The sequence below is a fragment of the Thunnus maccoyii genome, chromosome 16, assembly GCF_910596095.1.
Source record: "Thunnus maccoyii chromosome 16, fThuMac1.1, whole genome shotgun sequence".
Taxonomy (NCBI): domain Eukaryota; kingdom Metazoa; phylum Chordata; class Actinopteri; order Scombriformes; family Scombridae; genus Thunnus; species Thunnus maccoyii.
In genome coordinates this window covers 19,118,463-20,214,385 of record NC_056548.1, presented here as the reverse complement: position 1 = coordinate 20,214,385, position 1,095,923 = coordinate 19,118,463, and the positions used below count along the sequence as shown (strand labels likewise).

Here is a 1,095,923-nt window from a genome sequence, read left to right as displayed (position 1 = left end):
AGTATATAATTTCCAAGGCAATTTAGACTAACAGGCTAACATCAATAAACAGAGAAACCACAAGACATGTAATGTCTACAGTGTGTTCGACAATAATGTCTGCTATGATGATAATTCAAAGTTGAGTCACTATTATTTTCTGGTATTTTGCTGGATCTTCTGTGGATGTTGTAACAAGTCCAATGGTGTTAACTGACCAAAAAGTGAAACCAGATATATACTATTATGAATATACTTGGTTCTAGTGTTTACTATGGCAATGTTGTATTCCACTGAACACATAATAATTGTAAAACTTTCTTGTCCTAATCAAATACAAGAACAGTTTGAGAAAGACTGCAGTATGGATGTTTAAACGTGATACATGTTATTATAGTATCATATTGTTTTGTAGGTTATCTCTGCAATTGATCTTGTTTTACATTCTGATACCTGAGAAGTTTTTTACAAGTCAGGTTTTAGTGGTTTAATAGAAATATTTTACATATTAATGTTTTTGCTGACACTCCAATAAATAGTTTTAAACATGTGGTCATTAGTTTACTGTATATATCTAAACCAGCAGTCAATACTAAAGTTTTAATGTATATAATCTCGGGAAAGTGGCTCAAGAAGTCTTGGATGAAGGATGAATATGGTGGAGCACTTGTTTTGAGTTGTTTGAGTAAAATTGTTGTTGTAATTTTGATTCTTTTTATAAACACAAAATTATGTACATTTATCATTTTGGACGGGACACTATTACAGTGTTCGGAAGTGGAAAATACAAACCCTAATTAGACATACTTGTCTGTCAACCTAAAAGAAAAAATCCTATAGTACAGCACCACATAAAAGAAGTTGTGGTATTTCAGCATTGGAATTCCTGTGGTAGTCATTGTGTTCCTGTGATACATGTATTGTGGTATTTTTGTGGTTAGGGCAATTTACCATGAGACGTTTGGTGTTCTGAGGCACTAGTGTGTTAACATGACTCCAAGTCTGACATTGTTGAACAAAAGAATCAGCAAATATGACTAACGTTTCTTGTGTTCTGTGTGTCTCGATAAATAATACCAAATGATAAGATCTGGTCAGTCATGACTCAAGGAAAGCAATCAACAATAGTTGGCTTGCAGAGACTTTGTGGTAGTTAGACAATAGTTTGGGAAATGCACTTATTTCTTGCCAGGAGCTAACATTAGAAGACTGATACCACATTCTTGTTTGTCTGTTAAATAAGAAGCTACAGCCAGAAACTAGTTAGCCTAGCTTAGCACAGAGACAAAGAACTGGAGGAAGTCACTGAAACCAACCAAGAAATAGTCCGGCACATATCCATGTAAAATGGCCACTCTGTATACCACTACAGATATACCGTTATAGATATAATACGTTAATTACCTTTAAAGGTGATGGTAGGCAAATTAGTTTTATTTTAAGACAGAATTAGGCTGGCTGTTGTTTGAAAGATGCAGTGTATAAGATTTAGGGCCCTATTTTAATGATCTAAAGCACATGGTCTGAAGTGCATGGTGCAAGTGCATTTAGGATGTGTCCAAATCCACTTTTGCTATTTTAACGGCGGAAAAAATGGTTGATGCGCCAGGCACATGGTTCAAAGGGGTTGTCCATAGTCTCTTAATTAATCATGGGTGTGTTTTTGGCATAACATGCAATAAACCAATCAGAGTGTCATCTCCCATTCCCTTTAAGAGCCAGGTGCACTTGCACCTTGGCGGATTGCTATTATAATGGCATATTTGCCAAGTAGTAATAAGGGCACTTCTCTGCAGAGGAAGCAGATCTGCTCATGTGCAAAGTGAAAGCGCATGATCCATAACAAGCACACTGGCCCCTGCTGCTCCTGGACCCTTCCGTGGCCCCAGACCACCAGTTTAAAGTCCTGCTCATCAATTTGTTGTGAATGTATTTTTGTTTGTTTTTTGAAAAGGTTTATTTTTTTATGACAGCTTTGGCCTCTTTAAAATTGTTTTGTTCAGTCACGGAGTAGCAGGTCAAATCAGCAAGGTTTTAATTGCTGAAAGTATGGAAACCTGATCACTGTACCCTCAAAAATGTTAAAGAATATTTGTTAAATATTAAAAAATTAAATCATTAATTTTAATCATGTTAATAATGATCAACACACTTATCAGGGCTTGATCAGCTCTCCAAGGTGCTTATCCTGCTGCTGGCAGCAGCTAGAAGCAGTCCAGAGTTCTTTCCTTCTTTAGTTTAATCATTGTTTTCACCTTATTTATTTCCTCACGTGTTCCTCATGTCTTCATGTATTGATGTAGCAAGAAAGACGATCTGTGTCTGATCAGTTGTTGTCCATCTGTTTAAATACCTACATGTGTTGCCATGATTTGGTCAAATAATTAGACAATTTTATCCGTCATTACTGTGATTAGTTTATTCTGCTAAATATTATGACTGAGCATTATGACATGTATTTTTTATAAAATATGTTAATGTACACAATAATAATCCTTCACATTGTAATCCTTTTATTTGTAATGTTTTGAATGTCCGTGTGCTGCCATGTGTCCATGTGTGTGTAACAAGCAGAGTGTATGTTGTGCACCCGCCTATGAAGCTGCATATTACTATCTTCATAATGCGCCCTTAAAATAACAGTGAAACACTGTGCCACTGACTTCAGACTAGGTTTTTGTTGGTCAATAGCGCAATCGCTTTCTGCTGCCTCAAGATAGCAATGCACCAACAATGCTCCTGACCACACCTCATTTTAAGACCAACATGCTCATGGGCGATCTGATGGGCGCAAGTGCATTTGCTATTTAAACAATGTGGGCGCTGGATGGGAAAATGACAACTGCGTTGGTCTTAAACTAACAAAGACACTTGCGTCGTGCTTGGCGCTGTTTTGCGCCGGGTGTAAGATAGGGCCCTTAAGTGGCATCTAGTATTGAGGTTGCAGATTGCAACCAAATGAATACATTTCCCCTCACCTTCCCCTTCCAAGCATGTGGAGAATCTACGGTGGCCATGAAACTTGCAAAAAACGCAAAATGCCCTCTCTAGAGCCAGTGTTTGGTCTGTCTGTTTTGGGCTACTGTAGAAACATGGCAGTGCAACATGGCAGGCTCCATGGAAGAGGACCTGGTGCCTGTGTACATATAAAGGGCAGGGGATCATACACTAATTAAAACATACTTATGAATATGATATTCCATTTCTGCCAAGTCCGTTCCACTAGATGCCACTAAATCTTACACACTGGGCCTTGGTTTCAGTTTTTATGCTAAGCTAGGCTAACTGCTGCTTCATATTTACCACACAAACATGAAAGTGGCATCAATCTTGTCATCTAACTCAACAACAGCAAATGGATACATTTGGCCAAAAGCATAAACATTGCTAAAAAGATCTATGTCCTGTCCTGTGTTTGAACATCCACGACTTTTTTAGTAATAATTTTTCTCATGCCGAAAACCTCTATGGTCCCTTCATGGCTTTAGGCCAGGAACACCATGTTCCCTGTTGTCCCAGGCCTAGTCTAATCTCACTCTGCTTGGACAGCTCATTAGCATCTGTCAGCGCGCCCAAAGCAAAAAAACGACCCGGGAGAACTGAGGTGATGTCTGAGCCGAAGAAGTGGAAGTGACCAGAGGGTTGCTAATGCTGCAGGAGTGTTTTGACGACAGACACGGTGGTTAGATGGGACCTCAGAGTTCACTCTTGTAGTTACTTTGCTGGGGGGGAGCTTACAACAACCGTGAGAGACCTCAGTGAAAAATGAAGGTATAACAGTATGTGTATGTGTTCTTGCATGCATGATCTGAGACCAGACAAACAGAGGGCAAAGGTGATGTGGGTTACAAAGATATGCACTGAAGCTGTCACCCATCTTGTATTAATTAAATGTGAGCACTATTCATTCTGATCACATAAGTGTGGGAATGGCGGCGTCTTCAACCAGCCCATATTTCTACTATGATTCATAACAACCGCAGCCCCGATGGGCCCAGACAGGACCACCGTCCTGTGGGCATTATATATACAGAGTGAAATCATAACAAACCTCTTCCTCACTGGATCCCACCACATGACTTCACTTTGGGTGTGGGAATTATGGCATTCAATCAAAATACACTTCTCATGACCTCAGTTTGGATAGATCTTCCTCTTCGATACCACATGTAGGGAGATGACATCATATGTGGGGAGGAAAGCGTCTGTCAAACAAATGTGCTTTGTTTTTTGAGTTTTTCTTTGCTCTGAATAACTTTGAGTGGCACATACAGGATAACAAAAAGGTAAAAATGTCTTCGCTCCAAAGCTGGTGAACCCTCCAGTGACCTTGTATCTCTAGGTATCCAGCAGTGCTTTGGAAAGTGAATAAACTGATAACTGAGAGTCAAGGAATGAAAGGAGTTAACCAGACGGTCTGTCCAGTGTGTGTCTATCTATGCATTTGTGTCTGCTCAAGGGTGTTTTCATTTGATTGAACAAAACATTACATCAGCCCCACACCCACCTAATTCGACAATGGCTACATGTGAATAAAACTGCTCTTGGGTCAGATCTGCATTGCAACACAGAAGAACTAACAAAGAGGGAGTGAATGTCCATCTGACATAATTCCTCAGTGAATTTATCTACTGGTTAGCTGCTGTATCTTTTGTTTGCTTTGGTTTCCACCTAGAGATAAGAGTGACATTATGCTCACCAGGCGTTTCCCTCCAGTGACAGACAAGACTTTTACTTTTTGTAGTAAAATGCAGACTGTGGCGTACTCCTATGGCTTTTCGTGCTTCATATATAACTATGGTTTCGATCAAATACCATTAAAAAATCATTCAATTGTCCAGGAGTGTAGAACTAAATAGTAAACAGTAAGAGATTCATGAGCCACAAACAAGCTAAACATTAACCAGTGACAGATACAAGGGTCAGCCTGGAAACAAAGAGGTTGGACAATTTGTATTTCTCTCTTTGTTCATCCCTTGTCAGTGTGGGCAATTATTAAAATAGTTGGTACACACCATCAACCAATCAAATAGTAGTGAAGCATCATGCAGTAAAACCTACATTTGGCAAAGATGAAAATGGTTGTATTGGGTCTTCTGTGTGTGTTTGTTAAGTAAAAGGGAGACATGTCACTCTGAGAATTTAATTTGAAATTGTCAATATACTGTATACTGTATTTCATATCTAAAGTCTGTAAAATTGTATTATTAAGTTATTTGACCTCACTGCTTACACTAAGATCATCTCCATGTAGCATTCAAGAAACAGCAACTTTCTACTCTCTTTTATAATAAGAAAATTTTCATTTTTCTTGGTATTAAATCTGAAGTCAAAGTCAGCTATTGGAAGTACAGTATATACTTGTTGAAGACCAGCACTGCAGGGAGAATTAATGAACTGATCATCTGTATACATAAAATGATTAAAGCTCCCAATAAATTGTCCTATTACTCTCTTGATATGATGTTGTGTGTTTGAGTCACACCAGTGGCACAGTGAAATTCATCCACACATCTTGGGGGAAATGTGGTTGTAGCTTGGTGACCAAGGGCTACTATTGCAGGATGAGGTCACCAGTGAAGATGCACTGTTTTCCGGGAAGCAGCAGTCCCCATTTAATGGGATCTATAATTATGAGTTAGACATCTAACCTGCCGGTCTTAATGCCCCTTTGTTATGGGTTAAAGGTCAATTTACCATAAAAGTTTACCTGGTGCTATAATACATATATATAAAGTACAGTATACCACAAATAATAAGGTTTGTGAACCAAGTTTAGGTGTGTTTACTTTCTACCGCATCCCTGGCAGGAGAGTTAACTATTCCCATTGATGCAGAGTACAATTACTGTACCTCAGATTTAGTTTGCTGGCCTAATTTAGATTGTTTTCAACAAGCAGGGCCAAAAAGGCGATGTAGCTGCCAAAATCCTGTGGAGTTTGGCCACACTCAGCCCTCCTAAGTCAGCAATTGGTGGTTCCTTGGACCACTGTTGGGGCTTGGGTGGCTGCTGCCACTGGACTTTCCCAGCATGGGAGAATGGCATGGTTCAGCTGTCACCAAGGGGTCAGTGGGAAGAGGTAGCTCTATAGCTGGCCAGCCAAAACATCTAGCATTCAGCTAGCCTCAGCTGCTAACAGTGCCCATGCTGGCAAGAGTGAAGGAGTTAAATATAGAGCTATACTTTTTTAGCCTGTGTGACTGTTGTCAAAAAAGAGTAGAGAGGGACAATGGAAGAAGTGGCCGAGTGAAAAGATCTGGCTCTGTGACAAAGGACATCACACTGCACCTCTGCCTTTCTCCTCCTGGGCAACGGCTTTCAACTGCTGAGAGGGAGTAGAATAGTCCCTGCCTACCTCCTTCACCCCCCTTTCTCCCTTTTATTCTGAGACTCACACACTCTTCAACTGACTTCTAGAAAGGAGAGGAGGGAGAGAAAATGAGAGGTGTGTTTTAGACTGCTACGCAGAGCAGAACTGGATAGGCTGTGGGAGGGAAAGAGGGAGGGAGGGTGAGAGAGAGGGAAGTTACAGTGCTCTGTTATTGCTTTCTACCATTCCCTGGCTGACCTGAAGAACTGAAAGGAGAGAGAACGAGAGCAGAGGATGGCTCTTTGTACCATTCAGTAGCCAGCGCAAGCAGACACCACAAGTGGACCACACGAGCCAGAGGATATTAGTGGATACTTTACTGCTAGGATTACCCTTGGTGTGACTACTAATTGCCCAAACCTGGGGACAACACAACAACAGGTAAGTCTCCTAAGATTCCTATAATGAACGCATTCCTGTTCTCCCTGCCCTTGTATGGGAAACAGCCAAAAAAAACCATGTACGTCTGGCTAAAGAAGAGTTTATCAGCTGTTCCACTTTAGTGCTGTCAGACTGAAATACATGAAGAGGCACAGGTACAGGTGCTGCCATTGAGCTGCCATCAATTTATGAAGCCAATAAAGAGCAGTGTTAGGAAGAAATCCACATTCTTGGCTTCACTTGAGCTGCGGTTAGAGCTAGTCAGCACTGTATGAATGAAAGAACTCTTCCCTTATGCGTAATTAATTCAGCTCACTTTTTATACATTCAAATAATATGGATTTCTACATTTTGCATTAGTTACTTGCCCATGAGAAGACATGTGACTCCTCTTAGTGTTGTTAACAGCAATACAGCTTTGGCACTGAGACAAGGGAGTCATGAATCAAACATTTCTCAATGAATTACATCTTATGTTGCTGTATGAATAAGACCATTTAGTGTGTAGTAGTTTTGTGCGTCACATGTGGGAGGAAAAGCCCACCATTTCACCAGACAACAAGGGATGATGCACTGAGACACTGAGAATGTGAGAGAAAGAGAGGCTAATCCAGATCATTTATCAGGTCATGTTTGGGAATGATATGCACACACACAACCTTTACCCTCAGCTTCTCCCACAGCTGCCAACGCTCATTACAGGTGCCACTGCAGCACCCTGTAGCTCTCACTATGCCACTCACTGTACACGCACCAAATACAGTACACAAGTGCAAAATACACACACCGCTGAAGAAGATCTGGGGGCCCTCACGAGCTGCAGCATGATGACATCTTTCATCCAGAGTATTTATGGATTGTAACGATGCCAGAATGAATTCCATTTCATCCACATGAAGTCATCGGCCTTTTTGGAGGAGACATGGCTCCTGCTAACTGTTGTCTATTTGTCAAGACGCACATCACTTCAGTAAACTGGAAAGAAAAATGTATCTCACTCTCAGCGTGGGATTCCAGTGCAGGTGTGGCTCACGCTGCTCTCAAAGATCCTTTCTGTCAGCGTCCAGGGGCTCCGTGCGACCTCACCCTTCCTCTTTCGCTGCCTCCCACCCTCTCCAGCTGATGCGGCCTCAGTGATATCACCACTGACACATGACAAAGAGAACTGGTGGCGAGATAGCGCTCATTAACATTTTTGTGCTTGCTCCAGCTTTATCTGAGCGCATCCTTTGCTGGCTTGGCACATGATCTCTGGAGCTAAATCAGCCAAATGTCCACTTGAAAAAGACAAATTTGTGAATGTAGACTGAACAGTTATCAGTTCCAGCTTGTAAATGAATCAGTCTGACTGTAAATCAATAATGTGTTTAAACTGAAACCTAGTTGGCTTAGTGTGGATGTTTGCCAAAGCAGCACTGATTTGAGATACACTAAATGTATCACTGGCTTACCTCATGACATTACTTTAGCCCTATGTCACGAGAGTTGTTTCTCATGCACAAGATGACATAGTTTAGCGGTTAGATGTACCGTAACATTAACCTCTTTAGCACAGTATGAATGGACGGTCAAGACTTCTAAAATTGGATTTTGACCCTGCACAAGATGAGAGGTAATGCTGTGCTCCTGCATGAACTGCTTGTGGCATGTGCAGCGGGTTTCTGAAGAATTGCTTACCACTTAACACACAGAAACTGCTTTTTACAAAAAGAATAAGAGGATATATAGCTAATGAAATCATTTGAATCAAATCTAAACATGTAAGAGTTGCAAGAACAAGACAAAATGCATTAAAGAGGAGAACATGTGCCTTAAAATGCTTCAAGTGCACTATTTTTATTATTCCTTGACACTTTTAAAGTCTCGTGTGCCTTATCAACTTAGTGACCCCATTCCTATCTTACTATGCATGTGTGTAAGCATGCATATGTGTGCATATAAGCTTTCATGTGTGGGAATGTGCATGAACCGAAACACAATATAGAAGGAGGTGGAGCTGGTGGTCACTGCCAGAAGTCGGTGTCTTCCCCATAGGTCTGGTGGGCCTCAACAACAGCTGTCACTGACACATGCACAGCTCCAGTTGTATAAGGGCCTCTGGTCTTGAATTCCAAAAATGCAGTTTAGACACATTTGGATATTTCGCAGAACAGTGGCACTTATAACTCATGTTCCCTTGGTTTAAAAATAAGTCCTGAAACTCCATAGCAACCCAAGATCTTCTGTAGATCATTTGATACTGTATGCTGTGCACAAGATGCCAAAGCATACTTAACAGTATAAACAGTGGATTGAACGATAATTGGTGCTTGACATGGAATAATATTAGAACTAGTAAGGTCATTCATTAAGTTCACATAAAAATACCCCTAGTGTTGCAAATGTTTCAGGTCCATCACAACTTAATAAACTAACTAGTGTTTTTCCAGCCATCTCTAGCCCAGCTCATTAATCATGTGTTGGACCATTGAATCTCGCTCAGCAGGAAAACTTATTTTGGTTTAATGAAAGATTAAGATCCACCCACTCCATTCCCTGTTTTTCTCATTGGAAGTTGGACGACACAATCATGACTTTCAATGGATTGGTGTGTGATGACAGCCAATCAAAGAGCTCATCTGTCAGTGATGTCACTGACTTTGAGAAAAAGCATTGAGATATGGATGACTGGTCTCTGTGGTTGATTGTTATTCTGCGCCGAAGATTAAACACCACACTGTAATTTCACACAACTGTTAGTGAGACAATGGGTTTTACAGTTCCCTGCTATTTCACTCTTTATTTTTGTTCCACCTGCAACAATTCATTTCATTGTTTTTATGATAGCTAGTTTTTGTCCTCTGAGAGAGATGGAAACAACAGACAAAAAAATCCAGTCACAATACCAAAACAAAACAATGCAAAACTTACCTATAAAACTTAAATGGGTGGTGGTGATGAAAACTTGGAACAGTGTGGTTAGTCAAATATTATATTATCATTCCAATCACTGCAGGGGATGATGACACTGCTCTTCTTTTTTGCTACTAGTGGTTGGGGAAACTCCAAAACAAGCTGACAAACATTCACACATACAGCTTAACATATTTTCACCTTGTTAAGTTATTCTGGCTAATAGAAAACAATTGCCTATTTAGACATCCAGCAGAAAATGAACACTGACTTGCTTTTTAACTCTGATTTGGTCTCCACCAACTCCCGAGAAATATATCTGGCTCTTTAAAAGTTAGATGTTTAACTTTCTTCACCTGCTAGTTGCTAACTTTGTCTGCTGTTCAGTTCTGGTTAGGTGTACAGTTGGCTTAGCAGAGTTTTTTTTTAATGAAATCAACTTGAATGGCTTACAAGAATACAACCATGAATGTCCTTTTCCTACAATGACATATCAAAGTATCTGCTGTGAAAAAGAGCTATATTGCCCACTGAAAGCAGCTTATTCAAAACATGTAATAATTTGACTAATTTTCAAAATGTTGATTAATGCAACTTGAAACTTGGGTTTGATCAAAATCCATTTTTAGGTCAAATATGGTCAACTGCAGAAAATTATTACACCAGAAAGTGAAAAATTGAAACCTGGGAAGGAAATGTTGAAAAGCTGATTATGTAGATGGTGGCCATACTTAATGCCAAAATATTTTATTACCATCTTTACCAGCTACTTGAAAGGCAGGATTGAGTGTCCATAAACTATATATAGAGATATTTATATACAGTCCGCCTTGTTAATGACATCAAGCTTCATTAGCTCATGACAACCTAACTTAAATAAAGTCATTCAACTCTTGGGGTTGTCATAGTGCAAAGGTGCCAGTGTGGCTACAGTGTGACAGCTTCTTCTAATCTACAAATGCAATCAAATGCCTCCACTATATGTGGGGAATGTTCTCTAAACCTACTCAGTAATAACTACAATATGAATAAAATGCCAGAGAACAATGTGCCATGGAGAGAGCAGGGCTTTCAACTCAAAACAATGCATTTAAATGAGGAAAACCTCAACACTGGTGAGCCAAATGGCCCAACTCATTACTGGGACCCCAAAAACTGGCAGTCAAAGAAACTGATTAGTTCTTCCTTTGAGGGAACACAGGATTTCTAGCCAAGTTCAGTCAGTGGAATTCTGATCTAGCAGGCGTTTAGACGAGACCTCAGACAAATGGCTGAGCCCATGACATTGTACAATATCTGAGTCTGCTTCATCCATATGTTGTCTCGCTGTTTCTATTCATAGAACAACCAGAACTTGATCTCCTCCTTGATCTCCATGCCGTAAAGATGATATCCAGTCATGCCATGTCTAGAAGAATCTTGTGCTTGATAAGGCGGTTTTGGTTTATAGATTCTCTCAACAGATTGAATAAATGCTGTTGCTACGGGAACTGCTGCAGATATTGAGGGAACAACTTAACATGGTTCGCTCCTAAGAATAATGGCTGCACTCTTGTTTCCTATTATGTACATTAATCAACTAATTATGACACATGGAGGTGAGTCATGGATTCCAGCTGCACTCATCCATATGCTTGTTGACAGTATGGCGCCTAAGAACATTGGGGTTGGCATGTTGTGAGACTGAACACAGTAGACATCAAAGTCTCTCACACACCAGTGTTCATAATGTATGATCCAAATTAGAGCCTGTTTCAACTTGTAAAAGATTTTTCTATCACTCTTGTGGATTTACAAAAGGATTATATGAGTTCATCAAATACTCAAAGGGAATATCTGACAAACTGCCAACCAGCACAACATCATAAATGTGTCATAATGTGTCAAATGTCATATTTTATAAGTGACTGATTCAGGAACTACCTGAGTTCCTGAGAACTGTTGTGTTTGTCCTCTCAGCAAGGAAGTCATTCATGTGGACAATAATATGCAGAGAACATGCTACATTCCTCTTCATTTGCTTATTAGTGAAGCCTTAACTGCTGAAGCTACCGTAGGCTCCAGTGAGAGGATCAGGTTAATGTGACATCAGGAGAATACTACAAGATGAAACCCATCACCTATGCTGACATTTTGCTCCGGTATGACATGCCAACGTTAGAATTATTGTCGCTATAAAGTATTTATAGCCATCACTACAGCAAAACAAGCTGTAAATGCTTGAGTTTTGTCCACTAAGGCTCTTTGACAGTTCAATTTAGTATTAAATGCTCCTGAAAAGTAGAATCTGTTCATGTCTGTAGTTGGTGTAGCTATCTGAACAGAGAATGCTTGTCATCCTTCTCTGCTTACAGTGTCTTTATTTTCCTAGAACATGGCTGTTATGTAAAATCTGACCCAAGAGGTTGCTGGCTGTCTAGGCTGGAACGCGCTGTCCATCAAAATCCTGGAACAGACTGCAGCTTTGTACCCTTGCGTGGGAAATACTGTAGGTGCTCACAAAACTTTCAATATCATACGGATTGACTTGTAGCTTCCAATCTCAGCCACAGCTACAGTTTTGATTGAAATTCCCATATCTTGGCGGGCTACTGTGTTTTTCTTGTCAGGACGGACGAGCTTCTCAAGCGTACCACATTTTATCAGTGTCCTCTGGCAGAACAAGTTGCCAAACGCTTGCATGCGAAGAACATTTCCCACTCCTTATTTAGTCACATTGGGTTTCTGCTGTGAATATATCAAACTCTTCGAATTAAACAATTCATTTTCCTATAGTGTGTTGTTACATTATTTGCAGCTGCTATCCTCATCCTTCATCTCTGGCAAATGAATTTGGCTACATGCCAGACTTTAATCTCTAGACCTTCTCCCCTTCTTCAATTTTTCTCACTTCATCACAGACAAGCACACTGTTCACTAGTATTGTGGCCTGATATTACTGAAGATAAAGTATGTAAACAGGAACAGAAATGATACTAACTGAAGAAATAACAGTCTAATGTTTTAGAGCTCTGTAACAGGAATGTCTGCACATGAACACACCCAGCAGGCGTCTAAATCCAGACTATGTGCACACTTTAACATTCACCCATCCTTTGTCCCTTAGTTTTCATTTTTGATTAATCTGACAATGATTGTTTTGTTGATGAATTAATTCATCAATTTGTTCATGAAATTATGACCCTCACAAGCTCTGAAAGCCCAACTTGACGTCCTCAAATTGCCTGACCAACAGTCCAAAACCCAAAGATTTTCAAATTAAAGTAATAAGAAACCCAGAAAAGTGCATCTTTCACATTTGATTAGCTGAAATCATTGAATAAATGCCATTTTTTCTTTCTTTTCACCTGAGTTAATCTCTTATATTATTAAAATATTGCCTACTAATATTCTGTTGATCAACTAATCGATTAAATTGACTAATTATTTTAACTGTTAAGCAGAGTGTCCATCACTGATGATCTCTGGCATATGTTACATTACCTATGTCCCAATGTAGAGGCTGTTGAAGTGCATTTAATTCTTGTGTGTAAATGGAATTTCAAACCAGAGATAAAAGTCATGTAGTGACCACCAGTGGTATCCTCTGACTTGCTGACCACTGACAAGATTTTATAGCCCCTTTTTTCACTTTGGAGTGAAGGCACGTGTTTTGGTGGGGCCTATAAATACTCATATATGTGACAGCTGGACTTGCCCAAAGCCATGGAATAGATTTGGGGTCCTGCTTTAAATTTAGGCTCAGGCCTTGACTTGGGCCTCGCTGGGTATTACACCGCTCTTTCAAACTAACATTGTGCTAGCAACATTGTGCTGATGGTGTGTGGGCATTGTGACAGTTGGCACAGACCTCAGAGTAAAGACTTATTGTCTGACAGCCCATATCCTTTATTTTCCATAAAGACAACTGGGAATGTTGCATGCCAGACTGGAATGCAGGTCACGTGACTTTGGAATTCCTATTTGCTGCTCTGGAGAATTCACTACAATCAAGACGGCAGTGACCCATCAAGGTGGATCAAACATCATATTGATGACAAATACTTGTCATCAGTAGCCTTTAAAGGCTTGTCAAACAAAATCCTGTCACCCGTAGACCCTGTGAAATTTTAATTATTGTTACTATGACCTACAGGTGTCCAGGAAATTTGTACGAATCATTAACCAATCCATGTAAATTTAGATGGAACTCAACGCTCCTGTAATCTATTTTTTATACTTAAAATGGATCACATAAATGTGTAATGTGAAAGGTGTTGCTCATAGTGATAAATCTACAGGGGATTATCACATTACTTCGCAGTTCCCTTCTTCAGCTCTACAGTGTTTCACCATCTTTCAGCTCATTGTTTTGGTTTTACTTTACTATTTTGATTCACTCTCACTTCTTTTATCAGCGTGGTTTCTGTGGCAAAAGCAGGGGGCTATTTTCAGCAAAAAAGCTCTAAAAATCAACTGAACATTACCTGCCCAGCACCAAACATCAAACAGACAGTGTTAGCAACTAGCTGCTGAATAAAATGGAGTATTTAGCAGTTTAAGAGCCAGATGTTTATGTCTCTGAAGAGTTGGTGGAGACCAAAACAGAGCTAAAAGGAGGTGAATATTGGACGTACATTCAGGTGGACACAAACATGACTCCAAATGAATGTTAACATTGCTCCATGTCTTTATGATATGTGAATAGGCTACTGTTTGCTAACATGTTCACCATATCAGTTTAATAAAATGGTAATTTGTCCGCATTGTGTTTACAACTTTAGTTACTTTATTAGTTAAGGCAAGTTCAAGTAAACTACTACATGTCATGGAGTTTCAAATAGAATAGTTCAGTCACCACAGGAGGCCCAACATAGAGAAAAATGTGTTGAGTCAAACAGAGAAGTTGAGGTTAACAGCTGAATTGTTTTTAGACCATTTTAGAGGAAATTCATTTGACAGTGTACAGGCTACTGTGGAAATGTATTTTTATAACTTTTTATAGTCATACAGTTCTCAGCTATAACTACAAACACCCCCACACTCTCCAGCTTGCTCTGTTGAGGAGGGAGAGATGCTGCAAAATGAGGTAAGCACATACAGTAGCTTCATTGGATTTTCATGGCATCAGCCCAGAAATTAAAAATAAACTGTTGAGTGCCTAACTCAGTGTCGACCATTTTGTCGCCAGTACTGAGGAGCTCTGCCCAAGTCATAGCACTACACATGTTTCATCACTCTCATGTGCCAGTTGTGCCAGTTTGAATGCCCTCCACCCCTGGGCATTTCTCATGTCTCATTCAAATTCGCTGGCACTGCTTGAATGGTGGCATGAACACTGTAAGCATTTGTCTACACCGCTGTACTACAACATTTGACCCTATGATAGTGAGCCCACAGCTGAAACTAATAGTTATGGACAGGAAAGAAGGCACTGCAATTAATCTCCAGTTGAGAACCAGCTCTCTCTGGAGCCAACGTGCACTCACTGAACTCCGAGACGTACTGTAAGATAAGGAATGTACTTAATGTGTTGGTTTGTCAGATTTTTTTTTCTTTTCTGTTTGAACCTCGAGATGCAGACGCTGCTATCTTGCGCTCTTCCCTCTCATTTGCTTGGGTCTTTTTTCCTGGAAACAGGTGGGATTTAAAAGAGGTTGGTTTCAAGCATCATTAGAATTCTTAACTTTGCTGACCACTCTTACAGAAAAAGATAAACATTCCTCTTTCAGATGAACCAAAACCTTTGTTAGACTCCCTGCCAAACCTTTCTACAGTGGATATAGTCTAATTCTAATTCCTCTTCTATAACAGTACGCTTTGAACATCTTATTTTAATCTAGTTACACAGACTCAAATGGGCCTTGATGTTACCATCCTGGACCTCCCAGATTGCATAAAGAGATTCCTTCCTAAATACAATATGTATGAATGCACAGTTTATTTGTTTTGTGTGCGCTGTTGCATCTGCTTAACAGAGAATTCATGACATTTTGGCGAGCTTGTACAGGATGTCTCAATGTATGATTCAGAGATCAGGGTGCTGTGACATCAACAGGGTGATACAAAGGGGATTTTAGGGGCCGGGGGCGTTTTCTGTTTGTAATTAAAAAGTGAGGGTGATGTCATATCTGAAATCAATCAAAAATAAGAGTGCACTTGCTCGCTATCCCAAGGCTGTTGTTAGAGAGCTTAGCCACACACTCTACATGTCTTGTAACTATGTAGACTTCTCTCTTGATGTACAGTGGGTGTTTGACCATTTAATGCAAAGTAAGAGTGAGCAACACATTCTTCCAGCCCCGTTCTGTCTGTGTTAAAGTAATCATGGTTACGATGCAAGCATGTTGCAGGTCACCTCCGCATGACTGGTGTCGTCGTAAGTGATTCATGTAGCAAAATTAAATTGAGAGCCTGTCATCAACTGATTTATTTTCAGGATCTGGATAAAAAGTTTTGACTCAGACTTTTAATGCCAGCAGAGAAGGTTAAAGCACTCAGGAGTGCCACAAATGCACTTCCAGACCGTCAACACTCAGAATGAGATACACAACCCGGGATGTGTCAGGAATGCACACAACCACATAATATGCAAACATACACACACAGTAGTGGGTAATTGTAGATCTTTATTCCAGATTAGGAATGTTACATACGAAAAATTTAGACAAAGATGTAGGATTTGGTGGATTTTTGAGCTTCCTAATAGCTAACCTTACACTTTGTGCTTAGGACTGCCATTTCTCCAAGAATTGTAATTCTGTGTATGTGTATCTGTAAGTGTGTTTTTGTGTGAGTGTACACATCAATAGGTAAAAGTGGGTCAGGAAGGCAGTGAATGGGGAGTTGTGAGATGAGGAAAGATACTCAAGGCCAAAGTCATAAAACTCACTGTAAGTTGCGACCATGCTCTATCACAATCTGAAGCATTGCAGTAGAAAGATAGAAGGCAATTTCAGAATTAGACTGAAATGGCTGAAATTGAATAATAAATTCTGGAAACAAAAAAAAGTGCCAAAGCTAAAAAAAACAAAACATGCACATGAATGGTACTATTTCTTCTAAAACTATCCTGTTTCTTCTGTCCTTGTTCCAGGTAGAAGATGAGGTCCAAGAGCAGTGGGGTGGAGAACCAAGCCAATGGGGTGCTTGGGGTTCCACAGGGTGACCATGACATCAGCCAAGACCAGGAAGTGGGTCTACCTGTGAAGAGCATGAAGGCCAAAGTTCAGCAGAAGGAAGGCGAGGATGAGCTAGAGGTGGAGTTGATCTCTGACAAAGAGAAGCTGCTGTTTGATTCCACCGAAGCTGGAGAAAAAAGAGGGGACATCATGGATCTGTCCAAAGGGGATCTGCTGAAACTGCTGGGAATCATGGAAGGAGAGGTTCAGGTGGGTTGGCCAGGATCTGCGGGAATTTTCCTTTATCACTTTTCACACAGAAGTTACAGAAACTGGATTAAAACAGTGTATATCTCAGTCAATTATATTTGGGATATAATATGTCTTTGACCTTTGACTTGCTTTTATCTGTACAATAATGCATGGTTCATGCCAGTGAAATGTATTGTGGATGAACGCAAAGTCAGATGGAATGGAAAGTGCCAATGCTTGTGCTGGAATGAGTTAGACTGTAATTTTTTGCACAATAGCTCTATCTTGTGGTTGAAAATGGCAGTTCAACATGCTAGAGAAAACAGGCAAATGTGCTATGTTTTTAGCAAATGACTATTGCTAAATAATGACAAAAATGCTACAGGGGTTCCAAAAAGCTAAAAAGGGGGGTTCTATCCAATGACATTTGAGAAAAATGGCACATTTACAACATGTATGAGGCTATTTTTAATGCATTTTTTTTTACTTCTACATTTTTGGGACAAAGCAACAGGTATGAAGCCCTGCTCAAGCCATAATGTGCTGTAACATTTTTCTCTTTGTATATCTGTGTGATTTCAGGCCAGAGAAGATGTTATCTGCATGCTAAAGTCCAAACAAGCTCTCCCAGAGACCCTTGAATCCCAGTATGGCTCTGCAGTCCCTGGCTCAGCCCTCCAAGCCCTGCAGAGGGACAGCTTCATCACTGGCACCAAGCCACACAATGACAGTGTCTACCAAAAGCCTATGGTTGAGGTCAGTCACAGCAATGTTTCTGTCGTTCGCAAAATGTCCAACAAGTCAAACTTTTAGGGATTATGAAGATTACATTTTTATTGACGGGTTTTCTAAACTCTTGATGGCCCTGACACCTTGTAAAACCACAAACAACAGCTAAACCTTAAAGCCAAGTGAAATCATATAGTTTTTGTATTGCTCTGTGTGTGTGTTTGCCTCTTGTAGCTGGATCGGCTGCAAGAGAAGCACAAGGAGACATACCGGCGGATGCTGGGGCAGTTGCTGCTCGCTGAAAAGTGCCACCGCCGCACCGTCCACGAGCTAGACACAGAGAAACGCAAACATGCTGACTACATGAACAAGAGTGACGACTTCACCAACCTCCTGGAGCAGGAGAGAGAAAGGTGAGGAGAGGAAGCTGTGGGGCATAAAATTTGACCCCACGATTAAGACAATAGGGCAACAGATATCAGTTAAAACATGGAAACCTATTCTTCAATGAAGTACTTACTGGTTGTTGAAAAGACAGGATCATTTGGTATCTATGGAAAATGATTTGAGAAGGTTGCCAAACTAACCCTTTTTCAGATGCACATTAGTCCTCGATGCTCTTCTGATGTAATGTTTCTTGCAGTTCCTGCTTGATCTTTACCCCTATTATTTCCAAATGTGGAAGAACAAATAATATCTATTAGCAGGAGAAATGAAAAACTGGAGCAAGCAAAATGAAGAAAATAGTGTTTCTGTAACAAAGATCAAAACACATTAAAATACATATAAGTCAAGCAAGTTTGATCAGTTACTAACATAATACATACAGTATATGTTTTGCATATGGAGACTTAGCTGGAAAGAGAGATGAATAGTGAAAAGGAAACAGGTTGGGGAGGGGAGGGGTGAAGAGAGGAAGAGAGGAGGGGGAGGAGGGTGTAACTGAAAACTTGAATTTGAGTGCCAACTTAGTTAAAACCAATGTGAAACACATTCAGTTTAAGAGGAGGGGGGAATCCAAGGGGGAAAGTGGAGCAAAGGAGCAACATCGGAGAATGTGTTAAAGATGGCCTCATCAACCCAGTGAAGCACAAGAGAGGTAAGAGGAGAGCAGGGAGTTGCTTACTAAAGTGATAACCTCACATACCTTGGTTTGACAGGGAAGAGGCACGGAGCTGAGTGGAGTGGAAATGAGAGGAGGGAGGGCGGAGTGGAAATCGTAGGTGAGCAAGGGGTCATGGCTCTTTGCTGTGGGAAAGAGGGAGGTCAGGAACAGAGAGGGGAGGAGACGAGGCCACTGGTGGAGGGACAGGAGGAAAAAGACAACTGAAGGAATAAAGGACATTTCAGAGGGACAAATCTCCCATGACATCATCTCTGAAGTGAAGTCATCGCTGAGGTTGCGACCTTGTGTTTTGGTCATGAGGAGACAGAGAAAGAGGGACGCGCACACTTTCCAACATCAGAGAGAGGATGGTTACATCACGTGTGTGTAGAGGGCCTCACAGAGATCAAACACGCTTGGTTGTGAGTGTGTTAATGTGCACTGAATGCGTATGAGAAAGGAGGCCCTACTAATTAAAGTACTCACAGATGAAAGAGTTTAATTGGCTGTTGATTGTTGAGGAATGAATTTAGTTGCAATTCCCATAACACATCACTGTCCCCTCTCACACAATAGATGATGGGGATATTGTATTAATATTTATTGTATAGTTAATATGTGGTCCACTATTTATGTTTGTAGTTTAACAAACAGGCATAATAGCATGTGTGAGATAGGCAGAGCAGGAGAGACAGCATCTGTTTTATACTGTATATAAAGCCGGTCATCTGCAGAACAGACCAGAAACCACTTATATGCTGCATTTCATGAACTGTCAAAACTTCAAACAGTTCATTTGCAGCAGTGACCCAGTGGAGGCACACACTACCTGTCTTCCTTAAGCTTTTACTGCAGGACCCAGGAAATAGACCATGGAAACTAAATCACAGTCATGACAGCAGAGCTGCTATCACACTCTGAAGAGAAGGTTGGGAAAAAAGGAGCATACTTCAGTTTAGTATTATATATACTCTTTTAGCTGGATTCAGGAGACAGGGACAGAAGGTAGCCGTGATTTAAAACATTTCAATAAAGAATTCACACTGAAGTATGTTACTGATTGTAAATCAATGTGCACGCTTACTTAAGTGAAACAACGTTTTGTGTACTTATCTAGAGTGAAGTTTATTATTGCAATCAAACAGGTTGAAAAAGGATTTCAAACCAGGGCATCAAAGAATTATGTGTGTTAAATACACCATTTAAGAATTGTAAGGCTGAACATGTTATGTTGAGGATTTTCTTTGACTGACTTCTGACTAAGCCTGACTCCCAAACACATCTAACCTGAAACAAAGTGCATGCATGAATGAGTACAGAGGTAAAGCAGAGATAGAATCATGAGATGAAAGTCAAGTTAAGCTTTTTACTTTTTTGTGCTGGTAAATTTGTGCATTTTGCCATATTAAGAAAAGTAGTTATGACAGCACAGGTGGACCTTTAGGAAGTGGTGAATTAAAGACAAACCACAATGCTAGCAGCCACTAAACACAAAGTACAGTTGAGGCTGAAAGGAATGTCATTAGTTTTACAGGAATTTGGTCATATTAATTACATATATAAGTATTGAACAAATTAAAATTTTGACCCGATGATGGTACTTGATGAAAAGTTAAGGGATCACCACGAATGTCTTTGCCAAATTTCATGTCAATCCATTCAATAGTAAAGACAATTCACTAAACCCCCAAAACTGTCAGGGGATCATCTTCTGTTGACCATGAACGTCTTTATAAAATTTCACTGTGATTCATCTGATAGTTGGGGTTTTTCAGCCTGGACCGAAGTGGTGGACAGGCAGACAGACTGACATTCCCATCTCTAGAGCCATATTGCTAGCATGGCTAGTAAAAATAGCATTGATTTTATCAGGATCAAAACCTTTAAACACTGGGAACATAGGGCCTACACTTTAGTTTTTAGCATGTGATACAAATCATAGCCAAACTGACCAGTGCTTTACTTTCATTTGATACTTGGTTTACATGCATATAAGAGGTGACCTCCTTCCTATGCCAGCAGTTTCCATGGCCAAGTTATCCTCTGTCACCTCATGAACAGGGTGAAGGAGTTGAGGTATGATAGGTCTCACTCTGTCAGCACCTGCAAAGCCCAGATTGTCCTAACTGTGCCGTATAAGGACACAACGAAGGATATATAAATAGAAAATGGCAGGAGAAGAAGTAAACCATGGCCGAATGGACAAGTTGACACCAATACATAAAATACAGACATGCATATGAATGTAAACATACTGTGGATAAATATATGCAAAAGGGCATGAACAGACCTTTGCACGAATATATGAGCGCCAACACCTAAACAGACACAAGCACAGACGTAAGAAAATTTGCCATGTCTGTTACCGCTCTGTTTTGACATTTTCTTTCTCGGGTCAGATGGAAATACAATATGTCATCATCTCATTCTTATCAATTTGATGTCCTCCAGAGTGATGAGAGCGAAGTCAAAGGTTTGGTGCCAAACATCTGCAGGAATGCAAAGGATGGGCACCAAATAAGCTGTTTCTCACTGATAGCCATGAGCCATTAGCACCCTCTGAGACAACATAGCAATTAATATGTCAAGAAGGTAAAATATTTAAGTGGCATGGTGGTATGTTCAATGATTAACGGAAGAAACAGTTAGGGAGTCTGAAAGGGTGTGAAGTCACGCACACAAAATGGAATGCTCACCTGCAGCAGATCTCAAGATGATTATATTGAAATTAAAGACTAAACTGACATTTTTCTTGTCATTTTAAGACCTTATGAGAAAATCTACAATATTCAACCATCTGTCAATGAATCATATACTGTATATACAGTATGTAGACTTATTGTGGTTGTCTTTAAAAAGTCCAATGTCCACTTTGCTTCTGATTTCTTTCTTTTAGCAGCACATCAGTCTAATGTACTGTACATTATCACTTTGACTCTCTTGCTTAACAGTCAATGCTTTTTCTCTGTCAAGAGAGGTCGTTACTGTACAACACAGGTGTTTTGACAGCTTTTTGGCAGGTCATGTCTGCTTCAATCCTCAGCCTCCTGACACAGAGGGGCTGCAGTGCCTCTGAGCAAATTCCCCAGGAAACATGGGATGAAATGTTGTTCCATGATGAAAAAAATGCTCTCTCATGGTTTTTGGCTTACGTACTGCACCTGTGTATTTGCTTAACAAATGTGTTTTTAGTTCATACACACACATTTGAGTTACCAAAGAAGTTAAAACTCATTTAAAAACTCTCTTAAACCTAAAATGCGCTTGAAAATGTTGAAACCAGGCAAATAACACTATAGCACCTTGTGCACATAATAATAGGAACATGTTTCTTAGGGAGTGTCTTTCTCTAGTTGATCTGCTTTTCTTTATGTATGTTGGAATATACATAAAGCATGTGGATTATCACTAAGCCTTTGTTTTTGCCACTTAGGACTGGATATACTGTACACAGCCAATGTGTCCATAGTTATTTCTTCTTGGATCTCCTCAGTAACAGTCTTGAAAGATTCAACTATAGTTCTTACATGACTTGAACATCGTTGCCAAATACCACTGACATCATGACTTTGACCTTTGTAATTTTAGAGTGCCAATTCCTAGAGTGTCAATGACATCTGACTGTGTAAGTATAAATTTTAAGAGCCACACTCTGAGATCTGGATGGCTCCTTAGTACAGTAGCCAGAACCATTAATCTCACTTGGCAATAAAGGCTGCTGCTAAAATGAATCAATGTAAATATTTACTGCCATTTACAAATTGAGAATTGGCATTTAGAATTTCAAACTGAGTGCATTTGCAGAGATGTTGTGAAAACGGTGGTTTGTTACATGATTACTGTAGCTGTAGCTATACAGTCCCATGCAACAGTCTCGGTATAGCACTTCATAAACCTATTGTCATGGCTACGTTCATCCTCCCAGATCTTCTTCCCCTCAAGAGACATCCAACTCATCCATATCTGGTTTCCTCATCACATGTAGACTTTGCAGGGAACCCAGTTCTAGTCCAGCTTCCCCCCAAATGGAACTACAGCAGACATTCTCTCCGGTGTCTTGTACCAGTGAGATTATGGCTTCTGGTCCGTGTACTTTCAAAAATGGAAATATAACTTGATTTGCATCGAAGATGCACTGAACCTAATTTTGTCTGAGAAAGCTTTTCTCTAAAAAGATGCTATATTGCTGTGAACATGCTTTAATAGTAAAATATACAGGATGTACAGTAGCAGCAGATCTTTGTAAGATATTTGAAAACCTGGTTATAATTGTTTTCCCTCAAAAATGCCCATGTTTTATGAAAGCATGAAAATTGGGTTGAGTTTTGCAAAACACTCCTCCCGTGGCAATGATCCCACCCCCTTCACATTGTCCAAAGTAGAGCAGCACACACACTCTCATACACACATTACTGACTTATATGGATGAGGTGCCATCATTCAGTAGAGGTCCGGTGGGGCTCCAGTGTATTTATTCACCTTTCATTGTCCTGATAACATGCTTGGAATGTGACTGTGGATACTTTGTGGAAAAGGAGGCCCCTGCCACTTCTCATGCATTCTAAGTGGATTTTGTATAATGGCAAACATGCTCATGAGCTGCCTGTAGAGCATCCATAAGTGGGTAAGTTCAGAATGGGGTTTGTTTCTGGGGTGTTGGGACTCCATCCACAATTGTGGATATGTTGTGACCGAGGCTCACTTTGAACCTTTAGATGTAATTTAAGCTGTACATGCACACACTTCCTTGTTTCCCTGGTGCCTATAATTTGTTTTCTTTTTTGCATTGCAAAAATGTTCAGGTTGAATTTTGTTTCAGTGTGTTCCTGGGAGTGGAGAGGAGAAAATACAACTTTGCATTCGATCTGCTTTGCATGCATTTTGTTGGAGGCTGAGATGAGAATGGGCATGAGCAGCATAGAAAGGAGCTAAGAGAAAAGAAGACCACTTGGTGAGGGGGTGTTAGTTAAACTTTCACTAGCAGTTTGTGCCCTTAGTATCTGTCCCATCAGTAGGGATGTAAATAGCAGAGTTGTTGTAGTGTAAAAGTTTCCCTCAGGAGACATGAGTCTCTTTATAAAAGTATTGTAAAGTATTGGATGTATAATCTTTCTTGTATTGCACAATATGATCAATTAAATATTGTGTTACACTAGATACTGTAGTTAGAACTGGTGTAAAGTGTTCCTGCAGCCAAATATAACATTTTGTTTGGTAAAATGTAGCTGAATTGCTGGATTTTTGTGAGTGAAAGTTTAAAAAGTTTGACTGAAAAATGTGTTTCTTGTGGTAGTTTATTTTGACATTATAATTTCCATGAATACAGAAAACTTTGACATGCAGAAAAACTTTAAATGTATGAAATGTCTGAATAGACTAAGGATAGTTACAGAAGATGACTGAAGATTAACTTGGACATTGCATCCTTAAATGAAAAAAGTAACTCATATTTCCAATTACACAATGGCAAGCAAGCACAGTGACAGTAGTGACTTTGGAATTAATAAAACACTAAACTAATGCCCTGCTATTTTTCCCACTCACACTTTTAGACTAAAGAGGTTGCTTGAGAACGAGAAAGCCTACCAGGTAAGAAAGGAGAAGGAGCACTCTAAACGTCTGGCCAAGGTGCGAGAGGAGCTGGTCAAGCTGAAGTCCTTTGCCCTGATGTTGGTTAATGAGCGCCAACAGCACCTAGAGCAAATGGACAAACAGAGCCAGCAGGTCCAGGAACTCAGCCAGCAGCTACAGCAGCGGGAGCAGGCACTGAGTGAAGCCAAGGAGCACGCTCAGGAGGATGGCCACAGGGTACTGAGCCTGGAAACTGAGCTTAAAGAAAAATCTGCCAAGCTCACCCAACAACATGAGGAGATGAGTGCCAAACTGGCCAGTCAGGAGCTCCACAACCGTCAACTCAATGCAAAACTTTTAGGGCTTACGCATAAAGTGGAGGAGCTGGAGGAGAGCAACAAGGTTTTGTGTAAATCTGAGGACGAACTGCAGGAGTTGAGGGAGAAGACTAGCAAAGGGGAGTGTGGGAACTCCAACTTAATTGCTGAGCTGGAGAATTTACGGAAGCGGGTTCTGGAGATGGAAGGAAAAGATGAGGAGATTACCAAGACTGAAAATCAGTGTAAGGACCTAAGGAAGAGGTTACAAGAAGAAGACAGTAAAAGTAAAGACCTCAGGCTGGAGGTGGAGAAACTCCAGAAAAGAATGATGGAGTTAGAGAAACTTGAGGATGCCTTCAGCATAAGCAAGACTGAGTGTGCACAGTTACACACTGCTTTGGAAAAAGAGAAGGGCCTGACCAAAGAGCTCTCTGACGAAGTTATAGCTCTCAGGATACGAATGAAAGAGCTAGAGTCTTCTGAACTCAAGTTAGAAAAATCTGAGCTGAGCCTTAAGGATGACTTGAGTAAGCTGAAGTCATTGACCGTGGCTTTGATGGATGAACGGAAGACCCTGATGGAAAGAATGAAATCAGATGAGAAGAAAAAGGAGGATTTGAGTAAGATGGTCAAAGTTGAGCAGAGTAAGGTTATGGAGGTCACTGAGAAATTGATAGAGGAAAGCAAAAAGCTCTTGAAGTTGAAATCAGAGATGGAAACCAAAGTAGAGACTCTAACAATAGAAAAGGGGGAGCTTGGCACTAAGCTAGCATACGAAATTGATAAAACTAAGGACCTTAATTCTAAGGTCAGTCAAATGAAAAAGAGATTGGATGGGTTTGAGCAAGCAGAAAAGCTGTCCATGAAGAATTCAGTGAAATGTGAGCTGGGACGAATGTCTGATTCCGTTAAAAGAGAAGACAACAAAGTTAAAGAGCTGACCTTTGAAATTGAGCGCCTGAAAAATCGTCTCAAACAACTTGAAGTGGTAGAGGGAGATTTGATCAAGACAGAGGATCAGTATGACATGTTGGAGAAAAGGTTCATAACTGAACAGGACAAAGCCAACATTCTTTCCCAGCAAGTGGAGGAAATGAGGAGTCAGATAGCACGGAACAAAGCAATTGAGAAAGGAGAGGAGGAAAGCCAGGAGGAAGACCTCCAACAGCGATGCAAAAGAGAAGAGACCAAAACCAGAGAACTGCAGGCTGATGTTGTAGCCCTCAAGGAGAAGATCCATGAGCTGATGAACAAGGAAGACCAACTTTCTCAACTGCAAGTGGATTACTCTGTCCTACAGCAGAGGTTCTTGGAAGAGGAGGAGAAAGCCAAGAACATGGGCACTGAGGTTTTCCATCTTACCAAAGAGCTGGAAGTAGCAAAACGTCACAGTCGAGCACTAAGGCCAAGTGTGAATGGGCGGAGAATGGTGGATGTTGCTGTGACATCCACTGGAGTACAGACAGAGGCATTGTCTGGGCCAGGAGAGGAGGATACCCCAGCTGTGTTTATCAGGAAGTCTGTTCAAGAAGAGAATCACATCATGAACAACATAAGACAGAAGTGCCTGAAGAAGCCAACAGAGAAGACTGGTGCCATTGAGCGGTGCCCTTCTTCTAGCAGTGATCTAGGTATGAAGAAATCCTGGATTCCCTGGATGAGGAAAAAGGACAATACCTCTCATGAGACCAGCCTGGGAAAACCTCTGCACATTAACGGAGATCCTTTGCCCTCTGAACTCACCATGTCCCAAAAGCAAGGGCAGCCTTTACACATTCGAGTAACACCAGACCACCAAAACAACATGGCCACCCTTGAGATCAGCAGCCCCACTTCTGAGGGTGTTTTCTCTAGCTCAGCTCCACTCAGCCCCAATGCATTTCATCCTAAATCCAGAATCACAATCATTCCCACCAACTCTGCTGCAAACCACAGGGGGAAGTCCACCACTGGACATCATGGCCCCGAAAGAGCCAAGTCTCCAGTCACCATCACAACTATATCCAGAGCCAAGTCTCCAGAAAGCAGCCGAGCTTCCTCCTGTGCTTCAGCAAGGCCCTTGTCCCCTGTCTCCATTATGACAGTCAGCACTGCCATCGTGCCTGATAAATCTGCCTCCCCAGAACCCCAGGAGATGACTATGGGCCGGGCTGTGTTCAAGGTTACCCCTGAGAAGCAGATGGTCCCAATGCCTATAAGGAAATGCCACAACAACACTAGCATGATCACCACCACTGACGATAACAAGATCCATATTCATCTAGGCAACAGCATCACCCCGAAGATGGTAGTCAGGCCAGTGACCGCTGTAACAGAGAACAAGGAAATGACCTTATCAACTGGGACAGTTTTACGCTCCCCCCGCCAAATCACCACCACCACTACCAGGAGCACCCAGAGCAAAGTGATGAGCAGTATTACCATTTCCCCTGTTACATCTACCACTACTAGACCCACACAAAGCATGGTAAGTTTTACTTAAAGATTCAGTTCATCTCTAATGCGAAAAACATATTTTTTCCTGATATGATTCTGGTAAAATCGTCCAGGTCTTGCTATATCTGCCTCTGAGACTTCATTTGTGGTGTGTACAGTACAAGAGTGTCCTTGTTAGTTTGGATAATCCACAGACCTTACTTTGCTTAGACGGACCTTACCTTTAACAGATGTAATTGTAAGATTGTTGTTACAAAGTGCTCTTGGCAGAGGGTATTTCCAATGAAAATTCTCATTCACCTCTATTGTATTGGGTGGGCGGCATCTTAAAGCCTGCACAAATAAAACTAAAACTATCTGCATGATCAGATACCACTGTTGGTAAATAGGGGAATATATTTTTTGTAATTTGGGGGAACAAATATTTTACTATTTGATACTTACATATTTAGTACACGTGATGTTTTATGAGGTGAAATAAGTTAACTCTCAGCTTTATCTTACACTACACACAAATCAATGATGATTGAGGAATCAACATTGTGTTGGTGTTTCAGTGGACCTTAAAATATGCTCTTTGTGGATCGGATGGATAGCGTGACAGAAATGGCCCTGTGGGCTGGCTCCAGAACAGCAAAGCTAATGATGTGGCATTTTGCCACCCTGCTACAGTCATGCTGTAATTTATAGTTGTTACACACTGTTTACATTCACAAACAGCCATGCAGGGCTCAGTGCCCTCTGGCTGACACAAAACAGCCTTGCACGAGTAACAGCACACTGAAACCTCACCAGGGTGACTGCTCACTCACTGGGTTTGAAGTGAAAGAATGAATAAACATTCACATTTTTCATTCACACAGTACCTATAGTGCATATGATCAGTTACATTGTTCAGGAATTTGGAATTCCTGTTATGGGTTTTTGCCCTTTTTCCATTATTCACTCTTTATGTCCCCCTGTCTGAGAAACTGTACTCTCTCCCTGTTGTCAAACAGACTGGGCATGATGCCCAGGCACCTCGCACAGGGCTGACCCGCATCCCAATGTCCAAGAGCCTGAAGACCGGGAAGGCTGTGCTTGGATCCCTGGGGATCTCAAGTGGAGTGAAGCTGGAGTCACGAGCTGAGAGTCAGTCTATGAGGATAGAAGTGAAGAAAACCACTGTGAATAGTAATAATTTTCAAAATGGAGGAAAAGGCTGATTGATGTCCAATGACAAAGTACTCATACATAACTAAAAATGGTGCTACAGAGACAATAAGACAACAGCCACAATAAGAAAGAAAATCTAAAGTGTCCCGATGCAATTCAGTAACTAGAAATGCTGTTTTATTAAAATCTGCAATTAATTTGTAATTTTTTGTAAACTCTTTTTGTAAAAGAACTCTTTTTTTGTTTTCTTTTGTACTTGTCTATGTCATATCCATTTCTGTCATTCAAATGGAAAAAATACTTTTATTTAGTGTGTATTGAGGTGGGGATTTGGGTTAAATATTATATCAGAATATGCTGCTACTAACTGCTTCTTGCTTTGTGTGATCAGCTCACATATAATGGGTTTGTTCATATATTTCATAAGGAATTTGACACAAGATAGGTAAAGCTATTTGTTTTAATGTAAATTATGTTTATTTTTTTCTGTAAAGGATTTGTAATGAAAAGTATTTTAAATAAAACTGATTTTAAAAGGGAGTGCTCATTTAAGTTGGAAAATAAGTAACACAAACATGCAGCAAAAGACAGAGAAAAAAGTGTGTTAATCTTTGCAAACAGGTCGAAGTCCAAGGGTGTAGTTTTTGGTTTTAACTTTGGTAGGGACATTTTTTGTTGGACGGCCAAAATATTTGTGTGTACTTGCTCTCTAACAATCTTTTCTCTTTCATAGGCACATGTGCGCACACACATACACACACAAAGAGCCTGACTGCAAAAATATTTACTTTACTGAATATGCATTTGCTGACTTGCCTGAAACCGGACTTGTATCAAGAGTTTTTCTCTGATTTTTACATTTTATTTTATCGATAGACTACTTAACTAAAATCTGCGACCAAAATTAATATTTAAAATTAACATATCATAGACTGTCACAATAAATGTTACAATAAAATAAATGTATAGAAACCTGTAGGTAATGTGCTGCTCTGTAACTAGCTGCTGTAAGGTTTTCAAACCTCACTGACTCTACTACTGCTGCTGCCGGGCTACTGCTGTCAGCAATGCGTACAGCTTGAAGTTGATGGTTGCCAGATCATCAGGTCGAGTATCCTCCATATCCTGCTCTTTCACTCTTTATCTTAATAGCGCACTTATTTTGCAGAAAACAAACAAACCTGTCAACTCGGCAGAGATCTTACCGTTAAAAACCTTCCTATTCAGGGAGGCTTTTTTGTTATTTTCTTTATGTTGTGTGTTGTATGTTTTTAAAACCGTAGCATGTAGCACCTTAAGATTCACTGCGAATGAAAAATACAGTATAAATGAATATGTATTTATTATTATGATTATTGTTATGATTATTGTTATTGTTATTGTTATTATTATTATTAACGATCGGATTATTAACTCTTATTATTTTCTTTATACTGTGTGTTCTATGTTATTAATACTGTAGCATTTTGAGTTTCACTATGAATGGCAGTACAAATTAAATGTTGATGTTTTTGCATGACGTCTGAAAGGGGCGTCTTCATTTTCAGTGATGATGTAACTACTACGTTTCAACATATTATTGGCTCAGAAGCTTCCGGCTTCTTCCTCTTGGGGGAGATTAACAGGACTGATAAAATCAATACTACGATGAGTAGTTTTTCGGATTAGGTTGAGGGAAAATTACATTCCTTACACAGTTTTGTCCTTTGGCTCAAAGTTTTCTCTCGTATTTGTCGTGTGGGATAAACGAGGAACAGTCGGCTGTCAACTAAAGTGGATTATTTTGCTCGAAGCGGATTGCAGCCATGATGGCGTCAAGCTACAACGCTAAGGAAGAGGACGGACACCACTCCGGTGCTTCGAGTCACGGCGGCCCGGGCGCTGTGAAAAGTAAAAAGCCGGACAACACGGCGTTCAAACAGCAGAGACTACCTGCCTGGCAGCCCATCTTGACAGCCGGAACCGTGCTACCTGCTTTCTTCGTTATCGGTCTCATCTTCATCCCCATCGGCATCGGCCTATATGTCACATCAAACAACATCAAAGAGTTCGAGGTAACGTACAGTTATGTCTGCCTGTTTTCAACTGGTGCTAAGACCACTGACTAGCTTTGTCTAGGTTTTTCCACACTGTGTATTTCAACCACGATTACTAGTCACTACAGAGGTGGCGGCAAGCTGTGGGAACCTGTTGAAATGTTTCTGAAAACCTTTTCAATATTTCCATATAAATTAAACCGAGTTGACCGTTCCTTGCATAACTTACAACAAGCTAAACTAAACTAATGCAGTCGTCAACAGCAACGCAATAAACCTTACCTTCTTGAAGATTATTTTAAGTTTTAGTTGAAACTGGCTCAAAATTGTGTTCACGGTAGAGAAAGGTGTAGCGACACCAGTTAGTATAGGCTAATACCTCATTTATATTGATCAGGGTAGACAAAATATTAGAAACACCTATCAGCAGTATAACACCTCATTTATATCAGTGAGTGTAGACATACTTATTGGAGACTCCCTTTAGTCAACCACCCCATTTGTATCAATAGGTTAGATCAAAACCTCTCAGTGTAAGGCAGTACAATTCAACATCACCACAAACTACAGCCCCTGAAATCAACTTAAAATTGAATTTGAATCAACACCTCTCAAAAACAGCCTCAACAAAAACTGAATATTGTAGAGCTGCAACGATTAGCCGATTAATTGATTAGTCGAGCAACAGAAAATTAATTGCCTATTATTGCCTATTTTGATAATCAATTAATTGTTTTGAATATTTTTTTAGGAGAAAATGGCCAAAATCTCTGATTCCAGCTTCTTAAATGTGAATATTTTCTGGTTTATTTAGTCTTCTAGGATAGTAAACTGAATATCTTGTGGACTGTTGGTTGGGACAAAACAAGACTTTTGAGGACTCCACCTTGGACTTTGGGAAACAAAGATTGACATTTTGCCCCATTTTTTGACATTTTATAGACCAAATGACAAATTGATTAATTGAGAAAGTAATCGACAGATTAATTGACAATGAGAATAAAGTCAAGTGGAGCCCTATCATATTGTTACCTAAAGTAGTTTATTCCAGGGCAGTTGTATCAGACAACATTAGTTTTAGCTAGGAGTACTTAATAAACTGGTTACTAAGTGTGTGTATATATATGTGTGTGTGTATATATATATATATATATATATATATGGGAAAGTATGCATTAGCTTTACCTTGGTGTATTTAATATATACAATTCTGCTGTTTGCTCACTAACTGTCTAATTTTCAGATTGATTACACTGGTGTGGACATATCCAGTCCATGCCACAGCTGTGCCAAAAACTACAGCTGGAACAGCACAAGTCCATGCGTCTGCTCTGTCACCTTCACATTGGAGCAGCCATTTGAGGTGAGCTGAGGTCCTGCACCAGTTTACATTGTGTGGACCCAATGAATAATATATGTGCTGAGCTCCGAAATTGATAAAGCATTGCTTGAAATGCAATTAAAGTAAGAAAAAAGGCTTCCTGGCACTGAATCTCCATTAAGATCTATTTTGAGTCCAAAGAAAGGGACACTCAAGGTTTGGCCTGAGCCTTCATCACCATTGATTATTCTAGTTTTAAAATATGCAGTCTGGTAACTTTTAGATGGGTATTATTGATCACTTATAAAAGCCCTCAGCCACTTACATTTTCAACAGTCAATAGTTTTCCGGATAAGACAAACCAGTGTCATTTACCACAACCTAGATTTGTTTTATAACCTAACCTAATTGCAATATTTAGGTGCGACTAAAATAAAACAGTGGTAAAATAACATCTATCTTATCTGAGAACACAGAGACCCATATTTTGTACACATCGACCTTTCATTAGAAGTAGGTTTCACATCACTGAGGTACTTTTTTAGCCTTTACTGATACGCTGTCTATATTAATATCCCCTTCCCTGCAGAGCAATGTCTTCATGTACTACGGCTTATCCAACTTCTATCAGAACCACAGACGCTATGTGAAGTCCAGGGATGACAGCCAACTGAATGGTGACCGGTCTGCTTTGACGGTATAATCATGGATATGTTGTACTTTTGCATCATGCAGAGATTTCAAGAAAACCCTCTTGCATCTGCTTAACATTTGCCGCTGTTTACAGAACCCCAGCAAAGAATGTGAGCCGTACCGTACGAGTGATAAAATGCCGATTGCTCCATGTGGGGCCATAGCTAACAGCCTTTTTAATGGTAAGTGGGACATGCTGAACAACTTCACTTATTGCTACTCGTGTTCAACTCAAGTCTTATCTGACCATTGAAATTCCTGCTATAAGCTCACTCCAGAACAAAAGTCGTCACTTATCAGTTCAGTGCATAGGTTCTGCTTGTTTGCTGCACTTAATGACCCTTTTATGACCTGAAGAAATGTTGTGAGTAATGTTTTTCTGTTCTAGACACTTTGGAACTGTATCATATCGATTCCAATGGCAACAAAAGTGCAATTCCTCTGGTAAAGAAGGGCATTGCGTGGTGGACGGACAAGCATGTGAAGTTCAGGAATCCCGGTGGAAACAACAACCTTACTGTAGCTTTCCAAGGTGATTTAAGCAAACTGCAGATGATCTTTAAGGCTTTTAAACACTTTAGCTGCAGTGGCTAACCTGCTCTTGTCTCATTCTATCTCAGACACAACCAAGCCAGTGAACTGGAGAAAGCCAGTGTATGAGCTGGACCCATCAGATCCTGACAACAATGGCTTTATCAATGAGGACTTCATCGTGTGGATGCGCACGGCTGCGTTGCCCACTTTTCGCAAGCTCTATCGCATCATCCAGAAGAAGCCTAACATAACCCCAACTCTACCCAGTGGCAAATATGTCCTGGATATCAATTACAGTATCCTTTTTACATTCCATCCAGAAACTATAGCTCAGTCAAAACTAGAGCTAGCCACTTATTTCCTGTATTTCCTTATGTAGCTTCTCAAGGGTAAGATTGTTATGTAAAAACACACTCATAGGCCTTTTTCACAGCAAATATTTGCACTTGTCTTAGTAGAAAAAGCACAGGTGCAAAAGCACACTTTAAGGAGGAACCCACTCTGTTAAAGGGTTTTAGTAATCCATGACTGTGTGAAAGCAAGCCTGCATGCACCAATACCAGGACCCTGAAACCTAAATGGTATTCAGCCTTCATTAATGTTATTATTTACACCTGTGCTTTTCCTACTGAGACATGTCTAAATGTCCTCTGTGTTAAACACATCTGTAAATTCACAAATAGAATGTGGTAGTCTGTGTGGCCCTGACAGGAAATTGTGTCCACAGAGAGTGTCAAACTTAAACCTACAAAACCTCTGAACAACATCAAGTGAACACCGTGTCTAAAGAAAATTGGACACACATTCTGCCTTTGCCTTCCTTGTTCTCTTCGGTCAGCTGTATACTTCAAAATAAACTAAATTTAGCTTGTTGTCAGCTTGCCATGAAATGCTGTGCTAAGAGCAAACACCAGTATACACACTTCAACTCCTTGTCTGTTTGTTTAACAGCGTCCATGCCAGGAGATGTTTCAAGAAACAAGTTTACCGAGTTATCTGGGTTACTGTGCATCAGCATATGTTCTGGGTTTTACTCAGCAAAGTTACCCAGATAACTCAGTAAACCAGCTTCTTGACCCAGACCTCAAATGTAGAAGCTTACAAGACCAAAGATGTGCAAAGACATTCCTGTAGTTCCTAAAAACAAGTAAACAGTTATAAGAAGACGTGTATAACTCTATAGAACTAAACTGAAAATGTGTGGCTTGCATTCAGTCATATGTACCTAAAATAGTGATAATTCAATTAATCATTTCATTACTTTCAGCAGAATTGTGCTGAGAAATGATCTTCAACCATATTGCCTTGTGCTAAATTTGGCTAGTGTAGCTATGTACTGCTGTATTTGAAGAATGCATAAGATTCACACTATTTTAGGTAAGCTGCTTAATATTGTTGGCCTGTTTTTAATGCTTTTTCAGTACATTAAGAGTATATGAAGAGTTGACGTGTAGACTATTGATAAGCCCTGTTGTAAAATGTAATTTTCTTTCAGTCCAGAAGCTCCAGTCTTTTTTCTTTAACCACATGTAATCAGATTACCCAGTGCTCAGCTTTGATGGTCGCAAGCGGATGATCCTGAGCACCATCTCCTGGATGGGAGGAAAGAACCCCTTCCTGGGCATCGCCTACATCACTGTGGGCTCCATCTGCTTCTTCCTGGGCGTTGTTCTGCTCATCATCCACCACAAATATGACACTCGCAGCAACAGTGCAGATATTCCCAACTAAACAGTTCTTGTATGGCGTTCTCCCGCCTCTGCATTCCTGGATGACCCTAAAGGGTCCTTTCTGGACTGCCTGTTGATTTTTAGTGTGAATACACTGTAAATGTCTGTTGTGTGTTTATGTAAGAGCAGTAGTGTCTCCTGTGTCTCTTCAAAAGTTGTTTTAATGTATAGGACAACTAAGGCAAAAGAGGAAGCTAGAGTCTGTGTCTCTGTGCATATAGCTTCAAGTTGGCTGCTGAGAATGTCATGTCCTGTCTTCATTTTTTTTCTATTTATCTATACATTATCAAAGTGTTTGTGTCTCATTGTAGCAGTGCTTTGCGAATGGCTTAATTATTGAAGGATGTATGTATTTTTAACGCACGTTCTTGTCCATATTATGCACTGCAATATGTCCTGCTGATGAATGTACCATTATATTTCATTGACATACCTCTGTGGTTTTTGAGATTACCTTGAATATAGGATGGGATGATCGTTGCTTGTGTGCCGTTACTTATGGTAAGCATTGACGTTCAATAAGAAGTATTTTACCCTTGCAAAGTCATAGAATATGTATGACAAATAGTACCACAAGTGTGATTACCCTCAGCTGTGACTGGTTTTAAAGGAAACTGAACCAGTCATGAGACATCCATTTTTTAAAAAATTATTTAAGATACTCTTACAATCTAAAGCTTATAAATGATGGGATCATTATGTGATATCCAGTATTCTTAATTATAAGTCTCTGGGCAATCTCCCTGGCTAATATGAGCATTTGGCCTGAGTGTTAAATTATTTTGCTTTCTTCAATGTTGACCAAATTATATGCACTTTAAAAGTGTCTCATTTGTTAAGTTGTCCCCTTTGTTTCACTCCATCCTCTGTTACATCATTGCATTATTGGTAAATTCAGTTAATTGTTTAAATTTGAAATTTATAGGTTTTATAAAGTTTGTAGGGTCCAATTAAAGAAGTTGGTCAATGTATTGGTATCATTTGTGATTTTATTATAGATCACTTGTAGACACACAAGTACTATTATACAAATACTAACGTTACTGCCACTTAACTGTCTGTGTATTGCTCTTGGCCGTCTTTTTAAATTATTTCGCTAATAATAATCATAGTCATAATCATAATGTCATGCGACCGGATATGACAGCTCCACCAAGGAATTGTGGGACGTCAGTCTGTCCGTGTCCGTCCTTGTGGAGTCCCCTGACTTTTCAACTTAACGAAACACACATTAGCCACCATGTACCGACAACTTATGGTAAGACAGCGGTTTGTTTGCCGTAAAGCGTTCCAGTTTTGTGATTAAAATGTTACTGTCGTGCTATTATGGTGTACTTAATACGTAAACGTTAGGTTTCATTAGGCTGCTGATTCTGTATAACGGTATAACGTATCAACTTTAAATTACCAACGCTAACGTTAGTCAGTTTACCCAATTGAGAGCAAACCATATGCAATTAAGGTAATTCATTTAATAAATAAATGTATTATTTTTGTCATATTACATTGTTATTGGCTATTTATAGTCTTTCTAACACAGTAGCTGTTTGACAGAACACCGGCTACCTGGAAGGAAAAGCAACGAGCTCAGCAACATTTAAGGAAACAGGTGTCGTGTCGAAGTCTGTCCCCCCCCCGTCGAATAATGTTCCCCTCCTGTTAAAATTGTGTTTCTCGTAGCACCACCTCCGCGGTTGGAGTTGGGACTTGCTTTATGGTTATAGTTGGGTGTAGCAGAGATAGTTGGTTGGGGTTGAGGTAAACTTGAGGTCAGGTTCAGCACCTCAGAAGACGACTGGTTGGGGTTAGGGAGAAGGGGGAACACATGTTGACGGGGGGACAGACTTCGACACAACACCAGCCAGGCACACAGTTAGACAGAAATTAAGATTATAAGAGCTATAATGTTATTCATGTACCTCTCGATGCATTGACCGCTATTGACCACTACGAATTGAATTTACGAAAGCGGTGTCGGTACGTCACGAACATTTAGGCGACGTGCATGTCCACCTGCCACAATATTTTGTATATTTTGTCAGAATCACGGAGATGTTGGCAGATTACAACGTTTTCAGTGAGAAAAAGGCAGGCAAAGTTTGAATCTGGTAAGATTCTAAATAAGTTAAGACAGGCAATAATAAGAAGAATTGTATAGTTGTAACAATATTAATATTGCCCAATTAAAAAATGTAATCATGTATTTTTTTGACATGTAGCCTATTAATTGACAGGTTTTGTAATGTAACCTTTATTGAATAAAATATCAAAGATAACAGCAATGAATTGATTGTGTTGCAAATGTAATATGAAGGGTTGGCCAGCAGACGTCACCATTTTGACTGCATCAAACGTTTTGAGATAAGGAACTATTTTTAGCACACTTGCTTCAAACTGGTTCAGTTGGCAAATATTAGTTTCTACCATCACAATTTGAAGTGAGCTTGCTAAACTATCGGAGCACCTTTGTACATATCAATTCCACTCTCACTCTGTTTCAGTCCACATCATTATCCACTGTTTGTTATGTTTAGATCATAACTGTCAAAACTATTAAATCCCCAGTTAAGCCTTTCTTCTTTTTTTTTTACCACCAGGGCCTTCGGCAGCTTTCCAGGAGGACCATCACCAGCAGTGCCCGCAGACAGATTGAAAACACTGTGAAGGAGAAACAGAAACTGTTTCAGGTACGGTTCATCTCAAAGAAGGATGACGGCATCTGTAAACGTATGATTACCTCCCATCAATATACCATCTCAGCTTTGTAACATTGTTCAAGAAGCTAAGATGGGACTCATATGAGCCACAGGAGTAGTAAAGTTTGTATGATAAATTAACTTCTTGTTAACAGTATACCAAATTACCTAATTGGCAAAGCATTGTTGTAAAACAGTTTTAGCAATGTGAGTTGAAATCATGATGCCAGTGTAACTTATTATATCCGTCTGTATAAATAGTCCAGTTTAGTTAGTTGTTAAAATACCAATAAGTACTATATGTGCCTGTTTGACTTGATATTTGAACTTTATTTTCATTTGTCAGTGTTTAAGTAAGACAAAGAATGACATCTTTTAATACTGATAATGATAATGTTAAAGCTTCTACTTTATTCCCAGGTTCTGGAGATAGAATCTGATTTTATCCTCTTTGTAGCCTGACAGATAAGTATGTGTTAGTGGGTTGTTTAAATGACCTTTGGCTGTAGCTGGGGCTGTAGTTACTGTATACTAATTGTGCATGCAAGTTGCTTATTAAAAATCCATCGCTAAATCAATGTTCCAATGAGGCAGGCTTTACTGATCCTTGCATAGTGCTAGAAATGACTGTAGCCACAGCTGACAAATGGCCTACCCTTGTTGCTAAGTCCTAGAGCAAATATTGCTTCATTGCATAGTGAAGTGTACGCCATCACTTAATTGCTATAGTTAACCAGACATGAGGTCTTTGCCAGCAAACTGTAGACATTGTGTTTTGGGAAAAAATGTTGATCATAATATTGTTAATATTAATATAATATTGTTTATTTGAAATGTAAGTTACATACATTCTATTAGTCAACACAACTTAAAATGCCATAGAAATAGAAACATATGAAGCTAAAAATCCTTCACATACCTTTGAAGCAGGGCTGTCTTTTTTAAATAACTATGTGCCTTCATTCTTTGAACAGGAGGATAATGGTATGCCTATCCATCTGAAGGGCGGGACAAAGGACGTTCTACTCTACAGAGCCACAATGTCTCTCACTGTGTTTGGTATGTCAGTATTCGTCTGAGATTTGATGAGTCAGGCTCACCTCAGATGTCTCAGTCTGTGTTTTTTGGACAAAACACATTTCATGCCAGTAATGTGACTCTGATGTTATTAATAAAACTGACTTTTTTAAGTAAAATTACTGCCAGCTGATGATACATCATCAAGGGTTGTTTGAAGTTGGGCTGAATTAGCCTGTGCTGTATCCCAGTCACATCTGTAATACTTCTCTGTTCTCTTCACAGGGGCTGGATTTGTTGTGTACGAGCTTTTTAGTGCTGCAATGCCCAAGAAGCCACAGTGAAACATGTTTGGCAAATGGTACTTTATTGTCTGATGAAGCAATCATGCGCATGCTGTATGTAATTCATCAACTCTCTGTTGTGCAGAGACCTATATCCTATCTAAAATATCAGTATATTTAACACATGAGATCAGTATTTATTGATTGTACAGAACATGAGCTGCATATGATAATATACTAAATAAACATCTCAATAAAATGTGTCGCTGTTTTAAACTTGATTTCTGCTGTAGATGTTTGGTAAATACAAGTTTTTCATATTCAGTCTATATGTTTTGGAAAATATGTCAAGACCCCTCTTTTATCATTCCACCAGAATTTGAGTTCACATGGTGTCAAATAGGAGAGTTTATAAGTGGTTTATTTTATTCAGACTACATTGGATTTCTTTCACCAACCCCAAATTGAGTATGTCTTTGTTTTGAGCACTAGAGGGCACCCTAAAACAATCAATCCGCAACTCTTTTTGTGGCAGTGAGAAGCAGTTTAGGCTGTAGTTGAAATACTTGGCCACTCCTAACTAAACTTAATTTTACACTGATACCCACATTATAGTAAACGGGTGAATTAAATGTACTAATATGATAATACATGCTTGTTTTACTTTAAGCATTTTGATCACATTAGAGAAAAGCCATGTTATGATACCAAGAGCCAATAGATTTCTTGTGAAAAGTGAAAATTTCAACTATTATTTCAGTTGACATAAGAATAAATAGATTGTATCAGGTTGCCTGTTTCACATATAAAACACTTCCCCCTCAAGTGTTGTCTGGCCAAATGTTACCCTACTGCGAAGTCACATTGGCATTGGAAACTCATTAGATCGCCAGACCAAAGGAATGCAGGGAAAAATGTAATTTCCTAAGAATGGATCGGTCTTACAAACATCAACTGGCAGGCTGGGGTTTCATAAAAAAAAGAAAAGCCCAAATGAGGGTAAATTGAGAGTTGGGAACTGCCCCCCTATTAAGTAGCCGATGGTGGAAAGATTCTTCCCACTTGGAAAGAGGCTCTTCCTTCTTGGACATCTGCTGGCGGAGCTTCCAGTAGCCAGAGAGAGGAGAGAGGGGTCCTGCCGCAGCTCCTGAAATTTCTCTGTTACTTTCCAGAGGGGGAGGCATCAAGCAGGCTGCTCTGATATTTGGTCGGTTCATCTTTTGGGGAGTTGAATAAGTGAGTAGACCGTGTAACAAATGAGTTATTTTGGCATAATTAACAATAAGTATAACTAATCTATAGGCTATTTCACACAATAGAGAATATTTTTGTCGCAGTTTTGTACTGTTTTGCAATAATTTGATCTCTCCGTGTTGCATGCATTTTAAGGTCAACGTTTTAAAGATAATTGACATAGCTTATAATAACTTTTTAACAAAGTTTTTAAGATGAAGTTTTCAAGTAAAAAAAAAAAAAAGCTCAACCACTTTATTGAAGTGAACTGAATGAAAATGCAGCGACAAGCCACTGCTTTGGATTGCAGTCTGGGGATAAAGCAGAGTCATTCTGTGTTTTGACCACTCAGTGTTTCAGCAGCAGGGCTGGCTGAGCTACTGTGGATTATGTCTAATTTTGATTTTTGATGAGATGAGCGCCTTGTGTCAAAGGGGCCAAGAGAGTCATTTCGGTTCCTGTAACTGCAGTTTAGCTGTTTGTGCACCAGGCGGGGCGCTCAGCCCGTGGTAAAACTTAAAGAAGTTGAATTTAGACTGTACTGCGTTGATGGGAGCCAGCACAAGTCCCCTTGCAGAGAGTAATCCTTCGCAAGAGAGACTTACTCCATCGCGTACGATTATTCTATTTAAGAGAAACTCATAAATGCAGAAAACTAACTTTCAGGGTCAGTTACAATGCGAGGTGAGTCCAAGTAAAAGGGATTTCCCTCATTTATCTATTGAATCTAACAGTCACAAGACAAGGAGAGAAGTTAAAGAAGCACTTAAAAGATATGAGGTATAAAAAGGTATGGTTTGTGCAATCAAGATGTCCCTATTTTATATTTGTTAGCTCACAATTAGTGAACTGTAGTAAAGTCTTAAGTCCCAAAGGAAAATGCTTTTTTTAATGACCTTAAAAGGTCACCCAGACCATGTCCTTGTAGGGCGAAAGTGAGTGAGGACTACATGGTAAGACTGTTTGTGGTGAGCTGGTTAGTCAGCCATCAAAATGAATGACGTTTTTCAGCTAGAAAATAATGTGTTTCTAGTTTATGAATATAAAAATCAAACCAGATTATAGTGTGGTAAAATGTTTTTTTTTTCTTTTCAGTCTGTCATTACTAAATACACACAGTGTTAAATATCCACCTCAGGGTGCGGGCGCCAGCTGCTAGGCAGCAAGGTGTGGCATGTCTTATGTAAGGGAGTCTAGATGAATCTTGCAGTTTTTGACAACATAAGTGGAAAGTAATGATTAAGTAATAGCTATCAATCTGGATTCCATGTAAAAACAAACAAGAACAACAATTCTGCTCAGACCACTGCGCATGTTGCACATATACATTATTTCCTTTCATTCTTGAGGCAAACCTTCAGTTTATATGCGGGATAAACTATCCTGACACAGCAGTAAGTTCAACCTTGCATGTAGTGAGTAGTCACACCACACAGAGAAACCTAGCTGAGTTATAGACTCGTCATCTGCAGCTTTAACACATTTCCTCCCTTTTTTTTCCTCAGACTGATTGATGCCCTGCTGATCCTTTAGGGGTAAACATGAAGATAGGGCTGTCACTAGCCACGGCTGCCTTGCTTGCAGCTCTGATATCCTCCATAGATGCTCAAGGTAAATGAAACCACCTGGCATCTGTCCTCTTACATACACTGTCCCACTGTCTCTTTATCTCCTCCTCTTCTCTTCTTTCACCTATTATCTCCATTGGTTGTTTATGTTACAGGGATTAGCCTTTTACTGGAATGTCAGAGAGTCGTCAGATGGAAACACTATATGTATTGATAAAGTGAATAAAGCTCTTCTTATTTCATGTGTATGCTCTTTGACTATGTGAATTTTGGAATACTAAATGATTCTTTGATGACTGTCATGCTTTTATTCCTCATTTGTAGCATATTTTGTCTGATTTATCTGTCAAGACTTATTACAGCCTTTGATGTCAAATCCAAATCCAGATCCCCATTTACTTGTATTTAAGCTGTAATTTACATGCTTTTAAACCAATACTCTAGGGGTCATTTTCTCATTTGGATTTGGCAAATGTAAGAAACTAAGTACAGTAAAGTTTATTTCATTTCCAATTTCTAATTTAATGTTATTGAACAACAGGGCACATACTAAGGCTTGAACAAAAGTAATTTCATGGCTTAACGTTTCCCCATAAATGTTTTAGCAGGTCTGTTGCTGTTTCAGTTTTATGATAGCAAGTCTCTGCACATTTTCCCAAGCACAATGTGGAAGTTTGCCAAGTCCTTGGTAATTAGGCATTGAAATGCTAGATCACATATTTCTAAGTTATTATGATTATGTTGACGTTGTTATGGTATTTTGTAAACCTGTGTAAATCTCACTGCAATGGTTTTAGTGGTTGCAGCAGTAAGGAAATGCAATGTTTTAAGTATTTACTTTAATTGTGGAAGAGTTGTAATAGTACACTAGTGTAAGTAGTGATTTAAAATACATAAAAAAAAGTTTAAATTGCATTCAGTATTTTACAAAAGTATGGAAGTTTTAGTCGGAAAATGCATTTATTGTAAGTATCAAAAGTACCTATGGATACATTCACTTCTAAGCAGTATTTATATTTTGTTGGTAGAATTTATTCTAGTAAATTATCCCAGAGGTGGTTGGGTGGTAGAGTATCCCACTATGATTCAAGTGCTTAAAACCGTACTGAAGTGCTGTATTTAAATAACTTTGTTACTTTGATTTTGTGCTGATACTGTATACTACTGTTTTTAAAGTAATTATATGCTTTTTTGCTGTACATGTCACACAAGCTAATTTGTAATAGACTGTTAACAATCTGTCAGTAGTTTTGACAGGATAATATTCAAAGTAATCTCATATGCAAACATTTAGTCCAAAATAATGGCAGATATGGAAATATAGTATGGAAACCTTTTGATTTTTTTCCCCTTGAAAGCTCTCTGGCAGGGTGAGAGGAGTCTAACGTCTACTCTCACATATCTCCACTAACGGAATGGAAAGATGAAATACGAGAATAGCAAATTAATCCTCAGACAGCACAAAGACAAAGAGCCTTTCTAGGGCTTCTTTGCGGGCATTCGCAAAAACGCTGAGTTGCAATACATATGGAAAGTTAATATGCAGTAATGTTTAATGTCAGCACATGTTGTGGAATTACTTTGGCATCTGTCCTGCCTCTTTGGGAGAGTCGGTGCTCTTTCCTCCTTTACTTGGTCTCTCCTCTTGGCTGTAGCACAAGCCAGGATGGCTGGCTGGTTGGCTGGCTGGTTGGAGACTGAGGTTAATAGCAGAACAGTAGCCAGACTCTGGCCCTTGGGAGCCAGAGGTGTCCTTTATTAGGAAGTGATGGGACAGACATCCATATAACAAGAATAACCACAAGGTCCAAATAACATACCAGAGATCGTTATTTTGACAAAACCACCTTTGTTCCTCCAGTAAATATTAAAACCAGAAGGACATATGGTCAAAGAAATTGTAACAAATTGAAATGACATGCTTGCACCATCTTGCCATGAACAAATGTATGACCGTCAGGTGTGTTGCTCATGCAAGTGAAAGTCCGCTTAAAACTTTTTTGCGAATTTTTCAATCCACCATCAAACACTTTGCTACTTGCTATCCAGCCCCCCCAACTCATACACACCTACACATCTACACAAACACACTGCACACCCCTTACCATTGTTGGAGATGAGTACTCGTGGAGAAATGAGGGGGAACACGGTCCATCGGGGCTCCTTGAGTTGATTTGCCAGGTTGGTGATCCTCCAATCATAGTTTTTAAGTATTTGGTGGGCTCCTGTTTGTCATCTGCCTGTGCATTCAGTGTGTCCCAAGCTATGGCTTCCTCCTCCAAAGTGTATTTTACAATGATATTCTTGCCTCCCATGGCACTCTTATTAACAGCTAGTACCTGCCTTACAGTCTTATGCATGCTCACTTACCTCACATTTTCCCCATCATGGTTTGCTGTGCATAAATTTAGGGCTTGGCCAAGTACTACAAGTCAGTGCAAATTTCAGTGTTAACCTCATTAATGTCTTGAATTTTTTCACTAAATTAATTTAATTCATCATGTCTTCTCTACTCTCTTTCAATTATTCATCATGTCACTATGAAGCACTTTCGTCACTCGCTCATTTTCTATGTAATAACTTTCTGAGCAGAGTTGCATGTAACATCAAGAATTTAGTTTAGTTATATAATGAATGAATGAAGAGATAAGGATATAAATTTAAAACTAACTGTATGACACTAAAAAATAAAAATGGATAACATGGTTAATAAAAAGAAAATTTAGCGCTTCTTACTCCTCAAATACTTTTATGTGACTTTTATGCATGTAAATGACACGTACTAAATGATAGCGCACTTCCTTTACTCAACATTTTCTGGGCTGATAGCCTAGAAGCTGCAAGAAAGAATATCATTTTAAAATATGTTTGTCATCTCTGTCTGTGTGGTCCCAACTGTACATGGAAACTACCGTCCAGTCAATCAAAGTTGTTGAGTCAAACAACTTTCTCATGTACATGATGCATGACGCTGTGATCAAGTCAGCTCGTTGTAAAGGCGCGTGTTCTTGTCACACTCTATATGTTTTCCTGTATTATTTTAATGACACACTTTCTCTATTATAGTACATCTGAACTGTCTTTTGAGTGTCTAAAGTAGTCTTGTTCTCCCATGCCTTCTTATGCATTATGCTGTCAATGAAAAAGTACACAAGAGTCTCCAGCGACAAATTGTGTATTCTTTTTAAAAGGTTTGCAATGGATGTGTGCCACTCACTTGTGTAAAGAGTCTTAACCAAATAAACAACAAACCTTTTCATTTTGAAATATGTTTATATACGATGTATATATAACATATGGTGTTCAATTTTGTCAAGTGTTACTTCAACAACTACATGGCAACCTTGATTCCATTGTATAATCAGTAACTTGAGAATGAAGTCACTGTTGTATTTTTGTAATGCTGAGATCAACTCCCATCATAAGAGGAGTTTAGTTTGTGGTCGGGGCATGCGTTGTAATGACTGCACTCAGCATGTGTTGGATGGTTCACTCAATGTTTGCACTTTGGTAAAGTTTGTGTGGAGTTGTGCACATGTTATGTATGCCAGTGCTTGAGTTGCTGGCCACCTTGGTTGGGCAACTCAAACAAATGCCATTTTGCTCCAAAATGGCTTCTCACACTTCTTCAATGTTGTCACGTGTTCTTTACTTGTCACCTTCACAAATGGACGTCAGTGCTATGTGTCTGTCCCCAACAATGAACAAGTTGACTTCAGTCATGAAGTGTTTGTCGTTGGGATCAATGTGAATGCTTGGTTTAAAAAATGCATCACTTAGATTTGATCAAATATATAACCATAATCATACATACCCTTATTTTTTGTGATTTAACAATGTTTCATCTCTTGTTTGCAGTGGAACCCCCCTCAGACTTGAAATTTAAAATTCTAAATGAGAACTCAGTGGAAATGTCATGGACAAGACCCTCATCAAGGATAGAGGGCTTCAGAATACAAATTGTATCAGATGCAGGTCAGTAAGGACTTAGCATTTTTGTCATTGATATGAACATGCCAAAATACAGTTTATACACACACTGCACCCCAGTGGCTGATTTATTGCTTGATTCTCTATCCTAGATGAAGCGGCCAGAGACTTAACCCTTGATGCATACGCCACCAAGACCTCAATCACTGACCTGACCCCTGACTTGGACTACTCAGTGTCCATAAACTCCTATTATGGATCAGAGGAGAGTATTCCCATCTTTGGACAACTGACCAGTAAGTTTAGAATGTTTGGAGAAATGAAACTGCACTAATATAATATTAAAGACCATCTTCTACAGCAAAGGGATAACATTTGAATGCTAGTGATATGCTAGGGAAAGTGATATTATTACAAGAGTAAAACTTATTCTTGATTGCATTTTCATCTTGCCACATGAGACGTAGGAAAGTAGGGAGAAATCACATCTGCTTACTGACTTTTGAATCACTCACTGTTTGTAGCTAATGCAGCATAAAGATACGTGTTTGTGTGCATGTGGTTTTGATTCTGTTGACCAACTTTTATGGCGTGTTGATTTTCTTGCCTTTTTCCGCTGTGAAAAAGCACACAGTGAGACAGGGGCGACAATGTGCGGTGCTAACTCTCCAAGTGTTTCCTGTGTTTCAGTCCAGTCCAGTAACACCAGCGGACGAGTCAGGAGGCCACAGTCAGATGCAATCAGTGAGTATGTTTACTGTAGTGTCAACCAAAATCCGAACAGGACATGTCCTCCATGCAGCTTTCCAAATTTTTTTTTTCAAATATATTTTTTCCCCTCATGTCATCATCATATTTTTTTCCCGTGGAATAATTTGGTCAGGCGTACATTTTACCTTCTGTCGGGTTTTCACCGGGTAAGCAGACAGGGATCCGACAGTGACTGGGAATGCGCACATTGATTCCTTTAATTGAAACCAGTCTGCACATCAAGAAAAAAGGAAAGGAAGGCTTGAAGCTAGGATACAAGGGTTCTGTTATGCGTCATGGAGTAGAGGAGAGCAGGAGGGGCCTTTCAAGCAATGACGTGTTCATTGTGCCACCTTGAAGCAAGTGCTGTCTCTTAAACTTTTTCCCCCACCTGTTGATTCTTCTGGAAACTGTACCCATACTTCCAGATTCTCCTAAACCCTTTTTATGGTTAAGCTCTCAGAAAATGAACCACCTAAATTGTTTGACTAAACCTCTGCTTTGATTCCATTCTTTTCAACATTAGGTCAGAAAATTTTAAATAAAAAAGATGTCATTTTAAGAAGGAGGTTTATGAGATAAAAGGAACAGAACTATGAGTCAATGAGAACTGGGGGAAGGGGGATTAAAGTCCATCCATATAAACCCTGCCAATTATTTCAATAGAGTCATCTTAAAAGTTCCAGAGAATTTCACATGATTTAAAGACCTGTAGGATTAGAAAGTATAAAAGTGAACATTGCTGGTGGAACCTCTGCTAAATGTTTAGTCTATAAAGCCACATTCTTGCCTCCGTCTGCTGGAATGACTATACCAGCCCACTGTTTGGCACTGGTTGATATTTCCTTTGATGTCAGCATGCATATCTCTGAGCCATCCAGCTAACTGTCAGGGATTTTATTTTATTTAGACAGACAGGAGAAGAAAGGGGCCAATGTAAAAATATTGTTCCAAGACCAAGCTGTTGCTGCCATACCTTTATTGGCTCAATTTTGACTTGGAAATTGGTTTAATTTTAGAAATAAATAAAGTGCTTTTTTGCATTTTAACTTTTTACACCCATCATTAACTAGTTGTAAAACCCCAAATGTTCCTAAAGTGGATCAATCAAAATCTGTTACATAAGTTTTTATTCCTGACTGTTTTATTTCTCCACCATCTGTCTCTAGAGTGTTCGGTCAGTGCAATAGCAGATTTGGTTTTTCTGGTGGACGGCTCATGGAGCGTGGGCAGAGAGAACTTTAAGCACATCCGTAGTTTTATCGGAGCCCTGGCAGGGGCCTTTGACATTGGCGAGGACAAGACCCGAGTGGCCGTGGTTCAGTACAGCACAGACACCCGCACAGAGTTCCCTCTCACCCGTTACAACAGAAGAGGAGACCTGCTCCAAGCCATCAACTCGCTGCCATACAAGGGGGGAAATACCATGACAGGTAAGGAGTTCACCAGAAGCAAGGACAGAGATGGAAAGGTAGAAATATGCAGATTTCAGTCTCAAAGTCCAAAGTCTGCTGTGATTGATTATGAGATGAAATGCTATTTTAGCTATTTTTTTTTAGCTATTTTCAGATCATTTTTAATGATGCTCCCTGATTTTGGAAGTAAGTTAAGGTAATAAGTTCAAAAGCCTACATTCTGAATAATACCATTAAGTTATTTTATAGCATGAATTTGAATATACGGTACAATGCAGGAATGCAAGACAAACATGCAAAAACACTCATATATATCCATTTCTGTCTTAAGGTGATGCCATAGATTACCTGCTGAGAAATATCTTTACGGAGGCAGCTGGATCCAGGAAAGCTTTTCCAAAGGTAGCCATGATCATCACTGATGGAAAATCCCAGGACCCAGTGGAAGAGTATGCTAGAAGACTTAGGAACATTGGAGTGGAAATATTTGTCCTAGGTATGGTTTATTATTCAGTGTTTTGTTGAATAGTGCTCTCCCGTGTGAAAGTCTGCCTGTTCTTGGAAACCACTTGATTTTCCATTTATTCTTCATTGTAAGATCTATATTTGACTTGGTCGAAGTCAACTACTGTTGTTTCCTCCATCATACGCAATACTCTGCAACCATCAATAGTTCACCACATCTGTGATGCAGCCACAGAGTCAAAAACATATGACTTAATATTGTTGTACTTCACATTTTCCCACTCAGGTATCAAAGGAGCAGATGAGGATGAGCTAAGGCAAATGGCCTCCACACCTCACAACAAACATGTGTACAATGTGCGTAACTTTGATATGATCCAAGATGTACAGAAAAAGATCATCACAGAGGTGTGCTCTGGTGTTGATGAGCAGCTCAGCTCTCTGGTCAGCGGAGAAGAAAGTGAGTCAAAAGATCTTCTATGAAATGTGTTACATTGTATGAAGTGCTATGGTTACTACATGGAACCTACCTACCACATAGCAAAGCAAAGATTTTGATACTGCATACATCTTGAAATCTAATTATCCAATCAAACACTTTCTCAATCCCTACCATTTTTCCTCAGTGGTGGAGCCAGCTGCTAACCTGCAGGTCACAGAAATAGCATCTAAGTCAATGAGGGTGACGTGGGATCCCTCTCTGGGCGATATCTCAGGCTATAAGCTCATCCTCATTCCCATGCTACCTGGAATGAAACGGCAGGAGCTGTACATGGGAGCCACCCAGACATCCATAAATGTCCGTGACCTTTCTCCTGAGACTGAGTATGAGATCAGTTTGTATGCCCTCAAAGGTCTGACTCCCAGTGAACCCATCATGGCTATGGAGAAGACCCAGCCTGTCAAGGTGTCAACAGGTAAAGTGATTTGTTGTGCATGACCTGTCATCTCTCCTGATCTATTTTTATGTTAGATATACTTAAAGTTAGATATACCTCACTTTTATTCATGTCACTACAACCTCATGTTAAATTTTGGCTACAAGGTCTTTAAGTAACCTATGATTTTCTGTCTTTTTTAGAGTGCTCCCTGGGAGTGGATGTGCAGGCTGATGTGGTCCTACTGGTTGACGGCTCATACAGTATTGGATTACAAAACTTTGCCAAAGTCCGTGCCTTCTTGGAGGTTCTGGTGAATTCCTTTGACATTGGACCCAACAAGGTCCAGATTAGCTTGGTCCAGTACAGTCGCGATCCACACACTGAGTTTGCCCTTAACACCCACCATGACATTAATGCTGTTGTCAAAGCTGTGCGCACCTTCCCCTACCGTGGAGGCTCCACTAACACTGGCAAGGCCATGACCTATGTCAGGGAGAAGATCTTTATCCCTGGCCGTGGAGCAAGACAAAACGTCCCCCGCGTCATGGTCCTGATCACAGACGGAAAGTCATCAGACTCTTTTAAGGACGCAGCAACCAACCTGAGGAATATTGATGTGGAGATCTTTGCCGTTGGTGTGAAGGATGCAGTGAGGTCAGAGCTGGAGGCCATTGCTAACCCCCCAGCAGACACTCATGTCTACGAGGTGGAGGACTTTGATGCTTTCCAGAGGATCTCCAAAGAGCTGACTCAGTCCATCTGTCTGAGGATTGAGCAGGAGCTGCTCAACATCAAAAAGAGGAGTAAGTAGGAGGACAGAATAAATAAACATGCTAGAGTTGAGGTGGAGTGTAGCCAAATAATACACCAGAAACTTCTTGGCATCAGTTTTGGTTTTACTCTTCTTTTGGATGATTACCATTTGCTGAGCACCGTCATGGTGGTCCCTACTATCCTGTATTAGACACTATACCATCTGTTGTCAGTTGGCCAGGTCTTTATGAGTGGGTATAATGGCAAGGAGCCAATGCAATCAAGAAAAGTTGAAACATAGCAGTATAATACTGTGTAAATTGCTGTCAGGCAAGGCACAGGCAAAATTTAATCAAGTCACTTAACCATACATACCACAAAACCACATCCGTGCTTCTTGAATGAGCTCTATCACACCATTTATTATCACTTACTGTTTAAAAACACTACAGCGATTGGAGGAACAGAGCTATTTTGACTTGATAGTAATTTTAATCCAAAAGGCCACCCCAACTCTGAGACAGAATAGAGCTGTAGCTGTTCCACACTGTGGTAGAATGATATCACACCACCCACTATGCTTATTGATACTGAAGCCTGCAGTCCCAAAGCAATTAGTAAGTGTTGCATTCCATACTTGGCAACTTTAATTTTTTAAAACCTTGTTAGCTCAACAAGGTTACAACAACGCATAGCTTTTCATTGTTGCCAGTAAATGAAGGGCAATGGACAGAGAGGAAAAAGGAGTAAAACAGAGCTACAGTTGCCCTATAAATCTCACAGACTTACAATTATTATGATCATGCTATTACTAATTTGCAACTTTAATGTGATTTGGGCCTGTGCACTGCCTTTTTAATAAAAGACATTTTTAACAAGCAAGTTTTTATTTTCAGGTCTGCTTCCACCCCAAAACTTGGAATTCTCTGAGATCACCTCCAGAAGCTTCCGTACCACCTGGACAGCTCCTGCAGCCAGAGTTATGTCTTACCTGGTACGTTTCCGCAAGGCTGAAGACATCACTGGAGACTACATTTCCTTGGCAGTGCCTGCCGATACTACCACAGCCGTTCTGCCCCACCTTTTCCCCATCACGGCCTATGAGGTCAACGTCTTTGCTCAGTACGAAAAAGGAGACAGTTTCCCGTTGACTGGTGAAGAGACAACTCTTGAAGGTAAGAGAGATTTACTTGGATCTGACCCATACTGTAATAGTTATCAAAATGAGAATATTTAGCATCTATGATATTTTTTCCTTTTCAGAGCAAGGGACTGTACGGAACCTACGAGTTACAGAGGAGACAACAAACAGTTTCAGGGTGTCTTGGCTAGCTGCTCCAGGTTCGGTGATCAGGTATCGACTGTCCTACGTACCACTTAGTGGTGCTGGGGAAGTACTAGAGGCACAAACTATTGGACCAGAGACTACCATAGTTCTCCAGGAGCTGTTCCCCATTACCACCTACCGTGTGTCTGTGTTTGCTGAGTATGCCACAGGCTCAGGGGCTGAGATGCAAGTAGATGGTACCACTAAGGAAGGTGAGTCAAGAAAATTACATTAAGAAGTTATTTTTTAACTGCAAATGGCAGAAAGGTATGTGAAGCTTGGGTTTCAGTTCAGTGAATATTAATCAGTGGCCTATACATTTGTATTTTCTTTCAGTCCGTGGCTCTCCTCGTGACCTTCGCGTCTTTGATGAGACCATATCTACAATGAAACTGGCATGGCAGGCAGCTCCAGGAAATGTTGTTCAGTACCGTATTGCCTTTAAACCTGCTGACGGAGGCGAGAGGAAGGAGATATCCGTCAAGGGAGATAACACCCAGGCTATGCTGAAGAACCTCAAACCAGCCACTGAATATGAGTTGTTTGTTAGTGCTCGCTATTCCTCTGGTTTGGGTGATCCTCTACTGGGCACAGGAACCACCTTAGAAGGTAAGGAAGAATGTGACATTGCTAATCTCTAATCTGAAACCTTTGAAGCATGGTACCATTATTTCTGTAGTTAATGTGTGACATATGAAGCATGCCCTGTGGCTGTGGGCTCAGCAAGTGGGTACTGCTGAGTAGACATGTATTATTATGTTCAGCTTTTCAAGAGGCAAGAAATATTGAGGCTTAGGCATGCATATTTAGGGAGATTTTGTTTTGTTTTTGTTTTTCATTTTATAGTTTTTCAAGGTTATGAGATCCTGCATGGTGTAAAACTGCTGAACTTAAGTAGTTTGTCTTCCTCCAAGTCCCTCCGAGAATGTAGCATCTGGTATTTCTCACAGGCAACAACATCAGAATTAAGGAAGTTGAGTTTTACTTTGCACGGTTGGTTGAGTATATAGCATGTGGTTGGAGAGGAAAAGACAGGAATGTGGCACTTGATGTAATTCTTTTGGCACAGACTGTAGGTTAGGGTGGCTTTGCCGCCCATGAAGGCAGTGAGGTGGAAATGGGTGGGGGATGCTTGTAAACCTAGAAATGTTATGGAATGGCTTGAAACAGACTTTGAGAGCCACATGCCTGTCTGGTAATACCTTTACATCTTGGCCTGTCTGGGACATATGATTTATTGTTTTACAGTGGTTTATAAGACATATGGGGAATATTTCATAATAAACCCCAGATACTACACTATTCTATTTGTAAACAATTGCTGCTGATTGCTGGCCATAGCTCTGTCAGTTTAGCTCATTTTATAAAAGTCATCATCACATTTTACTCATTGGTTTGCTGAAGGCAATGTCACAAGTCTGTGTTGGTGCATCTTTTTTCTGTAGTTTATAGACTGCATGAGACACAATAGGAGGCAGGTCCTCTGTTGATTTCACACAGAATGTAAGGAGAGATTGTGTTTAGAGTGTCACACCACAGGAAAGGAAGTCAAAGGGATCTGTTTTGAGAGAGAAGGGGGGTAGGAGGTCCTACTGCTGGGGGTGCAAATCAACAACAACCAAGGTATTGTGTCCCTCAGAGGAGAATGATTTTAGTCAGTTCAACTTTAAACTACATATAAAATCAGAAGACTTTACCTCGCTGGGCATTACATTACAGTGGAGAGTTAGCCTGACTGTGCTGTATTGGATAGAATGTAGTCTCTGAACTGGGCTATAGATTACAATGGGGATAATTTGATTTGATTAAAGATAATGCCACAGAAGCTGCATTGTTATTTTGGTTAAACTGACTATTAAAAGGCAGAAAGAAGTTGTTAGGCTTGGCTAGTTTCAGTCATGACCACTCCTCCTTTTTTGGATGCTTAAAGTTACTGTTTTAGTTACTGGTGCAGAAGTACTGAAAAACTGGGACTGTGTTTTATTCAACTTTTGTGTAAAACGGTGCAGAGGCAGTCTTTAATGGTGTCCAAGCTTAGCTCATCCTGAAAAGGACCTTTCTTTGAAAAGCAGTTTAAGCCCACGGACACATCAAAGGTATTCATTTCATCATAACGGCAAATGTAGAGTTATTGTTTCTTAATGTCACCTCCTTGTGCTCCTGGCAGTAGTGAGGTCCCCAGTGCTGGGTGTGGTACTGGACATTTATTGCAGACCACAGGGACCTGTGTACTAGATTGAATGTGAAGACTTCGGCTAATACTGTGTCCAATAGAAATAAAATTTCCACTTTGAATACACAACTGGAATAATAAATGTTGTAATGCAAGAATTTGAAGGACATTGTATTTTTGCTGTGTTTCTGTGTTTCCTTTTTTCGCCGTTCCCACATTGCACAAAGGGCTTAGTTTGATTATAGAGTTAGTTCCCACAAGTCGATTCTGTACTGTCATCAACCACACACCCCCACAGGAAAAAGCCCAATGACAAAGCACTTTGTTTAGCTAACTCTATTAGGCTGTCATGACGTCCGCATGCCTCAACACTGATCTCATTGTTTTGAGTGCCACTAGCTTTGAGTGACCCTCTCTGTCAAGTCAATGTAGGCGAGAACTGGAAGAGAGTGGCTCACACAAAGCCATCCCTTGTGGCTAACGGTGGATGGTAGCCAATACAGAAGCCTTGAGTAGGACAGAATTATAACATCCTGAAATGACTAAGGGGGACTATTGGGAAGATGTCATAGAAAATGCTTAGATGAACACCCTAAATATGGATATTTTTACACAAACACGGCTAAATTATTTACTTCAGAAGAGGGAGTTTTATTCATCATGTGGAAGTTGTTACCTAACAGCTCCTTGAAAGCTGTGTGAGCTGTCTGTCTCGTCTTGGGGAGAACTGTCTGTACATCATCCTCCAGGGTGGAGTGAAGGACAGGCAGAGGCAGAGAAAGAGGACAAGGATGAGTAGAAAAAAGGGTACTCACAAAATGTGAACTAGAATGCTTCAGGGTGGCCTGGTGGATAGAAGGCCCAGCCCATAACTTGAGAGGTCATATGTTCAGCCCCTGAAGCAGACATCTCTCAAATAATTAACTCCTTGCATGACACAGCAAACTGTGTGAGCTCTTGCATGTACCAGAGGGAATTGTCGCATCTTGTTTTGTCTTCCTCTCACACTGACGCCTTTGGCGTGTCAGGCTCTGTCAGTGGCACTACCAGGCTGTTTTTTTCCACCACTCTAAAGGTTCTTTGAGGTAAAAGGCCAAGAGACAGGCAACCTTGGCACATTAACAGTGGGCGCTTCATCTTTGTGGCTCAGATGTGTTCCTTAGTTAACCAAGAGCAATAAAGTAAAGGAAGTTTGAAGTGGGGTGCCAGTGCTGAGATGGCACTTTGAGGGAGTGGTTTTTGAGGGGCTTACAGAAAGAGCAAAGTCTGAGTAAGTCTGAACTTAGTTGAGTTGTTTAACCATCCAATACCAAGGCTGAAGATATACAGTGGTCTAATGGTGTGAGCTATGTAAAATAATTAAGATAATTTTCAGTGCTTCCTGGGTATTTTTGCTCACTTGCTGACTTGCTGGCATTTTGATGTTTTTTACAAGTGCAGTCAGTCATGTATTTAAACTTCAGACATCTTTGGCTGCAGATGTGAAGGTTATGTCAGCACATGCCCTATAGAAAATCTCTTAGTTGATCTTCAGATGTGTATGTGTATAACCCTATTTAACCAAATGTGAAATTGATAAACTATATATATATATATATACACACACACACACACACACACACACACACACACACACACACACATATATATATATATATATATAATATATATATATATACACAATGGGGTTCAAAATCTGAGACCACTTTCCCATTCACTTAAATGAATGGGAAATTAATATACATATGTATATATATATGTTTATGTCACATTCAAACTGACTACATTTCTATGCAGCTTTTGCTAAGTCTGTGGACCATGTGTTTCATGTATGCGTGCTTTACCTCTGCCTGCAGAAGTCATTATCTTGCAATCCTTTCGCTCTTGGTTAAAACACAGCCTGAAAAGTCAGTCAAGTTCATCCTTTCCTGTTTGCTTGGCAAAGACAAACCTTTTGATGTAATGATCCGGGTGTATATAAGTGGCCTTCACTGTTTTCATGGCCTTCCAAAATCTGTAACTCTTCATTAGTTTTGTGGTCGTGGTCATTATTCTTCATATTTGGCCTCAGCTCTCAAGGTGCAGATCGCTGTGCTTGGCAGGCACTGCCGTTGCTGTTACTTCTGTTCAGATCAGTTTCCAGTTCCTCCGTTATGGTTTGATACTGAGAAGGAGTCACAGGGTGACATATAGACACAGTGAATGCCTTTTCCGCTGTATGGTCGCTTAACATTTCCATAAGATTATGCATTGCACTTGTGGCAGATTTGTATTGCATCTCATTCTTTGCAGTTGGCTTTTTTATTAAACCTCGTTTGATGAGGTTTGATGAATGAGGTTTGAAAGACCACCCAGCTTCACTGCTCTGCCTGTGATTATATTGTCATTAGGCACTGGCATGTAGGGGCTTAGGGGCTTGAATCAGGATCAGGATCCCGGAGTTTGTGTGGGAGACTTTGTGTGGCAGCCTATTCTCCTTTGGTAGCTACAGCTCCTCTATGCTACAGCCAGACACAAGTGTTGATAGTCCATCTCATCATGGGCATCCCTCTCAGCCAGGCATGTGTTGGCTGCTCATCAGGAAACACCACCACAAAATTCCCTCCACTGTATTTCAGTGCCTCTCTCCTTTCATGATCATCTTTCAGGAAAAGTGAGTGAGGGAGAGAAAGGCAGAGCGCAACATCTGCAATTGTAGCAAACACACTTTTGTGGATCATGTTTCCTCTGTTTCAATGGAAAGTGCTGCCGAGAGAGGCGCTGGGGATATGCGATTTGTGATTAGTTTTGCAGAGATTTTTCCAGCAGTCTCTGATTATGAAGGGAGAAAATCGGGTTGTTCAAGCAGATCCTGAGGGGTTAAAGCGGAGACAGATGAGTGATTGTTGGTGATTTTATCGCCGGGGTTGTTCATTTTGTCCATTCTCTGTCTCACTCACTTCCTCAAACCTCCATATATCTGCATTAGATATCAACACCACCTGGACAAAACCATCAGTGGGTTGGTGCTCCCTGAGGCATTTTTGTACCTTTGCACTAACACCATCATCTTAGTCCTATTATTATGCACCTGACAGAATTAAAACAAAGAAAAAACAGAGAAATTTCTTTAGGTTAACAAAAGTAAATCTGAAGCACTACTTATTTTCAGTTTCCATTTAGTTATGCACAGGCCGATGTAATACGTCTACCTCTGTTTCTAATGCTGTTTCTTCTCATTTTTCCACAGAACTTGGTTCACCCAGAGACTTGGTGACCAAAGACGTCACTGACACCAGTTTTGCTGTGTCTTGGACTGCGGCCCCGGGAAATGTTCGTCAGTACCGGATCAGGTGGAAGTCTCTCTACACTGATGAGACTGGAGAAAAGACTATACCAGGAGACACCACAACCACAGTCCTGGAGAGTCTAACCCCAGAGACACGTTATCAGGTCTCAGTGTTTGCTGTTTATGGCCGTGGAGAGGGCCAGCCTTTGGTTGGAGAGGAAACCACAGATAGTAAGTTACTTTAGCTGCTTTATCTCTCCTACCGTAGACTTACTCCCTTATCCTTCACTTCTCTCCCTCTTTCAACATCTATTCCCTTCTTTCTTTTTTTCTTCGTTTTTTCTTAGGCTCCTCTCTTCTGGTTTCACACTTCTGTACTTTGTTTTTTGAGTTTTTGGATGTCTTGTCGTAGTTACCTAGAAAGTGTACAGCTAGGTAAGTGTGATGTAACTCTATAAAAGCACTATAACCACAAAGGGACAGCTGTTCTGTTTTCTGTTTTGTGTGGTGTGTAACTGTTAAGATGATCACGTTAAAAGCCAAGAATGCAGGTCTAGACTTTCTTGTCATAAACACATCTTAAGCCTTAAAATTTCATACGCTTGTTAAGTTAGAAATAGAATTTAGTAGATCATCACTGAGATATCTGGGTCAGTGACGCAGGTTTAAAAATGATCCAGGAAACACATTTTCATTGTGAGTCCCAATTGGTGTTATGTAGAAATGGATCTGTCAGCAACAATTACAGCCCATTATTTTGAGTTGAGTGATATCGTCATAGCATTCACTTGCACCATTTAGAGGGCCACAGAGACACTTTTGTAATCACATATAGTCTTTGCGTGCACATCTTAAAGAGTGTGCATGTGTGTTATATGTATGTACAGAGATAACGTAATGTACAGCACACCTGCACCTGGTTTCATGGGAGATACAAGACAGATAGATACCAGCCTTGTTAGACTACAGTCATGGTTGGATTAGAAAAGCATATTGAGCGGAAACTCGCATCAATTGGGAGGGAATTTGTCCACCAGTCAAATGGAATGTGCTAAAGGAAAAAAAAATATTTCCAACCATCATTAGTGTTTATTGATTCTGGCAAGCAGGGAAGGTGGTATATGCACCAAACACAACCACGAGGCAGCTTTGTAGACTTAAATGTTCACTTTGCTCATTCCTTCCTTTACTTTGCACCCACTATCTGTTGCTTTTCTTGTGCTCCACAGAAATCACAGGTCTCTTTGGGCTGAACCACACACGGCAAACTTGGATGCGCTGCTTTTTTCCGTTAATAAAAGTCCTTCTGAAGTAGAACGTTCTAAATATTTTCCTCAGCTCGTTTCGAAGCCTCTGACAATTCACACTTGCCCTTCCTGCTCTGAAAATAAGAAACACTCTGTGGACACACAATGGAAAAACGATGAAAGAGAAACTATGGGTTTGCTCAAATTCACGAGGCACCTAAGCCTGGCTCCCAAACCCACCAACTAAACACGATCAATCATGTAGATTCAGGCCTGTTTAATGTATACTTCTGAAAATCAGAAATATTTTGGTGGGTTTGTATTCGCATGTGGAAACTGAGCAGATATCCGGATGAAAGACTGCGAGGTAGCCAAGCGTGTTACTGTTTAGTTTACTTACCAGCAGGAAAGCCATGCTGCTTATATTTCCAAAGGTATATTGAAAACATAGGCAGTTAAACACACATTTAGCACAGATTCTCATCTGAACAAGGCCCAAAGTCTACATTTTCCACCAGACTATACATTCATCATTTTTCCTCTTTTAACCTTTATTCCTTTTTTTCTCTTTCTTGCAGTTTCAGCCGCTAGCAGAAAAATTGTTGTCTCTGACGAGACGGAGAAGACCATGAAGGTCACATGGAAACCGGCACCTGGAAATGTAGTCAACTACCGTGTTACTTATAAACCACAGTCAGGAGGGCGCCAGCTAGCAGCCAAGGTTCCTGGTGGGAATACTTCCACTGTGCTGAGACGTCTTTCTCACCTCACCACCTACGACATCACTGTTCTGCCAGTCTATCGTTCCGGAGAAGGGAAAGCAAGGCAAGGAGAAGGAACAACACGTACGTTGGTCTATCATTTACCACTCCACAATAGTACTTTTTTTATGTTTGACTATCCATTAAAAACTCAACCATAACCATCTCAAGAAATATAACAGTATATGTACATCATTCAGTATTGTCCCATTTAGTCCATCTTTGCATTTCTCTCCTTTCAAGTGTCACCATACAAAGGTCCAAGGAACCTCCAGACCTCAGAACCTACCAAGACGAGTTTCCGTGTAACCTGGGACCATGCTCCTGGTGATGTTAAGGGTTACAAAGTCACTTTCCACCCCGTAGAGAATGAAATTGACCTGGGAGAACTCCTGGTTGGCCCCTATGACAACACTGTAGTGCTAGAGGAGCTCAGGTGTGTCTTCAGGCTGATGTAGTATATATTTCTGGCTTTTTACTCTGTAATATATCATGTAGAAAAATTCTGAAAATCATTTGTTTTTGGTCTACAGAGCTGGTACCAAATACTCAGTGAATGTGTTTGGTATGTTTGATGGAGGAGAGAGTATGCCATTGGCTGGAGAGGAGAAAACCACACTCTCTGATGCACCTGAGCCTCCTCCTTTTGCGCCACCAGGTAAAGTTACCCAATATTCTACTATATTTTACAATAAAACCCACATATACTGTAGGAGAAAATATTGTAAGAATAGCAGAGGAACATTCTGGATGTTCAAACTAATTAGCATGTTTAATGAAAAGCATATACAAAGAGCTGACATGGTTTTAGTCATTCCATTATTCCACCTCTCATCACCAATAAGGCAGTGTTTCCAGTATGTTATGTCTCTGGGCAGCAACAGTCAAACATTGGAGTCTGTATCACACAGTAAATTTTTGCTTAGGAACATACACTCTAAACCCATGCCCCATAAAAGCTAAAAAGTTTCTCTAGATGACTTTCCTCAAAGCTAATTGTCTCACGAAATAACAGATATAATGGCAATTCCATCTGTCTGCTGCCCTTTCTTGCTTTCTTCATGGTGTCACACTGGGCTTCCGCTTTTTATTTTAAATCCAAGTACAGCCAGTGTAGATTTGAGCCATAAGCGTATAATCTGTTTGCAGTTATAAAATGTTTTACTACCTCGTGAGTCAGAGTGCAGCAGACAGCAAGTGTGAGAAGAGGAAAACTGTTGTGTTTGCTGGAAGGAACTTGAAAGGTCAGCTTGACCATTCAGCTGCAGGTCCGGTGCTATTAAGGAGGCAGACGCAAATACAGTGACAGCTCCCCACTCTTGTACCACTTTTACCTTTATCATTATATATTATAATTTATTTTTTTGACTACAGTATATACCTGTTTTAGTCCCTAGCTCTCTCCTTGTCTCTGTATCTCATTGTAAGCTTCACAACTGGTTGTCTGTCAAGGTGGTTGAGGTTTTTTTTTTTTTGGAGGGGGGGGGGCGGAATGACCAGTCTGTAAATCAAATATGTAACCTGTTTTCAGTTGCAGACAGCGGCAGTTAGTGCAACATCTGCCTATTCCAGTTGCACATCTGCAGCCCTCTTTTAGGTGCCGAGGATCAGATGCATTCCTCCTCATCACACAGGTGTTGGAAAACAAGATCTGAATATTACCCTGCTGCTATGAAGGGCACAGGAATCTCTCCCTTGAAGGCCTTTGATATGTCACGGGCCATTAAAGGCATATTCTACTGATTTGCCCCTGGGACTAGCACACGGATCCAACCAAGAGAAATACTGCCTCGACATGCCACAACACAAGAAGACGATAATTATAACACCTGGAAAATAAAAGTTCACCGATGAAACTTCCTCAAAAATGCAGAAATGGTGTAATACTGTACCACTTGCTCATGAAGATGTTGATTTTTAGGAAAATTGTTTGGATGTCATTTAATTTTGTTCAGTTTTATGTCATGAACCCTTCTCTCTTTCTTTCCTTCACCTCTCACACCTCTTTGAGCACCTCGGCTCTTACATCATTATAATTCACCCTACACACCATTTTTGTGTACATGACATTTGAACATGGAACTATATCTCATATTCGCTTTTGTCCAATCATGACATTACATTTTTTGTCCTCTCAGATGTGATGTGTAAGACCACAGCACAGGCTGACATTGTGCTGTTGGTTGATGGCTCCTGGAGTATTGGGCGTCTCAACTTCAAGACCATTCGTGCCTTCATCGCCCGTATGGTGGGAGTCTTTGACATTGGCCCCGAAAGGGTCCAAATTGGTGGGTCTAGCCAGAATAAGCACAATTAAAGTAACTGGTCATTGTTAATAAAAGCAAAAAATGTGTCTGTGCATTAGTCTAATAAAGGTTTTTGGTGTCTTCAGGTCTTGCTCAGTACAGTGGAGACCCTAAGACTGAATGGCACTTGGACGCACATAGAACTCGGGACTCTCTCCTGGATGCTGTGGCTAACCTGCCCTACAAAGGAGGAAACACCTTGACTGGTACTTAAATTTATATATTTATGTACAAACACAAAACACAGTAGGATGATTTATATTGTGTTTCTAAAATTTTACCCTTGTGTATTTTTCTGCCATTTCTTGCCGGAATCATTTCTTGCCCCAGAGAGTCATTTGAAAACTGGAGGTTGCATTTGGGATGAAAAATGAACATCCATGTCTTCATTGCAGGTCTGGCTTTGAACTACATCCTCCAGAACAATTTCAAAGAGAATGTTGGGATGCGGCCCAAGGCTCGCAAGATTGGTGTGTTGATCACTGACGGCAAGTCCCAGGATGATGTCATTGGCAACTCTCAGAACTTGCGTGATCAGGGCATTGAGCTCTATGCCATCGGTAAGCAGAGAGCAGTTCAAAAAAATATTGCTTTGCCAGACTCACTGTATGAAATAGAATTCTCAAACTACTAATGACCATTGACTTCATTCTTGCTCCTAAGGTGTCAAAAATGCTGATGAGTTTGAGTTGAGGTCCATTGCTACTGATCCGGATGATATTCACATGTACAACGTGGCTGACTTCTCCTTCCTGTTGGACATTGTGGACAATCTTACTGACAACCTCTGTAACAGTGTGAAGGGACCAGGTGTGTATGAGTTTACAGAGTATGTACTTCACTGAGTGATCAAAGTGAAGGAAGCAATGAAGAAGAGTGCTCTGGATTGCAAGGCAGATGTCTACTTTACAAATAAAAATGATAGTAATAACCATGTATAGTCTAAGCCGACTGCTCCATTACCAAAGTTAATAAGTAGTATAAACATAGTGTAGAGCATCGCAGGCAGTTACATGTCTGGCCCACCATGGAAGACAACACTAGAAGCAGAGAACCAGCCAACCCATTGGTAGTTATTGCAGATATGTTATTTTTTTTCTTCCCCTAATATTCTTACTACCTCCCTGGAATAGGAAATCATCTGCTCCTTAATCAAATTCCAGAGCTTTGATTGGATACTATAGGGGAAGTTCTTGGGGAAGTTGTGAGTTTACATTCTTAATATGTACTGTGCTGTGTACTTGGTTTTGTTAGGACTTGTTTCTACAGAGGCATGCTATGTTTTAATTTGTTCCCATGTGTTGTTTTTGTTCCACTCTTTCCAATAAAATATAACTTTTATCAAAAAAATGGTGAATATTAAACAGTAACAATGAAGTTTACTAGAATGCGCCAGTGGTGGGTTTTGAAAACCTTTGTTACTTCTTAATCAATGATTACCAGTCTAACATAAAGGAAGGAAACAACTAGGCATACTGTTGCACGATGATGTATAATGTTCACTGTGATGGACCATATTATACTCATTCTCTTTCTATGCTTATGCTTGAAAAGGAGGTGCACCCGATGCACCCACTAATCTGATAACATCAGAGGTGACTCACCAGTCATTCCGAGCCACATGGACAGCCCCTGAAGGCCCAGTTGAAAAGTACCGTGTTGAGTACATGACTGTGTCTGGGAGCCCACTACAGGTATACCTGCCATACACCAAAAACATCTCTACTGTCAATAATTCAATCACACTAACATCTTTAGTAAGTGTAACACATCTCCCTGTGTGGTTGTTGAGTGGATGTTGGCTTAAATGTATCCTGACCCACTGTTTCTGAGTCTAATGGGAATCTCCACTCAAACTTCTATTTCCAGCCTCCTGTTTGTGTTGGCCTCTTGCTGTATGGGTGTCTAATTATATTATGATCTGACATAGGGCAAGGAAACAAAAACACACAGCTCTCAGTTTAAAGGAGTAGAAAGCAAATATTGACTCCAGGAGTGATAGCTCTATTGGCCGGCAGGGTCTTGGCTCCACAATGTGTGGAATAGATGCATTTTGGTGTCTGAATCTAATTACATGTAGGATATGTTTGTTTTTGTCCAGCTCCCATGGTTTTGTTTGACAGTGAACATAGTGGACAAGGTTTTATTTTTGTTTATGGATCTGAAATTGAAGCACATGCTGACTTTTCCTCAAGTCAAGATTTGTCCGGAGGGTTTTCTGGTTTTAATTGGGAAGATTTACAAAATGCTCAAGTCAATTCTGTACTGTAAACACACTGAGCTTGATATATATATTGTTTTGACACTAAACTGATAATTGATGTATGGTAAAACAACCTTGGTACGTGTTTCAATAAAGGTTTTTGACTCACTAGTGAAATACTTCAGCAATGAAGGCTTTGCAAAAAACCCCCCCAAAAATCAAGAATCTGAGAGAAGATTCCTTTAGCTGCTTTCCTCTAACTATTCCTTCTGTTATTAGGTGTTGGTGGATGGTACTGAGAACACAGTGGTTCTCCAGAAGCTCAACCCTCTGACAGAGTACCTGGTCAATGTCTACTCAGTGGTGGGAGAGGACAGCAGCGAGCCCCTAAAAGGAACTGAGACCACACGTATGTCTTCTCTTTCTGTTTTTTTGGCTTACTTCTTGGCCCGAGGTCCACTTTTAAAGATCCATGTATGGTACAAATTGCCAGAGGGAATGTAAACCATCTAAGCACAAATTACAAACAGATTACACACAACACTATTGGCTGATTTAGCTTTGATCACTGGTCGTAAATTTGACCATATTATGTTTAATGAAAGAAGCATTCTCTGATACTTAGAAACTGTTCCACATTAGGTAACCAAGATGAATGCGGTTGTCAGAAGACAGCAGTCTCAACTTCAGCAGGCTCTCACGCACTAATGAACTTCTAGCCTTTAATTTTATGAAGAGCATTTCCTTTTGAGTCAGCCGTCATAAATGAATCTTTCTGGCTCAGTTGCATAAAGCATATTAACTGCTCTCAGTGACTGTGATTCCTGTGTGGTCTCCATTAATCAAACATTCAAAAGGTAATATATATGTCTTTGTCTTGTTTATAAAACCATATGTGGCTGCAGAGAGATAGCAAAAGTAAATCTTAATGGAATGCAAATTCAGTGGCAATTTAAATGATTACACTGGGGTTCAAGCACAATCTGGACTTCTTTGTTTGTTTCTTTTAAGTTGCTGTTAATTGCTGTTTTATTAGCGCTCTCTACAATAGCAGAGTTTTAATAGCATTATATTGTATCTATAAAAGCGCATATAAAACTGCACTGATCGTTGAGTGTTTGCAGTGTGAATGGCACACAAAAAGGCCTGAGAAGCTCTCTCTGCAATCAAAGAAACAGGCAAAGAGAAATGTGTGTGTCTACATATCCCTGTGAGCATGTATGTATATTTGGATGTTCTGTCTGTGTCACATGTGTGCCAGTATGTATATGCATTCACAAATGTAGGAAATCATTATAGCGTCACTTAATTACTGTTGCCTTTCACATCACTGCCTGGTTATCCAGTGCCCCTGAGTGCTGTGAGGAGGATGTACATTTATGATGAGCAGACCACTACCATGCGAGTGAGATGGGAGGAAGCGGATGGTGCTACAGGCTACATGCTGCTCTACAGTGCCATCAATGCCACCCAACCCACTGCTGAACAGGAGGTAGGAGTCATTCTGAGAATGCTGAGAACACAGCGTGAGTGAATGAAAGGGCATGCAGCCAGTCAGCTGTGGACATGACAGATGTGGACGAGGAATAAATTACCACATGCACATGTGTTTATGGGTGGACACAAATGCACATTCTTGCATGGACTCATATGGACCGAGCACACACACACACATTGCTTAACACTAGAAGTGACCAAATACTTCAACTTACCATCAGCAGTTTTTGACAAAATACAGATGTCACACAGTGAAATAACATTTTACAAAGCTACCAGTGTTTGCCTCATCATTCAGCAGACAAGGACAAAGGGAAAATACAGAGGAACATTGTTAGTCACAAAGGGGTGGGTGCACCATGAGCTCACTTGGCCAAGGGAACATCATCATTTGTTCATGAGGTGTCAAACCCAGTGGGTCAAAACCGGATTCGGCAGATGCGCTGCAACGGAATATATTTTCCATTGTTCTTATCCAAATGTCTCTATCTATGTCACTGAGGAGTCCCTTTCATCCGCTTCCCCTCTGACCGTATGTTGTTTGTTTGGTCTGGTCCCCCTGCAGATCAGAGTGGGAGGAGATACAACTGACGTCCAGCTGGTGAAATTACTCCCCAACACAGCCTACACACTTTCCCTCTTCGCCCTGCATGGAGAGTCAGCTAGTGAACCACTTACCCAGCAGGGAGTTACACGTATGTAGTAGCTGAATAACAATTTTATTTCAATATTGCAGCACCTATTTCATGAAACTGATCTAGCTTAGTGTTAGTGATGATATCAGACTAGAAGCTACATGCACGTTTGCCCCAAGGTGAGGTCAGTTAATAAACAACATGAACAACCATGTCTCTCAATATGCAGTGTGTCTACCTTATGGACAGAAAGTCTACTGGGGACTACTGTGGACTCAGCATCTTCTTATTTATGCCTAACTATAATCTTGTTCTGAAACTAACACTAACCTTTGGTCCCTTGTTCAGTCCCCCGGCCTCCCGCGGGCGAACTGAGGGTTGATGATGTCACCCACAGCACCATGAGGCTTATTTGGGATGCTGCTCCTGGTCCTGTTCGCAAGTACCTTGTCACCTACAAGCCTGAGGATGGAGAGGCTAGGGAGGTGAGTTCGGTTCCAATCTTTAGCTTTCTCTGGCATTACATACACCATGGAATACATGTATGCAAGATGTTAGCAACCAATACTTTCACCAATCCTATTCTTATGTGTTTCTCATGGACTTGCATTGAGTTTGTTGTCTGTTTGAGCCATTAGATTTGATGGTGACAAATTTATATTGATATTTTTAACTGATCCCTCAATATATTGGCTTAGACAACATAATGGAGACTGCAGCTGGTTGTGTGGACATTGGAGAACGTTCTGGAGTCCAATGAAAAGATTATGAAACTATACGAACATGGTTTTGCAGGGGTCAAGGGGTGGTCATGGTGGTGTGGATTGGATGGATACTTTATGGTTGCATGTCCCCTTTTGGGAGTTCTTGGCCTACAGCAGCGAACTCTGTGGTCGGCTGTTTTCTACTTCCTTAGCTATAAACCAGGTGGAGGTGATCCTAAAAGCTCTTCTGTTGGAAACACACATGTGAAAGTGACTCATGGGCTGAGGATTCGATTGTCAAAAATGTAGTGCGTGGGGAGGAAGAGCCTGCTGCCCAGAAAGTAGCAGAATATTTTACTGACCTTATGGATCATGTGATAGAACCCAATAAGTGACAGCATGCCACTCACAACATAGATGGCAAGACAAAGTCCCTTTATGGTTCAAATAAAGTGTCTGTTGAGACTTATAAATAAAATGAAAATGCAAAAGCTCAGGCAAACATAGAGCAACTGTGTTTTCAAGTTAATGGATATTCAGAATGAATTCCTCAAGTTCAGTTTCTTGAGGTTCAGCTAATAAAACTAAATGGAATAACGAGCAATAAAAACAGTATTGTATTTCCTATAACTATTCCAGATGTTTGGTCAAATTTTGTAGCTTTTTATGTTTGTTGAGTGTCTGTCTTGTTTGTTTCTGTATACCTCAGTTTTTTACCTTCAGGTCAAGTTTCCAACCAGTCTTACTAGGTGTGCAGATCTGCTGTTGCCAGTATTTCTGGAAACAGAATTGAAATTTTGCAAGATTTGGCAAAATGTGAAAATTCATTCAGAAAGCTCTTTATATTTGTGTTGATTTTGTGCAAAGATATTTAACAGTTGTGTTCAATTGTGTTCTACAGCTGGAAGTGGGAGAAAGTGTGACCAACAGACAACTGGACAACCTGATCTCACAGACTGAGTATGGCCTGGCAGTTACTCCGATCTATGATGAGGGTCCTGGACAGCCTATGTTGGGAACAGCAACCACTGGTAAGAATGAAAATCCATCATCATTATAATGACACTTGGGATAATGGCACTTGCCTCGTTTGCTTGATTCTTACTGAGATAGAGAACACACCGATCAAAGACATTAGTTTGGTTGTCTTAACTTCCTTCCTTCTACTCTGTAGGTGTGGTTCCTGCCCCGAAGAACCTGCGATTCTCAGAGGTTACCCAGACCAGCTTTAGAGCCACCTGGGAGCATGGAGCCCCTGACGTGGCTCTGTACCGCATTGGCTGGGCTAAGAGTGGAGACAGAAACTTCCAATACGTAAGAGAAAAACAGCTGTCCAAGATGTTTACATTTCTAATAAATCATGTATGTATTTCTTGATGACTCTTACAGAAATGCTTTGAAAAAGACTTACAGAACATCTAGAAAACAGATTTTTGCACCAATCCAATTATAATCACTCTAATATGGATCTTATGTTGCTTGTCTTTGGTTTGTATTGGCTAAATTTTTTGTCAAGCACCTTCCCATATGCTGTGTTTGTGTTTTCCTCATCAGGCCATTCTGAACAGTGATGAGACAACCCACGTCCTGGAGAACCTGGAGCCAGACACTCCCTATGATGTGTCTGTGACTGCAATCTATCCAGATGAATCAGAGAGCGAGGACCTGCTAGGCACTGAGAGGACATGTAAGATGAACACCCCCAGCAGCTCTGCGATGACAACTTAACTATCACTTCAGTTAACGCTGTTTTGCTTCAGTTGCTTGAAAGAATCTTGACCAAAGGCTAGACGAATTGTTAACCCTTTGATTTTACCTTCTGGAAATATGCTGAGTGAAACATTAAGTAAAGGGTGTGCCCATTATACCTTTCTATTTCTGCCTCTGTAGTGTCCATGAGAGGTGGTCCAAGTAAGTATATGTGTGGTAACGCAAGAGGATGCTTTTTCTTTCAAGTGGTGAAAGCATGTTTTGTATTTTTGCCCAATCATCAGCCCTGTTGTTCATTGGTCAACCATCATTACATCATCAAGCAAGGCACTTAACCTATCCACTGCTCCAGTGATGCTGTGTTGCAGCTGATACAGCCAGTTATATTGAGTGTTTGTCTGTCTTTGTCTGTGTTTGTCTCACTGTCTGTGCCATTCATCCCAATGCTGTTCATGAGTTTGTTCTTAGTCAAAATGGCTGAAGATGGATTTCAAATATGCATGCCCTGCAACAAAGGGATGTTTATCCCTATATTTGAAGGCCTTCCCATCCTCCATCCATCCATCATCCATCCATCCATCCATCCATTCATCTATCCATCCATTGCATTTATTGATGCATTTATCAGTTCATCCATTAATCACCTTCCCATCAATCCATTGCTGTTGATGAGAATCCATCCCTGCTTCAGAAAAGACAAAATCCCTGAGTTGGATTGTCTTTTCTTCTTTAAAGCTGCAATCCTTGATAAAAATCAGTGACAGAGTACAGTTGCTTTGTTCTACCATAAGCTGAAACAAGTACATCACAATTAGTGAATTAACCTATATTTTTTATAACAAATGCGTAACTCTCAGTCAAATATAAAAAATCTTTGACATACTTAGGTAGTCATCTTAACATGAGCTGACCAGTATATCAAGGACTGCATCTTTAAAAGATATTTTTGAGGAAATCCATGGAGCAACTTCTCTTACTACATGTAATGGATATACATATTGACATGGCTGTAATTTTCATATGCCTTTTCCAGCACCTAATGCACCTCCCACCAACTTGGTTGTGTTCAACGAAACAACCACCAGTCTGAACACCAGGTGGACTCCACCCCCAGGCCGTGTCCAGAACTACAAAATTACTTATGTCCCAACCTCTGGAGGCAGGAGCCAGAGTGTAAGTCACACAACAGACCAACCAACATATGCACCAATACACAGGGTGTACTTGATTGAAGACTGAAGGTTTAGTTAAGCTTTAAAATATTAGCTACTTACTCCTTACTCTTAATGCTAACATTACTTAGACAAACTGTGGTTCATGGCTCCTTGAGCTTTAACTCAATCAGTGGATTTATTTTTTCCTCCAGAACAGCTTTGCCTCCAAGAAATATATGTGCATAGCTAGAACTCTGCCACTGGTATTGCATTATTATAGTTCATACTAAGTCAAACCTCTTATTCTGTTGTTTGGAAATGGCATCATTGATATGGACAAAACCCTTCCTAGTTTTTCTCAACATTTCCCGACACTGCAGACTGTGTGTCACGGGTCATGCATTTTTGGCAGTCAAGCCTTTTTGGATGACATTTTAATTTTTGGTTTGAATTTACTGTCAGACATCTCTCATTGCTTCCACAAGCAAGACTTACAAGGGAGGCTAAATGGTGCTTATGCACAAGCTCATACACAAGGATGCAGACTGATACCCACACTGATAAGTTGCGAAACAACCCCTGAAATCATTATTAAGTGTTCCAACCAACTTTTGTAAAAATACTCCCTCCTCACTACTTGGCATTTATGGGATGTGAGGAGTTGTTTAAAGGTCCAGTGTGTAGAATTTAGTGGCATCTAGTGATACAGACTTGGCAGAAATGGAATATAATATTCATAAGTATGTTTTAATTAGAGTATAATCACATGAAAATAAGAATCGTTGTGTTTTTGTTACCTTAGAATGAATCCTTTATATCTACATAGGGAGGAGGTCCCCCTCTATGGAGGCCGCCATGTTGCACTGCCATGTTTCTACAGTAGCCCAGAACGAACAAACCAAACACTGGCTCTAGAGAGAGGCTTTTGTGTTTTTCGTGAGTTTTGCTGCCACCATAGGTTACACACCTACACGCTTGGAAGGGGAGGGTGAGGGGAAGGGTATTCAGTTGGTTGCAGCCTAACCGCTAGATGCCACTAAATTCTATACACTGCACCTTCAAGAGAGAACTATAAAATTTAAATACTGTAAAAAGTTCATGACACATTTTGAGGGCGGATAATTTAACAGCTCTATGGGGAGACTCTGAACAGATACTTGAGAGATTAAACATTCATCTGCACTATGATGTGATGGATTCACTTGCACTCTGTGCTATTTGGCCATCTGCAAGTTGCGTGTGTGTGTGTGTAAATGGAAAATAGAATGCACTTGCCCAGCCAGGTCAGTGTTTGTGTCATGAGAGAGTACTCTGCCACAGGAGTCATATATTATACAGTAGATGTGTTTAAAGTGCTGCACAAAACTATTTGTGCTCACAAACCCAACTATTAGTTCACTGTTTTTTACCTGTTTAAGTACGCCACAGATGGCATCCAACATTTGTCACTCTGAAGAAAATTATACTTTCCTTATAATTTACCCTGTCAGACGTTTTGTGAGAAATACAGCTTTAACTCAGCTGGTTTTACTTACATCACTTGTTGACCATAAGTTTCCCTTTTAACACAAGTTGGAATGTTTTCATCTTTAGCACTTGATGAAATTTAGTTGCGCTGATTGCCTGGGTGATATCACGTTGGGTTGATGGAAAACTGGAAGCTAACCAGCAAACATCGGCCAAGTGGTCTTGGTTCACTGTTAGGATAGCCCAGGGAGTGTTGCATTATTTTGTCTGGGGCAACAAGACTGTTTTTGGAAATATCTTATGCACATTCTGCACTTATGTACAAGAAAGCTATCACAGTGCCAAATGATTAAAAACCTATTTCGTTATGTTTTCTTTTTCTTTGCTGATAAAAGATTCAGCCGTTTAGTTGGGAAAGCTTCAGAGAGCTCTACAATGATTATAGAAATCCACAAAAGAGTAAAGCAGATGTAAACATACAGGCACATACAGTATCATAATTAAATCCATATACAAACACACTCTCATAGCTCCATGTCCTCTCTCCTTATAACTTAAGCCAAAAGAACTGTAGTAAATTCATCACCAGTCATGACTGTTATGATAAGACATCCGACTGCTTCAGTCATCAGAGTAGAAATTTACCTTGGCCAGTGGACTGTGTATTAATCATGTCCAAAAACACTCAAAACATTCCTCCTCTGATATATTGACAGTCTAATATTTTGTAGGTAGAATTCTTTCCATCGGGTTATTGACATCAATTTAAGGAACCCATTGAGAGTTGTTAAACTCTTTATCCCATCTTAGAAACAGATCAAATATCTTTTCCTTCAGCGGATACTAGAGTTGCAAATGGTTGTTTTTAAAGATATTGCAAGACAGATATATATTGTAGTCAATTATTGAAGAAAATGCAACAACTTTCCAAGTTAATATCTATCCTGCTGAACTAGTCAGCTATTGTTTGAGAAATTAAATCCATCATGTCAACATTAAATATGATCACCCTGGGTATGCAAACATTGGACAGCATCAGTGACTGATTTAACAGTCATATTTTTTATTTGTTGTAATAAAATATAAGCCAAGGTAGTTAACATTTACTTCTCCTCAATTAGACCCAGGTTGGAGGGAAGAAGTCTACTGTCCTGCTTCCCAAGCTGACCCCTGACACTGAATACTCCATCAGCGTGGTGGCGGTCTACGCCCGGGGAGTCAGCAGGGAGCTGAACGGCCTTGGAAAGACCAGTAAGTTGTCTTCCACTTTTGTTTCTCCCAAATGACACATATTAACAATGACATGTATATTAAATGTTGTATGTGTTGTACGTAGTTTACTCATGTACATTTTCTCAGACCATTAGAGCTTACAGACAAGTGTTAAGTGTATCATACCTTTATCTCCAGAGCCTTTGGGTGGTGTTAGGAACCTGCGAGTCATTGACCCTACTACCAGCTCCTTGAATGTCCTATGGGAAGCTGCTGAGGGCAACGTGCGTCAGTATAGGATCTTCTATGTCCCTGCAGCTGGAGGAGAGGAAGAGATGGTAAGCTGTAAAATCACCACAAAATGATTACTGAGTGAGATGTTCTCCTCATTGCAATCACAAGAAGGTCACCTCCACTGGCCAGAGCTCAACCTGATGTATGTCTTGCTATACCTCTCTCAGGTACAGGTGTCAGGCAACACATTTAACACTGTGCTGAAGAACCTGCAGTCTGATACTGTCTACACAGTGACTGTGGTTCCTGTCTACACTGCTGGAGAGGGACAACGCATGTCTGAGAACGGCAAAACATGTAAGCACTACTCTTATATGAACATGAAAGGTGAAAGGAATATACACCTTAGGTGAGCAAGTTACAATGGCGATCTGCAGGGAAGTTTAGATGCAGCTATTAAATCCTTGGAAGACAGCTTTCGGGGTTTAGAATAGGCCATGCAGACTGAGGAAGACTTCTGAGAATGACATACCACATGACAGCGATGGGATTTTTTTTTTTACTAGACCAGGAATCCATTCATGTCTGTCCAGAATGAACTTACTGGCCTTAGCTGCTGGCTTGCTGTTACTGTATGTCAGGGACCTTCAATTAGGCAGCCGGTTATAACTGATTTGTTTCATAGTATCTTCCAAAGCCTTTTAAAATCTATAAGCCAAGCCAAACTGATCAAATGTCATTCATTTCTCAAGAGCAGAATATATGCAATTCACACCTTACATATAAAATGTAACATAAAACATAACATAAAATGACAGTATACAGCTTAGTTTGAACTTTTTCGGATAACACAGATTTTCCAGTTTCTCCCACAGTTTTAAACCACCAACCTCTGCTGGGAATGAGTCAGCATTTTGTGGGGTGATTGCGTAGGAAGGAATTCCTCCGGGTTGGCAACATTATAATGGTGTCTCCTCTCTATTTACCGTAATATTGTCCATTTATAGGTTGGAATGAAGGGTAGTGGTCAGGATAATGGTGTGGCTGGGGAATGGGGGAAGGGATATACTGAGTAATTGGCTCTCCTTTGGGAAAAAGAAACAGAATGGGGTAGAAATGAATGGAGAGCATTATATGTTTTATGGCTCTCAACTTGGCTAAGGTCATCCTCCATGCCTGCTACTGTTACCCCCGTTTTCCTCTCTGTAGCAATGGTCCTTGATGATCAGTGGCTTTATCTTAGACATGTTAACCAAACTCCTTTACAGTTTGTACAGTATATCAGATCACACTGCTAAAAAACCTTGTAACTTGGTTAGCTTTGTAGACATATCATCATATCAGTGTCTAACATAAATCCAAACTGCAGTGCTTCAATCTACTCTCATCTTATTGAATTTAAAGAAGGAGCCGCTCTCACTCTTTGAGCTAACATTGTTCAACTGTTTATTGTGCCTTAAAATTCAAAGCAACTTTCTAGGCAACAGGCTTTGGTCTGTGAAACTTTAAAGTACGGAAGCTCTCTCACTGTGTTTTTCCCACTGTGTTTCCCCCCTGCGTTTATGAGGTTATAATGGAGAGCGGCACAAAGCCTCTAAACATCTGCTTTGCCTTTTAGAAGACAAGCTCCACACAGGGCTTCACATACATCTATCTTTTTCATTAACCTTTAGGGCACTAACAGGAAGCGTCCTGTTGACAGAAGTGTTGTTAAATGATGTCTTAAACTTGTCTCTGTTAGTTGCGGGGCAGTATTGTTCACATTTTATGAAATGTTCTCAGGTAGTCATTGGATTTTTCTGTCTAGTCTAGACCATGTTTTGTAAACTGAGACAAAGGCAGAATTACAGTACCACTATTTAGGAGATGTCATTTAGACACTAGTGAATCTACTCCATTATGCTGCTTAAGATAAAACCAAAGTATACTGTAACACAAATAAGAATAGGAATATACTTTCAAATATTAGTGCCTGCCTATTTGTGTAGCGGTACTATGGGTATTGTGTATGTGTAATGGTCTGTTTTATCATTGAATTTACTGTCCGTTCCCCACTTATAAGTACCTGACCTAAACAAGCTGTCTGTTTTTGTCTCCTCTGCCTTATCTCATCCTTTCTCTCCATCTATCCTTCCAATCTATACAAACCACTTATGCTGCTGCCTTCTAACCTCACCCTGTCATCATACTTTACTCTCTGTATAACCATCCTGTCATCACTCTTCTAACTACTCTGCACTCTCTTTTTATTTTACCTTACCCTGACCCTCACCTTTCACTTGCTTATCTGTCTTTCTGCCTTAAACTACCCTCTTAACACCCAACATTCCCGGCTCTGCAGTGGAGCGTAGCCCAGTCAGGAACATCCAGGTTTTCAACCCTACAACAAACACTCTGAATGTTCGCTGGGAACCTGCCACAGGCCCAGTCCAGCAGTACCGGGTGGTCTATGCTCCTCTGACTGGCACCAGACCCTCTGAATCGGTGAGTTTTCATCAGCAAGTGGGAAAAAGTGTAGCATGGCATTTATGCATACAAAAAGAAGACATTTACAGTCGGTGTACCATAGCACCCTTAAATAAAAATATTTTACTTTACTTTGCAAGCAAACATCTCAACACTAATTCCCTTAAAATCATACATCATACACACACATACAAACACTGAATTGACTAAGAACGAGGAGAATCAGAGCACATCTGGGTGGAGGTGTGAGTACATGTGGCCAAAGCAACAACCCATTTTTCACCCGCATTTACGGTATGCCATGTGTCATTAGGAATGAAACAGCCTCATCCTGAAATGTTTAAAGCAAACTATCAGTCTGGTCACCAAATGGTGTGTTTGTACTGCAGTTACTGCCTGTTGAATTCTGTTTAAGTCTTAAATCAAGACTGTGTTCATTAAAGCAGAAATCCGTTAATTGCAACTCCCATTCTCTGCACGGTATGTTGCATCTGGCACCAGTGTGCCCACATCTTCACGTGGAAAGGATTTCTGGGCTGCCTAAAGAATCCACAAACAACTTTGGAAATGTTACTTGACGCTGCATGGTTAGCTCTTTCCAGCATCTGCCAGAAAGCCTGCACCAACAAGACTTTGGTTTCTTCACTGCGACCCGAGTAACATGGTCTTTGAACAGTGAGGAATACTCCAGTTTATTGATAGAGAGGTGCACTTTGCCTTTATCCCTATTCATTAGCACATTTATGGCAGTCTCAAGCCTTTTCCGTGGCTGACGCCAATGATGTGCGTCAGCTGCGATGTGGCATTTTTCAGCCAGCACCATCAAATTTAAAGCCAGATGGAGATTTGTAGCACAAATTACCAGCTTTACCAGTCGTCGTCTGTAATATTATTTTATACTGAGACTCTCAAGCACTTCAGTACATTTTTGACCAGGAGAGATGGGAGCAGACTAAAAATGATGCAATCAGCGAAAACAGACAATGGGACATTTTTGTTGCATTTACATGTAAGCAGATTCACCCTCCCAATTGCTTGTCTAACACTCTTTTTCACGCAACATGCTTTCAATGTAGAGATTCTCGTACCCAAGCATTCATCCCTCCCCCTTCCTTGCTCACTCACAGAGGTTATCACCAGGCCAGAGCCCTCGAGGAGCACTGACCTTACTGTGTCCAGCTAACCCACAGACAAAGAGAGAGTGTGGAGGAGGTGGCCCCTGGGTTAAACAGTGGTGCCGGCTGTCAAACCCCCCTAGCACTACCACCTCTCCTCTGAACATCAAAGGAATATTTGGCTCTTCCTTTCACTGAGTGCTGACAGCAAGGGGCTGTTGAGTAAGAGGGAGGCGTTAGAGGGAATGTACAACACAAGCAGCTGTCAGAAGAGAGGGGAAAGGTCTTTGTGTGTGTGTTGGGCAGGGGCTCTGCGTCATGTCTACACACCCATGTTTAAAAAACAACATGTTGCACTGACACTCTCCAAAAAATTTTGACTCCTGAAATGTTTTGGTGTTTCTGTGCAGGTTGTGGTACCAGGGACCACCACCACAGCCCTGCTGCAGCAGCTGCTCCCAAACACCGACTACAATGTTGGAGTGGTTGCCTTGTACAGCGATGGCGAAGGACCCTCTATCAGTGACAGTGGCAAAACACGTAAGAACCTGGGCCAATGTGTTTAAAGACAATGCTTGAGTAGGAAAAATATCCCTATGACCATATCACACCTTTTAGAGTATGAGTGCAGGACTAGTATAAATATTTTAGCAATTAATAACTAGCCTCAGGTGTTGTCCATAGCACATACACGTTTTTCTCTACCTTTCCTCCCTCAGTTCCCCGTAGTGGTCCTAGGAACATGCGTGTATATGACCCCACCACCACAACTCTCTCTGTGAGCTGGGAGCATGCTGAAGGTCCTGTTATGCAGTACCGCATCACTTATGCCCAGACCACAGGAGACCCCATCGAGGAATATGTAAGTATATGTCCACATCATCAATTGTCTTTCTTCAGTCTTTTTAGAGTGACAAATATCCAGTTTTTGAATCACTGTCTTGAGGTCTTGATGAACTAAATCTCATCAATCCAAAATAAAATCACAAATGTATCTTTGTTACTACTAATATGCTCTTGATTTGCTCTGTTATTAATCCGGTTCTTAATGTGATATGCCTTATGTCTTGTAGACTACAGTACCAGGGAACAGAAACAATGTGATCCTGCAGAACCTGGATCCAGACACTCCTTACAATATAAAAGTAACTGCCATCTATGCTGATGGACCAGGAGGAGAGCTGGAGGGAGATGGACGCACAGGTATAAACTGTTAAATCCGTCCAACCACATGGGTGTGTGTGCCTCACTGTGCTGCACTGTATGTGTATCTATTAACCTGATGCAGGGAGCATTTGAGGACGTGAAATTAAGCATACGGTCACCACGTATTAAGGATATAATGCAGTACTCCACACACACATGCAATCTCTAGATTATGGAATACACGGCAGAAAATGTGAATAGACTGATCCATTGATTAGGATCCTGAATCATTGTAGCAAAAGTGGAATAAGTGAAATTCTTGACTTTTCACACAGGCCAAAAGCACCAAGAGTCTTTGCCAGGGAATTATGAACTGGCTGTACTCCAGTCAGGGAGATCTCATGCCTGCAGCGCCGGCCAGTGTCTTGCCTAATTTTGCCCTTCAAACAAAAGAAACCCTATTCCATTTTGTAATACCACTCCGCTCCTTGAGACGACTTTTATTTTTTTCCCAATTCTTCTGATGTGGTTGCATTTATCATGCACCTCACACAGTGAGATATTTAACTTAAATATCATGATGAGATATTGAGCATCTGCATCCCACTGCAATGAACCCAGCCTGTGTTGACTGTGCTTTACTGTCTTGTTTCCCACAGTGGGTATGCTTGGCCCCAGGAACCTCCGTGTTTCTGATGAGTGGTACACCCGCTTCAGGGTGTCCTGGGACCCCGCCCCCTCCAGGGTTAACGGATACAAGCTTATCTACCAGCCTGAGGGTACGGACATGTCTTTATGGAGATAGAGTGGTGTTAGTTGCGAGAAAAGAATGTGTGTTTCACATGGTATACTTAATCAAGGAACATTTACCAATACAGTTTCTTTTTAATGCACACACACATGGAGACTTTTTAAAATGTTTATGTGTCCTTTCAGGCTCTGATGAGTCAATGGAGGTGTTTGTTGGAGATGTGACCTCCCACCAACTGCATAACCTGAAACCTGGAACCACCTATGACCTGAAGGTGCTGGCACAGTACAACACAGGCTTCAGTGAACCCCTAGTTGGCCAAGGCACCACATGTAAGTTAATAATGCTATTATTTATTACAGACTTATGTGCACAATTCAAATGCATGATTGCAGTTTTGACTGGCAGATGTTACAACCCATTGTCTTGCAAGTACACTAAGAATGTTGCTTCCCTTTAGTGTACCTGAATGTGACAGACTTGACCACCTACAATGTTGGCTATGACTCCTTCTGCCTCCGATGGGCCCCTCACAGAGCAGCCACCTCCTACAGACTCAAAGTCAATCCTTTTGACAGTGAGTGCATTACTGTTATTTTTAAAGAAGCCTTGTTGAATTTGACTTGGAATTTGTTAGATTATTGCAACATGAATTTGTTTTCTCTCTTCTTCCTTCTCCCACTGTTTTTCTTCCCATCCAGCCTCCAAGAGTGGAGCTCAGGAGATCACTGTCAGAGGCTCAGAGAGCCATTACTGTTTTGATGGCTTGACCCCTGACACTCTCTACAATGCCACTGTGTTCACCCAAACCCCCAACCTAGAGGGACCTGGAGTCAGCATCAAGGAGAGGACATGTAAGATAACATCCTCTGTGTCAGTTTAAACCTAATGTATGACAGGACACAATGAGATTCTCTCACCAGCCACAGAATATTAAGTCACTTTCAATTGTGTGCTTATGTCTCTATTTTATCTCAGTGGTCAAACCCACTGAAGTGCCGACTGAACCTCCCACCCCTCCTCCTCCAGCAACAGTCCCCCCTGCGCTAGATGGTGAGGAGAACTTCAACATTTGTATCTGTCTGCTAAGATAGTAATTCCTGTAGTTTAGCTAAGAATAACATCATTGTACCTGCATCACAGTGTGCAAAGGTGCCAAGGCTGACCTGGTCTTCCTCATTGATGGTTCCTGGAGTATTGGAGATGAGAGCTTCAACAAGGTCATCCAGTTTGTCACAAGCATGACTGGAGCTTTTGATGTCATCAGCCCTAGCGGCATGCAGGTCAGCATAAACCTTGGTGCTGTCTTTAATATTTATTTCTCTGTATATTTGGTAAAGCAGTCATACTCACAGTCTTGACATGTTTGTTCTCTTCGAACAGGTTTCACTTGTGCAGTACAGTGATGATGCCAAGACTGAGTTCAAGCTGAACTCCTACCATGACAAGGGCATAGTGTTATCAGCTTTACAGACTGTCCGCTACAGAGGAGGAAACACCAAGACAGGTACAGCGTTGAAATCAGAGCTGCATCCCTAGCAAAGTGATTGCTCTGAAGAAGATGAATTGCTAAGGTTTGACATTTTCTGTCCTGTCCTCATCCTCTCCATCCTTCTCCTTCACTCAGGCATTGCTCTGAAGCATGTCTATGAGAAGGTATTCACCTCCGACAGTGGTATGAGGCGGAACGTCCCCAAGGTGCTGGTGGTGGTCACAGATGGACGCTCCCAGGATGAGGTCAAGAAGAGTGCTGAAAAACTGCAGCATTCTGGTATGTGTGGAACTTTTAATCATTGTCATGTGTGTTTTGGTTTACATTGTATGCACAATACATATGTACACTATAATAGTGGAACTGTTTTGAAGTATCTGAATTTGTGGCAGATTTAATAAACTCCTGTAATAATCCCTACAATCATGAAACTGCTTGTGGTTAATGGAAGCTTCCCAATGCTCTTTGTTTTTGTGTGTGTTTTGCCCCCACAGGATACAGTGTGTTTGTGGTTGGTGTGGCCGATGTGGACATGACAGAGCTGAGACTTATCGGCAGCAAGCCCAGTGAAAGACATGTGTTTGTGGTTGATGACTACGATGCTTTCGCCAAGATCCAAGACAACCTGATCACCTTCATCTGTGAAACGGCCACTTCCAGTAAGACAGAGATTAATGTATCATTAAAACATGATTATAGTTTAGTTTTTACTGTTTTTACTTCTTTTGAATATGATTTTGTAATCTCTATGGTTAGTGCACCTGCAGAGGTAGCAAGAAGTTCACTCATTCACGTAATCTGATCTGCCAGAGGAAATGTATAAACAGAGATCACATTCTTTAAACCTTAATCTGTTTTTCCAACCCCTTATAACATTTCGTCTTGTTTTAGCTTGCCCCCTGATCTACATCAATGGATTCACCACACCTGGTAAGCATACAGCATCACTGTGGAAACACTAATCCCTACAGAGCTTGTTGGCATAACTAAAATGCTATTATGCTGTAGTGTGAGATGGTTTCTCCATTTGTATTTTCATGCTCACAACTCTGTTGTTTATCCCTTCCAGGATTCAGGATGCTGGAGGCTTTCAACATCACAGACCGCACTTTCGCTGGCATGAATGGTGTGTCCATGGAGCCTGGCTCGTTCAACAGCTACATCGCCTACAGGCTGCACAAGGACTCCTTCCTAAACCAGCCCACCAAGTAAGAGCTGAGGCTTAATTGTATTTGTGTGTGTCAATTAGAGGGAGTGTGCATATTCCCAGCCTTATCTCCTGTGCACTATAATGCTGCACAGCCCACAGCCATTATTTAAGTCGACGTTCAATAGTCTCTGTAGTAAAAGGGATTTCCCTAGTGCCCTTTGGCAATAAGCCCACATGCTAGCCCTATATGTTGTTGCAGCTTGTGGAATATGAGGTGCTAGCAAAAAAAAAAAATCTATTGTAGAATTAAAAACTCCCTGGACCAGGTCCTCCTCCCACCTATTTCATACTGGAAGCAAACAAATCACCCCTTGGTCAAGGGCTTTGTCTCTTTATTATCTTTGTCTCTTTATTTGTTAGGCAACTGTTGAACTGCTCAAGTATCCAAACCTCTTCAGCATACTTTGTTAATATGTTTATAATGGAGCATATTTTGTGTGCGTGGATACAGCCACTGATTTAATGCGCGCAAATGGAAACACTTCGAACTGCAGCAAAGGAGAGGGGACAGAAAATACTTTCAATATGTGAGCAATTTCTTCAAGGCCAGAGGCAATACTGGCAATCATTTACAGGTTCTGCAGCGTATGTGACAGACTGGATGCTGTATCATTGTAGAAAGACTTGATGGTCTTGGTGCTGTGTTTCTATCATTGTTGAATTTCTAGCATGTTCTAACTGTAGTCGGGGCACAGTTCTGGCACATGACTCATGTCTGTATGATTTTCAACACCAACAGAGAGATCCATCCGGAGGGTCTTCCACCTTCGTACACTATCATCCTGCTCTTCCGCCTCCTGCCCGACACACCCACTGAACCTTTTGATATCTGGCAGGTTGCAGACAAAAACAACAACCCCGAGGTCGGGGTCACCCTCAACCGTAAGCCTCCCATCATGCTTTGGCCCTCAGCTGGAGGGGGAAGTTGCTGTAGTAGACCCAACGTATACACAGCTGTACAATCTGTATTTAACAATTTAAGCTGCTTTCTTCCTCTCTCTAACTCTAAACTTATTTACAGACAGGCAAAGTTAATTGATCTTTGTCAGATATTACAAGCAGCACAAAGAAGACAGTGGAAGCATGTTGAAATGAATATGACTCACTTCGGTCCACTACTCTGAATTTGATTTTGATTTTGGATTTGGCTTGACTTTGTTACTCTATGATTGAAAGCCTTTATTCTTAAGTAGGTGTCTTTTACAAATGTGCGCTTACACACGTGGTAAATGCATGCAAATAATTACGGGCATGGACGTAATCCCTCCTAGCCTTCTCTTTATCCCTCTCTTCTCTCTACAACCATGTGTTCTCTATAGTCCTGTCTGTGCCTTGCGTGCCATCACATTGTAACACACTGTCAGGGATTCATCAAAGGTTCTTCTCTTTTCAGCTTCCAGCAAAACAATCACGTTCTACAACAAGGACACCCGAGGAGAGACCCAGAGAGCCACGTTTAATGAGGAGCAAGTGAAGCGGATTTTCCATGGGAGCTTCCACAAGGTAAACACAATGCAAAATTCTTAAAGAGAGGAGCACTGTGTGTACCACATAGTGATATTATTACATTTTGGCTTTAATAGGACTGACTTTTAGTCTTCCTAAGAATCTTTTGTGGTCACCTGTGGGAAGATTATCCTTTTCATATCCTTTTACATGCAATGTATTGTTTTCATTCTTTTCAATTCCTTTCACGTATATTGTTTTTAAATCATTTTATATGTCTTTGTGGGACTTTTACGCCTCATTTAATTTGGCTGAATTACTTTTTAATGTGAAGATCTGACAAACAGCCAATGCTATGTAAGTGTATCATTTAACCTGTCAAAAAAGTTCCGTGCTATCAATCTTACAATGTAGGTCTAATGTCAAAGTGGTCTTCTGGCATTTTTTATGATTTGACATTAAGCTTAGTTTTTTTTTTTTGGACCAGGGGCAGTTAATTTGATAGATGAGCTGTGGAGGCTATAAATACATTCAAAGAGAGGTTGGAGAGAAATTCTGATACCTCAGTGACACAGAATAATGTGCAAACTGTTACAGTTAACCATGGAGGTCTGACCACATCAAGACTGGAGACTATCCGGGTAGTTGTTAAGTGAATTCCAAACCAGTCTGTTCCTAACTGAAGCACCAGTCAGGAGACTGGATCCATTTTTATTTGATTTAACTTAAGCTGGTTTCAGAAATGGCATGAGGCATTGAAAGAATACATCCTAAAGTCTGCATATTTAATTTACAAAATAAGCTAACTTCACAGTTTGTCTTTAACATTTTTGTTTGAGCTCTAGTAATTGAAGGAGTAAGAATGTAAGAATGGATTAAGGATACTTACTAACTGTGGGGGCATGCACATTATTGGCTGAAAAAAAGTCAAAAATGTCTTTAAATGTTGAATCATGATGTTTCCCACTATCTAGACGAGGGGTCAGCAGACTTTTGGATGTTCTGTGCCACTTTACAATGTTTAAAAAAAAATCACAGACCTGAGTGCCAGTTTATTTCATAATGCACATTTATCTATTTATTTATTTATTTACTGCTGCCACTTGTTGCCCCCATCTAGATTCTGCATGCCAAAAGATATGTGCTTTAGACACACAGACTTCATTATTTGTGCAAACAAGTATGAAAATTATCAGGGCACAAAAGAAAATTAATTCAGTCTTACCGATATAGTGCGACCCTTGTTCCTGCTTTTCTTTGCTGAGCTGTGTGATCTCTAGTCCGTATTTGAAGACTTTCAGTTCGACACTTGCCTCTGAATGGTCCGTTGTCGTTTGGCTGCATATGGGACGCAAAAATAACTTCATATGTGAGAATATTTGGTCAAACTTGATGGATGTCGGCAGCTTCCAGTGTTTTGTGCAGCTCTGTGCATTTAGATACCCACAGTGAGGATGCGTTGAGTTCTATCTGCTGCATTTCGAACTCCTCAATCCCTATCCACTGTTACAGGGAAATGCTGTTCTCCTTCAAGTGTTCTGAGTTTATCAAAAAAGAAAACAATGGGCCGTGTTACTGGAAGTCCTGAAATCTGGCACAGAACTCTGACTCCAATTCCAGGAGGGGTATGATAGACCACATCAAATGTGTGGGCTCCCTCGCTGTCAAAAACCATGGTGTATTTTGAGACTAATTAATGATTTCAGTATTATTTTAAACCAAATTGTTTGTTTAGGCCACCATTAGGCTATATTTTATATATACATATATAGTAAAAGAATATAATTACAGTATATTAAAAATATATATTTTTATTAAATTGCTCCGCGTGCCCGTGTTAATGGCCTCACATGCCACCGTGGGCACACATGCCATAGGTTGCCGACCCCTGATCTAGACTCTAATCTTGACTGAGGCAGAACTCTCACAGAATTCTGAAACAGATCTGTGCAATCATGCCCTGTTTTTTATGCAAGAAGTTAAGCTTGAACTACCGTAGGAAAGTGCTTATTAGAAGAGTCATTAACATGAACTGCTCATCATCAAACAATCTCACAAAACCTCTCATCTAACTTGAAATAACCCCCCACAGTGGTATTATTGTTGTGCAAACCCTTTGTTCCTCCTCAGGGATTTTACCACTACATCAGGCTCACATGCCAAGCTAACAACCGTGATAAACAGCATTTGTATAGAATGGAGTCTCTTGGGCCAACAGCAAGAGGTAGAAAGAGACATCAAATGCCTTCACATCCAACTCAAAGTAACCACGAATGTAAAACATCCTTTGTTATGTTCCACACAGTAGGATGCAGAGAATAAAACACCGAAGGACAGTATATTTTCATACCGACCTGGAATTACTTATGCTAGATTCATCACTGAGGAGAAACAACTGGTTCCAATGTACTCAAAGTCATGTCCAATTGCAATTGAGATTGTTTCCAAGGACAGTATGGCCCTTATTTAATATACAGGTCCCCTTTTTCCCAAGGTAATCAAAGTGAATGACCCTTTTCAATGTTCCAGGATCTTATCTGACATCAAAGTTCCTCCATTTCTTGATGTTACAGAAAGCAGTTTTTTGAACTGAGGAACTGATTGATGAAAGCAATAAATTGGCCCTGAGATCAGAGCGGTACTGTAAATGGCTCTTCAGTTTGACTATTTAGCATCTACACATCTAATTGTAGGGTAGCTTCATGAATGAATGGGACCCTGGAAAATGTTAGGTCAGGATAGGATGTAAATGACATCACCGCTGTTCTAGTTGGACAGCAGCCTGATCTGTGTGTGCGTGGATAGATTTGTGTATGTTCTCTCAGTCTGTGGCCGTGGTGGAGACTGTAGTCTGAATGTACACTGGGTGGCTAGTTTGTGGTACAGTAGTTGCCTTTCCATGAGCTGCAGCGGTCTACCTAGCTGCTTATTTACTGGTCTGCTGAGTAAGTGCCACTGCCTACTGCTGTGGTGGTGTGTGTTTACATGTTGTCAGTGGTTTCCCAACACTTTGTCCATGGCTGTTACAGAATGACCTCAGTGTGTGTGTTTGTGTGTTTGTGTATGTGTGTGTGCTGAAACCAGAGTGACCATTGATGAGGTGTGTCACAAATGGCAGTTGAGCTTATTGTCCAGATTGCAGATGTGTGAAGAAAAACAAAACAAAAACACAATAAAATCACAGGTTAAAGTCTAAGTTGTAAGTTAACCAACAGTAGCTGCGACCAACCATTACTTCTGTTGTCTATAGTAATATACAGAAATATACAGATTACTTTCTTGATTAATTGTTTTGTCTTTAAAATAGCAAATAGTAAAAAAGTTCTCTACAAATATTTTGTTTTTCTAAAGTGCAAAGACATTCAGTTTATTATAACAGAAGATCGAGAAAATCAGAAAAAAAACTGTCAAAATTATAGCCAATTATTTTTCTGTCAGTCGCATAATCAATTCATCTACTTGTACTTTCCTCTCTGTTACCAACCACACCGGTACATGATATCTTTATGGAGTACTAGTGTTTGATACTGATCATCTGTTTAAATCATGGCTCTTTTCTTTTTTCTTTTCTTTTCTTGTAGTTGAGTTTGACAGAATCTTGCACAAACCTCAACTCTAAGATTTGTACGTTGCTTCCTAGTCGTTAAATTGTAGGAGTTTCATTGAGGATTAGTGTCAAATGCTTCGTAAATCTACTTCCTTACAACCAATATATTCTCATTTGAACTGCCGTTTTTCGTTTTTTTAGATGCACTTCATGAGCCTTTATACCACAGCACTGGGTCAGAGATTGCTTGCAGATTTGGCTTTTCTCCTCAGGCTAGTTCATAAAGAGTAACCCAGGCTGGAGGGGTCGTGGTCTGCCACTAGTTGAACATGTGGGAAAGCTCACTTAGATGACTTCAGCAGATGCTAGCCACTCACTAGCTCACTAGGGAATCCCCTCCCACACTCGAAGGGTGGGAGTCCATAGAGGGAACTTTCCTGTCAACCCAAGTGAAAAAGACATTTTCCATAAGTCATAGTGACTACTCTTGTGTTCAGAGTTACATTGGTGGACGTTTGAGTGTGTAAGCCACAGAGCAGTGTACTGTAGTTTCTCTCCATTCTGAAAAATAGACAAAACGTATTGCCTTATAAGCCTTGAACTAAGTCCTTTGAATTTTCCTCTCAGAGACTTGGTTAGGAGGTTTGTGCCAATATCCGCATACAGTAATTAAGAAAGAGAGGGAGGCGAATGGAGATCTCCACAAAGCCAAAGCACTCTATGATGGTTGCTCTCTTGACTGCAGTCTTTGTGCTCTTCATTTTTGACTATTTTATTTCTCTGGCCTGGACAAACAGACTTAATGACCCAAGAAACCACTAGAAATACAGGAAATTATAATTATAATTAATTACCGTATTCTCTTACCAAATAAATCCACGGTGCCTTGTCCGTTCACATGTGACAGATCAGACAAAAGCGCTTCCCATCCAACCCAACTGGGGATTTTGTGATCATGTCTCGGCACTGTTTGCACTGACACACCAATCTAATGGAGACTTTATACTGATTATATTTTTCCTTTTACTCTCAATAAAAGCTAACTTAACCTTGGACACAATTTTATAAAGAAGACTCACACCTGCTCATTAGTACATGCTCAAAATGAAGGCCCTGTGGTCCTCAAGGCTAAAGATTGGACAAAGCCAAGAACAATAAAATTTAATCTGATAGAAATCATGGAAATATGTCAAGTGTGTTGGAGTGGACATGGATGTCAGACTGAAATCCTACCATATGTACTCAGACTGTTGAGTGTTGACACAGTGAAACCCTCTGTGTTAACAATTGATGAATGAAAATTGTTCGACTGTCAACACTTCCCTGCACTAGGACCAGATGACTTCAAGTACCATCAACTGAAGGAGCAGGGGTCAATAGAAAGCTAGTTTTCTCGAGACCTTATTTTCAAGTGACTTAAGTGTTTTTATTGTGTTTACTTATTGGTCAGTGAGGTAATATATACAGTACATGCTCATTATTTGCCATCCCACTATATTATCTAAAGTAGTTTTGGTAAGCCCTCAAGAGCATCATGGTATAGTATATCCATGCCAGGATCCTGGGATAAACGACACCCCTCTCTTTTTGCGGTCTACCAGATAGTTTGTTCTGTTGCCAAGGAAGTCAACTGTAATTTTGTGATTGGTTGCCAAGAACTATGGCCTAGTCTGTGGTTGGTATGGCTTTGTAGGAAGAAATGGTAGCTTGCCTTTTCTGACATAAAGAAAGCTTGTCTGACTGTTGGGGAAAATGTGCAGGCAAAAATGTGCATCTGTGAAGGAAAAGTATGGAAAGTGTAGTACTTTTGATGGCACACCGCAAATGATATTGTTTCAAGATGTGGAGCAGGGTTCTCTGGACAGGAAACTTCAAAATCTGGCACTTTGTCATTCTGTGTTGTTATACAATCTCTGTCTACAGCTTTAAGGCTGCATGGAAATGCTCACTGTTGTATATTTCCTTTTTTATGGTCCATTCGTCTGTAGAGGCATCAAACAGAAGCTGTATGCCAAATCAGTAACCACTCAGTAATATCAGAATCTATAATTAACACAATTCTGCAAAGACTAAACAATTTCTCAAATCTAGCAATTATGTGGAACAGAATATCAGCATCTTTATAAGTTTAAGACAACATGGTTTAGGAAGGTTCAGTGAGGTTGTTCCAATCCTTATGGTTGCATTTTCTTAAATAGTTTCTCTTCTCTTTTAAAGGGCAATCATGCCCCTTCCAGATAGAAATTAATGCCAAACCCAGCTTTTCAAAATCTCCAGTGTTCTTAGTACTCCTTGCCAAGTAATTGTGTTGCAACAAAGTTGGCAGCTGTTAAGTTTTAAGAAGACAAGAATGTTTTGTTAATGGTGCCCTCTCTCCGTCCTCTTTCTCATGCTCCAGCTCCACATCAGCATCTCTCCAGAGAAAGTCAAGCTCCACTTGGACTGCCAGGAGGTGGCAGAGAAGCCCATCAAGGAGGCCAACAACATCTCTCTGGATGGCTACGAAGTGCTTGGCAAGATGGCCAAGTCTGGAGGCGGAAATAGGCAGTCTGCAACAGTAAGCGAAAAAGAACTCAGACTTGTTAAAAGTGCAAAAGGCTTGGAAAAACACGTTTGGAAGAGCATCTCACAACTTTCCAAAGAATGAATACCCCAAACCTTCTTGTACATAGATGCACAATTAAATTTTAACTGCTCCTAGTGACTGCTAGAAGGATGAAAGCCTGTATCTTTCTTTTTCTGTGAGGGTTGTCTGTGTGTGTTGTCTGTTTTCAACAGTGTGCATTATCATCATGAATGGGAGCCATTTGTAACACCTCTCAATATTTTTCCCCTTTTCTGTTGTGTAGTTCCAGCTCCAGATGTTTGATATTATCTGCAGCTTGAGCTGGATCAGCCGAGACAGATGCTGCGATCTGCCAGCCACAGTAAGAACAAGTGTCATTTCAAAATCTTACGGGGGGTGCCATTTGATAACCAAAGCAAGTCAAAAGGCTGTTTATATGTGCACTATATAGGTGTACTATTTCACATGTTTTTATGTGCCTTATTGGTGATTTACAGTCTAGGTCATTTGTATGCTGACATGTAGTCATTTGGTGAAATGAAAGCTGATCACTAGACTGCTGTTTAAAAAGAAAGTGCCTCAGTTGAACTGAATAGAACCTTGTATCCTGTGTAATTGTGCAAATCGGACTGTTTCCACTATGACCTTCCAATTACATGAAAACAAGTGCTCCTTTAGATCATGGAGCAGACAATAAATCACATTTATTTTGATACAGTATGGAAAATGCCGGATGCATGCACATTTAGACAATTATAAGCATTTCATCTATAATTTGCAACAGTTATTAATACATCATCTCAATGATTGCACTGTTATATAATTCATTTTGTCAAACAGTCATTTCCAAAAATGTGGACAAGGTTTGCAGCTGTCACTGAGCATTTGGTCTTAAACCCCCACGCTAATTCTCCTGATTCCAGTCACATTTCAGCATGAGCCACTGTTCCATCATGACCTTTGCCAGGTCTCTAAACTGTCTCTTCTTCTTAAACTCCAACCTAAGTCAAAGACACAATTTGCCAGGATACTGTCACAAAATTAGTTCAAGGATTTTCTTTTCTAGCCCTTGTATTTTGTAGATTGCCAAGACATGTCCTCAATTATGAGTGGGTGTGAAATAACAATACTCCCCTGAGGTGAGTGTGTACACTTATTTCTCTTTCTAATTTATGTATCTAATTTTTTTCTTTTTCAGAGAGATGAGGCCAAGTGCCCGTCCCTTCCCCACTCCTGTACGTGCACACAGGACAGCATTGGCCCTCAGGGGCCTCCTGGACCTTCGGTAAAGACACTATACATCCCACCATCCCTCTTCCCACCCAGTCTATCTTCACCTACTCTATCTCTGTCTGTCCGATAAAATGGTTTCCTCAGAAGTGTTTTGGTGATGATAATAATAATACCATACATACTAATGACAGTACAGCAATAAAGAGCTACTTGAGCCTGCTTTACAGTCCCTCGCATCAGGAATGGTATTTTCTTTTCCTTTGGAGGGAGCAGTTGAGGCTGAGACCAGTGGCATACAATGAAATGTGGGCTTAGGGAGAGGTGTCAAAAGATAAATGCCTGTCGGAAAAACAACAGTCTGGAATATGAATGCTTGGTAACCTCACTAGGCCCCAGCGAGGATTTCATATGGCTCTGGGTTTTAGGGCTTTTGGAATCTGCTCCTGTTGTTACACTTGTCTTTCTGGCTCCTTGCTTTTCCAGGGCAGCCCAGGTTCTAAGGGACCACGAGGAGACAGAGGAGAACAAGGCAACGCTGTGAGTCAAACCTTACATCACTTTAAGCGTCATATAAATTATGTTTTTACAAGCTTTTTACATGCATAACTCTTTTTACTGTACATTAGACAAATAAACTGAACCAGTTGGTAGCCAATGAAGCTTGCTGACAATATCAATAATGCTAAAACCACAGATAATAAAGGTCAACTTCTCATTGCCATGGTATGCCAGGAGCAATTAGTGCTATCAGTTGCGCCATCAGACAAAGCACATTGCACACATCTGAATTCAGTTACTGAATACTGCTGTATATTTTTCCTCAACTTGATTTAAAGGAGGCCCTTCAAAAAGTAACTTAAAGGCCCCTTTCTCAACACTGTTAGGGTTCATCTTCTATATCTATGTAGTAAAAAGTCTTATTAAGATTGTCTTGAGGATTCTTTTTTTAAAGAGTGTGGCTATGAAACAGTTTTGTTGTGTGTCACTGTAATGCTGTAGGGTCCAATGGGTCCACGTGGTGAGCAAGGACTTGTAGGCCCAATGGGACCACCAGGTCCACAAGGCCCTAACGGACTGTCTCTACCTGGAGAACCTGTAAGTTCACCTACAATATAAAACTCAAGCACAAATCATAGGGAAGAAGGAGTTCATCATCAGTACAGTGGTAGATGGATTTTAACATATATGACAGACGCTATCGCTTATGATTAGTGCTCATGGTGATATGAAGTTGCAGTGTGTGAAAATTGTGGGATGGCTGGAATATTCTCTGCTCAATATCCACCAGTGAGTGGGATTGCAACTCAAGTCAAGATGCATTACACTCCTAAAAACCTTACTACTCCTAGCCAGGCTGCTAGACTGCTTCTTTATTTACTTTTACTTGATTTTACTCACCTACAGATGTTCATGTCAAAACATGAAATCAATAACAATCACACATTAAAACAATAAAACAAAGCAGTAAGGCAAACTAGAGTGTGGTTCTGCTCGGGGTTTCTTCCCGTTAAAGGGGAGTTTTTCCTTGCCACTGTTGCTAAGTGCTTGCTCATGGGGGGATGTTGGGTCTTTGTAAATTGAAGAGTATGGTCTAGACCAGCTCTATACGAAAAGTACCCTGAGATAACGTCTGTTGTGATTTGGCGCTATATAAATGAATTGACTTGACTTGTCTTTTCCTCCTCCGCCTTCAGGGTCGCCCCGGACCAAAGGGAGATGCTGGAGACACAGGCCTGGCTGGCCTACAAGTAAGTACTCCCCCCTTCATTTTGTGGTTCATGAACAGGAAACAGGAGACTATCCATAGAGAGTAGTGCTGCTACTAGAGCCTGGATTCAGTCCACACTGCACAATTGAAACCACACTCAGAGTGGGAGGTTTACCATGCCATCCTTAGGGAGACCCACACTCTCAAATCAGCACGATGACTGACAAACGGTAGAAGGCCAGTTTTGCAGTTAAATTATTATGAAACATAGACTCATGTTACCAAAGGGGAAATATGGAATGGAACATGTTCTTCCCCAGCCTTGTAATTGAGGATGATCCCAACTTGGTAAAGACTTCATGTCTATTAAAAGTTAGAACGTCTTTGACATACAGTAGATGTCATATTGGGGACCTTTTGGATAAAAGTGAAGTCAAATAAAACCAGTCTTCACCACTACTGCATCATAGCATTCAAATTTCTCTGAGGTTCTTCAAATTATTGGTATCACTGCTTTATCAAGTCTTAAGGTGATGGAAGTTTACAGATTTAAAGCTAAACACATTTGACATTACATGGAAACTCTATAGCTGAAGGGCATTTTTGAGCTGGCATTACGTAGCCATCTCTTGGACGAGGAACCGTTCATTCATCCAACTGAGGTCATTCAACCCACTCCCACCATTCAACCATATTCTGGCCTTTGAATAAGTGGATTCAGACATTGGAGAAAGTCCCTTTCTTGGATCTTTGTTGGAGTTTATTGGCAGCATTGTGTTGGTTACTTAGTACAATAAAGCTTATTGTAACAGAGCTGTCTATGCACATTTCTTCTTGAAATCATGTGTCAACAGACAGATATGAGATTTGGAGTAGCGAGATGATATATTATCTTTGGCTTCATAACTGGGAAACTGCAGGGTTTTTTTCTTCAGAGCCTAGTTCAACAGAGGCATTTGGGAGCTGTGTAAACGTGCTGTTCCTGATCATTAGCATTTGATTAAGTGTGTCTGTTTTTTTCCCAGGGTCCTCCAGGGCCACGTGGTCCTCTGGGCCCCGTTGGACCAAGCGGAGCACGGGTAAGATCTACCTCCAGGCCTGTTTAGTGTACACACAGTGTTCAAAGCCTACAAATGGATCCAACACTTACTTAAACACATGTTTTGCATGTGATCACCCACTCAACTCAGCACACTCAGAAATACTATCGTGCAGTGCATGTTCTCACTTGCGTCAGCCAGAATAACTGAGCCACTATTTAAAAATGTAATTTAAAATGACAGACTCAAGGCTGAAACCAATATAAAGTCATGACACTGATGTATTGCATGGACATGGTCCCCAGGGTGTTCTAACCCATGTGTGATTGTATGTTGTTTCTACATAGGGGCCACCAGGAAAGGAGGGACAATCTGGACCCAGAGGCCCACCAGGGCCCATGGTGAGTATGTGTGTGTTTGTCTTTATGTCTTTGTGTTGTGCAGAAAAGAGCCAAATACATATGCCTTGGAGCAAGCTTTACATCCCGATATATCTGCAACAATTACTCCTCTGGCTCCACAGTTGCACTCTGCTGGAACAGCACATAAAAAAGCAGACTGTAGTCTTTAGGCCCCTCCACTGTGATGATGATGGCATGATGCCAACAAGCATCATGCCAGTATAGAATTCACATGCACTATACCGTCATGACTGCTCCAAGAGCTATTAGCAGTGGCTGGTGTTTGTGTGTGTGTGTGTGTGTGTGTGTGTGTGTGTGTGTGTGTGTGTGTGTGTGCGTGCCCCCTATCCCTGTTGCTGTTGTGCATGTGTGTTTCCATCTCCTCTTTAGTGTTCTTGGCAGCATATGCCACATACCCCCACTGCAGATGTCAAAGCATAGATCCCAAATTAAAGCTTGTTACACAACAGTTAACAGGGAGCAGGAGTTAAACGTTGCAATTATGTTTACTGTGCCATAATTCAAGATAAACACTACTCCCTCTGTGTTTTTTCTTTTTTTCAGGGAAGCCCTGGAAATCCAGGTGTACCCGGAATTACTGGGAAACCAGGAAAACCAGGGGATCCAGGAAATCCAGTATGTATTGAATAACGAGCTTCACATTAATGGTTACATGACAGTATTTAGGGAAGATCAAGGTCATTGTTTCGTTTTGACATCTAGTCACTGTTAACTTTCTTTTTGTTAAACAGGGACCTGTTGGCCTTAAAGGAGAGAAAGGAGAGAGGGTATGTATTGTGTTAAAATTTATTTAATTATTATTTTTTTTAAATTTAATTAAATGAATCAAACACGAGTTATCATACATCATCAAGGAGAAAAGAAATGTCACCTCCTCATGAAACTCTTTGTTTTCCAGGGAGACTTTGCATCCCAAAACATGATGCGCTCCATTGCCAGACAAGTTTGTGAACAGCTTGTGAACAGTGAGTGAAACCTCTCATAATCCTTAAGGTATGTTATTGACCTTAAAATACAACCCCAATCCAACTGATTTTGTTCTTTTTGCAGGTCAGATGAGTAGAATTGACATGATGCTCAACCAGATTCCTTCTGGATATCGTAGCAACACTCCAGGGCCACCCGGCCCTCCTGGCCCACCTGGCAATCAGGGATCCCGTGGAGAGCCTGGACAATCAGGTCGACCTGGTTTCCCTGGAAGCCCAGGTTTACCTGGAAGTCAAGGAGAGAGAGGTACTTTAAATGCTTTCATCTTTTTAATGTTTGGAAGTGTTACATAGCAGCAAGCAGAGAATAATAAGCAAATGGTGAGCAATGAAATAATTAAGGCCATGCTAATACTGAAACTGTAGACTGCAGTGCTGAATGGAATAACTGAATGCTGAGTGCTGACTGACATAACTGCATTACCTTGTGTAGTCTACACATGATTCAAGTTAACCTTACAAAATATTATTCAATCAAAGTTTGCTCTTCCAGTGTGTCATACTGCTCTTTACTTTCCTACTCATTTCAGGATATGGGCAATTGGTGATTTTTCCAAAAACATGTTTTATTTTTGTGAGAGTGATTTCCTCTTTCTACTGTTTTATGTAGGTTTGCCAGGGGAGAAGGGAGAGAGAGGATCTCCAGGAAATGGTATCAGAGGACAAAGAGGTGCAAGTGGGCCACCAGGTAACAGAATTGCTTCTTTTCTCCATTTCTTGGGTGGAAAAGTCCATTATGGTTGAATCTCCCATCTCAATGAGGCAAGGAACATAAGCAATCAGTTTTTTTTTTGTTGAACATTGTTCTCCAGCAGCTGCAGACAGTCTGCTGGTCTCCCACTGTGTCCTACAACTTTATCTTTCACAGTTTTACATTGATAGTTTTTTCAACCTTTTTTTGAACCTTTTCAAGGACACAGAGTACTCCCGTTAGTCTAATTAAAATGACACATTCCAGCTAGAGGCCAGAATTTACCTATAGTATTTGTGTTTCAGGCACCTTCATTTGGTCAGCTGCACTGCATAAATTCTTTGGAGAGACCCCAAACATATTCCCAATTCTTCCCTGTAGAATTTATGTCCTGTGGATATTGAGCTTCTCCAAACATTGTGCACATTTGAAATATTATAAAGTAAATGGAATGTATTTGCATTCATCATTAAAGAGAGATTTCTCAGTGTGTGGAGTTTAGGCAATCTCCAGTCAGTCTGCAGTCAAGGTCATGATGCAAGTCTAGAAACAGTTAATAACAGTTGTTATTAGGCTGATTTGTCAGTTTGGAAAATGTTGTGGCCTTTCCTCAGTTGCAATTGATATCCAATATGTTTTTTGTAAAAAACTCACAACTTCAGAAGATTTCCTTTTCCCAAGGAAGTTATTTAAAAACAACAAGGACCTTCTATTGATGTCTAGCCCACAACACTAAACACTGATATGTCTGTTTCTGTGAATGAAGTGAGAAACAACTGAAGACCAGGAAGTCCACACTGATGACTCACTCCTGTGTGTGTGTGTGTGTGTGTGTGTGTATGTGTGTGTGTGTGTGTGTGTGAGTGTGAGAGAGAGAGAGAGAGAATCAGATTGTTGTACAATGAGTTTTCTTTGGTGGCTTCATTGACAACACATGGGCTCACTTAAGCAAGAGAAAAAGAGAGAGGGGGAAAATTCCATCCTGAGTTTTTACCGTCTAGACAGACGGGGCCGGGGGTGTAACTCCACGCAGCCCTAGACTACTTTTTTTTTGGTCAAGCTTTTTAATTGAGCCATTGAAAAATTTAAATTACAGTGCTGCAACCCCGTGTTACCCCCACCATTTCCACTGAAGATTTACGGGTGATGTCAGAGGGTTTTTGTGAGCTCCAAAGACCCTGTTTTCAAACTGGCCTCACCTTCTCTCTTCCCTCTTGCAGGGCCACCAGGCGAGTCGAGAACAGGATCACCAGGTCCTTCTGGCTCCGCTGGGCCTCGTGGCCCTCCAGGTCGTCAGGGTACTCCTGGGGTGAGGGGACCACCAGGACCTACTGGATACTGCGACTCCTCTCAGTGTGTTGGCATTCCTTACAATGGACAAGGATACACAGGTACACTCAACGCTGTCTAGGTCCTGCATGGTAGTGTACTACATTAGATAAGACTAAGTGTATGCAGACTAATTACATTTGCAACTCAGCACTACTTCTTTCTTTGATAATGTATTGAGGTATGAATATAAGTGTTACAAAGTATTGATTTTTTAATTGAAAACAAACTTATTTCTATAAGAAATTAGCTAAACCCCGTCCCCCTTAGTTTCTGCTGCTACGCCTGTCAAGCTTTTAGTTCTTGCATGGCATATATGCAGTCTTAGTAGACAGAGGTAGTAAAATTCAACTTCTCATTTCTATACAGAAGCTAATGTCAGCTCCATGAGTTGGTTGAAAACAATCAAGCTGACTTGTTTTAAAACAAGAATCTTGTAGGCAAAAAGTAACAGCTTCTTGTATTGCAGTACTGAGATAATAAGCTTAGTACAATACGTTGTAGTAGTATGACAGTTGGTAATAGGTATGATAAGGGAAAATGTAAGATCAGACTTTTTATTGTATAACCCTTTTTTCATGGAAGACTTGGACAAGCAAGACAGATTAAAATTTAGGTTTATTCCTTACTGTTTGTCTTTTCAAATAGTTATGTTTCACTTTTAGCGTACAAAAAGAAAAGGCTTATAGGATGGGGACTAACCAATGTATGAGACTTTTGTTTTCGACAATTGTGACAAAAGTAATAATAATTTTCAGGGATAATGACTTTGGCTGGAATTTCTGGAGTGTCTACATCTCCAAATCCAATAGAGCAGGACAGAACTGCTAACATTAGCCTAGCATCTAGAACCAGCTTCCACACAGTAGCTACAGTTGCTGTTAGCTGGGAATGTTAATGTTTGCATGTTACATTAGAGCACTGTTTAATCTATTCTGTACAATCTTGCTCTTGTATTATTGGTTTTGGAAAGGCTTAATAGACACCTTGCTCTTACTACAGCTTCATGTGCAATGCTTCAGCATGTAGAGAAATCCAAAGCTTCATTATGGTTGTTAAATGAGAATTAGACAATCACTGTTGGGGGGGCAGGGTTTAGAGACCAGTGAATTGGGAGCCACTATATTCCATTACCTCTATACATTTGATGTACAATTTTGAAACTGGCATGTAAAGCATTCTAGCTAGCAGTGTATGATGACATTGCATTAAATAAAAAAAGATGCTAATAACTTTGTTCCACAGAGAAAACTCACACCCTCTTTGAACTATTTTCAGGTTTGGCATAGTAAACGATCTAAAGTCACCTGTGCCACTTACACTTTGAGGTCCTGTTTCTGAGATGTTTTCCCATTTGCTATGGGGCATGTAAGGATAATCACCATGGACATAATTATTGAACATTAAAACAAACATTACGAAAGCCAAAAAAACAGAATGGAGTGGACTGGCACTAACATCATCTCACAGCTACAAGCTACAGTGATGGCAACCTGCTGGCCTGTTTGCATCTTGAACCACAATCCGCTGGGAAAAAAAATACAGAGACAGAGCATTTCTACGAAGGAAGGAGCATGTACAAATACCACCCAAAACAACTACTAACAAAGGGGATTTCATAACTGAAAGCAATGTTAATGTAGAGGTGATATGTGTAAATAAAACTAATTTTGTGCCTTGTAAATGATGTATGAACCAGGATGTTTCACTAAAAATCAAGTTAACACTGAGCTTGTGCCTCATAACCCTCTGCTTACTTACCACCAGCATAACCTCTGTTTACGACGCCTTAAAGTAACTTAAACTGCTCTGGTGCAGACTGAAGCATGTTCCATTTGTTTAATCATCATGTTCTTTGTGTATGTTGGCAAAATTGGTGCTAAATGTTGCGCTCCTGTCCTTTCCTTGTGTCCTTTGTAGTATCAGCTGGTTATTTTACTACGTCTTATTATCTGATAGCTTGATGGATTTTATTGTAAATGTCATGACAGCATTTTGAAAGTTCTCAATCAGTGTTTATACATGTTTCATTCATTCAGAGCAAGAAAGTCCTTCCTGCATAAAGTAGAAAGCAAATAGTTTGATACAGGACATTTTTGGAAGTCCATTTTGGAATATAATTTAAATTGTGCATGTGAAAAGTTGTAGAAAGAACACTTTTTTTGATTGGCCGTCCTAAATATTTCCTAGCAAACCGCTACGAGCCTGAACCTGAGGTAGTGTCTATACCTGTGGAGCCATCTGGAGAGTATGAGACAATACAATCACCCGGTTACTCACGAAACCAACGGGGAAAGAGATCACTACCGACAGACAATAAAGAAACACTAGCATCATAGCTACAATAAGGAGTTCTCAGAAAGTGTAATAATGAAATGATTTCCATGATCATTTAAGTGAGGTGATATTCAGAACAAAACTAGTACTTATATGGGTTTGATACCCGTGGCTATATTGAACATATATTTTTTTGACATGAGAAAGTTTAGCAAGATAAATACAAACCTACATGTTCGTTCATTACAAACCTGTGTGCTTGCTAAGTGTCTGCTTGTAATATAACTGCAAGTGTTTATCGGACTCCAATGTGTAATGCACTAATCATGTGAAAACCAGCAGAAAGTACAGTATGTATGTCTTTGAACATATTCAGCATTTTCAACAACCCATGTTGTTTTTGTCAAATTTCAGTATGTAAAGCTGTTTCAGGTACTGCATCGGGAAAAAAAACAGACGATTAATTTTACCCCCAAAGGTTTGTTCATTGTGATGGTTCTGTAAGGCCTGTAAACCAAATGATAATCTGACTTATTGTAACAAACCAAACTTTTTTAAATGTTTTTTTTTTGTTACCAAATGTGGAATTGCATGTTGTGTTGTATATTTACTGAGGATTTCTAAGTCAGAATATAGTTGTTTTCTATCAATGCAGTTGGATTGGTTGCAAGACTATGGACATAGAATTGCTTTTCTCATGTTTTAACTGCACATTTTGTGAATTCCACACAGCCTTATTTTCTTATTTATTTCTGAAACAGAAGAGGCATTTTTCAATAAAACTACTGAAAATGTAGCATTTGTTTCAGTTTTCCAGTTATTTTGGTCTTTTGCTGATGAAACTTGATAATGTATCTGTACATGGTGCATAGATCTAAAACTATATGGATTAGAAAGCTACTCTCAAAGCAGCTTCATAACTCTGTAGGTGGATACTGAGGACTGAGCCTAATGGTCAGGATTTTTTATACTAAATTCCCTTGAAGGAAACAGATTTGACTTTGAGTGACATGACCTGTTCTTCCCAACATTAGGCCTTGAGGGAAATGCTTTGAAGTTTGAACCTTTATTTATTTTGACAGCCAAAGATATTTTCAGCCATCCAGAATGTCAGTTCATGTCAGGGCAACAAGAAAGGAAAGCAGTGAGTGTGAAAACAAATAGTCCATGATACCTAACTTTTCCAACATGTGTGCTGCTTCACAGTCTCTTACATGCATCCACTTAGCTTTTATCTTATCAGGTTTGAATGACTATGGATAGATTTCCATGAGGCAACAATGCAGATGAGATTGGGCAGATATCAGTCCTGGAAAAACTCATAGATTTCCACTCATTGAACATATCTAAAATAAGCGAAATAAGCGATGTATGAGGTAACAACTGAAGCCATTTCTATTTATTGTGAGAAAAGTTTAATATATCTGAGGAGGAGTTCTGCTCAAATGCCAGAGAACCAGATCAAGTTAACCGGGGAGGCGAGGTATCAAGGTCGAGATCACCTCCACAAGCTGACATGGGAGAGCTCCTATTTGGAAACCCATTAATTTCTTACTCGTATTTCCTGATGAGCGCATGCTACACATCTCAGCCACCTTTGCAAAAGCCCTCCAATTAGTCTTGAAACCTCAAATAGATTTTTATTGAAGTTTATGTTTCATGAGGGCTGGGAATTCTTGCAGGCAAAGTAAAGTATGAGCGCCTAAGCAGCTGGTTCATGTTAGTCATAAAGGAGGAAAGTCTGTAAAAGTACTTCTACATGAGAACAAATGTAGAGAACATTCCCTCCAGCAGTGCATTGTCATATATGGGAGAAGATAACAAAACCATCAGCCATGGCTTTTGTCACACTTATCTTTCTTTAACTGTAAAGCCCCTTTTCATTTACAGACCAGCACTCTCTGAGACATGCTGCCCAGGTTGAAATACTGTATGTTCACACCTGTTATGAGATAAGCTTTTCATACTATGTCTCAACATAGAACTTTTGTCCAAGATGATCCTACAGCCTATTTGCCTTGAAGTCCCCTTTTTTCCCCCAACACAACCAATCATACAGTGCTTCTCTCTAACCTCACAAAAAAAAACTGACTTCAGTGTTGCCTGATACCTTCCTCACTGCTACCCTGTCTGGTTTCTGTATGCTGATTTTGTTGACAATCCAGCGTGCATCTGTGATCACTTTGTGGCATCATTTTAAAGTGGGCTATTCCAGAGTCTGCGGTTGTTACAGATTTTAACAAACTCCCTGTTTTATCTCCAGTTGCCCCCTCACAAACAGCAGACAAAATGTCTGTTACAAAGCAGCGGCGACTGTTGAGATTTGTGCAGCATTTAATTCCCAAAATAACGTTTCATGGAAAAGTTTGACATTTTGAGTAATATGCTTATTCTTGCCGAGAGTTACATGAGTTGATTGATACCATTCTCACATCTGTTCAATATAAAGCTACAGGCAATTACCTTAGCTTAGCACAAAGACCGGAAACGAAAGAAAAAAATCTGCTGACCAGCATCTCCAAAACTCACAAATTAAAACACTATGTCTGGTTTGTTTATCTGTACAAAACTCAAAGTGTAAAAATGACAATTTGTGGTTTTTGGTTATTTGCTGGACTATTTCCTGTTTCCAGTCTTTATGCTAAGCTAATGATAACTTGGTCCTGGCTGTAGCTTCATATTCACTGTAGAAACATCAATCATCTCATCTAACTCCCAGCAAGAAAGCAAATCTGCGCATTTACCAAAATGTCAAATAATTTGTTTAAACAATTATCTGGATATTTCCAAATCAAATAAAAGTTGCTTATGTGAAAGTGCAGACCAAATCAAGGACAACTGGAGGTTGAAGGCAGCCACCCGTCAAAAGGGTAAACCTGAGAACAATGTCAAACTCTTACCATATGGTCAATAAATGAAATAAATATGGAATAGGATGATGAAACATAAATATTAGAGGTGATATTTTGCTCAATTTCTTAAAATGCTTTGATGTACAGTTATAAAAGGTCAGAGATTGTCAAACTGTAGAAACTTCTCACAGTGTATGGCAGCAGCAAATTCATATCAGCCATGTGACGTGATATCAGCTTTGGCACGTCAAAACACAGACTGAGGTTCAAAGAAAGCAAAATTCACCACAGAAATTCATCAGTTTTTGATTCACAGCAGAGCTGCGTAACTGAGTAAAAGTTTAAAGAAATCTGCAAGACATTTCTCTTGAATCTTTGTTAAACAATTTATTATTCATATCATGCCATTGAACAAGCAGCCCGATTTATGGTGGATTCTTGCACAGCGTTTCTTAAGGAATTTAATGCCAGAACTGAACCTTGGATGGGCATTGGATGACATGAGAGGAATGAACCTGGTATTGAAAAGTAATCATGAATGATTGAAAAATAAAATTTTATTTGGATTTTTAGGGCCGCTATGAAAGCACTAGCATGAGAACTGGTGGGACAGCTTAATAATTGAGATCACATGCAGTGGAACATAGAAACCTGTGGAAAGTTTTCATATTTTCATAAAAACATGTTATAGCTCTGCTCATGTAACATGCTGCACAGTACATTAATCATTATGATCCAGGCCTTACATAGAGACTAGACAAGGGAAGGGCAAAATAAATATAAGTTAAATATGAAGCTACCGCCAGCAGCCAATTAGCTTGGGTTAGCACAAAGAGTGGCCTAGATCTGTCCAAAAGTGACAAAATCTGACTGCTACCACATTTAAAGTTCACTAATTAACATACATCTTGATTGTTTAATATGTTCATAAACAAAGTGTAAAAACTACTTTGGTTTTTGCTTTCAAAGTGTTGGTAGGTGGATTTGTGTAAAACTTTGGACAGACTCAGGCTAGCTATTTCTCCCTGTTTCCAGTCTCTGTACTAAGCTAAGCTACAGTATATATATATTTACATCTCATCTAACTCATGCCAATAAAGCAAATAACTGTATTTCCCAAAGTGTTGAAATAGATTGTAGGAATCCGAAGTTTTGGAAAGGACACTTCAACAAGGTGGACACATAACAGACCCTAACCCAGGTCCACTAAAGCATTTTACATTCAATGAAATATATCAAAAATAATATATCAGTAAAAATACTGCTTTCATACAGTTGAGTGGAGGTTTAAAACCTACAATGGGATAACAAGAGAGGTTGACCAATATGGGTTTTTGAAGACCAATAATAATAAAGCTTTTTATGTTTTTGATCCAAGCCAAGTTTTTTATTGCGAAAAAATCCCCCCCCCCTGAATTTTATTTTTGGCAGCATGGACAAGTCTTTGTGTGACACTCCAACTTTCCATGAAAATACAGTAGAATCATTTATTAATGGAAATCACATCAAACATTTAATAACATCAATTTATAGCAAGTTATAGCCTTCCTGTAAACAGTATTATCATATCACACTGTATCTAAGCTCAACTTGGCTTCAGTGTTTAGAAAGGGAATCACTGACTGCACAAAGGAAACCAGACACAAATGTACAGTATATGATCTGCATCCCCCGAAGCAGCCACTCATTAGAACAGAGTGGCTTTGATTCTTGGCTTGCCAACCAAAACCTAAGGAAGGAATGAAGAAGTCCGTTTGAACTTTAAGGGGGGTTGACTCCTCAAAGGGCAATATTCAATCAGTATGCAGCAGTGGGTTTCCACTGACTGAGAGGCCAAAAGCAACAGCGGAGCAGCACTCCCCTTTAAATGTGTGAGGAGGAGAGCCAATAGTTCTCGAGCTGACCTTGAAAAAAGGAACTTTGGTTGTGAATTACTCCTCTTTGAGAACTCATCCTCATTTGCACCTGTGTGCCCGCAGGCAGGGGGGAAAAAAGGAACTATGCAATGTTTTATACTGTAGATAAAATCACACTTGATTCCTTCCAATGAATCACATTACCAATGCTTATGGTATGTGAAATTGCTAATGAGAGACACCGGTTTCTGTAACTGTAATATATAACTCTCACAAGGAAACTTTGCAAACTTAGTGGCTGCTTGATCAGCCCATAATGCTTTTTATAGTGGTTAGCCAGGCTAAAGTGTCAGGTCAAAATTTACATTTAAGTAACTAAGTAATTAAGTTCTTAATTTAAAGGACCAGTGTTAAAGATTTAGGGGGATCTATTGGCAGACATGGAATATAATATTCATAAGTATGTTTTCATTAGTGTATAATCACCTGAAAGAATTGTTGTGTTTTCGTTATCTTAGAATGAGCCCTATCTGTCTATCTATATCTACATAGGGAGCAGGTCCTCTTCCACAGAGGTCACCATGTTTGACTGCCATGTTTCTACAGTAGCCCAGAACGGACAAACCAAATACTGGCTCTAGAGAGGGCCTTTCACATTCTTCGCGACCACCGTAGATTCTCCTACACGCTTTAAAGGGAGGGGTTCGAGGGGAGGTGTGTTCAGTTGGTTGCAATCTGCAACCTCACCACCACTAAATCCTACACATTGGTCCTTTAAGTAATTTAAGTTACAAATTAATTTTTAATTGTGTGACCATATACCTGCAAAAATGACATTCCTCAAATCCTCAGCTGGATTTTGTGCCAATTTGCAAATATTAGCATGCTAACAGGCTAAACTATAGGGTGGTAAATCACTAGGTACATTTCAAGTACTTTACTTGAGTGTAATTTTGAAGTACTTGTCCTTACTTGAGTATTTCCATTTTATGCTACTTTATACTTCAACCCTGCAACATGTATCTAACAGCTATATTTACTTGTTACTTAAAGTGTTACACAGGAAATCTAAGAGTTTAAAAATGATACATGACGCACTAAGATGCTGCTTACATATTAATACATCAGGAATAATAATATATGATAATATAATATACAATGAAAAATATGATACAGTAATATAACACTGACAGGAGCAATTCTTCTGCTTAATGAGTACTTTTAAACTTAAAAAAGTACAATTTATTGCTAATACTTCTGTATTTTTACTTAAGTAAAATGTTGAATGCATGATTCTTACTTGCAACAGAGTATTTCCACAGTGTGGTTTTGCTATTTTGAACTTAAGTAAACCACCACTGTGTTTAGCATAAATGCAACCTGAGCCGCTAGTGTGGCTGTAGGCTCTTTTTAGCCTAAGTTGTATATTTTGCAAGGCAGGAGCGTCACTGAAACTCCACCACACGGCTCACAGCCCTGCACCCTTTTGTAGGAAACATCACATGGAGAGCACAGCTGTGGAGATCACTAGTTGAAGGCCAACCAGTGTTTTGATTCCTCTGCCTATCCCACAAAAGACTTCACCGATGTTTGCAAAATGACTGACCTTGTCGGGGAGTGAGCTGTGATGGTGTATATTTACTGAGAGATGAGGGTGGTCTTGGATGTTTTGTTATTGTGACTGGAGGGCTAATGAGGTGAAACTCATCGGGGGATATTTGTGAACACAAGACAGTGGTCACAGACAGACAGTGTAACATCATTATTAGTAACATCCTTTTATATCCTCCATTCATCCAAGAGTGTAGGTGTGAATGAACCTTTTATCTGATTAATTTAACATTCTCCTCCTCCAAATGTTAACCAGTTTACATGTTTATTCTTCCCTTTTGGGGGCTGTTTAAAAGCTCCCTGGCAGTTGTGAAATATTTTATTGGAATAAGTCATCTCCAACTTTTGACATGGTCCATCTGCTTCTATTAGAGCTCACTTATTTCAGCCTTATTTTCCAGTACTTGAAGCCCAGTGAGGTTTTACAGTATTACAAGCCAAATGATGCAGAAATCAAACGTGGCAGCACACAGTGCCTCTAGTTAGCATTTCCCACTAAAGATATTGGACATCCCAGTGCAGCTGGGTGTGACAAACATGGAGGGAAGATGTCATCAGTGTCAGCTTGTATTGATTAAATTACCAACCACTCATAAGTACAGAAACACTGATTTCATGGGAGGACTGAGGACAGTTGTTTTTTAAAGTTTGTGCCATGCTGACATGTCCCTCCTCTGAAGTGGAACAGGACATGTGTAGTCATGCAATCAGTTGCATTTAGTTTAGTTTAGTTAAGTGCAATGAAGTGCAATGCAAAAGTCAGTTTTGGGGACAGGTAAAACCACATGACGTCATACTTTTTATACTCAGGACAGGATGCTCCTATAAACAAGCACTAAATGATAAACAGATATCATCCAGTAGGTGCTACACATCTCCCTACAGAGATAGGAAAACTGTTATTAAAGCATTTTGACACATCAGTTTTATCAGGAAAGAAGGTTTCTTTCAAAGTGAGTTTGATCCTGGTGGGCCAAAATCAAAAGTCTTGGGTGTGATATTGTCTAAATCAGTGGCTCCCAACTTTATAGGCTTCTGACCCCTTGAAATGAAGCAATGTCTTCTCATGACCCCTCATTGTAGGTTATGGCCTCTGTATGGTCATTGTTGAATTGTTTAATTTGTTTAAAGTATTTTCAGAGGCCTGAAGAAAGTGAAAGTGTCCGGTGTTTTACTTATTTTAGGGACTTTTAGAAGCCTTTGGAGAGACTGAGATTTTAAGGGGTTTAAAGTATCCAGTATTTCACAAGAAAAAGCAAAAAATGGAGAGAAGTAATTAGTAATTATTAGTTATTAGTATTAGTATTATTAGTATTAGAAGTAATTATTGAAACTGATTTTTTCTCTGTCCCTTCAATCATCTTGTGACCCCTCTGTGACATCCCGATACTGCTTGGGGGCCCCCAGGTTAGAGACAACTGATCTAAATACATCATGAAATATTATCAATAGACAATAGCTGACCAAATAAAAAAAATGAAATATTAGTTTGGATTATGTGAGAAAGGAAACCATGTGAGTCAAAGAGATTAGAGACTGAGTTCATTCAGACATTTGTGTGGGTGATGGTGTGTGGGCCTGGACAGCTAGTGCCTCGCTCCCCAGAGGGCAGTGAGGAAAAACGCTTACTTGGGGTCAATGTAGTGCTGTGTCACTCTTTTCTCGCAGAGCAACTTTGAGAAAATCCCCTCCAGTTTCCCGTCAAGGCCAAAGCAGCTGTCAGAGCAGCCGTCATGATGACCCGTGAACCCCCAATGGAGGAAGAGTCTCCGTGACTCAGCTCCCACAGGCGTCTGTGAATGTCAGTGAGAGGAGGAAAAAGGCCTGCTGTTCTGGGAAAAACAAGAGACAGAAAATATGTGTAAGAGTGGGTCATATTTTCATTCTGTCCTTTAAAAGAAAAAGCATAAACTAAACATTATTTTCAGGATTTACAGATAATGGTCTAAAGCTACTTGAAAGAGCGATTGATGTTAAAGCTCCACTCACAGAGAGATTATAATACCACAATTAAATTAGGATTTAAACATGTTTCAATATGACAACAAATACTCTGGGTTTATACTGTAGACATGAACTTATTCATTGATCTAGAATGGAATGAACACCAAATGTCACCATTTTGGTTAAGTTTTGCTTCAGTTGTGGATTTTTTTAAATTTTAGATTAGTGTTGGTTGATTACTTAACCAAAACAACTTCAACTCTCACAGTCTCACATGGAGATCTTATGGAAAATACTTTGGTTGATTGATTTACAAAAAACAATTCTTACTGTAATCCAGTGTCCACTTACTAGCTTTTTCTGGAGCTTCAATTGTGCAATCTGAGCTATCTCACCATGTCTCACAGTCGTCATCAGCTGATGAAGACCATGAGATTTAGTTAAAAGTGCTGAAAAAACTAATAAGCACTAGTTTGTTCAGTTAATTTTTTGTCAAAGTACTATTTCCAAGGTAAAGGTTTAATCTTACAGTAAGGTTTTCATCAATGATGTAAGATGTAAATGCAAATGTCTGTGTAAATAAAGTTTCCACATTGTATAAATTAACCACTGTCAGTCTGATTATTCTGACTATAATCATATTGTCCATGGCAACAGTTTTAATAGTTGAGTATTTGACACATCTACAATGTACTGAGAATGTTGCCATCTGTAAACCTTATTAATCATTAGCCTCAAAGTTTAAAGGGTTATTAAAATCTAATGGGTTGATTCCCTTATGAAAATGAATGTAGTCCTCAAACAGACAATCTGCCTATTAGATTATGATAAATCTTGTTAAGATATACAGTATACCATAAAGACATCTTGTGAAAATGGATTTTTCCGCATGATGTAGGTGCCAGAGGAAAGTCAGGCGATTATTGAAAACATTAGGATTAATCCTCTGGGGATAGTGAATATCCACAGCCAGTTTCATGGAAATCCAGCCATTATAGTAGTTTTTGATGTCTTGGGAACAAAGTTGACAATCTGACCACAAAGGGTGAAAAATGTCATCCTTCAGGGTTCATCTTCTGGAGACCATATATCTGCACAATAAATTTCATGGCAATCTGGTCAGGTTTTGTTATTTGGGCCTGATGGTGGTACTAGAGGAAAGGTCACCAAAACCAGGATTTCTCCTCTGGGGATCACAAAAGCCTGCAGCAGATTTCATGCAAATAGGGCTATTAAGTTTTGTTATGTGCCAAATTGGTTCGGGGGCATATAACCTGACAATGGTGCTTGAAGAAACATCAGGGGGTACCCAAAAACATTAGCATTCATCCACAGGGACCGTGAATTGTTCATACCAAATTTCATAATAATATTTACTTCAGATTTAAGTGTTGGATGGATAAAGTTACCATCAGCATCCTTACGCAATTCCAGCCATCATCCTGGCAAAAATTTACAATATACCTCACAATAGTGCATACTATTAAATTATCCTGTGCAAGTGTGTCTGTTTGGGAAGGATCAGCTGAAACATCGGTTTAATTTGAGCCTGAAGTCCACAGCTGAGTCTTAATTGAATTATCACTCATTTCCTATTCATTCATCTGGCTCATGGTGGGAAACCTTAACATACTGGACCAGAACACTTGAGTTAAGACTCCAAAATGTTTCTATAAGGCTGAGAAAACAGTCCTAATTCCATCCATAACGCTGCAGTTAACAAGTAGTAAGCAGCCAGTGGAACAAAAGAGCAGGGGCAGCAGCCATGTGTCCCTCGCTCGTCATTTGGAGGCATTTTACAGTTTCACACTGAAGTCATTGTCGAGCGTCTCGGTGGAACATGTTAGTTTAAGGTTACAGAACATACAGCTCATCATGACGCATCGCATTGGTGTTCCCATCACAGCTTTTAAAGTTGTAACCATAAAGAAATGCACCTAACAGCTTAAATGATGTATGTAAAATCATAAAAATGTCTTTGTAAGATTTGTATATGAGTGTTATTAGATAAAACACCTGAAATTGTTACATGAATCATTATCTTTTTTGTGTGTTCCTGCTTTTGAACTCTCCCGCAGGGTGACTATGAGTAATTTCTTCCTCAGACTATAAATGTAGGGAGGAGGGGGCAACATGATGGAGCTGCTGTGAAGCCTGATGGTCTTCATTCGTGTGGGAGGGACATTCCAAGTGGATGATAGCGGAGGTTTTATAATCCTGTTCCTATCAATGATGGTTTTCCCAGACAATCACTGTCTGCTCTGCTCTGTGTTCACTGCTGTGCTGTTACGGAGGAACCGGATGACAACTGGAGGAGTTGTGGTCTTCCCCTTTCCACCCCCTCCTTGGCTTCCCAAAAAACATACATCTTCACCAAATAATGTGTGGTGGCAGCAGTTGGTTCTGTTTTGAATTTAAAAGATTGACAATGTTTCAGTACATTTGTTTTAATGTAAAACAGAGATGCTGTATGTCTTGAAGAGGCAATACAACCAAATTGTACTCACACTGAAACAACATCTAATCATGTTCTAAATTACTATAGCTTATCATTTGTTTGTTTGCATTAGTGAAACACTTGATGCAACAAATAAAAAGTATGAATAGATTTTTGTGTAATTAAAAAATACCACTGATACTTTACTAATTACTTTAATTAGTTCACCCTATATTATCATGATCTTTGCTTCCTGTTTCAGTTTGAGGTGAACACTGATACCAAATCACAGCATAATGTCCCTGCAATTTACTCTAACCACTGCAATTAGGGGCAGGTCTTTTTGAAAGAAGATTAATTCTTTAATGGTCTTAATAAATCTTCATCTGAACAACAAGGGTCTTTTCTTCATATGGTTTTACAGTTCGGAGAGATGTCCCAGTTCTAGAGAAGCACACATCAGAGTCAATTCAGAATTATCTGCAGTTATGTTAATAACAAACTTAATCAAGATTAATCAGAATCAGTTTGACAAATAAGATGCAGATGTGGTTTAATATAAAGCTGGTAAAAATTCTGTGCTTTTGTGACTTATGAGAACAAAACCATTTGCTTGAAGTATAACCTGATGTTTCTCTTCACTTTGTCTCACAATGTTAGGGCACAGTGCTGTATTTTTGTTTTTAGCAAATCACATGCTGAGGTTTTTTACATGATTCTGGGAAAAACGCAGCCTAATGGAAACTCAATCACTGGTTTAAACTGATTAAGGCTGAGAGCACTACGTCATTTTTACTGGCAGTTTGTCCATTTTGCCAGAGTTAATCAAATTTTCTGTTGAAATTTTTAGCACTGCTGCTGAATAAAATAGTCGGGTCATTGTGTGATCTCATTATGGTTTTAGAATGAATCATGAATGGAGGGTTTTGAGACTGATGAAGTTTGCAATTTAGGTCTCATCCTCAGCCCTGGTTGTCAGCTGACTGGTGATTAAGAGGGTGTTTTGGTGGTTTGGCGGTTCTGGTTTTGCCCTCAAATGTATTCAAATGGCAAAACACAACAAAATATTGTACTGTAAAATGAATGACTTGGGGTATCTGCCAGATTAGAAAATCTGCTTTTAGAGTGGATCCATATTGCCATTAGTACTGGCGTGCTTTTAGTGAATTTTACTCTACTTTAATTTGTTTACAGGATGTCAGATGAAAGGAAATGATGATGTAGAACTTTTAAAAAACGATTAAAAACACATAAATGAGCCACACTGAGTGACATGCTCTTTTACTTTCATGAACACACACACACTAGTTTATTTTGAGTCAATCCCACATATACTGCTGCTGGAAATACATACTAGAGCACCAAAAGGGTATTAATCCGCAACTGAAAATAGTCCCTGTCAAATGCAATACTTACTCCTCTTTGAGTAATGTTTGCTAACTACAGTGCCCAGCTGTTTTATGAAAGTATTTATTTTCTAAAAGTAAAACCATGACCTGTTTTTAAAGATTTATGTCTTTGGTAGGAACAAAATGATCTGAGACTGAATGCCAAAGACATGGTAGGGAAGTCAGAAAGTACTGAGAGACAAAGACATTGTTGTCTTTGTTTTTTTCTCATGAGATTTATTGACAATAAGAAAAATACAGAATGGCATCAGCCTTATCCCTGAATATGTGACTATTTTCTCTCTCTCTCTGTATATTCTCTCATATGAAACATTTGCTCTACCTTTACATTTAAATCTATTTCCAGTGTATAGGTGACTATGATCTGGCAATAGGCATTTACTGTATAGACAATTCATCCAACTATCATTTGAAGCACAATCTAGTTTGAATTAAAAATGATTATCTTTAGTCTTTCTAGTAGATCTTCAATTACTGGTGCCAACTGACCGTTGAGATAACTTGATGGCCTTCCATTTCTCAATCCCTCTGGCTTTTCCATTAGTCAGTCAAAATTTATCCATTTCCACTTTGTATATCTATGATGAATTGAACATTGAGCCAAAGTGCACTGTAGTTTGGGGTTTGTTTAGGTTCATGGGGCTTATTACTAGCTTTTTGTATAGATATTGAGTTTTTTACTTGGAACTTATAGGTTCAAACTTTCCTCCACTCTGGCAGAATTTTGTTACAGCCGAGAGACACCGGAGACTCCCAACAGAGGAAGTGATTTCCTTGTCTGCAAACCTCCCACTCTTCTTTTGTTTAGCTTATAGATTTAACGCTTCACTAAAACGTCTTCACTGCAATTCCATCTCAGAGGCTTGTTACACAACTTGCCAACTGAAACTGATCCAAACTCATTCAACTTCTCTTGGTGACTTTGTGGTTTAAGGTATAAAATTTGGCTCAGGGCATCCAGTATATCATGTAACCTGCCAATCTTTCGTGTCTCTCTCTAAGTTGACCTGTCTAATAATCGTAATATGTTGAAAAAACATAACAACTGATTATTTTTGTAGATATCTTCATGTTCATGTAACAACAAGAGGCTGTGCTCTGTGGTTAGGTAACATGCTGCACAGTTTCATGGGTCTGACCTTCTTCCTCCACAAAGTTTATTTTGTGGTTTTGTAGGCTTGTTCAGCTGCTACTTGTAGGCAGTATGATATAAGCTGCAGCTACCCCTTTCTGCTGTATCGTTCTCATGAGCCAAAGAAGACAAAGATATGAAAAAGTGATCAAGTAGGTTGAAGCCACATGTTTACATTACTGTTAAATCCAATTTTCCAGCACCCATCTTAAGCCAAATTTGTATTCTACATATTCTGGTAACACTTTACAATAAGGGTACATTAATTAACATTAGTTAATGGAGTAATAAGCATTAACTAACAGTTAATTAACAGTTAACTAATGTGTCTAGTAATCATTTACTGATGGTGTTCATGCTAACTAAGGTATTAATTTATACATTATTTAATAATTTATAAAGATGCTATTAACATTAGTTAATACAGTAATAAGCATTAACTGACAGTTAATTAATACAGTAATAAACTTTAAGTAACTGTTAACTAATGCATCTTATTAACATTTATTAAATGTGTATGTAAATGGTTGATAAAGATGTTAATTAATATGTATGTCATAATGTTCACGGCTAGGCCATTTCATTAAGAGAAAAACTGTGTTTATAAATGTTTATTGTACCCTTATATGTATATATAAGGGTAATGATTGTCCATCCTCCAACTTATGACTTATTTCTGGTTGAGATCAGTGGACACACTCCATGGTCTTAATGTAGAGGTTTGCTTGTTCCATTATCTTCATGTACACATTCTTTAACTTATAGCCAAACCTATGACCCTTATTGTAAAGTTGAAAACATGTATCCCTCAAGTAACACTTCATATCAATACTCTTTGTGACCCTTGTAAATTTAAAACAAGCACACAGCTATTAAATATTAGTGAAACATTTCCAACTGGAAATCAATTCATCGTGAGAAACATCTGTTATCAACATGATTCATTCCAAAATTTTATTCAATTTATTTCAATTATATTTACATAGCGTCGAATCACAACAGAAGTTTTCTCACGGCACTTTTCACATAGAGCAGGTCTAGACCGTACTCTTTAATTTACAGACACACAACATTCCCCTATGAGTAAGCACTTGGCCACAGTGGCAAGGAAAAACTCCCCTTTAACGGGAAGAAACCTCAAGCAGAACCGACCTCTCGGTGGATGGCCATCTGCCTTGACCAGTTGAGTTGAGAGAGAAAGAGAGAGGGGAATGGTGGAGAGAGACACAGAGAAGCACAATAACAATAACAACAATGACAATAATAATAGAAATATGACTAATAATATTAATAATGATAATAATAATAATGATAATAATAATAATGATAATAATTATAGCAGGCGTGAGCACCAGGCAGGACTACAGAAGCACGGTGTTCCTGCAGCCACAGTCCATGGAAGCTGGAGAACCTGGAGATGAGAAAGCACAAAAACTCTGGGAAAGAAGCCAAGTTAGTAACATGCATTAATGGCACATGAATGTGTACAGATGGAGGGGGGAGGAGGAGAGAGAAGGTCAGTGCATCATGAGAAGTCCCCCGGCAGTCTAGGCCTATAGCAGCATAACTAGATGCTGGTCCAAGGCAAGCCTGGACTGGCCCTAACTATAAGCTTTATCAAAAAGGAAAGTTTTAAGCCTACTCTTAAATGTAGAGAGGGTGTCTATCCCCCCAGGCTGAAACTAGAAGATGATTCCACAGGAGAGGAGCCTGATAGCTTAAGGCTCTGCCTCCCATTCTACTTTTGGAGACTCTAGGAACCACAAATAAGCCTGCATTCTGGGAGCTTTAGTTTGTTTGTTTTAGTTGGGTAATAGGGTTCTATGAGCTCTTTAAGACATGATAGTGCCTGACCATTAAGGGCTTTGTAGGTGAGGAGAAGGATATCAAATTCTATTCTGGATTTTACAGGAAACCAATGCAAAGAAGCTAAAAGCAAAAGTACACATGCAGCAGCATTCTGGACCAGTTGGAGAGTCTTTAGAGAATTGTTGGGACAGCCTGATAATAAGGAATTGCAATAATCAAGCCTAGAAGTAACAAATGCATAGACTAATTTTTCTGCATCTTTTTGAGACAGGATGTGCAAAAAGACAATCCTTGAAATATGTCTTATGTGGGAGTTAAAGGGTATATCCTGATCAAAGATAACTCCCAGATTCTTTACAGTGGTGCTGGAGGCCAGGTTAATACTATCCAGAGTAGCTATATCATTAGAAAATGTGTTTCTAAGGTGTTTAGGGCCAAGCACAATTACTACAGTTTTGTCTGAGTTTAGTAGCTGAAAATTGCAGGACACCCAGGTCTTTATGTATTATGTATGTATGTATAATATAGACTAACTTGTACCATATGTTCCATAGTGTCACTAACTAAAACATGACATTTTATTCTTCAATTAGAAACAGGAGAACTGTCAAAGACAGAAACGCTTAATGACATGGTAGTTACATTGTACTCAAAAAAGTGTGCTTGCGATGTGTAAGGATCATAAATAAACATGTAATACAATGTAACAATATGTAATAACACAAAGCTTAAATTGTTACCTTGTAAATATATAACTATTATACACGTAATAGAGACTGGGTTCAGAGAGAATAATTGTGATACCACAGCTGGCTGCAGCATCACACGGCAGCTGAAATGATAAGTGCATGTCTAAACTGAGAAAGAGGCTGTGTGCATTTATGAAAGCAGCACAGCAGCAGTAACTTCATTAACACCAGATTGGTCAGGATCTGGTGGTAATTAATGTTCTGTGTTCTGCTACACATCTACACAGGTCAGCTGTTACACAGATTCCAGGTTTATATGGTGGAATTGTTTGTAATAAAGCAGCCTTTTACTGTATGGATGAATCCTGAGCTGTCAGGACATTTTTATTTTTAACTAGCTTAAGTACCTTTAATAAATGTTAAGAGAAATTTGTTGACAGTTACTTAATGCTTATTATTGTATTAATTAACTGTTAGTTAATGCTTATTTCCGTATTACTGAATGCTAATAGCATCTTTATTAACTATTAAATAATGTATAAATTCATACATAATTTTTTGATTGATTATTTTTTATTTTGAACTTGTTAAAATAACAAAATAAAATATATAGGCAGCGAAACAAAACAAATAAAAATAACAGCAAGCCTTCAGTAAACAACAAAAATAATAACCATTCAATGTTTGAAAAGGGCATAGGATGAAGTAAAGAACTTTTCTAGTTCAACGCAAGTCAAAAAGACACACTGTCCAGTCCACCTCTTTGTTCATCCATTCTGTATCTGTTCAATATGTTAATTTTAAAGATTTGTTTAACTTACTTAATGTTCTACATGTTTTCATTTCTTCACTACAGTTGTTCCATAGATTAACTCCCTTTATTGTGATACAAGTTTGTATCCCCAAATACCCACACTTAACCTTCAGTAGTTCTGATTTAACATGATTAATTTGCACATATTGGTTCCTATTCTCTAGGTAACTAGTTAGCCAAGAGAGTGCTACTCCTCTGATTCCATATTTTTTTGAAGTTTTAATAATAATAATAATAATAATAATAATTAGTCATGGTCAACCATATCAAATGCTTTTTTCAGATCTTGGAATACTCCTACAGCATATTCTTTATTGTCTATAGCAGTTGTTATCTTCTTCACAAATTCCATGACTACATATGAAGTAGTCCTAATGTTTTTAAATCCATATTGTTGATCACACAGTGTATTGTGTTTTGTGATAAAGTCATCCAGAAACACAGGGCATAAACGCAGATGACTCAACAGAGACTGAACTCAAAACCAGACCTTAAATACAAACCAAACCAATCAGTGAATGGGGAACAGGTGACTAGACACAAGGGCAGGCTGGGAGTGATTGGCTGAGGGAAAAACAGGGAGCAGGGCAGGTGTGGGGAAGACACAGAGCAGGGCAGGGCTAACGAGGGTAATGCAGGGCAGGTGAGAGGAGGAGCACATGAACACAGTAGGAGAAAACACAGGGAAACCAGAAAACACAATAGAACAAAAACACAAAGTCCAGGCAGGATGTGACAATATCAGTGTCATTCCAGTCTGTAGACTTCCCTTAACAATGTAAATAATTTCATTTTCATCTGTTCCCTTTAAAAACATTGATTCTTTCACATGTACATTTTTACTTTCCACTTCATCTCTACTGCTAATGTTTGCAATCTTTCCTGCCAAACCAGGACCAACACCAACAAAAAATTCATTAAATCAATTTGCAACTAAGGCCTTATCATTAATAGTTTTATTAGTTTCAGTTAGGAAGTGGTTTGGGTATTCTGTTTTCCAAGGTCTATTTTTAATAATGTCATTAAATACTTTCCATGTATTTTTATGTTATTTTTGTTGTCCTCCAGTAAATTACTATAGTAATCCCCTTTACTGCTTCTCATAATTCTTGTCAGTTTGTTTTTATATGTCTAATATTTGTTCCATTTCTTTTGTTCTCTTCTTTAAAAAGTCTTTATATAATATTTTTTTCTTCTTACATGCATTTAATATCCCTTTAGTTAGCCATGGCTTTTCAGCAGCTGTTTTACTACTTTCTTTACTAGAGGACATTTTTTTTCATAAAGAGCAGTTGTTATAGACAAAAATGTGTCATATGCTTTGTCTACATCTTTCAAATAGACTTTGTCCCCGTCTTGTGTCATCAGATCTTTTTTTAAAATAATTAATTGCCCCTTCTGTTTTTTGTCTAATTATTCTTTAAGTTGTAACATCTTTGTTTGTCCTTGTACAGCTCTGAATGACCGAAAACACCGGCAGATGGTCACTCACAAATATATTATCAATTAGTGTTGCACTGTGTGTTGTTATTCTGGTTGGGCGTGTAATTTAGGGGTATAGGCTCATACTGTACATTGAATTGATGAATTCTGTAATGGTGTTGTGTTCAAGTGGGTTTAACAAATCAATATCGAAGTCCCCACATGTTCTCATACATCCCAGACAGCTTATCCCTAAATGTATCAATACATGATCCTGGTGTTCTGTATACACAACTTATTAGTATGTTTTTTGATTTCTCTATTTCTATTTCCATGTGATGCATTCCATGATATTGTCTACTACTTGTGACATGCTTTTAATAGATTTACTTTTATAGTTTTTGTCGATGTATAAGGCAACTCCTCCACCCTTTTTTGATTTCTATTTGTAAAATACATCTCATATCCCTCTATCTCAACCATGGCAGTTTGTTCCTCATTAAGGATAGTCTCAGAGATTGCTATTGCAGTGAATTGCTTGTTCAGTTGTGTTAAAAAATGTTCGATCTGAATTCAGACTCCTACTATTCAAATGTATAATTGATATTACTCAATTTGTTTTTAAATTTCTGTTAAACTGTTCTTCAGTATAGTATTCACAGTGGCTCTGTGTGTTGATGTAGAAATTGTTCTCAGGGTCAATATCTTTTTCCATACCATGTCCTTTATGTTCAGTGAATTCAAAGGTTTTCAGTCCGAAGTGTGTCACTTCTTGTTGTTGATCAATATCTCCAGTTGGAGATAAATGACATTTGTCATAGCTTGTCATGGGTTGTGATTGTCATGGTTTGCAGATTTATTACCTGAATCCTGTTTTGTTTCTTTAAGATGCTTGATGTGTGCCTGTCTGGAAATGTCAGCGTTTTTCCTCATCAGGTGCTTGTTGAGATACACGTTGGTTCCCCTCTGTTTTCTCTATTGCTTGAGCAGTGCTGTTTTTGTTTTCTGCTCACAAATCGAATTATTATAACTGGTTTCACGCTTTAGTTTTTTGGGGGGAGATGATGACACGCCTTGATATCTCTGCTGTCCACTTTTATCCCCTTGCTAACTAGGAAGGCGATCACCTGCTGTTTAAGGGAGTCCAGATCAGGCTCAGTGGGCTCTCCATCCACCACCACAGCCCTGGCGTATGACCGGGACCTGGTTTCCAAGCTGCTGACAATTAAGTCGTTCATCCTGGAGTATTGTTCTAGGTCTGCCACATGGCCCTCCAATATGTTTTTTTTTTTTATCCTTTTCAACATTTTGTCTTTTCAGTTCCTTTATTTCTCCCATCAAGTCCATTATCAGTTTCTGTTGTTCTGAGATATTTGCAATCTCAACATAAAGTTTAGAGAATTCTTTATGTCTTCAACTTCCTCTTCTGTAATTGTGCTTACCCTCTTTGGTCCCATCCTGTTTGCCCGGTGCAATACATGCATGGAGGACCGGACAGTGTGTGCAGCAAGTCCAAAATAAAGTTTCAAGCGCTGCTAGGTTACCAGCACCAACAGGATCAAGCTGGCATATAGCAGGCTAGGCTAACTAGTCCAGGCTAGCTGGCAGGTTCACCAGCCTCTTTTGTTCAAAGACCAAGTTCAAGGTATAGGTATCAATCCGGCCAAAAGGAAGGAATCTGTACCAACGCAGACAGTCAGAAGTCCTGCTACACACAGGCGAAGATTGACGAAGTATGTTTGTCTGGTCACTTTGGTCCAGTGTACGACCATTCTAAGCTAACTTGCTGGCTTACTGTCTTTGGTCTTTCAAGTCTGTGGTCTTCAATCATTTTCTCAGTCCAGGCATTGGTCAGATCCAAGATATATCAATTAGCTAATCCAAGATCTGAAATCCAAAAGCAGTTGTCTTATGCGAAACAGTGTTTACTTGCTTTCTTGCAGAGAGTTAGAACCATTTACACTTCAAGGTGGATCCGATCTCTAAAAGCTAAGTGTACAGTTAATGCATCCAAGAGGCATTCAAGATTAATTGAAATCCAATAGAAACGCATTTCAAAAAAGAGTTGCAAATGCGTCTGTCTTTCAGAGATGCATATGTAACCTACTTGATCCCTGCTGAATTGCGTGAGAAAGCACTGATTTGTATGGGTGAGGGAGCGGCGAGAGTGAAGCCTGTGAAGAAACTTTAAATTTTTGTCTCACTGTTAACTGATAAATATGGTTTATCCATGTGTTGGTGTTAGGTTATGGATAGTTATTTACTAGCTAATACCAGCTAAACTGTTATTGTTGTAGCTAAACTGCTAAAATTGACGATTGTTGCCAACTAATATTCTGGGGAAGTTGCTATAGGTAGGTTGATTTGTTGCTGAATCACATTGTGTTGTCATTGCATGATGACATAGAATACATGATGACATTACTTGAATTGACTGGCCATCTTGGCAAAAAATATGATTTGAAATGTGTTAGTTTGTTTATTATCACATATTTTTATGTGTAAAAGTAATATAAACACACCATATTTTTTGGCTCTAGTTAGTGATGTTAATGAAAGCTTCTTAGCAGTAACGTATCTTTTACTTAACCATTTACTCACCATATACAGTAGGCTGGCTGGTCAACACACAGACAGGGAGAGACACTCACTTCAGCAATGTTTTTTTCCTAGGCTGGTGAAGTCATGACCCGCCCTACTCTGCCTCGGATTGGCTTACCCTAATATTCTTACCATAACCCTAACCAATCTCTCGCCTCATGCCTAAACCTAACCAACCCAACCAACTAAGGCAGTGAGTTCTAGACAATCAGAGGCAGAGTAGGGCAGGTCATGACTTTGCTGTCCTGGGAAAAAAAAATCCTGTATCCGTCATTTCAAATTAAAAGCCCTCTATGCAGTTTTGCAGCCAGGCAGACAGACCATGTGTTGTGACTGAATGTGTGACAGAGAAGCTGTCACTTCTCATCACTTTAATGTGCTTCTGAGTGTGCGACAGAGAAAATCCTTTTTGTGTCATTTCGAGGGAAAATGCGTCAGCCACTGAACTGCACAAAACGAGCAACGATTCATTTATTACTGATTACTTAAGTTTAGTTACTGTTTTTGTGCACCCTCAAGTGAAGTGGTGCATTATACTGAGAAGATACAAAGAAGTCATTACTATCTTACCGTTACTTATCTTTTTTGTACCCCCCCCCCCCCAAGTAAAGTGGTGCTTCATACTACAAAAACAACTAGCTACTAGAATCTACTGAGTTCATACTGGGAAATTCCTAAAAGGTTCCAAATGAATTTTAAAAGCAGCTAAATTTGTTGCTATATGCTTTTTGAAAAATGAGTTGCCAGGATAGTCTGAAAAGTTGCTAAATCTAGCACAAAATTGCTAAGTTGACATCAGTGAAGTTGTGTTATTCTGCCATTTTTGGCAGTTACCAAACAGATTCAGCTGCATTACCACCCTCTGGACTCGAGTAGGACCAACCCTTATTTGCGTGTAGCCCGGGAAAACCAAGATGGACTGCAATCAGATTTGTGATCTGGCCAACAGAGATGCATATATGTGGCCAAGTGTTAATGAAACTGTCCTAGATCTCATCTGGATATTATCCGGATATGAGACACTTGATCACAAGTGGAAATGGGCCTTAGAAGATTGATACTATTGTCATGTCTGTACAAACATGAAGCTACAGCCAGCTATGTTTGCTGGACATTGTAACATATAAAAATCCAGCGACCAGCACCTCTAAAGCTCACAAACTTTATCTAGTTCAATAGGCCAATTTTGGAGAGAGCCAAGCTAGCTGTTTCCCCCTGTTTCCAATCTTTGTGCTAAGTTAAGCTAACCAGCTATTGGCTGTAGCTTCATATTAAACGCACACATATGAGAGCATATGGGAATCTTCTTATCTAAGTCTCGGCAAGAAAGCGAGTAAGTGCATTTCCCAACTATTCCTTTAAAATATATGTTTTGTATATGTACTTTAGCCATGAAGTACAACTAGTATAAAACCCTTACATCTTATATCCAAAACACTGTACATAACAGATTTTTAATATAAAGGCTTGTTGATTGGATTCAGGAGTTAAGGGACCTGCCAGTGCAGTAACAGCAGTTGCATTGTTAAGGGTGTGTTTTAGAACCTTTCTGCTTTGGCAAAGATGACTCAGATTTGGGCTTAGTTTGTTTCGGTGACAGCCAGAACATTACAGATTGAGCCTTCAGTAAGAGCTGGTCACAGGCAGCACAGTGCTAAATACATGGCACCCAGCTTTCCTCCCATTCATCATTAATGTACTGGATCCACTGTCATATTTACTTCACCTATCTATGAAAACACACTACTGCCCATGTGTTCTCCATTACTGAAGGCTAGTTGTAGTATTTCAATGATGTGACTGAAGGTCCAGCCAGGTTTCAGCAGATGTCTTTGGTTTTGTTTCTTAGTTCCATCCACCCACAAGGGCTTACTGTGCACAACAGTTTGGATCAGATCAGAAAGAGTGCAGTGGAAATGTATAGCATTTCCCTCCACCTTCTGGCTTCACTTGGGTCTCTTTACAGTCAGATAATAATCACTTTTCTCCCAGACCGACAGGGGAAGTCAATAATAGTCTCTTGCGTGATTTGAAGGTGGTTCCAGTCTAATCCTGGGGATTCCTCCAAGGTAACCCGCTCCCCATATTATTTTACAAAGAACACCTGCACAGAGATCCTGCTTCAGGACAAGGTGATTTCAATTTTCCTGCTTGCAGATTAAAAAGTTATCATGATAAAAATGTTCCTAGCACTCCGTAACACTTTGTTTGTCTTCCTAGAAAGACATCATACCCTTATAAAAGTAGAAGAATGACGTGTGCCTTTGAAATCTTCTGTTGTCAGCTTTTCTCTGCTAAAGAAAGGATCCTCTTATTTGAATGATGACAGTCTTACGTTAGCAGACCATCAGCAGCATCTGCCCATAGTCTATTTTAAACAATGATGTGATGCTGTATGTGATATATTGTGCTCAAAGACATTTAATAACTGTAGTGATCTGTTGGCTGACTGTGACGCTGAAGAGACTGTATCTCTCTCATCTCAACCAAATGCCCTCTCTGTCTCAATGGGACGACCATGAACTTTTCAGATTAAAAAAGGGGCTTTTTAAAAAAGAAAAAAAAACAAACAAAACTTTCTGTAAAAGATCCAAAAGTGCCTGATCTACAACTATGGCGTCCTCAGATGAACTCCCCACCTCCATATAAACACACATAAACAAAAACATCTAGTTCTGAAGTTCATTAAGACTTAAAGACAGTATATCATGATAATTACAATACTGCTAATATTAATCTTTGATAGCAGGGAAATTGATAGCAAATGTTTGGATTTTACTGTAATTTACTGCAGTTACATGGCAATAATTTGACAGCAAATTATGGGCAATTTTCTCTTAAGAATTATTTTTGTAGGCCAGATTGATGTTAAACAGCCGCACGAAATCTAAAACAACAAAAAGTCCTCTGACTATGACTCACACTGATCTTTTAGGAGCATTTACGCCATGTGTACTGTAAGTTGGAAGTGACCTGAAGTCAGGTCCTTGGATACACTACGCTATCCAGACATCCTTAATCTCTGTAACAAATAGTTTATTATTATTAATTTTTGCAGCTGCTTTCTTTGGATTCTAACATGGATGGAGAGAGACCCCTTGGTTGGTTTGTCTCAGAGTCAAGACTGAGAATTTGCTCAGTGTCCTTCAGCAGTGAGTCAGCAGGCGGACTTCCACCAGAGCGTGTGATCCTTTGGCTGCCAGCCACACTATTTGGGCTACTAAGTCCAAGTTTACAATGACAGCCACTGATACACCGCTTGTTAGAGGAACAGTGCTGCCTCCAAGCGACATGGAAAGTCCAGTCAGCCAGTGTGTGTGTGTCTAAAAGAGAGAGAAAGAGAGAAAGAGAGAAAGAAAGATTGGTCACATACATGGTCTTGTCTTTCATCCAACACTATTGTCTCAAAAAACCCCACAGGGTCATAAAAGCCTCAGCTGTGACTTTTATTAAACAATCTATGAATGCATCAGTCTAAATAGGTACAGTATGTTCCCATCCACCTGTGTTTTGCAGATTTTCACTTAGCGCAATAGCAGAACAGCAGAAGAGTGAATGTTTCATGACGTAAAACCTGGCTGGGGTTCTTTTTCATTTTGAGTATGGTTTTGGTAAAACATGATATATTTGAATTGCTTGGAGAATGGTCCTCATTCATTCTGCTCTTCTGGTGTCTTTAATTATCACTCTCATGAAAATCAGATCGCAGAGGATTCATAGTTTTGGGTAAATTGAAGTTTGGTTTTAATTACACGATTTCTGTCAGAGACATATGTCAGAAAATACATTTCTTGTAGATGGGCTTATTATACTGTCGAGGGGATGTGTGTAACTGCAGTGTCCCTTGGTTTCATGAATAAAAACACCAAAGGATACATCAGATTTTCAGATCGATCAGAAAATACAAATTCATAAATCACTAAAAAAGAGAGAAAATGCAAATGCCATCTCAGGTGGGAAGCATGTCCTCTTGAATATATGCCCATAAAGGTAGATAATGGAAAACACTGATTCAAATATTATTTTGCAGAAATTTCAGAAATTCACTTAAACCTGCATTGGAGGTATTATGGGGATAAAGTGACAAGAGAGGAAGATGAAAGTTGTATAAAATTATCTTCAAAATGAGCCTACCCACAGCAGCTTTAGCTTTCCCTACTGCTCTCTTTATTAGTGTATGGGTCTAATGTGCTACATCTGTAATCATTCATCCCGAAAAAGTAGTGCTGTATAAATGTGTGACATACAAGTGTTGGCCTGGTTTGTTGATCAGTAGTTTTTGTTGGAAAAGTAAGTGTTTTTGGAAAGTATAAAGTAAGACTGAAATCTCTCCAGTGCACTGTTAATTCAGCTAAATCAAATAAAAATGATTTCCAACTGCAGATTGAGAATACTGAATTGTGCCTTTCTTCAACCTGCAGTGCAGAACTTTTCCATATAAATGAATGTCTGTTACATTCAAGCCCTTGCCAAACGAGTTCACACAAAGCTGATTAAGCCTATCACCGCCAGGTAAATCTCTTTGTATTTCACAGTATACCGGAGTTTTTAATCTGATGTCGGGTTTGACATTCCCTCGTTGGCTGGATGAATGCATACTGCACATGCTCTATGGGCAGAGCATGTTCACTAGAGACTTCCACCAGCTGAGCAGCTAACTTCCAGTTAGCCCTCTGCTAACTTGAATTGAGATAACATATTTTGATTGTGTGGCTCTTCCAGACTTTCCAAATGTTATCAGACTAAATGGATCTAATTATGATAGTGAAATGAGTCATTTCGTGGGAGGTTGTGTGACTCAAAACAATTTATCCACCATTTTACAGCCGCAACAGTAGCGATGGACTAGGCTACAGCCTATGACGTAAGCATGTGTCAACAGTGTTTTTGTAATTACTCTCACTACCCAAAGGGGGAGACAAAAGTCCTGTACCCCACCTTTAATATTAACCCAATTCATACTTAAGAAGATTAGGTTTTGTAGTTAAAATAAAGCAGAAAATATAGGCCTTAAATGACTCCCCACTTGGACACTCTTGATATTACAAGGTTTACACTGTTAAAGTGTACACAACTATAAATGATGGAAAGAATTGTTATGGGTTACACTTTGCAAAACAGTCCAAAAAATGGTGAGTAGTTACTAAGGAACAATAGAGGAGCAAATTTGTGAATCCTCTTGTCTCTGGTTTGTTATTAAGGATATAATTGTGAATTCCCCAGTATAAACTTAGTGGATTCTAGTCACTAGTTGTTGTTTTTTTTTGGTATGAAGCACCATTTTACTTGGGGGGGGGGGGGGGGGGGGGGGGGGGGGATACAAAAAGGGGAAGTAATAGTAAGATAATAATGACTTCTTTGTATCTTCTCAGTATAATGTACCACTTTACTCGAGGGTGCACAAAAACAATAACTAAACTTAAGTAATCAGTAATGAATGAGTTGTTGCTCGTGTTGTGCAGTTCAGTGGCTGATTCAGAGTTAATCAGGAATGACTCATGAAGAAAGTGGACAGTGTGTGGATTCACATGTATCTATGGGCAATTCATTACATAATGATGAATTAGTATAATATCTCCCAGTCTGTTCTTCACTTATTAATAATTATCTACTATATAGTCCTTGAGTCGGAGTTATTCAGGAACTACCTGTTACTTTTTTGTCAAATATCAAACCATTCCTGATTTCTTCCACACTCACTCCTTAGTTAATACTCACAATTTTGTATTGTTTGCACTGTTACTTTATTATATTTTTTAAAAAAAGTTCACCTGAGAGAAAGGAAAGTCCAAGCTAGGAAAAACAGTCACTTAGCCAATTAATTACCCATCATGCAGGCCACAGAAGTGGCACTAATGGTGCTTCTAGGAACCTATTCTCTTTACATTTAATAGGATGCTTTGTCAAATGTAATGTCTGCTCTGTATTAAACGAGGTGGCTGTGAAAAGTCTGCTTTGGCGCTCTGCAGAGGTTTTACACCTTAAAGTTGTTATTGATTTATTTATTCATGGGCTGAAAGTCTGCCATGCCTGCTGTGAAGTATGTACAGAAAATGAAATCCTTGTCTGTGCAGTCAGGCACTGTCTGCTTCAATTAGAAATGTTCAAACCATAGCCGGAACTTTTTCCACTGTTTGCTCTTCATCCACTCACATTTTCCATCTGCTATGAAAGTTTAAGTCCCAGAGAGCAGGGAGCAGGGAGTTCTTTCTTTTGCTCTTTATTTAGGTAGAAGGAAAAAAGGCTAGGCAATCTGTCAGTTGATATAATGATGCTGTATTCATTTTTGAATCCTACATATCAACCTGAATGTTAGAACTCATTAATATCAAAACTCTGAAATGGCCCGACGCTTGATTAGCTTTTGACACTATTCTAGGTTGTGAGTTCTTGCTGGAATTCATCATAAAGTTAGGAAGTTTGAAGGTCTTTCTGTTACTTACAGAAAACTGTGATTTTTCTTGGCCCAAATTTGCATATATCCTTACAAAGCACAGCTGTGCAGCTCACGTTTTTATAGCATTTGTCCCCTCTTTCCACCCTCTTATAACATCTCCTTAGTGCTCATTTATAGATGCCTTGTAATTACCATCTATCACATTATGCATCAGAAGAAATCATGAATCACTGGAAACTGTTAAGACTTGTGTCATTTTCCAAAACCATTTTTGGGAAACCAGAAATAGCAGAAGAGTGAATTTTTCTTTGGCTTCGATCTTACATCATGATGTCAAACCGGGCCGGGAAACTTGTATCATATTGGGTCTGGTTTCGGTAAAGCATGGTACCAAATGAACCATGGGGAGAATGGCCATTATTTATTCTGCTCTTTTGGTTCCTTTAACTATCACTCTCATATGGATCACACACATTGCAGACAGATTTTTATATATCCCGTGCTTGGTTTAGTTGTGTTTAGGGCTAATTTAAGTTTGGGTTTAATTACATGATATTTGTCAGAGACATTATGCCAAAGGATACTGGATCATTTGTTGCATAAATAGTCATATACTTTAATTGACAGAATAAAGATACGACCACACAGGTAAAAGAAGCATGTAGAAGGTAGGGGCAAAAGAGAAGTGTGGTTTTGTGTAGCCTTCATGCTGTTACAGATTTTATTGGTAAGGGTTCGATGTACTGTTTGACCCGTGCAGTAGATGATTAATGCTGTACTTAGAGGTCTGGGAACATAGCAGTGATGCAAAAGAAGAGAGACTGTGAACTTTCCTGTGGGTATTTACATGGAAACCAATTCCTGTTGCATGCAATGGCCCTGGACATTTGGGGTTTGTCTTTGATGGAAAATTAAAAGGCTCACCCCAGCATTACACCATAAACTATGGGGGTACAATACCCACACTCCCAGAATCACTGCCAGGAATCAGGATTATGTTTTTTTTTGTTTCAGACCATAATGCTCTGCTATTCTCCTTCCCAAATTAGTTGAAGCAACATTGAACAGAGGGTGAAAGATCACATTGTTCCAAGCCAATACCATTCAATGGTTTCACACAGAAGCAAGAGACAACCAGAATTTTTTCCTAATTACGCTAAACTCCTTTTTGAGGGATGACGCAGGCGGGGGATTGAGGTTGCTCTCTGAGCAGATCTGGCACTCCAATAACCTTTCACAGGAAACAGGAAAAGGAAAAAGAAACAGGAAAAAAGGACCGCCTCCATGATAGTAATAGATCCAAGGCTCAACTCAACTGCTTGCATGCATTATATTTCCTAAATGAAACAGATAGCACCTGTATAATTGGTCCTTTTATACAATTAGTCTTGTTTAAGTTCGTTCTGATATCACTCAACACAAAGACTTGGCAATAGGTTATCTGAGTCCATGACAGGCTGAGTTCATGAGATTAGAATTGGTTAAACGATCTTGCTGTAGCTAATATTTTGGACGTAATATGAAGCCACAAACCTTTATTAACACAAAACTGTAAATGTCTTTAAAGTCAAACTGAAATTTGAATATAAAATACTTTTTGAGTAAGGAAATATAAACTAAAATGATGCAGCTATTGTGCACATTTTTCAGCATTTGCTAGAAGATGCACTGTCAACTTTCGTGGTTTGGAGCACCTAATAGTCATATATAGCCTATGAATGTTGATACAAGATATCTTTTTTCCCTTTTTTAACAGGAACACATATTCATGGTTATGTTCCATTAGGGATACAAGGCGTCTGTCCCTTTACAGTGTTCAACATTTGGAAGGACCCTTCATGCTGGCAAGTTTGTATTCCACTTGGAATACAAACATACAATACTTAGAAAGCTGGCTAACTAGCTAACTAGCTTCCATTCAGAAAGTTGAAACTAGTTAGTTTAGCTTGCTAACATTGTCACTGATTCCCACTGACTATACTTTTCGTTCATGTTATTTCAACGCCTGCTGAGCTCAGCTGTTCACTCAGTGCTGTGTTCTTCCCAAATTATATAAATTATATATTCTCTCTTTCATGGGTCCAGCTTGGTCGTGATGGCAAATGATATTATATATAATTAAAATATAATTATTATTATATAATATAAAAGTGCATTTTAACAATTCAGGTCACAGAGTTCCTTTCAACATGACATATCAACCACTTGGGGCAGCAAACATACCTTGAATAGCTACTCTGTCAGAAATGCAACAGAGGAAGAGTGAGGCAAATATTTATTTGTTGCATGCATCTTGCATCCCATTATTTTAGTAAAGAAGACTTAAGAAGATCAGCAGAAGTCAACAATGTCATCCAGCACCATAATACTGAACTCATGCTTGAATTACACCATCACGGGGCTTTTGTTTTCCATATCACGTCCAGTACTGGTATGTGCTATTTTCTGTGAATCCCATGTGTGTCGGTACTGCAATTTAACCACAACAGGAAAGGCGGACTCCACCAATAACAGTTAAAACAATGTCATAGAGAAGCAATTACAGGATGCGAGTACATTGAATGGCTATTGCTAAAAAATGCCAGCCGTAAACACTATCAGAATAAGAATTTGATTTTATTTTTAAAAATCCTTAAGGAACAGTACAAATGGATATTAATATCAACCAACCATCAAATCTACTTAGTCCCTATAATTTGAGAGTGGGAACTGGATTAAATTGGTCTTCAACATCTTATCAACTTAGCATAAACATTATTACTGCCACTACTTTATAACCTCAATAATAATGGGAAACCGACACAGGAGTAAGATGATTTGTAGCTGGAGAGGAGTCCGTTAAGTGAACTGTTTTATTTTATGTGACTAGGAATACGTGCATGGCTGCCTTGTATTTTTCGAAGAATTAGTAAATTTTTGCCCTAGGTTACATTTGTGTTGAGTTATTCAAGTCATTTCGGCAGGCTGCACTTTTAAACAATAGGAAAATCTGTCACGAATGCAATTACAGGCCATTTTGGCTGTAGTTAACAATGAGAGCCATTACACCTAGGACAGAGGAATCCCTGGTGTTCTGGCTCCAACACAGTGAATGAGAAGCATGACCAATCCTCTTTTCTCTCTAAACACTGTCTGCCCATTAACCACAACCACAAAAGTGCCACTCAGCAATATGTGAGCCTCAGGGCAGTTGTAGCTCGTATTCAGGGTTTAATGGTTATGGTGGCCACAGAAGTTACCCAACTCAACAAAGAACACCCCTTGCTGTGTTGGTGGTCTGAGCCCAATTCTTCATTGACCTTTTCACACTCTTACCTTGTTACATACACAGTTTGAAGTCATCATCTTACATTACTAAAACTAAAAGAATTTCCAAAAGACTTGGAAATCTGAGGTCCTGTAATAACAAAGAAACTTGGATGAAACACAGCAGGCTCAACAGCATGACAACCATGATATTATAGGTTTTGCAGAAGTGTCGGCACCTCATTGCGCTTGCATTTTGTGACACAGATAAGGAGTTTGCACTCACTGTCATGAGCTCTGGTATCAGAGTTATCTCCTCAGTGTGTACATGGCCTAAACGTAACAGGCAGTAAACTCTAATACCATCTCCTGTTATCGCAATTTGGAGGAGTGCTGTAATTGTAATTGTGGTTTACATGCTTGAACAGCCTAAATGACCAAATGTTTCATCTGCTCAGAGGCTGCAGGAGCAGTGTTAAAGCATCAGAGGCTGATTATTGTATCCGTCCCTTCATGACATCATGTGTACGTTCAGAGTGTGGTTAGTAGTCTGCTGGCTCTCAGTCAGCTACAGTGTCGGGGAATGCTTCTCATTATCCCGCGTAAATAGCACATCCTGACTCACTCTTTAATTTAACATTAGGAAGGAGCTTGTAATGCTGAAAATAGCACAGACTGGTCTAATTTCTGTTTAAGTCAAGGGCAAACACTACCAGCTTCCTTGCCCTGAGTTGTGGTTAGAGGAATGTCTAGTCTTGATTTCTTAATTGAGTTTTACACAGTGTGGTCTTTGAAGGTTATCTTAGCATCTGTTGTGCTGAATCTGTGCTAAATGTTTTATTGTGAGCTCAATGGGAAATAGATGTCGAAGTCAAAATACACTCCCGGAACAGTTACTGTGTTTGCCTTACGGGAAATAGCTTTGGGATTAAGTATTGTCATATTTTTGGTTAACCCTCTTACTCCACTGTCTCCACTGCTTTTACTTAAAATTTGTGCTTCCCTACATTTCCCAGAACTTACTTCTGACAAAAGTGAAACAAGTAACAATGCTTGTTTTCATTTATTTTCTTACTAGGGGATATGCCCCCTACTCATTTCAGTGTTGGGATTTCTCCCTTTCTCCTTAGCTAATTCTTGGTGCTTTTTTAGAGGAGGCTTGATTCTGAAACACTGGCACCAGAAAACTCAACATTTACAATATTAATTAATTAATTCATACATTCATTGCCTTATCTATGACATGGTGTGTCCTTGATGGCTGTTGTCAGCCACAAAGTAGAAACAGGTCTAGGCTCACGATGGAGACACCGCAGTTTCCGGTACAGCACAGTGTCCAATAGTGGTGTTAAGTGATTATTATTGATGTTAAATGCTGTACAAATACTAATTATGGTCCATTTACTACTTAATGTACAATAGTAAACTATCAGCAACAGTCTGACAGCACTGTGGAAAGACAGAAACTGGCCTAAATCCCTAGAGCTCCAGGAAAAATGAACAGGATATGGCTTCTAAACTCGATCTTTAAAATGAAAAGACTAAATAAATACAGTAGTAACATGAAGAAGATGATTAATGAGACCTGTCATAGTTTGTGTTAAAGCTAAAGGATGATTTCAATTAGTGCAGGTGACAGCTTTCTCTGGTGACCTAATATCAGGGTTTAAGGACTCATGGGAATATGTCTCATAACATACAGTACTTTGCTTTATGTGAAAAACAAATGCAGCTTGCACTAGGAAGATGATTAATATGCACTCTAACTGTACTGAAAATTCCTTTGTAAACATAGCAAAATGCCTGTCATATATTATATGACATGTAAATACTTTAACACATGGATGTTTAAAGGAATACATTTCATGGGTCATCATTGTGTATTAACATTTACTCCACTTTGGTCAGCTTTCTGTGTTATGGTGCACAGCCTTGTAAAGCTTCATATTCCACTGATTCATTGACTCCAAACAATGCTTTTGTTTCCTGGAACTTGGTTTTATGGATGGAAATTGTTTCATAAAAAAAAGAAATGAGAACTTGTAAGCAGTGAGTTATTTCTGTGTTGTCTGGTGTTAACTTTATGATTGCAACCATGACTGAAATTATATAAACATTTTCCTTCATGTATTTGATTGAAAACCGCACAGCTGTAAAAAGCAACTTAATTTCAATTGTGGTGCAACATTGTGTAAAATTTGTTACTTTGTGGGCATAGTTTGGCACAACTTTAGAAATTAAATTAAAATTGTTAAGTTAAATTTAATTAATTAAATTAAATTAAATTGTTGGCGCTTTTGTATATTTGCCATGTATGTGATTTGTAATATATGTGATATCTATCTTTTGAGCTATATTTTACTACTGTGGACCATGATGTGAAAAATACATTGGCTGATTCATTGATTAAAAACAATAAATACATAACAATATCATGTCATGTCATGAATCAAAACCTATGAATAAAATCTATCAGACGTTCATACAGTAACAAAGAAGGGTTTCCAGGATAAAGATGCTCAGACTTCTTATAAGTGTTCTGTAAGCAAAGCAGCAGTAAAACTAAAGGTGTCTTTTGTTGGCCTTGCACTGTTGTCCTTTTAAATGAACCACAAAACCACACTTTCCATGGTGTCGAACTCCCAGACAGCCATTTCTGCCACTACTGGGCCCCACTACCTGTAGAGGAAGGATCTGAGGGCCGTCTGGGATCGTGACTCATAATGTCCACAGCTGAGATGCCTTCCACACACATTCATAGCTGGGCTGTTAAATCATTATGCACATGCTTTACAGCACCTACAGTAGTGCATGACTTCAAAGCTGAATTTAGTTTATTCAGTTTATACATGCATAATATATAGATATGAAGACATCATCATGTACAGCAACATCAATATTCTGCAAGCTTCTTGAAGCTACTATAAATTTCAAAAGCAATCTTTGTTGGCATATAACAATGTCCTAAAATTTAAACTGTATTTGTACTTTTGTCTTTTTACTAGAGGAAACACAAACTACAGTTTTTATGATACTTATCTCCCACACAGTCAATACACTGCTGATACCAGGAGTGGAAATTTGGAAATACTTATCCATTGAATCCATCCTGAATGTTAGATGAGAAGATTGATACATTTCTCATAATTGTTTGCTAAATATAACACTATAGCCTGCAGCCTATTAGCTTAGTATAAAGACTGGAAAGAAGGGGAAGCTAGCCTGGCTCTGACTGAAGGTAACAAAATCTGCCTACCAGCACCTCTAAAGCTCACCAATTAACACATTATGGTTTGCTTAATCCATATAAAAAATGTGAACAAGAAACTAAACTAGCGTAGTTCCCAAAATGTTAAACTAGTCATTTAAAATTCTGTTAGCTCAGGAAAATTACTAACTCCTAGATGACGTGGTATTAGTTTGAAGTCCAACTGAGATTTTTTACTGTCTACTACAGCATACATACTGTATCTGCTCTGTAAATTGCTTGTGCTGTGAACTCAGAAAGAGAAATGTGTATTTTTGAATTCTTTGGTCTCATGATGGTGCCCCCTGTTTGCATTAATTTGATGAAATACCGTTTTGTAATCCTCTTACGTAGATTTAGACTTTATTTCGATACAGCAAATCAAATCTAGCATGAAGCAAAAACATGGTGTTCTATCATAGGCAGAGCAGACGGTCACACTGAGCCTGATAGCATCTGGCTACACAACGCAAAAGCCACAGACCCTGAACAACAACCCACGTTAGCTTTCCTGCTAAAGTCTCTTATCTAACTTACAAACATGAATACATGTCTTGTCCTGCATCTTAGCTTGTTGAACAAGCCTCCAAACAAAACATTCACCAGGGAAAAGTGCACAGCTAATGTCAGTTAGCATGCTAGATAACTAATTAGCTGCTCAGGTGCAGCACATTAAACAGCATGTAAACATACCTGCAAATGTCCCTTTGCTCAAGTTAGATGTTCGTTTGGTCATTGCTTTCAAAATCTATACACTGTCTATCCATGACTTCCTTACTTTCCTAAGGTAACACCGGTAGCATGTCAGCTAATGTCAATCAAACAAGACACAGAGACGCTCCTCCAGCCAGCTGAGACAAAACGGAGCATTTCTGATATTTCCAAAAATACCTTTTTTCGTAATTCGAATAATACAAAACAATCACCAATATATTTTAAAAAAACATGTTGACATTATTTTTGACTGCAAAGAGTGATGAATAAATGTGATTTCAGTAGGACTTTAACCATTGCCTGATATCAGACAGAATTGTCAACTCGTTACACTCTGTTTCCATCTTTGGTCTGACATTGCCTCCACTCTAACCGATTTCCGTAGGGGAAGGGGATGCGATTTGATCATCACTAAACGCTCTGGCTGGTAGTGATGTGATGGGCGAGGTACTGCAAGTTGGGTGGTTTTGGCTCATCTGTTTTCAACATGGCAGCTGGGTCACAAACTTTCTCATATTACAGCTGAACAGTACACTGACAACACTTGACAACAGCTTGACAACAGCATTTGCCCCACCCATGGTACTGATTGGCTTATCGTTAACCCCCTCCCCCTCCATGGTGTTCATTGGATTGATCACTTTTTGAACCGAGAAACCACTGTTTCTAAGTTTATTATGATGCCAAACCAACAGAATCAGTCAGTTCGACTGAGTGGAGTGGGTGAATTCAAAAGTCTGGATGCAGGCAACTTTAACCAAACAAATGCTTTAAAATGAATGTGTATTTGAATATAATGATATTGGCAGGCAGAACACCACACTGAGTTTAAATAAACAGCTCCAGCTGTGAATCACTTTTGTTCACCATAATATTTGCAGCATAGTTAATAATGTATGTTATTGCTGTTTATGTGTATTAAGAGAGTCCTTCAAAGTGCCAGTCAAAACTCGCTCAAGTCATGCAGACACACTTCAAATGTGAGATAGTTCTCTTTGCATTAACTTGCTTTCAGTGTATCTAAACTTACAATGTCTCACAGCGTCTGCTTTCTCTAATATCAAGCATTGTTCTGTGATTTTTACTGAAAGAACAATGGATATTCAGTCCAGTCATTAAGTGGCATTTGGTGATACACTTTATCATGAGATGCTTTTATGAAAAACAATATTGGGGAAGAAGTTGTGAGGGCTTTTTCACAGTTAAGCGTTCTTCTGGTAGTTCACTGTTGCAGCTGTTACAGTATGAGCAATGGGTGTTTCTCTTATTTTTCAATAAATAATGCAGAGAAGGCAAGAAAAGTGGGACAATGTAAGAAGCAAGAGCCATCAAATACAGCTGCTGGGAGGTTACAGAATGATCACATGAGCCAATAAACTTTTTCTACAGTGCCGGCAAGAGATTTGACACAGATCTGCTTTTAGTCAGGATTTTCAGAGCATATCACTAAGAAAAAAGGGCAAAAAAAGAGTTCGTACATAGTTTATCTTTCAGATTCTTCTCACTTTTGGCCAGCTGTGATAGTCGTAAAGTAAGAAATCAACTTTTGGATTAAAAAGTGGATAAACCATGGCACCCAAACACTTTAGGGAGGGGGGACAGTAGAGGAGTAAATGAAAATCAAATGGAAGAGGGCAGTAGAGGAGCAGCCATCTTGTGAGAGGAAGCTTAGATCTCATTGATGTGACTTCAAGAGACATAACATAACTTCATCCATCACTGAACTGTCTGGGGTTCCTGCAGGGACACTATGTCTGCTTGACTCTAAAGTCATGCTGCAATTACTGCATCTTTGTAAACAACGCATATTCAAAATACACAGGTTTACATTTCCATAATGTTTGGTAAACCTGGGGGCCTTGAACTCCATAGAAGTGGAAAGAAAAAAAAAAACACATGACAGATCTCGCACCAGTGGAAAAAGATCTCTAAGTGTTGCCACATGTCCATGTAGACATCAAGCAACCATCATGTAACAGGAGAATTGCAGACAAGCATAGACAGTTTCTGCTTTGTGGTTTGCCATAAGATTCAGAAATGAAATTACCATTCTGCTTGCAGTGATTGCCAGGCTGGATATTCTGTGTTACAGCCACCGAGGAAACCAGTGAGGGAGACATCAATTCTGACATGATCGTGCACACTGTGTAATGTACCTTCTGCTGTCTCGACACGTGAGCTGTTTGAGGTCTACTTTTTCATTTAATGTTTGGTTCTCTCTTTGAATTGGGATAGATTCAAATACCACTCTGTTACTGAGCACATGTACGTATGTAAAGTGTGATTGTAATACACTAAAAAGCCAGATATGCTTGAAATATGCAAGATGCACAGTATGTCATATCTCACTTTGAAAGTTTGCTTACATAAATAAAGCTATGTTTATGTGTTTTGCTGAGAGCAATACAGTCTTTCTCAGGAGGACCCCACTCACATCCACACAACTAAACACATTCACGCCTGCTCAGTACAACCACAGTCTGATCTGTTAGCTCTTTTCCCCTAGAGCAAGGTCCTTTACCCCCATCAGCATCAGTGGGGGGTAAAGGGCCTTGCATTCCTTAACATTTCAGCTGCCACTGTTTTCAGACTTTCAAACATGCAGTGATTGGGCCAAGGGGGCTCGTACAATTTCATTTCAAAAGAAGGTGACATATTCGTCATTAATTGGCCCAAAGGACAGCAAGTAATTTGCGAGAGACAAAATAATCCTTGTTGCAAGATCACAATTGCATTTGATTACTGATCCTTTTCTTTCCAGTGATCATCGCCTAAATATACAGTATAATTCTTTACTCATTTGACTGGTTATAGTCACCATTTATCTTCTCTGTGTGCAAATTAGATGGACTTAGATGGCAAGCAGCACTTTCAAAAACGCTGAATCAGCAGCAGCAGGTGTCAGGAGAGGCCATAATCTTCTGGAGGCTGCAAAGGGGATGTGCGCTTGAACATACTTGTCATTACTCTAACAGTCGCTCACCAACTCATTTGCACATCTCACAACGTGGTCATAAAGCTGTCACTGAATTTTCAAAGACACCCCATCATGCACCTCAGTGGCTTCCAGATTAATGGTATAATTGAAAACATATGCCTCAAGGAGCTCTTATTAATGAGGCGCTTTGACATTTAGATCAGGCAAAAGTTGTGATAGCTAACAAGGGAATAATCTAGCTTTCACTAGTGTTGATAACAAGCTAGTGATTAGAAAAATGGGCATCAGATTTAGAGTGTGTGAGAAGATGCAGTTTAACTCGAGTGAAATGATTCAATGTACGTCATAAAGACGAAGGGCTGTCAGAGTTGATTTGGACAGCTCTCTTTCCCTCAGGCACTGATGTACAATAACAGTGCTAATACTCGTATACTGATGTCATGATGGTATCATTGCTACTGACCCGTTTTCTCTCTCTGATCACCTCTGGTCAGGTTTGGACTTTGAGTGTTTTTACAGCATAACTGGACACAGACTCTCCACTAAGATCTATCAGCGGGGGATGAATAAAAGTCTGCCTGGGCCACATCCATCGGAGGAAGACTCCAGATTACGGCTGTTGCCAGCAGGCTAATTCACAACACATGTGTTTGAGAGTTGAGAGGAGGAAGCCTGCGAGCTGGAGAGACATAGACTAATGTGGCTACTGCATTTAATCCTGCTTTATTAAGTGAAGATTAAACGTTCTTTAAAATGTTACCACAAGTCAAGCATCCTGATTGAATGGCATGTGTGACACCGCGAGTTCACGCGAAGCTGGCTTCCATCACCACACACTCATCCTTCCTTTTGTCTTCATTACTTGTCATTTATCTTTCCAGTGTATTCACATAAAGCAGAAATATCCAAAAATGTCTGTATTTTTTATCCCCTCTTGAGACCTGTTTAAAGTTACAACTATTCTCATTATTAAAACCATAACTCCACTATGTGTTGTCTGAAGTCAGCTTCTTTTCAACAATGACATCATCCTGCAGACACTATACACCATGTTACCAACAGCTGTCGCTATTAGCGATAGTCATCGCAGCTATAACAATTACAGATGAATTATGTAGCTGCAGAGGCAATTATGATTTCATTTACCTCTGTTTGTCCATAAGTCACTGATAATCCTTCAGCATTAGAAGAGAGATGTGCCCTGGCCGCAGCTGACAGTCTGTATTACCGCCTGACTGCTGCTGACTGTAAGTATGCTAATCTGTCCAACAGGGTGGTCACGACGAAGGGCTTCATGCAGCACTCTTCCTTCACAGATTAACTGAAGTTGCACAGCTTATCCAGTGGAGTGAATGGAATAATAAGGTACTGTTGTTTATTTTACATTGTTACAGTAGTGTTAGTGGCTCTTTTCTTCTCTTGTTCTGGATGAACAAGGGGTGGACGAAATAAAAAAACAACAACACACAAATATACATATAGTCCTGCAATTAATACCAGTTTGGTGAAGTTTATTATGTTCAGATTTTGTTGTGACTTGCACCCATACTAAAAGCAGAAACTACCTTAAACCACACAAAGTGAATGAGCTTTGTTAGACAGTCACCATGTTTGAGTTTTGAGGCAATGTGAGGCAATTTACAGTAAAAGAGGTTAAGTACAGTAAAAGAAGGCAGATAGTTGCTGCCTGAATTGATGTGGCTCAAACTGCAAAATGGAAAAGTCTCATGACTACATATGCCAAACACATGCACAAGTACACCCTTGCTTACAATGACACTAAACAGACACTAAACCAACTATAGCTGCAAAAAACATCAAGCTGAATCAACATCTAAACAAAAACCAGCATCACAAGCTTCACCAAACTGGTATTTACTGCATAGCTGGTGTATTAAACTTAAGGTATATTTCTTTTTATGTTCAACTCCTATATTTTGTGAATAGTGAAGTTATTTAGCCAAGGTTTCTCTTGATATATAATGAAGTGACAAGAGGAAATACTACATGATTTTATTAAGGTTTTTGTTTGTTGAAAAGTAAAGCAATCTTGGTGAAGGGTGGTTCAATCTATGTTTTGCTTTCACCAAATTCAGTCTCAGGGTCCCCAGGTCAAATCTGTGGCAGCAAGTTGCAAGGGTGTAATTCCTTTCATTGCTGTTTTCCAGTTTTTCATATTTCTATTGGGGGCACTCAAGTTGGAAAATTTCAACTTCTTTTGCCCATAAGACAGATTTTCCATGAGGAAGGTAGATTTCTCCTGGAGAACACCATGTATTGCCATGTATACGGGTAACTGGGTTTCTAATCAGTCTGCATGTGCACAACAAGCACTGCAGAGAGGGAAAGTGGAGCGGCTGGTTGAAAGGAGAGATATAAGAACAATGTGTCCTTGTATTTCAATTGATTCCATCCAAAGTCTGTCTGAAACTGAAACTAACACAAAGTAGCCTACTGTGGAAGTCTAAATGAGTGGGTTTCCGCTGCTGAACATTTGACTATTTGTTAAATTTAATACAAAACATCAGACTTGAACATGGGAGATTGCTATTTGTTTCCCATTTCCAGCCACAAATCAATATTGTTTTTGTTTTTAAAACAATGACAAATGAGTATTTGCTCGATCTATTGTTACATCAAACTGCAGCCACCATATAACTCTAATGGTTCTCAAAATAAAACGTTCAACATACTGGATTTGAAATGAAAAATCTGATTTGAATTTCTCAGACGAAACAATGAAGGGATTTTAAGGCTATCAGCAAACCAGCTACACCTATCTTTGATCGTCAGAAATCACCAGCTGTGGTTTGCAGTAATTCTGTGTGCAGTTTTGAAACTATGCTGCAGTTTGATCATTGCAGGATCAGAGCGCTAACATCCTCACACAAAACCGCAGGCTCAAACACATATTAAGTTTTAATTTTTGGCATTTACCTGCCTTTCTTTTCCATCCATCCATCCATTTTCATTTACTGCATATCCTCTAGAGGTTCGTGGGGGAGCTGGAGCCGATCTCAGCTAACATTGGGCGAGAGGCTGGGTACACTCTGGACAGGTCACCAGTCAATCACAGGGCTGACATACAGAGACAGACAACCATTTGCACTCACATTTGGGCTTTTTTTCATAATTTTCTGCACCACAGAGGATTGAATTTTGTTATTTAGGGAAAGGTTGTCTGGGAATATCTGTAGCAGAAAACCATAGTCCACCACAGTGTGGTAGATTTAATAATATTGTCCTCTTATACTCTGTTTTTTGTTCCTGGCCCATTGTTGTAAGCAAAAAAAATACACACAAACAATCTTTGATGTTGGGCCTGACATTACACTGACCGTGAAATACTGAGCTAACCACTATACCCCTTTGGAGAATCAATTCCTTCACTTTTAATCATCTTTGAGAAAGAGGAATGTAAGACACTGGATATTTTTAATGACATTTCTGTGCAACACTCTTTGGTTATGCTATTTGAAGGCTGTCAGCTCATGGAGCATAATGTTAAAATCAAAGTTCATTAGCTGCTTGGCTCAGGTTGTTTTGTGCCAGTTATGAGGTCATGTACAAAGAATTATGCAGATGATAAACAGACTGGAAACAAAATATACTCAAGGAACAAATCAACACAGCAACCACATTAGCAGCAAATGAGCTGCAGATTTTTGGAGAAGTTATGCAGGTATTTGATAAGATTGATCTGCTGTTTCACTACAAAAATGCTTAATGTGTGTGAATGGAAACTGCATGATTGTTCTGTTCTTGTTAAAGGGATGGAAGAAAAAAGTGGGGTGCCATAATGAACAATTAGGTAATTACTTTGCCTGGACTGTTGTTTTGGGTAATTTGTAATAGATGCACTTTGCACATTTCCATTTGATTTCAGACATTAAAATTATAGAGTAAATACACCCAGGATAATAATCTTGCTTGTGCTGCCAACTGGTGGAGGCTACATGCTCTTTGCACGCTCTGTGCAGTACAGTGGACTATTAGCAGTGTTGCTAGATGTATGATAATTATCTTATTTGTATGATAATTTTGCTCTCTGTATGATGTACAATCACAATAATGCCAAAAGTCCCATAATGTACAATAATTTGACCATTGTGTGATATGTAGTATTACTACAGCAACCTGTATGTGCTACATCCCGCAAGTTGCGTCAATTGCTGCCTTCCATTGCTGTGGGAAATTAAAAACTCACATCTAGAGCTCAGAAGAAAGACGCAACGAATTGCACAGTAGACTAGATGTCTAGAGCAACATCTAAACATCACACCGTCTAAATAGCTTCTAACCAGTGGAGGCTGGTCCATAGAGGCAGAGGAGGTTGCTCCTCCTCTTTTTATTGAGAGACAAGAGGAAGATCAAAATATAAAAAAGAATATTTGGTTGAATTAAAGCATTATCAAATCTCAGTATTATTTATAAAATATTTTTTCTCTCTTCTTTGGAAAAAATCCATTATTGAAATTCTGGTTAAAATGCTTCAACAGTCACACCTGCAGGGCAGGAGGAGAAAGGGCAGCGTGTGTAAAGTGGTGGTGGGGGGCAGTGAGGGTGAGTGGGGGACAGAGGAGGACGGGCTCCTCCTGTCCTCCTCAAGGCGGGATCTCTTACATCGATTTAATGTACTTCATTTTTTTTCATGCTAATCTATGATTGGCAAAGACACGTAAAATGACACTCCAAGTGAGGACGTCTTCCCTAACCAATCAACAACCAGAATGCAATATTGACATCATGTTGGTCCAATGATAGTTTCCAGATTTCATCTTCAATTCTCCACTGTAAGGCAAAGTAGCAACAGTGGATAAGAGCAGTAGATAGCTCCTTGTGTTAGCCAATGCAACAGTTAGCTTCTTGTAGCAGCCTGAAGGACTCTTTATACATCCATGGATGGACTGTTAAAAACTGTTGTTAAGCTAACGGGAGAATGGATCTGGACTGTGCAGCGCAGCAGCGGCAAGACGCTGCCAGGGAGGCCAGAGAGAGAAGCAACCAGAGAATCAACCAGGAGAGTTAGCTTGTTTGTCATTGTTGCTAATGATATCAGACTGGTTAACCAGCAGCCACAAAGTTCTGTTAACTAACAAACAAGATGACCAACAGCCACAAATGGACATTATGACTTGAATACTTAATCTCCATGATAGAAAGAAGAAGACGTCAGATAACGTGAGTCAGATACAGCTTCTCTCTCTGCCTGTCTCTTTGGTTGCTAATTTCATCTCTGATGGTTAAATGTCTCTGTGGTTGTTGTGTGAATTTATCTCCTTAACCAAAATGCAGCAGAGATCATATGATGTGCTGTGGTAGTTTGCTTGTTGAAGTTACAGTGAGCTGTCTGGACTCACTCATTCATTTGGAATTAGTCTAGTTTTTAATTGAGTGGTTGTTCAGTCACCTGTTGATGTTGTGTGATTAGTGAATGAGTGTGCAGGAGGTCTGGCTGCTTGCTTGTGACAATTTCTTCAGTTGGTTTTTAAACCAAGCCATATATTGAGTAATAAGCTTAAAGTAATAAGAATAACAAGTGTTAACATGTCAGCTTTGTAGACTATATTTTGTATGTCATGCATATAGATAAGAGTGTGTAAGTCATGTATTTGATACATGCATTAATACTTTTTGTGAACCTACACTTTTAGATCTGTGAATGTTTTTAGTGTTCAATAAAGTGTTATTGAGGAAATCTCTCTTAGTCAGTGACGGTACAGTAAGTTCAATTCAAAAGGCATATTTGTACCATCTAATCCTGTCTGCAAACCTCCACTTTGGAATCTCTGGCGGTCTGTTCCTCAAAAGGTCTGCCCTGCCAAGATGTCTTGCTATTGTGAAGTGAAACATTTGTACTTATTTACTTCACCTTGTGAGCGAATCCACTGATCACGGTGATTCCATAGGATTTGTGCCATTTTAAAGACTGATGTGTATTCCGTTACACCTTTTAACCCATTGAAGTCAGTGTGCATCAAGAAAGGTTACTATTCAAAATCAATTAAATTTCAAAAGTAAGTTTGTTTTACTTGATTTTGGTGATTCTCTTGTTTATAGGAAGCCATTGCTTTGGTATTATACTATGACGCGTAGACCAGTATAACAACTCACCACTCAAAATAATGCCTTCCAAAAGTTTAAGAGTCACATCTGCAAGGCTCCTCCTCAACCCTTCTTATCTTTGAGTTCTTTCATCTTTGTAATTATAAAGTTCACTTCAGTTGTAGCTTGCTCAGAGATGGTCACTTTCCTTTTTAAAACAATTAGCATTCCCTGAGCAGTAATTTGTCCATTGTTTTTCTTTCTTTTGTCCTCTTCTTGCTCACTACTCAGTAAAAGAGTAAAAGTTTTCCTTCCAAAAACATAAAACATATAGTATAAGGTACTGCCAGAGGATTTTTTCCATGAGAGTTCTATCCAACAATGAAGTTTTGGAAGTTAGCAGATGCCAAAGCTTTGAACATGTGATTACTAGCAGAGCTCATCACTCTATCAGCTTAGATATTCTGTATGTAGTTCAGACACTGGTACAGTAAATGTGTTTAATATTAAATTCCTGTCTATTTGACTTTATCTTTTTACAAGGCTTATCATCTGACAGCTCAGCCCAACTAACAATCAATCAAATCAAATATACAGTATTTCCCCCTGTGGTATGGCAAGGACTTTGTGCTGATCTCCCAACCACCACTTTGACCAAAACTGTTAATCAAAAACTGATATCTGTTCTGACAGAGGAGAGTAAGGAGTCTGGGGATTGGATGTGGTGATGTGACGCCAGCCAAGTGGAGATCAAGGTACGAGAAAGTGGAACATCACAGCCTCTTCTGTGCATACATTTTGCTAAATAAGCAGAGGCAGAAAAATGTCTAGGCAATAGATAGCAGATATACCAGCACACACACACACACACACACACACACACACACACACACACACACACACACACACACACACACACACACAGTACATGTGCAGTCATGCTCATACAAATGCACTTAACATGGCCAGACCTGTGTGATCTCTCTGAACTGGTAGTGGGCCCTGGACCAGAATCCCTGCTCACTAACTCCCACTCAGTCCTTCATCTGGCCATATCATTACACCCCATGCACCAAATGAATATTAATGATGATAATCGAGCCAAGTAGAATTACCTTATTCCACTGGGATGTTGTAACCAGGAAGATTACATACTCAATTTAGATTTAGGAGACTGGATTGGACGGAAAATGTTTTTGTTGACCTTGATTCAATGGCGATCCTTCAGGCATGTTCAGGCATAACATCTGGAAATTGTATTAGCTGTTGTTCATAGCAGACATGTGTTTGTTTTTTGTTTATTTTGTACTGTCTTTTTGCATTTTAAAGATGCACAGGGAAGGGCATGGATGTTTCTGGCTGCTCCATGTTGGTGATAACTATATCAGCCTACCTCATAATGATGTCACACAAAAATCAGTTGTCCTATTAAATTTAAATAGGCAATATCAATACTCTTCCAAAAGGAAAGACAATGGGTGATGCAAAATATACTGTAGTGCTTTGAAACATTAGTGGTTTTGTGCTTTTCACAAATAGCAAGTTAGTTATATTTGTGGCTAATAGCTAGCAAGCCAGCTGATGAAACCTCTTAATTCACAAGTATACCTTAAAAATATCATAATCCTGTCAACTACAGTAAAACACATGATTAACTCATTAGGTAGCTATATCATAGTGACACATAAGTACAAAAAGACAAATGTGTTACAACCATGACCTCAAACAGTGTAGCTAGCATTAGCATTTTTACCTTTGATCGACTTCTTTATCTAATTATACAGCAGGGCTTCCAATGCTTGAATGTGAAACTCATGTCTCACTCACTTGACACTTTTCAGATGCTCTTACATCCATTTCTTACGTAGTGAAAAACAAATTCATAACTGATAACATCACAGTGCAAAAAGAGGACACTGACAGCGCACCGACAGACAAGACAGAGCAGCACAGCACAACAGCAGCAAGTTATACAGACCATCAGCATAAAAGCAAGAAATATACACAACTCTATTATAGTGTAATTTATTCCCATGCATTCTCAGTCAGCGGCTCTTCTGGCAGCAGCACAGCGTCTCTCCCTCTCTTCTTGCGCCATAAATTTGAAATAGCCATTCTTCATAATCATTTCCTGCCCTGATCCACCCCATTATATATTGTTCTTGATGCATTCTTGGTTTTCATAGAACTCTCAATCTAACTAATCTAAACTAGTGCAGGTGGCTGTTTCTTGACCTAATCCAAGAGGTTAGGTGGTGTAGAAATGCAGGAATTTTATTTTAAATTACAAGGCACCCATGCTTGCAAGTGTTGTCTTTTTTCATGTGTGAGTGGTGGGGGTTGCTCACGGATTTCAATCACTGACCTCACAGATTTCAGTCATGTTAACTTGACAGGTACGCAATGGTCATTTGTCTAATTTTATGAATTCATCAGGTGTTACTCAGGATCTGTTGGTGTAACACTGTACAGCCGACCTACATAGGAGTAAAGTTATTTCAGCACTAAACAAGGCCAGAGTGACATCCATTAACCACATATCATGCTCATTTTATTATGAACAAAAATAAGTACTTCTAAAATACCTCCCTCTCCCACACACACACCCACACAGACACACAGGAACAAATCTCACTCTAAGCTTAAGTCAAAAGTTGGCAGCCCTATCATACAGTAGGCTATATCCAAGAAAAGCTTTTCCCATGTAACGCATCTGACAGTCCCAACAAAGATAATTTCAGTTGGTTTTTAGTAAGTGTAGTTTGAATCAACTCATCCTAAGTGGTATTAATGAATGGTAATATTTAACCATGAAAAAAACAGATAACCACACTGTCCGTCAGAAATCCCACCTGTGACAGTAAAGCACTACATTTTAGAGCATAGGTGCTTTTGTATATAGTCCCCATACACCTTCAGTCACATTTTAACTGCAGTGAAACAATTTTACTGTTATATCACAAACAGACTCATTACAGCAACCACAACCGTAGGTACAAAAAGATGTGTACAAGGACGGTCAGCCAGTAGTCTTACATAATATAAATTTTTTGTTGTTCAGTGGTTTCTGGCAGTATCACCCAAACAGAGTATATATTACTGTCTGAGTCTCTCCCCATCTCAATCCAGCCATGTGCTGAAACATTTTCCTCCTTTTTCTGTCTTGCGGTTCATGGGAAAGCTTGTATTTCCAGGAGATTTGTTTGAGGCTTCGAACAAACACTGGAAACACCTCAACTGGATTTGAAATTAAGCTGGAGCCTAATCAGAGACCGGTGGGCGAATGCACACAATCAGCAGAAAGTCCCACGAACCAGAGGCAAAAATGGCTGGGAAGGAAGGAGGAGATGTTTAGGCGCCATAAAGAATGCCAGATACTATCACAATTTTACAGAGTGATCCATTAAAATTTTTGGTTTGCGGATTTTATCCACACCAATAAAAACAGAACATCACAAATTCTTGGCCTTTGTAAACCTGTTTTGTTCTTAGACCTTCACACAAAACTAGCAAGCACTGGAAAGGGAACAGTAAACTACACTTTGTCCGTGTTGTCATCACAGTTCAGACTTTCTGCTGCCACCAGTCTGTAAGTCCCTCTGATAATACCAACAGAAGGTTTCCTGTGCTATTGCAGCCTCTGGCGCTTTTTATTATTTATATCCCCCCCAAATTTATTGACCATCTCTTAATTTCAACCCCGCTGCCACTGTAAACAAATTGGATGAAGTATGATAATATTATTTGACGGATTTGCTGCTATGGAAGTCCCTGTTTATGTCTCCTGCCAGAATGGTAGGAAAGATTTTCTCTGAGTCATCCAAGGTAAACAAGACAATTTAATGATTTTCCCAGGTAATTTCTTTTGGAGTGTGTTGTGAGGAGTAGCCAGGTTTAAAAGCAAAGTAATGTCAATGCATTGTTGGCTCGAAGCCTCATGTACTGAATGGTCAGTTCTTACCTGTTTGAGCACAAGACGAGAGTTTCAGTCAAGTTATTTCCTTCTGCATTATTCTAATTTGTGCCAATATTGTACATTTTAGAAATGATGAGAAACTTGTGTTTTTATCTATTTACAGAAAAAGTACAAAATTAAAATGTATAATAACATAATCGTATAATGGTTGTATTTTTATTTCTATGGCTCAATCATTCTCCTCACCTTTGGTGTCAATTTACTGCTAAAATAATTGCAGCTGGCGAATTTTTTTTTATAAAACTGACTCAACTGGTCATTCTTTCTTCCTGTTTTAACACTTTTTAACAAAACAATACTTATTTTATTATATTTTAGAACCATGCTGACATAGAAATGAGAGCTGTTTAGTGAATATTAAACTGGAGTCCTACATAGTTCTGCCTAGAGTGAAGAAAATTAAGAAGAAAAAAAATTAAATCAGCATCACTGGCTCTAATATCTTAACTGGACATCATGGATATACATCAGATCGCTATCACAAATACCCACGTTTCAGCCTCCAGGGCCCATCGCATGTCTGCACTTTTTATTGCACTTCGTGCTTGTGGTGCCTGTTTTTTGGTTTGGCATTCTCCATTTTTTCCAGCTATTTTCTCCAGCACAGGAGCATAAACTTAATATTAGCTAATGGCTGCATCTTCCTCTTTTACAGGGTATTGAGGAAAATATTCTGTGATTTAAAGCTTGAAATTTCCACCACACAGATACAGCACCTTTGGTCTAGTAATTTCTGCTTTTATCTCAGGATGTAGTTGTAAAACTGACTGCAATTTAATATGTTTGCTTGGTATTTTTATATCATCATTTTTAAGGAATCCTCCTCAGTGGCAGAGTTTAAAATGCATGCAATGATCATATCGGACATAATATTCACAGTGAGGGGTGTAGAACACAACTAGATGGCTTAGTTTGGCCTCAGTGCTTGGGAACTCTCGGGATTTCCAAAATGCTTGGTGCGTGAGTCTCTTTAAGAGTTTCTACAGATGTGTGAGATATATAATCCACTGTTGGCTTTGGGCATCATGTCACTTACCTCCTATCAAAACACCCCGTGCACCTCAGCACCGTTCAGCCAACAGTCAGACCTGATCCTGACCAGAACAGAGTGCACCAATCTCCCCTGACCATTTTCACACATTTTCATCCGGGCTCAGATCACTCGATCTGCATCGCTTTGCAGATGCTCAAAAGACTGTGGGCAAAAAGAATCCCTGTTGATTTGTCTCATTGCTGCCAAGATTCTGGTGAATGGAGGATGAAGGCAGCCGTCTTCATTCTTAAAGGAAACGTGTTAGAAGAAATCCTACACTTCTACCGTACAAAAGACTAATAAAGTGCATATAAATTCACTTTTTATAAATAAAAGCTTTGTCAATAACGCAACTCTGTCATTAAATTTTCCATGTTTCAAAGAAGTGAGGAGTCACTGGTTGCAAGAACAAATAAAAGGAAAAAATAATGTTTTCAACAGATTTTCATGTGGACAGTTAAGAGTTGCAGATGTGTTCAGTCCCTCTCTTTTTCCCTTTTTTTCCTCCTGTTTGGCTATCAGTCCTTAGCAATGACACGTGTGTGTTTGTGTTTGTGTGTGTGTGTGTGTGTGTGTGTGTGTGTTTCTGCGGCTGTGAACAGGGACCAGTGGGAGGATGATGGGAAATGAAGCAACTATTTGTCAGCTTTCCTCTTCAGTTTTAAAAGGTAACACTTGAGAAAACTTTCCCTATTTGTTGAACATGCTTCTGATGATTTAGATGGCAAGAAGTTATGTTGTTCACCTCATCGCTTCAGGCAGAACTGTATCAGTGATGAGCAGAAAGTTTGGCGGCTGTTGCTAATTACCCCTGAGGCCTCTGGAGCGCCTGGTATCTGCTGCTCCTCAGGTCTGTATTTTGTAGGTCAACGTTCTGAAGGGATGGAATATATTTCTATTTCATACCAAAGACAGCTTGAAGTATTTTCAGAATTCATGAAATCCAGACTCAATTTTTATTTGAAATAAATCATCACCAACTTTAGTGTTTTTCCTTTGGAATTCAATTATGTGAAACACACATCTGACCTGAGCATGCCATTAAGGGTGGATTGCACCATACAAGTAACAAGAATTCTTTGTAGCTTTTCCTGTAATATTATAAGGACACATCATAGTTGTCATGTGATACTTCCTAACTCCAGGGCTGGAGAAACTGTTAGGGGGGTGCTGGGGCAAAAATGAACTGTTGGCCTCTATTGACCCCTTACAGAAACATTCCTCCAATCCAGTCCAGTCCCAGACAGCAAACCAGTATTTCTAAACTGGAGTACTATTCTGCCCCAGGTAAGTTAGTTTGTTTCTTGAAGGAAATGTACCATTTAAGCATAATATCAACTGAAAGACAATATTTTAACACAGGGGCCCCCTCTTTAAGAAAGAACCCCAAGATCGAGTAAAAATGCAAGAGCCGACTCAGGATCCTTACTATGAATGGCAATGCCAGCATGTGGGTCAGTCAGTCGGTCAGTTGATCCAGACTGAAATATCTCAACAACAATTAGATGGATTGCCATGAAATTTTGTACAGATATTCATGATCCCCAGAAGATGAATCCTACTGACTTTTCCTCAAGTGCCACTATGAGGTTGACATTTGTGGTTTAGAGTGAAATGTCTCAACAACCATTATGGATATCCATGGAGATCCATGACATTTGGTACAGATTATCTCTCGACTTTTTTATCTAGCGCCCCCATCAGGACAATTTTTTTTTCCAATACTTTGGTTGTCTAGTTGCATACTTTGAACAGCTGGTAATCCAGCCTTGTCTACCTTCAATGTTACTTCCAGTCATCAGTGATTTTAACATAAACTGGATGATCACATGTGACTTTATGGAGTTAAAAATCCTAAAAGTTTATTTAACCTTTTTTCATTTCCTGAAAAGTCATCAAATGTCATTGCAGCAGTAGCTTTTCATAATAAACTCTAACAGCTACCATAACGAGGAAATCTGTCATTAAAATCATGGAGGCATTTAAGCAATAACTCTGACATGCAGCACTTGTAAATATACCTGTAATAACACAGTTAAAAGGAAGAGGTTTTCATTTCCTCACTTCTCAGATGTAACCAGTATAAAACTCCCATCAAGTTATCTTCTTTCAAGTTCAAACATGTTCTGTAAGAGATGCTGTGTTCTTCCACAGCCTCTGCAGGAAATAAAAAGTAGTACATCCATACCGAGCAAGAGAAACAGATAAAGAAGACCAGGGAAGGTGTTTCCAAAGGAGGGATTCCCTTCATCATAATGCTGACATGTGTTACTGTTTCACAACCTCTGGGAGTCCTGGCAGAGATGCCATGCACAGGTCATAGACGGTCAAATCCAAGATGGAGGAATGTGATGACAGCCGTTTTTATTGCTCATTTCTTTGGATGCATGATGGGGATTTTAGAGCCTCTTCTAAAAGGAATAAAGCCTGAAAAAAATCTGTTGGCAGGCTTTAAGTATAGACATTTTGCGTCAAGAAAGGAGTTCATTGGTGAAAGGTGCAAAGTAGGACACGTATAGTGATGTCATGAAGGGGACTGTGGCGGTCTGCTCTCTGGCAGGTGCAAGCGGTGGATGCTTGTGAAACTAAACAGAACATCAAATTAAAGCCTAAATGTAATTATTGGTTTCCTTCCTTTTTATTTTCAGATGGTTATCGTGTGGTGAGCTTTCCTGCACAACTTTCCATTTGTTGTTCTTTCAGCTATGCTTGACGCATTTATTTTTGGCATCAGTTACAGAGACGGGCCCCCTGGCTTTCTCTGATTGCTGGCTGTCAGTCATCTAGTGACTTTAACGGGCTGTCTGCATGGGGATGAAGAGCCCCCACAACAAACACTGCTCTGCCTCTGCAGCTGAAACGCATGAGTAAACGAGCTGGGAGTCAACCTGAAATATAACTACTGTGATGTTTGTTGATTACAGTGTACAGAGCTTACAACAGGGCCCACACATTTGTACATGTTTAACTACATTTCCTCTTCTTTATGGTTTCCCATCTCAGACTTTGAATTTCACTTTCAATTGCAAGTGTGTAAAAAAACTGACACGTTCTAAAAATTCCAAAAACATATTTAACTGAAATCTTACCAACTTTGTCATCAAAGTAGGACTTATAGTTTTGGAAAAGATACTCTCTTGTTTTCCTACAGAGAGTGTGATGAGACGTTTGATACCACTTTGATACATGCACAATAAATATACACCTACATTACCTTTGGACAGAGCTAAGCAAGCTGTTCCCCTCCATTTCCAGTGTTAATGCTTAGCTAACCTATTTTGTCTAACACTTGGCAAGTAAGCAAACAAGTGTCTTTCCCAAAAATGTCGAACTGTTCTGTTAAGACAAGGTCTAACCTCTGCTAACATGCAAACAGGACTGTTTAAAATATTTTAATGAAGTAATATTTTGGCATGTGGTTACATTCACATCATTGACAATATATGATCTGACTTCTTAAGAAAAAAAAAAAAAATCTAATCTTCACAGGGTTTGGACACTGGGGTGAAGTTATCCTCTCTGGCATCAGATCATCTGTCTCTCTGCTGCCAGTGAAGCAAAGCATGAAGGAAATGGACCTTTTCCAAAAAGGAAAATATAAAAATATATTAATTCAACCCACATGCCATACAGCACATTCATTGCAGGCCTACAATTCTTTAATAAATGTGAGCAGCTCCGATTCGAGCTTAAATGAAACCTTGTGAAATTCATGGGGTTAATAAATTAATGTTGAAACATTTGTCAGTGAACCCCTCATCTGACTCTTTAGTGTATTTCTGGTAGATAAAATAAGGCTGCATTACAAATGAAGCAGTTGCGAATACTTCACTTGCAATTTATGTTGAGCCATGTGACAGTTTTTGTGTTTCGTGAGAAGGGGAGGACAAAAATACTTTTTCAACAAGGCCACCTATCTACTTCTGAACTGCAAAAGAAGTCAACTCTAATTTATTGTTCCAGAGAGGATCCTGGAAATGGCGTAACAACAGCAACAGACAGAACCAGACAGATCATAGTTTGGTCCCTTTACTAGAATTTTGTAGAAGCTGTTGAAGCTGGAAAATTCTTTAGAGATGCGTAGAGACACAGACAGACAGAGTATGATAGCAGCTGTTAATGAGGTTAACTGTTGCTTCATCTATGAAATGTTGGTTACTACACTAGTCTTTGAGTATGGGCACTTCCCATAATCTATCCCCCAGACTGATCGGAGGTGAGAAGTCTTATTTTAAATAGCCGTGAGGGCCCACATTCTTTCTGAGAAACAAAAATGATTTTCCCCTCCATGACAGGTTCATTACTATCCAAATGACTCTCGCATAATATTTGTCCAACACAAACCATCATAAATAACTTTAGATGGCACTGTCATCAAAAACTCCCTTATTCTCAGTCTGGTCTGGAATAACTCAACTTGTTATGCAATGGCATTAAGAAAACGGCTCCAAATTTCTGGCTGTATAAACCTTTCAGCAGCACACTTGGTACCCTCTCTCCCCTTCAGGCCACACTGATCTCTGTTTAAGATAATGTGTATTCTTCTTTACAGCTCAGCCAAGACATTTTCCCATTTAATACACATCACACGTCGAGTAATGGCAGATTGGGGGGAAAATAAAGACTTGATATGTTTTCTTAGCTGTCACAGAGAATTAGAAAATACATCTTTACTTGAACTTTTTCCAGTGGTGAATTATCAGTTACATTTAATGGACACTAAACTTTCTTCTTCAAAGGATAAGTTTAGGGTTGTTCTATATTTTTCTTACTGTCCACAAATCACTTTAAAAGACCAAAACCAACAATGTGTTAGTCCGTCTCTCAAAACTTGCTGATTTCATTACCCTGTCTGTGGCCTATTTAGTCTAATTGAAGACAGGAATCTTTCAAACAGACCACAAACATGTACTATCATTTTTAATAAGGGCTCAGTAATTTCCTAACATAGCTGGGCATTGTAGTTTTCAGCAAAGATTACTCATACTGGAGTACACAGTGTACTTGTTGTGGACTATTTTCAGCAGCAGATTAATACCTATTTGGTGTTCTGGTGAGTATTTTCAGCAGCAGGAGGGGAAATATGGGATTGACTCAAAATAAATGAATGTTACTGTAATAAAGAAACATATCGACCAGTGCAACAGCATGGCTCATTCGTGTGTTTTTAATAGTTTTTGGACCGCAATGGATTCCTATGACACAGAGGAAAAAGCTTTATAGGGCTTTGGTCACACAGGCAATACTTCTTAGAAGGATAATTTTATTGTTTGCTTTGGTCTTTTTCTTGGGAATTGTTTACACTAAGAAAAATGTAGATTGTTGGCAGCCTTATACTTTAAAGCCACCAACTGCTGTGGATAATAACAAATGGTAAATGCTTATATAGCACAGTCCAGTACCTTAACGGACAAAGCGTTTTACAATTTTTCCCTCTCATTCACCCATTCACACACAGCTGCCATGCAAGGCGCTGGTCTGATCATCAGGAACAACTTGGGGTTCAGTGTCTTGCTCAAGGACACTTCGACACATTGACAGGAAGAGCCGGGATCGACCCACTAACCCTGTGGTTAGTGGACGACCAGCTGTACCTCCTGAATCACAGCCGCCCCAATAAAAAGGAAGCACTCCTCTCTGGTCAAGGGCGTGAATTCAAACTTGATGCAAAGAGCACAGCAGCACACTTTGTGTACTTACATTTGGAGAAATTCTCCAGGCATTAATTACTCCATAAATCTGCACTGTGTAGTCAGTGTGGCTACTCTGCCATGATGATTCATGGCTGGACTTAGCGTTTATTTTTCTTAGGCATAGTTATGGATTGATTAATAGCTTACCCACAGGCTTTAAAGGGAAATACTGCTGAATCTCAACTTTCAAATTACAACCAGTGACAGGAAGTAACAGGACAGAGTTTTTCCATCATTGTGATATCACACAAGCACGTAACTGTAAACCAGTCAATATCAGAATAAATGAAAACTCAGAGAGTGTTTGTGATTGGTTTTAGGTGGTAGCTACAGGTTTCATTATCTAAATAGGACTAAATGTTACATTTTCATTCAATAAAATTGCCCTGCACTTGGCCACAAAAAAGGACGTGATGTCACGACACATGGCGGTTAATAAATATAGATCAGAGCCATCACAAACTGTAAACGGTGTGTGAGATTGATGCTACAGTTTGTAGTCTGGTAATGTGATAATGCTCTAAATATGGTGATGAAAGATGCCAGAATAATAACCATCTCCATTTCCAAAAAGAGTGCATCAGTGTTTCCATCAGGAAACACATGAATTACAAGTGATGGAGAAATTCATGGTTTGTCATTTGAGCTTTAATAGATTTGAATGAGAGACGGAGTGAATATTTGGAGGGTGAAAATATAATATGATGCTAACCTTAAAGTGATGCTCATTCAGTCTCAATTTAACTGTCAACGGCTTGCACTTGCAGTTCTGCTTCTCTGCTATATCTATGGACTCAATTCTATCTTTTTTAAGAATAGTCAATTAAAGGAAACTACAATACGATTTGTTATTTCATACAAATAGCCATGCTCTATATCAACCCCTAAAAACGTGTAAGCTCACCATCAACCTCATCCAGTTTCATAATTTTTTTTTATTTGATCTCGTTTAAGAAGGACAAAACCATCTGAGGACAGGGAGCTAATTACATCTGGTTCAATGTGGAAATAATAACGAATGATTAATTCATTATTGCAAGATTTGCATGTGGAGAGCATTTAGCGGTTCCCAAATATGAATTCTCCAGGGACAGAATTAAAATACTGACAAAGTTGCTTCACACATGATCAGGGTCAGAGTATCCAAGTTCACAGCCAGTTAACGCCACAGTCACGGCTTAGTTTATAATTTTGTTATAAAAATATTGAGCTATTTTTGTTGAATATTCTGGGAAGTCAGTTTCTAAGTGTGTTTCTAGTTAGATGAGCGCAACCACAACTCAGTGATCTTTGAACACTATGCAACCAGCAACAGATTGTCACAGCTGAGTATGGTATTGTATAGTCTGTATGGTCTTCATAGACAAAGATATAATTCAATGGCTCAAAATCAAAGCACATGTAGTGCAATGCTTGCGTGAACATTCGTCATATAGCCAACGCTCCAAATGGTGGACTTGCTAAATGTCCCTGTGCTTTGTTCAAGTTATCCAGCTAGCTTCAGATTTCAAAAGCCCACTAATTCAATAAAGTGCTTCATGCCATGTTGTGTTACATGGATTGTTCTGCATCTGTTCCCATGTTCCCCAGACATCCATGGGAATTATTTCAGCACGACAATGGACAGACTAATGTGAAGAGCTGTGTACCTGCACTTCCTGAGCGGTATTTACTGAATGGACAAGCTGATGTGGACTTCAGTCCAGATGGTTGTTAAACAGTCACATCTGGATGGTTAAAAATACTGCATACATCCTTACAGCTGTAGCAGAGGAAGGGGGACATGCAACATCAATTACTGTAGCATTTGTACAGTAGATACATGGAACTGATTACATACATTTACAGTTACAATATTGCATTGCCAGTTACTAAATTAAAGGCCGATGGTGTTATGAAACTGTGGAATAATGAACACATTTCTCTTGCACTGGTGTCTAAATACAGTCTCTCAAATATTCACTGATGGTCAGCTCCAACGAATGTAAAAAGATAACTTGTTGTCAAATGTGCTCATTGTTTCCATATGAAGCAGCGTAGAATTTTTAAAATATAAATGTCTCTCTTCTCAGTGTAATTAAGCACAGATGAAACACTCTATGCTTCAACATTCATCAGCTCAAGGGATTTGTGATTCTCAGTCTTTGTTTAATGACAACTGACAGTCACAATCCCATCTAGCTGAAGCAAAACATTGGGGGATTGCAGCATTTTGTGTTTCCTCCTCCACCATCAACAACAACCTGCTTTGAGTTTATAACTGAAGACAGGCGAACAAGCTGAGGTCAGACACACTGGCAGAGGTGTAATGTGGAAAAGCTGAGTCCACTTCAAAAATGTAAAATTTTGCATCCAATGTGAAACCCGCAAATGGTTGATTTGTGATAAACAAGTTATGCATTAATGCACAATGCCCTTTTTCGCTCTCTGTCTCGCTGACGAACATGCAAACAGCCATGGATCACATCAGAGAGCAACCAAGCAGCGTGCACGTGAGGAGACACAAGCAGCTGAAACAACAAGATTCAGGTGTTTCGGGGAGTCATACGGCTTAATATGCAGACAGTTGAGTTGTTCTACACTGTTGACATCTCCTCCGTCCGGGCCTTGTAGAGAGAGAAGAGAAGAAGAATCATGATCAAAACAGATTAAAGGATGAGGGATGGGGAGAACTCAGAGCCCACCAACAAGGATGAAGTGGAACCATGTTTTCCTTATTACGTTCTCACGTTATCCCATCCAACATCTGCTGACAGCCATGTTGTGTTATATGCCAATATGCAATTCCAGAAGCACTGATAGAAATCACATGACGGGTTAGAGGTCTGGCATGTTTGTGGACATGCTGCTCATGGTGACACTGACGTTTTCTTTCCTGTGATGTGGCAAACGCTTGCTGTGTAAATTGTCGCAGTGGGGAATGTGGTATAAAGTGGGTGCTGCTTTCAGAAAATGTACATATTATTACATATATTTATTTTTATTTTTTTTTAGCATTTTCCCCTTTATTGGATAGGAAAATATAGAGGCAGATAGGAAAGAAATGAAGAGAGACAGGGGTATCACATAGTGGATATGTGGTATGAGCCTTAACTATTCGGCTATCAAGACGCCCCATGATCATATAATTTTAGCAGAAGTGTTTCTCTCCTACTTTAACTTTATTGCTCCTGGATCTACTTTTATTACCATCTATTTTACAAACTTACCACACACTGAAGCCTCTCAAAGACAAATGTTGGAATATTAGCTTCTATAAGCAGCTGCACCAGCTTTTCGCAAGTTCAATGTTTATTAAGTGGAGATTCACACATCTAGTTCTTACATAAAGATTAGTTGTTAACTGTTACATAACTAGGTTACTAAACCAACAGATAAAACTAATGTTAGCTGGATAATATATGGCCTGTTTCAATTGAAAAGAAATATGGTCAATATATTTGGCATGACACTTGATTATAAAGCTATTGTGTAAACTACTAAGATTTTAAATTCAACATACCTCTTAGTAAACATTATGCAAACAACATTTTGCATACAGTAAGTAGGATATTTTCCACATTCTAAATTACATGAATACTAAGTCTGAAAAACACATATTTCTTCCATGTATACACTTACAAACAAAATAAAGCAACACCTACATTTAAAAAGGATTAGTAGTTCAGTTCAATGTATCATTGCCCCCCTGTTTACATAGTTTAGTATTTTGATTGGACAGGGCAACAGAGGTTTCCTAGCAACCAATGAACAACACAATAAAATCAAAAATTTAAAGGTGCAACCCAATCAAGTAAGTCAGTTTGAAACTGGCTAGTAGGTACTAAGAACCTAGGATGGACTTTGCACCCAAACTTAATGATGGATTTATGAATCCAGCTGTTTAAGTTCTCATTACTTCATTACAGACAATAGTCATAGCAATATTTTACTGTGTGCTTTTCAGCTACATCTAATTTGACTTGAATCACTTAGGAAATGTCATTTTATTGTATTGAAAAGAACATGTTACTCACTGCTACTCCTATAACAACAATGAGTCAGTTTGCTTGAGGCTTTACTTACTCCACATATCAGACAGAGGAAAAAATGATGTTGGGCACACTTGTTAAAGCCTGGTGTGCAACTGGCAAAACAGAGGGGATTGAAGTGTTTTGACACATACATTAAATGCATATTAAATCAAGTCCTGCCACTGTGCTGGATTATTTTCATAAATGTGACATCTTCAGGTGAAGCAGTCAAATAAATCTACATAAGTCTTTAAAAAAAATCCCTAATGTTAGTTTTTATGCAAACAACCTCTGAATAGAAATTTTTCGCTTCATTCTGCTTTTCAAAACAAGAAATGAACAGAGCTTGTTCTGAGTGAGCTATGCTCTCACTCTCTGCTCTGCAGTCAGTTCAACAGTTGTGAAGATCTGAAGTTAGGCTGAAATAGTATCAAAGACATTTGATCTGACAATTATTGTATCACCTTCCCACAGGGCCTCTCCTCAAGTGACTCTTTTAAATGCAATCCAAATGGCTAAGTACACAATGAAGGGTTTGCAAGTGCTTAGATCTGGTCTGCAAAATGGACTCTTACCATTGGAACTTCTGTGGTATGACTGTGAGGTATGAGGAGGGAATGAATTTAAACTCCTCTGACTGTCCTTTAAAAGTAAATGAGATTCATAAGATGTTTCGAAATTAAATCTTAAACACGTTGAGTTTTTAAGTACAGATTTCACTGCAGCGATGACATTATAATGATTTAATGGCAAGCCTACAAGTGCTCATCAGATGATTTATTTGGTCTGCCATGAAAACTTCTCTTGTTCTGTTCACATGTTGCCACATCTCGATGGATAAAAGATGGAGAGCTACTTTATACTCCCGCTGTGATCAAACAGTATGGCTTTGAGTGACAGGTTTGACTACACCAACTCCAAACATTTAGTGCATTTCAGCTTTGGGAGCTTAAAAATCAAATTTCACAATATCTCAGATTACAACATGACGGTTGTATCATCTGCTGAGTGATTGCATTTAATCTGCTTGTTTTGCTTTTATTGCCACAGCAGACATTTACCCAGCCATGTGCCCAGATGTGACCAATTACAATAAATACAGTTTATTGTTCTTAAGAGTGAGCACTCAAATTTGTTTTTCCTTATTTTTTATTTGCAATAAATAAGGCCTTCCCTTGTTTATTGCCCCTGGCTACTAATAAAAAGCTCCTACGGATTCAATGTGTGAAAATATTCATTAAGACCACAACAATATGAACAATAACAATATACTTTATTCATAAAAGTTCTGATAACTGTAGAGACAGCTATATATCTGTCCATTGAGAAACTTATTGTAATTGAATAGCAAAAGACCTTGGAGGCACATGCCCTTAGTATTCATACAAAGAACCACCACCACAACATAGCTTATTTTCTATAGCAAGTTATAAATCCTCTCTTTGTCGTGGAGAAATAGTTTTGGAGACCTTGAGAAACACTTGCCAATAATGTGAGAACAATCCACATTGCAGTTATTGTAATGTCTGTGGGTATCCACTCCCAAAATCACTACATTAGCTCCATTGTGTTAGTATATACAGTACGAAATGCCTTGTCATTTAAGGAGAACAAGAAAATGGAAAGCTTACAGTCAGCAACTCATAAATCTTAAATATTGTATTTACATCCCAGCCCTTGAATGATTAAGTGAACATGGGAAGCAGTTTGGATGATTGTTGTTTTATTAACTCCACTTGCTAAGCTAATGGTGTTGGTAGATTATGTATAAAAGAGATCATTAGCAGTGTAAAGCTTCCTGACATGAAAGACCATATTGATACAAGACAGTGTATTTAGTCAAAGTTCCCATGCATCCTGTTTCATGAACCTCCAGGGAGCTGAGGTATTTTCAGTTTGTGCTTTTTACTTGGAATGAGTTAAAGCAGAAAAAAGAAGTGATCACGTTTAACTAAAACTGCATACATAGACTTTTTAGGGGCACATGGGTGCTGTGCAACAAGCTCTAAACCAAGCAGCAACTACAACAGCTGGAGGCTAAAGCCAATGCAGATGCACATTTAAGTGCAATGCCACTGACGGCCACTAGATACTACCTCCCAAAAAATCTCTGGCTCCAGCTGACTCCCATTCAAAAGGTGCCAACTTCTCTCATTGAAGTCTCAATTGCAAAATTCAGGCCCTCTAATAAGTGTGCTGGTGGTCATTTTGGAAATTATTGGTCCATTGGTAAGATTTGAAGACTTATAGTAAGCTTTGAAGTCTGTCATGTGAGTGTTGATTGACAGTTGGCTCAACTGCTGCTCTCTCCAGCTCCAGGACTCACACTGAGTCAGACTATTGTTGCAATATGTCATTAAGTTTAATGTTACTTGATAACGATAGCTGCCCTGTTAGCACAATTTAGCTAAAGTACCTAATGTTAACCCAAGTGTGCAGCACTCGGTGTTCCCAGTAAGCTAGCATTCGCTTTGGTCCGAGGTAGTGGGGTGTGTTTCCAAAGCATGAAAGGCAACACCCCACACTCCTTATCTGGAAGGTCCTGGCTCCAAACATAAAAGATGGCGCCGACCATGAGCTGCAACTTCAAACTTTATGGGTGACATCACACCTCGCTACATCAATCCTTATATACAGTCTATGCTTTAAGCACAACATTTATATATTACCTCACAAACCTGAGATGGCGCATCACCAAACAGCTGCCTATTTACATACCTGGTGGAAAAAGAGCAACATTAGCATTCACTTTGAGTTATATTTCTGGCCATATATATGGCAAATGTAAGTCCAATATTCACTCCTCTTTTAGCTCTGTTTTTGTCTCCACCAACACCTGAGAGACATATCTGGCTCTGGATGATGAGAGCAGCAAAAGTGAATCAGAACAGTAAAGTTGCAGGCCGTAAAACCAAAACAATGAGCTCAAAGAGGCTAAAAAGCTCTGTAGGGAACTGCAGAGTAAGGTAATCATTCTCAGTGGTTTTGTCACTATGAGTTACTTCTTTCACATTACACGTGGTTTTGGGGTCCATTAAAAATATTGATAATAGCAGCTTTAAAGAAGTATGTTGATTCAAAGAAAAGTTATTAATTTCAAAGGTCAATTCAGAATGCAGGTAGAGCTTGAATCACATTTCAAGTAAATATGTTAAAATCATCACAAATTCAAAATCCGGGATAAAAATAAGGGATAGAATAAGTGTATACAGCATCTATTGTTCTAGTAAACACCTAATTAACTTTAAATAGCGTGACATGCTAAATTTAGACCTTGAGGTTTGCCTTGGCATTACAATATGACCCCAAATAAAACATTTGATTTGAGACCATTAAATTCCAGGGGTTGCATGATTCTGTGAAAATGAGATGGGCTTTTATGTGGGTATGTGATGCCTATACAAAACAGGCAAGAGAGCAGCTGGACCTGCCATGTCCAGAGGAATGGAAAACCTCCCTCAGCAAGCCAAACCTCATGTATGGCGCGGATCCCCTGACTCCAGTGAGAAATTGTCTTTTTTAGATACTGAGGATCACCTTACATTCCCTCCATCCAAACCGCAACCCCGATGAATGAACATGCAAAAACTGATCCAAGAGCAGACGAAAGGAGCAACTTCTCTCTAGTCAATGAATTAACAGAACATAAAGAATTTTATTTTGCATCCGAGTGACTGCAAGCCACATGGAATCTGGTCCATTGCCCTCCAAGCATCTGCAACAGTTAACTAAATTGCTGGGCCGACAGAAACAGAGAGACATACATGGTGCAAATTTCAGGGTTTTTCTTCGCTCTGTGGATCAGGGATCACTAAAACCCCTTCCAGTGCCACAACTGAGAGCTGGATGGCCACAGATCTCTTTTGGTTTGGTTGCTTGTATGGATTGATGTCCCCTATATAGAAGCCAGTAAAAAGAGTAGGGGTTTCACTTTGGACATTATTACAGAGTTTGATAAATAAAGGGCGTCAGCACTGGTGTTTGGTTACTGGTATCATGACTCGATACTGGGAAGGAATTGTGGCTATATAATTGTCGCACATGACTAAACAGTGACACACTGCCATGGGAAATAGTTGACAGATGACTTCTGGAATTACTGCAATTCCTTTTTATCAGAATTTTTGCTCATATTTGGTGGATATTTGGAGGATCACTCAGTACAAAATTTTACCTTGATGTCATTCTCTGGGAAAAACAGCAAAGGCAAAAACTTTCTCATTTTTTGAGGAAGTTTCTGGAAAATGTTGCAACATCCAACATGTGATTGTTTAATTACATTCTAACAGCCTTGTTGCCTCTGTTCTCCAGGGCTTAATTAGACTGCGTGTTCTTGTTTACTACCCAAGAGCAGTGATCAGATTTGACACACACACACACACACACACACACACACACTATAATGGCTGTATTAGAAACAAACTCAATGACTAGACTATTGTGGTTGTGTTCAATCATTAACCAACTCACTGGTTGCCATTCATGTTCAGGCATGCAATCTGAAACTTGATGACATGTTGTTCATCCCTCTGGTACCCTCAACCACTCAAAGACCTGGCCAATTAAGAGTCATTAGAGGTCTTTAAACTTATCACCGGACTATTTGGGGGAAGGGAGGGGTTATCCAAGCTTTAGTCTCAATGAGCTCGTAGGTATGTTGGGAATTTGGAGTAATGGATTCCACTCTCATCAGGAAGATTTAAAGAAGATTGCATCCTGAGGTTTATGTTTTGAATTTTTCTCAGAGAGATTGAAAAGTATATAAATTATAAATAAATGGCATACAGAAGAATACTAGGAAAAGATCCAAAGTTCCTTTTAAGGCCAGAAAGATGATCAAACGTCCTTAAAAATCAGGACATTTTACAGGAGTGACCTCATAAAGACAGTACATACACGATTCAAATTGTACACATTTGTGTGAGAACATATGAAGTAAATAAGGGAATCCTGTGGTTGTGTGTACATGTGTTTGTGTCTACAGCCATCTGTGACAGTATATGTATGTATGTTTGTGTGGGTGTATCCTGCAGCATCCAGATGCAGCAGATGTGTTTCAGGGGCACAGGCCTGTGGTATGGTTGAAGATGAGAGAGAAATACTCATCTGTTCACCCATCTTTATACAAGACAGAGTGCAGTGTCCCACAGCTTTACACTGAAACCCCCTGAGACAAGAGGATTAGGAAAATGGTTGATAAAAGACCCAGATTCACAGAGAACAAATGATAAAAGGCAAATTATCAGAGAGATCAGAGACATTTTGATTGAAAGCAATGGAGACTGTATGGAAGCAACATGAGATCAAAAGACTGTGAATGGAACTTTTTGCATATAAACATAGTCAAAAAAGCTCCCTGCCAGGGGTCCGACTAATGGTGAAAATGATTCATCCAAATGCCAGGTGATCACATCTGGGAATCTGCTCCAAAACAGCACTCTTTCCGAATTAAGCCGCAATCATCATTGAGGATCTAATGTTTTCATAATGCATTAAAAAAATCCATGAGCGTTTGTGTGAGCTCTGTGTCAGCAGTTAGCTATTAAATATGCGTCCCCTGGTGTTTCAGTGATCCATCTTTTTGATAACCATCCTGACTTGGATAGCTAGCAGGGTCAATGCACAGTGAATGGGAATTTAAATGAATACCATCAGTATCATAAGCATGAGACATGACAAGGCACTTCTTTAACTGAAACTGTTAACATCCACTGAAGTGAAATTCACACTTAAGGTTGTCCATTGTTATGTCAAATGTGGTATCCATGTATGTCACCTATCAAGAATTTGGCTGCATTTCATTGTAATTTTTATGACGGAGATTTAAAGCAGTGGTGCAACCCAGCGGTTGGTTGAGGAGCCCTAAATGCACTTAATTTTATTGCGTGTAATAAAATGCATTCAAGTTAAATTCATATGAAACCAAATGACATAACTACCGTAGAAATGTTGGGAAGAATGAATCAGTTAATGCTGAAGTCTTTACAACCCAGTATTTCCAGTAATTCTCTGGTATTATAAGGAATACATTTTTCTTTATTCCATCTGTATGTATGCATCCTTTTTCTTGTCATAATATCTATGCCAGCTTTAAAAACAGCAACACAACTATAGTTGCTGCTGCATGATTGAAAAATCTTATCAAGTGATTAGGAGGGGACAAGACCAAAGTGAACTTCTTGCTCAGTCTGAGGAACTCTGAGGCTTCTAAGCAACTAACAACAAAGTCTCTGTTATGCCTATATGTCACTCCACTCGCTACATGCAGTCAAAAACGTATGTATGTATGTATTTGAATTCATTCACAATGGATCCTTGATATTAAATTATGCTTCTTAAAATCATTTACTGTGTTTTTATGAATCAATAACAAACATATATATACTTTGGTAAATGATCTCAGTGTTACAAATACTGTGAATGTAAATCAATGAACCCTTCCATAAACAAGCACCCCGGGTGGTCATTTGCCTTTGACAATTAAAGAATGTGATGAATTGGCATAAAAGTCAAAAAGGAGACACCTTCAGTTGAGACACCATTTATACTGTCTTCAACAACATTAAAGACAACTTTTCACACCACATCCACACCCTCAACAAACCAGAATTCCAACTTTTGTCTCACATGTTGACATCACTTCTCAAACAGACATGCCTATGGGTCAGCCTGAGCCTGGGGTGTTCGGGGGAGGTATTCTTGGAGGGGTCTGTAAACAGTAAGATAGCTGCATGTGTCTGTAGTTAAAGGATGGAATATTTCACAGACTAGTAAGATTTTCAGACAAGGGTTCAGAGACTTGATATGTTATCAGAGGCTTTGATGCTATCTGAGCAGAACCCTCTGCATCTCTTTCTGAATGCTGAAGATGAACAGTGACACCTGCTGGTTAAATCCTCCCCTCCCCACCCGCACTGAAGGCCCACCATGTGTTCTCCTGGTCTAAATTTCACACCTCTGTTAACATGATAAGGGATAACTACACATCATCCCCATCATCATGAGCTTCTTGAGTACAGAAGTTTAAAACTGTGTCAAGACTTTGCAGAAAGTATTTATGGTGTAAAACTGACTTTTCAAGAACACCTTTTCAATGTTTTTGGGGTTCATACATGTAAATGCACAAAACTGCAAACCGAAATTCCCTGAAATGATTACACGCCTTTTTGTTCATAAATCAGACCACATATAAAAAAGAAGTCTGCTTGCCATTCCTCCATGCCCACGTAGGCCAGAATTGTTTTCTTTAAAAGTACATACATATGAACATGATATCTTGCAGCACTATTCCTTTTTGATGCTTTTACTCAAATTTACCAACTTTCATCCAGCATGTATGGATAAATAATCATAACCAGGAAGAGGAGAAGGTACAACTAAATGCTACAAAGTCAGTTGAACATGACCAAATGTCTTCAGAGTTGGTGATACATCTGTGATCTGTCTGCAGTTTTGTCGCTCCATATATCTATCCACACACTGACCGGCCTGGCTGCCCGCCTGTCTTTCCTCATGACATCATCCTTCACTGCTCGCTCTGGATCCTATTACTAGATCCAGGTCCTCTCCTCCTTCCCTGAGGAGTCTGCGATGTCTCTCCGTCTCTCTGCGCTCAGCTGATATTACCACCGTGTTGTTTACTTAATCAACTGGCTACATCTCTCCCCAGGCAGTCACTTTGACCCATGACCCCTTTAAAGGTTTAAGAAGCAAAGAATAACAAATAAAAGCCCTGTTAAGTAGTGCATTACTCACTGTGGCGTCCTGCCCTGCTTCTTGGTATTAGTGTAACCCTACATATGGAACGCAGTCAGACGGAGTGACTGCTCTTCTGGCTGGGTTCACTGTTCACATTGTGGCCCCTTTGTGGCTGACTGGCCACATGCATGACTAAAGAGAGACCGAATGTGTTGCTAATCTTCCAACTTTCCTTTATTTCTTAAAATACTAAATATTCTGCAGAGGTTTAAAGTCCCGGTATTGCGAAACAGCATTGACCCCTGAGTGTAATATACATAGTTTTGCAGATTCCTTCTTCAACTCCAGCTCTCCCTCCACCCTCAGAATATACTCAACATCTGTGTGTTGAACTTACGAGATCCTCCATAAAATGCCTCTGAGCAGTTCCTCTGTCTGGCTTGACCAAAAGCTTCAGTGAGTTTATTGACATCCTGCCTTAAGAGAGAAGAAAGGCTTAGCAGCTACAGTCTCTGCGTGGAGGCAAGCAGACTACAGACAGCCTCTGGTCACAGATTACAACAAATCCTCCACAGCTGAAATTATGGTGAACACACATTCTGACTGAATGATGCTAATTGCTTTTTTGTTTCCGAAACTGCAGCGTAGACTTTAGGCATGGCTTTGTTGAAGATTTGCTGTAATGTATGACAAAGCTGAACTCTTCCTGCAGCAAGCAGGAGTTCCAGGTCCTGAGGTTCTTTTGGCATTTCGGAGATATTGTTGTCCAACCAGAGCTGAAAGTTTGTCCTCAGACTCACATCAGTCATAGCAAGTAACATTAAATTACATGGATAAAAAGAGAACAAAATACAATATAAATAAATATAAATATTCAAATAACCTATAAAACCTATAAAGTGTGTGTTTCATCTCTGGTTTGCTGGTTTATACACTAAATTTGCCAAATCTTTGACAGTAACATAAAAAGAAATAATAAAAATGAGTTCCTTATTTTTTGTCCACATTAATTAAAAACAAACAAACTGCGGACCTATACCAGAGTTCCAAAACAGAGACCTCATCCCAGTACTGTATGCCTAAATAACTATGCTTGGGAAATTGTTCAAATGTGCCATCCCTAAAAAGTCTGTTATGACTTTTAATTCCTTAAAAGAAATGAAAGAAAATCTAAGTGCAAAAAGTTGTGGTTTTACAGGGGTTAAGTATCCTGGAGTCTTGTTGCCACCAAGTTGATATGCAATCCAGGAAGTCAATGCGCCCAGCCAAGAAATTGTCTGCTTGACCCCTGTAAAACTACAACTTGTTCTTTTTACACTGTTTTTTTTACACAAGTTAAACAAACAAGATATAACATGTATATTAGCAAACTTTAGAGGTGCTGGTAGGCGGATTTTGTCACCTTTGGATTGAGCCAGACCTGTTGTTACTGGTCTTTATACAAAGCTAAGCTAACCATTTAATGGCTCCAGTTTTTTATTAAACACACAGATATGAGAGTGATATGAGTTATGAGAGTGGTGTTGATCTTCTTATCTAACTCTGCAAAAAAAGCAAAACTCCCAAAATGTCACACTATTCCTGTAAAATTGAGCCACTGAATGAGTCCCTCACTATGGATTGCTGAAAAAATTTGTACATCCTACTATAAAGGTAAAATTGATCACATTATACAAGTGTTTGACCTGTGAGAAGTGGGGAAGTGGGTGAAGTGTCAGTCATGACTCGCCAGTCTGGGACAGTAAATATTGTGGTGACCTGGTGCTTTAGGCTACAAATAACTCACAGAAGCCATTTCATGAGCTCATAATGATGCTTATACTGGCCAGAGCCAAATGAGGTCATGCTTTTAAGTAATGATCAGACCTGTTTCAGGCGACACCATTTCCTGCTAGATGGTAATTATTTCTACACATATAATCAGTGGTGTCCCTGCACACAAAAACATTAGTTTCACACTGCTATTACATTCAAAAAGTCTCCTGCAGTATTATTCAGTTTTATCACAACTATAAAGATTGACACGACTGGGATATTATGAACCTGGGAAATGAACAACTTTCAGATGATAAGAGGAGAAACCTTGATAAAAGCTACAACAGAAAACACAAGTCGCAAATTCAATTCACAAATTCACTGGTCGAAAATATAAACTCTTTGGACCATGGTGATGTAATGTACATTTTATTGTATGTGTGTGTGTGTGTGTGTGTGTGTGTGTGCACGCTTGTGTGTGAGTCACCATCTGCGCACCTCTGAATCTTCTCTCCAACAGCCAATAAAATGGTCCAGCCTGAGAACCAGGCGTACTCCCACAACAAACGTGGGAAGAGGAGGAAGTGCTGAGTCGACACACTGTTGTATTGTTTTAGTGGAGAAATGTGATGACCGGAGAGATTTGTCGTGCTGAACCGGGGTTTGAGGGCCTGTTTTTAATGAGCGGAAAATGAAGCCTGGGAGTTGAATTTGCATGAGAGGCTTGGAAACTAATCATGAAGCCCAGTGGGCGCTGGAAAAGACAGAATCCTTGTGTTGTCCATAGTCAATGGAGGCTCAAATTCCCAAGATTAGCTACTCTCAACACACATTTTTGCACATGTATCGAGAAAGAGATGGTTACATGACTTCATTTGGTGCAGTGAATGCATCACTTTCCTTTAGGTAATTTTTATCATTTACACTTTTGTCATCAGCACCCTCCACTTAGGTTTGTTCACCATGTGTTAATTAAGTATGAGGTCACTCTTTTGGTAGACGGATTGTGTCAGAAGCAAAGATTGTTAATAGGGGAGTTTAACTGATGTCATGGCTTCACGTTTTTCCTGTTTTTTGCAAGAAAATAAGAAAACAACAGGCTGTTAATCTCATTATCACATTAGGATCATTAGGCCACATTTGGAGATAAGCAGCAGCTATTACTCAAAGCAAATTAATCCTGGTAACAAGCTGACCCCTATATCATAGCTAAACCTTCTAGCACAACATGGTAGGGTGCTTGGATCGTTTGAGGGGGATGACAGTTATTCACTAATTTGTTTTTTTATAATTTATGTTCAATTAAATGATAAACTAAGTTCTATTATTGTGGGCAGATAGTAAACTACAAACAGAAGTGGACAGTGAAATATGGAAAATAAATGGACTGTTTCCAGATCTTGAGGTTTGGATATTGCACAGGAAGTCTGGAAAGTGTATTAAAAATACTGATATCCTTTGCTGACATGCAGCACATGCAACATTTTATGTTGTTTTATACAGTACTTGCTGTCATTTGATATAATACAATATTTCCTGTTGCGGAGAAGAATCTGTTTAGTTGACTGTAACACTGTCCTACCAGCCACTATCAACATACTTTACGCTGGGTTGAAAACTGCTCAAAATCAGTAAATCCAGTTAAGACGTTTTGGTCTGGAGTAAGTCCGCAATTCAAAATTGAGAATCTGAAGCTACATTTATGGTAGAGGAATGTAACTTCCTCTACCAGTTCAAGATATTTGGCCTTCTTACACTCGTGGACCTCCCCTATCCGGTCTTCCCAGGGGACTGTGAGTTCCAACATAACCACTTGCTCAGAACAGTCAGATGTTAAGACCAAATCTGGCCTGAGTGTCGTCCTTGCAATGTGTTCCGGAAACTTCAGCTGCTTCCCTTGGTCCACCTTCAGCTGCCAGTCACGAGCTGAGGCTTGCAGCCCAGTTGAGGCCCTGAACTCCCCTTGAGGTTTTTCTCCCACCCTGACAAAGGCGATGTTGTGCCTTGTTGGGAGCTGATGTTTGCTCTGTTGGATTCCGGTCCAAATGGTGTTAGCTACTGCCATCAGCACATGGTCATGGAGCCACCTGTACCTCCCCTCTCCCAAGGCTTTCGGGCAGCAGTTCAAGATGTGCTCCAAGGCACCTTTTTTCTGGGCACAGTGGGCTATTGGCTATTGGTATTGGCAAGACCACAGCAATGCAGGTTGGATGTGCTTGGAAGGACATCATACACTGACTGGATCAGAAACTTGAATCTTGCTCGTTCTGACTTCCAAAGTTCTGCCCAGGTGATCTTACCGGCAATTGTATGGTCCCTGCCACAGAGCCTACTAGGATGCCATGTCTCAGCCTCGCATCTGCCTGTTTGACTGCCTGCAGAGGAGACTCGGTTGAGTCTCAATGAATTAACACCTTTCTGACTCTGGTGATCTTTAATTCCTCTGTCTAGCTGATGTTTTGCTCGAAGCCCTCCACAATGGTCATAAGCACTTCATATATCAGCCAGACCTATTGTAACAACATGATTAAACCAGAGCTTTGCTACAGTTTTGAATACAGTGGTTGAGAGAAATTACATTGACTTCCTCATCACTACACATGTGAATTATTTATGTCCCAGAATGGAGATTCTCAACATCCTACTCCCTGTAGCTGTCTCAGAGCACCCGTTTAATTAAATTATCAATAAATGAATAGGGACCAGATATTGTACAATCATCAGTTACTATACAGAGAAGCATCTGTGTGGTAAAACTATAGAGCCTGGCTAAGGTCAATTAAGTATAATGGAAAAGTAACGCACACCAAGGGTTGTAGTGAGGTGCTGATCACTGGAAATAGACTTGAGAGTGGGAAAAAAGTGTCACACACTCTGGCTCCATATGCATTTGTCTTTTACTCAGATGACGTTTTGGCCCTCAGGCCGTCTTCAAGATCAACAATCAAATGATCTTCATCAGCGGATGCAACTGCCATGGAATATCAGAAGTTCAAATTTCTTTTTTTTTCTGAGTATTTTTACTTCTCTGGGAGTGTTTGCAATCTACAATTCCATGACAACTGGTAAAGCTCCATTTGAAGATGAAAATCATGTGATGTGATGGAAAGCCAGAACAGCTACTAAATGGACATTGTGGTGACATTGTTTTCCCAACTTCTGTTTCCAAGGTCAAGAATGAATAATATCAAAGTATTTTCCTTATTGATTATCAGTGTGCTATCTTCTTTAAAGCCTGTCCTTTCCGAGCTTAAATAGAACTGCAAATTTGCACTGTTTTACAATGAATCCCTTAGTGGAACCAACATGAGCAGTCACACAGAGTTCTAACAAATTCTTAGTTTAACCATACATGGACATTAAACTGGATGGTTCAAGTATTCCCCTTAATTTTCACTGCCAAAAAATGTTTAAACTAAAAATGTGGTTAAACAAGATGTGTAAACAACTCAACAACTCAACGAGCAGCTATTTAGCTATGTTACCACGTTCACTCCACCCACCTATAACTCCAGGAAGTGATTTTTCAGCCCATTTGAACTGTTGTAACACCCAGATACAAACACACACATACATGGCTCAAGCATCCTGTTTGTATCTGACACTGCTGAGCTGTTTCTGTTTAGTCTGGCATCTTTAAGATGGCCAAAAATGCAGAGAAAACTCAGACCACACTTGAAGAGAAGCACCAGAACTCTGTTTTAATTATAGTTCACTTCCTTGTTTTATCAAAACTGGAATCATTGTTTGCATGAGCTTTTGATTTAGATTTCATTCCTCAGACTTGGTTGATAGTCACCTTGCTTCCTAGAATAAATGTTAATTTGTCTACGCTGAAAATGACCACACCATTTCAGTCTGGAAATACTGGACATCAATTGCGACACTTTTATACCAAGAATAATGTTGTCTTGGCTTTTCTAGGGAAAAAAAAATTCTTAGCTTTACAACCTGCAGCATGATGACATTAAATGTGTCATTACTAATTTGAAACGCAGGGCCTTATTATCACTCTCCTGTTGAGCAGCTTTGAGAGTAATTGTGATTTTATGGTAAGAGTTACTACTTCATAGAACCCATTAAGGTGCATCCAACAGTTACCAAGTCCTGTGCTTTAAACGAAAAGGCTCAGTTGAGGTAAGCCTGTTTCTAAAGCTTCAGTCAAGTCAAAACCACAGTGAAGGAGAATCAAAATATTTTTCTATGAAATTAAGTCATACGTGCTCAAGAATGGCCTGCTCTCTGTCCACAGCTGGTATTTCAATCTGTTGTTTAAATCTTTACACAATAATGACATCAGCACCAACGTGTGTCATAACTCTTCTGCATACTGACAGGGATGGCAGAAATTTAGGACAAGAGGAAATCCTTTGACTTGATGTGCATCTGTTCAACAGTTCAGCTGAATGGATGAATGAGTGTGTTGCTGTGTTATCAGACAGCCAAGGACTTCTAATATTCTCATGTGGACAACTGAGACTGAGTGAGAACACTCGAAACTGTTTGATTATTGTCTTTAAGGAATGAATATTATATCAGTGGTGAAAACCCTTCATAAGTCTGCACTGCACCATTTTCTGTATATACAAAGAAACACCGTAGACATTAAGACATACAGAGAAGACTGATCTCAGAACCATACCATTTGGCAAGCCTTGGTCCTTGAGAACAAGTCATCTTATAGCATGAGATCTAATAGGACAATAAACTTGAATATTTCTCCTTTCTGTTTTGGTTCTTTACCGTTCTACTGTATCAGGGTGGCCCTCACTTTGGTCCTCTGGGGTCGTAGGGTCTGCTGACTTTCATAGCGCTTCAGAGCTCAAGTGGCATAACGACTTGGCCAGGCAAACACTCACCTGGGTGTTCTGCCAGAAAAGCAAGCGCTGATGTTAAGATTACTGTAAATGCGGTAAAAGTGTGGCCCCCGAGAGCTGTGAATAACCCATGTTCTGTAGTGCAAAGTATACTGTATAGTGGGCTCATACTGGGCTAGGCCTCTCTCTGTGGGTTTATAAAAGCAAATATAGGATGTTTAAAAGTAACATGGCCCACTTTTAACGCTACTTTGACATAGATGACAAACAATCATATCAAAGTACTGGAGGATTATAATTTGCCTTGTTTATAAGACAATATATAGAAGATTTATTGTCACTGATACAGATAAAATCACAGCAAGTGTGGACAAAGAGAAACTGTTCTGATCGGTTTCTTTTTTGTGCTCATTGGACCCCATGTTTCACTTTTACTGCTGGTCAATGGGCGGAGAGGCTGACAGTCTGACTCACCAGAGACAAGATACAAATCACTCCCAGCCCCCTCCAACTCACAAACACACACACACTGATACATCCCTCCTCAGCTGTATTCTCCATGACCAGCGCACCAGCATGTGAGCCTTGTGGTTTGAAATGGAAAAAATGGTTCTAAATCAGAGAACCACAAATCACAGGCAGCCAAGCTCAGCTCCAACAATCACGTGTAGGCACGTTCGCATACACACCTCACAGACAGAGCTCCCTGGTTTATGTTCTCATCAATGTGTGTATCAAGATAGGGAAAGAGAAATAGTTGAGGGAGTGAGGCTATCCAATTAAGCAATTACAAGCTTTGGGGCCCAGATTTTCCATGACTTAATCTCAGCAGCTTCTAGTGTTCACCATGGAGGCTCCACAGCGTCTCCTGGAAAGAGGCCTGAGACAGGGAGATGGTGGTTTCTGATACAGATGGATGTCCATCCTCCAGTCCCCCAGGGTTCAGTGGTTCAGGCTTCCATCATACATCAGGAGAAGTCTAGACAACATAAAGGCTCTTACTATGCTGACAAGAAATGGAGGCCTCTGTTGCCCAGTGCTCCATCAATCTTCACTATATTCTGTCTTCTCTAGCCTCACGTCTCTCTCCCATACATCCTTAACTGTACAGTACCTTTCTTTCCCCCCCATTCTTTCCTTCCAATTTTCTTTCTCTCTGCTTTCTCTCACTGCAGCAGCAATTAACTGTCTCGCTCTCAACAAAGTAAACTCTCTATGGAAAATTGCCTGTACAGCTTACCTGGATAACCAGGTTTGAGCAAGTTGGAAAACAGCCTGTCTGGGCAGGGTTATGTAATTCTTGGCATGACTGCCTCTCTCAGCTCATACCCACAGTGCAGGCTGTGGCCCGCATGGCACTGAGCTTGACCCGATCGACTATATTTCATGCCAGATTGTGCAAAGAGGAAGATAATGTCTGCTGTTGCTCACCTCTGCTTGATGTTTTCTGCATATGTTGGCTCCCCCAGCGCGGAAGGAGCGGCTGTAAAATCTATTTAGGTCAGAGCTATTACGTTTCAACCCTTGTTCCCTGTCTCAGCAGTTTAGGGGGTTCAGAGTGCCTTGACTCCATTTGTCTCCATCCAATAGATGTTTCTGCCTTATGTATGGTACATAGTTTACAGGAAACAAGGAGGACAGTCTTCACAATGATACAACACAGAAAAGAAAATGGAAACTTTTTTTCTTAATTTTAAATATCAGAGGAAGTTTGCTCAGCATGTGTGTTCTTTTTAAGTAACACCTTCTTGACATTCGTCAAGTTCCACACATCCACACTGACTGCTTGTCACCACTGAGCATGTTGACTCGAGAAATCTGGGGTGAAGCACCTTTTATGATGGACCCTTTAACAAAAATTGATTGGATAGGAAAACTTAAAAGGAATAGCTTGAAATTTTGGGAAATACGCTTATTTGTTTTCTTGCCAAGAGTGAGATAAGATCGATACCACTCAACTCTCATATCTGTAAGGTAGCTTAGCTTAGCATAAAGACTGGAAACAGGGGGAACAGCTAGCCTGGTTCTGTCCAAAGGGAAAAAAACCCCATCTTCCTGCCAATGTTCTCATTACATATATCTTGTTTGTTTAATCTGTACAAAAACCAAAGTGTAAAAATAATACAGGGTTTTACAGGGAATTATGTCCTGCACTCTTTTTTGGCCAGTTGCAGTGATTTCCTGGAGTCACCGGTGATTTCCTAGCAACACAGTGATAACACACAAGTAATCCCCCTGTAACACAATTGTAACGGAGCCAGGCTAGCTGTTTTCCTCTGTTTCCAGTCTTTATGCTAAGCTACCGTACATATGAGAATGGTACCGATCTTCTCATCCAACACTCGACAAGAAAGCAAATAAATGACAAACTATTTTCTTGAAGTTATGCAGTACCTTCCTGGACCTTTAGTCATCACTGGTGTATTTTTGATTATTTCTTGGTACTCAACTACTAAGAAATAAATTACATCATAAATATAATACAGCCTACCTCTACTTTTTCTCTGACAAATTATTTACATTTATAGCCAAGTATACAATGCATCACATAACAAATCATCACTTACCATAATTTGCTACAATACTAGAATACCGTCATGGATATCTTGTGCCCAAGCACTGAACTGTAATGATTTCCATCTCACTTATTCCAAGTGAAAAATCCTTTCAATGTGTTCTTGTGTGTGTATTCATATACAGTGTGCCGTGAATCAAATGTGTGTGCATGGATGTGCTGGACTGGACGTGTTTCCAGGTATACATAGGCAGCTACACAAAACCAATGCTGGAGAAGATCCATGGCAGCAGATGACTGTCCAGCCTCATGTGGACCTCAGATGTTTGAAGTGAGCTGTTAGAAAAGGAAAATTCCACAGAGTACAAACAATAACTCAACACGCACTGCAGCAGGCTGACAGTGAATGGTATGGTATGAACACATCAAAAGTCGTCAATAGGGAACAATATGGCTGACAGTTGTGTCAGTGAAGACTTCAGCAGACAGGTCATTTCAGATGTGGAGAATGAGGGCACGGAGGGGTTATGGTACTAGTGTGTACTTGGGACCATCCATCTTGGGAAAACAGAGATATAAATGGTCCTGATTCAAGTGTGGGGTCTCCCTGTCAACATTAAGGGGCTTTAGATTAACAGCATTACCCTGGCTAACAAGCATGCATGAAGTCATGATGACAATGATGGCATTTAGATAATGTCTAGGTCTATGATAAGCAGTCCAAATCATCCCTTTATTTTACTTTTATGCTCTGTTACCACTGTGAAAGTAGAGTCAGAAGACAAAGCTGCCTAAAAGATTAAAAGAAGCAGCTAGCTTGGCTCTGTCCAAAATAAATATGTCCAAAATAAAAATCCACCCACCACCACCTACAAAGGTCACTTAACACATAATCTCAGCTTGCTAGCTGGCAACCTCATGGTGATGAAAAGACTTAAGGAAGTCACCGTTTCCCAGCCAAGATATAGTCCGGCTCAAGCTAACCATCTCCTGTCAAACCATTCCTATACATCATTAAAAGCGTATACCAGTACTTTTGCATGTTTCTGCCCATTTGGTACAAATAATGAGTATTTTACATCACTGTAATCATTTTGTAAACAATTCTGCCATGTTTTAGAGCGTTAAATGTATTTTATCTACTGTTTAATGCATCAATTGGTTATCCATTCAATTCTGCATAATATTAGTTCATTATTGTTACAAAGTGATGCAGTGCAGACTTTTCACATCAATCTGCACTGAAACTGCACCACACAATGATAATGTGAAACTAACAAAAACTAATGCAGACTCAATGTTCAGTGGGGTGGATTACACAACTCAAGCCAGCAAGTTTAAAGAGTCTGCTAACTGAGTCTCATAAATGAATGGAAACCTGTGGCTGCTTGGAATGGTAGTAAAAATACATCGAAAACTTTAAAACTATATTGCATGCAGTCAAAATTGACCAGCAAATGCAAAGTGTGAAGTACATAATTTGTGGTAAAAGAGCTAACACTGTGTGCAAACAGAAAGGTGTGAGTAGCAACATCAGTCATCAGTATTTATATTTACTTTCCCTGGAATATAACATGTATATATCGTAGCAGATACAGTATCACACATCATGTTACTGTGCATGTACTTCAGGTAGGTGACTGAAGAGATGTGTGTGGTGCAGCAGTACTGAGAAATCGTTCTTTTTTTGGCTCTGCAGCCTACAGCGGTCCATTAGCCCTCACTTGGTTTCCTTCCAGACCGTCACATATGTCGTCCTGACAGACATTCCTGTTCTGTCTGCCGCAGCAAGAGTTCAGCTTGTCTCCAAACACTATGAGACTGACAGGGAGGATTTACAATTAATTGTACGAATCAAGAGCAGATTGGGTGTGTTCCCCTGAGGTGTTTGATGTGTCAGCCGCCTTCACATGGGTGGAGTGCTTGTTCACTCATTCATACAGTACATGTATATACAGATGCTGTCTGGAAATACCATAGATGTCACAAAGCGGCAGCACACCTTCAAAAGAATAACACAATGGTTGAAACTCAGATGTGGGAATTTTGTATGACTGTATGGGTGCAGAATTATACTGTATCTGTGTGTACATCTGGGGTAACATATCACATGCAGCCATTGCCAAAAATCCCATACGATTTTCCCTTGTTAATAAGCAACAGTCCTGCATAAGTACTGTATAAACTTCTCATATTGCCTTACCAGTAGAAAACAGAAAATACACCATCCATGTTTATAAATACAATGGCATTCGGCGCACAAGAACAGTCTAAATCTTTAACAGATCAAGTGTTTATGCTATCAATAAATACATTTTAATGGGACAGAAAATCTGAGTTGTTTAAAAGGATCATGGAAATCATTACAAGCTCCATTAACGGTTGGAAAAACTGAACTGGATAGACTCTTAAATTCAAAAAATTCTAAGAAATGTCCTAGTTTCTCAATGTTGCTGCTGGGTCTTTACATGACAAAAGGAGCAGTGTGACCTCATTCACTAGACTGAGACCAGGGTCCAGGCTGTAAAGTTTATGAGCCCATGACTGTGAGGGTGAACAACTTGAATTCCAGCTTGAGGTGACTGTGTAAGTTAAATTCAGTTTATGCATTCTGATTACATGAACGTTACATCTGAACAAGTAAAATATATTTGTAAAGGGGAAGTTTCAAGGCTGCATGCTTTTTATGGTCTGGATTTATAACCTGCTGACACAATATCACATCTCTGAATGCCATGGCTGAGTGTAGACCTAATAACATGTACACACACAAATACATCCTTGCTCATTAATGGTAATGGAGTGGCAACGGTTTACACCTGGAAGAGTTAGCTTTGGTTATCTTGCCTGGTGCTTCCCTATAACTCTGTCACTCATGATATTGTAGTGGGCCTAAAGTGGCTCGCAGCCTAGTAGCAAAATGGAAATATTATGCTTCTGAGTTTTATACCATCTGCCCTCCTGCAAAACTCTTTAAACTGTGACAGGAAATATTTAGACAACAAGATCAGCTCTGTTGAAATCACAGGACAGATGGGACCAGACAGAGCTGTGGGCAGATAAAGAGAAACAGAGGAACAGACTATGGCATGGTAATTGTCCCATTATTGTATCATGATAATGTTTTACTACACATACAGCAAGGCATATTAGTCTGCAAAAAGATGATTATTTTTTAAAAACATTGTAAATAGACATTATCAGAGCTGTGTCCTTTAAGTTCTGACTTAAGCTTCAATTGTTTCCTTATTACTTACTTGTAGCCTTTCAGTTCCTTTCTTATCATGAAAATTGTTTGTGATTTTAAAGGGGTACTCCAGTAATTTATTATTTGCACTTCCATAAAGTTGAGGGAATTGGGAGTAACAAATTTCAAAAAGAATGGTCAAAGATGGTGCAGCAGAGGCTGAGACAACCTGAGTTCAGCACCAAATAACTGGATCCTAGATTTCCCATAACGCAAAAGCCCACGTCCCAGTTTGTAATGCAGGCTTTCCTTTAAAGAATTGTTAGTCTTTAGGCCCCTTGATGCCATTTCTAGGGTTACGTTTTAGACTTACTGTAGAAAGCTCCTCCAGTGCTGCAGATGTCAATATACAACTGTTTTCCCAATAAATCAGTCTTGATGTATAAAATTTGTGAAGTGCTGTTTTAATTTTTCTTTATTATTATTTATGATCTATAAATATGTATAACTGGTAGGGGCCATTTTTCACAATAAGAATCAATCGAACAAATAGAAAGATGATGTCAAAACAAAGTTTTGTGGCATCTTGGAAAATCAAAATGATTTTCCTTGATAAATAATATGTTTTAGACAATAAATATTTATGTTTATACTCTAGCCTTAGTTATATTGATCAGTATAAAGAAATTTTGCATACTATATTTAGCTTTCTCATTGTTAAAGGTATACTATGCAGGAATTTCCTAAAAAACAATACTCATAAAATGTATAGACTTATACAAAAGTAATCCCTCTCAATCATCATATATGACCCACTAGAAGTGTGTGGTCTATCGACACAGACCCTGCCCTCTGCCTGTATTTTCTCATTTTCTCATTATTTTGCTGTGTCCGGGACACTTCTGGGCTGCAACCTTTGGGCAGTGGGTGTATAGCCACCAGCCAGCAATAGCACGCAGGGTGCGAGTGTATAAAAACATGGTGACCAGGTGCCAGATGATTGGTGCTAGACTGGATCAACCAGAGGGACGATTTGTGAAATGCTCACGAGATTTGTACGCCTTGTGTTTCTTTATTGTGCACGTAACCCAAACCATTACCCTAACCCTAACCACACTTGAGAGCTCAACCCTCCGGCTGACCCAACCTAGCATTTACCGTGACAGATCATAAGCATGCATCCAAGAGGAAGCTACGAAAATGGCAGACACAGGACCAATGTTCTGCTTTTTCAACAGTTATTTGATGAATTGCTCGTACAACTGTCTCCCTTACTGCTGGATTTTGTTGCACTTATGGCAGCAAGCAGTTGTAGTCAACTCGGGTAAAGTCCATTTAATTGTGTCCTCTGTGGACTCTGTGCTATGCAGCACGAAGCTCATTCCATTCACCCTGAACAGTGTTGAAATTAAAAGATATTTTATTATCAATGCATGTCTATGTTTGGTTTGCAGTGGAACAAAACAAAAGTTGTGAAAATAACTGAATCCATGCTTATTCTACAAAGAAATTTTAATAGCCTGGACAACATTATTGGTACCCTTTAGAAGTTGTAAGAAATAATTGATTTGTAGTGATACTATTGTGTTCTAATTAGTATTACAAGTGTTTTCAATCTTATAATCACTCATGCAGCCAGTTTAAAGGGAGAAAATTACTCACTCTTCTGTTTTGTGCCACTATGTGCATTGCATTGAACATTGAAAACAGAAGGAAAACTAGAGAGTGGTCTGAAGACATTAGAAAAAAAGGTAATAGCCAAGCATGGTCAACGTAAAGATTACACGACCATCTCCAAAAAGCTTGACATTCCTGTGACCACTGTTGCCAATATTATTAAGGGGTTTAAGGCAGAAGGAACTGTAGCCAACATCTCTGAATGTGGTCACAAAAGGAAAATTGGCCCGAGATTGAACCGAAGGATTGTTCAAATGGTCGGGAAAGAACCTAGGAAAACTTCAATACAGATCCAAGCTGATCTTCAAGTTCAACATACAATAGTTTCAGTCACACCATCCATCACTGTCTGAATGAAAATGGGCTCCTTGGTAGAAGACCCAGGAAGACCCCACTTCTAAGAAGGAGACACAAAAAAAACCAGATTGGCCAAAATGCATATTGACAAGCCACAGTCCTTCTGGGAGAATGTGCTTGGGACTGATGAAACAAAATAAGAGCTTCAGTGCTCAGTGATGTTTTGGGGTTGTTTTACTGCCTCAGGCACTGGGTGCCTTGAATCTGTGCAGGGCACAATGAAATCAGAGGACTATCAAGGCATTTTGGAATCAAACATACAGCCCAGTGTCAGAAAGTTGAGTCTTAGTCGCAGGTCATGGGTCTTCAAACAGGATAATGACCCCAAACATACATCAAAAAGCACCCAAGAGTGGATGAGAAGAAAACATTGGACCGTTCTGAAGTGGCCTGCTATGGGTCCTGATATGAATCCCATTGAACATCTGTGGAAAGAGCTGAAACTTGCAGATGGGAGACGGCACCCATCAAACCTGAGACAACTGGAGCAGTTTGCTTAAGAAGAATGGGCCGAACTACCAGTGGAGAAGTGTAGGAACCTTATTCAGAGTTACAGAAAGTGCTTGACTGCAGTTATTGCCTCCAAGGGCTGTGCTACAAAATATTAAGCTAAGGGTACCAATATTTTTGACCATGCCATTTTCATTTGTTTTATTGTATAATATGTTAAGTTGTAAATAAAAAGCAAAGTTTCAGTTATATTCAATGTGAAATAAAAATTGATGGATACCCTATACTTCTGTCAGTTTCAACTTAATACAGAGAAAATTTTGTTTTTTTTTAAAAAAGGTGGAAGGGTACCGATATTTTCGGCCATGTCTGTATGCTATGCAGAATTTTTCTAAAAAACAATGTATAGACTCATACAAAAGTAATCCCTCTCAATCATCACATATGGCCCACTAGAAGTGTGTGGTGAACCTACACAGACCCTGTCCTCTGCTTGTATTTTCTTATTTTCTCATTATTTTGCTGTGTATGGGACACCTCTGGACTGCAACCTTTGGGCAGTGGGTATGTAGCCACCAGCCAATAACAGCATGCAGGGTGTGAGTGTATAAAAACATAGTGACCATCCAACCTAGCATTTACCCTGCCAGATTGCAAGCATGCATCCAAGAGGAAGCTAGGATGCCAATGTTCTGCTCCTTCAACAGTTGTTTGATAAATTGCTCATACAACTGTCTCCTTTATTGCTGGATTTTGTTGCACTTACAGCAGCAAGCAGTCGTAGTTGACTCTAGTAAAGTCCATTTCATTCTGTCTTCTGTGGACTCTGTGCTCTGCAGCAGACTGCTGTCCATGGAGTTCAGCCCTGCCCTCGTGCATACAGACACAGAGAGCAGAGGATAGAGACGTTGAGCCAGGGAGGAGAGGCCAACTTTAAATGTTGTGTTTACAAACAGTAACTGACAAATCCTGCATACTATGCCTTTAAGTTTAAGTTTCAGTGGCATTCATAGTACTAACTTCTGACATTGCAAGTTGTATAATTTCCTGTTTATATAACATGGCAAAGTACAGAAGCTACCTACAAAAACTGCATACTATAAAGGTTAGTATACAGTACATACTGCAGTCACCGCCATGAGGTCTGAAGGATAATTTGAATCAGGTGGAAAACCATCACCACATCACCTTGCTGTTAATTTGATCTTATTCCAATACAATATTTCTCCTCCCTCAAATCTGTGATTTATAATACAATGTCAGAGCAGGCTTGCATCCTCTGATAAAGTTGAATTAATGAGCTGCTGCCAGACGAGACACGGTAGCTCATATCTTACTCTGTACACTCCACCTCAACTGTGACTCAGGTATTTCCAGCAGCATTCAGGTCCACCATTAAAGTGTTCATTATCCTCGAGCCATACGTCAGTGGAATAACAGGGCAGGAGCGTTTATTTGCACAGCTCCCTCCATTCATCAATCCCGTGATCCTTGCTACTGCATGAACCCTCATGTCACATGTGTTTAACTGAGGGAAGCAAGGGCCTGTGTGTTTCCTCCATGTAGAGTAATCAAAGCAGTTGATCACACGAATCCAGACGACTCAGACAGTGTTTGGGTCCCAATCAGACTTCAGGAACTCCCACTCCTTCTGTGGTTTAGACACATAATAATCCCTTGTCAGTCAGATATGTCTGTGCTTTCATAAGTCTCCCCCTGCCATTCACATACATAAATAATCTTGCTATGATTTCCTCTTCTTCTTTTTTGTCTGTCCAACTCTCCCTTATGTCCGCATACAGTACAAACACATTCACCAATACACATACAGGAGCAGTGGTGTAAACCTATTTCCACCTGTTCCTGATTACTCTAATTGGCCAGTGAGGTTGAGGAAATGTGTGACAGCTGAATCTGGGGTAGAAAAACTGACCCTGGTGAAAAATGAGTGGAAAACTAGACGAGCACCTAGGTGAGAAAGTCATAGCGGCATTTGGAGTCAGGGTTTGCACCCTGTGTGTATGTGTGCAAGTTAAGTTTAGTCTGTCCCCTACTGTGAATCATTCATTCTCTCAATCATTCTTTAACACACACATACACACAAATTCAACAGAACCCCAAAGCCTGACTCACTGAGTCATTCCAAACAGTGTGAGTTTGGTTAAACGGAGCACAGAGGCGATGATTCAATGGACCATCCTGAAACCAGAATAAATCAATCACACTCCAAGAGCTGGTATCAATGAAGCCTTTTCCCATTGATGCCCTTTCAACACAATGGAAATGGCTTCATTCTGCTGAAGTGGACCTCAATGGGGCTTTAAAGGAAACATACATGGAATTGCAATGGAAATAGCTGTGAAATATGTGAGGAAGAGAAATGAAGAGTGTTGGAGAAAGCCACAACTGTTTGGTATTCAGCTCTGATCCAGAAGTGTATCCTACATTTCACAATCCTGCATGGCTGTCTGTCAGACTTTGGACATTTTTGTCATAGATCTGCACATGAAATTTGTCATGGGAAGAATGCTGATAATAAAACACATTGAATTGAGAGAAATCTAGCTAGGGCAAAAATGAAAAAATGAAAAATGAAAATAACAAAAAACGTGATTTATTCCTACAGAGAGAGGTCTCTTCCATTAAACTCTATATAAACCATGTAAAATTAAAGATGGCACTGGACTGCTTCTTTGCTCACTGACTGCATTGCTGCTCTGCAGAAGAAACCTCAATGCTGCCACAGGTGGACAGAAGATGTCTGATTGAGATTACTGTGTAATCACTATATAGCTGCACTATAGCTTTCAGGCATCAACCAACTTACCGGTCTGCTGCGGAGCAACACTCCAATCAATGGGCAAGGAAGCAGTCCTGCACCATCTTTGTTTTCACTTGGTGTGTTTATACTACATACTATTTTCACACAGTACTATATAAAACAGTCTTTACAGTAAACTATTATTTGCTATTAGAATACAAGAAATCGTTCTAAACTGTTTTGTACTAACAGGAATTGATTAATACTCGTATTGTCATTCAAACTGTGCCTTTAAAAATGCCACAACACAATTTGAAAATAAACTTTACTAAGAGACAGCAAAATATCTTTATAAAACTTGAATAGTCATTTTTTTTGTTTCTGAAGTGTTCCTGGAGCTGTTTCACCACCATCCACAATTACTTTAAATTTTTTGCAGCTGTGAGCAGTTCCTCCATTTCCTTTGAGCATTACATTGTGGGAGAATAGTGCACATCAACAGTATACTCAAAGAAGATTTCAGAATACTTTTTTTGGGTCACTTTTTCAGTCCATACTCAAAACCTGCTAGAATATAGTATGTAGTATGGATTTAGGACACATCTATTAACTTTATTGGAAGAGACCTGTCTCTGTTGGAATAAATTGTGTTTTTTGTTAACTTTAACCTGTCTGAGGTTGTTTTTTCCCAGCTTCAAGGTCGCAAAGAAACTTTCCTACCATCCAGTGAATTCGTATTTTCAACATTCTTCCACTAACAGATTTTACGAGCGGATCTGTGACTGAAATTTCCAAGTTCTGGGAGATAGTGATACTAAAAGTATCCCAATCCAAGGGAAATACTCTACTCTAAATGTACCTAATCTGAGTGAAGCAACAAGCATGCTGTACGGTAATTCCCCTTGAATGCTAGCAGAGCCCTTCTTATCTGATATGTGAGAAATATTAAGTACTCTCATGAGCATACAGTAGTAATCAGCAGAGTACGAGTGACAAGTGTCAGGCTATGATTTCTGTACACCTGCATGAATATGCTTGGATGTTACTAGCCACACAACAGTGAATGAGCCGATGTTTGCGAAGTATATACTGTATAAAACAACTGATACTAAACAACAACTACAAGCACTACTTCAGTGCTCTGCTTGAACAAATGCTATGTTTCATCACATGTTTTTGGATCTGGGCTCTGTGGTGTTATGTCTCATTGGGCTTGTATCAACTGATAGAAATAACAGTGATTCAGATACAATCACATGTATCTGGAGGACTGCTGACACACCAAGAGACAGTGACTCAGATAAACAAATAGCATACACCTGCAAACACACAGACACTAATCATCCAAATATGGTCTGCGGTTGTGACGAAGAATGAACCAGACTCCTTGAGTTTGGGATCATCTCTACTGGAGAGGATCATAGCATAGTGATAATGTTAGGGATGGCTTCTCTCAAGTAAGATGACTGAGTGGGCCTTCAGCTCTGTTTTGTTTCCCTGGAGTCCCCTTTGTCTGGGATGGATTCGTCTCCCGCCTCTAGCAGGACTGTCTGGGCCAGCCTGCATAGGGTCACCTGGGGGTTGTGTAAATACACACTCACTCTGGGTGGGATGGAAGCTCAAAGGGATTTTCCATGACTCGCCCCGGTGAATGGAGCGTGCCTTGCCAAACAAACGCATCATCTTCTTCCCAATGGCCGACATAGGGAGTCATTTAGGTAGCATCACCGGGGAGTTGGAAGTTTTCCCTTCGATTCATCTTTGTTGATGCTGCCACCCTCAATTTTTGTCATGACACCAACAGCATTGGGTTCCCATATGATGTGGTTATTTGTTGTGATGGTGATTCTTTCCTACTGATGTCATCTGGAGCAGGGCCATGGGGAGCAATTTCATATCTCTGTTTTTGGAATAAATGTTTTACTGAAATAAAGCACACAACTTGCCAGAAGCACTTCATCTAACCTACCCTACATGACTGTGGTTACAGAACGTAAACTATACAGTCTTTATTACGCAATTTATCATTATAATATTCTAACATATCATGCCAAGTATTGCTAAGTATTGAAAGTTACAAGGGTACTACACTATACACAGAAAAATACAGAGCTTTATTTGAACTTTCCTTTTTGATGAGTGTGTTTGATCAAATCTATTCAACAAGAGACAGATTTCTTTGAGTAATGCAATACATCCCATTTTGAAGATCCATCTGCAAAACCTGCTGTCAATATGAATTGCTCATTTGAAAAAAAAACACACTTCATTTTGCCATCTGTCACAGTGAGTCCAACAACAATACGGCATGTTTCACTAATGGCTCCCACCAGGAGATGAAACTCATAAATAATCATATCCCTCAGTTTGTTTACCCCTTCTGCATCTCCTGGGTGACAGGCTTGCTTCCAACATTATTCCTCTCACAGCCACATTGACGGGAGCAAATATTAATAAATGTCAGTAGACTCAATGGCCCTGATGTAGGATTTTAGACCTCAGTGTCGTTCTGGGCATGATATGAGACAACCACAAGCTCCAGACAGTCTGCAGAAATAGAGAAGACTGCTAAAGCTTTACTTTGAGAGATTTTGTTATTTTTAACCATGTGTCGCTTTTCACAACTAAATGACAAAAGTGTTGAAAGATAGATGCTCTGTAACTCCATTAATCTCTTTCTCTGAGATACATCTTTGCGAAGGAAGTTTCTTTCAACTCATCTTGAACTCCTAATACTTTCACTGCACTTAAACTAAGCTTTCTGTCAGTTAAGGCCACTGCATTGGACAGTTATCAGCCCTCTTTCTGAAGAGCCACACTGACATAGTAAATGCATGACATCATGACCAGCGTATGCCCTTGACTGTCTGTTTTTGTAGCCTGACCCACAACAAGGCCCTGGTTAGTAAGGGTCATTTGTCATGACCTTAATGTGTATGTATGGCGTTATCCCACATAAATACATACTCTGAGTCACAGAAAAGTGTAAAAAAAAACCCTACATGATTATTTACAGGTAAGTTTTAAGGCAACATACAGGATGCAACTTCTTCAATGGATCACAGAAAAGCAACATATTCTGTGAGTCTTCTCAAATTTGTTCAAATTTGTTCAAATTTGTAAACTTTGCTGTAAACTATTTCACATATCCTACTAACATGGTAAACATATGCTGTGTATTTATTAGTAACAGGAATGTTCTTACTAAGTGGAGCTCGTGTAAAGTGTGCAGGCAAAAAGTATTTCCTGTTTGTGATATAAACTTTGTGATATAAACTTTGAAACCATCCCTATTACGATACCAAGCCTGCCATCTAGTGCTTGTGAATCTGGTACTGCAGCCTTTCAACTTTTTGTTAAACTCATGTAAGTATGCAGCAAAGATGTCCTGTTTTCAAAGGAATCAGTTTACAAGCTTTATTTCTGCTTTGGGGACTGTGTAGCAGCTACATGTGTTTATATTCACATATGATGACTTTGGGGGTCTGTGTGCATGGATGCATGTATATGTATGCGAGAGTGTCTCCCTTTTTTCCTGAAACTGCTTAAACTCCTGTAAGCTTCTGGTGCACAGCAACAGGTAGAGCAACATGCTTATATAAGGTGATGCCTTAAAACTATAACATATGTGATCGCCGTGGAGACTAGATGGGAGAATAAGCACATGACAGTGTGGTTACAGATGGTCAAACTTTGAGATACACCAACATATTCACTGTATCAAAGTTCTGTAGGAGTACAAACTGTCTTTGCTGTAATTCAGCAGGTTTTTCATCTCTCACCAAAAGTTAAAGGCTCAAATGTTTTTAAGTGCATATGAAATATATATTTGCTTTTTGTGTGACAACTAATATTCTCAGCAGGTTCCTTCTGACACTCGTGGGATTCAGTAACTTGCTGACAGACAGGTTTGATTTACATTTAAAATTTGGTTTTACACATATAGCTTTCCACATGTGTGATTTTGGGGATTCGTTAAGAATAAACTACTGATATCTTAACAGTTTTAACATTATGCTCCAATTTACAGTATGTGGAGAAGAAATATAAATATACAGAATAAAGTAAGAGAGTCATCGTACTCTATATTTCAATATTATTGCTGTTATCTTCAAAGTAAAATGCTGCCAGTGTGAGATTATTGATTATTAGAACAAGAAATTAATTATGTTCAGGTGAGCATGCTGTAAATTCTTTATGTTGTGCAAAGTGAAATATGTCATGGACTGAGCACAGCAGGCTGAAATCTTTGAAATAACAGTCATATTTTGCGATACGTCAGCATTGTCAAATCTGATTACTCTTCAGTGATGAGTTACATGTGTGTGTTCACTCTGCATACTTCTGCAGGTCAGTCTGCATTCCTCTGGCTCAGAGTTACATGACGTGGCAGAGGGGTAAGGTGCACTTTATCTCCCTCCAATCCACCTTATGAGGCATTTACCTACGTTTTGCCATTATGACACACTAACACAATAAAGTCAAGCGCATTCAGGCAGGACTGTTATATATCAACACGAGTGAAAACATATTACATCATAAAGTCTTCCATTTGCTGGGAAAGTACAGTAGAGCTGGGAGAGTAAATCTTATGAGCCTTTATTTTCAGCCTTAATATTGCTTCAGGCAGCTTAATGTGTCTCCATTTTCTGCCAAAATGGTGACAACAGGACACATGTGGAACTGAGAAATCATTTTCATTTGTTTTGTGATCTATACAGAAGTTTTGTATAAAACATTTTCATCAAGTCATCACATGAAATCATACAGAGAATGTCAGGCTGATTAAGTGAAGAAATTCTTAAATTTGCTTTTTAATGTATGAAACCAAAAATATGGACTGAAATATAACAGATACAACATTTTCAAAGAGTAATTTCTGATTTACATTCTGTCAAAATACAACACAAATGAAAAATTGGTAAACAGTAGAGGGCACAAGTGCACTAAACAAAAGAACGTGTCACAGATCCTCTGAATGTTACAATCATTGGTCAAGAAAATTTTTGTAAATTTTAAATGAAAAAAAAAAAGAAAAAACACTTGAAATTGCATCCAGTGCATGAACATGTGTGCACATACAGTCCCAAATCTATGTATCTCAGTGTATATTCATTACTTCTAATTAGTTAAAATAATAGCTTTTAAAAATGAAATCTAATTAGAATATAGTGAAAAAGGCAGCAACTCCAAGAAACAGGCAACTTAAGCTGTAGGTGGAGCTGCGTATTGAGTGAGATGAGAGGGGGGACGACACCGTGATGGTGATACCTGGCCTACAGCGATCACAGCCTTCACCACAGAAGAAACAGGAGTGCATGTTGTTCAGGATATTTGAGTTGTATGTCCTTGTTGCTCTTCTCGCTGTGAGACAGGGGAAATAATCAGATAACTTTGATCATGATGACATTATGATGTGATTCTCTGTGTGTTTCACTGTAAAATTATACTGGCCACGTGTATGTTGAGTGATCTCTACTTACATGACTTTCTGTACATTTCATTTTGTATGTGTGTACATACTTACAGCAAGACTGTTGTCCATTGTACTTACTAGGTTCATAGTAGTCATAAACCTGCACCACAGCATCCTGTACATGGGCCACTTTGTAATCTCTGATGACTGGAAGTCCGATGCAAACCTCTGATTTGGTAAGCTGCAAATGATACCGGACAAGTGAGTGATGATACACTGTCTGTACAATTCTTAAGTAATTTGTGATCTACCTTGCCTCTACTTTTTTTGTAAATTAAAGCTGGTAAGAAGTGCCAACAAACCTCTTTGGCCACATCATAGAAACAAATAGAACAACATACTGTAAATGTGCCAGTTTAATACAAGGATTGTCTGTTTAGTTGACTGCCCTTTTCTGATAAACACACTGTCTTTATTGTTAATCTTTCTAAAAGCAGAGCTACAGTACATGTAGAAGTTGAGCAGTGAGCAGAGCCAAAGTTAGCCAACTGGCAAACATTACTGGTAAACAAGAATAATGGAAATACCGTGACATGATATTTGTGAACCTGATGTATGTTTAATGACTTCAGCCAAAATGCTAACCTTGGTTGTAGCTTAACATATTTTTTAGTTATCAACGAGAGCACTACACCTTATGTTATCCTTCTCCTCTAGAATGAATTTAATTGTACTTTAATGGTACTTTATAAGAAAACTGTGGTTATTTGACCTGAGGAGGAATTTATATTCTACATTTACACACAAATTACACAGGGTGGGTTCTGAAGGCTAATTCTGATATATTTAGACTGAACTAAACTGATTTCATGCAACACATCAATAAATAAGATTAAAATTAAGTGAAAGGATTCAGTATTCCTCCAAAAGAAATATATTCTGGGCGATGTGGTGAGGACTTTTAAACAGATTTTAAACCTTCATACTGGGAAATAAAATTACATAAAAAATGTAGGTTGCTCTGGGAGAATTTGGACACATGATTTATAATTCTGGCTATGGCCCTGTGTCATATGGCTCCTACCATGAAGATTTAACAAGACCAATAAAAAGTTCTGGGGGCTCTATTTTGGAAAAATGTTTTGTATAACTACAACAACAATCTGCCTCTAATTCATAAGCTTGACATGATTGTGAAACTCTTACTGAATCGAGGTAGAGGCTGACTTTCTCAGGCAGTATCTCCACCTTTCTGACAAGATCTGTTGGGGTAGCAGCTTCAGGGGAAAGACTGAAACCACTGAGCATGCCCACATCCAATATAACCATTCCTGTTTGAGATATCACCTGATTGTTCTTTAATCTAGAATGGAAAAAAAGCAAAAGGTCATAAGATACGAGAGCCCTGGAACATGAAAAAGATGCCAAATGTCAAAAGCTAAAATTAGCTTGACATATGTGCCTGTCTGCGTCATGCTGCTTACCTCGTGCATATAAATAACAACATGTGATTGTGGTCTCTCTCTTCAGTAATGTTCACACCTAATAGGAAAGCCTCCTCGTCTGTGGTGTGCTGGAGATTCTGAGAAAACGCTTTGCTCTCCAGGTTGTAAAAGATATTCATCTGGATGGATACATGGAAGGGTTTTAAAAATGTAGAATGTTAGGTTTAGTGGTGAAGAGCCCTGGTTTACTGTTTACTTTACCTCCTGATACCACAGCCTGAGATTATATAAGTGGATAATGCCTCAAGACCCCAAAAACAGTATATGTTTGAGAAAACCCACTATCCCATAAAGCAAAAACAAAATAAAGATTGAATCTCTGCGTTTGCTTACTTCATTCAACATTTAAAGTACTGAATTACAGGCAGTAAAAAAGTTATATGATGGAGGGGGGCTGGAACAGAAGATAACAGGTTTCAAATTAAACAAAGTAAAACAATTAACCTCCACTATAGTCCTCTAAGTGATATTATCTGGACATACTAAACGCAGACAGGACATGAAGCTACAATATGTGTTCCAGATGTTAATTGATGGGAGTCTATTATCCTGCTACATATGCATTTAGCTGTTTTGGCTTGGCATTTACAATGCAGCACATTGTGCTGGGTGACGCTATCATGCACAGCTGCTGTGTTCAATTTATTCTGGTCATGCTCCGGTTGTTAAACTATACTTTATGTTGAGATGAATATGCTGAATATACAGAAACATTACCGCATTGTGAGGGGTTGTTTTTGAGTTGTGGTGTAATATTTTCCTGTAATATTGATGCTTAGCAGAATTCATATTAAAGGATAGATTCACATTTTTTTTTGTTTTGTTAGGTGCCCATATGAACATTGAAACTGGTTTTGTTTGCTGTAATCATTCCTACTGTTCATATTGACCATTGGAAGATCCTCTCCAGATGTGCTTAGAATGTAAATGATGGGGGGGGCAAAATCCACAGCCCTTGTTTTAAGCAAAAATGTATTTATCCATTTAGCTGAAGATAATATGAGGCTTCAGTTGCCTGAGTTAGTAAAATAAAGTGGATATCTTCCATAGTTACAGTCTTTGAGGTAAAAAAAAAAAAAATTCCACCTTTGTGTCTCGACTGGCAGTGTTTCCCTGTTCTGCTGCATCAGAAGAGTAGTAACAGAAAGAGGGAATTTGGCACTAAAAAGCCTAACTTTAGAAGATATTGACTTGATTTGACTAATTTGGATGGCTGAAGCCTCATATTAGTTTCAAATACACTTGCATAGAAGTAGGGCTGTGGATTTTGTCCCCCATCACTTAGAGTGAAAGTGCATTGTGCAGGGATCTCTTAGTGATCAAAAAAATAAATAAAACAACAGTACTGTACAATTACCTGAAATATGGCGAATCCTCTTCCTTCCATGTATATATTTATGTGTAGATCTTTGTCAGCATTAATCTAAGAAAAGTAGAAGATTAACTCCAGGATGATAAATTAAACTGTGATACAGTAAATACAGCACCATTTAAAATATCAATTAATATATGCATCAGGAAAGAAGCATGGGATCCCACCCACATCTGGTCATCCATTACCTCTCGGCTCTGATACATCCGATAGTTGGTGGAGTTGATTTGAAAGGCTGACACAAACGAAGACGTTGGGGCAGATATATTCAGCCTGAGGTCAATGGCGTTGGCACCACTAAAAGCAGCATAGTAAGCCAGAGCCTGGAGGGCAACTACTGTGTCCTGAGATATAAAAAAAGGTTGAAGGTCAAAATAAATATATGCATCCGGATTATATGACCAGATAGATATACTGTAAATGATTTGGTGCAGAACTGGGGAATATTTGCAGCTATTTTTACATATGAAATAACAAATTGGAGATGTGTATTTTATTATTTAGCATACAGAATATTAATAAAATTGGCATCTGTAAATTTCATCATGAGTCCTTGAGCTTTTACCACTAGTAGAGCATAGGCTAGTCAAAGGCAGTTCCAGTTTAAACACAAGAACACTACTGGAAGACAAAATGCCCCCAAAATAAGTCCAAGCGTCCTTTGGACCAAGCAGGCTGTGTTGTATTTCTAGTTACATAGTTAAACATAAGTTCCGTGAAAAGCAGAAAAAAGGTTTAGCCTTACTGTACCTGTGTGGACCCGTAGCCACCTAGATGGTTTCTCTGCTTGCTTAACCACTTGATGAGTGCAATGCCCTCCACTAAGTTGCCTCGCCGAAAAAGAGCCAGCACCACATACGAGGCCATCTCAATCTGCACTGAGTGCGGCTGCCATCCATGTGAGTCCAGGCCAGCAGAGGATCTCCACATCATGACTCCATCTTAGACACGACATGACAATGTAATCAATAACCAGTAATGTCCACAGATTCATCATGCTGCACAATGAAAAGAAAATCTCCATGAGCACCACCAGGAATCTAACCACATAAAAAGTGCTGAAATATCGCTTTTTGTTGTTGTTGCTGCTGCTGTTTTTCTTCTGTGGATGTGGATCTTAGGGGAAAAGTAGTTCTAAAAATTGACCAGATGGTGGTGCAATACATGCAAATTGACTAATGACATGGAAAAAATGTATTGAAACAGAAGTATCTTTTCAGCCTGTAAGACTTCATAATGATTAGTCTTTCTATTTGAAGGAGTATCTGTAACAACATTTTTTTTAAATTTTACATTTAGGCCTTCAATCATTGGTGATAGAAAACTTTTGCTTCTCAGGCTCACTTTTATACTTACACCCTTACCCTTGACATATTGGTTATTTCACCATCCTACTTCAGCATATCAAATTTATGGTACATTTCCATTGAAGGTGGTGCTACACTAATAATCTTTAATTTCTTAATTCAATATGTGTCGGGTCAAAACTAAACTCAACTAAACATGTAATGCATCTTGTATTGTACATCTTTGATAACAGGATGAATGTCACTTAAAAAAAAAAGTAAATTGTGACAAAAATAATAAGACAAACAAATAGTACATTTGATGTCAGTGCATTTAAGTTGACAGGTGATCCTGTGAATTCCTGAGAGTAAAATAGCAGAAAACCTTCACTAAATTACCTCTGTAGTAAGCTCTCCTGCTCAGCTCAGCCAGAGCAGTGCCAGCCACAGGACTGTTGGCCAGAGTCAAAGCATAAGCCACCAGACACAGGCTGTAGTTACTGACCACTCCACTGGATACTTTGCTCTCCAGGTACTTCTGGGCCAGGGACACATTGGCTGGGAACATGCTCTTCACACAAAGGAACCAGACAAAACATCATTAGTGTCGGTTGACTATACTATATTTCACATGACAGCACTTTAATTAAAAATTTTAGGTTATTCCCCATGTGAGACTCTCACCGCATAGGTGTTGTCCTCCAGTAGTGCCATCAGTACATAAGCAGTGAGGGCCACAGGACCATTATCCAGCCCTCCCTGCATCTCCGTGTGTATCAACCTCCCCACCTCACTGAACTCTCCCTGGGGCCCCTGGTGGCCTAAGAGCCAGGTCATGGCCCTGATCAGAACACTCTGGTCTATCTGCATATAGGGTTGAGCCTGGAGGAAGCACCTTAGCACAAAGGCTGTCAGCCTGTGAACCCAAACAGAGGCAGAGAGATTTAATTCATATAGATTTAAAAGATGGAAAGCTGCAAACAAGACAAAGTGAATTCAAACCCCAGTTTGTCCCACAATAAGTACTAAAACAAAAAAGACTGAGTAAGATATTTTTGCTTTTTTTGCCACTCAAACCTAATTTATGCTTATTTCAGGACACATTTCAAGACAGAGTATTTTCCCAAAAACTCCTGATTCTCAAGTGAACACTGCATTAAAAATATGAAACTCTCTCTGCTACACAGACAGAATATTTCACCTGATTTGTAAACAAATGCGTGTTACTCGTATCTTTAACATTAAACTGATGACCTACCATGTGCTACCAGAGGTGTCGCTGGCTCCAAAAGCACTGAAGGAACCATCAGTTCGTTGGTAGGACAGTTGTCTTTGATATCCTAAAAGAAGAAAATATAACATGTTTGCCATGATATTCAATCAGTAAATTTACTATGCAGTGATGCAGAAATCTATAACAAACCCCTACAAGAACCCTAAATTTTATCTGCTGGATTATCACTCAGAAGATGCTCTGTTACATCTAAATAGCACTTGAAACAACCTTGCCTGTACATTATACTGTACACAGTACATTTACTGTAATACAGTGATGCCAATGAATCATGTAAAGGTTTCATACCTTCCATCATATAGCCCAGAGCCCTGCTTCTGATCTCCTGATCCTGACTTGACTTGTCCAAGTACTGGAGAACATAAATACTTGGAGCAAAGTGGATAAGGTTCTGCTCCCCACATCCAAGAGGCATCTGAATCAGAGAATCCAAGTTGTTGATGGACAAGGCCAAGATATCACCTTTGTAAAACAATGTAAGAGAGAAGGAGGAAGGATTTAACTGTTGCGCAACATGTTCACTAATACTGCAGGTAGTAATTACAGGGACAGGTTTCAGACCAGACAGACCTAAAAGGGGAACAGTAAGTGTCTGTGCTTCACACCTGATATTATGCCTTTTTTATTGCCTTGCAAAAACCCACCAAAGGTTCCAGATGGGAAATTGAACCTCGTAAGTGTAGAACTGAGTACAAGCAGCAAAACTGGCAGAAGAGGAGGAAATAGCATGAAACATAGACACTCCAGAGTTTCACTGTCACCATCACCAAAGACATGGTGTGAACAAGAAGCTCTTCTTATACCTCTGCTCAATCTGTATCTTTTCTTCACTCCTCAGGCAGTTGGAAATACTATGTATATACTATAATAATGAATGCTTTCAGGAAAATCTTAAAATGTGAGCTTCAAAAAATACTAGTCTAAATGTGCCAGCTATTGACCTGTATATAAAAGAAAGCATAAAACCATAATATAAGAGAAAGCATAAAACAGTATTTTTGAAGTGGTCACTTGGAAACTCAGGGCAGAGTTTAAGTTATGAGGTATGGAAGGATGGAGTAAAAAAACCTATAAAATACAATCACAAGCAGAAAGCTACAGTTCTGCACATTTGCCTGATGTTTAATAAAGCTGACTATCACGACAAGCACAGAAACCACAAATTCGGCCCCAACTGAGGAAAATAAATACTGAGGATTGCCTGTCTACCATGACAAACATGGATGGAGCCAAGCCAAACATCTTGACATTTGTTCAGAATCTGCCCTCCATAAACATTCCTTTTTGATGTCCATCGTTTCCATTTTTCAGTACCTAAATACTTTCAGGACAGCACTCAGTTTGATACCCATATACCCAAGCTCATCATCTAAACACAAAGGAAAATGCTTGTGCACATTACGTATGTCTAATTTACTAAAAATAAACAAACTGCACTCAGATGGAACTGCCACTGGCAAAACAGGGAGGACAAATGGTAGACGTACCAACCAAGGCCACATGGGCCCTCTGGCTGCCCGGTACCACATCTGGTGGAAAGGAGAAGGAGACGGATCTAGAATTGTTGTGCTTCACCGGTGCCAGCTCCAGAAACAGAGTCTCTGAGAAGGACTGTTCAACTCCCTCAGGCTTCAGGAACATGGGAATAATTCACAGTTAGCACAGGATTAACTCTATGCCACATAGCATGTTGCATTTTATACTGAATCCTTAGATCTAAATACACTTCTTGTACAGAAACATCATGTCTACAATGAAGGTCCTATGAGAAATTATACTCTATTTCCTATTCACCAATCAAGTTCCTGCTTCACATTCAAGTAGCTTCTGGACATATACAGTACAGTAGCTGAGCTGCTCAGCCAAAAAAAGGGGGATTTGAACCAGCAATCTTTACCAACAACCCAAGTTACACTTCACACACACAGTAAATTAATTGATATTATCCAAAGTTTCTATCATGCATTACCTTCACAAGCACTCTCCAAACAAGGTTGTCTGAGGCCTCTGCAGAGATGGCGTCCACAGATATTTCCATCTCGCCCAGAGCCACAGGCCTTATAGGGAACATGGCTGAGGCAGAGACGTGACTTCCTAAGGTGAGTTTTTGGGCATTTACGACAGAGACGTCACCTCTGTCTGCCAAAACAAACTCAAAGGCCTCACTCTGTGCTAGCAGCAGCATGACCTATGGAGAGAAAAATATGTGGAGAAAGCATGATCTTTTTAAACAAAGAATATAACATCTTCTATGAGCCACAAATGACAGTGAGAGATATTTATTATTGGAAGATACTGATAAATCACCCGTGAGGGAATTTCTTTCAGCAGAATATTCCTCAAGTGTAGTCCTCCATACCTCTATGTCCCGCTCTAAATGGTTGATGATGTTCACCTCCAACACCATCTCCTCTCCTCTGATGAGGTATGATGGGACATCGAGAGACAAGGAGAAATCTTTGGACACTGTCAACTGTGAATGAGAGGTTGTTAAGCAAAAATTAAAACAGACTTTGGCTAACATTGTTAGCAGTGAGTATTAAAAGTTAGGGAACAGGGCTCCTACCAGTAGGGTTACAGCCTTAGTCACACCGTTTATACTTATGTACATGTGCATTTAAATTCTGTAAATTGGATTAGATTAGATTTCTTTAAAACAGGAGTTGTGTCATTGTCACATTGATATAATGGCCACTTATTTTTCTGGCCATGCTAGTGGTGTATAACCTATGGCTTGATGGAAATGTCAGTCTGCTGAATCAGAACTATGGCTCACACATTCATGGCACTCTCAGGATGAATTTTAACAACTTTGGTGGTCCCTTGACATTTCCTCTGGCTCCCTCGTCAAGACAAAATTTCAATATGTCCAGTAGTTTGGTTTATGACCAAATACCTGTAAAACTAATGACATTGCCATCAACCTCAGCAGCCAATTAACTGGTGAAGATGGAAGATAAGATGGTGAACATAGCATGCTGATGTAAGCATTCAGCTCAAAGCACTGCTTATGCCTAAGTGCAGCCTCACAAAGCCGCTAGGATGGCTGTATAGACTTGTTCTGATATTATTATAGTTACCACAGAAAATAAAAATAAAAATTACCATCACTATCAAAATGGCCAAAAGTCAGATTTCATTAAAGATTGTTAAAGCTGCAATGCTTGGGGCACAAAGATTTTTTCCAGGTTATGTTTCTCAGAATGGCAGCAGGGGGAAGGACTGAACATCAGATGTAAATATTACTGCTCATGTCTCCTTTTCAGTACAGACAAAAAAAACAAAACATCCTCTGTGCAAAAGGAAACAACAAGATTTGTGCGAAATATCCCGCAATCAACAAACTATCAAGTATATTGAGGCACATATTGAGTATTTGGTTACCTTTTGTGGCACAGGAGTGAAGCCCAAACTGAGGTTATCTGACATCACCAGTGCTACAGCTGTCAGAGAAGTAACACCATCTGGCACTTTTATTTTCCCACTTGTCCATGTTTTATCACTGACAGAAACGGAAGAGAAAAGCACTGAAATACTGAATGTAGAAGGTTTTGTTCTAAATACGATTACCTGTGCTTATACTGCACTTTTGACAATTATTATCTGTTACTTAGTTTGCCCTGCTACCCATGTCCAGCACATGCACCTTTCAGCACTCACCTAACATTAACATCTAACCACAGAAAGGACTCAGTGGCATCCAGCCAGTGGCTCCTGTACTTCTCCACCATAAGAACTTCTACCTCTGAAAACACAAAGAAAAGGGAAAGAATTCAGAGGCCCAATATGTATTCATATCTGGAGAATCAATCCAGTATTGTAATTGTGAGAGAAATCCAATATGCTAAATGACCACAAGGGGGACTCTTGTGGAAAGTAGATGCTCTATTAAAAGGCTCACATTGATTTATCATCTCACCATCTTTAAGTCCATCAGGCTGCTTTTTCTTATACAGTCTGGCATTGGTCAGCATCCTAATATTACATTTCTGTGGTGTGGGAGACACAACAAAAGATGATAATGGTAAATCTAATTGTAGCTGCAAAAAATACAGCTATAAACCTGTACTAAGGTCATTAAAGATACACCACTAGTGTGAAAGCCCATAAAATATGGGTCAGGGCTTGGTGGGTGATGTAAGGTGTAAAACGGTCTGAGCTTTGTAGATGCCTTAGGAGATCTCAAGTCTATTCTACAAGACACAATACATGCCGCCAGTGCTTTGGAGATGAGAGAAGGTCATCTTAAGACAGCCAACTGTAGCGTAGCTTTGTTTCCTCCATCATGTATCCATGAATAACCCTCAGGTTGGGCACACAACTCTGCATCCAACACACTAGAGTTACCAGCTCTTAGAAACAGCAGAGTCAGCTTCTAACAAAGCACACAGATAGGTTACATCCAGAGTAACCGGTTTAGTGGTCACACTCTGAATACTCATACAGTAACTAACTGGGAAAAGCAACTCTAAGAAGATTTTACAATAGATTTAGGAGACTGGGTGTACTGGTGCTTTGTGATCAAACTGTATGGTTGGACAAAGGAGAAATCAAGTAAATCTGACAGCATCTAAACTGATGGTCATCTTTTTACTTTCTGAAGGAGGTTCACAGAAGTTTCAGTTTCAGAGATTATATTTTGGGCTTTTGTTGAAAGATTTTTGCCAAGGCTTTACAGCTTAGTGTAGCTTCTGGGTTCCTATTGAGTGACTTTAAATCCCAATCACAACAAATGAGCCAATCACAGTGTTTTGAACCTCAAAAGGAGCTGTCCTTTAGGTTTTGGCAAATGTAAATGGTTGTCATACCTGTTCCACTTTTAAATCTAGGTCAGCCTGCGGAGTTTCATCATGCATCCCCATTACTATGACTCCCACCTGGGACTTGGGTTCGAGGACAGTTACTGTGAGCGATACTTGCTCACCTGGCTGGGCTTTGTCACTGCTCCAGTTTAGAGATACCTGGAAAAGCAAAACCATAGAAAATCACAGGGGCATGTCCAGCAACATTATGCATTTATTAGAATAACATGACTACAGTGAAAGAACAACAAATTACTGTACATAGCCGTGTTGGTTGATGGGTATGTGTGCTGTGTCGCTGGTGACCTCTCCATCAGAGAGGATACAGTAGACAGTGACACAGGCCTCAGGAGACCAGGACACTGTTGGGATCAGAGAAAAAAATGAGGAAGTCTTTGTCCCAGCAGCCACCACTTGACCTCTAGAGCTCACCTGCAAGTACGACGATAAGGGGAGAATGGTGATTAAAAGCAGTAAAGCTGAGACACCACCTTTTGGATTTCTTTAAATAATGGAAAAACAAAAAAACATATGTACACGTCTCTATTGCACCCGATTTATCATCAAAGTTTGTTCCATGTAGCAATTGTACCCAGTGTAAGATTTCCATTAAAACAACATTTTTTATCATCCAAGATCTCCTGCTACACCAAGAATGTGAGATACATCTTAAAATGCCTTTGGAAAAAATCTGTGTTGGTAAAACTGTGACTTATGTTACTGAGCCTATGTTTTTTTATTCACTGAATTTTTCTTCACATCTGTGGGCAGTTTTTTACACTTCTCTGTTATGTCTTTGATACTAATGCTATATGTTTTTTGTTTCATCATTCTAACGCAAACATGAATATGCATTTGTGAGCATTTTTTCATATAATGCTCTTGATGACCACTCCTGCTTGTGAGGTTCTGTTTGTATTTGGCGATGTTATGCTCTGAAGGACTTTGAGATAATTAATTGGGTGTGATGTAAATAATCGTGCAGATGTTTTAATCTTTTTTTCATTGCTATTTTTTACATCCAGCGGTCAAACTATTGTCAAAGTATTTGTTATTTGTGTTTAACCATAAACTTTCTTAAATATGCTGTAGTGTTTTGTTTAAAAAGATAATAAGCACATTGATGTCCATAATTTCCCATGATAATCTATAGCTGCATTTTCTGAAGCATATTTTAGCATCGCGTTATATAAACTAAGCTAATCCATCTCCAAACATTGGCAACAAATCATTCTTTGCAAAAACTACATTTCTGCCAGAATTACATTTGTTTCTTAGGTGTGCAGTCAAGTTGTAATCAACCCTGACTTTTCCTTGATTGATTTTCTACAAACTTGTGTGACTTGTGTAACTACAAATTCTTACAGATACAATATGTCAATAAAAGAAAATGGCAAATTATACTTTTTGCAAATGTTTTGCATGGATTACTTCATATGTTTGACCAAACATACCACAAAGTGAAGCTCAGCTGGCTGAAAGGTGCTTTCCACATCTATTTGAAGAGGCGATCCAATCTGTAAATTAAAAATGTAATATGAAATATTTCTTGGCTTCATAATTAACAATATAATTTCAGCATGTTTACTATATGCATTCATTTTTAATGTACCACAATGCTACAAAATACATGTTTACTGGTACCTGTGCAGGTAAAGTTGAGGAGATCTGAATATATGAGCTGCTAGGAGAGGAGTAGTTGTTGTAGACCTTCAGGGTCTCCTCACTGGACTGGAATCTGGCCTGAATATATACACAAAATGTAAAAAATACATATAAACCTGGGGATAAAACAATAATTTTGTCTCTTAGATTTAAAACAAACTAAACATCATCTGAACAAATCTGTTAGGCTTTTAGATGTTTAGGATTTTTTTAACTAGTGAGAAATTTTTGCTTTCTGGCAAACGTGTGTAATCTTACTGTACTGAAACTACTCATCTTCCATACAAACAGCTAAAAGGTACTTTTCCCAGAGGACCAACATTCCAGGCACTGTACATTAAAATACTCACCCGAATAAAAAGCATCTCTACTTGAGCCTGTAACTTAAACTTAATGTGGACGTTCCCATCCTCAGGCACTGGAAGTGTCACAATTGTAGGTCCAGCATCCATCATGGATGTTCTCTGAGTGATTTCAACCAAAGCAGAGTACAATCGATCTAGTGAGCTCAGTGGCTTTCTGTCATATCTAGAGACCCTAAGCTGTGGATTTCAAGCAGAGAAGGGAAGTTTCTAGTTAGCTCGTGGAACTGTTTAAAACAGATGTCAAATAAAATGAATAATAATGATAATTCACTCACTTTTGTAGAGAAGTGTAGAGACGGTTTTAGTGAAAGTGGAAATTCAAAGAATTCAAGCTGGAATGTATTCTTCATAAGATGGACTTCAACAGTTTTGCTGACTTTAAATCCTTAAGTGATAAGACATGATATAACAGAATAGTTTGAGATTTGAGGATGCAACAGAAATGCATATATAATATAATGATGCATATCTTACCGGTGGAGTTCACGCAAGCAGTAACATGTATAACAACATGGCCATCATCATCCATCCCTGATGAAGCATGCAGGGCCTGAAGCTGACCCTTGTTGAAGAAAAACTGTGTTGACCCATAAATCTGAAAAATAAGGGTTAAAAGACAGCTAGTTCAATTTAGAATGCAAATACATTTAAATACTGGCTAAAATAATAGGGTCCACTACAGTGACGATAAAACCTCACCTCTTTGGTTTGTGTTAGCTTGAATGCAGAGGTTGAATTGTCCATAGCAGAAGCCACAGTAAGTGAGACAGCCAGTGTTCCCTGTACAGGTTGTCCACTGGGGTAACTAGAAGAAAAATCCAAAGTACTACAGTATACTTAACATATGTGCAAATGTGATAACATTGATTTGCATTATCTCATTGAACTTACAGGGCTCTCACTGATCCTGAGATGTCATCTCCAACCAGGGCCTGTGATGGCGTCTTGACCAGCACTTCAAAGTGAGGAGGCTCTGCAGAACAGCAGTCAGTAAAGATGTAGGCATGGCAGTAATTAAAAAGATAGATTGCCTTTTTCCAAGTCTACCTTCATACAATACTCACATCCCAATGTGTACATTGAAGGAGTTACTGGTCACTGTAAATGTTGCTTGTACTTGTTGCTTTATACTTGAAGTAAAGAGATCTCTTCTTAAAGCAATTTCAGTGTAAGTTATGAGGGACAAAATCCACAGTACTAGTTTGGTCCAAATATGCATTCCTCAGTTCAGCCAAAGCTAAAATGAAGCTGTAGCAATCTGTGGGCATGTCAGTATTGTTTCAAGATAAACCTTTAAATAATGCAAACCTAATCTTTAAGCTTATTTTTTTTAATATAGTAATAAACTGACAGATCAGTTACCATGGTTCTCCACAATGAATGTTTTCTCATCAGTCATGCCCTGAAGTGAAGAGGATGGGAGGTGAAATAGGTAAATGCTTTTTTAAAATCTGTATCGTTTAATTCAAATAGTCTTTTAAACAGGCATACAAAGGTGCATAAAATGTTATATTTCATCCCTACATTCACTGTGATTGTGATCGCCCACTGTCCAAGAGGAGACGTCTGGGATAAACTGAATTCCCGCAACACGATCCCCAGATTCCCTGTGGACTCCCACCTGTCCACAGTGTTCCCACCGGGATCCTGCATATGACAAAAGAACGTCAATCAATCTTCCCACCACCACACAATGCCTGACTTAAATCTATTCACACTCCTCTCGCTTTGTGCTTTCACACAGAAAACAGAGACCTACCCGCATAGAGATATCCACTCTGCCTTTGTATGGATGATTATCTAACTGGACAGACACAACTCTGACGTTAACAGTATCCCCCGGTTGGTAGCGTGATCTGTCAGTTTGAATGAAGCTGGAGACATTCCTGAGGTTGAAGCTGAGGGTGGTTGTGTTGGTGAAAATGAGATCATCCCCCTTGTAGCCCCTCACCGTCAAGTTTAAGAGAGAACTTTGGGTTATAGAGGCAGGAATCTGGAGCGGTTTTAGACAGTGTTGTCAGTAACATATACATGTGATATCAGGCTATGGCTGCAGGTAAAAACAAGTTATTTATTCATTGCAAACATTTCACTCATCTGTAAGACAGAAGTAACCATTTTCTCAACTTTTAAAAGAAATAAGAGGAAAATCATACTCACAGGAGGGAGTGTGAGGATCCTGGTCAAACCTGAAAAGTAGAATGATGCTTTAGCCCTCTCAAACTCAAAAAGTCATGATGCAAAAATGTAATATCAGTGTCACCTCCTTGGAAGTCCTCCGTTTGGGATACTTTGTTGTTGTTGTTGTCATATTCAACTTCAGCCTCCACCCTACCAGAGAAGTCAGCAAGGACAGTGACAGCCAACGGAGTGGGTGTCCCAGCATGCAACACCTCCGGTCCTGAGATCAGAAACAATGTCCTGATAGAAAGAGGAAGAATTGGTTGTTATTGAATGGTGAGATAAGGTCATTAGGTAAATATCGCATCAATATATAAAAGAAGTATTTAGGTATTTTTTCCAGTGTCAAACAATAATTGGAACAAATCACACAACTTACTTGGATGACTCCTGAGTCAAACCCGGCACAGCAGAACACACAACTCCCAAACACACAGCAAGCGTCCAGATCCAATCCATGTTTCTGCTGCTGGCTTCACCACACATCCGAGATTTTCCTTTGGTTCAAACTGAAAGCGGACACTTCAACTGACCTGGACCTGCATGAGACAAAACCCCACCTCCTGTCCCCAAACCAATGTCCTTTGGAGCTGCACTCACATGCTCATACACACAAGGATGAATACACGTATTATCACACATATATTCTTTGTCACACACAATGGATAAGTGGAGAATGGGGGCGGGGGGTGCTCATACACTCCTAACGCCTTTGCCCCAGGGGACATGTCTCGTCTGTCTATTCAGAATCTGACAATTCCCAGTCCTGTCCAAAGCACAGCGACACTCTGGTGTTACAGTATCCATACTGAGAAGAAAATCCGTCTTGAATGTCAGCAGGAATACAACCCTGCATGCATTATATGACACAAAACCACCAACCAAGGAAGATACTTAAATCAAGGGGCTGCTATTATAATCAGTATTCTTTAAACATTACTTCATAGGGCTCTCGCTGGAATACAAATCCATACAATCAACCTTCAGGTATGTGGTAAACAGGTTTGACAATTTAATTACCTTGTGGCTACACAGGGTGACAAGACAACAGTGGGGTGTTAGAGAGATGTTGGGTAAAATCTCATCAGTGGCCAAAATGCAATTTACTTCACCGTCCCTATACAAAACAGCAACTACTATTGCTCTTGGGTACTTGGGAACTGGGAAAAAAAAAAAAAAAAAAAAAAAAAAAAAAACAAGCAAAGTTAAATACACTATGTTTTAATGTTTTGCATTGCATGGTCATTGTGACACAAAAATACAGGTTATACAAAGAGTTGGTAGTAAAAATAGCAGCATGGAGGAGATGATCTGACATTATGGGAGGAACACTGACCATATTTTAGCCACTAAACAGTAATTAAAATGTTCACTGAGAGTCATGATGATCCAGTGCAATAAAAGTCTTGTAATAAATCTTTCTTACCAGCAGGTGGAAGTAAAGACAAGGCTAAACAGACACTTCTAATATCAGCTCCATCCAACCCAATCAGAACCTTCATGAATCCTGAAGAGATGGGAATACTTTACTTGGTTCAGTGCCCATAAATGGATAGTTGATTCCTTCTACTGTTAAATGTAAAGCTTTCTTGGAAATACTAGCAGATTTGAAATCTGCTATGTTACACAACACTCACTCAGTATTATTTGCTTCATATCACCATTTTATTTCTTTGGTATCACTTTTTTTCCACATTAGTTACATATAAACATGTTTTACAAGGTATATTTGTCCAAAATATTCGGCACATACAACTTTGGCAACATAAGAGTACAAACTCAGCTTTAAATATGTCTTAACAAAACCAGGTATTTGGTTTCTCAGTGCTGGTGTAGTAATGAGGGTGTGTTTGTACATCTGTGAGGATGCAGACATTGCGTGAAATGATGTTGAAACCGGATGTGCAAGCCTGTGTAGGCTTGTAGTTCCTTTATGCTGTACTATATATCACTCCTGTAATGCACATCCCTGAACACCTTAACAGCACTGGCATACACACAAAAGAGGCACTCAGATTTTGATCATTGCCACACATGGCTGTATGTGAATGAGCTTTCTGTGAGAAAACATCATTTGTTATTCAAAAAGAGAAACTTGATCTTGGACAAATCTTCACAGACATTTCCAGCTGGACTGCAGCCTTGCTATCGAACATCTACTGAGCCATTAGAAGACTAAAGCAGTTCATTAACATCTGTACTAACATTAATACATTCTTACACAAACAAAGTGCTGACATGAGTGCATATTAAGAAGAGTGCTAAAATGTCCAGGAAGAAGTAGAATCTTTGCAAAGCATCACATGCTGTACAAGGTTAAAAGGCAAAACATATTGGCAGATAAAACCAAATGCAGATTAAGAACTGCTTACAGATTTAATGAAGATCATGATGTAATACAGTACTTTCTGCCAGTGAAGTACCAGTGTGGAGACATTAACAGCAACTCAACCTGTACATACACTACCTTCCTCAAAGGTGTGTCTGGATATTCTGAATTGCAGTATGGTGGTCAATGATAGTCTTTATTTGAAAGCTACAATGTGTGACTTTTTGTATTAAAAGGAAGTGTATTCACAGATTGGTCAGATTCCCACCTCACTCAAACTAAGCTGTCTATTTTAGCTGTGTCTGAATTCTTCGTAAGATATATAAGAATGCAAACAATAAGGAATTAAATAATGACTGTGGAGCCAATGATAACTAACCAATTCTTTGCTCATTTCTTAAGAACGTACCTTGTCAAACTACACTTAAATTGAAAATGTAGTTTTTTAAAAAAGGTTCCTTTACGCCAAGATATTGCTCCATAAAGGATTTTTAACTACGGCTATGTTTGGACATTTTAAATCAGGTATCAGGTAAAAGGTCTTTTGTTTCTGAAGGATTTCTGCGTTTATTATTGTTGTTGCTAAGATGGGCTGCACTTCAAAAGGTCAAGCAATATATTATTTAATGTCAAAAAGTTGCAGATTGTAGCTTTGAACATCATTTCTTGCTGAGAGAAGAACATCAGCTTCTTCAGTTTTCAGACACCCAACATTATTAAGTTTAACAGTTTTAAGGGGGCCATCATTATAAACAACTTGTAGTGTGTGATGAGTACTTAAGGATCCACGATAGGATTGACTGTTAGTACCTCCAGCAGTCACATCTCAAAGTGACGGTACATGCTCTCGACGTAGCTCAGGACCCTTTGCCAGTCAGGACCGCCTGCTCTCAGCATCTCCACTACAGTCTGTTAAACAAAGATTTCAACCAAATATATAGGCTTAACACAAACAAAAACAACCTTGTGTTTGTCATAGAGAAATGAGATGAGGCTGTACAGTAAAATGATTTATTCAATTTGTAAAACACACTAAGGCTTACCAGAGATTGTGCAATCCCAACAGTCTCTCCTGTTTTGAATGCCAGACTGAGATTCTCTCTCTACAAAGAATAGAATAAATCAATACATTTAACGCCATAAATAACCAGGTCCTATTCATTACACAGGCACCAGGCACCTTTCCTACCTTGTTCTCGAGACTAAGGGTGCTGTAAGGGATGTGTGAGGGGAGGTAGGTGTGGTAGACAGCACAAAATGCAAGACCATCCGCCCAGCTGCTGCTGAAGTTGGTAATGTCAATATTCTGCATGGAAAGTTAAAACAGAAAGGAGAATGGAATCACATGAGCTTCAATGGTTTAATACACCTTTAAAACACCTGTATAACTATAATATAATCAAGGTATAAAATCCAGAAATCATGATGCATTCAACAGATGTTGGTAAACTGAAATTCTGACTTTCTACTCCCGTAGTCATCACACATCAAATCAGCGTGCACTATTAATACAACATATTTTTTCAAGATGTGTATATACAGTAATCTTCACAACATTCTGAACGAACTTTACTAAGCTATGACTGTCAAATATTATCAGTGCTAATGAGCTATTGTAAAAAGCACCAATAATAAGAATACAGTCTTGTGCAGCTTTATGAAAGACATGTATACTAAATCATATCCAGGATCACCTTATAGCCTTGGGTTCGGCTCTGACACCAGCGTAGCAGCGAGTTTCTCTTTGAGCCTCCATGGCGACGCAGCAGCAGGTTGAAACCATCCTGGGACCTGACAACAACAAGACAAAAAACTGCTGAGAGCCTCCAATTTCTTTGTTTTAACACTGCAAGAGTTGTTGTTATAAGTTGAGCTTTTGTTGAGTTACAAAAAAATCTTGTCACACTGTGGACTCAGTTATAGAAAAGGAAACTGAATTAACACGTTGATTCAAGAAAGGTGTTTTGGCCCCAATGCTGTGCTTTATGAGTTCACCAGACAAATGCACATGGGTTGAAAAGAGTAATTAGATTGGAGATTGTGTAACAGGATGTAACAATCAGGTTTGTCCCTAGGACAATATTGTCTGTCAGCACGTGCTTGTGTGTGTATGTACTCACTTGGTTGGCGGCAGCTCAGTGAGGGCAGAGTTGTACTTGTTTAAAGACTCCTCACGTTTTCCTGTAAAGAAAAGAAACCATACTGTATTTCCTAACAAGTTATGATTACGGAAAGTTCAGTTATATAACCCTTAAACAGGCAAACATGAAAGTTTAGCTGTTCATAGCGACATAAAGAGTGTAATGGCAAACATGCTTGTGAGCAATTGCCTGTTTAAACATCCGGCGGACAAAGAGCAACATTAGCATACATCTGGTGTAATGTTTGTGTCCAACTGATGAATGTAAGTCCAATATTCACTTTCGGTGCAAGGTGCTCTATGGGGATACTGAACTAAAGCAATACTGTTGCAGGACGTAAAACTGAAACCATGAGTTGAAAGACAGTAAAACACTCCATAGAGTTCAGGGGAAGTGCAGAATCGGGTAATAATTATCTATGAGTTCACCACTACAAGCTAACCCTTTCATAAAGTGAAAGTCCAAAGTGCTCATTAGCTCAAACAAGTGTGATGAAGGTGCGTTTTGGCGGAGAATTTCTTAAAAACATAGACAATACTTGTGCATGTTAAAATAGAGCTGGGTTACAACCCACGCATAGTGGCACAAACAGCCTTGTCACACCCTGAAGAGGACTGTTTGTGCCGCTACACATAAGTTGTAACCCAGCTCTATTTTAACCCTTTCATATTATTAGTCATTTGAGCCATTGTTAAAAAGATTAGTGCAGTTTTAATAATCTTTGGAAAAAAAATATTTTTTCCATATAAGCTACAGTATATGGTAAAGTGAAAAAACAAGCACATAAAGCACAAATACATACTGTAACACAATACATAACCATATTGTACACACACACACACCTGTATCAGTGTTTGGCCTGCTGTCTTGCCAATCCAGACTTCTTCGCCCTCTAACTTGCCCCACATTCTTGAAAACAAACAAAATTCCTTTAAATTAAGTCAAAACCATTAAATGCACAGCAAACAAAACCGAATAAGCACATTAGAATTTCCTTGCTAACAACCAAACTCTATGAAGGATTTTCTTAGAAACAAGATACAGTATCTCACCTTGTTTGTAGATCCAGCTGTTGTGGCAGTGTTGGACTGGGAGGTTCCATTCTGCAATGTGGGGGGGTCTGAGGATGCGGGTAATCTGGACAGGCTTCTGTAGCATCACAATACAAAATTAGCAGAACAAAATTGATGAACTAGACTGTTTTAATAGCATTTTTTCTAAGACAGCTTCTCCTCTCGGCTCCAGCTGTAAATTTAACAGTTAAAACTGTCTTCAAGTGGCCTTGTGAAGCTCTGCGGATTGACTGCAACACTTTGAAAGGAAACCACAATCACAACCCTTACCAAATTTATTGACTGTTATCCATTTGTGACAGACGCAGAAAATGTGCAAGACATTAAAGAGACTGTTTTGAAATATTTGACTGTCTGAACACATTACAGTGCCACCAAATAGTGCCTCAGCAATGACAGCAACATAGAAATAGACTGTTTTCAGAGCATTATTATAAACAGTTAATCTCACCTTGACCTCTCTGTGGTCACCGTCCTTCGTGTCTCACTAGACCGCACCTCCTCTGCACTCCTATCCTCATTGGTCACATTTCTCAGGCAACGTTTAGTCACACCCTTACAGTCTGTTCTGGCCTCCTCGCTGACGACATTCTTCATCCCTTCATTCTGACTCCCACTTTGCAACGCCTCTCGTCCCAACCTGTACACCTCCCTCTCCCTGCCCCTCTGGTTCCCTTCTTTGCTGTTATTTGGTTCGCCGTTGAGCTTCTCTAGTTCCTGACATGGAGCCTGGATGTCAGTTTTGCCTTGAGTCTGGGTCAGAGTAGCCAGTCTCTGTCTGCTCTCCGTCAATTCCCCTCTCAGGGTGACCAGCTGCATATCAGCCTCCTTCTGTCTCTGCTGGGCAGCAGCCAGTTCCCTCTCAACGTCTTTTTGGGCCGTTCGGAGCGCAGTCAACTCTTCTTCAGCCTCGGCTCGTAGACGGTCAGCAACTGACACCGCCACCTGTAGGTCAGCCTGGAACTGCAACCACTCCCCACGCTCCGTCTGGAAGGGAAATAAAGAGTGTACTTAAAACACATTACACAAACTGCAACACATGGGTTGTCATTTCATTTATTTTCATTTGCAAGTCAAAACTCTGATTCATAAAGATGTGGATCTGTTGCAAAGTCCATGTTGTTTAAACCCTCATTAATTCATTTTTGACTGCAACAGCAGTGCAACTAGCTATAAACACATACAGCACTGACATATCACCTTGTAAAGTGATATGGCTAATATGTTAGAAAACATGTACATATGCAGCAGACAAAGAGCAACATTAGCATTAATTTAGGGTTGTGTTTCAGTTAACCTGAAGAATGCAAGTCCAATATTTTTTTGTCTTAAGGGAAATAAATAAATAAACTCTTTAGTGGATAAGTGCTCCACTGGATTCACCAGCCAGTAGCAAACTTAGCTGTGCTTGGCAGATAGCATACAGTGGGTTTGCAAACACGGGTGATGAAAGCGGCAATAGCGAACAAAGATTAAAACTAATTGCTGAAAGACTAAAACTTTCTGTAGAGCTGAGGAAACAGCAGAGATGGTGGTAATTCACTGTCGGAGGGTCACTACAAGCAGTTCCCTCAACATTAAATGTAGTCATTTAATCCATTGTTAATAAAAAAAATATCATAAGAGCAGCTTTAAAGCCATAATATGTAACTATTCCGCATTAAAATGTCTAAAAGCGACTGGACCTATGTTATATATTTTATTGAGCTATGTACTTAGATTATCCCAAATGTTTCCAACAATTTTTAAACCTAGAGAAATCCATCATTTTAATCAAGGTAACGGTCCGTTTCATTTGGTTGCCTGTCAATAGCGTCATACCTCCTCTACCTAAGAGTATACACGCACAAGATGATAATCGTCGGCGTTGTGGTTGTCAACCAGAAACTGTCATAAATTGACTTTTATTCTGTTTAAGCCACATTTTCATGATAAACTTTTTAGATCTTGGTATATCTTTTAACCAGATGAAGGATTTCAGTCATTGAACATCTGGATCCTAAAGTTACCAGAGAAACAACAGAGCGAATGTTAGCAGCAGCTTGGCTCACACAGAGTCCATCCCGGTAAAAATCTCCTGAACAATGGGAGAAGCTGGTTGTTTAACAATGAAGACAACAAATCCCATGATCCCACACTACTTTACAACGTCATCACACTCCATCTTTTGTTATTGTTTTGATTTAGAGACCCCTAGCAAAAGAAATCACATATTGTGCATTTAATATAGATCATGTCTAAACATGAACTATTACAAATGCTTTGACAGATATTTATTTAATTTTATTTTTGGGTTCAGATCAATGCACTTTGCTTGTGGTTTTATTACAGTATAAACAGACAGGTCAGATTACTACACTTCAACAAACATCTACTTATAAATGACTAAAAGGATTAAAACTGGCATTTTTAAACCTAAACTAGATACGACTGCCAAAAGCAAACATTGTTGAACCCTCAACAGACAATGACTTTAATCAATCAAATATCCATTTGACCCTCATTAGGAGACTAAAAGTTGAACTGAACTGAGTGGCAAGCCTCAGCAAGCAGAGGGGAGTGGAGCTAGCGAGTCAACTGTAATGAGGCCTAAATGAATCATGTGCCAAACATTTTTACTCAGTGTTTTATTGATATCATCTGACATCAAGTAAACAAGAATCTGTGTTTACTTGCACAATTTCCAGGAAAAAGGACACCTAACAAGTTTGCTCACACACAAAAAAGTACCGCGCAACATTTTTGGAGTGAGGCCAAAGATATTAATGCAACTGCTTTCTGTGTCATCAACCTTGTCGCTATATCTCCATAGGTATTTTCCTTGTTATCCACCGTTAGCCATTAGAATGAGCAGCAGATAAGGAGATAAGAATCGTCTGAAACAGATTCAGTTTCATATCTGAGAAGATGAGTGTCTGATTTAGAAAAAAGATTTCAGTTTGCTGACTTTGAAAGTATCCTAGCCTCAAACATGCACAAACACTGCCCCTGTGGATATGGAACATACACAACAAAAGAAGTATTCAAAGCCAAAAGGTAAATAATACCAGACCATTAAAAAAAGTTTAGCAACCATCATCATGAAAGGAGAGACGGAATGAGAAAGAAGGGAAAGGAGAAAGGAAGGACAATAAAAGGGGTTGAAATCATGCACAGATTTAATGGAGGCAGCACAGAGACTGTGGAGAAGTGTAAGCAAGAGAGATGTGAGAGAGGGCTGAGGAACGGAGGGGGCTGGGAAGGTTAGTAATTAGATGAAGAATGGATGGAGATGTGGAGGAGGAGGCGATATCTGAGCCAAGTTGCTCCCTCATCTGACCAGTGACTCAAGACCACAGCTGGACCCGATTACAGTGGATGCACACACACACACACACACACACACACACACACACACACACATATCATATTCCATTTTTCTCTCCCACACATACACCTCCCTTATTCTTTTACCTCACCACCAAACCACATTGTTAAGTTTTCTCACACACATCCACAGTTTCACTGTAAGTTGGAATACACTCTTCCCTGGAAACATGTCCAATGAATAGCAGGATAGTGGTCCCTGTTTAGAGACGTTCTATATTAAGAAATACTAAAAACCCACTTGGACCCGAAGGATCTTGTCTTCACAGAGCCTTTGTTATCTGGACGTGAACACTCCAACTGGAGCGTGTCTGTTTAAGGAAACAGGAAGGGGCGCTCCTCAGTTCACACTGAGATAAGGGTGGAGTGGATTGTCAGTCTTATAGATACACACACGCACACACACTCTGTCCCTAAAGGGCTGACCTAGTGCCCCACTGCAAGACCAGATGTGGTATCCAGCATTCACACACACACACACACACGTCTATACTCCTGTGCACATCTGACTTCCTGACGATTCTTGGAAAGGGTCCAGCACACTTGGAGATAGTGTATGTGTGCGCGGGTGTGTGTGTGTGTATTCAAACCATCTGTCCCTAGTTCACCTCCACACCCAGTCTTTCTAATACATACTTGAGAAACATCCCAACTCTGTAATGGCTCCTCTCTCCAGCTTTCCACAGCCTGTTGAACACACTTTTACACCTATTAATAGATATTTCATCCCTCTACAGCTGACCCACACACATACAAAATGTCAAAAATTCCCCCCAACTGGCACTTGCACTCACAATTTGCATTCCCAAACGTCCACTGATATCAAATAAAAGGGTCACAAGTCAATGCAATTTATTCTGCACTGCAAATTCAGCACAGCATGAACATTCAACAATGCAGCCCCCCCTCATCCAATCCAACCAAACTCACAAATCGTCATTCTAAATTTGAACAGCCACTGTAGTCTCAAGATACATGCCTTTTTGAGTCCAGGCAGGGTTGCTGGAGCAGCCTAGCGAGGAGAGAAAGAGAGCAGAGGGAACCTAGAGATCATTCCTGGAAATCTCCGGCAGCATTCACGTGGAACTGATTCCAAAGCAGGGCTTTAAGATTGACTAAATCTCCAGTAGGTAACCAAATCTGACTAGCCACCCACACACACCCACAACCCAGCCATGAATGGAGTGTTTTCATTTTTGTTGGTTAAGACAATTGAAGACTGATGGAGCACATAAGCACAGACAGATGGCACATGGGATAACATCTTTAGGAGTTCACTGCACATTGGGTAATCATCTTTTTTTTCCAGCATTCAGTTTAAATACAGTGCATCCAAAATACATTACAACTGTTTGGTTGGTAGAAGACAGACTGGAGCATTGGGAACACTGTGATGAAGACAGATGAAGAAGCACAGAGGAGAGGTTTAGCTGACAGAATGTGACTGGATGAATGATGGCTACTTAAATAAAACAGAAAAAAGGTTTAAAAAAACAGGAGGTCAGATCTGAAGAAAAAGGGCTTAAGAAACTTGGGGGTCAGATGAAAAGATGGATGGAAGTGGAGGAACAGACTAGGAGGGGAGGAAATGAGATAAAAGAGGGGTGGGGAGAAGAAAGAAAGAGGAAGCAAGGGATGAGATAGAGGAGAGCATTGCAGCAAAAGTTGTAGGGTAAGTGTGAGTTCTTGTGCTCAGGGAGGAGTGGTCAGCTCTCTGATGGAGAAAGAATGAGGGAATGAAGAAAAGGCAGAGAGGCACAGCAAGGGGAGAGGGGGGGGAGGCTTCCCTACAAAACCAATTGCACTCGCCAAGACTTTCAATGCATCTGTACATGTTTGCGAGTCTTGCGTCTCACGTGCACCACACACACAAAAACACATGGCCAGCCAGTCACTGCAAGCTGCAGCCCTCAACCCCCACATCCCCCCCCTCCTCGCCACACTGCACAAAACAAAACAAGTTTTGTCTCCTGAACGGCTCAATGTGAACCCCCTCCTCCGCACTTCTCTTCCCTTCTCCAGCTCTCCACAAAAAAAAAAAGGCTCCCAGGACAGCAGAGCAGACTGAGAGGGTTCATAAAGTCGAGCTTTGCTAGCTTATATTGCCCTACCGAGGGCCCATGTAAACACAGTGTTCGATTGCTGTGATTTCTAATACATGGCTACCTCTCAGTGCTATACCACAGTCTCTCTGAGGTTTTGCTGGCCTATGCGAGGCTCACATTTCCAAGCCCTCATGGGGATGTGGGAAAGTGGAAAAGAGAGGAAGGAAAGACAGGGGAGAGGAGGGTTAGAATATCAAGAAGAGAGAAAGGTGACATGAAGGAGGTGTGATGAGTAGAAGGGAACATGAGCAGGCTACAAGATGGTCACGTGCGTCGGATTAGCACCTGCTTGCAATTTAATGCAATTCTAATCATTCTGATTCAAATACACTGTAAAAAGTATAATAGAAACAAGGACAGTCACTGAGAGAGGAAAAGAGGAGAAAAATGGGGTTGAGGGAGGCATAATGTAGGACATATTCCAGCTGTTGTAATCTGTGGCAGATCTAGAGGAAGCTGGGAGCCTCGGGCTACAATCCTCATAAGGGAGGGTCAGGAATTGGAAAGACCAACTGACAGGAAATTACCGCAGAATATCACCATCCTCATAAGAGCATGGAACGCCTGAGCAATTGGACTGTGGAACGCTTGCAGATATTTATTCTAATGATGACTTTTTATTGGGTCATAAATGGAGTCAGGGACTAAATAATGGATCAATCCAAAATAGCTGGTAGGTCCCCTATTAGACAAACATAGTGTGCCTGGTTCGGATAAAAAGTGAATAAACTTTAGGGATGAAACATTTCTGAAACATGCTCTTCATGTTTTAAATCAGTAACAATGAAGGCAACAGGTGTCCTGCTAACATTCAAGACTGATGTTCTCCTTTTGTAAAAAAGGATCCACAATTTATGAAACTGTCTTTGATCTCTACACATATGAGCTACGAGACACTTGAACAGAAGATGACCTCAACTATTTTCCTCTCTTGGGCCTCTCAGGAGAAGCAGAGGACAGGAAGACCTCCATTAGAGGATCTGCAGCTCCCAGGGGGCTGAGCAGGGCCCATTCCAGAGCCTATTGTGATAGGGGGGTTAGTGTTTGACAGGGTGTTATCTTTTGGATGAAAGGTCATAAGCACTACACTGACATATATAATTGGAGTGTGTCACTTCCTGTTTATGTAGCTATATTTATCCACTTTAGTGTTTTCTAGCGTTGCATGTGTGGAAAACTAGGACTGAAGACAGGAAAAAGGTATATTCGAGGTGCAATTGCACAAACCTTTGAAATTCATGATAAAAAACTAAAAACTAGTGACCCCTGAATTACCATTAATATCACACCATGAAGCCAATAACTGGGAAAAAAGAATAGGACAGAACATATCTAGAAACAAAAGCCTTTTCTAGCACATCTCACCTGTAAAGTACTCTTCAGACTCTTCACTTCTGTCAGTAGACACTTCAGTATCTCTGAGGGAAGGATACAGAAATGTCAGAGGACATTACATGCATATCAAACACAAAAAAATGTCAAGGAAATGGATTTGCCCTTCTGAAAACAGGGAAATGTTGGGCCCACAATGAAATTAAATGTTGTCACACTCATACAAAACTTTGCAGGCGTGAATATTATTCATAAGTAGAGAGGAAACAGAGAGGGGGAATGCACTGGACATTATAATACCATGAATGAGAGACATATCATTCTTGCCTGCTGTGTTTGTGGCTCCATCCTGACTGGCTGTGATACCCAGTGTTGTCCTACACTCTTCCAGCAGCTTCTCCACCTCCTCATCCTGGCTGTCCCCAGCCTCTTGACCCGGCAGCAGAGACTGACTGAGACCACTGTCCCTTTCTCTCCAGTTCTGCTTGGAAGAGCTACGCACAATAGGTAAGGAACTACTTGGAGAAGAGGGGCTCTTTGTGGGGCTTACAGCCACACACTTCCCCTGGGCGACTGGAGTCCGAGGGGTAGAGGTAGGAGGACCCCCATTCCTCCCAAGAGCAACTTGTCCTTTCACTGCCACAGTACTTCCTGGCTTGTCGTGCACTGGGCTAACTCCTGGACCAATCGTGGAGCTGTTTGAGCTGACTGGTGAATGAGGCCTCCAATCAGGAGGGGGAACGGGAGAGGTCGGGGTGGTGCTTGGCTGCGATTTCTTCCCGCTGGATGTGAGGACAGGGACCGGAGGTGGGGATGAAATCGGGGCCGCAGAGGAAGGTTGAGGTGAGGTAGGGGGGAAGAGTTGGGGGACAGCAGGCAGGTCATTCTGTGGAGAACTAGGAGGAGTGTGGAAACTATCCACATGGGCCCCTAGAAAAAAAACAACTTCAGATTATTCATTGAATTCAGATGAAATAAGCAAGGCAAACACATCTTTAAAGACCCCGCATCAGACATGTTTAAAGATGTATAAAAAAACTGTAAAGCTGCTTTGAAAATTGATGCGTGATGTTCCACCAAAAAGATCAATTACCTAGTTAAAAAATCTTTAAGTCCTCTCCCTTACTGAAAATTCCTGAATATACAAATATTTTTTTATATATTTCAAAAGTTTAACTGGTGGATGCAAGAGTCTCCTACATCACTGAAAAGTCCACTCTTGGCATATGTGTTAGAGCACAAAGAGACTTTCTCCTTTCAGCAGATTAATGGGAAAAACAGCCTTATAGTGTCAAACTCTGCACATACATCAGTCTGCACAGTGAAGCTCAAACATCCAAGAGAAGTATAAATAAACAAGACCTATTCTGAGTTGAGAGGGACTTTAAGTTCTGAATTATTGTGAGAAACACAGCAAAACAGATTGAAAGAACTGCCTGAACAACTGAATCATGGCCAGAACTAAGGAAGAAAACAGTTTAGTGGTCACTAGTCTGGCATGTTGACATTCAAAACACTATTCAGTGAGGTGACCAGACCAGCAAGGACCTCATTGGTCAGCAATCATCCAGGCCATGCCCCTAGAGATGAATACTTTAATTGAGACATTCCTCTTGGACTGCTCATCCATGATGCTGCTGCGACATTCATTCCCCAAATTCAGGAACACACATACACAGAAGACAAATAGATGTATTTGCAGCAGTCGGCCGCAAATAAATTTGAGCTTGACATGGTAACAATAACACATCCAGTTTCCACTTTTAAACTCAGCGTTCCTTGCCCCTCACAGCATGCCACCAATAATAAGTTAAGAAGCTATGGGAACTACTGGGCGTCATGTCTCCTTTTCTTTCCTCCTTTTCCTTGTTTGGACAAAAGCCTCACTGAAATGACTGATTTTTTATGTTGTAAGAGCAGCAGTTATGCACCACCTGCTGTAGGCATAATCACTGGAAAAGAATGACAGGATTGTCTAATAACTTTCTCATGCCACCCCTGCTTTTTATTTCTTCATTCCAAACCTTAATGTGCTCGTCCAACCATACGCATGGGTGGCAGATTGACTAACGGAGAGAGAGTATGTGTGTGTGCGTCCACTGAGGTCTGTAGGTGAGTGTGTGTGTGTGTGTGTGTGTGTCAGATAGCATTAGGCTTCCTATGATTAATCTGCTGCCCTTGTGCTGAGCCGGGGAATTTTGCCGATTCATCACAGCTGGCCCGGCGGGGCCAGAACGAATCACACAGGGACGCAAGGAGAATGACCACTCACTGAGCAACACACAGGAGGGCTGCCAAGATTCCTGCTGCCGCTCAGCGCACACACACACACACACACTTAGCCTTTCCGCTTGCTTCCCCCTTTGTTGCCTTCAGTTTCCAGATTACCCCTCATCCACCCCTCTCCTTCATACTCACTTTTCTTGTACCACTCCTTTTCCCTCTACCATTCTCTTCTTCTACATGTATGAGAGCTTTGAGGTGTGCTGCCTTTATTCTAAAAAAAAAAAAGTCTCTAAACATGAGGCCAAAACACACTGCCAGTCATGTGTGTCGTGGCAAACATTTTAAATCCACCTCAGAATGCAGAGACAGACCAAAGAAGAGTCAAAGAAAGTGACTTTAGTAGAGCTAGCGAATTAATTAAACAAGTGCAGGCTCAAGTGTGTGTATGTGTTGACCTACCTGTGGGTCCATGGCTGTCCTTGCTGGAAAAGTTTCCCATACTGCAGCCACTGATGCGGCCCCGCAGGTGCTTGTTGCTCTTTCACTCAACCTAGACCAATGTGGCACTGTGGAGGTGACCTACACACACACACACACACACACATCCAGAAAGATGATGGATGAAGTCACACACATATACAGTGACTACAAGTCTGAACCAACCCTGAACTGATCCCCTTCAGGTTTATGATAGACTGAGTGAGTTTACAGGGAACTTATGCTGTACATTTGAATGATAGCCTATAAGACAATCAATGTCTTTACACAATGTGGCTAAATAACATGGATCAGCCGCAGAAGGACACTCCAGTGTGACCACATGTGACAAAAGCTAGTAGCATGTTTGGTTTAAAAGCATCTTAACTGTACGCATGAGGAATGCGCCAAAACTAACACAGAAGCACGCATACAGCGCCATCGAAAACTATAAAACTAGAGTTGGCAAAACAGATTCTAGATCATATGTTGATAAAACATATAATTTATAAACATATAATTTCGCTCTAACAGCATACACTTAAACGCCCAATCAAACTTTTAGACGGGAGCTTGAATTAAGTCTACATCCAACAATTTGAAAACGTGTTGCGAAACTTTGTAATCAGTTCGTTTAAACGCCGTACCTCTAGTTTGGAAAGGACTAAAAAAGAAATCGTTACAAACCCTTAAAAGCGGACAAATAAATCCAAAATCCTTTTGTCCTGAGTTTGGTCAACTCTACTCCACGCGTTGCTTCCTCCAGCGTTGCTCAACCATGCGCACTGTCTCGCCGTGTCTTCACTGAGGAGAGCGAGTGGCGGACATAGAAATGAAACTGCATTTTCTTTGAGAAAAGTTTAATTCGCGTTACATGTTCCTGGAGGAAACATCTTCACATGAAGACGAGGCCTGACTGTAACCCGCACAGCGAAGCAAAGAGCAAAAACTTTGAACATCGATGACTGATGACACGGATTATCCGCGTGGTATGTCCACTGGAGGGCACAGTTAGGCTGCAGTAGGAAAAACCTGTTGCCTCTGGGATGTGGCGGCCCCGCTTCACCTTTCTCTTCACCTATTATGGATATGGGCTCACACAGGCTGATGACCCACTGACCTACAGTACCAGACAGCTCCAGAGAGAGTCAATCTCTACGCATATTTTCAACATTGGGGGGATTCAAACCTCCTGAAAGGTTGTTTGTCTTCTATATTACAGAATTTGAAGATATTAGTTTCAGTGCATCTGCATCTGCAGATTCAGTGGCTTTCCTGATTACTCCTTAGCATTATTGTTTGGGATTTACAATGCTGTAAAACCCATCACTCTAACCTCTTCAATTTATGCAAATAACTAACTACACATCTTTGTACACTGTGTATCTGATGGAGTCTGCAGCAACGGTATTGGTATATATTAATATTTTTGTGTCTGCATGTCCAGGTCTCATGTTAGATTGAATTTGTGTCTTTTGGTTTTCTTCTTCTCATTTTTTGTGAATATTTGGTGTATGTGTAGGTTATTTATGACAGAATAAAAGCAAACAATTGTGCCAATATTTTTAAGTTCATTGTTGCTGAATGTTATGGGCACTGAGATGTAAAATATCCATTGGTGATTCCCGCATCTGCACAGTTGTAAACAGGCAGGTGGTGCAGGTTGTATGGTCACTAATATTTTCAGGTTCAGCAGACATTTTTCAGACTCATGAAGATCTAGTATGGATTGACATCAACTTGCCTTGCCTTGTGTTTTTACCTGTTTTTTAATATTTTAAGGGCAAAAACTACAAAAACACTTTAGATAATTGTGTATTTTAATGTCAAAATATGTTGAGTCCTCTCAAACCTATTTACTTTACAATATATATTTACCATATCCTTCATGTAAGTCAATTACATATTGAGGATTGTTATTTTCTCCATACAGTAATTATTGTCTCAAAGTATAATTAAGAAATGATTTATCTTAATAACAATTAATAATAATTCATCTTGACTCAAATCAAACTATTCAAGCATATTACAGCAAAACAGCATAAATTTCACGTTGACTAGAAGCCTTTATTTCTTGAAAAAAGGACAACTTCATCACACAACACGGTACAAAAACAATCTGACCCACAGGTGTAACTAAAGTGCAACAGTGGAGCAGCATGTTTGCCAAATGCTTTTATTTCATAAATCTCTTCCAACATCTATTCATTAAATATTAATTATATTGCTAACAGAACAAATCTGTCATCTATCATGCACAGCTGAACTCAAGTTTGTACACCTTCACAGACTGAAATAGATGAGCACTGGGGTGTGACACCCACAAGCAAGGTAACAGAGCAATACTGTGCTTTCAAACATTCCCTGTATTTTAGTCCAACACACAGTTCTTAACAGCAAACATGTTTTCAGATATTCCTTTTTGTCCGTGCACTGTCTTGGCAGTACCCCCTCATAAACTGTGCAATGCTGAGTGAAACAGGAAGTTTGCTGCAGTGAGGAGACAAGCTCTCTCCAACTCTATGATTGAGATCAATAGGTTTTCACAGTGCTCTGTGCTCACTGTGCACCACTGCAGTAAAGAGAGAATCCATCAAAACCAGCCAGGTGCATTACACAACCTCCAACCCTTACCCATATTGATTTCACACTCATGGGAGTGCAATGCCCAAACATGACTATGCATTGCAGTTCGGTGCCAGCATGACAATACTTTCAGACCTAGATGTAAGAACAGGTGAAAAGCACGTCAAGTCATACATATATGAGAGCCTGAGATGAATCTGTTATTTCTTAGAAAAAAAGCTCCAACATACCTATATATTTTCCCCTCAGTGGTATATACTTAAAAACACAGAGTATCCTTTTGTTTTGAGACCATTACAACCCCATTATGAAATTGTTTTATGGTGTCAGTCTCTGTCCAGAGTAAGGTGACCAATTGTTCAGTGTCTGATGCCAGTTGGAGCCATTAGCCCCTCTGCTGAGTGTATTACGACCATTCTGTGTGTGACCTACTGAGCTAGCGCTCTGAAGGTCCAATACTGGGGCTCTAAAAAACTCCCAACCTGCCACAACTAGCCGCTGGTCCATTTTGGCAGACAGACAAGGCTGGCTCTTCAGCATCAAAAAAATTGATTACAAGGTCTGGCTGACCTCTACGTGATGAAACACTCAACTTTCCCACCATCCTCCTTTTTCACAGCTTAGCAGAATACTACAGTACCTCCTCTGTCTGTGTCCTGCTCATGGAGAAATAAAATTTCCCTTTTATGGCGTGTTATGACTACATATCCATACTAGGAGGCAGTGAAGATAAAGACAGTTATGACCCTGTGCTCCCTGTAAGGCACGGCACACATTCTCAACCACACTCAGTGTCTCGCCAAATTTTAATTCCCTTTTCACTGCTACATTTTTGGTGTAACCACAAATGGAAACACCAATTCCATATGAACACGTGACATTAGGATGAATGGTGGACACTGCAGGGGGAATGGTACAAAGTAGGGATGCGCAGGATTGTCTGCCTCTCATGAGTCCTTGATTCTAATACCAGATTAGGTTAATGAGTGTGTGTGCCAGGGATGATTTTCCACATGGGTTAATCCCCTCAGAGGACACAGGCTTATCCTGGGGGAATCACCAGTCTACCCTGCCTGCTTGTCGCCATCGCTGTCTGAGCCAGGTAAATAAGCATTAGTAATCCAGCAAGGTGTATTTTTATAAGCATTGTTTACACGACTCAGGTCTTAATATCAATTGTGCATGACTTTCTTCTATTACTCTGAAAGACGCTTTCTATCCACAAAACTTTCCTGCCACTTTCTGCTGTTCTTCACTACCCTGATCAAACCTTTGGAAAGTTTAACTGTTTTGAAAACAGGAAGCACCCGTCACTGATTCAGCCACAAAGCCAACCTGTGTCTTCCACCACAGTCTGATTGACAGTCACTGCCAGACTACGGCAGCAAACGCCAAGGCCCGTTGATGGATGGCACCTGCTCCTCCTCAGAGGAAATCAATTAAAGTCATGGGCAGGGATGGGCTGCTCAAGCACTTAAACATGGCTGTCTGCCTGGGGAGAGAAGGAGGGGGGCATAGAGAGAGGTTTACCAACCATCTGTGTACAGAGGGGCACTGCCAAGCGTCAGTCCCTTTTTACGCCAAGCCTCAAAAAGACACACAATGTCTCCAAATTAAACATGTTAGTTCATTCAAGCTGCATTCAGCAACAGTCTTTGGGAGGTTCCAGCATCATTACATACTCATCCAATCATTCATATTTCTTAGTGCCCACACAGTGCATTAAGGACTCTAATATTAGTGACTAATTGATACAATCCGGTAGAATTCAAACTATTTTTGCATGTGTTACACTAGCTAACACATGGATATCACATCCAACTTCCTGCCAACACACAGGTTGAGATCAGTCAGATATCCACACTCGCATATCATCAGAGAGCACATGGGCCACATTGATGCAATGGGCCAGCATAGCTACGATCTTAAACATGCAAAAGTGTAGTTACTGGAACTCAACCTATGATGGTGGCCAATCTATATTCAACCAAGTTACTTTAAGGGAACTTGTGTCCCACAAAGGAGGGAGGTGGGATCTCCTGGTGGGCACCAGCCCGACGAGTATCATCCAGTAAGGGGGTCCTGTGAGCAGCTGTGCCCACCATGCTGGCGTCAGTGTGTGTGCCAACCCACTGCAGCACACGGGTGGAGGGCCGGTGGTGGAGGGCCAACTGCCTGGAGCTGTAGCCACACATCCCGATCCCCATGGCCCCCAGCAGCATTGCCATACCAGGCATGGTGTTCTCAGCTGGAGGCGTCACAGGAACATTATGGTAGGCTTGAGTCTGAAAGGAGAAGAAAGTTTAGATAAAATGTGATCAGGGGAATGTTGGATGTTGGTTTCAATGGTTCAGTGACAAATAAATTGTGACATGGTATCAAGGCAGTCCAAAAATAGAACAACTGCCAAGCAAACAACAGCCAAAGTTCTGATTTGTTAATGTCCAAAGGATACGCATGGATAGAGATTAACTTCAGGCCTAAGGAGCACAGCACAGGAGGACAGTATGTATTGTTAGCCTTTTCCCAAACTATTGTCTGCATCAAATGAGCCACAATATGCTCACCTCAGCCCTCGCCCCATCCAGTCCTCCCAACAATCCACAAGAGATTAAAAACCCATCTTCTCTCATTTACCAAATGGTGGTCTGTCTCTTTTGACAAACAAAAAGCTCATCTATTTTGCGACATGGGCAATTTCCTCAGTGGGCCCTTGACAATAATAAAGACCATTGAGGAGCAAATAATAGAAACTTCGTAGTTTCTAATGGAGATGCGTCACAGGCAGTTAAGAAGCCATTCCTGTAGCTCACTCACCCATTTCCCATTTCCATTTACAATGCAACGGACTGTCACAAGTTTGGATTTTTCCATTGTTTGTAGCAAACTCCACCAAATAGGTGATTGTGTTTTGTGAGCTAAAGCAAAAGCCATCTGCAATTACTGGAACAGTAGCATGGAAAGACCTCGTATTTGTGGATGGTGTGTGTATAATATGATAGTATTGTATTTCATCATCTTGTCACAGCTGCATCTTGAGCGATTTGACTGAAAAAAATGGCTGCATGTCAGTATAAAGCTTAGTGAAACAAACTTGCCGTATGCACTGTCTCTGGCTATAAACCGCTGTATATACCTATAAAACCAGTACACTTCTTCCCCTCAGTGGTTGCTCAGAACTGACAAGTTATTTCATCCTACTCCTTTAAGAACCAGTAGAGACAGAGCATGCCAAGCAACATGTAATCTAAACTTCAATTCCAAGATATTAAAAGGGCTTTCTGCCTCTTTGTTTGAAATGTCTTAAATCAAAACAAGCTGCCTGGTGCAAATTAATGGCAATCCACTTTTTCTGAGATCATAGGCAAGTAAAATCTAATGACTCAGCATGTTCCTGCTTCCCAGTGGTGCTGACAGTTTTAGTGTCACTATGCTTCTGAGAGTAAGAATCACAGCACATGAAACTATGCTGTAGGTGGTTCACTTATTGTTTTCTGCTTGGCTCCAAATCTTTTGTGAATTGTGTCTTCTTCAACTTTATAACAAAGTGACATCGAAAAATCCAAACCATTGTAATTCCTCATTCCTCAGCAGTTATGCACATCTTACCTGATTTCATGAATGTTCACAATGATAACTGAACTTTTAAAAAACTAAATGGCTTACCTGCAGAAATCTGATGTATCCTGGAGTCAGTCTTGGGATTCTGAAAAACATTTTAGAGTTTCCTTCTGTTTTTTTTTCTGTTAGATGAGGAATGAGTTAAAGATGACAAATAACAGATGATGGTTCTCTCAAGCTCCTCTTCCTGGACTCCCAGGACGGGAAACCCACTGACAGAGGGTCTGTCCGGGTGTGTGTGTGTGTGGACACTTCAACCTGTACTCAGCTCTCTGATTCAGGATGGTCTGGTCAGCCCTTATACTGTCTCCTTCCTGTCTTTACGTAAGAGGCCGTCTGCAGGTGGTGTGTCTAAGGGGATTACAGGAGTTGGCACACAGGAACAAAGAAGTCAATCTGGACAGAAGGAAGGTTGAATAGAGTATAGGGCTGGGTGACAGTTTAATATTAAAGTGTATCAACTTTTAGTGGAATCATATTGAAATTATGATTATTCTGTATAATTGTTTTACAAAATTCTGTTGTTGAAATTAACTTCAATCAAATGTATGCTTAGTTATTGTATGCAGTTTTGTCTGATGTAACATAAAGTGAAATGCAGTTCATTGCATTAAAAAAAAATTTTTTCTATGTAATCTTGCATATAGTTGCCACACTGTGATAAGAATATAAAATATTTGTATTAATATTGTCATTTGCACACACATACTTTATTTTCAGTGTTTTGGAGTCTGTTCAGAACATTTTCAGGATTGTGATGATTTCTGTTTGTGAAGTGAAAAATGATGAATGAGAAGTTTTTAACCAATTCTGGTAAAGTACATTAGCATCTAGTGTAACTGATTTCTGACTTCAGCAGTTCCTTTAATAGCCTTGAACAGATGGGGCTAAGTTATTTGAAGTCAGAACCACTAGAACCCATCTGAATGTGCCAGGTTGGTTGATTTGGATGTTTTTCTGTTGATGTTAGAAAGGCTCCTCTTGCCATGTCAGCATTTTTCTTTGAGCTTTAATATCCTTTCTGGCCCCAGGGTCCTCAACTCAGAGTTAGGTCTTATAATGAGGAAGCTGTGCTGATAACGTCTCTCAGTGGACAAGAAACCAAATCTCTTCAGTGAGTGCAGCCAGCAATGACCTTCTTCTCATCTCTGGTAATAGGGCTCATTTTTGCCTCCCAACTCATGCATCAATGAATAATCTTAAATACTGGCATTTATTCTGCAAACTCATGACACCACAGAAACTTGTGATGTTTTGTGTTATGCATGTCAAGATACAGCATTTCAGGTATTACACAGAAAGTAAAAAACTAAACTCATTGATGGCTTCAGTGGTACAAAATATAAAACAAAGTGAAGTCAAACATTAACAAGACTTGCAAGCTGTTCTCTGAGACTACTTAGGCACAGTGCTGCCTAAATGCTAACATCAGCATAGTAACATGCTCCTGTTTAGCAGGTATAATGTTTACCATGTTTCTAGTGTTAGCATGCTAAATTTGGCTGAGCTCGATAGGAATGTCAATAGTTCTGCAGGAATCTGGTCATAAACCAAAGTATTGGATAAATTAAAAAAATTAGCCTCATGCTGGTACTGCACAAAAAGTCAGGGGATCCCCAATTATGTCTTAACCAATGCCTGGCAACCCATGCAATAGTTGAGTAATTTCCCTCAAAACCAAAAATGTCAACCTCATGATGGTGCTAGAGCGCTAGAGGAAATCATCAAAGTCATTAGGATACATCCTCTGGGAACCGTGTTGTCTACCAAATTTTGTCCCAATCATGATGGTCGATATTGAGCTATTAAACTAGATAAGTTAAAACTTTGATCTGCTGGCGGTGTGAGACGAAAAGTCAGGGCTCACCAGAGTCAGAAGAATTCATCCTCTGGGGACCGTGAATGGCTGTACACAATTTCATAGCAATCCATCCTATATTTTTTGAGCTATTTCAGTCTGGAACAGGGCCATCCCTAGAGCCATGTTGCTAGAATGGCTACAAAGTATATCTAACTACTGTGTGGAGGACAAAAAACACAAAGCACTATAACCACTAAAAAATCATTTATATAAGAATGATAGGCAATGCGGTCTTTGTCCTTATTGTCATCTCTGGCTAATGTCAGCAGCATAAGCCCATGACTTTCCATCAGACACAGCACCTGGTGCGTCCATCCATGAATGGAGGCCACAGATGGCAGCCCTCATGTTAATTGTTCACTACTATAATAGTATACACCTACGCACAGAGCTTTTTGTTGCACTGTACAGTATAAACTGCTGGTGGCTACTGGCACATCCTAGTTCTGGAAAGACAACAATTCCTCTGAAGCTGCTATGTGGCAGACAGCGCTCACTCATGTCATCACAATGGCGCATCCAAGCCGAGTTAATTCTCTACCCTTTTCCTGAACTCATCCCCTGGCAACAAGCTACGGTTAAATGTATTAAAATAGATTACCTGAGCTGTAGACAGGTATGGTGGTGCTGAAGGTTAAGCTACAGGCTCCCTGGGTGGTACTGGTTTCCTAAGGCCCATCAACAACATGCTGTGTTACTATACTGAGCATACGGTTAGATAACTGCAACAAATGTTTGTGGGAATCACGTAATGGGACTAGTTATTGTTCTTAATCATTTACCCTCATAAGTAATATCTGCAGGGACATCATTATTCTCATTAGTATTGCCTTCCTGATGACAATCAATCTATCCAGTGCAGTTAGGTGAAACAGTAAATTTGAAAAGGCATATGGAATAGCAGCTTGGTCAGAAATTGATTTGTGGGAAGTCGAGATAATTGAAGAGCTATTAGGTTAGCCGGCTGGGTTTAAATGTCATAACATCTGCAAACAACACTGGAGCACCGGCAGAGCTGACATTTGCTTTGCTGGCAATTAAATAAGGTGGATGGGTGTGATGTTAATACCAATTAAATGTTTGATTCATTTTAAACTACATAAAAAAACAAATACGAAACAACTCTAACAAACAGGAAGGTAAGTAACAGCTCGGTCGATAATGACAACGTCAAGCTTATTCATGCTGTGTGGCAGGCCTAGCTCAGGATTGTTTTCTTCTTGTGAGACATTAGGCATAAAAAAAGATTAGACAAAAGTGTAAAAAGGCAAAAATATTTAATAAAAACATTCACATAGCATCATGGTATGCCCAACACTTTTGAAATGCAGTATATGAGAAAAAAAAAACAAGAATATTCTTGTTTAAAATGATGAAACACAGTGGAAATAATCCTTCAGTACTGTCACTGTGTTTGTGTGATTGACAGTCTCATGGGTGTGTTGTAGAAAAATCTGTCTTCTTGTCTCCCTGCAAGGGAAGAATGTCTGTGATCCAGTATTGGAACAGTGAAACGACCGCAGTGGTTTCGTCTAAAACACAAAGAGACAGAAAAACATTTCAGTTACAGCTGAGACTGCTGACAACACAATACCAGAGCAACAGTCAGTGCTTTCACCAAAGAGACTTATTTGCAGTTGTATTTTGGGCATAATAGAACAAAATCTACAGCCGGTGCTAAAATCTACCTCCTGCATGTAGTGATTCATCCTAACACATCTGTCTCTCACCCAATACAGAATCTTTCTTTTACTTCTTCTTGAAAAAAAAATGAATTCAGTTTAGTGAATCAATGCAGAACATAAAATGGACAGTATAAAAAGGGAAGCAGTCAAGCCAATGTCATTCATGAGAGGAACTCCAGGGTGCAGGAAATCTGCTTTAGACTTACTCCTGCAGTCAACTGATTGCCACTGCAAAGGTAGATAGAGTGAGGAGAGCTTTAGTGAACTCACTTGAAGGACTTAAAAAACACACTTCTCCACAAGCACATGGATTAGTTCCTGCCTGGCAGTATGCTGCTTTAACAAGTTGTACGTTATAATTTAAAATATTGGCATATTGCAGCGATTCATAAATGTGTCAAATACAGCAAGAGTGCCAATGCCTTCTCTATAAAATGCTCACATAGCAAAGATGAGTTAAGCAGAATGAATCTTTACTAACTAAAACAAAGAATTCTGCTTTGGGCTAAAGTTAGATAAATTACTTTGCTGCTTTGATACAATGTGCTGGTGGAGTTGCATTTAAAAGCAGCAGCATTAAAAAAAACAGTGAATTGAAGCATGACTCATACAATGTGAGGCGGGTGGGATGGTGGTGGTGGTGGTAGTGGTGGTGTTGGTGGGGTAGGGGTGGGGGGGTTAGAAAAGCTTTCAGGCAGCTGTGGAGCAGGTGCATGGAGAGGATAGGCGCAACTAAGGCAGGCTCTATTGTGGGCTCTGCTCGCGAGATAGCAAACTGGTTTTTACATGATGCCGTCTTGGCGTCAAGGACAGACAGAGACAAGCATCACTTTGTGGCCAGCAATATGGCAGTAGCCTGAATCTCTTTTTCACTCTTCCTCTCTTTCTCATACACAAACAAGCGTGTACGTGACAGCAGCAAAGTCCCTGCTGATCCTATTATGCAGCCAGGTAGCCAACACACACACACATACACGCACACGCTCACAGGTGAAAACATGTCTGGGGGCTTGAGATGTTTTGGCTCTTGACAGAGTTAAGGCAAGATGAACAAGTTGTAACATGTTAGTTAACTCATGGTGCAGGTCACCTGCGTGTGAGACATAACGTGGATGGGACCGGCTCTAGTACTGCAAATTAAGGGCACGTACGTACAGGTGAAGACTGATAAGGGCAAGTAAGGGCAGGTGTAGTCAGGTGAACAATAAAGACGTATGTAAGAGTGCACAGCATGAGACATGCACAGACAGACATAGGCAAGTATTAACTTGCAGGGACAGGTCAGTGAAGTGCCTGAGGCAGATCCCAACAAGAAGAGGCCAGTATGGACAGGAATGGGCATGTATGAAAGCACGTAACAAGCATGGAGCAACATTAAACACACTAATACCCGAACTTTTTGGGAAAATAATTTTTTCTCATTGATGGATCACTGACCTCCAGACATGGAGGAGTTGTTGTAGAGCTCCTCCAGTGCTTTTGCTAGTCTGTCTGTCTCCTTCTGTTGAACAAAGGCCTTGAGACTGTACAGCTGCTTTAGGAGAGAGGCGGGCTTGTTTCCGCTGGCTATGCTGCTCAAAAGGTCGTCCACCATCCCAGATAAGTGAGGAAGCTTGTCTACATGCAACGAGGCTGGTGAAGCACAGAAGACATGAAAGGTGGTTTGTTCATAATGTAGTATTGTATCTAATACATCTCAAGGTGACACATTAAATTTACCTTTATAAACTGCACCATATTTACAGTGGCCATTGTAAATTTATATAACATTTTATATAACATTTATTTCTTTACTTATATAACTGTTGCCTCCTCTTCACTTTACTGTCTAGACTCTGTGTCATCAAAATAGAGAGAACATCACTAGTATCATTTTACAAATTGTATAAAATCAAAATGTTGGTGCGGTCTCGCCATTTATTATTACTCTCACTCATTTACAGGGCTGCTTTACCAGGTAGCGAGGACCAAGGAGCTTTCTGCACACTACTCATGGCCTAATCTTCAGCACACACTGCAGCTTAATGAACTTGTTTCTCTAGGCGAGTTCAGAGCCTTGATTAAAAACGCTGTGACCAGAGAGTGCAATTGCTTTAGGTAAGCTGGATTTTGCATTGTGTGCCCGCCATCAATAATCCCTATATTAAACATGACTTCTTTTATAACTTTTATAATTTCAAATTTTGTAACTTTTATGTTATCTTAGCCTATTTTTCTTTAAAAGAAATGTTAACTAAATAAATCAAAGATGTAGCTGATGATTACCAGTCAGCAGTCAGATATAGATATGACTGGCGCTTCTGTCTCTCCATCTACTAAATTTTAATGGCACTGCAATTTTAGCAATTACACTTTCATCCAATTACCGGCTGGTTTTTTAAATGACTCGTCTGTTTAGTTCATGCTGGCACTGTCTATCACGTCATGTCTCAAAAAAGCACAAAAACGCAATGGTTTAAGTGCAGTGAGTTCTGGTCATTGGTTCTCATGAATATGCTTTCAGCATTTGGCAGCATTCAATTACATGTTTGTAAACTACATCTCAGAATGCCACCAGCTTTGAGCATCACAGCACCTAAAAGCAATCAAAAATCACTCTTTTCTTTGGTCTAGATTTAGTACATTACGAATAAGAGTCCTGATTGAAAACAGGCAAGCAGCCTGGGCTTAATACTCACTATCAGACATATAGATTTCCATTGTTGTCCTGAGAAAGTCTGACACCTCAGCAGCTCTCCTCTCATCCTCCTCCTCCCCATCTTTTTGGTATGTGAACTCCAGGGCAGATGCCTGGGGCATTAGACCCATGGAAAGCAGCTTTTCTTTGTGCCGTTTCTTCTTTAGCTTTCTTTTCTTGTTCCTGCTAATGCGCTCCCCTCCCTCATCCACAGGAGTCTGACCTTGACCTGTACAGGTCTCTCTCATTGTAGGTGCTCCGTCTTTCCCTGAGTTTTCATGAAAGTTTGGTTTCCTCTTCCTTCTTCTCCTCCTTCTTTTCTGTTCCTCTGCTTCTTTATCTTGGTCGAGATCTTCATTGCTCTCATGGACGCTCTCCTCTGTGGGTAACGAGACAGAAGACTTTTGATTAATTTCAAAACATTTTTAAACTTCATTAATCCATTACAGCCTTCATATGCACCTCTACACTTAAGCAAAAGATTCCTAAATCAGAACTAAGAACATCAGATTGTTAGGCTCACGCAGTTAATATAATAGATTCTGTGTCACATATGCGGATGGAGCAGATTTCACCAGGTTTCACTTGCAACCTGGACAAAGTGTAAAAGATTCCTACACACAAGCTGAAGCCAGTAGGGTCTTTGAGTCTCAATAATGTCCAAAATCATGGCAATGAGGGTCAAGAGATTTCTGCTTCCCTTCCGGCCAATTACTGCACCTGCTGATTCCAATTAGATACTCTAAAAACCTGCTGAATCTTAGCCTTGCATAGAAAAAACTTGAGACCACAGGTGGTTAATAAAAGTACAGTCGAATCAGTATACTGTATGTGTGATGTTGCTTGATCCAGCTTGTTTGTTATTGAGCCTAACCAAGTCTTGCTCAAAAAGAAGTCATGAGAGTTGAGTTGTTGCAGGAAGACAGCTAAATATTAAGCCATGACTTTGAAAATCTTTTAGATAACACTAAGCTATTCTTTCCTGTACTCCAACACAACAAACTCCAACACTGCTCTCTCCAACTCTCACTCACGTTTCCACCATTGTCTTCCTGCAACAACTTCCACAACAAACTCTTGCGATATTTCAGAACGAGACTTTCTCCTTGAGCGAGATTTCGTCAGACACAATAATAAACAGATTGATCAAGTGGAAGGCAAAGAAAAAAAGTTTTATTTCTCTGTAGGGATCCTTTCCAGTGTTTCCCATATAATTGTACAGGCCTGGCAGCCTGCCACGCCAAAGCAGTCAACCTAGGGGAAACACTGCTTTCCATAATGTTGTCAGACACTTATAACAATGTGAGCCTGTCAGTGGCAAAAACAAGGACTTTTACTGGACATACATTGATGGGGCGCAATTGCCCTAAAAGGATTACACTGCAGCCTGTTTAGCAGATGCTGGCTGAAGCACTCTCTCTCAATACAGGATCAATTTCAAAAATTGTTTTCCCTATTAGTCACTTAGACACAAAATAATGGGAAAATTGTGTCCAGGTTGAAAAATCCTAAAGTTTCCCTTTAAATCATTCTTCTTCTTTATGTCTTATTACTGTGTATAACCTTAAACATAACCAAGATCGACTACAGTCTAATGTGAGTCCATGCAGAAACGGCACTCCTTTAAGCTGAGCAGCTCCTTCTCCACCTCGTCGCACATCCGTTCTCCTTAACAACTCAAGAGGCCCCGACAGGTCAGAGAAACCAGCTTCAATCGAATTCTTAGTGACCCGCTCACACTAGCAAGTAGTAAATGACTGGCAAGCAGCCAGGACATATTGCAGCTGAGCAAGTGGCAGACCAACAATGACCACAAAACTGAAAAGTAATTTTATTCTAACGTGGATTATAGTCATGACAAATTAAAATCCCAATGTGACTATATGCACATCAATTTAGACTTAAAGTAGCTGTCATATTGTTCCTCCTTTGACAGATACTCTTGCTACCATCTGTGCAGCTCTGTCTGCAGTCATGCAAGTGCACTGAGTCACATTTTTTCCAGAGCATTTAGGAAAATATGTAATATTTATAATGTTTTTTTTTATTAATTCTGTCCTATTGAGGTATATTAAAAATTAAACAAAGTATCTCATGTCAATGTGTTCTCTGCATAGAGGATGAGAGAAGCTTCTCACTGGTAACCAAAAGATAACAACTGCAACCTACAGCAGGCCCAGTAACACAAAATCAGCTCAGACTTACTGTCTACTACATCAAAAACATGTTCAATTAAGGCATTTTTAGGGTGACAAGTGCAATTAATCAAAATTAACCTCATCATCTATTCTAGTAGGCACCTTTAAGACGTTGCACTGTCTGAGCCAACAAATCTCTTCCCTTACACTGACGTAAAGCCTGTCAGGTGGAAGGAGGTCTGCATTAAAGTCGAGATGAAATGAAATATGCCTTTTTAACCCATCCATTTCTTTGTATTCATACATCAAATTCCAATCATGTTTTCTTCCTGTAAAACAAAATATGATGAGTGCTTATGTAGGCTTGAACCAACCAATTCCAGCCAATAATATCATAACATCCACCCATCAATCATTCTTCAACTTTTAGCGACACAGAGCTAAGATTCATTATGACATGCCCACTTTTCAATGTTCAAATCAAATTCCTCCCAACATCATGTCCTGCCTGTCTATCCTGTTTCACTCAGAAAGACGTCATGATATGGAAGTTAGATACTCTCGAAATGCCATTTCATCTGGACTTTAGAGAAGATGATGAGCACAGAGAGTTGTGTGATGAGCCAGGAGTGTTATTACAATCTGACAAGAGGAGGCAAGAAGACAGCACAGACAACATAAACGGTCTTTAAATGATCCATCAGTCAACTGCTGGACATGCGACTTATACTTATCCTAATGATCCAACTCACAGGTCAAGAGCATTTCACCTTGGTATTACATCCACTCGCAATTGCGCTTCAAAGATGATATCAATAAAGGTTAAGAATATCCAAAAAAAGTTATTCAAGTTTATTCTGACAATCAACAAATTCAAGAAACATATCAAAGTGAAAACAGAATCACCCAGGCTCAAACAACAACTCCACTGCATTCAAGGTTTCTTCAGTTCAGGAGGACAATTGATTATCACTGTCTGTTTCCCTTAACTAGAGTAGCAGAGACAATCAAGAAGAGTGACTTTAATACTTGAGAGAGCCAACCTGGAGAAACCCCATGCTGTAAATCTCTCCTAGCTTTATGGTGCACAGCGCAAGTCCATAAATGTAAGATTATGGTCGTCTTACCAGCTGGGTTCTCGGCACTATTTATGTTTTCTAGCTGGGGAAGCGTGACGGATTTCTCTGAATCTGTCTTGTAGTCTGCGGGAGGGGGTAGGACCGTGTACATCCGCCTGCCTGGACTGGCTGCACTCTGTGTTATCCCTGCATCTCCTGAGAAAAAACAGCAAATAAAAGAAGGCTATGAACCCCAAAAGAGCAGGAGGGTAGCAACACTTCTGCATGTGTGGTGTGCTGGTATGTGTGTATTTTGAAAAGTCTTTGTACTTTAGTAAGCAGTTTCAGTTTCACTGGCAAACTGAATGTGTTCTTACTGTTAGCAGTGTCCGCTTGAGAAGCTTTTCTTTTCTCATGGGTTTTTTTGGCTAAAGCTTCAACAATGCGTGGCAGGCTGGGATCCTTCTCCAATTTGGGAGCTGCAGGGTAAAGCTTCTGGAGTACCTTTGACTGAAATACTAAGTGACACAATGCACAAGTGACAAAAACAGATAAAATATAACCTGTTAATCTTATTGTTATTGACAGACACCTAACCAGTTTCACAATGCAATTCAGCGGAGGGTAGTAGACTTCATTTGCACAGACAGTGATCAACCCCACATGTAGTGTTTCTAATCAACAAAGAATGACAAAGGACGAAGAAGTCAAAAGATGAACCAACTTGAAGGAGGTGTTGATTTATGGGTCCTGTGTGTTATAGTAAACTATTAGTATAATATTGATAATAACAATGCACTGTAACCCTACTGGCAAAATGTCCTATTATTTTAGTTCCTTCCTGTATTTTTATATTTGAATTGTTGTCTGCTCTTTTATTTGTTATTGTTAGATTTGAGCTTCATTTAATATATGAAACAAACAGATAAAGCTTCTTATTATTACTATCACTCGTCTACATTTGATTATTTTTGCGGTACAATTCTGAAAGACTCAAACTGTCAGAAATCACATGATGTTTTACAGGATTTGAATTTCAAAGAGAAGTTCAGCAGAACTGCTGTTGACACATTACACTTTGTATTGGACATCGGTATCGGAGCACAGTGTGATACATTGATCTAGAAACGTTTCTATATGGATTGTGTGAAAACAGTGCAGCTGTCGTTTGACAGAGGAACACGTGTATTTGTTTACAGCATTGCTAGAGACCTACTAACGCGAGACGTAGCCAGCTAGCTACGTTAGCTAGCTACTTAGATACAATGCAAATACGTGTTTTGTATGAGATAATGATAGTGTTGACGACAATAGGGTGCTCACCTTCTTTCCTGTGTGTCATATCGACATGTATTAGATGACTGGAAGCAAGGAAAAAACGCAAACTACTGTTACAGGTGGCTAGGCAGCTATAGCTAATATGCTAGCAAGCTGAATGAGTTAGGTTAGCTAGTATGCTAGCTTTTAAATTTAGCGTTAACAGGGGTTCATATCACACACACACCAGTTAAATAACCGAGCTTTGTAACGTCCCATGTTAAAAAAAATAACGTTAGCTAAAAGACTAGTTACTTAAAACCAAGTAAGCTTGTCAAAGTGTTTCTCTTCCAGCTGCACTCCTCCCACCAGCTCACACACACAGGAGCTGACAGCAAAGGGAGATGAGCATTTGGTCCAGTCGCACCAAACTACATACACATTTATAGCAATTTAACGTGTCAGAAAAACTGTATAGCCTGTATACCATTTTCCAATATATGGTCTAAATCAGTCGAACCCATTCTTTAAATCGGCCTATAAATCAGCGACGTTTGATACAATATGTAAACAACACAGTCCTGTGGCACTGCTCGACTACTGTGTGTTCTGATGAAAAAGTCCAAGCAGACTAATAAGTTTGATATCACTGAAGTAAACTGCCTATGAGATGTTAAATGTAGGACGATCTAAAAAAAGTATGATTCCTAATACTTATCTATACTACTAACTATCAAAAAATTTCAAGGCCGATTTAACTGTCAACTTTCCCTCATCAGGTGTTAGTGTGTGATGCATCAGGCTGGAGCTCCCCGTGTGTTTGAATCCTGTAATAACAGCAGTTTGGTGCGTGCGCACACCGAGCCAGCTGTAGGACGGGGTGGAGGCGAGATGAGAATACTAAACAGGCACCTCATGGCTCAGCATCAGCACCGGTCTGAGTTAGGATTTGCGCACCCTCCAAACTTGGCTTGGGACCTCAGCATGTGAACGGGCTTTGCAGGAGGAGGATCCACCTAGAATGTCAGCTCTGAAGAAGGTAAATCCCCCTCCCCCTCTCTCTCTCTTATTTTAATCTTTGAGCACACATTTAACTCTTAAAAAATGAAATGTGCAGGATTCAAACATTGTATTTTTATCAGCTTACAGTAAATGAGATGATGCATGCAGTAATGAAAAATGGGTGTGTGTTTAAGCAGTTGTGGATGCAGGATTTTTCTTAGTTGTGTAAAGTAATCAGACTTTTGTACTGTTGGCTCTTCCAAAATGATGTATTTGTAAAAATTAATTTAACTATCTGAAGTAACAAAATGCTAATTTGTTTAATTATGGTCAGTGATCACAATAAACTAAATATAAATGATTTTTGCATCATTTTTGCATGCACATGAATTTCGTTCACCACTCCTCTGCTTTTCCTTATGGATGTTGTTCCTCCACTTACATTTATCCGTGAGGAGGAGGCGTGGATGAAGAGCATTTCAGGCAGAAAAAAGCCCTCTTAGTACAAGGTTAACTTCTTAAATGGATGTTATGTCAGGTTTGATCTCCCGCAGCCTGCTCCTGTTGTCACGTACTATTGTATGTACCATGCCGACTGTAGTCTCTGTGGGTGGATGAGCTTCGCTGACAGTGTATGACAGAGCCCAAGCTCAGTGTATGACACAAGCCCAGCACTGGCAATCTTCAATGAGAGTGGAGCTTCACACAGCTTAACAAAAGAAGGCATTGGATGAGTTGTAGCTTTTGTAAGAATCAAGAAAACTACACAGACATGTGCAAACATGTTATATAACACCTTGCAGTGAGCACAGCAGCAGCATATGCACACAAGCCTACTGATGAATCAAGTAGTGAGACTTGTACAGTATTCCGGTGTATGAAACAAGCCTCTTTTGCTGTTTGGAATGTTGCAAGAGTAGAAATCGTTAACCCCCTGTTTGTGTAAAAAAGCTTGTCATCTCTGTCAGCTATACACTGACACATTGAATTGTTTAAGATTCAGTGCAGTTGCAAGTATTGATGTCTCAGCTCCAATAGATTCCCATGATTGAGCGACACTAGAAGAAGGGAAGTTGTATTGAATGCCTGCTTCAGCACTGCTGCTGAATCCACAGCAAATACACGGTACTTGGCACATACTGTGAGTGACAAAGTGCTGGCTGCCAGCACTCACATATTCAGACATCATAATCATAGAGGTGCTAAAAATAAGGGATCATATTCATTGCAATGCTTTGGAAGCTCAATGGAGTTATTGCTGTTCACACTCGCAGCTAGAAGTTTTACCAAAATACTCCTTTATGCTGTGCTCTGCACAATAATAGCAATTGTATTTATTTTTAGACAGCAGTGGTCAGCAAGCCCTTTTTCAATGACATGCAACTGCTTTGGTGATTTGACTTGTCCACTTTCTTGTCTCTGAGACACAGGGTACTCTGCACAGCTGTGCATTTTCTGCCATAGTAACAAGCATGTTTTATTTCAGGTCCTAGCAAAGTGTCCCATGTTCATTCATTATGCAGGTAGTGAGAAGTGCTATAGTGCAGCGGTAGTGGCAGCAAGTAGTTTGGAGCAAATGTAATTACCTTAAATTAATGAGGATGATAATTGACAATATCTTTGTGTTTGTGGATTTGTGTGTATGCATTATCTGGTTGTGCCTGTGCAACATGTATGCAGCCAGTCTGTACATAAAAGAGAGGGAATCTGTGGGTGGACAGGTGCCAGGTGGTTGGTGATAAATGGATGTCACCCCTGTAAGTTCTTATGTGACTGAGAAATAAATTACTTGTCACTTACCAGCTTTAGGGGACCCCACCTTTCACCTCATCTACATCACCACCTCTGCTTTAAACCAGACGACTAATCATGGTTTCAGTGAAAGCCTGATGATTCAAATGAGATGGAGGAATCTGCTTCTTTACTCATCCTACCAGGCAATTTCTTTAAACAAAAAAAAGAAAGAAAACTGACAACGTTTCCCCTCAGAAGCACTTGGGAATTGAAGGTAGCTTGTCTCAGAATATTTTTGACACTGCTGTCAAATTGCTTGCTTGCATGCACAAGCACACACACACACATACATGCCCACAAACATACTCCCAGAGTTGTCAATGGGAAGGACTTCTCCTACTTGGCAGTGACATGATAAGGCTCTCATAATCTGTTTGAAGATGCATAGCAAAGTTAAAAGGCTACATTTATGTGAGTGGTGATGTCATTTTGGTCTACAGGGGAGAGGAGCAGCGGTGAATGTCGACTAGTCTGACTAAAAGTAAATGTTGAAACATTCAGCAGGCTCTTTTCTTATTTACTTACCATTACAGATGTGTTTCTGCTCTCTCCCTCCATGTCCTTCTTCTCTCTCACTTAATACTTTGTCTTACCTTACCTAGCCATGCACTTGCCTTCTCTCTCTCCCTTTTTTATGTCTCTATTCATCCCCTAATGAATGCCCCCATACATCTGTAATAGATTGGCTTCAGTGGGGGATGCAGAAGGAATGAAGGGGATGGATTGGATACAGCTTTATGAATCTAATAATGCATCAGAGCCAAGTGTGTGTATATACAGTATGCACATGTTTGTGTGTCTGTGACTCCTCAGTCAACCACCTTTGCGGCTGTGGCAGGCACAGATCTGCCTTGCAAGTGGGTGTCAGTGCATTCTCCCAGTGTTAGTGTTGCCACATAGCCCTAAGTCTGATGTGACTCATTACAAGGTCCATTAGTAAGCTGGGATACTATGTGTAACCTTTCCTCTATTCTAATAGAGTCATAAATACAGGCAGTTTGATGCCAGTTTGTAATGTCATCATTTATGATGATTTTACCAGGCTGCCTGTATCATACAGACCGATGCATTTTCATCATAACAGCAGCTGTCCTTTGAAAGTTGGCACAGCAGACGTAACTATCAGTGTCTTTTGTCAGTTGTACGCCTTTGAAACTCTTTTACAGGAAACAAAGGTAAATTAACTCATGGTTTAAAAGCAATTATAAATTTGTCCCCTGAGGTTCATTGTGTTAACACTGTCCAAATGTGAGATTTGATCCTAATGCAAGTGCAAGACCCCTGAAAAGACTCCGTTCAGTTACAAGTGTACTTGAGGTCTCCCTTGTAGAGCATAAGTCCTAATACCATTACTGTTGGCGAAAGGCCCGGCTCTTTTACAACCAAGCCTTTACCAGACCCTTCAAAGCTTGCTCTGAACTTGAATATATCAGCTTAATAAAATAGCTCTCTCTAATGAAGGATCATCAAGGCGGCAGAATTTTTTAATTGGGACAGGTGTAAGAGATTTGGTTGAGCTCCAGAGAATTATTTTGTGCTTTAATCGTACTAATATGGTCAAACTGTTTAATATTAACGTCAATTTTCTCTCTAAGAGTAACCTACTGGTATTGTTCAAGGGCTAAATAGTCCACATCACATGGTTTTGCAGTAAAAGTCAGAAATCAGCGGATAGAGTGTGTTGCTGAGTGCCATGATGGCAGTGCACTTTAGAGAACTGGTCTACAAGAGGTTAGTGGTGAAGTTATTACGTATGAGAAAACTGCCTTCATCCCTGCTGTAGGAAGGGCACTCATGATATTGATAATGACATTTGCAGCTAGGTTGCAGTAAATGTACATAGCTCTAATTCTAGGAACCCCTTTACACCAAGGAGAGATTAAAGAAATTTGAGAGATGTTAAGCAATATACACATTTGCTGAGCAGTTTGAAGACTTTGTGGGCTGCTAATGTAGCACATTTACTCTGTTCTCCTCAGTGTAGTGTATTATTTCTGTTGGTCTCTCTGCCTTATAGACCATTCCTGTAGACCATGCCTTTATGTTGCAGCCTTGCATTTTAAGTAAAAATATCACCAAATGTTGTCCCATGTGAGACGTTGACCTCTGTCTAACGTCTGCAAATGTATTCCTGCACTTTCCAGATGCATCACTCACCTCCATGCATGAGCATCTGGAGGGGATCTCAGTTCCCCTTCATTTACATATACCTATTGGTAAGCATGGGTAGGCATCGGCAGAATAGAAGTTGGTTACCAAATTTAAATTTATTACTGACATTGTGTCAGAGAATTGTTAATTGTACTCTATGGTGATTTTTGTGGCCTCAGACTGTGGTGTTGATCACTTAAACTGCATTATACTGAAAAGTGCTTCTAATATTTTTCCACTTGTGTATGTTGCATCTCTTGTAGCTATTACTAGGGCGACTGGTTACAGTGCCTTATCTTCTGCCCAGTCTGTACACTACTGCATTTGATAGCTAGACTGGGTAAGAAGGGAGCAGACAGTGCTTAAGGCAGACAGGAAGAGCTTTGAAATGCATTGGAGTGACTCCACTTCCCGTCCATCCTCTCAGATCTCCATTAGCTCACGGAGAGTTGCACTCTAGCCCTCAGCAGGAGGCGGAAAGATATCCTATTATACACTGCCACTTGTGATAATTGCCTGGACCCAGAAGTAATAGTGTTTGGAGATACGTAGTGAGGGTGTATGTTTGTGTGTGTGTGTGCATGTGCCCTGTACTGTGTATAGACATGTATTTGATCTGTGAGCATCCTGAAAGACCACTGGGACAAGAGAAGTTCCTGTTGACCACTCACAGCCATGGTCAAACTAGACCATGTTGCCTCAAGCTCCTGACCGTGTGCAGAACCACTAAATGAACCTGGTGCACTGGAGCCTAAGTTGTTTGGATGCATTTACACCAAAGTCCAGTGCAACTAGTTTGACAAGGTTGACGCACATCTCATAGTGGTCACTACTAGGAGAAAAATTAGAAGTTCAAAAACAACCAACACTCATTTACTTGAACTTTTTGATGTCATAACTTTACTTTTATGAACATCAGCTTGTGCACAAGTTACATTATGGAGGCTATTTCTGATCCCCACTCTCCAGTCTCATGAGGCAGACTCCATCAAACAGTAGACAAAACAATCTCCAGACAAATGGACTTTCAGTGGGAAAGTAATCAGTACTTTTATATCAGGGCTCATTTTCAGAGCTGTTATCAAAGAGAAAAGTTTCTTTATGGACTCAAATGGTGTGTGACTCACCTGAGTTGGCCCATTTGATTGTTCATATCAGTTAATGAGCATGCATTTAGTTATTTCTCTCTTCTTCCTGGACCACCTCAAAAGTCTTCATGTTTGTCTCTCTTAAGTGCTCTTATACTGTTTGTCCCTGTCAGAGGCAGGGTGTACTGTAGCTCAATACCTGCTTTTGTCAAGACATGTTACTATATTTAAGCGAACAACCAAAAAGTTGTGAAAAAAACATCCATAAACCTTGTTTTTCTTTTGATTCTCAGAAAAAAAACACCAGCACCTCCTGTAAAACTTAAATGGATGCAGCTGTAAGTTTCCATGTGCTACTCCTAGAAGCTCAGCCATCTCATTTTTATTTTATGAGTCATTCTAAAAGTGGCTGAAGTGGATATATGTGTAAACTATAATGCAGAATGACATACTGTATAATGAAATTACATTGACAGGTCATTATACTGTATCTTCAATTGGCTTTATAACATTCCCAAACAAATATTACAATGCTTGAAACAAAGAAAATAAGTAAATACTTCTTATTCTGCACTCACAGAATCAGTATCATATACCACTGTGCACTTGCTGTAAGATTAAAATATTAAACAGCACTATACTGTATGTCTTATGTGCATTTCCAGCCCACATGTCAAGAGAAATGCAGATTTAACAGGGTGATAAAATAGAGATTGGAGAGTTCCGGCAAACATCTACTACTTTCTGACTTACTTTATGACGTCCCCCACAGGATCTCTTTCCCTCCAGCTTCAGGCCACAAGAGAATGGCAACCAGTCCTATTGGAAGAGCATGATGGTAAACTGTTACAACATTGCCAAATGGAGCCTTTTATGAACTCACTGACTCAATAGAGTTTGAAGACTCATTCACAGAATTGGGTGTATAGTCCTGAGGGCTCTGCTTTGGATTGTCTTTCAGGATCTAATTTGTCTTTTGATGCATCCCCATTGACGGTGACAAAAACTGTAAAACTGCTAAATCAAACGACTGGCTTTAATGGATGAAGATAATGAATTAGATTTGATATAATCAAGGTTGTTTATTTCGTGTATGGGTGGTGTTGGTGTGAAAGAGTTGAAAAATGTGATTTGAGTGAATTAGCTATTCAAATCCATGAATAATGTGAGAAAACAAACCTTTAGAAATACCCAAAATATCAAGCCTGATTCTTGACTGTTTTTGTACTCCAGTTGTCCCAGTTATATGTGTTCATGGAGCAGTCCTTGTGTGTCTTGTAAATCTGTCTTGTTAAAACATGGTGACATAAATCCTCATGCTCATCTCAAGATAAGCTTAAAAAGACAAACAAATGGACATATGCATTTAAGTTTGTGAAATTAGATGCCTTGCCTCCAGACTCCAATCCTTTTAAAGTGTTAATGAAAGGCAAGTGACAGCTCTGTGTGTCTGAAACACTGAAGAGTGTCCCTGACAGTTCGTTTTCCACACTCCTCCAGTACAAGTCTCTGCCAGCCAGCCAGCTAGTCAGCATCAATTATAACTGTACATCATGCAGCTGTTTGAGTCATTACAATCCAATTGCTGTATCTCTCATCTCTGCAAAGCTGTCCATGCACTCAGCTTTCTTATCCACTTGTTTACTGAATAGAAATGTGTTGCAGGTCCTGGATTACAGGGCAAGCGTGCAGTCAGTTATTTCATCTAAAGTGGATGATGAGGATCATCACATATGAGACAGAAAGATGTGCATTAGTCCAACCAATTGTTCCCAAATGAAATCACTAAAATAACAAAATTACTTTTTTTGCTTTTGTTGTCCATATGTTCAGCATATTTTTCTCTTCTGCTGAGTACAATAGTGCACACATTCAAAAATGATCCATAACAATTTGAATGAGTTCTATCAAACAAAATATAATTATCTTAAAGTAATGTTTTATTCACAGCTGCAGCTGTGATGTACTAGTGATTGACCATTAGCTTAAGTTTAGGTTTTTATCTGTGTTTAACCAATCAGTTATTATGCAATCAAGTTGAACATAGGCTATAATTATTTATCCTTTAACTCCTGGACTGTCACTTGTTAAGGACTGAACAGCAAAGCAAAGGACGCAGGTTGTTTTGAAAAAGTGGGTTTTTATTTACCCCCAAAATAACAAAACAAAGTGAATAATAACTAAATCGAGCCCTAAAAGAGGTAAAAAACAAAAAACAAAAACAGAACTAAACGGAATACAGCAACAGAACTTAGTAACTTAACTGATCTCTAAAAAGACTGACGTAATTAAACTTCCAGTTTTATTGACGGTTGGCAATCTAGCTTACAGGAGCATTACCGTCACTTAAGGGACCAGAGTGGAGTGTTGTGCAGTAAATTGCAAAGAAAAAAAACTGATGTAACTAATGCCACAGGAGGGGAACATATCAATAGGCTGACCAAAACATTTAACAGACATGAGGGGTGGACGAAACACAATAACAAAATTAACTACAAATGAACAGTAGATGGACAATTTGCTTCCAACTCAATACACCATATAAACAAAATAGTTAAACTTAACAATATTAACTGTAGAATATACAAACAAAAGATTCTCTTGCCAAAACCCCTCTGGCTGTGGCAGGAGTTTGGTATAGTCCAGGGCCCAGGAGTAGGTATTTAACAATGCTCATTGCATCAGTCAATCTTTTATATGATGGAGGTCAGACTGGACGGCTGGTTGGACCAGCAGCAAGCTAGCTCAAAAGAAAGATTATGATATTAATACAACTTAAAGATGAATTTAAGTTGAAAGAAATGAACTAAATGGGTGAGTTTCATCTAGAAAAAAATGTGTTGGTTGTTTTAATTATGAAAATTGTCTGTAACTGAATGTAAACCTGAATGAGAGAAAAGGTGAAATTAAAATGAGAATGTGACAGTGTGGAAAAGACAACCAAATATGTTTATGCTTCTAGTGTAGCTGTGAATACTGAGATGATATTTATTAATATGCGCAGTATGTTGTGAGCATATGTATATTTGCTAAAATGTTGATGGAAAATAGTACTATGATGTGTGAATGACCACAATCTCTAATTTATAACCCTTGGTTGCAATAGCTTGGGTCATATGGGTGTTCACTTCAAGATTTATCAAGTCTGTAGGACACTGCAACCATAAATATTGAGGGAACTTTTACAGATCAGTAGGAAAAGCTATGAAAAGCTTTTACAGTATCAGTCTGAAAGTCAAAGCTTGGCCAACCTAGAATGGCTCCAGAACTGGTTATTTAAGTAAATGTCCTGACCTAAAGCTGAACTGAATTGACTGTTTTAAGGCAAAAATAAGCATGTTATTTGCACAAACCCTCATGGAATTCCTTATACTTTAGAGGATAACCTCTTCTCTCTATATGCTACTGGTAAAATAGAAAATGGGACTACATGACAAGAGTGTTTGAGCTGGAGGCCCTCATCTGGTAGAAATGATGTAGTGGGTTGATAGCTCATTGAATGTCCTCCTGAGACGAGCCATTTGGGTTCATTAGGGTTCTATTTTTCATGTCTGGTCTTCTCTCTTTTCAAGAGGTACCTTTTTAATGTATGCTCCACTCTTTAATTAAAAGGGACACTTATCTGATCCGTCCTGTTCAGTCCCAGAGAGAAGTAAAATAAATGAGGTTACCACCAAGTGCAAATGTAAAAGAATGTTAACACTATCACAAGGGAAAATGAAACGGAGAGAAAGAAGCAGAGGTCTGTCTTTATTACCAAAGTCATTTTGACAACAATGAGCCTGTCAGTCAGATACAAGGACAAAGACGCATTGACAGCACCTGCTGAGCCACCTCCACATCTCCTCCTCCGCTGTGGTTCCCTGGGCTTCTTTCTAGTAGAAATCTTGCATATTTGTGACTTCTGAGGACTAATGATGTTCAGTGTCACAGCAAGGCCGAACAATGCTTTTGTAATACAAAGAAAATAAAACCATCTAGGATACTTTTTTTTGATATTCAGGTTTGCACAACCACTTTTTAAATAAGTGATTTGTTTCTGAGAAATATATTTTGATTCTGTCATGAGACATTTTCAGATCTACATACAGGTGAAGACAGCAAAATATTATCGGCTAAGATGCAACTTTAGATCAATTAAATTTTTAGAGGATCCTTTTATGAGATAGATTGTAAGCATGCATTATTGATTAGTATGACCACCCCGGGCTTGTGAACAGTGCAATAATTGGCTGTTGTATTTGCTGCTACAACTTCCTGGCATAGCAAAGCTGCTGATGGAGCAGAGGAAGCTTCTAAAATTGGCCTGTTGACATGACCACAACGGATTGACTGGTGCCACCCCCTCTCCCATCTCAGATGAGCAATATTTTATCTCTGTGCTGCCCTATCCCAATGGATTGTTGGCATATCATATTTATTCTTCACACACCATTAAACCCACCTTTGACTGTTTGTAGATTGGAGCAGAGATACAGTTTAAAATGAACCCTCCACATATCCACACTGGGTGCATCATTTAGTGCTCTACTGCTCAGATCAGCGTGTGGAAGAAAGGTCTTAGATAAATATGGGAGCAGTTCTTTTTGATGCAAATGGAGAGAGAAATGGGTGTCTGTTGCTACTCTGTAATTGTGGGTCATAGCATGGCTCAGTGCTTTTCCTCTGAGCTCCACCTTATTTATCTGCTTTGAGCTGCTGTGATATTAAGTCTTTCTTCCCCCCTCCCACCCCCCCTTTCTCTTCATCCTTTGTTGTTTCTTTGAAGGTGTTGCCAGGCATACTGCAGAAGCATTGCTGTATCTTACCAGACAGGAACACAGGTAAGGACCTAGCCGATGTCCCCTCTCCACTAAACACACCATTTACACAGTGCTATGACAGAAAGAAAGAGAGCCAGTCAGTGGTAATAGTGAGTGGATGGCGATGCTGGGGAATGGATGCTCAGTGGGTGGGTCACATTTGTCTGTCTACCTGTTTGTGTATGCTCTGTGCATCTGTGAGCTCATGCCTCGTTTACTGGCTACTGTATATGCATTCTTCCTGACTGATGTTTTTTTTTTTTTTTTTACAGTTTTGATATAAAGTGAAACATCCATTCTTTACTATTTGTCCACAAACTTAACCACTCAGATTTTTACAATCTTTTATTCTTTGCACATAATGTTATTAATAGGAAAATTAACATATTCCAAAAGGATCAAAAATTGTATGGGCTTCTCTCTGTGGCCTAAACTTTCTCATTTATATTCCAGAGGGAGGAAAAGATTTGGGGCAAGTTGTTGCAAACTTGTGGTGATGACGGGCTTCTTCACATCATTGCAGGTGTGAAGAGGTTGCTGATGAAATTGAAGAGCAGGGAGATATACTCAGGTACCTGTCCGCAGTCCTCACAGTAATGACTTTCTCTACCTCCCTGTGCGTTAACTTTTGACGACTGAACCTCTCTAACCTCCGGACTGCAACGAGACTGCATGCACACCATCCATCCCACTAACAAAACCTCACTAAATGCTGCAAAGCTGTGACGGGTATTGGCTATGCAGTAGTCTGCTCATTTGTCAGTCTCATGGCCATTTTGTCATCTTAGTAATAACTGCCTTCTGCAGTGATCTTAGTCCTCTGTTATGCATTTTGTCCTCCAAACAGTGCCAGACTGATGTCTACCTTTTTAGAAGGTTTCGTTTCATAGACGCATGGCTAGAAAGCTAACTGCACACCCTTCCTAGGTGTGAGACACATGCTGAGTAGAGCAAGGGTGCAGCAACCTTGGTGATAGAGACTTGGAAATTTGTTATGAGTTTTAGCTGTTAGAGCTTGGAACTTATAACTTTGGGGCATCCTGCAGCGTGAAATTAATGTTTGATGGGGCATATAGTCGAGATTATCTGCACTTAAGCAGATAAGGAACCTGATAAAACAGTTTTAGTATTATTTTGTGTATAAACGTTCTGTAAGCCAGACCTGGGCCAAATTTTAAACCAATCCACTCTATTCCTCTCTCTGTTCAATGGTACCATATGGGTGGGGCTTGATGTTATGGTCCACTTTTTGGGCCAAGTGTAATCAATTACAGAGAAGATTGTGAAGAGCATTTGCAAATGTTAGCTCATGTTTTTTGGAAATATTTCACAAGACGTAACTTTCCCAGCAGGATGAGTTGCTGTGGTGTTTAGTTGAGGTGTCTGGCAGTCACTTTATGAATATGCAGGACCCAAGGGTGCACCTCTCGACTGGTCTTAGAACAAGGTGTTCTGACAGAACGGACACTTATTCAAATAACCTTATAGCAACCTTATGAATATGGATGTTGGACGCTCTGAAACTTTTTTCTTAGGAGATTTCATCAGACACTGGTCTGGGACAGAGTTAGCTGCAGTCTTAATGTCTAATATTTGCATCTGTGCATGTGTGTAAATTTGTGTGTAGGCTACATTGTATGCATGTAAATGTTGAGTTGACAGCATCATCAGTTTGACTCCACTTGCTTACAAATTCCATTTCATTTTGAAAAAACTTGCTCTTCTCAGAAAATGTCTTTATTCTGATATATTGCACTGTCATGAAGACACACTACATGGCACCTCTCTTGAATACTCAGCAGTCACATATCGACAAACCTTTGATTTCATCAAACCACTTCTACCAAAGTTCATTTATCATCACTCAAGTCAGAGCTTTTGCTGAGTAACTTCAGCAACGCACTTTGGCACAATCACTAACAACCTCAGTGCCCCCAGTAGTTTCTTTATTTATAATGTCTACCTTGGCATCCTGTTTCCATGGCAACACAGCCTGTGTTGTCAGTAGATGGAAACACTGCAGTGTGTCCATTTTTAATAAGTATTACTTCTCTCTACTGATTGGATAACATAGAACTGTTGTATTTGCATATGCTAAACACATGGCATGAATTAACACTGACATTGGATGAGGATGCTTATTAGTGGGTTACAGTAGTGTTGAGTCAGGCCTGGGTCTGCCATGAGGAGAGACATGAGTTTGAAATGTGGTGTAAAGCTTGAAGGAGAGGATAAGAGTGAGAGGGCTGGAATATCTGGAAAATGATGAAAAGCAAGTAAGATTAGAGGAGACTTTGAAAGTAATGGCCGCAAAAAGATTTGTATCTCCTGCTGGTGAATATGATTAAGACGCTGCAGTGTGTGTGTATGTGTGTGTGTGTCCATGTCTGTGTGCATGTCCTTTGCTCCACTGTATACCATCGAGTGAGGGGCGCCCTCTCCTGGGCAGTTTCCCAGCACTCACAAATCCACCTCTTTCTCAGAAACATTTCCTTCATTTGCTTCTGGCTTATATTTCTCAGATTGAAAGGCTTGTGCATAGAAAGCGAAGGGATGAGGCTTATCATAATCGTACACTCCTTCTGTTATCAGCGTGTCCCTCCGCTCCTAATGTACTCCGTAAGCGGGACCCTTTGTGCTGATGAGCACTCAGCATTCCTATGCCACAAATTCAGACTATTCCTATTTATAGACATTAATTAGCGTGTGAATATTTCACCATTCTATTGCCATTTTTCATGTCCATGCTGAATTTCTGGCATCCTATTATCATGTCTTCCTATCCCTGGCTCAGAGGCACTCTCCTGCTCTAGCATTTTGGAAAAAATTAACAAACTCGGAAAGATTGGTATGTTATGATACTGACTACATGTTCATATCCACTGAATGAGTATCAGGGTGGTTTTGTTTCTGACTGGAAATACATTTTAAGATTACATTTACAGTGTCTCACACTGCTTATGCCACAATTGAACCATAAGTGTGAGACATTGTAAAGACATGCTGACTGCCGCATTCTGGGAAACCCTTCCATAATACTTTGCAGTATTTGGACACTTCTGTTTTGCATTCATGGCCTTACATCATCATTGATTTTTTTTTTTCTCCCCTGAGTCTTACAACCCACCTCTAACAGTATCACCCTGCGCATACAGCCATCTTTTCCATTACCCATTGCCTCCATTTCTAATTCCCATTTCCCTCGTGTTGTACTCTGTGCACAAATAAGTGTACCAAAGTTTTATATGTCGTCTTGCATTTTTCACAGTTAGGAGAATGTCTTTGATATTGTCAGGTTGTATGTTAGCATGTAGTTAACATTTTAAGTTTTCGAATACATGATTTGTAAATGGTAGAGCATGCAAATCTACATTCGATGGGCATGCGGTTATCTTCTATTTGTTATGTGAAATTAAGTTCAAAATTTTAGTATTTTTGATCATGGCATCTGATACATGTGACTGAGCTTTATAGCAGTGTGAATATCATAAGAATAGTTGCTGCAGTTCTTTTCATGTGAGTTATTTAGTCATTGCATAATTCATAGTATTTATGTGAAGAACTGAATTCAGAAACCAACAGAAACAATAATTAATGCCCTTGTTTAAGTTGATATAAATTAAAGTTATGTTTGGTAAATTTCTGGTCATGAAAAGATTTAGATGATGGGTAAAAAGTGCACAGTGGTATTCCAGCACAAAATTTTCGAATCGGTATTGTTTATCAAGCAGATCAAACAAGTGTAATGACAGTTAAAGGTATACTATGCAGGATTTTCCAAACAAAACAAAACAATGTATAGACTCAAACAAAAGTAATCTCTCTCAATCATCACTTGTGATCTCTAGAGTGTGGCGGTGTACTTATCTGCCGAGACTCTGCCCTCTGCCTATATTTTCTCATTTTTTTATTATTTTGCTGTGTTTGGGACGTTTCTGGGCATCAGCCATTGGGCAGTGGGTGTGTAGCCTCCAGCCAATGACAGTTTAGTTAGAAACCAAGAGAAGTTTCTAGATGAAAGTCATAACAAAATGTGGGGGAATTATGCTTTCAGAATGTCATTACATTTCATGTTAGGGAACTTTTTAAACTTAATCTTAAGGGACCAGTATGTAAGATTTAGTGGCATCTAGTGGTGAGGTTGCAGACTGCAACAAACTGAATAACCCTCCCCTCACCGTCACCCTCCCCCTCCAAGTGTGTAGGAAAACCTACCGTGGCTGCGAAACTCACGAAAGATCCTCTCTAGAGCCAGTGATTGGTTTGTCCGTTCTTGGCTACTGTAGAAACATGGCGGACTCCATGTAAGGGAACCCGCTCTATATGTAGATATAGAGGGCTCATTCTAAGGTAATGAAAATGCAATGATTCTTATTTTCATGGGATTATACACTGATACTCATGGATATTATATTCTATTTCCAAGTCTGATCCATTAGATGCCTCTAAATTCTACACACTGGACCTTTAAGAGCACCCTCAATCCTGCCTGTGTCCACTGTCTGAAAGTTTCTGACATGTCCTTGTCCAGAGACAGCTGAAGTCTCTGAACTACATCAGTCTAATGGCTCTTCTCTTTACCTCCTTAGCCTTTATCCAGAGTCAAAGGCCGTCCATCTTAATGCTTCACATGTCTGCCTGCCTGAGCCTCCCCGTCCCGCTATGAACCTCACTGATGTGGGAGTGAATCAGCAGCTGCTCTATTAGCCTGTGCAATTAACGGACGAGCTGTCGCTTTCTCTCGGAGTGTGTCCAGCCTGCTTTTGTGAACGCATACACACACATTGTACATGGACACACATTTTTATGAACATGCACGCAATCAGTGCACACACACACACACAATGTATCCTCCAGCACACTTGATATCAATCTGCAGCAAAGCGAGGCAGCCAGGGAGAGTCTGTCTTTTTCTGATAGCTCTCAGAGGCCTTGATGCCAACTCTGTATGCTTTTCATACCCGTTCACCAAAAGAGACACTCAGAGAGAAAGGAAGACTGTATTAGAAAGATACAAAGCATACATAAATATTACTGTATTTGCTGCATGAGAAAAAGAAAGAGGATGACTGTGAAAAACAGAAAGATGGGAGAACGAGTGAGAGCTGACAGAGTAAAGTGAAGGGAGATTGCGGATGGGTGTGTGTGGTGTGCATGTCTGTATTGGTGGCCCTCAGGAGCTCTCATGTCTGCTAAACTCTCAACTGCTGTAGTTGATAATGAGTCTTGCACTATCTCTCCTCCTCAGCCTTCCTACTTTCTACTGTTACTCTGTACCCTAGACACTCGCCTCCCCCCCTCTCTCCTGCGCTTTCCTCCTCCCTCCAGCACCGCCAAGGCGTACCCACTGAACTGTTACAAGAGTGGGTAGCTCTGAAACATGGCCTCTTGCTCTAGGCCTCTGTCTCGTGGCAAACCGACTGCAGCAGCTCCAAATTGATTGTAAACAAATATGACACAGAAGCATAATGGATTAGAGGAGCGATACTTTTTTTTGTAAATCTCCCATGCAGAATCAGAGATCTCTAAAACAGGACACGTTGGTCAAGGTGACATGGCACTATGCTTCTGTCTCAGGGTGTCAGCATATGGGATGCTGGAACACACTGTTGAGCCTTCCCATGGGCCCAACTCAACAAAACACCAGTTATTGAGAGGGTGTCAACCTGGTAGACTTCCCTGCACTCTTACACTCACACACAGCTTCATATTGAAACAATTTTCTTTCTTCTTTGGTACAACAGGTCAAGGGACATGATTCATGCATGGACAAGTTTCTGATACCAGAAGGGTTGCTAATTTGTGGCTATATGTAAGACCAGTAAAACTACATAAACATTGGTAGTGACTGGACCCAATGTAGCCTAATAAGGCCTAATTAAGCAGCCAAGTATCTGCTATCTGCTTTGGTGAGGATAGGGCAGTTTAGAGGAATGTTGGGGCAGGGTTAGAGAATGGCGTCACTTGTCAGAGGGCCCAGTAGATTTATGATGGTAGTCTGATACCCATTGCAAGGCCAAAACATCATTTAACAGTGATACTGGGCTTCCATAGGAATACTCACCCAACTTTGGGCACATGTGTATTGACACCTGTGAACCTTAGAGAATATCTCATCCACTTCATCCAAAAGTGTTGTTACTCTAGGTATGTGTTTGCAAGTGTGCTGCACACTTACCTGCCCATGAACGTATTTGTGTGTTACACCATTTAGACAGGGTGAACATTAGTGGTGTAGAAGAATGTTCGCTTTTAGTACTTCACGGGCAAGACTCAACAAAACTTATAAGCTAGTCAGTACAACAGCACCGGGCACATGCTTGTCAAGGCTCAGGCTATCAACTGACACTAGTCTTCTTCTATATAGCCTGCATTAATGCCCCAACAGCTTACTCTGCCACCTGCGCATGTAGTATATGAAACTTAACTTTTAAACAAGAAATAAACATAACGTTAGAAGGATTCGGGCAGGTATTACAAAATATCTCCTTACAGGTGCCACATGTGCTTCATCTCTCTGTGGGGACTCCTGTCATTGAACTACACAGTGTCTGACTGGAGGACAGCTGGTCTCTGTGGACTGTCTCTCTCAGCTTGTCCCTGACATAATGAGCGAGCTGGGAGTAAGCTTTGATTTACCGCTGAGTCACTCCATTCCAAGCTGCTCATTAATGGATGAATGGCAGTGGCAGGAAGTGAAAGAAATGGGAGCTGGTCCCAGTTTTTGTTGCTGTGTTGACAAACCTTTAATTCCGTTTAATTCTTTCATCTCCTTCCTCTCTCCTCCATACTATATCAGCAGTCAGGCACACATACACACACTCCATGATGGTGCACTCATCAGCAGGCAATCAGTTCACAGTCTATACATCTCTACTAATGGCAGACATAGATGGTCCATTTCGCTCTCATGCTGAAGAGCTATGGACTCCATCCAGACATTTAGAGCTAGCTTTAATCCTTTACATTAATACTGATTGCTCTGTATGAGGGAGCAGGAATGAGTATCTTCCTCATTTGCTGAAACTGGAATGACAGTAAAGCAAAGAGAGATACAGAAACACAAGGGGAATGATAGACCATGATTGAACAAATGGAAAATGATACTACAGAGACTTTGGAAGGATTTCAGTGTTAAAGGTGCCACATGTGGCAATTTAAACATAATTGTAACATGGCTAAAAAGTAGTAGAGCTGAAATGAAAAGTCAATCTGTTTAAATATTTTGTTATTAGACATGTTAAACATGTAGAACATTGATACTTGTTGATGTGCAATTACAAACATATTACAAACGAACTGAAATAGGTAATGAAAAGAAGAAAGAAAAACTGACAGTATTGATAATCACTTAATCATTGTAGCCATCACTTCAAATTCAAAACATTTTCTTATTAACAGTATCTTAAATGTGAAGGTTTCCTTGTTTTTTATTGTTCCATATGGTTAGAAATTGACTTTCTGTTTTTTCTATTTGCTCTCTTTTTGTTGCAGCCTGACAGCATGGACACCTTACTCCTTGTAGTTACAAACAGGATGTTGGTTGTACTTTGTTTCTTTGGTCAAGCTTCTCTCTTTTGATTTACAGTAGATTTTCTGAAGTATGAGAAACCCCTGGAAGCTTCAGCTCCAATTCTGCAGGAACAGCAGTGCTCTTGTGTTTTTGTACCTCTAGCAGACATCTTGCAAAACCTGATCTGACATACAACCATTAAATGCAGTGCTCCGGCATACTGTGGGCTGCCAGTCCATTACCTCTAATGTTTGGTTTTGGTTATTACTGTTTCAAATGATCAATATCCTATTAATGCTACGTTGGTGCACATAGCACCTTTAATGCTGAATTTAATGTATGCAAGTGACTATAAATGTACTGTGAAAGAGAGGCATAGGTGTATACTTTTTTTCCCTCGAAGAAAGTGAGAGGAAAGCTGTAGCCTACTCCCTGCATGTTAATACTAGTTGCCTCCACGGAATAGCTAGATAAAATTGGGGTTGCAAGGTGACAGAGGGGGGTGATTGTAAAAGCTCATCTGAAATCTGTGGAGTGGCTGACCAGCTAGATAGCCCAAACAAAGTCAACCAGCATCTGTGCTTATGTGTATGTGTGTGTCGTGCGTGTGTGCACTGCATGAAGGTGATGGTGAGAAATGGCGAGCTGTCTGCTATGCTCTAATGGTCTCAAGTGTCAAGTGTGTTGAAACTCACTGCAGAGTTACTTTCACACTGTCTGTTTATAGTGTCATCCAAAACTGTTGTACCTGTCAGAAATGGTCTCTGTGAACATGAAGAAGTTGGAGTCTTTGCTTTTAAGTAAAAAATTACCTGTCATGGAGTCTTGGGCTTTTATGTGGCTTGCTTACTGTATGTCAGCAAACGCAACATGCAGACTTCTCCACACAGCCAGCAAATATACTACAAAGCATGGAACTGCTAGATACTGTTTATTTTCTCAGTCTGTGTACAGTAAACGCATTTGCGTGCACGTGTGACACATAGCACAGTGTAGCTCATTATTAAGGTCTATCAAGTTCTACATTACCTTAAAACTACACTATACTATATTTGCCAATGTAAAAAGCAGCCTAATCTAACCTTAGATGGAGGTTACATCACACATGAGTTTACTCCTTTACTCCTCTTCCATCCACCCCTCCCTGTTTTCCTTCAAACTCCCCTGAACCCCATCAAGTTGTTGTACCCATTGTCGTGAACATGTTTCTCCCAATGCAGCAATTGCACTAAAGTGACATCATTCATTTCAGCCCTCACTGTTAGCACAGAAGCTATGCTGAATAGATGGCACCCATTTGGCAGCCTAGAGCTCTCCGACACCTGACAAGGAGAGTCTAACTGAGCTCCACCTGTTTGTATGAACATGCTGCAGGCATGTATGTCTTTTTGCCTTCCATGCACAGCACATTTTATTTGTTGTCTTCTCACATTTATCATTGTGTGTTCCTCTCTCTTGACATGCATGCACACACATGCAGATGTGTCCACTGCTATCATCGTATAAAAATATATATATAAAAAAAACAGAACCTAGCAGAGGCCATTCTCAATGCTAACATTTGTCTTACTATTTGTGCTGTAGATGTTCAGGTACTCAAAGGGAGGTGATAACTCACGCCATCACTTCTTACTGAAAGAAACATTCTCTCTGCCTGTCAGCCAGAATTGTTGTCTTTGTGATATTTACCACAGTTCAGATTTAGATGTTTTTGTGTGCTATTGCTGTGACAGATAACAGTGACCATGTCTGGTAACAAAATCAGTTTGTTTTCAAAGGAAGTGACATTATCTGTGGAGGGGCTGTAGCCGGCGGGTCAGCAACTGGCTGTCTGGAGAAGCTAGTCATGATTTGATTAGCCAGGATCCCAGCCACAACAAATACAAGGAGGGAAGTCGAATACCATCAGCCTGCCTTGTTATGACTTTTATTCTCTGGCGTCGAATAGAGAAAACAAAGAAGTGAGAATTGAAATGTTATGGTTGTAGATGAATGTTTTGTACCAGAGACCATTAAATTATAGGAAATGTGATCTTGAGTCACATTTCTTTCTAAATCTAAATACATTTACAATAGACACAGTGTTGTAAGTATACATGTTATGTAATGTACAAACTAAGTTACAAAAGTATCAAATATTAATTAAAACATCAAGGAAGTCAGGAAGCTACAATGGCTGCTTTTTATTTGCAAATGCATAAATGCATCAACACATCACAACAATCAAATGCTCAGGGTTGAGTTTGGTAGGTGAGGTTAAAGACAAACAATGCTACAACTGCTTTTTTAAAAGTGTTTTTGTTTGTTTTTTACAAGAGGTGAATGCAAATTTAGATGGAAACACTTGTGTTTGGACTAGTTCGACATTGCCTCGTTTATCTTTCCACTTAACTCAGCAGGCACCGCTTGCATGTAAAAGTAAAGTACTACTAACGTTTGGTATTGAGGAAGGGATTTGTTGACTCACTCGTGTCCATTTTGGATGTGTGTTTGGTATCACTGCTTCAATTTAATATTGTTATCAGGCTCAGTCCTGTGGAGAATTTTGAAATTGGCAGTTAGATGCAGCATATTGTGATATCCACAGGGTATGTCTCTCAAAAAGTCTAGTTGTCATACTTTGGATTTTTTTGTGGGATTGAAAACTTTCTCTTGTTTGACTCCTATCTGTCATTGACCTCTCACAGACTGGTCTGAACCATACTCTGCACTAGATGCTACCATCTGTCCTTGCCACTCTCCGTTGCTTCTTTTGCCTCTCTGATCTCTTAGACCAGAAGGTTTTCTTTGGGTTTGTGCATCAGGGCACCAGTCTCCACGTCCAGCCAACCACCATTTGTTGAATATAATTGAATGTGTTTATGCCCAGAGGGACTGGCAGGCTATTCCTCTACATTCTTCAAAATGATCATTATAAAAACAGCATGGAAATCCTCCCTCGCACTGTTTATTAACAGTCCTTTGGCCAATAGTGATAATGGTTCACTAATAAGAAACATGCATGGACAGATTCTTTGCTTCCCTCTTTCTTTCAAGGACAGAGAAAGTGAGACATCAGCTATACAGTAGCACTCTTTGAAGTCATGACTGACTCAGGTTTTTATTGCAGGTTTTTCAAAGAATTTCTCACATTTTTCTTGATGAGTCATCAGTTACTACTCTTTGTCAGGGGAAATCGTTATTTCTGGAGTGACCTGCTCCTTCTGTTGTCTGTTTTTCACAGCGCTGCACACAAATTGGCATTTTTACTTCTTTTGTGAAATCCTCTGCAAATCCCCTTATCAAGGTTGCAGGTAGAGTGGATTGCCAATTTCTGTTTATTTGAGGAGATTAGAAATGAAGTGATGAAATACAATCCTCAGACACAAAGGCTGACTCCTAGTGATGGACATCAACCAGGAGAGGAGGAGACAAGTGTAAAGTGTCATTGCGTTTGACACGGTTGTCCTCATGTAGTATTTCATCTGTTTTTTCGGTATTAGCTTGATAGTGACTAAAAACACAGGGCATTGCATTTACCTTTACTTTTTATTTATTATTATATATGAAAGAAGAAAACTAGCAAATCTTCACATTTGTAACGGTGAACCAAAGAATGTTTGCTTCTTTTTTTTCGATGACTGAAACCATTATTTGCTTATCAAATTGGTTTCTTTTGATTCACTAATTGATGAATTGACAAATCGTTTCAGCCCTAATGTCACTCTGTGCCTCTGTTGTGATGTCCTGTCTGCCTGATTGCCAGAGTCAGACCTCCAGCTGCAGATGATAAAAGACAACCAGTGTCAACCTAATTCCACAGCTCATCAAGATGATTCACTGTTCAGTGTTAAAGTTTAGTGGGTGTATGTAAGAGAAAGTGACAATAGTAACAACAGGAGAGACAGAGGGAACTATAGGATTAAAATAGCCCAAAATCCTTGACAAATTTAATGATTAAATTAATAAAGTCCACCCTTTTGTGAAAACAGCTGTCTTATAATTTTTGATTAGTTCTCTCTCTTTGCATAGCTTGGATATATTTATTCAGAAGAATGTTTAAAAGATTTTTTGATTTTATTACAAGCAACAGCATTATCCCGTGAAGCTAAGAAGTGTTGACATATGTTATTAGTTTGATGTTCTGTAATCTCATTCAAACACATGAGATTAAAGCACTTAATTTTACTCAGAAGTAAAATAAACGTAAAAGCTCTGAATTAAAAAAATGGTGAGATACGAGCAGTCATTTAAAGGGTTAATTAGATTTTATTTAGGATATTGAATTACTGTTCTATAACCTAACATTCAAAGAGTAAAGTTGACATTAAGAGTCAACATTCTTAATGTCAGAATTATGATTGAGCACCTTTTTATAGCACCGCCGAGGACAAAGAGGAGCGACACCAGTTGCTCTGTTCCAAGCTCTCAGTAGTTCAGAGGCCACATTGAGCTTAATCACTTTGCATTTGGTAGTAAATCTACTTGAGTACTTGCTTGATGGTTTATTCATACACTGGGAGAGATTATTGGGCCAATATTATGAAGCAGCAAATTCACTTCCTTTACTGCTGTGATTCGACAGATGTTTGACAACGGGCTTTCATTCCCCCTTCGTCCAAACTGCTGTGTGACTCACTGAGAGGGAGCCCTGCAGGGACAGGTGGGTGAACAAGCAGAACATGCACTGAAAAGTTTTTGAAACGATGACGAGACAGGAAAGTGAGATTGGCATGCAGTTGTAAAAGATGCAGGTACCTTTATTTGTCAGTCATGCCTGACGTTCTGCATAATTCAAGACAAGAATTACATCTAGGAGAAAGAAAAATATCTTGTTCATTTTGAAAGTTATGTGGGTTGAAGGCAGTTAGCATTATAACTAAATAGTAACAAAAATTAACATTTAGATAACTTTTAAATTAAATTTTGAATTAACGATGTGAGTGTAAGTGATGAGGAAATGTGCAGGAAGCTTTCTTCTTTAAAATCTCTTTTAATCAAACATGCAAATCATTTTTGGTTTGGTTGGTTCCCAAAGATATTGATCATATAATCTACATGAATTTTGTATATGAAACTTTTACTGACAGCTTGACTTTTCTCAGCCTCCAGGTTAAAAACATCCAAACAGGTGAACAGCATAAATGATAAATGCTTTCGCTTAATGTGGATGGCAAATTTCAGGGCTGTTATTTTGGTTTTTGACTGTCTAAGCAACAAATTAATTCTGGGAAGTGGAAGGAAATTAAGTTCAGCTCTTTGTTGTTCCAAAAATAATTTGATTACAGCCTGTTGAGTCATTTTGGTTACAAAAACGTTAGTGTGTGAGTAATGTTTACACATGAGACATTTCTTTCCTCAGATTTTATGAACAGCAAATTTATTCGCACAAACGAGGCTCTTTGTAAAGCCACAGATTTCAAAGCTGTCATTCAGCTGAAAAAAGTAGGTTGTGAGAAATATATTATGCAGCTTTAACAACTGAAAATAATTGAAGAACTGAGTTGTTAGCAGAAACAATAATGGCTGACATATTCACAGATGTCCTTACAGAAATACAGACACTCAAAAGTCATCAAACAAATCTACAAAAAGAAAGACAAAAGAGCAGTGGGTATGAATAACATGATGACTTAAAATGTCACCAAAGACAGCAAAACAATAGAAAACACCATGCAAATCATCTTTTAAACTCTTAATTAGTATTGAAAGTGTACAGGCTGTATTTGTATCTCTATTATTTCACCACTGAATTAATAAACCTACTGCAAGCAAACAAAAGGTTGTTTGCAAGAATGATACATATGAACCAGCTTTAATTATCAGTCAAGATGCTTCAGTCTATAACAAATCAAGGTCACAAGAAGGTTAAAATAAATAGTCAAGGAGACGGGACTTCAGTAACCTCAATGTGCTGAAACTGACAATTTTTTGTAACAAAAAGATAAACAGTGCAGTTACTGTACTTTGTTAGTCATCCCAACTAAAATGATTACACTGGCAAATCTGTTGATTCCTGCGGTACATTTCATTACATTTCCTAATTTATCCAGAGATGTTAAAGTAATTACGTTAAACCAGGAAATGGCCATATTCAGTGGTTCTTAATTGATATTATAATGACATTAAGAACTTAATGTGCTTCTTGTGCTTGTCTAGAGCTGATATGTTCACTGTGTGTTGAGCAAGGATCATAAGCATAAGGTGGATGCTCTCTCATTTGGGGGCTTGGGTTTGGGTCCTCCAGGTACACCTTTTTTACTTTGGTTTATTTTGAAATGTGGCATTTTTCCAGGTTATCAGAGCATCTGTCACCCAGACCAATTCCAAAAAGATGCCTAATCAACTCAAAGAAACCCAAAAGGAGCCAGGAGTACACCAGTAATGAAGGACAAATGCTGTATATTTAGCTGAATTTCTGGGCCACACGTACTGTCTTAAGACTGATAATACAAATTGTCCTAAAGTGCAGAAACAAAATTAATATAAGTTAATATACCTCCAAGATGATTTGTTCACAGCACAGTATAATATTTGGTACTTGATGATAAGCTGAGGATGTTGGATGCGTGTTCTCCTGAACCCTGCCCTCCATCAGAATGAACACATTACGGTATGTTTACCTTGCCAGGACCAGAAGCGTAGGGCCACCCTGTTACAAATCACGCCGGCCCACACGCAGAAACAAATATTGGTTTTCCTGGCCGAGCAGAGGAAGAGCTTGTGAAAGCAACACTTCTCCTAAAGCAATAAAGGCCGGACAGTCATGAAGACAGATGGAGGTTATCTCGGCCATCTAGCGTGTCCGACGGCGCAGACCCAGATAAGGCCCTGCTGGGACCACCACTGGGGGAAATACACACAGGGCTCTCATTAAGACTGCAGTAATGGTGTTTCAGCATCATACACCTGCCTCAGCAAAATGTTATGTGGATTTGCAAGAGAGACACAGTCCATTAGTGTTGATCCACAGCTTTCGTTTGCCTGCTGCGCTGCATCATAGCTCATCAGTATTGCACTTAGTAGCTATATATGCAGGTGAGGTGACATCTTGAGGAAGCATCTGCATAAAGGATGCTAATAAAACTTTGCTGTTAATGCTGACAGGTAAATGGCTCATGCATCATAAGGTGTTTAAGGTTGACTGTGGTTGGCATCGACAGGTATTACATCCAACCTGGAGGATTGATTGCTCTGTTTGGACTGCGTAGACAACAGGCAATCTGGCATATGGTTGTTGTCATAATCAAAAGCTAAAGTGTGAGAGATGGAGGTGATGGAGAGTTGAGGGATAAATGTAGATATGGATTACATGCTGAGCAGTCACTTAACATTCATACACACTCACACTGTCAGAAATGAGACCTATAGGCAGTGTAGAGCTACTTTCATAAATAGTGTTTTTTTTTTAAATTTGACATTCCTTTTCTGCAGTCCATGCATTACTCTCTACTCATAAAGCTGCATTTAATCAATTTTCTGCACCACCAACCTATGCATTATTACAGTATTATAAGTTCAACTTGAGCCTATTTTCATCAGAAAGCGACATTTTATCACCACCTCAGTCTGCGTCAGGGAGATTATGTAATCCCATAGCCAGCCACATCCTCATCTGAGACGATTTGAACCTACTGCTGTTAAATGACTTTGCAGCATTGCCTCACTTCAAACAGGAGTGAGAGCAATTAATAATGGATCTAGTTGTGTAGCTTCTGTCTTTATGTATCTGCTAAAGCTGTCTCACGCCAGCGCCGGCACAGTCCGCTTTCAGCTTTGATAATGCTTCAAAGTATTTAGGATGGTAGTGGAATATATAACAGTATTATTAATATTAATAAGCTCGTCTGAAGATGTTGCCCAGCTCCAGCGTTTGAATCGAAATGTGAAATCCTGCTCAGCTGTTCTACAATTCAGATGAAAAAGGAGGGGATGCACTGCAACTGATGGTACCCCCCACTGCCACTGAATTAACCAATGACTCAGGGGGCTCGCACAGCTTTCATGAAACTTGAGCAGGTTGGGGAACATTTTACCTCTTGGATTTGGTCTGGAAAGGCCAACATTTAGTTGCATGCATGTGAGGATTCTTGTGAGCATATTTACATTAAATCACACTGGAGTTCAGCTAATGCCAGTTCTGATTCAGGCACGTTATCTGTTTTGCCAGAGCGTACTGTTAAACTCTATTTGTCACTGCAAAAAATACATCAGTACAAGTGCTGTTTGCATAGCTTTTCTGTGTTCTCACACTGATTAGAGATGAATTTCTGAGTGAGACCATAAGATGGTGCTATGTGCCTAAATTGGGATCTTTGCTATAGACAAAAAAAAAATCACATCATGCTATAACACATGGTGCATATAAAATAACTGATCTCTAACTCATGTTCACTACTTCTGCCTAACGCACAGAGATCTGTGATTTTCATGTTATTTGTGCATCTGATGAAGCCATAGAGGCTGTTGATGCAGTTGCGTAACTTTGCAAGGACATAGCGAGCTGCAGCTTTGAAATACTCTTTTTACTCATTTCTTCCCTCTTCAGCCCTGTAATAATATTCACCCATACTGCTTAGCATTCACCTATCGTGCACTGTGAGTCAGCTTATCTTTAGTCTGCACGACTGAGGGGGGTGAAACTCCGGCTGCAGCGAACAGGCCTTTGCAATAGATTTACATCACTTTCTCACGGTATGGAGCACTGGGTGAAAATGGCACCGGGGATGCGGGCTAGCAGAGCAGACCAGGGACCCGTGAAGCATTCAATCTGTGTGCCATCACAACGCATCAGCTCGGTACCTCGGCCCTGTTACCAGCCGTGCACGCAGACGACTATTTGGAGAGGTTTTAGTAGCCTGCCTAAACACTGCAAGGTCAACACTAGCAGAGTTGGAGGCTGAATTTAAACAGGCTGCCAGTTTAGTGCGAAGGCTTGGAGGAATGATTGAAACAAGGCAGGAGGGGTAACAAATTTGACTTTAGGTTAAGGGTTGTTTTTGGTGCATTTTTTTTAATGTGACTGTATCTGAGAGTGTTAATGATGTTTCTTGCATCCACAGATCGTAGTCTTCTTTCATCTGCCCTGTGAAAACTCATCTAGGTCTACTGTGCAGTACTTTCTACTGTAACAATCAGTGTTCCTACATAATATTCACCGTCCTATTTATTATTCATAGTGTTTTGACCACACATTAGAATTTTCAATATTGGTGTACCTGGACCATTTGCAAAATTGGCAATTAATCATGGTGGGGACACCCTTTATTACCGTCAAGCTGTACCAAGAAGTGACCCAAGTCAGCATATATCGATGAAAGCCCATTTAAATGCTTTAATTATTAATAAGCTGTCTTACACTTAAGCTCCTGGTGTTCAGTGGAAAGAATAGAGGCCAGAGTGTTAACAGCATAGGTGCTCCTCCAGTCCAGGTAATTAGAGGTGCACCTTGTAGTATCCTCTGTGTCTGAATCCGCTACAGATTTCTTTCTTCAGATTTACCTGAGGCAAAAAAAAAAATATATATATATATATATTTTGTTTTCTCACTGATAAGAGAAACACGGATGTTTTCTGATTTAATCCCGTAGGCTCATCTCGCTATACCAATCAGGTGTTGTGTTGTGTCTGCCCCCGGTGTAGGAATTTGTGAAATTGCTGAGGTGTGGAGAGTTATTCTAGGAAGAAGAGTTTGCAGACAAACACTCACACATCATCTCCAGCCAGTTTTTGTAATGGAACAAGCCTCCATGCAGGGGGAACATGAGGATGCTAGAGACTGTAGCTGCCATTCATCCATGCTGGCCAGAGGCCCAGAGAGAGAGAGGTGGGGGGGGAGACAAGGGATGAAAAGTGCTGGTTTGGCTGCGTGGGTTTTTGGGAGAGAAAAGAACTGTCTGGCAAGGTACTGTAGATCTATTTCTTCTGGGAGAAATGATAAAAAACAACGCCTTTCACAGCATGATACACCTCAGTAATACGCTAGGGCCAAAACCCATTTCCAAATCATTGCTTTTTTCCGGGACCACTTCTGCTTTTCATCTTATCTACCACTTCCTTTCCCTCAGTCACTTCAAATTTTTCCACCCTGAATGATTTACACATATACTGCCACTCAACTGTCCCTTTTCCCATTTAGATAGTTCTGCTGTGTTTAGATATACACACTGAAAGAGCCTCAGTGCAAAGACATCTAAAATGGATCCCAGATTTTGTCACACTTTGACAATGTTAAGAAAATTCATCCATAATGCATGGCGAGGCTTTCAGATAAATGAGCCTCCTTTATGTCCCTCTAAACTTTTTTATTTTTTTGTACTTTCATGTTATTTTATGCCAACGCTTTTCCTCATGGGGGAGCTGTGATCTCTTATTCCAAGCCACGTTGGAATTAAAAAAAAACTACTATACTGGTTCCCTTACAGCTTTTGTATTTTACAACTTGACACAGAGCACACACTCACAGACTCACATATATTACATCTGCCCCCGAAAGAAAATCTTAATTGCAGGAGAGTGATCTTTTGACCGCGTGTCTTTGTTTTTTTGACAGTGCCAGCAGTGTGTGGCAGATAGAGTGGCCTCACTATCGCAGCCAGCTAAAATATGAAATTGAAGGATTACAGTTCTAGCAGAATGGATGTCCTCTCCACTGCTATTTTATGGAGTTCAGCATCCCTCTGACTTTGGCTAGGCCAAGGGAAATGTGTCTCCACTGCAGAGGTAAAGGCATTTTTGGATGGAAAATGCTGGTGTTTTGTGAGGACAACATTTGTACACTACCTCATGTTTTGGTTCATATTCCTCTCTAAAGATCTTAGCTCAACCCCTTGCCCTCAGTTCTCAAGACCTTCAGAAAGATTAATCTTTCGTTTAAAACCGCACCAGCCAGAACTCAGACAAAAATGGCCTGTTGTGTCGTAATATGGTCGGAGTCATGCTGTCTGGTTTGCCTGTTGCCATTTGGGCTGTGAGATGAACAGGCGGATCGGCATGAGAGCACAGGAGGGGGGGAGAGACAGAGAGAGAGGGAGTTTGAAAGGAAGGAGGAGGAGAAGCAAAGACAGACTGTGTGGAGGAAGGCAGACCTCTCAGGCACAGCCCAGCATGTTAGATGGTAGCTAGGCGAACAGGCTGAGAGAGAGATTGAGCAGCAATCAAGGGAGACACTTCATAATTTGCATCAGATCATCTGTGAACACAGATTCAACTAAAATCAGAACCAGCAGTATCAAAGTTGGCAGTCAATAAAGGTGGTATTGATCATTTGTGTGAAATTGAACATGTCAAGGAGTAACAAAGAATATTACAGGTATGTCACAGTATGGGATTTGAGCTGCACCGATACTGCATCTCTGATAGTGATGTTAATGTATGAAAGTTTTTTTAAAAAGTCAACAATATATTTTTAATACTTTTTTTTCTTTTTTTACATAAACACAAGCGTTTTTGATTAGGATCTATGTTTTAAATTGGTTATTAATGAACCAATAAATGTACTGAACTGAACAAGTTGAAAAAATATTCAATAAACAGTAGAGTTATAACTATAAGAAACAATACAAATAAAATAACATATTAAAGTTAAATGAAAGAAAAATGAGGATCTAATACAGTGGCGAACCATGGCCCTGAAACCCAGGCCTTCAATAGGACCACATGTGGCAATAAAACATCAAACATAGCGATAAAAATAATAGCCAGAGCCCTGTCACATGGAAGTTCAGCATATTAAAGGTTTGTTTTGCCCTAACAGGCTTCACAACACACAAAGGTGATTCTGGAAAGCCAGTCACATTAAGCTAATCATAACGTCCCTAAATTTAAATGACATGTAAACAAGTAGACCAATATTATTGTGTGAAAATAAATGAAACAAGCAAATCACATTGACTTATTTCAGACAGTATACTTGTTTAGCTTGAATGAAAGTGAAATATCTAGAATAATCATTACAACTAAAGATGGATCCAATACTAATCCAGTGTTTTTGTGTTTGTTTAAGCTTAGACATACTTGAATTGCAGTGTAGATTTAATATCTCTCTGCCAGAAGTAAAGGCAGCAATGCCATACGAACAAGTTAAATGTAGATATCAGATGATTCATACAGACCAGCCAACATCTTCTCAGCTGAAATAGGAAAAGGCACTTGTTCAGCCAGCCATCTCAGATTTGTAGGTTTACAGTATAATTCTTACAATTGCATAGAAAACTGTGATTGTCAAATGATAAAAATGATAAACAAATTTATTTATTTGTCACTGAAATGTGTCTTGACTGCAAGCTAGTTATAGGAAAATTAATGACAAAATTATCCGTTTAATACTGACTTCTGTGCCTGAACACTGCAATACCCAACATAAATTCAAACAACAAAAATTATGACACAAAAATGAACAGAAGTCAACCCAAAATCAGAGTTACAGTTTTAACAATACAAATGAGATTGACAATGCTCACAATGAGACCAGTTAACAAACGGCAACTTGTGCCCATGAAGCAATCAACAATGACTTTCTGCTTCCTTATGGCAAGTAAAGCCATCATGGGAAGTTTGGAATTAGCATATATTTTCAGAAACATCTTCAACCACATATTCTGCAGTGTTCTTGTCAATTTTTGCCCACAATAAGGCACCAAGTAAATTCATGTTTCTCATTCAGCAGAGAAATGGAACTGGGAGTTACTGGGTTAGTGAGTTACTGTTCTGTGGTCTCTTTTTTTTTCCCTCGATCACTCGCTGACTACTTTCGTGGGTCATATCAGTATCCATGAATGCCTGGAAGATGTCGGGATATTGTCCCGCCCACAACTCAACAAAATATGATTGGCTAAGACAACTGTCAAAATCAAATTCATGCCCACATTGACTTGAATTACACAGGCATTTGTTACAGCTACTGAAGGTCCTGGCAGGGGCAAGTCACTGATTCACCCAGATACCATCAGAAGAAATATTGTGATTAGTCCGTTTCCTGTTCTGTTTTATTAACCCACTGTTTGCCAAGACATATTAGTCCAAGTTTATAATTATGGACTAGAAATGATTACATCATCATTTTGAATAAGAATAATTTAAAAACAAAATATTAGGAGTAAAAATATTCATTCAATATTTTTTCTTAGTCCTTCACTGAATACCTTGAAGGCCCAGAGGGTTCCCCTCTGATTTTCAAATGAAACTAAAAATCAAGCAGAACCATATTAAACTATAATAAAAATGCAAAAATAACATTAAATTTACATATTTTTTACTAGTTAAAATAATGAAGAGTTCATCTTTACTTGCCATTTTATTTACTAGTACTGTTTTGTTTCTGTCTCTGTGATGCAAGCTACAGGAAAGCTTTTTCCATCCGTTATTCATATTAACAAAGTAAACTTGAATGAAAAATGTCTTTTGAAATTTTATCTTTGGAATTTCTGTACTGCAATTTCTTGTGACTTATCGGCCAACATACACACATCTGTGATAAGCTAAAATTGGACAACAGTGTCAGCACAACAGACGTATCGGCCAGGCTGTAGTGAAAATGGGATAACCTTGAATATTTCATTGGTGAAACCCTAGAAATGTTATTCTTGAAATAGACAGAATAGCAAAGGCCTTTGTTGCATAATGCCGATAGCAAAGCATGACGTCAGCCTCAACTCATGCGTTTGTGTTGGAAAACGCACAAGTAAACACCTTCATCTTCAGAAACTGCAGCGGTGGAGTGGAGTGGTGGACCTGTGCTTCAAAATCAATTGTTTTTGTCTTCTCATCACAGTGCAGAGAGAATTAGGAGCAGGGGAACTTTGATGACAGTCTGCACTCTTTCTCTCTGTCCTTATTCACCCCTATGAAGCTCTGCATTATTGATAAAACTCAGGCTGAATTCACAGGGCTTTCCCCTCCCCCAAAGCTGAATTTTCTCACAGCCAAGTCTTAGGAATAGAAGGCTTGAAGTAATACACTGATAAATGTTAGGAGCAGGTTTTCATGTCGTCCAACATCTGAATCATACACTAGGCACACATAATTTCTTTCTTGTCTTAGTTGAAACTGTTGTGAGAATGGCATTATTTTTGGACATTTCTTTGTTTAATCTACCCGCCACAGGTATTTATCTGTAGCATATTCTAATGAGAGCGCCCTCAGCTTTTTTTAAAACCTTATTTTCCTTTTTGTGGTGTGGAAAGCGAATATTAAAGGTAATGCACACTTTGAGAGAAAAGCTGAAATTCAAAGACGAGCAGTCACAAAGTCTGTCAGATTGCCATTGAATTATGGATGAACAGTGGAGTATTGATATGCAGGTTCTGAACTTTCCTCTGGAGAAAAGAAAAGAGGCTGTCTAGAAACAAACAGGAGTCACTATGCATTGGTTGCCTAAAAAAAAGGCCTAGAAATATACACAAGATTTACCATGATAGGAGGACTGAGATTTCTGTGTGTTGCAGCACAGGATTATATAGAAACACAAAGCATATACATTGCCTGTAATGTGGCTACCAGCAGTGACTTCAGCCCATAATAGACATCCTCATTTTTCTTTAAATTTGCTGTGTTCAGCAGAGAGGAAGGTGATATGTTGCCCTCTTGGAGATAAATAGATTTAATGATCAGCATGGAGGTCCAGTGTTATAATGCAGTTTTCCTTCTCAGTAGAAATAATTTCCCATGTCACAAGCTGAAAGGCAGCTTAATTCTGCAAACGGCGCAGATACACATCTTAACAAAAAGCTCCAGCTCATGGGAGAACACGTGTGTTTGTGTACGTATCCCTCTGTTGCTATCAGGCCAGCTGGCGTGTTGCTGCTGTGTTTTGCCTTTCACAGCGCCGCGAGGGAAGCCGACCGTATAGAAGCCACATATGTGCATAGTTCTGCCACTCTGGGCCAAGCTAATTTAACATGAGCGCACTTTGTTTTAATTTTCTTAAATGAACATCAGCCGTTGACCCTTAATCTGTCTTTCTGCCACAGCACCAGATGCAGGGATGAACATGTGGACGCAGCATTTTCTCTAAGAGGGCCTGTGAAATGACTCACATGCTAATTACTAGAAGGTAATTGCAGCTCTGATAGGAATCTTTCACCTTACTTGTCATACTTGTTTGTGTTATGTATGCACCTGTTGTGGAAAAGAATTTCCTCAGTAGGTGCATTTCCTCAAATCTATCTATCTAATTGGATGCAGAGAGGTGAGAAAAATACTATAAGTGAAGGTTTCTGTTTTATGAACCATGTAGGTTAATACCATTTTTCTTTTTCTTAATATAGTTGTGTATGCCTTGCAGCATTTTAACTCAACCCTACATGGCATTACAAGGCTTTTGTAACATAACAGGGGTGTATATCTAATAACTTACTCCTGAATTTTGTGACTTGATTCACATTTGTGGCCATGATGAGCCAGGTATTGAAAGTCACTTTCCTAATCAATTCAGTTCATTTCATCTGAGATGTTTGGTATTATAGACTTGAAGCCAGTGCGAATAATTCAAACCTGTAGCAGCATAAGACCCAATGTGCATAATCTTTCTGATTTGCTCTTTATTGAGCTCACTATTCTTCTTTGCATCTGAATGAGATAGTTCACAATCATTACAATCTATACAGTACCACGTGGAAGCTTCAGCTTGTGAACATAAAGTGATAATGAATTTCAGTGTAAGCGCTATTCTTCTTCATCTGCTGCCTTCTTTTCATTAAGTCCAGCGTTTGTTCCACAAATACCACCGCAGCTCGGGCACTGCAATAATCGCCATTACTCACTCTCTAATGCATCTCATTTCCCTTTTCTCTTTCCACTTTGTGCGGTGTGAAATTATTTGTCTCTGTCACCCTTTCCAGGAACAGAATAACACCTCCTGACAGATTTTTTTGTCACCATTATGAGCGTCCTTTTCCAAGGTTCATGTCAGATTAAGTAATTGGTGACACAGTGTCATCGAGAATGCACATTCTGGGCCTCCACACTTGCAGATGACAAGGTGGACCTCTGAAAGTTTGGAGGAGCTAAGAATGCACTTGAAATCAAGTGTTATGGCTGTATGAGTATTTTATATGCTGTTTCACAGAATCACGGCACAGATGAGTAGAGATTATGTTTTTACCTTGTGGAAAAAGTATTTTTTTAATTCATTAATTTCATCAGTAATGTATCCAAATGCTAACTACCATCTCCAGAGGGTTGGAGCCATGGGACCATGTTGCTGTCTCCTCAACCTGAAAATGTTTGAATGTGACTAATGATGGCCCCGCTCCCTCTTGGGAAATAAAACGATGTTGTATGTTATGTCACCTAATATGTGCATGACCCTAGCACAGCAAACTACTGAAGGCAAGCAATTTTCATGCAATTTGATTTGTTATATAGATGTAGTTTACAATCTTGTTCCTTTTGGCGTGCAATTTTTAATGTACTCGTTTTATATTTTTGCCAATTTTCAATTTTTTGTTCATTGTGTACATTACATATATAACTGTGTGAGTCTATGAGTATACAGAGGTGAGAAGAGAAAAACAAGCATTTGGATGGAAGTGAATTTGAGTAGCTAATACCTCTGTAATTCAGACATACATATGTTAGTTTTGAAGGGGGAATGTATGACCTCATTTTAGTAACAGAGGTTTTATAAGTGTATTGCCTTTGACCAAAATTGTTCAAAGTTAGTATTTGCTGTAATTTAAAAAAAAAAAAAAAAAAAAAAAAAGAGTCAAATTTCAAACTACGGTCCTTGTAAAATAAGATTAAGGTCATTCTTCAGTCTGTGCATAAAAGAAACAAGATCTCTTTTCTATTGAACCATAAAGTTGAGAAAGATGAAACCATAATTGTACGTCAGTAGTGAAATAACGCATTGCATGCTTGCATATATTGTTTCATTTCCTGTCAACTTTTATACACAGGAGATGAACTGCTGTGACCTCAGCTGTAAAATGGCTGTCTAATGAGAAACTTTTCCTGAATGTGCTAATCGTTTATCATATTTTTGATGAAGCCATGGGGGAGGGGCCGGCGCCATCCCTGATTTACACCTTTTGATGTCTTCCTGGTCGTAAAAATTCACCCTCTACCACAGTGTTTTAAAGAACTAATGATTTAGATGAATCAGAGACAAACTGCTGAAGGTCTCCTTTCTACTGGGATACTGCCATAAAGTGGCCTGCTGAGTCAGGACTGTGAATAGGCAAACAAATAATTTACGAAGCTCATCACAAACTGCACGAGATGCAGGCCTCGAGATGGATGTCCGGCTCTGATCAAGCAGTCCGGAGTGAGATGGATTTGATGTTGCATTGTTTTCTATCCCGCTTTTACATTCATACGGATTCCCTAAATGTGGAAAAATAAGCCTTCCATAAGAGCCCACAAAGGAAAGGAGCTTTAAAGTGGGAATAATTAGACCGTAGGTGCTTATCATTATCACAGTGGCAGTCAGATATGTGGCATCACACAGAGGAACAAAATGAGGTTTTATTCTGCACCCGTTCAGTTTACGTCAAATCATGTAATAGCTTTAAGGAAGTGAGAGAGACTGTAAGTGGAGAGATGTAATTGGAAATGTCAGACATTTCTGTTTTTACAATACAAGACCAAACACGACAATCTTAACTGTCAATTTTCAGAAGGGGGGGAGGGGAGCACAAAGTTGATTCAATCTTAAATGATTGAAAGGCAAACTCTGCAAATGTGGCAATCACACTAAGTAAACGGTAACGGAGAGCAGATAGACTAAAAGGCTTAAGCCACATAAAAGAAATATGAAAACATTTTCATCAAATCGCTCAGCCATTAATTTCCACTACAAGGTTTCCTCATTTCATCAGATGTGTACACCTGTGTGTTTGCATGTGTGTTTTACTTCTTTATTACGCACTTGAAGTCTGAGTGCTTTTGCTCACACATTTGTCTTAGTTGGGAGTGTTATTACCTTCGAGAAAATCCATCACACTGCTTAATTCAGCCAAGTAATCACCTGCTCAGTCATTTCTTGTGCTTTCCTAAACTGCAAACCGAACGACCTGGCATATTCAGCACAATGGGCCTCATGCAAGAAGCACTCATACGAACAGATTTGTTTTTAAAATGCACGTACAAGTGATTTAAGAACATTTGTGGCATTCTTCAATTTTCTCGTACTTTCTCTTAGGTATTAACTAAGTTTTATCCAGACCTGTCGTACATATCATGAATAGATCATCTCTGCATTTCTTCGCAGGGGAGAAACACTTGTTTGACTTACAATTATAATGCCCTAATCTGAATTAAGTTTAAATATGATACAGAAATTAACAAAATTTAATATGTAAACAAACTACCATTACCATATTTTGGCATAGCAACTTCTACATTTCAGTAGTTGTTGGAAACTTCTCTCACTCTGACAGCTGCCTCTTTGTCTCCCTGCAGGTCTCTGTCCAGTATCATCATGTGTTACAGCTGACAGTGTAACATCTCCTATAGACTTTAACATTCTCCTCTAACATCTCACATGACTGTCACATGACTGCCTCCCATCATGGGGCGCTTTGCTTTAGAAAGATGTTTTTAAGCATTTAATTTCACATCAAATCTTTATTTCTGTCAATGCAGAGCTGTTCTGATGAGATGTTAGCTGGATTCATATTTTCTAATTATTTCGGGTCTCCTACTGTCACTCTTAAATTTGTTATGTGTTTGTCTTCTAATTCCTGAAAGCAGGACTTGAAGTTGTGCAGTGTTTTTACTCTTGGGGAACTTTTGTGAATGAAATTTGCCCACAAACGGAGCAGAACACAGAACCTTATATGGCAATTTTAGGGGAGTGGATTATGCTAATGATCACTTCTCACAAACGTGCATTCATCAGGCTGAAACAAGCAATTTATGACAAGTTCAGGCAGTTCAGAGAGTTTGGTGAAACCCACATAGGATTTTCTTGTTTAAAAAAAAAACATTCATGCATGAGGCCATTGTTTTTCTCAGAGCCTAACCAGGTGTCATTCATCAGGCCCTGTGCTGACCCAGTCAATGCACAGGTGGCTGGGGATATGAATGAGGGAGTGACATGAAAAATACATGTGGCGAGGACTTCCGGCGCACCTCTAACATGTCAGCAGCATAGAAAGGGAGGTCAGCGACATTGGGATACAAAAGCCCTGTATACTCAATAGTTTAAAAAGTGTTGGACATAGTAGAATCTTGGGAGAAAGGGTGTCGACTGTGACAAGAGGAAAACCAAGGAAACTGGCTAAAAAAGTGGACTCTAACATCGAGACAGTAAACAAACTAAGTTAGCGGAAGAGCCTGTCGTGTTAGCGGGAGAGCCAGCCATGCTAGCTGTACCTGTTCCAGAGTCTACCAGTGGAGGTAACAGACTTCAAAATGTCAAGATTTGGCAAGGAAAGAGACCGATGACCAGGTACAGAAGTTTCCAGATACCCAAAATTAAGGGAGGGTCAGCTCTCCCTTGTTTAAAGAGCTATTGTCAAGCTGCACAAATAAAAATTGAATCTGTGCAATCCCTCCTACTCAACGAGATGGAAATAAATTGAAGGTAGTACAACAGATGGTGTTCCTATACAGGCTATAACAGGTGATAATGAGCTGAGAAAACACCTCAGAGAGATGAATCCATGGTTGGACCTATCTCTTAAGATCTGGTTCAAAATAATTACAATGAATAGCCTGAAAGCATATAGTACGGTCTTATGATGGATTGTATATGACTCTGAGTTTACACCAAATAGAACAGACCAGAGGTTTAAAACCTGGGAAAGGAGACCCACGATATACTGGGATCTCTTAAAGAAGAAGGAAATCAAAAACTTTCAAGAATTAAAGGATAAATATGGCTTAACCAATCATGACTTTTATAGATATTTGCAACTGAGAGATTATTTAGAACAAACAATATGAAGGGAGAATCTAGATGGGTTGGAGTTAGAAATGATCAAAATGTTCAAATCAGATTCGAGTAGGTAGTTTATCTCAAATATATATAGGAGTGGAACATTTAAAAGGAAATGATATATTATGTATGAAAGAGAAGTGGGAGGAATAGAGTTAATATTATCAGTGGACGAATGAGAAGAGATTAATGAGCAACAGTGGAAAACAACTTGCTCCTTATCTTGGAGAGAATATGGATGGAAAAATATTACAAGATTTTTTATAACACCAGCACAGAAAAAAAAAATAAAGATAGAAGGTGTTGGAGATTATGTAGAGCAAATAAAGCTGTTCACTTCCATGTCTTCTGGGATTGCCCCTCTATTAGCCTTTACTGGCAGGAGCTGAAGAAATGTATGGAGAAAACATTGAGGGTAGAATTTCCACTTATATTTGAGGTATTATACTTGGGGAAAACGAACATAGGACTTACAAGATTTGGAGACAGACATATGTTCAGGATAATGTTGAAACTAGAAAATATATAAGAGGCAACATAATGTTTGGACATGTGAATATTTATGTCAATAAAAAGAGAATTTAAAAAAAAAAAAGGTCATATAATACTCTTTGCGGTAACCCTCCTCATAGCCTGAGGATGTTGTGAATATGACAGAACCCTCTAGAGGAGGCCTCAGTCCATCAAAAATGCTTACGTCTCATACAACTGCTGAAAATCATTCAGACACACTGTGGCTGCTTTATTCCCCAGAGTGGTACGACTAGCTGAGATGTGGATCGATGCACCGCACTGTAATGTAGTGGGTTGTGAGGTTTTCCTGTGTGAGAAATCCTTGTGAATACTGTGGGCGATATCACCTTGAACAACTGCAGCTGTGTTTAGCAATAGGCTCGGTGGTTACATAACGCACGCATACACACCATTTACACAAACCACAAACAAAACGTAACGGCAAATGAGATCAGAGAGAGCAGATAAACTAGGGGAGCCATTATCCCAGCAGCAAGCAGAAACAGATATGCCAGGAATACAGACACACTATTAAATTAACTCAGGATTTGATTTGTCTGATAGACTTGGATATTTCCTCTTGGATACATTTAATGTCACAGTGGTTTAGCAGTTTTTACATTACGCAGTACCACATACTACTACCACTGACATCATACAGTATGTTAAAGTAATGTATGTGTGTTGGCTTGGTTTGTTTTGGATGTTGGACTTTGATGTAAAACAGCATCTAGGTATTGAAATGTATTGCTGATGAACTCTAAATGTTGAATTTGTTGTTGCCTCTGGCAGGTAAACAGGCTGTTCAGATGTATTGAATAGGAGAAATATTAGAGATGTCTTGATGAAGAGGTGAATACGGGTAAAACGCCATCTTACTTTAAAGGAGCACTCCGCTTATTCTTCATGTCAAAGTCAATTTACTGTTCACAGGAAGCACTACGCAGCCTGTGAAGACAGTTCTGTCCTCTGTGGCTCTGAAGGAGCTTTAACAAGTCTGAGAAATTATAAAAATGACATCACTTGAGTATCTCAGCTTAGGCTTGGAGACTAGAAATTTATAACAGAAAGCCTAGCAAGGAGCTGGAACACCAGGCAGGGACGGTGTAACTCAAGATGCTATCAAGTGGCATTACGGGAGGTGTAGGATCCAGGCTTTTGGAGCTTGACCTATGCTGGGGTTTAAGAGTCAGGATGTCTGAGTCAGTTTTAACTCCTCTTTTTAAGAAATGGCAATGTGTAGAGCCACCATGACATAGACATTCATGGTCACGGGAACAAATGCAAATGTCTTTGACTTTTCCACCAGCATGAGGTTGACATTTGTGGTTTTGAGTGAAATGTCTCAACAACGATTGGATGCCATGACATTTATGTCCCCCTCATGATGAATTGTTATAACTTTGGTGATCCTTTAACTCTCCTCTCATGCCATCTAGTCAAACTTAAAATACTATACAAAGTCTCCCTCCACTCAAAAAAATGTTTTTCTTATTCCTTCAGTTGGATGTTACAGTTGCAGGCTTTTTTATGAAGTGTTTTATGTGTGTTTATGTGGCTTATTTTGTTTGGATTGTGTTTGTTTGAGTTTAAAACACCATTAACCAACCAAGTTAAAGACATTTCACATCAAAACACATAGATTTTTTTAGTTTTGTCAGCATTGTTTAGCCAGGACAAGTAAATAATCAAAATTTCATAACAGCAAAGTGAAAGCATCCCCAATCATACAATGATCATTTGAGTTTTTTACTACATAGATGTGATAATGATAATGAATAAATAATAATGATGTGTTAAATTAACAAAAAAACCCACAAATATCACACATTTACTATACAGATGCAGATAAGATGGGAGTGAGACTTATTTTTGACAAAGTTGAGATGTGGATTGTGTAAAACCAGCAAGATGTTTCCCATATCTTGATGCTCTGTGTATAAACTGTATTTTCTGAAATACAAAAATTATTTAAAATTAAGAAAAAAGTTCCAATCTTTTTAAAAAATTTCTCTGTCCCTCCAAGTATGATAAACTGAACAGTGAGCGGGCCCCATGGCGTTTGTAATGTGTATCATTAAGTGATGACAAACTGCTCAGAGTACATCAGTCCAACACAACAAGACAGGTGAGACGTGTCTCCTTATTTAGCCAAAGTCATTGGAGAGCAATGATAAGGCCGGCTGGTGAATGACTAGAATGAATAGTTAGCAGTCGCTGCAACCTCATTACAAGGACAAACTGCATACAGCAGGAGGCTGATATCTCTGGCACAGCCCCACTTTACTGTTTCCAATTTGAATGGAGAAGGGAATAATGCTTAATGCCTTCCCCTGCGTGGATATTGGCTTGTATGGGACAGCGACCCGTGAAATGAATATTTTTGTGAGATGAGATTTGTTACACACAAAGAGAACGGCCTGCTTTTCCAACCGACCGAGAAACACCCGACACAGAAGAGTAGCTGTGTTGTATGTTCAGGACTTGGAGAGCTCAGAGAATGATAATGCCTGAGAAAAAAGAAGGGGAGAAATAGAAAAGAGATGAGGAAAGAGGGCAGGATAAAGAAGATGAAGAGGATTGGAAGGATGACAGAAGATAGATGTGGCAAGGATAAAGATATTTTGAAACAAGGCTTACATAGGACTACTTGGGGAATTTGAAAGTGTACGCTTAAATTTTTAATTTGATTGAAAATATTAGACTCTCGGCACTGAGAAACTACATTTAAAAGTTTGAAATCCGTATCACAACTCTCAGTTGTATAATAATCCTGCAAATGTGCATTAGGTGTTGTGACACTCCTTAATTGGTATACATTTTTCTCTTAAAGCTCCAATGCATGATTTATATGTCATGCTTTAATTTAGAAGTGTTGTGGTAGAAGGTGTCATGAGTAGATAAATTAGATACTCAGTAGTAGTAGTACTGAATTATACATTTTTTGCTTCTATCTTTTTACAGCTTGAAAGTACAGATGTTTTACTTATGGTGATGAAGCTGGATAGGCTGGGTGAAGTTACTTTCTGGCCATGGATGTACTGAGAGAAGTAGATACCATCTTCCAATATGGGCCACAGTCATCAAAGTTAATAGGATTCATTGTCTGGGAAGCATGGATAGCAATCCATTTAATAGGTGCTGAGATATTTAACTAAAAACCAAAAATGTCAACCTCATGGTGGCTCTAGGGGAAAAGTCCTGAATGTCTACAAAATGGCAATCTGTTCAGTATTTGTTGGAATATTTCAGTCTGGACCAAAGTGGATGACTGAACAACCAATCAACAGCCATTACCAGCCGAGTAGTAGTGAAAACTGATGCAGCAGATGCAGAAATAGCTTGTCTCTCACACTGTGTCTACACAGAAAGCGTTTCAGCCATGTTTTTCAATTGTCAGTCTCACACACATCTGACAGAACAGATTGGCTTCTGTTATAATAAATACAGCTGTCTACGCAGGCTACGTAACAGTGCTATATGCCTGTAAATGTGTGTTTTTTATTAGTGTTTGGCCTCTGAGTGCCTACAAATTGTGGGGGACCTACACTCTACACTGTGCCTGAATGCATCCTGTGTAGACAAACAAGCTGAGAACTAGCTGATGCTGTTTTTCTGTGGTGCTTTTAGTTAAAGGAGATAAATGAGATAAAAATATAATACAGACAATTAGTTACACCAGGGATAAAATCTCCATCTGATTTGAATAAGCTACCTGCAAATATTTGATCCATATCATCTTTCCACTCATTCAGAAATGGCCTGTCTTCTTTTTATGGGATCAGTTGCACATGTTCATAATACCACCTCTATAATTATTAACTTTTTAACTTAATGCTATCACTGACATAAATGCTTTTTTTTGTGAATGAATGAGCCCTGTTTGGAGTATGATCTCCTGATTTGTATGTCTTATTATTTGATATGTACTGTTTTGTTTTTTTGTCTGTCACATTTGGTATCATTTAATTATCTTGTAGTAATTTTTGTTTTCTGTTAAATATTTTGTCTAATTGTCCTTATATTGTTTTATTGTTTAGGACCCCCTCGAAAATGATATGGTAGATCTCAAGGGGTTATCCCTTATAAAGAATTTCCAAAAAAACTGTACATCAAAATGAAAATTACCTAAAGAAGACAAGAGTATCTTGACAAGTGATTTAAAGCATAAGAGCAAAAACTGTAGTGTAAATATTATTCCATTAAGTTTCATCCTATCAACCCATCCGACTGAGACACAGCCTCATTATGAATCCCAGACGGCCCATCCCCTCCTTCAACTCATCCCCTGCTCCCTTTCATTTTTTTTTACCTGAGCAGGGCAGGAAACAATATCAATATTATGCATGTGCCCACCTTTCAGGTGAAGGGGGGAATTAATTTTTTCAATAGGCTCATATATCCCCCCTCTACCTGGTTGAGCTCCGTTAGAATGTACGGTGGTCGACCGGCCCACTCTCTTGGCCGACACTATAGATCTAGATTGACAGCTGCTCCATCCTGTCTGCCGCTGTTAATCATTGAAGGATTTGGGCTGCCGGCAAGCAGCTCTGCCAAGCGACCTTGAGCCCTGCTGGGGCTGAAGGACTCTAACTAAAAGCCCGCTCCCCTGTTACAGCAAGTAAGAGGCACTTCAGTCAGGCGCTCCGATTGCTCCATAACAGAGATTGATAGATGGCTAAATGTGCCACATTGTTGGAGTGTATTCCCTTTAAAATTCAACATGCTTTTAATATGCATATCCACCTAGGTGTCTGGTATTCATGCTCTATATAGATAATTATGACAGTTATGTAACTAAAATGCACTAGTGCTTTATAAATACATTTTTAGATGATATGCCTTTTACTTAAAATTCTAAAGATGGGGGTGAACAAACAATGCTCTGCTTGCACTTAGTCATATGTTAATATTGCCAAAGACAGCACAAGAAAAGAATAAGACAACTATTGTTAGTGGTGATGATGGCATCACACTGGAGGAAAAAAAGACTTCTCCATGTTTGGAAAGAGCTCTATATGTGATGTCAGTTTAATAGCTTATCAGCAAGTCCTCTTTATCCACAGCAACCACTGTAGATGAGGACACGGAAGAAGCTGGAGAATAGTGGTGAAAATATACAGTAGGAGAGCGAGGAAGGGAAAAATATTAGATGTCATACGAGTAGAAGAGTCTGCTTGGTGCCTCTCGGTATCTCCTGCTCTTTTTCTCTCATCCATCTCTCTCCCATTCTCTCCATAACTCTCCATCTGTTCGGATAAACGCTCAGTTACGAAGTCCAGGATCCGCACTCCACTCCCACATTTTTGCTCCAGCCATGCTGTTGGAACCAGCAGCAGCAGCAAATGCCTGTTTTGCCTGCCTCTCCTCTCTCCTCTCTCCTCTCCCTCTCTCGCTGCGCGCTACTCTGCTCTGCTGCAGTGGATGGTCCTCACGGTGCGCTCGCAACTCGTCTCAGTGGAGGAGATCTGAGCATCTCACTGTCATTTTCCCACCCTTCTTTCCCTTTTAACCCTCGTTCTTTTGCCCCCACCACCCACACACCCACCTATCGTCAGAGGGCCTGGATAAATGTAAGGGAAAAGTCATATGAAAGACGAGAGAGAAGGGAAGAGCTCAGGAAGTCTTTAATCCAACATCTCTTGCACATATGACTGTGTGATCTTCTGCTGTCTCCGGGTGACAGAGAAGCTTGTGCTCTTAAATGCCTCCTGCTTTCAGACTCTGTGCCAGGTAAGTTTTCTCTCTGGCTTGATCTTTTATTCTGCATTTGATGTAGTGGGTGACAGAGGAGCGCCTTTCGCTTGTTTCCCTTGGGGAGGGGTGGAAGGGGGGGGGGGGGCGGGGGTTGACATGCTCTAAGGAGGAGATGCTATTTTGGCAGAAGTTGTATGCAAACAGGTCCAACGCAGGGTAGAGTTGACATATGGCATGCAGTGATGTGTGTGTGTGTGTGCTTTATGATAGACCACTTGCTGTTGGGCTCTCTGAGCTTCCATCATATTGCCAAAGAGCTCTGCAATAAATTCTGTTCTACTGCAGCAACTTGAAATCGTTAGCTCTTCTAAAATATCAAGGCAGGATTGTACTTGAACTCTAACTACTACTGTTCCACATGCTGATCTTTTGTAATCTGATCTTAATTTGGGGGGGGTGGTAAAAAAGTACAGCATAATTTTTTTTCTTTTCAGGCAAACCCTGAAGAGGTACTGTATGTGGAGTGCAGTGCAGCAAAGATAACAAGGAGACTCTATGACAGTATTGTTGAGGGAGACTACTACACTGTGTGTATGTGTGTAAGTGCCTACTGTACATGCGGGTGTGTGGGCAGCTGTATGCGTCTAATGTGAACTCTCTCATGGAAGGGTAAGCTTTGCGTGGGCTGCTTGTGCGTCGTTTTGTGAATGAAGTGCTTTTTGTCTGCATTCAAGGAGAAAGAGTGCGTGTGTGCACGCCTGTTTCCACTGTGTGTGTTTCCCTCAACACTATCAACTGCCTCTCATCCCCTGCCTGCTTTTGAGCTCAGACGTCAGCAGCACACGCTCACTTTTGGGAAATACTCGTCTACAGTACAGTGCCGTCTGTTCATCAGGTATTGGGTGGCATTGGACTGTGGGTGGTGACCTGCTGACGATTTACACCCTGGGTTCCCGGGTTCTCGGCTGCTTTGTGGAGCACAGAGCCACCGCAGCCAGTTAGAGGAGATGCTGTGGATGTTCATGTCCACTGCTGCACTGCAGACAGAATCTCTCCCACCAAAGCAGCTAAGTGTGTTACTCAGCCACAGACAGCGTAGGCTTGGTTAGAGAGACTCTTCATCTATCGGCCCATATTTGAACAGATGCTTGTAATCCGAAGTATCTTTCAGCAGTCTGTGTGGTGGTGTATTTACAGGTGCAGGTGGACCTCTCTGATGGGAATTAAAGTCTAGCATTATCATTTGCGTGCTTGAACAACTGTGTCACTATGCCACTGTACTGAAAAATCAGGGATTTCGAGGTATTAACTGTTTTCCAGCAACAAGCATATTTTTGGACGCACCAACAATCAACCCCCAGCGGTTCCCCGCAGTCCTTCCGTCCTTCCCAAGTGGTGCTCATTAATGAAAATTGCAGGGCTTAATTTCAATGGAACTTCCCCCTACATGCATCCTGCACTGTACTGAGTATCATACTGTCAGCTCTACATGTAGGCAGCCAGATTGTGTAGTTAAAAGGCAAGCTGTTGTTCAAATCACAGTGACAGCAATCATCTGCCCTGTTGAAGTGTCTTTGAGCCAGGACACTGAATCCCCACCAGCTCGAAGGGTGTAATATCGCAGCGCTACCTGTGAGTATTTTCACATGACAAATGTTTAGCTGCCTTCATATGCACGTGTGAGGAAAAACATGGCTATTGTATTACTGAGAAAAAATCAAGGGACAAGAGGCATAGCACCACTCTAATGTCACGGCTCTGGGTAAGTGGTGAATTTCAATCCCTGTTCCATAGTCATATTTCTCCTGATTAATTCAGTTATAAGTCAGGAGGTGAAAGTGTTCATAAATTTGTACATGGATCTATGGAGCACTCATATGAACACATACTGTATGGAGGGGCTTGAAACTTTTTGGAAGACTGGGCCAAATGGGTACTAGACTATAAAGTTAGTAGCTACTCTGACTGTCTTTTAGCATAAACAGCTGTAATTAAACACATTGACTCATTGCATCCATTTCACCATATTTATTTGTATAAAATTGAAACAGATTTTTTAAAATGTAATATTATTAATGTCCAGAAATAGTGTAATTTACTGATTAATTTTTAGTTACTAGAGTGTAAATGTTAGATACTTTATCAATAATGTTGTAAAATTAAAAACAGCTGACAAAACAATCTATACAATCTGTACATATATTTTTAACCTATTACAGTAACCACAGATATGATTACCTTGAACATGAAACTGCATACTAACATTAAACATCCTGACCAAATTTTCAACCTCTAGAGCACACAAACACAAATTCAACTTACTATGCCACATCACATGCTGCTTAGTTGTGTCTTGTGTGGTTTCATTCAAACCTTCAATCTAAAAATCATTTCAACTTCTTAGAGAAGGTTATCAGCACTTCCATCGCATTTGGTTGAGCCATTTGTGTAACGTGCTACTGTGATTGGCACATCTGTTAAAAAGGTATTAAACCAGCAGTACTACTGAGATTCATCACCACCCTAATTTCACAACTATTTTTCACCTAGCATGCTGCAAGTATAATTAAGACACTTGGTGCACTTGGACACTGTCATTGCCTTTGCACACATGACCTTTGCTCTGGTCATTGCAGCTATACTTTTGTATTAGAATTAGATTAAACTCTCACCAACCAAGCTGGTAGTTTGATGACACCACCAACCAATTTTTTTTCCACATTTAGTGGGTTGGTGTTCATTTTAAGTCCTGCAACAATTAATCGATTAGTCGATCGACAGAAAATTAGATGTAAAAAATGTAAATATTTTCTTTAGTCCTGTGTGATAGTTAACTGAATATTTTTGGGTTGTGGATTGTTGGTCAGGTCAAAACAAGACATTTTAGGTTGAATCTTGTGCTATGGGAACAGAGATCAACATTTTTTTCACCAGTTTCTGACATGCACAACTAATCTATTAATCAAGAAAATAGGCAACAGATTAATCAATAATGAAACTAATTATTAGTTTCAGCCCTAAACCTGTTATCTCTTATCCTCTTATCTACAATACCATTACTTATCTTTGTAGTCACCTGCCGAATAAGTTGTAGTTGAGCGCCAAACTTTAGCAATCTAGATATACAGAGTCTATTAACCTGGCTGACAATGACAGGATATAGATTGTCTTGTCAGGCACCTGCTCTGTTGGGCTTGTCCCTTTTACCAGCCTGACAGAGAATCAGGATGAAACAGGAGTGCAACAGATACAGCTGTTGGCCCGTTGAAATGCTGCTGTCACATTTACTTTCAAGCAAGATGAATTACTCTTGAGTGGCAGCTGTATTTGATTGCACAAACAGCTTGCTCACATAATGTTTTCCTTAGGTTGATTAACAGGGTGTGTGCGTTTCATGTTTCATTTGGTCGAGGCCTTGCTACATTTAAGTGGACTAACCACAAAACTTGTTTGTTCCATATCCGTTTAATGCAGACTTCTAATGTGCCTCTTGAATTAAGCAGGTGTTTCTCAGAAGAAGCAAATGAGAAATTGACAAATTGGTATGGCATTGACGTGCACACACAGGGATCAGTTCTTCGAAGAATGCACGGATGGAAGAACCGTTGCGAGCGTTCTCGGCGGCTCACATTGGATATCTGGGACAATGATCTCACAGCAGCTTTTGACAGCAACAGTCATGGACGGTCACGCTCAACACTGAAGCTCACAAACATTGAAAACAGCCGTCAGCGATAAACAAATCAGAGGGAACAAGAAACAGCATTGAAGGAATTCCACAGCCCATCATCGCTCTGTATCTTGACATGAAGACTGTGAGACAATGAATGTAATATTGCCATCAGCATATTGCAAAACCAATCTGTATAACTGCACATAATTTATATGTATGATGGAAAAATCTATAAAAACTATGATAATTATGCCAACGTTTGCAAGAGGTTTCACATCTTAAAGTGGGTAAAAAGAAGGCCAGTCATCTTAAAGATGCTAGCCTGTGAAAGTTTGCAGAAGTGAAGTTGTTTTTGAAGAGCTGGATGACATTGATTCAAACTCTCTCTCTCTCTGCAACAATGATCAAATCATGTTTGCAGAACTCAAATTTCATGGTTTGCGGGCCACTCATGTAGATGTGCACAGCTTAAGGAAGCATATTGTCACAGTCCAACGGGGAGCAGCTACTGGAACCATACTGAAAAATGGTTACATATATACAGTAAAAAGACACTATGTCTTTATTTCTGATTTATTAAAATGCAGCCCCAGGAACTTTACTGCAAAGAAATGTGCTTGAAATGGAAAAGAATGAGCTAGAAATGGGAGATAGCTTAATTAGTTTTGTCATGGGTCATTGTTTCTCCAGCTGACATGAATGGAAGCTGTGGCAGGGGTACGTTCTGTTCACAGGTCTGGGTGAATGCATGAACTGTTGGGGGGGGACACAGGTGGTGGCCCTGGCTTGTTACGTTAAGTCACCGGTCTGTTGTTCAAAAGTGGGATGAAGCGAACCCACTCACTGTAGATCAGCCGCTGGTGTCAGATGTGTCAGTTTGTAACGTGCATGTGTGTATCTGTGCGAAACGTAGAGCAACTGTCAGTGCACAATTTGTCTGCTGGGATAATGTTTTTGACTCCAATCAGTGTCCAACTGACTCCATCAGCCTCTCTCTCTTTGGAAAACACACACATACACACACACACACACACACACACACACACACACACACACACAAGCAAACATGCGGGATGCCATTGAGGTTCTGAACAGTCGCCTCTTCAGAGCAGGCTTCTCTCCCGACGGGGAATCTTGAACTGAACCCAAAAGAAAAACAAGAGAAGAAAGCCCTCTCTTCTTTTTGCTTCAGCATCTTTCTCCCCTTCTCTCTCTCTCTCTCTGTGAATCTGTCACTCACCAGCACACCCTCTCTAGCCCTCCTTTTCTCCCTCTTTCTCTCTGCTTCATCTCCTTTTTTTTTATTCTCTCTCTCTCTCTGGGCAGTCAATAGGTTGCACTGCAGCCTCAGCCAGTGCCAGAGCTCACTGAGCCACAGGTAAAGTATTATAGCCAAATGACTCATGCACTGAAACAGAACAACCTCTTTGCTACTTGAAAGCACTGCTCGGGCCCACTTCTTAAAAGTTACACTCGAATAAGCTGCTCCAGCTGGGATGCTTTTTCTCTTTACCTCCACCAGCAGTTTGCTGACACACCTTAACGCCTCTGATAGACACCAGGTCACAGGATGATAAGCCGTGGTGTGCTTTGGCAGACTGCCTTCCCTTCCTTGTGTTGTGTTGTCATCGGCATATGTGTGTACGGAAATGCGCTTTTTCTCTGCAGTATAGCTGTGTCCATGTAATGAATGTGGAATGTTTTGTATGTGAAAGGTGCTAGGATACATACAATAAGGATGCTAATATTATTACTGTGAACAATTATGACTTTTTTAAAGCCAAAAGTGTTCAGAAATATCGAACATGCATACATTACAAGTACAACTCCTGAATAGACCTTATGATGAGATTACTTTGTCAACGGTTTCCATGTCAAGAAGGAATTCACAATCTCAGATTTTCTGGACATACTGTACGTCATTTTCTTTCGAGTCCTGATAAGTCATCACATTTCACAAACTATTCTGTAATGTAGTTTGCAGTTCACATACAGAAAAGGCAGAAGACAATAGAATTAAAAGAGCAGAGTCAGTTAGTTCTGACTAATTCATACTCTGATAAATGTTCTAATAAAATTAAGCAAACCAAGCAACCCAAAGAACTTTGAATTCTAGAGAGATTCCAGTTACCAAAGTTACCAAATATATAGAGGAAACAGGTGTGCTTCTTCTGCATCAGTAAAAAGAATCACCTTGTGTATTGGTCTTTTAGATTAAATTGTTTATTTTGTTCTGGAGAATATAGGCATGATATGTGATATACATATATGATTTAGGGGAAAATGTGTAGAAAATGATGCACAAGCCTTATAGAATGTTTCCATTGGATGACAATTGCAGCTATTAAAACATGTGTGTGTTTGAATATTTCACTCATTGTTAACACCGTATAGGTGCATTGAAGAGTTGGAACAGGCTGATGCAGAATATAATAATGCCAGACAGTGTCGAAAACAATGATTTTAACAACCTCAGAGCTACTTAAATGGAAGCCAAAGGGGAAAACTGGATGTTAAAAGGGATTAATGTGAAAGTAGCACTGTATGTAGCACAAACTGCATTCACTGAATGTGGTAAAAATGTGGACTAAGCTTATTCCTGCTTTTTAACTGACCCCATCCCACCATCACCACCACCACACACAGCTCATTTCTTTGCTACTGTAAGGTTTAAAATCCTTTTTTGTTTGACACCGCATCACAGGGCCTTGCTCCCTTAGTTGCCATGGAGACACCATTAGGCAGTGGTGCCGCACCGATTTTTGTATTTCTTTGCATAACCCCACGCCAAACCGCGCTGCTTGTTGGGGACTCGCCCGTGCCAACTGCGTGTGTGGGTGGATAGATGGATGCACGTGCATGTGCATGTTTTTTTGTGACTGAGAGCGAGTGGGAGCAAAAAGAAGAAAGAGATCAAAACAAGGTGGGAGGGATTGAGAGAATAAACGAAGAGGGGGGAGATAACGACAAAGAGAGGAATGAATGATGGAGACACGCACGTATACAGTACATACACAGACTCCAGCAGAGACGACTAGAGTGCGTACGCGTGAGTGAGTGAGCAGGGTGAGTGTGTGGGTGGAGGGATGCCGCAACAGTGCAGCTTATTTTGCCTTCAGTTTGATCCCTGCAACCCTCTCTCAGGGGCTTCTCACTGCATTACTTCAAGCCTCTGCTGAAGCCAATTGAAGCCAGTACGATGCCAAATCCAGATTCACTCATTATTATCACACATGAGAGTTTGATAATGAGTCTAATGATTTTTACATCCCTGCAAAGGAGGATTAGACATATATTGATGCATTATACAGTGCAGTATAAATAAATTGGGACTTATTTAGTCACTCATCAATAGAAAATTAACTTCTTGTCACCTGAACGCTTGCTGAACTAATCTCTATAACATACTATATATAAATCTGGTGAGTGACCTAATTTATCTTAATTCACCACACCTGTTTGTGCTCCTGTTCATTTTTTCTGTCTTATTTCTGTAGGAGTTGGCTCAAAGTGGTAGTGACTGACGAATCCAAATGTATTTACATATCAACATACGTAACACTCACCAAGAGATTTCTGACATCTCTGCTTATTATGCAACAGTACAGTATGCTACAATGACTCACCAAGTTTGAATGTAGTTTGAAAACATTGTGATATTACAGCTTTAACGTCTAAAGTTGTACAGATCCACTGATACAGTGAGATGCTCGATTGGTTGCACTGTTGCTTTTGGTCAGCAGATGTCACAGTTGGACACTGCTCACGACTGATTTCAATTAAAAATATGCATGATTAATGCTGTAATATTTAAAGTTAAGAAGCTTTTGTGCTTTATACAGTAAATAGCCTTCTGATTACTCAGGTTTGACAAGCTCAGGTACATTTTAGGAAAGCTGACTGATTTGGCTGGATCATGATGGAATGTAGAGGTGAACATCTTTGGCCACTGAGTGTGTGGACGGAGTCAGTAACAAAGACAATAAAGGCCCACAGTGTGAGTGTTCAGTGATTTCACTGATTATTTTACCATCATCATCATTCAAGCAGTTCTCTCTGCAGGTTTTATCTGTCTTTACCACTCACTTCTATATCAATGATAGTCACATATCTTCACTCTGTCCTAGGTTTAATCAGTGATGGATATTTGCTTTATGCTGTATTTATAGGTTACATTGTTGTACAAAACAATCCACATGATGAAAGGTGCATATTTGAAAAAAAAAAACTGCAACTGCTATTTAGATTTAGTGCAGAAGAATAATTTTACTGCTCAGTGTTCTACTCTACTATCCAGATATAACAATCCTTCCTCCCTCTAGTGCTTCAGAATCATAACTCCATCCATACACTACTTTAAAGTAAAATGACACAAAATGATATGTGATTGCCTTAAAAGTGTTTTCCTACCATAATCATTTATGTTATCCTTTGCTTCATGTCACTCTGATTTCTGTTTCTAAGGCCAGGAGTTCTTGAAAATTGTGCTGTGGCTCTGCATGAGAATTCAAATCCATCACTCTGGGACCTTTAAATATGTATCATGTCTTCAGTGAATTTTAGGGGGCGCCCAACTCATTACGGATGCTAGTGAAAATTTTATGAGGCATGCTTGGCTATCACAAAGGGTCATGGTGTAGAGTGAGCGGAGATGCCGATATCTGTGACAGACGGACATGACCTCTGATGTAGAGTGGACACACTGTTCTCCCTCAAGGCAAGTAGCCAGGGCAGAAAGGTCAAAGGTGAGACTGCATAGTCATGGCAAAAAAATTGAGTCATCAGAGCTAGATTTTGAGAATTATACAGACAGAGAGAATGATGAAGTGGGACCATGTCAAATGGCAATAATGGCCAAGTGAAGAAGGTTGCAGCTGTTTGGATGCTTTTCTTTTATTGACACAACATAATAGAATTTAAGCTCATTGCTATATCGTGAATCCTTTTGATTTGCTGTTTCAAGTATCTGGTAATTTTTGGTAGTCTGGTAGTTTTTTTTTTCCTGAGAATAATCCTCTGGACATGATGTGCCTTACATTTCCAGCAGCAGTAAGTTCTGAATAAATGGGAGACAAATTGGATGGTTCACATGAGCAGCAAAAGACATTGTTTGTTCCTACATAAACCGAAAGAATAACCCGAAATCGATTATTGGCAAGAGACCACAGAGAGGCAGCCTGTGTGTTTCTTGGTACAGGGGTATTCAGGTGCAGATTTTAAGCTACTTAAATCACAAATGAGTTGAGAGAGCTAGTATCCAAAATACTGTGTACATAATGAACAGTGTGCTTCTGAATCTGGACTGTAGCATGGCCAAGAGGCTAGCGTGGCAGCATACCAAACACAAGAGGACCTTTTCTACTTCCTCCCTCCCTAGAACACTCTCTTTTCCTTCCAAATTAAGTTTGTACTCGCTTTGTATCTCTCTCTTATCCACCCACACTCACAAAGGTACACACAAATTCTCTCATCCGAGTCCTGAGTCTCTTTCCTTTGTTTACTCAGTGTGTTTTCCTGCAGAATAAGCACAAGCAAAGTTTAATATTGCTCTGGACATTTTGAAAGAAGTGTGGATTCACTGCTGTAAATTCTCTCTCAGCGTCTCCCACTTACCCTCTTTCCGTCTGATTTCTGCGCAGAGACGAGTCCGTTTGCTGCAAGTGTGCAGTTTCAACAGCACCAGAAACCAAATTGCACAAACAAATCATCCAGATCACTTCAATGGTATTAATGTATTCTCTCACAAGTCTCGCTGGTGTCTCTCTGCCCGTGTCTTCACAAACCCTACGTTAAAAACTCAGCCAGTGCTTTAGAGACCTTCTGAGGACTGTTTGAAGTGCCAGGTTTTGGACTAGACCTATTGCTTGCTAATGAGAACAATGGGTGCTGCGGTCACATCACTTAGCTGAGACACAGTGTGAAACACTGGCCTGTCCCAACAATTGCAGGTTCATTGTGGAAGGCAAAACATGATCTGCCATGCTGTAGTTGCGTTCAAGGGCAATATGCATTGGCAACATTTTCCTGGGGTCAAAAATGTTTATCTGCATTAGCCTTGTATTATTTCTGTATTTAATGCTTGGTGATCTTTTATAGCACTGAAAGTAAATCCAAAAGCTTGTTCCTCTTACAAACTGTACAGAATATGAATGTATTATGTCATAATGCTATGACGAATAAGTGTTATCAACTGTGATTGCTATTAAGACGTTATAGATGACCCTTTGTGTGAGGATATGAGAAATGTCAATACTGTGCCAACAAACTCGTCAGAGCTGCATCATCAGATGTGTTGCACAGCTAACAAACCTCACTGAGCACTGAGGTGTAACAATCACCAATATACAGGACCTGATGTCACCATTCCTAATGCTTTTTCTGGGTAGGTTACTTGGATGAATGTGGTAAGTTTGTGCCAGAGGGCTTCACAAAGTGGTCACGACTGTGGCTCCCACAAGCCCTGCAACATGTTTGTTGCACTGGGTTTTTTTCCAGGGCATTGGTAGTCACATTGTAATGCACAGTCACTGGGCAGGCTGGATAGCCTCGTGTTTTGTGCTCTGTAGCTCGCACCACATGCACCAAACTACTGTTTGGCTACAGTTGGTAAATAGTTAATGTCTTTGTCACAGTCAAGATGGAATTAATGGGAGTCTTTTTATAGAGCTTTTCATTCAGGACTCAAAAGTTATTTGGGGAAACATGATGGTTAACTGTAACAGAGTAGAGATGCAGGCTGAGCTCTTTATGGCTTTATGGATTGCAGGGAGAGGCAGGTGCAGTAGACAGTACAGCAGGTGCGGGCAGTTGCGTCACAAAAAGCGAGAGGAGCCCAGATGTGGTCTTAAAATAAACAGACCGATTTTGTCACTGTGATTATCAAGTTGTGTACCTTCTTTCATGGACACTTTGCTTAAGTACTATAAGCCCTCAATACAACCCGAAGGCTCAACAGTAACTTCTGATGTGGCAGACCCCCTCCCCTCTACACTATCAGAACTTCTGTAGAGATCAGATAACCAAAAGAGTGATTATTGCTGATCATTTTGTCTATGAAATGGCCAAATGTCCTGCCATGAGCTACAGTAGCGTAGAATATGTGTCACTTCGCTGCCATCTACTTATTTTGCTCACCACATTACACAGTCAGTCATCACAAGAATGCAATTACACCCACTCCCCCACTGCTCCTATTAATAGCTACAGATAAATCATCAATGTGACACGTTCATGACACACTGCCAAATTTTAATCAAATAGCTTTGGCATGAGTGTGGTTTCAAACATAATGTGTCCAAAAGGGTTTATTCAGATGGGGAATAACGGCAGTCCCACCAATATGAAAAACATAAAATAAACACAATTATGCTGCTTGTAAGAAACATGCTTCAAAAAACACATGGCTCCCTTTTAACCGCAATTTTCACATTTACACCTTCACAGTGTGGGCTCAGTAGTAATGTGTGACACCTGTGGGATGATGTGATGGCGATCTAACACCTTCATCTCCAGGTCCGTGTGTGTTAAAGCAACACACATCCACAATCAGCATCACAACTCCCTCCCACCCACTCCCTCCTCACAGCTGATCTGAAGCAGGCCGAGCCAGAGACCTGCTGACTGGTAAGAAGCAGGGTCATTAGGCCAGGTGGTGCCGCTGTGATACCCACTGAGCAGCACATGTTTGGCATTAACACCTACAGTCAGAACTATAGATTAGCACACTCAGATCATTAATCATTGTTCCAGTATAATACAGTCGAGATGTCACCTGTTATCACGTGTACTGTCACTGGCACTGGAAATGGTATCTTCTTGGAGGCCAGTGTTGGCTTAAAGGTTAGAGAGGTGGGCGTATGACTGGTTTTTAGTTTGAATCTCACTATTTGTTGCTGTGGCACTGAGGAAAATACTTCAGTTGTCCTAGTTGACTGCTTCGTAGCTGTAAGAGTCGTGGGTACTGTCTGTACAGCTATTAAATGTGAAGGTATTGTATCTACCCTTCTGAAAGCCAAGCAGGTTGATGGTGTAAAAAAAAAAAAAAAAAAAACATTCTTTCACTGGCTTAATTGGCCCCAGTTTTTGCCTTTCATGTGTTACCACTACAGTCAAATCACAGAGCTAAGCATCCGTTTTTCTGAAAAATGGATTCCCAAAGATCTTTAAAAAATCCAGGTCATTTAACAACACAGATTCAAGAGAGATTCAAGAGCTTTTATTGTCACAGAGAAGATATACTTCTACTTGTGCACCAGTGTGCAAGTGCGGTATCGCACATAAGTGGTATGTGATAAATACTTCTCATAAATAAAAATATTGCCTAGTAGGGAAGAGTGTGGGGGAGGTTGGGTAGGAGAGGAAGAGAGAGAGAGTGAGAGAGGGAGACTGTGTGTGCCTACTTTCGGGGACAAATTTCAGACTAAAGACAAGTTAATTGGGGACGGCTTGTCCGACTGGGGACAAAATCCATGTCTCCAATTGGGAAAAAGCTGATTTTTGGGTCAGTGGTTATGGTTAGGGTAAGTCTCCAGGAAATGAATGTAAGTCTATGTGATGTCCCCAAAAGTGACCTAAGACAACGTGTGTGTGTGTGTGTGTGTGTTTGTGTTAAGTGTGTTCCCAGAGTCCCAGAGTTCAACAGTCTAATGGCTTGCAGATAGAAGCTGTTTCTGGATCTGGCTCTGATGCTTATATACCACTTTCCTGATGGCAGCAGTGAAAACAGTCTGTTGCTGGAGTGGTCGGGGTCCTCCATGATTTTTCCAGCTTTCCTCTGGATGTAGAGGTCCTGCATGGATGGTAGTTCAGACCTGGTGATGCGCTGAGCAGCTTTGATGACTCTCTGCAGGACCGCAAAGCCCTGCAGAGAGTCATGAAAGCTTCTCACCGCATCATTTATTGCCGTTCTGAAGATGTTTCCATAATCTTGAAAGACTCTACTAACCATTTGGATGAAAATATATTTTGTCTTCTGCATCATTAAGTATTTTAAACCAGTTTTCCACGTTGCAGTTCTACTTCCTGTTCTGTTAGCAGGTCTCGTCTACTTTGTTTTGCACAACACATGAAAAATATAAACAGTTTTACTTTAACTAAAAAATGAAAGAATAGGAAAGTAGCATCAATGTAGACAAATATAACTGATTAAACTTCAATTTTGGCATGTTGAACAAAGTACAGACTTTCATTAATGGCTACCATCTTTGTTTGGGTTAGGAAATGGAGTCTCAATATATGAAACGGTAAAAAACTTTAACTCATGCAGCTGACAAGATTTTTTCTTCCAGATGATTAATATCTTTGAGAATTGTGGAAATATCTTCAGAAAAGTTGCAAGTGTTTGGGTTTTTCAAAGATCATGTGTTTATTATATAAATTGATGCTGAGCTCTGTAACTTGAGTGGAATGGCAATACATTAGAGGCACAAGATGATGCTACGCTTCAAGAAAGTTGACAAATTCTATAGAAGTAGTTCAGGTTTAAAACTTGGCAGGTATACAGTTCTGCTTTTTAGCGCTGACTCACCTCTTAAGTCCCCAGACCTCTATGTCCTACTCCTCCTGCGTGCCAGTTTGGCTATTGCGTGACACCAGGTGGGTGTTGATGGAGACAGCCTCCCCCAAACATGCACTCAAACTTTATCTGGATCCTCTAGGGACAAATAGGACAACTCTTAGTGTGATCTAAGAGTCGTGAGACGAAGACAGCTCTTTGGCTACATCTCGATTTGCCTGCCAAATGCAAGACTAAACCAGCTCTGTGAGTGACAATGGGGAGCGCCGTGTCAGCTTTCTGAACTGTCTATGAGTGATTTCAGGGAACAGATGCACTGTACAGATGGGCATTGGTCTTTTTTTCATTAGCAGGCATATGAAGCCAGCTCTCAATGTGTCCACCGGGTTTTTTTTTAGAAAGCTTGCATTTATGATATCATTCAGACTGGCAACTAGAAGGCCTGACACATCTTCTCTATAACACTCAGGCATTGTTCTGGCATGTACAGTATATTGAACAATTTCAAATGATAATATTCACTGCTACATACTAGAGAATCACCATGAAGACTTTAGAGAGTTCAGAGAGTTCGAGCACTTACACACAGTAGAAAGTTCTCTCACTGGGCATTAGTTCAGCTTTTCTTAATGAATAGAAGGGAGACAAGATTGATTTTCATTACGCTGTGCCAATCTGAATAATTTGGTCATCCATAAGGTTGTGATCTCACCACCAGGATGCAATCTACATTGTTGGTCTGTTTCAAAGCCCAAAGTAGCTGGCTATTACCAGTGGGTACAAAAGGGCTTTATTTCTGAACCATCTCAGCCATGCTATATTACATTTTTTATTCTCACCATTATCCTGTGGTGTTTCATGTGTGACCTGGGTATAATTTAAGAGCAGACCAAAGTGCACACATCAGTTTCCCCCACCTCTTACTGCCCCATGGTCTCCAATGCTTGTATTATTTACGCTTACAACAAAGGCATTTTTATTATTCATGTGTAAGCCGTCTCGTCCAGCGCATTGGTAAACACTATTCAATTCTTAGAATAGAAACATCCTTGATCAGATTACCAGATTGGTTTAGACCCATAAAAACGGAAATAATTCCCCATGACTATACATAAACACGCGCACATACACTCAAATGTTTTGGCTCCTGCCAGGCTGATTAGGTCCAGGGCCTCTGAGCCATTGCAGGATTGACTGGAATCATATTTTGTTGCAGGGGGCGGCAGATGCTGATTGACAACCAAACTCCCAGGCATGTTCCACATATGGGAGTTGATGTGCTCGCCATTAATTAAATCACACTGAGCAAGAGGCTGCTAGTGGATGATGGCTTTTATTTAAGGAACGTAAATCACCAGCATTGTGGGGAAAATTGGAGATGACGCCTAAGCGAAGTGCGCCTGTCCCCTGAGTATTCTTTGATTGGATGGAGAGCTGTCACAATGATTTACACCTCATGTCTCTTTGCCACAGAACAATATTCACGTCTGTATTTTATGTCGTCAACCAGCTCCTTGGTTTGTTGCCATGCACTTTCACACATATCAGTGCACATCAATGTGTCATTTGTTTTGCATTCAAATGAATTGCATTTAAATGATTGTCATTTTGAAATAACTACCCATCACCTTAGCCAGTTATCCTAAAGTTAATATTCCATCCCAGAGTCGCTCTGCAAATCAGACGACAAACCCATGTATCACTACACGTTTTTGGCCTTAACAAGCCACGTCGTGACTCGACTTTTATCCTTGGGAATTCAAGGCTCGTCCTGACACAGACAGACCGCTCCCATAAGTTCCAGCTGTTTATTCTCACCATGCCATCAATCTCTTTCTGCTGTCTCCAAAGGGATGACTGACTAATGGAGATGAGACTCAACATTTTTTATCTCTTTCTCCCAGTGAAATTGATGTCTGAGCCACTAAACGTGAACCCAAAAGCGAACCATCTGTGAAACACTGATGCAAATCCATTTTTTGCCAGATTCTCCACCTGTTATCAGGGACCCTAAATCGTGTTAGAGATGTGAGTCTGGCGGTTCTCTCTGATTCGCTCTTGTTTCAAGCACAAAGAGGACAATTACTCTGACTCTTTGCTCTTTTTCTATACTTTCATAAACTCATTTATAATCCTCTCATCACCTTAACCTCTAGTCAGATGTAGCCCTCGTTAATAACCATAACTCGAATCCTGGCCTCATTTTCTCTTAAATAGGACTTAATTTAGATACAAAGTAACATCATGAAGTGGAGACGTATTATCTCTAGATACATTCTGCATTCTTACTGCATTATCTTTTTATGTAAGTCATTCAGTGACTCAGTCATGGGATTCGATTGTGTTCACACCATAATACTTTGTATTTGTGGAAACACAATGCATTTTTTACTGATATTAGTGAAATTGGTTGTATTATGTGCATTCTGCCTCAACTTTATCTTATGCTCTGTTCATTATGTTTTGACATTTATCTCAATCTAAATTGTTTAATATAGTATTTAGTCTATAAGATATTAGGAAACAAAGATGTTAATTTTAAATATTGTTATAAAAGCACAAAAGCACAAAATCCTTACGTTTGAGAAAGTAGAACCAGCAACTGTTTGTTTTCTTGATAAATGACTGAAAAGATTAATCATATTTTCGGACAATTCGTCGATCAGTTAATCAACTGTTTGGTCATTTTAGTTAACGATGGCAAACACAAGCTCTGTGATCACCTGACTTAAGCAACAGGCTAATCACTTACCTGTCATCAGTCAAACCCATCAACTGTGTCGTGACTCCTCGCCTCTTATTGCAACAATTCACCGACTCACTAAGTTGCTTTCAGGTGTCTTCATACAGAAAGTTTAAAGTTAAAATTTTGCACAAATTTTGGAAGTGCAGTGCTCCACTTTGCTTTGAAAAGAAGGCACAATTCTTTTCTTTGTTTTGTTTTTAATCATCTCTCCTCTCCTCATCAGCTTACGGCCACTCCCTATTGACTTGTAAGTGAAAAAAATGGCAGTGGCATTTTAAAATAAATCAGAATAGTGTGAACACACCCTCAGGTGGTCACAGTTGCCAGCTTATCCACCTATAAAAGCCAGAGCAGGGCAGTAAGTGATGCTGCACTGACTATAGCTTATTTTAATCAACGAATGCAAGTGCAGCATGATAGCTTACTGTTATTCATGTGAGGTATGTGTGACGAGTGTTCAGGGTGCATGACAGAGACCCTTTTTTTTAGGTAATTTCTCATGGGAATGGTATGCCTTTAGCAGCTCTTTGTGCTATGATGCTTTACCTCAAGTGCCGGTGCGTCATATTCCATTTAAAACCAAATCACCTACTCTTCCTGATTCCAACTCATGCACATCACAACTCATTTGGCAAAGATGTTGACGTGCCTGTGCTTTTTTTAAGTGCTTGATTCACTACAGGGTGTCAGCAGTTCTCAGCCTCTTTAGAGTAGAGAGTGCAGAGTCCCCTAAAACCTGAGCTGGCCCCATTTGGAGCCAGCTACCACTTAGTCATGGCTACTTAAAGACAGCTCTGATGTACTCTTGTGCTGTCAGCCAGCTAGTTAGAGCTTGTTAACCCAGGCACTTTTGAATACAAGGTCAGGGCTAATATACCCCAGAAGTCATTTCAGAGTGCTCTCGGTCTATTAAGGAGCAGAGCTGCTACAATGGACCGCCACTATTTAAATGTATGCATCAAATAAATTTGTGTGGGGGGTGGGGGGGTTGTTAAAGTGCCTGAATGTTTATATGTTTGCATGCGTACTGTAAGCTTGCTTTGGTATGTGGGTGGACACATGCTAATATGTGTTAGTATATCACTGTGTATCAAGAATGTCTAAGTGGTGATGTTGTGTGGGCGGGTGGGATTCATCTGTGAATCCACTCCTTTGCACACCACTGCCCATCTATCCACAGGGCCTTCTGATCAATGCACAGAGAACGTCTGAGGGAACTGTGGGAACTTTCACAGGGCAGACTGCACATCGGCGTACTATTCCCACATTTATCACTAGCCTACCACTGCTCCGGAGGAGCACACGCTTTGTTCAAATCAAGGAGATTAAACTAAATAGATGACCGCATGAATAAGTCAATGATTTAAGCTCTTGCGGTTCTCGCGCCATCAGACTACAAATGGAATAACACGCTGTGATAGATGGCCAGGGCTATGAAGTTGTAAAGAGGACATAAAAGAGGCCATCGATGTAATATTTATCGCATTTGCAAATACAGTTCTGCTATGACTCCATGACTCATAAGCATATCTATTGAGGATGACCTCACATCATGTAATATTCATCTTTCTGTCAGAGATAAACCCTTCCTCATGCTTCAACCCCTGACTCCAAGCATAATCACCAGATCCTAGAGAGGGCCACAGGTTGAATAGAGTAAAGAGCGTTAGCATCCTCCCTCCGTGGCGCCTTCCTATCTGCAATGGAAGTGGGCCACATTAAATCAGCCTTGGTGGAGACGGCAGATTAGCTTTATGCTTATGCATCTGCTCTAAGTGAGAGAGTGAGAGGGAAAACACTCTGCACAGGAAGGAGACTCCGCAAACACCTCGCTCGCCTCCTCCTCCTCGCCCATCGTCATGGCAACGGGATGTCTTCAAACATGGGAGAGCTAAGGTTCGGTTATGTCTCTGTATTCACTTAACTACGTTAGCTTTGTGTGTGTGTCATAAAGGCCTGTGTGAAAGGATTTGCAAGTCTCCAAGATTTTGTGTTTTGGGATCATCTGTTGTTTTTAGTAATTGTGAGTCCTTTCAATCCCTCTTTTCTCTCCTTTCATCCCTCACTGCTTTTGTGTCACTTTCTGTTACACATATGCACCCTGACTTGTTTGTGAGAAAAAATAGTCTCTCTCATCTCTCAGGCATGTTGCCGTTGTTTTTCTCATTCCGTGACTGTGTAGTGTTGCCTTCCTTGTAACATACAACACTGCAGAGCAAAAAAGAGCTGTATTGTGGTTGCTAGGCTACAGAGGGACAAGGAGCACCTCTGAAGAATTCCTCTGTTATGAATTGTCACAATGTATGGTCTTTAGCATTATGGAGCTTTTGAAGCCATCACATTGTGATCCATATTTTAAAAAAGGAAAAAAACTCTTCTGCTTCTTGCTGTCCTGCAGTTGCCAGGTATTCCCCATCTGACTCTGATTTCGAAGCGGATGCAGATGAACAGAGCCAAGCCTGTGTCAGCTTTCTTTTAGCCCTTTGGCTTTTGCAGTGTAAGCATTTACCCCTGTAAGCCACCCCTGCAGCATCTATTGGGTATATCCCATGGAGAACGGTAGTTATATTGTTTTTCTGTCAAGCTGCTGTGACACAGATTCAAGCTCCACTGACAGTGTGGGACAGAAGGAGGGAGGTGGTATCAAGCAGTGTGTTGATAATAGGTCAGTGGAACTAACGTCACACTGTAGGGAAGGCCCAGCAAATAGTGTGCATGACAGTGTTTACATTCATTCACCAGGCTTCAGTGCGTGGAAACACATTCTTATGCATTCAAGATGGTTTAAGCAAAGACCTCTCTGGACCATCAAGTATGATTTATGTGTGGGTGTTAGGCTCCTTTTTCCTTTTCCCTGCCTTCCTTAGGTCAATTTTATGTTGATCTTGTGCAGGTGTGTATATATTATATTATTTGTGATCTGTTTAGTGGTGTAGTGGAAGAAGTTCTTAAGACTGAAACATCATGCTTTCATAATTTGAATGAATTTGTTATTTATGACCTTAAGAGAGCGTCCCGCCCTGTCTTTATCACATTATTTGAGTGGTACTTCTCTGTTGCTCTGTGTCTTTGTTCAACTCCCTGTCACAGATTTACCTTATGTCAGTATTTCACCACGTGTCTCGGTGTGTAAAGTTTAAAGCTGCTCTAATCAATAATTTTGTGTCAACAATGGATCAAATTTATTATATTATAAATTTATTATATGAAAAGCATCGCTGGTAGGGACCATAGTGAATTGTTACTTGACTCTGCAGCTACCCTCAACTCTGTAGAGCGTTTTAACTCATTGTTTTGATTTCACACCCTGCAACTTCACTGTTTGGATTCACTCTCGCTGCTCTCATAAACATTGCTTCCAGCCACTGCAGGCCCCTATTTTCAGCAAAAACAAGCTCTAAAAACCTACTGTAGGCTACTTGCTAGGGCCAAATAGCATATAGACAAAGTGAGCTACTAGCTAGTGGAGTAGATAGCTTCTAAAGAGCCAGATATTTGGAATTGTCGTAAATAGGCAAATGTTTGCTAACATGTTCGCTGTATCAACTTTATAAGATGTCAGTGTTGTGTCTACAGCTCGTTGTGTTGCCCTTTAGTGGCCCAAAAAAGAGATGGAAGAAAAAATGAGAAAAAGAAAAGACAAGAAAAAGCACAATATAATGTATATAACTAATTAACAACAACAGCATCAAACTGAAATAACATTTTGGAAAGACCTACCAGTCACACCAAGCTTAAGGCCTTTGTATCTTAAGGAAAATATGTTTGTCATCTTGCATAACAGTTTATCTCTCTGTAGGCACGTCATTTGGATTAAGAATTTGCCATTTGCCAGTACTCCATGGCTATTCCTAGTTAACACAGAGACAGAAGGACCCGGCACAGATCCAATATGGCCATCCAGTGACATGGCTGACCAGGTGTTAGACACATTGTACGCTGCCTCAGGGCCTGCTTCGTCTGCTTTCTCCTCACGGCCCATTAGACCCATTCCAGGAGATGGAGCATAATGCAATACTCTGGACAGTACTCCTAAAGTACACATGCATATACACACAAACACATGCACTACTACATCTGCATCGTGTACCAGTCCCAGGTGGAGCAGTCTGCGCCAACGGCAGCAGGTGTGTGGCTGCTGAAATCTGCGGCTGCAGGGATGCCGGGTGCCAATCTTTCATCGTTACACAGACAACCAATCACGTGGAACAATGTTGTGACATTATGGTGACATGGAGAGCGAGACAGGGGGAGTTTGGAGGAGGGAGAGGGGATAGCTATGCCAAGAACTCAGTTACATCTGCATCCAACACACAGAGAGAGTTTGGCTGTTTGAAGATCTTTTTTGATATGATGGAATTTGGCGAGACGTTGGGTTTGTGAGCAAGGGAATGGATAAGTGTGTAAGAGTGTGTTTGTTTACCGTACGGGATGACTCACAACTCATCTGCACAGGTGTGCCTCTGTAAGTCGTGTGTGAGAAAGGGAGAAATAAACAGAAATCAAATAGCATGTCATTACCTCGGATGTCTCCACTGTGTGAAGTTTTACAAAGTGAATTGTGTCTGTAGTGCTAGCATATGGTGCCTAAAGAGGAACACACACACACACACACACACACTATTAGATATCTAATGCTGCTGAGAGTGCTGATAGCCAGAAGAGTTTTCTTTAAAGAGTGAATAGTCAGGCGGGGTGATTAATCAGTGAATGCTCTCAGTCGCTCCCACTTTCTCCGTCTCTCCATCTTTCTCCCTCCCTCCCCACCGTCCCTCTGTCCCCTCAGTGTCCCTCAGTGTAAAATACGAGCACGGCAGCCCTATTAATCTGGACGGGAGATAATGAGAGTTGGTCCCCCCAGTCCAGTGGGCCACCAGCCAGGTCCGGTGCCAATGACATCATCCTTAGGGAGAGCGAGTAGATTGAGCGTGGTGACACTGTGTCGTTGCTTCTGAGTCAGACACACACTCTCATACATATTTGCACAAACCCCAGCTCCATTCTCAGGTCTTGGCACAATGAGAAAGTGTATGTGTGTGTGTGTGTGGGACGTTGAGGGCTGTTGATGTGGAAGGGCATTGTGTTTGGCTTTAAAGTAGTTACTCTGTGTATTTATATTGTGATGACAGTAGATATGTCTGAGTGGGCAGACTTAGACTGGGTGAAATAAACAGTGAATAGAGATTTTCTTTGGTGTCTAAATATCTTCTGAGTCATCCCTGCATCACATCACATTAGAGTATGTATGTAACTTTTAAGAAAGAAATAACACTTTCTTCCTCATACAAAGGAAAAGTTGAATCCATGAGCAAATAAATGCAGCTTTGTTCAATTCAATACACTCAGGTGTTTTACCACCACAGCCTTACTTGATGTGGTGTGACCACTAGCTTATGGTGGCTACTGTCAGCTAACCTTAGCAAATGTTAGAAATTGCTGTATAACAGACATTACTGCATAATTATACTGACCTTATGATTCTTCTCTACTTGTGCTACTGTTATACTACATTTTAACATTCACCGTTATCCACTAATTGTTGCTCATGGCCACAGTTTTCAGTAAAACCTACATAGGCTAGCTTAAAATTGATATACTGTATATCACTATGGAGGTATTTGGTCAAATATATTGTGATTAGGGCTGTGTAGTGTTTGAAATGTTTGTGTTGATAGGATACCTGTGTTTGTGTACCAATACCGAAAGCTTTTTTTTTTTCAATAATTCTACACAGAGAAATATAAACACATTTTAACAACGGGGTGGAAATTATGATACAGTCGATGAAGTGCGAACTGCAAAAAACATCCGTCTTAATGAGTCAGTTCTAGTATTGCACCTGAAAATCTGATTTTTCTAAAAACAGATGACAAATTCTGAGTTTGAAATTCAAACCAAATGATTCACTTCATTCAAGTCTCATTTTCTTATGCAAATGCAGGTGATTTGTATTACTCTGCCTTGTTCCATAATTGAAATTTGTATTTAAACAAATATTTTTCACTAGTTTCAGAAGGGAAAAAAAAGACATGCCTGCAGAGAACTCCATGCAAACACACACACACACACACTGCACTTCCCTGTCTCTGTGTTTTTCCCCCTTCTCCCACTTTGTCCTTTCTGTGTGTCTAGATTGCTTTGTATCTACAAAACTAAAATGTCTGAATGCATAAGAATAATAGACAGTAGCCCCAGTACCACTGTCACTGACCTTGCTGATTACTTTCATGCTTGACAGAATCTCTTTTCTGCTTCTTCGTACACTGTTATTGAGCACAATGCCATACACACGTAGGAGGCAATGAGCTGCAATAGATCTTGACAGTGATTACATACAGTATACTAATTAAAAGCGATAACATATAATAGACATCAACCCCTGATTTTTGACTTGTGTAATTCATTACATTTGTAGTAAAGCAAGTCGTAATGATTTGTTTGTGGAAGAGGGAATTGTAGCAAAAAATGCTTCTCATGAATGGAGTGATTTTCAAATGATCCTCTTCTTAATCCTTCTTGATTATTTACGTTCTGATGAGCTTTTGCTACAGAAAACAATCCTCATATCAGTTATATAGATAATACAGTGCATGCTGATACACTGCATTGCAACAACAATACAACACTGTGAAATTAATTATAATGCTTAATGCGATAATAATACCATAGAGCATCTTCACATCTGTATTAAAACGTTCTCTTTTCTCCTCATTCTGCCATCTGTTAAAAAGCTTTTCTCTGTTTGCTGTTTGCTTTTTTCCCTTGTTGTCTTTTGTGATTTGTCATCATGTAACACAGTTCCTGTAAAATGTTTACCTAGTAGCAATGTAATAAAAGGTGAAGAGATGGGTGCAGGTTCCCATCACTTCATCTGAGATTTATGTTTGAATTTTACACCGAGTAGTGGGTTAAATGTAATTAAAAATGTAAATTGACTGCGGCTCAAACATGACTGATTCCCATGTGTCACACTCAGTTTAGTCTAATTTACACTTGGATGAACTCTCTGATTATAAGTGAAAGGCTTTAAACCTGTGCAAACCCACAAGGAATTTCAGTTGTAAGACCCTGAGCCCACTTCAACTCCCACATGCGCACGTTCGTCACAATCTGCTGACCTTGGCTGCACTGTGGACTGTTATAAATAACCAGCTGGGATCATGTTGTCGTTTCCCACAAATACAAAGACACAGACAAAGAGTTGTCAGCTCTGACCTGAGAGAGAGAGTTGAGAAGAAATGATAAGTGAGAGGGAGATGAGAGGATGGGGTGACGAAGGAGGACGTGCACTTGTAGGAGAAGGAGAAGTGAGGGACGTGTCATTGATGGCTACACCCTCTCCATCAGCAGGTGTCAATATGGTCATCTACACCCCGAGCGCTCCTGATAGATGCCCCAGTAAAACAGAGGGCTGCTGGGGCGTGAAGGAGGCCATCAATATCCTTTCTGCACAAGTCTCTCTGTCTGTACACATCTCTCTTTCTCTTTGGCCTTCTGTCGTTTTCCATCTGTCCATTCCTGCTTGTCCTTCTCTCTTTCACACATCCACCTCTCTTCTCCTATCATCCACACTTCAGCACCGTTTAGAAGCAGCAAATCACTCAAATACAGTCTCAGACTTATACGTTCAATCCTCTTCCATTGCCTAAAATATTTATCTCCCTCCTCCTCTCAACTCCTATTGCCTCCCAGGAGGTGAGAGAAGCCACCTATAAATCTGACCTCGGGCCCTTGGGGTTGATGGAAAAACGGTGGGACATTTTACCTCCTCCTCTTTCTACAGACCTTCTCTTCCCCTCATCCACCCAAATCCATCCTTCCCATCCTCCCCCCTGTCTGCTTTTCTCCTTTTTATCGTGACAGTCAGTCGCACAGTCATGTGTGAGGCTCAGGGACTAACATGGGAAACAAACTGCTAAACGAAATGTTGCTTCATATGTGCAAACCCCCATAGTGTGAACACGGTGTGTCCATTCACACACTCTACTACAGTGCAGTGTGCATGTGTGTTTACACAGAGCTGCAGACACAAACTCACACAATGTGTATATATGCATACACATGTACATGCGTATTATATGTCCATATATGTATGTACTGTATATGCAATTTCACATCCATATACTGCACTTTACTTACTTATAGATGAAGTGCTGTGAAAAACAAATATAAAGGATTTAACTCACTACATGGCTGTTCCACACCCACTCAAACATACCAGAAAGCTGAAAAAGGTATATTCAGCTATGCACTTATTAAGGTCAACTTTGAAGTTAATAAAGACTGTCAATTAAAAAATATTAGATCATGACATCAGCTCTAACATATTTTGAGAGTTACATTTTACATTTTTATATACACACTATTTCTACTCTTATTCTAATTATTATTCATTACACACCAGTCTTATAAAATACAGGGATGTATTCTAATAGGTATTTTCATGTTTAATCTGGTTCCAGGCAGGTAAACTACCTGAATTTTCTCAACTCTGAGATGAACAAATCCCTTATCAAATCTTTTATCCATCCTTTTTTATAAGCAATGAGAAATGTAATTTAGGCAGCAAGCTTCTCATTTTTTACTGATGCTGACATTCACTTTCACTAGTTGAAATGACAAATGTCGTCAATTGCTGATTATATCAGCTGTAGAGAATTACTGTTTGTTCCTTAAGTAATTTTCCTAAATGCCAAAGTGAAACTTTTTGAATATTATGCTCTCTGCAAGCCTGTTCCTTGTTTGTTAGACAAAAAAAGCACCACCGTTTTTGAAGTTAAAAAATACCAACCAAGAGTGGTGAGTCTTCTCTCCTGAAACACTCTCACTAGTTGTCTCATGTCAGTTTCAGTCATCAGAAATTCCCAGTTAATCTGTAATGCATGTCACATGAATAGTGCTGAATCAGCACCTCTGGTATATGGAGCAAGTGGCTTGTATAAAATATGGTGTGCAAATGTAAGAAGGCTACGTTATTTCAGTGTGTCAGACACATTTAATGGACATTTTGTATCTTCAGGTGCTCATGTAATTTTCAGGTTGAAAGGTAGCTGACAAAACCCAACATAACAAAACTCTTTGAATTTCAGTTAAGATATTTATAATTTACAAATATTGAAAGATTAAACAAGATGTGAAAAGTGGATTAGACTAAACCACAACCTTTGAGGGCACCGTGAGAAAAACAAAAAATCACACTAGCAAGGATGCTATGCACAGAACGCAGGGGCGCCATGATGATTGCCTCTAAACAATTTTCATTCAGAGTAAATTATGTCACTGTTTCTATTTCAGGCACCCATTACCAATGTGGTTTCTGCCTAGTGCACCATGATCACATGATGAAAACACTCACATAGATGTGAGAGAGGGGTGATTTCCTTATCCACAGGGGGGGCTACTTTAGTCCCAAAGCAGACATGGTCCCCAGTCCCTATTACCTAACCATCTGCAGACCCCTAGAGTAGCTACACAGGGCCACAGGGGAAAATAATATTCACTCGTAAAGACACGCACAGTATTTACTAGCGAACGCAAAATAAACTCTCAGAAATCCTCAGCAGCTTCAGTAATCCAAGGAGCAGTGTTATAAATCTCTCATGTGCTTTCCTCAAGCATCAACGGCCTCACAGCCACACATGTACCCACCGCACAGATTTCCTGAATAGACAGGGGATGCATCTTGACGTTTGATGACTTTTTACTCGCCACAGAATGACAGTGTTTGTCTGTAACTGAAGGTCATGCTTAGATCCCTGCACTTGCATCACAAAAAGCCGCCCACCGCTTCTTCTATACACAGTCGCAGGAGCCCTCTAAAAGCCTTTTTTTTTAACCATTTGTTCTGATGCACCTTGTTGTGGAGCTCCACACATCGGTAAAGCTGTTTGTAGTGTTCTCATGGCATCTACATCTACAACAGCTGGCGTGATTTCACACACTTTCTGTTTGATGTCAGATGCCTGCTGTTTCCCATCTAAGGAGGGCATATTATGAATATTTTTTGACAAGGAGCTCCTTGTTATGGCAGTACATCGAGGTGCTGACTCACTGTCTGCTCTTATGAAGTGATTTGTAGTTTTCTGATCTGTAATATGCTATCCTAATATTTTTATTGTGTTTTTCTTTTACTGATTCAGAGTTTTTTTAACCTATGGTAATCTGAAATTTGAATAAATGCACTGATTGAATGAACAATCAAACTTTCAAATGATCATTTAGTGTAATGTTTTACACCATAATGCAGTAAATCTAGTGGCATTCAGAGCTGGGTACATGTAGTACATTATCTGAATTATACAATATTTCATCATGACTCTGCCTCCTCACCTTCATGGTATAAATGTTAAATTAAAGGAATAGTTTGACATTTTGGGAAATAAGCTTAGGCTGTTGGCTTTCTTGTCATGAGTTAGATAAGAAGATCAAAAGCATTATCATATCGAGCCATTCATTATGAAGCTACCACCAGGATACAGTTAGCTTAGCTTAGCATAAAGACTTGAAACAGGGTGAAACAGCTGTCCTAGCTTTGTTCAACATTCCAAAGGTGAAAATATCCGCCTACAAGCACTCTAAAGTTCACATATTAATACAATATATCTCCTTTGTTTAATCTGTACAAAGTCTTAAGTGTAAAAATGACAAGTTGTGATTTTATGAGCAACTGGTGGAGACTAACCCCTCCAATACAACCGCAAATTCTTGTTGTTATATAACATGTTAATTAGTGAGCTTTAGAATATCGTGCTGGTAGGCAGATTTATTTATTTTTGGACAGGACCAGGCTAGGCTTTCCCCCTGCTTCCAGCTATGCTAAGCTAGGCTAACCATCACCCAGCTGTAACTTCATATTTAATGGACAGATATGAGAGTGGTATTGATCTTCTCATCTAATTCTCAGCAAGAAAGCAGTTTCTCCAAAATGTCAAATAATTCCTTTCATTTAAGCAACAGACCCTAGTGATTCATAAATATTGACCCCATGAAGTATTACTGGCATGGTGTACATTCATATTTACACCCGGGGGCGTGAGCTTCTTCTTGTACAATGTATAATGTGTGTGTCTGCAGTAAACCCAGTGAATGTGTGTGACAATGCAGTGTTATTAGCCCCTGAAGAGGCAAGGCAGGAGCTTATACTGCCAGGCTGATGAGTTCTCCTCCAGCCCTGCGCTCAGCACAGCGTCTCTTCCTGAGAAGTGCTAGATCAGCTCCAAGGGGAGGCTACATATACGCAGGGGACCCAGCTGAAGATGGATTGTGCCAGTCAAAGGGAACGTAAACTGAAATTGGTGTTCGTCCACATAGATGAGGCTAGAAGCTGAGGGCATGTGAGCCTGTCGTTGTTGTTGTGATTTGTTTGAGTATAATTGTGTGAGTCAGTTTATGTGTTAGTGGGGTCATGGTTGTGAGTACACAAACGTGTTGGTGTCAGCGCACATCTATATGAGCTGTACATTACCGTGTACTTCCTTTTATTGACCGCCTATTGACCCTGCCCCAATAAACAAGCCTTTATTCGACTTGTCTCTCACAAGCTGTGTGCTGACCAGCTCAGACCAAACAAACAGAGCTTATGGGCCATTCCTTGAATTAAATTCCAAGTCACTGAGAAATGCACCAACTCCCTGAACAAAGTTGTTATGCCCTCACACCTGTGGTATCACACCACACAGTTTTCATGCCCCAACTCACCTTGCTTTATATAACCTTGTGTGTTTTCTCAGGGATGCAGCATTCTTGCGAAAAAAACCAAGAACAGCCTTAGCACTAGCTAATTATCACCTGTATCACTCACACCTCAAACGAAGCAGAGAAGGAGGGAGTGAGTGAGAAAGTGTGAGGGTAAAAGAGAGATCAGCCAACGGGAAAGGTGTGAGTAAGCCGCGCTCATATGGAAATGAAGGCTTTAATTATGGATGAATACATTATCAGATCAAGGCTAAGGATTTGCTCTCCTTGTATGTTATGTTTGGAGATGGGCTGATACCAGCGTGCACCGCACACCCTTGTGAATTTCTGTGTTCGTTTACTCACATGCAGCCTCGGGTTTTGCTCCAATTTCGAAGCATGCTAACTGAGGCTAGCATGCTAAAGTAGACTGATGTTTGATTTTAAGCCATCTCATGTGTGTTTGGATTTAAATTAAGATAAATATGATACTGATATGATACTGTTTTTATCAGAGCAAGGCTTACATCCATCATTAAACAGTGTTACATAGATGATTATTGATATGCTTTTGTGGTTCTCCTCCCATGAAGAATGATAAAGGCAGTATTGATAAGAAAAATTCAGTGCTTGGCCTGATGTAAACACACCAATTCTGTCACTGTTTCTTTCTTATTCTTTAAGTCTGTCATTTTCCTGCTCTTTTCTGTCCCTCTTATCTATTTTCTCCTTATAAGAGATGATTGTGCAGTCTAGGCAGTTGCTTGGAAACCTTTTGTAGTGTCTTAGGATGCATAAATAGAGAGACCTTTCATTTGACCATGCTTTCACATCCTACAGTAACAAGGCCATAGGATGAATCCTTTGTTATTGTTTTGCTTTTCAGTTGCATTTAATTCCCAGCATTACATTTGGACTGCTGTTGATGTCTCTTATTGTAATTCAAAGACCCTGAAAAACTGGTTTAAAGTATTGAGTAAGTAAGTATGAAGTCTCTCTTTTAAAGGGGAAGATCAGAGATTTAGTATGCACTTCCATAAAGTTAGGGGACTCACAAGAATAGTCAAAATCGAGGCAGCAGAGACTTAGATATCTGAACTTTTAGTGTGGGTGATGACATCATCAGGGTTACAATACAAGGACTGTGACTCAGATTCTGATTCCCATATTGTTCAATTCTGATTTGTAAGTAGAAATATCAGTAAAATACCATCCACCCACTTCAAATCAATGACCAAAGCACAGACAAACAACAAAAACAGACATATGTCATGTGAAATAACCAGTATTGTTTTAACTTTGGCAGATAATTATGAATCTTCCATTAATAGGACAAAAATCTGATTGAGAAATAGGTTTTCAGAGCCTTCAAGGTCTGTTTAGATTACAGGTAGAGATGAAAGGATACCAAATGAATAACTTTCTGACTTTATAGTACATAGTGACTCAAATTAGCATCACATTTTTCTTATCTTCAAAAGCAGTGATGCAATAAGTTTAGCTGAGGACTAAGAGCTGGCAGCTACTTTACACCTTCAGTTGGAAAGCAAATGAGAATTACCCAAGAGCACTTCACATACTGTAAAAACAGTCTGACCAAGATCAATATGAGCTCCACACAGGGAAATTCAAGACCGTTTAAATTTAAACAGGCAGGACCAACTAATAGAGCCAATTGCTTTGACTCTGTGGAATTATACTGTAGGGAGAGGGAAGTATAAAGGACTAATTAAACCAGTAAATTCTCTCCATGCTTCAGCTGTCCACCACTGCGCTGCCGGCCATACTGTTTGTGTGTGGTTCAACCCCACAGACCTCAAACGCCATCTCCCTGAAAAAGCACTGCGATAATAACAGGGATCCAAACAAAGGTACAACACAACGCAATTTACTTCTGCAAAGTGACAACAACAACTCGGTTATCTCATTGGAATTGTCTGTACAGTCCTTAGACACTCTTATGATGTTTGCACTGTGCGATATTATCTCATTGGATATACAGGCAAATGTTAAAGAAAAAGATCCTAATTAAAAGACAAATGCAGTAAAGCATTTAGGAGAAGGAAGGGACATTCTGAAAAAGCAATGACAAGACAAGACTTTTGAGCCAAATGCAGCTGGTGCGCAGGCAAGATCCAGCAGGCAGTTTTGTGATGAGAAGGCCACAAGGCTGTGACACTTTACAACCTGCCCAGACTGACAGCGACAACAAACCTTTAAAAGTGCTCTTTGATTCATCCACTGGTCTGCCAAGCTGTCCCCAGTGCACTCTGCCCATGAGCAAGGTCATCTGGGGGAAGAGAGAGAGAGAGAGAGAGAGAGAGAGAGAGAGAGGGAGGGAAGAAATGGTAGCACTTTGGTGGTTTGAGCATTTATGGACACGTTTATTTGTATGTGTGTGTGTGTGTGTGTGTGTGTGTGTGTGTATCCCCCTGACTATAGGGATTCAAACTATCCAAAGAGCCGCCTCACTGTTTTTCGCCAAAATACAACAAGCCATGAGTCCAAGGTTGCTGCTGATCTAATTAAGCCACTAATTAGCAGTGATTAGATGAGGGAGAGCCTCGCCATCAAAATAACATGGTCTCTTTTGGCCACTGCTATGTCACAGAAAAGAAGAGACAGACACTGACACACCACAGCTGTTTTGGGGCCGTCTGTGGAAAGCAATGCCTAAGGACATAACGCTCATTTTTATCATCATTCTGTTCATTATGCCCAGTGTCTTGTCTCTGCAAAACAAACCCATTTAATAATCGTGTTTGTTTTAAAATAATCTCAGAGCACTTCTTGGAGGCTGCCTACACTCTGCTGGCTCCTGGGAAAGGCTGATACTTCGTTAACAGTAATGCCAATATATTGATTTAGATTCCGAGGCTTACAGTACACTTTGCTGTTATGTTTGCATGGAAATAAGAGCTGATTAACAAAGGAAAATAGCAACTTTTCATCCATGTTTTACATTAAAGGCCATGATGCATGTGAAGCTTGGTATATCTGTAAAACTTTAATTAAAGGACCATTCCTAATGTGAGTAATAAACATGATGGATAGCGTGCAATCGTGAATCAATGTCCCTCTCTCTTTCATTTGAATTTTGAGTCCAGCCCAGGTTTGCCTGTTTGTTTTTTGGCACGCTGTATCTATTGCACATGGCAGTGATGAATTGAAGCAATATGATTTCTCATTTATTTATTTTTTTGCCTTTTGACGCCTGTCTCTGCATCATTTTGTCTTTTTATGCAGCCGCATGTGGCTGATGGTCATATTATGCATGGTGGCTGGCTTTCTATTATGTTGCACATGGGTACCGCTCTGCAAGGACATTAGGAGCGAAAAAGCGTTGTTGCTTTCCGTGTTGTTTGTTCTGTTTTATTTTGTTTTTATTTAGTTCTGACAGAAAGAAAGAGAGATAGAGAGAGAGAGGGATGCTGAATCTTGCATAGCGGTTGTTAACAACTTCACAGAAAGGACCGTGATGCTAACATTTGTCCCCACACATACATGCACAAATATAGACTTTCACATATGTGTTGCCTCTTTTAATCAATCTCCTGTTGTCTCTCTTTGGTCCTTGTTTAGAATCACAGTGCACACTGTGTGGTGAACCAGAAGGTGAGTGGGCCTCGCCATTCCCCAAAAGCTCTTGTCATCGTCATCTTCCGGCTTGTTGTCTGCTGTTTTGGGGAGGGTGGGAAGAAGTGCAGCGGGGGCGACGCTTTGCTGCAGGCACAATGTTCTTCAGTCTTCATCTAAGCAAAGCAATGTTGCGCTGCAGGTTTTAGGCTCAAAAAAAAAAAAAAACACCACATAAAGATGGCGTCCTCCTGGTTTCGATTCCATTTAATGTCCCACTGACTGCCCTGCACGTTTCAAACATTAACAGTATAATTCCAGAAGGCAGCTATCTTTATGCACTTGAGGTTACTCTTAACTGGCTGATTGACAGCATGAAGGCTGAAGGACAAATCTTCAGCGTGCTGACTAACTGCATTTGCTTCTGCTTCACATCTCATTAAATGTTACATTTTGTGTGCACATGTGATTTCATGAGTGTCCATGCACACCATACGCATGTCTATTTGTTTGTGTGTGTGTGTACAACATGCTTCAGATGTATTTGAATGACTGAAAGCTGCTTAGCGCTCACTACTGTTTATTCAGGCATCTTCTCATGCTACAGACACAGTCTCATCCTCCATCTCCAAATGCAAATCATTCCCATAAGTCTCTGTCTATTTCATTCTTAAACTAGAGTCCTTCTCTTTGCATGAATTATATTTTAAAGGGTGATCAATCCTTTTTGATCCTTCTCCACAGTTATAGCTGGTAATCATTGCTCTGGCATTTCAGCTGTTGTATCTGTTGTTGGATTTTGAATGGAAGTCTGCTGTTACTGACAATCCTGTCCAATGACCTGTGAATACACCAGGATCTGACAGCTTTGTTTGCATTTTTCAGTAAGAAGGGCGAAGCTAGAAAAAAGAAAACCATAAACATGTTCAGTGACAAGCTCAGTGGCAGATATGATATTTCTTCCTGGACTTAACCTTGTCCAGGACTTAGCCATGTACCTCTAAGCCCAATAAGCATTATTCTGTGTCTCAAAAATCAATGGCGCTCTCTCTGCTTTGCTTGATTGGATTAAGACGTAATCAAATCAAGCACGATAACTGTGTGCCTGTGACCTTCCCACTGAGGCAGGAAGAAAGAGGAGGGAGGAGAAGCCTGAGGGAAGGACGGGGAATATGTGTTTGTGTATAGTATTTCATATGTGCAAACGTGTGTGTGTGTAGATGGGTAGAAGGGAACTCCCGAGGGACCTCCATGTTGCACAGGGCATCAAGGCCACAGAACCACAGGGAGACCAGCCCAGGAGAGAGAGTTGTTTGTGCGTATGCTGTGGTTGACTCAGAATGGTTGTGTAAAGAAATACAGATAGAGAATAGTGTAGTTGGGTTACCAACCTCAATAATTTGTGTACTGACCAAAATGTGTTCATAGCACTGACTATCTAAAAGTCAGTCACAAAATGCTTGCATTCAGTGCATGCCTGGTTAGACTCTTAGCATTGTTAGCATTCTTCCATTAGCTGTTTCCTGATTTTAATCACAACTTTGCTGAATTTAGACGGTAATTAGATTTACGTGAAGTTCTTTTACAGTATGTTTTGTGTCAGGACAACATTAAACAAGCAGCATTAGTTGATATTTGGCCATTCGGGCAGCAGAACAAGCTGTAAATGCTGACATTTTATCAGCTCATAAAGTTGATATGGCAAGCATATTAGCAAACAGTTGCATGTGAACACATCCAGCAGACACAGAGCAATATTAGCATTCCTTTTAGTGCCGTTTTTGTCTCTGCTATCTTTTAAGGGTAATATCTGGCTCTTTAGCTACTAAATGCTCCACCGTGTTGACCAGCTAGTCAGTAACTTTGCAGTTTGGTGCTGGGTTGGAAGTGTACAGTAGGTTAATAGGAGTTTTTTGGGCTGAAAACTGCTGCTGCTGCTGCTGCTGCTGCTGCTACTGGAAACTTGATAACAATGTTGAGACAGAACCAAAACACAAACATTACAAGGCATAAAACCAAAACAGTGAGCTGAAAGGCACTAAAATGCCCTGTAGAGCTAAGAGGAACTGAAGTCCAACCCCTGACATTTCAGCCATAGTTAATATTAAAGTATTGGTTGTGCAGCTTTAAATTCCTCAGTATGATTGTATTCTTATTGGTATGGAAACTCAAATACTAGCAAAGAAAAGGTACATACAACTCCCAGCCCTAATCTCTGTATTTGAGTGTTTGCTCTTTAGATCATCAGAGAAGAATGGAGTGCATTTACAAGGCCAACAAGGCCTTATTGCCCGCAGGTAATTTTTGTCCTGTGAGAGAGACAGACAGACGGAGAGAGATTGAAGTGCAAACATGCACATTTGCACATCTTGTCTCCTTGTCTTTGTGTGAATGCTGAGCCAGGGGCAACATGCCCTGCTGGGACCTCATAATATCCCACATAATACAAAAACACATAAAAAAGATCATTGGACACAATCTTAGATGGTAGAACTATATGTATTGTTACCTGCTTTTGTTCAGTAAGTGATTGTTACTAGTCTTTTTTCTAGTTTGTTTCTTTTAATGCTTTTACTGAGTAAGAGTAATTTGTAGCGCTTGGAAGTAATTGGTCATGCAGCAGCATCTTCCTTTGGTCTTTTCCAAGCAGGTGCTTATCATACAGTGCACAATCTGCATAAAAAGCTTGAAATGCTGAAATGCATGGCAATGCATAGTTGCTCAATGAAGATACTGAATAACTTTTGAAGAGTATTTGTGTTTATATGTTTCTATCCATCCAGGAAAGCTAAAGGTATTGTACTGTATACTTTTAAAGAACCACCAATTATCATTTTTCCTTGGGTTGTTGGGTGAAACCGTGCCCCAAATTTGCAATGAAATACAAGAAGACACAGCTCACAAACAGTGGAGAGGAAAAAGCTACCCAAACAGGAAAGCTTTGTGACATAAAATAAGACTTTTTTTGAAACACAGGCAAAAAATGAGAAGACATTACTCAGCTGTGTCTGTAGCTATTCTTGCTGTCAAGAGAGAAATCAAAGGTCTGTGTGAGAGCTATTAAAGAACAAGGACAGGGTGACACTTTCATAGATGGGGTGGTCTTAAACATAAACATTATTGGAAAGTCTAAGTCACTGGATTCACCTTGAGAGACACTCCATGACTTCAAATCCCAAGTTGAACTTATTAGGAAGAGCCACACGTAGCATACATAATATCCTTAATGAGCTTTCAAATAAGTTCAGTAAAGGTCTGACATATGGTGTCAGTCTCATTTTGCATTACTCATGTGAGGACAAGGAAGTCACAGCTGTTTTTGAGTCAAAATAAGAGCCTCGTCCTTCAGCTGGTGCATGGACAGTTTACTCACCTACAGCAGGCGTAAATGTGAGCGGGAGCATTTCATCATTAACCAAACCGTCACCGAAACCCTGAACTTCACTGCAAAGGAGGGAGAGAAAAAAAAGGGAATAAATTGAGAGAGAGGCGGGGTAGATGGAGGTGAAGGCTATGGGATACGTCAGGGAGGATGGATAAGGAGAAAGACAAAAGTTAAGGGTGAGTGGGAGGAAGAAATTTGCTAAATGAGAGAAGATCCTGTCTGAGACAAAAGGCAACTGCTCAGGTCAGTGTATGGGCCATCTTTTGCTGTTTGTGTTTACATTTTTTCCTAGTGCCCCCTCCCAAAACCCTACTGGACATACTACTGGCAACTAAGCATCTACATGTTACATAGGTCAATGCACTGAACTGTAACAATTAAGCACTAAGCTCTTTGGTGTTGTATATATCCAGCCTGTGCCACAAATGGTACTATTGACCCTATTTTCATGGAGGTGCAACAACCAGCGCAAGCAGCGCTCCGACTGTTTGGTATTTTCCTGACCTTGAAACTGGCTTTACCTGTCTGTGTGGTATTTTGGTGACCAGTGCAGAGAGCATAGTGCACAGGTGGGAGGAGAGCTGCAAACAGGTGGGAAGTTCATTCAAATGAAGCAGCGCAAAGTGAGTTGTTGTATTTTGGTTGATACTTGGTCCTAGACATTGCTCTGAAAACAGACGTCTCAGAACCACGTCTGTTTCTGGCGCAATGTCAATCTGCTGCTGCTTTGGTGATTTTATCAACAACAGCAAACGAAATACTTGCTGCAAACATGCTGCAATAATAGATTAATGCTTGAAATATAAATGTTATTTCAATTAAACACTCCAAAATCCACAACCAAAATCAGCACGAAAATAACACTTAATGTGTTTAAAGCAGGAACATCAGAAAATCAGTCTGCATTGATCTATAATGAATGTGGGTGATTCTTACTGTATCCGTTGTACACAGCTGCTTTATACTGTATGAAAATCTTCTCCTTCAGTTCATTAAATCTCTGCAGCATCTGACGCCAGCAGGACTGATATGTTGATAAATCTGCAGCCTCTAAGAAGTGCTGCGCCAGACCACAGTGCCGTTACACACAGCCCTTCACTGTGTTCACCTTCATTAAATCGCCTGAAAACGACATCAGGCTGCTACAGAATAACCACATACACCTCTACACATATCAGACTGATAGGTTAAAACTTGATTTTCTGCCTTTTTATGAAGGAGACGTCAGATTACCAGGGGTCATCATCTCTCTCTTCTCTCTGCCTCTTCCATCTTTCTTTTAAGCAAAAGTAGCACTTTATGTTTTATTCTAGAAATACATTAATATATATATAAACAACTTCACCAAAATAAATTTTGATTCTTTTTGAAATTTTATTTCTATCATTATCAAAGTAACTGGTCTGATGAAAAAATCCTACTCCATCTGTCTTTGGGTGCAGATTTGTGGTGATGTGTATTCATGCCGTGGCGCTCTGAACCATCCAGACATTTGTTTGTTGAGCTGTCATCATGCACCACTGTGATTATCACAGCTGTTTCAGAGTTATGAGATCCGTGATGATACTGGCTGAGAGAGTATTTAATAATCACCACACCCGCTGATCTATATTCACCTTCACCCAGCCCTTTTGCAGTTTGCGCTGCTGCACATACATGAACCAAAATAGCAGGTGCGACACCCACATTGTCACACATTGCGCCCAAGACCCATCACTTTGCGCTTGTCATTGCACTTGCATGGTTAAAATAGGGCCCATATATCAGCACTGAATATGGCTTATGGTAATGTTGTGGTGTTGCACAACTCCTCCATATTCAAGTATTGTATGTATTCAGGGCCCCTGTTATTTCCTCAGAGGGAGGTGGGTGGGCATCTTGGACTCATAGGTAATATCATTACACCCTAATATCCCCCTTGTGCCCAGAAACTGTCCTATATTGAATTGGGCAGCATGGATTTTTAATTTTCAGAAAACCATTTACATTGTATGTTGGCTAGACAAATAGGATGCATGCCAGACCACTGGCCAAGGTCAGTGTTCAATATAGAAGAGGCTTGTCGGTAGGCGTGAGGGGAGTTAGTACTGATGCTGTGCATTATATGACAGAGAGGCTCCACAGCCTTAATAATGCAGTCTCCATATGCACTCTGTCTGTTTAATACAAAATGAAAGGTGCTTTTTAATGCTTTTTAAGTCATATCCTCTAGAAGCTGGATTTATAGGAACTGTAATAGCTTCGGTAGCTTTGACTCTACTTGTTTTGCTTTTGATGTTTGAGTTGGCATATTCTGAGACCTTTGGCCTTCAGCTTGACAAATCATGTCTCTCATCTTAGATCTTAATTGGGCTGCAGCTTTACTGGCCTTTGCCAGCAGATCTGGCTGTGTTCCAAACACAGTACTGTACACAGTCAAGGAGCCAAGCATCCTGACGGCCAACAGTGCAACATTGGATTGCAGCGCCGCTCACAACCCTAGGAAGCCCGCACAACATTTCAGGGGCTTAGTGTTTGAGAGGATGGCAAAGCAGCAGCTTTATGTCACTAACAGCCATCTGAAGGAGAGAGGGAGAGAGCAGAGAGAGTAAGAAGAAAATATAACATCTAAAGGTTGCCTGCAGCTGCCCAGTGAAGTGGGATTAAGAAAACATCCTATTTAAACTGCAAGCAATTTTTCTCCCTTCACCAGGCGGCAAGGAAAAGTGCAGCAGGCAGTCAATCTTTTGAGCTTATCATCAAGTAGCCAAAGTTGCTCCCTCAGCTTTCTCAACCCTTCTTTCTCTTTCTGTCTCTCCGTCTCTCACTCGCGCACACATAGAGAACCACCAAACCACCACTTATTGTCACTCAACACACACTTTCCTGAAGCTTTCCTTCCCCCCTTTGATATTTTTACACTTAATATTACCGTCCAGTACATTTTAAAATGAATTTTAATGGCTCAAGGAGAGAGCCTTCCAGTTTGAGACATATAAAATATTATCAGGCAAAATAATGGAGGCTGCAAGGAGAAAGTTTTGGCAGATAGCTGGCACTGCCTCCGATATTACATGCCATCTACTCTAGCTTCAATTTGAGCACTGGCATGACAAATGTGTGGGGATGTATCTGTTCTGGAGATTGAAATGGAACACCTCTTTTTTTTCCACACTCTGCTGCCATTGATCTGTCTGCCTCTGAGTCACCAGGAACGCCAAAATCAGCAGCTAGAGTAATGAGAAGGCAAAGATAGAGAAACCGTACCAGAGAGAGCTGGTGAGAGGCCTTCAGCAGTTAACAAAAGTTCCAATCAGAGGTACTTTCCGTCTTTCTCTCTCCACCAGCATCAATATTCTGTTTCGGCAATGTTACATGAGAAACTCTACTCCCAAACCAGGCTTCAGGTGATAGTTGACTGTGTGTAGGTGTGTGTTTGTGTCTCCCAGGTGAGCAGCTGTCCGGGTTTGGCTGTAATGGCTGCAGGGGACTGCATACGGAACAGCCTTGCTCAGAGAGTCCTGGGAAAAGTGAGAGGAAAGCTTGATATCACTCCAGGCAAAACACTGATGAGCAGCAGACACATCAGGGGAAATTTTGAACCAATTCAGTAGGAATGCCTTGGATGAGCATTTTGTGAATGCTCCCATTTATGATTCATTTTAAAAAATAAAAAAAACCTAGCGAGAGATTGTTGGCAACATTGCAATACTCTTTTTTTTTTCAGGGAGATGACTCACAGATGAATATATCTCCAAATATTTGTATCGTTATCGCCCATAAGCATCATGTTCCGAAGCAGAATAGAGTCAATAAAATGAGAGTGATACTTTTGAATTCATTGCTGCCTCTAACCTCACTGTAGCTCATGTGGTTTTATTGGGCTCTGAGGGTGATGACAAGAGCAACTGACCGTCAGCATGGAAATAGTCTCATTACTAGGAAAGCATCCAGGGCCCGGGGTATAACTTGGCCGGGGGAGGTGTGATCACTGTTCTCCTAGTGCAGACATCATTCAGCTCCCATTTGATGATGGGGGCTAAATGCCAAACACTGCACTTGATCATTTGGATAGGCATATGCAATAGTAGGAACAAAATAAGACATGATGTCACTATTGGTTTGTCAACAATATTGGTATCAAAAACAGCCCACAATTTGCTCATTCTACAAGGCTCAAGAGGCATCTGCTTGAGACATCATTCTGCATAGTTCTGCACAGTCCATGATTGATTCTCCTTCACTCAGACATCAACGTGAATGTGTCTTGCACCACATTGGGCAAACACACGAGATGTTTTCAAACATTTTTCCTAAACTGTACATGAAGAACAGTTTCTGAATAAATTTGACATGCATTTGCACGGAAACACATAGTTTATCTATTAGCGTAGTTTAAATTGTTGCTTCTAGTTTGAGAGTTTCAAGAGGTGGCGAGTCACGTCATTGTTTAAACACTCCTCGTAGTGTGCCGACTGGTATAAAACATACCCAGAAAACCCCGGAATTGTTAAAAAAAATTGTCATTATTAATCTTTCAGTAGAACCCCTCTGTAGGGACATGCAGAGGATGTTAGAGGGGCAGGGGCCCACATTCATAAAGTGATTTTTGCAAATAATTAAATAAATATATGCCTGGAATGACTACTTTTGTGACACTGTTAAAGGAATATTATTACAGTGTATATATTTAAAACAAACCCATGACTGAGGTTGGTTCAAACACTGCTACATGACAGTTAATTAATAATACATGCAAAGAAATGAAGTGTATTTCAGTAAATTCTCCTCACATGTTAACCAGCCCAACTCTTACCTACTGTAGCCCTCTGACTGACACCCTCACTTACACTCTCTCTGGCTGCCTCTCTTGCCTCTATATTCGTCTCTTACCACCTCTCCATAAAAGGCATAATTGCTTCAATAATAACATAATAATTGTATGGCTAAGATATTATTACTATGTGCCAACAAATTGTTTAATATGGATGGATGGATGGATAATTCACATATCATAATACTAAGGTTTAGGAGACATCATGCATTTAAGTCACAGTTCTAAAAAGCAATACATAAGCTTATAAAAGATTTTAACAGTTAACATTCCTTCATCTTTTCCCTCCCTCCCTCCAAAAATACTGAAAAAATTGCTTGAACTTCTCTATTTGCCTAAATATATAAAGACATTTAGTAAACAGTTAAAATTCAACATTCATGTAAATGTAGCTGCATTCACTGTCCTTATACACATAAACACCTGTTGAGCAAACATAACACATAAAATACAAAGAAAGGAAATATGTATGGTTACTGTACATATAATTGTACATTAGGCATTACTTTAATGTCTGGCATTAATAACACAAACACATTGACAACATCACTGCTGATTATAGTTCATGCAAATCAATTTGACGTTAGAAAGTCAGATTAATTTAGCTGACATTGAACGCACCTCAATGGCTGCTTGTTACAGAAGGGAGGAAAACATCCTTAATTTTGTCATATTTCTTAAGTGTATCATATCATCCTTATCTTGTAGCTTGTGGGGGTTAAAGATGCAAACCTTTTTCACAACTGTTTAATTAACTTAAATAACTTAGAGAAACATGGCAGTATCAATACCCGCTTTGCATCACTTTACCTTGCGGTAAACTATTAACACTAACATATACTAATATAAATTCTCTGTCAGCTACACTCAGAAACAAGATGAGGTACTGAGTATATTGTTGTGTCACGCTGGATGTAGCAGTAATATGGGAATTTATTTATTAAAAAAACACCCCAGAAATGGGGCACTTTCTCTCTATCTATGTTTATCTATGCATCTGCCTACTTCTAATCCCCCTCAAAGTACTCTCCTTGAGATGCGATGCACTTCTACAGGCACCTCTCCCATTCCTGTAAACATTTCCTGTAGTCATGATTTGTCATCGTGTCCAGAGCCTCCTGTGATTCTTCCTAAATTTCTTCCATGGTGGCAAATCTTCTCTCTTTCAGTCCCAATTTCAGTTTCACCAAACTGTAGGTTTATGCTACCTAGTTGCAAATCCGATAACTTCACCCTAATCCCATGCTATTGATGGTTTTGGGGAATTTTTGGATCCCCCGTCATATTTTCTAGGCTCAGTGGATTCTCAACAGATGTTTTCTGTGATTTAAATCTCAGTGATAATTGAGCTTGAGTAGTGTTGTCTGGGTTTGCCAGGCTAAACATTTTATCATCAAGCTGAAGTTATAGATTGATTGGGGAAAATGTCAAAACGTTGCATATTCTATAGGTTAGCCATTTGGTCAGCATTGAGAACTGACATCAGAGCATCACTACAGTGGAAAAAGGTGAAAATAATGGTGATACATGCAGTACAAAAGGGGACTCTCAAGGTCAAGGAAATTGTTGACATTTTCAGTTTGTTGGAAGACCTTTGTTACAAATTGTTGGAACAGTTCAATTCTGGTGGTAATGAAATTGATTGGTAAAAATTGATCAAAATCACCAGATTATATTTGTTTCCTGTTTTTTTTAGATTAGCAAACAGACCAATCAGCAAGGCAGTTGATAACAAAGCAGATATATTATATGATACCATAAAGGTCCATTATATTAATGCTAGGCTAATGGACAGGATGGACACAGAAAACTGACTATGATTTAAATATTATGGCCAATATAAAAACATTAATTCAAAGATTGTAAAAATGGGGCAAAGGGTCAAAATTTAGTGTCAACTCTAATTGACTGTTAACATTTAGATTCAGGAAGGAAAATCATCTTTAATGGAGCACCAGTCCTTCATGATTATGATACCTTGAACGCTGTCATACTTTCTCACTTCTCCTCTCCTCCTCCTGTTCTTTCACTTTCTTGTACTCTAATATTCTCTAAAAAGCACATCACAGAGTACACAGCAATATATGAAAGCTTGCATTTTGACATACAACAGTTATATCATCATTTCAACATGTATTCAAATCATATTGATTTGCCTGTAGAGCCGTATTTGTGGTTCCATTTTTCTTGTTTTCTACAGTCTGTTAATTTTATCACCACATTATATGACACAAGATGGCAGTTTAAATATCTAATTGCTGGCAAATATCTCACCATTGTCTACTTATTCAAACTAGGAAAACAAAGTAACACCCACTGATGTTTTCAGTATACTGAAACTGGTAAAAACAAATACAGCAGATCTTAAAAATCATTTTAAAGTAAGTACATAGACTATGGATGGGAGGATAAAAGATTTATTGCGATTTAGGATAAAAAACACTCAGGATAAGTTGCTCGTGGTGAATTTCCATTATCATGATATCCATTATCATGAATTTGGATAATTGTGAATATCCTCACATGAATGATTTGAAAAAGCTGTCTAACATACAGTCCTATGTTGATTTCTTGATTTATTTTGAATTGCCACAAGGAGGAGCCTGAATCTTTCCAGTCACTGTTTGTTTGTTTTTCACCAAATGTTAACTAAAAAATGACGTTTCCTATCTGTGATGCAATAAAAAATATTAGTTTCTTAAAAAAACATAAGGAAATATGATTCCAGTATGTTTTACTGCCGATTATCGGGGTAATATCGTGAATCGCAATTATTTTGGCCAGGATAATCGTGACGTGAAATTTTCATATCATCCCATGCCCAATATAGACACAGCAGCCTTCTGTTGAGCAGGTATTCTCTATCATTCTCTTCCATCTGTGCTGCCTTTGTCCTCCTCTTTCTGTGAGTGTGTCCACTGCCTGCACTGCTGTGGTCATCAGTGCAGAGGTCTTCTCCCTCCAGGCACTGCTTCTTTCTTCAGAGCTCCTTATTAAAACCCCCAACCTGGCCTCTGGGAGCCTCTCTTTCTCCTTCACCACCTCTGTCTCTTTCTCTCTCTATTTCCCTTCCTCTTTAAACACACACACAGGGGCATAGGTGGGTATTTCTTTCCAGTTTGTTCCACCCAGTCAGGCATGAGCTCTTCAGATTTTTCAGCAACAAGAACCAATTACGGTAATAAGAATAATTCCCTAGCCGAAACCACCAATGTCATCATTTCACATTTTTTCCCTGCTGGCTCTCTCTCTCTTTAGTCAGCCCTGGCCTACAGTATATGATCAAGGGCCTCGTGTGGATGGAGCCCCAAAGAAATTAATCATTACTCTCTGAAATGATGGCACCTTAGAGATGCTTGTGATTACAGAGCACCGCAAACTCGCCGTATTTAAGCCCTGCATCGGTTTTTGATTATAATCAAAGTGTATTGCCGCACTTTTATTCATGAGAGCTCCTCAGATGCATTGCTTTGCTAGCCAAGCGTCAGACGGGGCCAGAGATATCAGATGATGCACTGGCTTGCTACTGAATCTCGAGCACACTGTTGCTATGTATAGGCTTAGTGCACTCAGAAGAATGGATTGGGAGAGTATAAGACTGATGGCTACTGTCAGGCTGCAGCATGGGTGAATCATGAACACCCATCTGAATTTCCACATAATGTTCCACCTCTTGAACATTTCCTGCTGGAACAGTTGTCTCTTTTTCACCACCGTTTTATTTTCTGTATTATTTTCCAAGTTAGGAATGAAAGGTTGAGTCTTTTCGTTTTCAACCGACGTCATTGTTGTTTGACATTGTGCCACCAGAGCAGCTCATAAAACAAGGAGCTTGATGTCATTGTGCTCATCAGTCTATTGTGGTGCATTGTTTACTACTTGATAAGCTCAAACAGCTTGAGGTCACAGAAGCACAATCCCTTTACCTAGCAGGGAGACTGAGTCCTCTGTGCCCTATGACAGACTGTAAGTCTTTCAGTGACACTGAATCACCATGACATGGGAGATAATGAATACAACACAGACATCCTACAGTAGAACACTGGGGTTGTTGTTTTTTTTTTCACTCGATTCAAGGATGTGCTGGTTTCATTGCCAAACACTACTTCTCACTTTGTGTTGTTTCTCTCTACTTCATGTGCTTGCACCAAAATCACATTACCATGCTCTGCAGCCTCTTCATTTAGCCAGATATTTGGCTCAGTGGTGCTGAGGAAAAAAATTGGCTTCTTGAAAGCATGTCAGCCAGCAGGAAATAAGGGTTATTTTTTGCCCTGCTTTTCCTAATGTCAGTAGGCATACCTCGCAGCTTGTGTGAAAACTCATTACAATGTAAATATCTGATGTTGCCATCACCTGTAATGTACAAAATATTATTTTTCACCTTTTTCATAATGATGTTTGGGTACATGCACATCCACTATGTAGGAAATTGGAAATTGATATAGTACTTCAGTGACCACTCTATCTGCAGCTCTTTTAGTTATTAACCTCAGTGCAATTCAGGTGAACACAGCAGTCAGAAAGATTTCCCACTGGCCCAAGATTCATTGGCTCCAGTTGGTCAAAGACTTAGTAGCAACATAAGAAGAGGACCAAAAAGTTTAGTTTGGAAAATTAAATGATACTGAGGAATTGGCATCATCATTATCACTCAACAAAACTGGATCCTGCAGTATTAAACCTTATGTAATAATTCAGGCCAGTAACAGACAGTGGTCTCTAATTTTCTTGTCATTATGGCGCTTGAGCTGATAAGCTGCATTGTGCCTGCTTTTGAGTAACTTTTAATTCACATTATATTCCCTCTTTTTATGTCATTAAATACTGTCCCCTATTAATTACACAGAGCAGTTTAAACACAAATATTTAACGCTCCGGCTCATTCCTATTCGTGACAGACGTGTCTGCGTGCCTCGGAGGTGCAGCCCTAGTGCTGGAGACACACTTTTTGTTGCTAAAAATAAACACATCCAACGCTCCCCCATCCTGGATTTCAAGAGGGAACACATACCCAAACAGCATAAATAAGGGAAAAAGGAGGAACAGTGCTCACAGCATGAACTGCTGGAGGGGACTGTCATTATTTTCAGCAACAATTATGACAAAACTGCACTTCTGTCAGTTTTGGGCTAGCCCCCTCCTCCCCACTCCCCTCCCCATCAAGGAACATTTGAATCATCCATGAGTGAGGTTGATTCACACACAAATGATTTCTCCTCCCACACAAGTTTTGAAGAAGTGTTATTTGGAAGTCTTCGTTCAGAAATGATTTATTGGTGATACTGCGTAGACATCCTCCTGGTAACTACCAGGGTTGGTTTTAGGACTGAATGCGAGCCTCTGATGATGATGTGAATCATGTCAAAAGTGTCGTAGCTGTGCAATTGCCTCAAATTTAGCTTCTTTGTCCAGGAAATTCACTCTGTGCGTCTGAAAAGAAGAATGTGTGAGCCTTTTGTTGTCGCTGGCTGTGTTCAATCACAGTCCCTCCTGTGGCAAACTAACCTCGGGACATAATAGCCAACCCTGTTGGTCCGGTCTGTGTGTGATAACTAGCACTCGTCTGACGTGGCAATAATCCAAGATCAGAGGGGTTAATAGTGTGTACTGTGTCCTCACCCTAAAGGCCCCCACTTCCCTGAGGGGTCCTCATAACGTCTCAATGCCTGAGCCTGATGTGGGCCCTAGGAAACATTAATTCCTCACCCAGCCTTAGTGGAGGTCACTTTGGGTTAATCTTTATGGCAGGAAGCTGGGCTGTGGAGCTGTGGATGATGGATGCATGCCATGGCTCATGGCCCTCAATCAGATGTGTTTTACTGAAATGTAATACACCCTGTTGCTTACTTACACATTAGTCACATAAGTTGTGGCCAAGAGGTCTCGGATTATGGGTCAAGAATCATACAGAGGTGGAATGAAGTGTGTTTTTTGCATTTTTTGTGAATTAAAAATTATACAGGCAGCAGTGACAATCTTATAGTATGCACATTTTGTAGCAGCGGGGTCACTACCTTTGAGCTCAGCTGAAGTGCTCTCAAAGAGCACACAAGATACTTAATTTGGGTTCATTCTAAAACACTGCACACTCTGACAGCCAGCGCCACTTAACGCTCATTCTAAAAACCAAACAATCCATTACTGTCGGCTGCACAGGACCTTCTCTACAGGTTAAGCAATCTGCGGTATTTCCTCCTGGCACCTAGAAGACCTTTCTAAACTGTTAAAATCTCTTTCACGCTGCCACTTACCTGCCCAACTTCCGAGCTGCAACCACTGAGCACCAGCCGACAACTGAGTACTTTTTAACAAACATGTCGATGGCTAAACAAGATGTTCTGTCTGGATGGAGGAGAGCTCTATTATGCTCCCTCTCGTTCTCCAGTTCTAGCATTTATCTCTTTCTATCTCTCCTCTCTAGATGCTGTCTTTCTTCTTTGAATCATGTTTTTTTAGGTGTGGGGTGACACAAGCTGCAAGGTTGCAGTGACAGCAGCTTGATGGAAGCTGATTTGGTTTTTTGTTCTAATCAACACTGAGGTAAAGAGACGGGTGGATGGTATTGTGGTACTGCCATACAGTGAGAGTTCAATGGATGCTCGAACATCTACTTTGCTTTCTCTGTACTCTTGCGCTTAAAGAATAGTTTCATGATCAATTCATCCATGGATGTCTTGTTTTATTTATCGATCAACCATTTATCTATAAAATGTCTGGAAAATAAAGTCCATCAGTTTCCCAGAGCCCAAGATTACAACTTCAAATGTCTTGTTTTGTCCGACCAACACTCCAAAATTTACACAAACCTAAATAACACTAATATAAAACAAAGTAAAACAGCAAATCCCTACACTGGAGAAGCTGTAACTACAGAATGTTGGTGTTTAATTTGTTTCAGCACTAATGTGTTTGTGTGTATTGTGCATGTAAATGTGGTAGTAGTAGTGCATGGACCATTTCAAGTAGTGTGTATAACTTTGACATTTGCTAAGGCACTACTCTGTTAGTAAGTGGAAGATATTCCACACCGCAACATTGATTTCATGAGTTTCACCTCCCACTGAATAGTTTTTGCAAATGAGGAGATGAGGAACACAAACGCGAGCGTGCCGGCGGTCATGTAGCATTCTACTGATGATCCATTACTAATTGCAAAATTGTGCTGACAATTTTAAGAGAGTTCAGAGCATTCTCTCAGGCTGAAAAATCTGCTACAACATTTGATTTGATTTCAAACCTTCCTTTTAATACAAAATCTCATGTTGTGAACTGCGCTGTCGAGAGAAACTGCAGCAGCTGAGGTCAAGACATACTGACCTTTCATTATTGACTCCTCGCTAATCAGGCGACCCCAGAGTATCTCTTCAGTCTCATGGGAAAAACATAAACACTTCCATTAGTCCCGGTACCATTTAACTTTATATCCTCATATACTGTGAACCTCCCTCCTGTTAATGTAATGGAGCCATAGCCAGCGTTTACGTATTCATCCCTCCATCCCTCATAATCTGTTTGTGATCAAGTTTTGTACTAAGCAGTCCAATAGGACTTAGTGAGTGATGCCCTGTGCTCAGTGAGAGTACACAACATTAATAACTCAAGGTAATGATTTATTATCTATAGCCTTTATCAGATTGACAAAACCCATTGCATTATCAGTGTTGAACGAGGGGACCAGCATCAATTAAATCACCATCTCTCATTGTTCACGTTCAGGCGGCATTAAAGTATGACAAGCGAAACATAATTAGGTATTAAATTGACCATTGGGTGAAACGGATTCACAGCATGTTTCATATATTCCCTGTTAATTCATGCAAAACAGCATTAATCCATCATAAGCATGCTTCGCTGCATGCGTCGCCTTCTCTCACTTGGTTCTATGTTAATTCATCCTCTTCTTTGGCTCCCGTTCTTCTTCACCTATCCTCCGTGTCTTCCTCTGCGAACACAAAATGATCTGAGAGAACGCAGCACTCGTTCTTATTTACAGTAGGATCACATACTCTAGCGCAGACTTCACTGAACAGTTTGTTGATTCTGAATCACACCTGCAAATATTGAACACTTGGTAATTTGTGTTTTCGCAGATTTGTGTAATCTCTCTGAGGAGCAGCAGGCAAAAAAAAAAGGTTGTACCTGCTACATTGCCCAAACTGTTTTGTACTTCTTTTTTCGATTGTGATCGTGCTCATGGTGAAGTAATTGTTGTGGGCTCATTTATTTGCTATGTGCATACACATCGCATAGGGGAGTTTTTTCAAAGCTCAGGCCTCAAGGACATGCATTAAAGGGCCAATCAGGAAGCAGTGTGATGCAACGATGCGGTCGTTACCCTCAGGGGCTCGCCTTGTTGGATATGGAGATGAGAGTGGGAGGGATATCACAGGCGCTTTAATTGATTTCTGTAGAGGAACAGACCACCCAGATGTCGTGCAATTTCAATATCCATACTAATAAATACTGAAAAATCGCACGACACAATTTGTTGGGAGAATGTTTTCCTGCATAATTGAAAAATGATGGTAACAGTAAGGCTTGTCATTAATGATCTACAGTGATGTAATTGCCAGAGAAGGGACAAGGACATATTAAATTGCTCTCCTCTGCTCGTGATACAAAGCATGCACATCCAGCATTTGTTCCGCCTTTTCTTCTTGATTAGATTTTTCAACAGTGTATGTTGACGGATATTTTGCAACATGGAACCAGTGTAAAGCAGCGATGTTACATTCTTTTTAAAGCATGGCACAATTTTTATACAGTAAGACTTTTATCTAACATGTTCAAATCTGTTTTCATTGTATTGGCACAATATTCATTGTTTTAGGCACAACATGAACACTTAATTAACACAAATATGGAATTTTGTTTTGTCATCTTCCACCTCTGTGACAGCCATGGCCTATTAGCAGACCCGAAGGCTACGCTGAACCTGTGTTTCCTCCCCAAATGAAACTAGGGCTTCAACTAACAAGAATTTTCAGTATCAATTAAACTATTATTTTCTCAATTAATTGATGAATAGTTTGTGTTCTGTTTGACCAATATACCAAAGATATTCAGTTCAATATCATAGAAGAAATGATTGACCAATTATCAAAATATAGTGGATGATTCATTTTCTGTCAATTGACTAATCGCATAATTGACTAGTTGATCATTTCCTCTCTAAATGAGACAGTCGAGCCTCAAGGAGACCAAAGCTAATGGAGCATCCAGACTTTCCTTGTTAGTCCTTTATTAACATTTTCAAGTTCATCACTGGGAGGTTGCCCTCACACTGCCAACAAAATGTAAATATTAAACTGAGACAAAGTTTTAGATAATCCACTTTACAGTGTGTGTTATATTTATAATTGTAAGTATATCCAAATAAGTTACCTGAGGTATAACATTTCTTTTGTTACACCATGCTAACAAGAACAAATTTGATCTCTAGTTTATGTTACTTAAACCCTGCTATTCAGGCTTTTTCATTGGTCTTGTTGATGTGATATACAGTACATTAACCTCGTAAATTTGATGAGGTTGTGTGATATTTCCAGACTTTACGAGTTAATGATCTCCTGAACACACCATTAAACAAGTGGCAGGTACACATTGGATTATGGGGTACTGATACATGAGATGTGTAATTTCTCAGCCATATTTGGAAGAGTCTTTTGAAATGGGAATGGCCTTTCCAGAATGTTATGACATATTAAGTCTAGAAACACAAAATTCAGAGAGTCAGGCCCCTGAATTGGGACACAGCTAGTGACTGCTGTGACTGTCACATCTCTCCATGCACTGTATGTTGCCCCAGGCAAAGACTAACACCCTGGTCCTGGCTGTGCTGTGCTCAATATTTGTTTCTCAGCAACTTCCAGCTCAAAGCTTGAAGGGATTGAACAAGGAGAGTTGCTGTAGAGTTCTTATGAGGTGGGTGGATGGAGGGATTTGATGTTTGTCATGGTAGTGGTTCCACTTAAGGGGTTTGCTTTAGAGGCAGTGATGACAGGTTTCTTCAAGAGCAGTGTTAAAATTCAGCAGAAGTTGGGTTGTTTAGCTCCCCACCTATGACATAATTCTAAACATCTTTATCAGACGCTCATAAATTTATATTTTGAGGCTCCCAATAAGAATGAATGATATACTAAAAAGTATATTTTTTCCGGAAAGCTATACTAGCTATATATCCCACTGAAGGATTATTTGCATTGCTCACTGTCAGTTATTTCTCACATCGCTGTGATATATTGTATTCCAACAGCATAAAGCATTCCCACGAGTACAGTCATACTGTACCTCCGAGTCAAATTGCATTTTCACCTCCATTTACTACACCAAGTGAGTATTCCTGACAAAAATTTTTGCACTGGTGTAACTGCATAGCAGCCTGTCTTTCACCCTCTTTCTCTCCCCTATGCCTGCCACTCTTCTTCACATACTTTCTCGATCTGACAGCACACAGATTCCCATACGCAAATACATGTGTGCTAACCAGTCTGACATTATAAATTACTTCTGCTCACCTAACAGAGGCTCAAAAATGGCTTTTAGACGAGATTCAGTTGAAGAGGCTGCGGTCAGACCCCTGGGAATGAGAATGAAAGGCTTGTGAAGCAGGGATGTCAACTGGCAGTCGGCTACAAGTTTAGCCCGTCACCGATCAATTTCAACACTTGCTGTCAATATGTTTTCTCTGTTCCTGTATGTTTCTTTGAGTCCTCCTTTCTGTTGTACATTTCAGCATCAAACAGGTGACAGCTGCCTTAAATCTGATCCAGTCTGACTGTTCTCAGAGCCTGTATCCATGTTTTCCACACCGCCTTTTATCCCATTACAGCTACTTGTGTTGGATCTTGGGGGGAAACTAAATCAGCCCTCTCACTCCATTGAATTATTACCAGAATCATGTGGTTTGAGTGACTGCCTGGGGAAGCAAATGAATGCTAGACTGCCCCCATAAGAGTGCCTTGGCACAGATGTTGACTATGAAAGCAGCGTGAGTGCACATATCTGATCTACATTACGCTTTTAACTCAGACTGTGTAACACAGCGTCATGTGATGAGTGTACTGTGGATGGAAGAGCTCCTGTGCAACAGGTGTCATTAGTTACTTTTGCCAAATCTGCCACATCAGCCTTACCCATATCACATACCCATAGCATAGCCCTCATATATGACTTACTGTAGAAGTGTGAAATTAAAGACATGTTGAAAATTAAAATATTTAAGAAAATTGTAAATTAGCATCCAAAATGCAAAATGTAAGACAGCTCTGAGTTATGTGACCTTTCTGCGCTGGAACCTTGCTCATCCCACAAAGGTCATTTTTGGACCTCCTCTGGTCATTTATTGACTGGTGCTCAATTTACTGGGGGTAATTTTGAGCATCAGCTTGCACTTTAAGGAGGCATTTGATGGGCTGAAACCTGCCAGACACGATCAATCTATGTAAATCCAAAAGAACTATATTTATTTAAAATAGTTGTCATACATTTTGTGTATCTTTACATACACTGTAACTTTACTGTTACACATTTTATCAACAGTTTATTCGTGTTCATTACTGTCTGTCTTCATGTTATATATGTCAAATATTGAACAGCTTACACTTTTACCAGTGCCATAAATGCTTTTGAAATAAAATTTAAAGGTGCAGTGTGTAGAATTTAGTGGCATCTAGCAGAATGGACTTGGCATAAATAGAATATGATATTCACAAGTATGTTTTAATTAATGTATAATCACATGAAAATAAGAATCGTTGTGTTTTTGTTACCTTGGCATGAGCCCTTTATATCTACATAGGTAGTGGGTTCTCTTCCATGGAGCCCGGCATGTTGCACCGCCATATTTCTACAGTAGCCCAGAATGGACAAACCAAACACTGGCTCTGAGAGGGCCTTTTGTGTTTTTGCACGTTTTGCGGCCACCGTAGGTTCTCCTACACACTTGGAAGGGGAGAGGGAGGGGAAGGGTATTCAGTTGGGTGCAACCTCACTGCTAGATGCAACTAAATCTTACACACTGGTCCTTTAGAAGTATCTAGAGTTTGATTAGTTGATTGATAGAAAATGAAAATCCAAGCATTTTGGTGTTTTATTAATCTATTAAATTATCTTCAGTCATTTTTGAAGCAAAAATGGTTCCAGCTTGTCAAATGTGAATATTTGCTGGTTTTCTTAGTCTTCTATGATAATAAGCTAAATATCTTTTGGTTTTGGGTTGTTGGTCGGACAAAAAAAGTGATTTGAAGATGTGACCTTGGCCTCAGGGAACTTATATTGGGCATTTAGCACTATTTTCTGAGGTTTGTAGACTAATCAATTGATTAATAAAGACAATAATCTGCAGACTAATCAATAATAAAAAAAATAATCATTAGTTGCACCCCAAATATAGTATCTAATGTTATTAACATAACATGTAACATTATCAGTGGGACTGAGGAAAATGTAATGTAGCAATCACCACACATGCTGTACAGTCATATTAGTGATAATAGTGGCAGCTGTTTGCAGCACATCACTCAGCAAGGTTATCAGCACAAGCCTTGTGGAGTGGCTAAATCTGCTGTTTGGCTTCCCCAGCACTGGCTGGTAAATAGTTATTGTATGATGTGTTTAGAGTGCACCCGGGGCTTTGTCAATAGCACTTCTTTCATTTCACTGCTGTGAAATTATGTCAGTAAAACAATGGGGCAGGCACTTACACTAATTACATTTTACTGTCAGATGTGTCCAGGATCACCTCCACTCCCTAGAGCGACATGCAACCTTCCTCCATCCAAATCAACAGAGGGTGCCGCTGTGGTGTGTAGCACTGTGGTTCAGTCTTTTAATTCTTCCAATCACATATCATGTGATCTTTACAGTAACAAAGACTTTGCATATCAGTATCGCTTGTTTCCACCCTCTAATGTTGTCAGTACACTTAATGTTTCTGATCGGATTTTGTCCCGATTAACATCACAGCAAATCATTTAACACGCTGATTGACTTTGTAGCTCTAATGTTCTGGCTGACTTTGGGGGAAAAGGCGAGTGAGAGACAAGGATCTGAACCGGACTGTCGGTATCACTTCCATCTCCAAAAAGTCATTAAGGCCGGCCCCCACCCTCCACTACCTGGGCTGCTGTGGTCTGCAGAGAGACTGCTGGAGCCAGGAGGAAAATTACATTAGAGGTTAAAGGATTTCAATTGTCTTCTTCTGAGGAGTGTGGACGTCTGCAAGCCCTGGGGACATGTCGTGTTTTTAAAATCACATCCGTGATGGGATTGTGTCTGTGGACTGATGGCTGGTCTGGACCTTCTCATCTGCCAGGAAACATGAGCTGGGTCTTGAATAGTTGATACAGTGTTAATGAATGACAAGGTCTTGCTGTCATGAACTTGCTGTTTACTTGAGCATCGCAGAACATTTGATGCAACTCGTGGATTCTTGGTCAACAGGATGCCTTTGACGTGTGTTTATTCGTCATCCCTGCAAATAATAACAGTGTGGCATTATCAAATTATATCTCATTTTCAGCTGAAGTCCTCAGTGGCTGCAACGACAGCAAAGGATGGGAACTTCAGAGCGTGTTGCTACAGCAACCAGGAACTGTTCTGAGGCTTCCTTTAACAAGTTGCCTGGGAATGCAGTCCTGGCTGTTACATAAGATGTGACTTACTCTTTCTCCCTCTCTCTCTCTCCCACACTCACAGGGCTTTTCCTGTGGCAGAATTTCACATTCAGCATGATTTATTCATAGCTGGATAGCTGCGCTGGATTTATGATTCCACCATGTAAATGCAAGCCCATGCAATCTACCACACTTGGCAAGAGTTTGCGCAGGGGCATTGTTGGACTCAAAGTCAATTTCTGTGGCTGTTGTAAATGAAAAAGGGGTGTTTTGAAAAGATTTAGATTTAGAAAATCAGTGCTTGATTAAGGAATGATTCAAAGATAGCAAGATAATTTGACAACGTTGCCACTGTTGTGATGTTGTGTGGGATGAAATTACCACGGCTGAATATGAGAGCGGCTTTGCGTTTTCGGCGTAACCATTAACAATTGACATTACAGTCTTTTGTGTTCAATTCCAAGATACAAAAGAGTAATCAGAAAGTTGGGGAGCACAAAAGCTTCAAGTATTGTCATACTGGGAGGAGCAAGGAACGCTGATCCTGACACTTGAATTCCTTTCTGTCACCTATCGTTTGACTGGCAGAGAGAGAGGGGGGGGGGGACTGAGGAGGAGCGCTGAGCGCAGCACAGATAACACACTTCATCATTAGCGGGCTCACGATAAGTATTCAGACATTCAGCAGCTTCTCTTTATCTGGCCACCATAATCTCTCTGCACCTAAATACTATGGCTGCCTTCAGCTTGCCACTCTATTGGTGAAATTGGGTGTTAGGGAGGAGAAATTGCCATTTTGCCATTTTGTTGGGACAGCCTGCCAATAGCCTAATCATTTCTGAAGAGATTAGTATTGAAGCTGATATACTTGTGTGCAGAGCTCTTTGGGGGTTTACAGGAATATGCGTATCTGCTGTTATGGTTCATGTTCACACTGTATCAGTATCATTTTACAGTCTCCTGTATCTCTTATCTCCCCAGATTCTCCCAAAACATATCGCCACACACAAACTGTCTTCTTGTAATCATTACTGTTGTTTACAGAGGCTCAATGGACAATATACCCCCTCATCTCCGCTAGCTTCTCCTTGCTCTAATCTATCCTTCCATGCTCGCAGGCAAACCTCCACCCTGCTGGGAGAGAGATAGTGGTGTGTCAGCTTTGATTACTGTGGGGGGTCTCTCACTGTGTCATCTCTCACATCCAGACAGCACTCTCAGGTGTGTAAGTATAACCACATGCAGCTCGGTGCAACAGCTAGAGGCTGAAGTGGAAGACACCAAACATACACATCTGTGCAATTGTATACAAGTATGTGCACCAGTGGGTGCAGGTTAGGATTGGATATTTACCTGTAAATATATAACTCTTTCCAGGATTTCTCAGCATAAATGTAATTTTAAATTGTAGATAATAAATCATGAAATGCTTATTGAAATGTTCGGTGTTACTTTTACAAATTGTACCACTTTTTTGTAGAATATTAAATTCATATATATCCTACATTATATTGCTGTAATAATGGTAATTCAAAGTTGGACATGCTATTTAGCTACAGCAGTTGCGTGGTAGCGTTAATGAAGTTTGGAGAAGGCGTCTTTGATCCAGTACATATAATAGTCTGGTATAATAGTGACACTATAGTAACACACAGGTGCACATAGAAAGGCAGGCGCACACAAGCTAAAAAAAATCCCAGGTCAATGCAGGTAATTTTCCAAAAAAAAAGCAGTAGATTTTGACAACATTTTCCAGTAAATATCAGGATTTTAATCCCTGTCATGCAAACCCCAGTGCATGTTCTTAGATATGCACCCACGTCTGGAAGAACAACAACACTTCACTATGACATCTTTCCTGCTGCTATGGGACCCTTAGTCAGATGTTTCCAAAATAATGACAGTCACTGTGACAGTTTCAGGTGTCGACTGAGAGAAACAGATGTTGTGTAATACATTGTTTTCACACTGGTGACAAAGTTCATGATAGCTTCCACAGCAGCATGTCACTTGGTATTTCTCAGGAGCGGGCGCGTGGACTGCTGATCTTTTTTAATAGCCTGAGTCATTATTGTGATATATGTTCATCTGACCCCTCTATAAATCACCCCAGTGTGAATTCCTAGTTTGATTTAAAGCCAGTTGGGAGAGCAGGTCCTCCCCTGCTGTGTGAGTTTGTGAGAGCAACCATGTGTCCACATGTGACGCATGCAGTGTGGACTCAGCACACATTAATGTAACCGACTCTTTTTTTTATCTCATGTCTCAGCATTAAGTATCAGTCATAGCAGCGAACATGAAAGGAACAGTGTTTTTTTCTGGCATTTTAGGTGTCATGCTCAGCCAGAGACAGATGGTTTATGAAGAAAAATATCAGTGACAAGTGATTGGCTTCCAATTTCTGCAGCAGTTTGAAACAGTTCAGTTAGTTTGCATTTGCACACTAAAATGCTGTGGATTCAGCTCACACTTGAAATGTATGCATGAATCGTCCTGTGCTGTCACTTAGATGGACAAGTGAGCAGGATGTATGCCAAAGCTGTAAGCTGGAGCCTTATTTTGATCAGAGCCGCTATGGTGGATATCATGAGGCTTGCGAAGCTGACAGATTTGCTACTTTGCCTCTTTTCCCATTGGCTCCTTCTCAAATCTAATAGCTCAGACCATTGCTAATTTGCCCCGAGGGTTGAGGACACAATTCTCCTTCCTTTGATTTTCTAAAGAAAGGCCAGAATTCTGGGGAGACTGCATTTAACCTTTGGGAGATGGGCAAGAAAGCAGCTCTATCGATTTGTTTTGCTCAGAAAATAAGGGGTGTGCCTTTACTATGGCCATTTGGAAGGGATTCTGCCAGAGTAGCTTGACCAGGCTGTTTTGCTTTTTGTTCTTGCTACTAAAATGCAAAAGCTTCTTCCTTTCTTTGACATTTATTGGACACTACAGATATTGTAACTTTTTTAAAAAAAAAAAAAAGATGTATAGATTGAGTACAAACTGTGATTGCAGAAATACAAGACGCCAGATATTTGTGTAGTCCACCAGACCTTTCAAAGAAACCACTGACATTATTGCATGCATGTAGTTCATACATGGTATATGAGTGTTAGAATTAAACATCTGATATATACATGCTTGTTTAAATATTGTTGACATTGTCATCTTTCTGTGGTATGGATACGTATTGAACAGTAGACCAGTAGTTTAAATAAGCAACCAAATTAAAGTACTGAAGCAGTTTGGGGCTTTTAAGCCAAACCATTCAGAAATGACAGATTCTTTTTCTGATAAAAAAAAACATTAAACACTGCAACTACAGGTCTGTCATGTGTTGCCTCAACACTGGAGAGCTTCCACACAGTTGCCTTCATCCCAATCCTCTCTTAAATAGTGCTGTGACTACTAGCCATGATGCTAACCACTGCCAAGTCTGAAGGTCGTATGCCTTTGATCTCTCAGTCTAGTCCGGCGCTTTATTATCTTTTAACTTTGTTTTCAACTCCGGTTAGGGTCTGAGCCAGTGGAAGAGTGGGAGCTGTCAGTGATACTCAGTGCAGATATAATGCTATTTAAATGCTAATGTGTTAAGAGGAGCAAAACGACCTTTACTCACACTCTGCACGCAGGCGGAGCAGCAGCACAAAACAGAAGCCCTTAATAAATGAGCCTCTTCCTCCGACTCCATTTCCCTTCCCTCCACACCTCATGTCAGATATAAGGTGTGTTTAACGCCGTCAAGAAGAAGGTTTGACAACATTATAGAGCTGGGTATTGTTTCAGGTGTTAAGTCAGACATGATTGGATGATTGCAGAATGTGATTGGTTTATTTTTCTCAGGAAATGTCTTAGCCCATAACAATAAGATGCCACATCTCTTATATGTCTTCATCTGCATAATCATTACGATCACCCATCAACATTTTAAAGTGATAGCCTAACATTCGAGGAAAATGCTGTCTTGCTACTGTATGTTGCGCTGACATTAAATTCCCATCCGTTTTCTAAATTCACCCTCCATCCTAGCAGTCATTCTATGCAGTTGGCACACTTGCCAGGAAGCCGATAATGCGATGGCAGTTGCTGATATCAGTGTAAAAACAACAAGCCCTCTCCCTGTCCACAGATGTCACAGATACTTGTCTCCCTGTTGGCAGAGCACTTGCCAGTAGGATGCACACTCACCGAAAGGGCTGCTTTCCCTCAATCCACCTTGTGTAAATAACCTTCTGAATGTTTTGTAAGACTTACTTTTTGACCCCTTTTTTTCTTTCCTTTAGATAAACTTAAATTCTGTATCAGCAGAGGAAGAGGTGAAAAGGAGAAAGAGAGATGGAGGGCGGATGTCATCTGTCTTACTATATAATGCCAGGAAATGCTACAACTCTGCCAGTAGATAATGTATTCAGCGCAGCTCCCTGAGATACCTCAAGGAATACGCAGCAATCAGAGAAAGGCCTCAGAGTAAGGCAGTGACATAACTTCAGACAGAAATGTAACATCACATTAATCAATAATGCACCATCATCCTCCTGCTGCAATTACTAGCTTGCAGTGAACCGGACTGACTCAGACCAAGCAAGTTCACCTGATTTAGCCTAGCTGTTGAATTATATTCTAGTAACGTTTTTGATAGGCATTTTCTGCTCCGTTATGTGCAGCCTTACAAAAACAGTTGCTCCCGAGGGAAAATGTCTTATCTTTTTTCCCCCCCTCTCATGCATGCTTAGAGTAGCCTGGATTAATTTTACATCAGGCTGCCAAGTAGACATCCTCATGTAAGACTGGTAAACAACGAGAATTTGTTTTCATCTCGACAGATGGAGGACGACAGCAACAGAAGAGCAGGGCTGCACCTCAGGGGTTGACATCTTAGACCTCATTAAAAATAAGTTTGAAAGGAATAAATTTGATGCAATTTGAAAGATGAAAAGGAACATCCACCCTTAGTCACAATTCACTAACAGCACAGTAAGTCATTCTCATGATCTTGGACAGGTTTTTGAGAGATTCTGTGAGCTGTTGATGAAATAATCAAGAGGAAAATCCTCAATATACCCAATGACAAACATCTTCTGGATGCAGTGACAGAACCCAGAGGTCTTTTACAGAGCACACTGTCTGCTTTCTAGCCTTTATATTACAATGATGTGAAGTTTCTACAGTAGTATTGAAATACAGACGCTTCAAATAAATATTTTGAAACATCAAAAATTAGTTTTAAATTCATCACGGATTTTTATACTGCTACTGCAGTAGCTAATCCTCAAATATCAGGTTGGTTTAGGCCATTGTAGGCAATGTTTCAACTCAGTGAGCAGGACTGCTTTATGGCAATATTGGATAGATGATTTTTGTATCTATGCAATAAAATTACCTGATTTGTTTAGTATTTAATTTGCAGAATTAAGCAGAAACAGATATTCCTTATTGTTTTATCCATATCCAAATTCCTCCACTTATTTCCTAGGAAATGAACTTCATTATAATATACACTCACCAAGCACTTTATTAGGAACACCTGTGCAATCTAATGCAACCCATTACAACAGCTCTGCCATACTTTCTACTTTTAAAAGCTTATACATTTACAGTTTTTGTTGACATTGTCTGAAAGCTGATAATTTATATGTATAATAATATGTTTATTATTTAGGTCATAGTGGGTGGTGGTGTACTGGAGGGCATTATATGAAGAAGTGTTCCTAATATTTTGCCACCCCATTAACATACATGAGGGGGGCCAAACCCAGGGTTCTTATGTCCCCATTGTCCTTGTGTTTTGTTTTGTTTGTTTGTTTGTTTGTTTTCAACGAATTGGAATTAAGTTTATGCAAATATTGTAAAAAAAATATTGATTTGATAATATATTGGTACACTTAAAAGTGCTACTGTTTGGCCTAAAACTCCCCTCTTCTCACTCTCTCTTCTATCACAGTAGCTCGTAAAAACTCTCCTTCATTTTATGGGGTTATAGTGGGAGTGAAAGTGCAGGGGTTTATGAGGCGTATCATTGGCAGGCAAGCAAGCTTAGATATGGTTATTCTTCGTTTTGTTTGTTTGTTTCCTATTTCACAAGACAGGGTGCAGATAAGTTTGAAATATAACCTGGGCAAGCTTTTCTGCTACAATATTCAGCTTTTCATGGAGAACTAGGTAATGAGGAAAACCAAAAAAAAGGGGTGGCAAAAGAAATATAATTTTATGAAATACAGCATACTTATAATACATATGATTCATAAAATGTACACTTTTAAGTTTTATAGCGTAACTTCATTAGCATTCATTCAAACCTCATAAACTAAAAAAAAAGGTACTGATATGAAGACCTTCAGACTGCATTGGGATATATTAGACTTTAATTGTTTCCTAAATAAAGTCACATTAGGGAAAACGATCATGGTGTCATTCATGACATGGCACTCTTGCTATATGGAATTTTAATCCTCATCATGATGTGATTCAAAGGAAGGGCATTGTAATTACAGTGAGAGCAGACAATGGTGAGGCATAAAGATAAAGTAAACCTTCCCTCTGATTAAGTTAAATACATTGGAATAGAGTGCAGGGACGTCTGCCCTTGGTGACTGATCACACAGAATTGGGTTTTAATCTAAGGCTACATGGCCAACAGAAAGAGAGGGAGGGAGGGAGGGTGCGTTTGGTGATCGCCTCCCAAGGACGCCTATCAGGCCATACGCCTCGCAAGCGCTCTCCTCAGGGCTTTGACGGATGACACCAGAACCACAGAGTGATAGGCTATTATTTCACTTTGCATTGGATAAATGGCAATGCGGGCTCCTACCTGTCGCCTGCCCTTCTCTTCCTTTTCTGTCTTTTTTCCCTTGTCTCTCTAGCAGTATACCATCACACACCTGAATGGAAGGGAAAAGTAGGAGGGCTGAGATTTTGTCTGTGCAATGTGTTAATTTCTTTTTTGCATCTCAGATGAGCTACTTTTTGAGCTTTTCGTGTCCTTTTGTACTGGATATCGAGAGTGAGAGTATGGTGGATAATGACCAACCTGTTTAGGTCATGTCATTTAGTAATAGGCTTTTTTCCTCCTCATTAAGTGTGAAATGCATTTCTTTTTCTGGGAAAAAGTTTTTTTTACCCTGGGTGGGATCTAATACTCTCCTTCTCTTGCTTTCAGACCAGCAGTATTCATGGTCGCCCTCGCAGTACTTCGATGAGGACAGCCACTCCCCTCCACCCAGGAACATGAAGGGTCTCTCCGGCGGCCGCCCTGCCCAGCTCCAGCTCACCTCTCCCACCTCAGCCCACACCTGCGGCCTGGCTGAATGTGACCATTCCCTGGACCACCACCTCCACTATGGCGACTCACGCCCCCCCTCCTACCTCCTCAGCCCCACTGAGAGCTGCCCCCTTGAGGGTCACCACCGCTGCTCCCCACGCAGCTCCATCCACTCCGACTGCATGGTGATGCCGGTGTCCATGTCGGCCACCGACCACTCCATCTCAAGTAGCACTTTCCCCCGCATGCACTATGGCAGCGCTTCGCGGGACAGCGGTGGCAACACCTCTGGCGGCAGGGAATCCCGAGATGACGGTGGTTCATCCTCGCATGGTGGTAGCAGCAAAATGAACCGAATCCCAGCAAACCTTCTGGACCAATTTGAGAAGCAGATGCCTCTGCACAGGGATGGCTTCCACACATTGCAGTACCAACGCACCTCCACTACAACCACAACTACAGAGCAGCGCAACGAAAGCCCCGGGCGAATACGTCACTTAGTCCACTCGGTACAGAAGCTCTTCACAAAGTCACACTCTCTAGAAGGTTCCTCCAAGATGAATGGTACCAAAAGCGACTCACACCGGGACAGCTCACACCACCATCATCACCACCATCAAGGCCACCACAAACACAGCAAACGCAGCAAGAGCAAAGAACGCAAAGCCGACAGTAGTGGGAAGCAACGCTCTGGAGGTTGGTGGAGTTCGGATGACAACCTGGATAGTGACAGCACATACCGAACACCAAGTGTCATGTCACGACATCCTGTGGACCACATCAGCCACTGTTACCCTGACTCAGTGCATGCACACCTTGCCGGAGACCTGTCTCTAAAGACATCTAAGAGTAATAACGACGTCAAGTGCTCAGCCTGCGAGAGCATAAGCATGGCACCAGAAGGCAAGTTCATGAAAAGGAGCTCCTGGTCCACGTTAACGGTCAGCCAAGCCAAGGAGGCCTACAGGAAGTCCTCACTCAACCTAGAGAAACCCATGACGCCAACTGACCTCAAGCCCAACCTCAGGCCCTGTCACTATCTACAGGTGAGTTTGTCTTATTCTTATTGTGAATATGCTGTTTTTCCAACCAAACACTGCAGCTACTAATTTCACTGATCACACAAACCTTCATGCACATTAGGTTTGATGCACTTGATTGGAGAAATTGACATACTGATAAACATTGTGTTCATTTGAATGCATGGATCTCTGGATGGATAGATGAAGGGTATTTGGAGGGTTTGGTAAAAGGAGAAGATGATGATTTGGATGGAGCCATGTCTGACTTGATAGCGACGAGCAATTGAAGTGGTGATCAAAACATTCTTTTTATCTCTCAGTCACTACAGGGATTGAATGTGTTTTCATAATTTCATAAATTCATGAGTCCCAAAACTAAAGTCTGCATTGTACAACACAAAGCATTCTTTTTCTGTAGACATCACTGGCCAATAGAATAAAAGTTGCTCATCTCAGCTGGATTTGTGATTGATCTAAAAGACGGTTTTTGTTGCTGCCTTGGATATTACAATATGAACCTGTCCTATGGCTCAGCATGTGGCTGGCAACAGAAAGGACAAGCACAGCGGGACGAATCAATTAACTCCATAAATGATCTGCACCGGAGGGGAAGAGTCGGCAGTATGAGAATGAAAGACCAGAGATCAATGTTGATTTCTACTTTGTTGTTTGCTTCGATTCCGCATAGGTTTCAGGTCTGAAAAGGTTAGCGTTTTGCACTGAGCCATGATTGGCTCTGCAGGAGACCCCATAGTGCCTCGGGGATCAATAAAGTTTGAGTCAGCACTTTTCGCAGAAGTACCACATGGGTTATATATGCAAGCTGAAGGGAATATAAAAAAGAGAGCATGCTTATATATCCCAAATTGCAAATCCAAGCAAGGAAAAATAGATTATGTAACAACGCTGCTCAATATACAACAATGTGATATCTGATAGCATCATGTAAGTACCACCTGCAGCCAAAAATAAAGCGAGCACTTCAGCACATTGGGGGGAGAAGACTTGGAGACTCAGAGCTCTAAGCAGAGCGTGTTGTATGGATTAGAGACTGTTGTAAACAGAAAGCCAATACATTACTCAAATCAGCCAGTGGAGCCAAAGAACCCACTCAATCTAATCTGACGTCAACAGAAAATGGTTTTTAGGGCTAACTCTAACTAGCATATTTTTAAACATAACTGATGATCATTTTGAACTGGACAGACAGTGCATTCATCCACTCAAATTTTTTACAATTCCACTAAGTGCAGCAATCTGCAGTGTTTAGTGCCCCCATCCCTTTCTTCCGATTGGCCATTCAGCTGAGGTAGTGTCCGAGTCGTGGCACCATAAACACTTCTAAAAATATACTCTTCTCCTGCTTCCTGCCGCAGGGCTATATTTAGCCTAGCGTTATCAATCCAATCCGTGCAGGGTGACACATCTTCCCTCCCCAGAGGAAAATCAATGCCCTCTCAGAGAGCTGGGAGATCCATCGAAGAAGAGCAGGAGCGAAGGTTGAAGATACACACCAGCGAAGTGTGTGAGAGATGCTCCAGGAATCAGAGGGGAGGAAACAGCAAAAAAAGATGGCTGTTTTCGCTCCCCATGGCTACTGTTGTTGCTCATCACCAGGAGCAGTCAGGCAGAGACAGAGCCAATAGTCAGGAATGATACCCTGCACACACCGAGGGGTCACATTGAGAAGCTCTCATTTCCTGCTGCCGCTGAATTGGTATCACCCTCAACTGTCTGCACTGTAACAACATAAACTGTGTCCAGGGAGTGTGTGTACTGATTACCTGTCCATGTGTGAGTGAGAATGTGTGCGGAGGGATGTTTATCACACACCAGATGGTTTGATGATGCGCTAGACACCTTGTTTGCGTCCTTGGTTGGAGCCAGAGTGAAGGAAAAACTTCTAAAGTGGTGCTAAAGTATAAGACAGTAAACAGAAAGATGTGCAGGACTTGTCTTACAGAAGAGTCTGTATGTTAAAGGAAAAGGCTGGTGATATTCTATATTTTTCTTACTTTTTCTAAGTACTTTATTTAACTTCATAACAGTATTTTATCTGAACCAGTGTTACCATGTTAACTGCAACTGTGGCATAAAATGGTCTTAAAATGAAATAATATTGTTTATTGCAATTATTTCTGGGACAATATTTCATCCAACAAAGTAGATATCATGACAGGCCTAAGCAAGACAGAAAAATGACATTCAGCTATGTATCAAATTATATTGAAAACTAATGCTTTTGTTTTTGACCCATGTTGTGCAAAGGTTTTGAATATGTTGTGCATCAGAGGGTTAATAGTTTTTGGACAACGGAGGTCTATGGCACAGAGGGATACAATTTATCAGATTTTGGATACACACACAATACTTGTAAGTAGCATGAGTTCATTGTTGGTTTTGCTCTGCACATTGAAATTTGTTGACAATGAGAAAAATATAGAAAATCAACCAGCCTTATCCTCTGTGTGTGCATGCAGCAGGTGTGTGTGAATGTTTGTGTGAGTGGGTTAGCACATGTGTATGTATGAGAGATCGATTAACTGGACACTGGGGAGGACAGAGATAGATTCATATTGGCTGCTCTTTCTCTGAAATGACAAATGCTGGGAAATCAGACCTGGCATTAGCCATTGCTCTCTGTCTTTGGCTAAGTCATTTCACAAATTAGCCCCAATTAGCCCTCCCCTCACACACACACATACACACACACACTCACACACACACACACACACACCTTATTATTCCTTCATGAGTTTGACTGTGAGCTTGAAATAAATGAAAGGAGGTGATTGTGGCAAAACATCCATCTACTGTTGGCGACAGGATCACCTGGATGCATTTCAAGTTGTGCATAATATGCATCTACTGTAGGTTTTAGGGCCACCATCCCTCCCTTGCTCTCTCTCACACACACACACTCTACAAATTAGATATGTAAATAAACCTGGGCTGCAGTAACAGCTGTAATCTGTGCCTCCAGCTCATAGGTTCACAGCACAATAACTTTGTCTTACTGACAACTCTCAGCCTTGATGAAGTCAGCTGCTTCAGCAAACGAAAGTCTGTTCTCTTCCTGCATACAGTACTGTAATACAAAGGGAGGATTAGTCTTTGATAGTTTTGCTGATAGGGCATTGCAGAGGGATTTAATAAGCCAATTAATTGGCATGTTGGCTTGCCAAAGGTGGAGCTTGAGAGGCAGAAAGGCCGCTGATTAAAATACAAAAGGGAAGTGCAAAGCAGCAGAAACAAAACTGGCACTGTGACTGAAAGCTTCACAGTGCACCGCCTACACATAGACAGACAGGGGTTCCCTAACTTTTTTATTACGGGGCCTCCCAGATAGCTATCAGGCCATGAACTACTACTTAGTAAGATTTTGTCCTAGGAACCCAGGGATCAGACAGTAGTTTGTAGCTAAATGTTACTCATCTCTGTTGCCTGAGGCGACAGGGTGGATTCGCGGTTACCACCGTGTCGGCAAGCATCTGCTCGTATTTGTGTTTTACTGTCTCAAGCCTGAAGTTTCCTTTGATTCTACAAGAAGGTTAACAAGCTGTAACTTTTTAATTGTCAATTGTTAAGCACATTTACTCGTATCCTTTTTGTATCTGACACTGTTCTTCCAAGCCAAAGCAATAGCGTACTAATTCTCCAAGGGTTTAATATCAATATTTGCTGCTTTCGTAGCATTTTTTTGCCAGGAATTCTTCTTTGCAGTAGTCTTTTAACAGAACAGTTCATGCCACATGCTCCACAGACAGTCACATATATAAGTTTGACCTTGTAGTGTCTCATGGTCTAAGTTTGGAGAATGTGTTGAATAGAGGGAATTCTGTGCAGTCATGTATTAACCTTGATGCGTTATTTCTTTCTTGTGATGTGTTCTCTTGCTGCGTCATACCTGAACCACTTTCCATACAGCTCAAACATCCAGCAAGCTAAGGCACTAGATATTTTTCTCAAGAGTTCATATTGACCAAAACAGAGTTCAATTGGCAATTAGCAATAGGCAATTGTTTGACAACACATTGGCTGTAACAGCATTATAACCTATTACTATGGTCAGCTTATTTTGATGTTTTCCTCCCACCTAGTTGCCAAAAATGGAGTAAAGAAGCTTGAAATAAAAAATGCTGGGTATAGCAATCCTGATGTGGCTGTGTTTTGGGTGTGAATTAATCTGACACTATTCAACTTTGACTTCTCCTTTATTTGGAAAGCAAAATATATAAATGCAGTACTGAGCAATAGGGAAATTTCATGAGCTACTGTAAAAATATTTTTAAAATATTTGTGACTTAAGGTTCTAGTAACTCCAGGCACTGCTTGGCCTGCTGGGAGATCTGTTCCCTCGAGTGGGTTTGCCCCTGGAGTCATCCTCCAGGTTTCTTTATCTTTCGGGGAAAGTTTTTTTTTTTTTTTTTGGATGTTCCTTGGCCTTTTGAGGCAGCTCTCCTTAACAATACTAGGGTGAAGGGCTTGAAGTGACTTGAGTGAATTAGTTTCTCCTGGCCTATCATTATTTTATAATAAATTTGAACTCTGTTGAATAAAAGTGCCTTACAAATTAAGTTCATCATCATGATTATTTAGTAATTATTGTGTGATAAAGTGTAGAACTGCCCTTTTATTGTATTCACTTTACCTCAGCCTGCTTCATCTACTTATAATTCTTTTGTGACTTCCTGCATTTGTCAGTTTGACTTTTGATAACCCAGAGAGAACATTTTTATATTTCAGCTGTGAGTTTTAAATGTAGTCAGAAATAGCAAGATTGACAGTGATAGTAAGACTGAGAAGACAGGAAGAATTTCAAGTCAAGGGAAAGTCAGCTCTTTTACTAAGCACTGGAAATATCCCACAGCCATGTCACAATATCTACTTTTGCCCAGCTATCGACAGGAATAGGACAAGATGAGCAAATATTACTGGGACCACTATCGAAAATTGTAGATGAGCATTTAATATCCAGGAATTCACATTACAGACACTACCACTGACTAACCCTGTACCACAATGGCCACAATTCCACACATGGAGTATACACAATCCAACCATATACTAGGTTTTGACCTAGCCTTGTGCTCTTGTAGATGGCCGAGGCAACTGGTTTCATTTCTGGTTCTCAACCTCCACTTCTTTTACTCTATTTATTACAGCTATGTATAACTTAGCCTATACCGTCAAGTTCTGACAAAACTATGCTTTGCATAGCCTAGTTTATTTGCTCCAAACAAGCTGATGGAAACAGGCCTAATTGGCCTGATTTTTTCTTTTTTGCGACGTCTCAAAAGTTTGCTTAAAATTCGCTTGACAATTAGATGGAAACACGGCTACTGACATTAGATATTTTGCCTTTTCTCAGCTATTTAAAGAACAAGTTTAGTGTTACGCTTAGTTTCAGCATTAGTTTTAGTTCATAGTAATGCTGCAAGAATACTGGTTTACATGATCAGAAGCATAAGATTGTAGAGGAAAGAAAGTTGTACACTGTTGGATGTTTTACAAAACTTTTAGTGCATGCCTGTCTCCTTTTCCATTTTTCATTAGGCATGTCTACTTACATGTCCATGCAAAACATCAGTTAGAATGTGGCATCAGTAAATAAACAGCATAAAGACAAAGTAAATATGCAGATTTTGAATGAATTTTGTGCACAGTTCCATGTGTGGGCTTACGTGTGGCATGAGAAAAAAGAGTTGGCAGTGGACATGTGGTAGTTGTTCAGGTAAGTAATCACTCATCATTTGTTCTCCCTTCAAGAAGGGAAAAGGAGAGAGAGAGAGAGGAAAAAAAACAGCACCTGTTCTAACACACACAGCGTATCCATGCAATCTTGTGGGAGGAAATGAGGGGCTGGAGGCTGGTGGATGGGATTACCAATGATTGGACCTTTAAGAACTCTCTAACTCTCTCCTTTCCTTCCTCTCTCTCCTCTATTTCTCCATCTTTCTAGACTTTACCCGTCCCATCCTGCCACCCTCTCTCTGTCTGTGTCTATCTCACTCTATTTCTTTACTTAATGGCAATGACTTATGTTTCTTAGTGGGGGAGGCGCTGTGTATAGATAGAGCCGCAGAGTTAATCAATGAAATGTACTGCTGCACTGCAGGAGCATTGGCTGAGGCCTACCTAGCCCCACCACCACCCCGGTACACACTCATACACACACACACACACACACACACACACACACACACACACACACCACACTCCCTGTGGCCTCCTACAGAGCCAAAGATCAAAGCACTGAAAGAAAAGGTAGACACTCACAGCTATATGCCAATGTCTGCACAATCCTGTTAGATCCATTTCATCAATGCTATTTACTGGCAGTCGAAATGCCAAAACAGTATGTGTGAGAGGATTTGGTCACAGGACATCAAAAAGCATTTTATCATATTTGGCGGTACATGAAAAAAACAATTTTACACAAGGCATGTCTGTTCCTTATTGAGCAGAATCCAATTAATTAAAGGAGGTAAAAGTTCTGTTTTTTGTGATAATGTAACTTAAAATATGAATCTTCACACCTGAGCTGTGAATTTTCACACAGTTCTCACAAACCTTGGTTCACATATTCACAAAGAACTCCACATCATCACCATAAATGTGACATGTTTATTTAGGAAAAGAATCATCAAAACTTTCATGAAAATATCATAGTTAGAAACTGTCTACTTCACAGCGTATGAGTGGGTTTGTGAATGCACACTAACCTTTGAATCCCATGTCTTCCCTTAGTGGGATCTTTAGGTCAAGATGAATGTCTGTGTTGACAAGCATCCATATTTCAGCTCCACTAAGCATGCTGGGGATGCCACGTGTGTTTTTCACAGCAGTCAATACGAGCACACTGCTGCCTAGTCTGTTTTTTATCTTCACAGGGAGACACCCTACAATCTATTCAGTTTATCAGCGAATCCAAATTAAACAAATCTCACCACAGCTTGTGCCCGTCCTCTGGCGTTCCCTTCATTAATTAGACGTCTAAAAATATCAAACCCCTCCAAGACTTAATTAACCCATCGACTCCATTTGGTAGCTTGTGCATGCCTGTCTTTGGAGGGGAGACGAATGACTTTTATCAGAGTGTGTGTGAGTGTGTGTCTGTGCGTGCATGACTGTGTCTGTGCATATTTTGGCTAAAAGGCATTAAAGTAAGCCTATAAATTCTATATGTCCTTTTCTGCATCTGTGTGTCTCTGTGTGTCTTTTTGCACTGCATTTACATCCGCCTGTACCTTTTTTTTTCTGTAACACCACATACTTACAATGAAATGCTCTACCGAGCTTTAAAAACCTAGAAGACACACCGCTCTCAATCCATAATCCCCATCAATCACACCATCCCCCATGCTGACTTGACACATAAGAGTCAAAGGCTGCTTTGATCCAGCATTCGCTGTGATTAACAAAGAGTGGGACTTAATAAAGCCATAATTGATCAATTATTCAAGCCGTTTTGATTTGATGTGACACTTGTTAGAATGGTAATCATGGGTGGGCGTGCATTGATGCCAGAGGTTAGTTGAATTAGTGTCATAGGGAAGTCATTTAATTCCAGGACATAAACAAAATGAATGGATACCTTCATAGCTGTCTCATAAAGGTCTGCATATTCACTGTTAAGAAGTCCAGGTGCTTTTAATGCTTTTTCCAATATTACTAAAAATGTTTTTATTTTTGACATTCCATTGTTGGCAAAGATTTGTTTTTATTTCCATATGAAATGTAATAGTATTTCAATTGTTATTTTCCAATAGATAACATTTGCATCAGAAAACGATGAGAGTCATGCATCTGACGCATTAGTGACATTTGGATGCAGCCTATCTCCTCCTGACATTTGCCATAGCCAGTCAGCTATCTCACAGTTCATTGTGAACCTGTGAGTAGTGACTTAGTCATTTTCTTTTGGCAGATGAAAGTTTCATGTCATCCCTGAAAAAACACACAATCTGTATTATCAGTACGATCACACATGAATCCAATATTTTAATCATTACTAGTGGTTGGGAGAGGACTTATCTTTACAAAAGGCTATTTTAAAACTCTTCTTCACTGCAGCTCAGGTTCGGCATTACTGTAAAGTCAAAGAAATATGGATCCAAGTCAGATTTAACCTAATGAAATGTAGAGCTGGGTGGACTGGCACTCCGCCGAGGCTGATCCGACTGCCAGGATGTTAAAGTGACAGATGGATACAGCATCGGAGAAGCCTTCATCTTCCACATAGGATTTAATGATTACTGACAACGTCATATTTTATGAGCGCAAATCATTGACTGTGTAAAAGCATGTCCAGCTAAAGATTCTGACCGTCGCATACTGTCAGCAGAGTGCAACATGGTAAAACTGAAAGGAAAACAGAAAACATGGAAAGCCTACAAAGAGAAAGAGGCAAAATAGGTTTTTGCTTTGGAGGGTCTTGTGTGTGTGTGTGTGTGTGTGTGTGTGTGTGCATTTTTGTGTGTTTGTTTGTAGAATAGTCAAAGACTCTGACTCAGCTGCTACTGTTACAGTAATTGAACTGTTGTACTGTTTAAAGCAAAATGAGAGTGTGTGTTTGTGTGTGCGGGTGTGAGCAAGAAAGTGAGAGAGAGGTATTGTGTGTAATGAGCTTGTGAACAATCATCATCAGTTCATTACATGAGTGGGTGAGGTTAGCCCAGCAGATTTTAATAAGTTACACAACCATCTTCAATACAGAAACCCATTAGGATCATACAGTATAATAATATTTCTACATGCTGTGTAATGGCATGTACCGTAATGGAGTTGAAAATGTTTTAGCTCCACATAAAATCTGTATTCACAAATGTTCTGACCAAGTCTCTTATAACTATTACATGAGTTACATGTGCTCTGAGCAAAGCAGGCAAGACTAATGTCAAGTGCAATAACCTCCACTTAGTATGGTGCTGCTTGTTCGGAGCAAGCGCTACTGAGACACCCTGTTCTCACTTGAAATGGAATAATACTGATGCCGTCGTCTGGATACTCAATTACCTGGTTTAACGAGTGGAAGAAAATTGCAACACGTAAACTGCCTGGCTTGTTTTGATGGCATGTCTCCAGATGCGATAGCTACAACAACCACAAAAATAGCTCCTTTTCTCTGTTTCCAAGGTTTCTTTTTTCCAATAATTATGATTAACATCACAGCCAAATTTATAACAGTCTCTCAGTCAAGGTTTTTAGCAGTTTGTAACCTGGCCAAACTGAAGAAAAGCAAAAAAAAAACAAAAAACTTAGCAGCTGTGGAAGCTCCGTGAAGGCTTTAATGTGTGTTGACTCATCATGAAAATGGTCCTGTGTAGCTAAATGGATGGAACTAACTGTACCAGAGGTAGGGGTTCAATTCAAGTGTCCATCATTGCATTGCTTCATGAGGTGAAAATGTTATAATGCTGGTTTTTATGGTTTAATGCTTTAATATCACTCCATTTAGATCTACATTGTCCTCTAGGAGTTAAGAAAAATCTCAGTACTTTAATAACCCTGACAATTGTATGGTTAAGGTCTATAGGTGGCTTTTACCCACAATAATGATGATGGAACAATATAGGCAACATGCAATATATTGTAGTACAATACCAGAAGAAAAAGCCCTCTTGTTGAATGTTCTTACTTTATAATAAAGAGCTATACGTTTTACAAAAGCATTAAAGCTGCTGTAATCAATACCTTTATATTAAAGGACGGGTTCACAATTTTTCAAGTCTTTATTAAAACAATAGTCAGGTGCCTAAATGAAAGTGGAATATAGATGAAATAGGTTTTTCTTGTCATAATCATTCATCCTGTTCACACTGGCCACTAGAAGATCCCTTTGTAATGCACTTACAGTGTAAGTGATGGGGGGCAAAATCCACAGTCCTCCTGTGCAAAAATGTATTTAAAAGTTTATCTATATAAGAAGAAGCTTCAGCCATCCAAATGAGTCAAATCAAGTATATGTCTTTCAATGTTACAGTCTTTTTAGTGCTGAAGTCCCTCTTTTTGTTATTATACTTCCACCGCAGCTCAACAGGGAAACACTGTCCACGGAAACACAAAGAGGGAATTTGATGCTAAAAAGACTGTAAATGTGGCAGATATCCACTTGATATGACTGATATGATGAGTGATGAAGCCTCATATAAGCTTCAGATAAACATTTAAATATGTTTTTGCACAAAATGACTCTGGATACACTGTGAATTTCTATCACATATACTGAAATCACATTCGAATGGGATCTTTTAGCCAGTATGAATGGGAGGAATGATTACAGTGAGCAAAACTTCTTTTGGTGTTTAAATGGGCACTGACTGACTGTTGCTTTAAGACAGACTTGAAAAACTATGAACCTATCCTTTTACAATGGATTAAATTACTAAGTACAGTATACTGTGAAATGTGTCACTCATAGAGACAAATCCAGAGTATTTTTACTTGACTCTGCAGTTCCTTTTAGCTCTGCATTTTAGAGTCTTTGTTCATTGTTTTGGTTTTTCTACCAGCAACTTAAATGTTTTGGTTAACTGTCACAGCTCTCATCAGCATAATTTCCAGACTCAGTAAAAAAAACTCTGATAAACCCACTGTATGCTACCTGCCCACAACGAATGGCAAGTTAGTGACTAGCTGGTGAATATAGTGGAGTATTTAGCTACTGAGGAGCCAAATATTTCCCTCAGGAGTCAGTGGGGACAAAAACAGCTACATGGAGAGTTAATATTAGCCTGACATTCTTCAGGTGGCCAGAAACATGATCCCAAATGAAACAAAGCTTGCTCCAAATGTTTCCTAACATGTTGACCATAACTTTATTTGTTAATATGTCAAAGTTGTGTCTACAATTTGTTGTGCTGCCCCCTAGTGAACAATCAACAATTATTACAGATTCAAACTATAATTGACTATTTTCTTTGTCTGTGGATTAGGCTTATATTTTGTCTAAGAATGCATCCACTATGTCAGCAAAGCACACCGTCAGACTCATATCAGATTCAGAGTGATTACCTATATATCCATAAACCAACCATTATGTGTGCCCTTGCCACCCAGGTGCCCCAGGATGAGTGGGGGGGTTACCCTGGCGGCGGGAAGGATGACGAGATTCCTTGTCGTCGTATGCGGAGCAGCAGCTACGTTAAAGCCATGGGGGACGAGGAGAGTGGAGATTCGGACTCCAGCCCCAAAACATCGCCTCAGAAGATGGTGCGGCCGGATGCCCTGGTCAAGGCCATCATCAGACCCAGGGATCTGCTGGACTCTCAGAGGTAAAACACATGCAACTTAAAGGTTTCAGTAGTTCATAGTTCTTTCTTTTTCTGCATGATCCTGTTAATATCTTCACTTTGAATTTGGTGTCAATTTCAAAAGGCAAAGAATGTCCATCTTAACAGCTTGCAATCTCATATTTTGTCTTTTGTTCTTAAAGCCACTATGTGTAGGATATTTATGTGTGGTCCACCTCTTTGGTCCAGACTGAAATATCTCAACAACTACTCTATGGATTGCCATGACATTTGGTACATGAGGTTGATATTTTTATTTTTAGGGAAATGTCTGAACAACTATTGGATGGACTGCTATGAGGATAAGTTTTAATAACTGTGGTGATACCTTAATTTTTCATCTGGTGTCATCAGGGGATCATTTCAATTTGTCAAATTCTTTGGTTTATGACTTAATACCTGCAAAAATTATGCCATTCCCATAATGGCATAATTTTTATGTACTTTATGTTTAGTGGTATTTGGCAAATCTTGGCATGCTAACATGCTAAATTAAGATGGTGAAAATGGTAAACATGATACCTACTCAAAATTAGCATGTTAGCATGACAATGTTAGCATTTAGCTCAGAGCACCTCTGTGCCTTAGAGGGATAGTTTGGGTTTTTTGAAGTGGGGTTGTATGAGGTAGTTATCCAAAGTCAGTGTATTAACTGCAGTAGATTTGGGTCGGCACGCTCCAAGTTTGGAGAAGCAGACGGGAGTACTGGGATGGAAGCTAAGCAATATACTGCTGTGGACATAGCCAGCAGCAAAACATATTTTAACCACCTAAATGGAGGCCCTCTTAAAAAAAAATCAATATCAGTATTAGTGTATGCTATATTTAGAATACTTTCACTGCTTCACCTTGCCTTTTTCAGACAGCCCTTTCCTTTGGCACTACATTTTCTCAACTGTAGAACTCCCGTATTCCTACACATCCTGCACACTGTCTTTTTGAAACTGCCACTGGGGGGTGCCAAAAGCAAAGTTTCAAATTCTATGTATTGTTGATTTAAGTACATAAATCTCCCGGTAGAGTGAGGTAATTCTCTGAACTTCCCATGCAGTTCAGTCTGTTCCAGAAAATACAGTGGAAACCACTTATAGTGATCATGTCTGTCCGGGTCACATTGATCACTATAAGTGGATGATTGTTATAACCAATTTTTTTTCTTTTACTTTATTTCTCATGCAGATTACCATCTAATTGACATTTGTATATTAATTACATGAATATAAAGTAATGAAGTGGACAGCTTCACTATTTACTGAATTTTATTGACTGTTTCAAAATACAGTGCAGCTGTTTCAAATGCTTGTTGTTTCACTACTGCATCTCACAACAGTTTTGCTACTGCATCTCGTTGGCTCGTTTTTGGCACTTTGTCATAAGCTTCAAGGAGACTACATTTTTCATTGAGAGAAAATTACTTTCTTTTTCCTGTCATGATTTCAGTGTGCACACAGCACCAGCCTCAGGTAGCCAGCTGGAAGCAGACGGATTACCACAAGGCAATAATGGTGCCACAGCCGCAAATTATATATCATACATGTATCATGGGAGTAAAATTAAATTTAAAAACAGCATTTGTATAGAAATGATTCTGTCCCGAGCTTTTTGATATTTATAAGCAATTGACCACTGTAACCGTGATCATTATATGTGGTTTCCACTGTATATAGAAATGTTACAATAAAATCAATGTCAATACCCTCTGAAAATCCTTGAAACACTGTGATTTGGTGGAATGAAATGCACTGGATTATTTTCCAAATGTGCCTCTTTCTTCGTTCCTATTTTCAGATATGTAGTTTATGTGTCATTTTAGAATTTGCATTTCAATTCAATTCAATTCAATTTTATTTATATAGCGCCAAATCACAACAAAAGTCATCTCAGGGCACTTTTCACATAGAGCAGATCTAGACTGTACTCTTTAATTTACAAAGACCTAACAATTCCCCCATAAGCAAGCACTTGGCGACAGCAGTGAGGAAAAAACTCCCCTTTAACGAGAAGAAACCTCAAGCAGAACCCAGCTCTAGGTGGGCGGCCATCTGCTTTGACCGGTTGGGTTGGATTTGACTAGCAGTGTTGGCAGTTTTCTTGTGGTGGTGCCCCACTACTACGTCAGTGTCAAGCACTCGATAGCTGAACCCTGTGCTCATTAAAATCTCTTTATGGGTATTCATATCAGGGTCTTCAACTGAAGGAAAGTGTTCAGTATGTTGTTCTGGGATGTGTCCTAGTAAATGGTGGGGAAACAGAGGGCTTTTGCTTTGGTAACTCGGCGGCAGAAGAAAGTACTCATAAGAGGATTACATGATGAGACAAGCTGGAGACAATGTCACAGGAAAATAAACTCTATAAACTATGTTATGGAGAGATACAAAGAGAATTACTAATATTGTATTTGATTACTCACACCAAATAAAAAGAGTAATGAAGCCTTACCCGCAGTAATGCTATTACCAAGAAGTCAGGTTTTCCACCATGGTATTTGTGTTATACTGACATTAATATTAAAATCATCTACCTCTCAATATTTATGTGTACAAGGCCAGTTATAGTAAAGATGTTAAAGCAATGATATACTGCAGAAATTACTCTGAAGCTGTTTTAAGTCAATTGTCTGTGTTATGTGTCTTGACTGCCTCTGTTTTCTTCACTTTCTGTGGTACCTCATATCCTGTCTCCATCTTTATTTCCCTCATTTCCATCCCAGTTCACTTACAGCTGGGTAAACACCAACCACGTATACAGAAAATGTTGCCTTCACCTACTCACAACTCAGAGGTTGTAAAAAAGCCTTTTCTCTCCTTATTTCCAGCAGTTTTTACATGTGCACTTTTCAATTACAAATCCATAAGTTAAACTATTCAAATGTTACTTATCATCTTATTTTATTGTCTATTGTGGTTTTAAATTTCATTGTTATTGTTGTAATTCAGACAGCAAATTATTGCATTCTGTGTGGCAGATTCATCTTTTCCAGAGTCATTTTTAAAAGCTGGCAATACAAGAGAGCAAATTCACTTTCGTTCCTCCTTCAAAAGGAACCCGTTCCTCTTTGTTCAAAACAGAATGTGGAAGCAGTAATTACAGCATGGATTCATGAGTCTATTTTAATATAAGAATATCCCAGACTTGCTCTTTCAAAACCCAATCTTTTTATCTGCTTCTGACTTGCTTCTGCCTTGTACAGTGAGTACTTTAACCAGTCATGGTTTTAGTTCAGTATGGTCTCCATTAAAGGCCTTCAGCTGCAACTTAAAGGGCAGGGTTTATGTTCTCACTTTTTAGATAGTTAAACATAGTCTTTCCCTTTATTTTCCATTTCTTTTTGAGAAAACTCACACTGTGCTTGAATTGACACCCAGAGCCTCTATTTGTGTTTGATAACGGTGCATTCAAGATGAGAGACAATTGTTTTCTGGTAACTGTGTGACCAGAGTCATGCAGAGGTAACTGTGGTGTGGTTTTAAGTAAAGTTTGGTTTAAGAGGAATACACTTTTAAAATTTGCTGTGGGCCTCACTTAATTTATGACTGATTAGATCTTGTGTTTTCCTTCCACTTCTGTTTTCCTTAAAATCACTGTGCTTTATGTCACAGCACTTTGGCACTTATATCAGGACCGATACTGATCTTATTGAGCAGAATGGGTATCAGCCATGACGTGAATGCTCCACACTAAATACAGTGTCTTTCATTGCAAAAATTCAAAAATAAGTTACATTCATTCAGTCAAGGCGGGTAACAAACTCAATATTTAGTGCCACAGCAATTCCTGGCCTTGTGTTAAACAAAAATTATTCTAATGACTCATTAAGCTTTTTTTTTATTTAGGAAATCTCATTGAATCAAAAGAGACTTGAGTTCAGTTTAGGGTTAGGAAATTAATTGGAATTTGGGAAAAAGAAAGCACTGACATTGATGCTTGATATTAGCAAACACTCTGAGTTGAGGGATTAGAATCATTACTGGAAGAAGAAAAAGTTGGATAAGTGCATCACTAAAGATAATAGTCTGGGTATGCCACAAAACTTTCACCAAAAACTTAACTAATGCCTTGTGTTGAAGATGCTATCTTTATCACATTGAATATTAATAAGACACTGAAGGTAGATAATGAAAAAGGTAAAGTGGGATGTAATCAACCCTTTTTACAAACCCAAATTATTCAATAGTTAGTTAAGCTTTATTTATTTAGGAAATCTAATTGAGATCAAGAGTGTAAACTTTTTAAAAACAAAAAATTACAGAAATGTTTCAATCAATCCAAATCTGTTTTTTCATTGATAAATTGGTTATGATGGACAAAGTCTCCAGTGTTTCAACTGTCAGTTTCATATTACTGTAGGAAGGGAAATATAGGGCTCATACAACTCTGGATATCCTGACACTATTTTAATTAAAGTCATTCTTGGATAGCTGACATTACTTTAAGATAATGCTGAAGTGGCTAAAGCGGGAAGCAGCATTATTCAGTCTACATCAGCTATTGAAATATCAGTAGGATTAAACATTAAGTACATGTTTGGGCAATAGGCTGAGGGGGAGAAAGAAATTAATGACTAGATATATACTGTGATTGTCCAATTAAAGTCACAACTGTGCCTGAAAATAATTTATATTAATATAATTTATGATTTATTAATAAATCCATGTAATTGCAAAACTTGATAATATAAAGGGGGAAACTACAGGAAGCACTGACTGTTATAATTGTTTCTCTAAAGACAACACGCTTCAACTGTTGTACAATGTGTATTGGTATAGCCTATTTCATTTCTCTTCTATGCAGTGTCTTTTACTCATGAAGGTTTGCTGGACTACAGAAATACACATCCCCACTGCAATTTCTGAATAAATCAAGCTGTGTCTCTGTTCTGCTCCTGGTCTGCATGAGCTCAATTGTAGACATTATGCAAAGATAACCTTGTGTCTGACCTCAGTGTAGAGTGTGGCCTGTGACAGACACATAGCTGCAGTATGTAATGACAGACAGTCGCAGTGATATAAAGTACGTACTGACTAACATTGATAATTCTCTCACTCTTATCATAATAGCCTTGCCTTTCACTCCTTGTCTCTGACGCCTCCAGCCCTGCTCATTGCCATTCAGCAGTGATTTTTCAAATGTTACTCTCATACACAGCGGCTTCTTTTCCTGGAAGGACGGAAACCGCGGTGGGCAACACCCACAGAATCTGCTAATACACATCGCCGCTGTCAACCTGACCCTGCTGAAAACACGTACACACAAACAGAATTAATGATGAGTATCTCTGGCAGAGTCTTTGTGACATCTCTCTGCAGGATGACAGGAGAAGGGAGCGTGGCAGCAGAGATCCAGATCCAGCTTTTACAGTCAAGGGCAACAAGTAGCACCCCTGCATGCTTACATAATAAACCAGATATTCATCACAGGGGATATATAATGACAAATCGAATGTTATGGATTGTGAACAGGCAGGGTCATAATGATATCTGTTACAGAAGATGCAGTCATTTAGCCTTTCCAACAGCTCTTTCAGAATAAGATATAATGTATGAGGCAGCCACGGTGAGGTATTCTCCCTTTTTCCACATCTTGCGAAACTTCCCCTGACTATCCATTTTGAATGGCTGTAAATGGTGAATGATTTATAAGGATGCAAGAGCAGCAAGGGCTATCAGTTGCAGTTATTGTACTCCAAGGCCCCTCTGAATAATGGCTCTCTCAGTGGTTACACTGAGAGTGTACTGGGCTCTGCTGAAAGGAAGATATTGACCAGCATGGATCAGGCTGTGTGGCCCATCTCTGAGTCCACTGACAGCAGCGGCAGCGTTATTGGGTCTGGTGGAGCAGGTTTGTTGTTGCATTCATTTCAAACACCAGGAGTGTCCCCAAGGGTGTCATTACCGAAGAGTCCTGATACTCCCCTGAACCCACTCTAAGAATGCCATAATGTGGTATCTTTCCTCCTGGATTGAAATGGAGATCAGTTTTCTGTTCTGTATCTGTGCTCTTGTGCAACCTCTGAAATATCCTGCTTCTCTGATGGTAACAAATTGAGACTGTATTTTGTTAGAAGTTTGGTCTCAGTAGACAGAGCTTTATGTGGAATACTGTTCAAGCTGGAAATGTTTTTAGCTTTAACCTCAATTGAAGCCCTGTCCCCCTTAATTAGCTTTCCTTACTAGTATGGCATGAATAGAGTTTTTTTTTACAATGATAATGGTGGCAGATTTATAAGATTTAAACAATATGTCCTCAATTTAAGACAGAAGCGGACAAATGCAAGTTTCTCATTTCAAGCTGGCGACCATCAGTTTTGCCGGCTGCAATGACAACTGACACTGGCAGATTTTATCAGCTGTAGCTTATTAGCTCCATGAATTGGTTGGAGCTAAACTTATGAGTGTCTCCATGACACTCAAAAAAAAGGAGCAACATTGGTCTTGCATTGCACAATAGCTAGATAGCCCTAGATTTATGGATCAGTATGATAGGTAAAAATGTAAGATCAGACTGTTATATCATTCTAACACGACCCTTTGTGAACACTTACTAAAGAAAAACAAAAATAACAATGAATTTCACTTTTACACTTTGGACGCTTTGAGAATGACTAACCAACAAGTTTGGCAAATGTCACACTATCTCAGGTAATGTTGGCTGGGGTTTGCCCAAGTGAAAACTTCTCTAAATTCAATAAAGAGCAGTATAGAGCTGCTAACATTACCCAAGCTTTGATATAGTATCATTCAGCTTTCAGCTTCCACACAGTGGATGCGTCCATCCTGAACAGGGCTCTTTGTAGCATAACCTATAAACAACATAATAATGTAGTTAGCTGATGATAGGCTCCTTGGCCTTGCAATTAACGTTATGTTTGTCGCACATAAATACACAGTTTAATATATATATAATAATTCCTTACACTTTTGCTCTTGTTTTTGGTTTGGAAAGGCAATTTGAAAAGATAGAACCCTGGCCTGCCATGCCTACAGTTGCTCAACACTGATTGGACAATCACTGTTTGGTTGATGAGTTTAGCAAACAGTTTAAATCACCCATACGGACAAAGTTATTCTTGACTTTATATAAACCTGACATGGATTTATTTTGGGCACAGTTTGCATAAAAATCATGTCCAGTTTGGATTTTATTGTGTATTATTAGATTTTTCAGAAGTGAGATTATATTCATTTCTTATTACCACGGTGCTGTGGTCCATATTTGTTACTGTTTTGATTCCAAACACAAGAGGCACCGCCGATGCGAGTGCCACCTGACATGAGAGTTCTCATGCTATTACGGTTCATTGGGCTTGTTGGGATGGAATTAGATTGGATTCAAGACAGACATGGCGTAGGTAGGATTTCCTCTGCACTTGTAGCAATTTGATGTCTCACGGGGGCATTCAGATGGGCCAAATACAAATTTGACAGCAGCGGCTCCCTGAAGCAAATCATGTTAAAGTGAGAACAGGCTGTCAGGTTGTGTCACCGCCCTCCATCTTTCCCTCTTTCAAGCTCTCTGTCGCTCTTGCGGTTGACGGGGTCGCCTCTTTGATTGTCTCAGCAATAAAGAATACATCACAGTCACAGGCCCACTCAGCTGGAACAGCCTGTGCACTGGAAGTTAGATGTCATTGATTGTTTTAATTAATAATCATTTACATCCCCCCAGCCCCCAACCCCATTACAACTTCACCCTCAGGTCCTGTATGTCCTGTACGCTGCAGAGCCGACGGCTATGATAAATTAAATATGAATCAGCTTTTTTGTGCCATAGTAGGACCTGCCAAAGACGTTTAAATAATGTATTTATGATGATGGGAACTGAATGACGTTGCAAATTGTGCTATGTGCCATTAGCATAATGAGCCACTGCATCAATCAGTAATGATATGTCACATCTGATGGCAGGTCACAGTGACACATGCACATAAGAATACCAACAGCTAACATCTGTCTCCAGCAACTTAACTTCTCTTTAAATGTCCGCGGCCCTGTGTCTAAACATCACAAGCCAATCAATCCCTCCCAATAACTAACATTTATTTGCCCCCAGTCCATGATTAGCTTCTTTAGCCACTACAGTTAATCAAAGTTAACACTGGCAAAGCATTTGATAATTCCTGATTCAACATAAAGTAATTACTCATTCAGAGAGCATTGGGTATGAGCTATTCTCCCTCAGATCTCAAGGTCAAAGCAGAATTCCAATCCATTGATTTGTGCCTGCATGGGACGTGTCATGCATAGGAGTTAGCCTACTTTCTGTTTCAAGCCCTTTTTCTCAACATTTTTTTTCATCACTGTGAATATAACACAACACTATGGCAAAGACAGATCACTTTGGTCTCCTGTTACCTGATTTCTCGTTCAAAAAGTTTGCAACCAATTTATGCAGCTCTTGATCTTTTGGCACATGGCTCACATAGAGAAAATAGTGCATGTTGTGTGTTAGAGAGAGAGAATGTAAATACAGTGATTGCAATGTATTAAACACATCTGCTTTTCAAATATTCACCTCTTCCATGTTTCCTGTTCAAGATAATATTCAGTCTCACTCCTCTTGTTATCCTCCACCCCACTGACAAAACCATTGAGTGGATGTGATTGTTCTCCCCGGGGCTTTGAGATGCAGTTTGTTTATCAAGAGGGGAACATTTCTGTTGATTTCCACACTTTGGACTAGAAGACACGATTCCCCTGAGCCTGGTTGTGTGGTCTCATCCTCTTGCTCTCAAGATTGTATTTTCGTTTCTACATATGTTAACACCGTTCTTACAAAATCTTCTCTCCTGCAGCAACGTTTTCTCATGCTTCAGAATTGTCCTCAGTCCTTGTTTTTTCTGTGCATACTGTTCAATCAAATGCTTTACATTGAACCTTTCCCCACACACAACAGCTTTTGTCAATGCTGGACTTTATTTAACCACAAAACAAAATGTTCACTCACTGAAAGGAAAAGACAGGAAGTGCGAGATTCCCATCAACCCTTAGCTTAATATTGGCCAACAATGGAAGTGCATTAGCACCAATCAGAGACATTAGAGGAAATATGCTCTGGCATGATTTGATAAAGGGCCAACGCATTCTCAAAACAGCCTCCCTTCACTCAACTGATGATAACAGACATCTCTACAGAAAACTATGGGTGAAGCACAGCCTCAGCTTATGCACTTACATCTGATCTTGTCAGCTAAAAGCTTGACTAAGTTTCATTGCTCAGGGAAGGATGCTAGGTAGTTGGTTTTTTATCCTCATTTGGCTCAATTAATCTAGTCTAATTTGCCACAGAGGGAAAGAATCTGTGGTTTATGATGAAGATGAAATGCTGCACACAAAAAACAATTACACTCCAAGTGCTTAGTTAGACTTTTTTGGTTAGTGCTGGTGGACAGTGTGTGTGTGCAACTATTGTGCAACTAAACTCATAATACACTCTTCATTGCGTGGCTTGTGTGTCTGTACATGTTTAATTTAGAGGACATTGCCTTGACCAGGCAATATTTTCTGCCAACTAAGTGCAACTATAACATTCTCCCACTTTTATCATCACACAAAGGCCATATTTTATCGGTCATATTTTATCACCCTAATGTTTGCAGCACTTTGGTGAAAACCCCCAAGCAAACATTCAATGCACCACAAATCCCATATAGAGCCAGTTCCATTGGACTTGTGCACAGTGACGTCGCATCCATCCAACTCCCACTTGTGGGACCCAGTAACTCTGTTTTCTTCTCTACCCACAGCTCTTACCGCCTGGATAAAATCAACAGTGACATGCGTAACTACATCACCAATTTTGCTGCAGACTTAAGGTGAATACAGGCTCAGTGCCTCCCCCTCCCCTTACCTCTCTGTTGCTGCCATGTTGCAGTGGTCCAACGTCAGAGCCAGCTGGCATGCTGCCCTGCTGACATACTCAATATGGTCGCCTCACGGAGCAAACACTCAAAACCAGTCAATGAGAGGTCACCTGGGGCAATTTGCTCATACTACCACAGCATAAGGCACAGTTAAACACAATATAGATATGATTTGATTGATAGTCCTATATGACTTTCTTATATAAAAAATGAAAGCAGCATAGTAACATAGTATGTTTTAAGAGATATGACCTCTTCCGATTTACAGCTTCTTCACTTTTACCACTTCATTCAGACTTAATAACTACATATTTCTGCTCTACGATGTCTTTTTTAGAAGATTGCTATTACTTTGCAAATGCATGAGGCCTCGCTAGAGCATGACAAGATAGATTGGTAGACTTTTAATCACACTGGCATTTTCCTCACCGCCAAACACAAGCATTTATGTCTATAAAAAGCCCAGAAACTGCTTACTCATCCCTGCCTGCCACTAGAAATAGATCTGGCAGAGGGAGCCTCACTTTTGTATTCCTAATGTGACTCACATAGTATTCTTTGGTTTATTTGAAACGCCTTTCTTCCTTTATGTCTTTATGTCTCTCCAGCATATTTCTAACCAGGCATTTCTCTTGCCCTGCTGGGTTTGCACATTTAATTGACCTGTTGGACACCGGGGTGCTCCCTGAAGTGCTTGCTCACTAATTAGCTCCTTATTTGCATTTCCCTTATTTCCAAGCATTGATTGGATGTTTCAGCACAACAGAAATCGAACTGTTATTTTAAGGACACTGGTGTGCACGTCAATGTAATTGGGGAGAGTAACAGACAGAGACAGAGAGAAGGTCTCTTCTCTGGAGGAGCGATGTCATAACCAGTCTCCCTCTCAAGTTCAGGTGGTCCAGAGGAAGCCCAGTGCCCTAACTAGCATTTAAATTTTTTTGTCACCTGTAGCCACTAGTCATCCTGCGTGATAATTAGTTAAATTATATTTAATTTACTTGCTTAAAAAATCATCACAAAGGCTGTAGTCCCACTCCTTGTCTGCTTGTCTTTTTCTCTCTCTGTTCAGTCAGAGCTACCACTTGCAAGCCACCAGGGACATGCACCCAAGCATTGCACTGGATCCCTCTGCCAACTACAACTCTCCCAAGTTTCGCTCCAGGAACCAGAGCTATATGCGAGCAGTCAGCACCCTCAGTCAGGCTAGCTGTGTTAGCCAAGTGAGCCAGGTGAGTCTGCACCTTTCCAGTTAGGAAAGATTTTCAAATCCTACCTTGTACTGGATGGAAGTAGTTCCTACACTGCAGGCTGATAAGATACCTTGAGGAGATCCCAGGGAGTCTCCAGCAAAATTAGAAAGAGACTAATATCACTACAGCATTCTTCATTTAAAACCCAGATAGAGAGCATGACTCTTTTATTCATGGGTTTTAACTCTCACTGTGACTGTTTTACCATACAGCATTTAGATATTGTTTTGTTTTTTTTAATCACAAAAAAAATCCTTTATTGACTTTAATGTACCCAACGTTTATTGACTCCATTTTACTTGTAACCTACTTTTTTTCTTATGACAGTTCATTGCATACTGTTTATCTAAATAGAGTAAAGGACCACAACCGGCGCGTTGCTGAGATATTTATCTCTCTCTTAAAAGAGACGCATATTGATTTGTTCAGAGTCTTAAAAGCTCAAGTAAACTCCTGCTAATTCTAAATCCCAATAGAACAAGATGCTTATCTTTGATTCTTGATATTGCCAAATGGGAGTGGAGTAATAATCATCAAACAATTTCTACTTGCTAAACAACCATTTGTTACAAGTCGATATGAAAGACATTACAAGATACATCTGGAACATAAAGCAGAAATAGTTCTTGTCTACACTCGGACACAATATGACCTTGGCTTCATGAAAATTGTATTCACACAAAATAGGATCTACTGCAGCAAAAAGAAAAAAAAGGAACCAGTCCACAGATCATCTAATAGTGTGGAAAAATTACAAAGATTTCCAAAACAGTTTTTGTGGCATTACAAGAACAAATTTTCATTGATCTCTTTGCTGTCTTTTGCCCTTTTGCCTATTAAAACATATACAGTCCATTTAATTTCAGCAGCAAACCTTGTTTTTATTCTGAGAAAATGACAGAGAACACAATATCAGGTTTTACAATCAAACAATTTATTTCTCCAAAATAACAAAGAATATCCTCACTTGTTTAACGATGGAGAAAGTATGTTCATGGCTTTTGTTTCTCACAGATGAGTGAAACGGAAATAAATGGCCAGTTTGAATCGGTTTGCGAGTCAGTGTTCAGTGAGGTGGAATCACAGGCCATGGAGGCTTTGGACTTGCCCGGTTGCTTCCGAACCCGGAGCCACAGCTACCTGCGAGCCATCCAAGCTGGCTACTCCCAAGATGATGACTGCATCCCGCCTATGGCTTCCACTGTCACCTCCACCATCAGATCCACCACAGGTAAGGGCAAATGGAGATTAGTTTAATTTGCACAGTACAATATGTAACATCCTGGATGTTGGTCTTTTTGTTTGCTTATGTACTGACAAACTGACACCAGAAGTTAACATTTGGCATTGACGTGTGGTAATGGATGGATATAAAACAGTTGGTGTAAACTGGTTGTACTGTCAAACAGCTTCATATCCTTGCATGAATCACTCTTGTATGTTTCCATTGTTTTTTATGGACGTATGATTACCGTAGCTACAACTTGTGAGCTGTGCCAGTTCATCCTACTGTATTTTGGATACAGTGCCTCATCTGCTCATCCAGTGGATGCATCAAAGAGTAAAGCTATGAACCCTATTGAAAATCATGAAAGGAAATTGTCTTACAAAAAAAAAATCCTGTCAGAATGAGGACATAACTGCTTTTTTCCACTACATTTTGGATATCTGACTTTCTTTATGATGCCACATGGTGACACGTATGAACACACAGCTTTAAAAATGCCATATGGATTTTTTTACTTGTAAACCCAATTTACACAGTGCTGCAGACATTTAAATGTCACGCCATACACTATGAAATTTCTTCGCCAACAGATTGTTCTCTTAACAAATTATTTTGTCTCATTGCAAAGCCCATGTTTACACACAATGAGATGACATTACAGAACTGCACACAATTGTGTCTAGACCTGGATAGTGTAAAGCTGACAATGAATATACCCATATCTGAACTGTCACACTGGTTAGTTGCATATGTCACATATGCACACTTGCTACAATAAATCTAAACCTACTCAGCTGACACGTGCGTTTATTTCTGATACTGAGCCTTGATTATAAATTGAAAGCTGCTGGTGGTTTCAACAATTCCCATGATTGCTGGATTCACGCAGGAAATGATACGTCCATGTACAGATGAAGAATGGGGGAACAAAAGAAGAAAAAGTGTCTGGACAAGAAGTCTGAGTGGATTCCACATCTTTCCACAGTACATTCATGAACAAACATGAGTTGGACTATAATAGGGAGGGTTAGAGGTGTGGACATCTGGAGATGTGCTTATGATCAATTCTTCATAACTATAAATGTTTGCTTACACTGCTTTCTCAGTAAACTCGAGTATTTTTGCATTTTTAGGATTTTTAGTATGTGATGGATTTTGCCAATATTTTGGACATGGGGCAAATTGTACTTGGAATGAATCGGTCAAACTGGACCTCACATTTTCAATAGGGTTCATACTATACTTCCTGATTGAAAAGGTTTGGAAGCTTTGCTCATCTTTGCCTCTTTTCATTGCACAAAGTACACATTTCTCTATCTCGACTGAAAGCAGAAAAGCATGCAAGGATTGTCCTTACACCTCATTTATTAGAAATATTATCCATTCTCTGTGATGTGTTCCAGGAGCTAGGAGTTTCAGCTTTGTGCATTGAAAAGATGTTAAGAATGCATGCTACAAATTAAGGTTGAGAAGGCAGTGTAAACCATCAACAGAAATGAGTCAAAATGGGAGTGCTTTGTCAGTGTTATGCTGGTATTAAACAGACACTGGTAATTTATCATATTACAGAGTGTTAAAATTCTAATATGAAAATTCTTGAATTTACATCACAATACAGATGAGCAAATTGCAGTAATAATTATAACGTTAGCACCTAATTGATGTAGATTTCTGCCATTATCTTATTTTGACTCATGGCATTCAGTGCATGACTTGATGTTACTGCTTTGTGGCAATCAAAAGCACATTCTCTCCAGCTGCTCACACCTGTGGCCATATTACAAATACATATTTACATTTGTCTTCCAGACAGAAATTATGTGCAGGAAGACTGTTGTTTACCCGACCAGGCCAGTTTACATGAGGATTTGGCAGACACGGCCCCTTTGGCTCATGATGATCTAGGCTGCCCCATCAGAAGAGACAGGCTTTACCATCAAGATAACATGGGGGCTACAGCCAAACCTCTGTCTGGACCACCTGTGTCTCCAAGCCTCTTCAGATCCCCCAGATCTAGTGCTCCAGAACGGCCATCACCAAAAGCCATCCAGGCCAGTATCAAAGAGTCAGCTACCTTGGCTGCAGCTATCAGTATGCAGTGGAAAGAAGAGGTCTCAGCCATGCGTCGAGAGCTGGCTGAACTCAGGAGGGACCTCTGTAAAGAGCTTCGTGCTTTCAACAGTAATTTCAACACTTTTACACAGCATTACAACACATGGTCTCCCCAAGGTGGTAACATGGCAGCTGGAGCTGGGGTAGGTTTAGGTGGAGGGGTTGGGGTGGGGGTAGACACAGAAGCAAGGGCAGAGACAGGGGTAGGTGCAGGAGGACTTGGGACCTCTGGGACAGATACAGGCACTAGGGGAGCTAGAGAGAAAAAACCCCAAGTATCTAAAGTGTCTGTGGGGACCCAGGCCAGAAGCAAGCTCCTGGTTCGACAAAGCACTGCAGATGCAGCTGTCAATTGTCCAGAAGAAAAGGATGACAAGAAAGGGTCCCGCCGAAATCTGCCAAAGCAGCTCTCTATGGACCCAAGCATTCTTGCCTGTCCACAGTCAATGTATGTGGAAAGTGCTATACCACTTTCTTTGGATCCAATACTTCCAGGCTCTGCTAGAACACTTCAACCAGAGGAATTGGAACTGACTGCTGTGCCCTCCAGAGCTAAACCAGAAGCGGAGCTGCCTGACCATGATGTGGCGAGTTCATGTGATATGGTAACTAATGAGCCAGTCACCTCTCATGGCACAGTGCCACTTTCATTAGAAACAGCACCTGAGAGTCCTCAAGATTCAGTGACAGTGGAACAAGAAATGATAATCACTCCACAGTTAATAAATGTAGAACCAGTTAATGAAGACCATTTGAATACTGAACCACCTCACCCCAATGATGTGAAATCCTCAGACTCAGGACTCATTGAAAGAGATGAAATGCACCTACCATATCCTGTCCCTGTAGTTACTGTGTCTCCACCAGAGGAACATGATTATGACATTACATCAGATTCAGAGTCTGCAGATCCTGTCATTAAGGACAAGCCAGATCCAGTGTCTCAAGACCCTACAACTGTGTATTTACCATATTCAGGATTAGAGGATACAGATTCCACAGAACTAACAGAATTAGAAAGTAAACCATCAGACTTACCCATGGTGTCTTCATCTGACCACATTGATAAAGGCTGTGATGCACCCACACCTGATCTTGATACTGTTCCACCATGTAATATGGAGACAGACAACAGATGTCCGTCCATTGTGGTGTCAGAGTACCTTGACACAGACCCCCCTGCAAGTCCAACTGACAGCGACACAAATGCAGATCCCATTATCACCCTTCCAGATTATCCCTCTGATCCTCTCCCTGAGCAAATGACATCAGACCCAACTTTTGCTCCCACTCAACCAAACACTGAACCAGATATCCAAGACTCAGAGTGGCCACCCCTTCCAGAACCACTTGATACCACCCCTATATATCATGCCGATCTGGTCCACTTTGACTTAGTTATGCTGACTTCCCTAGATCAAGATGATCTTGACTCAGTGTTCATGGACCCTGAACCGGAGCCATTTGACCTGAGTGTTGACTCTCCATCTAATACAGAGGATTTAGATCCACCTCTCTACCAATCAGATTGTTCAGCTTCACCACCACCCACTGTTGACCCTGCTGCAGTGTGCCCCATGGGCCCTTCACAGTCGATGGAAGCTGTCTGTTTGGATCAAGCTCAGGGTGGAGCCTCAGAATTACATGGAGTCCAACTACCACAGGTCACTGTCACAATATCCCCTCCTAGTTCAGTATCTCCTGATACATCACTGGAAATGGACTTTGGACCCACAAGTCCAGAACCAGATCCTCTTCCACCAGATACAGATCCCTTGCCACCTGATCTCGAAGACCCAATACCATCACTGGATCTGGCACACGTGGAGCCAGATGATATAATAGCAGAACAATTTGAATGTATCTCCTTATCCCAGGAGTATGGGGGGCTTATGGGAGAAGAGATCCCAGGTGGTTTGGAAAGATCATCAAGTGAGGAGGCCTTTCTGTGGTACAGATGGCAAAGGAGAGGTCAGAGAAAAGAATCGATGCACAGGAGTGCCAGTGTGGAACTGTGGAGTGGAAGATACGAGTACAACAGTGCAGAAATCACATACGTATCTCTCACTTTGTGAACTCATACCTCATTCTCAGCAGACAAAATGTAGCTCAAAGTATATTTATAGCTCATGGTTTGTAGCTGCCAGTGTACTGTAGAGCAATGCGCAGATCTAAATGTCATGTGATCATTGGCATTCAGAGCAAGCACTTCCTCATACACAAACCTGCAGTAATATTCCAGGAAAAAAGACATTGGTATTAGTAGCAGCAAGAATCATGTGTAATGGATTGCACCATACTGCAAGAATCTTATGAACCTTCAGTGGTGACAAATTTATAGAACAATAATGCATCAAAAGCATTAACTGAAAACAGTATGAACTTCTCCAAAGCGGTTCTCACCACTGATGTGAATTATCTTCCAGGAAAGTACTGCTCATTTCAAGTAAAGTGTACCATTTTTAATCATTGGATACACTAGTAATGAATGTTCTTGTTCAGTCAGTGGATAAATACAAGACATTTTACACAACTGTTTTCAGAGACTCTTTTGGACCACTGTTAAGACTACAGACAAGATTGTCCAACGTATTCGAGGTCTTGATAATCCTTGCAGTGATGATTGAAACTTTCCTTCCCTCGACTTGTTTTGAGCTCTCTGTGTATTGTCACTTCAGAGTGGAGTGAAATAAATCTTGGCAGTTATCATATAACTATAAATCCCAAGGACATACTGTTTACTATGTGAGCTGTTAGATGGACTCTGCAGTTATAAAGAAAAAAGAAAAATGATGCTGTGGAATGATGTTTGCACAATCTTAGACATAGCTAGAATACTGTACTATTAATTTGTTCAGAAAATGACTTGCATCATTCACACTCATGCTCAAATATAATTACAAACCAGTAAAGTAATTATATGTAGCCTCTATGTACACACAACCATGTTACCTACATTCAGACATTTTGCTACAAACCATACAGCACATATACACACACATATCTTTGCTGGACAATAAATATATGAATAAGTCTATTTAAAAATACACAATAAATTGTGATTAAATGTGTCTGATAATCTGACTACAGTAATAAAAGGCCTTGTTGAGAGGTGATATTGTATTTTCTACAGTAAGATATCATCTTAATGCTCAGGAATCAAAGACTGAGAATGTAATACCACTGGGACAAAAGTGTAATGACGTTGAACTGTGTTTTTTCCTGAAAAGAGGTGTACATCATAATTGTGTGGCTATTTTTTTAATACGTGTGACACTGGATGATGACAATTATGTTGTAATAGTGCATGACTGATGGGTTCAATATTTTGTGCATTTCATATGCAGTACCTCACTGTAGACATTTTATTCTATTCATAGTTTCATTTTGATATTCAGAGCAATGAAAGGAGCCTACATACCACCGAAGACGCAGAATTCTGTTACCAGCAATGAACAGCTAAAAAGCCAGGCGAATCACAAGATATATCTGTGCTATCTGTCCAATTAACAGGCTCTATATGGAATCGCCCACTGAAGTCGGTGCTCCAATAAAGTGCAGTGGAACAAAAAAGAATCTTTCAGCCGAACATCAGTAACCAGCCAGAAAAGGATTTTCCCGTGTGTTATTTTGAATTGAATATGTGCAGAGCACTTTATGAAAGTTTGCTAAATTGGCTGAATCAGAAAGGTTTTCAAAAGGGTGGAAAGTTAATTAGGTTGTATTCATTTTGCTCATTTCACTGGCATAAAACACACCACCCTTTTCTTCCTTGAGCCTTTTCCATATTTAACTTTTAATTTGCAAAATTGTTATCCAAAAAGCAACATCAAGAATTAGTCAAGCAATTACAGATGTTAGTGTATAATAATAGGCCTTTCTTTTTTTTTGATTGATTTTGCAGAGAAAACAGAGACATGCTGGCTGACCTTGTGTTTGTCATATCATAGGATATCCTGTGTTAAAAATAGGCAAATAAACCAATAATCTAAATGGCATGTGAAAGAAGTGAACTGCCCAAGTTTACGTAATTGCTTGAATTGCCTTTTTAATACATCCACTTTGATCTTTTGTGATCTTTCTATATCTTAATGGGAGTCTAGTAGGGTGGTAACCTTTGCAGAAATCTCCTCTGATTACTGAATTAAAAAAGACCATGACCACTTTCACCAAGCACCTGCTACATACATTATATATAGATGTCAGGTGACAGGATCTTGTAACTCAAACCAACCAGGATCAGTCGTTTCTATTGTTAAAATGCTTTGAGAGATTTTTTTGTCTTGATTTCAGACAAAATCTGGGCAAGTGAAGAGATCACTGTACCTCTTAATCAATGGCAAAATTATTAAAAGCCAGAAAAAGGATGTCCAAAGTGCTGCTTAAGTTAATAGGGGGTAGAGTATTTAAAAGAATATTAAGTGTTTTGAATACAAATAGAATAGAAAAAAACAATTCACTCTTAGCCTTTTAAAAAAAGAAAATTTAGTCACATTTGTAACGTGCTTGCACAATCATTACTTTCAATCACAAACAGCATGTATGACATAAAATAATGAACATGCATTCAACCTCTTTCATACCAGACTGCTATGGATCTTCTTTATTTGGTCAGCTTGTAAAAAGTTGAGCAGTTTTAGGTGAGTGGTAAAACCATGTTGGGGGCAGGGTCATGAAGCCAGGTCAGATGGTTTGTGTCGACCCATTCATATCAACACAGGTCATTGCATATGTCTGAAAACGGTATACAGTAAACATCAGTAAAGTATAAGCCTAATAAAGATTCAAAGATTTAAAAAACTTGAATTCTGATTACTGATGTCAATAATGTATATCCTATCCAAAATGCTGTGGTCACACTCTGCTGAAACATGGTGCATTTAATACTTTGTTTTTAAACCAGTCCGTGTGCTTCCCTTGTGAAGGCTTTTTTTGGTTTCTTTGCAGTGTTTTTGCTAAAATGATTGATTTTTGCTGTACATCCCACTGTGCAGGTGGATCCTCATAGCCTGCAGTCCCTCCCTGGATCCGCTCTTGAGTATGCCTTGTGTAAAGTTAATGGATTATACTGTATGTTTGGGCAGATATGCCCACTCCTCTGAATATCCACCCCACTCCCTTGTTTTCAGGGATCCAGTTCTGCCTCCCCTCCACCTGCAGCATTGATCGGACTCCCCAGCAAACCCCAGGTAAACCTGCTACCTGGGGCATCCCTCCATTACTCCATATTAATGTGCAAGGTAGTATTTTAATGAAACATGAGTTGTCCTGTGGCAAGTTGCTGTTGAGTACATGTGGATAAAACAGACAAAATGGATTTACCCTGAAAATCCACTTTGCATAATAGTATACTAATAGAGTATCTGCAGTTATTCACTTGTTCACAGCCAAAGACGACACGTGTGGACCTCATCAAAGCCTACCATATGTATTATGAACTACAAGTTACATACATTTAATGGATAAAACAACTAATCACAAGTAAGAAGAATCACAATTAACTTTAGAGCAGTTTTTCTGTTTTGATTAAAACTTGACCAGTATTATCAATAAGCTATTTGAGCACAATTATCTGTTATTTATTCATCAAAGACTAATATCAGTGGAAATTGCAGGTTCTCTACTACATCTGCACCACACCCCTACTGTAAACTATCCTCCTATGATTGAGAGAAACTGCAGTCTTAACACACTCTCAATTGTTGGGAGTGCTTTCTCTGCAGTCATTTGACATATTTATGATTTCATCACTTTCTGTAACCTGCCTTGCAACGTTCCTTCTATCCCAAAGTGTGCAATATCACACAAGCAAACAGCCACATGCAAACACACCACCCTCTGAATGTTTCTATTATTAGCTTTCATTGTATATAATAATGCATCTCGTTGGCAAGAAGATTTGTACCGAAGGCAGAGTTAAGACCACAGTGTTCATGCATTTAACTGCCGACATGCACATGCTGTTCAGTATGCCTCCAGGAGCAAGGGAGTGTCTCCATCACAGATTGCAGCAGCCATTAAATTAGAATTAAAGACAGAACAAACTGTGTGACTTGAACAGCAGGACAACATCTGAGGCATCAGGCAAGCAACAGAACGCCCTTGATCCACAGATCAAGAGGACCATGCCATGAAATGACTAAATTTGCTGCCACAGGGGGGGGGTTGCAGTGTTTTTGTTCTCAGTTATCCATCATAATATTCAGGACACTTTTGAACTTTCACAAACCATCTAAGGTTGATGAAGTTCAAATAATGATTCACTCAATCTGGTTTTTGTTATCTATTGTTAGCTATTTTTATATGAATTTCTTTATTGTTTCTGTCAGCAACACTTGTGACAGGGCCAATAATGGAGCTTACCATCCATCTCCTCCTCTCTCCCTCCAGATCATTTACATATCCTTAAAAGCCCACTGCAAAACAAACTGCTGCATTTTCCTTTACAGTGAAAATCCAATCGAAGAGAAAGACTCTTAATGACGTGTCACTCAACCCACAGCCCCATGCTAGCATACAAGCCAGTCATGATAGATAGAGAGGTCCTAACAGAGATGGAGTGGTTGAATCACTGCTTTTGTGTCTCACGTTAATCAGCCTCACTGGCACAGTGGTGGTTGTTTGTGCTTGTGTGTTTGAGAGAGAGGGGGAGATTAAATTGAGTGTTCATACTGAATACATTTAGCTGACTCTGACGGCAATGTTCCTCTATCATTGATATACCTTTTTTTGCACTGTACTTACCATAAATGCTGGGGTTTTTTTTCAAACCTTACCTAACATGCAAAGAAATGGAGAGCTGTCATGGAGATGTTTAGAAAGTTGGAAAGGCATATTTACAATTGTGAAGATCCTGAATGGTTTAATATCCAAACTGATGTTTATCTATATTCTTGCATACTACATAATAAGTTATTCTGTGGTTGGCACAGTGTACACAGAGACCCAGAAACTAACTAGTAATCGCCCCAAGTTGTAGGCTATTTTATTAAACACAACTTTATATAGATATATTATTCATGTGAGCATGATATAAACCAGTAGTTCTCCCCACTAGGCTGTTACTGCTGCCATCAGTGCAGCTGTTCATATAACATTTACAGTAGAAATGAAAACTAGAAATCTGACAAGCCAAGTTGAATTTTATTGAAATACCAGAACATGAACTGCAATTCTCTTGTCAAGCATGTTTGTCATGATTTGGTTGTGCAAATAAAAGACCCAAGCCTGAGAGAAAGATGTTGTCATATTTCAGATTTAAGTGACGTGTTTGTTGGATGAACATCATTTGTTTTTCTTTTCTTTCTTATCTTGACCATCTTTTACTTTGCATGTGGTTTTACTGTCTGAGTGAATCTGAATGAATCGTTCCTTCATAAGTCTGACTCACTCCACATTTTTACCCACAAGTCATGTGCAAACTAGATTTTATTCTACAAGATAGAGACACAAGATTAGATTATGATGCAGGCCCCACTTTAGTTCTACTGTAGTGGTGCAAATTCTGAAATTAAAGATTAGAAATTAAATTGCATACAACCACAGTGAACCTGCAGCATTTGGGGGTCTAGGGCCCTGAGACAGTAGCCCGCTTTGCCCGGTTGATAATCTAGCCTTGGTTGACCATTGCATTGTTTTACTAATAGTCTAGCTTGGTACAAGCCACGATGTTCTGCTAAACATTACAGTGATGTAAAAAGGCTTTTATTAAAATTGATGAGCTTCATTTGTAGCCCACACACCTCTCGTGGTTATGCTTTCAGCCTTCCACACTCTGCTTCATTTTCATATTTCAACATAATTATAGTGAATAATTTTGTTGATGTTACAGTGGTGTACAAGGCACATAATATTGCTGATGGCTTTGTTCAATGCATTTGCTGCAAGCAGGGTAGAGAGTGAGCGAGTGAGTGAGTGAGGGAGTGAGTGACTGAGTGAGTGTACTGGCTGTGTTCACGTCAAATGAGATCTAAATGCTGAGTAATACTGCCACTGCCGAGATGGGAGCAAGAATTATGACTCCCCTTTGCACGACTGGCTGGCTAATAATGGCTCTATTTTGGTCCTCCTGCTGAATCATGCCCCCTGAATGGGTCATCTCTTTCCTCCCTTGATCTCTCCTCACTCCCTGATTTATCCTTGCTCCCTATCTCACACGCGCACACACAAAACCTCTCTCTAACCTCCCTGCCGCTTCCTCTCTTACCTCTACATCTCTATTTTATTCTCTCCCCATTTTTCTCGTTCTTCACTAATGCATCTCTCCAGCCGTGAGGAGTTTATTTTGTGAATGGACAGCAGCATGAGTCATTAAGCCCCCGGAGCAGAACGCTCTTCACAGACTAGACGTCTCCAGCTATTTATAAACACACAGGAAATATGGGTGAGAAAGAGGTGAAGAGGTGGTGTAGCAGGTTTGAGGTGAAGCCCTGGGTTTTCTTCTCATCATAAATGATGCTTTCTGCAAAAGTGGCTACAAACATAAAGAGAATCTTCCCCTTGTTTTTTAGACGACAATGTGTTAGTTGGGTAATTGTGTTGTTCAGGCTATAATGTAATTAGAGGGAAATGCTATTAATTTTGCGGCAGAACTTTTGGGGGCCTGTGTTGAGGGTGCAGCTCATTATAACTCAAAATAGATCAGATTTTAGTCTCATAAGGACTTCCTTAATTGCTTTGTGTGATGTAAGCATTTGTAAGACAGAAACAGAAACACAGAGTTCAACACAGTTTGCCTCCTTGAAAAGGAAAACGATGACCCATAACTTAACCTGCTGCCTGACTCGCTGTTCTTCCTCTTTGCTGTCTTACTTCTGTTCTTGGCTCTGAGGTACCTCTCAGCTTTGATCAGAACGTGCTAAACACAGCTGCTTGTGCTTCAGATGTTTCAGCCTGTAACTTCACTGAGCGAGCTTTTCTCTCGAAGACTTGCTTGAAAATAAAGGCACTTCAAAACCCACAAGGCATTCATGACCCACTCCTCAGTCCATCTCTCTGTGGATTAAGTCCATATTCTCATTTGCACTTGAAAGAAAGTAATCCCCCCTCTTTCTGTCATGACATGGACAGAATAAGAAGATGAGAGTTGTCAGACTTCTTTGAGCAGTACCTACTCACCAGGATCTTCCACACACGAGAACTGTTGATTACCTCTGGTTTTTCCACTATCATCCATGGAATGATGAGTGTCTCATGTCACGTAGGCTTTGATGTTCCCTCTTACTCTATCAACTTATTCATTATTAAAAATATATATATATATATTCGTAAGTTTTAAATCATGCCCACATTTTCAACCTTTCTCTGCTGCTTTATCTGAGCGCTGAGGGTGAACAAAAGAGCACACTGCTCTCGAACAGACTTGTCAGTCAGCCAGGAGCTTAGATCAATAAGCTGACCAGCAACAACAGAAAAGTACCGAAAAATAAAACCCACTATCTAAAAATTCTAAGTTTAACCCATTAATGTTTGCCATACATGTAAGTTATGCGCATACATGTTGAACAACCAGCCACAGTAACAAGAGAGTTGAGAGAGATGTTAAAAGCAAAAGTCTGGTGATATTCCATAATTTTCTTATTGTCAAGAAATTCAGTGAAAAGACCAAATGCAACAATGATTTGATCCTATTGCCTGCAGAGACAAAAGTCTGATACAGTGTGTTCCTCTGTGACATTGTTGTCCAAAAACGATTTGAAAAACACACCAGTGTTCCTTCATTACAATAAACATGGCAATTGTTTATTTTGAGTCAAGCCCACATACACCATCCTAAAATAAATAAATACTCACTAGAGCTTTAAATGTGGATTAATCCATGGCTGAAAATAGTCCCCAACAAATGCACTATTTACTCCTGTTTGAGTCATGTTTGTTCAAAACCCAGCTGTGCCCAGCTGTTTTAGGAAACTGTTTATACTTTTTTAAATAAAAAATTTGTGACCTGTTTTTTTAAAGATTTTATGTCTTCAGTAGACACAAATGGGCTTGGAGCTGCGTGCCACAGACAGGGTATAGGAGTCAGAAAGTTTTTGTTGTTTCATTGAATTTGTTGACAGTAATTAAGGTATACAATGTGGCCAGCCTGCACTCTTTAAAAGGAAAGTTTAAGATTTTGGGTTATACGCTTATTTGACTTTCTTGTTAAGAGTTAGATGAGAAGATTGACATCACACTCATGTTTGTATGCTAAATGTGAAGCTACCACCAGCAGCTGGCTAACTTAGCACTAAGACTGGGAAGAGGGGGAAACATATAGCTCTGTCCAAAGGTAACGACATTTAGAACCACCTCTGAAGCCCACTAATTAACACATATCTTGTTTGTTTCATCTGCACAAAAACAACAATGTAAAAATGACAAATCACTGTTACAGGGGATTATATACCAGACTATTTTGTGGTTGAGACCAGTAACTTCCTGGATTCTCCACAGGTTGCCTAGCAACTGGTCCCTACCACAAAGTAGTCAGGCACATAACCCCCCATCAGTGCACAAATAAGTCCTCTGGAATATAATTATGAAAGCTTGGAAAAATGAAATTTTGTTGAGCTTAATGTTTGTGGGATATAATTAGCATGAAAAATCTACTCCTACAGTACATACAGAATTTTATAATGGGAATAACCCATAATAATATAGATGTTGCATGTAAATATTTTGAAAAAATATTTAAAATATTATGTCCTACTACCTTTTCCAGCCATCACCTACACACCCAACTACAAGAAGACCCCTCCTCCAGTCCCGCCCCGCACCACCTCCAAACCCCTCATCTCTATCACGGCCCAGAGCAGCACCGAGTCCACCCAGGATGCCTACCACGAGGGGAGGCATCCTCATGGTGGGATGTGGGCCCCTGACGGCCTCAGCCTGGGTATGAACTCCGGCAGGGCCCTCTATAACTCCGTCGACAGCCTGGACAGCGCCAAGGCCGTGACTATAGCCATGGAGGCAGCCGGAGTCATTGCTGGAAAAAGACACCCATCCACAGACAGCCACAGCTCAGTGCTCACCTGCGACAAGGCCATCCTGGTGTCCAAGGCTGAGGAGTACTTGAAGACGCCTCGATCCTCCATAGGGATACAGGTTAGTCATGACTTTGAGTGTGTATGATAAAAACATCTCACTAGAACCTCATTTAATGCTAAAAGTTTTACAGCCCTTATATGCATGGTTGCATAATACTAAGATACTCGCATGCATACATCAACTCAGAAACAGTGCTCTCGTTTCAGCAGCTAAAAATAGCAAGAGTGAGTCATCTTACTGCAATCCATCAATTAAGATTCATCTCTTGCTATAGTAGGTTTTAGTGAATGGCGGTTCACTCCATGGCTCAATCACTGCCTCTCCACTTGCTGTATACATTTTACACCCCCTCTCTCCTTCTCTACCTTTCTCTTTCTTTCTCTCTCCACCTCCCATTGCCTTACACTGGATTTGACTCCCTCTTTCTCTGATACTAGCTGAGGTTCTGCTGTTGTAGATTCTCAGTTGCAGTCTTAAGATCACAAGTCTGCTGCACAGGAGTGAGGAATCTGTGGTGACTCACATGATCACCTCAGGGCCATTCATAGTATTTTTTGTCAAAACAGAAAATCAGTTACTGGGTGAATTTGAGGTTTTGCTCTGTGTATGGAGAGTATTAAGTTTGCTTTTCTGTAATCTTATCGCCTTAAATACTTCAGTTCTTTACCCCTCACACCCCTCTTTATCATCATTATTTCCCCTAAGCTACATTATATTTGTCTGTCCTCTATTAATATTTCCCCAGTGTACTTTTTAGTGTACTTTTTTGCCATTCACTGACTCTTTATTCTCTTTTCCACACATAAATCTATGCATTCACAAGCTCACTCCCTTCTCTGCAGACTGTCCAATTTGTTTAGGCCAATGCAAAGTTGAACTTGAAAACCTTTCAAATATTTGAAAGAAAAAAGCAGATCGACCACATCATTAATCTCATTTTGAAGGTGTTTGAATGACATTGGGTGTTGCTCAAGTTTCTCACGAATTAAATCAAGCACACCTTAAAGGGTAATTGCTGTGCTTTTTTCAGGTGATATTAGGAAAGTCCTTTGGCTGGAGATTAGTCTAACTCCCAAATTACACTGAAGCCATCGACTGTCAGATGTTGCCATTGGGGAGTCAGCCAGCGAATAAATGATCCCTTCAAAGTCAATTGATCCTGCTACACTCGCTGCGTTGTATCACATCCAAATCCTTAGCGTATCCAGCTGCAAGTTTTGCCCAGACAATACATTTCATTGTTATGTGTAAATGGGAGCAATTAAAAATAGCCTCCAACACATTAGTTCTAGCAGCCTATTAAAATGATGTACTGTAATTTAAACTGTATTCTGTGTGTTAAAGTAACCTAGTTACTGTCCCCCTCCTGCAGTAACCTGATTCTTTAAACTTCATGTAAACAAGGAAATTGATTTTCTTAATTAGGGTAAGGAATTAGTAAAACACAACCAAATTTCTGGAAACTTGAACCTGCTGGTCAGGTAAACACATAAAGACATTATATCTCCAAAAGGAATTTTTGTGTGCATGTGCATGAATAAAGACTTAAGGCAATGTGTATCCGTGGCAGCATTGTGATAGAATTTGTATTGCCCTTCCCAAAATATATAAAAATATTAAAGGCACTAAAAACCTTTTTTAAGATCAGCCTTTTACTATGAGCCGATGGACACACAATTTTCCTCTAGAGCAGTTTGGGTTATTTCACAGAGAGAGATTTCTGTTTTTCTGTTTGTTTTTCTTTTTTTCCTGTGCTTTTCTCACTGGTTTGAAGTTTGTGTGTGTCACCTACCTCAGTGCACCAGTCAGAACGTAACAATATTTCAATCAGAATCTGATCACAGTTGATGGGCCGTTCTCAGAAAAATGTATTCACCATTTTACAGTCGCTCCTTTTATAGTGATTATGTATTGGAAAGTATTCTTTGGCCATTGTGCGTCACGTGATCCTACAATACCAAGTGTCACCATTACAGTACAATCTGTTCACATCCATAGACTGTAAAAAAAATATGGACGTCGTCAACATGACGTCACCCATTGGTTTGTGGACTGCAGTTTTGAAGCTTCGAGTTTAACGATTTGACCATCGCCATCTTGGATTTGACCATCACCATGTTTGATTTTTGGAGCCAGAAGTGACCATATTTGGATGAGAGGCTGGAGCTGACCATAGCGCTGGCTGCTAGCTTGGTTAGCACAGTGAATTAACAATCTATGGTTAACAGTGATAATGCTAATGCTAGTTTCCACTTGCAAAAAACAGGCCTAAAACCATAAAAACAAAATGTACTCACCGGAAAAACTGAACATCCAGTTCCCTAGAGGGTCTTTTATCACAACCAAACGTTGAACAAGACTTTTTTCGGCGACCAAAATGTTACAACTTGAACTGAGAACACACTGTGAAATAGCAGCAGCTACACCTATACTCTGTGAATCTGGGGTTACGCCATGGTTACGTTACATAATCAACGTTGTCGCCGTGGTAGCAACTTGTCAATCACAACGTAGCCACACACTGAAGCATACACTGCTTTATCGTCTATTTCACTCTAAATGGGACCATAATTTACAATGAACATCATGCTGTATTGAAGAAAACTTGATACCAGCGGTTGGGACCATAAACTCATTAGGAAAGTGTTTACTGAGGTAATAAATTACGTGAGAAGTAGGGGCATTTTCTCATAGACTTCCATACAATCGGAATTCTTTTTGCATCCAGCGGAGTTGCCCCCTCCTGGCCATTAGAAAGAATGCAGGACTAAGGCACTTTCGCATTGGCTTCACTTTTCAGACCGGTAGCTACCCACTTGTTCACATCTCAGCACTATTGCTGGGGGCTTAGTTCACTCCCTGACTCTCTCACTTGTGTGATTACTTTTTCATTCACATCCTCACTCACTCATTCACTCACTCGCATGCTTGACTCTAATCTCTCACTCATAAAAAATTATAGAAACCCCCCTCCTCCTCCCCTACCTGCTCTCTGGCAGGGTTGCGTTTGCATAGACCAACAAATTGGTCATACAGGGATCATCGAGCCACCTAACCACACTTATGAGTGCTAATTTTAAATAGCTGAACTCCAACATCAAAATCACATCATCATGCCTCACCAAACTTCCTGGTGGGCAATACACAGTCAGTTTCCACACACACACAGTCTTTCCACATCAGCACACATGCGGCACTGATTTAGCTCATTTGTTATTAACAGAGGGGATACAGATCAAATACTGTAGACAGATAAGATAAGGACTAAAAAGATCAAGACACCATTAGTCATAACTGTTTGAAAGGATGAGATGAAGTGAAGGTGAATTTAAGGACAGAGTAGCCAAGTTGTGTGTATGTGAGAGAGTGACAGAGAGTTATACTGGCTTTCAAATGGGCTCCAGTGATGTGAGGAAAGTCCATAAGCACTTTCAATTAGCAATACAGGTGCTGTAAAGGTTTACATTTACAGAAACATCTACAATGCAGAGGAAGGCAGCTTTTGTCTGGTAACAACATTTAGTTAAAAACTGTCCCAGAAACTCCCTTTCAATGCAAGCCAACCCCTTGACCTCAAACCACCACCCATTTAAATGTCTATTAAAGTGCCAGAACATCAAGGAGTTATTGTCTCACATGTTCACACACGCAGAGTCATAGCTAATGTTTAGGACACTGAGGTCATGATTGCAGTAGTTTTTTGGGGTTTTTTTTCTGGGAATTTGGTGTTTTATCAACCTGGAGAGTTCTAGTCAAAAACCTACAGATGTTGGCTATTTTCAGGCTCGGTATATCAAAATTTGACTACTTTTAGATCAACAAAAATAAAATCTCCCCCAGATTTTTTCTCCTGGCAGTGTGGAGAAGATATGTAAAGAGCATTAAGGCCTTCATATTGGGAAATATTATGTTTTACAGAGCTAGACGATGTTGTGAGTCTTTTATTTTAATTAGTTTACTTTCTTGAGTTTGTAAGCAATTATTTATTTCAAGAGGAAATTGCTTGAAAGAGCTACTCCATTGAAATGCAACAGAAAATATAATTGAATTTCTAACTAAATAAATAAAACATCAAAAATCCAAATAATTAAAACATTTTAGAAAGTTTCTTCTTGGTGTCTTGGGTGTGTGTTTTGGGGACCTCAACTCATGTCCTCAGTGTTCCTAAAATACCTCCCTGCACACATGTAATTAACATTCATACAGTCACCTGAATTGGCTTTAGATTTACCTTTGCTCCCCATTCATAGACTGTTCTAACTACAAGACCACATTGTTTGTTATTAGCTACCTTTTCAGTGGCTACATCAGATGGCAATTATGTTTTTTGCAGCAGGTAACTGGGATTTAAAATTGATTTCATCATATTCCTGACCGCTTCAGTTGACCTCAACATCATATCATATTACCAATCAGTCTACTATTGGGAGTATAATTAACCTGAATTAGCCTTCCTCTGTATTGATTTGCCGTTTGCTTTTTTTACACCCTTATCTTAGAGAATGACAATGATTTGTAGTCTTTGACCTTGTGGACGTGGTATTGTCTTGACGTCCTGTAGTCCTTAATGACCGCTTTTTTGCTGCAGTAGCTACACATTTGCTATCTGAAAGCTTAGACATGCTTGTGTTCTAAAGCGCTGATTGATTTATTTACAAAAATAGTTTTAATTGGAGCCATAATGAGGTTGTTTAAAGAGGAGGTGAAAAGCTTTTAACCTTAAGCACAATCACAGGCAGGGAAGAGTCACCAGGTGGTGTTTGTGTGTTTTAGATGGAAGGCAAAGTGGCTCTGTGCAACTTTTCGCTGATGCTCACAGTTTCCACACCTGTGCTGACATTGTCACTATGATTACCAATGCAGTGTGTGTGTGTGTGTGTGTGTATGTGCGTGTGCGCCTGCGTATCTCTACATACGTATACCAAAGCATCTTCAGAGTAAGCCTAGTGGACATAAATCTCACAGCCTCCTAGATGTTTTGTCTTCCTTCAGCCCTCATCCATCACAGACATGAAACTCATTCTCTTTTCATGAGGTGGACTTTGCTCTGTTTCTAACACAAAGTAATGGAGGTCACATCGGCAAGCTGCTCCACACTCATTTCCTCCCTGCTAACAGCTTCTCCCAAATGGCCTAACAGAATGCAAAATGGCTTTCCAAAAATGTCACTCCCTAGCTTTAATACTGACCACTTCTCACCAAAGGTGGGGTTGACATTTCTCTGCAACAGAAGAACACCCCATTTTCAACAGTGCCTTTGACTTATTCTCATAGTAATAATACTGCATTGAGTTGAAGATTTTTGACTGTCACACACTCTAAAGACCTAGTATGGACATCATTCTAATGGCAAAGGCAGGGATGATCATCTAATCATAGTATTATACACATATTTTCTTATTACACAGACAAAGCAACAGACATGGAAAAGTGAATTCTGGTGGGCAAAGAGACAAAATGGCACATTGCCAAAATTGGCCACTCTGTACTATCAAACTTCTGATTTGCAGACCATTTCTGGTACAGTCACAAGGAAATAAGTCTCAGTGGGCACTGAGGAACAGAGACATGAGACAAAGAGACAAAGAGGCTTAAGACAGCAAAGAAAGAAAAAGACAGTAAGCCAGCAGGAAATTGTGAACGCTACACAATGAGAGAAGTGAAAGCAAAGAAATTAGATAAGAAAGAGATGAGCAAATGGAACAACAAGAGGAAAGTGACAGACAGGAAAGTGCAGATAAAGTGGTGAGCACTGACAGGGTTGCCATAAAGCCACTAAAACATGGGGCTACTGGGAGTGGTGCAGGCAGCAAGAGTCTCTAAAGCCGGTCTCCTGGATCAGGATCACAGCCATGCAGGGGCAGGCTGGATCATCATCAGTCATTTTTCATTCCCATCCCATAATATCCACTAATGTTGCCCTATCTGTCACTATGTAACTGTGGTCACTCAGGTCATACTTGACAAAAGCCAATCCATACTTTTCATTCAGTTTAACTTTTCTAAATTTGTCCTGTGGATTTTTCCAGTTATTTGTTTTACTGAAATAGGAAGTCAATAGATACAACTTGATTTCTTTCTTTTTTTTTTGGCCTTTGGGAACAGTGCAAAAAGCTGCAAACACAACACTGATATATTATCACCTGATGAAGTTGATGTGGTGAACATGTTAACAAACAGTTAACAATTAACACATTCAGCAGACACAGAGCAACATTTGCATTCATTTCACTGTTTGTCTTCACCTAATGAATATAAGTCAACTATTCACTCCTCATTTAGCTTTTGCTCGGTCTAAACCAACTTTTGAAAAAAAAAAAAAAAAAGGTCTGTTCTTTTCCACTATGCTACCCAGCTAGTCGCTAACTTTGTCGGTCTACCGTTTGGTGCTGGGCAGGTAGTGTACAGTGGGTTTATCAGAGCTTCATCACTAAAAACAGCTAAGTCTGGAAACGACACTGATAAGAGCAGTGAGAGTGAACCAAAACAGTAAAGTTGCAGGCCATATAACTAGAACAATGAGCTTAAAGATGCTAAAATGTTCTGTAGAGCTGAAGGGGAAGTGCAGAGTCGGGTGATAATTCTTTTTCAAATTAAATCAAATCAAATTTATTTATAAAGCACATTTAAAAACAACCACAGTTGACCAAAGTGCTGTACAATCATGATAACAAAGACCATGAAAACACAATTAAGACGCAAAGACCGGTTTAACAGACAAAGAGACATTTCTTGGTTTTAACACACTGAGTTAAAAGCCAAGGAATAAAAATGAGTTTTAATATAGGACATGATATAGTGTGCCTTATAATATCCCACCTTCATTTTAAGAATTCAACTTCCACAGAAGTCCAAAAACCTCTCCAGAAAACCTCCTCAGTCTTGTTGCCTTTGCAACCTCCATAAATTATACAATGTTTACTTTCTGACAGGCCGTGTACAGTTAAGTTGCTCTGTCTAGTCCCAAACCAATAAATCCAGAAGCACTGGGGAATGTTAGCTCACATGATAAGAAGCACTGATGTTTGGTATCATTTCTTTGCATTAGGTGGAGGCAGCCACAGACTCTGAATCTGAAAGCAAAGGCTCGCGGGAATACCACTCTGTTGGTATCCAGGTGGAGGATGACAAGAAAGGGTAAGATAATGATTTTAACCTCAGTAGAAAAGCTCAATCTTTGCTCCCGCTATTATAAACAAGAGCACCATTGTCACTGCTTTTATATGTCATTTTAGCCTGTTTGTATGAATGTATGTGTACATTCATCTGTGCATTTCTACTACCTTGCCTCTCAGACAGGGCAGGTTCAAACGCTCCAACAGTGTGACTGCAGCTGTGCAGGCTGACATGGAGTTGGAGGGCTTCCCTACCATGGAGGACAAAGGCCTGCAGTTCGGAGGGGGCTTCCAGCGTCACTCAGAGCCCAGCACGCCGACCCAGTATGGAGCTGTGCGAACCGTTCGCACCCAGGGGCTTTTCAGCTACCGCGAGGATTACCGTACCCCTGCTGAACCCCCCAGCCCCAGGGAGACCACCAGCGAGACCACCTGGCAGCTGGAACCCCCCTCTCCACGGAAGAGTGCGGTCTCATCAGGCGAGTCAGGCAGGGCCTCCCCCTCCCTGAGGAGAGATGGGAGCTGGTTCATGCAACTGCTTCACACAGAGACCAAGAGGATGGAGGGATGGTGTAAGGAGATGGAGGCAGAAGCGGAAGAGAATGACCTGTCAGAAGAAAGTGAGTGTTTGCTGAAAACTACACATATATTTGATCTAAGGTTGCTTTTGTACAGACAGCACTGAAACATAACATTTGGGTTTTTTTACTGTACTGAATGTTTTGGATTGTGGTGGTACAAATTAGGACTTGGCACTGTATGCTGCATGTGTTTCAGTCCTTGGCAAAATCCGAAGTGCAGTGGGAAGCGCTCAGCTGCTCATGTCTCAGAAATTCCAGCAATTCTACTGGCTCTGTCAGCAAAATCTGGTAAGCAACCTATGAAGAAGCAGGTGTATGGGTGTGTGTGTGTGTGTGTGTGTGTGTGTGTGTGTTGCCTGAATTGATTCGTCTTTCCAACTACCCTTCAATAATACTGTTTGCATTCTTTCCATTGATGTTTTTCATTGTCCTTCATGTAAACTTACCTCAGCCAAGTTATGGTGTAGTCAAAAGTACTGTGACTATGCCATATCAATGTCTTCCAGCAGTTAATACTTGATTGGAACTTTGGTATGAGAGGAGTAGTTGGCCAGAAGTGCATTCACTTATTGATTGACAGCCGTGAGCTCACAGTCTCTGTACTGCTGCCAGGCTGTTCAATGAGCCTGAGTCACAGAAGCCTTTGACAACACCTCTCCATGTTAAAATATACTTGGGAGCATATTTCAACTAAAAAATATGAGTAAAAATGTATTACTGCTTTTATAAATGTCAGTAACAACAAAATAAACAGCAACACTGTTGCCAGGTTCCATCATATCACATTGATTTAAAACTAGGGAGAACAAATCTATATCCAGCTCTACATAATTTGCATATTCTTATTAATGAATGGTAAAGCATCCAAGAAAAAGAAAAGGGTGGAAAGAAGTTTAAAAAGGTTTAACCAGTTCAACCAGACCAATATATCATCCATTTGTCAATATTGCAATGTATAAATCATTTAGTAGAAAAGTCAGATTTAATTATTTTTATGGTAACACATAAATGTATCATTCAGGTCATATGTAGGTCCCATCCTGTTTTATAGCCCATATTTGTCCATATCAGAATTTAAATAATATGACTTTATGCAACTTTTTATAAGAGAACATTACATTTGAACACGTCCAGGCAGGATGAAATAGTACGGGCACACAGCTGCAGTGTGAACAAAGCATAATCAAGATCATGATATACTTTATTTGTCCCCATGAGCAAATTTGTTTTGGACTCCACACATAAAGGAAAACAGAAACATCTGCGCTATAAAATTAACTTTTGCCACTGGAAACAGTTCCACACACCTATATGTGCCTTTGCAACCTTCAATTGTTCAACCTTTGTTCACCAACCTTCAGTACACATTTAATGCTTTAGCCGGCACTAACAGACTGAATCAAAATTCCCTGAATGTCATTGATTGTGTGAAGCTACAACACTCAGAATCAATAGGTGTCTAGCACATTTATGTGACCTAAACGTTTTGAATTGAACAATACATGAGCATGGTTGGATGTATTCTGGTGATGCAGCTCTGGCCTGAGAAGAGAAGAACAGAAGGCTGAGCCAAACCTGGGTTTAAATAGACCTAAATACCCAGACAGCAGCCGCTCTATTGCTCATCCAGTGTAGGAACACACAGAGGTCAGGGATTTCTGCCTCGTTTTTTCTTGCTATGCTCACAACTCGTTATATTGATCTGAGCCAAGAACCCAATATTTCAAATAAAGTTGGTGCAGAGTTATGAGAGATAGTGTTGCTGTTTTTGCAATGTGCAGCAGAAACTACTCATTCAGGGGGGAATGGTAATTGCACTGGGATTAGATACAGTAAACCAGCGTTTTAGACCAAGGGCCAAATCCACAAAGAATGGATTGCACCCACTAATAGCACTGTGAATTTGCATACCATTTGCACCGACAATCTGCCCCGTTTTAAGGTCCTATTCACAAAAGATTTTGCACTAATGATATGATGGCGCAAACATGCCCACAAAGTTTTGCAGCTGAGTGAAATTTTCCCTCTTTTTGCGTCTGATTGAATGAGCAGAGCAGAGAGAGCAGAGAGAGGTTTCCAGTATTTCAGGCTTTTCTCCACATTTCAGCACACAGATTAGTCCATAATGAAAACTGCAGAGAGCACAAAAGCCTCAAATTGCATATCTTTAATTAGCAGAGGTGCACACAAACAGAGCTCTCCACAATCACAAACTGAAATTCATGCATCTTGCTTCTTTTACTTCTCTAGTATTTCACATCTATAATATAATCCACTGAAATGTCAAAATACAGCTATTAATGTTAGTCAGGCTCAGTCTGAAATGTGTTAGATTAATGTCTGAATCTTACAATAATGTTGTTCAGGTGTCACTGTATCCGGGATTTTTCAGGAACATCAGTACTGATGTTCTGTTTGTTGCCCACAGCTGGCTGTGTGTCACAGCTGGCTGCAGCATCACACAGCAGCTGAAACAATAAGTGCATCTCCAAATTGAGAAAGAGGCTGTGCGCATTTACGCACGCGGCACAGCAGCAGTAACTTCATTAACACCGGATTGGTCAGGATCTGATGGTAATTAATGTTCTGTCTTCTGCTACACATCTACACAGGTCAGCTGTTACACACAGATTCCAGGTTTATATGGTGGAAATGCTTGTAATAAAGTAGCCCCTCACTGTATGGATGAATCCTGAGCTCTGTCAGAGCTGTTATTTTTATTTTTAAATCAGAGATAAGCTCACAACCCCACTTGATCCCCCCATGTCTGACCGTAGATTTCACCATTAATATCATTCTATATCAATTCAATATCATTCAAGCCTCACAAGATTGAAGATTAGAAGAGACAGAGAGACAGAGAGGGAGTGAGGAGTGAGTATGCATGCAGTTAACACCAACTGTCTGAAGATGCTAATAACTCCACCCTAATTGTTGCAATTAGCGCTGGTCTTTGTGAATTAGACTGTTTTTGCAACAAGGCTTATTTGCACAGAAAGGGGCCCGTTTTGCACCAAATGTATGAATAATACCTAATTTACATACATGCAAATGGCACAGGTGCACCATGACGCTATTTGCTTGGCAGCGTAGTTTGCAGGTGCTTTGTGAATTACTCGCTATTTGTCTCATTTGCGCAGGTTTAGCAGCTGCAAAAGCTGAGCAATCGTTTTGTAGATTTGGCCCCAAGTCTTTTCCCTCTGAAGGGGACAGTATTTTGCCAGTTCACTCAATAACCTTTTAATTACAAAAAGCTGCAACATTTCTCCACATGACTAATGCATTTGGAAAACATTCACTTCATACTTTCTTTGTGAAATAAATACCCACAAATTAGAAGCTTAAAGAGTTATCTAATTGTGTTTTATCAGCCTGCTTCTCTCTACCTCCTGGATCAACTTTCATAAAGCTTGACTTATAAATTCTCTAAAAAGAGACTAACAGTGCGCACAGCACTTCTCTGGGAGGAGCTCCAGGATTAAAAGCACACACTGACACACTGGGCTTAAAAAACTCCCTGACTCCTCCTAAATCTGCCAGCTCGAGATTTTTGAAGCCTTAAAGACTTCTTCAAGACAGTTTGAAGAACATCACAAGTTCGGAGTTCAAAATAAAGCTGATGAATTGCTGAAACAGTCCCTCAGTAATTAGAGATCAGCTTACCTAATATGCTAGATGCTATATTTAAAATCCAAAGTAATTTTGATAATGTATTTTTCTTTAGAGGAATGATACTAATCTCATACTACTTAATACAAACCTACACATCTTTATTTGGATATTATGCAGATGTATCTAGTGTTTTAGTCGCACCTTCAATCATGAGATTTTTTTAAAACACCATAAAGTAAAATATGATTACTGTAAAATTTAAACTCTTATTGCCACTGACACAGATTAATTAAGTGATGCATAACTTGGCTAAAGTTATCTGATAAACTAATTTGTATAGAAATCTCATCTTGTGATGCCATAACATCTTGCTTTTATAAGATCATGAATGTTTAATGTCATACTTACGATGTATTTCTTATTAAAACAAGATACCTAATGAGGACATAAGGACATAATGCCAAATTGTAATGCAGGAAGGAAAACAAAACAATCAAAGAATCATATAATAAGTCACCTACAGTCTAGAGAATACCTGGCACCACCACCGCACTGTAAATCTACTATATCATCAGACAGCTGCACCCTTCACCAGCCACCGAATCTAAATGTCACAGGGCTTAGAGTGTGAGTGTGCGAATGTCTCTGGGGTTATTACAGTAAGTCGACACGTCCCATCACAGATGTGTTATCAAATAGGTACGTGATTTGTGGGATCTCAGAGCTGTCACAGCAAAAACTGCCTCCACGACCCTGTATTAGCACTTCAGCTTATTGCTAGTGCCTAACATTAATTAAAATTGCATAAATGTATTCTAATTTCAGCATATGTCTAACACTGCTGGCTTAAGAAAACCAAACTGTATTAATAATAAACTAAAGGAACTGCCAATTCTGCTGGTTTATAGACTGCTCAGGAGATCAGGAACCAAACTCATACAGTTGCCTTAAATATAAACCAATAGCCAACCATGCTACCAGCGAACAGTAAGTCAGATGGCTGAATCTGTATAATCTGAAAGCCTTGCAAGTCCAGCATTGCTTGTAATTTTGAAGTACAATTTTCAGCAGGCTGGCAGATCTGTTGCATTTATAATCAAAGCATTACCGGGATTATGAGCAAAAACAATTTATGGTAGGTACATAGGAAAAGATCTTTGTAAATTTGGCAGATGCTTAGCTTAACTGAAATACACCCAGAGATCTGAAATGGGTTTTAATAACATTAATCCGGAACATTTGACCAGCTTTGCAGGCTAATGCACAGCTTTCTCAATACTCTGTTTCTTAATCACAGTGAAAAAATTGCAGTCATTCACATATTCATTGTTGCTTCTTAAATGTTCTTTGTTCATACAGAAAGCAAGCAGATGACCTTGGTATTTTTAGCACCATGTTATATTAAAAGTCCTGAATAAAATGTACAGGATGTTGTGTAAGGAGCTCCTTGTATGATGAGACCACTGTCAAGAAAAATGTCTCCTTAGGACCAGTGGCGTAGATCAGATTTTTTTAGACCAATTGAGAAGTGGTGATCAATGGTTATGTGTATATTTTATTATAGGTAATTAATTTCCACAAATCAACATTAATTTTGCCATGTTACAGCCATACATGCAATAAACAGAAAGCTTAAATTGTACACTTTTAATGTTTAATGGTGAGACATTAATGGGTGTAATTTATGTCGTAGAACAAAATGTGAATCAAAGACCTTATTTTCTGTGAGATAGAAAATCCTGTGGGGAAAATTATTTGGAAATGTGGCACGGAAGTCCAGAGCTTAAATAGTTTTAGGGCTATATATGTTCACATTGTAGTAGCGTTTTCTTTACATTATGACAGTTACCTGTAAACTTTATATGAGAGCATGAAGCATGAGCATGAAGTGTAGTTTTTCTGAGTTTCATAGTGACATCTTTATATCGACTCATTACAGTCAACATCTACTGAGAGTGTTCTCAGGTGTTAGTGTATTATAGTTCAAAAACACCTCATGTGTTTTCTGCTTTTTCCGATCATATCTGTACTACTATGCAAGCAGTAAGGTTGATTGTGTTACATATTGTTTTGGCTTTTAAAGTATGAACATACAGAGCAGGGTTGTTTTACAGCAGGGCTGTAACACAGACCCTCAACTAATGGAAGAAAAGACCAAAGCTAAGACGAAGACGTGGACTATATATTAACATCAAGTCTTGGCACAAACCCTCATGACTCAGAAAATCTGCAGTAACTGTAGGCCAGCTACTAAACAATTAGTCGCCCCTCAATTTTATGCTCCTTTCATTTCAGGATTGGAGTGATGAATGGGACTAAACCGACAGGGGCAGTTCATTATTTCTGAGCTCATTCATGGAAATCTGACAAGATTGGTCCACATCACAAGTTGTTATCCATTATTTCAAATGAAAGCCGAAAAATGGTGTTGATGCCTGTTTTCATGAGTCTGATGAGGACATCTAGTGGATCTTGGCTGAAGTGCAATAACCAGTGTGGTCATGACTGACCTATGTCCTGTATGTGTGCCATCATTGTATATTTTGTGTTTGTACTTGAATGACAGGCACTAAACCAACTATCTGACCAATAACTTACACCAGAGTAACTCCTCTCACCTCTGCCTTTCCTAGGATCCCAGTGCCATGCCGCGGCCCACCTCTCAGGACCTGGCTGGGTTCTGGGACCTACTGCAGCTCTCCATTGACGATGTCACCATGAAGTTTGACCAGCTGCAGCAGATCAAGAACAACAACTGGAGGCCCATAGATAGCCCTGAGAAGAAGGTGAGGGGTCCCTCTGGCACTGCCCTCTCTTGCTCAGGCCCAGACAGCCTCAGGGCTCCATCTAGCAGTCCAAAAGCCAGCAACAGGGCAAATGCAGGTTTTATGCAATTCTCTGGTGCTAGTCTAGTGGCAGAAATTACATACTGTGTGTATGAGGCCGTTTTTATCTCCTGACCACAGTCCTGCACAGGACTGGAAACCTGTAACCCGCATCCACAAAGCTCACCACAAACTGATCCAATACCTGCAATTATCTGTAAATGAATTCCACACCCAAGCCATTGCTGGGTTTGTTTCTTTGTTTGTTTGCTTCACTTTTGTTTGTTGTTTGTGGTTGTAAAACCACCTTTTAATAATTGTCCCTTCTTCTTAAAGCCACCAGCTCCCGTACCAAAGAAGACAGTTCGACAGAAGAGTATGATGACAAGGGAGAAATCCCTGGACCTCCCAGACAGGCACCGGCAGGAGGCTCGGCGGCGGCTCATGGCAGCCAAGCGGGCAGCCTCCTTTCGGCAGAACTCAGCCTCGGAGCGAGCGGACAGCATTGAGATCTATATCCCTGAGGCTCAGACTAGACTTTGAGAAGATAGGGTCAGGGGCCAACGTGTCACCCTGCTCTCACATTCAAACTACTTTAAAACTAGCCTTTTTCTAGACTGCTATTCTCTCTACTCTTCCTTTATCCATCTGTTGTCTGATCTCGATAGCCATCCTCAGCGCCCATCACCAACACCATTGGTCTGTAGGATGTGCCAAACCTCTTCTCCCATTGCCAGAATAAGTGTTAGCAGTAATGTATGCCTGACATGGGTTGGTTGGGATTCTTGTTGGTTTGCTGGTCATCATGACACCCAGCCTACACGCACCTCATCCAAAGTCCTGGATGGGTGCGTCCGTAGTTTTTCAGCATTTGCAAAGTGCCATTTAAAAAGTGCAGCTTTGAAAAACCTACCAGCAACCAGGCCTTTGAGCTAAAAAAGAGTAAATGGGAGATGTATTTATTTCAAGTTGTTCAAAAATGTTCAAAGTTAGTAACCCTTCAGTATTTTTCAATAATTTAGGTTACATTATGACTTAGATTCACTTTTGCTCTTTTTGTTTCTTTTTCGGGATAAATGTTGATTATGAGCTAAAAATCACAAAATTGTTGTAAGTTCAAACTATGAAAAGTGCCAATGCTTGAAATACCTCAACTATGTGCATGTGGCACTGATCACCCATTCAAGGTTATTCAGGCAGCCCTCATAAGCTCTGGACTGGTCAGTGTTGAAAAATGCAGCTTTCTACCCAATCTGGTTGTAGTAAGTGAAACATTTTTCATGATCTGGATTGGTGGAAGAATGACATCTGTCAGCTCATCAACATGCACATTTCACACAACTTTTCCTATATATCTCATGTTCCTGTTGCCAACTTTCAAATATTGACATTTACTTGAAGCTGAATACATGCAAGTCTTGTGCCAACATTTTTCATTATGTCAATGCAGTAGAGAAAAAAACTATGAAGGTTTGTGTAACTCCTTAGATCAAAATGTGTAGACAAATGCACTTATGCACTTATTACAATTCTCTCTATTTCCAAGGGAAGTGTATATACCCAAGTTCACAATAGTACTGCTGTATTTTTGAATTGTGAGCAGAAAGAATATTCATTGTGTATTTTTTCCCCATGTCCACTGCCTGCCTGCCCTCTCTATTGCTTTTGGCAAATCTGGTTTTGTTGCATACATACAGTGGCTTGTTCACACACACAAAATCATACTGCTGTGTTTTCATCTGATATACTTCTCTCAGGCCCTTTCAAGTAGCGCCCTCGGCCACCGTTAATGAGGAGTGACAGAAAAACCTCCAAAACATAAACAAAATATCTGCATACTAGTTACTTTAATCCAAGAAATGCTTTGTGATTATCATATTTCTTGAAACGTTCTGTGTTGCTGAAAGTCTCCCTAAGCAGTATCATAAGTGCACTGACTCCCTCTAGGAAAAGCTCAGAAATTATGAAAAATTGGGGCAAAGGCATTCCAAATGGATACAAGCAGCAAGTCCCACATAACTAGTCTCTGGTTGAAAGGCAGTACATGAGGAATAGGATATTTACATGATGTGGCTATGCAGGCCTATGTGGTATTTTCTCACAAAACAATGTAGCTAGATATATATTAGCTTGAGATGCACTGGTTGCACCAGATCTTCATAAATTCAAGTAGTCTAGTTATACATTATGTGTTCACTAAGTGGAAGTAGATAGATATCACTAAATTAAAATGGGTTTATGCCATGTCATTACCAGATATTTATACACACTAACTGCCAGGTGTAACTGTTTTGTAGCTGACTGAACCAACTGACAAAGCTAACGTTAGCTTGCTAATATATGACCCATTTAGAAGAGTAAGAGTTATGAAATATGGTACTTCTTTAAAATGCTGTTTCATAATCATGTCAAGTGGCATAATTTTCATTTCATTTCCTGAAAGTAATGCAATATGCCTCAAAGTACAAAATGTTATGCCAATAACAACTGAATGACTTGGTTAGGTTAGCATAGATAGATATGTCCAACTCACTCTAAACTGCATGCTAACTCTGCATCAACTCTGAAACCATAAAAAGTAATTTTTGGCCACTGTGTTTTAGCTTGTGATGCTACAGTGATGTGATATACTGTTTTCATAATTGATTGCTTTTGATTGGACAGTGCTAATTTACACATTGCTAAAGGTTTTACCAGCTTAAGATACTACTTAAATGTTAATGGTGCAACCAGATTTAGTATATCTCTTTTGAAACTAGCTATTAGATACTAAGTACTTCACTTTACACACAAATTTTAAGGAATTAAGGAATAGCTGGTGCTGTGATGTGAAAGTGGAAAACCAACAGTACAGTTATGGTGGCCTTGGATAAGAGTTTTCCCGTCACTATAGAATTGAATTGCAGGCGATTATAAGTAAATCATAAAGATAAACCAGAGCAAAAGCTAAAATCCTGCTGCTCAAACTTTGGTTGAGGTTACTTGGAAGTTGAGTCTTCATTGCGTTGCCAGTGAATCAACTGTAGGACTAAAGTCTATTGGTAAAACTTTGGATAATCAACCATCTAAAAATGGTGCTGCTTTTTATTTAATCAATACAGTACTAGACAAACAATCAATGCAACACAATGCGCTGTCAGCTGATCGATACTTTATTTAAAAATCTATTTTTATGACTTGAAATTTTTTGGTTGAGTAATTGTGCTAGTGTGCCTGGCCTCATAATGGAGAGGGCCAGGGTGATTTCTCATATGGCAGTAACAAAAAAAGTATTTTGCTGAGTTTTGTTGATGCTTGTGTATCTTGTTTTTGTACCTCAATGCTGACATATTCGAAATGAGAGTGGAAATATTGGGTCAGTGTCTGTCTGAGTCGACTTGATTTCTCCATTACTACCCAACTGTGGCCTGACCTGCATCTCACACACACACACACACACACACACGTTCCCTGTGTCATCAGCATTCTGTTGAAATATATTTTAGATACCAATGTGATAGCGTGTCATAAAATTTCTTTTACAATCCTTTTTTTTTGACAAAATGCAATCCAATTTTTTTAAATGAACTGAATCTCAGTTGCTGCTGTATCAGAATGCGTGAGACATTGTTTAACTATTAATTATTTTCACAAAGTTCAGACAATAATTAGTATAAAGTAACTATCTTAAGTGCATCAAATCACTATGTAGCCAAAGTCAGCCGTAGGGTGTGTATTTCAAACATGTAGTTCCACACTTCAACTACAGACTGGGCTTATAGTAGCCTATGGCTGAGTGTTACATTGCACTTTTTAAGAAAACACACCCATGTATAATTCTGCTGTTTTTTCATTGCCGTGGCAGGGACCTGTAACTGTACAACAGTAGGTTTCTGGAAATCGTCTGGGCTTGTGATGCCAGGCATTTGGCAGAGCAGAGACGATCCCCTGCTGTTGCCACAGTGGCAGGCAGACAGGAGAGAGAGAGAGACAGACTCAGCCTGACATATGCTGGCTTAGAGGAGACGAGAGCTCCGCATAGAGCCCCAAACTGCTGGTGTTGTATGCTGTTGTGTAGCTGGGAGGCTGTTCTGTGAGGATCGTGAGTCACTGCGCTGGGTATTTTTCAGTCTGCCTTTGACTAAGCAAAGCAGCTTATGTAAGATTTTGGGTCCTTGGTGAGATCAAGCAAACAGCCTCCAAGGCCCTTCAAAGCTTGTGTTGATAAATGTATTGCTGAATAGTGGCCTATACTGTAGAACTTAAGCATCAGCACTACATGTATTTGCTTCTATCAAAGTCTACTCAGCTAGTTTCACTGAAAGCTGTCATTGAAACAACAGAGGTGTTTTTCCCTTATGCAAATTGATCTCGTCTGTGAACAAAATGAAGTGTATCCACCGCATTATTTCAGTTTAAAGCATATCTCTTGCTCCTCCAAGAGGCATTCACATAATTAGGAGACCATTTTTCTATTTGGCCATGAATGGACCATCTCAAATAGCAAAGACAAAAGAGTGCCAGAAGTCACAAAGGATTTGTGTAATACAGGCACAGACTTCTTTTACAGCTTCAGTTAGAAGTGAGAACTGTGCTTGCAAAAATCATACATTTATTTTGAGAGTCATTCCCCTTCTGGAAAAATATATTACCTTGATACCCCTGAGACTCTCTGAGCCATTTTATAAACTATAAAGTTAATCTGTCCGCTGTAATGGCTGGGTCAAGTTTGTCTCCCAGAAAAAAATCATTTCCCATCTATTAAAAGTTTTTTAACCTTTTCAGTGGTTTTTGTCCAAATAGGTATGTACAGACTTTGAGATGAGCAGCTGTGGGCTGTTTGTAAAGGCCTGTTACATACAAAATGTTCTTGTATTGAAGCCTTGAAGCGTTTCCAGTGAGTATTTTATGTTGGATCCTTTTGGCTGATGCACCCTTGTGTGGTGTGTGTGTGTGTGTGTGTGTGTGTGTGTGTGTGTGTGTGATACTGTGATCACTGGAGGATTCTCCACTTGTCAGGAAGTCACTGGGGTGATTTTCTTTTTAAAAAAATAAGGTAATTTAACAGTCACCCACCAAAACCGTGTGAAACCCCAAGTGTCACAATCAGTGTCACATTTAATGTCATGAGGGCAGCAATTAACTACAAGTGCCATCTTTCTGACTTATCCAGCATACTGTAAAATCATTACTCTATACAGCCACACATCCTTCATCGGTTTTGTGTTAGCAATTCTGCCATTGCCTACTGTACCTTTCCCCATTTCCAGTCACACATTTCTATCATTTCAGTTCCTTGACATCTGTGGCCTCACTTCTGCTACGACTGTCTATCCGCTTTTAACTCTAGAACCCATGATGTGAAATATTTCAAGGGGACTTTTTTCGTAAACCATGCCGTGGAAAGAGTGTCAGACTCACTGAGATACACTGATACAACACTTCCTTGAACTTGGAATGTGAAACAACTCTATAATTACTAGACAAAATGAAAAAGGTAGTTGTTTAGCTAAAACTATTTTCATCTCTTGTATATCATATCTATAGTGAGGATGAATATAATGCCAAATATTCATTATTTGTAAAGAAATATATATAGATATATAAATATATAATATATGCTTCATTGAAACATAACTATTTTCTGCTCTTGCTCATGTTTTGTTGTCATTTTTACTTTGTTATGGTTATTTTATAAGCTGATATGATGGCATGCGAAATACTGATTCTGAATGTAGGCTTATTTATTATTTTTTTGTTACTATTATGACACTGTCCCACTGATGTACATTTGTTATGTATTTATTTAAGTTGATCACATATGCATTTCTCAATGTGTGTTATTTCAGTGCTATATTTCCAGAAGTTATTGTATCATTGGGTTATTTTTTGTATTATTTGAGTAGTTTGCAACAACATATGCATTTTCCTCTGTTCTTTCCTAGCTGAGCTATTGAAAGATTTTGCCTCTTTGAGTAGTTTGGTCATTGCTGAGGTCATCCAGTGTAAATAATTCTGCAATTAAATTTTTGGAGAAAAAGTTTGGAAAAGTTTGTCTGTGTCGTGCCTGTTAACTTTGAAAATATAATCCAAATGTAAACTTGGTAATTCAGCCTCTGCTGCAGTGCCAATTATTTTTAAATGTTAATATTAGTAAAGTGTTCTGAATTTATACATAAATTTACAATATTTTATTTCATATTGTCAGACAGAAAACTACATTATATCCATCAAAGTAGGAAAGCAAAAACAACTATTCAATGCTTCTCCTAATAACAGTATTCCCATTGGCAGGATGTTAGCTCACAGGAGGAAAGCTCAATAAATGTATCAAACCTTTCTTGACATTTCATGCATTTTATATATGTATGCCTGCCTACCAAAATAGCAATGGATAGATACAGATCAGGGGAAGCTCTGAATCATCTGTCAAAGAAAATGGCGCATTTACTTTTAACTGTTCTTGGTCAAGTGAGTCGAGAAGGTCACCAGTAACTTGAAATTTACATTATGGTTAGAATATAATGTCACTTATGAATAGTTTGTTTTTGCTGCTTCTATAAAAAAAAAAACCCTATGTGAATCCACTCATCTTCGTCTGTGATTCTTATAAACAGACCAAAATAGTGGCTTTAAAAACCACTAATTAGTGTGTTCTGTGTTGTGATAGCTTTTGTACTTTTGGAGCAATTTAAGTCCAGCAGTTTTCAGATCTTATCAGTGTTTGGCGTCATCAGTCAGAGGCTGAAGCTGCCATTTTTTTTAGACCAGAAAAAAATTCTAAACACATCTGACTCCCACAGTTTTAACAAATTGTTGCTACAAGCCTCCTCTCTCTCAAAATGGAAATACATTTCCCATATGAGTTACACTGTTTGAGATCTAAACCTTAATTGATAGGGAGAGCACTGTCTGTCCCTCATTGACTGCAATACAAACTGCAGGTGGTCCCAAACACTGTGTACATATATTATATATTTTCATCCTCAGCTAGTCCTGCTTCCACTAATGATGCACAAATCTCCGGGCTACAAGCTTTAGTTTTAGGTAAATCAATTTCTCCTCAACAAAGTGGGAACTTTTTCTTCACATGTCAGAGTTAGTCTGCCAGCTCAGTGGTTTAAGCCCTGTTCTCATGGTCAGCTTCCCTATGAGATTCCAAGGCTGTGGGTTTGATCCCTGCTCCTGGCAACACATGCAGACACAGACACACAGCTGGTTCCACTCAGCTGATTGAACCTATCTCTATCTCTTCCTTTTAACTGTTCTGTTTTAACTCTCATGTCCCTATGTTTACTGTTTGCTGTGTCACATATTTGCTACGTGCATAGCATTGCTGTCTTACAAACATGTATGTAAGCATGTATGTAGTGTGTCTCTCTATCTATTGTTCTGGTGTGTGTGTGTGTGTGTGTGTGTGTGTGTGTGTGTGTGTGTGTGTGTGTGTGTGTGTGTGTGTGTGTGTGTGTGTGTGTGTGTGTGTGTGTGTGTGTGTGTGTGGGTGCATGAGACTGAAACAGTTTTGGATTGTGATTGAAACCTGAAACCACTGAAGGCTTGAATGTACTAACACTTAAAAGGAAGACAGAGAGAATCTCAATAGATTGATTGGAACCAGCTGTGTCTGTGTCTACATTTCCTTAAAAAGAACAGTCTTGCCAGGAGCAGGGATCAAACCCACAACCTTGGAATCTCATAGGGAAACTGACCATGAGAACAGAGCTTAAACCACTGAGCAAGCAAACTAGACCTGGCATGTGAAGAAAAAGTTCCCATTTTGTTGAGGAGAAATTGATTTGCCTAAAACTAAAGCTTGTAGCTCAGAGACTTGTACATCATTAGTGGCAGCAGGATTAGCTGAGAATGAGGATAATGTCTGGAGGGACCACTTGCAGTTTGTATTGCAGTCAATGAGAGCCAGACAGCGCTCTCTCTATCAATTAAGATTTAGATCTCAAACACTATAACTCCTCTGGGAAATATATTTACATTTTGAGAGGAGGCTTGTGGCAACATTTTGAGGTATGATATGTGCTTAGAGAGTTAAAACTGTGGGAGTGAGATGTGTTTGCATTTTTTTTCCTGGTGAGAAAATATCTCTGCTCTCCCCTGTGCTTGATGATGTCACACACTGAGGTCTGAAAACTGCTTTAAATTGCTCCAAAAGTACAGAAGGTATCATAAGTAATCAGATTACATCCGCAGTTTGTCAAACTTCAATCCGTCCGTCCAGTCGTCCCTCAGCCTGCAGACTATAAGCACGTTTTCACTGATTAACAAAGAAAAAACACTTTTATTCTGTTTTTACTCAGCTGCAGCCTCACTAATCCATCTCTCACCAGACTCTATACAAACAGTTTTATCTTTTTAGAGTTCACTGTAAAACACTGCTGCAGGACTCATGTCATGATATGTAGAGATTTCACTAGTTTGGAATTGTCTGGAGAAGGTTTGGATAGTTTTGGAGAATGTTTTTGATAGTTTGGGGGACGTTTGGAACAGTTTTGGAGTTTCACAGTGTAGCAGCGTCAACGTCCCTACAGGGGTTTAAGGAGACAGTTTTACTTTTGACCTGAACATTTAGACCCTTTCTCAGAGTTTTTAATGTAAGTCCATGTTTTGTTTTTGTTTTTTGTTTTTTTAAATCAGACAAAAGTAATGTTTGTTTTTGTTCTAAGGTTCATTCTGATGGAACTGAAGCTCAAAGCCTGAAGACACCTCCAATTATTATTAGTAGTAGTAATAGTAAGTGTAAGACTGTAACACTGTAACAGCTGAGAGGAGATAAAACTATTTTGTTATTGTAATTATTAATAATAAGTGAACATTGTAACAACTGACAGGAGATACAACATGAACCATCAGTGTTGGAAAATCTTCTGTTGTTTTCATGTGTTTGTGTATCCAAATAGTCCAGTGGCTAAAGATGTTGTCACTTTGGTGTCCTTTTTAGATTCCAAAGTTGTGAGTTTGATCCCTGCTAAGGGCAACACTCAGTAGAGTTGAAGGTGACAAAAATGCAGATGCAGACAGATGCTTTCAGTCTGTTGATTACTGGCACGCACTGGGACAAACACAAACATTCCACCTTGTGTCCTCTTCTCTTCAAATGAAGCTCTTTAGAAACTTAAATTGTCAGCTTATTTGAATATACTTCCCAGCATGCATTCTGGACAACAACAATGGAGGCCATTGTGTGTCTTTGTAAACATGTGTGTCAGAGGAGTCAGATGGCTTTCTCTCAGATCAACATTAAAACAATTCAAACCATGATGAAAATACAATATATACAATATTCAAAGATTTTGGTGCAAGAGCAGCAGCTTGCAGCAGCAGCTGGCAGTCTAATCAGCTAGCAGTAATCACACACGTTTTCCTCAGGAAATGCACATTATAGTCTTCATATAATATTCAGATCTGATTTTCCAAAAACTATGTTGTTCAAAAATATCTTTTAGGTGGACTACACTATAGAATGATTAATATCTGATGTGTGAATTCTTAAGAGCAGACTGCACATGAAATTTTGGCCTGAGTGGCAACATTGTTAAAGTTCAAGTCAAGACAGAGAGTTGGTTGTGAACAGAATTTATGACATTTTTTTCATTGTGACCATATGCAGATGTTGGGCAACTTACTATTGTAATGTTAATCTAATTTAATCTCATGACAAAACAGCAGGTTCCATGCACTATAGGCATAATTGGCACCATTGCCACATTTGGTATAGCTGACAAACAATCATGTCTGACATTAATTTAAATAGAGATTACATCTATTTACGTGTCCTATGATCAAATATCTGTTCTAAAAATTATATCCAATTTAGAATTGAGAATTACTTGACTGAGTTCTGCTGTATTATGACTACTTTCAAATTTCATCATCAAACATCCACATTATTGTTAGTCATAAACAATAATATTAACAACATAATAATATTCTGGCTGTTTAGACTTCTTCTCAGAGTGTAGCCTTTAAATATAGGATCATGCAACATATGTATTACTTTTTTTCTGATCTGATTGTTTTTACATGTTCTTGTACATAATATGTATATTTTCTGGACATGTAGAAAAACTCATCCATTCAGCAGCCATTCATTAACTAGGATTAGGGCTAGGTTACTTCTATATATATATATATTTAAAAAAAAAAAAAAAAAACCTTTTAGAACTCAATTTAAGCTCCTTGTCCTGTCCTGTCATATCATCTAAAATCTATGAGGTGAGGTCACCCCCTGTTGGACAAGGAAATAAATTCATGGGTTCAGTTGCAGTTGTATTTGTCTGAGCTTCACTTTCCCAGTTGCCAATAAAACAAGTTATACATTTTTAGATAATTGCTCAGATTATTATGGCATGATATATCACAGGATGCTTCATCATTTCCGACTTGTGGGGAAGTCACCATCTCTCCAGTTAGTAATGTATTCAGGGCTATACACGAGGCTCAACTTCATGAGAGACATGAAGACTTTAAATAACCCTGAATATAACTGTTACTGTTGTTGTGGGAGAATATGTAGTTGGTAGCTCGTTTCAGTGGACAGCTGATCACCTATTCATTGCAGGTACGGTCTAAGAAGTAGCATACTCTCTCCTGCCAGCAGCCCATATACTTTTGTTGGATGGTATGTGTGTGGAGTTGTTGATCATAGCATGCACCTAGCCCCTGACCTAATCAGAATTTGTTTATTAGCCAAGTATGCAAGCTTATAAAGAATCTGTCTTGGTGTTTGCTCTCATAAACACAACATAGAAGAATAAAATTATAACGAGAGTAAGGTAATAATAATAATGAAATGAAATTAAGTGATACTCAAATTAAATGAAAAATTAAAATTTAAAATCTATTTACAGAATGGAATAGTAATAGCTTCGAAATGAGATATAAAACTTGACTGCGCTACGGACCAAGAAATGGTGAAAAGTGCAAAAATTAAATGTGACATGATGATGTTAAGAGTGGAGGCTGAGTGCAATGTACAATTTTAAGTCCAGTTTGATGAACCATATGAAAGTGGCCAGTGCAGGGATTAAAAGAGGTGTGTGAAATGTAAAGTCCAGTTTGATAACAGTTCCTGTGTCTGCTGGCAGAGGTTTTTATGGACCTCAGTCTTTTTTTTCCTAAGGGAAGAAGTTCAAAGAGTCACGCTGTGTAGGGCTGCACTTACTCCTGTGACATTGCACAGGATAAGCAGGTATACATGGAATTTTAATCTAATGAAAGTTTTTGCACAACGTGTTATCAATGAAATTTTCCATGTTATCAAATATACTGTATCACTAATATTAAATCATAATACTTTTAAATTCTCCACTGACACGTCTTTACAGTGTATGTCTATTGTGGTAGCTATATCTAATCATATGTTTGAGACATATTTGGCAACGCAGCATTTATTACATTTAGTAACGTTGTGTTTCATATATGTCTGCATACATCTGACAATAACCAATAGGATGGGATGCTAACACAAATGTGAGCGGCGCCGACCAATGGAATATCCAGAAATTTAAAATGGGCGTTACTTCCTGTTTTAGGGTCACATGACCAAATTGAAGTCGTATGATGTGAATTTTCCTGTTGAAGCTTCACAGCTCAGCACAGTGTTCCTAAAACTGGACAGTATGTACTAAAGGGCTGTTAGCTAGTTTGTGGTAAGTTATAATTACTGCTTTTGACTTTTTACCATTGTGTTAGTTTTAGTCGGTCTCACATTTCGTCGTCGTAGTGTTTTTTTGGTGCTAATTTTACAACACAGCTAACTTGAGTTTCACACTGACTCATCACGTTTTTGGAGGACTTGACAATAAAAGTTTTGGCTTAAATCGATATTTTGGTTCTGTGTCGAGCTTTTTTTTGTACTTAACATGAGTTACAAGTTGTCTTAACGCTATTAACCCGAGACGCTGACAAATACTCTTAAAGCGACACAACTTAAAACAATAGGCTGTATATTTTAAGTTAAACATGTTAACGAGGTATACTTGTAAATTAATGGAGTTTGGGTAAACTGTACATGTGAATATAGCCAGAGTAATATGTTCGGGGATGGTGTGCAGTGGAGCTTGTCAGTACTTTTGTTTTGTTTTTTCTCTTCAGCAGCTTTCATTTGTTTTGCAGGTGACCCACAGGCATGTGCCTGGCGCTGCTCAGGGCCACCCCTGCAGCTGAGACTCCCCTCAGCTTGAGCTCCACTAACCTCCCTCAAACACCATGGATCCTGAGCAGCAGACCAGCCATCTGCCTCCTGCTGGTGCCCCATCCCAGCCCAGTGCAGAATACTTCTCATGGGATCATCGCCTCCAGCTTATTGGCCTCGGCTTTACCTTCTATACAGCAATATTTCTCCTCTCCCACCTCCTGTCTGTGGCACTGTCCGGCACCTACAGGTCCCTGCTAGCTAAAGAGAAGGTTTTCTGGAACCTTGCAGCAACTCGGGCAGCATTCGGCATCCAGAGTACTGTAGCTGGTCTCAGGGCATTGACTGAGGACTCTGCATTAACCAGAGACAAAGTGAGGGGACAAGAGGACTGGTCATGGTTCAATGTCCTCACAGCCACGGGTTTCTTTTTGTTTGAGAATGTAGCATTGCATGCCTCCAGTGTGGTATTTTGGTCATTTGACCTCCCACTGGCAACGCACCATTTCTTCGCCCTGTCAGGATACGCAGGGGCGGTGGTGTGGGATTCCCTGGGCCACTTCTTGCCAATGGTTACGCTGCTGCTGGAGATGAGCACACCATTCACATGTATATCCTGGATGTTACTGAAGGTAGGGACTTCATAGTGCTATTGTTTAGAGTGAAACGACTTGTCCCCACATGTTTCTATACATATCTTACAAATGGTTTCTTTCAATCTACCCTTACCACATTTGAGCAGTAACTGCAGTCACCAAATCTTTGTTTGTTTACCAAAGTCTCAGGGCTTTACTAATAGCATCTGATGCTGCTGGTTGATCATCTATTTGTTTACAGGTTCTTGTCATCTATCATGAAAATTTCTCAAAGTGTCAACATGTTTCAGTTCCTCTTTGGTCTTGTGCACCTTATGATTGCCAACAGCTACACTTTGGTATTCTTTGAAAGAGGAAGTTCTATTAAAAAAAGACTGAACCAGAACCTAAACTTTCTTTGTTCCTCCTACCCACGGATTTGAATGCACAGAAAATGCAAAGATGTTGACTGCTTAAATGATGATATAGTTTAAAATAATAGCTTTATGTAATGTTATAAAACACTTATATGTCACATTAAGATCTTCACACTAATAAAGATGATTGCTGTTTACTGAACGTTATTTAAAAATTGCTTTCAAAAACCTCAGTCGTCATTGTCTCAATCTATCTTTCTTCCTTCCTGATAGGCCGGCTGGGCCCGCAGCCTGTTTTGGCGAACCAACCAGTGGGTGATGATCCACATGTTCCACTGTCGCATGGTGCTCACCTACTACATGTGGTGGGTAAGTTTGACCCACTGGAGAGAGCTCATTACTCATGTGGCCCTACCCCAAATCCTGCTTTTCTTCTCCGGCCTGGCTCTGCTCACATTTATCATCAACCCCATCTGGACGCACAAAAAGACCATGCAGCTGCTCAACCCTGTGGATTGGAACTTTGGAAACAAACCGGCACCCGTCAATGGATCCACACAGGGCCAGTCCGAGGTTTCTGTCAAACCCCATGCTAACTGAAGAATACCAAGGAGATCATTCCCTGCCTGAATGATGCTATGTTTTTTATTTGTTTTCCTTGAGTGTTTTAAGATTTATTTTATCAGATTCAGACTTTTTTTTTTTTTTTTTTTTACACATTTGGACCCTAAGTCCTTGTGGTATTGGGACTTAACTTATTTAAAAAGCTCTTAAAAGTTGTCTGGTATGACCTAGACAAAAAGAGATTACATTGTCTTCCATCAGGCTTTCAGACAGTTATCATGCCGATAAGTATTTGACAGTCCAGAGGAAAGAATATTAATTTTCCGTCTGGGTAGCTTTTAATAGGTAGATGTGGTTGTTTATGTATGAATGGGAAGCTGCTTGTTTGCATCATTTTGAGGACGCTGCGATTGGTTATTTATTCACAATAAGGAAAAATACATGTGAGCAGTTCTTGCAAGAACCATTCAGAAGCAAAAACACAAATTAAAACATTGTTTTAGCAAAAATAAGCTTGTGGACATAAATATTTTGAATTTTAAGTTGAAAGCAACACAACAAAATGTGAGGCCACTATACACCTACCTTATGTAGAGATTTACATCCTGTCCCGATTAAAGAAGCATTGCATTGTCTGCCCACAGCTTCTTCTGTTAATCTGTTGCTATTGATAGATTGTTTCTATTTATGTTGCAGGTAAAAGAAACCTTGTAGTAACATGTTGTTTGCTTGAGGATACGATATGAGTGAAACAGAGGAGGTTATGTTTTCAGTGATCATAGAACAACTCTGAAGTGAAGCAACATCGAGAATGTGACTTTGGTCATGCACAGCTCCATTGTTGCAACATAGTTAATCAGCAATGATTGGGCAGCGTAGGCTAGAAAATTGGGTCAAGACTGAGGTTCTACAGGTTAGTAGTTGTAGCTATTAAATGCTAAGTGGACAATTCGATAAGTCAGTTCATGAGTCACACTGGTAGTTTTTTGGACCATGAATCCTCTTTAAGCACAGAGGGAAATGTTTATCATGGTTGTTTTCATGAAAGAAATTTCTAAACAGAAGAACACTGAGGACTGGTCAACTTTACAAAGGCTCTATTGTCCAAAATGGAGATGCAATGTGATGAAACTGTGGCAGTGTTACACAGTATTACCATGCAACATTTCGATCATGATTTATTTGATATTATGAATCAAGTTACTTTAAATTAGAAGTGTTTAATAGTGTTTAGTAGATGTTTATTTCTACTCATGTCAGATCAAAATGTCTTAAGTTTGTTTTTTTCACACACTGACCACATTGTTCTGGAAATGAGGGTTGGATTTGTTCATTGTCATATAACTAGCATAAGATGTTTTTGTTTGCTTGGATGAGTATGTTGGAAGCATTGTCTGAATCTGATTGTCACTCAGCTGCAAACTTTCAGATTCTTTTTAATTTCTCCCATTTCTCACTGTGTGGGTTTTAACATTGCAGAATTAACATTGCTACTGTAGCCCTCATCTAATTGTGTTTATAAACTCTACAATTTTAGATGTTTCCATTTTAAACATTAGTATTAATCTAGATTAATCTTTTGCATCTGTAGGATACATTTCAACTCCTGGAATTGGGGCTGAGGGAAGTTATCTGGCGTAGTAAATAAATGAGTTCACTGCTAAGGTTAATGAACAGTTGAAGATATTCAAAAAGGCCTTTGCAGGGCCATTTTATTACTCACTGTTTATTCTAAGAAGCAGATTTCCTGAGTTATCTGTATAACTTTGCTGAGTAAAATCTAGATGCCCCTCGAATCTGAAACCTGGACTGATAAAGAACTTTGTCGAGTTTGACTCAGCAGCATAATCAAGATAACTCTAAACCTGCCTCATGAAACAGGTCTTGGGACGACTAAGATGAAACCACACATTGTCTGGTGCATTGTACATTAAGTGTATTTACACTAGAAGTATTTTCATTATTTTAGTAACAGTTTAACATTTATTACAAAAATTACTAATATCAGATTGTGTTAGATTTTCCTATAGCTTTCATTTGTCATGACCACATTGAAGTAACTTTATGAGATGGGTGGAGGTTTCCCTTTTTAGTTTTATGTCTTAGGCCAAAATATTCAACGTCATGTTTTTGTTGGGAAATGTGTTCATTTGAGTTTATTTGACTTTGAGACTTTGACATAAAATAAAATGTTTGTTGACATATTGTGTCCCTTGTTTTTGTTCATACTTCATCTTAAGCCTGCGCAATAGAACATCCGCCTGTAGGTGGCAGAATAGGAATAATTATTTCTTAAGTATGTTTACTCAGTTTTTCCCATTTGGCGAAACATTGATTTAGTTTTCCAAAAGGATTAACACCACCTCCTTACAGATTTATTTTACACAGCATTTCAAAATGTGCTGAAGTGTGAATGTCAGAGATGTTATGTAAGGTCTTAAATTTAAAAATGCTATTCAGTCTAACTGTGATTGAAGGAGTTTAAACTACAAGTTCCTAGTTGTCTTATAATATGCCCAATTTTTTTTTTTTTGCTCAAACACAAGCCTGAAGAAACAAAAGTTTCAAAGCCACTATGTGTACATCGATCAATAATTTGATTTAACGTTTGTTTAGAATGTGTTACTATTTCAATAAAGTGTAATAAAGAGAAACTGGTGCAGTTTATGAGCATATTACCATTAAAAATTAATAAATTATAAGGGATAATACACAGGGTACTGTGCAAAACAGCAAAACTGGAAGTTTATTTACTAGCAACATGCTCCGTACAGTTAGACAAACTTTCCTCCAACATCATCTCCGGACAGCTGTTGAGATGGGGAGCCACCTCACACGTCACGTGGGCAGATTGGAACCGCTCTGTCCGATCCTACCGGAGAAGACGTTGGATACTTGATTGACGTTTCTCGCAGCCAATCAGAGCTTCTCCGAGTCCACCCGCCGGCCAATCAGTTGCTAACAGGAGGTAGAGGGTTTTCCAGGGATGGAGTCAGCTTGCATAGCAGAGAGTGAAGTTAAAAGAAGGACAGTAGACGAAAACTGGATGTGTTTTGATGTATTTAAAGTTGTGTTGAAGTCAGAAATGCATGACGTTTAACACTTAAACAGTATTACTGCGAAGGGGTAAAGAAATTCACTTGGTAAAAGTCGTAAAATGGTAAGTTGAGGACTTTTTTCATTGTTTCTGACAAAGTTTTAAATATCCCTAACTGGTTTGCTAACTGTTAGTTCAGGTGAGCAGTAACGCTAGGCTACTTTATTTGATAAGAAACATGTAATATATTTCTCTTTTTGTGTTATAGTGGCTTAAGTATGTTTTTATTTTTAAAACAGTGTATTGGGTGATGGCTATAACGTGGCGCCTCAGTTAACTTTGCCAAGTTGCCAACACAGTCAACTAGCTAACGTATAACATCCTCAAATATTAAGTTAGACATTTACTCCTTTTTTCTGCACATGTATGCTAATTAATGCATCCTAATCTCGAAATCAACTGTTATAAAAACAGAAGTTTCTCTGTTCAACTTTTTCTGCGTCATTTTGTTTGACATACTAACGAGACAGGACAATAATCTGTATCCACTGGCTTTGACCCTGTAAAATTTTGAAGGATATGTCAATGTTGAGCACAACTTCATACTTTCTGACCTCTCTGTCCCTCTTCAAGGATGCAGTTGCAGGTGCAAGATAGCCTTTTACTTTAATAACACTGAATTAACAGCATGCCAAGTTTGCAACCTTGATAATAACCATAACGTAATTCATACAACACATAAAAAGAAAACATAAGAGTCAATGTGGTCTTCCCATGCATCTAAAATCATTTATAAGTGTGGAAGTCTTCCTGAGCTGGAGCAGTCAGCCCAACTACAAATTCAAGTAGTCATGCATAGCATTCCTCAGTGAAAGGGCTGCTTAGCTCCAGTCAACTGGAAGATCAGTCTAAACAGGTAGTAAAACCATAATTTAATTAAAATGTTTCCTTAGTAGTTCCCTTTCCGCACAGCAAAAGGCAAGAGCTTCTAAGAATCTATAAAGTTTAACCAATCCTCTAAAATATGGTTTAAATGCAAAGACCACTTTGATCTTCATCTGTATTGTCTGGTGCCATGCGTGTCCAGTTCACTCGGCCAGTACAAGTGTGAGTTGGAACATTGAGGAGGTCACACACACATGCATGTACACAAAAGTCTCCACTGGTAATTTGTTTAGCAAATAGCCAGGGTGGCCTGGCTGCGAATACAGATGCTTAATTCCTCACCTCACTGTAATAACACTTAGTGAAGGCTGTCCAGGGAGCACAAATCATTTTTTCCTTGCTCAAATTCACTGTAGTTTCCTTCTGTTAGCACTCACGTGAGTACACAGGTTCCCTTCTGTGTGACACGTCCTTCTAATCAAGCCACAGCTGCTTTCCCTGCAGATGTTTTCAGACACCGCTTTGACAAAACTGTTATTGTAGCTAATTTAAGCCAATGAACGACAGCTGTCATTGGTATACTGAAGAAAGGGATGCTGGCAATCAATGCTAATGCTGTTTGTCATGACTGTTGAGTAGATGCATCTAAAAAACCCTTTTATCATCAGCATGAAAACATGACCAAACTGCAGTATCTTCTCCTGTCACAGATGTAGTTTAGTGGAGGCCAGAAATCGCTAATTGCTAAAGTAATTGTGACGAGGCACGTACTCTACTTTGCCAATAGCGGCTCATGGAAATGCCTTCTGTTTACCATGACTAAGCTTGGGGTGCCAGAGTACACAGTGGTTGAGCTGAGGAGCATACCATTCATTTTTAGAAAGGCAGTTATGAACTCACTGTCCACCCACAACCCCACCGAGGATCAACTGAGATAGGACATGGATTAGCAACTTAGAAAGTTTAGCAGCAGCTGGGAAAGAAAGACCGCATCTCTTGTGCAGGTGGATGTGTGAAATTGCTTGCATACCACGCACTTGTTTAGCATCTGGGAACATGTGTCAGATAAATTTAGTGCATTGTCAAAGTCAGTGGGGTTTGATACAATGATACATTGCAGTCTTTCAAAGATTATTTTTATGGCATTTTTGCCCTTATTTGACAGTAGAAAGTATAGACAGACAGGAAATTAGTGGGGAGGGGGAGAGAGGGTGATGGCATGTGATAAAGGTCCCTTGCCACAACTGAGCCCCCTATTCAAATGTAAGCACCATGCTGTATGCATTGAACTATAGATGAGAACTCCGCAGAGGGTCACTGACAATCTTGGCTTCAGAAACCGTCTCCACTCTTTGAAGTCAGTGCAATGGCCAGTTACTCCGATGATCAAGATTATTGCAGCTTCCTGCGGTCATTCGTTGTAATCTGACTGAGTTGCTCTATTCATATTAAAATGCCTTCAGAGCTTACACCCAACCACTCCACAAAAGCTCTTTGAAGCAGCCGCTTATCCACTGCTCACCACACACTAAATAGTGTTCTTCTGGTGACATGTTGGGCTCTCACAGTGCTTTGGTGTGGCTCACTGGGTGGGTGGGGACCAGTCAGGAGTGACAGCCAAGACTGCGGCTGCCTCTGTTTTCAAATGGACATCACATTTAAAATATTACATTTTTTCATTTTGGTTAGTGATTCCTAAGCCGGGAGAGCCCTATCAGAATTTTGTTGTTTATTGCCTCTAAGTTAAGGTCAATATAAGAAGTAAACATAAACTAGTAGGGACGTTACTAGGAGTATAATGTTACTCTTTGTGGTGGGCAAAGCTTCTGTGTAATGTATCATGCCTAACTGATGCATCATAATGGTTACATCACACATTGTTATGTGGTGGATAATGCCATGCAGTTCTGAATCATTGAGGTAGTTTAGCTTTGACCACATTCACTTTAGAAACATGGCTTCAGAGCTTGTGGCTAAATCCAGTCATGCAATCCCCTCATAGGTCCAATAGATCACACCTCTGGCATCAAATAAAAATACTGCAGCCCCACAGGCACTATTGAAGTGTATTCCCTAATATCCACACCTGTTAAGCTTATAATTATAACTAGTAGCTGATGTGAAATACCACGCTAATCTTTTGGTCTTCAGACTATGTTGATAGATTGTTCAGCATGTTATATTACAACATTTGATATTACTCTGAGTGGGGGATTGGTGGAGGCATAAACTCTACCATGGATGAGAAGACTTTTGCTGCTACAAGAACAAAAAGAGATGTAATTATGAGGAGAATTGCTTAGCTGTAATTCATTATGATATTTATGTCTAAGAATATAAGAATATTTGCCCAATTTGTCCTTTGCTGATCTAATCTGCAGTTTCCACTTATCAAGAGTCAGGATTCACTTTTTAAAGTGAGCTAGCCTACGTCTGTTTTTGCTCTGCTGAACTCCACAAGCTTCCCCTCCCCTTTTGAGGTCAGGGTGGGTGGTGATGGGTGGTATGATGTCAAAGCTGGTTGGCCCAGATACTGTGATACTTTATGGTTGATCCCTTTATGTGCCTCAGAGCTTTTGAGTTGAGAACAGGTTGAACTAAAGGCTGTCGTTGTTGCTGCTCAGGCTGCACTACCTGGCATAATGGACCAGTGGATAAATACCACATAGTTGGCATGTTGTTCACAATACACAACTTGGCTATTCCACAGTAAACCATCTGAGAGTGTGATAATCTCTGTTTGAAATGCCCAACAAACATTGATTCTCCCTCCATAATTCCACCAGCTCCGCTTCAACTTAATTGTCAAAGCGTTGCTGGATTTTTAAAACAAATATGGATGCTTGTATTTGTTGGAGCTGTACTGTCTGAGTTTATGAATTGATTCCTGTTTTGTGTGTCTCTGTCGTCACCATACAGCCCTCTCCACTTTCTCCCACTACTGTTCAGGTCAGGCCAAGGAAGGAGAACAGTCAGAGTCATGGGTTATTTGGGCTGGTTAGCTCAGTTGGTTTGATTGCGTTGTTATTGCTGCAACTAATAATTGATTTCATTATTGATTAATCTGTTGATTATTTTCTTGATTAATCATTTTCAGCAATTTAGAAGCTGGAATTGGAGAATGTTTTGCATCTTTGCTTGAAAAGTGACTTTAATGAATAATTTATTATCAAAACAGTTGCCGATTCTTTTTTTGTTGATTGATTGATCATTTAGGCTCTTGTTGTAAGTAATGCCAAAGATGAGGGTCAGCAGTGCCAACAAATGAAACAAACTATAAAGGCTAATAAACAATATGTAATGACGCAATAGTGAAACAATCTTCACTTATTTGACACTTATTTTTCAACTTTTGAATGCTGATTGTGAAGAGGCGAGAGTAAGCTACCTTTTTTTCCTTTTTAGTATGCTGCAGGGTACTGTCCTGTCCTCTCCTGAACCTTCCCACAAATACATTACTTTGTTAAGCCTGTCCATCCACTCTTTGTAGGCCTGGGATCTGCTGTTTCGGTTGAGGTCTGATTACTGTAATCCTGGCAGAAGGAAAAGATTGGGACACACTAAACAGCCAGCCAAAGAGCTGTGAAGCCAAAGACAGATACTCACAGCAGACTACAAGTCTCTCTCTTCATACCACCCTCTCCTCCAGGCTTTTGTTTATGACTTTCAGCCCATGTGTGGAATGCCACTTGTCATTAAGTGCGCTCCAGAAAACTCTACAGAAGAATCAAAACCCCTTACCAATGCAGATATTTTGATGTAGGATAGCTCTCAGCAACACACACAACTAATTTTCGACTGACTTCTCATTGGTTAAAGTGACAGGCCAGCAGTTACAGTATGTGCTAAGGAAATTTACAAAAGCTCAGATTTTTTAAAATCTCGATTAGAAACTGTATGGAAATTACATGAAATATGTGCTTAAAAGCACAGAGAAAAGTAAGTATATCTACTTTTTTAAATGACCAGAAACGAAAAAGTAATTATTTAGGTGTTGGTGGTTTTCTTTCTGGTCATCATATGCTGTGCATGTAGGTTTCATTGTTCCTTGATTTCTTTGATTTGGAATTTGAATTATGTGTTAGCCTGAAGATGTAATATAGAGTAGTGATATGGAGAAATGTGCAAAAACCTTAAAAGCACTTTACATTCAAAGTGCCATCCCAAAGGCAATTGTTGAATTATCTGTTTGAGTGAACATAAGTGTGAATTCATCCTCTACACTATGGAATATGTACCATACCTATTGTTGACATGTTTTTTGATCCTTGTCATTGCCTGCTCTTTAACATAGGTTATTAGGAATACACATGTTAGCAAATTGTTTGCATTATACCAGTAGAGCAGATGACTGTTTTCCTGTCTGCGGAGCACAGCTCAGCCTTCCCCAACATGTAATGACATGCTCAGTTGAGTCTGTCATCAACTACGAGGCTGAATTTACCTTTCTGTTGTCTTCCGCTCTGTCCTCAACAACTGCTCCCGCATTTGAGTGTTAGACAGTACCTGTTTATTTAGTCTAAACACTGATCAGATTAGTGGGGTGGAGTGATTATAAATAAATCAGGGGGAATATTTTCTTTCCTTTCTATGCTGGTTTGTAAACCACACTCTACTCACCTGCCTGCTTTTGTCGCACATTGTAAATGTATTACTATTTACAGTGTTGCAGTATAGACAGGTTGCTGACAGATGCTACATATGTAGGGAGTGCTTTTATTGAGTTGGTCATCTCCATGGGGTAGCCAGGTGCTTGAATGGTGCAAAGCACATTTGAAGTCAAACCACACCACAGGCCAGGCAGGATGTAATTTTGTGGAAAGGTGTGTTTAGTTTTTTTCTAAGAAGCAAGTAAAAAGACGAAAAGCAGAGTAATTACAAGAGAGAATAGCTATTGAGGAATCTGCAGATTGGTTTCAAAGCAGGAGTGAGAAAGGCTATCTACGTTTCTTGACTTAGTGCTGTAACGTGTGACATTGCGATCAAATACTGACCCTGCTGTTCTTGAAGACAATGAGGTTCATCATTTTGGCTTAATTTGTATTACAAATTCATGAGAAGACAAAGAAAAGAAGCAGACAGTGTAACTTCTCTCTTCTCTGCCGCTGCATCATAAAGAGCACACTTGAATATTTTGCGTCTTTTCCCTTCCTTCCTTTTACCTCTGTCCTAGACCTTGAACCTTGCATTCGAAGGGAGAGATGAGTCACTCTTCAAAGATCTTGTCAGAGCCGGGCTGTTACTTCTCACGCCACAGTATGCCAGTCACTTTACAGCTGTGTGTGCCTTGTAACTACCTGTTTCGTATTCATACATCACTTTTTGTCAAACTGCGCAGTATAATACCTAAAGAAGGCCTCATCGTCAGTTTGGCCGTGTAACATCATAGCTGCTTCTGTCCGCCTCTTTAGTTTCCTCTCCATTGTGCCGACTATTTTTCCTCAGGCTATGCATACTCTACCTGCCTCTGTTAGCGCTAGCATTATCTGTCAGCAGCGCTGCATTCAGCAGACACTGGCTCAGTGTGTTCACATCCACTGTTCTGGCCTTGTGCCCTGTGAATAGGGTGGAGGACAAAGAAGCAGAGGATTTCACATTATTTGTAGACAAAACAAGCTTTGAGGCTCAGAATGAGTTATCCTTTGGTTCTTGGTTGCTGCAAGACTGTGGTGTAGGTTTGTCTTAGTCAGAAGTGGATGGTTGTGAACTTCTGTTGTGGTTTGTATTGAACTATAGTGATTTCATGAATAGAATATGGAGCATACATACCACGACAATGGCTGCTTTATGCTACACCATGATGTCATGGCTCTGTCATCTGCTCTTGAGGATACTAGGAAGCTGTAGAAGTCTGCTAATAGAACTTTTTTTTTAGAGGAGGCCTTTTGACAGAAACTGTCACCTCTGGATACGAATTGTACATCAGCAAACAAAGGCTGTGCTGGTGAGGAATGCAATGTCTTTCATGCCCATGCAGGTCCATAGGTCTCTCCTGCCTCAGCATGCTAATGACATTTCCCTGGGCCAAAATGTGTGGCTGCTACTAAAATGTCACAGTGACCCTTGAACCCTAAATGTTTATATTGTTTTTCATTTCATTTTAGTCAAGTCTGGCAGTAAAACATAAACCTATAGACATGATAACATGCTTGGGTGTTTGTTAATATTAAATATGTTTTGTAGCCTGTGGCACACTGTAACCTTTTATATAATGAAGCTGCAGATTCTGCAAATTTTTTTCTGGCCCTGAACAAACATGCTTTTAAGTGGTAGAAGTAGTGGTGCCTTTTAGCTGTGTTGTTGTCTAATCTACATTTGATTGTATTTGATCTCTTTGAAGAAAGTGTGCACAACTTTTTAATGCCTGTAGTAAATTTGCTTAATTTGATAAAGCCGGCTGAGTAAACTAAAGGAGGGGTGCATTTTTACTATTGATTCACGTTGTATCTATTACGTAGTACCCAGATCACCACAATAAACATAAGTAATCTGAACACAAACCTGCTTTGAATAACTTTGATTTAGCCAAAGAAACCCCCCGCCACCCTTCTTTTCAAGAAGGCTACTCCACGGAGTCAACCTGTTTATATCCATGACATTACACACGCCCACAATTAGCATATGAGAACGTTGTGTAAACTGCAACATGTGGTAGAGTCAATACTCCTCAGGAGCACTACAAGAGTTTCTTTTGTTTTCATTCATGCCTTTATTTGTCTGAATTAGCTTTGGTTTAGATTCTGAGGTTGACACAAAAGGTTCCAGACTGTGACCACAACATAGCCATTTTCCTCAGCTGGAGAAGTGCTGCTGTGATTGAGTAATATGGAATAACAGGTGTATAACTGGACTTTTGGAGACTGGCTTACATACACAAAGTCAGCAGTGCTTACATCATTATGTATGGAAACATTCCTCAGTGTTGAATTAATTTGGAAATACTGTGTGGATCCACCCACGTTTTTTGCCACATTATGATGTATGTGTTTTTTCCTTTAGGAATGTGTGTCGGCGTAGTTGATCCCCTGCATGCTGCCGTCTGAAGAGCTTGTGCAGGAGAAGAGCGCCAAGCATGGACGTGGAAGACTTTCCTCCCCCGCCTCCTGAAAGTAAAGTCAACAAATCTTTGTCCTTCACACATGCTATGCACTTTGGCCTCTACTTCAACTTTCTTTTTAGGGTTATGTTTCTGAGAGAAAACAGTCAAAAAATCTGAGACTTCTCAGCTCACAGTAGCAGCTGCAGAAGAACAGTTGGACATGCATGCATATGGATGTGTGTCCACATGGCCGGTTAGCTCAGTTGGTTAGAGCGTGGTGCTAATAACGCCAAGGTCGCGGGTTCGATCCCCGTACGGGCCACAGTTTTGAGTGGAGATTTGAGAGACAGAATAACTTAAAGGTCACTTTATATAGGGTATTAGAGGATATTTATTGATCTCACTTCATGTCATAACACCTGAGGCACCTGAGCAACAGGTGATGGCAATGAAAGGATGGATTAGCACACAAGGAGGGAAAGTATCTAGCTCATTTCTAATATTCTAAAGGTCAACACAGTTCCATGTTAAGATTCAAGACATCCCTGTAACTCCAGACAGCTTTGTGTTGACAGTGTAACTTTGTCACATATCTTTTGATTGTCTGTTTCAAGAGAAAGATAAGATATCACTTGGTAGCTTCTGTAGGTCATCTTGTGGTTGGATCACTTCCTGCAGTGCTAGTGAAGCTAGACAGCATGAGTAAACAACACAGATTCCTCTCCTCTGCTCCTCCTCTGCTCCTCCTCTGCTCCTCCACCACTGCGTGGAGTGTGTGGGCAGAGGAGCGAGGGAGTAAGGAGAGTGAAATGTGCTGTGCTGCTGTGAATACCAGACAATGTGCCTCAGTATTAGGCTGAATACTGCTGCAGCAGCACGCACACACATGCACACGCACACACAGCCTCCGGGGATAGACACAGGCCAGAGAAATGCTTCGTCTCCAGCTGGCCAGTCGCTTGCTTTGTTGCCAGGGCGATGCTGGAGCGGATCGTAACCCGGTGACTCATTTGAGCAGACCATTATGCAGCAGAGTAGAGATAGGCCCACAGAACAGAATCCATATTGTGATTATGAATTGACAATGGGTACCTCAGCTAGGTCATGTGTGTCAGTGTGCATGTGTGTGCACACACTTGCATGTTTATTTTTCCATGATCTTGTACTTTTCATCATTATGAGGATAATAAGTTAAGAAAAAGTGGAGATATTTTGGTAATGTGAGTTAAGGGCTGGGGTATAAATGTAGTTGAGAGGGGTTAGACGATTCTCACATGAATGGTTTGTGTGTATGTGTGTGTGTGCTGTTAAGTTCAGGACAACATGCAGCATAGTCTCTATAATTAAGCTGCAGGCATGCAAACCCACACAGCCAACTATCAATGGTCTCATCTAGACATAGTTGCAGATGTACTATTGAATGGCCAATTGGGACTCATCATCTGGCCAAATCCAATTAAATCAAGTCCTGTTCTATTTCAGAACAGCCAAGTATTTCACATTGAAGCCAGAGAGAGAGGATCAGAGGGCACGTTAGAGCAATTATTGACACATGAATATACATCCCACAGTCCTGGAGTACCACAGAATATTAGCTAGCTGTGCCTTATCTCTGTGTCCCACACCATTTATTATTGCACAGATGGGAAAGACAGATAGTATCTCTGTTTCCAGGTTTGCTCTTTGCACCTCTTTTCTTATGCACCTTTAGTCACCGGTGCAGATGGACATGGGGTCACAGTGTTGACCTGCAACATTAGTCACAGAACGTTCCTTAACACACTGACTACAGGGTGGAACAACCACCTGTCAAAGCCCGAGGGAATGGCACTGGTGATTTAGAGCTGTGTACGTTGCCGTGAGGGACTTCAAAGTTGTTCAGTTTGCTGAGGGGAGTTTCAGTTTCAGTTAAGATTTACTTGGTCACTATCAGTAGACCGCTCAGGCATGGAGGCACAGCATGTTGCAACACTGAACGTGGTTCAATTTGTGGTAATTGTGTGTACAGACTAACGTTATCACCTAGACTTCAAAGGACTACATAAATGTCTCAGCTGACTGAGTCAGACAGTGACTAGTAAAGCATTACAGATATTCATTTGTGTCAGAAGGAAAAGGTGTAGTCTCGGTGTTAAAGGAAAGTGTTGTGGAGGAATGTTACAAAGACCTAGCTGGGGGAGGGAAGAGGTCAAAATGCCGAAACCCGGGATCGAACCAGGGACCTTTAGATCTTCAGTCTAACGCTCTCCCAACTGAGCTATTTCGGCAACTGACATTGTAGAGGTACATGTCACGGACTTGTGGTGGAAATGGCTCACACAATCTTGGAGTTTTGTGTTTTCCTTAGGAGTCACAGCTAGGATATGAGAGTAAGACATTAGACTGTAAGCTAATACAATGAAGCTGTGACTACTGACAAAATTGTTCACAAAGAATCTGTGGTATGCTCGCGAGCAAAGCTATGACAAAGATAGGATATCATTCTCAGAAGTTAGAGGGACCTCCCACATGTTGGCTCTCTATAGGAAAATCAGCATCACTGCAGGAGAGGTGAAGGGTTCAGTCGTTGGAGTCAGAGTTCCCTCCATTCACCCTTTGTGGTTCTGGCCCAGTTTATCCATCCAGTTTATTATCTGTGAACGCTGTTTTTTTGATTACCTAATATTTTCCTCAGCATTGAATTCAGGTTGAATTCTTTTTTTCCTTTCACTACACAACCGAATGAAACTTAAAATACTGTCATACCAGTTTTTAAACATTCAGGTCTTTGGGCCAAACATGACTGCTGATGAAAGCTGAGCCTGTGCATTCCTAATCCTTTTTCTCTCTCTTGCTCTGTTTTGAGCTTCGCTGACTGAGCCCCACAGTGATCAGAAATAATGCATAAACTCAGGCTGTACTACTCACTGGAGGGAGTAACAGCTCTCTTTCCTGCTGGCCTAATTGCAGTGTGGAAACTGGAAAGACATTTGTTGTTCCCTTCCTGTCTGCTGCCAAGTGTGTGCTCTGATGTGAACGTGACGCCTTTGAACGTTAACTATATATCTTGTAGCTTTGCCCCAGTTTGTTTTTTGCCATAAAGTAGAGCAGATGATGTGCTGTTTTGGTGTAAAACCTTAATGTAAAAATGTCTGTGAGAAAACATACTGCTGTAGTAGACCCCACCCTTAATTATAAGTCTGTATGTGGCTCAGTGCTTTAACTTATAACAGCCCAAGGACTACTAGTGCCACCCACAGTGCAACTGTAAATGGCTTTGAGTGAAATAATATGATTATTGTGTTAAATCTTACCTAAATTTAACTTGTGTTTTGCTAAAGCCTCGATGGAATACAGTGTGAAATCATGATTTTTTTTATTTATTTATTTAGCGTGTGTAGGCATTGCGAAGATGCATGCATGTATATAACATCGCCATAGCCCCGCACAGACATAATGGTGGCAGCAACAAGTCTCTTTTTGGCCTCGAAGGAAAAGCCAGACTTATCCTGCCTGTCATCTCTGAAACTTTTAATTAACTTTTAATTTAACTTAATTTTATTACTTTTTGCTGATCTGTTCGGTCTTCAACAGGTGACTTCTTCTTTATCATAACACCTAACACTTTGCCATTGCAGTGGTTCAGAAGTTTAGACATTACTGCTTTGTGTAGCTAAACAACAACCTGTTTGATGGCACGTAGTGATCAACAGGAACCCAAAGACGCAATATAACTGAGAGATTCAGTTGTAATCGTCTTTTAGTTAGCACCCCAATGTCACAAATAATCCTCCTGGATTCATCTGCCCATTGAAAAAGTAATTGGCATTTGACACAAGGCCAGTGCTACATTTGGTTCTGCTGTAATCCCACTATTTACCATTATTCCAGCAATTGAAATGGTGTTTGTTTTTTTTTCATTTTATCTACGAGGGGTAGGTGATATGAATACAATCTTCTCTGGTATGACCTAAATGTTGTTTCTATGATAGCAATGTATATCTTGATATTGTAACTTTTCTGGAATTCTTCCGTAAATCTGATATTCTTGGGATAATATTTAATAGAGCTCCAACAATTACTGGATTAATTGATCAGTTGGTTGACAGAAAACTAATGGGCAACTATTTTGATCAGTTAATTGTTAAAGTAGTTTTTTTAAGCAAAAATTTCAAGGATTTGATGGTTTCAGGTTCTTAAATGAGAGAATTTGCTCCCTCTCCTGCTTACATCATTGTAAATTTAATATGTCGGTACTCGGACTGTTTAATGGACAAAACAAGATATTTAATGATGCCACCTTCTGCTCTAGAATATTGTGATGGACATTTTCCACTGTTTTCTGATGTTTTATAGACCTGGTGAATAATAGATAGAATAAATTCATTGAGAAATTAATTGTCAGATGAATCGATAATGAAAATAATTGTTACTTGCAGCCCTAATATCTAATATCTCTGTTTCCAGTGTTGGCAGACAACGTCGCCTTTGCAGATGAAGATGAGGGGGAAGCCTTCGACTTTGATGAGAGTGGTGATGACATCCCCGAGGCTGACCGCCCACCCCCTGCACCTCCAGTTCCTCCAGCCCCTAGCAGCAAGGATCAGAGCCAGAACAACACTGTGTCCAGTCACCCCGAGGGTCATCTCCCCAGCCCAGACCCCCCAGCACCTTCCACCACATCCGACACAGCTCCATCATCAGCAGACACAACAGTTGCCACGAGCAGATCCTCCACAGCAGGTGAAGCAACAACAGAAGGAGAGGAGACATCTGCTGCTGAGGGGACTGATGACAAGGAGACAGATTTACCTCCACCTCCACCCCCTCCTCTTGATGATGATGCGGAGACAGATCCTGGAAGAACAGGTTTGCAGCCTAAAAGTGTTGACGCTTAATTGTCGGCTCAACGGGAGTGAGAGCCAATTTTTCCCTTTCCGTAGGGCACAAGCTCCTCTGCACTAAGGTCATGCATGGATATTGATTGACCGTAAATAATCCTTTGAATATGTCAGATATTTTCTGGCAGTGATCAAAAATTCTCCACATTCTCCTTTTGTGTAGATTGTCTGGCTCAAACCCAGCTGCTTCAACTCAGGCTAAAGTGAGGCAGTAAAGTGGGGCAGTCTGTCTCTCTCATGGCACCTTGTATGTCAGGCTGCCTGGTGCTGGAGGTTGTCTGGTTTTTATCACTGACAGTCGTGACAGCAGCAACAGGCAGCAGGCTAGGCTCTGCTTATTCTCTCTCAGTCACTCATTCTGTAGTACTCTGGTGAAGGGATGTCCACACTGCATTGATACTTCAGCTTTGGCCCTTTTAAAGCATGCACATAATATGTCTTATATTTCATCATGAGGATCCCTCATTAGCTACATTCATTACATGTTCCCTAATTCTAGCTTCTCAAATTCACTAATTACCACTACATGTATAATCTTACTTAACCTAACTTTGTAGTCTTAACCAAAGCTCCTTTAAAGAAATGAGGCTCATCCAGAATAACCCCACGCTGGAAAAGTTTCTCCACTCAGGAAAACATTATCAGTATATAATTAAGGAAAATAAGGAAATAAATTAACAACTCTCTTAGGAATCACAACAAATAAAGTGTACTAATGAAAACTGACATAACTATCAGCTTGCAGTTTTGTCAGCAAACAGCTGGCAGATGACATTGCCCAGACATTGTTTGTTCGACTTAAGTACATGGAAGTGACAGTAGTAGAAATGTGCTCCGCTGGCAACCATGCTGTCTAATCTAAATTTGAAAATGATATGATAATAACATGTTGACAAAATACATCATAAGTGATTGTTTTATTGACACGTTAGATAGCATACAATTTTGCGTTAATAGAAGTCCATAGAGTCAGAGAAGGAAGGATGATGATAAAATTGTAAGACTCAGTCACAGGGATTCATCTTTTGTAATCTGCATAAAGCATGTTTGCTCAGGTCTTTAACTCTGACCATATCTGTAACTGTATAAGTTAATTCTATCTGCTTGCTCTCACCAGGGAGTGAAGGCCAGGAGGTGTCCAGCAATGACTTGCACCCCCCACAAGCTGTCCCCAGGACCTCCCCCCAGGGAAAGGTCAACCCCTACTCTGTGATTGACATCACTCCCTTCCAGCTGCAGCAACTTGAGCAGCAGCATGGACCCTCCTCTTCCGCTTCCTCCCCAGGGGAGCCCAAGGAGCGAGAGGGAGAGGCCCAAGATTTCCACAACAGCCCTGGCGGCATCACCGCAGGCTACTCAGTGCCGGTGCCCTGTGGCTATGCAACCCCCTCTGGTGTACCGCTGATCACACCAACTTACACCACACCCGTCATCATTCGACACCTATCCGTGGATGAGGACGGTAAAATAGAGCCTGCAGCAGGGGGAAATCCTAGAGAAATGCTTTTCTAAATTATTATCTAGATCGATAATTAAATTAATACCCAAACCAACATAAAATTCTGTGGATATCTGGGTTGCCCTGGTGGCCTAAGGGTTTAAGGTGCTGACCATGAATTGCAAAGTCCCCAGCTTGTGTCCAGACACAGACCTTTGTTGCACGTCATTCCCCACCTCTATCTCCCCTCATTTCCTGTCATCTCTCTACTGTCAAGCTTCTGTTTATTCTAAACTTCAAGTGAAATTCTCCGTCTCCTCTCCCAACACACAAGCCTAGAAATACAGTGCTGTGACACATGAATGCTGTCTCAGCTCGTCTATCCTGTCTCCTTTCTTCTTTCTCTTGTTTTTCCTAAAGCCTTGCCACGAGGAAGTAAGGACTAAATTTAGTCCTCCCCAAAGATCTGTGTTGGCTGTGAGGATTTTCCGGTTTCCCTAAAATCTTGCAGTAGCTCAGCCCCAGCCTGTGGCCTGGCACGCTGAGGAGTCTGATTACACTGTAATTATCTAACCAAGGTTGCACCAGGCTGAAATACCCAGATGTTTAAGTAAAAGGGTTTGGAAAGTCATATGTGTGATGATGTAGAAAATTATTTATCCTTTTGCAGTGTTTTCATTTTGAGTGTCATTAGCCATGGTATGCTTAGCAAGGACATTTTACTGCAGCATTCACTTTTGCCTAGACATTTGCCAAGGAAAACACAAGATTTATCTTATCATAGAATTTTAAAATAGCTACATGTGTCAAGTGACATTCAACTTAATCATACTGTAGGGGACATGGAGTCATCAGTGACATCTGGTGGCGTATTAAGAAATTACAGCAGTCTCAATCTTAAGACTGGGAGGTCTTGAGGAGTTGCTTGACATGCTGCCTGCATATTTCTAAGACTGATGTATTGATTTTTGTTTCTTTTTCAGTTAAAATATATCAGTGTTTTTAAGTATATCATCTACCAATCTTGAACATCCTCCATGCTGTTAGAAATAGTCTTTAATAGTATGCCATACTCAAATTCACAGCTCATGAACCATATTAACTCATGGGTCATGAGAATTTTGGGACTTAAAAATGAGATCACAGACAAGCAAATGTTTAGAAACCATGTGTTAGAGGTTTTCATTGTGTAATGTTTTCTCTCTCCTTCTCTCCTCAGTCACAGTGGTTGGGACTGGCAGCACTTCTGTTGACAGGTGTGTGACATACTACATAGCTAGAGCATCCCTATTTAGTACATTTATTATAGTATCTTAAGGAAGCATAACTCTCACTCCCCACTTACCCCCACACCAGTTACAGGACATAATAAAATTCTTTATCTGATCCTCATCAATATATTATGAGAGATTACTATCCTCACATCTGTGATAATACTTCGATCAATATCACTGTATTAAGATATACACAAAACGTATAATTAATTTGAATGTTTTTCTTAAATTATACTGACAGTCAAATATGTTTAAAGTTACAATGTTGTTTATTTACATGGGTTTTTTGTTTGTTTTTGTTTTTATTGTTGAAGTGTTTTCAGTGAAGAGTATCCACCTATTAGAGAAGAGGATGCTTTGGCTAAATGGGCCTCTGATCCTGCAAACACTGCATGGATGGAAAGTAAGGAGTGAAATTCACAACAAATGCTCATCTAATAGAGACACATGTAATTTCCATGGAAAGATCACTATCATTGTTTCAACTCACTGTACTCAACACACACAGTGCCTGCCTTCAGGGTACTATTATCTGGTTTGTCTTTTTTTTTTCTTTACATAACTGAATTCCCAGACATTTCCTTCCCTATTCTTTTGAGGAAGCAGACCCTTGTGTGCAGCCTCTCTTTTAGATCTCTCTTACATTGCATCCTGTTTGTTGTGTGAACAACTTGTCTGTATGAAGTAAGAATTTTTGCATTAGCTGTTGTAAATGTTCCTTTTGTGGTTCAGATCCAGACGAGGTGATTTACGATGACGTGCCCAGAGAGAACTCTGACTCCAACACAGGTGAGTAAACTTTCTTTTTCATTCCTTCATGTCATAGATTCAGTATTTTAGTTCCTGTCAGTAGCCTAAAGCCTGTCTGCTCCGCTCACTTTTATTTCTTGTTTCCTGTTTTGTTCTGTTTTCGTTTTTTCAAAAGCTGGAATGCTGAATTGTATTGTTAAGATTGTTGCATGAAAAAGTGTCATTAATCGTTATGTGTCTAGATTTACAGTGTTTGCCTTGTTTTACCGGTTTACTGGATGTCTTTTATTTTGCAATCCAATGTAATAGCCATCCAAATACTACTACCCTTGGTGAAGCTTGGGGAAAAAAAGTTAGATTTTTGTTGTTGTTAACAAGATAAAAGGCACACTTTATGATATAATGCTGTCTTATACAACAACACCACAAGTTATGGCATCAAAAATCAACTGATCATTTATTTCAGGGTTATTGTATTGGGTTACTCTTTAATGTTATTGTGTTTATCTGCATATCCATTATACAAGTTAAGGTATATTCTGCAATTTTTTTAATGGAATAACCCTATACAGTGTTTAGTTTGCTCCATTATTTATATAAGGGTATAGTCAAACTATTTTATTTACACTTCTATGTCTGTCCTGTCTATTCATACAGAGCCAGATGAGATGATCTATGATGATGTGGAGCTTGGCGAGGAGGGTGGCTGCAACAGTTCCCTCGACAATGGCTGGAGCTCCAGCGAGTTTGAAAGCTACGATGAGGCCAGCGACGGGGAAGGTCGCCCTGAGAATGGCCTGCCCCACGCCTTCATGAGAGGGAAGCCGCCCCAGAGGAAGACCCATGTGTGTATTACAATTAATTCTCATCCCTCTGTCAGCATTACGGCCAGCAACCAACTTCTTTACTATGCTTTACCACTATCATGGTAGTAGTGGATGAAACAGGAATTCATGTTTGTTGTTTTATTTTAGAGGTTTTGGAAGGTGGAAGTTGTATTTTCTGCCAGGATTTCCACAAACCCTTTTTGAAGCTCATGACACCGGAGATTATATCATTGTTTATATAAAATTGTATTGTTGGTTAGAAGAATTCCTTTTACTGCACTAATTCTTAACTTCTGGAAAAAATATTGATGGATCAAGATTTCAATGATACACAGTCCATTTGTATGTTTGATTTGAAATCAGCTGTCTATTTCCTTCTACAGACCTGAGAGGGAGGTCCTGCTCTGTATGTAATGGTTTGGTTTGTGGTTTTGAGAATTCAGCTTCACTTTATTTTGCTGTATACAAAGGTCAGAAAGTAATTATTGCCAATGAAATGGTCATTGCTTCAGTATTTGAGGAACAGTATTCCAATAGTTATTTTTTAAAATTTATCACTGCGTTTGTACTATTAACATGTAATGCGTACAGGTGAGACAAATATGGATGCAACTATTGTCAAATTTTCTTCAAACACACTTCTGCAGTGAATAAAACAAAAACAGACAATATTGAGAAACTGGCACCGTGATGATATTTCAATTTAATCATCTATCATCTTAGTGATACAATTTAAGTATTAATTTTCCAATTGTGGTGCAAGTGTATGGTTCCACTCTTCATTGGCCACCAAAAACAAAAAAATATGCCCATGAACATCAGATCAAGGGAACAAGGCATTGTGCTATGAAATAGTTAATTTCTTGCCCTGATTCCCAGTTTAAACTTTTAAGCAAAACAAATATCCGGAAAGATAGAGTCAGTAAACCAGCAAAACACATATTAATTTGAAGTAGGTTTGCTGTGGCTGTCACTCCAAACTCTCACTCCAAAACCATAACCAATAATGCTTGCTTTGCTTTTGTTTAGCTCTCTCAAGATCTGACTCGCTTGAAAGAACACTATGAGAAAAAGATGAAAGATCTAATGGCAAATACAGTGGGAACGGTAGAGCTGCAGCAGCTAAAACAGAAACACGAGCAGAAGGTAAACTACCTCACCTGCCTGTGCTAGACAAAGTAGTCCCAACCCTTTACCCTCAGTCTAGCTAACTTCACTCTGGGTGTCTCTTACTGACTCAGTACCCTCATCCTGCTATGATGTGAATGACTTGTGGTGGTGGTACTGGTGATGGGTTTGCATACAATTCATTTGTCTCCTTGTCTGTTGCACTGACCTGTCTCATTATATGTTCATGCATTGGAGGTTGTAAAGATTAGGACATATTCCTAAGTAACATTTGTTTATTCTACAGTTACTGTAACTGAGACACCAGCAATACAGCTCTTATTAGATGGATAATAGCCATTGATTTAAGATGTTTCGAAAGTAGCTGAAAACAATAGCATTCTATGTTTGTACAAAGAATATAACACCATCTATACAGTGCAGAGACACCTGTTAAAATTATATCAACAGAAAAAAATTGGAAGTATAGTGGAAGCACATTTAGCTGATGTCCCAGTTACTATCTCATTCTCTGCTCAGCTCTGCTCTTACATGATCTGCCATTTGTCTTCATCCCTACTCTAACACTGCTCTTGTCCTGCGTAGCTCAGTTCAGTAGCATTTTAGTCATAGGCTTAGACTAAGTATACTAAACTTCACCTTGGAGGGAAATTCTCAAGTGGAGAGAAAAGATAGCAGTTAATGCTACTTTTGTAATATGGATTATAGTGTATTTTGTCTCTTCAAAGATGCAAAAGCTGGTGAAAGCAGCTAAGGAAGGGACCAAAGATGGCCTTGAGAAAACCAAAGCTGCAGTGAAGAAGGGACGCTCTTTCATCAAAACCAAGTCATTCTGTCATGGTATGTAAATCCTTCAAAGGACCCTGTAGCTATACACATTGTCTTCTGAACTCTTCTGTTAAATACAGCATTTTTTTCTGTGTATTTCTTCAAATACAATCCTTTTTAAATACCTTACTTTGTCTTACATCTTTATGATTTAGAGAGGAAGTCAGCCTGCTTTGAGGATGAAGAGTCTGAACTCTTCATTGAGGTGGACTGTTTCAATGTTGAGCCAGTCCTGGGTCCAGTCCCAGAGGGCCTTTCACAGCAACAAGTAATGAATATACTCTTCAACTTTTATTTCGATTCTTTGACTCTTAACTTTATCAATTTGCTCATAAAGAAAACAAACAATTGGTCTGGAGTCAACTGCATTAACATTTTTGCTCTACAGCTGGTGAGAAGATGTATATTGGGGTCTATACTGGAGAGTGAGAAGAACTATCTCGAGGCGCTAAAGAGGATATTAGAGGTATGCAAGTACAGCTGCAGTAATTACCAAATCCACTTTGAAGTGTTTGTTATTGCAGTTCACATTGTCTGCTTTATCAGCAATATGAGAAGCCCCTATCCCAGATTGAGCCAAGGCTACTGAGTGACAGGAAACTGAAGATGACCTTCTACCGAGTGCGTGAGATCCTGCAGTGCCACTTCCTGTTCCAGATCGCTCTGGCGAGCCGTGTGGCCGAGTGGGACAGCCTGGAGATGATTGGTGACGTCTTTGTGGCATCGGTGAGCTGGGCCTGTAATTTGAAAACCTTTTTCAAGAACTGTACCAATATGTTAAAGATAAATATGTGGTACCTCAGACAAAAGTATCCCTGAATCCACCTGTTATTTGAATCTGTTTATCATTTATGGTATTTATGATGATTGTATGCAGCACAGCCAGACTTCACCCATTCCTACCTTATTACTTATTGTCAAAGACACGTGCTCTGCTCTCTCTATAGTATGCACTCCACCCTCCTCTTGTCTTTGGCTGACTAGCAACTCATACACAAGGATCTTCAAAACAAAAGACTAATTCTCCCACAGTCCTGCTCACTACTAAACACTTCCTTGTTTTTGTGAGAAAATCAAAGTGGCAACCTCTGGCATGATATCAGAGAAACAAGGAGACCCATGTCACACCCACATAAAATCTGCTCACTGCCCTCCCTGACCTCACAATTCTCATCTCATCATAAAACAACAGTACTTAAAAACAGTTTATTTGGGGATCAGGAAAGTCCCTTCACCTTAAAATGGTTCCATAATAATCTGATTTACTAAACCTTGTATTTTTTCCACATGTGCATGTAGTTTATGTTACTGCATGTGGGCATTGTGTTTATACATCTGTGTTTCTCAACAGTTTTCAAAATCCATGGTGCTGGATGCCTACAGTGAGTATGTGAACAACTTTAGCACAGCAATGGCAGTGGTGAGGAAGACCTGCACATCTAAACCCGGCTTCCTGGAGTTCCTGAAGGTTAGAGAGAGAATGTACAAATGCAAAATGTTAAACTGACTTTGGAAATACAGTGCAATGTCAGGAATATTGTTCTTGGGATCTATTTTATTTTATAGACCAGGAGGCATTTTTTTATTTTGTTACAGGAAAAGTTTGACTGCATTTGTTCACAGTTCCATAATTTTTATTTTCAGTAGGAAAATGATTACACCTAATCATTTTTTATATTCATAGAGTAAAATATTTTTAAGCTGGCTACTTATGCTGCAAATGCAACATGAAGAAAGGATAGGTAACATAATTGCATTAATTCAGAAACTCAGAAGTACATGAATTTTCCAGGTAAATACATATCTGTATCCCGCTGGCATGCTTTATTGTCCTGCCTGACTATTGTTTGCATCCTAACCTGAATATTGTTTGCACTCTACACTCTGAAGACAGGTCCCTTAACTGTGGATAATTGTTTGTTTTTACATCCCAGCACCGTCAGGAGACCAGCAGTGACAGAATGACTTTGTATGGCCTGATGATGAAACCTATCCAGAGATTCCCACAGTTCATTCTGCTCCTGCAGGTATAATGAATTGTGATTTTCAGCTCCATGTGCATTTTATAGAAGTGTGGTATATACATTCACCAGCAGAGGGAGTCCCATACACATGAATCAAGGTACTTTGTTTTTCAAAGTGCTAACCTCCAGGGGAGGCAAGGGCAATGCACTGAGGGGAAATGGTTTCCTCTGATCTCTTTTAATCCTGCTTTAATTTGCCCTGACATATTTACATTTACTGTCTCTCTTGCAGCAAAGCTCAGATATAATATGACACACTTTTTAAAAAATATGATATAAAACATGTAGAACAGCAGTATATTAGAAAAGACCATAAGTATTAAACTCAGAAATACTCAAAATAGCTTGACTATCCAAGATACCTGTCAGTTTACTGTACATTTATTCTGCTATTAAATCCTCATCAGTAGAAAAATAGATGACTTGGAGACATGAGTTTTTGTGATAGTGCACAACTAACAGGTAGAATAACAGAAAAACATAAATATAAGAGTTAATCACAATTTACTATTAAAACACACTGGTGGCTCAATTCTCAGTTTGAATTATGAACAATTGACCAATAAATGTACGACTTCTGTGTGCATCCTCACCAGGACATGCTGAAAAACACTCCTGTGGGTCATGCAGACCGTCTGCCCCTGCAGATGGCCCTGACTGAACTTGAGACGCTGGCTGAGAAGCTCAATGAAAAGAAAAGGGAAGCCGACCAGCGCTGCGAGATCCGTCACATTGCAAAGGCCATGAACGAACGCTACCTCAACAAGGTCTGTTCACTGCTCAGAGTGTGTACTTATTTGTAGTAGAATCATGTGATATCATAGCCATTGCTTGTTGGAATATGTGTTCCCTAATACATTGGATTTTTTTTCGCCAGTTTTTTAATGGATTTTTTTACATCATTTTTACATGCTGATTGAGAAAATGGTTAGAGTTCGTTTTTACTTAACTCAGTGCTCAGTCAATGTTCAAATTATTGGCTAATGTTCAAATTTTTTTAGCATATGCTGTGGCATTTCTCTCTGTCCCAGTGTGGGTGGCCATCAAGCACTTGAGCTTCACATTTTCTACCAAGTATTCTCTTGACTGAATAGAATATTTTTAGCACATGGCTTAGCACGACATTTGCACACAACACCAGCTTTCCCCAAGGTATAATTATTTGTCTATCTACAGCCACCCACTGTGGCATCTGTGTAGAGACATGTGTTTACAATATTCCCTGCATGAGACAGAGTTTTGTTCCTCGTAGCCTTTAATTGCTCAGATTCACATATGATAGCCATATATTATATACTGTACCCACAGAGGACAGTTTTACAGAAGAGACAGAGACTGACAGGAAACAAGGAAAGAATAGTGAGATGATGTGACAATGGGTCCCAGCCAGACTCCGTTTGCGTTGTATAGACTGAAATATATCAGTAATATTTTCTTGCCAATAAAGCCTAGTGACATGTCTTTGTCTCTGGTATTGTTAATTAAGTACTTAATTACATTTATTAGAGATCCATACTCCTACTTTCACTTAATATCACTCTGACTTATCATCCTCATCCCTTAGCTTCTGAGTAATGGCAGCCGCTACCTGATCCGCTCAGACGACATGGTGGAGACGGTCTACAATGAGCGCGGTGAAATCATCAAAACAAAGGAGCGACGACTCTTCCTGCTCAATGATGTTCTCATGTGTGCCACGCCCAACATCCGGTAAGAGTGACCGCAAACAAGACCTGTTCTTAACCTCTCCCTTAATTGGCACCTTCTCCTGTCCTTGGTTACAATATCCTGTATTCTCTTTCCATTTTATAATTTTAGAAACTAATTGTTGCTTGTATGTTTTTGCAGTGTTCTTGTTTTGTATAATTCTCTCCGCCTACAGTAAAGTAGATATTGGGTATTTATTTATTTTTCATTGTATTTTATTGTTCTATGGACCCCTCATGAACTGTTTCCTTAAAGTCTGAGTTGAATTGAATTGAATAAAGGAATAATAATGCAACTAGTGTTTCTCACTAGTCTGTCTCAGAGTGAACTAAACTGAAGAGAGATTGTGAACACGGTGTGTAACTGCTGTCCTTGGGGTCACTTCTGACAACACTGGGTATCTGGGTTTGGATTCATATGCATCCACTGTGCCTTGGAGTTTAACCAAGAATGATAGAGAGCACTATTCCTGGGATTTTCAGCTTCTGTGCTGTAATTGTAACATTTGCTGTTCACCATGCACTGCCTCTGGGAAACATGCACTGGCTTGTGCAAAACATTTTTGTTCTAGATGAGTAGCATTCACCTCCTCTTTCAAACATGACATCCTTCTCCAGACCTTCTCCACTGACAACATTAAGTTTTCTCTTTTCCCACCTTCACATTTTTTTCGCTATAACTATTCATCACACAGTACAGAAGGTACTTGTATGTTGTTTAGTGGGATGACAAATAACCTTCGACTCTTTCTGCTCCGTCCAGATGTCAGGATGGCAGTGGGAGCGGCAGTGGCAGTGCCCCGCTCGACCAGAGGTTCCTTCTAAAGTGGAGCGTGCCTCTGAGCTTCGTGGAAGTGCTGGAGTTCGGATCCAGTGAGGACATGGCTGACAACACCCGTTACCAGGCACCCCATTCTGGGGAGAAGGTGGTCATCAACGCTAAACCAAGTATGGACCACAGTGTCACTTTCTGTTATTTTGAATCAGCAGTCTGCCTGTCTGTCTATCTGTGCCTCTACTCTTCTCTATGTAAACTGAGGGCAAAAGGTCTGAGAGAAAGGTAACAAATTTCACTTAGCTGAGTTGGTTAGAGAGTGCCGAGGAGTTGAGTGTTGATCAGGGACCAGAACCAACAACTACTGGTCAGTTAACTGCTTGTGCTTGATAACTGCTTAATGACATTCTTAGTGGGAGCTAAAGATAAACACATCTCTGTTTGTGCTGATTTGATTGAACATAACTAGTTATAGACCTACACAATTTTAATAAGCTAAAATAATTATATGTCTCCTACATAATATATAGAGAATGAATAGATAGTTGTCTCATTCTGGACATTTAAAGACATTTCTAAAATGGTCAATCAGTCTTGCACAGCACATCTAGCCACTGAGTGCATATTTTTTCCTTCTGCAATCCTCTGGTCTGCTGGCTGCCTCATCCAATGATTTCAGTTTTTCCACTGGGTTCTTCCCTGTCACAGACAGCTGCTCAGCCACTTTAAAAGGCCCAGATCAGACAAACATGAGGCATAACAAGACTTTATGGTTTTTTTGGTTGCAGCACTGCAGTTTTTATTCAAGGACCTTGATTTTTTTTGTATATGTGTATGTGTTTGCGCCGAGCCAATGGTCAGCATTGCTGGGCCGGTTGAGTGCTTTGATACTGTATTATCCCTGATCTGTCAAAGGTTATATGTACTCAAGCTGAGGTGAAAGGCTCACTCTTTCAGTTGCCAATGGTAGTGGGCTGGAATTACTACCACTGAATTACACACTGCACTCTCTCGCCCCCTCTCTCTCCTTCTCTCTTACACACACTCCCACACTTTTTTTCTATTCTACTGCATTTCAACATTTCACTCTTTCCTTTATCTGCTTTTTACTATACTCTCTTTATTTTACCTCCACTTAAGCCACATGTGGTGAGCTCACCATTGCACTCATCTCCTGCAAGGCCACCTGTCTGCCTCTGATACTTCACTAATCTACATTATATGAACTATCCAGCCATTGCATAAGTGTATATGTAACAGATGGCAAAGACAGACCTGCGTAACATCTGGTCTGGCTGTAGGGTGCTGGTAGGGCTGTAACTGACAGGCAGGTTCACAGCCTTTTCTTAACCTGATGTGACACTTTCCTTCAAGCCTGGAGGAAGGCCATATGGGTCTCATTGTATTGGTTTATTCTCATTAATAGTACTTAATTGATTTGGATGTGTTGGAAGTTAATTTTCAGAGGATGATTTGGCTCCAGCTCTTCTTGCAGGCATCAAAAAAGTATCAATGAATGGAATTCACACTCACTTTACAGAACTGAATTAATGCACTGTTTTAGTCACTAATAATTTACTGACATTACATCAGTTCCCCCATTCTGATGTAGTTATTCCTTAACCAACGTCAATTCTGTGTGTGCCTTTAGGAATGTGTATGTGTACATGGTCTAGGAACATTTAACAAGTGGAAACAATTCTTTTTTCAGTCCACTGTGTTCAGCAAAAAGCAGCTCATTGACCAGCCTGCTAGAAGGCAATGAAAAGGCTCTCCAGCATATGATGTCACCTCTTTGCATGTCTCTCTGCTCAGTTCATCTCTTCTCTAGACTGCATAGCAATCAGACCACCATGCAGACTTTTCATCTCAAGTTATGTTTTCCTGCTGTTCTTACAGTCAATATGTAATTTGTTGACATATTGTAATTGCTGGGATTACTGGCCTGCTTTTGAAGATTGTCCCAGGGCCTGTTTTGTTAGAAAATCCGTAGTGTTTGGCACTCTCACAAAGAGCCATTCAGGAGTTGGACCAGGGTTACACAGTGGCAGTCTAGTCTATAGGAACGGTCAATTTAGTGATTGTAGAATGCTGTTCTTCCTTGAGTCCTATGGTTTATACTATTGTTTATTGATAATATTGAAAACAAAGGATATTGTACCAATATGGATTTATATGATGACATTTCAGCTTTTGTTTTATGTTTGTTTTATTTTGGTAATATACTGCAAGGCTAACGCAGCACAATATTGCCTGTTTGATTTAAAGTCAAATCATTTCTGTTTATCAACAATGCCAGTATTATTTAGTGACTTTTAAAATGACAGTATACTGTGATGCTGGCTGTAAATGAACTGTCATAGTTGCACTTGCTTCTAACATGACACACCGCAGGCCAAGCAAGGGACGTCTACTCAGCATTTCTGCCCTGACCTGAATTCGACCCCCTGTGTCTCAGCCTTTGCTGTAGACAGATGAGCCATGAAAATTGCATACAGGTCCTTTACACAAGGCAGTTAGTTCAGATGAACACACACAGTGACAAAAGTACATAACACACTCCAACAATTGATGTCTCATTCGATCTTATTAATGGTTAACCTATTGATGTATTACGGTGGCTATGGTTTGATCCTGTGAAATGAATGAAATACAACAGGGGGTCAATGAAACCCAAAACCCACACACACTGCTGTAGGCCTGCTGTGTCCTGCCTGTGCTTTTATTTGTAGGGGTGCCCATGAATGTGTAAGGATGACAAATAATTTCTCAGTCTGTGAGCAGCCTCTTGTACACAAACTCAGAGGGAGACATTTTAGAGGCATTCTCTCAGAGACCACCTACGGCTGCGAAGTTTGGCAATGCACAAACAGGGTAAAATCTCCCCCGAATGCCTAGTCAGCAAGACCTTCAGTAGAGGACTGGCCTGGGTTGCCATGGAGTTTGAGCACCAGGCAGACTTGGTAGCTATTGTAGAAGAAGACGAAGAGGAGGAGAAAGAAGGAAAGGGAAAGAAAGCAGAATGGCAGAAGCAAACGAAGCACGAAGCATTTCTGTGCCAGAGACTGATGCAGTTTAACTCTTTGTTCCCCGGTATACACTCTCAACGTGGTGAAAAGGATGTTGTGCCCAGGATAAAATCTGATCCTCTAAGATGTTGTTGTTGGGGGTCTATCAAATTAAAATCTATCAGCACTGTACTCATTAATTTAGCCATCGGATCAAATGACCTCAATAATTTGTCGGTTGGAAATTTTGGCCAACTGACAAGCATTCCCACTGTGCTCTGTACAGGCTATTCTTCATGATTATCTTCATGATTTTATGTGTGAGTGAGAGAGAGTGGGAGAGACTCGCAGGCTGTCAGACCTTTTGATGAGCTCTGCGCTCCTGTTCTGTGCAGCAGTGCTTTGTTTACACACAAAGCGAGCCGTTGTTTCCTTTTTTATACCGAACAACAGCACAGTAACCACTTTCATCACATCACATCCAGTAGCATCATCGCATTTGATATGTTGAGCACAAGACAAGTGCAAAAATGATGAAAGGAAAATACTTACAACCATACATACATACATAGGTGGACAAGTGAAGAACAGAAAAAAATATTTATATTGACATGCTGCATAAACATATTTGTGCGGCCTCTGAACACTAACATTAGATAATAGAGCTTTTGTGAGCGAACAAACACAGGGGTGAGAACCACGGCCAAGTTTGCTGAGCTGTCACCGCTCCCTGTGGGAACTTGACTGATTGCCCTTTATTGATCTTTGACGTTGTTAGTACAATTTTAACTGCTTCTCTCATCAGACTGGCTTCACTCTTGTCTGCTTTTTGTACTGAATGTACAGGGAATTTGGAAACATCAGCTGTTAAGGTCTCAGCTTTCTTTGCTGCCTGTCAGTTTAGTATGCCTTTACCCTTTTTTCCATACATGAGGACATCCCTTTTTATAAAAACAGGGATGTAATTCACTGCATCAGTATTTGTTAATTAAAGATTTGTAATTAAAAAAAAAAAACATCATATCTTAAAGTTGGGTTTTGGACAGTCAATAAAGTTTTTTTCTTTTCTTTTCTTTTTTTTTTTTTTGAACATTTTGCCCCTGTGTGTTTCTGTGTAGACAAGCTATACATGGGCCCGGGTCAGCTGTACCAAGATCTGCAAAATCTAATCCATGACCTTAGCCTGGTCAACCAGATTGCCAGCATGATCAGCAGCCTCAAAGGCAACTACCAGGTATTGTATGACTGCACTGATCACAAGCACTGAGTTCAAGTTATACCAACTCAATTCAATACATTTATGTTATTCACTTTCCATTTGAAGCGATTTTGCTTTAAAATGAATGTAAAAATAAAAATCAACCACAAAAGCATCAGCTGATTATGTGGGAAAGGATATTGATAAGGAGTCAAAGCAAAGAAGCAATATTACTGTTATTTGCAAATGTATAAATTGAATTCTGTTATGAATAATTGATTACTTGTTTTTTTAATATCAGTTTAATTATATTGTTTGGCTAAATATATGGTACTTTCAAATATCATATGGTTAATATTCTTGAAAGTTAAACATAAAGTTGTCATAGACTGTACCTCAAGGTTTTTACACACCTCCATCTTCAGATTTCCGTAAGGGCTGGGTTGTCTTGAAGGCATGTAATGTTTAAGCTGTGGAATGTGCCAACGTGGGCAATTTGTACAGGGGAGACTTGGAGTCTCTTATGTCTTGATTTGCACCATGCAAACCTGTCATAATGTCATAATGTGGCAACACACACACACACACACACAGGCTTGTCTGTGCTGTTAGGATAGAGGTTTAGGTTGCAGAGCACAGCATGAGTGTGTGAAGCTGTGTTTGTGCTGTGCTGGTAGGTCTGTCAGAAGCAGTGAGGGAGGCAGAGTAACAGAGAAGCTCTCAGAGAGACATGTGTCCCAGGGAAGGAGGAAAGGGGGGAGGGATTGATGGAAAGAGGAAAGGAAAGAAAGAGGCACTGCAGGTTATCCACACAGCCAAGCATTTCCCTCATCGATAAATTTCATTACCAAAATGATACTGACAGTATTCTAACTATAGATATATCCTGAAAGTTTTGCGAGGTTTTGCGAGTTGTTAAATTAAGACCACATTTCCCATAAATTCTATTGCTTTCTCTTGCAAAAAAAAGTTAGATTTGACTGCATTTGGTAGCACTTGTTACTGGACTTTTATCTGACAGTATCAACTGTGTGGCATTTTACTTAAATGTCTCGCCATGAATGTAGTTATGATTTATTATATAATATTGAAATGCTCTCTCTATATATATATATGTGTGTGAACGTTATTTTCTCTCTTCTCCTCTTCTTTGTTCTGTCTGATCCCTGAACCTCTCTTTCTCTCTATTTTTTATGTTCATCATTCCAACTATCCTTGTGTATATAGAATGTAAACCCCACAGTGGCCCAGGACTGGGTATCGGGTCTCCAGAGGCTAATTCTGAAGAAGGAGGAGGAGATCAGGGCAGCTGACCGATGTAGGATCCAGCTTCAGCTGCCTGGCAAACAAGACAAGTCTGTATTTTACACCTATGTACAATATATACACACCTCTTTAGCTTCATTGGTCTTTCATTCAGGCAGCACACACAACATTTTCACCATCTCCGTCCTTGCCCTCCACCTCCAGCTTTTACCCTGTTTTCTACTTCCATTCTCCCAGGCTTCCTGTATGACTATAGCTTTAGGAGAGAATATTAGCGCACATTTGGATAAACAAGTTTTTCCACCAGCCCTTTTCTGAGGCATGAATCACAAGGGAGGAAATGTGCATCAGTGTTTGCAAGCAAAGTCTACCCAGTACTGCAGCTGCTGAACACAAATGCTCATGTCACACATTTACACACACACTATTATAGTCTGCACGTGGTGCCCCAAGGGTGCACCTTGTTTTTTCTCTTTCACATTCTCACTCTCCCTCTCTCTGTCTCTCTCTCTCTCCCTGTCTTTTAATACCTCATTTCATTTCTCATCACTGCTGCACTTAGCTGGTAAGATTATCCACGGGTATGTTTGGAAACACAGCTGTGCCTCTGTCATTCCTTCCCTGATCCCGTGATCGCAAAACACACAAAACACAACACTGGAGTGCACCGACAGGACAGACACTGACAGGAGTGCACCCTACCGCACACACAAACACACACACACAAACACTCACTCACACAAGCTGCTGCTACATGAGCTGCTGCTAAAAGCGATAATTGTCAGCGACTGCATTTCTGCCACAGTCTGTCTACTCAGTCAGCACTGAATTGACTTCTGTGCCCCCTCGGCTGGGATTCAACCCAGACAGATTATTTTCCTTTGATTGGATATCTAAAAAGATTCTAATCAGTCGACTGGTGTCTATGCAAGAATATTCAAACATTATCATGACTGCTTAGAGAAATGCTAATGCTAGTTCAGTCCCTATGGTTGCAAAAGCATCAACACATCATTCAGTACATTCATCATTCAGCATGATGAGATCTTGTTAAAAACATCTCTGATGTTTGGCTCATATGTTTTTCCAAAAATGTCACAACTAGTTAAATAACTCATTCTGCAGTTTGATATTTTCCAAACTGTATGTAACAACTTTTATATAGTAATTAACTTTCAACTTTAACCAGTGTCATTGTTGATTCCTACAGGAATTACTGAAACATTTAGCTTAGATCACACAAAATTTCCTATTCTTATCTGTGACACACTGGTGTTAAATTGTAGCCGTGTTCAGGAAGTGAGTTTATGTCTTGTGTTTATAATAAACAGAAATTGCCTGTGTTTCTTGGTTTGCTGTGATCTACAAGCACAGGGCAGCACACGGTTTGTCTACTGTCATCAAAAGTGCAGCATTCTGCAGTTAAGAATTGAGATACAACAATATCCAAGGTAGGAATCTTCTTTTAACTTTCTCATCATTAGTGTATTTTTCTGTTCTCTCTATTGGCAGGTCGGGTAAACCCACTTACTTCAGTGCAGTGTTCAATACCCTCAACCCAGCCATCAAACAGTCATGGATCAGTAACTTGCAGATGGCCAAGCTGGCTCTAGGTACAGTTCACTGCTTGGCTATAGACTTGCACTGTCTCAGCTGCACAATTATTGTTCATGTTGATTGTGTGCGCATGCCTGCATTTGTACAGTATGATCGTTGTTTGTAACAACTCATTGTCGATATATCTATCTGTGGAAAACATTGCTCGTGATTAACCAATTCACTGCTGTTTGAGATTTACAAAGTTACCTCTGGAGTCTCTTGTTCTGACAAACAGAAACAGAGCACTTCTGGTTTAAAACTGCATACTGTACATTATTGATTCAAGTGGTATTTACTGTGTGTGTGTGTGCTCTATAACAGAGGAGGACAACCTGCAGGGCTGGTTCTTTGCAGAGGATGATGGGAATCAGATCAAAAAGCAGAAACACCCACTCTTGCTTCGACAAATGCCTGTGGTCATGTCAAAACTGCAGGAGTTCAAGGTGAGACTTGACCTGTTCCTAAACCTTTCTTAACTGAAGGCAAATTCTCAGAGTTCTGAGTTCATACATGCTGTGTGGTTTTTAGAGAGTTTATGTCAACATTATAGCGCTGACAGTTGACCAATTTAACTTACTAGTGCAGTGCCTGTTCAAAATGTGCCTGTTCGGAACAGACGGATTGCTTATTATTTCTCAAGAACCACATGTATATGTAAGCATGTGAGCTGTTCATCCATCCATCACCCAGAATCCAATTCTAAACTTAACCATTATGTATTCCACTGTAATTCACTGTAATAAGGACTGCCTGAGTTTGGATACAGTTACAATGTGCCTAACAACAGACATATACTGAACCAACAGGCCTTCACTCCAGGAAAAATACATTTATCAGTAGAAATGTTATCTTAAATAAAATGAGTGTCTCCTCTATCTCCAAAATTCACATTCTTTTCTGTATGTCATACTACACTATTCCATGTCTGCCAGCATTGATCAACTGCTGCAAAAACTTGTTCTTATGAATATGTGTATGGCCGGTTAGCTCAGTTGGTTAGAGCGTGGTGCTAATAACGCCAAGGTCGCGGGTTCGATCCCCGTACGGGCCATGTGTGTTTTAAGACGCTGGGTTCTCATCAAACTGACACATGGCCAGTTTAACTTGGGTTAATGTACTAATTCTGACAATGTTATGTCAAATATAATATATGCAATTGTATTCAGTGTATCCTTTCTCCTCTGATAAACATGTAAACAAGCAAAGCACAACCAGCAATTTCTAATGTTTCTATGTATTCAAATGTTTATTTACTTTGGCTGGAAACCATGGACTTGGTAGAAAACAATCACAATGAAAATGTAGTTTATATACATTTGTATTTTTTAGGATTTATACTGAGTTTGGCCTTGGTGAATTTCTGGTGAATTTAGAGGTTAGTTTGACTTTAGATACAATTTTCAGCTAGTTAGTCGGCATTGACTAATCAACTGAGTCAACAAAAAACAGCTCTTATGTGTAAATGTGGGGCCGGTTAGCTCAGTTGGTTAGAGCGTGGTGCTAATAACGCCAAGGTCGTGAGTTTGTTTTTTTGTTGGCTTAACACCATTAAATGATGCTGATTTGTGGACTGGAGTTAGACTATACTATGTAAGCATGTGACCTGTTGATTCATCCATCACCCAGAATCCAATTCTAAACCTTACCATTGTCTATTCCACCTCTATTTCACTGTAATAAGGACTGCCTGAGCATGGATACAGTTACAGTTTGCCTAACAACAGACATATACTCAACCAACAGGCCTTCACTCCAGGAAAAATACACTGTATGTCATACTACACCAGTCCATGTCTGCCAGCATTGGTCAACTGCTGCAAAAACTCGTTCTTATCGATGTGTGTATGGCCGGTTAGCTCAGTTGGTTAGAGCGTGGTGCTAATAACGCCAAGGTCGCGGGTTCGATCCCCGTACGGGCCATGGAGCTTTTAGAGAGAGTTTGAGCGGTGATCACAGTGGTAACACTTGACTTGAGTCGTACTAACTGAGTGGGACTTAACAAATGAGATGCTATCACTGCAAATGATTTGCTGCTGATGTGAAAGGTCAGAGGACTTGAGCAAGCATCCTTTCCCCACTGATAAACAAGCAAATTGCAGACAGCAATATCAAATGTTTCTGTGTGTGTGTGTCGACTTTTTTGGGGGCTTGAAATGTTGGGTTCAGATTACACTATGTAAACATGTAACCTTCTCATTCATCTATGCGTATTTACGTCACCAATAATGCTTTCCTAAACCTTGCCGTTGTCTATTCCACTTCAAGTTCACTCTAATAGCGAAAGACAGACCAAAAATTCCTTCTTTCATTTTTCGTCTGTACAGATAGGAATGAGCACAAGATAAATAGTTGTTTGGTTTAATTAGTTTGTGTGTGAGTGTGTTACCTCAAATCAACTGTCTGAGTGTACCTATTTTTGTGTGTGTGTGTGTGTGTGTGTGTGTGTGTGTGTTTGTGTGTGTGTGTGTGTGTGTGTGTGTGTGTGTGTGTGTGTGACCACTGGTGAGTCTCACAAATGCCACATTCTTCCCTGTCATACTACACTTAGTGGGTGCAAAAAATACCTCTGTTGTGCTCATGCAGGGCCGGTTAGCTCAGTTGGTTAGAGCGTGGTGCTAATAACGCCAAGGTCGCGGGTTCGATCCCCGTACGGGCCATGTGTGTTTTAAGACATTAGGTTCTCATCAAACTGACACGTGGCCAGTTTAACTTGGGTTAATGTACTAATTCTGACAATGTTATGTCAGATATAACATATGCAATTGTGTTCAGTCGTCAGCTCTGTATATGAAAGAGATATCATTTCTCCAATGATAAACATCTAAACAAGCAAATCAGAGCTAGCAGTTTTTATGTATTCAAATGTTTATTTATTTTGGCTGAAAACCATGGACTGGGTAGAAAATGATCACAATGAAAATGTAGTTTATATATATATTTGTATTTTTTAGGATTTATACTCGGTTTGGCCTCGTGTCCATCTGGTGAACTTAGAGGGTAGTTTGACTTTAGATACAATTTTCAGTTAGTTAGTCGGCATTGACTTATCAATTGAGTCAGCAAAAAACAGCTCTTATATGTAAATGTGGGGCCGGTTAGCTCAGTTGGTTAGAGCGTGGTGCTAATAACGCCAAGGTCGCGGGTTCGATCCCCGTACGGGCCATGGAGCTTTTAGAGAGAGTTTGAGTGGTGATCATAGTGGTAACACTTGACTTGAGTGGGACTTAACAAATGAGATGCTATCACTGCAAATGATTTGCTGCTGATGTGAAAGGTCAGAGGACTTGAGCAAGCATCCTTTCCCCACTGATAAACAAGGAAACAAGCAAATTGCGGGCAGCAATATCAAATGTTTCTGTGTGTGTGTCGACTTTTTTGGGGGTTTGAAATGTTGGGCTCAGATTACACTATGTAAACATGTAACCTCCTCATTCATCTATGCATACTTACGTCACCAATAATCCTTTCCTAAACCTTGCCGTTGTCTATTCCACTTCAAGTTCACTCTAATAGTGAAAGACAGACCAAAACGCTCTTCTTTCATTTTTCGTCTGTACAGATAGGAATAAGCACAAGATAAATAGTTGTTTGGTTTAGTTAGTTTGTGTGTGACTTTGGTATCTCAAATCAACTGTCTAAGTGTACATTTTTTGTGTATGTGTGTGACCACTGGTGAGTCTCACAAATGCCACATTCTTCCCTGTCATACTACACTTAGTGGGTGCAAAAAATACCTCTGTTGTGCTCATGCAGGGCCGGTTAGCTCAGTTGGTTAGAGCGTGGTGCTAATAACGCCAAGGTCGCGGGTTCGATCCCCGTACGGGCCACGTGTGTTTTAAGACGCTGGGTTCTCATCAAACTGACACATGGCCAGTTGAACTTGGGTTAATGTACTAATTCTGACAATGTTATGTCAGATATAATATATGCAATTGTATTCAGTGATCAGCTCTGCATATAAAAGAGATATCCTTTCTCCTCTGATAAACATGTAAACAAGCAATGCACAACCAGCAATTTCTAATGTTTCTATGTATTCAAATGTTTATTTATTTTGGCTGGAAACCATGGACTGGGTAGAAAATGATCACAATGAAAATGTAGTTTATATACATTTGTATTTTTTAGGATTTATACTTGGTTTGGCCTTGTGTCCATCTGGTGAACTTAGAGGTTAGTTTGACTTTAGATACAATTTTCAGTTAGTTAGTCAGCATTGACTAATCAACTGAGTCAACAAAAAACAGCTCTTATGTGTAAATGTGGGGCCGGTTAGCTCAGTTGGTTAGAGCGTGGTGCTAATAACGCTACGGTCGTGAGTTTGTTTTTTTGTTGGCTTAACACCATTAAATGATGCTGATTTGTGGACTGGAGTTAGACTATACTATGTAAGCATGTGACCTGTTGATTCTTCCATTACCCAGAATCCAATTCTAAACCTTACCATTGTCTATTCCACCTCTATTTCACTGTAATAAGGGCTGCCTGAGCATGGATACAGTTACAATGTGCCTAACAATAGACATATACTCAACCAACAGGCCTTCACTCCAAGAAAAATACACTGTATGTCATACTACACTATTCCATGTCTGCCAGCATTGGTCAACTGCTGCAAAAACTCGTTCTTATCAATGTATGTATGGCCGGTTAGCTCAGTTGGTTAGAGCGTGGTGCTAATAACGCCAAGGTCGCGGGTTCGATCCCCGTACGGGCCATGAAGCTTTTAGAGAGAGTTTGAGCGGTGATCGCAGTGGTAACACTTGACTTGAGTCGTACTAACTGAGTGGGACTTAACATATGAGATGCTATCACTGCAAATGATTTGCTGCTGATGTGAAAGGTCAGAGGACTTGAGCAAGCATCCTTTCCCCACTGATAAACAAGCAAATTGCAGACAACAATATCAAATGTTTCTGTGTGTGTGTCGACTTTTTTGGGGGCTTGAAATGTTGGGTTCAGATTACACTATGTAAACATGTAACCTTCTCATTCATCTATGCGTATTTACGTCACTTTCCTAAACCTTGCCGTTGTCTATTCCACTTCAAGTTCACTCTAGTAGTGAAAGACAGACCAAAAAGTTCTACACTTAGTGGCTGCAAAAAATAGCTCTGTTTTGTGTACACAGGGCCGGTTAGCTCAGTTGGTTAGAGCGTGGTGCTAATAACGCCAAGGTCGCGGGTTCGATCCCCGTACGGGCCACGTGTGTTTTAAGACATTAGGTTCTCATCAAACTGACACATGGCCAGTTTAACTTGGGTTAATGTACTAATTCTGACAATGTTATGTCAGATATAATAGATGCAATTGTGTTCAGTGATCAGCTCATGGATATAGAAGAGATATCTTTTCTCCTTTGATTAGCAGCCACACATTTCTCTGTTCTCTATTTCTTTGTTTAGTTTCATTAGGTTAGGCTAACCCATTGTTGCTAACTTGGGGACTAACCCGCAAGCTGCAGCATTTATTAACTGACACACTGTAGTCTGTATTGTAAAAATGACAAGAGAAAGAGAGAGAGAGCACCAGTGAGAGAGAGAAAGTGTGAGAGAGAGAGAGAGAGCAGCAGTGATCAATCGAGCTAGAGAGTGAATGAAGAGAGGGAGTGCTGGTAGCGAGAATGTCGATGAATCAGATAAAAAAAAGTTATTATCTGATTGTTTCACATCAGTTATGTTCCGGAGGTCAAATAAACACGCCCACATGCCCACACACCTTCACTCGATCCTGCGGCTAAAGGCCGCAATGCCTGATTTGGTCTGAATACAGCCTTTTACTGCTAACCTCTGCTCTGCTCACATTCACCGTCACTTTTCTGACGCTCACTCTCTCGTTTAACCACTCACTCGCTTATGTACTTCCCTATTCCTTAAAAGGAGCTACGCTACCTGCATTTTCCCAGGCAACGACACAGATGTTGACTGGCGTTTCGAAACAGCGCTGCTCAGAGGCTCCCAAACGCTATTGATTTCCAATTGAATGGATATTTGGCGTTATTTTTGCCATTTAAAAAATATTTTTTGACCTGGCAACCTGCCAGGCCTGTACTATTATAGGGGAAACACTGGTCTATTCCACCTCTAGTTCACTGTTATAAGGACTACCTGAGCTTAGATACAATTACAATGTGCCTAACAACAGACATATACTCAACCAACAGGCCTTCACTCCAGGAAAAATACACTGTATGTCATACTACACTATTCCATGTCTGCCAGCATTGATCAACGGCTGCAAAAACTAGTTCATGTGATTGTTTTTTTGGCGGGTTAGCTCAGTTGGTTAGAGCGTGGTGCTAATAACACCAAGGTCGTGGGTTCAATCCCCGTACGGGCCATGGAGCTTTTAGAGAGAGTTTGAGTGGTGATCATAGTGGTAACACTTGACTTGAGTCGTACTAACTGAGTGGGACTTAACATATGAGATGCTATCACTGCAAAAGATTTACTGCTGATGTGAAAGGTCAGAGGACTTGAGCAAGCATCCTTTCCCCACTGATAAACAAGGAAACAAGCAAATTGCAGACAACAATATCAAATGTTTTTGTGTGTGTGTGTCGACTTTTTTGGGGGCTTTAAATGTTGGGTTCAGATTAAACATGTAACCTCCTCATTCATCTATGCGTATTTACGTCACCAATAATCCTTTCCTAAACCTTGCCGTTGTCTATTCCACTTCAAGTTCACTCTAATAGCATAAAACAGACCAAAAAGTTCTTATTTCATTTTTTTGTCTCTGCAGAGAGGAATGAGCACAAGATAAATAGTTGTTTGTTTTAATTGGTTTGTGTGAGTGTGTTACCTCAAATCAACTGTCTGAGTGTGGGTGGGTGTGTGTGTGTGATCACCAGTAAGTCTCACAAATGCCACGTTCTTCCCTGTCATACAACACAGACGCCAAAAAAGTAGCTCTGTTGTGTACATACAGGGCCGGTTAGCTCAGTTGGTTAGAGCGTGGTGCTAATAACGCCAAGGTCGCGGGTTCGATCCCCGTACGGGCCACGTGTGTTTTAAGACATTAGGTTCTCATCAAACTGACACATGGCCAGTTTAACTTGGGTTAATGTACTAATTCTGACAATGTTATGTCAGATATAACATATGCAATTGTGTTCAGTGGTCTGCTCTGTATATGAAAGAGATATCATTTCTCCAATGATAAACATGTAAACAAACAAATCAGAACCAGCATTTTTTGTGTATTCAAATGTTTATTTATTTTGGCTGAAAACCATGGACTGGGTAGAAAACGATCACAATGAAAATGTAGTTTATATATATTTGTATTTTTTAGGATTTATACTGGGTTTGGCCTCGTGTCCATCTGGTGAACTTAGAGGATAGTTTGACTTTAGATACAATTTTCAGTTAGTTAGTTGGCATTGACTAATCAACTGAGTCAACAAAAAACAGCTCTTATGTGTAAATGTGGGGCCGGTTAGCTCAGTTGGTTAGAGCGTGGTGCTAATAACGCCAAGGTCGCGGGTTCGATCCCCGTACGGGCCACGTGTGTTTTAAGACGCTGGGTTCTCATCAAACTGACACATGGCCAGTTTAACTTGGGTTAATGTACTAATTCTGAAATTGTTATGTCAGATATAATATATGCAATTGTATTCAGTGTGTTTTAAAAAGACATTGGGTTCTCATTAAACTGACACATGGCCAATGTAATCTGGGTTAATGTACTAATTCTAACAGCACTGCTCAGAGGCTCCCAAACGCTATTGGTTTGCGAATGAATGGATATTTGGCATTATTTTAGCATTTGAAAAAATATCTTTTGGCCTGGTGGAGGTTCTCGTTGGCCTGGTAGCCTGCCAGGCCTGTACTATTATAGGGGAAACACTGAGCTGCTGTACCAACAGTGTTAAACAGACTTGGCAGCAAATCAGGTGGTAGTGAAAGGTCGGCACTTTTATTGCTTATGTAAGCCGAAACTCAGAATATAACCTGCTCCAGACCAAGTTAAGTTTGCAGTATAAGTTTCCATGGTGATCTAGCCAGGTTAAGAGAGACACCTTCGTGATGTTGAAAACCCTGGTTTAAGGCTCAACATACCTCACTAACCCACTAATCTTGCTTCGTATTACACCACTCTGCTCTCATTATAAAAGAGATATCCTTTCTCCACTGATCACTCCTCTGAGAAAATGATCACAATGAAAATGTAGTTTGTATACATTTGTATTTTTTAGGATTTATACTGGGTTTGTCCTTGTGTCCATCTGGTGAATTTGTAGGATAGTTTGACTTCAGATACAATTTTCAGTTGGTTAGTCAGCATTGACTAATCAACTGAGTCAAGAAAAAACAGCTTTTATGTTTAAATGTGGGGCCGGTTAGCTCAGTTGGTTAGAGCGTGGTGCTAATAACGCCAAGGTCGCGGGTTCGATCCCCGTACGGGCCACGTGCTTTTAAGAATATACACCCACATTAGATTACATTACTGCCACTCAGCAGTAGTCTGTTGGTCTGAGTAAAAATGTCTCATCATAGATTTGAGCGGACTTCTTGGATGCTAGGAATATGACAGTAATGTGTACTCTTTCTCTCTGACTGTCCCCTCCTCCATACCTGTTGACTAGCAAAAGCTGTGTTTCCACACCAGGAACTTTCTCCAGTGTTATAGTACTTTGCAAAAGTACAGAGACTTCTGGGCGGTATTTGCAGGGATGATCGTTGTTCCTCATGGGTCTAATTTGCATGGTCTACCTGCTTCCTCAGATGCGGTGGAAACACAAACAGGATTGCACAACAGGGACTCTTAGTCCCAAGTTTAGTTCCTGAGATTAGTTCTTCTGGTTCCAAAGTGCCTGGAACTGTTGGTCAAAACGGAGCTAAAGTAGAAAACTTGTGTCAAAGGGCATTGGGGCTGATTAGCTCATTTGGGCTGGTTATTTCAGGAGGACTGAACCTCATTGTTCTGGCTTTCGACGTTGCTTTCAACTAAAGCCGGTCAGACGCCATAGACTTCCAACACGCATATTTATCTTTTTACTGTCAAATAATTTTGTTTGTAGGCCTCTCTTTGTACAGATGAGGTGAATGGATGTTTGAATATGTTATGTAAATGTGTATCCATACGTCAAGTTCAAATCAAAGTAAGTGAGTTAAAGAAAATTATTCATACCAATTCAAAGTATCAAAACAACAAAACGTTAATAAAAGATAATCGACAAACTAAGAAGCATGCGGTTGAAAAACTGTTTCTCTGCAGCGTCTCTTTCCTTTGTCACACCTGGTTCAATTAACCGCATGTACACTACGTCTTGGCTGGTATCAGTCTCAGCCAATCAACTACGGCCAAAATATGCTCAAAAAAAAAAAAGGCTCCAATACTCATAGAGATTTCTACGATTCTAGTCTTCACACTAATAAAAAACTAATAGGTCACTAGAGATGTGTTTTATGTACTCTGTGAAATCCATCATAATGGCTTAATCCGAGTACTCATCTGACCTATTTCTTTTATAACCTTCTCCGATTTCCTCCTATTCTGTGGCAGGTGGAGTGCGCTGTTCATAACCCAGAACCCCACATCAACACGGAGAGCACAGCAGACACCCCCATCGTGGGCCACGGCTGTGTCTGGGTGAGACATTTTCCTCAGCAGTTACACAAAAAAAGTATCTATCAGGTGTCTTTAAGCATCTAGAGTCCAATATGTCCGTTTTATTTTTAGGAGCAACAGTATTTAAGCTTAACCACTTTTTTGTAAGTGAGCCTTAGAGGACTGTTTTTCATTATACTTTCTTAGCAGAGCTGTGTAGCTCCCAGATGCTAAGTTTCTGTTGGTTATTTATTAAAATGCCCAATTTCTCCTCGAGAAAGATAATCAGGGTTTGAAAGTTAATGTCTGAGTACTTGAGTTTTTTCTCAAAATAAACAGTGACAGTGATAACCATGGTAATCTCTGCTAATGCAGTGTTTTGACCATTAGGGAAAACCTTGTAACTGTTAAAGATATAAACACCACTCTAGCGGGTTATTTTCATAGTGAGGTAATATATAAACTGCCGCTAAATTATGTTGAACTGAAATAGGAGAATTAAAATAGTTAGATGTTAGTTGTTTTAACATAATTGAATGTCTCAGGAGTTAAATATTGTTTTATAGTTTTTTGTATACAGTTTTGACATGATTTTGATGTGCACTTATGTAATTATACTTAACACTGTTACTGTTAGGAACATTTCTCTTCTCATAAGTAATGTCTTGAGGGCTCAGCTTTTTTGCTTTCTTACTTTCATAGTCTGCTTTCTTGGCTGGGTATCTTAATTGTGTCTTAACTGTGCTATTTAATATATACACAGAATAAATAACAATAAATCTACATCAATTAATTAAAATATCCACAGAACACTAAGGTTTCTTAACTCTGTTCAGGTTGCAAGTTGTACCAACCAAATGGGCCAGATAGCCATAGTGGCCATGCAGAACTGCAACCCTAAGGTGACAGAGTGTTTCAATGTGGAGTCCCGTATCCTCTGCATGACCTACGTCCCCGCTGAAGTACCCCAGGAGAATGGCGAGAAGGTCCCTGAAAATAACAACGTCCCTCCAGCGAAGGCCAGCGATACGCCCACTGTCTGTCTGGGCATGGAGGAGGGCAGGTACAGATGGTTACATACAGTGTACCCACGCCATGCAATATGTTACTTTTTAAAGGGAGACAGTCTTCTAATTATTTCATCCATAAATATCAGATCATATAATGATGGTATCTGTCCAGCTACACTAATCTCAGTAGACCAAAATGCAGTGTAGCATTCATGAGTGCCATTGCTGTGTGCATCTGTATGTACTGCATGCAAAATGCCTGCATGTTCTCTTACAAGTTGTCAAAAATCATTGTATTAATTGTAGGAAGTCAGTGAATGCAGTGCACAATTTTCCTCTGTTGAGAAGTCAGCCATCACACATTTCACTTGTTGCAGCTACAAAATACTGTATATTCATTTAAATTGAATTGGCATCAGAAAAGTATAATAGACTTTAATTTAAAACTTGCAGATATCATACATAGTGTCAAATGATTCACACTGTTATGACAATATTGTAATGACTAAAGTCATTCTTCTTTTTACCTGTCTCTACTGCTAAATGTTGTTTGATAACATGCGTATAGGAGTGCATATAAAAGTAGCACTCTGTATTATGTGAAGTTCTAATTTCCAATTTAATAATCTCTCGTCCTATTTAGCATCATTGTGTATAAAAGTAGCCAGCGGTCCAAAAAAGTACGCCTGCAGCATTTCTTCACCCCAGACAAATCCACCGTCACCAGCCTGGTCTATAAGAAACACTGTCTGTACGCCGGCCTGGTCAGCGGCTCTGTGGCGATCTACTCCAGATCACAAGGTATGTGTTTCAGTAGGGGAGGGGCTTGTAAAATATGTGTGTCTCTTTTTGTTATATTCTCAGAATTCTACCTTTGTACTGTTTGTTGATGCTCTTAAATGACTATAATTGAGGCAATCATGAGGTTAAATCACTGTTATTGTGCAAAACAGAAATGCATTCATTGGGTTAATTAGATTTGGTTTTTAAACTGTGCAGGCTAACAGTGTTTTCTCAAATATTTAGTCTGCACTAGCCCTGAATTTGGTAACCTTAACCATAATTAGCCATGTACATGAATAAGAGCTCTGTTGCTGACTTGGTGACTTTGTTGTTAGATTTAGCAACTTCCTTCTACAGATCTACAGATCTTTCTGCCAACAGCCAACATTACTTACTAAAAGCAACTAGCAACATGACTTTTACCAACTATAGACATCAAATTTAATCTATTCCTTTAAGTTTTTGATGATAAATTGGCGTGGCTACCTGTTCGTCTATAACAAACTGGGCTCATACAAAGCATGGCCCAGCTTCCTCTATTAAGTGTTGGAACTGGAGAGATAACTATAGATTATATATGGTGATAATAATATGTGGTTTAAAAATTGCTGTATGATGTCATGTGGTGACTTCCTAGTCTACAAAAACATTTGGCAATGAATGAAAAAGGTTTTTCCTGGTAGAGTGCGCTCAGAGATGTTGTTGTTTTGCGGTCCATCGGTCCAACTGCTATTTTCTTTCCCTTAGTCACTTGGTTGCCGTTAGTAAGTCAGAGGCTCACTCTGTAGCTCGGGGTCAGGGGATCTCCTTCGCTCTGTGTTGAGGTGCTGTTTCCGTTTGCTCGGTTGTCTAGGAGAAGCCAATGTGCACTGACCTATTTAATCTCTTCCCTCCCAAACGAGCACAGGGAAAGAGGAAATGATCTAGGTTGCACACTCTTCTCACAGTCTTTCACATTCTGTGTTTTGTTCCATCTCATACTGGCTTTCATAGCAGTGCAAACAGAGGGTCTCAGAGCTTCCCTCTGTCTGTGCCTCTTTGTTTTTTCTCTTCTTTTGTCTGCTTTTTCACCATCTCATGTAAATTGGGTAAAGATAAACACATATTTCAGAACACGAGTAAACAGAATCCTTGCGATTCTTGGCTTTCAAATATAAGTATGCGTATCACTATCTTCTGATGCCACAGTTGCTAGAGGCTTGTTTTATTAACCGCAGTCACACGTATTCATTTCGCTGCATTTCTTCATGTGATTCAAATCTGATTTCTGGCCTCTAAGAAACTATTTCTGTTCTGTTAAACTGGTCTATCTAGAAAGAGAGAAATAGAAACAGAGACAGGAGGAATATGGATGATGGCCTGGGGACAGAAACACAGAGGGGAAAATATTCTTGCTCCTCCCTCAGTCAAGCTACATTTTGCCTGGTTTGGAAAAAACATACCATCCATATGCAACTGTTCAGGAATGTTTTTTAGGCTATTCATTATACCTTGTTTTGATGCACATGTCACATATTTCCCCCCTTCATTCTCCGCTCACTAATTGTTAGACAATTAGTTGCAGTGAACGCCAGCCTTTGGTGTAACTGAATGTGCCAACAGTTGCAATAGCTTTTCATCATTCATCACCACAAGTGTGTCAAATTAACTCCCAGAAGGAAATCCTGGTCCTGGATATTTTCAGTCTGGTTTGTATGATTTTTTCCCATCAACAGCTCTTGTCACCGTCACTGGAACATGATGCTTGATGCTAAAATGATGACTCATCCTGCATAATTTGTTAGGGAAACTGTTCCCTGCATCACCATTGTAATGCCACTCAAGTACTTTGCCACAGTGACTGGCTTTGGCCATTAACATTTAAAGCAGACCCATGGTTGACATTGTAAAGAGCAAGCAGGCAGAACTAGGAGAAATGATCAGCTTATATTCTTTGATGAACTGTCAGCTGATCAAAGGGGACAGTGAATAGTGACGAGACATCAAAAACTATTGGAACAAACAGCAAAGTTTCTTTGTCTTTAAAGCCTTCGGTGCTGAGTTATCCTGCTTGGAAATGCTTCTCTGCAGTACATGCAGTGTGTCTGAAGCTGGCCAGTCAGCCTCATTCTGCCATGCTTGCTTTTTTTCCTCTGTGACAGACTGTGCGAGAGATGGAGGGAGGCAATGATTCGGCAAAGGTCGCACGTCATAGCCAGGGAGACAGAACATAAACTCTATTGTGCTCCATTCTGCCATCCTGTATCACTTACTTTTTCCTCTTACGAGTATTGTACATCATGTCACAATAAGAAATAAGAGGCTTGTTTAATCAGCTCTCACTGTCAGGTTTATATGCTTGTTTGCACACACGCACGTTATGATGAAAAGTTTGTTGCACTGACATGAAAGAATGCTGCAGTTTAAGAAGTGAGAGATGTGGGCAGACTCACCTCAGCAGTGAAGACTTACATAAGACTGCAAGTTGGCAGTCCTGTCTTTTTTTTCTTTTTGCTTTTCCTCCACTGCTCCTCTCCTTTTTCCTTTTCTCTTCTTTTCATGCACATACACCTACACAGTGTGATTATTACAATAATATACACAGGGCATTGCTGGAATGCTAATCCCACCTAGCTCCTTTAGTGTGGAGATTACACCTACTTCCCCAGTCATTACTGTACCTCTGAAAGAACATCTCTCCCTGCGTGGCACCTCTCTCTTCAATAGCCGCCTTTGTGCCTCCTCTTAAACAAACACTATTGGTGAGGCCTCATTCACTTCCTGGCCTAGATTAGCTAAGGGAATGTGGTATCTGGAGGAAATGAACTTCATATTGAACACTGGGCCCTTCTAGTATAAACCTGTGAGCTAGTACATAACTGTGAGTTAGTTTTTAACATTTTATTGAGAGTGGAATCCAGTATGCATAAATCATTAGTGAATATACAAATATGTGTGTAATCGGTGAATATACATCTGCAAAATAAAGGTAATTAGTGCATATACAAATCTAATACAATCAACATTATCGTTTTAAGACATTTAGAAAATAACACAGTAGAAGAAAAGTAGGAAAGGGAAAAAAACCCAAAACAAAGCACTCTTTGGATTAAAGTGTGCCAGGCTGATTCCTCAAGGATGTGAACGAGAAAACATGAAACGTTCAGTCTCTCATCCCAACTTAACCTAACTGAACTTGTAAGTATAAATGCCATCGTATACTGTTATGCACATTCCCATCTTGGTGTGCAAAATATATCAAATGCACAACGTATTTCTTTCCAATAAACCTACATTTCCCCCCATTTTATGACCAAAGTAATTTACATCTAAACAAGTGGATGTAACTGTTGCAGAAATCTAATGTGTTGATATGTATAAAGTCACTGCATGGGGTGTTGGATTGCTGCAGAGCTGGCACTGTAGGTGCCAGCACATGTAGAACAGAGTGTGTAGGAGGTGTGTGTGGGACAGAGCTCAGCTCTGACTAATGCCTCATAGCCCATCTATATTCATAGTGAAGGCTGTGAAAACCATCAATGGCCACTCCACCAGTAATAGCAGAGTTATAAATGCAGATGACCTTTACAGATGACATTTACACTACCACAATATCTTCCACACAAACCATTCTTCTTTAACAATTACAGGAAAATTGCTAGAGGTTTACATTGTACAGAAGAATGCAATAATACCAGTGCAGAGGCTGTAACAAAGCTATTTCTCATTTTAAAAAGATGTACAGTACTGTTCTACTTGGTATGTTGCTTTGTTTTAGTCAGTGTCTCATCCTACTGTATGCAATTTACTGAAGTTTGCATTAGAGATTTGATCCTGACCAGACATGCATTCTTTGTTGGCATATAAACTGCATTTTGTAAATCACATTATATCATGAGTTCTGTCTAGTCCAATACTGAGCTGTCAGTGTTGTGTCTGTTACTACAGATGGTTTGTGGAGCTGTGACAAGCCCACGGTGCTGAAGCTGGGAGTCCTCCCAGTCAAGTCCATGCTGGCTGTGGAGGAGCACCTCTGGGCTTCATCAGGTGGACAAGTCTTCATCATCAGCACCCACACACACTGTGTGGAGGTATGTAACCCACCTCTGATACCGTAATGCTACTATTACATACCAAGTCTATATCCTAAAAGGACCAGTGTAGCATGTCATTGTCTGTGTGTGGAGTGAATAACCCTCAGCACATCTCTTGTTATCTGTGTATCTGTCCCAGTTTGCCTGTGTAATTCACACAGGAAACAAGCTCTAATGAAAAGGATGATGACAAAGTTAATTTCCCTCCTATTTGTTTGTGAAGTCTGTAGGAAAATCTTTGTTTCTCTTAAGAGTTAGTCAGACTAGGAAAAAAAAAATAAAGTCATAGTTTGGAGAGGCCAACTTCAAGGTAAGAGTATGTTGTAATGAGTATTATGTGTTACTGTTTGTTTGAATTTTTCTAAGAGGGAGCAAGTGTGAAGTCAGTAAAGTTTAAAGTCCCTCATAAAGTCCCTTATTTTACCCTCCTCCCACTTCTTCTTTCCATATCCTGGAATATGGATGGTATTCTCTGTGTGTGTGTACTGGTCTGGTTTAGGGAATGGAAGCACCTGCCATGGGGCCAGGAATAGTAACCTTCCTCTGTCATGCACTCACTCATAATCTTTTTAGCCTCATTAAGCTCATTACGTTGGACCACCTGCCTGTCTTGCTCTTTCTCTCACTGAAGACTTACAGTTAGTCCATAGTAGTGACTGTAAGTCAGACAGAGAGGAAGGAATGTTGAGACAGTTACAAATTAATGGGATACTTAACACATAATATAGTAATAATTAACAGTAGATACATTATAAATTACAAGGGTTTACACTTTCAGGACATTACATTTATGTTTCATGCTTGTTATTGCCACATTTTACCAGAGCCCTGTACTAAGACACTTGTGAATGGACTCTCCTCGGCCAAATATAACTCCACCTACACATAGAGCAATGTGTGGTGAGATTATGTAACTTGTGGTGATGGAGAAAGCCCAGTTTATCGGTCTCTGTGCAGAGAGATTTCAAACTTACACTCTGCAGAGATTTGAAACTACTGTCTCTCACACTAATCAACGAAAAGGAAATCTAGAGTTAAAAAAGAGCTTATAAAGTTGATGTAATTTGAGATTTATAAACCAAATTTTAGTAAACAGTGGTAAATACTGCCTTCCTTTTGCTCCCCGTTTTGACCACATCTGACAAGCTCATTATGTTTAGAAATATTGGCATTGTTTATGAATAATCATCTTTCATACATTTTGCCAAAAAAATCTATTTTATAATACACTGTATTGTCTGTTGTGGAAATGTGATTCTTCATTTCATTGGGAAAGCATAATCACAGGGTTCCAGGCATAACAATCAGTGACAATGCCTGGGCTGCTGTAGTCTAAACAGACAATGAAACCAACTTTCTGTGTTGAAATATATTTTCTCCAGTTTGAAGTCACACACAACCAACACAGGACAATCAAAAACACTGTTAAGATTTCGCATATCAATGCAACAAACCGATGTCATAGATGTACAGACAAATAGACTAGAAATGGTGGCAGACATTGCATGTGTAGCAAAAATTTGTTCTTGGTAAATTAGCTGCTAAATTGGAATCACATAGCTGAGTTTCTATATGTCCTATAAAAGTCTTATACTCTTTCAAATGTGTTTAAGTTCCTAAACTCTCAGTTTTCATATCATAAACCTTAAAAGTCTTAAAAAGTTGATATGCTGTTACTGGTAGGAGATTATTTCTGTCATGCATACTGTTGTCAAAGGTCTCATGTTCACTCTTGCAAAACTAGTCTTCTATTTCAGTCTATTCACTTAAATCAGCTCTTAATAAAGGTTATTCTAACATTGGCAATATAATGTACATCCTCCCTTAGACTTAAATTATTGTGAATGTGCAGTAACTAATGCCAAAGTCCTGTCACCCTTCCCCCATCTCCTCCATCCAGAGGCAGCTGGAGGCCCACCAGGAGGAGGGTATGGTGGTGTCCCACATGGTGGTGGCTGGCGTGGGCATTTGGATTGCCTTCAGCTCTGGTTCCACTCTTCGCCTTTTCCACACCGAGACCCTGGAGCACCTGCAAGACATTAACATTGCCACACCTGTCCACAATATACTGCCTGGTAAGATATCATTCCATTTTCTAGCTTAATCTTGAGTTTAGGTGTTAATTGTCTATTCATGTAGGTGGTGAAAAACAAGTCAAATTTAAAAACTGTAATTTGTAACTAATAACAAAACATACTATACTGCAGTACTGTAGACATGTTCAGAGGTTTTTGTCATCTGAAGTGAAGTTCTTGTTCTGTGCACAACCTTGTGGTTTAAGATTAAGTCATGGTGATCCTGCAGTCGTACCACCTTTATCACTTCACCAACCACCAGCTTTCAGTTCCCTTTTCCCACCCTTGAATGTCACTCAGTAATGTGATCAGTATAACCGACCGAGACTGGAAACCTTTTAGAGAGTGTCAAACTGTCTGACAAAGAACAGCAAAGCATAGTTGTTCTCTCTTTTGATATCTGATCTTGTGATCATCCAGTCACATATACAGTACTTATTCAAATACAGCCCTGCATTCGTGGACTGGTGTGCAGGTCCTATGACCTCATGTTTTCAAAGTGCTGTCTTACTTGGTGCCTGTCAGTAATTAGGTAACATCAGTCCAGGTGCTCATCCAGACAGCTCTTGTTATGGCAGGTTTGTCACACCCTCGTCCTCTTTCAAAGGCTCCTCCAGTCTAAACAGTGAATTAGGAACCCCTCATTTTGTCTCTATTTATAGTGTTACATAAAAACATTTGACCTCATCAAGTCAAGTTTTAAGGTAACTGTGTGTGCTTTGGAATGGGCTGTGTTGAAGGAGAATTCAGGCCAGATTGAACAGTTATTTAAAAACATATAAAGGGACGTGCTCTTGATAGACTGGCCAAAGACAGACAACAGTAGTTATGACACATTAAGATATGGATACTTGCAGCTGAGCTAGAAATAACAATATCTCCACTGACAAGCAACCTCAATTGACCAGAATGAGGTTCATACTAACTATAATGACACGATCCTCACAGTTTTTATATGAACTACTCTCTACTGAAGAAATGCTCCCAAACAAAACTGTTAATATTGTCTGTCGTCAGTCTGTGTTTATCTGAGCGATGGGGACATTTTCTTCTAGAAACAGATTGGAAACAGTTGCTGTTGAAATTTTTAAGTGTAATTTTTCAATTCTGTGAGCATCACAAATGGAAATTCCATTCACCTTTATTGTTATTGGGATGAATGCAGAAATCTTCTGACACCATGAAGTGTGAGTGAGGAAATATTGTTTTATTAATTTATGTTAACTTTAATGCACAGACTGAATATAAACAACAATGTAGAAGTATCTGAAGCTTGATTTTTCCCTTCTACAAACATAATATAGCATCACTAGTAAGTACTTTCTACCTGTTTTGAGGAGCAATTCACTTTACTTACATCATTCCTCCGTAATGGCAGTGGCTCACCTTTGATCTGTGATTGTGTAAGGCATTGTAGATGTACAGTAAACTTGTCATTAGTTGGTCGTAGTATCTGCAGAACCATGTCAGAGGTGAAATAAATGAGCCATAGATCACAGATGATTTGACATCAGATGAGTTATTGTAGAGAGCAAATATTTGTTTTAGAGGTGCAGAAGAAGAATTCTAAAGTTTAACTTTATTCATCATCATTTGACACACAATGTGTGCCCAAAACTAGTGTGTTTACATCATACCTAACTCTGCTTCTGCATTCCTGCATGTGTCCTTTAGCACTGGTGACACTTATTTTGTTACTACGGCGATTGTTGTCAACACAGTAGATGATACTGTATTTAGCGCGTAGCAGTGGGTAGTGAAACAAGGACAGTTTCCTCTTATGTGGGTTTAAGCCAAACATTGTCGCTGAGGATGTTCAAGTCAAATCAAATGACTGTGAAGGCTGAAGTCATCAGAGCAGCGTGCTGCTTTGGATCTTGTAATCTGCTGTGTTACATCAGCCTTGACCCAAAAACGCACTGCCTAAAAGGATGATTGTAGTTTTTTGTTGAGGGGAGATTGCTTATGTTGGTCGGAAGTCTGTATTTGTGTAGTCCATCGCTGCTGTTTTTAATCTCTTTTTCCTCCATGCTGAGTGATAAGGACAGCTGTGGTTTGGCGTGCATTGCATGAAACATTCTTTGTAATATTGTCTTGAAGTTTTATATAAATGTCTTTTGCCAATATACTCTTTGCCTTCCACTTGAAACCAGATCGTACAGTATTTGGATACTTAAATGGGGTTTGAGTTTTGATATTTGCATATGTGTTTTGTGATGACAGCTGTGGTTTAATCTATACGAAATGCAGTTAATGACTAACCTGCATCTCAGCTTCAGCATCATTAGTACAATACAGTCATTTGGCCAGCTCAGCCTTCATTTGTACAGTACACTCTTCAGGGCAGTTGCTCTGTTATTGCCAGAAAAGTATTAATAACATCCAGAAATCAGAAATACTTGGCAAACAGATGATAAAAGAAGATGTGTGGATGTTTTGTGAAGTCAGAGCCGGGTAGCTTTTTTCAATCAGGCATTTCTTTCTACTTCAGGCATTAATCAGCAGAATGTCAGATCTCATGTAATGAGCTCTCCAGAAATTATTGTAAATGTTATTCAGTTGTTGGAGCTGCTACAAAGACAGGATCTGATGCTGTGGAGGGAGCAAAACAAACTGCAACAAAGAGCCATCCACACATCACAGCTATTTGTATCCATGGCTACAAGTTGTTAACTGGAGCACAGTGATAAACAGCATTTATGAAGCGTCACGCTTATGAATGCAGGAAAATCAGATTAAGGACTGTTCTCAATTTACACATTGTCTTAAGAGTATCCCTTATTGCAAGTAAAAGTGTGAGAGACGACCAACTGCTTGGAGTACTGTACCCACTTTCACTTGATATTGTTTGAGAATCTCACTCTGATACCCAGTGTTTAGAGTTACAAAGTGGAAGGCCTCTTTGTCAGACAGATGTGAATGATAAAAGCAGTCTGCTTTGGGACCTCACTGCCCATATTAGCTAATAGGATCCATGCAACCACAGAGGAAGCTGGTTCTGGGACAGACCACCACACATAAAAGCTTTCCTTCTCCAGGCCTCGCCGTTAAGAGCTCACTTCCTCTGATAACAACAGTGGATGCCTAGTCTGTCACTCAGCATGGAAATCAAAAGTTTTTATCCAAGTTTGAACTACCAACCAATCTTTCTAGCTGTGGTTTGTTAAGACGTTGCACGCTTGCTTTTCACAGTGGATACTTTAATAGGACAGTGGTATGAAGTCCACCTGTCTGGCGCTCTTTCTCTGGTCTGTTGTTATCTTCACTTTTCCAGAATGCTCCACAGTATCATTTATCAGCACTGGTTGCTGCCGTGGAACAGAATGAGGCCAAAAAAAATTGCTGTTTCTTCACAAACTCTGATGTAATTGGAGCTGCCAGCCAAACTGATTGGACATAAGGCACTGTCTGCAATGGATGTGTTAGAGGCAAAGAGTGACGGGTCTTCCATCTGCAATCCCTTCCTCCAAAAATGTTTATTTACTGAGATAGAAGCTAAAAGTAATGACGGCTTATCAGAAAATGGCAAGAAATTACATTATTGTGGTATTTGATGTAGAGAGATGAGTTCTGCATTACTCTGTTATCCAGGAAGTCCACATTATTATGAAGCAATATTAGATTACTGATCCTAATGCAGTTTTGGCTTATATACAGAACACACAGTCAGACACAGGATTGTTCTAGCGAACAATATCAGCGCAGGGGAAAGAGACGTGGGGCGTTGTCTTCGGGTGTGAATGCTTCTGTGAATGGTGCCGTGTTGAATGCAGGAGGTGCTCTAGGTGGGGTTCTTCTTCTCATGTTCATGCATGTTGGAGCAATTCTGCTAACTCCCTTCATTTCAGACAGGAGTTTCTTATCCAAGCACTAAACACACAGTGGTTTAATATGCTGTAATAACAGTCATTTTCATTGTAACTCACAGCTAGTGTTACTATAAGAATCCTGCACAGTTCATGTTTAAAAGTAATTTAGGGTTATTAGTAGTTGATTGGGCTGACCTGGTTTGTCCTACTGAATCTCTTTTTAAAGTAAACTAGGACAAGGAATCCACATCACGACCAGCACAACAGCTGTAATGTACAATCTATAAAGTCACATTAAATAAAATATGTGTGTAAATGTGAGGCAGAACACTGTGTAAAGCAGTTAAACATTCATTAAAATTAGCATATTTAAAAAAAAAACACCCTTAATAAGGACTTCAAAAGGCAGTGGTCCTTAATCAAAGCAGACTGGTGGCTGCTGCGCTGAGGGTCTAGTCTGCCTTATGTCTGCTGCTCTGTGACCTAAATAAGCAGCCATGCACGGCCTAATGGGAGACAAACATCAGGGGGGGGGTCGGTAAATAACACCTCCAGCTCGTCTTTGTTTGTACGCTACTATTGTTGCACACCTCCCAACATGGATAACACACTTATTCCTGAATGAGCATGCAATCCCTCAGAGATTCAAGGACTGGATAGACAGGATAAGCCTGGATAATATATTGTAGCCGCACTATGAAGTAGCTCCAGTTAAAACTTGCCTTCTGCTGTGAAAGGTGAAAGATTCATGTGGGAATGAAAGAGGATTCCTCATGATTAATGAGGTATACCATATGATAATAGAAATTATATGTGTGACAGGGTCTTTAATTTACTCTCTGGCTCACTTGCCATACATATCAGCCACAATGGTATTTAGCTATATTTTATAGAAATATAACACCCCGGTCATCAAGTGAGAATTCTGATCTGAATTTAGACGTTGAACACTTAATCAGCTTTATAATTAGAGTAATAAAGGGGGAGTTAGCCTCCATCCATAAAGACTGAAACCATGATTAGTCACATTGTGCTGATATGAGTTATTTCTAGACTGATTGAATGACTGATATAGTGTATTATTGTAATGTATGGGATTTGCTCCTCCCTCCTGCCGTTGGTTGTCAGGACTAAGTGCAGATCAAAGTGGTGCTCTGGTGTAGGATCAGGGCCAAAGCTGGTCAGTGTAGACATTCACTCTGGGTTTATTTTAGTTCACCCTCTGGGTGGGGAACTCCAAATATTATGAAAGGAGGAAGTTGAGCAAGGCCCCCAACCAGCAGTCTGTGTGTTTCTGCTCACTCTGGACCCTCATTAGAAGCACATGTGGGCAAGACTCAGGGCCCTGTCTTCAACTGTGGTTTGGAAGGAGAGGAGTGTACCTGGCTGCCTATCTGGCAGGATTCCTGGAAGTATGGCAGTATGGCGTGTGTGCCCCATGCAAAGGGTCACCTCTATTGAGGGGGGGGGTCAGGCAGAGAGACTGGCAGTAATTTTTCCCTAAAGCCCAAGAGGATTACTTTGAGGGAGGAAATTCAAGTCAAGCTGTTATAGCAGTAATGACTCATGACAGTCCTGCCTCCCACATAGCAGGACTGAAAAGACTGTTTTTGCAAAGCCCCAGATTCTTATTACAATCGTAAAAAATGATGATAAAAATGTCTGACCAGATACCATTTGTTGCATAGTTTATTCCCGACAAAGCTCGTGTTGGGGGACGGTCTGAGATGAGTGCCAAATTCCACATAATAAGTCACCTAACACGATCTGTCAGCAAGCCTGACTTTATTGCCTTCTCTGCTGAAAGGTGCTGTTAACTTAACAATCACCACTTTTACTGTCCGAAGTGCACTGCAGTGATGTTTCTGACCAGGAGGGAAACTAAAAGGTCAGGTCAGATTGTCCTGTTGTAGCTGCCACAAGCTGCTGAATAGAGGCAAAGCTCCTTGCTTAATTACAGCATTACGCTTCACTCACTCTTACATAACACTTTTGTATTTGTTTGTTTGTTTGACTCAAAGCGGACTATAATGGTGCATTTTTCTGTGTTCAGACACTTGAAAAGAGCCGCTTTCATCCAGGCTCCTCTTTACGTTGCCCTGGAGACAAATAACCGTTAAAAATCATCGCTGCTGAAATGCTCCGACTCGCTGAAAAGATACAACTCCCTCCTTCGCACCGTGCTGTATTCAAGCGTGGTGAAGTGGCCCATTAACTGCGCAGTTTTCTAATTTTCCAGGAGACACAAGTGTGCATAAGCACAGTGCGTCTATGTGAGGTCCAATAGATCATACTTCATACTGTAAATCACTTAGGGTGGGAGGATGTGTTTACATTCATTAGCTGTGTCTTTCTACATTTTAATAAAATGTTGATAGATTTACTTTAGAAAGACATTCAATTTATGTAAGATTAAACCAATGTTATGCTTATGTTTTTCCATAGGGAACCAGAGAGTGTCAGTGAGCAGTCTGCTGGTTTGCCATGGTCTACTTCTTGTAGGAACCAACCTGGGGGTGACTGTGGCCCTCTCTGTCCCCAGGCTGCAGGGCATCCCCAAGGTCACAGGTAACACTGAAACATCACCACAATCACATATCCAGATGTTTTTCCATGTGTACATTAGCAAGAGTATTGCAGTTTGTATTCAGTCAACCTTTGTAGTTAATCACTATTTTAGTATTTCTCATTCCTAAGAGTTTCAACAAAAGTTTTTTATAATATTATTCTTTTCAGTTAGTATATATTAACACTCGAAACACCCAATGAAAAGACTTCATAAACCGATTAAAGGGTGATTTATTATTGTACGGTTATGGGCAAAAAACAGCAACAAATCAGACATTTGAAAAAGTTGCTGTTTATTACTTTCAAAACTCAGATATATACATCTGCAAATACACAACAAATATGTAAAATATAAATGACTGTTTAAGTGGCTGTACTTGTTCTCAGGTCGGGGTATGGTGTCCCTGCACGCTCACAGCGGTCCAGTCAAGTTCCTCAGCGTGGCAGCTGCTGTGTGTAACCGTCTCTCCAGCCTTCCATCCTCCACCCCTCCCACCTCGGTCCAGCCAACAGAGGCAGAGGATGGAGAGAGCATTCAGCCCTCTTCAGATATAGCTCTGACTCCCCCTCGGGGACGAGGCGTGTGGTTGGGAGAGGCGGGTTGCACCACTATGGCTCTCCAGGACTCCCTGTCCTCCTCTTCCTGCGGCTCCCTAGCACAGTCCCAGGGCTCTTTGGAGCACGGACCTGAGGACGGGGCGCTTTATGACGTGCTCCATGACCCAGTCCACCACCAAAGGGGCCGCCGGGCCAGCAAGGTTGACGTTAGCTCTCTGCTGGTGGTATCTGGAGGTTCAGGCCACCGCAGGGTCAACAAAAAGACCAAACAGTCACGCCATGAGGACACCACCTCTACCATCATGATCTGGCAGATCCCCTTACTCAATATGTGACACACCACCACCTCGGTAATTTAGTAAAAAAAAACAACTTTTTTACTACTCACCTATAGAAAATATAATTGCACAACATATAAGGATCTTACCTACTGTATGTCTCTTGTCTCTTTTCAGGTTGAAACTGTCACAAGGAGATCTGGTGTTCCACTTTACTGAATATTTTGCATCAATCAAAACAACTAAATGTCTTATTTAAACCAGACCTGCATCAGGCACTCCACAGTATTCCCAAGATGTTTCTGATGATGTCTCTTACCATTTAAAAAAAAAACAAAACAAAACAAAGGATCAACATAACCACTCAATAATGATGCTTGACAGTGCGAAAGACCAGCCTACAGACCAGTCAAAAAGACTTAAGGATGAAAACACTGAAATGTCTTTAATTTCACCCTCCGATAAAGTTGGTTGTTGTTCTTTAACTAATACATTACTCTCCAGTGTTTGTGTCACACAAGTTGACTGTACAGGACTGCAGTATTTAAATCAGTGTTGAAAATAATTATTTTAGGGTGTAAGGGATGACTGCTTGAAAGGAGTGTAAGGTAACGATGGGGCTTTGAATCTGTTACATAAATGTTTTATTCAGATTAGGATTAGGTTTTGGGCAGATTTTTATATCATCTGTCACGGCCAGAGTTGTAAATATGAAGTATGACAACTCAGGATTACATGTGTATGTGTTTTGGGCTCGGACAAAGGATGTTTATATGGAACTATCCTTTTATCACTGGACCACTGAAACTAGTCCTAGCATTCTGTTAACAGAGAAAAGGGATAAAAGGTGAATTATTGATGACTGAATTAGTTTGGAAAGGTTTGATGAGATCCCTGGCTGGCCAGGTTTCTATATATATGAAAGGTATGAAAGAGATGTTATCACCTGGAGGGATTTTTTTTTTTTGTTTAGCCCTAATGCATCTTCGTTTCCCACTTAAGGATGTTTAAAAAAAGATAAAAAGCTTTATACTGTCACAATTTATATGTACTGTACTTCTGCTATGTATATTAACAAATCCATAAACATTGTTTTATTGAGCAACCGTGTGTACTTCATGTGATTTTAAAAGCATTTTTCATTAGAATATCCACTTATTTTGAGTTATTATCTACCAGTAGTCTTCTTTGGTAAAAACACTTCAACCATGTGGCAACTTTTCTGCAGTGTTGGCAAGTTTCCAGCTCAAGAAATTAATGCAGAGGATTTGACATGTTGGTTAAACACCAAAAGCTAACAGATATTCAAAACAAGTAGCGGTTTCAGAAGATAAAGGAAGGGAGGAACAGAGTCAGTGTGTCAGTTTTTCTTGACTCAAACTAACCTTGTACTTCTACTCTGCTGCGATTGTGTGCAGCCATCAGTACATGCCGGGACTAGCAATGTGCCTGAGGGGGCCGCAGGAACTGAGCCTGATACAGCTCTTCCTGGATTTCACTGCTCATTTCTCTTACTGCTGAATAGAGGGTCAAGGCATTTTCTCTCTTGTAACGCCCACGTCCACTGTTGCACAACCATGTTTCACTACATTATCAGTTCTAACAAAAATAGACGAGTTCAGGTTGGAGTTGTTCCCATGCTACAGTCCACGGCACCCTGGGCTGATCCCAAATATTATCAGATCAGATTTTTTGGGGTTGTATATAATATGCTGACCTAAGATAATATTTAACTCCTGTAACTGAATACATACTTGTATTTATTAACCAGAAGTAGAATGCGACAACGCCTCAGTCTCACCTTAAGATCTTACAAAAAGTAACCCAGTTATGAGTTTGTCTGGCTGGGGGTTGCCAAGACAGCTTTGCAACTGGAAGTCTTTGTTTTCTTTCTGACCCAGAGGTTTCCATGGACACATTCATTTTGTGTGTGTGTATCAGTCCTCAGCAAGTCTTTGTTCTCAGAATATCTGGCATTAAAACCTCCCAGCTGAATGTCCTCTAATCTCACGGGGCTGATGGTTGTGTGATGCCCTAGCGCTGGCGCCCCTTTATTTTTATATCTGAAGGCCAGCTGTTAAGACGCACAGTCTCCACAGAGGAGAGGTTACGGACCCTGGATAAGACCGTCTACTGCTACTGCTGCTGCTCTCTGAGGTTGTGTTATTTTCTAATCAAGCCTTTTCACATGTTGAGTGTGTACATAGCTGACATGTCTCTTTGTGTGTGTGTTACTGGAGTAACACACACACAGACATTTCCACTTCAAAGGTCATTTTCCATACGAGTTATACAAGTTATACTGGATACACACATACATACGAGTGTTGCAGCAGCCTGATTTTTTTTAATGCTGTATCTGTAATAGAAGGAGAAGTGTTGGATTATTTCCAAAAGGAACGTGTGAGTCATATTTTCAGAGCATTGTGAAGCTGTTTTTGGGTTAAACTTGCTTCAAGGAAACACACAAATTACTGCAGAGGGCAGCTGTACAGATAGTGTGATGTACTGTCTCATGTACAAACAGGTGGAGTGTACTAATGGAACATTAATTGATTTTTAAATAGTTTTACTGTAATATAAAATCCCAATGGAGACTTACAGAATGCCTGGTATTTTAATCTATATTTTAAACTTAAATAGTATTATCCTATATAACCTTTTACATAAAGGGTCACTTTTTTTTACAACAAAATGAGATGAAATTATAGATTGGGGTTGATATATACAGTATGTATAAATTGGGAGAGGAGGGGGATTTCCCATATATACAATCCCCTGACCCCCAGCCGTCGTGGTACCCAGGAAAAGGATGATGCGTAAAGGATGCGTAAAGGAATGTCGCATATCTGGGATGCGTCCAGCGCGCGCCCAACAGATGGAGCCTCGTGCTGTTGAGTGTAGGGTTAATACCGACTGAAGGGGGCGTGGTTTAGATCAATAATAACCGCCTCACTGTAGTCAACTGTAAAAAATAAAAAAAAAAAGACAACAAAAATCAGCCCCGCTGCCAATGCTGGACAGTTCCAGATCCTGCAGGGACGGCGCTGGGTGTGCGCAGCAGCTCTCCACACGTCCACAAGGAGGAAATGACTTGGCCACGATCTGAAGGAGGTGCGACCTGAGGTGACTGTTTGATCGTCCCTCTGCCTCGCCTCCGCCTCGGAAACCGGAGACATTTCAGCTCAGGAGCGGATGAAACGGGACTTCAGAGGGTCGATGGATAAAAGGTGAACGGATGGGAGAAAGCTGATGGTATTGTCGGTGAAGTAAACTCAGCCCGGCTGCTTCGTCAGGATTGCGCTTGCCTTACGTAACGGAGCTTTGTGGAAGGGACCGGCAGGGAAACTGCTGCTGCCGAGCTGTTTAACCACAACGAGGACACGCAAGTAGGTCAAAATAAACTGATAATGGAAGTAAATATTCATTTGTGCATTCAAATGTGGTTATAATTATATTAAAACACAAATATATCTTCTTAATTTGACTGAATGATAGTTTTCTCATCGTTTGACCGGCATGTAATGAAATGCGTTAGATAAGAGGGTTTTTTTTTTTAAATGATCAAAAACGCCCTTTCCCCGTCATATTAGAGATTAATTCCTCCATGAACGCAACACCTTGCGCATGCGCTCGGAATGCCTCCAGATTAACAAATAATGGACAGGCAGAGTGATTATTGCAGTAGGTCATGCAGTTTACAGCCACGAGAAGCTGCATGTGCCGTTTCTTTGTTACAGATGTTGCACATGCAGTTAAACGTCAGTGTCGCTTCTATAGTTTTGACTGAAATGATGACACATCAATACAGGAGTATACACAGCATAGTTGGCAATGGAAGCAAAGAGTAATTTGCTCAATCTGTTTGTAATTAGAGAAAGGGCGCCCCTCAGAGAATAGATAAGTCTTTGCAGCTTCAAGGTTCATTTTTTTCCCTCCTCCGTTTGGTCTTGATTTAAATTCCCTCCTTGTTTTCCCGCCATGTAGGTGAAAACAGAGAGTTCGAGGCACAAGTTCATCCATCGACTCAGCATGATCAGTGAAGAGGCTGTCTTCCGACACCAGTGAGCACGTCAAGATGAACGAGGGCCGCAGGCAAGGAGGAGGAGCCGTCACTGTTGAGGCTACTGTCATCCTCCACGCCGTGAACCCTGAGCTCGACAAAGATGAGAATTCATGTCCACGTTACGTCCAGGGATTCCTGCAGGACGACCAGGATTTCAACCCTCCTACTGTGTTCGAGAAGGAATACCTCCTGGATGGAAGACTGATGGATAATAACCATATCGATCACCAGAAAGGTAACGGCTCGTACATCTCGAGAGCTGACCAGTTTCATCTCTCTGATGACAAGGGTGATCTGGACCTCCTTCCTCATGCTGACTCCACTGTGTCCAACCACATTGCTGGCATGCAGCCAAGTTGTGCGAGCGGTGAAATCCACAATGGTGCCAGAGCTAAAGTGTCTTACAGTGCAGATTCCTCTGTGTGCTTGTCTGGCCAAGCCAAACAGGAAACTGATCGGTCAGTCCTAAAATCGAACCTCGAGCGCAGGGACAGCAGCCAGGAAGCTGAAAATACACAGTCTGAAAAAAAGCCTGATTTAGTCATCGAAGTCGGCGGGCAGACGATCAACGCTCACAAGTCTGTCCTGGCAGAGAAGAGTGACTACTTCAAAGCCCGGCTGTCACGAGACATCCTGAAAGTGAAGGGGGTGAGCTACAAGACTCTGTCTACGTTGATAGACTATGTTTACACTTGTCAGATGAATGTTTCTAAGGACAATGTTGTAGATGTCATCACGGGGGCTAAAATCCTGCAGATCCCCTGTGCGGTCCAGGCGGCCATGGACTCCATGTCGGAACAAATCACTGCAGAGAACTGCTACGAGATTCTGAGCATCGCAAAGAAGCAGCGACTTAGTGAACTGAAGGAGACCGCCTATGGATTCATGAGCGACAACTTCCTCCAGATCCTCAAAGACCCCTCAGTGTACGGGCGTCTGACCGGATCGGAGCGGGATCTGATCCTGAAGAAGAGAATGGAGGGGAGGAAGACTCTGATGGTTTCAGAGATAAACGATGTGTTTGATCGTGTTGGGAGCCGGCCGCCAAGCCGCTGTGGCAGCCGGCCACAGAGCCCCTTGTCTGTGGGGTCTTTTGAGGAGAACCACATGATTTACTACTTCAACGAAACAGCAAATGACTGGAGACCTTTGACTGTGATGCCTGAGGACGTAAACACTAAAGGGTGTGGTATCTGCACAATGTATAATTACCTGTTTGTGGCAGGGGGGATAAAGGGCTACGGGGACAAGGGCAAGGTTTCAGACAAGGTCTTCTGTTACAACCCCATAACCAACCGCTGGGCCGAGGTCCGCCCTCTGAACCAGGCTCGTGCCCAGCTAAAACTCGTGTCTATGGATGGCTACCTGTACGCCATCGGAGGGGAGTGTTTGTTTACAGTGGAAAAATATGACCCTCGTATGGACCGCTGGACCACAGTGGCCCCCTTGCCCAAAGGAGCCTTTGCAGTGGCCCACGAAGCCACCACCTGCAGCGGAGAGCTGTACGTTTCCGGGGGCTCTCTCTTCTACCGCCTTCTCAAGTACGACCCTAAGAGGGACGAGTGGCAGGAGTGCCCCTACAACAACAGCAGGAAGAAGTCTACAGACATGGTGGCTTTGAAAAGCTTCATCTACCGCTTTGACGTCAACCGCGAGCAGGGGATCAACGTGTTCAAGTACAACACAATAGTGAAAATGTGGCACGATTGCGCATCGCAGAGGCTTGGAAGCCATTTACCATTTAGGTGTGCAGTTATTGGCAATTGCATCTACTGTGTGAACAAAACCCAGACTCTTCAGTTTATAGTGGAGGAGGAGAATGCTTACTTTGTTGAGGAGACACTGAGGGCGCCTTTGGAGGCAAAAGGCATTCTTTTTCCTTTTGTTCTCACTTTGCCTGAAAAGCCTGAAAAAGTCACATAGGGGGTGTGATCCAGGGTGAAATGATGTGTCATAGCAAAACTGGAAATAAGCAGAAGACCTTAAATACACTCTTCAATGTCAGCTTTCTATCTCAGTGTCTCATTGCCTGCTTGCAATGGAATGTGTGTATTTGCATGGCAATTCAATGTGTCTACAGGGTTAAGCCTTAAAAGGAAAACTTTTTCAGTGCTGAATGAATGCAACAATATTTGTATCCGACTATAGATAATGACATGATGAAAGTGACAGTAGATTATTTTGTGCAGTTCCTGTATTCAGTTTTGTTTGGTGCACTTTTGTAGTTAGAAACAGATGTTATTTAGAACATATTAACTAGTTGACTGGTGACTTTGGTAACAAAACAAGTGTTTTGTTGAAAATGGTGTAAAGTATGGATGGAAGCAGTTATTGTGCGCTCTATGAACGATGCAACACAGGTTCTATGCAAATGAAACAGAAAATACAGGTGGGTCTGCTGTAATGCTGCGCTATTTCAATTTGACCGGAAAGAGTACCATACTCTTCAAAACCTCATTTACACTGCCTTTGAATTGACCCTGTAAAACAAGGTCACATAACCATTAGTGGAAAAAGCTGCTGTATTGTCCTCTAAACCACACTGATATTCCCCTCGCAATGCATTTGAGGAGCGTATTGTTATTAATGTAATTCAGGGGACCTTTTCAGTCCAAGCAAATTCATCATTTTCAGAATATATATTAATATTAATATATATTAATAATAGATTCAGAGTATAATATTTTGCTACGCTGTCCCAGTTCTTACATTTAGCACATTTGCCAAAGAGAAATAACTAGTCAGTCAGGCTATAGTGCAGCTATCAAACTGACAAATATTTTTCACATCTTTTGTAGATTAAGTTCTTCATAAACAGCAATCCTGTGCAGCACCACAGTCATGTCAAAAAACTAAAGCAATAGCTGTTTTTGTAGGAGAAGGGCATCACGTTTGCTGCTAACAGGCACTTTCTGGGACGTTAAGGAAAGCCAGCCATTCAGAATACACAAAGATGCTTCTCTTATGTTTCCCTGTTAGGTTACTTCACTGGCTAGAGCCCCTTCTTCAGGTCAAAGGTCAAATTAGATGCTGCAGTGCTTCAATATGGTTAGTCCATGGGCTTCACTGCTGACAAAAACAAGAATCGTTGGTCTTATAACACTAATAAACCATGTTCTTCTTGCATCAGTGCACATCAATACCAACCGTGTTCTTTTTGTGTCAGTGCACATCAATACCAATTCTGCTCAAAATTTTTCTTATTTTAGACATTTCAAAATCCAGTATTTGTTTGTTTGCTGCAATAACACAGTGGGAGTTTTGTATGGAAGCTGATACTGATATATTCTTGGAACAAATTGCTTTTGATAATGTTTGTATGAGTGTCTCCAAGCAGTTGATGTGGTTCGGACAAACTGGATGTGGTTTTGATATTTCGCTGGCTGGCATCTGTATTTTTGTGAATTTTTGTATGGATTTGGTTAGTGTAGGATCTGCTGCTGTGATGGACAGTAAAGTAATGCAATGCTAGACAAAAGCTTCCCATTCAAGGCATTTGGAGTGAGCTAACAAATTAGTTGTTGGATAATGTATATCAGTCAAAACTAAGTGCTTCAAATAAAATATTTTGTGTCTGAAAAGGATCTGGTCTCCTGTCCACGTGTTCTGCATTTTGGCTTGTTGTGCCAAACCTGGATCAGAGCCGCCATCTAGTGGATAATGACTGGAACAGCTCCCAGTGATACTGCCATGCAGATGTTAGCTCATGCCCTACAAAACATTTATGACTTCACTGTATTTACCTTGCCAGTAAATGTTCAGGATTAGTAATTGTTATAGTAGTACTTAGGTGAAACTCAAGGTCAGAAGGCTTATACTGCATGAATGAAGACTTATGTAATTACCCATGTAGCAAATCTTTCTTTTAATGTATTTGATTTATCTTTCATTTATGCCAAAACCCCTTTAATCAGGTTTTCTTGCAGTCCATCAACATGTATCACAAAGCTGGTTGCTCATTTAACTGCCAGCCCGGCAATGAGTGCATTCATATGATGAAGGACTCTTTAATTAAGCCAATCACATGCACCATCACTAGATCAACAGCCAAGTATTTAATATGAGAGAAATATGAAACCAATGGAAGCCCATTTTTTTTACTTATTATGACTTATTATTGTATAATTATGTTTTTCTATCGGCACTTTTTTTATTTTTCAATATCTCTGCATGTCATACAGTATGTCATAATTATCTCTTAGTTTTGATACGATCACAGTGTTCCCACAATACAGATAGTATGTCACAATTAGGAGAAACTTTCTGAAAACTTCTTCGTAAGTATGACTTATAGTCATGAGATAATTATATAAAATAAGTCATAATTATGAGAAATTATTGAGAGATTATTAATCATGAAACAATGATTATGACAGGTAGTCTAACTGTGGCAAAAAGGTTTAAGAAAAAATTATTACTAAACTGTTGCATTATAATTTACTGGGAGCTGGTTTTTTTTGAGTCAAGGCATATCTAATGTGCAAATCCATAATTATTCAAGCCCACATCTTCTCATTTAAAAGCTGAACTACTACAAATTCAGTGACAAGACTTTAATGCAACTTCAATCACTGACGGGTGATATTTTCCTGCTTTATGAAAGGTATCAGTGACAGTAAAGCCTACACAGTCTAGAACCACGTGTGTTAAGGTGGAAATGAAGGTCTACCACTGTGTTTACAGGAAGTCAGAGACAGTCGATATCTGAAACATTTGCTGTTAGGCTAAGATGTCAGGATAGCAAGTGAATATATTTAATGATATTGATGATATTGATATTGAGTGAGAAGTCACAGGTTACAGCAAAACACTGAAAACAAAACAACAGATCATAACTTAGAGTAAAAGATGTGGCTGCAGAATTATTAACAGCTGTATTTATACTTTGTCTGTATTCACAAAGACAAAAACAGGCAGGTACATTGAGTATTGTCTGTTGTTATCCTGAAACTATAAATGGTTTTGTAGTTAGACTTTGATCAATCCATCAATCAAACTTTATTGGTATAGCACCTTTCATAGAGGTTAATGCGATTCAAATTGCTTTTCACTATGACTGACATGCTGATAATAAGACAGTACAAAACTAAAACAATTCGATACACATGACAAATAAAATACAATAAAAATGTAGTAATAAGAAAACCAATAAAATAGATAAAAAATAGATTGAAAAAAATTAAAACATGAATACAATAAAATAAAGGATAAAATAAAATAAATAAGGCCATAAAACATTCAAATTAAAAGCCAGGCTTAAGAGTTTGATACTACTTTTAAAGATCTATCATATCATATCAAGGCACTCAGATGGAAAAGGACTCCAGATTCTTTATCCCTGCATCCATGAAAGGCTCGAGTGAAAGAAGAACCCAAACTATACTTTAAAGCAAGACCATGCTCTGTAAGCTTTACTGAACAGTGGCCACTGTGGGGGCACAGGTGGCAATGTCAGGATAATTGTTTTTGCCTTCATTTCCCAATATTCTCTTGGTTCAGTTGCTTTTAAGGCATCATCATTGGGTGACCTGATTGACAGCAATTGGAATGGGACCAGTGACAAGAAACAACAGACGTGTCTCCAGGTGAGAAACAAAGGTCCAAACTCCATTAATGTATATATTAACCTTTTTGTGTGTTTGCACATACACATACGCACTTTCCTTTAGGTATCACTTTTGCTACATTTGCTGCTTTTTCCAAGTACTGTGCCTACTGTTGGTTCCCTGTAACAACTAAATCATTGTGAGCATACATATAATAATGTGCAGGATTGTGCAAAGTTGCACATGTATGTAATTCATAAGAGACAGGCTTGTACAGGTGACACGTTTCCTCATTTTTACATCTATTCCTGAGTGAATATGTAAGTTTTGACGCTGCTCTGTCGCTGGAGGGCTGAATACAGGCTCAATATTGTGGTGTATTTTCAAAAAAAAAAAACAAACGAAAAAGAAACCCACTTTTCCAATACAGCATACCAAATCATAACTTCACACCTACATTTATTTTGTGGTGAAAAGAAAGAGGTTTTTCATTCACACCACAACTGCTGTAATATTCTCCCTGGTCAGACATCAAAAAAACCTCATCAAAACTCCAACCTTGTCGTATCTCTGAAGTGATGAAATGTCAGGTGATGTCCTTGCTGAAAAAAAACCACAAAACCCTCATGTGCATTGAGTAATGATAAAAGCGAATGTGGTGGAAATACATCTGCATATTTTCACACAGTGAATGAGCCAACACAGCAAAAACAGATTTTTCTTAAACTGAAGTTGCGGTGCTCTGCATTTATAATGCTTAAAAAAAATAAATAAATAAAAAAATCAGCAACGTCTTTTCAGAGACAATGCACCTGTTACCTTGAATAATCCACAGACCTCACTGTGAACAGTTTCCCTCTGAATTTATTGATCCAGTTTTTGAGGGTGGTTGTGTGGTGTGGAATGTGCTAGATAGATTAATTATTTCATTTATTAATTTACAAATATAATACAAAACCACCACAGCCTCAAAACTTACCATGGAAGTGTACATTTTCTTCACAAAAGGAGTGTGTATTGCAGGGTTGTTATATTGAACTGGTTTACATTGCAGACACAGTGTATGCTGTTGTGTCCACTCACTGTATTTCTCATTATATTCACTCTTCCAACACTGGAGGGCAGTGTGAGCATGATGTAAAGAACAAATATGACACTGCTGCAACTGTTTCCATCCAGGTACACTGTAGTATAGAATTCATACTGGACTGTATTTTTCCATACAACAAACAGATATGGGCCATAGCTGGCCCTCATACAGTTTCAGTTGTGGCCCAGTTGGTTTGTGCTTCTTATGGGTCAAATGATAGTGTACATGTCTGTCATTTCACAAAAAAAATGCAGGCCACAGCATTCAAAATGAACTTGACTTTAATTCTCTTAAGCCCATTTAAAGCACAACAGTGCATACACAATAAAGTTACAATTAGGTGCTAGAGTCAGCTATTATATCAAGGTGTCATTGATTCAGTTGTGAATTTGCATCAGAATATTTTTGTTTGAGGTGGAAAATCCAATATGCATTTTTTTTTAAATAATACAAAATATATGAAAAAAACATTTGCATTTATTTTGTTTGTTGAACCATTTTTGGATAATTATTTAGGCTTAAATGCACTTCATATTCCATTTTGGATGGATTAAGCAGTTGCCAGGAATGTTTCTGTTCTGCGCTGCCTATCATTTACTGCACCTAATGATTAATTAAATGGCACACAGGGAAATTGTCATTTATGAAGCTGTTGTACTCTGTCAGACAAATTGGTATATCACTTAATTCAAAAGAATATGCTCTACAAAATTGTCAGTTATTTGTGTTCTTGGTCGTTTTCATTAAATCTATAAATATAGATTTTTCTTCATTATGATTGGCAGCTGATTCAAACACAGAGCCTAATCTTTAGAGGTGTTTCTCCCCCCTCAAAATTAAAATGAGTTTATCTTATAAACTTATATCTTATATATGCTCAATTGAGTAGTTCAATTTAGATTTAAATATACTTTAAATACAGGTCTGTTCAGATTAAACAATATATCAAGCTGACTGATGCAACTTTAAATCAACATTAAATCAAGTGAACTCCAAAGTACGTCAGCCTGTTGCCATGGAGCCAGGATGATTGACAGCCCCATGCTCATTGACTCAGTGCATCTGAAGTTCATCCCCGCGGTTTTCACACAAATTAGCATTAGCTAACAAGTAGCTTTAGGTAGCCTATTACCAGTTTACGACGCACTTAAATAGCTTAATAACTTTTTAAACAGACACAGAAAACACCAGAAGCCATACTCCATTGCCAGGAAGACCAGGTAGACATGTTTGTGACTGTGAATACAAGCAAAACCAGTTAGCTAGTTAACCTGATGAAGACCTTGAGATACAGTTGAAAGCTCTGAAAAACATAGTTAATGGTAGGTTATGTTAGCATTAGAGGTAAGCTAAATTGTTAAAATTGTGCCAAAACCCTTAACTTGTTTAAATATAAATAGCAGATAATAACTAGGTAGCAGCTAAAATGCAGCTAGTCACCACAGTTTCATATTGTTACAAGTGACCAAAATGCTATTTCCTTTATATTTGGGATGGCTGTTTTTTTTCCACAGTGAAGTGAGGGAGACATTTTCATCTTATTAGTTGCTGTCCAAATGCTGACAAATTTTGACATGTCAAAGCAGGAAAAGCACAGGTGGAATTAATAACACAATATACTGGATCATATCGGTGGATGTGGTGGGGTCTAGTTTGCATTTCACTCTCTGTGACTTGGTATACTAAATTATTTGTCATGTTGTAAATGGTTCTGGGCATTAACTCCAACTGCTGCATAAATTTCTTTTTAGGCATAAGTCTCTTCAGTGGGTTATCATGACCTACCATTTCAGTGAATGTTGTCTCACATCAGTTTTTCCACTGTCTCCCTTTTGTCTTGCTCACAACTATCTACAGGAGGTGTGAAGTTGGAAATGATTATCTGGTGTCCAGCTTATTAGTGTTTCTTACAGTCTTCTGGACGTGAAAAAATTTGAAAAGATTAGACTGAGGGGATGTGATCATCTGGTGTGACCAATGAGGCAAGACCATGTATTGCATTTGCTATGGAACAGTTATACAAACAGACGGATACATCCACCAAGATCTTGTCTGATGGGGCCTACTCTGGAGGTAAGCAGCCAGCCCCATACTGCAGTTGTCTTTAGTTTTCTCACGGAATACTAATTACAGTATGTTTGCATAATTGCTTTTAGTCATTTAAATGGGGAGCGTGTTAAATCTTTTCCCCCTATTTTCACCTACAGCTAAATTTAGCTAACAAGGTCTGTCTCAATCTGAACTGCTTTGTTCAAAAAAAAAAAAAAAAAAAAAAAGAGGCATTAGTGGTTTAGACTTCAGAGTGCGGTGTCAATTGATCTTACATCTTGAAAGAATGAAGATAAAATTTTAAATGAGTTACAACTGGTTGTGTGATAAGCTGTTGGAATGTTTTTGTGCTTAGCTGCTGAATAGCTTTGAGCAGCCTCTTTTTGTGTAATGGCAAAGAGATGTAAAAAAAAAAATGTGACATTTTGTTTGAATTTCCAGTTGATTATCTGTGATTATGTACTAAAACAGCAAACTTGCACCCCTTTAGAGAGACAGAGTGAGAATGTAAAAAGCTGGAAATTAGAATCACCAGAGAAAAGTATGGCCTGGGGAAAAGCATCATGTAATGTGCTTTTCCATATCCACCCCGCACTCCCTCATTTTTGCCATTTGAATATACACAGAATTATTTACACCTTCAAGGCAACTCGACTGAACTGCACATCAGTCAATTAGTAAATCAGAAATTTTCTGTGATTCCAGTTTAGCGTGGAGTCCTTGGCTCCCTCTGGTCCCCCCCTTTTAGTCTCCCATCCTGACAGTGACAAATTACTCCTCTGCTTGGCGAGATTGAAAATTAAAAGCATTTAAAGTTGCTCATGCATTTATGCTAATGAGAAATTCAGATATGATTTGCATGCGAAAGAGGCTAGTCTGAGAACTCATCATTGCCCCCACCACCTCCCAGCCCTGCATTTCTTTAGGCTCTGTTTTTTTTTTTTCTTTATATGTGAGGAAAGAAGAAAATGTAGTGTGTAAACACTCTCAAAATATGACATTTTATATGGCTGTGTTTCATTACATAAAAGAAATTGTATTATTGCCTCTAAGAGGGTCTTTGTACATGTATTTATGGTGCAACCTACCATTGGCACCCCCCTATAGCCACTCAGCCAAATTGGGTCATTGTGTCTGGCGTTGTCACATCACACCACAGGAGGGAACACTACGAACATAATGACATTGTGCAGTTACTGCTCATGCCGTCTCATGTCAGCATTTGGAAAGGGACTATTAAATACAGGACATACTTACTAGTATAACATTGGCAAGGCAAAGTTTAAATTATGAGCATTATTCTCTGGGCATAAGCTTCTAAAGTCTAATATTAAAATGTTTGTTCAGATGAAAAAGGCTTTGTTTTGTGATAAACATGTGCAGAACACTTTGGAGCTGGAGGATTAAAACTCGGTGCTGATTTGTTTTCCCAGTAAGCTCCATCCACGTCTTCCTCTCAAAATATCAAAGCGCACGCTTCTTTGAATTTGTTTGTTCCACAGTTACTAAATGATTGTAACCTTGGAAACAAGATGCATTAATGAAGGTGGAAAATGAAATGGGACTTTAATTTGTTTCAGTGTTCATAGCTGAGGTGAAATGGATTAGCTTTGATTGAGGTGTGAGATGAAGAAGGAAAGCGCTGACATGACACTTGTATTTGTCATCATGTCATTTCAAGGAGGATGCTGCAGCAATTATGAATATGGGTACACAGCAATTAAAAGCGGTAGTATTCATTAATAATTTTTATATTAATTTTTCAGTGGCCGCAGAAATGATTGCCACTGCACACAGGCTTTCCAATTATGTTGCTTAATTAGATATGTCAATATTAAGAAATAATTAAACTTGGGAATACATTAAGGTTGTCAGAAATACTTAAAAAGTTATGACCATCACTCAAATGATGTTTTCTCTAATATGTTTTGCAATGAGACGTAAATTAAAGATGAGACTTTGATCAATGTGTGGGAAACTAAACTGGATAGTTAGGGAGTTACATGATCACCTATGTTTTTTTATTATTATTATTATGGGATGCACTGCAGCATCCATGTAGAGTTTGCAGTCGTGAGGACCTAACCTCTGTGTTTTAACACCCGTCTCTTTCAGAGCATTTGATGGGCAAAAGCTGCTGCAAGCTCTACTTCTTAAAAAAGACCAGAGTTCAAGAGATGGCGAGAGGAGCCACAGGTCCATGAATCCACAGGTACCCCAATTTATTGGCTTCTTCTTTTCTCTGCAGTGTTTGTACCAACACATTGTGTTCGCGAGATACATCTTTGAAGTAGCATGTGTATTCTGTATGTTTAAAGTGAGATATATCATGTTTTTTTAAATGTCTGGGACAAACCAGAACAGTCACAGTGTTGATAGACTTTGCCTTTTTTAGCAGGTGACTGACTACCTGATATATCTCAGTTCATCAGTCCAATTGTAGCCTAATTATTATTTTTATTTATTTTTCATTTACACAGTTTCAGAAACAAATGAGATATATGTACATGTATTTGTGTTTATGTTTAGTGGTATTTAAATTTAGTGTGTTACTGTAAATAATCCACAATATTTTCAATTTGATAGTTTGATATACAGTATATACATATTAAATGCATACTTGTGCTAGTGTTTCTATCGCCCTTTCATTATCAGAAGATAAAAATCAGACTAACCAAGTTATATTGTCGGGTCATAAACTTCTTTCAGTAACTTATTTCCAAAGAAGCTTTTTTTTTTGTGTTGTAGCTCTAAGTCATGTTGTACTGACACTGCCTGAGGAATTGTCCTATTTGTCTCTCGATATTAAAAGCATCAGGAGCACCTTGACTTACTTGTTTTTATCTTTAGAGACAAACCAATTTTGAACCGCCTTTGATCATAGGAATACATTTTCATTCCAATATAGATCTCACAGGTAACTGCATATTGATATTGTAGATTTAAGACAGACAGAATAATCAAGTAGAGCCATCACCTGTTGACTGCAGCGGAAGCTGACTGAAAGAAAGACTTGAAAGTATTTGTACCTCAAAGCGATGGCAGCCTCTAATGATAGGATTGGTTGTGGCACAGCACGTTGGCCACGTTTCCCTCAAAGCCTTGTGTGACAGCTCTTTAATTGGACTGCTCCGTTCCCTCAGCGCTGCAAAATGTTACTAGCCAGTATTGGCTGTTACGGTATAATTATTTCACAATATACTGTAATAAAATCAAGCAAGACAAAGTTGATATCAAGGAATTCTGTACATCTATTTATGAATACAGGCAATTTTATGTTCATTTGGACCTTGATATCCCTCTCTGAGACTCACTGAATCATTCCTCCTCCTAATCAAGTGCTAACTGAGCGCTCATGCATGTAAGCGAATGAGGAACTGAGACTCCTCGGTGTTACAGTTAGAGCAATGTTTTTTGCCTCCATCAGAGGATAATTACTAGAACCATGTCCAATTACTTTTGTGTGCTGTTTGCAGTTCCTCAAGTCAACAGCGAAAAAGGATTTTGCAGCGGTTGTGAGAATATAATCTCATCATCATCCAGCCTGTGTAAATAACGTGTATATCACAAACGGAGCTCCATGAGAGATTTTATCCTTGACCTCGAAACCATTGACATCTCTCTCTTTCCGTCTCCTCCTTGTTTTCCCCCCGCTGAACGGAAAGAGTAAAAAGACCCTTGTGAACCAAAGCCTGTATCAGTCAGATGAGAGAAGTGAGTGTATGTTTGTACGTCTCCGCTAGCCTGCAGCTGCATATTAGCCATGAGAGCCAGAGGATTGCCCCTGCTCTCTGACAAATGAGAAAAGCCACAGTGGCCCTGGCCAAAGTGACAGGCCAAATGGAAGCAATTCTTCCCGAGGCGGGGGAGAGCAGCTGTGACCAGGGCCTGCTATGCCACTCTAGACAGGACCCTGCGTATGTGCGTGTACGTGTATGTCTGTGTATTGGCTATAGAGACTTAACCCACGAGACAACTGGCATTTCTCTCCTGGCGGTTCCCATGAAGCGGTGTGTGTCACTAACCTTTGGGAAACCCCATCAGTCTTGATGACCGTGCACCTTTACCTGGGGGAATTTTGCCTTGTGTATTTGTTTTACTCTGCTCCATTCTGCCCTGTACTTCCAAGGATGTATTTGTGGGCATTGCTGGTCTGGGCTGGCATTTTGGATGTTTGACTTTTTAGATAATAATTTTTGCCAAGGTAAGGAGACAAGCACTCTGCTCGTGGTTGTGGGATCATTCCCTTGAAAGAGCGGTGCCAGGGTACGTCAACCCAGCCTCACTTCACAGCCCTGTGGTTGTGTGAGTAATTAACACTGAGCCCTGATGGATTAAATACTAGCCTGCTGAGATCGACCCTGTCTGCTGCTGTTAGCATAGTGACCTGCTACCAACAAGACACTTTCAGGGGCAAAGTTAGCAAGAGTGGCGAAGAGAGTGATATCAGTAACATGGATGGAAAGAAATGTAGAGAGAGTTTATCAGTTCTAAACCATCTGAATAAACAAGACCGGTGGACATAAAGCATTTAAGTGACTAGGCCTAAAAAAATGAGGATTGCAAGATGGGTAGCACAGGGTTGGAGGCTATATTCCCACCAGTGTGTTGTATTCTGCCTCCAGTTAAGTCTGGCTGTCTGTCAAGAGATATATCCAAACCTGAGTCTCCGCGCTGTCTTTCCTCCTCGTCTCTAAATCTCTCTGTTCTCCCCTCGCTTTCTCTCCCATCACCCAGGGCCAAGTGGATCAGGCTTCACTTCAACACAGCCATCATAATTACTCCACGCCGGAAGAATCAATTACAGCTAAGCACCATTGTTTCCAGAATGGAGCTAAACATTAAAGTTTAAAAATTCCGAATTATTAAAAAGTCATGCTCTCAGGGACACATACAGAATATTTACTGTTAACAAATAACTTAATAACTTCACTCTGAATTATTAATTCATGGCTCACATTGGCTCAGCAAGACTTGTCTCGTGGTTAATTTCTCTGCCTTTATACATTGTTAAATATGCATCACTTCTTGACTATACTATATGAGCACTTGGCAAATCTGTCAGAGCTTTATTAGAAAATCTGAGCTGCAGTTTTGTCTGTTGACATACTGATTTAAATATTCTAGTCTCAACAAATGTTTTGTTTATAGCTAGAGAAATGGATGCGCTTTCTTCTGTGCATTATGCCGATGTGGGCTACAGGGAATAGCTTGATGCAGTAGACTACTTATGGGAGGGGATGTCATTTAGGCAAAAAGGTCCTCAACTGCCTCCTTCGACTCACGTTTGAGTTAATGAGGTGGTTTTCTGATTGGAGCCCCTCGCAATCCAGCAATCATAGGTTATGTTTTTGATGTTTCTTTCTACATCAATCCCCTGCTGGGTGCTAACTGTTTGAAGGTGAAATTATCAACTAATCAGTCATTCCACTTGAATTTGAAGTTGAAAACGATTGTCATAAGACAAAGCAGAAAAACCCAGAAAGAGTTTGGATATTACATTTGGCCTATCAAGGTGAAGGTAATGCGGGGGGAAAGATTTTTCGAATGCAATTGTTATTTTTAGTCTATTTGCTTCCCTGTTCATAAAATCAATATGGCCATTCCAGATTGTCCTGGATATCTTGGTTTTGATGCTGATTTGCAAAAATCTATAGGCTATATCCAGCCCTTAGGCCAATTGCTGCTGATGACACTTTTCATTCATTAACTCAGGGTATGCGTACAGAATATTACCAATGGGATTTATTTCCCTATTGGCGTTTTATGCTCAATTCAAAGTTGTTGGGCTTCCATGAGATTAATGTCATTGCTGACTTCTTCTAATAGCCATTGCAGAAAGCACAAAATCCATTATAGGTTATACATACAATGGTCCATGAAATGCAAATACCACTCTGTATGCCCTCCTGTTACAGGAGGTATGAATGGAATTTAATGGGCTGGGGGATGATTGAGAATAAGAAAAGAGAAGGTGCTTGTTCTTTTAGCCCCTTCCAGCTGAGTGAGTCAAAAACAATGTGGCAGAACCTGAAATAGTTTGCAGCTTTTAAAAAAAATCCCCGAGGGCTGTAAATTGGCTCTCAGAAGAGGGAAAAAGAAACAATTGCCCTTTACCTCTGAGGTTGCATGTCATCTCTCTGAAACTCACTACTGGGCAGATTAAGGTCAAGTAGACCATTCCCCCCCCCTTCTTTTTTTCCCTTCTCCTCTGAAGGCAGCTGAGAGAGGGCGAATAAAATGATGACAGGGAGGGATTGAGAGAGAGAGCGAGGGTAGAAACTGGGATTTTGAAGGTCTTTGAAAGAGGTTTTACATCCATCCCCGGTGGTTTTCCTCTCTCACTCCAAGAACTGTGCTGATAATGGCTGCTTGTCAAGGAGGATGAGCCCACCTGCTCTTTCTAACCTAGTCCTGCTGGTTCAGCTCATAGCCTTGACATAAATATGAAAGGAACACAATTGAGGGTTAGTAGTGGTCCTGCATTGTGGTTGTCACTGGCCCTTTTAAAACATCTGTAAAGGGTACCTTATTCTATGAAAGGGCACTCAAGGAATACATTTTACTTAGAAGACATAAACACTACCTGGTGTGTTTCTGCCCCTTAACTCCCTGTTCACCAAACTGTAGGCCTATTGAAATACAGTAGGTCAGCTTCCTAAACTACAGTAACCACATATTTTTGGAGGTAAGACTACTACTAAGCTAACACCGTATTATATCATTAGGTACTGTCACAGATGAGAAATCAGAGAAGCTGAAGTGGCAAGCCTGCCAATTGTAATTACAGAATCAATTGACATACAATTAAGTCTTTTGTTTCAGTGGATTGTCCTGTCAATCAGGAAAGGGCTCCTGCAGGTTCACTAATGTGTGAGTGAATGGCATAACATTTTGCCTTTCCATGTCAAGGGCATAGTTACAAAGTCTGCCAGCAATTAAGAACTATAATGTGCTGAGTCGAGCACGGCAACAAAATAGGCAGCAATTTCTTCTGCTCCTGTTGAAATTATGCTTATCAGGTACCTCGCCTCAGTAAAGGTTAAGGGTCGGCCCGAGCAGGCAGGCAGCATTTCTCCACATAATTGAGAGAAGTTTGGATTTAATTGTATAATTAATCTTGTCGAATTAAGTTACACAGAAGTCCGACCCCTAAATTAGGCAGTCTAGAATATTTTAAATTGCCTTAATGTGAAATCTGGCTCCAGAATGCACTTTGTTCTCTCCTGATGGTATGAGGTAAGTTTTTAGCCATGATGAACACGGTATGCTGTAATAACCTGTTAGCAGTTCTTATCACGTTGTTCCTTTTATATGATTAATTTCCTCAGAAAGTAATTGCAATTTCAAAAAGAAGCTCATTTTATTGTATAGCTTATTGTTGGCCAGTGAAGTGAAAATATAAAGACAGAATTCATGATGATGTTCATCAAACAAAATTTTGAAAATATGAAAGTCTTTGATTAGTGATCTTTTTGAAGGTTAGAGGTTCATTTCTCTAAGCTGTTGTTTAGTTCATTTTTCTTAATGTATTGCAAAGACAATCAAATGCTATTAGGGCACAGAGCATTGAGCGGTGATACATTCACTACTCAATCTTCTGTACCCTAATAGCACTGGCACCCTGAGGTTAGTGGATGACCTGCTCTACCTCCTGAGCCACATCCGCCCCTAATATCAAAGATGATATCATTAAAACCTTGTTTTAATTGTCTTCTTGTTTTATCGTATATCTACCCATGACTCCCTTAAAGCAGTTTTGATATCAGGTGGATTATCCTGGTGAAATGAACTGACCAGCATTGAATTGAATTGAATTGAAGGAAAATGCCAGATGTTATTTGGTTCTAACCTCAAATTTTTTTTTTGTTGAGAAATGCATATCTCACAATTTTCTTACATTTAAAAGTTGATAAATCATTGATAAATTAATTGTTAATGAAAATAATCCTTAGATGCAAGTCTAAAAGGGACCCAGGCCTCTTAACTGGGATTCAAACTTAGTTTATTGCTGAAGGGTAGAGATTTGTTGGAAGCCACCAGTGAATAGACATGTTTTCAAGAGCACATTAAGCTGTAATGTATGTATAGCAGATCCATACACTCAGTCCTTGAATGTGTGCATATGGATCTACATATGCCTGTCTATCTGTACATGACACATTTATTACATAAACCCTAAGTGATTTTCAGCACTTTGAGTCACTCATACATGTAATTATGCCCTGTTGACTGAATAGTACACTGTCAGTGCAGCTCACCCCAGCAGTTCTTAATAATACCTGCTGAGATCTGCCCTATAGAAGGTCAGTAAGCCTTTCTCCAATTGAGCTTCATCGTATCGTTGTATGATAGTATAACCTTTTCATAAATCTAGAAGCTCAAACTCCATCACTAAAACAAATGAATGCACCTCACCATATCTCAGCCATATAATCTTGTTTCAAGTCACAGTTAAGAGTGCATCTCACAACACTCTCTCTCAACAGAGATTAGAAACACTTGAGTGGAGATTGGTTTAGGAGAGAAAAAAGCCAGTTGAGGGTGTCACATGGGAAGGGATAAAAAGTCAACAGTATCAATGAACTGACAATAATCTGAGATGTTGATAATGCAAATGTAGCACCCCTTTGGCTTTTCTTCATCATGAGGAAAGGGTTTATTTTTCTTGAACAATGCATATGGTAATGTTTAGCACTCATCTAAAAATGATCTCAAGATATATGTGCTAATCTATGGCAAAACAAAAATCTGAGATTCTATTTTGTTTGTTTCATGCACAGCTGTCGCCTGTTTGGTTTGCAGCAGATACTTTATGTATATTTTCTACACGTTATTTTGCATCTGTGTAGTTGACTCACGCCTAATGACAATTTTTCTATTTACTGCAGTATGGAGATGAGAACGCACGTCCGATCGTCTACTGCCTAGAAAGCGGGAGGCCCCTGGGGTATTTGCCAGCATAATTCTCTTCTTAAACCAACGACCTTACTCTGCTGTTGTTGTCAGATTTAGTAACAGCAGACGCATGAGAGAAGCTGGTAGGAAAAAGTCTTGTTCGAATGCCAACTGTGTGTATGAGCTTTCAAAGGGGCCTCTTTCATGTCTGTGACGTATGACTGTTTCTGTGTAGACGGCATCTCGGGGAGAGAAACGCTACCCCAGCACAACGCTCCTGTCACCCAGAATACAGATGGAGCATCTGCCCTTGTGCACTTTCCCTGAAGTATGTACTCGCATAGATGGCTCTATTCTGCACCGGTGTGTGTGTGTGTGTGTTTCTGTGTAGTGTACTTTCTGCAAGTGGGGAGATGTAGGGTTGCTGCAGTTGAGTATTCTGGAGTGTGATTATTTTTAGTGTCTGAGTTTCTCTCTGTCCCTTTCTCATTCTTTTACCAAATTGAGGCAGGCATCTCTGCGATAAAACCATTTCTGGTTCCTGGTAGAATGTAAAGACTAAGACTTAGGGGGTTGAAGAAGTGGTTTTGTACTGGTTAGGATTATTATGGTGTATCTATTTTTTTTGTCTAATGGGGCGTACCTTCCTGTCCCAACAGAGAACATCAGGATAGCATTAATGCTGTATGGGAAAGTGATCTCAGACTACAATTTTGGCTACTGAGACTCAACATGTTTAACCTTTATCCTTGATACTCCCATGGTGTTCTGCTAAAAGGCATTTTTTCCTTTGCAACAAACTGTTGCAGCATACTGTTGTGAAACTGAATCTAGCTGCTTTTTTAAGACTTCCATGCTTTATTTGGCTTCATCCTTTTTTTTTCCCAATCCGTCTTTGATTGTTCAGGGAAATCTTGTGAAATGCAAATGGGGCCAAACAGAATGTAATTGCTGCTGTGTGATGATTACGAGGGAGAACTAATGATGTCCCAACACCGGGGTCAGGTAGGGTTTAATTAGAGGAGGCACAATCAGTGTCACTCCACTCTTGCGCTCTCCTGTTCCCGGTGCCTTCCTGGTCCTGTGCCAGCTCGCTCTCCAAGAGAGTTTAAAGAAAATGGGCTGCTGATGTGTGAAGAGAAAGGGGGCAGAAATTAATGCAGCTAAGTTCCTTTGTTCAGAAGCGGGCTGTTTTGGAAATGGAGCCCTATAAGAAGCATTGGCCTGTCTGCAGATAAAGGTGGAGGTTAATGAACAGAGCAGAATAGAAAAGGTCGCCATTCGTGCTCCTGAAAACATTGGCCCATTGTGAGAAAGGCCATGTGATGTGGGAAAAACTCGATGCCTAAACCTATGCACAGTGGCACATACTCTCATGGTAACCTCACTATCAAAATGAAACATCTCCCATGCTTTTCACTGGGATCATAAATTATTGTTCAGCAGGAATATGTTGTGCAACTGAGCAGATTACTGAAACAAGGAGACCAGATTGGACAGATGAGTGAGACCAGCCAAGGAGAATAACTGTGGCCAACATTCCTGATTATCCAATCAGCGCTCCAAAAACATCAATTCCATCTCGTCAATAGATAATTAAGAGGGATAATTGGCCGGCTGTGCTCTGGGCAGACAAGCACTGCTGGTAAAGTTCCATCCCTTACCTCAGCATCATACACACACACACACACACACACACACAACAAACAAATCTGTCCACTGAAGGTCAACAATATATCTGATGAAAGAGGATGGGGTAAGACTGAAAGCTAGTAATAATATAGTCTTTTAGTGATTCAAATGTGTTTTGAAATTGAGGATGTTTTCGAAATCCATGCTTTTATTGTACAGTAAAAATTTCAATGCATTTATAGAGCATTCACCATTGAAGAGTGAGTTAGAGTCCAGTAAGGTTATCTTTTAAGGTTTGAGTGGATGGACCAGTCAGCTGTTCCACATTAGGATCATTTTCGTGTGGCCTCTGTTGTTTTCAAACCACTTCTAAGGATTATCTTACTTGGCAATTAAAGACCCATTTTGACTAGGGCACCACCTCACCCTTTCCTAGACCGGTGTTTTTTATTCCCAACCATCTTGCTCAGAGCTATTCATCCCTTTTAGATCCATGTGTGTCTGTGAAGTACAGGCCAACAGATTTAACCGGACAGGGCCAGAGATTTAAAACATTGACCTGCCCAGTCTCAACAGCTGTGTGCTAATCCATTCCATTGCTCTGACTGTCCTCCCCCTTTTTTCCTGCTCTGGTGAATAGCAAGGTCCTTAATGTGTGAGATCAAGAGGAAAATAAGGCTCTCCAAATGGAATCAAATCACACGGAGGGGCTACCCGGCTCGCAGCAAAAGGCCTCGGCAGCATTAGGGCCAGAATAAGACAGAGCAATTGGACTGTAATTCCTTTCCCAGCTATTAGCCGTCACAGCTTGCCGTTCACTCGTTTGCTCGGTTCGCTTCTCGTCTACCCCTAGCCCCCCACCCCTGACCAACCGCTCTTTGATTAATTCATTAATTCACAAACAGAAGCTGAATCACATCTCAGTGCTCGGTTTACTCAAATTGGACGCAGGGTAACAATCAGTCCCTCCCACCTCAGACTGATCTGACAAATAAAAAATACAGCATTACTGAGTAAATAGATCTCTGTCCATTCGGCCTGATAATTTGTTGCATTTTCATGTTTTATTTATGCTCAAGAAGCCGCCTGCTCTCATATATCACAAATCCAACGAGGCAAAGCGGGTAGGGGTGTATTGATTTGGGTCGACTGTGCACCCCTCCACTCAGCCCTACCTCTACAACCTCTGCTACGCCCCATGCAGTTTGTATTCGTCTCAAGCTTTTAGCCCTCTAGCCCTTGTGCATTGGCTCTCATTCAATGGTCCCCCTTCTTGGCTCACACAAGGCCCAATCCCATTCCCATGCATTCAATATTCCCATTATAAGCTCATTAGTCTAGTCATTGTTTTGGGCTCATTAATAGGATATCCATCGCCTTAGACACCTCTGAATTACCATGTCACAGTGTGGCCCCTTTCACAGCATCAACAGTGGGCGGATTTGCAGAGTTGTGAGAGTGTGTGTGTCTGTGTGCGTCCATGCTTGTGTGCACCATGTCGACCTTGAGTTTGCTGACATGCCAGCCCCTCTAGAAACCTGCTGACACACTTCATGTAGATACACATGCACCCACACATATACACACTGAAGTCCTCCCACTTCAGCCTCAGTTCCCCGCCCACTCGCTCCCAAAGGCTTGTCCGTCAGTGATGCAGGAGACAGCGGAGCGTGCGGGTAGGGGGGCTGGGGCTGGATCAGGGTTTTTAACATGCGAAGCAGGTCCTCCTGTGCGTACGTATTGATCCTCGGAGGGCTCCCAGACCCCCTTTTCTTTTCTTTCCCCGGCAGCGGAGGCCATTCATCACTGAGGCCATGACTGGAGAGCTCAAACAGCCGTCTCTGTCAGAAAATGGGCTGCACCGGGCTGTGCCGTGCCATACCAAACTGGCCTCTCTCATCAGGAGGGATGAAGCCTTGACACAGTGGCTCATGGTGTGATCTGTTCCACTCACTCACAGGAGTCATCCATAGCTTGCTGGTCAATGTCAATGCACAGTCATGCCTCTATAAAGCCAAGTTTCCCTTAACTGCTCTATTGGATTGCAGTGTTCTACTCTCACCTAACATGTTTTTTATTGATTTGCTGGGAATAAAAAAAAAAGAAATCATAAAAAAGGGATAGCAAGCATGCTGTTATGCTCCTCGGTAGAAGTAACTTGTCTTGCTGACAAAAAAACAATTGAGTTTTAAATGGTGTTTCCTCTGTGGGGCCATTTTTTAATCTGTGCTCAAAGAGGAAATATGAATAAGAATATCCAGGTCATGTTTATCTCTGACATCTTTCCCCTGGCTGGTGATTTATGCAAGTCTCCTGCAGTCTCCCTTCCTTCCTGCCTCCTGCCACACCTAGGTCCTCCCCCGCACCCTCATGTTTGATTGATAGTGACTTTCGACGCCATGGGGAGATGTGTATCCCAGCTGAGCTGCCGAGGCTGGAGCTCCAGCCTTAGCCTAAGTTTGGGCCACGACAAGGACAAACACGGAAAAAGAAAGATGGTGGGAGGGAGCAGAAGGGAGCACGGCCTCAGCGTCAGATGTGTTTTAAATAACTTTGACAGAGGAGTTTTAACCGTCTCTCTGGGCTGGAGCTAATCTGATGTGAGAGGATGCCACACTGAGGCTGATAGGACAAAGAGATAGAAGAAGGCAGAGGGAGGCATGGAGAGAGAGAGGAAGGGTAATAGAGGTGCTCACTCAGCTGGTGGGAAATCTGCCCTCTTCATCTTTTCATCTCTCCAGCCTTTCTCTTTCTCACTTTGCCCCTGCCTCCCTCACCCAGTTATATCCATTTACCACCAAACCCCGGCTCTCCTTCTTCCCTCTCTTCTTTCTCTTTCACACTTTGCGTCACGCTCCCTCTTGCCTCCTTCCATCTCTCTCCCTGTCGTCCCCTTCACTCACCATCTCCCCCGCCTCACCACTCCCTCCCTCTGTCTTTCACAGACGATTTAGGAAGTCACAGCCTCTCCCTTCCATTTATGAAATTGCTCATGTTATTTCCTGCCCCCTCCCCAACCCTCATCCCCCGTGCCCAGCTCTCCCTTATAAGTCTTAGTGGATGGATGCATCCTCTCTCCGCAGATAGTCCGCACATGGCCCAATCCTCCATCCAGAAAGCACACAGCTCAGTGGCCAGTACTCTAAAAAAAACCAAAAAGACAAAAATTCATCCGGAGGGTAATATTCTCAGACAGCACGACTAGCCCCTGACACCACGACCCCACCATAACACTGAGTGTCCATTCTTAATCCCCACCCATGGCCTCTTGTTTACTTCATCGCCCTCTGGCCACTGTGAAAAGGCACATGCTGCCCCATTTTTCCTGCGGCTGTGTCTTTTTTTTATGGCTTACTGCTCTGAGGCCATCGCTGTTATGAGCATTGTCCAAGTGCTGGTGTAGACAGAGAGATTTACAGGACCTTGAAATATATATTTTTTCACGTAATGGTGAAGCATGGTACCTGTTCCAGGGCTTTGGAGGAGTCTGGCAGCAACACTATGGAATTATAAGAGAAGGATATATATATTTTTGAATGACAGCGTATTCTTGCTTGTTTACATTTTAGACGGAAGGAGTGAGGAAATTATGAACTTCATTAATTTGAAGACACTTGATCAAGATAAGGATTTGGGTTAAGTTAAATTTGACTCTCAGGAAGTGGATGCAGGATTAAAAACAAGACAAATATAATTTTGAACTTCCATTTTTCTTTTCTTTCAGCTTACAGTCTTTATGCTAGGCTAGGCTTAAGTATTAACTCTTGGTAAGACAGCAAACATGCAAATTATCCTTTTTAAAATACATTGCTGTGTTATTAGTGAAATCAGGTTATTTTGAATCATTTGAATGCTTTAACCACCTAATTGAACTGCTACTTTATTCACAGTAATTGGGTCGTAGTGTGCATTGTGTCATGAAACCTTATACAATGAAAAGGCCCCATATGAATAGAAATGCAAGGATATGTGTGTGTGTGCCTAACCTGAGACTGTGTGCATGCAAGCACATACAAATGTATTTTCCAAGTTAGAGTGTGATGTAGAGCAGAACAGACAGAGAGCCAGACAGAAGGAAGTAGGGAATGAGTGTCAAATTGTGAAAGAGAAAAAAAATCCAGGGGAACCTTGATGGTGCTTGGCTTGCTGTGGGTTGGTGAGGGACAGCAGGGTAAGGGAAGGAGAGAGATTGAGTGAAGGGTGTGTGTGTGTGAGGTGGGGAGGGAAGGTGGGGAGGGAGGGTGGGGGGGGGTAGAATGTGGCAGCCTGTCCTTGTGCCTCCTCCACTCCTCTCCTCTCCAGCCTTCTCCTCTCTCCTCTCAGCCTGTTTCTGGCTCATTACCCCCTCCGCCAGCAGACTTCTCCCTGGGCGGCAGTGAAAAGAACTGTCCTCTCTCGCTCTCTCTTTCTCCCCGACAGCCGCAGCCTGAGCACTGCCCTGCCCTCCTGATATTAATCAACACACACACACACGTACACTCTCCTTCAAGTGCGCACACACTCTCCCCAGTGAGCTCCTCTGACGGACAGGCTGGTGGGCAGCCGTCTCTTCTCCTGGCCCTCACTTGCAAATGAGACATCCAACCTCTTAGAGAAGCAGGCGAGGGACAGGATATTAGAAAAGTTTTATGGGGAGCAAACTTTGTTTTCATTATATGGTGAGTGACTAGGTGCTGCTAAGTTATTTTGTATGTTGAATGTTTTAAAAGTAATTCTTAAATAAAGCTCTCTGTATCAAATATATTGTGGAGAATAGGGTAAGAATATAATTGACAGATATTGGCTTTATATTTTCAGGCTTAATTCATGCTCCAAATATAAACATAACGGTCAACTCACAACCATAAAACCCAAAAACAAAACACAAGAAATGACTCTGTTGTCACTCTTATTTGATACAAACTAAGTTATTAATGTTTTCTGATGTTGTTATAGCCCGGTTCCAAACCATGAATTACCGCATCATAGATTTTTTTTCTCAGAGATTCAAAAAGAATAATGATGTGAAGTAGAAATGGCAAATTAGACTGAATATCAAACTAATTATGTTAAAGGTTTGTACAGGAATGTTTGTAAACACAACAGGAAAACTGCCCTATTTTTGATTGATTGAGAAATTAGTTATTGAAAATCAACTGATTTGAGACAATCAACTGAAAGGCAGATTTTTCACGACCTAAAGTCAAGCTGTGAAATTATGTTTATGAATATACTGCACATTCATGTGGTCAGAAAACTGTGGATTGTGGCTTTAAAGTCAAACATCAGCCATTCACTACCATCCTTTGCCAATAGGACTATTTAACTCAAGTGATAATTAACTGAGCATGTGCAGAATGTGTATGTTATGTTTTGTATTCGTTTTTTTGCATAAAAATATATGTTTAAGCATGTTGAATATCAGTCGGTGTCTGAAACTTCAGTCAGTATCTCTATCAGTCTTAAAAATCAGTCAAAGGCTAGTAGAGGCGGCTGACTGGCTCTCCAATTGCTGTTGTGTGTTTATAACCCACTGTCGTGTATTGCCTGAAGATATCCCAGTACACCAACCCCTCCCTGTCTTACCCTCTTTGCCCTCTCTTAAAACCTGTGCCCGCTGACAGTCTGCCAGGTGTGCCCATACCCAGGAGACATGCCCGGTGTCACCAAGCAAAGCGGGCTCACGCTGGCCGTGAAGAGAGGCGAGATGCCAGCTCGGTTGCAGAATAACTTTAGCGGGGGACAGAGAGGATCCCTGATGCTGGTATGTGTGACATTAGCTGGCTGCCTTCCCTCTCATCTCTGCAAAGCTCACGGCCCCAGCTCTGCCTTCACATGCTGACTGGGTATGTGACCCGGTGTCCAAGTGACATATTCCCTGGCAGGGAGTCAGAATATGAAATTATCGTATTATTCACGTCCTACCTTTGACATTGTCTGTTAGCTGTGCACCAGGCAACACAGATAGCGCCACAATCTGGCAGTACTATCCACCTGAGTTAGTGTGTCTAAACATCAAGTGAAGAAGAGCGTTGGCCACACATGTCTCTCATATCCAGTATCCAATGTGTCTCTCTCCTGGTTTTGACGCTGTGCTAATAGCTTAGCTTCCACTTTAGTGGTGCTGTCTCCTGGGTGTTCCTTGAGTCTTCCTGTTCTGATGAGAGCAGCTGGACACTGGGGAGTCTTTGTCTCCTTTCTCAGGCAGACTATGCAATTTAAACCTGCCTCGGGCATGTAGATATTACTCCCTGACGAGATGGCTGAAAATTAATGGAAATTGTTTTAGAGGAATCATTATTAACATTCTCCTTTGGATGCCCTTTTGTCATCTCAGCCGCGTCGCCTCTCCTGTTTTATTCTCACGCTAATTTATGCAGCCGTTGACATTCCTGTCGGTGTGTGAATGTGCTGGGAAATGTGAATAATCAGACTAATAATTAGTAATTGTTCCGTCACTTCAGTGGGCATAGATTTTGGCATTGGAAGAATATCAATCATGAATGTATTATCTTATTTAGCTGTTGCTTTCCCTCTTATGTTCACTGCCATTTTTTTCTGTTTTTTAGCATCCAGTATGCGATGCTTGTGATTGTCTGTTGAAAACTGTAGACACCACTAATGCACAAGGAAGAAGGTATTACAGTTTTTCTCCTCATGTTTTTCCTCTGGTGAAGAAGACTTGGTTGTAGTGTAGTACATTGCAGACTCGCTCATCTCTGGAACCAGGAAATCACATTCCCTCACACATACGACTCAATTTCACACCCCAAGCTGGATTAAGAGGACTCTTTGCTCCGGGCCTGCGCAGGAAAAAGGGTAAATATCACCCTTGTTCCTGGTGCCGGAAAATCCGCTATTTAAATGGGGAGTAATATAACTGACATTTTCCAGTTCATTATGCAGCCCCTGACCTTCACGATGTACGACTTGGATACTTGTCTGGCAAAAGGCAAGGCCTGGTTCTCCCTAATGGGAGACGTTTGACCTTGTCAGGAAGTAAGGGGAGGTCAGGGATGAAGGAGGTTGTAATCGGCCAAGAGAGATGGGACGCAGTAGAGGGAACACCTACAACAATGACTGGGGACGCAGTAACATGCTAAACAGCAGTGAAGACAGCAGTGAGACAGAAGGGGACTTACTAAAAACTTAAAAATCAGTTTTTGATAGGAATGAGTAAATAATCTATTCGTATATTTTGGAAAGCGATAATGCCTTTGATACATTATGTACATTTCCGATCTGCAGGGATAATCTATAGCTGTCGAATGTGTATTACATCATCTGGTCGTCAGATTTGTGTTTATCTGTGTTTGTGGCCAAACTGCTGAAGCTTATCACAGATGGATTCAACTAATCTTCAACTGGCTCATTGCCTTTATGTCCAACTGTACTTTAAAGACTCCTCAGGATTCAAGATAAATCCATTGCACTCAGTCACCAAACGTAATAGAAAGTAATCATATCGGGAGTCTTTCACGGATTAGGCTGTTTTGAATGTGACTTATAATCTCTTCCATTTGTGTGAACTACAATGATGTGCACTGGGCGCCTGGCAGAGATAATCTTATTACCCAGTTGGCTTTTGTTTTCTGCTGCCTTGCTTTTATTCTTTATTAAAACATTTTGCTGCATTAAACATGCTAATTTGTGGCTGGGCATAATTGGGGTCTTGCTTTAAAAAAACCTCTTCCCTGTTTGGTAGAAGATTAGGAATTTCATCTTCAGGATTATGTATAGAGTACAGTGAAAGCCCATGAAATAGACTTGCTTTCCATTATGGTTAAAGCCACTCAAGCTTATTAATGTGAAAGGAAAATGTATTATTCTGAAAAAGACCATTGTCATATGACAAAAAGATGTCAGATGGCAGCTATTTTGATTGATGGGATTGGTCGGCTGATTAGTTCTTGTCCAATCAGTATGCTTCGGGGATCAAATTCATCAAGCCAGTCAGCTTTCAAACAGACAGAAAAATCCTGGTAATTCTAGTTCAGGATTGTTAGAAATAGCCCAACATTTGCTGTCAGAGCTGCAACAGCAAAGCTGTCAATCTTCTATATTACAACCATCAGAAATGGGACAGCGGCAAGCCTAGCTTTGGACACCAGAAGGGAGAATGTGAGGCAGAGAAAACCCAGGAACTCACACAGGAATCCTCATTGATCATCGGTGGCTTTCCATGAGCCTCAGATGTTGAGAGATCAGAGCTTCAATCTCACTATGAAATGATATCTTACAATGTGAAATGGTTCCCAGATGTGCTAAAAAAAATGTCAAAGAAAGTGCAAAGAGAATATTCAGGTGTCAGTATTTCTGCCTAGTTCACCTAGGGGTCTAATAAGTGATCACACAGAAAACGGGGAATCTCTCCCCCATAATGGTGAGCAACTTTTGATTTTGTGTCAAAACATATTTAAAATTTGAACAGTGCCGTCATTCCTGCGGCGTGCCGCTCTCTCCGTGGGGCTTGTCACAGGAGGCGTCACGGCATGCAGCTCCAATACACGAGGCTCCTTTCATTTTTCTGTCTGACATGTTAAGTGTGATGGTACAAAGAGGTTCCATTTTAATTGTTTGGACAGATCACTCAAGGGAGAGGCGCTTTGATTTTGGGTGTTGACAGAATAGGCACAGGCTTGCTGAGTTGCTTTGGTGTCTGCCTGCCAGTTCTGGCACTGCACTGTATTGATTGTTACAGGCTGTTTACCTCAGGCCGCACTTAAGCTAAAGGCCAACCTTTGTCCAACCTTTCACAGTAGCTATTGTTGGGGGAATTAAGTTACTAGAAAGCTCTGTTATGCTGGGATGACTTCTTGTTGCTCCACCCATTTGGATTTGTAAGCAAAACTCCATTCAATCACATCTTGACTGTCAATCAATTTTTATTGGATAATGTTTCAGGTAGACATGAGGACATCTATACAGCGTGCTTAGTGACAAACAAGCCATTGATCTATAAGCATGGTTCTACTGTATGTATAATATCTGTATTAAATAAGATGAATGGGCACTTGAGCCGTGCCGTGCAGGCACTTTATGAAATAGGAGTATACTTCGATGAAGCCTAGTGAGCGGTGAGAAATCACCTGTTGATGGCCCATAATGTAATAGAACATTCCTTTTGAATAGGCGGGAACCATAATGTCACACAGTCCATTAATATTCTCCTGCTGTGCCCACGTCTTGGCTCTCTGCTCTGGGGGAATGATTAGGGTGACGGACGATGGGGCGATGACACAAGAAAACAACTTCCCCACCTCCCTTCTTCTCTTCACCACCCCCTCCCTTTTTCTTCGCCTCCCCTCAACCCTTCAACACAACAGCCACAAATTACCCACTTTGCTAGCAATATTATCAGGGCTGATCGTTGGTGTCCATAATTAGAGTCTTAGTGTCGTCTAGCCTCCATTAGGCTAACAATAGAGCCTTGGAACAAGGCCACTTTGGGCAAATAACATGTTGAGAACACTTGACTTTTGTGAAGAGATAGTGAAAAGCATCTGAGGCCATTACTGATCCAAACAGCCTTGAATGGTTCTGTGGTGGCTGGCTCTGTGAAAGCCACGGATAGGCAGACTGTGGAATCATCTCCATTGCAGAAAACACGCATATACATGGGCAAAGATGCATAGGATGCAATCACAAGCAGAAACCACACTCATGCGTCTTTCTGCTCAAACAGTGACAGTGTTTTCCCTCTCTGTGCCTATTCCTTTGACAGAGACACAAATACAAATATCATCACACTGCACGCTGCAGCCTAGTGGAGCTTGTATTTCAATCACACAGCGTTAGATAGCTTGCTGCTGAGTTTCCTCCCAGGCTACGCAGAGAGAGAGCGCGCTCTGTATTCTGAGCCCAAGCCCCGTTTGATCTCCGTCATAGTCCCTCTAAGACATCATTGTGTAACACTGTAAAAGCGGACGGCTTCATGGTGCGAAGGAAATATCAAGGAAGTTATTCATAAATATTAGATAAGATCAAAACAGCCGGTTGCTCTCAGACTCTGAGCTCCTGGGTCAAGCCATCCACATCCCTTTGATTTTTCTTCTTCCACTCAGGCTGAGCAGAGAGGATGGAGCATGCATTGAAATTGAAGACCCCCCTTTAAAGAGCTAGAAAACAGGAAAAAGTGGGGGGGAGGCGGCGGGGAGGGGGACATGTAAAGTCCAATCCTGTTACTAATAAGCCACTAATAAAGCACAAATCTACTGTTTTGTTTCATTTCTGATCAACACTTTTCATTATTCATAATTCTCTTGTTTTGATTACCATCCCTAACGCACAGTGCGCCAAACCTGAGGAGATTAATAGGCAGCATTCTCCAAACTCTTCCTCCTCTCCTCCGGAGCTGACACAAATTGGTGAAATATCACTTTGATCATGCCTCCTGAACAACAAACAAAACACAAACCTAATTAGCCTAATTCAAAATCGTTCCAAATGCCTCTGTTTGTTATGAAAGCCTTCCTTCTCAGTGCCGTTGTTAAAGATAAAACTAAGTTGGACAAGAGTCAGTGTTTTACCTCCGCTATTTGCCTTTGTGTGTGTGTGTGTGTGTGCGTGAAAGAGAGAGAGTTTGTGCTTTTACAAATAAGTCCCTAAATGTGTCATGTGACCTTTGACCTTGCTGTTGAGAGTAAGCAGGAGGTGCAAGTTGCTCTGATGCATCAGTCCTCATTGCCTCAAGACCACATATACCTGGAACCAGACTGAGCATAACTGCTTTAAGCAAACTTACAGGCTGGGAAAGCTCAGTCAGCTGACTTTTTTCTTGATATTACTCATCCCATCTGGGTAGAAATGTCAAATGGCAGGGGAATCAAAAAGCTTTTGGATTTATTGCACCAAATTTTAGTCTAAGTAAAGAATGAGTGTAGGATCTGCTAATGTACTTACTGTATACTAGATAAATCATCATATCACCAGTTTTACATTTTGCATATGTCATGGAGTTTTGATTATAGTCTCGATGATCACATCAGAAGGCTTCTGTATATCAACTCATGAATATGCTAACTCCACCATGAAATAAGTAAAGTGCTCGTCTTTTGCTGCTGGTGCCACTAATTTGCTGTAAAAGTTGACGCATCGTGTCAGCGTCTGTTTGCCAACGGGGATTTTTCCAAGGGCAGCAATGCACCAAAGCTATACAGCATTTGAAGTGTTCACTTACTGCAAGCAGCATGAAGTGTACCTTGCAATGCTAGCGGATTAGCTCACGTTGCCTCGCTAACATATGCAATGACTGCCGGCGAGCTCTTCCCCATTAGGTTGGCACATCAAAGGCGGCGGGAGAAGTTCTTCACAGGCAGTTAAAAGTGGGCTCAGTGTGGATCTTGTAAATACCGTCTTTGAGTCTGTGCCTCTCGGGGGACACTTCACACACTCCTCCAGTCAGGAGAAGGGAGGGAGGGAAGGAGAGGAGCAGTGACAGGCATCAGAGGGGAGGAGGGGATGGAGATATTCGGGGTGGGGGGTGGGGGTGTAGGGGTTCTGAGAGCCCAGTCCCCTGTCACCATCAGGATAGGATCTGTGGATGAAGAAAATCACTCTCCTCTCGCTGTCTGTGTCTTGCTCTCATCCTCTTCCTCCTCTTCACACTTCACATGATAGCTGACAGTGAAAGTAGAGCATAGCTGTTTTCCGTTTTCTTTTGAGTCATGTTTTTCATAACACATAAATAGAGCATGAGGCGTCCTGGGAATTCTGTGATTCTGTGTTTCAGTATACAGGCGGACACAATAGCATCCACTCTTCTCAAGTGTTGTTGAAAACATTTTATCCATCATAGCCGTTTGTAGGGCTCTGGTGAGGCCCTCGTCTCCGCAAGGAGCAGAAAGGAATAAGAGATGTGTTTTGTTACGCACATACCGTACGCTCCCAAGCCCATTGTTGCCTGGTTTTGCAGACTGATCAATGCAAATGCTGTTATTTACCCAAGCCTGAAATGAAAAGACTATGGATCAATTTGATGCACTTCCATAGGGTGTGCTCACAATGGATGGCTGTTTTTTGTTTTTTTTTCTCCTCCTCCTTAGCCCTACACTCCTCTTCTTAAACAAGACCCCCCTCCTTCAACATCGCTAATGCAAATTATACTACCATGCTCTCTCTCACGTACACAAACCATCATGGATGCCTTCTCTCTCTGCACGCTCTTTCTCTCTTTTTCTTTCAAACAGTGTAACACCAGGGCTGCATCCGTCTGAGCTGAGTGTGTGTGTGTGTCTCTCTCTGTGTGTGCATGTGTGTGTTTGTGTGTGTTTTGGGCTGACCCACTTTCTGTGCTTGGCCAGGCTTGTGCTGCTGCTGCTGTCTGCTGTGCTGTTCTGTGCTGTGCTGCTAGGGGGAGATCCCTGCAGACTCCCCTGGAACAGACTCCAGCTCTCCTCCTGACAGACACTCACCGTGGCATGTTATCCCCCCGTGGATTGGAGACCTCTGCCTCTCTGTCAGTGTGTGTGTGTGTGTGTGTGTGTGTATGTGTGTGTGTTTCAGATACACCTTGATGCAGATGCTTGAATGACTACTCAGAAAAATGCATGCACATGGGTGCACATGCAGTAACACCATCCTTACCAACACACACACTCTCACACACACATATTCAAAGCACATACCATCCCAGATCTGTATATTTTTAATTCCATCCACCTCCTCCGGCTCCTCCTCCTCTCTTCCCCGTGTTTGTCTGGAGTTATTGTTTCAATCTTGCTGCATCAGGGGGCCCCTGAAGGTTATAAATTAAACATAAATGCAAATGCGCTGAGCCATTGCCCTCCTCCACCTCCCTCCTCCCGCACACACACCCGTCCTCGCCATTCAAACAGATCAGTGTGTCTGCGAATTAATAGGAGAACAGTGGGCTTTTTTTAATGAGCGAGAGAGGCAAATTAGAGTTGCAAAGCCACAGCGCGGCACACCCAGAGCTGCAGCCGAGGCAACGGCTTGAAAAGCCGGGCGCCATCATAGAATATGCTAATGCCCCAGGTCCTCTCACTGTCAGCCTTAGTGTTGCTCTAGATGAGATCAGAGCCGAGGCTTTGATCTGGGACGCTGATGGGAGCCAGAATCGTCATGTGCGCAAAGTACAGAGAGCAGGAAGGGTGTGGATGAGGCTTGTTCTAATTAGAAAAGGTGCACATAACCAGTGATGAATCTCCAGTTTGACACTTAACATGTAGAAATTTAAGGATGTATAGTTTCGTCTGCACTCGTACACACACCAACAGCGTCACTTTCTGTCACCTACACATTTTCTATCTCTCACACTCACATACACAGATGATGTAAATGCGATGTCTTCGTGGGGTGTCCTATAGATAAATAGCCATCTGGTCCTGTTGATGCTATAGGCTGGGCCTGAGCATAGAGAATGGTAAACACCATGGAGACTTTGTAGTTGGACCATAACAATGTTATGGCTTTTATTCTCTGCCATATGGGCTCATAAAGGCAAATGGCTGGGAAAGGTTTCCAGGGATGTCGTCGCTTTTATTTGTCTCCAATGAGTGAGCTTTCATTTGGAAATTAAGCCTCTTGCTGTCAATGTTGAATATTTGAATTTGTTTTTTCTATGTATGTTATGTGACACAGTAGTTAAGCAAAATATATCTTTTGTCTATCTAGAGATTATCTTACATGAGAATTTCTTACCTTTTTGCTCGGCACTGTCCTGCTGAAACATAAGGCTGATTATATTTCTGCTTGTATTTCTATAGATTTATTTATTTGAGGCTCTAACTTGTACTAACAACATATCTCCAGCAGGGGTCTTCCCATTGTCATGGACATGGCTTCATGGTGAAATTACACACTACATAAAGTATCAGGCAGGGTGAACTGTACCTCCTTGTTTGGCCTGTGTGACCAAAAGCAGCAATTAGTTCTAAGAAAAACGTGGTCATCAGTACCCCTACAGTCATCACTGTTACTACGGCCATCGTAAACTCCACCACTGACCTCACCATCATCATCGTCATCACATTTGTTCCCACCACCACCAGTCATCATCATTATCATGGCCATCCTCAGCACAACTCTCATCCCCAAATCCTTCCCTTCCCACCCTCCCTTCTCCCCTCCACCCCTCTTTCATCCACAGCTCCCTCTGTTGATCAAATGCATCTGATCTCATCAAAGCGGACCCTCTGCTCATTCAAGTCCCAACAGACATCCCGGCTTCTTTACTAAGCACTATTTTACATTCATGTTTGAATACCACTGATGGGATAGCATATCTTGTAGACTTTGGTTTTGTGTGGTCCTACACTGCAGCCTGGGGTTGATTTTTTTTTCTTTTTTTTTAATTGTCATTATCAGTTCAGAGAAGTTCCTCTCTGACAAAGTAAATCCAAGGAAGGAAATTAAAGGATGTAGCCTTTTATTCAAATAAGATCTTAATGAAGAATGGCTTTAATATTCATAATATTCATATTACATTCCTATGGAGACTTGCAGTGAGTTTATAGTGACCTTAATGGTAATTTTAATGTATTACACAGAATAGTCCTGTAGTAATTATATATTTTATAGTATGTTATATGTCTATGGTTTCCCTTTCATCACAGGATTGCTATGGTTCTTTTGTTGAAGGAGAACATTACTCTTTTTCTGGCTGAAAAGAACTGATTGGAGCGTTTAGGGGATAAACTCAGTGGATATTACAACATTATAGCTGCTATGAAGTGTGATTACATTCTTATTCCGATGGCAACATTATTGCGCACAGCTTGTGGTTGCGTGTCCGACTCCTGTCAGAGCTGCAGAGAACTGGCTTGAGCCGAGGGACAGAGATGATGGAAAAAGGGAAAATCAGATCTGGATAACTGAGTAGAAACTCGTTCGGGCAAAGTTAACATGTGCTGGTGTGTTTATTTGATGGTTCTGCGCAGATTGGAGGAGCAATGATTTCGTGTACTTTGGAGATGCACAATTTCTCCGGTTATTAATTGTATAAAAATAATGTGCACTTGAAACTGAAGGGAAGGAGTCATTCCTCGACCATGTGAGGTGTAATTATGCAAGAAATCTTGTTTTAATGGTGTCAGTATGGGACTGTGTGGCAAGTCAAATCACTGCCACATTAATGTTTATTATTTTGTTGTAAAATCAACCTATAAAGCGTCGATAAACACAGAAACATCAAAATGCAGCTTGCGTAATGGCTCTCTACTCCAGTCCGGATTTTCCATGTGAGGCGCGTCGGAGCCCTGGAGGTGGATAAGCTGGTAGAGCCCGCTCTCTCTCATGCCATGCTGGGCCACAAGGGCTCCGGGAGACGCTGCTACATATTACCGAGAACCGGGATGGAGGAGAGGCGGAGGGGGGAAGAAAAAAAAGTTTCGTTTAAACCTGGCAGAGAAACTTTCAACATGAAGCCTTACAGACGCACCATTTCAACACCACCACAACAACACCAGCGCTAGAACAAAGCTTGCTTTTCCACTGAATATATTTTTCACCTCCCAGCTTGTGTTTTTCTTCCCCTCTTGTTTTATTTTCTGTGTGCAAGGCTGGTCGGGGCTCGCTGTCACTGCGCGCTGAGATGTTGGAGTGACCATGGCTGCGCAAGTGGCATCGGCTCCGACCAGAACTAATAATAAAAATAAGAAATTATCCAGCGGTTTGGGTCCGGAGCTCAATTCGGGGAAATCCGGAGGAGGAGTAGGAGGAGGAGGAGGGAACGCACAGCGAACTGGACCGATGTTGGGTGCCGGAGATGGGACTCTGAATAATGTAGACCATCAACGCCGAAACGAGCTCAACATGGTCCATTCAACTTCCACGACCCACAACGCTCCGGACGGTCACGATAAGGATGGGAATAACCTCACGTCCGCCTCGGCGTCGACTAATTCAACCACTTCCTCGATGGAAACGGGTCTGATCGCGAACCACAAGCTGAAATGTGTGGGGAGCGGAGATCCCCCTCAGTCTCAGCCGCCGCCGCAGCAGCAGCCGCCGCCGCAATTCGGACAATTTGCGCCACATCAGCAACGACAGATCCAAAGTAACAACATCGCCAACAACAACGGCCAGGGACCCCGTGGGGACAGAAGTATGGATCACCAACACCACGGTGGCAAAGAGAACCTGTTGGGGAGCCAGGGGGAGCCACAGCAGCAGCACATGCCAGGAAAAGGTGAGGGGGACCTCACCTGTAAACCCGCGGAGAGGATGATGGGTACCAGGTATGAACACTCTAACTTGGGGCCAACTAGTAACAACTCCGAGTTTAGTAACAACTATTACACTCCAAGGCCCTGTTATGAGCAACATGGCGGACAGCAGCAACAAAGCGGTGGGATGGGGATAACGCACTCCTCGGCACATAACAGCATGGAGAACTCCCACGAAGCAGGGTACCACAACAGCCAGTACAACCAGTACCCGGCATACCGGGCGGGCTACGGCGGCGGTGCCTACGGGATGATGGGTCCCTCGGGGTGCCGGCAACCAGGGAACATGATGATGAGCAGCAACTCCTCAGCAAGCCACGGCAAGTCCACATTGGGAGCTGCTTCGGGTGGCTTTCAAAGGTTCCCGGGGCAAACTCAGCAGCAGCATCCTTCAGGGGCCACCCCGACCCTAAACCAGCTGCTGACGTCCCCAAGCCCGATGATGCGGGGTTATGGTGGTGCCTATCAAGACTACAGCGGACCCGCGGCGCAGCAGCAAGCGGGCATGGGCCTGGGGAAAGACGTGGGGCCCCAGTATGGAGCCACCTCGGCCCACGGCTGGGGAGGGCAGCAGAGGAACCACCCGCATTCAATGAGTCCAGGCAACGGAGGGCAAGGCCTCGGCAGGACTCAGGTAAGTTTAGGAAACTTAAGTCAGATGCTGCGGTGTGCATCAGTCAACTTTAGTTTCTCAGCGCTGGTGTGTCACTCATAATTATCAGGTGTTGTGTGCGGTGAGCACAAATACAGGCTCTGTGTGCGTCGGACAAGGTATATGTAGACGTGTGTTGTGAAGTTTGGGAGGAAATATAGGAATTATAGGAATATTATGGGGTGATATTTTAATGCAGAGCAACTGCCATGACGCGAATAATTCTGACTTGTGTAAACGTTTTAAATATTATGTGTACTTGAGCTTTAATATGACAGAAAAAGGGAAGAAAATGTTGGCTATTTATTTTTAAAAAATGGACCATGGACTGTTTTAATTACACGGATTAATATGCTAAATCGGAAACTGTTCTTATCCACAGCTTTCAACAGTTTACATTCCAGTCGTGTATTCTCCTTATTATTTAGTTTTTAGTTTTATTCGCTAGATAAAAGGCAACATTCATGTTGAGATTCACCTCTGCCGACGTGGTCTCAGACACGTTGCGAAACGCCCTATTTAGAGGACGTGTTGTGTTCGAGGCGCTCGTCGAGCAAAGTAAAATATCCCCCTCGAAAACGTATATAAATACTAATAATAAACGCCAATAATATAAAATACTTCCCATCCTCTCTCATGTAACCGGTTTGAAAAGTCAAACGGACACTGCGGCCGTCGAAAGACCGCCTGTCCGTCTCCGCGCGCTCTGCATTGAGCTGGAGCGCTTCTGTGCGCCTCGTTTATTCCCGTGCAGCTCTGTTAGGAATTTGAATAGTGGAGGTAAACTGCCTAAAAGCTCTCCGTACTCCTGGCTCACAGTTGACATCCAGTCTGCCATCTGATTGGCTCCCTGTGGCCCCGCTGGGCAGACTGCATTCAAAAAAAAGGAGGATTCTTACAGGGATTTTTGGCCATGGCGATGTAGTGATGCTGCATTCATGTCTTATGGGAATACTCCTCTTATTTGGAGGCCGTCCAATGCAATAATTGTTTAATGAAGGTTTAGCCTACTCCTGATAATTATTCTCATATTTTTCCATACCGAACAGACATACAAAAACACTGCAATGCCAGCCCAACGTGGTGAAGAGTAGATTAATTATATATTCTAGTGTCATATGAGTTTTAATCTTAAATTTCTTATTATATGTAGATAATTTTCCAGTTTTGTTTTTTTTTCTATCTGAGATAAAAGTATCATCCTTGCAGCATTCAGAGAAAATGCCCCAAACATTTGTTTTTCCATGTGACATGAATGCATCGTAAAACATAGGCTTGTTTGTTTGTAATTTAAGGAAACACACAAATGCTCTTTTCCAGAGAAAAACATATTCATGTCCACAGTTCTAGACAACAGCCCCTGAAAGCTGACTTCTCCTCTGCTGCAGCTGGGTGTGGAATGCCTTGCTCTAGGTCTAACAGTGGTGGGAGGGGAGCAAGTGTTACTAATTATTCAAGTATTCCTCCTTCTGTTTCTGGGGACTGCAGTCAAGGATCGCTGGGTGTCCCTGAATCCCACACTCTTTGGGAATCCCCGTGTTGAAACACTGCTGGTGTAAACAGCGTGGAGACCTACAGCCAGGGAAAGTAGGAGCTGCCAGCTCAGAACTCAGCCACAAAACATCACAGGGTTTCTCTAGAAGAGCCGTTATTCTGTGGTTGTTTTTTGATGCACTAAATTATGCGCACTGCTGGATGGCACATCTGGACGACTGGAGGGCAAGGTGGTTGAGCATAGTTTATACTGTCTGTCTCTCGCAAAACAAAAGCAGTTCATTAGCCTACATTGTTTCAATCAAAGGCAATTTGCGTTGGATGCTGGGGAAATGAAATGAAGGCTTTAGTGTGGGAGGGTTTACTGTGGTATTGATTGTAGCAAATTATGCACCGGTAAGAATGGTCACCAGAAACCTACAATAATCTCACTCCTTGCTACAATTATCAGTGCTAATTATGCATGGATTGGGTATTATATATATACATATATACATATATATATATATATATATATGTATGTGTATATATATATATATATATAATAACCTCAAACAGTTTATTAGTCGTTCTATTCTATGCTATTCTATTCTCTTACATTTAACATTATTATTTCTCAGTATTCTACTTTAGGAGTAAGTGCATGTGCTACTGTGTTTTTTTTCTCTACCAGCATTTCAGCAGCAGTATATTCACGCTACAAAAGCTATGTTTCTATGTTTAATTCATATTTGGAGCGGCAGCACCGCTCTCCTGTGCACTGACAGGCCGTGTGAGAAAGGCGAGCTGGTGTAGTGCATAATACTGCCTCCAAATTGGCCCCGTGATATGACTGCGCTTCACTTCAGAGCGCGTTTGGTCGGAGCACGCCTCTGTCACCTGTTGGCACAGTTTCCCCTCTTTCAAATTCAATTTCCCTCCCCACTGCCTCTCTTCAGGAGCAAGCTGTGAGCGAAACGAGTGCACCTCATTTACACCGCTGTCCCCCCCCCCCCCCCCCCCCCCCCCACCCTCCCTCACACTCACTTGTCTGGCCACTCACCAAAATGAAGACAGAGCTCCACCACTGTGTGTGTATGTGTTGTGTATTTGTGCACACACATCAGAGATATGGAGGATATGTTATTTAGAGGTGTTTGTCAAACCTGCTCTCTCACCAAAATGACGTTGTCCCAGTTTTTCAAATTACTCTGGCCTATTTGACTGAGGGAAAACAGAACTATATTCAGTGTTCAATTTGTGACCTTCTGTCTGAATGTGTGTCTGCCTGTTTGTCTGCACATCAACAGCTTCAAATCCAGACTGTTACAGTATGTACCTATAGCAGCAGTACAACAACATATGTGCAATCCTAATGACTTATTTAAGTGTACATCATGAATGATACAGCATTTTCTGTGTCATGCTATATGTGTAACAAGGATCCGTCTGTTATCCACTAATCAGAACAGACATAAGACACACAGAGAACAATAAAAGTAATTAGTAGATAATAATGGGGACCTAGTACGCTGGAAATAGTGTTGTTGTTTATATAATTACAGCAGCAACTCATTTAAAATCTGACCTAATAAAACAAGAATGAATGGATATCTACAGTATCCACTAATTTATCACTATTATGCTCTGTGTTTTGCCTTTGTTTTTTTTAGAATTGAAATCAAAGCTCAGTAGTTCTACATATCAAAGACTAGACCCAATCCCATCCTTGGTAATGTGCTTACCTTGAAATGATCCCTGCTCGCAGTGCTCTCCAGTGCATACTGTTTACATTTCTCTCTTATGAATTATTAGTGTGATACGAACAAAGACTTTATAATGGGAGCAATGCATCAATGTCACATTGTATTATGCGGCTATCTCAGGGAGCCTTGTGCATAGTGATGGGCCTGACTGTGGCTGCTGGAATTTAATTTATGGTACATGTTCTGCATCGGACCGACAGCCCATGGGGTCTGATCAGGAAATGGGCACACAGGTGTGTGTTTAGGTGCTTCACTATATGCTGGGATGTGCATTTATGATGTCTGTTTATCTGAGTTCATCCTTTAGTATGTGTCTTTCTCTCTGTCTCTCTCTGTTTGTGTGTGGGTGCAGGCAGGAACAGGCTAAAGCCCCTTCGTCAGCACTAAGCAGTCCAAACTCAACCCCGCCCCTCTCACAATGTCTCTCTTTCTCTCCATCTCTCGCTCTCTGCCCCGCCCGTCAGGCGTTTGTTTATGTTGTTTTGTTTACATCTCTGTCTTGGCCAGCCAGCGCAGTGCTGATTAGCAACACTAGAGTGAAATTTTAATTTGCTCTGTTGCGTCCGATAAGGGCCCCGCGCAGCGTTTTTCATCTTCCGTGGATGAAACACAGAGCCTGCTTAGGTAATTGGCAGGCCGGGGTTATCCCTGGTCTGCATGTGGTTTCCACAAAATGCCAATTAATTCTGATTTAAAAAAAATAAGAATAATAGAAAAAAAAACTGTCCAGTTGCATCATTGGGTGCGAGCTCATGTATTATTAGCCGGCTAATAAAATAATTGTAGTTTTTTGTTTTGCCCACTGTGCACTCATAACATCCCCTGGAGTCAAAGGTTGATGTTTAAACGCCCTGAAGAAAGGATTTAATTACTGCGAGCAGGCGTTGATTTGGTGTCAGCTGTTTCTCAGCTCTGTCTTATCCGAGCTGCTGGTGTCAGGAGGGAGCAGAGAAAACAAAACCATAGCAATTTTGGGGAAGAAAGTTAATTGTCCATATGGGAGAATTTGACTTCTCCGTGTGGATGGAGGTAGTATGAGGGGTTTTGGATTTGACTTGATAGTCATTTCAATTTCATTTATCCACCTTATTTAGCCCCTTCTCGGCAGTGGTGACTTCTTCTCATGATCACCCTGTATGAAGAGCTTGAACTGTTCACTGGCATTCTGGGATTTGTAGGAGTTATCAGAGTATGTATGGTGTAAGATACAACTATACATGGATGTAATGGACCTTATAGGCCATGTGCCAAGCGAAGAAAACCATAAATTACTCTTTCACTCTCAGCTGACTTAAAGTGGAGAAACAGGCTTCTTTAATTTTGCACTCAATACACACACACACACACACACACACACACACACACACACACACACACACACAGACACACACACACACACACACACACACACACACACACACACACACACTAAGTTTTTCTTCAAGTAGCTTTGTGTGACATTTCTGGGAGGTTTTGCAGCAGCAGTGTTGCTTTGGTCATGATTTATCTAACAAATACACTCACATTGATATTTATCACAGACATATTTATCTAAGAAAAAAAAAATCAACCACAAGCAAGTGTAATTTGATCAGTTTCCCATTTTTTTGTGATAATTTTATTGAATTTTCATTTGTCTTTTCCATCTCAATAGGTCATAATTTACATAAACATACTTGGATGGAGATCTGGCTGCTGTCTTTTCAGTTAGCAGAGAGAGAGAGAGAGAGAATATAGGAAGGCCAGAGATGTATAAATGTAGGCGATATTTGAAGTGAGTCACATGGAGGGCTGCTGACTTCTGAGAAATGGGCCTGGCCGAGTTCAGAGAGAGAGAGAGAGAGAGAGCATCAGTATCTGAACTCTGGCAAATGTCAGCATAGTTAATATCCTCTCCCTCTGGATCTCACCCTGCTTCAGCTTTGTGAACGATGCGAGGAAAAAGAAGTATTTACGAGTTGTTGGCCTCACACACACATGCACGCACACGCACACACACACATATATTGGGTTTCCTCCCTCTTTCAGTGTGTGTGTGTGTGTGTGTGTGGCTGGCAGGGTGCCAGGTCTCATGGTGGTGGGTGCTGCGGTGGCGCCCCATACCCCCTCCCACCCCGCCATCGCCACCACCCTGACCTTCACATATGCTAATTAGCCATGTGGAGCTGCTGAATGAAAGGACCACCCCTCCTCCTCCTCCTCTATCCCAGAGGAGGGGTGGTCTTTCTTACTCAGGTGGTCCACTCTCACTCAGTTGTTTCCCTACGTGGGTTTATTTTTCTGTGTATTTGCAAAGGAAATGTACGGCACATAACTATATACTTTCTAAACAGATGGTCCTCTACACAGATAGCTTTCACTTTGTCTCTGTTTGTGTTTTCCATGTCTTTCATCTGCCTCTCTGTCCCTGGCTGTCAGTAGCAAGCTAGGTCTCCCAAGGGACCTGCAGTCAGTTCAGAGGTATTTAGACAGCCAGCATATCCTATCGAATATTTATACACCATACTGAACAGATCTGTGGGCCACTAGACTGAAACCCTGTCCTGCTTTAATGTTGCCTTCCCTGCAACAAGAGGGAATGTGAATCATTCAGGTCAGTCTCTCCAGAAATTAGCATTTTTGTGATTGCAGCAAATAATCCAAATTCAAAAAGTCAGCATGATATTCTCAAGTACCAACTGATCTCCTTCCTCTCTGTATAATACAGCTAATGGCCTGACAGTTCAGCTCTACAAAAAGAGAAGACAGCAGGATAATTGGCAGATTACCCTGGGAGTTTTATCTATTTAAGAATTTAGAAGATTTGTGATGCACATTCTTTTTTATATTATTAACACTGTATAATTTTAGAATTTCTTTTACCTTGAGCTTTTGGTTTAGCCTCGCTGACAAAATACTCTGCTTATTAAAAAAATGAGCACAGTAGAAATAAAACTTGAAGTTAGGTGATGAAGAGTTAGAGGTGAAAGCATTTTTAAGAATTTGAAGACAGAAGTTTTTTCTTCTTTGTTAATTCAGGCTCTTGTATTTTTATATTTTTATATTTTGTTCAGGAAATAAAAAAAGGATGTTAGAAGAATTTTTCAGTAGTTTTTGATTCATTAGCTATATGTTTTATATCACAGAAAGTAAAAATGTGTGACTCTCAGATGGAGGTAGTCATGTTTTGGTAACACTTAAGTCCTTTTTGTTTCATTGGTTCTTACAGTGTCACTGCACAACATCAAAACACTGAGACAACCTGCTGCATAATCATGTGTTTTTTGTCAAATTAGTTGTAAAAATATAAATGTCTGTTCACCTAGACTTCATGTATGAACTGCCAATCGCTGCCATCCTACACTCCTCTTACCAGCCTGTGAGAAAATCATCATTATCATCAACATCATCATCACCATCATCCGTCACTTTACACATCAAAGCCTCTGCACTCCTCTCTGTTTCCAGACTGTAGACTGTGCACTCCAGTCACACGTCTTGCTGTTTGGTTTGAGTTGATCCTAATCAGCGCTGGCACGGTGGGACCATTTGCTCAGTAGAAAAAAAAAAAAAAGAAAAAGAAAAAAAACGAATACAACCAAACAGCACCAGCAAGGCGCTGTCTGTCGTTTGTGAAGCACAGAGAGACAAAAATAGAAAAACGATGGGACACGGACAACGCACCGAGTTTCTGTTAATGAGTTTTGTCTGTTTCTTCAGGTCGTTTGGTTTTCTCTCAGAGTCACGCTTTCTTTTTTTTTTTTTTCTTCATCCTTTTCTGTCACACAAATATAGACAACACAAACACGCACATACATGCACACACTCTTAAACATGCACTTATGTGTGCACATCTCTCTCTCTTGTCTATAGTGCTGACTGGTCAACCATGTATTTTCCCAGCCACAACACGTTCCTGTCATCTTTTTCCTTTCCTACCAAACACAAGATTGTCCATTACAGTTTACTGCGAGTGTGTGTGTGTGTGTGAGAGAGAGAGAGAGAGTGAAAACAAAACTTGTGTGAGGATATATTGGTGATTTATAGACACCGGTCACAACAGGACACTAGTGGTCACTCCTGGCTAAGCGCTGCCTCATTTAGATCAATTTTATTTTAGCAATTTAGGAAAAAACTTCACACCACTTCCCCCTCTAAACACATATACGGAGTGGATACACACACGCAAGATGTTATGTTAGAAATGTGGTTGTGATGTGTCGCACTGGGTGAAGGCATATTTAGCCCTCGTATTTGTCTCTTTTTCTCGCATTAAGCACATCTCTGATATGGCCAGACTTGTGTGCCACATTCCAACCACTCCTCTGAAACAAACCGGATGAACTGGATTAGATATCGACAACACAAGTGAACTTTATTTTAGAGTTTAAATGTCTTATTTCTTTAAGATGTTAATTCCTCCAAAGGATATCAATACATCTGGAAGCGCAGATGTACGCTGTGCACACTTAATTTCCCTGCGCCTGTGTGCCTGTGTGTTTCCAAGTGCATGCACGCGTGTGTGTGTCTCCCTACTCAATGAACATCCATAGTTACTGTTGGCTAAACATGCAAAGGTTACTGTAATGTCAGACACATGCCAGAGGGGAGTGTGGAATACCACATTAACATAATCCATAGACAACTGTCCCATTTACAAACATTGCCATGCCAGGCTGATCGCCACAGCACCGCAGGAGCACATGACTGCTCGTGCTTCTGCCACGCTGCATAAGTACTGAATGGAGTAACTACAACAAGATCCTCTAACAGAAATACATTCACAAGGGAGACGGCTAGTTGTCAAATTTTGGCATGACTCGTCAGGACAAATTATGACGCTGTAGAAAATGCGAAGACGTCGTTGTTTTGCCAGGGTGCACGTGTGAACACTTTGTTGTGTATTGTGAGAACACCTACTAAATGAGTGGATAGAGACTTTATTAGATTCAGCATGAAAGTATTGGAATCAGACCAACATAGAGCCTTATGCGGAGGTTCACTCCTGAGCGATTCCAGTGTCAAAAAAAAATATTGAGAATGGCTCTCCAGGGCATTTTCTTATCCAAATATCCGCAATTCAGGAGGAAATGTAGTTGTAATTTTTATTAATTTTTTTAACCACTAAGGCCAAATGATTTATTTTCTAAGCAAAGTCTTGCTTGCTTTTGGGAATCACAACTGTAATGAATACAAAGTAAGTAACCACTGAACTAATATTTGAAGCATTCAGTGTTAATTAGATGTTTTATGGTAGTGGAGGCGGCTAACATGTTGCCCTCTCACCCACTGGGGCTGGAGTCTGTGCTGACAGTCGGAGTGATTGTTTTGATAATTATGTGTGCATAAGCTGGAGAAGAGGCTCTTACCGCATTATGAAAAATACATTTTATATTTACAGCTTGGTTTGACTGTGCGAGACTGCGCTTTCAGCATTGTTTTGAGGGATTCATTGTTTTCACTCGCATAACGGGTATTTTAATTAGTCTGTCTTTGGAAATTCCCTGTGTGTGTTGTGGTTTGTGTTGGACACTGCAGACTCCCACAGCTCCCAGACATTTCTCAACTTTTTACACATTGGCCACATTCCAAAAAGCGGAGTCATGCGGAAACTTCTGCCTATTCACATTTTCTCCTCTGTATTTCAGAGGATAAACAACCTCTCCATCCCTCTGTACTGTTCTATCCTTTCTCTTTTCCCCAATTGTTTCCAAGTCTCTGTCTTTTTTGTCTTTTGGATGCTAGTTGCGGGTGACCTTGGCTGGTGACTACAGTGCCTACTCATTAAGTAGTAAAGATGAATGGTTCCATTATAGCAGGGGGAAAAAACGAGCGGGGCCAATTAGCGGTAATTAACAGCGGAGAGGGCGAGGCGCTCTGGAGGGCACCCTGACCCGGACTCTGGAGGGGGCAGAGGGGAGCAGGGAGCACGTGTATGTGTGGAAAAGATTTAGGTATATGTTCGTAAAAAAAAGTGCGCGTGTGTGTATTTGGGGAGGTGTGCGTTTGTACATAAACGTATACATGATTATAGGTGTATGTGTATCGATGTAATGGGAAGGTTTGTATTTTTGTGTGTTGGAGGGGACAGTTATAGGTGTGTGACGATCAATGTGAGAATGTGTGGGGGTTGAATTTAGATGTACATACATGATATCAATATAATAGGAGTGTGTAGTTGTGAATGTAAGAGGTTTTAAGTGTTTAAGTGTGTGTTTATGTGTAATCAATACCATGGGAATGTGGTTATATGTGTGTGAATATGAGTATTAAGGTTACAGGTGGGTTTCAGTGGTGTTTATGGAGTGTTTAAATAAATGGTATTTATATAGCACCTTTCTAGTCTTCTGACCACTCAAAGCGCTTTACACTACATGCCAACATTCACCCATTCACACACACTTTCATACACTGATGGCAGAGACTGCCATGTAAGGTGCCAACCTGCTCATCGGGAGGAGTTTCTAATCATTCACACACACACACACTCACACACCCATGGCACAGCCTTCGGGAGCAATTTGGGGTTCAGTATCTGGAGGATCCAGGGATGGAATCGACCCACTCTACCTCTGAGCCACAGCTGCTCCTTAAGGTGTATATCTGTATCTTTGCATGTACATTATAAGACAAAGCTGGAGGTGTATACCATTGCAGACATTCCTGTGTGCTGACAGATGGGAAAATCACCAGGGGATTCGGCACATTTGAGCATTTGGAGGTGACAGGGTCAACAGCCGGCAACACCTCTCTTAGACTCTTGACCCCTGATGTGATGTCACTCCCCCTCCTGGAGCCCTTTGGTGCGGCCAGGGAGCTTGTTAGGCTTGAGAATAAAAGGTCTGAGAAGAAAAGGCCCTGAAATGCCAAGCCAATATACCATCAGCGCTAATGAACATTTTGTGATGATTTTTGTTCTTAATTGGGGATTTTTTTTTTTTGTGCTGATCTGCAGTATTTTAGCATCTCAGCATCAAGGTGAAACTCAAGGTTGTTCAGAGAGAGACTCTCTTACTCTCCCACTGTCTTCCTCTTTCTCAGTGGCTGCGCTTGATTTATTCACCCCACCTACTTCCCGTTTTTTTTATCAGTTCTTGGGTGAAATTGTCACAGACGTGTAATCCTTTGGGTGCCACTAGCTGGGAGACCTACACGTGAGCCACGTACTTGGAGAGATGGGTGTGTGTTTGTAATGGTTGGCGGTGGGGCGTCTAAACAGTAGGTAGCACTAGGTCTTGTGTCCAACATGGAAGACCTGGCAAGTTAATAAAGCGATGTACAATACACCAGGAGACAAGGCTGTGTTGTCACTTTAACAGACATGTTAGAATTGGCAGTTAGTGTGAGAGAGCATTTGTAAAGGCTGAGGATTTTTTAAGGTATTTTGCAAAGTGCTGGCAAAGTGCTGCTTTCAGGGCCCCTGAAATTGCAATGCCTGGTAAATGGATGGTTTGAGGAGTATACAATGTATTAGAAGTCAATTGTGCATGGGAGGGCCTATTTTCCATATCGCTAGTCGAACAAGTGTGTCATTCTGTGTGTGTGTGTGTGTGTGTGTGTGTGTGTGTGTAGCTGTTGCATCTCTGCCTTCGTGGCACATACACACGCACATACAGACTATACATGCCCCTGCTACATCTATTCCCCTGTTGGTTCAATGTGTCTCGGCTCCGTCATGTGCAGGTTTGTCTGTATGGTAGGGTTGGGGGGGGGGTTACACTGTGGGGGCCGCGGCATACATCAGAAACCATTACCCATAATGGCCTCTTTCCCCACACCCCGCATATCCATTCCCTTTCCCTCTTCTGACATTTATTTTATGACTGCTTACATATCAAATATTTAAATAAACAGAAATAGGGGCTTCGGCTGCGGTTTGCCTGGGGGTGACGGGGGGAGTTGCGGCGGAGAGAGGAAGGGGATGGATGATGACATTCATTTCCGAAACTAGGAAAGAAAAAAGCAGGGTTGGGTGGGTGGGTTGGTGGTGGTGTAGGGTGGGAGGAAAAGCAGGAGCAGCGGAGAGGAAGGGGGAGAAAAAAAATGCTTCGCTTGGCTCCAATCAAAGCAGGCGGCGTGTTTTTTCGCTTACGCCTGGCAGCAGCAGTGACAGACGGTTGTGTATGCGCATGTGTGCATGGGTGTGAATGTTTATGTGCGTGTGTGCACACTGTCGTGGGGCTCATCCGTCAGCGTTTCCTGGGGACGCAGGAGGACGTGGGAGAAGGCCCTTGTGGCTCATAAAAAGCAGCCCGCTGTACTGAAGCAATATCAACTGCAACCGCCAAGGAGATCAGAGCACGACGCAAAGTAACGAAGGGAAAAAAAAACAACAACAAGAAAAGAAACAAAGTGAAACACAGCAATGAGAGGAGGTGGAAAAAAGAAAGGACAGAGGGAGGGATGCGAAGGTGAGGTGGAGGAAGATTTATCTCGTTTCCTCAGGAGAGGATGATGGAGAAAAGGTGGGGAGGAATGTGAAGGGAGAGGTAGAAAATAAAGGGGAAGAAAAGAGAAAGGTGTGTATATATATATATACATATATGTGTGTAGAGAGACAGAGTGGTCCTGGGGTGCAGGCGGCTAGTCTTGCGCTGGCTGGCGTCGGTGGGAGGCCCATTACTGTCAGGCTAATCTTAAAATAATTAATTGCGAAGTCGACGCTTTTTAAAGAGTATTGTAATTGAATCCTAAATTAGGCTTGGGAAAGGGGACGCGTCCTGCTTTGCTGCAAGTCTGTTCCCATTCTCCAGTCATACACACACGCACACATTAGTGGGTCATGCGCACAGGCGGGCAGAAGGAAAAAAAAGACAACAGGCGAAGGAAATGCTAATGAAATGCATATTTGGGGAGAAAGGGGCCATCTATAATTTAGCTGTGCTCTTTGAATGTGAATGATGTGTGTGCAAGCGCTGTGATTTATTTTTGTTGTGCAGAGGGATAATTCTGTCAGAGTAGGCTTTTATTCTTGTAAACAAATGTGGGGAAAAGAGCAGAATAAAAGTGGAGTAATAAAGTAAACAGAATGGTATGAATACATTTAGCTGCTGGCATGAATAATTTGTATAGGGGACGGAGGGGTTTGATGAAAGAGAGATGACAGATATGGGAGCCTTGATATTGCCTGATGAAATTTTGGGTTGGCCTCCGATTCGCTGTTTTCTGGCACTTGTTTTCATTTCTGTGTGTTTTTTTTTTTCTCGCTGATTAGTGCTGTGTATCTCTTCCTTTCCCACACCCGCGCAAGTAGGTAGAACATAGCCTTCACAGACACATGCACACACCCAACATTCACTTTATAACCCCTCAAATCCTCCAAGGCCCTTTCGTACTAGCCTCCTCAACGAGGCTCTGCTTAAAACAAGCAGCTCAATGTGCTTTCACTTACACACACTGCTGCCCACATGGCTCCTCCTGGATGACCCCTGCAAAAACTATAGGCTATAGAACTTTCTGGATCAAAGCTCTGGGAAAAGGGTCTGCCCTCCATAAACGTCGGCCCTGCTCCATAACTCTGGCAGGAGCCAGGGAAGAAAGATGGCACAGGGTGCAGGGTCAGGGAGACAGTTTAGGAAGGCAATAATGGAAACTAAGCAGTCAACAGATGCCTTTGGTAAAGGCTAAAAAGTAGAGGAACTGGGATTATCTGCAGGATAATTTAAGCCCTTGCTTCAAGGTATAGGCTATAAACTCTTATTGTCATAGTCATGTTGTTCATTGAGATCAATATTGGCAAATTTACTTCATTTTACAGTATGTTTGTATATAACTATGATAAAGGCTTCAGATATTTAAAGTATTTGATTTTATTGATGTGCTCAGTGTTGACCTTTTACTGTATCAGCTTCAGAAGCACAAAGAGATTCCAGGATTATGTATACATGGAGTTGCAGTCATTCAAATAGCTTGAAGTATTTTCTGTTACAGTGCACTGTGCCTCAATCTCACCTCCACAAACACTACAGGAACCAGTCTAACCACTCCGCCAACATGTTGGCCCATGCTGCCGTCTGCCCCGATGCACTGGGCTGTGCACTCCAGGTTCAGCTTTCTTGTCGTCTGTATTAAAATCCTTGTCAGAATTGAAATACAATGAAATTCTTTAGCTCTGGCACAAGAATCTGGCTGCATCTGTATGACAAATCAAACGTTCCTCATGCTGTTTTCCAAATGTTTGAACCGTATTCAACTCCTATTTGGCCCAGATCTGACAGCTATAAACTTGGCTCAGAACATCCCATTTTCTCCTGGCTGACTGGGATGAATAACAGCAGAGAGGACAATATTGTGGTCGAGCTGAGCACGGCTGACTCTTCTGTCTCTGTGATCCCTCTATCAATAAGGAACACAGGCCTGTCAGAAGACCTGCCAACTGTCTGGCTGTCCACGCAGCCTGCTCTCTACACAACATCTGGACACAGATGGTACACACTAAACACACACACACACACATACTCACACACAATACAAATACACATGTTTTACTGATACTGGCAGACGTTCATAGACATGCTGTACCTATACAGTTGGTAAATATAGTGATGTGTAACTATACATGCATCCTCATGCACATTCATATCCACAAACATAATTAACTCACATATTGATCAAGGTCTTTCACATTATCTCTCAAGTCCAAACAAGTCCAACAGAAAAAGAAACTTAACCAAATCTTTAACCCCCCAAATACCAGAAATACACATACAAACACTATAAATAACCAGACATCTGTGAAAGGAAATAAATAACAAAAATAAAATGAAATGACAGAAAAATTTGTTACATTGTCATGCTGTCAGCTACCATATCCTCAACAAAGGTTAGAAAAGGCTGCCAAATAGTATGAAATTTCCTAGTAGACCCTCTGACAGTATATCTAATCTTCTCCAATTTAAGATGGTACATGACTTCCCTGATTCAATGACTATATGTTCGTGGAATAGGGTCTTTCCATTTAAACAATATCAGGCTCCTGGCTAGAAGAGAGCAGAAGGCCAACATGCTGATTTCCCACCTACTAAGAGGGACTCCCACCGGGGCCACACCAAACAGTGCAATGAATGGAGACGGCTCTACTGCTTTTCCAAATATCCTAGAGAGAAGGAGAGAAGGTCTCAAAGATGGATTGCCAGAATGTGTAAAGCTTTGGACATGTCCAAAACATGTGCAGCAGAGTGGCTGCAGCTTGCCTGCATTGATCACATGTGGGATCTATGTTGGCTTTGATCTTAGAAAGTCTGACTGTAGACCAGTGCAAACGGTGCACAATTTTGAATTGAATAACAGCATGCCTAAGACATATGGATGAGGAGAAAATTCCCTGTATTATTTTGTGCCAAGTTTCTTCTGAAATTGGTTCGTCTAAATCTGTTTCCCATTTATTTTTAAGGAGGTCTAAAGGCGTCAAATTGTAAGTGTTGAGTAGTTCGTAAATTATGCTTATAGCCTGTTTTTGGACCGATTTACGGTAAAAAATTGACAGAGAAGTGGGAGAGCATGATGGAAAGCAACCCGGGTTCGAGGCTACAATGTTCCGGAGCTGCAAGTACCAATAAAAGTGTGATCTGGGAATCACATTTCTGCACTAAATGTTTGAAGGAGGCAAAATTGCAGTCAATATAGAGATCAAACACAAGACCATACCCCTTCTAGACCAGGTACCAAAAACCTCATCCATCACTTATGGGACAAACATGTGGTCTTTTGCAATTGGCGCAGCCTGCGATAGGCCATAAAGGGAGAAGAGAGAAGGATCTTCTAAAATGATTCCAGGTTTTGATTGAAAATGATTTTGATTTTGTGTGAATGGCGGTTTAGAACACAATAAGGCTGCTAGAGAAATGGTCCCAATAGACACCCCCTCCAGAATTGCCTAATCAGGGACAGTGACATCGTTCCTCACCCAGCATAGCAATGCTCTTATGTTGTGTTTGGGAGCACCTGGTTAGGATGCCTCCTGGACACCTCCTTCTTGGAGGTGTTCCAGGCACGTCCAACTGGTAGGAGACCCCAGGGCAAACCCAGAACACACTGGAGGGACTACATATCTCTTCTGGCCTGAGAACACCTGGGGATCCCCCAGGAGGAGCTGGAGGGCAGTGCGGGGTGAAGGATGTCTGGGCTTCCTTACTTAGTCTGATGTCACCGTGACCCGGTCCCGGATAAGCAGTGGAAAATGGATGCATGGATGGATCTGATTATTTAGTTTGGAAAAGAGTGATTTTGTTAAAAAGACCAGAAGACACTGGAATATATACAAAAATTTAGGCAGTACGTTCATCTTTACTGTATTAATTCTTCCACCCAGAGAGAGACGCAGGGCATCCCAGCGCTCAATATCTTGCCTCAGATTAGATAATAGAGGCTGATAGTTAGCTGCATATAGATCTTTATGTTTATGTGTAACCCATATCCATAAGTACCTGAATTTCTTACCTAACTAGACCCTGACTAGTCCCAGCTCCAACAGACATCAGCTCATTTTTCTGAATGTTAACTTTGTAGCCAGATATTTTGCCAAATTCTGTAAGTAAAACTATTAACTTAGGGACACTTAAGGGGTTACAATATGTACAATTGCATATCGTCCGCATAAAGTAAAACTTTATGTTCAAATCCTGTACACTGAATTCCCTTGATATCAGCATTTTGCCTCAGAGCTAGAGCAAGTGGTTCCATTGCAACCGCAAATAGAAGTGGGGACAAAAGACACCCCTGTCTCATGCTGCTTTGGAGCTCAAAGCAGGTGGACAGATTATTGTTAGTGTGCATGGCAGCCATCAAAGATGTATATAAATTCGATCCGTGACATGAACTTATGGCCAAATCCAAACCTCTTCAGTGTACTGAAAAGATAGCCCCACTCCACCCAGTCGAAGGCCTTTTCAGCATCAAGTGAGAGCACTACCTCTGGTGCACCGGGTGGAGAGGGGCTATAAAGGATATTCAAAAGGCGTCTAATGTTAAAAAAAAGATTCTTAAAGAACCCATTTGGTCAGGTAATATGACGGAAGGATGAACCTCCTGCAAGCAGCGCCCCAGAACTTTAGCAAGGATTTAAGCATCAGTGTTTAGAAGAGAAATTGGACGGAATGAGCTGCACTTAAGAGGATTTTTGTCTTTCTTGAGTATTAAAGAAATAACCTGACACATGGTTGGAGGAAGGGATTTTAATGAAAGTGATTCTTCAAAGACTGTCAGTAATAAAGGTGAGAGTTGGTCTGAGAATTTTTTGAACAAGTTTGTTGGGTAACCGTCTGGTCCCCAAGATTTGTGACTTTGCATAGACCTGATTGCTGATGCTATCTCTGCGGTCGAGATGTCCTCCGCCAATCCAGTAGCCATCCCAGGGTCTATAGAAGGGACACGCAGGGTATTAGAAAAAATCTTCAAGTGCACCAGGGCTTACTAATGAATCAGAGGTGTATGACTGATTGTGACTGTTTGAAAACAGAAGTTAATTTTTAGGCTATCTGTGCTTTCTGAGCCTTGCTCATCGTTTATTATAGGAATGGTCTGATTGGCAGTTCTTTGCTCAGCTGATGAACGAGTTTCCATCCAGCCTTTTCCCCATGTTCATAGCACCCATTTTGCGATTTAGAGATAAGGTATTCAGCCTGTCGTGCTGACAGGAGATCAAACTCAGCCTGCAATGACATAGGCTTTGTCATCGTGTCTGCAGAGGGCAGATGTCTATATACCTATCCAGCTCCAGTATCTCTGAATAGGTCTTACGAACTGGTGCAATGTCATGTTTGGTAAATGAGAGAAAAGATTGGAGAAGAATACAGAGTTATCCCAGTTTGGTGCATAACTATTGGCCAAGATGACCGGACCTACCACAATAATGTAGCGCCTTGTGGGGTCAGACTTACTCCTGTCATTGTGAATGGTGTGTTTTTATCAATTAATATGGCTGCCCCTCTAGTCCTTGAGTGGAACTTGGAGTGATATATCTGTCCTGCCCATCCCCCTCTTATTCGAAAATGATCTGTTATACATAAATGGGTCTCCTGAAGGAAAGCAATATCTATATTAGCTGTTTTAAATGTGTAAATACCTTTTTACGCTTCATTGGATGGTTAAGTGATTTAACGTTCCAACTCAAAGTTGAGATTAACTCACATATTGATTTAAAAATCCTTTTTACTCGCACTCGTAGTGTGTAAAAATCACATACACTACACTTTGCCATGTGGCTGAATACATACAGTAAATACACACACTCACACACCCTCTCCCACAGAATCGGACACATGGTGAAATCTGTGTTGCAGCCAAAAGATCTGTCGCCTCTCCTGGGAAATATGTGCTTCCCTTTAATATGTCTGGCCTTTAATAAAAACCTGAACATAAAAGGTCGGTCAGGGGTTGGTGTGTAAAACAACTCATGATCAGGGTACTTATTCTGGCCACATACTGACTGCTGTGATATAGATTCAGTATGTGTTTACACTGTTACTAAATGCTTAACTAATAATAGTAAGTATCAGCAATTGTTTCTTTTTTTTCATTGAGTGAAAACATATAAGGCTGATGGAAACTCATGTTGCATTTATACCTGAAATAGATGAAAAAGAATACTGGAGATGATACAGGAGATGTACATACTATAGACACTCACACATTTTCAGTGTGATCATGTCCAAATCAAATTAAGTACCTTTAATTGCAAATATCACTCAATTTTCTCAGTCATATGTTATTCATATGGTCTGGCATAGCCTGTCCACCATAAACATAGCTGCCCTGGGGCTTAGCAATAATGGGAGTGAATGCTGGAGTTCAGTGTGCGTCAAATCTGTGTATGTGCAGTCAGGCCATGCATCAGGGCTCCCACAGGCCTGGAGCCTCTCATTGATCGACCCAGCTCCCCCACCTCATGTTCCCCAGCCAGCTTCAGTGATTGATTCCCAGTCAGGGCCCAGGAGATGGGAGGCCTGGCTCGGGCTCACAGAGCCTGGGGCCTCCCAGAGGGTGACCTAAAGGGGCTGCGGGGGGAGGGAAGCCTATTTCCAGGGCCTCTAACCCAGGTCGAGGAGCCCATTTCTGGGGAAGCCTTCACAGCGGGGTGGAAGAGTGGAGGCTCACATTCATTACAGCGCTGCTGCTGCCGTGACCGATATATGGAGGTGTGGGGAACAACAAGGTGGGGTGATGGTGGAGTGTGCGTTTGAGTGTATGCATGCAAGAGGTGAAGAGGTTAAGAGATATTGGTGCATGGGGGTTTGGGGGGAAAGAACACTGCCTTAACATGCTATTACACAATCTATCATAGCCATACACACACACACACACACTCACACACGAAAGCTGGAATACATTTTATGACTCCACTTACAATGTTCAAGCCTCTAACCTGCTGTTCCCATCCACACTGAACATTACCGCTGCCGTGCATCAACAAGCCTCTCTCCATGTCACTTTACGACGGTTGAGCGGAGGGGGAAAAAATTATATGAAAATCAATTTTTTTCTAATTAACTTTGTAAATTTCCCGCTGAGCTATCAGACATGGGGGCCTTGTGTGTCGTGCCGAGTCCGATAATGAAATCAATTTGGTTCAAATTGTTTCAGGTGACTTTTAATGAGTATCTAATATCCGCCTGAGGAAGGAAGGTCAGGATATCTGTTGGTTATTTGTGTTTTTGTGAGTTTTTTTTTTTTTTTTTTTTAAGTGATGGATCACCTGCAGGAGAAATATGGATGCTTCCACCCTGGAGGACTGGGCAGTGCTCCAAAACAAACTGCCTGAATGTAAATCCTTTTTTTTAGTTGGGAGCCTCTTTAACTGCACCACGGGTGTGACCTAGTTTGACAACTTGCTTTTTATAGATACAGTACATTTTCTATTTATTAATTCCTTGATGAAAGATATTTTTTATTAGGATACTACACCTGCATTTCTGGCACACCAAACAAAATCAAGGAGGACAGGTGGAAAAAGGCTTAATAACTGGAAGGGGGACCTATTGTGGTCTTGCTTTAGATAGTGCTTTCGCATTCATAATTTACTCTTCTCCCTCTCCTTCAATGGCCAGCCTCCCAGCCTGAGGAGCTCGTTAAGCTTTGCCTTACAGGGAAGACTAATGGATGGCAGAGAAAGCCCCCTCAGGACCTTTTAGTATCATTTCTGTTGGTCTGCTCGCTTAGTATTCACTTATGTATTTTCACCCTACTCTGAGCACAATATCATGAATAACCATTGCTAATTCATAAACACACTTGGCGATACGGGACATCGTTCATAATTATCCAAGCTGTAGAAATGCAGTTCCTCTCCAATACCATTCCATTAGCAAAGGTGGTGATTTCCATGAATAAGGGGGGAATCTAGCCTGCATATTTAATACCAGTATTTCGGCTCGGCTGCACGAGATGTGGGAAGCAAAAGGGCAGCACATTTACTCAAATAGCCTGTTCTCTCTCTTTGGGGCAGATGGAGTTATTGTTATTTTTCTCCCTCCTGCCCCTTTTTCCTCTCTTTCATTTGGTTGTATAACAGCATCTCTCCATGGGGTTCTGTGGGCTGGGGAAGTTAGAGAGGAGCACATTCCTCTCGTTCCACCACGGCCCTTAGATGAAATGGGCTTTTTCGGCGGCCCTCCTCTGTCCCAGGGTCGCGGCAGGCAGGAAGCACACAGGACTGCGAGACAAGAAAAGACTGGGAATGTAGCAAGACTCTCACTCCCCCACATCAGTAACAGATTCCATGGAAATAGGCAGACAGTGCTGCAAGAGGTGCCTCCACTATTTCCTGAAAGCATTTCATTTGCATTAGTTTCAAAGCAATAGTTAGCAATAGCACAGTCTTAGCTAAAGGCTTTTCAATGGATTTTCTACCCAGTGAGAAACTTTTGCAAGGGTAGACACTGCTGATCTGTAGCAAAGTTTGTACGATGATTTAAAAACACGCTCAGCACATGTAAAAACAGCAACCTGACAGAAGAGAAGAGTACGGAGAATTTTGATCTTGGACCAGATATGAAAAACACTACAGAATGTGCTCCACTCGCTCTAACTAGAACCTTTTTATCTTTTTTATCCATGAGGCTATCATCACTTGTAATACAGTGGAAATCTGTATGAATTCAGTCTTAGGAAACTGCATCCAGGAAGGAGATTTTACTGGCAAATTCGAGGTCCGTGCTCTTCCACACGTGTTTCCTCTACACTGTTTGGAGACGATTGCATTTTATTTGTTTTCATTCTTTAATGGCGTGTCGCAGGCATGTCAGCCGCATCTCGTTTTGTCATTGAGGTTTTTCCTCTCTCTCTCTCTTTTTTTTTGTCCCTGCTGCTTCTCTAGCTCTCAGCCTCGGTGAAGGAAAAGGGCTCCGGCGACCCTGCGACCCCAATCTCACTTGAGACAGATGAAGCAGCCTCTCTCCTTCTCTCTCTCCCCCCCCCTCCACACCCCCACCTCCTATCCTCCTCCCTCCTCTCTCCCCTCTTCTTCTCCACCCCCCCTCCTCCCTCTCTCTTAATGACGTCTTTGTGCTGGCCGTGACGAACCGAACGCTCGGCAACTTTTCCTGATGCACATGGGAGGGAAGGGGGGGGGGGGGGGTTGGAAGGGGCGGGTGTATTTCTAAGCACCCTTATCAGTGTGTGTGAGCATGTGTTTGTGTGTGGTGTAAATATTGGTGTCAAACGCAGAGGGCAACACCGATCACCAGCTCCGAGGACGACGCAGAAGAGAGAGCAATTATGTGCATTGCGCCAAACACAAAAGCACGCCGGTTGTCCGCGTTACAATAGCCTCTTCTCTGTGTCCGCCTTTCGTTCTCAACTCACCACATCATTGCCAAACATCTGCCGTGTACGTATACATTTCCACCCGTCTCTCCTCTGTGGCCGTCATTCACTGCACTTCTCTTTCCTCAGATAATTTCATGCTGCTCATTGCTAGCCAGCCTTCATGCCTAGATGCCTGTGCCATCCAGGCATATTGGGCTAAGGAAAGGCAATTTGGCTCTACCCAGCTCCCTGCGGACCAGTGCTACTCTTCACACTGTCATTCGTTACGAGACTTTTTACTAACAAGGCATGCATGCTGAGATGTAGGATGAGATTGTGTTTCAAGACATAATTCACTGAATTCGGTCCTTTGCGATGCAGCAGTCACATGGGAACACCATCATGCACACAGCTGAGCTACTTCACTGCGAGACGGCGTCAAGTTTTTTTTTTTTTAAATTGGAATAAATTGATAGAACTGTGAGGGCTTAGTGTTGTGTGTTGTTGTCAGTATTTAGTTAACTAGCTTGATTCCTGGCAGTGAAAGTGAAGTGATAGACCGTTACTGAAGAGTGATCTATTCCTCACGGAGGCCGGGCAGGGAGGAGTTAACAACGTGCTGCTCCTCTCCTCTCCGCTTGATGACATCAGTATTGTCTCTGCATCCATGAAATTAATTTTTCTAATCTTAGTCAGCAGGAGCGGGGGAATTTGCACACATTAATATGGAACTCGATCTGTACTCGCCCACTGCTGCAGTCTCTCTTCTCCTCTTTCTCCCTCCTCCTCTCCTCCTCTCCCATATTTTCTCTTTCCATCCTTTCTATTTTTTTTTCTCCCCCCCCTGTTTGAAACAGTAGGCCCAAATGCACAGGGTTTCAAGCCTGAAATGCAGAGCTTTGTTCTGGAGGCCGAGGCATCGCCGGGCCCCGCAGTGTAATAGGAATTGGAGAGTGCTCTGCTGCATGGTATAAATAAATAACATAAAAGACAAGGCTGATTGTCCCAGCAGACCAACCAGCTCTGGCTGCAGCATGTTGATTCTCCAGAGACAGATGCGGCACAGAGGATAAAGAGGATCCGTTGACAATAATTATCCTTATTTGTTTCTCCTCAGAAATTCACACAGGCTAAAATGGTTTCATTACACAGGAATAAAAGCTGGATTTCTGCAGTAGTCTTTCCAGGAAAAAGAGAAAATAATCAATACCAAAAAAGCATCATGGGGCTAATCAATTTTGGTGTATCTTGTTAAAGGTGATATTTAGAACTATTTTACCATGGCACTAATTTGCGCGTTGCGAGCGCCAAATAGGTCTTTACACCTCATAGCGGAAAAATATTGTTGTAGTGTTTTTGTCATACATCACATTAAAGACTCAACAGATCTAAGTAGCGAACTGTACAGCTCAGAGCTGCAAAGCACCAACACTAGCTACTAGTTCATTGAGCCTGAAATGGTTCTATAGAAAGTGCAACAATAAAAATCTTGTTGTAGACAATATTTAACCTCCAGGTGATATAAGGAATCATAATCGTTCATTGAATTTCTCTTTTGAAGTTCAAACAATTTCTGAAGTAGCTGTCGCTCAATAATGCGGCTTGTAGCCTATAAAGAACATATGAAGGAACATTTTATTACAGTATTGGTTATGTGAAGACCACAATGCTTTTAGAGTCAGAAAAAACAGAGGATTTTCGTGGAAACACTAAAGCCCTGAAGACTGATATCTACAAAATAGCAACACTAATCTGACAGTATTGTTACCTGTCAAGTGTCTGAGCCTGTCTCTGTGCGGTCCTTCACTGTTGCCTCTGTGTTTGTGTGTGTGTGTGTGTGTGTGTGTGTGTGTGTGTGTGTGGATAGTAAATAACTGAAATGAAGGGCTGATGCAGACAGGTGATGATTTGGTCATCTAGTGTGAAGGACAAGGGTAGCAATAGCCACAGGGACATGTGTATGTATGTGTGTGTGTGTGTGTGTGTGTGTGTCTTCTCCAACATGTTCAGCGACCACGGCTGATAAAACAAAAGATTCTTTAAAATAATTCCCCGCGTTCAAAATGAAATTGGAATAATAACCATTTACCAATATTGTTTTATGTTTGTTTGATCCCAGTGTGTGTCTCATAATCCACAAAACCGAGCCTTTTGTGTCTAGCATTTTGTCTCTTTCTGATTAACAACTTAGCACATTAAAGCGAGAAGGAGTAAAATCATTTTCGCAACATAAAAATGTTGTCGATTGAGCTCAGAAAAGCAATTTAGCAGGTTTCACCCCACAGTAATTTCACCCATGTTTTGTTTTAATGGCTTTGTTTTGCAAAAAAAAAAAAAAAAAAAAAAAAAAAAAAAAGGAGAAAAAAAAAAGCTCACGAGAGTCAGAACGCTGGAGAGGAGTTCATAAATTGAATTTTAAATTTAGCAGTTGAATTACTCTTGTCTCCCATGCCCCCCCCTCCCCTTCCCTCCCCACCCCACCCCCCCTCCTCCCCTCCCTCCTTCATTGAATGGCATGCCCAGATGAACAAAAGTGAAAAACACATTTGAAGAAAATAAAAAACAATTTCTGTGTATTCCCACTAGTATTTTATCTGCTGTCCCTCCTGGCACAAACACAATTCACTTCGTGTCATATTCATAATTTTTTTCCTAAGTACAGCCATTTCTCTGAGGGGAGAGAAAAAAAATAATGTTTCAATTTGTCAAGAATTGTTGTCGTTTTTTTTTTTGTTTTTTTTTGTGCCTGGTGGTGTGAGGGAAATGGCGGGCATATCTCAAGGAAAAAGGCTGCAGTGGGCTGAAATCTCATTTAGTGGAACTTGTCATGAGAGCAGATATGAGGCTCTGTGAGGGGAGGCGGAGAATACTCTTTTTTTTTTTTCTTTTTTTTTTTTTTTTGCCTCTATGGACAGGTGTGGATAATGTCATGTGTGGAGGAAGATAGGACCAATGTATCTGATAGCTTTATGTAATTTTATTGCTGCAGTTTTCATTTAAGAATTTCCCTCAAGTGTGTGAGGGAGTGGGAGAGATGAGAGAGATCAGTGAGAGCCAGAACAAGATTCTACTAATACAAATGTATCTGTGTGTGTGTGTATGTGTGTGTGTGTGTGTGTGTGTGTTTAATCGAGCATCCACTTCTCCATTCTGAAAACTCTGAAGTTGTTTTCTGTGTCCAGTGCCTTTCTAAGTGCAGCAGTTAACGTTTTTTTTTTTTTTTTTTTCGCAAGCGCGTGTGTACACTTGGCAGCCGTGTGAGGGGATTTACTTATGTTGCACTCAGCATTTTTGGCAAACGGAGGACCTCTTGAGATGGACTGGTGAACTGGATGGAGTTGGGGAGGGGGTGTGTGTGTGTATGTGTGTGTGTGTGTGTGTGTGTGTGTGTGTGTGTGTGTGTCCCATATCACGAGTGGCACAGTGCCCTGGATTTTCAGAAACTCGAGAGCGTCGCCCTTTCAAGGCAGATACTGCTTAGTAGACCTGTGTATGTGTGTGTGTGTGTGTGTGTGTGTGTGCAAGTGGCTCGTGTTGTGTTCTGAGTGTACAAACATTTAAGCAGGTCATGTGTTGCACTCCACTCAAGAGAAAACACCATTATCGCTACATTAGAAACATATGACCAGCGTCAAATTTAGCACATCAAAAAGTACTCTAAAATAAATCTGTCCTTTGAGGTTCAGTTGCTTTAACTCTGTATATTACACAGTCCAGATGCACTTAAGGACTAAATCTATTTTAGTTGCATTCTGAATTGAAGTTATTAGATCTCTTGTTCTTGTTCAGTCAAGCACTTTGTCAGTTTTTCATCCACAGGCCACTAAGAAGCAAAGGTGAATTATACGATGAATCGAGGTTTTCTCTCCACGAAGATCCAATCGGCGACAAATTATGCTCCTCGAGCTTGAAGTTCATCTGTCAGTATTTCAAAAATACAAATGATTTTTCTATCAGTAACATTTTTTTGAACAGCTTTACTCCACGATGGCTCATAACTTTAATTATTCCCTAATGTGCTTTACTCTTATGATTCTAGCAATCATTGTGTCATATTAGATGTCCATTTTGTCTGGTGGTTAAATATTTAATTTTAGGATCTGTACTGCTGGTGCACTGTGTGACTTTAGCCTCTGCAGTGTAGGGAATGATGGACTTATTAGTAGCTTCATGCATGAAGGAGGGCAAAGTAAAGAACAATGAGTGGTTACAGTACATGAGCAGGACTACAAACACGCATTAACACACATGGCAAAAAGGCTTTTTTTCTTCCCCTCTCCTCTTTCTCAGTGTTAGACTCTTGAAATCCTTGTGAAGCGGACCTTTGCAGGATAACCCCCCTCTCTCACACACACACACACTCGCATCCACCTCCATGCTGTGAAATAACTTTTAGACCCCCAAGAGCACTCATCATTCTCTCTCTAGCTTTCTTTCTCCATCTCTCTCACTACCCAAACACACTTTTTTTTCTCTCTCTCTCTCTCTGTCTCTCTCCTCCCCGCTCTGTGGAATAGTCCAAACTACTCACGCACATGCCTCAGTAGACAAAACCACTTTAAAGCCAGACCGCCGTAACCGTCTGCACGTAACCTGCTGAATAAAGTGCTCCCATCCCCTGACATGTCTTCTTGATATTAGCCTGGCAATATGAGGCAGCGGCAATTTCTCCTCTACACTAGACGAGGTGATATTGAGTTGGGGAGAAGAGAGGAAACTGAGGAGGGAGTTGGTGGTGGTGGTGGTGGTGGAGGAGGAGGAGGAGGAGGAGGTGGAGGGGGTGTGGGGGGGGGGTTAGTTGGAGATGAGAGAGAAGTGAAAGTGTGTGTGTGTGTATGAAACAGTAGGAACAAAATGTCATAAATCACACATGATCCTACACGGCGGAGACAAAGGGAGAAAGCATGAGAGGAGAGAGGGAAGATAGAAGAACTCCACATTATCTGCCGGGCAGACAGACAAACACGCCGCTACGGGTGACGGATTAGCATTAGCCCGACGCACTGTACCGGAATTTTCCAGTGGCTCACCGAGACCCCAAACAACCCCTAAAAAGGCTCTGAAATACTTACAATGGAATAAATCGCCCTTGACACCTTCTCTTTCTTCTCTTTGATTTTTATTTTTGTGCCCCTTTAAGAAGCTAACTCCCAAGGTGTGGCTTTAGAGACTACTTTGACTACTCGACTGCCCTGAATTCCCTCCTGGGATTCAAACTTGCAAACCTGAATAGCTTTGCCATACGCCTCGTCACTTGGAGCCAGCCCTTACCTGTTCCCTTATTTGAATTTATAAGAGAATTAACTCAAATGTAATAATCAGTATTTTTGCCATTTTGCTGTAAGCAACAATAAGCGAGAGGGAGTGCTGTACGGTGATTATTGGCACCGTTGGGCTGTGGTTGTGGGAACAAGGCCATCGAGTTTTTATTGCTATTGCTTCTCACCGCTTTAAACAACATTTACAACACTTTAAAAACCCTTTCAGACATTAAAACAAAGATACAAGCTTTAGGTTTTAATTAAATCATTTTATTTTGGCCCTCCTCCAGCAAAGTTTGCTCCCAATAGCTGTGCAATAAACATCTTAGCTTACTTAATTCCATTTGTAGTTCATTTATGACCTGTGCGCATTCATTTGAAGCTTCCACTCGCTGTGCAATTAAAAAATAAATCAATGGTGGCTGCGGTTTAGAGTGTGTGCACTAAATGGACTTCTGTCAGGGGTTCCAACTTGGCAGATGGTGGATGAATTCATTTACATGTCTCTCAGCCAATCACAATCCACTAACGAATGGATGTTAAGTCAAGAAACATGCAGGAGATATGTCATTGATCCCTCTTTTTCTTCCACAGGTGTCCTCCATGGATTTCATGGCTATGAAGCGCTCACAGCTGTACGGCATGGCCAATAATCCCTACTCTGCTCCACAGCAGCCAGGGGGCGGACCTTACCCTCCTAGCCAGCCATACACTTCGCCTCCTCCACACAGATATCCAATGAGCATGCAGGGGAGGGGCCAAATGGGCATGGGCGGGATGCAGTATCCTCAACAGCAGGTATGTCAACAAACCAAAACACAGCATCTGTGTGTGTCTGTGTGTGTGTGTGTGTGTATGTACGTGCGAGTGTGTGTCTCAGAGTGATTCGTGAATGAGTCAGCTCCCTCTGCAGTGCCATTCCAGATATTGTAGCTGGTATTAGAAGCTGATATTGCGGTGGGACATTTGCCTCTCGTCATGAATGTTCTCCAGCGATTTTCCCCTGAAGGTTTGGTATGTTCAATTTGAGACGGTGCCTAAAATACCAGGCAGCACATCTCACACCCTGGCATGTGGTGGTGTCACTCCTGTTCATCACTCAGTTCCCCTCAGACTCCCACTGGAGCGGTTTGATGCTGTGTGTGTGTATGTGGTATGTGCGGTATGTGTGGTCGTTCTTTATGCTTGTTTGATGAAGCGCTTGTATGCTTGATTATGTATTTCTATATGTTTCCGTATATGTGTGTGTGCATGCATTACCGTCTTGCTTTTTGATTTTTTTTTTGTACACGTCTCTGTTTGTGCCTGTGTATGTGTATGGGTGTGTGTGTGTGTGTACTGCAATGCTCTCTGCGTAGTAAACATAGACAGCACAGCCAACCCATGTCACAGTCTCTCTGTGCTACACAATAGGCCTGTGTTGAAGACAATGGTGCTTCTGTCTGCTTTATTGAGTCTTAAATAAATCCCATTTGGTCTTGAAGCATGTGTGTGTGTGTGAGAGAAAGAGGGAGAGATAGAGAGAAAGTTTGCATGTGTATTAATCTGTGTCTACTGTATATGTGTGTTTGTGTGCATGATGCGTGTGTCCCACATTTCTGGCAGACACGAACTTCGTCTGTGTGTGTGTGTGTGTGTGTGTGTGTGTGTGTGTGTGTGTGTGTGTGTGTGTGTGTGTGTGTGTGTGTGTGTGTTGATGACAGTGTAGTTCCATCAGTGTAGTTTGTAGTGAAACAGCAGTACTAAGCGCCACAGCGAGAGAGAGAGAGGGGAGCACAGTCTCCCCTGCTGTCACTGCCTGCTATATTTAGTCAGCCTGGCCTGTTGCTCTGGACTTGGATACCTCTCACTGGGGCGAGCGAGCTTCCACACATAGCAAGGCCACAGAGAGAGAGAGAGAGAGAAAGAGAGAGATGGAAAGAGGAGGGAAACACAGATGGACTGACAGACAGACTTCCTGTAATGTCTAAAAATATTACGTGCGTACATGCAGTAGCGGAGAAAATCAGTGTGTAAAGCTTGTGTATGTACGCGTATAGAGGCTCACACACACTCTTTCACATTATACAGTGACGACATAAGTTGTATCATCTAGAGGTAAACTAAGAAATGCGCAAATAATTAAAGGGACATGCCACTGATTTTACACATGAAGATTACTCATCATGGACAGTAAAGCCTGTGAAAAAAGTTTTGACTACTGTAGAGCCGGAGAAAATAACTAATGATTCATCAGAGTTATCTCAGATTGGGTTTGATGTTTAAAATATTAAAGACGTTAAATATTAAAGTTAAAAAATAAAGGGAAAGCCTGCGTTACATGCATGGGGTGTGGAGAAAAATTTGATTGTTTACCAGTCAGTGGGGGTCCAATAAAAATGTCTGCGTGCAATACGTTTTGGATATTTTGGTTTTGTGGTGTGCAGGCAATGTGTGTTAATAATAGTGAAATAATAATAATAATAATAATGATACGCTCAACCGCTAACGTACTCAAATATTCATTTTTGTCTCACTGTGACCAGTGAGACTTCATTTGAGACTTCATTACCCAAACTGCAGGTCTAAACCTCCTCTGACGCGCTCTGATGATGTCAACACACTCCCAAACTGAGCATTATGGAGCCTGCTCAGGGGGTTAGCGGTACGAAAGACACACAGCTGGGAGCAAGCGGGGGAGTGTATGCTAAGACATGCTGTGCATAGAGAGTAATGCCAACGCATAATGACGTACAGTCACTCACACACAAAAATACATCCCTGGTACTGTTTAGTGATGAAATCCTCGGGCGTATTACATAGGGGAGGCTGAGCGTCAGGGTAGCAATCACAGCGTAGCGCTATGGAACGTAATTAGTTCAAATAGAATTAGTTGTTCACTCTGGCTATAGCCATGGGAACTGTGCTTCTAAAGTTTCTAATTATCTGGCTCTGGCTTTAAAAGCAGCACCACCGCATTGCCTATCTGTAACCGGTGAAATCTAGCTCACAGTAATGAGTTCGGAGGAGGTTTAATTCCACACTCTCAGATGAGGGTAATGAGCCTCACCTACAGAAACGCGGTCAGGGGTCTGATCAGGGAGAAACAGGGAGGGCTAGAAAAAAAAAGCCAATGCTCCAGATGTGTATGCTGTATATCGAGTCTTAAAGTGACTATTAATTACATTTCAAAAGATGCACCACACACAGTTAAGATAGGCATGATTGCAGCTGTGTCTGGAGGAGGAGAAATCAGCCACCCCGCCCTCTTTCTTAACCTCAGATGATGCAAAACCGTCCCAGGATCAGCTTGCAAAGAACAATCTCACCGTCTCGACCGGGGCTGCATCAGCAAGGAGGATTGTGGGTGATGTAAGACGCGGCACACACACACACACACACACACACAATATCCCCCATGATGCATTGCGCTTCAGGGCTGAGACCTCAGCTTGTGACAACCAAACATGCTGGGATGTTGCCAGGCAACGTGACGTCTACAAAGATATACGTCTATCTCTGTGATTTCCCCGGGACTGAGCGAGTGTATGTGTGTTTGAGAGTGAGTGAGTGTGTGTAGGGAGTTTTAGCAGAGGAAGAAAAGGTCCTTTTTGTCTGCTTTTCATTATAATTAAATCCTGCTAAAATTGAGCCTCACTTCTCACAAATAAGAAGTCCACAGCTATATGTACATTTCATCCAGTGGAGGGATGAGATATGTGTAGGGACTCACCTTTGTCCTTTATGTAAGAACTAAACCTGGCATCAAAACTCATCTTTAACATCTTGGACATACTGCACATTAGGTAGGTACTTCAATTTTAACCTGATTAGAGCAGCAGTTAAACACCATAACCTGGTTCTGTAACTTGAGTGAACAGAATAGTTATAACTTTGCTATCAGAGCTTGATTCTTTAGCATTTTTTAAAAATTCTGTGGCACGTGTGCACCTAAAAATCATGTCAACGGTTATTTTAATTTACTATTATTTATTTGTTTGCCAATTAAATATACAGATATGTAAATATATAATCTCTATGCACATTCACATGCATGTATACAATCACACTTAGATCTACAGTACATATAGACACATATACAAGAGAGGTGGGAAGCTATAATTTATGTAAACACCTTGACTGAGCCGGTATCTTAATCAGGTTGTTCACAGTGGAAGGATTATTGGTGTACGTGTAAACGTATTCACTGTGTGTGTAACCTGGAGGCTACGGTTGACCCTTTACACCAGGTCGAGTCATCGTTTCTGGGGAACCTTTTTTACCTGTTCAGGCCCTCGAGCTTAATGTCTGGAGGTCTTTTTTTGTCTCTTCTACACACGTACAATTACATACATGCTTGCACAGACAGTAGACCTACGCACATCATCAACGTGATCGCACATGAACTCTCACACACGCTCCGACACATTCTTAACACAGCAGTTCACTAGCAATTAAATACTACGCTCGTGGCTCCTTTTTCCTTAATCCAGCCATAAGAGGCAAGCACAGACACCGATCTCACCGTCGATGTCTTCTCCCACCAGCCTCTAGCAAATAAGCCTAGAACTTGCATTAGGTGTTGTTAGCATCATGCTGAGTCTGCATGCCTGCGTGTGAGAGACAGTTTTGTGTGTCAGAGAGGGGGAGAGACAGAGAGTGCGTGTGAAAGAGTGTAAGAGACTGTGTGTGGAATGAAGAGAGCCAGAACAAACATATCAGCAGAAGAAAAAAAAAAAAAAGAAGAAGAAGAGGAAGAGGAGGAAGTAGAAGAAGGAGGCGGGTGTCTCGGGGATGACAGGCCACATGAGAGGAGCGTCTGTTTGGGAAGTGGAATGAAGTTGAAAGCGGAAAAAAAAAAAAACGCCGCCAATTCTGAGCGTAATTTCCTGTGATGTCAAAGTTGGCAGACAGAGAGGAAAAGGAATTTGAAGGAAACATTAGTGTTTGATGTGAAAAGAGGGGAGGGGTGATGGAGTGGGAGAAAGAGCAGGAGGAAAAAAAAAAAAAAAGATATCTTGGGAAATGAAAGAGGGAGGGAGAGAGAGAAAAAGGAAGGAGTATGTGTGTGTGTGTGTGTGTGTGTGTGTGTGTGTGTGTGTGTAGGGGGTTGGATGTGTCAATGAGTCAGGCAGAAACCATTACCAGTGTTGGCTGTTTGTTCCTTACACACCGGGCCAACTTAATAGAAGCCAAGCATTTAAAGTTAAGTGGAAATGTGGCTGACCTGCTGCCTGTTCAGTCCATACAAACCACAACACCCGTTCACAAGCCCTCTGTCTCTGGCAGGTTTGTCTACCTTTTATCAAGTCCTACTCCTTTTAAAGACATCATGGGCAACAGCTGTGTATATTCCTAATTAATAAGCAGTATACTAAGATGGCTCTTCTTTGTTTATTCACTTCGTGTGTTTAATTTATAAAATGAAACAACATGTTTTACGGTGGTTTTCAGAACAGCTGAAACTGCTAAAATGAAACCAGTGTGAAGCAGTTGACAACTAAGCATTTTATTGCTCGTAGAAAATAGTAATCCATAAGGACCAGTATGAATTATGATTTTTGGCTATTGCTTTCATATTTGCACTGCCCTCTATATCAGTGTTTTTTCTATTATAAACATCTTATCGTAAATAACTAAGGAATAAGCGTAAGCCTCTTGACAAATGTTGTAAATGTTGTAAACATTAACTGGCAAGTTCTGATGTCCTGATTGAACTCTTAATTAGTGCTTTATTAAAAGCAGGTGTGCTGAAGTTCAGTTCAGTTTAACTTATAAACACACAGACAGTAACATCATCAACTGTGAGTATATATACTGTATTTTGTCCTCAGGTGACTAATTAGAGAGATTGGGATCTAGACCAATCAGAACAGAGAACTTAAACATCTGTTTCACAGTTGTTTTGAGAAGCCCACGTGTTCTTTCTTGATAGTAAGCAGATTGTATTCTTCTATTGAATAACTGATAACAAAAAGAAAAGAGGTAGCAGAAGAGAGGAGGGGATGGGAGGAGAGTTGTTGAAGGGCTTGAGGGCTTAGTTCAGAAATGTGTCTTTAAAACTTTACCACGGCTCTTTTACTTTACTCTCCTCATCTTTACCATGAAGCTACTGTAGAAACTCCCTTTTTAAATTAAAGCTACTGTTCATGATCCAAATATAAACAAAGGGTAGTCCCACCACAGAGTCCGTTATCACTCCCAGGTCTTTTAATACAAGGATCAAGTCTGAGGTGTTTTCTCATGGTGGAAAACATTCGGTTTCATACGCATGTGTTTGTAAACACAGGAAAAAAAACTTTCATTATTAGTAGAGAAACACACAACATGCAGGTTTTTAAAAACTCTTCAACATTGTCTAAGAATATACCTGTAGTATATATGTTCAAATACTGATTGGACTTTTAATTTTCCATTAAAACAAAGAGCTGTAAAAATCCTTGTCTGTCCAAACATCATCTTGTCGGCTATCGACTTTAGGGAGTTAGATGGGTAATTTACGACATTGATTGAGCTTGGGCAGGGGGCTTCCTCACCGGTGGGGAGAGCGAGGGCCACTTGGAAGCACTTAGGGGCCCCGGGTGCTGGGGTTGTCTCTGGGGTTAATGCAGCCAGCGCTGCTGGCTCTGACGGATGGCTGGGAAGCCCCAATAAATCAGCCCCTCTGCCAGGAAAGATGGAGGGAGAGGAGGGGTGGAGGTACAAAGGGGACTACTCCAGCCTCGTCACGCCCCTCATTTTTTGAAAGGCTCTTGAAAACTCAGAGGCTCGCTGTTCAAAGTACACACCTCATCCCCGCAGATACAATCCCACACAACACACACTTCTATCCACACTATTTCCCTCACAACTCCAGGACCTGCACTCCGTGTCAACACATGGGACCCTGGGCGTTTTCACCTCACATTTAAAGAAGACATTAGGGGAGAGAGAGAGAGAGAAGGTGGGGTTAGAAGAGGAGAGAGAAAAGGACTGAAAGAAAGGAGGACAATGATATGGAAAGGCTGATTAATTAAGGGTTCCTCTCTGGCTACAGAATAGATGAAGTTTCAGGATCAATTAATTAGCAAGCTAGCCTACGCATGTCAATGGCTCTAATAGCCTGCTCTCATTTGTAACTTTTATTACCCTGCTGCTGTGGAGTGGCTCTCAGCCAATCAGACGCCACGGGGAGACGATGCTACGTGGCCATTAACTGGAAAGGGGGGAGAAAACCCCTCCCATTTCACAGACTGTTTGAAGTGATGCTATCAATTATATCAATGCACATCGTGTATACACTAGACCTAACATACGGGAAGATAACAAAACACAGAGGGGACCTGTATTTTTTTTTGCCCACTCAGGACAGGAAGGGCATCCACTCTCACACTCTCATTTATAAAACTACATGGTGATATACAGCGGGGCCCGAAAGTCTGAGAACATGAATGGGAAAGTGGTCTCAGACTTTTGGACCCCACTATATATGATAGGACCCAGTGGATTATGAGTTTTCATGTGAAACCATTAGTTAAATTACAAACCCAGCTGTCTGCTCTGCCTTGCTGTTGCATTAGTCGTATGAGCTGCAAACTCCATCATTCTCACTCACTCAGGCAGGTGAATTGATGTTGGAATTTAATATAATTTAGTGTTGAATGCAGGCAAGCGGTGTAAAACGTCACAAACGGCATGTTTTTGAAAGATCCAGGCTCGGCGCTCTGTGTCTGCAGCGCTTCTGTCTATTGATAAGATAAAAGAGCAGCGAGATGAAAGAGAAGCGAAACGGAGGGAGCGAGGAAGAGAGAGGAAAGAAAGGGATGCTTTACGTCTTCGCCGAGTTACAAGGGGATTAGTCGCTGCTCTAATTGGCTCACCGAGAATTCATCTGAGTTTTCATCCAGATTACAGATAGATTCTTTTTTTTTTTTCTCTCTCTTTTTTTTTTTTTTTACGCAGGTCAAGTCTGCTCCCGCATCTTAGTTTCTGGGCTTCATTTGTAGAAAAGGAGAAGTGAAGAGACGTGACACACCATCAACATTTGAAAACAGATCTGAGAAGGCTTTGGATTGGTACGATCAAGGTGTTACCCAGTGCTGTGTATATTCCTCACATCCATCTAGTTGCTGTTAGATTAGTATGAAGAGAGAAGATGAAGTCAGAGCTCAGTTATATAGACTATCCAACTTCAAAGTCTGTCTAACATACAGTATTGACTTGAATATAGGTTGACTTGAATTTTAAGATCACCCTTCATTTTGCGATACTTGTTTTTGAAGATTAAAGTTCAAAACAGGCAGATAAATACAGTAAATATGAGTAAATTCTTTTTAAAAGAATTGAACAAACTTTATCCAACAAATATTTTAAATTCCATTTCAAGAAAATCCGGATTAATCAGTGGATTAGTATCAACCAAGTGTCATCTATAGTCTTGGAAGCTGTTGTGCAGTTACTTTCAGGTTTTTTTTATGGAGAAAGAAATGAAGACAGAGAGTGAAAGAGTTGAATTTTTCAGTGTAAAACATCATCTTATATTCAGGCCAATAGATACAGATTTATAGATCTTACAGGTCAAGATGATGCCATATCACAGATGAGATGATTGTGCTGTTGTTCAGTGATCGTACTGTTATCTCTTTAAACTCGACGCACATCGCAAATTCTACTCATGTCGGGTTACACGGCGTTGAATAAATATCAATTATAAATATTTCACTTGAATCAGAAGTAACCCAAAGCTGCAGAAAAGCTTGTAGAATACAGAGGTTTGCTCACGAGCACTTCAGCATCGATTCACGTCACCTAGGTGATGACTCAGGAAAAGGCACGGTACAAAGACGTGTGAGGTGCTGATCCTTCCAAAGGTGTCATGGACAACATAAGCCTACCTGCCTGTAACCGTTTTACTCCATCATCCTCACATCGCCAACATCCCATTCATCTCTGACACACTGTACAGTATCTGCACTGACCTGAAGCAACTTGACAATTCATCGTGTCAATGTCATTTAACACAGCGCCAGCCAACGAGAAAGACAGCCTCGCAGCAGGGGGATGTAAAATATGAGTAAAAATCTCCTGTGCTGATGTCAACCGCTAATGGTGAACAAGCATGTTTCAACTAGAAGCCTCCCCCTGCTACACCCCCTCTACCCCCCCCCCTCCCCTCCCCGTTCAGATGTAATTGACATGACTCCTACACAAGTTCGAGCCTGTCATCACAGCGTGAAAAAATGAGCCAATCCGCCATGTTCCAAAATGATTGATCTGAAAGATGTTTTAGGGCTATTTTGTGCTGAATTGTGATGTTTACATGTGTCACAAGCCTTCTTTCCCTCTTTGTTAATTTAATAATGATCATTTTCTATCCGTCTACTTTTGATCCAGCATTAGGTGGCCTTTTTCCCACTAAATTTTCTTTGTGAACACCATGTATAACGTTGACGTGTTCCGTGTTAAGAAAAATTTCAGGTGATCATTGATCTATTTACCAGTCTTTCTTACATTCTCTCTCTGGGAAAGCCTGCTAAAACTCCTTCAGTATCAGCAGCTGAAACCCTTTTCATCCCCTCCCTCCCTCCCTCCCTTCTCTCATTCAGATCCATTTTTGACCCCTCAATGAATCACATTTGCTTTTTTTTTTCTCTCCCTCTTTCTCAATTTCCCCTCTCTCTTCTGTCTGTCTTGGCCTCAGATTGGGGTCAGGAGTTTAGTAGGGGAAAAACATTTGGAGCCGGTGGCACGGGGCCCAGAGCCTCTCACACAAAAAAAATAAAATAAAATAAATAAATCGCTGTTCACACACACATTACAGAGAGCATTAACCTGCCCTGCTCTGCCTCTCCAAATGTCTCCATTATAGCTCTGCCTGGAAACACACAGCCACCGCTCATCGCAGCCAGCCGGCAATAAAACGCCTGAGATGAGCGGCCTCTTTGTTTTGTTTTTTTTTGTTTTTTTTTTCTATTCTCCATCAATTGATGTGAGCAGAAACAGAGAATTAGAGAGAGGGAGAAATAAAGAAAGACAGACAGGGGGCCAGAGTGCAACATTTGGCAGTCTTCAGAAAGGGATCTGTGATGAAAGTATAGAAAAACAGGCCTGTGTGTCTATCAGTCGATGGCTGCCGATGTGCTCGCTTTCACTTGCCATCAGTGCAATGTTGATGTTATCACCGGGTCGATAAGTCACCATCTTTGAATAGACAGGCTTGTGTTTTCATTTTGGGATAAAAACCTGCAGTATATGAAGTTGTGTGGGGGAAAAAAAAAACTGGATCATAACACGCTTCACCAGCAAATTCAGCTGTTTTTCTTCGCTGCCTGCATGGGACTGCGTTACCTATATTTTTTCTATTAGGCTTTGGATTGATAACCTCTGCCTCGTGTCCGTTAACAGCATGTAGGCTCAGGCTACTCTCATGCCACGGCCGAGAGTCCTGTATATCACTCCTCCTGTCCCTCACTCTTTCTGCACCGCTCTCATTCTCTCACTCCTCCAAGGGCAGCTCATTCCTTGAGGTGTCAAGGGCCTCCCGATGTATGAGGAGGGGGAGGAGCGAAAGAGAGATCAAAGAGAGGTATAGTGCGTCGAGAGCGCCGTCACCTTGGGGTAAGAGATTCGAGGACAATGACGAGTACGGTGATGCATCCCCTCTTCCTTTCCTCTTCTCCTTATGTTTAATCATGAGCCTGTTGATGCTGATCCTTCTCCTCAGATGCCTCGCATTTCATTAAGGGACTCACCTTCGCCTGCAGTTCACAAGCCAGCAACGGTGTTCCCATCTAGTTCTCTATACAAGAGATGAGCAGACGTGGTATTGGCTGCTGTATGAGCGACTGATCTTATCACCACACTGAGTTGAAGAAGCTGGTTGTGTTTGTTTTGTTCCTGAGTGTAATGATAACCTCTTGTCAGCTGTGTCAGTACAAAAAAAACTAATGTGTATGTTTACTTTATGTGTTGTAAAAAGTGAGAGAACAGATATTTCATATTACCAGTGACCCCAACAATGGCACACATGCCCTGTGTTATTAGATCGGAACAATTGTCCCTTTTTTAGCTGTCGTCAATGCAGTTGCAGCGTGTTGCTGCAAAGTGTCTGCAGGGTTTTTAACAGTAATCCTGTGGTTCAAACATCTTGATGTGAACTACATTAGAAAGCTTATTGAATGTAGTGTGCAACACATTTTTTGATTCATTAACATGGTTTTATGGTGGTTAAATGGTTAAAAAGTTAACAAAAGAGACAACTCTTTAAGTACATCAATCCTCAAGCTGTCTGTTATATTCAAAGACTTATATATGTCATGATTACTATCAGAAAGGGTGAATGTACATACATGCTTACCTTGGCCTGGAAATGTGTGTGCGTGTGTGTCTTTGTCCACATTAGTTTCACAGTTATGGCTAAGAAAACAATAATTGACAATAAGTCACAGATAGTCACGATTGAATGCAATTTTCCCACAAAATTTATCTGATTTTTTTTTTTTTTTTTTCTTGTTCTGCTGAAAAACAGAACAACTTGAACAGATAGGTTATTCATGAATGAAAGCTTTGTCCTCAACAATGAAAACAAGGAACAATGAAAAATGTCCCTGTTGCATGATAATCATACATCATTGATTTCATCCAGTAAGCCTGGAAACGTTTCATCGGCAAGGAATGTAGGAATTAATCAGACATTGTAGTGGACGTTTATAGGATCCTTCAAATTAATTTTAAAAAAAAATGTAATTGTTGGTTTTGTGTCACTTTGTAAGTGTTTTTTTCTCACTTTTTTTTTTTTACAGGCAGAGATTGTAAGTTGTGATAGATCATACAGCAATAAGGAGCTGAGAAGGAGCAGGTCAACTAAAAAACATTATGGCTGGATCATTTTAAATTAAAAGGCTTCAATCACATATGGCAAATAAGCTCAAGAAAAAAAAAAAAGATGAGCCAACTGCCACAGCTGTCAGAGTTATTTTGATAGCGGTATACTTTTTTATTCTTTTGACTGACAGATCTGTCAACACTGCCATTTCTACCTTACTGTTTCCCTGCTGTGCTCCCTTGCTGAAATTTCCTTTGATTATCTGCCTTTAAGTTCGCTGTTATTTACTGAACTGCAAGAGTCTGAATGTGAAAATAATCTAGGTTTCATTTTTGCACTCATATTTACAAATCTAAATAATGTAAATAATGTAATGTGTCCGGCTTTTGCATATTCACACCCATCCTTCCAGCAATGCTGCAATTAACCTTTGTCACTGTAACTCTATATTAAAGTGCAGTAGTCTGTCAGTAAGCATTTTAGAAGGTACAGTATGTAAGTCTACAGTTATATGCTGTCAACATCTTGGCCTCTCACTGCCCCTAAATCACCTTACATCCTTAATTGTCGCACCCAAAATGGCTAGAGGGATGTTGAAGAAGAGTTATTGCTGCTTGCAAAAAATACAGAAGAGAAATGGCTGCCAACAGGACAAACACACCTAACTTAACTACAACAAGTTCTTGATCAATATCTGTCCTTGTATGATTAAATCAAAGCAGTAAGATAAAATTGAGATATGTTCATCTCGGTGCCAAGTTGCTTAATGAAATTTGGAGGGGATTACATATAAAAAATGTCAGTTTGAATCCGTTACATTGGACGTTTAGTGTAATGTATGCTAATGTTAGCATTGCGGGTATATGGTCCCACCATCAGTTACTATGCAGAATATAAATATGTAGTGCAAACAGTGTTTTCTATCCTTCCTTATCATCAATGTGCCTTCCAGTCATTGCAGAGATGTTGGATTATTTCTTGTTATTATTATTATTAACTGCCTGTTTGGTGATTTACAGCTGTATCAGGGGTGTCAAACCGTGTGCTATAGAGGGACAACAGCTATGTATTCTTTCATTCTAGCCAAAGATTACAACAGTGCTGTGTCCTACTTGTATACTACATACTAACTGGAAAAAAATAAAACAAATTTGCTGATGATGGTGGCAAAGGACACTGTGTACTATTATTACTGTATGTAGTATGGAAATGGGACACAGAACAGGTGATTTCAGTGATAAGCTATACTTTCTGATTGGAGACACACTAGACTTATGACTTGACATCACTGGTATGTTATAATTAAGTTAGGTGTAAATCTATTGGTATGTCCCTAAATCCATACTACTGTCACTGTCCTTTCATTCCTGTCTTTATTGTGTTATTTTCTTCTAGTCCCTTTTCTCTCCACACCTGCCCTGCATCAGCCTCGTCAGCCCTGCCCTGCTCGCATTGCCCCCCCCCCTCCCCAACCCCCAGCCAATCAGCTCCTTGCCTGTTCTCATGTCTAGTCACCTGTTCCCTATTCCCTCAGTAGTTCAGTTTGTATTTAAGTCCTGTTGTTCACTTCATTCTTTGTCGGATCATCTGTTTTGTTGAGTTTTGTCTGTCTGTATTCCTGAGTCCTGTTTCCGGGTGCTGAAATAAATATTAATTCTTCATTTCCTGTTGTTTGCTGTTTCCTGCATTTGGTTCCACCTCCTCTGCTCCATGTAACTACATACTAATTTTATACAGTATGTACTAAATACTAATCTTTATATTAACTATTTTTTCTAGTCAGTATACAAGAAATCTAAATACTTGATACCAACAAAAATGATCCGACACGTACACTGTTGGACATCAATTGAACAGCAACTTAATAAAAACAAATAGTTCTCTCTGGAGCTGTCTCACAGCCTTCTGCAATGTATTTAAATGTTTTGCAGCTTTGAGTACCACCTCGATTTCCTCTGTGTATTGCATTGTGGGACAATAGTGCGCATCAACATCACACTGAATAATCAACCATTTTTTAGTATGCATACTTTTAAGGTTACTTAGATTTCTTATGTGAACACACTACATGCTCAAAACCTGCTTAGTATTATGCAGAATGGAATTGGGACACAGCCAATGATTCTCATTTCTGGTCATCGGGACCATACTGCTGCTGCTCCATCCAACCAGCTCGTTAACGGTCATTAATTAATGACCTTCATCTGGTGTTCCAGTTGTCAATCTGTAGTACAGGACAAGTCTGTACAGTATGTACCTGTTTATTTTTCTCAGCCTCTCTATCCTGCCTCTATTTGTTCCTCAAATGATGTCAGTATAATAGTAGCCTAATTTATGATCCACTTAAAAAATCTGACTCTTCACACTTTCTTCCTCTCTCTATTCTTCCTCATCACTATTTCACAGTATCCCCGTCTCTCCTCTAAGGCTCTTGCTTCCTCTGCTTCTCTTTTACACTTGTCTCGCCCCTTTTCTCTTCACATATCTCTCGGTCTACACCACCATCTTTATCTGTCTCTCTCTGTCTTTATCATGTGAGACATCGCTTTATCCATCCCTTTAAGTATCTCCGTCACTCTGTAACACCCTTCCTCTATCTCCCTTCTGCCTATCTCTCCATCTCTGTCTCTCTAAACATCTTTGTTTGCCATTGACTCGGTATCTCTTACCATGAATGTAGCATGCTTTTTTAATGTCGCCTCTCTTCTGTTTCTCTTTTTTTGTCAACTCATTTGACTTCCTGTTACTTATAACCCTTTCTATCTCTTTTTCTTTATTTCAAGCTGGCACCTCTGTGGTTTGGAGTGGCCATCTAGCATGATAACTCGCTAATGTGGTGCCTGTGTATGTGCGCCTGTCATGCCTGTCAGTGTGTGTGTGCGTATGTGTGTGTGTGTGTTTAGGGTCAGTGGGCTGGCTCTGCTTAGCACTCTGGTTGGCTGAGCCCATCTGTCACTCAAAATGGGCGACCTGTATCGCCACTTTGACAGAATTATGAAAATTCCTGTCTATTGCTCATTGGCCCAATTGAATTACAAGCAGTGCCTTGTTCCGTGCAAGGCTTTTAAACGGCTGATTTGAGGAACACACACATGTGCGCGTACATACACACACACACACACACACCCCACTGCCTTGGATTGGGGTTAGTATAGCCATTTATTTCCTCCATTTGCAGAGCAGGAAGATACTGTCTGCCTTTTCACACGGCTCTTGTTTTGATAGATTTTTGATTGAGTTCTTCCCAGTGTTTGTGTGTGTTTGTGTGTGTGTGTGTGTGTGTGTCTTTGTATCTTAATATGCCGCCAAGGCTTTTGTTTTCATCACACTGTTTCTGCAGTTTATGGTGAATTATTTGCTTCACAGGATGTCTATTCTGCGTCATTTCTCCCTACAGCACTTCACATCTGTTGTCATTTCATTAGACATTTATTTGACACTGTGTGCCTGCCAAGACACTCTGGATAAATCACACTGTTATTTTGTCTGCTTCCACACACCTGAGTGGAAGGAAAAGGTGGTCTTATTTTCTACTTCCAGCAGTTATTTTTATTGGTATAAGCAGCAGCACAGCAAGTCTGTTTATCACTGAACATTTTCTCAGTCAAAGAGAATCAGGTTTCAGTGAGCTGGTGTGTACTCAGTAGGTACAGTACATGCATACAGTCTGCCACAGTGATCAAACAGTAGCTGCATATGAATGACTCTTTCCTCCTTCCCAAAGCCACTGTGACAGGTTTACACTTGTTAGACCTTTAGTCTGCCTGCTGTCTCTGTACCTATTTGACTGGCGGTCTTTTTTTTTTGTTTGTTTCTGTGTCTGTCTTTTCTGCTTACTTACCTGATTGCCTGTCATCAGTCAGAGTGAGTACACTAAAGATGGACATTCTTCAAGGGTCCCATGTGATAGCCGTTCATCACAAAGTAGCTAGAGGCAGCTTGAAAAAGAGCTAGATGTGATCAATCCGGAGAAAATAAAGTAAAATTCAGGACTACACTGAATCACGTTTGACCAAAATAACAGCTACCTCATGTTGTACTGTAGAAGGCGTATGTATCATTCTCCTATAAAAACGTACCTGTGGAGTTCTGCGTGTGCTAAATGTTCCTTGAACTGTTATCGGACAGTTTTTGCAGGAAGAGTAATGTTAAGTGATCTACTGTAGGCTGGTCATTATTTGTTATTAGCCACCCGCTGCCTCCCTCTGTCACCCATCAAGGGTCACCTCCCATGTTTTGAGGAGGTGTCTTATGTTCCGGTCCATTTCATGATCATGCACCAGCACCAAGTGCGCAAACAGATTCGCTGTTGCATGCACTTGTACATATAGTAGTGCATATGTATGGTAATGGAAAGGCGATGTTTTTGTCTTCATTTAAATGTATATTGATGCTGGGGGAGGAAGAGGGAGGTATATGGAAAAAGAACAGCCTGTAATCATAGACCTCCTCGGATCAGACGAGAAAGAGAAGTTAAAATCATCTTGTTGAACAATACTAATTATAATCTGTGAAAAAATAAAACTACGTGCAGGGGAAATTTGCTCATCAGTGGCCCCAGATCGTAGCAAGAGTTACTGGATTTTGTGACCTTGAAAATTTAGGAAAGGGAATAATATAACATGACATTATACAATAAGCTCTACACAATTATTTTTACCCATCCAGTCAGTCCTCATATCCTCATAGAAAGCAAAGAAAGACAACAAACATAACATTGGTGTGTTCAAGCTTTTTTTGTTCCAGCACAGTTGCCGTGTCCCAGGTGTATTTTCACATATGAAATCTCAGCAAATGAAACCAGCAATTTTAAAGACAACAGAAACTAGTGTAGTTTATTATTTATTCATTAGCCTTTCATGCTTTGTAACACAGTTATTTATAGCACCAAGAAGATTTTTTTTTTTTTGGAGGCACAAACCTAAAGAGCCATTCTCCTTTTTTGTGTGTTTTGTCTGAGTCTCTTGCCTACATCTATCTATTCCTCTGTCTATCCGTCACTGTCTGCCCATATCTGTCTGTCTGCCTGTCATTGTATTTGTCTGAGAAAGGAACCCACCCACGGTTGTCTGGTCTCGATCTCCATGGCGACCTAATCCTCACCAATCCCAGAACAGTAGTGTTCCAGTTGAGACCCACTGTGTTACACCAGCCTGCCATCACTGATCACTGGATAGAGTTGCTTCTGTTTTATCGGAGCAGCTTTGATCCACATCTAATGTTGTGTATGTGTGTGTGTGTGTGTGAGAGAGAGAGAAAGAGAGAGCATTTGTTTGTCTTTCTTACTTTAACAAATCCCTACACACAGACAACTTGAATTCATGCGCATTCATTTGAGTGTGTTGGTATGTAAGTATATGTGTGTGTGTGTGTGTGTGTGTGTGTGTGTGTGTGTGTGTGTGCGTGTTGCCCTGGCTTGCAGTAATGAATCCAGTGGTGATGTTGGCATGAGCAGGGCCATGCTATTAACCTCTCTGCCAGCTAGACTGATCTCACCCCGTCTGTCTGTCTCATTGGCCTAATGACACACTCTCACACTCTGAGCATAACACACACACACAAACCTGTCCTTTCTAATCAAATTTCCATTGAAGTGAAAACTATTCTACATCGTCCAATCATCTCTATTCAGAGCATCAAAAAGCTTCTGCCGGTATCGAGAGAAGATTTCTTTCTTTTTTTTTTTCTTTTTTTTTTTACCACCCACTCAAAGAAAGTTACTCTTCAAAACTGTTTCAAATGTATTAATCTCCACTGGCCCTCTACGACCAGATCAGATTTCACTATATTTTACACCAGAGTAGACATCACTTTCAACAGGGCTTTTATGAGTGGGTTTTCTTGCTATTAACAGTCACAGTAAAAACTCTGGATGTGTGCTCTTTGCTTTTGATCTGACAAGGCCGTAGTGTAGTAACTACGTCATGCCGGAGTCCCCTATAACACAGTCATTCCAGATATAAATCACTCTCAGTTTGTGAGATTTTTTTCCTCTTTGCCAAAACTGCCAAAGAAGATTTAAAGGGGCATTTCAAAGTTTAACTCGGGGCGAAAGCAGGTGGACAAACTGAACTATGAGCTTTGCACGTGCCGCAAATGACAGCCTTAGTGCCATGTATAATGAGTTTGTGGCAGGGCTGTTGGCTGTCATCGCGAACGATGGAATAAAAAAAGCAACGTGACATGAAGGGGAAAAAAATATGACATGAAAAGTGCTGTCGTATTGCTTCACCAGCAGTCGTAAATGTTGTTTAATAGTCTGTCTAGTACTTGGCTTTTGTGTGCGTGCGTGTGTGTGTGTGTGTGTGTGTGAGTGTGTATGTGCGTGTCTGTGAGAAAACCCCAGCCTCCATAGGAAATCCTTGGAGGAGTGAGAAGCACCTGGCGCTGTCTGTAGTCATAACAAACGACAAGGAGGGATTAAGACTACATTTGTATTGGTGCCAGCTTGTTACACACACTCCCTGTTCACATTCTCTCTCATAACCACCGTGTAATGCAGCAACGGCACTTGGCGTGGCTTCGCCTTGCGAGTTAGTTTTTAACTGTACTGCTCTGGAATGCCCCGGCTCATCCATGTGTCCCTCATTAGGGTTACGACCTGGGACGGGCTTGCAGTAATATCCAACACACCTCATCCCATCTGTGAGCTGACCGAGACGGAGATAATGTAGAGAGGAGGATGCATTTGGCAAGCCAGAGGACATAAAGTTAGAGTTCTCCGCAGTGTGAGTTCATTAGGCAGAGGACTGCTGTGAGATGGGTGTCAGCCTGGTCTGAGCTAAATTAAGATGCTTTAGCTGAGGGACGATCAGATTAATTGGAAAATGGATAAAAGCTCGTTTGTGTAGGCCCATGTGGGTTGCTGTCGTTCATGTTTTTCTAAATCGTTCCAGAAGAATGGTGGGTTTTGAGGACTCTCTGACTTTTATGGGATTGACTGCTACAGTACGTCAACTGGCACCTGCTGTGATTGGCTACTAATTGCACCTGACAGCCTCTCTGCATTGCCTTTAACTGAAAATGAAAGTTTTGCTTCAACCTCAGCCTTGACCTTAATAGTCACCCCGTTAACCATTGTGTGATTGGTTGTTTCAGCAGGTGGCGCCGTATGGCCAGCAGGGGATGGGGGGCTACAGCCAGCAGCAGCAGCAGCAACAGCAGCAGCAGCAGCAGCAGCAGCAGCAGCAGCAGCAGACGGGGCAGCAGGGAACCCCTCCGTATTTCAGCCCCCCTCAGCAGACCCCTCCAGGCCCAACCCAGCCCTACCTGCAGCCACGACCACCGCCGCAACAGGTACCAACACACACGCTCATGTACTCATCACACTCAGACCCAGACGCACACTGTGCTGTTTCCTGTGTGGAAAAAAAAACTGGCTTCAGCTGTAACCAATGCTGGAAATTAAATTTCTTATTAAGACCCCTTTACATGCCGTGAGCAAAAATGGAAATAATTAGCATAACTCAATATAGAAATATGAATAAATAAATCAGTTAGATATAGATATGCAGATGTCACTTATCAGACATAACATCAAGAATAAAATTTTGAATATCAGCAGGAAAGGTATCTCATTGAAATCTTTTCCAAGGATTGTATCTCAATATTCTTGTGGTGCTGACATTGGAGAGTGCATTTTAAGGGATAAACTGTGTGTGTGTGTGTGTGTTTGTGTGTGTAAACGATAGTGTGGTGTGCCTCTGGTCCAACATGCCTGGTCTACGGGTCGCATTATTCATGAGAGGTAATTTAGGTGAATCTCAACCTCTGTGTTTCTGGATATTTTCATGTTCCTCAAAGTCAAATTTGCTTTATTGGCATGAATGTCACAACACAAACACACACACACACACACTTTACAGAAACAGGACATGTGAATGCAATACAAGCTCACAGGTTGGACAGTCATAGCGTATAAACACATACTGTACATTTCCTGTGCACACAAACCTGCCAGTGTAAACCCAATCCTCAGCACAACAAAGGGCCTGTTCCAAACATATGGATTGAGACTTGTCCTGCCAAGTTTCAGCCTGATGTTCTGTAGAAGTTTTCCATTGGGAAACTGGGTTCAAGCAGTTGTTTTTGAGTTGAGTGAAGGCTGCCCATGTGTTTCCCATCCACTCTGCAGCCAGAGAGATCTATCAGCCTGCGCTGAGTGACTCTGGCTAACAGCCCTGCCTGGACCAGAACAGAACAGAACAAAATGGAGCGGGAGAAAGAACAGAATGAGACGGGAGAGATTACAGCAGAAACTAGACAGGAAAGAATAGATCAGACAGGACAGGGAAGGTAAGGAGAAGACAGGATGAAGCCAAGTAGGACAAGACAGATGATTGAAGTAGGAATGCCCTGAGCCATTATGCTACATCTGTATCGCAGCTGATGAAAGCATGTTTTAATTCATCAATATAGCCTATACTAGTCCATATCCAAACTGTATGCACAGCATTGCAAAACAACTGCAGTTTGGAGCAGAGAAGTAAAGTAACAATTCTATTCTATTCCTCTACTTTTCAGACTGAAAAGTTGTACTTCTTACTCCACTACATTTCATGTATTTGACATTTGTCGTTCATAGTCACTTTGCAGAAGCAAAAAAAAATCCAAACAATATAAGCAGTTCATAAAATATGGTGTATTGACATGGATTACCTAGATGCACTTCAACACTTACCTATACTGTTTCATTAAAGATTTCCACATTGACAGCTCACACATGCAGGACATAACTGTACAGAATATTACCTATAATGCAGCACAAATCAGTGCACCTGCCCAAAATGATTTCCTTCCTTTTTTGCAATCCTTTTCTCTAACAATTAAAGAAACATTCATGCAAGGAACAGAACCATGCCATATGGACAAATGCTTTTTTTGGCCCAGACACTGTATTGGCCATTAGTAGTTCACAAATGTGAACAGACTTATTTAGCATCTGCATAAGTTGATGTCATTTGGCAGTGATGTAGTTGTGTCTGTGGAAGTAGTTATACTGTGATTTACTGAGATGTAGTTAAACCTTTCCTTTAGACAGCCTTGAATATTGAGCACAACAAGACAAACAGCCAAGCAAAAAGCCATTGTGAACACAAAAGCAGGTTGTCAAAAAAAGGAAATCGTTAGTCTTAGCATAGTAATTTTCATATTGAGTGAACATTTCAGCCAGCATGCCTTTTGTCTCACACAGAAAAAAAAACACACACTCTTATTTCCTCACTTAACATGCTCACACACACAGACTCTGCAGCCTACTGAACAAACATTATTCACTCTAACTAGGAGAGGCTGAGATCCATGGCCAGGTTGACATTTTGTGACAGTAATGGTGTGTTTTCATCATCGCTGATGATGTGACGGCAATTGACCCACGCTGACATTTATACACCAGGTAGTTCCGCCTGAGCCTTTTGATTGGCCAAAGCCTTGTTTCACCTGTGTTGATTGGTCTCACACTGGTTGCTATGCCAACTGCTGTGGTGACCAGGGAGCCGGTTTCCTTCTGTTTGTCATTGTTATGCATGCACGCTACTTTAAGCGAAAATGTTTCAATCAGCACACATGCTTGTTAACTGCGCATAAAAGCCACAATACCTTCACTATCCTTTGCATCAACGTTGCATCCCGCTGTCCTTGCCTGTAATCAAGAAAGCCTTCCTATGTGTTAGAGCTTTATGCAGTAGCGTTTTATGTCCCAGCAACACAGCAGGCTATATGTTGACACCTCCCTGTTCCAGTGTACTCGCCATCAAAACTATAGATCCAACTAAGTCCAGTCTTTTCTACCGACTAACAAGCTCTCACCTCCTGTTCTTTTACATTACATTTTTACATTTTTGGCTCTCTATGGGAAATGAGTTTTGTCAGGAAACCCAGCTATGGACAGGTACAGTAGCAGCCCAATTCATGTGAAACATAACAGGGTTGATATAACATATACTATGTGTTAGTGGAGATGTAACAGGCTACTATTCCTTGAAACAGAGGTGGGTTTTTTGCATATATGTCAGTGCACTTTGCACTCAGCTACACCGTGTGACATATGCAAAATCCCGCTCCAAGCGCTCACTTTATTTCAACAGTTTATGTTCAAGTAATTGCCGAAAAAACGCAATATTGATCATTAAAAAACATGACATTTTACACATAACAAAAACAAGGCTGTGCATTGGCATTAAGACAAAGTTAATTGTCCATCGATTGAGTGAGAGAGAAATTTAGAGGAGAAATAATTCTAGAAAATACCAGAATAAATTTGAATAACAAAGAAAAAAGGTCCCTCTCTTTGATTTCGGATCCAAGAGTAAACATGCTTGGATATTGAACTTACGTAGTACACTTGGCCAAGATTACAAATAGAGGATTTGGTGTGCTTTCAGCTTAGTGCTGTATTACTTTCATTTTTCTTTTGTGAGTGAGTGTGCGTCTTTGTATCAGTTTTTTTTTTTGTGTGTGCGCGCGTGTGTGTGTCTGTGTGTACACTAATCAGCCGAGTGTGCTGCAGCAATTCTGAGCTGTGAAAAGGTCAAATGGTGACCTTTGTCTGTGATTCTGGGCTGAAATGAGACATGATGTGAGCCGCACGGAACGGATTACACGCACACACATACACACAATTGCAAGCACACGCCAGATTAGGATGTCATTGTGGTTTTGACCCCTGTTTTTTGACCCTGCATTACTCGGAGAAATCCAAGCTGAAAAGTTCTTTATTTTGTTCTTCCGGCTCTCTCCGCAGTTCCTTTCCCCCCACTCCACTCCCATTAACCCTAGCCAGAGGACATCCTCCAGTTGATGGAACCATTCCAGCTGCCTTTGACACAGAATTTGCTCTGCAACCGACCGCTATTAGCTGGTTTTGTAACAAATCGAAGTGAAAATGCCGTCTTTCTTTGAGTCTATTGCACTGCTGTGACCTCATCTGATTGCAAGCAGCAGAACAGGCTAAAAAGACATTTCTAAGACATTAAGGCTGATACGAAAAAATAAAAAAACTATAATATCGCAACAGAGAAGAAGTAGGTTTTGAAAAAATAAATGTGCGTATTGTGCCGGTGGTTTTTGAGCACTGCGGGTTTTTGAGAACGCTATATATTTTAAAATTGATGATTGTGAGTTGTAGTTCTCAGATATTCTTTAACTTAATTGATTGAGAAGACTTTTCGACCTCATACACTACCGGGTTTAATAGTTGTATTTGAACATGTCACTTTCCTCCAAATTCTCTCGACTCAAGCTCACTACTGTTGCTGTGTCAAATTGCTTTCCTGTATGTGGAAGCCATAGAATATGGGCCCCTTTCTCTGGAAATATATTTTCAACAGACCCTATAAATATCATGACCCTAATGTATTTGGTCTGATTGTTGGCTTCAGTTCCAAGCGTGAGACAAATCGCTTAAAAGGATAAAATTGGTGCCCTTTCATCCTCTTCCTGACCATATTACACTTGATGCATAACAGATGAAGTGCATGATATTTTGTTACTGTCTTAATACTTTCTACCTCATAAAAAAGCAAGAGAGAGCTGTAATTTCAAGAATTTGCAGATTATTTTTTATGGCATGTTTGCTTTATTGGGTAGTATACAGTGGAGTGTGACAGGTTAGACTGAGGGGAGAGAGAAAAGGAGGTGAAACGCAACATTGGCCAGCTGCCAGACTTAAACTCATAACGTTGTCAGAACATGGTACCGGCTTTGATCAGCAATTCCATGGAGCACCCACTATTTAATTTTCCACCAAGAAACAGTGTGTTAAATTTATGTTTGTAGAGTAATTACATGTAACATAATAGAGCCCAGCCCTCTTTTAGTATAATATAAACTGTATGGTGAATATGCCACAGAGTGGTATTGGGTTGTGTAGTAGAGTTGTCGGGTTTTGACTCGTGGTCTTTGAAGAAGGAAGTCATTCCTTGTGACATTTACTCTCTGTAGTAAAACCCACCTTTCCACTCTCCTCTGTGAAACTGATCCCACCGCTTGTTTCCTCTATTGGCCTAAACTATTTCCTCTTCCTGTCCGAGAGTAGGCTCTTGGGAGCAGTGCTTTGGCACACGGGAGCTCTCAGCTGATTGGAGGAGACAAGCTCACTTTACAGGGACCTACATGGAAGGAAGCCGACTCATTGGTTTAGATGTAGCTTAGTTGGTGCTCATGAGCAGAATATTACATGTCCACCATGTGGTGCCCACTAAATAACTAGGATGAGCGTTATCAGACTGGCAGGGCAATGCTTTTAATACTGTTGATGGTAACTGCTGCATGCATGTCTTCCACTCATACTGTAGCAAGCAGTGCTGCTTGACAGAGGGAAATGCTCAGAGCGCTGGAAGATTTTGCTGGGAAACTCTGGCAGGTTATTACTGTCCTGTGTGAAAAACATGTATCTCCAAAATGTAAGCTAAGACACACAGCCCTTTTTTTAGCTTCAGCTAGTCCAGTGGTTTTTTAAAAATGTGTTTTTTTTAAGATGCAGGGGCATCATCTCAGTCCATAAAGGAAAATTTAGTCTTTTAGTCAAAATGAAAAATTCAAAACCACCTAATTTTAAGACGCATGGTTTTCACTGGACAGCGATGATACACAAATATTATACACCGAATATAACGGTCTGCATGTACAACAAACATTTCTCATAAAGGAAATTAATTTTAACAAAACAAGGTCTATTTAGTAGCTGCTCTGGAGCTTTTGATCATATTATATGATCGTCAGCTGATGGAGTTGCCCAGTTGTCATGAAATTGTAGATATTCAAATCTCAGGTTTCTGTACGCTTTAAGGACATTTTGGTAATGTCACTGAGGAAAGTTAAGATTGACAATTCATTCTTGATGTGAAAGCTAAAGGACAGCTATTAAATGGACTTTGTGGTGAGAATGTTTTCCAAGGCCAGGAAGTAACTTTCAATCTCAAAATGAATTAAGTTTATTTATCCCTCCCATTCTGTATTCTAGTTGCTGTAAGTGTGAAATCATTTTCTTTGAGTAAATAATTCTTTGTCGTTCACTAGAGGTAACTTTATGAACCACGAGTTCTCACATACATCACCTGGGTCCTTACCCTTTCACTACTTCCAGTGTGTCATTTCCTTTTTCCTGTCTGTCACCCCTCCGGCCCCAAACGACTGCAGCAGCAGGCCCTTTCCCCCACCCTCCACCACCCCCGCTTTTAATCACACCAGGTTAATTAAAAGGCCGTGGAGCCTTTCTGCGGCCTGCCCCCCTGGCTTTATTACCCCCTCGCTGTATACTTGCTCTGCTGCCTCAATCACCATGCCTTTCCCTTCACGTGCACGCGCACGCACACACACACACACACACTCTCACACGGAAATTGGAGCTCACCTTGGTGAGGAGGAGGTGGGATGGAGGGGAGGTTGAGGGGACGAGACAGAGGAAATGAAAGGCAGGAAGGAGTGCGTGTGAAGAGAGAGAGTGAAAAGCATGTGGTGAAAGTAGAGGGAAAGATGTGTGTGTGTGTGTGTGTGTGTGTGCGGAGGGGGCACGGCGTGTGGGTGGGTGGGGCACCCAAAGTTCAATGTCATTAATTGGTCACCATTTGAATATTAAGTGAAGAACTCTGTTAATTAACGGGATAATAAAAGTGCTGTTGGCTGGAAGGGGGCGGACAGAAAGAGGGAGGGAGCGAGGGATGGAGGGAGGACAGGCTACGGAAATGGAGGGCATATGGCAAGAGAGAGAGAGAGAGAAGGAGCAGGAGAGGGAGAGAGTGGCTGGGCGCGGGGTGATAAGAGGGAGAGAGAGACGTCCGTGGGTAAAGGTCTGGCAGTGGTAATTTGCGGAGAGCCGCGTTAATTGTCATAACCTTTTAAATGGCAGAGTTTATCGGAGTCCTCTAAATGTCCCCGCGTATCGCCACGGCAACCCTAGGCCTGCCACACTCCGATTGGCTGCCGCTGACAAGCACTTAAGCTTGATGAGTTTTCAAGCAAAACCTAAACGATAAAATTAAAAAAAAAATCATACATACATATATACATATATATATATATAGGTTTGTGTGTATGAGTGTATGTGTGTGTGTGTGTGTGTGTGTGTGTGTGTGTATGAAAGTGTGTCTGCATGTGTTTCAGACAATGTTTTTAATTTAGTGTGTTTCTTACCTCCACATTGACTGACACTCGCTAATTGCTCGACCAGAATCCGCCATTGTTTTTTTTTTCTTCTTTTTTCCCTTTTTTGATTTATGTTTGTTTTTGTACAACCCTGCTGCAATTCAAATGCAAATGAACGAGAACGGGAGAGGTGTTTTTGGAACGGTTAGGACAATCATAATGGCTCAGAAAAAAAGAGGGCCGGTAGTTAGCGGCACAGCACCCTAGGGGCCTCATTTAGCTGCCATTTGTTAGGAAATGCCGCTACATTTGTTCCTGGATACAGACTTCACAGACAGAGAGAAAAAGAAAAAACACCCCAAAAAAAAAAAAAATGTCACAGTCAAAGTCGAGCTCGCCAACACACCGCTATTGTTCCTCCGTGCTTTAGCAAAAGTCATGTGGGTGTACACCAGTTTGGGTGGATGTCCTCTTTAACTGTGAGCCAAAGCAATTGAAGTGAATGGGCGGATGGGGGTGGTGGTGACAGGGACTTGCAAAGAGTGTGTGAAGTGAAGATGGTACAAAGACTCGCTCTTATTTGATTAGCCTGTGTAGAGGAATGAGAATGAAAGCCCTGGCAACGGTATCTGCAGCTAACACTGTTAGCTACATCTGACATCATCCCTAAGGGAAGGCCTGCACACATACTGGTGTGCGTGTGTGTGTATGGATATGTATTTGTCCATATCTTTCTATGTCTGCTTATGTGTTTGTCTGTGTGTGTGTGTGTCTCTGTTTATATTGGCAAGAATAAATACTTGTGTGTGTGTGTGTGTGTATACAAGCTGTGTGAGTGTATATGTGTGTCCTGTGTCAGAGCTCTGGTCCTCTCTTGTAGTCTCTTTGTGCTAAAGGTCAGGGGGATTGCTGAGATAGAATCCAATCTGAAGGACACGGCACTAGAACAGGCCCTGCTACAAATGGACCTATTAAGATAGGCTGGACACACACACACACACACACACACACACATGCAGACACACATACCGCTCACAGATATATAGGCATACACACACAGGCATCCTCACACACAAATATGCACATACAACAGCTATTTCCATTCTAATGGTCACCTTTCTCGTGATGATAATAATAGGCTATATCCTAGAATAAATGGCCATCATTTACATGTAGTCCAACCAGCACACTGTTTTAAAAAGCAGTCGCAGCAGATGAAAGTAGGTCTGCCCTATAATACACAGTATATACAGCATCTGAAATAATCAGAATGTAACCGCAATGTTTTCCTAAAATGGATCAAAAGTGTCAAGAACACACAAAAAGACAAGCATATCATAACCAAGTGTTGATTTGTCACATTTTTCAGAACAGTGTAGCACGCTCTCACTGCTGATTGTTGCTTCAATTATGGTTCAGTTGCTCTGATTGGTGTGAGCACATGTACATTTCTGCAAGTCTGAACCACCGTGCGTGTGTGTGTGTGTGTGTGTGTCTGTGTGTGAACGCGGGGTGTTGAATATGGATGTCCTGCCCCCATCACCACCACCACCACCACTGCCTCTCTCTGATGCGTAGAAGCTTTGTGTGCATGTGCTGGTGTTTTCTCTTTAAAAGCCGTTTTTTCTTGCAGCTTGGTGGCCTAATGAAAGTTAAAAACACGGCTTTCAACAGTAATTATTGGCAGAGAGCAGGGCATACACTTTTAACACACATAAATAAAGACAAAGAGATACTGCAGCTACGGCGCTGAGGAAAAACACTACCTCAGTTTTTTACTTCTGTAAGACCCTTCCATCACAACATCTTTTCCCAGTGACTGACACAGTGTATGTATGTGTGTGTGTGTGTGTGTAAGAAAGACAGAGTGTGTACATGCTTCTCAGGGTCTTGCCCAATGGACATCAGAGTGTCCCTGTCCTTGGGGAAATGGGGCAGTGGGAGGTGGCCAAATGCACTGGTTTTCATGCTCTGTGTGCGTGTGTGTGTGTGTATGGTTAAGGAGTGTGTGTGTGGGGGTGGGGGTGGGGGGGTTATGGGTCCCTCTCCTAAAGACACGCAATTAAGCTTAATTTTTAATGAATATTAATGGCATTAGCGTCAGATTTTGTGGAGATGTGCATCTGCCAAGGTGCAGGGGAAAAAGGGGGATGACTAATTCATTTGGTAGTCATGAGGATAGCAAGGGGAGACAGGGAGGGATTGAGGGAGAGAGGGGTGGAGGTGGTATTGATGAAGAAGAGGAGCAGGGTGGAGAAAGGGATGGAGGTGGGACGGAGAGGGTGATAGGAAAAAAAGAGGAAGAGTGATGGATGGAGACAAAGGGATTGGGATGAGGGATGTGAGAGGTGTGGAGAGAGCAAGAAAAATAACGGGAAGAGGGAAGAGGTGAGTGAGAGAGGTGGAAGGAAGGAGAGCGAGGGAGCAGTCAGGACTGAGAGGAGAGAGCGGATGCTGAGGGACTGTTGGAGCAAAAAATATACGGACACATAACGAGGACAAAAGGGATGAAAAGCACAGAAAAGACAAAAAAAAACAGTAAAGGTTTGTTCAATTGACTTTGTAAACTGAGAGCCAATCAGATTCAAGCAGGACACCTACTCTATCAGGGATGTGTGACAAAAACTCTGCACGCAAAGTTTATAAAAGCAAGACAGCCCAGAGCAGACAATGGCAGTGGAAAAAAGGATTAAAATGCAAGCATGTTAAATTAAAAAAAATGCTGTATAGTGTGAAGTAACCCACATTTTTTTTTCCCTCACTGTTGAGAAAAAAAAAAAAAAGAGATCAAGACACATGTCAGCCAAAATCAGCTTAACTTAACGGCTGTGAATTTAGCTCTGGCTGCTTTCTGTTGTGTCAAGTGGTGGCATCAAATGTGCTTGCTTGCTGTCATGCTAGCTTCATTGCTTATTTTCAAAGACAGCCAATCAAACTCATACGAGCAAAAGCGAGGCAACATTTCACCTTGTTCCCTGCTTGAATATAGAGTTAGAAAGTGTGCAGTGCAACCAACCAAGAAAGCCTTAGAACAACCTTCTTAAATTAGGTGTGAGCTAAAAAAAATAAATAAAAAAAAAGACACTGTGTGTGATTGTTGGAATTGCTATTTGAGGCAGAATTCTGCTTTTCACCATTTTTAAAGCAGATTAAAGCAGAAGACTGAAATGCCAGACAGCTCCAGGAGGCGCTGTTCTGCAACACAATCTGACCTTTGACCTCTCCTGTGAGGAAATGAAAATTTCTCTTCTGGGATTAACAAAATCTAACATCATACTGACACAGCACGAAAGATCAAATCACCAGGTGGACTTTTGAAAGCGGGTACGTACGAGTTTCATATTCCAAACGATCGTCTGAGCGCAACATCGCCGCGTTTCTGCTTTCCCGATGTTTCCCGCTTACTGACAGACTCCCATTGTTGAGTGGCTGGGATTGACGTTGTACTGCATTATTGATTTACGTCTGCATAAAGCCTCTCCAGCTCTATATATTACACCACATTCAGCAGTCATCTATTCAATCAAATCTAATATTACACTGCCTCTCCACACAGCTGTCTAATAGCATTTAACTCACAGTTTGATTCCTGCATTCCCTCATGTACTTCAAACGCTTGCCTTCAATATCCTTCATTCGTTTCTACTATGCCAAGATGAAGTCTTTTGAAAAGCAAGGAGGATGAATGAGCGTGTCTCTGTGCGTGTGTGCGCGTATGTGATGTGTGTGTGTGTGTGTGTGTGTGTGGAGACAGGATTAGCTGTGGCCTTAGGCTTAAGGTATGGAGTGGAGTGTATTTTAGAAGCTTCTAAATTAGCTGGGAAATGGGATTTTGAGACAATGGACTGGAAAAAAACTCAAATGAAAGGATGCACTCGCAGCACTTCTTCATTTGCCTCTGATGTTCTCTTGCGCTCGCCTTTCCATTTTTTTTAATTTTATTTTTTACCGTTGTTCCTCTCTCTCTTCATCTTCTTTCTCTCTTTCTGCTCTCCTGCTTCTCTCTATCCCTTTTGCACCTCACCTTCTGTATTTCTCTCTCAGCCTCCTGCCCTCCCCCCCTCCCCGTCTCTGTTTCTATCTCACCCTCTCCGTCCATATTATAGTTGACAGTGATGATGTAAGAACGTGAGTGTAAACAGTAGTATGAGGCTAACCTCACTTTGACCCACTTAAAACAGAAATCCCCTCAAGTATGCACACACACACACACACACACACACACTAACACAGACACACACTACAGACTCATATGCCTGAGTAAATATTGGACTTGGGTCAGCAGCCACTCCTCTGTTCTCAATTCACTGTGTGAGCAACTGTCTGTCTATGTGTGCATTTTTGTCTGCGAACTGAACTGTGCTCGTGTGTGTGTGTGTGTGTGTGTGTGTCCTCTCACTCCTCCACCTATTTTCAGAACACACACACACCTCCTCCTTCTCCCCCCTTCTCAGGCCTTTATTTACCTGTGGAGGTGTATTTGTATGTAAGCCGGGTTTCTGCTTCAAACGAAGCATTTCCGACCATGTAATAAAAACCTGACGTTTGGCGTGCATCCAGGCTCCCATTGATAAACATGGGGGTGAGGTAGGGGGGTGGGGAGGGGGGTAGGCTGTGTATACAAACACAGGGCTTGCCCAGGACCCTGACGAGGAAACTACCATGGCTTTGTTTTTAAAAATAGCACGGCCTTATGAGATGATATGTGATCCAGTGATTGAACCACATCTGGATGAACGGGGTTTTCCCTCCGGCTTTTAGATGTGGTAAGGGGGGGGGATGTTGGTGGTTTTTATATTTTAAGTTAGGATTAGAATAAAGAAGCTTTTGTGGTGTGATTATGGCTTGATGTTTCATTTATTTGGCTGACTGTTTTCATTGTGCTTATTATTTGCAGGCAAAAATGACATACGTAGTTAAGCTTTATTTATTCAGGAAGTCTAATTGAGATCAAGATCTCTTTTAAAAGAGAGACCTGAGAACAAATTATATACTTTATAAACAACATCACGATAAGACAATTCAGTCACACAAAGCAGTTATCACTCACAGACAAACTAATTAAAACAATCAAAATATTATTCAAAATATCAGAAAGTGGAACTTTAAAGTTCCCTGCAGGAATGAGTATCTTCTAACTACTTATTTGTACAAAGTTAATCAAAAATGATTAGTATGTACTTTTCTCACATCTTATATGTACTTCTTTTTTCTTCTTTTTGTTCACTTACTGCACTGTGAAGATTTGAACTAAAATTTAACAGCCTGATTCATAAATTTCAAATTTTAAATCTGTTTAAAAACAACGGGCCTCGTGCGAGAAGCTCTCATACTCACAGATTCATTCTTAAGATGTACGTATGAGTGATTTAAGAACATTTGTGGCATTCATCTGTTTTCTTGTCCTTAGAATTTTCTCTTAGGCACGAACAAGATTTACGAGTAGTCTAGACCTGTCATACGTGTCAGGAATAAATCATCTCTGCCTTTCTTTATTGGGAAGAAACACTTGTTTTATTTACAATTATAATGCCCTAATGTGAATTAATTTGGAGTTTAAATATGATACCTAAATGAACAAAAATTAAATATCACCAAAACAAACTTAAAGCAAAATTAATATTCTGTTTACCATATTTTCATCATCATGGCAGCCAATGAACTGAAATGTTTTTTAGATTTTATGATTTATTGGCATATTTTGACACAGCAACTTCTACATTTCAGTAGTCGTTGGAAACTTCTCTCACTCTGACAGCTGCCTCTGTGTCTCCCTGCAGGTCTCTGTCCAGTATCATCATGTGTTAGAGCTGACAGTGTAACGTCACCTGTAGACTATAATATTCTCCTCTAATATCTCTGTGACTGTCACATGACCGCTTCCCATCACGGCCGCTTTGCTTTAGAAAGACATATTTTAGCATCTTTAAAACTTTAAATGAAAGCATTCCCTCTTTATTTCTGTCACAGTGCAGAGCTGTTCTGATGACATGTTAGCTGGATTCATATTTTCCATTTGTTTTGGGTCTCCTACTACTGACACTTCTAGTTTTTGTCTAATGATTTCTGAAAGCAGGACTTGAAGTTGTGCAGTGTTTTTACTCTTTGAGAACATTTTGTGAATGAAACTCGCCCACAAACAGAGCAGAACACAGAGCCTTATATGGCAATTTTATGGGCGTGGATTATGCTAATGATCACATCTGATGAACATGTACTTTTTTATGAACAGGTGGTTTTCATCAGGCTGAAACGAGCGATTTACAACATGTTCAGGCAGTTAAGAGAGTTTGTTGAATCCGACTTGGAACACTCGTACCAGCAAATGTAAGAGAGTTTTAGGATAAAAATATGAAAATGTTCTTGCAGGAGGCCTATTGATCATAAAAACACATCATTAAATGTGTGTTGTAAAATTTTAAACTTACAGTTACCTACAGAAAAACTCCATACATTGGATACAAGAATACAAGGACTTTTATTGTCATCCTGCCACAGTTATATTTATACTTTTCAGTTCAATGCTACATATAGATATATATATATTTGGCTAATATACTATAATACAGAAATACAGAATATACATAAGTTCAGTTGTGCAAGTGGATCAGATGATCCAGTAATTGTAAACTGTGACTATGCTATGTTGCAGTAATACATTTGGATGTGTATGGGACAGAGAGTAGTTACTTCATAGTGTAACAGTAGAATTTCGATCCATCGATAACATCACACATTTCAGAACAATCAACTGTTTTTCTCTCTCTCTCTATATATATATATCATGTTTTTCTCCATGTGTCAATCATAAATATGTCAGACTGTGCAAGCAAGACACCAACAAAATGCAAAATTTGCAAAAGATTTTATATGTTGCTGACATGCCCCTTTTTCTCCTTCAACTAAGAAAACTAAAATCACGATTAATTAATGCTAAGTTAATTGAAAGACCTTTTAGCAGAGGGCTCAGTGACAAAAAGTAATAATCCATATTGGAACATGTGAAACAGATAAACATATGAAGACACACCAGATTTAGGAGAATTGCACCAGCATTGCCACAAGCCACATGTTTTAGGAGTTCACTTGATGCTAAAAATGGTACTTTGAGTAACTGTGTTCCAAATACCTATTTAGAAAACATTTAACACCTTAACTGGCATTTTATGTAACATGTATATATTGTATTTAAAAGTAAGATATTTAAAATGTGCTGTATTTTTAGAAATTACTGCTTCAGCGATTTAATTGGCTGATAATTGAAATGTGGATTTGAAGGAACTACTCTAGGGCATTTAAGGTCATTACATTGACTTTTCTTAATAATGGATGAATGAATACATTAACTTTTTGTCTGTGTGTGTGTGTGTGTGTGTGTGTGCAGCTGTTGAAGCAGCATGCAAACTGTGTGTGCAGAGTAACTTTGCAGGTATATTCTTAAGAAATTAACTTTAGTAAGTACCAAATTTATATCATTCAGCTCTGATGCACACATTATGACACATTTAATGCTCTTATAATAGATACATTTCACATGATACATTTCTTGCTGTGAAGGATAATCTTCAGCTATAAAAATTATATCACCTGGCTGACAGTAATATTGCCCACCTTCTACAGTATAAGCACACAACAGATAAGAAATCAAACTCTGTGGGGGGAAAATTGATTTTGAAAGTAAAAATGTGAAGACTCCCGGTTTGTGTGTGCATAAATGTGTGGCTGTGCGTGTACGTATGTTGTGTATGGTCTGCAAGCACTCGTGTGTGATCTCTCGCCACGTCTCGCCGATCAGTTATCACTAATCCTTCCACTCAGAGCTCTTTTACAAGTTGCCATTGTGCTGCCGATGCTTAACATGATGGAGGAACAACCTCCGTGGTGAATGAAAAGAAGAGGGAGAGGGAAGGAGGGAGAGATACAGAGGGAGGGAGAGGGAGAGGGCAACACCTCCGACAATGGGGAGAAAATTGGTTTACACTAGATAGGCTTGTGATTACAGAGGGAAAGAAAATGACTTAGATTGAACAATAGGACTGAGTGTGTGTGTTGGTGTGTGTTTGCATGTGTGTGTATGTTTCAAGGATTAGTGGATGGTTAGGCTGGGATTTAGTTGAAATGAATTGGCTGGTATGGTGTGCTGATGGGTGCGTGTTTGGATGTTTTTCAGTCTACATGTACTGTATCAGAGTGTGTGTATTTCCTTGTGCAATGTGGCTCTTTGTGTTGTGACTTGATCTAAGTGGGAATCAGAGTGTTTATTACAGCGCCGCAAACCTGAGACACACTCAACAGTCCAACTCATTCCCTCATCTCTCTCACTCACATTTAGAACCTTTTCATCGTAATGCAAGAGTGTTGTTGAGACAATATGATAATAATGTTTTGCAGAAAAAGTAATTAAAAAAAATCTGAGCATTTGTGCCAGTGTCAAATGTCAGCATGTTTACTGTTTTTGTACAAATACATAAAAGCATTTCTTTTAGCAAGGAGCCTTCAAATTGGTAGAGTTGTAACAAATGTGTCCTTGAGGCCGGGTCTTTTACAGCTGAACCATGAACTAAATGTTCTTAACATATTCAGGGACAGAGCGCACTGTATCAACACTGTTTTGAATTTACCTCAAGCACTTTGACTGCATTATAGGCTGTAATTTTTTTAGTTCATAAAATAATATATATTTCTGATATCCCAATTAGACTTCACTTTTAGGGCTCTAAAATATTGGTAATATACATATTTACATATTGTATATATATAGGATTTTAATGTTTTTCATTTACTTATGTATTAGAGGGGTCTGTGAAATAGATCTGTTTTGCTGATCATAGATTCAAGTGGCAATCTCTCTCTTTCTTTCAAGGAGGCCCAGCAAGAGAGCTACAGCACCAGGGGTCCAGCCCAAGGGAATTCTGGGAAGGCCAACAATGAGGATGGTGTCTCCCAGGACCGCCCCTCCAGTCTGCCGGTGAGTTAGTGACAGTTATGTCCACCAATGAGTTAAATGCTAAATGTGACACAAACAATTAAATACACCATTGCACATTAGGGAAACTTTTTATATCACAGCTTGAAAATGCTTTCTGTGTGTGTGTGTGTGTGTGTGTGTGTGTGTGTGTGTGTGTGTGTGTGTGTGTGTGTGTGTGTGTGTTTGTGTGTGAGAGACAGACATAAAAACACAGCTTAAGGCCTGAAAGAAACATTTGCTTCCTTGTCTTCCTCCACTTCCTGTACTTCCAGCATGGTGTCTGATGCTCAGTTTTAAGCTTTTCTGTCCAATCACATGCCTCCATCCGTCCTCTCTATCTCATGTCACAGGGGAAACATGGATTTGACTGCTTACTTCATAGCTTATGTCTGTGTTTTGACTGGCATCCATACCGAAAAAAGGCCACATGCATCAGCTCCGTGGTCAAAGCATCATGCACTCACTTACACATACACCCACACGAACAGAAAAACATATGCGTGGACACACACATTCTTGCAAACCCACCCGCACTGCCTCTTGGCATTTGGGCGAGCTAAAAATCGTTAAGCAGGTTGACTGGAGGAGTAATTGAGAAGAAATGGTGAGAACAGGCTGATCTGAGAGGGGGGAGAGAAAGATGTGGGCTGCTTCAGTTTTTTGGCTAAACTAATCGGTTTTTACTCTCTATCATTTCTCCCCTTACAGCTCCTCAGCACTTTCAAGAATAGAATAAATAGACATTTGCAAATGGCCGCAAATATTGGCACTCCTTGAGGTGTGTGCCGTTTAATTTACCAGACACTTTGGAACAGGAGTGGAGGAATGAACTGCGAGAAAAGCTAAATTAAAGTGTACAAACTCTTAAAAGGGACCTATTATGTTCATTTCCAGCTTTATATTTTTATTCTAGGACTCCACTAGAGTAGCTTTGCATGATTCTCAGTTCAAAAAACTCCTTATTTATCTTATACTAGCCCGTTATGCAGTCCCTCAGTTCAACCTCTGTCTCTAACAGGCAGTCTTAGCTCCTGTCTCTTTAAGGCCCCCCTCCTAATGAGCCTTCTCTGTTCTGATTGGCCAGCTTTCTGGTAGCCTGCCGAGGTGCAGCAGTATCAGTATCATGTTAAGTTACCGCCGTTGCAAACCCAACATTTCCTGCTTTACTGCTTCATATTAAAAGCTTTTAATGACTAAATAACAGGAGACTTTTATTGTGAAGAATTTACAGGAAATTAAATGTGCTCATCACTGAATTAGCGGAGCTTCGTTAGCATCGCTAAAAACCAACAACATCAAAACAACAACATCTGGAGATATTTGGAGCTCTCTGCTCAGCAGATCAGTTAATAATACAGGGAGGAATAGTACAAGCAGAAATAACCACAGTGGTGATGATGTTTGATGAAGAGTTGCAGGTAAACAACAGGTAAACAACTTATTTTACTGCCGTGCTGTGTAATGGAAAAACGCTCACAGTGTGCCAGCTCAACTCGAGTCATGGCTCGGAGTGACTACCCCCAAAACAATGGAAAAATGCCAATGTTAGCGGAGCAGAGCAGTGAACTCGTGTGCTGAGCGTGGAGCAGATGACCATATAAAGAAATCTATCATGAGCGGACGTCAGCTCGGGCTGAAAGTAGAAAAAACTATTGGAAACCGAGCATTCAGAGCAGTCTGAAGCTTGAGCTTTTTGCTCACAGGGATTACTTCTACATATGTTTACCTCATAATTTGACACTTTTCCCACGTTTAATATGACCATCCGACATTGTAACATTATATATATATGACTGAATAGGTCATTATATATATGGCGTAATAGGTCCCCTTTAATGAAGCCATGATATTTTTCATAAACTGATACATTTCTAGTCTGTGTTCATTGGTTGTCCTCTGTCTTTCAACACACACTGATGTTTGACTTTGCTTTGCTTAAAATCAGCTGCTGTGTGTCAGTTTTCCAAGTGATTCCTATAACTTCACTTCCTCATACACACATACACACAGTCACACTCACACATCCTCTCCTTCTCTGTTCTTTCCTCTGTAACATACTAATAGTATGTCATCTGCTTTATCTTGGTATTTCTCCTTTTTCTTTCACTTTTATTCTCCCATACTCTTTATCCCCTCAACCCCCCCTTCCCTTTTCCTCTCTGTCTTTTTCTCTAAAGTAGCATCATGAAAGCTTTTTTCCCCCTCGTGCTATAATGAGAAATGGCCTTGATGTATCAGTGTGTGAATCCAGAGCGAGAGAGCAAGGCGAGGCGAGGAGCCACTGCAGTCGCGGGGGCCGATCTATTTGAACCACCGCCACTATCACCCCATATTCCCTCACCACTTTAATCCTGGCGTTTTACCCCTTGGGTTCTCCGTGTGTTTTCACATCCCATCCAAAGCGCATGGCTTGCCGCGATCCTAATCGGCGGCAAGTTTTGATGAGAGAGAGACACAGAGGGAGAGATGGATAGATAGAAAGAGAGAAGGAGAGAGAAATTGCTCTGCGTTTGCCAGGCTCTTCCAGCAAGCTGTCACGCCAGAGATGTAACCGTTTTTTTTTCTCCCCCCTCTCTCTTTCTCACTCTCTCGCCGGCGTTTGATGTCAGATCTAAAGCTGCTGTCATCTTTTTTTTTTCTTTCTCTCTGTCAGGAGGGAGGGAGTGCGGGTCGGCAAAGTGTCATGTTGTTGTTTTGGGACGAGTCTGCTGTGTGATGTGGCGGGATTTTTGAAGGGAGACCAAAGGGAAAAGTGCTTTAGTAACTTATCACAAATGCAAGTCACAGTGCCCCTTGGGTCTTTTAAAATGTAATGTATCAGAGGTACAGCATGCCTTGTATTCCATATCATTATACAGTATTTCTATTGTGAACACTGCTGTTAAAATAAAATCACTAAAATACTTCAGTTGGAATAAGACAAAGTAAGTGCCCACCATTAGCTTTTCAGTGTAGCATTGTTGTTGGTGTCAGCCATCTATACTTCATGTTACGCGTTTAAGCTAGGGCTGCACGATCCTGGTCAAAATGAGAATCACGATTTTCTCCCTGATTCTTAGGGGCACCATTTCTTCAATGAAATTATTGCAATCCATATTGTCTTCATCCAAACATGACAATGATTCCGTAGTTTAGCTAGATCATAAATCCAGCATGGCTTCAAAATGATATTTTTTTCAATTTCTGCCTTGACTTCTGCTTGACATTTAAATTAGGTGGCACAACATAAACAAAGCAGTTGCAGGAAAGCATTGAGTAGCGTTTGTTTACCAAAGCATTAATCTCTTGTTTCACGGTGTTGACCAGAGCCATATCTTTGGTTAACTTAGGTAAAGCATTACCTCTGTAGTCTTTTAATGTTCTGCAAGTAGTTGTATGAATTTACTTTTGAAAAGTAGCACAGGCAATATTGACTGTCATCATCATCTTTGAAAGCAGTTCCACACAGCTATTTTACAGTACAAGCACAGCGTTTATAGATATATTTGTTCTTCCTAACCATTGCTGGGGCAGTGGATTTTCCCGCTGATACAAACATTGCAGAATTATTGTCACATAAAAATCTAATCGCATAGAGCCTTGAATCAAGATCAAGATTGTGTATTTTGATTGATTGTGCAGCCCTAGTTTAAGCCTTGCATTAGTGTTGATTTTTGTTGCTTTTCTGTCACAGTGCTCTTCATGAATGAATCAATGATTGAACGGTGTTTTCATTGTATACCTTTGAGTTTTAACATTTTGTCATTTCTTATCTGTTCAAAGAAGCCTTGCTTCTTCTCGTCAGCAGTCTGCATTTACTTTAATGTTTACCAGCATCTTTTTCAGGGTATCATTTTTAAAATGACATCAGCATTCACCACCTGGTTTTCAGTACAGGGTTAGCATTAACACCACAGTATTCCTCTTACAACGTTTTCAGCCTCTTCAGATTTGCACTGGTCTAGCTGAGCCTGTTCCTCCAGTTCTACACAATAGTGAAGTCAGGAGTTAGAGCAAAGATCTTCTATTGAGAAGCTGAACCACTCAATAGCGAAACATTTTTGGAAAAAGTTGGCAGCAGCCTCCATCTATTTTCTCCCTCTTGCTGTTGCACGTTACAGTCAAATACATAACAACCATCATCAGTTCTTGTTTGCCATTGGTTTGCATGTAAAAGTAAATTTAGATACTATTTGCATCTGTAACAGAAGGGCATAACTTTTGGCATAACCTTTCCATCCTCTGTTCATTCACCACATGTAATATCTGAAATATCAATGAATAGATTGTGTGAAAACTTGAAGGAATGAGTTGTGCCATTTTTGAAAGTACCCTGATTTCCACAGGGGAGATGCGTCAATTATAGGTCAGCAAAAGGTGACATGTTGGTTACAGACGGAGTGTTACAGAGCTGGACTGCATGACTGCCACAGGATGACATGTTGACTGCTGCCTTGTTATTCCCTGCTGCGTGTGGCAGTGATGTTTCTGGTGCGTGGAAATAGAATAGGAGTGAGAGCTCTGTGTTTTTCTCCTCTCTGTAGCCCCCTCAGCTCTTTGCATCTTTTGCCTAACGTCGCTAAGCCGAGCCAGTTCTTCCAGGTTCACAGTGAGGTGAGGAGCCAGGGCTTTCATACCCACCGGCACCCCCCCTCCCCAACATAGCCGCCACCCCCGTTCCAGTCACTACATGTTCCCTGCTCTCCGGCGCTCCCCTGACAGCCTGCCAAGCTGCCGCACAGCCTCCCATCCTCTGGGACATGGGAGAGGATGGCCAGCCATGTGGAAAGACAGAGAGAGAGCTGGGGGTGGGAGGGTGAGGTGAGGAGAGGGGCGGAGGGAAGAGGGGGGGGGGAGGTGGGGGGTGGAAGAACAGGATGAGAAAGAGAATGAGTAAGAGAGAGAGAGAGAGGGAGAGAGAGAGAAAGAGAGAGAGAGGGCGTGAAGCGGTGAAGTGAAACGTGGTTATCTTTTTGTCACTTGTTCAGGGTGAGGGATGTTGAATTCAGGCTATGGGGTTCCGGCAGCGGCATGTTATTCACACTAACACACATACACACAGACACACACACAAACACACACGCACACTAACATGGACAAAAATATTCTTGTATGTCTTTCAGTGCTCATTTGCCCCTCCTTGACTTATTTTCCATCAGACAAAAGGGAAAATTCAGAAACACTATCTCTCCCTCGCTGTCTATTCGCTCTCACTCCTGTCCACCTTGCCCTCCTCTGTTTTTCTGAGTGTTAGGTCATGAATGATTGACAGGGCACAGCTGGAGAGGCCTGCTCCCCTCCCTTCTCCCTCACTACAACCACACACTCACACACACACACGGACCACTTTGCTCGCAAACACACGGTCATGCGCGCTTTGATACACATTCTGTCCTCTGCGTGCCGTTTTCACACACCGAGTGTGTGCGTGTGCTCTATCAGAGCATGTCAGTCAGGCTGCCTATACAGTATGTGCTCTCACTCTGGCTCTCTCCACTGCTGTGTTTTATTTTAGAGTCCCCAGGCAGGCAGACAGGCCAGCAGGCAGCACAGAGTAATGTCATCCAGCAGGGTTAGATTCAGCCTCCACATTAGTGCACACAGGGGGGAGGAGAGGAGAGCAGAAAAGGAGGCAGAGGGAGTCAAGAAACCAAAGAAAATGCAGGGGAGATGAAGAGGGATGGAATAGAGGGGTGGGGTGGAGGGGGGGGAGAGGCGAGGAGGAAAAGGACACGAAAGGAAAAATGGAAAGACCCATGTGGAAAGAAAAACACATCTCCCATTTATATCTGAATATATATTTTGGGAAACCATTCAAATTACACTGACTAAATGTATTATCACTTATATCAGTAGGACTTTAACTGCTGCCTATATTTTCTGTATGTTTTATGTGACACATACTTCAAATATATATATATATATTTTATATGTTTTGCAGTATGTGAGGGAGAGAGGGAGGCAGGGAGACTCGGAGACTAGATGTTCTCTGGACCCTGCTAGCCTATTCTTAGAACAGGCAGCAGCACTGAAGGCCACAGCAGCTCCCTGCCACTGCTATGAACACATAGCGGCTCTGAGAATAGGACAGCTAATCTGAAGCCAGTTTCACACTCTGAGGTATAGTGGAATGCTCATGGTCATGCCAAATAACCAGACAGTCTTAAACTTGTAGACCTAAGTTATTAATTCATATCTGCTCCATATGATTTTATAACTTGCCGTATAATTTGAGATGTTTGTACGTATTAAATACTTACACTACTCCCTAATGTTCACACTGCTACACACCGAACTCCTCCTCAAATTTTCTACTGCACACATAATCCATGTTTCCACCTCTGCCCTGTTTCACCGCAAGACCCAGATATCATGACACAGCGGGTCTGAGGACACCGCCTTCATCTCAAATGCAGACGGGCTATTTTTCCGCGTGTAAGCCGGCCTGTTTTCGTTTGCTCCTCATGAATCATTTAGCACGCACACACAGTTTCATGTACACGCATAGTTTTTTGATCCTCAAGAGCCAGGAACACGTGTTTTTGCTGGGGCCGTACTATTTGTTCCCCCACGGCTCTAAAACGCAGACACGCAGGAAGCGGAATTGATCTGTGGAGAAATTTCTCTGCGCCTTTCATCTGTACACATCATCACCATCCCTTTAAACCTAGAGAATTCACCTGTGATCATGTCTGAAATATAATTAGATTCATAGGCATTCTGCTGCAATTTCACAGCTGTGTCTCCAGTTATATTTAGCTTCTTTAGAATGTTATTTCTAACAGCTGAAATATCAGCAAATCCTTGAGATGAATAGTGACATGAGAAATCACTTTGAATTTTAAACATATGTCTTCACATTTGTCTTTAAGCAAATGTCTTAGCATTTGTCTTGAAGCAAGGCTACAGTGATACATGTCAGGTTTGAAATGATGACTACTGAAGTCACCTGAAAAGAGGCCAGCCATTAGTTGGAAGACCAAAGTTTGAACCTCCTTGCTGTCAAGCATCTGCACTACTTAAGTGTCCTTTAGCAGGACACTGAGTCCCCACCAGCACTCCTCCTCAGCTGACACTGCACTCTATCCCCTGCCAAGAAGAGACACACCAAAAGAGAATTTCCCAATGGGGATCAATAAAGTATTTTTTGCCTGAAGGCTTTTAGTTGTATCTTGTGGCCAAATTTGATGGCTACACACTGTTCTACCTACTGGGAACTATGCTGCCCAGTGTAGGTTGTTAAAGCAAACTGGTAACACAAGGCTGAGCAGCAGTGGTGGAGAGACGGGGGAGAAGCTCCTCAGCTGCAGAGGAGGCCATGTTTATACCCAACCACCCCTGACAGGCTGGCTGACTGAAGCCTAGCGCAACAGAGTGAAGGGTAGATAAATGTGTGTGTGCACGTGCATGTGACTATTACACACTCACCTACCTCTATGCTTACACATGCGTACACCCCCAGTGTGTGACAGGCTTTATGATTTGAGAGTGAGGGGAAATGGAGAGGGATGAACTTGGTTAAGAAAACACCAGTCCAGTTCCACTGGCGCCTCTCCACCAGCCTCTCCTACAGAGGAGGAGAGACGGAGGGGGAGATAAGGGAGGAGGAGAAGGAGGGGGAGAGGGAGAGAGGACTGACCCTAGAAGGAGAGAAATGTTCCTGTCTGCATCTTTTTTTATCCTTTGCCCATCAGTTCTTTTCCTCTGGCTGGTGTCTTTTGTCAAAGCTTATTTCTTCCTCGTGTCTCTAACAGATTAGGAAGACTAGTTCAAATTTAGGACAAAAGAGGACAGAGAAGGAGAGGCAGCTCATGGCTGTAGGTTTCCATTAATACAGCTGAACACACACACACACACACACATACACACTCATACACACACACAACACATCTGTAGTTCAGTGAAAAGCAGGATTCTGCATAAACACCTTGTAAAAAGTAGATGATGTAAATGGAAAGTGGATGACTATATGTGTTTGGATAAGTGTGTGCATGTGTTGATATGTGTTTTTGTGTTTGCCTGTGTGTGTCTGTTTCCGCGTGTGGCAGAGAAACAGTGTGTACGTATGTATTACCTTTTCTTTCTTTTTCATGGGACACAAAACACACATCAACACCTTCCTAACTGTCTTCCCTGCTCTACCACAGGACAGTCAAGAGGGTGACAGTGTGTGAAAGCTGAGGCTGCTATATCGGGATGTTGGATATACAGAGTAAATGAACATGACACACTGCGTGTTTTACCAGTTTGTCTTGTCCTTTCGAGGTGTTACATTGTGTGTCGTTCTTAAAGTGTGATTAGGGTATTGGCCTGACATCACCTTCATTCAGTTCAAAGTGCAGTTTGGATTTGCTTTGATAAAACACGCATTCATGTTGATTCCAGAAAAGTTAAGAACCAAATAGATCTCATGTGCATATTTGATATAAATAGATTTCATTTTCACCAATCATTAATGCCTGATATGCCCTTCTGGCACTAAGCTTTCCATTGTAAATGATGATTTTCTGTTACTACATATACTATTTAAATTAACTGTTAAAATGGCTTCATATTAGGGCTGGACAGTATATCGATATAATATGATATTGTGATATGAGACTACATATTGTCTTAGATTTAAGATATTGTAATATTGTTATATGGCAAAGTGTTGTCTTTTCCTGGTTTAAAGGCTGCATTACATTAAAGTGATGTCATTGTCTGAACTTACCGGATTGTTCTAGCTGTTCTATTGTTTGCATTTACCCACTTAGTCATTATATCCACATTACTGACGATTATTTATCAAAAATCTCCTTGTGGAAATATTTTGTGAAAGCACCAATAGTCATCCCTACAATATTGTTGCAACGATATCAAGGTATCTGTTCAAAAATATCATGGTTTTGTCCATATCGCCCAGCCCTACTTCAAATGTTATTGAGTTGATATGAAGTGAAGGTTGGGAACATGAATAGTTTTGATGTGGGAACCGTCTTTTTGTCGATTCAATTTTCAGTACATGAATCCGGAGATATTTCACTTCCTCGGTGGGATTACCATAACAAATGAGTAACATTTGCAGCTGATATTGTAGTTTCACAGTCCACCTTTTGGATTGCTGTAGACCACATCACCCTCCTTCCTTTTACGCCTTATCTCCCTCCCACTTTCCTTCCCTTCTCCCCGACTCCTTCCTTTGCCCTTCCTCCGTCTGTTTTAGCTTCCCCCCTTCTCCTCTCACTCCCTCTTTCCTTAGCTTCAGTCATCCACTTCTAACCTTTCTGGGTTTATTTTTAAGTCTGGTCGTGGATGCCTGGCCTCTGAGCAGGCTGGCTAGGCAGGGGAGGAATGAAGGAAGGAGCCAGCAGAGGAATGGAGGAGAAGAAAAGTGGAGGAATGGAGGAGGGATGGAGGGAGGAAGGAGCCATTAGAGGAGGAATATTCTGTCATCACCATGGCTCCCTCTGGCTGCTGGGAGGCTGAAATTACATCTGACTTTGAAGTTAGGGACAGCAACACCACCGGCGTTGCTATAGTGACAGAAAGTGTGTGTGCATGTGTGTGTGTGTGTGTGTGTAAACTCCTTGGGAGGTTTATTATGCATGATCCACACTGTGACTAGTCCTGATGGCATTACAGTGCTGTTATTAATCTACTCTCATAAGATACCTGTGCTTTAAACACATCCACACGCACACACACACACACACACACACACACATATCTGTGAATTCATGCTAAGATGCATTCACACACATACACACGACCCATTTCACAGCTGGATTCAAACTTCATGTTGTGCCTTTTAAAGATTAAGATAAAGTTTTTCCTCTTATTATCTTTGAGAAGGTTTAGCTGGTTGCACACTGCGCTCACAGGCAAATGCAAGTGCACGTTCAAAAACACACACACACACACACATACACACACACAGAGTTGTTCAGATTGTAGATAGCTGTGTTTGGGTTGTTTGAGCTGCTAATATTCCACTGAGTCCTGGAATATGTATGGCTTTTGTTTCATCAAACTCTGAGAGAGCGAGGAGAAGAGCCTTTTAAAAGTCAGTGTAGCTAGATAGATAGATAGATGGATAGATAGATAGATAGATAGATAGATAGATAGATAGATAGATAGATAGATAGATGGATGGATGGATAGCATTCCTCGTTCTCATTCCTACAGCCAACTATAAGGTTATTCTGTTTCAGCATAAGACAGTATAGCTAAAAAGAAGAAGGGAGGGAGAGAAAAGATGGAGATGGAGGGATGGAGAGGTTGAAAATAATGTTCCATTAATGCAGAGCCAGACTCTTGCTGCGGGCCCAGCGCCAATCTGCATCTCCCCACAGTCTGCCTGCTATACATTTTTCATGAACGCTGAGCGAGAATTAGCGACGGATTGCTGCTGCAAATCGCTTCTCCTTGGTCGGGGGCCGATGGAGAGAGAGAGAGAGAGAGAAGGGTGAAAGTTAAAGAGGAAGAGAACAATGCAGAAATGAGGAGAGGTGAAATACAGAAGGATGATTGAAAGGGATGTAGGGAATACAGGGGATAAAAGCAGTGGTTTTGGCTCCATTGTAGTTCACAGGTGTGGTGTTCTTCCACAATATGAACAGTTATTATGACCAGAATATTGTCAATTAATTTCCTTGTTCTATACTGTATATACATGTATGCGGTAATGCAGTTCTGGCATTGTTTTTAATGTAATTTGCTACTGATGCTTTACATGGGTGGATTGGTATCTACAGTAATATTTGAATGCCTGTTACACTTACTGTAAACTGTCCAACTGGCTGCCAACAAGATATATGACATATATTCATTTTGCCATTCTATAGTCAACATTTTCACACTTTATGTCAGGTGCTGCTGTCCATATAAAAAGCCTACCTGTACAAAAAGTGAGGTTTTTATGTGTCTGTTATGCTTGGAGTGGCTACCTCAGCTCAACAGAGAAAGGAAAAGTGCCACCTATGGAATCTGAAACTTTATCAACAGAAAAATAAAAAGATATTAAAAACAGTAATGTGTGGTAGAATTAGTTAGCAGGCTGATTTGTGATATTTTTTACTATTTTTTTTATTCATGTAGTTTATTCCAATGACTTTCGTAGCTCTCCTATCTTTCTTCTCCTCTCCTCTCCTCTCCTCTCCTCCTTCTCCTCCTCCTCCTCCTCCTCCTCCTCCTGATATTTCCTCTCCTTGGCCTGTGCACCATATAGGTCTGACCCCAATCTTAGCCCACTCCAATATAGCGCACTTTCATTTTCCACCGGTGGCCTTGCACTGCCATTACAGACCCTTACTGACTGACTGGCTTACTTATACGGTGACTGGTTTACTGCCTGGTTTTCCACTTGCTCCTTGTTTCTGTGAAGAATGATCTTCCTGTCTAAGTCTGGCTTGAGATTGAATGGCATTTGAAGGTGTGTACATGCATTGAAAACACTCAATGCAACCGCACGAGTGCACATTTTTAAAATCAGTCATCTAATACTTTAGCAGACTGCATATGGCGTTTAATTAGTTTCAAATCCTGCACACAGATTTTATACATCCATGGCGTGTCAATGATCAAACCGAACAGCCAATCAAAGGTCATGGTCAGTATTCTAAGTAACCAATCAAAGAGCGGACTGTCTATTCCATCCCCGCCTCCAAAGTCTCAAAAGTCAATTGTGACAAGTGAGTGAGTGTTGAGCAGTTGTGAGCACGTAGGAAGGGTCGAGTTCGTGCTCATCACAGCCTCATGCTCACTGGACCGCATTAGTGCACGCGGACCAGAAATGCTCCCTCGCGAGGACGGTTTTCTGCTCCATACATTATTCTGTGCGCTTATATCAAATGCACACGCCTGGTTTTTACATGCACTGGTTCTTAAACTAATTAACTGCACTTTACAGCAGAATTTAGCATTGTCACAATTAGTCGGAATATCTGACGTTAAATGATTGCATCTGCAGTTCTGTAAAAATAAAAAAATCCAGATATAATTTAAAATATGATGAAAGATTCAGCATGTCATCTCAAAAGATTTTTAGACACAAACAACTTATATTTTCCACTGTTGTGGCTTTCAAAGTGTGTTTAATGGTCGTATGGCAATGTCCCTGCATGGCCCTGACTGACTGTGTGTCTTTGTGTAGGTTGCAGTGTTAGTGGAGCTGAGACTGAGCTTTACAGACTGTAGGATGGAACCAGAAATGTGTGTATCTGTACCATTGATGAAAAGAAACAGGTCTTTGACAGAGGGAAGATGTGTCTGTGTGTGTGTGTGTTTGCGTGTCTGTGTGTGTGTGTGTGTGTGTGTGTGTACATGCAGGGCCTATGATTGCTGCTGTAATCTGCTCTCTCCTGCCAGCCACAGTTATTACAGTTGTCGATATGGTGCTCAGGGCTTTATAGACACAAGCAACAAGACTCAGTCTGGACGCCAGCCAGTGTGTGTGCTTGTGTGTGTGTGTGTGTGTGTGTGCGCCAAATTGCTTTATATTTGTTTGCACCCTTGTGTGTTCCCATTTGTGCATGATCCTTTCCTCTATCTGTATGTAATCTGTATGTAATTATCATGTCAAGACCAGTTCAATATTGTGTTAATTGCTTATGTTACAAAGTGTTTTTCCCAGCATGCGTGCATTATATGTACAGTGTTTAATTTATTCTTGCATGCATGCATGTGTGTGTGTATGCGGGTGAGTTTTCTGTGCTTGCGCAGGCCCACGTTTGGCTCGGCCAAGTTTACATCGTTAAAAACTTGGTTGCTTTACTATTAATGGTATGAAGAGGGGGGAAAAAGGAGAGGTAGGGAAGAAAGTAAAAAAAACGGCTCGGAAGAGAGGAAAAGGCTTCGGTGTCTTGGAAGGTTTTGCAGGGGAGTCAAAGAGGGTATAGAAGAAGAAAGAGACAGAATGAGGGAGAAAGAGGGAGGCGGGGAGAAGGGTTTTGGCTGGGAAGGAAAAGGGGGAAGGAAGGAGGCAGTGAGGTGCGGAGGGGTTTTCAGCCCTGACTGATGCCTGTTGTTTAGTCCATTTTAGCTGTTTACTGTCCTGCCAGCTTGATTACTATCAGGGCTTGGCAGTGGGTTACAGTGGCACTGAAACAATACTTGTGTAACATTCGCTTTTGTAACGCTGTCATACATGCATAAGCACACACACAGACACACACCGTGAGGGTCACTAAAGGCCCATTTTCACAGTCGCACTGCTCTTTTGGAAGTGTACGACCATCTGTCAGACTTGGCCAAACGATTAAACAAGTCCTCCCTCTCGCTTTCTCTTTTTCTGTGTGTGTGTGTGCGTGTGTATGTATGTGTGTGGTCTGTCATAGGCTACTTTCAGGACAAATTTGAGACTAAGGACTAGTTGATTGGGGACGGCTTGTCCAATTGGGGACAGAGGATGTGTCCCCAGTTTGGAAAAAGCTGTGTGTGTGTGTGTGTGTGTGATGCATCTCCACACATATCAGAAACCTGTGACCTCCAAGACACATGAAAACTCACCTTGTGTGTGTGTGTGTGTGTGTGTGATGGTGTGTTTGTCCGTTCTGTTGTTTTGCTGAAACAAAACTCCCATCACTAGACGGATGTACCGAACTGGATATTAAGAAACAATATCCCTTCTGTTCAGTGAAAATAATCTTGTTTTTAATGGATTCTTTATGAGCTCTAATTCTTAGAAATGTTTCTGTTTGTACTGAGTAGGGTTTGGTTGTTATAATTGATTCTTATTAAGTTTTAATTGTTGTTTCTCTATGGACTGAGTATGTTTAAAGTGTTTTAATTATTTCATTGTGTATTAAGACCCCCTGAGACCACATCACCCCTAAAAACCCAGTTGAAAGTTTGAAAAATACTGTATGTAGTAGTCCATCTAAAACAAATAACACATGACTATTTGGAGGTAAGGGTATATGGTGATTTTTTTTAAAAGGTGCACATGTCTATGTGTGAGGATGACTGTGAAAGAAAATGCTGTTTGTAACTCTTTTTTTATATGTCAGTATTTACATTCAATCTTACTTTATGCTTCTTCTCTGCTGCCTTTCAGAGGGGAATGTGCTTGTTATATCCTATTCTCCATAATAATAACTTAAGTGCCATGATACTTACTGCATTTTGATGTTAATATTTCTTTAAAAAAATTTGAACACAGGATTTTTTACTTGTATTGGAGTATTTTTATACATTACATTCCTGGTAGATGTTTTTGTCCAGATCAACTTACTCCCCCCCTACATATACACACATGGGGAGCAATTTGGGGTTTAGTTTCTTGCTAAAGGACACTTTGACATGTGGACACGAGGTGACAGGCATCAAACCGCCAACCCTATAATAAACGGAAGACCCACTCAATCACTTAGCTGCCCCTGCCCCAGTATTATACTATTATTTTTAAAAAAAGACATAAATACTTTTTGACCACTGTCCGATAGACAGATATCCATTCATCCAACCAAACACCAAACATCAAAAGTCAGAACCGATCAGTCCCGTTTAGACAGCGCAGGTTTCTCACACACAACCTAACACATGCATACACACTCCTCAGTCGGGGTAATTTTGAAGTCTTGTGATAGCTTTGCATAGCATTTGTGCTAATGGCGTGCCGTGTGCTTCCTCCCAGGTCGGCGCATCCATTAGCAGCCATATTACTGCCACATAATGGCTTATTGGTCGGTGGGAAAAAATTACCAAGGAGCCAGGATGAAAGAGAGAGAGAAAGACAGAGAGAGAAAGAGATGAAGAAAGCTGTCTCTGGCAGGGCCTCCGAATTGAGTTACAGCTGTTATGATTTGTCGTCTCTCAAGTCTTTGTCTTTCTCTTCTTTTTCATTTCTGGTTTGCAGCCCCTTCTCTTTCACCCTCAGGGCTTTGGGAGGTTTTTGTCTTTCTAATGAGCCGTTGATTCTTTTTCCTTTTTTTTTTGTCGTTACCTCATTCGTTCTGGATGGAAGGCAATATTTGTCATACTGTCAAGCCCGTGTTTGCGTCTAGAGCACGTGTGTGTGTGTGTGTGTGTGTTAACTGCGGCAGAGCTAAGTGGTGTAAAGTGTTTACGCCGTGGTTTTGGTTGGCGTCGGTGGAAGTGGACACACGGGTCAGAGTAGTTTGGCACGGTGGCCCAGGTTGCCTTGTTGTACTCCCAGCCTTATCAATATGCAGCAAGGTAGGCGGATTGCACTTGACTTGATTGCTTTAATTGGGCGGACATATTCGCAACACACACACACACACACACACACAAGTTCAAACACACTTACACACAGGGTTAAAGCAGTTTATGTCGTGCAATGGTTGCTCCAAAATGTACTGTTGTTGTGTTATTTTGTCCAGCAAATGTGGGACTCTACACCGCTCAGTTCAACTTTGCATGAGTCATTCTGCTCCTACACAATCATATGCATATTCTGTAAACACACACGCATGCACACACACACACACACACTCATGTATACATATACAAACAGACAGTTCGGAGAAGGGAAAAGTTTAAAGGTGATCCTCCGTTATGAGCAACATTCATAAATATGTATAAGACAGAGATTGTAATGTGCGCGCTCACACATCCACACACACCCAAATGAACTGTCTAGTGTGTGTCGGTGTGTGTGTGTGTGTGTGAGTCAGTCACTGTATGTTTGTATACGAGTGGCTGCTCGGAGGTAACTCAGCAAGCATGTGCTTACTTGCAGGCTTGGCTTGGGTAGCACATGTGTGTGCGTGTGTGTGTGTGTGTTAGGGATGTGTGTATGTGTGGGTTAAAATGATGTGGAAATCAAATTCACCTTGAAGTGTCCTTCTCGCTCCCCTCGCCACCCCCGTATTTTTGCCTTCGTCTTTGCTTTGAACGCACTGCAGCAGTCAGTTCAAAGAGAAATGCCTGCTTGTGTGTGTGTGTCTGTGTGTGTGTGTGTGTAAGTGTGTGTGTGTGTGTTTGTTAGGAATGACAGCAGGGTTTGAGATGGAAAGAGGGAGAAAGAGAGAAAGACCCGCCGCTGCACTCCTCTAACATCGCGCCACCCCCTTATCCTTCCCCATCAAAGAGCAGCCAGGCTTAGAGGAGCACTCGTCCTTCTCCCATCACCCCCCCTCCCCCAATTAAAAACAACCTGGGACAGAGGAGAAGGAGCAGGGAGGGAGAGGGTGAGACAAGGTCAACAGAGAGAAGGAAATGGAAGGAAAAGAGGGAGTGACAGAAGGAGAAGTGATGGAGTGAATCAACTTAGATAGAGAAGAGGGGGGGGAGACAGAAGTATGGTGATGTCAGAGACAGACAGAGAAGAGTTCTCATTGGGGCCTTAGTGACCTTTCACCTCCTTGTTACTATTCAGGATGGGAGGAATAGCAGGACAGGCAAACAACAGAGGTGGGAACCTTTGAACAGTGCTCCATTTTCCACGGGGGAATTTTAATCAAGGGACACTCATTGCCTCCCACTTTGAGCTGGAGTGGAACATTTTGTGACTAGTGTTATTTTAGAAGCCTTTTATCGTTAGGTCTTTTGTATTATCATGAAGTGGCTGTGTGTGTGTGTGTGTGTGTGTGTGTGTGTGTGTGTGTGTGTGTGTGTGTGTGTGTGTGTGCGTGCATGGATGTGTGTTTTTGAGTTATTTGATGTTTAATTTTTTGTATGTCTTTATTATTCTTTTAATTTAATACTATAAAGAGTGTATTTGTGTGTGTGTGTGACAGAATAAGTGCACATCCTGTGTGTGTGCATTGGTTGTGTATGTTACCGTGTGTGCATGCATTTGAATTTGAGCTTGTGTATGTATATTTGTACACACACAGTGACACACACACACACACAAACACTCCTACACCAGGACATTAGGGATCTTATTGGAGCATTTGACCTAAAGGTCACCTTTTGGTAGCATTTGACAGCTTTTGATTAGCGTTCAATATCTGATATTCGCAGTTGACTTTTGTACGGGATAATCAAACGTGATTAATTTTTCCTGCACGTCTCGTTCGACTCTGTTTCAGTCAAGACCGGAGAAAGGAAATAAAAGAGAGGAAAAGATGAACTGCAAAAAAAGAAGCAAGGAAGGATAGATGAAAGCAATAAGAAATAAAATAAATATGTTTTTCTAGGGCATCAAAAAAGGAGCTTTAAAGTGCTCTTTTTAGAAGGAAGGATAGAATGAAATGGGAAAGGAAATGATGTAAGAAATACCGAGATTTAAGGATCTTGGGAAATAAAGAGGAGAGGATACACAGAAAAGGAGCCAGACAAGAGACATTTGGACTGCATAGAAGAAATATTCACATCCTCGTCACTGAGCCAGATGGAGAGAGAGTGTTCCCCGATCTCTCTCTCTCTCTCTTTCTCTCTCTATCCAATGCTTGCTCGCTCCTCCTGGGTCCCACAGAGGCTGGTTTAAGGCAAGGAAGCGGCAGGGCAGCAGACAGTAAAGGTCACCTCATCTTTCTCTTCCTCCATCCTTCCTTCCATCTCTGAAATGATTTCCACTCAAACTCCTCAGGCCAACTTAATTCTGGCTCCCTTATGGGGAGAAATGTTGCAGCTTGGCGTCAGAATAGAGAGAGATTGTTGAATCGAGACAAGGAAAGTCCTGAATCTTTACTCTGAAGATGCATCCGCATCACTTTTTACAGTGTAATTACCACTCAAAAGCACAGCAGTTATTACATTAATTTACTTGTAGCCTCCTTTATTATCACAGCTTCTGTCTGAAATAATAAAAAAAAAAGATTTGGGTTTAAAGTAATGCTCTCAGACCTCTTACTTTACACTTTGTCTCTACAAAATGCTTTCAGAATAAGATCAAATAAATCCTTAGAATAATTAACTTTAAATAAAGTAAATAAAATATAGAACATAAAAAATCATAATGAAAATAATATATTGTACATTTTAAATGATTACATTTTATAATTGTTTATATTCAGTTTATAAAAACTAAAAAATTGTCAATAAAGAACTCAGTAGGCTTTTTCTACCTCTTTTATTGCCTCTAGTCAAGATTTTTCTTCCATCTCTATCGTTTCTGTACCGCACCCTTCCTTTCCCTTTCCTCTCTCTCTCTCTCACCTCTGTCCCATTTCATTTTCTACTTATCCCTCCCTCCACACTATCTTTCATCCTGATCTCTTCTCTCCTTTTCAACCTCATCCCCTCTTATTTCTTGTCTTCCCCTTCCTCCTCCTCTTCCTCCTCTCTCTCACTCAGGAGGCTGTAGCCTCCAAAAAGGTCAGTCCCGACTGACATTTTCTGCAGAACCTCATTGATTTCCGCGCCGCGGGTTGCGATTGGCTAACCAGAGCTGCCTTCATTTCCCACCAATCCCCTTTAACCAGGAAACCAGCCAGCCAGCTGACCCCCGGGTCAACCAGCTCCAAATAGCTTTTTCTGGAACGCTACAGTGTTTGCTCTATTTTTCTTTCCTTTCTACCTGCACATCTACCTCCTTAGCTCCAAGCTAAGGAAATAGGGAGAGGATGGATGAAGGACAAGGATTAAAATGGAAGTTTACAAGGCCAATGGTTCTCATACTGTGGTTCAGGGTCTCCCATGAGTCCTTCATGTGGCTCCAGAGGGCCCTTGGCAAAACAAGGAATCATTTAATTTTACTGTATTTCACCAGAAATTCCATGTTTTGTAAGAATGACTATTTTATAAAGATTTTACTCTCTACTATTATACTCCTTGCCTTCATACAGTGTAGACAGCTGAACCCTTCTGAAATAAATGTCAGGTATCTCTCTCTGTGGGTTTCTTGAACAGGCAAGCAGCCCCTCAGGCGGAGAAATCCTGACTACGAACAGTGACTACACTAATATTCCACTACAGCATTTTCCATTTGGATATTCCAAATTAAGCCTTATCCCGAATGTAGCATTTTCTGATTAAGACATGTGGGATATGCCGATATTATTCAGGTTTTATAAGCATTCTTTGGACATGATGACAGCACATTCGGAATATGCGTCTCAACTGGGGTTTTTGCCACAGTTTTTGCGACCCATGGCCTCTTGCCTGTTTACGGTCAGCCCTGCGTGTTGTAAACAAACCAACTAGCCAACAGTTTGCAAGGCTGGGATAGAGATGCATGACGGGCTGGTTGTGTAACGCACCCCTGCGCAGGCAAAATGACATACACTGGAGCAGGAAGGCAGACAGAGCAGAGGAATGAGAGGAGAGTGGAGCGCTGTACAGAGCAGGCCGGAACAACAGAGCGTGCCTTCTCCACGACGGGGACGGAGGGGATTGCTTATTATCCTGACATGCAGCCATGGACCGACGGTGACGACTCGGTGTGATGCACCAAAAACACTCAGCATTGTAGTTAACATCATGGGACAACCAAGGTACTGGATGTGCCTGTAACCATAAATTTATAATATCAATCATATCAAAAATCACTTATAAATATCAGGCAGCAGATCACAAATGTTTTTCACTTCGCTGGTTTACCTCACTGCCTGTGGAGATCTTGTGATTCCTGTTCCCACTGGAGCAGAGGGAAACCCTGAAAACCCTCCGCATGTAAACGGGAATATTAGTGGAATATTCATTTTCATTAGCCATGTAAACAGCTTAGTTGGAATATTGGAATGTAATATAGGGCAAAACCCGGAATATTTTGTGAATGTAAACATAGTCAGTGTACCTGTAATTATTATTAACTCTCTGCAGTGAATACAGTGATGTCAGAATACTATTAAGATACTGCCAGCTGATATATCTTAAAGCATACGTACAGTAGTTTAAATGTAAATCCCCATACATGACACACACATCAACAGTGCAAAGTAATCAATGGAACTGCCAGATATACACTCTCCTGCAATGTGACGTGACATGAATTCATTTGCATACAATATGAGAGAAGGATTAAAGGAGTTGTGTGGGAAATAATCACACCTGAGATTTGAAAAAGGATTATGTTGACCATGATGCTGTACTGTAACAAAAAATCTTTTAAATGGCGTGTGTGTTTTTTGCGCGGCGACCTCTACGTTTCCGGTTTTTGCTTCTCTACTGACGTCCGCGAGAAATGTTAGTGCACGTAATGTGGATTAAAAAACTGAAGTGTTGGCTGACCACATTTTAAAGCAACAGTGTTTATAGCTGTTCTGAATGGCCACACTCTTAAGTGGGATGAAAAGCTGTCATATAGAGGGCAAATCATAAAAAATTGGGATAGCGGTGCACACGGTCAGACAGTTGATTTTCAAAGGCCTGCGTGACGTGCACTTGTTTGTACACATGAGGAAGTAGTTAAGAGAAGAATTAAAAAAAGAGAACTTGAGATATAAGTTCAACTTTCTCACCTCCACACACACCTGAGTGAAGTGGATGTACTTGTCGGATTTTTTTTAATAAAAATTGTTGGAGGCAACTCTGCCGATTCCAGTGTTGCAAAGGTGTGAGGAGAGACCCTGTCTGACCAACAAGGACTTTGTTTGGAGCATATTGATGCCTTTAGTGTTAAGGACACTTCAGCAGGGTTGACAGAGTAAGATATTCTTGACATGCATATTTGCAAAAAGAACATTTTAACAGTTTTGGCACATTTTGTTTTCTTTATCGCTAGAACTATAATACTATAAATCAAGCCACTTTGTGCTTAGTTGATGATATAACAAAGTTTCAACTGTTCAGGAATGAACAGCAGATGATACGTACACCATGACTGATGCACGCACTTGGTTTTGCATAAGACATATCACAGTATTATACCTCTATCTCTGTCTGCCTCTTTATCCGTTGGTGTTTTCTTCTATGCATCCTCCTGCCCCTCCCGGCTGCTTCCTCCTGCACAAACGCCGTCCTCGTGAGACAGCAGTGGCGGCGCTGGGAGAAAATGTCCAAAACGATACGGCGTAAACAAACGGGCAGACAGCTCTCGGTCTTTCTCTGTGAAGTGATAATGTGTTCCCCACGCTGTTTTTGTTCTCATGCAAATGAAGTGGACCGCATTGGTAATCACTTTCAAACCCTCAGCCAGGGAAAAAGTAGAAACGGCGAAACAAAGGCTCAAACAAAAGGATGCTGTGCTGTTGTTAGTGTGTGTGTGTGTGTGTATGTGTATGTGTGTGTGTGTGTGTGTGCAGGAGTGGAATTAGAAATAGTGGAAAAAGTGGATGTATGTTTGAAGTGGGCGTGTTTGTGTTTCAGTTTGAGCTTTCTTCTGTATTTGTACAATCCCACAAACCCGCCAGCACACTGCAGACCACCGCGGCTGGCTGCAGGGGAGGGCCAAATGTCACTGAGCTGATGAGAGAAGAAACACTCAATTAGACCAGAACAGCATCCTTGTTTATCAATCTCAGTGGATTAAAAAGTGATCGTATGTGATAATATATGGGATGAAAACTTATCCATCTGACCTCTTGTTTCCCAGCATGCATTTCACGCTGCTGCAGCGGTTGTCCACTCACAAACCGTCTTTAGAAAACCCCTTCTCTTTGACATGTGCTGACAGACGTGGCAGGTGTAGACATATCTGACTCAAATCGATCTTTTCTGCCGTAAGTCTTCATCTTGCAGTGAATGGTGGACAGCTGCTGTAGACACAGCCTCGCTTTACCTTGTTTACTGCAAAGATATAAACTTATAAGTCCAGTCAGAGCAGCAGAGTCGCTCAGCATCTGCTGTTATGGGAGAAAACTCACTTTAACTGCTCCCAAAAACACCACAATGCTGTCAGGATTTCTGAAGTTTGTATGTCTTATCTCAGCACTGCTTGATCATTCAATGATTACAGCAATATTATAAAAAGATTTTGACCTCTGACCTTTTTACAACAAGCTATTAAATTAAGGAACTGGAGGTTTTCTGCTCTTGCGCTGTCTGTAAACACGTCCTCTGAATGCCATTTAAGGTAAAATACAAAAAGAAATCATTGAATCAGTTTAGCACGATCTCTCCAGCACCATAAAAATAAAATGACAGATCCAATTGCTATAACAGGTTTTAGCCATAAAGCCCATCTCGGCAGATGAAAGAAGGAATCTAAACTTTCATTTCCTGCTTGGTTTCTCTCTATATATTAATGGCTCCTCTCCTCCTCCTCCTCCTCCTCTCCTCTCATCGTGACTTTTTCTTTTTTTTTTGAAACCTGGTCTTGTTCTCCTCTGGGCTGACAGTTTAGGCTGTATAGTTGAAATGCTGCCTCTTGAGAGCTATTTGTTTACTGGAGACTTGGAGATTAGCATGTTTCACAAGGCGAGGTAGACAACTCATTGTCAAAGGTTTAGTTTTTATGTTTTAAGTGCTTTAATGTGTGTGTGTGTGTGTGTGTGTCCATTCCTCTGCTCCAATGCATGTTGATAGATGTGTTTGGCCTGTGTGCATGTTAATTTATGCTTGTGCACTGGTGTTCATCTGCCTGTGTGTGTGTGTCTGCTCTCTTGGTGGAAGACATTAGGCTGCAGTAACAAGCTATTGATTGGACTGGGCGGGATGCTGCTGCTGATCTCCCATGGAAACGCTGAAACAGGGGAACAAGACACACACACACACACAGAAACATGAAGCAGCGCATACAAAATACATTAATAACACTCCAACACAGTAACCTGCAAGGGATGGGGGGGGTTTTTTTTTTTTTTTTTTTTTTTGGACATCTTCCTTGTTGTGGTGTTTCTGCACTGCACTTCCCAGAGATCTCTTGGGAAATCAAACTGCGTGTTGTTGTGATGCTTCTCTTCCTTGGCTTTTCTCCCTTCGTCTCTGTTTTGGCTATTACTGCTGTTAACCGCTAAGCTACAACACATCACTTTTAGAGAGCTGAGAGCTTTTCACAAGAAGGAACTAACCATCAGTAGCTCTTGGTGTGTCCAACAGCAAACCTTTGACCAGCTCGGTATCAGTGAGCAGTTATAAAAGGGTCCCACAGTGGACATGTATTTATAATAAAGTGCCACATCAGGAAGCTACTGTCAGAAATATTCCCTGCATTTTTACCTTTGGGTACAAACTGGAGAAGCTGTTAACAAGAAAATCAGCTGTGGTTTGTGAAATATTGATCAAAGTTTTTTATTAACATTTCTCTCTCAAAATACATTTCAATTTGGAGCGCCTACAGAGACAAATACACATTCATGATTCTCACTTTCTCTCTTTTTCTCTCTTGCGCACACACACACACACACACACACACACACACCTGCTTTGCTACTGGCGTGATGTTGGCGTCCCAGAGGTAATTACACTGAGGCTGTTGCTGGCTGTGCTACAACAGCTCAAATACCTGGACTGACTCTACTACACTTGTCTGGAGGGAAAAACTTTGCGTATGTGTGTGTGTGTGTGTGTGTGTGTGTGCGCGGGTGCCTCGTCTTCTTAAAAAATGTACCGTACGTGTCTGTGAATAAGCGTGTGTCCTCGCCGATGACATGCGGTTGTACTCGGTTGCGTTTTTCCGACTAGAGGTGTGTGTGTGTCCTCATGATGTGCGCACGTGTGAATCCTTTCAGTGATTATACGGTTGTGTATGCGCGCATGTTTGTGCGCGGTGTTGTGCACCTGTGTGTATGTGTCATCACCTGCCAGCACACAGTTGTTTTGACATCACTCTGATCTCTGTGATAAGCCTTAACAACAGGAGCATATATGATCATCCTCACTCTGACTCTCTCTCTCTCTCTCTCTCTCACACACTAACGCACACGCACACAAACACACTGGTGCAGATGAAAGGCTAGACGTCTGGATTATGGAGGAGCTAACATGACAAGGCTGTTATCTGCTATGCTCTTTATGAATATCACTAGATGGTCTTTAGGATAGATGGCGCGGGCTTTGATGATCGTTGTGTTACTGGAATGACATTTTGGCAGTTGTGTACACTCAAAAACACACCACAACATAATGCTCTAAGCTCAAACACACACATACACACGCACAATCGCAAATGTAGGGATTTTCATGCAAGCTGTCGTCTTCTCTCTCGCACACATTTTCGGGGAGAGCACGTACAAGCATGCTGCTACATCTCCTTTTCTCTCGTTTCCTTCTTCTAACACAAACACACACGCTATCCGGCTCGGAGTTGTGTTCCAGGCTGTTATGAGCCGTGTGAAGCCAACAAAGGTTAGTTAGTTCGACCTCTTCCCGCTGCATTAACCCCCCCCCCTTTTCCGATCTATTGGAAAGGTAAAAACACACAAACGCACGGCAAACTGGAGGCTAAAATTAGCTCCGTCATTGGGGTGATTTTTGGAGAAGAGTAATAAAGAGATTCAGAGCGAGCAGTGAGAGAAAGAGAGAGAGAAAGGGAGAGAGAATGCCTTTTTCCCCCCATCACACACAGCATTTCATTTTAAATTGAGCTTTCTTCTCTCTGTTTATTTCTGATGGCTTTATGCCACTAGACACATGCTAATAGGATTTTTGCTCATAAATTAACTTGACTCTCTCTTCCTGTAGGGCCGATTCTGCTCTTTGACCATTCACTGTTCAATTATATTTTTTTAGTTTGTTTTATTATTAAATGCAGCATGTCCCAGAGTTAATCCACACAGTCCAAATGTAATTTTCTAAGAGGCTTCTCCACTTTGCCAGGAATAAAATTCTGGTGGGAAAATACTGAATTGCTTTATTTATCTATCTATCTATCTCCTTATATCTTTATCTATCCATCTATCTATCTATCTATACCTCTATCTATTTATCCAATCTCTTTAATTCCACTCTATTGTTGGTTTTGAAAAGTCAAATCTAAAAACACCTGCTGTATCTCTTTTACTAGTGCAAAGTCTGGCACAAGCAATGCTATGACATGTTGCTATTTTCCTGACCTTGAAAAAGTGCTTTTCTCTCTGTACTGTAGCGCAGCGTGTGTGGCGCAAAGCGGAGAGAGGTGCAAACAAACGGGGAGTTTCAAGCAAATGAGGCCACACAATCCACACTGTTGGTATTTTTAGTGAAAAGAGAGTACATGTTGAGAGTAGATGTCCAAGGACCAGATCTATTTTCAACTCAGTCTCATGCAGTTGATTATTTGTTGATTCCATTAGCTGCACAGTCTTACTGAATGTAAAGAAACACTTGAGTGTAACAGTGTGTAATTAGTAGATCAGTGTGAGAAAGGCAAAATTAAAGTGAAATTCCTGTAGCGTATAACCTTGGTCTTCTTGTAATGTTTAGCCATGCTGTCAGGAATACAATTCTACTCACCAAGTTAATTGCTGAGATCTGAGAGTGCAGAGAGATTACTAAAAAAAGATGGGTTAAGGAACATACCTGGAAGTTTAAAACAAACCTGCAGTATGTAAAACTTAACAGGAAGGGAAAAGGAAGGTGAACAGTAGTTAGTAATTACCATATAACAGATGGAATTAATGGCCAAACCTTCAATAAAAAGACCAATTGTTAATAAACCAGAAGTTTCCTTTAATGTGATTTGCAACAAAGCTGCATTTTTGCTAAGGTCTGTTATTCACAATTGCTTACAGACCACATAAAAACAAATAAAATCCCTGCCATGATCTGAAAGCAGTAAGACAGACATATGTGTTACATCTTCACCCTCTAATAAATAATTACATAAATAAATAATCTAAATAAACAGGTGCCGCGTCAAAGCAAAGTGCCTTTACACACAGTGATCCACTGTGGTTACATTATGCACAACCATGTTGGTTCAAAGTAACCACAAACACTGTCATGCCCGTGTGCACGGCTTCATCTAGGCAGTTCTAGGAAAATAACAGGTGCGCCAGGATAAACACTCACTATCCACTAGCCTTTAAAAACCCACTCACAAACTCATCTTTAACTTTCTATTTGAGATTTTAATTGTACTTCAGTTTGATGATATCCCACATTTCCTAGAGGAAATATCAAGGTCGCGACCTTGGTGTCCTCGGTGGATGCTACGGCTCAGATATGCAACACGTCTGTCGATATTTGCAGTAAAATTGTGTCTGAGTTTGTGTGCGTTTCACATATATGACTGTGTGTGACTCAGTGTTTATGTGATTAAATATGTTTTAATCACATTATTTGTTTGTGAAGCAAGATATCTATGTACAGTAGATCAAATCCATGAGGCTGTGTGTTTGTGTGTGTGTAAAAAATATGCTAAACCTGACTTCCCTCCTTCAAAATGGTAGATCAAACATTTCTCTCAGCTCAATTTGGAGAAACAGAGAGATAGAGAGAGAGGGATAGAGAAGAAAACAAGAAAGTGGATAAAAAGGAAAGGGAAAACTGCCAGGCTGTTTGCTCCCACCTGTCTTGACTTGAAAGAAGAAAGCGAGAAAAAGACAAAGACTCACAGACGCCTGGGAAGACTTGAAAAGGGAAACAAAAAGAGGGAAAGAGAGGAAGAGGAGGAGAGGAAGAGGAAGAGAGCAGATATGTGCGCGGCCCCAAAAGGCACATCAGCTTTTGAAGCCGAAGCGCTGGAACAAGCAGTAGCATCGACTTCATAGAGAATCAGTCCCCGGGTAAACGACCGGAGTGGAAGGAGACGTTTGATACTGGGAGCGCTGGAAGGGAAGGATTGCTCATTAGACACATCCACCAGCGCAGAGACACACCAAACCTCAGCCGCACCGCCTGCTATATCTAAAGGATTAGGATATGTAAACAAGACGAAAGTTTTTTTTTTTTAAAGTTATTTTTAAAAAAATCCATTGGAATAAATTTGTCTTCAGCTGATGTATTTTCTGGTGTTTGGAAATTACTTGTTATATATTCTGTAAACTTTGTTTTAGAACATTCTATAAAAAATATTACTAGTTATAAATAATGCTAGTTAAGGTCCTCTTTGACAGGTGGAAAGTAGGAGGTAAAGGTGTATAGGAGGAGACACACGGCTACCTATGTCCTCCTCAAGCTAACTGTTAGCAGCAAAACTCCAAAACTGAGAGAAATAGGGAGAAAATTTTTTTAAAAAAAAGAACAAGAGTTCAACCTAAAGCTAAACCTGAATCATGGGAAGGGTGACAGGTGCACAGTCAGTTTTTTTATAATAGCTCTCCATTTATTATGGAAGGTTTACTTCTTTATAAAGTCAAGCAGCACGAATGCTACCAACACGCCTGCAGCAAGTAAATAGTGTCAGCAGGCAGGTCCAGTCAGAGGTCTTTTTATTTAGAAAGAGTCTTTGAGTTGTCTGGAAGGTGAGCAGTGTTACAGCAGGTAAACCAGATGAATGGAGGCTCTATAGGTTTCCATATTCTGTGGTGTACGTCTTTCTTAAATTGTCCCTTCTTTGCAGTCATGCGCATAAGCATAGATGTGTTTGATCTTGTGTTTCGTCATGTACATGTGTGTGTGTATATCCATATGTGCCGTGTCGTGTGAGCACCACCTTTCCCTGCCCCACCTCCTACTATAAAAATCCACGTGTCATGTCATGAGTTGATCGTCACGTTCGTGTGTGTGTGTGTGTGTGTGTGTGTGTGTGTGGTTTGTGTGTGTTTGTCGGCATAGCGCAGGCGTGTAAGCATCCGTTTATTCTTCTTCATCTTGCTATTAGCTCCTTGGGAAATGATCCGTGAATTTGAAGACAAAAAGATCCGTCACTGTTGAAGTAGACGCGGCTCAGGCTCAGACGTACACATGTTTACCATAATCAGCTTTATTAGAAGAAATGCATGGTCTTTGCATTACGCCGTGCTGCCCTTCCTAATGATGTCTGACCCCTTCTTTGCAATAGCGGCTTTCTGTCTGGTTTTCCAACATGCAGTCTCTCTTTCTCCCTCTCTTCCTTTCATTCATTGGCTCATTCTGTCTTTTTTTCTCTCCCTCTAATTAAAGAAACAAAGAATGAAAGAAAATGTATCAGTGATGTCGCAGCTGTCTTTACTATGAGATTTAATTCTGCATACTTAAGTGTGTGTGTGTGTGTGTATACGTGTGTGTATTTGAGTTCAGGTCTTAGTGTGTGTGTGTAGATGTAAACACAATACGAGTGTTTATGTGCACATCTACTCATACTAGGAATGCATAGGTTGTGTTCTCCGGTGGTCAGTTGTACATGTGAGCACCTGTGTGTGTGCGGCTTGCTGTCTTGGAATGTGCGTGTGACTCACAGAAAGTGTGTGTGTGTGTGTGTGTTTATGTGTGTGTCAGGCGGTATGACACAAGTCGAGTATGCGTTTTGGTTTAGCTGTTTAAACAGGCAGCTCCTTAGTCAGCCGTGCCTGACCTGCATAATGAAGGACCCCAGTCCATTGAGTTTCCTGCTGCGTTCAGACAGAGCAACCAACACACTGCAGCCCGCACATACATACACACTCGCTCGCTTTCTCTGTCTCTCTCTCTCTCTCTCTCGTATTATTCCTCTGTTTGTCTCCGTCTCTTCCTGATTGTCATTGATTGTCATTGTGGACTCTTGGAAGATTAGCCAATGAGCTAAAAGAGATCCAAATAAACTCAATTTGAATCTCCCTCTTACATTTTCTGTCTCCTTCTTCATCACCTTTTGATGCTCAAAATTCTATAATTGTGACTTCTTTCTCTGTCTCTTCATCATCATCATACTCAGTCTGACATTGTTGATACCGAACAGAACATCAACGTTCAGTGAAGGTAGAATAATATGGTTAATGTTATCTGTTTTCTGTTCAGGAGACAGGGTTGCTTTGCACTAACCAATCAGTATTGATTAACGTTTCTGTCATTTTTCAGTAGACACAGAATCGGTTAGTGGTAGCGGTTACCAAGCAGATGCTAACTTACATTTTTTTCCATCAATTGGACAAATAGGCCAGTTATTTATGCAAGTTGACGGCTCGTACAGCTGCATCAATCTCATCCACGCTTGTCAACATTTTTCACAGAAAGACGACGTCCTCGTTCTTAATCCCTCCTCGAAAGCTCTGATCGGCTCCTGTCCCTCTATCTTGTTCTTCTCTGACTTTTTTATTTTCATTTCTGTATACATCACTGTCTCTCTGTCTCTCATTTCCTCTCTCTTGTTCTCACTCTGGATCAACTTTACTCTTTATTTATATCCTTCTATCACTCATTATCTCTGTCTTTGTCACACACACACACAGACACAAATAGGCAGGAGGGAGGACGGGGGAAATGAGAGGAAGCAGGGAAAGAGAATCTGACTATAATAACTTTGTCCTTGCACTTAAATAAGGCAAAAATATTTAAATTACAAACCAATGAAGGAGGGAAAGCAGCCCACAAAGTGAAAGAAATGAAGGATCAGGAGGGGGGAAAAAGGAGGAACGAATGACTAGAGAGAAGGAGAAAGAGGAAAAGAAAGAGGGAGTGAGGAACGGCAAGTGAGAGAATTATTAAAATGTCTTTAGGGGGACAAGAGCGGCGAATCATTTTCCAACAAGAGGAAGAGGACCAACTGAAAAAAAAGTATTAGCTGAACAGAGTTTCCAAACGGGAAGACGCAGTACTGATGGCGGAGTTTTTACCTTCCAAAAAACTAAGGCACGGGCGATGTTTTGTGTGTTAAAAAAGCTCAAAAAGAGAGCGACTGCGCTTTCATCTCTCTCTTTTTCAGTGTTTCTGTGATCTCAACTCTGGAGGATTTCGTTTCAGCGCTTTTGAAATCATGTCCCTGTTCCCCTCTCTGCTTTGCTTTCCTTCCTTCCTGTCGCTGTGTGTGTTTGTGTGCGTGTGTGTGTGTGTGTGTGTGTGTGCATGTGTGTGTGTGTGTGTGTGTGTGTGTGTTACACTCCTGGCTAGCGGTGGCAGCAACACAGATGTGCCGATAGAAATCCAAAGGCTAGCAGCAAAGCTCTGAGGGACAAACACAAACACACACACACACACACACATACACACATACACACAGTGTGACAGCAGGGACACATTCACCCTGGGAGACTGAAAAAGGACACGTTACTGCGTTACTGCATCCCTTTGAGACACAGCAAAGGGACATGCACTCTTATACTACACACAGACACACAGATATACACACACACACTCTAGAGAAATAGAATTTAGAAGCAAATGTCAAAATGTATAAATGTATCTCTGTGGTTCCTCAACACCCATAAGGGATATCTCCAGTTGAGAGGTGTGTGTGTGTGTGTGTGTGTGTGTGTGTGTGTGTGTGTGTGTGTGTGTGTGTGTGTGTGTGTGTGTGTGTGTGTGTGTGTGTGTGTGTAGAGGAGATAGAGGAAGAATTGACACTTGCATTGACTGTTGCATCCCACTTCACTAGCTTTCAACCTCATTGACCTCGTGGTGTTTTTTTGCTGCCATCGTGATAAAAATCACCCTTCCCTCCTCATCCATTTGAAACCCCCCCACTCCAATTCTAATTCACTTAAAGGAATAGATTGTTTATCATCCCATCTGAAGCTACAAAACCTCCCCCCTCCTTCCATTCTTTACCTTTCACTCCCTCCCTCTCTCCCTCCCTCCCTCCCTCCCTCCCTTCCTCGCTGCTCTCCATTTTCCTTTTTAATTTCTCGCGCAGGCTCCTCGCTGTTGTTCTGGGTAATTAAAATGAGAGCAGGGAGATTGAAAACAGGAGGATGAGAGAATGGGAGGGAGAGGGGAGCAAAAGGGGGGAGCCGAAGAGAGAAAGGGAGAGTTTGAGAGGCAGGAGACAGGAGAGAAAAGGCGTGCGTGTTCATATGTATGCATGCTGAGGTAGTGGTATAGGGCCTCTGTCGCACCATTGGCCAAGATCGATGCCTGTCATCACAACAGCCAATCAGTATGCTTCCTTTCCTTTCCTCTCCTCTCCTCTCCTCTCCTCTCCTTTCCTGTCCCCTCTCTCATGTTTAAGTACTCATTATACAGTTCAAGTTCTCAGTGTGTGTTTGTATATTGCTCCGTTTTATTCACTATCACTCCGTTCATCCCTCCATTTCTATGGTAATAACACTAATTCTCTCCCTCTCTTTCTCGCTCTGTCATGCGCAAACACAGTCATTATAAGACTGTGAAATCTACTGTGAATCTTAAAAGCACTAATGATCCAACAACCACTTAAGTAGAGCGCATCTCACACACACACACACACACAATCAGACACACACAGACACACACACAGACACACACACTCACAAAGTAAAGTGTCACCAGTGTCGGGAAACATTCCTGGGAATATATGTAATTATATGCCAAACGCCTGTTGTAATGCAGCCATGTAAAATTAATGAATTGCATGTTTTTGCATGGAAATAATTATATGCAAATGCTATGGAATGTATGAGTAATTACAGTGATATCATAGTGCTGATCGCATTATAATCATGGCCTTCTCTCCTCCTCTATGTCTTTGTCGCTGTTGGTTGTGCTGCGTCTTCATCATGTAGGTAAGTGATTTTTAAAAAAATAAGTTTATTGATTAAGAAACGAGAAAAATAGTCCATCCTATTTACATCAAGACATAGAACCTCAATGTTAACTCAGTTAGCTGCATTATAATTAATATTTCCTTCATCTTAGCTGTAAAAACAGCAAACACTTGAGGAAATAAATCTCAGAAAGTACATACATGAAGATATCATACAGCGCTTTCAGCCCTGAAAAGACTGGAGGCTTAAGAATAAAATAAAATAAATTGTAGAAGTAAGAATAACACGTCAAAAAGGTTGGGGTAAAAAGAAAGTGAGCAGAAAAAGAAAGTGAGAAGGGGCTGGAGAGAGAGAGAGAGTGATCCAGACGGCTGTGTTGAATGAGACTTTCTCTGATTGCCACAGAAGAAGAATGTGCCTTTTCAGATGTTCTTTCCCCCGCTCTGCTTGTCCCTCTGAGGGTCCCGTAACAGGCCTTATCTAAGAGCCGTGCATGGCTACTCATCTCTGACACACTGAATGTTCACCACGTGCTGGGACACACACACACACACACACACACACACACACACAGTTACTTAAGAGAGTGCGTCTCCACATTATTCACACTAAATGCCTAAATGCTTCCGTCTCTGTGCTCTTCAGAGGCGTACGGTTGAATGGCTCTGCGATTTGACATTGAGAACGCATTGTGAGAATGTAAGAGTGGCTGTAAGGGACATTTGTGGGAGCTGCATTCGAGATAGGGATGTCATGTGCCACCGTGGATTAAGAATGCTTTTTGGCCACTTGTGGAAGAGTGAGATGTGAATGTGCTCATGTGTCACAAAGCGGCGACTGCTAGGTCCTCATTTTGATGTTGAGATGTTTCAAAGAGCTCTCCACAACGCCAGGATACAAATGACTTCATTTTAATGAATGCATTGCCCTAAAAACAGTCATATTTAAGAATATTGACTCAAAAAATGTATAAAATGTAATGTATGTGTAAGCCTTAAGTTTCGAATAAAACCTCGGATTTGGTTTGGAAGACTCCAAATTCTTAGTGTCACCTAAGACATGCCCCGGGGTCCCGACCCCCAGTGGCCCCAGAAGCCGCAGGTTCACTGCGTATCAGCTGGATATTAGTGTTTGAGTAATTGCAAAATTTGTTAAGCAATTTGCAAGTACAATATCAGCTGGTTCCTGCATTATTATGTAATGAGGCCCCATCTCGTAGAGGGGCCATGTATCAAAATCTACTTTTATCAACTTAATTATTTTACTTTACTAGGTGCATTTTCTAAACAATGTTTTGATCAATTGCCACAAGCTATACAAGGGCCCAACAGCAAATTGTTGCCCCAGGGCCCCCTAGCAGGTTAATCCGTCCGTGTCCAAAAGTAAACAAAAACTTACCATCTTGTGCATGAACAAATTGCACTTATTAATTTAGAGACTCAAATTCCATGATAGAGGCAGCCACACACGGCTCTCTGCTGTCAAACTTGTCAAAAACCTGTCTGAAAAAAAGGGTAAATAAAAACACTAAACAGCTCTGGTAAACAACAGAAATATTTGCTCATGTAATAGTTTTTTTTTTTGTCCCTGCTGCTCACTGAATCTTCATTTGATGGGCGACTATAATGCAGGATGCTCTGCTGGTGTTTGAAGTCAGCAACGTGAGAAGATATTTGTTTGTTTGTATTTCTGGAAAGTTAAGGATTTTGGTCTACCCACTTTTCCAAAAATGGAGAAAAAAAAGTCCTTTCTTTTGTGTTTTTAGTGAAGCCGCCTGTGTTCTATGAAAGAGACACGCTGTCACTCTCTCTCATTCATAGTCAGTGATGAAGTAACTTTAAAAAAGACGCCTTTGTGTGAAAGATTCCATTTCAATTTCGAGCAATTCAAGGTGGATTTTGCATAAATGATAAGACCGAAGCTTCCCTTGCATCTTGTCTGACAGATAAAATAGGCATTTATTTATATGAACATTGTGTGAATTATGTCTTTAAGTCCAAAAATATGAGAAATCATGTGTGTGTGTTTGTTTTGTTTTTTTTAACTCAGTGCATTGCTGACCTTGTCTTTTGAGCCATCCCCCGCAGAGAGATCGTGCCCTAAACCCTCTCTCTCCCAAAATCAATAAGCTAATGGAGAATGCAGGACTGTGGCTGTGGCTGTGTGTGTGGGTGTAGGTATATGTGTGTGTGTCAGTTTGTTAGGTATTAGTGTCTCAAAGCAAGGGGCTTGCCATACTGGATATTGCCCCGCGGTGAAAGAGGGATTTGGGAAGTCTTAATAGCTGAATTTCCCCATTGCTTCCAAGTCTTTTTTTACCCTGTGAGGTGTGAAAAGAGCAAATAGCTAACCTTAGCTTTGCTGCAGTGGGAGTCACCAAACAGGACCACAGCTGCTGCTCTTTCAGACTCGGAAACACACACACACACAAACATACACAAACACACACAGGGAGAAACACACATATTTTTGCTTTACAGTCAGCGTGTTCCTGTGGTGGTGTGAAAAATTTGTGATTTGGTGCTTTTCTGTGGAGTCTTGGTCCTCTTTCGCAAACACACACACACACACACACATACACGTCAACACCTTTCGGAGGATTTACTGCGCTGTATTAGATATTTGCTTTGTCCAACATCCTGGCAATAATACACAAGCTTTGGGAATATCTCTCTCCCATTTCTGGAATTGGTTCTATTGCTCTTTTTCACCAGAGCTGACACATTATTTTGCCCTTCTCGCACTTGCTCTCTCTCTCTCTCTCTCCACCTCCCTCTCTCTAGCTCCTCTCCCTCCTTGGTTCATCTCCCTCAGGCTAGCAGAGAAGTTTGGTGCCCTTTCCCTGTGTCTGGGGTCCTGGTTTAGGACAGAGAATCAGTCACAGTTACACATATTAGATTAGAGAAGAGCGGAAACCAAATTGCCCTATCCTCCTCTTCCTCCTCTCCTTCCCAACCTCCTCTCCTCATCTTCCTCTCAGCTGCCTCCCCTCCTTTTCCCAAAGGAGGTAGAGTGTCATTGTGCTTTTTTTTTTTTTTTTTTCCTCCCTCTGTCTTTATATTTCTTCATCCGCCTGTGTCCTTTGCCTTATCTCCATGTGTTGTGGTTCCAGGGACGGACACATTAATGGAGGGAAAGCTTGCTGTTGGTTAAGGCATTTTGAGGTCAACAGTATTTTTTTTTTTTTCTTGGCTTGTCTGTGTGTGTTTGTGTATGTATGTGTCCTTTGCTGATTCAAGGTTTTCCACAGGTCCAACACACACACACACACACACACACACACACACACACACACACACACACACACACATACAGAAATATTCTTAAAATGCATAAGTAGTAGGAAAAATGGGACATTTTTTTTAAATTAATCTTATCTTAAACTTTTTCATGTCTGTTTTATTTCAGTTAATTTCCTGGTTGGCTTTACCTTGTGCTGCTACTTTAAAAGAATATTAATTAGCTAACTCCAGTCAGAAATTGGCTTATTTTACCAGCTTTGCTTTTTTTTTTTTGTTTTTTTTTTTCAGTTGGCTTCAAAATCAGCTTCAGGTTTATGATAAAATAGTTTGAAAATGTCTTAAATGTGTGTCCATGTATTGTTTTGCACCAGGATACTAGCATTTAACCGTGGCCTCCATCACTTCATCTATCTCTCCATTCTGCCATTTTTCTTCCTCCTGCCAATCAGCCCATCATACCAGGGAAATGGGAAGCTTGACTTTGACTTTTACCTTCGGATGGCTGTTCCTGACACAAGGGCAGCGAGTCAGGATATTAACTCGGATAAATGTGCTTTTTTCTTTGATCTACTGCCTCCGCGTATATATTATCTGGCTCACATTTGTGTTGTGAATCTGTCATATTTAGAGCGCTTCCTCTGAAATCTTGTTTTGATTAAAGCCATATTTTAACCTAATAAACTATAAATATCGGAAACGAGAATGAGTAGAGAGAGAGAGAGAGAGAGAGAGAGAGAGAGAGAGACAGAACAGCAAGTCCTCTGGGTGACTCCCAGCGCTCTTCTTCCTCCACAAAGACAACTAATCCTGTCATTAATCTATCATAGGGATGAGAAGGGGATCAGTAGGAGCAACAAACAGAGGAGGGATCCCTCTTCCAGGACGGACAGACGTGCAATAGATGTCATATGTGTAGTATAATTATAATATGGAGAAAGAGAATGACAGTATTAGGTAATTAGATGGCAAACATTTATGAGGAAAAAAAAAAAGAGGTTATATAATCAAAATGTATTCAAGGTAAACAAAAGTTCAAATTTAATTCATGCTCTGATGTTCCTGCTTTACTTAAGCTGCATATTTTGCCATATTGCTGTCAAAGTAGGATGTCTGGAAACTCATCTGGTAGATATTGTACTTTGCCAACATATGCTTAGTTTTTAAAGTCTTTTTCAGTTCTTCTGGAGGAGTAACTCATGCTCTGAGTGTTTGCAGCACTCACCTTATGAGAATATTTGATGTGTTCTTCAGCTTACGGAGCCCAGGCCTGTCTGTGTCTGTTTTTCTGTATTTAGTGTCTAACTAAGTTTCAGATTTTCCGCTGTTGTCTTGTTATGTGACACAGTATCATTTCCAGTTCAGCTACAGAACGCATCCAAACAGATTTTTTTTTTTTGTTGTGGTTTTCCTACCGGGTGACGTAATTTTCCTTTATTTGTGTAGTTCTAATTTTGTAAGGCCAAGGGCAGTGTTGTACCGTCTGAGGGTTGTCCTGAGGCAATGTGGGCTTTGGCCTGAGGATTCCTCCTGTTTGCTATATTTTCCTTGTACTGCTTCAAAGCTCTGTGGTGATAGGATCGACGGGGGTTGCACTGGATTTCAAGTGATAATGGAATTTGGTGTCTCTTTATTTGGATGTGAATTAGAGGGGAACAGTGGCCTAATCCTGATCTGCACACATTACCAGGGATTTTTCTGTGTGTTTTGATAATACTCTTACAGATGTCAGCGTGTCGGTTCTCATTTTGAAAAATCTTGTTATGCTCCGTCCTTTCCGGCTTGTGTTTCCTAACATTTTGACAGTTTAAGTTAAACTCAATGTGTGTGTCTTTCATGCTTCAGAACAATATGTTTAAGCAAATTCTGACTCTGCCGTGCGGACTGAACACCGATGTGGTTTCATATAGAGGGAGCCTATGGTTGTGTGATGTTTCTTAAAGACTAATTGAACAGGTTCTTATAAGACATAGATTTACTCTGAAGGGGAGGACCAGGCGTTGAGCCATGCCAGAGGCCCCCGAGAGAAACACCAGAGGAGGGGTACAACACTCCTCTCCACCCCATACTGTGTTTCATTGATCACTAGAAGATAGAGAGAAAAATAAGAAATGAGAGAGGGAGAGAGTGATATGAGAGGCCTAATTATGGGGGTCTGATCATTTTCATCAAAGATAATGAAAGTCTTGGACAGTCTCCCAAATCTCTCTTGAGCATTTGTAACCACCCTCCGCCTCCCCTTCCTCCTCTCTCGCCGCCGCTTTCTTTTTCTCTCCTTCTTTTCTTTTAATTTCATCGAGCATATTCCCTGAGCCCCCCTCTGCAACCTCGCGTCAGAATTGAAATGCCAATACATCATTTTAAAGTAACACCTCAAAATGAAGTCATATTTCAGCATTTAGCCCCAGCTATGAAAAGTGAACTTCTCGAATGTCCTTCCCTGGCCTAATGGACCTAGAAATCATTCAGCCATGAACATTATGCTAATACTCGCTAAGCTCGCTCTCTCTGCCTCCTTTTGTGAGTGTCTGTCATTCTATTTAGCCTGATAAACAAGTCTGATTTTCAATTATCTCTATTCAAATGAGGCCTGCGGCGGTATTTGCTTAGAGACGTCCAATTTGTGTGTGTGTGTGTGTGCGCACGTGTGTGCATACATCCAATTGACAGGAGTGGTTCTCAGCTCTGTCTTTCTCTTTCCAAATTACTTATTTATGCTGTTTGTGTGTGTGCTAGTGTGTGTGTGTGTGTGTGTGTGTGTGTCCAGTGAAGTATGAGCGTTTATGCATATGTGTAAACATTGTATCCAGCTGTGTCTACCTGTGAGAGGATGCATCCAGGGCTTCCCTCGCTCACTTTAATGGAGATGCTGTAAAGTAAAGTGGCACCCTCTTTTTACTACCCACTTATACTCATGGGACTTCTCTCTTCAAAACACACACACACACACACACATTCTGGTGGAGAGAGTCCAAGCACAGGCTGAAATAGTCAGACAAACAAACTAATAAACTGGTTATTGATCATGTGTCATTACTGTGAGTCGGTCAGAGAGACAGTCTGACCCAAAGCAAACAGTAAGATAAGAGAAGGACAATTAAGGCAGAACATGATTCATCTTCCTTCCTCTCCCTCTCCCTCCTTCCTGTTTCTGAGAACCTCTCTCATCTGTCCTCCTTTACCCCCACCCCCTCCCCTCCCCTCCCCCCCATCCTCTCCCCCCTTCCCCTGTCCTCTGTTTATGAATTCCCCTTGCTTGGCACAGCGGCCGATGGAGAAGTTTTTAGTATGCAGCCTCTCTCAAGGACAGAGCCTTGTTAGAAAGCCTATTGAGCTGTGGAGCAATAGCTCGCTATAGCCTGGCAGTGGACTCAGTGCATCTCTCTTTCCCTCCATCCCTCTCTCCTTCCCTCCCTCGCTCTCATTAATGATGTATTAGTTTATTAGGCGTTGGATATTGGGTCGGGGACCCTGCGACGGACTTCATCATGGCAGAGCTGTATGGAGAGGAAACACAGGGAGGAGGAATAGGAATAGGGGGAGCAGGGACGCATACAGATGTTCAAAGACTCACCCGCACACAACACATGCTACACACACATAAAATAAACATGCTCAAACATAATAACGCGTGCACACTTCTCTGTCAGTATTCATGAACACGATCTACTTACTCCAGTGTGATTTTGTTGGAGTGGCTGGATTAGTAACTGGGCTCGTGTTACTGTTGATGACGGCGTAAGCAGAAAACAATGTCGTCCATACATACATAGCGGTCCCCGGTCACACAGAGACATGAGGTGATTTCCCATAATGCCACTGCTCTCCGTATAGGCTATCTGTCATGCAAAGAGATGAGTTTCAAGCACAGAGGGGCGGTGATTGTGGTTTTGTTGTATTTGGTTGCAAATGCATAATGGAGCAGTGTCCTGTATAATTTATACAGTGTGATAGTGAATTGTTACAAGCCTCTACTTTATGTTGAATACTTTTTTAAAAAATCCTCTTTTTTTCTTTCTTTCTTGCTGCCCTTCCATCATTATTCTTTTCTTTCTTCATCAAGGCATTTTGGCTTTCCTTCCATCCTTTCTTCTTCCTTTCCATTTTTCTTTTTTGCTCTTTTTTTCCAGTTTCAGTTTATTTTTCAAACCCATATCCATAGTAGTGAAGGACATTTTTAAAAAATTAGCCCCCCTGCAGTATTTGCATAGACGTTAAATCCCGTCATTTGCTTTTCTCTCATTTTTTACAGTGTTCCCCTATTAATATTTTCATTCTTTCCCTGTTTCTAATTTCCTGCATCTCACTTCTCTCTTTTCCCCATCCTTCATGATTTCCTTCCCCTTACATGTCTGTCATACATCCTCTCCTTTCATCCTTCCTTCTTATAAATTCCATCCTTCCTCCTTGTTTCCTTATCTTCCCTCTTCAGTGGTCCATCTCTGTCTCTCTTTTTTCTGCATGGATGATTTTGTTTACCTACTTGTCATTGCTGAAGTGCTCACTCTCTCCATTCGGCTGTGAGGGGCGTATAGGTAGACGCGCACGCAGACACACACACACACACACACACACACACACACACACACACACACACAAGTGCGTGGTATATACAGAAACACACACATACACATTAGCACAGATCCCAGCCTCAGCTCACTGGGTACAAAGTAGGCCTTGAAAGCCAGCCAGCCCATCACATCTTACCGTCTTTACCCTGTGCTCCTTCTTGCTCTTTCTCTCTCTCTCACAAACACACACACACACACACACACACACACACACACACACACTACCTCACCAGATTTTTTTTTTTCTCTGTGCACTATCGTTGCTACAGTGCTGTCCTCCCTCGCGGGGAAAAGAAGAGTCGTATTTTAGACCTAAATGGAAAGCTGTGCACTTAGAGTTTGGCTTTGGCCTTCATCCTGATGCCAAGAGACGAGAGAAGCACTCACTAAGTGAAGAGAGTTGACTGTTTGTGTATGCATGCGTGTGTGTGTGTGTGTGTGTGTGTGTGTATCCAGATAATGCTGAGGGGTATAAATGTTGCTCTAATGCTAGAAAGGAGCATGTGATGCTCACTGTAAATAATACAGTTTGCAGATATGTATAACATCACAAGACCTCCTTTTCACATTTAAAGCATCAGATTTCACCTTTCTGCATGATAAGATTATTCATTTTTTCACTGAATTCAGTCACATTTTCGTCTGAAGTCTTCTAAGAGGCAGCAGTATCCTCTAGGTGTAACAGGAAGGTCACAAATTTGAATCCTGGAAAATCTGAGGGGAGAGTTGATGAATAAAGCTCTCTGTTTGCTCAACAACTCCTGTTGAGGTGCCCTTGATCAAAGTTTATAGTTTTTAATGTCTAATTTGCAATATATCAAAAACAATGCCACCAATAAAAAACAAAAGACAAATATCCAATATGTCGATCATTTCATAGCATCTGTAGTTGACATTGTAGACAAGGATTCATTCAAAGCTCCAAGAATCTTTGCTAAGAAGCACAATGTCGAAACTATCTGACAAAAATAATGGAAGCAGAAACCTCAGAGACTGATATCTTAAACCTGGATAGATAAAACCAAAATTTTCTGCATGGCTTGTTACTACTAGAGGTAAGTGAGAAAAAATCCCTGCACACCTGCACAGACACCTGCTCATTTTAAAGCTGGGTGGAGCTATACTGGGAATTATGTGAGGTCAACAAGATAAGATAATGGTGCCTACAGACTGTGAGATTTCAACAATCTTATAAGTTTATTGCAAGCCACAATGTGAGACATGGAACTTGGTGCAACATCAAGTTTGATGTATGTAGACTACGATGATCACACCTACTGAATCGTAGGCTATGACGCAAGTCAATATACAAGAAAATGTCATCAGAGTGCCTCATCTGTCTGCATCTGGTAAACAATGAAGCTAAGCAAGAATCAAGCTTTCCATGCTACATCCTTCTTGGCACAGTCATGATAACAGCTGGAGGACACATCATACAAACAAGGCTTCTGCTGCCACAACTCAACAAGATTTTCTTCTTTGTTGGAATCCCAAACATTTCGTTTTGCTCGTTTTACCTCCAGCGTTGGGTTTAGCGCCAGTGTTGCATTGCTAAGTGCATCATTTCATGCTGCATTCCTAATGGTTGCTTAGTAGACATAGGTTGTAGCAGCAGTCACATTGTCAGATGGTTATGCTAAATTTCTGACACTGTCAGAATTTTGTCCCAGGCTGTCTTTGAACCTTTCTCACAGTGCGACCTAGGACCATCGACCAAAGACATCACCACGTTTCTTTCATATTGGTCATCTGTTGTCTGGGACAGCCCAAAATTGCACAGTGTATACCTGGCTGAACAGAGTGTGAGGGAAATGTCAGACAAGCCCAGTCTGTAAACGCCCACTCAAACCTGAGAACAGGTCTAATCAGGCACAGTAAGTGAAAACACCTGTGTGGCTGTGTAGAGCCTTCAGTCTGGATGAACCAGCCCTTTAAACTGCAAACATTAAGTCTGTTCAGTATCCCTTTTTAACTGAGGACATTCTGATGTATGTCACAGTGAGGAAAGCACAGGTGTAAATAATAACATTAATGAAGGCTGAATTTTATTTAGCTGCTTTAGTTTCAGGGTCCTGGTATCGTGCATGCTGGCCCACTGTCATTGTTACTTGTTAATGTCATTAGTCACACCTGTGCTTTTCCTACTATGACATATCAAAAATATCTTGATCTTGTGTTCTAAAACAACTTTGGAAGTAATAATCTAACAATTGAAAACGCTCCCCTTACATGCTTCAGTGTGCACCTATACACCTGCTGCTAGTCTTCCTATTGAGTTGCCCCAAGCTAGCATTTAGCTAATTTCATGCATAGCAGAGCATTCAACTGCCAAGCAGGATGTTGCTGAAAAAAAAAGAATGCACAGCTACCTGTTCAAGAAGGGTCTCTCAGTGAAAAAAAAATGAAGAAAGAAAAGTTTGGATTCATAGCAGCAGTGTAAAGTGCAAGTTAGTCAGTTGGTCAGTCAGTCAAGCCAAGTTTGAAAAGAAATTATGTGTTATGGTCTGCTGTCAGCTACTCTTTCACTCTCTCTGTCTCAGTAGCTTTCTCTCTCTCTCTCTCTCTCTCTCTCTCTCTCTCTCTCTCTGACACTCACTCACACAGAAACTGTCTGTCGACCCTTGTGCAACAAGGTATTACTCTCCTTTCTACCTCCTGTCTGGAGAAAGAAGATTTTTACGGCAGCACGGCTCATGTTTGCCAATGAGCCAGCGTAGCTAGCTACCCAGCGGTACGCCACAGAGACGCCTCACTGACAACAGACTGGAAGAGACAGAGAAAGAGCACGCATACACAAACCCGCTCTCACACTCTAATATACAGTCAAACATGGACTCCGCGTGGTGTGCACACATATACTTAACACGTCTTTAATTACACGACAGCAGTTGCTACATTCACTGATCTACTGTGTGGTAGTGAACCACTTATTTCACACGCTGAAACAATAAGGCGCGTGTGTGTTATGCCGTTGAGCCATGCACTGCTGCTGCTAGATTTGCACGCATCGCTCTCATCAAGTATTTACCGTCTATTCTTTAGAGAGGATGAATTGTAAATTGCTTTTCTTATTAAGGCGACAGTGTCTCTATTTTAGCTACGGAGGTTTCTCTATTTCCTGTCTCTTTTTTTTTTTTTTTCTTTCATCAGACAAACTGGGGGTGTGAGGATGTGTGGCTCTTCTGCCAGAGTTTATTGTGTCTTAAATTGTCCCTCTACACACACACACACACACACACACACACACACACACTCAGTCTCTCTTTTTTTAATCTATTAGTATCCGGAGTGTGTCGTTCCAGCCCCCCCCCCAAATATACAATGAAAGCTGTGGGGCCACCTCATTTTCATAATCTGGTGTACAGAGGCAGAGAGGGACGGACAGAGAGAGAGAAGGCCAGAGAGGAGAGTTTGTCCTCTTTCCGTCTTCTTTTTTTCTTTTAGCGAGGATGCTGTTGCTCGCTGTCCCTCTCTAAGGAGAAGAGGCTGGTGGGAGACAGGAAAAATGGCTTCTTTTCAAATTAGAGTCATTCGTTTGTTTTCCTCTAACTTCACTCTATTCCTGCGTCTCAGTGTTTTTACACATTTCCAATTAAGGCTTGTTTGATGGGTTTTTGCAAGACTAATAGCTGAAGTGTTACTTTTACTGCTATTAGAAGTTTCCAATAGCTGATACCTTTTATGTAGTATTGAGTGTTTTTGATGAAGAATTTTTAAAATTTTAAGTGTTGTCCTGTTATTACTGCTAACATTTTATCAATGACACTTTTCACCTACTACTACCATTCAAAGGTAAAAAAAAAAAATAGCAGTATTAATCACAATATGCACATAACTGACCACATTTGCATCTAATTTTAACATTCGATCTGCACTCGGATAATGACATCTGATTACAAGACTTTGCATTTACACCTTGTTTTTATAAGTGTTCTTGTTATCTCGATTCTGCCCGCATTGTGATCAGATCTCAACATGCAAATATTGAGGCGGGAGGAGCTGGTCGACAAACACGGCACGTCCTAGGTCAAAGGAATCAATGCTGCTGTATGGGCAGGAAGACGTAGAGTTAAGGGACCTTTAAACTTATTAGGTGCGTTGTTCCTTATCCATATACAGTTCACATGTTAATATTACATGTAAATTGATGCGTTAATTAATGTAAACATGCACTCAGGTAGCGTGGGTCATATCTGACATGTATTTTTTGTATTATTTTATGCCCATATTTTGGTATAAACTAATTAAAATAACGACAAAGTGTATCATTCTAATGCAGAAGTGTGAGATCATTGACTTACTCATATTAAACTCCCTTTTCCGCAGGTGACATGTTGTGACCTGTTTAAGCTAAGTAGGCTATAGTTAGCAACCTGACCCTCTATGATCATAACGATTACCGGTCTGATATGTCTTACAATGCCTCAAACGTCTCATTTATTCATGTGTGCACCATATTGTTTTTCATCACTTCTGTTGTTTACTTGCATGGCCAGAGGTGGCAAATGACACACACACACACACTTTACCCCCTTTTCCCTCACCGTCTCTTTATCTCTTGGTCTATCTATCCATCTCTAATTCTTTTATTCCCTCACAGCCTCCTCTTCTTTCTGTCTCTGTTTCACTGGCTTCATCACGCTTCCTTTCATTCTTTTTTTTCTCTCTCTTTTTACTTTCTCTCCTTTGTCTTCCCACCCCTGTATCATCCATTCTCTCTCACATTTTCAGTGCAATCTATCTAGCTTCTCTCTCTATTCTGTCCTTCCCTGGGAGACCACGAAGGCAATAACAAGAGCTGTGAGAGGGTCAGGCTGTGTAACCTGTGTAACCCGTGCAAGTGTGCGTGCGTGCGTGCACGTGTGTGTGTGTATTTGTTTGTGTGTGTGTGTGTGTGTGTGAGTGTGTGTGTGTTTAAACTGCTGAAATAACCAAAGGCAGGCATATACAGGCTTCTTACGTTCCAGGGTCAAAGAATTAACTCAAGTCCCCAAAGACTCATAAAATGTCAATGCAAATAAAAGCAGAGGGATTGAGAAAAATAGTTTTCACACACCTGTTAGCCAATGCCGCTCGCTTTCTTTGTATTCATGCGTTGCGGCAGCCTTGGATTCCACTTAAAGTCTAAGTATTAAATCAGTAATGGTATGTAGAATTGGTATTCGCTTGACTGTGGAAGGAGGTTTGGGGAAAAACAGGCTGAGATTGAAAATGAATGTGAACTGCATGATAGTCTGCCTCCTTCCTCTCTCCTCTTGTTCCCTATTCTTCTGCCAGCCTCCGTTCCCATGTCACCATCTCTCTTCCTTCTCTCTCTTTCCTCCCCTCTCTCTCTCTCTCTCTCTCTCTTTCTTTCTCTCTCTCCAGAGGGATTTGACTCTAACTGGCCTTGGCGCCCGTAATGAAACCAAATCTATTTAAAGCCAAAAGCGATGCAAGTTTTAATTTCCTATTCCAGACTTAACCTTTTTGGCTGCGCTGCATTTTCACATCCACTTAATAACTTTTTACCCTCCACTCCCCCCACTCCTACTCCTCCCTCCTCTCTCTCTCCCCCCCCCCCTTTCATTCTCCCCATCACTCTCACTCTCTGTCGCTTCCTCTCCTCCATCACCCCCCCTAGATTCTCCTCCTCCCACCTCCCCACAACCCTCAACCCCCCATTGCTCTCAGTGGCGAGGCACAGGCTGCCTCTTCAAGGGCAATATCTGTCAAATGATTCCCCTGTGAAATTAAGACTGAGGCCATGAGAGAGGAGAGAGAGTGGAGAGGGGGTAGCAAGGAGGAGAAGGAGGGCTTGGTGGGGAGGGGAGGGGGGGGGGGGGGGGGGGTCTGGATGCAGGAGGTGGAGGGTGAGGAGTAACAGAAAGAGATGTGATGGCGTGTGTGTGAGAGAAGGGGAGTTATACAGTCAGGTGGAAGCTTTCCTCTTCTTCTCTCTTGTCACCGAACTCAATCTCATCTGACAGAAAATAATTAAAGCAGTTTAAAGATAGATCTGGCAGCGAGTCCCTTTGTCGCCTCTTTACATTTAAAAAAAACAAAAAAAGAAACCGGGAGAATCCCAGAAATGAAAGGCTTGGGGAACAAGGAAGAGAGACAGAGAAGGAGAGGGAGACTCCTAAAAAAGGAGATTTTCTCTTGTCTTATAATGACCGTGGACTTGCGCTTGTGTGAAGATGCCTTTTTTTGTGATGTGCGGGGTTGTGTTTACACAAATGGGTGAATTGAAACAGTGTTCATGTGAAGTGATTTACTACAAGCGTCATATAATCCCCTGTCAAAGAAAAATATCCCATTATAAAATGTTGGACACATGCTACATACACATTCTACAACAAAAAGAGAATATTTTAGGAAGACTGTAGTGCTATTATATGACATAAAACATCCATAAAGTGTATGATAATAATATGTTAATGATTTTCTTGCCTTTTTTTAGTTTTTCTAAATGTTATATGTTGCAGTAATTGCCCATTTAAAATACAGTTATGTCAGCTAGAATGAATCACTTTAGGAAACAGTCAGCAATGTTGCCTGATCCTGAACGCACCCCTCCTCTGTTGTTTATAGTTTGATCACATGCTCTCCTGTGCTCACAGCAAGCACAGCGCCATCTCCTGTCCAAACCCGCTATTACACCCCAGGCAACAATGGCCCTCTCTCTCCAGCCAACCAAACACTCTGTAAACTAGCAGCTCACGTGAACGCAGGCACTTTTCTCTCACTCTTCTCAAATAAAGTTTCAACTTTTTTTTTTTTTTTCTTTTTTTTTTACACCTGCTTTGCATTTTTTCGGGTAATGAATTGCTTACATCTAATTATTCAACATCTCAATTATCAGAGCTGATAGCCTCACGGCACACCTCGAGAGCTTAAATTTACAGCCCTATTCTGTAAATGTCTAAAATGAAATTAACTTTTTACAAGGTGTCATCTGTGGCTTTTAAGTGGTGAAATTGAAGCCTCCCCCTCCCCCTCTACACACACACGCACACACACACACACACACACACACACACACACACACACACACACACACACACACACACCTCATAATGAGAAGCCATTATTAGGCCGTGATTGGAGCCAGGGTGCCGATATTAAAAGTGGCAGGAGAGGCAATATCACCACAGTGTCTAATACCCTAGTAGATATGTCATATATTTTGAGACAGCTGCTCCGCTATTTATAATTAATAGCAATTTAGTCCCAGCAAAAATTGGAAGACAGCTAACAGAGGGATCTTGTTCTATTAAGTGCAGATTCAGAATCTATGTCAAAGTGACATTGTGCAGTTTTTGAGTGGGTGGTCTGGACTCAACAGGGCTTATATAAATACCACAAAGCCCATATGGTGTTATGTGTATTTTGCACAGAACACGATTTGCCTTTGATTCAGTACAAAAATAAGTGCAGTACAAACAAAAAAGAAATGAAGTTGGCCTCTAAAGACACATGAATAAAAATAATCTGTCTTTATTCTCGTGCCTCACAGTCATAAATCACTCCTTCCCAAATGACAGTCTTATACACGGCGTATTAGTGTGGCAAATGGCTCTATCTTATAATAGCAATGTAGCACATAGCAATATTATCTGCTGGGGAGTATTGTAGTGCATGTGTCTCAGCGCTGTGCCCTGGAGCGCTAGCCAGATTACACTGGCCCAGCGACAGTCTTATAATAAGACTCGCCCATTAAATCATATCAGCACTGCTTTTTATAGGCCAACACCTCAGCTACGACACTATGAAACTGTCTATCACACAGAAATGTGCGTGTCTGAATGTGTGTGTGTGTGTGTGTGTGAGGGAGAGATAGTGTGAGTGAAGGAGACTGTCTGGGAGGAGACGCGTGTGTGTTTTACCAAACGTTGCTGGCGTTTGAGCTGCTCGCCGCGGCATCTGACAGCGTTTCATCTTCTCCTTTTATTAGATCAGCCTCGCGCCGCTGTCACCTCTCCTTTCCCTGTGCTTACATCACACGCGCACGCACGCCCTTGCACACACACACAGCCCAGGCGACCATTGGCTCATGAGCTCCGCGAGGATGTTCTGGTTGGTTAGCCGGTCTCTGTTCCGTCAGGCCGGGTAGGGAGAGGGCATCCAGGACGACTTTCCAGCTCAAATCACAGTGTGAATATGCAAACTGGATAGTTGACTGATATGAAAGGTGCATCAAAATGAGTGTATGTTGTTGGCTTATTCATAAATGGTATTAAGATGCATTCTTTAGATTTTATTTGGTGTTCCAGCTGCCATGTGCTGCAATTCTCTCATCCTCCTCCTCATCACAGGAGGATGAGAGTTCACTCGGGGATGCCAAATGTTTCAACTCACAGATCACATGTTGTTGCATTAGGACAAAACATACAGTACAGCAGGATAAACCGGCCTATTAAAATGCTCAGACAGGTTTCTGGGTTTCTAAGAGAAAACATGACATTTCATCAAGCAGAACTCTGCTGTCTGTGGTGAAGGGGAATGCAGCAAAAGGGTATCTGTGGAAAAAAAAGTTTCACATGTCCTCAGGGCCTAGTGTGTGAATTTTGCAATTTGTATAATGAGTCACTGCTAAAATATTGAATTATATATTACAATGCCGACATATTTCTAAGATCAAAATGTCCCACATTAGAATCTTTGGATTCCATCCAAAATTGAGTTACTAAAATCAAATAAAAAGCAGTTAATCGTCAGTGTTGAAGATGTTTTAGCTGGCAGATCTTTTTCTCGGGACATCGTGGACACAACAAGAACAGAAGATTCAAATATCTGGTTTTGTCTTGACAAGCTTCCCCCATAAGTAGTTCTCTGTCTTGTCACCGCTGCTTCCCAAGCAGAGCTGTCATGTCACATTTGTCATCTCTGATGGATGACATTGGTATCTAGCATGGAAGAGTTAAAGAAACGGTCCCCACAGAAGATACAGCAGAGCAGCTCAAATTCTTTTGGACAAAGCAGATTGACGTGTTTTTGTTCATCATACTTTATTCGCTGCCTTCTGAGGGACGGTTTTGTGTTGGGTTGCATGTTTGAAGTGGCTTGCTCAATTGCAGCAGTGCAACAGTGAAGTTAATTCAGAAGACGCATGTGTGGGTTTGCTCTTCTTCTCTGACAGCTTTGTGATTTCTTTCCATATCCTCAATTTTTGATTTGCCTGTGTTGTCACTTTTCATGACACTTCGCTGTGTCTCGGTTTGTTATTTCTTTCAAATGTACTATCCGGATTATTCTGCAAATTACAGCACTTGCAACAAAAATGTGAATGGAAAGGAATTCTTGGAGCTGTATTATTTAGCAGAATCATACTCAAGCGTACTCTTTAATTGTCAATAATTGTTAGGTTGCTGGTGAAATCGCATATGAATATCTATCAGCCTTCGAAAGTCACGTGCCTCCCCTAAAATAATCAGTTGATGATACATTTCCCAAATCCAGCCAACGGAATCAAATGATCCACGCGGTGGGATTTAATTGAAATGCGTAATTGCATTGTTATTCACGCTCGTTTTCATGCTAATGCACCACTCCATACATACTCCTTCCCTGTCATTTAGATGCACCGCCATACAGCGCACGTTTACACCGACACAGGCTGCGCACACATACAAATACACAGACAAAATCAACTGATAGACAGGAAGAGACACAGAAACACACATCCGCACTGACACTGGAACATGCTGCACATACAAAGCAATGTAGTGTACACACATAGACGGACAGGAAAACTGGCTGACAGGCAGGGAGACACACACACACACACACATACACACACACAGCATCCCAAGGCCTCTCCACATCTCGGTTAATCCAAGCCGTCAGTCAGTGCTTCAGGGCCTGGATGCTGCCGTTTGATTGTAATTGCAAAAACCGGAGGCGGACGAGTGAGAGCCAGGGATGTCGATAGACTGGTGGAGGGACGGAGGGATAGATTCCTCCTGCCTACCCACAAGCCCCTGCTCAGCACGCTGTGTGACTTTGTGTCAGCAGTTTGTCTTGTGCATACCTAATGATGGCTCGTCGGAGGGGCGGGCTGGAGTCTGCTGCTGCTGCTGCTGCTGCTGCTCTCGTTCGATCTCTTTTTTCCCTATATCCTCTGGTCTTCCGCTGAATCCCAAACAAATGAGATTTTGCTTGAGGTGGTATGCGGAGCAAGGCCTCTGTCTGTTTGTTAAGAAATCTCACAAGCCGTAAAGGACCCAAAGGTTTTTTTTTTTCTTTCCCCTCCTAAACTCCCCATTCTTCTCTTGCCCCCTCTCCCTTCATTCTGTCTCTTCCTGCAGCTCCGTCTGTCTTCTAATTTAAGTTGGAGGCCAGAATAACTCACGGTGAATTCTTTTAATGAAGAAACAGGGGGAGAGGGGGTGAGGGAGGGAGCGGGAAGAGGGAAAAAAAGAGGAGAGAGGGAGACTGAGGAGGAGGAGGAGAGGGCAAGGGCATCCAGGCAGACTGAGCAGCAAGAAATTGGAGGAAAAAAAAAAAAAAAACAATAGACAAAGTGGGTTTGAAATGGAAAAAAAAAACAAACACAACAGCTTCTCCAATTAAGGAGAAGTTTTTTTGTTTTGTTTTGTTTCTTTGGTCATGGACAGTCAGTCACACTTGCTTTTGTTGAGTGTGTGATGAATTACACCCCTCCACTCCTTCTCTTCTGCCTTTGTTGTGGTGGAGCTCCAGCCGTTTGTACCTCCTACAATATCTTGCGCTGTGAATTCTCCATGCCTGTTTACCAACCAGGGTTCTTTTGAACTGGCATAGAGAAATGGCTTTTTGAAAAGTCTCTTTGATGGTGAGCCCAATTTGTTTTCACCGCTAAAAAGTTTGTTTGAACGCTCTGAAATGTGGGCTGACGTTGAAGCTAGGGCCTGTCCTGAGAGGGCTGCTGCCTCCCTGTGTGACTCTTTCAGTGTGTGAGCCTGTATGTGTGTGTGTGTGTGTGTCAATCCAGCTTGTGTGATTTGATTTAACGTCAAATGAAAATCACATTTATTGTTTATTATTCCATCAGTCCATTCTCTCTCTAATTGTCTACGTGTCTGTTGGTCTAAGTAAATACAAATCAATTTAATGGCGCCCATAAATGTGTGGAATAATAATGTAATTCTTAAATATAAATACTTATTTATGAATGTGTAAGGAAATTATCTTTTCTATTACACTTCTCTGCTGAAAGGTCTGTGGTCAGGGTGACAGATGATAGTGTTGCCAGCATATTTCAATGGAAAGTAGGTAACACATCCTCAGCAATTTGGCTGCCAATTTATGTAATACATTTTTTTTTTTTTTTTTTTTGCATAATGATTCATCGTAAATATTTGCATATCAAAACAATTTGTGTGAAGGATGGGAAAGAAAACAAATAGAGCAGAACACAATATAATTCTTTATACTTTCACAAGTCATTTGGAATGTAACATCCTGCCAAAACTGAAGCAGTGATGACAAAATATATACATGCATGTAATCTTTAATGTTGTATATTAATGACGTGTGTGTGTGTTTTCAGACGGTGGACAGGAAGAAGACGGGTTAGAAATGAATTATTACAATTAATATTATGATAATATGCCTTTTGTTACTTGTGAACATAACATAAACATTGGTGCTGGTGTACAGTTTTTTCCTGTGAGTTGTAGTCACTTCTCTTCATCTTGAAACATGAATTTGCCATGTAAATGAAAAACTGGGGTCATCTGATAGGCTCCTATTAGTCCTGTGTGGCTCAGCATCTACTAACATCTGTAATTTGGGGTAATCATCTAATAACTTAACACGTAGATCAAACACATTGCTGCCGGAGACATTTAGCCAAACACAAATTGCATAAATCACATAAGTGTGCAGAAAGTTGGGGGGGGGGGGGGCTAACAATGCTGATCAGCGATCAGGCTTTCAGATTTTCCACATCCTCCAGCTGAAGGACACATTCAGAGTCAGACGTTAATTTTACAGGGGCAGTAATTCTTAGGATACACAGATCACAGCCAGATATCTCTCAGAATTCAACCAATCACATTATTGATCAGCGGCAAGGGGTTGATGGATTACTGAGGCAGACACACTGACAGGCGGCACGTCCAATGGGGGAAGAGTTTTGCATCGCACCGATCAAACCAGACCCTCAAACCAGACTCCCCCCCCCTCCTCCTCCCCCCCCACTCACTCACCTCCCCTCCCTTCTTTTGATCAGATTCATTTTGACAGTGATGCATACGTCTCTGCAGCACGGGGCTGGCTGGCTGACAGGAAATGCCACAGATCCCCCGAGAATAGAGGAATGGGGGATTAAACAGAGAAAGACGACCCCTTTAAAAAAGGAGTAAAAAGGAAATCAATGTTTCCTCCCTTTGCGGACAGCGAGAGCTGTTTAAGGATGCTGCCACTCGTGTGTTTTCTGTAGTCTTTTGACTTCAAAAGAGGATTCTTTTGTTTGTGTTTTTGTTTTGTGCTTGGTCTCAGGTTAGTCTGGTCTTCCCCTTTCCTGCAACAGACAGAAGTCCTATGTGGAGGTTAAATCGAAACAAATCATTATTATCATCCCCTGCGCTGTCCTTGCTTCCCTCCTCATCCCCTCCCTCCAATGCTTTACCTTCCTTTCTTTATTTCTTCCCACTTCTATCAAGGAGAAAGTGAATGGCACGCGTTTCATCTCTCCAAAGCGACAGTGGGCCTGAAACACCACAGAGGCAGCTCTGGCTAACACTAAACTGGATTGGGTAGAGTAAATACAAAGGCAAGAGAGAAAAGAAAGCAGCTAGGGAAACACAAAAGGATGGAGCTGCAGATGGGAACTAACCTTGCCTGGGTTTCTCTGATGTTCCTTTACACACACACACACACATACACACACCTCCACCGCACCCATTACTGTCAACCCCTCTTTCTCTCTCTCTGTTTCTCTCTCAAGTCACCCTTTTATTTGTCATGTTCAGAGGACAGCACCAAAGCATCTGAGGAATGGGAGGTTACAGTGTATTAAAGGAAATGTTTCACAAAAATGGCCATTCCCCTTTCAGCTGGAAATACAGAGGCTATGCAGCTACCGTACTTCAAAGCTGCCCAGAAAACTTCCCATGAAACGACTTTGATTGTCTGCATCTAAAGGGGGCAAGCAGTGGATTTTCCCCCTGGTGTCCAGGCAGCTTTTCTCATGTTGTTCTTGGCTGTTCTTAATGTTGTGCTTTGTTGCTATGTAAAAAGAACGGAATATGAATTTAATAGCTCTAACAGAAGAGTTGCAGGCAGACAAAGAAAAACATGTTGCTCCACAGTCATGTTTGTTGATAGGAAATAAACAAATTCGGGGGGAAATCGGAACATCGCATTGCATGTGAAGAATTCGTTCCTACATTTACCAGAAAATCTGATACTTTTAGCAGATGTACAGAGTGATTTCTGGCATTAAAAATAAAATTCATTATTGACATTAGTGATCTTGAACCCTTGAATCTCGCTTACAAAGCAGCAACACTGAAGAGGATGTCATTATTCATGTTTTTTTTTAAATGGCGAGCAATTAACATTTGATAACGTTTGAGAATGAATGTCACTCTGGAATGAAACCCGTCATTCATGTATCACTTTGTATGCTATTAAAAGTCCCTTACTGACCCATTTTGATGAAAGAAAATAGAAATAATGTGTCTGAGGCGAATAGAGTGAGGAAGCCAGTACGTGCAAATTAGTGAGCAGAAGGGGCAGCAGAAAGGAGGAGGACAGAGCATTAGAGGAAGACCAGAGAGAAGTTAGACTGGTTGTTTGGATGTGTTAGTTTGAAGTGAAGAGGCTGCAGTCGGGTGGACTGTCTCCCTGACACGTGCACACATACACTCACACGCATACATCCAACCCCACACACAACCTCTCCCCCCCCCCTCCCCTCGCTCCTCCGATGGCCCTGTCGGTGTGCCAGGGCGGGTGATTACTGACGCTCTCCACCAATTATGGGCTGATTATTCCGCCGCGCTCTAATTGACTGGGGAGATATGCAAATGGCTGTCATTTGGGATGATAAAGGATGCGGGTGCTGGATGCCCCCTGCATTATTTAGCCTCGGCTGTACGCAGCGTGAAGGATGTGGCGTGCGCTTTAATTGCTGAGGAGAGAGAGGTTAAGCTGAACGAGCAGCTGAATTAGAAATGAGGAATTTGGGCCCTTTATTTATTTCTTTATTTTGCTCCTCTCCTTCCGTCTCGCTCTCTCTCACACACACCCACATTATACACACTATCGCGCACTTTATGTCATGCGTTGTTTTTTCACTTCTCTCTTGGGTGAGTGGAGAGGTGAGGAGGGGGTGGGTGGATGGCAGGATGTCATGCTGGAATGCCATAAATAAAAACATTAGCGGAACCAATACGTGCAGAACAAATAGGGTGAGTGTGAGTGTGTGTGTGTGAGTTGGCGTAAGGGGAGGCAGTGAGTGGTCGGCTTGTGCATTAAAAACTAAAGTGTGAAGAACCTTTGCGGACTAATGAAAAAAAGTTTCAACAGCTCAGACAATAAGCGGGCTCGGCCTGTCTCCCATGCCTCGGAAAAGCTGCCACTTTAAATGAAAGCAAATTTAAATACACACTTCTATGCAGAATACCAATGACCTAACTCGCCAAGTGAGGGGTTGGACTCGTGGGCGGGTGGAGATGGAGTTTGCAGCATCTTCAACTTCAATACCTGTGGGTACAAAGAGGGCCAACCTCCATGTTTATGTAGACTAGGTTGGTTGTTCGAGTCACTTTACTGTCATTGTTGTTGGTGCAGAAAACAGTAAGGGGGGGGGGGGGGGGGGGGGCATTAAGTGAATAGAGCCTGCTGGCTAAGAACTCCTAGCTGATACAGCTTGGCATATTATCAAGGGGAATCGGAGTGAAACTCCAACACTAATCCCTCTCGTTTGGAGACAAGCAGCGCCAGATTTGGGCGTCTTTAACAGCTTAGGGGTAATAGGGCCTCCAATGTCCCTTTCAAAGTGGCCCGCCCCATATCTCCACATTACGAGAGGCTTAAGAGCCGGGGCAGTTATCACTCAGTGAGCCCCCTATCTTACAACAAGCAATAATTGCTAATACGGTGGAGTTACTGTTAGTATTATCACCAGATTTACTGAATTTATTGGAATCCTTAGTCAGGTGTCCACACGACTGTTTGACCCTCTCGCCTGACAACAGGACCACTCTGAGTTATTCCACCAAGTGCTGGTGGTGAAAAATGAAGAGTGCTTTCTTTTCCTCTTATCGAGATACTGCGGTATTATCAAGAGATTGTCTGGGCTTTGTGAAGTGTGCAGAAGCAGAATTGAAAAGAAAAGCACAATTGCTTTTCTGTGCCACTGTGGCTGTCCTCCTCACAACTTTGGGAAGCCCTGAACAGTTTGTTCTTAGGCTGCTTTTGTTCCAGATAACAAAACAGAGAGCAAAAATACAATCTAAAAGAATGTAACCTTCCAGAAAGTGTAGAGTTTTTCAAATAATTCCTCTCTAATCATAAACTGCTGTCGGTTCAAACCAACATTTGTGCCCATTTGTGTCCTTTGAATTCCTGTCTACATGCTATTATATTTCTCTGCGCAGAAACTACAGCAACTGTTCATTTTTACACTTTTTCAAGTGCGTTGAATTTGAAAAAAAGCACAAAGGTGGTCTTGTGTAGCTCAGTTGACACATCATGGAAGTAGCACTAACACTTACAGTACTATAAAGGCCTCAGCATGCTTCAAACAAAGTACTTGTGGGATCATCAAAAAGCATCTGAAACCCCCTTTCTGACCGCAGAACCAAGGGCGCTGTGTCCAACAATTTTTGTAACTTTCTGAAACAGATAATCCGACAATCACGCCTACTGTACCCAACGATTAGACCAATGTGTGCAAGCAAGAAAGAAAGACGGCGTTTGAAATTATCTCTCAAACTCAAAATCAAACTTGTCATCCTTCACACAACTACCTCCATCACTTTTGGTGTGTACAAGTGAGTGCAACACCATGAATTCCTTGGAGAGACTGTCTACATGTGCACACCATTATCCCCATTTGTAGGATTGCTTGCAACAGGAGGACAAAGACACCGAATTTGGTCACTGAACCGGTGGTCAACATCCTGCTGAATTAGATAAACCTACACTTAAACCTGCTTGGAGAATGGTATTATGTAATCTAACCTAATGTACTGACATAACATTCTTTATAGTGTTGATATGTCCTGACTGCTGCCAGTGCAAGGTCACCCTGTTGCATGTCTGAGTTGTTGCACACATGAATATAGTGCGTACAAGCAAGTGCAACACCATGAATGGCTTCGAGGAGAGACTGGCTAAAAGTGCACACCATTGCATTGACAGACAGCCTGAGACTTCCATAATGTCTCCTACATTGACAACCTTAACCTTTTCTGGGAATACAGGCAACTGTTCAGAGATGATGGCCTATATCCAAATGTTCCAGGAGCTAAAATGCTGTCTGCAGACTTACTGCCCACCCACATGTAGCTCCGTCGGGCAGCCAAAACACTCAAACTCCCTCTTCAATCACTTAGTAATAAGTCTTTTATTGTTAATTAATTTTATTGTTTCTAATAATCTGGACTTCTTCATGATTACTGAGACTTGGCTGTCACCAGGGGACACTGTTCCCCTGATTGAGGCCACGCCCCCTGATTTAGCATATTCTCGCATTCCCAGGTCTTCTGGAAGAGGGGCTGGTCTAGCTGTATTTTATAAGTTAGTTTTAAGTGCCATCCTGTTACTTTTGGTAATTTCCTTTGAAGTCTTTCTTAACCACTGGCCCTGCCACCTTACTCTGCACCTTAATTTATAGGCCTCCTAAATCTGCTTTTATCTATTGTTATGCCTAAATATGACAGGGTGCTTATTCTTGGTGATTTTAATATTCATGTATGTTATCTTTCCCATTCCCTCACATCATTTTTTAGATCTTATTGACTCTTTTAACCTTAGTCAATCTGTTAAAGGGGCCACACATTCTAAAGGTCACACGACCAGATTTGGTTCTCTCATCAGGTCTCTCTCTCGAGTGTCTTAATTTGGTGGACATGCTGGTAACTCACCATAAAGCTGTTATTTTTAAAGTTCCACTACAGTTCTCTATTCTTAGTCTCTACCTTACAACACATTTCTCAATGATGGTTCTGCAGCTAAATTCTGTAATGCTTTTAATTCATCTTCCTTTAATTCCACTTTATTTCCTCTCAATCCAGATGCTCTGTTAAATTCATTTAACGATCAGTGCCTATCCATCCTCGACCTAATTGCACCGTTTAAGACGAGAAAACAAAAATCAAATAACCTTCCCTGGTTGAACGATCACACTCGAGCACTAAAAAGACTCTGTAGAAAATCTGAACATCATTGGAAGGTAAACATGTCTGAAATAGCTCACAACACCCTTAAAAACCAAATGTTAACTTATCAGAAAGCAGTTAAGGATGCGAGATTGGCCTATTTCTCTGAATTATTATCCAGAGATCACCACAATCCTAAAGTTCTATTTAGGGTAATTGATTCAGTTATTAACGGTCCCTCCACTTCTCTTTCTGTACCTGACTGTGAGCTGTCCGACAAATTTCTCACTCATTTTATTAATGAGGTGGAGAGTATCGGGTCTTAAATCCAGCCTGATCCTTGTATTCTTTCTGCAATTTACAATTTACAATTTACAATCTCATTTAGCAGACACTTTTATCCAAAGCGACGTACATCTGAGAGCTCCTTCAGCCCATCAAGTGCGGAGGTTTTAGTAATTCACTACCATCTTTTAAATCTCCTCTTAAAACTTTTCTCTTTGTAAAAACTTGGAAATGTTTGATATTTGCTTTTATTTCTTTGATGCTATTCATTTTATTGTCTCTGCTTTCTTTTTATCTACCTTGTCTGGTTTTATTTTCTTTTTGTAAAGCACTTTGTAACATTGTTAAGAAAAGTGCTATATAAATAAAGTTTATAATTATTATTATAACAGTGCATTTTTAAAGAGGAGGAGGCAGTGCGATACAGTCAAAAGGAGGCCTTGATGGCAGCCTTTTGGCCCCTCCTTCAAGTATTGTCAGTTGGAACAGGTGTGAACAGGTTTACCTTTAAACATGGATGGAAGACGCATTATATAACATTATGTTTGTTTCAAGTATACAGAACCCATAAGCTGCTTTTGGTGGCAGCAGTTTGGAGCAGTTTGAGCCTGTATAGTTAGTGGTCAGTATCCTGCTGAAGTAGATAAACCTACACTCAGACCTGCTTAGAGCTTGGTGTTATGTAATGTAACCTAATGTACTTACATATCATTCTCAGTACTGTTGATATATGCTGACTGCTGCCGGTGCAAGGTCACTCTATTACATGCCTGACTTGTTGCACACATGAAAATAGTGTGCTACCTGTGGTAGTCATGGGCAGACTTAAATAAGAGACAGTTGAAGACTTTAGGGTACTTGAGACAGGAACATTTAGCATCCAAGCTCATGGCAGAAGACAGTGGTCCATGGGTTGCATGCTAAGATATATTTGAGTGCCTGGCTGGGTGCTAGTCTAAAGCCCACGTGGGTTTTTGGTGAGCCGGAAGCATGCCAAACATCTCCCCTTGGTTTGCAAAGAGTGCCCTTGTCTGTATTTGGAGTCTCTCTGTCTTGTGCCTCTTCTCCTCACTAAAGATTTCACTCAAAGACCCTCAGGAGGTGGCAGAGACTCTGCTTGAGAATTCTTATCTCCACACACATACTCTCATGCATACACATATGCCACTTTGCGCACAAACACACACATTATCTAGCAAAGACATACCCTGTCAAGGCATGTTCGTGCAGTCCTTCACACACTAAACAAAACCAAAGGAGTTGTGTGGATGAAATGTGTGTTAACAAGGACATTTTGATCAGCATTTCATAGTTGAGCAGTTAAATCATCATATTTTCTATCAATTCTCATCATCATCACCAATTATCATCATCATTCCAGCCTTGGTAGACATTGCAGCTGATTGACATCAAAGAAGGAAATTATGGTGTGGGAGTTGTGTTAAATCTCCCTCCACTAAGTCTCTCTCTTTCTCTCATTTCTCTTCTTTCTGTACTTAATAGCACTTATTGAAGGGTATTACAGTTGCTGCTCTACATGGGGCATCGTATTAAAACCCTCTTTTACACATACACACACACACACATTCAGCAGTCCATTTGGAATCATTTGCATGGCATTTCATTTGGATTTTGCCTCAATCGACGGTTTGGGGGGAGGATAAAAAAAAAAAAACATCTTTGTGTAATAGCATTTCCTCTTAGTCTCCAGTGCGCCATAAAGATAGAAAGCACAGCGGCCGGAGCCGATAAATGAGTGTAATGCTGCCATGAGCAGACCTGTCCCTCAGGCCTACAAACGATAGCTATTGGAGTTAATTACAGTTTACATCATCATATTTACCCAGAGAAGAGAAACAGAGAATAAAACTCGCCTCTGAGCCCACTGATGTGTTATTTCTGTATACACTGTACCACAGTGAAGTGGAGCATTATCGTCGCTATGTGTAACATTATACTGGATTTTATTCTTGACCCATGAAAACACAGGTCTGTGGAGACATATAAGCATCATTAAAAACATAAATACCGTAAGAAAAGTACGTACGAAAATAGCAGTAGTAGCCAATACATCGTACCCATATATTTTCATGCTATACATGCACTGTAAATGAGCACATGTGGCAACTTGCACACATTCAGGACAACAAGACACCCGTACAGCCTCCTGACATTAACCACTGCTGTGCCCACTTGTGGGTGCTCAGGTGGAGTCTGGGAGGGATAACGAGCACGGGGGCATGTTTGAACCAGAGGGTAGATCCTGAGAATACAGGATGTTCTAGTTTCTCTTGGGCAAGCTTGTCTGTGATATTTCCACTTCCACCCTAATACAATGAGAGTGAATAGAATTCCATCTGTGTTGCTCACAGCATTGAAAAATGACATTTAAAAAATTCAACAGCAACATCTCTTTTCCAGAAACAGAAATAGTCCCCATAAAAAAACAGTTGACAGCTGTTCTGCGGGTTATCCCGAGTAAAAAGGGACACAGTTTCGAAGGAAATGTTGCTGCTGAATTTTTTAAATGTCATTGTTCAATGCTGCAAGCACCAGAAATAAAATTCCATTTACATCCACTATATTAGGGTGGATGTATTTTTACTTTGTGGTAAAAAAAAGTGACATTATTATGTGATGAAGTGACATTACTCCTCTCAGAGAGAATTTTATATGGTCAGAATCAAATAAATGAAACCTGTCAGTCAAATGTCAAGGTGAATAATTGCTGCTGAGTTTATAAAATCTGTGAAGCAAAGTCCATATTTTAGTTCTCTGCTGTTTCAAACCAGATGGGAGGTTGTTTGAGTGTCACCGCTCACAGTGCTCCGTTGCTGTGTTTGAGTTTGTGTTTCAGGCTCTAGTTAGCTTGCTAACCATCTGGTGCAGAGCCCTCAGCCATACTATCCCTCTGACTGGGGCAGACAGAGAGAGACAGAAAAATAGATATGTGGGTGTGTGGGTGGGTGTGTGTGTGTGTGCGTGTGTGTGTGTGCATGTGTGAGAGAGACAAGGAGAGAGAGAGAAGTAGCCAGTTTCTCCAGTCGTTCTCTTTTCCTGTAGCCCACAAGGAGCTGCAGCCATTGGCTCCTCCCTGTCTAGACAGAGCACCACTTTCACACACACACACACTCTCTCTCACACACACGCTTGGTGCCTTCTACCATAGCAACTTTGATTAATTCCCTGTGTGTGGTAAGAGGAGACAACATCAGCACCATGGTCAGGGGAAAAAGGCCCACAGTTTGCTGGATGTGACAGCTCCCTGCTTCACACTGATGCCGTATATCCTGCTGGTGTGTGCATGTGTGTGTGTGTGTGTGTGTGTGTGTGCGTGAGTGTGTGGGTGTGTGAGAGTTAGAGCAGGTCAGTAGTATGAGTGAGGGATGGGATGGGGAGTGTGTAGCCTCATCTGTCCCCTCGGCCACATCAGTACTCAAGCATGTCTCGCTGTGACAGCCCAGCAGCCTGTCTGCCTGTCACACAAACACACACCCACACACACACACATACACAGACACACTAAAGGAGAGAGTGCAGGCAGGCGCCAACACCAGCGAGGTGAAGGGTCACGAGCGACTGCCTCTCCAATGTTGTGTGAAATGTGTAGACGGCAGTCTCGGCCCATTATGTGCGTATATGCGACTGTATGTGTGTGTGTCTTGAGGCGGGCGGGGGGCATCTCAAAGTAACTGGTTATTATCACCTCAATATTTTTCTTATTATGACAATTACATGCTCCAGGAGCGAATTAAGCGATACAGGACGCCAAGCGGGAGTGGTTGACAGCTATTTGGAGACTCAATGCACAGAGCAATTTGCAGCCCTGAGCCAAACAAATTGGATTTGGGCCACTTTGGATTGGGGCCCCAGATTGTTGGGCGTTTGGATCCTCCAACCGCATGCCTGCCTGGCTGGTTAGCTGGCTGGCTGGCTTCGATTCTTTACACATGACTATATAGTAGACAGTTAGCCAGGTAACACAACGCTCTGTGGCCCTTGACAAGGATTAAGTGTACATGCGGAGGAAGGGCGTATGTGTTCATAAATGAATTATGCCGATTGTGAAATGACTTTTTTACGGTAGTGTTTCAGCAACCATAATGGGGTATTTACAAATGACATTTAGTCTACGGGTGTTAAGGTTTACCACCCTTTCATGTTATATAGTGCTGCTACTATTTTGGTCTTGGGCCACACAGCTGTGCTCAAGTGTGTGTATAATCCAAATGAGCCTAACAGCCTCTAAACGAATTACTGGTACGCATTTTCCCACCCTTAAACTGCCACTGGAAGAGCTGGCAACTGCACCCAATTAGGTGAAATGCAATTATTCCCATCCATTCACACGATTAGCCTGTGGGTTAACAACCTAGCTGTGCGTCAGGCTAGCTCTCGGTATTTCGGAAAAGCCATCGCCATGGTTACACCAGCTCTCATGGTAACCCCGGTGTGTCAAATGGCACGCAGCCGGTCGGTTGAAAATAACATTCAGCCCTATTGGTGGAGGCAGCGTATTACATCACTCAGCTCAGACTACTGGGGGAAACGATTGGCTGAGACAGGGAATGGTACCAGGGGTGAGAAAGAGAGACAGGAAAGCGAGTGGCCCATGTGCTCAGTGGAGCGAGGGTAGATAATGCCAGGCAACAGACTGGCAGGCTGGCAGAGTGGGTGGGCACTCGCAGCAGCATGATGGAAAACAAAGGCTTTGTGTGTCACCGTTGAGAGCGCATTAAGCAAAACAAGCAGCCATGGATCAACTGTTCCACATGGGGGACACATAGCAGGGAGATGGAAGATGCTTGTCTGACTTTTTATGTGGTGTAACGCGGTGCTAGGGTAATGAGAAAAAGTACAGTGTTTGCCTGCTGTTGACATAGAAGTGACAGTATGACAGAGCTGAATCAATTCAAAACAAATCCTTTGTTTTGAGTCACAGCCAGTGCATTCAAGAATTGCAGGGTTTGACAAATATTTCTTGTGTTGATTCCACTAGTTTTAGATTGAATTTTTTTTTTTTTTTTGCAATATTCAATATCTTATATATATATTCTTATATATTTAACCATTCCTGTATGAAAGAGATTCCAAACTCTGTGTTGTAGAATCTACATATTGAAGCCTGAAGCCTGAATTATTGTGTTTCTGTTAAACAACATGTTTCATACGTTAGAATTAAAATAGAGTTAGAATTACATAGAAGTTAACACTATAACAAAAAAAGTGAAAAAAAGTCATATACTATGGGTATACATGTGTACATATGCACACACCATTGTAACAGCATTTGTTTGATACTTATGGAAGTGTACAGTCGGTGTAATTTAGATTTTGAGACCCTATAGTAAAAGCTCTAGGTGACTCACAAACAGACACATAGCTGTCTGAGGTGACAGTAATGGGTGCACAAGGCTCAGGTGGGACTGGCGCGAAGGGTCAACAGGCCTGGTATAGAAGGTAGGATCAGCCGGCATACACCCGCAACTCTTCCCCTTCTTCCCCAAGTGGGCACCAGCCAGGAAACCAGGGTTACTCACAGGTGACTTCCTCCATATTCAGCTACAGCTGGGGCACAGCCGCTAGTCTGAGAATGTGTGTGTGTGTGTGTGTGTGTGTTTGTGTGTAATGTGTGGTTACAGGGCAGCCATCACTTCGCATCACATCTGGCCTTCTCTTTACTTCTACCACTGCCTCTCTTCCATCTTTCGTACTCCTCTCACTCACTCCCACACTCAACACTTTTATGCAGTGAGTATTCTGTCAGCAGTATTGGTGGGGATTCCCTGGAATCAGTTCAGAAGGGGGAGGACACACACACACACACACACACACACACACATACACACAAATACACAGTCGTCCTCTCACCACAGGGAATGAAAACTGTAATGTGAACTCACCCTTGGTCTGAATGAAAGCCCATTACAATTCATTTTCACCACAGCAGCAAGTGTACGGTTGTGGCTTCTTCTGTGTGTAATGTTCTTGCTCCTCTGCTGTATTAACCGCTGTCACTAAGACTGTGGAAACTTTATCTCAGTCATTACAGAAGGTCACAGAAAAGTCAAACACTGTGCACGCGCAGAATAATTGTTTAAACTACTAACCAGTAATGCGTGTAGTGATAGCATTGGTAATATATTGAAACTTTGCTTTCACTTTTATATATTATACAATCAGTTGTTTCAGCCAAACAATCATATTTCAACCATGTTGAAATGTTTGCAGTAGTATACTGTTTTATCATGATATATTTAGCGGTAAAATTTTGTGCTTGCTTGAGCTTACATTTGAATTCGCCACCTGCTGCACGTCGCCTCTCATCCAATGCTTGGTTGAGCTTCATAAATACTCACTGTAAATCCTTCTGTTCCAGGATCTGTCTGGCTCGATTGATGACCTCCCCACAGGGACAGAGTCTGGTCTGGGCTCAACCGTCAACACCGGCGGCTCCTCCAGCAGCAGCAGTAGTAGCCAAGGGGAGCAAGGAGGTGCCAGTAACCAGGGACAGTCCCCCTTCTCCCCCCACGCCTCCCCACACCTCCACAGCCAGAGGAGCGGGCCCTCTCCCTCCCCCGTGGGCTCGCCTGCAGGCTCCACTCAGTCCCAGCAGTCCCGATCAGGCTCTGGGCCCATCTCTCCTGCCAGTGGACCCTCTGCCAACACCACCGCACCAGGTAGAGTTCCCATCAGTTCCTCTAAAAGTATGCTCACATGCATCATGATAATCTGATTTCAGCTTGATGAAAGGTGCAACTTGTAGCGTTCTAACTTTATTAGTTTAATCACCACAAACAAACAAGACAAGCACTGAGAAGATTTGCAGCCTGAACCAGACACTACACTGCATTTTACATCGTGTACCACCATGTTGTATTCCCTGGGAAATTGGCAAAATTGCTTTACAGCTTAAAGGGAAATTGCTTTGTGCCATCAAACAAGGAGCTGCTGTTTGAAAGCAAATTAGACAGTCAGTGATGTCACATCAGGTGTATTACCTTTGACAGCTACTGAAAAATAGCTTCTGTGACATCACAGATTGGGGCGTGGCCAGACTCATGTGATTCCGTGTTGATAACCTCTTTGAAAATAATATTTTATGTGTCTTTGAGGGAGCACCATTAGTAAACTTGTTGCTGCTGTAAGCATTTTGCAGTTATCACACCTATATTTCTGCTTGACCTTTCCATTTATTTTGCTATTTAAAGACCCAAGCCTGATTTCATTTGTTTTTTAAATATGTGCATTTAAAGAGGATTTTAAAAAGGTCATGAGAAAAACTTACCCTGAAGCAGAATAGGTATACTAGTTTCCTCAAATAACAACATGCAGACATTTACATGTGTGCATGTTTTGCCCCGTCTATTGCTAGGCTGAAGCATTCTGTAAACAAATAAACCAGACCAGGAAAAAATAGGGTCACAGAGGGGAACCTAATTTTTTTCTTTCTTAATCAGCGTTTTAATTAAATATGATTGCCCAGCATATTATACATATGTATAAGCTGAGCTTGGTATGACCTCTTTGGAGCCAACCAGATGACCCAAAACATAAAGGTGGCAACATCCTGCTTTAATAGCATCTCTTTTTTTTCTTATCTCCAACTCACCGTATAATCCATCCAGATCAATTTTCATTCTGCCAGTTTAGACAGAGGATGAGGCTGAGTGCACACTGCAGCAGAAGACCAAATAATATCAATCCAGCATGTCTAGACTTTGATATCTCTGGTCCTTGTCAAAAACTAATTTAGACTGCTGAAGAATATTACAGCTTAGTGCAGAGCACTTCATGGAATATGTCTCATTCATTTTCTTGACACAGTTTTTTGTCCTTGCATAGTAGGGATTTGTTAAGTCTTTGATCACAGTATTGTAGAAGCACATCACTACATTGCAGTGGAATTTTAATGAAGTCCATCTCCCTTCTACCTGTGGATCGCACAAGTATTTCCAACATTTATATATCCGGACAGTATTTCCTCTCCACTTTGAGTGTTAATGAATTGAGACTGTCTGGTAGTGGAGGACCTCCCATCTGATTTGTAGCCTTATCCAAGATATGGCAGACCAAACAAGACACCAACAGGATTATCAGACAATGCACGGTGTGTCTGTCTGTCTCCCGAGGCCATAGCAGAGCACGTAACCATTTAGATAAACACTGAGCATAATAAAAGAGTGTGGATTTGATTTGCCTCCGACAGGCATATGAATGTGTGTGTGCGTGTGCACGCCGTTCCCGCCTGGCCTCCCCGTCATCCAGCCACCTCTCTGCCCGACTGAGCGTTTGACCGGCGTATCAGCATGTCTCAGACCTGTCAGTCACTCTGACGAGGTGGGGCAAAATGTCTTGAGCGAGATCCTGATGGGTCGCATCTAGCTGGTAACCCTAGATTTTTTAAATTTTGTGAGATTTGTCTGCATTGTTCCTTCATTGTGCGAGTTGTTTGTCATTGTACAAAATAATTATATTTTATGATGTGACAACGCTGTAGTTAGGGTCTGGTTAGGTTTAGGCCAAAAAAAAAAACACTTGGTTAGGGTTAGGGAAAGATCATGGTTTGGGTTAAAATGGTCACTCTCGTGAGATCTTTCGCAAATCTAGGGTTACCATCCCGATGCCAGCTCCTCCACCTCCTCTCCCTCTCCTCGCAGCCGCTTACCAGAGTGATTGACACTAATGAAAAACTAGGACGGTGGTTTTCCAGATGCTCGTGCCAAGAATCATGACGAGAATCCGGAATGAGGCGGCAAAGATGGGAAGCGAAACCGATCGCTGGGACGTGATTAATAAGAAAATATTTAAAAATATTCCCCATGCCAAATAAATGGTGATAAAGCGTGGAGCAGTGAGTAACATCTGGCATGTTTTAGCGGCTGTACTACAATCAGTTTGAATTAGATCAAGGAGCATCCAGCCTAAGAGAGACACAGGAGAACTAATGTGGTTAGCACACATCTGATTACTAACGCTCCGCTTTCTAACACTTCATCACAAGTTAGGACACTTTAGTTAATGTTGTCGTTTTAGTTCGGTACAAGTCAGTGAGGAGAGGAGGGAGCCAAAGAGTAAGCAAGCAACACTGTGTGTGTGTTTGTGTGTGTGTTTGTGCGTGTGTGTTGTTTCTTACTCCCGCCAATGTTACCTCTGCGTCTGCGTGAACCACCTTCTTCATTATTCAAACCAGTTTTTGAACAACAGTGTCCACTAAATCAACAAAACAAGCCAAACATTAATAAGCTAATTAATTAGTGTGAAAAATAAAACAAGTTTTTATCCACACTACTTTGAGCTTCAGTCAAGAAACAGTCAAAACATAACAAATTGCATTCTGGTCCATTAATAAGACTGTCAGTGGAGAAAGTGGTATCACTGGCTCTGCTACGAAGGATCCTGCCCTGTGACTGAAGTAAATATCTATTGTTTACATTGATGTTTTAGGTAATGACATTTTTTCTCCTGTTAAACTCAATTGTAGCTGTGCCATAATGTGTTGTCATATTGTCTTTATGGTTAATTATACACATAAAAACCAAAGAAATACAACAAAATGACCCAGTAAAGTAAAATGTAAGGTCGTAGCAGCAAAAGTTTTAAAGTTTATCAAGATGGATAATTCCTTTAAATACAAACTAAAATCCATCTTTTTGATGGCAAAATGTGTGCACACGTATGTTTATGTGTGTACCTGTATGTGTGTGTGTGTAAATATGTGTGTCACCGGTCAGCCTCACTTGGTGGAGTGATGCGACATGTCACACGGCTGAGCACTCACAGGACACACGCTACCCTTGACAGCGGTCAGAGAGGAGCAATTTCATCATGTCATCCTTTCACCTGGCTGTCAAACACACACACACACACACACACACACGCACGCACGCACACACACCAAAAAAATGACATCGAAGGCGTGTAAAGCATACATAACAGCACATGAGCACACATACTTACAAACTGCGTATTTCATGGTTTCACACTACACTTATATGGTTGCACATATAAATCACCTATATATGCTCTCTTGCTTTGATGAGTGACAGTGTCGTCTGTGTGTCTTTGTGTGTGTTTGTGTGTGTGTGTGTGTGTGTGTGTGTGTGTGTGTGTGTGTGCATGAAAGAGCCAGACAGAATGAGAGAGAGGGGAAGACTGACAGATTTTGCCAGCCTATCATACACCCATGCACTTGCACAAATCTATCTTGTCGGAGCTGCACGGCACGCCTGTGATTCCCTCGTCTCCACACTTCTTTTCGTCTTTTCTCCCTCCCTCTCTCTTTCTCTCTCAGTCCTTCTCTCTCTGTCTCTCCATGAAGCAAATCCAATACACTGTAACATTATCCGGGCCTCGCCTTGCTATTTGGATTCTCTCCCGGAGCCAAAAAGGCACACACAGGGCCAAATTGATTTTCCTGTTGCGCTAGATTTGTGACAGTCGAGCAGAAATCACATTGCTCAACCGCCAACCTCCCCCTCCTCTTCCTCCACCTCGTATGCACACACACACACACACACACACACACACGCAAAAACAAGCTCTCTCTCTCTCACACACACACACACACACACATCCTTCCTCCCAGTGTCTCTGAAGCAATTCAGTGCATCCTCAGAATATTTGTCTCCTTCCATGAGACATCTGGGACAAGGCAAGCAGACATTCGTCTCTCATCCGGATGGATGTGGGGCGGAACAGAGCGCTGGCATTCGAGTTTCCATCACAGACTGTGAACTGTGGGAGAGAGAGTCAAACTGCCGAACACAAGGTCTTGAAAAAGTTCAGCTTTTAGAGTCTCCGGGTCTTAATGGCAGGAGACACAGAATCCATAAAAAATGCAGATTTATATGAGTGTGTTTGGAATTCCAAACTCTGCATTTCCTGGATATTTCTAGGTGGAGATAACATGGTGTTTGTGGAGTTTGGAGTGTGTACATAGGCAGGTTTGACAAGTTGTCGCCAGGTTGACAACCTGTCAGTATGGCGTCACATACTAAATGAAACTTCACACAAACAGAGCACAGAAAACCCAGTTGTCATCGGCTCGGTTCACCGTCGCTGATAGGACAGAGTTGATGAGGCACAGAGACGCGCACCCAGCCTGCTGCCGTGCGACGGAAAATCCCTCAACAAATCTCAGCGTCGACAAAATATACTGCTCTTCAGTGCCTCTCCGATAGATGTTCAACTAGGGCGAAATCTTGTAACTGTCAACGCCATAGCATATGATTCACATCATTTTCATAATCACCAAACCATTAGTGACCTGTCGTGCCCTTTCCGGAGGCATTTGCTTTTGTTTCTCCACTCAGTTACTCAGGTTTTTCTTTTAATTTGCCATCTGTCTGTGCATACAATGAGAAACTGTTGAACTGAGTAAGAGGAGCAGGATATTTTATCAGAACTAATTTTCTCCAATCAAGCTTTGTTTTGTAAAAAAATAAGACAGGTTTAACGACTTAGAAAATAAGTAGTAACCTTATGTCCCTGTCACCATGGCGATGTGCTTGTTTTAGACTCGAAGGCTGTAACAGAAACAAAGTAAACTAGATTGGCACTGTCTGTGTTTGTGCTCATTTTCAGATCTGCTCCGTGTTTGGTGGTATTTTCGTCTGTGTCTGTGTGCCCGCCTGTGTTTACACATTTGTGTCTGCGTGCCAGCCTTTGAAGGCCAAACTGCAATACTTTTCCACATTTTGCAGCTACTAATTGACACAGAGCACATCCACACCCCTCCGTGGCCCAGCTCGCTCTATCTGCTGCAGAAAATCACAAATACTCATCTCTCTCTCTCTCTTCTATTTTTCTCTCTCTTCTTCTCTCTCCGCTGAGGCCCTCCGAGGTCCGGTTAATAGCGCCTGTCTGCCCTCCCTCCTTCCCCTCTCCTCTCTCTCCCCTCCCTCCTCCCTCATCTCTCCTCACCCCTCCAAGTTTTTATTTTCTTCTAAAGAGGTGATTGGAGCTCGCGGGCGAGCGCTCGGGAGAGTTTAAGCTGTTTATCTGCGCTTCGCTTCAAGTGCTTCCAGGGCCTAGAAAAGGACAGAGAGGTCAGGGCGAGTGGAGGAGGGAGAGGGGAAGGAGGGATAGATAGAGGGTGGGAGACAGAGAGGGAGAGAAGGCCAGGTCCTGTCCAGTTTGTTCGCTCAAGGGGTCCTTCCCTATGAATCTCCACCAACCCGCTTTACATCTGCTCTTGTCCTTTACATCATCCCCCAGCCTAGCCTGTGGTTTGCATTAAGTTTTTCATTTAAGAAAATACATTTCTCTCTCAAATTATGGTAATGAGAACCACAGAAGTTTGCAATGGTATTGGTCTTTTTCTACAACAAGGTCAAAGTTCAAGCACAGACGCCTGGAAGGAACCACAGCGATGACCTCAGATCAGATTTGCATGCTTAAAAGTGTCCATTTTTAAAAAACAATGTCAGTAAACGACTTTCCCGACGAGAGAGAGGAACTCATTTGCAAGCAGCGAAATATCGGACCAGAAAAGATGCCGCGGGGATGCTCAACCAAAACTTATATTTTTCCTCTGTTAGTGGTAAAAGTTATTACAAGAAAGCTGTGGGAGAGGGTATGGGGGTTGAGTTTTTATGCAAGTGTGTTTTGCAGTGTAGAGTGTGTGGAACCAGGCGAGTTTTCTAGTCACACCACTCCCTGAGAGGCTGCGTGGTGGGAACACTGCCTGTGGCTGTCCCTGTCCCTCTCTCTTTCTCTCATTATTTTTATCGTGCTCGCTTTCTCTTATGTTCTCTCTTGTGTCTCACGTTCCCTCGTCCCCACCCTTTCCTCCCTATCTCTGTTTGTCTCCGCTGCTTTCTTCGCTCAGAGCGTTGCTGTGGTACAGGCCTCCCACTGAGGAACAAGGCTGAATTTTCCATCCACATTCTTGCCTCTGTTCCTCCCTCTTTATTTCTCCACATCTCTCCTCCAGCTCTCTTTCTCCACTTCTGTCCTCCTTTTTTTTTTTTTTTTTTTTTTACTTCTCTTTCCCATCCCCATCCACACATCAACACCCCCCCCTATCCCCTCCACCACCACCACCACCACCACTACCCCATTCTTTTTCCCCGCTCCCACATGCTTCTGTCTCTCCTCCTGATGGCTGCTCGTGTTCGAAGTGAAACAGCAAAATGCCCTCCCCGCAGGCATTATATTCACAAAGCACACTGTCGGCCAAAACAGAAAAAAAAAAGAAAGAAAAACAAGCCTGCTTGCTGCGTTAGCCATTTAGAGAAATCCCATTCTAACTCCGTCCGACTGGAAAACCCTAACCGGAGCACAGTGCACAATTATTTTCCCTCCCCAACACCTATTTTCTTGCTTTCTCTCACTCCATCGCTCTCTCTCCCCCGCATCCCGCTCGCTGTTTTTTAGCTTAAGCTGCAGTTTTGCTTTACTTACAGTTGCTACTCAGCGCTTGAAGTAATGAGGATCTTGGGAGAGCGCTTGTTTTGCGGGCCACTGCAGGCCCGCGCTCCTCCCCTACAGGGAGAGTTAACTGGCATTAGCCCCCGGCTTGGAGAGGCATTGACTCGCACCCATTGAAATCTAAACCACCATTATTGGAGCCCGCTGTTTATCTGCCTCTTCCCCCTAAAGACACGGCAAGAAGGGGATATTACCTTGGTGTGTGTGTGTGTGTGTTGGATGGTGCAGGTGTGTGTGCATTTACAGCCTAAGGGTTGTATTAAGAGATGGTGCTGAAGCAGCCCTTTCTCTGTATTCTACGCTGGTTTATTAGTGCTCGCTGCTGTTACCTCACTTTAGCAAAAATGGCCCCCGCTGCTCCAGGGGGGTCTGTGTTTGTGAGAAACACTTAGAGAGAGAGAGTGTGTGTGTTTGTGTGTATGTGAGTGTGCACTTAGACAAGCAGAGGCATCGCTGCATCTTTGTGTGTACAGTATATCTGCGCACACTCACACACATGTCCGCTAATGCACACCCAAACCTCCCTTTCATCTGCAATTAATAAAAGTCTCTTCATTGACTCTCTGGTTGGCTTTTCTTCATCGACATTACACACCCAATCACACACTCACACACACACACACATACAGTTTCTCCTAAGCTTAATATTACCAGGCCCCTGAAACAAAACAGAAATATGGCCACAAGTACTCTCCCTCGGCTTTGAACTTCCCCGGCATTTGCGTTTGAAACCCTGATGAAAAAAAGCTTCAAAGACCACACTCCCTCTCTTCAAAGGAGACTCAGGGTTGCCTCGACAGTCCTTGCGGAAGAGAAATTTAAAAATGTGTATTGGGTTTTTAGCGAGGAGCATTATCTCCAAAAACGCAATGAACTCCCATTACTTTTGGCCCTGCTGCCTTGTATCATGGGGAAGAGTAGAAAATGGATGTGCTCGCTAAGTGCCTTTTTACAAAGAGGAAATTACAGTTATTTGACTCTTCAGTGGCATTCCAAAGAGCATCGTCGTTCTAGATATCTTCCTGTTCAACTCTTGGTCTTCACACAGCAAGTTCTATCTTTGTAAAACTCCATCAACAAGCCTCCATCAAAGCCTAATGAACTCTGACGGGTCGATGTTAAAAGACAAACATGTGCACTTTAAAAAACATCCCACCAAAAATCACAAAATATGCTGGTACTGAATCTAAATTGCTGAAAGAAAGTAAGCATACAACTGTTACAATTAATTAGAAATAAAAGGACTTTGCTTCTTAGATGCTCGGAAACCATCACTCCCATTAAAATTGAACGTGTACGGATGCAAGTGACAGGGATTGGTTTTTTGTTTCTTTTATAAAGTCATTTTCATTTGTGTGTTATTTGTGTATGTTTATATGTGAGTGCTCAGCTGGGCGCTCATGGAGGTGTAAATTGCAGACGGTGGATGAAGATGCGGGCTGAGGGAACGGGACAGCAAGATATTGCCATGCCACTGATTGCCACATGTGCTAATTGTGTTATAGAGCACCTATGGGAACACTAGCACTATAAGGAATACACACTGATGAACAAAGACACACACACACGCACGAAAAGCAGACAAGCTTACACACAAAGACACTTAAACATCCAGCACATACATATGCAAACGTGCACAGTTCGTGATTAAAAGCACAAACGGCGACGAGTATTTACAAAAAGACACGCGCATGCTTATAAAACGCACACATGTACACAGAGAAAGTTACATAGTTACAGCCAGACAAGCTTACAAATGGATCGACACAAACATTGAATTGCACACACACGACCAGTCAGAGGAGGACGACATGGATGGCAGAAGCATTTCCATACCATTTATTTGTTATAGATTGCCATTCATAGCCTTTTTTTTGTGGACAAGGAAAGAAATACAGTCAGTTCCTGCTGACATTTAGCTCTCTCTCCTTCTCAGCAGCACGCGGAGGAGAACTGCACGTCAAAGATTCAGCATATGAATTATTAATGGTACAGATTAAACGTGCCAGGACTCACTGTGGAGCCTGTTTGTTTTATTTGGACGTAATTATTTAATGGCACCTTGTTAAAAATGATAGTGAGGAGAGGAGAGGAGAGGAGAGGAGAGGAGAGGAGAGGAGAGGAGAAAGGAAGGCTAGGGAAGATTTGAGAAGAGGCTTTGTTTGGACAGTAATTGGTAGTGAAATAATTACAAAGTGCTCGAAGCTTCACTCGTTCATGGGAGAGAAACAGGGAGGGAGGGGTGAGGCCTTGTCAAAATCAACTATACTACTCCTCCTCTCTCATTTGTTTTTCAATTTCCTCTTTCTCATCAAGGCTCTCTGTTTCTTGTCTTTCTTCCTTTCCCCTCTTTGTCCTCTCTCTCTCTCCCTCTCTCTCTCTCTCACACACACACACACTCACGTTATTGCGTTAATCTCATCTCTGGTGACAATTTACACGGGTATGTGGAGAGAGTAGTGGAGCATGGAGGGCACTGTTTCCTATTTATACCTTCATAGTGGCACGCACTCGCACAAAGGCACACTCTCACACAAACAAACGCACTCACATACACACACACACATACAGTACAAGCTGCTGCCACCACCACTCTGCCATCCAAACAAACAGGGTCTGACAGCATAGCCGGTGCCTGGCATGCATCCCTGCACACACACAAACACACACACAAAGGCTAGCCTTTATCATGAGCTTGACTTTCATAATTTAAGGGTTCAGTAAACTCCTGCTAGCATACTCAGTCCTTACTACCCACCCACCCTAAACTGTATTGCAGCAAAATCTTTCCCTCGGGCAACAAGTGGCCACGACCCTCGCCAAGAAGCTTTAGGCTCCTCGAGTCAGACACATAAACACATACTGTATAAACAGCACAATGAAGTGTTAATATTCATACAGTACCAGTCAAAAGTTTGGACACACTTTCTCATTTAAGAGGATGGTAAGATGTGTCCAAACTTTTGAGTGGTACTGTAGTAAAGCAGAAACAAGCACACACAAGAGTGTAGACACACAGCGGAGGAAGTATTTTCCTTTAAATGACGCACACACATACACGCCAGTGATAGAAAGTAACTAAAAACATTTACACAAAAATACCTCAGTACAAATTTGAGGTACTTGTAAGTACTATTTCCATTGTTTGCCGATTTAGATTGTACATACAAAAATATGAAAGAAAAAAAAAATATGATCAGCTCATAAAACATGATGCATTGCATAATTGCACAGTTTTGCTCCATTGTTGACACACATTTCTTAAAATAAAGCCCAGATTACCGACTGCATTAACATTTTATAAACCCTTTTTAACTAAACCTCACATTTCAACACCAAAATGAACTTAGGTAATGTAATGGTATATCTTTTCAACTTCTAAAAATGTATGTGGGAAGTTTGTGGTGGATACACATTTAAAGTCAGCAACATTTGTGTTTTGAAACCTAAAAATACAAATTGAAGTAGAAAACATACAAAAACAGGGGGGGAAAAACAAGTGCTCTGCCACACTCTTCTCTTTCACACTACAATTGTTAGATTTCATCTGTGAGGCCAACATTTATCTTCCCAAAAGGAAGTATATCATATATCAAAATGCTGTGGAGACATTAGAGCCGGCGGTAAATCACCAAAGAGCTGCACAGATCAGTTCATCAGATCATTTTTTTTCCCCAGGATGACGACGCAGGAGCCGGGCTGCTGCTGCGTGATGACCGGCTGGTCTCACCCAGCCAGCGGCTCCAAAAATGAAAAAAAATAAGATAATAGGATTGTAATTTTTTTTAATGGCAATGTTTTATTTTTCAGTGGAACTTTTTTCAGTGCCAGTCCTTGTTTCAGTGCCAGTACAACTTTTTCCAATACTAGTGTTTCAATGCCAATGTTTCCTTTTTCAGTTCAGGTTTTGTTTTCAATGCCAAATTTTATTTTCAATGCCAAAATTTAACTGTCACTGTCTAGCTTCATAGAAAGTCGTTCTGGAGTGCAAGTACAATCGACCTATGTGGTCCTTTCATTATGAGGATGTGTCGTATTTGTAACATTTCACAGGTAAAGAATGTGAAAGAACTACTACTGAATTCAGTTGATACACACGAGTACTACAAAGCAGCATGATTTGGGAACAGAAAACATGCTGTAGATATCCTCACTTTCTGTAACATTTACAGAACAGACACGAGGGCACCAGCAGGATCACTGTGGCGTCGGTGTGTTGAGAGTTTAACTAGATGAGTTATTGATTTTAAACACATGTAAATAACTGATCAAAACTGTGCCAAGAAATGTGACACATTGTGTTTAGCATTTGACAAACAGGACTTTTGAGTTTTGCAGTGAGAGCGCCATGTGGATGAAATGTGCTTAGTGTTGTGCAGAACTGGTTTACAGATGAGACACATGAGGTACTATATGTGTTTTGACAATTGTGCTTATAATTAGAAAAATGTAATGCGTAAGTAATGGAGAAAAACTGTAAACTCCCAACACTATGTAAAGTAGTTAAGATTTGCTCCCACTTGACCAGCTACAACATTAAAATTCCTCTTACAAGCTAATGCATCATTAATAATAACACAATAATAATATACTATATGTATCATCACAAACAGTCTGACATGGGTTGTTGTGCGTGATGAATACTTTTACATTTAACACTTTCCTGTCACTGCTTGTATGTTTTTTTACTCACTTGGTACTTTTAGTTGTAATTGTGTATTTTTACATTTTGGCATTGCACTCTTTTATATACAGTTTTGAACCTTAGTATTTTTTTAACCATTAGCACATAAACACATAGAGGCATGTAGGTAGTGTTTCTAGTGTTATCTCAGAGTTGCTTCAACGTTTGCACACTGACGTTTCCCCTTCCCTCCCACCACATGTTGACAGACTAACTAATCGAATATTCTCTCTTTGAAGCAGCACCGCTGGATCTATTCATGTGTGAGGCAGGGGGTCTGTCTGTGTGTGTATGTGTGTGTCTGTGTGTGTCTGTGTGCCTGTGAGAGAGGGAGAATATTTGAATATTTCAGCACATATCCTATCCTATCCTGTGCCTTTGTGCTCTTACGTGTTTTTCCTTGTGTACTTGAGAGTGTTTATTTACACTTGTTTGTGCAATTACTTTTACGTCTTTGTGTGTGTGTGTGTGTGTGTGTGTGTGTGTGTGTGTGTGTGTGTGTGTTCGTGCGTGAGTGCGTGCATGTGTGTAGGCGGCCTGGTGGATGGAAATGTTGTTTATGCAGTTTTATGCAAAGCAATTATGTTGACTTAATTGGGTTTGTTTATGTGGAGAGTGTGCCACCTCCAGTCATGTATTACTGCTACCGTGGACAGACACATCACACATACACACACACACACATGTCCAGACACATGCACACACATGCTTGCACAGCACACTTTTTACTGCATGATTGAATAATGTGAAGTGTTTACTCTATAATCAAGGGATTTATATTCATTGTGAGTTTTAAGGACATTGTAGCAACAAAATTGTGTTAATACAGAACCTCAACTGTACTTCATAATGTATCAGTCTGAGTGAATGAGTTCTCTTGGCACATACTGTGTCCCTATTTCTTAAGAAGCAAGTCAAATCATATACTGTTACTGTAAAAATATGCGCTGACGATCATCACTGAACACGTACAGTTGAATAGCGTCATGTTTCCCACATGTTTGGTCATGCTGTGTTCCACCTACGTTCAATTCAAACACTGAATTATTCACCTCATCCACAGAAACGTACCACCAGTTTTGCACTTTTTAAAAAAAAAAAACAACCCAAAAAACTGTTTTCCCCTTGTCTCTCCCTCTCCTCATTGTCTCAGGTCTGAATGCAAAGATAAAAGGTTAATTTGCCATCTCTCTCCTTGCTCTGGGCCAAATCAATTCACCATAGTCTCTGTCTGCCATTGTCCTAATCAGACCCTCAGCTCACTATTGGATTTCAATGGAACAGGCGCAGCCCAAAGACCACAACCACCTAATCAATGATCCTCAAATGGCTCTGGTTTTCTATAGGGGATTGCTCTGGTTTTTAATGCGTATACAAGGAAGTGGCAAAGGGTCGAATGACTTGATATGTCCTCTGGAAGTGCATTTGTCGTTTTGCTAATAGTGAATCACAAACACCTTCATGTGTAGAGACTGTGCTGAGCTCTCATTGTGTCTGTAAAAGGTTACATTTGGCGTCAAACCCTCTAACCCTATCACTCGCTGCTCAAGAAACAAAGGCAGGGCAGCCTCAGTCAAAATAAAACCTTCAGCTTAATCCTGATTTCTTATTGTATTTATGTCATCAGTCAAATGGTAAAAAGCTTTTTGAACCATATAACCTTTGTGCCATTGAAAGAAAAGCAGAGAGAAAGACAAAAGTGGGTCCTTCAGTTCTTTATTGTTGCGATAGCTCCTGCAGTTTCCTTCAATTTTCAGGCAAGCCAGTTGAGAAGAAAATATAAATCCATTTTCTACTGACCTCACTTTCATGCAAAGAAGAGAATTCAGTTCACACAACACACTTTCTGCTTTTAATGTGACAGCTTTTGTTGCAAAGACAATTTTGTAACCCTGCAATGTGTTGAGTCATTGTGGTGGCACATGAATCTCTGGATTTTCTTTCTGCAGGTTCCACCATGGCCCCACAGAGCTCTGGGAACGGACCGGATGGATCCCACCCGCCAATCACACGCTCACCTATGGCTCAGGAGAGAGGTACGTACAGCATGTACTGTATATACTCTATGTGTTAGAGGGGAAACTGTGTGTACATGCATATGTGTTTTTATGGCGGGATCTTTATTTTAGTAAATCAAAATGTTTAGCACACATGTCCTTAAGAGACCCCACGCATACACCGTAGACTCTGTGTGTGTGTGTCGTAAACAACTTCTATAAAAAAAACTCCAAATTGTACATCACAGTCAGATTAAAGAAGAACTTCTTCGAACGCTTCTGAAATGGAAACACAGTTGAATATGTCTAGTTGTTTATTTACATTCCAGACCAGTGAGGGGTGCATGAAGATTACAGACCATAATAAAGAGAAAACAGAAATGGTATGTTAGCAAAGCTCAGAGAATTGGAGCAACAGTTGTCGTAATGAAAGATTTTCTGAGGGAACTCAGAGGACTCGGAGCACAGAGAGATGTAAACAAAGATTTTTTACTCGACTGGCTCAATGCATGACTTTGGTTTTCCTCCAAACATTTTCAGTTGTCTGTAAAAACCTTCTGTTCCAAAATGAGTTCCTTTAGCTAGTCTACTGCTTCACACCTTGCATATTTCTCTACATTCTCGACAGCGCCAGACGCTAAATCAACTTTTTAAACACATACTAGATCAAAGGACGACGATGTTGTAGTGTGAGCTGAGCAGGTGCGCATACACGCACACACACACAAACACACAGACGCAAGGTATGCAGGGTTATGCTTCATTGTTGGCCAACTTGGGTTATGGGAAAAACATGGTTTGGTAGAAATATAACCAGTAAACATTCAGTCACCTTATCCTGGGCTTTGTTCAAGTCAGGGTGCATGTTCTTTCGATAGAGCCACTTCAGGTTTGGCAACAACTTATTGCCAAAGGCTTGTAACATGAATGCTAACCCACAAGCCGTATGTGCTGGCCAAACAGGAAATAGTTTCCAGCAATTATGGCCACTTCTCGAGTATCACTAAAAACAGCAGAATTGCTCATTTAAAAAAAATCAGCATCCACACAACATTGCAAAAAAAAAAAAAAAAAAAAAAAAAAAAGACTGGGATGTAACCTTAATGGAATGACTCCCTCTCTATCACCCACCAAAGAGCAGTTAACATCAGAGAGAGACAGAGGGAGTGGATGGATGAAGACAGAGAGAGAGAGGGAGGCACTGTAAAAGGTTATTTCCCAACATGATGAAATCAAGCCGGAGATTTAATGCTGCTCTCTAATGCCTATAAACCCTGAGCCCTCCCCAGCCCAGTCCAGGAAAACATAGCACCGGTTAACAGGGCTGGCTGTTGTTTTTGCTGTTTTCCTAGCTAGGATTAACCCCCACCCCACCCCCACCCCCCCCTCACCCCCACCTCCGAACACACACGCCCCACTTTGCTCAAGTGCCTGCTTCCCTAAGAGCTTCTCCTCTCTTCATTTCCATAAATCCGCTGAATGTCCCTTTTTTCCCCCCACTTTCTCTCGCGTGCTTCGCTGGCTGCCTGTTGTTGTTGTCCGGCTGAGAGCTTCATTCGCTTTGCCAGCAAGAGAAAAAGGTTTGTGTGTGTCTGTGTGTTTATGTGTGTGTGCACAGGGGGAGCGAACAAAGCAGAGAGAGAGAAATCCTTGAATGTGTTATTTGCTTTTAGCACTGTCTGCACAATGTTCCTCTCCCCATCCATTTTCCAGGCAATTTAAAGTACGGTATTACACACTGTATTTTTTTTCTCCTCCTCTCCCAGAATCCCCTTACCCTAATGGAAGCAAAACATTACAATAATGTCCTCACTCCTTAAACCCAGCACTCGCAGCCTAAGCACTTTCAGGCCCCAATCGCTCTTTCCCTCCATTGCACTGTCTTTCCCTCCCACACACACTTTCTCTCTCTCTTTGCCTCTCTTTCTGTCTTGGCCTCTGTCTCTTTCCTGCGCACACACACAGAGTGTTTATTGCTCTCTTTCTCCGTTATCTCCCCCCACACACTCAGAAACACAAATATGTACACGCATGTATGTGCACGCAAGCATATAGCGAATACGCACGTGGCTTTTTTAAACCTTTATCTCCCTCCTCTCCCCGCACATTTTCTCTTGCTCTCTTAGCAGAAACAAGGAATTATACAAGTGTCAACTTGCACTTTCCAACTCCGTCGTTTCCCTAAACCCCAAAACTCACTAAAGAGTCGGTCTGTGCACGCTCATTCAACAAAGCGGATAGCTATCAAAGTTTACAGTCGAGCGGGCCCAATCCATTTACACCTAATCTGCAATACTGAATCCCCCCCACCAACACACACAATCACACATACACACAGAGACCTCTCTTTCTCCCTCAATGGCCATCCAGCGACCTTTCCCCATTCGTGGTGGATTGGGAGACCTTTCTGTGGGTTTTAAAAACGAGCGGGGTGGCTTGAAAGAATGAAGCCCAGACGAGAATCGCTCCAAATGTCAATTTGAATGGTGGAGGCGAGTTTGGGCCTGAGAGGCTTTGACACATCTATTGACAGAACAGCTTAGAATAACATAGTAGCCATGGTCAAATCACCGGCTTATTCTGTGGAGAGTGGAGCACATGGTTGGCTTTTTTTTTTTTCCCCCTTTTACTGAAGCAGGCCCATTCTTTCACATATACACAGACACATATATCGACCTGTGCGGCTTGTGCAGATACATACATCTTTCAGGCCAGGTATACACATGACCTGTGCTTTCGCCAGTGATAAAGTCGACTAAATGTTCTCTGCGTGTGTTTATTTGTGCTCAGGGTTCTTTTTACATGTCAGCCTGTCCTTTTTGTGCATGGTTTGTCTAATACCCAGTCCATGCTGTGTAACTCAGTGATGTGTATCTACGAGTAACAGGAGCCAGTGCCAAGGTAAAAGATTAAGGCTTTCATCAAAGGGAAGGGTCTCTTTACACGACTAAATTGAATTGATATCCTGATTTGCTGAGCGAGAGAGTGATCACACCTGCCCTTGCTCAGTCCCTCAGTTGACATTTGATTTCACCGAGCAAGTGCAGCCACTACTGAAGGACTCTCTGACTTTTAGGTATTTTATAAGCACAGTGTTGACATTTCTTTCTCATTTTTTATTTGTGTTTGTCCGTGTGTGTTTTCAGGGTTCATGTCCAACATGCAGAGGAACCAGGCAGGCTCCCAGTTTGCCTCTCCTCAGTCTGGACCTCCCATGTCCCCTCATCCCTCACCTGGGGGCCCATTGTATTCTGGGATGGGTCCATACTCCCAGAGTGGACCCACAGGCCCTTATGGACCTCAAGGATCACAGTATGGACACCAAGGTGAGAGCATGTGAACAAATGTTACTTAAACACCCACTAAAACATGTCTTTGTTTGTCCAGTTACACTTAAAGGAGTGAAGTAACATTAGTTTTTGGACAGTTTTCAAGTGAGCAAATATACATTCATCCCCAGAAGTCTTAAATAGTTAATTTATTTCTTAGAGATTTATATCATAATTCCCAATCTTCTACACAAAAGTGCCAGATTTTCACTTTTGAGGTAATGCTTTTATACTGTGTATACTGAGCTATGAGCTTTGAGCACCAGAGCCAAATGTTCTACTGCTTGTGAAAGTGCTGATATAGGAGTCTAGTTTTGTAATTTGACCAAAAAGTCAGTCCACCCCTTAATTCAATGTATTCCTTAAAGCGCTAGTGTGTCATTATGTATGGGATCTAATTAGAAATTGAGTCCTTGGAGCCAGGCTCAATAAACAAGTCCTGTCCCCTTTTTTGTCAGAAACTGAGGATGTTTAAGAAAGACTATTTAAAACAAAAGTGATAGAATTCGATTTTCCACAAGCTATGACTCCTTTCAAGGTTTCAGATGAATTATTAATCATGAAAACCACTAACAGGCCCTGTGTTGACTTCCTGTGTTGACTTTCTGGCTTTCTGACTAGTCTTATTGGAGCAATGAATACCTTGTGTATCATTCATTCACATTCAGGTTATAGAGGAGTTTGGCCTCAGACGGGAAAGCCACATTTGTCTTTTCTGATGACTGTTGGCCCCCATTTCGCAGTCACACTGGGCCTTGACATCAGTGGCATTGATTTAAAAGAGAGTTTGCTAATGAGGAATACTAAAAGACTCATTTTGAAAGACATATCCACCCTCTGTGTCTGTCTCTTACTCTCTTACGTCTCTTTCTTTAACTCCCATACACACACACACACACGTACGCACACACAGATACAGTCTCATCCTGTATGGTGGGTCTCACTGCGGGCATTAAAAACCGGGTGTGGCTCTCAGAATATTCATGAGACGCTTGAACCCTGGACAGACCTCTTGGCCCTCCTCATGATAAGATTATGAGGTAGCTCCAGACTGACAAGGCAGACTGACACATCGTGAGGTTTATCTACTGAATGATGATGTCCAATCCTATCATCAGGCTTAATGTTTAAATGTTAGCCTTACAGAAAATGGGCCAGTGTTTCAAAGTCCTCAGTTTGTTATTCGCGACCAGTATTATACGATTGTCTATGTCATAGCTCTTCATTTGTTGTTTGGCATGTTGAAATTCATCAGTCCATCATGTATCATGGACTGAAAGATTACCCTAAAGATTCACCAGAGAGTCCTTCTGTCCTGAGACACAAAGCATACAAGCAAAAGGTATCAAACATTTGCCATTTCACAGATTCACAACGACTATATGTTATAAACAGATGTATCTCAGGAATCTAGAAGCATATTGCTTCATATTTTATTGTAATTGTCCCACTGTAGCTAACTTGACTGAATGTAGCCTCGGTACTCAGTCGATATAATAGATTTTATGCCCAGCTAACCTGTCCTGCTTATTTAAGAGGCCATTGTAGTTGTTCCAAATAGTGGTAGCTAATTTGAAAACTGTTAGGTTAAAGTCCTCACAATGAGCCTCATTTACAAACAGTACATACTCACAAATCTGTGCTTAAACCATGCGTACTAACGTTTTAAGCACAAATCTGGGATTCATCAATATGTTCTTTGTTCTTACTCTGCGAACAAATTCAGAATTGCCTTAGACCATGCGTACACACAAATCATAAATGTCCCATGGTCTTAAAACATGATATAGTCAATATTTATTCAATGTAAACAGTATATTAGAACCACAATTATCTACAAAATGATGGGGCCTAAATATTCAACGTTTAGAAGTGTGAAATTGCTAATAATGCACAGTTTATTTACTAATTATGAAATTAATAGCTAAAACGTTGTAATCCATAAATCATCATCATAAATGTAATGAAATTATTCATATATTAAAATTGTCCTGTTCCCACTTTTAGATGACAATAGCTTATATATCAGAATTTCCATATTGGAATGTGACAGTGATTAATTTCCTCCATCAGATTTGGCTGTGATATATGCAGCTGTTTAACCAGCAGCCTGTTCAATGTCCTCACAGCCCGACAGTTCAGTAGTGGCACAGGGAGGGACGCTCTGCTTTCACTACAGAGACGAAAACATGATGCACACCTAGCGCAGCAGTAGAGATTTATTCAGATCAATTCCACGGATCTACACATTTAAAAACTTTTTATTTTATTAGGGACATAATGCATGGTAGTGATGCAACAGGTATGCAGACTGTATACAGGATTTTTCAATTAGGCTCTAAACAGGTGTGCCAACGACATGTTTACCAGCCAACTCTGCCTTATCTGGCTTCTATTTCTGAAACTATTGTTTGCATTTCACTAACAGTAAAGTTTTTCTACAGTTTTACCATCACGGCCCTCTTTGCAGTGAGTGACAGCTCTCTTTACTGCTGCACCGCTTTCCTTATATAGAGAAATGTGGGTGTGGTAGTATGCTAATTACCTATAGTGGGCACTGTCTGTCAATTTAGAATGATTCTGATTCACTAATATACACACAGTGGTAAGAACAGTGGTCATGTGTGATCATATGGCTGTTGGGAATAACATCTATTAGTTCTTGATATTTTGAAACTATTGACACAAAGGTTTACTACATAATAAAATAAAAATTTTATTAGCCTGTTTGCAAATCAGTCTCATCAACCATGGTCAGCAAGCTGTGTCGAAAGCTCAAGAAAAAAAACTTTTCAAAAAGTCAGAAGACAGATTCCAGGAATTTCTGGAAAAAATAAGTTTGGATCAAATTCTATAATTAAGCATTTTGCGCTTGCTTGTTTTCTCCCTCGACTCCTGGCCATCCAACAAACGTTGACATCTGCTGTTGTACTTCGTTTTCTGCCTTTGGCGACACACCAGACGAAACATTATGGTATTTTTTGGTAAATGTGTGTTTTAATATGTCACCTTGATAAATGTGCCCATCCGTGCATGTGTTTTCCCAAAATTGTGGCCTCTCCCTCACATTTGTTAATGTTGATTAATAGCCCTAATGCATTTGGTATTTGGTCTCCCTTCTCCACCCACTCTTATCTCTTAATGTGACTTTGGCTGGGCTGACAGCCCAGTAAGCAGAGAGAAAAAGAGAAATAAAGTAAGCAGAGAGCGACAGCGAGGCGGACTAGCCTGGAAGAAGCTCTGAAGGCAGATGAGCGTGAAATCTCACTCGGATGACAGGAGAGATGTTCCCATCAGAAACAGAAAGAACAGCTCAGGCCCGCTGTCTTCTCATCACACACAAATACAGTATCTATATATATATATATATATATATATATATATACATATATGTGTGTGTGTGTGTGTGTGTGTGTGTGTGTGTGTGTGTGTGTATATACTCTCATTTAAATTTAATACACTTGCAACTGACCTGTATCTGTCTGTATTAGTACTCTGTGATATTTTCAGACAGCAGTGCAGCCAGTACCTAGAAAGTGGCACTTGAGTGGCTGCTTCTGTATCTGCACACAGCATTTTCAAGAACAAAAAAAACATGACCTCTCTCTCTTTTACTCCCTATTGTATCTTTATTCACCTACATTGCTACACACACACGCACAAACACACACCAACACATTTTACACATTTAGTTTTTTAATACTTTAACCTTCACCTAATCAGAACCTACTTTAACCCATTGTGAGCCTTCAGGCAGAAAACAGCACTGCTTTAAAAACAAAAAACAAAACAAAAAAATGCAAGGAGTGCTAGTCGGGCATTTTGCCACATGTTCCATGAAGATGAAACACTCTCAGTTTGAATAATCCATAATCCAAAACACCACACAGCACACCAGTATTACTATGAGATAAGATTTGCCATTTACAGTAAAAGTGATATATAACGTATTTGATTGACCAATGCAATGTGTTGCCGGCTGACATATTTTGTTGCAGCAAAAGTTGAGAAAGGTTCAACTTTTTTGACCTACGTTTTTCTAGCCGGAGCTGTCTGGTCTCTGGTCAGCAACCCCCTCTGTGCCAACACAGTGGTTTAACTGAAATGAATGAGATGGGTTTTTTCAGTCAGAACACAACCTTACCCTAATATAAACTTATTCGTAGCTCTAATCTTAAACCTAAACTGCAATAAGGTCCTCACTGTGGATAATGATCCTCATGTTTCAATCCTTACAAGAACATGTCATCCACATATAGAAATTCTTCATACACAAACAGACACTTCTGACTCAGAAATATGGAAACATTACACTCAACACTACATTCACCCAGACATACTGGAGAACATGCATATGGCCTCCAGGACATAGCCAAGGCCTCAGTTCTTAGAGGGCTCATCAGGGGCCTGTTTAGGGTGAACAGGGCAGACAGATGCTGGTCATTGTTCTTAATGAAAGCTCCATCTGCTTCCCTTCCCTCTCCCCAGCGCACTAACAAATTAGCCAGCCATTAGCCAACACAGAAACGCACTCCAAGTTCCTGAACCCTGCTTTCTGTTTTTCTTGGCCTGTCTGCCTACGCTGGGAGAACCCAATCCTTGGGCCTTTAAGTTGTGTCTGTGTGTGTGTGTGATGTGCGATACAAAATTTTCAGCAATAATCCTTGCCACACACATCAACATTAGTAGTTCATAGAACACCAAAGAACATAAAAACTGCCTGGTGTTCTGCTGTTGGGTTACTTATAATGCAGCACTGTTCTTTTATCAGGGGCCAATGACTATTGTGCAGTTTGTGTAGTCAACTACATAAGCTCCATCCAGCATACATGTCCGGTGATACATGAGAATACAGGAGGATATGGCCTTTCTACAAACGATGCTAAAATATTTAGTAGTTATTTCCAGAGATCTTGATTAGATAAATCTGCTTCCTAGACTGTAACCAAACATTTTCTTCCAGATTGCTGTACAGTTGAATCCTGTTCAAAGCTTTTCTGCTTTGGCGTTTTAAAACTCTTACAGCGAGTGGACTCCCCAGTATTTCCCAAAGAAATATTTAAACTGCTAAATGTTTATGGCTGTCCTTTGAAAGCCCTATTTATCCAAAGTTAAACTGATCTCACTGTGTGTTGATATCAGGCTCTCATCGGAACTCAAATGACTCCAACAGCTGTTTTCAAGACATGCACTTGGACATGGTTCCAGCCAGCATGTTGAGAACAGTGGACGCACAGACAGACGGGGGAGGAGGATATCATACCATTACAGGAAAGAGATTTGGAGTCTGTCTCAGCTCTGCTCTCTCTCCCACCCATCACATAGCTCCCTCCACCACACTCCCCCCCCCCCCCCCCTCGAGGGGTTAAGCACTCCGCTGGTAATGACCATGCTTCAGACAGCACTTTTAAGCCTTGGTGCCTTGCCGGAGCCGCGGTGTAATTCGGCCAAAAAAGAAAAAAAGCCATGACTCAAACCAGCGCCTGGGGGAGGGAGTGGAGTTTTTTGGAGGAAATTGACAGTGTGTGGAGCTCGGCAGCCTCAAGGCGCACCCCAGCCCTGCTTAGTCTCAGACACCCTGCCAGGGAAGGTGCTGAGGTGGCTGGGAGAGGATGTAGGGGCCTAAGGCAAGAGAAGACGCTGCAAAAAAACATCCATCCCAGCAAGTCATACATGTATACTACAGTCTAATACTGACTCATAAAAGCATATAAAGCAAGTGAAGAAGTTTTTTCAATGTAAATGATCTGCATTGTTATTATATCAACATTTGTGAGCTGGTGTGCCTAATCTCATTATATTGATTCTATTAAAAAAAGATGGAACTGCTTCAGAAACAGTTAAAATTAAGTTTTAAGTAAAATAATGTGATACTTATTTTTACTGAATAACACATTAAGTTGCATCAGAAGGGAAAATATATACAGGAGATGCTGTCTTACAGCACCCATACTGAGGTGTCCAAAATGTAAGTAAGATGGAATATGTATTCTTCTCAACATGCTATATTTCCTTAATGCCCACTTCTCTAACTGAAACCATTCCCTGGACCCCTACTACATCTCCCAAAAAAGCTTAAAATAAAAGCTTTTGTTCATTTCTTTTATTTGTGTTCGGCCTCATGTGGACATAGACAGCCTGCCCGCGTTCCTGTCCTTGGCAGCTCAAGCATGCAGCCATGTAATCTGTGTTCCACTCCTTATTGATGGAGTTCACAGATCCGGAGGGTGCGTTGGTGCACCATCATACCTTACCCTACCGTAGCCGGGAGAATGACGGCTTCGGCTGTTAGACTTTGCCGGTCCAGTCTGCTGAGGAAGCAGTAGACGGTAATCTGCTTGGTCACACTCTAGCTCTCCCGCAGGACTGCAGGGATTAAACCCGGCGCAGAATATAGCGTCCGTCGAATGCGTGACCGTGCTGGGAATTTCCATGTAATTGTGAACGAAGCACCATGAGCTCTTCTTCTTCTTCTCCTCCCCTCCATCGCGCTATAAATACCACCAAAACTCCCCAAAGGCAGCAAGTGTCCGAGAAGCAGGCAGGAAACCAGCACTGAGCCACAAGGACAGAAGAAGGGACAAATAAGAAAAGACATCCTCCTTGTCCTCTTTTCATCCTCTCCCTCCTTGACTGATTTCCGGATTAGAATGAGCAGCATACAAAGTAGATAAGGTAGATGCCACCCTTCTGTACATATATGTTAATGCCAACATCTGCATAACAGCTAACAAACAGAGTAGGTATTTCTGGCACAACTTCACCTACCTCCAAGGTGCATGGAGGAGGAAAAAGTCTGAATACAGTAGGTCAAAGCTCCAGCAACACGTGTAATATAAAGAACAACTTCATTGTGAGACCTCACAATGAGGTTCTTTATATTACAAGTGTTGCTGGAGTTCTGACCTCTAACAGCTAACAACTCATATTTTCTTTTCTCCTGGCCTGTTTGAATGCCAGAAGGTGGGATTTCTGAGCACTTACATTGTGTTTTTTAAAGGCAGGGTTTGTACAATAAAACCACCAACTGCTCTCAACTCATAACACCTTATGTGAACCAACTGTCACGGCTAAGAACCAACATGCAACTTTTTCTCCATTTATTAAGAGTTATCTAAAAGATCAGACTGGGAAAAGTGGGACTGGGAATTTTTTTTGATTCAAATGTCATTAACTATTGTGAATTCCCATGATAACTATATGAAAAAGTTTGTTTTTTGAACAAAAATAACTCACTGAAGTCTCAAGAACTGCTGACTTCCAAATTTAGAACCAAAGACACCTTTGGCCCCCCAGGTCTGGATGCACATTATAACACTATTAGTGCCTTTAGTACATTTGAATTTGTCTTATGGAATGTTATAATTTTTTGTTATTGTAATTTAAACATGATATAGTAATATCCTGGAGTTATATGTGTTTTGTGTTTTGTTTCTGCAATAATCCAACTTCCTCATCTCATGTATTCTGAATGGCACTTACAAAGCCTTAGAAAGCATGAATGGCTCTTATGAAAACACCTAGAATTTCAGGGTTTAACTCTCAGTCATTATAAAAAAGTGGGTTAGTGCGCTATCTGTCCTTGAAAAAGCACTTTGGCACAGCACCAATCCTTCAGCAAGTGAATCATTCTTGTCAGGACGGAGCAAGTCTCTCATAGGAAAGCTTAGCATTAACCCAGTCCCACAGCTACTCTGTCTTTCTTTTGTCAGCCGAAGCAAACATAGCCTGCAACCAAAACATTTTGAATGGCAGTACATCAAGACTGATATGTTCTCTCAACACGCGACTTAATGACACTTTTTTCAGTAAGATTTGGCTTTGCGTCTCACCCCCAAATAAAGTCTTATGGAAACTTTTAGACACTGACTCCCACTTTTGGGACTTTTGTTCCATTCGCCAAAAATTGGGGGGAAAAATGCAGATCGTCCAAATGGGACTGTGATATAAACAACTCCCTGGGAGGTGTCCTGGAGCCTCAGTCTGTCATAGGGGCCAAAAACCACAAAGTGTCCACCCAGCCTATTGAGAATATATGGCAGGCAGCCATGACATGGGGCTCAGCTGTCCAAAGACAGCTGAGAGAGGTCGCTGACTGGGGCCTTGTTCATCTGCAGCAAACCGTCTACCCAACCTGAGAAGAAGTAGGCTGCAGGGCACTGTTCCCAGGATTTTCTACAGTGTTATAGGTGGTTGATTATGAGTGGAAGAAACATGGAATTGTGACTTTTACTGGTTGCAAGGTCTCAGAAGTATTATATATGCATTCACACAGACAAGCAGATGGACACACACACACACACACACACACACACTCATGTACTGTGCACCATACGTATCCTCCTGTGTTCGTTAGCAGACATCCTTTCTTCCTGAACGCTTCCCTATTATAGCCCCAAAACCCTTGACAGGTGTCAGCCGTACTCAGCTCACCGACTCACCAAAGCCTCCCCAGAAATAATCCGCTTCTTCTTTTCCCATCTCCCACAGTAGATTTCATCACAATTTCTGGACAAATTCAACCGGAGCTGCCGACTTTTATGGGAAAGACTTTTATTTTGATTCAATATAAATCCTATCTCGGGGGTTGGGGGGCAGGGGATCCCCCCTCCCTCCCTTTCTGTCTGTCTCTCTTTCCGCCCCCACCCTCTGCTGCTTCCTCTCGCTCTTTCCCTCTGTCGGACTTGTAGGCTTATGTCATGTGGAAAGTGTCTTCACTGAAGCAGCTCGAGGACACTGAGAAGCCATTTCCATTTTCGGAGTCGTTTTTTTCCCCCCCGTGTGGAATATTGTCATTCAACTTTCCCTCATTTGAGTGTGCGGAAAAGCCTTCAGGTTTTAAAGGGACTTGATCCCCTTTTCCAGACATATTCTCAGAGGATTAAGCAGTGAGGCCCAACTAAAGCACCCTTAATCAAATCAAAATAAATAGCCTCCTTCACAATGGAGGATGCCACATTTTCCATTTCTATTTTGCAGGGGATTTGTCCCAGGGAGGGAATATCACAGTGGAAAAGGCCCAATGCCTGCAGAGTGAATACAATGTGATGTGCTCTGTGTGTGTGTGTGTGTGTGGGTGTGTATTGCACTTACATGTACAGGAGGTGTGTTTTCAGTGTGCCTGAATATATGTACATGTTGTCTTTGACAGCATGGTGATTCTCTTTCAGCTCTTATTGCAGCTGGTGCTGGAGTCAAGCCGGGCTTTTAGAGCCAAAATGGAGGGGTTTAAGTGTGCCTTAGGAAAGCTTCTGGCATCGCAGACGTGTGGCACTCCAGGGCAGCAAGAAAGCGTTTACTGCAGATTAAAGCTCCTCTCAAGTGTTTCACAAAGTCAGCCTTAAGCTTGGCAATTGTTCTCAGGGCCATCCAGCAACCTGCAGCTGTGAAAGTGTCAGCAGACCACACCCTGTATACTTATCCCAGCCTCTACTAGATGTTGTGGAGGTCATGAATCAAAATTAAGTTCTGCATTTTACATTTTTCATTCCTCATCTGTCACAGGAGTATTTTCTTGATGGATGAAACAGTTGTGTGTCACTGCTGTAGGTATAAGGGTATCAGCTGGCAAGCACTTTATAAACACTCCGTTTCGCTCAAATGAAGTGAATCATAGCACCCATCTGCGACTACAGTATTTCACAACAGCCATTTTGCGTCATTCTTTTAAGCAATGCATTGACTTCAAGTGGGAAGTTAAGTACCTCAAGTGACAGCAATCCATGTTTTACCTTTTGAGTGACATTGTTAAAAAAAACTTACATTTCAGATGACTTTAGATATCTGTCAGTTCACTCCCACGTCGTCTTGTTCCAGGGAACTACCCTCGGACCTCCAACTACAGTGGGGCTGCCAGTACCAGCTACAGCGGCCCCGGCCCCGGCATGACCAACAGTCTGGGGATGAACGCTAGCAGCCCCATGCACGGCCAAGGACCCGGCCAACCCATACCCATAGGACGCAGCCATGGACCAGCCAACCAGAACAGGGTTTACCCCCCCATGGGCCCCAGCTCCCCCAGTATGCCCCAGCCAGCGGGACCAGGAATGGGCCCTCCTTCTTTGGGTACCTCTAACCGAAAGACCCAGGAGACAGCAGCAGCCACTATGCCAGGCTCTGCTAACTCAACACACAACAGGTAAGTGCGTGAATGTGTGTGTGTGTATAAGCATGTTATTGTAACTCTCTGATAACGATCCTAAAAGTGATCTCGACAAAGAAAGAAGATGAATGGTGTAAAAGTGTATACAGCTCTCCAAAAGAAATGACCCTAATTCATTTTAGGGACTGAGACATTTCTTTACTTCATGTGGAAATAGTGATAGGCTAATATTAGGGGCCAGCAAGCAACTCTATCTTACATCACTCTCTATCTGATTACTGACTCCTCTCTGCAGGGTCATATGTGGGGAGCTTTGCTGAAAAGCACCACAGAGGATTTCTGTGTCACAGACTTTCTTTTTTTCGGAGGGTTTTTTCAGATGTGCAGACAAGAGTTCATTCTCAGGGGTTCCACGCTTCTATGAGCCATTTGTGGAACTATCCCTATTTTCACACATCTCATAAAGTGCCTGACATTTTGATAGCTGGCACTATACACCAAGTGCCATTTGTTGCAGAAAAAGAGATATTGGCTTGTGAGAAGCTTGTATGGGTTGAACAGTGTACTGTCAAAACATAAAAAGAAGGAAAAGCAAACCACAGGTTTAACTGTGAGACAGAAGTGACACCAAGTACCTTAACACAAATACAAAGCACTTTGATGCCATAACGGTATATGAGTTAAGAGATATTATTTTTTTCATCAGGGTTGTAGCTTTGAATATATGAGTGTTTGTAGCGTTGGAGACCGGGGCTGTTGTGGGATTGCGTGGGCAGTAAACTTTTGCTGAACCCTGCCGGGGGAACTTGTGAAAACATGGCCGTCTTCAGAGAGGAAGGGTGGATTTCTGTGCTTCCTCCAATCAGTGTGGGTTTTGCCTAACAATGCATCATGGGAGCAGGCTCACCAGCATTCTGCAGGCTGAAGTGGCAGATTAACATTTGTCAGTGTTCATTCCCATTTCTGGTGATGCATGAGTCAGACTGAAGACTGTGAGCCAGTGATGATATTTCAGATGAAGTTTCTCTTTTTGTCGGGGGCGTCTGTTGACGCCGATCTGCAGGCGGCCTCCGTATGTGAGGTCCCCAGCCCAGATGCAGCCACCCCAACCCACCTCCACCCGCTGGCCCACACCCCACCCTGCCTCCACCCGTCCACCACCCTCACCTCCACCCAGACCTCACCATTCACCCATCCTGCCACCCTCACATTCACAGCACCATAGGTAGGTCCACCGCCCTCAAAACATTTGTGTCTGTTTTTAGATATTATACACTGCATATATGTGAATGTGTTTGTATGTCATATGACTGGCAGTCATTCAAGCTAAACGGAACTGAAAGTGATCGTGATGACATTTCTCACAAGCACCCTCTGAGAGCAAAACAAGGAGAGTCATTGTAATTGCTATCATCACCTTCATCATCGTCGCTGTAGTCATCATTATCATCGGCATCTCTGAGTCACTGTAATGGCAACAAGAAGTGAGCACATACTGTATAAGATGCACACACACACACACTCACACTGAGTTTCAGACTATTGTGTGCTGGGGAGTGTGTGGGGGGGGGGGCTGAGGCATGTCTGACAGTATGTGTGATTAATTATGTGCATCAGGGGGCCCAGTGCTGTACACACACACACACTTACACACACAGACAAAACACACGCAGCAATGCAAATGCTGGTCAAGCCATTAAGAGATGGCTGGGCTGTCAATAAGAAGTGGCATGACATGATCCCCACTGCTGGGACCAATCAGACTGCCTGTCACTCTCTCCTCACATTCACTAAGACACCACAGAGGTGTCGCTCGCCATGGTGCCACTGGAGAGGACACTCTCTCTCTTTCCCTCTTTTTCTTTGTTGGTTTGTTTACGAATCTGTGTAAACATGTGTTTGTATCTTCATCTGTTTCTCCATCTTTACAGTGATCCATTTTGATTCACTATTGGCGGTGAAAGTATATGTTCCTTGTTTTTGTTTTGTTTTTTCCTTTATCTTTAACATAAAACATTAAAAAATATGATTCTTTTACTTTAGTTCTCAGAGATTGCATTTCAACCCAACTGTGTGTCCAGTGATGTCTTTTTTTATTTTCTGTTAGAAATTGGTGTTTTCTTTCTCTGTTGTTCAGCCATGATGGCTGTTATCACAAATGCTAACTTCCCAATTGTTACCCTGTTTATTCAAAACAAAGCATCCCCCCCACCGTGCTGGAGGAAAAACTGAGCAGACACCGGATGTTCAGAACAACAAAAGACTTTTATCAACTAACTGGTGTAAAAAATCTACCAGCTGGGTGACTATTTGCTTCCAAGCAGAGTGGTGTTCACATATTTTGAATCGTTTGTTATATTTCTGGTTTCTTCTTTATCCAGAATATTGGATATTAATATTTTTTTAATCTATTTATTAGGTTTTGCAGTTTTTTTTCAACATGACACAGACAGTTGTACATATGCAACCCCTCCCTCCCGTCCCCACAGCAGACATAAACAGGAAGAAGTGTTGACATGAGGAGACCATCAAATACAAAATAGGTAATGGGAAAGTTCAGAAGACAGTTACAAAACATACAAAAATAAAGCTGCAAGCAGCAATACACAAAATCACTGTATGTCACATGTCGCACAGATGGCATAATCAGATCAAAGAAAAAATTGTCATTGTGTAAAGAAGATGTATACAGAATTTCAACACCATTGGGCAAAAGCTGGATTTGATGGCAAATAAGTCTGTTATGCCGCTGGCAGGACCTGAACCCCGGTCACCACAAAGTACTGGGTCCCAATTAAAAGCAGGTGCTTATATCGATGAGCTACAAGGCCACACATAAGTATCAAATTTTGGCAAGATAAGGCATACAGCTCTGTGTAAACCCCCAAGTCATGCCATTACAATAACAATAGGGTTCCTGCACTACGTACACAGATCCCTGTGTGTGGGAAACATTCTATATAACATCCCATGGCTTTAGTTGTCCCCATCCTCTGTTACAACTGTTAAGGTCTTTACAATAGTCCAGAAAAGGTGTCCAGGTGTTTTTTTTTTGTCCAAGTTTCTCAGTGAAACTTTCAGGGAAAATCTAATCTTCTCTATCCTGATGTAATATAATACATCCTGTTTCCATTCAAGAAGTATGAGACGTCCAGCTAAAAAAGAGGTAAAATACATCATTCGATTAAGTTACAGGGGAATGTTAGGGTCGGGGGAGGGGGTTCACGAAACTGGGCTGATGTCTTTCCAGAATTCAAATAAGCGAGGACAGTTCCAGAACATGTGGAGCAGGTCGGCAGGTGATTGTCTACAACGGTTACATGCGTCATTTGTGCCAGGAAATAATCCTTGCTAGTCTAGAGTTAGTGTAAAAAATGCGTTATAGAATCTTATATTGTATAAAACTGTGTCTGACACATATTGAGGAGGTGTGAATTAGCCCCAATACAGTCTCCCACATCCTGTCCATCAGCTCCTTCCCCAAATCCTGCTCGAAAACAACTTTAAGATAGTTAAGAGTTTCAAGCTTAATGGAGTCTATTTCAGTGTGTTAAGGAAATGATAGCAACTTTGTTCAACAAAAAGGGATTACAATGGAGATTTTTGTAGAATGACTCCTGTCTCTGTGCTGCCTGTCTCACCCTCACTGTTGTTCTTGTCTGCTGTCGCTCATTCTCCCTCTTTCATCTCTTCCTGTCTGCTTCTGTTCTCTCTCCTCCCACCTGTTTCAGTCTTTTACCCAACTCTCTCAACTGTATCGCCCTCTCTCTTTCTGTGCAGCTCTGTTATCCTACCCAGACTGTGTTATCTCTCTCAGTCTTTCTTCCTCCCAATCTGCTTTTTGTTCTCCGCTGTCTCCAGCACAGCCTTGTTATGTTTTTCCTCCTCAGATCCCACTTTAGAACATCTGACGGAGATCAGGAGAAAATTGGCCTCCGAAAACCTGTAGTTAAAAGCTCCAGTACCCCGTTTGCTCTCCAGATCTCATTCAAACATTCAGACCTAGTTCCCCTCCGTCTGAGAAACAAGTTGTTAGTCGTAGCACATGTCTAGTTTCGCCCTTTGATGCATCAACCCTGAGTGAACTGCCACAGCCACCCGCTCCCTACCTTCCAAATCAGGGCTAGTTAGCAGCAATGTCGTCGCTTGGTCTATTTGTCTTTTGCTCTTTTTCTTGAACGTGCCCCTTCACTACAGCCCCACCGATAATCCCTCTACGTCTCCACCTTTCATCCCCCATCTCAATCCTCCCCTGACTCACACACCAGTAGACACCCTCCAGCGTCATTATGCTGACTGAAAAGAATGCCAAATGAACAGAGGAGGACCACTTCTGGTGTCCCATGGCTGCAGGCGAGGGTCGTGATTAAATCTTCATAAAGTGTGGCCTGAGTGATTTTTTTCCCCCCCGAGCCCTCTAAGAATTTCTCCTCCACTGACTGACTGGAATCGGAAACAATTGTCCTGTTTTGTTTTTTTTATCAGATAATCAGTTTGATTGGTGGTTGAGGGGGAACAGTGTCAGTGTGGTAGAGAGTAAAGTAGGGGTTAGCCTAAAGACTTACATAAGAACCCTGTTGCTCTACTAAAAGTCAAACGTGCCCTAAAAGCAGTGAAATATGGCTTTTATTTTATTAACAAAGTCACACATAAGTTTTGTAATCTAGAAATTGAAGATCATCCTGATGTTGTATTTACTCCACATCAATTTGAAAAATTCAAATATTAATGTCACTTGCACAATTTCAAAAATAGATGCTTGTCAATCCGAAAATGAAATCAGTCTCATGAAAAGTTGACTTTTTGTGGTGCTAAGCTGTCAGTTGTCAGTATGATGAATTGCAGTGTAATGTCAAGCCTGTCAGTGTGGGGGAGGTACAAGTTTGTTTGTAAGAAAGGTGAGTTATACATTTTTTTTAGGGGCTGTGGATTGATGTTGGGGATTTTTTGGAAAAGAGAAGAGAACAGAAAGTATTAAAAGGTATAAGCTTTTCTTGGCAGCAGCTTCAGAGGACAGAATTGGCTTTTCAAATGACTTTCCAGCGCTGCCGGCGACACTCTACAAAAAGTTCCTGGAGCTATAGGAACGGGCTGTGTCGAAAAAATAAGCACTTAGTAGAAGAAGAGCAAAGCTCAGAAAAAAAAAAGAGCCGTAAATCAAAGGGAAATTGAAGGGAGAAAAATGTTGGAAGAGGGAAGAAGAGAGGAGAGGAGAGTGCTCCCAGGCAAATCCTCGCCAAATAATTCATTTCTGACCTCCTTAGTAAGTAAATTTGCTAAATAAATAAGAGCAGCGCTTGAATGTCAAGAACGGGGGATGCTGCCTGTGGCGCTTTGTCGCTCGCAGTCTTGGCAGTGCTGCGGAGCGCTCTGCTTTCATTAGATGGGCAAAATAAATGGCTTCTCCTCCATCCATCCTGAGCTGTTTGATGTTTGGGAAGGAGGGGAGGGAGAAGCGAAGAGTAGCTTTTCTCTGGATTTAATATGTTAAAAGCTGTCCTTATTTTTTGTGGGGGGTTTATTCTGGTCTCCCCTCTGTGTGTGTGTGTGAGTGTATGTGTTTGTGTGTGTGTATGTGTGTGTAAGAGTGTGTGTGCTGAGTTGAGTCAGGACTTTTGGAGTAGCTATGAGCCCAAGCTGCCCTGAGAACAGATTGGGTCCATATATAATTCATGGCCTCCAGCCGATCCACTCCATCCTTCCATCCAGCAACCTCTCCCTGGCTCTTTTTCTTTTGCTTTCTTCTACACACTCTCTCACACACACACACACACACACACACACACACACAAAGCAGGGGGATCGATAGGGAGGGACGCTCAGCCATCACACACTTGTGCAGTCCCGGCGCTTGTGCTGTCTCGTCCAGTTAGCAGCGCTGGGAGGCATCAGCGCGGCCTGTCACCACGAATGAAGGACAAAGGCGCTGCCACTTCTAGAGAGACACCGTCAGCTGGTTGGCTGGCACCTCGTAACCATGGCATCCCCTTGGCAACGGCGCCCACCCTGCGCATGAACACAAGGATATGCTCAAACACACACTGACACACACACTCTGCCCACAGTGTGAAAGTGGCCTTCTCCGATGCCCTTCACACATGTGGACTGAATAGCAACAGAAACGTGTGTGTACGTGTGTGTGCGTGCGTGCGTACGTGCGCGTGTGTGTTCGTGCATACGTGCGTGCGTGTGTGTGTGTGTGACTGACTGAATTAGGGAAAAAACAAGGGGGAGAGTGAAGGACAGCGAGGGCAGAACATTTAGATAGAATGAATAGAAAAACAATAGAGTAGCAGTTATCACTTTGAAGTGACTGGGGTAAATAAAAGAATGTGTGTTTTCTATTGATGCATTTCAAAGGCCTTTAATTTGACTCTCATTGTATGAGATGATGACTTGTAACTCAGGCTTGGCTGCCGTAATGGTGTCTGGACAGGCCGAACAAAAGAAGCTTTCTAATATTATGTTAAAACTCTAATGCTCTCCTCAGGCCTCTGCTAGACAACATACTGAGAATGCACTGGCCTGACAATGTTAGGATAGATGTTTCTATGTTTTTTACTGAGAGACAGTGTGTGTGTGTGTGTGTGTGTGTGTGTGTTCCCCCGACTCAATCTCATGGAACAGCGAGTACCTCCAGCTCTAGGGCCCTGAGCTGAAAATACGCCCCCCATCGGTCCACCAGGGACTCATCCGCACACTAGTCAGGCTTCTTCATGCCTTAATTTCCCTCCCTCCTTCTCTCTTTTCTCTCCACCTCCTTTCTTCTTCTCTTCCTCTCCCTCCATTTCCATCTCTCCATCCCTTCTCTTTCCCCCTGTGTTGCTGCTTTCTCTCTTTTCCTTCACTCACTCTTTCTCTCTCTGCGGCAACAGGATGCTTTTTTTTTTTTTTCCCGGCACAAAGGTGCCCGAGAGCAAGAAGAATGCGTTGTGCCTTTTTTTTTTTTTTTTTTTTTTTTTTTTTCCCCGATAGCGGCACATGCATATATTAAGTGTGATTAAACGCTGTGCGGTGCCTCCATCAAGTGCTTTCTAATGGGCTTTTTTATGACATGAATTAGTCATAATGGGAGAGCGCCACAGTCGAAAACCTCCAACCACTGTTGTTGTTGTTGTTGATTTGGATATTTCACTATTCACAAGAGAGCTTGTCCTTATATTGCTTAAGGTGGGTGAGGGGCGTTTTACAGTTTGGATAAATGAGGTTCGCAGGCATTTGGCATCTCTAAACTTATTTTTCATTGTTGGCTTATCAGCGCTCTCTTTTGTGGGAGTTTGTATGCAGAATACATTTTTGCTTGCGAGAGAAGGTGCAACGATCAAAAGGTAATTTTATTTCTGTGTCTTGACTCACACAGAGCTTTTTAGAGAACACGTAGGCAGGAAACGAAGGAGTCTATATTTCCCCCATTATGGAGAAATGGGGCCAGATAAGCGTGGATTTGGTGTACGCTTGTTTCTTTGCCATGGAGCTCCCCTGTGCACCTCGGCCCCCATAGAGGGATTACATATGTATCATCAGCCGTGCTCTATGACTAATTACATCTGTGAGATGAGATTATGGGGAGGTTTACCAAGCCGATCCCTCCTCTTAGGCTATGTGTATCGGTTCCAGCATGAGGTATTGCATGGGTTTATGTGCGGGTGTGTGAAAGAGAGGAAGATGCCAGTTAGGAGGGAATTTGAATGACATGAATCCAGATAGCATTTTTCTTTTCGACCACATAAAAAAGTGCTGCATTTTGGGACAAATACTCCTCCTTGTGGTCTGCCCCCCACCCCCCCACCCCCCTTCCTTCCTGCATTCCTCCCATTTCTCCCTTTACTTCACCCTTACTACCATCTGACTTTCTCAGTTCTCCACCCCTTCCTCCCTCTCCACCTCCTGCCTTCTTTCCTAAATTTATTTCATCCTGCACTCTGAGTCTTCCACTTCTCTTCTCTTGCTCCTTTCAGTCTTTTAGGCCTCTCTCTCTCTTCACCTCACATCTCTTTTCTCCTCCTAAGTGTGCGCGTCTCTCTCTCTCTCTCTCTCTCTTTCACAGCTTTTTTATATGGTTGTCCAGGAGATAATCTTGAGTCAGCAGGAGATAGACCAAATTGTTCCTAACATGGTGTTCCCTTTCAGACCCCATGTCACTGGCTTTGGCCTGCCTGGCATGCAATGATAGACGCTGCCTTCAATCAGGCACTCTCTCTCACACACACACACACACACACACAGACACACACACAGACAGACATGCATTCAGCAGGTTGCAGATAAGCCCCTCTGATGTCACTTGCAACACCATGTGATGAGCCGCCTGAGAGAGAGAGAGAAGGGAGGCTGAGGGAGGGAGATTGAGCGGGATTGATTTTTGCTGTCACCATGGCAACAAATAACATGATCCTCTCCAAAAGCACACCTTAATTAGTTAAATTATGGCTTGTGGGAGAGGGAGAGGGAGGGAGAGGGGGATTTGTAGAAGAGCAGATAAGGGAGGATAGAAGAGTTTTTCTTTTCTGATGCTGCGCGCTCATCTCCAATCTTTTGGAAGGGCTGTTTGTTTGATCAGGGATATGTTGTGTACTACGCTTTTATACTGTGACTTACAGATATAGTACATGCTGCTTGGTTTTTAATACAAGAATAAAGGAGCACGGCAGTAACAGACTGCCAAATATCATCTATATACCATTTTGTGACTTCTGCTCTTCTGCAGCTTTCTCTGTTACCCACTTATCTCTCTCCACAGCCTGTCATTACGTCATAAATTTAAACTGGATTCATCTCTACCAAGCCGACTTACATTTTTCTCCTCTCTCTGTGGTAGGCAGGGCAGCTATCAAGGCCCTGGCATCAGCCAGACAAGCTCCATGGCCACCACTGTCCCCTACAGCCAGCCAGCGGGCAACAACGGTTCAGCCATGGGCAACGCACAAGGTCCAGCCTACAATATGCTGCCTTCAGGTATACTAGCGAAATACAAACTGGTATATATTGTCTAAGAGTATGATTTATTTGAGAAAGGCATATAGGGAAAGCAGGTGCTGACATTAGCAATACAAATGTCAGCATTTTAACCACACAGAACTTCATAAAACACACATACTGTATCTGACAAGGGAGATAACTTGAGTGAATTATCTCAATTTCCCCTCAAGCCCATTCATGCAAGCTGTCACCCCTAAACCACCAACCATCAACAGATATACAAAGATTTAAAATGATGTTATGACCCCCATCTGCTCCCCTCGCTTATCTTGCATTGCAATGTACAGAATACAAGTTGGTAAAATGAAAAGAACCTGTTGTCGAAGCAGCCCCCCAGGTTAATGTCAGGAACTGTCTGGCAATTCACTGAGCCACTCAAGATTAACCTATGTGTTTATGTTGACTGTATATTAGAATAAACTCAGTATTGTTCCCATTCAGAGAAAGAGAAAGAGGAGTAGAGGGGGGCAAAAGCAAGGGCTGAGAAATAAAATAAATAAAATAAAGGGCTAAGAAATCAAGAGAGTTCTTTCTACTACGCTACTTACTTTCTCAGTGCTCTTACTTTCCCTGTCGAGCTGGCCCTCCAGTGAGCAAAGATTAATGTGGTACATCCCTTTTTTTTTCTTTCAGCCCTTCACCCCGATGCATTGTTGCTAAACGCACCTCGGAGAGCACTGTGGCTCCCAAAATGAAAGGCACCTTTTATTCAAAACCAAATATCAGAATGCGTGACATTTGGAAAACTTCAAACGAATTAGAGCACCAAGGTTCCTCAAAACTCATCTGGTTTGCCCCTGGGCACGGTAAAAAGCCATTAGTTTTCCCACCGCGCTGCAGCACACAAGGGAAAAATAAAGAGGGAGCCTTGTATCCAAGGATTTCAGCCCACACAAGCACCATTCATTTTAGACGAGTTATAACACGTTGAATCGACCGTGACACAAAAACATGCCAAGTATACCTTTTCATTCTACCTTGGTGAAAGCATACCTATTGTGGGAGTTCAACATCAGTTTACTTGAGACAATGTTAATTACTGTATTATGGCCATGGAACAAAGCTCATCTGCCTGACATGGCTCTTATTCTGTATTCTCAGAATGTTTTCGCGAAAACTTTTGAGCAATTTACTTTTGAATGAAATGTTTTGTCATTGTTTGTTAAGGAGCCATAGGAATGTCAGGAGATGGGATGATGAGCCCAGATGGGAAACTGAAAACCGACGTAAAAGACGACAGTGGCCCCGCCAACGAGCCTCACAAACCAAAGGTACCCCCTTGACCTTTTTCCTATTCCCATCTTTCTTTGCACATCCCTCTCTCTCTCTCTCTCTCTCTCTCTCTCTCTCATTTCTTTGTTTTGTTTTTTTGTTTTTTGATCTCGCTCCCCTAATGAAGCAAACCAAATCTGATCAGCATATGCTGCCTCAGCACAGTGGGCTGTTTCTCTGTTGTTTTCTCGCCATATTTAATGATTTGTTTAACATTTACCATTCCTAATGTTTTCCTCACTTTGTTTTTGCCCCCAGCACTCTCTTCTTGCTGATGTTTTGGCAGTCTGAGCTGCAAAAAAAAAGAGAGGCACAGAGCGAAAGAGAGGGCTCGGCATCTGCAGTACACACATGCATGTACACACATTCAAACACACCAACACAGATCATATACACACACACAAAAACATAAAGACGAGAAGCCACACATTGGCCTTTCCACTCACTCACAAACACACACATTCTCTTAAACACTACTTCTTCAGATCCTCCTCTCTCCACACACACACACACACACACACACACACACACACACACATACACACACACACAACACGTCCCAATACACAATGCTGACTTCTCATTTTGCCCTGCAATTGCAGCTCGGCTTGGCTCAGCTCAGCAACAACAGAACTCTGCTCTTTGCTCTTTTCTACCCCCCTCCCCTTGTTTTTGCTTAACAACCCTCCACACACACACACACACACACACACATACACACACGCCTCCATCACATCCACTACACGTCTTTTCCCTCCAAATCCCTGTCTTTTCTTTTGCTGATTACGGTAGTAGGGCCTTTTGAATTATTTAAGGCAGTCAGAGCAGCCAGAAAGACCCCCAGTGCTCCCAAAAGAGATGATCTGTCTGCCGAGAGACAGCGCGAGAGAGAGAAGGAGATGGAGAAAGAGAGAGCGATACAGAAAGAGAGACAGGGGAAGAGAGAGGGAGAAAGATAAGGTTTTGCTGACATGAGCATTCTGTTCACAGACCAGAAGCACTTGTCAAGCTGTTGTTCCCTTTTTCACAGTTTCTCTCACACACACACATATACACACACACACACACGTATGTACACATGCACTGAAGGACTCATGTATCTAGACACAGACGCACACACACACACACACACACTGATGTCAGCTAACATGGAGTGATTTACACAAAGTGGAGCTTGTATTCAGATTCAGGCACATGCATACTGTTCATAGACAAACTATGTAGACTAATACATACTGATCTGCATGCATTTTAAACACACACACACACACACACACACACATATATTTGTAGACTAAGACACAATAACAGTAATGCATGGAAAACCTCAAATACACACTACTGCTATATGGCTATGTATAGTACACAAAGAAATTCTAGAGCCACTCATAGACAAACAGAGGTTGGAATAGTATCCGGTTCCTTAAGTAAAAGTTAAACACAAAACAGAATCATTAAGAATTTAAAAGTAAAGTACAGAAGTCTAATTAGTAAAATTAGAAATGGGCCCTTTCACAGTGTTATGTTATATAACACTCTATATGTCATTATTAAACTGCTATTTCTGATGCGTTAATATAAAAGTTAGTTAGTAGTAGGTGGTTAAATCTGTAACAACACAACATATTTTATTATATTTTTATTTAATTGCTCATAGGTGTTGGATGAAAATTACACAAGTACTTGGCCTTCAACACTGGACAAAAATGTATGCATGCTTACACAAATGCACACACACACACACACACATACAGTCTTATGTCTTATACATCATTTAGGTTGCCTACTGTTACTATCTTTGAGCTACGACTCACCGCAGTACGTTATACCGAGGAGGTGTGTGAAAGCAGTCATAGATGCTTTTGTCCACAGAAAATTAAAGTCCTGTGCCCTCTCTCTCTCTCTTTACCAGCTACAGGATGGCTACAGCAACAATAACAGCACCAGTGGCTCCCAGCAGTATGTGTCCCAGCCAGCCACACCAGGCGGTGCCCTGCCCGTGCCCTCCCCCCTCTCTCCCAGCCCGGCCAGCCTGTCCTCCTACCATGGAGATGATAGTGACAGCATCAGCAGCCCCCCTTGGCCCCTCAAGACCCCTTCCAGCCCCGTAAGTGCTACAAATTCAAACAATGTTGGATGAATGGATGTGTGCATTTACTTAATAGGAACAAGAATTACATTAACATATAGACACCAAATCAAGCAACTTAAAGATCAATGAAGTAAAGTCAATTTCCCTTTATGGACACTTGTGTTATTACAAGCTGTTAGTTTGATTGATCTAATTATGACTGAAGGATTATTGTGTTATTAATTGATCAAAAGCTGGTTCCTAGACAACAAAAGTGTTTCTAAACCTGGACTGAAGCCAGCCAAGACTGTGTGGGATTAAACTTTGTCCACCGATTTTGAACTTGAGGTATATGAATGTGTTGTGAATGAACACCGAAGTAAACACAGGCTGAACACTAAACAAAATGCACTAAAGAAGTGTTTATTTTAGCTTGGTCATTCAACCAAGGGCCTACTTCAGAATGTGTAAATATGGCATGAAACTTTAATGATCCCCATGGGGAGAGTGGGCTGTTGTAGCAGAAAATAGCAAAAGGATACTGCAATGAGAAATAGACTCAAATAGACTCTATATAATGGAATATATAGAAAGGAACTGGTATAAATGATGTGTCAACACATGTCTGGTATAAGGTATGAATAAAAATAGTTTATATGATAACATTATCTACCCATTTATACATCTACCATTTTATCTTACAATAAAAAGGTTGATACTGGTGATATTATTTGTATGTAGAGTATAAAAGGTCATATTCTTATGTTTAATCCAATGTTTTCTGCTCTCCTCAATTTCTTTTCTTGCCAGAAAGCCAACCCTAACTCCTCATCCCTCAGTGGGGAGCGAATCACACGGCTGTATGAGCTGGGTGTGGAGCCAGAGAGGCGGAGCTGGGTGGAGCGCTATCTGTCCTTCATGGAGGAGAGGGGAACACCTGTAGCCCAGCTGCCAATAGTGGGCAAGAAGCCACTAGACCTCTGGAAGCTCTACATGGCTGTTCGAGAGATAGGAGGCCTCGCTATGGTAACGCATAAGGAACACATTTAATGTTATTATGTTTGGGGTAATGTTAAAGATAACAGGTGAACAAGACTAGGTCAAAACCTAGTACAGTATATGGCTGGACCATGTATGGTCAATGTGTCAAACTGTGGCCAATTTCTTACAGGGATAGTCAGTGGTAGTGTCTATAATGTGAATTCCTAGATATTAAATGTTCATCTGCAATTTTCTTTAGTGGTCCCAGTAATATTTGCTGTGTATTACTGTATTGCTGTGCTTGTAAAGTGTACTGAAGTAGCATCACATGAAATGGTTAAGCTACTTTTGAGTAAAAAAAAAAAAAAAAAAGGTTATAAACGCAGTTGCAAGAACAATACTGTCCACTCATATCTTGCGATGTTTGATTTGAAAGAGAACTTATTTTAATTCTAATTATAACTATTCTAATTACCTATCTGTTAACTCCCCCTGCTCTTTCATCTGTTTCACTCCATGAATGTCTCTTGTTTTTCACTCTATACTGAGTGTTTTGTCAGAGTGATTGTTATTTAGGGTGCTTTAACTGTTCTCTCTCCCTCATGCCATGTGTCTTTTTTTCTGCCTCTTTCTTGGTTGATGATCATGGAGGCTGCAGTGGAAATTGTAAATGAAAGTTTTGACAGCAATTTGGGTGCAAATTCAGGAGGCTTATCTCCTCCCAGTTACAGCAGTTACAGTCAAATCAAGCGCACCTGCAGAGCAGCCGCCCCACACTAAACTGATATAACAGCTACATGAGTCGCATGTTTTGCCTGCAAGACTCGTGTTTTAATGCTGTCATTCATTGCTTGTGATGTGAAAACGTCAGAGAAATAAAAAGCTTGCGTCCTGATATTTAGTTCAGTTATAAAATCCAAACGCACTGCGGCGCGTCTCTCCTGCCGGCTGCTAAAAGTGCTGTCAGCCAAAGAGTCCATCACACTGGACAGTAGAGACACTGAGTCATTTTAAAAGAATAACGGCCAATGGGAAAACTCCAACCTCGGCCGGCCAACCAATGGTGTAACTTCATCACTCACTCAGTCTGTCAGTCACTCACTCACTCACACACGGACAACTGCGGTTATAGTTCGGGTCCGTGGCCGGTCCAGCCAAAAAGTATTCTGAGCAGAACATAACTTCACACAAAGCGAACTCAATTCACTCTGCTCCTGTGCGTCGGCTGTTTAATATTCTCCAGCAATGTGCACTCAAGCACCATGACATATGGTGTGCTTCTAAATGTTGAGAGATGTACTCAAGAGAATGCGATACATGAAATATGTCTTAGAGGGCCCACAGTATATTCCAGAAAATATCACAATACGCAAGTTCTGAGGTCAGATTTACAGGAAGCTCAGAGAAATCAGGAAATGACATACACTACATGGCCCAAATATGTCGATATGATCCCTCGAACATTACATTATTCCAAAGGTTTGGACATCTATCATGATCTGCTGCAAAACAGCCTCCACTCCTTTCAGCAAAATTATAGAACATGACTGCAGGGATTTGCTCCCATTCAGTCACAAGAGAATGCCTGGCCAGAAGTCACTGCTCATCTCAAAGGTGTTTGATGGGGTTGCGGTCAGGACACAGTGCAGGCCAGTTAAGTTCTTCAGTGCCAAACTGGGAAAACCATTTCTTTATAGACTTGCCCCGTGGTCAAAGGCACTATCATGCTTGATAACACCAGCCTTCCCTCAAGCTGTTGCCACAAAGTTTGAAGAACACTATTGTTTAAAATATTGTTGTATGCTGCGACATCAAGATTTCACATAATTAGAATCCAGAGGCCTAGCCCAAACACCTCTGTCCACACACTTTTGGCAATAGTGTAGTCTTAAATGCTTTTTTTTTCTTTTTTTTTACTATTAGATTAAAAACAGCAGTGTGAAAATACTGTGCAATACTTTTGAGTGACCTACAACTCTGTGGTTACACTAAGTACAAAACCATTAAGTGTTCGGCCATGGAATTGATTATTTTGATTGAATTCAGCCGGCTGTGGTTTACCATAATACAGGCAAAATGACAAGTGTGTGGCTGATATACCACTGGGATACATTACTTTTTATAGAGAGAACATGAGCACAAAGAAAGGATTCTTAACGGTAAAATATCATTGTCGTCACTGCGTGGAATACCCATCATTTAACTTCTTAACATCTTGTTATCCTCCCAACCCCACAACACCAATCAGGTAAACAAGAACAAGAAGTGGCGCGAGCTGTCCACCAACCTGAACGTGGGCACGTCCAGCAGCTCCGCCAGCTCACTCAAGAAGCAGTACATCCAGTATCTGTTTGCCTATGAGTGTAAGATGGAGCGGGGAGAAGAGCCGCCAGCAGACAGCAGCAGCAGCAGTGGCAGCATGGCTGGAGGGGACAACAGGAAGCAGGTCAAGATCCAACCACCCTCACCTGGTAAGGACTGATAACAGACCGCTTCGCTGGGGTTTTCACAACTCCACTCTCCCATCTGTCAGCAGCCAAACAACAGGTGTTACTGATCAAACTACAGGTGTCAGGAACCATCAGAGAAACAGTGATCTGTATTCATGTGTCATACAACATCACCACAATAACAGCATTGCAGCTGTGTTTGAAACCTTCCAGTGAACTGTTATTCTATGGAGGACAGGGAACCAGGAGAAATCGTATTTATATATGTATTTAGTTAATGCAGCATGTGTACTGTATATATGTAGTATGTGCGGATTCATTGATTAGCAGGCTGTGTAAATTTGTCCCCTTGTGTCGGTTTTAGTTAAAGCCTGAGTTGCAGTTTGAAAAGACTATTTCGATTTGCGCGAGGTTGTAGCTGATCATATATCAAGTTGATTTAATGCAGAAATAAAAAGTAATGTCCATAGTGAAGCAATTAATTCCCAGCCAAAAACACCATAATCTAATTACGTCTGTCAGTTCATAGAGCTGTGGACCGCCAGAGAGTGTGTTACAACAGCAGAAACAGGCCTCATCTGCTTAGATATTTAACAAAATATGACAAGGGAGGAGGTGTCACAAGAGTGCAATTACTCATTTTTATTTGGTTCTTGATGTCTCATGTCTTTAAATCAATTTGCAGTTGTAACATTGCGTTGAAATCTAGATGAGGTGTAAAATACAACATACTGCAAATGTAACACTACAACGTGTTTAGCTAAAGAAAAGCACTATACTCCAAACAGTGATAACTCCATCAACCCTCTTACGAAAAAAAAAACGCTGACAACAAGCCACCATGAACAGTCAATGAGTATTATTATTAAATTATCCTAGTAGAGTGCAACATGAACACATGGACACACCTTAAAACCCACGAGAGATGAGCAAACATTAACGTTGTTTTGATTAGATGATTCTTCCTTTAATGAAGGTGAGCTAGGATACGATCACCACTTAAACCTGAGACTTGCCTTTATTTGATTACAGTGCGATTGAGGTTAAGTAATGCTGTTTTGATGCAGCACTGTAACACAAAGGGTACTTTTTGTTTGTGTTTATTACCTGTTCACACCACACGTCTCTCTATGCACAATTATGACGTGAGGATCAGGAGAGGAGAGAGAAAGAGTTGGAGCGATGTAGAGCGGTAAGGTCACGTCTCTAATTTGCAGCGGAGATGAGAAAAGTGACCCTGGCTTTTAAATAGAACATCGGAGCACTTCACCTGCCTGAGACACTACAGATTGCTTTTCCTGGTGGGTGGAAAGGAGCATCTGCCTTCATTTGCATACACATAGATGTATACAGTACACATGAACCGCACACACATACATAAACACATATGAATGAATGCATGTTCTGCTCATAACACTTTATAATTCATAATTCAGCCCCGTCTCATCTTGTCAAGGGGATCTAACCTCCTCAATTTTATAGAATCTCATTTTGCCCATATGAGCTGATGGGACCATTGTACAGAGTTAACATAATCGTAAATAGCATCTATATTGTGAAATATAAAAAGGTCAGTACTTGTGATGTTTGGACCGTCTTTTTGATATGCAAACTGTAAATTGCTTATGCTACAAAACTTGATTGAATTAATATCTCTTGCATATTTTTCATATCATCTGCACATGTAAAAATTGGTGGTTCTTATGAACAGCTTGTACTGAAATACCAGTGCCATGTTAGACATGAGTTGTCTCCATAAAGTATTCTGTAAATGTTACACATACCTATTTTAAAGAGTATTTCAGGTTTATTATAACCTATTTTCGTAGTTTGGGCCACTCAGCAATTTAAGTGCTGAGATCAGGGAACACGGTGACATTGCTCAGAAGTAGTCCAGTGTGGCAAGAAACACAAACACTCAAACAGGTTTTTAATAAACCCCCAGGTTAGCCAAATCTTTCTGAGGCAAACTCTTAGACAAGCGTTTCTACTTAGACACACAGTACTTTCGAGCTATGTTAGTAATTGGCAGAAAGTGAGATATCCTGTGCAGTAAGGGATTATTACTTAGGCTGAATTAATAAATGATTCTGTAGGGTTGGTGTTGTGATTGGCTCAGTTTTACCCCCAATTAAAGTTGTTTAGAAAAACTGGCTACTGTTGCTTGTTATAGTAGGAAAAGCACAGGTGTTACTAATAAGGTTAAAAATGACCATGTGACAGTGAGCCAGCATGCACGATCCCAAGACCCTCAAACCAAAGTAGCTAAATGAAACTCAGTTATCAATAATTTTATTAATTACACCTGTGCTTTCCCTACTGTGACATGTCAAAATGTCTTTGGTGAAAAAGGCCCATTGTCTGACCACTCATGTTTCTTGCCCCATCTGACTTTGTTGTAGTAATGTTGCCTGGTTCTCAGTTCTCAGCAATCACTTTGTTGAGTACAATGTTATCAGAACTGATAGAAATTATGGCCAAAACTAAAAGAATAAGACCTAAGTTGTAAAAAAAAAAAAAAAAAAAAAAAAATTCCTTCAAGATTACATTTAAAATACTTCAAAAGAAAAAATTCAACAGGTTAAAAAATCTGCCTTTAGGGTAAAATGTTTTTCTCCCATATACTTAAACTTGCTCCGTGTGTTGAAATGTATGATTTTCTTGTGACACTTGTGATCATCAGTGTCATTAAAGTGATTACATTTCAGTTAACTTCAAAGATCCCCCGCAGACATATTTTAAGACAAATCATGCTTGTATGTACACGTTTTATCTTGAGGTTTAAGGTGAGCGCAGAGAAACTTTCCCCCTTCAGCTGATGAATGTGGAAACAGTCTTCTAACATCAAACCCTGAACATACATCATTCTGCACACAGAAGGTCAAACATCCAAGTGAAGTAACAATAAGTACGCATTTTACATAATATATAGGATTTTAAGACCACATACACTGGCAGGTAACACAAAGTTCTTGCGGTCCAGAAAATCTTGTAGGCAGCTGCATCGAATCATAAAATGCGACTGCGAGAGAACCATCCCTTTGAAGACCACATATACAAAATTACTTCAAAACTGACACTTAGTGTAATGTCATAAATGGGGATAAATACCACAGGTTCACAATCTAGAAAAAAATCCTTTCTTCTTCATACCTCTGTCCTGATCTACTATGTATTCTTGCCTGCTCTGAAGTGAAAATTGTCCTACTGACACCCTGCCAGCCTATATATAGACTGACAGCGCAATGATGTCACAGAGGGAGCTTGTCCAGCGGGCTAGAGGGGGTGGTGGGGTGGAGAGGGTGTGTGTGTATGTGTGTGTGTGTAGTGGTGGTGGTGGGGTGTGGGGAGTGATTAATGAGGACTGGAATGTAGAATGTAAACAAACTCGGCCTCGCCGTCACCTTTCATTCACAAAACTGGCTCGGCTGACTGACTCCCCCCAACCCCTTAACCACTACTACCCCTCTGGATTATGTCATCCACTGACACACACACACATACAGGCTCTTGTGCACACACACATCATACATCAGCCACATGCCTCTTGTACACACACACTTTTTTTTGCATTGGCTCCTCTGTCATTCTTTTCTCCCTGTAAATGTGGAGCAGAGGGCACTTGAGTTCACGCTCTCCTCCACCTCCCTCCGTCATCGTGCCCCGTCGCTCAGTATTATGTATCTGCCTGTCTGCCCGCCTGCTCTTGAAGAATGGCAAACCTCTTAACCTTGGCTAACCCCCACCATTGTTTGCACTTCTTCACATGTGCATGTGTGTGTGCACATGTTCGTCTGAGGCGGGGATATCCCAGGAAGTGAAGAATCCCTAATGCTCACTGCCCCTTTTTGCCCTCTCTCCTACCTCTGCTCATCGCATCCCATCATCATGGGATAACCATCTCTCCCTGTCTCTCTCTCTCTCTCTCTCTCTCTTTCTCTTTCTCTCTGTCTCCTGTGATGTAGAGGCAGGGGGTATCGTTGAATAATTCAGAATTAGCATGAATTTTTAAAGCTTAAGTCTTTCTTTTTTTTTCCTGTGGAAACGTGTGGTGCAGGGAAAGGCCACTCAGGCTGTTCCAGAGGAAGGCTTCTTACGCTAAATGCTCATTAGGATACTTTCACATTCTCTCTTTCTCTGTCTTTGTCATCTTTTAACCGGAACAGTCCACATTTTCCATTAAGCCTGCTTCAGGGAATTTGTATCCCTTGGTTTTATCTAGTTGGGGTTCTTTGTGTGGCGGGCTCTTGTAGCTCTGCACTGCTATAATTTTCTAGTCATCTGAACTGAGAAATTCACAGAAATATGGTGTCATAACAAGAGAGCACACTAACCCAGTTTTAACCCCAGTTTGATTCACTGTGTGAAGAGATGAATTTTTCCTAGGAGGCGGTCATCAGCACAGGCTTTCTCAATCTCCTCCCTCATATTTAAAGGATATTTTTTGAAGCAAAAAGCACAGACTTTTTTCCCCAATGCACAAATGGTAGAGACACAGTTATATATACACTATATTTTATTCAAATACACTATGTCCCCCAGCTCAGCCCTCCACATGAACCCCTCATCAAGTCCGTGGCACACCTAAAAAAGCTAGCTAAACCATCTTCAAACAGCTTCCAAATAAAGAGCTGTGCTGCCACCGCCTGAGTGGGCAATTCCCTCAGACAAATCCTTCCCTTCTCTCTGCTGTGTCCTCTCCTCCTGCTCCTGCCTCCTTTCCCTTCTCCTCTTCCTCCACCGGCCCCCTTTACTGCCCTCATGTAGGCTGTTTGCTTGAGCTCAGTTCTCATGTAGGGCATCACTGTGAGTGCCTTAGCCTTAAGTCCAAAGTTATCTCCCTAATACAGCACCTTGCTGCAGCCAAAGCCCACTATGGCCGTTTTAAAACTCAAACCAGTCTTCATATCTGAAGACTCGGGGGAGCTCAGCGGTCTGAATGTGTTACCATTTTTGCTGTGAATTTTGTGAATCGTCTAGCTACAATAATAAGGCTATTTCTGTCTCCCAGCCAATTCAGGCGGCTCCCTCCAAGGCCCTCAGACACCCCAGTCCTCTGGCAGCAGCTCTACAGCAGAGGCAGCAGGGGATCTGAAACCTCCTACTCCCACCACCACCCCTCTGGGACAGGTCACACCACTGCCTCCCAACAGGTACCACACAGACATACAGTACTATACTGCCACTGCTCCTCTAAATTCTGTTCCTTTTAATACTGTTTTACTGCTTTAACTAGCATCACAGCTACTATTATTACTGCTTTTGCTGCTATCAGCAGCAAAGTGAACACAGCGAACATCTAAGTTATTAATGACAATGTTATTAATAGTGAAATACTGCTTAGTTGCTCTTAGTTTGTATGATCAATTAACTTTTTATTCTTTGCAGTAGGTTTCAGTTTAATATTGGGACACTCATGTATGTAGAAAGAAAGATGTTGATGTACAAACCTAAATTGCACAATCTTACGTGAAGCAGAATTTGATCAAAATGATCTTTATGTACATATGTAATTATGTTCAGATACATTAACATTATTCATAGAAACAGGTAGGTTTAATAGTTTCCCTAATGAGAAAAGGCTTTGTTCGTTATGAGATTGAAGATTAAGTACATTTTGTGTTTTATTCCTCTTCACTATTTATGATTTTAGTCCTATACTTTTTAGCAAAATATACTTCTTCTCTGCTGACTTCTTAATGATTGATAATGAAGACTTGAGTTGTGTTTTAGACAAGTCTTTTTCTAGCAGATTTTATTTTTAGAGCTTTAGAGCTTTGAGAGGAGACAAAGTTATATGTTTGCAATATAATTTTATACTGTATGAAAGAAGTATTCATACTGCAGCAGATTTGGTTATTTTTAAGCCCACAATGGCAAAACATACTCCTACTACAACTACTACTATTAAATCTGCTGCCACCTTTTCTACTGTATCATTACTAGTACGATTCTATGGCCTTATTCTTATATGGAGTATCTGAAGAATTTAATATCAAAATTAGACATCATTTAAAAAATTAAAAATTACAAAATGAAAACACTTTTTAAAAAATTAAGGAATTCTTTCACAGCACATGGTATCCATATTTTCAGTGTGTCCAGTCCTCGGTCTCCACCTCTCTCATACAGCTCCCTCTTTCTCCCGTTTTCTCTCCTCTCTGTCCCTCCCTTCTTACCCTCCTCGTCTGGTCCAGGAGCAGTGTGAGTGTACAGGACCCCTTCTCAGAGGTGAGCGACCCGGCCTTCCAGAAGCGTGCTACCTCCCTGCCCCCCTCAGCCCCTTACCAGCAGGGCCTCAGCATGCCTGACATGATGATGAGGATGCAGTATGATGCCAAGGATCCCTTCGCTGGGATGAGGAAGAGTAAGTGAGGAACATGCTGTGGCATCCGTTCACCAAAACACCAAGCCCTGAGCCAATTTTCCAAATTTCCCAGACTTTTTTGCTGTGTTGCAAAAAAACAGGAAATTGATTTGAATCAAGTATTTTATTTATTATGTTATATATATTTAAAGGACCTCAAGTTACATTTTCAAATTATAAATACATATTGTCAATATTGACTATATAGGACATTTCATTCATGTTTTACTTACAGTAGACATCCAGGAAACCTGAAACTTCATCTTAAAACATAATATAAACTTACTTGGTTCTTTGTCAAAATTACTCATGTATGGAAAGCCTTTCGTCTGTCTCATTGATTTAATTCATTGTCTAGTCACCATGTCGCCTCAGATCAGGACAGATGTGTCTGTTATACTACTAGAACTATGAAAGGAGATGGGAACTGTTTGTTACACCACTCACCCCTTTATCGAAAACACCAGCTCTTCTGATGTTCTTGTAGCTTAGCCTCCGTCTCATCCTAACTTTGTTCATCCTTTTCATCCTCCTCGTTTAAACCTTTCATCCTTTCCACCCTGCTGAGAAGCACCTGTTTTTGGCCAACTCATGTGGTTTAGTTTTCAGAACAAACAGTAGTTTTAGAAAGGATGGCGGCTCCTCTGAAACCTGAGGAGAATGGAGTCTGAATGAATAATATGGTGGATGTTAGCTGCATAACATCAGTTACAGCCTCAGAACAATGGGTTTAATAGTGTAAAGTGGTGAATATTCATAGAGGAATGCTGCCACCTGCTGGTTAACAGAAGACATGACTCATAAACAAAATCCTTAAAATGATGAGCATATTTAGGCCTCTGTTGCATGTTTCTAGGACAATCATAATCACACTGTTTTTCACATCAATGCCTGTTAAAATTAGGATTCCCTTCTCCATTTTTTTTCTTTTTTTCTACATTCAATCACTGTTAAATGAGATATTTTCAGATGTATTTACCTCCTTTGCTTTCTTCCTCCTCAGTGGCAGGAGGTGATCCTTACATGCCGGGGCAGATGCCCAGCAGTGGTATACAGGACATGTATGGTCGGCCCCCGTCAGCCCTGAGTATGAGCCAACGGTCGCAGTACCCATACGGGCCCGGCTTTGACAGAAGGTAAGCAATGAAGCCAGAAGAAGAGGGTGGTGAACCTCTGGAAATTTTCCCAACATAAGCACAAAGAACCACTGTAGTGTTTTTACTTAATGTACCCACCTACCTGTTTATAATGGAAGTTGTGTCAGTGGCATGTGTCAGAAGCATTAAGACTTTCCTGTTGTGTGGTCCTCAGACCGGACCATGTGATGGGGATGGAGGGGAGCATGGGCCCCCCCGGGAGTCAGAACAACATGGGACCTTCAAACAGTGAGGGTAGCATGTATTCTCCCAGCAGATACCCTTCACAGCAGAGGTCAGCACCTGTTTGTGTGTGTGTGTGTGTGTGTGTGTGTGTGTGTGTGTGTGTGTGTGCGCGTGTGTGAGCGTATTCAGACCAATACATAAATATTGTGTAGTTTTGCTAGTCTTTTTTTAATATTCCTTCTTCTGTTCCAGACATGACGGCTACGGTCAGCAGTATCCCGGCATGCCATACGGGATGCATCCGTCTGGGATGTTTCCACAGCAACAGGTGAGAGACATTATCTTTATATACTCAGTACTGTTAATCTATTACTATAAGATGGAAATACAGTCCTTTTACAATAGTCAGCCCTAAGAATATCACAGTTCAACGCACCGATAATGGATAAATAAACTATGAAATAAGTTTTGTTTGTTCTGGTAATAGTGGCCATTGCTGCATTATTATTGTATTGTTTTGATCATTTTTGTCGTCATTCCTCTCTAACATAAGTACATTTTATTTCTTTTATAACTAATAAAATAGAGTAGACCTGAATTTGCTCAGTTCATGCAGTCACTAACAGCATTGTTCATGAATGAGCTTAATCAGTAGTTCAGACTAAACTGTATATCAGCAAATGTTATCAAACAGAAGATTAACTGATGATAACTACAGATATTGTATCACTGCCTCCTGCATCTCTGAATGCACACTGAAAGTTTTGGAACAATTGTAAGCAAATGAAGACATTTCTTCAGCTCACATGCATAATTCATAACTCCTACTCCTCTTCAGCAACATTAAAACACAGAGATAACATATATACATATAAAACGTAGAAATATACACATGAAACAATGTATAGTGTTAAAACACAAACTGGCCACTACTGCAGCTTTATGGAACTGATGACAAAGTGAGTTGATTTACTGCAACTGGGATAAAAGAACTCTTGAAGACATGTAAATTTGTTATTGAATAATTAATTGCAACCAGAGCAAAATAGCCATGCGTGTTGTTTTGTCTTGTTTTGTCTTTTTTTCAACATAATTCTTAGTTTTACTGTTTTCTTTTTTGTCATTGGTTATCATTTTTAAAAAATCTTTATTGTAATATTCACTTTTCTGTTGTTTCTTCAATACTCTTTGAGTACTTTGGGCTGCACTTCTGCTTAATTACATATAATTAAGCAAATGCTTATATAATTACACATTTATTACATATAATAATGGAATGATAAGAATTTATCTGGCTGCGTGTGATTGTACAATAACTGGCATAAATTCATCACTAACTATCCACACCTTTGCTTTAGCAGGGCTACAAACGGCCCATGGATGGTATGTATGGGCCCCCACCCAAGAGACACGAGAGTGACATTTATGCCATGCAGTACCCCAACCAGCAGCCGGACATGTACAACCACTATGGTGGTGGGTACTCAGGTCCTGAACACAGACCCATCCAGGGACAGTTCCCCTACCCCTACCCCCGTGACCGTATGGCCCCCTCGGGGCAGAGCCAGCACAGTATGATGGGTGGGGGACCCACACCTAACCACGCTGCTGATGGCCCCAACATGTGGCCTTCCAGGACAGACCTTGGCTATCCCTACCCCAACCGACAGGGGCCGCCATCACAAATGCCCCCTTATGGCTCACTTGGTAGAGATGACATGGATGGGCGGCCCGGACAGGAGCAGTGGCACCGTCAGTCTCCCTACATATCATCATCAGGCGGCATGGCTCCCCTGTCGTCACGCCAGCCCCCGTCATCTTATTCTAACTCCCCATCCATGGCAAACCACCTGCCCAGAGCACCCAGCCCAGGGGCCTTCCAGCGCTCCATGGACTCCCGGATGTCACCCAGCAAAGTACCGTTCATGTCACCCATGAAGATGCCTAAACCTGGGATGGCCATGATGGGCTCACAGGGCCCTGGGCCACTGGGTCAGTTTCCTCCGAACCTGAGGAAGGACCTCAACTACCCGCCAGGATCAGTGGAGGCTGCCATACCAACTCTCAAGCCTCGACGCAAGCTTACCTCCAAGGACACTGGTGAGATAGAGCATTCATTTGTAGTCCTATTATTTCATCAATCAATATTTTAAAAAGTGCTGTCAGTAAGGTGAGAAGTTGTAAACATGTTGGTTGGTAAATAGATTGCTGATATTTCCTGGTCATTTATAGGCTGTTCAATTCTAGCTGAATATTTAGCTTGCAAATTATTTTTATGCTCTAAAACAACAACATTACTTCCCTCCTTTAGCTGTACAACTAAACCAAATTTTCAGGTAGAACTACCACAACACGAGGTACATTTTATTACAAAAGTCTTTTTATCATTTGGGCAAAGTCTGATCACCATTTTTTTTCCCTTCCTGGTCTCAAAACTCCCACTGTTTTAATCCCAGGAACGCCTGAGGCCTGGCGTGTGATGATGTCTCTGAAGTCTGGACTCCTAGCAGAGAGCACATGGGCTCTAGACACCATCAACATCCTGCTGTACGATGACAGCACTGTGGCCTCCTTTAACCTCTCCCAGGTAAAACTAATTTTACTACAGCTCACTGATGACTGACAGAACAGATTCATTTAGCCCACTAGAGCATGCTGTGACAGTCTGAGTTAAAGCATTCTGAATCTCTTTAAACCTGATAATCTAGACTAACCTTTTCTATTGTTGTAAGAATCTGTAAGAGGATTTGCTTTGCTATTCTCACTTGTTGTTATTGACTTGAAGGATTCTAGATATCCAAGAATGTTCAAAAAGAAAGTGATTATAATGTGAAAATAGTTAGTAGACAGTAAGTCTAAGCTTTCCTCTAAAGATGCATTCACCATGTGGGACCCCTTGTCAATTTATGTCTGATTGATTTCTGCTTACATTGTTGACACTGATATTTTATGTTTGTCTGACCAGTTGCCTGGCTTCCTGGAGCTCATTGTAGAATACTTCCGTCGTTGTCTGATTGAGATGTTTGGCATCCTGGAAGAGTATGAAGTCGGGACTGTGGCTCACAAAAGCCTCTTGGGCCCCACTAGTAACCAGAAAGAAGAACCCATCCCTGACCAGGAAACAGACTGTACGGTCCAACCTGAACCTGAGTCAGCCCCGGCTCCAGAGATGCCGGTAGAGCAAGCAGAGGGCAGCACGGAGGAAGCTCCACCTGTCACCGCAGAGCCAGTGTTATCTGAGGTGAATGGCGAGAGGGAGGAGTCTGAGGGGAGCATAAAGAAGGAGGACAAGAACAAAGAAGACAGAGAAAAGGGGGGAGAGGAAGAGGAGAGTGAAAAGGGAGCGGAGAGTAAAAAGGAATGTGCTGACCAGCCTGTCGCAGCGCTAGAACCCAGACCTAAACAAGCCAGCAAGTATGATAAGCTCCCCATCAAGATTGTCCACAAAGAGGATCCAATTGAAGACATGACAGGTTACGTCACTGAGTTCACCAGCGGGCTGCTGCACTGGCAGGCTGGTGGAGGTGACTCCACTGCTCACATTCAGACACACTTTGAACCCCGCAGCGAACCACCTGCCAGGGCAGACGAAAAGATGAGGAAAGAAAACAAACAGGAAAACAAGACGGATGACGTGAAGAATCAACCAAGGAAACATATCACTGCTACTATTGATGATGTTCTGTGTGCTAGGGTTGATGCCCTCTCTTACGCCCACCCTGCACGTTCCTTGCCATCCTACCCATTCAGGGTGCATCCTGATGGGGAGCAGGACCACATCACTTTGCTGGAGGATGAGCCCCGCTGCCTGGACGAGGCACCGCTCTCCACAACCTCTGCCTGGCAGGACTCTCTGACCAAGCGGTGCCTCTGCGTCTCCAACATCATCCGGAGCCTGTCCTTTCTCCCGGGGAACGACTCGGATATGTCACGCCACCCTGCTCTGGTTCTTCTTCTGGGAAGGCTCCTCCTGCTGCACCACCAGCACCCAGAGAGAAACAGGTCGCCCCCTAGCTATCAGAGAGATGAACAGCAGGAGCAGGGGCTGTCGAGCAGTAAAGAGGAGTGGTGGTGGGAGTGTCTGAGTGTGCTCAGGGAGAACGCCATGGTCACTCTGGCCAACATCTCAGGCCAGCTAGATCTCTCCACCTATCCAGACACAATCTGTCTCCCCATCTTGGATGGGCTTCTCCACTGGATGGTGTGTCCTTCAGCTGAAGCCCAGGACCCCTTCCCATCTGCACCTCCCTACTCCCAGCTCACTCCTCAGAGGCTGGTGCTGGAGTGCCTCTGCAAGCTGAGCATCCAGGAGGGCAACGTCGACCTCCTGCTAGCTACGCCGCCTTTCAGCCGACAGGAGAAACTCTTCACCGTCTTGGTCCGCTATGTGGGTCAGAGGAAGGCCCAGGTGTACAGGGAGATGGCAGTGGCAGTCCTCTCCCACCTGGCACAAGGAGACCCCACAGCGGCACGTGCCATAGCCATGCAGAAGGGCAGCGTGGGTAATTTGGTGGGCTTCTTGGAGGACGGTGTTAGCATGTCGCAGTACCAGCAGAACCCTCATAGCTTGCTGCACATGGGACATCCACCTATGGACCCACCTAGTATAAACATGATGTGCAGAGCAGCTAAAGGCCTGTTAGCCATGGCTAAAGTAGAGGAGAACAAGACAGAGTTTGTGCTGTACGAAAGCAGATTATTAGACATCTCCATTTCCTCAGTGCTCAACGTGGGAGTGGTGGCCATTATTTGCCAAGTTCTCTTTCACTTAGGGAAATTATGACAGGAGGAGAGGCAGGACTCGCACGGCAGACATTAAGGCGGACAACATATTTCTGTGGTTTTTCTATTTTTATTTATCAAAATGACAGAAAATGTTTGTTTTTTTTAAAAAAGAAATATCCACATAAACAAAATATCTCTATATATGTATAGCTTCTAGGCACTGTTAAAAAAGTGAGTTTGGGATTTGAAAGCTCATTTTAATACAAATATTTAATACCTGCTGGTGTTGGATTGCTACGTTTGATATTTTGTTTGGCATTTGTTTGTTTTTTTTGTTTGTTTACTTTTTTCAGCCAAAGCTGCCACCAGATCTCGGTGCTGAATTACGTGGTTCCTTTTGAGTCGATGAGTTGTTGAGATGTTTTTCAGTTTTATAAATGCTATAATATACTCATCAACATTTTGTTAATGGAGAGTATTTATTTAAAATGTGACACTGTACAGTAGTTTGAACTTTTTTGCCAGCAGTTATGGGGGAAAAAAAACACTGACTTTTTAAATTGAAATATATATGTCTCCATCGCTGGAAGATAAATTGTGCAATAGGACTAGAGCAAGTTGTCCCTTTTTGAGAACAACGAGAAGATGTAAATCTTTAAAGACACCTGCAGTGTGTGCTTTAGGCCATCATGAGGCAGCATTGCACCAGCCAATCAACATGAGAAAAGCGCATCTGTCAAAAGAAGTGTCTAATTTATCAATCATAGCCTCAACGACTTTCACAGATGAACTTTGTGTTTCCTAAGCACTTGTGTTATGTCTGTATTTTTTCATCACTGTGTATATAAACCGTTGTACAATGGACGCACATGATTCTTTCAGTCTCAATCAAGCATAGCAAGAGATGGGACTTTCTGACTATTATAACAAAATGCTTTTATTGTTGGTAAAATTTGTTATTGTTATTATACATATTTTGTTAATGGGGTCAAATATTTGAACATGGCAGATGTAACTGATGTTTCAATGTAAAAATTCCTGTATGCATTGTATTATAGCTGAGAAAACAATCGCTTTGGTAATCAAACGTGGAAGTGCCAGGGTGAGAGGATAACTAGGCGAGGTTACACAAGAAAACTGAACACATTTCTGTTCATTACTGTCCTCCATTCATGTCAATGGGCATATTTTTGAATCTGAAGCTCTAAAAGAAACATGTGAAAAGAACCTTCAAAATGTCCTGAAAGCTCATTGTAAAATTTGCCTTTTTTCGTATGACTCCATGTCTCTCTTTTATTCAGTATACACATTTATACTCTGTGCTGCACATGTCACAAATAAATGTACGATGAACATCGTTAAGCACCAGAGACGTTGCATTATGTCCAGACAATCTTAGGCCAATAAAACAAACATCAACTGCTTACTCGGGCTGCTTCTCATTGACTTCATTCTAAATGATTTGACCACAGCCGGAGGACACGTGATAAGATGACCTGATTGTTTTCTGTCTGATCACACTTGAGTTCAGATAAAGATGCTGCTGTTCTAGTATGACCTCAGAGGTCTCTGATGCATATTAAAAATGCCTCCCATCTATAAATACCAGTTTTATATTTGATCTCTAATGACCACTAGAACATTAACAGGGTTATTTAACAGCTTGTGCATAATTTTACTAGTGTTGATAACTGCTGCTTTAAATACAACATATTTAATCAGCATCATCATGTGTCCAGGAATATTTCCTATGTGGGTATAATAACAGGACAAAGGTGATGTAAGCTGTAAGTTACTGAAAAGGTCAGTCCTCCCTCAACACTGGGTGATGTATTGACTGTAATGTGTGGCTGTTCCACATCACAAACAACTGAATGAAATCTTATGAAAAGGAAAACTAAAATATTATGACATTCCTTTGTTAAAAGACATTTGAATGAACTTGAAATACTGAAATTAAGAGTTACAGCACATCATTAAGAAGCCAGCTGATCTTTACCAACCTACCACTAATGATTTTTGCAAAAAAAGTGATATTGCGGTTATTCTCTAGTATTCTTTATGAAACTAGCATTGTTCCCAGGACTACGTCACTCTTATAGTCACTCGTGCTTGTTGATGAATTTCTGCATATAAACTTCCTCTTTTTAGTAACTATGTTGAAGTGAAGATTAAACTCAACAACCCTGTCGTTATCAGTTGTCTCACTTTAGTCAGTTTTGAATCAATCTATACATATATATATTCTTTTCAAGAGAGGCATAAAATACTGCCTCCTTGTACAGTATAGTTTGTATTGTAGGAAGACTTCAAAAGGAAAGTAAAAATGAATTAGTTATCCATTTATTGGTCACATGATACTGCTATACTGATGTGTCCATGTTACAGTCTGGCTCTGATAAAGAATGGCAACAATTTCATTATTGTACTCATGGGACCCCAGAGTCAGATTCACAGAGCATCTGTTTTTGTGTAATCCTCATTAGGAAAGAGGTCAATGACATCACCATTCTCAGCACATACAGTGATCAGTACACTTCCTCTTCACATCCCCACCTGAATCCGAAGGTGCTTGTGTTCTTGTATTTGGGAAATAACCAAAGCACATCAGACAAAATCCAGATTTTTTAGAGGGATTTATAGTGACAAAAGTAGAGAGAGATTCTTATTACCAGGCTCCATTGTCAGATTTGGCCCAGATGAAGACCCATCTGCAGCCAAGATTAAAACTGCATGCCTTGTCTGCACATTTGACACCATTCACCCTTATCCAATAAGGGAAAAGTACATGCAGACATCTACAATCATTGCCTCTGCAGTCCTCCTATATCTGCCTTCAGTGCTGCCTGAGGATAAGCAACAGGTTACTTATCTGTAAGTTAAGTCATAACAGGTACAGTATCACCTGCTCCTTATGCACATAAGTCTTTCCTCACACACCCTTTTTAAAACTTTTGATTCAAAGGTGTGCAATTATAACTACAACAATTACAATTGGCAGTGCTACCAATCCCCAGTGAGTGTTTTCCCAATATCAAAATATTTTATGAGGAATGGGTTGGATACTTACAGTTTCAATCAGTCTTACAATTTACTACACTTTCATCTCACCAATTTCATTATCTGCTAGCATGACACATCAGAGGCTAATCTAGATACTCTCAACTTCCCTCTTTCTTTCTAATTATGCTCATCTGGCCCCCATTTATCCTTTATTTTTTGTGTTTGAATAGCATCCTCCAGTTTGTTTTCCCCCCGAATTGTTATTTCCTCTTTAGCTGGAATTTCCTTCCTTTACCAGGGGAAATGTGGGCATAATATCAAGTCCTATTTCAAGCTGCCTTTAATAATAACATTCCTCAGGATGACAACACAGGCAATAAACAGTCTCATGGCAGGTTGGGCTTCAAAGAATGATTGTTAGCTGGGTTGCTTGGCTGCAGAGAGCTGTAATCACTCATCTTCATCTTATTAAAATCTTACTGACACCTTAAAACTAATTACAGCATTCCAAAGAGGTGGATAGGTGGTGATTGATTTCTAACTAAAGCTTGTTTCTGTGGTGAGAGAAATGGATATGTCACTGCATCTTGGGCTTTTTAACTGTAGGTGCATTTGTGTTACATCTACAGGTATGCACCTGCACATTATAAACAGAGTCTTAGGCTGCATACCTCTGAGTGCTTTCAATTTCAGCCTGTCACTTAGAGTTTGGATGGAAGGTGGGTTGCTGTACTTTTTTGGTGATGGAGGATGCGTTTCACGTAGGCAGCCAACCGCAGGAGAAAGCCTCCCACACTCCTGTGCCTCTGAGAACCTGAGTCATCGAGCTCTGACAGGATGGATGTAGTGGCTGTGAGGAAGTCAGGCCCGTCATTGGTTACTGCTGGCCTAGGTACCCTGCCCTGCTGCCTCTCACCGCTAACGTAGGTAGATGAATGAGTATTGGGTAAAAACACGACTGCTCTGACCTTTCTAGTCATGCATTACAACACATGTGTGGTAGTGGTGGTGTGAACAGTGGGTTTCCCAAATCAGGCTGCATCCATTAATTGTGGCCTCTTGAAATGGCTTTGATCTCAGTCTGTTCTTTCATCCTGTCCAGCTTTCTAAATGAAACAATATTGCTTATGAGGCCTTGGCAGGATGTGATTGAGTCCAATGTTGTTCTTGGATTCTGACTCAAAGGCCCTATCATGTCCGCCCATTTCCCAAAACAAACACGGCCTCAGCCATATGACACGCAGATCATTAGCAGCCACTGAAAACATCCACAGCTTTAAGACAGATTTAAGTGTAACGTGCTGCTTGATAGCTTCACATAACCGGCAGTCGCAGCCAGTTGTGAAGGCGTCTCAGTCAGCTGGCAGATGCATGCCACAAGTTTTGGGTGGGACGACTTACAGTTCATGACCACTTCCTGAGTAATACTATGTCAGCCAATTTTGCAAATGAAGAAATGTAGTTTGTATGTGTGTGTCAGCAGGCTGATAATGTTTCATTTCTACTAAAGTGAAATCAATTTGCTATGATTGCTGATTTTTTTTTCCATCCAACTATCAAACAACAAATGCATTGGCAGCACATAAAAGTACAGTGAGAATAAGTGTTGTCCTCTCTGCATGGTGTTTGAGTCTGAACAATGGAGTCCTCTCACATTACATGAAATGCAGCCAGACTTGTGGTTCTTTTCAGAGAAAGTGGATAATTGTATGGCTGTGGGAGTGAATGAGCTAAACCGCTTGGGTGACTTCAGAGTGAGATGAGGAGGTGTATGTATTTGTGTGTGAGTGTGTGTGAGTGTGTTTGTGCATGTGTAGGTGTTAAGAGGAGGACAGATGACAGAGGAATGGTAGGCTCATGATGCAATCATTTGTATTAATGCAGGCTGAACAGGAAATTGCATCATAACTGTATGTTGTGTGGGAGCGAGGCACGAGCCATGTGGTAACATCACTGCATGTCTGTTTTCAGGAGAGACAACGTTAATATGACTAATAGTGTCTCCATTTACTGGATGATTTACTGTCAATGATGTTCGTTATGTCAGCCTTCAGACGTTATATCATCTTCCTGAATCAAGTTGATTCATTTAATAATTGTCCTTCCTGTTTCACTGACTTTTACTTAGTGTAAAAAAATTATCCATCTTTCATTTTTCTGGGGACCCCTGCGGATCAAGGGATCAGGACATGTCCAGACTAGTTTTTTAGAAGGGCCCAAATCATGGATGTTTGATAAGAACTGGATACCCAACTTTAAGGACTTGGCTCTGGGAAAGTTAAAGTTGAAGTGCAGGACTTTTGTCTCCCCCTTCTGGCAGTGGGAGTAATTACAAAACACTATCAACACAGGCTTACGTCATAGGCCGTAGCCTGCTCAGTCGCTAGTGTTGCGGCTGTAAATAAATAGTATTTACAGTATAAATAAATAGCTTTGGGTAAATAGGTTTGAGCATCACACAACAACAATTTGGTCCGATAACATGTGGAAAGCCTAGAAGAGCCGCATGATTAAATTATTTTTTCCCCATTCAAGTTAGCAGAGAGCTAACCGCAAGTTTGCCGGTGGAAGTCTCTAGTGCACATGCTCTACCCATAAAGCATGCACATTCATCCGGGCTGGATTGGGAATATCAAACCTGACACCAGATCAAAAACTTAAGTTAAAATTATGCCTTTTGCAAATGTGAGGGTCCGCTGGGGTCCATGTGACACAAATCTCGTCATCAGTGGGTGTATGTGTAGGCTCTGTGCGGACATCCGCATACGTCCAATTTGTTGCGCCAAACTTGTCCGCGCCGGTCCATGTGGTCACAATGCTATCTTCCTGTAGACGCCGATCTATTGCGCACATGTGGAACATGTCCCCCAAGCGGACACTAGAAGGTAGTGTAAACAGAGCTGTCCGTGGTGTCCGCAGCTGTCCATGTATGTGTCCACTCCGGAGTATCTGTGGCTTTAATCAGCATTGTGTGAACTCATTTGGCAAGGGCTTGAATTTAATGGGCGTTCATTTATATGTAAAAGTTCCAAACTGCAGGTTTATATGAGCCCAAATATTCACGTCATAAATCTGTCAGTTTTCTAATCCCCTTCTAAGTACTCTCCTTGAGATGTGATGCACTTGTCCCAGGTGCTTCTAACATTCCTGGAAACATTTCCTGTAGTCATCATCTGTCACGGTGTCCAGACCTTCCTGCGGTTCTTCCTGGATTTCTTCCACAATGGTGAATCCTCCCCCTTTCTGTCCCAATTTTAGTTTCTGATAACTACACCCCACCCATGCTGTGGGTCCTGTCAACAGTTTTACAGACATCTTGCTTATTTTAGCAGTCTATGAGGAAAAAAAGCACTTGGGCTGAGGGATATTTCTGTCATAGTACCCCTACAACAATTAATGAATTGCTCTGTAATTACAGCCATGGCCCAGATGGGACTTACGGTCATACTGATGTATTATATGGGGTTGTCTTGGTGGCCTCAGGATTTAAAACACTGACCATGTAATTCTAACATCCCTAGTTTGAGTCTGGCCAGGGACTTTTCTGCATTTGATTTCCCGTCTCTCTCCTTATCTCCATTAACCTTGCTCCACTATCTATTAACGGTGTGAAATACCTCTAAAACCCTTGTGGAGGGAGGGTGGGGTGTATATTTTATTCCCCTTGTCACCTTACACCCATCGTTGGACACGCCCCTGCTACAAGGACCCCATTTTATGGACGCCTGGAGGTCCCCGGACTACGGTTTGGGAACCCCTTCAGCAGCAGCAGCAGCCCGTCCTCCCTTCACGCTCCCCCTCAGGAGTGAGCTCAGCCTCGGTTGGAGGGGGAGGAGCAGGCTGCGAGGCTCCGCTCTGCTCCCATGTTGATGTTTGTTGTTTGCGAGGGTGGCAGCACTGTGTGTGGTGAGGGGACATCATGTGAACGGAGGGCTGTCGACGCTTCTTGGGGAATGTCGCAACTTTTTTTCCGGAATACGTGTCTGAATGGTGAAGATTTCTGATGACTAGTCGCCGATTGTTGTTGTGAAACACTTGGACATATGGCTGTAGGGTCCTGCTCGGTGCGTATTGTACGACGGCCAGTCATGATGCTGGAGCTCGTCTGAGAGCACCCTGCTGTGTGGTCTTTCTCTGGGTTTGCCCCCCCCCCCCTTTTTTTTTAGACGAACTTCTTCCTCGGCGACGAGCTGCAAATTTCAAACTCATTTTTTTTTTACCCTTTAAACTTCTCCAAAAAAATGGTGTTCTTCCCTTTGTCCTCGGCTCGCAACAAACCTGGATAACGAAAAGGAGTAGCTACGACGTGACAACACCCCGACACGACAACCAGCGTTTACTTTCCTTCGGTAATGTTAAAGGCAGCGCTTCAACTGTCGCTTCAGCCGGCGAAGCAGACACACACAACACCGGGATGTGAAGCTATGGTGTCTGTAATGTTATGCGGTTGACAGCACACTCAAACCTTCGTCTTAACTCCTCTTGTGTGGGAGAGTTTAAAGTAAAATAGCCAAGTCAAAACGTGTTAGTTATGTAGGTGATGTGAGTAGTAAGCAAGCTAGCTCTTAATTGCATAAGTTGGTCAACATGCTAACATTAAGTCATTTTTTTTATCAACTTGCTAGCCGTGTTAGCCTTAGCAGCACTTTAGCCAGGTTGCCTGCTAACAAAGGCGCTATTAATGTTAAGCTATGGTATAAGTGAGCTGCTAGTGAAGTTATTTGCCAAGTTAGCTAACGTTAGGTTAGCTAAACTTCCTGTATGGTTTTATATGTTGCTTTACCAAACTCACTTGAGGGTCTTTAGAATAGCTATACAAATGTAGTGTGCGCGTTTACTAGATATTATTAATAACAGGAAGTGTGTCTGTGCACTTTTCACAAACTTTTTTTCCACCTACAGTCGCCCCAAGCATTGGTCTGAAAACTTGTGAATCCTGGAAGCCTGTCTGCTCAACTGAACTGGTTTCTTCTCTTCGCAGAGGCACGTCTGCCCGGGGATTTATTCAGCTGTGGGGATTTTAATCAGCAATTGATGCATCTCGGCGTGTCTGAGTCCATGAGAGAGTGCGAGTATAGCCAAATAAGCACTCGCAGCTCCACACCAATGGAGACCCCTTATAAGAAAAGGACCCCAAAGAAGAAGAAGTGGGAGTCCTTCCCAGGTCGGAATAAATTTTACTGCGATGGGAGGATTATGATGGCCAAGCAGACGGGGGTTTTCTACCTCACCCTTGTCCTCATACTAGTGACATGTGGACTTTTCTTCACCTTTGAGTAAGTATTGTTGGAAGTATGTTCAGTCTCTTTGTGCTTCAATCTGCTATTTACTTGTGCACATTGACATTGTAGATTAGGGATTTCATGGGCTCAGCTGTCAGAGGAAAAAGTTTAGATATAGGTCAGTTATGTCACCAGCATCATTCTGGAGTGGGTGTATTTCCTACGATCTCCCCAGGGCTCAGGGAGATGTCAGGACAAACTGGTTGGGGATTAGGCAGAGCTGTCTCTGATTTTTGGAAGTGTTGGAAATACATATATATGTTTAGTAGAAACAGTGTGTTTTGCAGGGTCTGTTGCTGATGGGAACTGCTCAGTGGTTGCTTTGAATTGGTGTGGGTTTCCTGTTTCATTTCATGTATGGCTTACACATGCCCTTGCATGATGTACACAGTTTACTGAAGTGTTCTTGAGCAAGGTACTGTATGCGGAACACTATGGTAATTTACCTTACACTTTGTTTATAATTTGGTCTCAAATAAGTAAGCAAAATAAGAAAACCAGTTCTCCAATGAAAGGTCAGTTTTGGCATGTTTGACAAGTTGCCCATGACTTATGGAGTAGACTAAATAGTGTCTGTCCACTTACTGTATGTGTGCCACTTGCACTCCCTTAATCACAGTCCCATTATCCCCCCCAGGAGCATTCTGTCTTCTTCCTACTGGCAGAACAACCTGTAATCATCAGACAGCATGTAGTTCTCGATACTGTCTCATCCAGCTCTTCACCTCATCCTGGATGTCCTGTGTGTCCACTGTGACTGAAGTACATGGTACAGCGTGTAGACACAGACACTGACCTGAGCACTGTCAGGGCACGAGTGTACCACGGGAGATAGTACATTGTCTTTCTCCTCATTAGTCCTGCGTAATCACTCTGTCATCTGTCATCTCAGAAACCCCATCTATACCAGATAAGAATCCTGCTCCATCATGAGATTTGTTGCTCAATCGCACAGTCTTTATCAGGGTAAAGTGCTTTATAGCCAGAGACCGCTAACAGGCCGCTGTTCGGTATCTACACTATAAATGTGGTCTTTGCTCCACGGTTTGGAAAGTAAATCAAAATCATATCAAATATGCTTTATTAGGTAGTGCTTAAAACAATGAGCTGATTAAGCGATTAGACAATTGACGTAGTAATAATCCTCAGAAATTTTGATAACCGACTAATTTAAGTCATTTGTGAAACAAGAAAGCCAAACATTCCCTAGTTCCAACTTCTCCGATGGGAGGATTTGCTACTTTTCTCTGTTTTATATCGTTGTAAATTAAATATGCCTGGATTTATTTCTGTTGGTCTGACAAAACAAGACATTTAAAGATGTCACCTTTAACTGTGGGAAAATGTGATGACCATTTCCCACTGTTTTCTGTCATTTTTTAGACTTAATAATTAATCAATTAATTGCAAAATCGTGAGATTAATTGATAAAGAAAATAATTGTTAGTTACAGTCACGTTTTATTTCTTGTGTGTCCTGTTCCAAACCATTGCCAGTTGGCTTCCCTGTGTCTGAAATCCATCACAGGTGCATCACCACATGTTTCACATCTATCAACAGTGACCTCTGGACCACTTAATCTTTCAATACATTGTCACCACAGCAGAGAAACTGACATAACCCATGACCAAAGGCCAGACCGCTAGAGAGAGGACCCCACAGACTACAACGTCCAACCCTATTTACCATGGAACAGTTGATAATAATACTGAGATGGAAGTTGAACATACTGCAGTGTCCATTTGAACCTGGATGTTCCCCAGCACCCACATGGAGGATGCCAGATGCTTCCTGATGATACCTCTCCCCCCACTCAGATAACTTCATTTCCTACACTGGTCTGTCAGTTGAGCTGGGCCCAGTATAGCGTCCTCTGTTTGTTGTGACTACAGGGGACATTTTTCAGGAACACCATGAAACCACAAAGCCACTTTTCAGCTTTGCACTGTCCTCCCTGCTCAACTGTCCATGGCCCCAGGCTGGCTGAGTCCTCCTGACTTTCCTTTCTCTCTATTTTCCCCCCACCCTACACCCATCAGCTGAGAGGAGACATTTATTGGACAGGGCGATAGTCAGCAGACCTGCACATTGGCTTCTGTTGTCATTAACTGTAATGTGTTTCGATTAGATGTGTTTTTCTAACCCTACTCGCCAGTTGTCAGCATAGTGGAGAACAACTGCTCATTCAGTCCGTGAGAGCTTCTTCTGTATTTTGAATTGCGTGTGTATCCTGTTACGGTATTTTAAATTAGGCTGTGGTATGATGACACCTGGTCCATATCTGTTGCAAGATGATGGCGCTTCAGGCCGATGTTCTGATTTGTGCGGTCCAGACAGAGTCAACAGATGGCGAGTGTTTAGAGATGCAGAGATGCACAGAACGTTTACCAGAGCTCTTTCTACATCTCCGTATTTCTTTTTGCTTGGTTTTTTTTTTTTTTTTTTGTCTTTGTCTGAGGGGTGCTCAGCCATGCACAATAAACCCTGTTAGTGACCGGCAGACTTTGGTCTGTTTATTATTCCGTTGCTGGCTCCCCCCAGACGCCCATGTGTGCTGTTGTTGCACATGTTGCCTACTCTCCCTTATGCCTCGTAAAAGTTCACTCAGGCAGATGTTTGAAGTGGAGTTCTGTTATGCTGTTTTATTTGATGAGAAAATTGATCTCAAGAACCACAGTGGATTGTGTTGGGCAGAGAGAAGGCCAGACACTTTCTCTTTAGTAGTATTTGAGATGGACAAATCCATGAAGTGCCATGCACTAACCATCAGTGTTGATGACTGAAGGACCTTTTGTCATTAAAAAAAAAAACATAGATTAAAGGGAAGCCGCATGGATCTGCAGTCAGCATCTGCAGGAAACTAATCATGTCAACAAACCAACACATGGAGCCGACTAGCTCCACTCGAGATGTTAACGATAAAATGATCAATTAAGCCAGGAATTTGATCACTCAAAGACTATCTTCACTTACATGCACAAAGCTGATACAGCAGTATTTGTGCCTCCCTGTGAGATTGGTTCCATCCATGAGGGTGTTGTAGATGGCTGGATTTACGTCTAATTTCCATACATTTGGGTTAACTGCACCCTGTGTACTGTGAGCAGCTGTGATAAGAGCATGCTGCAAGTTATTTTCCATACAACAGGAACTGCACTGTAAAGGTTGTTGTGTACATTGATGACACGTTGGAGGTCTGAGTTCACTCTGAAGTAAGTGCGTGTCGCTTGCAGCTCTTTTTTTTCACAATTCTTCCTTTAGCATTTCTCCCCTGTACAATTCTTCGCAAAACTGAACTGCTACCTTATCATCAAGGAGTTACAGTGACACTTACAATTCACTTGTTACCATATAAATATGCTTATTTTCTTGAATGAATGCCACTAAAATTAAACTGTTGTCAGGAGATTGGGACAGCGTGTCCACTTGATATCAGAATATGTAGGCTGCAGCTCATTTCATGGATACAAGAAGGGGTTAAGCTTTGATTTAAGTGTCCTGCACGTTTCGTTTAATCTAATTTATGCTCTCCATTAAGTCCTGTAACTATTTTATTTATGGTGTTTGTTGGGAGCAGTACACCGCCTGGGAGTGTGTGCTGCCTGACAGGCGTAATTCAGGGCAAAAAAATTCCCTGTTGTCTGTACAGAAAGAGTACAGCAAGAATGCTCAGGGACCCGTCACATTTACCTACCAAAACAAAAGTTTCTGCTTTAAAACATATTTCCTGCTTGCTGGTATTTTTTAAAAATGTTTTCAGAAAAGCCACAGTCTGCTATGTTTTGACATTGACTAAAGCAATGTCAGCAGTTTTTGAAAGCGTGATTAAGCTTTTCTGTGAAATATGGGAGACATGGTAAAGGTTAGCTATGAGAAAATAATAGTTTGATAGTCATAGTTTTATTTATGTATTTTGTTTGCACCTAAAAATACACAAGAGAAACACAACACACAAAGAAAAACTGAAAAAGATAGCCGAGAACGGACAGAAAATTGTTTTGTGGAATTTAAAGTTGAGGGCAAAAAATCTGTTTCCACTGTCAAATTTATAATTCTAACAAAACATTAAAAAATTACCTTACATGTAACTCCGTATAGAGAGATTTAAACACAAGCAAGGCAAATAATCACAAACTTCTGTCCAGGCCTGATATGAAACATCCTCAAGTAATTTCCATAGTCTCCCCAGTGTTTCCCCTAGGCTGACTGCTCTGGGGCGGTGGAAGCGGCGGTGGTATGCTCCTAAACATTTCTCTATTTGGGAGCGACTGAGATTGTCACTAAAATAAGAATAGCTGATCCACCTTAAAGGTCAGCCCACCTTAAGTGAGCTATTGTCGCTAATGTTTTTTCAGGCGTTGCGGTGCACCGCCGCAGGCTTGAGCAGAGGTGTGTGGGGGTTTGGGCGTGTTTGTGCTTTAGAACGCAACTGCCGTGAAACAATCAGAAAATAACGTATTGATCTAATTCACTGGCTTTCTCGCCACCACTGCTCCCTCTCTTCATTCACTCTCTAGCTCGCACAGCCACAGCTGATCTCTCTCTCGTCTTTTTTTATAATGAGTTGGGAAGCCGACAGCGAAGCCTAACTTTACTTTTAACGTTATCAAACGAAGAGAAATGTTCTCCCCTCCTCCTAGTAACGTCTTTCTCCTCCCTCGTGGCAGGGTTTTACAGCTCTGATCAGTCTGATCGCCGGGCTGTGATTGATCAGCACAGTGTGACGTCGGGTTGCGTTTCTCCAAAAGTTGACCCTGGATCAACTTTCCCACCACAAGCTGCTCCAGCACCGCTGTGGCCAAAACCCCTGAAGCCTAAACGCACTACGCCCATTCAAATGAATGGGAGGACTGGTGTTTTTGCTGCACCGCCTGATTTGGTCTGAATATGGCCTAAGTTGACATAATCTTGTTTATTCACTGGTTTGATAAAGTGGCCTGTAAAAGGACAAGTAGGTCGAGGTCAAGTTCCTTGAGTGGTCTTTGGTCATCTCTTCCTGTGAATAGAAAGAAAACCATAAAACCCCTTTTATGAATAACCCAGGCATTGTAAGCATACTTCAGTCAGACAATACAATAGCTCTCAAGTCCCCTAAGCAACCATGTCATCTTTTGGCTGCGCTGGTGGTGCAAATTTAATGCAGTGAAATCAGTGCAATGGTGACCTTTTCTGTCTAGTACTGTTTCTTCTGCACAGTATTCCAGAGGGAAAATAAATATGTTTGCTGCATGCTTGGGCAAAATAATAAGACAGCTTTTGGAGTGTCATAAGGCAAGCAATTGCGAAAGAGTCTTTGTCCACATGATTTGAACAGTCACACCCATGGTAGACGTGGTTTCCCAAGACAAGAAAAGCATTCCTCTTAAACCAAGCTATCAAATAAAAAAACTGGAGTGCAGTGTGGTTCCTGGTATAGTTCCACTGACATATAATGCTTTTATTTTACTACAATATGTGGTTTTCATTTCAGGGCAGGTGAAGAAAAACAATGTACATCTTGTACTTTTTATCCATGTATGAATATCAGCCAACCAGATCTAGGTCATTTTAAAAGTGAATATGTTTTGGATGTGACTCTTAATTCCTCGCAGGACATTCTGTCACAGACTTTACTGTTGCTGTCTGTTTTGCTGTGGACACAAAAGGCAGATCTGTCACGTTGGCTCATTGAAACCAGGAATCATGTCCAGCTGTTTGCTTTTGTGTAGTGTGATTCCTCCCCCTGACTAGCTCCAAGCCTTCAATCGACCCTGCACCTTCTGTTTGTCACACAGCTTTCCTGTGCTAGCACATCCACTCCCTGAGCCAGGGGTAATTGAGTGCATTGCAAATGTTGGAAGGTTATGCTAACTGTTGTGGAGAGTTCTCAAATGCATACATAATCACGACGGTCCTCTGAAACTGCGCTGTGCTCTACTGACATCAGTCTGAAAGATGGCAAATCATGATTCCATGAAGTGGTCTGGGCAAAAATGTAACCATTTGCAAAAGCATGTCATGTTCACTTGTTTTATTGACAAATGATTTGGCCTACAGCTAAGAGGAGGTTCATGTTCTGCCCTTGCTTGCCATCAAAAGCAATCAAAATGTAATAAAAGGCAAAGCTGACAAGGCCTTGTATCCACGGTGCTTAGATGAGTAATGAGACTTTAAATGAAAGACCACAAAGTGCTTCATATACATTTTTAGCATAGTTTTAAACATTTTTAAATGGATGCACATCTTTTGTTCAGCATCACTTTTGAGTAAAACCTCCTGAATAAATTATATCTCTCATCAAGCTCCAGGTACTGAGGAGAATTGCATGCCAAGATGCCGTGTGTCAGAGGATCGATGATCTGTGGTTGGCAGAACTTTTTGTAGATCATAGGATATTGATTGCATTCAAAGCTGCAGTATAATGGCTGAAGGAAAAAAAATAAACGGGTGTGATTTATCTTAGGTGACACGGAAAGGACACTCAGTGAACAGGGCTGAGCGAGTGTCAGGTGGTTGCATCAAGCGGAGATGAAAGTCACCAAGCTTACCTCCCAGCTGAGTTTTGAAAAACTGGTTGGCATCATAAAAGGATTTAGTGGGAAATGTGATAACGGTAATCTGGATAGGATTATTGTTGAGATTAGCGTACCCTTTGGGAGGCAAATGAGTAGGAAAACCTCCAGAGACCCTATTCAGGTAGAAAGATTACCTTTTGATATTCTGTGGAAATAATGAATATATCCCACTGTTGCACTGAGGACGTGCTGAAAAAAGACCAAAAATACCATAATTTATCAGTGTGACAGTACTAGTAGAATTTATTTTCAGTTATTTCTATCATGATATTATCTTGCATAGAAGTTACATTTATTTATTTACATTTATACCTGAAATCATGTTTACAAGTTGAAATAATTGAATTATGTGTTTTGTTCTTATTGCCATACTATTTGCTGCAAGTATATGAACTGATAGGAAAGTTGTGAAAAAATTCAATTTGGGACACAGTTGTGTAATACAAATGTCCATTCCTTTCTGCCACAGCTGTCTTGATCACAAAGAGATTGAATGGACACTCAAACAGACTAGTTTTATTAAATTGTTCCAATACTAAACATTTATTGACCTTTACTGTACTTTCTCCTATTTCCTGTTCAAGAAGTGCAATGCCTCCTGCTCTGAGTGAAGCTTATTGTTTAAAGTTGGCTGAAAGATAAGCTACCTGATTCTGAACCAACATCTCCAAACTGTCTTGGTGACCTTTGATCTTTCGGTTTAGTAAAATTGCAAAGTTCCAAGGGCTGTGTTTGTTTGGCTTTCTTCAGCAAAGAGAGTAAAGTTCATATGTGTTGTTTTTTTGGATTGTGCATGGGTTAACTTGGTCTTTCCTCTTAATGCTGTTTGATATTAAGTTGGATTACTTTTTTCTAGTTTTTCATTTGATGTATTGGTTTAATTTGAAAAAACTTGAGTTTATATAGATTTTGTCAAAGGTGAGCTGCATCCCACTTAACAGTAAATAGATAAATAAAAAGCAATCCCCAACTCCAGAGTCGTCTTCATATGGTGCACAGCAGCAACATATGTGCTAAATAGCTTAATAATGTGCCAGTGTATGTCGCTCTGAAGCCATTAATTAAAGCATTATACACACAGAACTTGGCTGTCACATTTCAGGAAACACTGCTGATGCACAGTAATGGCTGACTGAGAGAACAGTATGTCACTACCCCAAGTGGGAACTTCTAACACTAGTTCCTTTTTTCACTCAGAGGAATCTGGAGGAACCCAGGATACTAAAAAGTTGAGGATCTCTAAAAGTTAAAGTAAAAACTTCTTGAAAAGGAATGAGGGAAAAGCTTCAGATTGCACAAGACTGAAATGTGGAATATAAATGTTTCTCTTTAAAGCTGAACTGAAAGGCCAGACAACCTGATGATCTGTTGCAACTATTCAAGCAGCTACTGCAAAGGCCAATTTAATGATGCTTGAAATCACTTGTTCTTTCTCTAAATAGAGATATTCCTTCTAGTTAGCTAAATTTTCTTTTTGGACGAAATGATATGCTTGTACAAATAAGTAAGAAAGTATATTGTTTACATTTTGTCACAGAAATCTAAAAGGAAAACTATTATAAAAATTAAGAAACTGTGTACATTGTGATCCCCTTGCTGTGCTCTGCACAGACAGGGGATGCTTGCTGTTTAAACAAGTAAAGTCAAGGTAAGAAGACAACACTGCCAGTTTTGGTCCCTCATCACTCAATTTGTCCTTGGGATTCAAAAGTTGGGATTTGTACCATGTACACATTGTAGTTGTCGGCTACTCTTCTTCAGTGTTTTAACAGTGATATCTCTCCACTGGAATGAACAGATGAAACAATGAGGATTCCTTATTTAAATACAAAGCAAACATTAGGTTTTCCTTATGTCAACGTAATGTGTGATGCTGCTGCTTATTGCAACCATCCTCTGATTAAAGTCATAACACATTGTGCATTATGCTGCTCTGCTCTGCATTGACATGCTCTAGTATCTCTTGCAGATGCATTAACCATATATCATTATGGTGTCGGCCCTAGCAATTAGCCTTCATAGGTTTATTGCCCTGCCTTCAGCTGTCAATAATTCACACAGTCTTCAACAATCAAGCTGTTCAGTTTTATAAATAGGTACCTTTTGGGGAGTAATTTATTAGTACAAGCTGTCAAATAGCTGTCTTCTCAGACACTGACTTCAGTTTCTTGCATCTTAAACTCGACTTGTTTCATCAGTACTATTAGGTAGTATAATATACTACTATAAGTAAGTAGTGCATGGCTCCGGCCTTTATTGCTTTAATTGACCAGATAACCTGTCGCTCTAGGCATTTCAGGAGAATGGTTCAACAACTGTTTTCTTGCCATCATTTGTTCCAATAGGAGTTTTATTCTGATATTTTCTTTACTGAATGTTTGGTTAACTTTATTTTAGATGATACCATGGTAACAAAAAATAGATTTGGCTTCCCATGAGATTCTCTGTGTTGTAATCTGTATATTGATTCTTTGGGGACAATTTGCAAGTCGTAAGAGCCTAAATTTCTGTTTTGTTATAAAAGAGATTATTAGCCTTAGTCTCTACAGTTTAACAAATTAAATGTGAATTTAGCTATTTGTTGTTTTAGGATTTGTTACTCCCAGAGTTGAATGAGCAGATATGAAAATAAATTCTTTCTATCAAGTTTAGCCCAGATACGCATACAGGCTGACCCGAACTTATTTTTGCCAGAGAGAATTTCAAACCCTGTCTTGGAGATCGAAAACTTTGAAATATCAAACCATGCCAGGACCTAATAAAATGTAAGGACATTACCCACCTGAGTCCTCAAATCAAATTTCTTCTGTGGTCAGTACGCAGCAACGAAGTCAGTCTTGGTTTGCTGCCATTATTTCTGGATCAAATCCACCAATAATTTAGTCTTCACACTCCTCAACCAAATGGTTTGTTGAGACATTTAAAATGATTGTAATGAATGTCATCATGCTGTCTCTTTTTTTGTTGAATGTCTTTGTTTCTTTTTTTTTTCCCTTAGAGGCTTCAGCTGGCTGTTTCCAGGGTAACCACATTCCCTTTCGAAATTTACCATGTCTGACATTGGATACTGTCCGTCTCCATAGCAACAAAGCCCCTAAAGTCCAAGTTAAATATAAGATTTGGTATCAAACTAAAAGGGAAATGATGGTGTAATTTTGGAAAAAGTCCAGTTCCTTGTCAATATCTCCTCTTTACAGAAAGAAAGGTTGTAGAAATGGCTCATAGTCTTTGCCACTCATGTTCAGTGACTTATAAAAATTGATTTCTGTTCACATTGTCTTGAGGGGGATCTTAACCCAGGCAAGATGTTGCCTACCTGCAGCTTGTCCACGTATCTCCATTGATCCATGTCTATAGGAGAAGCAGGCTTAATGTTGCATCTATCCTCCCCCCCTCTAATGGCTTCAGTGTTTAATCTCTGTCTGTTTCTACCAACCTGTCACTTACTATTGCACATGACTGCCTTTTCATTATGTTACTGATGTCCGACACATTGAGACATGGCTTCTGAGGACAGAGGCAGTCGTGTGTGCTTTTCTCTCAGCCATTTCCATTACCACTTGCCAGATGACAAGTTTTGAAACATATTAATATTTTCATGGAAGAGATCACAAATCCACATGTTCTGGGTTTCCCTGCAGAGAGAGAGAACACAATTCTGTGGTTTTGTAACTCTAAATGACCTTTGCTAATATTTGGCATTTCAGTGCTTGACTTTCTGATTGATTACCTCAAAACTATTTATGTCTTGGCTTTGGGTTAATTGTTACAGATGTAGCATCTGCACTCAAGGTCTGCCAAGCTTTTTACAACTGTAGTGATTTCTCATTAGCAGCTCTAATTGGTGGATTCATTAATGTGATGTGTGACCAATCAGACAGAATAGAGGACACTTTGATTGGGCAGCTGAAAAAATGTTGGGTAATGACATCAGAAAATTTCTGCTTTCCTGAGGCAGATGCAGGCAGACAGTCACAAGTTGAGGCTGACTGACTGGTGGCAGCATTGGTGTTTTAACTGTTACTTCAGTGTTTTGAAATGCATTAAAACATTAACCATGTGGTTCTGCTGTTTCTCATTTCATGAACTGTTCACCACAGTTTCCCTCTAGGCCCCTAAAGTGTCCAGTGTGGCTGTGCAGTCTAGATATGCATGTGTATCATGAATACTGGATATAGCTGCCTTAATAAAAGGGTTGGACAGGAGCAACCTAACCATAGTAGAGCTGGGGGGTTTGTTGAGAAAGGATGGAAAGATTGTTTCACATTGAACTTTTTAAAAGAGAGGGGGAATCTTGAAGGCTGTAATGTGGATATTCGCATTTAACTTTTGTATTACTAACAGCAGGGTGGTTTGTTTTTGCTATGTGATGATGATGATGATGATGCATGTTTCATGCACTTAACCCACCAGACAGGAAACAAAGAGCTGAGCTCTTTCCCTGTGTGACTAGGGTAGTCATTTATTTTCAGCATGTCTTAAGGAATTGTCCTCTCAGCACTGCCTAAATGGTCTGAAATCTGCAGGCACTGTCTTGTTATTTGTTTCCTCTGTGGCAGTTGAAGCAAACTAGTCTTTCCCAAAACATAAGTTTTGTTCCTTCCTTGGCAGTAGAGCAAGAAGGTGCAACAGCAATGTGCTCAGTCCTTTTCTTTGTTTTGTTTTTTCAAGTCTTTGCAAGGTGAATCGCAGTGGTAACTGTTGAATTATTTCTGTTGCACTTTCTTCCACTCTAGGATGCACCTGAAGAGAATATTGACTGATACAAATATATTGAGAAATGCCAAAGTTAACTGCAAGCCTATCATGATGTGACATTAATGTAATGTGATATTGCACCTCATTGTCTAAAGCAGGTGAAATAAGCAACAAATGACTCAATGAGACAGGGTGCGATATAAAATGTTTTTTACAGTGTGGTAAAGTGCAACAGTCAAGGCAGAGAACTGTAGTGACCAAGGAGTAAAACCAGAATACACCGTCATCTACTTATAATATGCTCAGTAATGTAGTGTAGGAACTGAAGAGGTATTGAACACAGCTGTTGAAGACCCCTAAAGCCTTATTTTCTTATTTGTATAACCTAAAATACTATAAATGATTATTACAATAGAGATATGCAAAAATAAGAATATGATAGTGTAGCTTATGCATATGAATTTGAGGTCAAAGAGCAGTGTAATGTTTGCAGTGATAGTATTTCAGTTGTAAAGAGCAACAGAGCTGCTTTCTGTTGAAACAGTTACAATCAGATCTAAGATTATATGCCAAAAGATGGACTGCAGCACTGCCCCAGCCAGAGATGGCAAAATATGCTGTATTAGGTTACAGTCGCAGGACACAGTGTTGGATGGTGTGTCCCTACCATGCCCAGGCTGGGGAAGAATCACAAAGTACTGAGGGCTGTTAAATGCTAGTGAGTGTCTACCATGAGTTTGTATATTGTACGTGAACACAGTCGGCGTCCAGTACAATGACCTTGGGAACTCCAGGCAAGTGTTTAACTGGAGAAATTTTTGTTCTGCACCCTGTTGTCCTGCCTGGAGCCTCCTGCTGATGTTCCAAACAACCCAGTGTTTTTTTGCTTAGTGCAGTCTCACTCCAGATGTAGAGAGCAGCAGGACTGGCTAGTTTCCACTAAGACAGCGTAATGGCATGGATGGTAGACAGTGAGTTTGTCACAGCTTAAACCTTCTGCAAAACGGCACGAACACTGAATGTTTCTGATTCAGATTTGTTTATGTGTTGAATATTAGCTTGAAAAGGAATGTATTATTTGCTTTGAGTCTCACCCAGAGAGCCTCTCCATCTGGTTGTGCTAGATAAGTATTGGATTTATTTTACAGACAAATCACACCACAGCTTACTCGGTTTATAGGTAAGGTGTATCTTTAAAGCACCTGAGGATGATAATGCCACCTCCTCCTTCTGTTTTCTGCTAGGGAGTCACATGTTGGCTGACCTTTTCCTCTCAATACAGGGTATCTCCAGCAGCTCAGGTAAAAGCATGGTGGGTTTGCAGATGATGCTGGAACCCCAATTAGCACAGATCAGCAAATCCAGGTCCATATTCATATCCTCCCTATCTACTATCATTGGTGGAACCCAACATGGCAAGCCTAAATATAGTTTGGCTTGGTTTGTGAGATTAACTGGTGTTGGCATAGATCAGCGGATGTAACTGCCCCCCCAAGGTGTTACCATCTGAAGGCAAGATGGTGTGATAGTGATATAATGTCCATCAGTGACCTATCATACATTACTACGAAAAATAGCTCAAACTACCTTTTGTAAATTTAAAGCAGTTTTACCGTGTGAAATATTTGTAAATAAACATGTAGCTTTTGTGGTGCGTTTGCTGCAGAAATGTTGCAACATTAGCCTAATACAATGCTATTGTGGTTGACAAACAGGGAGACCACAATGGCTAACCTCTGTCACTTTATTATAGCCATCAGTGGCGCTTTAGCATCCTCAGTTTGTTTATGATCTATAGTAATTGTTTCTCTGCATTGATTTTTTTCTTTTTCTTTTTGCCATGTTAGCACCATGACTCTAGGAATGGTAATGTCAGCCTGTCAGTCGGGTTGCCACTTTGGTCCAGACTTAAATGTCTTAAAAGCTATTAGCTGTATTAAGATGAAATTTGGTACAGACATTCATGGTCCCCAGCGGATAAATACTGATGACTTTGGTGATCCCCTGACTATTCCTCTAGTGCCACCATAAGGTTTTGTGTGAAATGGCTTGACAACTATTGGATGGATTGCTATGACATTTGATTCACACATCATGTCCCCCTGAGGATAACTTTGATCCTTTATCCACTCCTTCAGGGCCATTATCAGCTTGAAATTTTAATTTGTCAGATATTTTGGTTTATAACCAAATACTTGCAAAACTAACGACATTCCCATCAACCTCAGCATTTTGTGTTTACTTCTAATTAGGAAAATGATAGCAGGCTAGCACGCTAAACTAAGATGTGTGAGTTTTTAGCTCCCAGGACCACTGTGATTAAGTAGCATGGCAGTAGTCTCTTAATCTTGTTAAATAGCAGTCAACCATGGAGTGCAGTCAATTGCACTTAGTGAATGGTGGTAATACCTGTCCTCCCAACCAGCTTTTTATTCATCATTCAATGTAATTTAGCCTCTTTGCTACAAATGGTGCTTCCACTGCAAGAGTCAATAATGAACTACATATAGGCTAATAACTAATCACCTGTTCCTGCTCTAAAAGGAGACATTTTGGGGATGGTTCAATGTTCAAGTTGGCAATTTTATTTTTACTTGTGTTCTCGAATCTATTCTAATGAACATCAGTTGATAGGAGCATTTGTTACATATATTTTCAGCAAATAAGAAAAAAAAGTCAAACTTCAAGGTGTGATACAAATTGTTTGCATTGGGTACCTTTATTTAAATAGATGAAACTGAAAAACAAGCTACTTTTTGTAAACACATATATTAGCGTGAACCTTGGCTCACCCCAAAGTATTGTTTTTCATTCCTCAACAGTCTCCCTCAAATTATATGGTTGCCACATGTTCAGTCAGTTCCTCTCGTCTGGAATGACACCTCTTTGCTGGCCCCAACTTCCCCAGATCCAATCCAATAGACAGAATAACAAATTAAATGGGATGTGGTAACCTGGGTCCAACCCCTGTAGGACTAAATGTGATTACTGTAATAATCACCTGTGCTGTTGGACATTTAATGGGATTACACTAAAATAGCTGATTAGAACAGATTACAACATGGGACTGACCCTTATATCCCCTTACTGGTCATTAAGCAACAAGTCGCTGGTATCACCTCTTCCTAAACTTTATGGCTTGTCCTAGTGGCGTTCAGTGTTTTTCTATGAATTCATGTTTACACTAAGAAGAGCAGTTTGTATTTGGGCAGACACCCGGCCCTCAGGCCATCAGCTGATGTTTGTCCAGTAATCTCCAAGGATATTAGACATTCAGGTTTTTACTACCCAGCAAAGCATCACTATTCAGGCAGAACTATGTGTCTGTTGCTTTCTTGTTTGCTTATTTATCTTTCTCTCTCCATCTTTTCCTGTCCTCCCAGTTGTCCATTCTTGGCACAGCAGTTGACCCCGGCCATCCCAGTGATAGGAGGTGTGCTGTTCATGTTTGTGCTGGGGACACTGCTGAGAACCAGCTTCAGTGACCCAGGGGTTCTGCCTAGGGCCACCTCAGATGAAGCTGCTGACCTGGAGAGGCAGATAGGTAAGACAACACTGTCAGTAAATTATTTAAAATGTGAAATATGGGTGTGAAAACCCATTATTGAACTTAAGTTTCTCTGCATAAGCTTTTTTGTGATTCTTTTTCTCACCTTTTTTTTAATCCCATCACTAACAATTTTCAGTTGTTTCTTTTTTTTTATATCTCAAAGAGGAATCCTTTTTCGATATCATTCATTTATAACCCTTCCATCTAGCCCTGTCTCCTCCTCTCTGTCTGAGAGCATGGTTCTTCTTTGCATGGTCCTGATCCAGGAGAGCTAGTATGTGATCAGAGTGCTGGATTATCTGGCTGATGTGTCTGGAGATGGTGTAGCCAGAGAAATAGGGCTCATGCTTCCACCAACTCTAAAGACACTGCATTTAGGCTGAGGTGAAGCATCGGTGCTACTTTGACCAAATAGCTTTTGATCTGTTTACTTCACTCCATCTCCTCCATTGGCCCCCCATCTGATGTATTACCTGACTCATAAATTCCATTTTAATAACTTCTGAATCTAATTTATGATGTGAAAGGTAGAACTTTTGGTGCATTAGGAACCACTTGATATGGTGCAACTGAATTATTGGCATCACAGCACTGACGATGCCTGGACTGCAGTTTGTGATGTGGATTTTGCCTCACTGTTTACATTTCATCACATCACATAGAGAAAAGAAATTAGTGTCTTATTTATTTTAACTGAATGCAGGCAACACAGTATCTGAATGGTAGGCACTGTTCGGATGTTGCTGATTGTTTTATTAACAAAGATAAACACTCATTTAAGGCTTCCTATGTAGAGTATATTTGAGGTACTATTTGCACATACTGTATGTTGCATTCAGCATTGGAGTCAATGGTAGACTCTGAAGTATTTTGAATTTGTTTAAACGCCTTTCTTTCTTTTTTAATTAGTAGTGCTTGCTAATTCTTGTCATCAAAACAAATGTTAAGACATTTCTCAAGCACTGAAAAAAGATACTTGTTCAGAAATGTATGAGGCTGCATCAGCGATGACAGAAGTAACTAAGTGTTGGTTAGAGTGTGGTCACTCTACACAGAGCCTCCTAGACTGGAATTTATACTGGAAATTAAGTCCAATTGTGACCAGCCAGTAAGTTGCAGGACTTTCTTGCCAACCTCCAAAAGTGTCCTCCTGCTCTGTAGTTAAATGGATTATCACCACTTTCCTCAAATATTTAACTAAAACCCCCTTTAAAGTTTTGGTCCTTTTTATTTGGAATGCAAAGCGCCGATTTCCCAGCGATGGTCCTTTCCGTGCTTCAGGCCACTGGGGCCTCATTAAACAAACTCTGGACTGGCTTAATTAATCTCATTAGGAGACTTAAAAGCTTTTGGAGGGAAGGTAAGTACAGAGAGCTGGGAAGTGGGCCGAAACAGCACTATGCAAAAGTACCATGTTATATTGGCACACATTTTTTTCGGAGGATAAACAAATTAAAGACTGAAAATATGAACAATGTTGACCCAAGTACCACACTGCCCCCCTCACTACCGTCATTTCATCCTCATTGGCTTTTGGGCTGTGCATTTCTTATTACAGAGCACTTCTTATTAAAAGAGCAAAACATTTACAAAAATGCATTAAATTTAAATATATTACAAAGCTAAATTTGCCACAGGTGTGGAGTGTGACTTTAAAGAAAAATCAAGTAATTTCTGCTGGGGCATTTTGCTGACCCAAAGCAGCATGCAGACAGAAATTGAGGTTAAAAACAAATTATGTATTACAAGCTAAAACACAAGTTACAAACATATTTAAAACACAGGTTAAAAGTTTAAGTCTCTTAGAAGAAATAAAACATCACTAAAGGAAAATAAATTGTCTGTGTTAAAAGAGTCCAGTGTCCAGTCCAGTTAAGAGCAGTCCTGTTTTAGCTTTGGCTGCAGCGCGTGGATGGTCTGCAGTCCCTGGCCACCTCGTGGCATCTTCAACTGGCAAATACAGAGGGTGAAAACAAATCAACAGACTTGTCTGTCTCAGTCTCCTACTGCATCAAGAGTTCATATGATATAAGGTGGAGTTTTCCAGCTGTATTAACTAATAGGGGTGACAAAATAATCTGTTAACTAAATACACTGCAACCAAAACAAGCCAAATATCAATGCAAAAAAACCAAAACAAAGGAAGGGCTCTGTCCTATTCAGTATATAGCTTCTATCAATTTCTTCAGTGCCTTTGGAGTTAATGTATAGATCTGTGCTGAAACTGTACCTTGTAGTCATCCACCAGATTTCAGAATGCAAGTGTCCAGTAAATGCCCAGTGTTCATAAATATATGAAATTCATGCATCTCATATATTTCCTAATATGTACACATTTCCTAATTCCTATTATGTGTGCGTGTGTTTGTGTGTGCATTAAAAGCTTACACAGGCGCATTTGCATAGGTGTCATCTTTTTAGACTTCAGAGAATTGAATACATTAGTGCAGTGCCTGTTCAAAACAGTGCCCATCCCCTAAACGCCTCTCATGCAGACAATTAGTACATGCAACCATTTACCGATGTTCCCTAAACATCTCACATGCAGACTGTCGGTAGACACTACAATTTACCCATGTTCCCTAAATGCCTCACATGCAGACTATCAGGAAACTACAATTTTAAGGTGAGCTGAAGTACAGTTGAACTGTAGTGCCTGTTCAAAACATGACATCCTGCACTATGTCTTGAACATCCATACCAAGTTCCCACATGCGAGGAACAGGAATAGTAGAGCTTAACTCACTGAACTTTTTCACTTCATTCTCTATGGTAGTTCTTATCACAACTGATTTAATTGCCCTTCCGACCACCATGTGGGTTGCAATGGCAGAATGGCGCTGTCTGTATTTCTGCTTGTTGACTCCATGTACAGAAGAAGAAGCAGAAGCAACGTGGTTTATGAGGTATTTTTATATATTTCTCGAGAACCCCTCATCCAAACAACTTCACATTCCACACTGCACTTCCTTGGGTCCTCAACAATACATCTGCCAAGTGTGAAGTTGATCGGATGAACGGTTGTTGAGATGCGCAAAGGACACACCTACATAGAGAGAGAGAGAGACCTTCCTTTGATAGAGAGATTGCATGTTCACAGTTTTCATCGTGTTCACTTTGATTTTCACTCGCAAGAAAATGTTTACATGGTTCTTTAGATTTAATTAGGACAAGCTTGACTCATTTAATCGTAGTTTGTATTTGCAATGCCCCTCTCTGTAGTCTTTCCCTGAAATATCCGCATTCAATCGTGATTCTGCCAGCAGACTTAAAGACTGCTTTAGTGTTAATGCCATTAATGGGTACCATTACCTTCCATTTGAAAGAACCCGGATTGTAATAATCTGAAGAATAGTAATAGTCTGAGGATTTTGCACACACACACACACACACACACACACACACACACACACACACACACACACACACACACACACACAGGTAATACTTCATTCTGGTGGTTTGTATATTCAGCTACATATAAAAGGAAAAGGTCATAGCCTTTTCCCACTGCTAGTAAAAAGGAGAAAAGCTGTGTTAAAATGTAGTTGCTTTGTACAGTTGCTCATTGCTCTTGTCCGCTCATTTTTTCCTGTTTTCTCTTTCTATTTGTCAGTATCTGTCAGTATTTATAGTGTTTGCCTCTCCCTCCCCGACTCCCTTCTCTCTTCATCTGTCTGCCTGTCTCTATACTCAACTTTCTGTTGCTCTGCCTTTCCATTCAAACACTTTTTATGCTTCTACTCCATTCTCTGGCTCCCTTGTCCAGACCTGTGCAGTGCAGTGCTATTTGGCTCTAGCCATGGCGTGGCAGCTTGACATGCAAAACATTACTGGCACATCTGTTAGCTCTTAGTGTGATCATCCAACCCCATCCCAAACCCCAACACCAACCAGCCCACAATGTCTTGCAGGAGAAAACACTTCTGCCTGTTTTTTGTGTCTCTCTTCATTCCTTATTTTTCACCGCTTGTATTCACCCTGCAGTACGCTCCTCTATCCTGAAGCAGTGATTGAAATGCATTTTGGAGTTGCAAAGTAGTTTACAATATCTGCTTTCAGTGCTGATGTTTACTCTTTTATTTATTCATGTTGTGTGTGTGTTTGCACATAGATTCTCTTGTGGGTGCTCCTTATTTCTCTTCTTCATTGCCTCCTCTCTTACTAACAGGACTCATTCCTAGCATTTTCCTTCTCTTCTGACCAAGACAGCAAGCATCCATTTTTATTCACAACTTCTTTTTTTAACCAATATGTCCTTTTGTAACTGTGCAGACGCTGATGATAACAAAGCAGCTGACAGGCTTAATGAGGATGGGTAACTTTTTCCTGTCAGTACTGCCATAATGTAATGGCTCCCTACCACTTCAGGCTTTGTTTTCCATATGCTCATTTGCTGCTTTTCTGATTTGTAGTTGGATGTACAGCACTTGGTCAGTACATTACATTAGCTGAACTATCATATTTTCCTCTAGTAACATTTTCCATACGAAATCCTAATCAATAAGAAGGAATAGCTAGCATTTCTTAATTGTTGAAAATGGAAAAACTACCTATTGATTACTCTTTTAATGATATTTTGCATCCATCGTGTGTATATGTATTCTATGTAGCTGTCTTAATTAAAATGAAAATTCCTGAATAGTCTGGCCACCAGTAACCCAAGCAGCCTCATAAACAGATGATGTTTTCAAGTCAAAGTGCTACAGTGCTCAAATTGGACACCCCTACTATTGATTTGTTGACTAAACAACAGAGGAGCTAATGTCTGTACAATATGTGGCATCAAGGTCTCTCGTCCTCCCTGTACTTTACGAGGGTAAGCTGATAGCTCGACATTGTGAGCAGATGTCTCTGCTGTAGCCTTCAGTCTGTGAAAGGGATTGATTAGAGTGGGTGGCCTGAAACAAAATCAAATATGGCATGTTTGTACAGGTACAAGTATGTGTGAAACAAATGAAACATAGAATATATCTTACTTGTTCTCAGTTTGTTGTCAGTCTATCTGTTATATCTGTCATGGAATGCCACCAATAACATAAAGACCTATAAAAAAAAGTTGGAGGGGAAAGTGTGCAAGGTTGGGAAAGGTAGCACAGCTTGTTGTTTATTCCTGCTTGAAATGGGAGACAACATTTGATTTCTCTTCAATGTGCCGTGTATGATGTCTATGCATGTCTGCCTGCCTGCCCAATATGTCAGGACTAGACAGGCTGGCATCAGTTCAGCTACTGCATGCCAAATCTAAAAGACTCTCTGAAGCATTAATCAGAGTGAGAGATGGTCAGAGCTGCCTGTTTCCATCCTTCCACCTAATATGGTCCAAGCTAGCTGGTGAATGTCAGGGCAGCCACACTGTTTTTTCCAAAGCTGCCAGCCAGACTCAAGGCTAGTGGAGGAAATAGATTTTGGAAGGCTTAGAGCTCAGGCTGCTGGAGGATGGTTTGGCACATCAGTGGAAGATGCAATGACATTTAAGCTATTTATGACCACAGGAGCAGTCGATACAGTTGTTTGAAGGTGGGGATGTCGGTGTTCTGAAGCACATATTTGTTTGAAAATGTACTTGTTTTTTTGTACATGTTGGTGTATATGTTCCCCATGTGAGTATATCTGAATAGAAGCTCAGGCATGCTAAGTAAAGCCAGGAATAAGTATGTGTGGGATGAAAAGCGTGGTATTGTCAAAGTATGGTTTGCTTTACAGGGTATTATACCCTGACAAAGACCTTGTGCTTGAAATGTTTGATTAATTAAATAGTTTTACCTTTGGGACTAGAAGTGCAACCCACCTTTTTCTTTGTTGGCACCCCACCACTGTTGGTAGTGCGCCCTGACTCTTTCCACTCTGCCAAACTGTATAATGTCAAAACAAACTGAAAATTGCTTTAAGAGGTGTGGTGTGTGTACGAAGCTTGAGCCTCGCTGAGGGGACAAAAGCCCGGGTCCATGCCTCTGATGCAGTTGGAGATATTTGTCTGAGTGATGCAATGATACTGTATGCCTGTCTCTACTGTATGTAAGTTTACTATTGTAATCAATATAAAATGGTAATATTGATAGATTAAATGGGATTTTTTAATATAATGCATACTTCATACTATTTCATTTATTTCATATATATTGTCTCTGTTCTTGCCTCTCTAAAGGCTCGTTCAGACAATGACAGACTGACAAACAACAGAGGTATTGTTGAGAAACCAGGGTTATGCACTAAACTCTCTCTCACTCGCTCTCTTTTCTTTCTCTCTTTCAGATGAAATTCCTTTCCATGGTTTCATCTATTGTAGTTAGCAAGTTTACTTTTGTCAGATAGGCGAGAAATTGAAACATTGTGTAAAACACACTGTACAGTACATGCTATTTGAACAATCATTTATTCCCACAACCAAACTACATCTTGTAATGTGCCACCTCATCTGAAGTCATCTTTCAGTCTGCCCACTGTCACAACATGAAGCTGGAAAGTATGCACAGAAAAATGAGACAACACATGGCTTTAGACAAAACATTGGATAGTCAGTGTAATCTTCAGAGGCCTGAGGAAGGGATCCAGCCCCAGTGAAGTCTGTTGATATTTATCCTGTTCTTTTTATATTGTACATATCAGTCAATTCTTTTTTCCGTAGCTACCAAAGTAAACCTCTCATGATTCCTGAAATGAATGAGTGACCTAGGAAATGGACTCAGCTGAACGATACCAGTTATAAGCCATGTGAATTTGGTTTTAAACAGAATTTGTCTAATCACTTTAGATACAGCTTTCTTTTATTTTGAGGGGTGAGGCAATTATATTAAAATATTCCTTATCACCAAACCCACATAATGCTCTTCTCTAACTTACCCTGTGTTCTTACTTTTTGTTGAAATATTTTGTGCGGCTGCATTTGCCTGCATCCTTGCCAGAAACTTAATTTAGATGCCCAACTCAAACACACATCCCATTACCAGAGAGAGCACCTTGAGCCATTCTGTAAGATGAGAGCTAGCTTAATCACATTAGATACAGCTTCCTCTCCCTGCAGCGATAAGACACAGCAAACATGCTCGTTGGATTTTAACACCTTGTAGGTCTGCTTGTAGCCTTGAACTCGCTTTGGCTGGAGGCAAATTTGAGACTGTACCATGAATAAACTGTGGCTCCTTTGATCAACAGTCATGTCATGAACATCACAAGATGTGAGGGATGGCTGCTTAATACCATTTTGATATTTGTATCCCTTCAATGCTGACCATCGCTGTGTTAAATGCCACTAAATTCCCAAAAGCTGGCACCAGTTTAAATGTATCATCATTGCAGTTCTCCTTACAGTTCACAGGGTTTTGTTGATTCTGACCTACTGATGATCTCCAACTCTAGAAATTGTTCTCATATGCAAGTTAACAAAGTGCCACAGCACACTGGTGATACATTTGGTTCAGGGATACTCACAATGACTGTTTAACTCATGTAAAAGCCCCTTTTACCCTTAACATGACAATATCTTGTATGTCTGTTTGACATAGTGCTGAAATGCCCGTCCCATTGCAGTAAAGACTGAATAAATACCTTGTTCTGAATGACAGTCTGATCATAATTCATGCTGGTACTTAAACGGCCACCGTGACTCGCTTCCTTACTCTCCTCCCCTTTCAGAGTATCCAGCTGCCCTAGGTCACATTCACATTTGACTTCATTGTTATTGGCTGAATAATAAGTAATAGATGTGCAGCTAGTGGAAAGAGTCTCTATTACTAAGCCACTTGACATCTCAACTTCACATATGTGGGATGCTTTTATGTGGACCTCAGCCTATCCTCTCTTGTAATGAATGACACAGGGTGGCTGAGTTTAACAGTTCAGCATGACACACAGAGAGAAACTACCTGGCATGAGGTAACAGATGGGGAGAAGGAGTGTAGACGACTGGATAAAACTAGTAGAATGATAAACGTTTAAAGTAGAAACCTAATCTTGCTGTATTTTTAATACCCCATGTGCAATTAAAAGGTGTAAGTGTGAGGTATTGTGTGTGTTATCCAATAGGAAACTGGATCTTGATTTCCCTTATGAAATTAAGGTTTCTTCATTAGCATCTTCTTGTAGAGTCCCCCAACATCCAGGGCAGTGTTATGTAAAATATTAACAGGTTTATCCACACCCCCTACAACTTAATGCCTCTCCTACAATCTGCCATCAATGTCCTTTTTATCACGTGTGCTGTAAAGAGTCATTTCCCACTCTTTAAAGTGCCTGAGGCAAAACAACTGTCTTTTCTATTTTTTCATCTCCATCCTCCTTCATTCCTGGCTAGTCCCCAGACTTACAGTGACATGGACATGAAAAAGACTGATTAAGGGAATGATAGTCATTAGATGATAGAGCTGCAGGGGACTGGAACAGGAATGAAGAGGAATTGACTTGTCACTGTAGAGCAGTTTTATTGGAGCACACAAGAGAAAAGACAAAAAAAGACAATGAAAAACAAACTTGTAGTGGAGTAATTAGACTGGCCTAGATTGACCCAATACGCTGATCATTCACTCTCTCTTGTTCCATCCATTATGCTTTCTCTATCTCTATCTCACACACACACATAAACACACACAGACTATTCTATCTTAATGCACCTCAATTGAAAAAATCTATTTGCAGGATTATAGGTAATAGTAAGAACAATAACACATGACTAATAATGGCTTTAGTAATAACGTTCTATCACTTCTCTTTCTCTCTGTCTCTGCTCCCCCATCCCGTCTGCCTGTGGACCTCATCAGGCTTTGTCATCCGTTTGTCCAGGGTGAAGCAGCAGCTGTGTTGTGTTTCCCTGTATTCTCCTGGAATATTCTAGCCTTGTTCAATACTTCACCATGTCTTCTTTGTTGTTCAGCGTCTGTCTTCACTCAGACAGATGTCATATCCCGGCCAAGGCCTTTCTCAGCTCAGCCACAATGTGCAAGCCCAGAGTGAAAAAGTACACAGTCTGAAACAGAGGACACTGGCATTCAGCCCAAGATTGCCTTTTTCTGGATAGTACAATGCAGAGATGTTGTGGATTTTCATTTCATCCTCTCATGTTTTTTTTTTTTAAAAAGGAGCACAGAATACAGTTCAGGGTTTAATCTCATGTTTCATTATGACATGACATTGCCTGAGGAAGACCTGTAGTTGGTCAAAACGTTGCAAACAAAGTAAAGGGAACTTCAATGTGTTGGTACTCTTCGTATCTAGTTCAGCTGTTTTTTGTGTCCAGCACCTATCCTGAAGTGATTTGGTGGATGTGCACATGACTACCTGGTTTCATTTCATTATGACATGTCACATCATTTGTGAATTATGTTAGCACTGGATTTCTAATGATTGTTTGTATCTAACACCTCCCTACATCTGCCTGATGATCATCACTTTGAATATTAACCTTTGTTCCCTACCCTTCATTAAATATGCACTATACAGTTTGATTCAGCAGTATTTTATTACCACTCTATTGTGTGTTTTGGTGCGGTTATTTGCCTCTAAGTGGTATCTAGTTAAGGCGGGCCCCAGTGCAGACAGGTTGCTTCACGTATTAAACACTACGTTGGATTTTTATAGGCCAAGCTTTGACTTAAAAGGAAGTTGAAAAAACTTAATTAAAATTAGTAAATTATTAAAAGATATTTATACAATTTTAGGCTACTCAACATATTAACGGAGCAGCACATCAGAAAAAAAAAGAATGAAAACAGTGCAGTTTCACACAAATTGTAATCCTACATTAATGCTGCTGCTTTGCATTGCGGCCACATCAGAAGTTACACTTAGTTGGTTCACACAGCAACTGATATAGATCCCATATTTCTCTGAAGAAGAAATACATTTATTTGAATGGCATCCAACAAACTTTGCATTGTGCAAAATCCTCAGCAGCATCCTATAGGTTCAGGTCTGGACCTCTAATGCTATATAGGAAATGCCTGATCACTCAGTTCTTTCCATAGTGCTCCACACAAAGTTTTTGAGTAGTTTTAACTTGAAGATTCATTCTGCTGTTTCGACTGTGTGACAGGTTTTACTTTTCTTAGCTTGCTTAAGGCCGAGGGCAGACAGGAAGTTCCTCTGCAGTACTTTCCCCAAGCCAAAGTGTTTTTGCTTAGCTAAATTGACTGAAGCTACACTAGTTGAAAATTGCTCAACTCCAACTTCAGCAGCAGCAGGACAATGCAAACATAAGACTGATCGCCATGGGGACATAGATGTTTCTGCCTGATCCATCTGTAAAAGCATCTCTGCAAGTCTGGAGATTTCTTATGACTGTTGCACTTCTCTTCATATCTCTCACCTTCTCTCTTGTTCTCTGTCTGTTGTTTAAAAGCACCTGCTGAAACACCTCAGTATATTGTGGCCATATTATCCGTTATATTTAATAAGTGAATAAAAGCATTGAAATCATGTATAAATGGTAAAAATGTGATGTTTTTGATTGCATTTTCTTATTTACTCTCAAAGGACTGTTCTACGATGCTAGACTTTGAATTTGGCAGTTTAGTGTCATTGTTTTGATGTGCCATTGATGAGAATATGACGTTAGAAACACACCTTACAGCTTTTGTGCATACATCAGCAACGTATGAGGCTTCACATAGTGAGAGCCTGTCCCTTGAAAATATCTTTCACAGCACAAAATAACTCACCTTTAACTTTCCACTGTGGCTTTTTGAGAGACGTCACATGGGCATATGACCATCTAAATGGTTTGTAAAAACTTTCTCTTTAACACAACTTTATGCTGCTATACCTATGTGCTGTCAAACATAGTCTTTTCATGTTTAGAAAGAGCTCATCATTTTATCAGTATTCGTCATTGGGGAAAAATTGTTTGAAATAGTTCATTTACCTCAGACTAAAGGTGTAAGATCATATTTCTTTTTGTGATTCATATTCACACCTTATAGTGTTTTGTTTGTTCAAACTGAAACTGTTATTTTGTTATTTAGTCAGCTGTTGTGAAGCAAGACCTTGAAACCGTTACTCGACTGAACAGAATATGCTCATCCCTCTCTGGTTTTGATCAGGTTAAAATCAATACGACTTTATGTCAGCCATCATCATTGTATTCTTGTATGCTTTTCCATCTGTGAAGGAAAAAACTCCAGTTATCTCTCCTTCACATACACAGCAGGATAGCAATTAGCTTCCCTTTATACCCCACCAGGCAACACCTAGCAAAGTTTGGCTGACATTGAACCCTCATTTAGCTTTATGTATGAGGGTGTGAGTGGGTGCTGAGTCTATTGTGTGTGTGTGTGTGTGTGTGTGTGTGTGTGTGTGTGTGTGTGTGTGTGTGTGTGTGTGTGTGTGTGTGTGTGTGTGTGTGTGTGTTCTGTTACATCACTTTCCAGTCTACCTGGCCTTATTTTCTAGCATCAAGCTCTTAGGTCTGTCCTGTCTCCCTGAGGGATCTCCCACTAGACACTGATGTAAAGGTGTACACATGGTTTTGTTTATCTACCTTAATATCCCTGCTTACACATTATTTTACTGCAGGTGTTTGTGAACAATTGTAGGGAATGTTGATGGGCTGGTTAAGTGTACTTAAGGTGTGACCAAAGTTGACTTACAGGACAGTGTATGAAAATACAGGTGTTTAGTCAGGCATTTAAGGTTGGGCTAAAAGTAGACTGTTGTTTTTGTACATAGAATACATTCCTGATGGACCAGCAAATTTCATACCACCAATTTCTGTTCTCTTTGAGACGGGTAGAGACTGTAGAGCACTCTCTATACTAGTTAAAAAATAAAATCTAAACCTGTGAAAACTTACACTGCTCTTTAAAAGTTGCTACTTTATGTTTGCATTGGTTTTGATTCTGTTTTCACTTAGAATATTAGTGGGTGGAAAAAGTTAATAATCCTTATATGAGACATGATCTTTGTCCAAGTGTGGACTTCATGCTTCATGGATTTACAGGAATTGGACATTAACCACAAAAAATGTTTAATATAATGCAAATTAATACTTTTACCTTTGAGAATATTATAATGTTTAATTGTTGTTGACCTTGTAATGTTTCTGTCCAATAATATTACATACATACACTTAATTATATTGTATATTGTTGTATTGATATTATTTTAGTCCACCTGGGAGTGGTCAAAATGGAACATTATCAAATTTGCAAAGTGTTTAGTGTGTTGCATTATATGGTACGAGTGTTTCTTTAGCCATTCTACTTCATTTTGGGGGGTTTTTTCTACAATTTTGGCAGTATTTTATTCTACAGTAAGGAAAGCAGGGGTGATTCTCCTGTATCATTACAATTAAACATATTTTGTGAAGAATGTTTTGAGGCTCGTTTGGCCAGCATGCAAGTACTTATGGTCGACTACCATCTCACTGAGATGATCTCTTTGCTGCCAAATATCTGCCTTCAGCCTGCAGCATAAGGCAACACATGGCTTATGCTGCATTTATGCCATGTCAGCAAATTGGAAAGAATGGTAAAACCTCCCATTATTCTGACGTGGAAACATTAACACGTTAATTCCAAGATAGTCACTCCTGTTGTTAGCCTTATACTCACAACATAATAGATGGAAATTAAGTTAGTCAATTTTATTGTGTCACAATCAATGTTCATTAACAAGTGAAGCCAGATACAAACAAAACCATGTATAGCTGCTTTTAATGAGCTGAAAGGATTATATTAATGTTAATACTACTTTTTATTTAGATATAACTGGCAGAGGCGGCAGGAAATATTGCAGCTGTTAAAAATTCCTAACATCTCCATTTTGGAAGTACAACTAGGAGGCTGACATGAACGATTTTTCCAACTCACTGGCCTCTAAGTACAGTCTGCACGATATGTTGTAAACACAGCATTATGTATTGTTACCAGTGTTATGTAAGAGATCTTCCAAAATGCTTCAAAGATGTTTCCTTTAATACTTCAGAAGGTCCCTTTATTTCCCCTGACAGTAGCTAATATTACTGTAACTTTGACTGCGCTATTAATACCAAAACCACTGTATGGGGTTACACTGGTAGCTGAAATGTGCTACGAATTGTTCACACACTCCCCTCATTTGTTGTCTCCCTCAGTGGAGTCTGCTGAGAGGGCAGAGGAGCAGAGGGAGTATGGAGGAGAGAGAAGAGCGCTCTGTAGGCATTGATCGCAATAGAGACGAATTCAATAGAACAGAACTCACTTGCTGCATTTCCTCTGCTCTTCTTTAGAAATGTCAAACACCCACACAAGCCTCTCGCTCCCTAGATATCCCCCCCCCCCCAGACTGATATACATTCACATACCACGTTAGCAATGCTACGGGCTCCTGTGTAAATGATCTTCCTACACACGCTATCTCCTGCTCTCAGGGTGCGTGAGAGTGCTTGAAGCGAGCTGAGTAATAATGGGATGCGGGCTCTACCTTTTATGGCTTGAAAATCACTATCATCGCTCTCATCCTTACCGTTTAGCCTGTCATCACTGCTGTCTTACTCCACCAAAATCCCTTCAGAGCAGTTTGCCACCATTTTCATTTTTTGTATTATAGTCTGAGGATCATGGTGTTAAGTGTATGTTGAATTTCAGACTGATGTTCATATTATTTGAACTACGTTGCAATTTTAGTCACTGAATACATAATGATGTGTGTTATGTAGAAAAGTATGGGGCCCCTAGTTTGAGGGTGACAGTGTAAATCGGTTAACAGCAGGACAGATGCTTTGTTCTGGGTAGCAAATTTGACTCACGGCATCAGGCTCTGTATAGAAAGTGCTCAAAGAGCTAAAATGGTGGGGTAATTTAAAAATAATGAGCTGTGTAGGTTGTCCATGTTCCATGATGTCTTGAACATTATTTCAGGTTAGTGAAGATTTTCCAAGGTCTCATTAAAAAATCAGAAAATCTGACAGTACTGCTCCTACACAGTAAAATATGGGTCCAGTTTCAACTCACAAATGAAGAAATGTGTCATTTACACCCTTTTAAAGTGGCTGAATTTTACAATTTCCATTTTCTAATGTAAATGTAAATTTTCCAGCCATTAGTAACCTTGTAGCCTTCATGTGTAGCCTACTGCGTCTGCTGTTTGGGCTGCATTAACCAGTATGTAAAGTACAGGTTGTTATAGAAACAGAGTAATGCTACACTTCATAAAAAAAAAATATAAAGACTAAATGTTTAGTAGGCAAAAAAAGTCTATTGGATCAGTTGTTGTGTTGTTTACAAAATGCTTTGGTTTTGCAGTATTTCTATCCCTGTATAATAATCTGAAGTATTTAGTAGGTTATGTTGAGTTGACCAGTGTTTAACTTTGAATCGAACTTTAACCTTTCATATATTACATCTGTATAATACTTGTAATTAAGTGGTATTTTTCTTGTTTCACTGCTATGTTGCATTTTACTTGCAGTCTTTACGTTCAATCCAGATCTTCTCCTTATAAAGAGGTAGTATTTTTGTGCACTTGAAAGTTTCCGTCATAGGTAGAATATTTATAATTCTCCCACATCATCAATGCTGCACACAACACAATAGTACTGCACTTGGGAGTCCATTAGTGCCAATGTGTAGCCCAGAAAGTAAAGGCCAAGGTATTTAAGTCTTACAGTATACATCTCTTTTTTTCTCTCTTCTCTCCTTTCCCCAAGATGTGGCTAATGGCAGTACAGGCTACAGGCCTCCTCCAAGGACCAAGGAGGTGGTCATCAACGGCCAAACAGTCAAGCTGAAGTACTGCTTCACCTGCAAAATCTTCAGACCACCACGTGCCTCACACTGCAGCCTCTGTGACAACTGTGTGGGTGAGTGAAAGATTCTCTGGGTGTGAGTTTACGTAGATGAAATTTGGGTTCTATTTGGCTTATAGTGTCTGTCAGTACTTTGTATTCTTAATTTTTTACCACATTTATTTTGATACATTAGTATAATAATCACAAACAGTCCAGACCATCCTCTATCCTTTCTGTTCACATGTATTTCAATAAGATGTCAATAAACAGGTAAACTTCTGCTTCTGACACAAAATATACAAACACACATGCTGTCACATAATTCATGTTTCATCTGTTTTTTATATAAAAAATACATTTATATTTGAGAACACAAGCCAAGCTAAATATTTAGTTTGTGATGCAAACCTACAGAGAATATACAGTACATACGCTGGAGGAATTCACTCATACAGAGGAGACTGAGAGAGGAGTTACAATGGAAAAGACAGAAAGACCAAAATGAGCAGCAGTTTAATGGTTGAGGTTTTTTCTCACAACCACATACTCTGTCTCAGGAAACACAATGAAGAGCGGCGACAGACAGTTACTAAAAGACACAGAGAGAGATAAACAGAGACGAATGTGTCTGAGTCTCTCTCATCGGGGCTTTTGTCACCATCAAAGGCAGCTCTTTCTTTCAGTGACCATTTCATAATCAGAAGTGGATCTGACAGAAAACCTGGGAGACAAAGATGAGGAAGTAGTAAACACAGGGAAGAAAGATGCGGAGGTGGTAATCAGATGCAGCAGATGCACACTGGCAGAAAGAAAGACAGGCTGGCAGAGCAACAGAATGATGGGAGAGCAGTCAGTCTCATAAACAGGCCATGCATGTCGATACAAATTTTAAGTGAATGGACAAATTCCGATATGAAACTGGTCAGGCTCATTTTGTGATGAAAATACCCTGCCTCAATGCATATAGTTATGTGTAGAGATGACAGGATAAAGTGATCAAGAGTTAAACCAGTACAACTGAAGGAGATGCTTGGCAGACATTTTCATTCCAAACATGAACACAGTGAAGTGTTGTGATCTAATAAATCCAAATCCTTTAGTGTGAGGTTTAAAAATATGTTTGGATCATAGGTGTGAGTGTATACTCAAGCAGATGGGAGGAATTGAAGAATGAGAAACACAGTTTGACTATCCATACTGCAGGTGGGTGGGAGTGATGAGTGTGAGTTGTAACTCATGTCTCTTTAATAAGAACTACTATCCAGCACGCTCCAACATGGTTTCAGTCCCTACAGTGAAATCTGGAGTCGAAGTCATTCCAGGGTATCATTGTGAAGATTCAGAGATAAACTATATGAATCACACCAGAGAACCGGTCTTTTTCAAACATCGTTTTGTTTCAAACACCATGTTTTAGATGTGTGTGTTTGTTCAGTTACTAGGCATGGTTTCTAAGTCTTCAGAGATCAGTATTAGTAACTGTTTGGACTGACACTTGCTCTTAAACTGGAAACTGGGGATCACATTGGCAGTGAAAAGGTGCTACTGTATGAGTGCTTCCTCTGTTTCTCTCTCTCTCTCTCTCTCTCTACCTCTGGCGCTGTAAATGCCAGGGAACTAACAAGCTCTTAAATAAGCTAGCAGCCAGAATGGATAGGGCCTCCCTGGTGGATGTGGAGGATAGGAATATGGCAGTCACTTCTTTTTAAGAGGGTTATCCACCTGGGAGTGATGGGAGAGGCTTATAAGAGCACAGAATTATTATACACACACACACACACACACACGCTCAACGCTTCCCTTTCCTTGCAGTCCTGCTGCAGTCCCCTTCCTATTTTTTTTCTTTTTACAGTGTGTATACAGTGGGCTAAGATAATCTGTCTGTTTATGTTTAAATTCCAGTTTTATTGAGACACCAGCATCATAAATATTGGTGCTTATTTATGTGTGGGCAGAGTGTTGTGATTTTTAGAGGGGTCTTAGGTCCGTCATAATTATTTTTTTTCTGTGCTTAATTAGAGGACATCAGATGAAGCTTTGATGATGCTCTTGGGTATATGATGTTGTATAATCAGACAATAAAATACATCAAAAGAAGACTGGCACATAAATAAGAGTATATCAGATAAAACTGTTGAGAGTTGCTGTTTCAAGCTTTTGGCTTAATTTTAAAATCACTGTCAGAGGGAAGATACTACTGAGCAGTCAGCTGCCAACTTAACCCTTATAGTTGTTCAATATCAATATAACTCGAGGTATAGTGGAAAAACACATCCTCAAGTCCCAAGTCTCTATTGTCCTCTCCTAGCATTGCTGATCACTAAATATTAGTGACCGTTGACCAGGCTGTGGCGATAATCATATTTGACCAGTAGTAGCTGTCCCCTTTCATCCTCTGACTAGAGGCTGCGTTACCCAGACACATGTCAACCAGGCATTGATTAATGAAGACAAAAGCAGGTCATTTCACCTCACTAAACAAATAATGGCTCTGATTAATTAGTTAAGTAACTGCCACTGTGCACAGCTAGAAGCCCACACTCACAGATAGGACTGTGGAGGAAGGGCTGACTAAATAACCACACTAACAATAAGCCCTCCACTCTTGGAGCAATCAGTGAAATGATAAGTGTTCACTCACTAATTTGAATCTGAAAGCATTTCCCATATATTTGTCAAGTAGCTGAACACTGCGTTCAGATACATATTTAGTGCTGTGAATACATTGCAGCACAAGTATTTCTGAATTCCAGACATTTCCAGACACAATTATTCACTTATTCACTCCTCTGTGCTACACAATGATGCTTTGTTCACTTCCACAAAGTTGCACACTCTGCACCAAGGTAGCTGACAGGCTCTTGTCAGTGTTAAAATATTGGAAAACCCCAGTCGTTCTCAGCTGCATGATCTCTGTGGATAGCCCACGGCAGTCTGGACAGCACTTATTTTTTTACTTCAACACCTCCTGTTTGTCTTCATTTACAATTCCTCAAACATTCTCAAATTGTGTTCTCACTGGAGGCACTTCATCTGTTGACCCAGTATTTGTTTGACCCTTGCAACCCCACACAGTCCCACAGTGACACTGAGAGCTTTTCAGCCATACACAGTCATGTTGGCCAGCCAGTAACTTTTATTAGCTAGTTGTTATAAATAGCCAGTTTGCACTATGTGAAAAATGTGTATATTATGCCAAGACCCAGAGGGACAATTCACTTCTCCCCTAATTTCCCACAGATCTGGACTTGCACTGTGTGTTTACATGCACTGAAGTAACCTGGTTATTTGATATAAATGAGAAACCTGATTTCCTTAATTGGACATCAAGAAAACCTTGATGTCTTTTAAGTACTACATACTAGGGCTGCAACTAATGACTATTTTTATAACCAATTAAGCTGCAGATCATTTTTTCAATTGATCGGTTGGTCTATAAAACATAAGAAAACAGTTAAAAATATCTATCACAATATCCTAGAGCACAAGGTGATGTCTTCAAATTTTGTTTAGTTGGACATACAGTCCAAAACCCAAAAAGATTCAGTTAACTATAATTTAAGACCAGGAAAATCAGCTAATTCTCACATTTAAGAACCTGGAACCATCAAATGTTTTGCATTTTAGCTTAAAAAAGGACAATAAGTTGATTAATCAACTAATCATTGCAGCTCTACTACATAATCTTTCTGATGGGATTTCCACTAGAGCACATGTACATGACCTGCTGTGGGAGCAGTGTAGTGAGATGAAAGGAAAGACTCGTAACTGTGCGTCCTTGTATCTAAAATTATCTTACTCTCCCTCCGTCTGTCTCTCCCTGTCCATGCAGAGCGTTTTGACCACCACTGTCCATGGGTGGGGAACTGCGTGGGAAGGAGGAACTACCGTTTCTTCTACATGTTCATCCTCTCGCTCTCCTTCCTCACCATCTTCATCTTCGCCTTTGTCATCACACACATCATTTTAAGTAAGTAGCTGAGGGGAGGCGGGGGGAAAAGGACATGTGCTCTCATGCATGACACACACACACACACACACACACACACACACACACACACACACATAAATAGACACACCCTCTCCTGGCTGTGTTCTTGGTGTGTTTCGAGCCAGCAGGTTGTAAGTGGGCGTTGTGAAAACTGCAGCGTTCTGGCTTGTTACCATCTTTCCAGCTGGGAGCAGGCAGTGGATTGTTGGGCACCCCAGCAGTGCATGTGTGTGTCTATTTGTGTGCATAAATGACAGTCAGTGTATCAATGTTGCACCGGGAAAGAAACATGGGCTCAGATTACCTGCTGTAAGACTGTAGTGATAATTAATGCTTATCTGTTTTGAACCTTTCCTGTCCTGTTTTTGATTTAAACTATGCAGCGTTGCTTTTATTGAGTCTGAACGCTGTCAGATGTGGTAAAAAGACATCACATCAATTTGAATTCTTTGATTTAAAGTTTGTTCTCTCAGCGAGGAGCAGAACAAATTAAAGAACATTAGTTACTGATTGTGGTAAAACCTGCTTGACATTTCCAGTGCTTCAAATCAAAAGGTGATTACAGTGCTAACTTCAAGTTCTTAAATCTCACCTTTTCTATCTCATAGCACATTTCATTTATTCTGTTGAACATTCATTTTTAAAACTCTGCACTCTGAATCCATCTGATTTTGCACAGCTGTAATTAAAACAAATGTGATCAATCTGGCTGATTGGAGCCACAGAGATGTCTCCTACAATCGCAAAGCTGGCCAACATTTATTTTTTGGTCTTTCCCCTGGCTCCGTCCTCCTACTCATCACAGATAGAAGTTAAATTGGAATGTCAATTTAAGTGGGCACCCTCTGCCTAGCTCACTTTGTCTTGTTTTGACACTTAAACTTTAAGTAAGAAAGTGTCTGCAGCAGGTAATGGCTCCAGAGTGTGTAGTACCCAATGTTTGATACAAGCTTCTACACTCAAAGTTTTTTTTAATGCTTTTATGCACTATTTTGTGAGATAGTATGTATGCCATGGTGAACACAACTGCACAGTTGCTCTAGTGGAAACCCTGCCTTTCTTTTTCCACAGGCTCCCATCAAAATGGGTTCCTCAACGCACTTAAAGATAGTCCTGCCAGATATCCTTTCACCTAAATCTGACGTTTGGTATTTACTGTAGACTCTTTTTTAAGTGTGATTGTCTGATTGTTGCTGCTTATTGTCCGTGTTTTTTCTTTACATAATTCTGTGTCCATAATTTTTCTGTCACCCTGCTTTGCCTTGATTGCAATGTTTCACTCTCAACTTCACACAGACTAACTTGCCCAGTGATGGTGCACATAGGTCATTCTGTAGGCCAGAATTCGTTCGCATGACATGCCTTTGCAAACCATTTCCATTCATTGCACTTGCCATTTTCTGCAGAGTTACAGTACTTGCATGACTAGTGCACATCTGATTAGTCCTGTTCCATCGGGCTAACGTAGCACGCAAAGGCAGATCCTCTCTCCGTCTCTGTCGATTGATTCACTCTTTCTTTGATTTCATCTGGCTCTGACACTCCCCCCCTCCCTCTTCAGAGATGTTGTGTGAATGAGATTGGATAGGAGTGCGTGCATGTGCGAGATGTCTTAAGCCACAGCTGTTACAAATACTCTTTAAGTCAGCTTATTGTCTCAACACAACATCATTGAAAATCATGTGGCCTGCGGTAAATCCACACCAGGCAAACTGTTATAATTTGTCATCGCAGTAAAGTTTTGGTTGCACGCCATTTGAACTCAGATTTTAGCTGTAAATCCAGCCAGTAAAGGTAGGAAGCAGTCACCTCACATCATAATTTAAATTTAATGTCTTTTCCCCCAACAGACCTATTGGTTCTGAAATGTTTTTGACCTTTTAACAAAAAGAATCCCAAAACATTTTTTGAATATTTATGGCAGCCTAAAACTACTGAAAATAAAGGTGTTTTGTGCTCTCTGCATATTTGGGGTCTGTCACTTACATAATACAACAAGAATCAAAATCACAATCCAATAACAGCAGGAATCAATAAGCAGGTGCGTAATCAGTATTGATCTAATCTAAATGATACCCAACAGTATTTCTGAGTCACAAGTAAAGTGGAGAGCACAGGACTATGACACTGTCTCTCTCTCTCTCTCTCTGTCTCTCTCTCTCTCTCTCTTTCTCTCTGTCTCTCTCTCTCTCTCTCTGTCTCTCTCTCTGTCTCTCTCTCTCTCTCTCTCTCTCTCTCTCTCTCTCTCTCTCTCTCTCTCTCTCTGTCTCTCTCTCTTTCTCTCTCTCTCTCTCTCTCTCTCTGTCTCTCTCTCTCTGTCTCTCTCTCTTTCTCTCTGTCTCTCTCTCTGTCTCTCTCTCTTTCTCTCTCTCTCTCTCTCTCTCTCTCTCTCTCTCTCTCTCTCTCTCTCTCTCTCTCTCTCTCTCTATGGCTGAGTGCAATAAATGTTATTCTGGCAGAGAAATATGTGCCAAGCATAGCTGATAACGGCCTCTGTCCTACAGGACTTTAGTAAAGGGGAACTGCAGTCGATAGTATCGTAGCAGTCCTTTGTCCTTAGTGAATGGTGACATGTTTTGTCCTTGCGAAGAAGGGAGACACTGGGAAGAGAAGAAGTAGATGAAGAGAGAGAAAGGGGAAGAGTGAGGGTATTCAGTTTATTTTTCCACTGATGTATGGTGTTTGTACAGATCATGTAATATTATGCTGACTAGTCATTTCTTTATTTGTTAAAATGCCCACAGGGACTTCTCTGTGTTGCTAAACAATGAGTTTGTAGTGGTTTTATTGTGCTTTATGGCTTATCTGAGGAGTTACATATTCTTCTGAAGACAGTATCCATGGGTTTAGTTAGGGGTTACTGTAGTTCATTTTTATGAAGGCAGAAGCATTCATCTTATTATTTGTGATCTCAGTGCTTTATGTAGAGCAGAGAAAGTGAGCAGTGTTCTGCAGTCCCAGCCAAATGAACTGGTAACGAGGAACTATTGGCAAGAGGACAGAAGTCCCCAGGCTATAGGTCAATATGCTAGCTGTTACAGCTCATACCATTTTGTGTCCAAGCTGGCTCTTTGTGGGTCTGTGATGTGTGTGTTTTCTGTTTCTGCATGAGCTTTCACATTGCTGTCTGTTTCACTGAATGAAAGGATAGATGAAATAGAAACTGTGGGAGTCACTTATTCCTTGACTTCATTGTGTCACCGTGCTGGAAGTGGTGGTGTGTTTCTTCTCTGTCTGGTCTATAGTGGGCCTCTCAGGCTTCCATACTTACCTGATCAGCTCCAACCAGACCACCAACGAAGATGTGAGTATGAATGTCAGATAGACATCGATATGCCAGACAGACTGACACATACATGACAAGTGACCTGACTAAGTTTAGTAAGGTTTTCTTATCTGCTATACACCAACTATATTTTTGTATTGTTCATACTTAATCATTTGAAATGTATATTTAATTCTCATTCTCATAATTGCGTGATTTTTCAACAGGTATTGTGTCATATAAACATGAAATATTTTTGCAGTTGATTGATTTAAAATAGCTAAATGATTTGAAAGTATACATTATCTTCTGGCACATTCATATAAAAATCATTTGACAGATCTTTCAGCTATTTTGTGGGGTTTACAAATAGTCACAAGGCTTTTAATTCAAGTATTTACTTTTTGCAATTTCTTGTTTTTATGTTATTTTTTAGTTTGCAACTTTTCAACACCTTTTTAATGTGGGTTTTAGCAATTATATTGATAGAGATACTAAAAGGAAGGACTGCCCACTCATGTGCTCACAGCTCTAGCTTTGAACTCCTTTTACATCACTGAAACTGACGAGAGCAGGGTGTCAGTGACGCCGGTAAGCTCAGTTGGTTAGAGAGTGGTGCTATTAACACCATGGTCGCAAGTTGGCTTCCTGTATGGGCTAGGAACATTTTTAGCTCTAGACTAGACACAATACACAAACACAATCTCTGTGTCACCAGAATCTTGATTTGTCTCGTAGTGAAACTTTAGATACTTATTTTCCTACTGAAGCTGTGACTGATGATGTTGTATGGTCTTCTCCAGATAAAAGGTTCGTGGTCTTCTAAAAGAGGGAAGGACAATTATAACCCCTACAGCCATGGCAATATATTCACCAACTGCTGTGCAGCGCTGTGTGGACCGCTGCCACCGAGGTATGATGTCTGTCAGTGAGCATGAGTGTATTCATGAGGTGATTTACGCATTCCCAGATGCCCCGATAATGACGTATAAGCCCGATAATTCGCTGCTCTGAGAAAGCACATTCAGTCATTTTTTACCTTCACTGTAATAGGTCACAGCACCTGTTTTTTTTTGTTGTTTTTTTTTTTCTTCCCTCATTGTAATTTTCCATTTTGTCCAAGGGTTAAAATAGAACTGTTAGTCAAGAGTCTTTTTGATCTGAGGAGCTGCTTTGAAATGCCTGCAGCCTTTTCTCTATACATAGCTACTGAGATACTGCAAGAGCGGAAAGGATTTCAAGCCCATTTTAACCAAATCCAAGATCAAAGTTGGCTAGATACTATTAGATTTCACACTTTTGCTGTTCATGTGATTTAACAAAAATACAGGCCAACTGTCACAGCTACGTTCTCATTTCCATGTGACTGTAAATACCAGTAAACGTTGCACATTCCCTCCCAGCTTCTTTCACTTCACAGTTTTTCCCAACAATTCTCATTATTCATTTGTGAAACTTTGATTCCTCCGACTTAAAACTGGCTTTTCTTTTCTTCCATCATGGTGTCTTTTTGGTTAGAAATGTGTTGTCCTCTGTTTACTGACCACTGTACCCACTTTAAAAATAGAACACTCATGCTGATGCTGTCAAGACTTCATGGACGTTTCTCAGCCTTTGGAAGTCGTAGCCTTTAACTTTTGCTTTTCACTCGTTTAACCATCAAGTACAAACAGAAAGTTAGAGACACACACAGTCTCTAGTTTAGCAAATGCATACAGTGTATTTTCAAGTTACTAAACATATCCACAGATGCACACACACTTAAAGTAAAAGAAGAACAGTGATGGAAGATTTTAGCAACATTCTTGGTCGCACCCTGCTCTGACCATCACAAAACTCACCAACAGTGACTCTGGTAGGTGGCAAAGGAGAGTCCTCGGTGCACAGGTGGCTGCCATCTGGGCATGTTTGTTTTTGTGTATTTGTGGCCGGCCACAGGCATTGCACAGCTGGGTCTACCAGCGAGAGAGGAATGTTTCACTTCAGCCTTGGACTATGCAGGCAATGCTGTCTCTCACACATCCAAACACACACAGACAAAAAGCCTCTTGCATTTCATTCCCTGCTGAGAGCTTGACTCACATTTTCTAATGCATCAGCCTACATGTTTTTGTGCTCGTTTCCTCCTAACCGCATTTGCAGACATTCCGGTATTCATTACCAGCAACACAAGCGGCTGCAGTGGATTCCTAGTGTTTGTCTCTGTGATTCTAGCGGAGCTTTTCCACCTAAATCCAGCTCAGTCCCACTGGAACCCACAGTCAACACACTTTCTGTTAAATGATTACCCTGCTGGCACTGTTTAACACACGCACGCACACACACACAGCCAGCTGAGGTGTTAGAGACTCTTCTGTGTCCGATTAACCTTTATCTAGCTGATGAACAGCCATTATCACATCCATGTGGCCCATGACCACACACACACACACACACACGTGCATATGCATGTGAAGAGTTTAGCAGGTTGTTGTCAGAGCTCTGCAACAATAGTGATAGAAGAGAAATAATGATTCACTCCACTGCAGGACATCAGTGATTTATTACCAAGTTGTGATTTTATGTGCATGTGAATGTGTGTGAGTTAAAGAATGAGTGTATAGATTCAAATGTTCACATCCACTTGTCTCTCTTTAACAGTGTGGTATCACTGACACACAAGGTCACTTGCACTCCACTAATGCTATGTAATATTTGTGAATGAATGGCTACCAACAATGCTTTTCTCTTTCCTTTGTTTCTTTGTTTGAGTAGTCTCATTGACAGACGGGGCTTTATCCAATCAGACACACCGCAGCTGGCACCACCAACCAATGGCATCACTATGTATGGCGCCACCCAGTCTCAGCAGAGCCACATGGTAAGACACTGACCCGACTCTCTGTCTTTTCTCAAACATACAACTTTTAGGTTTATAACAAGTAAAAAGACAGGCTGAGTCGTCAAGAGTAGTCCAGATGTTTATAGTGTTGTTCACTTTGTTTGAAGAGACCAGGAGCAGGCAGAGCATTTTGGGGGGGGGGGGGGCGTTTAGGAGGAATAGAATAGTCGCTGATTAAAGGGAGTGGCTGCTTTTATCTTAGACTCTCCTCTATTGGCAAAAACATACTAGTGTTAACTGACAACCGTCTTTTTAAAGAAACAGTTTGAGTCTTCTACATATAAATTTACTTGTCCTTAGTGCCTTGGCTGCAGTATTTTTTTGTCCCAGTCTCACCCAGGCCATAACGTGGGATTCACTGGGCCAGACCTTGTCAGCATATAACGACACAAAGCGTCTTTCACAGCAGTCTGTATCTCCAGCTGTTGTCTTTTCCTCATTTGCCAGAAACCAAAACTCTCACAAACTGAGTATTTTTTTTATTTTGTGTCTAATTGTTCGTGATTGTAATGATAAACATTACCTATTGGTGTATGTACTGGCCAAAATAACATGGCCTAGGCAAGGGGAGTAAAGGCCAGATGAGGTCAAACTATTCCTAACAGCAGCTTCACTTAATCCTTTACCCTTTTCTCTGACACAACATACCGCAGAATCCAGACATGGGAAAGCAAATCCAGTTAGTCTTTTTCATTCCAAAAGATTGAAACAGATGAAATGCTCTGGATTACAAAGAGCGAGTCAGTGATGTTTTCAATTTTGCATGTGTCACTTCATGTTGTCTGTAAATTAGGTCAACTGTAGCACGGAAAGGTCCTTTTTGTGTGTGTGTGTGTGTGTGTGTGTGTGTGTGTGTGTGTGTGTGTGTGTCTATGCTGAGGTGGCATTGCAGACTGAGCCATATGATTTCTCCAGCCCTGATTTCAGTCATTCTCAAGTCTTCAAGGGTTTGCTCATCAATCAGGATATCTAAGATTAATGGTTCTGTGTGTGTTGCTTTTTCTTATTATACTGACAATCCAAGTCTTGAAGAAAAGAAATGCCAGAAAGAGAAAATAAAGGATGAAAAGTAAGTCTCCCAAACCGAAAGTACACCAGAGTTAGTAAACAGATATTTTCTGTAGTGTTAAACTGTCTCCTACAGTCTTAGAGACAATAACTGATGCTGTGAAGAGGACATTGTATCGTCCAGTTTTCCTCTGGTGCCTGAATCGCAGGAACAAGTCTTCTGTTGTTCAGTTTAGCTGTTTACCTCACACATTACATGCTAGATTTAAGACCTATTCACACACAGCCACTAAATGTCTTTCACTGGTGCCCTCCCTGCCAGTGGCCACAGTCATCGTGTTATTCTCATCCAAACTCGACCTCATCCTTCAAGTTCTCATAGAGATGTCAAACATGAATGTCGTCTGTCTTCAGGTCCTCCTTAATGTGTGGACTACTTGTAACGGGCTGAGGGCCAGCGGAACATTCTCTTACATTAGCACACACAGAAATAAACGCCATCTGTTTTCTGTAGCTGTCATGATTAGCAGCTAACATCGTCGTATTGGCTGCTCTACATTTATCTGCACACTGATACACAGTCAGCTGTGTGTTTATATCCATTTGTTAAATTCTACAACATGCCACACTGACAACACATAAAACACATTAAGACTGAGGGACTATTTTTGAATATTCCCGTCATCACCCCATTTGTCAAATTCCTAACGACACAACTCACTTCATTAATGTAAAAATATTTGTTTGCCTTAAAAGGCCATCGCACACTTGACCACTCCTTTCAGTCCCACATTATGAATGTTGTGTCATTGTTCATTTTTTAGAGAGGTCTCTGGTTTGATTTTGTTACTTTTTTCAAGCCACGATGAGTAAAAGTCTCCAATCCTTTTTGTCTGTTTACTACAGAGGTGTGTGGGTGGGTGTTATTTTGGAAAAAGTGTGAGATTGTACATCATGTCAGTGTGTGTGTGTGTGCGCATGTGTGAGAGAGAGATGGAGACAAAGTGACAACAGAGTGTTTGACTTACAAAATGGAAGAAAGTGTATCACATTTACTTCATATGTTTTGGTCATTTTAATTAGATTTTATTATTCTCCTTATTTTATCATTTCAATATAAGGTTACACTGATTGTGTGGAAAATACCGTACAGTAGGTCAGCCATTTATATCTTGGAATTTGCCTGCCGTCAACTGAAGACAAGGAGAGTCCTCATCAATAGACAGTGAATTGAACATGTTACATACAATAAATTGTGCATGGCAACATTTTTAAACCTACAGATGACAGGAGAAATAGTCTTTTTTTCATAGTGGTCATTTCCTTTTTTTTTTTTTTCTCAACAAGAAACTGATAAGTACTCACACAAAGATAAAAATGTAAGGAATGACTGATGCCTGCCGCACATAAAAACTGTTTTAAGAACTGTGTTGGTAAATTTGTGGAGGTCGCAATTGAATTAATAATCAATGAAGGGCCCGGTTCTTTGTGAGGCACAAAGCTTAAAGCTTAAAACGACGAAGGTATGTAGAAGCCTTGTAAGTGGTTGCCATGGTAACAGTGTGTAATATGGTGTCACATTATACCTCAATACTATAAAACCTGCACTCGGGGTTTGATTCAGGGGGGAAAGAAGACACAATGTGATCCAGAGCAGTCATCATATCCTTCAGTTAAAGGGTCGGTTCAACCAAATTACAAAAAATGGATTTGCTCACTTGCCTCTATAAGTATTTATTTGTTTGTTTGTTTTTGTCCTGATTTTTCAGATTACACCGGAATTATTTATCAATTTCAAATGATCGATCTTTAGAAAATAGGCAACCATTCTAATAGTCATCATTTATATGCTAATAGTCATTTATAAAGCAAAAATGTCAAATATTCTCTGGTTTCCAGCTTTGATCTTGTTTCTTAACAATTATATGTGGACTGTTGGTTGGACAAAACATTTTTAGACTAAACAATTAATCAATTAATTGAATAGAATAATTGACAGATTAATCATTAGTAATAATGATGATCAGTAGATATCTAGGTGCACTGCAAACAAAATTCCATTAAATGCCATTATAAATAAAACAAACACTATAAACATGGCTGGATATGAGAAAATATCTTCTGTTATAATTTGTCCTTTAACCTCATGGTACACAATTTGCATATGGCCTTGTACATATTTCTATTTTACGTCTTCTTTCTTCCTTCCTCTGTTTTTGTTATTTTCCTTTTGTGAGCTGTCAGCTATTTTTATACAATACACAGACGCACGCAGCACAACTTCATCAACCACCACTTCCTTGTTGATAATTGCACAGTGAGTGATGAGGGACTGACAACCCACAGCCTGGTTTACAGTTTCACCACTAAGTCAACTCACTTCAGTCATGACTGATGGTGTTACTCTCACCCAGAATCCCCAACATGCTTTTTTCTGCCCCTCTTACAGATGGGGACAATCAATATTTAGAGCTTGTTAATTTATTTTTTATTAATGATGATATAATGAACTAAAGGTGGTAGTTTCTTGTTTGTGTTGCTCAGGCCAGTTTAAATTCTTGGATCACTGAATCTAAAGTTCTGATGTTTTAACAACCTTGTACAAACTCATATATAAGATACATATAAGACTTATTACCAGTCGTCCACTCGGTGACAGCAGACAGTGGTATGTTGTCAGGAATAACACAGATGGTTGTAATCTCCCATTTTGTGGCTGGATTTAATCTCATCTCAAGGGTTGTTTAAAAATGCAACATAAATGGTGGCAGCTTTGGGAAATATTTCACTTTATTTGTACAAGATTGTGTTTATGATCTACATGACCTTGCAATTATTGAATTAAACAGATCTATAATTGTTCTGTAAGCTGTGAAGGACAATCTTACACAAACTGATTTGAATTACTCAAAGTGACTGGAGAGAAGGGCTTTAACTAATGATTATTTTTATTATCAAAATACTATTTGGTCTGTAAAATGTTAGAAAATAGTGAAAACTGTTTTGTCCAACTGACACTTCCAGACCTTAAGATATTCACATTATACAAAAAAAGGATCAAATACTTATAATTGAGAGGCTGGAACAAGATAATATTTGATATTTTTGCCTGGAAAATGACTTAAATGATTAATCATCAAATAGTTGGCAATTATCTTTCTGTCAATTAACTAATTAATTAACAATCGCCAATTATTTTCATAAACCTGCTGATTGTTTTTTTTCAATTAATTGATTATTCATTTTGTCTATACAATGTCAGAAAATATTGAAAATTGTCCATCACATGTTCACTATATCCTAGATGATGGCTTCAAATGTCTTGTTTTATTAACAGTCCAGAAACCAAAAATATCACATTTACAATGATTTAAAAAAAAACAATGAAAAGCAGCAAATCTTCACATTGAACAAGCTGGAATCAGAGAATTTTGCTTAAAAATTGACTAAACGATTAATCAATTATCAAAATAGTTGCAGATTGTTGCAGCTTTACAGGAGAATGTAGTATTTCTGTCCCTCCACACATTTATATGGGTTGTGTTTGTTGACCCACTGTCTTATGTCATGTTGACTACTGCACACAGCTCAGTCACGAAATTGAGGTATGAGCCAAGTATAAAATGTAAATGTAAGATAACAGTTTTTAGGAGAGATAAGAAAATCTCCTATCCTTGTTGTGTCATCACCGCCACGTGTGAAAGCCAACCAAAACAAGGCCTTATGCTGCTGCACTTGCTACCTGCTATCCAAGGTTAGTCTATCAACAGTCCATGTACATATTGTTCCTTGTAGTTGTGTGTGTGTGTGTGTGTGTGTGTATCTGTCTGCTATGGGGGGATGGACAGTGCTGAGTCAGTCTGGCTATGACTGTTTATAAAACATGAGTGGGCCAGAAAGAAGAAATAGAAGGACAGAGCTGTATCTCTCTTTCTCTATCCCCCTATTTTTTTTTTTTAAATATCCAACACAGTGTCAGTAAAGTAGCTCGGTGCTAACGTGGCGGTGAGTGTTAGTCCAATAAACCTACATCAAATTAGTCTTTTCAACAACCTGGACAGAAGCCAAACCCGTAAAGGTGATAAGTGGAGAGCAGTTGATACGTACAGCTGATAAGAGGATTGGTAATACATCTCTTTTACTGTCAAAGGCAGCTCAACTTCTGTTAAAATCACATCTGTAATCTGCTCTTTTTAGGTCAGTGAGATTGAGACAGGAAGGTGAGATATCCAGGACAAATCTTTGCGCTGTAATTTTCTTGTCAGTCAGACTTTGGGAGTGGTGTGGGATGGAGGGAGGCTTTTAAATTACTGTCACCTCTGCACGACTAGAGCTCTTTCATCTGTAACTGGTCTCTAATACACAGTCGCTCTGTGGTGATAAAGGGTTAAAACTAACCTCCCTGTAGTTAATGTATGGTATTGATAACGGGTCGCGTCCTAACCCAGTTGCCCTGCTCCGGTTTTAGACATGTGATTTCCATTCTAAAGCAATGCAATAGAGATCAATAAGCCATGAGGCAGTGACTTAATAACCCTGTGTTTTCAACTTTGCCTATTGACTTCAGCTCTGGGGTGGATGCACTAGCTGGTGCAGGTTCTTAGTGTGGCTCTGCATTCTAACAGGGGTACTAACATCTACATCTTTTTCTCTCCCTTATCCAATCACCTATCCCCTCCTCTGTTGTCTTTTCATATATTCTATTTTCCTTGATCCTTCTCTACTCCTCTATCTAATTCTCCACGCTTCCTCTCCTCTTATTTGTTTCTATTTCTGTCCTTCACTCTGACACCTGATCTATCTCATCCCCTCCCATATCGTTCTCCTGTTCCTCTCTGCTTTCTGCTGCTTTCTCTCAGTGTGACCAAGACCAGTGCATTCAGAGCACCAAATTCGTTTTGCAGGCCGCCGCCACACCTCTCCTCCAGCAGCAGAGCAGCGAACCAGTCATCCTGACGACCTCCCCGGAAAACGGAGGCTCTCTACCCGGCCGCACCTCCCTTGCCCTGGGCGGCCCGTGCACTTCGCTCCCTCTCGGTCAGCCCACCCCTCCAACCTCCACGCCCAGCCTCAGCTGCCACGAGACCACCGACATGCTGCCAATCCATGGACACAGCCACACACACAACCACAGCCACCCCCTCCAGGACCCGGTGGCCCACCACCACTTTCTTACCCCAGAGGAAGTGCCCTCGCCGCCGGGTATGCTTCCCTGCGGCAGCCCCCTAGGCCACAGCCATACCATGCAGGCTGGCTTCTACAACCCAGCCAGCCAGGACTCGTTACACGAGGACTCTGTCAGAGGACTGGTAAAGCTCAGCTCCGTCTGACAATAGGATGTACCACCTCCTCCCTTCTGAAAACATGCATTCAATTCCTGAAACCCTCCTGAGGCACATTTGGACCAGCTAGCTCTCATGCTGAGTTAAAGCATTTCTTTCTCTCCTCAGCAGGACTGGAGAACTGAAAAAGGCTGTGGTTTAAATTCAGCTGCTAGAAACTGAATGGAATTTAACAGAACCGAAGTGAAACCAGTTGTCCTTAGCCAATGTCTTGCCAAACCTCTCCGCTGGAATTGGGAGAGATGGTTCCTGATGTGGTGGTGTGTATGACAACTCAGACATACATTTCTCTTTTTTTCTTTTTTACTTCAAGGGAAGCAAAGTCCATTAGCTCCTGGAAACCACACAGGGAAGTTAGTTTTTCAATGTGGCGTATGTCTGTGAGTCTCAGATATTTCAAGCAAAAAAAGAGTGTATGTTTTGACAGTACATGACATTTTTGGTCAAAAAGCTGTTTTTTCTGTCAGTGGATCACAGGTCTGACAGGTTTTTTTTGTAAAACAAACTTTAGCCTATTTGCCTGTTGCTGATTGGACAGTGTCTTTTGCCTTTTTTTCTTGGACATTCTCAGCAGTGCAATGGTTGATGTCATGTTGCATATCATCCTGCTTTTTCTATGTTAAAAAATAAGAGACTGTTGTCTTGTGCCATGGTTATTACAAATCTTACAAATGATTATATTTCCTGTGGATATTAATAAAAACGCCTACTTTTTATCAGATATCATTGCAATAATATTGAGGTTTAGACGACATAATGTGTGCTAATATGAGAGTCATGTGGTGATAACATATCCTTAAAGGTTTATCTTGTGACTGACGCCTGTGGTCATTGGATCTAAACGAGACAGATTTAAAACAAGCGTTTCTGATGAATATTGTCAAAGTTGAGGCTTGTTTTAGGCAATTTAGTCTCCCATTCATTGCCCTCCTGCTGAGACCTCAAGCACTAACCTTTGAGGAGATGTACAGACTGAAACAAGAGGCCTGTTTCCAGTTATTTTTATGTGCCTTTAAAGAGGGAATTAAGCTTTCTTAAGCCACAAAGAACACATTTCCCTGTACTGGCAGGCTGTGGTTTGTTGAGGGTGTCTTTTTAGTATAAGGTGGTCAACCAGTATTTAATCCTCTTCTGGCACCTTGTGGTTGAGCAGGAGAACTGCTGTTAATGGTGCAGTTTTTTCATTACATTAAACCACTAAAGAAAAGTTATGGCAGCTTTAATTTCATACAGTATCTGAACGAAACATAAAATGATCAGACACAAATACAGTCACCTGGTTTCTAAGTTAAATACAAACCATCCACACTCAAACAATGGATACAAAAGCGATAATGGGAACACATTTATTTGTTATTAAATAATTTATGATACACAGGGAAGATTTTTCATACATATTTTACAACAATTACAACAAACAATTCAAAAAACAATGACATTGAAAAAGAAAAGTTTTTTTTTTTTTTTCTCAACCTGGAATTTTCTTTTCATTTGGGAGCAGGATGGATCATTGCAGCACTGAGCAGGAGAGCAGCAAGACAGGAGACGGTCATGGTTTCTATGTTCTATAGCTTGCATAAAGGTTGCAAAATGTCATTTATTACAGTAGATAATTGAAATAGTTTCTTCTTAACCCTGTACTGCACTGTGCTTGATCTCAGTTGCACCATTACATATTGAATTGATTTAACCGTCAGATGCATGAGATGTTATCATGGAGATGTTCCTGAGGATTACGACCTTGATAAAAGATTGATTAAAATAATAATAATAATGTGGGCATGTCCTAAAGAGGCACATCCAATGAAATTACAATTTTATTTATAAAATTTGTAGATGAAAACTGCACTTTAAGAATCTTAAAATTTTCTAAATAAATCAATGATAACCACTACTAATTATTCATGAGAAATATTTAGAAGTGTTTTTAAATTAACTGTACAGTAAATTAGTCTGAGTTTGGCCTCGCTAAAAAAATGGAAACCTTCCGTTTCATTCTTTATTTAATATTTGCTGACAATCTTGGCATTTAAGCAAAGCCAGAGCTAAAATGCTTATTGACATTTAGACATATTCTCCATTTTAATTGTACAGTGCACTAAACAGGGTGTATCACAGCAGAGATGCACAAGAGACAGTATAAGAAATGAACCAAGGCAATCCTAACTTGTAGCTGTAAACAGTCATGGTGGCTCACAGCCTGACGCTCCAACACAGCTAACTCTCATGCATCAGTCCTCTAGCCAGAGCTGGAAACATGGACCTTTTCAGTCCATGGCAGGACCTACAGTATCCCTGGTCCTCTATCACCAAAAATGCTAGACTAGCTTAACGTCAGTGACCTGCGGTTGCTGTAAGACTAAAAGCTGTATTCAGCATTCATCATCTGGGTCATTGTGGCTAAGCTAATATAGCATCAATTACCAGAACACAACTGTGTAACGCTGGCTTCTGTGCAAGTCTGGAGCCCCGAGTCACCACAGTTTGACGTCGGTGAGCTCCAGGTCTCCCATGATCTCCAGCTGGTCGATGCTGCTCAGGTCCTGCACCCGATGTCTGAACTCAAACAAGTGTGAGCCGTTCACTGCCAGCTTGAACTGATGGGGCTGACAGAGGATAAGAATCTGACAAAAAAAACAACCACTTAGCAATCAGACAACTTTATATTACACACATAAAGAGATCAACATCCAATATAGTTGACAGCAGAAAACAACAGAATTAGTTGTATGTTTTTTGGGGTTTTTTTTACCTCAAAGTAATCCCCTGAAGAGAAGGGGAAGAAGGGCAGTTCCCGCTCCTCCTGACCCCAGGATTCACTCAGGTACGAGTTCCTGATGAACAAGCCCGACTTCATGCGGGGGTTCAGATGGAGAGCAATGTTTTCCGTCCTGCTGTTGCGGAGGTTGACTGTAAAACTGGAAGAGACAGATAAAAAGGTAAATCTTTTTCTTTTTAAAAAAAAAAATATTTCTTGGCCTGATTTTGCAAGACATGCACATCAGATTGTTTTTATGTCAAGGCAAATTTCATCAGTTCTCACTTTACCTGTGAGGATACGTGCTGACCTGTCCTTTGATTGTGATGTGCTGTCCATGGTTCAGTCCTTTGAGTATACTGCCTTTGTAAGGGAGGCTCTGAAATGTCAGAGAATATAACTGTAACATCCTCTTAAAATGTACATTTAAAGTGATTTTTAGCAACACCTCTGATGTCATTGCTCTGATGTTCGGCGCTCAGTGCAGGGCAGGCACAGCCCAACATACTATAAACTTTTTCTGTTTATTCCAAACCAGTTGCAGATGTTCACACAAGTGTAAAATGCATTGTTTCTGGTGCAGCAGGGAAAGAGTAAGCCCCCTTACAGCAAGGAAAAAATAGTTTGCATGCAGTGAGGTTAGAGTACTATATTATGTGTACACTATCAATAACAGAGACAAAGGGAATATTTACTGGTATGAAAATAATAAAAGTAGTTCCAGTTTATTACAAGCTTTGCCACATTCTGGAAACAGCATCATCGTTTAAAAAGAAGTCATACGGTGCAAGAAACATGAGCAGTCAGATGTTGTTTTCTGTTCCTAAATCTCAGCAATTACTTCAGTGAGTACAATGTTATCACAAAAATGAGACTCAAGTTGTAATAAACCAGAATGATCTTTTAAGTCCAGAATGCTGAAAATGTACCGTCAGCACCGCACAGACAAAGGAATAATTCAGGAAGTGTGATCCAGGCTTAGTGGCATCACAAGACACTGGGCACAATTATGCAAAGAGATTTTATGTAGATGATGCAAAGGGGAAAAACTCACCAGGTCACCTGATTCTGAATATATTGCCTATAAGGGAGAAAAGTCAAATTTAGAAATTATTAAAGAGATACATCTATAAAAGGAACACAGATTTAGATCTAACCAGCATGTGAGAAACAAATAAAGGAAACAAGGGATGTGAATGTACTTACTGAGTTTGGGATATAGCCAATAGCATGCACCCTGACTTTCCCAGAAATAGAAAACGTGTCGACCCTGTTTAGCGGGATTCTGTGCTTGTATTCCAGCAGGTGGGTACCATTTACTGCCACCTGTGGGTGAAGATAAGTATTTTAGTATCCTATTATGCCATTACTTCAGTTTGCAGGTGCAGATGACTTCATCCTTCTTTCACCTTAAAGATGTCTTCATGTACCAAGATGATGGTCTCGAAGGGTGCCCCACGTTTGTAGGGCAGCTGATGCAGCGTCTCCTCTTTGCCCCAGCTCTCCTCCAGCAGAGAGTTACATACCACGCAGGGTGAGCCTCTGAAGCGAGGGCTGAAGTGGAGGGCGACGTCAGAGCGCGGTTTGGTGCTGCAGCCGCTCGACAGGTCGATCTGAAACCTGCAGAAAGAGCACAACCGGACAGAGTGGGCAACTGTTCCCTGGCCCCAAAAGATCCAGGGTGACTACATGTTGTAGGGTTTTGGTAATTTGATTAACTGCAGGGAGTGAGAACCCATGAAATACAATACTAACATTATGCATTATTACCTCACTGTGTCAAAATCTAGTTTCCATTCATTATTATTTTAGTTTGACAAATAAAATCATGACTTAAGTAGCTTTAAAGCTCTAGAAAAAGCTTCAGTCAAACTGCTGTTTCCAAAGTCAAGAATGAACCTCCAAATTGGTGATTTTAGTTTATATTGTTCTCACATGGTGCATATTCTTAAATAGGGTTGTGTTAAATTAATTTACAACAACTGACACACAAAAAGCAGTCAGTGTTACTCCAGGAGAGGAGCACTGGTTGGTCTTGGGGCAAATAGTAAAGCTGTCATGTGTCGCCTGCTGTGTTCAATGTACTTTATGGTGACAGGATACAAATACAATAACACAGGTGGTAGGTGGAGGGTCAACAGGGGCCCAGCGGCAAATATTGGCTCTGGAGAACTCTCGAAAGGTCCTGATAATGCTTAAGTTTCTTTGAGGGAGATATTGAGGTCCTGTTCTGTAGCCAAACCTACTGACCTCTGACCTCCAGCTGGAGGACAGCAAGCAAAAATGGAAAGTCATAGCTGAGCTGAAATTAATCTAAACTAATGAAAAATCCCTATAAAGGGCTGCCGTCGTTTAAAAAAAACTACCTGTCAGCATCTGGGGCCACTGTGCCCTGGATGATGATGATCTCCCCAGGGTGCAGGCCTCCAGGTATGGGCCCTGTGTATGGGATCACCTGAGGTGGAGAGTTGACGTTAAATCACTGAACACTGACTGTGACAGCAACTGAAGACGTGCTGCCGAACATGAGGAGCCAAAATGAAACGTACTTTCTTTACCAGCTAGAATAAACATTTGTCGTCTGATACAACCTGATTAGTTAGACTGTGTGCAGGCCACATACACACATACTGACAATTCAGCTGTATTTTAAGCTGCATGAGGGTCTATTGATCATTGCATGATGGCATCAGAGGACTGGTGTAGATAATAATAATAATAATAATGATAATAATAATAACAATAATAATAAGCCGCTTACCGGATTCAGGACAGTGTGTTTCGCATTTGCCACAGACATCGAGCTTCTTGTATCACACTACTAACATGCAGCTGAGTCTGTGATATCTGCGGTAAATATGACCGGTTTGCAGCTGTCCTGCGCTACACAGGGATGATGGCAGTGGGCATCTTCTCTCCATCAGCCCCCCAGCACATCACGCATGCGCAAAAACTACCATGTGATCAGGTCCGCTGAACGTCTGGACGCCCGGAGGCCCGCTTTTTTTTTTTTTTCTTTTTACAGTTTGTTCAATATAGATAAAACTTTATCTTCCCAGCAAGGGCAAAAATGATTAAACCATCCATGAGGTAAATATTCTATTCATAAATACAACTACTGTTCATTGACTGTATAATAATTCTGTATATATAGTCAATGCTTGAAAATAAATATATGACTTTTATGTCACACGATCTGTTTTGTTTGAATAAAACCAAACGCTATAATTTATTAATAGGCATAACATAACAACAACAATAGTAATAATAATAATAATAATAATAATAATAATAATAATAATAATAATAATGATAATAATAATAATAATAATAATAATAATAATAATAATAATAATAATAATATGAAACAGAATGGAAAGACAATTATTAGTAATTCCACATAATGTCAAAGATTTCAATCAATTTTCAACTTTTATTGCTGAACTGTTGTTATACATGAACATAATGGCTAAGATATTTTATTCTCAAAGCAGATCCTGCATGCTGGAATAATTTGCCTTATAAACATAAATACATTATATAATTTGTACCCAAGAAGTAACAATTACTTTTTTATCAGAGCCAGCCACTGACTTAGTGAAGATGAAAGTTTGTCTTGAATGCAGTTTTAAAGGAATCAGAACTAAAGTGATTTAGCAGCTCTTTAAAAAAATCTGTCTTTTGTTTACTTTAGTTCAGAAATAATTATGAATTTCACTGTTTTCAACTTTTGGGTTAAATTGAGAAAGTGACTCTCTTACGCCTTCTTTTTAGAGATGCCCTCGGAAATCAGGAAAATCTGGAAAGTAACTCAGTATATTTATTCAAGTACTGTACTTAAGTACAGGTTTGAGGTACTTGTACTTTACTTGAGTATTTCCATTTGATGCTACTTTATACTTCTACTCCATTTGATGCTACTTTCAGAGGGAAATATTGTAATTTCTACTCCACTACATTTATTTGACAGCTTTAGTTACTTTTCAGATGAAGATTTGACACAATGGATAATAAAACAAGCTTTTGAAATACAACACATTGTTAAAGATGAAACCAGTCGTTTCCAACATTTTTGGCTCTTGAGGTCTTACAAAAAGCAGTGTGTAGTCCGGGTCACATTTCAGATGTCTATGAGCTGTTAACAGCTCCACCAAATAGTGATTTTTCCCTCTAAACTTCTCACATGGCTTCATTTCAATAAATGTTCAAATGATCCAATATTTCACCAAAAATCAAAGATTAGAGAAAAAGTCCAAAAACTGAAAACAGATTTGTGTATCAGAACTTTGTTTTTGCTTCTTTCCTCTCCCATCAATCATCTCACGACCCCTCAGATTTATCTGTTGACCCTTTGGAGGGGCCCGACCCCTAGTTTGTATACTGTATATAAAGTAGTTCAAACTAACTCCACCTCCAGCAGCTACAACAGTAACATGCTGTTTACACACTACTGATGCTTCAGTATTAATAATGTAGTGATGTCATATATAATAATATATCAGTCAGGATTGTTCATGCAAGACATTTACCTGTAATGGAGTATTCATACATTGTTGTACTGGTACTTTTACTGAAGTGAAGGATCTGAGTAGGCCTACTTCTTCTACCACTGTTGGAAATTAGACGATATAAACTTGGACTTAAACACTTGATGACAATAAAAAAGATATTTCCAGCAACAACTAACAAACAGCAGAGGGCAGCAGTGCGCCTTGAAGTCTGCCTGATCAAAAGAAGAAGAAGAAGAATTTATAGTTTCATTTCTCGAGAAATCACAAGTGAACTGACTTAACCTGAAACGTCAGACCAGAGGTAAACAAGGAAAACATGGCTACTCGTAAGTACCACTGTTCCTCACAATAATGATACATTTCTCTGAAAATACTGATACTTTTGCTCATCTGTTTTTCCAATCAAATGTCTTTAATCAAGACAGCTGTAAATGTTGATCTTGTGTGGTGTGTGTGTGTTTCAGGGACAGCTATCGCCATTGCAGTGGGTGCAGGTAAGACTATTTCAACTGATTTTTGGACACAATATGATGTAGCTTGTGTAATCAGCACTGTGTTCTCTCATCCATGTACAGTCGGAGCTGTGGTCGGGACCCCTGTTGTTCTGGGGGCCGTAGGTTTCACCTCAGCAGGAATAGCAGCAGGATCCGTTGCTGCTAAGATGATGTCGGCCGCAGCGGTTGCAAACGGAGGAGGAGTAGCAGCAGGAAGCACGGTGGCTGTTCTGCAGTCAGCAGGTTACAGGCCTTGACATTTTTATTGTACTGATGACTGTTATATCTTCATGTGCATGACGAGTGGAACAAAAACAACATAAAACTATATGGTGTCTGGCATGCCTGCAGCTGTTGCAACAATGAGTTATTTTCTTTAAAGAAAAATGCTCTGGTTTCAGCCTCTTACATGTGAATATTTGATATGTGATAAACTGAATATCTTTGGGTTGTGGACTGTTGATGGGGACAAAACAAGATTTTATAGGTTGCATCTTGGGCTTGTGATCAGCATTGTGATCAACTAATAACGAGAATAGTCATTTGTTGAAGCCCTAGTTTTGGTACAATTTAGTGTTACTACTGTATATACTGCAATGACAATAGTGGCTTGAGAAGGAGCCAGTATCTCACCCACTCTGACACATCTGATTCTAATTCTTAGCTTGTTATAAAGATCTTGACAAGCTTCAGCTGCTTGATAACAAGTTAATAATTAGAATCAGGTGTGTTAGCGTGGGGGAGATAACTTAAACATGTAGGGCAGGGTTGGTGACCACTGCTGTTGTGTGACAGCTTGATAAAATCCACTAATGCTCTGATGGGAATCATCTAACGTGTGATGTCTGTCTTGCTGCAGCTGCGGCTGGTCTGTCAGGAGCTACCACTGCCATTGTGGCCGGCGCTGGAGGAGCAGTGGGGTGGCTGGCTAGCTTCATCCGCTGAAAATCATGAAGGAATATGCATCTAAAATTGTTTAGACTTTCAAAAAAAAAAAAAAACAGTGATTCACTAACTAAACAGTATTTCTCATAATTAAGTTTGGATGATTGTGTAATAAACTTATACAGCCTATGACAGGTTTAATGTGTTATCTGCAAATATTTCCCTATGATGTCAATCACTGTGCAGGAAGGACTGAGAGTGAATGAGCCGTAAGCTTATGCAACTTTTAATCAGACTGCTCAGGAAATAGGGACATTTTTCACATGTTTGTGTGCACATTCCTGCCATTCTCCACCTGTCTACCACATGCCACTAGACTGTCTCACCTGATTCCTCCACTCACCTTTTCTTCATTCCCTAATCATCTCTGCCTTTTCACATGTCTCTCATTCTGCCACATCACCCAGACTGTGTTATATACCCGCCCACTTTCCACTGTCCTCTGCCATTTCGACATGTTGTCCTGTATTCCAGCCACCTGTTATTGATGCTGTTTCCGCTTATCCTTACCTGCTCTGCTGCCTGTGGTTGTGACCTGCCGTCCTGCTCTCCGCACTCGTTTGCTTGTTTGAATTGTCTTTTTGTTGTTGACCTGTGAGGTTTTTTGTTTTTTTTAAGCATTTATTTGTCAAAGCCCCTTTACAGTCACCCGGTCCTGCCCTGGTGTTTGCATTTAGTACATCTGCTATCTTGTACCTACATCTATGACACCTGCCTGATTTTTTTATGACATAAAGCTTTTATCTTGTGTGTGCCAAAGTATCATTTTACAGATTTTTTTCAAGATGTTGAGACAATTTTAATAAAACTCAAGTGTTTTTTTAAATTAAAGTATCATTAATTGACTTTGTGGCCACAGTAGAGTTGTTGTAATTAAACCAAAACAAAAAGCTGAAAAATGCTAACATGGTGTGTTGAGCTGAGGGGGGACTGCAGAGTCCTCAACTATAAAATATAACCAGACTGTCTGCAAATCTATGATTTAAACATATTTTAGATTTGTTGAATTCATTTATGTATATGAGGAGCTGTACTGTGATGGGAGAATCAACACTAACAATGATGTTGAAGTGTAATTCTCAATGCTGGACTGATGGCACATGGTGGATATTGGATAATTTCACCACTTTATGCATTAAACAATTATTTAAATGAAACTGAAAAGTTTAGAGGGAAAATGTCTCATTTGTCAACCTGCCAAAAACTTGGATATCTGAAACCTGACAAGGTGCTTTCTGCTTTTTTTATATAAAGAATCAAAAAAGGGAGGAAAGATGACTAACTTTAATCTGAAAATAAGCCTTCATTTTCACCTCAATATAACATGAGGGACTCATAACAGTGTGTTGTGTAAAATATCACCCTCCACTGATAAAAGTTTAGTATTCCATCAAGGTGGTTTCACAGATTTACTGTAAATGAGACGATTATAATTGCAAATTAGATACACTTTTGGTCAAAATGGTAGATTTGAATCTATCTTTAACTGTTGGTAGACATGAACGTGGATGGTGAAGACATTTTAAAGTCACTGCAGGTCCTGCATGCTGGAATAAAACATTATGATCTCTTAAATGTTTGTTTGCTTTTCCTCTGATGTTTACGATTACGATGATGATTTAGCATCTCAGAAATATTGTTTATTTGGGTGACGTAAATGGAGGGCGTGAAGCTGTAACGCCCTCTGTTGCTCAGATTCTTAAGTTTCGTTTCTCGAGAATTTTCAGGCTCCTAACCCTACAAGAAGCACAACTCTCTCCCACACTCCCAATCACACTCTCAGACTCCACAGAGCAACGATGGGCCTCCGTGAGTATAAATGTTCCTTTGACAATACCGATATATTCTCTTAATAGATAGGCTACACTTGTTTTTCATACTAACCTTTTAATGATGATAGTCACGACAGAAAATGCATTTTATTATTGGCCAGCTGAGCTGTAATTACATATCATTTTTTGTTATCATCTTGTTTTTCAGTAACAATCGCTGCTGCGGCCACATTGGGCGCAGGTAAGACGTTGGGGAAAGCATTTATGAATCACCTTAAAATTTAACACACAAAGTCATGCTAATATATAGTGTATGAGCCATGTTAAATTGGCCTGACTATTTAGTGTGGTGAAGAAAGTTTCCTCGGATGTGTTTTTTGACTGTGTTTTTTTTTTTCTCCAGGAACTACGGTGGTTGCGGCTCCTCTTGTTCTGGGAGCCATAGGTTTCACCTCAGTTGGCATTGCAGGCGGCTCCATTGCAGCGAGCATGATGTCCACCGCTGCTGTCGCTAACGGAGGTGGAGTGGCAGCGGGAGGTCTGGTGGCCCTTTTACAATCAGCCGGTAAAGGACATAATCGCTGATGAAATTTGAATCAAATCAGTTTATTTCTCAAGTGGAAAGGTTACACAAAATCCCAGTGTCTGATCAACCTGGAACTCAAAGAAACAATAATAGAGGCTAACTCTCAAAAGTGTGTTTCTCACTGTAGGGATGGCCGGTCTGTCAGGAGGCGCCACTGCAGCCGTAAGCGGCGCTGGAGGAGTAGTGGGAGGACTGGTGGCTGCACTCATCTGAGACCAGACTGAAAATCATGAAGGAATAATAATTTCTCCAAAAAGAAATTCACATTGTCGAATAGTCCAACTGTCATCACATAAATAAAATGAATCTGAAGTGTTTATGTCCTGGTGAGTTTTTTTCTGCTCTTGCTGCTCACACACTACATAGTCGTTGTATACAGGAAAGTGACTCTCTGCCGCCCTATGTTGTTCAGATCGTAACATAGTTTTGTTTCTCAGTAATCAAAACCATCAGTCAGTGTTTAAACCTCAGTCCAGTTTAAGGCTCGTCAAAGCAGATAAAGAGATGGACCCTGATCAGCGACACTGATCCCATGACAATACTGATACATATCTTTGAAAGATAACATTAAAAAGATAACTTATATGTAACATATTTCAGTTAATTAATAATAGCATCATAAATAGCTTTAAGGCCAGCTGAGATGTAAGAGCAGCGAATCATTCAGATGCTGGATTAACTCAGTCGTTTCCTAAAATACCCTTCATTGTCTGGGATTTTGAACCCTGTGGTGAATGTAATAACTGTAGATGCAGAGCAGGGGTATCTGGCACAACTTCACCTACTTCCAAGGTGCACAGAGAAAGGAAAGACGTTTTTAAGAGGTTAAAACTGCAGCAACACTTATAGTATATAGAACAACTTTATTGTTAGATCAACGTGTTTCATCAGGGTCATCATAAAACACATTACAAACATTTAAATAGAGTGGGTTAGGTATGACAAAAAAAGGTAGCTAGCATTAGCAGCTAACTTAAACTAAGCAGTTAGCGATGGCTTCTCTCTCACCCTCTCGTTCTCCTGTCCTCTCTTGCTCGGTGTGTCAAATGTTAAGTTATTCCTCTGCCTCCTTTAGTGATAATGGTACGTGTAATAAGTGTAGTTTATTTGCAATGCTGGAGGCGAGGCTCAGTGAATTGGAAGCGCGGCTCCGCACCGTGGAAATACAATCAGTAGCTAATGTAGTTAGCCAGCCAGAGCCGCCTATTACTCAGCATTAATAGAAGAGAATAAAACATCCCTAGGCTCCTTTTCAGCACTTTGGCCAGGCTGACAAAGAGTCATAACTCTATTGATCCATGTATTCCTATAGCTCTCAGTAGTGATGACTTTATTAGCTTCTTTAATGATAAAATTGTAACTATTAGAGATAAAATTAACCACCTCCTGCCTTCAACAGGCACCGATTTCTCCCCAAACACAGGCACCTTAGAAACAGCTGTAAATCCTGACATACATTTGGACTGTTTTTCTCCAGTTGACTTTTCTGAACTAACTTCAATGATTTGCTCAGTTAAACCATCAACCTATCTCTTAGACCCCATCCCAGCTGGGGTTGCTTAAGGAAGCCTTGCCCTTAGTTAGCGCTTCCTTACTAGATATGATCAATCTGTGTTTAGTAACAGGCTATGTACCACAGTCCTTTAAAGTAGCTGTAATTAAACCTCTTCTCAAGAGGCCTTCTCTTGATTCAGGCATTTTAGCCAATTATAAACCTTATCTAACCTTCCATTTCTCTCTAAGATCCTTGAGAAAGCAGTCTCTAATCAGTTATGTGACTTTCTACATAACAATAGTTTATTTGAGGATTTTCAGTCAGGATTTAGAGTGCATCATAGCACAGAGACAGCACTGGTGAAAGTCACAAATGACCTCCTTACTGCATCAGACAAAGGATTTGTCTCCATACTTGTCCTGTTAGATCTTAGTGCCACATTCGACACAATTGACCATTAAATCATTTTGCAGAGACTGGAACATTTAATTGGCATTAAAGGAACTGCATTAAGCTGGTTTCAGACATGGGTGGCACCATATTTAGTCCATTATCTGGAGAAGTGCAACTAAAAGGTGGTACTAAGGTACTTGGGTTTGTACGGAAGACATTGTAATCCAAAGTGTGCCTATTTTGATATGGCATATTTTAAAAACACTAATTAAAAATAATAATAATAACAATAGTATAAATAAATAACTTTATGTAAATAACTTTTAAGTGCTATGTAAAGAAAAGAGTAGGAAGAGCAAAAAGATACATCATAAAAAGTATAAAATAATACATAATAAAAAACACTACAAAACCACATAAATTAGAGATATTTAAGAACCACTATAGAAACTCATTAATTGAGAAATCCTCATACATGACCCGTGGAGATGAAGTTTTGAAATAGAAAATCCAATGTAATGAATGTAATCACTGCCTGGATTATGTTCACTGATTGAAATGTTATATTTATGTAGGGGAGAACAGGCTTGGTTGTCACTTTCAATAGATGTCGCTACCTAGAAGGTGCTGTTAAAAAAAATATGTTGGTACTGAAGTTTTCAGAATTGGGGTCAGAGGTCACCTAAAAGGTCATTTCAGGAGTAAGACACCTGACATTGAAGTGAGAGAACTTCTAGTGTTTTTCAGTCAGGCACTATTTTTTTATTATTTATTTTTATTTAAAAGGGACAGTTTACAGCTCAAACATATATGTCACCATTTGATGCACTGTTCCAGATTATAGCTTCAAGCTAATTCACATCTGTAGTCCCTAGTATCTAGGGATTGTTCTGTGTACCTGCCCAGGGGCTGCAGATAAAAATGAGCTAATAGCTAAATCTGTCATAAATCATTTCTTCTCAGTTGAGAGTATTTTTTTTGTGCATGGTCCTTGTTTAATAAAGACTAATAATAATAATAATAACAGTGACATAGATATATAAACCACTAATTTGTACACACACACATGCCTTACTGTTCTGGGTCAGACAAAGCGTCTTCACTTCTCTGTACTCTGAGCTCATTAGACAGCCATTCTGTGAAGAACTGGACAAACATAACAAAAGTTGATGTTTTTTTGTTGTGCATAATATCAAATGATGAATGAACGTTCCAGAGCTACTGACTGCTTTGTAAGTGCAACTGGATTGTACAAACACTCTCTAAGCCAATACTTGATCCACAACAGGGAAGGAGTTAAGGAAACTCCATCGTACCTGATATTGTGGTATGTGACAGAAAGCAGGGTGTCTCCACAGACACCAAGCAGTCTTCTTCCAGGTGCTGCTGTTGCTGTGTGTGGCGTGAGAGTTGACTTGTTCTCAAAATCAGCTAAATATTCAGCCATGACTTTGAAAATCTTTCAGATAACACTAAGCTACGCTTTCTGTACTCCAACACAACAAACTCTTCCTGGCACCCCTCTCTCCAACTCTGTCACGGCTGAAAATTCAGCTGATTTCTACAATAACTTAACTCTTGATTTCAGATTGAGACTTCCCAGTGAGCGAGACTTGGTTAAACACAATAACAAACAGACCGGATCAAGCAAAAGGTAAAGAAAAATGTTTTATTTCTCTGTATATTCCTTTCAATATTGTTGTCAGACACTTATACACAATAACAATTGGAGCCTGTCAGTGGCAAAAACAAGCACTTTTAGTGGACATACATTGACGGTGTGCTAGAGAGTGTGAAGACAACGCTGTGTTGAATTTTGGGTATGCGCCATGTTGTAAGGATCGTGAGGATCCGGCTGCCTTTCTGTTGGTGAGTTGGTGCGATGAATTGTGAAGAACACTTGACTTTGTGGTAGCTTGGTTATTTAAAGAGCCTCTGCATTGGCACACCAGTTAAAGTATGAGGATTAGAGATGAGAGCCATTCAGCAGTTTATTGTCTTGTCCACAGGATTTCCACTTAAATAGTTGACTGTCATAAAGGATTTAATGGCTGATGGGCAAATGAAAACAAAGGTACTCTAATAAATCTTAATCAAATCAAAGCATTCATTTGGTCATTAGACAGAGAAAAAGCAATTTCCTTAACTTACTAACAGGCCACACCTGAACTATCAGTTCAGCCCGTTAGGTTGAGGCTAAGTCCCGCCCACCTAAGACTGGGCAGGAAGGAGGATTTTCTACAGCTGCCCCTCAAATATGGTAACACATTTGAAAATCATCATACATTGTCTGGGGAGGGGATCCTGCCACCTCATGAGGAGCAGATTTTGGGTCACAGTGTCAGGATCAACCAGGTCTGATGACACAAATCCAAGGGGTTTTGAATTGAGGATGCCTTTCATTTCTGTCAAAACTGTGTTTAGCAGGGCATGAGGACTCAGGCGGACAACCTGAGGACAGAACAGGGGCCGAGCAAGGACCCTCAGGTGGACAGCCCGGGAGCTGGAAATCATGAACGGAAGACACAGGGCAGATAAATGTAGTCACCCCAGAGGGCGACCAGAAGACAGGACAGATGGGTGGAGCCGCTCTGGAGGTCAACAGAGAAGCTCAGGACAGAGACCTTGAGACCTGAGGCTTCAGCGATGGCACTTAGAGGGGTGGCAAATAGACTCGCGGACAGCAGAGACAGCCAACTGCTGCTGTCTGGCTGGATGTTGGCAAGGGCAGCTGACTGCTCGGGACCAGGCAACTCTGTGGCGCTGGGCAGTGGAGACTCTGAGGAGCTGAGGAGCTCTCTCGTGCATGAGAGAACCGGCCATGTTTGGATCCTTTCACCTTGTTTCACCTATTGATCCACAGTCAGTGGTGTGGGTGGGGCTGAGGCTGCTGCAAGGGGCAAGGCCTCACTGGACAATTTCCATATTTTCTAAATATTTAGCTTTACACTTGGTGACACATTTAGATTTAACATTTAGATTAAGATTCAGATTTAACAGGGCGTTAGGACGACTCTAAGGCCCTGTGGCTGACTAATTTTTTTTCAATATTAAATTATTAACCTATTGTCATAAATAGATTTTTTTATTTACAATGTACTAATAAAACCAACAGTTTCTTTTTCTTTTCTTGTTTTTGGCAAAAAGTAAACATCCAGTCCATCCATGTCGACCACTGTGCAGAAAGGACTGAGAGTGAGTGAGTGAATGAATTGGTGTGAGCTATAAACCTATGCAACGTTGTCAATCATAAATTACTGCTGTCACAATAATTGCCTGGCTCAGTCCCTGCCATTCTCCACCTGTCTACCACATGCCACTAGACTATCTCACCTGATTCCTCCACCCACCTGTTCACCTGTTCCTCATCCCCTAATCATCCCTGCCTTCTCACCTGCCTCTCATTCTGCCACATCACCCAGTCTGTGTATAATACACCCACCCACTTTCCACTGTCCTCTGCCATTTCGTCATGTTGTCCTGCGTTCCAGCCACCTGTTATTGATCCTGTTTCTGATTATCCTTACCTGCTCTGCCCTGCTCTGGTGTCTGCATTTAGTTCCTCCTCCTGTTTGCTCTGCTATTTTGTACCCACATCCATGACACCTGCCCAATTTCTTTGACATAAAGCTTTTAACTTATGTGTGCCGAAGCATCATTTTAGATCTTTCAAGATGTTGAGGCTGTGCAAATATCTGTCCCTAATTAAATTGTCCAATTTTAATAAAACTCAAATGTTTTTTTGTTTTTTTTTTAAATCTTTGTAATATTTTTAATTAAAGTATCACTAATTTCACTTTGTGGCCACAGTAAAGTTGTGGGCATTAAACCAAAACAAAAAGCTGAAAAATGCTAAAATGGTCTTGTCAAAACCTGATATACGGCTGGACCTCATATGGTCAATGTGTGAAATTGTGGCCAATTTATTACAGTGATAGTCAGTGGTAGTGTCTATAATGAGAATTCCTGGATATTAAAATTTTATCTGCAATTTTCTGTAGTGGTCCTAGCAATATTTACTGGTAAAGTGTACTGAAGTAGCATATCACATGACTTGGTTAAACTACATTTGAGTAAAAAAAAATAAAAATAAAAAAAGGTTATATGCATTTGCAAGAACAATACTTTCCACTCATATCTTGGGATGTTTGATTTGAAAGAGAACTTATTTGAATTATAATTATAACTATTCTAATAACCTATCTGTTAACTTCACCTGCTCTTCCATGTGTTTCACTAAATCCTTGTGTCTGATCAACCTTGAACTGAAAGAAACATTAATGTAATATTGAGAACAAGGCTTTGGTTGCTTGATAAAGTCCACTGATGACCTGCTGGGAACTGCCACTACAGCCGTGGGCAGTGCCGGAGGAGTAATAATAGGGGGAATAATAGAAAAAGAACATTACATTTACTATTACCAAATAGTAACATCATTATATCACATCACATTATATCAGTGAAGTTGATAACTTAATGAAACAGAACCATCTGAGGGCAATTGAGATAATGTTTTGGTGTTTCTCCAAAAACACATTCACATTGTCGAATAGTCCAACTTTCATAACATAAAAAAATAAAAAGAATTTGATTGAAGTGTTTATGTTCTGCTGAGTTTCATTTTCTTCTCTTGCTGCTCAAATTACTCAGTTGCATCGAGGAAAGTGACTCTCTGCCGCCCTCTTTTGTTCAGACGGTAACATAGTTTTGTTTCACATATGAACTCCGGATAATGGAAATGCCCTTTCACACATGTAGCACATAGCAGGAAATTTTCTGTGTCCGACGTGTTTTCACCCACTGGAAATACTCCGTTTGCTTTAGGCGAGGGGTGCAGGCTTTTATTTTGTGAGAGATCACAGGAAGTCCTCTCTACCATTAGTCCTAACTTCACAGCGGAGCGTTCAGGTCCAATCAAAGCAATACAGCTCGCATGCTGCGGCTATCCTCCGCCTACTGCATGTGTAAAATAGCGGCTGTGCATGACTCCTGGAAGTCAAAGACGTCGTATTTAAGTTTATGTTCTGTTTGTTCAACAGTTGTTTGATAAATGGCTCGTACCGTCTCCCTTACTGCCGGATACTGTTGCACTTAAAGCAGATGTTATCCACTCGCTTTATTCACACTTGGCCACATTGGACCATGACACGGACTTTGTACTAGGACTCTGGCAGGGTATGTATATGTTATGTCATATGCTTCAAGACAAAGTGCTACCAACCTACATGAAAAGTATTTTTGTTCAGTACATTTCTGCTGTCAGCCAGCCTGGTGAAGAGAGGTGCTAGGACAGCTGTTGATAACTGCAGGAATAACCAGCGAGATTACACGTCCAAGATTGACCAACATGTATAACATGTCCACACAGACAAGGAGCAAAAGGAAAGATGAGGTACGGAAGAGCACACAAACACCTGTAATAAACATTTGAATAATCATTTGTTATGAAGAAGGTTTATTTTCACAATTCACTTTAAATAATTAAAGGATTTGTGGAAAATAAGCATTAAAAATAACCTGAAATTGTTGAAAAAAAGCAACCTAATGTTATTCAGACTGAGTAAGTCAAAATGTTGTTAAGAATAACTGTTAGAACAAGTCTTTCCAATGTGAGATTTTTGTTAAAGTATCAAACATTTGTTCCCTCTGATCCTCCAGTCCGAGCCAGAGATTCCCATCACCATCGCAATGTCATCAGAAGTCCTCTTCAACATGGAGAAGGAGCAGCAGAGCAGCAGATCGATGAGCCATGGCCCTGCATTCTACTTTGTCAAGGTCAGATGCTATGTCAGGAAAAAGCTGAGAAACATACTCGGACATAGGCAAACACATGTGTAGTTAAACACATACGCAGAGATAAATAGATACACTTTCAAACCCAACAGCTAGTACTTATTTAGTATGAAATCTTACTGATTGTATTCTGAGTATTTAGGTATATACTGTACAATACACACAAAACACCAACACAAACGTTTATTCACACACAAACACACATAGTCACAAACCAGGGAGTGCCATAGACATATACACCACTAATTTGTACATAGACACACACACACACACACAAACTTTCATTCCAACTTCAGTTAAGTATTCAGTCAGTTGGGAATTTTGTTGTGTTTTCAGGCTCTGCAGGTGGTGAATGCTGAACTTAAAGTGCATTATCCTGAGAGTCAGGAGCTCTTTAAGGTCTTACTCATCAACCACCATTCATCAGACTCAGACAGACTCAACGAGACTATCAAAATCCAAGGTGAGTCACTCATACATCCAAACAAGAACAACTTCAGGGATGATGGAGTTTTGTCAGCAAACCTCAAATACATTTCAAATACAGATGTCTGATTAGTGACCTACTTACTTGAATAGTAATTTAAATAGGATTTGCCTTACTCAAGCTTGCTGTTTGTTCAGTTCTGCCAGAAAGACATGCAGCAGTAAGATTTAAATGAAATTCATCCTGTCACTTTGTAGGGGTCTCACAAAGAGCACCCAATGAAAAGAACCATGGCAGAGGGAAACATTCACACTGAGACAACCTCAGGCACTTTTCTTTCAAGTTGTTCTTGGTTCACTCTCCTTTTCACTCTGCCTCCTTTTCTCACATCAACCTGGTGCATGATATCTATCATATCTATCAAGTTGTCTGCTAGTACTTGGACGTCATAGTATTGCAAAGTACACACACACACACACACACAGACAATTCAGTTTTGGCACAGCAGTATTTCCAACAAAGTCTCATTCCTAATGTAAATCTTTCTTTGATTAATTAACAGTACTGGAAGATAAATAGTGCATCTTTCACATGTCTCAGCAATGCATGCATGCAATGATGCATCTGTAATGTAACTGTACCAGCTAAAATACAGAACATTTTTTGGCCAATTGATTGTGGGCTTGTCATTCATTCTTGTTTGCAGAGTTGGAAGAACTAATTACTCCCTTAGTTATGGAGAGAGAGCGTCTTGTAAGTGAATTAAAGAAGAACAAAACCCATCTGTACCTGTCTGCTAAACCAGGGTTCGGGGTTCAAGAAGCGCTGAAGGAAGGTAAGTGTAAAGAGAGTACTAAACAAATGAGGCCAATGTTACAGAGTGACAACATACACAACTATCTTTAAACTCTAATAACTTTAACAGTGAAGTGTACTCTGTATAGTTGTACATCATACATGACTGCGTGTTAATGTGAATTAATGTCTCTGCATCAGGTATAGCAGCAGCTATCATGGGCAATCCAGAGACAATCGCGAAAGTGTCAGAGACTCAGCTGCGTGTTGTCTTTGATGGTGATGCCGTCCTCTTCTCTGATGAGTCTCAGCGTGTTTTCAGTGAAAAGAAACTGATGGGGTACTTGGAGCACGAGAAGAAAAACGTTGACGTGCCAATGAACCAAGTATGGATAGTGACAAATTCAGTTATCAGTCACTTTTTCACATAATTACTTCTTCAATGAATGACATACCTCAACAGCAGTCTGTAATTATCTGCATCTATACATACAAGGCAGGTTTATTTATTCAGCAAATTTTAGAACAAAAGGCAACTTTAAGTGCTTTATAAAGGCACCAGCTATGGAACCGGTGCAATAATATACCGACTATTGACACGGAACAGGATTCCATGATAGTAGTCCACAGGCCGGACTGGTTTTCCATGCCAATAGTAGTTTGTTCTATTGGTATGGAGTGAGTTTCCAGAATTTATTGCTGGACCTCTTGGAGGTCCACTACAACCACTAACCACACATTTTGACCATGACATTGGGTATTTTAGTGCCACTCAACAGGACATTTTTACAGCATTTTACAGTTTTGACCCAAACTATGATCTTTCTCTAACCTTAACCAAGTGGGTTTTGTGCCTTAACCTAACTATTTTAACCCAAACCATGGGAAGGACTGGCGTTTTCACCTGCAAGTGGAAATGTTCCTCCGTTTTGAAACAATCTGAATTTGATCATGTGATCTTGCGCAATCAACACCAATATGCATGTGTAACAATTCCATACTAACAATAAACAGATTATTGTACTATATTGACCAGTAGCCACTTCCCTTTATATAATGCAAAAATGTATTAAGAAGTACGGCAAAAATATTTATTTTAAAAGAAAATAAAAACAGGAAAAACTAAGAAATACCCAGAAGGTAGTTCAGGATGTAAGTCCAAGGCAGATAATCATATACTTTCAGTTCAAAGGCAGTGGAGAATTTACAGTTTACATTTTTAATCCAGACTTGAAAGTTGCCAGAGTTGGGGCAAGTCTTGTACAGTATCTTTGTAGTGCAAATGTTTCATGTGGACTCTAAGAACAAACAAGAATCTCACAACAATCAAGTCAGTTTAATAACGCAGTTAGTATTGGGCTACAACACTACAACAGATACATATACAGTATATTCTGTATACATAGATAATATAGCATATATAATATATTGCAACTTGCTCTTTTCATTGTTATCTTGCTTTCCGTCTGTGTCCTTGTGATCATGAATGTAACACTGAGATTGTCATGGCTCATGGTATACCATGTATTAGTTTTAGAAGAGAATCTGTTAGGATACTTAAAAAATACAGAAATATAATTTATATTATCTTAAAGTATGACTACTCTCAACTTATCTGTTTTGAGAAAAAAAAGTAGTACATGTCATTGCTCCTCTTCTCCCTTCTGTCCTTAGGGGCCATTCAAGGGACTCCTGGAGGTTTTAGAAAGACTGCAGAGGAAGTTGCACAATAAAGGCCTGATCAAAAACTGCCCCATTCGTACCTACCTGGTGACATCCCGTGATGCAGGCTGTGCCGGGTACAGAGCCTTAAACACTCTGCACTCATGGGGTCTGGAGATTGATGAGGCTGTCTTTCTTGGGGGGTCTCCCAAAGGCCCCGTGCTGGAGAAGATCAGGCCCCACATCTTCTTTGATGACCAGGACTGCCATATTAAAAACGTATTGAAGTTTGGCATAGTGGCATGTCATGTGCAATATAGCTCAGAGTAACCAACAGGTGAATTAATGTCATTATAAGAGGCAACAGTTGATTATAACTGATAGAAAAATGTAAACTCGAATAATATGTCCCCATAATGCATCAAAGATGTAACAAAAACATGTAAGCTGATTTAAAGATAATTTTCTTTACACTATTACTTATAAGTAATATGTGTATAATGTGATGATGAATATGAAGATGCTTTTGTGTTCTTGGAATACTTCTATCTCATTATACTGTCTAATTCTAATTAAATGCATGCAAAATAGTCATTTTCTGCCTTTTGTGTTTTGTGTGTCTGAATCAGTGGTCAAGACAGGCATAGGACAGTGAAAGGGAAGAAGCCATTTTGTGAAGGCGTGTTGATTAAAAAACTAGCTGTAGCTTCTCCAACATATAGCTACCCTGCCACAGCACTGTGTCATATGATCATAAACATATTGTGCATTAATGATTTATGTTCAATGCCAATATAAAAAGTAATGTGACCTTTATATAGCAGAGCAAAAAGTTTGAGCAGTGGATGGGTGCCTCTGTCGAAACTTTTAAGGTGTGCAAACAGCATAACAAAGTGCCACGTTTGCCAGATAAGCGTCTCCTGCTCAGATGTGTCCACAGGGGTTTTCACTGTATCGTTAAACGTTACAGTTACGGCTGAAAATGACAACAGAGAAAAACAAGTTTGCTAAGTTCATGTGTCTCCACAATTAAAATCAACCACCAGTCATCTACTCAGAAATGACTGTTGTTAGCGCAACGTCAGTCTGTAGTTCTAAAGAATGGCGGAATAATATTTTTAGTGATGAGGCTTTTTTTATTTGAGCACTGCTAGGTGTGCTGTCATGCTGATTTGAGCATGTTCTAAATGTCTAGTTGACCAATCAGATTGCTTGGTCGGAACTACATGTTGTATAATTTAGGTATGGCTGTAGTCAACCAAAGAAAATCTTGGTCGACTGAAATCGTACATAATCTTCAACTAATCGATTAATTGCAGGGTGGGTTGGATGTAATGGGACAGAGTGCACAGTGAACTCAGCTGTCACACATTTCTCCGTTCTTTATTTCTCTGTTTTGTGTCTTCAGGTTAGGCTAACCCATTGATGCTAACTTTGGAGCTAACCCCTTCACTTTTCCAGCACTTGGGGAAACAACAGACGTGACTTTTTAGCATTTATTGCAACTGTTACACTGGAGTCTCTACTGTACATTTACTGCCATACTGACAACTTACTACTAACCTTTACCTCTGCTCCGCTCGCATCCTCCGTCACTTTCCTGCCGCTCACTCTTTTCCCACTTGCTACGCCAACATACTACGCAATGCCGTATTCCCTATTTTCGCCATTTTACGGGTAACCCCCGGCCCTTACTCGTTTTATCCATTTTTCGGCCGAAACCGACTCTTACTAATTTTAACCATTTCTCTAAAACACCTACCCCGTATTCATTTAATCAGGTTTTCTTGAAGATCCGACGTTCTTTTCATTTTCGCACTTTTCGGCCGTGTTTCGGGAAACCCCTGCCCTTACTCGTTTTATTCATTTTTCGGCTGACACCCAATCTTATTAATTTTACCCATTTCTCCATGAACACCCACCCCATATTCGTTTTATCAGGTTTTCGGGAAGATCCGACGCTCTTTTCATTTTCGCCCTTTTTCGAGTAACCCCCGGCCCTTACTCGTTTTACCCATTTTTCTGCCAACACCCAATCTTACCAATTTCACCAAAATGTGTGTAAATGTGTAATATGTAAATATAAACACCTTCCACAAATACAAAAAAAGATTTGTAAACTCACAAAAATATTTTGCAAATATAAAGCGGATCTGCAAATACACAAACAAATTTCACAAATAAAAAAATATCTGTGAATACATTAATTTAATTTACAAATACATGAAAAGCATTTGTGAATATCTTTGTAACATGTACAACTTTCCAACAGGCATTTGTGAACTCAGTTTTTATCTGTGAATCAAAAAAACATTTGTGAATCTCAGTTCTACACGTGTGGATTTGCTTTTTAGACACACAGTTTTGAAACAAAGTTTCCCGCCGGTCCGAACGGTCATTTTCGGATAGCGCGTGATCGCCTGGTGAGGACGTCATTTCCGCATTTGAAAGTAAGAGCACGCAGTCTTTCTATTTTATTTATTTTTTTTTTTTTTAAAATAATCAACGATAAGTAATGTGCATTCATTGTTTTGTGTTAATGTCATACAGTGAGTATTAGTGTGTGTTTATTTGTTCTATGTCTGCTGAGTGACCATCCTCATTAGGTGAGCTTTTCTTGTTCCTGTTGGACCTGGAAGTTGTGATAACATGGTTTGGCCACTATGTCAAATTGCCTTCAAAGCCTGGTGCACTTCTTGGAGGTTTGGTGCATACCCACACATGGCCGTCTGTTCTGTAGCCTTGGTTGCTATGGTTGTTGCCAAGGATTTCCCATATGTTGTTTGCGTTGTCCAGTCTCATATTTCGGATCGGATTTTGACTCAAACATGAATAGATGTATTTGAGACAATAGCGAAATCCTACCACTATAGTTTGTTTCATGGTTTGTTGACATAGGCTCTGGAGCTGGCAAAAGTCATCCGTGACGCAGCTTTTGGAAGCTAATCAATCAGAAGAGTAGGCTCCTCGGGTGGGGGGCCTTAAAGAGACAGGAGCTGAAACAGCCTATTTCAGACAGAGGCTGAACTGAAGGGCTGCATAAACGGTCAGTAAAAGATAAATAAGGAGTTTTTTGAACTGTAAATCATGCAAAGAGATTCCAGTAGACTTGTGTGTTTTGTGTGTTTATTTTTATGCTTCTTCTTCTCTCTTGGTTTGAATTGAGTGATGCATTTTATGGACTCAATGAAAACGTTTCAAATTGTTACTACTACTGCACCAACAATAACAGAAGAATGATGTTTTTTTCATGCATTTTATTTTGACTTGATTAGAATTGGACAGTATGAGAAGATAAAAGTATCCAAAGAGCACAAAAGCATTTTAACTGCCTCCAGAGTCAGTTAAATTGGGTTCAAACATATTAGACTTGCTTCTTGAAGGTGAGTGTGTGGCACACACATGAAAACAAATTTAATTCAGGTGAATCAGATTTATCACACTGCAGAAAAACATCATTTGTAGTTGTCTCCCTTTGGTAAAGAGTAAATCAAGTAAATATTTATATTGTAAATCTTTAGGTGGTTACAGTTGTATTACAAATGGCTGATATCAGCCATCCTGCAACTCCTCCAGCACCAGCCATAAGTGCAGTTCCTGATCCTGTCAGACCAGCTGCACCTAGAATGAGATCAAATTACATATGAGGAATACCAAGAGATCATCAGCTCCCTGTTTATTCATTAAACTTTTATTTATTACAGGATGTCTAATGAGAGCAGTTCAAAGCAAAAGCAAATATCAAACATTTAAACATACAAAACTGCAAAAAAAAAAATCATGGATAAAATAGCAAAAGGACAAAGAGGACATCATTTTAGACTGCTCCTTTCTTCTGTGAAGAAATACTTATTTGTGTCAGTCCATCGTTTCCCATGTATTTGTAATGCCTGGAGAGACTTTCATTAAGATGAAAAATAAAATAAATAAAATATCATAATAGTTTACCCAATGACTGCACGATTGCCACCAGACCCCCAGCAGCAGGAGCCAGGAGCACAGCCGCGGCCCCACCTGGACAAGAACACAGCAGAAAAAACTTTCTTTCTATTGATGAGAACATAACATTTGGGGGATTTTTTTCCTCAATTACTTAAAATTTTCTAAAATAGCAATTACTGCATCATTTATTACTGTGAAGCACAGCATTTGTACAAACTGCTGCAACCCTGCCAAAAAAATGACATCCCTTTATTAATTCTTAGGTCAAGACAGTCAAATGTGTTGTATTTAAACATTTGAATTGTGTTGTCAGAATGATGAACTATGGATTTAAGAAAGTGCACACACTGTTTTGAGAAACATGATTTTCATTTGACATTATGCCAAAGCAACTGAGATGAGATTAATGGGTTCAAAAACTTTCATTAATCATTGAAAATCATTGAAGTCTAAGAACTTTGCAAATGTCTTACCTCCGCCAATAACAAGGGCCTTACCTGTCAATAAAACACACACAAAAAAAAACAAAATCAAAAATGATTGTTATTCACCTGAGCAGGCCCTGTCCTACATATGAGGACAACCAAATTATCCGGGTTAGAATAATGGCGAATTGACATGAATCTGGATTTTTCTGTTTCTTTGAAGCAGTCTTAAAATTAATCTGGAACTGTTGTCATAGCAACAAGTCCTTATGCCCAAATCTGCTACAGTGCAGTTTATTGACAGTTTGCTGGATCATGACCAATACATTTTACGGTGAACACACACATATATATATATGGAAAAATGGAAAAACGGTAGTACAAAGAGGCCCAAATTACAAGGTGAGACCAACATGAAAGTTTTAAAATGTACTTACTTCGCTTACACTACTACAGTTTTATTATTATAAGGATATTAAAATGCATATTTGCTTTTTTTTCTTTTTAGATTAGCATTTTCCCACCATGGAAGTAAGGTAACATTAGCTTGCATAGGTGAGCTAACAGTTAGCCAGGTTGCTACCAGCCAAAACTGATAAGCATTGCTAGCTTTCTGGCTCAAACTGAAACAATCTGAAAGTAATATAGCACTAATTATCCCGGAGCGCTCAATTTACCCCATCCCCATGCTCATTTTACCCCTACCTTGGGGTAAGTTGTGCCTTAGGACTAACTTTTTTTAATAGGTCATTGCTCAAAAAACATAATGATTCATGATGAAACATGATCATTGTTTTAGATCCTGACTGCTCGGCGTGTCGGGAGATTTAAGTAATCAAGTTACACTGCTGTGCCTCGTGCGTAAATGCGCACAGCGTCTCTCTCAATGGGGACACGCACTTATCGTTTCGGCTGCGGTGGGATCACTGCAAGTATTTAATAAACTCAAACATTTTTTGCTCGTGGGGGTGTTTAATAGTCAGCACCCCCAACTGAAATCATGTCCTTGGGTTCACCCGCCGGTTTATGTACAATTTATGAACCACATTCACAGCTAAGTTTGTATGTATTTCCCTGCACAGCCAAGAATGGAAAATCAAGGTGATTCTCATCACAGTGGCATCGACAGTTTTCTTGATTCAAGAATAGAGTGTAAGTCTAAAATATAAAGATTTGGTTTTTCGTGAGCTGACCGGTAAGCAACCCTATCAATGCCTATCATAACCCAAACAAGGGTTGTAGGCTGTAATGAATGACGTTTGTTCTTTTTTCTTCTTCTAACTCTTCATCAGTCAGTTTTTCTAGGAAAATATGGCCCACCCATTTTTGTATTAGCCCACCCAAAATACAATTTCTGCCAACACCACTGATCCAGAGTTTGACTTGCCTCTCTTCCTGAAACGGAAAAAAACAGTTTCCCCTCATCTCAGGGTTAACAAACTTTTTTTTTCTAAACCTACTTTCTAGAACAGACCACATATGTTTTCTATGCTGACTAAAAAACAGTGTGGTCAAAGGAACATTTATACTCACAAAATTCTTCTGTGTCCATGTCAATGTCCTTGTCAATTAGGAGTGATCAGCATTCCTTGAGGTTAAAGTATGTAATCTACCCACAGCATCCAGTCCATAAGGGGCCCCGCCCCCACCTTTCGACAACTGTTACATAATATTAGGGTGCACGTCATGATATTGACTATTTTAAGAGGCAACATTGGCGTAAAAATGAAACCACTATTTAAAAAAAAACTTTGCTGGTCCATATTTTTCTCTGAGCACTTCAAAGTGTCTGTATTTTACGCAGCTGTAGACACTGACATTGCGCAGGTGACCGTTCTGTGGTGTGAGAGATGTTGGCAAGGAAGTTTGAGTTTTTACGCCACAAGAACTTTTGTCAAAACCCAATGAGGAAATGTATAAATCAGCAAGTGCCCTAGCTGACCAATACAAAGATGACTTACCCACCTGCTCTCATTGAAACGCGCATTAGTGTTCGCAATAAAGAAAAGGAGCTCTGTATGAGTGCACAATAAATGTCTATGATCAGAAGACACAGTGCTGTGGCAGGCTAACTAGCTTCCAAAAGCTACAGATAACACAGGTTTATCCAGGCATTTGGAAACAGTGGGATTGCTGTCTGCATTCATCTGAGACAAAGCTGAAAATCATGAAGGAATAATCTAAAAAGAACAATACATTCACTTTTTTCCAAATGGTAAAAGTTATATCAGTTAAGTAGATAACTTAATGAAACATAACTTATAGGCATTTAAGTGGAATCTGAGGGCAAATGAGATCATGTTTGGGTGTTTCTGCAAAGCAAGTTTATATTTGACAAATTTATGCTCATGTGAGTTTCTTTTCCTGCTCTTGCTGCTTACACATTACACAGATGCATTGAGGAAAGTGACTCTCTGACGCCCTCTTTTGTTCAGATGGTAACATAGTTTTGTTTCTCAGTAAATGAAACCATCATCCAGTGTTTAAACCTCAGCCCAGTTTAAGGCTCATCAGAGCAGAGAAAGACATGGACCCTGGTGAGTGTATCTGTTCCTTTGACAATACTGATAGATGTCCTTGAACTTTAACACTTATATGTAACATATTTCAGTCGATTAATGAGAGCATCATAAATATCTTTGATAAGTCCAGCTGTGCTGTTATTAGATCTTAATTCTTGTTTTTAATCTTGTGTCCCAGTCACAGCTGGTGCTGCTGCAGCAGGAGCAGGTAAGCCTTTATGAGTCAGCTACTTTTTCAAGTTTAAAGATCTTTAATGTGGAAAAGTCATTGGATATGCTTACATTTTACAGTGTAACTTCCCGCTACTTACCATGTTATTTCCCGGAACTTATGGTGTAACTTCCTTGTTATGCATGGGTGTTTGGCAGACAAGCTTCACCCACACTCCAGAGATTTATTATGCTTATATTTTCTACTGCATTGTATGAATTTGATTCAGAACAAGTTGAGAAATGGATCTATACTTTTGAAAACTGGCTCCTAACAATGTTGGTCCAGCACTGCAGCAGCTCGTGACGGGCAAACTTACCACTCTCAAGTGCGTAGAACAAAAAAGCAAACAAAAAACAGGAAATGATTTCTTATGTTCTAAATCACCACCTCAGCGAGAGGAGGTGTTTATCACTTATTCAGCCTGTTTCAGTATAGTGAAGTCTAAAACACACATTTTGTTTACTATATATGGTGATGATTATTCTCTGAGTCTTCTTTCTTTGTCTGCAAAATCTGATATTATAAGATGTTTTCTGTTTCCTGTGTGTGTTCTTGTGCAGACTGCTGCATAAAAACTAGGCCAAATAGAGAGATATTATACCCATATTTCTGTAACAATTGCGTGCATGTGTGTCTTAGACTTCACTATACTGTAATACACTTAAATAATTGTGATAACAGGTGGATATAGCTTCAGGAGGGGAAAACGTTGGTGCCCCCCTCCCCCACTACACTGAAGGGACAACCCTAAAAGATTTTGCATAGCAGCTCAAAAGATTTGTGGACTCCTGCCCTGAGCTGCAGGACAAAATAAACAGACTGAAAAGAAGTGATAAACTCCTCCCACTGAAGTGGTGATTTAGAGCATAAGCACTAAGTTCCTGAATTTCTTTGTTTGTTTGTTTGTTTTGTCACATTTACAATTTAAACATTGTTTCCTCTTTTTTTGTTTTTGTGGGGTTTTTTTTTTACTATAATTAATCATTTTATAACTATATTTTGATTTTGATTAGTCAAGATGTTTTGTTTTTTAAGCTTTACATAGTACAATTTATATAGAACATTTCTATTGTATAATAGTAGTTTATATAGATAAGATGATATAAATAGAATACATTCTATTTAATCTTGTTCAATAATGTTTTCTCATTGTCTGTTCAAAATGAGCTAAACCAAACAGCTATTCTTGGGTCCCTCATTGTAACATCAGATGTGCAAGATCCTGTTATGTTTGACAGTGTTTACTGTGATCATTTGTTTTACGTGGTAATTATACAGTAAGAACAGGAGAACAGCATATACTTTGTTGGTTCTGTGTAATTAAAGAATAAAGTCTTTTTTATACGTTCTTATTGTGTAATTAAAGATATACTATGTATATTAATAAATGACTGTATTGTTAGTTTTTCATCCTCGGATGACAAAACAAGCCTTCCATAGCTGTGCACTTGAGAGAGGCAAGTTTGAGCTACTGCAGTGCTGGACCAACATGCCTGCTAGCAGCTAAATTTCAAAAGTACAGACCCATTTCTCGACTTGTTCTTATTCAAATTCATACAATGAAGTAGAAGACATAAGCTTAAGTTTGCATTTCAATGTTGTCCAGCAGAGAGCAGCACAAACCTGCCAATACTAAATAGCCTAAGAAACACTGTGATTATTTTTCATGAGAAGGTGCAGGGGAGCTTTTTCTTTTTTTGATCAAAATCGAAGGTAAAACTGCTCAGCCTTTGCATCCTACAGGTAAAATATTGTATTGCTCTTCAATGGAAACAATCTTAAGCACCAGCTACCTGTAATCAATGGTTGAACAGCCTCTCAAGTTGTCTAGTCATGGAAAAGCTGACATATGCTACCAAAGGCCACTTACAGACATTCTAAAAAAAAATCAAGACACTTCATGCTCTGCCTGGAAACAAATCACCCAACCAGCTCTGCACTTTTTGATGAAGAAATGTAGCTTATGTATGGCAGTATGATGAACTAATGAACTATGTGCATTTACTATTTTTCTTAATGTTTTCTGTGTGTGTGTTTATATGTGTTTATATATACTCATGTTGTGGGGTTACAAATCTGATGATATGGCTATCTTTTTAAGGAATTTAAGGGATGAAAAAGAGGTTGATGAAGTTATAAATTGCCTTAATGTACTCTCTAACGTATCAGGGCTAGCTCTTTTTCCATTTAACTGTATACATACAACAGAAATCAAAGGTATTCTAGTTAAAGATGAAGAAACATAATTTAGGCATTAATATCTGTAGAACTCAACCAGAGAGAGTACAGTTCAATTTCTGTCCCCTACTTCCAGAAATTAATGGATATGTAACTCATGAAGGATTTATCACACAAGGATTGGATACTTTTACTCATGACTGAAGGTTTGTTATATTTAGTTTATCATGCAAAGGTATTAGAAATCCCCCAATTGATTTATTGAACAAATAGACTCAGTATTTAAATAAAAATATTTTACATGATACTTATAATCAATGAGATATTAAATACCTGGTCTTTTAAAATAGTGATGATTGATAACCAACTTAACCTGTTCTTATAATAATGAGAGATTTATCTTGTAATTATGAGATATCAAGACGAGGCTTCCTTTTCTTTGGTAAATACACTGCCTTTCCTTACATTCAAAGCTGCCTGATTACTCAGTACACTGCTTTGTTCTTGTCCATGTGCAGTAGGAGCTATTGTCGCGGCTCCTGCCGTTCTGGGGGCGGCAGGTTTCACCTCAGCTGGAATAGCAGCAGGCTCCGTCGCTGCTAAAATGATGTCGGTTGCTGCAGTTGCAAACGGAGGAGGAGTGGCAGCAGGGAGTGTGGTGGCTGCTTTGCAGTCAGCAGGTAAAAGCTATGAGTGGACATTTTGTTGTGGATTTAGCTGTTGTATCTTAATGGTGATGTGATCATTGATGGAACAGTAATCTCAGGGTCATTAAATGCCCTTTAACTTTCATAACTGCAACAACATCAGCATAACATCCTATTCAAGTGTCTGGCAAACCTAAAACAACAATAATGTCACATCACAAAAGAAATAAGTATACTACAGTGTGTAGGTACAATATAATGTAACAATATATTAATGTAATATAACAATATACTACTGTATATACTGTGATGACAGTAGTACCATTGTTAAATTTACTTCTTTATCTTTATCTTTATCTTTATCTCACTGCAGGTGCGGCTGGTATATCAGGAGCTGCCTCTGCAGTTGTGGGCGGCGCTGGAGCAGCAGTGGGATGGCTGGCTAGCTTCATTGGCTGAAAATCAGGAAGGAATAATATATGAGAAATAATAGATGCACTTGCTTGATGGAAACAATTGGAAATTCTATCAATGAAGCAGAGCGTTTGTGTTTTGAAAAGTTTCCTTGTATGCATTTAAATGAATTATGAGATTATGTTTTGGCATTTCTGCAAAACATGTATTGGACTTTCACAAAATAAAATGCAATTGAAAAGTATTTAGTTCATTATCTTTTTTTTTTTTTTTTTAAATTGAGGTAATAATCTATCATTAATAATTAGGGGGTTTAACTCTGTGTGTATGACCTGTATGAATAAATACCTAATATTGTACTTTAGCACTTGAGTACAATTACTTAAATCCTTATTAGAGCCATGATGACCTCCAGGGCCAAAACATTATGTTCCTCAATAACATAGTAAAGATGAACGTTTGTTGTTTATGCAGGTTTAAAGGAGCAGTCAGAACTAAACTGGTTGAGCAACTCTTCAGTATCTATCTTTTATTTATCCTCTGATTCTTCTATTAAAGTGAGAAATGTTAAATATTTAAGTTTAATTTTCTATTATTGTTGATCAGACACCTTTTTGGTTACACCTTTCCTCAATTGTCTTTCACCCCATTTCTGAAACACTGTTGCAGTTGTCAAATCATCAAGTGCAATCACCACATCAGAGAGCAAACAACTAGCACACACATTCCTGGTTCAATGAACTAGTGCATAAACCCTACATTATCTTTTGTACTGACTCCCCTAAAATGAATTATTCTATGAAATAATTAACATCTGTACCTGTAAGTAAAAGTATTAATAGTTTTACATTTAGAATTAACTGAAAGACATGAAGTAGACTGACAGACACTATTAATAACTACTTTTTGGTCATTTTTGTACCCAATGATGCAGTCGGTGCCTCAAGGACAAATGAAGTTTTCTGTAGATGAGAAATGCACATCTGGTTCTTTCTGATGATTGTGACACGGAGGATGGATGCACTATGATCATATCGTTTTTCTAACTCCCAGGACCATGTAGACTTACACCACTGAGTGTTGAAATTAAAAACCCACCCACTGCCCAAACTTCCTCACACTTACATTTCTTTTTTCTACTGTATATGAAAGTTACTTTCTACATTGGTGTACTAGTGTACAGATCCCCCAAAGTCCCAAAAAATAAAAAATATCGTCTTTCAGGATTTTGGGAGCTCTGTACAAGTGCACAATAGATGTCCATGATCATAAGACAGAGTGCTGTGCAGGCCAACTACCCAGCTTCTGTTGCCCCCCCTGGCCTGATGGGTGTCAGGGAGGGATGTTGTGGTAGCCACGTTATGTTTATGTATGTTTAGTTCAGTAAATAAGTGCAGTCTGTATTTTGTTGGGCAGTTTATGTAAATTAAGATACATAAGTAATTGTTATATATAAGTCATTGAATAAGTTAATTAATAGTAATTTGTTAAAGGTAAAGCTACAGCAAGCACAGGTTTAGCCAGGCTAGCGGCATGGCTCTAGAGATTGCAATGTCAGTCGCTTTTATAAATATTCATAGTCCTCACATGATTAATCCTACTAACTTTGGTGATCCCCTGAATTTTTATATAGCACCACTGTTTAACATTTTATTTTAAAGTGAAACATTTCATCAACTATTGGATGGATTGCCATGGAATGTGGTCAAAGGGTTAATTTGTGGTTGCATGATTACTTTTGTTTATGGTTACATAGATAAAGGGGGTGGTTCATTTTACCCGCTGGCTCTATTTACCCCGTTCTCCCCTACAGGCTACAGGTTACAGTATCTGCTAAATCAGGTGTTAAAAGGGGATATATTATGCTTTTTGTGTTTTTCTGTTATTTATATACTGTTATAATGTCGAATTTATGTTGGTAACATGGTCAAAGTTCTAAAACTTGAGGTTAACCTATGTAGAAATGCTGCCTGCAAGTCAAAAGCCAGGGCTTCAACCTACTCTGAACGCTTTGTTTGTTATATTTATTTCTACCTTGCAGATGAGCTGACATCAGCTCATCTCACTTACCTACAAATGGCTGTCTGTTCCATAGCCTTGGTTACTAAGGTTTTTCCATGTGTTGTTTGCGTTGTCCACCCTCATATTTCAGGTCAGGTTTTGGCTCAAACATGTACTGAGAAGTTTCCATTTTGAGTAAAGAACAAGAAGAAGTAGCAAAATACTACCGCTATAGTTTGTTTCATGCTTTGATGATATAGCCTCCAGAGTTACTGTAAGTCTGCTGAGGGGCAACTTCTGAAAGCTGGCCAATCAGAACAGAGTGGAATCTTCGGAGACGGCCTGTTTCAGTACTGAGGGGCTGTGTAAAGGGTCAGTATGAGTTAAATAGGGAGCTTTTTGAACTGATATTGCAAAGACATTCCGGTAGAGTCCCAGAATAAAAAAGGAGACATGTAAATGTGCATAATATTTCCCTTTTAACTTGTGTTTTGTGTATTAATTTGTATGCTTCTTCTCTCTTGGCTCCATAAAATATGATATATATAATATATGAAAATGTTTCAAATTGTTACTACTGCAGCACCAACAATAACAGAAGAATGGTGGCTTTTTTCATGCATTTTATTTTGACTTGATCAGAATTGGACATTATGAGAAGATAAATATATCCCAAGAGCACAAAAGCATTTTAGCTGCCTCCAGAGTCAGTTAAATGGTGTCAAAACATATTATATATACTTGCTTCTTGAAAGATGTTTTAAGCTAAGTGTGTGGCACACACGGAAACATTTAATTCAGGTGAATCAGATTTATCACACTACAGCAAAAACATCATTTGTAGTTGTCTCCCTTTGCTAAAGAGTAAATCAGGTGAATATTTATACTGTAAATCTTTAGTTGGTTTCAGTCGTGTTACAGATGGATGATATCAGCCAGCCTGCAACTCCTCCAGCGCCGGATGTAAATACAGTTCCTGCTCCTGAAAGACCAGGCACACCCACAGTGAGATCACATTACATATGAGGAATACCAAGAGATCATCAGCTCCCTGTTATACTCGTCTGTCCATAAGTAAAGCTTTTACTCTAGAGTGTAAAATAACTTACAACTTTATTTGCAGGGGATTAACAGGATTTTTATCTTCCTCCAGTAATGCTACAAGCATCATTCTATTTTATTCTCCACCCTTTTCGCTATTATGGAGCAAACACTTCTCACCCACTGACACTCCCAATGCTTCCTCCACCCACTTTGATTACCAGCACATATTACGTTTTAATCCACTCAGTCATTCATTCATTCATTCATTTATTCAGCTGTACATGTCCTGCATATGTACAAAGGACAGTAAAAGCAAAAGCAAAGATCAAACATTTTGACATGAAAATCTGCAAATAAAACACAAGGATAAAATAGCAAAAGGTTGGGGCATTAGCCTAGACTGCTCCTCTTTACTATGAAAAGATACATGTTCATTGAGGTGAAAATTAATATAAATAAAATGTCTAGTTTACCCAATGACAGCAAGGTTTCCACCAGACTCCCAAATGTCATGCCTCCTCCAAAAGTACTTGCATAATATATTATGGAAGCAATGGTGCTTGCTGCTATTCCACCTGAGGTGAAACCCAGGGCAGCCAGAAGAACAGGCAGAACAGCAGCCAGAGCAGAACGAGTCAGGAACACATTCCAGGCACCAGCTAGACAAGAACACAGCAGAAGACACTTTGTTTCTATTGATGAGAGTATAACATTTGAGGGATTGTTTTTCCTCAATTGTTTAAGCACATCTTCTAAAACACACTTCACCACCTCATTTTATACTGAGAGGCACAACACTTCATTTGTCCTGCATAAAGACGTCACGCTCTCAAAACATTTAACTCATCTGTCAACGTAAACCGTGACATAACGTAAACCGATCAACTGCTGCATAGCTGCCAACAAAATTACATGTCCTTTCATCATTATTTCGGCATTACTTCTGTGTGAAAGCAACAGGACATAAATATAATGTGAGAAAATGAACTATGGTTTTCAGAAAGTGCAGACAGTGTTTTGAGTATCAGGATTTTCATTTGACATTCTGCAAAAGCAACTGAGAAAAACTGTAAAAGATGTACGTGCTCAAAGACTTTTTAACAAGTTGTGTTGATTCTGATTGATTTCCAAAGACTTTGCTAATATCTTACCTCCACCGGTAAGGAGGATCTTACCTGTCAATAAAGCACAAAAAGAAAACACAAGTTACCATGTTATCCATGCTGAGCAGATATGTTTGCTATGCTGGTTAATATTAAGAAACAGTGTTGTCAAAGGAACATTTATACTCACAAAGTTCTTCCATGTCAGCTTTAGGAGTGATCAGCCTGCGATGAGATGTTGCATGTAATGTACAACCTGATGCATGGGTAAGGCTATATATACCCTGTTGTTGTCATTTCTGAGAAACTGAAACTAAAGAGCAACAATGATGTAAATAAAAACAAATTTTCATTTTTAACCAGAATACCCCTTCAATTCAGAATAAATGGATATAAAAGATATTTATTGTGCACTTGTGATCTACTCTCTGTTTAACTGTACCACCTTTTTCAAGATCTCTTTATGTTTGTTTCCCTTTATGTCCTTTATGTTTGTTATATGATTCATTGTTTGTTTGTTTGTTTGTTTGTTCCCTTTTGCCTTAGATTTTATTACACTATTGTTTTGCATTATGATGTAATATTTACTTGTGTGGACCTCAAGAAGAGTAGTTGCTACCTTGGGATCGGCTAATAGGAATCCAAGATTTAAAAAAACTAAACAGTAAACTTGTCTTTTGTTACAGTTCTGTTATTTGTAACATTTATTTCTCAATATTGAGTTCACTTTTTCAAAACTCTTCACGCAGTCAGCACAACAGAAGTCAATGTGAGCTAAACTGTGGATTGTTTTTCATTGCTTTGACACAAAATGACCCCATCTTTGACTATAGGGCATTCCTTGAAATTCACATTCAGTCAAGTTACATAAAATCGTCTTCCTGTCAAGTTAGAATCAGCTGACAAATGCAACTAAATGCTTGTTGGTCTCTGTCTCCCCCTGCTGTGGAGAGGAATGATCATTCTGTATTATTGGATCTGGCTTTTAATTTTTTATTTTAATTCTTGATTTGTTTGCGAAAGACAGGAAACAGATATTAATACAGTCAGTTTTACTTCAGATCTGAAGCAATAAAAACTTCATTGCATAACAGTCCATGGCGAGTTTGGCCTTACTCAGTTACAACTTGCTTCACATGCATACAGAACAGCAGAGCAACAGTACGAATAACAACACACCTACAGTAAATGACACAATAAGACAGACAGGGAGGTGACGACAAGAGAGACACTGAATTTGCGGCACTTTAGTGACAACTAGCAGAAATGAAAGTTACTCTCAATGGATGTCAGTAAGGGCTGCATATGTTATTTTTATTATCTTCTACAAGAATAATAATAAATAATTATGAAGTTAGATATTAAAAATGTTACCATCATACTAAGTTTGTTTGTAAATTTATTAAAATACATTCATATACAATAATCAAACAACCACATGTACCAACATGCATGACTGACGCCAAAAAATCCATAAAACAATAGTGAGAAAAAGGCACCAGTTTATAACACAGACAAGCGGTAAAATGATAAAACTGTATAAATCCAAACGATGACTCTGCATAAAGTGATATGCTGCTTTTAATCACATTAGCACATCCAAGCTGCATTCAGACTCACTCTTTATCAAAAATAGTCTTGACAAGTCACTTGATGTTTGATTTGTAACCCAGCTGACATATAAATAAATTATGTTTAGCACTTTCTAATATTTGGTTCTGTTTGATTTAAAATATACTTAATTTTACAGGTTAATACAACAGATTGCTGGTATGAGTGGAAAATTTCCGACTGCAAATGGAGATTTTAAACACAACTAGTTTTGAGCACCACTCTCTAAGAAGACACTTCTTATAAAGGGTTTAAAAGATGTAACCAATGGCTTTATTAATGGTTAATAAATGATTTACTAATGCTTTAAAGAGTAGTTATAAGCCATTAATTAACAGATTTAAGGTGAATGGCTTGTGAATAATTCTTTGGCTGGTCTTTATCCTTTCTGTTTAGTAATAATACCATTAATAAAGCCTAAATGCCTAATTAGTGGTCCAATTAGTCAAATTGGTCCAACTAGTCAAACATATTTTTGACAACATGGCAAGATGAATTCTGTTCCAATTAATAGCTTAGAATTAATCTATAAACATTATGACCTAATAATCTATTAACCATTAATCCATTAGTTACAATTTATAAACCCTTTATAAAGAGTGTTGTAGGTGGGACCACTTTATAAACTTATAATAACCAGAATAGGTAAAAATTACCCTCTGAATGAATTGAAATGTCATAAACTGTTAATATAAGAACTTGTGAATTACTGTAATGACATCACATTATTATTATATATAAGTTATACTGCATCAACTGGATTTTATTACATTTTCAACCCATTTCAATCATAGTTTTGGTAACTTATAACATTTTCCGTCAGCTCCAACATCTTAAGCTGCCGAATGCCAAAATGAAGTGTCCCTTTAGTCTCCTTTGCTTCTGCACAGTGATGTCCTCTTTAAAAAGGTTACTTGAGTGCTGAAGACGTCTCTTTGTCTTTAATTCCTTTCTTAGCAACTCTCTGAGCAATCCCGTAGGGCACATGGCACGCCACTGTCCCCAGCTCTGCTGCCCCTTCCACATGAAACATCTGGTCATCAAAGAAAATGTGTGGCCTGATCTTCTCCAGCATGGGGCCCTTGGGTGCCCCTGCCAGAAAGAGAGCCTCATCGATCTCTAGACCCCATGAGCGCAGAGTTTTTAGGGCTCTGGTACCAGAACTGGCTGCACTGCGAGCTGTCACCAGGTAGGTACGGATAGGGCAGTCCATACGCTGGCCTTTGCCATAAAACTTCTTCTGCAGCTTTCCTAAAGCCTCCAGGAAGCCCTTCAATGGCCCCTGCAGACAGAAGGGAGAATAACGGACAGTCAGCTCACAGTGCATTTGGAAGTTTTCTGTGTTTATATTTGGTTTAGGAGACATAAAATTCATATAATTGTTAGAATCTCAGCCAAGAGAGCAAACTATGCCCCATAAGTAGTTTACCAATTTAAATGATAATTTTGGCTTATGATAATTTGGGTCTAATTTCATACTTTCTTCATAGTTTCATAGCCATCGCTCGTCCATTCAGGCCTAATTACATCATACTCGCCAAGTTATTCTGGCAACAAACGTAAAACTATCTGTTGTAAACCAATGAAATGAATGAAGTTATGCATGCACACTGTTTTCCTGCTCAATTAAAGATTATTGCAGACAACTCAGTGTGCTCACTTTGTCTGATCACTTGTTTCTTGCCATGTCAAACTTTGTTATAGCGATGTCACCATGTTTGCAGATCACACAAATTATTTTGGTGATTGAAATGATGGTCAGAAGTAATAAGACCCAGATTGTAGTAACCCAGAATTGGGTGTACTACATTTTAAATAGCTGTGTGGTACTGATAATTGTCACTCTGTGTATACTGTACATGGTCCAGAGGCTTGTTCTCATGTGCCTTCTCATGCTCAAAGAACTTGTCAAGTCCGTGGGCCTTGAAAATGCGTTCAGACTCATCAGAGAAGAGGACAGCGTCACCATCAAATGCAACCCGCAGCTGAGTCTCCGATACTTCCTTCATCTTCTCTGGGGTGAACATTGTGGCTGCTGCTATACCTGATTCATACACAATATTTTAAACACACATCGTACAGTACATGTACACAGACAGAGTTTAACAGTTGTTTCTGTTGAAAATCAGTTACACATCACCAGATCTTAGCAGCACATATCAGACACTATAATTAACTTCTGCCTCTGTCTAGTGCTACAGCTTCTCAGTGAAATGAGACTCTGAACTGACCTTCCTCCAGAGCTTCCCGAACCTTGGCTGCATCAGCAGACAAGTATAAGTTAGTGTGGTAGGCCTTCAGGTAGCCGATGGGGCTGTTTCCACCAGTCATACAGAAGCGCTCGATGAACAGCTCTGTAGACAGGAGGAAGCAAAAGTTCAGTAAACATCAGTGTACATAGAATTGAAGATGTGCAGAAATCAACTGATCACAATGTTCACACAAAAAGGTCAACTTTTTGATAAAGACATTTATATGGGCCACATATGTTAGTTATTGTTTCACTGTAGAGTTTGTACACCACTCACAGTTGAATTTCCTGACAAAGGGGGGGGGGGGGGGGGGGGGGGGGGTTGTATCCAGTGGTCAGGACACTGGTCCTGTAAATGCTGTTATTACAATTTTGATGAATAAAACTTAAATACCAGGAATGCTTCCAACTTGAGATAGATAATGTTTCTGCAATTTCAGAAAATGACAACAAAGAATAAAGAATCAGGGGCAACTGGGGCATAACCACCTATTTTTACATTCATCACAGTAATGTCAAATACTGGTTGTCAGCAGTGTGTTGCTTTAGGCAGCAGAGCAGGGAAAGGAACAACGAACCCGGTGTGACGTGAAAGCAGAGAGCCTGAGATCTTGTCTCGGGCAGTGCAGATTTTTCCGCTTGGCTTGACTACATCAGTGGGTGCTGGGTGTGGGATCCCCGACTCCCATCACTTCCCTTGGGGGACATAATGTGGTGTGTGGACCATGAGAAAGATCCCACAATAACCAACAGCAGTCCCTGTTCATCCACAGGGAGGAGGGCGACCCCTTAAACTGAATGGGAATCAGTAGACACGTGGGGCTTCACAAAGGAAATAAACAAAATAGCTTCAGTTGAACAGTGTAGCATCACAGAACAAGAGATTCTTAGAGTACAGGCCAGTTCATTTTCCTTTCCTTTTCCTCTCTGTCTTTGTCTTATTCTCTCTCTTCCGTTCGCTGAGTCAACGGAGGATACTTGTACTTGTACATGTATTGAGTAGACTTCATGTACACACTTGTATGTCTGTGCGACCTGGAGAGGGACACTGGGTCATAAAGTCACTCACAGTGTGGGAATAGAGAGGACCAGCTGTGCAGAGTCTACAGCAGTGACCGCACACTGTAGTCCAGCCAACACATGGATCTGTGCTAGGTCTTGCTCTGTTTCAGGAGATCACACAATGGAAACCCACAAGTTTTTTGGAATTGATACCTGCAAACTGTCCAAGTAAGCACACTATACACATACAGAGTGCTTACATCCAGTTCACTTTACAGCCTTGTTATTGATCTTGAAGGTGATGAAAAGGGGCAACCCTGCTGACTTTAAAAAAAAATAACTCAGCAGGACAGCCTTGAAGTTGTATCAACAGTTAATTGACCCTCCAGCATGAAAAAAATAACTGAACTGTGTCAACAATCATTGGCTGAAGTGATGGCTTGACACAAGCAGAGCACAGGTCAGAAAATGAACTGCATCAGCAAAAAGTAGCTCAGTTCATTCAGAGGCAACTATAAGGCAGGGAATGTTTCATATTTTCCTAATCATCAACAAATCCCAATACTTTCCGACTGCCAAAGCCTTTCTATGGCTCTGAGCCCCAAGCCCATTTGTTCAAACGTAAAACAGAAATCATTAAAAAAGGGTCATGAATATGTAGTTAATTTTTTTTGTAAAGAAAAAAAGTCTTAATACTTTCCAAAATTTCTGGGTAAAGTAGTTTTTAGCAAATGTGTCTCAAATAGGAGCCACGGACTGGCTCAGAGTCAGTGACAAAAAAGGGAATCACACATGAATAAGGTTTCTAAAATTGCTAAAATTGACATTTATTGTCAACTTGAGCTAAAATAATATAATAATAATGTTAGTAAGCTAAGTCAATGAATGCATGTGGATGAGTGTAGTGTGTGATGCATGGAAACAAAACACAAAGCCCTAACCAAACTGGCTAACGAAGGCCTAGGTGGAAGAAAAGAGAAAGATGTTAGTAGGCTGAGGCCTAATAATTCAGGTGTAGGCAGTTTCTTGATGTCCTCTCCAACTCTGCCTATTGGCTCCTGAGCCAGGAATCCAAACCAACCACACAAGCAGCAGGCAGAGAGGGAGGAATGTCACAGATTATATAACACATTTGTTGGAGATTGCTTTCAGCTGTGGATTTGTCACACTACTAGTATTTACAGTAGCAGGATCGTATATGATGGATTGACTATAAATACGATAAACCACAGTGACCATGTTCATTGAAATGAAAGAGAAAAGTCACCTGCACAACACTGTCGCTCATTCATGTGTTTTTAATTTTTTTCTTTAACATATACACTAGTGCTGTCTAGCACAGAGAAATAATCTGAATACTTGTTAGTAGAATCAATTCATTGTTGGTTTTGGTCTTTTCTGGGATATAATGACAAAAAGAAACATGTAGCACCACACTTATCCTTTAAATCTCATGTAATTTGGTAAAAAAAAAAACAAAATCCTAACAATGCTTGACAAGCATCTATTATTATCTCTGGTATCCATCCATTTCTAATAAGGTACTTCATCAGGTGTCACTACCTGACCCAAGTATGAAGCTTCACCAACTCTTCACCAACGGATGTTGATGGCCTCATTGATCTTTATCCTGCGGATATCATAGATTATTGTAAAGTGATAAAAGCATCACCCTTTATTAAGACTTAACAACCATTTATAACTGCAGATATGATGCCTTAATTATAAGAGAGGCAGATTTAATAAAGAGTCAGGAGTCGTTCACATTTTAAGTCTTATGGTCTGCAATAATAAATGTTAGTAACTCATTAATCAAGGGTTCTTCCACTACAGTACAGTCTTCGTTTAAGTGTGCAGTTTCATCAATGTCCTGTGAAAACCACACATCTCCAAAATGTGATCGAGAGAGAAGTCTCATTTATTTAGCTTAAAGATTCTATATGTAAGAATCAGAAATTCCCTCTCATTAGTGACACCGGTGGCCGTTAAGTGAGCTGCAGTCAGCATCCTGTTGCTTGCACTCTGTGATTTATGTACACGTAACCCTTCAGTTTTGAAAAATTCTAAGTGGATGAACACCATCCATCAAAAGGGATTTTTCACAGGTATCAAAAAGGGAAAGACAAGCACATCTGTACATCGTCCCTGCGTATCAGTAACTCACGGTGATGATTGATGGTATTGATGAGTCGCAGGCCGACGTATGCATGGTTGTTGGTCATGAGCACAACATCAAAGAGCTCCTCGCTCTCGGGGTAAAGCTCCCTCAGGCGAGTGTTCACAGCCTCCAGAGCCTGGGAACACAGCCAAACACAGATTTGAGTTATAAAAAAAGATAATACTGAACCCCTGCAGTGGGAATGGCAGTGCATGTGTTTGTTCGAGTGGGTTGGTGTTTAACGCATATTATGCATTCACCTCCTCCAGAAACACGACCTAACACATAACACTGACACCAGGGAATCATTCTACATTTGGTTTGATATAGTATGTATGTATATAAGTTTTTGAGAGTGTGCTCGGGTGTGATTGTGTGTTTCTCCACCTCTTCTTTTCTCTGACCTTGACAAAGGAGAAGGCAGGGCCGGGGCTAAAAGGCTCCGTTTCATGCTCCACCTGATACTTAATGTACTCCTCCATGCCTTGCTGCTCGTAAATCTGCTGCTCCTTCTCCATGTTGAAGAGGACTCTTGACGACACAGCGATGGTGATGGCATTCTCCGGCTTGGGCTGGAGGATCAGAGATTAAATGTGTCTCATTTTCATCCAGCTCAAGAAGAGTTGATGTCATATAATCAGGTTTCAGAGTTGCAACTGTTCTTCAAATTCATTTATTCCTTTTTTTTTTACCAAGCAAAGCCTTGTGGAGTACATTATTCATATTCTGCAGCAGTTGAATAAGGGTATTGAAACTTTTGCTTATTCGCTGACTCTGACAGTTCCCAGTAGACAGGACTAATTTAATAAAGGCTTTAATGCCACTGCCTGACCTACAACAGCGGGTAAAGTGAGTGATCTGATGTGACAGAATACAAGTGACAGTGTGATATGAAATACTTTCCTCTGCAAGACTCTGATAGTGCACACACATACCAGAACTGGCTGACACTTGTTAACTCTTTGGAGGCACAAAATGTAACACATTGTAATTGTTACTGTAATCTTGAACTTTTTGATCATATTTTGACAGATAACCATAAGAAAATAGTGCTATTTGAGAATTTTCATGTTTTATGAACAACAATCATTGAGTTATGTTCAGAAATTTTAGATACAAGATTAATCTATTTAAATTGTCTGCCATTTTAACATTAAACCTGGGAGTGAGAATAATTATTATTTACAGAACTTGACTAATTACTTCAATTACTTAAGAAGTATTACATATTTGTGGCAGACTTACAACAGAGACAACTCCATGCATCCTGCCAGGACCTGAAGTTGCCGTTGTTGTGTCTGTTTTTGTGTTTGGATGCATTTTCTTCAGGTAAGAAATCCAATCGAGTCTTTAGGGAGAGCTATCCACCTGATCTGAAACAAGATCCCTCTATGCTTTGCTCAGTTTCCAGCTGACACAATAAAGCCTCCCTGAGACTCTGTATCCTGTTTCACACAAATATATTTCCACATAACCCTCTATTCACTAACTAAACTGAAGGCTGCAACACACACAATTAAACTCTATTAGACAGCAACCTGCTGTGTTATACCAGACCAGGACTTTGATAAAGTTGAGAGGTCAGTGTGTCTGTCTTCTCTCATCTGTCATTTATCATGTGACATCAGTCTTGGCCACTGTGAAATAAGCCACCTCAAATAGTGAAAGCAAGTGTGTTTGCAGGGTTTTCACTGCCAAGAAAGAGCATCACAATTCAGCTCCAAAGTGATGACAACAAGATTAAATTTGACTTTAATTTATCCCAAATAACAATAAAATAACTGATATTCATAATTCAGTCTTCATGGCAACAACTCAGATAAAGACAAGACAAACTGTAACTTTAAATGGATGCTGTGTAAGGCTCTGGGGATACTCACTGGTTTAGGTTTCTTGGTAGGGGTGGAGGGCTTCAGAACCGTCCTAGCATCTTCCCAGGGGGCTCGATTGCTACTGCTGCTGCCATTCCTGGTCAAGTCCTGTCCACCAACGATCAGAGTTTGACCGTTGTTAACATTCATCTTACCTCTTTGGCTCACCACTATCCTAACTCTCTCAGGTCCACACTGAGTCCCAGTGTGCCCCCCGATAGCTCTCCCTGTAGTCTCCCTCTCTCTGGCAGGAGTTCCCAACAAAGTCCTTACTCACTCTAGCACATTAGCAATTTGAATTCAGTCGTGGTGCACTCAGGAGATGGATCAATCTGACTGTAGCTGCAGAGCCACTCAGCTAAATGCTCTGAAAAAAAGCAGAGCAGGAACGAGATGTTGCAGAATAAAAGAGGGATGAGAGTAATTCAGTTAAAGATACAATTCAAGCTGTTAATAGTTCTTCTAATCCCTGACATCTTACGTATTATATTCCTCGTTCAGCTTCTCTGTGCTTGTCTTTCTCTGTGTCACTCTCTCATGCACACAACTGACTTAAAGCCATTTTGCATCCTCCCCCTTTTTAACCCTTTCTGTGTGTTATTCCCTGGAGCAGCAGCAGAGCATGTGATTGAATCTATGTGACAACTGCTCGTTGCACCCTTTGGACAGAACAGACCGGTGTGTCAAAGCACCACTGTGTCATGATGCTTGTAATGTATTTATGCTTCCCTTCTCCTAATACAAAGGTGGAGTTTGAAATCGTAGAAGCAAAGCTATTTTCTCACACAGTGCATTTTTAGGTCATTTAAAAAGAAGATTGTTGTTGTTTTTCTTTTAGATTTTATAACTACAAAAGCAGTTGAGGTACATTTTATCCCATATGATCTCTACTCCCAATGTACAATACCATTTCATGTCCCGGCTCAGCAGTGTGGGAAATGGAGTCCATCCTTGGTCATTTGTGTCCCACTGTGCATCTAATGATAATTTCTTCTTGCCTCTTCTCATGTAAACCCCTGCAGGATCTTTCCATGGATTGAATTACAGAGCAGCAGTCCCAGTTGCCAGGCAACGGCTAGGGAGTCAGGCTGGCTGGGACACCAAGATCTGATTGGCTGTGGAGACACCAGACTGCATATATAACCCTCCAAATATGGCATCAGTCAGAGAGACAGGTAATGCAATGAGCAAAGATGAAAGTGTAGATGTTGCTTTGAGGGTTACACGTTATAAATGATATTAGCAAATGCTTTTATCACAACAAACGGGCAATTTACCAACTGCAGATGGTTTCTGGGAAGAGGATATTGAGCAGGCATCCATGGAGGGACTCAAGGAACAAAAGGATATTAAAGACTCAGCCTGCTGCTGGACACATCCATTACGGTCATCATCTTTATATACTCGTCAGCATTACAAAGGTAGCAAATCAATCTGTTGACATCAGACGAGACTATATATGTAAAAACATTTTTGCTAAAACCTGTAGAAACCAACATTTAAAAAAAATGAGTTAAATATTTCTTTTCACTACTTTTCAGTGTAAATCTACAGTGATGCTTCATATATTTTACATGCATTAACATCAAAATTGTACCAAATTACAGTCAGGATTGATACTATTATCTGTTCAATACCTCTAGAGACAGCACACATGAAACCAACAGTGCCAAGTGCCATTTGCGATTGTGTTGATGTAACCAACATAATATAATATTTGTCGGGCTGTGACCACACACTCTCCCACAGGCTCTCCAGAGACCAGATGCAGAGTTTTTATTGATTGGCTGGAAGAAGGATTATTTGGCTTGAATTGTCTGGCACTAGACCAACTGTAGAGGCATACAATATATCTGTTCTCTTAAGTATAAGATATGTTAAAAATTAAATATGCAAACCCATAAGTGTGTACCAACATGTAGGTATGCATTAGAGTAAGACCTGTGGATTTTTCCAAAACATTTAGATTAAATCTGAAAAACACTTGGGTTGCTTTGTTATTTAAAGTCTCCTAGAAGTGTGGTGGTATTACAGTTCCTCTCGAATGCTAAAACACATTTCTTGAAATTATGCCCCATTTCCCAAAACTCTAAACACAAGTGCATAACTGCACACTCATGTTGCATGTCAAAACCAAACTCTCCACTCAAAACTATGTAATCTTACATCTAAACCAAACTTTACCTTTAGACATCACACAAAAGCCATCAAATATATAGTGTACTGTAACGTACTGTAAAAATATGCAACTGATAAAGAGGAGAGAAATACAGCAAAATAATTTCCATGTATTTACCAATATAAACCAATGAATAAAAAGAAAAACAGTTTGTACATAAAGAAAGAAATCACATTTATTCTGCCTCAAGTCTTTGTGGATCCATTGTTCCACAACAAATGAACTGACCCACAGCCCTGCTATCTATCTATCCTGAGGTTCTGATTGGTGTGTGAACAATTTTGACTCTTAGTGTTTCTACCTGGGGAATTATGTGTTAATTGGGCTCCACCTGTGACTTGAGTTAATGATTTTGAATCCCAATGCTTTCTAAATGAGCACATGAGTGAAAACAGGGGAGTATTGTTTATAGTTTTGAGAAATGGGTCTGTCTTTTCGTAAATGCCACCATGGTTTGGGATGTTTAGTTAATAGGCCCAGTTATAGTATGTAAGTAATAATGAAAGACTGTAAAAGTTCAGTCATTTCTTGCATTTCATGCTCACAGCCACTAGAGTGTAGTAGAGGATAAGTAAGCCTTTCAACCCTCTGGCGTGGTTGTATTAGTTCATTCATTCCTCTGAGCCCTGTAGACAAAGAGGATATGAAAGAGAAACTCTGCTTGTTTGAGAAAGGAAGTTGATCTGAAATCCTGAATATTATATTTTGACTCTGGAATAGTAAATAATACTCTTTTTACAAGGACTTTCGGTGTGTCAGTGATAATCAATTTGGATTATTATGAGCCAAAAACTTAATGTTTCAGTAGAATAGACTGAATATTTCCAACATTCAGTACAGAATGACAAGCATTTTGTTTCATAAAAGAAAATAATGATAATATAAAGCTTCACATAATGTACAAATATTTCATCTAAAATAAGCCTCTAGACTAGCAAAGAAACCCTTAAAAAAACCTTTAACATTATTAAATGTTAAAATTATTATTTAATCTTTCTCTGCAGTAGAAAGTAAAGACTTCACATTCTGCTGTTCCTTTGAAACGTCAGTGAAACATTTGCTATTTCTGAAACAAAGCTCCTAGCCCACACTTGTCTCTGCCTTTGTGTTCTGCTTGCTTGCATGAAGCTCTGAGGGGGTTAACAGGACATAGAGACAGTTGGGCCGCACCCACTGAGCTGATTTGAATAACGCCGGCATTTGGCGCGAGGCTCAGAGGAGCCAGCCTTTCTTCATACCGGCTGTGACACCACTCCCCTCCCCGTGCACCCTGGAGTGGCGGGAAATGCTAGACACTGAAATATAGAGAAATATATCTGCGCTGGCTGGACTCAATGAGCTTTTGAACACCTACTCTTGTAATTGCAGTCACTGGGTTGCCCTAGAAAGGTGTCAGATACAAAGTGTACTTTAGAATAGGGACAGAGAAACAGAAAGTAGGAAGAAAAAGCAACACGCCCCCCTCCCTGTTTTGGCGCGAGACGGATAGAGAGATAATGCTCTCTCAGTGGTAGACTGTGGGTGGAGACAAAAGCAGGCATGAGTGGAGCAGGCCAGAACAAAGAGGGTAGCAGCCTGGACTACCCCCTACTTCTTATCAAGGCCCCACCCCCCAAACACACAGCCTGGAGGCTGGAAGCAAGACGGATGACTATAACCTTAATCAGTCCTTCAAAGCGACCACTCAGGCTTGTTTTCCACCACCAGATTCTTTGTTCTATGGGGTTCTACTCGGTTTTGGCTTGAACCCTTCCCCAGTTTCCATGCACAGCTACACACACACACACACACACACACACACATATGCTGTTACACACAAGTAGAGGCCTACTCCGGAATAAGAGTTGGCAATCGTCCACCGCCATGGTAAAGGACCCCATATGAAGGTCATTTGCTGAAGTGGCATCACAGACCATTAACGGCATCCACACAGCACTCAAGTGACATAATTGGATTTGTTGTTATTGGCTTTCAGAGAGGCAACAGTCTAGATCCACCCCACCCTCCTAAATCTTTAGTGTAAGTGGGTGGCAGCTGACTGAGCACTAGTTTCTTTTCGTCAGGCAACATTCACTCATCAGAGAGCATAAAAGGCAGAGCAGTGGTTCCTCTCACTTCCTGCCTCCAATGGGTTCGACACAAAAACAGGAAGTGTGTGCTGCCTGTGTGTTTCCTAGGCCTTATAACAGTGTCTGTCTTTCTGTGATTCACACACAGGCCCATAGTGGGGAAGGGGAAAGCAGGGCACCAATTCTTACATAAGCTTCACAGTGGTGGTCACTCAGGCCTTGACGACAACAGCAGTTACATTCAGACGCGGACTGAAAAGAAGGAATTGTAACCATGCAGGACAAACAGAGGCATCTATACACTATACATCCACCATCTGATATCAGATGATCTGATAACACACATTGCATGGGTGTGTGTGTGTGTGTGTGTGTGTGTGTGTGTATCTGCATTTTAAGCATTTAAATGTATATTGATGCAAATGCATTCTCCATATACACTCTCACACTGCAGTAATTGGTCAATAAATTGGCTTTTGATGTGTGTGTGTGTGTGTGTGGTGGGGGCTGCTGATTAGTCAAGGCCCGACTGAGGGGGAGACAAAGAGCACAAGCACTAAAGTAGAGAGATCTAGAGGGGGTTATAGTGGTGGTGGGGCGACAACGATGAGGTCTGCAGGGGGTTAAAGGGGACGGGGGGAGGGGTAAAGCCCCTCTCTCAGTAGCTTGAGGGGGCAGAAGGAGGTGGGGGTTGGTGGTGACGGAACTTAATGGGACTAAATTCAAAAGATGCAGCAAGTGTCCCAACTTCAACTGAAGCAACCTTACACCGCCGGGCCAAACAATGGAACATCTGCTGGCTGACAAAGCTGGCAGTTCACTGTGAGAGCAACAGTGGCTGCGTGTTAAACTGCTACTTGGTGGATAAAAACCCCAACATTAGCAACAGGTTTCAACATATTCCGAGATCATAGATACTTGGCTTCGAATCACTTCCTTTGGCACGTCTGAATAGATTGCTTCACCTCATTTTGAAAGCATAAAATACTTTTTAAATGTGCTGTTGAGTGTAAGTTGATTCTATTCAAAAACAATTTAGGAACATGCTGAATTGTATCCCAGTTTGTTCATCTAAACATCATGTCCTGGATTCAGACACCTGGATAAGCTTTTTTTCCCCAGTTTTGAGAATGATACTCATCTCAGATGATAGCCAAGATACTTTGACATACAAACATCTTTGTCCAGACTTCTGAGCACTATCTGCTGTGTGTGCAGGAGCATATAATGAGATAAGGAATAGTTATTCAGCAGTGCAACAAGATGTAAACACAACATTAACATATTATCACTTCAAATGCTTGGCTAACGTGTTAGCAAACAGTGGCTTATTGACACATCAAGCAGACGTGGAGCAACATTATTATTCATATAGGATTGTTTCCACTTGAAGTATGTATGTCCACTATTCTCTTTTAAGCTCTGTTATGGCCAACACCAACACGTGATAATGGGGTGATACTTAACTTTTTAGATGCTCCAGCTTGTTGCTAGCCTTGCCTGTCTACCATTGACTGACTACGAGAGTTGTGAAAGTGGACCAAAACAGAAAAGTTGTGGGCCGGAAAAAAAAAAAAAGCTCTACAACTCCCCTCGGCTCTACAGAGCCAGTATTAATTCTTTTGTGAATTTGCCATTACACAACTCCTTTCACATGACATATAGTGATTTGATCCACTGTTAATATGAAAATGTTGTTTAAAGCAGCTTTAAGCATATTTTTATTTGAATTTTATTGCTTGTTGTTCTTTTCTTACAGTACTGGTGATACAGAGAAGCCGAAGCCAAACCCAACAAGGAGATTAACGCAGCAAGTCCAGGCTGCCAGACACCAAGTGGCTTCATCCCCACCTGCTGAAGTAATTCAGATGGCACAGAACGGACAGAGAGAAGCCGAAAACAGAGGAGTCAAAGACATGTCTGCAAAGATCCAGACAAAAACTGGATGCTGTTAGAATCATGTATACAGGCATATCAATAAACATGTTTCATGTTTAATGTGACCACAATATCCCGAATATGATTAAAACAAGAACACTAGTGTGCATCTAAATATATATTGTGAGATACTGTCAGCTTAAGTCATTTACTCACAAGTGATCTCACCCTCTCTCACCCATTCTGTGTGTGTGTGTGTGTGTGTGTGTGTGTGTGTGTTGGGAAGGGTGGGGGGTTGCCAGGGTGAGTGCAGCACACCAGTTGTCACTACTGAGGCCCCCCCCCCCTCTCTCTCCTCCTGCTTATCCATTAACCAGCACTATGGTTACATCACCAAAGCTCCCTCTTACATCTCCAGTGGCCAAAGACCCTATAGATACAAATTACTCATGTTTGTTTCCATAGATCCCAACACAAAATGTATGTGTCCTATTTTTGTCTTGTCACCCATCCTAATTGCCTACTTTATTATCACCAGCTCATGCACAGTGTTGGCTGTTTATTTGTTTGTTTATCCTGCAACTGTTTGCCTGTCCGTCTTTAGCGTGGTTGTGTCATAAGCTCAGGTCAGAGAGTTTAGTGTGAGACACTGACAGCTCACGCACTGTGATGGTTTGAAGACCTTTTGATGGGTTCATTATAATCAGAGCTGCAGTGTGTCTGGGCCCAGATGGCAGCGGTGTTTACACTAACGGGATTAGGATTAGCTCCAGATTAGACAGGCGAGTTGAAAGGCCTGCTCCACTGACACGACATGGCCGCCTGGCCCCACGCTAACCCTTCTGAATTTATCTAAGATACTGCTAACTAACAGCTAAGAACAGACAAGATAGCTGTCAGCTGTGAAGGGTAAGGAAGGGGCTCTCAGAAAGTGACAACCACAAAAAAAATCAAAAACAATGCCTGGGAAACCTTTGTGCTGCACCTGTTGTGCAGCACAGGAAGTGACACCTAGTGTGTTTATTTGGTTTTAAGGCAGACCAATTTGTTGGACTGGCTGAGGTTTAAAGCAAAACACTGGTTTCAGCTGGGGCCAGATGTATCCAGAGAGAGAAGAACATATACAGCCTGTTCCCACTGAATCATCACTGTTATGTAACACTGGCCTTAGGATGGGGAGGGTGAGCAACACAGACAGTGAGAGAAACTGAGCTCAGAAGACTGACCTAGATCAGCAAATGGTGGAGATAAGTACCTGAGGGGAGGGCAAGAGCCAGCAAACCGTTTCTGAGGGGGACTGTCAGGGAAGAGGGAATGTATAGAGAAAGATAGGGAAATATGAGATTAGTAGCAAAGACAGAAGAACAGGAAGTCAGGGGGTTAAAAAAATGCAACTTCTTGCATGCCGGCATATTCGTGGGTTTTTTCAGTGGTAGGCTCACAGCCTCATTAGGTTCAGATGGACAGTAGCCGCACAAGCCCGGCTGAGTTCCAGTGACACAATCAAGCTGGAATGTGGGTCAGTAGGCAGAGAGATGGAGGACTGCGATGAGGGAAAGTTTCTGTAAGCGTGTTTGTGTGTGTGCCTTCACAAGCAGATGTGTGTCCTTTCTGTATCTGCATCCCTTCGCTCTTGTGTTTTCCCCATCTTCCTTGACCGTCAGCTACTTGAAAATAGAAGAAGGGGAAGGGTGTGTGCTCACTGTTGAGTAAGACTAGGATGACAGTGAGTGCACTTCTCTCCAGCTGACTATACGATTCCCTCTGAGTATGTAGCTGAATAAAATCTTTTCACACAACCTGAACCAAGCCTGCTAATGGGAGATTATTCAATTCCACTACAGCTCATTCTTACACAGGAGATCACAAGTTATCATAAGATAAGCCTGTCTCTCTTCCGCCTATATTATATGTCCTATATTCATCCACATGTAGGTCAGAGATAAGCAGCCAGTTCAACCATGCTCTTAGAATCACAAACCAGTGCAGTGTGTTTATGGTCCGTTTCCTCCTCTGCCGCACTGTGTAAACATGCAATGTATACACGCCATACAAGCCAGGCCAGTCAGAACCCAACCAGTTAACATGGTGGAAATATTGCTCAATGTGCCTGTGTGTCTGTGTGTTTTTTTCTCTTTTAAAGTGCAGAGGTAAGAGATTCATCACAGCGACAGCTAGGGGATGTTAACAGTTGCAACAGTTTATCCTCCCTCTTTCCAGGAACACAGATGTACTTCATAAGTTGCTCAATTACATGCCTGCAAAGGTAAGTTGCAGTTTTCACACACACTTTTCAAACTGCAGATTTGCACTTGTGTGACCTGATTGGTGCTTTATCAGCAAGAAATGCCGGAGCGGCAAGTATGACTGGTAGTGTTCCTTGCTCATCCGCTTTTATTGTCAGTTTTTGCAGGTCGAGTCACTGTTCTGAGGTGATGCAGTGTGTGCCAAAGGTAATGCATGCATAAACACATTGAATATACACTCTCATGTTAGGTCATAGGAATATAAGGGTGAAATTATCACACAGCTGTATGTGATGAAGTAAATTAGGGAGGGTTACACACCATCATACATACATGACTGTATAGTCAGTGTTGTAGTAGCCTTCCAGGGAATATTCCTGTCTTATCTCGTAGTTACACAGCTACGATCTGCTCTGTTAAACACAATTTGAATAAATTAGCCCATTAATCGTACAAGCTAAATATTCAATCAAAACAATTCCTGGGCAGCATTACATGCTAATGCAGCATGCTCCTTTATAGCTAGTTAAGAGTGAGCTATAAGGCCTTAATTCTAACAGGTAACTGCACTTTAAATGCTATCGCACCTTCCCAAGTGTTACAGCCAAGGAAAGTATAATCTCAAAAACAAAAGGAAAGATCAATGTGATTGCTTTTTACGTGTGTGTGTGTGTTTAGACAGAGGTAGTATAAATCAGAGAGAGGCAGCGCTCCACCCAGCCAAATCATCAATTCTCCACAGTCCCACCCTGATCGCACACATCTAACTGGCCACCAGTAAAGCTCTCACATGCCGTCCTGCCGTCTTGGGAATATGTATGACACAGCCATGCACGGATCTCCTCTTACATAGCGGATATATACTATAGTGGAAAGCAAGATTGCAGCTGTTTGGGACTAACTTTATAGTGGAAAAGAAATGTAGCCCACAGATGTGAGAGAATAAAACACATGTGGGGTAAAAGGAGACACCCACGCTGTCAATATGTGTGTGAAAGTGATCACACATACATTTCAGAAGTTGCTCTGTGTGGGCGTGACGTGAACTTGAGAGCAGAAAATCTGGTTTGGCAAGTTAGTGGAGTTTAACCGTCAGAGCAGAGCAGAGCATCCCACAGGACAAAGAGATCCTCTTACCTCATTGTTTCCTTCAGGAAAAAACTTCCCTGTTTTTTGAAACTTAGGATCATCATGACCACTGAGTGTTTTTGGTCAACATTAACACAAACACAGCTGCTGTTTAGAACCTCATACCAGTTTTGGTTATTTTTATCTTTTAACTCCAAATGAACAATTGCAATCTATGAGTCGAGAAAATTGTTCGACCATATCTTTAGAAATCTCTCTGGGCATTTTGAAAGCAAACCTGTTTATTTTAGTTCCCGAAAAACTGACAATGTAGAGATATGATCTTTCCCCAAACACCAGCAATATTCTCATTTGTATCCCCAGAAACACACTATGGACTGAATATTTTGCATATTGGTGTTGGATAATTTTATTGTCCCAATGTGAACCAGCAACTAATAGTGTATCTCCTGGAGAAAGTCTTTGAACCTTGACTGCATTATTAAGTTAATTATTGATTTCCTACTGTTGTGTGGCATCACTTCAGATGAATTTTGCGGTTGGTTGGTTACAGGAAACATATCAGACAGGTTGCTCCTATCTGGTCCAGGACCTGATATCTGATTGCATTTTGCTTTCACTTCCTGATGTAGTATACAGTGCAAACAGCCCGGCATCTGCAGCTAAAGTCAATCGAAGGAGTTGTCTCACTCGTTTACTATGACTAGACATGAATCCATGAAAGTCTGTGCTACTTGATATGCTGGATGAACTCCTCTCAATTCACCAAGAGAATATAAGGATGACAAAACACTGAATTCTGCAGGAATATAATAAAGATTTCTTAATAAGAATTTACCAAACTCAAAGTTGTTGTGCTCGTGTGTTGCAGAGTTTCTATAATCTAATTATAATCTATTGTTGTTAGGCCTCCTGAGACGAAAAAGCTGATTTTGTAAAGGAAATATACAACTATGCCAGGAAATAGTGCCCTAAGGGCTGAAAATGGGGCCCTGAGAGTGAACACATGCAGGCAGGTCAAACACCAACCAATCCCAGCCATAACAAACACCAGCGAGGTGTGAGACGGTTGGAGTTCAGGGTGTGCCTGGCTCCTCTGTCAGGCTTTACTTGAACGAAATGGTTGCTTTGAGTTTATTATACAAACCAGGACTCAAAGTTGAATCATCCAGGCTTGCAGAGACTCGTCGGTGAGGTCATCAATAGGGCAGCATCATGCAGGAACTCACTTTCTTATATAAGGAATTACAAATGCAAGAAGTTAGTAGATGCCAGGCCGTTCAGTTCAGTTTTATCCAGAGTGAATTCCACAAGGGGAGCAGACAGGGGCTTTGTGTCTTACTTACAGACTCAAAATGCTGTGAAGCCAGGTTAGTGTTAGTTTTAGGGTGTTGGCATGCCTGTAAAGGTAACCACAGTATACAGTATGTCTGTGTGGGGATCTTGTCATGACAGTTATAAATTCCACAGGGAATGAAACAAGGAAATCTTCTGTCAGATTGTCATCACCAAGACCGTTTTTCTGTGTACTCTTGGATTACTGTTAAAAGTCCGCGTCTGCTAAAAAAATGTGCTTTTCTTTTTGTTTCTTCACTTGGATGTTCGACCTTCACTGCGCAGAATGATGTACAGTATGTGCAGAGTTTGACACTAGAAGGCTGATTTCACATTCATCTGCTGAAAGGGGGAAAGTTACTTTGTGCTTACCTGATATCTCAGTTTAACATGTGTACGTAGAAATTTTGATTTTGTGACATCACAACCAGTTTGGAAGCCAATTGCGGTCCAATATGCAACTCACATAAGTGTGATGTGGAAACCTCCAGTGCACACAAACAGAGAAAGGACTTTACAGTGAAGTAGGAAGCATCTTGTGTCCAGCATTTAAACTTTTGAAATGAAAAATATCTGCAAATTTATAGATTCTGAATTTTTCAATAATACAAAAACAGTAGACATTTTAAGAAATTTTAAGTAGGTAAATTGAACTTTTTTGTGGAAATACCATATATATCAGACTCCAATTATTATTCAAAGAAGTGTATTTTAATATGTCTTAAAATATGCTTGGAGGGGAGTTTTAAACGTTGAACCTAAGCATCTTTATATTAACACAAAAGTTCATTTATCAAAAATGAAATCTGCCTTTACTAGACACCGTTACACAAGTCGCTCTTTGGGGGAGCTGCATCTAACTGGCACGCAAACCCACAAAGCAGCAGAGTATACAACAAATGCTAGTAAAAGACACGTCACATAATAAATATAAGTGAGTATAAGGGCAGTCCCGTCCAATAATGTAAAAATCACTAAGAGATTTTCACTTTTTTTGTCATTTACAGGCCATTTTACAGCCACTTTATGCTTCACAGGCATGCAGCAGTGCTCCTCTCTGACTGCATACCTGTGTGAATAGCACTGCACTGGATCCAGGTAGCAGTCCACACAACCTCTGTCTCAAGACCCAGGGGACTGTTCTAAAGATACCGATTGTGGTGTATGTGTGTGTGAGTGTAACCTAATTCAAAGCACATCAGGTGCCCAGCATGCAGCAGCCACTGCAGAGGGGAGGATCTACGACAGTATCACACACTCACACTTCAAGGGCAAGTTTCAAGGACAAGCTTTGTCTAACCTTCTTCAAACAAGCAGCTGGCGCATAAGAGACACTAGTTTATACGACAGATACCGCAAAGTGACACAGAGAGGTGATATCAACCAGTTGGCTCATTTTTTATGATCTTCCCTCATTTACAGCTGGTTTGGGTGACAGAGAGGCCCTACCACATCAGCGTGTGGTGGATCTTCCCCACGTTGTCAGTGTGAGGTGTGATTACATCTGCTTGGAACATTTATATCAGGGTTTCACTTTGGTGTGAATTTTCTTTAGGTTGACACAGAAACAACTAGACACTTGTAGTTTTGCAATGAGCTCAAATGCAATCTGATGGCAAGGCCAAAATGTTCTGATGTTTATTTCAGAAAAAAAATGCAGGAACTTATTTCCAACAGTGTAATGTGTTTTATTTAAATAAAAAACAAAGAAGGTTTGTATGCAAATGTGGTATAAAATTTAATGTTGCTATTAGCATGCTTTAAAATCAACCAAAATCAGAAGAAGCATTGAAATCACAAAGTGACGTGTGAATATAAAGTACAGCAGTGCTACTTATTACTTTTTTTTTGTCAATTTTTCTTATTTTCTTAACAAAATAGATGCTCCTTGATGCCTGGTGGCACGTCATCCAGGAGGAGAAAAGCTCGGTGCCAACTCTTGATTTTTGCCTCCTTCACCAGGAGTGATAAGCTCTAATTTACAGAACAATTTGTACATCAAACAGTCAGTCATAAAAAAAAAAAAAACAAACAAACCTACAACTGACTCACTCACCCATATGTACACAGCAAGGCCTTTACACTTCACTCCAATGTAAGTGTGCAATGATGAAATGAAGACATCTCAAACAACCTCCACACCCATTCTCAAGGCTACAAATTCACTACCACACTGGTAAACTATTAACACACTCTGCTCTCATTTCCCATCACAGCATACCAGGAAATATCTTGGTCATAGCTATTTAAAAAAATCAATTCAATTTAACCCCTGTCCATGACTAAAACACTGTGCAAATTAAAAAAAACCAACACAACACACTGAGATTTAACTGCTCCTCCCCAATAACAGGTTCATAGGCCAGCACAGTCAATTCATAGGAAGCCCACAGCATTTTAAATGTATTCCAAACAAAACAAAAAAAATCACAGCTATTTACATGAGGCATGTTGTTATATAAAAACGGTAGCTTTTCAAAAGTGACAGGTAACTTGAGAATAAAGTTCTGGACTGTGTAAAGGAGTTTATTTTGGAAGCACACTCGTTTGCGCCTCAAGAGCGCTTCAGCTCAGATAACCTGCGGAGAAGCTGCTGCTGTCGGGCTTTGAGGCGTTTCCTCTCCTGGAGCTGCCGTTTCTCCCTGGTGTGCAGCTCTGTGAGGTACTCTGTTGCCTGAGTCAGGATGGCCACCTTTGGAGTCTTGGCCGACTCCAGACCGGGGATCTGATCCCGCAGGGCGAGGAAGCGGGACCTGAGGTCGTTCCTCCTCTTCCTCTCCAGGAAGTTGTGGTTCCTCCTGCGGTCAGTGTCCTCTGTGTCTGAGTTCTGAGGAGTCTCCGAGGGGGAGGATAGGTGGGAGACACAAGACAATGAGCCCAGATGCTGACTGGATGCTGTGCATGTACGTTTGCTTTGGGGCTCTTCCTCGTACTCTTCCTCTTCCTCCTCCTCCTCCTCCTCCTCTTCCTCCTCTTCCTCTTCAGGTTCTGGCTCACTGTCTGGGGAGCGGGCGGCGTAGTTGTGCTGCTGCCGGTGCACAGACATGTGGAAGCGTTTTGGGCAGGGGTCTGCACGGACCGTGATGGTCACTGGTTTTCGGACGTTCACCAGCCGCACCCGGTTCTGCTTGCTCTCAACAGTGACCACATCAATTTCCTCTTCATCATCTGTGATCACATATAGAAAAACAACCATATACCCATCAATACACATACAGAAGAAGGTTTTACGTGAACTTTTTTTTACAAAATATTTCACAATCTTCACATGTCTGCATTAGAAAGAGCAAAGTCAAGCTAAATCAAAATTTAACTAAAAGAAGCTATAAGGAAGTGCATTTCAGAGCCAAGCATGCAAATCACTATTGCCCAGTCTGAGGAGGGCAGAGCAGGAACTGAGGTGTTAACAGCAGTGGTCATCCATGCCAAAGCCTGCAGGAATTCAAGCTTTTGTCATGGAGCACAGAGCATTCATCAACAATTTAAATGAGGAGATCTGCGGGCAGGGGGCATTCCCTAATTTGGGAAATCTGAAAGAGTTGCTCTCATGGTGTAGTAGTAATAAATCAGCAAGACGCGGTCACCCCGCCCCTCTACCGCACTCTGAATGTAATACAGAGCCAACGGAAGATATCGAAAGGGGGAAATTCAAGCAAAAGTGATGGGGGCGCGGTTTTTAAAAGACTGCATGGGCACTCAGAATAAGCATGTCCTTGGCAAAGCGAGGGTAACATTCTGCCTTGAGGTGACTGTGCTGCACTTGATAACCCCAATGCACCACAGACCACAGTTATTATGCAACAGCAGAGCAGCTTTCCAAATTACGCATTGTTAGAGGGCAATATGATCCTGAGGCAGGGGCAGGGTGGGGCAATTTAGAGCATGACTGCTTCCTTACCAGAGGAATCAGAGCGAGACTCGGAGCCAGACGACGCCGGCTTCCTGCAGCTGTTTGCCGGGAAGGTGAGAACAGCCGCGGGGTCGACGCAGTCTGTCGCCGAGGTGGCGAGCGGGCCACCGGGCGAGACGCACTGCGCTTTGCTCGGTCTCATGGAGATCTGTGCCACCGGAGGGACGCTGGTCTGTGCCGCAGCTGACAGCCTCCCGTTGACCTTCTCAAGCTGCTTACTTGCAGAGAAACTACTCCACATGCAGTCCTGGATGATGATAGAGCTGAGGTTGCCGAACAGCTCCTCCGTGTCCGGAATGAACTGACCCTCGCACTCCTCGTCCTGACCCAGGACCTTGGACAGCCAGCTCCGCTTGTCTCCCGACGAGGGGTGCAGAGCAGCACCGCTCAGAGTCCGGGTGGGAGACATGGGAGGGGTGGGCAGCAGCTCGAACTTTTTCCAAATGTCCTCGCTTGGTGCGGTTGATTTGTAAAAATCCTCCTCAGTGTCAAAATCATCGAGAAAATAGTGCTGGAACCAGTCTAACTCCATTTTCAAGCTGATAAAATCCTCGAGAGTTTATCCCCAGAAATGATCAAATGACACCAGTGGCCTCTGAAGAACAACCTGAGGGGAAATATCACAGTAATTAGCCATGATCTCTTTTCAATTAGTTTCTATCAGATATGATCACATTTCTAGTATCCATCTAATGGGCTATTAAGATATCATCCCTCTAACAGCATACTTTCTACAAATGGGACCACATTAATAATTGATTGCATCTTGCGGATGCTCTCTTTGCAGTGATGGACTCAAACTGTCCAGGCACACAAGGTTATTATATAATCTAGTTATATATATAGGCGTCAACTATAATTCATAGACAGGAGAGGACATGGGCTGTCTGCAGACTTAGTTTTGCAGGACTATCCTGCGTAAAACTCACATGGCTTCATCTCCTGAAATGTAGGTTGCGCTTTGTTCCATATATGAACAAGCAAAAGCAGAAAAGTGCCTCACAGTCACAAGGAGAGTTCAGCCTCCATTTCCTCAATTGAAACTTTCCTAGGCATACACTAGAATAAAACTACTCACCGGCTCTCCGCAAAATCCTAATGCGAAATTCAGGGCATGGAAAATCCCTCAGCAGCCAAAGAGCAAAGTGTCCACTGGTGGAGATCAAGCGGATAAAAGCTGTCTGAGTTGTTGCTGGATCCAGAGATGCGGTGTTTCGACGCAGTCTGTACTTTTGCCTTAGTTTAGCAGAAAAAAAGCAAAAAAAAAACGCCGGGGCTCCAACAACAGGCACTAGTTCCGCCCCACAATGTGTAATAGAAAGCCACACAGTGCGTTTTTCGCGCCAGTGAGATATCCTGTTATAAGGCGATAAAAAAAAAGTGCAGGGAGGAGCCTCGGAAATATCTGCAGCGGTAGATCCGGGTAAGCCCCTTCATTTGCATCAGAGGCGGGGGGAGGCGCTCAGCCCCGCCCCGTCTACAACACCAATTATGGTCACAATAACTGACATATTGTGAGGATCAATATTACTGTTATTGCTCCACATAGCAGCAGCAGTAGTAGTTACTGAATAATAAAGCCATTAACCATGTACACAACTAGGCCTAGTTGTACTTTATAGGCCTACTTGAATCGGCGATTACCATTATATGTTACTTTATACTTTAAGGGGGAAATGTACTATTTTAACTTTTACTCCACTAAATTTTCTTTGACAGCTTTGGTTGCAAAATTACTTTGTATACGAAGATTTTACACACAAAGGTACGTATTATACTGAATATATATATATATATATATATATATATATATATATATATATATATATATATATATATAGCTCCATCTCTGCCAGCTACAGCAGTAAAACACTACTTACATATAAATGCATCAGGAATAATGATCCAATAATATAAATTGGAGAGCTGAAACAATTAATCGATCAATCGATTTGCCTAGTTGATCAACAGAAAACTAAACAAGCAGCAATTTTGAGAAATCTATTAAGAGAAAATGCCAAATATATTCCCAACTTCCCAAATATCAGGGTTTGCTGCTTTTCTTTGTTTTCAAGTGATAGTGAACTTTTTCTTTTTTTTTCTTTTTTTTTACTATTTTCTGACATTTTATAGATAAAACACTGAATAAATAATTCAAGAAAATAATCACCAGATTTATCAATATTAAAAAATAATTACTTGCAGCCCTTATAACATGTGATACTATAAACAGTCCATTTTTTGCACAATAAGTACTTTTACTTGTAACAGAATGTTTCTGAGATGGTCAGGTTGCTACTTTTACCCACGTAAAGTATCTAATTACATCCACACATTAACAAATGATACAACACATAGCATTAAATTCATACTTTGATTTACAACAGTATGCATTTCAGATTGTCTTCAGGTTCAGCATTTGACAAAGTGATTTTGTCCCGATGTCTTCATCGTTAAGTCTCTGCACTGAGAGACATCACTGTGATCCTCATCCTGGGGTAAAGCTGTCATGTCTCAACCTTGCCGCCAAACATTAGTTTTTAGCTGATCCTCTTTCCCCTAATCCTGTTAAAATCAGCAGACCTATGAGCTCTAAAAGAGGGTCCAAACCTCCTTTTTTTGCTAATATCTCCAGCTGATAATATGCCCTTTTCTGTTGATTCAGGCTGTTTTTGACTAATTGAAATAGTTCCTGATGTTTACGTTGATCTGGCTGGGTTTTAAACATTATTGTAATAACCAGCTGTAGGCAGATATTTTCAAACCAACAGTAGAAGAAGCAGCTGTAGAGCAGTTTCACAAAGTTCTATTGGTGTACAAAGTTGCTGATTTGCAGTAGCATGTCTCCCGATGTGTATTACAAATGACAGGAATTCAATGCAGATAGACCTTCATTTCCATATTCAACATCTTGACAGAGAAAAGGTAATGGTAATTAAAGGTCGCTCTGCCTTCATTGCAAAACATTTCCACAGTGAAGGGTGGAGTGTGTGGTACATCTTTGAATGATGTGCATTTTAACACAAAAGTGCACACAGCAGTCGAGATTCAGCTGCTGAAACATCTGCAGGTGGTGCTGAAGTGAGTAATCTTCTTCTTCCATAGCAAACAAGTTAATGTCCCAAACAAACACTAGTGTATTTGGTCTGTTTACAGGCCACAGTAACAGCTTTGCCAGAGAAAAAGGGGGAAGAAAAGACCACCCTGGTAAAACCCCCTTGCACTCCATGGCCTGAAACATTTAATTATTTGAACACTAAACATGACATAACCATCTTGAACCAGGCAATGATTAAGTAGAGACATGATTTGTCTACGTGTTGCCTGGCGTGAACAAATGCTTTATGTTCACTCGCAAGCAAAAGGTCAAAGTTCACCAACGTCTCATGACCAGACAATGCCAGGTCAAAATCATACACCACCTCTGGCCTAAGCCTCTCCCTGTCTAACATATTGATCAGTTTGCTCCACAGTGTGCACATCTTCTCTTTAATTAAGCTTCTCAGTGGACAAGACAAAACCTTCAGCATCCCTGGTTGTACTCAGGCCGAGTTAATGACACTGATTAGTGATGGACATCTGTTGTCAGCGACTGGCCTGAGGTCAGACACATGTCCCTGATTGCATGGCCACTCAAGGTTTGAAGTGTGCTGAAAGCGACATCAATCAATTTGTTCAGTATCATATCAGACATAGCAAAAGATGAAAATAAAAGAACGTGCAGGGGAATCAAGTCTGTGTTCTCCTGACAGCAACTTTACTCTGACTCACCTCCACAGTGGCCAATTATATTGCACAAGCAGGAGTGAAAGGTTTATTTGGCAGCACGCCTGAATGTGACAAAACAATCTGACAATAAGGTCCATTCAGCAGCATTTCTGGAGCTTTTGATCATAACACATCATCTTCTTTTATAGGTAGAGTTTGCCCAGAAATGTTAACATGGAAACGTGTAAATTTCCATTTTTCTTGAAAGTTGAAAGTTGGTTTAAAAGTCGAGATTGAGATTGAAAGTCATACTTTGAAAAATAATAGTTGACAAAACAGTCTTACCATAAGGTTAGTGTAGTAGCTGTTCTGGAGCTTTTGAGCATATTATAAGATCTTCCTCCATGGATGAAGTCTGTTTACCATAAATTTATATGTATTCACATTTCCTTTTTTTCAATCTCAAACTACAATCTAAAGTAAAAACACAATGTTTACAAGGACTCAGACTTATCTTGGAACTGACCTATTTTGACCTGGGACTCAAGACTTACTTTTGACTTGCAAAACTTTAATTTCGTCCCACCTCTGGCAAGATAAACCCACATTTTATTTTAAAAAAAATAGTAGTATTGCTGGAAGACTCATGGTATGAACTCAGTTCTAAAACATGCAAACCTCGAGATGTGAGGTTTTAAAGAGTATGATATTATGTTTTGAAACTGAAATGAATCTAACATTTAAAAAAAGAGATATTTGAGCTAACTTAAAACTTCACCAAATGTGATTGTGAGTTCTTTTGCCCACAGAGCGATGATCACAGCCTGTAACTTCACATCCCATAATTACACAGTGGCCCAACCCTCAATCTGCTATGTTAGGAATATTTCATCCCTGCCAAAGAGAAGAAAGAAGAAACGTTGGTCCCATAAAACTCAGATGCGGGCCCTCCTCCTTCTCCTCTCTTATGTTCCCTCATTAAAACTCTGAGATCTTTACCTCAGCAGGGACATTGTTGGGGTAACAATGCTTAACACTAACAATGGCCTGCTCCCCAAGTCATCTCCCAGCTTAACTTCAAGTACCCGCCATTGTCCTTTATTGCTATGGTAGCATATGTGTGAGAATGGTGCGGGGGGTCAGGATCCACCTCAGCAGAGTACTCATGTAGTCTCCAACACCCACTCAGGCGCCTGAAGAATATTGGACACAATGAAGTGAAGGAATTTGGATGATTTTTGGGGGGACTGTCTGTGGAATCATCACCATGTGCTATACAAGGGGTGTCCTCCTTTTCCCCACGACCTCCATGACACAGGAACCCCTAACCCTGATCTCTGACCTTTTCCTCCCATCTAAAAGAAAAAAAAAGATACAATCTGGAGCAGGTTTTAAAATGGGACCAGTCAACCAGAGCTCAGAGAAAAGCAATGCAGATTAGAAAGACAATAAGACATAAATAATTCACACAAGTGTTATTGCTCCTTGGGGATGTAAAACACCATATTCAGACACACCCACCCAAATACCATGAGAGTCCGACCAGCAGGGTTCCAGCTTTACCTGCTAACAGCTTTCACATACCAAACATCTATATCTGCAATGCATTACATCAGGCTTTTACTGTTCATGTTATGACTTGTCTTTTCATTTTCTCTTCAGCAAAGTCCGTGCTATGAAAGATTATTAGCAGAGGTGGAAAGTAACTAAGTACTCAAGTACTGTACCTAAAAACAATTTTGTGGTACTTGTACTTTACTTGAGTATTTCCATTTGATGCTACTTTATACTTCTACTCCACTACATTTCAGAGGGAAATATTCTACTTTCTACTCCACTACATTTATTTGACAGCTTCAATTACTCTTCAGATGAAGATTTGACAAAATGGATAATATGTAACAAGTTTTTAAAATACAACACATTGTTAAAGATGAAACTTTTGACTTTTGGCATGTGATGACTTACAAAAAGCAGTGTGTAGTCGGGGTCACATTTCAGATGTTGAGTTGTTAACAGTTCCACCAAATAGTGACTTTTCCCTCTAAACCTCTCACATGGTTTCATTTCAATAAATATTCAGATGATCCAATCTTTCATCAAAAATCAAAGATTAGAGAAAAGTCCAAAAACTGAAAACAGATTTTTGTATCAGAACTTTTTTTTTCTTTTCTCTACCATTAATCATCTCACAACCCCACAGATTTATCTGCTGACTCTTTGGACAGTCCTGACCCCTAGATTGGGAACCACTGGACTAAACCAGCTGACTGTACATAAAGTAGTTGAAACTAGCTCCACCTCCAGCAGCTACAACAGTAACATGCTGCTTACATACTGATGCTTCAGTATTAATAATCTAATGATGTCATATATAATAATAAACCAGTCAGAGGGACCAAACCACTGCTTTTACTGCAATACTTTAACTACATAAAGCTCATAATACTTTTGTACTTCTACTTTCATGCAGGGCTTTTATGTGGGGTATTTTTACATTGCTGTATTGGTAGGCCACTTTCACTTAAATAAAGGATCTGAGTACTTCTTCCACCACTGATTATCAAACATGATTACGGTCTAAGTTCCTGACTTGACCTTAGTATCAACTTACAAATTATTAGAGGCCATGCACATGCCATGAATATATTGGTTTCTTACACTAGTCCAATGAAAGAGTGAATTTTACAACACATTACAGTAGTGCAACTCAAAGCACACTGGGAATAAAAAAAGTACATGTTTTTAAAAGGTTAGGAGAAGTGAGAACTTTATGTGAAGTACTAACATGATTGTAACAGCTGAATCACAGACACATTCCACTGCACGGACTGCTGAATACAACCATTGGTTCACTGCAGCATATGGGCTGAGGGAGGCTGCCACCTGGTGTTTGCTTTGTGTAAAAACCTGATTTACTCAGACTACTAACTGTGGGACTGCCCAGTGGTGGAAGAAGTGCTCAGAATCACGACAATGTAAAGTAAGTATACGTATTGCATTCAAAATGTTAAGTAAAAGTACTGAAGTAAACTAAACTAAAACTAATTGTTTTAGTTATGTAGTAGTTGTGCTGTGTAAAAACAGCTTTTGTGAGTTTTATATTATTATATATTACATTACTAAATTATTTTTTCTTATGTATTAGTATGAGTAAGTAGCATTTTAATGGTGTAGCTGGTTGGTGTGGAACTAATTTCATCTACTTGTCAAATGTTTTAATCTATGAAATGCACTATATTTTGTAAGCTAATCATATGTTTTTTATGCACAGTCTTAATCAGTAAAGTAACTAGTAGCTAATTGTAGCTATCTAATAAGTGTGGTAGCATAAAAGAGCATATGAAAAGTATAAAGTAGCGTATAATAAAAAAAAAAATCAAATAAAGTACATATACCTCAAAATTGTACTTGAATAAATGTGCTTAGTTGCTTTCCACCATTGCCTACCTAGTGTTGGGGATGTTCAAGAGGCTGCAAGATAAATCTGAGGAGGTCATGAGATGAATAACAAGATAAGAAAAATAAAAAATCTTTCCCTGCTATACAAATTATTTACTTTTTCTGACTTTTTGAATTTGTGAAATATGGATGATTTTTACCTATTAAGACCATTAAAATGAAACAATCTGAGAAGGGAAAATCGCTTTGGTTAAACTGCTCCCAACTTATAAACACATGCAATCTGGTCTGAGAGGTCAAAAGACAACATGGTTCCACTTCAAAGGGTCACAGGCCAAGGAGCCCTCATGGATCAGGGGATAAGATTTTGACCATGGCCTACACATCTCTGGTTTTAATACAGCTTTGATTTGTTTCATCTCTCTCTTTCTCATTTTCTGTCATTTATACTGTCTAAAAAATACATGCCTAAAAAATACTTTTAAAGATGGATCCAGGGAAGCCTGAAAAGTCCCTGGGATAAAATCTGGTGATGTCCTGAATTAGCAGACTTTCTATAATGATGAGTTATTTATTGTAATTGTAATTGTAAATGTTATTGTTAATTATCTTTAAATGCTACTGCTTGTGTGTTCTTTACACATTTTTATACTGTTTCAGAAAAGACAACACACAGCTTATAGGTTTTCCTCTTTAAATCTCACTATCAGAGAACTGGCTTCACCCAGACTCAGCCTTAGTTTCTAGCTCATCTTGTGTTAACATGATATGAACAGCAGAGAGGCCCAGGATTAAAATTGATGTGAATCACACAGGTATTTATCTAATAAGACACTGAAGTTACACACAGTCAGTTGTTTTTATTCCTATGGCAAAGTATTTGGTTATGTTGCACTGATGGTGCCAGTAGATGGCGCCATGATGAAAGTTTTAACATCAGGTTACTTGAAGGTTACAGACTACAGATATTCTTCAGGTGCAAATTGTGGAAAGTAACTAAGCACATTTACTCAAGTACATTTTTGTGGTATTTTATAATTCTACACTACTTTTCGAATGCTAACATTGTACTTTTACTCTACTTCATTTATCTGACAGCTAAAGTCATTTCTTATTTTGCAGATACATTTTATATGCAAAACACATGATGGTCTGATGAGATATGAGCAGCACTTAAGTAATGCCCAAACCCATAAATATCTGCATCAGCTCCCAGCAGGACACTTCGCCCTGTGGCCACAGCTTTCCTCTGACTCTCAAAAAGAAGAGACTTGTTCTCCTAGTTTGACTGAGGAAAAAGATGAAAAATGTACATCTACACACGTGTGTTTCAGATTCAGGTGCTCAGACAAACCAGCATCAACCATATCAAATACTTCATACAAGTATGAAAAGACCAGAAAAATTTGTCATCCAGACTATCATCTATAAGTAACTACTTCCTCCATCACTGTCAGCCTCAAGGTGCCACATCACACCTTGTCCATTTTTGGTGAAATTAAAACAAGCATAAATCACATCCATCCACGATTATCAGTGAATACAGATACCATCAATCACTGAGAAACCAGTGAAGAGCCAGGGGAGGGTGTGTGAGTGCAGACTGAGAGACACAGCATCCAGCCGAGCAATCAAGCAAGAGCTAGAAGTCTGGCTAGTTGCAGTGGACAAGTCAGGCCTACCTGGCAAGTTTAAGGCCTGGATATACCAACATGGCATCCTCCCACTGATTCTCTGGCCACTCTTGGTCTATGAAGTCCTGATCTCCACAGTTGAGGGCTTTGAGAGGAAGTTCAGCAGGTTCCTAATGATGTGTCTGGGACTACTTCAGAGCCTGAGCAGCATCACCCTGTACAGCGGAGCAGCAAGCTCAAGCTCCTCATCAGCAGCCTGAATGAAGAATTTATGGTGACCAGTACTTGGAAGGTGCTGCAATACTGAGAGTCCTGCAACCTAAGTCTCTCAGGCTGGCATCGAGGTCAGGACAGGATGGAAGTGGAGAGCAGCAGAGGCCGTGGATGTTGTTTAGTCTCAGCTAAGGCACAGGGTGCGGGTGGGTGCAGTGTCTCATGGAAGGGCTGGCCTGGGTAGTAGCTTAACACCTCGCTACGACAAGGCACAGGGGAAGGACAAGAGTTCACTGATCCAGGCTGAGGTGTGAGTGTCAGTCGAGGAGGAGCGAGCCAACAGAATGGTCTGAATGCAACAGCAGTGAGTCTGGACAAGATGGGAGCAAGCAGTGGAGAGCAAAGCCTCATGGGCCAAGCTAGGGAAAGCCGAGCCCCATTGAATAAAATTCTTAATCCAAGTGGTTTATAACGTTCTACCAAGCCCATCCAGCTTGTTTTGATGGGGAAAGGTGGAGCCACCAGATTGCCCTCTGTGCCTGAAGAGAGGGACCCTAAGCACATCCTCAGCTGCTGTTGGAAATCCCTGAGCTAGGGGCACTAACGCCGGCGCCATGACCAAGTCCTGAAGGCCATAGCGCCTCTGCCCAGTGAAGAAGTACATTGCTTTCGTCAGCAACGACACAAGACTGAGAGCTGAAAGTTGACCTGGTTAAGCAACTGAGGTTCCCAGAAACTGTTGCCACAACAACGCTAAAGCCAGACATGGTGCTGATCTTGGAAACATCCAAGCAGGTCATTCTTTTAGAGCTCACCAGTCCCTGGGAGGACCACACTGAGGTGGTCAATGAGAGGAAGAGGGCAAAGTACACTGGTTGAAGAATGCTAAAGCAATGGGTGGCAAGCAAGGTGCAAGCCCATGAGGCAGGATGCAGAGGGTTCACAGGCCAGTCCCTCTGCAGGGCCTACAACATGCTGGGTATCACAGGGGCCAGTAAGTGAAGGGCCATCAAATTGGCCACCAAGGCAGCAGAAGAAAAATATTATTCCACCAATAAAAAACAAAAAAAGTAGATTTAACTCCTTTTTACACAGCTGAGCAGTGTGAATGTGTGTGTGAGGGTTTTGCCATTTAATACAAGTCAAATATCCCCAGGGAAAGAGAGAAAAAAGGTTAAGTGGTTATTTGCTAGTACAAAGCCTATTCATGTATGTACTGTAAACAGCTGAGTAAGGTTATTCAAAAATGCATCTGACTCAACTGCGTTTTGGTAGAAGTTACAGGTGTAACACCTCCCTGCTTGAATTTGAATGAATATAAAATTTTAAATGTAATGAAAGTCAAACTTATGGTGGACTTCATGTGAGCTGTGATTCAACTGAAAAAGGATGAATGGGACTGAGATCAAACTAGATTTTAATTGGAAAAATAAATGAAGTAAAGACAGATGCTCTTACTTATTTAGTGCCTACAGAGTATGTACTCTGCCATAAATGGGATTTAAAAGAGTGATATAAGTAGACCTATCCTCCAAAACAGCTTAAAACTTTTAAAGGAGCAGACTTTTATTAGTGTCTTTTGAGAATGTTGTTCAGGATCAGTCCAGTCAGATGGTAATTGAGATGGCCAAGAGAGGGTATAACCAGAAATTGTCATTTGTGATGCACTTGTGTTGTTTCGTGCCTTGTGGCACTTGTGGAGCTTCGAGTGTTGAGTCAATTATTCTCAGGGGTTCTCCTTGATCTACTATAGCTTGGATTGGTCCTAATTTGTATGTCGCTCTGGACAAAAGCAAATGAATAAATGTAAATGTTTTATCAAAACCTTTACTCACACTTCCTCTGGATTCCCCCTTTTCTTTGTTTTTAACAGAGGAAATCTGGATAAGTTAGATTCACTCTCTTTCACCTGGATAGCATTTTCCTCCTACAGTCAAGTTTTACAGGACAGAGTGGGAACTGCAGTATGTCTCTCCATCAGTGGAAAAGCAGCACAGAGGCTCAGTACAAGAGAAGATTTTTTAGTTTACCTCTGGCTAGCAGTGCTGTGTAAATAATAGAGGTGTGTTGGATGTTTGGGTGTGTACAAATTGTTAGAGGGTGTTTGTGTATGTGTTAAGACATGGAAAGTGGAAGAACAATGAGTCATATTTAAAAAGGAGGCTATAAACAAATAAAATACAACAGTAAATAGCCAGGGGACACAAGGCTCAGTGTTCAAGCTGAGAGACAACATGAGAAATGCTCCATCACCACATTTTGCTGGAAAAGAAATAACGATGGTACAAGTAAAAACTACAAAGTACAAATCAAATGCAGTGCTGTTCAAGGCAGTGGTATTAAAGCATTGTGCAACTTAATGACTGAATTCCTATTTAACCTCCTTACATTCACCGCTTTAAGTCCAGTATTGAAAGGGAAACCAAACACAGCTTTACTGAAATCTGTCATTACATAAAATGCTGTAATGTGACCCATTTTAAGCATTGCAGAAGTGAAAGCAAACAGGCGGCATCAGGTTTCAGGAAAAGCTTTGCGGTTGCACACACAAAGTGTTAAGTGCGAGTTATCTCTCTGGACTTGACTTGTCTTTTTATACAGTCTGTATTGTGACATCTACTGAAATCACATGAGCAAGAGAAGATTTTGTTACCACATGATACTTTTATTGCTTTTACTACTTCTACCTGCAAAATTGCTGAATTCAGTTATCAAGGCAGTGATGGTGTTCACATGTCATTCTTCCAATTGGAAAAATCCTATGTTGAGTCTATGATCTAACAACATAGCTGTACCAGATAGAATAGTTTTTTTTCACTGCTGGACCACAGAACCGAGTTGGAAAATAAGTAAATCAAGGAAGAGGAATGTTTTCTGACAGGAAGTTTTCATGCAGTCTGCCAAAATTGTGGATTTTAAAACTGATTTTCTGGCTGCAGTTGACCATAAGTAGTCAGTTTCTCTTGTATGGCAGCACACAGTTTAGGAATTCTGCTGCAGGATGGGGAAAAATCCTCGAAGAAACCTAACCATGTTTCAGAAATGTTTACGTCTATCATTCAGATGAATTGGTTCATTTACAGTATTCTGTGGCCTATTTCACAAATGTTATTCCCTTGCTTTATGCATAATGAATGATTATTAAATATTAGATTATTCTACATTGTGATACTGTGAATTTATTGTGAGAAAAGTGACTGTCAACCTCTGACACCCACTTTTCCTCTAACAGTGAAACAATTACATTATCAGAGAGGACAAAGACAGCTCTAACACCCTCCTACAGGTTGGAAGCTATGTCAAGGAGAAATCATGCTTGCTTTGAAAGCTTAAAACCTCTCATAATGTTCTTAGAAAGCCTTGAGAGTGAAAAGTAGACTATTTTTGACAACAACAACAAAAACCACAGCCACATCACACATTATGTTTCACCACTGTGGTGCACCCTCAGCTCTGCCAGCAGCTTGCTCCTTTGGGCCCCTAGTACTAAGCTCCGCACCATGCAGGGATCAGCCTTCCTAACCATCTGAGGGCAGCACAGACCCTAGACTCTTTTAAAACAAACTTTAAAAACCTTACTATTAAGGAAAGCTTTTTTTTATTATCTTAACTATTATTATTATTTTCTTTATGTTGTGTGTTCTATATTATTAACACTGTAGCACTTTGAGTTTCACAATGAATGAAAAGTGCGGTACAAATTATGTATGCATCTATTTATTATTTTTTTAATTTATATTATTTGCACCACAGGGTTTAATTGACAGCGTCTTTTTCCTTCAGCACATAACGAAGCAGCCCACGCCATGTTATACGTCATTCGTATAGTGGTGACGTAGCTGCGTAGTAGTAGAATGAATGGCCAGGGAAAGCACGAGACACTTGAACCTGAAATTCAGAGCACGACACAGCTGGATGATGTGAAGCGGGTTTTTTTCTGTCACTAAAAATATTACTGATTTTGAAAAGAAAAACAAAAACTAATTTCATCATCTTAAAAAGCACAATGGCACGAGGAGAGGGCGCGGAGCAGTACGCCGCGACTCTATTATCAGTTAAACCTATAAATACAGAGATAAAGGCAGCAAAGGTAAGTGAAAGGATTTATTTATTTGATTTTTTTTAGCTCATTGTAAAAATGTGTGTTTCTGTGATGCGCCTGTTTATTCAGGGGAGTGATAAGCCGCCTAAATTGGAGGTAACGTTAGATGAAGCGGGTTACTTCCTTTCGATGCCTGTTCTCGAGATTTGAATTTCACCCGGCTTGTCCATCTGTTCTCAGAGCAGCTGCTTGTGAGGCTCATACACCAGGTTTAAAGAGGCCACATCTTAATTAAAGTCTCCACTTTAAGTGTATAGTATTTTCAAACATAGCAGCCTTAATGCTGACAGATGTGCTGCTGCAGTAATGAGATGTGATGTAGCTGCTTCAGACCTGCATGATTCATTTGGTTTGGGAGACGACAGAGATTGAGTGTTTTTTCGTCAGTGGGATTGGTCATATTTAAAGGCATCTCAGCCAACCTCTTGGAGTGGCTGTGCAGTGAATTTTATGTGTATCAGAGCATTATGAGGATTCAAGTTGGCAACTGTGTGTGTGTCTAATAACCAACAGATAATTACCAGCTGTTAAATTTTTACATGAAAAACGGTTCTAGTCTCTTTTTTTGTTTCATAAAAGAAAAGGGACTCTACTGTATTTTATACATCTACAGCTGAAAATACATTCTCTGTCATCTCTACATCTATGATAACAGGTCACATGACATTTCAGCTTTAGATGTTATTTAGAACATGGAAAAATATAAGCTTGGCAAGACTAGTTTTCTTCATCATTACAGTCATTTTTCAGGCAAAAGTGCAAACAGTCACTGAATCCAGTTTCTCTACTGTGAGAATTTGAAGCTTTTCCCTGTCATTTTCTGTCAGTTTTAATAAACTGTATGTATTTTTGTTTGGGGCAGGGATTTGAATACATGACCTTGGGCTTTGGGATTTTTTATCACAATTTTGTGACATTTAGACAAAACACATAATCATTTAACTGAGAAAAAAGTCAGGAGGCTCATCAATAATAAAGATAATATCCTATTTCAGCCCTAATATGTCTTCTTGAAAGTTGCTTGTAAGTTTTTCCTTGAATCTTGAGTCATGTAGTTGTGACCATTGAGCTTGTCTGTCCAGTCCTGTAAAATCCATTTTACCCTGTGTGGGATTTCCATTACCACAGGGTGCATTCCTTCATGTAACTTTACCCTTATTTTATTTTTAGTTTCACATGATAATTGCCAGCATAATTCTGGATTTGTGACAAGGCAGCATTTTACTCCCACCATCGGGTGATGCTGCTTTTGTGTCTTTGGCGGATGTGAATCGGGGTCTATAAACCCCTGCGGGCTGACATCATCAGACAGGTGTTTAGCCGTAGCCACACGATGTGACAGGACTGCTGTCTATCAGTCTGTCTGCTGGCTATTGGCTACTCAGCATGAAATGTCAGACTACCTCTAACATCCTATCGCTAGAGCCAATGGCTGAGCTGGATTCTTTATGATGTGGCATGTGTGTGAACTACAGTAACCTCACCGTTTCACATCACTTTCTGACTGTGGTGTATAGGCCCAGACTGCATCATTACTGGGGATTTATCTCTAATCTGACATTCTGAGCAGTGGGGTGAGGGAATTTAGCCAATCTCAGTCCCTCACAGTAACAGGTTGTTTAACACGGCATTAATCTTGCCATGAGTTTCAGACTGAGGAATAGAAGTAAATAAACTCCAGAGTACAGAAGAGAGTTTTAGTGATCATGTAGCACACCACGGCTCACATCACTTTACCTAAATTCGTAGCGCCCCTGGGAATATGAGCATTTCATTGTTTACACAGACAGATGCACGACCTGTTTTAAAGCCAAACTAACAAGACGTCCTCCCCTCTCCTTGTCTTCCAGCAGACGCGCCATAGAAGTCGTCTGTCCGTGCTCAGCAAACTGTGCTATGCCATCGGTGGGGCTCCCTACCAGATCACAGGGAGCGCTCTCGGCTTTTTCCTCCAGATCTACCTGCTGGATGTTGCCCAGGTGATTGACAAGAGCTACACAAATGCTACACAAAGACACACGCTTTGGGACGTCATTTGTCAAAGCCAGAAAACAGGATTTTCTTGAAATTTTCGACACACTAACAAAAAAGACATTTTGTATAACCAGAAAACTACTCTTTCAAACAAAGGTTATCTGTGAATTCCACGAAGATAGTTGTAAACTTGTCCCCCTATCTTTGCATTATTCTAGTAGCTACACACACTGATAAGCTTCAAGGCGAAAGCTTGTATTTTTTTCTCAGCCAAGTATCAGTTTAACAGTCTCCATCCTGCAGTAGCTGGTCAAGCGCATTAACCTGAACTCCTACTGCTTTGCTTTGTTACTCAATTAGCAATTAATTAGAGATTTCCACTGTACACAGCAAGAACTTAAATAAAGGCCATTCAGCCCAGGGAATGAGATCATTAAAGCGGCACTGAATGCTACTTTGTTCTTAGATAAATGACAATGTTGTATAGTTCACTGCTGTTGTACTCTAAGCAGTTACAAAGCCTCAAAATGTCCCCATAACCTACTTGGTGTTCCGGCTCTTTTGAACCATTCACTGAAGCCAGTCAGCAGTGCCATATGAGGTAGTATTTGGCATCCTCTTTATTTTGGCTTCATGTCTCACTCTTTTTTCCTTATTGTCCCTCTAGTTGGATCCTTTCTATGCTTCTATCATCCTGTTTGTGGGCCGCGCTTGGGATGCAGTCACAGACCCAACAGTGGGTTTCCTGGTGAGCCGGAGTAGATGGACCAGCATTGGCCGCATGATGCCCTGGTAGGAGTCTCACACAAGCAGCACATGCATTTTATGACAGGTTCAAAGAGGAAATTAAGCAATAATAAGAAAATACTGAAAATGAGTGGGTAGCATATTGAGTGGAGAGAAAAATGTAAGGATGACCAGCTCATGAGCCATTAGCAGTAACCTTGGCAACAAGGTTGAAGTGGCTACTCAGGAAGAATAAGTGGTGCAATGTAGTCTGTATGAAATGGTGCATTTAATATGTGCATCAGAAATCCCTATGACGCATATTATAGCCGCAGCAGTAACCTTGCTAATGCACAAACAGCAGCTGATTGTTTTCACCTCATTCTGGTTGCTGATGTGTGATGAAATCTACCAGCTTTTTAAAATTTTTAGTTATGACTCATTATTCATATTTTGGAAGTGACTCTTAGGTTTAGCCATGTGTGCTGGAAGGCACATTTTAAAGGTGCCCTCTGGAGTTTTCTTGTAAGCAAATTGTAAGTAAATTTACAATGAGTCTTACTCACCAAAACTCATTATGTGTATCCTTGAAGCCTCAGGGTATCTGCAGGTCTTGAAAAGTCTTAAAAATCACTGAATACAGTTTCCTCAAAAAAGGAAAAGGTATTTAAAAGTCTTATATTTAATTTACAGAAGTCTAAATACTTTATCTTGTAATGTTAGTTATTTAAAAAATTGTATTCAATTGCAGGCTGTCTGGTTACATTATACACCTATAAACTAAAAGTGGAATAGTTGTCGATTTCAGCGAAAACTTAAGGGAATTAATCATTTTTCATTGGTTGATCCATTCATTCATTTTCTGCTATTTGTCTGGGTACAGATGACATTAATTAAATGAATTATATCATTATAATTATTGTTATATGCGTGTGGGAACTAGTAAAACAATGTGAAATAATAATAATAATATATCTTGGCCATATCGTCCCTACCATCATGATACCATCATACTTACATACTTTGGACAGTATGATTGTGATACAAATATTAAAAATAACTTGTGATATTAATAAGGTCTTTTAAAAGTTTTATATTTAAGTTGGTGAGCCTTGCAGAAACCATGAGTGTATTTATTGGTGCATTGCTGTGTTTCTTGGCGTGTTACCAGTACCTGTAGATGAGTGGAATAGTGTGAAACCATAGTGTCCTGTGTGGTTGTGCACATGTTTGTGCATCCGCCAGCGCGTGTGTAATACAAACAAAATGAGGACACATTCATAAAAACATTGCTCCGTAGCACTACTAGTCTCTACAGGGTACCTTCAGTTGCCTGGATGTGTGTATATTGATTGGCATAATGGATAAAATCTGCTATTATAGTACGTCACAATTATATCCAAAGTAGTTAATTTTGTGGAAATAGTTTATAGTTCAAATAACTGGAAGGCAATGTCTGTTTTTGGCTAATCTGGTGAATGATAATGATAAATAAATCATTATCAATTAATCGTTCAGTCTATTAAATGTCAGATATTAGTGAAAAATGTTTGTTATGATTTTCATATGTTCATATGTCTTGTTTTGTCTGACCAACAGTCCAAAACCCAAAAATATTACATTTACAATTATATAAAACAGAGAAAAACTGCAAAGCCTCACAATTAAAAAAAAAAAAACGAGAACCAGCAAATGTTTGGCATTTTTGCTTAAAGAAAGACTAATTGATTATCAAAATAGTTGCCAATTAATTTTCTGTTGATCGACTAATTGTCGCAGCTCCCAATAAATCCAAATATTAAGTCCCATTAAGACAAAAATCCTGTAAATCATTGCCACAAGTGTTCTGCTCATCAATGTTCTGCTCATTGATTTGATCTTACTACAAAGATCTAATAAAGATGTTTAACATAACGTAACTTGACATAAACAGTATAGCACAATCTTTCTGCTAACAAATTCCTATTGTCTCACAGGATGGAGTATATTGTCAATCTTACATAGTAGAAACTAGAAAGTAGAAATGTGGCTGTGCACATTAAGCTGCATGTTGTGGGGGGAGGGGAGATTTTACCGGCTTCTGCTGTGATTGGTCCAACCCACAACACACCATCAGCTCCAAACCAATAGGAGGGGTGTGTCAAGTGTAGATGTCTGTGTGTGTGTGTGTGTGTGTGTGTGTGTGTGTGTGTACGCGTTTGATGTCCTAAACTGTTTGGGGGGGGGGTTTAGCAAAAGCAGATAGAGGTTACCTTGGGTCAAGAGCATTGATGTGGCACATGGTTGAAATAATGGAAGTCATTCTTAAAAAGGCAACATGTACATGATCCTCTGTGGCCTGTTTAGCTTTACAAATGGAAGTGAGTCAACCAGCTGCCAGAACAACTGAGGTCATTAGACAGACGTCTATTCATGCTGAAAACATTTCACATGAAGATATTACTGCTGGACACCAGAACATTTTTGCTTTTTTTTTTTTTTTGGAAATGTATTTTTATTTGACAAAGAAACAGCAGTTCTTTTGTGAATGCACTCTGTTAATTTCTTATTGAGACATTTATAACATTATGTACATATACAAAATGTTAGTCAATGTTATTTCCTGTGTGTTACTGACCTCCAAATGTGACACATACAGAGTCTGTAATCGGTGTTCAATTAGACATGTCAGTGTGCGAAACTGTCAGTCAAAATACTCCCTGGCTTCTACTTCAAGATAAATTAGTTTCCATTAACCTAATTCAGTCAGACATTAGAAGGAACCAAGAGGGGCTTTCTTATTTCCTCTGTGTGTGTGTGTGTCACACAAGAAGGTGTGTTAGGTGGTTTCATATGACCAGGCATGAGTGAGGAAGTGTTACATTTAATAAAGAAACATCTCTCTGTGTTTGGTGGTATGGCCCCCAGTGAGAATCGTCATTTATCTCTACTGCATAACAACTCAAAAACAAAGTAAAGGCAAAAATATTGGTTTAGATGTTAGTTTTTCATTTCACAGCGCTGCAGAGGATGAATTTAAAAAGTGTAGCTCTTTACTTACGAGCTGCAACTAGTATGTTCTCAATTTATCGTTTCATCCATAAAACATCAGAAAACAGTTTTAAAAAGTCACACATTTCCACAGTTACATTAACCCTAGATGGCATCTTCAAATTGTGTGTTTTATTCGACCAACAGTCCAAAACCCAAAGATATTCAGTTTACTCTCACTCAGAAAGAAAAATGGCAAATCCTCAAGTTTGAGAAGCTGGAGTCAGAGAATGTGTGTAGCTTTTTTGCGTGAAAAATTACTTAAATGATTAATTAATCACCAAATAGTTGCTGATAAATTTTCTGTTGCCTACTTGATTAATCTACAAGTTGTTTCAGCTCTAGCACTTGTCGGGGTGTTTGCTATTGATGCAACTGCAAGCAAGAGACACGGTTTCCTGTTGGCACGGAAATATTTTTCAATTTTTCTCCTCACTGCTCTGCATCCATGCCCGAGTCCTAACGATAACATTTCAATTTTCTCATCTGCATTGTGGATTTTTAGCTGTACTGTTTGGGTGAAGTCCTGTGTATTGTCAGTTTCTCCACTGAGGTCTGGCATTGAGGTCAGCTGGAGGGCATACAAAGCAGAGGAAAAAGGCTTTTGAGACTCAGCCACAGAGCGGCTGTGACAGTGAGTGGGGTGAGAGCGAGGTGGGCCAGAGTGGCCCCACCAGCCCACCCTCATCTCCTTATGCAGCCCTTTCTCCACACACGAGCTCTAACAAGGCAGGATTAAGTGGATTATTCACAAAGCGGCAGGGATAGAGTGGAAAAAGAAGTGACTGTAAGGAAAGAAAAATGTAAAGGGGGGTCAGGGGGGTAAAGCTACAGTAGCAGTTGGCAGAATTCAGTAAACACACTCTTTAGTGGCGTGAAACAGCAGGCACACTTTTTGTTAACAGCACAGAATGCAATGCTTATAGTGACTCAAATTAGAAAAAACACACTTTTTGTTTGAGAACACTGCAAGTTGTAACATGTTTTCATCAGTCTGTGTCCTAAATAATCCTCCACTCCTTTATTTCCAGGATCCTCCTCTCTACTCCCTTTGCTGTGTTGACTTACTTCATGATCTGGTACGTGCCTCCATTTGAGGAAGGGAAGGTCATCTGGTACCTGATCTTTTACTGCCTCTTCCAGTCAATGCAGACGGTTAGTACCTAACCTACCATGTTGACCATTCCCCAGCACTTTGCTCCCCTTGGTCCCATTGTGTACGCTAACTGTGTGTTTGTGCACCTTTTTCAGTGCTTCCATGTGCCCTACTCAGCCCTCACCATGTTCATCAGCAGCGAGCAGAAAGAGAGAGATTCTGCCACCGCTTACCGTATGCCAGTTCTCCTATGTGATCAAATAGTTATACATGGCTTATGTTGTTCACGCGTTGACGCTCTGTTCCTCTGTTGCTCTCAGGTATGATGGTGGAGGTGCTCGGTTCGGTTTTGGGCACTGCCATCCAGGGACAGATAGTAGGTAGAACCCAAGATTGCCCCACTGAGCCTGATGCCCCAGACAGCAGAAACTCCTCAATCAACACATCCAGAGTTTCACTGGATGAGACGGTGAGACTTTTTTTAGTCATTGTGTCAGATAAATTATGATATTGGTAACTGTTTGATGCAGCGCGTACATGAGTGTTAGTCCAAGCTAATGTTGTCTCCTCTGTCCTCAGAAACAAGCTTACCTGATTGCTTCAGGGGTGATATGCATCATCTACATCCTCTGTGCTGCAATCTTGTTTTTGGGCGTCAAGGAGAAAAAAGGTATGAATCCATTAGAGAAGTTGTTATTTACCAAACACCACTGTGGAATATTTATAATATTCAGTGGAGACACATGAATCTGATGACTTTAAGTCTGACTTAATTTTAAAAAAACTTGTAACTTGTGACTTGCACTTTAACACCAGTGACTTGTGACTTCAATCAGACTTTAGCTTCAGCCTTTGACCTTGGAATGACTTCACATCATCCCCAAGCCCAAACATGGAATATTATGCTATAAAAAGATATCCATACCAGTCAAGTCTTTATTTTCCTGACAGCAGATGAACTTCAGATGATCACATTTGCACGTAATGATTCTGCGGTGGTCAACAAAACAGAAATATGCAAAACACCGAGCTCAGAAATGACAAATGATTGTAGTTTATTTGGAGTTTATTTGAAAGTAATGATTAAAGATAAAAATTTAAATGGCAATAAACTTCAGTGAAGAGTGCTTGATCAATTGTGTAGGACTCAAAACACAAAATTTAGGACTTGGTCTTGACCTGGGACAATGATTTTGTACCTCCTCTGATTTGAAGTTTGTATCAGTCTGTTATCTGTTGTCCTTACACTTGGCCTCCATCACTCCAATTGTTTGCAAAATATCATCATCATCATGTCTCTGCAAGATAAAAATGAGACAAAATCTGACTCCAACTCCTTAAGGGCAGCCAATAAGGACTTCAGTTAGATTAATCTATTATCATTAAACAAGCAGACAAAGGGGGTTCTACTGTGGTCATGAGTAATGTTGATTATGTAAATGAATGTCTAAGACAACTTTCTGATGAGATGTTTTACAATGAACTTTACAGGGGACCCAAAACAGTCTTTTAAGAACATTTCTCATGAAGCACTTGAGAATCTGTTACAGAATGGTGAAATTTCTAGAAAAGAATATGACTTTCTAAAAGTTGAACACATGTCATTCCGACTTTTTATGCATTACCAAAAATACATAGAAGTCTTGAACATCCTCCAGGCCAACTCATTGTTACCAGTATTGGCTCTCTTAACTCTAGTTTGTCTACCTTTGTAGATTACTTTATCAGTCCATTAGCTGAGAACCTTCCTTCCTTTACAAAGCACAAATAGTAAATATTATAGAATCCATCAACCCTCTCTTAGACAAGGAGGAACTTTATTTAGTGTCCTTTTGATGTGATGCTATGTATACATCCATACCACAAGATGGAGGTATTGAGGCCCTGCAATACTTACTTTCTTACCCTCATTTTCTATCTTGTATGTTTGAAGAGAAGTTTATTTACTCCTCATGGCTTCAAGAAAAATATAATCTTATGGAAGAGGTACTTGGATGACGTGTTTTGTCTAGTTTAAGGTTCCAACACCCAGCTAGAGTCATTTTTTACATACCTCAACTCATGTTCTGAATTTTTGTCATTTACTATGGATATGACTACAAATGCATCCGTTTTCTAGATTTATGAATCATTAGAGAGAAAACAGCTAGAAATACCTTACTATGGGCAGACTCTGATCATCCCTTACCGTTAAAAAATAGTCTCCCTTTTAGCAGATTAAAATGAACTTGCCAGAAAACTGATGATTTTGACAGGAACATGAATGAAATGAAAAACAACTTTCAACGAAGAGGATACAAGAAATCTGTCCTAAATGACACTGCTGCTAGAATAAAGACAGACCTATGTCTGATCTATTAAAAAATTAACCTACAGTGAAATCAAATGACCATATAATGTTTACAACAGAGTATTCTAAGGGTGCAGAACAGATAATGGGAATAATAGCAAAACATTGTTATATATATGATTCTGATTGTTAACTCAATGGTGTATTCAAAGAATGTCCTCTCATGGTATATAAAACAGGTAAAAACACACTCATATTTACCTCCCACTCAATCAATACCTACCCAAGATACTTTAACACCTATCCCTGAGGGCAACTGCCGCTGGAAGTAACCAAAGTATTGTAATGTAGAATTTAAATCTCTATATGTGTTATGAGAAGTAATGGTTCTTGTCACTTTGTTTAAAGTAATTTGATTGGCTGTAGTTCCTGTCATAGTTTGTTAAGAGTTTTGCTTCGCTGAAAGGCCTCTTGATTTTTTTTCTCACCCTGGTGGAACATGATTGTCTAATCACCATCAGATTTGTTACTATGGTGTGGCCTACATAACATACCATACCACTGATCTTGAAGAAGGCCTGAGGGCTGAAACATCATCTAAATAACAGATGATGCATATGGAGCCGGAGTGTGCAACACTTTTTTCCTACTTACCAATGACACAAATACCTGAACATTAATGGCTCCGTTTTGTGTATTAGATTCCTTACAGCAGAGATTTTCAGCTGTCTTAACTGTGTTTTCTTCTCCATGTCTGATTCTAGACACCGGCCAAAAAAAAACAGAGCCCCTCACCTTCCGTCAGGGCCTGTGGGTGGTGATGAGTCACGGACCGTATGTCAAACTGGTCATTGGCTTCCTCTTCACCTCTCTTGCCTTCATGGTAATACTGCATTTCATTATCTGCCTCATATTTGATGTTGAAGTTGTCATAATTAAAAGTAACTTTCTTCATTTGTCTTTTACAGCTACTGGAGGGAAACTTTGCCCTTTTCATCACATACGCCCTCGGCCATCGGAAAGACTATCAGAATATTCTCTTGGTAATCATGGTGAGTGTTTCTATTTTCCTCTGCTTGTAAAATCCATAATCAGCATGAGATTTGGAGGACATCTGTACAATCTGCGACCAATACTCAGAGGCCTTTCCTGACAAGAGGACAGGCATGGCACTGGGGCTGAAAGGGCAGATTTTCAGGGTGAGAGGAGATGTTGTTTGGGCCCCTGGGAACCTATCTCCCAGTCACACACTCACTCCGTGTTAGCAGCAGATCAAGGGAGAGACAGGCACACAGTGGAGCTTTTGTTGCCCTGGCAATCCTTCACTGCCACCATGGGAACTGCCACCATTGCTTGCACACTCCTTTCCATCCTCCTCCCGCTGTTTTCTGCTCTGTTGCCTTTCCCTCTGATTAGGAGTGGAAACATTTTTGGGCACCGTGTATCATATTTTGGAGAGGTGGGAGTGTAGGGGGAGAAAGGAATTATTTTCCACTGTATTTGCTCACAGTTGATTCTCATGTCCTTTCTCAGGCTGCTGAGGTTTCAGTGGCAAGCTTGTTCTTGTGTGGTCATTTGGCCAAGAGGTCAAAGGTTGTCTCTCCCCTGCAGGGTTAAGTCAAGACCCCACATGGCATATTGTGCCCTTTTCCCTTGAACTCCTCCTCCAGACTTCACTTTTTTCCTCTTCTGGTTCCCACATTTTCCACAATCTTTAATGAGGCTTAGTCAGAACTGCTTTCAGTGTAAAGTATGTTTCTTCATTATTTTTAGTTTTTTGCTTGTTTTTTTTTGTGATTTAATTGAAATATTACCAAGAACATACATACATGGGAACAAAGAAAGCAGGCTCCTTAAAATAAAGTTTACAGAATTGGAACATCTCTATCCTCTACTGTTTTAAAACACAGCAACACAAAGGATTTATTAATAATATATGAATAGCTATACAATAGAATATACCTATAATAATAGAATAGAATAATCTATATTGCTACAAACACACTAAACAGTCACATCTGAACATGGACAACCACATAGCAATATTTTCATTTTGAAAATAAAAAGCTAATCTGGCTATTGAGTCATTCCAGATGAATCAGATGTTTTAATTGTAATAATCAATCCTCAATTAACTGTGCACATCCCTTGTTCTTTTACTCTTCTGAACGCTTACAAAAGGACATCTAATGGAATAACAATACTGATAATTCTTTGTCACTATTTTTCAGGTGTCTGGCACTCTAACCATCCCGTTTTGGCAGTGGTTCCTGACACGGTTTGGGAAGAAGACAGCAGTTTACTTCGGCATGACGGTTAGTAGAGGATGCTTTTGATGTGTGACACCTGAATTGATGTTTTCAAATTGTTTGTTTTGTCCAACCAACAGTCTGAAACCCAAAGAAAATAAGCAAATCCTCATATTTGAGAAGCTGGGACCAGAGAATGTTTGCCCCTTTTTTGCCTTGAAAAATGACTGAACAATTAATTGTTGCTGAATAATTTTCTGTCAATGTGTTCTTATTGAATGATCCTTCTGTCTCTCCATAGTGGGCAGTACCCTTCATGATCCTGATCATCTCCATTAAGAGCAATCTGGTCATTTCCTACTTGGTCTCGGTGGCAGCAGGTGTGAGCGTGGCAGCAGCTTTCCTCCTGCCATGGTGAGCACGAGTTTGTCCTTCCCTGGATCCACACATAGATGTATCACTGGGGGAGTTTTGTTGATTGCATCTAATTTTTTCCTTCCAAATGTTGTGTTTTATGCTCACAGGTCAATGCTTCCTGATGTCGTGGATGACTTTAAGATCAAGAACCCAGACATTCATGGTCATGAAGCCCTCTTCTACTCCTTCTATGTCTTCTTTATCAAGTTTGCCTCTGGAGTATCCTTGGGTATCTCGACCCTCAGTTTAGAGTAAGTTAATCTTTTTTTTTTTTTTACTACCCATATTGTGTACTTTTTTGTTTTCACCCTCACTGTCATCCTTAAAATTTTGTTAATACTGAGTCTGCTGTGATCTTAGAGCAGAAGACAGGAATTTTAAGACTATTTTGCTCCAACAGTATATGAGATTAGCTCAACATTCATTCATCAGCCCACTGGTCATGTGTTTAACAATCACATAATCCTTCCACTAACAATCTTGCCAAACTGTATTCACATCAGCTCAACGTCTCTCCCTTTATCTGCATTTTTTTGAAGATTTGCAGGCTATGTGACCGGGGACTGCTCACAACCCGCGGCAGTCAGCTCAACCCTAAAGGTGCTGGTCTCTCCAGTGCCGGTGGTTCTTATCGCCGTTGGGCTGTTAATAATCAAGACCTACCCTATCGATGAGGAAAGGAGGCAGTACAACCAAAAAATACTGCAACGAATGCTGTAAGTGAGAGTGAAATGCACACACAAGCACCAAACAACAACATGGAAGTTTAAACTTGATCCAGGATGACATCTACTGTGTCTACTGTGCAGCAGGACTCTTGCATGACCACAGTAAACAAACCAATGCTTCACAGTAAGATGCTAAATTGAGTTTTGTTCTGTTTACCTGAGCTAAATTCAAATGAAACCCTGAAAAAAAAAAAACGTTTTGCCCCAGTATTGGCATATATTATGCACCCCAACAATTCAATAGCCTAATGTGCAAAAACTCATTTCTCTACAGTGCAGCAGTACAGCGGAATAATCTGCCCACGAATCTGAAAGTGTTTCACAGGACTCATTTAAAGTGGCCTCAAAGTACCATGCAGCATATTCAATTTTAATTCTAACTTTTTATGACCAAGAAAACATGAGCATATTGCCATAGCTACCCCGCTGCCAGCTGTTTACATGTTGATTGTATTGTCTTTGTTTGCTGTCCTGTTGTTTTTGCTTTTATCTCATGGTGTGTTATGTGTTATACCAGAGGATGATGGAAATAAGCCTTTGTGTTTTCATCCTCAAATCATCAAATTCATTCATTCATTCAGTTTGAACAAGCCGAGTCCTTTGGTTGTGACTACTGGCTGTTTTCTATCCAACAGGGACTCTGAAGCAGATTCTGAGTCTGAAACTTCAGCACTTGGGAGCAGCGTGTAGAAGCGGTAGCATCACTGTTTTATACGTTTGCACAGGCTGTGAAGAGGGACAAGACCACCAGCTATCTGAACCAACAGAGGGACCACAGACCACATTGCCGCCTTGCTGAGCCCACACGTTAGCCTTGGATCACACAGGTGTATTTCGCCCTCTACTGGCCAGGAAGTGTCATGTGTGGGGCTCAAGTATTTTCTGTTGTCCTCTCTAGCCATGTCCCAATTGAACTGTATTTCCTAAGTATGCACAATATATAAATCTTCACAGTTTATTATTGGGTCATTTAGTGTAGAGCCAAAGTCCTGGGCTAGCTTCTGTTCTTCTTGATTTCAGTTCGTCATGTATTTTTAATTTCCCAACAGAGGTTTTCTTCTTTCATTGTTCACTCTAAAAAGCTGAAACACACTACTGGGACCTGTCCATATTTTAACCTAATGGGTATCTACTACTGAACTGGACAGTAAAATCTTACCACCTCAACAATCTAACAAAGAAGAACATGTTTTTTGTTTGCATTTTCAACAGCCACAACTCTTGTAAAGACCCATGAAAAAGACTTGTGGGAGCAGTAGTCGAGGTGGAAACTCAACAAAGAAAGCAGACTGTTTTCCAAAGATTTGTTACTTTTTTTGTAAGCAGTCCTTTTCTTGTGTGCATTGTGTTGTGGGACAATGGTGTATCAATGACTTGGTTACACTACAAACTCAAAACCAGGTTAGAACAGGTTGCAATTGGGACACAGCTTTTGATTTGTGTTATTGTCTGTAAAGTGTTTATTTGCTGGTTTACAAGATCAGGCCTTCACTTGTGCCGACTTCATTGTAATGTTACCTTTGATGTTTACCATGTCCAGTTCAGCTGGGATTGACTTTCCATTCAGACAGTGCTGTGAAGGAGATATACTCTATCAGCCCTTATATATAACGGGCATACCAGCACTTTTCACTAATCGGAGTTGTATGGAGCTGTGCTACAATGTCTACATTTCTTAGGTGTTGTTGTTTCCTATAGATCACATTATGAAGACAAACAACTTTAAGTGTACTTGAATTTTCTGAAGGGGAAAAGGCACTTCATGGCATGATGTAGCCTACTGAATGTAGGTTATCTGAATTACTGCCTTACAAACACAGCTTATGTAATTATGTGCAATGAGATTTTCTGTTAAACTTGTTTGGTTTATCTTATTTTATTCTTTTTGCTACTGCGAGGGTTTTCCCATCACACCTTTTTGTGCTTTAACATTTCAGCCAGTCTCCATCAGGTTTAATATACACTTCTGAATGTGCTTTACAGTGAAGTCAACTCCATTATGAAGTCATTTCACCTAGCATGTTCTCACTTCCCAAGGGAGGAAAAAACGCTTTATTTAACTATTTATTTAAACAAACTATCTAAGGGATTCTAGTTTTCTTATGAAAGCACATGTGTATAATAATTTATTAACAGTTCAGAATGGTATACGGTTATTGGTGGCTGCAACCGAGTGATTCTCAAGTCCTGTGAAAAACATTTTGATCATCAGAATGATGGATTTTATACACCACAACGTGCTGTAATGTGATAAATGAGCTGCATTTACAGTATTATGCAGGAGACATTAGTCCTCACTTTAGATGACATGATATAATCTCAAATGATTTTAAATCCTTACTGGTTATTAAGATTTCAAAAATGACCTATAAATCTTACTACCAGTACATTCCTGCATAGTTTTCATTTTTAGGGCTTTGAAATTGCACTAAGTAAACTGAATGAAGCACACTGATGAAGCACACACACTCCTTGGTATTTATATGCTGCTGTATGTATAAATTGTAAATACTGTTTTCTATGTTTGACCATGATGAGCAATATATGAATCAGTGAAGAGATGATGTGCTGTAAATTTGTAATTTAAGTCTATGAATAAAGTTTGTCAAAACAGTAAAAATCTGTTTCATTTTGCTTTGTAAGACAGCAAAAGGTCAATACTGTAGGTAAAGACCAAAAACTCCACCTTACTACTTGTGTGTTTATTTTTCAGATATATTTAGCTGCATTAAATTCATGTAAGTTGGTATAAAGGTCAGCTTTCTGTTCCATAATGAACCATATTACTATGAAAGATAATTTATCTATCATTCAACCTCATTTTCTTCATTTTATTTAATTAATTTAAATATGAAAATGTCTGAAATCATTTCCTTTATATCAAGATATTATGACATGAATCAAGAAAATGTTTACACAAAGACATCTGTAGCCAAGGAAAACTACCAATGGTATCTTTTATAGGCTGAAATCAACTGAAACGAAGCTTAACTTCGCTCGTTTGACAGCAGGCTGCCAATTTATCATCGCCACTAATTACCTCCAGCTGTGACTGAGCGGTGGTTTTACGCGCAGATTGATAAGGAAAGATAGAAGGACAGCAGCAGTCTGTTGCGATGAAAACAAAGTGGCATCTCTATATTTCGTGGAGTGTTTTATCACTTGCCCTCCTTAGCTGCGCAGCGGACATTTATGAATCTACATCTGCTCTTAGAAAGAAAAAGATCATCAAACTTGGCACTCCGAAATCCAAACCTGACGCAATCAAACTGTCAACAACAGGCGAGAGAAAGTCCAGCCAGAGGTTATCTAGCAGCACCTCTCCATTGTCTCAACTCAACTTCCAAACGTCACCTGTAACGCCTCGATCCGTGCGTTCAGGAAAGCTTGATGCAAAGATCCAGTCGGACTTTGCTTCCCTTCCAGACGTTTCTGTGACCTGCTCCACATCTGACTTTGTCGTGCGGGTCAAACCAGCTTTCTACGGGCTGGGCGCAGATGCTGCGGAGTTGAAATTAGGCAGCACCTGCAAAAGCAACGGAGTTCTCAGACCATACGGCGACCTGCTCTTCACATATCCTCTGACAGCGTGCGATTCCCAGCGTGAGGTATTGTGTCCATGAGTGTTATTTGTTCCCAGAGTATGCCTGCTTCTTCCATTTTTAAATCTCAATTTCTCACCCCTCTTGACAGCTGACCCACGGTTATCTGGTCTACAAACTCTTGCTCCATTATGAGCCCTCGCCAAAACGATTCCCAAGCAGAGCGCATCGAGTTGATGTCGGGATTGAATGCCGTTATCAAAGGTTGGGTTTGTTTATTAGCCATGTTCAACATCTTGTGTGCTTTAAGGCTTGGCCCACTACTTAAAACCTCCACCTTGCTCAGGAACCATCATGTGTACCAACTGGCTGTGCAGCCTACCTGGCAAACTGCTGTTGTGCGTAAAAGGCTGAAAGGACGTCCCAATGACTTCCAGATTGAATTGATGAATGGTATGCGTAAAGAGACGTGGATTGTGGAGTTTTAAAGCTATTGCATTATTCATAGCAAATTCAGCATATTAAATTTTTGTCAAATGTCAATCAAGTGGCTCCATATGATGTTCCTATTTAATGAACTCTTAGATTCATGGAGCAGACCAGTCAAGTCTCAGGTGTACCAGCTTGGGCAGACAGTTAACTTCCAAGTGTCTGCTCCTCAACTTCCCACTGGTGGAAAACTGTACATCAGTAGCTGCTATGCCGCACCATCCAGTGGCTCTAAATCATCCCTCAAGTACACAATCATTGACAATTTTGGGTATGTATTGTGGACAAATTTATTGGTTTTGCCCTTGATGTTCTGACTTGCAATCAGCTGAGATCAGTGTGATCTTGTTGCCATCCATAGCTGTATGCTGGACAGCAAGAGGGACCCGGGGGCCTCTCAGTTCATCTCTCGCACAGACAAAACTGTGAGATTCTCCATGAAGGCCTTCCAGTTCATCTCTGACCCTGACACTGAGGTGAGTGTCGAGTAGCTATAGGATTCTCTGAATTCACACAATTTCAACTGTGGCTTAATCATGTCTCCATTTTTAGGTTGACCTTCACTGCAAATTATTTGCAACATCAGGGAAGGTGGGTCCTGCACAAAAGTCATGCACCTATAGAGGGAACAGGTGAGTCTTGACACTAAATTTACATACCAGGACTATAAGCAGAATATGACCAGACTGAGCATATTTCTACATCTGTCATGATACTAGGTGGGAGGCCCTAGCTGGTGACAACTCTATATGCGAATGCTGTGACTCACAATGCGTGACCTCTAAGCCCCGGAGAGCCATGATGGAAGGTCTATGAATTTCTTTTTTAGCCTTTATTACATTTTTATTTATGTACCCATTCCTACTCAGATTGGAGGTTTAGTGGTTTTAACTTAAGACTACAAGTGTCATATTTTTAGTAGCCAAAAAACGAGTTGCATCAATGCAAAGTGATTCAAAATCTTCTTATCACTAAAAATTACATCTGACATTAATTTTTCCAAGGCTCTGCCAGCAGTGGGTCATTGTTGGTCTCTGATCAGCCACACACAGCAGAAGATGGCTTTTTCCCAGTCAGTCCCTCCTTGGTCAGCATGAGAAGAGAGGGCAAGACCACAAGTCATGAGAACCTGTGGGAAAATGCAGATGTACTCGCGTATGACGACGGTGAAGAAGAACAAGGCTACATGGAGGAAGAAGAGGAGCTTAAAGATGAAGAAGAAAGCAGAGGAAGGCTTATCCTTGGAATGATGACAGAACCTGAACTAGAGAAATCTGTTTTCAGGGAGAGAGTCTTAGTGGAGGAAAGGAAAAAGTCTGAAGAGAAGGATTCAAGGGTGTTCAGAGAGGATGGGTCAGGGTATGAAGTAGAAGAGGATTTTTTAGAGAGTGGAGAGGAGGAAAGATTTGAGGGAGAGGAAGATAAGCAATTGGTCCACCTGAGTCATCAGAAGGAAGATGTAGTGTTGCATAATTGGGCACAGTTGGAGCAAATGTTACGATCACATGTCGGCTTACAGAGAGAGGTACAGCCACTGAACTCTGAAGGTGAGGGAGAACGCAAGAAGTACACAGGTAGAAGTGAAGAGGTTGAGAACACGAGAGCCTCTGAGGTAGAGAAGACGAACGATGATGATCTGGCAGATGTTGTGGATGATGGGCAGCTGACCTGGTATTTCACATGGAGATAGTATTAGTTTAATGAATCAATACTGTTCTAACTCTTCATAACAGAAGGCTTTTGTGACTTATTTCAATAAAAAGAAACATGAAAATGCAGTCAATGGACTTTGTCATAACTTGAGAGAAAACTAAGTCTTTTCTAAATGTTTAATTGTATGAATTTTTCAAAGATTGCTAATAGTAGCTGACAATGATCAACTAGGCCAGATCAAAATTATTCCTGAGAATAACAATGTCAAAAACAGAAATATCAGTGACTCAAACTACATACTTTGTATCATACTGTGCCATACAGACTCATCTTAGAATAGAAGGCTGAAATAAGAATATGCTTGTAAACATGTCAGGAAAAATGCAACACTGGATAAAACCGACAAGAAATTTTTGACAACAGGATCTTGCTCAGCCACTGACCCAATTTCATCTCTCCATAGATCTTTATTCTTTTATAAATGATCATTTATTACATTACAGTCTCTGAAACCAGTTTGAAATATATTAAAGTCAAACAGAAATATCCCACTGTTTGAGCCATAACTACAAGTAAAGGCAAAGCCTCCACTATCAGTAACTAAAAGCAGCAGAGAACATGCTCCAAGATAATGATTTTAGTATAACTTGACATGTCTGCTCATTATTTCTGTGACAGTGATTTACATTAATCGTTGTGCACATAGAAAGCCTTGAATAATAAAGAATGATGTGGGATTTTCTAGAAAACAACATAAATTTGGATATGATTAACTGATTAATTATCAACTTTGCAAAGAAGACATCACTGTATGTCTGTAGAGACCCTCCTCTGAACGTAACAGGAAAAATAACTTAAGATAATTAATATTTTTTAACAAACATAAATGGTGCTGAAACTCCTTTGGGAAAATACAGAGCAGAACTCGACATTACTGTTGAATTTACAAATGTATGCTATATTTACAGATGAGCACCCAAAAGTCCCATTGTCAAGAGTACTGACTACAAGCTCTGATTCAGCAGGACATAAGTGGTACAATCATTGTTAGACACTAGAGGGCAGTATATTCCCATCTTTTGCAACAGCAAAAGCTCAGTGGACCATCTGGCAAAGAAAATATACTGTATTTACTCTTAGTAAAATGTGTACTTGAGAAAATTAAGACCCACACCATTAACATCAGATTTAACTTTTCAAAATATTTTTGAAATAATCCAGTTCCTTGTCTCTCACACGAACACCAACTTGCAGCAAAGTCAATGTTACTGGAAGGTCCTTCCCAGGTCATCGTCTTCTTCAGTCTATATCATCATGTGTCTCCTCCTTCACCAGTACCTGCTGCTGTCCTGTTTGTTTTCTCTGAAGTATCTGTTTGGTAAGATAAGTTTGGAGAATATAGGCAGAGTTAGTTTGATGGAGTGCAGAGAGAACTGTACAATAAAAGAATGATTAGATTTTTCTAGGGATGGCATTGTCTGACAACAGGCTGCCACTTTGGTCCAGATTGAAATATCTCAATAATTATTAGATGGATTGCCATTTGGTGAGGTGGTCAAAATTTTAATTTGTGTAGTACTTAGTTTAGCAGGTGTTTGGTTATAAACCAAATTCCCATCAGCCTCAGATGTGTTTAGTGCCAATTAGCAAATGTTAGCATGCTAACACTCTAAACAAACATGGTGCACATGGTAAACATTACACCTGCTAAATGGCAACAAGCATGTTAACACTGAGCATGTTAGCATGCTGACATTAGCATTTAACTCAAAGAACTGCTGTGCCTAAGTACAGCCTCATAGAGCCACATGTGGCTCTTGACTCTTAGCCTTGTTCATGCTCTTGTTTAAACAAAACAAAACAAAACAAAAAAAAAATGAAGACATCACATCATTACCGTCTAAGTCTGATGTGTATTAATTGCAGTAGATTATTTCTCTTACCCCTGATGCTCTCTGGCTGTGCTTCCTGTCCTGCAGTTTGCTCTGTCCCTTCACTGGTCTCCGTCTCTTTGGCCTTTGTTTTGGGTTTCTTTGCGATGGGTGGTGGCATCTTGACTCCCTTTGTTACGGAGGAAACATCCAGGTTCTTCTCTGAGGTTTCCGTGGTCTCCACTGTAGGCTTGGTCTCTATTGCCACCTTGTTGTTGCTCTTAGAGAAGATAAAGCTCGCTGTGCTGGAGGGGGACTTTTGGGGGCCTACTGGAGATGTAGGTGAGTGCAGGCTGAGGCGAGATGCAGGGCTATCTTTTGATCTGGCTGCTGTCCTCAGGCGGATGGCCTCCTGTAGGTTCATGGAAGGAGAGGTGGTCATGGCAGGAGGTGACTTTTTCGTAGGTGAGAGGACTGTGGTTGAAGATGCAGATGAGACCACGGCAGACTGGGACTTGGGCAGAGCTGGTTCTGAAGTGATTATGACAGGTGGAGAAGTGGATGTGGGAGAGGTCATGATCAGAGATCTTCTGATGGGCTTCTGAGGAGCCTCACCACTGGCAGATGGACATGGCACCTGATTGCTGGGCTGCTGGGTCCTCATACTGACCTCAGCCTGGGCTGGCTCCTGAGCTTTGGGAGGCTCAGGGCTGCTATTAACAGATCGCAGCTTAACCATCTGAAGTAGGGAGGGGGTGACAATGGGAGTGGGTTCCTCTTGTACAGCAGGGGCAGAGGGTGGCTCTGGGCTTTGGTTTTCTGTGCTTGCAGGACTAGGCTGGTGCTCAATGCTTGCAAGACCCTGCACAGGGAGAGGTGGAGGTAAAGGAATGTTTGCCTCTGGAGAAGGAGTGGTTTCAAGAGCTGGTGGGATGGAGGCTTCATGTGGTAGTGAAGGAGAGGCCTCCTGGGTTTCCAGACCATCAGTGTTCGAGGGTGCAACCTGAGATGGAGAGAGAAACTCTAAGGGAGGCGGAGGTGGAATACTTTGAGGGGGAGTGAGAATACTGGTACAGGAAACAGGGTTAGTTTCAGATTTGGATGGGATGCTGTCAAGTGGAACATCAATCTCTTGCTCTGTTGACTGGGGTTGTGACTGCAGGGGTGGCACAGGTTCAATGGGCGGTGGAGGTGAAATAGTTTGTGGTGGACAGAGTTTGCTAACAGGTGCTGCTTCTTCAGAAGATTGAGGTGCATTTTCTTGACAAGATGGAGGAGCAACCTCTTCAGCAGGTAGAACAGAGCACTCAATAACCGGAGGAGGAGAGACCTCTTTAACTAGTGGAGGAGATACCACATTAACCAATGTGGGGGAGACGCCTGTAACAGGAGGAGGAAGGACTTGAACCAGGGGAGGAGAGGACTCTTCAGGCATCACAGGAGAAACTTCTTTGGGTGGTGGTGGAGGAGAAACCTCTTTAGGTGGCGGAGGAGAAAATTCTTGAGGTGGTGGAAGAATGACCTCTTTTGTCGTAGGAGGAGAGACTGCTTTAACTGGTGGAGGGGGAGCTGTATAGGGTGGCGGAGGAGGGATATCCAGGGATGAACTTGTCTTCAGTGTTTCAGCCTCTGTGGTCACTTTAACACCTTCTGTTTTCACAACTGAAACAACAGACCTAGTTTTGCAAGAGGAGTTAACCTGCTCAATGTTTGCTGTACCAGGAATTGACCTCTCTGGTGGCACCTGCACAGGTATAACTAACCTTTCCTCACAAAATAACGGGGGAGGTGGAATGGGGAAATCTATGTCATCATGCCCACTGAGACCCACTTGGTCCATTGCTGGAGGTGGTGGGGGCCAGGAGAACTCAGGGGATACAACAGCTTGTACTGTGTCAGAGGCAACCTCTGTGGTCTGTTGGGTGGGGGGCCGGGAAGGATGGTGCACCAGAGGAGAGGGAGTAGGAGAAATGCGTACTAATGAAATGGCAGGTAATGTATCCATGTTAGTCTTTACTTCTGTTGCTTGTGTGGATGTCTTCTTCACGTCTTCTTCCTTCATAACTGCCATCCTCTCTTCACGTTTCTCTACAGCCTTAACTAACATGCCACTTAATATCTCACTTACTCTTACGGTCTCATCTTTTTCTGTCACTTTGCTACTTCCTTTCAAATCATTCTGCTCAACCAGTCTTTCATTGTTCTCTTTGTGAATCTCTGCATTCAAAGGCCCACTTTCTTGAACTTTCTTTGTCTCCAGTACATGCGGGGATCCATTCATGTTCTCCACTGTTATAGTCCCATTCTTCTGCTTTCTTTCTCCCCCCAAGCTTTTCACAGAGCCTGCTGCAGATGCAGAGGGAGACTGCCTCTGTTGTCGCCTGTCCTTTGGGTTCTTCTTTATGATGGTGTAAGTGTTATCAGGGGCTGGAGGTCCCAGCAGCAACTCAAAGGTGCGCTTGTTGTGAGCCCATACCTCTGGGGGAGGAGGGGGAGGTGCATGAACTTTAGGTGGTGGAGGGATGTTAAAGAGTTCTCTCAAGGCCCTTACAGAGGGGCTGGCACTGGTAGTGTCGACTGAAGGATCATCAGTGGATTTTGTGTTTTCAGGGGCCTCTGGCTGTGTGAGAGGGGATGGAGCTGAACCAGCAGGAGTGGATCCAGGAAATAACCTTTGAAGCTTAGCTAAGATGCCTCTCTTGTGCCTCGGAGATGAGCTGTGGGTCTGCTTAGAAAGCTGTGGGGATGTGCCATCTTGACTTGAGTAGCCACTGGACGGGGAGATCATTTTGCTTAGCTTATTCTCCTGAAGTGGTTCCTGCTTCTCTTTTGTAGCATCTTTGGATTCCTCTACTTTTGCAGCCCCCTCTGTCTTCAGTGCCTGCAGCTGGGATTTAAATGGACTGAATGACACAGAGCCTATAGAGTCATCCAGAGAGCTGGTGTCAGCATTGTAGTCAGGGCTGTCTATGATCCTCAAAGACACAGGAGAAGATCCAGGTTTGTTTTTTTCATTTTCCTCACCTGAGGCTGAGATGTTACGAGGAGAAGATTCCCCTGAAATGATCCTAACCTCTGCCAGATCACGTGACCGTCGCTTCATCTTATTGTAAAGGGAATAGGAGCGGTTTGGAGGAGGAGGAGCCCGCTTTGGCTTCATGACAGAGTAACTACGCACAAAAGGCCCCTCATTCTTAGTCTTGTCTCCCTTACAAATGAGCTTGCCGTTGGAGGTGCATTTTGAAGCCTTGCTGATGGAGGAGTGTATACTGACTTTGTCTTCCTTAGCAGAGGCATCTCCATCTTGTGACCTCTTCTGTCTGGGGGTGCTGCTGCTGGAGATGGTTGAGGAGTCGGATACCAAGGTCTCTGAGGACTCAGAGTTGCTCCAACAAGAGCTGTCGGACAGATGGGAGGCATTGTAGCGGGAGGCGGAGGTGATGTTGGAGGCTCTGGAAGAAGTAGTTCTGGAGGAAGAGGCTCTAGAGGAAGCACGGGAGGGAGCCGGGCTGGACAGCAGCAGGCTAGTTTTGCTGACAGTGCGGAGGCTGCTGCGGCTCCGCCCACGACTGATTTCCACCACCTCGATGGAGGGTGGCAACACAGCATTGGGAATGATTTTGGACATGTAGGCGGCCTGGGGAGACATTGACATGACGGGGCTGGGCGGCTCCTGCTGGAGGCTGTTGGCAGTAGTCATCCAGGGAACGGCCAGGGACCGAGGCCTCTGCCCACCTGACAAGTCAGGGCCAAAGCGATGCAGCAGGGCCAGGTCATCCCTATGACCAGCATGGGTGGCACAGAGCTGCTCATCTTGGTGTTTTCTGAGGGGCTGGATGACTTTCATGTCCTGAAGGCTGGCACTTGCTCCTTTTTGTGACTCTGTTGCCATCTGTGGCCCATCAGTGGTCGTGCTGTCGTCAGTCTCACCATTAAAAAGCTGTTCCTCTTCTAACTTTGAAGACATTGTCCAGCCCGCTCTATCCAGCCCTGATGGAAGACAGGAGGACTAATTAACACAAGTTCAAATTAACAGTTAAAGGAATGGACTTGTAAAGAAACCATCCATCCATTGTCTACAACCATTTATCCTGTGTAGGGTCATTGGGATAAAACAATCACAATAAGACATTAATTTAAGAACAAAAGACAATAACTTAACCTTGTTTGATACCATTATATTCCTGAATATAGAATGTTCCCCACTCACATCATTTCATCCACAGATTTCTTTTGTAAGTCATACACTCACAAAACATAAGCTACTTACCCAGCTCTCTCTGGACATGGTGTGGGATACCCCCAACAGTCTTCCTGTGTCGTCTTCTTGTCTTGGCCTTTTCTGACTTTCTCCCAGAGTTTAAAGGCCTGAATGTTGATCCTGGGCAAACAGAAGCAGGGGAGAAAAGAGGATATTAGCTACAAACACAATCCTTTGGTAAATCCTTAAAACGCCAAATTTAAACTAAATCCAACCTGTACGTCTCACACTTTAAATCAGTCATTTTTGTATGTACGTCACCATTTGTTGTATAATGACCAAGAGTGGACATAAACAGCATTTTGCTTGTGATGAAGTTACCTTGCCTGGTGAGTCCAGAGCGGGAGGATCTTGTGGACACAGATGACTGTACCGAGACAACCGAAGATGTGTCAGGAATGGTGCTGTCTGTCATAAACCCTTCACCATTGCCATCTGTTTGGACTGTGATTGTGGACTGGCAGAAGCAGAAATACAATTACCTGTTAATCTTTCTGGAGATAAAAAAAAACACTCCAACTGTGCATTTGCAGTGTGTGCAAAAAACAGCAATTCTGGGTGTGATGTGTCACTTACAATTGTGCTTTCATTATCTTGGTACACCACTCCATTATTGGTTTCTGCAAAGAGAGCAACATTTAACTCTGCAGATTTACAATGCCATTTAAAATTCTTAGTAGTGTTTATACCCTCTGGTACACACCCTCTTAAAAATAAGCAGACAGTTATCAACATGTTGGCATGGGACACCTCTAATTTAGTGCTGAACTGCAAGATTGCGTCACTAGTGTTTTGTACCTTCTTGCTGCATCATTTTCAATCCTTCCAGGGCCTCTGTGTGAAGGTCCTCCAGGTACTTTGGCCTGCTGGCCTCAATGAACACATTCTCCTGCAACGATGGGGGTGCCGGGGTCTTGTCATCATCATTTCTCTTTGGGACGGCTTGAAGTAGAGAGAGGGGGGAGAGGGGATCAGCAGGGATCAACTCAAAGCTCTGGGTTACTGTAACAGTAGATAAGGAGGCCATATGGACACATCAAGAGCATTCAGGTGTCTGCTGGACACATTTAAGCCCAGAAACAATAAATAATGTTGGAGAGTTAATACATGAAAGTGTGAGTGCATGAAGATAAACAGAATATCCTTAAGACTGAATTCCAGTTGCACCCATGCAGGATTAAACTCTAGTGACTTTGACAATGACTTCCAAGAAGGGGTTATATCAAAAATCTAAAACTAGCAACGGTTGCTCAGTATTACAGGGGCCTATTATGTTGTTCCTTATTTTCAGTATTTATAATTTTCAGTATATATAATTTTACAATGTCAGATATTCATATTAAACCTGGCCAAAGTGTCAAATAATGAGGTAAACATATGTAGAAGTAATCCCAGTGAGCAAAAAGCACTTCAGACAGCTCTGAATGCTCGGTTTCCAATAGTTTTTTTGCTTTCAGCTTGAGCCGACGTCAGCTCATAATTTTCTTTATATGGTCATCTGCTCCACGCACAGTGCACGAGTTCAGTGCTCCACTCCGCTAACATTATGGCATTTTTCCATTGTTTTGGGGGAAGTCATGCTGAGCCATGACTCGAGTCGAGCTGGCACACTGTGAATGTTTTTCCATTACACAGCACAGCAAAGTAAAATAAGTAGTTGGCCTGTTGGAGGTGTGCTAGTTGCCTGCAGTGCTTCATCAAACATCATCATCACTGTGGCTGTTTCTGCTTGTACTATTCCTCCCTGCATTATTTCTGACTGATCCGCTGAACAAATAGCTCGAAATATCTCCATATCTTGTGTCGACCTTTTTTTAGTGTTGCTAATGAAGCTCTGCTAATTCAGTGAGGAACATGTTTGATTTCCTGTAAATTCTTCACAATGAAAGTCTCACACTGTTTATTTAAAAGCTTTTCATATGAAGCAATAAAGCAAGAAATGTTGGGTTTTCATCAACAGTAACTTAACATGACTCTGATACAGCTGCCCCTCAGCAGGCTTCCTGAAAGCTTGCCAATCAGAACAAAGTGGGCTCATCAGGAGGGGGGCCTGAAAGAGACAGGCACTAAAACTGCCTGTTTGAGACAGAGGCTGAACTGAGGGGCTGTATAAATGGCCAGTATAATATAAATAAGGAGCTTTTTGAACAGTGAATACTGCAAAGGTACTCTAGTGGAGTCCCAGAATAAAAATACAGAGCTGGAAATGAGCACAATAGGTTCCCTTTAATTAGACAGTGAGAAAGAAACTAAAATTGGTGTCACAACTACTTGCACTCAAAATACCTGAAGTAACATGTCATAACCATGAGCACCAGCCAAAAAAAAAAAAAATTGCTTTGAGATACAAATTGCATTCAGTCATGTGTGAAAACATGTGAAACATGACGAGAACCTGAATAACCTCTTGTTATGCCTTACTGTCATAAATAATCAAGTAAAGTTACTGGTTTCAATATTGCAGTGTTAGAACGTGCAAAACTCAGAAAGAATTATTGTAAATTTTGCATATTGGCTAAATTTTGAAAATACTTAATAACATCACATAAGAAATTCAATAAAACCTAACAAAATGCAATAAAAGATAACATTACAGTAACTTTATTTTTTGTGGCTGACTGACCACCTGGCATGTGATGCAACTCTGTAATGCATGTGGTGCCCTCACATTTCCAGGCCACAGTCTGGGATCATTGGGCTAACAACCTGCAAAGACACTTTTATGTAATGGTGACAGCTGCTCTACATTTAGCCACCTACTGTTCTCTACTGTCCACACTGTCGCTGTAAGACCATGCTGGAATTAGTCTTGACAGCCATGTGCTCAGTGATCGCTACTAATTATTACCACTGTCTCCTCTGTAACAGCATTAGAGCTGCTCTAGTATAGAAAATCCCAATAAGCAATTATCTATAAATATGCAATTCAAATTTTATTTTCCTGCATTTATTTATTTAGAGCAGGTATAATATGAATCACAGCACACTATATATCAGCAGAGTAAACACTACAAGTGGAAAGTGGTTTTTATGGTCAACACTTAAATTACTTTATTGCTCGTCTTAGGAGTGCCAGTTGATCCAGCCTGACCTGGTCACACTTTAATAGCAAAGAAATTTCAACAATCAGGACAGGAGCAATTAGTTTGAGTCATAAACCAATCAGATCTGTTGATTATCAGAAACTGCTGCTTTCACTCACCTTTCCTCTTGAAGACTGCTGGAAAGCAGTAGAAATTAGTACTGAGGTCATTAGTCAGAAGCACCACCATGACTTCTCTTATATCTCTTCAAGTAATCCAAAAGTGTACCAAAACTATGCTAAAGTTGTGTTAAGTGAAGTTGAAGAAAGTCTTGTCAGATCTACAGGTACAGTTTGTTGTCCGTCAGTTAAAAAAACAACAACATCCTGGACAGTTGAAGACAAGATGATAATCTTGCTTGTTTTTTTGATGAAGTTGTTTTTGCCTGTTCAGGTCCATGCGGAGAGGAGAGGTTCTCAACAGCCAATACACAATCAGAGCTCAGACACTAATCCTCAGAAGCCTAATTCCTGCCATCCCTCTTGCTCCCCATCTGCAAACATGCTCGCCCCGGGATTGGTCAGTCAGCACACAGATCAAACTGAGATCATACATGTAAACACTGAGAAGAGAAAGCTGTAGTCAAGGATTTCAGGGCGACACGGGTGGCTCCCTCTTTCTTGAGCCACAGCTTGAGTTGTGTTCATAGCTACTATACTGCTTTGTCACCATAGAAATCTAACAAAGCAAATGTATTAACTACCCCACATTCATTCATTAAGAGACATCTAGTTTTATCATTTAGCCACAAGGGGGAGTAAGTGAATTGAACTAATTCATTCCTAAAACAAGATTAAAAACATGTTTAAAAGGAGGCCTGCAGCTCCACAGCACATGGTCACACATGTGAAATATGTTCCCTATTGTTTCCAGCAGCAGTACGTTAGAACAGCTATTATGCAGTAAGAATACAGATGACAACAGGAGATTAATTTCTCAGTTCATCAAGAACTGACATCTAGAAATGTATTTTCTAAACTGTAAAAGCATCAAACATTTATTAAACTTGTTCTTGAGTCAAATTTGTGATGTTGGGACAGATTCTTTGTGGTAATTACTTCGTCTTTTTTTCACTTTCTATTTAGGACACCTCAAACTCATCTGCAGTGAAAGGGCTTTGTTCACTTCCTGGTGTGCTGAGCAGACATGACATGGAATGTATGACATCTGAACAAATGGAAAACATTCCCATGGTGATCAAACTGAGTGACTCAAACAAAAGCAGTTTACAAAGAGAGGAGGAGAAATTAATCTCATGTGTTACCAGTACCTAGTAACACACAGAAATACTGTAGAACAGAATTCACTACTAAAGTGGATACTTTAGCCTAAAGATATCGACAGAAAGTTGATATGTGTGTGTAGGGTAAAATCAGTCTGGGACAACACTTACAGTATCTAGTTACCATGACTGAACACACTTTACTGGAGAGGCATGGAGTGGTGGGTGGGACATGACTGCACGTTAATGAGGGGCTCAAATTATCACTGGTTCTGTGATCACATTGTAATTGTGTCCATATTAATCACTGACATATTAAAGACGCCATCTGTCACTGGTGGACTGCTGGCGGCATTAACGGGCTGGAAGTGATTATGTATGAACCCCAAACTAATGTTTACATCTCGGATTTGGATAAACACACTAAATCTAATGGATGTGATACCGCGTGACCAGTTTATTCAAGTTGCCGACTCCATCCTCCAGAGAAGAAAAACAAAGTGTAAAAGAAAATCCGCTCAAGGAATTATGATTAAATTTTATCAGATGTCCTGTAAATAATAGTGACTTTAAAGGAGAACATTTTAAATGAGTAAACAGCTGTTGGCAAGTTTCATTTTGATAAAATATGGATTCTTGGAAATAAACAGAGACAGAAGGAAATATGTTACTACTGTAAACAGCCAAACTGACAGCTGTGAGGAGTGTTTATAATTTGCAACAATGGCAATACTTATTAACTTGAAGCTATGTCTACCCATTTCAGATGAGCGATACTGTTCCGTGATTCATTAAGATTTTTAAAAAATATGTTGAAAAAAGACACAGAAATTATTCAGGAGGTATCAGAGCAGAAATTTAAGCTTAACTGGCACATGATGAAGGGCAGTCACCAGTGTAAATATATTTACATGTACAGGAGTAGTAGATTGAGATCAGGGGTCTCAAACTATCTGCCTTGGAGCCAGATCACATGTTTGAATTTGTTGTTGGATCTAGCCAATTATGTTTTTCCCCCCATTTAGATTTTTACTTTAGAGTAATTAATTTTCTAATAAGGCTGCAAATCAGAGCATCAGAGTACATATTTTGGCTTTTTATCTCATATTTGACATTTAGCAAGCTGTGACTAACTGTGCAACCAGTCTACATAAACACTGATTTTACCACAGTATGTCTTACACCAGAGCCAAGCCAGGACTGAAAAATATTTTCATTGTTTGGATTTTTCTTTTTTTTTTCCATTCAGTGAACTATTACATCTAGATTACATCTACTATAAAAATGTTATCTACATGAGGGTCTAAATGCAGTTTTCAAGCCATCATTCATTTATTTTTTTGTTGACCTAAAAGAGATTTTTTAAAAACTTTATTCCATCTATAGAAACACTGGCATGAGCCTACAAAATAGCAATGTATGTACCTCAATTTTAATCGTAGTAAATTAACTCCCCTAAAAGCCCCAGATTCCCAGAAAAAATAACAAAATGACAAATGACATATCATTGTCCTCAGTTGTAGCTACAGCCCTGCCTGAGACCAAAATGCCTCTTTCTAAACCCAAAAGTTAGGTGACGAGCACACACAGTTTCAAACAGTTTTTTTTTTCCTGAAGTTACTGTTCTCCAGCAACACAATCTCAAGTGGCATTACTCTACTAAACACAAAGGGCAGCATGCTGGTAACAAGGGAGACCCTTGCTTAAGATAGAGCACCATACACATACACATCAAAACAGACAACAAGGATGTGCAACTCTTCCTAGAACCACTTCATGGGAATCAAACAGATGCAAATACCCACCCGATTTGACTATTTGCCTGTTGAATAGGCATTATCATCACACACCTGTCCCAAATATATATGAAGCTATGTGATTTGCTGACCAGAGGACCTGCCCGGAAGTATTTTCGTCACAATTAACAATTAAGTATTTTTAATCTGATTAAACAAATGTGTTTACCATCCCCTTATACTCCCCAGTGTACTCTCAACTCAGTATTTAAAAATTCCAATTCTAAGAAAAACACTAATATTTTTTTAAAACTACAATTCCCTAGAGCTGCTTGATACAAATCAGCACCACAGTTGTAGTTCTTCCGGTTTGCAAAGTAGGGCTGTAAATAAAGAGTCGTAAAAAGATACACTCACCGGCCACTTTATTAGGAACACCTATGCAATCTCATGCAATAAAAATACAACAACGTAGTGCGTTATATTGAAAAGTGCTCCTATTATTTTGCCCCCCTCATGTATGTTAATGGAGTGGACAAAATATTAGGAACACCATTCATTATAATGCACCCAGGCACACCACCACCACCCAGTATGACCTCAATAATAAACATAAAGTAGAATTATCACCTTTCTGACAATGTAAACATAGCAACTAACTGACAAACTAAACATCATATACATTCATTGAACGAAGATTATGAAAATAAAACACACATTTCACGCTAGAAATGCTATCAAAATGCAATTTAATGCTGAAACTATCTTAAAATATTGCATTTTCCACTGAGAATAAAAGGAACGTCAGCCATTTTGTTTGTTTTTGCCGAGAAACTTGACAGTCATGTGACAGCACATGCCTGATAACAGGCCCTCTGCACCTACTGGGCTCCACCAACGTTGGCTCACTGAAATAAATGGGTGATAACAGCCTCCTGAACCTACTAGTAGATTTAGTAGGCTCCTACTAGCCCATATGTTTGGGACAGATGTGTGATGATAATGTCTATTCAATAGGTGGATAACAGTCAAATCAGGTGCAATACCCCACACACACCTCATGTCCCTGCCCTAACTTGCCCCTCTCTCTTGTTTTGCACCACCAGGCAGACAGCCATGCAGAAACATTCTCTCCAGCTCTGAGGGTGCTGTCTGCCAGGTGCTTAAGCCTCTCTAATCAGCACAAAACCAACTGAACACAGTGCAATGACAGTGGGAAAGAGCTGCAGGCTCACTGTGACTCTGTGAGTTAAAGTACATGTACATGTACAGTCAACACAGTGTATCCTGGTTAATGGTGTGCTCCATTGACTATTTTCACACCCTTGGATTTCAATATATTAAACATAAACGTCACAGCTGGACAAAAGGAAGGAAGAGGTGTGTTGTGACAAGGACAACAATCCAGGCAACACATATACCTGCATCACCTGGCACCCCCAGCTACACTCCAATTCAGTCAGACAACACAATCTGTATGCCAGCAAACCAGCATATATCATATACCTCCAGAAATATCCCCAGGACACACACATATAAATGCATATTTATGGTTATTATATATATATATCATATATACATCAACAGCCTTCATCTGTCACTTCACAGTTTAAAGGTCAGGAGTGAGGAAACTGGCCATATTGCCAGCTTCATAGCAATATGGCCTTTCTGGATAGGCTTAGCCATAAGCAACAAATCAAATCCCATCAAAAAACTGTGCAGGAGAAGGTAAAATATTCAGGCCTGCTAGTGCCTGTTTAATGTAAGCACAACTTTGCTACAGGCTTCTACTGTATGTTATTACAGACAACAAAACTGTGTTATGTGTGATCCCTTAACTGTGCATCTAACACTTGATGAAACCTTTAATTTGCCCAGTGTTTTAGTTTTGCAGGTATTTGGACATAAACCAAAGACATTTCCATCAACCTCAGCTATGTTAAGTGCTAATTAGCAAATGTTAGTATGCTAACATGTAAAACTAAAATGGTGAACATAGAAAACATACTTGCTAACCACCAGCATGTTAGCATTGTCATTGTCAGCTTTTTAGCATTACAGTAGCATTTAGCTCAAAGCACCTCTGTGCCATAGCATGTCTCACAGATATGTTAGTGTGGCTGTAAACTCTTGTTTAGCATTAATTCTACATCTTCTGAATAAATTAAATGGTAGATCACCACACTTTTGGGCATTAGAACAGCAGGTTGTGCAATGTAAAGTTGCTCTATTATATACAAAGGGAATGCAGCTTATCACTGCATGCTTCAGTCCTTGAATACAGAAAGAACAGTGTGTTCTGGGAGAGGAAAACTACATTAACGACCAGCACTGTGACCACCTTTGTTACTGAATCTTTCTGCACTAGTAGAGTACAAACTTATCTTTTGTAATAGTACCATGAATTTCTACTGTGAGTCTTATTTCCCCAAAACCAGCCTTGTTTGAGAGTACTGACTGGTGACTCACAAAACTTTCCAAGCACATATTTATCAGTCTCTCTGTAGACTTGCTACAATGTGTTGGCAAACATTTTCCTTTCGTGACAATCGTCTGTGCAGTTGGTGCGAAGCCACTGTAACATATCTGCATATCTTGACAGTGAAACAATGTATGAGTTCATAAGTAGTGACTGTTGCTGCTGGCTGTCCTGATAGGTTTGGTAACACTGACACCAAACATTAGAAGATTGCAAAGAATAAAAAGGAACTTGATGATATGAAACTCGAACACATTATTCAAATGGGACCAGAGGGCACACTGGCACTTAGTAAACCTCTCTTACCATATGAGTGACCTGAATATGATCTCCTCTGTCATTTGGGTGTGGTGACTCTTCACCTATTGAAACAAAATCCTCCTAAATGCCCATAAAACCCTGTTATTATAAACAAGTATTTGTGCAACTGTTTACTATACAGTCAAGTTTTAAACTATAAAAATTCCCACAATTTCGATTCTTACCCTCACAAAACACACATGTACCTGCAGTTTTGTTATGTACATGCTTGTGAGAGTTTTCAGCCTGAATTTACCTTTTAGATATTTCACATTTAAAGTGACAAAGCTCGCAATCATTTCCCCAGTACCACAAAACTGTAACTCATCCTTTCTACACAAAGGCCCTCTAATTTGCCAAAAAAGCACAAGATAGAATCAACATTGTGCTTTTCATGTAAAGGCAAAATAATGAGAACATCTCTCAGAGGAATAATCCTCCCCATGGTGACAGTGTATGAAAGGCAGTTGATTACTTCCCGCCATGAAAAGAAGAAAGTGAAACTCTGTTTTTATCGTTGGGCTTCTCAAACCTGTTCTCCTGCCCTTCATTCTTATTGTGTCATCATCTCAACACAATGACAATAAGACATCTTGTGTCCCGCAAAAGCAATAAACTACAGTGTTACAAACATTATTCAAGGTAAATTTTAAACATTTTTTGCTGCAATATAATTCCAATTCATTGGATTCACTTGTTAAAGAAACAAAACTAAGGTAAAGAATACTTTTGGGCTCTATTTCAGAAATTTGTTATGGCTAGTTAAAAAAAACAAACTACATTTCCCATGAGCCCCAAAGCTCCTTTGTAAAGGATGCTGTAACTTGTGCCTCATCCCCTTCCATACTGGTGTGATTGTTTTCCTCTCACTTTCCTAAAGATGGCAAATGTGTTGTAAGTTATTTTTTATCTGCCGTCCCAAAGTGAAAAACTTAAGCTTTACTTGCCATAAAAAAACACACCTCCTTCCTTTTTATGCTATAATGCATTCTGCCTTTGGGCCTTAATCTAGCAGATTTGATACAAAACAAACCTGGTGATGAACCAGATGATACCTGCATTAGTATCTAATCTGCAACTGTATCAAAACGTATGTGACAATGGTTTATCAGTGTCCACATGCAACACAAAGCCTCTTTAACTGACACAGATTTACACCACATGATATACAGACAGAAAATACAGTAAATCAGATAAAACAGATAAATACACTTAGGATTAACAATCCTGCGTGTCTATGACAAAGGAAGTCAAATGAAATGGCTCGTATGATCTGAACCTGGCATGCATGCCAAACACACACTCACGCATACAAAGGGCTCCCTATATCTAGCTTCCTCAAAGAAATATCTTTATAAAGCTCAGGAATGTGAGGAATCTCAAAGGGAGTGTTTTTCAAGCAAACAGGTGACCTTTCTAAAAGGGTACCTTGGTAGAACTGCATGACCTAATCCGTCTTCTCTTCACCTTATTTCCATTTAACCAAACTAAGGGAATTCCTCTTAAAGCCCATTATGAAGGTAAGAGGATCTGAAGGTTGCATAAGAAAGACCTGTCATCTAGTTTTACACAGGATCGAGTAAACTGACAGCACGGCGAGGATATAAATCACTGTCAGACAGGTACAGAAAGGCTCACATTAACTGCTAAAGGTATGAGACACATGAAACTAAATTAACATGTAAAGACAAATGACTTGTGTCTTTTTCGCTCATACTATCGCAATTATCAGAAGACAACAATGCAGAATTAGTAGGACAGTGGGTTTACCACACTGAAAGGTCCAGAAGGCCAAAGTTTATCGCTACAAACCTGCTACTGTGCAGTTCTCCCTCTGGTCAAACTCCATAAGCCTTGTTTACAAAATTACTACAAAACAAGCAAAGAGCGAAGGTTAAGGTAAACCTACACAGAGTTTGGATGTTCAATCTGAAACATAATCCAGATGTCATCCCTAAATGAAAATGAAAAGACACCATATGAAGAGATTCAATTATCTGATGTGTTATTAGCAGGTTACTTTGTTTGGTTTATTATATGATTGAAGACCTATCACATCAGTCTGATCGCATACTTGTTTGGCTTGGTATTCTTTGATCAATTTCAGTACTACTACTGATACCAAAACAATATTTGTTTGAGTACCTTACTTTGATAATTATGAAAATGGGTTTTCTACAAAAGAGGCCAAAGTTTTAAAAATCAGCAAGAACTTGGCCTAAATGAAAATAGTCTAAAATTCAGTCTAAAATCAGGAACAATCTGATTGAAGATAGAAGTAATCAAGATTTGGAATCTGACCAGACATTCAGTACCAGCTTTTGGCACTTGACAGTTTTAAATAAAGTGCTATAGACACATTATAGTCATTGCATTTGTTTTCTGAGAACATGCATTTGTTCTAAAAAGTAGGGAATATTTGAAAACAGTATGTACTTTTGTTGAAGGAGGGATGTTAAATTGAGATTGAACCTTTTTACTTATTGATACATTAAGATGAAATTTTGTATTCTGTAAAAGAGCCCATTGGGAGATGAAGATCTGTTGAGATGAAGAGTATTTTGAAAAGATGGTTGTAAAATGGCATATTGATAAATATGCAATATAAATTTCTCATGTAAATTTTAGTATTTTAGTATTTTATAAAAAATATTTTAAAAATTTGAAGGTAGTATTAATCAACTCAATGACTACAAACCAATCTCCAAACTCCCCTTTCTTTCTAAAATCCTTGAACAAGTAGTTTTTAACTGTTGTCCCACCTGGCTCAAAACTGCATTTTTGAAAAATACCAATCCGGTTTCAGAACACTTCACAGAACTGAATCTGCATTACTAAAAACAACTAATGACCTCCTTCTAGCTGCTGACTCAGATAACTGCTCCGTCCTCGTGCTCCTACACCTAACTGCAGCCTTTGACACAGTAGATCATTCGATTCTCGTTCACAGGTTAAACCAATGGACGGGAGTCTCTGGTTCTGCCTTAAACTGGTTCTCTTCATATTGGTCCAACAGATCTTTCAGCGTCTCTATTAGCAACTCGTCCTCTTTCTCTTCCCCCCATGTCCCCAAAACAACAAATCAATTAATTAAGACAGTAATTGGCAGATTAAGCAATAATGGAAATAATCATTAGGTGCAGCCCTACTTAGTATCTATGCTGATTTTAAGTCACATGACTGATAAACTATAGATTATATATCAGGAAACTGTAAACAACCACTGACACCACCCTGACGAAGGCACGTCAGCTGAAAACATTTGGAGAAGAGTTGTGTGATGTGTTTTAATTTTGATGGACTTTCATTGATGTTCTCACTAGCCTGCACCTCGCTGTGTGTGTGTGTTTCTCGAAGTCAGAACTTATTACATTTCATTATTGAGGTTCGATACCAAGGCCTACATACTAGTCACATAAATGGAGGAGGAGGAACAGCAGGAACAGTGTGAGCGGAGGGGTCAGGAAAAACAGAACCCCTTGTTCCTCCTGCACTGTAACGGTCCTGGCATGGCTTTTAATTAACTGGCACTGTGCCTGCCATACCAGGCATTTAGCAGGCAGGAGGCCCCTCTGGCATCAATACAGATCATCATCAGGGGCTCAGCTGGAGGTATTCAATTTTCTGGGCAAGTGTGTTACACTGCACCATGTTCCGTTCCTGTAATAAACCTCCTCTGATTGCATTTTGGGAATTGCTGAGCTTCTTCCTAATCAGAGGAAGCGTCTGGCGAAGAGTTTGCTGTGCTTGTTGCCAGCACCAACAATCTGCATGTCATACACAACACGTTCACTGCGTTCAGAGCTCAATAGCAGCACGTTAATACCTGGCACATAAATCACATTTAATAGCCAACACTTCCTGCTTTATACTGATATATTTCTGTAACCTTAAGGCCTGTTAAGGCAATTCATGTTCCATTTACAAGAATATTCAATGCGGCTGCCACCACAACGATGTTGAAATGTTGGTTACAACCTTTTGAAAAATCCAGAAATTTACACCTTGCAGTAATTCTAGTTGAGTGGACGTGTGAAAAAGTGAAGGAGAAGAATTCATGGCCTCTGCCCGATGTGGGAGGCAACCTCTAAGTTAACCTTGGCAGGGGAGAAATACCTTATCTCTCTTCACAGTTTACTTTTTCTTACAAAACTCTCAGCTTCACTGCTGTTGTAAATAACCATGGGTAGCTCAATATAGGGAAAAGATTGTGTAATGCAGTCTACATACGTATGCGCTAGCTGATGCTGACACACTGTCTATGCATTCATCATCTACCAAAGCCAGAGATATGACTGAGAATTTCAACATATTCATCTTCTGTTGTGGGTAGAGTTTGTCTATGTGAGACTGAATGTGTTTGGATCTTGTGGAAATCCCCAAGACACCCTTCCCGCTGAACTACAAGCTCTGGGCTTCCACTTGGAGAATCAGCAGCAAGAGAAACAGGCGGAGCCTCCTCTGTCTGTGAAGCAATTAGCGAAGACTGCACAAGCACTGCCAGACAAACACACATAAAACAGCCTTAACCAAACGCCATTGCTACTTTTGTGCTTTTGCATAAGCCGACTCTATAGGACAAGGTTTCATTTGTTTGTCAGATGTTTTTATGTTTGAGGTCTGACTGCATCAATGAGAAAAAGGTATGATTAATGAGGGTATAAAACTAAAGTTTGTACTCACAGTTGAAAACTGAACAGAAAAAAACATTGTGTTCACTCAACTTGTTGCACAGAGCAAAGACAAAACCGGATTGGAATTGTGCACTGCGCTGACATATGAGTGCACATGTGCAAGCTCTGACAAGATCTGCTGAGCACAACTCTGGGAAAAGTCAGAGTGTTGCTGCAATTTTCTTGGGACACTATGAATAAGTTTTTATGTGTTCACGATGTGTGTGAGTGGGGTTTTTGTTCAAGTGTATATAATGTGTGTGAATGTACAATAAGTAAAATAAAATCCCCTTCTTGTATGTCCCATGTGGATGGCAGCCACAGTGCAGCCCCTTACCCTCCATGTAACCTGAAGACCAGGTAAGTAAGTGATGGTGTCACAGAACAGGACGGACAGAGATTTTTTTCACAGCAAACAAAGCCAGCTGAGGGTCAGAGGGTGAGTAGGAAGTTAGTCTGTTCAAACATCCCTCGAGTGAACAAACACACATGCCTGGGAGCCAAGGAGCAGGATATTCAACTGGTTCCCAGCAACTTGTTCCTTCTCTTAGATGTCAGGTTACTAAACAAAACTGCTCTCTATGGAAATTCATTTTAATGTACCTACAAAGAGCTCACTGCTACACTGGTGGGTTTTAGACTGTTACAACAAATTGCTTCACTTGGCAAGTTTGTGCAGTTGATTATATTTTCCAACAGTGACCATATTCTAAACTCCCTGTGGTGATGCATTAAAGGGTGCTTTAACATCCAAAAACTGATGAAACTGCCTCACTGAGTTATGTTATGGGTGCAGACACAGAATTCATTAAGAGGTTAATATAAATTTGGTCAACCCAGTTTTAAATGCACCATCAGAGAGTGTTTTCAAAACCCTGCTTTCAACAGCTTAAACATAACTGACCAAAAAAAAAAAAAAATCAAATTTTTCATTAACTGTAGTGGATTAACTATCTCAAACAAGTTTCAAGACTGCAAGCGGATTTTAACTCTGCATTGAAATTAAAAATAAAGACGTTTTGGAAGGCGGGAAATAAATCTAGGTACTCCATGGTTTGCTTTGGGAAATTATTATTTTGTAATATGCAGGATATAGGCAAGTTAATAGTTAACTGCTGTTCTAACTGCTGTGGAGGCATCATTTCATTTCATTTTTTAAAAATAGTCTACTGTCTAAGTCATTCTTTAACAATGGATAACAACACTACAACTGAGAAGATGTAAACACCCTTAAAAAATATTAGAGGGGATAAAATGGCCATCGAGCATCCTGTGGGTTCTTACCATGACTGTTTCCCTGTGGATGGCCCTGCTTTCCTGACTTATGTCCTCCTTTGTGTCCACCCTGATGCCCAGCAGGGTGCCCATCCAAGGCCAAGTCAAGTGCAGGACCTAGGCCCAGGCTCTGCCCGTTAGCCCTAAGATCCTTCCTCTTCTTGCCCTTCAGCCAGCCCAAAGCCCTGCCCAGGGAGTGACTGCGCTTCTTCCGCCCCCTTTTGCTATGCTTCTCTTGGGCAAAAATCTCAACCACATCCTGGGGAATCAGGTCCCCAAACCCCAGCGAGTCACGGTTTGACATACCACCTCACCCTGGAGTTAAAACCTGAAGAAAAGAGAGAGAGAGAAGAAGAAATACAATTTTAGTCATCATCATCCAAGTACCACATGTGCTGGCACTCGAAGAAAGGTAATAATTGCCGTCTGCTAAAGGATCATAACAGATCCATTTGATTGATTTCTATCATTACTGTCATCCACTGGTTTCAATTAATGCCAGTGCAGTATTAAAATCAACTTGCAGAAACTTAAGACTAGCTTTAGGTAGTCCATCAAAGTGAAAAGTCAAAACAAGCAGCTGAAATGTTCACTTTGATTGTATTATTTGTCATTAAAAGTTATCCTGTCATGTGTCATGTGTGCAGCTGCAAGCAGGGCCTGGTATGAAAACCAAGCTTGCTGTTATGTTAAAGGAATCACAACATCCAATATTGGAGATTTGGTTGCTGCAAAGGAACCTTTTAAACTCAAGAAGCTGCCAAATTTGGCCAGGTGACGTTCATCTTAAAAGAAATTAGTTTTAAAGGTTTAAAACCAGTTTAAAGTATGTTACAGCAAATGCTTGGCCTTTAAATAAACACTGACAAATCTAGTTGTACTAATAAATACAGCGGTGCACGTATCCATAGTGTTGCTTATTCTACAGACCACTCCACTTGGTATGTGTGTCTATTTGTGTTTGTGCGTCTCCGTGGGCACTGCTCATTCAGCCTACACGCTCAGCCTACACAGACCCCCTCCTGCCTCTAAACCAAACTTCACAGTTCTGCAAAGAAAGACCTGGCACCGCTCCCTTCATTCCACAACATGGAGTCATAATTCACAAAGCCACACCCGTAGTCTCATGCACTTTTACACACAGGAAAAACAGCACACACTAGGAAGAGCTAAAGAACGGAAAAATAAATAGTCGTCAATGTGCTTTGAGGCTCTTTTAACGAATAGTGTCCATTCACATCAGTTTCTGTTTCATGTTCCTTGTTATGTTTAATTGTCTTCCTTTGTTTTTTTCATTCTAAGTGCAATGAGCTCATCGCCTTCCCTTTCCCTCCTTCCTCCGCCCTTCACCTTGCTAAAGTCCTCTACTTTGAGGCAGATTTCCAAGCCTTGCTCGAGGAGATCTGTGGCTTACACTGAGTGTCTTCCAGCTGCATGCTTTATTAGATACTTATCTTCAAATCAGAGGCTAAAAGTAGGAACCGGCTCTTGAGAGAATTATGATTCGCTGTCAAGAAAAGTTCATGAAAAGCTTTTGGCTGCTATGATGCTTCACAGTCATGCGTGAAAAACAATGCAGAGAAACTTTATCACAAGCAATACGCGAGCAACATAACAAACCATCTTTTAGCAACAGAGTTATAGGAATACTCTTCTGCCCCAGACAAGAATATGAAACTAAACCACAGAAACCTATGTCATGTACTGCGAGGATTACAAACATGACTTTTCCAAATTGCTTCCTGTCATCAAGGCGGGCAGGGATGAGAAGTAAGAGAAGCCTATTTTGGATGTATCATATGGAAGATGTTCAGACAGATGTGTACTTTTCAAAGCCAGGCGCCTGACATACATTAGTCATAAATTAACCTTTTATCAGTCAGAATGTCACTGCTGGAATTTGCAGAGTATCATTCCCAGACCAGGCGGTAGTCATCACTGTGTACATAAAGAAACATTAAATATGGTTCTGCCCTCTGCAGAAAGGGAGGTTTGCATCCAAACACATGTATGAAAGGCTTAAGATGAGTACTCTAAGTACTTGAATACTTTTCTAAATATTATACATATGTGGGCATTTTTGAAGTCGTTTGTTATATTCATGTAGCCAAGTTGAACTTGTTCTTCACTGCCGCACATCTGAAGTGGCACATCTTGTACAGAGTAGACACACTACAAGGAGTGAGTTGTAGTGAAAGGCCTTTAACAAGATGGAGCATCCATCTTCTTGAGAGAAAAGCACAAGGCCTCTCCCTGCACTAAGCCCTGTGTTTCTTCTGCTCCAAATTACAGTCATTTGGGCATGACTAAGATCTGTGCATCTGTATTGGCAACAGTCGCCAATAATCAGACGCCTCTCTTGGGAAAAGGGGGCTGTTTCATTCATTTATAGCCCACAGGCTGCCAGGAGTGTAGCAGTTCCCTGTATTATTTCCATCAGAGGGACCAGAGTAATGCTAAAACCTCTGTAACACGGCAGAGGACCACCCAGAGGACTGCCCTCTAGTCCAGTCACAAGGAGTTGACTCATACTACCACTTCCATGGTTACACATAACAACCTGCAATTTTCAGTTTTGCAAACAAATTTAATGACGTGACGCATGCAGATGAGTGCCCTTCTTTTATTTACAATTTGTCTGAAGCTTTACTCAAGTAAACTTCACATCTCTTAGGTTTCTTTAGGGTAAGAAGTTTCAAAGTTATAGCACCAACAACTTAATTACAGACTTGTTTCATTGTCCCAGCAATTACTTAACCCCTAACCACACCTCTCAATTCATAAAAGTTGATACACAATGTGCGCACAGAAGAAGGATTTCAAATCTGACCTTTTTTGGAGATTTGTAGCACAAACCTGATGAAAAACCTCAACCAGCATCGCCTACACCATACCACATCATAGTGTATCACGTTATCATAAAGAACATAATTCGGTCATGAGCTCTGAGCTGATTTACAAACAAAAAAGTTGCATGCTCTCTCTCTCTGTCTTTCTCACACACACTAAACCCACTGTGGTTTTCTAGCCTAGGCCCAGTCCTGCTGGAGCAAGCATGTGTTCCAACATGCTGTTTACTTATCCTTTACAAAAGACGTCAGGCTCTCACATTGGACAGGAGGTACAGCTCAAACAAAGTTAACCTCAACGCAGTGTCAATACCTGAAGCACTGATTATCTGACATTGACAGCTGTGTGTACACATCAACTTGAAGTAAACTGGAGCTGATAGCAGTTTACACACTGTCATGAAATAGATGTTGAGACTCCGGAAACGACAGGTATTGATTGTGTACTTTTGACAGTTATACTGTATGTCGTGGAGCTCTAGGACATAAATTCCAGCGCAAATCTGGGTCTCCTCTCCACTTTTACGCAGGCAGGTCAACAGAGTTAAATCAGCGCAAAGCACTGACACCTGCCTCGCCTAAAGCAAAGCACAGAAGCATGGGTTACTGCGCAGACTAAGCCAGAGCCCAAATCCAGGATTAAAAACCACAGATCTTCATCTCCCACTGGGCTCGACTGTACCTTTCTTTGACAAACTGGTGAGTAAATGAAAAGAGGGAAATCCAGTTGTTGTTATATTTGAAAACTATCTTAAGTCCAAGTGACTCAAGTGTCCACACCCTAAACTGAACTGTGTCAAAGATGAACTGCAAATACAGTCATTCTCTGTCATTATTTTTTAAACAGAATGCCTTTAAGGGGGGATTTACACCACGGTATAATTTAGAGAACTGTCCTGAAGTTGACTTTGAAATAGTTTCTTACCCACTTTAATGTTTTATGTGACAAGCTGCACCCACGTGGTAAGAAAGTAGGTTCAAATGTTGCATAAAACACTATCCTATCCTTTGAGTGGACTCTCACAATACTCATTTTGAAAATGAAGTGTAATCACACCCTTATCGACACCAGCAAATATAAATAATGTGAATTTTGCAGTTACAAGTAGGAAGGGACGGGGGGGGTGTCCAGGAACTGAATCTTGGACTGCACACAGGGAAGCTGACAGAGCAGACTCCACTGCCTCACAGGGATAAGGCAAAGCCAAGAGGGAGTGGCGGTGATACAGGCAGCCACCTTTGTTTGAATTAGGACCGGCTCAGTTTAACCAGGAGGTCGTTCACATCTACGTACGTCTGAGCTGCAGAGTTTGACATGGCATGACTTAGCTGTCAGCGAGCCAGGTTAAAGTCGGGCTGAATACAGTTAGTCTCTGCAACAAGGAAATAACAGATTAACAAGGTTAATATTCTCTTCTCTGGGGGGAAAAAAACGGGATGTTTTGGATCTGTTCTAGTCCTCCTGCAGAGACCAGCGGAAAAGTAGCGGCTTGTTTGGGTAATAAAAGTTTTTAAACTACTATAAGAATGAGCAAATGGCAAGTGTTTAAGCACTGTGAAAACTGGTGTTACTGTGCAGCACCTGCAGGCATCAATCAGGGCGTTGCCCCGTCTTCTTTGGGCATTATCAAACAAAGGAGAGCGCTGCTACTCAAGAGTAGACTTAAGGAACGTTGTCTGGGCTAGAACTCCTCACAATTATGAGCAAACACTTAATGTACAATAACTGTACTGTGATGGACGACGAGGCCACCAAGACACGAACTGTAAATACTTGAGGAGCTTCTACAATGAATACCAGCAACTCTGAGCCCTGCAGGAGTCAGGCATCAATGAAAGATTTCCGATCTTAAGGGAATTGGCCTCCTCTTTCACACTAAACTTATTTTTGCATTGGCAGGGAAGATGATGATGCTGAATAGCTCATGAAAATTTCATCTCAAGAGCCAGAGTCCAGGGTGGCCACAAGTTTCCTACAATTTGATTCTAAACCAACATATCAGCATAAATACACAGTGGTGAAGGAATTGGACTGAAAGACAACCCCTTACTGACATTATGTGGTTCCTTTGTTTGGTGCAGAGAGGATAAAGTTTCAGAAAAAGACCATGTAAGTAATGACAGTGATAAAAATAAACATAGCATAAACACAACAACACTGTAAGACAATAATGACACAAATAAACCAAAATGCTATGTAACTGAACTCACAGGGGGTTCAGGAGGTTGTGTGTGTGCATGCGCGGTGGTAGCATGCAGAGATCTGTGGACGAGGTAATGCAAATTGGCGTGCTGCGAGGCCACTGAAGCCATGCAGCAGCTTGTCTGGTAAGAGCAGCGGCTGCATTCCTGAGAGATTGATAATTACCAACTGAGGAACTCTTCTCTCCAAATCTGCTTTCACCCTCCCACCACCACCATCGCCGCCTCCATCCCCTCCTCTTGCCCCCCCCCCCCCCCCCCCCCCCAACTCCCCTGCCACACATCCCTAATTCAGTGGCCTAGGAGACCGAGCCATGAAAGAAAACGGATAATGGCTGGCGCATGAGAGTCATTTTGAGATAACATTATAATACGTGGTTGTGTGCACTGGCTGACATTATTGTTCACTGTGTATGCTTTTCACAGAGGAGTCACAAATATTTTAGCTCAGTGGAAATTATGTGCACACCAAAATATGGAAAATGATGGATTTTCACGTATAAATAAGAGTTTTTTCAATATATTTTGAGTGGCTGGTATACATTTTGACTATTTTGAGACATACTATATCTAAAATGTATTCTTAAGTCGATGGCAAAAATATGAGAAAATACTTCGACAATCAGTTTCTTAAAGCCAAAGGTGAGGTCTTCCAATTGTTTGCTCTGGAACAAGCTGGAACTAGCAAATGTTTGGCATTTTTGCCTGAAAATGACTATTATGAATAATCAATTATCAAATTTCAGTTCTAATATTATGAGTAACTGTAGTTGTGAAAGTACATGTTCCAGACATGTGATCTAAATGTACGAACACGTTTTGTGTAAAATGTCTATCATGATAAATATCTTAAATATATGTTCTGAAATAAATAAAATGCACAGTCAGGACCCTCAGATCATTCAATGTTTTTGTTTCAGTCCGTATGATCTTAGTTTCCATTGTTTACTCCTTTGTTTCTTTCCAAAAACAGGATGGAGACATAATGGAAATTTAAATTTGCTCTGGCAGTGTTCAGAGATGGCAGCCAACAGAGACTTTGCACAGTTTGCTTTGCTGCCAGAGGTTGCCAGGGGTCTAAGCCAGGACCACAGCCTCTGTGGAGCTTAAGACCCCTGAACTGACAGGTCAGACAAGGGTAAAAAAGAAACTGTTATGCGGCAGCAGTGACCGTCTCGCAGCGAAGGCAAACACAGCTGGACGCTGCGGTTTAAAAATACATCCTGGCATCTCAGTGTCTCTGCTCAGCCCCAGTCAAAACAAAAACTCTGTAGCTGCTTTGAAACCCTTTCAATCTGAAGCTCACTCAGTCTGACAGTCGCCTAAGTGGACGGCAGTCAAAGAAAAATGTAGTGTGGGGGGAAAAAAATCCTCAATTTGGACCAGAATTTATGTGAACTCTCACAATAAAAATAAATGTCTGTTTGCATTCACACTAAAGCCCAATTACAGATATTGATTACATTTTCAGAAGTGTTGATAAGAATAAACTGATGAGTTACTCATAAACTAATCCCACTGATTAACAGCCGACTCATCAGCCAGCAGTTTCCTCTCACTGCAGGTCTGCATGACAAACACACACCCACACACACATGCATCATTTAGCCTACTCAACATTCACACACATAATCACGAGTCTTTAACTGTTACAACATCAATTGTACTTCCTGTTGCTCTCTTGAGCAGCATCTTTCACCTCTCCAACACTTGAGCTGGCACTTCATCCCTGACAGCAAACATGTCCTGCAAAAAGTTTTAAAACTGTTTTACCTACTTGCCTGTCTCAGGTGGTGGATGCACCATATCCTTAGAACAGTCCTCTTTTCAGTGAAATCCTTATCCTGTTATATCCCTCATCTCTCAATACCTCTGTGTTATCATCCTGTCTCTACCTTGATGTCTGCCTGGATTGTCCTCTGAGTCTCAGGTATCTACCAGGTTCTGCTTTGCCTCTTGTGCTTACATAACACACCTGTAATCTCCATGGGTACAAGCCCTGGCATGGCGGGCCGGCGAAGACGGAGCACCAGTATGAGACACACCCTTTCTAAACAAATGGCTCTGTCTCAGGCTAACCTACCAGAGGGCACAAGAGATAAACTTGAAGCCATGGTGCTTAAAAAAAACGGCCCTCAACCCTTGATCGCTGGAAGAACTGCACAGTTGTCAGTAAAGTGTGGACCTCACTTCCGATTCCAAAGTTCAGGAGAGGCGGCAGACAAACAAAAGGGAAGGGGGACCCCCAGGAGGTCCTGAGATGGTCACGTTATCTCTGTCAGGTTAATAAACAAGCAGTGGGCTTAGCATTATGGAGGGCACACGAACTGTCATTGACTGGAATAGATTAAACCAGGTGTCAGAGTACCATGCTGTCAAGCAGACACTGGGTCAGTGATGGGAAATAACACAATAGTCTTCATTGTCATAAGCTCCATAGCTGAGAGGAGCACTACAGGTCTTAAATTACCTTCATTTAAGATCCCTCAAGGCCAAGCTAAGCAAATATCCCACACCTAGTTTTTCATGCATACCTATACTCAGTCTGAATCTCCTGCCATCCATTGGCAGCTCAGTTTATTTGATCAGGGGGTGGACTTTACCATTAGGCAAGGTAGGCAACTACCCCTACATCTAACTAAAAGGGCCCCAAACAGCTATGGATTTATTATGATGTTTAGATGTGAAAAATATTGAATTATGTTAGTATTCTAACTCATTGTACCCCAAAAATTTTTAATGCAGGACTTACTTTTACAGTATTTTTACTGTGTGATATATATAGTTTTCCTTAAGAAAACGTTTTGAGTACTTCTTTTACTATTGCCAATACCAACATTTAGTAAGAGAAAGGGTGAAAATAAAGCAAGACAGAGTTTTCCTGGGGCCCTCAAATCACTAAAACCGCCCATGTAGATTTGATAACGCTGGTTAAGACATGAGGCAACAATTTTCTTTATTCTGTAGTCTGATCTTATAGTTTAAAACCAAAGCAACTGGTAGACTAATCAGAAAACATGTACAAAAAAAAGTACTTTCTGTACATTTTGAAAAAGATGATTCATTCGACTCTATTGTCATTTTAAGATTATTTAAACTTTTTGCAAGAATACTAAACTATATTTTCAACCATTTAACATGTCTACGTATAGTTTAAGAAGTTATTAAGAGGAAATTACATAAGATGTGTTAAGACATTGACACTTGAAAAACTTCACATAACGACAAAACAATCTAAACAACTGGTGATCATACCTTGTTAAACTTAAATGATCCAGATGGGTTGATTTACCCTCAGCCTCTCTCCATTTGAAGCGTCTCCCTGCTGCGTCTTTCCTCTCCAACTCCAAACTTTCACCGTCCGGAGGAAAACTTCAGGTGAACCATTTCCGTGAAAAACACTTCAGGAAGCGACTGGAGTCTGGATTTGTTTGTACCCAGCCGGTACAGATCCGTTTGTTTGGATGTCAGCTAAACGGACTTCCCCGCTGTCTGTCTTTTTTTGTCTGCGGACGCTCCAGTGGAGCATTAAGGGGAAAATGAAGAGAAGTTGCGCTGCTGTCGACCTGTAGCTCCCACCTGGAGGCTGGGCGCGCGCGCTCAGGTGCGAGACGCGTGCTGCGCTGCGGTCAGTGCAGTGAGGACATCTAGTGGCGGGACGCAGGAACAACATGTTACATCTGAACAAGTGAGCGAGATAGGGAATTTCCTTTTTCCACGCTTAGTTTGCATGTCACTATTACCGTGACGTCAACACTTTTTCTGAAGAAGAAAATATTTTTACTTTTACTTGGAAGTTGCAAATCAAGATTCCCAACTTTTTCTGTATATGCACTTTTACATACACAAGATACAGTAGGTATATTATGAATAGCTATATCTGACAATAGAATAGATAGGCCTATACATTCATGTAAATTACAATTTGAATGTTAAATCAAAATGTTTTTCTTAGATCTGACCATTTTTTCCTTTATTTTTTATTAGATTAAATTTGATAATTTAATTAATCTCAAGAGGGCGGATTAGTCCTCCATGCAAAGTTACAAATAACAAAATATGCACAAGCCAGACAGGTCACAGCAGACAATATGTGAGCAAAATACTTCCAAACAGTAGTTTAAAACCTTTGAACAGTACAAAATCATGCAAAATATAGAAGATACACAACAGTAAATATGCACCAAATACATATATGTCTCTGTCCTGTGAAAACCATGTCTTCAAAACACCAATTTTTCATGAGTTAATAATAATAATAATAATTTAAAAAAATAAATAAGTTAATAAGGGCTGTTGGCTTTCCAGTTATTTTAAAAACTGTGTATTTATAGCTTAAGAACTGTTAGAATTGTCTCACCCCAAAAAGGAGCACATAGTCCTTTGCATACATTTTCATAAACTATGAGGTTTAGCTAACTGGGTGACAAGGGTCCAACGTTGCTGTGGACATAGCTGATACAGTCATGTTATCATAAAGGCAGTCTAGATAAACATACAGTGCCCATTCATAACAGAGCCATTATTGTTTGCATATGTTATTGTATTTTAGTGTATTTCTAATGTAAAATATGGGATATTATACAAAAATAAGCCTCACTCTTTGAAGATGCTCACATCTAATCTCCTTCATTACATTCCTTGTAAGTGTAGTTTTGTATGTGAGGAATGCAGAGCACTACAAACAAATACTGTATATAAACCATGCAAACTTTATGGGTAGGTGACCTTAATACTGCAGGAAGCTATTAAAAGAAAGGGCTGCACAGGCCTGTTAATAAAACCACCTCGGCCTGTAGTCTGGGGGAAAATGTCCAAGGTAGAAAGTTGAGGAAAGTTAATGCTCACACCATTTTCAACCATGATGTCACTACCTACTTAGATGCATGTAAAAACAAGCTGTATAAATATAACTCTCGCTGGCATCCAGGCTGATCCAAACATGTGTTAGCTAATGCATCCAAAGCATGTAGGCCAGTCTGCTCCCAGCACTGACAGTTTGTCTTCCCATGTGGGGGCATGTGAGTCTTCCTCTGAACTCAGAGATAGTATTTCCACCACGACTCCAGTTGTTATTAATAAACACAAAGTGTGCCTCTGTTTTCATGGAGACAGACACACAGCAGAGAGATCCTTAAAGCAGAAAGCAAACTGAGTTCATAGCCGGCTGTACCTGTTGGAGCTGCCACCTCCAAACAAAGTGAGTAGTAATAGGCTCTATGTGTTAATATCAGTTATTACTGATGAGTGTACGACTGAGGGATGTTAAGGTTGCCTGTGTGTGATCTTTGGATGGCTTTTTTGGGGGAACAGCGATCACAATTGTAAACTTGATTACATTTACATTAAGTTTCTCTGTTATGCAAAACAACCTGAAATGGATGACCTGAGTAGAGAGATTTTAAAACCCCAATCTAATCAATTGTTGATGTCGGTCCTTTGATAAATAACAGCTCTCTTGTTTTCTTCTTCTCTTTCCTTCTAGCTTCTTAACAGGTCATGGACAATCAAAGATTAACAGAGGACGGAAATGACACGTTATCTACTGAAGACTCAAACATGGAATTCAGCTTTGTTGAAAATGTCACAGAAAGTAGCCATACTGACTCTGAAGGGGACACAGTCATCGCCACAGAGGAGCGCACACAACTCCCCATGATACAAATAGACCAGAGGGACATGGACAGTTTAGGACAACTTTTCGAGTGCTGCATCCAGCATGTGTCCTATCTAGAGGTGCAGAGGGACGAGTTGATACAGGAGCTCATGCAACTGCAGGAACCCATGCTGCGAGTTGTGGAGCACCTGAGGGGAAAGCTGCTAGACACACGGAGGCTGTTCACTCTGGCTCAGCTGGATTATCTCGCTGTTTATGAGGAACTGCAGCAGGTGAAGAGGAAAATGTTTGCCACAGCCAGACATTGCATCCAGAGCCAGGTGACACTGACTGCACAAGAGTATGAGGTGGCTCAGTCTGCTGTTACACAGGTAACCCTCTTTGGATTCGTGATACCTGGATGATTAATTTACTGAGGCACATTCAGTGTGAGGCTTTCTGCAGTTTGAGAAGTATTTCCTTTCGAGAGCTATTTGTTTTGTTGTGGCTGTAAGTCAAGTTTTATCCTGATCTGCCCCAAGTGGACAGCATCGGGAATCTTCTTTTTTCTTTAAAATCAGTTTTACATCTGTCCGTAGGAGGAGCTCAAGGCCCATATTCAAAGTCTGACCCAGGAGTTGTCTCAGCTCCGGGAGGCCCACCAGAACCAGCTCAACTCCTTGAGGGACCAGGCCAGAAAGCCCTACAGACCAAGAGCCATGAGCGACATCAGCCAGTGCCGGCAGGCTTCTGTCAGATTACAGCGGCGGCTCAGCGGCAGCATGAGGGTACTGGAGGGCTGGTATGAGCCTCGGCTCATGGCCCTGCTGAAGAGGAGGCAGATTGTGGAGGATGCCTTGAGAATAAGCAGGGAGCAGGCGACAGACCTGAGGGCCAGCCTGGGGCCACTGAGAGAGAACATACAGAGAATGGAGGTGCAGAGGTCCTGTCTGGAGGAGAGGATCAGCCTGATGGAAAGGGAGAGGGAGGAGAGTATTGCTCAACACAAGGTACAGTGATCTAAGTAAGATATGGTATATCACATACGGAGTGTTTGATAAAACTGCCAACTCAGACCGTTATCCACTTTACCACAGGAGACTGTGGAGAAACTAGAAGAGACTCTGAGAGAGTTACAAGAAGAATTTGAAGTTCAAAGAAACTCTAAGAAAGATTTGGAGGTGCTTAGGGATGGCCTTTTAGCAGAGCTGACATTTCTCAGGTAGGGTTTTTTTTTACCGTTTTACTATAGACTGTAAGCAGCAGGATAAAAAATGAAATGACTAACAGATATCTTGTTCTATAGGGGCTGTGATGAACCCAGTGAAACCACTGCAGAGGAGGATCCCTAACTTTCTATTTTCAGTGGACACTCTTAAACCAGAATCTCCACCAGACCAAAGTACAGCATTGCATGTATATTTAATGTCAAAGATAAAATCTAATATATGTTGCACAATTCAAACCTGGTATTCATTCATTTAATTTCTCATCAACTCATATTGCATAAGAAATTAACATCTAACATGCTGTGCCAAGAAACCGAGCAGACAGATTTACTGTAAATATTTTATTATGAATATATTTAAGTACACAAGAGTTCAGATGCAGCACAGAATAACAAACAAAAAAATGCAGAGAAAAAGACATACAAGAGACGCAACACACAATCTGGAAAAGTCATACTACGTGTATCAAGCAAACCTATGTTATGTACAATTTTAATAAAAATGGATCTCGATAGAAATGTTTTGCAGAAAACTAATTCCAGAGGAGAGAAATAAAACCATGAAAATGCAAACCTGAATGATGATGGACACATCTTTGATGGTTTCATCACATGTCAGAGTTGAGTACTGGAAGTTTGGAAAACTAAAAAGACCTAAAAATCTGACGATAGACTTGTTTTAAATACTTCACAACATGATGACAGCTCAGCAATTTATTCTTTCATGTTCTACAAAAAACACTGCTGCCCAAAATGTTAATTAAAAAGACATCACTGCTTATGCACCCAGCACTGGAAAATATGTCCATCTTTAACAAGCAGGTCGAAGGAAGGGATGTGGATACGGGAATCATGCCTGGACCTCTGAATCTGTAGCACCTTCTGGGTCCTCGTCGTTGTAGATGTTTTCAGCCTGTAGAAGAAACAATTTTAAAGTATGTCTTATCTTTCTGTCTGCTTTACAAAAATTATGAGCCCATATAATTAAATAAAAACAATGTAGCAAACAAAGCTCTTACCATCTGCCAGACTTGCATGATATTGTCCTCTGATACAGAACAAATGACCCATGGCTCGTTGGGGTTCCAAGAGAAGTCTGAGATCTTAGCTGTGTGTCCGCCGTGGATGAACTAAAGAAGCAGAGAAAAAGGCATTTGTATGGCACTTAATATTAATACAACGCTTAATTTAAAATTAAGGCTGCAACTAACAAGTATTTTCATTATCGATTAATCTGTAAATTATTTTCTCGATTAGTTATTTGGTCTGTAAAATGTAAAAAAAAAAAAGAAAAAAAAAGGTGAATATATTTATATATTTAGTTTATTAGATATTCAGTTTATTATAATCGAAGACTAAAGAAACCAGAAAATATTCACATTTGACATTGACACACACAAACTTTAAGCATCAAATATTATCATGTTTGTCACAACTCACCAGCAGCTCAGGAGGGCCGTCCTCAGCATCTTCAGGAGACTGCTCCTCCCCGATCTTGCTGAGGTCCCAGACGTTGAGCCTCCTATCTGTGCCGCTGGAGGCCAGGATGGTTTCATTATGAGGAGACCACTGAACCTGTTAGGGAGACATGGGCCAGATGTTACACATTCGCTTCAGAGTGCTTCACAAACATAAAACTAAAAATGAATAACCACCATCATAAAGACTAAAATCTGTCCAGTCAGCCGACTGTTGTTTGTAGCTTGTTCTGTCAGTACTCTGGATTCATCATGATGCTACTGAGTTTGATTATATGGGTAACAATTATAGTATGCTGGGTTTCCTATTGCCACTAATTAGTGGTTATGCAAAAAGGTGAGTGTTTATATTATGACGTGCAGCGAAAGCCTGCTTTTTCAACTCATCATCTGTTTCCATTTATAACTACAGCCAACATTTAAAGGCCAGCATAACTCCAGATGGGCCAAACAATAACTATGCAACAAACCTAATTTTAAACAACTTTAACTGAACTGAGGTTCACTTCTTACCTGGAAGATCTCGTCTTTATGTGACTCGAAAGAGTGCAACTTCAGCTTCAGGTTCCTCAGGTCCCACAGAGCAACAGTCTAAAAATAAAAAGTAGTCAGCTTCCACTGATTCAACCCATTATACAAACAAGAGTAAATAAGAACAGATCCTTGGACGGTAATGTGCTGTGTAACAGATGTACAGAGAGCGGACCCACTTTATCTGCAGAGCCAGTGGCCAGTATGAACTCGCTGTAGGGATTGAAAGACAGGCAGTTGACCTCAGCGGTGTGGGCATCCACTGCATGGCTGGGCTTGGAGGTGTTGTTGGACCGCGTGTCCCAACTGTTCCAAAACAAAGGCACCATTGTTCAAGAGAAAGTCGAAACTGAGCAACAACTTTGTTTCTCACAAGTCATCTGTAAGATATTGTTGTCAAGTTGAAAACAGCTTACATCATGAGTTTCTGGTCATCAGCGACAGATCCAAAGAGTGACTCATGGAGCAGGTGCCAGGAGACATCCTCAACCACAGCAGTGTGGCCTGTGAAGATTGTCTTAGCGTCAACAATTTTTCCCTCCTTGGGTACTGTGCTGATGTCCCACAAGCAAATAGTCTGTAAAGAAAGCAGGAGACATGTCAACACATCAGTTAAGCTAGTTAAGTAAAATAGTAACAAACAGGTTAATTATCAAAGTAAAATAAAATAAGACATTTGTAAAACGGGAACAGAAACATAGGACAGAAAATTCAGGTATGCTTTGAAAGGTTGCTCACATGGTCATCAGAAGCACTGAGGAGGCAGCCGCTGAGGTTCGGGTTCCAGGAGAGGCCGTAGCCTTCTTTCTGGTGACCTCTCAACCGCAGGTCAGGGGTGCATTCTCCAGAAGGGTCTAGAATGGAAAAAAAAAAAAAGCATCAGTGCTGTAAAATGTTGCAGAAAAAGTACCTGTCATAGACTCAACAGAGAATGTGAAACACAGCATTAATCCCACCTGGTTTGGAGGGGTGCTTTGTATAATCAAAGACCAGCACGTCACTGGTGGGGGTCTTGGTGGCGATGATGCAAGGATTCTGGGGCATGTAGCGGGCTCTGTTCACTTCTCCCTCGTGGTTGATTTTGATTTCGATTTCGATCTTACCGCTTACTGATCCAAATCCTCCAAACTCTGAAATAATGCATGACAAACACATAACATTACTATTGCAACTTAACCTGTAATTCATCTTAATCTCATGAAGTTGCTAAACTGCATTTTAATCTCCTAAAATGTAACCATAACAAAAACACAAACCTATTATTGCAGCATTTAAGATCTAATTCTGTGACAGATTTTGATCCAATTTAACTTTTAGTAGAGGTGAGAACTGTAAGCCACAATATATGAACTTTGTGTTGATATGACTGCACTGAAATGAAATAGTTAATACTGAACTGTCACCCAGCCTTTATGAAATTGTTGCAATGATAATGACAAATGTGATATTGACAATATACTTTATCCATTGATTCATGTATTTTGTATAACAAATTGCTGGGCACAACTTTAAACATAAAAGTGCTAAAATGCATATATAATCTCTCACCTCCTTTTTCGCTGTCATAGTGTGAGGCATCAAACTGGGCATCATCATTTGGGAGCTGAACACTGGCAATCACAAGGTGATTCTGTTCATCGGAAGTGTGTGTCCCCAGAACCAGCCGGTGCACACTGTAGTCTTTCCCCTCTGGTCTGTGAAGAGGAACAAAACAAAAACACACATTTTCATTCATTCACTCATTCCCAAAAAAAAGGCAGGCACATATCACCTGGCATGTTTTGTGCGCATGTCAAGGTGCAGAAGATCTCCTCCTACCTGGTGACATCTGGCAGCCACTGGGCGGTTAGACTGGGCCACTCCAGGGCGTGAGTCATGACCAGGTCATAAAGAAAAGGCGTGTTCTTCTTCCAGATCTTGTACTCCTCATTGATCACCCTTTCCTCCACAGCATCATCAAATGCAGCTGTGTTCACATAATAATCACAAGCAACACAGAGCCATGTTATAATGATAGTCAGAACTTATGTCATGCAGCATCTAATTCAACCTGGACTGAACAGAATATATTAAAGGTGACATTAAAGTTATACTCCACCCAGCAAAGTCGTTTCCTTGTTAACTGGCACTATGGTTTATTTTCCTGATAAGCTGGCATTAGTACAAGTTACTAGAGTTAAAATACAATAACCCTAATCAATACCTCACTCCACATGGAACAATAAGTTCACCGGCACAAGTAAATTAATAATAACAATTAACTCGGGTTGTCTAGCTGCTAACGTCAGCTAACAGTTAGCTGGCAACAATGAAAGGAGATGCTGACTGGCGCGCCAACAGACACCGGTTCATCCTGACTCGTAGTTTTTATCTTTCTGGAGAACACACACGCAGTTTGAACCACCCAATTCAGACAGGTGAACACTCTTACCGTCTTTATCGGTCATTATGTCGCCGTTAAACAGCTAATACCGATGAAAAAGGGGAGTAATTTGGGGGAGAGCACTCTGGAAACAGCACAGCACGAGAGGCTCGCAATGGCGCCAACTCCATAGAAGGACGACCGGCCAATCAGCGTTGTCCAAAACAAACAGGAAGCCGTTACCGCTACATCCGGGACCTCCTCCTTTTCCTTCTTCTTTGGTGTTTATTGGCACATCCGGAACCACCTCCTCATTATTTTACTACCATGTTGTGACCAAACAACGACATGGTAAGGTAAAGTTTTCTTCATTTTTTCAAACGTTAAACAAACTTATAGCTCAAATGGACGACCGTGAGCTGGACCTGACTGAGGCGCAGAAAGCTACCAAGTCAAAATATCCGCCAATCAACAAGAAATATGAATGTGAGTCTGAAATTGTGATAAATAATATAGATAGCTTAGCTCTTTTGCTATTACTTTATGTGTGAAAAATGACTCTTTTTACAGCCGAGTTAACTATAAGTGACCCTCCTGGTTTATTCTTGAAATAAATTAAGCTGTTTATCTTATTAAATTAAACGACATATGCCTTACACAGACTCACCAATTCTACTTTGCTGCGGAGTTGGTCTAATAGCATGTGTCTGATTATCATTACAGACTTGGATCACACAGCAGATGTACAGTGAGTGTGGTTTGTTATCTTGGTAAAAGTGTCAGATGTCATGTTTCTCTGTTGTTCATTAGGGATCAAATATCATAACGTCTGATGTGATCTCTCTTGCTAGAATCCACTCCTGGGGAGACTCTCTGGAGGAAGCCTTTGAGCAGTGTGCCATGGGCATGTTTGGCTACATGACGGACACAGAGACTGTGGAGCCCTTAGATACTGTTGAAGTGGAGTCAGAGGGTGAGAGAACAGATGATGTGTCGCCTCAACTATACCTATTCATATCACTTTGTTACCAAATCACTGAAACTTAACTCCTTCTCAAAAGGTGAAGACATGGAGTCTCTTCTCTTCCACTTCCTAGATGACTGGTTATACAAATTTAGTGCAGATCTCTTCTTTATTCCCAGGGTGAGTATACTGGTCAGAAGTCAGTTACGGGGTGCTTAACATATTGCTTGCATTTAGTGATAAAAACATTCACAGGAGGCATGATGGGAGAGAGTTTTTGTACACTGCAGTGCATTTCTGCTTAAAACTTGTATAGGATTCTTGTTTGATGCAGACTGTGTAAAGATCTTCATTATATACTATATGTCTTAATTATTTAGTACTGATTTATTTTTTCTTGATGTTCTGTTGCAGGAGGTCAAAGTTTTGCATGTAGACAGAATGCACTTCAGAATCCGCTCCATTGGGTAAGTTTGGGTACCTCTTAGTAATAACATGAAGGTTATAGCAGATAGAGATCCTAAAATTATTCCTCAGATATGAAGTGGACATGTTTTGAAATACAGAAAATGTAATTTCCATTGGGACACACTGTGTCTTTTGTTTGTTTATTGACTGTCTTCATTAAATTTTTAGTGAGACTGTTAAATCCATACATATGCTGTGTTTCCAAAATGTCTCAGATCTTTGTAAAAAAAAAAAAAATCTTATTCTGTCTTTCTTATAGAAATACATACTCATGTAGCATATGTATCACCAAGTTGTAAATGGTTTGGGTTTCAGATGCCCTCCTGTAGCCTGAAAGAGTCTAAACCAGTTATACAATCTACTTGATTTGGTTTTTTTTAAAGCTACATCTGCTCTCTCATGTGGTAATTTTTCTTTTGTTTATTAAAGGTGGGGTGAAGAATTCTCTCTGGAAAAGCATCCGCAGGTAAGTCGGTTCAGGATGTCTATTTATGCAGCATGCATAAGAAGAATCTTGCTTAAAGATTGTTCAGGATATAATGCTGTACAGAATAAATAAAAGATTTATTTCTAACTGTTATGCACTGTGTTGTCATTCTAGGGTACAGAAGTGAAAGCCATTACATACTCCGCAATGCAGATCCACGATAAAGAAAAACCAGAGATATTTACCATCATTGATATCTGACAACACCTCCAGAGGGAGATCACAGTCCTGGTTCGATGGAGCTGGAATACCTGCATGGCCAATTTAAGTGGCCTTTTTATCTGAGGCAATGATTATAGAATTGTAAAATCTTGTTTCATACTTGTAGGTTAAACTGTCTACCAACAAGAGCATTTCTCTATATTTATAGTGATGTGGATGCACACGATGCAATGAAAGAGTTCCATGGCAGAATAATATGACATTGACATATACATAATTTACATGCGTTCAGAAGGCTTAAAATGCGTTGGATTCAGGGAAATAACTTTTCTTGGGTCATTATTGAATAGTAAACAAAACAAAACCATCACTTTAAAATGATGTGATGGTTTTTAACACATTTACTGACCCAGCTTTACTTGAAATGCTTTAGCAAATTCTTATTCTTATTTATCACAGAACTGAAATTGTGTTGATGCCTTATTAATCATTGTAAACAAATCAATATACATTTATTTTTTCAGTCGGATTGATTAAATGGGTACTAGTACTTTAAAAGAATGGTCTCTCTTAAGCATTTTTTGTAGGTGTGTGTTATGTCAGAAAAAAACACCAAAAATCATTCATAACTGACACATTTTTAAGTGTAACACATTATGAACTATCACATATTGCCATCAGATCTTTTATCTCCTTTTGTTTAAACCCATTCTCTAAGAGTAAACTGACACACTACTAATATACAATGCTAATACAACACAATACAGTACAAGCTTATACATAAATGTAGAGTATATATGTACTATTCTCTTGTTAATTCCATATAGAACTACCAGGCTTGTTTGAAGCTGTTAAACATAAAAATGATTGCAAAGACTGATCAACAGAGAGCCAACATTTCTACTCTTGAATTTCTCAGAAAGCTAAAGATACATTGTGTACTTGATGGTGCAGGTTCATGCCTGTTCAAAGGACTGTAATTGGAGAATATGTGACATAAAAACGAAGATTGCTTCCAGTGACTTGAGGCAGAGGGAGAGCAGGGCATTTTCTTTTGTGGGTTATTGGCTGAATGCCAAAGTGTAACAAACTGATTTCTACAATCAATTACAGGTTTGTGATCTTGGAAATATGCCATATTGTAAATCATACAGGTGGATTTGTCAGGGAGGGGTGCACTATATTGAGCCTGTATAGAGAGGAAATGGTTGATGTGATTCTGGTTCTTTTACAGTACTTTAAGTTGGAATGAATGATGTAGCCTATAGTCCTCTGGCTGGCCCTTGTATCCCAGCTGGACCTTGGTTTGTTGGGGCCTACAGGGCTCATGAATTCATGGATATACCACTAATACCCAGTGTGTCTTACTGCTTAAAGTTACAGTCCATGTGATCATCAGTCCAGAGGTCAGGAGTGAACTTGCAGCTCATTACATCAAGCCTCCCATCAAACCAGATCCACAAGCCCAGCTGGAGTTATAGTTTCAAAGACTGCCAGAGGAGAACAATGGCAGGGGTGGATCCAGAGACTTTAAGGAGTGGCAGAAATATATTTGAACCAGAATAAACCCAAATATTCACCAGTGCCTACAAGTGTCTCTGGACTGCCTGCAGCTACCAACATCTCTGGAACTGCTCATTCTGCAGACAAATGTCCAAATTTCAGATCAGTCATGCAAGTGCAACATGTAAAAGCACCCAGTCTAAAAAGCACTAAAATTACTTGCTATAGCCCCAAACAAAAAGCCATATTAGTCAACAATACAGTGACAGCTCATTCAAAGCTTACCTGGAAGTTTGCACTATATATATATATATATATCTGCCACACCTTAAAGTCTTCATTCCACCCTCTTGCTACCCCATGAATATTTCTCTAGATCCGCCCCTGGGTCGTGGCTTGTATGAATTTATGGTGTCTTGTAAGCCCATGTGGGCTGGGCATGCTATTGTGTGCACGACACAATAATGTACTCATTGTTCCATATAATAGTTGGGGGGAGAAATTGTGGACAGAAAATAATCTGCTTAGTATTTTTTTTTTATTAACAAAAGGATAATATACAAACACTAAGGTAAACAATATCAGCACATATAAATCAAATTTAAATGACACAGACACATATGAAGAACATAAAATGAAAATATTAAAAGACAATTACAAATACAAACATATATTTAGTCAGAGGTTTCAGTGAAAAAGGTTGCATCATGTTTCAATAGCTTATTACTTTTTTGTTGAGTGATTTAAGTAGAGAATTAAGGAGAAAATATGAGATCTTAGGCAGTGATTTAGAAAATCTGTTTGTGAATAAAAAACCTTACATATTAAAGAATAATGGAATTAATCAGATATTCAAGAGCGCCATCATCTGGATTATCATAGTAACAAATAATATATTTAAGATTAAAAGAGTAAACAGAGTTAGCAGCTTCAAAAAAGTGAGACTCTAGATCTGTCCAAAATTGTTTGAAATATTTCACATAAAAAATAGGTGAGAAATTGTTTATATATAATGTTTACGTTTATATCTGTACACTTGCTGCTCAGTATTTGGTGGACCCCGGTGCTCTCTGGTCGTGACGTCATTGCCTCCTACTGCGTCTCTTCCTCCCGTTGAGCTCAAATACAGCTGCGCCATCCCTCCTTTGTCCACTGAAGAGAGCCCGGCAGCCTGCGGCGGAAAGATACCGGTGGATTTTTCTGCGAATTTCACCCTTTACTACACTCCAGAAACTGCTGTTATCGAGTTAGCTGCAGTTTCGTTTAGGGAGAAGCTTTAATTTAATCTGGCCGTGCCAGCACATTATGAGCCAGGCGAATGCTAACAAGAACAAAACTGAGTACGCCGTAGAGTCAAGCCCCGCACAGAAGAAAAGCAAAATGGAAGACACTAAATACCTCCCGGAGCTCCTGGCTGAGAAGGACAGCTTGGATTCATCGTTCACCCACGCCATGAAACTTATTTCTGCAGGTACTGAGATTGTTTGCTATCTTCTCAAAGCTAACACAGATTAGTAAACCGTGGCACGGCGTGAGGCCTAAGTTAGCGTCTTTTTTCTTCCTCCTTGTCCGAGTCTTCAGCGGCAGACTGAGGCCTGAACAATGGCGCATTAAACACGTGGTTGTTAGCGATGTGGGTCAAAGCCTCTGGTTTTATAAGTGTCAGGTTTTGTTTATCTAACTCACCAGGCAGACAGCTTGTTCCATAAGATACGTAAATATTCAAGCTTTATGCATGAATCAGCCTTGTTATGTAACACCCAAGTTAATTGAATGGCTCATCGCGCCTCGCGGCACATTTACCTGTTGTAGCTCATTAAATGCACGAATGCAATGAAAAGTGGGTTGCATGTGGCACAAAATACAGTTTATATGGCGGGAAAATGGTTAAGATGCCGGGAATTCAGTTAAAAACTGCAGAACAGCTTTGTTATGGCTCTCTGCAGATTCCTGCAGGATGACCTGAGATGTTTCCTCTTTTCATTGACATTACAAATGCTGTTTATGTTAACCCGCAGCACTGCATGTGTGTGTAGGATCATGCTCTCAAACATTTTTCTCGCCTGCAGAGATTGAAAGGATCCAGAAAGGCGAAAACAAGAAAGAACCAGAGAAAGAGGCGTATCTGGACCTGTTTGCCACCAAGAATCTCAAACTCAAAGAACGAGTACTCATTCCCACCAAGCAGTACCCAAGGGTTAGTATTTCCTTTTTTCTACTTCTTGATTATGAGTCTGACCACAGTATGTGTTCCTCAAGAGCTGGCTCACCCTGGCAAATGAGGTCAACTTGCAAAACTGTTTAGTGACTCTTCAGTAATCTTCCTCAGTGCTGGACCTTAAATGTAAACAGCGTGTCGTACATTTCCAAATCTCTTCCGCCAGCTTTACTGTCCCAGAATTAAGTCATGCGTCCAGTGCCCCACTAAGCTTCTGCATGAGCAAGTCTGCAGTAGTTGTAACAATGCAGTGTGGGATGATGAGTGACTCTGGCACCTACTGTGGAGACAAGAAGGGAACTTGTGCTTAATATTACTGTCATAACCTGGTCTCATGTCTGAGCAGACATGAAACCAGGTTCTTCTATTCACTGTTATTCTACTCTTCTGTAATGGTAATGGAAAGAAGCAATACAATACTGACTCTTTTCACTTCACTTCTTTTTACAGGTCAACTTTGTCGGTAAGCTCTTAGGACCTCAGGGCAGCACAATCAAGAGGCTCCAAGAGGACACAGGTGCAAAGATTTCAGTCCTCGGTAAAGGTTCCATGAGGGACAAGAATAAGGTATGTGAGAGTTTGCATCGCTGCACAGTTCAAAGGATGTTACCCTGTATGGCAGACTATTATTATTTGCATTTAATGTTCTTTAGGAAGAAGAGCTGAGGAAGGGTGGTGAAGCTAAATATGCCCACCTTGCCATGGAGCTGCATGTGTTCATTGAGGTGACGGCACCCATTCCAGAAGCCTACTTGCGCATGGCTCATGCCATGGAGGAGGTCAAGAAGTTCCTGATCCCCGTATGTGTCCAACAGACTCTTATTTCTCATTCACAGACATGGATTGTGCTCTTTAAACGTAGCATTTGCATTGCAGATATTTAAGCAGTTTCCTCTCTAGCCACCCCAAAGGAAACCCCTACTTAACAGACTGTTTTTGTCTGAAGGAACCCGGTGAGCAGGACCCGTACATGGATCCTCACTTCCTGAACGGATCACAGGACGGTTCAGGCAGGGGACGTGGCGGTCACCTAGGAAGAGGCAGAGGTGTACCACCTGGTGCTGGAGGACCAAGGTAGGAGTCTTGGTGGTTCTGACTTAAACCATATTCATGCTGACATTGACTTCTGCCACGGCAAAATGTTTGAATAATAACTTTATCTATATAGCACTTTTCATACATTATTATCATGTAGCAAATTGCTTACACAACACAAACGCCATATGTCGCTGATCAGTTTTCTATGGTACCATTTTACAACCTGGCTAATTCCCCACAGGGGGCGAGGAATGCCACGTGGGGCCCCTCGCGGTGCAATGCGTGGTGGAGCTCCACGGGGAGGACTGGGACGGGGCAGCGCTCCCAGAGGTGCACCATCTGGTAGGGGTGGACCACCTTCAGTCCCTAACAGAGGTGGCTCGGCTTCCCGTGCTAGACCCCCTTCGGGAGGAGCACCAAGGATGCTCCCCTCCTCTGCCCTTTCCCACCAGCAGCTCCAGGTTCCCCCTTCAGCATCGCAGCCCAAAGCTGATGGCTATGACGATTATGTAAGTTTTTTTTTTTTTTTTTTTGAGCCTTGGTTTCTCCATTAGACATATTTGTCTCTCACTTAAGTGATTTCTTGGAGAGTGCTATGTAGTTTTTGTAGTTGACTGACAATCATTGATTTGTTTTCCTTCCAGCCCCCATATGAAGAATCCTACGCAGAGCCTGCCTATGAGGGATATGATAGTTATTATAGTCAGCAATCTGCACCTGCGTAAGTCAAAATGGATTTTATATTTCTATTTCTAGAGTGACTCAGTTTTCATTTATAGTTCTTAAATGTAAAGGGTGCTGTGTTGACATTTCTTTACAATCTATCCTCAGGGACACTGAATATTATGATTACGGACACGGAGAGGCTCAGGAAACCTCATATGTGCCATATGGTAAGACTTTGATTTTACATTTGTTGTTGTTGTTGTTTTTTTTTTTTTTTTTTTTTTTTTAACAATGTAACACACTCACTGAAGAGTCTTACAAGGCAGTGATTGGGCCTCATTTCTTCCTCACTCAGAATGATGACTTTTTTTTCCTATCTGTCCTTTTTGTTGTGTGTTTTTTGTTTTTGTTTTTTAAGCTCAAGATGATTGGGACAACTCATGGTCCGGCTCCGGGGCTGGAGGCAAATCCGCTCCAGCCAGGCAGACGAAGGGGTCCTATAGAGAGCATCCATATGGAAGATACTGAACGGCTACTGGTAGAGAGTTGCAATGGCAACTGTCTCCGATTGTAACTCACTTAACTTTTCAAAAGTAATTCCCGTCACGCTTGTTCCCTTTTTTTTATGCTTGATTTTATTTTTGTTTTTTTGGGTTGTTTTTTTTAAAACTCGGTAGAGACGTTTTGTTGGATGTATCATAGAGTGCCAGAGGAGAACATGAACGCAAGGTTTTTCATTGTTTATCTGTTTCCATTTAATGTTTGTTTTCAGTTGCGTAGTTGGCAGTCAAGGTCCTAATGACATAAACCGAACTAAGAAACAACATTGACATTTTAGTGATATTTGATGGTTATCTTTTCAGTTAGTTGTTCATTTACAAAATGTGATTGTGGCGATAAATTCTTCTCACTTAGGCTGCATTTTAAAGTCCTTCATGACTGGACAAAAATTATTCATAATGCCTCAATGTAACTTCACTATAACTAGAATAGATTTAGTTGCAAACTCAATACAGCCCTGAGCTGTTTTGATTTAAAACAAAAAGTATGTCTTATATACTTGTTTATATTACAATTCAAATCTAGTCTTGTGTCAAGTTACAGTCTCCTAAAATACTATTGAAATCCATTTGACAAAGAAAAATGCCTCTATTTTTGCCACCTTTACAATTGGTATATTTTGATCTGTCGTACCATTACTTTCAAAATCATCATTGATCGACTAATTCTTGTAAAGTTTGAAGGATTAACAATTCTTACTGTGTGTGAGCAGGGCTGCAGCCAACTCAATATTTTGTACATAACCGTAGGAAAACTGTGTATGCTTTTAAGCCGTGCCGTCTCCAAAATGCATAATGCTTGTGTACCTTTGGCTAAATAGGATACTAAATATATCCCAAAATGTTTTTCTGCAGTGCGTTGTTTCAATAAAGTTTCTAGTTTCTTTTTAATCAATCTAAACATGGTATTTTGCCTTTGTTGTACCAAAGGAATGCCTTCGGTTTGTGAAAGTGGTCCTCAGTGTTTCTCAAAGCTTGAAATAGCTGTATGTATATACGTCAGCGTTATTTATAAAAAAAAACAAACAGAAAAAGCGGTGTTTGACAAAGAGCTCATCCTCTTCGTCTGTCTTCAAAACGTTTCTAAATTACATTTGTAATGTCACCTTCCAAAAAAAAAAAATAAAGCTCATCATTCCTTGAAGTAATGTGCTGCCAAATACATGTTTGACTTGAGAATGATATAGTGCTTGAACATGTATTGTCATCAACCTTTAGTTAGTGTATCTCTTCAAGCTCTCAAGAGAGCAATGTATCTTCAGCCACTTGAAATAACTGAATTTCAACAGTATTTCAAATCAAGCTTGCAGGGATCTTACTTGACTTTGATGCAAAGTCATGCTGGCTGGTTTTTATAAAAGAAAAAAATCGCAGAGGAGAGGATTCTAAAAGCCTAAAGATCGCCACAAGAAGGTAAAACTAACCCAACACTCATTTGTTAGACTTTTTTGTTTTGTTTTATGTGGAAAAACATCAAGTAATGCAAGTCATCCAAAACATCCAAAACATTGAAGTACAAAATATGCTATCAGTAGTTATTCCGAGCAAAATAAGCCGTACAAAACAATCAGAAATGGTTGTGATGCAACTCTTGCTCAAATAAAAACAATGGTCCATCCATTTCACTCGATACTTAACCAATTTCCATCTTGATAATTTCTGTAGAATGTAGATTACTGAAAATTAGTAGTTGCACTCAAAGCGTTAAAACATCCCATTGGTGGACAAAACCCTTCAGCTTGAGTTGCATGATACTTTTGTAGTATAACGTTAGTTTTGCATGTGTGTTGTCCACTGTGTGCATGCAGGCTCTGGTGTGTCAGAGATCTCATTTCTTTTTCTCTTCGTAGGTTGTCAGAGAGTTGTGTAGGTGCAGTTGAGACAATGAACTCCAGCTTACCAGGCCTTTTACGGTCAGTTGAACAAAAATTTCAGATAATCACTTGAAATTCTTCTACCTGATGGGCTTTTTTTTTTTTTTTTTGACTCTGTATGAAATTTAAAGACTTAATGACCCTAAAATGTTTATCACCAGCTATTGATTGGAACATGAATTGAGTTTTTTTGTTTTTTTTAAGTGATACACAAACCTTGAATTTTGCTGCTAACATGAACTCTCGCTGTCTTTAACAGGTCATGTCCATTGAAAGTCCCTGGAAACAGCAGAGGCCTTGCAGTGTCTCTGAGACTGATGGCTTCTTGATCAATACTAATCCCTCAAGGGATTTGTCTGACCAAAACAGTGTAGAGGGAGCTTTCTCCATCACAGCTGAGAACATGCTCTGCTCTTCTGAAATATTGCTGTAATGATAAAAGAATCTTTTTTTTTTTTTCTTTATAAGAGGATGTTTTGTATCATTGATCATTTATCTTTTTATTGAATGTGTTCAGTTTTACGATATTTTTTTAAACAATACATCTTTAACTGGCTTTTTATGAAAAATAAAGTTTTGTACCTAAATTGTGTATTTTTTATTAAGATGTAAGAAGTCTGTCTGAACATGTGATAGCATCCCCAAAAGTGGATTCTCAGGATTAGCAGAATAATTTGTCTGATCTTGCAGTTTTTCATATTCCTGTTCAGTTCAGTCTTTGTAGATCTAATCATTCTTTATTTGATTTACCATATGTTGTCTTGTTTGCACTTATTTCTGTTACTCTTTATATGCAGCAATATGTATGAGGTCGCCAAAACAGACTACATCAGATGTGCCTGTCAACTACATGCTGCTGACTGAAGACAAGCAGGTTTCTGTGCAACAGCTAATTTCATTGAGAGATATGCAACACAGGTGAACTATGAAATGAGGTGTTGACCAGACCGTGTCATATTGAAGGCTACATACCTCCCTGTCTGAAGGCCCCATAGACACTGCAGGTGCTGATACACAGTTCTTTTGCCTCAATTTGATATTCTTGACTAGACTATCTTCTATCTGAGCCTGCAGTGGAGGTAGGATTTGGAGTCAACAAAAAGACCAAAGAATCCTTCAGTTAATGTGATTTGAATTAATGGGCTAAAACATTCACAGGCCTGGTGCTTTCAAGTAGATGTTGAAACTGAAACTAATGATTATTTTCATTATCAATTAAATCAATTATTTTCTCAATCTTAGGCGTTGGGTCTATAAAATTTCACTGTTTCACAAAGCCTAAGATGCAACCTTAAATGTCTTGTTTTGTCTCAGCAGTCCACAAACTAAAGATATTCAGTTTACTATCATAGAAGACTAAAACCACAACATATTCACATTTAAGAAGTTGGAACCAGGTCTTTTTCTTAAAAGAAAAAAAAAGACTCAAAACAATTAATCAGCCATCAAAATAGTTGATTAAATTTGGGTCTATCGACAAATTGATTAATCAACTAATCTTTGCAGCTCTGGTATTACATCCTCCCAGTAACTTTATTGATGGACAATAATGAAATTCCCCAAATAGAAGACCATTTCTAGTACAGAGGTTGCACCAAAGCTAGTTTCACATACACAACAAGCATTATTGTAAACACACAGTATTAGTAACCGCGGCACCACATCCTGTTATCAGGTCACTGTTATGATAACAAAGAAAGTGAAACGTCTGAATCTATTACATAACAGTTTCTTTACAGCACATTGTTTCCCTGTGCTTCATGGTTGAAATATCGGCGGAATGTCCCTTTAAAACGACTCTCCTCCCACAGGACGCTGACATATCTGCGCCCCTTGGTGGAGGTAAAGCACCTCGAAAGCTGGTTTGCCAACCACTAATAACCACTAGAGAAGAAGAAGAATATCCGCGCCCCTAGCAGCGGCTAGTTTCACATCAACAATGACTGTCTTCGTTGATTTCAGTGTATACACCGCCAGCATTTCAGTAACTATTCTGAAATTGTATTGCGTTTAGCGGATTATCTATGCACCAGAGTAACATCTGACACACACACACACTGAAGACACTGGCGCAGGTAAGCTCACATTTTCTTGTCTAACCTGTTTGATAGGTTGGTTGGGAGCTAACTTAGCTAGCTAGTCAAAATAGCCTGAGCTAGGCCTCAATCTTTGTATTTAATCAAGCATGGTCTTGGCAGACAGCTTGGGGTCCGTCCCTCATTGTACAGCTCCACGTTGTTTTCGCCTGCTGCCTCATGGCTCTAACACATAAGGCTCCCCAAAGAGATGTTTGACTCGATTAGAGATGAAGTGTTGTAGCTACTAAGCTAGCTTGTTATGTCAGCTTCCGCAAAAAACTTGCACTATATTAGGGGATGCTATGCAGCTAGAGAAAACATGTGTTGTAATACATGTTTATGAGGGAGAATCAGTGCAGGTCATTAGATTTATTTGGCATTGTACGCATTTTGACTGGCAGCAAAACAGCTTGAGGTTGTTTGATTTTTGCTGTTTGTTTTGACACCTTTCATAACACAGTTTCTAACCATAATCCAATCACTGACCAACACATCTTCATGCTGGGCCAGTAAATTCTATCCTATCTTATACATACCACATCTTGATTTGAATTATTTACATCCATCAGTCAATCAATATTATTTCATGTGAATGCACCAGATCAACCCTCACCGTCCCTCTCCCTGCATGTAAACAGGTCCCAGATCAAGGAGAGATATAAAATTAGACACGCAGCTGAGGGAAGTGAGCCGTGGGTGTGTCTGCAATGGCTGGTGGAAGGAGAGGGGCGAATCGTACCACGTACTGCAGACCTCCACTAAGCAATGAGCAGGGCTCGGTCAGCAACGGCAACCACTCAACCAGCTCCCCGGTCACTGGGGTGCGATCTCGTACAAGGTAAGAGAGTTTCCTTAGAGCTAAGGTTCAGTTATCATACACCCTATGAAAACAATATACATCACAATAAACTGTTTGAAAGTAGCTTTTTCTGCATAATCAGTGTCTTCTGCTTTGTCTGCAGGAATGGTTCAGGGACATGTATGTCCAGCCCCCCACTGGCTGCACAGACGGTGGTCCCTCTGAAGCACTGTAAGATCCCAGAGTTGTCCGTGGATCGTAACGTGCTGTTCGAGCTCCATCTGTTCTTCTGCCACCTCATTGCCCTCTTTGTGCACTATGTCAACATCTACAAGACTGTATGGTGGTACCCCCCGTCACACCCTCCTTCACACACATCACTGGTGAGTACTCAGCGATTAGCTGATAACTGATGATCCTATCAGTATCATGGTATCGGAGTCACTGTCTTTAAAGTCTCCTTACTGTGTCTGAGTTTTTATGTCTTGCTTTGTGGATGTTACAGTTAAACTATCTGCTTATTTATGTTTACAAAATAATAGAAGGTGACACATTTGAAAGTACTGTTGATTTAGTGTGTGTGGTGTGAGCGATAATCCTGAATCATTCTTATTATTTCCAGAACTTCCACCTGATTGATTATAACATGCTAGTGTTCACAATCATCATACTGGCAAGAAGGTTAATTGCAGCAATTGTTAAAGAGGTAAGAATTCTATTTTTGACTCCCACATTTTCAGCACTAAAGCACTCAACTAACTACCTACCTAAAACTCTCATTATACTCTTGCCTGTTTTTTTTTTTTTTTTTTTAAACATTCGAGTCCAAGGTAAGCTGAAACTGGATAATAACATAATCAAAGTGAATACACCATCCAAAAATATGTAAATATGCAATTACGCCTGCACAGGTCCAATTTTGCAAACCCACATCCACAAAGCTCAGTACTGAAATCGACCCGTTACCAGCGATTATCTCCATGTCAAACCCATCTGATTAAACACATAGCCTGCACAGTCACTCACTTTAAAGTGCTTTATTTTTACTTGTTGCACAATCATAATCTGTGTCCCTGCAAGAAGGGCAGTATTGCACATTCACTGACATTCACACGTCAGTACACACACAGATATGCAATCGCAGATACCGCAGCAGTTTGTCTCTCACACACACACGCAACAATGATTGCATACTGCTCACTTGTATGCCTCAGAACATTGTGCAACACACTCTGAAGTAGTAATCCACTGACATGCTCCACTTTACTTCCCAATAATAATAAAAAAAAAAAGTCTGGCAGCTAATTAGACTTGATAATATTAGCTGATTAAGATGTTAGATATACTGCAAATCATCTTTATTTCTGATTTCTCTTTTTTGTTCTCATTTCTGACTTCTCTTTTTTTTTTTTGCTCTCACTTGCTATCCGCCTGCATTTAGTTTATTTTTGCCCGTGAATTTATATAATTATATTTTTTACCCATTACACAACTTTTTTGCAGGTTACCTGTTGCGAACCTGCAAGTACCAGACCCAGTGCAAGACTGTGCTTTGACCTTGTTACTGTTTTGTTTCTCTCATACATCTTTTATTGTGTTTCTGTGTTTCCATGATGAATAAAGTTGGAAGGGTATAATAATTTTAATGCATATAACTCTTCCTGTCTGCCTCCCTCCTCTTATCTCCTGCAGGCATCACAGAGTGGGAAACTGTCCTTCCCTCATTCGATCTTTTTAGTGATGGCGCGGTTTGCTGTGCTAACACTGACAGGCTGGAGCCTGTGCCGCTCCCTCATTTACCTTTTCAGAACATATTCTGTCCTCAGCCTGCTTTTCCTCTGCTACCCGTAAGTATCCTCGGGGGAAACAAAGGGAGTTGCATTTGTACCACCTGCATGCGCTGCAGCCACAGTCTTGTTCCCCTGATTTTCTTAGCAACCCTAAAACATGAGACTGTCCTCCAAATCAACTTAAAATATATGTTCAATGTTTACTAGTGTTTCAATGTTGTTTGCTTATCTGTGTTATATCACTCCAACCTTATTGGTTTCTGCTGGCGTGTCTGATCTCGTGCTTTCTCTCATCGCTCAGCTGGATGTTTAATGTGTTGGAAAACAGTTGTTGCCACAGGATACGGTCGGCAAGAACTTGGCTCCTACCAAGAACTTGTCTGAACCAATTATCCTTTAAACTGAAGCATTCCTCAGTTGTAATAATTCAAATCTTATTAACTTGGTATGTTTGGTGTTTGTCTGCATTGTTGTGTAGTGCTTCAGTTCAAACACTGTTTTGTAACGTTTGCTTCATTAAATATTTATAATTTAATGCAGTTTGAAATTGGACTTACTTACTTACGACACCCATCATTTCCTAAGCTTGATAGCATTTTGCTTGGATACTGTTCTCAAGTGTCTGTGTTTGCAAACAGTTTCAGCATGGTTGGCCACAGTGGTAACACCTAGCAAGCAGTTGACGGACATTGAAGTGCAGACAGTGGTCAGGTTGAATGTTGATTCTAAAGAGGACAATGTTGTAATGATGTGGTAAATCATGGAATGATTTAGAACTGATAAGACAAAGGCACACAGTTGCTCAAAGCAATTTACATGCTCAACCAGTATTTGCTTTACTAATTTACATCAGTGAGAATATTTGCTTAACTATCCCGGCAGTGTCGATGCAGGACTTTAGGTCTAGTAAAATATGAATTCCTGCCCTTCTCTCACAGGTTTGGGATGTATATTCCTTTCTTTCGGCTGAGCTGTGACTTCCGGCGAGCAGGTCCGCTCTCCCCCATTGCCAGCATCGGCTCCAAGGAGGTGGGTAGCGTCAGCCGGGGAAGGGACTACCTGACCGTACTGAAGGAGACGTGGAAGCAGCACACCAGCCAGCTGTATGGCGTTCAGGCTATGCCAACGCACGCCTGCTGCCTCTCTCCAGACCTCATCCGCAAAGAGGTGGAGTATCTGAAGATGGACTTCAACTGGAGGATGAAGGAGGTGCTGGTCAGCTCAATGCTCAGTGCTTACTATGTGGCCTTTGTGCCTGTGTGGTTTGTCAAGGTGAGAAACCGTTGGGCCTGGATTGTCTCAGTATGGTATCACTAGTGTCTTTTTACGTACCACAATACAAGAAGAATGTTTTCTTCATCACCTAAATGCTTTACAACATCTAATCTTTTTTTTAATATTTCTTTTAGAGTACACAGTATGTAGACAAACGCTGGTCCTGTGAGCTGTTCATCCTTGTGTCAGTCAGTACATCAGTCATCCTCATGAGACACTTACTGCCACCTCGCTACTGTGACCTGCTCCACAAAGCTGCGGCTCACCTGGGCTGCTGGCAGAAAGTAGATCCCTCGCTCTGCTCCAACGTTCTTCAGCACATGTACGTACCACTCGCAGCTTATTATTGGTGTCAGGTGAACAAAATTAGTCACGTCACAGTAGTTCCAGTAAAATCAGATTAGATGAGTAACACATTTAGACCGTTTTAGTCAAATCTTCACCTTGCTCTGCTGCCTCTTTTTCCTCACAGATGGACAGAGGAGTACATGTGGCCACAGGGAGTCCTGGTCAAACATAATAAGAATGTCTACAAAGCCATGGGTCACTACAATGTTGCAGTGCCATCAGATGTGTCCCATTATCGCTTCTATGTGAGTATTCTTTGATGAGCAGGTCATGTAGAGCAAACATGACTAAAGAGATGGCAGCTTTTTTATTTGAGTCACTAAATAGCAAACATGGTATTTGTGGTATGTCAGTACTTAAAGAAGCAGTTATTTGCAAATATTTATCTGATGACTGACTGCTTCCGTCTCTTTCCATCCCCCTAGTTCTTCTTCAATAAGCCTTTACGAATATTGAACATACTCATCATCCTGGAAGGTGCCATGATATTCTACCAGCTCTACTCGTTGATATGCTCAGAAAAATGGCATCAGACGATATCGTTGGCTTTGATTCTCTTCAGTAACTACTACGCCTTCTTCAAGCTTCTAAGAGACAGAATAGTCCTAGGAAAGGCATACTCGTACTCAAACAGCTCATCAGACCAGAAAGTCAGTTAGACCCAAGTTATTATTGGTCATACTCACTTTGGAACAAGACAAACATGTCTAAGAGCTCTGTATTTTTTCTACAAACTGCATTTTGTGTCACATTTTTGTTCTGATCTGCCATAATAAAAAAAGAAATATTTTTGTATTACTTTAAATGTTTGTTTTCATTTGGTTCTAAATATGTGTCCTGTCTGACTACAAGGCCTCTAATTGGATCTTGGTTGTTAGGACATTTGTCATTTCATATATTGCGTTATTAATGGAGCTCTCCAGCAATTTTGTGTTGCACTCGCATAAAGCATGATAGACAGATTTATTAAAAAAACAAAAAAAAAACCCCAACAACAATGGTCAAAACTGATGCAGCGATATCTGAAATTGTAGAGAATAGGTGCTCCAATGATGCTACAATTCCCATAATACAACTCAATAGCATATTATGATGCGTTCATGTTATATTGAAATCAACAGTAATTTCAAGTTTCTGATGTCAACATCCAGGTCATGATTATGACTAGGAAATTGATTTAGCTGAATGTTAGCTAAAGTTTGTCATTTAAAGTAATTAAACACAAGTTTAATAGATAAAGGTGTATATTGTACCTGCACAGTATTTTTAACCTTCACATGACAAACTCTGCGACCATGCAGCCATCTTGAGTTGTGTAATACATGAATAACATCTATCCCTTATCATGTAAACGTGGCATTAGACTCCAGGCTTTGAAAACGTCCATTTCTTCTAAACTCCATGCATTAAGTTGTAAATGCGGCTTTTCTATAGGAAAATTGCAACCTGCCAACCCAAGCTGAGATAACCCTGCTGATGTCATCAGGGTTTACTCTGATAACTCCCTTTGAAACCAAAAGGACACCTCCTCTGCTGCTCTTCCTGAGATTTCTTCCTTTGATGGGAGTTTTTCAGTACCACTGGACACCCTTTATAAGTAATGATTAATGAATAATCTACTAATGCTTTATAAATCATTTATAAGCCATTAATACGCATAATTTTTGGGTTGCCAGGTGGTGAAAAATACCCCCTTTCTATACCCTCATAACATTTGCTTTATCTATTTCTTTGAGAAGATTTAGGAAGATGAAAATCCGTTTATTACATTTATACCTGCAGACTTTAATTATTTTCATTAATGACTAAAATAAATAATTAAATATAACTACAGACCTGATGACTTACACTCACCATTTATTAATAACTTTTAAGACCAGATGACTTATCAGAAAGTGTGAGTCAGTTGCGAATGGGTCTGTTATTAATAAAGAGTGTTTCACATGTCCTAAGTCAATGAGTCATTAATAAACAGATCATCTTCATTTGTGAAATCAGAGGAATATCCCTTCAACTTACAAGTAAAGTCACTCATCCGGGTGGAGGATTTCCCCTGTTTACCATCTAGAAACCCGGCAGTCACATAAACACATCAGTGAGATATCAGTGAGATGTTTATGAAGAACATTGGCGTCACCGTGTGGCCTGTTTGCAGCATCGTCAGCTCCAACTGTGTAACAGCAAACCTTCAACAACAGGGGATTAAAAGAATCACCTCATGCAAGAAGGACGTCTGCAAAGAGCTATCATCGGCTGTGTTGAGCAGGACACAGCATCTTTCTCACCGCACCTGTAGTAAACAGATAGTAAGCGGCAGCAGGTTTTCTGCAGGGCTGCTGTTCTCTGGCGCACAGCGGGGCGGACTGGCCCTTTAAGGGGGATAAAGACGACAGCTCCGCACAAGCCGAGCGCATCGATGCCGCGCTTTATATCCCACCAGGCATTTACACCGGTGCTGCAAGGATAATTCATCATCTTCGTGCTTTCTAAAGGCGAATTCCTCTGAAGTCAAACGTGTGTAAATCCCGGCAGGAGAAATGTGACACTGCGCCCAGCAGATGTGCTCTCCGGTGCGTAATTGATTCGGTAAGTCTTATTTGTGTCATCTGTAGACGATAAATCTGTTTACACGTATTTTTTTTACTGTTTATTTAACCATACGGTATAACAAACTCCCTGTTTGAATAGCGCTCATAAACTGGAGCTTCTACAGTGTTGATAAAACCCAAACAAAGACAGATTTTAGCGTATAAAGTTGGCATTGTGTACGTCTAGTGGCCATCTTTGGATCGTACTTTGAACGGAGGCTGGTGCAGTGTTGAGGAGGTAACAGCTATTATTACAGTCATTTCATCTATTGTAATGGGATAAAGCGTTATACGCCCAGTGCCCGAGATGATAATAGCATTAATGTGCTCACTTGGTCTAATAAAAACGCGCCATAATGATAAACAACCACTCTACTGCTGTAATAGTTGGAAGGTAGCAGTATCACTGCAAAACTGCGCTCCTTACTGGAATACTGTAGTCTACAATACCAAGTAAACAGCAGGTGAACACAGAAATTGTAATGCAATTTAATACAGTTCCTTTGTGAAGTTAATTTTATATTAAACATTATTTATGCTGCACTGTTTTGCACTGTATTGCATCATAGAAGTGTTTTTATAATGTAAATAGATAAGAGAAGGTATTTAAATCCTTCTATCTTACCACAGATAAGTCTCAGTAATAATGCAGTATATTGATTTTCTCATCCAGCCATTTGTCTGAGTGATAAACATTAGGTCCATCTGTATGACATAGGCTCCTCTGAGGAGGCATGTTGTGCATCTTGGTGCAGCAAACCAATCAAATGTCTGTCTATGCATTTCAGTTCTTCATGCAGTAAGAGATACAAACAAAATCTAGTGTGCTGTAGTTTTTTTCGTGGGGAATTTTAAAAAAAAGTATATTTAATTGGTTTGTTTGGAAGGAAACTGTCATGAAAACATTAATCCACACGGCTCCAGTTTAAGCTTGTCTAAAAATATTCTTTCTAGGTTACTGTTTCATTAAAAAAAAAAAGCCAGAAAATTGCTTCTATTAAAATCTGTCCTCTGGGTGCTATCCTATTTAATTAGATTAATGGTGTACTCTTCCCTCGTTGTTACTTGTTACTAAAATGTACTAACACTGGATGTTTGTTGCAGGTGTTCAGTTTGGGATGCTGTTTAACTAATGAAAGCATCAGCAAATGTTTATTTTTCTGCAGAGTGGAGAATCCTGAGCTGCAGGACTAATTTTGGCACAGTCCAAATCCTGCAGAGCTCTTCTTTGAAGGAGGGGGAAACCTGCTGGTTTTGAACTTCCTACCTTTGTTTCAGGATATCCTGGTCATCAGCGAAGGAATTGCCCCTTCATCTTACCCCAGAAAGCTTCACTTAAGGAAAACATCAGTAATAATGGAAGACAAACGCAAGAAGCGGAGCCCAAAGGTGTCTCTCCCTCAGCCCCCTCCTCCCCCCATCAACCCCCGCAAACTCTCCGTCCTGCCTGCCAGCAAAAGTGCCACCTTCTCTCTCGGCCTGCCGCAGCCTCCCTCTCCAAAGAACAGAGGCAAGTACAAAAGGTCCATAGGAGCACCAGGGCAGCCCAGAGAGGTGTTCACAGCCGTTGTAGCTCCACCAAAGACCACCAGGTTTGTGTTTTAAAGTAACAGGAAAATGCTCCTGAAAACATTTTCTGCATTTTTTTTTGGTTCCATCTAATTATTTTGTGGCTTATTTTTAATTTTCATGCAGATAACTGGTCAAATTAGATAATGTGAGATCACAAAATGCACTCAGCTGCATCTGAATATAGTAGCGAGCAATTACATGAGTAAAAATATGTAAACACCAAATTTTTGGAGTACCTCAGGATTAAAGACGCCACACTCACCATATTGCACTCACTTTAAAAAGTACATTATACTACATCAGACTTGTCTTTTACATGTTGTCAGAAGCCATTCTGGCAAGTTTTGCAAAACTATCAGAACAGAAGTAGACGAGGCAGTTTACACTACACCTTAAAATGTAATTAAAGAAATAATCAATAATTATTGACATAATACTTTGTATGCATGCAATGAAAAGACTGAAGGTTTGACTGTTTTTCTGGAATTTGTCATTGAGTTACAGAAGCAGGTTACACATGATTCTGATGTTTTCTGCCTGTTTTCTTATCTGTCAGGCCCCACAAGGAGAAGCCCCGGGCCCCCCAGCCAGCAGGGCCCAGTAAAGTAGTCCAGTCTTCCCCCCTGCAGCACTCCTTTCTCACAGATGTCTCAGACGTGAGAGAGATGGAGGGAGGGCTCTTAAACCTCCTTAACGACTTCCACTCAGGCAAACTGCAGGCTTTCGGTAAGACAACCTTGATTAGAAAGGCCACCGAGGGAATATTCTGTTACAGGCTTAAAGTAAAGCCAGTTGAAAAGTGGCTTTGTTACATGAAACAGACTGAAATCAATTACTGTGGTGCTATTTTTGCACATCTGCTGCCATGGAAATACTTTTGACTTTGCTATAATCCCCGACATAAGATACAACGCTTTGTACCATAGGAAACTCACAAACAGCTGTCTTGTATTCTAGGGAAGGTGTGCTCCTTCGAGCAGCTGGAGCACGTGCGTGAGATGCAGGAGAAACTCGCGCGACTGCACTTCAGCCTGGACAGCCATGTGGAGGAGCTTTCAGAGGACCAGAGGAAGTGTGCCTCTGACCACAACCTGGAGCACCTCCTTTGCAATGTAAGCACAAAGCAGCAGTCCTGGTCTGTGTTAGTCAAATGAAGTCGATATATTTCAAAGTTACCAAATTCCTTTTTCTGTTATGATCCTTCCGCTGCAGCTGAACAGGAAAACACTGTCAATCGAGACATAAAAAGGGAATTTAGTACTGTAAAAGATATCCACTTTATTTGATTTACTCAGACGGCTGAAGCCCCATGTTATCTTCAGATAAACCCAGATACCCAGCTTTTGACTAACACACATCAGTAAACTAGTATGTTATTTTAAACCATATGTCCCTTTTCTTAAATGAATCTTTGCCATTTGATGGATTGAATAAAGTGTATTTCAAACAAGGAACATTTTGGCATTTTACACCTGTCTACCAGAACACATTTTCCAACTTGTTCCACACACTGGTTGCATTCAGTTTTCTTTGTTTTTATCCACAGCATGTTCAGCAGCTCAAACTATCAATTTACCCTTTTAAAATGATATAAAACCAAGAGGAAATTAAATGATTGGGTCAGTAGTGAAACACTACAGTGTGCATTTATTTTAATCTTTTTAAATGCTCCATCGTTCAGCAGATTAAGATATTTATCACATGTATGCACTGTTAATGGTTCAAGCTCCTGATTTATTGAGTGCATGTGACCACTTTTTCCTCCCTCTCACTCTTAGCTGTGATAAAATAATATAAATACAATGCTGTATAACGAAGACTGAGATTAGATTTATCATACACTGATGTTAAAATTGTTATAAGGTACTGAGCATGTTTAAATGTTAAATATTATCCAGCACAAACAGTGACGTGTAGTCTAAGAATGCCTTGAAAGACTTTCTATTGTTAGCTGTAGTTGTTGTGTGGCTCCTAGTTACCCACGCCTGAGGCTGGTATGCTGGCTGTGGAAATCGCAGCGCTACAGTATGTGTGAGGGAGGCGAGAAAAAGCTGTCAGCTCATTACAGACACGAGTGCCAGGAATACTTGCGAGCTGCAGCAGCAGCAGCAGCGGTGGATAATTCTGCCACAGAGCAGACGGGCTGTGAAGTGAGTTTCCTTTGTGTGGACAAGAAGGGAAATTGAGAATTTGCCTTTGTAAACACTGTAGTCGGATGATGGGAGCTGAATTCAAATATTGACCGAACAAGCACACATACACACACACCCACAGGCTGTTATGTAATGTGATCAAATTTAGTGATTAGTCCCTTGTAGCACCACCGCATTTTCTTTTTCTGGCTGTTTCTATTTTCAACACACCTCTCATGCGACTGTGTCTTTCATTTGTTCCTGCAGCTGGAGGAGCTCAGCACATCAATGTATCCTTCTCTAATCAAATGACTGTTTATTTATCGGAAACACCGGATTTAAATAATCTGTTTTTAGTTCAAAGTCCGTCTGTGTGAATCCTTAACGTGTCCGTGTTCAGACAAAAGCTCCACTTGGCTGAGAACCAGGACCTGCCCAAGACATCTGGTCCCTGACAAAGTGAGGTGTGGAGGACGGCAACCGTGCACACTCATCTTCTCACAACATCCAACCAGTCCAGGTTGCCATGGCATTGATCCAGCTGCCTTAGTAACAGAATGGAAAGATCCACAGGAGGAGGGGCTATTTTTTTTTTTCCATTTGTTCAGTGAAGGCGAGGTAACAACACGGTGACTCAAAGCAGCAAAGCATTAAATGAACACGCCAACCAAAATCATAAACCCCCTCATTCATAGCACAAGAAATGACCGACGGGTTTACCGAACAGTTGTGTGAAAGGAAAACATTGTGTCAAAAGTCAAAGGATGTTGTTATCGTTGACTAACTTGGCTTCAGTTACTTGTTACATCATTGGGTAACAAATATCTGAATCCAGGTGAGTATAATCTTTGGTTTTCTATTTTCCATTACAAAAAGCACATCTCATGAAAGTTTAAGAATTTATATTGTGTTTTCTTATTTCATGTTATGCCTGGTAGTACATGTCTGTTAGGAAAGGTTCAGAAAATTTAGACATATTTAACGTAGCAAACATATTTGGCCCTTGTCGACAACACTGTGGTTAGCTTAGATGTTTTATGGGAGTTTTCACTTTTGCTATTATTCTGAATACACTCCCTCATTTTTATATCTTTGCTAAAAGTTTATTACTGGAACAAACTGGATTTAATAAAAGCTGGAGACTCATTCTTATAACTGCATTTAAAGGGACAATGTGGAGACCTTGTGTACAAAATATTTGATTAAGTTAAATGTAAAATGGTTGATATGATGTTTTGCTAATGTGCAGCTCAGCTACTGTATGTGATGGTTTAATATGGAACTCGAGTTGGAGGATTTTGTCAGTGCTTCTTCAGGACTATCTTTATTTTTGTGAATGAGGGCAGCAGCAGCATCCCTTCAAGCACAAGCTAGTCCACCCTGCTACTGAAATGCTGTAAAATCACCTACTGTAACACGTAGGTCGACGGGGACTCTGTCCAGTCTGACATCCGCTCCTCTCTCATGACACGGTGTTGAATAGCACGTTCATATAGAGATGCAGCAGGCACAAATCTGTACAATTTGATTTCAGAATGGCAGCTACTTTCATGTTTAAAAGTTCAGGGGGTGAGATAATGATTTGCATTTTAATTCCAAACTTGGCCGTAATATGTAATCCCAGACAAGCCTATTAAAGTGACATTACTGTTGAAATCAGAGGAATGAAAGCGTACCGTGTAATTTCTCAAAGCATCTTACATCCAGTTATTAAAAACGTAATACCAGTCTTTTGTTCTTTTGTACAGCTTGCTAAGCCTACCTCTTTTCCAAGGCCTCGGCCTGGATAGCCTCTGTAGTGACATGCTACATTTCTTGTCACTACATAAAAGATCCTACACAGCTATTTTCTGTTATTTTACATGTTAGGGGAAAGTTTGTCAGAAGACGAGTTTAGACGAAATGCCATAGGCACAACTGAAAGAGAAAACTAAAGATTCTCTCTTGTGTATTCATTGACTGCACCCATTAATAAATGCAAATTTGGCAACTTCAGAGGCAGACAATATGTGTTTTTTTGGACAGAAGTGAATTCCCCTTTCATCTTGAAAAGCAACATAATGTAACTGTCAAGATATAAAGGGGGATTCCACCAATTTTGCATATGAAGTTTCCGTGTCACATAGAGTACTACACAGCCTGTGAACACAATTGTATAATGTCTTCTGTGGCTCTGGAAAGTCTGAAAAACCGATGGAATCATCAGAGCTTTTTAGCAGAAAGCTTGCTTTAAAATTGGCTGCATGGAGTTTGAAATATGTGTTTTAAGGAAGTTCAATAAAATATGCTGCTGAATTTCATTAAAGGACAAAACTCCCTCCATCACAGTTCCACTAAATTTTGAAAGAGGCACACACACAAGTTAGTTTTACAGAAATAAAACACTTTAATATATATCAGTCTGTCTTTGCTCTTGTTCACAAACAAGTTCAATATAATTTAACAATAGGTGAGTTAAAAGGCTACTTGAAGACTGGCACTATACTGAGACAGAATCATCGATCTGGGCCTTCACTGTTTCTCAGGCAACCCCAGGAGTAAAGCTGAACTCCTTTTCCTTTCGAAACCAACCTTGATCTAGGCATCAGTGTACATAGATAGATATATATCTCCTTAACAAAAATATAAACAATTTTGATCCCGCCAGTAAATTTTGGTCATGCAAAAAAGAAAAAAAAAAAAAAAAGAAAACTCAGCACATCATTAACAGGATTTCAAACCATTACACAATAGATAAATTAACTGTACCATCATACAGCATACGATTACAGACCAAGCTAATACTGTGCAAATACACATTTGAGCTGTACAAAATTATTTTGTACTATTCTTGTTAATCTCAATTCACAAACCTTTTAAAACAACTACATAAGACATCTTAAAAATATCACATCACATATGATGAAACAGCAAAAATATACACCTTTCAGATCCCTGTCTTCTTCCTTCTTTTTGTGCATTTCAATTTTACATTCTGCAATAGTGTTTCTGATTTGTCTACAGTACATGTTTAGATTATGAAAAAAAAGGGATGACAATCATATGATGGTAAAATGTAAAACTCATGACGTCTATCATGATAATGAGCTACCTTTTCAAAGTGCAAAGAGAGCAGGTTGAGTACGTGTAAGACCTGATGTCAGTATGTTACAATTGTCCATGCTTTGTACCAGAGGAAATCTCACTGAGATAAGAATAAGAGCTCCTAATCTTTAAGGACTTTCTCTTTATTGATATAAAAGTGCAGGCACTGTAAGAAATGTAGAACATCTCTGTCTTCAAGTAAGGTCAGTGTTGTGTCAATGCTCTTTCTTCTCTTCCAACATTTGGTAGTGTTTGGATTCTGCTTTACCTTTAGGACAAAGTCCTCAGGACCTCATTTAAACCTTTGTGGACATTGGCAGGTTGGGAGGCAGCAAACTCAGTCAGGCTGGGACCCATCTGGACATAAAGGGCTTGGCACAGGTTGGCGGTAGCGCCGCGCACGCTGCCGCCCCGGCCATGAATGGTCCCACTGTGGGTAGAGGTGCCAAGGAGGTGCCACAGCAAGGGCAGCACTTTCTGCTCCACCATCTGGGGCTTGCGAGGGTAGAGCTCTGTCACGAGATCTGGATATAAAAAGTGAGAATTGATAAGAGGTGGTCAGATATACAAACCAGTTCAAAAGCTGAGGCTTAAACTTGCTACATGTTTCAGAATGATTACAACAGACATACCTGCAACCTTTTCAATAAGATCCACCTTTGCTTTGCCGCTTAAAAACTGAGCCTTGGCGCAGAAAGGCTGGAGAAGGAGTATGTTATCTGCCAAGGAAAGAAAACAAAGAAAAAGTCAAATACAATTTCTCAAATCAGACCAAGCATCAAATTTCACCTGTATCAAAAGTTCTGAATTCTGGAAATGAGTACCAAGATTTAAGATCAGTGCATTAATAGCTCCAATAGCAGCAGAGTAGATGGCGTTGTTCTTGGAGTTGAGGTGATTGTCCACAATCGCTGGGACAAGGATGTTGACCACTTGGGACAAGTTTTCCTTCATCAAGTGGATGATTTTCTGTAGAGACTCGAGGGCATACAGATTGACCTTGCTGTTGGATTCCTGCAGCCTTGACTTGAAAGCATCAAACACCTGAAAGAAGGGAGAGCAGAGAGAGAAGAAAAAAGGGTAAAAGGTGGAAGAGAGACAGTTTAGTGATGTTTTCCTGGTGATTTTTATGATTAAAATTAAGAACCATGATAAAAGGTACATAAAAATATTGATGTAATTAGAATAAAATTTCTACTAACTGGGAATATACTATTGATGACCATGTTGGGGTTGTGCTGGCAGTCAGTCACTAGCTGGTCGATTCCCTTGATCCTCTCTCTGAAGTCCTTTGAACCCAGTAGACCTGAGATCTGCTTGATGTATTCGGTCTTGTCTGCAATACTCTGTGTCTGAGATCTACAGCTGTAATGGCTATTGGTCTCCCTGTAGATGAAGCAAATTAAATGTTATATCTTTATAAACCTGTCAGTTAAATATTAGTAACTTACTTTCCATATATATTTATGCAGTTTATGTAAGCTACACCTCTACTACTGAGGCTGAATTCAGTGTTTACAGGTCTCTCTGCCGTACTGGTTGATAATTACACCCACCTGTTGGTCTGGTTGAGTGGCTCTCTGGTGAGAGACGAGGCCCTGACTGTGCCACTGCCTGGAAGGGAGCGTCTGCCTCTGGCTGATTGGGTGTCTTGGGGCATCTCACCAAGACCCTAAAATCACCCACAATCTCGAGGTAAGATGACAGTGTTTGACCTCTAGCAAAAACACCAACATTGTATTCACATGCAGTAGCAAAGACTGAACCTTTGTCTTGAGAGTGAAGACAGTGTCTCTGACAGTTGGCAGGTCTTTGGTGGGGATATATTTTTCCAGGATCTTGTCAAAGTCTGGGTGGGACGACAGGGACAGCAGCATTCGACGCCCGTAGTACCTATGGGTTGAACCAGTGTAAGAATATACAACCTGAGTGCCAGTATCAACAGTCTTTGTGAATTATTGTTTGTCTGCAGTATTGTTGTTTTTGGATTTGCAGGCCATAAGCAGCATTTAGTAAAGCAAGACAATCATTTTTGTTTTTTTCTTTTAGAGCTGTAGTCAACCAAAGAAAATCTTGGGTCAACTGAAATCGTACATAATAAGCATTTATAAACTGTTACACTGAAGTCTGTACTGTACATTTACTGTCAGACAGACAACTTACTGCTAACCTTTTCATCTGCTCAGCTTGCATCACTCATCTACCGCTCACTCTTTCTCGCTCGCTACGCAAACATACTACGCAATGCCGTATTCCTTAGAGTTACGCTACCAATAGTTTCCCAGGCAACGACACGGAGGTAGACTCACGTAACGGAACAGCGCTGCACAGACACTCCCAAACACTATTGATTTCCGAATGAATGGATATTTGGCGTTATTTTTTACATTAAAAAAATATTTTTTTGGCCTGGCGGGAGTTCTTGTTGTTATAATTATAGGAGAAATACTGATTCAGTAAACGCTTAGTAAACATTGGGTACAGTTAGACCTAGCAGTCTCCATTAGGTTGGGCGAGCTCAAAGTTGTGAAAACAACGGGGGTGTTTTGAATACACCCCCATTTTCAGGTAATTTGTTAGTCTGTCCCTCCTGCTGCAGGAAATAATGGATTAATCCTGGAAAGCTATTGATGTAGCACTTTTCTCCTTATGAAAGTAACACGGCAGTTATTTGACCAATGAGAATTTTGTCGGACAAGAGCCTATCGACCAACTAATCGACCAGGAGACCACAGCCCTATTTTATTTAACGTTTTTAATATTAATGTCAGTTATGGTGAGACACATATCAACTAGAACAAACTAAATAAAGGTTTGTTATATGCAGAATGTTGGGTTATACTGTTGTATTGCATTGTACTAAAGTTGGTTAGTTGGTTTATGTGGTATGCGTCTTAACCACTAAGCTACCAGTATGTCCCTTGTGTATTTTATGACGTATTCTCATATCAAGCAAATCTCTTGGCTATTTTTCTTTTAATCTGGACCGATGGGAAATGTTTAAAGCACAAAATCTAGTGGAATCATCTGTGTTTTATATATATTTTTAATGGGCTAGTAATACAGATTTCATGGTACCAATTTGTGGATCCAACTTCTCATAAATGTTGTTGAACATTTTGCTATTCAGAAAATATTAATGAATCTGAAGTTCTTAATTTGTGCAAAACACGAACACTTAGATTAAATCTGTGCATACAAGATTTGTAAAAACATAACTGAAATCCCTCTACATACCTGGCTTCCTGTGAGGAGTCTTGCGCAAGCTTGGTGACTGCAGGTAAGATTCTGTCAGTGAGATCTTTACCTCCAGAAAGGAGACGGGCAGCACCAACCTTCTCCACCAGATTGGCCAGATGCTGGGCGGTGCACTTCCTCACCACTGCATTGAGATGACTAACAGCAGAGGGAAAACCAATTCAGAAATTAAAGATTAAAAATGTTTAACGATTCCATTTTAGGATAGTGTGCAAGATAGATAGATTCTAAGTTTAGTGAAACAGCCCTTTACTGTGTGTGAATGTGGCCAGTGCATACTGACCTGAGTCCCCCGGAGAGTAGAGCATTGATTCCACGAGTGGGGGTACAGTGCTGTACCATGCAGTCCAGTGCTGCATCAACATCCTGCCTAATAAAGGCGTTAGTCTCCCCAGCCTTCTGCAGTAAGGCTTTCACTGTCCCCTCCAGCTCCTGGTCCATTGCCCTCTGCAGGTGGCTGTACAGGTCACCCAGTGTACACACTGCAACCCTGGACACACCTGACCGCAGGTTCTTCACCTGAATAAGAAAGACATTTTTGATGCGAGTGGACAACAGAACATTGGACATATACAGTAGATTAAAGACACAGCATTAAAGATAAACAAACAAAAACAGTAAGGAGTTTACACATGCACTTTGAAGTCAAGGCACCGCATAAATGCAAGACACTGACAAATGAAATTGTTCTGCAAAATCAGATATCAATATGTAAACCAGAAAAGAAGCAGTTCAATTTCAGAGAGAGTAATACGTGTCAAAAGTGATGTGGGCAGGTTATACAACAAGAATAGCTACCTCTTGAATGAGAGACAGACAGACATCATGAAGCCTGCCCTGGAGTGTGTCTGAGTGGTAGTGGGCCAGAGAACGTAGGAACGTCAGACCTTCGATCTTCTTCTCCCTTTACAAAAAAACAAGGTTGGTAATTAGTTAATTATTTTTTTCTTGTTCTACATTCTATTAACCTCTGTGGGACCCTTGGATTTGAGTTATCAATATGAGGATCAAAACTATTCTCCTCTGAAGCAGTGAAACTGGGGTACTGTAACATTGCAAATGTTTCTCACCAGTCCTCTGAGCTCAGCAGGTTGAAACTCTGTGTCAGTGCCAGCTCAGGCTTGGAAAAAGGACATAGCTCCGGAGGCTCAGAGAGATTTTTCTTGTGGCCTGTAGCGCCAGGAGACAGCTCATCTAAATGGCCCGTCAGATACCACACAACACACAGACACACAGATTCAGTCTCATGTTACATCTCTATCCGTCTGAAAACAAGCAGTGTGTGTGGGCAGCGGTGCATTAACAGCAGGTTGTCAAAACAAAGCATTGTTGCACATTATCCAAAGCAAACATCTTATTCAGCCATGCTCTGATGGCTTTGACAGTCTAATTAATGTTCCAACATTTTCTATTTCTATAAACAAAGACTTGTTAAAACTGTGGGTCATCTATTTATAATGCAGTGGAATATTGCTAAATATTCAAGACACAGAGCAACATAATAATGATACAGTGACATGAACACGCTTTGGTTGTTTAAAAAGTAGAAAATTAAGCTTGACATTTTGTGCACAAAGATGAAACATTGGGCTTTCAGATCCACTGACCTGAGCTGTGGGACAGTGAGGGTCGGGTCCTGCTGAGGCTAGGAGCCCTCCTAAGACGGGACATGTTTTTGGGGTTGGGGGGCACCGTAGGGGGGCTTGGCTGGTGGGGCGGAGTGAAGCACTTGATGGGGCTTTGGGGGCCAGGTGGGCTGACAGGACTGGTGGGGCTGATAGGCGACTCGTCAGAGGGAGGGTCTGCTTTGGTGGAAGTCAGTGTGTTGCCGTTCAGATGCAGATCTACAGCAGAGAAACAAACACTATGACACTTTAAAGACTATGACAAAAAACAAAATACATAAATACAAATACAGTAAATAAAGACAAATTTAAACATTTTTCTAAACTGAAAACATTTTTTCTTTTGCTATTGATTGTCTGAACATTTCACATATGAATAACTATTATAAATAACTATTATGTGTATTGAGCCACAAAAATGTACTGCATTTGTTAAATATAAAGGGTGGTAAGATATGTATTTATTTTATCATAAGGGGCAAAGAGGATCCTTGGAATAGCTTATTTCCAACCAACAGTAAAACTGGCTACAATTCGAACTTGAAACTCCACGTTATGATGAAATGAATTTATGCAAAACGCCTCTTGCCTTTGATGATTAACATGCTGTTCTCCTCTGTAGGTGAATCTGATAACATCTGTCTCACACGGTGGCGAATCTTGTCTCGTGTGTTGTCCCCGTGACCAAGCTGCCCCTCCGACTGATCCAGGCGCTGCAGCCGCATCTTATCCCGGCTAAACCTTGTGTTCTTCACCCTCTCCTGCACATGCATCAGTAGAAAACACACCAAGTGGTACTTGGTAACTGGAAACTTTCTATCATGTGCTATGATTTACCATTGGACAAAGTGTGACTAACCTTAACCTCATCTGGACGAGGGCTGTCATCACTGTCTGGGTGACTGGCAGAGAGAGCATGGCTGTAGATGCCTCCTGAGGGATCAGTAGGAGGTTTGGCCACTGAATCACCCTGCTCAAGTGACAAGGCCACTCCTGGACGACTGGAGGACACTGCAGTTTCAAACATGCCTATGAAACATGAGGGTGGTGTTTGCAGATAATTTAAATGTATGACCAGAGAGGTGGACACCATACTGTCTCAACTGCTGAATGAATTAGTAATAAGGTCTGCTTAAAATTTTAACAGTGCAATTTAACTGTGATCATGAAGGAAAGAATGTATTTATATTCAAGACCATTACTAAATGAGGGTTATTACAAACTGTATTTTGTAGTGTTTCTTTGAAACTCAAACAGGACATTGGGAAGCTTTGCCTTTCAGTCTGTTGTAAAACAACACTGAGCTAAAATACTAGTTCAGCCACAGAGCAAATTATTGGATAACTAAATAATGACTTATGACCACACTGACCTCTTCCAATGACGCCTTCAGGCATGTCCATGGCTGGTGAGTTCCTGCTGTTGTGGCTCTGAGATCCTAAAGGTCAAAGGAAAGGACTGATTTAATTATTTAAGCACAAAAAACATAATCACAAGATGAATCCAGGAGAAAGCCTTGTTCTGTTTGATGTTATCACTGGCTTACCTTTGGCAGGTTTCAGAGCTCTGACTGATTCCCGGAAAGCTGGTTTGACCAACGGAGGGGAGGGTCCTATGGTCTCTTCCTCAGTTTTGATTGTTCCGTTGGAGTAAGTGACTCTCTGTCCCACAACACCCACCTCAGGTGAAAGTTCGTTTCTCTGAGATAATCCTTTACAGAGCAAAAACAAAAATGAGAATTAGATGCAAACCAATACAACACAACAGCCAAGACTTTTTGATCCTTTTTATACCTTGAAGGCTGCTGAAGTCAATGGACACAGAAGATCTCAGTTTTGCAGAAGGATTTCTTGCAATGCGAGGCTTCATTCTTGAAGAGGTAGAGTTTCCGGGACTGTTGACAGATGTGACAAGTGAGAAATTATCCTGGAAAACTGCCTAGCACTGTTCAACACATCGTTATTAAACACCGGATGGTTACCACTGCTCAACATTGGCACCAGGTCTGTTATAACATTTACTCTGACTGAAATATATCAGGCTTTTGTTGACTAATGCCCCAACATATGGTGGTCCTCGTTACAAATGAAACATAAGCAAATTTAACTAATGAGTCCAAAAGTAACGGATCCTTTACCTGGTTTTGATGCCATTGAAGCTAGAGTTGGCAACTGAGCTCAGACTGAAAAGACCACTCTCACTGGCTGAACTAGTAGGCATGGGAGACGTGTGTGATGGTGAGTCCAGACCCAGGTCTAACTTCACAGCTGAGTCAGGGCTGTCTGGGTCTGAACTGCTAAGGCTCACTTTGGCCCTCTTCTTGGCAGCACTGTTGCGCAATGAGCGCAGTGAGTTCAGCATCTGTAAGCAAGACACATATTGGCACATATGAGCATAAAGAGGATTGTGATACCCTGGACTAGCAGATAAAACCCTCATTACAGTATTGATGATAAACAAAATTACAGGCAGTTTGCTGACCTCCTGCATGTCCAGAGGATCCTCCTCTTGAGGATCTTGCATTGAATTGATGCTAACAGGGTCTAGATGAAAGTCCCTTTCTAGCTGCTGGTTCTGAGGGCTGCCTGGAGCATTAGACCTCTGGCCGTTATGAGACTGGGCCTGTTCTGCTGGAGGGATGACTGGTGAGATAGAGAGGGTTGCCCTGGTGCTGCTCAGAGCCCGACGGAATGACGAAGTGGAAGAAGAACTCACAAGGGAGGCGCGAAGAGGCCTGGGAGAGCATCTGCTAGAGAGGTCTCCTGGAGGGGGTAGGGCAAGGAAGAAAGAAAGAAAAACTGATGACACAAAACACAACAACATTTTCACATCCAGCTGACAACCTTTCACATATACTGACATCTTTCTACTAGATTACCCTTTGCTGTGCCTGCTGTGTCTCTCCAGGGGCTGGTGTCTCTCTGATGAGGACTGTTCTCTTTCTTGTTGGGCCAGGTGTTCGACATAGAGAGGGAAGAGTCGGCATGACGGCGGGACAGTGTTGGAGTAAGCATGCCTCCCGGGAGTGTAGCAAGTGGGTAGGAGGGCAGTAGGAAGGAGCCGGGTGTAGTGGGGTTAGAGGGGAGAGAAAACGTGCGCTCAACACTGGGGTTCCTTTGGAGCACACGTCCCTTGGATGCCACTGTGAGACAAAGTGTTCACAAATCAACTGTCAATACAATTTTCACATACATGTAAAAACATCCAGACTACACTTTTTATGATTTTTGAAAAATTAGCAAATCATTTTGAGGTGATAACTCCTTACCATTTTCTGAGTCAGTGAAGTTGGTGGTTTTAAAGATGTCAGGGTCTAAGTTGAGGCTTCCACTTCTTCTGATGCGTGCAGGGGACTCCCTCCTAGTGGAAGATTGTGGCTTCTGTGGCTCTGCAGAACCTAGATGAAAAGTATATTTTTGCAATGTTAACAGGGTTGCACAATAGTCAACTAACATGGCAGTAACACAACCCGCCAGTGGTTAAATAATCTGTATGGTGCAATGGCTGGATAAAATTATCAGACCACTGTTACAACACATTTAATGACAAAAGAGAACAAACTCTGCACTATAGACTGTTCCAATGAATTAAGGAATTAATGTAATTCAGAGTTTGTACTTAATATGTTAATATAACAGAAAATTAATTTTTAAATGTTGAAAAAAAATCTCCTTGTGGTCAGTTCTACTCTTCCCAGGTCTTGGACGTGATGGTAAATAAATTGCAGCTGAAGTCAGTTTGAACCAGCTCCTCACAGGTGATTTTTTACTTGACTGCACTGACAGGCAGCTATAAACCTACGACCCCTTTCTATAGTTACAGCAACAGTAACACTGCACATTTCTCTATTGAAGCTGGATAATAGCAAAGACGTCTTGCCATAGGTATTCACCTTCTTTTTCTCTTTAGGGCAGGACATTTCTCTCACAATTAGCCTTTAATGAGGCATGGACTGAATCTGTTTACTAAATGCACTTGGGGAAAAGTTGCTCCATGGAGAGCATGCAATATTTATTTGTATTTACTAGTAAAATCTTAATCTTAACAATCAAATTCTTAAAGCCTTAACAAAGCCTTGCAAATACATTCATTTAGGCACTGAACAAATAACTTGAGAAAAAAGGAAACTGTCAAGATATGTTGTAAGATGCATGCTGCTGTCTTACTCATTGTAACTTAACAGATGCGAGAACAACAATGCCAGGTAAAATCTTAAAGAGTGTGGGGACAAATGTCTGTGAGTATTCACACCAGCAGGCTAGAATTTAGATAACTAAACATTTGGTGAGTGGAGTATGGTGGTATGGTGTAACGGTTTCTTCCGGCATGTTGTGAGACTGGTATGACACTCATCTGCCATGTAACCTTTCAACCTTGCTCATCTCTCAGGGCTTCTGGTGACATGTGGCACTGTGACTCCTTTGACTCAGCATGCTAATCCAATTTAAAGCTGCTCTAATTTGAGTTCAGCGTAAGTTGACCGTGGCAACCATTCAACTGTACTTGTCACCTCATATGGAATTTATGTGAGTATCGGAGAAGCAAAGTATTGACACTTACTAAAACTGGGTACGTAGGTCTCTGGACTCAGCTTCCTGGACAGGGGAAGGAAATCCTCATGGGCCACCTACAAGTAGACAGAAAATTATTTAATTCAATAGCAACAATAAAGGATGATGTTCAAATACCTAACATGAAACAAACCAGATATTTGAATAGCTCAGACAAGAGAAACTGGCCTTTGGATGGCAGTTCTGCTACTGTAAACAGACTTAACTTAATGTGCATGACGTCTACTGTTCTCATTAAAGTCTTACTGTCACAGTGCAACCTGTGAAACCTTAGTCTAAGATAAATACATGAAGTACAGAGAGAGTAACGAGAGATTTTTGGATCAGTGCTAACATCTCAACCTCTGAGAGAGTCTTAGGCTGAGGTTATTCCCACTGTCTCCAATCTGATCAACACTCACTGCGGAGCACTCGGTGTGATTGCAATCAACACTAGAGTTGTAAATAAGCCATGTTTTACAAGCATAACCCTGTGATATTAGCAATTATGTTTCACGCCCCCTACAATAAGTGTGCTGTGTGGTAATGGGGTTGCTGGGAGACAGACACTGCTGTAAACAGAAGGTTTTCAAATGGAAGCCTCTAAGCTGGGTAATAGTTCCCAGAACAAAATATGGTCAATTAATACCTCCTGAAACAAAGCCACTCATCACAATCCATGCACATTATTAGAACAAGGCTGACAGTAGCTTCATTTTAATTATTCTAGGGTGTTAGCTGATTAAGTATAATATAGTACATGTTCCACATTGCATCCTTTAACCCTACAAAGTGGTACGTTTACCCGACGTTTAAATACAAAGCTAATTCTCATGACAGCAAAAGCTTATCCTTGCAGCCAAAGTGTCACTGTTCAAGAAAATGAGTCACCTACTCTATTTCTTCCAGGAATAGTGTCAGTGATCCCTGAGTGTTCTGCAATGTTATTCATCTATCCTTCTCTTTTTTTATGATTCAAGAGCCGTATATTTCAGTGACACAACCTAGCACAGAGTTACTCTGCCAAAAGATACAGATTAATTTCAAATAATGTAAAATAAATAAATAAATAAATAAATAAAAAGTTATCAAGCATTATGGGCTGCATCATGCACACAAGACACTGGTTGACTGAAGAGGACATCATTGAACTCTGTGTAATAAGATGTGTAAGAACCTGTTCACACCGGGCATTAAAATGTAAAAAACTTGTGACTCGACCTTAAGGTCGCCAGCCTCACCGTCATACACCCACTCGCTCCCTTCCTTAAAGGTGGACTGACTTTTAAGATGGATCAGCTATTCTCATTTAGTGACAATCTTTCCTATCCCTATACAAATAACAGAGAAACGTTAGCTGCTGTGTCTCTCCCGAGCGAGGCCCAAATGATTTCCATTTGGGCTGAAGAGTCAGTACAAAAGAAAAAAAAGAACACATTTGGTCTTTGCAAACGGAAATGATGTAGCCTACGTGCTTATTTGCATTTTGAGCGGGGAAGTGATATACGATCACAAGCGGTCACTCAGACGCATCTGGAGACACATTCTAATGCCAGGTGTGAACTGACACACTGAGCTGTTATCGAATCATCCAAGACACATGTTAATGCTTGGTGTGAACAGGGCTTCTGGGACAACTGATCCTCTCTGCTGCACTCCTTCCATACTGCAGCATGTGAGATATAGCTATATTTAGGTTCCCACTCCCCCAAAACTGTCTCAAAGGAAGGTGCCTCTGTTGTCTCTGTGGACTGGTGCCTTCGGGTGTGACTCAGCCTGTTCAACCTGCAGGTCTAAAATGGCAAATTGTCAAGACTCCAGATTTATTCAAATGAATGAATTCTTACTGAGGTTGAGCTTTATCATTTCAATGGGGACTGAGCAAGAGTAAAAGGAAGCAGAGAAAGCAAGCGCAACTTCACATAACCACTCCTTCCATTCTCTTTGCAATGACTGCACTTGCTGAGTGATTGGGGGCAAATCAACATAACCGCCTCGCCACCGAGATGCACGGCAATTTCAAAGTCAATGAGAAAAACACTGGTGCTCCTAGAACCTCTGCGCAGGCAGTTAACAATTGACTGATTAAGTGCTAATTGCTTTGGATTTCAAAGAATATTTTTAGATGCCCTTTCAAACAAAAAGGAGAACACAGCTTGTTGAGTCAATAGCTGCTTCATTAATGTTGATCAATGACAACAAAAAGGACAAAATTTCCATCAGTTCTTTCGGGTAATCTAACCTTTCCCAGAGTATCCCTCTAAGCTGTATGTCTTACTTTGACTGAGAATCATAAAGCTGGTGAAAACATATATTGAATCCAGGAATGTTCCCAAATGGCATAATTGGCATGAGAGATAAGTGAGAATATAGCAAGTTAACAGTGGTGATGGGCCCCACCTGTTTAGAGTACTTTCCATTGGGGGTTCTGCGTTGCTGGTCATTTTCAGTGGATGGGAAGCTTGACATCTCCCAGGGTAGTTTGTTCTTCCCTTTACCTGCACTGACAATCCTCCTTTGAAGTGGGGGGTCATCAGTGAGGGAGCCTAAACTGCCATAGCCATACAAGCGCTCGCAGTCTGGTTCAGTTCTGTGGCTCCTAGCGCTGCTAATCCGTCCTCCATTCATCACCCAGTCCAGATCAGCTCCAGAACCATACTGTGGGGAGCACCTCTGCCCTGGTTTGGGCACCACCAGGCCATACTCCACTATCCCCTCAGAGGAGAGTTTTGGTAGGACGTGCCTTGCTCGTCTCGCCTGTACAGCTCCCATAAGACCCTCTGCATCTTCATTGAGTTCAACCATGTCTACAGCTTTCATTAGAGGCTGTTTTTTCCCCGTGTCAAGGCAATAGTCAAAAACAGCAAACAGCTCAAGAGCGGCATGGCGGACCTTCTTTTTGCTGTCTGTCAGATATGGTGCAACCTCAAAACAAAGCTTGGGGATGTTGAAATCTTTCCTTGGATGAGTGAGCATAGCTGCAATAATAATGTTAAGGACATCTTCCCGAACCCTGGAATTCTTGTGTTTCAAATTGCCGATGACAAGATCTAATACTTGTTGCGGAGAAACAGTTTTCATGATCTGTCGAAACACGTTCATATATTCATTCCTGGTGACGGTGCGAGTGTCCCCAAGGGCCTTGAGAGCCACTAAGACTATCTGTTTGATATATTTGTCTGCACTTGTATCTAACTTCTGAATAAGTAAGTTTAAAACTTGTAAGGTACCATACAAGACTTTAAAATTACTGTCATCCAGAAGTCGGGGAAGAAAATTTATGAACTCTTCAATACTGTCAGATGGGACTGATTTCATGTCCACTTCTGAGAGGATGTGTTTGAGCTCTTCCACCCCATTTGTGCGATTCTGGTAATTCTTCAGGTCCAGAAGCTGCTGGTGTAACTCCTGGGAGATTAATCCAAGTATCATTATTGATGGTCTTATGGATGTGGTCAAATTTGAGAATTCAAAAAAGCAAACACAATCCAGTGAGGACAATAATATTCCTCTTCTTTCCTATGTGCTTTCATCCTGAGTGGGTTGGTGATGGAGAACCACTCTCCTGTTAGTCAGACTGTGAATGCAAAAGACAGAAAATTAACAGTAGATACAGGATTTAGTATTCCCGTTTGCTTACAGTGAAGCAGAATGAACATAGTGAGGAGCAAAAAGACAGCTTCAGTAACAATGTATGTAAACATGTTACAGCAATGAATCACATAACATTACATATTTTAACTGAGAGAGTCTCTTGTTGAGTGCGCTTACATGTGCATAGTATCCTGGTTTTGAGCCTTATCCTGTTTTTGATTATATTCTAGATATGGCGTTTACATGGAACATTAAACATGGTTATTCATATCCCTGTATACATGATCGTAATAGTACCCAGGTTTCTGATCGTCTGCCTGTATGTGTCTTGATTTCTCACCATCTCAGTCACTATGAAGTGGTTCCGAAACCTGGATATGGTGTTTACATGCCACAGTATCCTGGTTTCTATCGGAAATAGTAGTTATTTCCAGGTTTCGCAAAACCGGGATAAGGACTTATCCAGGTTTCTGAATTCGGAATAAGCTGTTTACATGCGCAAAACATAACCAGGATACCAGTGTGCATGTAAACGCACTCATCTGTTCCCCAACATCATGATAAATCACCATGAACTTACCTTATAATGGAGCCTATAGATACTCAACCACTTGTGGCTCTCTGCCACTCCAGTTATCTCCAGTACGATTCAGATAACCTCTACTACTGTACGTTATTCCCTGCTAATGTAACATTACTTTCTATTAAATAACTGTCATAAATGTTGGTTACAGTCTTAGCCAGTTATACGATAGTATAATGCCTGCAAAGGGCTTACAATCAATCCCTTGCTACTGGTTACCGTTAAGAAGCCTAATTGGTTAACCTAGCTACATAGAACCTTGAGCAGCTATCATCGTTTAAACGTTGCTAAGCTAACTCTGCTAATTGTGTTAGTGGTTAGTGTTGGCTGACTGGGCTAGCAAAGTTGGAAAAACAGCAAGAAAATAGACCTTTCATTCCCCCTGGTCCTCTTCGGCGACGCTCGTCGAGTCTATCTAATGTTAACGTCGTCCAAGTTTCCATGTCATTCTGCGGCAGTTGCTATTCTCCGAGTGCAGACATTTTTCCTGGTTGTTTTAGCTGGTGTCTGGAGTGTTGAATGTTTGGGCGCTACAGAGGTATTCACATCGAGAGGCGCCCACACAAACACAGACATATACACACACACACACACCGAGGCAGCAAAATGGCGAATACATGTCGCAAACTGAGGAGCGCTTCCATGGTGACGCGAGTTCCAGGCTTCTGCAGGCGGCATCATCATCATCATAGAGCTGCTGACTGAGGGAAAGTAAAGGAGACAATGTGGACGAATTATCATATAACACGCTTTAAACTACATGTAACATGCATATCATGTTCCATTTATGCACTGTAGTCTGGGTTAGAACTCCCCACATGTATAAAATATCATAAATAGCATGAATATCAGTCAAAATACATAGTTTTCTGTTAGTTCATAATGCTTTTTGGGGTTTCTAATGTAGAAAAGTCAATATTTGCTCAAATATATTTTAGTATTGTATATTGTATATAGCTGCTATGTTCTAGTCATATACGTTATTAATATTTAAAGAGACCCTCCAGACATGTTTTAAGATGGATAAAATACTCTACTTTGAATAATAATTTGTCTGATACGGTTTTTCCACAAAAAAGTTAAATTGTCCTTGAAACTACATCTCCTCCTTCTCTCTCATTAAAAATTCCAGAATCTATAAATATGCATATATATTTTATTTTAGACGTTTAACTGCTGGACACAAGATGTCTCCTACTTCAGTGTAAAGTCCATTCTCAGTGTTTGTGCATTGGAAGCTTCAAGCTTCCACATCACACTTGTGTAAATTGAATATTGGATCAGGATTGGTTTCCAAACTATTTGTGGTGTCACAAATCATGCTTGTTAGACTCGCCCCTTAAAGGACCAGTGTGTAAGATTTAGGGGGCTATATTGGTAGAAATATTGGCAGAAATGGAATATAATACTCATGTGTATTTTTTAATTAGTGTATAATCATCTGAAAATAAGAATTGTTTTTTAGCTTAGAATGAGCCCTTTATATTGACATAGGGAGTGGGTCCTCTTCCACAGAGGCTGCCATGTTGCACCACCATGTTGCTATAGTAGCCCAGAACGGACAAACCAAACACTGGCTGTAGAGAGGGCCTTTCATGTGAAGTGACCATATTTGGACGAGAGGGTGGAGCTGACCCTAGCGCTAGCTGCTAGCTTGGTTAGTACTATTGTCTATTTTACTGTAAATGGGACCATAATTTACAAAATGAACATCATGCTGTATTGAGGAAGAGTTGAAACAAATGATTGAAACCATACACTCATTAGAGGATCATTTACTGAGATAATAAATCAAGTGAGAAGTAGGGTCATTTTCTCATACACTTCCATACAATTGGACTTCTTTTTGCATGCAGTGGAGTCGACGTTGTTGGCCTTTAGAAAGAATGCAGGTTTAAGGCATTTCTGCATTGGCTTCACTTTTAAGACTGTGAGCTACCCACTTGGTTCTCCTACACGCTTGGAAGAGGAGGGGTATTCAGTTGATTGCAGTCTGCAACCCACCACTAGATGCCACTAAATCCTACACACTGGTCCTTTAAAATCTTTTTTTTTAATGAACACAGAGAAATATTCCACTTTCAGTAGATGAATGTGAAAACAGCCTTTTAGAGTCAAACTCTGCATAGACATAATCTGCACAGTGAAGCTAAAATATTCAAGTGTAGGAACAAGAAGAAGAAAATATTTTTGAGTGGAGGGGGACTTTAACTAAAAAACATAGGTCACTGCCCGATGATTTATATCATTCTATCCAGGGTTGCACCCATGGGTTGGCTGTACAACACAAATGAGGCTCAGATTTATATTATTTGTTTTTCATGCTAAAAAGCATTTAACCGTAAAATTACTTAATAAACCAGTGGTAAAAATGAAGTACATTAACTCTAATACTGTATTTACTACTGTACTTTCAATTTATGCAACTGTATACTATTATTAAACTGCATTTCAGAAGCAAATATTGTTTTGTTGTTGTTGTTTTTTACTACATACTTTGCAGATTACGATTGTGCATACAAATCTTTGTGATGAGTCTATAAAATATTATGTATGCCGTTAATGGTTAAACCCAATAGTATATACATTTGTTAAAATTAGCTCCATCTGGACAAGCTACAGTAAAATTCTGGCTACACATTAATACATTAGTAATAATTTAATGCAAAATATAACATTGCATGGGCCAATAAATCTCTGTCACACACACACAGAAAAATAGAGAAATACAGAAGAGTCCATCTTAATATAGCACATAGTGAGACAGACAAAAAAATCCTGACCTATATATTTTGCTGATTTTACTTTTGCACTTTTACTGAAGCTAAGTAGTTCATGCAGGATTTTATTTGTTCTGGGGTATGTTTACCTTGTTGTATTGCTTTACTTGATAAAATAATCTGAATACTCCACCACTGTAATCAACTATTGATAAGAGTAAGATGTATTCATTTGTTTTATGCAAGTGATATATAAATAAGGATTCATATAGGTATTTTTAGTTTTAATTTGATCTTTCAGAATGTTGTATACAACATTACACCACTTATTCCACAATACTGTGGTGCATGTACTTTGTTATTATCCCAAAGATCTACAGGGCAATGTTTTTATTTGGTCTAAAAATACTGGCGAAGTTCACTATCATTTGCATTTTGCTTATTGACATGAATGTGGCATGACTCTTCTGACTGACTCAGACTGAGGGCCCCCAGATCCAGGACCACCCGCTACCTTCACAGCTTCTTTCCCCAGGCAAGAGCCATCTTTAACAAGGACATTAAAAGACTGTAAACCACTTCACCTCCATATCTCATTCAAATTCATATTGCGTATACTGTGTCTTTGTCTGTCCTGCACTGTGTAGATGCATCTAGATATTTTTTCATTGCTAAGGCATTATATATATATATATATATATATATATATATATATATATATATATATTCTGTTAATATATACACACACACAGTTTATTTACACTCAAATGTAAACTTTATTTAAATTTCTGCTTTTTAGCACACAGTTTTTTTTGTAGTTTTTTATCATGTCAATATGCATGAACATAGTCTTTATACTTCTATTTATATAATCTTTTTTTGCACACAGTTTTTTTTAATCATGTCAACATGCATGCAAATGTCCACCCCCTCTACACAAAACCTTTGTAAATTACTGCCCCTCTCTGTCTTGCACTGTTATATTTGTTTTTATGGTTATTGTTTAATGTTCATGTTTATTGCTTTTTTCTCTGTTGACATCTGGTCAGCATTGAATTCCTTGTACTTGCTACTTGGCGAATAAATCAGACTCTGACTCTTCCTAGTAAATAGTTGTGAAAACCCTTTTACTTTGACGACAGCGGACGTGGGTGTGCTGCTCTGCTGGCTCGTGCTGGCTCTGTGCTTATAAGAGCTCATCTGTAGCTTTGTGGCTGGGTTGGTTGGCAGTAGGTTGTTTTCCTGATAGTCGTCCGGGGTTCCCACTCGTCTCCGCTGAACTCGGCCACTGCAAAATTGGTCATTACAGCGGCGCATCGGACGGACTATAAGTTACAGGTTTGTTTTCCACGTTTAAAGATATAAATATGTTATCTGAAAGCCAGCTATAACGTCACGTTTTGTACCTGTCAGCCATGTTACTGTATATCAATCAATGATGCAGCTAGCCACAGTAACCGTGTTTATTTTTAGCAGCTAACCTGCGCTTGACTGCAGTGCAATGACACAGAAATAGGTGGTGAGTATTTGCTGGAAACGAACGATTGTTTGACGATACAACGGTGTCATGTACGTTAAAACAGATGTAAATGTTAATAGGTTCATCAGTGGAGAGGATGTTTATGCAAAATGCAAGCTGCTGGTGGGTATTGCAGTGTGCTAGCTAGCACAGTAGCTATCTGCTGATGTGAAGCTAAAGAGGTAGCTAGCGAGTTTTTGATCTGGCCATGTCCTCCGTTCACAAATCAATCCGAGGCCCCTGTCAACAAACTAACAATTACTGCTATTGTGAGTGAATGTCATAAAGCACCGCCGCGCCGCAGCAGTCGGGCAATCAGCTTGAGGCTAACCTAAAAATGTGTATGCTTTGTAGCTGGTACGGTTGGTTAACTTTATGCAGCGTTAGCAGTGGATTAAGAAGATCATGATTCTGTAGCTTGCCTTGTTGTAGACTGCTAACAGAACGGCTCTGCATAATTGCTGGATTAACACCAAAATAGCTTTTAACCCACTACTACTGCCCAGGCATATTTCCGTACGCTTCCTGTGTTTACGTAATGTTGCATAGACCTACTGTGTGTTTAGTTTACTTTACAGGCTTGTTGTCTCAGGGTAGAGATGACAGGTCGTTTATTTCCTCGATTTACAGTATTTCCATTGGTTGTTGGTCACATGTCAGTTAATAAGAGACTTTGACTGATGCTGCAGCCTTTACAAAATGTCAACATGGCACTGATCTGTGTATTCTTGCTCTCAGATGGACCAGCAGGACCAGTCCTATATGTTTGCCAGTCTCACACGGCCTCACTCTGAGCAGCTGCTGCAAGGCCTCCAGCTCTTGCGGCAGGATCACGAACTATGTGACATTGTCCTTCGTGTGGGTGATGCCAAGATCCATGCCCACAAAGTAGTGCTGGCCAGCATCAGTCCATACTTCAAGGCCATGTTCACAGGTAACCTGTCAGAAAAGGAGACCTCTGAGGTTGAATTCCAGTGCATCGACGAGACTGCCTTGCAGGTAAGGCATGGAGCCAGCAGACATTAAGTGCACCCATTAACTGCTGTACCACAGTTTTTGTTTATATGACATTACTTTTTCTCTTCTAGGCCATCGTTGAGTATGCCTACACGGGCACAGTGTTTATTTCCCAGGAAACAGTGGAATCTCTGCTACCTGCTGCCAACTTACTCCAGGTCAAGCTAGTACTTAAGGAGTGCTGCTCCTTCTTAGAGAGCCAGCTGGATGCTGGGAACTGTATAGGCATCTCCCGCTTTGCAGAGACATATGGCTGTCATGATCTGTGCCTGGCTGCAACTAAGTTCATCTGTGAGAACTTTGAGGAAGTTTGTCAGACAGAGGAGTTTTTTGAACTGACAAGGGCCGAGTTGGATGAAATTGTGTCCAATGACTGCCTTAAGGTGGTCACAGAGGAGACTGTATTTTACGCCCTGGAATCATGGATCAAATATGATGTAACTGAGAGACAGCAGCATCTAGCTCAGCTGCTGCACTGTGTGCGCCTTCCACTCCTCAGCGTCAAATTTCTCACTCGCCTATATGAAGCCAACCACCTTATACGAGATGACCACGCGTGCAAGCACCTGCTCAATGAGGCCCTGAAATATCATTTTATGCCTGAACACCGGCTCTCCTATCAGACTGTGTTGTCTGCACGGCCCAGGTGTGCCCCGAAGGTGCTGCTTGCAGTAGGAGGCAAGGCTGGACTGTTTGCCACATTAGAAAGGTAATGCCAAAATTATGTAGATAATAGTTTAAAGCAACACTCAAAACTTCTGTATTGTCTTTGTCTTCTTCATGTTCTGTATTTAAAAACAAACAGACTTATTGGGTATCATTCCTCTTTCTCTTGCAGCATGGAAATGTATTTCCCTCAGACAGATTCATGGATAGGACTGGCCCCGCTCAGTGTACCCAGATATGAGTTTGGAGTGGCAGTGCTAGACCACAAGGTGTATGTGGTGGGAGGCATCGCTACACACATGAGACAGGGCATTAGCTATAGGAGACACGAGAGCACAGTGGAAAGCTGGGACCCCGAAAGCAACACCTGGTCCTCGGTGGAGCGTATGGCAGAGTGCCGCAGCACACTTGGCGTGGTGGTCTTGGCTGGAGAGCTGTACGCCCTGGGAGGCTATGACGGCCAGTATTACCTCCAGTCGGTGGAGAAATACGTCCCCAAGTTGAAGGAGTGGCAGCCTGTGGCACCCATGACAAAGTCCCGCAGTTGCTTTGCCACCGCTGTGCTGGATGGCATGGTGTACGCTATTGGAGGCTATGGCCCAGCCCATATGAACAGGTACTACCACTGAATTGTTTTATCTAGTATCTAGTATGTTATCTGCTAGTGGGTTTTTATAATATGAGGTGCTCAAAATTAAGGATGGGTAATTTTTCCATTACTTATATATCTAAGATACTAATAGCCTTATATGAAAGTGCCAAAACTTGAAGGACATAATTTGACACTTCTAATGTGTGTGTGTGTGTGTGTGTGTGTGTGTGTGTGTGTGTAATTTATAAAATAGTGAAAACATGCATCTCAAACATACAGTAAATATTGTATGCTGTTCAGTTTATGACCTGATAATTAACTACTCACTGTTCATTCATATACCTCCTCTGTAGCTGGTCTGTTTATTTGTCCATGTATGTTATAGTACTCCACTTTTACTTCACCTGTAACCACTCCCTCTGATGTTTCTCTATAATGTGAAGACTGCAGAAAGCCACATAGGATCAAAACATGCACCTAACCTTTCTTTGTTCCTACAGATGACATTTGACATCAGTAACATAAGGTTGTGGTGCTCTACCACACCTTTTTTTTTTTTTTAAAAAAAAAAAAAAAAAAAAAGAAAAAGTCTTTGATATCCCAGTGAAAAGCTTCTAGCCCTTCAGACCTCCTAACCAGGCCGTGTCTCTCAAGGTTCTGTTAGTTATTTAATAGAACTGGCAATCAAGTGAAGGATGTCAAATGTTGCTGAGAAAATGGCCAAGGGCCTGTTAATGAGTGAAGAGGAGTCATAACAGAAGTGCTAGCTGAAGTTTCGTAGAGCCTGTGTGCTGCTGGTTAGACCTCTGTTGTTGCTGTGGATCTCTAGAGAGCAGCGTCTCTGTTGCTTGTTTCCTTGACTCCCGAAACCCCTCAGGAGAATGTGTTTGGACAGAGAATCTTCAGGGACTGATTTCTCCCCCCCTCCCCTCCTCCCCAATGGCTTATGGCTCATTTGTCCTTGCGTGCTGCAAAACAAATTGCTGGTTTTCCAGTGACTGTTAGGGGTTTCATTTGACCCATTTCACAGCAGGTTTTCTATCCCTGAAATTGATATGTTGAAGGAGCACACAGATGGTTTTGCATGTTGTATACAAGTTGAATACACTTAACATTACTTCTGAAATTCTCCAGACAGACATTGGTTTCAGTTTATTCCAGCAGTACATTATAAAAATCTACTTTTAGAGGCTTGAATTCGAATGTAGTGTGAAGCTGGAGGTTCGCAAAGGGATTGCAGTTTAAAGTACTTTAGTATTAAACTGGTAGTAAACAGACCGCAGTACTTCATTACCTCCCAAACTTTTTAGTTTGGCAGCAGTAAGGTAGCTGCTCAATTATCATGTATATCCATATGATATATATTCATTCTCTGACTGCAAAATCGATGACTTAGAATACGGACATGGTTTTTTGGCATGTGGTTATGGAGTTGTGAGAAGGAACTATTTGAAAAACTCTCGTTGGTGCATTCAAGGACATCTGAGATCAGTCACAAGCCGTTTCAGAATCAAACATAAATCAACAAATCAACAAATCTCAGGATTTTGTACAACCAGTGTTGACTGAGAACATTTTTTATGGATGGCAGTGTTGGCCTGTCGGTTTGTCCACCACTTTGGAACATCTCAACAATTATTTGATGGATTGGCATACAATTTTGTACAGACATTCATGGTCCCCAAAGTAGGAATCCTAATGTCTTTGGTGATCCCCTTAATTTTCCTGTATGTCACCATGAGGTTCACATTTGTGGTTTAGAGTGAACGTCTCAACATCTGCTGAATAGATAATCATGATATTTGGCACACACGTCTCCCTCAGGATGAATTGTTATAACTTTGGTGACTCCTTAACTTAATCTAGCACCATCATCAGATCAACATTTAAATTTGTTCAATACTTTGATTTATAACTAAATAATATAACTAATGACATTCCCATCAACCTTGGCTGTACTTTTTCTTTATTGCTAATTAGCAAATGTTACCATACTAACACACTAATTGATGAACATAGTCTAAGATAACAGCAGCATGTTAGGATTTAGCACAAAGCATTGCTGTGTCTTAAGTACAGCCTCACAGAGCCGCTAGCATGGCTGTAAACTCTTAAGTCTTGTTAACTTTTATGCGTTCATGTTAATTATGCTGCATCTGTTCTACACAGTGTGGAGCGGTACGACCCCAGCAAGGATGCCTGGGAAATGGTAGCCCCCATGGCAGATAAGAGGATCAACTTTGGAGTCGGCGTCATGCTCGGCTTCATATTTGTGGTGGGCGGACACAACGGAGTTTCTCACCTCTCCAGCATTGAGAGGTACGACCCACATCAGAACCAGTGGACTGCCTGCCGACCGATGAACGAACCGCGCACTGGTGAGTTTACATTGTGCCTGGAAATTATGTGATTTTTAAAATTTTTATTAAAGCCCCTATTGGTAGGGTTTAAAATTTTGACACTGGCAATCTTTGGTGGTTGTATCCAAAAAGGTACTGTAGTGCAGACAGCAATGCAGGCTGATTACTCTTTGAGAATGAGGGGCTGACGGCGACCAATACTACAGCTTTCACTTAGATCATCAATTTTTCTACAAACAAAAACCATTGTCATCAGAGTAATTTGAAAGACAAAAGGCTATAATCACTTAAAAGTTGCACATGGGGACTTCAGAAGGTGGAAGTTGCCTGTGTATGCAGATTCTATAGTAGGGATGCAATTTCAAGAAATTTCCTTAATTACTTATTGGATGTGTAAACAAACCTTAGTTGGTTAGTTATGTAAAAAATGATGGCAGCACACGTTATTCCATAATCATGGTGTATTTAAACTACTGATGTGGCCCTTAATCGTCGTGAAATCCAAGTACATCAGACACTTGAGCAGTGAATAATCAGTCTCTTAATATTATTCTGCCAACTCAGGCTTTATTTAATGGTTCTGTATAATAATTTGTATATTGTGCTGTAGTATAAATAACTTATCTTATACTCCATCCATGCTCAGGATAGCTAGTCAAATGGGCAGCTTGTCAAACAACTTGTTGAAGTTTCCATTGTTTGTTTTATATATTGGAGGAGTCACGATAAATTCCAACTGGGGAGTTAGCTAGCTCACTGGCACAGTGAACAGCATGAAGCAATTATATTTTCATCTATGGAGAACAGTTTATTCCGTGTGTGCAGTCCTTAGAGACAGTTAGGACACACATCTGTAACTCTTATCTCATTAATCAGAGGCCCCACCTAGTGATTTAATCCAGTACTACACCCAAACCACAGTGCATTTATGGAAAGTTGACACCACAAGCCCCTCATCTCCTGTGTTGTCAGTTAATAATTTTAATCTATTCAATAATTTAACAGTGACAATCTAATAATCACTGACATATTTTGACTCTGTTATTTGAACCTATTGTTGGTATTGCATGTAGAAAACAGTTAGTGAAGCTTGTAATTGGTCACATGACTGTGATGTTTGTCTTGCAGGTGTGGGCTCTGCCATTGTGGACAACTACCTCTACGTGGTGGGAGGTCACTCCGGGTCATCCTACCTGAACACTGTCCAGCGTTATGACCCTATTTCAGACAGCTGGTTGGACTCGAGCGGCATGATGTATTGCCGTTGTAATTTTGGTCTGACTGCCCTTTGACCCATGGCCCAGCCAGCTAGAACCCAATAAGAGAACTTAGACACAAAGACTTTTCTTTTTTGTTGTCTCCTCCTCCCCCACATTCGTCCTCCAGGTGCAAAGGAGCACTTGCACACTGACGCGAACACCAGAGGAGAAGTAGCCTGCTGGGTGGATGGATGTGCTGGGCTAGCTGGCTGGCAGAGGGGACCACAGACATGGCTGCAGAGATGAGGAAGAGCTGCACGTTTGTGCAGAAAAGAGAGGAAGATGATTGGACAGCTGTTGTCACGGGCACGAGGAGACGACCGCTCTACTGCTGCTGGACCACAATGAGGACTCTGAGCCATTTCCCAGAGGATTGTGGGAGAAAATTGTCACTTTTGTTTCAAAATTCTGTGTTATGTTAGCAGACATAGTTTTTTGTTTTCCGTCATGCCATTAATTGTGTTTAACACTTAAATCTTTTTTTTTTATTTCCCTGCTGCAACTAGAACCGTGTTCAGATTTTGTAGAACACTGCAGTTTGCTTGTGTATTTGTATGAATATGTGGTTGTTGGCCATGTAGTGTGTATGTCCGTGTGTATGCTCGAGGGTTATGTGCATGTCGAATAGGATTGTTTGTTTTGTTTCGTGTCTGCGTGCAGAACTGATGCTCGGGCTCAGCGACACAGGAGTTCTGCATCAAAATCAGTGCTTCACAAAAAAGAGAAAAGTTGAAATCTTTATATTTTCTCAAAAAGGGCTGCCTTTTTCTCTCTTGTAAATAGTCTAAAAGAAATATATAGATATGAATATATCTTGTAGTGCATTGCCTGTAAATGTTTTACTGCACTGGGTCACTAGTGTGTGTGTGTGTGTGTGTGTGTGTGTGTGTGCGTATGTATGTATGTATGTATGTGTGTGTGCGCGGATGTGGATGTGTGTGTAGTTTGATTCCAAGGGACAACGTAAAGGTGAATGACAAATTCTCCTGAGATTGTTTGCCACTAGTCTCTGCTTCATTCTAGGAGCCATTAAAAAAAAAAACAAACATGTTATAGCTTCTGTTACATCTACCTAAGGTCAGGTCATGCACTTGCTACTTTTCACAATTGTTGAAATCGACCTTGGCCCTCTTTTCACCCTTTGGTCTGTACAAAATACCAACTGGTGCTATATTTAGGAATCAGGATTCGGCTGTTTGTCTGTGTTGCCTCACACAATTAGGTCAACCTCTGTTTAGTCTCTGCTACATTACAGCGTTAGATGTTAATTGTTTGATTTATGTGCATAAAATGCGTAAAATCGAAAAGCCCCCCAAGCATGCAATAAAATAAAGTCCTACTGAAAGGGAAGCCTGTGGTTGGACAACCACAAATTTCTGTCCTCATAATTTTGTAAAAGGCTAAATTAGCACTTTTCTTGGTTTTTAGTTAACTTTCCCCTTTTTGAAGAGATACCAAGAGCACTGGCTCCTCTGACACATTGGCCGTGTTGCAGGATATGAGTATGCTTTGTCATTGTCTCAGTGCCTGTTGCCCCTAAGGTGTCACTCATGGCTATGAACAAGTGAGTGCGTCTGACACTTGCTCTTTGGCTTGCCACCAAACATTTAATCCTCATGTGGCCAAGGTCTTGCTTGCAAAATCAGGTGAACTGTTCACAGCTTCATGTGAAGTGCCAAAACATAACCTCTTTTTTCCCTCCGCATCTTTCCCACCCCCCCACAGTGCTAGAAAAAAGCATCGCTCTTGTGCCACAATTTAAAGATTCTCTTCTCATCCTTATTGCTAATGGACTAGCATTACATTCTTCCATGCTTTCGTATGGAGATGGACGATAAAGCACCAAGGGCTCGGCTAGCCAACTCAGGCCAAGTTGCCACTGTCACCAGTCCTGTGTCCTGGGAAAGAAACCAGACCTACAGACTGTTGAGAGCCCCCCTGGGTGCATTTGACTCCAGGATGGGTGAGGGCATCCGCTGCCTGGGGCTAAGCAACGCACAGCAATAGAGGGGGCACTAGACTAGGAAAGGCTAGGTGTGGTGTGTCTGGTTGAGTCACTGTTCATGTTCCAAGTCTAGTTTGAGTTGCTTTGTGCACTGATGTTTGCACACAAGTGGAAACTTTAACCAAGCTCTGCATTGAAGTTACCAAACTATTTGATACATACTGTAAGTTGTACATATATTTTAATTTAGGCTAATAGCATTTAGATAATGCAATAAGACTTACGTTCCCTCTGTGGATTACTATGTTTTGTGTTTGTCTCTTTAAAAAGCCAAGGCATCTCATATTGCTGTAACAGAACCCCACATGGCATGTCTGTTGATTCACACTGTTGGCCGGTAACGTCGTCGTCTAATGAAACATCAAATGGTACCATTGACTTTGCCTCATCCTACAAGGCATCTTGTGTTGTCATTTTGTTGTGCATGTTTGTTTGATTTTACAAAGCATATGTTTATTTAGGGCAGATTTAAATGGATGGTTCACAATTTATTCAAGAATGGCCAAATTTGGGGTGTACCCCCCTTTTTTTCACCACATAGAAGTCTTGTACTTAAAACACTAGACATTATCTTTGTAGTCTGAGCTTGATGTGCTTGTAAAATGATTACTGAGCATTACTTCTCCTGAACCATTACTAATGATGGGAACTTTAATAACATTTGCCTTGCAAATTGGTCAGGGTGTCACCGGTGAGACATCTAATTTGTTGCACATTGTTTGCATTAACATACTTTTCCTGTTTGATTTCCTGTTTGATTTCCTGTTCATTTTGAATGAGTAACACACAAATGATAGGAACTCAAAGCGTTTCTGCAAATATGTAATTTTGTTTTAGAAAGATGTGAATGAATTGTTTTGTATTTATAATTCTAATTTGTATTTTTCATGTTCTGTAACCTGATTTTTTTTTTGTTGTTGGCTAATTCCTGTTTTCTGTTTTGAGTCTATTGTGATAGATTTTGTTGGTCACTTTACTACAGCCACAGCACAAATCACGCAGGCGTAATTATGTGCTGCCGCCATGTTTCACCTAGCACCAATGTTACATACAATGTCATGATTTCTGATGTGTATACTAACTACTACTTTAATGAATTTTGGAGAGAGGCTGATGAAAATCTGCAAACGTGAATCTGCAAAAAGAAGGGATGCTGAAACTGAGTTTGTACGCATTTTTATTATGGCCTAACCAACGTCATGTTTTGCCACCACTCTCACCAAAGTGCTTGTTCAAAGAAAGCCGATGGCTGACTACCACCTGGTCTGGAATGGACTGCCACTCTAATGTTTGTGTCTGAAAGAAAATCCTTTGAAACTGATGTCAATGTTAGCCAAATTACCACTCTGCTTCTTTTACATTTCCCATCGTGTGTCTGGAGTAAGGTAATGATCTTGAATTTTATATCTTGTGGATTAATACTGGAAGTACAAGATAACCTTAGGTGTAGAAACAGTAGCTTTTCACATTTTATCATGTTTTGATTGAAGACATTTTACATACATTTTAGTCAGTTTGTGTGGTGCAGTTGTACCCAGTTTAAAATAAATGCCTGCCTTAAAAGGTACCGTCTGCTCTTATGTGGCTCTTGTTATACCCGTCCATGCAATGCACAATTGCAACAAAATAAATCAGTACAAGTGTACTTTACAATGTATTTGTATTTGCATTTAAAGACAGTGTCTGCATAGAAAACAGCATTTGGAAACTTGACCAAGGACTCAACAGGATTCACTTTGAAACTTTCCTTGGCAGAGGCACTGTGTGATATTCTTTGAGTTAAAAACTGCTACAACATCACCTGTAGATTTACATATTTCCTGTGTCGGAGTATGCTGAGCTGTGTGGACATAGTGCCAGCTTAGTGTCCTGAAAGCCAAAGAGGTAATATTTATACTACTTGTGTAAGAAAAGACATATTCCAGACTGCATTAAACATTTATATAATTTAAGGATTTTGTATTTTAACATTCACTCATTGGATTAAATGCTTGCCTACAATTAAACAAAAAAAAACAGTTACCTGACATGGATTTAGACATTTTATGGTTGTATCTTGTCCTCAAACCACAGTGTAAATAGAAAAAGCACCAGTTCAATTTTAGGAAAGGGTTGATATGCAGAAATGTTTTTCATTTGGATAGAAATGTGACTTACATGTCAATATTAAGCCCCAACAACCGTTTATAAAAGGCTGCTTTATAGCAAATGCACCAGATGTATGTGCTTATACTGAGAGTTATTCACTGGTATTGTCATCTATGCATATCAACCCAGAACTATTATAGTCCATTATATTCTTGGATTCCAAGCATGCCTAGAAATAAGTAATTTTCATTTTGCATCGTAAGCTTTCTGCAAGCGTTTCGGGTGGAATGGAGCATGTGTCACTCAGCACACTTAAAGCTAGCGGAGGAAGCAACTGCTGACACATATTAATTAAAAATCCTAATAGGAAGAGTAACATGATTACATTAAGGTAATGCCATCTATAGGGTCATGACAAAATAACAAAAGAAGGAAGGAAGGAAGGAAGGAAGGGATGAATGCTTTCACTCTTGTGCTTGTTGTGACTCCTGCTCATCTGTATGTCCAGTTAAGATAAGACGAGTTCACTTGTCGGAGGCACGGATGTAGACCAGAGAGGACAGCAGCAGGAGCTCTGGTGGCTTGTGTAACAGGATCAGATTGTCACTTCTCAGGCCGTCATAGTGCATCCAGCAGCCGTCTATCTGGAAGGCTGCAGAGTAGTGATGCTCCTCCCTGTTGAAGAGTGTGGCGCCCTCTAGTAAGTACCTGTGGAGAAGAAAGTTATAAATACCATTTTCATTATACTTTCCAGAAAACTGCAAGCAGGAGTGTAAATACTAGTGAGAAAAACATTTAATATTGAAAATAAGTTCATCAATAACAGCCACTTTGCAGATAATTGAGTTTAGATATCAGAATTTTTTTTACAGCATAATGAATAAAAAAAACTTTTCACTACATACTTCATGTTGCTGGTATAAAGTCTGCAAAAACAAACTCTTAGCTCCCTTTTCCTTGACTGATATAGAGAAAGTCATCTTGCTTTTATCTTGTGTTGCTTAGACTACCAACATTGTTTTCCTGCCTCAGTTATGTCTCTCTTATTCAATTTGTACATGCAAAACACAGCAGCTGAGATTCTGTCTGTTTCAAAACAGGCAGTCAGTTCATTGCCATCATGGATAGACTCTAAACTTCATTTCTACAATTTTTTCTAGAAAATTTTAATGATATTCTTTAATATAATGACTATTTATTATTGTTTTTGCCCTCCCTTTTATGACTCTGGAATTGTTTTTATATCTCGGCTTGATTTATGGAGACAAGACCCTTGCCATAATACTACTAGTCAGTGCAGAGATGATTGTGACTTTCACCCCTGTGTGGCCAAAACGTGCTACTGTGTACTAAACCAAAGAAAACATACTGGGTTCATCCCTTGCGTCTTAGTTCCTCCCACTAAAGATGCAAGGAGAGAGGCAAGGCAAAGATGCAAGTGAGGGAAACTAGTAAATACGTTTCTAGAGAAATGAAATGTAATTTCCTCTGAAGAGTCATGTGAAGCAACTTCCGTTTCTGATGACGGCAGCAGCTGATCACAGCTGGGTCAGCTGTTAGTTGGCTTTAACAGCTGTAGCGACTTTTGATGGAGTTTGTGTCTGCACATATGCACTGTGATAATACTAATAAAGGCTCACAGTTATCACAGCCGGAGCAGCAGTGTTTTCTCTCCGCAGCCTGTTACCTGTTCAACAAACACCTGCACATGCATTCAGTATTTATACTATGTTCTGCTCAGAGGCACTTGAACCATTTCTACTGGCATAATGCATTTGTTTTATTTGCTAATTATTTGCATCTGTATTTACTGATATTCTACTTGTGAATTCATTATTTAATAACCCAAAATATGATTTGGGTGTCTTTTGAACACTGGAAATGATTTATTTCACTAAATGTTTCAGGGAAATTGGAAATTATGTGACTCATATCAAACCTGATGCTCAGGAATTTTCAGCCTCACATGTGACTGAATAGAAATGATGATAAATTATGTAAAATATAAATGTGTTTAAAATGTTTTTCTTGCTGACAGACAGACTCTCCTACTCTCCCTAACTTTAATTTTATCCATAGTAAAAGTTAATGGGGGAAATAACAGATCATGAAAAGAAAACTTTTTATGGTTCAATATACATTCAATATATGGTTACAATTAACACAGATACACTGTTGAACTAGATGGTGAATCAGAAAACAAAATATAAAACTTGGGAGTGATACACTTGAGTTTATCTGTTGTTTGTCTGTCCACTCTGGTATAAAACTGTAGTGATGTTGTGATGTATCAGAGCAGTCTGATCGGCTACAACATCCAATCAATGACTGATATCCAATAACTGGGCGCGTTGATGGCTCCTCTGAGATCCCTCCTTGTTGCTCAGAGCAGAAATAAGCACTTTGGGACGGCCTTTGTAATGGTGAACTGAAACGGCTTCCGGGTCAAGCAACGATCCGGGAGGGAGGAACAATCAAAAAAGGAAATTGGGATGTATCCACTACGGAAGCTTCTCACCTGTGCTGGCAGAGGGCTAGATGGTAGGGGACATAGGACAGCTCCTCTGATTTCCACTGCTGCATGTTGAGAATGACAAAGGGTGGGGGTCCATTGCAGAAAACCCTCTGAGAGAACTCTCTTAGACCATCACACCTGTTACAAAAACAATCCATTTGTCAAGGAAGTGGAATGACACTGAACTGAATTAAACGTTGATAACCATCATCTTTACGTCTCACCCCAGTTCTGCGCAGAGCAGGAGCTTGGGGCAGAAGAACCCATCCACAGCCGACTGAATAGGGTCTCTGTGAGGCAGCTCATGAGGAGGGCTGGAGAAAAAAATGAAATTAAAAAATAAGTCAATTTGTTTTCACAATTAGTGAAAAGGAGTGAAATGACAAAACTGAAAAATACTAGCTAAAGACATCTGAAATTGTAAGTCATGACACTTTGCTAATGTTGACAGGGTGAAACTGGTTGCATCAGGATATTACACTGCCTATGTGCAGTATACCTGATGTTTATTGTAGTCTTGATGAATTCCTGGAAGCGGGATGGACAGCTCCAGTTAGTGCACAGGCTCTCCTGTATGGTGGACATGAGGTTTTCTAGGTTCTCTGTGAAGTTCTCATGCTCATTACCAAACAAGTCAATCTCCAGTGCTGCCTGGTGGATCGCTGAGCGATACTGTCGTTTAGACATCCTGCCCCAGATCCACAGCATCTTGACTGTAGTGTAGTCACAGGAGTCCATCAGGTAGAGGAAATGATCCACAAAGTGCTTGCCCAGGAAGACAGCCAACTCCTGGGGAAAGCCCTGGTTGTCCCGCAGGATCACATACAGGATCATGAGGAAGCCATCGATGGTGCATGTGTTTTTCAGGTTGATTTTGACGTACAGAGGGGTGCATGATATAGCCTTCCGCCCTGCCTTGATGGTAAAGACGCCGCCCCATGGGAGCACAGGCCTCCAAAAGGAGCGGTCCTCTTCGTCATTGTTGTTGATGGAGGCACGAATCTCCTCAAACAGTGTCTTAGACCTGAAGAGACATATGCATAAGAGTCAGCAGAGGATTTGACTTTAGTGGTCTGAATGTGAGTGAGGTTTCGGATTTTGGACTTGGACTACCGTGTACATCCAGTTTGAAAGACGGCTACTTTAGCACTACGTTAACATAGGCTATTCAAGTGCATTTGAGTTAGCTTACAGGAACAAAACAAACCACGCAATGACGAAAATGTATAATTACTCTCCAGGGATTAGACTGAACCCCTAAAAGCCTACTAGCTTAATACGGTACATGAGCAGCCGGTATTCATTTACCTTTCGAAGTGAAAACTGTTCTCAGTGTTTGAAATTTGCGTTTGGAGGTCTTCAGTGTCGTTCAAAACGCAGAATCTACTCTCCATTGCTCTCTGTGTTTCTTCATGTCTTACAACGAACTCAAAGCCTGATAACTAATTATAGTATTTCTAGCACTTTCTATTGAATATGTAAACGATAACACCTTCGCGTAAGCAAGCTGAGCACATATAAACACTGCTGTTATTTATTTATTTTGACAGATAAGCTAAGATGTGTGTACGTGCTGCCACCTGCTGACTCATAGCGTAATTACGTCAACTGAAGCTCCGCCCTTCCCCACCCCTTCGTGGGTGTCGTAGATGAACGGGAATTCTATTGGTGGATAGAATCTACTAATGTGTTACAGGAAGTATATGATTGGCTGTCAGGGTTGACGGTTTGTCGATAGCCCCACCCCTCTCCGTCGTCATGCCCACTGGTGAGGATACGTTCCGCATTCGTCGCTATTCCTGAAAGTTAATACGATATTTTTTTGCGTTAGTGTTGTATTTGTGAACGGAGCCTGCGCCACCCCCCATGCGACTACTGACGGGTATCTGAATAAACTTAAGTTTTTGGTGGCCACCGCGGTCTCATTCTTGTTGTCACGCAGTGAGTGTGCTGCAGGGACGAACTCTAAACACCATTTGAACGCAGACTGTCAGGCCCGAAGATGTCAGCTCAAATCATAAGTGGGAAAGAGGTTTCAGCGTAAGTATCACATTTTATTCAGCACGTTTATGAATGCACAGGTATCCAGATAGACGTAACCAGCCTGAAGCATGGATCTCAGTGCTGGCTAACTAGGAAGCTAACTAGCCAACTGAGTTAGTTTAAAACAACTTTTGTGCAGTCTGCCAGCCTTATGCACATTTTACATGCAGCTGTTTTTTGTTTCAAGGAACTGCTCTTCCCAGTGCAGGCAGCAGAAAAACGTTTAATAACTTAGTATTAATTCGTCCTACATGGTGCTGGCCACGTGAATGAAGTGTGCCAACAATTGTCATTGTTAATAATAGGAAATCAGCCGAGAAATCACAGTGGATACCCCTCTCAAGGTGCATGTGATATGTGTTTCCTGACAGTCATGTAGGTTAGTCTAAATGTGCAATGCTGGTTTTTGAGCAACTGTCAAAATTTGGTAAAAATCCATTATGATTCAGCCATTAAAATTTGTGGCATGAATGATTACAAATCCTGCAGTATTATGTAAGAAGTTGTGGTGGTGTGATATGATCTTTGTCCTATTGCCCTCCACCGAACTCAGGTGATGAGGCTGTCAAACACCAGTCATGACACTCAGAAAACCCTACTTGTGTCGTTCTTTTAATATTTGAGTACAATCTTCAAAATATGTTTCAAAGTTTGACTGAATCCAAAAAAAAGTGCAGGACATTTAGTTTGCATGTGCCTGTCACAAGACCTAACAGCCTGTACCCTGTTAACTGCCCCTCACAGAACTCATTAGGTAATTATTTCATACAACACAAAGGGGCTGTACAGCCTCGCCACAGGTCTGCTGTCCCTTCAGTTGGAGGATTTACACTCATTATCTCTGAATCTGGCATACCATTTACTGTACTGGACAAGTAGCCTTTATGGATTCAGGTTTATTGATGAGGTTTTCTTTGCCTTTCAGGAAAGTAGTTTTCTACAGTCAGTTATCCAAAAGTGTGTTCTATTAAGAAGCATCACAATCAGAGCACAACTACTACAGTACTGTTTGTTGTATGAATGGCTTTTGTTTACAGGAGTTAATTTAGTTGATCAGTTACCATACCAGCTGTGATGAGTATTCTTGTTATGATGCAATATGTAATAATGATTGGATTTACTAGTGTGCATAGTCATAGTCCTCATTTCTCTCTTCTCCCGATTTAATAAATATAAAGCAAATCTTGCTTTATATCAAATCTGTCCTCAGGTCATATGGAAAATTGTTTTCCCAAAAAAACAAAATTGCAATACCGGGTTCAGTTTTTTTTTTTTTTTAATATTACTTGCATTAAATCATTGAATCATTTACAATATGTATTGTATAATTGTTTCCTCTCCATTGTAGCCTTTAGGGAGGCTAATGTTATGCAACTGGGATGCCTGATGTTATAAATGGGGCTTGTAGACCTTCAGATCATCCACGATTTGGATCAAGGCTTAAAAAAGCCTTTGAGAATATAAAGCTCTTTTTTGCAGGATCACTTTGGCAAAAACACTCTAAGGTTGCTTTAAAGGTAGCTCAAATTGGTGTCATGCATCTATAATCAGTAGAAAGCACTTGGTGTATTTCTAAGTTAAAGTGATGCACAGAGACGATGCAGGCTTAATCTAAATCACTTTTGTAGGTTAGAGTTTTAAACAAGATCATCAGTCTAGCTTTACATATTTTTGAATGGCCTTGCTCTCATTCTCATCCGCAGTGGACAAGATCAACAAAGCAGATTAGATATGTGGTTTATTGTGTTAATACAATACAAAAGAAATGCAATCAGGTCTCTGCTTTGTTCAGACGCACATGATAGATCTTAAGATTACTTTTAATTGCTGTGAGCTGAAGTCCAGTTTACTCAGTGTCACAGCTGTCTGTCTTTTCTTTGATTTGTTCAATTGATTTTACCTAATCTTTATCTCAGGTGTGGCGTATCTGTTCCCCCAACACAAAATACTGGAATGTTTCCCACTCTCCAAGTTGTTAAACAAGTAAAGATAAAGCAAAGACAAAGACCAAAGATACAATCATTTTCCTGGAGGGACTCTGATGGCCGGGCTTTATGACTGAGGACTGGAAAATGATTATCATTTTAACAATGAGATAGCCAGATGGCATGTTCACAAAGTCTAACTACTGCGAGGAAATGGAATGAGTTGGGCCTTTGGTGTTTGTACCATATGGTCCTAGCTTTTTGTAGTATTTGTAAAACTGCATGAATGGTACAACAATCACTGCACAGAGATTTAAAACATTATTGAAAACTTTATTCTGTTGTTGTGTTTTCTCAGGCAAGTGAGGCAGCGTTTGAAGAATGAGGTTGAGCAGATGAAGCTGCAGGACCCCAACTTCAGACCTGGTCTAGTGGTTCTACAGGTGAGTGCAAGATGGGAAGTTTGGGAACTATCACATGAAAGGGTAAAAAAACATTTTTGGATGTTTCATATCAGCTTATTTTGCCATGTACTCTCTCATGGCTTGCCCCTGGAGATGGTCGGCAGGTAAGGATTTGGATCTATTGTGTGCTGTTGCATGCATACACAGTTTATAAATGTGTACTACTATTAATATCTACTAAAGTCTCCCTTTTGTAGATGGACACATGTCTGTAATACATACACGCAAAGTGACTCTATCTGTCTTTGCAGGTTGGAGACCGTGATGATTCAAATCTCTATATCAGCATGAAGTTGAAGGCAGCAGCAGAGGTAAACAAAATCATTGTTTTTTTTATCTTCACTTCACTTCTACTGTAATTTGTTCAGTCACTTCTAACTTCAGACCTAATCTCTTTGTATGTGTACACAGATTGGAATAAATGCCACACATATGAGACTTCCCAAGACTGCAACAGAGGAGGAGGTGAGGAGGAGGTTGATGTTTTGAAACTAGGAGAACACAGTAAATGACAATGAACTACGTGTACCTGAAAGTATAAAGTCATCTGTCTATCTGTCTGTCTGTAGATTCTTCACAGTATCACAGAGGTGAATGAGAACTCGTCTATCCACGGCCTCATTGTCCAGCTGCCCTTAGACTCAATCCACAAGATCGACACAGAGAAGGTCACCAACGCCGTGGCCCCAGAGAAGGATGTAGACGGGTAAGCAAAGACATAAGTTAAGGATCAGCTTCATTTGAAGGTTTGTTTACTCCTCTTTTGAATCAAGCTGATGTGTTTCTCTGCTTCCTTTTTAATTCTCAAAAAGTATCCAAGTGAGACAAATCTCACTTGGATACTTTTAGGTTTTAAGATATAATTAATTTATAATATTTAATTCTTGTGTGTGTTTTGGTCCATTTACAGACTGACCAGCATAAATGCAGGGAAGCTGTCTCGTGGAGACCTGGGCGATTGCTTCATCCCCTGCACGCCAAACGGCTGCATGGAACTGATCAGACAGACTGGTAAACACAACAATTTGATATCCTCAAAGCTGCGTTGTCAAGTAAAAAGGAGTCTGTGCTTTTTGAATACGGTCTGAATGAACTGATGGGTCGACTGCTTCTCTACAGGTGTGTCTGTGGCAGGGAAGAGAGCGGTCGTGATTGGTCGCAGCAAGATTGTGGGTGCACCGATGCATGACCTGCTGCTGTGGAACCACGCCACTGTCACCACCTGTCACTCTAAAACTGCTGATCTCGCTGGGGAGGTACAAACATAACACTTTATCTTAAAAAAATCTATAATTTTACTACTGATCTGGTGTGTTGTTTTACAAGCAAACTGCATTTCTCTATACAGCAAGTAGCAGCTATTCAAAATCCCAATCTGACATGTTGGTTTAATTTTAGGATTCACAAATCCCTGATGTAAAAAAAGACCTAAAGAGACTTCAACTTTATTTGGCTTCTGCTTTCAGTGCATAAAACCAGGTGGAATATATACATGATAATGTAATAAATCCTAAAAACAAAAAAATGTTGAATATTCTGACAAATTAGCAGGTATTTTTAATGAAACTTTTCCAGATGCTCCATAAACAACTGGTTAATGAGGGCATACTGGCAATTATAGATCTTTGCTGCTGCTAAGTGGTAGAAACTATAATATCATGTATTACAATATTTAGGACATTGCTAATGAATCGTGTAAGAAGTAATATCTGCCAAGCACAGAATCAGTTAAGCCTATTTTCTCTTTTTCGGTAAGCATTCACTCATGTCCATCATTGTCTTCGTCCAGGTGGGCAAAGCAGATATTCTGGTTGTCGGCATCGGGAAAGCAGAGATGGTAAAAGGAGAGTGGATCAAGAAAGGAGCAGTGGTCATCGACTGTGGCATCAACCATGTTCCAGGTTTGCTTCCTCAGGCTTTTCTGTCTAGTGTAGTTTTAGGTTTTTTTCCTGTATTTTTTCAGAGGTAATTGTATGTTATTTACCTCAAAGTTTCTCTCTGTGTCATTCAGATGAGACTAAACCTAGTGGGAAGAGGGTGGTGGGTGATGTCCAGTATGCTTCAGCCAAGGAGCAGGCTGGCTTCATCACCCCGGTGCCTGGCGGTGTGGGACCCATGACTGTGGCCATGCTGATGGCGGTAAGGTCCATCTGTGAATCCTGAGCTTTATTTCACCTTAGCATTCATTTAAGTAGAATTTCTGTGTCAGGTTCTCGTTGAATATGCCGTGTTCATCAGACCAGCCTTATCAGTGTTATTTAAAAACACTGTTTATTGAACCTGCTGGTTTTTACACAGGACACACCTGCTCTCTCAGATGCTTTTGTCTTGATTTACTGCAATATTCTAATAATGACATTTTAATTGCAGCTGAATGATTCTTTTTTTTTTTGTATTTTCATCACTAGCATAAGTATGTTAGGTGGGAGCAGTATGTAAGGTTGAAAATGTATGCTTTTTGTTCTTTGGTTTCATGTATCCTAAATAATAAAAGAATGACTTGTGTTTGTGTATGTGTGTGTAGAACACAGTGCTGAGTGCAAGGCGTTTCCTGGAGAGCCATCAACCAGGGAAGTGGGACATTTCGTACACCAAACTCAATCTCCAGAAGCCCGTGCCAAGGTTTGTCTCATTCTCCTCCTGCGTCACATTTCCCCCTCTCTTAGTCATGTGTGCTTTAACTTCTCATGAAGGATTTGTTAAATTCAATAACCAACATGCAAGAGAAGCCGGTTTAATTCTTTATCACATGTTAGGAATCTCATAATGTGGTCTTTCTCTTACAGTCTATGCTGTTTACACCTTTGCTCAGATGAAAAAGTAATTTTGTGTCTTTTGTAACTCCAACAGTGACATTGTGATTTCTCGCTCCTGTGTGCCCAAGCCCATTGGCCATCTAGCAAGGGAGGTGGGCCTTCTGTCTGATGAGGTGGAGCTCTATGGCAAGACCAAGGCCAAGGTCCAACTGAATATTATCAAACGCCTGCAGGGTCAACCAGACGGCAAATATGTGGTGGTCACTGGGTATGCTGTCAGCACTTTTATCTACTGTTGTTTTCTCTGATTATAGCATTTCTTTGATTATTCCCTATTTTTTAGTCTTCATTTTAAGGTAATAATATACTCATAGTGTTTGAAATCATTTTTTCTCACCTGCCAAGAACTGGTTAAATTACATAAATTACTCACCAAGAGTAATTTATGTAATTTATCAATTATGTCAATTGCTTATTTCTTGGAAGTAATTTAATAGCATTGTTTATTATCTTCATAAAGAATCATATTATAACAAAGAAATTAGTATGAAGTTATTATGATAAGCAATTCAGTGTTTTGAATTAATAGCACTAATTACTAATAGTAATAAAGATAATCGCTCACAAAATTAAACTTAACCTAATTTTATCTTTTAGGTCAATTCCATTAAAATAATTTGATTATTTAATGGGATTTGTTTTCACACTAGCTGTTAGATACTATATACTGACTCAGAATCACTATTTATGGTTGTAATATTAATTTTTTTCATATTGCTCAGTGAGTTCATACAGTGGACAAGTCTTCTAATTCGTCATACAGCAGAACTCAAAATTACAAAAGACCATTCTCATGTGTACCTCTCACCACATACTCTGTTTAAGTCACACATATAGTGCCAAACTTTGGGCCCTACTGGTAAATATGTGCAGTGCTGACAATAATCTCTGTCTGCAGCATTACACCCACTCCTCTGGGGGAGGGAAAGAGCACCACCACCATCGGCCTGGTTCAGGCGCTGGGAGCCCACATGAAGCTCAATGTGTTCGCTTGTGTCCGACAGCCTTCACAGGGACCCACCTTCGGCATTAAAGGTGATCTTTGGAAAAATGTACACTCAGTGACAGGATGCACATGTTACGAACTGCTGAAATGTAAATTTTTAGTTCTGTACTGATATATTTATCTTCATTATTATTATTATATTTTGTCTTGTGTCTGCAGGGGGTGCCGCAGGAGGTGGATATTCTCAAGTCATTCCGATGGAAGAGGTACTGCACCCCTGTTTAAAGTTAGAAACTGTTATTATAATAATACAAAGGAAATTTGAATTAACAAGTCTGTTCATTTTAGTTCAACCTCCATCTCACGGGCGACATTCACGCCATCACGGCTGCCAACAACTTGGTGGCTGCTGCCATCGACGCCCGCATGTTCCACGAGTACACACAAACTGACAAGGTGGGTACTCTATTTTGTCAGTGGTTTCTTATAAAAATACACTTCTTACAAGTTAATAACGATTAGCTTTGCTTCCGTATACATCTTTAGGCCCTGTACAATCGCTTGGTTCCCCTCAGTGGAGGACAGAGGAAGTTCTCCCCCGTCCAGATCAACAGACTAAAAGTAAGCGATCGCTTCATAGACTTGCAGGTTTGATTTAACTCACAGTCTATAGTACAGGGCACCTCTGACATTTAAGGTTTCTACTTTTTTAAGAAACTGGGCATAGAGAAGACCGATCCCTCTACTCTGACTGAGGAAGAGATCACCCGCTTTGCCCGTCTGGACATTGAACCAAGCTCTGTCACCTGGCAGAGAGGTACGAACATCTGAGAGGCCTCTTCATCCTCAGTAGTTCTGCTGTATGTATGAGAGTGTATTGATCAGGCTTTATGTATGTTTTATAAAATGTTTTTGTTGTCTCTGTGTGTCAATTCAGTGTTGGATACCAATGATCGATTCCTGAGGAAGATCACAATCGGCCAGTCGCCTACTGAAAAGGGATACACAAGAGAGGTAACAGAAAAGATCCAAAAAGCTGTTTCTTATTCAGTAAAATTCAGTAAATGCTGTAATCACATAAAAACTCTACGCTTAGTCGGTTTAAGCATTGGATTGAAAGAAGGACCCAGAAAGAGTTTTGGGGAGTTTGCAGCAAAATTAAAAATACTTTAGTTTAGCTTCTGTTACTATAATGAGACACTTTGAACTTGGGCTGGGCGATATGGACAAAATCAAATATCACAATATATTTGACCACATACCTTGATATCAATATTGTGACAATATTGTAGGGATGACTATTGGTGCTTTCACAAAATATTGACACAATAATATTTTTGATAAATAATGATCAGTAATGTGGATATAATGACTAAGTGGTTAAAGGCAAATAATAGAACAGCTAGAACAGTCTGGTAAGTTGATAAAATTACATCAATGGTAAATTGACTGCACTTATATAGCGCCTTTCTAGTGCTTTTACATTACAGGCCACATTCACCTATTCACACCACATTCATATGCTGATGGCAGGGGTTGCCATACAAGGTGCCAACCTGCACATCAGTTAGAACTAATCATTCATACACACATTCACACATGGCACAGCATCGGGAGCAATTTTTGGGCTCAGTATCTTGCCCGAGGACATTGACATTGACATGTGGACTGGAGGAGCCAGGAATGTAACTGCTGATCTTCCAGTAAGTGGATGACCCGCTCTACCTCCTGAACCAAAGCCGCCCTGCTGCATCACCAAAATCTAAGACAATATCTAGTCTCATGTCACGATATCGATATGATATCGATATATTGCCCAGCCCTAATGTGAACAACTATTCTGTTGCTGATAAAGGGATATACCTTTGCGGTGACCTCCTTGTCTTCCAGGCCCAGTTTGACATCACAGTGGCCAGTGAAATCATGGCAGTGCTCGCCCTCACCAGCAGCCTGGAGGACATGCGTCAGCGTCTAGCCAAGATGGTCGTGGCCACCAGCCGCAGCGGACAGCCTATCACCACCGAGGATCTGGTCAGTGCTCTAGAGTCTCCTTCCAAGTGTGACTTTCTGAATTTAAGAAAAGGCTCATATGCTGCACATGTTATGCCACTTGTAATAAAGCTGTCTGTGTAATAAAATGTTTTTCTCTATAGGGTGTGTGTGGTGCTCTAACTGTGCTAATGAAAGATGCCATCAAGCCAAACCTGATGCAGACTTTGGAGGTAGGTTAAACTCAACACACATGTTCCAAAGCTCAGTTCTTTGACATTTACTGTTGTTGTTGTTTGTTGTTGTTGGTATAACTGTCGCAAGCAAACACATTGAGCTTTTAGTCAAAGTGTTAATTTTCTCAAAATCTTTCGTTATTCAAACCTAAGTGTGTACTAGAGAGGTTACGTTGTCTTGAGTTTTGTGTCACATGTGAGTCGTCTAAATCCACAGGGAAACCCTGTTTTTGTCCATGCGGGCCCCTTTGCCAACATCGCCCATGGCAACTCCTCCATCCTGGCCGATAAAATTGCTTTGAAATTGGTCGGACCCGAGGGCTTTGTAGGTGAGTGGAGCTGAGAAAATGGCTCAATGATAGCTTTTATTTAATCAATGTTATTCAATCAATGTTAATCAATGTTGTGCCTGGTCTAGCACTGAAGTGCTGCAGTAAATGTTGGCTTGTATTGTATGTGTTGATTGTACATGTGAGTAGAAGATATTATAGCTGTGATTCTGTTCCTGTTCTCTTTGTCACACAACTGCTGTGGATTTTGCCAAACAGTGACGGAGGCTGGCTTTGGTGCTGACATCGGCATGGAGAAGTTCTTCAACATCAAGTGCCGCTACTCAGGCCTAAGGCCCCATGTGGTGGTGTTGGTGGCCACTGTGCGAGCCCTGAAGATGCACGGAGGAGGACCAACGGTGAGTTTTCTTCTACTTCCTAATGACAAGAGAATTACTATAGTAACTTTAATTTAGGGGAAAAAACAAACACTCATGCTTTTACATAAATGTACGATTCTGCATTACTGTCACATTTCTCCACTGTGAATTCTGAACACAACATCAGCATTCACACAATCACAATAAATATTTCCTGTGCATGTCCTTCAGTGAATGACATCGCACTGCTGGGAGTGCAATTATGTTTCCTGCTGAGTGGACGTCACAGAGCAATCACTCACTCATACTGTCCTGTTTTCACACCGCTTCTTAATAATTGTGAGGCAAACAACTGAGAAAAAAATCTTAAGAATGGTCTCTGTTATACAAGATTTGATGAGCTCATTCTCGTACTTATTAAATTAACTGAAATATTTTACTTTTTTTGTTTACTAATTTTTGTTCAGGTCACTGCTGGGATGCCTCTGCCTAAGGAATATATCGAGGAGGTAATGAAGAAGAACCAAATGTCAAAATAATGATTTTGTTTTCTGTTGATGAGCTGTAGATCAACATCTCGTCATCGAGATTCTTTTAAGTTATTAGTTTGTATGGATCCATGTCTGCACACTTAATTAATATGTCAAACGTGCATTACATCACACTTACAACCGAAGTGTAACAGCTTTGTGTAAGCATACAGTAAACATTTTATAAGCATCAACATAGAACTTTTCTGTGGACGACTTTCTCACAAGCTAATTTAAAAGTGTTTGTGTACCTGCACGTAGAACCTGGAGCTGCTGGAGAAGGGTTGCAGCAACATGAGGAAGCAGATAGAGAACGCAAAGCACTTCGGCGTGCCTGTGGTGGTGGCCGTCAATGCTTTCAAGTAAGTGAAGGATGACGATATGGTAGGAAAAAAGACTAAAAAGAACTATACAACCACAAACATTGATACAGAAAACTTTATTCCACTTAAAGCTGCTTTAATCAATATATTTCTACTTACAAAGGATCAAATGTCTGTGTGACGTGAAAGGGGTCGCTTGTAGTGACGAACCCACAGAGAATGATCAATGTTGTTTTTATAGCTTGTTGTGCTTCCCCCAAATGGCCAAAACAAAAATCAATGAATTCAGGTTTAAAGCAGGATAAAGTGGTTGTGAATCTGTTTAATTATTTTTCTCACAAATTAGAATGCATTAGGCTGAATGACAACATTTACTAATTTCTTAGTATCTAAAATATATTACCTTTGTTTAAGGCAGAAAGGCATTGTGTCAATAAATAGATAAGGCAAAAAGTAGTGATAGAAATGTGTTGTGTCATATATTGATTGATGTGTAGTAAAGACATTTTTGGGTTTTTCTTGAATGACCAATCTGCCGGTTTATGTCCCTTAACCCTTACGTATGGGAACATTCTCCCTGTCTATTTATCTTTCATGCTTTTCATTGTGCTTTCCCATCCTGCAGGACCGACACCATGGCTGAGCTGGAGTTGGTCTGCAACATGGCCAAAGCTGCCGGAGCCTTCGATGCCGTGCGCTGCTCCCACTGGGCCGAGGGTGGAGCCGGCGCAGTGGCCCTTGGTCAGGCCGTCCAGAGGGCCACTGAGGCCCCCAGCAGCTTCAAGTTCCTCTATGATTTGGAGGTATGTGCCCTTAGCTTTACTGGGGCAGTCCATTGCTATTTCTGTTTCTCAGTTTTTTGTCTGTAAGTGTTACTAAAGATATCAGCCATCTGATACCTGAAGGAAAAAATAATGTCCTTATCCACAAGGAAATGCCCTCCTATACATGTATCCAGTATCTCAGTGAAACAAGTGATTAAAAATAACGTCCATGTAAACTCAAATCAAGAACTGCATGTGTACAAGTTTTGTCTGATTGACATTCATGTGCAGGCATATCAACTGAAGGACTACACTGACGGTAGTGTGTATATTATTTATAATTCCATTTTAGCTCCCTATTGCTGATAAGATTCGAATAATCGCCCAGAAGATCTACGGAGCGGATGATATTGAGCTTCTCCCGGAGGCCCAGCAGAAGGTGGAGCTCTACACCAAACAGGTCACCATCTCTTCTAGTCTATATGTTTCTTTCTACTGCACTGTTTGGCCTGTTTATTGGTTTGGAAATTGATTGTTTTGGTCTACTTGTCTCCCCTCAGGGTTTCGGCAATCTGCCGATCTGCATGGCGAAGACACACCTGTCGCTCTCTCACGAGGCAGACAAGAAGGGTGTGCCCACAGGGTTCATCCTGCCAATCAGAGACATCCGTGCCAGTGTGGGCGCTGGCTTTCTCTTCCCGCTAGTTGGGACGGTAAGCTTTTTTATTTATGTTGAACAAACAATTGCTTTCCACAGAATTGCCAAAGATGTCATTTCTGAGAGTCAAGGGTGTGACTCTTCACTGCTCTGCACCATCCAACTGCATCCCAGTGCACACATCTTGATTTTCTACATTCATCTGTCATCCTTAAACAAAACATGACTAGTACGACTCAACTTTCTTAACATTTTCATTTAGATTACAATCACGTGACATCACACAATGTCAGCTATGTTTCAGACACTCACTCTGGTGATCAGTCTTTGCAATAAATGGCTGAATCTATTCATGATCCAATCATGATCATATGTATGTTTTATGCATAAACTATTGCATAAACTAGCAGACCATGTGTCCTAATGTTACTGTAGAAGAGACGATTTATTTCTTAATTTAAATGCACTGATATTTAAATGAGTCTCCATGTCAGCAGAAATGTGTACAGTATATCAATGCATGAATGGCCAGAATTTACATTACATACTGTTTAATTATCTATAATAAGAAGGCTCTCTATTTCTGTGTTTTCTTCCTAGATGCCCACAATCCCTGGTCTGCCAACCAGGCCATGTTTCTATGATATTGACCTGGATCCTGAGACTGAGCAGGTCAATGGGCTCTTCTAAAACAGGGCTCTGCTCTGTATGATGGTAAGGAGAGGAATTAAGACTTTCAGATATCAATCTTACACAGGAGTTGGTAGGAATGTATGATAACTATTATATGTTGCCCTTTTTGTTTTCTTTGTCTCAGTGTATAGATGTGGCCCAGCTTCTGAGCCTTAATGAAATGTGATGGACTGCTGTTATAACGGGAAGCGCCTCGAGCTCATCTGCTGGTGCTGTTTTTGTTTGTTCTTTTTCACTGAGCCACTGACATCTGTAAATAATTGATTTGCTTTGCCCAGAGGGCTGTTGATGGGTAAATCAAGGAATTTAGTCACAGAACGGTTTATCCTCCTGACGCTGCAAATCTGTGAAAGGCTTTTTGCAAGGGGGAAACTATACATCCTGTTGAAATTTCTTTTAGTTACATTGCTGGCTGCAGAAAAATCAAGCCCTGCTTATGTTTTCACATCCCAGAACCCCCCCCCCCCCCATGACTCTAAAGTGGTAGATCTGGACTCTTGTATTAACTACCTGTGTATATTTTGTGTCCATTACATCAGGAGCATCTATTCCAGTCCACTGTCATTGATAATCAACTGAATAAAAAATGCCTTTCCGATAAATTCACTATTAGAAAATGTTGTCTAACCATAAAATAATACTGTCTTACAAAATGTTTTGTAATTTTTTTTGAGTGATCTTGTCTAATTTCCTGTCAAAAGTCCTATTTTGCCTGTCATGAATTCTAATTAAATATTTCTAACAATGTATAACATTGAAGCAATCGGCACTGATGTGAGAATACACTGTCATGATGTTGTAAATCAGTGGTTTCCACTTTCTTGGCAAATAAATCTCCTTGATAGAAAACCACATATCAATCTCTTTCTTTTTTCAGATTTATTCTTACTGTATTATTATTATTCTATCAGACATTTTCACTTTTTTTCTACAGTTAATATCAGTAGAACATATGATAGAGTGAATGTAGTTACTGTTTTTCTGTGGATCTCCAGACACTGAGTGATACCTGTTGATAGAAATGAAGGTGAGTGTGGCATGATTACATGCAGGACACAAAATTAGCACCAGCCACAAGCCAAATGCTGGTAAAAATACATAAGTGGCTGGTAGATTTGCTTTACTCACCAGCCAAAAACAACCCAATGGTAACCTATTGAGCAGCTGGTAAAATTTTAACATTCACTAAGCATTTGGCTGATGGACAAAAAAGTTAATTTTGCACACTGATGCAGGGAACTTTTCTTTCACACACAGACAAATCAATATTGCAAATGAATCAGGAAATTGTTTCTCAAATGCATTTCAAGACATTTTGATGGTGTAATATTTTTGTTAATAAATATCTTATTTCCTTCTTTTCTTTGTATCTGTTTATAAGGGTAGGGGGTGGTTGGCAACACGTCACTCATTGCATCACTATGGAAACTCGTGTGCCGTGTGGTTGTTACAGCTCCGTTGAGCGTCTGAGGGGTAGAGGCACATTCAAAGAAGTGCCACATGCAGTATTATGTAGTGGAATAAGAGGAATAAACAGACATAACTGACAGGTAAGGAGCAATTTTGCATGCAGTTTATTAACTGAGCTTAATATGCTCAACTGAAATATGTTGATAGAAACTGAAAATTTGAAACTTGCATATTTCCTCAAAAAACTGAATGTGATTTATTAATGTGTGTTTTTGAAAAGCCCCTCCAGGTTACACTGGACTGTTTGGAAATATGTTTTATTGAAAAGCAACATATTTTATGACTATAAATATACATGAATGTATGAATCATTGAGGTGAAATCAGACAGCAGTGTTCAGAAAGGTCTAATCAGCATTTTGACAGAGAGTGACTCACTGATGCACAGACTGGCTGCTGTGAAACAATAATGGATGGTATACCAGTGTGACAAACTGCAAAGTGCATATCAATTGTGTTTTTTGATATTTGGGGGTACATGTTTGATTAAACAAATGTTCTCCTATTAGCAGGCAAACAGTTGAAGACTGGATGATCTGAAAAGTACCATGTCAGTGAAAGAAGCTCAAACTGGTAGTTCAGTTAAGAAAGTGCTTAGGAGAAAACTGACAGTTCCTTCACATCTTCTACCAGGAAAAGCAAAGATTAAAACTGGAAGACACCGTGATATAAACTACAGCTGTAATAAGACTGACATTTCAGTACAAAGCTGTGAAGAGAAAATCAGTGAAGAAGTTAAAACAGGACGTCAGAGAAAATCACCTCAAGCTGATCAATTGGACCAAAATCGGTTTGCACAAAAGCTGACTGCTTTAAAGCAAATTTTCTCAACATCAGTCGACTGCTTCACATGCACCTTTAAATCCGACCACAATGAAGGTGAATATCGTGCAGTTACAATCTTCAACACACACACCAGAGACTCTGTGGACCTAAAAACTCAGCCAGCTGTCGATGGCTTTTCAGCTACAGAAATACAGCAATGCACCACTGCAGAATATAAGTCATCTGTGGAAGAGAGGGAAGCAATTCACTTAAATCCACTCATTACTGTTACTAAACTGAAGTCAAAAGCAAAGTCGTCACGGCCAGAAAATTCTTCGCAGCTGAAAACATGTTGGAGGAAGAGACCAAAAAAGGCTTCTCCTTTCTTCCAAGAGTGTATTGGAGAAAGTAAGGAGTACATCCCATTGGAGATGATAGTGCTGGCTAATAAACACACTGATGAGAGCAGAACCCCCAGCACATACCCAAATGAGATAAAATGTCCTGATGTGCTTACTGTGAGTGTAGATGTGACTGATATAACATCAGAGATGAGTAATGAAGACAGAGAAGCTTTCGAAACATCACATGCGAGTGATGACATGAATGTGATGGCAGGACCTCGAGGAAATGGTGGTGGGATTGTGATTGGTAGTGAAGAGTATCAGATTAGCCCACATTCTTCCGAGAAGTCCCGTTTTGCTCGGAATAGCACGTTGAGTCAGGATTTTGGCCATCATTTGACTAATTTGGACAATTTACCCCAACGAGAAAGCATAAACACCCCTAATGTCAACACAAAGAGAACTGCGCCAGAGCATCCAACATTTAGTGATGAGATCAGACTTCATGCAGCATTCAACAGTGACTCATACTCAATTCACCACAATGCTGTTGCAGAAAATGCCATGGGTCCAATGGGAAACACAATGCCAGCAGGCACTGTGACAGAAAATGTCGCAGTTATGGAAAATTTAGACATAGACACGTCTGATAGCAGTTTTTATGCAAGGATGGTGCACTCAGAGCAAAATGCTGAGCAACAGTGTGAGGAAAGAGAGCTCTTCCTGCTACAAACAGCACGCTTTGTGGTTCAAGTTGCCATAAAAACTGCACTGAAACTGTTTGAAGAAGAACAGCTGGATACTGCTGCCCATCTGGATTGCTGACACTGACCAGAGGTGGATACACCGTATGACTGCCAAGTAAAGTAATGAGAAAGATTATTTACAATAAGATGTGCTGCACACACAATACAGTATGTTTCTGAAGTAGCTTCCACTGATCACTGACACATGCCGAAGTTACAATGTTCATTAAGTGGGAAAACAGCAATTTCTGTCTTATGGGAGTTATGTCCTGGCAAAGACATAGTCCGACACATCTGTACATTTTTTGTACAGATTAAACAAGCAAGATATGTGTTAATTAGTGAGATTTAGAGGTGCTGGTAGGTTTGCTACCTTTAAAACCAGGCTAGCTGTTTCCTTTTGTTTCCAGTCTTTATGCTAAGCTAAGCTAACTGGCTGCTCATATTATTTTGTCATCTAACTCTCAGCAAGAAGGCAAATAAGTCTATGTCCCAAAATATCACACTTTTCCTTTAAAACTAGATTTTGACTTTATTTGAACAGGAGGCCTCAAGATTAGAAAATAAAGCAGAAACCCCCTTAAGGCTCTTATTATATCAGTTCAGTTGATATTATGCTTTAGTGATGTATGTTATTTTACAATGTTTCAATTCAATTAGCATAAACGTGTTGGCAAGCATAGGACCAGTGTGTAGAAGTGGCATCTAATGGTGAGGTTGCAGATTGCAACCAACTGAATACCCCTCGCCCTCCTGTCCCCTTCCAAGTGTGCAGGAGAACCTATGGTGGCTGTTTTTCCGCAGAAACAAACATGAATGGCCCTCTCTACAGCCAGTTTTTGATGTTTGTCCATTCTGGGCTACAGTAGAAACATGGTGGTGCAACATGGCGGGCATGGAAGAGGACCCGCTCCCTATGTAGATATAAAAGGCTCATTCTAAGCTAATGAAAACACAACAATTCTTATTTTCAGGTGATTATACACTAATTAAAACATACTTATGATTATTTTCAATCTTCCAATTGATCCCCCTAAATCTTACACAGCGCTCTTTCTATTTTAGATGCTTCATGAACTTTTCTCTTGCACCACCTTTAACTCAGTAGGTATTACAATCAAAAGGTTAAATTACCATGAAGTTTAAGCACATTCAGGCTTCCAGTAGACAAACTGTTTTGACAACTGTTCACCCCCAATGCTGGTAGTATATTGTTCAATGTTGTATTTTGATGGATTCAATGTATTCATGGCTTTCATACAGCCTGCTCTGTCATTTTGGCTGCATTATCTTTCCGGTGTAGCTATAAAGTAGAGTTTTTCAAAGAATCATATTTAAACTGTAGTCTTGTGGTTCAGTTGGTGTTAAAATAAATGCCAGTGGGAAAGGTTAACAACTTTTTTTATCAGGGCACTAGAAACCCAGGAGTCCTGTACTTTATGATGACTTAAGATATTTTATATTCTTTTATGTTTATGTCACTGAGTATTTGGGTTTATTTATTCGACTTCATTCCATCATTGCATATTAAGTCTAACACTACCACACTGCTGTAGCCACTTAACAGTGAGTTTATGCTAAATTTTCTAATTATGTTGTTTTTTAATTTTTTTTATTGTATTTTATTTCACCAACTCAGTTTGTGCACAGAACATGCAGATGTTCTCAAAATGAAGGAGAAGGTATTTGTTTTCCACTTGATGTTGCTGTTATGGCTGAAATATTCATAACAAACCCACATCATCACATTCCTGAGAGCAACATTGACCTAGTTATCTATAAAAGATTACATGCATCTGTTTTGGATAAGTGTGTTAATATGGAGACATCCACTGACTTAAGTGATGTGAATAAACAATAAAGCAGTCTTTTGTTTTTCTCAGTTTGTTTATTAGGGATATATTTAATGCTTCACATTCATGATCACAGAATAGTTATTCAAGGATTTCTTCATTATTTATTTGGGACCACAACCATGTTTTCCTTTCATTTCTTTTCCATGTCTGTGCCCTTGTCCTCCTTGTCCTCCCTTTCCATGTTCACCCTTACGCTCTTGTTCTTGTGCTGTAAATGATCGTCAGGGCAATCAATGAATATGAAAACAGACAAATGACTAAACAGTATGATTGTAATTCAAAAAGGTTGGTAAACCTTTTTTAAAAAAAATAATGTGAAACTAACACATGGTTTCTGTGAAATTGCTGAATCAGCCAGTGAAGCAACGTAGTATAAAGCACACATTTGGAAAGTACCTTACTCCTGAACCAGAGCTTTTGCTCCCCTCCACAACCGGTAGGTTCTCTCCTGTCGCATCCTACGAGAGGGAAACATCTTAAGTACACAGTTTCATGCTGTTAGTCTCAGGTCTCAGGTAATGTTGATATATTGCTCTGCTTTAAGGGATTCTTTTTGTTATCACCTCGCTCAAGTGGCCACAACAAAAGGGAAGCACACCATGTCAATGTTTAACAAAAAATAATTTATTAAATCAAATTAAAAAAATTAACTTAACATTTACAATATGAGGTGTGGATGTCAGTATAATCAGTAATGGCAGATGTGTGTGGGGGTGTTGTATGGTGCATAAAAGCAAAAACAAAGCAACATAACCAGATCAAAAAGGCGTCTGTGGGGAAGATGGGAGAGCTCGAGCAGCAGCCAAATGCCAGAGAGTCAGCCAGACACTGAGCTGTGCTGCAGCCCAGAATTAAATAACCTGGGAACACCAACACCCTCAGGTGTTCGATCACCTGCAAAACAAATCAGACAACCATAAACTGCACAGCAAACACAGCACACAACAAATGACACCACAGGGGTCATCACATTTTAGACTAAAACAAGTGTTGCAGTGCCAAGCTGTAAATGAAACAAAAACATGATGTTAAGTTTCTGAATGTGCTGGTGGCTGATTCTAACTTACACACTAAATGTATTGACTATTGTATCTATTTTCTGATTAAATCCTGTATAAGAGCAGCCCACACTGTGAGCTATTAGGTACAGGTATTATTTTTACATGTCACCAGTGAGGGATCATTATTACGGATGCAATTATATGATTATGACTCATAGCAGTCTTGTTTCATGTAAACAGGTTCTGAAAGGTAAGGTAGCCTTATCCAACAGCATCTGCATTGAACGCACAATGTTGAATCTCAACTGCAAATCCTCACTGTGCAACAGAGGTGGATAAAGTATTGAAATCATGAAGTAAAATAAGCAATACCACCCACTCTGTTACAAGCAAAAGCCCTGCATTTGTAATTTTACTTAAGTAGAGGCACAAATGTATCAGCAGCAAAAAGTACTCAAAGCTAAGCTAATAAAGTATCATATTTCATAAACTGATCATATATTTTGTATGTAAAAATCCTAATCTTCAATGTAACTATGCTGCCATCTTGGCCAGATCTCCCTTGCAAAAAATTGAGGTAATCCTGATACATCTTTTGTTTTTACCAGTCACCACTAGTTCACACTGCAACAATAGTAACACCACCCTCACAGTCTGTCTATTTACAGTAATTATATAGATCACAGTTCTAGGATGCCTTTCACTGTCTTAAGGCATTCAAACAAAACTAAGTCTCGAATATCACATCAGGTGATCCAGGTAGTGTGCTCACAGACAGACTAATGGATGTCTGATGTCTTATGACTGAAGGGGAATTTTACAGGACACACCAAAATTATTATGACCCAAAACAGCCTGTCTTTTGTTTTCTGAAGTTGATGCGACTACAATCTTGTCACCTTCTTATATTTTGATCTAGGTCTTAGTAATCATATCAAACCTGATGATCCGAAAGAAAGTTTGACTGTGTGCACTAACTCAATGAAACTTAGCTAATATAGGTTCATATGTGTGGCTTGGGCAGAGGAATGTCTCATCTCGTTTCCATCTGAACATGCTTGAATGTTATTGGTGCATACCTTACTTATTTGCAAACTGTAGTCTACATGCCTTATCTTCAAAAAAACTGTCAAATGTTATGAATTTGTGGGCTGTTAAGCACTGTGCAGGACACTGAAAAGTCAGTGCTGCATCTCATAATGTACATAATTGCACTTTCATGACTTCAGATAATGTCAACGAATTAGGTTATGAAATAAACTGATGAAAGTGTAAACCAGATATATATATGTGTCTCACAGCTGCTGTTGATCATTGCTAATCACCCCACTGCTACCATGATGGCTGCTGAGATTTCAGGCTTCCAAGACAAGCAGTCCTTTTCTAGTTGAATGATTTCATCTGTTGTTTTTAATGATTCTTTGCTAGAAAAATACAGAAAGGTACTCATGTAGATTTTATTTTCCCATCAAATCTCACTCTGTCTCCTGCTGCAAGAGGACACTGATCATCCCAGTCTGCAGTAAACAGGGTCCTCTGGTGGTGAGGACAGCTCAGGGTATGCAGATTATGCCACAACGAGAAAAACTACAAAAGCTTTGAAATGAATGATCATATAAGACAGTGACACTACAGAATGTTTATAACGCAAATGCTATTTAAATATATCACAACCATATTGTCTTTTGTTCATTCCTTTCCTGCTTCATTTTCATTTTTCTTTTTGAAAAAAATAATTGAATTATTGCTTCATTTATTCCAATTTCCTCCAGTATATTTTATTTTTTAAATGAATATAGTTTTCATTTTGATAATATTTGTACATATGTATTATATGAAATTGTGATAATATTGCCGTATGTAATATATTGTTGTACATTAGTTTATGTTTTTTTCTGATTAAAAAAATGGGCAATATAAGTCCATAATTGATTTAAGTAAATATACTATACACCCCTGATATTGTAATGGAATAGGTGTACTACTACTAGACTATAGTATATATTTTAAATAAATATTGTAAAAAAAAAAAAAAAAAAAAAAAAAAAGTTTTGTAGTAGAGCTTCATAGTCCCCTCTTTACCGTGGACAAAATAAGGACAAAGTTTGATAATATACAGTTACAGTTACGCTGTGAACGGAGCAAGAAAAAAAAAAGAAAAGCAGGCTGGCAAGTACAAGTTACCTACCATGGATGTATATATTATACATCCATATTGCCTACCCTCTAGACCAGGAACTCCATGTTGACGAAAGACATGGCGACACCCAATGGACGTAATGGAAACAGCATTTTATTGATGACGGTGAATTTAGCTAATGTGGGGGTGAGTATCTATCTATCTATCTATCTATCTATCTATCTATCTATCTATCTATCTATCTATCTATCTATTTAAAAACCACTAGAAATGCTAATTACTTTAACCTCTCAACGTAGTCAGCCTCAATTTAATGTGCTGCCAGTTTATTCTCATAATCTGATACTCAAGCTGCATTGTCCTCACAGCTGCAAACTGTAAACTGTATTATATCATTATATCATTACAATCATTATATCATTATAATCAACATGAAAAATGTTAATTTAACAAAAACATAACAGACAAAACAAAAGGAAACACACACACACACACACACATAATTTGTGGCATACAAATTGAACAGATGTTGGATTGATCCTTCTGAACCCAAATCACACACTGAATTTACTTCAAAAATGACTCAAATGCTCCTTTTCAAGATCTGAATCAGCAGTGTTTTTACCAAATGCAAAATGCGCAGCAGTGGTGACATCTGGAGGACATGGCTGCATATTGACCTGGTGTTGTTGCCTCACAGAGGGTGGTTTGGCTGTTTTACTATATTGGACCCTGCCCCTGTACATACATGCAGGGATAGGCTCTAAGTGCCATAATGAAAAGAAGAAGAGTTGGCTGCATTTGTATAAAGAATACAATTATTTTTAACCCTCATCCTAGCATATTTAACATACACGGACTACCAACTGGGGTCCCTGGGGACCCAAGAATAAATACTGTAAGAAACAACCATGCAAAACGTTATTTATTCTCAAAACATTATTTGGGCCTGAGCCCCAAAGGGGCGTGTGTTTGTTTCTTTCTTCCTCTTCTTCTTTCTTTATTATTACGCCACTTCAACCCTTAATTTGACCCCCTAAACATGCTCAAAAACCCACCAAATTTGGCACACATATCAGGTCTGGTGAAAAATTTGATAAAATGTAAAAATGATCCCCAAAGTGCCAAAATGTGCTCTGTAGCGCCACCTATGTGTCTAATATGGCTGCCACGGCCCGTAGGAATGTCGTAGAGAGATCGAACCAAAACTCAATTATTTGTCTCATCAAGACCTACAAATCATACGCTGACACCCCTGACCTAAATCCAACAAGAACAAAGTACGACTTTGCGCCAATTTTGGACCCCCAAGAGACGCTATCTCCTCCTAGGGCGTTAATGGTATCGGCTTCAAACTTGAATACATGACTTATGACACTGTGCTGAACAAAAGTTGTTAAAAACTTTGTAATAACTCGAACGGTTTAGATATAATAAGCCCTGAAAGTTGGAGTGCCACACCACACCTTACAATGTAAACCAATGGGGAGGCAATCTCTAGGCATGGACTTTGTGTCAAACAAATGGTTCTGATGTCTAAACTATAAGTCTGACCACTTTGAAACCTGTATCAATGGATTTGCGACGAAATTTCCTACAAAAAGAAAAGTGATTTTTAATGTAGGATTTGGCCAAAGTCCTGGGATTTATGAGGATATTTCACAAGAAGAGTGACATTCTCCTCTCCAAGTGAGGGGGAGTGAGAGAGAGAATGGGGGGGGGGGGGGGAATGGAGCTCATTGAGTGAGAGTGACAGTTTAGTGATAAAGTGCTGCAGAAAAATAAAATCAAAAGTAAAATTTGTAGCTCTGTACTACAGTTTTTCCTTTATTAGGGCCCAAGCACTGAGTGGTTCGCTCACACTCTCCATTCAAATATATGAGTATTTTTCTGTGTCCAGCTGCAGTTACTTATTGTCTCTCCACACCTGACAGTACACATTTCAAACTTTGACCAGGTCATGTGGGTTAAAAGTCTTTATTTTTCTAAAAATAAACTTGATGAAAATTAGGAAATTAATTTGTTTTACACACTGACTTTTACTATGGACTGTTTCACCCTGATGTTCCCGGTGTTTCTTCCGCAGGTTTCACTTCACTCAGCTGGTCGACAGACCCGCTGCTTCTTCCCACTTTGACCTGAATAACAAACTGGGGCTCGGTGGTCTGGTTGCAAACAGAGAGCTGGGTCTAGCTGGGTCGTGCTTCTATCTCCCACTTAAGGTTAGCCCCGGCTCTCCAGGTGGATTTTAGGAAAGTTACAGTTAATTTGCGTATTGTGTAAAACAAAAATATATACTTTTCTTTAATACAAATTGCAGCTTTTATCCCACGTACAGTCTTTCCACAAATCCTTCAAAATCACTGACAGAGTGTTCCTACCTGCCTGATAATTTGTGATGCTTTAAATTAGGACCCATGGCAAACATAAACTCAATAAATAGTTCCATTTATTAAAACTGCATAAATGGAATAGGGTACTTCTGGTTGGGGTCCCAGGACACCCCTTACATTTTTAAAGGCACTAATTAAAACAGAAACAGAAAACAATGATATGAAGTCATGAGGAGCAAATTTATTGACAAAGTCATGAAAAATTGGAATGATAGAATAAAGCACCTGTGAGATATGACAAAAAGTATACCTTTGGGGTCTGCAGGTACCCAAGTTGGTAGGATTAAGGTTAAAATGAATTAATTGGTAAAATGATCATTAAGTTATACGTATTCATAATGCAACTATTCACTTAAACTTGATTCTTTTCATTGTCATTTTGATAGCAGATGATAGACAGCCTGAACTGCTATGAATTCATAGCTGATCATAAACATTATAGGATATTAATATTTCCATGAGATATTTTTTTATATTAATCTTAAAATCAAGTTAAAGGTCCTAGACTAAAATATTTTGTTGAGAGCTTTTGCTCATTAGCAGGATTATTCCATGTAGAATGTATGCTATGTGGCCTCGAGTATGCTAAAAATGTAGCTCAGACTGGTAACTTTCAATGATGTGTTTGTTTCCATAATTCTCTGGAAATTGCAGAGCACTGACACCGAGTCTCAAGTGACTGCCTCTGCTCCCTGTGGCATTTGTCTGCTAGGCTGCCTGTTTGTTGCATGCCATTAGCTCTCAGCCTTATATATTCTTTAGTACTCCAAACATGTAGTCTGGAGCTCATAGGCGACGCAGCTGTTGAAATCACAGTGGGAACAAACAAGACACGCATCTCATTTGTGACGTCTGGATTTCTATGGTGGCACGCTCAGATGTGAATGAGACTCTTTCAGAATGGGAGTGATTCAAGAAGCTTTTCGAAGATGTAGTTTTGTGATCAGTTCTTCTTTTTTTCCCCCTCTCATTTGCTCAGGACACAAGGACACAGCATAGAATTGATTTGAAAGCATACAGAGAACTTTACTCCATAATTTAATACCTGCCAACATTTGCATCAGCAACAGACATAAAAACATCTCTTTTGAAGATCTTTACAATATGGAAATCAGAGCAAATTATCAACGTAAATACAGACCCAAAGCCCTATATAGTCTTATATATCTATAACAACATGGCTGCAGATAAGAAAGAAAGAATAAATGACATAATAAAACTATCATATTGCAATTCCATCATTTTAAACATGAAAAAGACAAAAAAGTAATAAGAAAGATCTACTGTGGCTGCCAAGTATATGATAATATACAGTATATTTACATACAGACAGAAAAATCAATTGTGTGATTTTTATTGTAGACTCAATTGAGCAAAAGTGCTAATTTACTTTAAAATTCACTGAGTGTGTGACGGTGGGTGACCAGATTTAACTAGCATGCTTTGAGCAGAGGATAAGTGAGGAGGAGAAAGAGCAAGTGCTTTAAAGAGGGAGAGAGGGAGTGAGAGAGCATATATGTGCAGAAGGGTGGGAGAGTTGGAGAGCGAGAGGGAGAGAGAGACAGAGAGGTAGAGGAAGAGCGAGAGAGAGAGGGGGGGGGGAGAGAGAGTGGGAGAGAGGGAGAGGGAGAGGAAGGACAAGTGGGTGGGTGCTGTGAAATCCGCTAACAGGGGAGCTCTGTGCATTTGTTAGACGTCTTGGCTGCTTGCCCAACTTGGCTCATTGTAATCAAGGCATGATCGTCGACTCCAGGCAGCCCTCTCTGCCGCCTCGGCTGCCTCGCGCCTGGACCCAGCCCAGCTCTCACCGCTGACATGGAAAGACCCGTGAGTGCCTTCTCTCCTTCCACCTCCCCCCCCCCCCCCCACTCTCTCTTCTCATCCCACACTCTCTCCGGCTCTCTCTGGTATTAGGTTCTGCTCTGTCGCAGTTTTAGCTGTGGCTACATGCAGCATTTCAGTTGTGTCTCTGGCTCTTTCTCTCCCCTGTTTGTAGCTCCAGTAGGTGGCAGGAACGCTGGGTAGGGAGGAAGCTTTGGCACCGCTCTCTCTGCAGGCCCCCCTCCCCTTCTGCCTGCCTGCCTGCCTGTCCGGGCATGGGTGCCGTCCGCTGGCAGACCCACAACGTCTCTGTGTTTTTTGTGATTGTGTGCATGTTAGCCTTGTTGCTGCACAATCACAGAACTGCCTGGCCAAACCCAGAGGGGTAGCGTCCCCACGCAGAGTCTCCCCACTTTGGTTTGTGAAGGCCGGTGTTCTTCAGTCTCCGACATTGGCCCTGCTGAGATTCAGAGTCCGCAGCGTGTCTCTCTTCCTTGCGCCTATTCTTGGTGGTATGTCCTCATGGTCTGTTGTGTTTGGATACCCTGACAACTAGAAGCTGTGAGGTAACTACTTTCCAGCCTGCTGCCCTTCTGAGTGAGTCCCAACTTTTCTTTTTGCTCTTTGCAGGTTTGAAACAGGTTGGAGTCACAGCTGGATTCACGGATGTTTGTTATTTGCGCTTTCCTGACTGACACCTTACAGGAAAAAAAAGTGATAGTTGACTGTTCAACAACATCTCAGTGGCAGCCATTCTTTGCATGCGTAACAGTGGCGGTGCTGGAAAAAGCATGGAAGAATTTCTTGCGAACCCATTGTGATGGTCTTTATGCGCTCACTAGCCGTGAGTCATCACTCTGTGCTAGTATATCATATCAAAGCAGCCATGACTCTCTTGTCGTCACTGGGGCAACAGTGGAGGATGACTGACTCACAAATGCTTTTGCGCGTCTTCTGACCGTCTCTTTATAGAAGGTTTAACCCCTCAGAATAATTTATACCAAGTGTAGAAAACAGGATCCTTTCTTGAATTGTTTTTTTTTTTTTTTTCTCACAGTTTCAACAAGCTGCGGCAGCAACTTTTCTATTTGACAGCGTTATTATCACTTCTCTTCAGCTGTGAGTGACAACAGATGATGCCAGTACTGATTCAAAGTGGGGAAACACTTGTTTTAGCTAAATGAGTTGAGAGCTCTTTTTTTTGACAGTGACTGTCATTCATTGAGTATTGACTGAGCACTCCTGTTTGTGTGCTGAATGAAATCTGACTGAGGATACAACAAAAGAAAAACTCCCACACCTCTTCTAGTAAGGTGCTGATTTGCAATAAGAAAACATTAAGAAAGGATGACAGTTTTGGCACTTATTTATCTATTCCACCATCTTTCTGTCATAAATCTCAGATTATTCTTACTGCTAAGTTTCTTTTTTCTTTTAGTATCATCTCATTTGCCCAGGGCATGTGTGTTTTAACAATAAGTTACTTTTCATATGGAGTAGGAGCTGCCTTGTGAGCAGTCCTCGTGATGGCATGGTGCATAAATTTAAAGAAATAGTTTGACATTTTAGGGAATATCCTTATTCACTTTCTTGCGGGTAGTTAGATAAGAAGATCAATACCACACTTATGAGAGTGGTATCAATCTTCTTATCTACCTCTTGGCAAGAGAGTGACTTGAAACAGCCCATATAGCTGTTTTATTGCAGTGCCAACTGATTTAAAGAAGGCAGATTATCGGGAGCGATTGTTTGCAATTTGCAAATTTGACATGCTACAGTTTTGTTCTTTGCACCTGATATAGTGATCTGTGCTTATAAGAAGGCAGCATGCTCTCCTAACTCCCTTACTGCAGAGGGGAGTTCCTCACTCACCACCTTCTGAGTCATGCGCCCTTTGGTTTGCTCCGCAGCCACTTAAAGAAACCACAGTTTCACCAACACACACATCCTGCCACCTCAAGAAAGACTAGACCGACACGATCAGAGGGGGAACATTAAGTTACTGCAAGACATCTGTGCTGGAAATGGTTGATGGTTCCTCACTATCATTCTGAAATACTATCCTAATCTTGCATGTTGTGAATATTGAGTTTCCTTCAACTCAGCAGCTCTGTTGTGCATGTTTGCAGTTGGCATAGTAGGTTAAGGAGAGATAGTCTTGAGAGCACGTGGAATTTTTCTGTATGGTTCCTCTTGTCGTGTGAGGAGGCGTGCCCTGCTGACCACATCGGGATGTTTAGGATGCTCTGCATATGCATTCTCCCTGTGTAACTGAGCTGTGTAATGAACAGTCCATCTGTTGGTGTGAGGGTGTGCTACTGGGTTGTGTGTTATCGCAGCAGACACAGTGGTGTGGACACAGGAGCATTTTCAATCTGATTGTCCATCCATCAGCAATTAGTCAATCAGCTCTTTGTCATAGATTATACTCTGTTTATAAATGAACCATATTAGAGTTTAGTATTGCTTTTATGGATCATTTTAGACCTTTTAAGACCTTTTTATCTATTCTAGAGTTCATATATGCATATAGATGTATATATAGATTAAACTATAGATTAAACTCAAGATTTGTAATCTTGTTAATGTATTCTTTGATCAGATAATTAATTATCTATGAATAATAATAATAATAATAACTATTATTATTATTATTATTATTATTATTATTATTATTATTATTATTATTATTATTATTATTATAGTATTATTAAAAAGTAACTATCAGTTCTGAAACTCAGGTATCACACTAGTTTTGAAACTTTTCAAACAGTAGATAGATAGATGGATAGGTAGATAACAGATGTGATGGATAATGTAATAAAACAAAAGTTCAGGTGAGCAATCTGTCTTCACTGTCAAAGGAGTCCCCTCTCCTGACACAGAGGAGAGTCACTGTACAGACTGATGGCAACTGGCAAGAATGACTTCTTGTAGCATTCTTTGTCACAGCGGAGCCGAAGAACTCTCTGACTGAAAGTGCTCTGCTGTTTGACCAGCAGGTCATGGAGGGGATGCAAGATGTTTGTGCAGCATTCTCCTCTCCACAACCAGAGGAGTCCCCAGCACAGAGCCAGCCTTCCTGATCAGTTTGATCAGTTTGTTAGTGTCCTTGGCTCTGATGCTGCTGCCCCAGCAGATAGCAGCAAAGAATATTGCACTTGCCACAGCTGACTCGTAAGTGATTTGCAACATCTTGTTGCACACACTGAAAGACCTAAGCTTACTCAAGAAGTAGAGTCTGCTCTGTTTCTTCCTGTGTTGCACTTCCAGTCCAGTATCTGTATCCCTCTACCACCTTTCCAAGAATGGAAATGGTGTTGGTCTTGGCCGCATTCACTAGCAGGTGGTTATTCCCACACCATGCCACAAAGCGGTCCACCACCTCTCTGTACTCTGCCTCCTGCCCACCACTGACGCAACCCCACACCTGCAGAGTCATCTGAAAATGTCCACAGATGAAAGGAGTCAGAGTTGTACTGAAAGTCAGAAGGGTACAGAGTGAAGAGGAAAAGTGAGAGGACAGTCCCCTGTGGTGCCCCTGTGCTACTAACCACCTGTTCAGACACATCAGCGCAGCCACACAAACTGTGGTCTGTCTGTCAGGTAGTCAGTAATCCAGGAGGTTATCGATGTTTCTACCTGCATGCTCTGGAGCTTCTCTCTCAGCAGTACAGGCTGTAGTTGTGTTAAAGGCACTGGAGAAATCAAAGAGCATGATTCTCACAGTGCTGCCTGTTCTCGATGAAGCAGGTAGATGATGGCATCGTCGACTCCAACTTGAGGGCGATAGGCAAACTGCAGCGGGTCCAGAGAGGTGCTCAACTAAGGATATCCAGACCTAAGCTGAAAATGAAATGAAGAATTGAAGAAAAATAGTACACAATTTGATTTAAATTTAATTATTATTGTAGTGATCCACTTGATTAATGATCTTATGTGTGTCCTCACAGACCTCCAGTGACATGATGCCCAAAAGGGATCATGAGAGGGACTTGGAGCTGGACAAGAAGATCGAGGCTCTCCGCAGGAAGAATGAAGCACTCATGAAGAGGTACAAGGTAAGAGCAAGTGCCTGCAGGCAGAGAGGGTTCTGGTTATTATCAGATATAGCAATGCATGATGTCTGGGGAATGTCTCTTTCCTTTGAAAGCTTGGAACTCTTACACACTTCCTGATTAGTTCTCTGTTTTCCTTGAGTTGCATTTAGGAGGTGGAGGAGGACAAGAAAAGGGCAGAAGAAGATGGAATGGCTCTGCAGAGCCGCAAGGGCAAAGCTGATGACCTTAGTATCACAATCAGCAAGTCAACCAGTGTGAGTGTTGACAATGTGAGGTGACACACATAAGAACTGTATTTTAATGATTATCATCAGACTAACACACCCCACAGTACTGCCAATACTGTCATTTCTCAGAAAATGATGCTATAAGCTCTATAAATATTTTATAACATGCTCTTTTCTTTGGAGCAGGATAGTCGAGTGGTGGTGACTAAGCCATTCAGCGGTGGTTCACCAGCTGGGAAAGGACAGCAGGAGGCTGGGCCTGACCAGGGGGGAGAAGGTCCTCCTCCGGGTGCTGGCAAAGGCCACAAGAAGCAGCTAATGGTCACCATGGCTGGAAAAAAGGTAAATGCATGGCAAGGATTATGCAATACCTGTTTCTGAATCAAATAACAAGGGAGGAAAACTATAGGTGAAACCAAAACCTGTAGTTTCATTTTAATGAAAGAAAAACAGACACAAATCAATTCCTCTTTCAAATCAATAAGAAAAACTGACTGAAAACAATGCAATAAGCACTCAACTAAAAGACTTTAGGCTGGAAATAAGTTCACTATAATAACTTGCAAAGAAATTAGGAACACTTCAGAGTGATGGATATTCAGCTTAGACTTTATTCCATTAGCTGACATTACAACAACAGTCTGCCTTCTTTCAGGGCTGGAGTAGGTCAGACAACAGACAAAATTTGAGGCCAGTGAATTGAAAATATTGCAGTGTTTTATAATACAAACAATTAATAAGACCTGTAAATATATCAGATCCATAGTTAGACATTCTTGCCGCTGTTCGAAAATTTTCAGATTTCAGTTGGAGCTTCTGCAGTTCAGATTACTGCACCTCATTTTTACAAAAAGGTTATTTAATATTTAATGAATTTAGATTACAGGTTTTTAGCCATGCTAGCAGCAATGGATGGCAATGTTGGTCGGTCAGTTGGTCCACCACCATCATCAGGCTAAAATTTCAATTCGTGCAATAAGGTTTATGACCAAATACCTGCAAAAGCAGATATTTGATGCCAGATGAAAAGTCTGAGGATCACCAAAAGTCATTAGGATACATCCACTGTGCACTCTGGATATATGTACCACATTTCATGGCAATCCATCCAATAGCTGTTGAGATATTTTACTAAAAATGTGCAGCTGTGTGAGGTAAAAAATGTTGTCTTTTTCAGTCAGAAAGCCTACTATCCATAAATGGTCAGTATAGAGGTATCAGGGGTAAATTACAATTATAATTTCATATTACGAATTTGTACCTTCAAGTCAATAATTCTTGCGCACCATTCGGACATGATAAGCACCAGCACTCTATATTGCAATGCACCTTGCTGCAGTTATGGTACTCCAATATACATAACTGTCTTTCCAGGGTAAGAGGGTGGTGAGTGAGAGGCCTGACAAGAGGCCAGGCCCTGCAGATGTCAAGAGCCCTACTGACGAGGGACAAGCGAGGCGTGTGGAGTCAGCTGGAAGGGGGAAGAAGCAATCTCACACGACCAAGAAAGACACAGCAGCTCAGGTTTGGATAAGTCACATCGAACACTCCGGTGATCATACGCTGAAGCATTTAAAAGCTCCGTCCTGTCTGCTTCCACTCTCACATCCCCCTTTGTTCCCCCTCTCGTGCTGCACCGAGCTGTTTTACATAGATGTCAGACATGTCGACCGGCCACACCCCTCCAGTGATGGAGCACAAAGGCTGGTGGACAGGAGGTGGACCAGGGCTGTGACTGCCTGGTGTGGGATTAGAGGAGGGGGGGGGGGTTGCTAATAGAGCTGTTGGCAGAGTAGATGCTCTGTAGAGTCGAAATTGAACAAACTGAGAATCTTTGTGTAATCCCACCCAGGTTTGACAATTATTTATCTTTTCTCCTCCCGCTGAGGAGCTTTTGTTGTATTTTTAGCTAAAGAAAAATCATTCCACCTCTGGGTGTAGATGCCTTTGGTCATGTGGAACAGGCTGTAAAGTTCACAGAGTCCCTCTAGGGCCATGAAAGATAAATAGGTGTTGTAAAACTGTAGAACAAAAGGCCTCGTTATTGATAATATAATGACAGTGCAGATATCACATTTAACATGAATAGCTTTACTGTATGTTGTTGGTGTGAGATCTCATGTTTAACGCAGATAGGCAGAGACACATATGCACATGCAGTGTGCTGTGAAATGCCACACTGTCACTGACCTTAGCCCCCCCTCCACCAAGTATGTAGAGACTCTGAAACAGCTGCTCTGCCTCAGTCTGAAGCCTGACACACACATACACACACTCACACACACAAAGAGACACACTCACAAGCTGCCCAATCAATATGCTGATGCACAGCAGAGACAGCTGATCCTCACCACTGTAAACACAGACACAGTCTGGTCGCACAAGGGGTCTCTGGACACAAAACCAGGGGGAACAGCAGTCGAGGCTCAGTTTGTGTATTTATATGTGCGCAAATGATTGGCTGATACTCCGGGCGCTGCTCACTGGCTTGTCTGAGTTAATGTGCACTAAATATATGGGCTGAACATGCTGTTCTCCTGCCTTTATTTCTGGCCCGCTTGGTCTGTCCCCTTTATTTATCATGTGGACTGAATCAGCACTTGAACAGTAGCCAGGGCTCCAGTGCACCAGTCAACTGTGAATCGCAGAGACCTGGTTTCCATGTGGTCGCTGTTTACATAACTGGTATCTTTTAACAAAAGCAGCATGGAAAACACTGAGAAAGGGTGTTACGTTGGAAGAAAATGTCACATATCTATCTGGCAAGTGTTAGAAAAACTTACTGATGATTTATTGTGCAATGTTGTAGCTTCGCCTTGCCTCTAAAATATTTTTCTGATGCGTGTGTGTGCGTGGAAATAAATAATGACTCTGTGAGAGGGGTGTGGTTATCTGGCAGCATCCCAGCCAGATTGTAATGCCTGGAAACAGAAGTACTTCATGACTAGACTGTCAGTTCACACTCGTGAGAGAGACAGAGACAGGAGAAAGGAAATGGGGAAGGAGGGAGTGAGGAAAAAAAAAAACAGGGGAAGAAAGAGGGGGAGGCTCCTGGCAGCCCACCGTCTGTTTCCAGCCTCTCCTCCCTGAAACCTTAAGTGGTCTGCTCTCCTCTGGCACGATTGTTTTGCCATTCCCACCATCCTGAAAAGGCCGATTCGATCTAATTAACATTCGGCTGCCCTCTCACTCTGAAAAGGCTCATTATGCTGCCAAAGAGACAGGCCTGGCTAGGTGCCAGGAGAGGGTCAGAGAGAGGGAGAGGAGGAAGAAGAAGTGTGAGACAGAAGAGAGAGGAGAAAGAAGAAAAGCAGCAATGTTGTCAAGGGTCTTTTGTGTTTGTGTACTGTATGTGTCAGACTGCATTTGGGTGTGGGTAGGAGAGTGTGAGTGTATGTGGGTGTCATTGTCAGTGGGTGCACACTCTGTCCAGGGCTTATTGTATTTCCCCCCTGGCTGTTCGTGCAAGTGTTGCTGTTAATGGCAACATGACTCATCCACTGAGTTCACCGGAGCACAACCTGCAGTCAGAAATACATCAGGGCCAAAATTCACACAATTCTCCTACTGCTATAAGATGAGCTCCATTTTCAAGCCAATGACGTTTACCCACCTGCAAACTGCACTCTGCTCTGTTGACCCCATTGCAGTGCACATTTAAAATCGAGCCTCTATTGCTAAGTCACGCTATATCACCATTAGTCCACTTGGTGGCAGTGTAGGCCTCTAAATCTTTCTCAGTGGACAAGTCTGTGCACTCCCCTGATTTGCTTGTACTATTTATGGCAGCAATAATGTGACTCTTTACAGCCATATTTAATTGGCTGGCAACAAGTTGCTGTGTCACCCTTATTGTTGATGTGTTCACTTTCCCCTTTTTTCTCTTATCTCTCTTCTCTGACAGGATGAGGTTAAACAAGGACAGAAGCACACTGAGGAGCATCACAGGCTTTCAGAGCATTGCCAGGTACTTAGTGCCTTAGTTGACAGGCACACATCTACATTAATACACATAACATATTAACATGCACGTTCTTGCTATCTCTTCTTGAAGTTTTAGGAAAACTCGTAAGCCAAAGGACCACATGATTTGCAGAAATTTCAAATACAAGATTTCCATGTGACAGCGGCACTAAGTGAGAGCACACAAAAACACGGAGAAATGCAAATATGCGCTGTACCCTCATCACAAACACTCACATGCAGACAGGCACGACACATTGACATGCACACCCCCCTTTCCTAGTGCTTGTCCCCATCTGCCTCCTGCTGGCTTGCGTGTTAACGTTGCTGGAGTAGCTCAGAGCTGTCTCACAGATAAAGCGTGTGATAAACAGGCTGACTGGGGAGGCAGGGAGGACGATCTTCAAAGGCCCGCCGAATACATCACTTCACAAGTGATGCTGCTCATGACTCTCTGCCTCTCTGTACCTTGCCTGCTTTGCCGCACGGGCCCAGTGAGTGTCCAAGGACAGCTTTTTTTTAGGTGTTGCATAAGAGGTGGAGATCAGACAGCCCTCGGATTGTTAACTGTTTTGGTTAACAAATATACTGTAAACCTCTTCAGGCATTTCAGGCCTGATCCAGTGCAGCTGCTGGAGGATGAGAAGTAGCAGCTCAGCAGTCCAGAACAAAGACATGATTTTTTTTTTCACTATTTACCTTTTAATCTAAATTTGCAAGCACAGTTTGACACCAAGACCTGCTCTCTGTCAGCACTGTGTAACATCCACCCTACCTGCTTTGGCCATTGACAATCCTCCCTGCGAGGCCACATGGAGGCGAGAAATTGAAAAGTGCTAATTAGCAGGGCGGCTGGGGTGGCAGCAGGCGATGGCCTGTTGGAACATGCAAGAAGCGCCTTCCCTTGTGGCTCCCAATGTCCTCCGGGGGCCAGAGGAGAGGGAGGGGAGAGGAGGTGGAAAACAGAGGGCTGAACACAGATGTTATGTTCTCCAATAATTGTACCTAGCAAGGCAACATGTTTACTTGGCTCTGATTGGTACACACCTGAGGGGAAAACATCACCCATCATAGTGTCGTACTGGCACTCTGCTGGCTCTCACTGTTTTTACTGTTGCTGTGAGAAATTATATGCCAGGCAGCACGTAGATTCCCCGCCCCCCTTTACTCAGAATCCCACCATTTTAATTTTTCTCTAGACAGCAATACTCCCTCCCTCTCGCTTTATAAAAAAAACACAGGCACTGAGAAGCACTTTCTCGCAGCGATTGCTTTTACGTGATTTCCCTCGGATCACGGTGCTGTTTGTGGCCCTGGTTCGCTCCAGGGCTTTGTAACAAGAGAACACAGCCTCTGTCCCCTTTGATGTGTTAAAGAGCCTGCATCAGATCTCCCTTTAGTATTAGCAAGCAAACCCTTTATGCTCTCATCACAGTAATCAATAAACAGGTTAAGAGGGGAACGGAGGAAGGGGACATAATTGCATTTACTGTACACTGCACTTTTCCGGTAATATTATCTCAAAGAATTTGATTGTGTTGCCTCGCTGTCATCATGGTAGACAAACAAGAAGCTTTTTGTAATCAAATGGGAGCTGACTGGAATGAGCTGACACCCAGAGGCAACCATTAATTTTTACAGTGAGGCAGCCATTGGTATTTACAATAATGCAGAGTGCATGAAAATACCAGAGAAATCCTTGTTTGTCCCCTTTTTTTTTTGAACCCTACTAATCTGTATATTTACCTGTTGCTATTTAATCATTTAGAGATGAGGATCTGTTCTTGTTTATGACCACCCATGTTTAATGTTGAGCCGGTTCCCTCCACTGCTCTGATTAGTGTGAAGAATGATGCTTCAAATGTATTATAATGTGACACTCTAAGTGGCGCGGGTGTTTAGTTTAGCCATGTTCCAAAGCCAGTGCTCCATTACTGATGAGTGGAGACCACCCTGATGTAAACATGCATCAAGGAAGCTTCTTGTTTTTATTTACTAAAACACTCTGAATTTTCATCTGCAAAGGAGCCCGAGAGCCCACAGGCCAGCACAGACCTCAACATCCCCACGTCGAGAGAGGAGCAGGAGGAGTACCTGCGGTGGAAAAAAGAGCGTGAGCAGATCGACAGGGAGAGAGTGGCACGTCACAAGAACGCCAAGGGCCAGTGGAGGCGGGCGTGGGACATGGACAAAACTGATAACATGTAAGACTTCTCGTCACTCAACCCTTCCCAAGGACCTTTGTCTGCTGCTGTCTTAGATTTCTCACAGCTGTTGTTCCACTTATTTATTTATTTATATATATTTATAATTATTGGCTCCGTCTATGTACTATTTCACATTGGAGAACTCTCTTATCTTTAGTTTAAAAAGTGTGTGTGTGAGTGTTGACCAAACATGTTCATTCTTCTCTAGCACTGCTTTGCAAAGCGTCACACTTATCCTTCCATCGGCCACTGAGCAGAGGGGGATGAAATGCTTGTTGAGGGCCACTTGGTTGTCGTTGGTAAAGGAGAGCAGGGTGTTATTTATCCAGTTTTCCCAACCATCTTATCCCCACTAGTTCATGACGTAGTGACTTTCCAGCCTCAAATCTACTTCCCTAACCATTAGTCTTCAATCCCCTTAGTAATACAGTTTCTTTTAAAATAAGATGCATATCCTCATTATGTTTCCCCCTAGTCTCACTTTATTTAATTTAATAATGTTGTCTTGTTACCAATATTCTCCACTCAGGTTGTTTTCTTAAAGTAATACATTTATATTTTGGGAAATGATTTGCTTTCTTGTCGAGAGCTAAATGTGAAGATTAATACCACTTACAATCTGTATGCTTAATATGAAGCTGGAGCCAGCTAGCTAGTCTGGCTGTGTTCAGAGGTTTAAAAAATCTGCCTACCAACACCTCTAAAGCTCACTAATTAACACGTTATATATCTTGTTTGTTTTATCTGTGCACATACAGAAATGTACAAATGGAGATTTGTGTTTTAAGCGTGAGTTATGTGCTGGAACTATTTCTTGGCTGGACCAGTGACTTTCCAAGGTCTCCAATGGTGATGACAAAACACAGGAAGTCACTGTACCCAGTCAGGAAATTGCTCTAGGACCTTTACGTCAAAACATAAACTGTTGATTTTACACTTACGTTTTTATGAATTAAAGATAGGCCTATATAACGTCTTAGCTAGTGATATATAGTGGTGCTGATATTGGCAGTTGCACTTTTCAAGAGCCAGGCAACATAATTTCCCACTTCCAGTCTTTAGGTTAAGCTAAGCTAATCAGACATGAGAGTAACATCAATCTATTCGCAACTCTCTACAAGAAAGTGAATAAAACATTGAACTATGAATATGGTATAATCACATATTTAGTAAACATAGTAACTTTATTGTATGGTGTTCTGCTAGATTACCAGCAAATTAACTAATCACCTGCTAGTCCTTAATTTGTTCTTACTTTCTCTTCTAGATAAGACCAGATAAGATAAGACTTAATTGATCCCCAGAGGGGAAATTCATATGTTACAGCAGTGCAGGAAACAAGGTAACAGATAAGAACTAGGAGTATTAAACACAACGATATAAAAAGTCAAGTAAATGGAATTCAATCTATACACATAAACATTATACACGTTACAATACTTAGGCTACATGACCTGACTTGTGGGTTGTAAAAATAGAAATGTTGTGCAAAATTTGTGCAGAAAAAAAAAATTGTTTCTGGTAGATGTAGCTGTAAAAATATATGTATATGTTATATAGGTGATTTAATGCATACAAAATAAATTAAATATGCAGAAGTGTTACCTACATACAGTATATACTGTATATACAGTACCAGTCAAAAGTCCGGACACACCTCCCCTCCCAATCACTTGAATAAGAAAGTGTGTCCAAACCTCTGACTGGCACCATACATACACACAGACATACCACATATACACATCCACATACGTACATATACACACACACACACACAGACACACACACACACACACACACACACACACATATATATATATATACATACATACATACACATACATACATATACATACATATACATGGATGGTGGTGGTGGGCCTTCACAGATGTTTTATCCTGTTGTCACAGTTCTTGTACAGTCTGATGTCAGTGGGTACAAATGAGCGCCTGAAACGCTTTGTCTTGCTCTGTGGTTCACCATAGAGCAGATGAGAAGGGTCGTCAAGGATGGCATTAATCTTGTCCTTCATCCTCCTCTCTGCCACTGCGTCCAGATTGTCCAGTTTCAGTGTGAATGGATCCATTCTCTTGTGGTGCAGATGCCGATAAGATGACAAAATTCCCTTGAAGAACAGCTTATGCCTTTCCAGTTTGGTTAGTCAGTGGAAGAATCCATTAGATGAGGTATCTGGACAACATGTCTCACCACATGATCCCAAGACTAAATCTCATCAGATCACAGGATGTTGTAAAATGACTGCATCACCAAATAATTACTCGTCAGACAAATTGTATCATTGTATGAGCAGTATGTGAGGGTGTGTTAGACTCAAATCTTGATCACAGCTTCCTCTACTTTTAAAATGAATTGGCTCACTTTAAATTTAGCATCAAGCTGAACACAATACATGATCTGAAAGCCTGATATCACACTGCTTTGTCAAATCATACAATAGCACCCCAAAGTGCCTGGAGGAAAAAATATAGCCCATTCATTTTTTGTGTTTGCTAGATTTCAAACAAGGCCAGCTGTAGTACTCAGAGTGACCAAGTTGCAGAGTAATTTAATGTGCTGTTTAAGGAAGCATCAAAATGTAAAGAGACAAGGGAGGAACGGCTATTTTTAGCCAGGGATAAGGGATGGAATGCCTTGCCTTATTTGGTGAGGCTTAAACAAGGCCCTCCAGCAAGAATAGAATAGGAAATGTGTTTTTGATTCAACAATTGAGACCGTTTCAGTGGATGTGAAATGTAGGGGTGTGAAACATGGAGCATAACTTCTCACTCAAATTCTGGTCAATAATAAAAGCACAATGATGATACTCAAGTTACAGAATGGCCTGTTCATGGGATGTAGATGTGCTGTTAGGTAACAAAAAGTTGAAATAAATGATCTCCACTGGCACTGTTGTTTTTGGAAAACACTGCCAGTGTTGGTTTACGTTCCTGTCTAAACTGAGCTTCTGCTTTTAGGTTTTCAGACAAATCCCTCCCGGACAGAGAGTGGGGACCTCACAGCAGAGGTGAGACTATATACAATAAAACATTATGATACCAGTTATAATGGGTTTTATTGGTATCTTGTTCTTTGCTCTTATTTATTCTTTTTTTTTTATTTTTGTTTATTTCCAGGTGGACGAAATGCCAGAAGAGGCCAACCCAGGTCAAGTGCTGACTCACGAGGTATCTCTTAAGGTTATACACACAGATATTTTAATCTGTTCAGTGCCTTGACGTCACTACACACTATTTATAAAAGCAAAGAAACCTTTTTTAGAAATATGAGTTAAATATTTAATTTTTTTTTCAAAACTGGATTTCTGGAAAATCTTGGCACCACAATTTTATGCATTTCTGTTCAAACAAGATATTGTGTGAAATGTAATTTGGGGTAGGGGGGGGGGAGGGGATCATTCATCTTAATGGTACATCTAGAGAAAAGGATTAAGGAGGAGGAGCACTCCAGCAATTTAGAATTGTACATTTGGAAACTTGTGAAAGGTTGAGTTTTTCTGTGCTGTATTTCTGTAATTTGCTATGTTGGTCTATTCTGTTCACACAACATCTATTGCATATGTGCTTGTATTTGAAAAGGGATCCTGAGGTTCCTTCCATTTTTTCCCCTGTTAAAGGCTTTTTTGTCGAGTTTTTCCTTATCAGAATCAAGGGTCTAAGGCTAGAGGATGTTGTATTCGTGTACAGTTTGTAAAGCCCCCTGGGGTAAATTTATGATTTGTGATATTGGGCTACACAAGAGAAAATTGACTTGACTTAAAGGGGGTACTCTGACTTTACACATCAAGATCAGCTTATTATTCATGGGGGAATACTACTCAGCCTGTGAAAACAGCTGCATTAAGTCCTCTGTGGCTCTGAAAGACCTCTGTCAAGTCTGAAGAAATAACCCTGATGATGTCATTAGGGTCATCTCAGCCCGGTCATGGAAACTACAAGTTTATAACAGAAAGCCTGAGTTACAACAGATATTTCTAATCTAAAACTTTTGATTTTGACAGATACCAGGCAGGGAGGGTTTAATGAAGTGACTCTATCATATCATTATTTGCATTATGGAATTTGTAGGATCCAGTGTTTTCTGATCTTGACATAGACTAAAAGTCTGGATGTGAAATACTAAATCGCTGGAGTACCCCTTTAAAGATACACTGTTGTTTTGGAAGAAAAAGTAATGGCTTTTTATGTAAAATGTCATTTCATTGTGACCTAACTTTCTGTATTTTTCTGTTCTAGGTCATGAGAAGCGAGGAAAAGACAAGGGAGCTAAAAATGTATTAGTGATGAGCAGTAAAGCAAAAGGCAAAGATCGTCTGACTGGGAGGGCCAGGAGGTCAGTAATAGCTAAACATTTAACTAGTTTGGTCACACACAGAACAGCCTGATGTTTAAAGTTGATTCAACTAACGGGATGCTGAATGTGACTCACTAGAGCCTTAATTAAGTGTTATGAAAAAACACACTATGACTAATGAAATACATAAAAACGGATGTGGGAATGCATGTTGTTTTCTTGCACTGTGCCCTAATGTACAAATTCCCCTAGATGTCATGAGACTTGATTTAGAAGTTGTGGCAGCTGACTAAATAGCCCAGAAGGCCTCATTCATGTCTCACTGCCTCCATTTTTCCCTCTAGCTTTCCTCTGTTGTGAAAGAAGCTCCAGTGTTGGGGGGCGAGGAGGCTTTCAGGGTGTGTCGTTACATAATCGTTGCTTATAATCCAAAAAAGCCACAAGACCACAAACCTGGAAGTGAGACATTATAGACTTTCAGTGAGATAGTGTAACATGCCAGATGATTTTCTGTCTCTATGTCTGTCCAAAGGTAACATAATCCACCTATCAGCGCCTCTTGAGTTTACTAGTTAACTTGTTATGTCTTGTTTGTTTAATCTGTGTTTTTGCGGGGTGTTATTTGTTTCTTGGCTGGATGCAGTGACCTCCTTCCTTGGTTTTTGAACGGATGAAACAAATGAGATATAAGTCGTTAATTAGTGAGCTTTAGAGATGTTGGTGGTCAGATTTTCTTACCTTTAGACAGAACCAGACTAGCTGTTTCCCTGCCTCCAGTCTTTATTCTGAGCTAAGCTAAATGTAGCTTCATATTTACTGTGCAGACATGACAGTGGTATTGTATCATCTAACTCTCAGCAAGTATTTCCCAAAATATTAATGCTTTCAGTGTAATTCACTGTAAGTTGCACATTGTAAAGGGCAAAAGAATAACATGTTTGCAACCCATACTTTCTACAATGTTAGATTTTTCTTAAATTAAGTTCCTTCATTTTTCAGGTGGCAGGCAAATGAAGAAGGAGATAACCTTCGGGTGAGAGGTTTAATCAGAGTTGTTGTTAATATGAAGTGTGCGTTGGTTGATAAATTTCACTAAAGAAGTAAAAACACCTGATTATTTGTTCTAAATCTCATCCCCTAGTCTTCTGACACAACATTGGAGGAATTCCTGGAGGAACTCGACGCCCTCACGGATGCAGAGTTAGAAGATCAGAAAGATCAGGACTCAAAAACTAAGCTGTCGCCCAGCCCAGATTCTTTGAATACATCTGAGGAAGTGAGTGGATCCACAGGTTCTGTGTCAACTGCTAGCTTGAGAGAGGACACCCCCACTCAGGGGAAGACAAAAACCCCATCCCCTCGGGGTTCGGAGAAGAAAGTACGCTTCTCAGAGGAACTCATCCAGGGGGCTCATACAAGTCAAATCACAAGCTCTCAGGAGTCTGCCAGCTCAGAATCAAGTCCAAGCTCCTTTAAAGCTTCCTCACCTAGCGAAATCAAAAGCGAGGTGCAGGGGTCCCAGCAGCCTCTTGAAAGTGCCGAGCAGGATTGCGGTAGTCCTCAGGATCAGGGAGATGGTCCTTTTGCTCCCGTTGCCCAGCAGCAGGCTACTGAAACTGAATGTACTAATAAAGACAGCACCCCCCCCACAGCTCCCAGCTCCCCCCCTACTGAAAAAGCCTGTGCCTCTCTACAGGAGAGCTCTGTCCAGCCTGTAGAAGTTGCCAAGTGCAACATTAGCAACACAAACACAGGTATGCTTTGGCTTCAGTGTCGCTGACTTTCCTGACAGTATATCCGGATGGTATGTAACTGAGCTAATGTTGTTTTTCTTCCACAGAAGAACTAATAGACTCCGGTCTGTCTGTCCTGAGTCTGGAGTCAGGAGAAACACACCCAACACACTCCACCAGCAGTGACAAGGTCAGTGCAAGAGACAGGAAGAGGGATGGGGGAATCAATAGATGTGTAAATGGACTGATGGAGGAAAGTGCAAATGGATGATGAGTTAAATGGATGAAGAGAGAGATGGGCAGTATATCTGCACTGCAGTAGTGTAATTTCCAATTTCAGTTTAAGTATAGGCACCACCTCTGAGACCTGTTGGAGTGCAGGAGAAATAGTCTCATGAGAAAAAGCTTCTTCATCTCATCCACCACTGGAACCGCCTGATAATATATGACCGCCTACTTATATCATTCATATACTGTCGAGAAGCAGTGAGGCTGAGATACATAAATTGCCTATGCAAATTATTGAAAAGAAATCACAGTTTTAACTATTCATTTTTGTCTATGTTTCTTTTTTTTTTTGCAGGCGAGAGAGCACGGGAAGATTGTTTGACATTTTCAGGATGTAAATACTGAAACCAAAACACAGCGACACAGAGCCTCGCCTCGCCTCGCCTCTTTGTATTCGGACGCATCGTTTTGCTTCAGGTAGCTCATTTGAGATACCGTGTTTATGGCTTACACACAAAACCATGGTTTCATTTTGCTGTGGCATGTCCCACCTGGTGAGGTTTTACCTACAATTTGACATAAGAATGGTGAGGAGTGTTTCAGAACATTTTCCCTGTTCAAATATTTTTTTACATCCAAGCACTTTATGAGTATAAAAGCATGCGTACTGACACATTATTCAGTATCTTAGTATGCTGCTTGAGTGCAATATCATTGAATGTTTACATTTGTATGAAATTTTCAAGGTACATATCAGGAGGCTAGCTAATCAGTTTGACTTAGCTAGTTTAGTTTATCTGAGACCTTGACAATAAACTTCTGCCACAGTCCAATTATTAGTGCCTGATTCTGCCTTCGAGGTATTTTCAATAATGGAATAAAGTCTGTATTATATGATGATACAGTAGTTACAGACCTACAGCAGAGTCTGTATTTGTACACTCAAAACTGTGTGATTAGATATTATTTATTAACTGCTTCCAGCATCAGTCCATGCCCAGATAGCATAATTGCTGTACCCCAGAGCTGGCCCACACTTAACGATTTCGGCACTTTCGTCCAGCACTCATACTGTGTGGAATGATGGTTCTCAGTTTCCCAGATCTGGGCCACAAGCAAGTCATAGCAATGCCGTATGTCAACCATGAAAAACCACATAAACCAGAACTAGCCCACATCCAGAATACACATACCCGAGACCGAGAGCACCACATCTTTACCAAAAAAGGCCCATAGTTGATTTGGGATATTTGGGCCACATTTGCTATTTTACACGTGGGCCATTTCAGGCTCATATCCAAATTGTCTGGGCCAGAAGAAGGCCAGCAGTGCTGCATCATTGCCTGGTGTGGCCCACTTCCATATGCTGTCTGGGTGGCCTTTTATAATCAATACAAGTAAACTATTAAAGGGCACATTTGAGACGTATTGTTTTTGGCCACTGATCAAGACATTGTTACATTTTGGAAATGTAACCACTGACCTATAAACTTTGAACATACTTTCTCATTCTCTTGAATGAGAAAGTATGCTCAGAGTTTTGACTGGTACTGTATATGTTTTTGATTTTGAGGAAATCTAAATAACTAGGGGATAGAAGAGATTTTGCAAGCACTACTTACATGCAAATAGCAAAATGTGGCATTTCACAAATTACTGTCGCTCGGAAACTGCATATAGATTTGCAAATCCTCTCTGGCGTGCTCATGTATTCCTTGGAAGTATGACGTTTAGTTGTGTTTAGTGAAACTTGTCAAAATGAGTCAATATTGAAAATCGCAGCTTACATGTTGCAAATTTGGTGAAATAAGTCCCAGGTAACAGTTGGTTTATAGTAAAAGACACATTACTGGCATGAAAACTTTAAGATGTTACAAAAGAAAAAGAAATAAAAGAAATTTTGACAAGTGATCACTAACACAATTTAATTAAAAACTCAAATTTGCCCTTTAAGGCATTGCTATTGTGTTCCCTAAAGTCAGCACAGCTTTACAGCTGAATCCCAGTTATCTCGTCTTCCTCAGACTCTTCAGGCCACTCATCAAATGTTTTTAGGCACTTAATATGAAGTTGTAACATTACAAACTTAAGCAATGGACAGGCAGAAAAAACAATTTTGGATTTTTGGAAACTTTTATTTTTTTATAGTTTGTTATTGCTGTATTAAAATAGCCAGTGTTAACACTCCTGGTACAGAAGGGTCGAACAGTCTTCAACCTTTTTCACCATTGAGTCTTTTAGCACCTTTGGGACCGACTGACTTGAGATGTTGAAAATACATCATCCAGGTCCAAGAGGGTTCAGCATTTAGTTGACAGTCAAAACACTGGGATTCAGCTGCAATTCAGTTTTGTCATTTGTTCAGTTTAATAATTGTAAAAGACAACTCATATTTTTAGAAAGTATCCTTGAGAATCCCATCAGTTGTTGTGCCTTGCATATTGGCCTCTTCAAATATTGAAGTTGTACCTTTATTTCATAGTTTGTATCGTAACATAGTGTTACACTGCATGTACTGAACTAACAGTGCAGCATCAGTATTGATTTTATTTATTTGCCTCTCCGTTTGGACAACAGAATGTTAACTAGGAAGATTTTGCAAATCTAAAACTGTTTTAAAATAATATTTGTGTGCATTATAGCAGCTGATTTTTTTCCTCTGTGACATATATGGATTTTTTTTTTATTTATTGCCATTCTATTATTTTGTTTTTGGTATCAAGTGACAACTATAATAAGAAGCCTTACAAGAACTCTGTCCTCAAATGTTGATGTTTTTGGCTTTTGTTAACGCTACAGTATAGTAAACAGTTATGTAACCATTAATAGAGAATGTACTGGATGTGCTCTGACCAGCAGGGTCTTGTCAGCTTCAACTGTGGTTACATAAAACACAATTCATCAGGAATCTAGTAGAAGCACACTGGGGAAATCAAGGAAGAAAATGTGTTTTTGAGTAGGGGCCTTATTCTATATTCTATATTCTATATTATATATGGAATTTGAATTAATGGTAAAGGAGACATCTGTTTGAAAAGCAGGTCGAACAGTTTTACCTCTGAAATATTTAAAATTCCTTGTGGGATTCAATTTAGTGAAATGACATTTAGAAATTTAGAATGACCTACAACCATAGAGCAGTTTGTCCTTTAGCAGCACCTGTTTAGTTTAATTTAGTTATTAGACATTATCACCTCGCTTAAATGTCAAATTTAAGGGGTGGTTGTCTTGCTCTATCTGGGTGTCCACTGCTGTCCTCCATATTGCTGTCCTCACATACACTCATAAGGAAGGAATAATTGTGTGTGCCTATGTATGAGTGTGATCCCAGCTTTTTACCGTTCAGAGTGCTCATGCTAATTTGAATCTGTGTGCAACATAGCCAAACTTACTGTAGAACCATTTGGAAGGAGGCGTACAGAACATCAATAAAGTTTTTCTGTATTTCAGACTCTAATCATGACTGGCATTGTTTTGTTGTTGTCATCTTCTCTCTTACCCTCCCCATGCACCTGCAATAACACCACAGATGCATATGAGTTTTTATGGCTCCACATGAAAAAACACAAGGTCAGTGTAGTGAGTCTCAGAGAGAAAAGGGACAGATGTGACAGAAATGTAGAGCACATTGCAGCATCAACAGCCCATGAAGTTTGACCTCGGTCGAGTGACTCTGCCTTCGTGTTGGATTTGATTAATTTCAGATGAGCTCTCTGCTGAGCTGTTGAATTGGAAACGGCTCCCTCTCAGCCCTACAGGTGGGACCTCCCATAGGTGCTACTATTTTAATTATCTCCTCCCAAGGCTATCTCCATAGCAGCCTTCTGTCACTGAGGCCACAGACTTGCTGTACAGTGTGCACTGCAGCTCTCTTTTAAAATGAACTGACAAAGTTAATATCTTTTTACGCAAGCCTGAAAGTTCTTGATTCCTGCAAATGAGATGATAAAACCCAGCATTTCAGTCCCCAACACCCCTGGTTGACTTTGGTAGTAAGCTAAGCTAATAGTTTGAAGGGTCTGACGCAATAGTACACCACAGTGGGGGTGTTGATATTATGGAAATAAGTCCTGTAGGCTGTGTTAGAGGATTGAAGTGCAGTGTAGGATTATGTCAGCTGCACTCTGCAGCAGAGAGAAGCTTTAGAAGCTGAGGAAAAAATCCAAAAAAGAGTTCAGGATTTGGTGCAAGCAAGGTGACGCTTTGGCCTGTCATCACAGATCAAATACCAGTAATATGTTTTTATGTACAACAATAGGCTTTTTGTTTATGTGTTGGATTTGAAATGTTTGGACTGGAGCTCTCTCTCACATCCATGCTCCAAAACACTGCTAATAAATCCATGTTAGGGTTAATGTTAACTTTTGATTGCAGTATGGCTTGGTTCATGAAATGGCCTTTAAGCTATGACACCTGCCTGCTGTGGGAAACCATTAGTTTGGGTTAAAATTTCAAATCCTGCTTGGGTCTGTGATGCCTAAATTCTGTCAGCCATGCTTTAAACACAGCGAGGTAACAGTCGGAGCCTCTTGAGGTGTTTCATTACAGTTGATGGATGTAGGTTAAGTGGAGGCGAGATCTGGCCCGACTCTGCGACCCATTCACAACCTCACACAGACAAGTTGGCAGTCCCCACTGAGTGTGTGCGTCATTCCCCCCCAGCCCTGTCATGATTCAGGATGTAACAAACACACCTCAGACTGTGCTCTGGCCCCCCTCTCTTTCTTCCCCTCAGCCTGGAGACAAGAGGCTAGGCTGACATGGTGCCCATGTGCTGTCTGCCATATTGATTTGGGATTGGTCCTTTTTGTTAGCATTATCTAATAAGCCCAGTCAAAAGCATGTCAGTACAAATAAAGCCAAATTAGAGCTAGCTTGTGACCTAATTTTACTAATGAAGCAAATTTTAATCAGTAGATGCTTGAAAATGTGCTCAGACATAATCCAGACATAATCATGCGTTTCAGATACACAGTATAGCTTTAGACTCATGTGTTCCAGTTTGGGCCCATTTGTTGACCTTTTGACCTTGACAGATGGACCTAATGTTCTCTTTCTAGTTTTCTTTAGGATCCTGTTATAACACAATGTTGTTTGGTTTGTTCTTTGACATATCTCTGTGCATATAGATCCATCTTGAACATCTGCAACACGGCATCTGAGAAAAACAAAGCTATTGGTTTGTCAGTCACCTCAACCTGAGTGTTTCTGTGCTTTAAAAACCAGCAATGAATGGAGACTGATTGCCAAGTGTTTTTTTAAAAAAAGAATAAAACTCAATTGTTATTAAACCACCTGAAAGGTAACAACATGGTGATTATCTATACACACATCTCTTTTGTTTTACTATGCATCGCTTCATATACTTTTGCCCTTTTATTCATTGAAAAGCTATTGTTGCCTGCCTTTGTGTTGTTCTCCTGTATTGCAAGACTACATGTTAATATTTCACACTATTTGTGACGGTGTCTTACTCAAAAAATGCTATATCGAAAGGCCTTTAATTCCTCCAGCTTTGTTGGAAGTGTCTCATTGGTCATAGCGTGTCACCCTCATGCTTGTCAAATCTGATGAGGAAAACAATGTCTTGAAAGTAGAACTTTAATCATCTTTTTGTATATTTTATCCTGCCTTGCAAATGACAGTTATATTATCCCTGAAAAGCCTTTCTCTACAGTTTGTTGTACGTTATCCTGATATGAATTTGTGATTAACATTTCAGATAATACATCTGGATTACAGTCTTCTTTATGCATCCAAACTGAGTCTGGTGGATGCTGCAATTTTGAGTTTTTTGCTTGACAAATCGAGCATTTAAGTGACCAGTACAGCTGCACTTCCCACCACACAAAGACAATTGCAGTATGAAAAGGCCAGCATGAGCAGTTATGACAACTAGCTTTTATATTTTTTTATGATTCGACAAATACAATCTAAGTCTTTCCTGTTTGAAAATAGCATGTGATCTATTGCCTGGCTTGAGCTACAAACAAGATGAACTCATAACATAACATATATCTAATTTCACATCAAATAATGTAATCTGCCTGGGTGACTGGGTTCAAGAGTCATAAGGTCAGATGCCATGTCCTGAGCTCCCAGCAATAACTGTCAGAACTGATGAACTCTTTCATCAATAGCTCGGCCATTACTCCTCTCATATATCACAGGAAGCCATAAGTGGCACTGGAAGCACATCTGTCAAGGCCGTCCTTTAATACAAAGGCCACTGCAGCATTGACAGGCCTTTCATTGTGTTATGCTCACTCTGTATTACATTTTTCCGATACACATGGTTTCTGTTGTGATGGGGGATGTTTGTGTCCTGTGCTGTCCTCCCTGATGAATGGACTTCCTGTTTAGCGCAGCAGACACACATACCTTGGCTTTGGTTCTGAAAATCTGTCACCTAAAACAGCAGTGCGTGTCATCACCGTTTACACCACAGTGCAACATTACTGAGCTGCTGGCTGCACAGTGGAAATCAAGTGGTTTCATTTTCAGCGTGATAGTGAATGATGCTTGTCACCGCCTGCATGAGAAATAAACCGTTCAGCCAAACAGTCCTGCTCAAAGCCTGATCAAAATAGCACCAAGCAGTATTGTGTAATGTGTTCTTCTCTGTTTTGTACAGTGCAACAACAGAGCTCTCGAATCGATACACCTCCCTCACATGCTGCCGAGAAAGCGCACGGGGTGGTTGGTCTTGTTTCCACTTCATAGTTCACCACATGTGACTGTGTGAAAATGTTTCAGTGACTGAACTGTGGCGGACTGAGACATGAGTGCTTCTCTTTCCATGAGGAGCAGACAGTCCCTCTGATCACACACTGGACACTTCACACAGGTTTCCTGCTGTAATTATTTTGATTTGATTAAATATCAAAAGATTGACCATAAACTGAGTGCTCTTTGTACTGGCATGATTGTTATTTTTGTTGAACCTGCCTCTTCATATCAATCAATAAATGTGGGTTTTGCTTGTTGTAGTTACTCTCTCTAATAATCTGAAGTGAGCCACAATTCATTTACATTTCTTTTTGGAAACAAAATGTGAGTTGTTAGGGAAAACCTAACATTTATTTGAATATATATTCTAATTCTGAATAAATAAAATATTATTAACATACAGTGACACGGCAGTGATTAAATCATGATTTACATAGATCTATTATAAAACCATAGAAATGAATCATTTTCTAAGGATGTTTATTAGTACCTTGTGATATAGTTATACCTATTATACATACTGTACCTTTAATAAAAATCATCTAATTACACTAAAAGTTCATCAAGGCCAAAAAGATGTATGCCTGCCCTATATGTACATAACCAAATACACAATACATTTACATGGTTATATGCACATACCTGAGCATAACTCAATAATGCAGGTTCTTCTACTCGGAATCCAGGTTTGATCCATGAAAGAAAACACAGCCTATGTTAAAATGCGATAATGCAGTATTGATTTAGACCAGCCCATGAATGGCAATGATGTAAAGCGCTGTATGCCTGTGAGACATGTTTATGTCTTGCAAACCAGAAGCATCTCTGGAGGCTGTGTTCGATTAATTTAACAAAATATCAGTGTTGTCCACACGTACAGGCGGGTTAGTGGCCTCAAAAGCTGTCCGAGGTAAAGTAGACACACATTGATTTAAGGCATACAAATGGCCTAAAACAAAACAAAACAAAACAAAAAAAACAGCATAGCCTAGTTAGTGTTGTAGGGGAACAGAGCGAGGTCTCCTCTTGTGTTCAGAGAAGGATATCAGTTCATATGTGCAGTTCAGCATCCATAAGGGGCTCTGCAAAATAGATGTGTTTTATCCGACCTGCGGCACTGAGTCTGTCAAACACTAGCCTACTTGTTGGATCAGTTTGTGTGTGTGAGGGGAGGAGGGGGGTGGGGGGTGTGGTGGAGGGGATGAGGCCCGATCAGTCTCCTCTCTGGCCGGCTCCGCTCGTCGGCGATGTTGGAGGAACGGTGACAGCATCTGCAGACGCCTGATCGGGGTCGTGTTTCTCAGTCGCCCCGTCGCCCTGTCTGTGCGCCTCCGCGTCCTCATTAAGCGCAGCGCCGGACTCCCCGGAGCTTGACGGCACGTAGTGACTCACTCCGGGCTGAGACGCATGTGTCTCTCTACCCAAAGTGCCCGATCTCTCTGTGGCTCCCGCGCTTCTGTGACCGTGGGAAGATGCGTAGAGTCCTTCCTCCTGCTGTGAGTGCGCAATTTCTGCTCCAGCACCGCGCGGGGAGACGGCCACACTCTCGGCTGTGTCGACCCAAAGACTGTGTGGGGTTGTGCCCTGCCTGGTCTGGTTGAAAGATAGCATCCCTGTCTGTGTAGAGTTCCACTCTGAGACGTTGCTGTTTGTGGAAATATTAGTTGAGATGTTTGCGGAGGGGGTGACCTCTCCAGGCACCCCCGGCTTCCCCGCAGAAGAGGATGCACTGGTCGGTTTCCAGATCAGGCTGTAGTAAATTGCCAGGATAATGGCTGCTAAGGACACGGACAATACATATGCAAAAACAGTGGCTAGTCTCACCCACTTCTTGTTAGTCTTAGCAGCCATCTTAGCCTTTTTGTCCCCTGTATAAGTAGCAGGTTTGCCCCTCTCCATATTGGGCATGAAGTCCCGCTCTCTCATATTGCCCCTATTTTTTCCTCGATGCTCCACCACCCCCTCCGTCTTGAAGGCTTCTTGTTATCCACAATCCAAGAGAAGACAGGAAGCAGAGGGCTGAGGAGAAAGATGCTGGACCACCTTGAACCGTCCGCACCGCAGGAGAATTTTGCCAAATTGATTTCTTGTAATTTATTTGATCTCAAAAACACTGCGCCTAACATTCGGTACCCAGTGCAGCATTGCGTTTCATCATGGACATCAAGCATCCACAGGCTGATTGCGCGTTTCAGCATCCGACAGCGGCGGGACAAATGTCAACCCTATACGACATTTCCAGAGAACAGCTGGCTGTAGGCCCACGGTGAATCCGCAGTATAAGATTTGATGTCATTTATTAAAACGATTAAGTGAGATCATACGGCACACAACTGTCTGTCTTATCCAGCAAATGAAGTGGCTGGCTCAGCTAAAAATACAGGAGAGGGGGCGGGCGGTGGCTCTTAAAGAAGCAGCAGCAGCTGTGCAGCAGCCCGAGAAGAAACCACAAAAAAAAAAAAAAAAAAAAAAAAAAGAAAAACCCACACATCACCTCCGTACCAGGACGCTTGTGCTGCACATGGAGAGCAGGATGTTGTAAGGGGGGGGATGAATACGTGTCGTAAGTGATGCTGTGAAGTGTTTACCTTACACTGTGCGCACCCAAGTGGAAACAATGTGTCAGATACAGAAATGAGCCAATAAAGTAGTAATTAAGCAATGTTGACCGAAATTTATGAATTATGTAATGTTTACCCAATCTGTCACTGAATTAGTAACCAGAAACCAAGATCCTGTCACAGACACGCGGTTCATTTCGGATCAGTTTTGACTTCATCCTACCTGTTGGCTGATTGACTTACAGCGCGTCATTTCAGCACAATGGACAGCGACAGGGTTTGATTATTGCGCATGCTCTCTAGGAAACAGAGGAGGTGAAACAGGTGAAGACAGAAAGAAGCAACATTTGACCAGCGATGTGTGAAATTAAAAAATGGCAAACTATGACCTCCAGGTGGTGATGAACATGAATCTAACGTCCAAAGCACAACCTTTGATTTCTTATTCAAACATTTATCCTACAATAGCCTGGCTTACATTAGGTTCATTCTAATTATTTCACCATATAGTCTACATGTAGGTGTTCAGCATTAATATAAGATTTTACGTGTAAATGTGTTTACCCTCCATCACTGTATCTAAGCATCCGACCACTGGATCATTATGTATCATGTTGTGTCTCCAGTATCACAAAATCCATATAAAATATGAATAAAATTATAATAAACATGACTGTGTTGCAACAACTCCACAAAGAGGATGGCTAAAAACAATACATGGTCCCTGGCTGTCACAAAAGTATTTTTTAGTAGTGCAGTGCAGTGCTATAAACAGGACTCTCAGCTTATTGCCAATAATGTCGGGAGGAAAATGATTGATCAGCTGTGATTTGGGTTTTCTGCCGGTTATTCCTGCACAGACACTGCAATGGTCTTGTCTCTTTTCATTTACAAACTGACCCTGTGCCGATTTCCCAGATGTCACTCCTCTGGCTGCTCACTGGCTGAATGTTTGCATTAGTTATTGCACGGTCTGAAGGTTTATTTGATGATGATGATGACATCTAAATGACTGAGAATTCTTTGTTGAAACAGCAGCCAGTGCCCTGCTCTGAGTAATAAATGACACCACATTATTACCCTGAACAGATGGTGGTGGCATAATTTGATAAGATAATAAGTTGATGAGCAAATTAATTCTGGGTGATTTGCTGTTAATGTAAGTTATTATGTAAGTAGAGCAGTTTAGATATATTGTACAAATAAAACAGTGTGAACTAGGTGAACTTTCAACCAAGTAGTGCACAGTTTCAGTCAAAGGCCTGCATCTGGACTTTATTAGTTTAGTTATTTTAATGATTTATTCTGCAGCTATAAACCTAAGACTGAAATGCTGATAGCAAACTACAAGTCAGAATTAGTGTGTGAAAAGCAACTGCAAAAAAAAAAATACTTCTTAAAGGTTCAGTTCAACCTAATTACCAATAAAAATAAATAAATAAATAAATAAATAAATCTTATCACAAGGTAACCTTACTTCTTTTTTCTGGAACTTTCCACTACATCTTGTCACCTTAATCAGCGGGTGGAGTTGCTCACTTGTCATGGAGATAGTTTAGTTGTTTTCATAACACTGAAATTCTATACTTAGGTGATGTGATGCAAATACAGCAGCAGACACACAACCTGGGCAAATGCACAAATATGCACAGATTCCAATAAGTGTGAAAATGTGTTATTTGGGTGAACCAACCATTTAATATTTTACAGTTTTTTTCAATAGTGTAAAAATAATAAAAAACAAACAGTCTGTCATTCAGTCTGCTCTGACTGGAGACACTCTGACATCAGCACATTCACCTTTACTCATGTTACATGTTTTTTTTTGTCAACTTCATTTGCAATGCATATTTCTTGGGGTGCGTCCTCCTGAGGACTGTCAGAGTCTATCAGCTAAACTTCAGTTTAGTGCATCTTTTGGCTACAGATGGAGGGTTAAGCCAGTCATTGGTCACGACCATGGTGTACATGTAATGGATGTACATCATTTATAGCATTACTGGAAAAAAAGGTCACACTAAAAGGACAAAATGAATAAGAAAAGGTACTTTCTGGATCCTCCAGAGATCAAAGACTATCTGGTCAAAGGAGAAAGATTTACCAGGTGGTCAGAGGTGAGTGTGTGGTGTATTTTCATTAAGTGTCATTGGTGTGCTTAAAGACAATATTAAGCTTCGCAGATTGATTTTATAAGTTTTAGTAATAAGTGCTTGTGTGTTAGAATCTTATTGATGATGTATTTGTAATCTCATGAATCACATTTAATCACGACATACGCATAGAAGCATGGTCAAAGAATCATAATCATACACTGGAGAAATTTGAGTGTGTTTGTATTACATGTCACTTTGCTTGGGTCTGCATTAAAGTCTTCACCTTTTTTAAAAATACACTCTGGAGAAGATCAAGAAATAAGGGTGTAAAGTGACTAGAATAACTTATTAAAAAATAAAGGCCAGAAGACAACTTGGCAATAATGGTGTAAAATGATATGCCAGTACATATCCACGACAGCTCAAAACCTGTCTTGAAGAGTTTTGACCAACAACGAGTGACGAAGATAAAAATAATGGTGTAATTGGCCAAAAATAAGGAGGATGGACGATAGGTGTGACCTATGCCGACCCAAGGGTATAAAAACTATGTCCTGAAGGAAAAAACCTTCAGATTTCCTCTCAATTTAACCTTCAATTTGCTCTCCTTTATTGCCGGCATTAAAGAACACTTTGCTGCTTGGACCTCTGACTCCTGATTTTTATCATCAAAAAGCAGTTTTTGATCTGGTGTTTTCTTCAACTGTCATCCATCAATTTGACACGACAAGTGAATATATCAAGAAAATCAGAGCTGGTGATTATTTAACATCAAATGAAAGGAAATATTGATATATATTCAGATCAAATGTGTGCAACTCCAAGAGTGACTCTTTTTGTTGCTTGATGAGCAATATGGAAGTTTAATTTAAATATCATCATAACAAAGTTTGATCAACTTTAACCACTGATGTCCAATTAATAAATGATCTAATTTAACATGAGTACATCACTATCAAGTTGCTCTGGGTTTAAACTGTCCGAAATGCGTGAATGCCAATTCCCTTGTCTCCATCAAGGACTCAACGAAGACTGATCATGTCACCATGAAGATGGATCTGAAAGGGTTTTATCTCTACTGGATCAACCAAAGCAAGGTAATCAATATCAAGAGTCTGTAAAAGAAAAAAAAAACTGCCCTCAATATGTCAAAGGTGTGGATCAGTGCTAACTAGCATTCAGTTGGTAGTAGAGATGGCACAACCTGACAGATTAAAACATATATCAAATAGAGGAAGTCGTGTGTGCGTGTGTGTGTGTATGTGTGTGTAAGTGTGTGTGTGTGTGTGTGTGCGTGTGTGTGTGTGTGTGTCATAGGCTACTTTCGGGGATAAATTGGGAAAAAGCTGATTTTTGGCTCAATGACTAAGTTTAGGGTTAGGTTAAGTCTCCAGGAAATATGTAATGTCCCCAAAAGTTACCTAGGACAATGTGCGTGTGTGTGTGTGTGTGTGTGTGTGTGTGTGTGTGTGTGTGTGTGTGTGTGTAATGTGCATGTAAATTGGATCTAACAAAGCTGTGGGATAACCAAGAACATCTTTCGGTCCCAGCAGCTTGGGGAGATTATTGATTGGTGCTGATGTGGGCTCACCATCCTACTGCACTGAGCAGCTGAACCGTGATGCACCATCTCTCTCTCTCTCTCTCTCTCTCTCTCTCTTTCTCAATGAGGCACTTTCTGGTTTTTGCCACACTAGAAAACTAGTGAACCCTACATCAAATGCGTCTGGGTTCCAATCATGCTGTCATGCTGTTGTGGACTATAAAATTCTCATGTGCATTTTAAATGAAAAAGCAACATGGCATTTCAAGACAATCCAGTCAAATATTCTTCTCACAAACAAAGTTTTTGCACTTTGCCAAAGGATGACTTGTATCACGATCCATATTTGGACTGGCGCCTACATGTTGAATTCAGTAATGGAGATGATTCTCTGCTTCTTGTTTCTAGGAAACAACATTCGTGGATGTTGCTACCATCAGAGATACCAGAACAGGGAAATATGCAAAACTTCCCAAAGTGAGTATGATGATATTGTTTGATGTAGTAACCTCCTCTCTGATCCAATTACGTCAAAGTAGTGTGCTCATTGTGCGAAATCTCTGCAGGCATGCAAATAGGTTGTCAAGCCATTAGTTTGCACATTAGTATGAGAGGCATATTTGCATTGCAAAAATGGCATTGGACACATGTACCCAGGCTACTCCCCCACTGCAGAAACAAACAGATGAACACAAACACAAACAAACATAAACACACACCACACCACACACTGAGTCATGATCTGAGATTTCTGTGAGCGAGCTCGTGTTTGTTTTTTCATATCGAGAGCTGACAGTTGTAGTTTTGGTTTTTTTTCCGCTCCTCGCTGGCCTCCGCAGAGAGTTGCAGTATGCACACATCATCATCTCTCACTGAGGGTTCAGAGGTGAAATCTGAAATCTGTTCCCCTCAGGGAGAGAGCAGAGTACTGCATCATCCCAGTTGGAGCGCTGTTGGAAACCAGCACATCCTACTCTCCAGCCCCTGAGGAGTTTCGGGAAGCTGGCTTCAGTGCTGGTGTCAACTCTGCGATGCTGAAAGTAGCGTAGAAGTGATGGATTGTAGAATAGCAGATACAGGGAGGTGTCTGCATGGGTGTTCTTGCTGCTGTTTGTGTCGTATATGGGTATGTTTGTGTGTTTGAATACTTTCAGGGACAAATTTCAGGCTTCAGACCAGCTAATTGGGGGTGGCTTGTCCAGTTGGTGACAAAAGCTGTGTCCCCAGTTGGGAAAAAGCTGATTTTTGGGTCAGTGGTTAAAGTAAGGGTTAGGTTAAGGTTAGGGTACAGGTTAGGGTTAGGCAAGTAGTGGTTATGATTAGGATTAGGGTAAATCTCCAGGAAATTAATGTAAGTCTATGTAATGTCCCCAAAAGTGACCACGATCCGATATGTGTGTGTGTATGTGTGTGGGTCTGTCATAGGCTACTTTCAGGGACAAATTTGCCTTCTTGCCTCCCTTATGGGGACAAAAAGCAAGTCCCCTTAATGTAAATCATCAATTTTAAGTAGAAGACTTGGTTTAAGGTTAAGGTGAGTTTAGGGTCATGTCAAGGTTAGGGTAAGCATTAGGGTTAGGCATGTGGTGGTTATGGTTAAGGTTAGGATAAGTCTCCAGGAAGTTAATGTAAGTCGATGTAATGTCCTCTCAAGTGATGGAAACATGACTGTGTGTGTGTGTGTGTGTGAGAGAGAGAGAGAGAGAGAGAGAGCAGAGAGAGAGTCTCAGTGTGTATGTGCATATGTTTGCATGTCGTGGTCAGCAAATTTGCCTGTGTTGATAAAGCTAGTGCTGCCAGGTGTCCAATCAGTGCAGAAAACAAGAGCTGCAGACATGATTTTTTTTCTTCTTTAAGCAAACAAAGGGTTAAAAAAAAAAAGATAAAAAACAAAAAATAATCAAGTAAATAGCTGAAAAATATTAAAAATGCATGAGCCAAAGAGATCTAATTGGTTATGAAACGTATGGCAGACATATTTTACATGACTTAACTCTTGTTCCTTCTTTGCTTTTCACAGCACTCAAAGGTCCGCAATGTGTTCAACCTGGACTTCCCAGACAGCAACCACCTTGCCAAAACCCTGACCATCGTCTCAGGTCCAGACACAGTGAATCTGACCTATCATAACTTCTTTGCATCCAAGGAGAAAGTAACACAGGTAATAAACCACTGTACACACTGACTGTGTGTTATTTGTGCTGTGTACTTCCTCTAGCTGTTTACAATTCTCCCTTTCTGTCACTGATCCCCTCTGATTGTTCAAACACAGCCCGCAGGCCATTAGCCGCATAAAGTGAGCCTTTGCTTCCTCCAGAAAGCCGCTCTCTCTCTCCCTTTTAGTCTTTATTAGACTTCATGACTCCAATATCCGGATTTAATCAGCTGCAATGAAATCACAATTGTGCTTTGTTCAAACTTCACATGCACCACTCTCATTTCCTGAGGTACAATTGTGTTAATGCCTCTAGTGGTGAGTTGGTGTTCTTTTAAAAGCTTTTATAATGATTTTAAGGGTAATGATATTTCAAGCACAGCTCATGTTGAATATAATATTTGTATGTATTGTATTGTAATCAAATGTGCACCAGAACTGGGCAAATGACATCCTTGCAATTGCCTACAACGCTGCAAGAAACAATACATGCAGACAAGTCTTCCTGGAAAAAATGTAAGTGGGCATCATGACATCATGTCTGAGTGAACACGATACCATTTAATTTGATTGTGTAACACAGAGTTATCATCATGGTGGGTTTTTGTGTATTTAATCTCATAGATACACCCGGATTTCTCTTCAAACCAACAAGGACGGCAAGATCCCTGTGAAAAAGTAGGTTGCTACCCTCTGAAGGTGTTGGCTGGAGTTGGCACAGTAGTTTGTTTGTGTGGTAGATTTCTGTGTTTCCTTCTCAATGTTTCACTGTGCATTTCTCAGTATTTACAAGATGTTCCCTGCGGATAAGAAGAGGGTAGAGAGTGCCCTGGCGTCAGCACACCTCCCCAAAGGAAAGGTTAGAAATGAGACCTTTTGGCTGTTTGGTGGTCATTTTAAAATTTCTGTATTCACTTCTTCCCTTGATGATGTGTACTGTGACCTTTGACTGTTACATGTATCTTCAGTATGACACCATGAAGCCTGATGTCTTCACTGAAGCTGCCTTCAAGGCCTTCCTGTCAAATCTCTGCCCTCGACCTGAGATCTATGAGATCTTCACTTCTTAGTGAGTCAACCTCTACTATGCCTTCCTTATCACCTCCTTATATGGCTGAATAATCATTGATTTATTGTTAAATAATAATCAGTAGTTTTTCTGTATAATAACCTACAACTGCTTAAATTATCGGTCTGTTTCATGTTATTTTACGTTTAACTCTTTGGGATCACTTCCACTTGGTGTTAGGACAAATGTAGAGTATCAGGGGAAAAAATCTGTTTAATTTTGTTATGGTTGTCTTCATCATCATTATTTTTCTCTTTGTGGTGATTGGTGAACCCTTCCATCTGGCATCTAACTAAAATACTCTAAAAGACTCAGGTAACTTTGTATCTAATGGTTATGAAGCCAGAAACATGCTTTTTTGCTTATTCTAATTTGATAGCACAAAGCCAGAGACACCTGGTGTAAATTACATCATGCCGGCCTCATGCTTGGCCAGTCTGAACCTTCAGTTTATGTATTAGCTGTCTGGCACGGGCTCAGGTGGCAGATAGTGGGCCATCATGGGCATGAGCAATATTAAGTGCAGCGGTGATGTGATTGTCACGCCTCACTGTGCCCTCCAGCTCCACCAAACCCACCATGACGAAGGAGAACTTCACCAAGTTCCTCAATGAGAAACAGAGGGACTCCCGCCTCAACGAGGAGCTGTTTCCACGACTGCGGCAGGACCAGATCAAGGCTTTAATAGACAAATATGAACCTCTCTCTGCTAATTCTAACAGAGGTGAGATTCTGTTATATGGAGCACCGACAAACTTGACATTGCTTTTGTAATTGCATTGAATCCTTCGATGTGTATTTCTTGTTCATCTACAGGTCTGATCTCTCCAGAAGGCCTTTTATGCTTCCTGATGGGGCCGGAGACATCAGTAGTGATGCAGGACAGGCTGGCAAAGTGTCAGGACATGACTCAGCCCTTACCCCACTACTTCATCAAGTCCTCCCACAACACATACCTGACAGGTCACATACATCCCTTTGTTTTTAGCTTACAAACTCTCATACCTGATCACCAGAACTTGACTTTCCCCCTGCAGCTGGTCAGTTTTCTGGCGTGTCTTCTCCGGAGATGTACCGTCAGTGTCTGCTGTCCGGCTGCCGGTGTCTGGAGCTGGACTGCTGGAAGGGAAAACCTCCAGATGAAGAGCCCATCATCACCCATGGCTTCACCATGACGACTGAGATTCTCTACAAGGTGGTTACATATAGTTTGGGCACACCTTGTGTGTGTTCTCAGAATGCAAATACATTATTTGGATATTTAACACTCTCTGAACAAATAGAGATACAGATTGTTTGTGGTAATTGCAGTTACTTTTCCCCTCATGATCAGATATTGAAGCCATAGACCTTGTTCAACTTGTCATTAGATGTGAAGCTGACAAGCGTCAAAGACTCTCAAAAGTGCATGTCAAAAGGCCAAGCTTTTCAGATTTTTGTCAATAGTCTTCTCTCTTTTTTTCATGGCTGCTCCATGCCAACTTTATTTTCATTTGGACCTGCTCCCACTGCATGAATAACATCCTTTAGTGCATGCCAACAGGCCATGAGAACTTTTTTTCTTGTCAAAAGCTCTCTAAATTTCTATCATGGACATTTCAAACCAACTTCACATTCATCTGGACCTCTTCCTTATATATAAATAACCTCCAGTTTTTAAAGAAAATCTTGCAATATGGCCTAATACTATTTTGACTCCCACTGTTCAGACCTCTTGTTCTATTTCCACTATTCATTTCCATCTGGGTTTGCGGACAGCTAAACTTACATATATACTTTTGAGGAGTATAAATGGAAGGAGAAAACAATTCAACCCAGAAAATGAAGCAGTACAGACAAATTCTAACAGCTCTTGACTTAAGCCCTACCCATGTCTGGTAAATATTTTCTTTCTGTCCTCTATCATAAATCTTGGGCCTTTTCTAGTGAATGGACAACATTTAGCTTCCTGTGATCACAGTTTGTATTATCTCAACATGACATCTTCATGTAAACACTTGCCAGCAGCTGACTCCAGGGTATAAATATCATAATAAGACAGATTAACTGATACCCATTTATTCATGCTCATGTGCAACAAAGAGCAAAAGAGCGTGAAAGCTCAAAGGCACACAGTAACACACAAACACACACGTACACACACAAGCAGTCACCCCCGTCATCCTCTCGCACTCAACACTTCCATTTAAGGGCAGCCAGAGCTTCACAGTCCCAATGGTCCAGACAGAACACCTCAGTTCAGTTTACTGTCAGCCTCTAGATGTGATAGGTTTGGAGCGGACTGCAGGGCCTCTGCATACAGGCAATAGCTCTGCAGTTTGTCATATTGTCTCTCTTCATGCTTTGAGAGAAGTGTCATGACTGGCTTAGTCTGTTTGTCTCATATTTTATGGGGGGATTTTTATGATTTCCTTGTGTTTTTAATCAAATTCTTTATTGTTACATCTCATTAAACAAGTATAAGAGAGTAAAAATCTTACGTTTCAGTTCCTCAACAATGCAGTAAGGGATAAAAAAAGAAATATTTAAAATAGTAAAAGCAATAGTAATAGATAAGAGTATAAACAACAAGAGTGTAAAACATGTGAGTATATGTATGTCAATGTATGTGTATCATGCTCTTTGCTGTTGCATCATTTGCTCATTTTTGTTTTCTGTTGCTTCTCTTCCTCCCTAATCTCAACCAAACTAAAAGTCTGGTTAAATATTTATATCAAACACAAAATGTCTTTGTGCGATGTGTGACAGGATGTGATTGAGGCCATTGCTGAGAGTGCCTTCAAGACCTCACAGTACCCTGTTATCCTCTCATTTGAGAACCACGTTGACTCGTAAGACTGAGTTTTTCCCATGAACTCATGCCATGTAATGCTATTAACACAATGTAATAATGTTCTAATGCCATTATCCCACATGGAATATTGATGGAACAGATTGAGGATGTAATTGAATATTTCATTCTGGCAGCGGACAGTAACAGGTGTTACGGTGCTTTGTTTCAGGGTGAAACAGCAGGAGAAGATGGCAAACTACTGCAAAACCATATTTGGTGATGCCCTGCTGACAGACCCGCTGGACAAATACCCTGTGAGTATAACACGGCTCCCTGTCGAAATAATAGAGTTAGATAAAGTTTATATGTGGCAGATTTGTATTTAAACAAAACAGTTTGCCTGATAAATTAAATGAAGGTTTATCATACCGTGTGACTCAGCTGATGTCTGCAGTCTAACCATATTAGTATGAAGGCAATAAATGGGAAAGTTCAAGTTTCATATTTGTCCTCTTTCTTATCTCTGCTAGACATGACCCTCATAGGTTCCCATACCAGTCTAACTGATCTATATCAAGAGCCAAAGTCTGTTCACCCCCTCTTGGTTGTGTGAGTGTGTGTGTGTGTGTGTGTGTGTTGGAGAGGGCGGAGGGGGGGGCGACTGTCTGACAAAATGCCATGAAATTTGGTGTAGACCTTCATGCGTTAAGCCACTTGACTTTGGTGACCTCCTAACTTTTGAGTTTGACATTTTTGGTGTTTAATCAAATATCTTGGCAACGGAGGGTTTGGGTTGGCAGGACCTTTTCTACAGATGTCTAACGTCCTTAGAGGATAATAACTGGTAACTTAGTCTTCTTTTTGTTAATTTAATGTAAATGTTGTTTCAAAGCCCTCTCTACACTGTAAGAAATGCAAGTCTGGTAAAGAAACAGCAAATTTCTTTTACAATTTTATTGATATATCTATTTTGCCTACATTTTTGATTCAAAGTTCAAGATATTGAGCATCAATATTTTAACACGTCAGTAAGACTTAATGGTGTGCAACAACTTTGTCAAAAGTGTTACCTGTAAATATTTTGAGTCAGAAATATCAAAATTAGCCTAAAAACTACCATGTGTAATTTGTGTTTAATTGTTGAATGTAAAGGTCTCCTGAGGTTATATAAACCCCCACATTCACAAAGACAATATGAACATGACTTTGTTGTCCTCAGGTATAGTTTTGCCCCTGTTTATCCCAAGTTAGTTGAAGGTATTTGTTGTATTTGTCTCAAATATTTAGCTTAAACCAGGCCAGCAGATCCCCAGCCCATCTGAGCTCATGGGCAAGATCCTTATCAAGAATAAAAAGGGCAGCCATGAGAAGCCAAGCCAGACTAAGAAAACCAGCACAGCAGCCAGTGACCAGACCACAGCCACAGCTGCACCCACCCCAGACCCAAAAACCACTTCCCAGGATCCTGCTAACCCAGCAGCACCCAGCACCCAGGAGAACCAAGGTGAACAGGATGAACCTCAAGCCAAATCAGATTAAGTTCCAGAAATAGGCTTGTTTTAGCTATTTTAGGTGTTACTGACATTGTGTTTATATGTTTAATCAGAAGGGGACGCAGCTGTGGAGGACAACGAGGAGCAGGAGGAAACGGAGGAACAGGATGAGGAGAAAATGAAGACATCCGATGAGGTTGAGAAATGACAATTGTGGTGACAGCTTTACAGCCTTACATCATCTGTGTCCAGCCAGAACAGTTCAGACATCAGTAAACTTCCTGTCAATCCCCCACAGGGCACAGCTGGACAAGAAGTAACAGCGTACGAGGAAATGTCAGCCCTGGTCAACTACATCCAACCCCACAAATTCATCTCTTTTGACAATGCCAGAAGTACATCTTTGCTTCCTAAATTTAACCCAAAACAAATAGATTTCACAACATGTACTTTCAAAAAAGAAGTAGCACAGGTAAATAAATCAAAGTCTTCTTTCCCTTCACAGAGAAAAACAAGAGTTACGTCATCTCATCTTTTGTGGAGACTAAAGGCGAGGCAATGATTTCCAAGACTGCTGTTGAATTTGTCGAGTATCCTTTAAGAGCGCTGCAGATGTTGTCATCCTGCACAATATGGCAACCTATGTTTAAGTGGGGTGAATTTGTTCAAAAAGCAACCTAAATTCATCAGAAATATATTGTCTTACGCAATCAGACAAGTATATTTAGACACATAAATACAGTGATATAAATCCATGCTTCTTTAACTATGTCTCCCAGATACAACAAGAGGCAGATGAGTAGGATTTACCCCAAAGGAACAAGAATGGACTCATCCAATTACAGTCCCCAGCCGTTTTGGAACGTAGGCTGCCAGATGGTGGCGCTCAACTACCAGACGATGGGTATAAATAGACATGCACACTGATGACCTCTTTCAGTAACATAAAATACAACATGACTGCAAGGATGTAACCATTCCCAGTAGCTGTTTAGTTACAATTTGAATCTGACATATTCAATGTTCTGTTCTATTTTTTAAACCCGAGCTTCTGTTTTTCACCACAGAAGGTCAGTGTTGCACCTTTTAGAGCAGCACAGGCCTCTGCTGTCTGTGCCTTGCATCCCAAACGCTCACTGCTCCTCCTTGTGCTGAGGAGAAGAGGGGTGGGGGCATGAATGGGCTGTGTATACTTTCAGATTTCCCCATGCAGCTGAACATGGCTCTGTTTGAATTCAACGGGAGAACGGGCTACCTGCTCAAGCATGATGTTCTGCGTCGCAGTGACAAGAAGTTTGACCCTTTCTGTGACAGGATCGACACCGTTGTGGCAAGCACGCTGACCATAAAGGCAGGTTCACAGCCTTGACATTACTGACCATTGGGCTGCAAGAATCTGTGAAATCTGATGTTGGGGTGTGGCTACAAGTTTGGCTTGTTAACGATTATCAAAGATAATCGTTAATTATTAAAATCAATAAAATTATTAATCAGAATTAATAATAACGGGGCACCACCCTGGGAAAAAGGGAAAAAGATAGCCAATTCAGTCTCAAAGTGTACTAATCTATGAATTTGGGACTTTGATAAATAATTAATTTAATAACTATAAACAAAATCACCATATCAGTAGTTAGTTATGGTTGACGGATTTGGAGTTCTTTACAGAGCAGGGGTTGGCAAAACTCATTCTTGTGCAACATTAAAACAGACAACAGGTATATCCAAAAGCATTTATTTAACAAAGGGTAAAAGCAACACACAATACTAATCAAGCTAAGTGTACCTATATACAAGTGTGAGTGTGTGTGTGTGTGTGTGTGTGTGTGTGTGTGTGTGTGTGTGTGAGTGTGTGTGTGTGTGTGTGTGTGTGTGTGTGTGTGTGTGTGTGTGTGTGTGTAGGGAAGACAATAGCAAGATGGCTGCAGTCACCTGGTGACTGAGCACATGGCATGCCGACGATTTGGTTGATAAAGGGAACTACAGAGATAAAAGGCCAGACCATGTGGTGTCTTGAACCACATGTGCTGCCTGAACCAAAGTTTGCCAAACTAGGTTTTAACCTCTTAACTGTGTGGTTCTCTGTTCAAGGCCAATTGGTGTATGCTAAAGGTGCCAGGTTAAAACAAGGTTAGTTGCATGCAAGGCCTAGTTACTGGAGGTAACATGTGTTAAGCCTGCTAACATTAACCTAGCGGTGCGGCTATGCAGTAACCTGACTATAAGCAACAAGGACATCACAACAACAGTTCAATGTATAACCTTAACCAAATCAATACATGTACAGTACATTGTTTGAGTTACACATTCTTGCTTAGCCGTACTATGCTTCACTGTGTTGCTAGGCTATGCCCAGTTGTTACCAGTTCATGAAGGAAGAGATGCTTTGTGGCGTCCTGCTTTGTAGCCGGTGAATCCATGGGTGAGTCAGGCTGTGAAGGCTTTGGCTCTGAAGCTGAAAGATGCAGGCGTTGCTGGGGAGACAGCACTCCAGTCATGCAGAGGGCCCAGGTCACTCCTTTGTGTAGAGTTAGCGGCAAGCTAACTCCATTTCGCGGCTCCTGTACTTGTTAAACTGGCCAGCAGACTTGTGTGTTAGCTGCTGGCACAAGGAAACTTAGTTTCTGAGTCCTAGGCATACTCTCGCGTCTTCTGCCGTAAAGAAGATTGTGTGTTTCTGCTGTGAGTATTGGAGTCTTGAAACATGTGGTAAAGTGTGGTCCACATGTAGTCCCAACACTGAAAACAAAAAGAAAATAAGTATAAAAGTGAAAATAACCACATTAAAGCTGCAGTTTATTTTTTTCACATATTGAAATTTTATCATTTATGGCATTCTATTGTAGGGATGAATAAAAAACGGCAATATGTGTATATCTGATAGCTGTTTTTGCTCTAATAAATAATAATAAATAAATTATCCCAGACAGCCTTGGGAAGTGTGTTTGTGTGAAGCCATGTTTGCTTGGTTGTCCTCCTAGTCATTATTAATACAGGCTTCCTGCTGTGACTGATACATGGTTCCTGGTATTCAGCAGACTCTGCATGACTGAAAAACTGAGCTCTATTTTTATCCACTGTGTCCTGAACATGGATCCACAGGGCACGTCCATTCTGTTGATCAGTTCGTACATGTAGGTCATCAAGTCTTCCTCACCTGTCTCACCAGATCTATTCCGGCCAGTTTCTGTCTGACAAGAATGTCAAAACAGGGGTTGAGGTGGAGGTGATTGGGCTGCCGGGGGACCCCAAGAAGAAATATCGCACCAAGTGGTCCACCACACCCAACGCCATTAACCCTGTGTGGAATGAGGAGCCTTTTGTCTTTGAGAAGGTGTGTGTCAGTGCACCAATCCTGTTCAAATATGCACATAAGTACAGATAAGAGTGAGTGTGTTTGTGTGAGCTCATGACCTGCTGTGCTGCTGCTGTTGGTCTTAATATGTCTGTTGTTGTTATCACTGATAGATTCTGCTCCCAGAAATGGCCTCTTTGAGAATTGTAGTCCATGAGGAAAACGGTAAATTCGTGGGGCACAGGATCATCCCTCTTGATGCTATCCAATCAGGTTGGTAAAATGGAGATAAAAAACCTTGATGCTTCATCATCTACATAATTTAAACCATCACTGAGTCATCCAAGGCCTCAGGATGTTTGCTAACTTGTTTTAGCCAGCTTGTCGATCAGGGAAACTGCTGCCCTGTTTTCAATTCACAGAGGTTTTATGCCCCGCAGGCTTCCATCACATCTGCCTGCGCAGCGAGAGCAACATGCTGCTCACTCTGCCTGCTCTCTTTGTGTACATCGAGGTCAAGGACTACATCCCTGCTGCCTTCGCAGGTGCTTGGCTTTTCATTTTGTGATTTTGAGAAAAAAAAAAAAAAAAAAAAAAAACTGCAGCAGTTGAATCCATTTTGCCAGAGTGACAGTCAGGGACAAGATTCTGATTTAGTTTGGTTGTGTGGAGCTTGGTAGCTTAGTTTTTTCATAACCATTTCAATTTGGTAAAAATTTTATTATGAATTATTGTGCACTGACATATTGGATTATGTCTCAGATTTCACAGATGCCTTATTTAACCCAACAAAGGGCACAGAGAAGACTGCAAAGACCACAAAGGAGGTAACAAAAAGCAGCTAAAGGAAACTTAACCATGAGCAGTGGTGGAAGAAATATTCTGATCCTTTACTGAAGTAAAAGTGCCAATACAGCAAAGTAAAAATACTCCATCACAAGTAAAAGTCCTGTATGAAAAATCCTATTTTAGTAAAAGTACATAAGTATCAGCAGCAAAATGTAGTTTAAGTATTGCAGTAAAAGTAGTGGTTTGGTCCCTCTGACTGATATATTATTATATATGACATCATTAGATTATTAATACTGAAGCATCAGTGTGTAAGCAGCATGTTACTGTTGTAGCTGCTGGAGATGGAGCTAGTTTGAACTACTCTATATACAGTTAGCAAGCTTAGTCCAGTGGTTCCCAATTGAGGGGTCAGGTCCCTCCAAGGGGTCACCAGATAAATCTGAGGGGTCGTGAGATGATTGATGGGAGAGGAAAGAAGAAAAAACAACATTCTGATACACAAATCTGTTTTCAGTTTTTGGACTTTTTCTCTAATCTTTGATTTGTGGTGAAATATTGGATCATTTGAACATTTATTGAAATGAAATCATGTGAGAAGTTTAGAGGGAAAAATCACTATTTGGTGGAGCTGTTAACAACTCATAGATATCTGAAATGTGACCCTGACTACACACTGCTTTTGTACAAAGTCAAAAGCCAAAAAGGTTGGAAACCACTGGTTTCATCTTTAACAATGTGTTGTATTTTTAACAGCTTGTTTTATTATCCATTGTGTCAAATCTTCATCTGAGAAGTAACTAAAGCTGTCAAATAAATGTAGTGGAGTAGAAAGTACAATGTTTCCCTCTGTAGTGGGGTGGAAGTATAAAGTAGCATCAAATTGAAATACTCAAGTAAAGTACAAGTACCTCAACATTGTACTGTAGTACAGTACTTGAGTAAATGTACTTAGTTACTTTACACCACTGATCATGAGCCATCATCTACTAAAATTGATATATCAGCAATGTCCCCAGTTCTTCCATAAAACCTTAACAGCATCAATTAACTTCCTGGAAGACAACCAGCTTTGCTAGATTGTGATGTTCCTGTCCTTTTTGTGCCCACGCAGTCATCTTCTGACTACATTTCTCCTTATGAGCTGCCTCTCGTGGTACAAACCCCCACTGAGAAGGCCAAGAAAAAAGAAGCCCCTGCTACAGGTAATGACGCTTTGTGAAAGAAAAATATTTGGAGCTTTAAATTTCTCTTGTAGTAGGTTCCTGAAATGTAGCTTCAGGTCTGGGTTTAGAGGCTGTATCTGTGATCACTGATTTGCTGAACTTTCCACCTTTACTAGAAAAAGCATCATTTGAACCTGCAACACCCGTTGAGGCCAATGAACAATCATTGCAGTCTCCATCTGAAACAAGTGCAGAAGAAGCTAAAGAAGAGAGCACACCAGAGACTCCACAACCTGCAGCAGAGCCTCCTCAAACTCCTGATACCCCTCCTGTTGAAGATGTAGCACCGGATGCAGGAAACACCACATCTGAAACTCCCCGTGAATCTCCTAAAGAAGTTCCCCCTGAGAAGGAAGAGCCTGAGGCAACTCCTGAAGACAAAGAAGAGCCGGACACTGACTCCAGTGCAAATCCTGAGCCTGTTTCAGATGAAAAACCGTGCACAGAAACTGCCAGCACGGCTGACGAGGTTCAAGGAGAGCCTACTGCTGTGGCTGAACCCTGTCCAGCAAGTGCATCTCCTGAGCCTGCAGGATCAGATGACTTATCTCACCCGCCAACATGTAGCGAAGGTAATACTGAAGTGCTTCATGTGCTGCACTCCACACTGCTTCCCTTCTGTCTTTACACTATAGATAAAGGACCCTGAGAAGGAAAATACAGACCAGAGTTTTTTTGTTGAGTAGATTTATTATAAAGGCATATCCACTGCCAACACAAGTAGGAGGATTCTCACAACAAAGCCCTGTGTGTTTATGCTGCAGAGCCTTCAACTGTGACTACTGAAGAACTGACACAGCACAAGAACTATCTGAAGGTCATCAAGCGTCAAGAGAGAGAGATGAAAGAAGCAGAAAAGAAATATCTGAAAAAAGGAGAGGATCTAATTCAGAAATACTCTGACTCCTTCAAGGCCATGAAGAAGAAGACCTCAGAGAAGAAAAAAGAGTAAGGCGGTTTATTTTTTCTGTATTTGTTGTCATTATTCATTTCAGAGTCAGTATCCAGCTGAAATATAGGAGGAAAAATGTTTTACAGTACAAAAGAGGGTAGGGTAATCATTTCAGAGTACAGCATATTAATACTGACACTAATCAAGTTGTTGTTGTTTTGATCAGTGTCATTAATGACATAATATTTAGATGTACAGAGAGTATTCCTCGGCTAATGTGTTTTTCTAGCTGAAGCTGAATATTAGAGGATGAAGAGATCAAGTAAATTAATATGGGCTGTAGTGCTTTTTGTGCTCTCAGGACAAAACATGTGTTATTCAAGGCCGAGTGAACATTGCTGTATGATTTCCAGTAACTACTCGAGTTTATTCGCATTTCTGTACATCGAGGGACAGTGACTGTTAGTCGATAAACTCTATTCCCCTTGCATATGGCCTGTTGTGTTGAATAATGTTGTGGGTCTTTGCAGGGGAGGGGGAAACACATCTGACTCCAGTGTGAAGATGGAGCGGGTGCAGGAACAGAAGGAAAAAATGCAGGTTGAGCTGCAAGCTTTGTGGCGGGAGCAGTCTGATCAGCTGAAAAAGAGGAAAGAGCAGTGTGCCACAGAGGTTGGTAGAATACAGGTTCATGTTTAAAACTACACTTAAAGGTGGCTCATTAAAATGTAGTTTCCCATTTAAAACCAGAAAACAGACACTAGTGGTGGAGAGCAACTAATTACATTTACTTAAAGCAGCTATAATTGATATTTTTCATAATAAGAATGTATCAAATGACAATGTGTTATGTCAAAGGTGTTGCTCATAGTGATGAGCCAACAGTCAAGTCAAGTCGATTTTATTTATATAGCATCAAATCATGACAGAAATTATCAAAGGGCACTTTTTACAAAGAACAGATCTTGACCATATCTTTAATTTAGACCCAACGTTCCCTCATGAGCAAGAACTTGGTGACAGCGGCAAGGAAAAACTCCCCTTTAACAGGAAGAAACCTCAAGCAGAACCAAGCTCTAGATGGATGGTGACTAGTTTGGTTGAGAGAGAAAGAGGCAGGGGGGAGAGAGAGACACAGTGAAGCACAGCAACAACAATAATAACAATAACAACAATAATAATAATAGAAATACGACTAATAATAATCGCAGCAGCGAGCATAAAGCTGAACAGTAGTCATTCCACAGCTGAAGAATTATCACCCGACTCTGCAGCTTCTCTCAGCTTTATGAAGCTTTATAGCAAGTTTCATTTAATTGTTTAGCTGTCCGGCCCGCAACTTTACTGTTTTGGTTCACTCTCACTGCTCTCATAGTGTAAAATATGTAATTACATATTAAAATATTATATGTCAATGTTGTATTTACAGCTTGTGTCCGCTGCCCCCAAAGGGCCAAAAAAATCCGTTAATGTAGGTTCAATTAAAGCTGTTATATTAATAATGGATCAAATTATTACACATGTGCAGTATTTGAAAGGGAAGTGAAAAACTCACTGAGATTTATCACCCAACACTGTAGTTGCAACACTCAGTGAAATGTTTTAGCATCTTTCAGTTCATTATTTCAGTTTTATGCCCCGCAGCTTTATCGTTTTACTCTCCTGGCTCTCATTTGTGCCGTTTCAATTTCCGGGCAAAGCAGGCAACGGATTTCTGCAAAAAAAGTTGCAAATGACTAGCTGGAAACATTTCTGCAAATGAATGTTGGTCTATGTCTGCTGGGTGTGTAAACAACAATTGCTAACATGTTAGCCATGCCAACAGTATGTCTATGTTGTGTTTAAATCAGTCATTCGAGGCAAATTTTAGTGAGTTATTCTATTTTCTGCCCATTTAAACTTCCTCCCCACTGTATTTCAGAGGGAAATATTGTTCTTTTTACTCCATTACATTCATCTGCTATAGCTGTTTCTTTGCAGATGAATATTTATGCACATAACATATTTTAATTTTTTAAAAATACAATGATAGATTAAATAACCTAACAGAATATAAAGAATCAGCTCTACCATGATCAACTATAACATAAAAATTAGACTTAGATATTAATGAATCAGTAATAAGAATAAGAAAAAAAAACACACTACATTTTCCTGGTAATACTGACACTTTGAATGCAGGATTTAAATTTTCTAATTGATCATACTTTCATTTTGGTGCTGCTACTTTTACTCCCGTAAAGGACCCAAACACTTCCTCTACCATTGAAAGTCATTAATGAGTGGCCTATATGTCTGATTTTATTAGTGGAAAACAATTTCAGAAAACAGTTTCTCAAATTAACAGCACATTTCTTGCAAGACTTTTTGGAACTGTTATAAGACAATGTCCTTTTTCCAATGTTCTTTTTCTCAAATGCATTATCCATTTCTTTTAATTTTACATGCTATCCAGATATGAAAGTTTTCAGTACCTGAAAGTCAAGATCTGCTCCTTGTCCTATAGCAACCTGTTCCCATGTGCTCCTCATCCAACCATCACCCTCCTCATATCCAGCTCTGGGCTGTCTTTATTAAATCTAATGATTCACCCCCAAAATAGCCATGGATTGATTTCCATGGCTTGGGATACATTCACATCTCTCATGGAGGGGATCATTTTACCTCTCTGTGTTGGGTGTTTGGGATCACGGGCGAACAGCCAGCACTGTAGAGGCCCTATTGATTATACATCAGACCCAGGTGCTCTGAGGCGCTCTAGCATAAGCTTTGAATCTGCATGAGACTGAGAGGTCAATCAGGTAATTTTTCAAAGGTTGCCACCTCGCTACACAGAGTGTAAACCGTACTGTAGAAGTGCTGTGGAGTGAGGTGACAGCATCTCGCATACAGGTCTTGGGCTGAGCGTAAAACCAGAGTTCATACAAATTAACAACAGACTACTGAATTTAAGGGAATTTACAATATCGACATTATTATTGAGAGCCATTTAAGTCTCATTTTATAGCTTATTTTGACTGTGATTGTGTCACTTCCTTTTTGTGACAGAGACTGGCCAAACTGCTGGAGATGGCCACAGAGAGACACACCAGTGAACTGAAGACTCTGGAGAGGTGTAACTGCACATACAACACATTTGTACACATGCTGTACACATTGCAAGTGCAGAGGGCTTTGATGAATCTATCCAATCCGAGATTTTGGTGTGACACTGCCTCTGTGTGTGTGTCATCTGACATTTTGCAACGACAATACCTCAAATAATGAATGAATCACCTCAATGTGCGGGTCTTCTAGTGTCCTTTGGCTGGCTTATGGCGTTCTGAGTCTCTGTGTGTGTTATCCCAAGTCCCCAGCTGGCAGATGGTTAGCTCAGGACAACCATTATCCAACAGGTGTTTAAACAGCAGTGGGGAAGCGAAGGCAGCCCCGGTCATCTACCTGTCCACACATACAATATAACATCGCATTTAAGCCTTCCTTTCACTATAAAGAAAAGGTCACATCAGACACACACAGCCCTGCAACTCTTGTTTAAAGGCAAAAGGTTTTTTATAGGGTCATTTTTCATTTTAAATTTTTTAATCAGGTAGGGATCCTTACTGTCTCTCTTTGTCTTATTTGCAGTGAAAGCAAAGAAAATAAGAAGAAAACGCTCTCAAAATTCTCATCCTCACAGAAAGCAAAGTGAGTTCACAGCAGGACTTTGCCTTTGGTGATTTTATGTGTTTCCATTCATCACTGTTCTTCAAACTGAGTTACCACATCTTCCTAGAAATCAAAAGAAATAGGGAGGACAGAGAGGACAAATGATGAAGAGCTGCTCAGTCTTACTCCTCTGCCACATGGCATTTCATGTTAAGATTCGCTTGATTTGATGAATTTGAAGCATTATGTACAAGAGGTCTAATTGAAAATTATAATCATGTTCTCAGGCTGAAAAAGGCAGGAAGCACAGAGCTGTTGGATGAGACCAGTCACTCTGATGGTGGAGTAAGTATAAACCCAGTCTCTTTTAAACTCATTGAAAGTAGTGAATCTAGAAATTTTTCAAGCATGTATGTACAGTCAGTGGAATAGTTTGACATTTTGGGAAATACACACACGCTGTCTTACAAAGACTAAGATGATACCACTCTCACGTTAGCTACAGCCAGCAGCCGGTTAACTTAGCTTAGCATAAAGACTGGAAACAGGTGTAAACAGCTAGCCTGGTTCTGCCCAAGTAACAAAAAACCCCTGATATATCTAATTTGCTTCATCTGTACAAAAAAAAAAAAACAGAATGTAAACAATAAACAGTAACAGTAAAACAATTTTATTACTCTTTTTTTGTTTTTGTTGTTTGTTACCTTTGGACTGAACCGGGCTTATGGCGTTTAATTAGTCTCAAAAGCTGTGCACATACATACCAGGTGCTTACACATGATACAAGCACACAGAATAGTATCCACGAGCAGAATAGACAGTCCACCCCTTTGATTGGTCACACATAGAATAATGACCACAGCCTTTGACTGGCTGTTTGGCAATTGTCTGAGAGAACAAAGGGAAACATAAATAATGATATTTAGTGGCTGATTCTCCATCTTTTCACCACTTACACTTATGAAAAAGTGATAGACATCAAAGCAAAAACCTGTTTAAACCCATTTTCAGATTTTATGCTAACATAAACTAACGTACTATGAGATTGGTGTCAAACTTCTTATCTAACCCTAAGCATATTTCCCAGAATTTTTCATTTTAAGCAAATGGCAATTCACATGGAAATCCCCATCTCATTTGAAATGAAATCTGAAGCTACACACTCATGTGCGTTACTGCATGTACCATGTACACGTGTACCTGAAACAGTATTAATGTCACAGCTCACACTTAACATCCAACACATATTATATTTAACAGAGTAACTATGGTTACAAAGAAGCAGCAAATGTCTAAAGATTTGAACAAAACATGAAAGAAATATCACCTTAGGCATGTAATAGCGTTTTCCTTTCATACGTCTTGACACATGTTCAAATACACCCACATGTTGCTTTCTGACACACACGCACACACACACAAACACACAGTGTTGAACTGTAAGTACACCCACACACACGTGAGTACGCACACCCATTCACCCACAAACCACTCACATACATGCACGCAGACCCTTTTACCCACTGTGTAAAGTGCAGAAGGCCCTGACCATAGGCCAGGCTTGTCCATTACTCAGAAGCTGTTTACAGGGATCGAGCTAATCCATGCATGGTCGATGACTCACTGAGCTCTGCTCTTGTTCCTCTGTTGGCTCATCAAGATTCAGACCTGTTGTATCTAGGTTAAAGACCCGGCCATTTCACTCTGCTCCTCTCCGTTCGACTCCGTCTGGATGGCAGCAAACCGCCCTCAACCCTCCACACATTAGGGTCACATTGCAGCTCATTTCGATCTACTTAATCAGCATTTGCCCATTAATTACGGCAACTATTTATAACACAATCAGTTGTTTAATCAGCACAGCCTCAGTAATGAATAGCCCTGTGCAATAAGGGCTGTGTAACTAAACTGGACAAGCCCAACCTGCTGTGACTTAACTGTATTGATTCTCTCGCTCAGGTTGCATCCCATGGGAGCATTCCTCTCCAGATATACACACACATACACCCTCTCAGAGGGAAACATGAGCAGATGAACTGCTTATAGACTACAAATCGATAGTGTTTTTGAGTGGCTACATGTTGTATTGAACTTTATTGTATTGTTACAGTCTTCAGATTACAGTCCTCAGCAAGAGGCTCTGATCAAGAAGCAGGCTGCTACACTGGAGGAGATCAAGGCACTGACTAATCAGGTACAAACACTGACAACAGGACACACACTTGGTTTTGTCACTTAAGGAGGACATTGCATCAATTAACCATACCCAAAAAATGCCTAACACCATCTTTTACCCTTACCTTAACCAAAAGGCAAGTTTTAACTTTAAAGGTTTACCTTGTGGGGACCTGATTTTTGTCCTCATAAAGGATTTTGCCCATGTAAACTCAATCAAACACAGGCATTTACAATGCAATCAATGCCAACAAATCCCTGTTTTTCACTAACATTGTCAACTGTGGTCATCTGTCCGTTTAGTGACCGCACATAATGCTGCATTGTGACACATCCCGTTTAGGTGATTGAGAAAGTAGAAGCAAAGCTCCTACCGCTGTAAATGATATCACTTTTTATGACAATGCTTTGCTTTGAATTTGTGAAATCTTGGCATCCAAGGAGGGTTGAATCAAGGGCAACTGGATTTGGTTGTAGATACTTGAACACGTTTCACCTCTCATCCAATGGGCTTCTTTGGCTCCAACCTCTGTGGGGTCGTTATCAAGGTCATTGACACTGCTTCGTTCGTTAGTGCTCCTGGCTGTTGTAAAGACTATCATTAGAGTTGAATTGTCACCTGAGGCCAAGCGTAAACAACAGTTGTTGGAGTTGTTACATGGGGCCAAATGTGAATTCTTGTTAAATCTCCTGGGAAGGAGATGAAAGGACAGCATTGTAGGTAGGGGATAAGTGGTCTATTATACCTCCTCTGTCAAGGGATGGTTTCTTTACTTGGACGTAGAAAACCTCCTTCACTCGTCTTTCAAACCGTCTGTCCTCCCTATCCAAAATATGTATGTTGTTGTCCTTGGCAAATCTTGGCAGTTAATATGGAGAAAAGAGGTGTTAAATTTTAGACATTGACGCGTGAATGCCAGATGGATGGTGTGTAGCATTAACTTACAGATACAGTATTTGTTATTGAGAGAAGCAGTGGGAGGAATCCAAGCGAGGGCTAAGAGATAAAGTGACAAATGAGGATATCTTATTGCTTTAAACGTGCAAGTTAATCTTTGCAGTATGTATTTAACATCACTTCACTATTACTTGGTTAAGTATTGAGCCATTTTCTTTTATCACTCTTGTTTAAAATAAATCAAGCCAGTTCCCTATAGCTTAACAGTAGCATTGATCTTTACTTTTACTCATGCCAATAAATAAATCCATCCTCTAAAGATTATGATAATCACCTGGCGGAGAAAAGACACTATAAAAATGTCAACCCGTCCTTTCGACAAGTCTGTAACCTCTAACTAACCTTTGGCTCCTGTGTCTGCAGCTCAATCAGGAGGCCCTGAGGGAGCACGAGCAGAAAATGAGGTCTCTGCCAGCCGAGGTGAGGGAGGCTGTCAACGCCTGTGTGGGGGCTCACTTCCCCAAACTTGTCGACCAGGCTGGGGACAATAAGGTGGAAGGCGTGGGCTTCTATGGAGATGTCTTCTTGGGTTAGACGTGCCGTTGTATCCCTGACCCTTTGGTTTAGCCCCATCCTTATCTCAACCTCTTACATAACCTACAACCTGAGCATATTTGTAGAAGATTAATCAACTAGGGAAACTGAGTGAAATTTTAATTTAGAGGTGCTATTCATTCTATTCTTTTGGAGTTTGAAGCTATAATGATGTTTTAATAGATGTCATGGAGACCAAAGGTTAGACAATTTGGAAATTATTTCAATTTTCCATTTGACTTTATTTCTGTTGCTAACATCCTAAATTCGGCTATACACCCAAAATATCTTCCAGTTCAAAAGAAGGAATAAATGTACCAAGAACAATATAGCGGCAAAAACGAGTTATCAGAGTCCGCAGGCTGAATTGAGATGATGAGTTGATGTGTCACACTTCACTTCAACTTAAATTTGCTTCTACTACTCCACAAAGCCAGAGCAGAGCATTCATTCTGAGACTGAGGTGTGTTGTGACTGAATAAGGTTTAATAGAAAAAAAGGTAAATTTAAGTAGGACAAAGGTCCTCTGGAGGCATAATACATGGAAATACACAACATGCAACACCAATACATTAATATTCCCTTTGCAGGAAGAATTTTTGTTATTTACTCCTGTGATGAAAAGTTCTTAATTTACCCTTTAATGTGTGTTTTGCCCTTTGTTTCACTGAGTACATTTAGCATCCTGGTCTTCAGTCTGGTTTTAATCAAATTCAGGATATACTGTTTACAATGAACACAGTGAAATCCAGTTATTCATAGCACTGTTTACATGATTATAACAATATCCAGGTTTCTGATCATCTACATCTGAGCAGGTGTGTCTTTTTTGACTAATTTCTGTACTAAATGAGTTACAGCAACAGTTTTCTTCCTGGACTCTGCTGTATTTATCATTCTTCTAGATCTAACTTCTCCATCTAAACATCAGTAACGGAAGATGAGAACAACAGTAAGATTTTTTCTCTACATGCCAGACACTTGTGTGCATGGCAGAGAATGACCAGAAACCCAGATAAGGTGTTTACATGCCACAACTTCAAGGTTTCTGTCAGAGTACAGCAGCTAGCCAGGAAATCATGTCTACAAATGCAAAATATGAAAGGTTTACTCTGAAATCTGATCATAAGCAGGATAATGTGCACATTCACACACTCTTTTTTCATTCATACCCTTTAACAAAACTGTTTCCCCAACCTTTTTTGGACTTGTGACACCTTAATACAGACCAATGCCTACTGTACTTGCAACCCCTTTTCAGACGGTGCATGTCTGAGATGTGAACAGTTCAATTGCAGAGAGATTTTCCTTGCTCCAACTGTTGGAGGCCTGAAGAGATAAAAGGAAAAGTCTGAATAATAAAAATAATTTTGTGTTTCTTCTGAAATTCTGTTTTCCTTCCCAGAACACCATCTCATCACTCCTTCAATTCATTTTGTGAATGTGTTATTAAATGATAAGCCACAAACATCATGAAATACAGCAAGTAGGTACATATTAGAAAAAGCACATGTTAATGACAAAAACTGAAGACAAGAGATGCAGAATCTGCACAAAAGACTATTTTGTAACTAGAGTGTCAGTGTCCAGTGGTTTAATCAGTGGTGGGAACATGAACAAAGAGTCGTTAGATGGAGACTGATGATGACTGCTGAGGAGCCTTTCTCTCTCTCACTGTGCATTGCATCAAACCTCTATACTGGCCATAATTAGGCACATTATGGCATGAGTGATTCATAATATCACATAATAGCAACGTCTTTTCCTCTCCAACTAATAAATAAAATAAAAAAAATAAAATCTTTTCAAAACAGAGCCATGATATAGGCACATGGACCACAGAAAATTCATTTAATTTGGGTGAAAAACTTTCAGAAACTGAGATATGTTCCAATTAAATTTCAGCTCTATATATGATTCATTAAATGACAGGAACCTGGCAATCTGTCACATCAATGACAGGCACTTATTTCTTCAAGTTTTTACACGTGCATGCATTCATTAATGAACACAGCTTTTCTCTGACTCACCATCCAAAGCCATCTGTCCGTTTCTCTTATTTCCTTTTTTTGTGACACCTTTCTTCTGAATCAAATGACATGACTGATATTTAAAAGTGGAGGACGTCTGGGATACACAGCTTGTGCCTGAGAGTCCCGCCATCTCATGCACAACACAAATGAACTGTGAGCTCTAGAGTGTGAAACTAGTCAGCCCTGAATCACTTGGCTGATAATCTTACATAAGAAGACAACTCCGGCAGCTCTCTCTCATACCAGCTGGAGAGGGATGGCCTGAGCAGGATCTTTAACCACCAGGCAACACTTGGCTGCACACTGACACTAGAGGGAAAGATAAAAGAAGAAGGAATTGCTTCTGATCACACCTCCATGTATCACACACACACACACACACAAAAAATTACAGCGCTAAAGCAGATGTTCAGATGGAAAATTCAATATTGAGTCCAAGAAGAATGCCACATGCAAATTCAGAAAGAAATATGAAAAATGAGATTAAATTAAAAGGTAAACGAAAGTAAAAGTGGGGATAAAAGAGATGATCAAGCCAAAATATTAAAATACAGAATAAATGGAGCATGACTGTGTTGTAAAATGCTTGGTAAACCTCAAAATAAGTGCTTTAAAATATAGTTTGTGCTCATTTTCTACCATATAATTTACCTAATAGGAGTTTATGTTCATCTCATCTCAACAGAAAACCTTTTTTTAGAGAAAATATCACAAATGAAAAGCATAAAAACTGTTAATGCCAGCCGTCAGTGTAACTGAATCTTGGCAGCAGCTGAAAAGACAGTTCAAGCTTTTGTCTATTGCAGCCTGTTCAGTCAGTCTATTTTAATCCCACAAAAACAACTGAGAAACTAAACAATGCAATTTAAGACTCAATTCTGCACAATGTTCTAGTTTACCATGCAAGATTAGAAGTATATTAAGCAGAAAATAGAAATAGTGTACTTTTGGCCAGATACGCACATAAATGAGGATACTGTGTGAAGAGTGAAGTACGTTTCTTTTCCTGTTCTTGTTTCCTGTGTGAGAAAACAGGTCTGACCCACAGGAGGTGGAGAGTCAGCATCCATAGTCCATCTTGCCTTGAAGTGGGTGCCATCCTGGATGAATATTAAGCACCCACACCACCCACATAAGTATACACCACCTGCTGAGGCTGTACTGTCACAGGCTGTGTGTGTGTGTATGTGGGTGTGCGTGTGTGTGTTGGATCATTTTACTTACTGTACTTTATAGGCCACCATTAAAGTTAAAGAGGTAAAGAACTCTCTTGCTTTGCATGCTTTTACTATGCTACAGGGAGATTTTTCTTTTTTCTTTTTTTTTAAGGATATCTTACACAATACCATTAAAATCATGATTATGGCATGGGATTAGCAGCTTAATGAGTATTTCAGGAGGCTCGTCTCCCTGCAGTCAGTCACCCTCTCCTGTGTGTCACAGGAGCACTGAGGGCCTGTGAGAGGCACCTCTACCTTCTCAGAGATGCAAATGATAACGTGTGTTGATAACAGGGCTTACATTTAGACAAACACAGTCATACAGACACTTACAATTACACACACCCACATAAGCCTTCACCAGACAGCACTCTCATGGCTACTTGAATTGTGATTCTCTCATGTTCACCAGCAGTTTTTTGGTGCTAAAATCCAAGCCATCAAACCCAGGTCAGGTGTTTTATTCTGCTCTTGCTCTAGCTCTAGTACCATTTGGACATACTGTTGCCTGGTGATGTCCCCATTACAGACCCAATCTCTTTGGGGTGAGAGCATCTGTCTTACCATGCAGTTCAAGAGGATGGAGACATGAGAGTCGCATCAAAACCCCGGCAGCTGACTAAAAATGTTATGTAATCTTAAAGATGCCTGATTTGAACTGCAAATCCACACAGTCCACTTGTTTCTGCAGTGTTAAATAAGTTGATGGTATGAAGTAAAGTGAGACATGACTGTTGAATTTTCATAAATGGCGAGATGCGTTATTCGGCAGTGCTGGCAATCTAATAACTAACAATAGAAGCACTCAAGCACTCAAAATTTAAAAATTAAAGTCCCCCTTTTGAGCTTCACTGTGCAGAGTTATGTATGTGCAGTTTGACACTGGAAGGCTGTTTTCAACTTATATAAGTGTGATGTGGAAACATTAGTTTAGTTTAGTTTAGTTTAGGACCATATGCAAAATTTCAAACAAAGAGAAAAGATGCTTTGTACCAGATTTAGCTACTGGCTCATTTCCATCTGTAGTCCCACATAGACTGAGAACAGACTTTATAGTGAAGTAGGAGACATCTTGTGTCCAACAGTTAAACTTTAGAGACAAATATTTTATACATTCATAGATACTTGAATTTTTAATGAGGGAGAAGATGGAGATGTCATTTTGAGGTTTTTAACTTGGTAATTATATTTATGCTTGTGTAGAAAAAACGGATTACACACATTATTGTTCCAAGCAGAGTGTTTTTATATGTCTTAATACATGTCTGGAGGGGATCTTTAAATTAAAACTGTTACTCTCACTGCTGATCGTGAACCAGCATACATTCATTCTGTGAGAAGTTGCCCTATAATGTGCACTGACAATACACCCATATGAACTCATTTATTTTACAACAGGTGGCTGCAGCATCAGTTCAAGCTTCCACAATTCATCTATTCATTTCCTCACTTGTTTGTTTTTTGCATTTTCTCTCCATGAGGCAGCAGCCGACAGGTGGGTGTGAGAGAGGTCATGAGCCAGAGTAACACCCACAACATCATGACTACATGCATTATGGTATGCACTTAAGACAGGTGAGTCACCAAGTGCCTCTTTTGAAAGTAATAACAGTCTTACCGGGGGTTCATTTTGATGTAGAACTTATGCTTTTACTCAAAACTACATGTACTGTATATTGTGTGTGGCTAAAAAAAGAGCCACAGGAGCCAGTGTGAGCAGTTAGAAGGTGGATGCTGAGCAACGTGAGTGGCAGAGCATGTGGGGGAGAGAACGGATAGCCGTGGGCCTCAGGGCCATTAGTTCATTTTAAAAAGAAGTGAAGCTCCTCCAGGGAGCACAGAGGGTTGCCATTAACAGAGCTTTTGTGTCTTGAGGTGAGATTTGAGAGATACAGTCTTCCTCTGTTGTTCATGTTGTTATCCTTCAACATTCTGTATAAAATGTATTAATTATGTGAAATAAATAATAATAATCTGTTCCCTTCTAAGCTGAAGTCTTCTTCTTTACACTTAAGAGTTTAAAGTAACAGACTGAGGGCATTATAGACAAGAGATGTGACACATCAGCAGTCGAGACATCATGTGAAATGAAACCTGGCATCTGTTATTGTCTTAAAGCCTCCTGGTGCTTTTTTGATTTCTCCACTGACCCAGCCAAACCTGCCATTTGCTGCAGCTTTCTTTGCGGATATGACTGTATGGCAGATCTTTACTCCAGATGCGACTGAGTGTTACCCATCTCCGCACAATGTGGCCATCAAACAAATACATTTGTTATCCATTTGTACAATTTATTGAGCTGTCAGAGGTGAGCAGGCCTGCAAGGCCACAAATAGGGCCTGTCAGATGGGAGATGGAGAGGGAGCTCTCAGGCCCTCTATCTCTTCCGCATCATTGCAGGATAGGAATTTCCATCAGACCTGATAGATTAAGGAGGGGGGTACAGGTGGCTCATGGGAAACAGCACTGAGGCTCAGCATGGCGAAAGGTATTGCTGACACAGATTCAAGTCTTCTTGTTCAGCAGGAAACCAGTAACGAGTGTGAATACCAGACATCTCAGACATGCTATGTTGTGTTTTCAGATAAACATCATAAAAGAACACATTCTCTCTGAATTTGCCTGATTTATTAACACCTTCTTAATAAATCTGGCCTTTATGACTTTATGATATAAATTCTGATTATGCAGGAAAGTATCATGTATTTTGCTTCTTTTTCTTCTCTAGTATTTCACATCTTTAATATAATCAACTGAAATGTCAAATGTCACAGTACAGCTATTAATGTGACTCAGGCAGGTCTGAAACGTGTTAGATTAATGTCTAAATCTTACAATAATGTTGTTCAGGTGTTGCTGAATGTATCCAGGATTTTGCAGGAACATCAGTAATGATGTTCTGTTTGTTGCCCACAGCTGCTGTGTGTCACAGCTGGCTGCAGCATCACACAACAGCTGAAACAATAAGTGCATCTCCAAACTGAGAAAGAGGCTGTGTGCATTTATGAAAGCGGCACAGCAGCAGTAACTTCATTAACACCAGATCGGTCAGGATCTGACTGTAATTAATGTTCTGTGTTCTGCTACACATCTACACAGGTCAGCTGTTACACACAGATTCCAGGTTCATATGGTGGAATTGTTTGTAATAAAGCAGCCTTTTACTGTATGGATGAATCCTGAGCTGTCAGGACATTTGTTATTTTTAAGTAGCTATAAATGTCCGTGTAAAATTTCATGGTAATCCAAAAGAAACATTTATGTCTAGGCCAAAGTGGTGGGATCAACTGACTGTCATTGTCTTTCCAAGAGTCCTGCTGTGTATGTGGCTAAAACAGATGCATGTGGATACCCTCAGTTTTTCTTTTAATATTTAATTAATTGTGTGATCTATGATGATCTAAAAATTCTGTCACGTTCTTTCCCTCTTGAACTCTTGTCATCCACCCGGGGCTGTGGCAAAAGACACAGGCAAGTCACACTGTAGGTGCTAATTCTCCGTTGTCCAAAATGTCTCCGTCTGAGAACTGATATTAGAGCCCCCTAAATCCGAAGGCTGAAGGAACAGCCTACTGTTTACCATCTGGCTGTGTCAGCCTGGCAGGTCTGAGTCAGGGCAATAATTGATGAGAGCAGAGGGAGCAAAGGCACTGAGGGGCCCGCCTCATGGCCAATAACATATCAGTGGCCCCTGTGATTGGCAGCTCCTGGTGTGCTGTCAGGGTCTTCAGCTGCAACCCTGTAACTCAGTATAATTGTCCTCTCTCATTCAGCTCTGCCTTGATATGTCATCAGTTTGCCTTGCTATCTGTCTACAGAAATGAAAAAGTCCCACTTTGGCATATTTTTTTCCCTGGAAAACAAACACTGAATACAAGTGACTTTCATTAATGTTGGGAGTTTGTTTCAAGATATTCAGCTGTTTAACATGACATTTGTTTTCTTCTATGGGACAACCACAGTGGACTTGCCTCAACCTTAGAGACAATATACAAACACACCATGGTTACGCTGTGACAGCAGGCCAGCTGCTGCCTTTTTCCTGGAACGGCGTGTGAAATCTACATTCAACCTAAGGTTTCTAGTCCTTGAATCAAATCAAAGGGCATTAGAAGAATCGAATGGACACACAGACACAAGATTGTTCTTGCTGAATACAAATGCATCCATTTAGTGCTTTTGTCCCCGCAGGAGTTGTTATCCCCCACTGCTCAAATGACAAAGCTACCTATGTTAAGATGTTATGTAACTGCGAGGAAACAAAATCAGATTGTGTTTTGTTGTGATTTGATATTTGGACATGAGGCGGAAACAAGAAATCTCAAAAGAGGTCTGTTATAATGGTGACATGTTCCAGGGAAGGCGACGTCTTTTCAGGTTAGAGATTATAACTTCATTATGTTAATTGTGTCTTAGCTGCCAAATTTGTTCGGGGAACGGAAAATGAAGGTCGCCACAAGTTGCATGCTGTTTTTCACAGTGCAAGGCAGGTGATAGCCTTTATCACATCATTCTCAGGTGTGCTCAATTAGCAGGGAGAAGATGAAGTAGTCCATGGAGGATGAGGGCATGTTGAGTCACTGGTAAGGAAAAATTTTTAGTTTCGATGAATGGGCCTTGTTGAATCTGGTCCCGCATGAACGCCATTTCCTACCTTGTGCTTATACACTAATTTAGTCCCAGGTGTTAGTAGCTAAGTGGGGTTACCAAGGGAGTTAAGCACAGTGTTTTGTTTCCATTTACAAGTTTTTCTTGAGGAACCTTGAGAGATGTGTTGATTTTGTCACACTGAAAGTGCATTCTCCCCAAAGATTAATTAAGACATTTAGGGCTGCAGATAACACCTTAACTTGACACGGGCTTTAATTTCTAATCAGGCATTCAAAGTGGCTCCTGCTTGGGCCAGGTCCGCAATGAATGGGAGATCAGGTATTTACCATGACATCTCTGCTTTATTGCATACATGTGTCCAATTAGCAAGTCTCATGGCACCAACTCATTCACATTCTGAATATTTCTCCCACATTTCATTCATTTCTGTTCAGTCCATTTTCACATTGTGTGAATGGATGATAGACTGGTTTTATGTTATGCACAGAGACATACTGACCATGGCTTCTATAGGTCTTTGACAATATGCTGTTATTACTGTAGCGATAACTAAGTAATGTTACTGTCACTTTTGGGGTTGAATTAATCTAATAAAGTATAAAAAAAGTATAAAAATGACTTCATTTGTGCTGTACAATGAATGCTCAGCAACTTATTCAAATGACAAATATGTGCATGCTAAAAGACTTCATCCAAACATTAAATTCATCACAAAATGTAGTTATTCTGTTTTTATATGGTTAAAATAAAGATTAGATAAAAAGGTATATATAGTACTCATACAACTACACCCTGTGAACTACAGTATTTCAGATCTGGATAGTCTATTAATCCTGCACTGTGTCTTATAACAGCCCTAGCAGAGACAGTCAACCCACATACTGATAATCTGCAGTAGCCAAAAGTTTTGGGGCCAACACAATAACTCAAGCACATCTCACGGCCTGCCTGCTAGGTTGGAGTCCAGGCAACTCAAATCTATTTCTGGATGAACTGTCCTCTGACAAAGCAGCCAAAGTCTCAGAGCATTCAAACTGGAACACCTGATAAGAGAGTTATCAACCCTCAATGTTTGTTTTACCAGTTTTATCCTAGAAGTGGCCTCCTTTTTGTTATAGAGTTACCTTACAGTCTTTAGTATGTAATTCTGCTGACAGTCGTAGGTGTTCTTATGATTGTATCGAAATAGTGTAGAGTGCAACAGACTGGAAAAATTATCTAATAAAATTAAGCCCACTGTGTAGGAGGCAGAGAAAGAGGCAGCCATAAGTGTGGTGTCATGGAAAGTGTGCTACAGTTAATTATTGTAAGAGGTGACTGGAAACATTGGGACAGTCACAGTCAAGAACCTAACTCGCACTGAGCTTGACTATTGTTGCAGTTTTGTGGTAAGTTTTATATAACTTCATTATGATACCTGCCCAATTAGCACAATTAGGCTAAAGTAGCTAACATTAGCAAAAGTGTGCACCAACCAAGTCTCCAGTAAGCTAATGTTCCTGTCGGTCCAAGGTAACGGGCATGTTTCCAGAGCGTGTGAGGCAACACCCCGTACTCCTTATCTGGAAGGTGCTGGCTCCAAAGATGGCATCAACTAAGTTCATACCCCTTAATACAATGGTAGGTAAATCTGGCCAAATCTGGCTCCCTAAAAAAAACATATTTGGCCCCCTGATGAAAGGTGAATTTTTCCCTTCTATAGATTAAATCAAACCTTTTTCATAAATCTATGGTAGATAACAATGTTAGCACAAGGCTCATGTAATACCCAATAAATATGACATCTTAAATATTGCATAATTTGGCCTATTCCACCAGAACGGATTTGTGTCAATGACAGTACTTCAACTATAAATGAAGCAGGCCACTGTTTATTGCATGAGGATAGGCCAATTACATGTCTAGTCACTGTATGTTCATGTTTATCAGTCATTTTTTGCCAGATCAGTATAAACATAAGCTGCTGTAACTCTGTTATGCCTCATAATGGGAATAATAATAAAAGTAAAACCATTTTATAAATCAATTCTATTCTTGACTGAATTGAAAGAAATAAACAAAAAGAAAAATATTAACATATTAAAAACATACTGGGCTGTTCTCTCCATGCCTGCACAACATCTGCCCCCCAATAAATAGTTCTGAAAAATGTGTCCCATGGTTGAACCTAATTGCTGACCCCTGCCTGAATACATCCATGCTTCAAACCAAGAGGTTCAATTTTTGTTTGAAGTGACTTTGAATGTGATACGACTGTTGGCTCAATTGTCTGAGAAACTGATTTCACGGAGAGTTCTGTGATCAAACACATTTTGTAAATGAAAGGGAACAGCCACAAAAAAGACCACAAAAAATGTAATGAACAGATCAGAGCAACAGCAGCGTGTTGGATGTCATCTTTGAAAGCTCAACTCATCAGATCTTGAGGTGGATGGGCAACAACAGCAGATGACCATGCCAGGATCTTCTCCCAAAATCAGAAACATAGATAAAGTGCGATCATCAACACTGGACAACTGCAAAGTGAAAAAATGTAATCACATAGTCCAACAAATCCTGACTTCTCTTACGACATGCTGGTGGTACAGAGTCAGAATCTGACATTGCTAGTATGGCTCCATCTTTGTGAAGATGTACATGGTGATGAATAGCTCAGCACAGTGTACATGGATCCCTTCAAGGCCAAAGTCTATTACTTCTATTATTTTTCAAAAGTGTACTTTCAGTAAGAAAATGCACAATTTAACAAAGCCGTCATCACCAAAAAGGACCATGATAGTGATTTCAGTTTACTCCAACGGCTTTCAATCTCCAGATTCAACCCAGACGAATGTGGAAGGTACAGTAATGCTGCATGAATGTTTTGCAGAAAATGGTAAAAAAAAAAATGCAATACATTTACTGACTGATTTATAAATATGCCTCTTCTCTTGTGGAATAGATTATGTGGAGGAAAGAGTTCCTACTAGTGAGCAGTTGTAACCCAATAAAGTGGCTGTTTTATATAAATATAGTTCATAAATCTTTAATCATATTCAAAGCTTTATGTTCCATTCAGCGTGCAGGCCTTCTTCTATCAGTAATTCAGTTTTATCATTTTATCATTTTAGCTGAGTTATGACTTCCTTCCCATTGATGATATATACACTTTGAAGGCAGCGCATAAATCCTGAGGACATAACACTTGTGGATCTGGGCATTGTGAAGCTTAATCTAGAGTGGCATCTCTGGCATTATAAGAACTTAAATCTATTGAGACGTTGCCATGATATGACCTTGTCATAAAAAGATGTGGCAATGATATGACTTTATGCTGAAAAGGATGTGTCTGTGTTTACAGAATAGCTTCCATCCAATGAAAGACACACAGGAGGATGTGCCAGTCTGCTGATGAATTTCCTCCATATTTGGATGAGTGAATGAGGCGCTCGCTACTGTATAAAGGCCCTGCTGAGGGTTTGATGAAGCCGGATGGTGAACAGTAAGAAAGGTGGCAATGTTTCTCTCACCTCCACTGTTTGGCACAGTTTGGGTCCTGCTGAGATTTATATTAGCAATTAAAATTAAATTCTGGTCTTGTGGAGTAGAAACAGCTGCTTGACAAAGCATGCAAGAGCAAAATGTTTAAATTTGGTGCTTTTGACGTCAATAGTGGTAAATGTAGTAAAATCAAAAATGTATGAGGGGTCTAAGTGAATTGAAGAAATGTGAATTATTTATTCAACCTAAAAACACAGTAATAGAGCAGAATTACCTGTGTGTTTATCAAGGCACAGGAAGGAACACCACTATTTTCAGAGCTGTTATGATTTATGCTGTGAACTGTTATATTTAGAGGAACAGTTCATAATCACAAGGGCGTTTGACATTTATTTTCTGTGTTGCTTCAGAAAGCAACAGGTAATCATGCTGATATTGTCATACAAATAGCAGTCTTGTCCATAAATCTAAGTTATAAAAGGGATCCAAGTCAGTGAGAAGACTGGATTGTTTGACGAAAAGCTGCCTCGCCACATGAGCTGGGCAATGTTTTTAGCTCTTCACTTCAAGAAGCTAATAAAAACGAGGGTTTCGCCTTTTTCTTGTGGAGTTCATTGGATTTACCATTTTCCATGAAAAAAAAATCCTTTAGGCAAAGTCATTGTTATAAAACCTTGAGAGGGTCAAGGTACAATAGTGGAGCATAATTTGAACTTGTTGCACTGTATCATGATTTGTGGATGAAGCAAACTGTCAGCAGAAATACGGGGTTGATGGATGTAGCATTTAAAAGGCATGTTGGGGAGAAAAAAAGGTAAATGTTAATTTTCTCTCCTTCCCTTTGAAGCAAGATCTCAAAGACTGACTTCAATCTTCCCTCAAACCTTTGGTAAGAATCCTGATAACAATATGGTCTTGAATGTAAATAGGACTCAACACAGTGCACTATTCATTGATTTCACAAAATGCTGGATTGTCCTTCCCATTCTATCAGCAGCAGGAATTTGTTAGTTTAGTTGATTTGCCTCAAAGAAAAGTGAAAACGTTGCATTTAAGTTAACCTCACAGACCTCACATGAAAAACACTGGCCATGTTTTTCTCCTTGAATAATTATTCTGTTCAAATAGCATATATTTCTCTCCAGGCAGAGAGTGCTTGGGCTGAATGGATGCTGCCACTGCAGAATGGTCCTCAGACGTTTGTTTCCTAGGCAACGTGGGGAGGGCATGTGGAGAGGGAGGTATAAAAACACTGGCAGCTCCTCTCCGAGTCTTACTCTGAGGTAAATGCACTCACTGTCAACACGGAAAGCTTCGGAGAACTTGCTACACACTTTCTCTCCCTGTTTGTCACCTTCTTCTTTCAGCACAAATAGCTTCTCAAGAATGATGCGACCAAAAGATTTACGCCAGGGCTCTGGCACCAAGACTTTCCTAGATGCCATGCATGGTGGTAAAGTTCACCTTGCGCGCTTCATCCTAGACGCCTTGGATGGACGCATCATCAACTCTATGACAGAAAACAGCCGAACCCCACTCATGTACGCTGTCTGCCTACAAGACCCCGGGACCAGATCCAAGTTCACCCGGCTGCTGCTGGAGAAAGGGGCCGATGTCAACTGTCAGGATGAGGATGGTCGCACAGCCCTGAGCCACGCCTGTGAGATGGGTCATTTGGACGCGGTCAAGCTTCTAGTGCAGTTCAATGCAGATCCGGACATCTCTGACTCCTGGGGTAACAGCGCTCTGATGTATGCTGCCTTTTCTGGGCACAGCCAGGTTCTGGAGTTCCTGGTTCGGGCTTTCAAAAGACTGGGACTGAGGCTGGACAGAACCAATAATGCCGGTCATTCAGCCATCGAGGTGGCCAACTTCTTTGGACACAACCAATGTGTGCAGGTTCTGAACTTTCCTTGCAGAAGGAGCGTAGGCACCGATGACCCACTTGCTGATGTTGGCACCAATGGAGATGGAGAGTGCCGGCTGCCCAACAGGCTCCCCAGGCACATTCTGGAGAGGTTCTCCAAGCAGCTGAATAGCAATGAAGACCAACTGCCTGGGGTATTTCAGAGACAACTGAAGATTGGGGACAGCAGTGGGCTGTGGAACCGCTTCAGGTGTCGCAGGAGCCAGTCTCAAGAGGACAACCACCGCCACAGCTGGGCTCTGCCTACTCAGCTCGAGAAAAGCCAGATCGAGGGGGATCACAGTGTTCTCTTCACTGCCAAACAACTGCAAAACTGCCAGCTTAGAGTGGTAAGAGGGGCTAAAACACTGAACTCTCTGCCTGAGCCAAGCCAGAAAGATGTCAACCGAGACGCTGGACTCCAAGAGAAAACACCAGAGAGTTTTCCTTTCTGGGGAAAGGCAAAGTCATTTAACTTGGACCTTCTGAGCAGCAGAAAGCAGTCCTATCAGGGTGATGTGCGTGACATGAGTCTATCAGCCAGCAAATTAAAAAGAGCCTCGCTACAGGATGAGAGATGCCTGATAGACAAGATGGAATGTCAAGGGAACACCCGGGACCTGACAAACAATGCTGACAAAACTGTATCAGTGCCGAAACCTCTTTTAAACAGCAAGAGTCAGCCCGTGAGAGTGCTTGAGGAGAATGTAAAATCACAGAAAGAAGAGGTTGATGACATAGCTCCATCAAGCAGGAGAGAACAGCAGAAGAGGGGAAGCTTTGCCCCGACCGGCAGACACAACAAACTGCTGTTTGCCAGAGGGGAGATGGAGTCAGGGAAGATCCCCAGCCACACGCCAGGGTTCATGGGCCTGGGGACCAGACTGCTGCGTCGATTCACCGCACCAGAGTTCATGAGGATGGTGATAGACTGCTCGCCGGGCTCTTCAAACGGCAGAGGAAGGATGTCCCGCTCCGAAACCTTCCCTCTCTCTCACACACATCAGCAGGTCAACAGCCAGCCGAGCGTTGACAGCATCAGCGGGGTGAAGTGTGAGTTTGAAAGCTGCTCGTCTCAATCCACCCTCAATTAGAATGAGGACGATGTCAAGCAACAGAAACGGCTGGTAGTGACACTTTTACAGCATTTACAATTCTGACAATGCAGTTTGATAGCTTGGTGATAAATTCTATATACTGACAGAAATAATAATACTTATTAACTAATGCTTATGTTTAAATTTATTGGTATTTGCAATGTTCATTAATGAAAATTCAGATGTTTCAAGCTAGGTTTTGCTATTTTATCTTTAAAATAATTTATAGATTAACCCTATCAGTCTGCGAGCTACCGAATATAATTATTATAGTTTCACATATATGAGATTTATATTGTACAAAAATTTATTGTATTTGATATTGCTTCTGTGTTTATAAGAAATAATGGATGTATTTTGCTTAAATATATTCAGTGACAGTGCACTGTATGATTCATGCTGAATACCTAATAAATGCCTTAAACAGCAGCCCATTCAACCTGTATTTGTGCATGTGTGTGTGTGTGTGCGTGTGTGTGTGTGTGTGTGTGTGTGGGAGTGAGGAAAACACAGGATTAAAAGAATTCTTATCAAGCTGAAATCGAATATGCATCATTTATTAATTTATACAAAATTAAAATAATGTGTAATTCTCTTTTTCATGAATGATCCACACAGAGATAGAAATACATGAAACATGTCAACATGTATCCGTGTCAGAATACAAAGACTATGTGCAAAGTGTTTCTCAGCAGGTGGACGTCCTGCAGCATCACATGCCAGGCCTGTGTGCTTTATCTAGGCAAACAAATGCAAATACAGTCATACACATCATGAGGAGCAACACACACATCTTGTGGTATTTTTTTTAAAAAGTCTGTCACAATACAAAGAGGGTTGTATCAGAAGCAAACACTGAGATGTCATCACACGCGCACCCATGTGCTCACACACACACACACACACACACACACACACACACACATGCACACACATACACACACAACTATACACTCACATTTCAGTAAAGAAAGTAAAATTCTGAATTCATCTCATATAATTTACTGCAATAGATCAGCAGGTATAAGGACCTAATATTCAGTGTTTTTATTTACATTATTAATTTATCTGCTTATGCTTCAAGTCCATAATTAATAATGAAACCTTATTTTCAACTTCACATCATACAAACAACCCACAACACCTTTTTGAAATAAAGAATAAACGTGAAAAAGAGGAATATGGTACTGGTGATTTTCCAATAGCCCAATAATAGCAGCTGGGCTTTCATCTACCCATTTATTATGCTAATAAAGGAGAATTGTCTTTCACATCCCAGTTTGGTCCATATTCAAGCATTCACATCAGGCCAGGTGTGCCTCCGTTTGGCCATGCAAAGAGTCTACTGTCTGTGTTTGTCGAGTGTACTGACAGGGTTGCTGTCCAGTTTCCATAACAGGGAGTGTGACTGTGCAGAGGTAACATTATCCTTCTTTAATATTGTCACAATGAGCTACTGTGGTTTGAGCCTAACACCAGCTCTTTAAGCTTCACATGGCTAGCAATAATGCCCACTATGAACACTATAAAGGATCTTCAGAGTAGCACATGTTCATTACATATAGTTATGTGGAATATTGACTTTCAGTTGATATGCACCGTGTTGTGTTGTGTTGAATCCCACTGAATGTTACAGGAAGCCAATCAATATTCGGATCGAACCGAATTGAGAGGTGAGAAATTGCATGCTGCCCTTAACTCACTCCTAAAGTGCTTCTCTCATGCCCGAGACCATGCGGTGTCTTTCAACCAAACTTGCTGTCCTTGCCACCATCACTCTGGTGGCAACACGCTGTCTGGGTCTGCTTCTCTGGAGCTGATTGCCCATTGGCTAGGGTGTTAGAGGAGTTAAATCCCCCGGTGCTGGTCCTCATCTGAGGCCTGGACAGGTCAGACTGAAGGTGGGTGTTGGGGACCGGGAGCCCCACAGGGTCAGCAGCGGGACATGCGCTTGCGGTACTGCTCCACCAGCGGGACCAGGCACTGAGGTGAACCGCTCTGCAGCAGGAAGGGATGCTCCAGCAGGTCAGTGGCACTGGCCCGCTCCAGAGGGTCCCGAGTCAGCATACGGTCCAGGAAGTCCTTTAGAACTGGGGAGACCTGGACCAGAGGGTGGGGCGATGGGCATATCATAAATTGTTGCAGCAGTCATTTTGATACATTTGAAACAAGGAACGCTGTACAAGAACTTAAAACACCACTATGAGATGATAGAGAACTGTACTGAACTTTTAACTTTTCAGCGAGGTGTCTGGAATCTACAGAGCAAGATGGATGCTATTTATGAAAAGACATGTTGCTGCCGTGTTTTTACTGTCTACTGTTTTTACTGTACTGTATATCTTGGAGTGAATGATACCAGAAAGCCAGGCAGATAAATCCTAAACCAAACCCATCTGTATGGCTACCACAGTGAGTAAGTGGGAAAATATGTTATTTGTAATTAAGGGTGAACTGATCCTATAAAGAAAGAAAGCGTTGTGAGTCTGTGAATGCGTATCTGCTCCTAACCCTCTGGGTGTTCACATACCTGGCTGACATTTCGAACAGTAGGAGCCGGCTCGTCCCTCAGTCTCTTCATAGCTGCAACAGGAGTTTCACTGAAGTACGGGGGCTCTCCATCCACCATCTCCACCACCATGATACCCATCGACCAAACATCCACCTGGAGCACCATCACACAGTAAAGTTATGTACCAGACTATAGTGGCTGTTTTACCATGTTCCAAGATCCTAGGCCACTCTGCAAAGTATTTTAGTTTTGACCTGTTAATTAAATCCCAGAGTACTCACAAGTCTGCAGGAGGCAGGGAAAATGTTGAATGAAAATTTATTTGAAGACACATAAAGCCTGTGCCATGACTTGATGTTGTATTTCAAACTGTAACACACACATCATCACCCACTATCTCAATGTACACATTAAGCACAGCCTCTTTTACACAGCTATACACATTGTACGTTACATGTTGTACATGATCAAAAACACGTTTCAATCCAAACTTATCTGCAGATTACTCTACATCCTAGTAGCATGTTTTTAGGGCATTATTGCACAAGCGCAATAAAATTACCTTAAGGCACAATCAACTGTCACAAACACCAAAAATATATGTTATTGCATTCTAGCACCCAAGAATACAAAGGTTGCAAGCATTTACACCTATAATCCTGAAAATACATTTGACCTGTACATATACTGTGGATTAACTGTTGATGAAGATAAACAGTACTGGAACATATATGGCACATGACCACAACAGAAACAACCCACCAAATATTAATGTGCCTAAGTGGCTCTTACATGACATTATAGCACAGATTGCCACTGTTGGCATGTATGCTACGTGACAGAGATCTCCACTGTTATCCAGCATGAGTGGATTTGAGTGTGCAACCTCCTCACCTCAGTGCCATATGGTGATTTGGAAATGACCTCAGGGGCCATCCAATAGGGTGTCCCAACCAGAGACTTCCTCTTAGGGATATCCTTACTGATCTGGGCACAGAAGCCAAAGTCTGAAAGCTTGACCTGAGGGGGACAGGAGAGACACCTTATTACAATGATAAAACTTGGAAAATGAATGAAAGAAAGAAATTCAGACTGATTAATAACATATCATACCCTTCCGTCTAACGTGAGTAGTATAGAGTCGCTCTTGATGTCTCTGTGGATGACTCCCTGTGAATGGAGATAGGCCAGGGCTTGCAGAACAGCTTCACACACTGTGGCAATCTGCTCCTCACTCAGCCTGTGGGACAACAGAGACATGAGCATACACACACACACACACACACACACACACACACACACACGCGCACACATGCACAGATTGTACATTAACATTTCATCATTCTGCAGCTACATTTTTCCATTATGAGTTACGACAGCTCTGAAAGTTGAAATTCATGAATCACCGCACATTAAAGGCAATGATAAAGAGTGCAAGGTTCAAAACAACAACTCCCACACAGCAGAATGACTAACAAAACATGTTCATTCCTCTACAATGTTAATCTGTCTTCAATATTTTACAAGTACATCATAAAGAAATTAACAGCCATGAGTCAAAAAGCCAATTTTAAACAGCTAGCAAGGTCAGGTGCCCACTGAAAAGGAAAATGACACAAGGTAACAATTACCCAACAGAGTGCTGTATTCTCCAGGACATTACTCTCATTATAGATAAAAAACAAACCTTCTAAAACTATATTAGGAAAAACACTTCCTGCATAATTTTAGGTAATTACACTGCTTCTGAATTTAGGAAGATGTTAATGAATCTAAAAAATATATGACACCAGAGTGCAGCCAGAAAAATCAATGAAGCAAAAGAGTCTTATTTCTAATTGCACTGTCAATATATTGATTATATTCTTTATATAGTCTTTAACAAGCAGTGGCTGTGACAGCTGGCTCATTTTATATGTCATCTGGCTTGAGAGAAAATTCTTCATCCCTTTGAGTCAAGAGATCTGACCCTTGGATCATCCTATGGAGATCGAGCCAGCCATCTGTTAATAATATAAAATACATTGACAGCTCAAAACAAATACACCCCAACAGACTTCAACTCCATGCTGTTGGTTAATATGTTTCCCTTGTTTTTGATGTATGCGTTGCTGAACAGTGTCACAGTGTTGGTAAATCATATTTTCACCCAAAATTAACTTTCTACATTGCATCTAAACATGCACAAATTTGATTATGTTATTGAATTATTACTTTTCCTTGGAGAAAGCATCAAGCTCGTACTGTGCAAGAGGACTGAATGACAGCCTTTGTGAGTCTTTGTACTGCTTGGATCAACAGTGATCATTCACCACTTAATACCACACTACCCCCTTGTGGTTGAATTAGTTATTAAAGATGATGACCAGACAGAATGCACTGCATGCAGTTTTCTTGTTTTCTCTTCATACCTGGTCTCAGACACAATGTTGGTTAGTGCTCCACCCTGCAGATACTCCATGATAACCCAGAGTTCCTCCTCCACCAGGGCGGACTTAAACATCTCCACCACGTTTCTGTGCTGATAGTCCCTCATGATTACCACCTGCAGAGCCCAAAACATTTGTCAGTCACATATCATGACTTCATTAGAGACGGTAAACACCCAAGTCTTTCAAATTCAACACCCCCAGTGTGAATTGCAGGGTTTCTGATGACATCATCAGGGTTATTTGCTCCCTTCATATCCACAGAAGACATCATACAACTGTTACACCAGCTGAGGAGTAGTCCCTATGATAAGTAAACTGATCCTCCTGACTAAACCACAAAGAACAACAGTCTTGAACTCTCAGATATGTTGCTGTAAATGAGCATTGAATGTGTGTATGTATATTTTAGAGTTATTTGTGTTTGTTTGTGGGTATCTTTTTTGTATTTAGTTGCATACCGTACCTCATTAAAGAGCAGTTCCCTCCTCTGCTGCCGCCGCAGGTCCATCATCTTCACCGCCACCTGCCTGCCGCTGTGCTTTTCTGTAGCAATACACACCACCCCGGTCGAGCCCTCCCCAATTTTCACAAAGTTCTCCAGGTAAGAGCGTGGATCGCCCTTGTCTACCACCATCTGCAGGGCAGCTTTGAATTGTTCATGGGTCACCTTTGGCGGGTCTGGTGGTGGTCTCGGTGAAGGGTGTTGTGGCGGTCTGAAGGCAGGGGAACAGGTGCCTGGAGGACTGGTGGCTAGTGAGCCTGTAGGGGAGGGTCGAGGTTGGGATGGGCTGTCTTGCCGGGGGTAAGGAGGATTGGGGCATCCAGAGTGTCTGAGGAAAGGGTCCGGCCCATTGGGTCTCAGTCCCATGTTAGGAGACAGGCCCAGGGTGTAGCTAGCTGAAGAGCGCACAGTCCGCTGGGGTCTGATGCCACTCACAAGGGGACTGCTGGTGCCAGTGGGCAGGAAGCCGGAGTGGTACCTCACTGCCGACTCTGCCTGTACGATATGAGAAAAAGGGTGAGGAACATAGAGAGAGAGAGAGAGAGCTGAAAGGGAGTTGGCTGCCTGCCTGGGGTTCAAGACCTGCTTTAAAACGGAATGTAAATCAAGTCCTCCCCACTCACTCTGTATCCACTTCACCTGATATGACCCATGTAAAGATGTTGCTATAGGGACCCGAATGTCCCGCTGAGATCTTGCCAAACACACCTTCTCTCAACATTAACAACACCTGCATTGGCACCATAAACCCACATGTCATATTTTAACACTAGGATTAGATAAAATACCCAACCCCAGAACTTTAACCACCTTTAGCGAAAAGCCAATCAATATGCTGCTTCTATAAAGTTTCCACAACCTAAGCGTGAAAATGATCCCCAATGATTTCTTGACAAAATACTTGTATTTAATGGATTCATGGCTGAGCACTAATAATATAATGTACATAACATTAGCAGAGATATGCATATATTGTCTGTTCTATGAATAATGTATTATCGGTGCACTTCATGGCCACAAAGATGTGCAAAGAAACTGCTGTAATGTCAGTCTTACTTTCAGGTCATAGGAGGAGAACGGCCTCCCTGGGCTGTTCTGGGGGTGCATGTACATCGGTACGTTGGGCCGGAGCTCGGTGGTGACTGTCCCTTGATCTCCAAGTGGCTGCTGTACAGTCATAGCTGGGCTGTAGAAACACGCTATAGGTCTTTGATTTGGTGGCATTCCCCTGGGCAGCTGGAAATCTCTCTTCCATATCACTCTCTCCTGAGGGCTGCCAACCTCACTGCTCATATAAGACCCGTGGCTTGGCATCTGGATGTTCTGAAGCTGAGCCAGTTGTGAGGGTCCCTCCAGGGAGCTGACACTGACTTCATAGGTGGACTTGGCCTTTGGCAAGATCCCGTTAAGTTGCAGAGTGATGCTCTTTTTCATACCCAAGTAGGGGGTGTTGGTCTCACTGTGGATGTTCCTGGCTTTGTCTCTCCACTGGTCCTGAGCCACATCCTCATCATCCTCATCGTCCTGGGTCAGGCCCTCATACTGGTAGGTGTCTCCCTCGTTCACTTCTCCCAGCCTTCCCAGAGACTGAGCTCTCTTCCTGGCTGAGGGGCTGCTCTTCCTCAAAGAGTTGGAACTGGTCACAGACAGACGGCTCATATCATTGATCATAGCTGCGATGTAGTCTCCGTGACCGATCATGCTCCCACGCACAATGGTCTGAAAGAAGAGAGGCGTTTATCATTGCATCTCATTGCATATGCCATGATCAAACTATAGAAAGATTTCGGACTGAAAAGAATAATGAGGGTGACATAGTCATTGCTCAGAGCCAAGTTAAATTTAGACTTGAGAATCTGTAAAGGACATCTTTGTCATTCTCCAAAGACAGCAACTTGAATCATCTCCTCAGTATTATGACAATACACTGACAAATATACTACGCAAATGTCTCAGGAGACACACTACAAAGATAGAGCCTCTATAATTGTTTCAGTGTTGCAAATTCATATATAACAATGAACAGTTTCTACAACCTTTAAGATGGTAAGCATTTTAAGCATGCATGTAAAAGGCAAGGGGCTTAAACCCTCCCTGATGGAAAATGATAAGGCAAACTTCAGATGTTTTGCCAGAATAGAGTTTTACTGTTGCAACACTAAGAGAGAGTACATGGTGGCTCATTAGTCAGTCTCAGGGTAGAGTCATGTTCAGTTCACAGCCAGTCAACAGCCTCTCTTGTTTCTGTCGTTCTGTGCCATTACAGCTGCACAGGGGGTAGAGGTCAGATGACATCTCACCTAGCACCTCTCAGAGAGGAGAGAACAGCAGGTGATAATGGCCTTGGTGAGATATCCCATTTTAGAAGATGCTGTAATAATAGTTTGAAATGACAAACATTTTTTTCCTCTTTTCCTGTTGGAATCAGAGCTGATCTGAAATCTGAAACCGATTTTTGTGTCATCTCGATGACGTCATTAAAACCATTAATCTGACCGAAATGCTGATATGATGGTTCTCATATTGCACAGCGCCAATCACATCAAGGCGGTTTGTGTTTTCTCTATTTTTTTTTTTTGGAGGGACATAAACAGCATTGACAGTATGCTTCTTGAAGCGTAGAAATCCTGAGATTTGCAGGCTTTATCACTCACTGGCATTTCCTTTGCTGTACCTGCATTTTTTATCCCTTCTGCTTGACATCTGTGGGAAGGCACATAGACTGTTATTAATTGCCTGCATGGAGTAATAAATCTTGTGGCCCCTCTGAGTATTCAACATTGCACAGTCAGTGTACACAGCAGGGTCATTAGCCCAGCCCCATGATAGATAAGAAGACAAAAAGATGGGGAGGGGAGTAGGCCTTCTACATTGTCATCACTGGATTATGGCATTTTCTGAGACAGCAGGATCCCTCTGCAGCACCGAGGGACACTTCCACTGCATCAAAACAACAAGCAGCTATCTTGCCTCAATCTCTTTGAGATTAAAGCTAAACCTTTGGAATAACAACTCACTGTGATAGCTAACTGAGGGCATGGTCAACGGTGTGCAAGTCATTAGTGGATTAGTTCAAGGTAAGGTGAGAGAATCAATCAAGAGTTGAATGGAAGGTGTGGTATACCTTCTTTGGCCGCAGCTCCACCTCTGTGATCCTGGAAGGGTCCACCATGGGTCTGGGCCTGCGCAGGTTCTCTATCAGGCTTTGCCATTGGGTTGGCAGGCCCACAAAGCAGCCGCGCTTGGCATCAAACGAGGTGTGGACACGGTGCTCAAAGTTCTTGGGCGCTGATATCTCAGGCCTCTTCTTTTTCTTCTTGCGAAACATTCTCAGGTCCACAAGGGCGTCAGCCTGCCCACTTCAAAATGTCCCTGTAGAGAAATGAATTCAGCCTTTAATAAACTGCACCCAACATTACATACAGCACATGTTGAAATAACTGTAATCTTAACATTTGAATATAAGCAAATTTCTTCTGCCTCAGTAAAAAAAGATGTGGCCCCTGACTGACCACTCCTTTACTCTCCACTTTCTGACCAGCTGCATCCAAATGAAATCTGCCACTAGATGATCTTTCCATATGGGAACACTGGGAGAAAATATTCAAATGGCTCATCTGAAAGCGGTTTCATATCTGAGATGTGTATGTCCACGCTGCCTCACCGGCTGTCATGAGCTTGTGCCTGAGAGAAAGGCTCCAAGGAGGGCGGATGGATTTGTAAGCACATGTCTAATGAAGGATATCTGGTCAATTAAGGCTTATTCATTCTCTGTGCCCTTTTACTGATGAGCACGCGGCAGGGCTGGCCAGCGCCCACAGGCTTTCAGTGCATTAGCAGGACAACACATAAACACACACTTTTTGACACACACACACACACATACACAAAAACAAATATACTATGGCAGGATATCCTTCATAACCCCTTTATAACCCTTTCATATTCCATCCTAATTAGTAGCTCGTGTGTCCTTGATTGCAGGGAGGGTAACCACTTAATCCTTGGATGGATGGTCCTGTGTTTGGCGAGCCACTAACTCGGGTTTACTGTATGTTCAGCTTTATTTTCCATTCAAGTGCAGGGAAATAATTAAATACATTACATCTCATTTCCTCAGCTGCACAGCTGTACTGGGAGATAATCACTCACATCTAAGTCTCATGATTAGTATTAATACTGTTTCATGTAGCTCACTGTATATGGAGAGTGCCCTGGCATTTTAGCAGAATGTAGAGAAACAATCTAACATGCAAAAAGCTAACACGTACTCTATGTGGCCAATGCAGAGGCCGACAAGGTGCCCTGAGAGGACCAGATACAATCTCCCATGATGCACTGTGAAATGGTGGGAGTTGAGGAAATGAGTTTTGCAGCTGTCCGCAGCTCAGCAGGCGATCACGCCGGCAGCCTCTCCTCTCCCCACCTCCGCCCTCAGACCAGCACGGCTCTAATCGGCATCAACGGCGCCTGTTATGAGCTGTATCGGTGACTAACCACGCCACTGGCCCCACAACATCACCAGAGGGTAAAAAGAGGTCAGGGCTACCGGTCACATCAGCCATACCTGCCTCTTTGAAGAAAGTTGGGGTTAGGACAGGGGGAAGGGAGGAACACTGCTCGGAGAGACATGTCACCCTGAGAGGATAACTCAATCACGAGGCTAATATGTTAAGTGTTGCATAAGCGTATCACTCTGTGCTTTCCGTATGTACATAATGTGGTGCTGGGAAGGACTTTAATTCTATCTGACAGGGACATTATGGTGTGAGGGCTCTCAGAAGGTGGGGGAGCGAGGGACTGGGGCCAAGACTTCAGTCAGACCTGGATGTATTAGAGAGACAGGGACCCAGTTTCCTTTCTGCAGACACAGAAAGGCTTTTAACCAACAATTGTGGCTGCTTTTTGAATAACGAACGCCTGAGAAAACAAGCTGCAAAACAGAAGATTATGATCTTTTCCGCTGCACAAGAGACTGCTTAGATAGCTGTTTAACGTGCAGATGTTGGCATTGCCTGAACAAATATTTACACATAGCGCTCATGTATCCTTTTACAAGCAGATCAATCAATATTTACTCATGAGCGAAATGCAAACTGCTACAGTCCTCCACTGCCAGCAATAATGGGGCGATACCAACACAAATAGGATGACTGCTTTGTCTGCTACTTTATCAAGCTTCATCAGTTCAAAGCAGCAGAGAACAGAACATACCACAGTATTCATTATTCATTCTGGACCACTGTTCCCCTCTGAAGACTCTGGAAATACAAACTAACCACTGTGATACTAGAGGCAAGTAGAAACACACACACATACACTTTGTTGATTCATGCCCCGGCGAAATGAATTGAAAAGTTGATGTAATTATTGATTTACAAGCTTTAATCACATGCAACTTATATTGACCCCTCTGACTCTGCCAAGCTTATGACTGTCTTGATAACAATATTCTATTGATTTCTAAACCCATGGTATAATACGTATGCACAGAGCTGAACTTACACAGTGCATAATCACGCTTTCTGGTCACATCCCTCGAAACTGCAGGGACTTGACCCTATGCCTCAGTGGCTTGTCTTGAATCTATCAAAGTGCTGAGGCAAAACTCATCCAGCTGCTGTCAGGGATATCAAGAGGATGAGGTCACTCCGAAATTGTGCTACATTGGGTATTTCCATCTCTGCGACTGTGTGCAGGAGCAAAAAATTAAATGCATCCAAATGCATGACCTGAAAACGCACAAAGACAGAAAATCACAAGCAAAAAAGTCTGCTTGTATAGTCTGACTAAACATGAGCCTTCAAAAAAAAAAAGAAGAAAATTAAGCATGCAAATGTTGAAAAACAGTAGATCCCATTTCCCTGCAGAGAGTCACCACTTAATCACAGAATTACATTCTTACTCCAGGCTAAAATGAAGGTCCAATCACAGCCTTACCCCCCAACTGGATAAAGCTTCTTCACCTGGCAGCGCGGCCGGGCCTCTCATGCCATGGAGAAATGCAACCAGGCAATCCATATGTTTCCCACAGACAACATGACTGAAGCGGGGAGGGCATGTTCACCTTCCTCTCATGTTCAAATCACCCCGAGCAAGAGTTGTGGATGAGTGGGAGGGGATCGAGAGATAAGAGAGATATTGGATTTGCTCGATGTTAGTGCTCCGAGCTCTGTTGAACGATTTTTTTTTTTTCCTATTTGCCCTGATTTCTGCTTCTATCTTTTTGGTTGGCGTGCATGCAGAAATGGAGTGAGTGTGCAGGTGACTGTGCTTGCAGGATTAGTATGGTGTTCAGTCCTTCACTGATCTAATTTTAGGACACATCACACACACACGCCCCCCCCCCCTCTAGCACCAGACACGTGTTTATTTTGTACAGGATTCATGTCAAATAGTGAGGTGAGGGTGGGAGACGATGGAAATGAGGTAATCCTCTTTTTGTGTTTGTCAATGCATGTATGAGCATAATCCAGCTATACTGAATTACAGGGGCCACGTCTATTTCATAGTGGCATAGATAGCATCAAGGTCTTAACTGCTGTTTTTGGACTCTGCAGTGCAGTAGTGAGGGCTTAGAGATTGCTCTTCTATCAGCTTCATTATGATGACCGTTTTGCCCTTTGAGTGTAATGAGACTGCCTCTCAAGAGGGAGGAGGGGGGTCTTGGTTGGTCATCTTTTCCTTGTGCTTTGTAAAACACACACACACATACACCATCTGACGGCATTAAAAAAGGTACACAAGCGCCGGACGTGACCGGACAGTACAATAGCAGGAGCGTTTATGATTTAAGTTGATGTCTGCTTTCTCTTTGAAGTCACCTCTGCAGACATGGAAAGATTGTCAATAGGAGACGACAAGTGATGTAATAAGCTGCATTCAATGACGTGGAATAACACGTTGCTTCCATGAATATTTCATGCTAGGGGTCTGATACATCATGCACACAAAAGTGCTTGGAATAGAAGGAATGTTGGAGAATGGCACGCTTCTACTTCTTCTTCTGTAAAGTCACACATCGCGAAAATGTGACCACAGACGCAAGCAGGGTTTTGTAAATCGAACATTGTAAAAGTAAATCATTCTAAAGATAGGGCATGCATGAACTTGAAGGAGGTTCAGGAGCTTTCTCAGTCTTTGATGAATTTGTATCTCTGATAAAAGCTCCACTAAGGGTTAAGGACAAAATGTAGAGCACACCCAAGGGCATGTGAGGTGACTGTTATGGATTACTTTCAGTATATAGTTCATGACAAGCCAAGTACCACAGGAAGTTAGAGTGCAGAAAGTATGCGAATGATTATGTTAATAAATGGTCAGAGGCAAATAATATTCAATGAACTTGCCAAATTCTGTATTTCTATTTAAGTCTGTAACATTGGAGCTTAAGCTGGGATGACCCATATTCGTCCAGCGAGTTCACTGATAGTGACATATCTTGGGGTATTTCAAATGTCACATAACTCACAGCGATGCGTCATGTGTTGGATTTCACTCAAACCTCGCATGAAGTAGTGCGAGTCAGAAATGTTTCAAAGACGCAGGGCAATCCGATTCTGAGAAAGTAAACAATCAAAGAGCTTGTCTGTCATTTTCTCATGCACTGGATGAGTAAGAGGAGACTTCGGGATAAGTCTAGTAAAATATGATGTCTGCGTCCAACAATGTGGGCTGTCAGTTCTTCAAGGGCAGACGTCTGCGCAGGAGTGCACATCGGTCCTGTGTTAATATTGACAGGAGGAAACAAGAAATGAGAGGTCAAGACAGGAGGAGAAAGAGTGGGGGGGCGGAAAAGCAGAGTCTGGACACTCAGATGTAGAGACAGAAGAAGGAAAAAATAAAAGCTATCAATGCCTTCACAAATAATGTCTCACATGCTTTTTTTTGTCACAATGTTGTGGCCCTCTCTGTTCTGAGGATGTAACCTCTTTTCTCCATAATCTTGGCCGGCTTTATCTGCAGTAAACAAGCCACAGTAAAAGGGGATTTGAGGACAGGACAATTGCATCAACAGAGAGCATACATCACTCTGTCACCTGACATATTGGCACTGATTCTCGGGGATGAGAAAATGGACAAGAAAACTAGTTTGCTCTGCGCTGCAGCGAGCATTAATGTGCAGTAAAAGCTATAGTCTCTATCTACTCCAAATACCTTAACATAATGACATTGTAAAAGCAACACTTCCAGTGTCCTGGGGCTTTTATGGGATGTTCTATTGATGCTGACACATCACCAGAAAAACACACACTTAACTCAGCAAGTATGCTTGTCCACGCAGTGTAACAATATGTATGCTGAGGGCCCAAGTCAGGAGAGTAGGGATGCAGCACTGACCAACACTCTGTTTAATTAAAGATCCTCTTGGCTCTCACAAAGGCTTTGAACAATTTGACGCCGTGCTGATAGAGATGTATGATCAGCCTGGACCAATGGTATGAGCCCAACTCTTCTCTCTTGGGACTAATTTATTGATGCGCCAGGCCTCTGTGCAAGCTTAACTGTACATGCATGTGCTTATGAAAGCTTTGATTTATATTTTTTCAGCCCAGGCCTCAGCGTATCTCTCCCAGGGGCAAAGCGGCAACCATTTTTAACCTCAGATTCCTTTGTGGTATCAATCTGCACCCACTCGGCCGTCCCTCTCCATCACCCAGCATGGGTGCTGTTTCAGCCCAGAGTCGGGACTCATGGCATGTTGTCCTAATTTGGACTCAGAGCCTGTTTTAATCCTTAGTGCTTGCCGTCTCACGGATGGCGGCTACGCTAAGCTGGTAATGCACACTGTCCCCTCCTTCGGCTGACGTGGACATGACACGAGCGTTCCTGAAAACAATCATGAACAAAGCAGGGCATGTGAAAATGATGTACCACCTACACCTTTGTGCTGTGTTCATGTGAGGCTCCTATCACTTCCTGTCAGCGTCCCTGTACTTATATTAGTGTTTGCTACCAGTTTGAGTTGCACTTGTGAGCCTGTGTGTGCGTACAGGGAAGATGGGCGACATGAAACGATTTGGGAGGACACAGGAGTGCACACATCACCCTCAGTGAAGCAGATGTCCAGCTGTCTGTGTGTGTGTGAGTGTGTGTGTGTGTGTCTGTGCACCAAAGAGACCTTCTCTGTCACCTCCTCTACCCTTTCCCTCCTCCTTCCCCTTGAATATCAATGAGTAACCTGAGACACAGACACATGGTAGTTTTAGACTTGCAGATCCTCAGTTACATCATCATCAGACTGATGAAATGCATAAATAAAAACACTAAATTTGAGGATGCTGCTTGTGTTGATCACTACTGAATCTGTGACTCTTTTTGATTCAAAAATGTCACAGAGCAGTTAATCCCTGATGTGTTGTTAACATTGCACATGCCTGGATAACAGTCCCAACTCAAAACAGGGGGTCAAGAGTAGTTTTTAGTAGCAAGTGCATGAGTGTTGTGATGCTGCCGTGACGAATGAGAGTAATGGTGATGTGAAAGCATTGGACTAAAACTAAAATCTATACACTTCTTAAAAACACCTTTGCCTTACATTGATTTTCGCTGGAGATTAAGCATCTAATAGACAGACTTTACAAACCTATTTTCTACAACACTGAGCAAATTTTTTGCTTCTTTATGACTTAAATTCAGAGTCAAACAGATCACAGATCAAACATCGCCTCCCACGTTTATGCAAACTCTCTTACAACAGGTTTTCCAGCCATTGCATTCACTGATCAAAGTGGATGTTTTTAAGAAAATATCATGTCACTCTCCTCTCCTGTGCCTGTTTTCCCACAGCATTCATCTACTGAAGTGTGTATACAGCAGCTTGAAATCCTCATGTACTGTGGTAGGACCAGTAAGATCACCTGAGAACTCAACCTACACACACACACACGCATACACCAGAATACACAATTATTATAAACAGGAAGCTTCTGTCCACAGTGCCCAATAGCGATGGCTCAGTCTGCATTTGTCAAGTGTGATCCATCTCGAGAAAGACGACCTCAATGTTTCAGGGACTGTTGTGGTGTTTTCCTTGAAATTAGAGGTGGAGGACAGTAGCGACAGAGACAGAAAAGGGGAATGAGAGGATGTGGGGATTTTTGAGGAGGAGGGGTGAGCAGAAGGTGAAGGCTCTTCTTTTGAGATGCAGTCACTAAACGCATCCAGCAACCTTCTCAGTCTTCCTCTCTTTTTTTCCCTCTGTCTCCCAGCCCCACATCAACACCTGGCTGCACTGCATTCTGCTCACAGCCTCAACACCTCCTTCTCCTCTTCCTCCACCACGGCTGATGCCTACCGACGGCATACACTAGCCTGCTCTTTATCAATGACGTTAAGCCTCTTTTCCTTTTTTTTTATATCCCCCTATCACCACCACCCCCTCCTTCTTCACCCCCCTCCACTCTCCTCGCTGTGGAGAGAGGAAACAGGGCTTTGGAGGGATAAATCATTGTTATAGGAGAGAGAGAGAGAGAGAAAAAAAATCAGTCATCCCCCTTACCTTGCCGTCCAGTGAAGAGGAGAGCCTCTCTCCTCCAGGAAGGATTGGAAGCGAGAGTGCGCACATAAACACTGGCATACACTATTATACGCTCACATTTACACACACATACACTCACACACGGACATACACGCTCTCTCCCTCTCTCTCTCTCTCTCTCTCTTTCTCTCTCTCTCATGCACACAACGACGAGGAGGGCTGGCTCTCAAGCAAGCGCGCACTGCAGGCTGCCGCTTGCCTGGGAAAGCCTGATGCGTTCCTCCCTCCAGGCAGGCGCACACACTGCCATCTCAAAGGCTCTTTGTTGGGGCTGATTCATCCCCGGTTCTGTGGCTGAGTGCTGGTCCGTGTACCGGTGCCTGCTCCCGGGGACACAGGGTGACCGTACAAAGGAGGGACAAAGCCATGAAGAGGAAAGGCAGCATCCAGGAGGAGAGAATATCACGGCCCCATACAGCTCCTTCCATCCCCCCCCCCCCCCTCTCTCCCTCTTCTTCTCTGGCTTCTCTCTCTCTCTCTTTCCCTCTCTCTCTCTCTGTCACACACACACACACACACACACACACACTCTCTCTCTCTCTCTCACACACACACACACACTCCCTTCCTCCCACCTCTCTCTCCCTCTCTCTCTCTCCTTCTCTCTGTCTCTCTTTATCACTTCCCTCTTTCTCTGCCTCCTCCCACTCCTTCAATGGGCTGTCTTTGCAAAAGGAATTGATAGCAGCGTGTGCATGTGTCTCTTACTGTGTGTGTGTGTGTGTGTGTGTGTGTGTGTGTGTGTGTATGTGTGTGTGCGTGTGTGTGTTTTAAGCTGGTTTCCAGTGACTGTAAGGAGAGGAGAGCTCCTCTACACCTCATCATGTGGGATACCTTTCATCCGTGGGCCCGCCCTCCATCTCCCCCCCCCATCCTCTGTCTCCTTTACACGTAATGTGGGTGACATGAGAACACGAGGGTGCTGCTGTTCAGCCATGGAATGACAGAGTCAGGGATGGCAGATGGGGTAGTTATATCTCTCTGTGTGTGTGAGTGTGTGTGTGTAAGGGTGGAGGGGGCACAGTGTGGAGCTATTTCTGTAGAGAATCCTCATCCTCACAATCTCTTTTGAGACCACAGTGACCCCCCCCCCCCTCAAAAAAAAAAATCTTTAGGGGATGAAGACACAAGAAACTGAAGTTGCAACGCTGCCCCGGTCCTACATCTGATCCAGCATCCTCATTACTTGAATGAAACATTCCCTTCTCCTTTCACCACAATCATTTCCTGAATAATTTATACAGCAGCTACGACCAGACACAAAGCAGGAAAATGTATTAGGGTCAAGTCATGCAGAAACTGCTAGCAGAGTGAGCCAGATTTGGGGCATACATGATATGCTTGCAAAGGCACTATAACAGGCTTAAATAATGATGTTCCTCCTTACACATCAAATAAACTCAAGTGAAAAAAGGCTCCCTGCAGGGGGTATGGCTTACACGACCCCTCCCTCTCTTTCACTTGTCAGCATTATTGTCACAGATGTTAACTTGGCTATATTTTACTGCCTCGCATGACTTATTTGCCTGATTTCCTTCGAGTTTAGAGCTACAAATGGTGATTTCGCTGTTTACTCAGGCTATCTGAGCCATTTATGTACTCACACTTGTATCTCTGTGTTGCCTGTATGAAGTAAATCTTAATTAAGGAAAGGTCAATTGGTGACTCTTCCATCTGATTTTATGATAGAGCTTATGATGGAACTTGGCCTTTTTTTTCAATAAATACAGTGAAATGCACAATATCTCATAAAGGGGACAGCATGACTCTTCTTCCCTCCTGTTCTACTATTGACTAGGAAATTCATTTTTGATTTGAAGAAGAAAGCAAGCTTGAGTTTTGTGCCTTTTCATTTATTTATCAGACACCATTTTATTTACAATGGTGTACACTAAGGTCAGGTCTAGAAAAAAAGATGGAATTATTCAAGTTATTATTTATTTTTTCATTTTAAATTTTTTTTCTTTTTTTTGGTTGTTCTGGATATGTGAGATATATAATTTGTTTATTGTCTCTGTAATCAAATATTTTATTATTTGTCACAATGGGGAGATATTATAATGATACACCAACTTAAATTTCTGTTCCGATCATCACAGGCTAAATGCTTTATTTAAATGTATTTTAAGCTTTACTATCAGGCTTGACGACCCCTGCTGCAAACACTGACTCAAACTTTGTATGAATAGAGGTGAACTGGTTTGTAATGTTAAAAAAAAGGCTCAGAATGACAATAGTAGTCTTAAATCATTAACAAGGAAGCCCAGAGGCTGCATAAAGTGATACTGCCTCCATTTTTTGCATTTCAATTCATTCTATTGTTTAGGATGAATCTGTAAGGATTACACCGCGTGTTATCAGGGCTCAGCCTATAGAGCTAAAGCAAATGTAATTTCTTGTCAAATCCATTAACATTTCCAGGTGACCTATAAACCTATTTTTATTCTGTAAGAGTGAGACAACTATCGAATCAAAGCTCATGTTATTTCCCTGTGTGGCTACCAAAAGTGATAAAAGCGGAAGCCCATTTCCACCAGGAAAAGAAAAAAAGATGAGAAGTTTAGAGGTTGAGTATATTCTTTTTTGTCTATAGTTTTTTAAAAAACTGTTATTTTGTATAATTCTCTTAATATAGAGATTGCTTGTGTTTGCTTATATAGCAAAAATCAATTAAAAAATGAATAGTTAAAAAAAGATGAGACGTTAGACATAATGAAAATAAAAATATTATTGGTTAGTCACAATATAAGATAGAAAGTCACAATTATGACATAGTAAGTCAGTATTATGGCATAAAAAGTCAGAATTATGAGATAGTAAATCCATATTATGAGATGAAAAGTCAAAATTGTATCATACTAAGTCAAAAATATGAGATAATAGTCTAGTAGACTAACTGAAATTTATGACATAGCAACTCAAACTTTTGAGATAAGTAGGCAAAATTATGAGATTGTACATCAAATTTATGAGAGAAAAAGTAAAAAACAGTATTTAAGATTTTAAATTATGAGATAATAAGCCACACGTTTGACTTACAATCTTTAAGTATAGTGAGTCAACTCAGAGTATATTTATTTTTATCATGACTCACTTTTCACCAATTATTTTCTTTTCCTGGCAGAAATGAACTTCCAAGGTTAAAGAATTTGGCAATAAATTGCACTAATGATATGCTACTGCACTTTTGGAATATTTTCCCTTTCCACGCCAGGCTTCACCTCAGTGCTTGGACAAAATATCTACTAGTGGCTTCTGAAAGCGAAGCAGTCTCGGGCAGAGAACTTTCTGTTAACTGGTGCACATAAATACAAACCATACAAATAGGTTAAGAGCACTGCCTGTAAAAGCCATAGGCCTATACAGAGTCTGAGTGTTCTTGTCTATCAAAGTAACAGCGCTGGACAAAAGCTCTTCTCTGAGGGCCTGTCTAAAGCACATTAAGGAAAGGTAGCTCGCTTGTACCATCTCCCCATTGCAGCAAGAAAGGGAGCTATGGATTTTCTGTCTGAAGTGCTATCGGAGTCGCTGGCTGCTTGCTTTCATGGGATGAGCTTTTAATAAGTCCTGCCAAATAGCGAGCCATAGAGGATGCATTATGATGTGGTTATGCTGTGTTATTATGACGGGAGTGCATCATGTTGCCTATCATTTATCACTAAATTTCAGCTGCTCTCAGTGCTAAGCCAAAATTCAAAGTAGACAGTTTGGGGAACTCACCAGTTGAGAGGATCTTGGCGGGCAGTGTCATATTTCCAGTATGCCATTAAAGTCAGTTCTTGCAGTGATCCATGCAGACGTAAAAGCAGCAACACTGTGCCATAGTGCATCAGTGTAGTGGCCTCTAGGGGATAACCAAGGCCTGCTCTGCCCACAACTGCAAAGGCTGGATTTCACTTGCTAATGAGCCAACCACCTATCTTCCAGCCATTCATCACAGTCTGCCCTGCAAGCTGCCTGTGTGTGAAGTGGATCCCATCATCACAGTAGATTAGGTTTACTCCCACCACTTTAGTTAGTGGGCTTCTGGGTAACCTCTCCAGGACAATGATTAACATTTGGCTAACCGAAGGAAAGGTTTGCTCATAAAGGTCTAATAAATGTTGGGGTTCCTTTAAAACCACAAGGATCACATGCAGTGAGAAAGATAAATGAAGTCACTTCATTAGAATAAGTAGTAATAATGATGACATTATGACCATCTGAATGCAATGTTGTTTGTAGTTTCTACTCATGCCAACCAGTGTTGACTGTATAAACTGCAGCAACAGATTACAGTCAGCACTAAACTGTTCTTGCGCCCCATTAGTAATCCAAATACCATTAGCAGGAATGCAATCCATGCTTTCCCTTGCATGCCCCCTTGCTGACAGTGCATTACTACAATCCCCCTCAGTCCAAAAAAAAAACCGAGAAAAAAAACAAAAACCCCACTAGTCATCAGCAAGACATTTTAACAAGTTTATTGAAGATCAATGACATTGCCTAGAATGGACATTTCATCAGACTAAGACTGAATCACCACTCTCTCCGTCACTGGAACTGTACAAAAACATCTGCTCAAGAAATACTGATCAGACAAATCAACTTGAGAAGGAACCATTGTTCTTAGAACAAAGCAATAAGAAAAATTAATTACTGGACTAAGAGTGAAAGTAGAAATAAATGCGAGCAGGTTTTTGCAGTAGAGATGTAATGTAAGCCAGTGGTTCCCAACCTGGGGGTCAGGACCCCCACAAGGGGTCGCTGGATAAATCAAAGGGGCTAGAGATGATAGAACAGGATGGGATACAGAAAAAAAAAACATGACACATGAAACAAGTCCTCTTGTCCTCACTAGAGCTGCAAGCTTAGTCGATGAATCAGTTGACAGATTAACCAGCAACTATTTTGATAATTGATTTTAGTCATTTTAGTCATTTTTAAGCAAAAATTAAATAAATAAGCTGGTTTCAGCTTCTTAAATGTGATAAATTATTGCTTTTCTTTGTTGAACATGACGATCAACTGAATATCTTTCAGTTTTGGACCCTTAGTCAGACAAAACTATTTGAAATTTGAAGATGTAACTTGGACTGTGGGGAACATTAATGGATATTTTTCACTATTTTCTGACAAAACGATTAACCGATGAATCAGAACAATAATGGTAACTTAACTGGTAGACAGTGCAACATGTGAAAAATGGTCCCGGGTAGACTTTGCTTCATTTTAAGGGATCACAGGCCCAAAAGATTGAGAACCACTCATGTAAGCAGTGTTAAACAAACATGTTCAGTATATACAAGTGTGGACACAACAATATAAAACAATCCAGTAGCCCTATAAATACTACTGTGAAGCCTATATAGTTTATAAAGCTTGTTGAAATAGTGTAGATGTTTATTTAACTCTATTCTTAGTATTTGCATCTGCAGCTTCTGGTGTTTTGTGCTGGATTACATTAAAATGTACAGGCATTCCTGTATTTTTCATGAATCCAACACAATTAACCCACTGTATCGTCACTTCAAAAGGGGATTCTAAAAAGCTTGACCCCTTTTATCTTTTCACGTTCAGAGTAACTGAACTCTATGGACAGAATATGAACAGCAGGATAACAAACGATACGTAACAGTTATTACATGATACTTCAAATAACATCTTGTCAAAACAAAGGTAAAAATCCATAAAAAAAGAGCAGTCACATTGTTAGTCTTAATAGATGCATCAGACTGCAGCACTGGCACTGGCTTGATCCTCATGACCTCCGACCTCCTGCGATTCCTGTGCCATCTTTTTGAAGAAGCGTTCAGCACGTAGTTCCTCAAAGCAGAATTCGGTGGCGCCGTTGAGCAGCAGCTCTTTACAGTACATGCTCTGTTCCTGCAATTTTCCTGATTCTGCCTCCTTCTGTTGCTGATTGTGTTCCTGTAGTCTCTTCAGAGGAGTTTCCTCTCGGCCGAGCTTACGCACGGATAGAACTGTGTTCACTGCTGGGTTGATTTTACATGGAGTCCTGAGGGAGGCAAGATGCCGGAGCAAATCAAATAAGCTTTACTCACATAGGCCAACGAGGATAAACTTACACCACAGGCATAACATTTTGGTTTGTTTATAAAATGAGTCATGGATTAGGTTTGAACTAACATCTACAGTATTTTAATTTGTGAGCATCTATTTTTTTTTAAATGTTGTAATTGAAAAAAAATGTAATCCTATAAAATGCCAAGTTACAAGAAACCAAAGTGATGTCCTAATTTTTTATTTTATTTTATTTTATGTCTAGACAGCTTACAAAAATATATCATTTGTATTTGTTAATCTAAAGCAAACAAATGCAGCAAATCCACACATTTGAAATGTTGTAACCAGCAAGTAACTAATCTTTTCCAAACAAGTCGTGAATTTCAGGAATGTACTTCTTATTATTATCATGAATTTGAACGTACTATGTGTGTAACATGTTCAGCAAAGATTTGATTCTTGTAAACACTCACATTGTCGGAGGCTGGTCTGACTCCTCAACAAATGGTTGGAAGGTGGGTTTTAAAGGCGGTGGGGCCGTAACAGTATGTCCGAATTTGGTCTTCTGGGGCATCTGTGATAAACACAAACGGATGGAAAAAAATGAAACTGACCACACCGCATTACAATACACACATTTAAATGAACTAACATGACCTGTTGATGTTTTTCTCATACCTTAACATCACACCATTTTTCAGGCCTCTTCTCATTCTCCTTTGCCCTTCCAGTAGGAGGAGCTACCCAAGACTCAAATTTAGGCTCTGAAGGACCAGCACTTTGAGCCTTGTTCTCATCAAAGACGACCATCCGACTGTTTGTAGCGTTGCCCAGGACAGGAGCACCGTGTGACTGCAGGCCTCCAGAGATACCTGTCCACAAACCCATCAAACATCAAAATTAAAAACATTTTCCAACAATACTGTTTCTATTTAAAGGTTGCTGGACCACCTTTCACTACAAATTTAAAGATGCCCTGTAGAGTTTTATCGTAAACAAAAAGTTATGTTTACATTCAGTGTTTTTCACCAAAACTCATTGTGTACATCATGGAGATCTATCAAATGTGTTGGGTGCATTTCCTTAAACATTTCCATAGAACACTTGTAAAGCCAATTTATTTAAAACATTTTTTAAATCATAGACTGTTTATATCAATTTTTACTTGCTTGTAGTCGTCTGGCTCACTAGTTTTGTTGCTGCAAAACAATATTTCTTTGCAATTGTCAGTCTGTGGAATAGCATGACACCAGCGACAGGTTGTGAATCATGTTGCCCATATGCTCATGCATGATACAAATAAAATAGGGACCCACTCATTAAAACACTTCCTCACATTGCTTCTCATGGCCAAAAACTCCACATGGTACCTTTCATTTGTATATTCATGTGCTTACTTCTGATTGCAGGCCCAGTTCTGATGATGGGAGCGACGGCCTTTTTCTTCCCTCTGTGTTTGAGGTCAGCTAGAGAAATTCTCTCTGGTTGTTTAGGCTCATCATCGCTGTCATCTTCCTCCACATTCATCATCACCTGCCGGGACACACGTGCCTGCAGAGCCCTACGAATAACAACACAGAAAATTATGATTATAACAAAATATTGAGGGCAGAAAAATACTCCTTTTTCAAACTTCTCATCTTTATCTATCTCAAACTATACTGGATGAATCCATACTTGTGAAACTGCTGGAGTTTATCATACGGCTCAGCATGCTTCTTGAATCCTTCCTGGTAGACGAGGTCTGCTTTGCGACAGTTGCCCTGATTCTCGTATTCCTCGGACCAGGCGATGTAGAAGGACGCTTGTGTGATCCCTATTCCCTGAGCCTGCATGTACCTGTAAATGTCCAAGGGCTCCGTGCAGTTCTCTGCCTAATTAAGCAAAACACACATTTATAGCAAAAGTTATTACCGCTGCAGCAGTTTGTCAAAGTAGCAACATACTGATTGAAAAAACACACATACAAATTTGATCCAGATGTCAACGTAGCGAGGGTCGTTATGATATTTCTTTTCCTCTGTGAATCTGGCCACAACCTGCTCCAAGAGTGTGGAAAGGTTGCTCTCCTTTCCTCCTTGAGGGAAGGTCTGCTCTGTCCATTTTATATACCTGTTAAACACAGAGCCAGGAGAGGAGGATTAAATGGTTTAAAAACTCAAGATTTCAAAGCTTCACACATACAATCTACTGTTTCAATCTACTTACCGATCCCAAACATCAAGTGGATCATCTCCATCATACATTCGCAGTTCAGACTCAAAGGCCCTGGGGGGGGGGGGGGGGGGGGGAGCCACAAAACATCCATCAACATGTGAAAACCGCTGGGTTGTATTGTGAAATTGTTATCACCTCATTAAAGGTGTAATGTTTTAAAGCTCATCCATACTGTCTCTGTTGGTTGATGGCAGAGCTGAGCCCATCTTGTTGTTGACTGAGCGCCTGGTGTAAGGCTGATATGGCTCTTCCCCGCCTCAGTGGCTGAATGTTCTCTTTGCTTAGCTCCCATTCAACATCTCCTCCTTCTGCCATTGTGGAAACTAACACAACTAGATACCTAAAGACACAAACACACACACACACAAACATAGACAAAGGTGTATGTTAGTTTTTCAGAATTTATTTTGAGGCTGATTTCATCAATTTGTTTAAAATCTCTTCTTGCACTCTCTGAATATAACTTATGTAGGAGGCTACTTTCCTCTGACTAATTGTTTAGGCCTTTTTTTCCCCAAGAAAACATTCTATGGTTCAAGCTTTTCTGATGTGAAAATTGCTGTTTTTCTCTTTTTTGATAATGTATACTGGATATCTTTGGATTTTGAACTGTTGGTCAGACAAAACAAGACATTTGAAGACGTCACCTTGGGCTCTGGGAAACTGTAATGGACATTTCTCACTGACATTGTGTTGTATGAATGACTAATTAATTAACCTAAAAAGAAATAAATGGCAGGTTAAATTGATAATGAACATGATAGTGATTTTTTGAGAAAAATAAATTCTCTGATTCCAGCTTCTCAAATGTGAATATTTTCTTGCTTCTTTAGTCTTCTATGACACTAAACTAAATATCTTTGAGTTGTGGACTGTTGGTTGGGACAAAACAAGGCATTTGAGGACGTCACCTTGGGCTGTGGGAAAAAGTGATCAACATTTTTCACCATTTTCTGGACTAAACAACTAATTGATTAATCGATAAAATAATCAACAGATTAATCAATAATGAAAATGATTGTTTGTTGCAGCCCTAAGTTGTTTTAGATTGTATTCCATTAGACTTAAAGTAGCACCATTATTAAAATGGAAAGCTTTGGGATGACATAAAAAGCTTTACTTGTGCCTCAATCATTTTTACATTTAGCTATCAGGGTTGTTAAACTATAGCTGTAAACCATCACATAATGCACTTTTATATAAATATAGTTTATCATTATTATTTAGGGCTTAGATTGGTGCTTGAATGAACAAACTGACTAGAATTCAAGTCATGGCAGTCATATGATACAAGAACAATAATATGATTGTATGTAAATGTTACAGTGTAATAACAGTACATAACTTAGATCATAATTTATCAGAATCTGTTAATTAGCCAAGTATGTAAGCATACAAAAGAATGTCTTGCCGTTTTCTCCCACAAACACAACATAGAAGAATAAAATTATAACAAGTGTAAGGTGGTAATAACAATAACAATAAAATAATGAAATAAACAAAGTAGTAGAAAAATTAAATGAAACATTCAAAATTCAAAATCTATTTACATAATAGAATAATAATAGTTTTGAAATGGGATATAAAACTTGAAATGAAATATTGATTGTATAAAGGAAATATGGACTCAAGTAAGTACACTGAAATGAAGTGTATGAAATATATGAAGGTGGCAAGAGCAAAACATAAATGTGATATGTGCAATAAATGTTGCAACAGTTAAGGTGCATTGTAAAATGTACAAAGTCCAGTTTGATGAAATATATGAAAGTGACCAGTGCAGGGATTGCATCTGAAAGATAATTGGTTACGCTGAATTAACAACCAAGAGGTAAAATGTTTTCATCTTACTTAACATAACAACATTTAACCCAGAAGCTATTGTAATGTGTAAACTGTATTATTATTTATCTTACTTAGTGAGCGCATGACGTGGTGAGCTAACACGCTAACTAACGTTAGCCAACATTAGCTCGATCGTTTTTTGTCGTTGTTCACAATATTACCAAAATAAACCAGCTACATGTTAAAAAACAAAACAACGAGTCAACAAAATGGCATTTTTCATACCGCTCACACACCTCCTTTGTGTCTTTTTTCGGATTATTACAGCTTCACCGTTGACGCTTCTGTATTTTTGAACGAGGACCGCGACAGAATTTGGAGAAAGCTGATTGGAGGAATCGTAAACAGGAAAACGCTAAATGACGTCACACCGCATCTTCCGGGATGTTTCCCTGTTTGGATTGTGTCAACGCTGAAAGGTTGAAATAGATAGTTAGCTGCCAAATTATTGTTCAAATAGCTGCCTTTACATATTTACCCGCTATTGCAATATTGGAAATTATAATAGCGTGTCTCATGACTTTTGGCACGTGTCGTCATGGACAACCGTTGTTACTGTTGTGCATCAAAGTTCAGCCTCTTCAAGAAGGAGGTAAGACGTTGCTGGCTAACACTATTCACTATATCTGCACGTTAAAACGTTTTACGGATAATAAACGGTGTGATTTGCGTTGTAAATGTGCTCACAGCTGGGATGTAAGAACTGCGGCCGCTCCTTCTGCTCCAGCTGTCTGACTTTCAATGCTGTGGTGCCTCGCTGTGGCAACACCCATCAGAAGGTCTGCAAGCAGTGTCATGATAATATGACAAGGTAAAAGTCAAACCATGCTAAGGAAGTTAAACTAACTGTCATTATTAATTAACATTTATTAACATGATAGTTTCTTACCTGTCTTTAATTTCTGTGTTGTAAGTGGGGGTCCTCCTAACAGTGGTGGAAGATGGTCCCCTCCTGAAAATTACAAAAAGTCAGTATATGATCAAATTTGTAAACATGACCCTTTGTCACACACACACACACACACACACACACAGCAGTTTCATAATATCAAAAAGTTTATGGTTCGCTCCACAGACGAGTTGCTGCGCTTGAGGCCAAACAACAAGGACAGGCGATGCAGCCTCTTGCACAGGGAGGCAGTAGAAATGCTAAAGCAGGTCTTCTCCCAGCCAAAGGCCTGAGTAAGGAAGATCAAGCTATTGCTGAAAGGCTTCAAAAGTTGAAAGAGGACACTACACCAAGTAATGTCATTATATTTTTGGCAGCTACCAGTTTGATCTTACAAATTGTAACAAATTCTTACACGTTATAAATTTTTATCTCTTGTACAGAGTCTATCCCATCTGAGAGAGAGATTGAATCTCGCCTAGCTGCTCTAAAAGCTCCTAGCCGGCCAGTGCCTTCCACAGGGGAGATGGAGGACCGTCTGGCAGCTTTAAGGGGTCAACCCCCACCTTCACAAGCTCCTCCACCTGTGAGCCAATCACCTGCTGACTTGTTTGTTGTGTCTTTTGCCTAACAGTGCAGCTGATTCACAGCATAACATATTTGCAGCTAATTAGAAGGAAACACATGCTAAATATGCTACATTTTATAATTGCTTACAAGTATATTTGCTTATTGTGTTCATCTAAACAGGTGCACCAACCTCCAGATAACAGGACTCAGACTGAACAAGCCAATGATCTGATAACCCAGATGACAGATGAAGTTGCTATAGACAACCAGCAATCAAATCCTGAATGCAGTAAGATGTTACTCATCTCATTGATTTCATCCACATTCAATTAATAATTAATGACACAGTAATATTATAGTTTTGTGTAGCCATAACAATGTAATTAAAGATTATGTTATGGCCAGATTCGGACTCCAAAAACTTACCTTATTCAGCAATTATGTGAATCTTCCAAATACGGTCAAACCTATAATTTCCTCTGCAGGTGTAGATGGTCGTATGAATGACCTCAACAAGGGGGAGGAGGGGACATTGGAGGAGAATTTGGAGGAGAACCAGGATGCAAGTAAGCAGCTTGAGGCTGAGAAGGCCCGTCTCCTTGACGAGGCAATGGAGGAGCTGAGGAAGGAGCACGTCTCCCAAGATCAGATCCTCCACATGGCGAAGAGGCTGGCACAGCTGAAAGGGCAGGACCCAGACAAAGGTACCACACATTTCAGTTATACTTGATGCTTTATGAGTACAATCTGTGTTTGACATGTTTCTACAGTATGAAAATAAAGATCTTTGTGTTCCACTTACTTAACTGTGTTTGTTATCTATATGTTCACATCGGAATGTCATAAAATATGATAAGATGATTTCTACTCAATGTAAAAAAAAAAAAAAGTGGCCTCAACAGAAATGCAAATGCCTCAGTGTGTCAGAAACCTGTCATTGCTTTATTTGTCATTTTTAGTTACTATGGAGGACTTCAAGCATCCCGACAGTGATGAAGAGACTGAGGAAGAAGCTGTGAGGAGGGTGTTAAAACAGGTCTGGGATTTATGGCTAAATAAACTCCTCACTGTAGATGATAGTGCATCTTACATAATACATTTGTTTTTAAGTGCATATAACACATGTAAAGATGATCTTGAGACTACTTAAGGTTACCACAAGGGGCTGCTATTTTGTCATTTTAATAATTTGTAATATCAATTAAAGACTTTCTGCTCTGTATCTTTTTTGTTGTAGCTCTCAGAAGAAGCTGCGCTGGATGAGGCCAGTGGCTACAACATACCTTTAGAACAGAGTGGACCCAGGAACACGGAAAAGAAAAAAACCTCTAAGAAACCGGTACTAAACAATAGTCAAAAAATAAATTTGACTTTTTTAATAAGTTATAAGACAGAATTAAGTATAATTCCCTGTTTATCTGATGTGTTTGAAAGACTCCAACAGCCAAGAGTAGGATTTCCCCAGCGGCCGTTGCACATCAGCCATCAGACAGTGATGAGGATGAACTTCCATGGTGCTGCATCTGTAACCAAGACGCCACCCTTCGCTGTCACACCTGTGATGGAGACCTGTACTGCAACCGCTGCTTCAGGTAGCACATCATAATAATACCTGCAATTCTGGTTTGCCACTCGCAGAAGAGCTTTGCATGGAAGTCTGTGCTCCGATGCCCAATAAAGATGCATGTGATTTGGAATGCATACCATGACCCAGATAAATTACAGGCAAGCTGCTGCCAAACTGTTAAGCAGCATGAATATAAAGTATTTAGTGTGATGAATTATCAATCCACACTCCATTATCTCCCCAGGGAAGGCCATGATAAATATGACAGGATGGAGCATCGCACCGCTAACTACACCGCGCCAAAGAAGAAGAGGAAGACATGATAGTGAGACTGTGCTGTTGATGTCGGCCTTATCAGGTTGTGGTCAGTCATCACTGTTAAACTAGTGCTTGAGCCTGAAGCGTCCACTTATTGTTAATAAAACAGTGTCACAGTAACGCTACTTCCTCTTCAAAGCAAGCCAGAAAACCTCATTTTAACCCGTCACTTATCATATCCAATCATTCAAAAGAAGAGCATCTTTTTTCTGTAACTGCAAATGCTGATCAAGATGATGAAATTAAGAAACAATGGGTAACATTTATGGCAGAGCAAAGACTAGACATAGACATAAACCTTAATGTAAATGTAGTACGATATGTATGATATGTGAAAGATAGTTCTTATTTTTCTTTAATGTACAAAAAATAGAGGTATGTACATTTAGCAGAGGCTGCAAGACAGTGTAGCTACCTTCATAAAACTGCACAGCTTCTGTTTGCAACCGTCCAACTGAATAAGAAGCTTGAAGTGTTTTTCTGTGTCACTTGTCCTACTTCCCAAAAAGCAACAAAGCCTCATCTTAGATGCACTTTCCGCTTCTCACCGTTTGATTATTTTTCAATTTTGACAACACATACAGAAAGCAGACGCATCACGAGCTCATCTGGGATGATGTACGATCCCAGACTACTGTCAGCTCTGGACTGACAAAGTACAGAGGAGTCAGTATAAAAGGATTACTGATGGCTTTGTTTTCTTTTGGCAGCCACTGCAGTCACTCTTGTAATCTATGTTTGGCTGCGAGTCTGACATGAATATTGCCTTTCTTGTCCTTGCGTGTAATTTCATTATAACTGGATGCGCTAGCGTTAGGCGCTGTGTCACATCTTTTAGCGAGTGTAGGATATTTTTTTAAGTTATATTTTTAACTCTGCAGCCTTTTCTTTTTTTTTTAAATCACAGATATCACCACTCGACAAAAAAATGTCGCAGTCTGGCAAGCCTTGTCGGAAGTGTGGTCTTACAGTATAGATGGCGTCTGTGTCAGAGAGGCAAGAGTGGAAGTGGGGGCGAACCAAGCAAATTACTATAATGGAGCCTTTAGCCAGAAGACCCTCTGTGTATGACAGACAGAAGACCAGAGTGCAGTTTCATCAGTGTGCATTACTGTCTAGCCAACTGAGCAGAAACCATAATTACACTCTCCTCCGGGGGCTTGTTCCATTAAGGTTTGTATGGATACCGTTACTGTGTTTGCCTTTTTTCTGGCCATGTCATACACGGACCACAGACAGGAAATGGAAGGGGATAATGGACGCATACTTAATGGCCCTTCCTGCTACTGATTTCACTGTGTTTACTCTTAGACATGACATGTCATCGTCTCCTTTGTTTCCATCACTCTGTTGAAAAATTTACGCTAGAAAACAAAACCTTGCTTTTAGGGAGTGATATCCTGACCGCCATTCTACAGTAAAGGCTCACAGTTGTCTCTGGGCAGTAGGACATAATCGTTCTTTAAAGGCAAATCAGTTTATTAGAGCAGAAATAAAGGGCAGTTGAGGTAATGGGGTAGTTAAATCGGTACTGTAAATTGATGGATTTAATAGACATGTCAATATTTGTTTGTGTGTGTGTGGAATGAATAATACCTGATGATACCAAAACCCAGTCGCTTTCTTGACTGTTTCTGTGAAATCAGATGTAACCCTTTTAAAACACATCAACACCCTTGTCTTGAAAATGTTCAGTTTTATTTTGACCTACAACACTGTTATTAGAACAAAAATATTTATGTACATAAATATCCAACCGAAAATGTACAGTCTTACACAAAAAAACAAACAAACAAACAAAAAAAACAGTCCGTCTGAGTAATAGTCAGTACATCTTTTATCACATGTACATTATTGGTATGTTTAGGGGAGACAAAATTTTAAAGCAGTCCATACATTAAAGTGAAATACAAAAAAAAAACATTCAAAACCCAACTGCTCGGTGTTAGACTGATGCTGACCCAGGAAGAGAAGTCCCACTGACATGTGAACCGCATGTACGGGCATCCAAACAGTTAACACGTAGGCAATCAGAAGTTAAGAGGCTTCATATTGTCTCAATTCTTTATTTGACCTATTATTTCTTCAAGGGACCTGACATTTTGCGTAGACCCTTTATCCTGTAGAGCAGCCCGTTGATAAAATCCTACAGAGAACATGGACACAACATTTTTTTCTGCATGCAACTTTTACAAACTAGAGAAGACAACAGTAATAAATAAAGCAATAAAACAATAACATGATTTTTCTCTGTAAATAAATATTGCAAAATTGTTCATCTCTATTAAGCTTGTCTGTAGTATCTCATATGTAATTGAACTTTTTAATGTCTCACCTCTTTTGGCTTTCCGCATTCCTGCAACAACTCCTAACAAAAGAAAAAGAGGAAAGAAACCAAAAGGCGCAGTTACAACATTGGATATAGCTTTTTCACCTCAAACATTGCAACACTGGATTCCAGCAAGGGTCAAGTGCTTGTTAAGCTTTTAGCCCACATAGCAAATAGTCAAGCATGTACCTAGGTCGAGTAGGAACAAAGTGTTAAAACGTTCAAATTCTTTGCCCTGAATGTTGCACTCCTGGGACTCATGTTGTCCTTTGTTTGCAGAGCTGCAGTTTTGGGTGCCAGTTCCATGAAGTAAGCAAAAAAAGTGAACTGAAATAAACGTCTGAACAAATAAATAGAGATTGGTGTAAAATGTAATTGTTTTTGTACACACACTCACCTGCAGTCGGGTTCTTTGCCCCTCATCTGAAAGCTCCAGGAGCTCATCTATGTCAATCTCTAACTCCGGGATATCTTCCTCCTGTAAGAACAGAGAGAAATAAAAGTTAAATAAAATATAGGAATAAGAAGTTATCACCATATGTCCCACGTTTGTATTCCTGCATGGTACAAAAGCTCATGCAAACATTGTATAATGTGGGCTACTTGCCAATCCTTGATCATAGTGGTAGGACTTTCCGCACTACTGAGCAGAGTCACTCAGATGGAAAAGAAGATGTGATGCAACATAGTATAGATTTTATTACAGCACAGTAGAATGTATACTTTAGTATTAAGTTTTAAAACGTCAACACCTTACTATTACAAGCAGTCAAAATGCCAGAGTTATATTGTTGGTTCTAAGGTAGAAATAAGACTAAATACTGTCTTTTTCTTCCTGATATAACAGTGATATGATTGATAATGTGCACATGAGCACAGCTGAAGAGAAGTGAGGCATGAAGGAAACAATGCTCCAGGAGGCCAAACTTGCCACATGCCACCAGCCGATGTTATGGATGGATTACCCAGCTGGCATTTAACTCAACCATTACTGAGAGATTATTTCCACTGTAAATGTTTTCTAAAGAATATATTCATCTCAGCTTCTAAGAAAGGTTTTCCCACATTTTGTACCTAAATTAAAACACAACGCCAAGGACACAATCAACTGATATATAGTTAACTCTTCATTTTCTAAATCCATACAAACCCTTTTTTCAAAAATGTTAGCATTAACTGAACAGTTTCTGGCAGCACATTGAAAGATTAATGCCAACCTCATGTAAAAACTGTAAAACATGGCACAGAGTCTCCAGTTATAAAAAGTAAATATAGCAAAGTAATCAGTTCATATCACAAGCTCTTTTCCGCGGCTTTCAGCTACAATTTCAGAGGAAGGAGGAGTGCTTACTGGAGGAATCCTGAACACTGAGATATCTGGAGTCAGCAGGTATACACTCATATTTGACAAGTGGGGCCTCTTTTTAAGAGGAATATTTTCCGGTTGGGGAGTTTCCATGGCTGGTGAGGATGGGGCTCACACAGTTTTCTGGATGAGGAGAGAGCTAATCAATGTGGAAGTGCTGAGTGGCGGAATAGATGGGCCCACCTTCTGAGTCCCCTGTGCCCCCTCTAATTGATACATGCTGCCAGTTTGGACCCTGTGCGATTCTGCTGATGTCTGCATTAGCATTGCTTTTTCGGTCCGTGCTGTTCATTTCTGTGTTGTGTGGCCTTCGTTTTTTACCAGCTCTGTGTTAGGCTGTGGATGGACTTTTTTGGTTGTGGTTTTTGTACTTGACTGGGTTAGTCCAAGTACTTCTAGATGACTGTTGTGTACTTTTTTCTGCAAAAACCTGAAATTAATATGAAGCTACAGCAGGCTATTGTAATAAAATTTAGTGATAAATATACTGCTATTTCTGATGCCAAATTATGTGTATTCTCTGTACCCTCTTGGCATTCGACAGTAAATTTTAATAACAACCGCTCTGATTGCTGCAGCATCATGTTAGCTTTGGCTGAGCCTAATAGCTCTTTTTTCTAGTGAATGAGGACTGTTTATTTATCCTCCATTAATTACATGAAACTGTGATTGGCCAGCTAGAGCTCCTTGTAAAGCAAGTGATGGATGGATGTGAAAATGAAACCTCCATATGTGCTACGTCAGCTGTGACTATAAAACAGGGAACAATTCAAAACTTTAATTGTACTGATCTTAAACCTGTTCTGTCTGCCTGTGACTGCAGCACCATGCAGACAACCACTGGATAGTAAGAGAACATGTACATTTATCATGAGGAAGTGCTATATGACCCTTCCATTAACTTCTCAGCGTTTCATGTTGCATTTAGTCATAATTTTCAGCTTCAGAGTTACCTTCATTGTCAAAGGAAAATAGCATTTTAATGAGGCCTCTGGGCAGAAATGTCTTCAGCAGCACTTTTTGAAGTTAAAAGCAATAGAAGCTAAAATGAATGTTGGCACTAATATTGGAATTCATGAATATCAAAGTGGTTCTCAGTGGATTGCAGCTTCAGACGGCAGTACAGATGCAGTCTAAATAAGCAGTTGAGTTTTGTCAAGGGAAGATGACCTCCGCAAGAATTTATAATTCAGAATAATTCAGAATATTTCATCATAATTAGGAGTTGACCTGTTTTTTTGCTCTTAGGACTCCTCAGAGGTAAGAACTCAAATTTCAGAGTAGCAGCATGATCATGTAAGTGTCTTTTCAAAATGTAGTTATATGAAAGACTATCTATACTTTATATATATATATATATGTATAATTCTTCCAAGTACTTGTAGTTCTTCATATTTATTGCACTGTGATGTGTTGGATTTTTCTTTTTCCAAGAAATACTTGTTTATTATACATGTATTATATATGTCTAAATTTGCATATCAGTCTGTCAGTCCATTCAACACTTTCATTTATCCAAACTACTGGCCAGAATGCCATGAAATTAAGTATTGATATTCATGGTCTATAGTAAATTATTCTGGATGGTTTTAATGATCCCTTGACCTTCCATCTAGGGCCAGGTCACCATCAGGTCAAAATTTCCCCTCTATCAATATTTTGATCCATGGCAGGTATATTGAAAACCAGACTAAAAATTTGCTGTGGATAGTCGTGATCCCCAGCAGTCAACCTATTTCTAATCCCCTCTTCAGGATGTCTGTCCGACACTTATGTATCACGGGTGTAATGAGGCAGCTAGCAGTTAGCCTTTTTTTATCTGTTACTATTTAAAGCAGGTTTAGTTAGTGAACAGTGAAATCAAACATTAAACACAGCGCGGTTCCATTACCCACGCTGTGTTTTGGCTGTTCTGATGATAAGGAAACCATGCCCAGGAAATCTAGCTGTTTTGAGAAGATGCCAGTGTGTGTTAAACTTATCAGACCCTTCCCTTTTCCTGTTAGCGGCGCAACTGCCCGCAGATCAAAATATTCATTAACTAAAGTTTAAAGAGGGCCAACAGAATGTAAAGATATCCAAATGTAATTGTCTAATTATACAAGAATGGGCTAAAACTTAGGAAAGTGTGATGTTATTACTCTTAGCCCACAACTAATCTGAAGCTATTGTAACCTTCTGTCAGTTAATATCCTGCAGTCTATGTATTTCAATTAAACTGGCGGTCACTGACAAAACCACTCTGGAAAACATTGATCTGCGCTGTACACACACAGGCCTGAATGTTGCTCACCATTTTCAAGTCTATCAACTGTTTTTCACACCTTTTTTTTTTAGTTTATCATGTCTCAAAAGGTGTGAAGTTTGTTAAGAAGGTAGCCATTCCAGACCAAGGCAGCACTTGTATGAATTAGAGATGCAGCTAAATAATTCAGGTGGCAACACAGGGGACTGATGGTAAATGCTTCCACGCAGAAGACTCGGAGAACCAACAGAGTAACCTTCTCCTGAGCCCATGCAAAATTTATTACACTGGCCAGTGTACATGGACAGGCCATGCTTAATTCCACAGAAGTGGCTAATGCAAATATCCAGTCTATCCCGACTAGAAAGTAAAACCATCATGTTCACAGGGCAAAGGACGCAGACTAGCTGGCTATCCTTAGGAAAAATGTACAGAAGAGGTACCTCAGATAGCTTCAGTGTATGATGACGGGTGTTATCATTACTATTGTTGTTGCTATCTCTTGTCATCTCATCAATCACACTGAGAACCCATCCTTCAGCTATCTGGGGAAACATGCAAATCCACTATCTGTGCTGCACATGTACTGCGTGTTAATCCTAATGTTAAACTATATTAGAACCGGAATATGAAAAGGCTATGTACTGCAAATGTGAAATAATTGTATGTTTCTGGGACAAGATCAAAAAAGTAGACAGAGAAAGACTTGAGATCTGTTTTTGTTATCCGGATGTCCTGGTTTTCTCAAATGTGATTTATTCCACCCTCGGCTTCACAGGCATATTACCATATATTACCACAGGGAAGAAGGCTTTGGGTGTAGACGGAATGAAGCTCATGAAATAAGTATTGTGATGAGGAATACAATAGCACAATATTGAAAATCTCTGGCACTCAGCTGTGACTGAAGAAGTGTTTTAAAATGAAACCAACTGGGGCCTGCTCGCACCATCTATTGGTTTAGAAAAAGGTGAGCAGAGATAACTGCAGATGCTAGTTGTCTGTCACCTGATTTGCTCCTTGTTAGTCTGTCATATGGAAGTGGACGCATGGTCATGGTCTCCATTATTAGTACTGTATATGCCATATACAAAGGGCTGCTTGTCAGTGTAAGGAGATGCCAGACAGAGATGTAGGGGTGGCTACAGGCCATCTACAGCCAATGGTCTCTGTGTGGTTAGAGAATTAAATGAGAAACACTTTGTCTCTACCTTCTCCGGCATGAAACAGAGGCGGTGTTGTCATCTGATCTGCATCATCATTAGGATGCCCGTGCTCCTGAACAGACACCCCTGATTCCAAGCTGCCTCGTGGGCGATGAGACATCTGTTGCCATGGTTTCCCCTTGGAGAATGCCAAGCAAATCAATATGGAGCCTCTGACATAATTGGATTGTATCCCACTGTACAGGAGCGGAGTTCTGAAGGTTGTGTTTGTGTGTGTGTGTGTGTGTGTCTTGTGAGCTGTAATTCCTGGTACATATTAAACATAATCATCTATGCAATGAGGCCATTAATTAGGTACACAATGGAAATAATGAGCACACATTTCCATTTTATAACTCCTGTCCTCAGACATGCACTGTGCTAAAATAAACACCGTATCTTAAAGCACCGATGTTTTTGCCTGGGTTTCAGAATATCTAGTTACCACCACCGTTAATCATCATCTATATATTAGTTTCTATCATGCACAGTTATTGAGTCATTGTGTCCACAAGAACATGTCTGCGAACAGACACAGACCTTAAAATGATGACATAATGTCCCAGATGCCATCATGATAGCAAGGATATAAAAACTGCAACATTTAGAGAACATTTAAAAATAAAAAATATCCTCTTTAACCCTGCCCTTAGCATTTATTTGTATGACATTTACTGATAATTACTTTATCACTTATGAAGTCACATGAATATACTTTCTTCTTCCTCAATACTGGTTGTTGCTGATCATAGAATCTAAGCTCTTCAAGTTGACACAGTGTAAAACCATCTTCTAAATGCCTCAATATAAATGTGACCATATGGCAACCATATGTTTAATGAGATCTAGGTGTTGCGTTGTCAAGGTTGCAACATGCTTAGAAATGTTTCTTAATGACTTCAGACATCACGTTATGGAAAATAGTCTTATCACTATGGTCAAAGATCACGGTACACACCGAACAGCTGATAGATGTGGTTAGTTTGATGACACATGAAGGCTTGTGTGCCAAAAATTGCAGCCATGAAGCAAAGCCTCTTGCCTCCTACCCACTCCTCTTTTAGGTGGCTGTAATCTTTTTTCCCCCCTTTCATACGTGATGGATAGCCCACCACAGGCACCTATGAGCAGTTCAGTGCCTCCCTCGCTCCCTTCCCTCACCTCCTCCTCAGGCAGCGAACACAGTGTGTGTCTGTGTGTGTGTGAGCCAACCCTAACCTACCTCACAGTCAAACAGCAGGTGCAGCTGCCCGTCGATCCACTCCTCGATATCCAGCCTCCTCTGCAGGTCCTTGCGGTTGTATTTGACTGTCAGCTTCCCCAGCTTGCGGTGCGCCGGCTCCTCTGTTTTGTCCGTCGCCTGGAACATCACCCTGGACTGGGTGCTTGGCTCTGACGCCATGGCTGCCACGGCCCTCAGGAGAACCGTGGAAACACACTGAGCTCTCTCTCTCTCTCTCTCTCTCTCTTACACACACAGACAAACAGAGGCTCTCACACGTTCGTCTTGCACGTCTCTTCTCTGTCTCTATCTCTGCTTTTGCCTTCCAGTGGGCTGCTGTTCCCACGCGTATCTCCTGTTATCTTGTTGAGTGTTTGTGCTCTCCCTCTATATAATGATGGCTCTGGTTCTCTGCCTGTCCTCGTCCTCTCTCCCGCTCTCTCTCTCTCTCTCTCTCTCTCTCCAAAGCTCACTGTCTTGCTCTCCTTCCCTCCTCCTCTTGCAACACCCACTGCTTGCACCATCAGGAGGATGGTAATGAGATATGCCTCTATGTGTATGTGTGCTTGTGCAAGCATTTGCGTGTGTGAGCGCATGGACATTATAGGGTGTGTGCTTGCTGTTTGCATTCTTCCTCTGTGTTATAGCAGGTGGGAGAGCATAGGTCAATTACAGCAACAAAAACTGGGGTGAGTGGGCGACAATAAAAATCAAGTCAGGATTACTAAAAATATGGCAACATGGCACTGTTGACGTCATAAAAAGGAAAATCTTACTATAGATCTGTTTTTGTTCTCCTATCTATTGATGTTTTGATATGTAGACATCTACATACCAACACAGCATTTATTATTCACCCAGTAAGAGTGTCTAAAGTATTTATCTGCTCACAAAGTCAAAAGGGTTTGACGTGCTAAGGGCTCTTGTGTTCGCAAACACTTCCAACAATAGCTGGGTCCCCCTGACAGGTGAGCCAGGGTTCCTCTAGTGTGATACCTGCCCCGTCCTTTATACCAGGCATTATCAGGTGTACGTTTAATAAGCCTTGAAGTCAAATTGGCATCCTCAGTTACCATAAATAATGGATGGATAGGAAAGCACTATTTATGGCTGTTGAGAAGTCAAATGTCAAATAAAAGTCTTGAAACCTATTAATGTTCGCAAAGTCAAATATCAGCAGTAGCAAATAATCTAAGGTCAAAAATTCATAGTGTTACATCCCAGTACCAAATTATTACAGCTGAGACAACAGAGACAACAGGCCGCAGAGTTTCCACAGATCCTATTACAATATGAATAATGGGGTTCAGTTTTTTGTTTTGGCAGGGACTATCAATCAGCTATAGCTGCTGCGTGTGTTCACCCACTGATGCACCGTCTGTTACAAACACTGAATTATTGAGTGGCCTCCAGCAGCTCACCTTTCCAGGCAAACAAATTCATTCATCTCATCTTTTGCTACTTGGTTCTGCACCGCCGAGTTGTCTAAAAAAAAAAAAAAGGGGGGGGTGGGGGGTGGGGGGGGGGGGGGGGGGGGGGTGGACTGGAGTCGTGTGCTAGGCCTTCTCACCTCAACCTTGCCTGAGGGACTTGTTGTAGGTGGGAGGAGTGGAAGGCAGAATAAGTAAATCCTGACCTCTACTGTTTTATCTTCACTGTATGACGGTAACAAACTCATCAACATTGTCAGGTAGCTGCATGTGGATATTACCATATTTTTTTGGCAAAAGCCAATTATTCTCTTGCTTAATTTTGCTGGAATTATGATTCAGCGTAAACACAAAATTAATTAATCTACCTGTCAAAGACAGAGCGACCACTTCCTGTTTCTCCCCAGTCTTAGTTGTTGACAGGTTCATGTGTGGTATTATGACTCATCACGTACTGTAATTGGATGACTCAGAGCATGAAGTAGTTCAGTATCACTACTATTATAAAAAGAAGATTGAGATCTTGTGAATTTAAATGCCATGTTACTCAATATGTGTGAGAAAGAATTTGCCATAAAACATGTTTTACAATGCTTTAAGAATCATAAACTCCCCTCTTCAAACTTCTTCAGCTGTAAGTGGGATCATACTGCCACCTTCTGGGTTAAAGATAAACATGCTGGGTAGCATCTGAATCTGAGAGTTGAAGTCCACAACTCACACATGTGATGAAGTATGTCTGTTTCAGAAAGATAAATACACTTTTGACATTTTTAAATGGGGTAATGACATTAAGTTTGTTCCATATTATAAGCATCAAATTAAAAAAAATACTTTAAAACAAAATTAATTTTATTTTGCTGTGGTATTAAACCGGATTTAGCAAGCTTATTTCTACACATCTTTTTTTTTTCTTTTTTTTTCGTAATCCTATCCTGTTGGGAAACCATTTCCATTAACCTCCAGTAGCTGTATGATTTTTGTATTTATATAGTTGTATTTGTACAATTTCTTCAGGACTTGTTTGAGGGAAATAATGATTTATGTCATTTTTATTAGTTGTATTGGTATTATTACAAAATTAGGAGAATTGCTTACTGTAGAAGTTGGTAAATAACCTTAGTCCAGTCCCTAAAAAGCTTAAAATTGTCCCTATTTTGAACAAAATAATGTTTTAACGAAGAAGAAAAATATTGTAAGACGGAAAAAAAACAGTCATATAATAATGATAAACCTCATATCAGCTTTCCTAAACTAATAAGTATGTGTTGCACAATGGTCACTGGCTCAGTGAAAAGATGACAAACGCTCTGAAAAACAAAGGGTCAAATCTTTATCTTTATCATCTCAGTATTGTATATGTTTGCATGTGTTAAAGATGCTTCACATTCACACACACACAAAGCTGTGTGCTTGTTTGTTTGAGACTCCAGAAGGGAGTGGCATGGCAAGAACGGAATTTCACTTCCTGTATCTCTCAGATGACTCACCTGGGCAATGTGGTTGAACGATTGCACAAGTTTCTGTCGACATCAAACGATTAACTCTCTTGTGAGAGTTCCAGAGTTGTAGGAGAATAGATCAACCCGGAAACCTATGAGGAAGGTTGGAACTTCTTTTTTCTGGCTGCTTATGAGAAAGTAAGAAGGTAATTTTACGTCAGTGTCTTGAAAGGTGATTTGCGAACAGAGGTAGAGTGTGTTGTTGGCCCTTTTGCGGCCTAAACACTCATTGAGGACTTTTTTTTCACTATCAAGTATTTTTTTTCCCACAGACGTCACTGTCTTAACAGGTGGACAGGTTTTTTTTTTTAAATTATTTGTGTGGAAATCTTTACAGGACTTTAAATTCCTATAATGAATTCATTGGGAGCGCTCCTGTTCCTGGTGGTATCGCTACACTCCGGGGCTGGCCAGAAAACTGGTGAGGAATGTTTAACCCAGTTTAAGAATGGCAAGGAGGATTTTGTCCTCGATGCCGACGAGTCTGTGAAAGACGGAGCGACGTTCCTTTCGTCCCCGAAGTTGGACCGATACAAGGACTGCGTGGTCTCCTGCTGCAAAGATCCGAAGTGCAATGTCGCCTTCATGGAGAGAGGGGAGGAGGAGGGCTCCATCAAATCATGCTTTCTGTTTGATTGTCTGTACAAAAAGAAATACGCCTGCCGCTTTGTCAGGAAGAAGGGATACGTCAATTACATCCTGGACTCCGTTTATGACAGTTACCTGGAAGTGGATGTCCCATCAAGTAAGACCAGACCCCTTATTACACTTAAAAAAAATAAAAAATTCATATGCATATCAGGAGATCCTAATAGTTAATATGTATATCTCTCACTCACACACACACATCACAGTTTGGGCCCACAATGCTGCTTCTGTAGAACTCTATCTGATAAATTCCAGTTAATACGATTCATGGCCTATTTCATTCCTGAAGATTGAAATTACAGTCTAGTTTCACCCTTGATTTGACTGTATATGTATGTCACATACCACTTAATTAAATGTTTTGGGGTAATTTACTCGTTAAAAATGGGAATCCAGTATTCCCTCAACATTGTGAGTGAACTAAAATCATTTCTTTCACTGTCTTTTAGTGGTCTGTTCTCACAGTTTCTATTCAGGGTATGTGAGGCAACAGATTTTTGGCAGAAACCTTCACTTCAGCATGTTCACACACGCCAAAACCATTATGGCCCTTGGTGTAGTCAGAGGTTTTTGTTTCTATCTCAGATTGTTTTGGCCTCTACAGGTGTTGCATCTGTATCTGAGTCTGGAATATGCTCAAAAGTGCTGTAGATATGTATAAACTGATCTTGTGGTGTCATTTCAGATGAAAATGACCATCCACCGGTGGCCAATGGAGGCCAGGACCGGGTGGTCCAGCCTCAGGACAGCCTGACGCTGAATGGCATCGCGAGCAAAGATGACAAGGGGATTGTGTCCTTCCAGTGGCAAATGCTCACCTTATATCCACATGCTGTCATTGAGGTGAGTAAAGAGATTGTAATGCAAAGCTGTTCTTGCTACAATTATTTCAATCAGCATCCAGTCTGAGGCAATTTAGAAATTAGGGCAGAGTTTAGAATTATTTGTGATCCTGTGTCTGTGTGTCTTTTTAAATGTCCACGATAAAGTTATTTATTTGTGCATGTCACTTAATTGAAAACCTATTTGCATTGATATATATACAGAGAGTCATATTTGCTGATAATAAGAAATGTTTGTCTCTCTTTGTCCTGTAGAAAACCACTTTTAAAGACCAGATTATCGTGTCCAATCTGACATCTGGGATGTACAAGTTCCAGCTGACTGTCACAGACACCATCGGCCAGTCAGACTCAACCAAAGTCACTGTCCTGGTCCTTACCCCTGAACAGTCAGAGCGTGAGTATCTAAACTGTGTCCTATAGTGAAAATTGAGAATCTCACCAAAAATCACATGACTTAAGACCTCAACATGATCTGAACATATTAATGTACGCAGAACGTCTGTTTTGTGCTGCTGGTATTTGAATGCATACCAAACATTACGTCTTGTAGGCCAAAACTTCATAATATTAATATCACACAAATTAAATCTTTTATGATATCACTTAATAAACGTTGACAGTTAGGTGCTGTAGATTTAATAGTCATATTTGAGTTTCAGCCAAACATGACTCATATGTCTGCTGTATTTGTTGACATTTCTTTTGGCTTATTCACCATCACCTGTCTTGGGTTTTATGTTGGGACATAGTTAAGATTGGGGTGAGAACTGTCTGTCCTTAAAAATTTTATGGACTCTAATTCCTTCCCTTTTATTCACATTATTGATCTATTGTTTTTGCTTTGCACATGAAGAGCTCAATTTGGAAATATCGTTTTCCAACCAGGATGTGTTTCTTCATGTCTTCATGTCGTCATGTCTTACGTCAACCTAAAAGGATAGATATCTGTGTAGCTCAACTCAATGGTGGCTGCGCCACTGTTTTGTATTTGTCACAGGAGTGAGCCTTCCCATCTAAGTTGTGTGATCAAACCTGTCATGGCTTGTCCACCTAATTCCTGTTGACTGAATGATGGCACAGCACCAAGATAGACAGATAAAAGGAGATTAGAGCGGGTTCAGCTTTTGCAAAGAAAGACAGTTTGTGGCGAAAACTGAAATAGGGAACTAGTTGGGGTTTTTTTTAATTCTTTCATAGGAAAGTGATTTGTTAACCCTGGTGTCATATCAAGTATCCAGGTCACCTCCTTTGAAACACAACACAGAAAACTACAGTGAGGGTCTCTTGGCACTCCACCTTTATGTTTGAAGTTTCTGTAGAAAATTGGTGTGAGAATTGCAGTTGGTGTGGCTTTTATTGCTCCACTGCTACCAACCCACTCTCTCCACCCCCGACTCAACAAAACCTGTCAGTCTGGTTCCAGCTTACGTTACACAAACAAGATGACTCCAGTCACAATCGAGATCTTCTTCAGTATTTATTGAAAGCCTTAAAGTTCTATTCTACAATAGCACTTTTGCTTATGGCTGTGTTTATATGTTGTAGACTGAAGGACAGGGAAAGACTTTTAACCATTCTTTGGTTGAGTTATCCATTAACATCATGTTCTGAATAGTGTTAGGAATGTGCGTCAGTGGAATATGCATGGGTATGGCAGTGCCTCTACATGTCAATGCTGCAGATTTGCAACACAGTAATGAATGGATTGAATAACAATCCAACTCTGTCATGAATGCCAATCAGATAATAAGAACTTGGTAATGGCAGTGTAGCTTTCAGTCCCTTAGATAATTGTGCAGTCAGGGAACTTCTTTGTAATGTGATATTTGTAAATGTTGTACTTTACACCTGCACCATGGTGACATCTGTATTGTGTATCATCAACCGCAGACAGACGAACTACAGCGCTTTCCTTAACCTCACTGTCTACCGAAACAGGCCACTTCCTTTTCTTAGTTGTGCTTCAGTAAACATGGTAACTTACTACGTCATTAAGTGTCTGTTTCTCATGAGACAGACACCAAAAATAGGAGAGACAACAAAAGATAATGGCACCATCTCTGGTATCAGATATGAGACAGAACTATTAATGGTTAGTGGTAACTTATTTATGGATTTGAAACAAGTGTTGCATTGTGAAGTTTCTCATGAGGTCATCTGATGCACCATGCATCTGTATTTTCATGTATTTGGAGTGATTACTTCAAAAGAAGTGTGCTGAGTACATAAGACAACTTTGCATATATATGACTACAGATGGTGACAAATTATAGGAAAAACCAACATGACATGGCTAAGTATGGAGTCAGGCCACCACAAGCCTCCAGAAGAGCTTCAGTGCTCCTTGCCAAGTCTGTGGAACTCTATTTGAGGGATGAACACCATATTCCCACATTTATATATACTGTATAACCTTTATTTAATCAGGTTATCGCATTAAGATCAAGATCTCCTTTGAAGGATAGACCTGAGTACAGCAGATAGAAAGAAAAACAAACATTGCCAGGAATAACAAAATGACACATACAGTAGCATCAGAGATAATCACAGACAAAACTAAATAGATTTGAAGATGAAAGTTTATATTACATCATTTGGTCTTATGGAGATGGTGGTGGGAGCATTGTGTGTTCAACTGGGTTGATATCTGGTGACTTTTCATAATCACCAAACCATTCAGTGAGCCCTGGTGCACGGAAGCACCTGCATATGATCTGTTTCTCCATGTTTTTATTCAGGTTTTTCCCCCCCGTCTGTAGATTTTGCATTAAGGAAGCTTAGATAAGAGTTTTTGTTGCACTACTAACCAAATCATGACACTGTGGGGGGCAGGGTTAAATCATTAACTCTCAAACTTTCAAGAATTCTTACTATGGTGGGTGGAAGCTCTGTGGTGTGTGTGTGTGTGGTCCAGGTGTTCCTCACATTGTGGGGATGTAACTCTGTTTACACAGTCATGTTGTGGGGACTCGCCTCCATTATGGGGACAAAAAGCAAATCCCCTTAATGTAAATCATTAATTTAGGTTGAAGACTTGGTTAAAAGTTAAGGTAGGTTTAGGGTTACGGTTAGGCATGTGGTGGTTAAGGTTAGGATAAGTCTCCAGGAAATGAAGTCAATGTGATGTCCTCTGAAGTATGTGTGTGTGTGTGTGTGTATAAAACAAGAAATAGCTTCTTCTTCCCTTTTTAAGTCACAAAGAAATAGAATTTTAATGTCCTGTCGCTGTGCACTGGTACATTCAAATTTTCAATCTAGAAATATAAAAATAGGGTTTGCAGATTTCCAGGAAGTATCAAAAAGTAAAGCAACTATTATTAATTGTGAGTCAAACATAACCCTCAATTCTGTGTCCCACCAGATCACTGTATGGCTCCAATGAAGATTGGGCCGTGTCGCGGTTCTTTCCCTCGCTGGCATTACAACGGAGCCTCAGAAGAGTGTGAGCAGTTCATGTTTGGGGGCTGCAGGGAAAATCTCAACAACTATCTCTCCAAGGATGAGTGCACCAACGCCTGCCATGGCAGAGGTATCTGTGCTCTGTGGTGTTTTTTGCAGCATGAATATATGTATATTTTGAAAATGAGACCTTTTTATTGAAGGGGATATGTTACAAAATGTGAGCAATGATTTCACCACAGAATGTAAGTAATGACTTCACCACAATGATTGTAGATATTTGATATTTAGATATTTGAACACAGGTATTTTTAGATACACATTTTTTGTGATTATAGCACCTTTTATAACACCCGCACACTAAATCCAAGCCACAAAATTTAATCTGAACATTTCCATCCTACTCGGATCTTCATCAGGTCAGAATGTTTGTAAAAATGGAAAACCCACTCATATTTATACATCATGCACACCAATAGGCTGACGCTCTATGATGACAGGTGTGGTTAACCATCCAAACCGCCCAGGGTGATAAATATCCCAAAGCAATTAATAATTCAATAAACTACAGAAAGAAGAGCAGGAATACAAAGGCCATACTTCCAAATATAGCACCTTTCAGACAATACTGTTTGTGTAAGTTTCTGTTTGTTGAAAAAGGAGATAGGCATCGTGAGAATAGGTGCAGGCAACAGTATGTGTTGCTTTGTCTTCCACAGTGTATTTTTGGGCGTGTTCCAAAGTCAGATATGTTCAAATCCTGCTCATGTTGGCTTTTATATTGTCAGCAATCATTTAACATTTTTATTCAGAGATCACCTGAAAGTGTCCAGTGCGACAGTTGCTGAAATAGCTGGAATTACAACATTAGAAATGATCATCAGTTAAAGGAATAGTTTGACATTTTGGGGAAATACACTTATTCACTTTCTTGCTGAGAGACAGCCAGGAGAGGGTTAGCTTTAACTTAGGACAGCTAGCCTGGCTCTGTCCATTATATCCTGTTTGTTTAATTTGTGCAATAACTGAAGTGTAAAAACAGCACAGTTTGGTTTTATGCAGGGTTATGTTCTGGACTATTTCTTGGCTGGGCCAGTGACACACTGAATGTCCCTGTCGCTTGACTGGTAATAATAAGTTAACTTGGTCATTTTTAACAAATTATTGAATATTAATCATATTTTGTTGTTTTTTTTTCTTTCAGAAAAAAGGGGTACTGGTAGAGGTTTACCAGTTCCAACACCAGGTATGTAAATACTGTTAATTAGTGGTAGAAATATTGTGTATTTGACCTTATGACACAATTTGTTCCATTAAACAGTTGATATTTGTTTTAATCGTTACATCTTTTTTGAAGCTACTCTTTGAAGGAGCAGCTCTGGTGCCGTACAAGTGACGTTTTCCTCTGTGTTTGTGTGCAGGAGAAAAATGTAATGGTCCATGTACTACAGAGGAATTCACCTGTGGGAATGGGTGCTGTCTGGATCCAGGCCTGGAGTGCGATTCAACCCCACAATGTAGCGATGGATCAGATGAGCAGAAATGCGAGGACTGTAAGCAGCGACTATGCAAACTAGGCTTCATTTTCATAGAGGCTTATGGAATTATACATGCAGCAATGATATGATACTGATAAAATGTTTCCTTGAAAGACTTGCTAACTTGAATTATGTCCTATATGTCTTATCAGTGAACAACAAGTTTCGGATTCTGCTGCAGATTCCAGTGGATGAACAAAAAGGTGATTTGAAATTTTGGTTTTTGTGTTTTGTAGATTTGTGCTTTCCAAACCTTTGGGCATGATGATATTTGTTACTTACAGTGTATTATAAGTGTAGCATCTTCTTGTGATCTGTTAATACAAACTACGATCTCATTTATTGTTGTTCACAGTACGCTGCACAGAGCCTCCTGACACGGGAAGCTGCAGGCACAGTCTCACTAAGTGGTACTACAACCCCGTAGCACAGGACTGTTTCCCCTTCAACTACGGTGGCTGCCAGGGAAATGAGAACAGATTTGACACCAAGGACTCCTGTATGAAAGTCTGCCGAGGTGTAACAGGTGGGTTGTTACTGATCTTCAAGTGACCGTTTTACAGACATTTGCATCTTTTTGCATTGACTCCTCATAAATTGCCATCCTGTTTTTACCACTGAGATATACCTCATAGAAAATAACAGAATGCCACACATCCCAGACTTCTATCACCCAGACACACTGGTGAGAGGCCTCTACAGGAGGGTGGAGAAGATGGTATCATTTTCCCCATTCTTACTCTCCAGTCAGTCCAATTGCCACACCTGATTTTTTTTTTAATGGTATTTTACCTTTGGGGACACAGTAGTTTTGTTTGGGTTGACATTCTCTTCTACATCTGTCAGAAAGGTGCCAGCGTTTTTTACCTCCTCAGGCTATTTTCTGAGATTGTTTTCAAATCACATGTCACCTGTGGTGGCCCAGGGGGGAACAGATGACAGTTCAGACACGCACGCAAAAAAAAACAAATTATAAACAGGAAAACCGCTCTATATATTTAATATTTTTATGATAACAATGGATCAAATGAATATGTATAATGGGAAAGCCATAACTTGCAGTGACAAACCCACATAGATTTGTCACCTGAGTCTGCAGCTCCACTCAGCTCTATTGAGTATGTATATATATATATATATATAATATATATATATATATATATATTTTTTTTTTTGGTTTAATGGCCCATAACTTTGCTGTTTTGGCTCACTCTCACTGCAGGCAGCTGTTTTGAGCACAACAAAAAAACCCCGATAAACCATCTATTCAGAGAAATAGTTAGTGACGAGCTGGTGAACGTAGTGAAGCAGTTAACTGCTCAAGAGTCAGATATTTCCCTCAGATGTTAGTGGAGACCAAAAACTTAAAGGAGAGTGAATATTTAATTTCAGGGGAACATGACTCCAAATGAATGCTAACGATGCTCCATGTCTGCTGGATGTGTAAATTGGCAGCTGTTTGCTAACAAGCTTGCCATTTCAACTTGACAGGTGATCAGGTCAGCCTCTCTCTACTGCCCCCAAGTGGCTACAAACCTCAAACAAAATAATAATTATTGCCGGTTTAATTTCCCTTCATAGCAGAGTGTAAATTTATGTTTAATAGACACTTTTCATGTTTTGCAATGAAATGTACCATATAAAAATTCTAAAACAATATCATGTTTTATTCCTTATTTCAGAAAAAGATGTGTTTGCAAGACAGGCGGAGTTTGAGCGCATGACGTCTGGATACGACATAAGTATATAACCCTTCATTTTTGCAAGATTTGATTAAGTGATCTGCTTTTTCAGTTTTACAGCCCTTTGTGGAGTAATCAAACACTAAGTTAACTTTTTGAATTTCCTTTTGATTTATTTAACAGGCACTATAGTAATAGCTGCTCTCCTGGGTGTAGCTATCGCCATCCTTCTGGGCATCCTGGTGTACTGCTTCATAAAGGGAAGGAAGAAGTCTTCACAACACCACCGTGTGCCCGTCAACAATGTCCCAGTCTCCTCAATGGAAGACAGAGAGCATCTCGTCTACAACAGCACCACCAAGCCCATTTGACCCCGCAGCCCTCTCACCTTTGATCCCTGTCCAGGTGGTGAGCACCACTGTTTGCCAGAGCTGTGTCATTAACTGAATGAACTCAGATTGATGAGAGAGGAAAGTGTCCGTTCACTCAGTTTGAATGCGGGAGGGGATCTTATTTTATTTTTGTCCATAACACAGTTTTAAGGGTCTTCAATACTGAAATGTGATTTTATGATTTTAAGCTTGTTTTAAATGCAGCGGTGTGTGCAGTTTGTACTCAGGTTAAGAGAGAACTCATTTTGTTAGTGTGGAGGTAGATTAATACTGGACTTCATCCACATTGTTCCCTTTGGATCACTTCATAAATATTTTTTATTTTATTGTACTTGTTTCCATTAAACAATTTGATAGTCCTAGAGAGGAGCTCTTTTTAAAATAAAGTCAGTTCAGAAGTAAATTGACACTAGGTCTGTGCTGGGTTGTTCAGACTTCAAAGTTCAATTATTCTGAAAACTGAACTCTGGGAAATGTTGTGGATATATAACAGCAATCCCTTCAACTTACTGAAGTCCTGCCACGGCAACTTCTTCACCCTGTCAGATATCTTCTTCTCTGGTTTTGTGCATCATTGTTACATACTCCACTGGATTACATAGACATGCACCATGTTGTACATAATCTTAGTGTTTTTAGAGAGTAATATTTTACCTGAGAATGTTATTTTGTCAATGATTTCCCAAGTGTGTTTATAACAAGCATAATAGATACATTGAATACTGCTCATTTATACCTTATTCATACCTCAACAGCTTTGCTGTTGAATAGCTTGTTTGAATAACATTTAAATGTAACAAATCTTTGTACATAGCATCCTGTCACTTTAGCAGTATCATGATGTTTATACTTAATAAAAACATTAAGTCAAAATGTTCTTGGTAATGTGTTTCTTTTTTGGTCTTGCAACAGAGGCCAGCTTGTTTGTTTGTTCAGATTTTATCGACATCAAACTACTTGCATTGTGGTTAACAGTCTTGACAAACTTTGGTGTTGCTGCTGGTACACTGTTATCTGCAGACATAAGACAATTGACCTTTCACAGGATTCTGTTCCTTCAAGTTAAATTTCTGTTCATGTGCCATTTTTCTATTAAATTATGTAATACAATTTTCTCATTTCATCACTTATTTATAATATTTCTGAGCTTTAATACATTTTCTGGTTATTGGTTTTTATATGTATCAACATTAAGTGGCTTGTCTTTTAATGCTTCATGTTGTAGATGGGTTTTAGATGAGCATAACGTTACTCATCTATACTAAGCATACTGTATGTTCTTTTACTGCTGTTTTGACACTTCAGTTTCCCTGTGTGGGATCAGACAAGTTTAAAGTCATATCTTGATCATAGATGGACAGTTTAAATAGTTTAAATAGAAGCAAGCACTTTTCTCCATTCATTATATTTGCATACATTAAAACAAAATGTGTTACTTGTCTTCCAGATAGGTGTCATTAAAAAGATATCAGATTCCCATCCACATTTCATATCTTCCAGTGACTTTGGGGATTCTGGTTTTGCAAGTCCTGATGTAACTTCTGTTATGATGCAATATATATTTTTTATAGGTGAAACTCCTGTTCAAATTCAACATAAAATATCACACACAGACATATTTTTGGAGCTTGCTATACTACTTATGTATGAACTGATCATTAAACCTCTGTTGAACAGTTACTTTCGAACAGCTTATGCAATCACGTTTTGCGTGAGAAAGACAAACCACCATCATCATTCTGCTTAACATGCAAACACTGTGGTAACATACCCACCAGAGATGTACAAGATAAGCAGCGACTATCTCACTGAGTTTCTTTACTTTCTAGCAGTCTCCCTTAGAAGCCAGTGCACTTTAACACAGTGTGTATTATCCAAGCTCCTCATAGGCCACATAATTACAGGTTGTTTTACCTTCAGGGTTTACTGAAGGAATTTCAGGGTAAGCTTTTGAGTATATACATTTTTTAAAATCCTCACACTACAGGTAAACAATTGGTATGACTGAACTATTAAAAGGGTATAATCTAAAATCTACTGGTAAAACATGTCACTATATCAAATCACAATATTACTACCTTTTGACTTGCTTTTGATCATCAAAAATAATTAACGTATATTAAATGTAAATAATATTGTAGAACATTTTATATCTACATTAATATCTCTTTCTCATTACAGTCTACAGCCATATCAATAATCTGTCAAATATATTAGCTTACATTCAATTTGCTTTGAAAATTGTTCAGTATAATATCATTTTGATTTGTTTTTCTGAGACTCATCGTCTCAGGTGGCCGAACAGTTCTTAAGTGGCTAACCTGTCTGCATTACTTACAAACTTATAGCATGTCTGCATGTACTGGACTTGATTCCTACAGGATGTATTGACCTCTTCTGTCTGTCAGATAATCAGTAACCCTCTTTCTGCTGTTAAAAATGAATTGAAGCAGATATGACATCTTTGACACAAGACTGGTGTTGTCCTCATAAGATTATACACAGTTAAAGATTTGAACTTTTAGAAATGAGTGTAGTAATCTGATCTGTAGAAATGTGGCCACATACTAAACTCTACAACCTCCAACTTGTGTTAAACCAGATGTGCAGCAGGTTTAAGTTACAGTGACATCTGGTGGTATTAAAGTGATTTCTACAGGACACAGCAGAGATGATTTCATGTTGTTTGTTTTAGACAACATAGATTTAAATCCCTCTTAAACCTTAAACTACAGCCAAATAATGACTACGTCCACTGTAATTTTGTATTACGTTTTAACAATATACCACATATTATACCTGATTTAAGAGTTTTACCTCCACATAAGGAATAGACCTGTCCTACTGTCCTATCGATGTTTGAAGATATGGTTTCTGGTATTTTTCGAAGGCTGATCAGATAAAAAGCATTAAACTATCATCCCTCTGGATTTACTATCTTCAAAGGAAACATCTTGGTAACATTCAAGCTTCAGGCGCACACCCCAAGAGGCATTGCCCTTTATCACCAACAGATGGCGACATTAGTTTGTTAGATGTTCAACTCAGCAGCATTGTGCGAGCCAGTTCAGTTGATACAGGTTACATGCACTCACTTTTTAAATACTAAAATCTTTGTCTTATTCAGAATCATTAGCACATCTTTTATTTTTATAACATTCAAGGCAATAAAGCTGCACTTTGTGCTGGAGCGAGATCAGTTTATCAAAGCCCTGCGGCCTGTATATGACGATGAGAGTTTCATTTTCACATTGTGTTAACTCTTTCACTGAAGTCATCCAACATATTGTTTTCTTCACAGCCTGTACGGGGAGCTTGAGATCGTCTCTAGGAGGGAAGCAGAGAGGGGGACGTGCAGAGCAAAAGTGCCCTTTTCTATTTCATCGGCCTCACATAAATTAGCACCCACCCGACTGATTCAGTGAAGCCATCTTTTGTGAGCCACCCTTTCTACTGACCTGACCCTCATAAATGTAATTGGCAGGGTTACAATTTGTTTTCTCCGTTCACAAGCCTGTCATTGGCCAAATAGCACATATTCTATGTGTGAAAGTAAAGATATTTTTGTAGAAAGACCAACATTTGGAGTAGGGTTTTTGTTTTTCTTTTATATTAAGCATTTCTGAAGAAGTATTCAAATCTTTTACCTAGGTAAAAGTACCAGTACAACAATGTAAAAATACTCTATTACAAGTAAAAGCCCTTCATCCCAAATCATACTTAAGTAAAAGTGCAGAAGTATTAGCAGTAAAATATACTTAAAGAGTCAAAAACAAATGTATTCATTCTGCTGTAAAATGAACCCCATGACTGATATATTATTATATTTGATATAATTAGATTGTTAATACTGATGTACTAATACGTAAAGACCATTTTCTATAATCTTAGGGGTTTTTTTGTAAATTATTGACACCTCTTTGGCCTAGTTATTTAAATGAAACCACCAAAGAAATAACTCTTTGGTGGAACTGCTAACAATTCAGAAACATCTGAAACCTGATAAGAGGCCCCAACTACACATTGCTTTTATTTAAAGCGTCACAAGCCAAAACGGTTCAATCTGTAACAATGTATTGCATTTTATAAGCTTATTATAGTCCTTTGTTTGTTCGTTTTTAATCTGAAAAGTGACCAAATAGTTCTCAAATGAATGTAGTTGAGTAAAAAAGATACAATATTTCCTTCTGAAATGTAGTAGAGTAGAAGTATAAAGTATCATGAAATGAAAATACTCAAGTTAAGTTCAAGTACCTCAAAATTCAAAACTGTACTAAAATACAGTACTTGAGAAAATGTACTTAGTTACTTTTCACCACTGCAGGCCAGATGTTCAGCTGTAGACTGACACTGGCCTGTCAAAAGCAGGCGGTCCTTTGCTGCATTCAGGGATCGTCGTAAATTGGAAAAACTTTAGACGAGTGGGCCTTTCATTGATACTTTTTTTGTTCTTATTTGAACAGACTTCTTAAAAAATGTCTAAATGGGATTGTGGTGTTTTATTTCTTATCTTTAAATTCCTAAGCGAGTGCTTTTGTTTGTTGTAACAGTTGTAAACAACACAAAATCCAATCTACGAAATCTAATCTGACAAGTGTTCCTTATTTACTTAAACTGCTAAACAATAACATCTAAAGGAAAAAATATAATTTAACCGCCTCTAGTTGCAAGGGGTTATCTATTTCTATCACATTTCAATCATCTTTGTTGGGCAGCTGACTTGCGCTGAAATTGTAGTTTCTATATTTCCAACAGGCCTGAATGTAGCATTAGCTAGCTCTTCGCCTCTCTTCAAAGATGCAGCAGTGACTGCTGGCTGGGTTCAGTACGAGCTGTTGACCTGCTCTGGGATGTGTGTGACCGTGTCCGAGCGACTTTTAACATGTGAAAAGAAGAAACTAAGCGGAGTAAACACATTGAGATTCTCAGCAAGAAACTACGGAGAAAAGTTTTACTTCTGAACAGAGTCGTTGGAAGGAAAAGAAGTTGGCGACTTCGGTACGTGAACTGCTTTTTTGACAACTTTACCATAGCCTGGCTAACACAATTTAGCTAACAAGTTATTTATCATAAGGATTTATCTTCTTGGGTTATTCTGTCGATATTAATGGTGTGTTTGTTAGAGATGATGAGAAACACTGGATTTTTTAAACCTTGTTCCCTCCACTTGGGTTGTCGTTAAAAAAGTGAAGAAAATTTAACGTTACCAGTTTGCCGTTGCTCAATTTCAGCAAAACAAATTGATTACGCTCAGAGTCACAGAGTGTGAACGTTACTCAACATCTGCATGCGTGTATTTTTCTCTTATGAATTTAGCCCCTCAGGAGTCATGTACTCGTGTAAAAACACTGCACCACATTCCTCCAGCTCCTCCGCATTTGACGTGCATTGCTTGCAGACATTGCATAAAGATTTTAGGTACATTTTGTGTGTAATATAATTTCACAATCCCCAAGCTTAGAAGCCCTAGAGGGGGGCGGGAGTTTCAGTAAGATAAGGGATGTTTGTCTTTCAGTTGAGTGAACTTTGATCAGCTGCTTGAATCTGGTATATATATTTTTTCTTTTTTTAGGGAATGAGATTTTTCCACTTAAGCATTGACTTGTGAGAAAAACTCACCTCCACGCTGCAGTTGAATCATCTGCTATTTCCTCTTTCCCTGCATCCCAATTTCCCCCCCTACGGTGCCCCTACTTGGCCCCAACAAACCTAATTGTTTTTTCTAATGAGCACCCCAGTGAGACACAGTGAGGTTTTAAATTCAGGCTGTTCATAGGTCATTGACTTTCCCCACCAGCTGTTAAAGAAGAATGGAGCCAAATCAATCAGTTACCAGTGAAAAGTTCCATCTTTTGCTTATTTGACCTCACTTGACCTCTTAGACAATAACGTCTCAACTTCATTTAAGATAAATGTTGCCTCGATACGATTAACAGCGCTGTCTTCCAGGTGGTCCAGACAGGAAACTGCCCAAGTGTGTCTTGGATCTCAGAATTGGCACTTAATTCCCTTCTTCCCGAGTCTTGGTATGCTGCATCTGTGATTAAAATTACCAAAGCTGCAGAATGCAAAAGTGGTTTCAACTATAATTTTGACAACCTGCGTCTGAGCTTTTCATAAGTCACCTTCCGTATTATTGGTGTTTATTTGACGCTGCTTTGAAGACAGTTCAGGATCTCACGAGACCCCGAAGCTTTTGCAAGTTCCAGCTAGGGTTACACTGTTAGAATTAAAGGTCGACTTTAAACTAGACCTGACAACATGGTGTATGTCTGAAGGTGGAGAGTGTGTGTCATACGTAATTAAGCATTCCAGACACCCGAGGGAGGTCAAACTCTGTGGTTTTGTTGTTATGACGTCGACAAACCCCAACGAGTGCACGAGGGAGCTGGTTGCCCTGAAGATGTGGTGTAATGCACCTTTAAATGGGCACCATCCAATTCTATTTATTTCTAAACTTGCCGTCTAATTTTAACCAGCAGCCCCGTCCTCTTCCTCCCTAACACTGGAGGACATAATGGAGGACTGCTTACCCTCTTGTTGTCTACCATTTATAGTTTTTAAGAAATGGAAGTCTTCATTTGTCATTTGCCAATTAAGATGGCGCTTGCCAACTTCACTTGCCAGGTATGCATTTCAAAGTCTGCATTCTGCGGTTGTAGGTCGTCAGTGGGGAGGTGAAAATTGCTATTTCTCCTTTTTCACCACAGCGGGGAATGATTATTCTCCCATTAAGGGCTATTTTGGCTGGGTAGTACGTGCACCATATGGGCAAAGCTCTTCACAGTGCTCTGTGGGTGTTCATCGGGATGGATCACTTATCGCCACATCTAAGCAGCATGCTCAAAAATGTAGTGGGCTAAAATAAGAGGCTCATATGCTGTCGTGTCTGTGGGAAGTCACTGGTTAGGGCTGTGCTTTTGTAGATTTTTTTGTGGATTTGATTGAGGTGAAGAGAGACTGTCAGGGTTTATTGTTTACCCCAGTGAATGAAGAGCTGTTAGTCTCTTAAGGCCTGTGTGTCGGGGGACAAACTGCAGGAGTAATGTGGGAAAGAGGGCACTCACAGAAAGGCTGTTTGTCAGGGGGTATTTTCTGCCGGGGTAGACGGGGTAAGAGGGTAAGAGAGAGGTCATGCAAGATAAACATAGCACCAATGCTGAAATAATAAAGACTCTCTGTCTCAGTTAACCAGTAGGACCCTGGACCTCTGCTTGCAATGCCAGGTTGGATTTTTATTTGTTCTGAATGTAAACATCCGTCCTGACTGGTGGCGTCTCAAAGAAACTCGCACCACCATGTCTGACTGACGACATCTCAGGGGACTTATGTCATACTTCCACATTCTCTCGGGCCTTGTTGGGGCAGACGGTGAATTGCGACTGAATGCGGTAGGTCTCCGACTGTGAGAGAGCGGGGCAGCAGGAATTTTCTAAAACTATTTTTAGCTTCTCCTCCCATCAACTTGTTTTGCACAAGGAAAAATCAGTTTTTGTTGTTAATTGTTGCACAAAAGGCTGATTAAGTTCCTTTTTGTGTTCAGATGCTGGTCCAGCCTATATGTCATCAGTTGTCTGCACTGTCAATTGACCTGTGGATTGGCAGCAATCTTGGTATCCAATTAGGGCTGCAATTAACAATTATTGTCATTATCCCTTTGATCTTCCACTTATTTTCTTGATTATTTGATGTATCCTTTAATCTATGAAATGGTGAAAAATGCTAATCACAATTTCCTGGAGCCCAAGATGATGCCATCAAATTGTTTGTTTTGTCCAAAAAACCATGCAAGAAACTATTACATAAGACAAAGTTGAGCAGAAAATACTTACAATTGAGAAGCTGCAACTAGGAAATATGTGGGGTTTTTTTGCGTGAAAAATAACTCAAACTATTAATCAGTTATCAAAATCTTCAGCTCTACATACAATAAATGTTTTTTGATTGGATATCCTGTCACTTCCTTAATGTCTTGTCTGTGCCCTCTGTAACCCTTCCTGAGGAGACGGAGAAAGTGACAGCAGAAGTTTCATTTTCCTCTGGCTTCCTCTCTAGACATGTTCGCTGGTCTCACTTCTCTCATAATCTTGACAGGCTGTCAATGGTGAAAAATACTCCAGATAGTCATCACCCCCCAGGGACCTTTTTTTTCTTTAACACATCAGGCTTGAGGTCTTAGTTCAAGGTATACGTTTGTCTGCGGGCAAGTGAGGCTTTTAACACATTTGTGGTGATGACTCAGTATAAATGACCTCTTTATTTGCATGAGTGCTGTATCTTGGCCAGCATCTGTCCCCCTTAATCATCTGTTTTGTTGTGCTTTAAAGAAAGGAATTCAGGCTTTGACCGCGTGGATCAGTGTAAAGCCTGGCGATTAGAGGAACAAGGAAGTTTATCAGCCCATCTGAAGAAGTGATCCATTGCAGGTCTTTCTTTTAATAACCATCAGATTGGCTCTTGTAGCATCTGTCTTCCATTAAGGGGCAAATTGCGGATTCCCATGTAGGGAGGTTCATGCTGCGGGTAATGCAGTCATCAGCTGTGGGAACCAAATGCTCTCCATTTGTGTGAAAGGGCAGCTAATTCAAGCACAGGTGGCCAGCTTAGCATGAATGTTAGCCTGTATGTAGTGTTTTCTCTAGGATTTGAAATTAGGCCATGCCCCCTCCCTATGAAAACAATGATTTGGATTTGCCATATGTCAGCAAACAGGAGGTGGAAGTTAATGAATTACGATTGTTGAATTCTGTCCAGATGCGTTAAGATTGTAGGTTACACTGACTAACCGTGTCCAGTAAGGCGTTTTTCACTTTCTCCACCCACACCATCTTACTACACCTACAGACAGCCTTTGATAAGACACTGGAAAAACAGTTTTAAAACCCAGACATCTACAGTATATCTAGGTTTTGAGCCCAGTAATTCTAGTCTAGCCTCTTGTTGACCGAAGACAGATTAGCAGAGTTTTGGTCTGGTCATTAAGTGGGGTTAGCTCAGAGGTCATAGTAGGTGGGATTATCAGAGGATTTTATTAGTTCACTGTTCACCGAGACAAGTTCAAAGCCTGCCCCTCAACATGAACACCACTCCTACAGGTTAGGCAAACTAACCCACCACTTCAAACTCAATCGGCCGAGTTTGGTCAAAGACTGTCTGAGGGGGCTTCATTCGTGAAGAATGTCATTGTAGCAGTGCTGCATTGACTGAGCATAAATCAGCATGTCTTACAGCGTTTGTTATCCTTTTTTCCTCTCAAAGATGCAACAAGATTATTGAGCAACAGACACATTATATGGATAAAAGTTCAGTTTTTATTCTCTGGTCACTGACTTGTATTTTTAATTGAAATATTTTCCAATCTGGGTCAAACATAGTTGGTATATGTGTCCAAAAGTGAACATACATTTCATTTTAGGGTAAAAGAATTGATCCTTTTATTCATTTGTTGTGCTTTGCAGTAGGGTGATCAAAAACAGTTTAAAAGCTGCTGAATTATTTTTGTCCAGTAAGCTTTACTTTAGTCCAGGCTGCAGCTGCACGGACCCTACAGTCAAGCAGTAATCTTAATGTGCAGATCCAGCGCTGTGACTTTTCTCCTTGCATTCCTGCACATCTTAATTGGCGAACCTCCGGGCAGTGGGATCGGTTTGGCCTCGGCTGGCCTGGCTGTCAGCTCGGCACAGTGGCCAGCAAATGCACAAGGAACAATGCCCATCCTAATCCCTCAATAATTCCTGCTCCTCTGATCTAGCTGGCCCAAGAATGTGATGTTTAAAAGGCCAGAGGCTCACCAGGAATCACAGGGAGCCAAGTTCTCATGCACAGTCTTCCATGATGATTTGCTGTAAAGAGCCAGAGAGGCAGTGATGTGAGAAACTGGCAGCACAGTGGCTCCGAAGGGACACACCTCATCATTAAGAGCACCACTGCCTGGCATGAAAGATTAGAAAAATACATGCCACCAGCGGTGAACCTGTAATCTCAGTGGACGGTTTTACTGATAATGAGAGACTTGTTTTGATGTAACAGAGATATTTGTAACACTTAACTATTTGTTTAAACTGGTCAGAATTATATCAAATTTATTTGTTTGTGGTGAGCTCCTTTGTTTCATTCTTTAGTTATTTTACATTCAAGCATTCATAATATCATATTTGTGTTGGTGACTTTTTTGTGAAGCACTTTGAAACGCTGGTTTTACGGTACTTTACAATTATAGAAGAGATACTCAATATGATTGTAGTTCAAAACGCACTCACAGAGGTTCTCAAACCCTCTCGCGTTTGCTTTGTAGCGTCCATTCATCTCCCACTCCTGCCCTTTCCCTACCGATTAGCATGAGCTCATATCACAGTCGCCCCTACATACCTCAACCCCGGCTACACTATACATTACCAAGTGGCTGACATGAGCTAACCCAGAGCAGCGAGCAGGGGAATGGGAAGAATTTCCCTCTTACAGTAAGACATGATTAGACTGTGGCTTGTTTGCCTCACTGCAGTGAGCCAAGCCAGTGGAGAAGGCATGGGTTACTTGACAAAATAATAAAAGACTAACTTACAGTCAAAGCTAAACTTAGAGGGTTTTATAATAAGAACACTCCAAGAAGGATCAACATTTCTATGCTTTGTCTTTTGTTTTGTCAGCTCCAGAGGCCAGAGTGCCATGCCAGAGGGGTCCCATTCTGCTCTCCACCAGGGCCCAATGGGGGAAGGTAAGATCAATGCAGTTATATTCCGTATGACCCATTCTCTGATCATTGCTGCCTATGGATTGACCAGTCTTACAATATGGAGCTTTAATATGTCAGTTTATTCCTACTGGTATATTTGGTTACCCAGGGCAGTGTTCTAACATAACACAGAGGAAGCAAATGGAAAAAATGCTGGAAATGGAAGAAAAGAGGAAATGTAGGGGCTTTGAGAGGCCGAGCTGAGAGAGCAATGAACTCCCCTCCTACAGTCCCGGCTGGCAGAGAGGTTCTTTGTGTGGCTGTGGAGCTCGGCCAACCCCCTTCATACAGCTGAAACTTCTGTACGCTCACACATATCAAACCAGAGTCTGTCAGAATCACCGACAGCTAAGATGGTTAGTCTAGCCAGCGGTGCTGACCTTGTATGCTGGGGGCCACTCAAATTACATATTATTTTAGTGTTCATTATCTTCAGTCACAGAGCCACAGCATTGACACAGGGCCTCTTTGTATCTGTTTGCCTGTTCTGTCCCTCAACCCCCCCCCCCCCCCCCCCAACGCCTCCTCTCTTCTCTACTGAACACATTTGGCACTTGGCTTCCACTTTGGCTAAAGAATACCAATGTGTCAGTGGTTCCCTTTTTCTTCTGCGCCTGTCCTTTTGGTTCAGCCTTGGCCAGAGGAGGCTTTTGGCCTGAGGAGACGTGTGCCGCCTTCATGAAAATTTCTCTCTTCATTTCCTCAAAAGGCCACTCTGCACCGACTACACATACTCACAGTTCATATTGCAGCTTAGATGTCTAGCATGAAATCACCTTGGCATGACAGAACACCCACTTGAAGTTGAAACATTTCCAGGTGGATTTTTGTTTGCGGACCAGTCGGAGTTAAAGCGTGACTGACCTAGTTCCCCAGATGTGGATGGTTAGATGGTAATTAAGGGGCAGGGCAGCTGGTAATGCGCTATCTGTGTGAGGTGATGATTGGATGTGGTTAACAGACAGGAGGAATGCACACGGTGAAAGGAAACCCCCCAGTCTGTCTGGTCAAGGTAAACAACAAAAACGTTGTGGTGACCATCCAGCTCCAACTGCTCCGAAGGGTCAAAGGGTTATGAAATGAACAGAAGCTGTTATGATTTCACCACTAGTAGGCTTGGTATGGCACCGGCATAAAGGCAAATATTTCGGCTCTGCTCCAAGGTGCACCCAGATGTTCTTTTTAGTATTTGTTCACAGTGCTTTGCTTTGAATCCTTTTTCCAGACGAACTGGATGACAAAAACCCACATAAGAGTCCTCATAATTTCCACCGAAACTTCCTGAACTTTCATCACCATGGTGGAATGCGAACCAGCAATCATTGTATCCCGTATATGAAATATCTCCTGAAAAGCTAGTGTACGTCCAGCCTGTCAATCCAGAGGACCGTGGCTCAGGCCTGAGGCAGCATGGAGCAGCTCTCTCAAAGATAAGGACTCCCTCTGACCTACTTAACCCCTGGCAGGAATGTAGCTGTGTGTGCAGAATGTACAGCTTTAAAGGGGTTCTGGGGGGACGGACGGATCATCTCCATTCTCTGCAGCTTTTCCAGACCAGTGGGCATAGGGTTGTGGACATAGATAGATGATGGCAGGGATGGCTGCGTCTCTGAGTGGGCTTGTTAATGGAGCTCCTGGACTGGAACTCTTTCACCGCTTAATTGCCTGTGGTGTTAAATCACAGGCAGCCTCAGGTGAACCTGCAACAACTCCTGTTCAGCAAAGTTTTGAAGTCATGCACAGAAACCCAATGAAACTTCAGACAGCCCCTTGTTCTGTACTCTAACTACTGTTTCATATGTTTATGTAAATCATTACACAACATAACCACCATTGTAATGGCTTTTATACAGCCCCACATTCACTGTATTTCATTTCATTGTTTGGCTCAGACTCCCATACTCCTCACAAAATAATTTATTTCAGTGTAAATCATTTTACAGCCCCCTACAATAGCATTCCTCCTATAGAGCTCTTCCGCTAGATTACCCACATTAGTTACAGGCTTTCTGTTTTGAGTGTTCCTGTTAGATGGCCTCTTAGAAACTCATTTAAATCTATAAAACTCCTTATCAACTTCCTCCGTAACACTTAGCACTCAGCTGAGGTTTGATAAGCAAGCGTGCAGCGCGTTCAAAGATTTTTATCTGTTTGCAGATATGGTGTTAAAGTACAGTAATGGCTCAGTCATGTTTAATGTAGTGTATTCAATACTTTTTCTTGTGATTTATTATAGCATGAAAAAAAAAACAAAGCTGCTCTGTATTCAGTAATGTATGCAAAAAACAGATAAAAGTAAGTCCCAAAGCAAGATGTCAAATTCCTCATTTGACTGCCGTGTATAGAAAGTGTGAATGTCTGAACCGCAAGAAAAACAGCATCACACCCTTTATAACGTAGCATGTGATAAACAGCTTGATGTGAAGTAAATGGAGTCCTCCCTGACCTCCTCCCCTCCACACTTCACACAGCTGTCCTGCCACCAGCCTGCGTGGACTCTGCGGAAAGGTGCTAACAGGACAGCAGTTTGGTTGTAAACTGTCAAACTGGTGGTAGAGTTTACAATGGACTCACACCTCTGGCCTCCGTCAGGTCCAGATGGCGTGTGTTGTCCAGAGGAAATGGTAGCTTTGAATAGATGGAGGGCTTGCTGTGTGTGCTAGTGCCTGAAGGGCTCCTGGAGGGAGGGAGGGGGGGGGAGGGCTTGTTGATGGTGGAGTCTCCTAAGTGGATCATCACATGCCTATGCACTGAGGTCAGCTGGCACGGCAGGATCCTTTAAGAGCCAGGGGAGGTTTACAGGATTAAATGTGAGCTATTTGATGAGTTTTGAGCTGTTGGTACTTTTGAGAAATCTACCTCTTTGAAACATGTCACTCTTAAATGCTGGCATAGTGATATTGTTTCCCTACCTCACATCCTGTTTTTATCTGCATATTATAAGGTTGAATCTACAAACAGAAATGTTTTGGTTTTTTTTCCATTTCATATCAGGCTTTCTGAGAAACTGTAGTAAGATAAGACAGTATTTTGCAATAGTAGCCACCCTTTTACCACATGTTTGTCTGAGCATTTCAGGAATCAAAAAGATCTTTTAAAGTACACAAGTGTCAAAGTGTTTACGTATACTTGGTAAATGAGTGAAAGCGCAGTTAGTTTCACTTTTGAACACTAGAATTCCCCTAAAATTTCCCAGCACAACATTTTGACCTTGACTGTCACTGTGGAATGCAGGTTCAGTTTGCATGTGTGAACTCAGCCTCTGTCATCCAAAGCCATATATTTACCGACTTTCTGGCTAATTATTAACTCAGCATTAAAAGCTCCTTGTGAAGCCAAAGGCAGGTGTAAATCAAACAAAATCTTTTATATGTAAAAGGCTGTTGAAAGCAGAAACTCCTTGATGTGACCTAAATTCTTCTCTCCATCAAGGCATAAGAAATCAATCCAGTCTCAGTGTCTAATTGTTCTGACTCATGCTGTTTGATAATGGTCTGTGAAGACCCCTGGAGGCACCCTCTAGGCTTGTGCCTCCTGCCCTCCTGTGGGGCAGCCATTCACCGTTGCCAGGTGGGGAGGAGTTTTTCCCATGGGGATCAGTACATGACTACCTCCCCTGTCTCCCAACACCCACTGGGGGAGGAGCTGAATGCCAGAAGTTGTGGAGGGGTGTTGAAGAAGGAAGTTCTGAGTGGATCTTGAGGGGCGGAAGGGCTTTATTAAGATGTAGCGCAAAACATCATTCTCTCTTTATCCCCTAAGGAAAACAGGGTCACACACTGTGCCCTTGGCTCTGAAAGATAAGTTAGCAGATTAGCAGTCGCCTCAAGAGCCAGTTTGATGTTGTGTTTTTGTTTCTTCCTTGCTTGTGAGTGAACATACTTAATCAGCCAACGAGGAAGTAAGATTTTCCACCTTGTTACATGGTTTAATATGGGAGGTAAAAGTTGTCTTTATGGCCAGTGGGAATCTCCACAAAATAATTACTCTTTTTGCAAGCACAGTAAAGGAAAACAGATGGAAAGACAGCAAGAATGTGCTCCAAACTCTTTTTTTTTTTTTTTTTTTTTAAGGAAGTTATGTTGCAAGAAAAGTTGTAAACTTAACTGAAAACACTTCGGGTGGTGTAGACTCATCCCAAATTACTGGCACTTGAAAAAGTCAATTGTGTCTTAAAGGTATAAAGATATGAAAAGACAAGTACCAGGAAATAAGGGATCAAACAATATTTCACATTTTTATTGTCAGTGGTCATGCGGTTGCATGTGAGATCAAGGTGTTCTTAGGAGTTGTATCACAAGGGGGACTTTAAATGTGATTCATTGTCCGCTGGATTCAAATTCATCACCATTTGGTACATGAGTCACTATGAATCAAGCAGGAGCGGCTGTGTGACGGGCTACTAACAGAGCACGCAGGGGCTTGTTCTTTGTCAGTGGGGTGTTCTTGTCTCTGATGCTGTCACTCTTACTCTTATTGCTTGTTTTCTGTGCTTAACGCTAACGCAAATGACAGACTTGCCATTGGCAGCGTCGCAGTGAATACTTAGAGGAGCCAAGCTGCTTCAGAGATGTGTCTGTTACCCACTATCCGTTTTTCAGTGGTAAGAGAAAGTCCTTTCTGATGCTGCCTTTATGCAGCTTTAGAGTGAGGATTTGCATGCTGAACATTGATATAGGCTGTGTTGTTCCTGTTTCTTTTCCCCTAATTTGGTTAGAAAGCAAAAGGCCACAGGCCAGACAGGAAAACACAGCGGAACTTTAGCACAAAGTCTGGATTATTGATATTTATAGGCAAATACTGAGTGAAGTTTGACTGAGGGTTGTAGTAAGTTCAGTAAAAATAGTCATCAAGGTGTGTCTCACTGGGAGACAGCGCCTCTTTTCGCATGTAGTGCTCACTCATCATTCATCATATTAAAAGTGTAGTTATAGGAGTCGGAGGGATTACAGACAGGCTAAAAGGAACATATTGAAAAATCATCGTGGACTTTGACACCTTCTCCTTTGGTGGATGAATCTCATCACTGCTGTCTTCTAAGGTATGCAACGATCGGTACATTAGAACATGTATCAGTTACAACAATCAACAATTATATGTTGTTTTACTTTATAGAAATATTTTAAACATATAATTAATACAACTTGACAGGGATTATTATAGTCTGTTGTTTACGCTTGTAACAGTGTCCATTGTGCTCTTTGGAACCTGCACTATAATCTTTTGGCTGACGTAATTATTATTCTTGTTTGTGTCTACTTTGTTTCCTAATACCTTAAGATAGTAGACAATGTGTTACGATATTTCCATCCTGTCATGAGTGCAAAACAGACACGTGATAAGACAGGTACGTAGACAAGGCAGTTTTAAACGATGGAAAAAAGAAGACTTGAGTACGTCCTTGGTAGGATTTGCATGGTTATCTGCATAGAGGCTGGTTTGCATGAACTGATGAGAAAATGCGAGTCACATCATCACAGGATTTTGCAAGCAACAACTAACGTCATAGCTTATATGCTGTGGCTTATCGTGTCCTCAGAGGAGGTGGTAATATTTAGCTGGAAATAGTTGTTGCTCTGGTTTGCCAGATCATGTCAGTGGACGCTCTGGTTGGAATATTAGCGACTCCTTCTTAGATGTGTCTGTCATTAATCAAGCACGCTAAGATTGTTTTTACACAAGCCAGAAGGTTTTCTATATAAAGGAATGCTTTGTGTCCCACACGCCAACAAACTCAGACAGATAGAGATCATTTCTGTCATTCGTGTGACTGTTGCCTTTTAGAAAAGTTAATAACCAGGTGCTCGGGGTATTCATTTCAGTGTTTCTGTTCACCTCTTCCACCACCTTATTAGGCACTTCATGTCATTCATATAACCATGATGTCAGAGGCAGAATAGTTTCATGAACTGTCTGCATTGTTAAGCTCAGACCAAAATAGCAAAAAGCGTAGACTTTACATTAGTAGCTCTAGACTGATTAGTCATCGAGCCCTTCGGACGGTGAGTGAATGTACTGACTGTTTTCAGCGATGAAACAGACACGATGAAACATTCACTCTCAATCACCTGTCATAATCCTCACACTCACTTGCTTCTCATCAAGTGAACGGTCCTGGACAAAGATCTTGTTTTGTTCATTGTTCAAAATCACTTTCCATTAACTTTAACTTTACATGGTAACTTGGTAACTGGTCGTATTAGTGTGCGGTGGAACTGCATTAAAGCAAACTACTGTCCAGGGGATTTGGGTTCAGGGAAGCAACAAAAGAAAGAGGAAGGTCATGCCTGTAGCATTAACACACCTTTGTCTGTAAATGTTAACCTCGGCTTAACAGCCAGGAAACTGGAATTCAAAGAATTACAATGAGGGGTTGGGAGGTTTTTTGGGGGGGAATTTCAAGCATTTTTCTTTTAGTAACAACATTAGTAATCTGTTCACATACAAGCAACTGATCAAATGTTCACATAGACTCTACACACTATGTGAACAGTATTGCTGGTGTGTTTGTTGAGCCTAAGTGGACTTTGAAAAACTGCTGTAAGTTGTTGAAGTTAGAGGGCTGTCTGAAATGCAGTCCAAATACTATACTATCTCTGTAGCCCTGATTTTGTTAATGATTATGTCTGTGAGTTAACAACTGTACCGATGCAGTGCTGAAACAAAGGAGAGTGTTGTGTTTTGTTGAGGTTGTATACTTTGTGAAGTTGTGGTGTGTGAATGAATGTGGAAGCCCATGGCTTGGCTTAAATGGAAATTTTGCTCTGGACCATATACTTAACTGTCTTCACAACCATGCTGTGTAAGTTATGATTTAACAGGTCAGTCCACTGAGCTGTTGTTGTCAATAAGTGCAAATATGCTAAAAATTCTGAACTATAGACAGTACCAGTCAAAGGTTTTGACAAACCTTCCCATTCACTTGATTGAAAAAGTGTGTCCTGACTTTTGAATGGTACTATAGATGTGAAGGCATCATTCCCTCACATAAGATCTGTATGAACGTTTTGTAGCAGTGAATGTGAAGCACAGACTTTCTTCACACCAGAATGACTTTTACCTGCATGTGTTAAATCTCTCTGATGATTACCTTTATGACATACCATATTTAGCTGTTGACAGTGTGTGGATTTATGTGCATTTTCCAAAGATCTCCTGTTTCAAACAGTTATCACTTTTTAAACACAAAAGTGTGTTTGCTGATGTTATATATGATCGTTTTGCAGAAAACAGATGGTTTAAACTATTCTACACTGCTCACTGCTCCTGTTACGGTGGTTTCTTTTTATAGACCTTTCCCTGCAGTTATTGCCAAAACATCATTGGCATTTGTGCTTTAAAGGGTGAATTCCACGAACTATTTTTCCTTCCAATAAAGTTAATGGCAACAAATTTGCTGTTAAAGCGGTCAGAAAGCTGTACTTATCTTTGATCCATTTGAGTTGCTGGAGAGAAAAACTATGTATGCATGTATGTTTATTCTTTCTCAATAATTACTCTCCATTATGGCAACAAGAAAATTGCAAGATCAACAATATTGAACATAGAAATCCACTTTATAGATATATATCACATTAAAATATGACAGTGACGAAGAACACCGTTCATACTATGTATGGATATATACTGTGCATGGAACAAAACACCAGAAATCATTATTTTTCAAGTGAAATCTTGTTTTACTGTATATTTTAAACTAAAGTCAAAGATAAATGTGATACCAGGCAGTTTGCATTTCTCCACATCTGACAACAGGGTGGCACAGTAATGGCTATGGCCTTGCCACTGTGGCTACAGATCCCTCAGAGATTAGTGATAAATGTTTGCAGATGCTGAAGAGACACTGTGGCACCGAGCATGACCAGACACTCTGCTTTTACACCGTCTGTAAGATAATGGTTGCTTATTATTTAGTATATCAAGAGGACTGCAGTATAACTGATGCACATTTGATTGTCTGTAAATGCTTGATAAAGTGGAGTCATAGAGGATGTAGACTACACTGCAGATCATGAGTCATCTTTGTCCCGAGTGACTGGAAGGATGGAAACACTTTGCAGCGGATTGCATCGGGAGCAGGGCTTATCGTAGACCTGCATGTTGACCAGGTCATTTGCATTCCTCTGCACGGTCTGTTTCAACAAAGTCAGTAGTGAGTGGTCCATCATGGCTGTTTTCCCCTTAAACATGTGGTGTGTGATACCAGCCACAGATAATGCCTGCCTGCAGAGGCCATATCTGAAGTGACCAATCAAAGCTGAGCTTGCGATGGAGTCAAGTATGTGCTCAAATCTTGCAAGATAAGTCAAATGTTACTTCTACACTACTACTGTGCACTCTTTAGTACAGTCCAGGTAGATCTGCACTATTCTAGCACTTCTGAATTTAATTCTGAACACAGATAAGCTATATAAACTAGAAAATTGTGAAAATGTGCAAGCTCTGTGTTGATTTTGGGCTACTCCTCATTGTGCTGTTCCTCCCTTTCCCTTTGACTTGGCATGGACTGCAGTTTGCAGCACAGCAGCTTTGTTATAAAGGGATATTGGGTGGGAGGAAGAGAAAGGAAGAAGGGAGTTTCACACGCCAGACACGGTGCAGGTCAAAACCAAAAGTAAAGACAGAAGTGGCAAAGGAAGCAGATGCCTCATTTTAATTCATTGTGGTGTAGTGAGAGTAATAGCCCACCACTACACTCCTTTTACACCATCAACCCTGTGATTTGTCACGGAGCGTAAACAGAGTTTTCTCTAGTGGTCAGCTCCTGCTTGCCAGCTCATCCGTTTCTCCCAGTGAGGTTTAGCATGGGAACTGTGTTGTTGGGACGGCTTGGTGTGGATTGTGGAGCAAGCAGTGCAGCGTGAACGAGGCTCTCATGAGCTCAGTACTGACTCATGGAAAGTTAAAAGATGCCAGAAGGTGGGTGGGTGTATGTGTGTGTGTGTGTCTGAATAAACTGGAAGGCAGTTTGATTCTTCATGTGAAGCCCATCATCCAGCTGCCTGTCGCACTTTTTTCAAGGCTTCATAAATCACAGACTTCAGGCACTTCCCAGGCTCTCATGAAATATTTTGCTTGTTTAGCATAATTTATTCCAAGGAGAACAGTAAAAGGTTATATGTTCTCTATAAAACTGTATATGGGAGATAAGTCAAGTGAGTATGCTGGTTAAAAGCGAATCCATCAGCCTCTAACAGACTGCTGAAATACCTTTTCTCTACAGCATCAGGTTTGTGTTATCGGCTGTGGGCTGCTGACCAATGATGCAAATCTAATGATGAACATATTTAAGCTTAAGCTTGTCAACACCGGAGTAGGGGAGTGTATTTCAAACTCATGATATAAACTACATCTGTAGGCTATCAACACCAAATTATGCTCTCCATCCCCACTTGGCAATATCACTTACCTGAGTCATTTCATTAATGTTTTGCTTTATGATGGTTTGTGCCTCATACAACCCCATTTATTAGCCTGAAGTCAAATTACACGACAAAGCCTCATTTCTTCAGCTTGGCAAAATGGGTTTGACCCTTTTTGCCCTCCGAATATTTCAGGAAATGGAGTTCTACACACAGTGGCCACTCAGTGGCCCATTCTCACACCGCCATGACTTCATATATTTAGGAAACTTTTGTAAGGAAAATTCCCCATCTGGCCAGGAAGGATGTGAAACTGAATATGGATGCCATTTCTCTTAAATTCAAACGTAGCCCAATAAAGACATATAAACAAACCTCCTGGTCCCTTTCCCCCCCTTTTTTTTCTTCTCATCAGTTTTCCCTCTCTCTGTTTTTCCAAGGTTAGTCCTTCAACAGTCAGGAGAACAAGAGGAAATGGCTGGATTTTCCATAGAATATGCAGTGTTGTAATTGGGCAATGTCGGTAATGATTTGAGCAAGGCTTTTTACCGTAAACCACTCCTCGCTGCCTCAGGCTGGGAGTAGAAATGCAGAGACTTGTGTTTTATTGATTTCTGAATAGTGGTCTGTTCAATGTAGCTAGAACGTTTACAGAATTATATTTATCTGACTTTCCAGACCACTGACTATATAAAATTGAAATTTAACCAATAAAAATAGCAGATGTTTTAAAGTGAAACTCAAACCAAACTGTATCTTTTGAAATATGAAACACTCAACCCCTTAAGGCTTGAAAGGTTGCCATAATAAGTGTGTAGTGTCTCTTTTACAGAAGTCAGTTGGATACACTGTTTTACTGCTTATGTCTCAAATCCTGACACCTGTCCTCTGTCTGTGTCCCTCTCACCTGTCCCAGAATCTCCTCAGTTGTCCTCGCCCCTCTTCGCCACTGAACATGACCGGGCAAACGTTGACTTGGGACCAGACTGCTACAGCCGGCTATGTGTGGAGCCACTGGACGGAGAGGGTGAACGTCCAGTGAGCCTGGTGTCCACCCTGTCCTCTGGCTCATCCCGTGATAGTCGCAGCCTTTTTGGGAGCACCGTTGCCCTTCCTTCCTCCAGCACCCCACCCGTACCGTGCGAGGAGGACATAGACTTGGTGCTCAGCCCAGCTGTAGAGCAGGCAGGGGACCACAGTCCCACCCTCACAGGCTCCAGAGGTCACTGGCGGGAACAGCTGGAGCCCAGGGTGATCAGCAACCAGTGGAACAACAACAACGCCACCTCCAACAAGAAAGCAAGTGATAAAATACTTCAAACCCCTGCCTCTCCTGTCGTCACGGACACCATGGCACCCAACCCAAAGCTGACCTATGTGGACCGTGTTGTCATGGAGATCATTGAGACAGAGCGCATGTATGTCAAGGACCTGCGCAGCATCGTGGAGGTGAGGGTTATGCTGACTGACTGAATTTTCTGTTACAGTGACTGTTTTTCACTTTAAGCCAAGCATTCACTGCCAGCCAACCGTTTGATAATATAGAGGGTAAATCATCAGTATTCTGTGTATTTAAAGCACATGTTTGGCTTGGATTAATATGAAACTATGACTTAATGTCTGCAGCACACTGCAGAGGTGATTTACTGAATTTGGCTAGCCAGGAGCCAAAATAGAGGAACTGGACTCAACGGCTGTTGAGACCAAATAATGTGTCCTCTATTCCAAGCAGCTGTCTGTGGCCACAAATGATTTTGGTACTTGTAAAATATCCAATCATTTTTTCTTTTTCTTTACCAGGTTCCTTTCAGATCTCCTGCTTTCTAAATAAATAAGTCAGTTTACAAAAATGCATGTCTCACATCTGGCAGTTGTATGTATTGTTTATAGATTTCTAGCTCATACAGATCAAGGCTGTCGAGCAGTTTATGATCTGGTCGTAGTGTTGTATATAAACCATTTTGTATATTTACAGTGCACTGAAAGTTTACAGCCTGTAGTATAAGATCACAGATTGTGCTCATATCTGGAGTTCAAACACAGAGTCATATCTGGGACACAGCGCAGGTCTTCCATGGCCTTGTGATCTTAGTCAAAGATCGTAGAAATCTCATCTTAGAGATGTAAAGCATGGAAAGTGGGCCAGGGATGATATCACCACTCAACAGACCACTTTTCTACCTTTTGTAGTCTGGAAACAACTTCCAGACAAAGAAACCTCCTTGGCTCTCAATCTTCCTCGGTCTTGCATAGAAACAGGAGTACTCTGCTGTCAAACAGTCGCCGCTGCGCTGATGGTAATGTCTTTAACACGTGAGGCATTTCTGAAACAGACTGGCAGTAAACCAGCTAGCACCTCTCCTCACCTTGTCTCTGACTGTGCTGGCGTCTGGCAGTTGCTGCGGGAGGGAGCGCACCCCTCGCCTCAGCTTGAATAACGGCTTGCTCCTGACAAACACTTCCAGGACTTCTAAGTATTTCAGTTGACAGGCGCAGCAGCCCTGCTTGGTCTGGCCCCGGTCATACAGGCCCTGCAGCGAGCTCCAGACTAGCCTGAGCTCTCAGGCCCTCCCAGCCAACACAAACACGTCCATCTTTGCGCCAACTGGAGAAATAACACAGATGAAAGGATAGCAATGGGGTTTTTCCATAGAATACCGTGTGGGAACTTGGTCTACTACAGATATATCTTTTATCCTTTTGTGATTACACTATGGCTTCAATAACATTGATTCCATATGACTTATTTTAATTTCACACCAGGGCTTGAATCTGACAAAGGTGTGTGAAAATGTTTCTTCAGTAAACTAATTCAAAGTTTCAAAGTGATATTGACACTGAGCCCACAAGCAGCTGTTGAGGCCGTGTCCATCCTTGCCTTTGGATGTATTTTATCACTCACTCGCAGATCTCTCACTCTCAACTGTCTGTCCATGGAATAAAGTTTTGAGAACAGCTGTTCGACCCAGTTGGTCTCACATGTCTAAAAACATCCCCAACACCTGGCCTGAACACACCCACAACAATCATACTCAACATTGTTAAAGCAAGAATGTGGTCTGTGCTTATGAGCTCAGAAAGAGCTTGCTGTATAATTCTTAAATCTTTTTAAGAATTTTTGATTTGTCCGCTTTGTCCCAAAACAGTCCTGCTTATTTTTTCATAAAGCACAGCTTGTAGCGCCATAAGCTAGGAGACTCCACACACAGCAGTATATCTCTCACGCTATGCTATAGGTCACGTGTATATGGTGTTAACACTTGTGGTGAGTTTTTCTATAGGAGACTATGAGACGCCCTGCTGACTGCAAGTCAGCATTGCTCTCACTGCACTGGAATTCTCCATCCATCCACGACCGGCTACAGTTCATTCACTAGTGCGACGTGATGACTCTACTCTTAATCTGGTGTCCTGTTAAGTGTGTGTGTGTGTGTGTGTGTGTTTGCACCACATCGTTAGGACAGATGGGTGTGTATACAAGCTGTTTACTGGTATGCTCTTTATTTAGTCGCTGCGTGTGTGCGAGTTTGTCTCTCGTCAACATACTCCTCTACTTGTGTGGAGTTGTTTGTGTAACACATGAGTGTGTAATTGGGCATGAGGGATGGTGATCATCCAGATGTTGGCATATTCGGCTTCTGTTTTTAAGATATTTTTATCTGCTTCAGTGTACTCCCGAGGCCCAAGGGTAGCCGGGTCCTGGGAGGGGAACAAACTGGTGATGTTTATGGTCTGGGTACAACAGAACCTCTTCCAGAAACACACACACACACTGACCATTAGTCAATGGAACAAATCCTTAAAAGGGTTCTTTAAAGATCACATCACTTACATGTGAATTAATGATGCTTCTTTTTAAAATCAGAAAAGCCTTGAAATCCTGATACACTTGACTATTTATGTACATTAAATGAAAAAGATGTCATACACTGTAGCAATCAGTTGGACAAACCAAATGTCTTTGATGATTGTTCATCAAAGAGTATATAAGGAGGACACAAGGGGAGAAATGTCTCTCTATTATTATACTCTTTCTGTTGGTAAGAATGTGCAAGTGCTTGTGTTACACATGTCACCACATATTGAAATGAGCTGTCTGTTTTTTAACTCAATTTTTAACTCAATCACTACTGTTTTTCCAGGACTATTTGGCTCACATTATCGATATGAGTAACCTTCCCATACGGCCAGAGCAAGTGTGTGCTCTGTTTGGAAACATAGAGGATATTTATGAGTTCAACAGGTGAGTTTTTTTTTTAAAGATATTTTTACTTAAGAACAACTTAAGCTACTGATTATACTTGAAGAGACACTGATTCATGGTAGCCTGGCACAGCAGAGAAGACAGGCATTGAAAAATTATGACTTCCTCATATACTTACTTTGGGCGAGGAATACTTTCACACACTTTGAAGTGTTGAAAATAAGATATGAGGAATGTTATGAATGCAAGACGCGTATTTCACTCGTTGCTGATACTTCCCCCAGTGATTCAAAACGGATACAGTGAGCAATAAAGAGCAACACACACTACAATAAACACACTTTTTGCACATATCTGAAAGCCATGGAGCTTTACATTTAATCATCTTATGTCAGCAAGTGCTCATTGCTGACCACGCTGCTTGCCAAAACACACATTAACATTCCTCTCTCCTCTCACAGTGAGGACTCTGCCTGGTAATGCCAAGGCTATCATACAGCACTGACGCCCATATAGGGAAGATTTGATTCTTATTACTTTTTAATAAAATTCTGACCAGCTGTACAAGAGCGATAGAAAGTTTTTTACAGATTTTGGATCCAAAGGGCTTCTAGTGCTATTTTGAGTAAAGGGATTACATCACAGTTAGAGGGTTGTACTCTTTTTAAGTAATGCTTAGAAATCAAGATAGCCTTTTTCAAGCTTTAATCAAGCCTTTTTTCATGTCACATTTGGGTCATGGCATGCTCGTGTCAGCCTGTGAACAGGTGCCACATGTTTACTTAATTTTGCAACACAGGTGTGCCAGTTTGCAGGAGGCTGCCCAGGGGAAAGCATATTTTTGCTGTGAGAGAGAGATAAGTCTCTCTACAGTGTTTTAAAAGCTATGTGGTCATTTTTTCACCCTTCCAGGGATCACATAGACCATCTATTGTACACACTGTACGGTACAGTATGTACAGTAGATGACTTGCTAACAGTATGTTACTATGCTGTAATTCAAACCCTTGCAGAACCAACATTAACTGATGATTAACTGATGACCTGCTTTGCTTTTATCCAGGAGTTTCTGTTCTTTATAACACTTAATCCTCTCCAAACCTTAAATATTGTTAACCAAGTAATCATGTGGTATGAAAAAATATTGACACTGTGTCCAATTTCAGCATCAAGATTTTTGTCATTGTACCATAAACATGTTGACACAGTTGCTTGTAGTCAAGCGTCATAGATCGCGTCTTTGATCTGACTCATGGAACATGGTGTGATGAATTGTGTTTGATTGTCATAACTTGATCTGTTTTGTTAACGATAGCTTTCGTGCCAAGAACTATTTTTCCACATATCCAGCCCTCATTTACACGGTGATGTCACACTGTGTAAAACGGTAGAATGCCGTACAAATGTCAGGATTCGCTTTCCCAAGCAGAGAACAAAGCTTGTATTTGATGGGACTGTAAGCATGTATACTTCCAAGTCAAATGCATGTTTGTCATGCTCAGCCTTGACATGCAAGAGGGCTCATTTTTAACATGTATGTATGCTGCCCTCTAGTGGTGATGTTTCTTAACAAGGGACAAATCTCACTCAAAGCAAAAATAGTCAATAGCAAATAATAATCAGTTTCAAAGTATTAGTGTTGATTTATTGATAGTAGCCACTAATCATTATTCCCTCCTTCTTTTCTTCCTTCCTCCCTTTGTGGTTCATTTCTGTTTTTGCTTTCTTTCCTAGATGTTACTTTTAGATTAACACGTCTATTAACATTCAACTTTCTCTTTTTTTTTGTTAGTGAACTACTGCAGTCCTTGGACATGTGTGAGAATGACCCTGTGGCTATCGCCCGGTGTTTTGTAGATAAGGTGAGTATAGCCATCTTCCTCACAGCAGTATCAGCTCCTCAAGGAAATAAACAGTAGTGATGTTTTGTCTTCCTTTTGTTTCCCCAGAGTGAATACTTTGAAATCTACACCCAGTACTGCACCAACTATCCAAAGTAAGTATCTAGGAAATATCCTTTTTAAAGGTGGAGTGTGTAGGATTTAGTAGCATATAGCAGTGAGGTTGCAGATTGCAACAAACTGATTACCCCTCCCCTTCCAAGCGTGAAGGAGAACCTATGGTGGCTGCGAAAAAAAAACACAGAAGGCCCTCTCTAGAGCCAGTGCCTGGTTTGTCCATTCTGGGCTACTGTAGAAACATGGTGGTGCAACATGGCAGGCTCTTAATGTAGATATAGAGGGCTCATTCTAAGGTAATGAAAACACAACGATTCTTATTTTCAGGTGATTAAACACTAATTAAAACATTCTTGTGAATATAATTTTCCATTTCTGCCAAGTTTTTTCCTCTAGATGCCACTAAATTCTACACACTACTCCTTTAAGTATCCTTTTGTTGATGACTCCAGATGCGACGTGTCCTTAAATGTCATTCTCTGCTCCTCCAGCTCAGTGGCAGCACTGACCGACTGCATGAGGAGTAAAACTTTGGCCAAGTTCTTTAGGGATCGTCAGGCTGCTCTGAAGCGTTCCCTCCCTTTGGGCTCCTACCTGCTCAAGCCAGTCCAGAGGATCCTGAAGTATCACCTGCTGCTTCAGGTACAGAATGCCCTCAGTGGTCATTTTGCTTTTTATGCTTTTTTTATGCCTAAAGGTTTAAAAACTATTTAGTATTTTACAAGGCAAAAGTACAGAAAAATCAGAAAAAAGACTGATTTGGACTCATCTTTGTTTTATTGTGCCTGATCTCTTTTTAAAGGAAATTGCAAAGCACTTTGACCCGTATGAGGAAGGATATGACGTGGTTCAGGAGGCCATAGACACTATGACAGGAGTGGCCTGGTACATCAACGATATGAAGAGGAAACATGAGCACGCAGTCCGAGTGCAGGTCAGTTGGAATTACCATACAAACACTCATACATGCAGTGTTTGGATATGGTACATAGACAGTGAAGATGTATTTGCATGCAGTATTCTCCCTCTTTTTCCCCCTTCTCTCTCTTCACAGTCAGACGTATTCGTTCTTTTTGTTTATTTTACTTCTGTGGTCCTCTGAAACACTCTCAGTGCCACTATAACTCTTCCTGCTCCCATGGGAGCCTAGAGGGCCCAAAGTAATTTCTTTCATTTATTATTCCACATATTTGTTTCTCTTAATGAAGCAGCCCTGTGTGACTTCCATCATGTGTAAATATATATTTTAAAACTCCAAATCTCTGAGCAGATATTGTCTAAAGCAAATCCATGAACCCTCACAATTTGTCACAATTTGGCATTGACCTGTAAGCCTTCTATCAAGTCTAGTTGAATGTTAGAGTGAAGACTACGGCTTTTTAATGATTTCCTTGGTTTGAGTCATTGAGTGGCTGGTTCACCTCTTTGATTTTCTTTGTAGGGATGTTTTATAAGGATTAAAAATAAAAGTTGACATTGAGCTGTATTTTCTTACACGCCGAAGGAACACGGCTGACAGTGTGTTTGGGGGGGGGGGGTTGTGCTTTCATGTGCATCTGCAGGAGATACAGTCTCTTCTGATCAACTGGAAGGGTCCTGACCTGACCACCTATGGAGAGCTGGTGCTGGAGGGCACCTTTCATGTCCTACGGGCAAAGAACACCCGTACCCTCTTCCTCTTCGAAAAGATGCTCCTCATTACCAAGAAAAGAGGGGAACACTATGTCTACAAGATCCACATCTCAGTATGGTTTTTGACATTTTTTTATTGATCAGTGATTTGATAGTTTAAAAAAAAATGTAATGTGGATAAATGATGACATCTGTGTGTAACAGAAAACCGAATAAGATCATATTTCCTGTCACATTACATGAGATTTATATTATAAAGACACATTTTTTAATAAGATAGCAAATTAATAACTTACTCAGCTGGGTTTAACCTCCACTGCATCACTGCGTTCATTGTGATTTCAGTGCTCCACCCTAATGCTACTTGACAGTGCAAAGGATCCCCTGCTCTTCAGTGTCATCCATTTCAAGCATCCCAAGCAACCCCATACAGCGCAGGTAAATGTGAACTGTAGTACACCAGTAACTGTCAACCCTTTTCACCCCTGCAGCACAGTTACACAACACATAATATTGCATTTCAGTCAATGAGTTCAGGATTATCACAAAACAGTCATTTTTTTTCAAACACTTCAGAGCCGCTGGGTTTGACTGTATTATGTCTCTATTCTGTATGCATGTGTGTATTTGATGTATCTTTATTAGCGTGAATGACTCTTTCTAAATGACAAGGGCTTGTTGTTCCAGGCCAAGTCAGTAGAAGAGAAGCGTCTCTGGGCCCATCACATTAAGAGGCTCATTCTTGAGAACCACAACACCATCGTCCCACCGAAGGTAAACAGCATCGTCGCATCACACAGGATTTCTCTCTCCTTAGATACTGAAGAATCACCTTGTATTAAAACACACTCTCTTTCTTTAAAGGCAAAAGACGCCATCCTGGACAATTCTAACTGTAAGTGTTACAAATGGAGTAACTTTTGTTATGCTGGGACCAATTTAACTGTTGCTATAGCAACCGAAGATGCTGCTTACCAAAGAGAGGGTGGTTCATTTTCAGAGGAAAATATGGAATGCTGTTTAAATAACCAGGCGTAGCCGCCCATATCCTATGTAAAGAAAATTGTTTTTGTAATTGCGATTCTGAGTGTCATGACATATCTTCTCACTGCCTAGATCCTGGGAAGTACCACTATAGTCCTGAGAGGCTGAAGAGAGCCGAGTCCTGTCAAGCTGAAGACTTCCATCACGCAGGACGAAATGGGAGGAGGAGATCAGGTAAAAGAACCACCCCTACTCCATTTTGTATCCATAAACTCACAAACAAACATTTCTGTCTGTATCTATTTGTAATAGTAATAGGGTTTCATGTTTAAAAAAATATTTGTAAAAGAAAAGCATTGTTGATCGTCCCATTTTCAATTTCTCTCTTTTTAGAGCCAGCAAAACAAATCATAAGGAGCACAAAAGGTTGGTACATTGTTGTCACATCGGATTTTGGCAGACGAAAGAGCAGATTCATTAACAGTGGGTCAGTTAGATCCACATTCTGGGCACCGACCAGTGGCCCAGCAGCCCCACAGCCCCCCCTTCCCCAAGGTTATTTTCTATCTGTCGAATAAGAGCTTGACATGTCTCCATCTCGCTTCTACTTTGTTCTCCCACAAAGACACCTGGAAAACAGATCAAAAGACACACACACTCACACCCATAATGAAGTTAATTATATGCCACATTGGTCGAAAGCTTTGTCATACACAAGCTCTTTTCAGTAGTCAAATTCAACCTTGCCTTCAGATCTGGGCGTCTCCCCGCTCTCATCTATTCTAATTGGCCATTATGAAAGAGAAAACCTCAAGAGAGAAAACCAGTGTAATGAAGAAGCAATTTTCATGTCAACCTTCCCATCATGGTGAGGGAGTAGGTCATCACATCCTGGCTAATTGCATCATGTCCAGTTTGAGTCTGTGAGAGGAAGATGTTTCTAATTGGTATTTATCTAATCACAAGGCCTCCCTTAAGTCTGGGCCAGACTAACTGCTGCCCCAATCACTCTAGAGGTAGAGATTGTGTCCTGACCGTAATTGTACAAGATGCATGTGGTACTCAGGTTATTTCGTCATACAATGTTTGACTTGAGCGTGCTTTGTTTTTTCAAGGTTATTGACTCTCATTCATTCTTTTATCTCCTCCTCTTCTTTATCTTTCTACTCCATTCAGCTGTTTTGAAGGTAAGTATGAAATCCAAATGTAGTCTTTTTTTTGAAACCTTGATAAGCTTTTTCATTTTGTTGTAGAAAAGCAGTTTATTTAGGTCACTGTGCTGTGGTGAGATATGGTTTGCCCGGTTTTGACTCAGCAGTTCAAACTTTCCATTCTAAATGCAAAAGAACTCCAATCAAAAAATGAAAAAAGTGCAAAACTAATCTTCACAGAACATACTTTGACTTGCCTTGGATTACAAAAACCATATCTCACCCAAAGCTAAAGCAGCTTTATGAGTATTCCATCCCATTTACAGCCTTGCAATCACAAGATGGCTCTAGCACTGGCCTTGCAATAACAAACCACATGTCTATGACTTCACGCTACAGCATGCAGACAGTGAGGGTGCACTGCTGGGGGATAGGTGCTCCCTTCAGCCAGCCACTAGTGTCAGTACGTTGGCCTCCAGTCTAGGCGAGCCCCAGGCTGAGAGGCCATGTGTGGAGGATCTAATTCCCAGAAGGGACTCTCTGGAGAAGCTAAGTCCTACTGACAGTGACCCGAAACTGGGCTCTTCACCCAGTGAGGGGGGGCTGGAGCTGCAGAAGTCAGAGGAGGAGGAGGAGGGAGAGATTTACAAGGAAGATATACTGATGGGAGAAGACCAGGTAGCCGACTTTGCCAGCTCAGTGCTGGCAGCCATCTCCTGCTGGCACTATAGAGCCAGGGCTTTGCTTTCTACTCACTTCACAACGGTGAGGGTTTCTGCCACCCACGGGTTTCCCATTTCCTGCTCTATTCCACCGGCTTACCTATACTCTCTGACACTCTTTCTCCCACGCTGGCTCTCATCCCTCTCCCTCTGCTTCTTCATAAACAGAACCAACTAACACCTGCTACCTTTTGCACTGTGCACATTAAATGCCTCTATTCGTACTCATGCTATTGAAGTGCATGGATTGAAGTTCTCCCGGACTGCTAACAGTGAACTCTAAAACCGCATGGGTGAAACCTAAAAGTTATACTTGCGTGTCTTTGCTTGTGTTGGTTTTTTCTTTGGAGTTGAAGGTCATCCCACTGTGCATGAACTATTGTATGTTTTCCTCATCTGTGTAATTACAGTGTGCTGTGTTTCATAATTTTTTTTTTTTTTGGGCGGACATGATTGATCATGAAGCTTATGCTGTTTAAACCATGCCTGGATTTGCATTACAACCAGTGGCTTAATGTGTCCTGTTAAATGCTGTTTGACTTCAAAGGTTAATGAAGCCATCTAATTAAATGATCATTATAATAGCAAGAGCTTTGCTCTTTGATAATCATATTACCTAATCATATTTTCCCTTTGAATTTTCATAATTACAAAGTCTTTGTTAGGTTAATTGTTATACCCCTATTGTTTCTGAATATGTATGAATACATGTCATTTCAATTTGAAGACTTTCATTATACCCATTGTAGTGGGTTTTTCAAGGATGACTTGAATACACATTAAGTATCTAGTAAATGTTTGTCCACTTTGACGGATACTTCTGCTGCATGCTGCGTCACAGTGTGGTCTCTAGGAGCATGTAGAATAAAAACTCATTTTCATGCCATGTTTTGCTTTTTCAGGATGATCAGAGCAGAGATGCAGCTGAACTGCAAACTACACCAGGAGAGGAGGCGGAAACTCAAAGCCATGAGGAAAAACATGGGGATGTGGCTATGACAGAAACTCTCAGCACACAGGTACATTTGTACAAACAATCTTTCAGCCTCATTTCCAGGCTTTATTGGCCCATCTGTGAGGGTACATGTGACTTGTATTCACTGTGTCAGAGAATGCCCATCTATCCTCATACCTGATTGCTTTGTTTGTTACTAAACCTATTTTCTAAGCTTTGTATGTGTTTGTTGTAATCTCTCTGTGTATGAGAGCAAGCTGATTCAATACTACAATAGATAGTAAAGTATTGTAAATAAGTTTCCTACCTAATAGGTGCCCTTTGCCATGAGCACAGCATTTCTCTGAGGCCATTTAAATCATAGCAGGAGCTGTGTTAGTACCTTCAGTATATTTGTAGTCCCACAAGTTAAAATTACACACACACACACACACACACACACACACACTATTATCCAGTGGTCAGCACTCCCACTGAGAAAGGCAACATTTGATTTAGGAGCCAGGTGCAGCTCTTACCTGATTCTTATGGTAACTTAGTGAAACAGCTTTTGTACTGAGCAGAGCACACAGCAGGTTATTATTCTTCCTAACCTTATCTCAACCCCACAGCTCCAAACTGCACACTTTGCAAATGCAGGCAACACCTGGAAACAAATTTAGATTAATGGCAGACTACGTTGACATCAGCACTATGAACATGTAAGAGCCGCAGACATTGCCATGTTCACCATTTAACTCGCCATGGGTAACAAAAATGGTCCAGTAAGGAATTATTAGCAACCAAGCTGCAAATGCAATCACAGTGTCTTCACTTTTTAACCAAGCCTTGGTATTGTACATGAAATGGATCGGTGCAATAAAGCTCAAGTGGGCCTCATAATATAAAACACATGCATCATAAATTGTGGATGCTTTAGATTAAACTGCCTAGTTGACTTTGAAAGGGTCTATTAAGTTAATGGCAAATGGAGAGTGCTCGCCATCATAATGTCTCTTTTACTCATTACGTCCCACTTTGCAAACACTCCTATCATGTTTCAGGTCAATGTGGAGGAGCTGTGCCCTCTAGACTGTGTCCCTCAAGCAAAGAGCAGCGATCAGCTGGAAATGCATTACTCCCAATGCCTTGAGTCTCCTGTCTCCCCTTCCCAAATGCAAGAAGCAGTAACCCCAGAACCCATGGATAACTCTAGAGGAACTGGAGAGGAAGAGGAGGAAGGAGGGAGTGATTCTTCGGGTCTCCATGTGGAGGAGACGAGTGTACTGACGAATGGGGAGCTCTCAGAGGAAGAAGAGGAAGTGTTGTCAGACAATAAAAGCATCCTACCTTCCTCTGTGTTGGACCAGGCAAGTGTGATTGCGGAGCGCTTCATTAGCAGCCTGTCCAGACGGAGCAGTCTGGTTTCAGAGGACCTGGGTTCCCTGGCCTGCCCTTCACCCCTAACAGATGATGAAGCCTTCAAAAGCCCTTCGGCAAGCATGGACTTGGAAAAAGAGTCCCAAGTGTTGGCCAGCTCTTCCCCAGAGCCACACATGACCTCAGAGGTGAATCTGTCAACACCTGCGCATGAACCTGCACTCACCGCGCTCATCGAAGGGGAGCGCAGGTCCACACTCTCTAAACAGGATCGTCTTCTCATCCACAAAATCAGAAGATACTATGAGTATGCTGAGCACCAAGATGCTAACTTTAGCATCAAGCGCAGGGAAAGTCTCTCCTATATTCCAGCAGGTCTGGTCAGGCACCTGAGCCGACAGCTCGACAGTATTCCTCAGGAGCAGGCTGTCCCTGCCAGCCGGAAAGGCCTCTCTCGTAACCGGCCCACTTCCTGGTCTGTGTTTGACCTTCCTGGTTTAGAAAAGCGTCAAAAGACTGAAAAGAATCAAAAGACTGTACCACAGAGATCAGTGGAAGCCAAAGTAAGATCTCAGAGTTTCACTGATTCCTCTACCACAGATGAAGAGTTCAGACCCTCATCAGAGATGCTCAAGGTTTGGCAAGACATGGAATTGGAGGAGGAGGGCCAGAAAGACCAGCAGATTGTAGAGGAGAAAGTGAATGACTCAACATTACAAGTGACACAGTATATAAGCTTAGACACTAAAGATGTTAAAACCAGTAAGCAACCGCCTCAGATTTTAGAAGAGTGTGAAATAAGCACTGCCTTAGATGGTTCCCCCATCTCATCACCCACCACAAACTTTCCAGCAGTGGAAGGGGGATCTGGTCAGGACTCTAAGCTATGTAAAAGCCCCATGTCTCAAGATGAGAATCAAGACACCCATGGTCAACTGCCAAAGATTATTAGCCTCAGAACAAGTGTGGATGAAGAGCAGATCCTACAAGACATGGGAAAGATGAAAAACAAGGTGTTCCAGCTGGCACGTCAGTACAGCCAGCGCATCAAAAATAACAGACCTATGATCTGGCAGAAGAACCGAGAAATGGCAAGTCAACAAGGATTCAAGAATATGCCTGCTGTCCATGAGGAGAAGATACAAATGAGGAAAAAGGGTAAATAAAAAGCAAACGATGCCATATTGCTTTCTTTTGTAGTAACCTACCACTTTAACTAAGGTATGGAGAAAAATGAAAATCATTTTCTGTATGTCTGTCTGGGTTTTTTTGTATGTATGCAGGTAAACCCAACCTGAGATTGGCCTTGAACACTTGTGATCAGACGGTCATCCATGAACTGCGTTCCCCAAGTCCAGTCCAGACCCCCAGCTCTGGAGCCAGCTCCCAGAGCACAGTGACTGGCCCACAAAGCACAGAGTCAGACACCTTCCACTGGCCTGATGTACAAGAGCTGCGCACCAAGTACACCCCCTTCAAGCTGGAGACGGAGGCCTCCCACTCCTCAAAAGTAGACCACAGCTGCATAGTACCAAATGGGACGCTGGAATGCTGTACGAACAGGTGTAATGGTTGCTCACACAGGTACAGCAGCTCCTCAGACCTTCACAAAGCACTGACAGACAGTCCTACAACACAATCTCCTACGATAGAAGACTGGACCCAGCCCCAGTCCCGAACTCGGCTTCAGCCCCTGCTGTGCAGGTGGAGCTCCTTGGACCACATGCTTGGGTCTCTTCCTCTCCACGAAGTACAGAACCTGCAGGACCCTGTGAGGAGCTGCTACACCTCCAGTCAGGTGTCTCTAATAACAAGAGAAACCGGCAAACTCCAAGACGGAGACCACCTCCTCCAGGAGGGCCTAGACTGTCCCACAAAGCCTGCTGTCCTGACTTCAGGGAAAGTGTCAGAAAGTAATCTAGTGAAGAGCTTACGGGAGAAGTTCCAGAGTTTAAGCACAAGCTCGTGAACATGTGAATTTTGTAAATTTTTATTATCAGGAAGTATCACATTGAAAATGTACCTGCCAGTTATCTGATCCTTCTCAAAATCCCCTTCATGCACATCCTGTTTTTTCTTCCTAAAATGCAAATTGCAATTTGTTGTCTGCACAATGTTTTCAGTATAGGGGACACCGGGTGATGATTTGCGTATTTGCCACAAATGAAACATAAAAGGGATATTAGTGGTCATTGGTTCAGGCCATGAGGGGAAAGCGTTTTGTCTTTAAAAAGGTGTATTGCAATATTTGTACATTGGGTATTTTTCTGCACTGTACGATACAAAGTTGATGTAAATGTGTAAATAGTCCCGTTATCAACTGCAGATGAGGTCCTACTTTATTATTATAATCATCTATTTGGTTCCCACCCAGTCTTGCTATAATGACTATAGCACTGTTATCATTTAACCATGTAAACTGTCAGCTGTAGTTTCACAGGAAAGCAAAAAGGATCAAAACAAAACAGACTACTTCTACCGCCATGATGACAGCAGTCTCATCGACGAGAGAGCTCTACTCTCAGCAGAGGTTCTGATCGTATACCAAAGATTTTCCTTTTAACATTTGTTCACTATTAATACAAGTGGTCACAGCAATAATTTGCTTCCGCACCATCTGTTGCTGCTTCTATAACTTTTTACACATCACTGGAGCTTTATTTTTCTCAATATGTTGTATATTTTTCTTTAATAATATTTATGAAACTGTATATTTGGGAGAGATTGGCCTCATGTAAATACTGAGCAGTAGCAACCCATTTTTACTTTTCCATTCCAGAAAATATATTGTTTCATACTTGAAGTTGACCGTATTTTCAATAAAAACAGAAATGTTAAGTGTCCACAGGTGCCCTGTTTACTCTGTCATGCATTAATGTACATGCATGTATTATGACTTTAACATCACTTGAAAAAAAAGACCATCTTCAACTTTAATAATCCACTGGATAAGTGGAAGGAAGAATGCTTTCACATCTGTCTAAGACAGTTGTCTTGATTTTAGAGGATTGAATGTAGGAATAAAGGAGAATCAGGACTTTTTTATTGCAGTGTCCTGTACATGACCTGTTAAGAATGTGTCTTCTTGCCATGATGCTGTTCTGTGAAGTGACAGGAAGACTTAAGCTAGTAGACAAGGCTATAAATAGGATTTTAGAAATACTGACCTCATGAGCCCCAGTCCCCAAATGTGGGAAAAATATTCTGATATATCTTTTGTAGGCAAAACCTTTAACACTGATGGTCTGAGCAGTTTGTTCTATTTTGCAAAGGAGTCAACCCATGTTTATATTCTTAAAAGCAAGGTAGCTTATTTAATAGGGACAGTGAACATTGCTGGAAATGCACTGAAATGAGTTCATTTGTGAATCTGGCCCAGAAAAATAGCCAGCCCTCTTTCTGTAGCAATATATTTTTTGTTGTTAAATTTCAGTATATTGAGTTTATTAGCCCTGGTTGCTAAGAAAATATAAAAAAGCACAATTCCCAGACAAAAAAGGGGGACATGATGACCCTCAATGTCTTCAGCTCATATTAGCAGACCAACTAAACTGAGACAAAGCTCTGAACAGAAAATGATAGTTGCACCACATAAAACTCATTTCGGGGGACATGCTTATACAATTAGAATATATTGTGTATAAATTGCATTTTTAATGAGGTTTGAATGATTTGATCAGCGCCCTTTAATCTTAACTCACCAATAGAGAGAATAGAAACAGTGACAGTACTATTAGGTGGGCGCATGTGTGTGTCTTTATTAATCTGTGTTAGCTATCTTCTATTTAAAATGACTGCACAGCCGAGCCTCTGAGCCTCAGGATACCACGCGCCTGATGAA

The 1,095,923-nt window shown here is 40.6% G+C and overlaps 45 protein-coding genes, 6 long non-coding RNA genes and 13 other non-coding genes across 130 annotated transcripts; 45 read left to right on the top strand and 19 right to left on the bottom strand.

Moving 5' to 3' along the window:
- The first annotated feature begins 6,549 nt into the window (after window positions 1–6,549).
- LOC121881454 (filamin-A-interacting protein 1-like) lies at window positions 6,550–29,046 on the top strand. Of its 2 annotated transcripts, XM_042389217.1 has the most exons (6): window positions 6,550–6,731; window positions 16,699–16,993; window positions 17,558–17,731; window positions 17,939–18,117; window positions 24,362–27,167; window positions 28,135–29,046. In XM_042389217.1, exons 2-6 carry the CDS (start codon window positions 16,706–16,708, stop codon window positions 28,339–28,341), a joined length of 3,654 nt encoding a protein of 1,217 aa, XP_042245151.1. In that variant the 5' UTR covers window positions 6,550–6,731; window positions 16,699–16,705; the 3' UTR covers window positions 28,342–29,046. The 2 variants fall into 2 exon arrangements, with proteins under 2 accessions (XP_042245151.1, XP_042245152.1); XM_042389218.1 differs by lacking the exons at window positions 6,550–6,731; window positions 16,699–16,993 and adding an exon at window positions 17,356–17,429.
- On the bottom strand, window positions 26,951–29,649 carry LOC121881455. The gene is made up of 3 exons (XR_006091781.1): window positions 29,265–29,649; window positions 28,003–28,273; window positions 26,951–27,006 (listed from the first exon to the last, which is right to left on the bottom strand). It is a non-coding gene; the product is annotated as an uncharacterized LOC121881455 (long non-coding RNA).
- Window positions 29,650–29,861: 212 nt separating this feature from the next.
- tmem30aa (transmembrane protein 30Aa) lies at window positions 29,862–35,574 on the top strand. Its single transcript, XM_042388969.1, has 7 exons — window positions 29,862–30,345; window positions 31,571–31,690; window positions 32,238–32,345; window positions 32,436–32,523; window positions 32,730–32,873; window positions 32,962–33,171; window positions 34,413–35,574. Exons 1-7 carry the CDS (start codon window positions 30,097–30,099, stop codon window positions 34,604–34,606), a joined length of 1,113 nt encoding a protein of 370 aa, XP_042244903.1. The 5' UTR covers window positions 29,862–30,096; the 3' UTR covers window positions 34,607–35,574.
- A 182-nt stretch (window positions 35,575–35,756) lies between these two features.
- On the top strand, window positions 35,757–38,861 carry LOC121881271 (cytochrome c oxidase subunit 7A2, mitochondrial-like). The gene is made up of 4 exons (XM_042388970.1): window positions 35,757–35,863; window positions 37,203–37,292; window positions 38,276–38,360; window positions 38,604–38,861. The coding sequence occupies exons 1-4, from the start codon at window positions 35,846–35,848 to the stop codon at window positions 38,660–38,662; spliced, it is 252 nt and encodes an 83-aa protein (XP_042244904.1). The 5' UTR covers window positions 35,757–35,845; the 3' UTR covers window positions 38,663–38,861.
- Window positions 38,862–39,665: 804 nt separating this feature from the next.
- On the top strand, window positions 39,666–97,716 carry col12a1a (collagen, type XII, alpha 1a). 5 transcript variants are annotated; one of them, XM_042387799.1, is made up of 66 exons: window positions 39,666–39,838; window positions 41,341–41,446; window positions 45,262–45,378; window positions 45,486–45,629; window positions 46,024–46,077; window positions 47,253–47,516; window positions 47,830–47,994; window positions 48,250–48,423; window positions 48,590–48,880; window positions 49,045–49,647; window positions 50,494–50,772; window positions 50,861–51,136; window positions 51,261–51,533; window positions 56,327–56,596; window positions 58,191–58,457; window positions 58,617–58,809; window positions 58,907–59,031; window positions 60,512–60,661; window positions 60,766–60,885; window positions 61,075–61,239; window positions 61,343–61,489; window positions 62,234–62,373; window positions 63,162–63,291; window positions 64,229–64,374; window positions 64,945–65,074; window positions 65,363–65,499; window positions 66,620–66,749; window positions 66,893–67,032; window positions 67,273–67,405; window positions 67,609–67,629; window positions 68,462–68,601; window positions 71,171–71,300; window positions 71,460–71,599; window positions 71,723–71,852; window positions 73,837–73,979; window positions 75,487–75,616; window positions 75,796–75,938; window positions 76,150–76,279; window positions 76,882–77,001; window positions 77,159–77,305; window positions 77,434–77,550; window positions 77,675–77,827; window positions 77,952–78,026; window positions 78,117–78,256; window positions 78,357–78,480; window positions 78,601–78,744; window positions 78,960–79,124; window positions 79,357–79,395; window positions 79,535–79,673; window positions 80,415–80,557; window positions 81,069–81,178; window positions 87,067–87,225; window positions 87,518–87,595; window positions 88,433–88,519; window positions 88,951–89,004; window positions 89,467–89,562; window positions 90,162–90,215; window positions 91,201–91,254; window positions 91,563–91,616; window positions 92,181–92,252; window positions 92,369–92,404; window positions 92,536–92,602; window positions 92,688–92,870; window positions 93,234–93,311; window positions 94,535–94,705; window positions 96,834–97,716. In XM_042387799.1, exons 2-66 carry the CDS (start codon window positions 41,377–41,379, stop codon window positions 96,980–96,982), a joined length of 9,348 nt encoding a protein of 3,115 aa, XP_042243733.1. In that variant the 5' UTR covers window positions 39,666–39,838; window positions 41,341–41,376; the 3' UTR covers window positions 96,983–97,716. The 5 variants fall into 5 exon arrangements, with proteins under 5 accessions (XP_042243733.1, XP_042243737.1, XP_042243736.1 ...); XM_042387803.1 differs by having other exon boundaries at window positions 95,922–96,926; XM_042387801.1 differs by lacking the exon at window positions 39,666–39,838 and adding an exon at window positions 40,408–40,519.
- A 32,470-nt stretch (window positions 97,717–130,186) lies between these two features.
- LOC121881585 lies at window positions 130,187–135,008 on the top strand. The gene is made up of 3 exons (XR_006091822.1): window positions 130,187–130,377; window positions 133,162–133,274; window positions 134,533–135,008. It is a non-coding gene; the product is annotated as an uncharacterized LOC121881585 (long non-coding RNA).
- A 4,122-nt stretch (window positions 135,009–139,130) lies between these two features.
- Window positions 139,131–147,836, top strand: LOC121881586. Of its 2 annotated transcripts, none has more exons than XR_006091824.1 (5): window positions 139,131–139,219; window positions 140,777–140,838; window positions 145,695–145,760; window positions 146,306–146,379; window positions 147,741–147,836. It is a non-coding gene; the product is annotated as an uncharacterized LOC121881586 (long non-coding RNA). The 2 variants fall into 2 exon arrangements; XR_006091823.1 differs by lacking the exon at window positions 147,741–147,836 and adding an exon at window positions 147,247–147,683.
- Window positions 147,837–184,800: 36,964 nt separating this feature from the next.
- LOC121881107 (CD109 antigen-like) lies at window positions 184,801–200,360 on the bottom strand. The gene is made up of 32 exons (XM_042388750.1): window positions 200,281–200,360; window positions 199,984–200,141; window positions 199,881–199,909; window positions 199,480–199,713; window positions 199,245–199,367; window positions 199,083–199,122; window positions 198,612–198,693; window positions 198,420–198,525; window positions 198,195–198,315; window positions 197,996–198,105; window positions 197,706–197,897; window positions 197,335–197,433; window positions 197,145–197,207; window positions 195,952–196,122; window positions 195,697–195,849; window positions 194,808–194,877; window positions 194,549–194,633; window positions 194,273–194,390; window positions 193,248–193,361; window positions 192,858–193,076; window positions 192,376–192,517; window positions 191,177–191,350; window positions 190,853–190,934; window positions 190,279–190,510; window positions 189,994–190,165; window positions 189,059–189,249; window positions 188,497–188,652; window positions 188,294–188,359; window positions 186,916–187,055; window positions 186,638–186,794; window positions 185,570–185,672; window positions 184,801–185,379 (listed from the first exon to the last, which is right to left on the bottom strand). Exons 1-32 carry the CDS (start codon window positions 200,358–200,360, stop codon window positions 185,177–185,179), a joined length of 4,185 nt encoding a protein of 1,394 aa, XP_042244684.1. The 3' UTR covers window positions 184,801–185,176.
- Window positions 200,361–202,775: 2,415 nt separating this feature from the next.
- Window positions 202,776–216,456, bottom strand: si:ch211-195o20.7 (cytospin-A). 2 transcript variants are annotated; one of them, XM_042389078.1, is made up of 12 exons: window positions 215,638–216,456; window positions 214,933–215,052; window positions 212,575–213,177; window positions 212,281–212,333; window positions 205,896–206,431; window positions 205,424–205,517; window positions 205,214–205,280; window positions 204,351–204,411; window positions 203,925–204,021; window positions 203,420–203,536; window positions 203,274–203,333; window positions 202,776–203,139 (listed from the first exon to the last, which is right to left on the bottom strand). In XM_042389078.1, the coding sequence occupies exons 2-12, from the start codon at window positions 214,970–214,972 to the stop codon at window positions 203,050–203,052; spliced, it is 1,818 nt and encodes a 605-aa protein (XP_042245012.1). In that variant the 5' UTR covers window positions 214,973–215,052; window positions 215,638–216,456; the 3' UTR covers window positions 202,776–203,049. The 2 variants fall into 2 exon arrangements, with proteins under 2 accessions (XP_042245012.1, XP_042245011.1); XM_042389077.1 differs by having other exon boundaries at window positions 205,424–205,520; window positions 215,638–216,452.
- A 502-nt stretch (window positions 216,457–216,958) lies between these two features.
- On the bottom strand, window positions 216,959–221,606 carry zgc:193593 (uncharacterized protein LOC564090 homolog). Its single transcript, XM_042387959.1, has 2 exons — window positions 221,203–221,606; window positions 216,959–219,821 (listed from the first exon to the last, which is right to left on the bottom strand). The coding sequence occupies exons 1-2, from the start codon at window positions 221,251–221,253 to the stop codon at window positions 219,534–219,536; spliced, it is 339 nt and encodes a 112-aa protein (XP_042243893.1). The 5' UTR covers window positions 221,254–221,606; the 3' UTR covers window positions 216,959–219,533.
- A 2,672-nt stretch (window positions 221,607–224,278) lies between these two features.
- LOC121880613 (glutamate-rich protein 1) lies at window positions 224,279–232,765 on the bottom strand. Of its 5 annotated transcripts, none has more exons than XM_042387957.1 (7): window positions 232,746–232,765; window positions 231,900–231,907; window positions 230,954–231,094; window positions 230,646–230,792; window positions 227,382–227,759; window positions 226,141–226,335; window positions 224,279–224,550 (listed from the first exon to the last, which is right to left on the bottom strand). In XM_042387957.1, the coding sequence occupies exons 1-7, from the start codon at window positions 232,748–232,750 to the stop codon at window positions 224,450–224,452; spliced, it is 975 nt and encodes a 324-aa protein (XP_042243891.1). In that variant the 5' UTR covers window positions 232,751–232,765; the 3' UTR covers window positions 224,279–224,449. The 5 variants fall into 5 exon arrangements, with proteins under 5 accessions (XP_042243891.1, XP_042243889.1, XP_042243887.1 ...); XM_042387955.1 differs by lacking the exon at window positions 232,746–232,765 and adding an exon at window positions 232,321–232,665 and having other exon boundaries at window positions 231,900–231,937; XM_042387953.1 differs by lacking the exon at window positions 232,746–232,765 and adding an exon at window positions 232,081–232,295 and having other exon boundaries at window positions 231,900–231,937.
- Window positions 232,766–232,797: 32 nt separating this feature from the next.
- dlgap2a (discs, large (Drosophila) homolog-associated protein 2a) lies at window positions 232,798–394,411 on the top strand. The gene is made up of 15 exons (XM_042387952.1): window positions 232,798–232,872; window positions 242,637–242,691; window positions 243,194–243,241; window positions 336,401–337,548; window positions 348,586–348,800; window positions 358,561–358,629; window positions 359,750–359,909; window positions 360,945–361,161; window positions 368,400–368,459; window positions 373,973–374,358; window positions 381,350–381,438; window positions 381,597–382,036; window positions 382,194–382,285; window positions 388,243–388,395; window positions 388,771–394,411. The coding sequence occupies exons 1-15, from the start codon at window positions 232,855–232,857 to the stop codon at window positions 388,975–388,977; spliced, it is 3,357 nt and encodes a 1,118-aa protein (XP_042243886.1). The 5' UTR covers window positions 232,798–232,854; the 3' UTR covers window positions 388,978–394,411.
- Window positions 394,412–399,970: 5,559 nt separating this feature from the next.
- On the top strand, window positions 399,971–404,281 carry cln8 (CLN8 transmembrane ER and ERGIC protein). Its single transcript, XM_042388238.1, has 3 exons — window positions 399,971–400,076; window positions 400,543–401,193; window positions 401,787–404,281. Exons 2-3 carry the CDS (start codon window positions 400,636–400,638, stop codon window positions 402,111–402,113), a joined length of 885 nt encoding a protein of 294 aa, XP_042244172.1. The 5' UTR covers window positions 399,971–400,076; window positions 400,543–400,635; the 3' UTR covers window positions 402,114–404,281.
- Window positions 404,282–405,064: 783 nt separating this feature from the next.
- arhgef10 (Rho guanine nucleotide exchange factor (GEF) 10) lies at window positions 405,065–461,549 on the top strand. 2 transcript variants are annotated; one of them, XM_042388333.1, is made up of 30 exons: window positions 405,065–405,237; window positions 412,999–413,108; window positions 417,485–417,886; window positions 419,036–419,380; window positions 420,576–420,612; window positions 420,945–421,033; window positions 421,363–421,419; window positions 422,038–422,225; window positions 423,237–423,353; window positions 424,064–424,175; window positions 424,319–424,431; window positions 424,552–424,629; window positions 424,710–424,889; window positions 425,515–425,631; window positions 426,098–426,190; window positions 426,784–426,954; window positions 427,752–427,897; window positions 428,657–428,841; window positions 432,795–432,910; window positions 434,102–434,229; window positions 435,653–435,753; window positions 436,061–436,182; window positions 445,250–445,336; window positions 446,131–446,357; window positions 446,948–447,105; window positions 451,015–451,157; window positions 453,061–453,235; window positions 459,490–459,612; window positions 460,000–460,520; window positions 460,626–461,549. In XM_042388333.1, the coding sequence occupies exons 2-29, from the start codon at window positions 413,072–413,074 to the stop codon at window positions 460,503–460,505; spliced, it is 4,353 nt and encodes a 1,450-aa protein (XP_042244267.1). In that variant the 5' UTR covers window positions 405,065–405,237; window positions 412,999–413,071; the 3' UTR covers window positions 460,506–460,520; window positions 460,626–461,549. The 2 variants fall into 2 exon arrangements, with proteins under 2 accessions (XP_042244267.1, XP_042244268.1); XM_042388334.1 differs by lacking the exon at window positions 423,237–423,353.
- On the top strand, window positions 413,287–413,360 carry trnai-aau. The gene has a single exon. It is a non-coding gene; the product is annotated as a tRNA-Ile (tRNA).
- trnaf-gaa lies at window positions 415,233–415,305 on the bottom strand. Its single transcript has one exon. It is a non-coding gene; the product is annotated as a tRNA-Phe (tRNA).
- Window positions 436,717–436,790, top strand: trnai-aau. Its single transcript has one exon. It is a non-coding gene; the product is annotated as a tRNA-Ile (tRNA).
- trnai-aau lies at window positions 437,586–437,659 on the top strand. Its single transcript has one exon. It is a non-coding gene; the product is annotated as a tRNA-Ile (tRNA).
- trnai-aau lies at window positions 438,323–438,396 on the top strand. The gene has a single exon. It is a non-coding gene; the product is annotated as a tRNA-Ile (tRNA).
- On the top strand, window positions 438,829–438,902 carry trnai-aau. The gene has a single exon. It is a non-coding gene; the product is annotated as a tRNA-Ile (tRNA).
- On the top strand, window positions 439,493–439,566 carry trnai-aau. Its single transcript has one exon. It is a non-coding gene; the product is annotated as a tRNA-Ile (tRNA).
- On the top strand, window positions 440,384–440,457 carry trnai-aau. The gene has a single exon. It is a non-coding gene; the product is annotated as a tRNA-Ile (tRNA).
- Window positions 440,871–440,944, top strand: trnai-aau. The gene has a single exon. It is a non-coding gene; the product is annotated as a tRNA-Ile (tRNA).
- Window positions 442,006–442,079, top strand: trnai-aau. Its single transcript has one exon. It is a non-coding gene; the product is annotated as a tRNA-Ile (tRNA).
- On the top strand, window positions 442,670–442,743 carry trnai-aau. The gene has a single exon. It is a non-coding gene; the product is annotated as a tRNA-Ile (tRNA).
- trnai-aau lies at window positions 443,174–443,247 on the top strand. The gene has a single exon. It is a non-coding gene; the product is annotated as a tRNA-Ile (tRNA).
- trnai-aau lies at window positions 444,078–444,151 on the top strand. The gene has a single exon. It is a non-coding gene; the product is annotated as a tRNA-Ile (tRNA).
- A 1,902-nt stretch (window positions 461,550–463,451) lies between the features above and the next one.
- LOC121880873 (kelch repeat and BTB domain-containing protein 11) lies at window positions 463,452–467,359 on the top strand. The gene is made up of 2 exons (XM_042388458.1): window positions 463,452–463,837; window positions 464,436–467,359. Exon 2 carries the CDS (start codon window positions 464,527–464,529, stop codon window positions 466,435–466,437), a length of 1,911 nt encoding a protein of 636 aa, XP_042244392.1. The 5' UTR covers window positions 463,452–463,837; window positions 464,436–464,526; the 3' UTR covers window positions 466,438–467,359.
- Window positions 467,360–472,178: 4,819 nt separating this feature from the next.
- LOC121880586 (AT-rich interactive domain-containing protein 1B-like) lies at window positions 472,179–681,754 on the top strand. Of its 13 annotated transcripts, none has more exons than XM_042387898.1 (26): window positions 472,179–472,472; window positions 473,008–473,223; window positions 475,315–475,411; window positions 482,091–482,149; window positions 482,333–482,425; window positions 527,363–527,566; window positions 545,649–545,846; window positions 561,496–561,600; window positions 624,559–624,859; window positions 638,247–638,333; window positions 641,441–641,620; window positions 651,440–651,761; window positions 652,789–652,950; window positions 660,544–660,680; window positions 661,872–661,975; window positions 663,889–664,083; window positions 664,858–665,073; window positions 667,277–667,499; window positions 672,490–672,631; window positions 673,676–673,845; window positions 674,849–674,981; window positions 675,157–675,276; window positions 675,420–675,495; window positions 676,526–677,267; window positions 677,624–677,754; window positions 678,133–681,750. In XM_042387898.1, the coding sequence occupies exons 5-26, from the start codon at window positions 482,393–482,395 to the stop codon at window positions 679,948–679,950; spliced, it is 5,799 nt and encodes a 1,932-aa protein (XP_042243832.1). In that variant the 5' UTR covers window positions 472,179–472,472; window positions 473,008–473,223; window positions 475,315–475,411; window positions 482,091–482,149; window positions 482,333–482,392; the 3' UTR covers window positions 679,951–681,750. The 13 variants fall into 13 exon arrangements, with proteins under 13 accessions (XP_042243832.1, XP_042243831.1, XP_042243825.1 ...); XM_042387897.1 differs by having other exon boundaries at window positions 482,091–482,240; XM_042387891.1 differs by lacking the exons at window positions 482,091–482,149; window positions 482,333–482,425 and adding an exon at window positions 499,229–500,529 and having other exon boundaries at window positions 472,179–472,370; window positions 678,133–681,754.
- A 4,849-nt stretch (window positions 681,755–686,603) lies between these two features.
- On the top strand, window positions 686,604–734,885 carry LOC121913962 (palmitoyltransferase ZDHHC14-like). 10 transcript variants are annotated; one of them, XM_042436831.1, is made up of 11 exons: window positions 686,604–686,885; window positions 687,877–688,171; window positions 702,813–702,973; window positions 717,597–717,749; window positions 721,510–721,647; window positions 722,740–722,788; window positions 724,870–724,972; window positions 725,737–725,846; window positions 727,688–727,793; window positions 733,020–733,042; window positions 733,727–733,874. In XM_042436831.1, exons 1-11 carry the CDS (start codon window positions 686,759–686,761, stop codon window positions 733,776–733,778), a joined length of 1,317 nt encoding a protein of 438 aa, XP_042292765.1. In that variant the 5' UTR covers window positions 686,604–686,758; the 3' UTR covers window positions 733,779–733,874. The 10 variants fall into 10 exon arrangements, with proteins under 10 accessions (XP_042292765.1, XP_042292757.1, XP_042292756.1 ...); XM_042436823.1 differs by lacking the exon at window positions 733,020–733,042 and having other exon boundaries at window positions 686,605–686,801; window positions 733,682–734,885; XM_042436822.1 differs by lacking the exon at window positions 733,020–733,042 and having other exon boundaries at window positions 686,605–686,885; window positions 733,727–734,885.
- A 749-nt stretch (window positions 734,886–735,634) lies between these two features.
- LOC121913963 (galectin-8-like) lies at window positions 735,635–739,856 on the bottom strand. Its single transcript, XM_042436832.1, has 8 exons — window positions 739,684–739,856; window positions 739,289–739,377; window positions 738,332–738,542; window positions 738,129–738,248; window positions 737,977–738,003; window positions 737,213–737,301; window positions 736,917–737,082; window positions 735,635–736,788 (listed from the first exon to the last, which is right to left on the bottom strand). Exons 1-8 carry the CDS (start codon window positions 739,720–739,722, stop codon window positions 736,639–736,641), a joined length of 891 nt encoding a protein of 296 aa, XP_042292766.1. The 5' UTR covers window positions 739,723–739,856; the 3' UTR covers window positions 735,635–736,638.
- Window positions 739,857–744,598: 4,742 nt separating this feature from the next.
- LOC121881379 (interferon alpha-inducible protein 27-like protein 2A) lies at window positions 744,599–745,547 on the top strand. Its single transcript, XM_042389134.1, has 4 exons — window positions 744,599–744,681; window positions 744,853–744,885; window positions 745,048–745,209; window positions 745,358–745,547. Exons 1-4 carry the CDS (start codon window positions 744,672–744,674, stop codon window positions 745,441–745,443), a joined length of 291 nt encoding a protein of 96 aa, XP_042245068.1. The 5' UTR covers window positions 744,599–744,671; the 3' UTR covers window positions 745,444–745,547.
- Window positions 745,548–748,993: 3,446 nt separating this feature from the next.
- Window positions 748,994–750,872, top strand: LOC121881380. Its single transcript, XR_006091771.1, has 2 exons — window positions 748,994–749,378; window positions 749,543–750,872. It is a non-coding gene; the product is annotated as an uncharacterized LOC121881380 (long non-coding RNA).
- A 988-nt stretch (window positions 750,873–751,860) lies between these two features.
- LOC121880899 (cytosolic 5'-nucleotidase 1A-like) lies at window positions 751,861–756,389 on the top strand. 3 transcript variants are annotated; one of them, XM_042388506.1, is made up of 7 exons: window positions 751,861–752,293; window positions 752,386–752,510; window positions 752,777–752,893; window positions 753,248–753,374; window positions 754,045–754,173; window positions 754,335–754,519; window positions 755,808–756,389. In XM_042388506.1, the coding sequence occupies exons 2-7, from the start codon at window positions 752,466–752,468 to the stop codon at window positions 756,123–756,125; spliced, it is 921 nt and encodes a 306-aa protein (XP_042244440.1). In that variant the 5' UTR covers window positions 751,861–752,293; window positions 752,386–752,465; the 3' UTR covers window positions 756,126–756,389. The 3 variants fall into 3 exon arrangements, with proteins under 3 accessions (XP_042244440.1, XP_042244441.1, XP_042244439.1); XM_042388507.1 differs by having other exon boundaries at window positions 752,382–752,510; XM_042388505.1 differs by having other exon boundaries at window positions 752,365–752,510.
- A 2,555-nt stretch (window positions 756,390–758,944) lies between these two features.
- Window positions 758,945–762,545, bottom strand: LOC121881508. Of its 2 annotated transcripts, XR_006091792.1 has the most exons (5): window positions 762,128–762,545; window positions 761,696–761,821; window positions 760,211–760,234; window positions 759,744–759,809; window positions 758,945–759,416 (listed from the first exon to the last, which is right to left on the bottom strand). It is a non-coding gene; the product is annotated as an uncharacterized LOC121881508 (long non-coding RNA). The 2 variants fall into 2 exon arrangements; XR_006091791.1 differs by having other exon boundaries at window positions 761,696–762,545.
- Window positions 762,546–762,620: 75 nt separating this feature from the next.
- On the top strand, window positions 762,621–766,381 carry LOC121881507 (interferon alpha-inducible protein 27-like protein 2A). The gene is made up of 4 exons (XM_042389329.1): window positions 762,621–762,699; window positions 762,863–762,892; window positions 765,595–765,756; window positions 766,097–766,381. Exons 1-4 carry the CDS (start codon window positions 762,690–762,692, stop codon window positions 766,180–766,182), a joined length of 288 nt encoding a protein of 95 aa, XP_042245263.1. The 5' UTR covers window positions 762,621–762,689; the 3' UTR covers window positions 766,183–766,381.
- Window positions 766,382–768,765: 2,384 nt separating this feature from the next.
- LOC121881491 (interferon alpha-inducible protein 27-like protein 2A) lies at window positions 768,766–770,584 on the bottom strand. The gene is made up of 4 exons (XM_042389300.1): window positions 770,476–770,584; window positions 770,334–770,357; window positions 769,656–769,841; window positions 768,766–769,120 (listed from the first exon to the last, which is right to left on the bottom strand). Exons 1-4 carry the CDS (start codon window positions 770,486–770,488, stop codon window positions 769,035–769,037), a joined length of 309 nt encoding a protein of 102 aa, XP_042245234.1. The 5' UTR covers window positions 770,489–770,584; the 3' UTR covers window positions 768,766–769,034.
- A 1,674-nt stretch (window positions 770,585–772,258) lies between these two features.
- LOC121881083 (cytosolic 5'-nucleotidase 1A-like) lies at window positions 772,259–784,934 on the bottom strand. Its single transcript, XM_042388724.1, has 9 exons — window positions 784,894–784,934; window positions 780,456–780,612; window positions 780,086–780,293; window positions 779,188–779,545; window positions 777,712–777,879; window positions 777,314–777,443; window positions 774,128–774,250; window positions 773,756–773,940; window positions 772,259–773,178 (listed from the first exon to the last, which is right to left on the bottom strand). Exons 4-9 carry the CDS (start codon window positions 779,326–779,328, stop codon window positions 772,807–772,809), a joined length of 1,119 nt encoding a protein of 372 aa, XP_042244658.1. The 5' UTR covers window positions 779,329–779,545; window positions 780,086–780,293; window positions 780,456–780,612; window positions 784,894–784,934; the 3' UTR covers window positions 772,259–772,806.
- Window positions 784,935–791,638: 6,704 nt separating this feature from the next.
- Window positions 791,639–795,249, bottom strand: mycla (MYCL proto-oncogene, bHLH transcription factor a). Its single transcript, XM_042388386.1, has 3 exons — window positions 794,963–795,249; window positions 793,873–794,491; window positions 791,639–793,142 (listed from the first exon to the last, which is right to left on the bottom strand). Exons 2-3 carry the CDS (start codon window positions 794,414–794,416, stop codon window positions 792,529–792,531), a joined length of 1,158 nt encoding a protein of 385 aa, XP_042244320.1. The 5' UTR covers window positions 794,417–794,491; window positions 794,963–795,249; the 3' UTR covers window positions 791,639–792,528.
- Window positions 795,250–800,535: 5,286 nt separating this feature from the next.
- Window positions 800,536–804,665, top strand: LOC121881213. The gene is made up of 2 exons (XR_006091718.1): window positions 800,536–800,575; window positions 802,117–804,665. It is a non-coding gene; the product is annotated as an uncharacterized LOC121881213 (long non-coding RNA).
- Window positions 804,666–806,677: 2,012 nt separating this feature from the next.
- mfsd2aa (major facilitator superfamily domain containing 2aa) lies at window positions 806,678–822,073 on the top strand. 2 transcript variants are annotated; one of them, XM_042389124.1, is made up of 14 exons: window positions 806,678–806,931; window positions 808,797–808,922; window positions 809,585–809,709; window positions 813,705–813,828; window positions 813,925–814,003; window positions 814,090–814,238; window positions 814,349–814,439; window positions 816,824–816,942; window positions 817,028–817,111; window positions 818,291–818,374; window positions 818,610–818,722; window positions 818,833–818,976; window positions 819,265–819,441; window positions 820,089–822,073. In XM_042389124.1, the coding sequence occupies exons 1-14, from the start codon at window positions 806,848–806,850 to the stop codon at window positions 820,141–820,143; spliced, it is 1,554 nt and encodes a 517-aa protein (XP_042245058.1). In that variant the 5' UTR covers window positions 806,678–806,847; the 3' UTR covers window positions 820,144–822,073. The 2 variants fall into 2 exon arrangements, with proteins under 2 accessions (XP_042245058.1, XP_042245056.1); XM_042389122.1 differs by having other exon boundaries at window positions 808,794–808,922.
- Window positions 822,074–822,492: 419 nt separating this feature from the next.
- On the top strand, window positions 822,493–825,262 carry si:ch211-67f13.7 (uncharacterized protein LOC565426 homolog). The gene is made up of 8 exons (XM_042436931.1): window positions 822,493–823,061; window positions 823,147–823,259; window positions 823,342–823,448; window positions 823,581–823,755; window positions 823,846–823,960; window positions 824,037–824,116; window positions 824,204–824,292; window positions 824,489–825,262. Exons 1-8 carry the CDS (start codon window positions 822,570–822,572, stop codon window positions 825,172–825,174), a joined length of 1,857 nt encoding a protein of 618 aa, XP_042292865.1. The 5' UTR covers window positions 822,493–822,569; the 3' UTR covers window positions 825,175–825,262.
- Window positions 825,263–825,584: 322 nt separating this feature from the next.
- Window positions 825,585–854,669, bottom strand: si:dkey-157l19.2 (uncharacterized protein KIAA1522 homolog). The gene is made up of 8 exons (XM_042436930.1): window positions 854,344–854,669; window positions 846,047–846,365; window positions 832,068–832,211; window positions 831,846–831,889; window positions 831,591–831,726; window positions 831,279–831,389; window positions 827,081–830,998; window positions 825,585–826,508 (listed from the first exon to the last, which is right to left on the bottom strand). The coding sequence occupies exons 2-8, from the start codon at window positions 846,339–846,341 to the stop codon at window positions 826,450–826,452; spliced, it is 4,707 nt and encodes a 1,568-aa protein (XP_042292864.1). The 5' UTR covers window positions 846,342–846,365; window positions 854,344–854,669; the 3' UTR covers window positions 825,585–826,449.
- LOC121914010 (syncoilin-like) lies at window positions 849,378–858,661 on the top strand. Of its 3 annotated transcripts, none has more exons than XM_042436933.1 (5): window positions 849,378–849,585; window positions 856,574–857,076; window positions 857,284–857,694; window positions 857,782–857,906; window positions 857,991–858,661. In XM_042436933.1, the coding sequence occupies exons 2-5, from the start codon at window positions 856,588–856,590 to the stop codon at window positions 858,034–858,036; spliced, it is 1,071 nt and encodes a 356-aa protein (XP_042292867.1). In that variant the 5' UTR covers window positions 849,378–849,585; window positions 856,574–856,587; the 3' UTR covers window positions 858,037–858,661. The 3 variants fall into 3 exon arrangements, with proteins under 3 accessions (XP_042292867.1, XP_042292870.1, XP_042292868.1); XM_042436936.1 differs by lacking the exon at window positions 849,378–849,585 and adding an exon at window positions 854,688–854,776; XM_042436934.1 differs by lacking the exon at window positions 849,378–849,585 and adding an exon at window positions 856,104–856,288.
- Window positions 858,612–862,493, bottom strand: LOC121914009 (histone-binding protein RBBP4). The gene is made up of 11 exons (XM_042436932.1): window positions 862,353–862,493; window positions 861,740–861,887; window positions 861,470–861,615; window positions 860,878–861,051; window positions 860,660–860,775; window positions 860,338–860,498; window positions 860,101–860,227; window positions 859,904–859,981; window positions 859,353–859,487; window positions 858,932–859,042; window positions 858,612–858,825 (listed from the first exon to the last, which is right to left on the bottom strand). The coding sequence occupies exons 1-11, from the start codon at window positions 862,366–862,368 to the stop codon at window positions 858,763–858,765; spliced, it is 1,275 nt and encodes a 424-aa protein (XP_042292866.1). The 5' UTR covers window positions 862,369–862,493; the 3' UTR covers window positions 858,612–858,762.
- Window positions 862,406–864,925, top strand: zbtb8os (zinc finger and BTB domain containing 8 opposite strand; the record flags this gene model as incomplete). The annotated part of the gene is made up of 7 exons (XM_042388749.1): window positions 862,406–862,769; window positions 863,007–863,031; window positions 863,135–863,256; window positions 863,345–863,427; window positions 863,662–863,714; window positions 864,145–864,181; window positions 864,317–864,925. Coding segments are annotated over 7 exons (771 nt in total), but the record flags the coding sequence as incomplete, so codon positions are not given.
- Window positions 864,926–866,959: 2,034 nt separating this feature from the next.
- khdrbs1a (KH domain containing, RNA binding, signal transduction associated 1a) lies at window positions 866,960–872,784 on the top strand. Of its 2 annotated transcripts, XR_006091633.1 has the most exons (11): window positions 866,960–867,338; window positions 867,937–868,064; window positions 868,536–868,652; window positions 868,739–868,885; window positions 869,032–869,159; window positions 869,365–869,632; window positions 869,768–869,844; window positions 869,955–870,016; window positions 870,208–870,382; window positions 872,200–872,262; window positions 872,483–872,784. XR_006091633.1 is itself a non-coding variant. In XM_042388199.1 (9 exons), the coding sequence occupies exons 1-9, from the start codon at window positions 867,173–867,175 to the stop codon at window positions 870,315–870,317; spliced, it is 1,203 nt and encodes a 400-aa protein (XP_042244133.1). In that variant the 5' UTR covers window positions 866,960–867,172; the 3' UTR covers window positions 870,318–871,244. The 2 variants fall into 2 exon arrangements, 1 of the variants encoding a protein (XP_042244133.1); XM_042388199.1 differs by lacking the exons at window positions 872,200–872,262; window positions 872,483–872,784 and having other exon boundaries at window positions 870,208–871,244.
- Window positions 872,785–874,047: 1,263 nt separating this feature from the next.
- Window positions 874,048–879,318, top strand: tmem39b (transmembrane protein 39B). Its single transcript, XM_042388198.1, has 9 exons — window positions 874,048–874,298; window positions 874,940–875,139; window positions 875,264–875,483; window positions 875,723–875,806; window positions 876,793–876,947; window positions 877,829–878,162; window positions 878,300–878,487; window positions 878,638–878,758; window positions 878,939–879,318. Exons 2-9 carry the CDS (start codon window positions 875,009–875,011, stop codon window positions 879,170–879,172), a joined length of 1,467 nt encoding a protein of 488 aa, XP_042244132.1. The 5' UTR covers window positions 874,048–874,298; window positions 874,940–875,008; the 3' UTR covers window positions 879,173–879,318.
- Window positions 879,319–880,435: 1,117 nt separating this feature from the next.
- On the top strand, window positions 880,436–886,800 carry ccdc28b (coiled-coil domain containing 28B). Of its 3 annotated transcripts, XR_006091646.1 has the most exons (7): window positions 880,436–881,083; window positions 882,380–882,693; window positions 883,230–883,399; window positions 883,631–883,785; window positions 884,649–884,823; window positions 885,073–885,095; window positions 885,206–885,272. XR_006091646.1 is itself a non-coding variant. In XM_042388356.1 (6 exons), the coding sequence occupies exons 1-6, from the start codon at window positions 881,072–881,074 to the stop codon at window positions 885,258–885,260; spliced, it is 729 nt and encodes a 242-aa protein (XP_042244290.1). In that variant the 5' UTR covers window positions 880,453–881,071; the 3' UTR covers window positions 885,261–886,800. The 3 variants fall into 3 exon arrangements, 2 of the variants coding, with proteins under 2 accessions (XP_042244290.1, XP_042244291.1); XM_042388356.1 differs by lacking the exon at window positions 884,649–884,823 and having other exon boundaries at window positions 880,453–881,083; window positions 885,206–886,800; XM_042388357.1 differs by lacking the exon at window positions 884,649–884,823 and having other exon boundaries at window positions 880,453–881,099; window positions 885,206–886,800.
- Window positions 886,801–887,167: 367 nt separating this feature from the next.
- Window positions 887,168–902,220, bottom strand: LOC121880818 (TOG array regulator of axonemal microtubules protein 1). The gene is made up of 23 exons (XM_042388355.1): window positions 901,870–902,220; window positions 899,723–900,899; window positions 897,333–897,399; window positions 896,041–896,169; window positions 895,651–895,914; window positions 895,254–895,534; window positions 894,910–895,133; window positions 894,566–894,666; window positions 894,319–894,483; window positions 894,145–894,210; window positions 893,632–893,801; window positions 893,362–893,533; window positions 892,755–892,991; window positions 892,218–892,341; window positions 891,946–892,051; window positions 891,431–891,666; window positions 891,127–891,285; window positions 889,656–889,782; window positions 889,446–889,561; window positions 889,092–889,275; window positions 888,714–888,933; window positions 888,522–888,608; window positions 887,168–888,413 (listed from the first exon to the last, which is right to left on the bottom strand). Exons 2-23 carry the CDS (start codon window positions 900,752–900,754, stop codon window positions 888,160–888,162), a joined length of 4,521 nt encoding a protein of 1,506 aa, XP_042244289.1. The 5' UTR covers window positions 900,755–900,899; window positions 901,870–902,220; the 3' UTR covers window positions 887,168–888,159.
- Window positions 902,221–905,362: 3,142 nt separating this feature from the next.
- On the top strand, window positions 905,363–912,444 carry LOC121914057 (kelch-like protein 28). Of its 2 annotated transcripts, XM_042437027.1 has the most exons (7): window positions 905,363–905,557; window positions 905,693–905,738; window positions 906,477–906,737; window positions 906,827–907,464; window positions 907,594–908,037; window positions 910,183–910,391; window positions 911,502–912,444. In XM_042437027.1, the coding sequence occupies exons 3-7, from the start codon at window positions 906,477–906,479 to the stop codon at window positions 911,663–911,665; spliced, it is 1,716 nt and encodes a 571-aa protein (XP_042292961.1). In that variant the 5' UTR covers window positions 905,363–905,557; window positions 905,693–905,738; the 3' UTR covers window positions 911,666–912,444. The 2 variants fall into 2 exon arrangements, with proteins under 2 accessions (XP_042292961.1, XP_042292960.1); XM_042437026.1 differs by lacking the exon at window positions 905,693–905,738 and having other exon boundaries at window positions 905,364–905,557.
- A 2,836-nt stretch (window positions 912,445–915,280) lies between these two features.
- Window positions 915,281–919,803, bottom strand: c16h14orf28 (chromosome 16 C14orf28 homolog). Its single transcript, XM_042437029.1, has 5 exons — window positions 919,549–919,803; window positions 918,740–919,264; window positions 918,465–918,554; window positions 918,244–918,378; window positions 915,281–916,433 (listed from the first exon to the last, which is right to left on the bottom strand). Exons 1-5 carry the CDS (start codon window positions 919,632–919,634, stop codon window positions 916,250–916,252), a joined length of 1,020 nt encoding a protein of 339 aa, XP_042292963.1. The 5' UTR covers window positions 919,635–919,803; the 3' UTR covers window positions 915,281–916,249.
- A 333-nt stretch (window positions 919,804–920,136) lies between these two features.
- Window positions 920,137–933,130, top strand: mthfd1b (methylenetetrahydrofolate dehydrogenase (NADP+ dependent) 1b). Its single transcript, XM_042437025.1, has 28 exons — window positions 920,137–920,280; window positions 922,567–922,651; window positions 922,924–922,983; window positions 923,084–923,137; window positions 923,242–923,378; window positions 923,583–923,683; window positions 923,792–923,928; window positions 924,462–924,573; window positions 924,684–924,811; window positions 925,197–925,294; window positions 925,523–925,696; window positions 926,387–926,523; window positions 926,654–926,700; window positions 926,783–926,890; window positions 926,981–927,055; window positions 927,149–927,251; window positions 927,372–927,448; window positions 928,325–928,465; window positions 928,588–928,656; window positions 928,877–928,988; window positions 929,208–929,347; window positions 929,776–929,817; window positions 930,100–930,200; window positions 930,787–930,964; window positions 931,278–931,385; window positions 931,486–931,638; window positions 932,184–932,297; window positions 932,401–933,130. Exons 1-27 carry the CDS (start codon window positions 920,243–920,245, stop codon window positions 932,271–932,273), a joined length of 2,805 nt encoding a protein of 934 aa, XP_042292959.1. The 5' UTR covers window positions 920,137–920,242; the 3' UTR covers window positions 932,274–932,297; window positions 932,401–933,130.
- Window positions 933,131–933,791: 661 nt separating this feature from the next.
- On the top strand, window positions 933,792–935,679 carry LOC121881105. Its single transcript, XM_042388748.1, has 2 exons — window positions 933,792–933,826; window positions 934,255–935,679. The coding sequence occupies exon 2, from the start codon at window positions 934,294–934,296 to the stop codon at window positions 935,677–935,679; it is 1,386 nt and encodes a 461-aa protein (XP_042244682.1). The 5' UTR covers window positions 933,792–933,826; window positions 934,255–934,293.
- A 5,002-nt stretch (window positions 935,680–940,681) lies between these two features.
- Window positions 940,682–962,790, top strand: LOC121881398 (coiled-coil domain-containing protein 9B). 5 transcript variants are annotated; one of them, XM_042389157.1, is made up of 14 exons: window positions 940,682–940,783; window positions 948,765–948,872; window positions 949,022–949,126; window positions 949,286–949,441; window positions 950,474–950,623; window positions 953,004–953,066; window positions 955,088–955,266; window positions 958,246–958,295; window positions 958,405–958,455; window positions 959,524–959,620; window positions 960,581–960,614; window positions 960,723–961,335; window positions 961,422–961,504; window positions 961,898–962,790. In XM_042389157.1, the coding sequence occupies exons 1-14, from the start codon at window positions 940,700–940,702 to the stop codon at window positions 961,922–961,924; spliced, it is 1,800 nt and encodes a 599-aa protein (XP_042245091.1). In that variant the 5' UTR covers window positions 940,682–940,699; the 3' UTR covers window positions 961,925–962,790. The 5 variants fall into 5 exon arrangements, with proteins under 5 accessions (XP_042245091.1, XP_042245092.1, XP_042245093.1 ...); XM_042389158.1 differs by lacking the exon at window positions 940,682–940,783 and adding an exon at window positions 944,011–944,817 and having other exon boundaries at window positions 949,022–949,141; XM_042389159.1 differs by lacking the exon at window positions 940,682–940,783 and adding an exon at window positions 944,014–944,817.
- Window positions 962,791–968,734: 5,944 nt separating this feature from the next.
- On the bottom strand, window positions 968,735–970,621 carry LOC121881206. Its single transcript, XM_042388882.1, has one exon. It carries the CDS (start codon window positions 970,195–970,197, stop codon window positions 969,484–969,486), a length of 714 nt encoding a protein of 237 aa, XP_042244816.1. The 5' UTR covers window positions 970,198–970,621; the 3' UTR covers window positions 968,735–969,483.
- A 2,241-nt stretch (window positions 970,622–972,862) lies between these two features.
- plcb2 (phospholipase C, beta 2) lies at window positions 972,863–996,853 on the top strand. Its single transcript, XM_042388306.1, has 32 exons — window positions 972,863–972,946; window positions 973,945–974,022; window positions 974,877–974,945; window positions 976,489–976,629; window positions 977,060–977,139; window positions 977,248–977,301; window positions 977,407–977,482; window positions 977,592–977,692; window positions 978,256–978,416; window positions 978,509–978,655; window positions 978,730–978,887; window positions 980,441–980,523; window positions 980,695–980,779; window positions 981,753–981,969; window positions 982,072–982,154; window positions 982,257–982,353; window positions 982,464–982,548; window positions 982,738–982,862; window positions 983,158–983,309; window positions 985,128–985,292; window positions 985,427–985,526; window positions 985,694–985,798; window positions 986,016–986,080; window positions 987,157–987,247; window positions 987,385–987,840; window positions 988,033–988,216; window positions 988,691–988,832; window positions 991,209–991,273; window positions 991,788–991,847; window positions 992,096–992,153; window positions 993,919–994,002; window positions 995,305–996,853. The coding sequence occupies exons 1-32, from the start codon at window positions 972,863–972,865 to the stop codon at window positions 995,473–995,475; spliced, it is 3,822 nt and encodes a 1,273-aa protein (XP_042244240.1). The 3' UTR covers window positions 995,476–996,853.
- Window positions 996,854–1,002,704: 5,851 nt separating this feature from the next.
- LOC121880982 lies at window positions 1,002,705–1,010,268 on the top strand. 9 transcript variants are annotated; one of them, XM_042388631.1, is made up of 6 exons: window positions 1,003,270–1,003,311; window positions 1,003,606–1,003,657; window positions 1,006,680–1,006,829; window positions 1,007,667–1,007,708; window positions 1,007,965–1,008,102; window positions 1,008,187–1,010,268. In XM_042388631.1, the coding sequence occupies exons 5-6, from the start codon at window positions 1,008,005–1,008,007 to the stop codon at window positions 1,009,817–1,009,819; spliced, it is 1,731 nt and encodes a 576-aa protein (XP_042244565.1). In that variant the 5' UTR covers window positions 1,003,270–1,003,311; window positions 1,003,606–1,003,657; window positions 1,006,680–1,006,829; window positions 1,007,667–1,007,708; window positions 1,007,965–1,008,004; the 3' UTR covers window positions 1,009,820–1,010,268. The 9 variants fall into 9 exon arrangements, with proteins under 9 accessions (XP_042244572.1, XP_042244567.1, XP_042244568.1 ...); XM_042388632.1 differs by lacking the exon at window positions 1,003,606–1,003,657 and adding an exon at window positions 1,004,852–1,004,959 and having other exon boundaries at window positions 1,003,276–1,003,311; XM_042388633.1 differs by lacking the exon at window positions 1,003,606–1,003,657 and having other exon boundaries at window positions 1,002,706–1,003,311; window positions 1,007,671–1,007,708.
- A 217-nt stretch (window positions 1,010,269–1,010,485) lies between these two features.
- Window positions 1,010,486–1,026,146, bottom strand: LOC121880957 (serine/threonine-protein kinase PAK 6). Its single transcript, XM_042388602.1, has 9 exons — window positions 1,025,770–1,026,146; window positions 1,018,393–1,018,640; window positions 1,016,325–1,016,987; window positions 1,015,230–1,015,763; window positions 1,014,746–1,014,879; window positions 1,013,448–1,013,574; window positions 1,013,229–1,013,354; window positions 1,012,353–1,012,487; window positions 1,010,486–1,011,922 (listed from the first exon to the last, which is right to left on the bottom strand). Exons 2-9 carry the CDS (start codon window positions 1,018,594–1,018,596, stop codon window positions 1,011,755–1,011,757), a joined length of 2,091 nt encoding a protein of 696 aa, XP_042244536.1. The 5' UTR covers window positions 1,018,597–1,018,640; window positions 1,025,770–1,026,146; the 3' UTR covers window positions 1,010,486–1,011,754.
- Window positions 1,026,147–1,030,255: 4,109 nt separating this feature from the next.
- Window positions 1,030,256–1,036,209, bottom strand: bub1bb (BUB1 mitotic checkpoint serine/threonine kinase Bb). 2 transcript variants are annotated; one of them, XM_042387874.1, is made up of 9 exons: window positions 1,036,113–1,036,209; window positions 1,034,204–1,034,371; window positions 1,034,023–1,034,082; window positions 1,033,782–1,033,926; window positions 1,033,492–1,033,688; window positions 1,033,212–1,033,375; window positions 1,032,493–1,032,686; window positions 1,032,288–1,032,388; window positions 1,030,256–1,031,806 (listed from the first exon to the last, which is right to left on the bottom strand). In XM_042387874.1, the coding sequence occupies exons 2-9, from the start codon at window positions 1,034,344–1,034,346 to the stop codon at window positions 1,031,518–1,031,520; spliced, it is 1,293 nt and encodes a 430-aa protein (XP_042243808.1). In that variant the 5' UTR covers window positions 1,034,347–1,034,371; window positions 1,036,113–1,036,209; the 3' UTR covers window positions 1,030,256–1,031,517. The 2 variants fall into 2 exon arrangements, with proteins under 2 accessions (XP_042243808.1, XP_042243809.1); XM_042387875.1 differs by having other exon boundaries at window positions 1,036,102–1,036,192.
- Window positions 1,036,210–1,036,263: 54 nt separating this feature from the next.
- Window positions 1,036,264–1,041,889, top strand: zfyve19 (zinc finger, FYVE domain containing 19). Of its 5 annotated transcripts, none has more exons than XM_042387877.1 (12): window positions 1,036,264–1,036,468; window positions 1,036,566–1,036,687; window positions 1,036,791–1,036,844; window positions 1,036,952–1,037,118; window positions 1,037,209–1,037,351; window positions 1,037,516–1,037,624; window positions 1,037,821–1,038,039; window positions 1,038,295–1,038,371; window positions 1,038,573–1,038,674; window positions 1,038,770–1,038,927; window positions 1,039,147–1,039,260; window positions 1,041,829–1,041,889. In XM_042387877.1, the coding sequence occupies exons 1-11, from the start codon at window positions 1,036,415–1,036,417 to the stop codon at window positions 1,039,223–1,039,225; spliced, it is 1,284 nt and encodes a 427-aa protein (XP_042243811.1). In that variant the 5' UTR covers window positions 1,036,264–1,036,414; the 3' UTR covers window positions 1,039,226–1,039,260; window positions 1,041,829–1,041,889. The 5 variants fall into 5 exon arrangements, with proteins under 5 accessions (XP_042243811.1, XP_042243812.1, XP_042243814.1 ...); XM_042387878.1 differs by having other exon boundaries at window positions 1,039,147–1,039,266; window positions 1,041,829–1,041,847; XM_042387880.1 differs by lacking the exon at window positions 1,041,829–1,041,889 and adding an exon at window positions 1,040,128–1,041,494.
- Window positions 1,041,277–1,049,876, bottom strand: ppp1r14d (protein phosphatase 1 regulatory inhibitor subunit 14D). 3 transcript variants are annotated; one of them, XM_042387882.1, is made up of 5 exons: window positions 1,049,386–1,049,876; window positions 1,047,588–1,047,830; window positions 1,041,947–1,042,027; window positions 1,041,556–1,041,588; window positions 1,041,277–1,041,366 (listed from the first exon to the last, which is right to left on the bottom strand). In XM_042387882.1, the coding sequence occupies exons 2-5, from the start codon at window positions 1,047,765–1,047,767 to the stop codon at window positions 1,041,298–1,041,300; spliced, it is 363 nt and encodes a 120-aa protein (XP_042243816.1). In that variant the 5' UTR covers window positions 1,047,768–1,047,830; window positions 1,049,386–1,049,876; the 3' UTR covers window positions 1,041,277–1,041,297. The 3 variants fall into 3 exon arrangements, 2 of the variants coding, with proteins under 2 accessions (XP_042243816.1, XP_042243815.1); XM_042387881.1 differs by lacking the exon at window positions 1,049,386–1,049,876 and having other exon boundaries at window positions 1,047,588–1,048,036; XR_006091604.1 differs by lacking the exons at window positions 1,041,277–1,041,366; window positions 1,049,386–1,049,876 and adding an exon at window positions 1,046,372–1,046,504 and having other exon boundaries at window positions 1,041,522–1,041,588; window positions 1,047,588–1,048,036.
- A 569-nt stretch (window positions 1,049,877–1,050,445) lies between these two features.
- spint1a (serine peptidase inhibitor, Kunitz type 1 a) lies at window positions 1,050,446–1,059,900 on the top strand. 3 transcript variants are annotated; one of them, XM_042387873.1, is made up of 11 exons: window positions 1,050,446–1,050,622; window positions 1,050,857–1,051,264; window positions 1,051,853–1,052,010; window positions 1,052,265–1,052,406; window positions 1,055,374–1,055,541; window positions 1,056,616–1,056,657; window positions 1,056,833–1,056,964; window positions 1,057,102–1,057,152; window positions 1,057,305–1,057,475; window positions 1,058,632–1,058,691; window positions 1,058,815–1,059,900. In XM_042387873.1, the coding sequence occupies exons 2-11, from the start codon at window positions 1,050,874–1,050,876 to the stop codon at window positions 1,059,000–1,059,002; spliced, it is 1,503 nt and encodes a 500-aa protein (XP_042243807.1). In that variant the 5' UTR covers window positions 1,050,446–1,050,622; window positions 1,050,857–1,050,873; the 3' UTR covers window positions 1,059,003–1,059,900. The 3 variants fall into 3 exon arrangements, with proteins under 3 accessions (XP_042243807.1, XP_042243806.1, XP_042243804.1); XM_042387872.1 differs by having other exon boundaries at window positions 1,050,446–1,050,657; XM_042387870.1 differs by having other exon boundaries at window positions 1,050,446–1,050,665.
- A 3,908-nt stretch (window positions 1,059,901–1,063,808) lies between these two features.
- On the top strand, window positions 1,063,809–1,094,925 carry LOC121880812 (pleckstrin homology domain-containing family G member 3). 3 transcript variants are annotated; one of them, XM_042388345.1, is made up of 19 exons: window positions 1,063,809–1,064,021; window positions 1,069,670–1,069,737; window positions 1,080,034–1,080,566; window positions 1,083,260–1,083,360; window positions 1,085,114–1,085,183; window positions 1,085,271–1,085,317; window positions 1,085,771–1,085,921; window positions 1,086,082–1,086,213; window positions 1,086,842–1,087,024; window positions 1,087,257–1,087,349; window positions 1,087,599–1,087,685; window positions 1,087,776–1,087,806; window positions 1,088,028–1,088,129; window positions 1,088,289–1,088,321; window positions 1,089,072–1,089,082; window positions 1,089,446–1,089,724; window positions 1,090,671–1,090,787; window positions 1,091,767–1,093,240; window positions 1,093,366–1,094,925. In XM_042388345.1, exons 2-19 carry the CDS (start codon window positions 1,069,689–1,069,691, stop codon window positions 1,094,049–1,094,051), a joined length of 4,179 nt encoding a protein of 1,392 aa, XP_042244279.1. In that variant the 5' UTR covers window positions 1,063,809–1,064,021; window positions 1,069,670–1,069,688; the 3' UTR covers window positions 1,094,052–1,094,925. The 3 variants fall into 3 exon arrangements, with proteins under 3 accessions (XP_042244279.1, XP_042244278.1, XP_042244280.1); XM_042388344.1 differs by having other exon boundaries at window positions 1,089,446–1,089,811; XM_042388346.1 differs by lacking the exon at window positions 1,089,446–1,089,724.
- Window positions 1,094,926–1,095,923: the final 998 nt, after the last annotated feature.

Bases quoted from the DNA above. Each gene is read 5' to 3' on its own strand.
- zfyve19 (XM_042387877.1), top strand. From the start codon at position 1,036,415: ATGGACAACCGTTGTTACTGTTGTGCATCAAAGTTCAGCCTCTTCAAG. The intron at 1,036,845-1,036,951 runs GTCAGTATATGA...TTCGCTCCACAG, and splicing joins CCTCCTGAAAATTACAAAAA to ACGAGTTGCTGCGCTTGAGG. The intron at 1,038,372-1,038,572 runs GTCTGGGATTTA...TTTTTGTTGTAG, and splicing joins TGAGGAGGGTGTTAAAACAG to CTCTCAGAAGAAGCTGCGCT.
- c16h14orf28 (XM_042437029.1), bottom strand. From the start codon at position 919,634: ATGGAGAGTAGATTCTGCGTTTTGAACGACACTGAAGACCTCCAAACG. The intron at 918,379-918,464 runs GTGAGACGTAAA...TTTTTGTAACAG, and splicing joins CTGCTCTGCGCAGAACTGGG to GTGTGATGGTCTAAGAGAGT. The intron at 916,434-918,243 runs GTGAGAAGCTTC...TCTTCTCCACAG, and splicing joins CTAGCCCTCTGCCAGCACAG to GTACTTACTAGAGGGCGCCA.
- LOC121880818 (XM_042388355.1), bottom strand. From the start codon at position 900,754: ATGATACTTGGATTAATCTCCCAGGAGTTACACCAGCAGCTTCTGGAC. The intron at 891,667-891,945 runs GTAGCTATTCTT...TTTCTTATTCAG, and splicing joins GTCTGTCTCTCATTCAAGAG to GTGAAGAACCTGCGGTCAGG. The intron at 888,609-888,713 runs GTACTCATTTCC...TTTCCTTGGCAG, and splicing joins TGCACTGATCTTAAATCTTG to ATAACATACTCCTTCTCCAG.
- LOC121881454 (XM_042389217.1), top strand. From the start codon at position 16,706: ATGAGGTCCAAGAGCAGTGGGGTGGAGAACCAAGCCAATGGGGTGCTT. The intron at 16,994-17,557 runs GTGGGTTGGCCA...GTGTGATTTCAG, and splicing joins TCATGGAAGGAGAGGTTCAG to GCCAGAGAAGATGTTATCTG. The intron at 18,118-24,361 runs GTGAGGAGAGGA...TCACACTTTTAG, and splicing joins CTGGAGCAGGAGAGAGAAAG to ACTAAAGAGGTTGCTTGAGA.
- tmem39b (XM_042388198.1), top strand. From the start codon at position 875,009: ATGGCTGGTGGAAGGAGAGGGGCGAATCGTACCACGTACTGCAGACCT. The intron at 875,807-876,792 runs GTAAGAATTCTA...TATCTCCTGCAG, and splicing joins TTGCAGCAATTGTTAAAGAG to GCATCACAGAGTGGGAAACT. The intron at 878,488-878,637 runs GTACGTACCACT...TTTTCCTCACAG, and splicing joins TCCAACGTTCTTCAGCACAT to ATGGACAGAGGAGTACATGT.
- LOC121881107 (XM_042388750.1), bottom strand. From the start codon at position 200,360: ATGGATTGGATCTGGACGCTTGCTGTGTGTTTGGGAGTTGTGTGTTCT. The intron at 197,434-197,705 runs GTGAGTATTTTA...GTATATATTCAG, and splicing joins TAGAGATGCTTTTTATTCGG to GCCAGATTCCAGTCCAGTGA. The intron at 194,391-194,548 runs GTGAGTGCTGAA...CGTTTCTGTCAG, and splicing joins TGGTTAGATGTTAATGTTAG to TGATAAAACATGGACAAGTG.
- LOC121880899 (XM_042388506.1), top strand. From the start codon at position 752,466: ATGTATAACATGTCCACACAGACAAGGAGCAAAAGGAAAGATGAG. The intron at 752,894-753,247 runs GTCAGATGCTAT...TTGTGTTTTCAG, and splicing joins CTGCATTCTACTTTGTCAAG to GCTCTGCAGGTGGTGAATGC. The intron at 753,375-754,044 runs GTGAGTCACTCA...TCTTGTTTGCAG, and splicing joins CGAGACTATCAAAATCCAAG to AGTTGGAAGAACTAATTACT.
- LOC121880982 (XM_042388628.1), top strand. From the start codon at position 1,003,283: ATGGAGGATGAGGGCATGTTGAGTCACTG. The intron at 1,003,312-1,007,964 runs GTAAGGAAAAAT...ATTTCTCTCCAG, and splicing joins GAGGGCATGTTGAGTCACTG to GCAGAGAGTGCTTGGGCTGA. The intron at 1,008,103-1,008,186 runs GTAAATGCACTC...TTCTTCTTTCAG, and splicing joins TCTCCGAGTCTTACTCTGAG to CACAAATAGCTTCTCAAGAA.
- LOC121880613 (XM_042387953.1), bottom strand. From the start codon at position 232,112: ATGGGACGTTACAAAGCTCGGTTATTTAACTG. The intron at 231,938-232,080 runs GTGTGTGTGTGA...CCTTGCTTCCAG, and splicing joins AAAGCTCGGTTATTTAACTG to TCATCTAATACATGTCGATA. The intron at 231,095-231,899 runs GTGAGCACCCTA...TGTGTCACTTAG, and splicing joins TATGACACACAGGAAAGAAG to TATTTCAGTCAAAGGTACTC.
- spint1a (XM_042387873.1), top strand. From the start codon at position 1,050,874: ATGAATTCATTGGGAGCGCTCCTGTTCCTGGTGGTATCGCTACACTCC. The intron at 1,056,965-1,057,101 runs GTAAGCAGCGAC...ATGTCTTATCAG, and splicing joins TGAGCAGAAATGCGAGGACT to TGAACAACAAGTTTCGGATT. The intron at 1,057,476-1,058,631 runs GTGGGTTGTTAC...TCCTTATTTCAG, and splicing joins AGTCTGCCGAGGTGTAACAG to AAAAAGATGTGTTTGCAAGA.
- si:ch211-67f13.7 (XM_042436931.1), top strand. From the start codon at position 822,570: ATGAAAACAAAGTGGCATCTCTATATTTCGTGGAGTGTTTTATCACTT. The intron at 823,260-823,341 runs GTTGGGTTTGTT...CACCTTGCTCAG, and splicing joins ATTGAATGCCGTTATCAAAG to GAACCATCATGTGTACCAAC. The intron at 824,293-824,488 runs GTCTATGAATTT...AATTTTTCCAAG, and splicing joins CCGGAGAGCCATGATGGAAG to GCTCTGCCAGCAGTGGGTCA.
- LOC121913963 (XM_042436832.1), bottom strand. From the start codon at position 739,722: ATGTCTGTGGCAAATGCGAAACACACTGTCCTGAATCCG. The intron at 738,004-738,128 runs GTAAGTACATTC...TCTCCCTTATAG, and splicing joins TTGGCTATATCCCAAACTCA to GCAATATATTCAGAATCAGG. The intron at 736,789-736,916 runs GTAAAAAAAACC...TTTTTTTGTCAG, and splicing joins CTTCAGGGGATTACTTTGAG to ATTCTTATCCTCTGTCAGCC.
- LOC121881083 (XM_042388724.1), bottom strand. From the start codon at position 779,328: ATGAATGTTAACAACGGTCAAACTCTGATCGTTGGTGGACAGGACTTG. The intron at 777,444-777,711 runs GTCAGAGAAAAG...CTGTGTTCCCAG, and splicing joins CTGCCTTCTCCTTTGTCAAG to GCTCTGGAGGCTGTGAACAC. The intron at 773,179-773,755 runs GTACAGTATACA...TTCTGTCTGCAG, and splicing joins AGAACAAGCCTCTGGACCAT to GGGCCATTGAAGGGCTTCCT.
- LOC121881507 (XM_042389329.1), top strand. The intron at 762,893-765,594 runs GTAAGCCTTTAT...GTCCATGTGCAG, and splicing joins TGCTGCTGCAGCAGGAGCAG to TAGGAGCTATTGTCGCGGCT. The intron at 765,757-766,096 runs GTAAAAGCTATG...ATCTCACTGCAG, and splicing joins GGCTGCTTTGCAGTCAGCAG to GTGCGGCTGGTATATCAGGA.
- ppp1r14d (XM_042387882.1), bottom strand. From the start codon at position 1,047,767: ATGGCGTCAGAGCCAAGCACCCAGTCCAGGGTGATGTTCCAGGCGACG. The intron at 1,041,589-1,041,946 runs GTGAGTGTGTGT...TTCTTTTGTTAG, and splicing joins GGCAAAGAACCCGACTGCAG to GAGTTGTTGCAGGAATGCGG. The intron at 1,041,367-1,041,555 runs GTGAGACATTAA...TGTTCTCTGTAG, and splicing joins AATGCGGAAAGCCAAAAGAG to GATTTTATCAACGGGCTGCT.
- LOC121914010 (XM_042436933.1), top strand. From the start codon at position 856,588: ATGGACAATCAAAGATTAACAGAGGACGGAAATGACACGTTATCTACT. The intron at 857,077-857,283 runs GTAACCCTCTTT...ATCTGTCCGTAG, and splicing joins CTCAGTCTGCTGTTACACAG to GAGGAGCTCAAGGCCCATAT. The intron at 857,907-857,990 runs GTAGGGTTTTTT...CTTGTTCTATAG, and splicing joins GCAGAGCTGACATTTCTCAG to GGGCTGTGATGAACCCAGTG.
- LOC121913962 (XM_042436821.1), top strand. From the start codon at position 686,759: ATGTTGATGTTTGTTGTTTGCGAGGGTGGCAGCACTGTGTGTGGTGAG. The intron at 688,172-702,812 runs GTAAGTATTGTT...CTGTCCTCCCAG, and splicing joins GGACTTTTCTTCACCTTTGA to TTGTCCATTCTTGGCACAGC. The intron at 727,794-733,681 runs GTAAGACACTGA...GCTTTCTCTCAG, and splicing joins AGTCTCAGCAGAGCCACATG to TGTGACCAAGACCAGTGCAT.
- LOC121914057 (XM_042437027.1), top strand. From the start codon at position 906,477: ATGGACCAGCAGGACCAGTCCTATATGTTTGCCAGTCTCACACGGCCT. The intron at 907,465-907,593 runs GTAATGCCAAAA...TTTCTCTTGCAG, and splicing joins CTGTTTGCCACATTAGAAAG to CATGGAAATGTATTTCCCTC. The intron at 908,038-910,182 runs GTACTACCACTG...TGTTCTACACAG, and splicing joins GGCCCAGCCCATATGAACAG to TGTGGAGCGGTACGACCCCA.
- LOC121881398 (XM_042389157.1), top strand. From the start codon at position 940,700: ATGTTGACGAAAGACATGGCGACACCCAATGGACGTAATGGAAACAGC. The intron at 949,127-949,285 runs GTGAGTGTTGAC...TCTTTGGAGCAG, and splicing joins CAATCAGCAAGTCAACCAGT to GATAGTCGAGTGGTGGTGAC. The intron at 958,296-958,404 runs GTGAGACTATAT...GTTTATTTCCAG, and splicing joins GTGGGGACCTCACAGCAGAG to GTGGACGAAATGCCAGAAGA.
- LOC121881206 (XM_042388882.1), bottom strand. From the start codon at position 970,197: ATGAGAGAGCGGGACTTCATGCCCAATATGGAGAGGGGCAAACCTGCT.
- si:ch211-195o20.7 (XM_042389077.1), bottom strand. From the start codon at position 214,972: ATGGGAAACTTTTCCAGCAAGGACAGCCATGGACCCACAG. The intron at 213,178-214,932 runs GTAGGTCAACAC...TTTTTTTTCTAG, and splicing joins GGACAGCCATGGACCCACAG to GGGCCCATGTGGATAGTTTC. The intron at 204,412-205,213 runs GTGTGTGTGTGT...TTTTCTTTACAG, and splicing joins CAGGCCAAACACTGATACAG to GAAAACGTGAGGAGTCTTTA.
- LOC121914009 (XM_042436932.1), bottom strand. The intron at 860,228-860,337 runs GTAAGCTGTTTT...GTTTTGGAACAG, and splicing joins GATGACCAGAAACTCATGAT to TTGGGACACGCGGTCCAACA. The intron at 859,488-859,903 runs GTAAGAAGTGAA...TCTCCCTAACAG, and splicing joins ATAAAGACGAGATCTTCCAG to GTTCAGTGGTCTCCTCATAA.
- cln8 (XM_042388238.1), top strand. From the start codon at position 400,636: ATGGATCCTGAGCAGCAGACCAGCCATCTGCCTCCTGCTGGTGCCCCA. The intron at 401,194-401,786 runs GTAGGGACTTCA...CCTTCCTGATAG, and splicing joins TATCCTGGATGTTACTGAAG to GCCGGCTGGGCCCGCAGCCT.
- LOC121880957 (XM_042388602.1), bottom strand. From the start codon at position 1,018,596: ATGTTTCGCAAGAAGAAAAAGAAGAGGCCTGAGATATCAGCGCCCAAG. The intron at 1,014,880-1,015,229 runs GTACGGTATGCA...TGGGCTCTGCAG, and splicing joins GGGAACTGCTCTTTAATGAG to GTGGTAATCATGAGGGACTA. The intron at 1,013,355-1,013,447 runs GTATGATATGTT...TGTCCCCCTCAG, and splicing joins TACTCACGTTAGACGGAAGG to GTCAAGCTTTCAGACTTTGG.
- plcb2 (XM_042388306.1), top strand. From the start codon at position 972,863: ATGAATAAGAAAAGGTACTTTCTGGATCCTCCAGAGATCAAAGACTAT. The intron at 977,140-977,247 runs GTAAGTGGGCAT...TTAATCTCATAG, and splicing joins CAAGTCTTCCTGGAAAAAAT to ATACACCCGGATTTCTCTTC. The intron at 977,302-977,406 runs GTAGGTTGCTAC...TGCATTTCTCAG, and splicing joins GGCAAGATCCCTGTGAAAAA to TATTTACAAGATGTTCCCTG.
- si:dkey-157l19.2 (XM_042436930.1), bottom strand. From the start codon at position 846,341: ATGTCAAACCGTGACTCGCTGGGGTTTGGGGACCTGATTCCCCAGGAT. The intron at 831,890-832,067 runs GTACAAAACACT...CTCTCTTTGCAG, and splicing joins GAAAATGATGCAGCAAGAAG to AAACCAATAATGGAGTGGTG. The intron at 831,390-831,590 runs GTAACTTCATCA...CTGTTTGCCCAG, and splicing joins CTCTGGACTCACCAGGCAAG to GATCAACATTCAGGCCTTTA.
- bub1bb (XM_042387874.1), bottom strand. From the start codon at position 1,034,346: ATGGCAGAAGGAGGAGATGTTGAATGGGAGCTAAGCAAAGAGAACATT. The intron at 1,032,687-1,033,211 runs GTAAGCACATGA...GTTTGTGGACAG, and splicing joins AACTGGGCCTGCAATCAGAA to GTATCTCTGGAGGCCTGCAG. The intron at 1,031,807-1,032,287 runs GTGAGTGTTTAC...TGCCTCCCTCAG, and splicing joins TCAGACCAGCCTCCGACAAT to GACTCCATGTAAAATCAACC.
- LOC121880812 (XM_042388344.1), top strand. From the start codon at position 1,069,689: ATGCCAGAGGGGTCCCATTCTGCTCTCCACCAGGGCCCAATGGGGGAA. The intron at 1,087,686-1,087,775 runs GTAAACAGCATC...CTTTCTTTAAAG, and splicing joins ACACCATCGTCCCACCGAAG to GCAAAAGACGCCATCCTGGA. The intron at 1,088,130-1,088,288 runs GTAAAAGAACCA...CTCTCTTTTTAG, and splicing joins AAATGGGAGGAGGAGATCAG to AGCCAGCAAAACAAATCATA.
- LOC121881491 (XM_042389300.1), bottom strand. The intron at 769,842-770,333 runs GTAAGATATTAG...GTTCTTGTCTAG, and splicing joins GATCCTCCTTACCGGTGGAG to CTGGTGCCTGGAATGTGTTC. The intron at 769,121-769,655 runs GTAAACTAGACA...CTGGTCTTTCAG, and splicing joins GGAAACCTTGCTGTCATTGG to GAGCAGGAACTGTATTTACA.
- col12a1a (XM_042387799.1), top strand. From the start codon at position 41,377: ATGAAGATAGGGCTGTCACTAGCCACGGCTGCCTTGCTTGCAGCTCTG. The intron at 49,648-50,493 runs GTAAGTAGGAGG...TTTTATTTTCAG, and splicing joins GCTCAACATCAAAAAGAGGA to GTCTGCTTCCACCCCAAAAC. The intron at 81,179-87,066 runs GTAAACACAATG...CTCATGCTCCAG, and splicing joins TCCATGGGAGCTTCCACAAG to CTCCACATCAGCATCTCTCC.
- mthfd1b (XM_042437025.1), top strand. From the start codon at position 920,243: ATGTCAGCTCAAATCATAAGTGGGAAAGAGGTTTCAGC. The intron at 928,989-929,207 runs GTGAGTGGAGCT...TTTGCCAAACAG, and splicing joins CGGACCCGAGGGCTTTGTAG to TGACGGAGGCTGGCTTTGGT. The intron at 929,348-929,775 runs GTGAGTTTTCTT...ATTTTTGTTCAG, and splicing joins TGCACGGAGGAGGACCAACG to GTCACTGCTGGGATGCCTCT.
- dlgap2a (XM_042387952.1), top strand. The intron at 381,439-381,596 runs GTAAGATAATGA...CTTGCCTCTCAG, and splicing joins GTGGAGGATGACAAGAAAGG to ACAGGGCAGGTTCAAACGCT. The intron at 382,037-382,193 runs GTGAGTGTTTGC...CATGTGTTTCAG, and splicing joins GAATGACCTGTCAGAAGAAA to TCCTTGGCAAAATCCGAAGT.
- mfsd2aa (XM_042389122.1), top strand. From the start codon at position 806,848: ATGGCACGAGGAGAGGGCGCGGAGCAGTACGCCGCGACTCTATTATCA. The intron at 809,710-813,704 runs GTAGGAGTCTCA...CTTTATTTCCAG, and splicing joins ATTGGCCGCATGATGCCCTG to GATCCTCCTCTCTACTCCCT. The intron at 814,440-816,823 runs GTATGAATCCAT...GTCTGATTCTAG, and splicing joins GGGCGTCAAGGAGAAAAAAG to ACACCGGCCAAAAAAAAACA.
- khdrbs1a (XM_042388199.1), top strand. From the start codon at position 867,173: ATGAGCCAGGCGAATGCTAACAAGAACAAAACTGAGTACGCCGTAGAG. The intron at 868,065-868,535 runs GTTAGTATTTCC...TTCTTTTTACAG, and splicing joins CCACCAAGCAGTACCCAAGG to GTCAACTTTGTCGGTAAGCT. The intron at 869,845-869,954 runs GTAAGTCAAAAT...ATCTATCCTCAG, and splicing joins AGTCAGCAATCTGCACCTGC to GGACACTGAATATTATGATT.
- tmem30aa (XM_042388969.1), top strand. From the start codon at position 30,097: ATGATGGCGTCAAGCTACAACGCTAAGGAAGAGGACGGACACCACTCC. The intron at 31,691-32,237 runs GTGAGCTGAGGT...CCTTCCCTGCAG, and splicing joins CATTGGAGCAGCCATTTGAG to AGCAATGTCTTCATGTACTA. The intron at 32,874-32,961 runs GTGATTTAAGCA...ATTCTATCTCAG, and splicing joins CCTTACTGTAGCTTTCCAAG to ACACAACCAAGCCAGTGAAC.
- zgc:193593 (XM_042387959.1), bottom strand. From the start codon at position 221,253: ATGTTTTTCAGAATCCCAAGACTGACTCCAGGATACATCAGATTTCTG. The intron at 219,822-221,202 runs GTAAGCCATTTA...TTCTCCTTTCAG, and splicing joins GATACATCAGATTTCTGCAG to ACTCAAGCCTACCATAATGT.
- LOC121880873 (XM_042388458.1), top strand. From the start codon at position 464,527: ATGAACGAGGGCCGCAGGCAAGGAGGAGGAGCCGTCACTGTTGAGGCT.
- LOC121881379 (XM_042389134.1), top strand. The intron at 744,886-745,047 runs GTAAGACGTTGG...TTTTTTCTCCAG, and splicing joins TGCGGCCACATTGGGCGCAG to GAACTACGGTGGTTGCGGCT. The intron at 745,210-745,357 runs GTAAAGGACATA...TTCTCACTGTAG, and splicing joins GGCCCTTTTACAATCAGCCG to GGATGGCCGGTCTGTCAGGA.
- arhgef10 (XM_042388333.1), top strand. From the start codon at position 413,072: ATGGACGTGGAAGACTTTCCTCCCCCGCCTCCTGAAA. The intron at 422,226-423,236 runs GTGTGTATTACA...GCTTTTGTTTAG, and splicing joins CGCCCCAGAGGAAGACCCAT to CTCTCTCAAGATCTGACTCG. The intron at 426,955-427,751 runs GTCTGTTCACTG...CTCATCCCTTAG, and splicing joins ACGAACGCTACCTCAACAAG to CTTCTGAGTAATGGCAGCCG.
- LOC121880586 (XM_042387891.1), top strand. From the start codon at position 499,276: ATGGCTGCGCAAGTGGCATCGGCTCCGACCAGAACTAATAATAAAAAT. The intron at 641,621-651,439 runs GTGAGAGCATGT...GTCTTGTTCCAG, and splicing joins ATCACAGTATGGACACCAAG to GGAACTACCCTCGGACCTCC. The intron at 677,755-678,132 runs GTAAAACTAATT...TTGTCTGACCAG, and splicing joins CCTCCTTTAACCTCTCCCAG to TTGCCTGGCTTCCTGGAGCT.
- mycla (XM_042388386.1), bottom strand. From the start codon at position 794,416: ATGGAGTTAGACTGGTTCCAGCACTATTTTCTCGATGATTTTGACACT. The intron at 793,143-793,872 runs GTAAGGAAGCAG...ATGTGATCACAG, and splicing joins GTCTCGCTCTGATTCCTCTG to ATGATGAAGAGGAAATTGAT.
- ccdc28b (XM_042388356.1), top strand. The intron at 883,786-885,072 runs GTAAGCACAAAG...TTGTTCCTGCAG, and splicing joins TGGAGCACCTCCTTTGCAAT to CTGGAGGAGCTCAGCACATC. The intron at 885,096-885,205 runs GTATCCTTCTCT...GTCCGTGTTCAG, and splicing joins GAGGAGCTCAGCACATCAAT to ACAAAAGCTCCACTTGGCTG.
- LOC121881105 (XM_042388748.1), top strand. From the start codon at position 934,294: ATGTCAGTGAAAGAAGCTCAAACTGGTAGTTCAGTTAAGAAAGTGCTT.
- LOC121881271 (XM_042388970.1), top strand. The intron at 37,293-38,275 runs GTACGGTTCATC...TTCTTTGAACAG, and splicing joins AGAAACAGAAACTGTTTCAG to GAGGATAATGGTATGCCTAT. The intron at 38,361-38,603 runs GTATGTCAGTAT...TTCTCTTCACAG, and splicing joins AATGTCTCTCACTGTGTTTG to GGGCTGGATTTGTTGTGTAC.